The following is a 1,153,433-nucleotide window of genomic DNA, read 5'->3' on the forward strand; positions in this document are numbered from 1 at the left end:
GAGAGGAAGCAGCAAGTTAGCGTCTTTGGGATAGATGACTATATATGAATTGGATGGTCCAGAAGGAAGAATTTGGTTCCTTACCTCAGCCCCCTTCAAGGGCTGCTGGCACTGTTGGAGTGGGAGGGGCAGTAATGATTTGTTTCTGTAGGATCTTTTTGTTTGCATTGAAAGACTTTTAGAGTTGCCACACCCCTCATTTCATCAGTAAGAGAATTGAGGTCCAGAGGAGTTAACTGACTTTCCCAAGACCACACAGCTGGCCCAGGACAGATGCAGAGTCAACAGAATCCTGACCACACATTCTGTTCACCTTGGACAACTGGTCAATGTAATTTATCCACTTCTAGATAACCCAGAGGTATCATTAGGAACACTAATTGCCATGAAATGTTGCAATGCAGGGCTGGCCGAGGTTTGCTCCAAAACTAAATGGCCTCATTTAATGCTGTTTTGGGGTTCACTCTTGGTACTTCTTAGGTCTCTCTTCATCGTCATCAATCTCTTATTGTGCCTGTTTCAAACAAATCTTCTAAACTCGATTTCCCTACACAGTTGACTGTGAAAGTACGTTAACAACTTAATTTTACACAATCTCCCGTATGGCTACTGGAAATCTCACCAGCACAGTTTCATCTGCTTCCTCTGTCTCCAGTGCATTCTCGGGCCCTCTGCATGTCTTTTGGTCAATGCATTCTGAAAAGTGCAGGGTCCAAATCCCGCAATGACCACTGCGACTGTAGACTAGTTTCTTAGCCTCTCTGAGCCTGGGTTACCTGTGCCTCTTTCAAGGAGAGTACCAACGACCTGCAGAGTTGTCTTTTAACAAAAGCTCATTTCCTCTCTTTGTTTAGAGACATGTTCCACCTCTTGCCTTATATTATGGCTGGTTACAGGGTCTGTCAGTAGTCTCTGATAGGATTCTGGGTTCTTGAGGCTGGTGGCTGTGTTTCCTAATTCCGGGCCCTTCTGTGCCAAGCGTAGACATGCCGCAGGCTTTCCATTAATGCTTGTGGAGTGGAGAATATTATGAGTCAGTAAGTTCTGACCTGAGGCAGCTGGAAATGGCTGTGTTCTCTCCTGCAGGCTCTGAGGCACAATCGTCGGAGGCTCTTCTCCCTTCTCTGTGTCCTAAGAGCTTTGACCTCCACAAAGACAGGGCATCTCTGTAAGTTAGGACGTCTCTTAGTAAAGTGGCCCCATGGCAGAGAGTCCTTCTCCCAAGAGAGAATCAGATCCTGGGACCCGCTTCAGAGCCCATGCAAAACGAGCCAGGCTTCTCCTTCCCTATGGGCACAGCCAATAGGCAAAGAGTTCCCATTGTGGCACTTCAAGTGGCTCTGAGTGTTTCGCAGCCATTGGGCAGTCCCTCCATTCCTTTGCTGCAGGTTCACTTGTCAAATCAAGAGCCCCTGCCCACTCTCTACACTGCTGGCTGTGTGGATGAAGAGGGGGGCTGGAGGAGGGAGAAAGATGAGGTGAGGGAAGCCCAGTAATGGAGATGAGAGAGCAAGACCAGGGGCCCCAGAAAGAAGGAGACATGGACGGGAGCTTGGCTATGCAATCTCCACCTGGGTTCCTTAAGATGCAGCTCTTTCTACCAACAAATCTCTTTTCTCCTCGAGAGCCATTCCCTGTGGGAGTGGTGCCTCTGGTCAAAAGAATCCCAGCTAATTTCTTCCTTGAATAACCCATAGCAGTCACCCGGTAAGTTTCCTGAGGGCAGGAACCACATTTCTGTTCTTCTGCTCAATGCACAATACAGGGCAGGGCAAGTAAGAGATGCTGGAGGCAAAGCGATTGCTCATTTTATGAATGATAAGCCCGGGTAGCACCCTGCTGGGCGCAGGGAGTGGGTTTGTCCCAGAAATGTCAACAATTGTTGGAATATTTCATGCGGAAAGGCACAACCTTTGTTCGTTCTCTCTCTCTCTCTCTCTCTCTCTCTCTCTCTCTCTCTCTCTCTCTCTCTCTCTCTCTCTCTCTCTCCCCCCCTCTCTCTCTGTATTCATGAGTCTAGACTTCCGAACGTGTCATAAACCCCATTTATGGTGTGTTCTGCAGTGCTTTTGCAAACATAGGAAAATCCATTTGAATCCAATATTCTCAGATTGCCCTGTTCATTTAGTAATTAGAATATATTACCCTTAAAGATTGCTCAAGCCTCCTGCTTTCCTGGTTCTCAGCCCTCTCTGAGGCTCCTTCAGATGCTGCTAGTGAGACATTTGGGTAAGGTTGTAAATGCTTTTGCTATATCTTTTTATCTAAGTATTTGCAGCAGGTTTTATGGCGCTTGTAAATATGAACTGATTTTCTTTTACATATGTGAGTCAGCCTTATTTTGGTCTAAAGTGGACTTTATGAACCTGTATGGATTAGAATAAATACTGAACCCAGTAATCAGTTTTGATTCTATATTTAATCCTTAAATAACTAGGCTTTTCGTGTATGTGTGCATGTACATGCACAGAATATTAAGAAAAAATTAAGTGTGAGTGCTGCTATGTGTAAAGCTGTTTGATCTGAGGATGGGCCCGGGTGAATTCCTGGAAGGGTGGGCCCAGAACCAACAGCTGAGGCATCTCTTTTTGTCCTGAAAGTCACCATTTCTTTACCTGTAAAATGTGAGAAAAAGACCTGCCGTTCAGGATGATTGTGCAGATCAGAGAAAGAAGGGGGAGGCAAAAGGACCTGGCATTACAGCCAATGCTAGCGTCCAGTTGGCATGTAGTAAACACCACTTACAGACTCTCAGCCTTGAATGGATTTTAAGGTCCTGGCGGGCAAAGGTACCATGTCCCCTGCCATGTGCCTGGCAGTTCCTATGAAGCCTTGGGCCAGCTACATAATAATACAATACAGGTGTATTACATTGGATGAAAGTGTCTGCCCGGGCCCTTAATTTATCAGAGTCCTGCAGGGGAAAAGTTATACCCCAAGAATGTTATCTTCGGTCATCATCAGTGATAGAGCAGCAAAATGAAGGAACAGCAAAGGGGTGGTGGGGGATGGGGCTTGTCGAGGTCAACTGCTTGCATTTGTGTGTCAGCTCAGGTAGATACTTGAAGAGTTGTGTGGCTTCAGATGTGTCAATTAGCTTTGTGTGTCTCAGTCGCTTCACCTGTAAGATGGGCATACTAACACGAATGTTCTAGTCATTATATCTATATCTGTCTATATTTATATAGATATATAGTATTTTATATATATGTGTGTGTGTGTGTGTGTGTGTGTGTATATATATATATATATATATATATATATATATATATATATATAAAATGCTTAGTGTGCTCGGTACACAGTATTTATTATTATTAGTGGTTGAAAGAGTGGACTTTGGTGGCAGAAAGATTTGAATTTGAGCCTTGGCTCTGCCACTTACCCACTCCAAGATCTTGGGTAATTGTTCAACCTTTCTAAGCTTCTATTTCCTAATCTGTTATTTGTAGATGTCTCTTATCTCCTAGCGTTATTATGAGCATCAAATGAGACAAGATACATAGATGTGTAAAGCACTTAGCATTGTGTCTGTCATAGAGAAAATACTTAATCAATGTTATTTTATTATCTTGAGAGCTACTCTAATTTAACACCATTTATGCAAAAACTATTAGTGAAGCCTGTGCTAAGTGTGGGCTTGGTACTGGAATGAAGTTTCTTCCCTCCCTCATGAAGAAGCTTGCACATCTTTTCTGTTCTGGGAGAATCTTTACTTCCTCTACCCTAGTCAGAACATTTGAATATTGCACAAAAAAATCTGGAGAAGAGACTAAGGTGAGTCATCTTGAATCTCCAAAAGGGGATTTGGCTTCGGGAGAGAGAGCCTCTATGAGGAGGCCCCAGCTACAGGGCAGTCACACACATGGGACCCAGGACTGGAACTGACGGGCTACGTAGACATGGGCGCTTCTAGGATGGCCACCTGTCCTGGTCTTTACCTGCCTCCCTGATGTTATTAACTGTGCCCCCTTTCACCTTGAAGCTGTCCTGCACTAGATGTTAAATTATATGATTTCTCATACTTGACCTACTTAAGAAAAACACGCATCCCTGTAGCTGAAAGGAGTGTGGCTGAAAGTACCACTTGGCCATGTCTGGCATTTGGGAAGGGTGCCCGGCATCTTGCCGACGCCTGGAGAGGGGGCTTCTCTGGTGTTGTCAGGGGAACCCCAGGGGACGAGAGCCATGGAGAGAACATCTCCTTCCCTCTCCTGGGAAAGTTATGGATGCTCATTTTTTTCCCTCTCTTTTTCCAGGTCAGCACGCATTATGGGAATTTTGTTGTTTTCTTAGATTCTGAAAGTGAGTGTCTACTTGCCAGAGGGAGGGCAATGAAGAGAGGCCAAATTAAAATGACAACCGAACAACGAAATCTCATGTAACACACGAGCAACCAGCCCCAAAGCCAAAACTCATGGCCTTCATTTGAATCCTCTCCTCTCTTGGTCGTTTGCTGTCAGTGTTGTCATTGGAGGAGGGACAAGGTGGTGGGTGGAGACGTTTGCAGCTGTCCCTGAATTCTCATACCTGTGTTCTGGCTCAGTACTTAGGACATCCTTGCGAGGGAGGAGAATGGCGCCATGGGGAGGAGGCACTGGCTGAATATTTTGGAGCAGTGTTTACTAAGACTCATTAAAATATAGTTAAGTATAAAAAGCAAAATAGAGATTTCCCAGGATTTCTACAAAGCTGATGTGTTGATTTTATTAGCAAGAGAAAAGATATTTTTTTAAAGAATGATTAGATGAAGTAAATAGCAAATCGTGATTGTTGCACCTGGTCGTTTTCTAAGTGTTTCACATATGTTTACTTATTTAATTCTCACAACAGATCTCTAAGTTAGAGACGCTATCATTACCTCCAGTTTTCAGATGTGAAAACTGAGGGGCCAAAATGTTAAATAACTTGCCCAACGTCATCTGGCCAGCCAGAGGTAGATTCCACTTCTGCTCTCATATCACTTCCTGGGCTGAAAGTCAGCGTGGGATCAGGAAATTGAGGTACAGAAAGTTAATTAATTTGCTAAAGTCACACAGCTAGGAAGTAAGAGATGGGAACTCGAACTCAGCTTGCCCTAGCTTTAGAGACTGTATCCTTTAGCAGTTATGAAAGCTTTTCCTTTTTACTTTGTTGGGTTCCTTAAAGGACCGTTGTGAAAACCAAGCGAGGCAAGGTATGTGGGTGCGTTTAGCCAACTGTAAAGTGCCATTCAATGATCATTCATAAACTAGATGTGAAGTCTGGAGGGGAAACAAAGATAAACTCACCTGTGTTCAGAGGAACCTCGGCAAGAGACTGCAGAAGAGAGACCCACGCATTTGCAATAAGGAGTTTGAGCAGCAGAGATGTGAGATATTAAGAAAGTCAGGTGGGATCTTAAAACCAGGCAGCGTAAAAGAGGGAAGTGTTTCTTTTCTGGTGCTAAATGATAAAGCCAAGAGACCCAGCCCTCATATGTGGGACTGTAGCTCAGAGAACACAATGCTAATGAACAGCATCGTCAGCCACAACGACAGCAAGTTTGAGCCAAAGACATTCCGTGTCCTTCCTCTCACCGAACTTTCTTCAGGCTGCTTCCAAGCATTTCCTCAGGTTATTGGCTCTTTCAAGACACCTCTGCAGAAGGGTCCTAATTTGCATCGCCATATGGAAATCTTTATCTTGAGCTACACAGCTCCCTGAGCTGTAATATGCCTACGGAAATACGCTTACAGTACGTTTGAAAGTGGCGAAAAGACTGACAGCTCCTTCCTTCCCAGTTTTTGCCCCCCTTCCCCAAATCCTGGCGTCTGCTAAAGTCCCACTTGTTTTCCGTGGGGGCAAATATGCCTGTCTTTCTCTTCAAGATGACTTATTGTACATTCTTTTCATCTGCTCAGAGTCTGATTTGAATATGAATCCATAGAACACAAACATCCAGCACTCAGAAGAATTATAACTTTGTTATATTTTGCCCAATCACAACAGTTGTCTTATCATTCTTCCGTGCAAAGGAGACTAAATGACAATGTCTGGAAAGATGGCAACATTAATCACGTGCGAAAGCGATTTATTTTTAATCCACCATGCGCGGCTGTCCCCAAGTTATTTGTGAATATGTATCCAGCCCAAACTTTGAAATTTTGATAATTGGTTTCTTGCAATTGCATTATTTCACCCTTTCTTCTGAGTCTGATGTGTGCGTGGAAAGTTTCCCAAATATATGCAGTAAATGAATCCCCGACTCAAAGATAGGCACAGTAAAGTAAAGCCTCAGTTATTCATTTGTTTAATGAAAATTTATTGAGTGTCTTCGCTGTGGCAGGTGCTATATGAGGTGCTGGGACACAGTAATGAACAAGGATAGAACATCTGCCCTTGAAAACTAACCGGCTAGGGGAGCAGAAGTCACTGTAAAAGCAAATGAAGACGTTTTACACATTGTGATAAATGCTGGGAGCGAAACGAGTGGGGTTATCGTGAAAGGAAATCATGGAAGGGGAAGGAGCCCAGCAAGGGAGCTCCCCGGCTGCCCAACCCAAAGGCCTCAATTTGCAGGTGAGAAAAGTCAGGGATGGGTAATTTCCCCTAGTCTTGTACAAATCGTTCCTGGCAGACATACAGCTAAAGCAGATGCTTTCTATCAAATGATGTACTATTAGATCTAGCAGTGAAATCCACCATCCTTTTGTGGTGAGTTTCCTGGGAGGATTTGTCCTAAGGATATGTGAGCATATCCTTAAGTTGACACATTTATGGAGAAATGCTGGAGAGCATCCTGGTACTCCTCTGTTTTGTAGTGCTAAGGCCAGATGCTGGGGAGGTATGGATTCGTCTCTCTCCTCTCAGACATGAACTCAGGATTCTTGTAGTGAAATTCACTCTCATGCATCGAGTAGAGGAGGCTCCTAAATTCTGGACCCAAAGTCTGTAAGACCCAATATCCAGGTGACTCGTGCGAAAAGGGAACTGAGGTGGTACCAAGCTAAGAAGCAGGAAAGCAGGATAGCAAAGGACAGGCAAAGTAGGGAGAGGTGCCCCCTCAGTTTGCTCAGCATGCACTTAACCCAAGGGACTGTAATCTGAACACACTAGTAAAGATTCCTCCCCAAACCCCCCGTTTGCTGGTGTCACCCATTTCTGATTATAGTCCCCCTCCACGTGGGAATCACCGAGGATGGGGATGACTCTGGTTATCTTTGTGGTCTGGTCCTGCCTCGCAGATGTCATTTATCTAGCAGCTTGTTACAAAGCTTTGAGGTGTCATCCTCAAACTTGACTTAGGTACTACACACCCTTCCATCCTACACTGTATTGTTAGAACACTTGTAAAGGGCAATAAGGTCTTCTTTGCTCAAAAAACCCTCAATGGTCCCCTATGGAATTTTATACTAAGAACAAGCTTGACATACATAACAAGTGTTTCAATTTTCTGTTGCTCTGTAACAAACTATCCCCAAACTCAGTCACTTAAAATAATAATTCATTACTGTCTCTCATGATTCTGGGATTGATGGGTTCAGCTAGGTGGTTCTTGCTTGGCCTCCCTCATCTGGTTGCAGTTAGTAGGAGTCAACTGAGGGCTTCTTTGCTCACATGGCTGGTGCCTGGGCTGCTCAGGCTGGATCAGCTGGGAACTGGTCAGTCATCTCTCTCTTTACATGGTCACTCCACATAGCTAGCTCAGGCTTCCTCGTAGTATGGTGGTCATAGTCTAGGCAAGGTCACTGGCTTCCCCAGAGGACAGGAAGCAGAAGCTGCCAGTCTCTTAAGGTCTGAACCTGGAAACTGGCATAGTCACAGAGACGATCCATATTCAAAGGCAGGGGACATCGACTCCCATCTCTTGGTGGGCATCTGTAACCTCACAAATCTACTGCCTCTTCCATGCCAGAACCCTTCATATATATAAAGAAAGCGAACGTGTTTCCATTAAGTTTGTTTTTTATAGGACATTCTTATCAGTTATTTGAAACTTCAGATCACTCGCGTCCTTCCCAACCCCCATATGCAGTCCAAATTGTCAGAATGCTCCCAGGATCTGGCATCCAGGACTTGATTCGTTATCCAAGATATGATGACCCCATACAGAACATAGTGACTGTGTCTCTGTTTTGGAAAATATAATTCTACATATGGAGTCTAACATTGCATTCCTATCATTTTTATCAGCCGCATTGCACTTTTGATGCATATTAAGCTAAAATGACATTTTTATTATAAAAAGTAATTGCAGAAAATGTGTAAAATATGAGAAAAACACAAAGGAGAAAATAAGATCACCTGTATTCTCACCATTGAGAATTAACCACTGTTACCTTTTGAGTCTTTTTTCTATTAGTATCTGTCTATGTGTGTATTCTGTAAATTGGTTTTTATCCACTTAAGAAAATGTTGTAGGCATTTTCTCCATGTCAAGAATTATCCTTCTGCATTATCATGCATAGTGATGGTATCATATTTTACTTTATGGTCGATTGAAACATCTCACCTTTTATAGATGAAATGAAGTGAAGCCAGGTCTTCTTCCCACTGTACTTGTATCATTGATTTAAAAAAAAACCTTAAATGTAGGAATTTACCTTCTTATTAAAAATCATCTTGTTGCTTTTTAAGTAAATTATTGCAGTCTGCTATGATCTTTTAAGTCCTGATTTCATCAACAAATCTCTCCCAGGTTTATATGATTTTAAAATCAATAAGTATCAAACTCACTGATAAATCATTTAAAATAAGATAGAGCCTCATAGCATTCCCTTTGAGACCACCTTCTAGATTTCATTACTCCATTGATCAAACGCTCTTTGGCTCTGTTCAATTAATCATCTTAGCTGCGCTATCATGTGGCTTGTTTCTCCATTTGAGAACAAAGATTTTCAAAAACAGGAAAAAAAATAAAAGACCGCCAGTCACTTTGCCACTCGGATACATTGCCTGTCACATTCCCTTTTATGTCCATCTTATAATTTTACTGAAGAAAGGAGATTGGAGTGGTTTGGTATAACTTGTTCTTTTTGAACACATGCTATTGTTTCTAAAAGAAAAGAAATTGGTCAAGTACTAAAATTCAATTCAAATTTTTTTAACTACTCATGAATGTACAAGTTGGACCTAAAGGTCATAATCTTGAGATAGCCCTCAATTTGGAAATTAAAAATAATTCTTTTTTTTCCCAGACTGTTTCTTTGTTATTGTTATTTCTCTGTCATATACAATCAGTGGTGAATAAATAGGACTAATTAGTCCTCTCAAAAGATGTTTAATTGAAAAGATATTTAATCAATAACACATTAGAAAAATGTTTTAAAAAACCAACTGTTTAATTTTCCAAGGATTAAATACAACTCATGGGGTGGGGGGCCCGTAAATAATAAAATTTATTTTTTAAAGTCCAGATTTTTTTCCCAGTTCTCCAAAACTCTTCAAAGAGTACCCCAGTGGCTTGGCATTCTTAACTATAAGCCCTGTATGTACACTTCAATGCAGCTCAGTTGGGACAAACGATCTAGACTCATTCAAGACAGTGACAAGCTTTCTTCTCTTTCCTCATGTGTCTCAGATTTCTGAATCCTGAAAAACACTTGTCCCACCCTCTCCGCGCGAAGATTATTTTTCCTTAAATGATGAAGGCAAAATAGAAGCTGAGAGGCTGTGCTTTCTATCTCCTGTTTCCACGATATCTTCTGCTTCAAGTAATGGATCCATTTCTTTCTTCTCTAAACTACCTGAGAGTTTGCTCATCTTGAGATCCGTAGTTTCTAACACAATGCCTTACTTGTTTTAGGTCTATTAGTCAGAACTCTTCTGATTGCAAGGGTTAAAGACTCAACTCAAATATCCTTAAACCAAATATATATATATATAGTTCAGCAACAGACAAACTTCAGAGCAGCTAGACAAAGAGATCCAAATTATGCCGTTAGGACCTGGATTCCCTCCGCATCTCTCCTAAATGCATGTCTCTCTTATTTCACCCTGAGGCAGTTTCTCTCTAGGTGGAAGCTCCAGGTTTGCATCTTTACAGCTTTAAGCCGTGAGAAAAATAAAATTCTTTTTTCTTTGTCGCTCAAGCAAAAGTCAATAGTTAGCTCTGTTTGACCTGATTGGCTTAGATTAGGTCATATGCCCATTCTTGAGCCAGTCAATCACCATGGCCATGAGCATGCGATGCCCTGATTGGTCTGACCTGAGTCACATGACTACCCTGAGGTATAATCAGCTTTTCATAAAGGACAGTGGGAAAGTGAGATATTGGTACTTCCTCCAAAGGAAAGCAGAGTATCATTATAATGAACATTAGGAAAGGATGCTTGGTAGGCAAAAATGACATAATCATGATAAGTTTTTCAATTAAATATTTTTGAAGGAACTAATTAGTTCCATCTTTTTTCACCAGTAATTGTATATGACAAAGAGAAACAACAGTAACAAAAAAAGTGGTCTGAAAAAAATTATTTTTAATCTTCGAATTGAAGGATATCTTAATTTAAGATCTTTAGGTCCAACCTGTGCTTGAATGGTAAGGGATTTGAACTGGATTTTAATATTTGACCAATTTTTTTTTCCTCCAGAGCATGCGATTTCTTCTGTTAACTTATGAATTTCCTGGAACCAAATATAAGACTTCCTGTCATCTGCCATTTACACAGAAGGAGATTAATCACTTTTAACTAAAAAAAATCTGTTACAACAGGACTACTATATACATTAGAAAAAATAGTTTGTGGTGGCTGCGACAGAGAGTTGGGTCTCAAGGACAGTACCTCGTTAATGCATTGTTGCCCAATTCTCAGTGTTTCGATACTACCCCTCAAGAATGCGACCAAGAAAAGGCTGGTGTTCGATGATGAGATGACCTGTTTGAGGTAGCCAGTATCCAGTCAGAGAAACAAAGCACAAATTAGGTAGTCCAATAGAAGAAATTTAATATGAGGAATGATTAGAAAGGTTTTTGGGGAGCTGAAGAGGGGACCCTGAGGTAATCCAGAGATTAATGAAAGCCTCAAGCCTCCCAAGCTCTAAAGCAGTGATACCCAACCTTTTTAGCACCAGAGACCAGTGTTCCTATGAAAATCTAATACCTGCTGATCTGAGGTGGAGCTGAGGCGGTGATGCTAGTGCTGGGGAGCAGGTGCAAATACAGATGAAGCCTTGCTCGCTTGCCCACAGCTCACCTCCTGCTATGTAGCCTGGATTCTAACAATCCATGGTCAGGGGGTTGGGGGCCCCTGCTCTAAGGTAGAGAGAATAAAAGGAGGAGATGGTGAGATCAGATCCAGAGAGCTGACCAGGAGTCGGATCTACAAGAGACTGGCTGGTGTGATCTGGAACCACAGAGGCAATGCCGATCAAAGCAGAAAGAAGGGGAGGAATGCCCTGACTTCTCCCTCTCTCCTGCTCTTCAGTCTCCCAGCATTGTCTCTCATTGTCTGAACCAGAAAGCAAAGGAGTCTGGGAAATGTATTTTTTTCAGGGCAAAGGAAAGGAATGTATCAGAAACTGAAGAGGCAATTGAGTGACACACTACTTGTAGCAAGGTATAAAGACTGAGGATGTTTTCATGTGGAAAATTGACCACTTTATCCTTAATTCTTTTCTTTGCTCTAGTAAAAGGATTTGAGTCCTTTTTACTTTGAGTAAAGGGAAACGCATATATACTAATTCCAGACATGAGACAACCATGAATAACCATGACCAAAGAATAAGAGGAAGCCAGGGTTTTGCAGGGCAAAGAGCTAATAGAAATGGGGTGATTCACCAGTGTAGACAAAATCTTGGAGAAGCAGTGGAGAGAGCAGAAATTCTCTTCAAACTGGACATGTAGGGAGATAAGAAGCGAGTGTTGTCCATGGATTCCCTCATTGCATGGGTCCTGCTGGCTATTTCCCAGAGCTGCCGTCTGGAGAGTAAAGAGCCATGTGGTGTATCTGGACCGTTGAAACCATAGACTGCCTTACCAAAGTTCCCTGAACCCCAAGCATGACTGAAGATCAAAAGGAGACCCCCAAGAGGGTCATATTTGGAAGCCCCAGGAGTCATTCTTAGTAAACTCAAGGCAGATCATGATAGCCAGCTGACTTTTATCGTTCTGCTGAAGATCCCCTTGGATTGGCCCCTCACCTACCCTAGGGGAGGGCTGTGCAGTGGTGTCACCAGACCTTGCTCTCCTTTCCACTCACCCTGGGTGGGCATAACCACCTTGCTTGTAAGCCCAAGAAAATGAAGCTGGACCTGTGAGTGCTGAGTTTGAATAGTGTGAATTTAGACAGTAAATCAGATAATGAGGGAGAATTGAATTGTCTAAATCTTTTTGATTTCCCAGCATTGATTGCACAATACGAGTTGGGATAGTGAGGGAATCCCATATTTCAATATTTTAAGAGCTGGCACTACCAAACTAATGTGTTCAGTCAGCCCTGCTCATAATCCTCTCTCCTTCAGGAAGCCTTGGGCCATTATGGCCACCCGCAGACACTCTACCAGATCCAAGGCTGCTCTGGGAAGCCGTTGTGGCAGGGTTCCTTACTGAGATTTCAATTGATGCTTCATATTATAGCTATAATCTACAGCATGGCTTCCGAGAATCTATCCAAGAACATAAAACAAACAAAATTTTCCATTCCTTTGCCTCAGGCAGTTTTGTATTGCCAGACGATGGCAGATTTTTCCTTTGTTTATGAAAGCCCGCGAGTGCTAGAGGAGAATGTGCCTCATGCAAGTGGCCCAGGGCTGAAGCCAGTGAAGAGGTGTGTGTGGTGTGGTTAGAACAGTATTAGTCCAGAGTTTTAAGTCTGATCATTGTTAAAATTTTTAAATGGAAACATTCTACATGCAAACCCAGATTTCAGGCTTTTCCCAGAAAATCAAATGCTTAGTCCACATAACTAAGTCCACATGACTCCACATTTGCAGTACCAATAATACTGCTGTCCCCTTTAGAAGGTGAGCATTTCTTGTTAGCCACAGTCCCTACCCCGCCCTCTTATCTTCCTGACCCAGACTTGAGAGTCTGTTGCCATTTTACCATCTTCCAGCTGCCAGGTACCACTCCTTTGCACCAGCTGCTGGGCCTCTTAGGTATTAGAGTTTCTGACTCAGGCAAGATCAGGATTTTTGGAGAGGAGAGGCAGAGGCAGCTGGAGGGGAGCAGAGCTGAGATTCTCCGAGCCTAAGGGAAGACTGGCTTTTATGGGTCTTATGAGGGAAGAGGCCAATTGCCCACTTTGGGACTGCTGTGAGCTGTGAGGTGGCTTGTGGATGCCCGGGAGACCTGATACTGTGCCCTTGGTCATTGTGTTGGAAGATGTCTGAGTTAAAGCTTGGATCTGCCCCCGCAAATGCTCAGAGTAGTTTAGACCAGGATCACCTTGTTGTGATTGTGAGGACTGAAGGCAAGGGAATTTTCCTCTGAAATTTGAGAACGTTCAAGAACCCTGGGACTTTTGAAGAGCACTTAAAAGGAAGCCCCACAAGATGACAGAACTGAATATCCTCCAGTGATGTTGGAGAGAGCTCAGAGCAGAGTATCGATTAAGAGACAAGACAGTAGCCTTTATATATTAGCTTTGGGAATGTCTGGCTGTACCCTCACGTCTCCCTGTGGGAGCTGAGATGAATCCCATTTTCCTATCTGCAGGGCTGGATTTATGCGGTTCGTTCATATGCTATCACTGAGAAGTGTTTTCTCTTTGTTTTGTCATTTTGTGAAGTTGCATGCCTGAAATGATCTGGTGATGATTTTTTAAAGAGCCCCAAGCACAGAGCTCAGTACTTTGTTATTAACGGCAGATGTTCTATTAGTGTGTCTCCTTGTTGCACAAAGTATAAAGGAGATGATGGAGCCAGCACATATTTCTGAGTATCGACTGACGTTCCTATGGGAAATTGTAATAGCTTCCTAAGTGGCCTCCCATATTTTACTTTCCCAGTACATTTCAAATACTCTGCCCAGCTCCTGAGACTAACCTGGCCATCTTTAGTCATTTACAGTCCATCTCTGCTTTCCTATACCTTCATTTAATGCCTGGTCTCTTTAACATGGCTTTGCGAACTCTTCCGGCCTCGTCAGCATCATCCCTTCCTCGTCGCATGCTTCACCCAACTTCCCTTGCATGCTGTTCCCTGCTTCTCAGTCTGAGGTTCTCTTTTCTTCAACTCTGCTAGTTGAACTCCTGTCAAACTCCTCTTCTATCTTCAAAACCCATATTGAGTGCTACCTCTCTCTGAAGTCATGTCGAGTATTTTGAATCTCTATCCTAGCGCTCCCCCTACTTCCAGAGTGCCTTAAGGGCAAAAGACCAATATCCTTCAAGAGAATTTGGACAAAAAGAAAATGACATGAAACTTTTGAGCATTAAATTACAAAATCAACTTAATGGGCCAGATAAGTCATATATAAAGGCAGCTTACGTAGTCAGATAGATTCCTGGTTCAGAATGTAACTTGATTAACAATATCTCTAAAACAGCATTCAATAAACTATAATCTGGGGGTGGAGGAAGTTTTATGTATATGAGGGAATTCATTGTCCTATTATATGTGTGTCTGGGTGCTTTGCATCATGAATTCACATATTCAAGATTCTGAGAAGTCCTGTAGTAATGAACTCTTTTCGCTTTGCTAAATCTAGTATTTATTGAATTTATATGACTATTTTATTTTTAATGGGACACTATGAGACATTATTTTTTAATAGAACAATTAATATCTGCTGGACTAAAGAAATGCTATGCTAACCAGAAGGGGGAATTGTCTGTATTAAAGCTGGAAAAAAAATTAGATAAACAAATGCTATCAGCGTCCATCCAAGGGCCGTTTGAAGGAGAAGATGATCTGGCCCAAGGTCTGGGCTGCCTTTTTGGCAGTGGGTGCATCTCACTGGGAAGATGGGCACAATTTATTTCCTCGGTCTGATGCCATCGAATCATTGGAGTTAACTGATTTCCCTTATTCTCACTTTGTGCTTGCTAGACAACCTGATTATAATTTATTTTCCGAAGTAAATTTCTTACATGAAGAAAATGATCTGGTCTATTATGGTAATAAATTGGCATTCTGGGCTGTTCATCGGTTCTCTGTGACCTTGATTAGTGAGAGTCCATCCCTGAGATACTGATTCATTCTCGGTGGAATAAAACAAAACCACATTTCAGAGCCTGTGAGGCTGTGGATGATATCCTAGTTCTGTAGTGAATAACAATGTCAATCCCTAGTTTTTATGAAGCACCATTTCAATTATCTGTTGCTGTGTAACAAATCACCACTTAGTGGCTTAAATCAAAAACAATCATTTTGTTGTTTCCAATCGTTTCTGCAAATCAGGAATTTAGGAAAACTCAACTGAACAGTTCTGGCTTGAATGGTGGTTGGGCAATGACTAGAGCAGCTTGGGGTTGACTGGCATCTCTCCGTCTTCATGGAGACTCAAGACCTCCCTATTTGTTTTCTCCAGGGGAATTGCTTAGAGCTTCCTCACAGTATGGTGACCCCACAGCTCCAACAGCCAGATCCTCAGAGAACCAGGTGGAAGCTCTGTCAATGTTTCTGATCTTGCCTCAGCAGTCACATCACTTCCACCTGCCTTCTATTTGTTACAGGTGGGTCACAGGCCTTGCCCGGATTCAGAGGGAGGGGAGGTAAACTGCCTCTTGATGAGAAAACGCCAGGGTTCTGAAGAGCATGTGTAATAAGAGATAATGCTGTGACTTTCTTTGGAAAACACAATGCAGTGGCAGCACTTACTGTATTCAGTGCCTTTGCTAAATCACACATACAACTTATTTATTCCTCACAACAAATCTATGAGATAATACTTTTTATCATTCCCTGTTTTTACAGGTGATGAAACGGAGGCTCATAGAAGTTAAGTAATTTTTCTACAGCCTTATAGATGGTTAGTTGTAGGGTTGAGTTTTAAAACCGACGTGTGTGTTCTTAAACAATACGCTCTACCACCTCTGATGTGCCAAGGTAAATGCCCCCTGGGGGAGTTTCTGGGAGTCTGTCACCGGGATCCCTAGTGACTCCCACCTTACTGCACATACTAAGCATGGTGGGGAACTGTTTCCAAGTTTTGAAGCATAATGCCTTCCTCCTTAACCATCACATGTCTTTGCTTGTGCCCTGATGTCTTTCTCTCATGGAAACCCTTCCTGCTTCCTGTCTTATCTGGTCCAGAAAGGAGTTAACCCTTTATGAAACCAGAAAACAAAGGCCACAGATACTTGTTTGTTAAGTTTCCAAGCTGCCTGTTGACTAGATAAAAATGTCCTGGTGTTACTGACGATGTTGGTGCTTTGCCCAGAAGCCCTTGGATCCCTTTTTACCATTTGTATTCCACCTCCCAAGATCATTGTCCTTGAACTTCTAATAGTCAACACTTCTAGCTGCTTTTCAAATGCCTGTCCTTGGACACCTGGGGCTCACTCTACCCGATCATAGGAGAATAAAGAGAGCCTGAGAGCTTATCCTCCGCCCTCCCCACTGCCCAGTTGTCCTTAGCTGATGCCTGAACATTGTGTATATTGAAGTCCCAACTCCTTATCCTCTGTTTGGGACAACTCTGAGGGGTAACTTATACTCCAGAGCATTCAGAGCAGGATCGGGACAAAGCTACTCTACATGCAACTATTCATAAACTCGATCCCTTTCTTGGCTTCTTCCCCTTCTCCTTTTCCCCTCACTTCCCTGGGAACATCACCTTTAACAACCACTCAGAGTCTGCTTCTGGGGAACCTGAGCTAAGACACCTAGGATGGCACAGAGGGTAGAGCCTCCTTTGGTCCAAATGACAGTGGCTGGCTGGCCGTCTGTCAGCCACAAACACACTGCTCTGGACCAGAGTCTTTTCTGAGCTCTGCCTAACCTGCCTTGTACAACACCATTCAATGGGACAGGCCCCCTGGAATGGGCTTACAGTGGTGATGGTGGTCTAAGGACACTTCCCCCTAGCACCTCTCCATCATACCTGACCAAAATGAGGCTTGATGGCGCTTACTCAAAACCTGCCACTGAGTAATGCAGGGTTGGAACCCCCTGAACCAAGAGTTAGAATTACCAATCTCTAGTCTCAGCTCAGCCCCCGTCTTGCTCGATGACCTGTCCCGTTTTCTCATCTGCGATATGCTCTCTGAGATCCCTCCAGCTTTAAATATCTGTACTTTCAATATGACATGTTCAGTGCCTCTTCAGAGCTGATCCTTTGGTGAGGGAAGCACGATACAATTAGAAGGCTGCACATGACAGACTGCAGTACAGGGCTGAAATCAGTCCAATTAAGAGGGAAAACGCCTGGCGCAGGAAACAAGCACAGTGGCTGGTTAGGGTGGGGGCTTCTGTGGGACAGTCTTCAGGAAAGAGTTGAAGGAAGAATATGAAAAGGGCCTTAGAGGTTGACTATTGCTTGGATGTAGAAGGGGGAAGCCACCATAGTCTCATGCATGCAATTGTTACCTGGGTGTAAAATGAGGGCAGAGAATAGAATCCTGGTTAGCATTTAATTGCTGTTCTAACTCTAAGTGACTATAACACACACACAGCTCTAGTTATAACATGCTAGTTATTTACAGGGCTTTATTTTTATTCTCCCAGGCTTAACACACATCGTTGGAAATGTGACATTCAGATGGCTTTTCTGACCCCCTAAATTTTAATTAAAGTGGTTATATTACTAATAGAAACTGTAATTTATCTTCTTCTTGCATTTACAAAGAGAAAGAAAGCAACTTTGGCAGAGCACATTTTCTCTGCATCCTGTTTTGTTTTGTTTCTTTTGGTGGTGGGGGTTGGGGCAGGGGGGTGTCCTTGGTCTGGGTGGTCCAGAGGCCGTCCTGCTTCTTGCTGTCTCCTCTCTGCAGTGTTCTGGCTGTTTGGAATAACCGTGCTACTAAGAGCCTCAAAATGGTTGAGCTATGTCATTCAGAAGAGGCATCTCATCTAAAGGGCAAGCTCGTCTTCTGGCAAAACCCTTTGGCACAAGACTGTGTGTGTGCGCGTGTGCGCGCGCGTGCGCGCGTGTGCATGCGCGTGTGTGTGTGTATTTCAGGCATAATGCAGAAATAAGAAACCCAGTGATTTAGAAGAGAGTGTTCCATGCGATTAACTTCCTCCAGGCTAAAGCAGGTGCTGCAGGGAACCACTAGGCCAGTCTGTTTAGTAAATATCCATCCCCAGATGTAGAGCAATTCAATGGAAATAATTATAGTGGGTCAATTAAGCAGAACTCAGACCTCCTCCTGTTAGCCTGTTTGAATTTTTGATTTCCGTGAACCAAGATTCTCAGGATTTAAATTGCTTGACTTCTGGCAAAGGGGGCCTTTGGGGAAACACTGATTTGTGCAGTGGTTACTGTCACTGGAAGAGGTGAACCCCACTTTCCAGGAAAGAGCACTTGGGTTGGGCCCCGGACAGGCCTGGGCTGGAATGCTGGTCCCGACACTTAGTAGTCCTATAACCTGAGGCAAGTTACTTAACTCTCTAAACCTTAGTTTTCTCCCTTGAAAAGTGGGGATGATAAGACGGCCTATATTCTAGTTCTTTCATAAGCCTTAATTGAGAAAATGCTGGTAAAACTCTGACAAAAAAAAAAAAAGCCTGAGGTATAACAAATCCTGCATAAGCAAAAGCTATTATTATGATGATGGTGGTCACCACTGGAACAAATGGGTCCTGTAACTGTGAAACCTACTAGTATCCAATGGAAAACCTCTATAAAGTATGGCATATGAGTGCAAGAGCTCATTATGCTCAACTCTAAACATGCAGAATTTAAAGAAACTCATATGTGAAATGGAATAATTAGGGAGTGATGTAAAGACTGGACAAAAGAAGAACTACCAGAATTCAATGAATTCTAAAGACCCTTGGCTGTACTGACTGCCAGTCCATTTGCAGGTTTGTCACAAAGACTGGGAGTCAGGCTAAAAAACTAAACATCGGGGACCATTGTCAGGTTGAAAATGACTCAGAAATGAAATGACATCACCTTTACAATGATAAAGCAAATCAGGAAGAAATGCAATCCAAACTGAAAAAAAATTGTATTTTTTTTTTTTTGCACAATGATAGTATTTATTGAGAGCTTACAATTTGACACAGGTGTTTCTTAGAGCTTTATGTAGATCCTTTATTTAATCCTTACCATAACCTACAAGGCTGACTCTATGATTATCTCAAATGTATAGATACATACCCCTTCAGGGATGCCCTTACTACAGATAATAAATGGTCACCTACTTTTCAGAGACCCTTTACAGCCTGGGAGAATATAGACCTACTGACAAGCTTACATGTAGGAGAAAAGCTTACTTAAACTCCAGAGAATTTGGATTTAGTTCTATTCATACATTCACTGAACAATTATTTATATAAGATCTATTACTCTATGTCAGGAACTGGGTTTGGTGTTGAAAATCTAGTGATGAACAAAAGCAGGTGCGATCAGCTTCTGGCAAGATGGAGTAGCTGTGCTTTTCCTTATTTCACCTGTTATGTACAATGAAAACCCCTGGACATTGTATGTGAAACAAACATAAAACTCCGAAATGTGGAAAGAAGATGGCAGATCAGTGAGGAAACTTGGGACTCAAGGAATGACACAGTGGTGACTTCCCTGGGTTTTCTTTACCTTGTATATTTCAGACTTGGGAGATGAAAGAGCCAGCAACCTGGAAATGGCCTGGTCCCTTTAGCCAAAGAACCAGAAAAGGGGCAGATTGGCAACACAGAGAACTTTTAGGCAATGACAACAGCTCACTCTAGCCAAACACTGCAGAAGAACTGTGGTCTCCTCACCTCTATCCATACTTGCAAAATGGAGCCTAGACTTCCACCCTCCTGGGGCTATAACAAGGTATTCCAACCCCCTGCCAAGTAGTGTCAGAGAAGGTCAGGTAGGAAGTCAAGACTTTTATCTGTTCCAGGTGGTAATGAGGTTCCCCCTCGTCCCCACCTGTAATATCAGTAGAAGCCACTTCCACCCTGACCCAGAAGTAAGGAGATACCTTTGTCCCACCCTGCTGAAGTGGTGTCAGAGGAGGCTTAGTGGAGAGGTAATGAAGCCACTCACCACCTCTACCCTTTTGTATCAGTTGAAGCCACACAGGAAGCAGTAGGGAGACAAGCTCTTACCCCTCCCAGACAGAAGGGCATCAGTGGAGATTTATGCGGGGATAGGGAATTCCAACCTTTGCCCAATACCACTCCCCAGGTGTCAATGGATGCCAAGTAGGGAATGTGGACTCATATATCCACCTGGAAGTAAAGCCCTAGTAGGGCTCTATCAGAAGAAACCAGCTAAAACAGAGCTTCAAATAAGATCCAGGATATCATACGTTGATACTCACAATATTCAGGTTTTAATAAAACAAAACAAAACAAAACAAACAAACAAAAAAAAACCACTTGCCGTGTCAAGAACCGGGAAATTTAAATAGGAATGTAAAAAGACAATTAACAGATGTTAGCATTGAGATGACAGAAAATTAGGATTACCTGATAAAAATTTTAAGGCAGTCATTGTAAAAATATTTCAACAAGTAATTATAAATATGCCTGAGACAAATGAAAATATAGAAAGTTTCTGCAAGGATGTAGAAGATAGAAAAAAGAACCAAATAAAAATTTTAGAACTGAAAAACATAGTAACTGAAAATAAAAATCTCAGAGGATAAATTCAACAGCAGAATAAAGGAAGCAGAGGAAAGAATCATTGAATTTGAAGAAAGAAAAGTAGAAATTGCGCAATCTGAACAATAGAGAGAAAATAGACTGAAAAAAAATGAATAAAGTCTCAAGGGCTTGTGAGAATATAACAAAAGATTGATCTATCATTTATGTCCTGGGACTTGCAGAAGGAGAGGAGAGAAAGGATAGGGGTAGAAATTGAAGAAGCTGAGCAAACCCTAAACAGAATAAACTTAAAGAAACCTACAGCAAGACACATCAGAATCGAATTTCTGAAAACTGAAGACAAAGATTTGTATTTTGAAAGCAGGAAGAGAGAAATGACACATTACCTGTATGACAATAGATTTCTCATCAGAAATCATGGAAGTCAGAAAGAACTGATGTAATATTTTTCGAGTAAAGAAATGTCAACCCAGAATTCCAGTGCCAGTGAATATATCCTTCAAGAATGAAGGAAAAATGGAGACTTTCTCAGATGAGGAAAAACTAACAGAATTTGTTACCAGAAGACCCAGTCTAAGACTATAGGAAGCATTCTAAAATAAAAGGAAATGATAAAAAGAAAATTTGAAATGTCAGGAAGGAAGAACACGGTACACAAAAATATGAGTAAATAAGATAGACTTTCCTTTTTGTATTGAGCTTTCTAAATCTTGTTTGATGGTTGAAGCAAAATTGTAACATTATCTGATGTAGTTCTCAATATATGCATAGGAAATATTTAAGACAATTGTAGCTAGGGAGGGGTAAAGGGACATAAAGGAAAATAAGATTTCTATATTTTACTCAAACTAGTAAAATAAAAAACAAGTGGGCTATGATGAGTTATATAGATATTTAATTTAATATTTAAAAGAACCATTAAAAAAAGTATGCAGAGACTCAATAAAAATGCTATAGATAAATAAAAATGGAGTTAAAAAACATTCAAATAACTCATGGAAAGCACATAAAACCAAAACAGAGAAATGAAATATGCAGAGAACAAAGAGAAAACAAAGTATGAAATGGCACGCTTAAGCTCTAACATATCACTAATTCCACTAACTATAAATGGTCTAAATATGTAAAATAAAAGAGGTTGGCAGAGTGGATTAAGAAACATAACTCGACTATACACTATCTGTAAGAAACTCTCTTCAACTATAACTATAAAAGGATGGAAAAAGATATATCAGGAAAGCAATAATCAAAGGAAAGACTAACTATAGTAATAGCAAGTAAAATAGACTTTAGAACAAAGCAAATTACCAGAGACAGAGACATTGTATAATGACAAAGGGTCACTCTTTCGAGAATACGTGGCAATTTTAAATGTGCGAGCATCAAACAATAGAGCTAGAAAATATGTGAAACAAAAACCGAAAAACTGAAAGGAGAAATAGACAAATTCACAAATATGGTTAGAGACTATAGCACCCCTTTCTGTACAATTGATGGAACCGTTAGATAGAAAACCAGGAGGGATATATACTAATTCAACAACACATCAACAAGCAGGATATTTATAGAACACTCCACAGCAGAATATACTTTGTTTTCAAGTGCCCACAGAACATAGATAAGACCGACTATATCTTGGGCTATAAGACAAATCTCTATATATATTAAAAAAATGGAAATTATACAGAATTTCTCCTACTGCAATGAAATCACACTAGAAATCAATGACAGAAAGATAATATAAAACTCTCTAAACACTTGGACACAAAAGGATATACTCCTAAATAATCCATGGGTCAAAGAGGAAGCCTCAAGAAAAAAATATTGAATGAAAATAAAAACACGACATATCAAAATTTGTGAGATACGGGTAGAGTAATGCTGAGAGGACAATTTATAGCATTAAATGCATGTATTAGAGAAAAGGAAAATCCTTAAGTCAATAATTTAAGCTTCCAACTCAAGAATCTAGAAAAAGAAGAATGAAATAAACCAAAAGCAAGCAGAAGGAAGGATATAATAAAAGAAATAGTATAAATCAATAAAACTGAAAACAGAAATAGAGAAAATCATTGAAACAAAGAGCTATTTCTTTGAAAAGAGCAATAAAATTGACAAACTTCAAGCAAAACCGACAAAATAAAACAGAAAAAGTTAGCAATGTCAGGAATGGTGACTATTACTACCAATTCTTCAGATATCAAAAGATAATAAAGGAATACTACTAACAATTCTATGTGCACAAATTTGACAATGTAGGAAAAGGAGACTGATGTTTTGTAAAACACCAATTACCACAACTTACCCGATGTAAAATAATTTTAATACCTCTATAAGTATTAAGCAAATTGAATTAATAACTTTAAAAAAAACTTCCCCAAAAGAAATTTTCTGTCTCAGATGGCTTCACTAGAGAATCCTATTAAGTTTGAAGAAGAATTAAGACCAATTCTGTATACTCTTGTCCAAAAAACAGAGGTGGAGGAATCTCTTCCCAATTCATTGTATGAAGTTAGTATGACCCTGATACCAAAACTGACAGTACAAAAAGAAAAGGTAAAAAAAACTCCAGATCATTCATAAATATAGATATAAAAATTTAAAAAATATAAGCAAATAGAATTTAGCAATATACAGAATGAATTCTATACTGTGACCAAATGAAGTTTATGGCAGTGATGTAAGATTGCAATATAAGAAAGTTGATTCATATTAATGGACTAAAGAGGAAAAATTAACTAATAATATCAGTTAATGTAGAAAAAGCATTTGACAATATTTAATACTTATTTATGATAAAAATAAAAATAATAGGAATAGAGGGGAACTTTTTCTATTTGATAAAGAGTACCCACCTACAAATAATCAATAAGTGACATTATACTTAATGGTGAAGTGCTGAATGCTTTCTCTCTAAAATCAGAGACAAAGCAAGGATGTCCAATCTTACCATTTTAATTCAACATAGTGCTGAAGTTCATGGCCAGTACGAAAGGCAAGATGAGGAAATAAAGGGCTTATAGACTGGAAAGGAAAAAATAAAACTGTCCCTATTTGGATATGACTTGATTGTTTACATAGAAGACTCTAAGATATATAAAAATATATCTTGGAATAAGTGAATTTGGTAAGGTCACAGGATATATGACAAAGATAAAAAACATCAATTGTCTTTACACATGCAAGCAATACCCTCATGGGTACCAAAGTTTAAAATTATAATACTGTTTATAATCACTCCCCCCAAATAAATACTTAGGTATAAGTCTAACAAAACAGATATGGGAATGAGACGCGAAAGACTCTAAAATGCTGATTAAAGAATCAAAAGAGATTGAAAGACATGCTGTGTTCATGGACTGGAAGATTCAACATAGTAAATAAGGCAGTTCTCTCCCAAACTGATATACTGGTTCAATATAATTTCTATCAAAATCCCAGCAAGATTTAAACATAAATATAGATAAGATTACTCTAAAATTTACATCAAAAGACAAACATATCAAAAGACTTAAAATAGCTAAACCATTTTGAAACAAGGTATAACACAGAAGAAATCTGTCTACCTATAGCTATCTTAATATATGGCTACAATAAAGAAGTCTGTGGTTTTGGCAGAAAGAAGGCACATTGATCAATGGAATTGATTAAAGAACTTAGATATAGACCCATATGAATATGCTCAACTTATTTTTGATGAAGGTATGAGAATAATTGAATGATGGAAAGATAGCTTTTCGACAAATGGTATTGGAGCAATAGGACACATTTAGGATAAAGGTGAACCTCTACTTGTCTCATACTTTATACAAAATTAAATCGAAATGAATCATGTGCTTAATTATAAAATGTAAACTATAAAGCTTATACAAAAAAAAATCATAGGAGAAAGTCTTCAAGATCCAGGGCTAAGCAAAAAGAGTGAATGACTCCAAAAGCATGATCCATAAAGGAAAAATTGATAAATCAAACTTCATCACAATTTAAAAATTCTGCTCTGTGAGAGATTCTGTTAAGAAGATGAAAAGACAAGCTACAGACTGGGAGGAAATATATTCGAACCACATATCCAACAAGAACTAGTAACTAGACTACAGAAAGAACTCTCGAAAGATAACAGAAAATCAAATGAATATAATTAGAAAATGGGTCAAAGACACAAAGAGATTTCACCTATGAGGATATGTGGATGGCAAAGGGGAAATGAAAAGATGTTCAATAACATTAACTCTGAGGGAAATGAGCATTAAAGCCACAGTGAGATTTCATTACATACCTACCAGAATGGCTAAAATGAATAACAGCGATAGCACTAAGTGCTGGAGAGGATTCACTGCTGGTGGGAATGTAAAATGGACCAGCCACTCTGGAAAACGTTTTGGCGGTTAGTTAAAAAACTGACCAGGCAACTTTCATGAGACCGAGCAATTGTACTCCTGGGCATTTTCCCCAGATAAATGAAAACTTGTATTCACAGGAAAACCTGTATGTGAATGTTAATGGTAGCGTTATTCATTATAGCCAACACTGGAAACAACTCAGATGTCCTTCAACTGGCTAAAAACAAACAAACAAACAAAAAAAAACCAAACCCCAAAACAAAACAAAACAAAACTCTGAAACATCCATTCCATGGAAAACAACTCAGCAATAAAGAAAAAACTATTGATACAAATAATAACCTGGGTGAATCACCAGAGAATTTGCCTGAGTGACAAAAGGCAATCCCAGCAGGTCATATACCATATGAGTCCATGTATATCACACTCTTGAAATGACAAAGTTGTACTACAGAGAACAGATTAGTGGTTGCCAAAGGTTAAAGGAGAGGTTGGAGACCAGATGGAAGTGGGTGTGACTATAAAACGCAACATGAGGATCCTTGCCTCCATGGAAATATTCTGTCATTTGATTGTTTCAGTGTCAATATCCTGGTGATATTGTATTGTAATTCTGTTAAGATGTTACCTTTGGGGGAACTGGGTAAAGGTTATGTGGAATTGCTGTGCTATTTCTTACAAGTGCATGTGAATCTACAATTATCTCAAAATTAAAAGTTTAATTAAAAATAGGTATGATCCCTTTGCTGATGGGGCTTATAGTATAGTATTCTGGAGGACAGAGGCATTCGTTTAATCTCTATCCAAACGCATTACAATTCGATTATAATAATGTTTTAAAGAAAAGGTAGTTAGTCCTAGGAGAACATCTAAGAGGTAGCGTGGGTGACCACGTAATTTATTGCTCGAAGTGAGACACTGCTGAGGGTGAAAAAAGGTACTATTAGTAATTAGGCTGGGAAAGTGGGCCTAAATTGGGACGTATGTTCTCCTAATAGTAGGGGAGGGGCTGTCCTGAAGTAAGGGGAGGCTCTTGGAAAGAGGTGAAGCCAAGACCTAAGACTTGAAGGAAGATCGAGGGTGAATTAGGCAAGCAGGGACGGGGAGAAGGCGCTCGGGCAAAAACCCTGTAGCAGCAGGAGCAGCAGAGCAGCTCCCAGGAGTACCTTGAACCCCCTGCCTGGTTTTTGGCAGGAGAAGTCCCCTGGGGGCTTCCAGTGACCTCAGCGGTACTCTGCCTTCCTTCTGCCTCCCTGATGCTCAGTTGTAATCCGACACATGTTTGTTTTGAGGATATATTTAGTTCCCTGCTTTGCTCTCTCTGCCATGCTCCAACAGTTTCCCAAGAACTGCCAACTGGAGGGCTTGCAGGTCCCCCGTGGTGCCCCTAATGCTGACAACTGGATGGGTGGAAGCTTCCTGGCTTCTGAGTGCGGGCTTGAAACTGACATGCTCTCCTTTTCCTCTGGCAGCAGCTAGCGCATCCTCGGGGCCCTTCTAGGGGTTTTCCAGTCCAGCCTCCTCTAGTGTGGGATGCTTCTTCTAAGCAGCAGCCCTGTCTCTGTTCTTGTTCCTTCGGGGAGTGGCTCTCCCTGGTTTTTCCAGCCAACCTCCTTTTGTAACAAAACTTGCTCTTAGGAAATATCCAACCCTCCCTATTACTAACCTTGGTTTAAGCTCCCTAAGAGTTAGGGTTTCAATCTGTAAATAGAGATTCTGGGAAGATTGAATGGTGTGTGTGTGTGTGTGTGTGTGTGTGTGTGTGTGTGTGTGTGTACACAATTGTTCACAGTCATCATTGAGGTTAGCCACTGAGGCCACTTCTATGAGATTATATTTTTTCTTTAATTCTGCAGTCGCACCTTGGGAAATAAAAGCATTGACTTGTCATGAAGGAAATCCATGCACCATCAGGCAGAAAGAACATATTTTGAGGGTTGGGGGTGGAGAGGAGAGAACTAGGGGAGGTAGAAGGGGTCTAATAGTGATTTATGAAGTACTTATTATGCTCCAGATACTATTCAGACATTATCTCATTGGATCCTCAAAAAACACGTTGAGATAGGAACTATTACTGATAGCTCCATTTTACAGAGGGAACTGAGGGGTGAGACCCCTTTCCTAGAGTCCTACGACTAGTAAGGCAGAGCCAGGATTTGAACTCTGCTCTGTTTGAATGGAGAATCATGGTGTTTGACCACAGTCTCTCTAGAGATCCTGTCCCACCTCCAGTTTCTGAAAGTTTGTCTTTCCTTTTTCTCCCTTCTCCCCAGCACTCCCACCATCACTACTGAGCACCTCTTCTCTCTTTGCTCACTTGCCTCTCTTCTCCCCTTTGCTTCTCCATTTTTTTTCAAGTCCTGTTTTCTACTCTGTTATCTAGGCCTTAACCCACCAGTGGCACCCCTGGGGAACAGGTCACCTCTGCTTGGGTCGCATTGTCAATGCTGCCTGGGCTATCCCATGGTTGTCTGAGCCCCTGTTAAACTTCGTAAGCAATTGTCTTTTAATGCAACTACTGTACTCCAGGGAAGGGCATTAACATTATATGATGACTTAGATGTTCCCCTGTGTATGAACTTTGTTGGGGGAGCACGGAATTAGGAGCCATGGGAACAGAAAAGAGAGATCGAATGCAACGAAGACTTTGTCTAAGCACATCCTAGGTTTTAGAAATCAGGACTGTGAGTTGGCTTGGTTCTGGAAGATGCCCAGTCTAAGGAGATGAGATTTGTAACTGTGCCTCTTAAGTTTGTTTAGTGCTTCCTTGTAAATGCTCTCCTTTAATTCTCAAACTCAGTAAAGTTGGTTTTCTTTTCCCTGTTAACCACGAGACTTGTCAAAATTTCTCAAAATTTCTCAACTTGTCAAAATTTCTCAAAGCCAGGACTAGACTTTCAATCCTCTCATACCCTCATCTCCATCTCTTCTAGACAATCCCCTGGTTCTTTACCATAGAGTATTCCAATTAAATTACCCAAACCTCCTTTCTGTCTTCTGTACTCTAACATTCATTTGACAAGCTTTTATTGAGGACCTATTAAGTTCACAGGCACAAGATTAAGCTTTTAAACGTATTGTTCATTTACATTTATAAACAACCCTATGGCAAAGATGTTAGAATACTTTCTTTTAAGATGGCAAGACTGAATAGTGCCTAACTGACCAATGCCCCAGCAATGGAGCTCTGAAATTCACGACTGTTTCAGTGCTAAGGCCATGCTTTTCACAGGCTGCTCCCAGCCACTGACAGAATGTGGCTGGAATACCATGGCGAGACTATTTCTGAGAGATAGGAACTCATGAGAGAGTAACTTTGACTTGAGGATGCCCCCGGAGTCTTCTCAGACTTTCTTAGAATACACAGTCAGCAAAGATTCTTTCATTCACCTTTCCTCTCTCCTTCCCTCCCTCCCTCCCTCCCTCCCTCCCTCCCTCCCTCCCTCCCTCCCTCCCTCCCTCCCTCCCTTCCTTCCTTCCTTCCTTCCTTCCTTCCTTCCTTCCCCCTCTCCTTCACAAGAGCCACACCTGCATCTTGGTCTGATAGCCTCCCCAGCTACCACTCCTGGCTCCCTCTCATTTTCTCTTATAGGGCATTTACTTTCAAAATTTTTTTTGCAGGTAATTCCATCATGGCATCTGCTTCTTAGAAGACTGAGATTAATACATGTGCCTTAAAAAATTTCTTTTTAAATACATCTCTGGCCTTTGAAGGGGAGATCAGAACTTGAGCAAGGAGACTTAAGTGGAAGCAAGTATCCTCTTCCCGATTCTCTTGCCTGGGTATGGTGTCTGAGGTCCAGCAGGATATAACCTGTTCTCCTGAGCTTGGAAACTTGTGAGCTGGCCCAGGAGCACTTGCCAACACTTCCCACCCCTCCATGGTGAAACACTCATACTCCTTGCTTCTGTGATAGCACACTCCCCTCCTGCCTCTCAAGCTGCCCCTTCGCAGGCTCATCTGTTTGTCCTGGCCCATCCTCATACCACCGCCAAGGGTCTCAGTTGGATGCTTTCATTTTCCATGCTGTCTTGAAGAGACCACCTTTTTTCTCTAAGAAATGCAGCGTTGCTTTTAGAGTCATTGGGGAGAAAAGTAAACAAAAGCTATTTTCCGCCAAACCTGCTTTCCCAACTGCATCCACCTCATTAGACATATGGCCTTCCTTTCTTTTGGAGACATGACCAGGGAAAAATGTTGACAAACATGGCTGATAACTTTCATCAACTTAATGAGTATGTTCTTTCCTGGAGGTTAAGCTTCCATTGTTGACTTTACTTCCTCCGCCTGGACTTGCTACTTGAACACAGGACTGGATTCACCGACCACAATTGTCTCTTCCTTCCTTCCTTCTCAGATTGCCAGGCATGTTGTGGGAATTATATGCCCAGTGAGTACCAGCTCTACTGGAATCAGTCCTCATGGTGTGGGTTTGGCCAGTGATGCAGCAGAAAGAAAACTGGCTTTTGAGCCAGGCAGACCCAAATATAAATTTTGTTTAGAGTATGTTGTGTGATCTAGGACAGGAAGGTAGTATAAAGCACTGTGCAAGAGCTTAGCTTTAATGTCAGATAGATCTGCATCCAAACCCCTAGTTCTTCTGTCACTCACAAGCCATGCAACCGACCTCTCTGAATCAAAGTTTCTGCATCTACAAAATGGGGACAAAGTGCTAGCCTCTGCAAACTGTTAAGAATAAGAACATTTATAACCAAACTTACCTAGTAGTGTATCTATGCCACACTTTTTTGACTGCTTTATGTACATTAATTCACTTAAGTTTCACTATGACCCTATATGGTGAGTATTTTCACCATATTCATTCACAGATGAGGTATGGAAGCAAAGAGTGGTTAAGTGATTTGTCCAAGGTCAAATAGTTGGTGGTTGGTGTGGTTGAAATTTGAACACAGGTAATTTAGCTCCAAAGTATGGACTCTTAATCACTCTGCTAGAATGCCGATGGGTCTTTATCACACATCTGATCCAAAGTTAGCGCTCAGTATATGTGAACACTCATCATTACCATCAACACAATTGCACCTAGCATCACTGCTTTATCTGTATACATTTGTTTCTAAATATATTGACTGGAACCAAGAAACATACTTCATCAGAACTAAATGAAGCCATTGGCATAGAAGACATAGAGATTGACTTAAAGAAAGCTATTACTAATGTCAGTTTTCAGGTTCTTTTCTGCTCATCCTTTCTTTCCTCTGCCTTTCTTTTTTCTTTTCCAGTTTTCCTCATCATAAAACCTTTGGTGCCTTTGTGGGCAAGATTTTTAATGTTATTCTCTATATCTATGACCGCTGGGCAGATGGTCACCTGTGGTAGACTATCAATCAAATATTGGACTTGAGTACATATACTAAGACTGGATGACTAGTAGTTGCAGCAGAAGTATTATTATTTACATTCATTTGTTTGATCTCTTATTGCATTTTTATTAGAGTGTTGTACCAGAGATTGGACCAGGTCCTGAGGATATGGCACGGGGTAGAATGGACACTTCTTGCCTTTATTGACACACAGTAGTAAGAGGTCCTGATTTCAGTGGTTCTGTGACTGCTTTCATTTGCATGTCAGGTTTTATTTTTTAATAATTTAGAGGGTTACAATGTGCACTGTTGTTTTGATGTTAATCAATTAATTTCCTATTTAGTTCTAAAAAGAGTGTGAAGTAGCTTATCAACAATGCACAGATATAGTAAGACCAAAGAGTATCAAACAATAAGAAACACAATATTTAATAAAAGGGGAGTAGAGGATAAAGATCTTGTTCTGAAGACCATTAGAACAAATAAACCTTGTACTCAGCTTGACCTTCGAGAAAAGAGGAAAACAAAGCGAACTTTAAAAACACTTTTAAAAAAGGTTGACAGTTTCACAAGAGAACCCTACTTTTTCCTGGCTATAAGTTTTATGAGGAATTTGTCTTTAGATCCTCATGTAAGGAATGCTGAACGTGTTATTAAATATGAGAAACAGGCATAATTGGAACACTACTGTGCCGATGGGAAGGTATCTACCAGATTAGTGAGGAGTTGTCCAAGTGTGGTGGTGGTGGTGGTGGTGGTGGTGGTGGTGGTGGTGGTGGTGGGTGTGGTGCCACAGAGAAAAACATTTCCCCTAAGTGTTATTTCATTGTGGTGGTTAAAAAAAAACCCTGGAAGGAGTCATATTAGGGTGACATTCGGTGTAATTTCATGGATAACATATAGCATAGAGTTTGCTTTCTCCAGGTGTTTGTAACAGGGACAAAAACAGCGGGAAAATGCATTCTCAGCCAGGGCCTTTGCTTTCCCCACTGGGACTGGATAAGGGCTAAGCCGGGCTATCAACTTACCATTCCCAGCTGAAGTAGGCATTATTCCAGCAAGCGAGGAGGTAGCACGATCCAGCTTTAGCCCTCTTTTAAATTCCCAGCAGATATTGTACGGCTCCCATCTTACAGCAGGCAGACAAAACATTTGATGATGATGGTGATGATGAGGTTGGGGGTGATGATAATGGACACAGTGTCAGGTACTGAGGGATAGTGGGTGCAGGCTTCATGGAAGAGCTGTCATTTAAAATAGACCATGATGGAAATTGTGACAGAGGGAAGATTACAGGCTTCAGGAATGCAGTGAAAACGTGCATGGAGGTGAGGCAGTGCATGGAGCCTTGCATACCATTGTGAGAAGGTTGGACTTTGTAGGCAGTGGTTGGTCATGGAGAATTTTGAGGAGGGGAATCCATGACATAATCTTCCTTATGTTTTAAGAGAATAGTTCTGCCAATAATGTGGAGCTGTATTGTCTGAAACAATAGCCACGAGTCATGCATGGTACTTTGTAGACCAAGGGAGATCTTTCCACACGGAACGTGTTTACGAGTGCAGGAAGCAGAGGCTATTGAGGGGCTGTCTCTGGAAGTCACCAGGTGGTGCTTGTTGGTGGTAGGGCTTTGATGAATCATTTGAAGGCAAATGGCAGATTGCAGGAAGTCCAGGAGAGAGTGGCTGGTTAGAAAGGGAAGACTGCAGGTATAAGGGGAGAACTTTTTGAACAGGTTTGGGCACTGGGGAAGGTTGGTGGGGACCAGGTGACTAGGGAGGGAGGACAGCACGGGGCTGAGGGTAGGGATTGTTAGGCAAAGGGTGAAAGAGGAAGAGACTAAAGACAGAAGGAGGAGGTCATAACTGATGGAGCAAGGACCAGAGGATAAGTTGGTGCAGGAGAGATGTGAAAACGTTGCGCCTGTGGGAGTCTTTCATCTATTTCCACCTAATATATAATAGCGACATCTCCGCAAGCCCAGGATGCGACCATTCCACGGGGTTCCATCCAGATAGGGCTTCCTTCAGATGGGGGAGAATGAGGGGAGACCTCAGCCTTGCCCTTGAGAATGACTGCCCTCCATGGGGTGACTGCAGAAAGCTTTAGGGGAGTGACCAGGGCACTTCTTCTGAGGGTCGAGGGTTTGGGATGTCGCACCCTCCAGTCCGGGATGTTTGCTTGACAGTCCAGATACCTTATTTATATTGTGCTGTCCACCACCAGAGCTCAAGCCTCTGAAGCTTTCCCCGAACCCCTAAGCTGCAGTGCAAGGCCTTCCCCGAAAGGGGCGCTGCGAACCCGCAGATGGCCGCCTCCTATCCTGCTCCCCATCCTGCGACCACCTTAGCCTCTGGAACTGAACTTTTCTTGGGGCGGCCCATCACCCGCAGTTTGGTTGCTCGGTCCAGCTTCCTCGGTTCCCAATTTCCATTTATCTCTGGATGGAAAAGCTAGTTGGCTAGGGTGAGGGCTCCCAGGAACTGCTGGTCGTCGCCCTCCCTCAGCCAGCTCAGATTCCCAAGCGCCTCCCTCTGCCTCCTCCTCTTCTCGGCCCTCCCCTGGCGCTCTTTAGGGTCTCTTATTTTCTTTCCCTTTTCCTTCCGTTATCTCGCCTTCCATCCTCCACTTCGCCATCTCTCCATTCTTCCCCCCCTCCCTTTCTCTAGCTTCCCCTCCATTTCCTTCTTTTACTTTGCTCATCTTTCTCCCCTCCCATCTGCCTCACCACCCGGCCAAGAGGAAGGGAAGGGCCTGGAGGCCATCATGCTTTCCAAGCCCCCTCCCTAAATCCTGATCCGTTCTTTATAACTCCTCCCGCTCTGCGCGCATCTCTCTGCCTTTTCAACCCACAGAAATCCTGGGAGGTTCTTGGAGGCAGGGGGCTGAACTACATGTCCTGGGACCTGTAAACTACATCTAGAGGTCGAGGTTGTCTTCGGGTTACCTTCCCTCTCTCTCCAGCCCACCCGGAGTCTCCCTCTTCCTACAGGGCTCGAAGGGTCTCAGACTGGGCTCGGTCCCTTGCGCCCCGGCTGCACTTCTGCAGTGGGATGCAAGGGCTTCTGATAGGCCCACCTGTGCTCTAACCGGCAGCTGACACTTTGAAAGAACAACTGAGCTCGCTCAGAAATGAATCTAGGCAGAGCGAGTGCGCGATCTCTTCCTTCCCAGGAGGGAAGACGGGGGCGGGACGCTCCTGGTGGGCACGACGCTCCTGGTGGGCACAAACGGTCGACTGCTGTCTCTCCCCAGCTCCCGCCGGGGGTCCGAGGATAAGTGCCCATGAATCAGCTGGCAAGCTCCTCACCCGGCAAGCCCCTCACCCTTCCGCCAGAACCTCTCAGTTCTCTCCCCTCCACTTCCAGTACGCTTAAGGAACACTAGCTTACATCCGCGGGAGGTGGGAGACCATGGGAGTGCAGTGCGCCAGGAGAAGGGAGATGTCCTGAGCCGCCTGCCTAGCTCTCAATATTACGGTTCTGACGACTCAGAGGCTCACGAAAATGCAAACAGCCCGTGCGTGATCCGCGCGTGCACACGGCCCGCGCACACCCCTCCCCACCCACACCCAATCACTCATACTAACATGTACACATACGTGTGCAAATGGGCATGCATACACGGGCCTGCGCGCCCCTTTCCTCTCAGCTACTGCCCGCACTCAGCCAGGTACCCTGGCTCGGCGGAGCTCGCCCGCCAGCCCCAGGCGCACCCCTCGTCTCGCGCTGCCTGCCGGCGCGCACGCGCACGCGCACGCACATACTCCCCTCTCCCTCGCACTAGGCGGGGACTCCGGCCATGAGGGGGGTGGCAGTGGGAGCTTCAGGCCAGGGAGTCGGGAGTGGAGTCTGGGTCCATCCCGCGCTCAGCTTCCGTGAGTCGCGTCCCCACGCGAAGGCTCCGGGCTCCCCCTTGCTCTCCGAACCAGAACAGTTGGCGCTGAAAACACTTTCCTCCTCCTCCTCCTCCTCCCTTGAAACGCCCCCTCCCCTCGCACCATCTCCCACCCTTTACAACAGGCCCGAAGAGTAACCCCTAAATGCGCGGCGAGAAGCGATTCCCAACTCTTCACCAGGAGCCAGTTGGAGGCTGGATTTCAGGGGGACTCTGGATTGGGGTCTGGCTTTCTTTTTTATAATTTAAAAGAGGTTTTTTTTTTTTTTTTTTCCATCTCATTACCTTTGAACACTCCTTTTTACCAAATTCCTATTGGAGCTCGGTAGGGAAGATTTTGGGAAATCTTATTTTAAGAAAAAAAAAAAAGCACTGAACGGGCATTTATTTTTTTCTTGGTCTTGGAATCACCCTCTGGACAAGAGAGCGAGTGAGCGAGAGCGAGGAGGGAAGCGCGGAGAGGACCCGCGAGGCGCGCCAGCCTGAGCCGTCTCCTTCCTAGTCACCCCCTCCCCACTCCCCCGACACACACTCGCTTGCTTGCTAGCTGGCACGCGCACACCCCCCACGCCGGACCAGCACCTCGGCAGGCGCCACACACTCGGCAGCCCGAGCCGCGGCAGCCGCAGCGGGATGGAGGTGGCGCGCACGGAGCGCCCCGCAGGCTGGCCTGGGGCGCCCCTCGCCCGGACAGGGCTCCTGCTCCTGTCGACGTGGGTCCTGGCCGGCGCCGAGATCACTTGGAGCACGACAGGCGGGCCTGGGGGCTCTTCGGGCCCGGCTTCGCGGAGGGCGCTGCTTCCTCTTTTGCCGCGGGCAGTGGCAAGCCAGTGGCCGGAGGAGCTGGTGACTGCACGGAGAGGCGCCACACTGGGGCACCGGCCCGGACCAGAGCCACTGCCCCAGCCAGGCAGCGGCAGAGGTGCAAAGAAGCGGGGAGAAGCCGGGGGGCCGTCGTTGGCAGGTGCGCGGTGGAGCCAGGGCTTCCCGGCCCCTGGCAAACCTGGCAGTGCGAGGAGGAGTCGCCGGGAACAGCCCCCCAGTGTCCTGGAACTCGGGGATGCCCGGGCCACTGCGTTGGCTGACGGTTCCAAAGGAAGCCGCCCTCTGTCCAAGGGTTTCCAGGAGGAGGTGAAGGCACCGCGGGCCGGAGGGGCGGCGACCGAGGAGCTCCGGCTGCCCAGCACCTCTTTTGCGCTGACTGGGGACTCGGCCCACAACCAAGCCATGGTGCACTGGTCCGGACACAACAGCAGCGTGAGTACTCACCCGGCGGGCAGGGCACCTCACTGTATCCCAGCGGCAAGCAGAGCGGAGGGCGGGAAGGAGGAACCGATAGTTGCTCGAGGGTCCAGGCGGGATGGAGGGGGATGGATGACTTTTAGAACAGGTTCATCCGGCTTCCCCCACGCCCCCAACAGGTTATAGGAGTTTGTTGTCGGATTGTGTGTGCATTTGTTTACTGGAGACCCTAGGATTGGGGCTGGCTGGGAGGAGAAAGGGGGAAGAAGGAGACTTAAAGATGAGCAAGGGAAGGGATCTGTGGTTACTTTTTCTGGTCCTCGCGGCTTGGAGAGTCAGTTTTCCTGTTGGGCGCTTAAATTTCTGGGTGAGGACACTGAGTGATTTGGAGCGGCAGCTGCTGGACTGACTGACAGATTCCTGCGACTGTCTGGACTTCCCCGTTCTCCCCTCCAATCACGTGGAAGGAAACCTGGGAGATGAGGCCACTGGGACTCTCTACTCCTGCCCGCCTTAGGGTCGCAACTCTCTGCCCCAGGTGCACTTTCTCCCACCCCCAGAAAGAGGCTGGGCCAAGATGTCCCAAGCCTGGCCTCCAGGTAACACTGATTTCCCCGACAAAACCCAAGTGGCTGCTTTGGAAAGCTACAGGAGAGACAATTAAAAAAGTTTAAAGCGTCAAGTGAGATTCGGCACTCATTTCGCATCCTTCGCCTTCTCGCGTGCACGAGCACACACAAGTCGCTGAGCAAAAACCTCGCCTCGGCGGTTGCGTCCGGCACGGCGATCGGCTCCCGGAGTGGAGTTGGGTCCTTGTGCTTTGGGTGAACCTCTCCACCCCTTCCACTCCATGGCCAGGTTCCCCCTGAAGCAGCTGTACCGAGAGGTGGCACCCTTGAGTCCATTCCCACTGGTTCCTCAAACTCGTTCTGGCGCTGCGCTCTGAGCACCGTCTGCCTCGGAAGCCACCGCAGCCCGCAGAGCCGCCTCGGAGGGGTCCTTTCCCACCCCACCTTACCGGCCCCCAGGGCTGTGCACTCAAGCCTAGGAACAGCACGGGAATGGGCTCTCAAGGTGGAGGGGGGCCGCCTCCCGCGATTTACACGCCTCCCCTCCCCCCCGCGCCGCTTCCACCACCCTCACTTCGGCCAGTTTCACAAAAATCCTTCCTTTTCTCTTCTCTGGCTTTTCGGATCAGATGGGAACCTGGCATTGGGCAGGAAGATGATGGCTGTCTGCGCAGGCAGCTTTGGGGAACTCGTAGGGTGAGAAAGCCCCGCTCTCCTCCCTTTTTGTATGTCTCTTCATGACCGACATGAAATATTTCCCTGGGAAATTTTCGCCTTATTTAACGAGACCTCGGGTTGTCACAGGGGTGAGTAGTGAATAACAGGAAAGCTAGGAGTCTGCAGAGCGCAGCACATCAGCTATCCTGAGTACAGGTTCCCTGGTTTTTAATGACACAGCGCGGACAGCCCAGCCCGGTAACGAGCATTGGGTGGGAAGGGCTTGTGCCGTCCAGCTCCTTGGCAGCCAGCCCTGTGGCTGCTTCATCTGCCTCTCGTGAAGACTCCTGTAGCTTAGGAGTGGCCGGCTCTGGGCATGGGTAGTAGGCAAGGCGTGCCTTTGCAGGGATGGGTGATTTAAGGCTTGCAAGTTCCCGGAGGACTGTGTGTGTGGTTTGTGTAGTATGTGGGGTGTGTGTGCGTGTGTGTGGTATGTGGGGTGTGTGTCCTTACTCCATGAGGAGGATGGACCGGATGTGTTGAAGTAAATGTGTCCAGAAGGAGGAGGTGATGTCCTCATATATCTGTGACTTTATTACTGCCACATTTAGACAATGTAAACTCACTGTGCCTAAAGAGTTTTTTCACATCTCTGCTTTTATTTTAAGGAGCCTTGTTGTTGACAAAGCCCCCGAAGATGAGACTTTGGAGAATGCTTTTTGCGAATAGTATTTAAATGAGCGTGGCTTTCTCTGCCCATCTTCCATGCAGTTGTACAGCAGAGGAAGTGAGAGGGCAAGTCTAGCCCAATGTTTTCTTGGGAGATGGGTCTTCAGTTAAAAGATGACCAAAAGGGCCTGAGGAGTGGACCAGCTGACCTTGGAATCCTTAGTAACTCTGATGAAATTTGGACAGTCTATGGACAGCCCCGTAGGGGTTTGGGGTTGTGCTGGTGGCCAGTCTTACTGTCCAAGCAAAGGACAAGGCAGAACAGGTGGGTGCAAAGACCCCTTCCGTCTCTTCCTCTGGTCCAGAGAGGGATTGCTCTTTAGCTCCTGGGCTGGACCTGCCTCTTTTGACCACACTTTGCATGCAATACTGACAAGAAAGACTGCCGAGAACCAGGCCCACGTTGGTTTGAGGGAAGATGGGGAAACATCTTAACGTGACTCTGTCTTCAAGAGACTTTAAGGAAACAACCCCCAGGGAAGTAATGGGGAAACCAACCTTCACTGCATTCCCCATTTGGTTTCTTTCTCCCCTCCCCTTGTCCTGAGGGCAGCAAAAGAAGGTGCTCTAAATAAAAGCCAGACAAGAGTGATGGGGATGATGAACCTTCTGAAAAGTCCCTTCATCATGGATTTCAAAGTGGAGAGAGCTGCCCCCAAGGCAGAGAACATGGGTCTCAGCATTAGGCTCTTTTGACATGAAAAGAGAATTCCATCTTCTCTTCTGACTTAACAAGTATTAAAAATTTTATACTCTCGGAAGGCCACCAGGTTAAGTAACATGATGTGGGGGTTCCTGCTCTTCTTCAAAGTGCCTGTGGTGGGCCTCACAGCTTTACATGAGTTCCTTTTGGAGGAGAGTTTTCAGTCACCCTGTATAACCAGAAATCGAAATCTCTGAAAATTTGCAGTCAGGCATGTAGAGGTGGACATGCAAGAGAAGCACCTCTACCCCACCTCATGTGTCCAGCATGTGCCCAGGGGTTCAGGGGCAGAAGGAGATTCTCATGTCAGACTTGGATCACATATTCACTTTGGTCCCAGGAGTGGCTTGGGGAGCAAAGGAGGAGGTGCCCAGCAGGCTCGAGCCTTAAGGTGTCAGGAGGTGATGGGTCTGGGTCCTCTTCCGACCGTTCTTGCCTTGCCGGGTATTCTGGGGGAGAGGTGAGTGGACTTGGGCTTGGAGCCTCTACTCTGGAGGAGTGATTTCCCATTCTTCCTCTCTTGTCCTCTCTATCTGGGATCCTGGCGATTAATGGGGTAGAGGATGTTTCACGAACACCCAGAGGGTGCCCGATCCCTGTGGCTGGCAGGGGAACAGAACGACACATCATTCTGCATTTCTCCTTCAACTGAAGGAAGATCCCTCCCTGGTTGCTCTGAGTTGGCCAGTGGCCCGGGAGAGCGGTAAGTTGTTAAGGCAGCGGCCCACTTTCTGTGCCCCCTCTTCCTCAGAATAACCCAGACAGGGACCCCCCCATTCATGGTGTTGAGGTGAAAGTGCTGCATCTTCCTGAGATGGCTCCCCATTTCTTTCCAGCAGCTCAGCAATTTGCAGGCTGCTGCCCCTGCAATGCGTGTGGTTGCAATGACTTGCCCTATAGTTTTCAGCTACTGTGCCTAACAATGGCCCTTAATGAAGAGAAACGGGGAGATGCTGATAATTCCAGAGACCTACCAGATCTCTCTTCCCTGAGCATGGTAGGAAGTAGGACACAGGTTTTCCCAGGCAAGGTTTCATACCCTTAACTAATTCAGCTGAACTGTGTTCTAAAATATTTACTCCCAATGTGCAAAATAGTGACAGATTTGATCAGATTAATTGTATTTCACTCACTGGAGCATCTGATTGTGGCTCCCAAACATATTTTTCAAATAGCTTTTGGCTGAATTGTCTAGCTTTCATCATCTTTGCTCACAGTCCCTGTGTCACAATATCTTAATGCATTTTGCCTTCTCCGAGGCTTAATAAAGAAGCCTGCCACAGAAGTCATTCTTCGGGGGTTTGCCAAAAAGAATCTGTTTTTAATTAATATTACAAGAGGAGCCATCTCAGTTGAGATGTAGCTGAGAAATGCAGAACAGCACTAATTGCTCCTGGTCACTGTGAGCTTGGAGGAAGGGATGCCAGAGGGGCAGACACAGGCTATTTGTCTGTTCTGAGCCTCCTCTGATGGCCGGGTTATAGGGTGTGATTTGCTTCTCACATCCTGCAGTGATTTCCAAGGTGAGCAGAAGTTGTAAACTCCTTAATTAGGAGGCCTGATTTAATAATTGCAGAAAGGCAGCGGTTGGAGCTGCTCTGGAGTGGACAAAGAAGGAAGGTCAGGAAGTGGCTTCTCCAATCATGTTGGATTTAAGGAAAAGGGGATTGTGCTTACGGTGGCAAGAAGGCTCAGGGGGGCAGAAGGGAGAACTGCTTTTCCCTTGGGCTGTGTAAATCTATTATTGTAACTTGGGGAATTTAGGAACTGGATGACCCGTGGGCCCTGAGTCACCCAAGAAGGAGCAGGGAGGTTCAGCAAAGCCAGACAGGCTGAGACAGGAAGATGTGTCTGAGGCAAGGGCTTTATCCAAGGCGAAGTTATACCCCAGGCCTCCTGCTTTGACTCACCTGTTGATCTCTTGCTTCCTGTGGCCTCTTGGCTGGCTTGAGACATTTCCCTCATGGGGAGGAAATGTCAAAGGATGATTTTCAATAAGTTTGGGAGGAAAAAGACCCTTGGAAGAGGAAGCAGAAAACAGAGAATGCTAGTAGTGCCTGGTGAGTCACTTTGGGTCATGAGAACTGGTACTGTGGGATGAAAAGGATTTGGCTGACCATGCCTGTCCCTCTTTGAACTGGCGGGTGACTCAGGGTCTGATGGTGCTCTGACTTTGTTGGCAGTGAGTAGAAATGAGAGAGTTCTGCCTTACATGGTACCGATCATGTTCGACCAGGTGGGTAAATGAGTGACAGTCCCAAGTCTCGTCTAGCAGAGGCTACAAAGGAATTAGACATTCTTATCCTTTGGGATATTGACGATTTCTTTCTCAGGTCGTTCATAAGGTGATAGCTGCTATAACCAGGAGTATTTCAAGCGGGACGTCTACATTCTAGCTTGAGAACCTTTAGCATCTTATATTTAAATCCAAAGTCCATTAGCTTGGCATTCAAGGCCCTTCACTGTGTGTGTGGCCTGGGTCTCCTTCTCCAGCTTTGTATTTGACTCTCTTTCCTGGCTGGCTTCTTCACTGTAGCCAGGTAGCCCCTTTGTCATCCCAAGCTCCTTCTTGTCTCCAAGCCTTGGCTCTTGAGCTCTCTTCCGCTTCTCTTTCTATTGAGGTGCACCCATTATGTACAACTCAGTTCAAAATTCAAACACCGCCCCTCCATGAGACTGTCCTCGGAAGCATTTATTTCTCTTTTTCTTAAGTGCCTATACAATTTATAGATTGTACCACACATTCCATCATATTTAGTTCAGTACTTAGTTATTTTAATCTAGTATTTTGTGAGTGTTTTGAGGGTGAGGGAGGAAATAAATAAAACAGCAAGCATGAGTCCTGTTCTTCTTATGTGTGCCCCATGGCTGTGGCACAGCGCTTGGCACAGCCTGCTGAGCTGACCCTGGGCAGTGGACAGTGCCCTAGCTGCTGGGGAAGGACAAGCTAATACGGTCTCTTAATAGCATTGAGTTTATACACCTGGTTTATTATTTCATATATAAATTTTAACATAAGGTTTAGAGGCATTCCTACCCCACTTAGGAATATAGAAATAGGGACCAGTTAGCAATCCTGGCTTCTTCTTTATATACTCCAGAGATCGAGGGACTCACATAAGATAGTCAACCCTTTGCTATGTGTTTCCTCTGTGACAACGTTCTGGGCACTGTGGGACTGGTAGGAATTTGAAGGAGAAGACAAAGATCAGGCAGCGTTTGCCTCAGGTTCTTCCAGTATGCTTTGGATAATATGATACTGCTCTTCTGTAAAGTTAAATAGCTCATGACAACAAGACAGATGGCCACAGGGAGATGTGTGGTTAATTGTCAAGCTATTGTTTCAGGCTATGAGCTCAGAGGAGAAAGGATCACTGTGGGAAATACTACAGGCATCTTAGACTCACAGAATGTCAGGGCGGGACGTGCACTTGGAAATTGTCTCCGTCAAATCCCTCAGCACAGAGATGAGGGATTTGAGACTCAGACAGAAACGTGGCATCCAGCAGCCTGGAGTCCTTCCTGTTCCTCTCCGTATAGCTGTCCTTTTCTCACTCCAGTTTTTCCCTTTCTCCTTGGGTTTACAGACCATTTTTTTTAGAAGAGTATTTATGTATTTTCACACAGGTGAGATAGGATTTTATAGGTAGGATAGACTGAGGCCTAAGATGAGTATATGTACATGAGGCTAGCCAGAGAGGCTGGGGAATAGATTCTACCTTCTGTTCCAGGGCTGAGTCCTAAGGCCATGCTACCCACCCACTCTGGCCCACCCACTGCTGTGGCTGCAGGCAATAAATACCAAGCTCATTAATGTTGGACAATCTGTATCTTCCTAAGCATTGTTAATGGGGGCCTCTTGTGAGTCACCTCATTATTTAAATTAGTAAGTGAATCAAACCTGGTTGCATCATCGGGAACATTTTGCTCATTTATTATAATCAATGTAGTTTGGGTTTAATTATTTATGGAAATGCTGGCTTTTTTTTTTTCTTTTATAGTACACTAATAAATGTGCTATAGTAAATTTCAAAAAAAAAAAAAAAAAAAGAAAACGGTAATGGAGTCTAAGAACCTCATGACTGCACAAAGAGCTGGAGAGCAGTGGAGAGGATCCCTACTGGGTTGAGATGAGAGGGACCTGGCGCACAGTGGAGCCAGCATTCAGAGCTGTTGGTCAGTAAGACTGTGCACACTGCTAAGTAAGGGGCCTGTTACTTGGCACACACTGGACGAGAATGTAGTTTAGGGGAAATGCTGGAAATAGAGCTATATAGAGTACTCGAGAATCCTCTTAGGTTGTAGATTGGGATGATTAAGCCTGGGTATGATGGTTTTACTTATGTGTGTTTATTCTTGTGGAGTGTTCTTATCATGAATGCAGTCCTTTTCAGGATTTATTAGGAACAGACGTAGACTGGGAGCATGAAATAAGGCCATATAGCGAATGGTTAGGAACATGGGTTCTGGAGCCAGGTGCCTGGGTTCAAATCCTGCCTCTGTCTCTTTATACCTGTGTGGCACTGGGAAAATTGTTACCCTTTCCTGGGTAACTTTTCATCTATAAAAAGGGGCAGTAAAAATAGTACCTCTCACATCAGGCTGTGTAAAGATTAAATCAGGTGCATGTAGCAAAGTGCTTGAAAGAAACATCTCACCTATAGTAAGCCCTCCAGATATTTTAGTTGGCTTAGTTGTTATTTTTATATTTTCAAATGGAAACATTGAAGCAGAGGAAGGAAAGTTGCCCGGAACTTCCTAGTGAGCTGATGGCAGAGCCTTGATTGGAACCGAGTTCTCAGCAAGGTGCTCATTTCAGCCACTTCCCATGGCCCATGGCCTCAGTCAGACGACTCTTTGTGATATCTGTCTTCTGTGCGGTGCTGAGAAAGTGAATGAAATAGAGAAGCGAAGGGCTGGGGACCTGGCTCCTCAAAACTCACACTCAGAGTTTGCAATAGAAATAGTTAGAATCAGATGGTTAGAGTCAAGTTAAAGATTACACTAATTCACAGCTAATAAGTTGAACATTTTCCCAGGACTTTCGTTGAGTGAAGGGTTGAGAAAGGTACCCAGAAAGATGAAGAAGAATAGCTTCTCTTGGCTTGGGCATCCATGATTACACCTCACAGCAAATCATGGAAGACTTCTTGAAGGAAGTGAGTGAAGCTTGTAGCTTTAAGAGAGTAGGAGAACACTGGGCTGCTAGGGCTGCTTGTCAAGCAGAGCCTGTAGTGCCCCAGACTCATCTTTGCTGTGGTCATAGGATGGGCCTCGATATTCTGGGTTTGCTTCTCCTCTCGATTTCCCAGCTCTGCTTTGTGCCTGGTGCGAAATGAGAATATCCGTGGCTGGAACTACTACAGAATACCTGCAGCTTCTTTCCCAGACTTCTCACCCTGCCAAACCCATTACTATTTTGTCGTGATCCACATCCATCAAGTTACAGGCTCGAATTCCCTATTTGCCTGTGCCCTATGCACCAAAAATGGAGGCCGAGATCCCTACACAGACACTAGAGGGAGTGTTGCCCTGGGAAAGAAGTGAAAACAAGTAGAATGCAATAATGAAAGAGCACTGCGTGAGGAATCGTCTCAGAGGAGGGAAGAGCAGCAGCCACCTGCAAGTGCATTGCGTGAGGGGTTGTCCGGTGACCCGCAGATGAATAACTGACTGAAAGCCAAGCGGTTGAGTCCTGGGAGCGGGGGTCGATCATTTAGCCTTTTCCTGCAGAAAAAAAAAAAGGAAATGGATGTTTTATACAAACGCACCCATTCTGCAGTCCATTCGACCCACTAGTGACCCAAGTAAGACTCTAGAAATAAATTCAGCCAGAAGCGGAGCTCAGGCTTGGTTCTCACATCTCTTCTGCATTTTCTGCTTTCGCGCGCCTCACTTCCTAATGCGTGGTGGTCAGTCAGTAGCAACTTACTGAGTTGAATTACAGAAATGCTTTCTTAAATACTTAAAACTGCCCGAATGAAGAGTGTCTTTGGGATGAGGAAGGATCTGGCCTCCTCTGGCTACCTCCAGGCCTAGGGTCGGCGCCCAGGGGATGTCAGGGTTGTCCTCACCTGTTTTCAGGTTCCAGGCCTGAGGTTTCAGTACTCTCAGTCTTTTTAACATCTACCGTACCTCACCTACCTCAAGCAGTTTCTCTTCCAGGTGACTAGAGTCAGGTTAAAGATTACATTGATGTATGAGAAATAAACTTTTTCTTTTCAAAATGTGTCCTCAGTGGGGAATGGAGAACAATTACTGAGTTGAACATTTTGTTTCAGGGCTAGAAAAGTAGCTCCAACTGCCATATCCAGACGTATTTACCCATACCAGGAGTGCTCGTCTGCAAGAAGAGTTTTGAGACTATGAAACATGGTGCAAACACACTTGTTTTCCAGGTGGTGGCGTAGAGGAAGGTGTCTTTAGAAACAAGAGTTGCTCATGTCACTGGGTTGCTTTCTGTGTCATTCATGCTTAAAAGCAAACTTTTTAGCTGGAAGATTTCTCAAGGTCCCCAAGCATCAGTGATTTTAAACAGGTCTGAGAGCTACAGTTTCACTGGCTGTAAAATGGGGATAAAACCGAGCTTGTAGAGTTGTGAGGCTTAGAGATAACACACATGTAAATGGTCTAGCAGAGTAGGCTATTCTGTTGGTTAAGAACATTTGTCCTCATTATCCGCCTAGGCAGGAAGTGGGGTAGATTGGCCATCCAGCTGTGTGTAGCACATCTGTTGCTACCCTGCCATAGCCCGTCTCCCTTGCCCTTCCTCCGCATGCTAGCCTGACTTCTCACCACCAGCACCGGGACTGTTTGCACACTGGAGCTTGCTTTGATCACTCAAAGCACTGGCTGGAAGTGTCAGGAAATTAATTCCCATCAAGGAGTAAGGAGCAGCCACCTATCAATGACTAGTGGGAGTTGGCAGGTAAGTGTCCCAGTTCCCTTGCCTTTGGGGTGGGGTAACACTGAGGCTTGTTTTCTACACTGTCTTCCAAAGTCTCCAGTGGGATTAAGCCCCCGTTGCCTACCGCGTTAACTTGCTTGCTTTATTGGCTGCCTTCCCATCCTCTCTCATTTCCTCACTCCCCTGTCAGTGTTTCTTGGGATTACCTCCCAAATAAATTCCTTGAATTCAAGTCTTTGATTCAGGGTATGTTTCTAGGGGAATGAAAACTGAGATAGCTTAGTTATTTTCAAGTGTATTAGCATGAACTCTCCAGAGAAATAGAACCAATATATATATAAATATATCCCTCATACTAAATCTCTCTTTATACATACAAATATATATACACACACAGTATATGTGTGTGTGTGTGTGTATCCATGTATGCATGTATGTCTCTGTATATGTAGAAAAATTTACTGTAAGGAATTAGATGACACTATTATGGAGGCTGAGAAGTCCACAGTCTGTAGTTGGCAAGCCAGGATTGCTGACGGTGTAGTTGTAGTTTGAGTCTGAATCTGAAGGCAGGAAACCAATGTCTCAGTTTGAAAACAGTCATGCAGAGAAAAAGAATTATTTCTTAGCTTTTTCGTTCTATTCAGGCCTTTGGTGGATTGGATGAGGCCCACCTATATTGAGAGAACAATCTGTTTTACTCATTCTCATTACTCAAATATTAATGTCATCCAGAAACACCCTCACAGATACACCCAGAATAATGCTAGACCAAATAGCTGGGTGCCCGATGGCCCAATCAAGTTAACATGTAAAATTAACCATCATACCAAGTCAGCAATTTCCCTCCTCCTTTTAAAAAATCCTGCTAGGGCCGTACCAGGGTACATTCTGGGGATGGAGAGGGAGATGGTGTCACTGACCTTAGTTGTGAGTGGGTCCTCCTTTTGAGTGGCACCAAAAGAAAGTAGCCCAGTCCAGGGTTGTATTGAGTGGCAGGAACATGGTGTTGGGGCTTTGAGGAGGTGACACACATCTCCAAATTCATTAATCTTCACTGCCATTTCTCAGGGCTAAGGAGCCCCATCTCACCCCAGGCCATGTGCTTGCTCTTCACAATACACAGAGGATCCCTGAAATTTGAACCTTTACCTGATGGTGTCCGATCTCTTTCCTAGGAAAAGGGTACAATTCTTTTTTTTTTTTCTTTCACTTTGTCAGGATCTTGGTGGGGAGCAGCTGAGCGTACGGTTGGTATCTTCCTTTCTAAGATATCATCAGTGAGGGCCATCACCATAGGTTGGAAAGAACATGGGCCCAGGAGTTGAGATTTCTAGATTTGGGCTCCTGATTTACATGAACTGTCTTCAGCAAGTCACCATTTCTTAGGTGTAAGTGGAAGATCCAGGTGTAGTAGCTTAATGTCTATGAATAAACTTTTTTTTTTTTTTAAATGGGTGCATTAGTAAGGAGAGGATCTTGAATGATGATTAAAAAAATAGAAGCTGCTTCTTTCAAGCATGCATAAATTTGGTCTTATCCTAAGCGGCTATGCTTTCATTCATCCATTTATTCATTCATTCTTTTTGCTTAGAGCGATGCTAATTTATTTGAAATTTCTGGGATTCGGTTTCTTTATGCATAAAATGAAAGAGTTGCATAAATTGATGCAGGCCCATTTTACCATAAATGTGATATTAGATCAATTATTTCTTTATGGGTAAAATGGGACAATCCTATTTGCTCCCTTTATGTCACAGTTAAATAACGAGATATTGTACTTGGAAGCATTTTGAAAAAAATTGCTTTTGAAAGCAATAGGAACAGGCACCATGAGCTGGGGGCAATGCGGACTAAAGGCGTTAGTTCCTCTCGCCTCTCTCCTTTATTCCTTAAGTAGCCGGAGGTCTTTCCACAGCAGATTCGAGATTGCATACAGCGTCCCCTTCTTTTGCTTTCTTTTAGCACAAATGAGACACTTTCATTAGCACACATACCAGGTGTTAAAAGCCTCGAGATTCTTATTCCAGGAAAGCTGTACAATTTATTTTGAGTCACATCTGATATAATAAAATGCTCAGATGGGAGTGTAATTTGGATGTTTAAAGAAAAAAAAAAATTTGTTCCAGGACTTGACCTGTATTGATTGCTCTGCCTTATTCCTTTCAGATAATATGAAGTATTGGGAAGCATCTACTGTATGCCTAGTGGTGCAGGATATGCAAAAAAGCATGTGATGCAGACTGGGTGCCCACAAAACACATGCTAGATAAACGTTACAGAGGAAAACGTGAGATAATGTAAAATGTGTGCTAATTTGAGCATACTTAGGAAATACATTGAATGTAATCACGACTACAGTGAATACAAACTAATACAATATTTAAGTGTTATGGTTGTGTTTATTATCTACAACAAAACCCGGTAGCATGGTTGGAAATAGGTCTAATTCTCATGAGTAAACTTGTGTCATGTGTTGAGGAGTGTTCTAAGCTTTGAGGTCAAATAGATTATCTTACGTTCTGATAGTTGCTCAGAATTCTGCCATATTAGTTTGGGCTAACTTTTGCCTACAGCTTTTTGTTTTCCCTTGAGTTTCTAATGGGTTTATCGTCCCCAAAGACCGAAGAAGCATCTGTTTTTCACCCTAGTACTAAGATTATTTTAGCTTCTTAATTGTGTTACTATTGGATATTCTAATTTGTACAGATTTCTTTCTAGGCCTACTTCCCTTTTGGCAGCCTAATATATCTATTCTACTCCTAGGTTAGTGCCTTTGTTTCTTGGATTCCATTTCTCTATTTTAGGCTGATTTTCATTTTTCTGTGGTATTTCCTCAAGTAGTCTTTTACAGAGAGTGCATGGGAATATCCTGGCTTATTCTTGTGTCCTGACATAAATGTTATAGATTCCTTTTATCTCTCAAAAGATCCTGGCTTAGATGATAAATAATATGGTCACCCATTGCTTGGACAATAATTTTTTTTTTCATTCTTGACATGTCTAAAAATTAATTTTGCTCTCACACTGGCTTGATGGTTCATCTGGACATAGAAATCTAGGGTCAAGAAGAATTTCCTTTCGATCTTGTAAGTACTTAGATTACTTGCTGGTTTTGTATGATCTGCTGTTTTTGGATTTATATGTGTCTCCCTTCTCACTCAGAGACTGATTAGTGTGGGGAAAGGAGGTGCCTAGCATGGGACAACTGTGACTTTGTTCAAGTCAGTGATGCGCAATGCTTTAAGGAGACCTGATGCATTAACACCAGATATATACAAAATCAGAAGTGTGGTGTGTGGGATTAAACACGCTACAGAGCAGTTTGCATGGACACTTATCTGAATACTTTAATATAAAAGTCAACAATGAAAAAGTGATTCTAGCTACCTTTTATTTTAAAAATTAAAAAATTGTTTAAAAAACTTTATTAATATTAAAGTTATTTATTGAGTAACCTCTATGTGCCAGGTGCTGCTGGGCTCTGAAGGGAAGGTTCATGATACTATCAAAGATTGCACCAGGGACATTTAAGTTGGGGAGGGCAGAGAGGCAGAGCTGAGATCTCAAAGATGTGCAGATTAGGTGAAGAGGAAGGAGCAGAATGTTCTGGGCACACAGCTTCTGGGGCATGAGGGAGCAAGGTATCTAAAAGGGACAGAAAGGACAGTGTGACTGGAACAGAGCATTTGTGGGCTAGGGGTCGGCGAGAAATGAAGCTAGATAGGCAGGCACGGGTAGGGTCCAAGGGAAAGAATTTATTCTTTATCCTAGGATCAAAGGGATAAGCCACGGGAAGTTGTAAGGTAGGAGAGTGATATAATTAAATTTACATTAAAAAAAAACCCAACCTGTGCGTTGGAGGGAGAGCAGGATGGATGCTAGGAGACCAGACTGCTGCTGTAACTAAAGAGGATAATGGCTTAGGTGACGGCAGTGGGGGGTGGATAAGCAGGAGCCAACTGAAGAACTATTTAGCAGATGTGGTTTATTGTGTTGTCGGCTCCTCTTCATAATTCTTTTCTCCTTCCTGGAATTCCTTTTGTACTGCTGTATTGCAGTGCCCTTTTTCTGTGTGTGTGTGGGGGGGCATTCCTCTCCATTTCTTAAATTTGGATTTGGCCTTGTGACTTGCTTTGTCCCATGGAAGAGACGCCAGCTCTAAGCTTAGTTAGCAAGAGGTATGTGTATCTACCAGCTGACTTGAGCCTCTGCATTGGCCATGAGAAAAATATGCCCAGGCTACTGCTGGTCCTGGAAGAAGAATGAGTGACTAGTCATATATAGCTAGTTTGAGCCAAGCCTAGTTTAGATCAGCCCAGCCCAGCCCAGCCCAGCTTAGCCCAGCCCAGCCATAAGCAGCAGAACTGCCCAGCTGAGCCCAGCTGTATCAGCCATCTATGAGCTGCCCTGTACATTTGAGAATAAGTGATTGTCGTGAACATACATGGTTGAGATTTGAGTGGTTTTTCTGCAGTATTTTTGCAGGAAAAGCTAACTGACACTCAGGTAAAATCAAAAGAACCTGATGGATTGGTTGTATACAATTCATGAGAACATAAATACAGTATAGAGTGAGACTCACCTATATTTCAAGGTCATTGGCCTGCTCCGTGCTCAAGGCTATACTTAGGTGTGTCTTTTTGGTGGTTTCCTGCCACTCGTCTTTCTTTACAATTCATGGCTTCTTTTTCAGTTGCTGATAGGTAGGTTGGATTCATGGTCCAAAAGGATTATTCTTCCACTCTTTCTTTCTCATTCTTCTTTTTCTCCTTTTCCTTTCCAGCAGCCTCATAAGATTCCAGCAGAACATTCGAGCTGAGTGGTCCTCAGGTCCCTCAGTGGGGGCCTTTAAACCCTAAACTGAGTGTATTCTTGTTAGAGTTGAAGTCAGTTTCTGTTCTAGCTGTGAAGATGGAATTTCACTTGGGGGGAGCAGAGAAACGTGAGGCCAGGGGTTTTCTTAGTCTTGACTGATTATTTAAAATATCTTAATGCTAATAAAATATTTAGCTTTTAAACAACAAATTTAATATAGGGAACTGTGTTTTATTTATTAATGGCAGTTGCAAGGAGATTGGTAGGAGTTGTGCTAAAGTGCACTGTTGTGATTTTGCAAAGTATAGTAATTACTATAATATTTTGTTGAATTATTAATATCTACTGTGCCTGCAGGAACATACGCTTCTGTAGTCAAATTCATTTCGAGATTGCCTTCCCCCCTTTTGTTCTGTGTTTTCATTCTTGTGCACATATAAATTTTTTAGGAAATGGAGTGTGGGGGGTGCAGAGCTGATTATATTGTGTGAAACACCGTGTCACACCCTGTAACTGAATATAGGCAGGCAGCAGTGAAAAACTGTTATTCCTTGATGATTGCCTGCCTCAGCCAAGCTTGTTTGTGGTACCAGACTGAGGGATGCTAAAAGAATCATGTCTTAGAATAAAGGACTCACCAGTGTGCCTTTTTCAGGAGCTCAGATGGGGAGAAAGAATAATTTGGAGGTTATGTGTGCACACATGTGAATATTTCATGGGTGTGCATCTAAGCAGATGCATGGTATATGTATTAAAATAGTACCGGCCTCTTTTATTAATAATTTCAATGACTATGACTTAGTATATGTTATGTGCTCCAATGAGATCAATGTGGATGATGATGATGATGATGATGGTGATGACGGTGATGGTGGTGGCTTAATTATTATGTGAATGGACTCATTCTGCAACAGGACTCTAGATCTAAGCACAGGTCCACATAGGAATATTCCTGTTGGTTGTGGTTAAACTGAAATGGGAAGACTGGCTACCATTTGCCAGCTTTATGAAATGGCCCAAGTCAGTCAACATCTGAGACTCAAGGTTTCTCATCTGTGTAATTGCTGCAAGGACCAAAATGAAGTTACATATTTGAAAGGGCATTATAAACTCTAAAGTTACAGACATGTTTAAAGAAATGCCATCATTGTTAAATCATAGGAGAAGTCGCTCAGACTTGTGGTGTGATTTTGAGGGGCCGCAGAGAGGATTCTTTGCTCATTTTTTTTTTTTTTTTTGGCCAGAGACTGCAGTTTGAGAGTCATTTTTTTTTTTTGAATTAAACATTGTTCACTCCAAGATCCTCTTAAAATATAAATAATTTTAGTGCTGGAAAGAGGACATAATGATCTAACTGTATCTTTTTCTAGATTTGGAAAACGTGGCCAAGAGAGATTGTGGGGTGCCCAAATTTACCCAGAGAGTGGAAGCACCCACACCACTGTCTGTCTCCCTGGCTCCGACTCCCTGGCTCCTACTCCAGGGCTCTTTCAGCAACATCCTGATGCTCTTCAGTGTTCCATTAAGTTTCCTAGTATAGTCTAGGGCATTTTCTCCAAGCGGGGAGCCTTGGGTAGAATGAATACATTAGATGACTTGTGGGGAGACCTAGGGGCTGGGATGCTTTAAATGGCAGAGTATCGCTTAGGCAGATGGACCTCACTTTGAATCTGTGCTCTCCCACTGACTAGCTGTGTGACCTTGGGGAAGTTACTTTCTGAAAGCCAGTTCTCTCCTTTATAAAATTGGGGTTATAATCCCTATTTTGCACAGATATGATGAGGATTCAATGAGTTTGAAATGCTTGGCAAAGTGCCTATCCCGTGGTAGAAGATACTTGACTGTGGGTAGGAAGTGATTATCAGGTGATAAGAGAGTCTGGAGATCAGCTTGCTCTGCCTAATAGTAGGTCTACCTCCAGTGAGCTGTTTTTCCCCACTGTGAGGGTTTCTGTTTTCAGGGGAGGGGGAAGCTGTCCCTTCCAATGCCAGGGTTGGGTGGTTTCCTGCACAGTGGGGACAATCCTGTAATGGCCACGACTTACCAATGGCCTTCCCTTTCCCTTTAATCTTAATTCATTTTAATTTCTTCTAAAGGGAGTGGGGTGGCAGGAGGGTGGGCACAATCTCTTCAAAGATCAGCAGGTGACTCTGAGGATGAGACGGACGAAAGGGCTTGCAACTGACTGCGTGCTGCATGGCTCTGTGTCTTGCGGGGCTTCTCTTCTTGATTAAAGTTACTAAGATGATTCCCTGAAAATGGGTTTTATTTTATTATTATGTTATTATTTATTATTATTATTTGGGATTTTTATCCTGCTTCTAATGAGCCCACCCTGAATCTCTTGTGAGCGCAGAAGGACCCATCGTGAAGTTATAGCAAGAAAAGCAGGACCACCCATGGGTTAACTCTTGGGCAGGAGATGGAATTACCAGGGACAGAAGGAAATCTGAAACACCTCAGAGCCTGTGTCACCTCTCGAGCGTGGGGGCTGGGCCAATATTTCCTGAAAGCAAAGTCAGAAAAGGGCAGGATGCAGGGAAGTGTGTTTAGTTCTCCTTCCTGGTTCTTATCCTTCCCTCTGCCCGGCACCCTCCATTTTTGTTGCTCTCCCTGCTCTGAAAAAAAAAATATATTCTAATGTTAGTCCTTTACTCCTTTCATTCCTTTTCTTGAGGCCTTTGAATTTTACTTTATTTTTTAAACTTACTGAGTTATAATCAACAAAAATTGTATGCATTTAAGGTATACAATGTGATTTTTTTTTTATAAAAGTATATGTTATGAAATGATTACCACAATCAAGCTAATAAGTGCGTCCATGACCACACATAGTAACTGCTTTTTTGGGGGTGAGGTAAGGTGTAGGTGAGAACATTTAACATCTACTCTATTAGCAAACGCCAGGTATACAATACAGTATTATTAATTATAGTCACCATGCTGTCCCTTAGCTCTTTAGAACATATTCATTCTGTAAAACAAGCTTTGCAACCTTTGACCAATATCTCCCCATTTTTCCTTCCTCTGAGCTCCTGGAAACCATCATTCTACTCTCTGCTTCTATGAGTGTGACTTTTTTGAGATTCTACATGTATGTGAGATCATGCAGGATTTGTTTTACTGTGTTTGCTTTATTTTACTGAGCATAATGTCCTCCTGGTTCATCCATGTTGTCACAAATGACAGGATTCTCTTTCCTTTTTAAGGCTGAATAATATTTCATTGTGTGACACACCACATTTTCCTTATCCATTCATCTGCCAATGGACACTTTGGTGGATTCCATATCTTAGCTATTGTGATTAATGCTGCAATAAACCATAGGGGTGCACATATTTCTTGGAGGTACTGATTTCATTTTCTTCAGATGCCTACCCCGAAGTGAGACTGCTGGATCATATGTTCTACTTTTAAGTTTTTGAGAAATCTCTATACTGTTTTTCATAATGGCTACACTATTTTACATTCCCAGCAATAACACACAAGGATTCCCTTTTCTCCATATCCTCACCAACACTTGTTATCTTTTGTCTTTTTAATGGCCATTTTAACAGGTGTGAGATGACATCTCATTGTGGTTTCAAGTTGCTTTTCCCTGGTGATTAATGTGATTTGAGTATTTTTCCATATATCTGTTGGCCATTCTCATATCTTCTTTTGAGATATGCATTTTAAATATGCCCCTCTAATGGTAAAGGAAAATCTTCCAACTCTATCGAGGATAGTCTAGAGAGGTATTTTAGGGTTGAGGATTCCTGAAATCATAACCTATACTATTTGTCTAACTTTTCCCCCTTTAGAGCTGGCATCAGGGAGAGGGAGGCCAGTGCCATTTTTTGCCAGAGAAGCTCGCTCCTCTCTGACCCATACCCAAGTCTAGGAAAACTCCCATGAGATGAGAGCAAAAGACTGACCAAAGGCTGGCTTCTGTCTCTGTGAAATGCTTCTAATGATGGATTTTCTTTGGGTAAGGAGAAGGAGAATTAGAGAGAGCTCTACTCTCTTTGTTCCCCTTAAATATTATTTGTTTATTAAAAATACATAACATGACATTTGCCATTTGAACCATTTTAAGTGACATTGATTACATTCACACTGTTGTCCAACCATCGCCACTATTGGCTTCCAAAGTTTTTTCATTACCCAAGCAGAAACTCTCTCACCACTGAACTATGAGTTCTATTGCTTCGTTCTTCAAAAAGCTGAATTCTCCTCCAGCAAATATGGGGCCTTCCATTTCGTTCCTCTCTTCCGCTTTCTCCTACCCTGTCCCTAACCCTTTCTCCTATTCTACTTTCCCCTTTTCTCTATTCCCTTTTCCCCCATTGCAAGGGTTCATGGAGTTAGGAATGAGGAGAAGGCTTGTAATACTTAGGGCTGAGAAATGGACATTTCAATCCCTTTCAGGTGGCCATGTTTTTCATTTATAAAGAGAATCATACTTCCTGGCACCCAGAGACATGCGCCTTCCCCTCACCCCCAGCTGGTTCTTGCAAAGCATGGGTGGCTTATGTCAAATCACTGTCAAGTTGGCCACCATGTCCAGCGTAGTCTTGAACTTCTGATTTTGTCTCAGCTGAGCCTTTTGTATAGAAGACTTATTTATATATAGCTGAGACCTGGAACAAACACACTTTATGGGTAAGTTATCTCCTCTATTCATTATTGTCATTGTCATTAAAAGTAGTGAATGATGACAAATTATGCAGTTATTTGGAGATACACATGTAAATTCAGACTTAGACATGATCTTGTCTTCTGGGGATTGAAATCTAATGTAAGTGCATGTAGATAGAAAGATGGAAATATCAAACCAATATACGAACCCAAAGTGAAGCCTTTTTGGATGAGCCATAACATTTATTGAGGGCCTATTATGTGCAAGGTGCCAGTCTTGGGTGCTTTATACGTGTCATCTCATTTCCCCCTTATGTGAGGAAATTGTAATACTAAGAGATTACAGAGACTGCCAAAGTCACAGAACTAACAAGCTGCAGAGTAGGTAATAAAATAGAGGAACATGCCTTTTAAAGATAAAAGTCATCGAGTCTATTATTTATTGACATTAATGTTGGGGAATTATGGAGTATGGGAGTGGGGTAGGCAGAGAGAACCAGAACAATTGGGTGGGTAGAGGTGAAGAGATTATCTTTTATTTTGTTCTAGAATGATGCAATTTTAGAAAAATAATGGACATTTAGTGTGTTCTTGTCGTGAGCCAGATGCTGAGCTGTAACCTTTGCATCAGCATCTCATTTAATCTCCACCTCCCCACAGTATCTACTATTATAAGCTTCAGGTCACACAGCCGGCAAGTGACCAAGCCACATGTCCCCCGTGGGAGCGCCTACGGGTTGAGCCACAGAGCCTCATGTGGTCCTCTTCCCCACATTGTAACAACGATGAGAGCAAGGCCCCAGGGCTGTGAGGTTCCACCGCTGATCCCGCCAGGGCTAAGGGCCTTTCCCAATCAGACCATCCTCTTCTTCTCTAGAAGCCTTCACTAAACATTTGGTATAGTGTTTCCAGACCGACCAGAAGCAGGATGAATGAAAGCTTGGAGGTGAGAAGTCACAGGGTGTATTTGGGAACCAGGAGGGATGGGGATGATGGCCACATCAGATAATGGAAGCCCTGGATATCCTGCCGACAGACTTGGCTTTATTTTTGTTGGCAATGGGCAACCTTAGTAATTTTGAGCAAGGGAGAGATGTGATTAGCAATCGCATCAGTTGTTCTCAAACACAACAAAACCTATTCCTACCTGGAAGGAGAGAAAACAAAGGCTCAGAGAGGTACCATGGCTTACCCGGAGGCTCCTAGCAAACTGTTACAGGCATCAAAACCAGCAGCACATGCTGCTGTCTCTCCTCAGAGACCGGGCTCTGGCCGTGGGCCGTCTCCTTCCACTTCCTTCCTCGGCTGTTCCCTTCCCAGCGGCAGGGCCTTTTGCCTGCTCCCTCCGTTGCACTGTGAGCTCAGTACAGCAGGGCCCTCTCCATCATTAGAGCCACCAGTGGGGTTCTGCTGTAATTAAGGAAGCCAATGAGAGGAAGCAAAGCAGAACAAGGGGAAAAAAAGCAACCGCCAACAAAACATCTGGTTTCCCACACAAACGCCCTAACAACTGCCATCTATTTCATGGGAACCTGCTTGTTTTAAACACAGCAACGGGAAACCCTACGGGATGGTGCGGGGAAGCAGGTTATTAAGTTACCTTCAGGCTGCTGGATTGGCACTTACTCCTTTCTTGCCCTTCCTACCCCGCAAGGCAAAACTGATCAAATGCAAGAGCTGAAGGTTGTTTAGTTCAACTATCCCCCGCCCCACCCCAGGCAGGGGTCCCTCCTTCACCTGCCCCTCCCAAGATAGCATCTCTGACACATTGTTACCTGGCTCCCACCCTCCCCAGCTCCCTGAATTTGCTGGACCAAAGCTCAAGTAGGGGAAGAAGGCATTTTAGCCAGCAAGAGAATGGGCACTCAAGCCTGCTGTCATTTGTGGCCCTGGCTCCGGAAATGTCTAATTAATTCATTTATCCAATTAGCCCCTCGCTCTCTGAAATGCTTTTTCTTGGTTGCTGAGCAACTAGGGGAGACTTTCAACATGTGCTTGCTGCTGGTGAATGAACCAGTAGTTTTCCCCTTCACTCCGGCACCCCCATCCCTCTTTCCCCTGTTATTTTTCTGATGCACATTAACGAAGATCATCTCCGGCAATCTCTGGCCTTCTCACCTTCCCCAGGCCTCTGGCCGTGCTTGCTGCCTGCCTTACCACATTTCTGAGGGTAAGTTTTATGCCAGGCATTTGTCACACACGAAGAGAGTGATAGAATGTACAGGTTCACTGAAATGTGTTTGCAAAATAATGGAATCAGCCTCATTTGGAAAAGACATGAGACGAGCTTCGCTGGTGCCGGGGACCTGGCCAAGGTTAGGCTCAGAGGTGTTTGGGAAGGGGAACAGACCCTCTTCTGGTGACATCTCATTTACAAGGGCAGCTCAGCCGGGCAGCAGTTCCGTTTGTCTTCACATTTTGACCTTCCTGGGGCGTTCTCATCCATCCCCAGCCCGGAGTGTGCTGAGTAATAAATAGGAGGGGGCATTTTAAGAAAGACTGGAAGGGACAATGTCAACCCAGGAGGGCAGTGAAGTGCCTTGAGGAGTCATCCTTGAAGTCATCCATGCCCCTGTTTCAGGATGTGAACAGGCCATGCACCGTTTCGGTGAGTTAGAATGTTATAACTGGACTTGGAGTCCAAACTTCCACCCTTCTCTGGTTTTACACCCGAGAAAAGTGGAGCTCCTGGAGAATACACAGTTCACTCACTGTGTTTGGGTCTCCAGAGTCTCAGGCCTCATTTGACCACACTGTTCCTCCTCGATCTTGGTAAGGGACCCTGCTCCATGAAATTAGTTCCTTGAGTGACCAAAACTTACTTTTAATGCTCTGTTTTTACGCTGGAATAGTCGAAGCTGACAGTGAGGATTTGCGGAGCACAAGGATCTTGGCTTCTCTCCCGCCGTCCACCTTGGTACGTGTTACCTGAAAATGCCAGGGGCATGTGCTCTAGCCCAGGATTCAATATGAATGTGAAATGGTCCCTGCCCTAAAAGAGTCCCACTATAGTGGAGGAGATGGACAGTAAGGAGAGAGGGACCTCTTCCTGGAAGGAAGTATTCAAAGAGAAGGACCTGGGCCCTTTGACCTGTGCCCAGATCTTATGGTTGAAGAGGCTATGAGGATAGGGTGGGGGTGGGGGACATTCTTGACCAAGAGGAGATCATGGGCCAAAGCCAGGGGGCATGAGAGATTATGACATGTTTGGGGATTGGAGAATGACCTAGAGATGGAGCCTTCAGGCCATTTGGCTTTTTCCTGATACATGGGCACAGCTTGGTGCTGCCCATACCAACATCTGGAAAACATTGCAGCCTACTCTCTGGAATAATAAGAAAGTGCAGTTATCACTATGCATGTGTGGGTATAGAAACACATATGTCAGGTTTCCTGGATGGAAATGACTTCCCTTTGAAGTTAGTTCATCAATAATGGTGAAGGCCATGCAACTATGTACATACTACACATGTACTTAGCTACTGCTCTGGACAAAACTTGCCAACAGCAGAGCGTTCAGGAAAACCAGCTGCTCAGAGAAGGAAACAGGGACTATGCATTGTCTAAAGCACTGGTTCCCAGAGTCTCCTGCAGGACCAAAGAAGCTTTTTATTGAGAAGGTCCCATTCCTTGACACAGTTGTGGCAATCGCTCAACCTGCAATTTGAAGGGATGATCAGAGAAGGAACCAGCCAGGACAGAGGTTTCCAATGCAACACATGCTTCTCTAGTTCCAAGCATTGCACATCAGATTCTTCTTCCTCCAGCTGTGCAGCCAAACTCCCTTGGTGTCAGGCACTCGTTTTCCAAGGGTGAGCTTGCTTTTAGAGAACCCAGGAATGGCAGACAGCATTATGGGATGCTCCTTAGTATAAAATCTCCCATGGGAATTTTCATATCATTGTGGTTTGAATTTCTCTAAGAATTACCTGGGGGTGGCTGCTATTTCTCTCATGACTGTAAAATGCATGCTGGGCCGAGAATCACAATGATCTGCAAACAAACACACATGACAACCTAAGGCTCTGGTAAGGAAGAGTCTGTGGCTTTTTATTCTATAAATGTCCGCTACATCGGGCCGTGGTGGATGAGGCCACTGTCCGCTTGGGTCTTCCTACACCAGAAGGTGGGGTCTCCGGTGGTCACTGCCTCTTGTTAGTTTCTTTGTTTTCCTTTGGTGAAAAATGATTCTTGTCTTGGTGAGGTCTGTTAAATCCATTCTTTTCCAAGTGCGGCCGCTAGTGCGTGGAAAGGATTGGAACTGTCTCTCCCTCTGGTCGTCCTTTGCCATCCACTGGGTGATCCGATTTCCCATTTTCTGGGATGTGCCCACAGGATTTGTCTCCCACCCCCCCAGTGTAAAGAGGCAGGGTGCATCTGGTGCCAGATATCATTCAACCCTGCACAATCCCCCCTTTATGACATCACTGCTCATCACCATGGAAACGTTTCCCGAGTCACAGAGACTGGATTGTGGCATCATAGCATCAGGCAGGAGGAGGGGGAGGGGAGAGGAGAGGAGAGGATTGAAACTGCCCGCAGGGATGAAATTCCAAAGAAACAGCTTGGATCGGCAGGGATGTAGGATTTTTCTGTTTGCACCCTTGAATCTCTGGAGAGTCTAACTGTGGGTTGCTGGCATAAACCTTTTCTAGGAAAAGGAGGAAGAGCTGTTATGGAATGTGGACCCTGGCCCTTTGTTCTTGCTCAGTGTTAGGGGAAACTGAATAATTCTCATGAGAGCTATTCTGTCTTTTAGATGCATTTCTCATTTGATCTTCACAAAATCCCCACAAACTATTGGGTCAAGGGGGTTAAATAACCTGCCTAAGGTTACACAGCTGGTAAGGCAGAGCTGAGAATTGGGGGTGAAATATGTAGTCTGTGCTTTCATGTGGCTTACAGTTGTGTGTGTGTGTGTGTGTGTGTGTGTGTGTGTGTAGACCATTTTTAAGTAAATAAAATATAAATAGTTAAAATTGTGGTAGATATGAAGAGAATAAACATGGTGCTTCAGTGAGGAGGTATTGGAGAGTGAGTGGGAGCTGATTTGTGGTCATATATTATTACATTTGGGACATGGCTCTACATCTAGTAAGTGTGCACTTAAGCACGCGAGGTACTGAGTTCATAAGTTCTCCTACCTGCCTGAGCTGGCCTGCTGGGTCTCACGACAATTGCCCCCTTCCCTGGCTGCTTTCCTCTGCGCGTGTCCCCATCTTCCTGTACCCCACGTCTCCATTAGTCTGCTCTCTCCTGTCAGCCCTCTTCCCTTCACTCTGTTTCTTCCTGCCAAAACCCCACTTTCTCTTGCTTTCGACTGTAAACTACTCAAGAGAGAGAAGACATTCTCCTCCCATATAAGACAATCCAAATCCTTGGTTTGCCCCAAGGATTAGTCTAGAATATCTGCTGCAAAAATAAATGAGTAGTAGCCCAGGCTAGATTTGCATGGTTAAGATATTCTCTTATCGATTTGTCAAGTTTTGGCTGATAAATGAAGAAGTAACAAATGAACATTAAAAGGTACCCCCACAATGAAATGGCCAATCATGTTTAGCTAAATGACCTTGGGCAATTTATTTGTATTTTCAATGTGTAAATATCTCTTGTTTACAAAAGGGGCATGAATCTTAGTACCTACTTCATGGCATCGATGTTCCAGTTCAGTGAGATGTGCCTGCAAAGTCTTATAATGTCTATCTTGTCAGTTAACCATAATTAAATGGGTTAAATGTACCATTTGTATTTTTTCCCCTGTAATTTAAGTAAACAGTTTTTGAACTCAGTGCAAAACTTTGACCCTAATCCATATCACATCTAGATTTTCACAAATTTTGTATTATAAGGATCAGAATAAATAGAATTTTTGTTTGTCATTTGCAGGCTTCATTGGCAAAGGGAGCCTAGGTAGTGTAAGTCCTGGCATGGAGCTGATTTCTGAGAACTCGGTCATATACCAGAGGTAGTATTTTCCCAAGTGTGGCCTTGACCTTTGGGCTGGAAGAGCACATTAAACAGTTATAATCCCCTGTCTCTAATAGCAAACAGTTCTTGTCACATGGTACTGACAGAGGGGAAATTCAGCCGTAGGGTTGTGTGCATTGACATGCACACACTGACCAGGTGAGAGAGGCTCGGCCAGACTGCTACTCAAAAGCGGCTGTCTAACTCCAAGGAAATTCGTCCACGTTTCTGAGCCCCAGTATCATTAGATAAGCAGGGGAGAAGAGGATGGTTCCTAGATCCTTTTTTCCCCCAAACTGTTATTGATGTATAATATATATGCACTAGAGTGCACAGATTTAACTGTACATCTCAATGAATTTTTTACATATGATTGCACTGATATTACCCATCACCCAAATTAGATCAAGATATAGAACATTTATGGCACCCCGGAAAGCTTCTTCATTCCCCCTTCACATCAGTAGCCTCTTTCCTGGGAGTAATCAATATTTTAATTTTTTTCAAATTTTGCCCGTTCCCGAAATTCACATAAATGGAATAACATTGTGTGGCGCATGGCCTCTAAGATAGCTCCCAACAATCTCTGCCTCCTGATATTTAATGCCTTTGTATAATCTCCTCCGCCTGGGCGCCAACTGGCCCCCATACCTGCTCGTAATGGGTAAGGTATGGTGAAAGTGATAGGATATCACCTCCAAGATTAGGTTATGAAAGACTGTGACTTTCACTTTGCTTGCATTCTCTCTGGCTGTTCTCAGCTCGCTCTGATGAAGCCAGCTGCCATGGTGTAAGCTACCTGCTGGGGAAGAACTGAGGCCCTCAGCTCAACAGCCTTATGTGTGAACCTGGAAGCAAATCTTCCCTTGGCTGAGACTTAAGACCACTGTAGTCTTGAAGCCTGGTGAGCAACACAGAGCTGGAGGACTCAGCTAAGCTGCACCTAGATTCCCGACCTACAGAAATCATTGAGATAGTAAAGAGCAATTGCTTTAAGCCAATAAGTTTTGGTGTAATTATTATGCAGCGATAGATAACTAACATATATAGTACATTCTGTTTCATGTCTGGCTTTTTTCACCTTATGTCTGTGAGACCTATCCATATTGACATAGATAGCTTTCGTTTCTTCCTTTGTATGTCTGTGTTGTATTACAGTGAAGGAATATGCCCAGATTATTTATTTTTTCTGTAATTGAAGACACCTGGGTGGTTTCTATTTTTTCACCATATGAACATTCTTGTGCATTTTTTTTTTGTGGATATATGTATTTGTTTCTCTTCAAGTATATAATAACTGGATCACGGAATAAACTGCAGTAGCTTCTACCAAACAATTTTCCAAAGTGGTTATACCGATTATACTCTCTCCAGAAATGTATACATTTCCAGTTGTGCTATTTCCTAGGTAAGGCCTGGTATTTTTTATGGTTTTTATTTTTTATTTTAGCCATTCTGATAGGTGTGTAATGGTGTGTCCCATATGATTTTTAATCTGATGACTGATGCATGTTGACCATTTTTCACATGCTTAATGGTGATTTAGATATCCTCTGTAGTGAAACACCTATCCCAATATTTTGCCCAGTTAATATTAAATTGTCTATTTTAAAAAGTGGATTTATTGTTCTTTATATTCTGGATGTAAGTTTTTTGTCAGATACATTTATTGTAGATAACTTCTACTCTGTAGCTTGCTTTGTTTTTCTACTACTGGTGTATTTTTATGAAGGGATGCTCTGAATTTTAGAGAAGGGCAATTTGTCAATTTTTCTTTCTGTTAAAGTTGTAAGATATTTGCCTGTTCCTGTATTGGAAATATATTCTCCTATTTTTTTTTTTCCTAGAAGTTTTTTTGGTTTTAACTTTCATATTTGGCCTGTGATCCATCTTGAATTTCTTTTTTTATATGCTGAGTGTCTGAAGCAAAAAAGGGGTCAAAATCACTTCTTTTTTTTCATATAGAATGCCAAATGACCAAGCATCATTTACTGAAAGGGTACCTTTATTGCAAATTAGGTTTCTTTATGTATGTCAGTTTGTGGATTCTCTATTTGGTTCCACTGGCCTTTTTTCTATATCCTAATACCAGTGCCACACTGTCTTAATGCTATACCTTTATAATCCATCTTATTATTTGGTAGCTTAAGTTTGTCAGCTTCTCGTGTTTTCCTCATGATTGTCTTGGCTCTTGACCCTTTGCATTCTCATATATATTTTAAAATCAATTTCCATTAAAAAAAAGCCTGCTAAAATATTTAGCTAGGATTACATTATATTAGTTGGTCAATTTTGGGGGAAATTGATATTGTTTATTTTTTCTTAATATCTTTCAGCAGTGTTTCACAGTTTTAAATGAAAGGTTTGGAAGTTCTTTAATGGATTTATGCTCAGAAATTTGATATTTTTTGATTCTATTTTAAGTAGGAACTAAAAAAAATATTTTTAAAGTATTGATAGTATTATCTTTAGATTCTTTTGGATTTTCTTTGCATACCACCATGTCATCTGTGAATAATAAAAAGGTGTTTTCTTTCTCTTCTTTATACCTTTTATTTCATTTTCTTGCCTTATTGCACAGGTTGTGACCTCTCCAGTGTTGAATAGAAGCGATAATGGTAGACATCTTTCTTTTGTTCCTGAGTTCAGGGGAAATGTATTCAATATTTCATGATGAGTCACCCATGTTTGCTGTAGGTGGTTATAGATACCTTTTATCAGGTAAGGGATAAATGTCTCATATTCAAGTCTCATATTTGATGATTATCTCTGTATAGAAGATGTAAAAGCTAATATATAAAAGGGAATAATAATAACACAAGAATCAGAGAGGAAGAAAGAGAAAGAGATGAAGAAATATGCTAAAAAAGAGAGTAAAGAAAAATTTCTTGGATGCTCTCTATGTTCTGGACACTGTGAAAGCCCAGGTAAGTTGTGATCAATAGGTCACATGGCTAGCAAGGGCTGGAGGCTGGGTAAGAACCCACTTCTTCCAGAACCTTTCTATTGCACCCAGAGGGAGAGTAAACAAAAAGACCTATAAGAAAGAAAACAGTTATTGCAAAGTCCTCCGTCGGGCCTAAGGCATCATGTCTTTGCTGTGTGTCTCCATGCTGTTTCTTTCTTACTGTCTCTTTCTCAATCTCTGTTTCAGCCTTGGTCTTAATCTGGGTCTCCAGTTCAGTCTCAGTTTCTCCCTAGTAGAGAATGATGGTGTGGGCCTCTTTCCCCTTTCATCCAGATCGTATGAGGCTCCTGTGCTTTGGATTACCTCTTACTTTAATTCAGCTTTTGAGATGCCCATGACATAATGCCAGTTATCCTAGTTCACTTAGATCACGGTGGCTGGAGCATGAATTAATGGACATAGCTGGTACCTCCTTTGTGTCTTGGTGTCAACTCTATACAAATAACGGCCATCCCATGGTTACTGGTCCACATGGAGTACTACGGAGTACGAGGACTGAGCAAGTTTCAGGCTGGAGTGAAGGCTTTGACCACGCCTCCTCACCTCAGAGGAGTCCAGCCTTTTGTGGCTACAAGCCAAGCTTATCGCCTATGGCTGAGGCCTCCATCTCAGCCCCTCAAGCTCGAGTGTTTGCAAGCCGGGCTGATGCTGTGCAGCCTGAGCTCCCTGCAGCTGGCCCAGTTCTCCTGTTGGTTCTGCTTTCTCTTTTGCAAAGCCTATCCTGAGGCTATTGTTTGGTTTTCTAGTCCTGACTGAATTAGGATGGTTCCACTTAAGGCAAAAACAATAGAAAACGACCACAGAAAAGCACCGTAGAAGGAACAGAATAAAGAAGGGTTTTATTTTACTCTTTGAAAGATGAATGCAAATGGGCTTTGCAGTGTTTTAATACATTCAAGATGCTCCCCTAACACTAGACAACCTGTCACACAGCCTGTCCCTGGTGTGTTTATGTCATGGAAAAATTTGTGGAAGAAGGAGCTGAGGTTTGGGCTGAGATGTTGCCTGCTTGAGGGCTCCTGATCGATCATTTTCATTACTGAAATACAAAACACCCACTGGTCCCTAGATTTGGACATCTGAGAGGTCAGTACAAGGGGTGAAGTGTGCTGGGAATGGAGCCATTATCCGCTGTCACCCTGCTATTCTGTACAGGCAACAACCTTTGTCGCACCTCAGGGCTACAGCCAGTGTTCTAACACTGGCCAGTTGTCTTGGAGTATGACCTGGTGACAGTGTGGATGATTCTCCGTTCCCGGAAACAATACTACGTGTATGTGTGTGTGTGTGTGTGTGTGTGTGTGTGTGTACACGCGCGCGCACACCTAGCAAAGAAGATCATTGGAATTGCTTCCATCTCTGAGATTTTATAATTTTTTCTCTCTCATCAATATTTTAAAATAAGATGGTTGGCACATGACCAGATTTTCATTTAAAGCAGTAGGCGCGCTCACTCCCTGGGAACATTCTAGCAGGGATAGAATTGATGTCAGTGGTGGACACACATGTGCGTGGTCTTAAAACGGAAAAATGTGAGAATGCTGAAATTAAATTTCTTACCTGGACATAGACCCTTGAAAGCACTCTATGGACAAACAAGGAACTTTTCACATCTTCCTGCATTCTGCCCTCAAGTAGCTGAATTCAGGATGGTGATGTGTGATAATGCTATGAGGCTTTAATAATAGTGAGCCCTGTCACAGCGAGGTGACTCCCATTATTTGCCATTGACTTGCTGTGTGGACTTGACCTAGTCCACATGAGAGGCTTCCAGGGGTAGGGTTGAGAGCTGCGAAGGCAGCTATTAAGTGAGTTATTGTAAAATGCTTGGATATATATGGTCCTTATTAAGTACTTAATCAATATTACAAATATGATTGTTGCTGAAAAAAGGTGAAGAATGTAACCACTTGGGTCGGTAACCAGGTCCTCAGAGTCAAGGTTTAGGGGCAAGGGTGCCATTTAGGATGAAAGAGAGTGTCCAGTACTGGGGAGTGAGGGGGACTCAGTGTGCCCACTTGTTTTGAAGTGTTTTACTTATGTCTTCGATACTTCTGCCAGGTTTTTTCTAGCAGGATGTGCTCAGGACTTGCCGCTTGAGCTGTTAGCCTCCTGAGGGCAAGGACCATGTCTATTCCATCAGTCCCTGGTCCATAGGATGTGCTCAGAACATATTGTTGATAGATGAATGATGTGCTCAAAATGATCTAGCAGTGAGCTCTGGTAGCCCCCAGAGTGAACACTATCTGAAACAACAGCATTGTGTCCACCTGCGAGGTCCTGTTCTGCTCTCCCTATCTGGGCCACGTCTGCAATGTTGCTTTCAGGTGGGGAGCAAGGCAAATGAGAGCGTCATTGGCCAAGAGCAACCAGGGCAGGGAAGGCTCCTGGAGGCCTCTTGTAAGCTGTTGAAAATATTTGGTATATATAGCCTGGAGAAGATCTGGAGGATGGGAGGTCTTCTCTTATTTGTAGGGAATCTATGCAGAAGAATGATAAGAGGTGTTCTTTATAGCCTTAGGGGATAAAAGTTAGATCGAGGTGAGATTGCAAGGAGGCTGATTTATTATTTTTTTTGGCACCATAAGAGGGAATTTTGCCTGGGGGAGAAGTGGTTAGCAGAGTCTTGGGGATCTTTTCAACTGTCAAGTATGGAGGACTTTGGAATCTATTTTCAAATTTCCTTCTAAAGTAAAAATTAAATGAGAACTGGGTTTTCTGGTGTAGAGGGAAATAAGTGTTGTTGGAATGGCCCATTCGGACCAAAGAGGCTTGGTGAGAACCTTATCTACCTTGAACACTTACTTTGGATCAGGATCATTGCCCGGTGTTTTCTTCATCTGGGAACACCTTCCTTCAGGTGCATAGTAGAGAAGGAGATGTACTCAGGCAGGTAATTTGGCCCAGGTTCATATTTTCTTATCGAATCATCTCCTAGAACTCTGTGCTGTCAGTCGAATCCTTTTTACACAAAGCCCACCTTACCTTATCTAAATAAGTGATTTGTGGGTAGAATGGACCTGCTTCAAACCCTTCTGGAACTTTCTTCAGGACCTTGGATGGCCCCCTAAGCATGGGTTTTTGCCTTGTCAGCCAAGAACTTCTTTCCTTTCCTGAAGAGTCCTTGCCCAAGGCTCTTGATCACAGTGCCCCATTTCTACCCGTTTCTCTTGGTGAAGAGTTCCAGAAAGCCTTCTGTTGACCTTCTTTTAATTGCTAATAATTATTCAATTTTATATAGCTCAGAGTGATAAATATTCATGAATAGCACAGTGCATCAGGATCCAACACTTTAAGCTATTGTGTTTTTTTAATTACACTGAAACATGGAATTAAATGCAATAAAGGGAAAAAGAGGGAGCATATGTATCTATTTCAGTCCTGCTGTGGGACTGCGTGGGAAGCAGATAGGAAATGTTGGCCTGAGTGTCATAACGTTCTGTCTTAAAGTTTCTAGAGGAGACTCCTAAAATGTCTGGATTTGGCTGGCTTCACTCATTCATTCATTCATTCATTCATTCATTCACACAATCACCCATTAATTCACTCAGTACACAATTACTGCTTGTTACCGTGAGCACGTACAGTGCCTCTCAGTGGGATACAAATAGATTAGAATGGGGACCTCCAGGAGCTCACAGTCTAGTCCTGGAAGAGAGAGGCACATGAGTCAGCCCTGCCAGAGTTACGAGGTGTGTGTAGGTAATATAAAATACAGCCTTCCCAGAGGCAGAGAGTAATTATATGGGGTGGTAGATGACTTGACATAGAGGTGGAGCTTCTCATTAGGACTGAATGGTTTACTGGTCCTGCCTTCAATGCTTCTTTTCTCAGCCTAGTGAGGCTCATCTCTGGGCGTGCCCTGAAGGGGATGGGCTACCGACCTACCCCAGAGGGGCTGTTTAGATTGTGGACTCTGGAGTCAGACTGATGGGTTCAAATCCCAGCTCTGGCACTTAACAATAGGTGACTATAGCCTTGATAAGTTATTCAGCCTTTCTGTGCTTCAGTTTGCTTATCTGCAAAATAGGGCTCATCATAGAACCTACCTCACAGGTTGCTGTGAGGGCTACACTAGTTGATTTGATGCATGTGAGGCGCCTGCAGCCATGCCTGGCACACAGAATGTGCTGAACTGTGAGCATGTCAGCTACTACTGCTGTTTGCTCTGAGGCCTTGGCCCATGGATTCCTGGTGCGGCTTTATTGCTATAGACTCGTGGGTTCCACAGAGAGCTCTTGTGAGGTTTTGTGTTATGAGGAGGCAGACAAAATGCAGGGGGAGCATTGTGAGAGTTCTGAAGCGCTCCTGAGAGCCAGCAAGAGCTGGGCAAAGACAGAACCTTAACGCACACCTCCCAGAATGCCGGCCCCAGGTAGAGCGGGAAGCCAGGCAGGCACCTTGGGGGACAGAGAGTGGAAGGGGTAGCACAAGGGGAAAATGGCAGAGTTCACCGTGAAATCTCTGCCTCAGACCCCTTTCTCTCTGGGGAGGAAGACACGCTCATGCGTGGGCGTGACACATGCCACACACCACAGGTCGTGTTTCCCTGCTTTCAAATGGGAAATAAGAGTTATTTATTTGTAGCGCACACGTGGGGAGATGCTCAGGAGCCAGCGTGGGGACTTTCTCCAAGAAAACAAACCCGCTTTCTGCAGATCTGGAGAGGCGGCTTCTTTTTATAGCCTGGGATCTGAAGGAGCCCCAGAAAGCTCAGTGCTACCAGCGGGTCCAAGCACCTTCGCCCATCTCAGTCCTCCTCCCCAGCCCTGACTGCAATGTGGGGCTGACCAGAGAGCTGGGGATCCCAACTTTCCCGCCAGAGACCACCCAGCTTGCCTTTTGTTTTGTTTTGTTTTGTTTTGTTTTGTTTTGTTTTGTTTTGCATCAGTTCATACTGTGGCTGTTTTAAGTCAGAGGTGGATTAAGGTGCCAGGTTGAAGAGGCCGTGGGCAGGAGGAATATGCCTGGGGTCTCTGCTTGAGATAATGATGCATCATGGTTGGTTTTGTTTCAGGACCTTGGATGAAACTGTGTGACATTTAATTAATCATCAGCTCTCTCTGAGCCTAGTTTCTTCATCCACCATGAGGGGATTGATCAGAGTCAAAGTCCGAGTCCTTACTATGACCCTCCAGGCCCCTGGATTGGCCTTTGTCACTTATGCTTGCTCCCTTGGCTCACTTGGTCCAGCTGTACTGGCTGCTCTGCTCCGCAGCATACCAGCAAAGCTCCTGCCCCGGGGCCTTTGCACTGACTCCTCTCTCTCTCTCTCTCTCTCTCTCTCTCTCTCTCTCTCTCTCTCTCTCTCTCTCGCAGTGCTCTGTCGCCCGCTAGCTGCATGGTTTATTCTCTCCCCTCCTCTTAGTGTTTCATTAAAATTACTTTCTCAGTGAGGCCTGCTCTTGTCACCCAGTGGACAGTTGTGTACCTCTCCTCACGCCTACCTTCTTTCCCTCCTTTAGTTTTCTTCCTTGTATTTCACATATATATTTTACTAATTTGTGTTATTTACAGTCTGCCGCCCCATGAGAAGGCAAGCTCCATGAAGACAGAGATTCGCCTGTTTCGTTTCTGTCCCCAGTATAGTATAGCTGGGGCGAGGGGTGGGGAATGGGATAGAATGGGGGAAACAGAGCAAAGCCAGGTCGTTGGAACACTGTGATTGTAAGCCTTCTGGTTCTCCTTTATCTCTTGAGCTACGGAAAAAAAAAAAAAAAAAAAAAAAAAGAACTTTCCAGAAAGCACTTTGTTTACTTGGAGGAAAAAATCTTGCTGGTTCTATTTGGTGCCTAATAAATATTTGCCGAGTGAATGAATATGAGCCCAGGCCTGGGGCCCTGAGGCCTGGACTCCCCCACTTACCAGCTCTGTGAACTCGGGCCTTGCTGACTTTGGTTTCCTTTCCTGTGAAAAAGGGGTTAGTGGCGTAAGTACCTTATAGGGTTGTGAGGGGTCCATGCACATCTAAAGAATGCCTGCATCTTGTAAGTGCTCAGTGGGTTAGATACTATTTTGAAAAGTACTTTCAGCTCTTAACCTTCTCATTCCAGGCAGGGGCCAGCCCGTCCATGGAACTAGAGTCAAACCCTCAAGCAATGACTCGTGTAGGCACCTATCTGGTTCTTGCATCCTGCCTCATTTGGTGTCCTAGATGAGGGTTGGGGCTGCCAGATAGATTGCACAGATGAAACTTCATTTCCATGTTACCAAGGTCTTTTGAGGATGGACACCCAGGCAGAGAAGAAGTATTTTGAAATGACACCTGGTTTAGGTACCTGGAGGATGCTGGGATGGAAGGACCTGGCTCTGGGCCCTGAAGCAAAGTCTGGAGTTGCTCTAGGGGTGGGTGGGTAGGTGGGTACATGCAGCCTCCCCCCTACCCCCAAGTCTTCTGTTTCCTGCTCCCGAGTCTTGCTTAGTCCTGGCTCAGGATCTTTTATAGTAATTAAGATCCTCCCTAGCATCACAACCAATCTGGGGGTCACTGGCTTTCAACCGGTGTTTTGAGGACACTGCCTACCCAGGACAGCTAAGCATGCTTTGCTCAGTCTTTATTGAGCTTGGAGGAAGGCCCTAAATGTCCCAGGGGTAGGGACAGTTACCCTGATCCCGCTGCATCCCTCTCACTCTCCACAATGGACCATTTAAATCAAGGTGACATTGGAGCTGGGAAGGTTGTGATGAGTCCAGAAAGCTTGAAAAGACTTGGAAAGGGAAAGCCTCTTTCTTCAGGTATGTTGCTCAGATTGGAAGTTTGAGTATGAGCCTACGTTTGCCCCTTGGTCATAGGGCCAGAACGCCAGGAGTCTCAGTGTCTTTGATTCGGAAAAAGCAGGTGCCTGGAAAGGAGTCCCAGCTGTCCTCATGTGAGTTCATTTACAGAGAGATGGAAAAGATGGGGCCTGCCAACACCGATCTGGAGGGTCAGTGAAGCTTCCAGAGCATTTTTTATTTTTTGCCCTTAGCATAAAGCCCAGAGTGAAGGAGGAATAAAAATGGGAGCGAAAGGTATTTTTACCCTTCTGCCTTGATGCTGGTGTGATGGCTCACTGTACACAAGCTGGTGTTTATCACCTGACTCTTGTCCCAGCCAAGCTGCAACTTGGGGAAGAACGGGGAAGCCAGTTATGTAGGACTGGTGATTCTAGGGCAGAGTGGTGCTGGGATTCAGAAGTGATGGCTGAGCAACGGCCGTGGCTGGCAAGACCTGGAATGGGCCTGTCTTAGTCTGCTCGGGCTGCCGTAACAAACACCCTAGACCAGTGGCTCAGACGACAGGAATGGATTCCTCACAGTTGTGCCGACTGGAAGTCCCAGATCAGGGTTCCAGCAGTGTCAGTGTCTGGTGAGAGCTCTCCCCTGGGGTTGCCGCCTTCTCGTTGCGTCCTTACATAGCCTTCCTTCTGAGCATGTGCGTGGAGAGGCAGAGAGGAAGTGATCTTTCTGGTCTCTTCTTTTAAGGGTCTAATCCCATCATGAGGCCCCCATGACTTCATGACTTCACCTAAACCTAAATACCTCCAAAGCCCCTACCTCCAAATACCTTCACACTGGGGGTTAAGGCTTCAGTGTATAAATTTGAGGAGGGCGGCACAGTTCAGTTCATAGCGGGGTCCCTCCGCATTCATGGAAAGTCTTATTGTTCAGCTGAGCAAGCAGCCTACTTCTTCCTCCTGCCCGTGTTTGCTGAGTGCCTTCCCCATGCTGGGCTCGGGGCTCCATGCCGGGGACACACGATGGTGAGACAGAGGCTTGTCACTGTGGTATAACGGTCCACGGGAAGATCTTAGAAAGCCTGCAGACCTCTCCAAGAGGGGTTAATGGAAGGTTCCGTGGGAACGGAGAACAGGTGCTGTCTACACCACCAGTGGAACTCACAGACGAGGTGACACTGGCACCGAGTTTTGAAGCTCTAGTTGTCAAGGGGCTGATTCTCTAGTGGGTTGGGGCTGGCTGTGGTGCCAGACAGCCCTGGTTCTGCCACGCTCCTGGGAAGTGACCCTGGACAAATGAATGACCATGAGCCTCAGATTCCCAGGAGTCATGGTACCTGGCACACAGGGTAGTTGTGAGGATTAAAGGAGGTGACATTCATCAAGTGTGCCTGGCCTGTGTCAGTAAATAGAGCTATTATCAAACTCTAAGCATTGTTATCTTTTGCTTTATTTCTTGTTCCTGTTTCTCGTTGGGCACATGGTCGCATTCTCTGGAATAGTGCTACGCAGAGTAGGTGAAGCCCATCCGTATTTTCACCCATCTATTCATTAAGTTCATTCCTCCCTTCACGTAACATTTACTGAGCGCCCACTATGTGCCAGGTGCTGGGGCAGCTGCTGGGGCACAGGAATGAATCCGGTTGGGTCCTCGTACACGGGCGTGGGTTGTAGCGTAGCACAGTGGTTCCTCACCACACCTAGTGCTGGTCAGCCCTGCTCCACCGCTGACCACCTGTGACAGCTCTGGACAGTTTCTAACCTGGTCTGCTCTGCTTGGGTAGCTTGACTGTAAGATGCGGATGATGGTCAGACATATCGTGAGGTTTCCGTGTGGATAAACTAGCTCTTCCATGGAAAGAACGTAGTGCTAGGCATTTATTTAGAAAGCACTCAGTAAACATTAACATTGATTAATAGCTGGAGAGAAAGACAGTAAATGGATAATGGACATGCAATGAGAGAAGCTCTAAAAGAGGCCTGAACTGAGCATTGTGGGAGCGTAGAGGAGGCACAGCCTGTGTCTGCAAGAAAGAGAAAGGATGCTGTGTTTACTGTCCAAGGATGAGCTCACTGGTCACCCCAGGGTCACCTCTGATACCAAGGCTGCTACATCCTGGCTCCAAGGGAATCCTCTGAGTGGGCAGAGGCTTCTAGGGTCATCCACCAGCACTCTTCTGTAGTGAGATCATGGGGCTCGGGGGCTGGAATCATCTTTTCCTGCCCAGCCAGGAGGTCGGGGCCATAGCTGTGAGGGTCGTGTGCATGCAGCACCCCTGGCACACCCAGACCCATGTGAAATCCACAGTGCTCCCCCAGCTTATTGAGTTTCCTTAGACTTCTGGCTCTAGCTCTGGCTCACCTTTCCTGCCTCTGAGTCATTACAAAAACTTGTGTGAGCCTGGAAGTAAGGCATGGCTCCAAGCACTATTTTTTGATAGGGGGCACATTGGCTCTTGGGAAAGGGAAAACATTCTGGGGTCTGACTGTCACGTGCATTGCAGGGCTGAGCATCCCTGCCCTCACGCAGTCGGTGTCACTGGTATTCTCTCTTTCCCCCTCCAAATGTCCTCTAGGGGGTGGCACTGCCCTGAGTGAGACCCATGGGAGCTAAGGTGGGATAGGTTTCTGCTTCTCCTCTCATAGGTTTCTTTGCTACCTTCCTTTCTCTTTGGGGGTGGCTGACCCACCTGCCTGACCCTCCTTTCTTACCTTTATTGCTGGGTGGCAATGAGACCCTGCAGCCCTGGGGTGGGAGGGAGGGAGTGCCAGGGAGAATAGCAGCTGTAGGCATGACAGTGAATTCATAGGACGTTTCTTAAGGAGCATTGGCTCTCATTTGTCTTTCAGACCCCACTTGTCAGCTTTTCTGTGGTGAGAGGAGGTTGGGGAAGAGGATGCCACCGTGTCTCTAGAAGTGAGGCTCTGAGCAGGGGTCTGGCTTTCCTGGAGACAAACAGGCTCTATAGGAGTGCTTTCCTGGTCTCATTTTTTTGGGGGTGGCATTGGAGGGGGGGGGTGACAGCAGTGGTGAGTAGCTTGGGGCTGGGGGTGGGAGCACAGCAAATGGTGAATGGAACTGCCAAGTGCTGTGCAGACTCAGAGACTTCAGCCTTACTCACCCCTGCACCAGTCTCCTGGGTAAATAAAGTGACAAATAACTGATCATCGTGATCTCTAGAACACCTACACTCAGTAAACTGCAGAGACGAAAAACTGGAGTCCCTATGAGCCATCTCTACTCTGGCGTAACAAGCCCAGAAAGCTTAAGAACCTTGGAGGGAGCTAGATAAATTCAAAATACCATAAAGCTTTCCCTTCTTCCCTATGTTTTCTTGCCTTGTCCCCTTCCCTCCTTGCTCTTTCCTAGCTATCCTGTTCCCATCCCTTCCTCCTCTTTCCTTGTCTTTAAAACCTGTCACTGTACATGATGGAAAAGACCCAGGCTCCTGGGAAGATCCTTATTTATCCAGTGGTCTCTCTCAGAACCACAAACCCACTTCTCTCAGGCTCTCATTCCATCCATCCAGCTACACACCCATCCATCCATCCATCCATCCATCCATCCATCCATCCATCCATCCGACTCATCCACCCACCTGTTCGTCCATCCATCATCCCAGCTCTGCCTCAAATCCTCCCTTCACCAAGACACTCTCCTTCCCAGCTGGACAGCAAGCTTCCTCAGAGCACATAACTCAGATCTTTAAAAACCATCCAACCAGTCTGGCCTAGAGAATGAGGTACAACCAGAGGTACTTGGGAGCTCTCTGGCTCCCTTACCTCTTCCTGCTGCCTCCAGGTAGGGAGCATCTGGTTGAATGAAAACTCCTTTCCTGATACAAGTGACTGAACTTCCTTTAGTGGTGAACATCTTTATTCTTTACTATGAGATCCCCCCATGTTCAAAAGTCTAGGAGAGGAAATACCAAACAAATACACACTGAGGCGTAAGTGACTGATGCGAGCTTCTCCCCTGAGAGTGGCTGTGCACAGGGAGCAGAGGCAGGAGAGAGCCTGAGTGCGTGGGGGCCACACAGGATTCAGGCACGGGGGGAGAAGTTCTTAGGATTCTCCTGGGCCAGTGGTTTCAAACTGAAAGGCTGTGCTTTGAGTAAAAGAACTCCTTGGCTCATTGCTGTCTCTGGATTTACTCTGTCTCTCGAGAGGGTGGTGAGGAGCTTAGGGCTGGAGGCCACAGCTTCTGGACTCTGATTCTGGTGATTCCAAGTGCAACTTCCAGCTTCTAGCTGTGTGCCTTCAGACAGGTTCTAAGCCTCAGCTTCTTCATCTGTACAATGGGGATGAGGATAATACTGATCTTCTAGGGCTGTTGTGAGGATTTGATGAAATGAGGCTTGTGCTTCATTTAGCATAGTGCCTGGTACACGACAGCTCAAATATTGGATATCATTACCGTTGTCATCATCGTCATCCTCATCCTCATCATTTGTAGGTTCAAGAGACGAATTTGGAGTGAGAGGAAGGAGGATTTGCACATCTGAACCATTAGTCATAGCACTGCCAGACTGAGCAAATACAAATTCATTATTTAACTGAAATTCAAATTTAACTGGTACTTTATCTGGGAACTCTAATCGATAGAGTCTCTCAGAAGCCGGGTCTGGATCTCCTCCCCCATCCTGGTCCCAATTTGGACCATCATCGAGGTGGTCAGGGAGGAAGTGGGGGCCAGCCCTGCACCCTGGCTGACCACTGCTCAGCCCCCTGTGGAGACTGGAGCAGGAGGGGTGATTGGGGTGAGGGAAGCTGCCGGGCAGAGGCTGTGTGCGCGTGGGGGGACCTGGTGGGGTGCTCCGCGTGACACAGAAGCTGCGTGTGTGGCGGACGCGGAGGGCATTGTGAGTCAGAGTGCTTAGACTCCAGCTCCTGCCAGCAGGCCGTGGGCAGAGACAGTGGCAGAGTGTGTGGAGACACACACGCCACAGTTCTCAGTAGCAGGAACACAGCGGTGGGGACCGCTTCTCTTCTCTTTTTGAAAGAAACAGCAAGCGGAGCTCAGAGCATTCCCACTCTAAAGGGTGTGCAGGGTGGCCTTGACGTCCGTGTTCTCCTGTTCCGGCTCTTTTTCCTTCTCTCTCCTCTTTTCCCCTCTCCTCTCTCCTCTCCTTCTCTCCACTCCCTTTTTCGCCCTCTCTCTTGAATCCCCTCCATACCAGCCTTTTTGAGGGAGCCGATGTGGGTGGGATTCTGACGCATCCTTGGTTACCTGCTGCTCCACACCCCCGGGATTCTGTCCCTCTAGTGCTGACTCCTGGAACCTCCCCACCGGGCCAGTTTTTGGCAGTATGGCCCCGAGTTCCTACAGCAAAGAACGAGGGCAGGTTCTGTGTGACCTGTGGGAGATGAGCCCATCCCTTCCCGTCCCATGAACATGCATGGCAGGGAAGCGAGGACATGTCACCCAGAGGCGCACTCAGTTGTGAGTATAGCCGGGAGTGGCCTGTTGATCGGTTAATGTTATATTTTCTATCTGTTTAGGGCAGCCATCCCCAACCTTTCTGGCACCAGGGACCAGTGCTCCTATGAGACTCTAATGCCTGAGGGTCCGAGGTGGAGCTGAGGCGGTGATGCTAGCGCTGGGGAGCGGCTGCAAATGCAGATGAAGCTTCTCTCACTCGCTAGCCTGCAGCTCACCTCCTGCTGTGCAACCTGGTTCCTAGCAGGTCAGGGACAGGTCTGGTCTGCCGCCTGGGGGTCGAAGACCCCTGATTTCGGGGACTCGAACTCTGGCTCCCCATTCTCCTTGCCTTGACATACGAAGCCCTTCATGATCTGCTCCCTCCATTTCTTGTTTCACCTTCTGTAACTCCTCCCCTCCCACCTCCAGGCAAACGGAAATGCTTATAATTCTGAGAGAGCTCTTTGCCTCTCACACCTCCGGGCTTTGACACATTTTGTTTCTCTGTTGCCTGAGCAAGATCTACTCATTCTTCAAAATTTAGCTCAGATGCCTCCTCGTCTGAGAAGCCCTCCTGACCAGCCCCTGGCTGACTTGGCCTTCAAGGCTCTTTCTCCTATGGTCTGCTCACTTTGTCCACGTTGCCAATAAAGTTCCTGTTACCTTATGAAATCATAGTTGGTTTTTTTTGGATATCTATTTCTTTATCCAGATAGGAAGTTCCCCAAATTATGTCTTTAACTCCTTCCTGCCTCAGGGCCTTTGCACGTGCTGTTGGAGCTTCACGAATACCCTCATGAACATTCTCACTGTTCATGAGACTGGCCCATGTCACCCTTCATATCTCGGATTCAATGCCATCTCATCGAAGAGGCCAGCCCTGATTCTCCTCACCCCCACATAATCACTTTATTTATTACAACACCCTTTTCCCTCCGGCAATGCTTTATTACGCTTTGAACTTTATTTTATTTCTTTCGTCGTCAGTCTTCACCACTAGACGATAACACCTATGAGGGCAGTGCCCCTGTTAGCTGGTTCACTATTGTGCCCCCACCACCTAGTCCTATGCCATTTGCTGAAGGGCTGGAGAGTGAGCCTTGGGGAACAGAGGCTGTGAAGGCCTGGAGAATGGGCATTTCAGGACTCCCCAGATGTGGCTAACCAAGAAGAGAGGAAATGGGGACTGGGTTTCTCTGTAAACTGTACCACGTCATCTCACCTGCGGCTCCATCAGCGACATTTGGAGCAGTTACCTTCACCGCGTGGCATCAGCCATTTCTCTTCTTTGGCATGTTTCGGTTTTCATGTCTGTTTCTTTGGAATCCTTCAGTTTGGTTTGTGTCTAGCCAACTGAAGTGTTCTTTTGCCGAAAATATAGAGGAGTTTGATGGAGAGCAGCTACAGTTACTGGGGCACCTCTTGGTTTGGGCACACTGAGGGGCTGGAGTGTCCTTTATCCTTTGCTTGCGGGTGGGAGATTTCCTTACAAATACGTGTGGCTCGTATTTGTGGCAGCACCCACAAAGGCCTGTTGGTGATGAAGTCCTGTGGACCCTGGGTCTCCTCGGGTGGGGCAGGGGGTGAACCCGAGGGGTCTGGGGGCCTGGTTTCTGCTGCTTCATTCTTCTGAGGAAGGAGGACTCTGAAGTTCCACCCCTGGAGCCCTCACTGAGAGCTGCCCATCCAGGGGAGGGGCCCAGAGGAGTGATCTGCTCAGAACCCCATACTTTTCAGAGGAAAGAAATCAGAGTTCGTGGAGAAGAAGAAACACTTTGCCTAAATCACAGTGTTGAGGCAGGACTCCAATCCAGATCTCCAGTCGCCTCACTTGGGGCACTTTGCCCTCATCGTAGCTCGAGCCCCATGGAATCCAGCAGGGGCGTGGGCTTCATTCAGAGGCGTGGGCTTCTGTGCAGCAGGAGCCTTTATATTTACTTCCATTGTACAAAGATAAGCCTTTTCTTTCACGTTCCTCCTCCTCCCTCCCATTCATCATCCTGAGCACACTGAGTTGATGAAGGCAAGGGCTTGGGTTCCAGGGTTGTGGGTGGGAAGCAGGTCTTTCCCAGTATCTGTGATCCAAATAGGCCCTGCTCGCCTCTGGCTGTGCTTGTCGGGACCAGGCAGGGCTGCCGAGGGCTCCTCTGTGTTAGCAATGACCCGATCAGTGGCTTCTTCGGGAAAGAGAGCACCCACGTGTGCCTAAAGCACTTTATTTTTTCAGACACAGGTTTTAAAAGGTTGTTTCTATGTATTTAACCTTTTCCAGTTGAAGGATCCACCAGAAAACTTCTCCTCAAACTGCTTTGGTTCAGGCGTGTGATTGCAGCAGGCCCCGACCACTGTACCCTTGAGGACAGTGTCCAGGGGGCCGGGCTTGGCCAGCAGCCTGTGGACAGTTTGCCCGGCAGTGCTGTTGTCCTCCCGACCTGCTGTAAGGGATAGGTAAGGAATGGAGGGAAGGATTCCATGGTAACGAGGCTGGAGAGCCCTAGCACCATGGTGTCATAGCAACCAAATGGAGGAATTCCATCCACATAGTGACAGGGAGACCCTGGAACCTATCAGACTCTGGCTGGCTCACTGCATTAGCAACCAGGCTATGACCATCCATGATGGGGGTGGTGGTGGGAAGACAGCGAAAATGACGAAGATGGGAGGGTTGGAAGAAGTCGTTTCGTGTGGGTTTGGAAAACTAAAAAAAAAAAAAAAATTCTTAAAAGATGGAGAAGTAGAAAGGGTTCTGCCAGATACATACCAATAAAAGAGAAAAAAAAAATACAGACCTGGCTTTAGGTCACATCTTCTAGGAAGTATTTCCTGATTCGTCCCCCTCCCAACTTGTGCCATTTGATTTAGTTTCTGATTCCTTGTCTGGTCTGGAGCATTTGACCCTGGCTTTGGGGATAAGACTCATCCTAGTCTTCTTCCTCTCGCTTGTAACATTGTTCTTCTCTGTTCCGTTTGCTCACTCAGGATATGGAGTAGATGCTACAATAACAATCATAGGTTTCTCTGTTCCCCATCATGTATTTCCAGGCCATATGGTTTTTAATGTTTCCAGGTGTGTCCAATTTGGCTAATTAATAGGCTGTGGTATGTGTTGATTTCTCTTTTTATACCTGAACCCCTGCCCGCCGCCCCTCCCCCATCCCATACAAGTGTCTGGTTTCTTATTCTGTGGTGGGGACACATGCCGATATATGTGAGTTGATTGTGACTTAAGTTAGTTAATTAGGAAGAGGCTTTAGTGGCTGGTGTCTTTTAGCGACCGGGGAACATTTCAATACAGATCTAAGGAAGGATTTGAGCCTGCATTCTCTTTCCTCATCAATTGAGGAAGGTTGGGGGGCATGGAGGATTTGGAGGCCTTGGATAGAAAGAACAGAGGGTAGGATGGCTGGTGGCAGGGTGTTCTGTGCCCCGAGCAGCAAAGAAAAGGAAGCTGAGCATTGGCCTTCCTGCCGTGGGTCTGCATCGTTGGTACCTCAGTGATCAAGGGTAGCTTTAATTGCAAAGTGTCTTTGAGGCTTTTGGGCACAAAATGAGTTGAGCTTTCTGTGGGTACACCATGAGCTCCTGTAAGGTTGGGCCATGTCTTACACATCTCTGTCCTTCATGGCACCTGTACAAGGATGATCTATATTTGTTGAAACATCCTTGTCCTTGTCAAATGTGTTTGTATCCTAAGAGGCCTCATATCTTAGTTGAATCAGAATTACCTGGAAATCTGTTTAAATGTACAAAATCTGGGGCCCCACCCCAAAGATTCTGATTCAGCAGTCCTGGAAATCTGCTTCTCTATTTTTAACAAGCTGTGCAGGTGATTTTGATGGAGGTTATCTGGGGACCACACATTTAGATACACTGGTCTCCCCCAGGGGCATTCCTCATACAGCGAAGCCTCTCTGAGCCATATAAGCTACAAGGCTTGCTATTCTTAGTGTATTCACAAATAGTTTTCAAAACAGTAAGATAGCCTTTGAGTGGCTGGCAGACCCAGGAACCTTGCCTTCCCCAGCAAAGGAGAAAGCATCAATTCAGTTCTTCTTTAGCCTTATTAACTCATGAAGTTGGGAGGCAAAGGCAGGTTGGCTGAGCTCCAGTGTACTGAGTGGGAGGTGATGAGGCCCTCACTGTGTGTGTGAGGTTTGTACACAGGCAGTGCGGGTGAGCTGCTGTCACTTCAGCTGGCCACATCATGAGATCTGTGAAAAGTGAGAGGATAGGGAATTTCAGGGGAAACCTTGCCATTTTTTTTGGGGGGGGGTGGGTATCTTTAAAGATAGGAAAGCAAAGCCATTTGTAAGCCAACCTACTTTGCAGAAAGTTTAGAAAAACCTATCCTGTATACCGTGTTTTCTTTCATTCTGATTTTTGCTGCTGCAGTTGGTTATTGGGAATGTGTTGATGACTATAACAGCCTTGACAGTAATAACCAAGAGCTGACATTTATTACGCGCTCACTCTGTACATGCACAGTGCTAAGCACTTAATGTTTATTATCTCATTTAATGTTCGCAATGGCCCCATGAGGTCCAATGCATCACCACTCCCCATTTGTCAGTGGGGAAAACTGAGGCTTCAAGAATAACCCGCCCAGTGATTTATAGCCAGTGATGGATGGTCGTGAGATTTGATGCGGTCCCTCGGTTGGAAGCATTATACAAGGAGGAGATTCTTTTATTCACCTTCCTTCTCTCCCCTCTTAAAATGTACATTCTTCTCTCATTCTCTTTATCCCATGTCGCCTCTATTTTTGATAGTTTAGTGTAGGACATGGCAAGTGGGAATGGAATTGAACAAACAGATTTTTTTGAAGTGCCTGTTTGAAACCAAACTTCCTTCAGTAAGATGCACAGGATCAGTAGGATCAACACAGGTTTTGTGTAAGGGACGAGGTAACAGATGTGATTACAAAGCAACGGGGCTGTGATTATCTGTGTGGTTGTCGGCAAAGCCCCTCTCCTGTGTTTGTGACAGATGTCCTCTGCTTGATGGATTCCTTTCAACATCAGACGCAGAAGTTCTTTTCTCTCCTTCCTCTTGGTGGGCAAGTGGATATGCGTATCAGCATAAAAGTCTAAATTTTAAGGATGAAATTCAGAACCAGAAACTACCCTTCCTGAGACGTCCCAAGTAGGTTGTTGGCTTGGGGAGTCAGCAGGGCATTAGGGGAGGAGTTTTGGAAGTAGATGGTTCAAATTCTGCCTCTCAGCTCACCTTGGGCTAGTTACCTAATTTCTCTCAGCTGCTGTGTCCTTGTTTCTAGGACATGTGTAGTATCACAGTGAATACAGTGGATACTGTCCTACATGCCCCCTCCTCCAGATGTGCCTTCATTAGCTGCTGGGAGTGTTGGCAGCTGAGTCCTTCCTTAGGAATTGCCCTTGTCATAAGAGAGCTGCCTAGCTCAAGGTCATGCACATTCCCTGGGGGCAACCTGTGTCAATGTCAAAAGTGTAGTGGCCTGGCCATCTTGACTTAAGGTAGAATAAACCCAGAGCTCCCTTGAGGAGCCAAAGCCTATGCTGTGGCTGCATCATACCTCTGCCTCCATGACTTCATCGCCCTCTGCCCCATCCCGTAGCCTCTACCTCCCCATAGGTGTCTATCTTGAGTGCTCCTCCTCTCACTCTCCAAAATACTTCTGCATGCAAATCTCTGTTTCACAGTCCTGGGTACCCAATCTATGACACTTCACTTACAGCATTTTGTGATAATTAAAATGAGATCATTGTTGTAAGTACCTAGTGTAGTACTTGAAAAACAGTAGGTCCGTCATAGATATGGCTTTTATTTTATTAGCTTTAATGTTTGGTAAAATTTATAGCTATAAAATTTCAAGTCACTTCTTTACGTTTTGGGAAAATATTGAATATGTAGTCATGATTCGGGCTTGATAAATTTCAGTGAGAGTAGGAATTCTTCGGCGTTCTGAAGGAAGCTCTTCTATTGATTCCTGTCAAACTTCATTATAAGAAGTGGTTTGGGACATTCAGATCAGCTTTGTGTGATGGAATTTTATCATGGTGATTAAAAAAAACTTACTAGAAATCATACGCCCTCTAAAGCATATTCTCAAAGACATTTTCACTTTTAGGAAGTGCTTAAACAAACTTGATCTTTCAGTGAGGAAATAATGAAGAAAAGAAGTGTAAGTAAATTCAACAGAGCGAAGAGGGAATGTGTTGTCATTCGTACCTCTTCTTTTAATCTTCCACGTGTGTGTATGTGTGTGTGTGTCCCTAAGAGTGTATTTGTGTTTTCTTGTTTAATGGAGCATTAGGGAACTTAGGTGGTGGTTACCAGTGTGGTTAGGATACTAAAGAATCCACTGAGGGGAGAGGTACTGCTATGCCTTTTTTTTTTTTTAATTGAGATATAATTTACATATCACATCATAATAGTTTCAGGTGTACAACATAGTGATTCAATATTTGTGTATATGATGAAAGGCTCACCACCCTAACTCGAGTTAATAACCATCGCTATAAGTAGTTACAAATTTTTAGTGTACTGCTGAAAAATAACATCTTATGTAGGTGGGTATAACAGAGTAGAAAAGGAATGGAAAGAAATTCTCACATTACTGAAATGTAATAACGTGAAAAGTGAAAGGCCCTTCTCCATCTCTGCCTTGAAACACAAATTCCACCCCTTTGTGGTCACCACTATCACAACTGGGGTCTCCCTCAGCTTCCTCTGTATGCATGTGATCACATGCATAATGATGATGTATGTTGTGTATCTATCTGTCTGTCTGTCTGTCTAGCTATCTCTCATCTATCTATGTGTATGTATATATGTGTGTATGTATTTTTTTTATATAAATGAGATCTTATCATACATTCTATTAAGTAACTTGCTTTCCCCCCCCCCCCACTTACTCTAATTGGACATCTTTCTTAATCTGTATTATGAACCTACTTCATTATTTTTAATGCTTGTGCATAATACTCCATTGAATAGCTACACTAAAATTTATTTGAGACAACTGCCATTGGTGGCCAGCCAGGTTGTTTCTAGCTTTTCAATATAGTAAACAAAGCTGCAGTCGCTATCCTTGCTCATAGACTCATTATACCATTTAAACATAGGACCCTTGACTCACACAGGGTAGGATGCACACTAGGTGCTGAATCAGTAATGGTTGCAGTGAATCAAAGGCTAGGTGCAGCTTAATGGGGCATTAAAGGGCATAGTTCACCTTAGCATACAGCCCAGCAATGATTTTTCAGGAGAGACTGACCGTCATGTATAGATTTGGACAGGAAAAGAGTCTGGTGCACTGAGATCCTTGGCGGAAGTTAGTTTTGGCATGATGGTCCAGGCCGTGGTCTAGCTGGCCACTCTTTTTTTCTTGCCACGGGAACCTTTCCTGAGAGTGGGCTTTGCCTGTAGGATGATACTAGGATAAGCCATGTCTCCTTCCTTTGCAGTTCTAGGGTATGAATTTTGATTCCAAACACATTTGAGGATGATCACAGGGCTGTCACCCAAGCCAGTTAAAATGCTCAAGCGTTACATGACAGGGGGACCATTCAAAGAGAACAGATGTCACTCGGGTGCTGAGCCTCTACCATGTAAATAAGAATAAAAAATGATCCCCTATGAATAGTTAATTTTAAAATGCGTCCAGAGCACACTCTGTGACATAGTAGTTGATCTATAGCCCCATTAATGCATCTAAATAAAGGTTCTATGTAATGATGCCATTTAGCATATTCGTGGTTCTGCCTGTGGTCTAATTCCATCCCTAGGAGCCCGGGCAAGTCCAGTCCACTCCATGCTGCATGCTTTATTGAAGGGTGACTTTTTAAGTTTTTCTGGGGGAGCATTATTACCTGAAGTTCGAAGGAGGAAGTTTTTATGATGACCATGATTTCTCTTTCCAGGAAATCACGGACCTTGCAAGTCCATTTGCAGCAGTCTCCCTTTCTTCAAAGTGCTCCCTCATTTCCTCTGCCTAACACTCTTGTGGAGCAGGGTAGATATTGGTAGACCCATTCTACAGATATAGAACCTGAAGGTCAGAGGTTAGTAGCTTATGCAAGGTCACGCTGGGCCAATGATAGGACTCAGACCTGGATTTCCTGCTTTGTAGTCATCGTAGTCTTTTTCTGCAGATAAGAGCCCATCAGACATAAAGCTGTGTACACACAGACTGTGTACACTTTTACACATTACAGTGAGCACAAAAAAAATTCAACGTGTGCAAATTCCTGGGTGAGAGCTTTTAGAGTTTTGTTTTGCTTCAGATATTTGAGAGCCCTTTAGCTGCCACTCCTGTGATTCAGCCTTTGCTGACCATTTAGCACAGGTTTACATGCACATACATGTGGATCACCTCCCACGAATTAAATATAAAGCCATTTAGGAAAAAAAGAAGAGTGATTTCATTATAAGGACACCTAATTAGATCCCTCATTGAACAAATGGCTATTGAGTGCTCACCCTGTATAACTCTGGGATGGACAGAGAAAAGATAAACAAGCCATGCAAAGAACTGTCGCTACCCCGAGGAACTTGCAATCTACTTGAGGAGATGGGAAGACATATACTACAGGGGAGGATATAATCAGTTGTCTAACATGAGTCATGGATGTCTCCTCTAAAATTTTGAAGAAAGTAAACTCACTGTGGCCTGGAGGAGTCATGGAAGCAGCCTGAGTCCCTGTATTCTCACAACAGAAGGGCCTGAGAGGCTAGGTAGCACTTGGGTGAAGGGAATGGGAAAAGGAAGAGCATTTGAGGACCCCGTAAGCCCCAGGAGTTGGCAGTTCATGAGGCAATGTCAGGTAGTCATAAGCAGAAGTGATCTATCATGTTGCTTCTGATCATATTTGTCAGCTTTCAGGGGAGCTTACAGAGTGCCTGAATCCTTGACTGCTAGGACCCCTTTGCAGAGAAAAAGCCCAGATGTCTGGGCATAAAGGGCCAAAGCCTGGACCATCAAAAGATTCTGAAGACTTCATACTTTGGGCTTTAGCTTTGCTGTCCTTGATTACCTGGCCATCACCTCTATGTCATCACCATCATTATCACCACCAGACGTATGTGCAAAGGTCTTGAAGGGAGATGATGGTGGTGTAGGGAAGACTTGTCCTCAGGAAGCCTCCTCAATCCTGAATAGGGATCAATGTTCTACCAAGTACAGTATATGCCAAATGACAAACAGGTGCATACTCAGAGAGGAGCTAACTTTGTGCTGGGGCATCTAATATCATTTAAAAGATAATATGAAGTCTGACTGGCCCTTGAAAATGAGCTAGGGTTGGGATTTCTGGAAGAGTGAGTAGGAGATGAGTGGGAAGACCATCCTGGGTCAAGAGGACTACCTGAGCAAATGCAAGGGAAAGAGTGGACCAGTTTTTCTGGAGGGCAGGGTACCTGTGGGATAATATTAGGTGTGAGGAAGGGAAAGGGGTTCTGATATGGGAACCTTTAATATCAGTTTAAAGGCTTTAAGAATTAAGAAGTTATAATCAGGAAAAATAGACGAAAAAGATCAGGAAACTTTTGATTGTCAGAAAATAATAGGCACTAATATATTTTAAAAAAATACATACTGGATTTTAAAAGGTGGATGATTCACTGTTACTCATTAGGGTAATTGCATCAGGATGCAATGTGAGCTTTATTCTAGAAGTAATATATTATGAAATATTTATAAATTATTTCCTCACCCAGTTCTAGATAAAAATGTAATAAATACTTATTCAAGGGGCTGTTGATCAATTGCAAAGATAACATACCATGGGACAGAAGGAAGTCAAACTACTGCCTAAGGTTGTGCTTCAGATACATGAGTGTTCAGGCAGGTGCTGAGCTATAATTTTAAGAGGTGGGATGATTCTCCCTGAACCATCTATGTTCAGTCCCTTGATCACTTTGTAAAGGTAAATGAGATGGCCTAAGATGTGTGTATTCACTGTTTCAGTCAAGAAGCTTTGGTGGCAAGTGACAGAAATGAACTCAAATTGGTTTAAGCCGAAACATTTAATCAAACTAAAGTAAAAAATTTACCAAAACTTAACCAAGAAGTTTGGAGTGGATGTAGCTTCAGCTGGGGCTACATCTAGAGTCTCAGTGTGGCTCAGGGAGTCTCTCTTTTTCTCTCTCCACATCCAACTCTGCTTTCCTCATTGCCAGTTTCATTTTCCAGCCAGGCACTCTCCATGTAATGAGAAAGATGGCATTTTAGAGCTTGCATGGACCAAAGGAGAGTCAGTCTCTCTTCACCTGTCCTCCTCTTCCTTTCTTTGTTTTTGTCCCTGAAAACATTATCCCTGCTTAGTTCATGTGTCAATCCCACCTCTGGACCAATTGCTGGTCAGCTTGAAGAGGCAGAACTCTCTGAATGACAGTCTTATCAGAATAAAATGGTGTGAGGAGGAGCAGTTTTCAAAGGCAAGTGTGTGATCCAAGGAGAGAGAGAGAGAGAGAGAGAGAAAGAAAGAGGAGAGGAGGGGAGGGGAGGGGAGGGAAAGGGAGAAGAGAGGAGGGGAAGAGAAGAAAAGAGAAGAGAAGAGAGAGGGAGAAGAGAAAAGAGAGAGAGACTTAGCTCTATGGGCTGGGGCTCTAATGTCCTGTGGCCTTAGGTGCTCTCTGCTTCATACAGCCAGCCCCGTGCCTAGACTAATAGCAGAAACTTTGCCTTAGCCTTGACCGTAACAAAAGACATGGCATTCAGTGACAAGGACCTATAGGATCTTGAAGCCAACCAAAATCCAAGCTTTTTCACTCAGAATTTCCACCCGAACTTCCAGAAAAGTTATTCATACTGATAGAAAGCAACCATTGCTTAGCCTTCAGACAATGAAAAATTTAAAATTCATCTTTTAGAATTTACTGGAAGTTAAGTCACAGAGTTTTCCATCCTGCATGGCCATACTTGGAATAAGGCTCTTGTAGGACATGAGTTTATAGGGTGTTTGCCCTTGGACCCATGGCTGTTGTTTTACAATGCCAGGTTCATATTTACTGAGTTCCACTTCCTTGGAAAACAGTCTGGGCTTGGAGAACGCATACATAATGTTTAGCATTTACCTATATAAGTGTTTCTTAAAAAGCTCACAGCGAATGCCGTTTTATGCGTCCTTTTCAAGTAATTGGTTTGGAGAAGGGGGATAGGAAGTAGGGGATGGATATGATTTTTTCCATTTTGTATATGCAGGAAAGTAAGGCATGGGGTTAAGAAATTTGCAGGGGAATATCAGTGGCAAAGCTTAAAGACAGAAAATGGCACTCTTAATTTGAAATCAGCTTTCCTAACAATTGGTCTTCCTCTTTTCTGATTCTAATATGCTATTTCCTTTCAAAAGAATGCCACCTTAAACATTCACTTTTTACTGGAGCATCCATTTACATCCATTGGTGAGCCCAAAGTATAATAGCTAAGAAATCATTTAATGAGATCTAGACCATTTTACAAGGTATGCTGAATTTCCATTTATTGTAGCATTGCATTCAATGCTCACTTCTCTGATTTTCCTTTTAAAATAGACTTATAAAAAAAATAAGTTTGTTTTTCATAGCTTTTCCACTGATTGCAAATCCTAAATGCAGTGGTAATGGAGGAAGTAGATATCTGGTTCAAGAGCTCAGGTAAGAGCAGATATTATTGACAAGAGGCTTCTAAGCAGGTATCAAGTGCGGAGGTAATTGGTTTTGTGATTTTATTTTTTTTGATATTGGGTAGAAAACTATCCTTTCCAGCTCTTTGAACATCAGCTGTACTTTGTTTAATTTCTGTTGCTGCTGTTGATGCTTATGCTGTTACTTAGCGAGTCTACAGCAGGCGTTGGCAAAGTTTTTTCTGTAAAGGGGTGGATAGCAAATATTTTTGGTTTTGCTAACTATAGCTTGGACTACTTAGCTCTAATGTTGTTGTGCCAAAGTTGCCATATATCATATTTACACGAATGGGTCAGCCTATGTTCCAATAAAACTTTATTTACAAAAGCATATGGTGGGCCGGATTTGGCCCAAAGGCAGGAGTTTGCAGACCCTTGGTATACACAGTCAAGGGGAGTTTGCACAAATGCTCTGCCTGAGCCCAGCTGAAACATACGGTGTCCTCACGGTGTTTCTGCAGCCTCCATCCTGCTCCCTTTTTCTGCAGAACTCTGTCACAGGATTTGGATTTTAAGTGGCGTTTCTAAAAGCCCCATTTTCAATGTCTGCATTTCCACATTAAGTAAGATCTGTGGACCTTGGATTAGACTTGGATTTTCGCTCTGCAGAAGCAAGGATCGGAAATATTTTCCTGTTCTAGTGCTGGAGTTCAGGTATATGGTCTAGTAAAATGGCACTAGACATATATCCTTGACTGAGGGCCCCTGAGCAAACCACTTAACCTTCTGGAGTCTGTCCTTTACTGTAAGAATATCCTCCTTGCTCACCCCTCAGGGCTGTTGAGAAGCTTACACATTCATTCAGTTTCTCTTTATTAAGCACCTACTTCCAGCCAGAGCTTTTGCTAGGCACTGGAACAAAATGCTTACAAAGCGTACCTTCAAGTAATCAAATGAGTTACTGTTAAGAAAGAAAGAACTTCAAATTGATTGATTATATAAGAGTTTAGATTTTCTTGCCTTTTAAAACAAAGATCATCCTAAGACCAAGTGATATTTTGGACTCTGTGTTTAGAAGCTGAACTCTCAAGAAAGCCAATGGGACGGTAGTTTAGATAAAATGATAAGTGTTGGTGATGGGGCCAGGGAGAGAATGAAAACAGAATGTCGAAGAAGGGCCAGAGGGAGCTGCTTTCTACTAAAGTTCAGAAATCTAAGGAGATTACCATTAGCTGGTCGAGGATAGAAATAAGTGTAGGAGAATTCATTTTGAAATGTTGTCAGCAACCAGCTGGAAAAACTAGCAGTTACTGTGATTATAAAGATATTTCTTGGAGGATGTAGAGGTGTATTAGGTAATCTAATCTCTCACCTATTTCAGTAGCATTTGAGTGGTTGGATAATCATTTCAGTCTAGAAAGAAATAGCAAACAGGAGGGAAAATAACATAGTTATTTTTCAACCGTGAGTCTTTTTGGCTGGGGTGAATTTGTTGTCGATCAGAGCTGATAGTCTAACCCCATTCACTTCTATGATATTTACTGAGAAATAACTGTGCTCTACACTGGGTTGGACACTGAAGGTGGGGGTAGAGATGGGGTACAGAACAAAGCTGAGGTAGACCAGGTTCTAGCCTTTGAAGGATCATCTTTCTGGAGAGTGTATATGAAAAGGATTTGTGTAAAGTGTGATGGATCACCTTCTCTCTAGAGCAATAAGAATGCGTGCCCCAAGAATGTATATCCTAGTGGGGTGCTTGGCAAACAACACGTGTGCAAATCATTGTGGCAAGAATCACTTTGCTACCATGTGTTCAGGGTTCCAGCCATACCAACTTGTTAGGAGATCCACACAAATGCCATGTGATTTTATAGACACTGCTCTGTGTGCTTGGAATACCCTTCCGTACTACTTGGTCTTGCTGGCTCTTTCTTGTTCTTCAAGACTATACACATTTCTTCTCCCTGAAAGTTCTTCCTCTTTCTCTCCTTGCCCACCACAATCCTCGGTCAGATGCTCTACTTTCCCCGATCTCCCGTCCCGCACTCCACATGCCTCTGTTATACATACATAGCCCATGACTCCGTGTTGTGGTTGTTTGTATCTTACAATGGAAACCAGATGCTGGTAATTAAAAAATTTACACGAAATTTGGGGGAATCGTAAAAAATACTACATGTATATCTTGAACATATAATTTTAATTTAAAATTGAGTGATGATGTTTCTTTATCCCCTTTTTTTTTTTTTGATAGGTAGGCTCTAGGTCTTTTCTGTGCATATTAGTCTGCTAATTAGAGTTCTAGGTCATCTTTCCTGTTTAAATCATACCTATAATGCATGATTTATAATTCTCAGTTATTGACTTTATTTCATAGAGTAAGAAAACATTGGTAAGGCAATTTAAAGATTCTAGATTCTTTCCCACACCCAGTATTTTAAACTTTTCCTGTTCACACTTAATTCAACTGCATTTTTTAAGTGACTCACTTTTATCAAGTCTTTGCAAAACATTCAATTAAGCTTTTATAGAAACATAGATTTTTTAAAACTCATTTTCTGTTGACTTTCATACTATTTAATTAAATCGTGTAATTATAATAACAAATATGACAACTATACATAAGTTTCGGGAACAAACACAATTAGTTCTTGTGAATTCAGCTGGTGGGAGACGCAATGCTTGGGTGTTAGCGAGTGGGATACCATGTGATTCAGTTGGTAGGAGTCTTATGAGGCGGGCATCAGAAGCAATGGGAGACCTCAGTTAATCCGGCAAGTCATGGAGCAGAGCGCCTGTGGCAGTAGGTGTTCAGGAGTGTGTGGATGCATGAATAATCCAGTAAGTGAAGGAGAGCACTTCTGGGGATTTGAGTTTTTCAGGACCACTGGTATTTCAACTCAGAATTGGCATCTCCTCTATCTATAGGAGTGCCAGGCCAAATCAAAAGGCTGGAACTTTCCCCACCGTGTGTGAAATGACACTGTGAAGAGAAATCTCTTTCCAACGAACAGGGCACAGATTTCTGGATAAGTCCTGCCAGCTGGTGCCCCAAACCCCTGCTCCACCTTCTAACACGGCGGCCGTCTTACTGATGAGCTAAGTATAAAAGGTCCCCTTTGCACCGCAGACACCTTCCCTGCTATTGCTTCTTGTTTCAGCCCCTGCTACTTAGGTTTTGAAACCTGTGAAGCGTTCAGGGACTAGAGTTTCTAGAGAGATGTACCACAGACGAAAGCCATCCGTATTAAAATTCTGTACGTGTAAACCCCGTTAATGGATCTGGATCCACTGCTGCGTAGGCAACATCAGTGGGCGAGGGCTGTCGCGTGTGTATTGGGGTCCCGTATAGGCTCACTTCTCTGTAGGCAGTTTTACCTTCCTTGTTAAGGAGACACCATCAAGAAGCTTATAGGTACATATGTGACACACTTGTGTACATATATGCTTTTTATTTATATATCTACACACTCATACACATGTATACAAATGTATGTATGCATGTAATATATATATATATATCTTTTGTGTAGAATGATTTTTTCCCCTGCCATGAGACAGATCAGTGTGAGCACATTGAGAATTGCTGTGTGCTCTCTCCACAGTCCCCAGTTCTTGTGAACTGGGGACTATAGAGAGAGGGACTAAAGCTTTTAATATGTATGAGGAGAGTGATTAAAATAATGAGTTGATAAAATGAAGCAAGGTATTTCTGAGCTGTAGTGTAGAGACAGGGTACTTGAGCTTATCCATGAAACAGAACAGTGTCAAGTTGGATCCTGGAAGCAAAAAATATGTGGTAAATCAGTGGCTAAGAGCATGTATCCTAGTTTCAGATAGTTCTGGGTTCAAGTCTAGGCTCTACTACTGACTAGCTGTGTCTTGGCAACTTACCTTATTGCTTAGTGTTTTAGTCTATAAGAAAGAGAGTAATAGAGCTTTTTTCACAGAGCCAGTGGGATGGATAGATATTTACATGGAAAGTGATTCACACAGTGCCTGCCACACAGTAAAACATTTAAAAATGTGATATTCTTATAAATATTAATTGTTCATGGACAGCACAATTATATCCTGCTATAGGGACTCTTTTTTGGGCTGCTTGCAATCAGGAGAACTTCACTGAATCGGACTCTGTCTGATTAACACTGTGTGGTATGAAGTTGAGTTTAGGGGTGGGGCAATCAGAGTTGTAGATTTCAAGATCACCATGATATAGATTTGCAATATAATAGGAGAGGGGCCCAAGAGCCACAAAGGAGGACAGAGTCACATTCAAAGATGTGTAAATGAGTATCACTGATGAGCTCTTATCCTTGGGCAGTTTGTTTTCTCTGCTTTTAAACACTGAGATTCTTAACACTCAGGGCCTGAGACTGGCAAAGGTGTATCCGCTTCATCTATTTTGGAAACCAGAATAGAATGCCTGTTGCTTCCCCTCCCCCTTCCCAGCCCAACCCAAGCCTATTCTGCTTTATTCCTTGTAACAGGAAGGATTCGCCTATGACAGTCTTGAGACCTAATGTCAGATACACCCAGGATGCAGCTCTTTTATTATTGAGGAGGTTGAGACTTTATGTGAGAGGGGTTGAGATGAATGAGTTTCCATTGTATTTATAGAAACTCGGTGCAATATCTCCCAAGGTATAAATAGAACAATGAAGTGTTGACAAAGGGGCTGGTTTTCTGTAACTGTGAAAACCCAGCAATTATTCCTGGAACTATACTCATTGTTTATCTGCATCTGCATTTTAATAAACAGGGCTCTTGCTGCTTATTCATGAATTTTCAAATGGAAATATGTCTCCCATTATTATCCCCTTCTTGTGAGTCAGGCCCCATCTTGCAAATTTGCAGCTGAGTAAATATACGGAACATTCTCAGCAATTAGATAATTGTCGCCCTGGATAAACCCACCACAGCTGTGAATGAATATGGACTGTGCCAGTGTCACCTGGTGCAGCCTTCTTAATGGCACCGCATGCCGCCACAGCCTTGCAATTAAGCACAGACATTTACTAGCCTCTGTCCTGGCCCCCCTTCCTCCCATGAGACCCAAGATAACAAAGTAAGAGAGGGCCCCTATTGTCTGTGGGAGTCATTGTACAAAAAGAAGATGTTAGGCTAGAGAACTTGGTAAGAAAGGGAAAATAAATCCATTTATCACTGCTTAACTGATTGCTAGATTGCTTATAATAAGTTGTTTGGTGCATACAGCCAGCAAAAATTTATGCTTGGATTCTGGGCTGAGGAGAAAGGGAATTGGGCTAGAAATCCTTTTTTTTTTTTTTTTTTTTTGTAAATTTTCCCAAACTTTTTTTACCCTTATCATCAGTGCTTTTGGCCTCTGACATTGACTTGGGTTTGCTTTCAGCAGCCATATTTTACTGTCTCTTTCTTTGGGGGTTATGTCTCTCCCAGGCTGAATAGGACACCTTTTCCAGCTCATTCTTTACTCCTGTCCCTCAGGCAATCACATAGCCCTTTTGAAGTATCTAAGTTTTTAATGTTATTTAATTTCTGGTGATTCCAGGGAAACAGAGTAATATCACAAAAAGGAAGGTGTCTTTGCCCACCCCATCATATCATCACGATGGAGCCCATTAGAATATATCTGTGTGCAGCCTCCTCCCCTGACCCGCCTTGTCTTGCCTGTTTCCTCATGTTTGCTTTGGGTTTTGAGAGAAATTCTGTCTCGACCTCCAGTTTCTTACTCTTGTTCCCCAGGCTTGTGGCCCTGGATGCTTTCTTTTCTAAGTCATTTCTTTCCTTTTTTAATTGCATACATCTTCTGGGTGTTAGGAAGGAGGTGGATGGAGTGGGAGTTGGAACCAGCAGGGTAGTGGGGAGATTTGGGTTGGGTGTTTTGATTTATGAATGAGTCACATGGAATTCATTCGTCTCTTGGGAATCATTCCAGGCCACTCACTGTGTCCTGCTTAGAATAGGAACATCATATGGATCTCGATTAGAAGGGTCGTGAGATAAGCTCCAGGAGAAGCAGCGGCACTGGTGAGATTTCTTGCCAGTCCTATTCTCTTTTTTGATATATAGCATCCCCCTTTTATAAACGGGATCCATAACCTTTTGTGTTTTATTGGCATTGCTATTTTTAACATTTAACATTATTAATATAATACTAAAAATATATTTCACATAGTGAACACCTATTTATGTACGGTTATACATTATTTTGGGATTAATTTTATTATCCCTATTTTATAGATGAGGAGCTCAAGGTTCAGAGAAGTTAGTAACCATCCAAAAGTCACACAGCCAGCAGTGGCAGAGATGGAATTCAAACCCAGGCTTGTCTGATTGCAAAGCCCATACTCTCAAACACTGTGCTAAATGGCAGGACTCAAGTCATTTACGGATACAATTAATGTCTGAATTCTGAGAGAAAGAGAGAGAGAGAGAGAGAGAGAGAGAGAGAGAAAGAGATTGATTTAAATGGTAACTATTTTGGAGAAGACGTTAAAAATACAGATGTGCAAGCAGAGTAATTTATTTATTATTAGTTTTTTTACCTTTGGTGAATTTTCCCTTCCAGCTAGAAACTAGTTTTCCCATAATCCCCTCTTGATTCCCACTCTGCTGCCAACACATCAGATGTATCAACCACCTGAAACTGGGCTCCAGGGGTAGAATTTATTTGCAGACATTTTAATTTCCCTGGTGATAAGCAAATTAATTTTGTTGCAACTCTTTAACATTCTAATTGAATGATGGGATGTCACTGTGTTTTTCATATAAAAATCTTACTATACATTAGAAGGAGTGGAGTTAGGACCTGAGTTCATGGATTCCCTTTGCCCTGCAGCCCAGCCCGGCCCATCCTCCTGGGCTTGAGAAAAGCCATTGGTACAGAGGTGTCAAGTCTGCAGTCCAGCTAGACTGCTGGCGGTTTACAGCAAGAGCTGTAAACCAAGTGTTTTTATTATCCTCATATGAGGAAATTGTGGCTCAGAGAAATCAGACATCTTATTCAAGTTACATAGTTGGGTAGCTAGATGTCTAGAGGTCAGAATCTTCCTGACCCAAAGGCTATGTTTTTTAATGGTGTTGCTAAGCTGCCCCCTCATGGCAGTCCAGTTCAGGCTACACACCCTTTCTGGGGTGCAGAATGAATCAGGACTACCTCCAGCCTCGGGCAGTTTTCTAGCACCAAGCTGTGCCCCATCTTCATCCCTGTGCTTCTTCAGGAATTGGGATCCTGGGTGAGGACCAGTGTCCGGGAATGGTGGTAGAGTTGCACAGGATGGATTTGGGGAAGCATCATAGGCTGCTGAGCACCAGAAATCTTTTTTCAGGCCAGGCCTCGAAAGATAACTTGAGCACAGTTCAGTTTGAGCCAAGGTGGTGCCCTATGAGTTCCGTGGCCAGGAAGATGTGATGGAAAGCAGGAGAGAGCAAATTGCTATTGCCTTTCCTGCTTTCCAATGCTTCTTGTGAAATGCTTATGGTGCAGTTCAAATAGCCAAGTTACTATTATTCTTCATCAAGTTTTTTCCTCCCTGCACTGCATCCCTAACACCTAAGTTTCCTTTCTTTTCTACTCTTGTGATTATAATAATGATGATGATAATAATGATGATGATAATAATAATGATGATGATGATAATAAAAAATAATGTCAACAAATAGATTTTGGTAGTACTTCCCACTTCACAAACATTTTTCACATGCATCATCATCTTGAAGCCAGATAACGACCTATATTATTTTGCTCCTATATTAAAGATGAGGAAGTAGAAGTTCAGAGAGGCTCCTTGTCCTGCCTGGATGCCACAAGCTAGAAAGTAACTCTGTGGGAACCCAATGCTTAACTCTTTTCCACTCTCCGCACTACCTCTCCAAATCATTTTCTAGTTAGTCTATTTAATGGCTGTCTGTCAAGCTGGCTTCTGTTGTCTTTGCAAAGATAAGCTTGAGTGAAATCAAATGATTTTGCTGCTGAATGAAAACATTTGCACAATGCTGTTTTCTAGGCCATCTTCACATATGGTTTTCTTGGCTCCGGAAGCCACTGTAGGTTTGGGGAGGGCTGTAGAGGCTGAGGAGGGATAGGATGTCCTCCTTGGCACAGGTGAGTCAGTTAGCAGTCCTGGTCCTGACAGCATGCTTCATGCAGGGTGAGTGGGTCTAGAGGAGCAGGAGACAGAGGAAGCTTCTATGATGTGTCCTTTTCTGAGAAGTTGGCTATGGAGGAAGGATGGCTGTTGTTCTACTGTTTTCAGCCCCAGGGCCATCTCTCCCTGTGTCCTTGGCCCCTGAGTAACCTAAAATACCTAAAGGCCCAAACTGGTTTGTTCATTCAATGAAAATAAACAAGTACCCACTGTATACTGGGGATATGGCAATTAATAAAACAGCAAAAAACCTTGGGCTCATTGGAGTTTACATTCCAGTGGATGATAGTCGGTCAACAAAATAAATCACATAGCACATTAGAAAGTGGTAAGTGCTACAGAGAAAAAACAAAACAAAACAAAACAGGCAGGTTACGCGATCTGCCGTGGTTGTGTTTCCCGGGAAGGGTTACATCACCTTTTCTCATCTCAGCATGTGTCATCATTTCAACTGAGTTCATGGTGGTGGGGATGAAGAAGGAGCCCCAACCTCTCCAGCCTCCGCAGCCTTATCTAAATCTGAATTAAAAAAAAATCTGTTTTCATCGCTTGTCCTTTTCTGTGGGGCATTTCTCTATCTTCTCTTTAGCTCATGGCATCTTGGCATCATGGCAGCTGTAGGGTTTTTTTTTTTTGGTAGATATTTTTTATTAAATTAAAAATTCCTTTCTATTTCTAGTTTGCTGAGAGTTGTTATTATGAACGGGGGCTTTTCCCACATTGACACTACCATATGAATTTTCTTCTTTGGTCTGTTAATGCGGTGGCTTACACTGATCGATTTTTGAATGTTGAACTGATCTTGTATACTTGGAATAAATCCCATTTGGTTGTGTCATATAATTCTTTTTATACATTGTTGGATTCAATTTGCTAGTATTTGTTGGGGAATTTACATCTATATTTATGAGTGATATTAGTCTGTAGTTTTCCATTCTTGTAATGTCTTCTTCTGGTTTTGGTATTAGGGTAATTCTGGTCTAATGATTTGAGTTAGGGAGTGTGTTTTCTGATTCAGTTTTCTGGAAGAGATTGTAGAGAATTGGTATACTTTCTTCCTGAAATGATTGGTGGATTTTGAGCCTGAGCAGGAATATGCTTGCTAAGTAGGATTCCTTATAGTTAGTCTAGCAACTATTGCTGACAAGGGCCCCTCATGAACTCTGCATATCAGGGAAAAGCCACAGACTGAGCTACCAAGCCCCCTGAACTGCACTCCTGCCCTCTGAGTTGACCCTTATGAAGGAGTTTCTGGAATTGCCTTTCATCGAATAGGCTGATCTAGCCTGTCCAGTTCAAGCTGCACAACTGTATCTTCATTTGCATCTTTACTGACCAATAAGAGTGACTCCATAAAAACCAATTAAAACATGATTCTGACTAATCAGGACAGCTATTTGGACCAATCAGGCTGTGCAAATTTTGATTCATCATTTGCATAGGGATAGACTAATCAGGGAGGGACCTTCTCTAGAAAAGCTGGTCTTTCCTTTGTCTTGGCAGAGAACACTTTTGGTTTCCTCCAGAGGTTGTGTTTTCTCTGTTTGCTGTTTATCTGGATAAAGTTTCTCCTTAGATTGGGGACTCCTGTGGGCACTGGATTGGTGGCAGCAAACTTTTGTTGACATAGGACTCACAAGTAAAATCATCTGGACCTGGTGATTTCTTTTTTTGTGAGATTATTAATTATTAATTTTCTTTTTCTACTAGATATAGGGCTTCTCATATGAGTTTTGGTAGTTGTGCATTTCATTGATCCATTTTATCTGAAGCATCAAATTTATGGGTATTTATTTATTTACTATCCTTTTAATATCAATGAGATCAATAGTGATGACTACTCTTTTATTTCTGATATTGGCAATTTTTGTCTATTTCCATTGTTTTTCTTGGTTATCGTCACTAGAAGTTTGTCGATTTTCTTGATCTTTTTAAAGAGCCAACATTAAGTTTAGTTAATTTCTCTATTGTTTTTCTGGTTTCAAGTTCGTTGATTTTTCTTCTAATTTTTCATATGTCTGTATGTATGTATTGCTTGCTTCAGACTTAAATTGCTCACTTTTCTTGAGTTTCCTAAGGTGGAAGCTTAAATTATTGATTTTAGATCTTTCATGTTTTCTAACATATGCATTTAATGCTATAAATTTACCTCTAAGCACTGCTTTTGCTTCATCTGACAAATTTTAATAATCAGTATTTTCATTTTAATTTAGTTTGAAGTATTTAAAAATTTCTTTTGAAATTTCATTGTTACCCAGTGTTATTTAGAAGTTTTTAATATTTCAAATATTTGGGGATTTTATAAGTAACTATTTGTGATTTATTTCTAGTCTAATTCCATTGTGGTCTGAGATCATATTTTGTATGATTTCTATTCTTTTAAACCTGTGTTTTGCTTCTCAGAATGTTGTTCATCTTGGTGACCATTCTATACCACCTTGAGAAGAATGTGTATTCTGCTATTGTTCGATGGAGTATGAAATCAGTTTTAGACTTATGCCAAAATCACAGGTTTCTCTACCTTTCCCTCTAGGCCCAGGAGATGCTACCTTGCAGTGGTGAAGCTTTGGGAATAGCTGAGAGTTACAGCAGGGTAACCTTTCAATCAAGCAAGTGACCAGGTTGCAGGTAGCATTTGAAGCACCAGATGCAGGAGGACAGGGAGGTGTTGGGCAATGGCTAAGTTATAGGAGGGTGGGAGGAACCAATATAATTAAGCTCATCATGTGTTCTTACACCTGTGCTTGGTACTTTACACATATTATGTTGTGTAATCTACACTAGTGCTCTCCAAAGTGGAGCACATACGGGGGGTGGACAAGGTATTCCATTGGGCGATTGGAATAAAATATTAAGTCCTCTATTTTTATTTTTGAATCTTATCCTTTGAGTATTCTTTTATTTTGGAATGTATTTTTTAAATGTATGTAATCTGTTAGTATAGAACTATAAAATAGATCGAGACTAGTTCTCGCCACCTTCAACACTAAAACCCTGGTCTGTGCCACCATGATCTCTCACTAGGATTATTGCAATGGCCTCAGATCCAGTCTCTATGCTTCCACCTTTCTCACTGTGTAATTATACCAGGCTATTCTGTTACACGTAGTTCAGGCCATGCCAATTCATATTCTGGCCTTCTGTCTCGTTCCAAGGAAAGCCAAAGCTCTTACCACTCACTTATCCTCTCTTATGCTACTTTAATCTCACTCCCAACCCCCCAGTTGCAAGGCTCTTTGCTGTTCCTGCCCCAGAATTGTTGCAGTGCTGTGCTATCTGCCTGGAAGGCTCTTCCCCAAGTCTATATGACTTGCTTCCTCAATCTTCAAGGAATCATTTAAATTTGTACCTTCTTCATTTCCTATTCCTGTTTTTGCCTTTAAAGAATGTATAACTGTCAGACATATAACTTTCTTACTCATTTTGTTTATTGATTATCTTCAACTAGAATATAAGATGAGCAAGGACAAGGTTTTGATCTGTTTTGGTACTGGTCTACCTCCTTCATCCAATACATACATAGAAAGTCTTCAATAGATATCCATTGAATACCTGAAAGAATAACTATTCCAGGGAGTGCTAAATTTTGTTGTCTTGTGGGCTGTATAATGAAAACATTGTGAAACTTCAGAGAAGGGAGGCTGAAATTATGCCCCTAGAAAGAAACAGCTGGGGGTGTCTCACGCCAAATCCAGGGCTTTCTTATACCAAAGCCTATACTACCTTGAGTTCCTTCTTGGGGAGAGAGAGAGTGAGAGAGGGAGGAAGAGAAGGAAGAAGGGATTAAAGGAAAGAGAGAATGAGGGAGAATGATGAATGAGAATGAGAATTAACTTCAACAAGAGATAAGATCAGGACCAAGGAGAGCGACCTGTAGCCATGTCCTGGCAGTCCTTTTTGGGGCAAGAAATCATCTTCATTTCTTGAGGGCTTTTGATAGCTGATCTCTGGAATGTTTTGGGAAGTGGTGACAGGGGAGGTAGAGTTTACTTATCCAAGTCCTCTGAAGTTGAGTCTCAGGCCAGTGGAGCCAGATCCCCTCCCCCAATGGTGGACCACCATCATCTTTATTTGGAGAGTTGTCCTGAGTGAGTTAGATGTAAGTGGACCCTGAAGTCCTGACTGCCTACAGGAAGGGAGAATACACTTGAAGGGCTTCTCTGCCATTGGAAGGAAAGTCATCCTAATCCCCTGTACCCCTAAAAAAGTATGTTCCAGCCTAAAATGTGGCAGCACCTAGCAAAGCAAAAGGAAAGGGAGGTTCTGTTCTATTTTGACCTTCCCCAGGTTTTTGTCTCTTTCCCAGTCCCTTTTCCTTACACAGAGCATCATTTTTTTCTCCCTTTCTAATCTGTCACCGATACCACTTGGTTGCCGCTGTCTGTGATCTGGTCACTTCTGCTGGGTTTTTGTGCACAGGTCCAAGTGTCTTTCTCTTCCTTTCTTTCAGTTTCTGCCTTTGCTTATGAGCATCTCCTTTCTGATGATCATGTACGAAAACCAGGGACAGTGAGACCTTTGAGGGCATTTTATGCTTGTGAGATGGTCACGCTGTCAACTGAAAGATTTCAGAAGGAAAAATGAAGGCCAGAGCTGGGCAGTCTGATGAAATTTAAGGTACACAAAACCTTGGGATATCGAATTTTGTTACTGTAGAAGAAAGGTTTGGGAGTTGCCTCTGAAATATAATTGAAGTCTGAAAAATCTGATTGTGACCTGACCCTCTTCCAGTGTCTTCTACTCTGGGAAAGTGATATGGAGCCTATCAAGGGAGGGACACTTCGGTAATGGGTTCCTGCTTTGTAATTGGGTATGCTGGATATAGCAATGGCATCAAAGAAGGAAACTCAGGTTACTTCTGAGAACTAGGTCAACATAATGGACAAAGTAGTCCAGAAGGGCTGGGAGAGGTCCAGTATGTCATTATAGAAACATCTGTTTACATACATTAAAAATGTTGGAAAACAAGAAATACTGGTTTTATTCCACAAAAAATTAAAGAATGCTGTTTAAAACAGCATGGTCCAATAGAAATATGGGAACTACAGAATTTAAAATTTTCTAATAAAGATTTTCTAAAAAAGTAAGAAGAAAATAGTAAAATTAATTTTAGTTATATATTTTATTTTACCCACTGTATCCAAAATATTATAATTTCAACATGTAATCAATGTAAAGTATTAATAATGTTTATATATATATGTATATATATATTTTTTACATGCAAGTTTTTGAAATGTGGTGGTGTCTGACACCTGTGACCTCTCTCCACGCTGACCGGCCATGTTTTTTGTGCTCAGTCGTTACGTGTGGCCGATGCTGCTATTCTGGACAGCATGGGTCCAGAAGATTCTCTATCCATTTCTAAAATCCCCATTCTTTTATTTTTTCACAGTTATCAGCATTCACTGGTTTTGCTTGCCCTTTGTACTTCAGTATCTGGTGTATATGTGCTCACTTGTGCATTGGATTAATTCGGGTCTTTAGGTTTTGTCAGAATAATTGAATGTAAGTAATGTGAGGATGGAACTACATCCTTTTATTTCTGGATTCTTTGACTCAGGCTCTGAGAAAACTTGACTCAGGGGGAGGTTGTGGAGAGTGACTGGTGGATGTGACACAGAGAAAAAACATTATTAGGTATCACTCTCTGATCTCAGGCTAAACTGCTTCGCTTCTCTATTTCTCTTTTTCCTTCTCTTTTAAATGGGAACATTGAGATCATTTATACTTGCCTCCAGGACTACCGTGAGGATAAGGAACACCAGGTGTAAACGACGTGTGAATAGGTAAAAACACTACACACATATAAGGCAGGGTGTTTTTATTATCATAAGATGATTGAAATCAGCTGGGTCCTCTTCTGTCTTTGCATGAAGGTCACCATGTTGGTGATGAGAAACCAGGGGATTTTTACTCAGATTTTGACTGGAGGTGTGTGTTTATATATGTTTTGGGGATGAGCGAAATGGATGTAATTGGATCTTAAAGTTCTTTGGGCTGGAGGAGCCATGTCTGGAGAAAAGCTTTCTCCCTTTTCTGTGTGCATAAGGGCATGTAGGAAAGCTAACCAGCCAGCTGCGCTTTCTGCTCAGAGGTCTTCAAAGTACACAAGCCTCACAATTACGGCCATCAGAGGTGAATGAACCTTACACAGTGTCCAGCGCCATCCTGGACTTAGGAGAGCACCTCCTCCTTGGGGAGACGTTGAGAAACATCTGGTCTTGCCCTGTCCTGGGTGCTCACCTGGCGTTTCTTCATCACTGTAAAGGCACTTGCTTGCAAATGGATGTTTCATATCGTTAGGCAGTCTGTTTGTTTTGTTTTGTTTTGTTTTTTGAATTAAAACCCTGCTTATTTATCTGGGCTCCTGCTTATTTATCTGGGCTCCTGCTTTAGACAAATGTGGTTGGGTGGTGAGGTGGTGGATGGAGACAGGAGCCTGCCTGTGCAGTAGGAGTTGGCAAACTGATGTAAACCTTAGCAACGAGGACCTTCCCCTCCCTGATCTGTTTTGCGTGCTCGCATATAAATGACATTAATACCATCCCACCATCCCACTTCTCCTGGGGGGGGGGGGCTCTCTCTTGGGTTCCTCTCTGGGATCTCATCTTTATTCCTTCCCTCTTCCTCTGGTTTGCCAAGTAGGCTACTGCCAGATGATTATTCTGAAATTACTCCTCCTCTAAAATCTTCAATAGCTCTCTGTTGGCGCTGGGTTAAATCCATTCCTTGAGGTTGGACTTCAGAGCTGCCTTTCCATCTTAATGCCTTCACCCTTTCTCATTCAGAAAGCACCTCCCAGGCATGGTGACCAATAGTCTGAGTTCACCTGGGACTAGGGATTCCTGGGATGCAGGATTTTTAGTACACATACTGGTAAACTCTTGGTTAAACCAGAATGAGTTAGTTACCCACCTTGGACACCATCTCCACCTATTGAACTTTTACCCATTTTCAAGGTCTCACTTAATTTCCCTGTGGGACTCTGAGCTTCAGCACTCATTGTCATTCATATGACACAAGCTGTTTCTATTGGCTTTGCCCTAGGTGCTTGTGCTGACTTACTGTCTCTTCATCTGAAGTATAAACAATTAGAAGACAAAATTATGTCTTATTCTTTGGATCCTTTGGAGTACCTGGCGTAGGGCCTTTTGTGTGGCTGGTGTTCAGCTCTTATCTGATGCATGAATAAATTATATCCTTCAAGTGAGAGGATATGGCATAACTACACTGATTGATTTTTATTATTTTTTTTTACCTATTACAAAATTATAAACATTCATTGTGTATTTGCAGAAAATGTGGAAAGAATAGAAAAACATACACATATTGTTTGTTAACCCTCTATCCAGATGTAGCTACTATTAATGTTCTTTTGTCTCTCCCTCCAATCTCCCCTCCCTTTTCCCCATTTATTTATCCAATCATAATCTATCTTTCTCTCTCTATATTTTCAAAAATACTTGAATCTTATGGCACATATTATTTTGAAACCTGGTGGAATTTCTCAGTCAAAGGCTTCTGAATGATTTTAAAAGTCAGGATACAGTTTGTAGTTTGCAGGTTACCCCTGATAGAGAAAGCAAGCTCCTGAGGTTAAACCTTGCTTAGATCTCAACTTTGGCCACGATCTTGCATTTCCGGTACTGTTGTAAGACTTGAGCAGTGGAAGTTTGAGGAGATTGAGTTCTATTGTAGGGCTCAGAAAACCCAGATGAGACTGAGAATGAACTGTTTTGGGTGGGTCTGGATTTTGGGAGTCTGTGTGTGTCTGAGATGATAACAGGAGGATGGTTAGAGCCAGGATAGGGTTGAGAAGCAGAGTAGGACAGTGTAAGTGGTCAGACTGGGTCAAATCCAGTCAAAGACTCTTGAATTTGATGGTATATTACACTAAACACTCGCACCTCTATACTGCAATGAATCCTGCCTCAGACTGGAAGCCTTTCCATCTGTCCTACCAGAAATCAAGAACTAATTTCCGTGATGAGGCCTGTAGGCTCAAAGAGTATCTCATATAAGCCCTAGAAAATCCTAGTACCTGGTTATTCTTTCTAGCTCCAGTTTGTCTGAACTTAGCAAGTGACGGTGGAAGTCCAGGCTCAGTGGGAGGCTAGTCCTGCATGTCATAAACCTGGGGTAGAACAGGACTAAGTGTGGATGACCAACCCTAGTCACTCAGTCAGAAGAGAATGCCACTGCCTCAAGTGAACTCGAGTCTCTTGATCTCAACAATTATACTCTAGGTTAGATGTCAAAATTTGGTATAATATAATATTGCTGGTAGTATTTGAAGAAGTAGTTACAGAGTGAGAATGTTCTAGAAGGTTGGAGATGGGCAATTACTCCTATTTTCAAAATAGTCTGTATGAGCTAGTTTATAGATTTATGTTCTGGTTTAAATCCTGAGCAAATTTTTAAAATACAATATTTAAAAGATGATTTGTTGTATCACCTTGGAAAACAGACAGTAATCACTAAGAATAATAATGTGTTAAACCAGAGGTGAGTCTCGTTTAGCTAACCTCATTCCCCTTGTTTGCAATAGGCATGGCGTATCCTAATTTTATTGAGGTGTTGGAGAAGCCTTGCAGGATAACCTTGGGCTCAAGGCAGAGCTTTGGGCTGGATCAGTTATTCATAGACTATGTCCAGAGTACTTTTAAATGAAATATTCTTAAACCAGAGACAGGCTTGTAGAACTACAAGGTTCTATGCCCAGTCCTGCATTGTTAACATTTCCTTTAACCAATGACAAAGAAAGAAATATGAAGGTGACATGAAGATGGGAGAGATAATGGATATGTCGGATGACAGACTTTAGATCCAAAATGTTTAGTTCAGGCTTGAAAAAAAAATGAACTTAATTTATCAAAATGATGGTTAATAGGGTCATGTGCTAGGTCTTATCCTTGCATTAAAAAGTAAAACAACTGCGCAAGTGTGGGATGGGGCGGTTTGGTGTACTAATATGTCAGAAATTATTAAGCGTCAAGTTCAGTCCATGTCAGGTTGCATGAATAGAACTACAGTGCCTGTGATGAAGCTAAAGAAAGTCCTTCTCCCTTGACACTGTGTCTTCTACATCTGAAATGAGGTGACCCATTCTGGGCACAGTATGTTGAGAGAGAGGAAGCAAAAGGCAGACAGTATGCTGGAGGGGAAAGAACCAGGTGGCTTCCAAATCTGCCAGTGACAGGGCCTGCATTTTTTGGAGAATGTGTTCACCTCTCTAAACCTCAGTTTCCTCATCAGTAAAATGGGGCAAGCAATAGTTAACTTATCAAGTTTTGTGAGGATTATATAACTTGTGAATTTTGCTTAAACAGGGCTTTGTTCAGACTTGGTATTAAGCAAATCTTGGATTTCTCTGTGCCCCTGCCGGCAGGGGAGTGAACAAGATTCTCCTAAGAAGAGCTGAAATTCATGTTGAGTAAAAATTTGCAGTCTGGTGAAGAGTAGACTTAGAGGCAGATGAGGCGGATGTTTCCTGCCTGCCAGGCGTTGTTCTGAGTGATTTACTTGGATTATCTAATTTACCCTCTGGATAGGCTGGTGAAGTAGGTACTACTTTTGTTGTCATTTTACCTATCAGGAAACTGAGTCTCGGGGAAGGTGTGTTTAGACCAAGGCTCCGCAGATAATCAGGGCAGAACTGGGACTAACACCTGATCTTTTGTTTCCTTGTCTATCCTACCATGTTGCATCTCTTGCATTCTAGAGTTTTGGAAAATGTCAGGGTATCATGGGGAAGCATTTGTGGTAAATGGAGGGATCCATCTGGATCAGGCACCAGAAGAGTTTGAGTTCAAGGCCAGCCACTGACTAGCTGGGTCGTATCTCTACGGTCTCTCCATCTGCCTCCCACTTTGCTCTACCACGTTTTTCTCATCTGGGTCCTTAGTACATTTGGCTAGATAATCAGTAATATAATATCCCTCCCGGAATGAAAAAGAATGGTGAGTCCAGGTTTTCCATTACACCTTGTGGATGGCCTAGGGCCAAGTAGCCAGGCTGGCTGGAAGTGGAGTGTATTTGTCAGGGTTGGGAGTGCAGGGACTGGGTGGGGTTTGGCTGTGTGAGGGAATGCATTCCTGAAGACGGCCAGAAGCCGTCTGCTTATTTGGTCTCGCCCCCAACCTGGCTTCTGCTGTGCTGACTGCCTGGTGAGGAGGTCTGAAGGGGCTTTTGAGAAATACCATCACCCTCATACATGTACAGCTATGACAGCTACTTCTCTGGGATGGGGCATAGCAAATGATTCATGGGAATATCATCGCAACCTTTCAAAGGATTTTTTTGGTCCCAGTCAGAGGCAGAGACACAAATTGATGTGTCTTCTTAGGCTGTATCTTCATTTACTGAGTCATGCTCCTTCTGGGAGAAAGAGCAGGACTTAGAGTTTAAATCTAAATCATCTCCCTCTCAGGAATCATTGCTTGGGAATCTTCCAGAAAAGCCTGCCTAATCCTGACTCTTCTTCTACTCTGATCCCAGGAGCCTCAGTTTCCCTGTCACCTTTCATCCATATTCCAGGCTCCAGGACTCGGCTCCCAGTGTTTCTTCCACTGTGATCTGTCCTTTATGCCCTCTTTATTTTTCCAAGTTTTACTCTATGGTGTTTATCCCTCCACAGACCTACCCAGGTTTACTGAGCTATAAGTAACCGAAGGGTAGGGACATCGATCCCTATATCTAGAATATGCCTGGCACTCTGAAGACGCTCAGTAGATTCTGTTAAAAGAATGAATGAGAAGAAGCAAAGAGATGAACACCAGTTGGTACCATTTAGCCCTTTGGTATTCCCTGGTTGTCTCATGTTGGTGATTTATTGACACTACCTTCGAGCTATAGGCTCAGAAGCCGGAGCCCTGGATTCAAATCTCAGTCCTTCCACTACTTAGGACACATTAGTTAAATTCCCTAAACTTCAATTTCTTAAACACTGGGGGATGTCTCCAAGGGTTGTTGAGAGGAGGTTTAAACGAGGCTCTGGACATAATGCTCTCACTAGTCACAAGTGTTCCAGAAATCTTAACTAGATCTAAGTGTGTATGTCAGGACGACTGGACACTGCCTTCCATTACTACTGCTGATTTGGTGTTTAATTGGCTCTCAATAAACCCATCCTGAGTTCTTATGGGATAAGAATACCAGCAAATACAGAGAAAGCAAGAAAGGGCTCAGCAAAAGATCTGACTCATTTATAATAAAATACGATATTGTTTTGCTTTAACAGAATTGTGCTAGCTAGGAGCCTTAATAGCAGACATTATTGGTACAAAGAGAGAGATAGAGAAACATGAGATGAGGGCCATTGTTACATCAGTGTTCTCCGTTGTCTCTGGACACGATGTTCCTAAACTGTGATACTTGTATTTAAAAGGCAGGTCGCTCCAGGATGACATGGCTTTTAACGATTTTGATAGATGCTAGTGAGAGAGGAACACTCAGAACCAGGCTCTGCTTGCTGCAGGAAGTTATAAATGCCAAATGCCAAGTGCTTTTGGTGTCCCCCAAAGGGGATGGGAGGATATCAAACTACTAGAAAGAGGAACTCCAATCTTAACTTGGATCATCTTCTCCTTTTGCACACATGCTGCTGCCACAGCTGAAGTTTTTATCTTGGGCTAAAATGAGCATACCGTGGAACAGAGATATCTCACCACTTCTTTGAAAAGAAATAGCCACGCTCACACAGGATTGGCTGCAGGTGGGGCGGGGTCCCAGCAGTGCTTTGGTATCTAGAGGGGGCTGTTTAGCTGGGGAACTTCATTAAGCGTTCTGGGTACATTGGAATGAAGGCAGGTATAGGAGTGTGGGTGACGGGGCCCAGGGCAGGCCGAGGCTGCAGGAGAGGAGGGCCTCCTCCAGACCTCATCCCTGGTCCTGAGAGCTGAAGGTTGATGGGCTGAGCAGCAGACAGTAGAGGAGGGATCCCCAGAGCCAGAGGGAGGGCAAGTCAGGTTACAACCAGCCTGCGGTAAACAGGCTGATTAATCAAGGACGGATTCAATTTTCCTGCAAGAACTGCTGCAGGTTGTCTTTGGCATCTGCAAAAGAATAATAACAACCCTTGAAATTGCAGAACATTTTATGCTTCTGAAACCACTCTGGAGTCCATGAGCTCCTCAGATGCTCCCAGGAGCCCTGAGAGGTGGGCAGGGCAGGCTCTGCTCTCCCCTCAGCTGAGATGCACAGGGCCGAGGGACATGTACAAGGCCACCAAGCTGGACCCAAAAGAGCTAGACCTGATGTCTACCCTAATTTCTATAATTTATTTGTTTACTCATTCATTCATTTATTCATTTATTCTTTTTTTTTTTTTCACGAAATCTTCAGGTACTCTTTGTTGGTGTTAGACATTGAGTTAGCTTTAGGAAATATAATTCCAACAGCTTATGTGTTCAAATAAAGTGGCACGGTGGGATTTCCCCTTCAGTTTCCCATGGGAAACACCAGGTTTGGAGTTTTGCTGTAAAGCTCAAAGTCCCGCCCCTCCCCCCACCCCGCACCCACTCAATTCCTATTTTGTGGTGGGGAGGAAGAGGGAAGATGCCTTGTTGACACAACCCCATTTACATGGGGCGGCTCCTTTTTCAGCATCCCCTTGAAACCAAGGACTGGGGCTGATGTCTTTAGATGCATGTCTGTCCCTAGACAAATTATAACTTTCTTAAAGCACCAGGTTGCTAGGAGAACCAGGTGTCCTGCTTCTTCTAGCAACCTGCTTCTATGGCCCCCACCGTTATGGTAGGCACTCAGCATAGAATAATTGGATTGAGTTGGAGTGGAGATGCCAGTACTGTTGTTAAGTGGTTCATGAGTCTGCACAAGCATGTGCGTGTGTGCACCTGTGTGTGACGATGTATGTGTTGGGTTGGTTTAATCCAAAATGAGAAAGAAGGCGTCTAATTCTGTGGTTGGTTTTCAGGGATGCTAGAAAGATCTTTTCCCTAAAAATATATCCCCCTTTCTACTCGTGTCCATTGGTAATTTTGACCACTAGAAATATACTTCTTTATTGTAAGGACAAACATCTGTAGTCCTATAAACGCTGATATGAATTATTGGTCTTTTCTTTTAGCTCTAGAGACATTTCAGTGGTGAGAGGTAGCCTGGAGGCCCTGGTGGCGGCGAGGAGACAGAAGAGGGGAAAGGACAGAGAACGTGGAGAAGGCTCCCTTACCAAAGACAAACTGCTTCTGTTGTGATTTAATTGACAACTGACCTTTGCTCTATGTTCCCACGTAAATTGAAAGCTTCAGGGAAGTGCATATGCCAGAGCACAGAAGACACTGTCCCTGTGCACAGAACCTCAGGAGGGACTGTCTCTGGGTCTCAGAGTCATGGAGGCAAACATCTCTGTGAGCATGAATCGGGGGGGGGGGTCCACATGCAGTCAGAGGGGCTCATCTCTGATATCCCTTTACACATCTTGCGCTGATACTGCTCAGGACCCCTTGACAGGACAGACCCTGTTCTGCAGTGAAAAGTATATCTGCAGGCTTTGGATGGAGCTCGCCACACCTGGGTTTGATCTCAGCTTGGCCACTTTACAACTTCATGACCTTGACCAAATGATTTAACCTTTCTGATCACCTGAGATAAAAATGACGCTGACCTCGTGTATGTGACGGTAGTATCAAATGAGATGCCATGTATGCAAGGCCTGTTGCTAACTTATTTTTAATGTGTCTGTTGAGTTAGATTTCTCTTCCTCAAAAAAAATTTTTTTGTAATTCATAAAAGAATGTACCCTTGAAGGTATTGGGTTTAGAAATCGTTTTCCCAGGATGATTGGAGTACAAACTCAAGAATTGGTAAAGAACATCAAGAAAAAGAGAAGGGCTCCCGGAGGGGGCTGTCCCCTGTGCCACTTGATGGTCACATGGTTCTCCTACCTGGTGTCTGTGGGCAGGGGGCCAGGCTGCTCCTTGGAAGCTGTGACACTGCATTGTTCTTGTCACTCATGCCAGCCACTGGGGACTCTCAAAAATTGGCTTAGGAAATAGTTCGAAAGTTATTATTTGGGATTCAGGAAACTCCAGGTGGCTTTTGAGAACTGCCCCCAAGTGTAGCCAGAGATGCCTCCTCAGTTGTTCGCTTTTAGGACTTTCACTATTTTTCATGTTTATTTCTGGCTGGAGCCAGAGCTGGAGTATTCATGAGCTCTCACCGTCTGTGGTTTTTTTTTTTTTTTTGGTTGTGTGTGTGTGTTTTTTTTAACCAGATCCTTTGTGTTTCTTCGAGAGAGAAATAAGCTTGTTCCTCAGTCCCCTCTGCCCCACCCATAGGGGTCAAGGAAACTAGCCGTGGTAATAGTAAATTACCTCTGAAGAAGACAAAGCCTTTGGCTCCCTTCCTGGCTGAAGCTTCAAGATCAGGGATGATAGAGGAAATTAGTGAAAGCCACGGCAGAGCTGCTGCCTATTGGTGGTTTCTGAGAGACAGCAATTGAAGTCGGTTTTGGGGAATGAACATTCCAATAAGGATTTCTGTTTAGGGTACAGTTATTACACATGCCATAGGCTCCAGCCAGGCCTCAGGTTTCTTGGAATTAGTTCTGATTTGCTCACTAGTAACTAATTTTATTTTAAATGTGACCTCTTTCCCTCATCTGATCACACCCTCTCCTGAGAAAAAAAAGAAGCCCTCCAAACAAAATACAGTGGTAGATTAAAATGAAGTCAAATGCATCTCTCTCTCTCTCTCACTCTTTTCTTCTTTCTAATAGCAGAATGAGGCCTGGTTGAGCTCATTTTCCCTTTCATCTCGGCTCATCCCCTTGGGTCGGTGTTAAACAGCTGTCATACTTGGGCTGCCCAGGAATCCACTTATGCAACAAACCAGCCAGCCTTCTTAATTGTCCTCCTGCGACTGAACTAAATTTGTTGTCATAATTCTTGAATGCTTGAGTTCCTGGGCCTCGAGCCTGTGACTGTCATTGCTGAACACAGCCAGTCATTTGCCCTCAGCCAGACCCCCACGTGAATTGATTTGGATGGAGCTAACAAGGCATAGTGGTTGGGGTCTGATTTCAAACATGGAAAGAGGAAAAGGGATAAGGCCATGGGAGAGGTGATCGGCTTGTTAAAAACAAAGTGATTTCTTGTTCACGTATAAGGGACATTTTCTTCTTAATGTTCCAATGTCTTCCTGAGAGAAATAAACACTCAAGTGAAAGGACACTTTTTAGGGGAACATGTGTGTACCCAAACAGGATACATCATGGTGCACCCCACTTGTATTTTGTGGCATGTGAGGGCTGTGTTATCACAGGCCTGAGAATTTTAGAGACACTAATGCTTCATTATTCTGTTGAGATTTTGAAACGTACTTTAAACTGATACCGATGAAGTTAACTTTCATGGCTTTAGATTATTGTCAACAGCCCCAAGGAGCTATGCCATTTTAGTAATTTTTTATGACCTTGGTAATTTTGCAGTTTATTCGATTAAGTGGTTATTCACTCTTTGGGGTAGGAGTCTGTCTAAAGACTGTTTCCCTTGTACTCTTTGCAAGTGAACTTTTTCTTTTTATTTCAAAATGTTTCCAGAAACCTGACTCCTCCTTTGACTTTTTCAATTGGAAACTTGATTCAGTTATTTGTTGTCTTTCTTGCCTGGTATTCAGACTTTTAATGTGATGATTTCTTCTTTGTTCACAACTTACCCACTCATCACAACACCGTACACTGATCCAACCTGGGCACTCTCCAGAAACAGGTTCTTGATTCATCATGAGGCAGCAGTTCATGGATGCAACCTCTTATAAACATCTGGTAACATCAGAAGAATTTGGGAATATGTGAGTGAGTTGATTTTTGCCAATTATTCTTTCTTTCTAGACAGACTTTACATGTCTTCTTGAGGGGACTGTGGCCAAATTGCAATATTTGTAGTTTCCTTGTGTCAGACCTTCACGAGTCCCGTGTTCTTATTGTCTCTTGGGATCCAAGGGTAGATGAATAGATGCAAAGGCTTGAGAAAGACACATTTGTGTGTGCATAGGTAGAAATCATCAGAGGCAAGGAATGATGAAATGGCTTTCAGGTGACAGTCCAGGAAAATCTTTACTTTCTGCAAATTTGCATTCACACAGAGAACAGTCCACAGTTCAGAAGTAACAGCAACTTCACATGTCCAAAGACTCATAATCCAGAACCCAAGGTCTGAAGATGCAGAGAGAGTTCCTGGGAAATTTGCAGATTCCCCTGAAAATACCCATTGCCTATTCAGCTGACTCGTCTACTTCTGCCTTCCATTAGTGATAGGCAGAGGTGAAGTGAGGAGAACCCAGGACATGTGCCACAGAGATGAATGTCTTAGAGTTCCACTGGTGGACTCCACTGACCATTTACATATCTGACACTCTAGAAGTCATTAGAAAATGTGAGGAAGCCCTTGGTCATAGCTGGATCAGACTCTCACAAACATAAAACATTAGCATCCAGCATTCTGTGGTCAGTACAGGCATAATATCTTCAGTCTCAGCCACCAGCTGCTGTAGGGTCATGTTGACCTAAGTCCCTTTGTGTTTGAGAGCTGTCAAGACACTGAGGACAAGTGAAAAGGCCATCTTGGTTTTCTCCCTCCAAAGGTTGGAGACAGGTAAAGCAGAATAGTAAATATGGGTCTTCAAATATAGTTCAGGCAATTGGACTGAATCCGTTCTGGGTTGTGTTCTACCATGGTCACCAGTCAGGAGTTTCCAGTGTTGGTCACCTTTCCTTCTACTTTCTGTTCGTAATGGGGGACAAGTAGAGCCCTAGTCACATACAGACAAGGTCAGCCTTTGTGATTCCAAAAAGAAATAATCGTCAGCTGAGAAGGAAGAGTGAGGGCTGACTGGAAGAGAGAAGAATGACCCTTGACCACATAACTTTTTTTTTTATTTTATTTTCTGACAAAATTCTGGATTTTGCAAAGAGCACAGTTCTCAACAATGAAAGTATCTTCTTCACAGTCTGCATGAAGAAATAGTGGGGCCAGGATGAGGGCAGCCTATGCCTCTGAAATGAACCTTGTATTTGGGTGCTCAACACACAGGGCCAGGAATTTCTTGGATGTAAGGACAGGAAACAGATGCAGCTGAATGTGCTCATCATTTAACATCATTCCTGAAGTCTAAGTGGGTGGGGCAAGAGCATTTTTGGAGGACTTATTTAAAAGATGAGAGTCTGTTACGTAGGTGTAAAAACAGCACATTTTGTAAGAATAGAGGAAACAGAAAGGCCACTTGGATTGGTAGTCATCCTAGTATCCACTCATTTCTTCATACATTTTTGTTTTGTAGGCTGTGCAGCCTCAGTACAATCTCCTTTCTCTCATGTCCCATTGTGGTGTTCTATTATCCAAGGTTCTTTCTTTGATCATTTCCTTCTTGTTTCAAGAGCTTCCTTTTAGAATTGGTCTGCTGGCTACAAATTTCGTTAGCTTTCTTTCATTTGATTTACCCTTTCATCCCTGAAGGATATCTTTGCTGGGTATAGAATTCTGAGTTGAGAGTTCTTTTGTTTAATCACCTGAAAAAAATGTGCCTCTTCTTTCTAGTGTCCCTCATTTCAGATGAGAAATTTACCGTTATTTATATTGTTTTTCCCCTATAGATAAGGAGTTGTTTTTCTCTCATAACTTTCTAGATTTTTTTCTTTGTCTTTAATTTTCAGAAGTTTGATTGTGATGTGTCTTGGGCTGCATTCCTTTGGCCTTATCTTTTATGGGGTTTGCTAAGCTTCTTGAATCTTTACATTTATGTCTCTTGTCAAATTTGGCAAAATTTCAGTTTTTTCATAATTAACAATGTTTTTAATAAACAAATTCAATGATTATAAAGAATATGTTAATAACCCCCTTTTCCACACCCCCCCCTCACATTCCTATCCAAACCCACCTTTCTTTGGTAGTGCTTTGGTGTCCCTAGCTTTATTGAGGTGTAATCGGTATACAAAAACTGCACATAATTAATGTATACAATTTGGTGAGTTTGGACATATATATAACTCATGGTACATCACCACAATTCAGGTAAACATATCCATCACCTCCAAATGTTTTCTGTGTTCCATTTTTTTCTGTAATAATAACACTGTACATGAGGTCTATCCTTTTAACAACATTTTAAGTCCACATATTTTATTGTTAACTATAGGAGCTATGTTGTATAGCACATTTCTGGAAATTACTCCTTTTGTATAACTCGTAACTTTATACCCATTGAACAATTCTCCATATCCACCTTCCCCCATTTCCTGGAAACTATTGACTATTTTAGCTGTCTCATGTAAGAGAAATTATGGAGTATCTGCCCTTCTGTGTCTGACTTATTTCACTTAGCATATTGTCTTCCAACTCCATTTATGTTGTTTCAAATGGTGAGATTTCCTTCTTTTTAAAGGCATGAATACATTTAATGTATCACGTTTTCTTCATCCAGTTATCTTCTTTTGGACATTTGGGTTGTTTCTATATCTCGGCTATTGTGAATCATGTTGCTATAAATATGGAAATGCAGATACCTCATGGAGATCCTGACTTCAATTCTTTAGGATGTATACTCAGAAGTGGAATTGCTAGATTATATAGTAGTTCTGTTTTAACCTTTTGAGGAACCTCCTTACTGTGTTTCATAGTGCCTACACCATTACATTCTCACAAGCAGTGTACAAGGGTTCTGATTTCTTCTCAATCTTGCCAACACATGTCATTGATTTTTATTTATTTATTTTTATTAAACACCCACCATGCACTCATAACTTACATTGGGAATAGAACAGTCTTCTTTCTTCAAATGATCTTTCCACTCAAGAGGTCTCATGTTCCAACGTGGGGAGATTAAGCTTAATGCTCTAATGGTATAGTAGAAAGCAGGGTGGGAGATGTGCTGTGAGAGGCATTTACCTTGTGCCAGAGCTTTCTTGACCAAATGAATCACCCATGGTGGTGAGAGGGTTCAGGAGATGGGTGCTCTATAACTGTGACCAAGAAATTCTCTTCTCTAAGTTGGTAGTAATGAAAGTGGGCTCTCAGGACAGCCTGTGGACTGAGTTCTTTTTCCTAGGGAAGGGATGAGTTTGTTTTGAGCCATCTGTGTGCTCTCATAAGCCCCTTTGTGCACATGAGCATAATTCCTCAAGTTAGGGGGCCGGGCCTGGGAAGCAGGAAGTCTTTTTATTCTGTACAGATGTGGACAAAAGTCTTGGAAGAGAGGTAAAGAACAGGAAAATGAAAAGCACCTTTTAAGGCATAATTGTAAAGGCTAGGATTCTAATAAAAAGATTTAGAATGGGCTCCCCTAAACCTTCATTTATTAATAATAATGATTATGATAATTATGCTAATAGTAACAATAATAATAAACTCATAATGGTGCCAACTCTTAAAAGCTTGATAGTCCTGAGTATGGTGGCTGGCAGGAGGATGCCGGAGCAGCCTTCTCACTCCAGAGTGCTCCCCTTGCCCCACCATCACACCGTCCTCTAAATCAGGGGTCCTCAACCCCAGGGCTGCAGACAGGTACTGGTCCATGGCCTGTTAGAAACCAGGCCACGCAGCAGGAGGTGAGTGGCAGGCGAGCAAGCATAGCTTCCTCTGTGTTTGTAGCCACTCCCCAGCGCTAGCATCACTGCCTCGGCTTCACCTCAGATCAGCAGGCATTGGATTCTCACAGGAGCACCGGTTCCTGGCACCAAAAAGGTTGGAAACTGCTGCTCTAAACCCAGTCCTCTAAAAGAATCTCTTTAAAAAAACCCACCCCCAAAACCCAAAACCAAAATAGACTGCCAGAGATATCCTTTCTCTGCCTTCCCCACCCTCCTCACTCTGGGCCCTTAACTTGCTGGGCCTGCTTGGGTGATATTTATACCAATACTTCCTATTGAATGAAATTCCTAGCTTATAATAGTAATTTTTCTATTAATAGTGGTAACAATGGTGATTATTATTAATTATAAGAATGCTATTTTTTATTAAAACATAAACCATATGCTAAGAATAGTGAAGTGTTAGTTTTTTCTTATATAATCCTCACAACAGCCCTATGAAAAACATATTATTATCTCCACTGTTACAAACGAAGGAGTCGAAGGTTGGAGACATTGAGTGGCTTGCCTAAAAGTGTGTCACTAATTAAGGGGCAAAGTCAGGATTTGCAGCCAGGCCTATCTAATTCCAACACTTATGCTATAGCCCCAAACCTCATTTTGTCCCATAAGAATGTTTTCTAATGCTGTGTTTGCAGAAGAATCTGGACTCTGCCTGCACCCCCAGCATGTGTCACAAACACTGAGAAGTGAAGGACAAGCAGATTCTTCTTCCTGCAAATTCCCTCTTGCCTTTTGCCTTTCTGCAGGCTGTTGGTTGGGTACTGCATGCCTGGGACCCATTTTAAGGCTGTGCTGTCCAAGATGTGAGTGGTGTACTAAAACTGAAGACACCTTGTTTGCTTCACGGGTGTTAATCAATGGCAAATTAGAATGAAATTGATATATGCATACGACATGCGCATTAATTCCAAATGTGTTTATTGTAATTAGTGCTATTACAATGACTACCCAAGGAATCAGGGAATGATTAGCTATACTTAGTTTTTGTTATGGTTTGTTTTAAAAAGTTAAATATAAAATTAGTTGAGGTTTGAGGAGCGATGTTTCATTTGCACAGTGAACGTGGTTGTAAGCCTTGGGTTTTTGCGAGTTGGGAGCTTTCAAGGGGGATTCCCATGCAAGATGTTACAGAGAGCTGAGTTAATAAGACTATTATCCTCAATTAACAATGTGATTTTTTCCTCTTTAATCATTTGTAGCTCACAGCTGTTCCCTATTGTCATACCTATATTAAAAAGCCTACCAACTCAGAAAGATGAAAATGGAGGAGATAGAAAAGTGATTCTAAAATAACTAAAAGGATCAGTATATACTTTAAATAGACATATACTGCTTTAACCAAGAGGTGGGTTGTTCATATTTATTGACATCTATATTCTGGCACCTTCCTTGTGTGATCCTCACTTAATCCTCAGAATGACTGTGAGGCAAGTATTAAAATGAGAAGATGGAGGCTCAGAGAAGTTTACTTGCTGTGAGTTACACAGCTGCTGGGTGGAGAAGCAGGGATTCAACTGTAGGCCAGTGTGGATTCACATCCATGCTTGCTCTGTAAGAGTGGTGCATCTCGTCCTAAGTGGCAGATTTCCTCGGTCTGTGCTCCTCATCTGGCTGACCACCTCCCGGGTAGATTTAGTCATAAAGAAGACAGGAAGAAAGAGAATTCTTGGTTTAGGACAAACCCAACTCTGCTGGTAACTTTTTTTTGTTCAAAGGATGGGCTTCTGAAGAGGGGTTAGGTCATATTGAGGAGCCTTGTTAATGAGCATTTATTGAGCACCTACATATGCTGGGAATTCCCTCCAGCCCTAATGAGGCAGAGAATAGCCCAGTCACATGCACAAAAAACTTATATTGTAGGGGAGTAAACAGATACACAGATATTTTCAAAGTGCTGTGAGAAGCCTATGATAGATATGTGATGCTCTTGGAGAATCAGGGAGGGGTGCTAACCTAATGTGTTGTTTGTAGGGAGGCAAGAATGCTTCCCATATATAGCGAATAGGTTGACTCATGAAGACTATTGATTGCATTGTCATTACAAGATGCTGTGCCATACTGTGCACACATCCTGTAAGCCCGGGAATTCGTGTTCTGTAACATGGCACCACAAGGATGGCTCTCAGCACCTAGCAGAGTGTCTGGTGTGTAGGAGACATCAGGAAATGTCTGTCAAATGAACAGGTTTACACGGAAAATGCAAAGAAGCTCTCGCAAGATAATTTCCTCTCTCCATGTTTGTACTTCTACACCAAAGATGCTAGCTTCTGGAGAAACAGTCAGCTTAAAGGATGCCCAGCCATACACTGTTAAGAGTACTGGGTTTGAAGCCTGGATCTGCTGCTTGCTCAGCCATGAAACCGTGGTTGTCCTGAGAACTGAGTTAATTCATGAAGAAGCTCTTAGATTAGTAGCTGGCACATAGTAAGCACTCAGCCAGTGTTGGCTCTTAAGTTTTCTGTGAAGTTCTGAGTTTTGATTAAGCTTCTCAGAAAAATCTTTCTTTCAGCAAATCCTGGCTTTTCTCTGACTTCACATGGCCTGATTCTAAAGTTTATAATTTCTTTTGGATCTTATTGATACTTTTGATGACATAATCCATAATCTCTTTCCTAAATAAGTTTACTGAGTTCCATTTGGTCTGTTCTAATAAATAGTAAATTATTAGATTCTTATTTTGGTTGTTTGCAATGGCAAAGGCATGTCTAACCATGGGCAGGGCCAGACTGATAAAATCAGTATTCTTTCTGTTCATTTTGCTTAGTGTCAGTTCAATTTTTTTTTTTTTTAAATTAAAGATGACAGAAACCCATTGGAATTCACTTAAGCAGGAAATGGAGATTATTGCAAAGATACTGTAGTGCTGTAGGCATTTCAGGGAATAACCAGGCCCCCCAAAAGGCCTCAGAGGCAGTAGTTTGTAGACTCTCCTTCTAGATCTTCACCAGTGCTATAACTAGATTATTAACTGATCCCCTGAAGTGAGAACCCAGTGTTTTCAGCTGTGGCCAGGTGTTCGCCATTAAACCAGTCTTCTATGGCCTAAGGGGCAGGGTTATGAAGCAAAATCATGACTGGAAGGAGGATACCATGCAATGTGGGCCACGCAATTTCCAAGGACAGGAGACCTGGGCATACAACGCATCTACTACAGTTAATTTTTGTGTAGCCTGGAGAATTGTACATTTACTTCTCATTTCCCAACTCTTAGGGGATCACTGCTCAGTCAAGCATGATTATTGAACACTTACCATGTACCTCGCTCTGTACATGGTGTGTATATATGCACGTATGTGCATGCATGATGCACATGTTGGTCACAGAGAAGCATATTTCGGGGACCTTGTCTTTCAGGAGGCTACAGTGCAAGGCCAGAACCAAACTGAGAGATGGCTTTATCAATTTGAACATGATCGTGACTTCTATTTCAGCTGTTTTCTTAGTTTCTTTTTTTCCTCCTAAGCTATTTATAGCTACCTCATATTTCATGTTCCTTAAAAATTGGAGCATCTTTGGCCCAAGTGTTCAATATTAAGGGTAGATTTTAAATAAGAGCTTAGAAAATACTGTAGAGTTTAGTGAGTGCTTATTGTATGCCAATGACTATACAAATTCATTATTTTCTCTCTCATTGTATTCTCTCAGCAGTAGGCACTAGGATTATCCATATCTCACAAATGAGGGAGATGAAGTCTTAGAAAGATGAGAAAACTATCTCAGGATTACACACCTAGTGTGAACTGAATAAAAGCATTTGAATTCAACTTTGCTAAACTCAAAGCAAGCACTCTTCACTATGCTATCCTAGCTTTCACTGTTCATAGGATTTAGTAAATTATTTGGCTTATTTTTCACATATTTGATATTTTCCATTTTCTTTCTTTGATTTCCACATGGGGAGATTTTTATATTTTTTAAAGCATAATCTCATTGGTATTTCCTGAGCTTGCTCTGTCTAATTATAGGTCCCTTGCAAAACAATGGAATTGAATGTTGTTCTCTGAGAATCAATAAATGATAAAAATTAAGTTATTAAATGAGTATAATTTTATTTTGTTTTGATTAACATCAGACCCAATTTTTAAGCAATTTATTTGAAAATATCTTCAAAGGCAAGGTGTATGTCATATAACTTTGTAGGTGGCAATGACCTAAAAATAGTTTGGGAAGAACAATTTTAGAACATAGTTTTCAAAAAAAATTCCCAAGTACAAGAATGAGGTTTTTGTAACTATTCGGAACAAAAGTTTGAAGGCATATCCTTTAGAGTGATGAATGACAGGGAGAAAGCAGAGCACCTCAGCTCCCACTGTGTCAAGAAAAATGATCTTTGCACTCAACAATGTAGAGCGAACATGTGTAAATGAACACGGATAAATGAGAAAAGCCACAAGGTGTTTCAAGACTTATAGAATAGATAAATCCAAGCCTTCTATCATGGAGGACTTTATGCAAAGGCTCTGAAAGACATTACCTAGGAGATTACTGTTAAAGACCCCAAGGAACTTCAATAATGAGATATAAATGTCAGATGATGGTTGTCAGAACCCTGGAGCAATTGGTGTAAAAATGACCCTGGGCAAGATTTTAGAAGGGAATATTAAAATAATGAAAAGGATATGATAATCACTGAGATGTTGTGAGGGTTTGGTGCAAGCAATTTATGCTGGTGCAAAACATCTTTCCTTTATAAGGGCCACTGTTAGGTGAGAAAAGAACATCTGCAACAGGAAAAATCTTGGCCACATATCCAAACCACTTTCTTATGATATCTTTGTGGTCAATGTGAATATATTTATATCCGTATGTAAGGGACACTGGATAGATTAACAACTGGTCAAATGAACATTCTCAAAAAGGATACTGACCCATGGTTGAAAGTTAACCTGGAGATAGTTTCCCCAGAGCCTGCTATAAAGTGGTGTCTTTGGTCCTACCCTCCAGTCCACCTGAGATGCATGCGTCATTTCCCATAGGCCGGGGAAGATATTGATGACAGATTCATCCAATGTGCACATAACACAAAGACTAGGGGGACAATGAATACTAAGACAGAAACAGGATATAAAATGATATTTATAGGCCAGAGATCTGGGCCAGGTCTAACAGAACAAAATGTGGTAAGGATAAATGTAAAGTTCCACAAATCCTCAAATTAAACTGCAAAAAATCAGATGAGGGAGCTGTCAGGGAATTAGTAGCATAAGTAAAATATTATTAAATGGCTTGGGAAACAGTAGGCTCAAGGTTCACTCTGAGTCAGTACTGATAATAAGCCAAAAAAGCTTATAAAACTTTAATCCATGTTAATTGATGTATAGTCCAGAATTAGGACAGGGACGATTTCTTTGTACTCTGCACTTTTTAGTTTGCAATATCATGGCAGTAATGTTTTAGTTTGGAGTATTTTTTTTTCTTTTTTGGTGGACACATAATGGGTTATGGACCAATTGGGACATATGTAGAAGAGGGAAAATGTGATGATAAGAAGACCTCAAACCATGTCATTTAGTATAGTGGACGTTTGAAGAAACAGGGAATTATTCACATGAAAAGATAAAGGCAAAGAAAGCAAAAAAAAGAGACATGAGAGCAGCCTTTGGATAGTGGGTATGATGTCAAATACAAGAGATATTAGTTATTGCTTAATATGGTATTAAATTGCAGAACTAGTGCTGATCTGTGGCAGCCACATAGAGACAGATTTGGATTCAAAATAAAGAATAAATTCTTAATGGGAATTCCTGGTTATGAGATGAGTTTTCTTGAGAGCTCTGTACATTTTCATTAGAGGAAGTTAATCCTAGGTTGGGAGACCATATAGGGTGATTTTTAAGAGATATTCCCATAGATTATTGGGGTATCCTATAACGGAGAGACTAAACATTTGAGTGGCAAAAGTTCTTACCTTCCTGCAATAGATAGGCTAGTCTGAAATCAGGGAGACTAGTTAAGAGGCTATTGCTATCATCCAGGCAAAACAATTTGGCAACTGGTTGGACGTAAGGGTTAAGCAGATGCAGAAGAGTTTGGGATATATCATTGCACCAAAACACAAGGCAATATATCCATTGCTTGTAAAACACAGTGAGTAAATAAGATATGGCTATAGCTTGCTGTGTAATCTGGGGCAGATCATTAAAAGGCTGTAGTCTTTAGCTTCCTCAACTGTGAAATGAGAGGCTAGAATCAGGATCCCTTTCATTCATGACATTCTGTGATGAAAACAAGCTATAATAATCCCATTTAGGGGAAGTGCATTTACAGCTGTGTGGCTGCCCATTTAAGTGGTGTGATGCGATGAGGAAAGTGGTTGTGGCTTCTACCCAGATTTATCCTCTCATATTCTGCTGCAATGACTTTATACAGTGACTGGAGTTTCACCATTTTCTGGTTTTATTCAATTGAACTAAAAGTCCTCATCCTCTCTCCTAAAAAAACAAAGTGCAGATGCTAATGGTGGGGCCAGATGCTAACCATGGTTAGTAGTTTAATTCTAGCAGGAATTAGGTTTTGGTTAGTTTCCTCTAAAAGCTAAACACTGCATCTTAAGAAATTTTTGGTATTGAGGAAAGGAAAGGTTATGTCGGGTGGTGGAGCAGTGTTTGGATTGCAAAGTTGAGTAAGGTGCTACAGTTGACAAACTTAGGCAGGTAGTGAATCACCACTGAGGTTAGGTCTTATTTTAAAACAATGGCAGGACTTGAAGGATACATTTAAACCATTTCAGTTTTGTGTGGGCTGGGCCCACTCTTTGGCTGGATTATAGATTCATTTAGCTGTCCTTTTACGTTTCTTTGAGAAATAGGTCTCAAGGATATTAGGTGTGTTCCATTGTGATCACTGCCATATCTGCTCAGTGATTAAAATATAACTGCTTTTACCAGCATTTGATTCCATTAAATGTAATTCATTACTCTCATCTGAATATTGCATGTTAAAAATAAAAGATCATAGAGTGGTCTGAGGTAGTGTATAATAATGAAGTGACCATTGGTTTTCAGATAGTTACTGTGTACTTAAAAGAGAGTTTATGTATTTTCCATATATCTTGAAAGCTACAGGCAGCTGTTTATCTTTGACTATTTAACAACCTTAGAAAGAGTTTGCCGGTGGAATTCAGTGAGGGCTTTAAGAAAAAAAATAAAAACTTCCTGGAAACTGGGACTTCGGTTCCAAAAATAATTTATTAAATTCTTTCTAGCAATTAACCACTCAAGTAGGAGTATGTCCACTTCATTGACTGACATTCTTTTAATTAAATGCTGTACCTGGCTAGGTATCTTTTAAGAATCTGGCATTGACTTCAGATAACCATGGGAAATCTATCCAAATAAGATTTGTTTGGGTCTCCCCCACAGAAAAAAAGGTTTAGTGCACTTTCTAATATTTTAAATTAAGAATGAGGAATCCATTTGATGGATGGAACCAGGGCTGCACTTGCTGTGTGAGAAGGTTAAATGATATTTACCAGCAAAATTTCTTGCCAAGAAGCAGAAAAGAAAAAGTGATCTACATTCATTCAGAGTGATTGGACCAGGTTATATCATGAGGAGAACTTATGGGCTGATGTCCTGCATAAGTTTCCATTAGGTTGACTTCTAAAAGATCCACTGAATACAAAATGTATGTAAAAAGCAAGAACTGAAAGAATACAAGTATTCGTTGATAGCAACGCTTAGCTTTAATTGAAAGCTCGTTTCCTAATACTATACGAATGATTAACCTTGATAGTAGAAGTATGAGAAGGATCCTAATGTGTGACTTTGTTGATGCTTTTTCCCTTCTGTTCCCTTTAAATGTGGTTTTAAAAAATACTTTTATTACTCTGTAGAAGACTTTTTGAAGGACTTTCTCATCCATGATCTGATTTTTTAGCATGACATTGTCCTTGGGTTTTATGTTGAGGCATCGCGTTATGAATGAGGCAGCATTAACATGACATTCTTCAGAGATCAATGACCTAAAAGTCCCAGCCTAGCCTATCGCCATGGAATTCTGTACTATCATTTTGGTCACCATATTTTCAGAAACCCCAAATATACTTTTGTTATTGTTGTTGATAGTTCGTGTATATGGAATGATTTTATCACACTTAACATCTTGACATAGAGCCTTAATTTGATAGAACTAATATGATACAGTGAAATTTGGACCAGGTCAGAAAGTCTAGGAAGTAAGAGCTCAGGGGCTCTATTAATGGGCAGTTTCTATTTCCTAAAATTCTACCATTTGGCAGGCGCTGCACTACTAGTTTTGTAAGCATTATGTGCTTAAAACTTTATGACAACTTTCTGAAGAAACTGTTCTTATCAGAGGTTAACTGACGCGTCCCAGTTTGCAGTAAATAGTAGAGCTGAGATTCCCATCTAGACCTGCCTGACCAAAAGCCCATGTTGTTTATATGACACAGTGTTTCCATTTGTTTACCAGTCTGCCATATGGGTTGACTACAGCAGAATCATCTGGGGCCTTTGTTAAAAATCAGATTGTCAAACTTCATCCAAGACCTACCTACCGAGTCAGAATCTTTCCAGCTTTTGTTAGCTAGCTAGTTCTCCAGATGATTTGGATGCACGGGCAGGTTTTTGTCACGGACATCATTGCCTGCACATAATTGCCTACCTTAGACTGTAGCCCTGTAGTGTGAAGACTTTTACTGTGCACTTCTATCAGCAGATGTTAGAAACAGAGTTTAAAATAGTGGGAGAAAAGTTGCCTCTTTACCTGCCCCCAGACATTTCTGGTTTAGGTGCTATAAAGGGAGAAGTCAAGAGAGACATTCATTGGAAGATAAGCTCACTGGACTCAGTGTTGGAGAGCGATGTTTGGGCTTATGGCCATGCTTCCTGTGCTAGGACATGGAAATATTCTTAGGAAATGATTTCCATCCAGCCTGCTTATAGTGGGGATATTCATAGAGGAATGAAAACTGATTACAGGAATCAATCCCTGCTGGGGCCCTACCAGGCAGAGCCCTGACCTCCATGCCCATGTATTGGCATCTTGTTTATTAGCATCAATAAAGATTTATTCGACTCATTAGAGGATGGCAATTTGAACCACAGAATTATGCCTTATTCCTGCCAGCTCGTTTACTCATTTTCTCCTTTTCCCCAAGCACTAAAAAAAATCCAGATGGAGTCAGGGCGGGTTGGAGGGGGGTGCCAAAGAAAAAATTAAATTAGAAAAGGTGCTTTGAAATAACCTGGCTAATCTTAGCAGAGATCTGTGGCTAATGCATTTTAGGTGAACTCATTCTGGTTGACTGAAAATAGGATCATGTGTCTGAGTGTGTTAGAGTGTAATAGGGAGGAGAGAAGACAGCTAGAGGATAGATTTATCTGCAATTATTAACTAACAATTAAAACTTGACTAATTATATGGCCTACTCATTCATTCACTCATTCATGGATTTATTCTGCAAGGAGGTACATTGACCACTTGCTATGTATCTGAGACTTGTTCATATGTGATTTTTCTAGACAAGAGAACTTGAGACCCACCATTAAGGAATTTAAAATTTAGATCAATAATATGGTTGCGTGAAAGTTAAGTAAGGACATAAGAATTGAATAAGAAACATAAGAGACAAAGTAAGTGTAGGAGAAAATAAGTGACAAAGTAGTTAAGGAAAACCTAGATGAAAGGAATAATCCTAAAGAATCTGAAACGAGTTTCAAAAATGATATAGATTTACATGGAAATGAGGAAATTTCAGGTGGAGGGAATGGTATGAGCAAAATTCTAGAAGCAGGGGTATGCTGGGGGCTTTGGCGAACTGTCACTCTAGCTACGTTGTGTTCACGGGGAACAGGTTGGTGATTCAAGAGAGAGACATGAGTCTTATTTAATGATCTGGAATGAAATTCTTTGCCTTTTCTCTGTCTTCACACTTGTCACGTAGCGTCATAATGATCTGTGTTCTTGTCTGTCTTTCCCGTTAGATTGAAACTCCCCAAGAGCAAGGACTGTGACTTTTAAGTCCCGTTATTACACAAAGCTGGCAAATAATACGTACCTGGTTGGCGTGTGGGGACTGAATGGTGATGTGTCTGGATAAGGGTGAGGGACTAACCCATCTCTTCTTCCTCGTTTCCTGCTGCATGTAGGGCACAAGCCAAAGCGGTTGGTTCTCCTGTGTAATTATTAGGTCATTATGTGATTCCTCATTAGTGTGGTTAGAGGAAGTCAAGGTAATGCCAAGACTCACAACACTATTATTGGAGTCAGGTCATCAATGGACCACGGAGGTCCCCTGTTCCAAATGGTCAGTCCCCACATTCTGTGGCTCCACAGCCCAGTGCTGGACAGATATTTATTAAGGATCTGCTTCTGTCTGCTTCTGTGTTAAATGCTATGGGAGTATATAAAATACTAACATATAGAATATTATAGGAGCTCTGTCTTTCAGAAACACATAGCCTATTGGACAGATGAGATTCCCATACACGTAACAGAAATTAAGCAAACAATGTCTGGATAAGCCATGTAACCTGCCCGGGTCTTGGTTTATTATTGTCTATAAAGTTGGACCAGATGGTATCTAATTTGAGCTTGAAGTTGATGGAAGGTTCGAAGGGTTTAGCAGGGGTAAGTAACTGAGAAGGGCAGGTAATGTTTGTTCAGCATCTTCTTCACAAACGGGGTTTCTTGGTAGGTAAGGATGGGGTAGAGGGGAACTTGGAAGGTACTGGCTGAGGTCTGAATGGGAGAAGAGAAGGCATCCTGAGAGTGGAGAAAGACAGGGGGAAGTAGTGGAAAGCAGAGCAAGCATGCAGAAAGGAGGTGTCTGTGGACCTGGGGTGGACCTCACGTGGCCCTGACCCTCTGAGAGTGGTCAGGGTGACAATCTCAGGACAAATCTCTTAGGATCTTAAGCTCCTCCCTTCCCCGGCTGCTGGCAGCACAGTGGCTGGAGTCCAGGCTGTCGTTCTGTACGCTGGTGCACGGGGGCACTGTCCTGACTTTCAGATTAGTGATTCTGGGACTGAATGCTAGGCACTTGACCTCCTAACAGTTCCACCTGCTTTCAGGTCCCCCCTGAGAGAGTCCCCTGGCTTCTCCTGAAGCTGAGAGGTCTGTATCCATGTTTGAGTTCAACCATTATCCTCAGACCCCCTAACCCACTCTGGAACTGAACAGCTGCTATTATTCAAGTTAAGGTGTTTTAGCCCAATTATAGCTCACAAAAGTTTGTGCCTGCTCTGTCTCAGGGGGGTGGGTATCTGCCAGAGGCCCCCTGACCAAATGGTCTGTCCCCACATCCTATGGCACCACAGCCCAATTATAAGTGACCAGGGTAGCAGCCCATTTAATTTTATGCAGTTAACATCTAACCCTTGGTTTTCTTGGCAAAGTAAAGGTTTTGGCCTTTTGGCCTCTGCTGGTCTGGTCAGCAATTACCCAGTTATTAAAACTAAATAATTGCCATTAGCTCCTGTCCTCAGTGTATCTCCATTCTCACTGCAGGCTGATCTTCGTCTCATTTGCAAAGCCCTTTGGTGCAGGGCTGGGAATGCTTGTCCTTCGGACACCAGGCAGGTGCAACAGCAGAGCTGCCTGTGTGACTTGCTCAGGCTGCTTTGCTCTCAGATATGGCGCCGGGAATTTGGCACGCGCTTTTGCACTTCAGCTCCAGATCTCCTGCCTGTGTGTGTCTGTGTTCCTGTTTGTTTGGAGGGCTGTGATTTTATTGTCAGGGGAATAGATTTTCTTCCTGCTTTCGCTTAGCTGGGTTTTGCCTTGTGGTGGTGGTCTGAATTTCAGTTTGAGAGCTGTGAACTTTCTCTCCTCATTTCTTTCTCATTCTTTTCTTTGAGTCCTCATTTCTGAAGAGATTTCTCTCTCCTTAAACTCTGGCATTAAAGGGAGACGTTTTCATTTTCCCTGGAGAAGTCTCACTGCACAGATGTGTGCTTGATTCCTCTGCTTGCAGGATTTTTTCACCTGCTGCCTTGATGCTGATAGTGGTTGTCTGAAGTACAAAGGGAAAGTTAAGATTACAGGTTGTTCTTCTTTTTGATTGTATTCTTGGCTGTAACTTCTCAGCCCTTTGTGGGAAGAACTCACATCAGCCTGGGATGTGGAAACAGGAGAATTCTCAGCCCCAGAAATAATTGCTTCTCAGAGTAGATTGTTTGGTACCTTAATGCTGAGGCATGGATTTAGACTAAGCCCCAGCAACTGATACTGGTCCTGGTTGGGGAAACAAGGCCTGAGATCTGTGTTTTGAGGCAAATAAAATTCTGGCAGGACCTGTGCACATATGTATTCGGAAGTCTAATTAGGCCCTTGGTGTGTTTGCATTGCTCTGTTGCAGTGGCTATGATATTATTCGATTTTAACTACTTCCAGAGGGCAATGATCTTTAACCCAGATTCATTCCTGGTCTGTTTTTTTTTTTTTTTTTTTTTGAGGGAAGTCAACTCCAATGAGGTATAGCGAGGGGGCACTGCATCTTATCCTTATGGCTATGGATTTAGTCACTTATTCCTACCCTCATTCGGCTATTTGATGGATGTTCATCAAGTGGCTATGAAACGTAAAGTATGCCAGAGCCTAGAATCAGAGGCCATGATAACAAGAAGGGTCTGGTGATGTGCCACTGTGCAACCTCCCATGCTGCAGGTGAGGAAACTCCATTCTCATCTCCTCATATGTCCAGTCTTTTTCCAAGATCCAGGCTCTGGGATAACAAGTGTCCTGAATGCCCTGTGCTATATCACTTTAAAATAACAGCTAGGACCTTGCAGGTTTCTTGAGTTGATAAGGTGGTCGAACTTGGACTCTGGGGGATTGTGGCTCCTCTCCAAGTGAAAATGAAGCTCTTATCCCTTTTTCTAGTCTTTCTCCCAGGCTACTTTTCAAACTCAGTGGGTCTCTTGTTTCTGTTCTCCCTGCTTTGTGGCTTTACAAGGCCCCAGTCAACGCCAGACACATCTTCGCCTGAACTGTGTCCCCTCCCAAATTCATATGTTGAGGTCCTAAACCCCAGGACCTCAGAATGTGACTTTATTTGGAAATAGGATCATTGCAGATGTGATTAGTTAACATGAGGTCATACTGGAGTAGGGTGGGCCCCTAATCCAATATGACCGGTGTTCTTATTAAAGGAGAATTTGAACACACACCAATACACAGAGAGGTGGTTATGTGAAGATAAAGGCGGAGATCAGAGTGGTGGATGTACAATACAAGCCAAGCAACACCAAAGATTGCCATCAAACCACCGGACGCTAGGGGAGAGGCATGGCTCAGATTCTCCCTTACAGACCACGGGAGGAACCAATTTTGTTTACACTGTGATTCAGAGCTATGACACAAAAATCTTCTATTGTGTAAGCCACCCAGTTTCCGTACTTTGTTACAGCAGCCCTAGCGGACACAAATACAGGCTCCAAATGCAGAGTATTTGAGAGTGCTCTCCCGGGTTTGCGAGGGGAGAAGAATCGCCTGCGAAGGGAGATGGCAGTGGAGGGGCTCTGTCTTTCTCTCTGCCTTTCCAACAGTGCAGAGGATTCTTGGAAAATATTTAAGACATTAGACTGAGATTTTCTGTAGGAGGTTAATTTAATACATATTCTTGGTTATTTATTATATGAGGCCTTTTATCCAGAATACCTCTGGCTCCTTGCCAACGTGCTAATTAACATTATTGTTTGAGATCTAGCTTAAATCTTGCCTCTTTGACATATCTTTTTCTATTCCTAGGCTTGGGTAGGAGTTTTCTGCTCTCCTTTCCCATAAGTCACCTCATTGTATTCTAACCATTTTTGCTGCTTTGTTGATTCAGCAGGTGCTCCCTGAAGAGTATGCCACTGCCTGGCACTGTCTTGGGGGTTGCTGAGCTGGTGGCTGGCACAGAGGAAACCTTTGTGTTTGGGGAGCTTATACAGAAGTGGGGCAAGGGGACGATAAGCATGTGAGTGGACAGAATAATGCCAGATTCTGGAGAGTTCTGTGAAGAAAACAAAACAAAGTAATATACTGGAAGAGGGCAGGGGGCAGCTGGAGATAGGGAGGTCAGGGAGGCCTCCCTGAGAAGGTGATAGCTGAGTCGAGACCTGAAAGAGTGGAAATAGTCATGCAGAGATCTGCAGGAAGAGAGTCCCAGTGGAGGGAAGCACAAAGTGCAAAGGTCCAGGGGACGGAAAGCTCCTGGTGTGTTCAGACTTGAGTGTTTGCTAAATGGTGACTGAGCAGGAGAGTAAGGGTGGCGTTGATGAGATGAACAGGGGTGGGGTTATGTAAGCTTCGTCTCCCTGCCAGACTGAGCTAACAGAGGAAAAGATTTTGCGACCTTTGTCAGCACGGCACTTAGCACACAGTCAGTGCTTAATATACATTAAATGCTAAATGGATAACCATTAACACCTGTATGTACACATTACTTAAAAATCACCCAGCACTAACACATTTATCTAAGGACTGCTTCTTGGGCAAATTCTGTTAACCAGGATGCATCAAGAATCAATAAATAAATAAACATGGTTCAGAGATGCCAAGGCAAGATGGCTCGAAGTCATATAATTCACTTAGCAAACACTGCCTTTGGCCCTTGTTTAGAGCCTATTTACTCTCTTTTTACACACTATTATAATGATGTTGGCTGTTAAAGTTCCTCATTTCTATCAAATGTAGAACAACACATTATAATTAAGAAGCAGGTGAGGGTGGAGAATTGACACTAGAGGCAAACACCATGATTTGAATATGATGCGATGGTGGACGGACAGGCAACAAGAACGTAGAAAGGTGAGAAGGAAAAACAGAACTAGGAATCTGGAAAGCTCATCAGCGTAAGGCTGTTAGTTCAGGGATAGGCAGCCGTGAGCATCACAATAAGCCGAGACATCGTGTATCAGAGCATGGTAAATTAGGCTGTTTGCAATGAAGAGTCTGAAGTACTACAAAAAAGGTTACATTTTGCTCCATGTATTTTGTCTAAGTAAACAGGAAAGTGAGTACAATTCTAGAATAATTTCCATTTGAAATTGTTAAAATTCAAAAACAAATCTGGTACTTAAGGATAAGCTTCATTTATCTGGAAAATGTACTTCTATGGAATTCTACTTCCTTGAATGATGTCAAATAAATGAAAATGTGATTGTTTAGCCTTTTGATCTTCAAAAGCCTTAGTACAAGTGGTAGATGATTTTCCGTGACCTCCCAATCAGAGCAAAGGATTATTATTTCTGTTTCTTTTTTTCCTCCCTAAGAGCCAGGTACAAAGTGACGAGCAAACAATGACATTATTACAGTGGCATTTTAATGGGTGTTCAGGGAACTAAAAAGTCAGTAGAGACACTGCATGAAATATTCATGGGTATTTTTCTTTTTCTCTCCTCTTCCCTCTCCAGACACAAGAGTGAAAAGCATCCAAACCAAATGTTCTAAGTAGAGGAAGCACATAGAAATGGCACCTGTAGGCCTATCTTTGACCTTCTAGGGAAGGTCGGGATAGAAAAAGCTCTTCCTTTCCAATCTCAACATTTTTTTTTCTCATCTCGACATCTCGTTTTTCTAATAAACTGAGATACATCTGCTTCGTACAGAGTCTCAAGGATCCAGAATGGATATTGACAGTTTCAGTCTGTCCTTGAGAATTAGAGCAGGATTTTGAAGATGCAAATTTTCACCCAAAAGGCTTCTGGGATGAGATAGATGGGATCAAACTGATTGATGTCACTGAAGAGAAAAAATGGGGGTCAATGGCCTGGTCCAAGTTGCCACTTAAGACCTACTTGCAATGTTTTGACTTGGTACAAAGTCAGGAGGTGCCTGGGAGGCAGTGGTGGTGTTGGGGTGGTTATGCCCTGGCCTGCTTGTGTCCTAATGACCCATACAGAAAGTTTGCCTAATATATGGGCCTACACTGCATGTATGTACTTTTCTGTGGAAACCCATTGTATGAAATCCTAAACTTCTGAAATCAAATTTTCATAGAAACACTTCTGTATCAAGAATCCTTCTCCTGAACGTGTTCTGTCCTCTCACTGTGCCCAGAGGTGCCTCGTCTTGTTCCACCTCCAAACATGCTCTTTTATTTTCTTCTAGGCAGATGACCTTCTTTCTGTACAGATCTACTCATGCTTTATGGTCCATCTCTGTCCCCACCACCTTCACGAAGTCCCTTCTGTCTACTCCAGCCCCATGTGATCTCTGCTTTTTCTCGTGTTCCCTGGTACTTGTTGCCTGACTGTTCATTTGGTACTTGTCACATCTGCCTTCTATTCAGTGCTGTGCTGATAAATATTTAATAACTGCTTCTCTAGGGGAGGGAGAAAGCCCTGATTGTAGTAGCGCTTGACAATTTCTGTAGCCTACGCGCTCCTGCAGTGTCCGATGTCAAGCTGATGATGTGATGTCACTTAATGCTGAGATGAGAAGAGATGTACACACTGGCTTTCTCTAGCTGGCACCAGCTGGTTTTGGCACACACCGTGTGTGCTGCCCAGGACCCTTGTGTATCTATCTTACTTCCCCCACTAAACTGGAGGGCTCAGTGGTTTTAATCTTTGACGTTACATTAGAGACATCTGGGGGACCTATGAAAATATCCATGCCCGGGCTCTGCCCCCCGAGATTCTGATCTAGGTGGTCATGGGAGGGAACCCAGTCATCAGAATTTTGAAAAGCCTTCCAGGTGATTCGGACATATGGCCTGGGTGAGAACCATCATCCTAGATGCAGGGAGAGTATTTTACATCAGTTCTTCTTGAAGTGTGATCCCTGGACCAGTGGTATCAATGTCACCCTGGGATTTGTTAGATATCCTAGTTTTTGGTCCAAATGCCAGAACTATGGGATGTAAGACTCACTTGAGGAGATTAGACCAGCAATCTGTGGCTTAATGATCTCTCCAGGTGATTCTGATGCATGCTAAATTTGAGAACTTCTATCTTATGTGTTCTGAATCCTTATGAGAACTAAAAACAGTTATAGACTCACAGCTGTGCCCAATCAACACTTGTTGATTAAAATCTATCAAGGAGTACATTTTCATGAAGCAAGCTATTTTTTACCTCTTTGTGAAAGGATTTAGTGCAGAGTACCTTAAAATAGAGATTCTTCTTGTACACTGAATCATGTGTTTCACAAACATTCAAAGATCTAATATTTAATGTTCATTTAGCTATGCAAAACACACAGTAAATGCATTCATTTGTTCATTAAACAAATTTGTATTGATGGCTGGGAACCTCATGGAAAGTACAATGAAATTCATTTTTATTCATTCATTTACTCATTTATTTATTAACTATGTATTGATTGGCCATGAGCCTCAAACTTGGCATGAATAATTTATTACCAATTACAAATTGTTATCATAATTTGTTAGTAATATGTTTATTAGGTTTATTATTGTTACTTTTATGATGATAGCTAATCAGCATCAGGGCAGCACAAGCTTGGACTTTTGTGTTTGGTCTGTGACTTAGAAGTTGGATGATCTTGCGGCAGATACCTAACTTCTATAGACTTTAATTTTTTCATAGTCATTAGTATTTACATAGAGCTTTTGGCTTAAATTGACACAGAATAGCTATTAAAAACTTATCAGAATCATAAGTAAAGTTGAAAATAGAGACATATTCTTATTACAATCAAACTTTTACTATTTCTGTTTTCAGCAGGTAGCAGAGCAGTGTTTCTAACTCTCATGGGCATGTGACTCATCTGGGAAACCTGTTAAAATGCAGATTCTGAGATCTGCAGTAGGGCCTGAGACTGCGTTTTTGGCCAGCTTCTGTGTGATGCCAGCGCTGCTGGTTTGTAGAGCATACATGTACTGCATGCACTGAGCAGCATGGCTCTGAGGTTTTGGCCGATTCAATAAAACCGGCAAAAGGAAGTAAACACGTGAGAACTGCACAGGAAATTAATTGCAAAGTTGATTGCCTACTTAAAGAATTTACGAGCCACTAAAACTAACAAGAATTTTATGTTTGATGTATTGCATGGTGCCAAGCTGCCTGGTGGGGTAGTTGTGAGGGTCAGGTGATGGTAACTTTTAAATTGTAAAGTATTCTAGAAGTTGAGCTAAAAAGCAATGAATTATTAGTTTTTCAAAGCAGAGTTAACAGCAGTGCATTGCCCAAGCTACTGTAATGAGTAATTTATTTTTTTTTAATGAATCCTGAACTAAGATTCATCCAGCAGGCCCTGGAAATATATTTTTCACTTGCTTCCTGTGTCCTAATCAGTTCCCTAAGTAAACTACCCAGTACGTTAAGAAGTAGGGGGCTTCTTAACCTACAGTTGGCAGCATGGTGAAGAGAAAAGATGGCGAATAGATTTTATCTAGTAGTCAGTTCTGATTAATTGGCAGGGCTTCCCGGAGTCTAAATGCTGAGTCAGCTTCCAGGCCTGTAAGCAGCAGTGCTGTGATCGATTATTGATGTCTGCCTTTGACAGAAGACAAGAAAAGCAGGGGTCTGATTTCTAGAGCTAGATTGACTTAAGGCGAATTTCTGCCAAGATTCAGAGACTCGGCCAGAATGTCCTCGCATGAAGCTGGTGGACTTCTTTCTAAGCCTGTGTCGGCTGCCTGGCTTCACCTTTCTTTCCTTCCAGCAAGAAGAGCCTAGTCTCTTCTCTCTGCCTTAGCTACTCTTCCTCTGTCTCCTATGATTTCCCTGTCCATTGATCTGAAAAGAGAGGAGGGTGATCTCCTTAGTTCCATTTTTCTGCATCAATCATATTCTCTATGGACCCAATTCCTAATCTTTTCTGTGGAAACAGACAAATGCCAACATGAAGAAATTAAGAGATTTATGTGCCCATACAAAGCTATATAGACATGGAGCTAGTCTCTAGTTTTTAAATGGCCAGGGGAAATTTTGAACCTCTTTTTCCTTATCTGTAAAATTGGAGATAATGATTTTGACCTCTCAGGGCTGCCGAGAGATTAAGTGATACATAACAGGTATGAGAATACCCGCCCCAGTGGCTGGCACACAGTAGGCATTCATTCAATGTTGGTTTCTCTTTCATCCAGCCCTTTGCACACCATATGCACTTTTTCAATGGTGTTGACATAGGTGGGGGTTGTGACCTGATGGCATAGAACCTAGATGACCATCATGCAAGCTGTTGGATGGGAAGAAAGAAGGACAATTATTTAATAAAAATTGCCAAGGCTCTTGCTCTGTGGATAGAATTCAAAGTGCATAATAGATACTAACTCATTTAATTTTCATAATAACATTTTGAATTAGGTTCTGTTTCACAGATGAGGAAATAGCCACCAAAAAATGAAATACGTTGCCCAGGATCACCTAGCTAGTCCGTATCAGAGCTGGGGTCCCACCCAGGGAGTCTGGCTGCAGAGTCTCTGCTCTCGGTCACCAAACCATACTGCTTTGGTTAGGCCTGGAGTGGGGAACATCTTGGTATCCTCAGCCACCAACTTGCCTTTTGGAGACAGAGATTGTTAGAGATCAGCTTTATTTCCTGGAGAACTTTTTATCTTCTGGAATTTCCAGAAGCAGCAGAGTCTCCTTGACTCTGATGTTATTCTGCTGCTTTCAAGAGAGATGACACAGGGGAAAGTCAGGATGGGAGAGAGGGGAGTGAGACTAAGTCTGGGACAGACCCACAGAAGCTGAACCCAGAGAGAACCCAAAGGGTGAGGCTGTGGTCTGTCTGCTGTGGCGTCCATGAGAGTTGCTGAGAGACTGGGCCAGGAGAGCGCTGGTGGAATGGATGCCTTCGCCAGAGCCGGTCAGTATTTGCCTCCTCGGCCCAGTGCTGGAGCCCCACCCTGACTCGCATGCGCTGAGTGGTGAGAGGAGCGTGGAGGGAAGTGAATAACGTGGCGTCCTTGCTTACCTTCTTCCTAGTACGTGGAATTCACAGTGCTTGTTTCCTGGTCTGTGTCCCATGTGAACTCTGTGGGAGGAGTAGGGGCTGTGTCTTCTTGTCTCTTGTATTTCAAGCACTGGCATAGTGCTGGGCATGCAGTTGGTAAATAAACTGTGAATGAATGACTTACTGTAGAAAGGGCCCTTTGTACCGCTGTCTGTCACAGTGACATGTTGGATGCTCATCGTGGCTTTCTCTTGCTACTGCTGTAGGGACTGTGATGGGGACAGGATTTGGGGAAGTGGTAGGTAGGAGAAGCAGATGCTATACACTGGAGTCAAGAACGTGATACAAAAAGAATATAACTCTTCATTGTAATTTGAATTATTTGCCTGAAAACAGCTACTTTCTTTCTGTAGCCTCTCCCAATGTACATATTGGCTTTCTGTGACATGTTCTCCCATTTTTCTTCTCCTCCATAATTGCCTGTGGGGTTTGATTTAACATAAATATTACTTGTACTCCAGTATAATGGGTAAAACCTGTTATTCCCTAAGTACTAACTGTCAGGTTTCTAGTTTTTCTGGGTTTAGAGGAAGGATGCAAACAGTGGTTGTTTCATGGATTCACATTCCTTCAGTATTTTTGGTGAATAATGTTTGCAAGTCATCTTTGCCCCAGATTAAATGTGGCTTTGACAGTCAACATCTTATTTTCCCAGCTTAATTGTAACCTTTTTGAGAGCTAGTTCTATGATTTGTTCTGACACAAACCGTGATTTACATGAGTGGAAATACTTGTTGAGTTAGTGGGCAGTGTGTGTACACTTAACTTGTGCTGGAGGAGCTGAGAAAAATGACCTTTCCAAGAGGGTAGCAAGGTCTGCTTTCTGAATCACAGAGCAAATGAGAAGCTCTAGGGGACACTGGGAGCTCTAGCCTACATGCTTGATGGAATTCCACCTTAACATAAAGGTCAAGCCCTGTTTTCCAGACCTGCAGAAATAACATCTTTTTGTCGTGCCAGCTCCAGAAGACTTAACTGTGGCAAGCTTTTAGGTTCTACCTGAAAGTTGTCACCACTTCTCTATAAATGGAGCCCTTTCCAGTTTCCTTCAGTTAATTAATTAATTAATTAATTAATTAACAAGTCTATTAGAGCTTGGCTACAGTATGAAAGATGGCCAGTAGGTGCCACTCTCTGAATCATTTTACTACGAGGCACCAAAGCTCATGACATTCCAGGACAGGACAGATTCAGGGCACATAAACCCATGGGTTTAACTGGATAAAGCAGAATTAGCACTGAGTCAAATGTTTCCTGAAAAGAAAACTCTAACCATATTCTTCTTGACCTGGGCTGGAACTATTAGAACAGAGCTTCTCAAGGTGTGGTTCACAAGAAAACCACCTCAGAATTACCTGCCTTATTATAATTATGATTTACTGAGCTCCAAAGTAGACCTACGGAATTAGAATCTGTAGAAATAGGTACCACGAAGCTGGTTTACAATTTCCCCAGGTGATTCTCTGTGCGCTAAAGTTTGACAATCATTCAGTGTAGGCACTCTTCCTTCTTCACGGTGAGATAAGTAGGCACACTGGATTGGACTTCAGTGGTGAGGAGGTGGAGAACAGTTTTTGAGAAATCTGAGAGTTTTCGTGTTAAAAAATAAAACTAGCGGTCTACTTTTTCTATCTGTAAATTGTATTTTATAATGTAAGGAATATTTAAAGAGAAGTGTGCTGGAGATAGGGCCAGAAAAAGTGGGAGGAAGAGAGAGAACTCTTAATACGTAGAATAGAAAAAATATTTTGCTAATCTAATTTTTTGTTTTCCTCGACAGTGTGGTATCCATGGCCACCAAGCTGAGCACCTATAATAAGCCAGTGATGTGCTCAAAGGCGATGGCGAAGTTGAGTTCTATTGTGGTTCTTATTAGTCATTCAGTGCCTATCAAGCTTCTGCTGATAAAGAATTTGCTATTCAGAAGCTTCGCAAGTCGCAAGTCACCCCTTGCTCCCTCCAACCTAATTTTCTATGCAGGAAGCATTTGCTCCTCTGCCTAATTAGAGGTCCTCCTCCTTCCGAGTGACACTGGAGTGACCTGATGTGGAGGCACGTTGTGAGTGAGTGCACAGAGCATGTGGCCAAGTGTGTAAAGACCTGGACGCGGAAGGAGGTCAGGGTGAGGGCAGCTCATGGAGTCCTACTGACTATGCAGCCAGAATCCGAATGGCTCGAGAGGGTGGCTCCACCCTTGAGCACCCTCTGCAGAAATTTGGCATCAGGCTTCACTTTGTTATTTCCTTGCTGCTGTGTCTCCTCTTTCCTGCCCCATCATTCTCCAAACCTCCCACCTCCCCTATTTTCCTGAGTAACAGAAGAAAGGGTCAAAGAACCACCAATTTCCTTGTACTTAAAGGAATGGATCTATCTTATGGTGTTAGAAAAATGTGGCTTCACCGGCGATGAGGGAATCACCAACTGTGGACTCTTCATAACTCCCCGGGGAAGAACAGGAGAGTGGGAGAAATGACACATGCCCCGGGGGCTGTAGCAGGTGGCAGGTTGGGTCCCTGCCAATTGATAGCCAGAAGGAAAGCCAGGGTGAGGCCAGTTCACAGCGGCTGGCTCTGCAGGCTACCCAGGCACTGTGCCCACGAGGGTGCTGCCAGCTGTTTCTATATCTGGAAGCAATTTTAGAACAAATATCCCCGGTGAGATATTTTGAGTGCCGCAGTGGACCTTCCCACCTTTCAGAGTGAAGCCAGACACTGTTCTTGCTCTAGGGAATGTGCCCAGGTGTGGTGAGATGCCTGCTAAGGAGCTGGGACTCCAGTGCAATATTCAGCACCAGATGGAAGATGTTGGCAGGCATTGTCAGGCTCCCATTCTGTTAGAGGAAGGGAATCTTCAATACATCTTGCTACCACTAAGGGAGATCTGCCAGAGACTGGAGTCCATCTTTAGGAGGTCTGAAACATCTAGTCAGAGCCAGAGAGGCATTTAGCTGCTGAGAGCTAGGGCAAGGCTGTCAGGGGTGAGCACTAACCAGAGTCTGATGACATCTACGTCTCTCTGCATGTGTGACCTAGGGAAGGACTTTTCCTTCTGTGTGTCTGAAGGGTTTGGGTGTGGGGAGCCCTGAGTCCTGGCTCGATCTTATAAGTTACAAGCTTTAGTCAGGCAATTCTTCTTTTGGGAGACATTTGGAATAACGATGGTGATAATAATGTCACCAATTAGGATAATAATATTACAACAGTATTAGCTGCCTAATAATGAAACGGGCTGCCTTATGAGGTATTGAGCTCCTTGTCACTAGGGGTACTCAAATAGAAAAGAATACTTTTGACCGATTCCAAGATATTTTCATCAGAATCATCTGATTATTAAAAAATTATATTCCTGGACCCCACCCCCAGAAACTTAATTTGGCAGACTTGAGATGGAACATGAGGACTTGCCTGAAAAACGGGGCTGGAGCAATGTGGTACTGTAGAGAGGTCAGATGCATTTGGGAAACCCCGTATATTATATCCTTCATTGGCAGTTCACACAGCACAGGAGCCAGACAAAGGGTCTGAGAAATCCTGTAAAGAAGGGATCTATTTGATTTTGATTAATTCACTGGTTTCCAGAGTTGAGTGTAGGACTTTATCGCATAAGAGGAGAGGGAGGCTTTTATTACAAGGCTGCCAAAGCATGTCCATGGAACTCTGTGGGGCTGCTGCTTTTGTGGGTTTACTGTATTTCATGGGAGGATCTGATAGCGCCGTCTAGTAGAAATACAATTTGAGTGCCATATAAAGTTTAAAATTTTCTAGAACCGTGTTAAAAAAAATGAAAAGAAAATAGGTGAAATTATTCTTAATAATTTATTCTAGTCAATTTAGCATATCCAAAATACCATTTCAACACATAACCTATATAAAATTATTAACGTGGCATTTTTCATTCCTACTTTTTTACTACTAAGCTTTGGAAATCAGGTGCAGATTTTACACTTTCGGCCCACCTTAATTGAGACTGGCTACGAATTAAGTGCTCAGTAGCTACATGTGGCTGGTGGGTGCCATGTTGGATGGCGCGGCTTTGCGAGATCTGTGGTCCTGCGATCAGCAGCATCAGTGTCACCTGGGCGTGAGATGAACGCAGAGCCTCGGGCTCCACGCCTGATCTGCTGAATCAGAATTCGCATTTCGCACTGTCTCAGGGGGTTCTGTGCACCTTAAACTTTGATAAGCTGTGTTAGGTGAACTCTCTTCCCCTTTTAAGATTTCCAGTTCTTCAAATTCTCTGTGGATGGAGTTAGCTAGTAAATCCTGATGACTTGAGAAATAGGGGCCCCTGTGTGCAAAGGTGAATGCAGTTGGCTCGTGGAGTGGCCACCTGGCCTCTGACTCTGTAAAGGGACTCTGGGATCTTTAGACAGAGGATAGAGGATGGCCACATTACAATTACAATTCATTATAATGAATTGTTGTAATTTGAATCTTGGTGCGGTGAGAGTGTCTTATAGGGAGACCTAACCTCAAACAGAGCTTGCCTGAAGAAGCAAGGTTTAGGGTGAGGATTGAAGAGGTAGCTCTCTAAGCACTGCAGCAACACAGGTGTGAGTCCTGAGGCTTCCGGAATGAGGTCTTGAGACTGAAGAGGTAGCAGGGGTCAAATCCCACAGGGCGTGGAGGCGTCCTCCTCTCGTGTTGCAGCGTGGGCGTCACTCTGTCCTGGACCTTCTAATCAGGCTGTGAGCTCCTTGCACAGGGGGCTACACCGAGAGACCTCTGATTCCTCCCAAGCAGCAGCAGCAGCAGCAGCAGCAGCAGCAATGTGCAGGTGTCTAGTGACTTCGCGAGCTGACTGATGCATTTTCAGGAATTTCGTGAGCTAGTTAATGTACGTGGGTTGCTTGAAATTGGCCATGGTGATGATATTCATACTATGGAAATTGGTGAATGCTATAAATCTGAGTTCTTGTATTTTTTCCTTTCAGTGAGCTGGTACTTAATCATTTACCAGGACACCCCTGCCAACAACATGGTGCTGGCCATACAGAGCAGGAGGCAGTAGGGAGTTGAAGAAGGAACTCAGAATTGGGAGACAGACACTAGTTGTATGTTGCTGGTCAAGTTGTTTAGCCTCTCTGAGCGTCGGTCTTCTCATTTATCAAATGAAGATATTGAGACAGATTTGAGAGGATGGATATGAGACATAAGTGAGAAGAACTATTGAAATGAGAGCCTCTAGTTCAGGTCAGTCAAGCCAGACCAGGCTGGTTTCCTCCATCTCTCAATTATCCCAGTATACTCAAGAACTTGAAATATCTTTTCTCTGTTCCAGTGTTTTTGATCATAGTTTAAAATTTTACCTTATAAGATATAGCATTCTATGTTACGTTTAATTTCATGGCCATCCCCCATCCTTTTGGAAGAAGGCGGGTTATGTGCCTTCCTGTAAAGTGTGAACTCCAATTGTTCTGTTCACTTTCAAACACCCCGGGCCCTCCACGACCCCCTCTTTCTGCCCCTTCTCTCACATCTCTCAGTGGAAGATCAGTTTTCACTTTGGACTGAACAGACTGCCCCAGCCCTTCCCCATGACAGCAGGAAGAGGGCTCTCCTCATCCTTGCGGCTTCCTGAAGTTTATGATCAGTTTTGTGGGGCCATGTTATTACCCTCCTGCCTCAGGGGCCATGCGCTTGAGCAGCAGCCCCTTTTTACTCTGCACCCTGTGCTGATAACGTCATTTCCCCAGGGAAAGGCAGGACAGTCCTATCCCTCCCAGGGTGTCTGCCATGTGTTGATTTTTTTTAAGGATAATATTTCTGGCAATTGAGCAAACGAGGCGGGAAATGGCTTTTGCGGATGATTAAATGCCGAGATGACGTGGCAGCTTTCGTCTGTGGCCATGAGTCGCAATTACCTGCCAAGACAGAGAGATTTTACTTGACAAGAGAGATTTGACCAAGAGTCCATCTGTGAGCCTTGGTTCTGAGAGCAGTGGGCAGTGAGGAATGCCACCCAGGACATTTTAGGACCGGGAGCTGAGAGCACAAAGGGAACAAGGAGGAACCATCATGGATTCTAGTCCTATCACTGCTGCACTTGATGTGCAACCTTGAACAAGTTGTTTTCCATTTCTACCTTAGTTTACATCTTCGTAAAAGGGCGGGGGCTTGAACTAGATAATCTCCAAGGTCCTTCTTAGCACTGAGATTTTATGATTTTATGAACTTCAGCAAGCAGAGATATTTCTATTTAGGCTTGTTTTATGTTCTAATTCCCAAGGACATATTTCTAATGGACTGTACTCCAGAGACTCTAATTATTTCTTGTTAGCCAAGAATAATTTTAACAAGCAACAGTAAGCTATGAGGACTCTGGTATGTGTGTGTGTGTGTGTGTGTGTGTGTGTGTGTGTGTGTTCAGTTTAAGAGTGTTCTGAGAATTCAGTTTAACTCAACAAGCATTTCTTGAGTATCCACTCTTGGGATGAAGTATGGTACACTGGAAACAACATAGAATTTTGAGTTGAAAACTTAGATTTTAATCTGTGATTTGGTATTTGTTGGCTCTGGCTTTGGGCTCTTAAGTAACTTAAGAGTTACTTAAACTCTCTGAGTCTCAGTTTCTTTATCTATGAAATAGAAAGAATTCCTTCCTCATTGAGGAATCCGTGAGAAAGTGTGTCTAGAGCACATAGCACAAGACTTGAGACATGGAAATGCTTAATAAATGTTACTTCTTTCCCTACTAGGTGACAGGCCCCGATCAGGTGTCAGGAATACAAAGACACATTATTTGGGGGGGTTCCTGCCTGCACGATATCCACTGAGCTTCAGGCAGACAGGCGCCCAGCCTGTGATGAGGTATCTATCAGAACGAGGTAAAGATGCAATGATTTGGGACACAGAGAACTTCATCTTCAGCTTGCAGAGTCATGAACTAGCAAGCCAGTGGCAATCAGGAAATGCAAACGCGGTGCAGCTGCGACCAGTTCTGTAAAGACAGAATGACAGACTTCAGTGCTACTTTAGGCTTAGACACCATATTTACACCTCCTTCTTGCCAGCACTGTACTTGGATTCTTCCAGACAGAATAGCATTGGCACTTGTGTATCCAGTGCTGGACTAGCACCATGCTGAGGGGGTGGTAGGGTTTTTCACATTAGGAGAAACAGCCCCCTGAAGATAAGGTCTGCTCACTTGAATAGCAAGAAGCAAGAGGCAGAGCGTGTAGTTGCTTCCAACCATGACAAGTGCCTAATGATGTAGCACTTCTTCCCTTCCTTTCCTTTCATTAAATAAGCAGATGTAGAACACTATGGGTGTCCAGATGCTAAGGCTCTTGGAGTGAGCACACTTGGTACTTGCCTCTGAAAGATTCCAGTCTGACTGGGGAGACAGACACATGAAGTATGCTTAGCAGAGTATGATGGGTGCTAAGGACATGGGGACATTGTATGGGGGCCAGAGCGGAGTACAAGGTGAGAGTCTACCTGGATGTGAAGGGAATGTGATTGACCAAGACATAGAAAGAAGAGGTTCATGGAGTCCATAGTGGACAGGGGCAGCTTGCTGGAGGAAGTGATCTTAGCACTGTTTAGTCAACTCTTCCTTCAGGCCGTTGACCTCCAGTACACAGTGCAGTTTTCTAACGCTCCCCAAGGTTCGGAAATTCTTGAGTCTATTTTGAGTTCTTTCTGCCGGGCCAGCTCGGTGTTGCCAGATGTTGCAAGGGTAGTTGGAGTTGGCATGAAGCCCTCATCTAAAAGTCAGTTGCATTTGCCTTCCGAAAATGGGACAAGATATTTATGCTTAATAGTTGGGTATTTTTGTTGTTGACTTTTTTAAAACTTTTGTTTTTTTTTCAGGTCACACTCTGCTAGTAAAATAAGATTAATTTAAAATGGAATTAACTGTTCTGTGTAGGACAACCTCGCCAAATAATTACATCAAATATAATTTGCGAGGAAGGTTGTCTTTTTATCTTTCTTAAAGGGCAGTCCAGAATATAAACACACGCCATACTTGCCTCTGAGAACCAGCCTGTTCTTAAGTTTTTACTCTATCTCTGTACCAGCTCATCTTTCTCTGAGAACGTGGGTCAGAAGAAATTGTAATAATCTTATATCTCAGAACTCAGAGAACCTTTCTGTGCCATCTTCACTGAAGATATCAGCTTTAATAAAAATGAAAGTACCCAGGCTTATTCAGCAGCAGGAAAAATAAATTAAAAAGGCTCAGAAAGCCCTGCATAGTTCTTCTTTATTATATGGCAACAGCAGGAGAGAGAGAGAGAGAGAGAGAGAGAGAGAGAGAGAGAGAGAGAGAGAGAGAGAGAGAGAGAGAGAGAGAGAGAGACCTACAAAGGGGAGAGACAGAGATGCTCATCGAGTGAAGGAGATCAGTGGGGTGTTAGGGAGCAGGGACTCTTTGCTTCTTTGCACATGCCCAGGTCACAGTGGAGCTGTGGCTTTGCAGATGTCTGTGGCTGTGTCCTCCTTCTGGGAGTCCAGGCAGGGATGACCTTTTTTTTGACCCTTTCTTCTCACATTTAGGAAGGTTGGCTGAAAATGGGCTCACCCTTGAGGAACTTAGAACTCAAGATGACCCTAAAGATATTCTTGCTCAACATGTTCATTTTGCAAATGAGGAAACTGAGACCCAGACAAAGGAAAATCAATGGCTTCTCACTATCTTTTAACAAGTGCATGGGATGCATGAGAATCTGTGGCTGAGCTCAAGGAGTGGTTCCTCCGTTCTACACTGAGCTAATGGGGAGGCACGTGGGGTGAGAGCTCCACGCCCCTGATTCCCAGGCTGTGTGCTTCATACCAGCCCATTCCCGTTTGCTTTGGTTAAGTGAGGGGTATGAACTGAGCGAAGACTGGACATTTCTGCAGGCTGTCACTTGGCTTTTATAGCCTGTTCTCTCTGATTCCACTATCTTAGTGGTTTTCAACTGAGGGCAAGTTTACCTCCCAGGGGGTATTTAGAAATGTCTGCAGACATTTGTCACAACCTGGGGAGAGTGCTACTGGCATCTAGTGGGTAGAGGTCAAGGATGCTGTTACATATCCTGCAATGCACAGGACAACCCCTTGCAACAAAAAATTGTCCAGCCCCAAACATCAATAGTACTGTTGTTGAGAAACTCTGTGTATCTAATTGTGTGTGTGTGTGTGTGTGTGTGTGTGTGTGTGTGTGTGTGTGTGTGTAGAGGTGTATTTGAAAGAAAGAAGAATTCGTTGAGACTGAGGGAGGGTGCTGATATCATGTTGGGAGTGAATTAGGCTCCTCTTTTACAAACTTGCCTGAAATCTGAATTGTACATCTAGCTTGTTTAAAAAAGATATATTCCCAGATCCCTCTCTATAGATACTGAATCAGAATCTCCGGGAGTGGACCCAGGGATCAATATCGCTCTTCTGCTCCAAAGGTGATTGATTCTGACATGGAGCCTGTTTTGGTAAATAATGGATTAGGTAACAGTGCTAGTTGAACATTTGTTATTTGTCCATTCAAATAAACCTGGATGTTAACCTCAGCACTGCCGTTTATCAACTAAATGACCTTAGATATGTCACATATTCTCTGAACCTGTATTGTCTCTTCCTCGAAGAAAGGACGGCCACATCCATTGCATGGTTTGCAGTGAGCGTACAATGAGATAACCGGCAGCAGCAGGTGTTCATACTCATCAGATGAGCCTATTTATTGTGTTCGACAATAAGGGGACTTAACTGTCATCACCCACTTATATTTCAGGCACTGTCTTAAATGACTTCACAGTATTATTATTATTATTATTTTTTACTTAGCTTCATAACAATCTTGTTTTAAAGCTGGGGCACATTCTAGGTACTCTGACTGTGTTAGGCTGAATAATGGCCCGCCAGGTTGTCCACTTCCTAATCTCTGGACCCGTGAATGTTAGCTCACATGGCAAAAGGGTCTTTGTAGATGTGGTTAAGTTAAGGATCTCAGGATGCAAAATTATCTTGTATTATCTGGGTGGGCCTGACACCATCAGAGGGGTCATTTTAACAGGAAGACAAGCGGTCAGAGGAAGTAGGAGATGTGACATGGAAGCCAGAGGATAGAGTGATTCGAGGAAGGGCTCATGAGCCGAGGAATGCTCTTGGCCTCCAGCAGCTAAAAGAGGCAGGAAGTAGATTCTCCCTTAGAGCCTGCAGAAGGTCCTGCCCTCTGACACCTTGATGTTAGCCCTCTAGTACTCATGTTGGACTTTGACTTTCAGAACCATAAGAGAATAAATTTGTGTTTTTAAGTCACCAAGTTGTGGCCATTTGTTAGAGCAGCCCTAGGAAGCAGATACACTTACGACAGTCTCACGCCCACAAATCCCGAGTGGTAAAAGCAAGGTCAGGCATCTGCTATCTACCCAGTTAGAAGAGACACACACACAACCGAAAAGGCTGGGAGAATTCACATCGAGGAGCAAATGGAAACCTAAGAGGAGAAGTTGAGAGCGAGGATCTTCCCCACTGGTGCCATTAATCCCCGAGGAACTCCTTGCAGGAAGCAAGAAGGCTGCCCTCTCCTGAAGTCTCCAGCTGATGTTTATAAAGGCATTTTGGTATCTCAGAAATGTCTCCTCTCTTATCCACTGACCCCTTAGATATTGAGCCTTTGGTCTGGTCTCCAGCCCTCCTGTCCCAGATGGCATGGTGGCTCCTGCTGCTAGCTTACATATTTCGGAAGCAGCTTTTGCCCCCCTCCCCCCTCCTCAAACTCTGATTAGAGAAGATGGCAGGCGAGTCCCTCCTCATTCCCCTTCTTTGCCACTTTGCAAGTCTCTACTCTCCCCAGCCTCACCCTGCACCACCCTGTATCAGTTGATGAGGGCGATATCAGTGCTGACCAATGTGATTGTTAGAGGTCTGAATTATTTAAGGGACGTGCATTCATCAGAGGGAGGCTGGCCGGGTATATTAACCTTTAGCACATTACTATTTTGCTGGTGGGAAGGAGGAGGAAGGTGGGGGTTGGGGCAGGGGGTGGAGGCAGGGGTGAGTGGTAGTACAAAGAATGAATTGTTTGTGTGGCGGAGGATTGGGAAGAGTTGCCCTGAGAAAAAAGGCACATAGAAAAAAACGCTGAGCGTAATTTGATAGAGTATTTTTGGCTCTGAGACACGAAATTGGAAATGCAGGAGAACTAGCACGTCACATATTCAGAGGCATCTGTGAGCATACGGACCAATATGATCACTATAATTACAATACTAATAAATGTTCTCTCATGGTGTGACTTGTGGAGGTCACCTTGAGATGAGAAAGCGAAGAGGAACAAAGGAGGAAAGGGAAGTTATTAATAAACCTTAGCCTCCACCCCCCACTCCCTCAGAATTCATGCATCCTTTCCCACGCTGAACCCTTCTGTGCTCGCCTCCCTTGCCCAGACTTTGATGACAGAGGAGCCCACTTGGTCCAGTGTCATGAGCCCTGGGTAGCTGCTCTTATTTCCAGAAGGACCGTTTTGTTAGAGGAGATGGCCACTTCTGGTCTGGTCCCTATTTGGACCTGGAAGGGCTTCTGATCCAATAGCACATTTTCCTTTTGTGGGGTAATGGGGTTTGGAACTGGATCTCTGTGAGGGCTGAGAGATAAGGACTATCTTTGCTAGGATATGCTGAACTCAGGCTCTAAAATCATATACCTTCAGAGGGAGGCCAGGCCAGTGGCCAGCTGAGGTGGGCACCACCCGGGAGTCACCTGTGTCCTTTGTCAGTCATCCAACAGTTGCTGTGTCTGTTGGATGATCCTCATCTTACAGGGGATACAGACATGTCAGATAAGATCTCTCTTCAGGAGCTCGCTATCTCCTTAGGGAGAAAATAATAATACACAGGTACTAGCTTTAGAATATTATTGCTATTATTATCACCAGTACTGCTAGAAAAATATCAGAGAGCAATATAATTATGAGATACATTATATAGCTTTATTATACTATATACTACTACTACTAGTGATAAGTGGAGAGCACAGTTGTACCAAGATGGATGTTTTGGACATGAAATTAGTATCACTGCAGAGATTACAGAGTAGAAAACTCTGTAGGTGGATATAGTAGTAATACTGATGTCTAACACCTGCACAATGTTTTCTAGCTTGGACCCACCTTTACATCCACAACAGTCAACTGCAACCCAGAGAAGTTAAGTAGCTTGCTTATATCACACAACTGGTAAGTAGAAGAGGCAGGGTTTGAGTCCCTTGTGATGCCAAGGCCAGGAGTGGTTCTACCCACCACAGCTCCCTACCCCACAGATCGTTATGTATTCACATGTGGCGCAAGTGTCTCAGCGCTTTGTATTCCAAAGTCCTTTCATATTAGCCATCTCCTTTGAACCTCGGAGTGATGAGATAGGGTTGGATTTATGCTGGTGTTTCAGAAGCAATCACTCGTTCGAGGACATTGCTTCGAGCCACCCACTATTATGTGTTGGGAAGGCATGGTGATTCCTGGAGAAAACACACAAAACTCTCTCTCACTCAAAAATATACACCAAGAAAAGAAGAAGAAAAACATACAGAGCAAACAAAAAACCATCGTAGAAATCTGCAAGCAAAAAGAACACTTAGCTGTGTCGTTATACCTTTATCTCACTACCTGCCAAATATCAGATCTGCTTTCCTACATTCCAGAGAGGCCACGGGAGATGATGCATTGTGTTCACCTGGTTCCCCCTTTTCCTCTTGCTGATCATCAGGCCCAGTCGGGCATATCTAGCTGTGCTGGTTTTTGGTATCAGGGGGACCCTGTTGCTCTTCTTCCTTGCATCCTTGGTGTCCACGCCATTCCTCAGCCATCATTTACACAGTGGGGTCTCCTCAAGATAGAGAAAATGAGATGGAATTAAGATGGAGTTATCGAGCTTCACAGATACAGTGCTGATTTGGTTTCTATGTGTAGAATAAGGTGCATGTGTGTGTAGGTGTGCGTGTGTACCCACAGACATACTCACAAGCATGCCTGGGTGAATTCTCCATCCACACTCAATAACCTGGAGCAGGATCTGCCATCTTGTGTATGGATCATTTGGATTGCCAGTTCTAAGGCAGCTTTATTATTTTAAACCCCCTTTTATGATATTTCCTTTGACTGACAGTCACTGTCATATTTCTGCCTGATACCCACTGAGCCTGGAATTGTTGATTTGGCATAGGGATATGTCGCCTGACCATCTACCATTGCTCAGCCACACTCAGCCCACTATTCATTTCAGCTGGCCTGTTTCCATCAGGAGAAGGCAGGAGCTGAGGAAGCAGACAGAATGGCCCAGGGTCACCCTTTGTCTGGGATTGTGTAGCTTCTCTAGAGCGGGCTTCCCTGAGCATCCTGTTGCTAAAAATAGAGAGGGCAGGTAGCACTAATGAGACTTTAAGAAGAGATTGCAAAGGTATCTAGTTCCTCTTTCTCATCAATGCAGTAACCACACCTCGTGAATGGTCAGCAGCCTGTTTCTGGAGAGCTGTAGAAATGAGGAGCTCGCTCTGTTCCGAGGCAGCACATTCCGTTCATTGTAGGGTTAGCCCACTCCTCCTTATATTTAGTCAACATGTGGTGAGATGGGAAGAACACTGGGCTAAGAGTCAGGCACAAGCTTAGGTTCTCCTGAAGCTCTTACCATAAGCAACGGGACCTTAGGCAAGTCACATAACCTGTCGGGGTCTCAGTTTCCTCTGCCTGTGAAATTGTGGGGAGGAGTAAGGTGGAGACTGGGTTTCAGATGATACTCTGAGAATCTTGGACTTTCTGGAAGGTTCCTCGGGAGCTGCAAAATAGGTTGAGGTGGGGTTAAGTGTCGGATGGGATTCTAGCCATACTAAATGATAATAGTTATGATTTTGTGTTTTATATATTAGGCTTTGAGTAAATGAATTTTGTAGAAGAACAAGTTTAAAAAACAATAGGACTAGTTCAAAGTTCTTTCCAGTTCTAAGTTTTTATGATCTTTAAAATCTGTGGAAATCACAGCGAAGTCAGTTTAGTAAGATAATACTATTTTAAATCCATTTACACAGAACGACTCTAACCTCTCTTATAAGACAGCCTTCCTACTATCTCTAACTTTTCTAAAGTCCATTCATGCAGGTTGTGAATGGGATTTTTACATCCGAGGCAGTCCTGGCCAGAATGCTGAATTTAGAGAGGTTGGTTGTGTTGTCTTCTTTCTTTACTTTCTTTCCAGAGTTATTCTCTTTTGTCCCAAGTGCCCGTGTGATCTCTCATTCTCCATAGACTACTGGACCTGGCCAGCTCTCACCCTGAGGAAGTTATCTGATAACCTACCCTGGATGAAGTGCTAGCTGATGGTAATCCAGAGTTTTAATATACTCCAAATTTTCGGGATTTTTGAAGCCTGAAATCTTTAGGACTTTCTAAACCTGGTCTCAAAAAAAAATCTCTCGTGATGAAGTCTGAGATTCTATGATAACTTGCGTTGCAGGAAGTCGTGTGTGTGCACGGGCCGTGTCCCTCAGCTTCTTCTTCATCTCTTCTTCCCAGTGTGTTTGCCTCAGAGATATATTTCCAATTTGCCTTATGGAAATATTTCCAAAAACAAATCCCCCAGAATACACGTCCAAAATGCTCTAAGATAAAAAGATTCTGCAGCCAAATGCCTTTGGGAAAATGCTAGGTATGACGTTTTCCTCTTAGAGAGTCACTGTGCACCCTGATCTCTTTCAGACTATGAGAAATCCATCAGGGATGAGTCCTGTTTACCTTTGTTTAATCTAGTGTTTTCCAAACTATTTGACCACTGTATTCTATTTTATGCTAAGTAACAACTGTTTGCATCCCTCGGGGTGGGTATTCCCTGGGACACAGTTGGGAGATTCTAGAGCAGTGGTTCTCCTCTGGGTGATTTTGCTCTTCATGGGATATTTGACAAAGTCTGGTGACACTTTTTGTTGTCATGACTTGTGGAAAGAGTGCTCCTGGCATCTAGGGAATAAAAGCTGGGGATGCTGCTACATATTCTAAATGCACGGGACAGACACCCATAACAGAATTATCTCCAGATGTCAACAGTGCTGAGGTTGAGAAACCCCATTTAAGAGGTAGGCAGGGACAGGGTCTATTTAAATGCTGTGTAAAGCCCTGCAAAATCAGATACTCAAGCCAGGCCTTATGTGATGAGGAGTGTTTTCCAACAATGCTGTAAGAGACACAGCTAAGTGATATTTCCCTGGACACCAGCCTAACAAATCCGGAGCTGAGCAGTTGGTGTGGAGAGGCAGCACTCAGCTTCCCTTTCATTCCTGGGCAGGAATGAAAGGTCCCTTCTCACGGCAGGTGCATCTGGGGTCAGGGCTGATATGGCGCGTCACCTCATTCCTGTCCCTCCCTCCCAGAATCAAGCGGTTTAGCACCATTATAGGAAGGACCTGTTTCCCAGTTTGCACGTTCAACTTTATTTATTTCTTTAATCTTGCTCCAAGCCTCTTTTCTTTTTTTTGGACTGACAGGGCTTGGCTGCTCCTTCTGGAGATGTTGACTTGGTGGGGAAAAAAAAAATGTGCTTGCTGTCAAGCACAGGAGCGTTCTGAGGACTGGGATTCTTTAAGTCCTGGTGATTTATCTGTTTCCATAAAGCAGAGCAATGATGCTTGTTAGTCAGCAGAACTCACACCTGCAGCCTCTCTCCCTCTATCCCCTGCTCAGCCATGTTCCGTATCAGGGAAGACAGAGAAGACTGTTCCAGTTCTCAGGTTTTCTGATTCTCTAAATTAGTGAACGTGGAGCTCTTTGGAGCTATGGATTCCTTTGAGAATATGATGGAAGTATTAGAACTTCTTGCAGAAAACGCATACAGATACATGCACATAATTTTGCATGTGATTTGAGGTGGTGCATAGGCCTCTGTGTCCATGAGCTCAGAATTTGGCATGCCTAAATTACGGGACACTCTGTGGAGACTGGATGCTTTTGTGGCTGTGTATTGAGCATAATCACTGGGCTGTACAAGGGAAAGAGGCACCTCAGTTCCTGGTCTCAGAGAACTGCTGTTCATAGGGAATGGTAATTTAACACAGTGAGTTAGTAATTTGTATTTCAGCTCATTCATTCATTCATTCATTCAGCACACATTTATTTAGTTTCCATATGTCAAGTGCAGTATTAACCACTGGGGATTCAAAGATGAAAAGACAGTCTTCCTTTTCAACAATAAAGAATACAGGAATGAAAAGAAAGACGACGAATAAAGAAAATTGAATCCTGAAAGTAGAAGCTGGTGTAGAGCATGGGCTTTGTGAGAGCAAGCTGTTTGGGACCAAGACTTCTCTTCTGTGCACACTGACTTCCTGGGTGCCTACTAAGATCCTCCCGTTGGGATCGAAGAATTGTACAGTATCAGACAGGGTCTGCCTTGTTCCCTGGCACCTTGTCCTGGACTCAAGCTTGGCCTGAGAAGCACTTTAAGAAATGATCTAGAACCTTCCAGTGTCCCAAGGCAGCACTGCCTACTTTCCCCTTTTAGTTTTCTCTGTAGAGATGGGGATTCTTGGGCGATGTCCCATAGTTGTTTTAGGGAAGGAACGGATGACACAGAGAGGCTTTTAGGACTCGGCTCACCAGGTGTGGTCCACCGTCCCATATATTTTTGCTGAAGAAATAGGACACGAGGCACTGTGGGGAGTGGGTGGGGAGAGTGTGTACTGGAATCATGTTCTTGGTTCACCACTGAGCCTGGTAGGGGATAAGGCTAACTTTTCCAGTCACATATCGTTCCTGAGGGGCTCACAGACGATGTCTCTGTAGAAGGAGAACTTTGCAGATTGATGAATGTCTTTGCAATGAATCATATTGATGTCATGGTTACCTCTGTTCAGTCTGCCTTATTTGGGCTCCAACATGAATCATAGTGAATCCAATAAAACAACTAGACCCCTCCTTTCTGGCTAGGAAACATACCTTAGGCAGACTGGGAAGAGGTTGAGCTGGTCTGTTTGAGCAGTGAGTACTTTGATCTCAGCTACAATCCAGCCTCATCATCTGATGCTCATGGGCAGGATGGGTAGGTGGGATTTCTTTTTCTAGAAACAATTTGTCTCTGCACGAGGTTGTGATGTTCTCACCTGAAGAGGGACAGTGAAGTTCATAGTAGTTGGATTCAGAAGAGGAAATCACTTCTTCATAATTGGTACTTTTTCATTCTTTTTTTTAAAAAATGCTCAGCACTAATACTTTAGCTCTGAATCCCCAGTGAACTGCAGTGTAGAGAAAGAGACCATACAGAAATTACAGTTGTAAGCAGATAATGAGAACCAGCTACAACAGGCAGCTCTCTGCCTGTGAGAATGGGGGTTACAATTATAGATTTATATGGCCCCATTTTCTGCTTTCAGTATAGCCTGTCGACATCTCACACTGAGAAGCCCATCGCTGCGGCCTCAGTAGCCTCCTCCCAGCTTCAGTGTCAAGAGAGATTTATTTTTCCTATAGACTCTGCTCATAGCAACTTCCTTCAGATGGGTCCAGGGAGGGAGGATTTTATTTCATTTCATTTTGCCGAGAACAACGGCTCTGCAGAGACATTTGTTCTGTCTCTCAGGGTAGGCTCCTGAATCTAGGTGAAGAAGGCAGGGAAATCGAATCGAGCAGTGGCCATGTTGAAAGAAAACTAAGATAGAGCCAAAAGGCCATTTATTGTTTATTGTGGGAACAGAAGATTGGAACAATAACCATAATGTCCATCAGTTGGGAACTAATTAGATCAGTTATGATCCATCCATAAAATAGAATACTATGCAGCTATTAAAAGGAGTAAAGAAAATTTATTTCCACTGAGAAGGACTAATCTCCAGGACATAATGCAAACTGAGGAAAAAAAAGTGCATTGCAATGTGTACTGTATGCTTCCATTTGTATAAAAGTAAAAATAATCTATCATTGTGTACCTTGTGTCTACAAGGGTGATCTCAGGAAGGATTCACGAGGAACTTGTAATAGTATTTGCCACTGAGGACAGACTTGATTGAGGGGTAGGAAGGTGGGAAAGATATGTAGAAAACCCTTTTGTGTTTCTGGGTTTTTTTTCTTTTTTTTACTATTCTTGCATTACTTTCTCAAAAATCACTTAATGCCAGAAAAATGAATTTCGAATCTAATCACGCCAGCAAGATTTGCTTTTGGAAGGATGAGCAATTGTGGTTTGAGTGAGACTAAGCGAAGCTACCCAGAAATGAGAAGTTGTCTCCAGGAACTCCCATTATTGTGTGGGATTTATCACTGCTAATGATAAGTAAGAACTGGAACCTGTCAGGTGAGGTACGATTTTACCTTCATTTATGGGGATAAATTGAGTACATTATGGTCCACATAAATTGCATTTGTACCACACCGATTTGTTATGTGCCACCTATTAAAGCTTCAATATCCCTCCTAATGACAGGGTTTCCGCCACCCGGGCTCCCTGTCTCTTCTGTGATGGCTTGTTATTCTTCAGCATGGTTGGGGTGGTCGGTCTATTTCTCTGGGGCCCTCAGGATTTCTTTCCTGTGAATCAGGGGTCGAAGAGGTACTCTGAGTATTTTGAGTGGCCAAGTGGGAGGCAGTAAAAGTGGCGAGACTTTGGCAATCCGAGTGGCATGCTCTTTTTGAAAACAACCAAATCCAGCTTGGAAAAAATATGCAAGTCATATCTTGTTCAAGGTCTGGGGAATTCTACAACCCCTTTCCCAAGCCTTTCTCTGATATTCCATCTTCCTCCTTCAGTAATACTCAGCCCTGTACATTAGATAGAGGCCTCACTAATCAGACAGCATTCTCCTGGTGTGGGTATTACGAGTCTATGGAGGAACATTGGCCAGATAGCCGGGAGGCAGCCTGATTCTTTGTATCTCTGTGTGTCCTGCCTCAAGATATGGAAAAGGCATCTCATCTCTTCCACCAGATGTCATATTCCTGGAGGGTGAGGACTTGTTCATCTCATTCCTCGGGGCAGAGGTGAACACATCTTGCCCTGGGCTGTTCTTTGAAAACCCGTGTTGTGCAGGGTGTTTCTGGATTATGGCATTACAACTGAAAAGCTTTGTTCTCAGAGCCTATTTCTGTGATAAGACACGTGAAAACTAGAACAGAATTACTGAGAAAATTAAATTAAAAAAGTGGAATAATTCTTAGCAAAATATGTATTTGGAATAAGGACTTTGAAAGCATTATGAGAAAAATGGTTCCCCTTTGAAAGTGCGGCTGTGAGTGAAGGTGAGTACTTTAGTTTGTCCTACTCTACTGCCACCCCATATAAAGGATATCTGTCCATGTGACTTTGGCAGTGATGTTTCTTCTGTTTGGCTTTCTCTGGCTAGTTCTTGGCTGTCCCAATACCCAACTCCGTTGGATAATTCAGGACTTTCTCCCTTATCCTATCTTTTTTTAATGGTTTGTCATGACTCAGAAGTTCTTGTCAACCGTGCCATAACTCTCCTCAGTAACTCACTCAAACAAGAGTTTCTTCCCCAGAACAGGACAGCGAGAGCCCATCAAGGTTCCATATAACAGTTTCTCTCCTCTGCAGAAGCACCAGCGTACAGACGTTATCTGAATGCTACCCACAGTACTAAATAACACAATGCAGCGGACAGTGGTTTCTATAAATTACTGAAAACAGTGCTGTAAAGGCAATGTAAGGTGCATAAATTCAAATATTTAGCCAGAAACCCATTAACTTGAGGCAGAAGAAAGGAATAGCATTAACAACCCACTTCCTGGTAAGAGTTTGCGGTAGATGGGGTAGTAGTAGAAGGGGGAATAAAAAATAAGCTATACTGGGAAGAAAGCCAGAGAAAGAGAAAGAAACAAGAGGTCTTTTTCGAGATGGTAGGAGAGAAAACTCTTACTGTCTTGAGTTGCAATCATCAGTAGACTGTCATTGGAAGGTCCCCTTGTTCTAACCGTTGGGATAGTCCTTTGCTGTCTCTGCAGTATATAACTTACCCATTTAGTGGCTCATATGCCACCTATTCCCTGAAGCCTTCCCTGGTTTCCCAGATGAAAATAACGTTTCTTCTTGGATTTAACTGTTTTATTGCTCATCTCTTTCAGTGCTGTGCTGACTTTCTACTTTTATGATGGTTATTTGTGTCCCTGTCTTTTTTTTCTTCTGCAAACATATAAGCTTTCACAAGGCAGAGATTATGACTTAGTGATTGACAATTTAGCAACTATTTTAGTGAATGCTTATTATATACCACCCCCGGTGCTAGTGGGGGATCCTTAGATGAGCACAATATGCTCTTAGCATGAATGGCATTTACCTTCAGCAGAGTAAAGTATGGTTCTTTGCATAGTATATGTGCAGTCACTTTTGAATGAACTGAGATCAACCTTCTCTTTTCCTTGCTTTAAATATGAGAACATTGAGGTTCATGACTACTTGGCCTTTATAAGATGACACTCCTAGTTTGCATAAAGATGGAAACTCAGGCAACTCTATTTTATAGTCTATAAACAGTGTCGTTCTTTTGGCCAGTTGCTCATGGATGAGTAAGTGGGACTGGGAGAGCCTGGAAATAGCCCTAACCAACAGTTGGGAATACAACTCACAGGGCGCACTGAGAGCTAAAGAAAGAACATGCAGGAGATATTCAAAGCAAGGCCAGTGGACTGGTGGGTATGCCTGAGAAAGGCTCAAAAGATATTTCATGAAGTCAGGAGGAGGGCTGGATCGAGGGCAGGCAGGTCCTGGGCTCAGATGACTGGTAATGTCAGTGACACAGACAGTTTCCTCTTTAACTGTTCAACTTACAGGTATATGTAGATTTGTGGAGGTGATATGGACTTAGGACCCTGCAAACAAACATATATCTGTCCAAACTTAGCTTAAATCAGTCCCTTGACAAATTTGAAAAACAGCCTTTCCTTTTCTTGCTTGCTATGCAGGTAAGGTAGAGCTGGAAGATAACTCAGGAAGCCATCTTATCCAGCCCTCTGCCTTTATGGCAGTAAAATATTGCCTCTATTTAACAGATGACTTTTAAAAAGCTCAGTGGAGTTTAAGGGCCTAAAACGAACCAGGAGAGATCTGTGTCGATAATAACCCAGTGACGATCAATGGGGTATAGAGTGGCCATTTTGTGAACATTTTTTTCTGATTAGGATTTTGGTAGAAAAAAGCACTTAATTCAACTGAAATCCCAGGTTCCTCAGGGTCTGGCTCTAAAGTCATCCCTTTCACCCTCAGCTTGGAACATAGGAGTGTTGGTGTCTAAAGACTTTACACTTTTGCTGCTGTGTTTGGGTGACACAGAAAGACTTAGAGGAGGTGCCCATGCTGCTCTGTGATGGTCTGGAGCTGAAGCAGCCACAGGCACCCGAGGCCAGAGTGTCTCACTAGCTCTTCTTTCTTCATAAGCAGATAAGTTTTTCTGTTGATACCTCAGGGATCATCCAGAGTTCTCTGCAACTCTGGAGAAAATGGAGCTCTTTCCCAATTAGGAATCTTCGGGTGGCTGTGGTCAGAGCAGATATTTATATTTTCCACATCCCTTTCCATAACAACATCAGGGACTAAAATCTTTTCCTAAGACCAGAGTTGTTACATTTCTGTTTTGGAATCAAATTAGAAAGAAGGGAGGGGAATAGGTTGGAGGCATAAGTGTAGAGGGAAACTTGGATGAGTGTCTACATTCCTTGCAAAGAGAAGCTTATGTTTCAGGGGTGATTCTGGTCTAAATGAAAAACTCAGGGCCTAGGAAAAGTCAGAATTATCCTAAAACATCATGGACCTATCCTATTAGAGGTATCTGGGCAGCAAGCCTTGGTGGGAAGAAGATGGAGAAAGTGAGATTGGACTCCACACTAATGCTCCTGGCTGCAGCCTGTGTGTCTAGTGCAGCTTTCCTGCTATTTAGCCGTATCCTCCTGTGGCACAGGCTTGGTTCCTCCTTTTGACTGTGTCCTATTCTGCTTTGCTTCACCAGGTAAGTGTGTTAACGACTTTAGGAAACCATTTGGTCCTTGAAGGCAATGAGTATTTTATTCCCCTCTGATTGCTCATAGTGTTTGTGCTGTTCCTGGCAGTTAGAAGAAATGCAATGAATATTTATCCTTATGGTCTTTGCAATTACTTGCTGCTTTGGAAAGTGAACTTCCAAGTATTCTGGGTATTACGGTGGCTACAGTTCTTCATAATAATTATTTCTTTCCACAGAAGACTATTCAAAACCAGCCTTCTTCATGAAACTGCTAGCGATTCTGATTTATATGGCCCTATTATCTCTAAATTTCCACACTTTTGTAGGTTGCGCATTATCCTCCCTCCCCCTGCCCCGCCCCCACCCCAGCTATTCTTCTAGCCTCAGGTAGATTGTCAGCTCCTTAGGTCTTCCACAATGGCTGTGTCCCCACTTTAGGACTGAGTAACTTTTGAGGTTATTGATTTTACAAGTTTATCCTTTAACAAGGAGTTTCAGTGTATCAATATCATGGTGATAGAACTTAAATTAAGCAGTGTGTTGGAATATATATGGAGCAGAAAAGCTTTTATATATACAGAGAGATAGTCCAGCACATTGCGCATATATATATATAATTATTTATTTATATATATATATAAATAAATAATTGCTTATATAAAATTATATGTTATGTTCTACACATACACTTTTCCTTATTTTAATCTTCACAAAAAATCTGGGATAAACATCATTATTATCTCTATTTTTGAGAATAAAACGAGATTCCTGTGACTTTAGAAGTGAATTATTTTGAATGTCAAATAACATAATCTCATCTCACATGAGTGAATTTTTCTTTTTTAACCTAGAGTGGCTGAATAGGAAGTCGAACTCTATGTACAATAAACACAGACTCTACAATTAAGGTAATTACAATAATGAATCTGCACTCTTGTTCTTGCCCAAGGTCACACAGCCAGTAATCTATGAACCTATAATTCAATCTCAGGTCCACCTGATTCAAATGCTTCTTGTCCTTCCTGATTGAAAGGGCACGGTAATGGAGGGCTATGTTTAGGAATTTGGATCTGCACCAAAGGTGACCATTGAAAGCTTGACGGGGAACTAAGTGCTAGATTTGACAATACGTTTTAATAGGATAACGTTTCTAGGAGGTTGAAGCTTAGGTGAGAAGTTGTGAGAAGGAAGAGGGACCAGTTAAAGTCCATGATATTACAGTGCTCAAGGAAAAAGATACAACTTTGGAATGAAGTTGTGGGAGCACAGAGGATGTGATAATAAGTTATCATTACAAAGATAGAGTTGTTAGGACTTAGTAGTTTGGGGAACAATCAGGTGAGTAATATGGCTTTCAGGTTTCCTGCCATGGGCCCTATGAAGACCCTTGATACCACTGACCAAGACAGGACTGCATAAAGGGGAGTGGAAGTTTTATTTGGTAGAGGTAATGGAAAGAGAATGTGTATGATTTTGGCACATTATGCTTGAAGTACCAGTAGTTCAAAAGGTTGGGGTGTTCTAGGAGGCAGTTGGGTTTATAGGGCTGAAGATCAGGCAGGAGTTCTGGAACGTTAGCGTCCATTGGCACTTAGGTGGTAATGAAGCCATCAGAGTAGATTAAATGTCCCAGGAATAGAGTATTGAGAGAGAGAGAGAGGGAGGATTGAAGGCAGAACCTGGCAATGATCAAGATTTAAGGGGCAGAGTGAGGCAGGTCAGGGGTGGCAAAGCCGGAAGAAATGTCAGCAGACTGTTAGGACCATAAGGACAGGCCTTTGTCTCACCTCAGTTTCCAGGCCAGAGAAAAGTACCATGCAGCTGCTGTTGTCCTTGGCTGCTACTTCTGAAGAGTTCTAAGATCTCCTTTTTAGGATCATTCATCCCTGAATTTCTGGAACAGTCATGGTTACAAATACTTTGTTGTCAGACTTCATGCCCATAATTTTGTCAGGTATTTGTAACCAGGTTTTTGGTTTGGAAAATGTCATACACTGATTGCTCATCAGCTCTCTGGAGTGAAGCATGAAGTATTTCCCAGTGTGCCTGTTTTCCTGCAAGGGCTGATGGTTGAGACAGGTTTTTTTTTTTTTTTTTTTATCATAAAGCCAAAATGATAAAGAGCCAAATGGCTGATACAGATGGGAAAGACAAATAGTGATAAAGGGAAGTCTGGGGCTCAGAACAGATGTCCGAGGCATGGGGTGGGGAGTCCATCAAGAACCCACAGGGGAAATAGATACAGAATCCTGGGGAAATGGACCAAAGACCTTCCATCAGAAGGATTTAAATAAAAGATCGAGAATGAATATCAGGGTAGATTGTGTGTGTGTGTGTGATTATTATCCAGCATAGTTGAAGAGGAGGGGATTTGGAAAGTCACTTCAGTAGGTAACACATACCTACACACCTTCATACAGGTTTTGCTGCTGGGACAAGGTGACTGGCTGGGTAACAAGTAGACTTAGGAAGGACCATGTTGGAATTGAACTCCTTGGCTAAATACATTGTCCCTCTGGAAGTCATAGTCTGACACCCACCTAGGGCTTGGTGAAATGAGAAGCCTACTTTTCCCTACCCTAAGGAAGGCCCTAGATGGACCTAGTGGGGGAGATGGAGATGCTGAAGACAAGCCGCAGTGGGGCCGATCGCTGAGAACAGCATTCTCAGGCACATCAGACCCAGTTTCTCCTTTTTGTAACAAGTGTTTTGAAACACTCACTTTACAGCACCGAAATGAAATTCAGAGATAATATCACCTGCTTACACACATAATTAAAATCAATATAATGCCCTAACTCTAATATGAAGAAGACATAAATGGAGAGTAATTTATAACAAAATGCTTGTATTTCAATAAATGCTCAGGTATGACAACACTAGAAGATATAATGAAATCATCAGGTGCTTGCTCCTGTACATATGATCACCATGAGTAAGAGAGCTACAAAAGCAGCTTGATATAGGTGTGTGGTATTGGCAATTCAAACACTATAAATGATGTTGTCATCTAGTATGCAGTTTTTTAAAAAATGGCAAGTCCTTTTTTGTAAAGTTATTTATAAAACAAAAAGCATTCTTCCAACAAACTATGGTAGTTGTATGCCTAGAAAATTCACTCTATTAATACTACGCAAAAATATTTTCCTCTTATATGTAGAATGAATTTAAGTCCTAGGCTGGCTTAATGACAAACAGGTCCTTCTCTACAAGAATGTCTGGTGGCTATTTCAAGCTCTGTGAGATGGGAGATGATTTTCCATGGTACTACACAGAATAGAACGATCAGCATTCTGTTTCTGTCCACTAAATCTAGTATTACTTCATCTCACGAAATTTTCAAAAGGCCCCCAAAAAGCCAATAGCTCTCTTGTTGATAACCCATGTAAGGTGTCCAATCAAGCATGTATATTGAAAAAAAGAAAAAAGAAAAAAAAAAAAAGACTTCCTGGTGGTCATCAAAGACCAGTTCTACTAGGAACCGAAGAGCTCCAGCTATCCTACCGATTCTTGGTATCCACAAGGAACTGTCCCGGGAGCTGCTTAGTCTTTGGTGCATGCTAATCTGATTAAACAAACATCAAGTCCTACGTACCACCATGACCCCTCTTTGATCCTCACTCCTTAATCCAAGGCTCTAGCCACCAACTTTAGCTTTCTTCATAATGTGAGATGTGCAGAACAGCCAGGACACCTCCCAGGCTTCCTTGCCTTGCTTTGGACTGAGAAGCATCCTGAGCAGTGGTTTGGCTTTGGCTGAACCTTCTTGATTGGATCAAAAGGAGGAAAAGATTACGACTTTTAAGATGTTTTATAGGAATCCTCAAGGAAGAATTCCATGAACTGTGCACCTTTGAGCTGGGTAGAACGTAGTTGGTTTCTCATATTTGGATTTAGTAGGCTCCGAGGTTTCCATAGTTCTGTGTTTGTGAAAAGACTGCCAGTGCTATACCTTCAGTAGCCAAAGCTCTTAATAGTATTTTCCAAAGTGCGAGACTTGTAGGGGTTCCCCTAGCACAGATGTGGCATTTAAGCAACATTGGCTCATTTGGTGAGATAATTAATCATTCATCATTTGCTTTAAAGCCCTTTAGCGCATCAAAGAGAAAATCTCATTTTGGCGCTGGTGTGTCTTTAACACCTTTCTAACACTTGATAACTTCCTATTTTAATAAAGAAAAGGTCAGCTTCAGGCTCAGGGCCCATAGCAGGGAACAATATTGACTAATGGTCTTATTTTCCATGCTTTGCAATTATTTTCATGATTACTCTACACTTATGGCAGGTGATACTGATTTTCCATTTTGATAGTAATACCAACTTTTCTTTCAAAATCAATTTTAATAAAAAGAAGAGGCAATTTAAAGAAATACATTAGGTTTAGTACAGGTATTATACAGGTATCTCTTGCAAAGAAGGTGGTACATGAATGATTGACATTCAAGAAACATTGTCATTTTGTATCATTCATGGGGCAGGTGACTCAGTGTAAAACAAGTTCTGGGGCAGAGACAGGTCACACTTTCAGGGTATTGGCTGGTTGTCAGTTCATTAAATTATTGGTCTCTTGCACAGACCCACTCCAGACTATTTACTATTCTTGTTGCTGTCTTTGTCTCTGGGTAGGAAAGCAGCATGTTAATGCCTCATATAATCGGTGATGGATGGCCCCAGCCTGTCAGTCTCTGACTCTCTGAGTGTTCAGTAATTTCATTATCTGCCCATTTCTCTACTCTTTGCAGCCTAACACTTGTGACAAGGAAGCATTCATCCCTAATGACATAGGATGGGCTGGGATTCCCAAGAATCATTCTGCCTTTAGAAGGGGTGAAATTCTTTGAAAGAAAGCATTTCCTATTTTCCCTCCTCTGTTTAGAACAAAGCAGGAAACTGGGCCAAGAGTATCTGCTGCTGCAAAAATAGGAAAGGAAGAATAAATATCTTAGGTAAGAAGTCTGTAAAAATAAAACCTTTAGTGACTAATGACAGTTGCTTGGGTTAAATGTTTTCTAACTCAAAATGGAATTTTAAATTTTCTTCCCCTAAATATGATTAAAAAACACATTGCTGTAGATTGGATGTCCACCAAATAAATAAGATCAAAGGAGCCACATTTGCATTGGTTTGATGGAGTCAAGCTGTTTGCTAAGCCAATCTTGGCCAATTTTGCTGCTCTGAAAAAGGTGGTAAAAGCTTGAATTAGAATCAAGACTGATCTTTCAAAAATTGAGAGGCAGTCCATAAGTGTGTTGGGTACTTACAATATTGGCTGCGATTGTTTAACTCCTATGTGTCACAGACATTTATTTCACCTGATCTTTACAGCAAAGTGTAGCCTCAGAGAGGTTAAGCATCAGGGAGGTTTAAGTCAATTGCCCAAAGTCATACAACAGGCAAGGTGAGACTAGAATTTGAATTTTACATCTCTGGCTAATGTCTCTATATGCAACACCCTCGCTTTTGGGACTTAGCTACCTCTTTACTTAGAAGAATCTAACCTGGGTGGAAATATTCTGTCCTGCCTTTTCTTAAATTGAAAAACTCTCCCAAAGAGAAAAATCACTTTGGGAGACTGAAAAAAAAAATTATTTTGGATGTTTGGAGAAAAAAAAGAACACACACACACACACGTTCCCAGTCCCCAACGCAGATCTATTGAATCAACATTTCCGAGGGTGAGGCCTGATCGATTATCTAACAAGCCTAGCAGATGTGTTCAGTTATCAGGAAAGACTGGGAAACAGCATATAAAATTCATATGGGTAATACCAGGGGTGCTATTCAAAATAGTTAATAACCAGGAAAGACCTGGGCGCTGCCTAATCAGAAAAGACCTTGGCTCCAGCTGGAGCGGGTTCTAGAGGTCCTTTTGATGCCAACCAGGCTTTGCTCCTTAGTGTAGAATATGAGAAAAGCTTGTTGGTCTAAGTGGCATGTCTGGGGCTACTTGGGTGGAGTTGGGGCAATGGGGAGCCTGGAGCAGCAATAGCATTTTACTAATGGGCCTAGCAGTATGTCAGTATTTTAACTGGTGTGGCTGTATTGGTGAATACCAGTCGACTATCAGCCCTGGTAAGCCTCATGTGAGAAATTGCAAGCTGATGGTAAAGGCTTCTTTTTCTATAAGTTCCATATTTCTCCAAACCTTGAGCCATCTGCACGAGAATACAGGGAAGCTCTATTGAAAAATGTAACTTTGATACCACTACACACCTATTAGAATGGCAAAAACCCAAAACACTGACAACACCAAATGCTGACGGGGGTATGGAGCAACGGGAACTCTCATTAATGGTGGGAATGCAAAATGGTACAGCCGCTTTGGAAGATAATTTGGCAGTTTCTTACAAAACTAAATATACTCTCATCATAGGATCCAGCAGTCGTGCTCCTTGATATTTAACCAAATGAGTTGAAAACATATGCCACACAAAATCCTGCATATGGATGTTTATAGCAGCTTTATTCATAATTGCCAAATCTTGGAAGGAACCAAGATGTCCTTCAGTAGGTGAACGGATAAACAAACTGTGGTACATCTATATAGTGGAATAGTATTTGGCTTTAAAAAGACATGAGGCACCAAGCTGTGAAAAGACATGGAGGAACCTTAAATGTATATTCTAAATGAAAGAAACCAATCTGAAAAGGCTACATACTTTGTGATTTAAACGAGATGACATTCTGAAAAAGGCAAAACTATGGAGACAGTAAAAAGATCAGTGGTTGCCAGGGGTTCACGGGGGAGGAAATAGGTGGAGTCCAAAGGGTGTTTAGGACAGTGAGAGGATTCTGCACAATACTATATTGGTGGATACATGTCATTACACATTTGGCAAAACCCATTGAATATGCAACACTAAGAGTGAATGGAAAATATGGGCTTTTGGGTTAGATCTGGTCAGTCCCTAGAAGAACCTGAGCATATAAATTTTCCTCCTCTTCTTTTGATGACTAGGCTCATCCTCCCCTTATGCAGCTAGATTCAAAAAGCACCTCTTTTGTAAATCCCTATAAAGTTATCTGATTCCTGTAGCCAGGACTGAGTCTTTCTTCACCCATATTTGTAGAAATTTATGACTATTTTATTGTTCTTTTTTTACTTTATATTTTCACTTCTTTCAGTCTAGAAAAGCAGCTTCAATGTAGTATTCACAAGCACAGCCAGATAGCCTGGGTTCAAATTCCATTTTAGCCACTTATTTGTGTCACCTCGGAAGTCACTTAATCTGTTTATACTCAGGCTTCTCATCTGTATACATGGAGAATTAAGAGGGCCTGCCTCATAGGGAGTTTAGGGCTGATAGATTAGGGCAGAGCAGCTTTTATTATTCATTTTCAGCTTCCACCCCACCTCCTCACCCTCCCTGCTCTTGGAGGGAGACAGTGTTGGGGGAGTGGACAGGCTCTGTCTTTAATTCCAACCTTGGAAAAAGTATCTAACCTTTTGAAACCATAATTTCCTCATTTGTAAATGGAATTAAAGGTGCCTACCATTCAGTGTAATCGTGAGGGTCAAAACATATCGCCCCGTAAGAGGCCCAGCTCTGTGACTGGCTCAGTCAGTGCTACTATCCCTTTTGTGCCTGTCACTCATGCTGCCATAAACAGTGAGTGTGTGAATGAATGAATTATATATTGTGGTGCAGTGCAAATGGAATCTTTGAGGGTAAGATACGAATCTGTTGCGAATATAATTTTTACATCTTAGGACTTTCATCTGAGCATGTATGTCTTGAAGGAGAGCCTGAAAGGAGAAACTAAAGCACCGAGGGATGTATTTATTTCTAACACCAAAACCATATGTGAATTTACAGATTTATCGTTTCGTTGTGGTATACAGCAAGGGCAAGCTTCGGATCCCGTGAAAAAAATTCAAAAGTTTTACCACTTCTGAAGGTCTTAAGTTTAAACACTGATAAGAATAGAACTTACAATGATTTTGAAAGATCCTGGCTTCTTTGATGCTAAAATGGGAATTGTATTCTCTGAGATCTATTTCCCGTTGCCAGTTCACTAAGCAATTGTTCACATTATCTCTTTTCTTTTTATTATATTTTAAGACGTTTAAAATATTTTGGTGAGTCATTCTTCTTAGTAATTAGATGTAGTGATTAGAATACCTTTTATATTCTGAGGCATTAAGTTTCTTTTATACATCTCAACATCATCATATTCAGTAATGACCTAGTATTAACAATGGTTTCACAAAAATCCTGAACCCCTGAAGCCAAGATATAGTGAGCCTGTCAGGTGAGGGGACGGAAGACCTAAAATCTCCTTCTTCTGGTTATATAGGACAATTGATTCATCAAGACAAGAAAACAGAAGAAATGAAACACTAAAAAGCAGCTACAACAGAGATTGGACTTTGTAGGGTTTACAGAAAGTTGTTTTTTAATATCTTGTAATAGTTCTTGGAATTGAGGTAGCACTTTTCAGCTTGAGCTGAAAAGTGGTTTCCTCCAGAAAACAGTGAGCTCATTCTGAGGGTAGCCTGGAAGTAGCAGTTTTGGGAAAATGGGGGAATATGTAGGACTAAAATCCTAGTTACAGCTCTGAGGCCCAGATTGAGCAAAAACGAAGAAAAGAAAGAAACTCAGTGCTGTCATAGTCTGGCCCAAGGATCCAGTCGGGACCTACTGAGCATCTGCAGAATCCTTTTCTCTTACAAATGAAGTATAAACAGAATCTATTACCATTCAAAGCTAAGAACAACTTCTGAAGGTGGAAGAGGTCACTCTTCTGGTTTTAAGTTCAAGAGTCATGTGCTCAGAGAAGATTTTGGCAGGGGAGATGGTGTAGGAGGCACAAATTGAGTTTTCTCACTCTTTCTTTTTCCTCCTACACGCCTGATTAGTTAGGCCAGTGGGCATCTTTTAACATGATACCCAAAGCATTGAGGCTCAAAAAAGATGGAGATTTCTTTCTCTTTCAGGTCCAGGTATAGGTTTGTGGTCCAGGAAGGGGAGGTCGCTCTGCTCCATACCATCATCCAGGAATCCAGGCTCCTTCCATCTTATTGCTCTATTAGCCTCCAAGTTTGTTCTTTCCATCTGGTTGAAGCTAGCCATTATCACATCCATGTTGGCAGTGAGAGAGAAAGAACACAGTCAATTTTTTTTTTTTTTTTTTAAGGAAGTGACTCAGACATTGCTCACATCACGTCTACTTATGTTCCACTGGCAAAAGTCTTAATCTCATGATCACTTCTACTTGTGAAGAAAGCTGGGAAATGAAGTCTTTAGTTGGATAGAGACTAAAATGTTATGAGAAGGGCTCCATTCCTAAAAGGAAGAAAGGTAAATAGCATCAGTAGTCTTTATCACAGATCCCATTTCTTAATTCTGCTGTCAGAAACCTTAATTTCCTGACATTCCTCTCAAAAGCTGCCTATAGGTGATGGAAAGGATGTGAGGCTGAGCTTTCAGGCTCCAAATCTCTCCTCCTCGAGCTCACCTTGATTTTACTTGTTTTATGCATTGGATTTCCGTATAAGTGTCCTTTAGAGAAAGATTCCTGGGCTAAAATACTTTTTGAAAACCGCTGCTGTAAGCACTTTCCATAATCCTCTGTATTTCCCATCACTGGCATTTTTTTCCTTCCTTTTACCTTATCACTTTTCTCTATTTCTGGGTGTCTCTGGATTGTTTGTAAGAAATGCATTTCATGTTCCTGGGTTGAGTCCCCAGGCTCATTTACTCGCTTGAGCTCTTACTGTGGGTGAGTGATCCCATTTTTGCTTCTGGATTCTCATGAAAGGCAGTTTTATTTTTCTGATTCTTTTTCTCCTTTGGCTCCTCCTTGGAGGTCTTCTGCCTCCTCCCAGGTTCAAGATCTTGCTCCTTGACTTAATTTACTGCTGTCACAGAGAGCTTCAACTCTCCACTGAAGTCTATGTCACAGTCCAAGGACAGAGTATTTACATCATTCTTTACCACACAACACTGGGACCCAAATCAACCCTAAGGAATTGTTTTATGATGTCAGTCCCTATTTGCCTCCATTTATCTAATTACCTTGTTGGGATGAAGGGTTCTGTAAGTTTAGAAATGATACCTAGTAATTGATTAGAGCTTTATAGTATCCACAGCTTTTTTACAGGGAGCATCTCCTTTGATTATAACAAGTATCTGGGAGATAAGAATTTTCATTATTCCCATTTTAAAAATGAGGAGATGAGTGGTAATCAAAGAGGTTAAAGAATCTGGCCCAAGGCCACTTAACTACTAAGTGTCAGGATCTATATTTGAACCAATTCTTCCAGGGTCACCTTTCATGTACATGAACTCTTGTTTATATGGATTGTAGAGAGGATGAAACAAGTTGTTGACTGTTTCTTTCATGGTCTTTGCTTCATTAGAGGGGCTCAAAATAAATTAGTTGTCTTCCTCCCTTATCATAGCCAATAATTTTGTAAGGTGCTTTCACTTAACATTATTTCATATGCTCTTATAATCCTAGAAGCAGGCAGGGTGAGCATGTTTATGTGCATTATAGAGGTAAGAATAGAGATGCTAAAGTAGATGAAGTGACTACTGTTGTCACATAATTATCAGCAAAACCCATCATCTGAAGCTTAGTGCAATCCCTTTCCATGAGCTTAGCTGCTGCATCTTGGACATGGGATCCTATGCATTTCTTTTAAAAGTAATATTCAACCTTCAGAAGTTAACAGAGCTTATAGTAGAGCTAGAATAAGATTTGGAAAATTGATACTAGTTAGGATGCTAGAATAGATGCCAAATCATATGAATTGGGAAACTTTATTTGATTTCTACAAGAAATACTAGAGATGTACTGGCTGGTCAGTGTGAGCTTCCTGTGCGCCTTAGGAAAAGGTTGACTCTAGATACTCCGAAATTTTATTCATGCAGTTGTGCATTGATTTGTTCATTCATTCAAATAAGTAGGGCTTAGATAAATAGATAAATAGGAGAAGACAAACCATGAGTGTCACCCTTAGCTGATACTCAGGTGTTGCATGGAGCTAATTCTGTCGTCCAATATAGCCCATCCAAATCAAATGAACACTTACTCTTTGTAAGTCATCAAGGGTCTTCAAACCATGGTCACTGCACTTGTTTGTTACCCTTGAATAGAAGGAAAGAGACATGTGCACACAGAAATGATACAACTAGATTGTGATTTGGTTATAGAAGATATAAATAAAATTGTCCTGAGAGCACAGAGGATAATGAGAGTAAATCTAATTGGAGACTCTCGGGGTGAGGTGGGGGGCTTCATGGAAGACAAGCCATATCAAGAAGGCAAATGAACCAAGTTTCAGAAATGGAAAATGCAAGGAAGTGTCAGGAAATCTCAATATTTCACATGATGTTTGAAAGTAGTTTTGGCTGGAAGACATCAATAAAAATAGTGAGTTGTGGTCCCTTTCAGGAACTGGAAGTAGGACTGAACAGTCATCCTAAGGAGTTAGGACTTTCCTTGTAAGTAGTAGGGAGAAATGGGGGATTTCTGAGTGAAGGGTGGTAGGATCTGTGAAGGCTTTGAAATTGAGGCACCCATAATTACTTTCTTCTTGAGGGTGGAATTTATGGGCCAAGGGAGCAGAGGAGGACCTGAGGTAGTAAATAACCATAGCACACAGTCTTACATCCCCATTCTCTTACAGTGACACTCAGTTACTGTCACTGCCCAGCGTCCTCACATTTTGCATCTTATTTGCAGTCCAGGCCCCTTCTCTTCACACTCTTACCCACTACCTTTCCACAAAACTGCTTTCTTTTCCTCCTATTCCTGCCACAATTTATCTGTTGCTTTCTTTTTTTTCTTTATTTTCAATGAGTAAATCTCAGTTCTTTATTTTTAAACCTCTATCTCAGATACCTTCCTTCTCTTCCTACTGATTACCTCTATCTGCATGATAAGGCCCATGGAATGGAGGTTGGTGTTGAGATAGAAGTTATGAACATTTGCAGATTAATATTTTTTGCCTCTTTTCAACTTTCTGTTAAGGAGGTCAAGTTATCCGTAGCTTACAGATGAGGAAAGTGAGGCATAGAGAAGCCAAGTACCTTTTTTAAGACCACAGAGCTAGTAATCAGTAAAACCAAGAGTTTAAACAGGATGTTTATAACTAAATGTCCATACTATGTCATTCTACCACTTGAGGCTTTCTCCTTTGAGTTAGTTTCCTGTGTGCCCAGGGGGTAAGTCTAGGCCTACAGAGGTTGGGAACATAGTTACAGGTAATAAAGTAGGATTATGGATGGTGGCCTCAAATAAGAGCAGCACAACATCTGAATGTGACTAATGATGCTGTCAGCCCTAGATCCCTCTTTAGTTATATTGAAACTGGAGTAATCATCCTGGTGACACTGTAAATCAGAACACTGATTTGGAATAATTCTTGGTGACATTAACAGTCATGGGGATTATGGGAAAGCAGTGTGGCAGGTTATACCTACAATGTACAGCATGGATTAAAAGTAATACCACACCTTGGAATTTATCCTAAGAACATGTTCAAGAATGAAAAGATGCTAATCATATGAAAAAAAAAAGTTTCAAAAGAAAACATAACAAGGTATATTTCCTGGTCACAATAATGATCATGATGATTTTATGGAAAAATGGGAATATATTCATAATGGTAGGTCAACATGGTATGTATATTTGATCACTAGTCTAGACACAGGTCTCCATTTCTTCCAACTAGAAAGAAATCATAAAGATAGGAATAGTTGTAAGAGGTGAATGTGATTATGGATAACATTTTTTTCTCTTGCTCAAATTGTCTTTGGTGTTCTATGGTTTTCATAATGAAAACATATAGAAAAGAACTGAGAGGTGTTTGCCAGAGTAGAGTTTGCTCTAAGACCAGTTGAAGTTTCCCTTGCCACTTTGGATGATGACGAACTCTGGAAAACTCCCAGGATCTGAGGACCTGAGAGGGCAGAGCCAGGTTCCATAGAGCTAAGAGACCAAACCTCTTCTTCTCGGATTCCAAATGCCTATGGGAAAATCTTTTAGGATGTGTGCTTAGGCAGCATCTTCATACACTTCTCAACTGGTTCTCTTGAGAAACCATCTCTCCCTAATAATCTCTTCACTAAGTTCCCTGCACAAAGTGGTTGTGTGTGTGTGTGTGTGTGTGTGTGTGTGTGTGTGTTTTGTTTTTGGAGGCTTCAACCTAACACCGTTTATTCTTTCAGTCTCAACTGAGAGATAACGTAGGACGAGTTCATGGAGAGAATTAAGAGGATTCACGAACACCCTGATATTGACTGGAAAAATTTATGTTAAGTGCATGTTTCTGTGGAAAGAGGATCCATCATGTCATTATTTTCTTTAAGAGCTCTTTGAGCCTCTAAATTTAAGAGAACTGAGCTGAAGGCATCAGAGAAAGGGGAAAAAAAGAACTAGACTGGACGAAATGTTGAGTGCACTTCTAAAAGTTTAAGAATCACATATTTGGAGCCATCTAGTTTGGTGGGGGTTGGGAAGTGGCATCTACTCTCCAAATGTTTTCTCCATTCTTTACTCTCTTTTTTTTTAAAAAACAACAACTCGAGATTGATTTTTATAGCTGAACTTTCTGAATATGAGGGTGACAGCTCAGAAGTTAAAATCATTCTGTGGTTTCCAACACTCGCTGCTCTCCTGGCTTGTAACAGATGGATTTATAGCTGTTATTCCATAGAATATGATGCATGAGGAGGTTGTCCTCACACCAGAAAAAAAGGCTTCATAATTTACCTTCAAATCTGGGTGTAAGAGAGCGTTTGGAGGCCCGACTCTGCCATGGTGTGAAATAGATTCCCAGAAAGGCGTATGGCTCAGTTGTCTGACCTTTATAGCATATTTAAATACATATTATGGTGTTCACTGTAGTAAATAATATAGCTAAGGTTATGCACAGAGAAGAGCCGAGGGAAACACTTGCAGTAAAGCTGTGGGCTGCCCTGGAGAGGAGATAGGTACTTGGTTTTGAACTAAAATTAGCAATCTGGGCGGAGAAGTTACAGCAAATATTTTCCACATAGGTGTCAGTTACTTTGGCACTGAAAGAGCTAGGACTGCTGAAGAAGAAATTGGTTCTGTCGATTCACAGCACATTCTGCTTTTGTGAGCTAGAGGAGGATATAATAGTGGATCTTCACTTATTTACTCACTGCATATTTATTTAGCACGTACTATGTACTGGGTGATATTTTATGTGGTGGGGATGTAAAGACATGGCCTCTGCCTTCAGCTAGCTAACAATAAAATAAGTTTTGATAATCTGAAATTCAGTAGAAGCATGTATAGAGCACAGGGGTAGCAAAAAAAGAGAGAGGTTGATCAGAGGGAGTGGTTAATTCTGTATGGGAGACTCAGGGAAAGGCGCAAGTATGGAGGTAAAAATGTGATTTTGAAGGATGGATAGGAGTTCACTTGTAATGGATGAATGGGAAAGACATTCCAGATGGAAGGAAAGGCATGTGGAAGGACCTGGAGGCAAGAGAGGGAATGAAGCATTGGGTGAAAGCAGTTTACTGTTGCCTCCATGTAAGTGAGTTGCTGGGAACTGTCAGTAGGCAAGAGACTGGGGCCCATCATAAACAGATACTATGTGCCATATTATTATGGAAATAAACTAACATTTACTGAACACTTACTTTATACCAGATCTTCTATTGAGTACTTTAGATGCATTATCTTATTTAATGTATACAACTCTGTAAAGTACATGCTAGCATTATCTCCATTTTACAGTCAGGAAAACAGAGTATCAGAGAAGTAAAGGAACTTGTCAGAGGTCACACAGCAGAAATGGATGATGGGAACTTGGACAAGTGTTAGTGATAAAGATTGAGAGAAGTAAATGGAGTTGAGAAATCTGTAGGTGGCAAAATCAAACAGAACTTAATGATGCATTGAATGTAGAAGAATAGGGGAGAGGGCAAGGGAGGATTAAGGATGATTTTTAGATTTTTGTCACAAGCAATGGGAGGGATAATCATGTCATCCACAGAATAACTAGAGGCCCTGGGAGAGAACATGAGTTTAGTTTTAAGTGTATTGAGTTTTAGGTACCGTTAAGATATAAAAATTGAAATTTAAAGGCTGAAATAAAAGCTCATTTGTCATTCACCTCCCAAGACTTATTGGCTTGAAAACCATCTGTTTGGTTTAGGATTCTGAGAGGCAGCAGTTTGGGCTGAGCTCAGCCGGGCAGTTGTTCTGGTCTTAGCTGAGCTTTCTCTGGCATCTGCTGTCATGCACATGCCACCTGGGTGGCCCTGTGCCTGCAGGGTGGCTGGCTATGTGTCTCATCCCACAGTATCCTAACCCAGGGTTGTTTTCATGGGAGCTCAGCAGGGTTCTAAAAAAGCAGGTGGAAACAGGCAATGTGTCTAGAGGCCCAGGCCCAGAACCGGAACACAGTTTCTCCTGCCATAGTCAATAGAGTGAAACAAATAAAAAGCTAGCCTAGATTTCTAGGCTGAGGTAACAGACTCTGACTATAGGGGAGCAGATGCAAGTCATTGGAAATGGATGTGGGTGCGGGGAGGTGTGGCAGTTGGGGCTGTTGCTGTGGGCAGTTGGCCCCATATGTTCTCCAAGTCAGCAGGACTACTTTATAGTTTCAGAGCACTTATTCACTCTTCCACCTCCCAACTCTTACTCATGTCCCCCCATCCTCGCTTCACAGCATCACTTGGTTGTCTGTTGTGTGGGCTAGCTACTCTGCTCGTTGCCGGGGATACAGAAATGAGTAAAGCGTAGTCCTAGCGCTGAGGTTAAGGAAAATCATGCCCGATGTAGTGGTGAAGATGAATCTACTCTGCATGTCCCAGACTCTACCCAGTGTCCTTTATCTGACATTCTCCTGTAATGACTGTTGAAGCCTCAGCCCCCTGGGACAGGGGCTGCTTCCCGTAGGTGTGCAGGAAATGTGTCACGCACCAGTGGGATGGACTATTTCTGAACATGCCTCAGACGGAAAGCACGTTCTTGTGTAAGCACAGCCATATGCCACATCTTGAATGTTAAAATTTAGCCACCACTGAATCATCTAGAGATGAAATAAAGGTTATGAGATTTTTAAAGCAGATAATAAAGGCCTTTCAACCCTATTTTTATAACCTTTTTCTTATTATAAAAGGCATATTTAGAAAAATCAAAAGTACGAAATGTCAAAAATTAGAAAATATGAAAATATATAATGAAGGAAATAAAAATTACTTATCACACACTGATGATTATGTGTGATAAACGTACATTTATTTTGTAAAATTAGGTTCATATTTTGTATACAATTTTTTATTTGACAGTGTCATACAGAATGTGCATATGTGTGTATATATTTTTTCAAACATGTTAGTATTATATATTATTTTATATATTGTATTTTATACTTAACATTACACAATTATATATCATATTCAATATTACAAAATAAGAATGTGAACATATGACTCTGTCTTATCATATGGAGGTACCATGGTTTAACCACTCCTCTATTATTGGGTATTTATGTTATTTCCGATGGTTTGCTATTATAAATAATGCTGTTGAGTCCTTCTTTGTACCTAAATCATGTGAGCATCTGATTATTTCCTCTGGATATAGTCTTAGAAGTGGAAATTCTGGGCCAAAGAGAATAAGCATTTTTAAAAAAATTCCTGATAGATATGAGAAATTGCTTGGCAGAAAGGTGGTATAGCAATTATAATCTCATTCTGTGAATTTTCTCTGACTCAAGAACTATCTAGGTGGCTATTGTGGAAACTTTCCTGGAAAGTATTTGTTTGTTCATTGTTTCCTTTATTCAGGTATTCATTTATTTATCCAGTAAACATTTATAGAGAGATAAAGTACCTAGCGAGAAATATAAATGACTAAGATAGGTAGTTACACACCTTTATGCATTTGTCAAACCTCACAGACCCATACACCAATAAGCATAAATTTCATCCTATCTAAATCTTAAAAATAAAATTTAAAAAATGACTAAGACATGCCCATCGTCACAAGGAACTTAAAACCCAGTGAAAGAAATAAGACATACACGCAATAATAACGTAAGACAACATATTAAAATATAATATAGCAGGGGAAAATACTTATTAGCACATTTTGTGTGCTAGGAACTGGGCTAGGTGTTTTACGCATTCATTCATTCATTTGTTCCTTTTCTGGGAATACAAAGATGAAAAGACAGACTGCCTGCTCTCAAAGAGATCCCAGCATCATGGGAGTCAGACCTGCGAACGATTACCACGGACATAGTAATTATTATAACAGACACACATATTTGGGAGAGTTGAGGCTGGATTCTGAGAAGAGAGGGAGTTAGATACAAGATATAAAAGAGGAAAAATTGTGCTTTGCCTCATTTACTCCAGTCAGTAGCTTGGGAAGGCAGGGGTCCCATACTTAGTGCACACAGGAAGAAACTGAGGCTTACAGAGATTAAAAGACTTGCCCAAGGTCACCCCACTCAGAAGTAGCAGAGTCACAAATTACCCCTAGATCTGTGCTCTCTGTCCTACTTACTGGATCCCTCAAGAGGGACTGAAATTAGGAATGAGCCTCTGGAACAGGGTGGATTTAGAGCTGGAATGACCGAAGCGCAGCATCTCAAGGGAAGAGGCTTGGAGACAGGAGTTGGGTAAGAGAGCAGAGGTTCACTTAGGGGAGCAGTGCCAGAAGGTTATGGGGGAGACAGATTTAAGAGGGCCTTGCAGTCTAAACTAAGGGCTATGGACCTTAGTTGATAGATAAGGGAGCGATTAATATTTTGAGAACAAGGCAGTTGCCTGCCAAGAGGTGTGCATCAGAAGAGATTAATCTGGAAGTAGCATCCTCAAGGATTAGGTGAGGGGTAGATGGAGCCTTCCATTGCCTTCAAGAACTGTCCTGCTTCCTAAGGTAGCAAATGCATATCAGAGTAAGGACGCTGATGTGCCTCACCCCAATGATTGGTCCTCAACCAGTTAGGCCCATCCTTAGTTATTCCGGGCTTCTGTTTGCTACAGCAAGTCTCTTATTAATTTAGACAAAATAGTAGAGGAAACTTTGACCTAGATTTTGTTGTATTATTTCAGTTAAATAAATAAAACCTCTTCCATTCAAATTTTATTTCCTTTCTGTTTCTTTTTTTTCCTCTCTACTCCCAGCTCACAATTCCAAAAATAAAAAGCTTTGTTTTCTTAAATAATAACAACACACAAAGTTGAAATGCTCCACTGGGCGACGGGGCGGTACTAGTGCACAAAGGTGGGAAAGACTGGGACCTGAGAGTCCCAGGGCCCAACAGAGGTCATTCAGGTCTGAACCAAATTTCACTCTTAAGATGGTCCAGGTGTCTCTCAGGCAGGTGAGTGGCCTGCGGCAGGGGCTGGGTGAGGAGACAGCAGGGCCAGGCTGAGGTGTTCGCCCAGAATCTGAGCTGGGAATGGTAAACATAGTCTCCCAAAGGATACCCAGGTAATAATTGGAAGAAGTATTGCCTTGTTTATCCTCCATTTCTTTGTTGACGGGGTTGTTATAGATGAGTCGTGGGGATCAGAATTTTAAGTGTTTTTATTTTTTTATTTTTTTTTAAGGCAGCAGAAAGAAGAACTCGCCTCTTTCTTTTCTAGAGCACCAGGTTTGCTCCACTTCCAACTCCAAGATACCAGCCTTTGGTCTTTCACTCCAACATCGTTCTTAGGATAATTTTCTTTTTCCATGTCCTACAAGGCCCCTGCCTGTTTCACCACCTTCTCAACGTCATCTCACGTTTATCTGCTGCCCTGACCTCCAGTCTCACTGGCTGTCTTTGGGTTTCTTACGTGTGCTGAGGTCTTTTCAGCTGTAGAGCCTTCACCACGACTGCTCCCCGTGAGTGCACTGCTTTCTCTTCTACTCATTTCAAATGGCTGGCTACTTCTCATGATCTGTTCACCATTTAGAAAGGGCATTTCTGACCTCTCATTGTGAAAGTTATCCCCTTTACTACTCTCTTATTCAGAGGGCTTCATTGCGATTCATAATTATATATTCATTTATTATTTTTATTTTTGAATTTATTTATTTAAATTAGTTTCAAGTATACAGTACATTGTTTAGACATCTATATAGTTCATAAAATGATCCCCCCAATTGCTCCCTCCCTCCCCTGGCCCTCCAGCTAGCCATCATATGAATGCTAACTCCATCCCTCTGCCTGTTCCCTGTCCCTGTGACCAACTATCCTTTGTATAGATTACAAGTCTCATTCCTACGATAAGACTTAATACTCCATGAGGACAAGGAAAGGCTATTTCACGCACTAATACATATCAATATATGTTCAGTGGCTGGAACACATAAGAGGCTTCATTACTATTTGTCAAATGAGTCAACATGAGACATTCAGTTTCTGTGTCCTTATCAGCTCATTTCCGGTGTGACCGGGCACGTTGCACATCCTTGGAGCAGGCATTCCTTCTTTTCTTCAAGCTTGGTACTGCCTGTACCTCCTTGGTCTGTCTTCATGGGTGGAACTGATGACCCCAAACAAGAAGGTTCCACTGAAGACATTCTGGGCTGGCAAGAATGACGTTAAAGAAAAATAACCCATCTCTGCCATAAAAGGAAATTAGTAACCAAGACAACAATGTTTTCATGGATTTGTTAAGAAAAGGAAAAAAGATATTTTTCTTCTATCATTGTCATGAACATTTTGGAAAGTCTAAAAGCTTTTTCTTCAGGCAGGAAAAAATTCTTTCACTGATAAACTATATTTGGGGTAGTCATTTCAATTTTTTTGGTTTCTATGAGTAATTTAGGAAAAGTCATGATTTTTTTTTCACCCTATTCCAGAGTAACTTTGCAAATTACCAGGTAGAAATTAGTATGTGTTCCCCCTCTTAATCACTTAACGCTCCACCAGAATATCTCTCATCTGAATAGCTTCCAAGTAGCTAGTCACTCACCACAATGGGAGTGCTGCTGTTTGGAGTCTCGGGGCGTGTTGAGGAGGTGGGATCTGCTTCCTTTGATGTTGGAGTCAGCATTCAGAAAGTTGCCTTCCTCTGCCTCCCTCTCTCCCTACCTATGGTGACATGTGTCACTGGCCTTTTTTGTATCCTTTCCCTCCTATCTTCCTGTCCTCCTTTCTGATTCCAAGGACACATGCTGTCATGAATAATTGCATGAGATCCTCCTCAAAAGCCAGGCTTTACAGTGACCCAGCCCCAGCTACCCCTTACTCAAACACTGTGTTTCAGATCTACTTGCTATTCTTGATCATCATATCATGCCTCCTCTTTTGTACATACTGTTCCTCTTGCCCGAATTCTGCCTCCTTCTATCTCTGTGCCAACTGCCCTCTCTATAATGGCAACTCCTTATTCATCCTTTAGGACTCAATTCAGGTATCATTCCTCCTGGGCGCCTGCCCTGATTGCCCTCCTCTGTCTACTGATAGCACCTCATGCTAATCTCCGGCAAAGACGCTCTCTTTACATTATCATCGTGTGTTCATGCATCCAACTCATGAAATATGAAATACCCTTGGAGGGGCAGGAATGAGTGTAGTTTATCTTTGTATCACTAGGACATACTAGATACTACTTTTATATAATGATTGTGGAGAGCGTTTTATTTGCTTCAAGACCTTTGCCAACATAAAACAGAGCAAGTTATTTTATATCATTAGCTCCTCTTTTTAAGTCTTCCAGCATCATTATATCTTGTAAATATAGGTGATAATTATTATTCTTCCTTTTCTCTTTATCATCTTCAGATGATAAAGAGAACTTTAGAGATGCTGTCTGTGGATAGACTGCGAAGAAGAGGAAAGATATAATTCCTACTCTCAAAAAGCTTGCAGTCTGAGGAGGGGGCAGGAATGACAAGCAGTCTTAACGGAAGAAGGATATGTGTGCATGATTGCCATTGATATGTCAGCTAAACCGCAGGCATTGATGGCTAACCACAGCAGTGAAGAACAATTTGGAAGTCAGCTATTGGGGATTCCCGAAAATAATATTCTTGGACACATTTAAGTATACATAAATAAAGATTGGAAATTGAGACACAAAGTAATCCATCACGATTCTAATTATTTGTTTAAAAATATTATTCTGTCTTGATTGTCATTTATGGCCATATATAAAGTGGAATATATTTACATTTCCACAATTACATATTAAATAGACACACATTTTTTTTTTTAGGTAGATCTCAGTCAATACATAAAAAAAAAAAACTAGTTTTTGTTACGCATATAACTTTATAGGATATAATCTCATTAATGTAAAATTTTATCAGTGGATATACATCTTTACATGTAGCTATAATAAGCACAAACTTATTTTTCTCTTTAATTTGTAACTTAAGTAGATTTCTACATTTCCCCCCTGTATTAATGTAGAACACATAGTTTTAGTTTTCAATTTGTAGTAACAATATGGAATCCATCACAGAATATGAGATTAATTGCTTGAATATGTTTGTGCTGTTGGGTATTGAGGTTGTTTGTTTGCTTTTTTTCTCCCTGTGAGGGATAGCAGTGTTATGAACATTTCCATACAAATAGCTTTTTTCTTTTTTACTTTTGAATGATTTTCTTGGAATATAAGAGTACGTTATCCAAAGTGGAATTAGCAGGTTAATGGGCATGAATAGCTTTGTCGTTCTGCCAGAACTCTCCCTGGCAGGCCTAAGCCGGCCAACAGTTTCCGCCAGAGAACGAGGGGATACCTGTTTCTTTAGAATATCCGTGTATTTCGTAACTTCCAAACTAATTTTCACTAATTTGAATGGTGTCCGGCATTTCAGAAATGAGTTAATCTGCTGTTCTGTAATCTGCTGAAGACAGGCTGCTGGGCATTTTCTCACCCGGGTCCTCTCTGCTTTTCTTGTTGTATCAGCTACTTGTTCTTTGGTTCAGGCCTCTCCGCTTCACCCTGGGGCCTATAAGCACAGCTTCTGGTCTTACGCTAACAGATGGTTATCCTTTCCAGTATAAGGAAAAACAGAAATGAGCTTTATTTAGCGTTTTACTCATTGTTTTTCTTGAATTTGACCTTTACCCCCCAGTCCATTTCTGCATTACACAAATGACACCAGTCCCAGCAGCCACCTCCCCACCCCCGCCTGTGCGTGGGGAGTTTGTGAGTTGAGCAGATTCGTAGCTGTGCCTATGGGGCCAGACAGAGACCCGCTTCTGCTCAGCTTACCTTCCACACCAACCAGAGGCTTTTGAAAACCACCTTGTGTTGAGGAAAGAGAAAGGACTTTGAGGTCTGGCCTGGGTTTGAATAGCAGCTCTGTGCTGTGTGCCCTGCGAACGTTTCTTGGCCTCTCTGAGCCTGAGACTCCTCAGCTGGATGCTTGACACGTCATTTGGAGCATCGATTGGTGCCACTCAGAATGGTCTCTCTCTACTTTCCACCTCCTGTCACTTACCTCTCACCCTTCTCTTTTCTTCTACCTTTTAAGAGAAATGAAACTTTCTGGAGCTAACTCTATTGCCAGCCAACATTGCCCACCTTCTTATTATGTGCTAACACAAAGCTCTTGATTGATGAGTTTCTTCTTTATTTCTCATTGCAGCCCTGTGAAGTCAATATGCCTGTGACAGAGGCAGAAAGGGAGGCTCCAGGGGTTAAGTAACTTGCTGAAGCCTGCGCAGAAAGTGGTGGTGCTGGAATTCCCACCCAGGGCTGTTTGCTTTCAGGATGTGGGCTTCAGCTACTACATACTTAGCCTCTAGGTGCTTCTTCTCTGTTGAATAGTTTATACACTAGTGTATACACCTGGAGCCCATTTGCTGTTTTGCTCTTGCTTTTACTCAGCTGACAAATACTCTTTTGAGCCAGTCTTCGATCTAGGTGTTGGGGTACAGATGTATAGTACTGATGGGTTTACCTCCTGCTCTAGACCGTCTGTGGGAGAGCCCAGGAGGTTGGGGCCCTGGCTAGTTTTCTAAGAACTCCATCACCTTCAGCAGCTAGTGGGGGCCTTCTTATGCAGGCATTGGCTGTCTGGTGGGGTTGAGCTTTATGAGGTGGGTCCACCTTGCAGCATGAAAATGTATTGTCAGTTGTGGCTTATAGGCCCCCTATGCCTGTATCATGCCATACTGGGTGGGTGTCTGGAAACAAATCCAGCTTTTCAAGAGGAGATCATGCCATCCAGCCTCTTCTGGAGGCTCCTGCAGATGATTCGGGTCTGTTCAGGGACAGCCCTTGTAACAGCCTGCAGCTTGCTGTGCAGTTGCTCAGGGGAGGCCACCTGCAGGCACAAGTCGGCCCCAGTGGGAATCCAGCTGCCAGATTTTGGAGGGAGGCCAAGGCTTCAGCCCAGTCACCCAAGATTTCACATTGCCCAGATTCTGGGTGAGCATTTCTTCATCTGCCTTAGGGGATCCAGCTCCCTGTCTTCTAGGGCAGAGCATGTGCACCTTACAAGCTCAGAGAGGCTTGTGATTTCTGAATGCATTGAATTAGGTGCTACCTGGGCCTGAAGCACTTCCTGCTTGAATTTGCCACTTTGGCACTTTGACCTGCAGGGAAGCAGCAGTCATACTGCCGCCTTGAAGGGGCCAGCTCTGCTTAGGAGCATGCATGGTGCGAGACCTGGCCAAGCAGGAGCTGTGTGTCAAGGGGAGGACATGGCCAGCGATTTTTCCTTTCCAGGAAGTGAAGTGAAACTGTCATTTATTGGGCACATAAGATGGGCTGCTCATGCGTGTTATTTCAATTTTTAGTTAGCAATTGCAATAATTCTGTTGTTCCATGAGCCTGCCACTTGAGCCCTGCCAGGTAGGTGACCTGGAGGAGCAAACTCAGGGTAGAGCGTGACCCAAAACATGGAGGTGGAACCTGTGTTTTAGGAGAGTAGAGAGGCAGGAGGGAACCATATAGAGGAGTGTCTTGGTCCTCAGTCTCAAAGAGCTGAGGTCGTTCAGGTAGCTATGAAAGCAGACCTGTAGTTTTTTTGTGTTTATTCCTTTACCACTGAGCTTAGAATAAAAGAGTTGGCCTGCGGTTGAGTCTTTGGTTTTAATTGAGGATTTTGTTGGGTTTGCTTTGAACTTAGCCTCGAGGAGATTTCAGGAGAGGTTTTAGTATACACTGAGCTGCCTCAGTAACTTCAGTGGTGCCGAAATTACTGAATTAATCGAACCCTTCATCAGGAAGAAGGTGGAATTCGAACATTGGAAACAGCCAGATTTTTTAGAGGAAGAATTTATCAGATGCTGCCATTTATGTATTGTGGGACTTTGCATTGTTACTTAACGTCTCTAAAACTTGTTCATCCCTGAAAGAAATGAGGATAATGATAGTCATATTTCATAGGATTATAGTGAAGTTTAAATGAGTTAATGGATTTAAGTGTTGACTTCTATTCCTACTACCAATATTATTAACCAAAATGTATCAATTGGTTACTATTTATCCCACAAATATTCACTTATTAATAGATGCTCATAAGCATCTCTTATGTGTCATGTAAGGTTATGTTTGTTTATTTATTTGTAATAAAAATGAAGAAGTTCAAAACTTGTTCTCAAATATATCACAGTGTAGTCAGATGACAATATATTAATATTACACTGCAATGGGAAGTTGCTATAAAGTTAGGATACATCGAGGGTCATAAAAAGGAATAATAGAATCTGTTTGGAGAAGTCAGGGTAAGCTTTGTGGAGGAGGTAACTTTGATCTGAGGCTTAAGGAACAGGAGGAGTATTTCAAGTGTAACGGTTAAGAACATAAATGGGCTGAAACGAAAAGGAGGACTTATTGGCTGATTTAACATGAAAGACCAGAGGTTAATAGCTTCAGGTCAGGTTGATCCAGCAACTCAAACGATATCATCAAGGGCTTAGATTCCTTTAGTTGTTCTGCTCTGGCTTGTGCAGTGTTGGCTGCATCCTCAGGTTCCACATTGTGATCCTTCAGCAACTCCAGGCGCTCTCTTCGAGAAAGCAGAAGGATTGTAGCCATTCCAGAGCTCACCTCGTCATTCTACATTATTTAGAAGAAGTGGGTCTCCTGGTGTTTCTTGAGAAGGAAAGAAGATGCTTTTCTTTCCCAGAAGCCCCAGCAAGACTCATCTTGAATCTCATTGGCTCCAGTTAGGCAACATATCTTTTCCCTGAAGCAATCATGATGCCATGGGAGTGGAGCAGATAATGGGCTTCGGCCAATAGAGCTTGCCCTCAAGCTTAAGGTAGGGTAATGCCATGGTCCATACCACGCGAACCACATGGCTCATCATGAGCAGAACTGGTTCACCAAAGGGACATTGTTCCCAGGATTCTGGGCAGCATGGAGAAACTATTTCTCCAGCACATCAGTGATGAGGATTTCTAGTCTGCATTTTAGGTGAAAAAATATCAGGAGCACATGTGATTATTGAGTGCCTGAAATGTGGCTAGCGTGACTAAGGAACTGAATTATTAATTTTACTTATTTAAATTTAAATAACCATATGTAGCTAATGACTATGGTTTTGGAGAGCATAGCTCTAGATTTTAGAGAGGGTTCTGTAAGCAAATTAAGAGAGAGAGAGAGAGAGAGAGAGAAGGGGTTGGAGGAAATAAATAAGCCTGAATGTGCCAGTTTTGGAGAGAATTGAAAAGTCACTCAAATTTTTTCTCTGTTCTGTGGTTTGGATGAGTGACACAGATAGTAGAACCCTAAACTGAAAAGCTAGTGACGGGAAATGAGAATAGAGACCTTTTGGCTAGGGCCAGATTGGGAAGACCTTTATACCTTGCCGTTCACTTTAGATTTTACACTAGAGGGAGTCATCAAGGATTTTGAGGAATGACGTGATCATATTCGAATGTTAGGAAGGCGACCTGGCACTTTGTAGAATAGGTCTCGTGCGACTAGATGCAAGGAGACCAGTTAGGAGGCAGACGCAATAGGCTCATGAGCAAAGATGAGAATTTGAAGTTGGGAAGGCATGGTGGGGATGCATAGAAGGCGAAGTGTGAATATTGGGGGCAGAATAACAGGGTAGGTTTGCATGTGGTGTGGGAGGAACACAGCAGGATTCCTGGATATTTGGCTTGGACAACTGAATGGATGACTGCGTCCTCTTTAAGCTGTGTCTTTCCTGAAGGAGTGGGGCAGGTGTGAGTGGTTCCTCGATGAACACTCTTTGGGGCATGTAGAATTTATCATACCTGTGGGAAGTTGTCTGACAGATTTTTAAGCTGTGCTCTCAAGTTTACATTTTGTCTATGGAGATTAGGTCTAAATAAATCATTAGAAAAAAAATTCCACATGCATAATGACTATAAACCTTAAATACTGCATGTGTTTTAGGTACATTTTCAGCATAACAAACCACCCCAAAACTAGCGGTGCAAAAGAAAAGTATTTTATTATGTTCATAGATTCTGTAAGTGAAACATTTTGACAGGACATGATATAGATAATCAATGTCTGAAACCTCAGCTAGAAATAGTCAAAGCTGAGGCTGACTCGATGACTGGGGCTGTAGTCATCTGAAAGTGTTTTTTCTCATTTCTGGTGACTGATGCTCACTCTTTGCCAGGTCCTTGATGGGCCTGTGGGATGAAACACCATAGCCACTGTGTGTAGTCCTTCCTGCTGTGGGGTGGTTTGGGCTTTCTCATACGTGACATTTGGACTCAGAGCAACATTCCTAAGAGTACATAATTTAGCCTTCGAAGTCATTTCGCGCCACTTCCCCTATACTGTATTGGTCGAGGCAGTAACGAAGATCTGTCCACATTTGAAGGGAGAGACATGGACTCTACTCAATGAAGGGAATGCCAAGGTTAAATTGTAAGATAAGCATGTAGGATGGGAGATACTGGAGAATGTAGTTGGCCACAAATGGAGAGATGAATGCGACTGAAGTAAATGAGATCCCTCCTGGGGCGGGGGCTTGACTGGTGCTTGAAGAGTGGATAGGTAGATGCCAGCAGGAAGGGAAGAACGTGTGCCTCTTGTTGGTGACACAGGGGAGGGTTGATGTTCCTTTTTGAGTCTTCTAGATCAGTCTCGTTAGTGCCGAGGGCAACTAAATAGTCTAAAGAGGGAATCCTGTTACTGCCACATCTCTGTGGAACATCCTGGGATACAGCAATTTCAAAGTAAATGGCTTCCTTCTGGGTGTCCCCTGAACACATTCGATATCAGGTTTAAAGTTCTCTGTGCCCACTCTCGTTGATCAGGCTTGTCAAAATGCAAAACCATTGCTCTTGATTTTTCCTATTTTTCTCTATTCTATTCTGGAGTGGAAGGAGCCTCTACACCATAGAATCATAACAGTCACCAAAGTCCTTTATTAGTGCAGTAAGTGCCCTTGTGCATTAGTGCAGAAATCACATTAAATAAACTTGCTTGTTTTCTCCCTGTTAGAGTAAGAGTCTCTGGAGAGAAGAAGTTGTATGTAACCTAGGAGCAGAGCCACATACATAGTAGATGCTCAGTACAAGACTATTTGAATAAAATAAGCTGGAGTGAATGCTAAATGAAAGCTGTGCTGAACACAATGCCTGGGCATTTGTATGCCATCTCAGTCTACATGGCCCACAAAGTTGTTTCTGCTCCTTATTCTTTATTCCTTCTCTTTGTCTCAGAATCCAGCCAGCTCCTTGTTCCTCTAGAACAGGAATATGATCTTCCCCTGATTTCTGTTTTTGTGTCTTACAGTCTCTGTCTCAGAACAGAGGCTTTAATTCCCAAGCACACTCTGTCTGTTCCATATTATGGAGGGAGACTGTTTTGACCAGGGTCAGCACATAAGAAGGACTGCCAGCTCCCTGTCCCCTTTCCCTTGGCAAGTCTCCCTGGCCCGAACTCTTGCTGTAGCCAAGATATGTGAGAAACTTATTTTTTATGGGGATATTTTGCAAAAGATATATAATCCTCAGGACCATGGCCATGGATTCTTAGCAAAAGGAAGGACAAGGAGATATGATCAAATGTGTGCTGGTGAATCAATACAAATAAATTATGTGTTCTTTGTTGTTATGTCTTAGGCTACACGAGCAAGGGCTCTTAAATCACCCACGATCAGCTACTGGAGGTTCTCCTTTCCAAGGAGTTATATGGAGACAAAATCCTGGCTTGTGTTATTTTAGGTGATCCAGATCACTTTCTGCTGAAAATATTGGTGCCGCTGCTAGAGGAATGCTGGCCACTGCAAAAGACTGGAGGAAAGCAATTCTTCTCTGGGTCTGGCATGGCCCTGATTACACCCTAAACAATTTCCACCTCTAATGTCTGGGATTTATGAGTACTCTTTTGCTTGAATGGATGGCCCTTTTGCTATGATGTATAGGAATAGACCTTTGGAGTTCCGATCAAGAGCTCGGATAGATTAAAATCTATTCTTCCTCCCCACTTCTCACCACATGAGTGGGGTAGCCCTTCATCTATTATGTCTCGAGATGCAGCTATCATGGCCCAATTCTCTGCTTCTCTGGGTCAAGACCTAGAACAAAGCCAACTCGGGGAACATGGAAATCTGGGCAACCCACAAGTGAGATCCAGGCGAGCAGTGTGTGAAGGGAGCCCAAAAGGTGATCAGACATATGATGAGGACGAGAAATGTCAGTCTAGGGAAGGAGATGTTCAGAAGCTTGGGAGGTTGGGCAGGTAGTAACAAACATGTCCATCAGTCCCTGAGGCAGATGGGCAAGAGCTGGATGGGACAGAGGGAGAACTTTGGCCAGGAGCACATTTCCAAGAAAGGAAGGATACATAGATTCAGGGAAATAAGCTGCAAACTCATCCGACCAACCTGGGGCATGCAATGAGGGTTAGGCTGTGAGAACAGGTAAGACTATCCTCCGTTAAGAGATAGATTTCAAGCCTAGACCGTGGAATTAAAAGGAAGAACGCTAGCTTCCTAGAAACCCTGGGGACATCTTTGACGCCATTCTTTTCTATTATGCCTCATTGGTAATTTTCAGCAACAACTTTCATAGTGTTCTTTTTTTCCTTTTTTTCTTTCCCACCATTATGGGAAATTAAAAAAAAATATTTTTTTCAATTATGGTCGACATACAATGTTATATTAGTTTCAGATGTACAACACAATGATTAGACATTTATATAACTTATGAATAAAATTATTTAGACTAACACTCTCTGTGTCCGTTCATTCACTGATGGACACCCAGGCTGCTGCCATAGCTTGGCTACTGTAAATAATGCTTCAATGAACATATGGATTCACATGCCCTTTTGAAGTCGTGTTTTGGGTTTCTTTGGATAAATATCCAGAAGTGAGATTACTGGGTCCTTCTTTGTCTGTTGTTATCACCTTTCTTTTAAAGTCTACTTTTTTAGTGTTAGCATTGCCACCCCGGCTTTTTTTTTTTTCTATTTTCATGAAATATCTTTTTCCATCTCTTTACTTTCAGTCTGAATGTGCCTTTCGATTTAAAGTGAGTCCCTTGTAAACAGCATATGTAAAGGTTTTCTTATCCATTTAGCCACCCGATATCTTTTGATAGGAACACTTAACCGATTTACATTTAATTAATTGTTGCTTGATATGTAGTTATTGTCATTTTATTATTCATACTTTTTATTTCTTCCTCCTTCTCTTCCTCCTGTTCCTTCTCTTTCTCCTCCTCCTCTTCTTCTTCCTTTCCTCCTCCCCCTCCTCCTCCTCCTCCTTCTCCCTTTAACATTTCTTGTAATGCTGGTTTGTTGGTAATGGACTCCTTTAGCTTTTTTCTTGTCTAGGAAGCTTTTCATATGTTGTTCTATTCTAAGTGACCACTTTGCTGGGTAGAGGTGCTTCAAGAAGCTAAGCTGCAAACCAAGTCCAGCTGCCACTAGTTCTGGGCTTGGGGCTACTTAGCAAGAGGTAGGAGCACACTGAGGCCAGTTGCTGCCTGTTTAGGGTTTGTAAACCTTTGAGCTATTTTAGGGAAGTCCTCAGCATTAGCCAAGGCAGGTTGTTTGTTGTTTGTATGGAAAAGCCATGGGAGGCAGCTTTGGTGAGCCTGCAAGATGGACAGGACAGGGTCTCAGGGAATCACCAGTGCAGGGTGAACAGGGTTAGCCAGGTTGATGGAGATTCAGATATGGTGGCACCTGGGTCTACACGCTGGGAGCAGGGAAGGCTCAATGAAGAGACAATGGATTCTAACAGCACTTCTTCCTGGCAGAAAACTGCCCCTCCAGCTCTCACCCTGAAGCTAGACTGTTCAGTTCCTCCCTATATATCCCTGGTGCTCCTGGAGCCACTGCCTCAGCACTGGAGCTCAGAGTGAGCAATCGCATCAGCGAGTAAGTCCATGCATGGGCCCTTTAAGAGGATCATCTAGGACTCTTACAGCTATTTGTCTCACAAATGCCCCTGGTTTTTACAAATTGAAGTTTTGAAGGTTTCTCTTCCCAGCACTGGTGCTCCAGACTGGGGAGCCCAATGTGAAGGTGGGACCCCTCACTTCTCTGTGGGGACCTCTGCAGCTGAAACATCCCTCCTGATTCTCAACCTCCACATGCAGGTATGCGACCAGGCCATTTGGCATCTGCACCTTTTCTACTAGACTTGATGTGGCTTCTTTTGTATGTCCTTGGCTTTAGGACTTGAGTTTAGCTATAGTGCAGGCGATTCTCAATGATGGTTGTTCTGTAGGTTAGTTGTAATTTTGATGTGGTCTTGAGAGGAGGCAAGCACAGAATTTACCTACTCTGCTATCTTGACTGGAGCCCTTGTTTTTCATCTTCATTGAACTATCCTTCATACTCTGGACAGTTTTGTTCTTAAAATACTTGCGCTGGTGAATCATTCACCTGCTCAAGCACATTAGACATCTTTGTGATATTTACTGAGTAGAGTGAAAACTCTTTAATCCGGTGTGGTAGGCAGAGTAGCGGCCTCCCAAAGATGTCCATGTCCTGATCCCTTCTTTGACTATGTCAGGTTAAATGGTGGAGGGGAAATAAAGAAAAGGATTATCCAGAGTTATCTGGCTGTCCCCAGTGTAATCAGAAGGATCCTTAAATGGGGAAGATGGAGGCAGAAGAATCAGTCAGGCAATGTGAGAAAGACTTGACCAGCTATTGCTGGCTTCAAAGATGGATGGCGGCCATCAGGCAAAGAATAGGTACAGCCTCGAGAAGCTGGAAAAGACAAGAAAACAGATTCTCTCCTAGAGCCTCCAGAGAGAAGGTGGGAACACAGCCAGCTGACACCTTGATTTTAGCCATTAACGCTTATTTGGGCTTCTAATTCCCCAAACTGTAAGACAACACATTTGCATTATTTTCAACTACTATATTTGTAGTAACCTATTACAGCAACAATAGGAAATTGACAAAATTGGCATTTAAAACCATTATTATCTGACTCCAGTCTGAGTCTCCATCTTCTCTATGCACCTGAAGCTTTAGCCTCAGCAAACCAGCCTCTGCTGCTGGAATGTATCAGGCAACTTCAGCCCAATTGTGTTTTTCGTTTGTTTGTTTGTTTGTTTGTTTGTTTTTAATGTTGCTTCCTTAGCCTAAAGAGTCCTTTGCCTTCTTCACTACTTACTATGAGCCAGATCAAATATCATCTTATGTAAAAAATTCTCATGTAGGGTAATCCTTTCCTTTATCCCAGTTAGGAAATCAAATTTTTTTTAATTTAATTTTTTTTTTTTTTATCATGTCAACTTTGCAGGGTTACTGTGAAGCTCACATGAGACAAAAGGTGGAATGTCTCCAGCCAATCTGGTATGAGTCAGACCGATTCTGACTTTCACTGAATGTAGCCGTACAAACGTATATCTCTCTTGTTGCCCTGAAAGGGCCTTAAGTCAGAAATTTTGTGTCTCTCAGCCCTCCATCCTTCACAGTATTTAACATAGTGTGTTGCCATAGAGAGACTTTGTACTGATTTGTAGGGTCGAATGGGAGATATGTTGTGATAAATGCCAGATTATAGATTGAGTGATAGGTCATCTACTTCACCCTTGTGTCTGGGGGATCTGGGATGTGCTGGATACTGCCCCAGGTGCTGAAGGTATAGTGACAAATAAGACAGGTGTGTTTGCCCTGAGGCATCTTACAATCTAATCAAATCCCTCCTTCTATTTCATTTAAAGCAGTTCAGGTTGGAAGCTACTTCCGGTCTGGGGAATTGCCAATCCCCAGAAAATACACCGGGGTTAGAAGCTAAAATGGCCTGCCCGAGAGCTCTTTCAGCACCTGAGACACAAGAGGGAATGATGCCCCTGACAGGAGCAGCAGAAGGAAGGGGAGTATGTATGTCTGTAGATGGGAGCAGCAGAGACAGACTGAAATGTAATGAGACAAGTGGGTAGAATCACACACCAGGAAAAATGAACTTGATGGACCTGTGATCTTCCCATTGCTAAGGCTATCAATGCATGTCCACACAAAGCAAACATGAGCACTCAGGGAATACTCTAGGCTTTTACCTCTACATCAGTGAGAGGTCTGGAGAGGTAGCTCTTTATTTTGTGAGCTTCAAGTTGTCATCACAAAAGAAGTGACATATTCTCTCTTAGAGACATTGCATTTTCCTACTCGGGTAGTAAATGACCTGGGTTGATCAGAGACTGGGGATGGAAGCGACCTAATATATATGTTGAGGGCTCACTATGTACCTGCTAGAAGATATCTTTTATCTAATCCTCACAATACAGTGAAGGGAAAGACATTGGCTTCATTTTCCAGATGAGGACACTGAGTCTCCACAGGGTAACAAGCGCCTTGCCTAAGGTCACATGAGAGTAAGTGACAAAACCTGGATTCCATGCCAAGACTGTCTGACTTAGGGCTTTTGCTCTTTTTCAACTGATTGTTTATGTTTCCTCGGTGTTGATGATTATCTCTGGAAGCGTCACTCTAGTGGCTTTGGAGCCAACATTTTATCTTTCATCTGCTCACATCTCTTTCTGCCTTTGGCCTCCTCCTCACAGTGGTGGTTGGATGGAAGGACTGATAGGTAGGAAGGTAGGAGCTCAGACCTTTAATTAATGGTACACCTTTGGAGCTAATTAACCCTAGTTCTGATGAGCTGTCATCATGGCATAGACATTGGTGAGAATTCTGGGGTCATTTGGTTCTGACCTTGTTACTGAATTGAGTGCTACCTAACTGTTTCCAAGAGATGGCTGTCTCTCTCATTTTCAAAGTCCCTTAGGGAATGAGAGTGAATGGATTTTTAATTCATTTTTAATGGCTCGTTACACAAAACCAGAACAAACCCCCCACTATTCAAAAGCCATTTTTCACAAGCTCCTTGTTTCAACAACACTGCATTTCCATTTCCTTGATCTGTCACTTACCTTATACAGTACCAAATTCTGCAAAGTACTTTCTAAACAATGGCCCTGTTTTAAATAAGGATGACTCGTGCTTATTAATTACTGTATCTCTTATTCCTTCCTTGGATCACGCAGAAATAGGCAAACCTGTGTTCGGGCGCTGGTTCCTACCTCTCCCTAGCCACATGACCTGGGCAGTTTCCTCATCTTGACAATGCAAGTGATGCTGTCTACCTTTCACTGTGGGTTTGCCCATTATCTCTGTAATGAACATAGAGCACCAAGCATGGCTCTAGGCACTTAGAGGTGCTCAGTATATATTGCGTTCCCACCTCTGCCCTTTCTATGTTTGTTCTTCTCTTATCTAGACTACTCTACTCAATAAAATCTTGCTTTTGTGCATGGATCCAGCGTGTTTTTAAACTTACATTTCATCAAGTATCGGTGTATGCCTTTGTCCTCTCTAGAAGTCCCTAGAGAATACAAGCTCTTGAAAACTTACACAGTCATATTTTAGAAGGTCGCTTTCACCAGCTTCCCTCCCTGTCCTTGTGTTGTCGTACTCTCTTACCTGCTTGTAGACGATATTCTCGAAGTCGTTTCAAAAGCCGCTTTGAATTCTCCCTTCTGTAGAGATGGCAGCCCAGCTCATTTAAGAAAGAGACAACCTTGAAGAAGTTTACAAAATACTCCACAAAGAAGTGGGCTACCCTACCCCCATCTCTTGTGGTCTCACTTACACCTCTCATTCTCTAATGAGGGCATCACCCCAACTCAGACTCATCTTCTTCTTCTTTGAATGCCTATGGCAACGCTTTCAATTCAATAAACGTGTTGTACTTCTGTTGGTTAATAGTTACCATGTTAAGGAAGAGAATAATAATACTCTCGTAATATAATAATGAGAAAAATAAGGCGTCTGTTCTGAAGGAGCACATCAATTAATTGCGGAGATACATATGCAAATAGAAAATTATAATCTGGTGGGAAGCATAATTAGAAATATGTACATGTTAGGGGAATATAAATTAGGGGGGAATCAGTTCTTTCTTGGAGGACAGGTGAGAGAGACATCAGAGTGTTGATGATCTTTGAGGTGGACCTTGCAGAATGAAAAGGAGATCCTCGGGTGGAGAATGGGAGAAGGGCTCTCAGAAGAGAGGAAAGAGCTTGTGCTAATGTAATGGGAGTAGGGAACAGGGAGGAAAATTGGTATTCTGGTGTGGCTGGAGTTTCGATGTCATTTTTGGGAAGTGGCTCTAGAAGAGGGTTAAAACGTCAATTGGGGCCAGGTTGAGAAAGATCTGTCATGCCATGGCGAGGAATTTGGAGTTGATCTTAAAGGCAGTGTGAAGCCACTAGAGATTATTTGGCAGTAGGTAACAGGATTCAGCCTCTGCTTTAGAAAAGTCGTTCTGGTGTAAGAATGGAAGAGGGACGAAGATCAGAAATTCAGTGAACTAGTTATTTTGAAGGCTTTTACAGTCATCTAGTAGCTATGTCCAATGGTCCATTTTAAATCTTTCTTGTACATGAACTGTCAGCAGCTTTTCACACAGCTGAGAATTCCTTCCTCCTTGAAATACTTTTTTTTTTACTCGGCTTCGAGAACCCTCTCCTGGGTTTCCTTTAATCTCATAGACCATTTCGCGTCAGTGAGGGTCTCTGACTCTAGGTATTTCTAAGAGGAAGACATTGAATACAAGAATTGATTACAAGAGTCCTGTAAAGGCTGGAGGAGCAAGAAAGAGAAAGGCAGAGTTGCTCAAAGACTGGTAATTGCAGACACTATTATACCCCTGCACAGACGAGAAAAAGATAGTACAAGAAGCCAAGGATTTCTGTCACGCAGATCCCTGCTGTGTATTCTGAGCTCCATCAGCAGCAACCCAAGAGCCTGCACTTCTCGTCACTGAGACCCAGCACCACTGAGGTTGCTACCAGCTGCTCTATCGCTGCCGTTGTGTTGTCACCAGAAAACAGACATATGAAGAGAGTAGCTTTTCCCTTTTCCACTGGTCCTCGTGAGTGCCACCCCCCTCGAATTGGCAGAATCAAATCAGAAGCTGGATAGATGACAGGTGAGTCTTAGAAGTAGAATTGTCAGAGTTCTGGTTACCTCCAATACATAGGCAAGAACGTGGGCCAAGGGTAAATAAACATAACAGTCACCCCTTTAGCTGCTAGGAGAATTCATTTCCATCCCCTATTCACAAGTAACCCCATCTTTTTCTGTTGGTGAAGCAGTCAGTTCAATGGAACAGGTGTTTTGTGTGCTGGTGACAATGTCCTCCTTGGGAACCAAGATTTCTCTTTTGACAGTGCCCAAGGTTGTGGGGAGATGAAGAAAATATTATATGATGGCTTATTGGGTACTATGAGCTCTTTGCTTCTTTTTCTCACTTTTGCCTTTGCATCTTAGACCTTTATATTTTGACCACATACTGGTCAAATCCACATCCTGGAGGGTAGCACCACAACCTCAGAGTGTTGGCTCCAGGCTAGTCCTGTCATTGAGTCTTTGAAAATCCAGTCAACCATTGTAGCAGACCAACTGCTTCTGGGTGATGAAGTTTGTGGTAAGACCAGTGAATTCCACAGACATGCCCATTACTGCACTTCATTTGCTGTGAAATGAGCTCCTTTGTTAGAAGTAATGTTGTGTGGGATACCATGACAGTGAATAAGGCATTCTGAAATTGAAAGATTTTGATTCTAGCATAATCACTGCAGGCAGGGAAAGCAATTCCAATGAGAAGAAATTGCTCCATGTCATGGGAGGAGTGAAACATAACCAATCTGCCACCAGATACCATAGCGGGGTCTCAGCATTGTTTTCTGATGTTGGCAGGTTGAAAACTCAGCAGTGATAATATCTGCATCAGCCTTGGTGAAAGGAAGTCCATGCCAAGTCTAGGCAAAGCCTCTGTCTCTGCTGCAGCGGCCACTTTACACAGGAGCCCACAGAGCAAACACAGGGGGAGCTGGGGAAAGAGGCTTAAAGACTTTACAGAAGGCCATCTTGTCTTTCAATCATTGAACATCTCTTCTGTAGTAAATACCATTTGGTGAGCTTTCACACAGGACGCAAATGTCCACTGAGCCAATATTGAAAGGTCCAAACACAAACTGGCTTCTCTCCTTCAATTCTCTGGTCTCCAAATGCTGAAATGCCCCAGCTTTCTATCCTCATAGCTCTATGCTGTGCACACTTCATCTCTTGATGATCTATTCTAGTCTCATGTCTTTAAATATCGTCTAATCACTGACAATATTGATATTTCTGTCCTAGACTCTTTTCCCTGAACTCCAGACTTATTTATCCAGCTGACCATTTGACTTCTCCATTTGAATTCTCTTGGGCTCCTCAAACTCCATGTACAAAGCTAAGCTTGTAATCTTTACTCTAAACTGCCATCTCCTAAAGTCTTCATTTTATATAATGGCAACTCTGTACCTCCAATTGACTAATCCCAAACTCTGAGGGTTATTCTTGACTCTTTTCTTTTATTCATACCCTATATCCAATTTGTCAGCAACTCTTATTGGCTCTACCTTCAATTATTGTCACATCACATCTCTTTTCCTGTCAACTGCTGTTGCTCTGGTCTAACCCGTACCATGATTCACCTGGATGATTAAAACAAGATCCTAGTTTACTCTTGTCCCCATACTGCCTTTCTTACTACAGCAAATATGGCGATCCTATTAAAACGTAAGTCCTCTGTTAAAATCCTCCAGCAGCTTCTTGTCTCACTCAACAAGAGCCAGAGCCTTTACATGGTTCACAAGTTCCAGCAAGATCAAAGTCTCCCAGTATCTCCCTGTCCTCATCACTGTCTACTCCCTCTCAGATGCGGCCTCATTGACCTTCTTACTGTTTCTTGAATGTGCCAGGCACACTCCTACCTGAGGATATTTGTATTTGCTGCTTCCTCCGCTGGTAATATTTATTACCTAGATAGCCACAGGCCTTAATCCCTTCACCTCATTCAGGGTTTTGCATGAGAGTCAATTTCTTTCGGACTTCCCTGGGCTTCTTATTTACGGCTGCAGCCTACTTACGCCTGACCACTTCTGTGTATTAGCACTTACTCTTCTCCTTCTGTTCACTTTTTTCTCCCACAGCACTCACCACCATCTGACTACTATGTCATTTACCTACTTATTTGTTTATCTCCCTGCCGAAATGTAAACTTTATGAGGGCAAAGAAGCTGGTTCATTTTCTTCACTGTTGAATCCACAGCGCTTGGCAAACAGGAAGCATTCCGTACACATTTGGTTAGTGAGTGAATGAAAAAATTATGGGGACCTGAAATTGGATGATACAGTGGACAGCCACACATTGCAGAAGACTTAGTGTTTATCTTGCTGTGTGTGGAATGAGGAATCAAGGGAGATGCTGAGGTTTTATCTTGAGCCACAGAGTTAATGATAATGTCCTTTAAACAGCCTGAGAAGGGGACAACAGTTTTGTGAAAATCTCTGCATCGTATATGACAAACTTGTTATCTCTTGAACTATTTCCTTGTCCTTTCAACTGGATTGTAAACTCATGATGGGCAGGGAGCATGTCTATATTATTCTGAATTTGGCACACACCTACCACAGTTCTGGATACCCAGTTGTACCCAGACAGTCTTGTACTGGGGATTGGTTGAGCCGTGGACTAAAAATGTTGAACTTCTGGTTCTTGGGTACATCTCCCAGAGACCGAAGGAGGACCCTGGATTCAGACTCTGCTGAAACTAAAAGATGTACTCTTGTAGACCATCTCCAAGCAGTATGTAAAGCATCCTTGCTATGTTATCATTGTCAGCTGCTTTGGTAAAGAAAGCCACTGTCCCTATTCCAATCGGCTGGAAACAACAAACTATCAGTTAAGGGCCAGAATGAAGTGGTGGGAGGCGGGGGAGGGATACCGGAGGGGCACGTACAGAGAACCCCATGATTTAAAGGCACCAATATTTCAGGAGGGTTTAATGAACTAAAGTAATTTTCCTTCAGAGTAAAATTTTACAGGCATTAAAGGTCCTCACTTCACTGAATGTGCTCACGGGTGAGAGCATCCTAGTGATTTATGAATTTGCAGATTATGCATTATCCTTTCAGAGGACAGGATTTCCCCACGGCCTCCTGCCGTTCTTCCAAAGCTGAGTTCAGGAGCCAGGTGAACACTCTGGGTCCGATTTGCAGCCTCCTGTATTGCCACTGGAGTCTAGACTGTATGGACATTTTTTTAAAAGGAGCTTAGCAACTCTCGAATCCGAATTTCCCCTTTCCCTCTCACCAAATAAGGATTACATAGAACCCTTGTCTCCTGAAGAATAATTATTATACTAATAACTCATATTTGCATAGAACAGCTTATAAAGCGGGTCAGCTTCCCTTATTTGATTTGAATCAACAACCCTGGGAGGTTGGCAGGGGGAAATGTGTCATTATCCCCATTTTAGGAAATTGGAGCAAATTCTGAAAACGTAAATAAGTTGCTCAGGTTCACACAGTCACATATGGTTAGACTGAGTTTAGAGCTCAGCCCCCTCATTGCGAGCACTCTGTCCTTTCCACGCTGCCACACCAGCCCCATCCAGAAGGCAAACGGCTGGACCCAAGGGGATAAGTGAATTTAGACCTGGGAAATTTGGATTCTCAGGTGGACTAGGGACTGAAACTTCTTTCTTTGCAGTTCAGAGTGTGGATATATCCTCTTGCTCAGGAAGTGGGTGAGTATAGCTCCCTTACTCCCAAATATCACTCACCCCAACCCTGCCAGTGACTTGGACTTTTTCGTTCAAATATACTCCTGGAAGGTAGGTTAAGGAAGACTGTATATTTTACGAGGACAGAAATCATTTCTCTTTTGCTTACTTTGTCACCAAGAATCTTATGCTCCAGAAAAATGAAAGATAGAAGGGAAAAATGAGAAGTAAAGACAATAGGTATTGGCATTGTGTGTGTCTATAGATCAGGGAGTTAACTGAGGGCTGGCCTGAGTATCTGGCAGCAGGAGACAATAGATGCCCGTGAACAAGAAAATTAGGGATGGATGGTGAACAAAAGCAGCAGCAATTTATTTTGTAAGAGGCCAGCCATGCCCCTTTTTGTTGCCTTGTTACATTTACATTATTAAATATAGTCCCTTAATACATATTAATCTATATATACATAATTAAGTCTCATAATATTGTCCCTCACTGTCACCACCTTCTTATAAAACTTTTTATTAGCCTGTAGTTGACCATAAGGTCAGCTTCCTCTGTCCTTCCTGTGTTGATCCATTGTCCTTTGTGCCTCCCTTCCCACCATGGCACAGTCTGACTGTGTCTCCAAGTTGAGAAAAGGGAAGAGGAAAAGAGAAGGAAAGGAAGGAAGGAAGGAAGGAAGGAAGGAAGGAAGGAAGGAAGGAAGGAAGGAAGGAAGGAAGGAAGGGGAGGGAGGGGGAGTTGGTTTCATTTATCCATTTTCTTACTGCGCTTTAAGTCCCAGATCATGGAATCTCTCCTTCATGAAGACTGCTGATCCCATTTTCTGGACTTAATTGCGTCTTCTTTTTAACTCTTATAGTACATTATCTGTACCTCTTTCACATAGTTATCATCTCATTCCTTCTTTTTTTTTTTTTGTCATACATTTATAATTCATTTGATGGACCTTGTCTAGTACTTAATCATATGGCAGGAGTTGTGCTGAGTATTGGGGAAGCAGAGTCGAATGAGATCTGATTTGTGACCTCAAAGAGGTTACAATCTAACAGACAAGATAAATATATGGAGAAGTCACATTAACCCAATGTGTTAAAAGCTATATGAGATGTGTGAACAGTGTTATTTCAGAGAAGATATCAGATGGTAATTTTAGGTTATGTGTGTGAATATATGTATAGATGTGCATATATGTGTATATGTATATAAATTTTTATAAATGTATATGAGCTTTCCCAGCTATATTTACATATACTCTCAAATATGTATTGAGGGATTTCTTTACTACTTTGTGTGTGTCTATATGTGTATAGCTTATATTAAGAGAGAATGCTATTTATTCATGAATTATTCTAATTAATTTTTATTTCTCATGCTGTCTAAAATCTCTCTAGGATTGTAGCCAATTAGGTCAAAAAGATACTTATTTGACAAAGCTCACTGACAAACCTGGGTCTCCCAACAATTTGTCTAGTCCTTTTCTTATTACACATACCTGTTTCCTATTTTTTCCTCCAAGAACAAAGAAGTCAGAAGTTATCGTCGCCCTTGGGCTTTGAGCTCTGGATTCCTCCCTGATTTTCTTGGTGGAGTTTAGCAGGTACCTTGCTAATTTATGTAAGCGATACTCAGTCACTATTCATGGACTCCACGAATGAGTGATACACTATTTGAGGCCAAATTTTTCTTCCCTGTCTTCTTACTCATTGCCTTGCACACAGAGAGCTCAGAGAAACATTTGCCTAATGGAAGAGCATTGCATTAGAGACGAACAGCGTGGTTGAGTCACATAGTATTGCCTAGGAAAGCTGGCTCTGTTCCTTGCTAATTCCGTACGTAGGGGGCAATTTGCTTAGCTCTTAGGACTCAGGTTCCTCATCTGTAAAATGGGGATATTTCATAACACTTGCTCAGTCTCAAAGTTTGTTGTGGGGCTTGAGGAACATCCAGCATAGTATTTAGCACATCCTAGGGATACAATTAATGTTTTCTCCCTGCTTTTTGTTCTTTAAATTTGAGTGTTCACTCTCATCTGGGGGCCCCTGCTGGAGGCGAGTCAAGTCAGGTTTTGTTTCGGGTCTTTTCCTCTTCTTACACACCACATCCTTCCACTGGTGATTCCAGAGGCACATGCGCACCTTTGCTTTCTATTCTGAGTACTCGCCCAGCAGCCTGGGGCTCGATAGCTGGGTTTACTGCATGTGCTTTTAGTTTTCTTGCCCTTGTAATTGCATCCTACCTGGTAACCTTTGGAAGGCTCTGAATGGTGAGAGAAGCAAGGCATGGGCAGGCTTTCTTTGGGTCTTTGTTTTTTTTTGCTTGGCACAGAATGTCTTAAGGTTTAATGTCAGATGATCATCTCTTCATTGCTCTGTCATTGGCCTTCTGTGGTGGTTCCAGGGGAAAGGAAGCTTCTAGTCCCCAATTCTCAGTGTTGGGACCTTTCCTTTGGGGAACATAGAGGTGACTTTGCTGAAATGTCCTCCCATACTCTCTTACTGCCTACTTTCTTTGTTAGGTTAAGTCCAATTTAAAGGAACAGATGCTTTTCTAGGTTCAGGTCTCAGCAAGGTAGAAGGGTGGTGTCATTTCAGAACAGAATTGGAAGAAGAATCATTGTATGATGAAATGTTTCTCAGATTGTGGTCCTCTAATCACCACATGGTTTCTGGATACTGCCCCGTACCCACTAAGTCAAACTCGCTGGGAGTGAGACCAGGGAATCTGACTTTTAGGCTCCACTCTTACTCATGTAGGAAGAACAGTACCATGGGAATTTGGTCAAGATTGCACATTATTGGGACTTTAATTTGAGTCATTTCCTCTCTCCCTGCCTCAGTTTCCTCACCTATAAAATGAGGGTGATAGACTAGATTAATACCATCTCCTTCTGAAGACAGATTTACCACTCAGACACCATTATGTTTCATTGACTTAAAAATGATTATTTTTAGGAGCCTTTGATGTGCTGGGTCTGTCTGCTAGGGAGAAAGAGGTAGAAAACATGAACCCTTCCTCAAGTTGTTCAGAATCTAGTTGAGAAGTTAACTCATGTGACATCCTGATGTCATCAAGATAATGTTTAACTAAGAAGCAAATTATATAATTTTGTTTTAAGCACAGCAAGACTTCAAAGAGGAATAACTCTGATGGCGGGCATAGTCCTGGGAGGCTGCCTGAAGAAAGCGGGTTTCTAGCTGTTTCTTGGACAAGAGGCAGGCATGCGCAAGTGGGCACAGGCAATGATACAGTTATACAGCATGAAAGAAAGAAAGCAGAGATGTGAGAGTGGGTTTGGATTATTTGCAGCACCTTGAGAAACTTGGATTGCTCAAATAGAGGATGGTTTCTTGAAAACTGGGGGGAAATGGTTGGAGGAGCTGGTCTGTGGAACGCCTTACATACCAGGCTAAGGAGTCGGGGTTTCATCCTCAGGCGAGGGAGCCAGTAAAGATTTTTAACCAAGAAAGTGCATGAACTGAGAGGCAGAATTGAAAGTATATACCATGAAGGCAGAAATAATATTTATAAAGGTTTGGAAGGGTGTGTCTGTCTGGATCCTCTAACAAACAAATATCAAAATGAGATAAGATGCACAAGAAACATATTAGAGACAGACAAGCTGGAGGGAGGAAAGGAAAGAGAGTGGTTCAAGCATTGGGTAAATAGACTGATAGAATGAGGATGGCTCTGAGTTCTTAGAAGGGTTTTCCAGACCCAGGTATCTGTTAGAAACTCTAGTAATTAAGTGGGTCTTTTACTGCCAAGATCTCTTTCTTTTCTTGGTATGGATTTTGCACTTCTGGAGGTTGTTTGATGTTCCTGCAGGCTGGATGTTGGGAGGAAATGAAATGTTCTGACTTGTGTCTATAGAGCTCTAGATGCGTGTGCTGACCTATTCCTAGAAGAGCATAGTTTTGAGTCTGTCCGGAATTTGAGATGGCTTGCATATAGCCAGCTTTGCTTTTGTGTACTGACCGTGAGAATGACTTTGTAGTTAAAAGAAAGTAAAATGAAGAGAAGTCTATTGTATGCAAGTATGTGTGTTTATTAATTCAATAAAACATTGCCAGAAATTTGGTTGGGGAGGATATGGATAAGTCTCTTCCCTTTATTAGGCCCTGAATTTAATAAATGAGGAAACGTACCATGAATGGGAGAGGCAAGGATCACTGGGTAACTGTGGCGAGCAATTCTTTGCATGTAATGCACACTCCTTGCTGCTGTGCTATGCTAATAGGACAGGTGGTTTGGTAGATTTTACTATTCTGCAGATATCATGCCATCGATGTCTTTCTTGGCTTCACTATTTCTTGCCAACCCATCACCTTCATCACAGGATGCAATCACAGAGGAGACCTATGAGTCCTCCAGTAAGAGCCCTGCAGAAAAGCTGAATGTCCCAAACCAACCTTGCCCTGGACATTCTTTGACTTATAATGAGTCACATCCTTGGTTCTAATTCTTTTCTTAGTTTACATTAAAGAAATGGAAATGGAGCTGACTGACCTCATGGGGTGCTAGATGAGAATAAATATCAAAGGGAGTGTTTTGTCGTCAGTTAAATGCCATAAAAATGTTCAGTATAATGGCTGATTATTTTTCTTTAATCTTAAATGGATGCCTAGAATTGGGAAAGCCCCATCTTGGTAGCAGAAATTCATTATCTTGGAAAGAGTTTAATGACTGCGGTGCAAATGAACTGGAGGAAGTTAAATTGTGGAATGGGAAGGAGCTGAGAAAAGTAAAATGAGTTGTGCATTAAATTTAGATAAACACAATTATGTGTAACTGGATTATCATGCGTGCAGGCTGATGCTGTATATTAGGCACCTGCATTTTGATTAAAATCGATTCAGGTGCATGTGCTTAGCACCTTTGTAGGTATGGAGTTTGCCTAAGCTATGTCCAGGCACATGAGGGGCAGGCGGGGAAATGTCTGATATCTGAGTCTCCAGCTGGAGAATTTTAAAGGGCATGGGACCAGAGCGACCAGCCCAAGATCATTTCAACAAACTGCTAACAGGCAGCTCCAGTTCTCTGACAGGTACAACTTCCTCTGGGCTTCATGATTTCAGCTGGAGTTAGGAAAGTGGTCCTGGGGTCCAGTGCAGTCCAATGACCTGCTAACTCCTTGGTGGGGACAGATGCTGCGTGGTAGATGGCAGATGGCATCAGAGGATGTTGGGGACTGGGTTTGCCTACTATTCAAGTATTTGTGGCTGCTGAGGCCCTAGTAACGGAAATACAAAGTCTCTTTGAACTGCTCTGTAGACAGAATCAGGCCTACTTCCTTCTTCCCCTTTTAGTCCAAGTTTGGAAGTTCGAGTCATCTCCAGATCAAAAGCAAGCCCATCCTCTGATCTCCAGGTGGCCATGCTAGAAAACAGAGCCAGCCGGCCTGTGCCCGACTGTGAAGGGCAGATACAGAGAAACAGCTGTAGATACCCAGTTAATTCCTTGTGGCGTGTTTTATTTCAAATGCAAAGCATCTTCGGGATTAAAATAAATGCTACCAGTTACAAGGCTACGTTAAATTAATATGTTTTTCTCTTGCTTGATCCTATAATACCCCTCAACTCAATGGATGACTACTAAGTCCTCCTCTGGGTGATTTGAGATGCACTGTATATTGTTACACAAACTAAAGTAAGCTTCCTTTTTTTCCCCTCTTTCATTCCTCTCCTCTGCCCTCCTCCTTATCCCCCTCGCAGGTTATACTTATCCTGACGAAGCTGTACGACTTCAACCTGGGGAGCGTGACTGAGAGTTCACTTTGGAGGTAAGTGGATTACAGATTCTTACGGAGCTACTCGGCTTGGCTCGCATGAGAAATGCCCGCTAAGCAGCTGGGAGGCCTGTTTTGGAAGGAGCAGAAGATGGCGCTCTTCCTGGAAGCCCTTTAATGCCCCAGGTGGGACTGACGACCTGCACCTGTGAATTCTCTTAGAGCTGTGGTTATCTCTCTTGGGGCGCTGTCACACCTTCTCCTTGGCGGTGCTGGCACTTCTGCATTCCTGCTGTGTCTCATTCTTCCGATGAGCAAGGGTCTGGTTGGAGGGATCAGGGCAGCATGCCTGGCCCAAGGGGAGCCGCTGTAGTGGGTAGGGACAGTTTTCAGTTCTTCGTGTCTGTAAGATGCTGTCATTTTTGAGAAGCCAGTACTTGTGAGAACAGAGCCATGTGGGAATCAGGCCTGTGTGATGACTTTCATGGTTTTTGTGGTCCCTAACTTCCTCCATTAAGTAATATGAAAAAAAGTATTTTATGAATGTATTAGCATAAAGATAAATGTATTAAAATTTTTTTCAGGATACATTTTTTTTTTTGGTTTGATTTTAAAAGAAATGAAAGCATCTGTGCCTTGGGCACTGTGCCCATTGCATGCTGGATAAGTCAGCCCTGGTGGGACGCTGGGGCATGCGGGGCGGGGAGGAGATGGATGCAGGTGGTTAAGCCATGAACCTGGAGTTTCCTTGGGGAGGAAACACCTGCACTTACTCTTTCATCTACCTCCTCACACCTGTACGCACACGCAGGCTCACAGCCACACTGCCTACGGTCACACAGGACTATAGCAAGTTTCATCAGCCATAGCGAGTTGATGCTTCATGCTCCATGCTTGTTTTGTTCATGAAATGCAAGAGAGCAGTGTATCTATCTCACTTGCTTTGTCATTTGTAAACATTGGGGAGGATGCTGTCACAAAAGACCATCCGCTTGGCTGCACCATCATCCCGGAGCCCATTCCTGAGGGTTTCCTGAGCAGAGGGCTCTGGGACATGAGTATCTGTGCACCTTGCTTCCTCTTAATCTAACTCATTTGTTTGCAGAGGACTAGCGGGGGGTCTCTCTCCCAGGAAGAGGCAGGAGTCACAGCGTTTATTAAATATTTAGGGGTTAATTGCTCATATCGACTGTGGCTTGCCTCCATTTGCACAGGATGTCCAAAACCTAATTTTGTTGCCCAGTGAAAATTGGCAGAGGTATAAGTAACCAGGCCGCCTCTAATAGATGAAAGCACGCCTATTTCCACTCAGGCGGGACTCCAAGGGAATCAGAGCCTCAGAAACCTTCCCCTAATCAAAGTGACGCTGTGGTGATCCTCTAAACTGGACTCCTGTGCCGTCTGCTTGGTGCAAATAATGAAAGAAGCCAGAAAATCCTGTCCTGACAATGGGAAACAGCTATACACGGCAGCCCATGTTTCGGGAAATGTTGGGCTAGTTTTAGGAGGCCAAGCAAAGCCAGGGAGCCATGGCCAGTGCTTAATGCTAGAGGCCCTTAAGTGACCAAATGTGTATTCCATAGTCATCAGAGTCAATATATTCCCTGGTGTGCACCAAAGACAGTAGGCAGCTGAGTGACCCCTAAGGGTACCTTGACATCCAGTTGTTAGGATTCAAGTCCCAGTTTGCCCATCCAAAGAGCTCTGTAACTTTGCGAACTTTATTTAACCTATCTGTGTCAGTGTTGTAGGCAAGCCATAACAAAATACCGCAGACCGGGTAATTTAAAACAGCAGAAATTCATTCTCTTCCAGTTCTGGAGGCTGGAGGTCTGAAATCAAGGTGTTTTTAGGACCACGCTCCCTCTGTGGAGGCGTAGGGAGAGTTCCTCCTTGCTCTTTCAGCTTCTGGTGGCTGTTAGCATCTCTTGTGGCCTCATTACTCTAACCTCTGCCTTTGTCTTCACATGGCCTTCTCCTCTGTGCCTTTGTATTTTCCTTTTCTGTCTCTTATAAGGACATTTGTCATTAGGGCCCACCAAGATAATGCAGGATAACTTCATCTCAAGATCCTTAACTTAATTACATCTGCAAAGACACTTTTTTCAAATAAGGTCCTCATTGCAGGTTCTGGGGGTTAGGAGGTGGAAATATTTTGTGGGATGTCGGGGCACCATTCAACTCACTCTACTCTCTAAGTCTCAGTTTCCCTGAATATGACTTGGAGATAGTACAGAACCTACCTTTGCTCCAGCCACACTGTCCTTGCTGTTCTTCATGCACACCAATCTCTTTTCCCCAGAACTCTACACTCGGCTCCTCCTCCGCCCAAGGTCTCTTCTCCCAGGGGTGGGCATTCCCTCACTTCCTTTCCTTCTTTGTTCGCCTCATCAGTGAGGCCAGTGCCCAGATTTCACATTTCATCAGTCTATAGCATTTATTACCCTCTGGCATACTAAATGTTTGCTTATTGATTTATTTATTGTCTTCCTGCATTCACTTACATCTTAAGCTTGTAGGAAAAGAGAGAATTTTCTTTCCATTTTAATTTAATGCTGTATCCTCTGCACCCAGAACAGTATCTGGCACATAGGAAGGACCTAATTAATGTTTGCTCAGTAAATAAATTAATGAATGGATTGGAAGGATTCAACGAAATAATAAATGAACAAACACTTAGGACAGTAACTCGCATGCAGGAAGTGCTCACTTAATTGTAATAATTAATGATTGCTATAACCCTGTGTGTCTGTATAGTTTTCATTCCACTTACTGACTTCGTATATAAGGACCCATTGATGCAGGAGTTCATGTGATAGAGATTGTGGGGCACCAAGGGGATGTACTTTTTGTTACCTAGAGCTTAGCAGAGAGTTTCAGTGGCTGATGGCAGGGACTAGGGAGGGGAAGAGAGTGATTTAGAATGTTGTTTCTTGTGCTGACTGGTGGGGGCGCAGAATTGGAATATCAAGTTCTACATAGTCAAAGATGTTCTTTTGTGGATGAGATTCTCTGAGCTGGGTGTTGGAATGATGGGCAGGATGCAATTTGGAACATGAGGAGTGAAAGAATGTCCTTAGTGCAAGAGAAAGTCCAGGCAAAGCTGGGGCTGCAAGAGAGAAGGGAGCCAAGCAGGAGGCAGGAGAGCTCTGGGTGTTGGACCAGGTGGGAATTGTGGGGACTCACCAGGCTCACAGAAGGGGCCAACACAAACAGCGTTGCTCAGAGTGTAGTTTACAAATAACAGAGTCCATGTGGTGTGTGATCTTTTAGGGATTCGAAAACCTGGTAGGTATTATGGGCTTTCCCTCTGGGTAAATGTTGTACAGGAATGTATTTCTGTGTTGTGTTTTAGAGGGTTTATGGGTCTGATAAAGCCCAGCTTAGGAGCCCCTGGATAGAGTATGGTGGAAGAACTTTTGGGGAATTTTCCAACTTGCTGGGGCCTCTCAGGGTATCTTCTAACTTTTTGTTGTTTTCCCAGCTCAGTGCTTCAAGATCTGTGTCTTCCACTCTCTATTCTATACTGATGATGATGCACTTTACAGTTGGAGCCTAGAGCACGCTGATCTTCCTTGCTAAATCAGTGTGAAGAGAAAAGAAAGTAAATTAAACATGCACCCTTCAGGTTTTATGATTTGGCCCAACATGTTTAACCAAGTTGAAATTGAATTTGGTGATTCTTCAATTTTCTGTATTACAGAGAAGCCTGGAGCAGTAGCTGTCATGACAAGATGACAATCCCTGGCAGGTTACAGTGTGATATAATTATTTGCCTCGCTGGATTAATAATTCAGAGACCATCTACTTCTAAATAGACAAGACTGGTTAAAAGCATTCGACGATGTAGCAGTATCTTGTGCCCTTGTGACACTCTTTCTGGAACTCCTTGGTGCTGTTTTACTGGAGGTGGTTAAAGTTTTTTCTTCATCAACACAAGGATGGTTGTGTAAATTGGCCATTAGCACAACCTCGATTGACATTTCTTATTCAAATAACATTTTACATATAGGATTTTAAGCTAGAGAAGTAGTGAGGTTAGAGGTTGACTTTTTAAAAAGAACCAGGGCTTCACTTTCAGAGTATTTTTTAGATGATAGTGTGTCAAGCCTGGACCTCATCACTATTAGATTTTATAGAAGCCTGATCTAAGAAGAAGAGGTGAGTCAGGGTCAGGAGGCTCAGCATCAATCATTTTTCTCCTCATCAAAGTAAAGTGAAGGCTTTGGGACTGATGGCCTGGGTTCAAGTCCATGCTTCTAAGTAACCTTGAGAAAATTTCTTCATCTCTCTGCACCTCCATTTCCTTATCTGTACCATGAGGATTATTATATACACCTACCTGATAAAGTGGTTATGATAGCTCAATGCAATAAAATGTGTAAACTGCCCAGAAAAGTGCCTGGCATACAGTGCCTGCGCATGGAGCCGTCTCGGGGAGTTAGCTGCCGTTGTGTAATCCACTGGTAACCGAGCTGCTCCTCTGTCTAGTTCCTTTCCCTAAGCTGTCTTGTTCTGTCCTTTACAACAAACTTGAGAGTTGGGGATCACTGGCCCCATTTTAGAGATGAAAACATTGAGCATTTCAGAGGTTAAATAAATTGTGCCAGATCATATAGCTAATGTGTGTGTGTCGGGGGGGGGGCAGGTGAGGAGGGGTAGGGGGGGATCCAAGCCTAAGGTCATAACTCTGAGATTAGGAGTACTTCCTAGTTTCTGATCTGGGACTCTTTCCACATGGTCACATGTCCTCCTAAATGGAAGCCATGCAGCTAGATAGAAAGAACCCTCTCCGTCATGTCTCCTCTATTCACTGAAAATAGGCCACTGTCATAAGGTATGCAGGCATCATGGACTCAAAGGCAGGGCCACGTTCTCTCTCATTTCTCTGACAATGGCATGTGGCACATGCTTCGGGGCCATTTTCATGCCTTTCTGCAAACACAGGTGTGTGCGTCTCTGACTCATTTGGTAGCATCATGGTCCTTAATTTGGGAGCAAGGACGTCGCTTTCTCTGTAAGTGGAAAACTATGATAAGGTCGATTATTCCACTGTCTGAGCTTTCTGTGTCTTAGCTTTGAACAAAGTCATGGGATTTCTGACTGTCAAATTGCATCTTGGACTCAGTTCTATATGTCTTAAACATTAACACTTGGACTGACAAACATATTAACCTTTCCCTGCAACCCCTGCAAAAAGAAATATTTAAGGAACTGGTTTCTGGAGGGAGCTGAACTAGCAAGCAATTCTCCGGCTTGCATTTGTCCATCCCTAAGAGCTAGTCTCTAGCAAAGATCCTTGCGTAGTCAGTTTCTCATCAAGTGTGAAGTCTCACAGAAGCTTTTCTCTGGATTTCCTATAGAATTAGAGATCCTCACAGAACTAAATAAATTTGCAATTGTGGAGGCATAAGATGACCCAGGAATCATGGAATCCATGGATTGTGTCTGTCCATTGCTGCTTCACCTCACTTCTTCTCTCTGTTCTCTTGCCCAATTTCATCCACCTCTAGCCCAGCATCATGGGAGACATTCTTCTCTTTGGTAAGCAGCCAGCCTGCTCAGCCACTCATCCTGTATGTCTAGCCTCAGGGCCTGCAGAGAAAAGGGGCTTCAGACCGAGAGGGTCCTAGTTAGGGTGTTTATGGAGTGTACCACTTCCCAGGCACATTCTCCTGGACACCTCCCTGGGTGGGGTGCCCCTTCTCTGCTTAGTGCTAATGGCACATCCTTACAATATGTTGTGATTTGTTGCCAGCCTGGGAACCTCTCAAGAGCCGGGGCCATGTTCCGTTCTGGTTGCTGGATCTACAAAGCCCATTATGTGGATGACACTAAATAAGGATTTGGAGAACTGAACGCTGTTCCAATAGCCCCAAACCAATCCCAGCCCCAACCCCGCCTTCCCTGTCACTTTCCTTATATTGAGTTGTCTCATCCTCCTGCCACTGGGGAATCCTGTGACTTTTCATCTGTTTTGCAAGCTGTTGTCTGGACCATTTATTTTCTCCCCTAATTGTTCTGTCAGTGACCTTTCTAGAGGAATGCTGGTTTTTTTTTTTTTTTTTTTTTAAATAGGAATTGGAGACCTTTTGGATTTATTAATTTTTTGTTTGCCAAGAAAACCCTGATAATAATTGCTAAGACTTCCCAGAAGTTATTAGTTTACAAATTTTAATGACACTCATGATTTATTTATGTGCTTCCTTCCCTCTCCAGCTGCTCACCCTAATTCCTTAGTGGAATTCCTGCCGAATGTGAGTGAATTAATGGAAACAAAACTGCAGATTGGAATGACATTTTTTTGCTAGGTTGTTAATTAAAAGCTTCTCATCCTATTCGTTAGTCTCTTCATATGTGAGGTCCCGAAGGCTGGGGTGATACAGGCTGTGAAATCCTCCCTCTAGAATGGAGGCCTTCTTCTATTTGCTTTCAGTGGTAATAAATCTGGCAAAAACTCCTAATGGGTCAGTGAACATTCGATTGAATAGATATTAATTGAGCATCCATATGTAAACAGCCCAGCGCTCACCGCTGGGAGGTGCAGAATAAGTATGTTGTGATTGCTATCCCCTAGGAATGTTTAGTTTGGCTGACAGATAAGATTAATGTCCATAGGAAACAACATCAGACATATGCAAAAATAAGTATGCATAAACGAAATATAGCGCATTCTGTATTTTGAGCGGACCTACTGTGGATATACTTATATTTTTATTATTACCACCCCACCTCATTCTTTAAAGGATGCAAAGCAATTTTAGGAGTGAATTAGAGAAGTGATCAATGTGCACATATATTTTGTTTTGCTGTTTAATATAAAACATCTTATTTCTGCATTAGGATGTGTAACTCTCAACAGGAAAGACTATTTCTTACACTAGTAGTTCTCATAGTTCTCAGAAACACCTGGTAACACATGGGATTGAGTACACGGAGTGGTTAAAGGAGTGGGTTCTGGCTCCAGATTGCTTGGATGGGAATCCCAGATCTGCTTACCAGCTACACCACTGTGACCAATGTTTTAATTTTCCTAAGCCTCACTTACTTATCCATATAATGGGGGAACAATAAGACCTATATCATGGAAGCTTTATGAGGATTCAGTGAGATGATTCATGGAATGAAGAATGACTGCAATCTAGTTGTTACTTAATATAATAATTATTATTTGTTTATAGGCCGTATCCTCCTAGTCTAGCAGTTTCCACTGGGCTCCAGATGACAGTTGTGCTGATATCTTTAGGAGAGTGGGGTGCAGAACACATGTGGACTCCTAAGCACATAATGCCTGGAAATGATACATGTCTATTGAGAGAACCTTCTGGAGCATTCTCCTTTAGATACTCATTTGTGCTTGGCAAAGGGGAAGGTTAATATATTTATTGGTTTTCCTACACCAGATGATGGTAATGGTGATTTTGGGTGCATGACATAAAGCACAATCTGATTTAAGTTCCTCTAACAGTGTTAAGTTAACTCATTCATTACTGGCTGTGTTATGTATAGTGCAACTGTTAGTGAATCTAAGCCCACTGAAGAGCTTTGTTATCTCACAAGTAATTCACCTGGAAGGTAGGCTGGGGTCATGCACGGTTCTCAAACTTAGCGCGTCCTGAGACTTACTTTGTGAAATGTGTTAAAAGTCTAGATTCCAGGGTCCTACCCAAGAGATTCTAATTTAGTAAAGCTGGTGATTACTCAGGATGTGTAATCTTTAAAGCTTCCTCGTGGGATTCTTAGCTTCAGGTGAGATTGGGAACTATGGAGCTCAGAGGAAGCTGAGTTCTAGGCGCATCCCAGTTACTAATGAATTGGGTTACTCTTGCCATCCTTTTGTTTCCTCATAAATGAAGGCATTAGATGAAATATTCTCTCAAGTCTCAATTCCAAGTCTACAGACTCTACCAACCTGGGAAATCAAACAGGAAGCACACATGTTATGATTTATGATACCCAGTAGATCCTGGCCCCACTCCTGAGCACAGCCACTGTCCTTAAAAAAATCTAGTAGCATCAACATCATAGACACACTCTCCTAATGTGCTTTTCACTGACGGATAGTGGCTGTTAGCAGGTGTTAGCCAGAACACCTGTATAAGCTACTTAATTTAATTCATTGAAGAGAGGGAGCATCATTCAATCTATGAAAGTCTTTGTTCCAAAAAATAGAATAAAAATGAGTTTGTCCTAAATATTGAGCCCTCAGACATCTTATTTTGCTAGAGAATGGAGAAATGACAATGCTGGAGAAGGAGAACTGGATTACAGATTTAATGTTTTCCTATTTATTATGGGAAAGAGGGGTTCTTTTTATGGCCTAGTCTTTTTTCTTTCACTAGGAAGGACCCAGACATGTATAAATCTTGATTTCTGTCCAGCGGCTGAGAGAATGTAACACTTTTGTGTGGATTGTATCTGTTGATTGTTATTTTATGTTATTTTTTTTCCCCCTCCAAATGCAGTGCCATTTTATCACAATCATAAATAATCCCACTATTTGGAGAAGATGTGTGAAATTCTGCTCATCCCTTTCTACAACCTGAACTCCCTCTCATTTTCTCAGCAGTAGATTCATTAGCCTTCTAATGAAGTTAATAAGTCAGTAGGATCAGACAGTTCCTTCTAAAATAACATTTATAAATGCATGCATTTTCCTACCATCTAAGGTAAGCCTGAATTTATGTCCTGCCAGATGTCCATGTGTGTAAAACTGTGTTAGCTGGACCCTATTTCCAAGTTTGTAGGTAAAGGGAATTTTACATACCCCATTTCTGTGTGTGTGTGTGTGTGTGTGTGTGTGTGTGTGTGTATTAAATATTAGGCCGTCAAGCTTTCACAGTTACTTTCTCATTGTTTGTGTCCAATCACTTTATTGGACATAGACTGTAAATGTCTTTAAGAGGCTTCTGGCAGCTTCTCCACAAAGACCACTGCCCTAGACAGTATTTGGGGAGCAATAAACTGGTAAAAATGGCCTCTTTTCTTTGTCACATGTCTGTTAGTTAGGCCTTTTTTTCTGGAATCACTGAACTTAAAAAGGAAGCATTTTACATCTTCTTGTTGCTTCTACATGTTTTGTGCCCAAGTTAAAGCTAAAGTCAAGTCTTAAAACGCAGTAGGCAGAGTTTATCTTTTAAATGCTCCCCCTTTCAGTGGTGCTAAAGTCTTAAATTGGTATATTTGTAGTCATTGCTCACATGAGCAAATGCGTTTTTCTGGGAGGAGCGTGAGACTCTTCAAATTGAATACTCCATTTTACAGGTGGATGAACTAAAGTCTTGAAAGGGCTGGTGGTCAGTGATTTCAGATCTGGGACCCATATCTTGGTTCTCAGCAGCCCTATGCTCTTGCCAGTTTATTAATAATCCCTCTTTCTTGGCCTTTCTAGCTTGGCGACCATTCATATTTCATAACAGATCTATGGCCAAGGGGCTACTTTGGGGGCTAGATTGAGTTTTCTTGAATATTTGTCTAACTGATTTCCAATTCTGGTAGATTATGAGAATGGGCTGGGAAATATAAGAAAAGCCACTTGCCATGGCCTTATTCCAAAGCTACTGAATCAATTTCTGGGGTTAAGATCTAGGAACTTATGTTTTTTTGGGGGTTTTGTTTTTTGTGTGTTTTTTTTTTTTTTTAAAACTCTTCACTTGATTCTGATGTAAGCACCGATCTAAGAGACTTCATGGCCATCTTTGTTTCTGAGAAGTCCATGGAAGCTCGTTTTGGGAAATCCTCCCCCAGCACAGCACTGCAACTCTTACCCATCTTCCTTATGGCCAGCTCAGAATGACAGGTGCAATCATTCATGCAAAAACCATAGCTGCACCCTTATCTTTATAAATGACAATCATAAAGGTCAATAATCGGAATGAGCTCTGGCACTTATTAATTAGCTCTCGTTCTGTTAACATCAGGCTTCCTTAATTGGGCAATTAGTATTGATTCTAGAGCATGGCGACACAAGAGAACGGTCATAGGTGCTGCTCTCCGTGGGGCTATGCTTGAGATTAGCCCTATGGAGATGAGATGGCGGCTGGAAATCTAGGATCCCTGAGGAACCAGAGAGTGTAATCAATGGGGAATGGTTTCCAGGTGACTTTGGAAGGCTTTCTCTTCATAATTTTTGACTGCAAGAAACAGAAACCATCACTCACTTAGGCAAGATAAAGGATTTGTTGAAAGGATACTGGGGTGGCTCGATGTTTGGGGGAGGAGATAATGACAAAACCCCAGGACTGGCAAAATCTAGGCCTCCCCAGAGACCATGGCTTGTCATGGCTCTACATTTTCAGGGGCCATGGCAACTGGGTGCCATGATAGGACAACTACCTTCTCTGCGATTTAAATTCATGAGATTGAAAATTGAAGGGGCCACCTGAGTCAGGTAGTCAAAGCTTTAACTGTGTTCAGGAATGAGAAATTCCTGGCCTAGGCTGTCTCTCTTGTTTATTTCTTTGCAGAGGGAGACCGGGACCCCCCAAAAGAAAGCTAAGAAAGGGTCTTGGAATCCCAGATCAAGTCTTCACAGATATCATATGTCTTCTCATGTATTCTAATATAAAGATGACTCATACTTGAAATAGGTAAATTTTTAAAGAGCATCCCTTCAATGTACTATTGATTTAAAAAACTGATATTTATTATGTGTCAGGGAATGTGCTAAGAGTTTTATAGGTTTTATGTATTACTTATAACAACCTTGCAAGGAATGTATCTCATACTGGTGGATGATGAACCTGAGGTTCTGACAGCCAGCAGGTAGTGGTTATTAAATATGACTTCGGGTCTGTAAATTTCCAAAGTCCATGCTTGCCCCTCATGACCATGCTGCCTCCCCAAAAAGTTTTAAATTCATCGTTTGTGTAGAGAGCCCCTTCTTTTTCCATCTGAGACGGTCTTGATGTTTATGTGCAGTGATATATTTTGATTCTTTTCTCTTTATCATTTTTGTACCTACTATAGGTTTTACTTTGTGGTTACCAGGAGGCTTGCATAAAACTTCTTATATTTATAACAGCCTATTTTAAGTTGTTAACAACTTAACTTGAGTTGCGTAAAAAATCTTTGCACTTTTACATTTCCCCCCAATACTTTAGGTAATTGCTGTCAGGGTTATTATGTATCTATTAACAATTTTATGCTTACAGTTATTTTTAATGCTTTTGTATTTTAACTTTTATGCTAAGATTAAAAGTGATTTAGGCACCACAGTATTGTATTCTGTGTTTATCTATATATTTACCATTACGAGTAGGATTTATACTTTTATATTAATGACATCTTTATTATGTTGGGTCTTTCAATACATGAAGTCTTTGATTATTTTATCAGTATTTTGTATTTTTTACCAAACAAAAGCTGTACATTTTTTATTAAGTGTGTACTTAAGTATTTTATTTTCATCTGAATGGTTATAAAAGGTATCGTGTTTTAATGTTCAGTTTCCACACGTTCATTGTTAGTGAATAGAAATAGAAGCACGCTTGTTTTTGGTTTGTCGATGTTGTATCCAGTGACCTTGATCAACTCATTTGGCATTTGCTTTTGAATGCTTACTGTGCCCTCAGTGCTGCACTAGCTGCCTTCTGTACATCATGGAACAGAGTGAAGGTCTCCAGTGAGGACTCTGAGCCCAGGAGACTTCACTGTGCTGGGACCATGCATTAGGTCACTTTATTTAATGAGACTTGCTATGTGCCATATCTGTGCTAGGCACTGGGGAACCAACAATTGAGATGGGAGTAGGGAGAGCATACAAACCTTTTGTACTATGATATGAAAAAAAGAAAACTGAAAGACTTTTGTGGGTAATGTGAGGGAATGGGCATGCTAGATAAATAAATAGTTAGCCTAAAATCCAGGAGGAGAGAATAACCAGGACATGTGTGGAGAATGATTGGGAGGCTGGCGGAGCTGAAGTGTGGAAGCAGTGCAGGAAAGGTGACCGAGGAGGAGGCTGGAAAGGAAGTGAAAATCACACTGGGGAAGACTTCAATGCCTGATTGGACAGTTTAGATCCTTTTCTGTGGGTTAGAGAGGAAAGAGCAAAGGTTTGTGAACAGCAAGTGTAAAATAAAAGCTGGGTTTTAGAAAGATGTGTTCAGAAAGAGGGTTTAATGTGGGGAAAATTATAGACAGTGGTGTGGGGGGTCAGTTCTGAGACCGTTATGCCATTCTTATTGATTGCTTTTTTCCTATCCAGCCATCCATCCCTCCCACCCTCTGTCCGTCTGTCCAGCCATCCGTCCGTCTGTCCGTCCGTCCATCCGTCCATCCATCCATCCATCCATCCATCCATCCATCCATCCATCCATCCATCCACGTATGTGTTTGCTTGTATGCTTCTTTATCTTCCTACTCTGTAGAATATCTAAGGATATGATACTTAAAGAGTCAGGAATGAAGAAAGCAGGAAGCCTAAGCTTAAAGCCTCGTTGCTTGAGAGAAACCAGAAACTTCTTCTGTGCCTTCTTCCCGCCCCCAAATCTCTTACTGGCTTTCAGGTGTACAAATATGAATTTTATACCACTGGAGTTAAGGCATGATGACTGGCCCATGGAGTCAGACATAGTGAGGCCATGAGAGACCACGTGTGCTTCATTGACTTACTATACTCCAAGGTCACACACTGGCCTTCTGAAATCTTGAATTAGAGGATAAAAGAAGTGGCCTGCCTTCTTAAGCTTTTTCCACTTTATTCCTCAATATGTGCTCACTATGAGGATATGAGAGACATGATAGTAACAATGCAGACTGTGATGAATTCGGAATTGGACCTAATTCTGATTTGCTTTGATATTTTAATACCTTCTATTAGCAACCTCTTTAGATCCATCTGCTTTGATTCACTCAGACTTGAAAATTGAGACATTGTACAAGATTTTGTCTGGACAAAAAGGAAAAACAATGAGTTTTTTAAGCTTCTAATTTTTTCTTTTTCTTTTTTTTTGCATATTTAAATTTTTATGCAATAATGCCACTAATAGAAATAATTTTCAAAGCTCGAAAAATGAAAAGTACTATAGAAATAGCTACCATCTATAATCCCATTTAAAATCAGTTAGTTTTAGCATATGTATTCCTATACTTTTTTTGCCCATGTAGTTTACATAATTGAGAACCTCTTGTATAAACAATTTTATTTTCATATAACATTTGACTAAGCGTTTTTCTGTTATTCAAAATGTTTTGCAAACATAATTTTAATATTTATATAACAGTGCATTGTATTACTCTTCTGTAATTTACTTAACTATATTCTTTCCTCTATTTTTGGTGATTTAGATTATTTTACAGTTTTCGACCATTTTAAAGATGTAATGAATATCTAGACATATAAATCTTTTTGTTTGTTTGTTTCAATTTTAGATTATTTCCTTAGAATAAACTTCTAGAGGAGAAATTTTAAGACTTTAAGTAAACATTGTCAGGTGGGTTACGAGAAAGGTGCATTTCTGAAACTCTTATGCTGGGGAAAAAGAAACCCTGAAATTAAAACAGAAAAGTTAACACAGTTTGCAGTGTATATTTATGTGTGTGTGGTATATACATATTGCACTATGTATTTATATGTTTTAGGGTCATTATTATGCCTAAAATTAGTGTAAAGTTATTGGGATAAGAATTGGGTTATGAGACCCTTGAAAATGATGTACCCCAGACTTTAAGAAGATGTCTCCTGATGGCTGAGTATATACAGGCCCATCTGAATAAATAAAATGAAAACAATAGCAATTACATCAGTAATAGCTGTTCACATTTACTGTGCACATATGTTTAACCCAGCCTTCCAGTAAACCAGTTAGGTAAGTACTGCCAATATTCTCGTTTTATAGCTGAGGAATCTGAGGGACACTGCGTTTAAATAACTTTCCCAAGGCCATGCTCTTAGTAGATGGTAGAGCTGGATTTTGGATTCAGACCATCCCTTGGATTCTAGAGCCTGAGCACTTAACACTCCTCTAGACGTTACTGAGTTTGGAAGTTGTTATCGAAGTCCCCATCCGCCTAAGAATCACAACCCCTTAGGGCAAAACCCTAGTGCAAGACCTGTGGGAAAGAAGGAGGCTATGAGAGAATATCTCCTGAGTTAGACTCTTGACTCCTTCCACTCAAGGCATTATCTGATTTGGAATCCTCAAGGGGTATGGGAGGGTCGGGTCTCTTCTTTTCTCTTAATAACCCTAAGAGACTGGTCAAACAGAAGCTTATCTGTTCTGTACCTGTCTTACCTGTTATCTATATCTGTTTACCTGTATATTCCTAAGAATTACTATCCAGAGAGATTAAAAGCACAAGCTCTGTGCCATTCTGCCTGGGTTTGAATCCCACCTCTGCCACTTGCTAGCTATGAGCTTTAGGCAGCAATGTCTCTGGACTCCATTTTCTTATCTCTAAAGTAAGAGTGATGACAGTACCTCCCTCACTGGGCAGCCGAGGGGACATCCCGAGTTAATGATGCTAAAGTGTTTGAAACAGTGATGGCTCACAGTAAGTATGTGCTCTACAAGTGTTTGCTTCAATTCCAGTCAAGATCGCTCTGCCTTTTGTCCTAATCCCTCGAGGCTCCAGTGAGGCTCATGCCTGCCAGGACTTATTCCTGTGTTTCCCAGATATATGGAGCACTTCCACGCACTGGAGACTGCAGGTAGAACAGGGAACAACCAGACATGTTGCCTGTTCCCTTAGTGCTTCCCTCCAGTGTGGAGGCAGATGTCAATCAAGTACTTTCTGCAATGGTTGAAGGAAAGCATGAGTTCCACAGACAGTGAGGCTGTAGGAACTCAGTGGGAGGATTACGAAGGGCTTTCCCAGGCGTATTAGTTTACAAGGGACACCATTTGAAAGTACTACAAACTAGATGGCGTAAACCACAGAAATTTATTACCTCCCAGTTTGGAGGCTGGAAGTTTCTGGTCAAGATGTGAGCAGTGTTGCTTACTTCTGAGGACTGTGAGAGAGCATCTCTTCCATGCTTTCCCCCTAGCTTCTGCTGGTTTGCTGGCCATTTTTGGTGCTCCTTGGCTTGTAGAAGCATCACCCTATTTCTGTCTTCATGTTCATATGGCATTCTCTCTGTGTGCATGGCTATGTCCAAACTTCTTCTTTTTATAAGGACATCTACCATATTGGTATCCTTATGGTATCCTTATGGATAGGAATATGGTTTCCAATAAGATTAGGGGCTAATCCTACTCTGGTGTGACCTCATTTGCAACAACCTTTGTTTCTAAATGTCACATTTTGAGATCCTGGAGTGAGAATTTCAACATATGGATTTTTTTTTGGGGGGGGGGGTGAGAGGGATATAACATATAGATTTAGGGGGATGTTATGTCCAACTCATAAAGTCGAGGAAGTGCCCATAGCTGGGACTGAAGGATGAGGCAGAATTAACCAGGAGCTGAGAGACTGGGGTAGAGAGGGGGAAACATTCCAGGAAGGTCTATGCAAAGATCCTGTAGTGGATTGTGAGCTTGCCTTTTCAAGAAGCCAAAGGAAGCTAATGGGTGAGGGGGGAGTGGTCCATGAGATGTGGGGAGGTGGCCAGGTGCACACTATGTGGTGTCTTGTCAGCTGTTTTAAACAGTTTGGGTTTCTTTGGGCACAGTGAGAGACAAAAGACTTTAAACAGGGCCATGCCATCATTTAATGAACGCTTTAGAGATTTATTATTATTGAACTTTTACATAATTTTACCTAAATTTGCATTACAGTGAATGGAACAGTTTTTCTCTGTTTTGTTGTCTACTTGCCATTCCTCATATGCATTTTTAAATGAGTTTTATATGTTTATCTATTGGTGACTTGTCTTCCTTATCATTCTGTACCTTTTAAAAATATAATATATAAGCTGAAAGCATTGTTGAATCTGATGCCAATATTTTCCTCATTCTGTTTTTTTTTCTGTTATCATAGTTTTGTTTTTCATAAAGTAGGAGTTTTACATTTTGTAAATAATCAAATCTGCCAATCTTTATTCTAAAATATCACATTCCTTCTTAGTTTTATTTGTTAAAATTGACAAGCTCACTTTTTAAATCTATTTTTACGCAGCGACGAATCCATCCTTTAGAAAGGAAATGTGTGCTAAAAGTTGTTGAATAAGCTGTGGCATTCACTTGGAGAAACATCTGCTTGTTTTGTGATCAGTTATCTCATCAAATCCTCTCCCAAATTGTATGAAGTAGGTACTATTGTATTTTCCTTTTCGCTGATGGGGAAGCTAAGATTTTAATAAACGGAGTGATCTGCCGATGTTCACACAGGTGGACTTGGGTACTTGACCCAGACGGGCACTCGTGACTTATTCGTAACTAAGAAATTTCTCAGCTGGAAGCTTGCGTGCTGTCTTTGGGTGGCCTCCGCCAGTCACTTCAGAACTGGGGACTGACTTTGCGGATGGAAACGAGGAAGTCCCAGAGGAGCAAATGCTTGCTTCCGCAGAGCTGTTCTGGAGAGCACAGCCAGGTCGCCGCCACACTTTCCAACATCCCTGCCTTTAGTCGTGACACCTCCTCTTCTGGAATTCCGTCTCCTCTCCTCTCACTCACATTTAGGGCACGGGTTCTGCTTCCTTCTGGAGACTTATTTGAGCACCCTCGCCCAGCGCCCTCTCTCTTTTCTCTTTTGTGTCCCTTAAACCAGCTTTACTACCCACTGATCTGCTACTTGGTCTTGGCATGTGGAACTTCTCGAGATCACTTGCAGCACCTGGCTCTGTGCTTTGGGTGTCATATGTGCTCAATAAATGTCTGTAATTGTAATGTCTTTGGGTAGACAGAGATGTGAGACACACCTGAGTTTTTTCTTGGTATTGATATTGGGAATCTGTTGAAAGCTTGGCTGCGTCTAGCTAGCAGCTTCAGGTCCTGCGGGTATTCCAAGTGCCAGGCAGCCTCCTACAGACACTCGGTTCTTGGTGCCCCTTGTGCTGCTGTCACCAGCTTTGCAATGGCAGTGTTTTCTGCGCTGTAGCATGTTCTCCGTCACAGTGAGATGGTATAGGATGGGATACGTGGATATTTCCGAGTGATGATGTGTTGGAAGCCAGCCAGCTGATAACTTAGAATGGCACATGGAAAATGCCATAGTTATAGAAATTTACTGCCAGTTTTGAAGCAGTTACCAAATTGCTTATCAGGGTTGACAAAAGGAACATTAATGAGAGATTGGGGGGTAATTGGGGGCAATATGTGCTTGGAGGCAGTTATCACAATTGTTAGCATATATTGAATGACTACCGTGTACCAGGAATAGGTACTTTCCAATGTTATCTGTAATCTAAACATCCTGATGGCGAGATGTTTATAGAAGTTCTGGGTATGGTTTGAGCTGAGCAGGATGCTACATGTGTATGACAATGTTGCTTGGCTTTCTGGCTGTGCTCTCTTGCCCAGAGATATCAGGAATTGTGACGTGTTTATAAAAGGTTTAAGTTAAAAAAAAATACATATTTTCTTCCGCTAGAAACGTATAGGAGTGGGTGGAGCTTAGTGTTACTGCAACCACAGCCTTAGAGCCTCAAGGAGCATGGCCTCTCTGGGATCACTGGATGAATGCAGTCACGGCGGGATCTGTGCAGCCTTGGGCATCTTAGGAAACCTTGCTGGCCTTTTCATACACTTTGGCACCAAAGCCACACTCAGTCTCTTCAGGGTTCAGCTCACTCCCATCAGCAGCGCACCCCTGGAGTGATGCCTTGTATTAAGCTTCAGAAAGTTTTTCCGAAATGATCTCACTGGGTGATATTCTCTTCTTTTAATGGCCCTTTGGCGTGTGATGATGGGTGGCATCAGCCAATGAGTGCTGGACCAGGAAGCTCCTAGAATCTTTGCATCAGAGATTGCATTAGATCTGCAATTATACTCCTCATTGTCCCCTATTAAAGCATCAGTGATAACGTGAATGTACCAAGTTTATAAAGACTCATAAGAGCAAATAGCAGGGTGATAATACATGTTGCCCCAAATTACCAAACACAAACAGGTGTCCTTTCCGTCTCTTTAGAACACATCAAGCTTTTCCTGTCTGGGGACTTCATGTCTCTCTGGAATATTCTCATTCTCTTCTCTACCTCCCCCTTTCACCTGCCCCTAATCGTATTTTTCACAGCCTAGTTATTTTTCTTTTAACCTTTATTTCTTAAATCTAAGCATCTCTTCTCCAGAGAGGCATTACCTGGCCATCTTAGCTAAGAGAAGTTTCTGAGCTGGTCTGTCCCTCAGGCTCTATCAGCACTAATCATTGTAAAACTTACAGTCATTTCACTTTGTGTCTTATATAGAGGTTATTTAATTCTTTCACTGCTGTTTCACCTTCCCCACTAAACATAGATTCATTGAGAGCAGGGGTCACATTTGTCTCACAGAACATGTTTTCTTACCACCAAGCACTGTGCCATGTGATGAAAGCAGAGGCTTCCACAGACAAGCCAGAGCAGACAGCTAGACGTGGGGTTTTCAATTCCCTGGTTGGCAACTCTGGACCTTAACCACTGAACTCTCTTCCGTCACATTCTGTCATTGAGATTGCTGATGTATCGTGCTAGGAGAAACATATATCAGCAAGCTTTGTCTACAAGTTGCTGGGAGGAGGAAGGTGAGGCTCAGAGAAGAGAAATGACTTGTTCCAGATCACTTGGTTAGGGCGAGAAGTTGGATCAAAACTAAAACCAGCCCACTTTCAAACAGAAAGGCAGGCCTCACTGATAAGATCTTGGGAGTTCAGTCTTTAGGGATTTGTGACTAAACCCTTCGGTTTTTAGAGGAATAATAGGAGAAATGGGACACTTAAGACATGAAGGCAAGCAAATGCTGGAGAAAGCTGTGAGTCTGAAAAAGCCTTTCTCCCAGAGGGACGTTGCGAGAACATAGCTTTTATTCTTTCTCTTAAAGTGAAGCTACAAGCTGAGCACACTGCACCTGACAATGAAAGTCAGGCTGTGCCTTAGAAGAGACTGGGGCGGAAGCCTCGAGCATCTTTTGCCTTTGCAAGGCAGTACTCTACACACAGAGACTGACTGCCATGCTCCTGTCCTTGGTGATGGGTCATTATAGGAGGGGGCAGTGTAGAGATTAGACAATAGTTCTCTGTTCACTTCCCATGTTCATTAGCTTGTGGCTGGTATCTCATATGTATTGTCCCTGAAATTCGAAAAGGGAGGAAGCAAGGAAATAGGCTGAAAGCATAGCTAAATCAATGAACGGTGAGTTGGAAGAAAGGTCTAACGGGGAAAAAGGACACAATTGTGGTGGTTCCTTTTGAGGAAGTGGGGCAAAGTTCGACATAATGTTCAGAGTCAGGTACTTGAGGCATGGAGGTCTGAACAAGAAAAAAGACAGAGATTAAGGCATGAGAGACAGGGGGTTCATGTAACAGAAGTTAATAACTAGTATGGTGGGAAAGTAGCGGAATGGATATGTAAAATATGTAAAAAGATACGTATTTTTGAAAAACAAATTGTCTAATTACATCGACTATTCTTTAAGGATAGACTTATTGGGTTTATTGATCTAGGAAATCTTTAGATCTAGGAAATCCCGGAGTCGGGAACCGTTAGTAATTGTAATGTTTATACCTTGAGTCCTTAAAGTCACATCGATCTGGTGCTTTGTTGGGCCATGTGAAAGAATAATTTTGGTGCTTACAGAAACCTGAGTTTGAACACTCGATACCTAGTTACTCATTGTAAAATCGTGAAGAGTACATATTCCCTCTTGAATCCTCACATTAACGTCATCTGGAAAATGGGAACATGATTTACTTCAGAGGTTAATGTGGCCATTAATTGAAATAACCTTAAACTGCCTATCAAACGTGGGCATTCATTCCCACTTTTTCTCAATGATTTGGAAAAGGTGGCCCCAAATGCTCGAGGCGCTGATATTTTCTGAATTACCGTTGACCAACTGAGATGCTTTTTTTTTGCCCCAAATCTCTTTTTGAACATGTACTAGTGACATTATTTTATTTTTTATTCTGTATATTTTAATATGAGTAGAAAGAATTAGGGTTTAGGAGGATTTTGTTGGGTTGTCTGGAGTCACTGGACACTATTCTCATAAGAGCTTCCACATCCTTATTTTATTACCATTATACACCTAAATTCCAGGAAGCCTACTGTGTGCAAGACACCGTATGAGGCAATATGGACTTCAAATGGTGCGTCTCTTCTCAGAATAGTGAGACAATAGATAGTAGAGTAGTAAACAATAAACTCAGTGATAACTGAATTAGGAGAGTGCCACAGGGTGGTGTGACAGGCACTGGGTTGGCATGAGAGAGCAGTGTTGAGGGGTACTTTTATTAGAGTGGTCAAGCGTCAAGGGTGAAGCTCACCTAGGAGCAGGGATGAAACAAGGGTGAGTCAGGCGAGGTACCCAGGGTACGATATTCAAGGAGGCACTCACTCTTAATGTCCTAGAAGGGCCTCCTTCAATTTTGAGACCTAAACACCCTGCTTGCTTATCTCGTGCTTGTCTCAGCCCTGCCTAGGAGGTGACATTTGAGCTGGGACCCAAAAGATAATGAGGAGCCAGGCCTTCAAAGAGCTGCCCAGTCATCAGCTAAACAAGAGAGTGAAGATTGCATTTGCTGTGGCTCATTTCAGTATGGTGCAAAGATATCCACGTAAATCCTGTAATTGCCAAAATTGACCCATCAATGTTAAAGACCCTTTTTAAGTGGATCATTTTCTTCCTTTTACACAGCCATCAAATGCTGTACTAATGAGGGGTGGTATTCATCTTGTTTTACAGCCCTGAGCTTCTCTGTATTCATTAGCATGCAGGAATCTGGCCCCGCATGGTTCTTAGAAGCATGTGCCCCCATCCTTGCTCCGTGTGTTCATGTACGGTTGTTGTTAATTGCTGAGCAACCTTGTGGCTCAGCTCCAGTGGTTCCATCCATTTCCTCCTTTACTTCGGAATGCTTTAGGGGTTTGTTCTCTGACTGAGGGGGAAAACTTGGCTGCTTTCTTGGGGAAATGTCTCTTTATAAATAACATGTGCAACTAGACCATTAATTAAAAGCGCATCAGCGATATTAATATATCATTGCGAAATTCTGCATCGCAAAGTTCCAAAATTACAAACAAAGTCCTAACTCCTGAGTGATGTATGATGTATGGCTCTTTCTAATGCAGTTTGAAGGAACCCTACCCCAGAAGAATCTCAAACAATTGCAAAGCTGTGTCCTCACAGAACGGATCACCTTCCACACTTCATGCAGTTTGCAAGGAATACTCACTCGCATCTTTCGCTTCAAATAGAGGCCAGCATAATCTAGCCGGTCCGCAGCCATGACAGCCAGTCCTGACTTTGCCCAACCAGCCCGGAGATATTTCCCCTTGGCTCTGCTTTCCTGATGGCATCTTTCAGATGGACCCTTCTAGGCACTCCATAACCCATCTCTTCTCAAACCAAAAGCAGAACACACCATGCACCATGTTTAAATTTTTTGGATTAAATGTTAACTCAGGACTCAGTTGGAATGTCAGGAAATGTGATCACTGCACATACTGTATAGTGCTGACTGACTGGGTTCTCTTGCTGTCTTCATTATTATTAGCTTCACATCATTTACCATTATTGTACCTCAATGTCTTCATCTGCAGAATGGGCACAATGAGGATGGCATCTACCACAAAGAGCTGTTGTGTGAAGTAAATGACTTATTCCATAGAAAGTTTTAAAATAGTTCCTGGCATATCATAAGAGTTCTAGCAATGCTCTTGATTATTATTATTTCCATTATTATATTACAAAGTTGATTCATATTCTAAGTGTCAACAGCTCTTAAAGAATGAGGCAGTTTTACTCTGTTTCTATTATGCAGATGAAACATATAAACAAAAGCATGTAGTTAATATATATTTTTTTCATTGTTGGTCCTATGCTCTGATTCTATTCTTCCTGGCCAATCGAAATCCTTGGGAAGGAGAAACATTGAGTCACTTTTATTCAGTGGCAATGAATGGGAGTCACTCATTTATTCATTTATGCATACATTCATTCAACAAGTGTTTCCTGAGCCTCGCCTTGTGCCAGGCTCCATGCCAGTCTCTTAAAGAAACCTCCAGGCCATTGCATTTAATCAGTGTTCTTGTTAAAAACTATTATATTTAATCAATGTTTTTGCTTCTGTTAAAAACTATTATATTACTTCAAAGAAAGGTGACACCTAAAACTGCCACCAGCTCCTGGCACCTCAGTGTGAGGGAAGGTTTTGAGAAAGACTTTTGATGTGGGTCTGGGGAAAGTGTGAAGCTTCGGGTCACCTTGGGGCTGAGGACAGCAGAGGGGTGAACAGAAATCACAGTGGGTTAAACCGTCCTTCTGCTCATGTGGGACTCTGTGTGCTTGAGGAAATGAGCACACAGAGAAGTAACAAGTCGGTGGTGGCCAGAGCAGTGAGAGGAGAAAGTGATAGTCATGCCTAATAAAAGATTACTCTGTGCCGTGCTCTGTTTGAAAATTCATGTGGATTAACTTTTAAAATTCTCACAAAAATCCAAATAGCTGAATAGTCTAATTACCCCCATTTTGCAGATGAAGAACTTGAGGCACAGAGAAGGCTCCACAGAGAGCTTCATTGTGAATTAGGCCTTGAAGGATGGAGAGGAAAGGGGAGAGCTTTCCAGGAAGGGAGGAGGAAAGGTATGTGGTCTATCTATGGGGTTCCCTTAGGTAAACTAAGGATGCAAAACAATTTCAAGTGTCCTGTTGTCAGTGGTGCAGTGTTCTCAGTAGGGTTCCGCTACTTTGCGGATGTGGAGGCCCTGCTCTCAGCCCCACTGTGCGCACCAGCTCTGGGCCTTTGGCAATCCAGGTGGACCCTCGAATGCAAATTACCAGAAAGATGAATGAGAATTGGCAGCTGTATTTAATTATGCAGCCTTCTGCAATGTGTCTACAGCAGACATTTTTCTTACGGAGAGTAATTATTCTTGGCGTGCCCATCTGAGTGAGATTATGCTTTGGTAATTGGTTTTGAATCCTCAATTCATTTTTATTTGAGCCGCCTTGCTGGAATCCCTTCTATCAATGTTTGTGAGCTGAGGCTGAGGTGCTCCTGCCCCCAAGACATAACGTAAAGGTGATCTTATTTCTGCTCTTCTTGGAATCTTGTAGAGTGGGGGCAGGGTGTTCCCTGGGTGGTGGGCAGATTGTAGGATATGCTTGCTTAGCACTCTCAGCCCTGATGAGAGGTCTCCGTTTTACCCCATCGTCTCACATTCCTGATAATCGTCTTGACCGATTGGAACGTGGTTATACTTTAGGCAAAGAGGTGACTTCTGCTCTGTCTCATGCTCTCAGATGGTTCTGCTCACTCTGACCACTTAATTCACAAATGTAACCGAGCACTTGCTTAGCTGGCTGAATAAAGTACACAAAGTTTACACTCTAGTCAAGCAAGTTTTACTCCAAGTCTCTATACTCTCATCTGGAATATAAATATAATAATAACTGTCACATGAAACTCTCAAGATGCTGTGAGAAATGCATGTGATCATAATTGGCAAAGTGCTTTCAAATTATACGTTAAATTATAAATGATAGGCATTGTCACCAGCCTGGATGAACTTCAGCAGCAACTCCCCTGTGACCTTTAGCAAGTTGGTTTTCCTTCCTGAACTTTAGCTTCACTGTCAGGAAAAGGAGTGGTTGTGTTCGATGATACTCCTGATTAAGTATTTTTGAGAATCTATTTGCATGTCGGGGCCTTTGGCCTGGAGAAGAAAATAGAGGACTCATTCTCAAACGGAGTGTGAATCAGCATTACCTGGCCACAACAGGCCACAATCCTGCTAAAAGGGCAGCTTCTGGTCCCACGCTCCAGGAACTCTGGTTCAGTAAGTGAGAGATTGAACCTAGGGATCCTCATATTTTTACAAACATCCCAAGAGATTCTGATGCAGTTAGTCCACAAGCCATAATTTCAGAATTCCTGCAACAGGGGGAGAATAACAAAACAGAGTAAAAGAGACAGCAACTTCCATTGATACCTCCTTTTGGGGCGTCTGCCTTTGTGATGTGCTTCCTTTCTTCAGCTCCATTTCCTCGCGTGTGTCTCGTGCGTTTGCCCAAATGTGCATGCACACACCCACTCCCACGCATCATTACAAACAATATGGGTTGAAAAGTTTGTTTTCTGAAAAGCACAATATGCTGGAGTCTTGGCAGAAGGAAAATTGTGTTATGTGCTGAAAGCATCGTCATTTGCCATGCGTGAAAGCTTATGGCTGGAAGGACTGATATTCCATTTGCAGAATGCGATTTATAATCACGTGCACACATACAGACACCCATGCGCTTGCTACTTGTGTATGCTCCTACTCAACAAATGTGTTAAGAAAAGAGCAAAGAAATATCTGTAGAATTCTTACCCCCATTGCAACAGAGAGAGCAGGGGATGTCAATGTGTCAGTCGTTTTCATAAGAAGAGCTTTCGCTTCTTGTTTTCAAAACTAGCAGAAAACAGAAACAGAGCAAGGGCTTCTGATGCAGAAATGCAGTAAGGGGTGTGGAATGCTGCATTTCCTTGTTCTGGGCCCATGTTTCTCCATGGGATAAGACTTCCCTTTTATTTTTTACTCTTCCTTAATCGCTAGTCAGATTTTTCCTTGCCAGGAACCCATTCATTCCCAAATGGGCTTGATAACCTTTCCTCACTCCAAGGTTTTCCCCACTGCAATATGTAGGTTCTTGAACACACAGTTCTGAGCATAGAAAAGAGGCAGTGACCAGTCCCATCTAGCTTTTCCCTGACTACCTGCAGAGGAAATGCTATTCTATCTCTTCCAAAGGGAAGTATGCATGAAAAGTGATTTCTCCCTCTTTTTTTTTATAGTGGAAACAATTGCCTTTTGTGGGGTAGAGTCCCAGCATTCTCTTCGGGATGCACTAGTCATATAATCACCATTTGCAGATGCGCGCTCTCTCATTTTTATTGTAATTGTGGCATAACTTTAATTTGTGTGGCATGAGGCACTTAATCCATAATTATAAAATATGCAACTAGCCCTTGGCCTCATTCTGCTCTCTCACTGCAGAGAGGCAGCTCGGTGTTTTTATTAATTTAACTTTATACAAACTAACAGATTGCCATAAAGGAAAACAGAATTTCTCAACCAGTTCAGCTAATAGCCGTGCTTCGGCAGAGGGCCCTGTGGTATGTGTTGAACAATAACTACCTCTCTCCAGCTCTACTTGCAGTTTCTAATTGAATTTCTATCCCATGGATATCATGTTGGAACTATTCATCTGCTCCACTAAGTCTTCTGATATTAAACAAGTTCTTCCAGGTTATTATTGTAATACAAATACTGTTAGACAGTTGATTTGCATTAAAAATTTACTGCCTTGGTGTGACTAACACAGCGAAAGGGAGCTTATCCTGAACAAGGCAAAGAAATCACATTAATAGGGGTGAGAATGCAGTGTGCTTATCTTGTCTGCTCCCTCCACACCCCACTTCTTTGTTTGAATGAGAGGATTTGGTCATGCTGACAAATTTTGATAAATGACAAAATGCCAGGCGTTTTTAGTCAGTCCTTGGTTTGGATTTTGATATCTGCCACTCAGATCTGCCACCGACAGGCACACACATTCAGCTGGGTTTCTCTCTTACCTCCATTTTCCCTTTGCTATCTCATCTCTGGCACAAGCCGCTGTTCTGGCTGACATTAGGAATATCTCCCACAGAGAGCTATTCTAACTGTTATAAGAAATGTTTTATAGGCTTTGTTGCCCTCTAAATTGTGTATGCTAGTATTATTCCAATGTTTTCACCTATATCCTCTGATTTTTGTAGACTGACTAGTGCACCAGAGGTTTGGGTCATCAACACTGCTGAAAACTACTAAGAGGTAGTTTTCTTAATAAGTGGAAGCAAAGCTTATATGCAGTTGGGTTGGGTGAAATTAGGAGTGGCGACTGTGTCTTTCAACCCTGTGAAGGTGTCATAAACAATGGCAACTATTATCCTGTCTACCATTATTCCTTTAGGTTGTAGTATTTTGCCAAGTTTACCATGTCATGTTCCTTACCAGGTCCCTGGTTTACAACTCTCTTCACCATTATGTCCTTTGATATTCTTCATGATGACTTCTCCATCTTATTAGAAGATGTCTTCAATACTCTGATCTCGTAGTCTTCAGCTCTCTTCAACCACCAACCAGCATTACCAAAGCTTAATCCTCATCACCATTTGGGACTGTCTTACCCATAAAAACTTGAACTCTGGAATTCTCTTCTCTGATCACATTCCTTTATTTCTTCAATTTTCTCGCACTCTTATACCTGCTGAATTTCTGTCTTTGTTTGAGAGCATGATGTCTTTTATTCTTTCAATTTCTCCTTAGCCTCAAGTCCTCAAATCGCATGTCTTATCTTCCTTAAAAGACTATACCTTCTTCAAAGGCAAGAACCGAGCCTTCTACACAAACAGTGCTTTACTTGGACTAGTAGCTCAGTGAATTTTGACAATTGGTAGTTTTTTTCAAGTCAAGAGTGACCTGTCAAGAAGAAAATTATAACTTTCTATTTTGGATCAAGGATGCCATCTTGGTATATACCATTATTTGTACTTAGGTTTCACAATAGTGGTTTACATGAACAGTCAGACTTGAGTTCAAATCCTGACTCTACCACCAAAGAGCTGAATGATCTTGGGCAAGTTACTTCTGTTAAATTCAATTTTCTCATCTGCAAAATGGGGCATAATGATAGTGTCCACCCTTAAAGTAACTATGATAATGACATTAATTAATGTAAAGTGGTTAGCATGGTTCCCAGAACTTAGTAGACTCTTAAAGAATTATAATTATTATTACCGCAAATCATTTACCTGTAAACGTTCCAAACCAGTGTTTGCTTAAAATGAACCTCTGCAATTTCATATTCAGCTCTGAAGCATCGAAGACATTTGAGTCTATAAATTGTGGCTGAGACCCACCTGTGTTAATGCAATTCCTAGTTAGTCATTGTTGCTAGCCTGCTCATGTCCATGAGACAATAGATGGTCTTACAGGTTCAATAGTGCATGTTAGAAATGTTTCTAAATTGTAAAACCTGCATGCCTGTCTGAGTGAATAAGTGCTAGGCTGATAGTCAATGTAAAACATTACAATGTACATAATTATTAGTGTTTTTGAATCTCTAGACACCGTAACTCTGACGGGAAAACCTTAGAATGGCTAAATAGACTTACATGGCAAAGAGAAAGTGCCTGTTTTTCACATAATGCTGACAAACATAAGCCCCACAAGCTCCTAAGGTTTATTTGGGAATTTTGAACCATGTCTTTCCTCTTAGTTAGTATTAACTCCATACATCAAGGTTAGATGCCAATAAGCAGCAAATCATATTTCTCACCTTGACATGGCTGTTAGACCTGACATTTCTTGAGAAAAACAGTTAATGCTGCTGACGAGGGAAGACTATGACTTCAACTTTTGTAGGTCACTAAGGGGCAATAAACATTCCTAAAAGTGATTGTGTTCTAAGGACTGTTATCATCTCCTGTTGTAGCCAGTTTGTTTTGGATTACTGTATCATCATCAGATGTTAATGGCTTGCTTTGATTTTTCTGGCTATTGGTGAGGGTGGTACTTATTTTCATACTGTTATCCTTTATCTTTGGGTTTCTGCATTTTCTTTTATCTATTAATCAAGTGAGTGAGGTTCCAAAATATTTTATAGTTATGCACCCTTCAAATTGATCTGTAGAAGGATAGAAATTATGTATCAATTAAAGATATGTTTCCATGGGCACAGTGCCAGAAACCCCAAAAAACCTTCTGCCCCTTTTAAAAAGTAACAATTCCTTAGTTTGTTATAAAAGAAAGAGCCCGAGTTGGAAGTTGAAGATCTGGAATAGAGCTTCTCACGGCTCTGACTCTTGTTGAGTAAAATGGAAGGGGTACCTCATCCAAGTATCACATATCTCTGCTCAGGAGTCAAATGCTGACACATCACATTCATACCACATCCTGCTCCAGGTCTCCCTGTTTTAATAATAACATTTACTATTTCTCAGTAACTATAACCCTTTCTTGAGCTAGTCCATCCACCGCTATCCAGGAATATAGTTTCCTATATTGCTTTTCCTTAAACATCTCTTTCCTGTTTCTTTCTTTGCCTTTTGAACTTTTTCTATATTTCAATGCCTGGCCCTAGTTCTTTTTAACACACAATGATCTATGTGACCTTGGGCAATTTTACTTACCCTTTAGAGTCTGTTTCCTCATCTGTAAAATTGATATAATTATATTCTACCTCTTATGAGATAAAATAAGTCAGTAGTCAGTGAAAAGGTATTTGACTTATAAAAGATGTTTAATAAATATAATTTTCCTCCATTATTAACTTAACATATTATCATTTATTCCTTCAAACCTTGTGTTTAGGGACCTGGATGGGGCAGTGGGGACAAACAAGTTCGTCACTGGCTGTACCTCAAAGGTCTCAGAATCAAATAAAGAAAGACGTACGTGAATAAATTCAATTCCAGACCTTATAAAGGAATGCTACATGAGGGACAGAAAACAGGCTCAGAGAAGAGAGGAAGGCTAATAAGAAAGATGATAAGGAAGAGTGATAAAACGATTTCTTGGGGGAAGAATCAGATATCATGTAGGGTGTCCTTGCTGTGTTTTTATCTATGATTTTCCAAAGTTTTGAAACTTGGCGTCTTTAGCATTATGACTTTGAAAGTCTTTTGTAGTTTCTGTGTTATAAAATTAGTTTTCTTAAGAAGTTTCTAAGGTAATGACATTTATGTTTTGAATTTTTTTTTTACTTATGTGTACATACATACCTCACCATTTTCCAGAAGGGATTTCAGGTGGCCTGATAGTATCTTGACGACTATTCCAGGGCATACGTTGAATCGAGCTTTCAGGAAATGTACAAAGATTCTTCAATTACATTTATTCATGAAATTCTTGTCTTTTTATTGAGTACCAGCTCAGGTACAAGAGTACATAGTCCTGGAGATTTCCATGGAAAACTGTATTCATTCACTTACTCTACAAATATGTTGTGCCCATACTCTGTTTTAGGAGCCATGCTATGTGCTTTGGGGTACAGATGTGGACAAGATATTCATGGTCCCTGCCTTTGATAAGGTGACATGCTGACGGGGGAAGCAGATAACAAATGGTCAGGTAAATTAACAAGCAAAAACAATTATGGTTGGCAATAGATGCTATGAAGGAAATAAAAGATTCTGTGGTAGGGAGTGGAGGGTGGCAGAGGTGGGACTGTGGAGAATTCTCTCACATGAGCATTTTGAACAAAGGGCTTGGTTCGTCATGGAAGATACTTGATGTTCAAGAAGATGTACTCAAAACCTACAAAGAATTCGAGCTATTCTCCATTGTGTTTCTTGTCTTTATTAATGTGTGTGTGTGTGTGTGTGTGTGTGCGTGCGAACATGCATATGTGTGCACATGTATATATCATATGGAAAAGATGTTCACAAAAGAAAAAAAAATTCCCCAACTAGGCGAATGGTTAAGAAATTTATTTCATCTGATAAAATACTATGTGACCATTTAAATGATTTTATAAAGGATTTAAAGCAACACGATAAAAATACTTGTGTAAAAAAAATTAATAAAGTTATGTGGGTTAGAATGTAAGTACGTAAAGTTATACCATCATCAGTCATGTTTCAGTCTCCAAGGAATATGCACTTTGTGTTCCGAGTATGGAGGGTTTATATACAGGGTCTTAGAGTGAATCACACAAGCTATTGGAAGGACTGGGGGAGCATGGTTCAGGGATGTTGCCATTGACCACTGCCTACAGCATCAAGTGGATGCTTTTACGGGCTCACCCTGGAACTACAGCAAATCTCCAGGAGACCCTGGAAAGTGCCAACCTAGTTGTTCACATCAGCCAAGTTGGTGGTTTTCAAAAACAGCTTCATGTTTGTTCAAAAAGGCTGTTTGGAATACATTTTTCCTGAGACTTCTGCTATGTGTTAGGGATCAGTTTTTGAGAGTTTCAGGATTGACAGACTAGGATGGATTATGTTTACATTAGTTTTCTATTGCCGCTATAACAAGTTACCACAAATTGAGTGGCTTAAAGCAACATAAGTTTATTATTTTATAATTCTGTGTGTTAAGTTGCACACAGATCTCACTGGGCTAAAATCAAGGTACATTCTTTCCTGAAGGTACTTGGGGTGGGGGGCACATGTTTACTTGCTTTATCCAGCTCCTTCTTGAGACTGCTTGTTCTCTGACTCATGGTCTTCAAAGGCAGCAATGGCAGGTCAAGTCTTTCTCATGCCATATTTTTGAATCCGCCACAGCTGGGAGAAGTTCTCCACTTTTAAAGACTTATATAATTAGATTGGGGCCATTTGGAAAACCCAGGATAATCTCTGTATCTCAAGATATGTATTCTTAACCACATCTGTGAAGTCCCTTTTGCAGATGCCATCCATCTATCCCAGGGATTAAGGCATAGACATCTTTGGAGACCATTATTCTGCCTACGACAATGTTCAGGAGAACGGTGGTGGGGCTAGGCTACCACTAGCTCATTGTTTAATATGCACATTTGTCTAACGTGTGCAAAGGCATCTCCTCTGATTGGATACAGTCCCTTGGCAAGAAGATGGAGTCTGCGTGTAAATTTGAAAAATGTATCCCTTCCACTGGACAGATGCGGTCCTGAGCCAGGGCTCACAGCCTGTCGAGCAGAGAGTAGACTGGGTTTTATATTCACCCTCTCACTGGACAGGATATCTTAACCTGCATACTATACAGAGACCCTGGGCAAGGTCACGGGGTTGAAATCTCTAGAAGATGGGTATTGCAGTCCAGTGAATTTTACCTGCCACCTGTTTCACAGGATGATATGGATGGGGTGGTGGTGGTAAATTTGGGTGATACCTTGGGGCAGGTGAGAATTCTGCAGCTCAAATCCTTCTCTCCAGGACCCAAACCATGCTGGAGTCACTTCCTCATATATTCATCTATGCTTTTGAATAATTTAATATTATTTCTCTAGCCAGGCAGTAGTTTCTGGAGGGGCAGTAAAGCCTACATTTTCTTCTCCTTACATTCCTTATAGCCCAACCTCATTACGAAATACTTAATGACATGTGTGGCCTAAATGAACTAATGACTGAAATGAAATGTGATGGGAGTTGCAAAAGATCTTTGAGACTAACCAACACATGCCATCATTATCTTTTTCCTATAGCAACACAGAGAAAAAGTATCAGCAAAGTTTTTATCATCCTTCCCTGAACTCTCCTTTCCTCTATGGGACCTTTCTCCCTCCCATTTGGCTTCTGCACACTCTCTGCCTTTCTTGTCCTCTGTCAAAATCTGCTGGCTGGTATAGACACTCAAGTGTGGTTGAATTTGTCACTGTGGTTCACCTTTTACTGATACACACCTTTGATACCTAATTACAGGATAAGTTAAACTAATTGTCAGAGCCGGTGGGAGAAGCATTTTTGGGTCAGGGGCTTTTTTGGTACCTGAACATCCTATCATGTAGGTTGCCACCTCCTCCACCAATGCCTCTAGCAACCCACCTTCCATCACCTCTCCAACCCCCATACCCGATAGGGAGGAGGCATTCTTGCAGAACATTGGAGCAAATTCTCCAATCTCATCTGGGAAATCCTGCTTTGCCCCAGCCTGGCCTCCCTGGTTTGCTATGCAAGGTTATAATGCAGAGAAGCAGGGAAGTGGCTCCTATGAATGGGGCCATTACTGAGAAGCTCCCTCATTGTAGGTCATCCATTTTACAGTGAAAATATCATGATGTGAGCCATGACTGGATTTCAAAACCATACGTTTGTCACTCCACATACAGGAGAGAAATATTTCAAAATTCCTGAGATGGTTCGGTGAATCTGACTTGTTAAAATATATAATCTCTGGAGTCTAAGAGATAATGCCTTGAAGTCGAAACCATGATTATTTATTTGCTCCAACGTCAGCATCATTTATGCAGCAAACTATGAAAAAAGAGTTACACTCCTGGATAACATCGCTAAGCCCATATTTAATGCAGATTTAAAAGGACAGATGCTAGTTTACTGGTTCCCCTGATCATTGCAAACACACAGAGTTTTAGCGGCTGTGTAATAGCTATGTGCAGAGTACAAAAGAGATAAGAATATGGGTGAATGCATGCAGACTGTGATTTAATCTCCTGAAATAGTTCTACTGATCAATTACTGTAGCATTGTGGTATGCAGTTGTCCCCTTTAAACCAAAATGACCAGCCTATTTGTGAACTCCAGCTCCATGCTTTGCTGGGAAAGAAGTGGGAAAGAAGCCTGTTAGTAATGCATAGAGCAATACTTTGTAATCAGAATATTAACATTTTGATTGAATTGATGGAGCATTTAAATGGAAATATTCAATTGCAAAGAGCAAGCTTGAGAGGGAACCTACAACATGCAGATAGAATCTGAGCCTTTTTTTCATGATTAAAGAGAATTCTTTTAATAGAGAAAAAAGTAACAGAATAAAGAACTTCATGTTAGAAATGAAAGGGTGTTCACTTTGCAATTGCTTCTATTTAAATACAGATAAGTACACACATGGCAGCAATAAAGGCAGAGGCTTTGATCTGCTGATGATTGAGAAAGTATATAATAGTTTTATCAAAAAACAAGCAGAGTAGCAGAGCAGAAAGACCATGGAATTTGGTGTCATCAGACATGGATGATAGTGTGACCTCCATTTCTAACTAGCCATGTAACCTTGGTTGAGCCGCCTCCTTGTCTGGGTTCAGTTTTTCTCACTGGTAAAATGGGAGGAGCAATACTTACCTTAAAGAATTTGCTTGGTTTTCATGTGGACTGAATGGGATAAAATTCTTTGCATCAACAGCCGTTGGCAGCCATCTCTATTGCCCCCCTGGCAAAAGAGTAAATCCCCAAATGGGATGTAAAGCCAGAGGTGATGAGCTGCTTAGTAAATGCACAGTGTTATTTAAAAGATACATTTGCCTTTGAAGGGTTTTAACAAATTTGATCAGTACCCCAGTTTCCTAGAGTAGAGGAGAGATCTGAATTTCTTTTGCAACAAATTGTGGGTGAGATTCACCTGATTTACTTTCTACTTCTGCTTTATTCTCAATCTCACTGCTTGTGAAATGCATATATTTATTTTAAAGGTGGTTCCCAATTCACTTTTGTTTTTTGGTTTGGCTTTAATGCACGATCAAAAGTGTGATGATCTCCTCGGTCAAAAGAAAGAACCTCCTGGCTTCAGACATTCCTGCGGCACAACTTAGTATGTGGAACGAGAAAGGAAACATGACTATCAGAGCATCAGTTTATGAAGTAAGCATTCTCAGAATGCGTAAGGGTTTGAAGGGAAATCATGATAAATATGGTCTCACTGTTTATGGTAGGGGAGGATGGCCACTTCCTTTTCTATAACAAACACCGTGATTGTTATGTTTTTTTTTTTTTTGGACAACCTTCCAGTTTGGTGCTGCCCATTCCCGTCTTATAGCATATAATAGCTATTCCAATATCCCTGTCCACTGCCCGCTTCCAGCCACAGCTTGGGATGAGAGAATCTTTGTAGATATATCATAAAGGCTAGAGAACATTTTGACTAGAAAAAAGAACACTAATTCACCATTTCATTGTCACACAATGTTTTCCCTCTTGACCCCTTTTTTCCACTTCAAAGGAAATGCTGCTGGTTTACAGTGAAGTATAGGAGAAAGCATCCTGGTCCTCAGGAGACCAGCATCAATCACAGGGAAGAAGGGCACACATTTTCAGGTTACAGGTGGCTGTACCATCTGCTTGGTTAGTTCTCAGCATAGAGGGTAGGAGCTTTATTTTTCTATTCCAGAGCAGAACAGTGAGTACGGAGAGGTTTCCTGGACCTCATTCAAGCTGGTTGCCACCAGGTCCAGGGAGCCCAGGAGTCTGCCTTGGGGTGAGTGGGTTTGACAGCAGAGGCGGAGAGGAGTCTACAGGAAATAGCTACCTAATTAATCACAAGCTATCAGAACCCCTCAGCAGAAAGTCTCTAAAGTCTTAACGACACCCCTCAGTAATGTTAGAAACTGGCTTGGTATGACTTCATTTTCTTGGAGACACATGATTGATCTGGCTATTGGTGAATGGAGACACCGTGGCTTCTTTTCCATAGACAGTGTCATTAGATGAGAAGATTAAGTGACTTTGTGCAAAGGCTTTGAGAAGACTGTGAGTGATTCACCTGCAACGAAGGCAAGCTAAGAAAATTCTGAAATATGTATTTTCGAAGGCAAAATCTTAGACTTTACCTCATTTATTAGCATCATAAAAAGCTTGGAGGAAAGTCTGAGCTAAGAAAAATGGCTCCTTTGGGTCAAGTCTTTCAGGGATGTTGTGCAGAGCAGCCAAGTGGGGCTGGTATCTATGGGGAGCATCTTATTCCTTATTGGTGCTCCTACTCTGTGCCCCTTCTAAGCATTTCTAGGCTCTGAAAGGAGGCATGGAGGGGGCTTACTTGGAGCCTCTTAAGTATTGAGAAGCCAGATTAAGGAAACTCAAATTCTTTTCCTCTGAGGAGCCTGGGAGGTAAGTTGTTAAGGTGGCCCCTAAAACTGATACTCCTCCTCCCCACAGCTTTCCTCGTCTTCTTAAAGAAAGCTTGGCACCTCACTTTTATACAACCAGTAACTACACCTTCAGTTCCTCTGCGTGTGAACTGCAGGGGCACCAGCTCTTTACTTTGTAGGTCCTACTGTCCAGTTGGGACTAATGACTAACACCAGCGAACTATTAAATGCATAGCACCAGGCCCTTAGTGTTGGGTATTGGATTGTGTAAAATGCAGTAATGCATGCAAAGTACTTCGAAGAAGTTCTGGCTCAAGTAAACACCTGATAAAAATTATTATTATCATTCAACTATGTATAAACTTTAAGTCAAAAATTGCAGAATTAGATATATAGAGGAGAACAAATGAGGGAAACAGGGTCAATAATAAGGGGTGGAGAGCTGTGGTTAACAGTGGACATTTATATCCCCTTTGAAGTCATTCAAGTTCAGATTTTTAAATAGTACTTGGCAGGCCAAATCAAACATGGTCAGGAAGAATTAGCCCATAGTTTCCAGTTTGCAAACCTGCAAGTGATAAACATATTGAGCAGAGATACTTTGTACAAATATGTGTTGGTTCCTGCATGCATTCAGTCAGTCATTCCTTAAACATGAAGGGACTACCATTTGTTGGGTCATAATGGAGGAGATAAAAAGATAAATAGGATCTAACTGGTTATATAAAGCAAACCAACATCTGGAATCTGTGATGTAAAAAATCAATATGTTCTATAGAGACATTTAAATGTCAAACTGTAAAGTTCAAGAAGAAGGTAGGATAGTACACTTTGGATGCCAGGTTGAGGAAGCAGTCAGCAGATTTGGGGAGCTGTTAAAGGTTTTGAGAGGGTGTTTGAGGATTAGAAATAGAAATTAGGGTGAATGATCAGGTTGTACTATATGAGAAATGTGTTAATAGATGGTCTTAGAAAAAACGGTCCAGATTCTTTTGGGTATAAACAGAAGGTGACCTTTTTGATAGGTAATATGGTTAGAAAATGCATCACACTTAGAACATTTGGATGTAAGGAAAGTAAGACATTTCAAAAGTGAGATATTGCTCCCATTGGTAGCATTTTGGGGGAAAATTAAAGGTGCCCAGCAGCAATCTCTCCATAATCTGGTCTTATATACCTGTTAACTTTTTTCCTTCAACATCCCTCTATGGATGCTTGCCACCAATCATAGCAGATCCAGACTAGTTACTTCACCCAGCACATCCCTTGGCATTTATTGCTTCTAGATTGTTTTCTCATACCATTTCTTTTGCTTCCTGAAATTGGTAGAAGGTCATGAAATTGTGGGTGGACCAGTAGTAAATTTCCAAATCAATATTTTAACCAAGAAATCCTGAGAATCCAGCACATACCAGGCCCCATGCCAGGGGCTGGGAATATAGTGAAGAGGCTGATCTCTGCTCTAAAGCCAGGATGATGAAAGGCAAACTGAACTTCTGCTCACCCATGCAGGGAGCATTGTCTCCCTGTCCTCTTACAGATGCTCATAGACACCACCAAGTGGACCACTGTCTTTTATGTCAACAGTGTCTTTTTACTGGATGTTCCGGAATCACAAGTCTTGCCTTTATCGAGGTCATGTCAGCGAAGATCTCAACGATAGCAGATTTCAGTTTATGCTGCACAAGAGACTTAACAGATATCCAAAGGCATACACACTCGTGTTTCAAGAGCACTAGAAGCACTGTAAAGATTTCTAAACATTTCCTTTTATTCCAGAGACCTTGCTGTGTAGGTGGTCCTAGTGGTAATACCATCTAAAGTACTCGGCAGGAGTTTTTTAAAGTATGTCTTTATGTATTTTAATTTAGTTAGGATTAGAAAAATGTTTGTGGTCACCATCTTTTAAAAGGTCTGCAGGGTATTAAGGCTTAGGAGAAAAAGGTCTCCCTCAAATATAAAATGCGTAACCAGAAATGATATATTTTTTGTTTCTTCCTACTTCTCTCTCATTGCCAATACCATCCTGCTTGCATGAGGTGTGATGTAGAGCAGATGGCTACGTCAAACTAGCCAGAACATACGTAGGTTGAATAAACTTTTTATCCTAGGAACATTTTGGATGCACCTTAGTGCTATCCAAACTCTTCAGGATTTCTACGTTTTTTTCTTTAATAATTCCAAGAATTTCTCTTAGCTTACATGATCTGAAGTTGAACAGTAAAGCAAACAATGTCAAACAGAATAATTAGAAACAAGAGAAATAAGAGAGAACATAAAAATGTCTATTCCCTGTGACAGGTGGTTAGTAATGCTCAAAGTAAAGCAATAATCTCAGAGCCAGAAGAGACTTTCTAGCCATTCCTCCCATTTACCAGATTGGGAAACTGAGAGTCCATAAATCTCAGGTAATGGACTCATAGATAACCAGTGAGATAGTAGCTGTGTGAGGACTACAATTTATATTTCTTGGCTCCATGTTCCATAGTCCTCAAACACATCTTTAAATAATTTTTATCTAGTAACTTTATTCACAGTTTTATACAATGGAGTGGGAATGGAGGCTTTTATTTTGAAAATTATAATGCATAATGATTGGTCATCTCTTATGGAAGCAGCAAAATCTACTTGGATCCTGTTATTTTCATCAGTGGTTCTAAAATTCTTATTCAAGTGCTGCTTCTCTGTTTTCAGTATTCCTGGGAATTAAATTTGAATACCATTGTCATGAGGATAATTGGTGAATTTATTCCATTTACTTTATGGACTTAATTTTATTTACATTTACAATTGTTCAGAATAGGCAGATATATGGAATGTCATGACACTATACAAATAATAACTTGTGTACGTATAATATACATTACATACAATAATGCATATAATATATAAAATATTCGTAACTGTGTGTGTATATATATTTTTCATGAACATAGATTGGAATGAGAGTCTTTCTTTAGGTGAGAACCCAGGATAGTTACTAGGTATTGATGAGAAATGGCATACAAGATAGAAAATATTTGTCTTTGTGCTATTTGTTTAATACATAAAATTTGTATAATAGTGGAGAAAATGTTTATCCCTAGACTTTTTGAATAAAATGTTCACTTTTTATTGATGGTGACAGCTTTCAGGACTGCTCAGAGGTTGTTTTTGTTTTTTGTTTGTTTGTTTTGGTTTTTTGTTTTTGTTTTTCCCCACAGTTTACCCATCACCTTCTTGGCCCAGCTTTCTAAGTGATCTGCTTAGGACATATGCAGATTATTCACTTTCCTGCCTGTGAGCACCATTATAGTGCAGGTTGACAAGAACATTTTCCAAAAGGAGTATTTAGGTGGGAGTATCTGGGTAATCCTAGTGATTCAGATTTCTTTATTCAGCAAGTCATTTAGTGAATACCTCAGAGAACATAGTAGGGAAAATATTTTAGAGTGTCTGTTTTACAGAAATTTGGGGAGATAAAAGATTCACGCAATCAGTAATTATATGAAAATTTAAAACTCTATGTGAATAAATGGCATAGACGCTTCACTATAAAAGCTAAAGGACTTTGGAATTAAAAGCAATCAGCATGGACCGGAGTGGGTGGGAAAGATCCCTCAGGTGGGAGCAGGTTGAGCTAAGGCCGAAAGGATGGATAGAAAGAGCTATGCCAAGGGGAGTCCTGGACGATATTCTAAAAAGAGGTACAGCAGCGTGAGCAAAGGCTTGGGTCAGCAATAAACATAGCTTTGTGGGAGACTTAGTATCATTCCGTCCTGCTGGTGTGGAGAATGAGTGCAGAGGACATAACTAAAGACATAATTACAGTTGTGGATGTGGGAAGATGGAGAGCATTAAAAGCTCCTGTGAGGAGTTTAGACTTGCTCCTCTTGGCTTGTTACACAGAATGTAGCTCCTAGACACAAGTCCAGTTATAGGAAGGGAAGGAAATTCCATTCTGGGTCAAGTTGTCAGGTGCTTACCCTAGGATTTTCTCTGCTCCAAGACCTCCAATGGTGATGTTGATGGCGTGCATCTCTCATCCAGAATATTATCTCGATCCCCTGTATAAACTGGTTTGTTTTCAAATGGTGTCACTTTTGAGAGTTGTGCTTACCTCTTCGTCATCTCCATTACTTCATTGTTTGCTTCATATCTCTGTGGCTGTTTTAAGCTCTACTGCATCTGTCATGGTTTACAGTGGCCAGATGTGCATGGAATGTCCAAGTACAGGTGCTTACACATTTAGTCCTGAGGCAAGCTACCTTTCTTATCTCCTCTAAGTTTCTAGCAATGTGAGGTGGGGCAAGCAAATGCAGATCGCATGAGACAAATGAGAATACTTCTAAGAGTTTGGGTTTATGGGCTGCTTTTTTGAAGGCAGTTAGGTAGCTCTGCTCTCCCCTAGGACCTCTTTTCCTTTTGCTTGCAGCGCTGAGACCTTATAGATTTATTTTAGTGAACATTGTAAAAACGGTTCTCCTTTCACTTCTTAGAATCTCATGCATTTATAACAGTTAACCTCTTTTAAATGATTATATTATGATTTTACTCTCTCACTACTGAGAATAAAACTGAAAATTAAACATCGAAATCAAATTTGTAAGTTCCTAGCAACCACCAGAGCAAAATGACTGGCCAGGTGGTTGGGCCGAGAGGCTCGTATGCCGCCTAATCCCAAGAATTGAACTTAATTGTATTTTCCTGCAGAGTATCAGACTGTGATGTTCACTGAGGAAGAGGCCCTTGTTTTCCATATTTCTATAAACATGTGTTCTGTACATACTACCAGTGCAAGTAAGCACATTCATTCTCGCTTCTTTGCTCTTAACCGCTCCTCCAGCATCAATTTTTTTCTCTACATTTAGTCAGCTTGAATAAATGTAATGGTAAAACTTTGGAAATGGCAGGAAATTTGGAGATTAACTTCATTCTAAGCCCAGAAGTTGTATTTAAAATACTAAGTAATAAGCATAGGTCAGTTAGTGTGGATAGATGTTATAGAGCTGGAACAGGGTCAGGAGTCTCATGCTGGACAGATGTTATCCTTTTAATTTGGGGGGGTTATGGGGAGATACCGGGAGAAGCAGGGATGGCTGGGGGATATTTGGAGGCCTTGGGGCCATAGTGATCTACCAAATTCCATCATTTTAACATTATTATGGTTGAATACATCCCTGCCTATGCCTTATTATACTTTTTATATTTTGAAATTCTGTTAGTAGATGCATAAATATTAGGGTTGTTATGTCTTATGATAGATTGCCTACTTAATCACTATGAAATGTTTTTCTTTATTCATGATAATGTTCTTTGCTCTGAAATCTACATTTCTTGATATTAGTGTAGCCACTCCAACTTTCTGTTGATTGGTACATCTTTTCTCATATCATTTAAACCATTTGTGTCTTTATATTTAAAGTACATTTCTTATAGACGCCATATAGTTGGGTCTTGCTTTTTTATTCAATTTGACAATCTTTGTCTTTGGAGGGTTTAAACCATTTATATTTAATGGGATTATTGATATGTTTGGATTTAAGTCTGTCGCCTATCTACTCTTTGTCTACTATTTGTCCCATTTTTCCTTTATTTCATTTTTTTCTTCCTCCTTTATTTTGAATAAGTTATATTTTCCCATTTTAATTTTTGGGTTTTTTTTGGCTCATTGGTTACAGCCCTTTATTGTGTTTTTTTAGTGGTTGCCTTTTGGGTTTATAGTTCACATCTTTAACTTATAACAGTCTAGGTCCAAGTGATATTAACATCTCAAATATGATTTAAAAACCTTATAAAAGTATACTTTTATTTCTCCCCTACAACCCCTTAGATTGTTGTAGCCATGCATTTTATTGCTACCTATGTCATAAACCTCACAATACATCATTATTATTTTTGCTTTAAACAATAATTTAAATAATAAGAAAGATATTCATTCAGGTAGTTACCATTTGGGTCCTTTGCATTCCTTTGCATAGATCTAGATTTCCATCTGGTATCACTTGCTCCTGCCTCAGAGACTTCAGCTTTTCTTCTAGTGCAGGTGATGAATTCTTCTAGCTTTTTTCAATAAAGCCTTTATTTGCCTTTGGTTACGAATAAATTTTTGTTAGGTATAGAATCTGATTGAGAGGTTGTTTTTTTTTTTTTTTTTTAATTCATTCAGTACTTTAAAAATGCTGCTTTACTTTCTTGTCATTTATATTGTGTCTAACAAAAAATCTGTCATCTTTGTTCCACTTTATGTGATTTCTCTTTTTTTCTCCGTATCCTTATGTCTTTATTACTGGTGTTAAGCAATTGGATTATGATATACTTTAATGTTGTTGTATTCGTGATTCTAGTGCTTGGGATCTTTTGTGCTTTTTTGGATGTTGGTTTATAGTTTTCATCAAATTTAAAAAAATATTCAGCCATTATTTCTTCAAATATGTTTTTTTGCCTCCCTCCCCCAACTTGTTTCAGGGACTCTAATTACGCTCGATGTTGTCCTGCAGTACACGGATGTTCTATTCATTTTCTCCAGTTTTTTCTGTGTTTAATTTTGTATAGTTTCTTTCAAGTTTTCAGTTTTACTTGCCTTTTCTTTTGTAATGTCAAATTTGCCATTAATCCCATTTAGTGTACTTTTCAGCTCAGAGATTGTAGTTTTCATCTTCGAAAGTTTGATTTGTTTCTCTTTGTATCTTTCATGTATCTAATTAGCATGCTCACTTTTTCCCTCTAGTTTCTTGAGCATACGGAATAAAATTATAGTAACTGTTTTAATGTTCTTTTTTTTACTAATTCTATCACTTGTGTCATTTCTGAGATACTTTTGAATGAGATTTCTCAACATTGATGATACTGACATCTTGGATTGGCTAATTTTGTGTTGCGTGGGAATTTCCAGCACATTGTAGGATATTTAGTAGAATTCTTGTCTCCCACTCACTAGATGCCAGTAGCATCTTCAGTCACAACAATTAGAAATTTCTCCACGCATGGACTAATGTTTTCAGGTTGGAGGGGATTCAGAAATCACCACTGGTTGAGAACTAGTAGTTTAGATTAATTGATTTTTCTCATTATGGGTTGTAATTTTTTGCTTCTGTCATTCCAAATAATTTTTTTTTATTCGTTGCCAGGTATTATGATTTTTGTCTTATTAGGTACTGGATATTTTTGAATTTCTATAAATATTATTGAGATTTGTTCTGGGACACACTTAAGTTACTTGGAAATGCTTGAACTCTTTTAGGTGTTGATTTTAAGCTTCGTGAGCTGGAATTAGAATAGCGTTTTGTTTAGGACTAATTTTACCCTATTACTGAGGCAGAACTTTTTTGAAGTATTCTACCTGATCTTCTAACATTTATGAGGGTTGCCACTCTGGGTGATGGGAACAGTAACCATTATTGACCCTGTGTGAACTTCTGAGATTATTCTCCCTAATCCTTTCAGGTGCATTATTCTCCAACCTTGAGTAGTTTCTTCACATGTGTGAATTGATAAATACTTAGAAGGTTTGAGAGAACCCTCCACGTATCTCTAGAGTTCTTGCTACTTATGTAGCTGTCTTCTCTATTGCTGTTTCTTGCAATCACTAGCCACCTTTGCCTGACCAGACTCCCTATTACATCTGCTCAAAACAGGAAGATCATCACTGGATGTCACTAAGTTTCTTTTTCCTGCGTATGGCCTGGAAACTCTTCATGTCATGGTCTGAGGCAGTTGCAAGGCTTACCTCATTTGTCTCCCATTTCTCAAGGGTCACTGTTCTTCATTGTCTGAAGTCCAGTTACTTGAAAATTATCAGTTTATATGTTTATTTCTTTTTTAGTTGTTTTATGTGAGAAGGGTAGATTCAGTCCCTATTATTTTATTATGTTTGGAATCAAAAGCACCTATGCCTTATTCGACACCTAATAAAACTGAAGTCGAAAGAGGCGAGTGCTTACCTAAGTTTTACTCAGCCAGTTTAATGGCAGAGCCAGCACTGAACCCCAGATGTTTTTCTTCCGTGTTTGTCCTCTTTCAGTCATATCACACTCTGCCACTGCCACCTCCTAAGTAATGATTTGGCTTTCGGATCTTCAAAGGCAACATTTAAATCACAAACAGAATGGAGCTCATGGAATCCCTGCCTTTTCTTTGATCTTTATTTGTTAAACACATTTTTCTGTAGACAGGGTTGTGACTCCTGGGAAGAAGATATAGACTGTGTGTCAGCATGAATATTTTGTGAGAATTCTTGTTTTAAGTGTTACAACTGCATATTGTTTGATGTAAAAATATGTAGTGAGTTGTTGATGTATCCCTTCAAAAAATTCTAATCTGATAGCTAAGAGGTCCATTCAGGATTCTGTCCATCTTTGTCATTAGGAAACCTAGATTTTAATTATACAAAATACGTAGGAATAATTAACTAGCTTAGTGCTTAGTTTAGAGAGATGTATTAGGCTACTTGAGAGTAGGTGTTATTTCGGCTGAGGTTATAAAATGAGATTTTGTCTTACACACAAATTCTTACCAAACTAAAACCAATACAAACATCCCTAGCCTGGCTGGCTCTTCCATTTCATGCACATTGGTTCTGTCTGTAAGCTTCTACAGGCAAAGGCCATGGCCATGGTTGAAAAATCTGTCTCTCAGTGCTTGAGACACCGAAGGCAAATGATGTATGTTCCTTCCTCCCACTTGTTGTCCTCCCAGTGTCAAACATGAAGCTGGACCACACAGTGTCCTCTGTTGCTTGCCTCTGTCTGCCTCGGTCACTATACGCCAGCCTCACTGCCTTTGTTAACTCCTTAAACTGGTCAACCTTTTGCCTGCCTCTGGACCCTTCTGCATGGCATTCCCACTGCTGTGTTCTTTCTTTCATTCTGGGCACACTTCTATTCTTCAGGTCCAGCCTCCATGGCATCTCCTCTCAGAAGACACTGACCCCTGCCAGTCTCTGCCATAGTCCCTCTTTATTTCATTCAATGTGCTTCATAATTTTAGTTTTTGAATTTACTTATTAGTACACTAGTTTATTGTTTTTCTTCTATTTTATTATATGAGCTTCAGGAAGCTGGATTTTGTTTGCTTTATTACTCACGGAGTGGATGATTTGGGCCCCGAGGACAATGGGAAGGTGTGTGATTTACGCTTGTTGAAATTTGTGTATATAAAGTAGAATTATAACGCAAGGCGATGTGAATACTCAGTAGGCATTTGTGGAGTCACATCTCCAAGGGCAAGAGTCAGTCTCCTGAGTATCACCATGTACAAACATAATCCCATTCTGGGTATAGAGCGACTAGTGACAATTCCCACACTGTCTTATCAACTTTGACAACCAGAGCAAGGGTAGGGCACAGTTCACTCCAGTTTGGTGCCACTTGTAGTGTGACTTCCTTGTTTTGGAACTCTACAAATGGTATATAACAGTTAATTTCAATGCCTCTGACATGTGACAAACCTTTTGCTCTTCTTGTCCCCTTTTGTCCCTCGTTTAACTTTGGGTCCCTCAGTCCTCCGGTGTGGGATCTTTAGCTGGTGCTTCTGTGTTGCCTATTTCTATGAATTAGGTCTCATTCTCTTCTAGGCGCCCATGACTCTTTGCCGTACCTGTTCTGCATGTTGAAAGGAAGCCAGTGGTCTCAAAGACAGGATGGGCAGCTCCTTGTCCAATTATTTTCTTCTCAGGCAAGCCCTGTCACGCTTAGCAGTCTGGCCAGCCTTCTGCTCTTCTGAGACGCTCCTTTACTCATTCTGATAAGGACCTCGGGTTTTCTCCTGTGGCAAATTTATGTCTCTCTCCAGCACCTGTGTCCTTCCCCCTCTCTGCAATGCTTCTAACCAACAAATTGATTTCATTGTTTAGCTACGTCTACTCCTAGTCAATAAATTGCTTCTCCTTGGCTTGCCCAGGCCTTTCTGTTTTATTCACAGACACTGTTTTGGGGGGTCTTATTTTTAATTACTCTGGCTACTCACCAACTGGGCTTTCTCCTGTTGTTCGTCACAATCTTTGGTGTAATCTCCTTTCTTCTCTCCACCATTTGCTTTCTTATCATTGTTCTACACACTTGTAACTGTCAAGTCAGTTCAGTTTTATAAGTCCGCAGGTCCACTCAACTGCAGTGTTTCAACCAAATAGCCACAGAGGAAAATAAAAAAAAAATCTTTGCTCTTCCCAGTATTCTTCAGCCACCAACCATTTCATCATTAAGCAGTTACTGAGATTCAGGTGTGTACAGTCCTCTGGGTTTTGGGCAGCAGTGGTGATGGTGAGTTCAGACAGGGTATTGAATACCAGAATTATATGTTATAGTAAATATGGAACCAGGAAGGTTCTTGAGCTGGAAAATGACTGTGCTCCTGGCTCTCCTTTAGGAAGGTAGATTTGACACCACTGTGAACCCTGGACCAAGGAGAAGACTGTCTAGAGGTAGAGCACCAAGCGAGGGGAGCATTGCAGCAGCCTAGGCAACCAGTCAGGCCGGCCATCATGCCGAACTTGGATAGTTCAGAAGGAGACAGAGAAGGACCAATGTAAGAGATGTTTCTGTGGTATAGCTAACGGGACCTAGCAGCGATTTGAAGTGAAGGAGAGAATGGTCATGATGATTATAATGTTTCAGACCTGGGAGAGCTGGAGGATTTGGTCCCATTATGGGAGTGAGAATGGAAGAGGAGAAGGAGGGAGGGAGTTGGCGGGGGTGTGGGAAGTAGGTTTAGGAGTGTTTTGGTGAGAGAAGCGATGAGCTCAGTTTTGCATCCTAGAATTGCAATGGCAATTGTTCATTGCACGACATTTGGAAAGACAGGACCGGAGCTCATGCGAGAGGCTGGTATGGGGTAAGTTTTGGGAGTCATCCAAATGAAGTGGGAGGTGAACCAGAGGAGCAATGATATGCATATTAAAAAGCAGCGGAAACTGCAGGCAGTTGATGGGGAACCCCAGTGTGGTACGGACAGGTCCTGTGGACTGCGGACACTCACATGGATAGAGTACCATGGGCAGGAGCTGTCATGGAGGACTTTCTCAGTGAAGTCCCCTGGCCCTGCCCATCATTTTCTTTGAATTTATTTACTTTTTTTTTTTACCCATTTCAATCTCTTTCTATATCTGGGCACTATTTTCATTCATACTAATAGTCTTCAGCCTCAATGTTTTTCTTTCTTTTCATTCATATTAGTCTGAAAGGGGTGCGGACAACACAGAGGAAATACAGACATCGGGCGCAAGCTCGTGTCTTCCTTAATGGCAGGGAGCGATGGCCTCTCTTTGCAAAGCACACTGGGCAGGAGAGATGGAATCAAAAATTCCTACTTAGTTCCCACCAACACCAAGAAGAAAAATAAACAAAAGTATTGTAGAGAACTGTGTGCACTTTGCCTTCTTAAGAACCTTCATGTATCATGTGCCCTCTTGTCCAGAAAACAGGTTGCTCCAGCATCTCTCAGCCCTCAGACTCCTTTCCTGTCTTTTTTCTGTATCCGAGTCTGACTCATGTGCTAAAATGAAGAAATCAGTCGAGCTTCCTCAGCTGACCTCACCAGCTATTCTCATCCCCACTACACCTGATTTGTGGCTTTGCTGGCAGGGAAAGGGTCCCTCTGCTCTCTGCATGTGTGCCTCCATGCCTGTACACGCTTCACGCACGTCAGAGGAAGAGTTCGAGATGCTCTCTCTGCCTACTAGCTTTGCCAAGGCCATTGAATTAAGCAGGCAGTTTTCTCTCATTTTGTCTCTCTGTAAATTTACCAAGCATATGGTATGAGGAGAGTTCTTGGATTATATAAATAAACAACACTGCTCATAAGTCTTAGGGCTTTTATTTTTCCCTCCAATGGGAATAAATAGAAACCATAGATTTGTAACTTCAGAAAAATGTGTTGAAGAAGAAGATAATCTTTCTCTCCACATATATAAATATTTCCCCCTATTTCTTTTTATGCAGAGTCTTTTTGTACCGAGAGTCAGCTATCTGGCTGGGTTCCATTATTTTTTTTTTATTGCTGCCATTTTCCAACTGGGAAATAAACTGTTGCTTTAGGCAACATGGATATAGCTACATGGGTCTGGCCAGATTGCGCTGACCAGATGGGTTCAGTGCATCTTTTCCCCTGTTGGAATTGTCGGTCTCCCTCTTTACAGGACACACACTTCCTCACAGGTCCATGGCAAACTAAGTGGAATGGTCGGTGCTTCCTAGCCTGGGCACCATGCATGTCAGTCCATTGGGTAAGCTGTAGCTTGGCCACTCAAAGTGCAGGTATGTTTACATCATGAAGAATCACAATATTTGGCAGTCTTTTGGCTTGCTTTCCTATTACTAAAACTATAGTGAATCAAATGGGCCTGCCAGCCACCAAAGACAAATGGCAGGATAGTGTTTTGGTCTGGGGGTGGTTCAGGCAAGGGCCAGCTCAGAGAAGGCATAGCTCAAAGTGTGAGTGTATATAAGTTTTGGCCTAGGAGGAATGCTGAATGTTGGTCTGCTAGATCAGCAAGGGGTAATGGGAGCTCATAATGGGGGAGGGGTCAAGTAGGCAGTATTAAAGGGTAAGGGTCAGCAGACTGACCCACAGGCTGAATCCAGACTCCCTCCTGTTTTTGTTTAGCCTGTGAACGAAGAATAGCTTTTGTATTTTTAAATGACTGAAAACAATCAAAAGAATACCGTATCATGGCATTTTATAATATGAATAATGTCTGAAAATCTAATGTATGAAAGGTAAGTATAGGTGATCATAGTGTATTGTATAATTGAAATTCACTAAGAGAGTAGAACTTGAGGTCTAACATACATTCAGAAATACATACATACATGCATACATACATACATACATACATATACACACACATACATAAAAGTGTTTAACAAATTTAATCACCCAAGTAGTTAAAAACCTCTACTCCAAAATCTGGAAATGGATAGTGGTGATGGTTATACAACATTGTGAATATTCTTATTTATTTATTTAGTATTAGATCCACAGACATTATTCATCTTATAACGGAAAGTTTGTATCCTTTTATGAGCTCCTCCCTGTTTTCCCCACCCCATAGTCCCTGGAAATTACTGTTTTACTCTGTTTCTGTGAATTTCACCTTTTAAATGTTTTAAAATTCCACCCATAAGTGATACCATACAGTATTTGTCTTTCTCTGAATGGCTTATTTTATGTAGCGTGATGCCCTCTATTTTCATCCATGTAGTCAAAAATGGCAAGATTTCCTTCTTTTTAATGCTGAATAATATTTTATTGTGTGTGGATAGACACTTTACTGAATTTGTTTATTGGTTCGGTTTTTTTTTTTTTTTTGGTGGAATCTTAAAGGTTTTCTGTATATAAAATCATGTCATTTGCAAATAGACAATTTTTACTTCTTTTCCAATCTAGATGCATTTCACTTCTCCTTCTTGCCTTATAGCTCTGGCTAGGACTTCTAATACTATGCTTAATAAGAGTGGTGAGAGTGTGCATCCTCGTTTTGTTCCTAATCTTAGATAAAAAGTTTTCAGCTTTTCATCACTGAATAATCATCAGTAACATCATCAGCTGTAGGCTTGCCATATCTGAACTTTATTATATTGAATTATATTCTTCCATACCCAAGTTATTGAGAGTTTTATTTTTATTTTTATTTTAATGAAAGAATATTGAAAGAATCAAGGTTTTTTTTTTTTTGCTTGGGGAAAAAAAAGAAAAATGCTTGTCTTTATATAAAGTTCCCAACACATGGTTTGTTCATTTTCCTTTTATTGTGGTGTTTTGACCATCTGCAATAGTTTCAGGCAAGTCATAGGTACTGTATAACTATTTAGCAAATGAATAGATAATCAACAAACTATATTCCTGTTCTTTTGGTGAGTAGGATGTGTTTTTGGGTGTCTCAAGTGAGCTCAGAATCTCCTTAGGAGCAAGAAGTCATTAGCTGGTCAGTCTTTTATATATAAGACAAAATAGTAATTTCAAAATTCTGAAAATTCAACGTTATCTTCCTGTGGCAGAGGTAGATTTGACATTTACTAAAACCGTTTCATCTTGATCCAGGACAACAAATGGACTGCGTCTTTTCTTTGAGATACAGCCATATGACTGAATTCTGTCCCATAGAATGGGCAGGAAGTGATGGATGCCACATCCATACCTGGTCAGAACACTTCTTACATCGTTCTCCATGCTCACTCATTTACCCATCCATCAGTTCAATCAAGAATTTCTAAGATCTAGAGGGTAGCAGAACCTTTATGAAATGACCTTGGATCTCCAAATCATTGCGTAGTGCAGAGTCCCTATCTGCTTCTCAACTCCCTGCTAATGTGAGTAACAAAGTGTTAAGTCACTGAAATATTGGCATTTGCTATTTCTCTTAGCTACCCTAATGCATACAATGTCTGAAATGCATATACAGCTCTCCTACTCCTCTATTCACTCTGTTCTCTAGCCAGAATGTCTATTTACTACTATTCCCAAGATATGCAGTGTTTTTTTTCTGCAGCTAGCATAGTGCCCTTTACATCACAGGCACTCAATAAACATCTGTTGATTGATTTCTGGGTCAAAAAATGAAATAGCAGCTTCCTATAAAATGTGAGCATGTTTTAAGTTAGAGCTGATATTTCAGAGGAAATATGCTTTTGGGTGTGATTCTGTACTACAGGATTTAGTATACAGCTTTTAAACAGAGTTCAGCTTACCCAGAACATTAAAACTAACACTAAAAAATTTACATACACCCTTTCAGGTAGATTCCTGCCATATAAAATGAAAATCGAGCTATATAGACCCATAAAAGGTTAGAATAGCTTTGCATATTAGACTCCATCCAGAAGAGAGGATTCCGGGCCAGAATATATGAACCAGCAGAGACTATCACAAGCCGGAAGAAATGGAGCATCCATGCCAGGTTTTCCCATCCATATTTAAATACTTAAAACTTCCTATTTTAAGCTTATCTTTTCCCCATTTTTAGAAAGCCTTACCAAACTTTTCTTTCATGCTCTTGCACCTCTGATGAATTCCATGGCCAATACTGAAAACCCAGTAAATGACAACTACTTAGCTTTCTGCTGCTTACACAAAGGTCAGGAAATGGAAGGGAAGTGAATTACACGTTGTACAGGACAGAGAACTGTAGTTGTCCTAAGTTGTTTTCTTTCATCCATCATTTACGTTGGACAACTTGCCATCCTCTTAATGCTAACCTTCAATAGAGGTCACCACTTTCCAACATCTGGGATGGCCAGTAACTGGCTGGTATGGGATGCAAAAGCCTGGCCTCTTGCCTTAGGATGAGTCAAGTCTGTGGTAAGAGTTGTGCACCAGAGGTCGCCCGCGGATCAGGCTTTACCTGCAACCACATCCTTGCTCGTCTGCTGCCCCTTCCCCATCCTGCCTCCCTTTCTCCAGTAATATTTTGCCTAAGAGCACTCCCTCAGTAATTCCTGAGCTCTCAAATAACAGACTCAGGCTCTGATTTTAGGGAACTCAGCCTTGAATGTTTCCTTTTTTTCTCAAAGTCAAATCATAATCTGTTTTAGAGATGTTGGCTCCACTCTTGTTTCTGTTGATGGTAGCACTATTCTCTTAGGCACTCAGGCTTGGAGTTTTTAAGTCATCTTTACCTCATCCTTCTCCTTCATCTCTGCCCTTTGTTCAGTCAACAGATTATGCTTTTTCTATGTGTCCCTCTTTCATTTCTTACAACCTACTGTCATCAGGTTAGTGAGATAGAGTCCTAATAAGCATTTCTTCCTTCAGGAGAACATGCTTCATCAATCTGTCATGTACCTCGCCAAACCATTAGTCTTCCCAAACAAGCTTCTATCATGTCTCTACCCTATTCAAGAAACTCTGGGGCCTCGACTGCTTGCAAAATAAAGTCAAAACTCTTCAGCAGGCATTTAATTTATTTAAACTTACTCCCCCTTTATGTCTGTATAAGAACTTCTTTTTTTTAAAGCTTGGCCTGCCTCTTAATAATCTTTTGAAAATATTGTGTGTTTCAGGTTCTAAACCTTCGGGCGTGTTTTCCTTTGGCCTCTCAATATTCTGCCTTTTCCTTAAAGCTCACTACTTCCATGGAGTCTTTCTTCCTTTTCTCTGAGCTCCTCTAACACAAATATTGTTGTCTCCATCATCATCATCATCGTCGTTGTCATCATTGTCATCATCATCTTCATCATATTAATTATGGCCATCATTTATTAAGAACCTGTAATATGCCCGATATTGTGATAAATGCTTTATGTGCATTTCCTCACTGATTTCTTCATTGACTTCTCAGACCTGTGAGTTGCTTAATTTAGATAGCTTTGCCAGTTTTATAGATGACAAAACTGAAGTTCAAAGGGGTTAAGTGAGCTGCCCAAGCTCATGTAGTTAGTGAGAGGTGTGGACCCAAGCCTTGAAACCACCATGTCTCTTGACTCTAAAACTTAGGTACTTAACCACTCTGCTATCTTATCACGCTTAGTCTAGCTGCTTCCTACTCATTTATTCTCTATTCATTTATTCATTAAAAATAGTGATTGAGTGTCAGGGACTGGACACTAGGGGCCCTTGTGTTATGAGTCTTTTCCCTAATCACCACTTCCCTCTCTTAGCTTTTTCCCTTACCTCTAATCTCTCCAGAAGAGGACAATATCAAAATTTCACCTCTGTACTATGTCATTTTGCCCATCCAGGTGTTGAGTTGTCCATAGGCTGCTAGACATTTGGGAAGCCGAACACTTATTCCAAGGATGTTCTCTGGCTCAGGCAGTTTTGTAGAACCTCAGTGCCCTCAGTGATGGCAGATTTGGATCCCTAGAGCATATATCTGCATTTTGGAAGCAACCAGAAACCATTTGGAGCTAAATCAGATTCACAGAAGGTTGGAGATGTCAGGGACTTTTGAGATCATTAATTCCAACCCTCTCATTTTACAAAGGAGGAGAGTAATCAAACTGTGAATCATTGTTTTGGGTTAGAAACAAGGAGTGTCAGTAACAACAAGATTTTGGAAACCCAATAGACCAGAACCTATAGGCTTGCTGAACACTTAAGTTTGAGCCACTGGAGACATTCAATAGCATCATGTTGCTGCCAGTGCTGGTGTCTGTTAAGGGGCTGAGAGACATTCTGTTCCCAACTAGGAATCTGGCTCTTCTTAGCACCTCAACTTGCCTAATTGAGCATTACCTTTCATTCAGAGGAGCAACCATCTCGGGGAAGGTGCTGAGTTCCAGTAACTCTGAAAGACATGGTTCTGAAAATGTCTGTGTATGCTCAAGGGAGTGGGCCATTGGGGGGACTAGTTTCCAAAGCCAGGGACCTTACATGTTCTCAAATGGATTGGTAATGAATGTCTTTTGGGTAAAAACAAAACAACAAAACCAAACCAAATCACTGTCTTCTCTTTCCAGAGATACTTTGGCATGGGATTCTGAGGCTTTTATGTTCCAAAGACCCCAGATCTATGTATCTAGGATAAAATAACTTTCTGTTCAGTAGATCGCTCAGACTATAGGAAGTTCCTGCCTTCATTCAGGAAGCCATTCTTGTTTTCCAGAGGGGAAGTAGGGAATGGTGGTAAGATGGCCTTAGGAAGGAATAAAAGTATATCAAGGAACTAACTCTGCTTTATGTAGGTTTTTGCATTAGATTCTCACTGTAACTCTGCCTGGCGGCAATGATTATGCCTATATTAGAGATGGAGAAACTGAGTCTCAGAAAGCTAAGGCAATATGCCTAGTGCCATGCTGTTAGTAAGTGGGAGAGTAGGAATTTTAGCCTAATTTTGACTCCCTTTTAATATCTGTAATGCCTCCTAGTGAGAAATGCCTTCAGAGATCCTCTGAAAGGATGAGTCAGTGAAACCCATACCGTGTGATACTTCGTGAAGCACATGCTCAGTTACCACTGCTTAAATAAGAAACTAAGCGTTGTAGTCAAGCGCATATGGGATTTAAAATCTGTTGCCGAGGTCTGGAGTTTGAGCACTGTCATTTACTACCACTTAACATCTCTGAGTATTTCCTCATTTTTATGACAGAGATAAACTACCTATGTCAAAGGATCATTGTGAGAATTAAATGAAATATTTCAAGAGAAAATGTTTTGTATAGAGCAATATGCAAATGCCAGTTACTTAAATGCCACAGTGATTTAGGGTGACACCCTTCCGAGAAATCAATTACTGAGCCCAAGTGTACGCCAAAGGCTTGATCCCTGACCTCAAGATGCTTAGAGTTTTGGTGGGGACAAGAGACTATGAAAAGCAGAGGTGTAGGCCAAATTGTGCCACAGCGATATAAAGTGGTAGGGAATCAGAGAAAGGCAAGTTCGCTGGAGGTCAGGGTAGACGAGAAAGCCTCACACAGCATGCCGGAGTCGAACTTTCGAGGGTCTGGACAAGAACAGTGTTTGAAGTGACGGGGATCTGTGAGACATCCATATCTTTTAATGAAGAGAAAATACAAAAGCTTCTTGTACGTTGCAATCCTCTTGGGATCCAGTAGTTGTTTGGCTTAGAGCAGCAATTCTTGGTTCTGGAACCCCGAGGAGACGTACATGCCCCTTTCAGAGGGTAAATGAAGTTAAAATTGTTTTCTAATAAATAATAAAATGTTATTTGCTCTTGTCAATTCTCATTTTTCCAAAAGTGTGCAGTGGAGTTTTCTAGAAGCTGCATGACTTATGTGATATCGTAACACATTAAATGTAGGAATAGATACGAGAATCCAGTCTAAGCCAGATAGTAAAGGCTTTACGAAACAATGTAAAACAATGCCATTCTTTCTCACTAAATTGTTTTTGTTTTGGAGACTATTGTTGTTTTTCATAAAATTATGTAATTTATGTGTTATTCATTTTAAAATGAAGTAGTTTAAAATTTTATCAGATGTCATTTCTAGTGTATTATGCATTGATAGATATAACGTGTGAATTAAATCTCTTAGGTCCTCAATACTTTTTAAAAGTATGAAGGAGTCAGTCCTCTATCATAAAAGTTTGAGAACCACTTTTAACAATATGGAATTCTGATGTGAAGACACAATAAAGGTCTCACATGTTTTTATAATGCTTCGGAGTCAAGGCATCTTAGAACACCTGTGTCTGGAAACTTCAAAATGATAATGTCCAATGTTGGCAAGTATGCAGGAAAATTGGTACTCCCATATATTGTTAGTAGAAGTATGAATTGACCAGAATATTTATGTAGGACAGTTTATAAGAAGAGCTTTAATGACAATTTTTATCCTTTGAATTAATGATTACACTTACATGAATTTGTTCTAAGGAAACAAATAAATGTACATACAAAGATTTATGTACAAAAATATACACTAATGTTATTTAATGTAAAAATTTGGCTGGAAACCGACCAATTGTCCAAGAAGAGATTTAAAGTAAATTATGATACATTTATACATCAGAATGTTATAAGGCTTTAAAAATGATTTTTTGAAGAACATTTAATAACATGAGAGAAATGCTGAAAATATATTAATTGAAAAAGCAAAACAATAAACCATACAGAGAATGACTCCAAATTTTATAAATACACACATGCACACGGATTAGAGAAACATCACCAAAATGTTAACGGTTTTTCTCTGTACAGTGTGGCTTTCATTGATGTCTATATTGCACATTATCATTTTCTATATTTTCTGATATTTCAGAAAGTACCATATATTTATAGTACTTTTATCTTTTAAAAAGACCTTAGAGTATGGCATTCCTTTTAGCTAAGGCCCTGGGAACAAGTCTCCTAAGCCAGCACGTGCTACCTGGAATTCAGGTGAGTGCTACCTCAAATCTTTCAGGGGTGTTTCTCGAAGAGCCACAGTTATGGTTTAAGTTATATACTCTGTGACTTGAGTATAAACCCAACTTATAGCTAATTGATTTTTCCTATTTAGCCTTTCAAAAGAAAGCTTAGAAAAACCGAAATTGATTTTCATGCCCTACAGCTCTGGTCTGTTGTCAAGAGTGTTTTGAGTGTAGAATGTGGGATCCAACAAGGCAATTGTTTAAATAATGTTGTGCAACTGACATAGCGCTGGGAGCATAGCAATCAATGTATATTTCTTTTAAAGAAAGAGAAAAAGGAGACTTTGGGCTTCCAGGACCATCAGGAGGTGGGGCGACGATGGAATAAGAGCCTCAGAGAAGAGCTGCCGTTTGGTATCTGGGGATTTCTTCTTTTTATCTGTCAGGTGTGGAAAGACTTCAGTCTTCTTTCTCCTCTGAATGACCAGTAGGACAACTGATAGAACCAGCGCCACAGGAAGGAACATCTGCTTTGTTGTTAGTTTCTCACAGCAAAACATTTTCACGATCACAAGAGGATGTGTCTGAATGTGACTATTTCAGTCCCCGGAGTACATGTGCTCAGTTTGCGTATCTGCTCTGCACGCGGCATTATCCAGCATGCTGTAGGGGTTAAAAGAGACATCCAAGGTAGTCCCTTGACCTCAGAGAACTTATTCCATGTGGAGAAAGAAGCCTCATGCACAGAAAGTTAAATAACGACATAAAACAACAGCAGAAGGGAAGAGAAGTATATTCTCAGAGAGCAAGTGCAGTGCTCCCTGAGAATGACACAGTGCCGAGGGCTAGGAAACCAGAGGCAGGCGAGATGAGGGGCTTCATTCACGGAGGAAAGAAGCTGCAGAAGATGCTCGCTCCTCTCCAGAGCTGACTCACATTAATTGACAAAATAATTAATCAATGCATCGAGTGCCTACCTCATGTAAGGCGTTGTGCTTATCCCTGAGAGGAAAAAGATTTATAATTGAATGGAACACCAAATTTAGCTCCTCTAGGTTGGAGAGATGGTTGGAAGGCTGTCCATCAGTTCACATTTCTCCATTAGGCAGCTATCCATTTTGTCCCAGGGTTTCTGGATGTCTACAAACAGACATAATTACATGCATGTCAGAGGCACCCAACCGGCTGCATGTATTTTTAAAGGGAAATGGTAAACATCCACTTCCCAGGCAGAAGTGCCTTGCTAAAACTGTCCAGAACTTTCTAATTCATGCCTCATTATTTTTTTTCCCCAGGAAAACTTAGTGAAAAAATTCGAGTCTGGTTTTCCCTAGACTTTAATTTGCAAGTTTTGGCCACCTGCTGGAGGCTATCTCTGATTATGTGCGGCAACCCCTCCATCTTCCCATGCGCCTTTTGGAGGCTTAGTGCTGCTATGGTGGTAATGAGATGGCATTAACTGTTCACTGGTGCTTATGTTAAACTATAACTCAGCTGTTGTTTGCTCAGAAATGTATGGGACAATTTCTCCTCGTGATTACATTATTGCTCTTGCATGGGGGTATCCCAACAACTGATAGTGAACTTTCATGCTATCATGGCTATTTAAGCATCACAATAATCCTAAGAAGTCAGTATTTATATTCCCATTGAGCAGATATGAAACATGAGACTTATGTAACTAGCCTGAGGTTCCACAGGCTGGGTTTGAAACAAAATCTGCTTGACTCTGAAATGAATCCTCTTATGATTCTTTTGGGCTGCCTTTTTGAATGCAAATAGTTATCTGTAATAGAGTTTTTTACAGATGTGTTAATTTACTGATCTGCATTGTAACTGCTCAGTGACAATTCACTTTATTGCTATTATTTTTAACTACAGGAGTGATGCATGGATACGTTTTTGTTTCAGAACATAACAAATAAACTCAGGTCTCTATAGCCCATCCCCAGTCTCCTACCCTGAGTTAATTCTATTACCAGTAATTTGGATATTCCTCTAGAATTTCTAAAATGCACGTGTGTACACACATATAAACCTGTTGTTTTGTGTTTTTTTTTTTCTGGTATGTTGTTTTTATATTTAACATATTATTATTCAGTAGCCTTTTTCATTTAGTAATATTTCTTAGAGACATTTCCAGATATCTATCTTATACTTTAATGCTGTTATAACGTGTGTGTGTGTGTGTGTGTGTGTGTGTGTGTGTAAAATACTCTATATTTTATTTAGCCTTTCCCCTAATGATACCTCCTACAGCTTGCCATTCCATTATGTTCATATGAACAAAGGTGCAGTGAATTGTGGGATGTCACATCTTCTTGGGGGTCAGCTCATATTTTCTTTTCTCTGGAGGGCTTTCCTCCCCTCACCTGTATGACACAAACAGGCCTCTTGGCTGATAGGTTTGAGACCTTTTAGCATTTTGAATCCTCAGGATAACAGTCCAATAACCCTATTGTATGAACTGATATTGTTGAGTAAGAACAGAAGTGCTCACACAGTGAGAAAGATCGAGGATCACAAAGTTTGGCCAGCACTACACACCCCAGCTTTCTCTTTTATATCTGTGTCGGGATCCTGCTGCTGTTGGGTCTACATTTTATCTTCTCTAAACCATGAGTTCTGCATGATCTGGTTTCCAGAGTTAGCTAATCTCTAATTTTCTGAATTTGGAACCCAGCGATGGCTCTCATTCAAATAGCTGGGACAGGAAGACTTAGAGACTAATTATCCTGTATCATTGCGCCTCACTTCGTGAGACTAGATAATGTAGCTGAGGAGTCAGATAACGTGAAGAGGTCAGTGAGACCTCTGTGTGCCTCTGCCTTCCTGTTTTTTTCTGAAGCAGAGGGTGGGAGCCCAAGCCACTTGGAAAATGAAACTACTTAAATCATTTGCTTTTGGCTTGAGGTCTGTTTATTAGTTATATGGCTGGTTATTTGTGGTTAGGCTGGGCTTCTGCCATTGCAAAGATATAAATTAACATGGCTTTAGGCATTGGCCCCAAGATTAGGAGTGGAACAGGCCACAGGGAAGCATCAACGGTTTTTCCATTTCAATTAGAGAAACTCTCTGAGCAGCCATTGGTCTGGAGCTGTGCCGTGGAAACCCCTGACCCCGACCTTGGAATGGGCTGTGGTTCACCACACAATGGAGCCTCTAACTGCCGGTGGGCTTCGACTGTTGACTCTCAGTAGAATACACTCAGGGCGAACAGCTGGTGGGTGCTTCCCAAGGCCTGGCACTGGGGAAGCATGGTTTCTGTCTTTTGCTTCCCAGGCAGCTGGCTGTATTGTACTATCATGGTGCCAGTTGGAAATAGTGGCTAAAGATTCTTTAATGATTTAGTGGGCATCCCTTTGCGTCACCCTCTGTTAAGTTTAAGAAGTCTAAATCAAGGGAATAAAAAAAACAACGTGACTGCCCTTGAGGAAAATACAGTCTGGGGTATTCATAAAAAATGACAGCCATAAGCATTTATGGAATGAGGGCTTTCATCAGAGGCTAAGCCAGGCATCTTACTGCTCTTCACTGAGTCCTCACGACGACAACCCTATTGTCCGAGCTGAGGGTCATAGAAGTGAAGCTCACATCTCATTCTTACAGCTCTAGTTGTCTTTGCGCTGCTCCTGTCTTCTCTGTTTTCTCTCCCGAGAGCTATACTCTGTAGTTTCAGAGATTCAAGATACATTTCACTTATTATTTTACTTTTAAGGAGGTTTTGGCATTTGCCGAAAAGAGTAAAAAAGCACATATGCTTATTTAGAGAATAAATGGGGGATCTCCTAGGTGCCGTTGGGATGAATGCAGAGGAGGGTATAGGCTGAAGTTGTAGGAAAAGTCTCCACAATGGAATTAACCCTGGAACTGGGAGTCAAACAGGAGAAAATCTGGACAATTGCCAGCCATAAGCTCATTGGGAGAGTGGCAAATGGGAGGTAATGACCATGAAAGTGGGCAGACCATGAAGGCTTTAATGGCTTTTAATACCAGACCTAGGCAGGTGTTTTGACGTGACACAGCAACCAGGCAGGGGCAGGGGAGGGTGAGGTAGGGCACCGACAACCGCGAAAGGAATCTTGGGAAGTTGTCTTGGAGACAGAGTCATAATGGGGTGCCTGGGTGGTAGTGGAGACAGTAGTAGTGGCTGATGTTGCAGTCAGATGGGGCAGTGGCCACAAAGTTGTGTACTTCCTGCTCTTGTAAATATGGTTTAATTGTAACATAGCCACACCCATGTATTTACATATTGTGGGGTTTTCTTTTTTGGTTTTGTTTTGTTTTTGTTTTTTTGAACTACAAGGGCAGAGTTGAGTAGGTATGACAAAGACTGGCATAATCTAAAGTATTGTCTATCCAGCTCTTTTACAGAAAAAAAAGTTTGCTAACTTGAGCTAGAGTTACTCTTAAGTGTCCATAACGGGGAAGTAAAGCCCAGTGCCTGGCACGTGGAAGATGCCAACATAGATAATACATAGATATATGTTAAGGAACAAACAAAACAAAGTGTAATGGCTGACGGGACAAGGAACTCTCATGACTGTGGTCTTTGCTAATTTTAGGTTATGTCACCCAGAAGGGACTCCATCGATAAGATGAGAGACTGATAGGAGAATCGAAGAGTAAAAGGCTGGTAATTTTCCAGTTCTCTCTCAAGGGCAAGGGTTTAAAGGGAAGGAGGAGGGAGCAGAAGAAGAAAGCACTGGCTGGATGAGGACAGCGGTGTGCCTGCCCCGCCCCCGAACATCTGGGCGACCGGCAACACCTGGCAGAGGGCCTTCCGGCATCCTCTCTCCTCTGCAGGACCCCGACGTTGGGAATGGGGGCGTGGAGCTCCAGCTCAGCTCTGCCGGGAAGCTGGCTCGGCTACGTCGGTTGGAAGTTTTTCTTCTCTGTTCTTTTACTTTAAAAATAGCAGCCCATATGCTTGTTGCCACCAGCCTCTCCCCCAGAAGCTCCCTAAAGGAGTGGGAGCTTGCCGGGTGGATGAAAGTGTACCATATTCACAGCTCAACTCCGGAAACCGTCACCGACAGAGTGGCCTTGTAGAACAGCCAGGGTTATGGTACATTAGGCAGGGTGGTCTTCCCGGAATGTGCCACCTGTGTGGAGCTCTCCTGAAGCCCATCTGGAAGGGATAAGACTTCCCAAATGGTTGAAGGGGTCTGACTAGGAGTCAGCATCCTGGAGTTGACCTGCCCACCTCTGGGAGGTTGAAGGGCAAGAGCATCCAGTCTGCCGGTCAGCATCAGAGGTACCTGGGGGGTGGTGTGAGCAATCATTGGCTAGGAAGCCAGACAGACAACTAGCAGGTTGTTGGGCAGGCAGAGGAGCCATAGAGCAGGTGACCTACAGGGATGCAAATGGGAAGACCAGGGATGGTGCTCATGAGGCCAGGATCCAGGGCCCCAGCTGCTGGCTGGGTTCAGATACTTCGAAATTCAGGACTCTGGATAAAGAGAGAGCTGGGACGAGACTAGTCAGGAGTTCTGGACTCAGGCTCTGAGAATGAAGAAGGCCCCAGTTGCTGGAGCCAGAGAGCAAGGGAGCGTCTCTTTGAAGGGACAGTCTCCTTGGAGAAAATTTTGTCAATAACTAGCAAAGGAGAAGTGATACATAGAGTGTGAAACAGTAATTGCACATTGAGATGTTTCCCCAGAAAACTTTTCTTCATAAATGTACAAGAAACCATATATAAGAATGTTCATTGACATATTTGTCTATAATGGCAAACTTTAAAAGAAAAATGTATCAGTGGTTGAAAGATAGACAGTGGTTTATTTATAAGCTACAATGCTCTATGGCAGTTTAGCTGAATGAATTATGGCTAAGTGTGTCAACATGGATAAATGCCCAAAACTGAACGTTTGGCAAAAAATACAAGCCTCAGAACATATTGTGTAAGATAAAATTTATGTAAATATAAAAACTCGACAAGGTTGTTTATAAACACAAATATTTGTTAAATCTTAGTACTGGGCACATGATTGGCATTCATTGTACTTTCTTATGTGCTGGGAATAATTCATAAAAAAGACAAAGAAGGAGAGAGACATGCACACTCATGCGCATGTGCGCACGCACACACACACACACACACCCCAATGGAAAAATCTACCTTCTGGAATTGGAGTAGCGTGAGCCAAGGCACAGAGGCTGGAAGCCTTGGACCTCTCACTTGCTGTCTTCCAGGTTGGCTGTGTATACTGAGCAATTCAAAATGGCACCAGGCCCATGGTCGGTGCTTGATGCGTGTGTGTCGTGGTTCCAGCTCTCTGACCACACCTGAACATTTTATCCCGGTGTCAAAATTTGAGAGACTAACTTTTAAACGAGGGAGATGAGCCTCTTCCCTCTAAGTGACCCTGCTGGCAGATGTCGGGAGTCACAAGGTGGAGGATGGTACGTCACCTTGTTAAAGTGAGTTCCGCAGGCACAGCTGCCTCTGGCAGTGGGTCCGAGGCCCTCCTCCTCCTGCCCCGCACCTGCACCCCAGGCAAAGTGGGTCCTCAGGACTTCTGTGCTCAATTCACTGTCCAGAGGCCCTGCTGGAAAGGACAGAGTCCAAGTCACCTTTGGTCCCATAGGCTCGCTGGTAACTTGAGGTGTCTTTAGTGAGTGAGACTTGTCTCTGCCTGCCTGAACGAGCAGAAACTACCCGAGGCATAGGGGAGGCTGAAATGTTTTGGAATATACTTTGTTGGGAAGTCGCTACTCTCAGTGACCACTTCGGGAAAACAATGAAATCAGTGTGACTCTGTTGTATAGCTTGCAGAAAGAGGGAATATGTGTGTTGCTAAGCATACTACCTTTGATGAGAGTTATTTGGATTCTGGAAGGAAATTTGTTGTGACATAAGTCATGCAGGGAGCCCGGAGAATTTAGCTCTTAGAAGTAAGTAAGATGTTTGTTACGTATAGAATAAAGAAAAGTCACTAGTTGGAAAACATAGCTTAGCTCTATGTTGCTGGGATAATAAGATTTAAGATCCGGAAGGAGCCTTATGAATATCTCTTGTGTCACTGGTGGATCAGGGCTTGACAAAGATTTTCTTCTTGACCAAACTCTAGTCAGGATCCTCTGAGCTCTTTTTCAGCTAGGCCTTGTCCTTGGATATGTCCTCAAGAGCCTATGGCCAGTGTAGCCAGAATCCCCCACCGTCCATATCTCATTATGCTTTAGATCTGAGGAAATGCCTCACTCTGCACCGTGCCCCAGGTGATGCCTGATCACCCTGGCCTGCCTTCAGAAAGATCCTGTCAAGTCAGTTTAGCAAAGAATGAGCCCACCTTCTTACCAATTTTTCATCTGCTGACCCCAACCTTTCTGTTTGGCCATAAATTCCTGCTTTTCCTGGTTGTATTTAGAGTTGAGCCCAATCTCTATCTCCTACTGCAACCCCCTTCACTGTAGTTCCTCTGCCTATTGCAATAGCCCTGAATGAAGTCTGCCTTACTATTTTAACAAATGTCAGAATAATTTTTTCTTTCACAGGCTAAGAAAATTGGCTTGTCCAGGGTAACACTTAGAGTATATTTTAGAATCATTTCTAGAGGCTAGGTTTCCAGAGTCAGGGTTCAGAGCTCCTTTCCCACACGCTGATGTCTTTATGTCTTTAAAAGTGTACAGTCAAGAAAAAATTCATTCTATGAAATGTTTTATTTGGATTAAGAGAGATATGCAACTGACAGCTTCTAGAGATTGTGGCCTGTCTACTTCCCTGTCCTGTGTAGGGTAGGAGCTCAAGGTGATCAGTCATTTAACCTTAATGCTTAAGTTCCAGGAAACTATAGATCCTTCCCTGGCACCAGACCCTGCGAGATCCTACCATTCTGTGGCAGGTGTGCAGCCATCAAAAGGTCAAGCGCATTTTCTAAGTATGACATGCATCGAGTGGCCAGTAGACATTAGCAGTTGGTCAAGAATTTGTGAGTAGGTTTGGGTAAACATGCTCATTCATTCATTCATTCATTCATTTATTCTTTCACATAAGGACAAAATGAAACAATACAAAAATAATACATTCATCATTTGCTTCGTACTAGACATGGTGCAAGGCATCTGGGCTATTATAAGAAATAGTCATTGCCCTTAGGGAGTTACAGTCAAGGAAGAAGTCCCAGAATAAAAATGGTATGACTAAAACAGTAGGATTAACGCTGAAGTAGAAATATGTATGAGATGGTAGGAGAACACAAAGGGAATTGTGATTAATGTTCCTGTGGGAAAGTTGGAAGGAGGTTGATATTGAAATTGAGTGTTGAAGGTTAAAGAGAGATTTACCAAGGAGAGGAAAACAGGGCATGCATAGTTCAGGCAAACGGAATGATGTATGTGGAAACGGAGGGGGCTGAAAATGCAAGACATTCAAGAAAGTTTAGTGAGGCTGGAGAGAAAGGGGCACAGGACCAAGTGGTTGGGAATAAGTCTAGTAAAGGAGGCCGAAGCCAGATTTTACAGGGCTAAGCTTGGAAAATACAATTTCACAGTATGTAAGCAGTAAGCAATTACTACCAGGGACTGAGGTAGACCTATGTGGGTGGTTGAAGTATAACTTGATGATAGCATATCCTCTGTGCCATAGAGCATGGTGGGAGAGGGGTAAGATTGGAAGGGGAGCATCTGATTGAGAGACTATAGCATGAGCCATACATTGGAGTGAGGATGGAAAGACCAGGGGTCTAAGTTATTGAGGAGACAGAATCATTAAGATTTAGAAACTGAGTGGGTTTGAGAGATAAAGGTACAGAGGTAGGTAGGAGACAGAAGCAGTCACCTTTGGGGAGTCTGATTATTAAAGTTAGCAGAACCAATGACCACGTGGAGACATTAGCCTAGGGAGAGATTTGAAATACTGACATTTGTTTATTTAATAAAATGTACTGAGTGTGCATGATGTATAAGGCCTGGTTCTATACATTTTGGGGGAAAGAGAAGTGAATGTTCTTTGAAAAAAAAATTTTTTTTTAACATTTTAGTATTCCTACAACCTTTAGGAGGTTTTCCACAAGGTATATTTTTTCATCCTCACAACCTCCTTGTGAGATTAAATTCTCTCCATTTTTTTCAGAGAAGAAAGCCAAGGTTCCAACAGACTGAGTAACTTGCACACGGTCATGCAACCAGAGAGCTGCAGATTGGGGAATGCAATGGAGATTTTACCATACCCAAAGTTCACGTTCTTTCCTCTTGCCATAGTGTTCTCTGAAGTTCGTTGCCCTGGAGATGTTTACATTGTGCTTGGGGAAACAGAACATAAAAACAAAAAACAAACAAAATAACAAAAACAGTAGCGACAAGATGGAGGAGTCAAAAAGAGGCGTGTACAGTGTGCTATGGATACATAGTGGATGAGGACATTAGTTCTGACAGAGAGGAGACATATGATTGGGAAGAGGGCTAGTGAAGTCTTAACAGAGGTGAAGGTGGGTCTGGGCACATGGAATTTTGGATGAGGATGGTGATAATTTCTAAAGGTCATCATAGAGTTTGGCCACAGTGTTTATAAAGCTAGTCTGTGGGTCAAGGCAAGAGCAGATTCGAATCGGAAGGTGGGTGAAGGCTCAAGGAAAAGTTACTGGGGTGGGGTGGGTACATAGCTAGAGTCGGGAACTGAGATTTGAGTCAGAATGAAGGCTCTCATGAGGTCAGTTGACCATAGAAAAAATAAACTGACCTCTGTGGCTTTCTAAAGTTCAAGTGTGAGAAGTTTTGTGAGTCTAGCCCAGGAAGGCAATAACAGAAAGGGGAGGAGAACTTGATGATACCGGTGGTTTGAAACAGAAGGAGGTAGAGGGTGGGGAAGGGAGGGGAAAAGGGGATGGGAGTTTGACTACAGGAATCTCACTATTTGACATCCGCTCTCCTTCCTCCACCACGGAAAGGCTAAATGGACAGGAAGGAGCCTAGGAGTTGGCCTGCTTTGTTCTCTGTTTTGGTATAAGGTCAGAACCCTGCAAATTAGGCCCAAATGAGGAGCAGTAGCCAGCACGATAATTGGAATGATAAACTATTGGCAAGCGGTTCAGTGTCATTGGCTCCTCACTCTGACGCACTGCTGCTCCTATGTAGAAGCATCCCTCTCTACCTGGTGTGGCCTGATTTGGCTATTGGTCCTCCCATGCTCTCGGATAAGGCACTTCCTGCCTGTCTGAGGGTTCCCTTGCTTCAAGCTCAGTGGAGGGGGCATAAAGGTGATTGCACCCCACTGACCTCAGGTGATGTTCTGGCCTTTCTCCCTGTGGCCTCCTTGCACAGCTCCCGCTGGTGAGAACCCGTGGCCCCCAACAGCGCTGTGCAGAGAACCAGAGGGCTGAGCACGTGGGAGGCAGGCCCTCTCCTGAAGCTTTTTTCTCAGTACATCTTCATAAAAGGGCAGAAAAGTAGGTCTCTGAGAAAGGCTGGGAGCAAAGGCAAGAGAGCTTAGGTAGTAAGTAGATGCATTAGTCTAATTGCTCTTCTAAAATTAATGGGGCCTTTTATCTCTGAAAAAAACACTTTTAAGCACTAATGTAATTTGGGAACAAAGGTGCTGGTCCAAGGAGAGCCTGGCTCCCCTTTAAACACGATCCCTGGTCTGGTAACGCAATCTTTTCCATTCTCTCTTACCTACAGATCAACGAATTATGGCACCACCTATGAAAAGCTGAACGACAAAGTGGGTTTGAAGACTGTCCTCAGTTACCTGTATGTCAATCCCACCAACAAAAGGAAGGTAAGAGAAGTCAATGGGTCTGGAGCACCCCCTGCGGGGTAGCAGGCCTGCCCAGGGCCAGGAGTTAAGAAAAAAACACCAAATCAATAGCCATGGAATTGCCTATAGAGGACCTGTTTTATGTGCCAAGATCATTACAGACACTGTTTGTAATTCTAGCAATAGCCTTGATAGAAGTAGCAGTGATCATAATAATAACAACAAAAAAAGCAACAATGGTAAAACTTCGTAACTGCATACGGGATTCCTCTGTGCCAGGGTTGGTGCTGAGCGCTTTACACACCTCAGCTCATGTACCCTCAAAATGAATCTACGGGGTAGAAATTTTCATTGCGCCCATTTCACGGGTGAAAACGCTGAAACACAGTAAGATTAGCAAATTTCTAGCCTGAAGTCAGACAGCAGTAAACGGTGGATCTAGGGTTTGAGAATGGGTCTGCTCGACACCAGAGCTGAGTCCTTCTTTAGCCTCCCTCTTGCTGGTCTGTTTTCAGAGTGCTCTTCATGAATGGGGAGTTGTTTCTGCCAAGGGAAGTGTAGAAAGCTCCTGGATTCGTTGTCTTGATCCAGAGCTGCTTTTGAGTCACCAACAGAGCCGACCTGGCTCCAGACCCTGTGCTTCTCTGTCTTTCCTCAGGACGCGTGGTCAGACTTTGATCATGGAGACCTACTAGAAAGAGGGCTCCTGGATTCCATGCAAAAGTGGACAGTTTTAGAAAATAAGTGCTGTACAATATATTGGCTTTGAGGAGAGGTGATCTTTCCCCAGCTAGGAAGGCACCGCTGTTTAGAAAATTAGGCAGGCCTGGCCTCAATAAACACACCAGGGTTATACAAGGCTATTTCAATGTTTCTCAAAGGCTGAAAATGTCACTCCCAAACTCTCCTCCTGCAAACTGATTTGCATTCCCCAATGGTTTTGCAAACCCTTTCTGCAGTGAGTGAGCTCACAGATGAGCTTCAAATCATTGCACAGAGGTCCCTGATCTGTGAATCCAGGTTGGTAGAGTCCACGCCATGGCTTAGCATGCTGATGGTTTATGCTGCTCAAAGCGGAGCAGCTTTGATTCAGATTCTTAGCATCACAGCTCTCAGGCACACCCCTTCTCTCTCCAACCTCCAGTCTTTAAATACGCTCAGCAAAGGATGGAAGCAGATGTGGTGAATCCTGGTTCGGCGTTGGTGATGGTTGCCCCAAAACCCAGCCAGCTCTAGGGGTCCACAGGCCTGAATCTGTGCCCACCAATCAAGTGCCAAAACCCTGATAATCAGGATGGCTGCTTAGGCACCTGTTACTGGGTTTAGCTGAGTAGTTTCTCCTCTCTTTGTCCCAAAGCATTGCTGTTTTCACATTTTTCAGTATTGTTATTTGCATTATTGCATGTTAGACTTGGAAGAGATCATAGATTTCACCTATGCAAGCAGTTATTAATTGTTTTTGAACTTCAAAAACACTTTTGTAAAAGTGTTTAAAACTCTAGAGCTTCCTTCTAGAAATATGCTTGAGCGCGCAAAATTTGAAAATAATTTTAGGGGTTTGTGAAAAGCTTGAATCTCACCCATGGACCAAAGATGTTCATGGAGTCTCAGTCAAGAATCTTTCATCACCAATTGCCTGATTTTATAAGTGAGAAAATGAAAGCTAAAAAAGCACACATAGCCAGATATGAAAAGGAGCCAGGTTGGTACCCAGGACTCTTGACTCTCAGTCCAAATTTCTTTGCTTCAGACCACACTTTGCACCTTTTCCTCCTATGCAGTCACAGCGTAGAGTTTCAAAACTGATGATCTAGTCCCGATTTGGAAGCTTGAGGTGGTTGCTTCCTGACCTTGAATTAAAGCTTGGTGATGGACATGTGATAAAACTTGATCGAACTGAGTCAGTGATGATCTATCTCAATCCTTCCTCTACCCTTCTCCCTCATTAGGAAGGAAACTGAGGCTCACAGAGGACAAATGTCCCTCCCAGGTCACTCAGCTGGCTAGGGGGTATATTGACAGTTGGTGTCATGCCCCCTCGTTCAAAGCTCGTCCTATCGCATGCCAGTGACTTGGGGTCAGTTGGATTCGGAGTGTGGATACCCTTTGAGAGAAGCAGGAAGTGGGCATTTGACACATGACAGATGCCCTCCAGTGTTGATCGCTGACCTGTGTCTGGACCACAGTAGAGTTAATAATTTTTCATGTAGGTGATAGATCAGCTTTCTTCCTGAGAACTTTCCCGAGTGGTATGTGAAAGAGTTACACCTATTTTCTCCCATTTCGGTTATTTGTCAAGTATATTTCCTTTTGGAATCCTTCTCATAACAGATGTGTGAGAATGACGAGCAGGTTAAGGCAGATGCTGAGGGTCGGGAAGAACGTAAGCTGAGATTTGGAGACCACTGGCACAGAAATGCCACCTCTACTTCTCTTTCACACAGGTGACATCCAGACCCTGGGCTCTCTGGAGCAGTTTTTCACAGGAATTATTGCCCAGTTAAAAGTTGGGTCTACTTAGGCTGTCTCCTCTGAGAAACGCCACCAAAGAAAGAGCACAGTTAAGTCCTACCTAAGAGGCACTGCCACCTGGAAGGTTAAAAGCAGAGACATTTTCTTCACTCAGATTGGGGAAAGACAAATGACAGACTAATGCTGTGGATTTATTTTTATTTTTTGAAAATTACAATAGAAATAATTTCATAAGAAGACTTTGTGATCCTGAAGTGCTTTCTAAATCATCCAAGGAAAATGAAATTAGATTCTGTTTCATTTTATTGTTAAGTGTTTTATTTTATTTTATTTTATTTTATTTATTGTATTTTGAGTCTGTAGACACTGACAACACACAAATATTCTACATGGTGCTTTCTGTTAATCGGAATGTTTACTTTACCAGAACTACTCTTTTCTAGCTACTTAGGCAAAATGACAGTTAGAGATAAATGAAAATACACTTATTTATTTCTTTATTGGTGTAGTTCTCTGGGTTGTTATGACTTTGTAATGCAACTTTTTTTTTTTAAGTGTCCCTCTTAAATACATCTTGAAGTTTAAACCTGTGGTTATCTGGATTCTCATCTCAGCTTGAATTATGTAAGACTCTTTTGATTCTCTCAACACATGAATTGTCCCTCTCCATGTTCATCAACCAGCTAACGGTAGTTCTCTCCAGCAGGTTTTTTAGTTAATCTTGTAGAAGCACTTGCTTTTAACCTAATGAGTTATTTATTTAACAGATGGCTACTCTTTTCTTTGGAGGCTCTGAATCTATCAGAGATCCGTTGCCCCTGGCAAAACAGTAAATCGTGCTTGTGTTTATACAGTTGTTCCTGAAGCTAATTGTTCGTTTTCTAACACTTTCTTTTGACAACGTTAAGTCCCTAAAAGCGGGTAGCTAATAAGACATTGGGTTGAGAACAGCAATGTTAACGTGTGTAGTCTCCTTCCACCAGTAATCATCAGCATTAATTGAGCACCTACTATGCTAAACTTCCTTTCAGGAGCTTAATCTAATTAATCTCCAACACCCCCCCCCCCCAGCCACTATATGAAGGCAAGCAAGCTAAAAAACAAACCCTATGTAAATTACCCCAAAGATTTAGTACTTGTAAATGGTGGGTCTGTAATAGCCTTTCCATAAATTTTATTGGGGGGACAAATTAGGATACATCAAGCAATGTTGGGATCCCTTAAGGAAGTTGAGATTTGGGCTAGTACTATCTACTAGTTTATCTCTAAATGAGAGTATCGATACAAAGTGCTGGGAGCTGCTCCAGCTGTTGTTCTAGACCATCAAATGATGTGGTGACATCAGCGTTATTTCAGTGATCTTGACCTACCCTGGCCATGTTCAATGTGAATTTTGGATCCCTCACTGTTTGCCTTTTTCTAACCACTGGCCAGTTAGCTCATTGAATGATGTCTGAGCCTGGCCCTTTGAACACAAGGAGCAGTTGTGTAAGTTTTAGAAGCAGGTGTGTGTGAGGTTTGCCTCCTGGAGAAGGGGCTCTGCTATCTTGGGGTCTGAGCTCCAGGTCACAGCTTCTTCTTCTCCTTGCAGGAGATAAATGTCTCTGGGTCTCTAGAAGTTATTACTATTAGCTGACTCTTGTCCTTGGGCCCATGCAGAATGGCATGTGCCAAGGTCTGGCCTTTGTTTAACAGAGCTGTGCTTGTGCAAACAGGCTAAAGGCTTTGTGCCTCAACAAGAGAGGGGCATGGCTCCTGTGGGTGTCTATTGGAGAACAAATCTTTGTGTGGCTGGGAAAATGCAGGCGAGTTATGGTATAATTGCTCTGGCTCAAAAGTGGCTGCCACCTGCAGATTTGGAAACAGTGGTTTGGAAATGGGAGAGAGCATAGGAAGGTCTGACTACCAGGGAATGCGACCACATTACTGCAGGGCAGAAGTGTGTGTGTCTCTGTGCATGTGTGTGGTGGGGAGGATGGTAAGGTCTGCTATCAGAACAGGACAATCACTTCCTTTTATTGAGCCCCTGATAAGTTCTGGGCACTGAGCTAAGTTACTTCCTACACTCTGTTCTAAGTTTCATTACTAATCCCCTGAACCTGGTAGTTTTATTCTCATTTGATGGGTGAGAAAACTAAGGCTCGAGAAGAGCCACTTGCTTTTTGTAAAGCTGGGGTGTCCAGGATCCCTATTGACCTCTGTCAGCCCACAAAGGCCATTCCGTGTACTCTGATCTAACACAGGACGGAGGGCTGCCCCTGCCACAGGTATAAAGACCAGGTTGAGTGCAGTCATCACTCTATTAGTAGCAACTCTGTTGCCTGTGGTTTTCTGCCCATTAGTGTTAGAGGATTAGCAGTTTCTTGGAGGAGTGGGGGGTGGGGAGGTGTTAGAGTCTCCTTTCCTAATTGATTTACCAGTGAGAAGGATAATTACTTCCAGGCTACCCTGCAGAAATACAGCAGGGATTACTAGTCAGATTTCTCTGATGAGCGAGCCGCCTCCGTCAAGCTGTTTAAGAGTCATTGTGTATCTGATTGGATGTTGGTTATTCCTGCGTCATTTCATAAAACAGCAGCATAACCCTGTGGCTCTCTTTGATAGCCTGGCAAACCACTAAACAGAACAAAACAGAATTTTAGAATATTGGACTCCTGTTTTCCCTGACCATGTCTCCCAAGATTGTTAGAGAGTCAGAGAAAGTAAGCTCTGGGGTAGTACACTTTTAATTCATAGATATTAAAATCTCTTACATTAAAGCAAATCAAAGCAAAAAAGAATGTGGGAAGAAAGGTATTAGGTAATTAAGCAATCTTTTAAATGTCTAATGTCTAGCTTTGAGCAAAGTGTTTTAGAGGGAGTTTCCTGCTTTCAGACAGGTACAATCTACCTGGATAGACAAGATTCACATAAAAACAACTGCGTGAGTAGACCTGGGATCCAAGTTCAAATGCATATGAGGGCCAGGCTGGTAGTGCCAGTGAGTGATTTGGGCCAGGTGGGGTCTGAGACAGCCTCTGTAAAGGAGCTTTTACTAATCTACTCCAGATGACTGTTGTCATGTAAGAATGAGGGCCTAGCATAGCTGTGACATCATTATCATCATTTTCTGATTTTCTTAAGAGAGTTTTTTTGTATATTTCTATATGCAGCTTCTGTATTTTGAAATATTTTAGATAGGGTAGGATATGGAGTGCAGGGCGTGGGGCCTGGCAGGCTGTTCAAATCTACTTTAATCCTTTATACAATTGGCATCATATGCCATATTCTGAGTAGTAGGTCAGTCTCCAGGTGAAAAGTTGGTGTTTGCAAAACGGTCTTTGGGGACACAGGAGAACCCTTCGCAGCTGCTCTTGCTGACACCTGCAGTGATACCTTTATGATCCGTGTATGAGAGAAACTAAGTCAAACACGGCTCACAAAGTCCTCCCTTTGACTCGAAGAAATCACAGAGTAGGTCCTGCAGTGCCATTTCTGTCATTTAAAGATAAGACTCACTAGCGTAGGAGCGGAAGGCAAGCATCGGCTCTCTTGTCCCAATTCTGCCCCTGAGTAACCGAATGTTCTCGAATAAGCCAGTCATTTCTCAGAGCCTCCATTTCTCGATTTGTAGAATGTCAAGGTCAGGTCCTGTACTTTTTGAGCTCCCTTCTAGTTTAGGTTGTTCATATTGGCACATTTGGACAGTGCCACTCAAAGGATTACATGATGATGTGTGACAATCCATGGACTTTGAGCTCAGTGGATAGCCAGTTGGTAGATACAATTTCCATAGCTCTTGGTTTTAAGACCACATGTTGTCCGGCTGAGCCCTCCCATCCAGGCTGGCTTTTCCGAAGTTCCAGTGTCTTGGTCAGAAGGTGGTGGTTCTCTTTCGCCTACTGGCTCTGCTGGAGAAACTCAGAGCAACAGCACCTCTGACGGCACAGTCGAAGGGTTCCATCAGGATGCGCATCGCTGCTGCCCTCATCCAGGCACATGCAGCCCTCCTCCTGCGGGAAATGGAGCTGGCGACACTGTCTGGGTCTGCTCTGGCAACTCCGGGACAAGGACACCAGTTATCACAATAGCAGGCAGGGGACCAGCTCTGCTGTACCCCGTTTCCTCAGCCAGGCATCTCGTCTCCGTGGGCCCTGCTTTTTCCCTTCAGAAAATGCGTATAATAAGCACGAGAGTGTACGATGTGCCAAAAATATGCTAAATGTTTTATATGAGTAAACTCATTCAATACTTTATCAACACCCCTATGATGCCGGTACTGTCATTATTCCATTTACAAATGATAAGTTTAGCACTGGGCTGTCAGTGACCTGCTCAAATCTGGTTGTTGATAGTCACTTACTTTGGTGTAACATGCTCATCTAACTCACTTTCACTCATATTATATCTTAGACTCACTGTATGTTGGAGCTAAAAGGACCTTCAGAGATTGTCAGTACAGGCTCTCATTTAACAGAAGAGGCCACTTGGGGACTGCCCCCAGGTCACAAAGTCATTTGCAACAGTGCTGGGGCTGGAACTGGGACTATGGGGCTCTATTCCAGTATTCTTTGCCAAGCCCATGGGCTGTTGACAGCTGGAACATTGAGATCCGATGGGGAGCCCTGACTGGGCACAGTGGTGAATGTGAGTAGGGAGCGATTGGGGATATGTATTCCCCACCCATCTCACTGCATGTGTGTTGTAGCTGTAGGGTTGACACAAACATCCATGGCTTCCCCGTTGGTTCTCTGGTTTTAAATCCCCAAAGATACTGCAGTTGGAATCCCATCTTAAATGAACGTGGATGAGAAACCAAGAGCTTAGAATCTAAACTGCCTTTGCAGTAGGAAGCACAGAGTGGTTGACTAGCAGGCCTGAGGACGAATGGCTATCAGAGAAGCAAGAGACTGGGAGAGATATCCAGGAAGGAATCGGGATTTTTACTTTAGGGCTTTCTCTTAATTAGCTATGGGGCATTGGGAAAATCATTTAAATTCTGTGAGCTTCCATTTCTCAATCTGTAAAATGGGGATAAAAGATCATTTACCTATCCCCTCCTTTTGGGAGCTGCCTTATGACAGAGTGAGAAATATAATATTGCTTTGGTGGAACAAAGCTCTGGAAAGGGAGGGAAGATTGTGACTACTCAGATGAAGCTGGCATCATGATAATAAACCAGAACCCAGACTCCCTGGCTGTGCCCTAGTGCTGACTGTAGGGGCTTCTGGTCCACACCTGTGAGGCTGCCTGCTTCTTGGCTTCCTTGGGGGAGAACGCAGCTCCAAGAATCCTGGGTTTCTTTCTAGGAGTTTCACATCCTGCCTTGTCCAGGAGGCACATTGCTACTTCTTTTCTTCTAATCTCTCCCCTGTTTCTTAAAACCAAAACTATTGACTTCCTGAGGGGGATTGATTATTCTACTGATAGAGAGAAATGGCCCCACACTTGTTAATTCATGGCCGCCTTGTTTTTCTTGCCTCATAAATTCACAGTTACCAGGAGGCTAGAGCAGTGTTTCAGGAGATGCGTTTAGGGGAGAATGTGTGAGAAGAAGGAGTGGGAAAAGAAAAAGAACAAAATTTGGATCAAACCTCTTTCTTTTACTGAGTCCAAACCTTTTTTTTTTTTTTTTTTTTGTATGTTTGGAAAAAAGAACCAGAATCAGAAAGCAGAGAGGTGGAACAGTGAGGGGTAGAACACTGGTTTACAAATTTCCATCTGCCTTTGCAAGGGGGACCCAGTGATGGAATGGATATGCAGTGTGGTTCAATTCAAACTAATCACTTAAAGGAAAAGGCATCTAGCGTAATTCTTGGAAATTCGCTCTTTAGTCACGAAGTCCCTTTCTCAGCAAATATATGTATGTAATTCCTTCCCTGTATAAATTACTGCAGTATGTTCTAGCCAAGAATTTATTTAAAGGCTCATTAAAATGATTACTAGTTTTTTCTTTAGCATTTTATTTGGAAATGGGAAGAATATAAACCTATAGTTTGGCTTCTTTCCAAAGCGTCCTTTGGGGTTTGCATTAAGTATATCATTTTTTTTTTTTAAAGTACAGCTATGATTTGCAGTAAAGATTATCCAGGCATTTAAAAGGAATAATAAAAATTAGCCACTTACTGCACTTCTTAGTGGCTTATGGCCTAACTTATTTTTTTAATTTGATTTTTATTGTATTTTTGGTTTATGTATATGTGTGCATGTGTGTGTATGTGTATGTGTACATGTGCATCTGTGTACATTATGAAAACTTCCAAGTTAGAAAATAATAACAAAAGTCCTGTTCTTCTTCTGTGCATACTCTGATTTGCAATGATTCAAAGATTTAAAGGAAGCCTGTGTTTCTGGATTGTCACATGAGGTGCTGGTTCTGTTTTGCTGCTTGGCTCATCCCAGGTACCCTGGTTGACCGCCATAGTTGCTTAGTGAAGCTTCTGAAGAGGAATTCCGTTCAGGGGAATAGGCTAAGGCAGAGCCATCAATAGGAGCACAAAGAAAGACCAAGGGACCAACCCAGAGGAGAGAGCACTGAATTCCAGCGTGAGGGTGTCGGGCTGGATAAGAGAAAGTAACAGGGAACATTGATGCAGCTTCTAAACTGGGCCTGGATGACCAGTGAAGGTCATGGGAGTTTTATACTTCGATGACCTTAAAAAGGAACACAATGTATCCTAGTCTGAAAGAATTAATGCAGCACCCAGCTTGAAGAAAGATGCCATCCTGTGGTATAGTCAGAGCCGGGGAGAGGTAGAGGCAAAAATCGGGCAGACTTTGGAAGAAAGCTTGAGATCTGGAGAAGGAGGGAAATAGAACAATCTGATAGGGGATTTAGGGTCTGGAGGTCTTGCTAGGTATATTCAGGAGAGAGGGTGGGACTAGATGTTGAGGACCCTCAGAAGCTCGGGGATGGAGTTAGGACTCAGCGCAGAAGAGCATGGGGAGCCATAGCAATCCTTTGACCAGGGGCTGATAGCCTGAGAGCTGAGTGTAAGAAAGGCTGGCGAGAGACTTACGTTAGTGCGGTGCCTGTGTTAAGTGTCCTGCTCCATCTCTCCTCCCCTGCCCTGCTCTCAGACCTTCTGGCTGTGTTTTCTGAACATCGCAGGCAGAGTGATTTTAGCAAAGAGCTGGGGGGCGGCGGGGTGATGTGTTCTTCGTAATGTTCTGATGCACATATAGCAAATGGATCTCGCTGCCCCTGAGTGGAAATATCTAACAAAAACTGCCACCACCACCAGTGAAAGAAATGACTCTATTTTTTTTTTTCTTCCTGGGTGAGCTCAACCAAGCAGAGAGATTGCTACTGGCATGCACGCCTTGCTCCCGGCCTGTCTCCCCGTTACCGGCCCAAGGTCAGAATGACAGACATCAGTGCCCCGCACATACTCTGCTGGTGAGCGTGTCCGCGTAATGAGGGGTGAGCGTGCTGGGATCTTCGGGCCTTCCAAATGGCTCGGAGCAGGTTTGAAGCAAGCAAGTCGCTGTCCCGGGACACTGAGATCCGCGCCAGCAGTGCAGAGTGGGACACTGACCTCAGTGACAAATGAAAGCCTAGCTTGGTGCTGGCAGCCCCCTGCGGGGGGGTGGGGCCCTCGGGGCTCAGTGCAGATAGTCCGCCCTGTCATTCCAGAGCACGAGTGTAACTCTGAGAAATGGCTCGACCGTCTGTGGTGAGCAAACAGAAGGAAACGACCCAGAGAGGACGGTGGAGGTGCGAGGAGTGTACGTGAGGCTCTCCCAGCCGCCAGCGACGGGACGGGTGCTGTTCAGTTTAGAAACTTGCCAGGTCTTCCTGGCCCCTCTCTGGCGCCCAGCAAGGCAATGCGATGCGGAGGGAAGAGCTTCACAGCACAGCCTGCGCCTCACTAGCTGTGTGACCTCGAATATAGTAACTAACTTCTCTAAGCCTTAGTTTTCTTACCTGTGAGTAGAGCTCACGATACTACTTTTTTAAATTAAGAATTAAATGGCAATGTGATAGAGTGCACGGAGATGGTACTCGGCAATGTGACTTTCTCCCCTGCCCCCAGTAAATGAACCTCTCTGCTCAGTGCTACCTCACAGATCTCAGGGATCCCATATCGGTGTAGCTGACTTTGCTAGCCCGAGTGAAGGAAGCTAACCCCCCGCAAAGCAGCATGAACTTTCAACTCCCAAAACAAAAAATTGCCCCCTCTGCAAGTCTTCTATTTCTTTCTATCCAGCCTTGTGTGCCTTCTCTTCTCACTGATCCATCGATTGCTTCTACCTCACCAAATGAATTATAAATTAAAAAATGATAGGTGCTAGCCCTGGGCATGTATGCAAAGCAAGTTTCTACCCATTATCAACCGAGCCCCAGTAGGCAGAGCTGGTGGCAGAGGGATTCATATCCAGGTCCCCTGGGTTCTGAGCCCCAGACAGCTCCTCCAGCGTTGAAGCCCCTCCGAAAGCCAGCTGCTTCTGGTTTGCTGTTCCCCCTCGATCGCCTGTGTGTCATTCTCAACACCACACACGTGCGGATCTCCTTGCATGGGGTTGGTGGCACTGCGCCAGGCCCAGGACACACAGGCACTTCCGGCCTGGACCCCACGCTGGCAGACATTGTTTTTAAGTGCAAGCCAGGTGGCCCAGGACCTCAGAGACGGAAGTTATGGCAGCAGCTGCCAGTCTAGACATCAGAAGTGGGTTCTAGTTCCAGCTTGGACATTATAAAGAAAAAAATAGTTAACATTTATTGAGTACTTACTATGTGTAATGTTAATGGTTTTACATGAACATTTTTCTCACATACGAGAATATATAAGGCAAATACTATTATCCCCATTTTAAGAGAAGGGCAAGGAGGAGAAAGAGTGAGTGGCAGAAGATGCCCAAGGGAGTTGGCGGAGGGGCGCACACACCGAAGCGAAAAGAAAAAGTTGTCCCAGCTGGGGAAGTGGCCGTGCCAAGTTGTCCAGCTTCAAAACGTGAGCTTTTAGTTTGGAGTCTCATTGGCCTCCCTCGGTTTAGATGGGCACCATCACCCTCCAGAACCTCTCTTTACACACCTGAAAAAGGAGCGTAGCTGTGCAGAGGCGTGCATTCCCTTCTAGGGCAACAATGCCATGCTCCCGTGCTGAAGAACTCATGAGAAATGTTTCCTGAGGAGTCAGCAAGGGACAGGCATGCTGAGTTTTCTTAAACATAGGACAAACAAAAGCTTGGGGTGCAAGGGGGCAGGAAATAGCCCGTGGAAAATGCCTTAGCCTTCAGTCATTCACAAGAGCAAGCAGCAGGGCCAAACGCCGGCATTCCCACTCAGAAGCCCCCGTGGGGAGGAGGCTGGCTGGGTTCCCAAGGGTCTATTTCCACTTGGGAAAGAAGCTACTTAGTGCAGCTCCAGCTCTACATCTTAGCAGCTGGTGGCATGGACACATTATTAAATATTTCTAAGTTTCTGTTTCTTCGTCTGTGCAATCAGGATAATACTAGTACCTACCTCATCAGCTGATGGCGGGGGGGGGGAGGGGGTAGTTGAGGAATGTTTTTAAGTGCTTACCCAGTGACTGACTCATCGTACTCAGTTAGTATATACTATTTATTATTACTCTTATCATTGTCCTAGTCTAGGATAACTGGTTCCTTCCTATAAACAGGGGGCAGTTCCAACATGGTCACCCTTATGAGTGGCACTCACCCTGGCTGGGCACTTGTGGCCCTCCCTTGAGCATCGGGTGATCTGTTTGGAGAAGTGTGGAGCTGATAGGTGACTGGCAAGTTATCTGGTTCAAGCCTCTCTTTAAATTGATGAAGGAACTGAGTCCCGGTACGGGGAGTCCCACTTATTCAAGGTTACACAGCCACTTAATGGCAGAACTATGGCTTTGGAAATCAGCTTTCTGGCTTCAAGCTCAGTGTTCTTCCTATGAAACTGCATGGAAAATCAATGCATGATGCAGGTATACCTGGGCAGACAGGCAGCTAAGGAAGATGCTGACAACTGGGGGCTTAGAGGCACTCGCTGTCTCTGTCCAGTTAATCTAGAGCTTCTAATCTAGAATTAGAAGAAGCTAGGTCAATCTTTCAGACCAGAGTGAGTCTGGTGGGGAGCTTGTCCAAGGGCATGTGACTACAGATAATGTCCCCCAGGCCAAGTTGGACCCAGGGTGGCCATTGGAAGCAAAAACAGAGGAGTGTTTCAGTCAAGGTTGAATAAGGGGAGAAAAGACCTGAAGTGAAGGTCTATCAATGTCCAAAGGGCGAGAAAAGGCTCCAAACAGAAGGGTCAACCAGCAGGGAAGACAGCAGGAAGGCAGGCCATGGAGTAACAGGCAGAACCAGGCACGGGCTTCCAGATTGAGGCTGTGGGGTTATTGGCAGGACATTTTTATTGGGTACCTTTCGTGCACTGGGGGGATGGTAGTAGGAGTGGCACTTGAGTAATTAAAGCAGTCAGTAGGCCAGATGAGAAGGACAGTCACATAAGAAGAGTGGCAGAGAGATAGGATGCAATTATCCAAAGTGGTCTTTGGCCTGAACCTTGAATCTTTAATCATCGCGGGAGAGGCAGTGACAGCATGTGTATGCACGCCGACTTCCCGACTCCACTCTGGACCTTCAGAGAGGAGTGAGCTGATGTCGGAGCAGTTTCTTAGCATGCAGGTTAGCTCCAGAGGGTTGACTTGGAATAACAAACTGCTGGCATCCTGGTGTCAAATGCCCCACCTTGATCCTAGATCACAGAGCATCAGCATTCAGCATTCGATAGCTCAGAGGAGACCAGCCTCTGAGACACGAAGTTGTAAAAAGGTATCGCTCTGAGATTTCCTCAGCATTAGTAGCTCCGTGATGTGGCTGTCTGGACAACCTGTCTTGCCTCAGCTGGACCCTAAGCCCATTGTAAATGGTTTGAAGGGCTTGGCACCACTCTCTTCTCTTCAGGAGCTGTGAAGATTGTTTCTCTTTAGCCTCCCAGCTGCTTGCATACCAATTCCTGCGTGATGAGGCTGGGAAGGGGCCCTTTTTGCATTGCTTCCTTTTACCAGTAAGGATCTGAGTGTGAATTACAGCACTTCCTGTTGGAGTGACAGGGAGCTGCTGGAGACACTGAGCAGTAGAACAGTTGTCTGGTCCACCAGCAATAGTCCCCCACGAGTGACTGTGATGAGCATTGGCTGGCTCTGGGCATGGAGTCGGGGGACTGTGAGGGAATAGTAAATAATGGCCTATAACATGTTTATTGTACCCTGGGGTCTCCGGGCTAAGTCTTTAATCCTCAAAACAGCCCTGTGACCCTTGTGGGTTAGGCACTGTTGCTGTCCCCATTTCGCAGCCGTGGAAACTGAGGCCAAGAGAGGTTGAGAAATTTGCCTCACTAAGAAGTTGATGACTTAAGTTTTAGACTCAGGTTTGGTGGACTATGGATCCCATACTCTGACCTACTCACTCTCCTGGAGTTCTAGAAAACATGCACCACTGCTTGCAAAAGCTTTGGAGTCAGTTTTGTTGATTCTCAGCTGTGTCCGTCTATGGGATTCCGGAAGGACTTTAAACCACACCCATGTCCAGGCTTTACCTAAGGGACCATTTGAGTGGATCTAGAGTGAGTCACTGGATTAGCCATTTATACAGGTTTCTAGATGATCCTAAAGGGCTTCCATCATTAAAAACCACTGGTTTGGTTGACATGAAGAAAAACTCATCATCCATCGAATATTTTGGAGTGTGTCTTGTATCCTGGGCCTTTGCTTCATGGAGGCATGGCCAGGAGGGTGGTAGGTGCTGTGGTCATAGAAGGAGGAGGCACTGATTCTACCTGGCAGGATCAGGAAGGCTCAGAGTTTAGCTAATATTTAAGCTGAGTCACATATCAGTAGGGGTTTACTCAGGATCAACTGGTGGGGAGCGTTTTCTGAGAAAAGGAAAAACACGTGTGATGCTGTAGACGTGTGAGAGAGTAAGGTATGTTCAGGAAGCCCCAGAACTTCGGTGGGGATGGGATGAAAGCACATGTGAGGAGGTGGCAGAGGAGAGAGAGGTGGTAAAGGGCCATGTGAGTAAGGGTCTCCTGTGAGTAAGGGCCTAAACACAGGATAGGGAGTCATTGCATCAGATCCGTGTTGTAGAGTGATCACCCAGGAACAGAGTGGAGTATGGTGAAACTGACCACAGAAGGTCCAGTACGACATTGCCTTATAAAAGCAGAAGGGATCAGAAGTCATCTGATTACCCAACCGTGAGAAATTCATTAGGAATTAAAATACATTGGTGGAGTACTATGTAGTGATCAAATACTATATTTGTCAATATGAAAGCTATTCATTATATGTAAGTAAAAAATAGGTTATAAAACATAGGTTGGAAATAAAGTAAGCAAAAAATGACTGATATGATGCTATATCATATTATATCGTATTATATCACATCATATCATATCAGCAAGGGATGATGCGGGCATGGACTCCTGTAGTGGTAGAGGAGAAATGCAAACACGGTGGAATCAACCTAACTTAGTGCTCACTCGGACGATGGGTACATAGAAGATTTTAGGGTGGTTCTCAGGATTTCAATTGAGTGGCTAGGTAAATGAGTAGGGATTGGGGATATTGATAACACATAGATGGACTACAGAGAAAGGAGAGGTTTTGGGCACAAGATAGTTTGTTTGGTTGGGGCATGCAGAGTTTGACACTATGGGACATCCAGGTAATAAGACTTTTAGCAGTTGGATTTATGGGTCTAGATCCTAGGAGACAGGCTTATGCTTAAGAACACATCCAAGTCTCGGCAAACAGAGATAAATTCAACAATAAAATCTGTTTTCAATTCTTGTTGTTGAACATAGGATCAAGTGCAAATAAAGCCAGCTCACCATCAGTTCAGCAAACATTTATTGAAAACTTACTCTTGTTAGCACGCTGCCAGGCACGGGAATCATTGAGATGAGTCAGACTTGGCCTCATCTGAGGAAACATATTATAATAGAGATATGTATGGCTTGGTAATGCAGGGGAGGGAACTGATTAATTCTACCATGAGTGGCTAGCAGAAGATACAGAATACAAGTTGCATTTCACTAGGCCTTAAAGGAGGAGTCAGACTTTGCCAAGTGGATCAATGTTTTATGCATTACGGTTGCCACTGAATTTCATTTCAGAAATTAAACATATTCCAGAAAAAGTGGGTATTAATTTGAATGCCAGGGAATTGAATATTAAATCTATTAGAAGACTCTACTCTAAAATTCAAGAAGTTCCTTTAAGATGATAACTAACACTGAATGTTTTGTAAGTCAGCTTAAGTTCTCTTTCAGGTTGGCTGAAAGCTCATATTACCTTCACTTACTGGGTAGCAAAGCAACATGGAATCTCTCATTCAAGGTGGATGGTACCTGTGTGCCACTGGAGATGCAGGCAGCTGAATGGGAGCGCTTGACCTGGTGAAGGGTGACTGATAGGCGGAGTTTGGATTCTAGTCTTAACATTTGGTTTGGCTGCAGTTTAATGTGTTTTCTGCATTTCCAGGGTTCTCTGTGCATCAGGAACCATTTCAACCTCAACTTGCCTCTTTCTCTACTGTTGTCAGTGCTTTAAAATTTTGACTGGGAAGTAAATACAGTGCAGAGATACAAACCTTCTCAAGCTGATATGGCTCTCAGGAGTTGACAGGCAAATTTATAACCTGAGATTGGGCTGTGCTTTGACATCGTCCAATCAAGAATGGCCTTTATTGGTCAGGAAGGAGTGTTTCTGAGAAATGTCACATGAGATCATTTGCTTTTATGCAGTTCCCTACCCTGCTCAAAATTGGCCAGTGACTGCCCATTACCTTCAGGATTCAGGCCAAACTCCAACGCATGGGGTTAAATCTCTCCAGTAACCTGCATCAGACATTTCTCCTGCCTCATCTCCCTTTTGCTCTTCAACCCTTATAGGGTTCGGACACTCCTTGTTTCCTTTTGGCTCCTATGGCAGCTCGTGTGCTTATGCTCATAGTGTCTTCTTGGAATGCTCCTTCCCATTCTCTCTCTACTTATTTAAATTCTAACCACCTTCAGGGCCCCTTCTCCAACAGGCCTTGACTGATCAACTCACGTAACATTTCCTCTCACATTGACTGGCATTTCTATTTTGTGTATTTTAACTTTTTTTTTTTTTTTTTGGTCTTTAGAAATACGGCTAGCTCTTTTGGGGCAGGCGCTGCATTTTTCCCTTTCTTGTACCTATTGTTGTGCCTGGTACAAGGTCTTACATGCTTTCAGAGCACGGCATTCTTGTTGCTGCCTTGGAAGAAAGCCATGGTGCAGGTGTTGAAGGCAGTTCCAGTGTAGCTGGATCCCAGCCACTTGTCAATGGTTCTCAGTGTTTCCCTGGGCAAAGCTGTGGAGGGCTAGCTAATGAAGAGGGCTATTGCTTCAGCTTTTATCCCGGCTTCCCGAATCTGCTTTCCTGGTCCAGATGGCACCTGAGCTTGGCTGTTCCTCCTGGACTCACCTTCTGCATTCAGCATTCTGCCGGCCTCTCCTGTCATTGCAACAGGACTAATGGCTTCCAGCTGTAATAGTTTATAGTTTTCCTCCAGCAAACTCTGCCAGGATTCAGAGCCTTGTACCTTCTTCTGGGAAGAGGGAGTAAGGGGGACATTTATGGTGAAATTGACTATTCCCTCCTTGGTACTTTTAGAGCATTTTGTGAACTCCTGTCTTAGCATGTATCTCCCTACAGCTCACCACTTATATCTCTGTCTCCCCTGCCAAGCATTAAATGCCCTAGGGCCAGAGCCATGCATTATCTGCCTAGGCTTATTGGTGCCTAGCACAGTGTTTGGCATTGGGTTGACATTCATTTCAACTAAGCTGAAATCAACAAGAAATTACTAAGTGAGAACATCCCAGAGAGAATCCAATCACAATATGAACCATCTGAATTCTATGTTGTGTTTCGGCAGCTACTCTGCCCAAGATACTTAATAGTGTCCCGTTGGGCTTGATGCTCCCGCATACTGGAGGCTCAGGGGACTCTGGGTGGAAGTATCAATGGGGAAGAGGGAGGTCGAGGCAGACCAAACGGTGAAGGTTCTGAGGTTCTGTAAAGTAACTGCTCTCACCAAAAACCTGCTCAAAAGCTGGGGTGGGTTTCCACACTGACCTTGTTCCAAAAAGTCCAAGTAGATTTGGGCACAGATTTCTCTTGCTCCACAACATTTAGAGGGTAATAGTAAGCCACACTTTTAAAAAATGTTACTTTTTCTTATTGAAAAAAGAAAAAAAAAAAGAAATTGAGAAATGGAACCCTTAATCACGGGGCTTCTGTTTCATATCAGTTATTCTCTCTGGTGCTTTCCCCTTCGATCACTTGAAAACGCTGGACTTTACAGAACCTAAGGGAGAGTGGGAACATCTTTGACCTCATTTGGTGATCGTGTTTACTGCACTTGGCCCTTGACAGATGTGTCAGCCATTTGGAGATGGCTGACTCTCAAGCCATCTTTACTCCATGTGTCATGAATTGGGCTATGTACATCCCCTCTTAGTAATGCAGGGAGGAGGCATGAAAACTAAACATTAAATCAAGCTGGACTCCGAGACCGCAATGTGCTGCTGCCAGACCTGGGAAATGTACAGAACAAAGGATGTTCCTGCTGGAATTACTAACAAACCGTTTACCCACACCGTGAAGGGAAAAGAGTCTTTAAGTCATATCCTACACAAAATAAACCCAACCAGCCATTCCCTACAGCTCCAAACCATGGGGGAACCTATGAACCTATGCAACAAAGGCTGGGGGTTGCCAGCAGGCTTTCTCACTGTCTCTATACCCATGCCATTCTTGCGACATACCCTTATCTTTCACACTGTATACCCATAGGAAAATTGGTAAACAAATTCTTAAAACTGTAATTCACAGAAACTAAGAATGATTAGTAAAGCAAATTCCCTGAACACTCAGAGTCTGTCTGTCTTTTGGTCTCTTTCTTTCCTGGTCTTTTTTCTCTGTCTCTCTGTCCCTTTTGGCTCTTTGTCTCTGACAGGAGACCATGCTCTGTCTATGTTATCCCTTCTCTAACAAACGTTCCTTTTGACTCTAGCTCTGGTGTGCACTTGAATTCTTTCCTGTGCTCAGTCAAGAACCCTCCCTCTGTAGGTGCCTGTCTCAAATCTCCACTCGATGAGAGGATTTGCCCTGTCCTGCATCATAAGATTCTCAAGGCCACCAACTTTGTTCGCAGTCTCTATAGGCACTCACAGGCACTGTCCATTTGAATTTCTGCCACTCTGATCCTGCTTATTAGACTCAGGGAGCTACAACTCTTGTTACTGCTATGAAGTAAGACTTTAAAGGTTTGGGCTCTGTTCTTTTCAACCAGAACACTGAAACTTAGATAATCTGGCTAACTTCCCTGGGCTGGTCTAGACCCTGGAGAAGAAAACAGAGATGATTTTAGCACTGGCTTCCAAATACAAGGCCTCTTTCTCTTTTTGGCTCTGGCTCTGAAAGTAACTAAAAAGCTGCAAAGTCCCCACTGGGCCAACAGAGTCCATTCCTTGGGAACAAAGCCCTGGCTGCCTGTCTGGAAGGGTTTATGTGGGGAATGGGGACTTAGCTTTTGTTTCAGGCTGATGAGTCTGGAGCACTGAGAAAGAAGACACAACTTTATGTCTTAATAGATTATTCTGCCGTGCTAAATTCTCAATAAATCACCTTGCTACAAGGACAGGGTTTGAATTCTGTATTTAAATGATAAAAATATATTGTATTCACCAGAGGGGCAATGCAGAGATAAGATGAGGATCAAGCAGATCTGACTAAAAGATCAGGACCGTGAAAGGAGAATCATGGATGGAATCTGACCAGTGGAACGTGTTGCAGCATTTCCCAAGGACTTCTAGGAGTCAAATACCATTGTTACCTAGAGCAAGTGTTGAAATATTTTAGAATACTGAAACATTTTAAATTCTAGTATCTATTGGAGAGACTGAAACTGCGATTCAAAGTTTTCCCACAAGAAATCGCCAGTCCCAGATGGCCTCACCAGTGAATTCTGCCAAATGGTAGGGAAAATTTAATGTGGATCTTACAGAAATTCTTCAGGGAATAGAAAAAGAAGGGCGACTTTCCAACTCAATCTGAAAGCAGCATAACCATGACACCAAAGTCTGAGGATGGCATTAAAAGAAAGAAAAATTATAGAATCGATTCCTCTCATTAACATAGACACAAAAATTCTTAACAAACCATTATCTAATTCAAGCCAGCAAATTAAAAAAAAAATAATATATCACAACCAAGTTGGGTTTATTTTAGGAATGAAAGATAACATTAGAAATCAAATTTAATTTGCCACAATTATGTAATAAAGAAGAAAATAATATGATAATCTCAATGCAAAACATGTTTGCTAACACTCAACATGCATCATGATAGTAACTCGTGGCCAACTGGAAAAAGAGAAATTCTTTAATCTGATTAAATATATATATATTTTTAAAAATCTACAGCAAACATCACACTTAATGGTGAAATTTTGAATGCCCCCTGCCCTGAGTCTGAGAATTGGATAAGGACGCCTACTTTCATCTCTTTTATTCAGCATTATAATGGGAGTTCTAGCCAGTGAAAAAGGCAAGAAAAGAAAGGAAGGAAGAAAGGAAGGGAGGGAGGGAGGGAGGGAGAGAGGAAGGAAGGGATGGATGGATGGAAGGAGAGAAGGAGAGAGGGTGGGAAGGAAGGGGAGAGAGAGAGAGAGAGAGAGAGAGAGAGAGAGAGAAGAAAAAAGAAAAAAGAAAAGAAAAGAAAAGAAAAGAAAAATGTATAAAGATTGGAGACAAAGAAATGACAAAATAGTTATCTATGTGAGAAATTCAAATGACTCTGTAAATAAACCTCTAGAGTGAATATGGTGGCAAGGTCACTGGATATAGTGTCAATATATTAAAACATTTCTATATGATGCTAATAAGCAAATAGAAAATAAAAATAATAAAGTGATTCTATTTATAATAGCACCAAATAATATGTGTTAAAGATGTAGATAATATAGTAACGTAATGAATAGAATAATAAATGATGAGCAAGGTCTCAATACAAAAGAGTACAAACACACTCAGAGAATTTAAAGGCCTAAATAAATTGGAGAGAATGACTTGATATAAACATATAATTCTCTCTTAAACACATCTATTAATTCAAAAACAGTCCCAGTAAAAATTCCCGTGGACCTTTTCTGTAAAATTTAACAAGCTAATTCTAAAATTTATAGGGAAAAATGTGAAGTGCTAAGAATATATAAAACAATCTTGAAAAAAAAGTTGGAGGAATTATACTATATATTAAGAGTTATTTAAAGCTGAAGTGATTAAGACAGTAAAAATTGGACAAAGATGGAAAAATAGACCAGTAGAACAGAATAGAGCCCTAAAGTAGACCCATATATATGGCATCTTGATATATAATAAAGTAACATTGAAATGCAGTGATAAAAGAGCTATATTTTAATAACTTAATTTGGTTTATTGGTTATCTCCTTTAAAAAAATTCTTGACTCCTGTCTCATTCTCTACACAAAAACCATTCCTGATGGATTACAGATAGAAATTTAAAAGTTAAAATAAAGCTTCTCAACAAAAAACATGAGAGATTATCTTCATGGCTTCTGGATAAGCAAAGATTCCTCACACTGGCCACAAAAAGTTTTGACCAGAAAGGAAATATTGATAAATTGAACTTTAGTGAAATGAATAATTTATGTATAACAAAAGCATTACGAGAGCGTGAAAATACAGCCCACTTCATAAGAGAAGATATTTATAATATATATGACAAAGGACTTATCTAGAATATATGATGAACTCCTCCAAATCATTAAGAAAAAGGCTGATAATGGAAGAATGGGCAGAAGATTGAATAGCATTTTACCAAAGAAGATATCTAAATGTCCCATACACGCATGAAAACTTGCTCATTAGTTATCAAGAAATGCAAAATAAAACCATTCTGAGATCCCTTTATATAGCCAGCATATTAGGTAGAGAATACTGAGCGTTGGAGAGGATGAAAAGCAACTGGAACTTTTATACACTGCTGAGAGGGATTGTAAATGTTATAATCACCTTGAAAAACTGGCAGAATCTACTAAACTGAACATCCATATAGCCTACGTCCCATCAATTCTACTCTTAGGTACATAGCAGACAGAAATGCATGCATATGTGCCCCATACAACATGTGGAATTATGTTCACAGCAGTAAAAACCACAATCTGGAACGAACCTAAATGTCCGTTAATGGCAAAATGGACAAATGAATTGTGTAATATTTATACAGTGGAATACCATATAGTAAAGAGAAAGAACAAATCATTGCTGTGAGTAAGCAACAGGATGGGTTAATCTCGCAGAATGTGGAGCCATACAAACAAGATGAAAAAGAATGCATCGTGTGTGGCTCTGTTGATATAGCATTTAAAAACAGTCCAGCTAATCAATGTTAATAGAGGAAAGGATAGGAGTTACTTTGCAGAGAGACGGGAAACAAGATGGATTTCTGAGGTACTGCTCATATTCTTTATGTCGGTAGTGAATTCACAGGCAAAGTTCACCAGACTGTTGTACCCTTATGATTTGTGAACTCTGCACATTAACTTCAATACATTGTTTATGTTAAATTATTTTGTAATATTGAGGAGGCACTTTAAGTTATAAGGGGGGGCACAAAATAAAAAATAATAACATAAAGGGAAACATGGCTGTTCTGTTCAGTAACACACATTTTTCACAAAATTAATCACACATGCATATACGCATCAAAAAAAAAAAAAGTGTTTTGCTCCATATTGTGCTCCGTCTTTAGACCAATATATCTTCAGTCACACTGGGGAAGTTGGGGTGGCACAGGAGACCCTTCAAGGCACTGTGGAAATGGGCTTTGGCTCCAGTGGTTGCCATTTTGCAGCCATTTGGTGTGGTGTTTTAGAGACCCCCGCATTGGCTTCAGGCAGCCTTGAGTTCTAGGCTGTGCTACTTCTTACAAGTGAGCGGTTGAATTCTGAACACTTTAGTGTCATTTTGAAATGGGAATAAGAGTAATTCTTATCCCCTGGGGTGTTGTTGAGTTTCAAATGAGATAATCCATGAAAGAGTTTCACACAGTGACCAGCACGTAAAAGGTGCTCAATAATTGGCAGATTCAGTGGTGGGAACAGCTGTGACCAGCTCAGGAGGGAGTGGGGGGCTATTTAGGATGCTCGCAGGAGGCTCAGCATGGTCATGAACATAGGACTGCCAGTCTCGTTCTTTCTTCTTGATGTTCAGTCTCATCTTTTCCTCTGAGGCCTCCCCTTCACCCTCCTCCTCTCCTGTTTTCACAGTTGCTCAGTGAGTTCCAGCCCCATTGCTCCCTACCTGGCTCACGTTGTCTCTCTCCTTCTCTCTGAGTGGTGTTTCTGGTTGCGATGGAGGTGGGCTGATCCCACTTTATCAGCAGAAACCAAAATTGTTTAATAAGCACTTTGTGCTGTCAGACCATCTCGGGGGCTTTGCTGTGGAGACAAGGCATTCAGAACTCTTTGTAGAGGTTGGGACCCATCCCCTGCTTTGACATGAAGTTGCCTGCAGGATGGTTCATAGTTTCAAACGAAATCAGAAGCTCCGTTTCCACTGGCAGATAATATTCCTACCCCCAGGATCACTCAGCTCTGCACTTCGCCTCCCCGCCCTCCTCTCCTGGGTACAAAGTTAACTGAGACATTCTCCTTTCTCCCCTTCTGCGTGAAAACCAATCGCATGTGGCTCGAGGGAGCGAAGGCATCTGAGCATGCTTCTCTTTATTTGGAGTTGATAGTTTTATGTTTCCTCGGTAGGATTTCTGAGTCCCAGGGAAATAAGAGCCTCGCTCCCTCTGAGCTCCCAGACGGTGCCTCTGGTGTGAGGATAAGGAGAGACACGTGTAGCAGGAAGGGGGACAGCAGGAAACATGAAGCCAAACTCACCTGGGGGAGCGGCCGATTGGGTCGTTTGCCGAGAGAAGGGATGGCAGCTCACGTTCCAGAAAAAAAAACAGTAGTGTGGCGTAGCAAATTAGCACTGATACCTGCTGGTTTGGTCTGCTACCCTCATCCTCACTGCTCCATCCCTTTTTCCTTTGCTCACATATGAAGGTCTCATCTGTTTTTTTTCTGCTAGGAGGGAAAAAGTGGTTAACTAAGGAAGGACTGACTGTATTAGAGAGAGGTACACTTTGAAGAAAGAAGATTTTATGACAGAGACTAGCGGTAAGATCCATACTTGCTGCGTTTTATTCAGATTGGGGGACATTTTCCCTTCTTTATATGTGCTATAAAGAAGGGCTGACACCATTAGGATTCACATACTCCAGCTAGGGCAGAGGGAGGCTCAGGAAATGCTGGGAATTAGAGAGAAGAGCCTCATTCTCTTTCCTCTTGAGGGAGGCTCAGTGAGGCCATGCCGCAATCATTCCTCATCCCCATCAACTCAGAGAAAGGCAAAGCTTATCAGGTCCCATTTCCTGCCCTAATACCAGGCTTGATGGTTTTTAAAGGACTTGGGCATAGGCATTCAGAACACAAAACTGCTTTTGTCTGCACATCAGAATTCTTTGTCATTGTAAAAGTGAGTGAGAATATTTAAGGAGTTCTTATAGAAAGGACCCCAGTGGGGGTAGGAATGCACTTGGCAATGAGGAACAAATAATACATATACAACCTTCATACTCTTCCCAACTGTACACTATTTACCTCTCTGATGGACTCCTGCCTGGCCCTGTCCTGAGTGCCCCTGGGTCTTGCTTCTCTCTAGAGGGGTGGTTACTGTACCCCACCTCAATCATGTAAGTCCATCCACAGGGTTCTGCTGTGTCTGGTATAGATTGCAAAAACAGCATGCCAAGAAATGAGGGCTTTCCCATATTAGTAGGTCATTACCCATAAATTCTGATGTGCGTGCCTCATGCAAGACGAAGTCAACATCAAGGAGCTGGGAAGCCAGCCTCAGATATCACATAGGCATCCTACTGGGCACGAAAACTATAAAGGCTGGGCAGGTGTGAAGGTGATTATGGAGAAATGGGCAAGGACCGGCAATGTGGAAGTAAGTAGAATGGAATGAAGAACTTATTATGAGAGAAGTGGTCCAGCTGGGAAATGAGTTTGCATGTGGATGAGTTCATTTCACAGCATCTTCATGGTGCCAGGCCCTGGAGACACAGTAGCAATAGCCCAAATAAAGCCCCGCTCACATCATGTTGACTTTCCAGTTTAAGGTCTTTGAGTGCTTTCCCTTTTTTTTTTTTTTTTTGACCCTGACATGCTTTATGAGTCCAAAGGAAGAGTCTTAAATGAGAGGAAACTATCCAGGAGGAAGAGCACACAGGAAGTGAATGATTTGCTTCTTTTTAGGGGTTATCAAACGGGGCCGATAACTCCAAACCCAGCATGCCCTCCATTATCCCAGCCCTTGTTCACAGTGGTGTCTCTATGGGAAGTGTTTAATTATAGGTCACTGTTTTTCCAGTCCCATTTGCTGCTGCCCTCATTCCTCCCAGCTGCCCACAAAATATTACTTACTTTGTCAAGGAATGTGAATTCATGCTAATAGTAGCCCAAGCTAATTTGTTGCAGAAAAGACCACTATCTAGGATACGAAGGGGAAAAGTGCGTTTATTAGTCACCACTTGGGATTCCACACGCCTCCAGGTTTTCTCCATGGTATGAATAACCAAGCTTTTACAGGAAAGACCAAGTTTGTTTTTTCTTCCATGTTTAAAAAATCGAGAGATCCCTTTAGCACACATAACCCCCACCTCACTCCAGCGGCAGAAAATTGAGAGTTGGCTGTATTTAAAATTGCTATGTTCGCTTTGTCTTTAAATTGCTATGCTTTCCACAGATACTATGTTTGTGTTTGGGCATCAGCTGGGGGAGGGGGGTGGGATATGAGGGATGGAAGGAGCTTTTTTTGCTTACATGCCTTAGGGAAAATGACATAGTTTCGAAAGTAGCTCAAGCCTGGGAAATCAGATTTTAGTTTCAATTGGCAGTTCAAGAGAATGATAGATGAACTGAATTATTTTACCCAGTAAGAGAGTGAAACACTTTAACAGAGAAGACATTCTCTTAGGGGTTCAAAATATGGGATATTAAGAAAAGAAGTTAAATATGACTTCTATTTCTTAGGAAATTTGATGCTGTCTCTTGGAACCCCTTGCAGCATTTCATGAATATATTCTATTTTCCTTACACTTAGATAAATGATAAAGAGAATCTTAGAGAAAAAATATGGCTTGGTCTAGGTTTTGAATGTTTGTTCATTGTGCCTTTTTGAATAGAGCCAAGCGTATGCTCAAAATCACATTCGCTTTAAGAAAACCCACTATATAAACACTTTGAATTGTAAAATATGTAGGCTTTGAGGGTGTGTGTGTGTGTGTGTGTGTGGAGGAGGGAGTGGTGGAGAAAATAGAGAATTTATTGGTCAGTTTCTTGGTGTATTTCACTGTTCATTTGCAGATCATAAGCTACTTGGCGGAGAACCGAGGGGAGAGAAACTTTAAATTGCACATTGAATATCAATTTGAAGTGAAACGGTAATGAGTCAGTGGAGGAATAAGATTCGATTTACACAAGTTCAATTAGTGTACAGTATTTGTTGAACCTGCAAGAGCTCATCTGTACAGGTGTCAGGTGAGTCACAGAAAACATCGGTCTAAGATGCAGGGGTAGGAGCTAGGGCATACGAGGATGAGCCAAAAGAAAGTGTAGCAGCAAGTGGAGTAGAGAAAGCAGCACTGAGTCTTCCACCTTTACGCCTCTATTTCCATCCTTGCAACACCCTTTGGCTTTATTTCCTATTAACCTTCTACCCCATTCTAGACATCACCCTCCATAACACAGCCCGTGTGATCACTACCCAAGCCAGTGAGATACTACTGTCTCTTGGCTTTTTTTGATTCCCACCCCCTCAAAAAAAGCTAATTTTAGGATAGTGTTGAACTGTGTGTTTGGGGGTTGGAAATATTGGATTTTAGTTTCTAAAACATTGTGTACCAGCTGTATGATCTTGGGTTATGTTTGAAAACTGGTTAATAAAGAGTCCTAATTAATACAGTCCTTGTGAGGGTTAAATGAAGCACTGCATGAAAAAAAAAATCTTAGCCTAGAGCTTGGCACATAGCAAGAGCAAGGAATATTAGCTATTATGATCGTAATTATGATTTTAAGGCTATTTTTATAGATCTGGTTTAGTTACAAAAATGTTTCATAAATTGGTTTTGGAGAAAACTTGCTAGAAATTTCCATTTGAATAGAAGGGCTTGTCCAAGTGGCTTGGGGAAAAGCACCATTTTCCTCTGTCTCGACTGGGAGAATGCTGTCTTGATTAAAAAGAGGGCATAGATAGCAGGCTTAGATTTCCACCTCAGACATCTAGCAGCAGCATCTCCAGAGCATGTAGTATGGATTTTGGATATTCTTCCAAGCTTTTCTGGGGATTTTTAATCACAGTAAAGTCGAAACCCACAAACTTATATCTAAATGATGTTCTATTAGTGGTCTTATAGATAAGAGGCTGGGTTCTAAATATCAAGAATTTCAGCAAAGTGATGTTATAACAGGACCAATCTTATGTTGAATGTTTTTTGAAGAAAGCCAACTTTTTTGACCGCACTACACCTGCTGAATCAGAATCTGTATTTTAATATAATCTTCAGTGGTTCCTGAGCATCTTCAAGTTTAAAATGTACTGCTCTAAACTATATCTTTTCTTCCTTTAGTCTTAAATTGGCCTTTCCTAGTCTAGGTGTCCCGGGGTTTGCATTCACCCATGGTTTGGGAACAAATGCTGAAAGTCCTTCTATTTTCCACCTTGTGACTAACTTGAGAGCTGTGCTTGCTCTTTTCTAATCAAATTCACATTTCCCTCCCACATGCTTGTCCCTCTAGCTTAAATTCATGCACACATTGACACCACTTTTGTTTGCTTCCTTTGATGTCATCATAAGCTGGGCTCAATAGCCAGGGAATAGCTAGAGTTGTGTTAATGTGTTGGGATTTAGTAGGGATGGCAACTCTTGCCTATCAATGAGGAAAGAGAATGGCTAATTCCTGCTCATTTCTATTCCAGAAAGTAAACGTAGAGTCTGAGAGCTGCAGCTCATTGTTCCACAGTTGATGCTAATTACTTTCCAACCACATTATGTGTAAATTGGTGGTGTTTAGAATGCCAGAAATACAGACTTTTTAGGGGGAAAGCCATACACCTTCTGGGGGCTTGGTGTATAGTTAGTGAAGTTACAAAAGGGATATTTGGAGACCCTACTTTTGACAGAATAGAGGGGGACCAAAGGTTATTCAGGAGAGGACAGTTAACAAATGGTGTCCTGATTCTCTTGTTGTAATTAGTTCTGTCCCCAGTGCCATATTATTCTCCTCTATAGTCCCTGATTTCCCACTAAGTCCAAGGAAGCTGACCCACGTGACGAAGGCTGCATCTGCATTTCACACTCCATTTTACTTAGGAGTCCTCCAGACCCTCCTGGATAGGGGCTATCAGGCTCTAGCAGTTTTCTTCAGGTCAGAGAGTAACCAGAGAATTGTTTCCTTGCTGCAAAACTCTTACGAGGTAGAGCTCACACTGTGTGTATGTTAGAATAATCTTGTCAGTTCTTAAAAGGCAGATCCAGGACTCTGCTCCATGAGTCAGAAATTCCTATTTGGGATGTCTGAGGTAGGACCCAGGAAAGTGCTGTTCGACAAGCACTTGGGTTGATTCTTACAGTCTTTTCCAAGGTACCACCATTAGCTAACAATTGTATCGTAGTTAACTGGAGAATTTTTAAGGAAATGGCTGAATCTTTCACATGCTCTCAGCTATATATTGAGATAGTTGTGAAAGATGACCTTGTTCTATAATAATTTGCTCACTCAGACATATCTATTAGCATCTGCAATGCACCAGATATTGTGCTGAATGCTGGGGATAAAGAAGGTAAATCAGACTCAGTCACTGTTCTCAGAGATATTGCAGTTGAGGACACAAACATACAGAGTAATAAATGGCATGCTAGCTGATGTAATGACAACAAGACATAGGACCCAAGAGATCCAGAATTGAGAAGAGTGACATAGAGTAAGTTCCCGGTATGTTCTGATAACTCTCTACATTGGGGTCTATAAGAAAGAGCTACAGAAAGGAAGACCAAGAATCTTGGGGGGCTCTTGGCCATGTGGGAAGGACAAAATTGTCCTGAAAAATGTCCCATGTGATGGAGAAGGCCGACTCAGATAATTAACTGATTTTCCTCTGACTGACGTGGAATTGGTCTCTAAGAAGCCAAACAAACAAACAAACAAAAAACAACAAAAAACAAACAAACAAACAAAACCCCAAAAACTAAAACTAAAAAACAAAAACAAAATCTGTTGATAAAACTTATGCCGCCAAGAGAGACTCTCAAAAGGGACTTTGGGGATTTGTGTCCCATAATGACGGTCTCGTTATTAAAAGTTTAGAAGAGATGTGGTTCACTCCATTGCCTGCAGTTTTCAAGGCTATCTGTCCATTGTTCATTATCCAATAATAAATAGCATCGTGAAAGTCACCTTTAACACTTAAATATTGCTAGGGTCTTATGGGATTGAATTGAATGGACTGCTGTGGTATTAAAAAGTCACATGGGTAAGGTGCTTTATAATGCACGGTTCATAAAGCTGTATAAAGCGAGCACCTCTACACTATGCTTTAAAATGAGAGCATTCGAGCATGGCATTTAGGCGTGAGGGGGCCTCTGCTTTTAATTAAACCTGTTGGTAATGTTAATTTTTAATAAATAGGAAGAGGAGGTTTGAGGCAATTAGAAGAGATTTGTTCCTGGGAAAGGTAATCCACCTGGAACTCTCACATCGGCGGACATGTGGATTCTTTACAGGCTGTGGCTGGAGCTGGGCATCGTGGGAAGAAAGCAGAACTGTAACAAGTTTCCCTAACCGGTAGTTGGCTGTGAGGTTAGTGCCGCTGTTCAGACCATCCTTGCGGTGGGAGTCTGCAGAACCTGTTTAGATAAACCGCATTATTGTTATTATTTTACATTAAGCAGTGGGTTTATAAGGATACTAGTTATTTTACAAGTTAGATGGGAATTTGTTTTGTGCTTACTAGTATCTTTAACTCATACTGTCACCCTAATTTTGCATGGCAAGCAAGAGGGAGGCTGGTGCCAATGAGTACTGGCCACAGTTCTCTTATTTTATATATTTTTATTGAGAGATAACTCACGTACCATAAAATTAATGATTTTAAAGTGGAATTTAATATATTCATAATGTTGTACAATCACCACCTCTACCTGGTTCCAAAGCATTCCCATTACCCAAAACAGAAACCTGGTAACTGTTAAGGAGTCACTTCCTATTCTGCCCGACCCCCAACCCCTGGAACCCACCAATCCGCTATCTGTGTATTTACCTATTCTGGATATTTCACACAAATGGAGTCATACAATATGTGACCTTTTCAACTGGCTTCTTTCACGTAGCATGTTTTCAATGTTCATCTACATTGTAGGTGTACCCATATTTCATCCTTTTTAATAACTGAATACTGTTCCATGCATCTATCAAAATTGGTTTGCTATTATTCCATTGATAAATGTATGAGTTGTGTCCACATGTTTGGACCACATTTTGTGAACAGTGCTCCGATGACCATAAAGGTGTATGTGTTTATCTTTTTTTGATTCATTCGAGTGGCGTTTGGGTAGGCTAATCTGTACAAGATAGTCCTTGCTTCTACCCTGCTGCTGGAGTTTTCCCCCTGATGGTATTATACACATCACCTCAACGGGAACAATCTTGGCCGTACAACTCGCTTTGGCCAATGAATGCAGTGAGGGCAGAGATGACTGGTGCCACTGTGAACAGAACCTATGGACCATCTCAAGGCTCTGACATGGCTCCTTTTCCTCTTCCAGCGGTTCTGCAGAGATGGCAGGAGCTGGTCCTCTGAGCTGGGTTCATGAGAACAGGCAGCCTGGGCAGAGCGGCGGGTCTTGTGAGCTCCCTCTGAAAGATTCGAAACTGGACTCTGCGGAGGGAATAAAAAGATGGGGGGAAATCTCCCTGCCGTCAGGGAGCTTACAGTTTTACTGTAATTTGATCAGATCATTGTGAGCTCTACAAAGCACTACAGGGCGAAGAAGAAGGAAACCACAGAGACTTCTTAGAGGACTTTGGGTCTGGCCTTATATGACTGCTAAGGTTTATGTGTATAGAGTGCGAAGGAGAGCATCCAAGAAAAAGAATGGCCTCAGCAGTGGGTTCAGGGTCGTCCCCCTGCTCCTTTCTTGTGCTTTGAAGATTGGACCCATTCTTCTACCTCGGTGGTTATCAATCTTTAAAACTTTACATTTTTGTGTTTACTTCATACATCTCACTGGTGTAGCCTGAGTGACCTCCCACCCCCTGCCACAAGTTGATTCTTTACTTTTACCCTCGTCTCCTTTGAGACTAACTGTCCTCAAACACCGTGGAGAGCAGAAGGGAAAGAAAGGCCCTGACATCTGCTGGGCACCAACACAGGTCTGGAGGATTCCAAGCCATTTTTCTTTCCCTCTTTTCCTTTAAACCCACTGTGGCGGTGGGCGAGGGTGCGATTGCTCTTTTGAGAAAAACTAAAGCTTTGTAGTCAAGGAGCAAATACACGAACTAATAAGTGGAGGTGGAATTTGACTCTTACTTAACCTTGTACCCCCCAGGCCCATCCTAGAATCTGGCACACAGTTAGAGCCTCAATAAGCGAAGCTGAGCAAATGATTGACCACATGCCTGGATGACTAAATGAAAAAGCGAGGTCTGTCGGATGCCAAATCTAAAGGTGATGAGATTTTGTAGCATTTTGGTTTGCTTCGGCATTCTCTTTACCACGACAAACACTGAAATAAATCCTCTGAAGCTGGGGTGAGTGTGGTCAGGGGTAAGAGGCCCAAGAAATGGGGGTTGGGCTCTGTGGGGTGCCTGGATGGAGCTGGCTCAGCTAAGAGAATATCCCCATTTATCTCTTGTCCTGCCTCTCTGCACACACTGCTGGGTGCAGGGAAGTCCATTGGCTGATCCTTCTCAAGTACATCGTCAAGGACGTTTTCTGGCCCTTTGCTGTGGGATTCGAGCTTTTTGAAAACTCTAACTAGAAAAGGAGGGAAAAGTGAAGAAAGCAAGGTCAAATGTAATTTCCTTTTTAATATAGATGGTCATTTAATCTAATATTTTAGAAAATGATTAGATCTTAAAAACCTATAAATTACATTTGACAACTCTCTGGTGTGGCTCTGCTTTCCCTCTCGGCAATTATACTGGGCAACAGTGGGCTGGGCCGAGAGGAGCTCTCTGAATGCAGTTTGTTTATTGGCTCTTAATGAGAAGCGATTAATCTAAATCACCATAGGGGTGGATCCTTTTGCCGAGCTTAGGATTCCGAAGTGGCAGTCGTACCTTTTGACAAATGTGCTGTTCCGTTCTTAACAACAACACAAAGTGTGTGAGGGCGCGTGTGGTGGTGTTTTCTTCCTTCGAGCCATGAGGAAACACACACACACACACACACACACACATACATGTGCACGTACACACACACACACATTCAGAACAGTCACTGGGGTAAAATACAAAACTGCCACCTTTAGGCACCTCCGTCTCTCACCCCTTCAGTCTTTCTTCTCCTGCCTCTTCCCACCCTCCCTGACTACAGCAGCTGGGGTTCCTCATTCTGCTGTTACTGGAAGGCCCCCTTCTCCATTTATTACTGTTATTGCAGCTTTCTCTTCCCTGCCTGTCTGGGGACCACCTGGCACTGGATGATGGATCATTACAGAGAGTACCTGCCTGGCAAAATTGCTACCTTTCCGCTTCACATTGGGAAAGACAGGAAGCAATGCCAAACAACCAGAACACCCTAGAAAATCCAACAGGAAAAAATACGCACACATGTGGCCTTTTCTTCGGGAGTAATGGGGTCACATTTGCAGCTGAAGGGACGGAAACAAAAGGGGGAGGGTGGTGGAGAGGGCGGAGCAAGAGAACACTGGACAAAGGGAACATTCGTAAGGTAGAAGTCTCCTAGGTGCTCCTTCCTACTGATTCTGTTTGATTTTCCGCCTTCATCACTCGCTGTGTCCCCTCTCTCTCCTTCATTATGTCGCCAACACAGAGCACAACAGGAAGAAGAAAGCGCTCTATTTGGGAGATAAAGTTCTGAGTTCAAGCCCCGGTTTTAACACTTGGTAACCAGCTGTGACCTCCAGCAGGTCCCTCGGCTCTGGTCTGGAAGTTCTTTGCCTATAGAATAGGACGTGGTAGGTAGAATAACAGCCTCCCAAAGATGTCTGAATCCCCAGAATCAGTGAATATGTTAAGTGACATAGCAAGGGGGCATTAGTTCTAGATGGAATTAAGGTTGTCCATCAGTTTATGTTAAAACAAGGAGAATAGTCTGGATTATCCGGGGGGGGGGGGCAATATAATCATTAGAGTCCTTACAACTGTGGAAGAGGGAAGAAGCAGAGTCAGAGGGATGCAAAATGAGAAAGACCGGACAGGCCATTGCTGGGTTTGGGGATTGAAAGGGGCCGGGAACCAAGGATCGAGTGCAGCCCCTGGAAGTAGGAAAGGCAAGCAACAAGATTCTCCCCTAGAGCTTTCAGGAAAAAAGTATAGCCCACTATGGACACCTTGATTTCAGCCCAGCGAGATCCATGTTAAGCTTCTGACATCCAGAATTGTAAGATAATAAAATTATGTTGTTTTAAGCCATTGAACTTGTGGTCATTTGTTTTCAGCAACAGGAAACTAAGACACTAGGTAATAACATGTGCCCTGCCTTCTCCAGGGAGTAGAGTGATAATCAAGGAGAGAATAGCTGTGGAAGGGCTTGGCAGACTATAACACACAATGAACTCAAAGCCTTTGACATTATCAGCTCTACCAAAGGTGAAGGTACACAGAGCAGGTGTCTTGAGCTGCGGGTAGAAAGACCAGGGGTCCGCCCAGCTCCTTACATGGTCTGGATCCTGTTTATTTTCACTCTTTCTGGGAGCTACATGTCTCTCTCGTGGGGGTGTGGGGTCAGGGCTCTCTTTTCCTTTCCTCAGAACAGTTTCTGCACCGGTGAGATGACTATAAGGTACCATCAGTTATTACAGCCTGGCTCTTCTGTGGTCCATTGTCTCAAATGGCTGTCACCTCAGGAAGATGCCATGCTCTGTGTTGGTCCAGCTAAATGTTAGATGTGATCTCATCTCTGCCCCTCAAAAGTGTGGGCAGTGACTGGGAGGGAGGAGTTTTAGTGCATGTTCACATGATTATCTTTCTTATTGAATGTGTGTGTGTGGGGGGGTGTCCCCAGAATGCAGTGACCTTGCTACCAATGACCGTGAGCTCTTGACTGCGTAGTGTCTTCCAATTAGACTAAGACAAGGAGTTCTCTGAGCTTATTTACTCCCTTAGTTTGTTTTCCTCGTGGTAACCTAAAGCTTGTCTTGCTTCTTGTAACTAAAATATTAAAGATTAGGTCTCTGAAAACTGCCTGGGTTGAAGGCTTCTCATGTGAAGAATTTAAGATCCGATGGAAAAATAGGATAAACGGGTAAACTTATGACAGCCCTGTCCCCTTTTTGTTAATGTTCACTAAATTAAATACTAAAGGTAGCACACTGAATAAATACTGTATCGGTGGCAATCTACGATTCTTAAATTAGTCATAATGGGTACTGTGCAGTTAATTTCCGTTTTCCATTCTTTGTGCACCAGAATCTTTTCAAGATCTTCCTCCTACACAGCTTCAACAAGATGCTTATAAATTAGATTTGTTGTGTGGTGGGTAATATGCATACTAGTAAGCATTTTTCTTTATCTCTTCATGTAGTCATTGCCTTTTTGATTTTAGGATTTGAAGCAGTGACTCTCACCTCTGGGCTTCCGCTGTGGTCCCAGACATGCACAGTAGCAACTTGGGTACTTGAAAGAGCAAATGCCTTGGGTGACTTTGATTCAACTGATTTGATATATCTCAAAGTCTTTCGTAATATACCTGGTTATTATCTATGCCCGTGACAAAATTGTGTCAGATCTCAAGCCCTGGACCCATCTAACCTATATTAGATGATTGGCCTTCCACCCGATCTCATGTTACATGTCTGGGTTCTCATCTTTCTTTAGTGCTTCTGATGTGGGGGAAACAAAACAAACTAAGCAAAGTCCCCAAATCAAACCACAAAAAAAAAAACAAACATTAAAAGTAAGTCAACAAAAGTAATGAAAATTACTTCAACCCAACCCCTATAGACTTCTCCCAGGGTTACGCTTGGTTTTTAAAAATATTGGAAATAAATATCTTACTGAAAAATAATATGATCATCAATGTATTAAATTTGTCTGTATTAGACTTCCACAGAAGAGGTCTGGCAGTGCTTCCGGTAAAAGTTCTGCTGACTGCTTTTACCGAGACAGAGCTAGCTTCTCTGGCCAGGATACTGGTAAGCCCCGAATATAATGTAGTGAACATGAGAACAAGCAAACTTAGAAACCCTTCAGTGACCTTTGCTCAGTCATGTATCAGATGTTTACAGATCATGTGCTTCATTGAGCTGGGCAAAGAAAACCAGAGGCTGTAATATCAGTGAAGTTCTCTGCCATTAAGAAACTTAATATCTAGAGGGAGAAGTGAGATGAATACAAGTGGAACAAAATGTAACTACTATTTAAAATTTCAAATATTTTAAACATTTCCAAATCACATCATATCAAGTCATATCAATTTGTGAAAACAAATTTGCCAATGGAAGGCAGAGATTGTTCTGCTGGAGCATTGGGAGGCTTCGTGGGAGGAAGAGAATTTAAATGAGCCTTGAGGGGAGGCATGGGTAGGGAGGATGCTGGGCTTTCTGGGTGGGACAGGAGCATCAGCAAAGATAGGAATGTTAGAGGAAATATAGTGATTTGAAAAAAAAAAAAAAAGAAGAACTTTTAGGGAATGCTTAGCAGAAGAGTAGGGTTCAAGTCCAACCAAGAATAACAAGGGACCCCAGTTGTGAGGTGTCTGTGGTGCCAGCTTGTTTTCTGTTCCATGGAAAGAATACCGAAGTTTCTTGTGGAGGGGAAATGCCGTGATCAGAGCTGGGCTGGGGGAGATCCATCATGCAGTGGAGGGCATGTCATGGGGACACGGGGACTGGGGTGCCAGAGACTTCTGCTCCAGAGAGAGGTCAGGAATACCACTGCCTGAATTGAGAGGTGCTTTTGTTGCTGTCTACACTGAAGTCCCCTCACTACCCTACCTTCACCCCACATGTGTCCCGAGTTCAGAGCAGTGCTTACAACATGGACAGAAATTTATCCAGCTTCTCAGTTTTCTCAAGGGCAGGAGGCAGGTTGGTATAATGTTGTTAAGATTCTTGAAAGAGCTAATGAGGAAGTGTGTGTGTGTGTAGACAGGGGAGGGGAAATTTAAGGTAAAATCTGCTTATTGCAGAATTGCAGAATATTTGGGAAATAATAGAAAAATGTAAAGAAAAAAGATTTTTCATGATCTTGCCACATAGTAACAATAACTGTTAATGTGTCATCGATTTATCTATGCGTAAATACAGACATAAAATATAAACAATTTTTAACACATTGAGATTATGCTTCATGTGTTTTTAACCTGCTTTTTATGCACTGTTTAAACATATAGTTATTCTTCATGTGTCATAAAACTATTTGAATTCATACTTAATAGATGCATAATATTCCACTGAATGGATTTAGCCTACTTTATTTAATCATTCTATCAGATCTTTGGATTGTTACCAGTTTTTTTTTATTATTATAAATAACACCGAGATGAACATACAGGTGGATAGACTTTTTATTGGGATCCCTGATAGTTTCCTTGGACAGATTCCTAGAAGAGAAATTACAGGGTCAAACGTCTAAATATTCATAAGATTCTTGTTCCATATCACCACACTGCTTTCCAGAACAGTGTTGCCAATTTAAATGTGCATCAATACTGTGTGTACGCTTCACTCCACTGCCTTTGCCACTGTCGCCAACATCCGGCACATGGCTAAATTCCACAGTCAATTCTTGGCGCTCATCATACGCGTCCGTTGCTTTTGACCCAGGTGAACACTCTCTTCCCTTATCACTTTCTTTCCTTGGTTTTAAGGCTTCAAGGACACTGAAGTTTCTGGGTTGTCTTTTTTCTCAAATTCCTTTTGGAGTCCCTCCTTACCTCTTTGACCCTTAAATAGTGCTGTAGAGCTCAGCTCTCTAGATACTTTTCCATCGAAACTCACAGTCTTAGTGATCTCCAGATTTACATCTTTAAATGCTATTCAAGTACAGAAGTCTCCTAAGTGCTTATCTATAGGTCCATCCACTCTATGAAAATAGGCCTAGCATGTCCATTGTCTACTTCACATCCCCTTTGAGGTGTTTATTAGGCTTCTAGCCTTTGCAAAACCAAATCTCTTATTTCCAAAGCCCCTAGCTTGCTCCTCCCATAGGATTTCTTATCTTTTAAATGCAAATTCTTTTTCCTGGTTGTTCAGGCCAAAAACCTATCAGACAATTTGAGTTATTTCCAATTTTTAATTATGATAAGCAATACCGAGATGAGCATACAGGTATAAAACTTTTTAATGATCTTCTCACTTTCTCTGATAATCCACATCTAATCTCTAAGTGGACCCTTTTGTCTTTCACTTTAAAATACACCCAGAAAGGGACCACATTTCAGTTCCTTGGCACTTCCTCTTAGCCCAGGCCGTCAGCCTCTTCTGTCTGGATCATTACAATGGCTTACATCTGGTCTCTCTGATTCTGTCCTACCATTCCCCACCTTCCACAATGGTCTATTCAACCAAAGTGTCAGAATTTCCTTACTTTTAAAGACAATAATATTCCACTGTATGTCAATACCACCTTTGTGTACAGTGAACTCTTGGGTTGCTTCCACCTTTCAGTTATCGTGAATGATGCTCTTATGAACATGGGTACACAGATATCTCTTTGAGACCCTGTTTTCAATTCTTTGTGGTTATATATCCTGAAGTGAAAATTCTTGACCATTCTTAATTTTTGAGGAATCACCATACTGTTTTCCATAGCAGCCGTACCATTTTACATTCCCACCAACAATGCATAAGAGTTCCAATTTCTCTAAATCCTTGCCAACACTTATTATATTCTCTATTTTTACATCCTGTTGGTTATGAGGTGGTATCTAATTTGTGGTTTTGATTTGGATTTCCCTAATGATTAGTGATATTGTGCATTTTTTCATGTACCTTTTGGTCATTTTAATTTTGTTTGTTTTGTTTTTGGAAAAAAAATTCATCGAAGTTCTTTGTCGATTTTTTAAATAGTCATGTTGTTGTTCTTGTTTAGTTGTTTTGGCGCTTTATCTGCTCTGATTGGCCTCAATGATTGTTGCCTTATTGATGATGTCTATGTTAAGTTCTCAAGGGTGAGTAGATATAATGGTTTGGGGTGGAAACATGCGAAGTCTAATTTTGGCAAAAAGAAAATGGCATATATAAATGGTAGTAGGTAAAAGAGACATGGGTATAAGCATAAGTATGCATTGATATCCTATCTGTAAAGTGTGTGTGTGTGTGTGTGTGTGTGTGTGTGTAATTTATATATATTTCCAAACAATAGGATATGCGTGTGTATGTGTGTATCTATTAGGCATCTAGCCTATCATATCTACTTAATAACAAGGTTTTTCAACAGCAGTAACTATTGACATTTTGATGGATATTTCTTTGTTGTGGGCACTGTGTGTGCATTGTTATGTGTTTAGCAGCATCCCTGGCCTCTCCCCACTAGATGCTGGTAACTTCTTCCTCTGCCCTCAGATATGACAATTAAAACAACTCCATAGGTTGCTAAAGGTCCCCTGCTGGCAACCCTTCCCCTCACCCCAGTTGGAAATCACTACTGTAAGAGGAGATGTTAGATAAATGGGTAGATAAATAGAGGGGTGAATGCTGATTTACTATTATATTGTGATTAAAAAGCCTTATTTATAACAGGCTCTGTTTGTATATAAGTCACTGTTTAACAACATATCAATTATATCAATAGGTTTGGGGAAAGTAACCTAAAGAATATCTCTCATATTCTTTGTGAGCTTGTATTAATATTATTGTTATTTCTTATTGAGTGCAAATTGTGCTAAGGGTCTCCCATTAAGACTTAATTATATAGTCAATTTGTATCTCTCTTTTTCTATTCATAGGAAGTCTATTTACTCCTATTCTGTGACTATTTTCAGAGCATTGGAGTAGAATTTGTTTTCCTTGCATTTCTAGGATCTCTGATAGAGTAGGGCAGAGAAACTAGCTTTCACCCCCCATTCTCTGGATTACGCACAGGAGAGAGAGGATGACAATTGAATAAAGTAACATATTCCTCAAAGACATTGTAAGACTCACCCAGCGGTAGGAAAGGGTGCATTCTAGAAAGATTTCTGGGGAGGATTTTGACATCTCCAATACTAATTTTCACTGGTTTAGATATAAATAAGCTTACAGGCTTTTGAAATTGTAAGTTGAATAAGCATATCCCCTGCCTGATGATTTCCAGGTGTGTCCTTTGTAATTTGCAACACCATTAAAAATGGGGCCATTTATTCAACTTTCCCAGGAATTTCCTGCAAAACGATTACAGGCAATAAATAAATAAATAAATAAAAATTTAAAAAGATATGTTGTACCATTTGTATTTTGGTAAACTCCAAAACTTGTCCTTCTATAATTTGAGATACAGACAATTCATGTATAGCAAATAGTCAAATACACAGAGGCTGGTTGTATGAGGCTCTCACTCCTATGGCAGCGATATATTCAGTCGCTTCATGGATTGGAGGCTCCCACTGAAGAGATGAGAATGGTCATTCAAAGTCGTAACCGGTATTTAGCAAATTGACAATTACCTACTGATTGGTGTTCATTTTGGTGGTGTTGATATTTGCTCATAGAGTGTATTTTTCTTAAGTTAATATCAGGGATGTAAAATGTATGCAAAATAAATGTAAAATGTACTTTTTCTTCTTCTACCCGTTCATGTTTTCTTTTTTAATTATGGTAAAAAAGACAAGAAAACCACGTAACAGAGACCTGCCCTCTTGCCGAACTCTTCCAATTGACAGCACAGAGCTGTAAACAGCAAGAACAATGCTGTGCAGCAGATCTCTAGAACGTTATCATCTTACATGGTTGAAATGTTATACTGTTAAATAACAAAAATTCAAACGAGTAAATTTTAAAGTTATAACTGGGTTTGTTAAATGATTCATAAAATGGGCAGCATCCTATCTAGCAAGTGGAGAGGTTTTTAAAGGCAGAGAAGGGGTGGACAAACGGAATTATGAATGGTGAATGCATTTTTTCAGGCAAGGTTCAGGGGAACAGAAGGGGTCTAATAGGGAATCACCTCCTACTGCTGACCAGGAAACTGCAGTTTGGCTGCTTAAAGGTCACTTTCCTGGGGAATGTTGAAACTGTATTAGGTTAAGTCTTGGTTTGCGACATGGGGCCTTAACACAAGTGATTCCATTTTGGGCCTACTGTCCTCCTTTTTTTTTTTTTCTAACAATACCCATTGAACAGCAACTCCAATTTCCTGTTGCTACCCAACCCTTTAGTTTTTATCCCCAAAGCTCAGAAATGATGAGAGCCAAGAGGCAGGAAAATAATACCCAAAATCAAATTGCTTCTAATCATCTCCAACCTGCCTGGCATTGTTTCTGACTGTAGTTATGCTATTATCCTGGGTGATTTAGAGATAAAGGTTAATGTTTATTTAGCAGTTATGGGTCTGTGCTAAGCTCTTTTAATCATGATCTCATTTAAATCTCAACAGCATTGTGAGTTAGATACAATTATCTGCTTTTTTAAATAGGTGAGGCAACATATTGGGAAAATCAAATAATATCCTCACACTTATGCGTAAAATAGCATACTGAGGATTTGAACTCAAGCCGCCTGCTTCCAGAATGTATACCATTAATAACTCTGTTAAACAAGATTTGAAACACTCCTTCTCCTCTTCCAGTACATGCATATGCCCACTGCAGATCTTATGTCAGGAAAAGCCGGATACAAAATAAATGCAAAACAACCCCCCAAAACGGAAAACAAAAACAAATATCTTCATAGGAACTCCTTTCTGTGCACATTGCCGAAAATCATGTAAATGCAGAACTCACAGACACCTAAATAGGCATCACTATAGGTTTTATATCTATAGACCTGTAATTAAAAGTTGAAAGACAAGGCTTGTAAGTTTCTTCCTTTTGGTAGAAACCAACTATTATAACATTACCATGAGTCACATGCCTGCTTAATGGATTCAGTCTGCAGATATTTAATTTGGGTCCTTCCCCCCTCCCCGCCCAAATTTCAACATTAAATGTTTTAAGGAGAAAGGTATGTGTTTTCCATTTTGGCACCGTCCTCACCACTCCTTGTCTGGCTTTATCTGCTTCACTCACTTACTTTACCTGCTTTGCCCTCTTAGGCATTTGTGTTGGAAACCCCTGGTTAGCAATAAAAACGTGAGTGGGCATGATGTAATTTTCTTTATATCTTTAGTATGTTAGTATATAATATACTTATTTTACCTTGGGATAACTTCTAATAAGGCATTTGCTCTCTTATTATATTTATGTTAATATAATATATGGTCTCCTTTTTTTTTTTTTTAATTTGTGCGCTAATATATTTTTCTGTTGGATTCCTGTTCATTTAATTCTTCCCGACCTATTAGCCAGATGTGGATATGTGTCAGAGGAGAAAAGGGGCTTTCTTATAGCTGCTCTGTGTGTGTGTGTGTGTGTGTGTGTGTGTGTGTGTGTATTTCTTAGAGATGTTTAAAAAAAGAATGAAGACCTGCTTCTCTGACTTCTACTTGTCCCTTGGTAAAGATTAATTAAAATAAAATGCTATTGCTTTGAGGTCCAGCAAAGTGTTACTTTGTTTGGGGGGAATATGGTAATGTTTGATTTGATTGGAAGAGGTCAAAGTCAAATTGCTTCTTTCTCTGAGCCTCAGTTTCCTTACCCATAAAATGCAAGTAATGATACTTCACATAATTTATGAGAAGTTTTGATAACATACTCAGTAAAGTGCCTAACACTTTAGAAATCCAGAACAGGTAGGTCGCTATTTCCTTCCTTTTATTCTTCTCAGAAACAAGGATTGAATACAGACACTGCCAGTGATATCAAAGTATATAAAAGGATTTTTGATGAGAATGTCAGAGAAAGGTTGCAATAAAAATGTACTATTGCCAACAAAAGCTCCTTCAAACTGCCACATGATGTCAATAGGCCTTATATATAAATTCATTTCTGTGTGTGTGTGTGTGTGTGTGTGTGTGTGTGTGTGTGTGTGTGTGTGTGTTTGTGTGTGTGGACATGTATGCCACATTGGTGTACTTGTAAGTGTATGTGTTGTGCACACACGTGGCATTTGTGTGTGGATCGCTGTGTTTATGAGTGCAAGTATGGATTTATGTGTGCAGAAAGAAATGGGGTTGGAGTAAGAGGATACATCGCATTAGCTACTTGATGGCAACCCTTATTCAGTGTATTGTAACTCATAGTATATAAAATAAAGTTTATGATGTTGGTCTTCTAATTAAAATCATAGGCATGCAGCTTCTTTATACCTGCTTAAAGGGAGCAGTTTAATTTCTCTGCACCAGGGGAAAAATGATTTCATTGCCTGTTATGTAGCCCATCAGTACATGGAGAGAAGGAAGTGAGGGCAGTTATGAACGCCTCATTCTTACCCAGTATATTTGTCTTCTCAAACTCTTCAGCGAATGCGGATGCATCCTTTGAGATTTCCTCAAGAGCAGCAGGGGCGCTTTTCCCAGTGACCTGTACCCCATCGCAGTGCCAAAGAAGGAGAAAGTTATTTTATTTCTAAATAACCCATCTAAAAATTTTCCCCCTACATTATTCGCACATCAATGAAAAATGTATATACAGCATCTATTTCTTAAAAATTTGCTGATAACTAGTAATAACTTATTTCAATGAAGCTAAAGCAAATATTTGAGAAAAAAAGTAAACCTGTCTTGGAAGCTGCAAAGAAATAAAAGAGGAAAGGGACTATGAATCTTAGCAGTCAAAGGGATTGAATTTGTTTTAAAGCTTACTTTAAATGCTAAAATTTAAAAAATCTACTATTTAATAGTTTTATTTTATAAGGAATGGAAATATTTTTTGGCTTTATTTTGTACCTTGGCCCTCGTGATTTACACCATGTATAGAAGTAACCCTAAAAATTTGTGGCAGTAGAGCCCAAGGCAAGAAAAACTGTAAGAGGAAAAAAAAAAAAGTCATTTGCTCATTTAGTCACTCAGCAAGCATTAGGAACTCCAAGAAGTTGGGTAGAGCTGGATAATAAAGGTTGAAAGTACTATACTGCTGATGAAGCCAGAGATATATGCAGGGGGCAGATTTTGTTGGGCTATTTTAAGAATTTTAGAGTATACGAGGATTGATGGTAAGCCATTGAATGGTTTTAAGTAGGGGAATGTAGAATCAGTTTTGTATTGTAGGATGGTTGTTCTGGCCACAGTTGTGCAGAGAGGATTGGAGAGGACAAAGCAAAAACAGTGAGATTGTTAGTGGTGTTTTATAGTAATGCAGCACAGAAATGATCACCTTTGGACTATAGCAATCACAAGGCAGGGACAGAATGATTTTGCAGCTAATGGGTAGGTAAAATTGACAGGGCTCAGAGACTAATTGTAGAAGAAGCACAGTGGAAAAGCACAGTTAAGGATGAATCGCAGGCTTTTGGCTTCACGTGAATGGTTGGTAGAAACACTGAGCCAGGCTGGAAACACTGGGGCAGTAATAGGGCAGGGATGAGGTCCACTGTGAGGCGTGTTGAGTTTGAAGTGTTTGTGGGTGGCTCCAGAAGGAGCTACCAGGAGGCTAAATTTTCAAGTCTGAAACTATGAGAAGGGGACCTCAGTGTGAGACTTAATTTAGGAGTTGTCCCCAGAAAGATGGTAATTGAGGAAAATAAAAAGAGTAGAAGTCATCACTGAGGAAAAATGCATTAAGTGGAAAGAGAAGAGGGTCAAAGCTGAGGGTAAAAGAATGGTCATATTATAAGGATAACAGAGAAAATTGAGTATTCAAAAGAGATGAAAAGGAAGACTAGATGAATACAGCAGTACAAAGGCACGTCGGAGAGAATGCTTCGGGAAGGATGGAACTGCCAGTGGTATCAAAGATTCTTAGGAGTTTAACTAGAGGAAAGGTCTGAGTACCTAAGTGTCTATTGGATTTAAATACTGGAAAGTCAATGACATTCTTAGTGAGACCAATATCACTGAGTTACTGAAAGTAGGAGCCAAATTGTATCTATTGGAGGGGACTTTTAAGTAAGTACTGAAAGGTAAATAGTAATCTTAGCTATCATTTGTCAAGAATATTCATTGTATCAAGCGCTCAAAGCCAGTTTGGGTATCATAATTTTTAATTATTGCTATGGAAACCAAGGTCTCTAGACGTTAAGTAATTTTCCAAGGAGAGACAATATGAACATAGAAGTGTTGAGATTTGAACCTGATTTCTTTATTCCAAAGCCTTTTTATACAACGCCATTCTGTCCCTTTGGCTTGAGGATGACAAACTTTCTTGAGCATCAGCATTTGCCTCAAGGTCCTTTGGAGATATGTGCTTTTGGAAATATTGAGAAAAACCACTTAAATCAATTGAATCATGAAAACAAATCAGAAAGAACAAAACAAACAGTGTGATCATAGAGGGATCCTTTTCATGATTAAAGAGCGATACAGGCAATCATGTGATGAGAGTAACATAGAGCATTGAACAGGGGAGGAGAGAGGTGTGATGGCCTTCAGGTTAGGGGACAAAGGACCATAAGAACCCACTCCCAATACTTAAAAGAGAAATATCAAAAATAAAGCCTCATTTGTATGCAGACTTAATCTTGCACAAAATTTCAACTCAATTAATCAATGAAGGACGAAATCAGGGGAAAAATACCAATATTTCATATAGAGGCCCAGATGTCACTTTTGTGCTATGATATACAAGTACAGCTGACTTCATATTTATGCTTTAATTTCTTTATTTATTCTCTCCTACTAACGCTCTCTATTTTCTCCTCTCTCTCATTTTTAGATCATGCTTCTTAGTGATCCCGAAATGGAAAGCAGCATATTGATCAGTTCAGACGAAGGAGCCACCTATCAGAAATACCGGCTCACCTTCTATATCCAGAGTCTGCTCTTCCATCCCAGGCAAGAGGACTGGGTGCTGGCCTACAGTCTGGATCAAAAGGTGAACAGATACTGTTTTCATTCACATCTTATCACTCAGGTGCCACGTGATAAAAAGTTACTTGTTTACTCAATCCAAATTTTGGAGGAGATTCAATGGCATTTCATTATTCCAACCAAGTTGATTTTGTCTGCAGCAACTTACTTTCCTTTCTACTCTTTAGTATCTTTAGTATTAACATATGCAGATAAGTATCTTTCATTGATTGGCAATGCTGTTTATTTCTTTATTATTTCACAGGTTCAAGAAGGTTTTCTCTATAATTTTACTCATTTGACCTTTAAAATACTCTGTGAAATAAATAGGAAATGTGAAATTTTATAGTGACTCTAGTAAGCAGAAGTATTCAAATGCACCCAGCTAATACCTGGAGGAGCCAGGGTTTGAATACATATTGTCAGATTCCGAGTCTAGGGCATATTTCATCACACCATGCTACCCTGATTTGGTAAAATTTAAATATATCATAGTTCTGAGTTTAGCCAAGGAAGCAAAACCACAACCATTGTCTGCTTTGTTATTTTCTAAAAGTACATTCAAGATATAGTGGGCCAATAAGTCTTCCTCTTTGAGCTCCAGGTTCACATATCCAGCTGTGTACTTCACTTTATCTTTTGTATGTCTCAGAAGCCTCTTGATTCAACATGTTCCAAAAATAAACTCTCGATATTCCCCCAACATAGCTGGTTCTCTTCCAGTATTCCCATATTGTATCCATTTAGTTGCAAAAGTCAGAAGCTTGGGAGGTACACTTAATACTTCCTTGTTCCTAACCCAGCATCCTAATCCATCATCAAACCTTATCCCTAAATATGTCTTGATTTCATGTACTTCTTTCTATGACCACCACCGTTCAAACATAGGTTACATCTGTCATTTGAATCATTGCCAGTGCCTCTTCCACTGTGTTCATACTGTAACCAGAACAATGTCTTTCCCAAATGTAGATCTTATGATTTCATGCCTTTGTTAAAACTCTGTCAGCATTTTCTCATGGCTCACAGAAAAAAAGACCACAGTCCTCAGTGGAACATATAAACACCTGCTTGGCCTAGTCCCTCCTTCTCTCTCTTGACTCACTGTTTATCAGTTCCCATTGAACAGTTTCCTTACTCTCTCACCCCAGCTGTCTCCTTTGCTCTATTTCCTGAATCTAGAATTTTCTTCTCTAAAGTTAACCTCATCACTCTTAGATCTGATATCACTTCCTCAGGACATTTTCCCTAAACTCCTTGATAAACAAAGTTATATTATTCTCAGTGTTCTTTCTCAAGGTCCTGTGAAAGGAACATCGATACCCCTTCAGAGTACCTGTCATGGTTGAGACTTTACATTGATTAATGTGGTTTTTGGAGTATCTTCACTTCTCACTAGGTCACAAGCTCCAAGAAGGTAGGGCTGTGTCTGATTTTACTAACCATGGGAGCATCAGTCCCTAGCACAGTGCCTGGTCATTAATAAGTGCTCAGTAAATATTTGTTAAGGGACCAGATTAGTGGGTGAATGAATAAATGCTATGGTAATGAACCCTCTAGAGTTGGTCAACTTACACTTAAGAAAATGGACTTTAGGTGATTCTTTGTATTTTTCTTGTTATCTCTAGAACTTTGGTACAGTGCTTGATGCTCAACTATTATGTAATAATGTTGTGGAATCAATCAGTGAAGGAAAATAGAAAATTCCAAACACTATCTTGCATAGAGATATCCACAGAATAACCTTGGTCGAAATAACTTCTTTTCTTTGTTCTCTTTTAAATCCTGAAATGGTTGCTCTTCATTATATATCTGAATATATGATTGTAAATGGGAATGAGTGAATTAGTGAGTGAGTGAGCATGTGTGTGTGAGTACGCGTGTGTGTGATCTTGGCACCATTAAACAATAATTTCAATATAACCTTTATATCTCTCATTAATGGAGCCTCGAGGTGGGCATCAGGTGCTTAATTCAATCCCATAAGGACACCAACATGACATTTGCAGAGCAAAAGCCGTTGCAAATACATTTCTTTCATGGCATCAAGTGGATATTGTATGAAAGACTTAGCCAAATGTCAGATGATCTGTGAGTTTAGATGCTTAGTATAGCCAGAAATTTTGAAGCTATATTGAAAAAAATAAATTCTTTGGATGTTGTTAAATGGCTGAATGGTAATATTTTAGAAGAAGCTCAGAACTCCTAAACTGTGTTTTTATTTATACAGAACCAAGCTAGATTAGAAGCAACAGACATTTCGTGCCAAGAGGCTGATAAACCAAATGCAATGTGCCTTGTGTTTATCTGGAAGGAAAATCCCTTTCTCCATCACCACAGCACTGAGAACATTTGGGGCATTGCTGAAAAAGGACCTACCCTTGTGGATATTATGCGTTCAAAATACTTTCAGACTTGGTGGCTACTTTTTCACTTGGTAAAAATATTTGAAAATGTGGCAGTGGGTGTTGATGGATTTTCCTAACCACACTACATTTCTGGATGTATTATTCCTTAGGTATTCTTTCATGTTGACATCTTTTATGTAAAGTGGCCAGATGTTCTTCATGCCCATAAAATTTCAAACCAGTGCTCTGCCATTCTTTTAAATAAATGGAGTGAGGAGGCAGATGACACCTCTGGCAATATTTGCAGAGATGACATAAAACACCTAGACCCAGTCATCCAGGGTGCAGAAGAGGTTTTTTGTTTTGTTTTGCTTTGTTTTTGTTTTGTTTTGGTGTGTGTGTGTGTGTGTGTGTGTGTGTGCGTGTGTGTGTGTGTGTGTGTGAGGGAGAGATAATTTATTGGTTTAGAGTCAAGAAGAGTGATGCTATGCAGCCGCAAATGAAGATATAAGGGTAGTTGAGATTGATATACAATTGTCTTATTTCAGATTGGAGCTTTCTCTAATGTGCATGCACTAAGGCAGCTGGTTTTTTTCTAGAGAAAATGAAAAATGCTAGTGTTAAGGTAACTGCAGCATCAAAGGGAGATGTTTGTGGTGAGGAGTGAATCGATGTTTCCATTATTGTACCTTTGATGAAATGCACTAGCAATTCCTTTAGAATCGGTAAGACTGTCTCTGTTGTATGTATTACAGAAGACCTAATTGAATGATATTTTAAAGGGATGATATCCAATTGCTTTACCTTCCAAATTGCTACCCCAAAGCTATAGGAGACTTTCCAGGAGATCTCACTTGGTAAAGGCACTGCTGGAGAACCAAGGAAATACCAAAATTGTATCTAGAAATTGAGAAATGCACATAGAATTGTGTTAGTTGAGGTGCTGCATGGCAGTTTTTGAGTCAACTGAGAAACATGGATATCTTGCACTGGTCAAGGCCAAGTTGTGGGTGAAGATCATCCCAGCCTTCCAACTTCCAAAGCTGCAAAGGGGTGGGGAGGTAGATGGTAAATGCACCTTGCACTTGACCCTGTTGGAGAGCCATTCCTCATTAGTTCTGATGTGTCCCAATATAGGAAAGTGCTTTCTGTTTCCCGCTCAGTTTGACTTGGGCTTTTGACCAAGTCCTTGCATTCTGGCCATCCTGTGAGAGTCCCAATTCCTGCCAATTCTTGTGTCAGCTCCTCTTCAGCCTTCAAGATTTTCCTGCAATATTGGATTTTAATACAAAAAGAATCAGTGAAGACAAGAGACCCTTTCGTGGGTATAAGAATCTTTGGAGATGCTTTACAGAAATCTTTGTGATTAAAAAACAACCAGCAAAAGTATTAGGTTACGATCGACCAAATTGGAAATAATAAAAGATGTCCTGCCTCTCCTCTCCTTTCCCCTCCCCTCCCCAAAGCTCTAGAACACCTTTTGAGGGCCGCATATTTAAGAGGCAGAAATTCTTTTTTGTTTTCATCAGACTATTTCCTCACTGATAACTGAAACAGTTACCTTGTGATGTTTTGAATTACCTGGAGGGCTCAATAATCTTATTAAAATTGAGAATTTTTGAAAGATTTTGAGATAGGTTTTTTGGACATTGCAATCCTCTAAATAGATAGGTGCTGTTTTCATTGCCATAGAAAGCTGGATGTTTAAACATCTCTCATCTTGACAAGAGACTCAGTTTAGTTTTAGTTTTTTTTTTTAAATGGCACTGCTCATATATTCACAGATGCATACATCCTGACACAGGGGGCCTTCCATTGGTGATGGAGAGCTGAAAATAGCCATTTTTCTGCATAAGAGGTGGGATTGCAAAGCTCTTTATTATCATTTATCTTTCTGGCAAAATGAAACTTTAACAAATACAGCTGGCTTTGGAGATCAGAGATGAGGAACTGACTGGTTTTCAGACCATTGTTTTTCAGACACTTCTGGGCTAGACTGGTCTAGAGGGTCCAATAATATCAATGTAAAACTTACTTTTTGGAATACTAGCACACTGATGAGAGGATGCTATTTTAGTGCTTGGGGAGGTGGATGTGCAACTATGGTTTTGTATGTTTGTTTATTTTGTTGTTTTGTTTTGATCACCTGCTACCAGCCAAGGTCAATAGCAGCTTATAGATAGATCAATGAGCTGGTTAAGAAGCTGATGCAGTTTTAGGTATGGTCACTGGCAAACAGGGTTCCCGGTGGAGGAGGCGATGGTAGTTCCACGTGGGCTTCGCTGCTTGGCTTCTACCTGGTGCTGCCACGTCATGCACGAGCAGCGTACTGAAGATTTAGAATGTATCTGGGGTGTGGAGGCCCTGAAAAGTCAAAAGGAAGTTTAAACCTGTATTTCTGGAATGCTGGATAAAAATGAAGCTGTTCCTTTCATTTGTATTCTCCTATAAACCCTCAGATTAGAAATGTAATTGTATTCAGAGCCTCCAGGATTAGTAGGTGATGATAACTTTCCTCAGTAGCCATTGGTAGAAACAGGCATCATGTCTCACCACCTGGTGGGGATAAAGCTGTTGGGGATTAACTAGGGATGACCATGATTTTGAAGCTTATCCCCCATGGAATAACAGTAGGACTGAAGGGCACTTTTTATTTAAAGAAAAACATCGCATTTTTGTTAGGACCTCTTCCATGCCCATAAAACCATTTAGGTATCATTTATGAGGAAAAAAAAATCTATAGTCCCACTCACCTATGCCAAGCTGGCACTGCTCTTACAGATGTCTCGTCAATACAGAGGAGATGTGCCATCTCCGTCACCATAGAAACACCAGTTTCTGCGAGGCTATTTTCCCATAGGTAAAAACAGAAACAGTATACCAAGAATGGCCCTATTGTTTTATTAAGGAGGTGGAACCACCACTGTGTTATTCAGATATTACCAATAATCTATTTGAGTTGAGTTTTGAATGAAATACTGGTTTAATATAGAATATTAACTTTCATTCAAGGAGGGCGGTGCAATAAGGATGGTCACCTGTGTTAATATTGCTCATGAAAACATTAGCTCAAAGGAATAGCGTTCAGCAAGATTACAGATCTAGTGGCTTTGTATTTCCGGCCCTGCTTTCCCTGTACCATGTCTCAGACTTTCTGTTCCCTGCCTCTACTTTCTAGGTGTCCATTTTGGTAACTTGACACATTGCTTTCAGAGAAAGGGACATTTGCTAAAATAATGGAAGAAACACTGTATATGTATACATGTATGCATGTATGTATATAATAAGAAGAGTACTCAAGTACCTTTTTCCAAAAACATCTTTCTCAAAGCAGTTATGCTCTCATGGTAAAAATCCACCCATGACAGTATTTTGGTAACAGAGGTGACTATAGGTACAGGTGGACAAGGTGATGGAGCAATGCAGCTTCATTGCCTTCTCTGTGTTTCTCTATCTACTTCCTACATGGAGTGACTTTGTCTTCACAGATGCAATGATCTTTTGTGCTCACACTTCTTCCCAATGTCCCTAACTCTGACCCTGTTGCCTAATTTTGATCCTAGGTTTCCAGTTTTCCAGTCTGACTCAGGGATTCTTTTGCTTGATTCTTCCTTTGCAAGCCTTTCTAGACTTATGATCTACTTGACCTGACCATACCTCCTGTCCTCCCTCCATTCTCTGCCTGCATTTTGACCACTCACCTTGATATGACGGCACTGGGTCTTTTATAGTTGGGGTCAGTCTTTAAACCTTTTAAATCGGAATGTGATGTACATACAGGAAAGTGCACATTTCATGAACTCAGTGCATTTTCATAAATACACGTATGAAACCAGAACCTTAACCAAGAAACACACCACAACTGTCATCCCAGTACACCCCTTGTGCACTTTTCCAGTAATTATCTTCCACACCCCACGGGACTGTTGTCATTCAGTGTTATTTTTAATTTCATGCTGATGGTTGATGACTAGCTGAGAAAGGTCGGAAGATAGGAAGTGAAGTAAATGACAGAGAAGGAGAATTTTTTAAAATATTAACATGAGAAGATTAGACTAAACCCAAGGTAAGAATTCATTAATGTTGAATAAGCCTAACTAATCCAGAAAATTCATAAGGAAACTTTCAAAAAATGTTCACTTAAAATTAATTTAGCAGATTTCGTTTTTAAAAATGTGCTACTTTCTGTGCCATAAAGAAAATAACTAATGCTGGCAAAGATGCGGTGAAACTTGTATTCTGATATAGTACTGATGATCATGCAAATAAGTTTTCTTTCCTGGAAAATAACTTCACAATGTGTATCAAAAGGCATTCATGTATTCATAACTTTGATCCAATGATACCCCACTTTTGAGACTATACCAGTGGAATAATACCACGAAGCTTGAGGCATGTTTATCAAAGTCATTCATAATGGGAAAAACTGGGTAGAAACTTAGTGAATTACCAACGAAAGAGACTTTAAATCATAGTACATACATTGGCCATAATATTATGCACCCATTAAAATGGTGGCCATGATGAGCATGTAGCAACATGGATACATATTAATACCTATTTAATGCATATGTATCTCATATTACATACATAATACATATGTAAATTTATACATAATACATATTAAATAAAGTACTCTGAATATAGGTGTACAAAAATAAAATCAGAAAAAGGAAGGAAGGAAGAAAAGAGGGAAGGAAGAAGAAAAATTTTAAAAATAATGAAAGGAACTATTTCTAAATATTACCTGGTTCTCCTAAGATGATGACATTATGTTTATGAATTTTTTTCCATACTATTTCTTTTTTGAATTTTCTATTCTTTCATTAGATTACTTTTATCATTAAAAAAATCCAAGAAGTAATTTACCTTCCGTAGCTTATTATGTTCAGTCCTAATTATAAGGCAGTGCTCTTTAAAAAGGTTTTAGATGTGAATAGCACCAATTTAAGTAAAATCATTTCAAATTATTATTTAAATACCTTTTTAAGAAGCAGTGTGCCATATAGAAGAATTTTCTTGTACTAGGAATGAATACATTGAGCCAGAGGCTTCTCTTTTCTTCAGCTTTGCTTTTCACCATGGTCCCTGTTGAAATGTGAAACTCCAGGAATTATATTTTTTCTCCTAACAAAAAGTATACTCTTGTTGGATATAACTTCAATCTATATTATTTACAACTCAGTGGTGGATATAGGTTTTATTATTTAGAAGCACCCACTATAGATAGATGTTAAGGAAGTGATTTATTCTGGAAGTTTTCAGATGAATTTTGCAGCTATATCCCCAAATTGAATTAGTATTTGGTTATTTGATTTGACAGCTGCAATAGAAACAGATAGTCTGGAGCCAAGGGGTATAGACATATGTAGGGAATTAAGGTTTGTATCAAGTAACTCTTAGACTACCTGTATTATGTTACTCAGTGCTGGGCATATGGGTGCTTCTGGAAATGGAGATAGATGTGCTTAAGTATCTCTCATGTATGGGCATGAAAGGTGCTTTTATGTACATTATTACATTGAATTCTCATAGGAATCTGCAAGGTGGATATTATGATTTCCAAGTTACAGGGGAGCATATGACACTTGAAGGTGATATTAACGTGCTCTAGCCAGTAAGGGGCCTGGCCTGCTCTCTATTCTAGTCCTAGCTGAGGTCCCCTCAGTCCCCCAGATGACCATATCTCACTCTCCCTAGTAGAGAGAGAAATTTTCCACCAATTCATGGCAGAACGCCTTATGGGGCACTTTACAGTGAACCGCAGCCCCAGAGAGCACTGCAGTAGTGAGACAACACAGTTAGTTGTGAAGAGACCAGACCTTGGAAAGAATGCAACGGTTCTTCTGTCATATTTCTCAGCTGATGGCACTATCTGGGCGAGGGACTTTAAGGAGGGAAGTCATCAAACTGCGTACTCGTGGATCGGGGGCCATAGGACTAATTAATTCTGCCTCAGGCAGAATATAAACAAGAAGGCGGTTTTGTTTTTTTCAGGTTTTGTCTCGTTTTGCTCACTTTTCCCATTAATTTGCTCCAACATTTGGGTTAATATATAGATTAAACTAAAATGTTTGCCATTTAAATAGGTAATACTACAATCTGAAGTTTTTTAAGGAAGTTTATGGAGACAACATCGTTAATATGGTAATGAAGATAGAAGTTGAAATCATTTAACTTCATTTACAAATCATGAATATGTATTATGCTTTAAATGAAAAGAAGGGCTAAAACAGATATAGTGTTTGTTCAATTTGCTAAAGAGAAGACAATTTGTCAAGATTTTCCCCCCAAAACTCAAGCAATATGCAAATGTAGGAAAATCAGACCCCCGTGTTAATTCCATGGCATGATGAATATTTTTATAATCCTAATTAGTACCAGTCATTTAGTCTAGCAATTTTCCCCAATCTAGCCAATTTGAAATTAAAATAGATGCCTTGATTACAAAACTCATTAGCAAAGAAGCACCCTTCTCACTAACCAGTTCATTTAAAATGCACAAACTGAATGAAGTGTGGAACACTTGTGTTGTCAATTGGCATAAGTGAAGTGAGTCTTAATTGGAAGCATTGTGAAGTATTTGTATTGCTGCATGTTTCATTGCAGTATAATATATCATTCATTAAATGTAACAAAAGCAACTTTTAAATGGTTTAATTAAGCATAGTTGGTGCACTTGGTAATTTTTATAAAGTCGAATGTCACAATTGTTTGCATTTGAAGTACTGATGTATATTAATGTCAGAAAGACGAAGTCTGACTCTGCATTTATCACTCTGGTTATGCGAAGAATGGGAGGTTTAATGTGAGAGGAGAAAATTAAAGTATAGAACATTGACTTCTTATTTAAAAGTACCCAAATGTATATTGTCCTCACGCATTTGGACTTGGAAACTCCAGAACTGCCTGATTTATGGCTGGGAAGAGAGGGGAAGCCTGAGGACACAGCGTGAAATGGAAGGAGAAAAAACAGTTGGGGGTTTTTCTCTTTGTAATTTCTTTTTAAATTTTCTCTTTTAATCAAGGGAGGAAGTAGTAGGTGGAGAGAAACCCTAGCCAATATATTTTCATCCACCGAAAAGAGCAATGGAGATGTGTAGCGGTGCAGATTGATGTTCTGACTAAGCCAAACATGGTGGGAGTGGGAGAGGATGGGAGAATTGGCTCCAGGCCAAGGAAATGCTGGAAACAGGAACCCCACAGAAGTCCTGAATCAGGGCCAGATAGCAAGGAGTTCAAGGCTGCCTTTTCTGTAGCAGAGTCTACAGAACGAGTTGCCATAGTGGCAGTTATATAGGCATAAGTCAATGTTCCATTGATGTTTATTCTCTGTGTAATCCAGATGTCAGCTGTTGCCTCATATTTATAGGCTATTTCAACCCCACATCAATGATGATGTAAAACACAGCCATGTCGCTGATTTCCATGAGGAATCTAATTTTAACAGACACTGTCGATACCCTGCCCACATCCATTTGGTATTTCCGCTGTTGTATGCTCCCACAGACTTCCAATAGCTGGGATTTGGATGTCTTTGCTGGAGAGCTTTCTCCAAACTCCATAGATGCTACTTCACTCCTCTGCACAGCACGCGGTAGAAGCGCCAAGGAATAACATGTGGGAGCAGTGCTCAGCCAATGACCAACAGAGCTGGGCATATAGTTTCCTTTCTTCTCAAGTGGGATGATTCTGAGGCATGTGGTTTATATGCTTTTCCAGAATTTCCCAATTGGATTAAGCTCCAATTACCCACAGAATTAGCCGGGTTGTAACCGACTGCTTTCCATTGCCTGGATAATTTCTCTTCCGACTGCCTTCCATTGCTGAATAATTTCTCTACTTCTATACCGTTTTCCAAATAAACTACTTAATTTTTGTCTCAGCATCCATATCTGGGGGAAAGCTAATCAACTGTGCCAAGTATTTTGTGATATAGGTGGTGGTAACTGAAGATCTGTAGGGTCAAGGAGAGAGATTGCAGTACATAGATTTCTATCCAGAAAAGTCCTTTTTGGCATTTCTGTGTTCCTAGTCTGTCCTCTGGCCATACCATCCTCTGGTTTTTCTACCTGTTGTCAGCTGAATAATGTCCCCTCCCTGAAAGATCTCCGCCTTCAAATCCCTAGAACCCATGAAAATGTTTCCTGACAGGGCAAGAAGACTTGGCAGATGTGATTAAGTTAAAGATTTTGCAACGGAGAGAGAATCCTGGATGACCAGGGGGGCCTAACATAATCTCAGGGTTACAGCAAGTAAAGGAAGAATCAAAACAATGAGATGTGACCATGGACACAGATTGGAGTGATGCTCTTTGAAGATGGGGCCATGAGGTGGCTTCTAGAGGCAGGACAGGAAATAATTCTCCTCCGGAACCTCCAGAAGGAATGCGGCCCCACTGACATCTTGATTTTAACCTTGTAAGACTGATTTTGGATCTATGACTTCCAGAACTGTAAAATAATAAATTCGTTAAGCCACTGAGTTTGTGGTAATCTGTTACGGCAGTGATGGGAAACTAATACACTCACTGGGCCTCCCCCCAGCTTCCATGAATCTCTGCCCCACAGCAGGAAATGTTCTCCGCTTGTCTGCGCCTGCTTCTTGGCAGCTCAGGCATCCACAGACCTGGACGCAGGTCATCCAGATTACACTTTGGACTCCTCTTTACACTGATCCATACAGTGTTGACATAAGAAGTGTTCCTCCTTTGAAGAAAAATGTTCATCGCCTTGTCACATGTTGTATCAGTTTGCTAGGCCTGCCACAACAAAGTACCACAGACTGGGTTTCTTAAACAACAGAAATGTAAGGTCTCATAGTGTGGAAAGCTAGAACTCTGAGATGAAGGTGTCAGCAGAGTTGTTTTCTTCTGAGACCTCTCTCCTTGATGTATAGATGGCTGTCTTTCCCCTACATCTTCGCACGGTCTTCCCTCTGGTGTGTTTCTGTATCCTGATTTCCTTTTCTTGTAAGAATATCAGTCAAATTGCATTAGGACCCACACTAAAAAAAACAGACAGACAAAAAAACAGAACCAAACACACACACACACACACCCCACCTCATTTTAACTTAATTTAGGCCTTCAATGCCATTCTGAGGTATGAGGAGTTAGGATTTGGAGGGGACACAATTCAGCCCATGTCAAGGTTGCTGAATGATGAAAGTCTTGTTGCCCTTTGCATTTCTACTGCCCTATGTGAGGAGAGAGTAGGAGTCTCTCCCTGCTGTGTAGCTTGAGGCACTTGGAAGGGAACCAACTGCCAGAAAGGATTTGCAGTGAAGGTGAAAGGAAAGGAAGTGAGGGCGGCTCCAATCCCAGAGATGGAAATCAGATCCTCATAAGAGGCTCTGAGACTAGATGGGAAGGTTTCAAACTGTTCTTTGGCCTTGACCCTGAGTAAGGTTAGGAAATAATGGAAAGTGCAAGAAAAAAGCTGGTACCCAGGCCGTGGAGACCACTGGGAAGAACTGTGAGGGAACAGAAGCTGAAAGAAAGCTCAGATGGAAACATTATTTTTTTTTGATAAATTTATTATTTAAATTAGTTTCAAGTATATAATACAGTGATTAGACATCTATATTGTCCTTAAAATGGTCCCCCATATTGTTCCCACCCTCCCCTGGAAACTTATTTTTGAGAATCGTGGCTATTAACTTGTGTAAGCTAGATCTGTTTTGGTTTGCTTTGGTGCTTAATTTCCATTCTCTCTGCATTTGAAAGGGTTGGTAGACCTCGGTTGTACCAGAAGTTACAGAAAGAGATTTGATTGACCTGAATGTGTTACAAATCTTAAAATTCGTCATTGGCTTCCCATAGCTTGGAGGATAAAATTCACTCAGCACATAAACCATCGTAGTTTCAATCCTGTCTAATTTTCTGCCCCTCTTCCCAAACGGTCCCTTCACTCATGCAACAGGGGGTGAATGCATCCTCCTGTTTCACCCCAAAATGCTTTAGCACATGCGTATCCTTGTGGGACTTCCTTTCCCCTTCTTCAGCTGGCTAGTTCTATTTATCTTTAAAAACTCAATGCAAATATGACTTTCCAGAGAAAGCTTTCTCTAGACAAACTTATCTATGGAAACACAACTAAACTTGTTAAGTTTTTGAAGAAAAATCTAGAAAGATGCTATTTTCATATCCACCTACTGAAGAGCTTTATATTTTATGATTTTACATGTTTTTGATATATAAGGGCTGGAGGACCAACGTTTTCCCCAGTGTTTAGACATCTAAAGATCTTAAATTGTTCCTGGACAAGAGATAAAGAGGATGCAAACTTTGTGTCTGCGTAGAAGTCACAGGTAGGAAAGGTGCCTGATAACCCCAATCATGACAAGAGCCAAAAGGACACCATCAATTTGATAGTCTGATTGCCTGAAAAAATAACCTAAGGCCAAGGGCTGTGCCTACAGCATGTTTGCTAACAAAGGAGATGCTTGTTTCTCAAAAGTACTGAGCGAGGGAGGGGACAAGGTGCTGCCCCCAAGGTATACCATAGCGGGGATAATGACTTTCCTTTGTGTTTGCTTTTTCCTTTAGCTGCTTTCCTGACATTTCGCCCCACGCCTCCCTCGGCTGCTCTGAGCACTGGAGGCAGCAGCCAGCAGTAGCTGTCTGATTAAGTTATTGAAATAAAGCTTTTAAAAATGGAGACTTTTTAATTTGAAGCACTTGGTAGAGATACCAGAAGGGGTAATCTAGAAGCTTTGTAATAAGCAGCTGGGGAATGAGTGAGGGAAAAAAATGTATTAACTCTCCATCCTTCAAATACTACTGTGGGTTTGAATGTTTTTATAATTAAGATGCTGAGAGGTGGCTGAGAAATCTCTCCCGTGAATATATCAGGCGTGGATGGACGCTGAACCTTAACCCCAGAGGCTCTAGCCTCTGAAGAGAGCTTTCAGGTTTCACTAGTAGATCATTACTCTCTTGATATAATCTGTCTACCCTTAGGTTTGTACAGTCTCTTTCCCTTTTTTGATGCTAAAAATACCAGTGAATAACCAGGTACAAAACTAATATTATTCATGTAATCTCCATTACAGGTATCACAATTTAATCATTAAAAAGAACTGCAAACTATACCATAACATTTATCTTTTTTCCTCTCATGTAACTTACTAACAGATATCAGGGTCTAACATATTCTAAGATTCATGTTTTAAAACATTGGATTTTTTTTTTCTCTCAAGTGAATATTGATACAATGAAAGGGAAAATGAAGAAAAGAAACATAGAACGCAGAAACCATTTCTTATTTTTTAGTGTATTTCATGGAAAGTATCAACAGGCTGCCTTTTATTATCCAGATAACAGGTCAAGGATATTACATTCAACAAATACTTGCTTAGAATTTACTACGTAACAGGACCTAGGGGTGCACTAATGGAAGATACTGATGCTACCTCTGCTATCTTGGAAAGATAAATATTGATCAAAGAAGTAATTGGTGCCAATTGTGAGAAGTGCTACAAAACAGAAGTGTAGATTTTTATCAGCATATATATTAAAAGGAAGGTCTGACCTACCTCCAAAAATGTTAGATATAATTACTGTATGAGAGAGCCGAGATATTCTCTTGGAGTTAAACATTTTTAAGTGCTCACAAGCATTATTCAAAATAAAACTAAGGTCACTCGATGAGTTGATTTCAGATTTTTATAAAAAACTTCATTGAGGTATATAGTTCATATTCAATAACTATACAAATTAAAGTATACAAATTTAATAAGTTTTTTGCATAGATACACCCATGCAGTCTTAACTACAGTCAAGAAAATGAGCATATTCATCATCCTTCCAAAGTTTTCTTGTGCTCTTTTGTAATTCTTTCTCCCACCCTTCTTCATTTCTGCCTGCCTCCTCACCCACCATATTCATATTTGGGGATTTGTTTATGGCCACTATTGATTAGTTTGTATTTTGTAGGATTTTATATAAAAAGAATCATACAGCGTATTCTCTGTTTTTTTTTTTTATGGCTTTTTTTTCTCTTATAATTATTTTCAGATTCATCCACCATGTTGTTGAGTGTATCTGATAGATTATTCTTTTTTGGTGGGGGTGGGGGGGGCTGGTATACGTTGTATGTATATACCAAATTTGGTTTATCCATTCATGTAATAATGGACATTTGGGTTGAATTTAGGTTTTGGCTATGACCATTCATGTACAAGTTTTTGAATGAATATATGCTTTTATTTATTTTGAGCAAATATCTAGTAGTGAAATGACTGGATCACATGGTAAATATAGCTTCAAGTTTTTAAGAAAATTCCCAACTATTTTCCAAAGTGGTTGTACCATTTCACATTTCTGCCTGTGGTACATAGTTATAGTTAGAGTTATAGTTACTCTACATAGTTAGAGTAATAGTTACTCTACATCTTCCCTGACACTTGTTAATGCTGGTCTTTTTAATTTAATAATTTAATATCATTGTATCTTGTTGCAATTTTAATTTTCATTCTCTTAGTGACTACGAATATTGTGAGCATCTTTTCATGTCCTTGTTTGCTATCTATATATTTTCTTTGGCGAAGTCTCTGAGCAAATATTTTGCCCATTTAAAAATTGGGCCCATTTAAAAAGTATCAGATTGTGTCTTACTGAGTGTTGAGAGTCCTTCTATATTCTGTATAAAAGTCCTTTATCAGACATGTGATTTGCAGATATTTTCTCCCATACCATAGCTTGTCTTTTAATTCTAACAGTGTCTTTCAATGAAGAGAAGTTTATAATTTTGATAAGTTGTTAATTATTGACTTTTGGATCATGCTTTTGGTGTCATAGCTAAGAAATCTTTGCCTCGGTCAAGGTCACAAAGATTTTCTCCTCTGATCTTTTCTAGATGTTTGATAGCTTTAAGTTTTATATTTAGACCTATGATCTGTTTTGAGTTAAAATTGTATATGGTGTGAGGTATGAGTCAAACTTTGTTGTTATTATTATTGCTTATCTTCATTGAATTGCCTTTGCACTTTTGTCAAAAATCAATTATCTGTATACTTGCAGGACAATTTCTGGACTCTATTGCATTCAACCAACTTTTCTATTTTGACTCTAAAGTCATATTATCAGGATTATCATAACTTTATAACAAGTCTTACGGTCTGAGAGTAATATTCTGGATTATTCTTCTTTATTGAGGTTTTCTTGGTCTTTCTAGGTACTTCCATATGAATTTGAGAATCAACTTGTCAATTTCTGTCTCCTAAAATGCCTTCTGAAATTTTAATTAAGATTACATAAAGTCTATAGATTAATATGAAGAGAATTGACATTTTAGAAATAGAATCTTCTGATCCATGGCCACATTATATCTCGCCATTTATTTAGATTTCCTTCTGTTTAATTCAGCCATGTTCTATAGATTTTAGTTTATAGATCCTGCAACTCTTCCATCAGACTTACCCCTACATATTTCATAAACAGGATTTTAAAAATGGTATTCAAAATTTAATTTCTGATTGAATTTTTGGTGCTTCATAGTACAAGTAGAAAGAAAAATCAGTGAGAATGTAGGACAACACAATCAATTCACTTGGCCTAATTGACTTTAATAGAACATTTCATCCACCAAAAACAGAATATTCATCCTTCTCAAGTACATATAGAACATTTACCAAGATTGGCCATGTCTTGGTCCTTTGTGACTGAGTACACTTACTGTAGCTCTTCATCTGTAAAATGGAACTATTTTTCTAGTTCAGAGAAGTGTGAGACTACCTAATATGTGAGAAAGTACTTTGAAGCCATTAGAGATAGGAACTAATAATAATTAAGAAAACTCTTACTACTAAAATGTCACTTTAAAATATCACTAAGTACAAACTTCTACCTTCACATTCCATTGAAGACATAAAACTTCAGGAGCTCAGGGGAGGGAGACCTGAGCCAGGATGTGTGAAAGAAGAAAAAAAAGTGGCTTTTTTTTTTTTTTTTTGGAGGAAATGATTCTTGGAAAAAGCATCAGATTAGCACATAGAGAAGATATTCTAGGCAGTGCAAACAGCCTAAGTAAAGGTGTGAAGGTGGGGAAAGGGAAGGCATAGCTAGGATTAGAAAGTAGTTTGGGCGGAACACAGAATTCATGGCAGGGTGAAGTCGGGAAGTTAGCCTGAGGGCTGCCAAAGTGGGTCTTTGGGTGTGAAACTAGGGAGTTTGTGGTTTATTACGGAGATTGGAAATCATTTCTTTACTTTTTAACATGATCCCCGTAGAGGTGGGGAACTGTCTACGTTAAAATAATAAAGACCATTTGAGTAAGTCATTTCTTTAACTGAACTAACCATTCAAACCTAATGGAGAATTCCAGTTTTGCCTTTCATCAATTTTATGTGAATTTCCAATTTGTTTCAGAATTTCACACGTGAATATTTCTCTCTGGATGCTGTTTTTTTCTGTGCCTGAGACTTGACCTTTCTGTCAATGATCTTATCTCAATTAAGAAACCCATGCTAGATCTGGCAATAACCTGACTCTAACACCTCTTCATTACAGTCTTAAGGAATAGCTCTTTGTGGATGCTTCCAATTCTTGAGAGAAGGAGAAAGCACATCAGGAATTGGGCGATGGAAGTGTATATGTGTGCTTTGTTTTCTGGAGACTGTTCCTTGAAGATTACCTCTACATTGATCAAAATCTGGGGCACAGAGTTTAGCATTTAATGATCTCCTCTTCTTCAGTATGTTTCATGTGTACATTTTGGCTCTGTAACAAGACCCTGATTTTTATGCCAGAACCTACTTTTCCATTCTGGATACATTTTACTGAGGACTTGAAGGATTTACATAATTGTATACAATGCTCATGTGGATATAAGGATGAATCAGACTCAGACTTTCTTCGAAGTAGCTCATTCAGGTGGGAGGGGAAAGTAATGACCTTTAATCACATATGGTGTCTTTGGCACTTAAGAAGCAGTGACCTTCTGAGACTACCAGCAGGGAAGGGTCTTTGATGACTACACAATATTGCAGGAGGGAGTGAACTCAATCTTGGTGGAGGAGGGCGATTTGCCAAAGAAAGGAACCTACTAGATACTCATTAGGTGCCTAATACATACTGGGGACACGTCAGTTGCTACAAAAGAGGCTCTGCTAAGAAGAATATATACTTTCTAAAGATGCTCTCTAGGACATCTCGTAGTCAACAGCCAGCTAAAAGTATGCCTCTTTGAGGGGCATAGTAAGAGGCTCTGGGAAGAAAACGGCTTGGGCTCAAAGGGGTGGGTTCAATCCCATGCTTCTCTTTTTCCTAGGTGTGTTACCTGGAGTGGATGGCTTAACCTCTCTGAACCTGCTTCACTTTTTGTAGAATGAGAATATTGATGGAAAGCTCACAGGCATTTTGTGAGAATCCTATGGGAAAAGGTACAGAGATATGCTAAGTCTCTTTTCGTTGTTAAATCTCTGCTTGGAACAAACCAGCTCTGTGTGTTGTCAGGCCCCACAGCTGAGTAGATGACACCCATGTACATATGATTTGGTCTTTGAATTGGCCACGCTAGCCAGATAGCCTTCTCTTTCAGGGCATTTATTTATTTATTTTAAAAATCTCCTTTTGCTGCTTTAAATTTTAACTTTTCTAAGACTTCAGGTGGAATTTTCTCTTGGGTGAAGTTGTCTGCCAAGATTCTTTGAACCTTTAGTCTACTTAATGCCTAGTTGTTCTCACTCATAACTAGAAAGGCCAGAGGTCTCAGGCAGAGGAGGACGACTGGGTGGGTAGTTGGCTAATAAGACCATATATCATTGAGGACAGTTTCCCAGCAGAAAATCATCAGCCGTTGATTAAAATGGACTGTGGACGTCTGTGACTGGGCTATCTTTGCTCATTAAGTCACAATCTGGGGTTCTGACTCCATTTGCAATTCATCAGGGCCCATGTTCACTAATTACTGAGTTGAAGACAGCAATACTCAGGTTATCCAGTGCTTTCTCTTTATTATGGAAATATATACAGAGGAGGAAAGTTATGACAGCGTGAGAACTATAACATTTTTAGCGTTTCGATTGTGCCAGCATCACTTGGTGGTGTTCTTTGTATTGCTGTGTTGTACGCATGCACTCACACTCTCTTATCACACCGGAAAAGGGAGAGGGAAAAAACATACTCTTTATCATTTATTTAATTAAACTTTTTATTTTTATTAATAATTCTAGGTATGGAATTTATATAATCTCGTTGGGAAATATTTTTGTAGCTGTTTTTGCTGTTGCTTTTAGTCTTCTCTCTACTTTTTATTTTCTTAATTAATTCTCATAGAATCTTTGAGCTGGACAAGTCTGTAGTTCACCTCTTAAATCCTTCGTATATGAGCTCTGACCAGCAGCCACATAGCTTCTATTTACAGTGTCAGGGAGCACATTTTCCCAAACCTGCAAATTCTAATTTTGGAGACTTCTGATTGCTAGCTAAGGCCTTATGCGTAAAAAATAAAATCTTCCTCATTTAGTCCTCCATTGGAAATAGTTTCTCTTTATGCACTACTCATTCGAACATTCTGTTTTCTGAAATCGACAATGTCTTTCCTCCCCCTTCTCCGTATGAAAACCCTTCAAATAGGTGACACAGCTTTCCTACTTGTATCACTCTCATCCTTTCTGGGATGCACATCTCTTGCTCTGGAAGATAATTTTGACAACTCAAACTACAGCCCTGTTGAGTAAGGGGGAGGCTAGAGGGTTCATGCCCCAGTGATCCAACTGTTGGCCTCTTTAAGCACACAGAGAAAGCTTGGAAGACTGTTTTATGCTCCTGAACTGAGGGTTCAAGTTATGGATCCATCCCGTTAGAGTCCACAAGTGGAGCTGGAGGTTCCTTGATGGTGCCCTGCTATTTCCCATTATCTCCTCCTCCCATACTTCGGTTTTACCACATGGACACCCTCCAGTGGAAGCAGATGAATTACTTTTCCCTTAGACCACCTGCCTCTTGCTAGGTCCCTGGTCCTCCAGTATTGCCTATCATTCTTTTAATCCTTTTTTTATCCAATGATGAACATATGGTGGCCATATAAAGTTCAGTCTTTCTAAAACTCAGCTGTGGTCATACACTCTCCTGCTGAGTGAATGAATGAATGAATAAAATATATACACACACACACACACACACACACACACACACACACACACACAGAGAAATAAATGTCCCAAACTAAAAGAGAGACAGTCCATTTTTTCCCTCTTCCCTTTTCCAGTGTGATAAGACCCTTGGGACCAGTATTTATATTTAGGGTATAATAATAATAAAAAAAAAAAACCCAGAATGGTAATTAGGAACTACTGAATACTTAATGTATACTAAGCACTGCGCTAAGTGTTTTACTTATGTTAATTTTATTATGCTAACCTCTTTCTGATTCATTCATTAATTACATTAGTTTCAAATGTCACAGTGGTGTGCGTGTTTGCAAGTGTGGTTATTTGGGTATTTTGTTAGCTCTTCTTTACTTGGACTTGTCTAGTTTGCTTTATTAGAGGGTGCTCTGGATTGTGAAATATCCTCCATTGCTGGTTTTTCATTCGTTTCGGCTTGAGCCCTGGGTATCAATAGACATGGACAGATTTATATATCTTTATCTACCATAGAATTTTGGGTCATGCAGGTTGTGTGAATTCAAACTCCAGATACATAGCCTGGGGTTTTGTTTTCTCTGGGTGTCTATTCCCACCTCTCCCCCAACCCTAATCCATAGCTCTGATCTGAAGGCAAGTTTTTGCCATTTGCCAGATAGTGACTAACATATTTCAAGCCTTCGTGTATTTGATAACACTTCAGACTGTATACATGGGCTATTTCCAGCTTTTTACCTTGTAGGACATAGGACAAAAATCTTTTCTTTGTGTCGACATTAGAACCTACCCTTTGGTTCCCAGAGCCTGTATTTTCTTCACAAACATCGTGGATCATGAAGGAGTCAGCTCCTACTTACCACTTCAGTTTTTAAGTTCTTAGTTTGATGTTGACATACAAGAATTTACTTTCAAACTCAGAAATAATTTAAGATTTTTGAGATTTACTTTATTTATCATGTCAAAATGTTTATTGGGAGATGAGGTCCCATCTAGCTGTGGCCTACCTCACCTATGTATTCTTCAAACTAACCCCATGATGTAGGTATCATTACTTTGGTTTTACGGATAGATACCAAGGTTCAGGATGGTTAGGTAAGTTTTCAGAGGTCACACAGCTAGTAAGAGGCAGAACAGATTGACAGCAGCTGACAAAAGACAAAAAGGAATGTTCTTCTTAGAAGCAGGAGGACAATTAGGAATGAGAAATGCTGTGGATTTTAGTGAAGGGAAGTGGTTCAAGTTTTGGAATCAATTGCTATTAGAGTGGTAAAGGCCGAGTAAATCATTTGGTCAGTCTCTTTTCTAAAGGGAACAGATTGTGTCTCAGTGATTCTTTGAAGCAGACCTGGAGGGCAGGGGCTGTCTAGTCCCTTCCTCTTCCATTAGTCCGACTTGCAAATATTTGCTTAAGTGCTTTTTGATGGTGATGTAATTATCCACAATTCTCCTTGAAATTGTACTTCCTATTCAAAAAGTGTATGCAAAAATATGGGAGCAGCTCCAGCTTTATGCTTACCCTTTGAATATACTTTTTCTCGGGGGGTGGAGTGAGAAGGAAGCTGCCTACAGAACCCCATGAGAAGAAAAACATTGAAAGGATCAGTTAGTGACAGGCCAATTAGAGAAGGGGGTTTTGGCAACTTTAGCCTTGCAGGGAGAGGCAGAATATTCTTTCATGAACACATGTAACATACTGGGTGTGTGCTAGCTCTCCATGCTCAGTCCCTCTTTCATCCCTTTGGAAACGGGTATTGTTTGATTTTAAAGATGAAGCAACTAAGGTTCTATCTAGAGAATTGTTGTGGCCCAAGGTACCAGAGCTAGTAATGGCAGAGTTGGTATTCAGAGGCTGGTCATACTCTGTAGTGAAGCATCTAAATTTTCCAGGTCTCAGAGTGGGATCTCTTTTAACAGGTTTTTGAACTTGCCCTTGGCATATGGTGGAGTGTGACTGCCAGAAACAATATGAGAGGTCAGTGTGTTCCAAATTCTCTTCCAAATGCTGAGACGTGTGCCCAGGTGGAAACTAGGTGACACGTGATTCAGGACCTTTCTGGCCTCTAAGTTTCACCCACTGGTCTCTCCTTAAGAGTAGATAAAAGCTAGAAGTCTGCAGGCTGGCGAAGTGCTGCCTGCTCTATGACAGAGGAGGGGAGACCGGAAGACCTGCCCTTCTTCACAGGAGCCATTTTTAACCTAGCCGAGATGACAGTTTCATTCATTCATTCATTCATTCATTCATTTGTTCATTTATCCTATAGGCATTTATGAGTTCCCCTTAGATGAGTAGTGCTTTTTTGTGGACAGACTTGTGAAAGCAGCACATCAGAAAAATGGGAATAATATATCCAAAGAATGGCATGGCGTGCCTCCCATATGTCAGGCCCTGAGCTAGGGTATAAGGGCCACGAAATGAGTAAGGTATGAAGAAGTGACCTATCCAATAACCAATACCAATTAAATTAATTATAAGTAAAATTTTAAAAAAATTCTATTCCTCAGCTTTACTAGCCATATTTCAAGTGCTCAGTAGTCACATGTGGCTGGTGGCTACCATGTTGGTTAACATAGCTATAGACCATTTCCGTCATTACAGGAAGTTTGACTGGACAGCATTAGTGAGAGTCAACCTTGGCTCTGGAATCAGAGGCCTTATGGAAACAGAAGGCCTGAGTTGGAACCTGGCTCTCCCTCAGCAGCCGTGTGTTTACGCATGTTCTTGAGCAGGTTTGAAAACTATTTTTCTGCTTTTCTCTCCTTATCTACAAAAGAGGGTGCATTATCGAATGATAAAATAGGGAACATTTTATAGAGTGCTGTGTTCCAGGCACCATTGTAACTGCTTTATTCGCATTAATTAATGGAATTGTACAACCACCCCATGAGCTAGGTGCTGTTATGACTCCCATTTCATAGTTGTAGAAACAGGAACGGAGAAGTCATGCAGCTCATTAATAGCAGAGCTGATGTGGACCCTGGCGGTCAGGATCCAGAATCAGTGCTCTCAGTCTTTATCATAATTCCTGATGATGTCATCAATTTCACAGCGATGCTGGGGGAAGTAAATAGTTTAGTCCATTAAGATCTTGGTAGCATCCTGTCATAGAGTGAGAGCTCGGGAAATGCTAGTTATTATTATTCTAGCCTTCGAGGAAGTTAAGGAAACTCTAAATTTTATTCTCTTCAAGGGTCTAGAAGAGGTAGACACCTTATTCCTCTTGGTAGTGGAAAATAGCAAAATATGGCAATAAAAGGACTTCAGTGGAAGACAGGCCTCTTAGATCTTATTCTCTCTGCCTTGAATATATCATTTCCCTTCTCTGCTTTAGTTTCCTCATCTATAACATGTGGGGTTGAAAGAGAATGTCTCTGGAATTCTGTTTTCCTTTTCAAATTCTCTGATTCAATAGTAAGTGGGGGCCAATTTGCATTGCGCAATTGCAAGTCATGTGTAAATATGAGCTTATGCAATCGGTTAATCACTTAGTGTCAGATAAATGTGCAAAGCCAGGTGTTTACTATGTTTACATAAATTGTACACACCACTCTGTCATTAATTGTGCTTGCCCGGCATCCTAGTATGAGTGTGCCCAGGCCGGGTTGCTTGGTGTGGGTGCCTGTCTCCCTAACTTTTCATTCTGACCAGGCTCTGATTTATGCTTTGGGCTTCTTCCCACACCCTCGGGAACTAGGGTTTTGAAATGTTTATGTAAGCAGTGCAGCCCTCAGAAGGGGAGGTGAACGAGGCTTTATCTGGTGTTCAGACAGGCTGAGCTCCTCGTGGGCACTTCATTTCTCATCCAGTCCAGCCAGGAAGAGATGGGAATTACCACTGACTGTCAAAAATTGTTTTTTTCAATCTTTCTTTAAGTTTTACCACAGGAGAGCCAGGACAATTTCAGAGCAGTTATGGGAAATTTCTCAGGTGTGATAAAGATTGTCTGGATTTTTGTTCCATTGATTTTTATGGGACTAGATGACTATAAAATCAGGGCAGACACCATGCAGCGGTCTGCCTGATAGCCTGAACTGTGCAATAAGCCAGGAGTGGTTGGGGACAGAACAGGATGGCACTGAGAAGAGATGCACTGTCACCTTGTCTCAGTCAGGGTCCAGGTCTCAGAGGAGAAGGTTGGCTCTGGCTAGAATTCTGGGGCGACCTGGGTCAAAGGACTCTTTTCAGAGGGATGTGCAGGGTTAATAGAACCAATACAGCATGGAGAGGCACCCAGAAATTAGCAGCAATAAGATGCTGTTAGAACTCGGGGCCCAAAGGAGCAAGCACAGGAAACCGCTCCATGAATTCCTAGAGTGACCTGAAGCAGCAGAGTCGGTGAGGAGTGGGGGCGGGCATCCAACAGCTGAAGTCAGAGGAGATAGAAGCCCTGCTGGAACTGTGGGCCCCAGGCAGGAAGGAAGTGGGGGAAGTGGAAAGACAAACCCTAACCATTCTCTCTCTTCACCTGCCAGACTCCTGCAGGTGCCTTTCTTTAGCTGAATCCACCTGGAAGGCAAAAGGCAAGGAACCCAGGTGGGCTGAATGCAGTCCATATGGGTGAGCCCTGCAGGGGCACAGAACAGGCCAGGGAAAGGCAGAAAGTGGCTATGGAGTGAGGGAAAATGGAGACTAATCAGCATAGACAGAGGTAGACCACTGTGTGGTGTGTGTGTGTGTGAGGTCATGGAGTAAGTGGGGAGATAGTGGGGAGAGGTAGGGGACTGCACTGGGAATGTGAGGTTTGAGCTGATCAAATCTACCCTCTTCTTCCATCATATTTAATCAGCCGCTTTCTAAAGAGAGCAGCTTCAAATATTTATTGAACTATTACTTTGTAGGGGCAACAATGAATATGGAAAGGGCACCTGCTTTGAATCAGATAGATTTGGGTTTTCTTTTCAGTCTTGGTCTAGTTGCTTATTAGTGAGGTGGCCTTCAGACAGTTATTCAATTTTCTCATCCTCAGTTTTCATATCAGTAAAGTGGGACTAAGTCTACAAACATCACAGTATTGCTAAGTTGAAATAAGTATAGTACAACAGTCCAAGCCCAAGGCCTAGTGTCTATTCTTGCATTAATTCAACAAATGCAATTAGACAGAACCTTTGCATGCAGGTAGTCAATAATCTAGTTAAAGGTGAGTGAGTTCAAGTTTATGAGGATAGAGGTGGTGAGTGAAGCAGTGTAAGCCGGATCAAAAACCACCTGCCTGACTCTCAGTGCCATAATTGCAGACTGTGGTTTTCTGAACAACAACAATAACAAAAATCAACACAAGAGCAGTTCATGATGTGCCAGTTGTTGGGATGGTTAATCAGTGGTTGTGTTATTTGTAGTTCTTACTAGGAACCAGGCAGGGCATTTTGTGGTGGACGTAAAGTGATGAGTGACTCCAAGTATGAGCCTTGTCCTCAAAGAGCTCAGAAGGTAGAAGGACATAAATCTGAAATCAGGATAGCAGCTGGAAATACAGAGATCTTTCAGCGGACAAGTCCCTCTGGGCTGGGATGATTGGCTGAGTCACAGAGAAGGAGGGGTTTAAAGTTGCCCTAAAAGATGGGAAAAGAAATAACGTAGCTGGAGAGCAAAGGGGAAGAAGGAACAGAGAAATCCTTGGCAAAGCCTAATTCTGGCTGCATAGTTTAGTTTCTGTTTAGCAAATTCTCATTCAGCTTAAGTATCTGTGGGAAGCCTTTTTTAAAATTAAATTTATTGAGGTGACATTGGTTAATAAAATTATATAAAGTTTAAGTGTACAGTTCAATCATACATCATATGTATGTTCATTGTGTGTTCATCGCTCAAAATTAAGTTTCCTTCTGTCACCTTATATTTGACTCCTTAGTGTCAAATATATTTCCCCTTTCCCCTCTTTCCCTCTGTTAACCTCTAAATTGTTGTCTGTGTCCAAAAGTCTCTGTTTGTCAATCTTGTTCGTTTGTCGCTTTCAGTTTTATATTTCATATGAGTGAAATCGTATGGTTCTCAACTTTTTCTGTCTGACTTATTTTGCTTGGCATGATAATCCCAAGAACGATGGATGAGAAGCCTTCTGGATCTCTACCAGGCTGTCTTAGATCTCTTCCAAGACAGATCTCTATCTTAGCATCTGCCACTCCATATTACAACCACCCCTTTTTGTACAGACTTTCAGGAACAGCAGAGAAGACACCTTGTCTTTTCTTTTGAATCCTTAGTGCTCAGCACAGAGTAAATATCCAATAATCAGTTCATGGACTAAGGTCTGCATTTCGCTGATGTCTAGGAGAAATCCCCCACGAAGGGATCTACTTCTTCTCGTCAGTAGTCTATGATCAAGGAAATATATTCAAACCTGGCTGAACTTAAGGGCTATAAAACCAACTATCCCTCTGATGTGGCTTTAAGCTATCATTTGCTGTCTGAGCTATGTTTTTTGTTGCTTTTAAGTCATCAGAAGAGGCTGGAGGCCAGATACTTCGTAGCCAGGTTTTTAGAGGATGTCATCCATCCGGATGAATGTTGCTGATGGAAGAACGCTGAGTCATTTGAGAAGGTAGGGCTGGTCAAGTTTAGACTGCGTAGGGCTTTTTTTTCTTTTTCTTTTTCCCCTTTAACTCATGTGTTGTTTTACATTCTTGTACCCAACACTTATTTATTGAGGACCAACTGCACACCAGATATCACGCTAAACGCTTCCGTGTGCTTTTTATGGCACAATAACCTGGTGAGTTGGTTCTCTTCACTCTTTTTTTTTTAAATTTGGAAATCAAAGAATTAAAAATAGAAGTATGTTATTTACTCCTATACTGAGAGCTGGTAAATTTCAGAGCCAAATGGTAAATTAAATTTATTAGGAAAATCTGGAAAAGGAAGCAGCTTTAGTTATGAAAGAAGGAATTCAAGAAGCAAAGGAACATATTATAAAAATAGTATGGGGGCTTTTTATGCTTCTAGCAGTAAACAATAAATGCCAGGAAATATTCAAAGAGGTGTTATTTAAGGTCTTTGCCCTCAAGGAGCTCACAATCCAGGTGGAGAGAAAATGTATCCAAGAGGTACAATTTTAGTCCAAGAGAAAAGGATGGATCTTTTTTTGTGAAAATGGCAGTGGGATGAAATATTAGCATGGAAATGTATAAATATATATTGCCGAGGCCTGACAAAGATCATAGGGAAATGAAAACAGTTGATCTATTGGAGTTATTGATTACTAATTGATTTTTTAATGTTTGATGCCTTTATGATGGGATTTTTATTCTCAGTAAGTTTGAGGGGAAAAAGGAGAATAAGAATAATACCAAAGAAAAGGCTAGCTTCATGATATAACAAGACCCTTGCTAAGAAGGAAATTCACCAGCCTTTCAGATGATCATAAAATGAAACCCCGTTTTCCTCTGGTTTCCCATTTCTCAATTTATGGAAGCAGGTAGAGACTCTTGGTACGTAAGAATTAAAAGGATGTTGAAATATCCCCTCTGTTTACAGATGAGGAAACTAAAACCCACAGACATTCCAAGATTTGTCCCAAAGTCAATCATATCTTGTGGCAGAATCAGAGCAGAGGCCTGACTGCCACCTCTGCTGTGGCGATGAGAGGATCGGCAGCATCGGTTTAGTGCATTTCTGCTGTTTTCTGTGCAATTCGGGTACCTCGCTTATTCTCTGAGTCCTAGTTCCTAAGTCAGTATCGAAGTCATAATACTTCACAAGCCTCTTAAGGAGTCCATGAAGAAACGTAAATGTACTTTGTGAACTGTAAATCACATATGAATGGCAGGGACTGTTAATAATTCTTTCCTATACTACCTTTTGAAAATGGTGAAAACTTTCTAGCATCTGTCATCTCTCTGCCTGATTCTTCCTTCCAGAGGTGAAGGGTATAATCTGGGTTAGATGACAAGACAGAGCTGAAGAGGATATTTGAAAGTAAAAATATTGTTTTTTCAGACCAGACCTATTCAAGTTGATAAAGGACATCTCATCACACAAAGCCACTAACCCAAATCACCCTGAAGATTATCTACCTCTTAGAAGCTCAGAAGTTCAGGAGACTATAGCTTGAAGTTGCACTCTAGCTAATATGTGAGTTTCCACTGCGTTGCCCCAGCTACTCTTGCATTTAATAAACATGAGGAATTGCACTGTAATAGCAACCAATGCACCCAGACTCACACTTTAATTAAAGGAATACATCACGCAATAAAGTGCATTTAAATGAAAAATCTTTCTATTGAAAACACTCTTTCGATTTTTTCTTTCTGTGGTACTTTTCTGATGTTTAAACACTTCTAAGAGAACAGGAAAGGGGTAAGGTCAAGGTGAGATTCTCCAGGAAGATGCTGGGGATTAGGCCTAGTTTGGTTCACAAAGAATATTAGGTAGACCTTGAATAACGAGGACTGGTACGAACAACATGTAATGTGAGCACACAGTCAGTGGGATGGAGGACTGGAACTGGCGTGTCAGTGAGATGCTGTTAGAGGATTTCTGAGTCTCAAGAACAGTAGTCACAGGAGAAAGGAGAAGGGTAAGCTAGAGAAAGTAAACTCACTTATGATCATCTGAAAGGCTGGTTAATTTCCTTCTTAGCAAGGGTCTTGTTATATCATGCACTTTGTAGATGTCTGGCCTAGCAATTGTACCTAGTCCTGACTGCTCTTGTTCTTCGGATAGAAAACCGAGCTAAAGAGCCATTTGCCTTTCCTTGTCTCTGTTATGGCATTCTTTTTCTTATCAATTTTATCGAAAAATAAGTTACATATGATAAACTTAAAGTACACAGTTTACTGAGTTCTGATAGTCTTCAGCTTCAGAAAAACTTCCACCAAGATACAGAACAATTTTGTTCTGCCAACGATTTCTAATGTCCCTTTGCAGTCCATCCCTCCCTCCACTTTTAGCCCCAGGCCAACACTACTCTGATTTTTATCACTACAGGTTAGTTTGCATATTGAACAAATGGAATCATTCAATATTTACTTTGTTTGTGTTCCCGGCTTCTTTTACTGAGCACAGGGATTCTCAGATCCCTCCATGTCGTTGAGCAGATCAGTAAGTCATTCCTTTCTATTGGTTATGGTATTTGAGGATGATCGTAACTTTTATCTTTATTATGTGACTGTTACTGCTGATTCTGGTACCTGGTAAGCTCTCTGTATCTGAGCTAAGGTCATTTGTCAACACAGTTTAGGGCTATGGGGGCTGCTCTAATGACCAGCAATGGTGATCACATTTCCCAGTCCAGGTTCTCAATGAGACATTGAGGCGGGCTTCCACTCCTTCCTTCTCTCCCTTCCGATTTCTGTTCCTCTTTCCATCAATATTTATTGTACACTGATTATGTCCAAGATGGCACTCTAGGTGCCTGGTTACATCAAGAAACAAACAAATAATCAAAAACCTGACAGAAATCCCTCCTACCCTGAAGTTTGTCATGTCTGTCAAGATTTTTTAAAAATAAAATAAACATCATAACTTTTATTGTTATAGTTGATCTTATGTAATTTTTCCAACTATTGTTATACTTGTCCTAACAACATATATCATTAATTGGTCATAAGTGCTACAAGGACAACAGCACAAGAGAAGGGACCAGGGAGAGCCAGGATGGGAGCGCTGCAACTTAGCATGGTGACAGAAGGACTCATCAAGACAGTGATATTTGAGAAAACCAAAGTTTCAGAGGAAAGGCTCCAGCCGAGGATGAGGGTTTCCAGGGTAACGCCGATACTAAAACATGACCTATTCAAGATGGGCAGGCTTTTAACAGCACAGAAGAGATGAAGCCTCATAACATGAATTCTCGTGTTTCCCAAGACTTTTGCCTCCCTAGAGCTCAGTATTCTTAAAACAGTTTATTTGAATGCTCTATGGTGTTTGGTTTTGTTGACTGAACTTAGAAAAGAATGTGAAGAAACTGGAGCACGTAGTAAAAACATACATGTTCAAAGTGAAGGAAAATCATGTTTGCGAGCAACTCTGAAGGGACTTTTGGACATTGAATGGTGAGAGCTTTTGGCATTTTACTCTGGTGAATCCTCTCAATCTAAAGTTAAGCATTGAATAACTTAATGGTGGAGGTTCTAAAGAAGAAGTGTGAAATTATGTGGAGGTGGGGCTGGAGAAACAGATTTGATAGATTTGTCAGTCTACACAGACACGGGATAAGCAGGGCCATATCTAAGAAGGCGGCAACCTGATAAACTTCTAGTCATTCCCCCTAACATTTTAGTCTTCATTAATACCCTTTTTTCTCTGGTCTTCAAGTATTTTATTGCCAGCAGTTCTATCCCTCTTTTCTTTCCTACACACACACACACACACACACACACACACTTACAAGACTTACTTTCAAGGTCAACCAGTCAAGTGTATAAATTAAATTCACCTGTTGCGATCTTACTGTCCAAACATTAACAAACTGGACTAGAAGCCTAGTGGATGCTATGAAAACATATGTTTAGTCATTCTCAAGAGTTGTTAACTCCCAAGTCTCCAGAGAATGATGGCAGGTGATTTAAATCTTGGGGTTTGGAGTTAGACAAGCCTGAGGTCAAGTTCTGCCTTTACTAAATTATATTCTCTCTGTAAAGAGATTATAAAGCACCTATTTAGTAAAGTGAATACTTAATGAAATAAACTGAATCCAGCAGTGTATGAAAAGGGAACATATTATGATTGAGTTTGGTTTATTTCTAGAATGCAGCATCTTTAATGTTAGAAAAATCTAAAAATAAAATTCACTATATTAAATCTTTTAGGAGAAAAATGACATTAACATCTCATTTGACTCATAAAAATTCTTCAATAGACTTCTACGCCCATCAGTGATTTACACAACAAAAACAAGCGCATAAATAAACGAGACATCCTCAGCAAACTAGGGGAAGATAAATGCTTCTTTAACCTGATTATCAACCAAAAAATATAACAAACATTATTTTTGATTATAAAATATTAGAAGCATTTTTTTAAAAATCAGGAGTAAGACAAGGATGCCCACTGCTGTAACTCTGAATCAACACTGCCCTAGGAATCTTAACCATCATAGTAAGGTAAGAAAAAGAAAGAAAAAAGTCATTCTCTATGGATAATTTGGTTTTGTATATATAAGCCTCAAAAGAAACTATAGGCAAATTATTAAATTTAATAAAGCTTAGTAAAATCATATAGATTTCTATTCCTCAGTAATCATGAATTAGAAAACATGATTAAAAACATAATTTACATGGTTTAACCTGTCCTTCTATCCTACAAGAATAAAGTTGCGCAGGACATTTATAGAGAAAACTTTAAAACTTTATTAAAAGATATTAAACATACCAAGCTAAATGGAGAAATATACTATGCATATTTACTTGAAGCCCCGATAGCCTAAAAACATTAATTCTCTGTAAGTTACTCTGTTTCAGTATGATTTAATCAAAATAGAAACACGTGCTTATAGGAACTTATCAAGCTAATTTTTTAATGCATAAAAGACATCAAAGGCCAAGGAATAAGCCAGACTCGCTTAAAGGGGAGTAAAGTGTGTGTTGTTGGACTGAGGTAGAAAACTTAGCATGTATCAAAAGTTATAGGTTTATTTTGTGTACACAGATGTGACACGGGAAAACTGAAAAGTGATTTAGAATAGAGAGTCCAGGACAGATCCATGCAAAACATGGCAACTTGATGTAACAGAGTTGGCATAGCACGGCAGCGGGCATGGGATGGGCTATTGAATTATTACACTGGAACAATTGTTTATACTTAGAGAAGAAATACATTTGGGTCTGAACTTCTTAGGATGGGTTTAAGACTTAAATGTGGGAAAAAAATATTAACCTTTAAGAAGAATATTTTGGAAACTTTTTTTTTGTCTTATGATAGGGAAGAATTTCTTAATTAAGAAGCAAAAAACTGTAATCATGAAATGAATAAATTTCAAGTTATATTGATAAAACTTCATAATAATGAAGAATTTCTTCATTAAAATATACCAAAAATGGTATGTGAAAATATAAGCCACAGAATTGAAGATATTTGCAATAGATATCTCAGGATAAGGATCTATTTTATATAAGGAAATATTATAAATTTATAAGAAAAATATGGATTAACAAAATAATTGCCAAAATAAATGAAAAGGCATAATATTTAAGAGGAAACACTAATAGAAAATAAACAAAAAAAATGCAAATTAGAATGACAGTGAGATAAGCATTTAATACCCACTAGACTGGCAAAATTAAGACACCTCATTATTTCAAGTACGAAACAGGTTGAGGTTCGATGAAAATGGAATCCTCGTACGTCCTTAGTAACAGTTTAAATTTTAACAAGCACTTTTGAAAACAAGCTGGCAGTACTTTTGGCTTCAACTAGGTACAAACGCAACATTCAACAATCTACTCCTGGGCATAGACCCTGGGGAGATGCTTGCCAGGAGTCATATGCATGAACATTCACACATAATTCTTGTTATAGCAAAAAAGCTGGAAGTCACTCAGATATTCAGTGAATGGATGAATTATGTTACATTGACACAGTAGAATATTATTTAGCCATGAAAGTGAACAAACTAAAACCACATTGAACAATATGGATGGATCTTTTTTTTTTTTTTTTTTAATGGTGACATTGGTTAATGAAATCCAGCAAGTTTCACGTGTACAATTCAACAGTAATTGCATTGTGTGTTCACCATCCATAGTGGATGGATCTTGGAAAAATAACCCTGGGTGGAAAAAAAAATCCCATCAAAGTCAGCTTTATACAGTGTGATGCCATTTTTATAAACTTCAGAAATAAGCAATCCCTAACAATATTGCATTTGGAGTTATATACCTATGGGGTAGAACAATTTTTAAAAGCAAGGGGCAATAAAACTCTGGTTCTGGCAAGTGCGTACCTTGAGCGTTTAGAGGAAACTCATGACTAACTTCAATAAAAGAGGTGAGGTTTTTTTCCCCTAACTTTTTGAGGTAGGATGACAGGTGTTTGTTACACTATGCTTCATCACTTAAATGTATATTACACACTGCATATTATAAATATTGCATGTATATAAGAATAAAATACTGGGATTTTAAAAAGCCGAAACAGCACTGAAGAAACTGTGGCGATGAAAAAGTTCACTGTCAGGTCTGCAGTCTAAGTGCTGAATAATAACAACAACAAAATAGCTGTCACTTTTATAACTGTAACTTTTTTCAAATGGGGATGACTTTCTTTGTGCTCCCTCTTATATAAACTGCTGTCATAAACGATGAAGGCTGCTGACGGCTCTATCATGTTGGCTGGAAGGTGGACCCTGGCTGTCGTCAGTATTACTCTTCTCTGCTAAGCCTATTTCTTGCTGTCCTGGCAGAAGTTGCTTTGCCTTCCCACTCAGCGTATCTGAGGGGAATGGATGGTTGGCCTGCTCAAAGCTTCCAAAATAAATGTTATTCTGAATTGGGGAGGGGGGAAGGTTTCCTAAACCAACATGTACAATATTATTAATCTTGAAAACTGTCTAAGGGGAAAGAAGTGTTTAAACTGATTTGACTCTTGGAATTAGAAGAACAGTGTTCTTGTTTGGAGGACAAGATTTTTAACAATGACTTTGATGCAGTGCAAGAAACTCCATTATGTCTCATTTAAAGATTAAGTTTCGCTTGTTCTCCCATGCTAGTGATATTTTTCCCTGCCACTTCGGGTAATTACCAAGGTTATTTGTTGTTGTAACAAAGAGGGATTTTTTTTTTTTTTTTGAGGGAGCCACCTGCTTCTTCTGCGGGTCTCTGCATGAAATGGTTGTACTGTTAGGGTGTAGGTAGCCAGGGGCAGGGTAGGGGAGGACTCCACCAGGGCAGTCATGGTGGCAGTGGTAGGAGGGCCCTGCCTTACACAGGCAATCATGTTCAACCAATTTGTAGGATTCCAAGAAACAGTCAAAGAATAAGAAGAAAATTTCCTGCTTCCAACTGGTGTCAGGCAAGTGAAGAGTCTTCCCTGCAGATTCAGGGATAGAAAAGAGGATTAATTAACCAGAAAGTCTAGTTGGATCAGCCAGCCAGCCAGAAGTTGCTAGATAGTGAAACAGAGTGGTTAGAGCATGGACATTTAGATTATATCGTTCAGTCTATTAAAAAAAAATGGGAAAGCGGTCATGGGCATTATGGATTTTATTACTATTACTATTGCTTTTGAGAAAACAGCTGCAGAGATAGTAAATGTGAGAAGTTCAGGCACATAGAATGTTGCTCAATAAATGCTGCTGAAATTTATAAAAACCCCAGTCTTCCTTAATTTTATTTGTTTTACAAGGATGAATCCTCCCCTGTTAACAACTCTCGGCTCTGAGCCTCCTTAAACTTTGTCCACTCTTTTGTTGAGTCCAGGCATGCAGCTGCTTCCTACATAAAATCATGAGGTCCTCGATTAGCAGGAGCTGCACTGAGATCATTTTTTATATTCCAGCTATATAAAAATAATCGTTATAGAAAATGTATATCATATATTTTTAATCATAAAAATCATGTATATGCAAATATCGTAAGCCAAAGCACAGTGAACCAACATCCAAGACTGTGTATAATGTTGCCTGCATGCTCCTCTTTGCACTTAGTTTCTGTACGATGCAGTGATACATGTGATTATAAGCTGTGCATAGGAAGGAATATTTTAGTTAAAAGTGACAAAAGTCTCATCTCAAAACTGTCATAATCAGAAGGAAATTTGTGGAATAAGGTAGCTGTGAATTCAAGGGAAGACCTGGTTTCAGATGAGGTTAAGAGCTCAGATCATGCTAGCAGTATCTGTTTTTCTACATCTTTCAACTCTTCTTTCTTTTTCTGACATTTTCTTTGTTCTCAGGAAATATTCCCCTCAGAATGGCAAGATGGCTGACAGCGACTCCAGGTCTCTGTCTAGTCTCTCAGTAACCCTGGTGGAAAGAAGGCTGCTCTACCAGAAAGTCTAGGGACTGTCTCTGATTGCTTCTGATTATGCCACCTGCCCACCCTTAAACAAATCACCAAGGCCGCTACACTTGGCTTAGGCCTGGATCATGTGCTGACTGTGATAACGAGGTGTGAGTGGGGGACAGTCCAACCCAAATCTCCTGAACCAATTGAAGAAAGTGTAGTCCCAGGGAAGTTCAGAAATGAAGATGTAGAAATGAACATAGAGCAGAAAAGCAACAAGCATCAAACAAAGATGTCATATGTTTTTTATGTAGGAGGAACATGTATTTGACATTTTCTCAGTGAAATTTTAAGATTATCACAAGTAAGGCTACAGTTTTCATTTTACTTTTTTTCTCTCCTAAATCTTAAAACTGAATAGACAGTAATGATTCAATATAGACTCCACACAATTGAATTGACTTGCTCCTCTCAGTAGAGCCTAGAAGCAGCCATAGCTGCTCATCCAGATCCTCCCCTGACTAATTGTAGTTGCATGCTCTAAAGTTCGATTCTCTCCGCCTCCCAAACTCATGTTCATTGGGGGTACTGAGGAAATGTTAAAACTCTTCCACCTTCTCTGCCAATTTCAACCTGATTTTTTAAAATTGTCTTCTCTAGTTCTATCAATGACCAATTCATTCTTCCTGTCACTTAAGCCTGGGACTTTCCCCTCTTCCTTGTCACTCATGTTGAAATTATACCTTGTTGTCCTGCCACTGTCTTTGCCTCATGGCCACTGTTACCACCTCAGTTTTTGACTTTATTTTACAGCATTCGTAGTGGCTTCCTAATTCTTCAGCTATCCATCTATGTCTCTTCTTTCTAAGCTTCCCATTTACTGACACCAAATTAAAATTCATATGGGACAGTACATGTGATCATTCTTCAGAAGTCCTCTCCGCTCTTTTCTCATTTTACAGATGATGAAACAGGAGAAACATTCACATGACTGCTTAATGTCATTAAGTTAGCCCGTGGTGTTCTTCGTGACGTGGCACGTCATTCCCACACAGCAGAAGTAGTTCTCCATTGCTCACACTTTAACATCTGAGGCTTCCATTCTAGAGCTCACCTACCATTTCCACTCCTCTTTTTGATATACTTCATGTTCTAGACACGTTTGGGTTGTGTTTCATTCTGTAAACATTTGCTATTCTGCCTCTTTACTTTTCTTCTCTTACCTCTCCAACCCACAAGCTAATGGCCTTCCTTGACAGATGCCACTTTTCTATGAAGCTTCCTTTAGCCATCTAACAAAAAGCAATCACATCATCTCTGAGTCTTGACATTATTTTCTTTCTTTCATCTCATACTAAGAGTAGCTATCTATCAAGTGTATACCAAGTGCCATATCTGTTAAGCATTTATTCTATCTTGCCCAATGATGCACACTTCCTTTTTGTACATAAAAACCATGTTAGAATAAATATGACTCATCTCTGTTACTCTTTCATTACCCAGGACAATATCTTACACACAGAAGACCATCGATAGGCATTTGTTGAATGTGTGAATAAATGAATAAAGAAGGAATGTAGTTATTGATGTATCAAGATCAACTTGATATAGGGCCCCTTTTGTTTCTAACTAAAGAGGCAGGTGAGTTTTCTGTTCCCTATCAGAAGATACTGGTTACCACGACAATACATTCCCTTCTCTTCTCTTCCTTGAATTTTGCAGAAGCACCATTTACATTTTCTTTTGAAGGCTGTAGAGATCTAGTGCTTTATGACTTAGCTTAACTTGAATGACTTACCCTCATTCAAGTTAGCCCTCTCTAAGAAATCCAGTATCTTTTTTCCAAGCCCTTGTAGCCATGGTCTCCTTGCATAAGTGAGCTTCCTCTCTGTTATTGGCATCCATGAGACTGTCCATACCTGCCTGTCCCTGGATATCGAGGATGTGGGATTTATTCTCTATGGAAAAATAATCTTTTAAGGCAAAGGCCTCGTAAATGTTGGCCATATAAGATAGTTTCTTCCAAACAAATTTGTGAAATCTTCAATGCCTCCTCCTTACTGTCAAGATGCACTACAAGCTTGTAAATACAGAATTCCACCTTTTCACAGTTTGTATCATTGATGCATTGTGCTCTGATTCTCTGTGCAAACCCCAAGCTACGGGTCTATCTCAGAGGCACATTAGGGATTGGCAGATGTTATAAATTAAAAAGGATTTGGACTATAGTAAATTGGTATGTACATGCCCTGCCTAAAGATATTCAAACCCAAAAACAAATAAATAAAATAAAATAAAAATAAGTAAACCAAAGTAACTCTCCTTTTAAAAAAACACAGAGACATATAACAAGAGCTAGATTTAAATCAAAGCCAAGGCCCCTAAATAAGTAAATAAGTTAATCAACTCACACTAAATAAGTAAATAAGTAAGTAAGCAAGTAAATAAATAAATAAATAAATAAATAAATAAATAAATAAATGGCACCTGACCTACCTGACCTTTACCAAGGTCCTCATCTGTCTTATGCTGTCCTGTCATCATGCCATTGTTTATAGATGACTTTCTGCCCTTCCCGAAGGGCTGGCTACCAGCTCACTTGTCATCCAGTCAGAAAGAATCTCTCTTCCTTGTCTGAGCTTTTATGACACTAATCATCTCTTGCTCTCCTGTCCCAATACATAATGTCTAACATTGTAGTAATTATTGCAATCATCAACCCCCCTAGGAGATCATATGCTGCTCCTGTGCGGAGTATGTATCTTGTACACGCACGTGCCCAGAGTTCATTGAACAAAGCTTGTCTTTGCTCGATTCTCAGATAGCATCCTTTGGCTGCTGCTTCATCTATCAGTGTGTATGTACACTCAAATGGAATTAACCAATCAATTGAATAAATACTCATCTGTACTGTTTTACAGAGTTCAAACACTGTTTTTCCTTCCTGAACCCTGACACATTCTCACTTTAATAATGAATAATTCTAATAACTAGTAATTATAATAATGTTACTTGAGATGGGATAATTTTGGTTGACATATTTATAAACAAGCACTGATAATATAGAATGCGTCTTTGTGGTTTTGCCCTTACAATATTAGGAAGAACCAAGCTTTTGTTTCACTGGTTTTTCATGGTGTACCCGATCTGCTTCAGAGATTACAGTTAAGAAAGAAGAAAGTCAGGAGAGACATTTTACAATTTAATAAGCTACTAGTCCAAGCCTTGTGTTTACTAGTTACTAATTCCATCAAACAAATAAACACACACAAATAAATGAAAAGCCATTTTCTGCACAAAGACCTGGAAGAAACTTAAAATACATATTGTTATACAAAAGAAGTCAATCTGAAAAAGCGATATATTTGATTTTTGATTCCAACTGTATAACATTCTGGAAAAGGCAAAACTATGGAGACATTAAAAAGGTCAGTGGTTGCTATGGGGTGGGGGTGGGCAGGGGAGGAGAGATGGGTGAAGCACAGAAGAATTTTTTAGGGAGGTGAAAATATTCTGTATCATACTACAGTGGTGGATACGGGCCATTATACATTTGTCGAAACCCATAGAATGTACAGGAAAAGTAAACCCTAATGGAAACTATGGACTTTAGTGAATAATAATGTATGAATGTTGGATCATCGATTATAACACATGTACCACACTAATGCAGGATATTAATAATGATGGCGAGGTAAGAGGATATAATAGGACTCTCCATTTGGATTTTCCACTCATTTTTCGGTAAACTTTAACCCTACTCCAAAAAAAATTAAAGTCCATTTATTTAAAAAAAAAAAAAAGACAATTATTTTAAATAAGACCATAAAATATATCCCAATTGTCAAGAGATAGCCTCTTAGAAATTTTACACAGAAATCCATTTTGGACAACCTGGGAGTTTGGAAAAGGAACATTGCAAGTATCATAATGGTTAAGTGGATTGAAAGTTGACTGGATAAGCCAGAAATGACATCTGAGAACCTCTTCCAAACACTGAGCTTTTAAACTATTTTCTCAGGTACCATGATGATCATTAAGTCTACATAAAAAACAAACAAAACAAAACAACAACAACAACAAAAAACACTTTCAAAGCAACGGGATTTAAAAAAAAAAGAGATTGGAATGTCTGTTGGGAGGTAGTCCAAGAGTGACCTGGTTTTTCATATGCTCCCTGTTCTACCAACCAATGACACACGTTAAGGTACCCTCTCTCCCTGCCCCCAGTCTCTCTCCTGATAGCAGAACTGCAGTAAATTAGTCCCACAGACTCTCTTGTTTGGTGAAACACTATTTTGGAGTTCTCAGCAGTCTCAACTCAACAGAGTAAAAGTGAAACCGTATCTGGTGTCTAAATGGATCTATTTGTCTTTTATTTCAGTTATTGGTTTTATAGGGTTTTTATTATCATTATGATTATTATTACTGTAAGTAAACCAGGGCTGGAAATAGAAGCACACACACATGCATATTTACTTTTTAATCTCTCACTTTCTCTCTGGTGGTTGCTGTGTCTGAAATCGTTTGGCTTGGCCCATGACAGTGGCAGCTTCTAAGGAAGAAAGCAGAGAGTTCCCAGTGCTGGTTGCAGAGAGGGAAGTTGTGGTGGTGGGGCCACCTTTCTGAGTTAGGAAAATAGCTTCCATCTTCCCTTCTTTAGCACTAATGGATTGAGTCATTGTTTTTGGCACCGCAGCTTTCTATTTTTTGTGCCTGGGGCTGTAGGCAGAGAGCTGTTTGAGTCTAAGGCTGTGTACCGTGCCATCTTGGCAATTCTGTATATTCAGCATTTTGTCAATGTAAGGAGTAAGAGAAGTTATAATTGAGGCTGCCTTTCTATAAATCATTCTACAGAGAGTGAGCACATTCAAATGATGGGTCCGATAGGAACTTTTGTCTCTTGCCTGGGGACAGTGGTGGGGGGTGTCAGAAAGTCAGTCTGAGGCATCTCTGTAAATGCCGAGCAATGCAGTGAAGAATAAACAGAAACTAAGTTCTAAGTTCTTGCAAAATTATGAACTCTGGACGGGGATGGTATCGGAGGAAACAAATAGCAAGAAATTATCAAACTGTAAAATTCAGTTGGAATTGGAAGGGCATGCTTGCATGCAGAGTAGTTCCAGCGTGTTTACCCAGACAGGAGAGGAGCTTGGAAGGCACTGTTTCAAGGAGAAGTCAGCCTCCCCTTTCTCAGTCTAATGATTTTTATTTTTGTAATTGGACTGTGTCGTGGGAGCACTGTTGGAATTTAGTGTTCTTTGTGGGAGAGCGTTGAAGTCAAAATGGAAAACAAAATGGCAGAAGTGGACATCTAAATGTGATTCACAATGCATATGTGATATGCAGTAACACAAAACTAAACTCTAGGTGAGAATACATCGAATAGCCCCTGTGTGATTTTGTGGGTAGCTTTCTGGTTTTCCATGAAGGGTCGTGCACGCGTTTCTGTCCTTGTATCCACTGACGTAGGTAAGACTGCATTTGATTATGGTCTCTCACTGTGTTTTGTGTATGAAATGCCAATGTTGGAGGTATGTGGGCTCAATTTAAGGTCAGACAGAGATATGAGCCCATCTCAGCGTTGTTGGCTTTAAAGGACACTCCAGCACTGATCCCACAGGAACCTCCCAGCCCTGAAATGCAAAGTTTGCAGGAAATGGGGATGGAATAGGGGCCGGGGACAAAGAGATGAAAAGATCAGATCTTTGCCTGACTTGTGCCATTCTTGTTATGTGCTCGAAGGAATATGAATTTTGCATTGTTTGCCCAGAGAAGTTTTAGCACCCCTAATACCTACTCATTTCCACCCAAAATAAGTATTGGACTGGAGTTTCCACTCCGGGCCTTCATTTGGAAAAGAGGCAGCTAAAGAGTGTGTGTAAATAAATGTGTGTGTGTGTGTGTGTGTGTGTGTGTGTGTGTGTGTGTGCAGAAGCTGTGTGCTTAAGAATTAAAGAGGTGTTTTCTGAACACAGAACTTCCAGACAGAATGTGTAGCAGAACAGGGCCTGTGTGCCTGGTAACACTCTTAGTCATTGTAGAGTCAGGGACCTTGGGTTTGGGAATACAACGATTTTACAGTTTTTATGTTTTCTTTGTTTATTTCCCTTTTGGATTTCTGTAGCAAATTCTTTTTGAAAATGCTGGCCTCTAACAGCTGTGCTGAGGGGACTAGCAGAAAGGATTGAGTCTTATTTTTTAGTTTTTTCTTGGTCAGTGATGGAACCAGAGAGAAAGGTAGAAACAAACTCAGAGGAAAAAGTATCCTGCCCTCAATAGGGATTTTCCCCAAGAGAGATATTTTTCTCCTCTTGCTCAAACTTTGAGAAATTTGTGTTTTGTTTGTTTGTGGAAGCAATTCCCTTGGCTGAGGGCTTTTAGTTTTGTTGGCATCTCTCCCCAAGAGTTTCTCTTAAAAATCAACAAGCACATCTGCAGACAAGTTCGGCAGGGAGAATGAATGAATATGGGGATGCCGGTCCTGATACCTGTGGGCTGTCCTCTGAGCGAGGAGAGATTTATGTGGCACTTAATATTATGGTGGCTATTGGCCTGCCTGAGTAAGTTTCTCATGAGCTTTTTCCCAAGGAGATTCTAGTAGCAATTGAATCATCAGCTGAGCTACCTGAGCTGAAAACTCTTGACTGTGTGTTTCTGAGACCAGCAAAATCATTCTTTCTCAGAATTTTATTTGTAGAAACTGGGAGTTTCTACAAATTAGGACTTTTGGGTCTCATCCCAATGTCTTTGGTGCAGCCTTGGACATTGCTTGCCAGTCTCTGGCTTCAGAACCTGCATTATGATTAAAAAATAATAATCCCCTGTTTTCTTGTCATTTTTCCCTTTAGATTTCAAGCTCCTCCAGGGGATTTTGTTTCTACCTTATCCCTAGGCTTAGCAGAGCATACGCAATAGGCAAATTATAAATATTGATAAGTTCCTATTACTCTATTATAGTCTTCTCTCTTGTCTGTCTCTCTCTATCTCTTTTACTCTCACTTTCTTTCACAGACACATGCGCGCGTGTGCACACACACACACACACACACACACACACACACACACACACAGAGCACGTTAATGCATGCAACTCACGGAACTTCCAGAAACTCATCACTTTCCTAAATTTGAATGGCAGCAGATGACTCGCTTTTTTACAGGCTTGAAATCTTGGGGTTATCTCTTTTTCTTACACTCAACTCCTATACAGCAGCAAATCTGTCACTTCAACCTTCAAAATATGTCCTGCATATGATGGGTTCTCTCATCTTTCCCCACTGCTCAGTTGACAGGGCCCCCAAACCTCGGAGCTCTCCGTGAGTCCTCTTCCACTCTCAGGCGTCACAGCGGTCCCCTTACCAAATCTACTGACGTTACCCCCAGCACAGTTTGCAGATCCCTCCACCATCCCAGCTCCACCACTCACAGCTGGATCAAGCCACCACCGCTCTTCCCTGGATATCTGTCATCTCTTCTCCAGCCTCTTTGCTTTCCCTTGGTCACCCCACTTTCTGCTCTCCATAGAAAAGATTTAAAACTTAAATCAGATCGTGGCAGCCTTCTCCACCAACGCCTCTGCACATTCCCATCATGCGTAGAAGGAAGCCTGAGGTCCTCTCTGGGGGCAGACATGTTCTTCATGAGTGTCGTCCCTGATTTTCTCTATGACTTTATCTCGCAGTGATTCTCCCTCTCGCGCACTGCTTCAGCTACACCGGACTGGAGTGTTGCTCTAAAACGCCACTCAGGCTTTCACTTCAGGCTCTTTGTCCTTGCTCCTCTTCCATCCTAGGTCGCTTTTCTCCTGATGATCACATCACCTGATCTTTCATTTCATTCAAGTTTCTACTTAGATGTTAGCGATTCAAGGAGAACTTCTCTGGCTGCCTTCTCAAAAATAGTCCCACTTGTCACGCTCTAGCCCTTTGTCCTCCTTTAATTTTCTTCTTAGCAGTTATCTCTGCATGGCATTATATAGTCAACGTCATTGTTTTCAGATTCCATGTCTGTGAATTTACCTACTTGCTAAGATTTATGTATCAATCCTCCAAATGTTTTGGTGGTCATCCGCGGACATGAGCAGAGTGGCAAGGAAGTTGAGTTGGCCAGTGCGCATGTTCTCAGCTGAGGTTTGACAAAGCGATGCTCTGCCTTCTTGTTATAGTTCTCATACTATAAGCAATTACCCTTTTGGGGGGGTTTATTTTATGCCATATTTTTAAAATAATTTTTTACTTTCCCTTGGTGGTTTCACTATTAAAAATGGCCCCCAGGCATAGTGCTGAGGGGCCATCTCACATCCCTGAGCACAAGAAGGCTGCGATGTGCCTTAGGGAGTAAAAGCAGGCGTTAGCTAAGCTGCCGTGAGGCGTGAGTTACAGTGCTATTAGCCGTGAAGTTCATGTTAATGATTTAGCAATAATTAATTTACTTAATGATTTAACTAAATAAAGTGTCTTTAGATAGAAACGCACCTAAAACAAAGTTGTATATTGATTGTTTGATGAAAATGTAGTGTGTGACCCGAGAATGACAGGGACCTAACCTTGTATTTCCCCTAGAAGCAGTGGTTTAGTATTTGCTAAATCAGTGCTTGCAGATTAACCTTAAAGAACATTGCTCCTGTGAATAATGAGAATCAAGTGTAAATAAACATGCACACACGCACACAATTGTTTTCTTGTTTATATATATATAAATATCCTTTAGCTTATTATCCACTCCCCCCACTGTCATGTAAACTCCACGAGTCAGGGATTGGCAGACTGTTCATCAGCATCTTGTTCCCTGCTGTATCTTTACCACCTATAACCATGCCTGGTTCATGGAAGGTGCTCAATAAATTCCTGAGTGGTAAAATGGACGGAAAATATTAGTGAAATATGGTCAAGAATGTCTAAAGAAAAAAATCTGGCAAAATAATCATTTTAGTCTACTATTTTATTAGGCATCAGGCTATTCCTCACCTTACCATAGCTCTGTAAGGCGGGGATTCCTAGAAGCCCACCCTCACCCTGAGTGGCCTGCCCACGCTTACACCACAGCTTGGCTCAGAGGCTCCACATTTCCATGCTGTGAATCTTGGCTGTGTGGACCCAGAGCCTGCTTTGCATCTGACCTCCATGCTTACTCTGTATTTTCATTATGTGACTTAGTCTTCTCCAAATCTTTGTTTTCTGTTCCATAAAATGGAGATAACCAGAATTTCTCTACAGGGTTGTCATAGGGACTAATAGGGATGATGCGAACTGCTTAACCTAGTGCCTGACATGTATTAAGTTCTTGTTAGACATGTTCATATTATTATTATGTACTTTGGGCTCCTGCTGTTGGAAAAATAGGTCAAAGGGATGTGAGACCAAGCCAGAAGACACTCAGGATGCAATTCCTGTTCAGATCTTTTAAAATCAATACTTAAGAGCAGGGGTAGGCAAACTTTCTGTGAAAGACTGAGCAGTAAATATGTTAGGCTGTGCCAGCCATATGATCTCTGTTGCAACAACTCAACTCTGATTGAGTATGGCTGTGTTCCAATCCGACGACCTTTACAAAAACAGGTGGATCACAGTTTGCCAACCTCTGCTTTAGATCAATAGTACTCAACCCCGTCTGCATATTAGAATCGTCGAGGGAGCTTTTAAAATACCTATGCCCAGGTAGTCTATTCCTAGAGATTCTGATTTAATTTTTCTGAGATAGGGCCCAGGTATCAGTATGGTTTAAAACCCCCAGACAATTCTAATGTAAAGATTATGGCCACTGATTTGGATCATTAAAGCCATGGACAGAAGAACCTCAAAGCAGGTGCTGTCTTTCCACCCCCACCCCAGCTCTCCTCTCACCCCATTTTAGAACCCAGGGGTCAGCACTGTTTGAATGCTTCAGGCAAGGGTTGGCCAGACTGCAGTAAGTCCCCTTTGCTTAATGCACAGACCGTAACACTTTTGTATCTATAGGGAAGTCTAATTATCTGTGTAATAAATGCATTGTACTTTCAGGGAACACAGTCCAGCTGTTACTGTGCATTTTAGCTGAAGCTATGCTTTTTGCTGTTTAATTGTGCTCCAGCATTGCCAGTTGGACAGAGTGATTTCGAGTGGAAACAGTCTGCCCATTTCATTTGTCAAGGCCGTGGCTTCTGTGATGGAGCGAGGATTGGGTTCCTAGGAGTCAAAAGATATCAGACTTAAGATCAAGTTACTCTTCTCTAATGAGCCCTAGAGCAAGCTCGTGGTAATCCTATCTCTAAGGAACTATAGATACTCAGCTGGACATTGTCTATCTGTGATGGAGATAGAGGTTCACCGAAAACAGGGGAATGGGCTTACTTATAAATGTCTAAGCTTCCCTAATTGTCTGGAACAGAGTTTTTCTTAATGAGTGGTCCCTTTTACATTTACATTTATAATAGAATCATCTGCTAGCTTGTTAAATGAAGATTTCTGGGCTCTATTCTTGACCTCCTGAATCAGAATTTTTGGAGGCAAATGTGAATGTACATTTTTAAGAAGGTCTCTGAATAACTTTGAAATTTGAGAACCACTATTCTGGAGACAGCCTTTTATCATCATGCTTGTAGAAGAAGACTAATACTGAAGAATTTAAAGTCTTCCTCAAAACAGTCCTGTTAGGTCATTGATAGAGCAAAGAGTTGATAGAGCTATAACTTGATAGAGCTAAGACTTGATTGTAGGTCTGTGTATCAGCTAGCTAATGCTGGGTAATGTAACCAACCTGCCTTAAACTTAGAGACTTAACACAATAAGTATTTATTATTGATCACAACTCTGGGTTTGGGGGGTGATATTTCTGGTCTCAGCTAGATTCATTTATGTGTCTATTGTTAGCTATGGTTGAGTGGGCAGCTGTGCTGATCTTGGCTGGGCTCTCTTGTATGTTTAATGCTCAGCTAGCTATATCGTCACCTGAGATAGCTTCAACTGGGATACCTGGGTTCTCTTCTCTGTGGACTTATCCTCCAGCAAGCTAACAGTTTTGTTCATCTAGAAAGTGACAGCATTCCAAGCTTTTGATTGGAAGTGTCTAAGGATTCTTAGGGACTATGCTCAAAACTGGAACACTGTCATTTCCACTGCATTATGATGACAAAACAAGGAATAAGGGCAACCTTTATTTGAGGGGTGAGAAAATAAATTCTGGCTCTCGAAGGAAGGAGCTGAAAATCCCTTTATAAAGATTGTAGATACAGGGAAACTTTAGAATCTACCAAAGACTGCCACATAGAGTCCTGGTTCTTTCCCACAACATTTGAGAGCCTTTTAAAAAAAGTTTATCTGCCAGCTTTTACAAATGTTTAGGGAGCCTCAATAGTGAACATTCCCTTGGGTTCTATGCCTAGGATTATTGCTCTTGGCTGAAGAATTAAAAATCATAAAGGACTTAAGAACTCATTGGTTTAAACTCCATCTAACACTTTTATTTCCTGATAGTGTCACCTTAATCAAAGTGCTCATTCGTTTTATACACAAATATATCCCCTAACTCTGGATAACTTACTGCCATGCAAGCCAGTTTCTTCTAGCCTCAGGGAGTTCTTGCCATTAGAATATTATTCCTTATATTAAACCAACATTTACTTCTGCCTAGATTTCACCTGTGCAGCCCAGAAGATGAGTCTCATTGTCTTTACATAGAACAATGTTTTCTCATATTTGAAAGTAGTTATAAACCTCTTTGCACATTGGTCAGTTTTCTGTGACAATAACATCAAGTTTCTACAACTTTCCTCCAAGGACATAATTTGAGCTCCCTCATAATTTGGGGTATTTCCTTGAAAGCATTCATTTCTCAATGGCAGCTGGGTATTTTAGAATGAACACTGGTATTTGGAATCAGATGTCCTGGAATTTGCTTTGAGATCTTGAACAAGTTTGTGAAACACATGGGGCCACTGTGATTTCTTTTTCCAGAAAGTGTGGATGGAAATAACTATGTTTATTTTGTGTCAATTAAACTAGATAACATGCAAAAATATCTGTCCAGGGAAATCTCTCCATCAATGTTAATTTCTTCTTATTCCTCTGAAAAAATAGCCTTTGAAATATACACTATTTTTTTCTTTAATCTCTTGAGTTTGAATGAACTCAGATTTTCTGACCATATGTTAACATTGGAATGACGAGTATACTTAAATGTCCACATGGAGATATGTTTCAAGTGGCGTTCCCACATGGTAGGAATAGTAAAGACTTCATTTCTCCCAAGTTGAAAGCAAGTGTTATTGTTTTGATACTTCAAAATAGTAACTTAAATAAATGACCTAAAACTAAGAGATTTAAGTTCTTCCCACCTGTTTTAGATTTGGGTGTTTAGGAAGCAAAAACAAATCTGAATTTGGAAAAAAGTTAAGGACAATTTGGACACAGTGAAAAGACCAGGGTTGGAGACAAGTTAGTGGACAATAATAATGAGATGTGGTATGAAACTAAACCATTAGGGAGAGTGAACACATAGGTAAAGTGGGGGAGGGGGGTGGGTCAGAACAAATAAACTCAGCAAATGGAGGAATGTCAACATTTATGTTCAAAAGATACTGCTTAATATGACATGTTTCTGAATCATAATGTATAAAAATGAATAGAATCTGATTGCAGTGGAAAATGGTTAAGAGAATAGGACTGTGGAGACAAAAGAATGGATTTTGGTAAACACTGTATAAATTGTAAGATTGTTTTATGTGACTGTTAGCTCAGAAAATACTCTTTCATATAAAATAGGATTAAATGAGTTTCGAAACTGATTTGTAAATAAAAATGCTAGATAAATTCAAGGTATGGTGTCATTCATGTGTGGCATACCCAAATGAGTTATTCTTGTGAAGTCATATTAACTCATCTTTCTTTTAAAATCAAGCAGTTTACAAAAAAGAACTGTACCATACAGTAAAAAGAGCATTGAGGTGGGAGTTGGGAACCTGGGTTTGAATTCCAGCTGCACAACTAACTAGCTGTGTGACACTAGGCAGGTCACTTAGATTTTCTGGGTGTAAAAGGAATTCTCCATGGGTAAAAAGAATTGTCCAGATTATTTCTAAGGCCACTGTCAGCTACAAAAGTTTATTGCCTTCTGATTCTGTGTCGTCGGAAAGCCCAGTGGCAGTTTCTGTGGGGGGATCAAGATTTAAGATCGATCCCTTTTGCCCAGGACCCTCTATTCTATTTGAAGAGATTGCCTGAAATTTTGATGCTTAACTGAACAAATGAATAGATCAATGTTTGGATGAATTAAATAAAAACAATTTGAGAACTTATTAGAGAAACTTGTTATGAGAATCTGGTTGGACACTGGGTGTTAAATATGAGAAGAGAGATCTACTTTTAGGATACACTTTCATTCTTACTAACTTCTTATGGTAATGAGTTTTGTGAATTTGCTTTTAAAAGTAGTTCTTCAGTTTTTCTGTTGTAAAGTTGCCTCTTTCGGCTAAGTGGGTAAAGAATGGCTTCAGAAGGGAGACAGTTTGAACTAACATTGAAAGAAAGGTAGAATCTATGCAAATTTGGGAAGAGAAAGGAGCCTTACAGGTGGAAGTAGTAGAGCTTTAAAGACTTAAAGAGGACTATTCACTCTTCATTCAGCAAATATTTATTGAGCATCTATTCTCCTATACCTAGCACCGTGTTAACCACTGGGGAATATTAAACTAGTGATCCCCGCTACTTAGAATGGGAGACAGACATAGATTATATAATTACACTAATACATAATTTCATACTTTAATGAATGGAATACGAGAATGGAGAGTCATGAGAGCAAATAACAAGGAGTTATCTAGAGCATGAGGTGACCTATGAGGACTTTCTTTAGGAAGTGTTATTTCTGCTGATACCTGATGTATGAGCAGGAGTTCAATACATGAATGGAAAGAGAAGAGTGTGGAGAGGGAAGAGAGTATTTTAGGGTATATGAGGTAGAGGGGACAAAATGTGCAAAAACCCTGAGACTGGAGAGTTCATGGCATATTTGAGAAGCCAAAAACGGCCAGCGTGGCTTTGGAACTTGGAAAATAAGGGGGACAGAGAGAAAACTAAATGAAAAGGCTGGTGGGAAATGAGCATGGTGTCACTCTGTTGAAGGAGCGCAGACATCAGTATCATTTTGAGCCAGTTTCTACATGCCCAACTGGAGGAAAGCACTCTATACTGTAGGGTGGGCCTTGGGGAGTGTGGGACAAGCACTTGGGTTCTCAAATGGGCCTTTAGAGACACCAGCACCTCTAGCAGAGTAGGACTTGGGAGATAGAAGGCTTTGCTAATCCAAACATATATGTAGCCAAAACTACATTTCCCTTCCCCTTGTTCCTGATAATTAAGGAGACTTCGATAAAAACCCTGCTCATAGTGTGTTTCTTCATATCAAATCTAGGATTCCAGTTGTCATAGGCACCAAGTTATGACCATAACCCACTTGTAGTCACCCTACATAAAACACACTAGAGTCAGTTAAATGAGTTACTTCCATCGATAACACCCAGTTCCTAATTATACATCAAACATTCTTAGTGTCACTTCTCCCTCTTCTTCAAACTGGAGCTCAAAAATGCACCCCTGGGTGGGGAGAAGTGGTGAAAGAGTTTAATCGATATGGAGTCTCTTTCTGGAGGGTCCACTTAACTTGAAGATTTGTGAAGCAACTTATCTTTTATTCTAAGCACAGTTATTCATAGAGCAATCCACAAAATATCCACGGAATTTTACAGGGATAATTAGAGACTTGAAAATATTTGCCCTTATGTTAGACTGCTTAAAATCACACCCCAGATTCCTAGTGAGATGTTTTATTCCCTCTGGTCGTTGAATTTATTTTGATGAAAAACTGAGAAGCATTGAGTCTTAAACCATGTTTGATACCATTTATAGGTTATTCTGTTTCTTTCTCACCAACTTCTTATAGTTGTAAATTTTATGAATTTACTTTTTAAATGAAATTTATTGGGGTGACATTGGTTAATAAAAATTATGTATGTTTCAAGTGTAATATTTTATAATACATCATCTGTATATCGCATGGTGCATTCATCACCTAAAGTCAAAGCTCCTTCTTTCGCCATATATCTGACTCCCTTTCCCCTTAACTAGCCTCCCCCCACCACCATTTTCCCTTTGAAAGCAACAAACAAAACATGCAAACAAAACTCAGAGACACAGACAATAGTTTAGTGCATTTACTTTTAACAGTTCTTGTTTTAAAAGTTCTTGTGTCTACCTGCACTTCTCTGCTTTCACAGCCTTTACCCTCACAGCCCGTCTTTAAGTCTTTATTTTATCCTCACATCCATCCTCTCATGGAGTTGTTGCCTCCCGTTCCTCTTGAATCCTTTAAGTGACCTTATTTGGATCCTTCTCTGTCCCTGCAATTTCTTTTTTTCAGATGTGGCAGTTGGACCAATGCACACTGATCCAGGGCCAAGAGAATTGTACTTTTGTTGGAAGATGAGATAATGTTTCTGTTTTATTTCCAACATCTTCCCTAATGACCAGAATTTTTCACCTTTGTTAGCTGCAGTGTGTCGGGAGAACTTATCCTTCGGGCCAGTTTCTATTCATCCATTATGACTCAGTTTGTGGCCCAGTGCCCAACCCAGCAGAACCGACCACCCCTTCCTTTGAGTCCTCCCAGCACTCCTCTGCCTCTACTGGCGCCGGCCTTATTGTGTTCTGCTGCACTTGCCTGCTGACATATCTGTCTTTCCATCTAGATTTTGAGTTTTTGGAGATCAGGGAATCTTGTGTTATTTTTCTTTGTATCATTACACCTGGCACTAAGCCTAGTATATGCTAGATGCTCATTTAATGCTAAATACGTTGAGTGAAATCATTTGAGTTAATTGACTACAGGATGTACTTACAATAATTTTGACATATTTTTATTTACTTGGTGATTCCAATGTCAAAGAATAAAGAAGTGTGTCTTGGGGGTGTGTCTTGTGATCCTGACTCTTAGAAATGAAATGGGAGAGACTTCAAGGTAGGGTTGCCAGATAAAATTCAGGATACCCAGATAATGTGAATTTCAGGTAAATTTTAAAAAGTAATAACATTAAAAAAAATAAAAGCATACCCCTAATATTATGTGAGACATACTTACACATGACAAATATTTTTCATCTGAAATTCAAATTACCTGGGCATTCTGTATTTTTATTTGCTGTTTCTGGCAATCCTACTTCTAAGTCAAAGATTCCCACTCTCCTCTTCTCGTAATTGTATATATGCACTGAGAGTCAGGTCACAAATTGGTGGCCGTCAGGCAGCATCTGACCATCTGGATCAAGATATGGTTTATTTGCCCTGCATAATGTTTTAAATTTTTGCAAAAAAAAAAAAAAAGAAAAAAAAAAGAAAAATGTGGAGATTTCCCATTAAAAATTCTAAAATTTCGAATTTCTTTGGAAACATAAAGCCTAACCACACTGGATCAGCTCTCTTGTTCAGCCAAGGAAGAGCTAAGCCCATTTTCAGATGGAGCGTGAGACCTCTGGTTTCCCTATTTCTCGTGAGCACTGTGGTGAAATGTCATCTGCCAAGCATAATTACACTCGCACAGTGTTTTCCTTAGAGCTCAAAGGAAAGTGAAACATTTTTGAACTCATCTCTCTCTCAAAAGCAGGAAAACAAGAGGTAGCCATAGAGTGCCAAATGCTTCAATAAAAATGGGAAAAAATCTAGGATAAGCAAAGAAACATCCTTTGTGTGTTAAAACCAGCACAATGAATATATGTCTAAAGAATACGACTAATGGTACTGTTTTTCTTACACCTCCCTCCCATATTCACACTATGAACTTTAGGGCATTTGAGTTTTTGGTCGCCATCAGAATGTAAGACTCCTGGGGGCAGAGGCTATTAATCTGTTTTGTTCACTGGTGTTTCCAAAAGCATGTAACAGCTTTTGGTTCTTAATAGACATTCTATCAGTATTTGTTAAATGAGTGATGTAAGCCATGTGAGGCAGGTAAAAACCAATATGGCTAGAAATCTTCCAGAAGGGAAGAAAAAATGTTGCCTTCTACAATAGGATAGTACAACTAGGTCTTTTAAAATAAATATCTTTATGGTATAGATGCCTCATATCTTCCAAGGGCAAATAAAAATGGATGCTGAGGACAGAAGCTCTTGTGTACCCAGAGCTTAAAGGGATGTTGGGAAGGATTGTTCCAACCAGTTATCAAGAGAGGAGATCTTTGGAGAATATCTAAGGAAGGAACCAGAGGCACATGTTGGAAAGGACTCTTTGTAGCCGTGTGACCCTGCTTTCTTTCCTGCCCACCACAGATCTTTCTAGAGCCCAAGTGATTCTCCCTGAAGCCCCATGGAACTCAGCCATGCTCTCCAACTCTCTCTGCAGCTACCAAAGAAATAGGTGCAGAGACCTTTATTTTGGACGAAAACCAGCCTCATTTTATTTAAAAGACAAAATCATTATCACTAGGATCCAGTAGGATGCTACCTAAACTCTATAGGTTTTGAGGAAAACAAACAGATACACCTTAAGTTTGAACCTGCCTACAGGGGACAGCTTTTATATGAATTAATTCCAAACCATTTTCCCTCTACATGGGAGATCTGCTAGCTCTAGGGAATCTGGCCTGAACACCAAAAGTTGCTATAAAATTGTATATTTGGTTGCCTTTTCTGATTCTGTCTCATTGCTGCCATATGGTTATTAAGAATTTACATTATTCTTAAAAAATATCCCTAGGGTTGTAGAGAAAATGCATAGGACAGAAATACTGGCAAATGAGACTTTGGCTTTTAACCACAGATTCAACAATCTGGCCCTAAACCAGATTTCTTAAAACTAAATGCCTAGGAGTGGAGACAAGAAAACAACAGAGAAATATAGCAAGATCTGTCATTTTTATTTCTGGTGCTAGGTGTAAGATGCTTGTATTAATTTCCTAGGGCTGCTGTAACAACATACCACAAACTTAGACCAGAAGAAATTTGTTGTCCCACAATTCCAGAGGCTAGAAATCCAAAATCAATGTGTTGGCAAGTTCATGCTCCCTCTGAAAACTGTAGGAGGGTGCTTCACTTCTTTGTAGCTTTGGATGATTTTCTAGCACCCCTTGGATTGTGGATACATCACTCCAATCCTCTGTTTTCACATGGCCTTCCCACTGTGCCTGTCTGTGTCTCCAAATTTCTCTTTATGAGGATATCAGTCATATTGGATTAGGGCCCACTCTGACCACATTTTAACTTGATTATTTCTACAAATGCCTTGTTTCCAAATAAAGTCATTCTGAAACACTGGGGATTAGGAATTCAACGTATCTTTTTTTAGGGGAGGAGGACCCAATTCAACTCACAACCTTCCAATGCAATCACAATCTTCTTTGAACTTAAGCTATTCAGATACAACTTGTTGTTCCGCCTGTGGAATACTGTTACATTGATTAAATTATCTTTTTAGTTCTTTAGCTATCAGATGCTTTTCCCTGGCAGGCTGATGTAATTAGGGAACTAATAACTAAATCGATAAGGAAAAGCGTGTGTTCTTTCATATTTTCCAGCTGTTCCAATGATTCATTTAGGGCTCTGTGTGCGTTGCTACTGAATACATGCTTGTTAAGAGAGATGAGACCATGACAGATAGCAGAGAGGGAAAGGAGAGGGTCTGGACTGCTGACTGGTAAAACTCCAGCAGTGGCATCCATGCAAAGAGGGAGTGTCATGAGACAGAATGTGGAGGAGGGCATGGTCTTATATATGTAACTCTGCATAAACAGGAAATGTTTGTAAAGATGTTTGGAAAATACACTTTATTTTAATATTGCATGAAACACATTGGGCTAAAGACTTGCAGAACTATATAAACACCAATGCCTGTCCAAGGAAGGAGTCACCACTATCCACAATAACTCTGCAGGATACCATTTTGTGGAAAATCCCAGATTGCCTTGTCTAATTCCAATTTCCTTGTGAGAAATACAAAAATTTAAATCTCGGCCTTTTAAAAGATAGCCTGAGAGATAAATGTATGCATTATAATTAGAAATTTATTATGAAAGTATAAGTTTAAAAAATACAGACTTGTATTACTAACAAAATATAATATATATCCATTATAAAGAAATCTGACAATGATAGAATCTTTAAAAAATATAAAAATTATTCAGAATTCCACAATTCAGAGATAACCCCTGCTAATATTTTGGCATAGTTCCTTCAAATATGTTTCAAGCTTTTGCAATACTACTTTAAATAAAGTTGATGTCAATGTACGCATGTTTTGTATTATATTTTAAATAAATATGAACATTTCCATATCAGTACTCCTCTAACACTAGAGAATGGCTGCCTATGTGCTTTATTTCTATTTGAGTGTTAAAGCTTTAATAATTACTAAAGTAATACATGTTCACAATAATTTTAAAAATCCAGATAACCAAAAGAAAGAAGTACCAATTGTCTGTGATCTTACCATTGCACAGATGACTAGTATTAATATTATGACATATATTGCAAGGCAGTATAATTATCTAAATTTCTGTCTTCCACTGTTCATGGCATTTTTAACCTTCGTAAGCCCAGTACTTAGATCAGGGCTTAAAGCACAGTAGTTGCTTGATACCTTTTAATGAATGAATGAGTGAATGAATGAAGAAAAGGATGAGCAAATGAATGAATGGTGAGGCTGCAAAGATCCAGCTTCTGATAGAATAAAATTTGTTTCAGACTCAGCAGTTTACTGTAGATTGAGAGACAAGGTAGCAAACCCGAGGCCCTTAATGAATAGGAGCCTGCTCTTTCTGTTCATCTGAATCAGCCTGCAGGCAGAGAATTCAATTTAATTTTTCTCCCATCAGTCAAACTGAAGAGCTGAAAAAGCAAAACTAGAGACAAGGGAGGCAGGAGGTGGAACAGGCTTGGATGAGGAGATCAGCAGCTGATCTCTTGTTCTTTCTCTGTTAGGGAGAGTGTGAGATGAGAGGAGCTGTGCTTCTCTCAAGGGTCAGCTCTAGCAGGAGCTGTAGCGGCTGGCTTTCTGCCACTACCAGGATCCTCCATGACAGAAGGGCTGATCATTTCTCTGGAGGATTGTGACTTTTGCAGTGTTATTGTGGCCCTCGTAGATTTTTCCTTGGCCTGTCTCTAGAGTTTGCAGCAGAGAAAGACACAATCATGCTGGGTTTTAGTTGAAGACATTTGGGGCTCTGTTTGCTATGATTGAAATCAGGGCTGACAAAGTCGAATATTGCTGGGTTATAGAAGGCTTCAAGCAAAGTCTCTTCTATATTATATTAGGAAACATCTGTCTTAAGTCTAAACATCTGTCCCTCAGACACCTGCCATGGAAAGGAGAATGATCCATTTCTTAAAAACCTGCATGGAAATGTCAGTCCTTGAAATAAAATATATGAATATGTCTTTCTCAATGGGATTGTCTGGTCTTTACAAAATCTCTCCTTTCTTCCTACCTACTCTAATATCAATGCCCATACAAGTAGATACAGAAACATCCATGAATAGGTGGATGGATGGATAGGGAAAAAAAGAGAAAGAGATTAATGGACAAATGGACAAGCAACCTCCACCTCCTTTTGGCCAGTAATTTTGGCCAGTAACCTCCTTGCTCTGAAAAGCTCCCCCACAAGCCACACTCGAGACCTCAACCATATTGACAGCTTTGTTCTGATTATCTCCTCCACACAGTAAAATCTCTCTCCATCATCTCTCTGTCCACACCACCTACTTCTAAAAGATTAGCTAAACACATATTTTCCTAAGAAGCCTCAGTGTTTCATTTCTACTCATTAATTTTGACTATTTCTCAACTTCTAGAGTTTTAGTCTTTGCCCCACTTTTCCCTTTTCCGTGGTGTATCTGTACATGTATTTTGATGGTCAGCAGTTACCCTTTTTGCTGCTTGAAAAATTAGATATGGTTCTGTGTACTCTGTAATTTGATGGTATAGAGCTAGTATTGTTTTAGTAAGTGAGTTGGTAAATAAAGGAAGGGACTAAGAGCAATGGGGAATAGTGATGCCTATTTTTCCCATGCGTAGAGTTGGACACAGATTGTCGTTAGTACTTACTCATGGAGAGAAAGCCCAGTTGGGATAAATATGGTGAGAGTTGGTAGAGAGCTGGTGCGGTATTATATAAAGTTGCCATCAGCTAAATCAGGATCAACATCTTAGTTTTCTGTATAGTTGCTGCCGTAACTTTGTAGAACCAAGTGTCAGCATCTTAATCTATAAAATAGAAATGCGAATATATCTCCTTAACTAAATTATTGGCTATTTTGAGTATCAAAAGACAGTATATGTAGTAATATCACACACATGCACACTTCTGTCATTTACTGGACAAAAAAGATTTTTTATGTAGCTTATAGTACCAGTGTTTGATAAATATTTGGCGAATTAAATTGAAATGGGCCAAATCTTTTCCAAGCCCCTCAAAGCTTCTTTGAAATCACTCAAAGTTCTTTCAAAAATTATTTGTGTATGGATTTTGTGGTATGCTGGACAGCACGTCCCTATTCATATGGAAGCAGCTGTTAGGGATGTGATTACAGGAAAATACTTCACCTGACTCCATTTCTATAAACTTAAGGGCCGTATATTTCTGTCTTTCTTAATTCCTCCACCTATAAAAGTTTGTGAGAGCAGCATAAACATGATAGAATCTTCATTATAAACTATATACCATGATTCTATGGCAAGAAGACATGAGCTAGATATCAGAAAAATTACATCCTAATTTTTTAAACCAAAACTTAACTTCTCCAAGATTAAGTTTCATTAGCTGTGAAACAGGCTCGTGTGTTCATTTGTTATGTGCCAGGCAGTGTATAAACCACTGGTACATAAAGGTGAATAAGGCATGATCCCTTTGCTCTTTGATTCACGGTCTAATGGAGGCAAGGCAAGCCAACCAGTAATGGCTTAGTGCGTGCAGCTTCTTAGAGGCAGACAGTAAAAATAGTGCTGACAGCACATAGTGAGAGGTTAACTCTGCCTAGATGGATCAGGAATGCTTGAGAGCAAGAGTTTGAGTTAGTAATTACTGTCCTGCCTTCCTTTTAGTGTCTGTAAGGCTCAAATGGATGTGAAAGAGCAACATGGTTGAATTATTGTTGTTGTTGTCGTTGTTATTATTCTTATTATTTCATTATCAGATTCAGATATCAGTGTACTTCCAGACATTCAACTGAAAATAAACCCCATAATCCTGGCTAGTCTCTTCTAGGAATGCTGGCCTTTATGTGTTACAAAGGGATCAGTCTCTATATCCATAAAATAAATGAATGTAGAATCTGACTCTATTGGCCATGCAGAGGGTTCTTTTTTATTTTTCCAAAGTTCTGGGGCTCTTCTGGAATTTTTTCTCATACCATGAGTTGCTCCCCATCCTTACCTGCCTGTTTTAATTATTGATTTATGCACCAGATATTTGATGAACACTTTATATGTATTCAAGGTATATAAACACAACTAAATAATAAAGACAAATCTAAAGCACATAACCATATATAACTATGATAAGTGCTGAATGGAAACAAATAATGAATACAGTGAATTGAAAAAGAAGGAAGATTAATGGGCTGAAGTGGTCAGAACAGGCTTTGAAAAGGAAGGCACACTTGTGCTGGCCCTGTGTAGATGGGTGATTTTTTGCTTAGAGTGGCCTTATCTTTGCCATTATGCAAAGACATGAGATTATAAATGAGCCTGATATTTTTAGTGACATTGAAGAGTCCATTTCAACTAGATTATATATAGGCACAATAAGAGTTGAAACTGAAAGAGCCCAATGTTTTGTGTTTAATATTGTCTCAGATACTGCAGGCTGGTAAGCATTTTTACATATATGTCCCATTTTTCCTGTGAGCACGGAATCTACTTCTTTCTTATCTTAATATCCACCAGAGTGCCTTACATGTAGGAATTACCCAATTAATGCTTTTTAAATAAGTGTTGCTGAGTTGTTTTAGGTGTAGCTAAAGACTTTCATGGACTTTGAAGAGAGAATGATGGAAGATATCACAAATGGATTTATACTCAGCTCATAAACATCAGTTGATCGGATGTATATGAAGCACCTGCTTGTTGCCAGAAGGCATGATGATAAGCAAAGCATGGTCATATTCATATATTTTTATCTGGATGAAACAGACGCCTGCTTGGGTGTGTTAGGCACTCCAGTGTATTGGGATGTTCTTCTCCAGGGGGAAGACCCATGTATTCATGTTGAAAGTGCCCCTCGATGCTTATGCTCTCCTCGCTTCATTGTTTTGCAGCTCTACAGCTCCATGGACTTTGGGAGACGGTGGCAACTCATGCATGAACGCATCACCCCCAACAGGTTTTACTGGTAAGCACCATCCTCAGCCCTACCTCTCTCTTGGATAAAGAATTATCAGACAGCTTAGCATTCTAGACAATCCCTGGATACCTTTATCACTTGAAGGCACATGTGTTTTAGCCCTTTGCTTTTCAAAGTGTGTTTTGTGGACCAGCAGCATCAGCATCATCTGGGAATTTGTAAGAAATGCAGAATCTTAGGCAAGACTTATTGATCCCTGTGATTAATGTGCACATTATAGTTCAGGAAGCACTTGGCTGGAGAGCTCCATGAGAAAATCATGGCCAGGTGTCTTAGCTATATACTAATCTCCTGTCTTTTTTAAAACCTATATATTTTATGTACCTATTCTAAAAAAGCAGTATTTCCTAAATGTACTCAAGAACACTAGTTCCACAAAATGCTTCTCCTTTCGTAAGTGTTTCCATGGTCAACTAATTTTAAGTACCGATTATCTAACTCTGCCCTCAAGAAGATAGGATTCACGTTGGGGTATTAAAGAGTCCAGGGAAATCCTGAGTGAAGGAGCCTTCAGAACTTTTAGTCACCAATTCCTATCCTCATTTTACTACAAAAGGCTTTTCTCTTGTCATATCAGATAAATCCTTCGGAACAAATTCTGTGGAGCACGTTTTGAAAAAAACCTTTTATAAGAGTGAATGCATGTTGCAAATGGAAATTTAGCCCTCCCCCCTAATCAGAAAGTGTTTTTATTAATCTGTATTCCTTTATATATGCATGCTATTTTTACCTTGGTTGTCACATGATAAGTTTGGTCTGGTATAAATTTACCTCTTACCCTTCCCTGCTATAACAGGAAATGCTTCTCACTTGTATCTTGCTTTCATTTCAGTAGGGGTAGAGATCAATGAAATACACCAAAGCATAATATACTTAATTATATGCTTAATATAAAACAAAAACAAAATTTTCAAGTTTTGAAAGTAGTACCTCTTCCATATCTCCTTTTGAATACCTTAATTTGATGTCCTTAAAAAGCCACGAGATGGCCGCTTATGCCCCACACAGGATAGGAGGGGGTGTGGTGTGCGCATGCGTGTGTCAGGGAGGTGGTGGTGACAAGTACCTCGTACATGTACACATCCACACCAACATCTGTGGGAGCAGTGGCTTTGCTCAGTACCCTCTGTACTCACACACTATGTCCAAAATTAAAAACGATGATTTCCCAAGCATATTGTGAAAACCAGCTGTGTTTTACATACAGTTCAGAGGACTGGGAGAGCAAAGGGCATTGGGAGCATTTCTCTTGACTCAATGCCTAATTATCCCCAGTTACTTTACTTTTCAAACCAAGTATTGCTTGGTCTGTAACTATTATTACAATTAATACTTGGCCTGTATTTGGAACTATTCAGATTTTTCAATAGACTAAAGCAGAAAAAGGAAATATTTGTTCTTCTGACTTACCAGCTATGTAACTACAGCTCTGGCTCAGCTAATATGGACCAGTTTCCCAGTGCGGTGACACTCGGAAGTCCCTCAAAAAGCAAAAAAAAAAAAAAAAAAAAAAAGAAAGAAAAAATAAAGCTGTCTGCTATTACTGGAACAAACTCTTGAGATGGTTAGGCAGTTAGCTATCTAGGAAGTCACGTCGATGGAAAAGTAAAGTACAATAGAATAGACTGGATAAGTTTTGTTATCGTTTCTGAAGAAAATTAAAGTAAGTGGATGCGGAGCAGTGTTTTCCTATCTCTGTAAAGAGCAAGAAGAGGCTATTCCAGCTGCTGTCACCCTCCCCCTTTCTTTGTTTAGCAGAAAGAACAAACCCCTAGGTGCTGATAATTGTGTTTCATCTCTCCAACACTCTGTGCTTCTTTCATATATCCCCCCACGGGGAATTATAAAAGTTATTGCCCGTGCTGGGTAGCCAAGTGGTAGCTGAAAATTTCATTTGTGTAATTATCACTTTGTGTTTCTGATGTATAATTGCCGCGATTATTCTTTTAGGTGTCATAAGAGTCGCAGAGGAAGAGCAACTCTTTATATAGACCTTTTTTTCCCAATGACAGAATCCAAGGCTGTCAGGAGCTCTAAACTACTTAGGATGAAAAGACATGGCCAAATGGGTTAGGAATGAAAATATCCAGTAGGCACCTCCTAGAGAAAAGACAAAATGTCCATTTCTCTGTATGTAACATACAGCTTTGGCTGAGACAGAGACTCTTTAAACTGTGGTTTTATCATCTATACAATGGAAACAATTTTTTTCTTGTCAATTTCATAATGTTCTTGAAAGGACCAGATATGATCAATTGGACATTCGAAATTTCATTGATCCATTTAAAATGTATAATTTTAAGTTATAAGTTTTCGAGTAGTGCATCTATTAGCAGTTCTGAAGACTGTGACACGTAAAGTGATTTATCATTTTTCTGGGATGCAAATTTGAATACTATGCATAGTGAGACTATGTGTCTATGACAACTGGTAACAGTTTAATGAGTCTAATTTACTTCTAGGAATCTGCATCTCAACCTAGCTTTATATTCCTCTATTCTTCAAGTCATAATTTATGAAGTAGTTAAACAAACAAACAAAAAGCAATTAACAGCAAAAAGCCTTTAACTACTTCTTTGGGAGGGACAGTGCAGAGTGAAGTGATACTGGAAACAGTGGGGAAATACTGGGGGGAGAGCAGTCGTGCCAAGAACAAGACATGGAAATGAAAGATGATGTTAAAAAGACCTTTGTCTTGTGGCATGTAGACAAATAGGGTGAACGTGCGATTTACAAGTAATATTGTTCAAATTATGTGTAATTTGGAGATTTGCACCTGTCTACAGATAGATCCTTCATAAATATGAAGTTTCTTCTCCCATGCCACTTTCAAGGGATGGAGAGCAGTGGTCTGGAGGGGACTCATAGGAAGAACACCATAATCCAGAAGTGATTTCTGTCACGAGTGCAGGAGAAAGAACCGACCACACGCATGCCTCATACTGGCTCTCTCATCTACAGTGACAGTCGTTGTAATGGCTGTGAAAATGCATTGGAAATCATAAGGGGCTATCATTTTTGTCCATTTCTCTCTTAGTGCCCCACAGCACCATGGATTAGGCAGAACATGAGGCATAATATTCATTAGTCTCAATTATAAACTCTTCATTTAGAGATAAAATTTTCTTTATGAATTTTAGATGGTCTAACTCCATCAAGAAAGTTCACCTAGGAATCTTACACTATAGAGTGACTCAGCCATCAAACGCATGCCCACAGAATAGGATTGATTGACACAAAAGCTCCTCCTTTATATGTGGGAGCCTTTCACTCATCTGATACCTGGTTAACAGATGGGTCATCAGGCCTGTCTTACTTACCCCATTCATCAGCCCAACTGCTTCAGCAATGATAATTTGTTTGGAGAACACAAGACTGGAATAACTGTGCAAACATAATCCCTTTCTAGTCTCTGCTTGAGCAGAGCTATCATGGGGAAAAGGCATGCTATTTTTTTTTCATTTTTGTTTTTGTTTTTTTAATGTTTTATCTCCTGCAGAGTTGCAAATGAATAGTGTTTTCACTCTTCCACTGGAAGATATTTAACAAGCATGTACATTCTGCAGTGGGAAAATTGTTTTCTTCCACATCCAACGTGAATGCTTATTGTGGTTCACAGCTTTGCCTGTGTGGCCTCTCACCCTCCCTAGGTGTTCACCCTCTTCAGGAATTTTTTTCAATAAGTTCACAGGCTTCCTAAGCCTTGCTGAGTTCTGTGTGTAACTCTACTGGTGTCTAAGTGCATTCACTTGTATGTTATCGTGAGAGAGAATATTGTCAACGTCTCTTCCTTAATTATTCTCTCAGTCTTGAAATATCAGGGTCCTTTTGTTTCTCTTCCTTGCCATCACCTCAGGAGAGTGTTCTGATAAAGTAACACACCATAAGGTGTAAGGGACGTAAATTCTTACCCCTTTTCTTGGATGTTTGGATTGTAACATGGACTGGTCTTGAGAGTAAGAAATCCTTGAAGAAGTTAACAAATGTAGTAGAAGTTCTAGGTCAGCCTACTTCAGGGGCTAGAGGGACAGGGTCCTTGAGGGCTGCTCTTTGGAGCTGTTGTGAGCCTCATTGCAGACTGAAGAGTGGCTGGTGTACGCACAGACAGTCAGGATGGGCTCTAGGTCTACGGCACTCGCTCAAGATTAGCTTACTAATTGTTGATTTCTAGGACGATTATGTCAGCATCTTTTTTTTCTGCTCTTTCATAAAGGCCATGAGGGAGGTTGGGAAGATGGAAGAACAAAGCCTGTTCCTCCCGATATGTGCTGACAGGAGGTCCTAGGGAAGTGTCTGTTAAAGAAAAAAAGAATGGTATAGAAAAAGAGAACAGACTAAAAGTCCTTTTGTTGCACTCTTTCGTTTTCAATCTTTCATTGTTCTTATTTTTTCCTAGCCTCTGTTTGTATGTATGTGCTCTTTTGCATGTAGGCTAAACATTTTACATGAAAATTTGTATAATCTGTCTCTTCTCTTAATGTTCTATTATAACAATTTTTATGTTATTATAGAATCTTTATAACCATCACTTTTAATTGTCTATGCAACACTTTATTATATAAAGAGGCATACATTATTATTGTGTTTTATTTTTATTGGGCATTGAAAATTTTCAAATCTTTTAATAATAAATATCAGTTCCATTAATATTTTATGCATATTTCTTTAATACCTAGGATTATATTCTTGGACCAGTGGCCTAGGTAACCCAAAAGGGAACCTGATTTTGTTTCCCCCAGTTTCATCAGAGTGTCATGTTTAAGCAGTATGGTGCAAATGCAACACTGAAAGCCTTTCAGAACAACCTAGCCTTTAACTAAACATTTTCTTGAAGGGAATTGCAAAGAAGAATCACATCAAATAGCACACAGCAAGTCTTCTAAAAATTCCTTTGTCCATACCTGTTTCTACAAAGTTCTGAGCATCATGGTAGTTAATTTCTCCTTTTCTTTCACTTCCCATGGGCTCTTAGTCACAGAGGTTTATTGTCCTCTGTGCATTCCCTTCCAAACCACACCCCCCCAAAACCACATACACACACCCTCCTTCCCAGGTATCACAGCTTTTCTTATGTAGAATGATCTACCCCTCTCTTTACTTCTCCATCTATCACTCTCACCCCATCTTAAGCAAATCAATGTAATATCTCTTAGATTTACACCCTTTAGGACATTGAAGAGGGGAATTAATAATTGTTAGGGTTTAATATTTTTGGTTTAATTACCACTAGAAGGGGAATAAGTAGATCAAAATATACACATTTTGAGTATCTTTAATACTTGCAATTAAAAATATTAACGAAGTCGTGTGATATTATATATGCCCATGTATAACATATGACATTATCAGTCTATTTATGGGAATATTTGCTTCCTCCTTGTGGTAGGCAGCCTCCAAGGTGGCCCTCAATGATCTCTGTCTTCTGGAGACCATGCAGTTGTGTAGTCCCCTCCCTTCGAATTTAGGCTTAATTTAGTGACTTGCTTCTAGCGAGTAGAATGTGGCACAGGTGATGAGATTTCACTTCAGAGTTTTAGTTTCAAAAGACAATGGTTTTTGTCTTAGGTGTGTTCTCTTGCTTGCTTGGTCAGAGCAAACTGTCATGTTGTAAGCTGCCCTATGGAGAGCCCCAGGTGGCAAGGAGTTGAGGGAGGTCCCCAGCCAATAGTAAGTAAGGAACCAAGGGCCTCATTCCAAAAACTTAGTTCTAATAAAGGACAGCTGAATCCTGCCAACAGTTATGAGTGATCTTGGAAGCAGATCTTTCTCCAGTCGAGCCTTCATATAAGACTGCAGCCCTGTCCAACATGGCTCTTGTGAGAGACTTTGAGGCAGAGGCACCCGACTGAATCATGCCCAGATTCCCAACCCATAGAACAGTGAGATAATAAATATTTGTTGTTTTTAGCTGCTAATTTGTATGGTAATTGTCACAGAAATAAGTAAAAAATACAATTCTCCATGATCATTATTTTGCTTGTTTATTTTTGAACATAAGATAACTGCTCTGTTTTGGACTACTTCCTCCATTTCCCCTTCATTAGTGTCAACCCCAGATGTTGCATTTTGCTAATTGTTTAGGTCTACTATTATGGTAGGGAAATATCATAATGTCCTGATATTCCTTGGCCTCCTGATGCTTAGATTCTATGGGGTTTGGTGATTGAGTAGCAGACCTCAGAGCCTTATCCTTAGCCTTATTGAGGCACATTTAATATAATGAAGTTGTCTGATCTTGCTCTGTTCTGTTCTATTCATTCTATTCTATTCTATTTCTATCCTACATTTTATGGCAGGATTGCATTTTCTGAGACTATTGTTGATTCTGAACATGTGTGTGTCTCTCTGTATATATGTGCGTGTACACACACATGAGCAAGTGTGTACATGCCCATTTAAAGAAGTAATAATTTCACTTAAGTTGCAAAAATCCCTCGTGTGTGGATCTTAGACTTACCTATCAGCCTGGTAGCATCTGTGAGTGTGGAGAACACAGGACAGAGATGCAGGAGGTGAAAGTGGAAAAATTACATTGAGATAAAGGGGCTGCTGTAACCCCTCTTACACCTTTCCCTCAGTTCACACTCTGTAGATCTCACCTGTTTTTGAATGCATTCTATGTTTTGCTACAAAAATGGGCTCCAGCTATTCAGCCAGGAACTCAGTTAGACCCTAGACTAAGGTTCCTGAAGAAACACATGCCAGGTCATCCTTAGGCTTTTAATGCATTATCCATGACAGAGACAGAGTTAAGGAACAGGCAGAGTGGCTTGAGATTGCTTCCTGGAAAATCAAGGCCTTTTCAAACAAAGTTAACATTATGGGCTGAATCGTTGAAGCTGCCCTAAATGTGCATGTACAATTTTGCAAACACAGTCATTTGCAATCTCAAGTAATGGGATTTAGGCATCGACCTGATACAAGGGATCAGATTTAGAGGCCCTTCGCAAACCAGGATATGCTACAAATAATATTTAATTTAGCGCTCCCTTACATTTTTAAAATGGTGAAGCAATTTAAAAATACATTACGTTCAAAATAATACATGCAAGGTCAAGAGGGGAGATATGAAAACTCAGCTTGCAAGCAGAAAATGGTTTCTACTTTGCTGCCCATGCTGTATGTCTGGTTGCATCTTGGCCTTGGAAGAGCTATCTTAATGCTAAGAGCAAAATGCAGTGCTCAAAATTTATACATGATAGTCTTCCAGTGCACTAAGGAAGATAGAATGCTCTCCTCCTTGGATGTAATCAAGATGTACTGGACTCATGTGATAGTTATGTGAGTTCTATAAAGGAAGGGAAATAAGGAGATATATGTAGCTATATACCTAATGGCTTCTTTACTATGAAGAGAAGAGGCCATATTTGACACTGCCTTGGGAAATCTGAAAATATTTGTGTATTAAACTCAGATTCAGAGGTAGCCAAATTCACTCACCTAATCCAGTAAAACAAAAATTCCAAGATGGAAATGGAAACATCATCCCTATCGCTTTCTCTAGCTTTTTGGTCAGTGTCTCCAGAATTAAAGACACATGATTTCTATATGCTTGTTCCATCCCTGATGATTATGCAGAGAATATGAGAAATATTTATTCAGCTCAGAGACAGTGGAATCTCATTGATAATAGACTTTTAGAGGAGGGCAAATTCGACTCTTCTCACAGTGGGTGAGATTTCAACAAGTTATTGTCTTTGAAGGTGGGATTTGTGGAGACCCCAATGGAGTAAAACGCTTTGACTGCTGCAGTCTTTCTGGAACTCAAATTGCTCATTCAGCTCCTTTCATGAAGAAATGGGGAGAGCGAATGCGTTGATAATTATGAGTTGCTCAGCAGCATTATGAGTAGGGAATATGAAAATTGGAAGGTCAGGAAGAGGCCTAAAGAGACAAAAAGCCAAGGATTTCTGCTGAGCAGCCCAAGAAGAAAGTACCTGACTGAGGGCTTGGAGGCTGTTTAAAATGTAGGTTGGATACAGGGTTGCAGGAGGGAGGGATCATCTTCTTTCTCCCCGGGGATACCTAAGGGTGTTCTACTCCAGCTTGGGTTGGGGAGTGTATTTATCTGATCAAGCTGCCACAACACAATACCATAGACCAGGGGGCTTAAACAACAGTTTATTTCCTCTCTGTTTTGGAAGTTGGAAGTCCAAGATCAGGGTGCCAGCATGGTCAGTTTCTGGTGAAAGCTTTCTTCTTGACTTTCAATTCAGTCCATAGAAGGATAGAAAGCATGGAAGAACTTCAGAGAAGGAATGCGAACTTTCTAGAGAACTTCTCACCAAGAAGACTTCTATATCATAAATGGCTAAGGCTGATGGGAAGAGATGGAGAGGCAATGCCAAAAGTACAAAACTAATGTTAGAAGGAAATGAGCACACTTTAACTACTTTATTCTGATTGTAGACACTATACAAGCTTATTGTAGAAATTTAAGAAAACACAGGAAATTAAAAATAAAATAATTACCTATAATTTTACTATCCAGAAAACACCACTTTAAAAAAATTGAATACTTCCTCATAGATGTTTTCTCTATTATAATATAGAGTAAATTGTGAATATATATTTAAGCTTTTATCACAATTGAGATCATGCAGTTAATAGAATTTTGTATTTTTAAAAAATGAGCTTGAACATTTTCCTATACCATCCTCTGTACTTTCCAAACATGACTTAAAACTTGTCTTACTTACATTTTATTCTAATTAGTGGATATAGAATAATTGGATTATTCTTTTATCATTTAACAATGATCTTGCTTCTAAACTTTTACTATTAAAGAAGGCATTAGAATGAATGTTGTTTTGAAAACCTTTACATAATTATTTGTTCAAGGTCTGATAATTATAGTTTTTAAGGATAGACTACCAAAACAATATATATAAATATCGCATGTCAAATTAGTTTTCAGAAAGTTTATTCCTGTTTCCACTTCAACTAGTAAAATACCATTTCACTACACCTCATAAAAATTTAATTTAAAAAGTAATCTAATTTAATATGCAAAAAAAATGAATCTTCCTTGTTTTAATTTGCATTTCTTATCAGACCGGTGAGTTTAGACATGTTTTCATATATTTATTAGCCATTGTTTTTCTTTTATGTGACCATCTGTTTTTGCTTCTTCTTTATTATGAGTTCTTTATATGGTCTCTCATTTTGTTTCAATATTGTCCCATTTGTTCTTTGTGTTTTAATTGCCTTATGATTTTAACATACTTTTTCGTTTAAAAATTGATCGAATCATTTTACTTTTCTTATAAGTCTTCCATCACTTTATGTTCAGATGTGCTCTCAGTCTATGATCATGTAACTAATATCTGAAGTTTTCTGATTTGTAATGCTGCTTTATTAAATATACAATATGAAGTATGTATACTATATATATTATATAACATATCAAATATAAAAATACTGAACTTTCTCCTACATTATGCTTCAGAAATCTCACACTAATATTTCATCCTGTGACTATATCATTTAATCAGTTTAATAATTTTATCCATACTGATGGATATTTTTAGAATTTTTAGGATAAAATCCAAGGTTCTGTCTCCACTTAATTCTTTGCCCATGTTTCTGTTTCCTGCATGGGAAACTGGTCATAAGTTTGGTACCTTTGAGGTTGATGGTATTTATCAGCTTTTATTCTAATGGATTGGTTGGTTCTCTATGCCCTGAGCTGGATTTCACTGTATTTAGTTATTGTTTATAACACAATATAGTGCCTGGCTGGGCAAATCTTTTCTTCTGAAAAACATAACAAAATAAAGCAAAATTAAATATCATTTTCTTTTTTCAAAATATTCTTGGCTTATCATATTTATTTATTCATCCAAATGAATTTGCAATCACATTGTCATATTCCAAAATCTTCCAAATCCAAATCCCCCACCTAATTAGACTATTGATTAGAAATGCAGCAAAGCTATACATTTATTTGTAGAGAACTGAAGCTTTTTCACTATTCAGTTCCATTTTTGACCATATGATTTGTCTTCCCTTTTATTCCATTTCTATGTGTCCTTAGGAAAGTTGTATAGTTTTCTTAACAGCTTTAGTTAATATTATTTCTAGGAATTTTAAGTAAAGATATTTTGCACATGGCATCTCTCTTCAGACCTGGCATGACTGAATTGTGTAACCATGAGGTGTATCTCTTATTTGTCTACATGCATATGTGGTTGGTACCCTAAGATTCTTTACACCATAAATAATTTTTTTAAAAACTTTAAGTGTTTGGAGAATGTGATGTGACTAGGGATTTATTTCTATGGGGATTTGGGGATCTAAATAGGAGGCGAGCTCTTCCTTTAATAGCTGTGTAAACTTAGGCAATTAAGCCTGATGTTCCACCAGTCAGAAGGGACACCAGCTGGTATACCCCGCCACTGCCTCCTGGCTGATTGTCAGTCTTCTCAGCCTGGCACATAGTAAGTAGTTAATAAATATTAGCTATAAAATTAATAATAAAACAGCTTATAATATGAGAGGATAATTGGAAGAGATGACTATCCTCATTAATTTGCTGACAAATTGCACTTAGCATCTCTTTGAAACTAAGCAAAGTCGGGTATCTCTGAATGTTTTCTTTTGCCCACAATCAAATCCCATTGTCTGATAGTCAGTGTTTGTATTTCTGATTTGTTTTTCCAGCTGTCAGCATATGTCTTCTTATTATACTTGTTAAACTATTTTTAGAGAAAATTATTTAGGGCTTGATGTTAATAAAATTAAACAAAATTCATAAGACCGTAAAGTAAATATTGTGTTGTATCAGACCATGTGTGCTTAACAGATGTGATGCAAATGTTGAGAAAAATCCAAGCAGATTGCCAAGGGACTGTGGCCAGATATGGGAAACACCAAAAGAATATTGGAGGAAGTGTTATAATTGCTCAGAAGATGAAGGGATTAGGTTAGCCTGGTATGCCCATCAAAGGCTTCTTGGAGGAGAACTGAAAAATCTTGGAGTGAATTGAATTGGTGAGTAAGAAAGGGAGAGAAATTTTTCTGGAAAGGGAGAATAATTGGAAGAAAGTCTATGGCATGGTATATTTGGAGAAGAGTTATTAGATCTACTAGAAAAGGATTCTCAACTTCAGCATTTTTGACTGGATAATTATCCTGTGCATTGCAGAAGGTTTAGCTGGATCCCTGGCCTCGGCTCATAAATGCCCATAGTACTTCTTTAGTTGTGAAAATGTCTCCAGATATTGCCAAATGTTCTCTGAGGGACAAAATAGCCTCCCGCCCTCTTCACCCCTGCCATTGAGAACCACTATGCCAGAAAAATAGGATTTGCATTGAGAGACAGTGAGAAATAAAACTAAGGATGTAGACTAGATTCAGATTGTGAAGGGGGGCCTCAAAATCAGGTAAGTGGTTTAGACTTGTCTTTCTGAGTAATGGAGGACATTCGTCTTTTTTTGCAAGGAAATGACATGATATTCATGTTTTATGAAGATTTATTGACGTTTGGCACTTTCCTTGAGACGCTCAAGTGCATTTCTGTGCAACTTTCTATAGATAGATAAGGTACTGCAAATCTTTTAAAGCATCCTGATCCCGAGTTCTATTCTCCAATGAAAAAAGAATATGAAATTGTAGACTTTAAAAAAGTGTAGAGCTAATATATCTTTTTTAAATAATACATTTTTGTTTATATTTTATTGATATAACATTAAAGAATTTTATTAAATTAAGGATTTAATAATTTTAAAACAACACCTGTTATTTTTTCTTGCCCTTTTGTACTTTTTATACACGTGAAAGTAATTTCTCACAAATTTATAGTTATATTATGTCCCCAGTTTAATTATTTGTTCGTTTGTTTGTTTCACTTACACCTGGCCTATATAATTTTCTGTATGTGTGCAGAAAGATCATTTCGATGGTGGCAGAATATTTCACTCCATCAATATATATACTTTCATTTATATTAAAGAATTATGACAAAGTTAGAGTGGAAAAGACCCTGAAAGACGATCTGGTCTAGTGATTTCTTCAACAGTGCTTTTGAAAGCTCTGTGGAAGTTCTAATAAATTGCCCCAGGGACCACCCAATACATAGAGAAGGCTATAGAGTGCTTAGTGATCAGGTCCTTGGCCTCCTAATATTTGCTTCAGTCAGAACTACTAAGCTTCCTAATTAGATTTATGTATTAGGCTTCTGCAGAATATTACTTTTGCAGATTGAAGACCATTCATTAAAGAAATAAACAAAAATGTTTACAAAGCCATTGATCTAGACCGTTTTCCCCTCAGTTTATGCAAACTGTATACTGGTATAGCAATTTTCAGTTTATCTTTTCTCAATGCTTACACTACCCTGAAGTGTCCAACTCTATAGTGTAGACAATGCTTGAATGGTTAGAGTCTGCCAAATGACCTAAGCAGGTTGTGTTAGTGAAGATGCTACCTGGTGACTCTCTGCTTTATGGTCTCACCTTGTTTTGGTGAAAAGATCACTGTCTACACTCACATGGACATGATTTTGGTGATTTAACTGCTAATTCATGGAGCTAGGTATGAGGGAGGATGTTAAGCTATGGTGACTGGGTTGGAAGAAATAGACCCTTTTATTTGCTTGGTAGCAAATCGCACTGAGGATCACTTAGTCACACTCTAGCTTGTTTTGTTCTTAAAGGAATGTCTACAACAAGAAATTTCTTTAGAAAATTAGGCTTTTTCAGCTGTCAGCATATTACTTTTCAAAGATAGCAGTTTTTCTCCTGCATACGTGTTTTGTGCATATCTGAATTTAGCAATTGGCATATGCTATCAACTTGATCCCCTTTGCTTACAAATACAATAAGGTACAGAATTCTGATTCAAGAATCCATGGTGCTTCTTAAACTCATCCCCCCTCCCCGCCCCCGCAACCCATCCAAATCAGAACACATTCTTCCCCTTTAGTTATCTCACTCGCCTCTGCTCTTTGGAAAGACAGCCTGGATGATGGATTAGGGGCATGCTCCACCCCTTTCTCCCTGCTGGCAGGCTGTGTCATATTCAGACATTCTTCACCTTTTCCCTAACAGTACGGAAGAGAAACTATCAAGTAATTTGGACAGAACTGTGCACAATGGAGGCAGAAAGAGAGCCCCCAGGGAATCTCTGCTCTGCCCACTCAGCATTTCCAATGATTTTGAGGAGACTGGAGCTTTGAAAAGGTCAACCCCTGGAATCAACCTGATCTATAAAAGGCACCAAAGTATGCAATAATTGCCAAGGAGTCAGGCCAAAAGCACTGGGAGGTTTAAATTGGAATAGCTGTGATGCTGGGCATGAGAGGTCCACGCAATGCTTAGCACGAGAGGTGCAAGATCCTGCTCCTTACATTTTATTAGCATTATTGTCCACCTGTTTAACAAGTATTATTAAAAGAAGTGACAGTGAAATAGAGCAAATGGAGTTGGGTTTTATGACTCTTTTCTAGTTTTGTGGAAGAGGAGATTTGGAACATGAATTACGTCATTGGGGAACCATGCCTTCCTTCCCTTTTCCTTTGATTTTTTTCATCCTTTTTTTTTTTTTTTAATGTGAGATTTGTTAGGATTTTTCCGGAGCTGAGAGAAATTTGATAAATTGAATAGAGAAAATTTGTGACCTTGAGGTATAGCGGAAAGAGAGATTGAGTAGGAGTTAGGGTTTCTGGGTGTTAATTCTACTTCTGTGATTGGAATAGTGGCCAGACATTGGGATTCTTCTGGCTTTCTATGTGTTTTCATCTGTAGAATTAAAAGGTCTTGGAGGTTTGGTCTAATGGTTTCATCCCACGAGTGAGTCTATGATCCTCTTGTAACCTAGGTTTTGATCTTCAGAGTTGGGTGGTGGCAGGAACTGGATATTCTGTTCCTTCCAGTGAAAGGGAGAATTCTGTTTCTGAGATGATGGTCAAGGGACAACTGCAGTGTATCGACCTGAGGCACTTGTTAAAAATGCAGATCCTTGATCTGAATCTCTAGTCTTGAACCTCAGGAATTTTCTTTTTTAACACCCTCTCCCAGCAATTTCATTGCATATTATGTCTTAGAAACCAGAGGAGGTAGTTGGGTAGTGGTTCGAAAACCAGGGAGGCAAGTAAGTGTGGTACCAGGTGTTATATGTGGAGGATTGTTGACTGGGACCCCATACCAAAAACCCTCTTTCTCTGCAATATTTGACATTCATAGTTAAAGAGTAATTGCAAGCAATGAAGACATTGCCACCTCCAGGCATCTTTTAAAAATGCATACAATTCATGCTAAATGAGATAATATATTTAAAACTATAAGGTATTATTAAAAAGTTCTGTAGCTGTACAGTACTGTATAGATGTTAGTCATTGTGAAAATAATACCTCTAGTTTTTATTAACACTACGACATGAATGAGGTTATTGATTTTCTCTATGTTCCTTTAATGTACTTACTGAGGAGTTCCATTCAAGAGATGGTTTTGATTCCCTACTCTAAAATAATAGAATTATGCATTTAAACTTGTCGCCACATAACTTTTTGGTGCCTTTTGATTGTGTGCAGGGGGTACTTCCTCAACCCCCTCGACTGTGAGCTCATGCATGTGACTTGTTTTCTCCAAGTTTAGCCTCTGTGACCCAAATGGAAGCTTTTAAAATACCTGCCCAGTTGGGTGTGCCTCTGTTGCCTCTGCCGTCCCATGGTGGCTGTAGCTCTTTATCTCAGACTCTGTAATGAACACACGGAGCACGCCAAAGCCCACACCTAGATAAGGAACCAAGCTCTACCCAATTCGTAGCTTGGAGCTGACCTCCCATAGAGTCCAGCCTAGACAAACTAACCCTAGCTCGCCTCCAGATGACGAGTAAGCCACTGACTTTGGGAATGATTCATTGTGCAGCAAAAGTTAACTGATAGAGTAGGACAAAGAAAAGTCGAGACAAATGGTCATATGTCTGATTCAAAGGACAGTGGTGAAGTGCCACAAGAAAGGTACAACCTGAGATAGAGGGATCAGGGGAAATACCATCAATAAAGCCTTCATGGAGAAGCATCTGAGAGGAACTTCGAAGGATGAATTCAATTACAACAGGCAGAACTTATGTATGTGGGCCTTCTGGTGTGACATAATGGTGGGCATTTCAGGCAAAGGATGGAACAAGAGGAGGGCTAGAAAAGTGGGAAAGCACAGGGTGTGTTTAGAAAATCGTTAATTATTTGGGCTGTCACAAAGTTCAAGTTCTATGCTAGTGGGGGAAGAGATGCCATCAAGGCTAGAAAGAAGATGAATGTGAGAACTCAGAAGTTTTAAAGACCAGGCTGAAGATTTTGTAGTTAGTACAGTATGCCTTTGAAGAGTTCTGCTCAGGGCCAGGCATGTTCAGAACTGGCCTCTAGGAAAATCATTCTTGCAGTGGAATGAAGGGAAGAGCATAGAAAAAAAGAGATAAGTTCCAGGTAGCCTTTTAAAAGTCCATTATAGGGTGTGCTGGTGCTGGGAAGAGAAGATGGAACTCCAGAAAGTTCTAGAAAATGCGATTTGCAATGAAAAAAGGAAAAAACAACATCTTGAAGAATAGAAAATAAATCTAAATTCTTCTCCCATCCTAGAATGTTGTTTTCTGACTTTATAATATCTAAAACCTCAAATTCTACTTGGAAATAAATCAACAAATTTAAAGTGACCACAGATTTATAGACTTTACAAATCAATTTTTAATGAGCATTCAGATTCAACAGGATATTTCCACACTTTGTGGAAAGCTATGCTCTGAAGTTAAGTGTAATTTTCCCCAGTGTGATAAAGCACTGCAACGACATTCCTGAAGTGGCTTTATGTTTGTTGTTTGTTTGTTTGTTTGTTTGTTTGTTTTGGGGGGTGGGTGGATGTCATAGTCAGTGTCCCCTTGCTACATAGACTTTGAAGTAGAGAAGCGTGTGCAGGAGATTTCCTGGGAGCTCTCAGGAATGACACCCCCTCTGAGAGGTGAGGGGCGCATCATGGGCAGGGAGAGGATGGGCTGAGATGCAGGTGAGAAGCTGATCCTATGGGAGCTGTATCACTGGGTTGACCCTTTTGAGATGTCCAGGGTCTTCATCATCCATGGTGACCAAGCATAAGATATGGGCTACCATGGGGAGAAGGGTGTGTGACCTTGGTAAGGTGGCTGTCACCAGCTGTGGAAAATACTCAGAGAGAGACTCAGCGGAGAGTCATCAGGTGCTCCATTCCAACATCAGGAATGGGGTCTGGATTGCACCCCACTGTATCCACTACAGGGAGGAAAGGGGGATCTACTCCCAATTTTTGTCCTGTTCCTAAGAGGGAGATGGATTTTTTATAATATAAGCAACAAGAAACAACACAAGAATAAATAACATTAAATAACAATGCTAATAATAAGTTATTTATTAAGGGCTTATGCTATCTCAAGCAACAGGCTGGTTCCATGACATCCATTATGCGATTATCTTTTCCACGAGCATGCAGTCAGATCAACGTAGTGGTCCAGTGTCCGCGACTGGCTGCAGACTGCCTTGTCTTGAATCATGGCTGTAGTGCTTATTAAGCTGTGTGATCTTGGGCATCCAGGGCCTCAGTTTCTTTAGGTAATTAACACCAACAGTCTGTCCCACAGGGTTGTGGCAAATGTTTTTTTTCAGCAGGAAATAGTGGGACTGGTTTTTCTGAGTTGAAAGCCCATGCTGTCAAGTTTAATTTCTGGTGTTTGTCGGAGGCTGGAGAAGGGTGCCACAACAGGGATCCTGCTCAGAGTGTTAGATATTTGGGGTGTGAGAGAGTCGGGGCCAAAAGTGCAGTGAAAGAAAGAAATGTGACAGGCAGGACGGTGCAGAAGATGGTCAGACTCTCAGTATTCAGGTGCCTTTCTCAAACAAGACACCAAACCTGGAGAGGCAACACTTCATTCTTTCATACTGAACCTCCCTTAGTGGTTTGTCCAAGGAAGCTTCATGCTTTTGAACTTGCCTCAATGCCATGGATTGTGTCTATCTATTTAAATGCTTCTGTTCAGGCCTACCACAGCACCAGGCTATCTCAGGCTACCCCTTTTTGATGGAGGAGATGGTGTTTTAGGCTCTGAAATCTGTCCTGATTATAAAAAGAGGCTCATCACTCCAGGTGGGATGGCTGGACTCGGAAGTGGGTGAGACCAGCGAGAAACAGCAGCAGTGGGGAGGTGACCATGGAGAAACTCGCTGTTGTATGTCATTAATCACTAATTGCCGAATGATTTTATTATATGGCAGCCATAAAATATCACTTGAGGTTTTACAGCCAGTTCTAGCTTTAAGAAAACAATTCCTTATGTCAAAATGACTATTAAATTAAATGATTTCATATTAAACATCCTATGGACTTCAGATGATTTATGAGGCTGTGTAATGAATAAGAACCTTTTCCTTCCGGCTGCTTAGAGGATATCAGCAGTAGTTTCTGGAACAGCCGTGGACTTTGGAAACCCGGGAGAAACATGCTGGTTTCTAAGAGACCCCTGGATGCTTACACCCTGCAGGGAGTCTTGAGAAAACGGACTCAGAATTCTCATTTTACAGATAAGGAAACTGAGGCCCACAGAGGTAAAATGACCCACCCAGAATCACTGTGTAGATAGTGGTGTAGCGCTGCTGTTACTAATAATTATGTGTGGGTTTTTTTTGTTATTTCTAGTTGTCCTTATTGTCCCCATTTTGTACGTGACAAGCCGAGTCTTAGCAAACTATTTTGTAGGTTACTTAAATATAACCACTTCTATGAAAAGGTGCAATGCCTTTCAATGACACTTATTTGCATTTATTGCCCTGAAGTTGCCTTTACGCCTTCTAGGTCATGGCAGACCCAGAAAATGACCCAAAATGAAATTGTTTTGTCCTTGCAGTGTATTTACACTGAAGGGTTCATTCAATTTCATACTTGGAGCTCTTTGGGGCCACCGAATATGTGCCAGCCACAGTCCCTCCTTCACAGAGTTTACAGTCCAGCTGGGAGATCTGATCACGTGGAGACAAATGCCTGAGTATTTACCTGTGTGATCCAGATAATTTGTGCCATTGGAAACCAAAGGTCAGCGTAGGTCTCGGAGGTGGTGGCATTTGAGCTAGTTCTAGCACGGTGAGACCTAGCAAAGCCAGAAGAAAGAGAGTGGGAACATTTCATCCAGAGCAGCAGCAGGAGATGGTACTAAGTGTGGTGTTTGGAGATGCTGAGGAGTTGTGGCTTTCTGAAACACAATGGACACATCTTGGCCAGGCAGGATGTGATCTTGTTATGAATGACTTAAAATCCAGGCAGAAGAGTTGAAACTCTTGCAGTTCCTATTGTCTTAATGTTAATTTTTGCTGACTTTTCTTATTAACTGACCATATGGACTTATATCTCTCCCCAACTAGATTATACACTTTTTCTAGGCAGAAATCCTGCCAGATTATCTCCAGATATGTTGCTTCACACAGTGTTAGATATTTGAATAATTAAAGGGAGGAGAAAAGGAAGAAAAGACAGAAGGTAGGAGAGGGAGGAAGGGAAATAAGGAAGGACTGGAAGGAGGAGGGAAGAACTGACCTGCCTGCTGTATTGATAAAGGGCCCCATGAAATGAGCCTGGAGAGGTTACTGGGCTTGAGGAGCTGATCTGCCCTGGAGAAAAGAGCAAGTCAGCCACGAGTAGCCTGTGGAGTCAGGCTCAGGTCTGCAGTGGTATTAGTGTCCTCATCATGACATCTTGGGGCATGCTGCTAGCTGCCACCATTCATGCAGGTGGCTCTAGAGTGCCTCCCTACCATTATTTCTCAACTCATTAATTACTTTTTCAATAAACCTCTGTTGAACATCCATTAGAAGCCAGGTACTGTAGTAGGCAGGAGGATATAATGGTAGGCAAAAGAGATATGATCTCTGCTCTCTTAGCACTTATAGTCCAGCAGTGGTCAGACAGTGATTAAATAATCAGACAATTAAAGATGTACTTGCTAACTGATAAAAGCAATAAAGAACAATTAAAGGTTGTTATGTGAGTGTAAAACCAAGGGACCTAGCATAGCCTGGGAGTCTTAAAGGCCTGCCTTAATAGTAAATGTATAATAAGGAACCTAACCTAGTCAGATATACATATACACTTAACACAATCAAAATGCATAGGGTGCAGGTCAATGAGTTTTCATGTATGGGGTCCATCTGTCTTGCTCCATACATAAGTGAGTCCAAGGAGATTCACTAATTTGTGGATGGCATCAGTAGTCCTGGTTCTAACTGAACACTCCTCTAAGGAACTGTGTGTTTGCAGTTAATGGACTCTTCTCTGGGCACTTCAGCTTCCCTAACTGCAGAATGAGAATCTGTATCAGCATCATTATTACTCAAAACATAGTCCAGGGGCCTGTGCTGGTCTGCGAACTGTCTGTGAAGAAGTAAGTATAGATGAATGTATCCATTGAGAGTCTTTAGAAACTTGTATAGCAATTTGACATTTGGTGATATTTTTATTGCATTTGCAAAAATATCACCCTGCAATGGTTAGGGAAAGTATATTCATCCCAAATGGTTTAAAAACAAACTGTGCAAGATGACCTCTGAGAACCCTTCCAGCTCTAAGAGCCTTTGACTCTCTATGGATGGGGTAGAAACTTCTAGATCATGTTAAAACAAAACAAAACAAGGTGAGAGCTAGAGCCTAGAGTTGAGTGATTATGAATGAGAAAATGTTAATCTAGGAAGAATTCCTTCAGCCTGGTCCTCTGAGACATTAACCAGCTCAACTCCAATGCACTGATGTATCCTCAGAGTCAGAAGCTGGTATTCTAAGGAGAGAGTCACAACATTGTCCTTTCCTGACATTATACCTGATCTCCAGGCCAAAGCTGAATGCAACAGACTTAGCTCAGAGCATCTTTATAAAGCAGGTTAGAAGAAAAAAGAAAGAAAAATCCAATAAACTCAAGTGACCAAATATATATATATATTTGATGTTTGTTCTTTCTTAATCCATTTCACTTCTATCAAATTGCTCCAAAGCTACTTTGATTTATAAATGGAATTTAGGAAGTGAGAAGTATGAAATATAAGCAATTTAAACTTTGAAAAGTAGCTCCCATGAAGCAGAGTAAAGGTACTTAAAGAATTTAAAGAATTTCTATTTCACAAGACCCTAGAAACACAACGAATTAAAGTGTCTCTGTTTAACTGCCATTTTTGATAGTCCCCTGGGTAAACACTCTGCTTTATAAAAACTAATACTCACAAAGGGTTTTTTTTTTTAAAATTAATATTCATTCATGAACTCATCTCGTGGAATGGTCCACAATGACATTTTGTGTCCATGGTGCACAAAAGACCTGCATTAATTCTGAGAAGCAACCCCTCCCCATCCCCTTCCCACTAAAATCTTACCCTATGAACATCAGTTCCTTGGCTTTCCTTTCTTCTACATTCAAGGTAGGAGTAACTATTCCAGGCACGTGGTCTTGCTAGGAAACAGTGGACTGGAGGAGGTGGAAATGGATAAGAGGTGAAGGATCTGGGATTAGAGGCTGAAAGAGCTGGAGATGAATGAGAAACAGGTTGGGGCTGCCACTTCACTGGCAACAAAAGGCTCCTTTGTCTTGCCAGCAGCACAGCTGGTGTGGGATTGTGGATTTGCCATGCACTGTGTCATTACATCTAGAGACCTAATTGGGTATGTTATCATTGTAGGCACCCCCTGCATGTCACTCCATTCTTGAAGAAAGAGAATCAAAGTAGTCCAGCACCAGCCATGACCTGAGCCTTCCACTCATCTTAGTTGATTAGCCAAATAGCCCTAATAGGCCCCTCTCCTTGTCCTTATGTGGGCTAATTTAAATCTTTATCACTCACCTTAGCTCCCTACCCCCTTTCTGTCCCCTTACTTGCAGCAATCATTGAGCCTTTCGTCTCACCAAAAAAAAGAAGAGAGTGTGACATGTAATTGCACTTTACTTTTCTTTGCTCCCGTTCACCCAAAATTTTTGCTTTCCTTGTATTCCTCTGTTGTAAAGAAAGACTACCTCTACCTTCTTAGGGAACTTAAATTTCCATTTTCATTTTAAAATCTTGTCACTTTTCACCTTTCAGGAGTTTTGCTTCAGCACTTAACTCTTTAGGTCCAGTATCTTCAAATGCTTTCTTTCCATTTAAAAAACATGTTTCCTATTCTGGAAAAAAAAAAAAAAAGGAAAAAAAGAAAACAAACCCGTCTTTCTTTCTACTCAAGTGACCTTCCTATTTGTCTCTTTTTATTCATTGCCAAATTTTATGATATTCTTTAAAATGATGTACTTTCTTACCTTCAAACCACCTTTAAACCTACTCAGTCCGGTCTCTGCACTACTATTCTCTGGTTGATGATCACCAGGGACCTCCCAGTCACAAATCTGTGCTTTCTTTGTTCTTCATACTATTGTGATTTTCCTCTATGTTCCTTTCTATCTTCCTGACCATTCCTGTGCTGTATCCTTCATTGACTTTTTTTTTGATTTGGAGACCCCATAAATAGCAGTGTTTCCAGGATGTTTTCATCATTGTTCATTTTTTCAGAAAACCAGACCCACTATCATCACTACTGTTACTTCCTATAAAGACCACCAAATCTTTCCCCCACTCTGCTCTCTCTGGAATTACAGGCACGTACTTCCCATGTCCTATGAGGCATCTCTTCCCTAATATTGCTCAGATATTCCTGGATAGCTCTGCTCTGATAGTTCTCATATACTTCAAAGTCCACACTCTCTATAATAGAACATATTGCCGTCCCCCCAGTCACAAAAACTGCATCTCCTCTTTCCCCCAACTTGCTTAAATTATTCCTCCTGGTTTCTTAGATTATCTCAGTTAAGATTATCACCATTCCTCTACTCATCTGACCCTGAAATCTCAAATCACTCTGGACTCCATTTTCTTTGTCATCTCCACCCACTTGACCCCCAGGCCAAGTGTGATACCTGCAAGACCTCTTCCCCGACTGCATCTTTTTTGTTCCTAGTGGCATTTCCTTAAACCAGATCCTCATCCTCTGTCACCTGGACTGGTTTCCCCCTCCACCTTCTCTGCCTTTAGGTTAGCTACCACTTGAGTCAATCCTTTATGTTGTCTTGGAATTATTTCTAAAATACAGACTAAATGATGTTACCCTTTGATTCAACACTGCTTTTAAAGTCAAGAGAGACCTAGATGAGAAATTTAAATAAAAATGTAATGACAATGAGCTACAAACTCACACCTGTTAGAATAGCTATAATCAACAGGACAAGTAATAACAAATGTTGGAGAGGATGCAGAGAAAAAAGAACCCTCATACACTGCTGGTGGGATTGCAAATTGGTACAGCCACTATGGAAAACAGTATGGAGTTTCTTCAAAAAACTAAGAATTGATCTACCATATGATCCAGCAATCCCTCTAATGGGTATTTACCCCAAAGACTTGAAAACCCATATCTGAAAAGATATTTGCATACTGATGTTCATAGCAGCATTATACACATTGGCCAGAACATGGAAGCAACCAAAGTGTCCTATGATAGATGATTGGCTAAAGAAGCTGCGGTCCATATATATAATGGAATATTACTCAGCCGTAAGAAGAGATGAAATACTGCCATTTGTGACAACATGGATGAACCTCAAGATAATCATACTAAGTGAAATAAGCCAGACAGAAAAAGTTGAAAATCACATGATATCACTTATATGTGGGATATAAACCTAAAAGCAACAAATGAGCAGGACAAACAGAGACTCATGGACACGGACAATAGACTAGTGGTTACCAAAGGGTAGGGGAAAGGGAGGAGTAGGGAATAAATGGGATAAAAGGGGTCAAATATGTAGTGACAGAAACAAATCTAACTATGGGGTGAACACACAATGTAAATATATGTGTGTGTGTGTGTGTGTATGTGTATGTGTGTATATATATATATATATACACACATATATATATATATATATACATATATATATATATGTATATATATATATATATATGCCTTACTGTTAAAATGTACAGCTGGAACTTTTCGGGTTTTATTAACCAATGTCATCATAATAAATAAATAAATAAATAAATAAATAAATAAATACTTTAAAAATGTAATGACACACTGGTGAGTCATGATTGCTTATGAAGTGTGTCACAAAAATTTTGTGGCCAATAATTAAGAAGTGATGATGAGTTATCGCTCCTTCATTTTCTTTCTTTTTTTTTTTTTTTTTGTATATTTGAGACAATTCAAGGTTGTCAGTACAATTATGTCATTCTTACATACTCGCATTTCTAAATGAACAGAAATCAATTGAATGACAGGTACTGTGTCTGCAGCCTCTTCTGTCTCTTACTGACCATAATAAGCTGCCGTTTTGGACAGACCACCAAGAGATGTCGTGAATGCAAATTATTGCTGTGCAGAATTTCACTAAAAATTATTTGAGTTTTTCTCAAAACAGCAGTATGCCTACCTGGTTGTGTATTATGTGAACAGCATCTACTACAGAATTTTTCAAGGAGTCAGGATTGAAAAAACTGAACTAGAGATTAAATTCCGAACCTTTTAGCATGGCATAGAATGCCCTTTTACACCAGATACCTAAAACATTTTTCCAAACTTACTGCTACCCACTGACCTCATCTTACCACCCATACCCATCACTCTTCTGCATACCTGCCATGAGATTATTTACCTGCAGGTCTTCAATCGTGCATCCCTTTGCCAGGATAATGAAGGCAGGTGTGTAGCTCCAGGGAAACTACTTAATATCTTCTAAAGCAGCAGCCCCAACCATTTTGGCGCCAAGAACCAGTGCTCCTATGAGAATCTAATGCCTGATGGTCTGAGGTGGAGCTAAGGTGGTGATGTTAGCGCTGGGGAGCAGCTGCAAATACAGGTGAAGCTTCAGTCACTTTCCCACTACTCACCTTCTGCCTTGCAGCCTGGTTCCTGATAGGCCACAGACCAGTACCAGTCCACAGCCCAGGGATTGGGGACCCCTATTCTAAAGTTTTGGTGAAAAGTTATCTTACTTTTGCAACTGCCTGAACCCACTGTTCACATAATTCCAGGGTTGTTAAGAGCATGTTTTCTCAAGTTCATGTGTTGGCCCCTTCATTAGAAGCTCTAATGTTTTGAGCACATTTTCTAAGCCTGTTTTTTCCTTAGTCTACTGATAATAATAATGATGTCTACCTCACGGAGTTACTATGGAGATTCTGTCAGGTAATTAACCATGCCTGAGGGTTCTTCAGCCCTTCCACACACTCAGACTGGTTAATATCTGCAACTCTATCAGTCAGTACATGGTAATGCCATGCTGAGCTGGAGTCAACCTCACTTCGCATCTCTCTGAAGCATCTAGACTGTGGAGTAAATTAATTTTCAGCGCATTAGATGTTGTCCCAAGGTAATTCTCTGTGATACTTTCCAGCAGGGAGGCGTCGAAATGCCATTCCTCTCATAATTAATACATTGTACTGTGCTGCACCCATCGGCAGATGGATTTGTCTTCACGCATTCTTACTTGACAGAGGTCAGCCATCATCTCTCTCCGTGTGTCCTTGTGCGCTCCTGGCAAGCTGGCCTCTTGCCTTTCCTTTCTCAGCCATCCTTATTCCTCCTAGTCTAGCCAAATCCTTAGCTCACTGGCTGAAAGTAATTATGATATCAGGCTGACGTTCGAGGGGAAGGGCTCCACTCTGTTTAAATTTAATTTCTAACTGGAGTCATTCAGCCATCACCTCGTCAAACGCACCACATTTATTCCTCCCAGCAGTGGGGCACATAGGAATTAGACTCTTCCCAACCTCCTCTCTGCCCCTTACACTCACAACTGGTTTCAGTTCCATTTAAAAATTTCTTGAAATGTTATTAGGATTGATGGGATGACCGTTTATCACTATTGTCAGCATCTTTGCCTTTCATGTCATTGTTAGACTTATTTCACAGACAAGGGAACTAAGGTTGAGAGTGGTTAGGTAAGCAGTCCAAGTTCACACAACTTAATTAGTAAGTGACAGAGCCAGGCTCCAACTGAGGCTTACTCTAGAGCTATTTTAACTACAATTTTATACCACCTATACGTGTTAGATGGGTGTCTCCGTCAAGGCTGTTTTCAGATTCAGCACCAAGGAGTTTTCTGGATAAAATAGACCTGACTCAAATCCCTGATCTCTTTGGAGAAAGGGAGAAATCCAATGGCATTTATCTAAGAGCCACTTCCCAGCCTGTGATGAAAGCTTCATATAACTCTTTCAATGGAAGCACCATCCCCAGCCCTTATGAGAACCCTACACTGGAGGGAGGCAGCTCATATTCTCCACAAACCACAAGACCCTCCCTTGATAGCTAAGTAGGATGATCTCAGTAAAGCTGACAAGATGTTTCCATGTTTGTTAAACAAGAACCATTTGTTTAGCTCAGGAGCATCTGTTGAATAAACAAGATATCTGATGTGCCATTTGCTCATTGGAAATTAACAAACCCTTTAAAAATGGCAATTTGTCAGGAGTTATATGAGGCAGAATTCATTCTCAGCAAGTGAACAAATTGAAACTTCTTTCCCAGACTTCCTAGAATCCCCCAGAGCCAGTTGTGCAGAAAAAGTTGTTAAATTCTGCCATCATTAAGGAAAATATGCAGAAAATGATGGGGGAAGAGAATCGGTATCCTGTTAGGGAAATTAAGGGGTATATTCTCCGGTACAATTGGTATGAGCTGTTTCCCTTGTGGGTTGTGTTTCCGTTTGGAGAATGTTGTTCTTCTGGATGGGAGGCAACTTTTTCTCCTCTCATGCTGCTTCCAGGCGTCATTCGGTAAAACTATCATCACAGCATTATTCCTGTATGTTGCTTCCCATGGAAAGGGTTTAACTTGCTACAGGAATAAAGGAGATAGGGAAAATATTAAAAGAAATGAAAAGGCTGTCACTTCTCTCAGGTGATGCAGCAGCTACTGGGCCACTGGCTAAAATGAAGTCTGAGTGTGGTCCTGTTTTTCCTATGAAACACGAGAGCTTTATAGACTTAATCCTTGAATGAGCACAGTGTACTGGCACCAGGTGGCCCAAGCATAATGGACAGTGAGTGAGAGCTAGCATTTATTAAATGCGGGTGCCTTGCTAAACACATTACTGGCATTGCTTAGCTATATGCTCGCAAAGCTCGATTGTTACTTCCATCTACAGATGAGGCAACCAAGGTTTAGAAAAAGGTAGAAATGGGATTTAAACCCATGTGGTCTAAGAGCATGACATGATCACAGTGTTGTGTTGGTTTAGATAGTCTTTGAAGATGCAAAGTTACTGGGGCCCTTGGGGTGAATACAGAGGAGCAGGCTTTGGACCCATGAGCCCTGCTCTGGGCAGAAGTGTAAATGTTTTAGACAAGATCTTTCTGAGACTCCTGGGAATATCTGGCTGGCCTGAGGTTCATATACTGTTCTTGCTGGGTTGCAATTCAAATTCTTTATTTAGAGGGTTTTGATGTTGGGAGAGAGGCAATTGAGCAAGGCGAGTTCTCAGGCTTTAAATAAATGGGTCCCTCTGGGTTCTAGTCAGAAGTTAAGGAATTAGCCGACTCTGGGCCCAGAGCAACTTGCTGCCTCATCTCCTCACATTAGCTCTCTTAGCAATTGATCTTATAAACTTTCTGAATCAGAGAAATTAAAGACGAAAAAGGGCCTATTAAGCGATGTTGCCCAAGCTCTGGACTAGGTGGAAAGACTCCCAAGAGACGATTCCAGAGTGTCTGGTTCAGTTTAACTTTAATTGTCCCAGAGGGTCTGACATCTTGCTCTTCCCCTGGGCAGCCCTTCTCTGGGTTGAAGGATGCAGGTGTGAGCAAAACCTCAGAGGATGCTGCTGCCTGTGTCAGGCTCGTGCATACTTGCTTATCTTGGACCACTTTTTCAGAACCTGGGATTTTTCACATGTTTCTTCTGGGATGTTCAGGCACTTTGGAGGAATCCTTTTTAGGAGGTAGATTAAATATCTCTACCTGTAGGTAGGATCTGTTAATTTTGTTTGTTTCTCCACATAGCCAGGAGATGTGCCTACAGCTGTGTCTATGCAGGCAAAATGTAGGCATGGGGGCTCATGATAGTAGTGGGGCAGAGGGCAGTCAAAGGCTGATGATCCATTGGGAAGACCAGAAACACTAATGGCTAACACGTGTTGAATATTCCAAAGCCTATAGTAGGAGTGTCATTCTATTGTCTAGTTTAATTCTTGCAATAACCTTTGAGTTACATTTAGTTATCACGACAACACTTTGGGGTATGTATCTTCTTATTTTCTGTAAAGAGAGGAGTGTTCTGAGTTTTAGAGAGGTCAGATGCATGTCAAGGTCACTTTTCTGGTAGGTGGTGGGGCTGGGATTTGGACCAAGTTCTCTCTGAGTTGCAGAGTGCATGTTACTGCACTATACTCTGTCACTGCCTCATCGTAAAATGTACTGAACAAGGTTGAAGTGAGAAGGACAAAAAAGTGGGAAGGGACCAGCACTGATTTTGAATTGAAGATGGGTGATCCTCAGATGAGCCAGGGTTAGCTTTCTACACTGAGAAGTCTGGGCTTGTGCCAAGAGTTTCTGTGTAGGTTCCAGGTACAGAGATCCGGAGGTGTTTGCACGAGTGTATGTACTTAGACTGTGATCCCTCTGGGCCTAGGCAACGTATTTCATTCATGTATCTCCTGCTTAGAAAATGATGCTGGGCAGAAGATATTCAGTGACTAGTATATGCATAGTGAGTGCAGCAAGTCCTCGATGGAAGCCACTTGATATCATCGATAGGTTCTGTGACTTTAAGAGAAATGACATATAAGGAAACCAATTTTACTGTAGGCTAATTAAGATAAATTAGAGTGAAATTCCTATGGCATCTAATAGGCATTATAACAAGACAACACTGAATAAAATGACATTATTTGAAGACCTGCTTTTTACCCGGTTAACATTTCTTTGCACTGCGTCCTGTCCCAGGATGTCTTTGCTTGATACTAATGGGAATTTTTTTTATTCAGTTATCTCCCTTTGGCTACCATTGGCTGAGGGCCCAGATATATCCATGGGCTGCTGCTGGTTTATTTTAGAGCCCAGAATATTATCCAGGATGAGCAGGCCTAAGTGAGGGGCTGTTTTGGGTCCTGGGGAAGGAGATAGAGGCTTGATAGGGTGAGAAGTATGAGGCTACTGGATATAGAAATAAGAGAAGTCCTGAAAGGGAAGTTGGGGTCAGAGATGGGTCAGGGGTCACCACAGAAGAATTATCTGTATCACAATTTGTCCCCAAGTTGTCTATAAAGGATTTGTTTGAAGGAGCAGGAAGCTATACACTTTTATTTTCTTCCTCTCAATGCCTTGTGTCTTCAGGATGTAATTTGATCTGTGTAGTGTCGCTTGCTGTGAACCATGAAGTAAGGGGACTCTCTGTCAAGGCTAAGTTACAGAGTCATTTGGATTCTCGCTGTTCTTCTTTGCTGCCTGGAGAGTCTTGGATGAGTTACTTAACTCCTCAAGACCTCTGTTTCTATATTTTCAATTTGTGGACAATACGTGCTTCATAACTTTCTTCTTAGAGTTAAATTTTATAAAGAAATAAGGTGCCTGGCACCGAGTAGCCGATTAACACACATTGGTCATCATCTCACCTCCAGTTGAGAAACGTGACCTTTATGGTACATCGCAGCATGCGTTCCAAGCTGAGTCTATCTAATCTGGGTTTGAATCCAAGAGCTGTCATTTATTTGGTTCAGTGACTTAGACAAGCCATTTAGCTCCTCTAAGCCTGTAGTCCCTTTTTAGTAAAATTCTGACCAAAAATGTCCCTCCCTCATGGGAATTTTGAGTCATTTGTTCAACAGCATGATTGAGTGCCAGCTTTGTGCTAGGAAGTGGAGTTCCGATGGTGGGCAAAGCAGGCAAGGCCCCTCCCTTCAAGAAACTTAACAGTCTAGAGGGTGGCAGGCATTACTCAAATAACCACATGCGTTATTATGATTATTAAATAAGGTCACACGCACAAAGCATTACATAACAGAGATCAACCTACCGTAAGAAAGCACAAAAATGCTAGCTGTACATTACCCTTGGAGGAGCCATCTTTTTCATGGGGGTCTCCACATGCTTAAAACATATTCCCTCACACACACACTTGCTTATTGCACTCTACATCCATTTACACACATGAACTCAAAAAGCAGATGCCCTTTTCCTCACTACTCCTTTCAACCCCTAATGGGTCTGGGACAGTTGTGAGTAAGGCTTTTCTGTGACAGGGGCTGTCTGTAAACTCTAGGCAGCTGTGTCCACACTGGTACCTATACCAGAATGTCTGTCACTAACAGTCCTGAGGCAAAGATTAGGAAATTCTGTTTTTATTCTCTTCAGAGCTAAGGTACAATTAAAAATGTTACTACAGTAATTGGCAACATCTATTAACTTGATGAGAATTGCCGGAGGCAGCACATTTTTTCCCCCTTCTGCACTTTATTAGTCTATAAATACACCCGGTCCCTTTCTCTTCCTTCTCCAAAACTTCCACAAAGCATCCTCCCAAGCTGTCAGCTTAATGCCCTTTGCCTTTTTTTAATTAACTCTCTGAATTCCTCTAGCACTTCCGGTCGGTACCACATAATCATGCATCTAATTACATGTGGCCTCTTGGCTTCTCTGAGAGGTAACCATGGACAGCCCACAGCACAGAGGGATTGGGGATCAGAGTCAGCAGAGCCTGGTGGAAGCCCCAGCTCTGTTTGATGATCTTAAGTGACTTCTGCTTCCAAAGTGTGATCATCTGTGGAATGGAAACAATGGTCTCTCCTTCACAAGAGTAAGGCAATAAGATTAAACAATGATTTGCAAGTACTCTACAAATGGTCCGGTACTGGGACTCCTACTCTTCGATTCCCAGCAGCCCCCTCATTTGCCCATGTCCTGCCTGGTCTTCTGGTCCGAAAGGAAGTGCAGGTGCTGGCAGGCTCTGGCAGCATGTGGATGTTCAGAGAGGCCCTCTCCTGCTGGTTGTGGCTCTGCTGGTGCTGAGTGACACCTTGGGGACCTCACCAGCAGGTGGCTCCTCTGCTTTTTGATGGACTCTATTGATTAGAAAACGTCCCCCTCAGAGAATGGAGCAGGGAGGTGTGAGGCAGGGAGGGACCTGACAACCAGGGATGTAAGAACTGTCAATACAAAGGAAGAGCTCTCATGTCACCATCCACCTCAGCTGCAGACTGACCCAGCACCACAGACAGACAGAGAGGATCCCTGGGAGCTCCTCCAGCCCCACCCCACAGCCCTGGCAACCTCTTCCATTTGCAGAAGAAGAAACTTCCCACAGCGGTTGAATACCACAGTCAAAGCCAAAGTGCTGGTCAGTGAATGGACTATGACCAGAATTGAGGTTTTGGCCCTCCATTCAATCTAGCACTCTTTCCACTACATTACAGTGCAAGTTTTTCATAGACACTTTCTACATAATCAGTAGGCGATGAAATGAGTGTGCATAAGTGTCCATGTGTATATTTGCCTGTGTGTGTGCCTGTGTGTGTGTGTCCATCTGGATATACTCCACAGAGCCTAGTGTGCATGTTTGCTAGATGTGTGCATATATCATTTCATTTCATTCTCCTTAGGACCAAATGATCCAAATGATGAAGCTGTGATTGTTATGGAGAATTAGAGGTTTAGAGAGGTCAACTTGCTCAAGGTCATACAGCTAACAGGTGTAGAGCCAAGATTAGGATCTAGGACACATAGCTCTGAAGCTCCTCTCTTAACCACTGGACCATAGAGGGGACAAGTTGCCCTGACAACACATTATGCCTTAAAAATAACACCCTATGTGCTCAGTCGATCCCCAACAAGCACTAGCTGTGTCATCCCAAGCTCCAGCTTAGGAAATATGAGGCAATGAGGGTTTTGTTCATTTCTACTTGTTTTTATTTAACTGGAATAGTGTATACTCAGGGGATAGATCTCCATTCTTTTATGAATCGGTTTCTCTCTCAAATTATATCCTGTCCCACTTTACCAGCCTATTCACTGCCTCAGGCCCCCTGACCCTCATCTTATCACCAGTTTCCATGTGAACACCTAAGAAGCTCTTGGGAGATACTTGTTTTGGGAGCCACAGGCCACACTGGCGGGTCAGTAGGATCGATTTGTGCCTCATCTATTTTTCCCTTTCTCTTCAAGTCACTTTAAAGACCCAACATTTTGTGGACTCCCACAGCCCTGTGTGCCACATTTTCTTACCAATATCTGCCTATTTCTGTTTTCTATATCAGTCTGAGCTTTTAGAGAACGGGAACCTTATCATACTCATCTTGGCATTTTCCTCCCCATAACATCTTGGTACCGGGTTCATTGCAGGTGCTCAATACTCTTGTTTGAATAAGTGGAATAAAGTATTTAGGTAATGTGGCACTTTGTCCAGAAGAGACCTTGTAATGCGACTATAGGGATGGTAGAAAGATACCCCTTCTCAATCTAAGTTTTCATGAAAATCTTTGCCAATCAAAATGCTCCCCTTCACTCTTCTCACTTGGCAGAGTCTGGGTGGTTTGGGACAGTTCAGTGGACACTATTGTTCTGAATTTGTGTTTCTTGTTCCTTGGCTTGCATCCCACCTAAGTGGCCCTAGGTGTTGAGTCAAGCCCTCAGTAAATGATGAAATGAGAGGGTCTCCACAAAGTTCCACCCTTGGGGGTCACACTTGCCCCAAGTTGTACTATTTTAAGCACATCCCACAAACTTTAAAAAAAGAGAATACAAACTTTAAAAAGCCTAGACTTAACTGAATAAATCAGTTGACATAGGTCACGTTTACACAAATTCACTTTTAAAGAAAGAGAATGAATACACCTTCAGAAGCAGAATAATTTGTCCTATGGTACAACTAAGATGAAGGGAATATTATAGACTTTAGTCTACAATCCCTAATTGCTGGCATATTGACTTTTCTTTGCCTTCAGAGTCTCTCTCATTCTATTTCCAGAGTGATCTCTCATGCCTGCAATACCCCTCAGCACGTCCAATCACACCGCCATGCCTTGCATCATATCGCCCCCTCTCCTCCTTGACTTTGTAATCCCTCATATTCTTCATGCCTACTCTTTGTCTCCCCACTTCTCTGAAACCCTTCCTTACCCACTATACATTTCCAACAAGACTGTAAGCTCTTTAAAGGCCCCTTTATCTGTCACCCCATAAATACCTATTAGAAGAATTGTGTACACTTGGGGGATAGGTAGTGGAGTCTGAGAGTAACGGTTCTACAATCAAATGTCTAAAAACAATGACTGCCCCTTCTCTGCAACCACTCTGCTCATGTCTCAATGTACTTGGTCTCTTTAGCCAAATTAATAGGTCTTCTTTGAGCAGCAGTTGTTTTAAGGTCTTGTTTAGAAATATGTAACTATTCACTAGAGCTACGCCAGGCTATAGCCCACATACATAGCAAATAATAATAATAATAATTAATAATAATAATAATAAAAAAATAGACCCAATAGTAGTTGGTACTGCAACTTCCCAAGTACTCACACTTAGTGGGTATTCAATAATTGCTAGTCAGGGGATTGCTGGTCATATTCCCCATAAAGCAGTTTTTCAGTTGTGTTTCTGTGAAGCCTCATGCATTGTCACAGCACGAACACATTCATGAAACCCCAATGACCAGCTTTAAATTATTACTGCCAGCATGTAGCATGGTGTTGGCTATGGTTCACTGAGGTTCTTTAGTTGAAATGAATCTTTGTCTGTTGGGAGTAACCTCTTGATATGTCTCTGCCTGGTCCTGAAAATATTTCATGTGATTGCTGGAGCTGGTTCCAGCCATCCAGGACTTAGAACGATATTATTAAATTAGACCATATAGTTTCTCTTTTCTTCTTCTTCTTTTTTTTTAATACTGCTTACCTGATAGGAAATGTTATACTTATGACCCAGCATAAACCTATGTCTTTTTATGTATCTTCAACAAAGTTACATGAAAAATAGTCTTCCATCTGACATGTTCTCTGATATCTCCTATTTGATTCTATTTCGTTTTGTTTATTAAAAAATGGGGTTAATTCAATAAGTATATTTCATCACCCACGAGTAGATCACAGTCCATAGTTAGAAAGACACTGATCTAGTAGTAAATGGCCCTTTTAATTTGCTGGGAGAACCAGAACGCTGAAGGGACGGCAGCTCATCCAGGAGTCAGGAGAAAGCCCTGCGTGTGCTGAGCCCCTTTTGGAGGAGTGTATTGGTAATGACTCTGGTTGCAGGAAACAGTATATAACTTGACTGAGCTTAATTGAAGAACTCAATTAGGATTCAAGAGAAGAAATGCAGTCAGACCTCAGAAGAGACCCTACTCCAGAATCTCGTGGAGTGCTCTCGTTCTGTCTCTCACCTTTGCTTCTTTTTTTCTGGCAGAACAGTTAGCAGCATATAAGATGAGTTGCTCCAAGTCTCATACTAGAGTTTCTCAAACCAATCTTTAAGTCTGGGAAACAAATGTCTTTGACTCAGCTTGGGTTGGGGTTCTGGTCCTGGTCCCATCAGCTATAAACAAGAGTCAGGGCCAGGTAGTAGTGACATGGGCATGAGGGTCTGCCCCTAGAAATCTTGGGATCTAAGGGAGCTGGCAGTGGACAAAGACAAGGATTATTTGTGATTTGGGAAGAAAGCTCTCAAAGAGCTCACTAGAAAAGCTATGTTCATTTGAACTGGATGAGATGAGTTTTTGCTGCCTTACCATTTTTACAGGGTAATCACTTTTGTCAAGCAAGTCACAGATGACTGTATGTTTGACAGATTTAATATTGCTTTGAGGATGAATGGTGAAAATAGCGGCATAATAATGTAAAATGAAGACTTTATTCACTTAATTGCCTGGAGATTAATTAAATGAATGAAATCTGTTTCACCATATTATGAAGTTGTTTTCAGCATTTATCTTAAATGTACTGCTGAGGTTATTATTATTCTCACTTGTATATTTATTCATTGACTCAATAGATATTTAATAAATGCAGAGTAAGTCACGATGCTAGGCACTAGTTGAACACATAATCTAATCAGATCTAGAAACTGTTTTTAAGAATAGTACAGTTAAAGGGGGAAATAGTTCAGGTACACAAATAATCAAAGGTAGAAGTAAGACAGATTCTATTTGAATCCAGTCTCCATTTCTTCCTTGCTCTATACCAATGGTTAGGCAATTTGATATCTCAAAATTTCCACTTCCTCATCTGAAAAGAATTTATACTACTTATTTCAAAAACTTGTTTAAGGATTAAATGAGATAACATTAAGTTGATAGTAAAAACGTTGGCATATTAGGTGCTCAATAAATATTAGTTGCACTTTAGATGATGTGAGCACCATTATAAAGCGCTATATAGTGTCAGGGTGTTAATATATGCCTCTCTGTCTTCAGAATGTTTTACATACATTTATATAGTCCATTTAGTTCTCATAGAAACAATGAGAGGAGTGTCATTATTATCTTCCTGTTGTGCAGATGATAAAATTAAGGCATAGAAAAGTAAATTGCTTATGATCCCACAGTTAGTGATGGAAAGACCCAAGACTCTTAACTCAGAGAGTCTGATTCCAGAATTCTTATCTTAAATACACTGCAAATACATAAAAAGGAGAGGCTGTTTTAGCTCTAGTTCACAGAGGTTGTGTTTCAAGCTGTAATGAGCGATTCTCAGCTCTAACCATACATTCTTATCTGTATCAACAGTTACACAATTTGACATCTCAAAATTTTCATTTCCTCATCTAAAAAAAATTACACTACCTATCTCAAAAGTCTATTTAAGGAGTAAGTGAGATAACATTAAATCGACAGTAAAAATCAATTGATTGATTTGATTCCTGGACTATACTCCAGGCTAGTGGCTCTCAGAGTGTGATCTCTATCATCATCGGTCACCTATGTGTTTGCTAAGAGTGCAAATTCTTGGGCCCTACCCTTTCCTTCCCCACTCAAAAACTTTGAGGGTGCAGCTCTGCACTGTGTTTTAACAAGGAGATTCCGATGCTACTAAAATGTGAGAGGCATATTGCTCCAGACCAATTAAACCAGGATTTCTGGGAGAAGGGCCTGTGCATTGGTATTCAATGTTTTAGAAAGTTTCTCAGAAGGTTGTACTGTTCAGCCAGGTGAGAGGTCTCATAGAAAGTAGGTATTGAGCTGAGCCATAAGCAGGGAGTGTCTAGAGTGGAATAGAAGGAGTATTCCAGGTGGAGAGGCAGAGCAAAAGAGAGCAAGAGCAAAAGCGAAGAGCAAAAGGGAAGGCATATTTGTGTGTGATTTGGAGAAATATGTTGAAATAAGATTACTTGATAATTTAAGTTCCTAGCTAATCAGTTCATAAAACACTTATACTTTGACCTTATCAGTATTTTATCCTCAACTCTGCCTCATGCTTACTCCAAGGTCAGGTTTTCTTATTTCTAGGGATGACTTTACTCTGGGATTCACGACCACAAAGAAAGAAAAACACTCAGGAGTTCAGCCCTGCACTTCCTCATGGCAGCCAGGTGTATCATGAAGAGACTGGGCTGAGGTTCCAAACCCATGAGTCTTTGGACGGTTTTGTGAGGCTCACTTTTCTGATCTGCGAAATGCAGGGTTGGGTGATTCAAAGCCTGCTGCCTCCAGCTCCCCAGGCACTGCTGTGTTTCCGTGAGCTGTTGTTAAGTGCTCATTTGACTTATTTTATATGTTAGGACTTGGAGACTGTGTTTGAACAGAGGGTGCAGTTGCTAAAAATAAACTCGAAAACCTCTTGTCCTTTTTCATGTACTTCCCTTGGTAACATCTATGAGTGTATGGTCTAGGAGCTAATAGTAGTTTCTTCCCTGGTAGTTTCATTATGGCTCCTTATTTCTTGTTGTTCCTGTGTTTTTGGTCCTAGCTGAGAACTCAGTAAGTCTTTCAGTTTTAGAGAAAAATCACTAGAGTTTCCTGTCATCCTTATGTGTCAATGTTGGGCTTGTTAATTGTTTTAAATTTTTTTTTTTTCCTTTATCAACTTCGATTGAGCAGTCTACGGGGTAAACAATATCTAGTGCACAAGTAGGAAACTGAGATCTTTTCTGGACACAAAGCATGTTTGTCTTTGAAACCCAAGGGTGAGCTCAAGGCTTACATAGGGCTATGTGAAGTTTGCCCAACTGGATGAAAGTGTTATAATCATTCATTCAACAAATATTTATTGATGAAGTACCGTGTTCCAAGTACTGTAATGGAAATGTTGCTTTAAAGTGATCCAACAAAAGCCCGTGAGGTAGAGGATTATATCCAATCCAGTATAGTGATTTCTACACTGAAGAGGAGAACAGGATATTTATAGGAGCCTGTACCATGAGTTTGTTCCCAGAATTTGTGATGTATAATCAACGTGGAGAGGGAGGAATATACCTAAACCAAACTCCTCAGTAGCCAGGACTTTTCATATCCAGTGCCCAGAACAATGCTAAAATTATTAGGCACTCAACAAATGTATATCTTAGGTATGAGGGAGGCATTAAGGCAGACAGGAAAGCAGATGAGTTTATCTGTTCTTCAAATGAAAAAAAAAATAGCTAAAATGTAAAGAATGTTTTTTGTGTCAAGCGCTGTTCTAAGTGTTTACAACTTATCTCATTTAACCCCTATAATGTTATGAAGTAGGTATTTTGATCTTCCCATTTTACAGATGTGGAAATAAAAAATCGTCGTTGGCATATACATTTAAAATGCGATGAGGAGTTTGCACAAATGGGCCTGGTCCTGTTTCTCTTCTTGAGGAAGAATGGAAAGATCCACTGTAAAAGATTTATTTCCTCCCATCATATTAGGTCTCAGAAAAACCTTGTGACAAAAGAATTCACCATTGAGGAATTTTTAAATATTCATAAGGACTTCCCCAGATTCCTACCTATTCTTGATACTTTAACTCTATTTTGTTCCATTTTGCTGTTTTACAGTCACTTAATTAATACGAGGAATACAACATAACCAAATAAAGTCACCATTATTGATGACTCATTTTCATTTTGCATTAGAAATAATATATACTGGTACAATTTCTGTTTACTACTTGGTGCTTCTAGAAACTTTCGAGGAGTTCCTTTCCATGTAACTTCAAAGAGATGCTTGCAAAGTCATTTTTACTGTGTTGCAAACATGAAGCTCAGGGAGCTCGATCTGTCCTGTGGCTGATTCTGTGCAGGATGCTGCTGCTGGTCCTGTGGTCCACCCTTGCCCTCCTTTGGTCCTGTGAAGAAACTTGGATGCTTGAGATGGAGGAGGTGTCAAGGGCAATTATTAGCCTGCTTGTCACTCCTCTTATCCTCTCCCCATGCTCATGGCAGTTTCATGGTTCCTCTCACACATCCAGGCTCATTCAATCCTCATAGACTGAAAGAAGAGTCAAGCCCAAATTCTCAATTTTCTTTTCTCAGCTTTGTTTATCTTTCTCAGGTTTCTGCAAAAATCCCTATTATTGCTCCTCTACCATAGGCCCAAGTCCCTTTTTCTATTCCCAACATTTTTCCTTCTTACTGATTATCATCACAATGAGTGACTCCTAGTTCATGTACTCTAGAACCTAATTTTCAGAGAAATTGAAAATGTATACAGGATGCATTTATATTTCCTACAGCATTTCTGTAAAGGACTTAAATATGGGTAGAAGGAAGGCAGCAGTAAGGCATGATGGTTATGATCCTTAACTCTGGTGGGGAAGGCTGGGCTCAATCCCCAGACCTCCTCTCACCAGCCAGGAGAGGCAGCTTTGCAGAGGAGGGTAAGCTCATGGCTCAAAGCCACTTGCTTGGTTTGATCCCTAATTCTGCTACCTCCTAATTTTGTGAGTTGATTTAGCAAATTGCTTAAGCTTTCAGTGCCTAATTGTGCCCTTTTAAACTATGGGCAAAGACTAGTTCTGACTCACAGGATTGGTGTGAGGATTGATGAGATCACCATTTACATTTAAAACAGTGCCTGAAACATAGTACACTCAGTATCTGTGGATTGTTATCATCATGTGACTTTAGGTTTGGTACTTCATCTCTCTTTTCCTCATTTTACCAAGAATTAATATTAGATAAATGACATCTTCCTTAAAGAGTACTTTTGAGGAGTAATTAAGAAAATGCTTGTAAAACAAACACAATGACTAAGATGCAAATAGTCTCAATACCCATTAGCATTTATTGTTATTACCATATGCGCTTTCCAAAACATTTTTGTGAATTTATCCCTTACAACTCATCCCCCCCCCCCAAATCATCAAATATCTGCATCTTGTATTTCCTTGCTTGCTGTATTTGTGTGTGTTTTCCTTACACTGGGTTTTTAGAAGTGGTTACTTGTTAGGGATTTTACATTAGGGACTTGATTGATTCTACCTGATGAACATCAGAGAATTCCCTGGTGAGATGTTGTGGTCCAGAATAGCAACAGTTCAAGGGCATCTCACCAGTGTTAGGACTAAGTGAAAAAGTGAAATCACTGCCAGTTTATTTTTGCTGTCTTGTTAGTAAGGGAGGCACAGAGTCTGGGCATCAATTCAGTGTGTCCAGCTAAGACACTGGTTCTCAACTGGGGGCAATTTTGCCCCTAGGGGATGGTAGGCAATGTCTAGGGACATTTTTGGTTGTCAGAAGTGCAGGGGTACTACTGCATCTAGTAGAAGACAGGGATGCTGCTAAATATTCTGCATTGCCTAAGACAGCCCCACAACAAAGAGTTACCACCCCAAACGTCAAATAGTGCCAATGCTGGGAAACCCAGTGCTACTGCTAGAAGTGGACAGTGACTTCATCCGTGTGCTGGACAAGAGCAAGAGTTTTCTCCTTACCCTCAGCACCCAAGTTCTTTTGCTCTTCCTCTGACCAGCCGAGCAGCCTAATCTCTCCCCCTGTGGACACAAAGACAGAGCAGTTTTGAAGTTCAAGTCTTTTATCCTATTATTTAATCTGTAGGTGTGCCTAATCTTGAGCTGTGTGTGATAGTAAATGTTGAAAAAAGAGTTAGGGTCTCTGTTCTCAGGAAGCTTACTGTCTGATGAGTAGTATATTCATAAGAATTATTCTATTATAATTGATGGCTGAAGCAAAGAAATATATAAACACACACCCTCAACAAATAAAGGTATGCTATGGGCTTATTTGGATAAACAGTCTGCAAACTTGTAACCACAAAAGTCCTGAAATAGCCAAAAAAATCTTAAGAAAGAACAATATTAGAGGTATCACACACCTTAATTTCAAACTGTGCTACAAAGCTATAGGAATCAAAGCAATATGGTACTGGCACTAAAAAGAGACACATAAATCGATGGAACAGAATAGACAGCTTAGAAATAAACCCATGTGTATATAGCCAATTAATCTATGACAGTGGAGGCAATAGTATCCAATAGAGTGAAAACAGTCTCTTCAATAAATAGTGCTGGGAAAACAAGAGAGACACTTGCAAAAAATTGAAACTAGACCACTTTCTTACATCATATATTAAAACAATCTCAAAATGGATTAAAGACTAAATGTAAGATCTAAAACCATATAACTCCTATGTTAAAACATAGGCAGCAAACGCTTCGACATCAGTCTTAGCAATATTACAATGTGTATGACTCCTCGGGCAAAGGCAACAGAAGCAAAAATAAACAAATGAGACTATATCAAACTAAAAAGCTTTTGCGGGTCAAAGGAAACCATCAACAAAATGAATAGACAACCTACTGAGTGAGAAAAGATATTTGCAAACAGTACCTCCAATGTTAATATCTAAAATATATAAAGAACCCATACAACTCAGCATGAAAAATTTCAATTAAAAAATAGACAGAAGACCCGAATAGACATTTAAAGGGGATATATAGATGACCAAAAACACACACAAAATATGCTCAACATCACTAACAACTAGGGAAATGCAAATCAAAACCACAATGAGATACCACCAAACACCTGGCAAAATGACTATCAAAAAGACAACAAATAAATGTTGGTGAGATTGTGGAGAAAAGGAAACCTTCATGCACTGTTGGTAGGATTGGAAAATAGTATAGTAGTTTCTCAAAAAATTAAAAATAGAACTACCACACAACCCAGTGATTCCAATTATGGATATTTATTCAAAGAAAACAAAAACAATAATTTAAAAAGATACATGCACTCCTATGTTCACTGAAGTGAGGAAAAATTTAAAGATATCTTATTAATAATGGGAAAAATAAGGTATTAGATTAGGCCTCATTTATTCAGTTTTTTGGAGACAGAAATATTTTATGTAAGTGAACATTTTAAGTAACTGAAGTTTAACTATTTAAAACATAATTGTTTTAACAAACAATATTTTATTTTTCCTAACATATATCATTTGTAACCTTAGTCTCTTAAAGAAGACTGACACCATTATCTTCCTGCTTCCTGTTTTCTGTGCTTTGAGGTAGATGTCAGATACTGATGTTATCAGACAGTAATGGCCTCAAGAACCATTGAGATGTGTAGACATTTATGACGTGAGAGATTGGGTTTTTAGTTCTTAGGTCTGTTTTTTTTTTTTAGTTTTTTTATTTCTCTTGCTACCTGGATATCAGCTGTTGATTCTCACCATTTTAAATTCTACCTTTCATTTCTAACATGATGTCTCTTACCTGCTGAGGACTGGAAAACCAGAAAACCAATCTTAGAATGGTATTTAAAATAAGAGTAAATAAACTGAGTAAGAGCTGCTGGAGAGAGTGAATTACGTGATTTCTTTAGTGCATGAATGTTTTACTGTCTGTGTTGTCTTTTTCACTGATTTTCTGGGTTTTATCTTGGCCCGGATATCTTATGCAGAAGACAGCTGACTGGGCCTTGTGTGTGGAAGTTCTGAATATATAATGATATGTTCAGGATGATACGTTTGTAAGGATTCTCAGCTTTCCTTCTTCCGGCTAATGGCAATAGACAGTTAAGGTTTCCTTTTCAGATCATCTGGAGAATTTTGTCCTTTGCCAGGCCAGGTATTGCATGCTTGTCCCTAAACATTTATTGTTTGCAAGGCAGGAGGAAGGAAAGGTAGATGGATTTAACACAGGAGGGCAAGAATGCCATGAAGCAAAGAGCCAAGACTGAGACTAAAGCACTTTCCCCAAGAGGCACACTGGGTAGGAACTAGCACACTCTAGTTGGGGGGCAAAGGGCGGGGAAGTGGAGGAAGTAATCAGGTGTGACAAGGTGGAAGACCGTGGGGGAAGAGAGAACCTCTTAGAAGCTGTGAGGTGGTGGAGAGGGGCAAGGACAGAGATTTAGGCCAGCATTCCTGTGGGCTCTTTACTCTTTTATGTGTTTTTGAGAGTCACCAACTCTCTGACACCACTCCTGGACTCATGCATTATGCCCAGTACAAGTGACAGCTACTTGAGGTGGCAAACTGCTAGGGCACACCAATGACCTTATTCGATGGGTCCCCATGGTGCAAGACAGTCCCTCTTTGAGACAGTGATTTCCCCCACGAATAACCACCCTGTGTGCTTCCCATGTGTTGTCTGCCATCCCGTCCTGTCGACACTGAGCTTCTGTCTCCCTTCCTTCCCCAGGTCCGTGGCCGGATTGGATAAAGAGGCAGACCTGGTGCACATGGAGGTGCGGACTGCAGATGGATGTGAGTGCTGCCTCCACCAGGCTAGGCCCGGGGATATCTGCCTGCGGCAACCTCTCCTCCCCCAATTTGCATTTTAATGGTTTGGGAAGATGAAAAGCCCTGAGCTCCATTACTGCCATATCTATCCTTATTTCCCAGAGTGAGGGAGAGGCCTCTGGTCCCAAGGGAACTGTTTCATTGAAATAAACCCTCAGGAATGAATTTTCTGGGGATGTGAGTTAATGTGATGAATTTTGAGGCTCCTGTTAGTAATTTCCTGGCATCTTCAGTGTAATTCAAATATGGATGTCCATAGCTCATCACGGTATTTTGCATTCACGTGATGAATTGCAGGAGTTGCCACCTTGAAAAAACAAACCCTTAATGCAGTCAAACTTACCCCCCAAAATAAGTAGGAAATTATTTTCAAAAGTTTTTATTTATTCATTCCACAAATATTTATGGATGGCCTACTCTGTGGCAGACATTGTTCTAGGCTCTGAAGACACGGTGATGAGCAAGATCTATGCTGTCCCTGCAAACAAGCAGTGAAACTCCAAGGTTTTAAACGTGTGACACCTTTTAATGTACATTTTAGCATTTGGCCAATAAAGCATCATTTTGCACCACTTTAAGCATTTTACTCTTCTCAGAGTTGATCATATTCATAAGGCTCCTCTCTATCCAAGGAAAATAAAATCACCTTAAACAAAAATATATAAGATGTCTGAAAATATATAATATAAATGAAATATATGAAATATATGAAAATGTAATTAGAATATCCTAGGTCACAAATAGAGCCAAATAATCTGTGGAGACAGTGGTCACCTGGGAATGCAGCCAAACAGGCACCTGTCAGTAAGTCAGTGTGTTGGATTCTGCCACCCATTAGCCTTCTAAACTCTCTGCGCTCTGGTTTTCCCTATCGCCTGAGATTAGGCATCCTTGCTATGCTCACTGCACAGGGTTATGGGTTGGCCAAATAAAGAGGAATGTTGTAGAAATTATAAAATGTTAAACAAATGTAAGGAGATTCTGTTTTGACTTGCCTGTGTGTGCTAGAATGTCATTCAGAATACCTGAAGTAAAAATACATATGTTTCGTCCAAATATATGTTTTTGAAGCCAAACACAGAAACATACCAAAAATATGCATTTTGGGTAATATATTTCATTCGTTTTTATTTTTAAAGAGTTAGAACATAATCAGCATTCATTACCTGTATGTCTGGTACTCCACTGAGTACTATACTTTTTTCTTTCTTTGCTTTTTCTTAAGGGGAGTTCTCATTTGATTCTTGAATAAATGTAAGTCTCTAAGGCAGGTAGGGATGAAGAATGACCCACAATCTTTAAAAACAGTTTTTTTTTTTTAAAGAGCTATTTAAGATTTAGGGAGATAATATTACATATTCAAATTCAGTGATCGTAAAGGTGACAAAACTTGGATTTAGAATTATATTATCTAACTCTGAGTGCTAAGAAAAAACTGGGAGAAGAGTTAGATGTAGGGGCTTGAAAGAATGTAGCGAGCACAACTCTGAGAAGATGACCACAGGCCAGTTTTTCAGTTAACTCTTACGTAGGATTTGCTTCGCATGTCGACATTTAAAGGCCATATATGTGATCTATGGTGGTTGTATATTTCAGAGTTGGAAGAAACGTTATAGGCCTATCTGACCTCCTACTTCATGTTGGCATACCTTCCCCCAAAACCTCTATTGTGTGTCCTCAAGTTCCATGAGCTCAGGCTTAAGACACATTTTTTTTGCTACTATTGGACAGCTCCTACGGTTTTTTGTTTGTTTGTTTTGGTTGGGGTGTGTGTGTGTGTGTGTGTGTGTGTTTTGTGTGTGTGTGTGTTCTTTGAAGGCAATTTCTTATATTAAGCTTAAATTTATTTTCTGAACGTTCCAAATGTTCAGGGCCAAATTTGGATAAGATCTATGGTGCATGAATGCTGTGAAATTTTATGAGATTAAAAATGCAAAGCCCATGGAAGAGTTTCCGGCTTATTGTCAAAAACTGAAAAAAGCAGAAATATAACAAGAATAAATGTTAGGTGCCACACTTAGGTTAAAGTATAGTACATATTAATTCTGTTCCATTTTTCTAGGTTTTTTTAAATCTGTTTTTCAATAGTTAAAAGAACCTATCTCAGACTAGTGGATTGGCTCTAACTTACCTTTATTTAGAAAATGCACATAACAAGACTGCATTAACTTGGGGATGTTTTATTTTACACACACTAATAAAATGCATGTCATCTTTCTTTTGTGGCATGATGGTGAGTGCTTTCTTCCACTCACACATACTGGTATCTCTTTATCTTTCGATCATCACAAACAGTCATAAAAAGTATTTCTGATGTGGTAGCTTAGATTCAAATGTGCCCGGATTCATACATCTGGTCTACTGATAAAATAAAAACTGGAACGCAAAACTCAACACACTACAGATAGAAGGGACTTCTGATAAAGGACCTCTATAAAGACTTATGACTGACATCATGCTTAATAATGAGATACTGAATGTTTTCCCCTTAAGGGCAGGATAAAGGCAGGGATATTTACTCTTACCTTACCACACCTCTTCATCATGCTGAAAGTCCTAGCTAGTGTAGTAAAGGAATAAACAGGAAATGCAAAGGGAAACAAACATAAAACTGTTGTTATTTTTGTTGACATGATTGTCCATGTAGAATATCACAAGGCATCTATGAAAAAGTCTTCTAGAACTAAGAAGTAGGTTGAGCAAGGTCGTGGGATCTAACTTATTTAGTGGAGAAAGAATATTTTTTGTAACAAATGGTGTTGGAAAAATGGGCAATCATAGGGGGAAAAAATGAACTTTAATATGATTCACAATTTATATAAAATTTAACTTAAAATGGATCATATTCTAAATGTAAAATATAAAATTACAAACTTTTAGGAGAAAATATTGGAGGAAATCTTTATGACTTTGGATTGACACCAGGACGAAAATTGACAAAACAGAGAACTAGTAGATTGGACTTCATCAAAATAAAAAACTTTTGCTGTTTAAAATACATAATAAAGATGATAGGAGAAAATATTTGCAAATTACATATCCAGCCAAGGACTTATATAGCCAGAACATAAAAAGAATTTTCAAAATATAGCAATAAGGAATAATCCATTAAAAAATGGACAAAAGTTTGAATAGACTATTTATACCAAAGAAGATATAAAGATGACAAATAAGCACATGAAGTGATGCTCAACATCATTAGACATTAGGGAAATGTAAGTTAAAACCATGATGAGATATCATTACATACCTATTGGAGTTGCTAAAATAAACAAAGCTGACAATACGAAGTTCCTACAAGGATGTGAAGCAACTAGAACTCTCATATATTGCTGTGGGAATTCAAAATGGCACAGACATTCTGGGAAAATATTTGGCAGTCTCTTATAAAGTTATATAGACCTTTGGATCTGGCAATCTCATTCTTATATATTCGCCCTAAAGGAATGAAAGTTATATTCATATAAAAACCTATATATATTGTAGCAGATTTATTGATAATCATCCCAAACTGGAAACAACCTGAAAATTCTTGAATGGATAAATGACAAACAAGCTATGGCAGATCTATAAACTAGGATACTATTCAGCATCATTGATACATGCAACAACATGGATGAATTTCAAAGGCATTAAGTTATGTTGAGTGACATAAGCTAGTTTTAAAAGGTTACATACTATAATCACTCCACTTATATGATTGTATGGGAAAGGAAAAACTACAGGAGAATAGATCAGTGGTTTCCAGAGTAGGTAAGTATTTGACAAGAAAAAACAAAATGAGGGAATTTTTTAGGGTGACGTAATTGTTCTGTAACCCGATTGTGGTGGTAACCACATATATGTATATGTATATATGTATATATAAATAAATATTTATATATATATATTAAAACTTTAGAAGTATATGCCAGAAAATGTACTGTATATAAATTGAACAAAATAACTTTTAAAAAACTACTAAAAAAATCTATGGGGAGAAAAACTAAATGCAGAGTCTTGGTTTCTAGTTCTATAGAACTTCCTACCTTTTCTCATTTATTAATTAATCATTTAATCCATTTAGCTCTTTTATCTATCCAATATTTATTTTAAAGTCTACATGTGCCGGATACTGAGGGGACATGCAGGCGAATGTGACAACATCCCTGTCCTCGATGAGCTTGTAGGCTTGTCGGGTATTTCTCTAAAAGCTTAATTTGCTGTTGTTCACAATTTCAATTCCCTTTTTCAATTTTTTTTTTACAATATATATAGTAGCCAAAGAGATGGAAGTTGAAAGAATCATGGAAAGTGTTTTTTTCCCCCACGAGGTGGCAAGAGACATAATGTTCAGGATAGTTGAATATTTAATAATTTCAAAGGCAAAATATAATCATCAGCCACAATATAATTCAACATAACAATTTGTAAGCTTTTAATGTAATTCGATTCAGTTTAACTAGCATTTACCAAGGCTTTATAAAGTCAGCCTGAGGAGAGAAACAAAGATGACTAAGACTTTATTCCTGCTTCTAAGGAGGTGACCCTTTGGGGGAACTTTGGCAGAGTGAGAAGTGTTGGACTTTACGATGAAATGTGATGATACAGACAGATTAGAAGCTTGACTTGCTGAGGGGAGAAAGTTAGAGGCTGCCTCTCTAGGTTCTACAAAACTCTTAGAAGAAAGGCAACCTCTTAGGAAGAAAAGAAGGCTAAGGATGTTGGATTATCTCTTTCATTCTCTCTTTCCGCATTCCTCAGTTCTCTTACCATCCTCTATCCAGCACAGATCCCCAAGACACTTTCACTTGTGAATATCCCGTCTCTGTCATTAGCCTGGGATTCTTTTGAGGGCAAGAACCTGTCTTGTGTTCTCTGCTTCCTGGTACCTCAGGGAGTGTCTGACATCTGCAACTTCTCTATACACCTTGAGCCAATACAAAAGGAATGAATCAGTCAGTTTGAGGCCATCCCTTCTCTCCAGATGAGATCCTGCAAGGTGAGAAGTCATGGAGGCTGGACACTAGGGAGGCTCGACACATTGTACCACCTTTCCCGAAGGTTCTGCTAGCAGTAGAGCTAGCCGAAATAGAGCCAGATATTTCTAAAGTTATCAGACAGATCTCTCTATTCACAGTGCAGGGAGCAAGGCCTTTGACTTTTGGTTTTTGTAAGTGGAGCAGTGGCTGGACGGCTCTTAGAAATACATTAGAAAGACATTTAACATTTAGAAATACATTAATCATGAGGGTGAGGCGACTCAACCATTTGGGAAATCACTCTCCGCTTTTCCTACATGGATATGCAAACGAGATCTTTATTTAATCTGATCTTTCTAGTTTTTCAATTGAGGATGTTTCAAAGGAGAGGAAAGAAAATAGAATTTCAAAAATAAGTATTAATCCAAGTCCACATGTAATTACAAAAGGCTTTCCATGAGCTTTGCCTATCTAAAATTCTATGCAGTTTCCACTTCCTTATTCAGGAATTCCCTTCTCACATAGCACAATCTTCCATCCAGGTTGAACACAAGGACCACCTCCTCCTTCAGGTCCTCCTGGATTATTCCAGCTCAGACATCCTTTATTTCTTGCCTGAATACATACAGCACTAAACAAAAGTAAACAGTGAAAGTTAGAATGTGATTTTACTAGTAGGACCTGTGCTCTCATGGTTTTTGATTCTCCACAGTAAAGCAATAACTTATTATTAATTGAATGTATGAGAGATGCCGAGCGTTAAATTCCTTTCCTCCTCTCTTCATAATAAAAAGCTAACATTTAGTGATCTTTTCAAGTTTATCCAGCAATATACAAAGTTAGCATTTTTCACACATAATGTTATTTAATCCTGACGACAATTCCCGGAGACAAATGCTAACTTGTCTGCACCTCTAACAAGCGGTGCTGCTACTTAGCCAAGGGCAATCAGCAGGTAGGAAGGGCAGAATTCGAACTCAGAACTTTCTAGCTTCAGAAGCCTTGCTCTCAAACATCACAATGTGCTCAAGAGATCCGGGCTTCTCTCATTTTTTTCAGGCATCTGGTGTTATTAAAAAACAAAAAGGCCACAGTTGTTAGAAGCATATTTAGGTGTTTCCATTTAGATGGCAAATATCTTCTTTCAGTTTTGTCACAGAATCTTTTACGACTGTATCCAGCCTCATTTGGAGATAATGTCCAAAGTCCAAATTTGAGAATTTTGGTAAAATGCAAGGCCTGTGTCAATGATGTCCTCTGCTCACCTTTGACAGCCAAAGTCCCCTTCAACTTTCAGTCGCTCGCATCTGGTGATCAAGCCTGCCTGACAATTCACTCACCCCAGTGCCCTGTTTTGGGTTCTGACCCGGCAGTGGGTGGCATAGCACTTACTATCATGTCTCTGTTTTGAAAACATAAAAAAGCATTGAGACTTTGGATGCATGAGTTCAGCTGCAAGGCCTCTGAGTTTTATGTGGCTTTCAAAAACTCATTTTAGTGCTGCTTTCCTGTTAAATTGGACTTTTCATTCCATGTTGGGCAGTGGCCAAAAAGTCGGATGAGTTTGGTTCAATAGCTTACCTGCTATGGGCCAAAGTTTACATAGGTGTTGATTTTGTTTGAGGTAGAATTAAACATACTGGATTCTTTTTCAAAGTGTCCAAATACAAGAGTGAATCATAAATAGACGAGAAAATGAGGCTGTGTGAGGGAATAAGCAGATGGCCTCCTGTGTGTACCTTTGATTTCCAGCATAAGGAGCTTTTCTGAGATACTTGCTGGTGAGAAGGAAGCAGGTTGTCAAGTCAACACTTGTGGTTTCTTTACCTGTATTTACTGCAGCTTGTCACTGGGTTTTTAGTGCTTTATTCTACACACAAATTACTAAGGCTGTGTGGGTTCAAGAAAATTCCCGGTGGGCAGGTTACATGCTCCAAGGCACAGCCTGGGCTCCTTCCCTTCCCCTGCCTTCTCAGCAAGAAGTGGACAGCCAGGCCACTCTCGGCTTCCGCTGGGAACAGAGACAAAGAGGAAGGGACATGCGGGCTGTTCTTAAAACAGAATGGTGAACAGGCTGGTCTTGCTAAAAGGTCTGGGAATGGAGGCAGAGGGTCTGTCTCTTCTCTGGAGACGTAGGGAAGGACCAAATCACAGAGTAGTGATGGGACATGAGTGACTCCCAAGGCTTATTTAAACTGTAGGCGTGTTTTGTTTGAACTTAGTGTTTAGCCTTGCCCTCTTTTACATTTAAAATAGCTGTCAATATTTTTTTTTAAAATCAGGAAATTTTATTTCGAACAAAATAGGAACTGTTAGCTTTCTTTGAGATGCTCATAATGTATTTCTGCATGTCAATGACGAACTGATGCTGAGAAGCAGCTCTCCCTTAAAGAGGCAGGTGTTGGCCACTCTGTGGTCATCCCCACTGCTCCTCAGTGATCCCTCACACTAAGGCCATGTGCCAGCTGCCATTTATCTTCTCGCCCCAGCTCATTTTACTCTTATACATTATTTTCCTGGCCCCATTTGGCACTTGATTTTATTAATCTAGTTGTCAAAGGCTTTATATTGCATAGAAAGGTGTTTAGTATTTGTCCCTGGGTACTCAGACCTGTTGATGGTTTTGAAGCTGGAACAGATTAGCTCAGGTTTCAGTCTTAGAGATGGCTCTGGCTCCTTGCCCCAGTCTGTCCATCACACACATGAACACTAGTGGCAAAATGAATGCAGCGGGCAACACAGATGAGAGAGAACTCGTCCCAGGCACCTGGCAGGGATCATGGAAAGAATTCTGCCCCAGAGACAGAATTGTCAAGGCTAGGAACCAGCTGGATTGTATGGCATGTGACAGAGAGAAAAGTTAAGAGGCTTTAGCTGCTGGGCAGATGATAAAACAGCTGATAAAGAGAAAGGAAGCAATGCGTTACATGTTTGGATTATGGATGCCAAAGCCAATAGGCTGCTCAGATATAGACATTCAAAAGGCAGGACTAGTATATGTAATAAATTCATTTTCTACTAAAATAGATATTGTTGTTAAATTCACATCATTTATAAATAAATGTGTATAATAGCTAGCTGCAAATAATATGAGTAAGCCCCTTCCTGGACAGCATGTGCTTTTAGAAGAGACACATCTCAGTCTCATTCACTGCTATATTCTTAGGGCCTAAACAATATCCGATACTTATCCAATATGCACACGAGAAATACTTGTTGAGTCAATCAGTAAGTTAATTAAAGATAAACAGAGATAATTAAAAGTACCTTGTTCTAAACTCAGTTGTTATCATTTGTTGTCATTCAGCCTCTTGCATTGTTTATCTGTACGCCCTACCATCCCTTCCACTGTAGACCCTGAGAGCTATGCTCACCCCCGCACATGTGCAAGGGGACAATTGCATTAAACACCTGTGGAAGGTTTTTGGCTATGACAGAGACACTCTGCTTTGAATCCTAAAATGATTGCTACTTTTCATTCTGATCATTTATTATTATTAAATACCATTAAATGAATAATAACCATTTCTAAAATAGATGTATATACTAGTTTCCTAACAGAGACTCACCTGTAGTTTTTCATTAAGGAACAGATAACCAAATGGATTATCTTCCTTGGATGACCTCATAGTCATAACCAAAGTGCCTTTTAAAGTTGAGGACTTCTTCCCATTCAGCTACTGCTGCCATCATGATCTTTTTTTTTTTTTTTTTTTGGTGGGGGTCAGGGGTTACTTGAAGGGAGTTTAGCCGTTCAAATCTTTTGAAGGCTTTAAAAGTAATTGTATAAGTTTTACAAATTTTATATAAGTGATAAGTAAATACTACATTTTTATTGTAAAAATAATAAATATCTACATAATATGAAAAGCAAAAGACCCACTGCAACTCTATCTCCTTCAATTTATTTATTTCCCCAAAAGTAATTCTAGCTCATTTTTATATGTAGCCTTTAAAACTTTCTTCTATGCCATTATGGCACAAACCTACATATTTATAAAGATAAAGGTGTTTTATTTTTTACATCAATTGGTGCATACTATACATATTGCTAAATAATTTTTTAAAAGGTTGAGAAGCAGTGCATCCTGGAGAAATGAACATGTTGATGCATATATATCTACTTAATCCTTTCGCAGCAGAGTCCTCTGCAATATGTGTACCTTAGTTTATTTAAGTGTTCCTTGATTCACAGACATTAAGCCTTTTTCCAATTTTTTACTGCTATGAATAATGCTACAATGAACATCTTTGCCCTTGACTCTTTGTGAAAATATATGAATATTTCTCTAGAAAACATCCCTTGAATTAGAATAGCTGGTGTAAGACAGACACTTTAAAAATTCTGATAGATATTTCAAATTTGTTCTTCCAAAAAGTATACCAATTTATTCTTCTGCCAGCAGACCGTAAGATTGACTCTTTCCCCACATCTTGCCTGATTTTATCATTGAAAAAAAAATGATTACGAATTTCGTGGACAAGAAATTGAAATCTCGTTGTTGTTTTAAATTGCATCACTGATTTCTCATGAGGGCTGATGAGAGCTTTGCTCACCATCTCTCCTTATATCTAAGTGTCGCTCTGCTCTCCCATTTCAGATGCTCACTACCTCACCTGCAGGATCCAGGAGTGCGCTGAGACAACACGGAGTGGACCTTTTGCTCGCTCCATTGACATCAGTTCCCTGGTGGTCCAGGATGAATATATCTTCATTCAGGTGAGTTCAGAAAGCGCAGTTAATAGTAGAGGGAGGTGCATGGGTGAAGTAAGCTGCTTACTAGGAAAATAAGGATGACTTTCCTGAGGCTGTGAAGGTGGTGAGCTGAGTGCTATCCTTCCTTTGCTTTGAGGCCCTGGCCCCCTGGAGAGATCTAGACTTCTGGCATTGTGGGTCAGTATCATTTACAGGGGACTTTAGTGGCCCACAGAACCCTTCAGTTGGGTTGCTGTTTTATTATACCAAAGGGGCCTTGAAATGGCTGAGAGCTAGCTGGCCTGGGGTTTGAGGTTATTTAGAGTCAAATCTCTCATGGTAGTTTACTTTATTTATCAAAGCCACATTCAATTTCTGTCCACAGTGACATAGCTAATTTGAGAATGAGAATCTCTAAGAAATTAAGCATCTCTAGGATTTTCTTTCTGGAAAAGTCTAGAACACACTAAATCTCCCCTTCTCTTTTCAATGCTGACTATGCCTTCAAAGGTCCGAAACCTAAATCTTTTATTTCAAGAACTCTGATTCAGAGAAAACTAGGTAGCACACATTTTTAAGCAGGCAAAGGAGGCCTTGTTTTAGGTTTTGAGTTTCACTGGAAGGAGGTGTAAAATAGATCAGAAATGAGGAAAAACTACGATGATGCCCCCTGAGTCACTTATTTTGTCTAGGAGTCTTGAACTTTGGAACCTCCCTGAGTTAGAAGTTCTTACTTAAATCTTAATGGAATTGTTTCCTTTTTTCCAAACTGTATTTTGGACTCTCTGAAAATAGGGACAAAATTTTATGCACATGACTTACCCTTCATCCTTGGCCCTAACAAGATGCTTTTGTAAATCAGGGTGCTCGATGCCTACTTGTTCCGGTAGATTGTGAGTGTAGCAATTACTGATTTTGCACATTAGTTGTATGGATTTTTGAGGTCTAGTAAAATATAGGAAGAGTAGCTTAGGCACCCAAAAACCATCTCGAAAGCAGGAATGAAAGAGAGGTCTTGGTGGCTTAAAAATCACTGTTTCTCAGTTCGATTAAAAGCCAGAATCTCAGGAAGGTTTTCCTAAATTTGGCAGGTCATTGGTACTAGTATTTCTTTATTCACAAGTATTTATTGAACACATACAATGCAGAATAGACAGTACCAGGCACTGCTCTTGGTGTTCCCTGGCTTTTTGCACTTGACCTTCTTCTCTTTGTACCCAGTACTCATGGCCTGGGAGTTCTCATGGTTTTGAATACCATTTCCATGTTCTGATGACTCTCAAGTTAATGAGCTGTGACTTCTACCATGTACTGCAGACCTATATATCGAATAGCCATGTCAACATCCCAACTTGGATGTTCCACAGGTAAAATAAAATGAACATCCCCTTTGAACCTGACACATTGATGACAGTACCTTCTACCAGGTCACTCAAGGTAGAAACCTAGAAGTCTGTTTATGTCAGCAAATTAAATGACTCCACAAGCCTCTGCTAATATCACTGAGTCATTTCCCAAGTGCCTTCTTTCATTCCGTCCCCATTAATGGTCCCATTTCAGGCTTGGTTATCACTTTCTATTTAATTTTTGTAAGGTAGAAACACAGGGATGATTTATGAATTTACCAATCTGATTGCCCTTTTCTTAATGCTAATGTTGCACATAATGGTGAACATGACAGAATTGTTTCTGGGAAACATGACTTAGAATTTTAAATATTCAGATTGTTTTACTTTCATTTTCCCTTGTATAAAGTTTTCTATGACTCTGAAGATAGATATCCAGATTTTTTTCTTACTATTCTGAAACATTTCTTTTTATTTTTCATTTTACCGGAAAACAGTAAAGGGTTTTTTTTTTTTTCCTTTAATTAACATCAAATTTTATTTTGTTTGCAAGAGATATGAATTCCTATTATTCAGTGAAGTTTTATGGATTGTCTACTATGTCCCAAACCCCTTGTTCTAAGTGCTTGGGTTATGATAGTAAACACAATAAAGTTCCTTCTTCAGTGGCATTTACATTCTAGTGGGAGACAAGATAAATGTGTATATAATATATACGTCCATATACATTAATATTAAAAGCTTTGAGGAATAGTGGTTAAAGACATGTAGTTTGGAGACCAATGGTCAGTATTTATTCTGACTTTGGCTTGCCACTCTTAGCTGCATGACCTAATTGCAGTACCCACTTCATGGGTCACTAGGAGGATTGTATTTGTTAATTATATCTGTAAAGGACCAAAACAATGTTATATAAATGTTGCTCTCTATTTTTCTATCTTGTACTATCATTTGTTTATCTATCTACAAAATATATCAGGTGATGACAATGCTGTAGATAAAAATAAATGAGACTGTGAATGTTGGTCACATGTCCATAATAAGTATTGCAGTTTTATTTAGGATGGCCTGGGAAGGCCACACTGGATAGTGAACCAGGGATAGGGAGGCAGAAGTAAGCAGTCAGAGGAGGTCATGGAGCCAGGTGTGTTGGGCCCTGAGCTCCTCTGAGTCCCGGATGGAGGCTAAGTTTAGAGTAGGAGTGGAAGGGAGATAGGAGCTGGAGATATAAACTGGAAGGGTATCAGCATATGATGACATTGCCGAACCGCACAATTGAAGTCGCAAAGAGAGTAAGTATAGACAGAGAAGAGGAACATTCCAAAGACTGGGCCATAGACCAGTCTAATATTTTGAGTCCAGGAGGATGAGAAGGAAGTAGGAAATGAGACCTAGAAGGAGAATTTAGAGATAACATCTTAAAGGTATAGGGTGATTGTTCTCACAGGGACTTGAAAATTGTTGTAAGGATCTGGGTTTATTTTTTTCTTTTTTGCTATGAAAGAGATGAGAAGCAATGGAATAACAACATCACAAAATAACGCAAAAGGCCTATAGTTACATACTGACTGTGAATGTTAGTTACATGTCTGTATTTTAGAGAAAACATAGAATTTCATTAATTATCAAATAAATTAAATGCCATTATTTTCAACTATCAATTGGCTAAGGTTGAAAGAAAATAAAAGAATGTCAGTAGATGACAGGTAAATAGCTATGCACACTACAGGTACAAATATAAGTTGATTGGCCATCAGTCCTTTCCTTCTCATAGGTGAGTTTGGCCATTCGCATTGATCGATATGACAAATGTCTTAGTTCTGGTAATGTATGCTTAGTTTTTATTGATGCTTTTTTTTTTTTTTTTAAAAGCTCATTGTCTGATCTATTTTCCTTGCTTTCCTGCCAATGTATTTCTCTGACAATTTGAATGTTTGTTCTAACTACTTAGCTTTATGAATATAACTTTATATAACATGGTAAATCTATAATTAGATATTATCTGTTGATTTTCTCTTGTAAGCAATTATGAAATTATTATATTTCCATGAATTTCTATTTCCTCCCCTCTCGCTTTAATTTTTCCACTACTCAATTTTGCTTGATTATATTATCTTCTAGTGTTTGCTTTTCCGGCTTAAAATATAATTCTGTTAGACTTATATATTTTACATGAGGCACTGAAGAAAGGTGGGAGAAGTAATGTATGACCTCTCACTCTCTCCCCTCTATCCAACCCCAATTTTTTAATTAACTTATTTAGAGCATTTACATTCTGCTCTGAACCATCATTCTTGCATTTATTTTAATTTTATACGTAAATGTATTCATTGGTGACCACCAGTTCTTTTATTATAGTTTTCAAATTTATTTCTTAGTTATCTGAAGTTTATCCTTTAGTAATGTATTTTAAAAAGGTAAATTTCTAAATATTGAAAATATGTTTGTCTATCTCCTTTATGCTTTAATATTATTTATACAATTAAATGTATCTTTTGATTTCCATGGGAACTTTTTTCCATTAATTTACTGAATGTTATTCTACCAGATCAGTCTGATGTTTTCCCCTTTTAGGTGTCTTGATTTTTTCCCCTTAATACATAAAGTCTTTTTTAGAATATATATTTGGATAGTATTTACTTTATTACTATATGTTTCATGGTTGGTCTCTCTGCATCAATTTTTCCCCCTGAAATATAAGTTTCATTCAATCGCTTCCATTTTTCCTTTTTAATTTCTCAAAAGATTCTGTGATTTCTATTTTGAGAGATACTGTTATTTCAGTTTCATTGTTTTTGCTCTCTTCCTCCAAGACACTTAGGATATACACAATAGACCAGAAAGAAAAAAGAGAGCCATCGATTTTTTTTTTAAATCGAATTCTTTCTAATTCCCTGAGCCAAATGAAATTTTAAAAAGAAAAACATTCTTATCCACATTATCTTTGAATAAGTACCAACGTCCAAGTTTCTCTTTGCCTTTTTTGTTGCTGTCGTCTAACTTCTTGTCTCAACATATCTCCCCTGAGCTCTTGTATTTCTGCTTCGAACTCTTCTCTTATAGAAGTGATCTCATCGTATAGGTTAATTTTAGTCATAGCAGTATGGCCACAATTTTTATTTGCCCCATGGAAGCATTTTGTTGTTGTTGTTGTATCCCTGCTCTTAGTCTCTCTTGTCCTCTTTGCTCTTTTATTTTGCTATATTTTATCATTCTTCTACTGTTTTCTTTTATCTCTATGTTATTAGCTATTTTATTTTTTAAATGTTATGAGCTCATCCTGGATGAACTATTTTAGGAGATTCATCGTGCTGATAGATCAGAGCTGTGTTTCAGCTTGACAATCCTCCTCGGTTCTCAGTGAGGTTCTATATAGCTCATGATTGTCTGTGGGTGGGTTCTTCTCTTAAGGGAGAACCACCTGAATTGTTCTTTATCCAGCCATGCCACTCCAGCTCCTCCTTGTCACCAAACAGTTCCAGGAATGCTCCAACTGCCGGTTCCTGGACCACACTCCCTTGGTTCCAAATAATGGATTGTTAGTTTTGCTCCTTCGGAACTGTCACCTTTGGAGAATCCTATTTTTCTATCTTGATCTAAGATTTGGAGCCGTAAACATTTCTGCTCTGGTGCATGTTGGCACTCTGCTTGTTCTTTTCCTGCATTTGGCTTCTGTTCCACATATATTGTATTTCAGGGTTATATTTTCATTAAGTATAGAGTTTCCATTTTTCTTTGTTGTTTTTCTAGTTGCTCTAGGGTAATTTATTAGAGGAAAAGGGGGGAAGCACCATTATTACTTAGCTATTTAAAACCATTTGTAAACCCTTATCATGCATTTTCCGAAATGTTGCAATAGCTTGCTGACCGATTTCCCTGCTCCCGGATCAACACTCCCTCCTCCAATCCATTTGCAACACTACTTCCAAAGTAATTTATATAAAATAAAAATCAATGTTCCTGACTTCAGTGGCCGCTCATCACCTATTGGTTAAAATCTAATTTCTTTAACATTGCCTACAAGCTCCTCTGTGATTTGGATCCTACCTACACTATCAGGCTCTTGTGAATTCCTTACCTACCACTGCTCCCCTCATGCCTTCCTCGTTATATGTAATCCTTCAGTAAAACTAAACCTTTTTTAGCTCTCATGCACACACCATGTCCTTTTTGGCCAATACATCTCTATTATTTATTTTTATTTATTTATTTTTTTCTGTTTGAAATGTCCCTTTACCAGACAGACTCATCCTTTAAGATTCAGCTTAGGCAATGCCTGATCTAGGAAGTCTTTTCTGACATCTTCAGTTGAGACTGGACCAAATTCCTTTGTTGACCACTTAGCCATGTGCCTTATTATATCTCCCCGGCCAGGTCTGTGAACTTTAAGAGGAACAGGCCTATGTCTTATTCATCATCGTTTCTCCTGCACTTAGCATAATGACTGGTACTCAATAAATGTATGTTGAACTGAACTGAACTGAGAAGATAAGACACCATCTTTATTCTCAGGGAGTGCAGTTAGTTATCTTTTTAAAGTAAGGAAATCTTGTTTCCCTAACTCACAATATAAGACAGCTTAAGGTAATTGGCAATTGCTCACTGCATAAGAAATAGCCATATGTAGAATGTCTGCATTTTTATAAAACTGCTGTCCAGGAATTATCCATTATATTATTTCTTGTCCTTTTTTATATTCATTCATTTAAATATATTAAAATGCATTCAGCCCAGTGGGGAACACAGACAACTAAACAATTATAATGTAGTGTGATGAGAACTGTATTAGTGGGAAGCACATGTTGCTCTTGGAGGAAGGGCAGAGAGCTCTTCACCCTGCCCTGGGAGACGGGTCAGCACCATGAGTGCCAGTCCCACAGGCAAAGTAGTAAGGACATTCTGGGCAGAAGGGAAGGCAGTGAGAGAGCATAACGCACCACACAGATTTCTCGGTCTAAGGACAATCGTAGTTGCAGGAGGGAGGGAAGTGGCAGGCAAATAGACAATTGTCCTAGAGAAGTGAACCTTTTCTATTTCCTTTAATTAAATCTAGGTCATTTTGTGTTTTTCTCTACGCAATTGCTGGAAAGCTCAGAACTAATTTTTGTGTCGATTTTAGCAGCTTTTCTGCATTCAACTCTGTATAATTCTTTCGTTTCCCTCTACCATTGGTCATTTTTTATTTCTTGGCTGCTTTCTTTTGATCTTGTTTGTTGGTTGGTTGCTTTAAAAAAAAAATTATTGGAGCCATCTCAAATAATTTCTGAAACGAGTGGAGGTTTTTAACATTTTTTGGTGGGCACGAGTTTTAAAAATTGAAATAGGGATCAGGAAGGGCTTTATGGAAAAGGTGAGATTTACACTACAGTGATTACTATCTACCTCTGAAGCAAAGAAAGAAGTAGAATTCCTTTCTGTTCATGGAAATAAAGCTTCCTCAAAAGACTCTTGTCAGAACGGAAAACCCTCAGACTGTAGCTTCTCCTCCGGGGTTTAAACCACAGATTTGTATCTGGGCAAGGTATCAGGACATCAGGGTGAGTCCTATTCTACCTTCCCTGCCAGAAATCACCTAAGGAATGATCTTAGGAGAAGAAATTGTTTGTGCAGCAAGACTTGGGTCCAGCCCAGCCATCCTAGGTTACCCTAGGATGCCTTTAAGGCAAGAGCTGACAGTGGGGATTATGCACTCCATTGAAAGATGTTTGCTGCCCTTCCATAGCTTGACTTTTAAAGAAGAGTTTCATAGTGACAGTTTATTTTCTTCTTCATCTACAGTTTGAGCAGATAAAAAACAAAAGCATGGACATAAGAGGCTTTGGTAGGTTTGATGTTTTATAATTTAAGGGACTTATCAACTTAAATTTTCTAACTTTTTAAAGCATCAATATATTTTGTTTTAGTGCCATCAGAGACATACAACTGTGAGGGGAAAAAAATCACAGAAAAGGAGACCGATCTATCCTTTCACTCTTTTCTACCTTTATGTGCCAAACATGTTTCTTGGCTGTTTATACATGGAGTCTTAGGGAACTTTTCTCTGGAATTGACCAAAAATGGAGGGTGTTTGGCAGGGTGGGATGCCACGTCTCATAGCCCTTCCTTAAATAGAGCAAGTCTGCTTTTGTTTGCCCTGTATATCAGGGTTCTTAACAGTTTTTCATTTGTTAAAAGGACTAAATTTTGTAGCACTGCTGGCTCCAATGGGCCAAAGGTCACTTTTTTTGTGTGTGGACCACAGAACCACTAGGAAATCAGGTGACATCCAGGCCCATATCCTTTCCCTGCATATTAATAAATGTGATGTATATATTTAAGGCATATTTACCCATGAGTGAGTGATTATGTACAAACGTATATGCATTTGAGAACGCAGTTTAAATAACCAAAAAACCTAGGTAACTTCTTCATAATGAACTTCCCATGATATTCATTTTGCATTGAAAAATATCTCCCTCTTCCATTAGTCCTGTAAAGGAAAGCACCTATGTCAAGACAATTTCGTTTCTCTAGATGTGATGTGTTTATTTCTGATCCTGTATCTTCTATGTGGTGGAAAAGTTCCTATACTACTCTCAGAGCTCCTCTAATTTAGAGAGACCCCAAAGGTTTTGCCTGAGGGTACCTAGTGTTTGATCACCTATTGGGGGAGCTGAGCTTGACATGTGCAGAAAGCTGGGACATTTGTTAACCTATCAATGTCTTTTCTGTGCAGGGGGCCCAGGGCCTAGGATTTCCTAGTGAAATCACAAGGAGCAAATCCTTCCCCAAAGAGTCCTTGTTTTAATGGGAAAGAATCTGCCTGAAATGCCTCCATTCCACATGGATAAAAGAGAAATCGGCTTTTCTCTGTAGGGGCAAGGGATGAGAGATATGTTTGTTTCTGTGGTCTGAGCCAAGCTGGTTGTAAATCTTGTCTTTTCTCCTGTGGGGTAGCTTTTCTAGTGATTATTCCAGAGAACGGGTAGTTCAGCAGTGGTAGTGCTAAAATCCCCACCATGATATGATTCATACTGTGGCCATTAAGGAGTGTGATGGAGACACAAGAACAGGCCTTAGTAAGCCATAGCAAGAGGTTTGTGTCTTTACTGAGCTACAGAAAGCCACGCCCCTCTTCTTGACATAGGAGGTAGCCTTCAATGTGATAAGGATTCATTTGCTCATTGAATGAAGTTTCGTGGTGTGTGCAATTGTATTTTTTTTTAAACCAAGTATTATACTGATGTATCTTCAAATATCTAAAATACAAGAGAATAAAAACAGGGCAATAATAAAGAACAAATGAAGTACTCTGGAGGGGCAGAGGAAGCAGACAATCCCAATTCTGCCAAATTCTTCTCCATGGGCACAATTAGATTAGTAATGTCACTTTCAACTCCTAGTAATGTTGTGTGGTATAGTCAAAAGAGAAGCCCCTTCTATAGCTCGACATTCTGAGTATGGAGCAATGACACACATAAGAATGGTTCTAGGGTAATTTCAGCATTTCAGTGAAGCCAGTCTGTAGTTTGGATACTAGTTGCTGTTTGTTTTTAAGAATTCTGGGCATAATATTGAAAAATAGCACTGTTTTAAAGAACTGGGAGATGTTCTAGGAGTGTTAGCAATTAATAAGTGCTAGTAACCAATTAACAGATATGTGATGAGCCCTTAGAATTATGCCAGGTGAAATGGAATATGGCAGAGGTACAAGACATTGTTCCTGCTCTCAAGCAGTTTACAATTCAATTAGATAGTGGTCTAATGTGAGCAAAAGAACCCTGAGCTTAGAAACCTGGGCTGTAATCAGGGATCTGGCAAGTACCAGCCAGGGAACACCGGCCAAGTCCCTTGGACTCTGAGAGCACCAATTTCCTCATCTCTGTACAATGGACTCATGCTACCTGCCCTGCCTAAATTGGAAGGTTGTTATGAGGATCAAGGGAGATAATAATGGCTCTGAAATGCTTTGGAAACTACACTCCCCTATAAAATACAAGAATCAAGAGACTAATGCACATACAGAAAGCAGCCTCACTATTTTGTGTATGCACATTCTCTTTTAAGGGTTTTTATAAGCCCATCACATAAAAGATTACTAAATCTTTTCTCCAAATTCATTTTTAATTATTCATAGATTCAACTCACAAATTGACATATGTGCATGATAAAAATCTTCCCACATACCATTCATAGTGCTGGTTATCAAAGTAACCAACTTTGAATGATACATATGTAACTGTAGATATTCTGGGGTTTAATTATCTCTCAAGACTCTTGAGAACCTTTATGTTGCAACTTGGTTCCCAGTTCACCTGGGTTTTGACACTTCATTTAAGATTCTGCTTTATGCACCAATGCAGAAGGTAGGAAAGCCTCTGTGGCATAGCTAATAAATTGTTATCTTTCCGAAAGAAAAAAAAAGCCCTGAGGCAGAAATTAATAGAGTGTAATTATTCAAAGAAAATCTATTTGGCAATATTTTAAATGATGTTAATTTTGTCTTAATGGGAGAGATTCTGAATGTTAAATAAATAGCAATTTTATCATTAGAGACACATTTACAACACAGGAGCTTAAAGGAAAATAAAAGAGTTGCAGAGACAATCTTCAGAAAAAAATCCAATAAAGACATCTTCAGGTGAATATTCTTGAAGCACTTTCAGGATCTTAATAAAAGTGTTTATAACAGCCAGCGCTAATGGCCGTTTTTTAAATAGCACGTAGCTGGGATGTGTCTCCTCTACAATAATGATTTTAGTAGCTTGAGGTGAAAGTTTTTGTATTTGAAATACTTGCATGAATAAATGCAAATTAGTGATCTAATTGTGAAGTAGTGATGTTTAGTTGACCTTTGTATCTAACATCTCATATGTCCCATCTCACATCTTTCTGGCTCATATTTTCCCAGAAACAACCTGTGCACAGAGGTAGCCTGATATCAGTTGCCTCAGCTGCATGGTGAGCCTCTTGCTTTTTGCCCTGGAGCTGATTTCTCCCCATGTGGGATGCTCACAAGAGACCCCTTAGCCATTCTGGTACAGACACAAACCTCAAAAGTGGAAAATGTCAAGACCCTTTGGGACAATTTGACCAATCGGAGTCAGAAGCCAACGATAAGTATTCCTCTCTTCCTGTGTCTGGAGAGCAATTCTGAGCCTCATTCCCTGAGTTTTTATAGGGTCCTCAATGGGATTGAGCCCCAGTTTCTCACAGTAATAGCCACTTCAGTAACGTGCCAAGAAAATGGCTTTCTCTCCTTCTTTGACTCCTGTTCCTAGTGCTGCCACTTCTGTTCCCTGGGATCATGTCTCAAAAACAAACAAATGACTCCCCCGCCCCAAAGGAAAAAAAAAAAAAACTACCTGCATAAAAATCTATGTCTGACGCTCCACTTTGGGGGTATGGAACCCAACTCAAGACAACCTTAAAAGATTCTCAAACTTATTGAGTCCCTACTATGTATCCAGTATTATAGATTGAATGAACTATGCAAGAAAAGTAGAAAGAATCGACTTCATCCCGGTATAAAATTCCTCACTCCAGACACCTAGTCCCCTCCCTTCTAACTTCTCAGGGACCGAGCTTTATTAATTATCCTTCCTTTCCCTATATCTTTAGCCTATTCATCTCTATTTCAGGCTTTCAGTAGGTTTTTAAGTGTTTTTAAATACCCACCATCCTTAAATTAAAACAACAAAACTTTCTTTGAACTCTACACTTCTCTCTATGAATGTCTCATCTCTCATTCACAAGCAAGTTGCTTGAGAGCCGACTCCATTCATTATTCATTTTCTCATTTTCTTCTTTCTTTAACCCCCTCAAGACCGACTATGCCTCTGCCACCCCACTGAAATTACCTTTGCCAAGTTTGTCGAAGGTATCTTAGAATTATATCCCAACTAAGTCTCTCAATAGTTAACTTAGTTGATCAGTCTGCAGCATTTGAATCTGGACTGCTACTTCTTTCTTGAAATGTGCTCCCCTCTTCGCTTCTTTGATGATGTGCAGTCTAGCTTCTCCTTCTACCTCTAGTATCTTCTCTTACTCAGGTACTTCTTCCTCTGCCCACCTTTTAAAAATGGCTTTTTCTCAGAGCCTTTCCTAGGTTTCTTTTCTCCACTCACTTCCTTCTCTCTCTCTGAGCAATCCGATCCCATCCCATCCATTTGTACAGCACAGCATCGATTACTACCCAGATGCTGATGAGTCCCGGTGTCTCCAGCTGAGACAGAGGCTCCAGGGAAGGGCTCCTTATTTACAAGATGCTCACCAATCCTCAGACATGGCTGTCTTTGCTGTGCATGTCCCTAATAAACTATTAAGACTGTTTCCTTTCCAAGAGATCTTACGAGGCTCCATAGCAGTTAGAATACTTGTTCCTTACTAGACTAAAATAGCAAGGGATGTTTTCCCTTAATCTCAGAGACTTGTTCTGTACTTTACTTCATCTTATACATATTTGGCTTCCTAGTAGTACTTGGGCAGCATATGCCTGGTTCAAGGGTGTCAAATTGTTTTCAATTTTGTGTATCAGCCCTGAGTAATTGGTAATAGCTGCATGGAAGGCAGCACTATTGTGGTTCAGTAGGAGAAACTGCCATTGTTAATTAGTGGTGTCTCCGTGCACATGAGAAGGAAGAGTGGTGGCATGTAGGCTGTGCAGAGCATTTAATAGGGGAGCACACATAGTGTTTAATTATCCACAAGCCTCGTATGGTTGGACGCAGCCTAGGAGTTCTGGTCTGGAAGGCAGGCTTGCTGTCCAGAGGACAGCAAGAGTTTCTATATTTAGCTCAAAAAGTGAGATGAGCTACACAACTCTTAATCTCTTCTACTATTCGGAAATATGCAATTTTCTATTTCCAAAGCAGTGATTCTTCAAGAGGTTCTTTCCAGCTAGCCACACCACTAATTTTTACCCACCAATCAGAAAATTGAAATAATTGTTGTCATAATTGGAGAAGGATCTCACATTTATTTGGGGCCAAATTGACGTGTGTCTTGTATGCATTTTATTTTATTTAATTCTACTTTGTCACAGGATCTCAGCGTGATAGATATTATCATTATTTTTTGATGGAGTAAACTGAATTTCTGAGAAGTTTAGAGACTTGCCCTTTGTTATAGAGCTCCGTAAATGTACGGTGAGGATATGACTCAGGGCCACCTACCTTCACAAAGAGTGACAAAAGAAGAGAGTGCCCAGGCCTCGTTTCATTCTCCCAGTGTATCACCGAATAGCTGGTGTTCCCAGAAACTTTTTCCATTGACCGTAAAAGGGAAATAGGTAGATGTTGCCCCCATCTTGGGAGATACTGGGGCAGGAAAGCCTCACTCCACTCCTTCTTTGTTCGGTGGACCGTTTGTCTGGATCTGCTTCAATTTTGTTTTGGATCAGAACTTTCTGCATCATTAACCAAAGAAGGGCGTAATGGGATTCGACACAATTCATTTGTGTCCCGCTGCTGAGAGCTGTCTCTCGGATACACTTGGAGGGTTATTCAGACACTCTTCACTGGGTGCCAAGGGGCCTGATTGGCAGTGTGGTTGATTTTCGTTGCCATCCCCACCTCTGCTCTTCTCCAGCCTTCCCCTCTTTCTTCGATCTTCTTGCCATGCATTATCCAATCTCCACGATGCGTTTCAGGGCACAGCTGCTCTTGAGTCCCATTTCAGGGCACAGAAGAGCTGTGGCATCATGACACAGCAGGGTTTTACCATTGTCCTTCTCTCCCAAGTCCCAGCAAGTCCTCAACACTCATTTTGCTAAGCCCTGCTCCCAGGAGGATCCATTTTCTGGGGCCTTTTCCTATTAAAGATAATTATATTATTGTAAAAACAACAGTGCTGATAATGAAGGCAGTTGGGCTGCTGACTGAGAAGAAGACTATTAAGTCCAGTTTTCTCCCCATTACCATTCTAACTAGGACATATATCTATTTATTTCCGAGTTTCAGCTTTTAAAAATTTTAATCACTCTGCATAGCCAGCTAATAGGGTAAACAAACATTTTGGATTTTTGCAAGCAGCTTTTAAGAATCTGACTCTGAAAGCCCTCATGGTCAGCCAGAATAAGGTCTTCTTGGGGTTTAAGTGGCAGAGCCAGTAACTAATCACTCAACTTGATTTGATTGAGCACCTACTATGTACACAGGGCTATGAGACAGAAGTATTGATTGATTGATTCATTCATTTATTTGTTCATTTAACAATCATTTGCTGAGCACTTAGTATGCTCTGGTTACTGTTATAAATAGAGGAGATATAATGGTAAATAAGACCGATCAAGTGATTATCCTCATTTTGTGTTCAGTCTAGATGAGAAGGTGGTACTTCATGGTCTGACACTCTCCATGAGCAATGTTCAGAAGCATTTAAGTAAATGCTAGGCTCTTTCTCAAAGTGAGGGAGATCTATTAAGCTTGCTATGATCAGGGACACATTTTTGGACAAAGCAGGTCTCCAGCTGGTTCCCAAAGCAGAAAAAAATTGACTTGAGTTCAACTTTAGGACCAGCCAGTGCTCCAAGGACAACAGACCCTTCGGTGGCAGGAGAGAGTGTGCCACAGGATGGGACAGGCAGGTAGAGGGAGGGCAGCATTTCTGGATTTTAGTCTGGTTTCACCATTAACTGATCTGCGACCTTGGGCCATCACCTTCGCTCCCTGGAGCTGTTTCCTTATCACAAAATGAAAAGATTGCAACGAGGAACCTTTTTTTGTTGCTGTTCTTAGCAATAGGACCTGCTTTTTAGACAACTTTGTTCAGAATATTTCAATATATAAAACAGATACAGGTGGAATGGGTCTACATTAAAAAGTGTTAAGGGTTGTATCGACACCCCCATTTACCTAACCTCTTCTTTGTCTTTTTGTGAACACCCCCAAAGCATCACTGTAGAACTCTAGAATGCCCTAGGACCCAATTGGGCAGGCAATGGGCTATATGACTCCAGAAGTTCTCTTCTAACACTAAAATTCCAAAAGTCTGCTCACTTTACATGATACTCCATTTAATTAGACACAGGGAGGGGACTGTTATTCAGAAATATTTCCCCAATTATTTCTCTAATGTCAGAATTTTTTTAAAAAGAGATTTGAGATATAGTTAATTTGTCAACAGCATTGCTGAATTATTCTTTCCTTCCTTCATTCCATATACATCTACTGAGGGCACAATATGGAGATAATGCGGTAGATCAAAATTAAAAAGAAAAAAAAGAAAGTTATGATCTCTACAGATCATGCAAGATATAAGAAATTAATATGCAAATAAGAAAGAATTCCTGCTATAGGAAGGTTTATAGTCTAGTGAGAGGAATAAAGGAGAGAACACATAAGCAAAGCAATAACCAAGAAAGTAATTGCATACCGTGATATATTTATGAAAAAGTAAATGTAATTATGATAGACAGCAATAGTGGGGAACACACTCATTCATTCATCTGTTCCATCAATTCCTCAATAAATATTTCTGGAGTTACTACTGTCCACAAAGTATGAGGCCCCACTTTGGAGATTTTGTAATGAATGAGACAAACTTAATCCTCTTCTCATGGGAGCTTATGATATAGAAGGTCCTCATCCCTGATAGTTATTAGGTGACAAAACTAAAATAACAAAATCGTAAATTAAGAGAAAATTGTGTGTGCGTGTGTGTGTAAAATAGTCCCAGATTTTGCTTGAGACTGGGACGTATGAAGTAATTTCATGACAGGCGGATCCACACACACTCTTCCTTCGCTCTTCCTAAACTGGGAGTCGGAAGGCTGAACAGAAATCAATCACGGCAATTTATTTTTAACTTCTTTCTCCTTAGCCAGGATTGATTTTTGTCTTTGTGATCAATGACACAGAGAATAGCTCCATGGCCCGAGCAGCTGTTCAAGTGCTTGGTCTGGTCGGCCTCACATCTATCGAATGGAACATTAGAAGCTGATTATGAAAGTAATAGAATGAAGATGTTTAAAGGATGCGGCTGATGCCCCCTGCCTTCCTAGTGAAGAATGCCTGAAGGGACAGACTGCCGTGTGGGAGAAGCGGGGAGAACCATTAGGCAGGCTGGGTGGCAGGACATGGGTCCTGTCCACAACCCGACTCCCTCCTTCCCTTTTTAGCTCTCTTCCTTCCTCCTACTATTTCATCTTTTCCATACCAACTACTATTAGATTTGGAACTGCCAGCAAAACATCTGTTGCATAAAAGAGAAAGAAGGAAGGAAGGAAGGAAGGAAGGAAGGAAGGAAGGAAGGAAGGAAGGAAGGAAGGAAAGAAGGAAGGAAGAGAGAGAAGGGAGGGAGGGAGGGAGAGAGGGAGGAGGGAAGAAGGAAAGAAATTGATTGGCTTTTCCTCTCTGTGCTCCTTGGGCTTTAAAATTTCTTAGTTCTTTAATGTCTACTCTGTCCACCTCCTTCCTTGTTTTCTTCTAATCCAGCCTGTGTGTGATGGGAGCATGAAATTGGCCACTTCCATCCTCTCTCTCGAGCCTTGTAACCTCTCAAGGCCAATCGAGATGGCTTATACTTACTTCTCTGAAAAATGTTTTCAGAAGGGATGCACACCTTGTAATAATGAGCACCAGTAATTCCACCCAGTGCGGTTAGAATGGAGAGTCTGCCATACCCATGGCCTGCTGTTCGATTCTCCAGAATAAATGCCTGCAGTTTGACTGCCTGCCTCAGGTGGCGATGGCTTGCAGATTGCGGTATGGAGAAATAATCAAAGTGCTTTTAATATGATTGTGTTTATTGTTTCATTGTGCTGTGTAATTGCTTCTAGGCGCTCTGTGTGTTCTGTCTGTGTGGGAGAGAAGTCATAGAAATGTTGGCTTTCTTACTCCCTGTGAAATTCATCTGAGATGAATCCTTGTGGAGTGGATTAAGCATACCTTTTCTGTATATCATTCTCAGCATTTTCTTGGTTAAAATTTGTCCTCAGCCTTCTACTGTTTTCCCCTTGCTTAATTTTCTTATTGAATATTCTGTAATTATTGGAGAATCAATTACATGTGATAGTAATGTCTAAGACTTACCAGTGTTTAGTATGAGCTAGGCTTATTATTCATACATTTAACCTATGGCATCGTATTAGGTACATCCTACTCTTACCTCCATTGCACAGAAAAGGCCCAGAGAGAGAAGATCGTTCAGCCAGTACAGAGTGGAGCAGAGACTAGGCAGTCTAACACCAGAGCCTGCTTTCTCAACCACGGCACTTATTCTGCTCTGTAAATGAGAGTCACAGCCTACACTTCTTTATTTGTCTGAGACAAACTGGGTCAAGGGCTATGTAAGGGGCAGTAAGATGGAGGGGAAACTTTAACATGAAGTAGCGACTTATAGCATGTGTACGGAGTCATTGAATGACCACCAAAGACCCTGGGAGCAGAGAACCTTCAGCTATAGGAGTTGAAGATCTTCCCAGTGAGGAAGCTGGGACCCAGAAAGCGAAGGAAAGAGAATATAGGGGATGTGACATTTTTGAGTCCCTTCTTTGTGTCAGGCACATGTTGGACCTCATGTCATGAGAATCCCTATGGAAATGTTTGAAGATGAAACTGAGGTCTGGACAGAGTTAAATGCTTTTTCCAAAGACCCATAATAGCCAACAGGGGAAGGGAGGTTTGGGATCCATGGCTAGGCTTTCATTGAAGAGCTCGTTGTTAATTTTCACAAGAAGAAACTGAATCAGTAACCCAAAAGGTACAGGAAGATAAAATTCTTGGTAACCCAGCTGTATCTCTTGGACATTTTCTTGAAACAGAATTATATTCCTGATATGAACCGGCTCTGTAAAGGTAAACAAACAAATAAATAAAATTATAATAAGGTCATTGACACTTTTATTGAAAATATCAAGGGAAAATGAATCACAGTGTTTATGTTAGATACTGCACAGCAAAAACACTTAGTGAAACCCTTAAGTACCCACTGTTTCTTGCCAGTCCCCTGAAATACCTCTTCTGGAACCAATACGTGCAGTGACCCGCCTGAATGTCCCTCCATGCACCCTCTCTAGCTTTGCGAGCGATCTTTTTCTTCCCTCAGGATCCATCCCCACCTCATCCTCATCTTTTCTCTATATCTCTCCCTTTGTTATTTAGAATAGTTCAGCCACACCTGGTTTCTCTAGTCTTTCAACCTCCAATCCATGATCTCATTTAGCAAGCAGCATATCTTTCAATATTGAGAACCCAATCTTTTCCTAAGGCAGTATAAATAACAGCTGTGTGTGTGTGTGTGTGTGTGTGTAATGTACATACTATATATTATAGGGTGTGTGTACGCACACGCGCAAACACGTGTACGTGTTGTTATGCACGGCATGCTGTGGGGTGTGATATAGGAGAGTGTTTACGCCTATACATCTGGAGTTAGACAAATGTGACTTTAAGTTCTAGCTCAGTCTTGTGCTGTGTCACTCCGCCATCTCCATATCTTAGTTGCGTCATCAGTAAAATGAACATAGGATGAGGGTGGAATCTACAGTGCCCAGAACTGATTTTATTATAATTTTAGAAGGAGCATGAAAATAGAGTAAGCTATTATAGTTCTGAGGAGAGGATTTCTCTGTTTAATAGCACCTCGCTTTACCCCGCCCAGGGTACCGTAGGGTTATCATTGATCTTATATTGTCATGTTACACCTTATACATTAGGCTTGTTTTTACAAATAATGGTAAACCCCATGAGGTCATAGCCTCCTGACTTTCATGGTACCTGATGTAGCCTGGGCACAAAGTTCTCAACAAGTACTTGTTGACGGATCGATAAGTGTAACAAATAATAGAATCGGGGCCAGTATCCACAATGGGACGTGTAAACATGATTAATGTTCCAGGAATGATGTGAATTCGGTCGTCCCTTCAGTTAATATGTGAATTCAGCTGTAGGTGGGAAAGAACATCTTGTAATCTGCTTCTCTGTTTCCCACAGGAGAACACCGTCTCTTATTGCCCTTGGTTTTCCATGTTGTGTTGCTGCCAGCCACTCAAAGGAGTAATTGATGTACAATCATGACCCACTTGTAAAAATCCATGCAATTATCTCCACTCTGTGTTTTTCTTACTTAGGGAACACAGACCAACGCAGCCTAGCAACATGAAAAGAGCCTGGAGTTTCAAGTCAGAAGTTCTGAGGTTGGCTTTGAACCTCACCTTTTAGTAAAAAGGTGACCTAAAGTGGCCATCGTGGGCCTCAGCTCCTTAATTCTAAAATGAGGATATAATTAGACCTCACTCTCAGGGTCGTGTGCTGACCAAATGAGATTTAGTCCAGTAATAAAAACTAATGGCATAGAGTGCTCTGCAAATATTAGTTTTTATGACTTGGGTGCCAGTTACTAAAAGAGGGTTAAATAGAAACAAGATACATTATTTACTCTCAAAGATATTACAGTACAGCAAGAGACTTAAGCTGTACACACTTTCCAATAATTCAGGAGAGCAGTTAGTAAATGCAACAGGAGCACCACAAACAAAGAGCCCTGGGAATCAGAGGAAGACAAGATAAATTCCGTCCGGGAAACTAGGGTGGCAGAAGGCCTCATTAAGGAGGTAGCTTTTGACATAAGCCACTGTAAAATTCATTGATGCTGGAGCCTTCTAGAGATCTGTGTGGATGAATCAATCCCTCCATGTAACTGGTCCTAAACTAGCCAGTCTTTGAAAAGATTCTGCAATTGACATTTTAGGCTCTTTTAGGGTCACACGATCTGGTGGACATTTTTAGGATTTAAAGACCCAAGTTCAGAACCAGGCTCTGCCACTTTGGAGTTAGTGTCCTTATCTATGTCAATTAACTTATCAGTAAAGAAGGGTTGCTTTACTGATAATATCTCCTCCTCACAGTCATTGTGCAGGAGAGCAGAGAGTGCATACAAAGGGATGAGCACAAAGCTTGACTTTCCAACAGTGATGCTTCTGCTGGTGGAAGACAGGAGAGGTGTGATGCAGTCCAACGAGGAAGCTCCGAGAAGCAGCAGTTGGCATTTTACAAATATTCATAGCTCTCTCAGGGAGGTGGCAGTGTTTTCTGAGCAACAGCTTGACAGATGGTTTAAATTCATCCACTGCTGTCCCCAAATTCACCCATGAGGCATGCACATCCCATGTTGGCCAAGTTTTGCTGTTATATCTAGCAGCCTAGCCAAATCTCTAAGGCCGTCTGGAAATCCCATGTCCCAAAGAAGCATCCCTGCTTCTCTAGAAAATTAATGATTTCCCTTGCCTTGCCCTTTTAAGATATTTAAAATAACTTGAACATAGCTATAAAATTAATCCTTCTCTAAACAGCTATATGCACCTGTCATTCATCCCATGTGGCTAAAGAACTTCTGTTTTGCAGCTCTGCTCATCCGTTTTCCTACTTTTCTTGTATTCCTTATTGCCTCTAACCATGTAGCCTATGGATAGCTATAGCCTTACTGGCAAATTTCAGTGCCCCACACAGTCAATAGAGTGGGCATATCTGGATCACCAGCTTGATTTCTGTTTTATGGCTGCTATAAAAGAATACCATAAACTGAGTGGCTTATAAAAAACAGAAATCTGTTTTTCACAGTTCTGAAGGCTGGTAAGTTTAAGATTAAGGCACGGGCAGGTTTAGTGTCTGGTGAGGGCCCACTTCCTGGTCCATAGATAGCTGTCTTATTGCTGCATCCTCATATGAGGGAGGTAACGGAGTTCTCTGGGGTCTCTTCGTATGGGCCCCAATTCCATTTGTGAGGGCTCCACCCTCATGACCTAATCACTTCCCAAAGGCCCCACCTCCAAATACCATCACATTGGGAGTTAGATTTGAATGTATGAATTTGGAGGGGTGAGGGGAGGGAGCAAAATTCAGTCTATTACAATTTGTCAATGAAAATGCTTCTCACATTTTTAGGTTCCTGGATACATACCACAAGTAAATTATGACATCTTAATCATTATATTTGTAGAATACTTTACAGTTAAATGAAAGCATTTTATTATCTCATTTATTTCTCTGTAATAGAATGGTAATTATTATTCATTCCATTTTTAAAGAAAAATAACCCTGAAACTGCAAGAGATTTATTACCATGCCTAAGATTGCATGTCTGATAAATGATTGAGCCAAACTAAAATCACAGATGTTATAGATATTGAACAACTTCTTGCCTATTCTCCTTTTTCATCACTTTGTTTTGATTTTCTGAAATTCTGGGATACTATAGAAAAGACAGAGGCTAGTGTCAGCCAATTAATGACCTCATAATGTCCACCTATGTCAAGAAAATAGGCTGTGTGATACCTCAAGTCAAAGAGAAAAGCTTATATAGTGTAGGAAAACTTTATAAGCCAGACTCCTTATAATATCTTCTCTAGTGTCTTCTCAGTTCCATAGTTTATAAAACTACATTAAACTCATAGTCTATAAGGAACAGGGCTAATTTTAAAAGAGGAAGGGGGAAGATATTTTGATAATAAGTTTTAAAATTTCTCTTTGGGAATTCCATGGGTAGCGTTTTGTGTATGTGTTTGTGTGAAGCTCTGGCATCCTGAGTCTAGACCACCCAAAGTAGAATGTCTAGGTTTTAGCTTTTTATCTATTATTATATTAACTGAGAGTATGCAGATGCTCCCAAATTCTTTACTCCAGGATGACAATTTAAATTCATATCTGTCCTTTTTTATTTCTGCACTTTGCCTTTTAATCCCCTTCCACTAAACAAAAACAAAAACAAAAAAATCAAACTAGGAGAGGAAAAGCAAAGAACTTCCATTTTAAAGGGTTAGATGGGCATCCCAAGAATTTCTTTTCCTCCTTCTAAATCATGAAAGCCGGAACACAAAGATAGGACTTGCAGCCATTAATAGTTAAATCTCTGGCAAAACCACTTTGGTTTTCTGATCTACATAGGTGGTCTTCTCCATGAAGTTATCCTTGCTGAGAACAAGAAGAAGAATTTCAGTTCTCTATCCCTCAACAAGAATTTCAGGTTCAGTTCTGACCCAGGTGGTTCATGTAGCTACTTCAGCACTTCCGGAAGCCTCCAGTTTGCATATATAAACTGTCATTACGGTCAGTCGCCATAGGCCTCTAAGATGTTTGACTGCTGCAGGCATCTGTGCCTCTAGTTCAGCAGGGAAGGATAATATGCATTGAGTACTCAGTACGTGCCATGGGCAGGGCTAAAACTCTTTACATGCTATATTGTGTTTATTCCTCATAATAACATGTCAATAGGTAATACTAATATGTCCATTTTCCGGAAGAAGAACTTAGGAAGATTAAATTACCTATCCAATGTCACCAAACCAGCAAGTGGCAGAAGTAGGATTCAAACACAGGTCTGAGATCCCAACCAAAGGCACTACAATGCTTCCGAATCGAAAGAGAAAATCAGACTCTTTGAAAATATATAATTGGAAGCTTATCAAGACCAAGCCCTTTATCATATTAAAAAAAAAAAAAAAGAATCAGACTTATCGATTCTTCTCCTAGTGCTGTTGAGGTATAGTCACACTGCCTTTGTCCCATGCTTTTCTAAGTCAGCACCTTTTCTTTGCCTTAATGACATTCCCAATAGGCAATAAAAGCTTCAAGAAATTTCTTGACAGTGCTGGCGAAGGTGAGAGTTTATCTGTCAGTATTTTTTGGCCAATGAGTGTGCCGGCAACCTCAGTACATATCTTCCCTCTGCCACTTCCCCTATGCACACCCACACACACACACACCCACTAAGAGAGAGAGAGAGCAATATTGCCATCGGTGTCAACTATCTTATCTCCAATCTGTTCTTGGTGAAACTTTTTGGGGCTTCTTATGTTAGGGCCCTAATAACAAATTTCGTGTGCATCTGTCTCAAAGGAGTTTAAACCTCAGTATAAGTATTGTGTTAGATCTTGGACCCACTCTCTCTAGATATAAGCAGATAAAATTGCATATTACCTTAATATCACAGAGTCTTCAAGACATAAAATGAGCAAACACCAGTTTGGCAAACACTAAAATTCAGCATCAGACAGTCTAGCAAAGGAGATGGCGTGCTGACAGGTTATCTTATTGTCCCCAATGCTGTACCACAGTTTTGATTCAGAGACATATTTTGGTGCTTTAGTAGAGCACTTTTGGAAAATGAGCTTAAGATGGCAGAGGCTACATAACTGGCCACGCAGAAGGTCCCAGGGTCATCCTGACACTTATAGCAACATCCCAATATGACCCATGGCTACTTATTGACTCTTGTAACCCTGTAGTCCGAAGCCTGTTTCTTTGTTCTTGAAAAAGATATGTGATCTTGGAAAAAATTATGTATGTAGAGGCAAAGAGAAAGGCCTAATGATGTCGAGATTTGTTTTAAATAATCTGAATAGAATTAATGAGCAAAGAAATTGGAAAAGTTAATTGCACATCATAACAACTTGGCTGTTCCCTTTCATTTCTTTAAGGAGGAGGAAGCAAAGTCAAGGCTGCGTAAGAAGTAACTAACATGTGTCCATAGAGGTGATCGTTTCTCTTGGCTTAGGCCGATTATCCACATTATAATGGACCCAGCAATGTCCTCTAGCTGGAAAAGCTTCTAAGTGTTATTTCCTATGAAGGCAGCAGCTCTCGTGTAAACCAAATTTATTTCCATTATGGTTCCTCTTATTCGCAGATTCCAATAGCAGCACCATTCACTCCTGTGCAACAATAGGGCATTGATTTCTCAGGCCTGAGAATGTGATATGAACCCTCACATAGAAATATTTGCCTTTCTAATGGGCCTCTTATCTATAAAATTGGAAATTGAGTAACATAGGAGCTGCTCCCCTCCACAAAGATGTTTGGAAACCTCACAGAGCCTGAGGAACCAGCATAATCTTTGTAGGCGGATAAACTTGGGTTCAAATTCCAGCTCCACCATTTATTTGCGGTGTATCTTCAAAGACTGTGAAAGCTAGTAAGCACCCAGGAGCAGTGCTTGCCATATAATAGATACTCAAAAAATGTTACACTTTAATATTTTTACCTCGTAAAGTACTAATAGCGTTGTCAACAATAATATTAATTGTAATAATTACTGTGGAGATTAAACAATGTCATGAATGTAAAGCACTCACCACCTAATTGATACTTGAAAATGTTCGTTTCTGCTCTTCTTCTTAGATTATTTATCCTCACTTACGAATGTTGTGAATATTTCAAGTTTTCTTCTATCTATGGCAGAAACAGGCTCGATATGACTCAAAGCCCTCTGGTTCCATTTTTTGAGGGGGTAGATTTCTCTCTTCCAGGGCAAGCCAGCATCCAAAAGCAAGGAGAAATGAAAAAATAAAAGATATGTCAGGTTAGACATGGCGACAGCATGAGTGGGAATAAGACAGAAGAGGCAGATGTATTTAATGGCCAATGCACTTGTCCAAAGGAATCATTTTCACTGGCCAGGAGCCCAATTAAACCTGTAAAATAAAAATCCAGAAAATCAGATTAACGAGCCAGTCATTAGTAAGGAAAAGACCCAGCTAATTCTGTGTTTAGCATGACGGATGGGCCCAGAGCAAATAATTGGATGACATTCATCAAATGTAAGATAAAAGGTGTCACTGAAAGGGAAAGCGGTAATAATCTCTGGGATTTACAATGCCAGCAAATTTGCTTGTAAGGAAAAAGAAAAGTTCATCAAAATAGATTAATCGTCACTAAACTTTATTCCTTCCTCGTGTGGTTGCCAGAGAATCACGCAAATAGCAGAGGCAGCAGATGTATTCGCCCGGTTTCGTCTGAACCTAGTGAAGATTCTGCACCTGAAGGGGAGGAGCGCTAGAGCTTCTACTCGAAGACGAATCTCTGTGATGGTCCAGGATTGGGTAGAGAGTTGTCCTCTCCCTCCATGATTCAGTCACCAAACACCGAAGGAAGTTCAACTCAGTCTCTCTGGTTAAGCAGATTAATTCCATTTTGTTATTCAGTTAGTCAGTAAGTCTTGACCCACTCACTGCCCTGTGCTTGACATTTTGGGGATATGATCATTCCGAGTTAAGGGCTAGCATAGGCTGGGCTTGTACAATGGTTGTGACAGTGAAAGGCTGTGTGATGTTGGGCAAGTTAGTTGACCTCTCTCAGTCTCATATAAAGATAATATGCACATACAATACATAATACATGTATATAAAGTATGGTTTATAAACTGATGCTTATCATAGCATCTTCCGTGTAATAAACTTTCACTGCATGGTAGTTATTTTTACTCTTTTATTACCTCACCTCTTAGAAGACGTTATTTTTAAGATGCAGTATAAATGCCGTGACAGATTTTCTGGGAAAAGTGAAGAAACACAAACATATAAACACATTCAAATTATGGAGATTTAATAAAATTTAAAGATTTTGGAATCGAGGAAGTATATTATGTTGCTGTTACTCTGAGACGAGTACAGTGAATGGAGGGGCTTGTCTCAGGAGGAGAAGAACAACCTTAGAGCCCAACTTTATGAGGTTCTAATTTGTCTTATCTTGGGGTAGTCGTGAGGATTAAAGTACTATTATTTAAGGGCTACCTGCAGTTCTGGAGCATGGTAGATGAACTCAAATAAGGTCGGGTTTATCATTATTTTTATTATCATGCACCCACTAATTGCCTGCCACGAAACCAGCTCAGCCTAGGGATTATGGAAGAATATTTATAGAAATATGTATATCACAAGAGTAAATGTTGAAAGTGCTGAAGAAAAGGAAATAAATTTTAAGAGCTTAGAGGAGGAGGAAATTATAATAAATCGGTGGCATCTAAAACCCTTTCATGTACTCATGCGCCTTACACTGCAGTTTAAAGATTCAGCTGGTTTTCAGTGATACAGAGAGGGACATGACCAGGACAGGGACAGAGCTGCAGGACCCAGCTTGTTACTGCCGGGAGCTGCTATGATATCAGAGGGACTAGGAGAGCTCTGGGCACCCCGGGCTTCATGCAGCCCCTTAATGTTTTGGATTATTCCATGGTGTATCTAAAGCGTAACCTCCATCTTCATGATTTACTTGACCACAAACTCTCGCAAGTTGTGTATATGATTTGTACAGAGTTGTGACAGCCATGGCTGAGTTCCCAAGTTCCCAAGTTGACAAGGCTCATCGCCCTATCAAGGGACCACTCTATTCTTCTTCAGCCCTCAGTGATTTGGCAACCCTAAGGGGCCCAGCCTTGCTTTGTGGTGCTGATAAGAGGGTTGGCGATGTCATCATCTTGTCCCCTATGAAGGGGACTGGGTCTTCTGGGGAAATACTTCTTTTAATGCTGAGCTCTGGGCAGCAAAGATGGGATGTCTTTTCTGATGCCAGTCTAATTCACTAAAGGTAGGGTTGGTGAAGTTCAGAGTGTCCTGTAGAGAATGGATTTTTCAGCATATGATGGGTAACCAGATGATATACTTTGAGGTTAAATCTTTATCACTGGGTACATGGTCTCTTTGGGGGATGAAGAAATTTTTTTTAGAACTATACAAGAGGTGATGATTGCACAACATGGTGAATGTGCTAAATGCCACTGAATTATACACTTTAAAATTGTGACTTTTATATTATGTGAATTTCATCCCCAATTTATCATCACTGGAAGCACAGTATCCAGGAAGTAGCTACATCTGGGAGGGAGGCGGGGGTCGGGAGAGGTGAGGCACACAGAAGCACAGAGGCACATGGCAGCTATTAAAGCTCTAGTTCTGTGCTGCAGCCAGTGCAGTTGCCAGACCAGCAGCATCGGCGTCACCTGGAAACTTAGTAGGAAGACAATTCATAGGCCCTACCCCAGATCGATTGAATCGGAGACTGTGTGTGAGGCCCAGCAGTCTGAGTTTTAACATGCTTTCCAGGTGATTCTGAAGTCTGCTAACGTTTCAAAACTACTGATCTAGGTTTTTGGTTGGCATATATATTTACACGTGTTGATTTTATAATAAAAAATAACACCGAATTAAACAAACAAAGAAATAGGATCATGCAAGAACTAATGGTGTGCGTTTAGAGCCACGGATTATATTTCCATCTGATTTTATGCAGTCGAAACTTATTTTTAAAAGAAAAAACACTTTTCAGCAACTCATTGATCTTAATATGTCAACACTGCTCCTCAAAGCCAATGCAGAACAATATGGATTTAGAACAGATGTCTTATCAAAAAAAAAAAAAAACCTGGAATACAAGACAAAAAAATTATTCTAATTAGAAAATTGAGATGTAAGGATAGCAGTGAGCATCAGGGAGAAAACCAGTCTCTGCTCTTGGTTCAGAGACTAAGTCTTTGCACCAAGTTTATTCCAAGGTTCTGCCTTCATGCTGACTCTAACATCTGCTCTATCTGGCAGCTTCTGGTACCTGCTTTGTGGGCTTCCAATCTGTGCAGAACCAGGGGGAGCCATGGGAGATGCCATCTCTCAGAATGATGAGTGATGGGTGGATTTCAATGGAGATGTTAGACCCCTTCTGCTCTCAGCAGCCACTGTGGATGGGGCCAGGTTTGGGCCAGAGTCAGAGGACTGGCCTATCTCCAGCAAGTGGTTGGGCCCTAGTGAGAATGGAGCATGTGCCTTCAGTAATAGGCTCCTCAACACAGCAGCCTGGTTGCTATTGTCATCCTGCTATTTTCTCTGAACAGGCAATGTTGTCTTCTCTTGTGATTATTAATTTCCTCTGAGTTAAAACGATTGGGTTGAGAGCAGCCATCTGCAGAGCTGTGCCATGTTGGCAGGACTTTTCAGCAAGCCCAGGCCAGAGGATCCTTTTTTGGAGTGGTTTCCAGGTTCCTCTAATGATCCATACTTTCCCAAGTGAGGTCACAGGGTGTGACTCTTCCAGTCACGAGATAGCAGCATAGGAACTCAGACCCAGGACTGCTGACTTTTGAATCCAGAGTTCTTTCTCTAAAAGAACTTTTGATGCTTTTAAGTAACTTGCTCATAGAAAGAGTCAATAAGTATCTGTTCAATGCATTAATTTATAAATATGAAAAAAATTGTGCTCATATCAGAAATAAAATTAATTTCAAAGTAATAAGAATTTTAAGCAATAACAATTATTCAGATCAAGAAAAAAATTTCTTTGGCAATCATGTCATGGTTACAATGGATTAAAAACTGTTAAAAAAAGAAAGACAGAAGAAATATGTTATGAGTATAGCCCATATCAATAACTTCTCTGTTTCTAGTTGAAATATTTATGAGGTGTGTACATATGCAAAACACAGTGACCAAATATAGAGTCCCTGCTGTCACAGAAAGGGCCAGCCATGGGGGAAGACTGGTCATCATTGTCTATTTCTTCACTAAGTGTAATGACATGGGAGCAACTCAGGGTGCCATGGGATCGGAGGTTCAAAACTGGCAAGGGGCATTCTCTAAAAGGCTGTCACAAACCTGTGGTGACTGTTGATGGGGAGGCTAATACCTTCCAACCCGTGCCATGATCTGCGGCCCCACCTGACTTCTTTGTGTTTCCCCATGATCCAGGTAACAACTGGTGGAAGAGCCAGCTACTATGTGTCCTATCGAAGAGAGGCCTTCGCTCAAATTAAGCTGCCCAAGTACTCACTGCCAAAGGTACTCACTACCTGCTTCCTGGGTCCTGCCAGACAAAGCGGCAAGGAGAGGCTGCCTTGTTGGGATGTGGGAGATTTGATTTCTGCCTGGGAGACGGATGACGTTCAGCCTGACTTAACCAATGCAGGGCTTGGCCTTTGCTGGTATAGATGAACCCGGGTTCTGTATTATCCTCTCAGCAGGGCACACAGGCAGGAGTCTTGGTTTCCTATGACTCAAACATCTAGCATAACCTAGGGTCATTCCCCAGGAGTGGTAGTGAAAGGAAAACTAGCTTTGAAATCTCTTCTGAAGACCCCTTCCTTTTGCAAGGACCTCCTGCCAAGCAGAGGAACAGGTTCAGAATAGCCCAGGCAGGAACACGATTGCTATGTTTGTGTGCATAAAGGTGCACAGGTGAGTCTCCTGGTTTGCTTTCTTCTCTCTACATTTGAATGCTAAATATAAATGTACCGCCTATGCTTCCACTCCTTTCTGCCACTGTGAATAATAACTTACCATGGTGGAAGGAATACTTTACTATAATTTTAATACCAAATGGTGATATTTTAACTCCTCTGATGGAAAATCATAAAGCTTACTCTGTGGACCCCAGAACAATAGTTTGGGGGAAGAGATGGACCTTAGGACCTTAGTGTGAACATGGACAGGACATAATTGTAAAACTTAATGAGGCTGCAAAGAAGCTGTCAGGTTGGACATGTATCAAACGTCATGTTACAAAGACTTGGGTCTCTAAGCTGGTGCTAGTAAACATGCTGTGGAAGGCCGAGTACACAGGTAAGAGGGGTTATGGGATAATTATGAGTAATTATTTACCCTTTGGTTGTTTTTACTCATTCATTCATTTATTCATGTATATATGTATCAGTTCATTCATTCATTTGTTTCTTCTTTTATTCATCCATGGAGCTGTTCTTTTTTCCATTTAAATTTTACACCGTGCCAGGCATTGACCTAAACTCTATGGGTAAAAGGCACAGACAGACCCTGCCTTTGTGAAGCTTATATTCTGGAAGAGAGGAGAGACCCTATACAAATGATTGTTATGTATAAAAGATATTACAGGGATAGAAGCCCAAGGGTCATTGTGGCATAAAATTTGGAGCTAGGCAAATATGAGTAGTAAGGACAAGTCTCCTAAAGAAAGTGATGTTTAAGCTAATATAAAAAAAAAATAAGGATTTAATTGTACAAACAAGGTTTTGGGAAGTCAAGAAATATACATACATAGGCCTTGTTTTAAGAGAGGGTATGGCTCATTCAACAAACTAAAAAGCCATGTCACGAGACTGCATTGCAGAGAAGGAGGTGAAGAAGCTAATTAGGTGGGCAGGGACCAAATTAAATTGTCTCAAGGGCCATGGGAATCAATGTCTCATTTTCTCTACCCTCTCTGTGATTGGCTCTTATAGGACCACTGTATAGTATTGTGGTTGCGGGATGTACCCATCAGATACTTTAAACCCAATCAAGAAAGAAGTGTCTTTGCCTGGAGAAATGAGGAAAAGGAAGTTCATAACCACGCTCTTTCTAAAACAAAACAACCCCTCACAGTAATCTGATGATGTGCATGTATTAGCCTTGGAAAGGAGTTTTGGGAATTTTCCAAACCATCTTTCCAATGTATGGCCTATTTCGTCTGCATATGTGTGCGTATTTTATGTATTTTTAACCTTCTCGAGAAAACAAACAGTTTGCTCCCCTGGGCAGTGTGGCTGTGAGTAGAGACATATGAAGCCTGGAATTGATCACAACCCTAAAACACTCCATTAATGATTAGCAACCTCATTGCCATTTACTGTGGTGGGGTATCATCCGTGAGGCCCCTTTTATAGAACCTCATCCAGAGCATCTCCTCATTAATATGAGGGCTGCTGTGAAAATAGCTGGATGGTTATCGATCCCCTTTATTAGCTGACATTGGCCCAGATTTTCATAGCTGAGGCTGAAGAGGCGAAGACAGAGGGGTGAAGAGAGATTGGGTCTCCCCATTGTTTAAAAATGGAAATGGCTTTTAAGCAAATTGTTGCTGTGTCATGTAGTTCTGAGGCTGCTGCTGAGCATCTTGCTTAAAAACAAAAACACAGAGAAGCTCCCTGCTATCACTGTCCTCGTACATCTACCACCAGACTGTCTGTTCAAAATTTGCTCGCCTGGGGCACTCTGTGGCTTTGGAGGGTTTTTCAGGGAATGAAATTAATGCCATTAATAATAAGCAGCATTATTAAGGGGCTGCAACCTCATGACGAGTCCTCCAAAACCAGTCCCTGGGCACCGGGTTGGCACTCTCAGTCCAACGGCCGTGAGAAGCACAAACCAGTAGAGGGCAGGGAGGCAGATGATGGGGAGTTGCGGCAGCCTTGGGAAAAAGGTGATGGAGCTTATAAACAGAATCCCCGAGCTCTCATCCCAGCTCTGCCACTTACTTATTCATGAGCCCAGGACTTCTCATCTGTGAAATGGGCATCGTTGTACCATTTGACAAAGTTGTGAGGATCACACGAATGGCTCATTGTTGGTAAAGTGTAAAGTTCTGGGTGAGTCTAATCAATGTTTGCGATCCACAGGGAAGCATGGTAGGTGTCCTGAAACTGCTGGACGTGGAGATCAGGGCTCCTTGTGGGGTCCTGCCTCAGCCTGCCCTTGAACTCGGTGTTTCCTGAGGCCCTTACTTCACTACTCTGAAGCTAATGGACCTCGTTTGTCTCTTCAATTCTGGATTTATCCTTAACTTGCAACTCTAATAGTTTTTCTACAAGAAAAAAATTGGATTTTTTTTTGTTGTTTGTTTACTTCTATATGGGACTCAGTTTGATAGTGATGATGTTGGGCTTTATCTGAGTCCTGTGCTTTTGAGAAACAGCAATATTTCAGCTGTTTAACCTCCCCCCACCCCTGCCATTGTGCTCCTGCACATGGCTTACTACAAAGAACTCCCCTCTCCCGTTGCCTTGATAAGTCACCGATGTCCCTGCCTTTGACAAGACCAGATTTCCCTTCTTTGTCTCATAAATGATTAACTGAACTATGTGTCCCCACTGACCAAACTGGACAAAATGCTGGCTAATTAGACTTTACGTTAACTTAAGTTCAGCTTTTCTCCTTCCCTCGAGCCCCTAAACGTTGACCTGCTCTTGAGCTTCTGTGAGCATTTTGAGTTTACACGAGCGTTGGAATTCAGAACAACCACTCTTAACAGCCGCCCTGAGAACCACCGACTCTAAAGAGAAAAGGTTTTTGTCTAAAGGTTTGATCGTGCCACCTGCTCACCCCACTCCTCACACCCAATACTTTGTAGCCTCGTTTTACTTCTTCCTAGAAAAGTAATTCTCTTCTGACTTCACTCTCAGTCGCCTGCAGATATTATGGTCAGAGTGTTGCAGTAGTCTTCTCAAATAAAGTCCCTCTCTACCTAAATCTGGGTTTGTTTTCATCTGACGCTAGAATAGGATTAATCCCATTCTGAATAATAAAAGAGAGGAAAGGGAAATACAGTTTAGGAAATTTATTATAATGACGATGACAATGATATTAACCTTTAATTTCTTTAGGAAAAATTTTCTTATTTTTTACATTTCCCCAAATGCTGATTTATCCTTCTTTGCTGTGTCACAGCCATACTTCATAAAGAGTTTTGTTATTCTAACCTCTTTTCTCCCTTGCTAGCCACTCTTCAGCCCAAAGCTAGTTGCCCTCTGCTCTCCTACATCTGGCCCCAACTATTTCACTAAAAATCTTCTAGCCATCACTATCAGTGACTACATATGTAATGATACAGATTTGACACCTACATGTAAATGCCAAATACAATAGATAGCTCTAGCTCTTCATCTTTTTATACCTCTCTGTAGCATTTGACACTGTTAAGGGAAAAATCCCTACTTGAAACTCTTCTCTTTGGTAGTATTTTATTCTGATGTTCTTTTCTGGATCTCCTTCCCCTTGCCACCTTTTAAATGTTGATTTTCCTAAATGATTGAATTCTAAATGGTTCCTGAGTGACTTCATCTTTTTTCTTCATACTGGTGACTCCTGTGTTCACAGCCCCAGCCCATATCTCTCCATTAGACGCTGGCCAGTTTCTCCATCTGCCCGCTTGAAGTACACCCCCTTAAGGGTCCCATTTCACAATTCTACAACTAAGCTCAAGGTCTCTACCTTATGTCTCTTATATCACCTCCTTCTCCCATGTTTACTTACTTACTCCATTTATTCATTCAACAAACTTTTGTTGGATGTCTATCATGTGCTAGATACGCTGATAAATACTAGAGATAAAGTGAAATATAAGAGAGGCGTAGTGTCTGCCCTTTGGAAGTTTACAGTCTAATAAGAGGGACAGGCATCAAATAAATAATTACATGAGCAAATATTTAGTTATGATTTTAATGAACACTCTAAAAAAGCAGAGAATTTTGTAAGTCAGATATCTGAGTATTAAAGGTATGTCCTGTTCCTTTATCTCCTGTAGATTCTACTTCTGTAATATCTCACCAATCCATTTCATAAGGTCTTACAGAAAACTTACTCCTTAGTTCAGACCCCCATGTGTTACTACCTAGATAGTAGCAATGAACTTTTAAGCCTCCCTCCCTGCCCCACTGAAATTCACTCTTTATACTGCTTCCACAATGGATATGACCATGCAATAAAGTTCATCTTCTCCAACCCAATATCTGCATTGATCAACTCTGATGTTTTTTTTTACTCCTGCTTAAAATCTTGTGACAGCTTTGTACTTCCTTCTGGGTGAAACTTAGGTGTGCCATGCAGAACCCCTTGTGATGTGGCTATTCTCCACCCTCACTGCCTTCAGAGGAAAACTCTGCTTTCAAGCTCTTCCAAGTTCCCAAGTTTCCTTGAATGTTCTACCCTTCCTCTCACCCATATCAGCCTTTCTACTCCTATTACCATTTTCAGTACCTCTGTTGTAGCATGAACAAGTTCACAAAAGTCCATGAGAACAAGTGATATCTCCACCACTGGTGGGCATCTTCTTGAAGTTAGGTTCTACACTTAGCTCCTCTCTATTTATGTTATGGTGTTTGACACATATGGTGTGTGTATGGTGTATGCTTAACAACATAGGTGTTTCTGAAATGAAGTTACATGAGGCCCAGATTACAAGAAAATGTTTTAAAAATAGGGAATTATCTTTACCATTGTTTGCCTAGGAAGTCACAGGTTTAGGTTTTTAAAAAGCAGCTCTGATTCTCTCAAGTTACTCTATTGTGAGATTACAGGAAGACTGTTATATATAATTATTTCAGTCAGAAGGCAACACATGCTTTGGAGTTAGATTCAGGTAGTAGAATTCAAAAAATTAGCTTTATTATCCTTTGGATCCCTATTGCACCAATATTAACTAACAATGTGTGTCTTTACTATTGAAGACTTATTATTCCGGTTATTATTGGTTGATCCTTATTCAACCATAAAACTTATTAGGAGGGAGGACACAGAGTTCAGGGGTTTTTAAAGGGTGATTCCCAGATTACTTTCTCCAGAATCATCTGGGGGACTTGCTGAGATGATAGTATCTAAGACTGCGCACCAGACACAGTAAATCAGAACCCCAGGAAGTGAGACACACGAGTCAGTGTTTTTAAGATCTCCAGGTCATTTTGATGCACATTGTAGTTATACCCGTATGACACTTAGCTTCTTAATTAGGATGGTCTTAGTAATATCATTTACTTACCAAGTGACTTTGACAAATTAAGAATTTCTCAAGTAGACATCCCAGAATCCTACATACTAGAAAGCAGCCTCCCACCCCAGAGCCTGCAGTACCTGTTCACCCGGTTACACAGTCCCAGTGCAGGTCTAAACTAAGATGCTTCCACAGCAAATCTGGCTGCCTCTAATTTTGACCATGCCCCAGTGTTTTAAGTTGTTGTTCCCCTTCTTTTACATTAGTTTAGTCTAAAATAACTTAGCTCATTCATTTTTATGACCAAAACATCTGGGAAAAGCCAGGCGTTTCTATTGCATTTTTAACAGGGTAAGTGAATTTAATCCGTATTTCCTGCAGCTGCTATTCCCCTCCTACTGGGTTCTTGGGCTTTCATTCCACATAACACAACAGAGTGTCATCACATGGTTTTTAAGAGTAAGCCTTATTTTTATTTTCAAGCAGCTCAGCGGGAACCTATAATACTACAAAATGTGCAAGTGAGGTCTCAGTCAAGGTGACCTCGGGAATTCAAGGCCAGAGGCTGGGACATGACGGAGAATCCCAATGCAAAGATCCGGAACTTGCTTTTGCATTTTGCCCACCTCCAAGTTGTCTAAATCAATGGTCTTGAGTCTTCAGAAATCATCTTGGAGGAGCTCTCCATGGTTCTGACGTTATGGCCATTGCTGCCTCCTTTTATTGTTGAAAACGTTTCTGGGAAAGGTTGGCCAAATAAGGTAAAGGCTGAATTCAGCCTGATTATCTACTTACTGTCAGCTGCCAAGGCTCCTGTGACCATTGTTCCCCCTGCAGTGACGAGAGCGCTTCTCCTGCTTTCTTGGGGTGCTATTACTCTTTGGCATATACACCTGTACAGCTATGCATTTTTTAACTGCTCCCACATTTTTCAAGTATTGATCCTCGTCAACATCACCTCCTGACAGTACAAGTTCCTTAAGTAAGGACTTGAGTTTGTGATCATCTTTGTACAGGGCCTAGCCACATATGCAAACTGGCTTTTACAAACTTTTGAATTTAGAACTGTGAGATTTGATTTTAGAAATGGTCCACTCCAGGAACACAAACTAAAGTGACCTCAGGGACAAGGAAGTTAACAGCAATATGTAAGTGGCAGATTGTAAGAACATTTGGATATATAGGACTGAGACTCTAAAGAGTGCTGACTCCACCTAAAATATTACAGTTCAGGTATTGCATAAAGGCTGTGGTCAAATGGGGTTCTGATGCACTGTGTCTGGTGCGCAGCCTTAGATACTATCATCTCAGTAAGTCCCCCAGATGATTCATATTTATTTCATGAGTCATTGGTCTACATCTTCTAATATATATAAAAATGATTAGAAACTAACAATTAGGTTAGAGTCATACTACTAGGTTTCAAAACGTGGTTCCGCCACTTATTAACTATGTAATCTGAAGCAATTTGGTAAGCTTCTATGGCCTTAGCTTACTCCAAAACACAATGGGAATAATCACACTACCTCCATTATAGAATTATTTGAATTTTTAATTAAAATAATACATTTAGATAGCTTATAACAGTGCTCAAATGTTAGCTATTTGTATTGGTAGCCCAGCCTCATCACTATTTTGGTGAGAAAGTTGAAGCTCAAGGAGACTGACACATTCAGCATCATTCAGCCGACTTACAGCAGATTTGATGTTATGACCCAGAACACTGAATTTTAGGTTGTGTATCTTTTCCTTGATATCAGTGATTTTCAAATATTATTTGAAAGCAGAATTCCCCTCATCTTTTACTCCTAAAGTATTACCCAGAATTCCAGTATGAAACAATTTCGAGTGATTCTGCTCTGGTTGAAAGAGGGTTGGAAGTTCAGAGCCCCACCCATTGGCTATGCCTCCATGTGGCCCTTCTTGCAATCCCCATGATGCTGAAAGAAAAGTGTGAAAACCATTGTACTAAAAAGTTTGAAAACATAAATGAAGGTCTAAAGAAGGAATAGACCCTGTGTTCTTGGCATGTATGACTTTCCTCTCTGTTAGCACCAACACTAACTTTCAGATATAAAAATAAAAAATGAAAGTGGACAAATCTCTCGAAACCATGGAAAATGATACCCACCAAAGCCCCTCACACCCATCTTGCTGTCACTTAGCAAGGAACAGAAATCATGAAGCTCATAATTTATAGCCTTGCTCCAACACAGAATTGTTTAACGTTGTCTATAAATCAAGCTTTTCCTCAACCATTTCATAAGTCATGGTAATTACTCTGGGTCCCAGTGGGAAGGAGACATGGAGATCTGCTGCCTCACAGGCCTTCCATCTTCTCACAGGACATGCACATCATCAGTACCGATGAGAACCAAGTATTTGCAGCGGTCCAAGAGTGGAACCAGAATGACACATACAACCTCTACATCTCAGACACGCGTGGGATCTACTTCACCTTAGCCATGGAGAACATTAAGAGCAGCCGAGGTCTAATGGGAAACGTCATTATTGAATTGTATGAGGTATGTAGCCAAGATTATCCTGCTCCTGGATCTGCCTCTCTTTTTCATGAGTTCTCATGGTATAAAGACAAAGCATTGGAGTCAGTTAATTCTAGGTTCGGATCTCAGCTACACCTCTGAACAATTGTGTGGTTTAGGGCAAGGGACTTAATTTCTCTGTGCCTCAATTCCCTCACCTGTAAAATGGGGGCAAAATATTTATTTAATGAGATTATTGTGAGAATGGGAGATAATGTTTGTAAAGCATCTAGTGTGGTGATCGACTCAATAAGCCTTCAACAAATGGTAGCTAAAGTCAATGTTCTTATATGTATGAGCATAATTATAAGTCAGAAATGAAGGTCCTTGGCCACACAATCTCTAAAGTACCATGTTCAACTCTGAGTGGAAGAAGTAGTGTTATTTGTATTCCTTAAATTATTGGGAAAATTGTTTTTGATCAAATTTATAGGAAAAGAAAAGCAAACATCAGTAATGGGAGTGAGGGTTTACCTAAAATGATACCGCAATGCCAGCATCTGTGCATGAAGAAGAACTGGTCTTGACTTACATTGAGTTTTTCTTTTTTTAAAATATGATTGCCTTTATTGAGTTTACACTTATAATGTTTATTTTTTAATGTGTGATCACCAGTTAAAGAATAATTTATCTAGGAAACCAAGTGACTTCGTATAGGAAGTAGATTAAAAATCTAGTGTTTTAATGACCCTAATGATGCAGTGCTTTTTGATACCTCTTTGACAGTCCTGGCCACAATAAAAGGACTTGACTATTGACCTTGGTATGATGTATTTATTCGAACAAAAGAAGTATGTCTCATTATCCAACATTCATTAGTGACTGGTGGTCAAACCTACAAAGGCTGTGCTGATTGAGGTCATTTACTCATGGAAGAACAAGTCGTGTGTTTTGGGTGGTAGCCTCAGATGACTTGGCTGAGCTGTTCCTTTGTGAATTTTCTCTTTGAGGAGTGAGAGTGGCTTTCAGAATAGAGGGGTCAGTGCCTGGGTTTCTGCTTTACAGTGGTCTCTTCTGAGCAGAGCCTGTCAAAGTTCCAGCATCCCTACACTGGTATCTAAGTTGGCTCCTCAGTTACTGATAGTGGTTGAAATATATAAGATTCTAGTTATTTTATTAGGTAGAAAAAGGATTACACAAAGATGTGGGCAAATGGAAGTATTTTTATTTAAAGAGAGAAGTGAATGTTATTGGTATAAAATAAAATCAATAGAAATATCCTGATTTTCCTAAGGAGGTAGTTGACAAGTGCTGAAATAATTCTCTTAACAACAAGGTCTATTTGTAAAATGGCCCAGATACCTTCCTAGAGTTATAAAAACTTGTGAAGATGAGTAAAGTGTATAAATGACTTGGGAAAGCTTCCATTTCCATGCCTCTAATTATACCAGGAAGCAGAAATATACCTTTGTTATTAGATAATAAGTCACATCTCGTGGGAAGTTTTTGATGAATGTACCCAAGACGGAGACCACTCCAACCAGTTTCCTGTTTGCACAACTGAGGCTATAGAGATAAGAGGATTATCCATGTTCCTGTGGCCAGACCCCAAGAGGAGAGACTAGACATTGCTCCCGATGACCTTTAAGTTGAAAAATCTCTGTGTCTCTGGCCCTATTGATAATGGTGGGTGAGTTTGCCACTGTGCTGTTTCTTCCCTGAGGGAGCCTGAAACTCCTCGGTCATTTAGAATAGTGAAACACTCTGATCTGAAGTGGAACATGAATCAAAATGAAAAATGTGCCTAAATTCATGTAATTTATTTTCTTCTTGCTCAAGTCAGTCTTGTATTTTCAGTCTTATTGGGGAGAAAAAAATGCATGGTGTCACTGCATCAACGGAGAAGCAAGATATACCAGGCAAAGTGACTTCTCTAAAACCAGTGCTATTGAGCTGGTTTTCCATTCAGTTATATTAGGGTCGATTGTGCCCCTACTTTGCGTTCAAGCCCATGAAGAAGACAGGAGAGGTGATGACTCTTGCCCTTAAGGATCTTACAATCTAGTTTGTTGGGCTTTTAGGGGGTCAATAAACAAGTTCTTTTTTTTATCTACCCAAGATTAGAACTAACTGAGACAGAGGCAAAGGGTGAGACAAATGGAGATCATACATCAGCTGTATTACTTTTTAAATTTATGTAGGAGGAAGTGGGCTTGCCAATACTGCACTCCACAATTGTACCCATCCATCCAGTAACAGGCAGAAATAGTAAATCAAAAAAAATCTCCTTTAGAAGCCTGTTTCTGTAACATCATCGCATTGAGATACAGAAGATTTGATCTTTGCAGGCAGATTCCATAAACAGTGGCTATGGGGATAAGCTGTAAATACCCAGTCTTTTTTCTTGACATTACCGGTCATTATCAGTCCTTTTGCCCTGGAGGGGGTTGCGGGGGGAGGCAGTGGGGAAGAAGTGCAGCAGTGAAAAGCATTCCATATGTCAAGAATGGCATAAGCCAAGATTTGGACAGCTGGTATAGATTTGTCTATGAGCTAGCCAGTCTAACTGCATAGATGCTTAATAGGTACAAGAATGAATGCTGAAAAGTTGGAGTTCAGATTCTAGAAGGCATTTAATTCCAAGGGAATAAATTGGATCCTGACACTATGTAGACCGTGAACATATTGAAGGTTTTTAGAGGGCATTGCTATTTTGCACCTGGAGATACATTTTGTGATTTGGATACAAAACTAAATTTAATTGGTCTCTAGGGGTCATCAGACTTTAACCTTCTTCATTGGAAATTCTCATAGAAACTGAGATTGGGCACCATATGTCCATTTAACAGAGACTATAATTTTTCAGGACACCGAATGCCCTTGAGTATGGCATCTGGGAAAACCAGTAAGATTTCACATTTGTTTCAACTAAATTAACACACTTTCATGGAATGTATTTTGTTTGATGAAATGAAGCTGGTGCAGTGATCACAGTCTTAATTTTATTAAAGATATGATTCCTCATGTTGTAGGATCACTAAAAAGGAAGGTTAATTCTAACTTGAGGAATTTGAAGAGACTTGTAGGTGAGTTAGCTTAAAGGATAAATGCTGGAGCTTGGGAGAAGGACATTGCCTCATGGAGTCTCAGCATCAGAAGATATTGGAGTCTGATGAGTAGAGGTCCATTTTTATAGAGTACCGAGTGGTCTCAGGGAATAGTAGAAATAAATATTTTAAAGATAACATTAAAGAACTTGACTGAAGAGCTGAGCATTTATTGGATGGGCTATTATTTCTCTATATGTTTCCCCTACATCTACATACCTAGTGAGTTCCAGGCATGATGTAGTTTCCTATGCTGTTCATGTGTATCTTTATATTATAATACAACAGGTTACTATACCTGTATCTCCTTGTCTGAAATATTAAAGATGCTTTTAGGTAACACAGATGTGAGGTGGCTCGAGCCGACCATGGCCACCTAAAGCTACTGGTGTATAACTCCATCTTCCACATGGGCCTTGTGAGACTCTGCTTGACCATGGAAAGAGGACAAAGAGAGAACATATTTGAGAATTCACTTGCAGATCTTGGCACTGAGAGACATTGGAGATCAATGGGGATCAACCCCACTAAACTCCCTAAAACCTAAGAAAGCAAGAGACATTGTTTGTTTCCCGGTCTGTTGGAACAGTCTACTGCTGTACAGAGTCTCTTGCTGGTCTTCTCTTTAAAACCTGCCTCAAAGTACAACATTATCATGGATGTAATTATATAATCAGGGGATAAAATAATTCTTGAAGGTCAAATAATAACCCATCTTTCTTTGAGGTTTCAGAGCCCATTCTATCAAAGCAAGGCTTGTGTTGACCGTGAATGTAGTCCATGATGTGTGCTCACCATTATTCTTATGACATTCTTTTCATATAGAGCTCTGTTGTGGTTTCTTCACGTCCATAACTGCAGACTATATTTCTTCTTAGTTGCTCTCCACTGATAAATCAAGAAACAAATATTCTTTTCAACATTCTCAGTTATATTATAGAAACATTCTGTGAGCTTCTGGTCTGATGTATTTTTTTTTTCCAATACTTTCCTAGATATTAAGCATTCAGCTTGTAACTCCTTATAATAAAAACGACATATTTTGCAATGCCTTACGCTAGCATTGTTGAATAAATATATAATGTGAGCTACACATGCACTTGTAAATTTTCTAATACCCATATTAAAAAATGTAAAATGAGGCAGGTGAAATTAATTGTAATGGTATATTTTATTTAACCAAAATACCTAAAATATTACTATTTCAGCATGAGTTCAGTATAAAAAGTTACTAATGAGGCACTTTATACTTTTCCATACTGAGTCTATAAAATCCTGAGTATATTTTATGCTTCTCGCATATCTCAATTCATATACCAAATTTTCACCAGAAATACTTGATCGGTATTTACATTTCATAAAATATACGGTAGAAAAAGAAGATTTACATACCCAAGTTATTCCAAACATATTTAAAAGTTTGCCAATAATTGAATCATGTATGAATATTTAAATTGGTTAAAGTTAAATACAATTAAAAATCTATTTCTTGGTTTCACTTGACACATTTCAAATGCTCACTAGCCATATATGGCTAGTGGCTATGATATTGGACTGCACAACTATAAACGATTTAGGGTTCATATTTGTCACAAAATCTGTTTGTGGTAGGTGCCATTCCCCATTGTGCCTATGAGAGTACAGTGTGGTGCAGAAAATTTGTAACGTGGCTCTCAGATCACACAGCTAGTAAATAGTGATAATACATTTGAATGAACCCATGTCTTTGACTAAAAAGTCCAGGCTCCTCCTACTGTGCATTTTTTTCACATTAATTTTTTTAGTGAGATATAATTTATGTACATAAAAAATTACCCTTATGTTATAATAGGGTATATAGTTGTATAATTACCCCACAATCGGGATATAGAACAATCTCAGTCCCATTACCCCCAAATATTCTCTCTTGTGGCCTTTTTGCAGTCAGATCTCCTCCCACTCAAAGCTACTGGCAAACACTGGTCTGATTTCTCTTTTTCTCTGTCCAGTTTTGCCTTTTCTAGAGTATCATATGAATTGAACTGTACGGCAGATATTCTTTTGAGTCTGGCTTCTTGCACTTAGATAGATGCATTTGAGATTCACCCATGTTGTTAAGTATCAATAAATGTTCTTTTTATTGCTGAGTAGTATTCCCTTTTGTGGAATGTTTTGTGGGATATACCATAGTTTGTTAATTCATTCACCAGTTGAAGGGCATTTAAGTTGTTTCCACTTGTGTGTGATTATGAACAAAACTCCTATAAATATTCACATGAACAGTAGTCTTTATTTCTCATGGGTAAATACCTAGGAGTAGGATTGCTAGGTTAAATGTAAGTATGTGTTTAGAAAAAACCAACAAACTGTTTCTGAAGTGGCAGAATCATTTTGCATCTCCACCAGAGATACACAAGAGTCCCAGTTGCTTCACATCTTTACTGTCACTTGATAGTATCAGTTTGCACGTATGTGTGTTCAGCCATTCTGATAGGGGCCCAGTGGTACCTAATTGTGGTACCTAATTTAATTTGAAATTCCTCATGACTGATTATGTTGACCCCACTATACTTGGATAGATAAAATGCAACTCCCTGAGCCATCCTCAGTTCTGGTCTTTTTCCTGTTCTTACTGATGTTTCCTTACTTTCCTTTTCCCTGATGGTTGCCTTTTACCTTCTGTTTTATCATGACCTTAGGTGACCTCTGCTTGGCGGGTTGGACAGTTGGTTATAGACTCCACAGGGACATTTTCCAAACTGACCTTCACTGGTCCCTCACCACAGGTCCCACTCTAGGGACAGCCCAAAGCAGACCATGGTAATTGCTTTTCTCAGCAGAGCCCTGGCTTTCTTGTCCTGAGGGCCCAAGTAGGTGAGAGACAGATGACCATACCACCTGGACTCAATGCTCTGCCAAGGGGCCACTGTTAAGTTTTCTTTTGCAATTCAAATTGATTCCCGTAGCAAAAAATGGGCCGTGTAGGCTTAAAACCTTGTACTGTCCTCTTCTATGGGGACCACCACCAGATGGTGTCCTTCTCTTTGAACTACTGGGACCAACAGCAGCCGTCAGGTCTTCGATTTCAAACAACAGTGGAGGAAGCATGTTTAAAGCAGTTGCCAAGTATCTCCTTTGATGAAGAAGAGTTAAAATGTGTGTCTCTTTATCTAATTCCTTTACACTGCATATAGTGAGAGTAAGTTGTGTTTCTTGAGATATATATGTGTGTGTGTGTGTGTGTGTGTGTGTGTGTGTGTGTATCTCTGTGTGTATGCATACGTGCATACATGGGTATGAGTCTACTAGGCTGCAGCATTAAATGGATTTCATATTTGGGTGGCAGTAAAAAAGTTTGGAAGTTGTTGGCCTAAGGTACACAAAAGCAAAGCAGGGGACAGGGTAACATGAGCCTCACAGGGGCAGATTCAAGAGTCTGCCTTTGTATTTTCTTCCTGGAAGTAGAGAGCAAAGCCCTGGGTACATGTTGGAGTGGGACCATCTGGCTTAGGGGAGATATTTCTTGGAATCATTATATGGTAGTCCAAAGAAAAGCTACCAGCTCTATGGCTAAAGAAAACACCAAAAGGCAGAATTGTCTAACGAAACACACAGATTCCATTCTCTGTGAGGAATAATTGACAGTTTTTTTTTTGTTTGTTTTTTTTTTTTGGTTCGTTTTAAAGACCAAGGTAATCTGAGGGCATTCTAACCCCTGGATGAAGATATAAGATGCCAGGCTTCCTGAAACAGCACGGACCTTATGCAGCGAGGGCAGGGGAAGGGTATGACTGACATGACTCCACTGCCCCCTCCCCACATCTTGGCTTCTCTCCTTACTCACCCGCTGGTCAAGTTGAGAATTTAATCAATTCCATTGTTGGCCACTTGTCAAATACCCCCGGTGGTATCCTTCTCAGATAATTCTGTTTTCCTCCTGACATTCTTTATTCATTTTTGTTTGTTTTAATTTCAGTTGACATTCTTTTTCAAGGTCAGTCAGGTTACTAATTTTTTTTTTCAAATTTAAAAGTCATGAACTAAATTATGTCATTAAAATAAAAGAGCTCACTTCTGTGGAATTCTTCCCTACTGGTATTCTCGCAGAACTGCGATAAACCTCAGTTAACCATGATCCTTAAAGAATGGGAGATAAGTACGATTGAAACTTTGGATCTCTGTGATCCAGAAAACCTGCCATTTAACCTCTCTCTTAAGTATAGTTAAACTATTTTAATTACCTTTCAGCTTTGGAACATACTGGGATTGTATGGGAAGTAAAGGAAACCTTTCTTTGACATAAGCTATTGTCAAAGAAATTCTTATCGCCCAGGATGTAGATATTGTAGGAATAAAGGTTTGAGTGAATCTGTACTTACTCCAGAACCCTTCTAGATCATGAATCTCTTTTTATCTTCCAGCTTCTTATTTTGTGGTGATGCTCTACTCCCTTTGTAATTTCAAGGGTATGTAGATCTCAATAGTCAGAAACTCTGGAAAGAGTGCTCTGCATTGGCTCATTTATCTGTTGCCAGACAACTGAGGGAAGACGAGGAAGGGCAGGCTGATTCTGCCAATTTCAAAGTGACCATTGACTGAGACCCATAGTCACACAGTGAGCTAGTGACACAGCCAGAGACAGATTCTAGGTCACCAAGCTTGATCATCTCCCAAAAGTATTTCAACTTCCATCATTAAGGTTTATAACTCATTGTCTTGAAAACCTGTTTACAAGCCCCTCCTGAGTAAAAACCCACATTCACTAGAAACGAGTAACTCCTACCATTGTTATCAACCATTCTCACCTCAAGGGGAATGCTAATAGTTAATTAAAGATAAGGTCCTGTGAAGCAAAGTGCAGAGACATGTAAGTGGGAAAAAGCAAGTGGGTAAGAGGGGAGTAGGAAACCTGGGCTGTGGGCAAAGGCTGCAGAGATGAACTTTAACTTCTCTTGGAGACCACATGTTATATGACATTTTTCAGCATGTCCCTCCTCTTCTCTCTTGTACCCCAAAGATCCTGCAGGAAATGCTGAAGCTTCTCCAAGACGATTGGGCATTTTGGCCCAACATGGTTTTCCATCTCTCGCCCTTTTTCCTAGGTAGCAGGTATCAAAGGGATATTCCTGGCAAACAAGAAGGTGGATGACCAGGTGAAGACATACATCACTTACAACAAGGGCAGGGATTGGCGCCTCCTGCAAGCTCCAGACGTGGACCTGAGAGGAAGCCCAGTACACTGCCTGCTGGTCAGTCACCTAATCTCATGGGATAAGTCCACAGGGCAGGCTGGTGACTCAGGGATGCTACGTCAGGGGCATTCTTCTAGCAGGGAGTCTTTGGAACTTGGCTAGGGCTGGGCAATTCCCAGGGTGGTGAACTCAGACAGCCATAACACCTAGCTGGAAAGTTCAGTTGACTCCTACAGGCTTTTACTGAGAAAATACCATGTGCTCTAACTCCTAGTAAGATGGAGATCAAAACATGTAAGAAAAAGTGCCTGCGTTCCAGGGTCCCAGACAGAGTTTAATGTGACAACATACCTGTTAACTCATGCTGTTATGATACAGTTTGATAAGTGCTCGATGGATGTCAAAGTAAGCAAAAGTTGCCTTGAAAGCCCAGGAAAGGTCGGGCTGGTATATCCACATGAGATAGTCTGTCAGCATTCCCAAGCTTCCGGCCGTATGGAATATTGGAGTAAGTGCTATGGAGGGCAAGATATATAAGATGCTATTTCTGCCTCTAGGTGCTACAAGTCCTGATGGGGTAGGAAGTCAGATGATTAACAGGGACATTCACAACCCTCAGTGCTGTCTTGAAGAGGACCTAGACAGGAAATTCTTCTAAAATCCCAGAAATGGTTAAGTTTCTCCTTAGCACAAAGTTGACTTTTGCCACTTATTAAAAAGACTTATTAACCACTTATATTATAGACATTACTTTAAAAACTGGAGATAGAGTGGTAAATAGGGCAGACAGGGCCTTTTCTTCTTGGCAATATTGGTGCAACTCTGTTTTTTGCTTTGAGGTGCTGAGAAAGTCAGAGACAAACGCCTATCTCAGGAATTGGTCACAGCATCATTCCCTCCACCTGCCCCTGGCCCCCCACCCCCCCAAAAAAAAACCTTACACAGGGCTTCATCTTATTAACCTAATTTTCTCCATTTTCTGGTTTCATCATTTTCGTATTTTAATTTATTACATATGATATATATAAACAAACATTATACATCCCTATAAATCAATAATTCTTTTAAAGAACACCCAAATAGGGATAAATAAGGACATAAATAAAGAGCATAAACTTATATGAGTTTTTGACGATGGCTTCAAACACTTTAAGTACAATTATAAACAGGAACCAAATACATAAAGCAGAAGCAGAGACAATCTAGTTGAAGAAGAGGGTAGACGGCCTAGAGACTGTTTCATTCAGCTTCCCCTTTTTGCCCCTCTCAGTGGTCCTTTAGAGCTCTAAGAAGCAGAGTGTGATGATTAGGATCAGATATGGGAGAAGGTCAGTGTCACTCTGTGGGGAGAAGTAGTCAGGGAGGCTTCATAAGGCTGGCCTTGAACTAGATCTTGATGAATGGGATGGGGGTGAGGAAAGGAAGGGAGGGCATACAGTTGTGATGGGAGCAGGGGCAGGTGCTCAGGGCAGCTTCTGATGTAAACATATGGGCGATCTCAGGTAGAGATGACTCCTGCCCCAAATTAAGTGTGTGGCTCACATACAATCCTTGAGGTTTCTGGAAGCCTAACATCCGGAAGCCCCACGTCTGGGGGGCGGGGTGTGTGTCAGGAGTTTCCTGGAATGAAGCTATTTTCTTCTCCTCCATTGTAGCCCTTCTGTTCCTTACACCTGCACTTGCAGATCCCTGAAAATCCATATTCCTCAGGAAGAATCTCTAGCAAGGCGACAGCCCCAGGACTTGTGGTGGCTACAGGTAAGGAAGATGTTCCTTAGGCTTCTTCCTCACTGAGGGCTGCTAGAATATTTTTATAACCTCTTTGGACTCATTTGAGCATCGGATGAAAGCTATGGGCACTCTCCCCAGAAAATAGGCAGGGTTCATGCATCCCCAAGGCCATTCTAATAACCCAGGGAAAGAGTCCCAGACTGTTGTAACTTCAAGGTTAGTGTGTCATCCCGCCCAGTCACAGAGCTGTACCCTGTGCTTAGCAGGAGGCTAGAGTTCCTCTCAGGGTAAGAAAGATGGTTTGCAATAGAGAATTCACACTTTAAGAAAATGTGATTCATGAATTTCCTAGCTCACCAAATAAGTTGGGGTAGTTCTCTCTTTACACAGAGGATTCTTTGCAAAGGGTTTCACCCCAGAGCTCTTTTTAATCATGAGGTCTCTGGTGCATGTAAAGGTTTGTTTACACATGATTAACCACTTGCTGAGAGCCTGGGGGAAAAGACCAAAAAACTTAAAGTTGCATTGTTGGAACCAGTGTCCACTGAACATCAATCAGAAATGAAGATAAAGCGACTCCGAAATGAAATTCAAAGTCTCTGGGGGAAGGTGCTCTGATTAGCATGCATTTGATTTACATACACCTTTTGAGGAATACATTGATGGCATAAAGCAAGGCAGGCTTCTAATATTAGAAGTTAGAGCCCTTGTGTTAGGCAGCTTTTTTTCCTAATGAAAGCAGATAAATTCACAGTGACTTCCTGAGATGGAGCATTCTGTTCTTTCTCATCAACCTGAAGCACTGGCTGTGCCATGACCACTTACTTGCTAGACATGGCTTCCTTGTCCAGGCCTCCAGCTGTGAGAGCTTTAAACACCACCCATACCCAACCATTCAGATCAGACTGACAGCTGTCATGGCCTCCTGGCATTTCAGTCAGCTTCTCTCAGCCCCTCAGGGTTGGGGTCTACCATGTTTAACACCACTGGCTTCAGAGAGCCCAGGACAGCGAGCGATGAGGGCAGGCTCTGCTGCTGTTCTGACGACTTGAGGAGTGATCCCCACAGTCTGTAATCCATGTGGCACTCTGGGAGTGCTGCTCTTTCAGCCTCCCCCAAGGTCTGCAGGAGGCCCTGGACCAGAGTAGCAGCAACACTGGAAAACAGTAATCAGAAATAAAAATTTATGTTATTTCAATGTGTACTGTGTAGCCAGGCTTTGTTCAATGTGGCTTCATCACTCTGAACTGTATTTTCATTAGCAAAGCGGAGATAATTGTACTGACATAATAGAATCGAAGGAGTAAATGAAACAATGGACTTAAATGCTCAGAATGTTTCTAGGACATATTGGATGTTACCTATTATCATCATTAATATTACAGAAGTTTAAAAACACTGTTTCTGCAGCAGAAGAATACGATCTGCTCATCTCCTTTAACAGAACCCAGAAATGATGTGTAAACACTGTGCACACACCAAACGCACTCGGGAGCCCTATCACCTGCCTCCCAGGCTGGGCTGTAACACCAGCCTCGTGAATTTGGCTTAATTCTTTAACCTCTAAGCTTCATTTTCCTCATTTGTAAAACAAGAATGTTTTCTGTCTTGTGAGGGTATTTAAGAATTAGAGATGGAAGAGTGTGTCTGTAAGGCGCAGTGGAGTGCTCAGAGCAGTCGTGAATGGAATCACTGGTAGTCATCATTCCCCATGACCAGCAAGGGCCTCTAAATTAATCTGATGTTAAGGCTTTATAAATGAACACATGCAGACATAAAGACTTTTTTAAAAAAAATTTTGTATCCATATATTTCAGAATTGACTAATTTCTTTTTCTCTTCCTTTCGTAACTCTTGTAACTTCGTTCAGCTTTTTGCCAGACCCTGGAAACTCATAGGGACGTAACATAGCTGACGAGATCCTGATGCAAAGCTGGAGGCAGATCCCCTGGCACATGGCTCCTCAGGCCCAGCTTCTCCTTACCTGCCTGTCAGCTCTCCCCGAGAGGTTATTTGCTATCAGAAAATAATTATGATGTTAGTCAAGGGGTTTAATGTCCTGCATGGAGCCTGTCTCTCCAGAACCCTTTCCCACATCGATACATTTCACCTGCCTTCAGGTATCAGTGACCCAGGACTCTTTCCCTTCCATTCCCAGCAATCACTGCCTCTTCTCGTCTCACATTGAGGGAAGCTACATGGATGAAAGTGTATCCCGAGATCCATCTCTAATCCCTGCTGAGGTCACCTCAGAAGGCAGATGGATTCCTAGGCTGGGGAGTTAGGCAATTGCTTTAAGCAAGCAGAATTGCTAGGGTTCTAAATATCCTTACTGCTGTGGTTTGAAGCTGGAATTCATGACCTCACACCTTCACAGTGCCTTGCAGTGTGCAGAACACTTTCCTTGACTTGATTACACAATGACCCTACAATGTAGAAAAGGCTATTACTCTTCCTATCAATTACAAATGAAGAGATGGAGGACACAATGGGGAAGAGGTGTCAGGCCCACATTTCTCTTTGTCCTGAGACTAATCCGTCTAGTAATCATTCAGCCAGACCTAGCCTCGAGCCCCTTTCCATGCCCAGCTCCACAACGACCCCAGCTCCCTGCCACATTGCCTGTAAATTCTAATGTTCAAACCCCAGTGTTGTTCCCTCCATGAAGGCTCTTTCTCTCCTTGTGGTGGGTTGTACACTCTGCTTCCTCCTTTTCTGAGCCCTCATTGCCCTCAATAGGATCAGTGGTGGTGACTGAAGCATCTCGAATTCCAGAGGAATCCAAAATTCTGTCTCGTTCTCTAGTTTCCTCTTTCTCCCTCTCTCCCTCTCTCTACCTCTCACCTTCTTCCCTCCCTTTTATTTTTTTCACAAGTGTTTAAGGAGCAGAAAAGGGTAGCCCTGGGAGGAAATGAAGGCAAAGAAATAAAAGCAAGTTGTTAAAAAAAAAAAAAAAAAAGCTGCCTAAAAATGTAGTGGAGCCTCCATGATTAACCAGCTAAGCTCTTGGTGAGAGAAGAAGAAGCTCTTGGTTCTGCTTCTTCTCTGGTTCACTCCTCCCTCCTTCCTGTCATACCACTTGAGTAGGAAACAGTTACATCTTCCAACCTGGCCAGCAGCCACTTTGGTTAGCCTCTCCAGTTCTACTTTACCCAGTGAGACACATTATTCAGATCTTCCTTCTCTGATACCATAACCTAGACTCTTCCTGTGAGAGATTTCCCATAGGGCTACTTGGGGACTGAACATATTCAAAGATCAAATCATCCTGGGTCCATTATTTCTGTCTCTTCATCTGAGAACTGATTTTCTGGTCCCTGTGTTAGCAGCATTTCTTTCAGGGCTCTTTTTCAATTGACAGAAGATATTTCCAAAAGCAGATTTCACTGTCAGTCTTGGATTCTCACCACCACAAAGCCTCCAAAATTAGTCTAGTCAAGCTTCGAAAGAGAGGCTAAAGATGTTGGTGGAACCAGCTCCTAAAGAGGGTAAGAGGTGATGAGATAGGTCCTCAGAAGCCAAGACAAGGATAACAGATTCTAGCCCTCAGGTGTAAGTCTCTACCTTTCTCTGTCGCCTCCCTCATGCTTGGTAGACATTACTAATCAATGACCATACTCTATTCTGTTGAAACCAAATATGGCTTCAGAACCCTTCTCCGTCCTGTGCTCCAGGCAGCCATCACCAAACAACTCCAGTTGATATTCTCTGCTCCACTCACCTTATCTTTATTTATATCTTCAAAAACCCGTATTCGAAGAAGAAAATTCCAAATTCCAGACAGATCTCCCCAGAATTGCTTGCCATGCCTCTTCCAACTTCACTTGTACCTACTGCCTGAGCCCTAAGCTTCAGGGTTATTTTTGGAAGCATGAGCGTCAAAACAAGTTGGCTAGCTGTGTGCTCCTGATGTTGATGGGAGCTTGACAAGCTGGAGCCTGGCTTTAACTTCTCATTGTGAAGCATTGAATGTCAGGGGCTCAATTAACATTTTCTTTATTACATTGCTATCGTGCTCTTATTTAGGCTACAGATGTGTGGAAGCCAACATTCCCTTCATGCTTTTTTTTTTTTAAAAGAAAAAATATCAGTCAATATGATAAATTCTTACATGTTTAGGATACTTTCCCAGTTCTCAATATCTCCCCAAGTGCACATCAACATTGGAACATGATTCAACCAATTGTTTACTCATTCATTCATTCCACAATTAATTATGGATCAGCTAATTACTATGTTTGCAGTACTGTTCTAGGCTGCGAGAGGGGGTGGGGTGTCCATTGTGGAAACTTGAGCAATATAGATATACTGGAAAATCTTAACTACTTTCTTTTATAATAAACATAACCACAAGGTGATGAAGTACAAGAGGAAGAAATAGAAGGAGAGAGAAAAAAAAGAGGGTGCAAATCGATAGAAGCAGTGAGTACTGTCATTCTAGGCACAAACCAGGTGACTTCTTTACCTGCCACGCTTGATGTCCCTGGCCTGCTAAATATAGTTGTCTTATTCTGGGCACTCTATAACTTAGGTACATGGTCTGTACTACTGGGTGACCAAACTGCCTAGTACTCAAGAGACATGTTGACAAGTTGAAGTTAAAAACACACATACAAACACACACATGGATGCGCGCACACACACACACACACACACACACACACACACACACACACACACACATACTCACTCACATACTCCAGTTTTTTAGGCTAAAATATACCTGAGGAAGGAGGTGTCCTTAGCGCCAGCTTCTCCATGCATATTTACTTTTCCGCTCTCGGCCACCTGTGGGAACAGCTGTTCAGATCAATTTTTAAGAGATTATTGGTATACGGAATGAATAGTTCAAGAGGTTCAAGCTAATCAATCTTTAGTCTTTAAGTCTTATCATTTAAAGATGCATTCCTGTTATATTAACTTTTTTCCTATATTGGGTTTATCTTCCTGGTAGGTTTTCGACATGGCACAGGAAAGAGCTTGCACAAATCAACCCGATACATCACTTAGAAAACCTTTACTCACTGCTGCCCTCTCTCCTAACCCCATGCACATGTAATCTGAAAACCGTCTGACGATTTCAAATCCTCTGCTTATGTTTCAGGCAACATCGGCCCGGAGCTCTCATATACTGATATCGGCGTGTTCATCACTTCTGATGGGGGCAACACGTGGAGACAGGTAACTGGGAAATTCAGGGACAGGGAAGAGGGATTTAGGGAAATTTCTGCCAACAGTCTCCCCTTCCTGTCAGTACCAAGGCTCGTTATCATTTTGTGGTGGCAAAGAAATGGAAGCAGCTGTTCAGTTAGGTCGGTTGGGCTGTCAGATGAGATGGGCAATGAGGTCAAATGGGAAGCGCACTGGGCAGGAAATAAGAACTGGAATTTTCCCAATTCCTTCATTCTTTTACTTGGCAATATATAAAGAACAGTCACTGGATACTAAGTACTGTGCTGGTTGCTAGGGCTACAACTGATAAAATGGTTTCTATTATTAATGTGCCATGGGAACTTAGCAATCAGGTCTCTTTACCTTTGGATCTGTTTCTTTTTCTACAAGATGAAGTGGGTAGAATACTAAACCAGCAAAGCTATGGGAAATCTGGGGTTGTTTAACTATTGTGTAGGCCCAGCCATAAGTAAGTATGAAACAGCTTGATATATACATGACTACATGAGAAGATAACTCAGTTGTGTAAACATGTGCAGCAGCACTGTCCAATAGAATATTCAGCAGTGATGGAAAGGTTCTGTATCTATGCTGTCCCATGTCATTACTGGGCACTTGAAATGTGGCTAGTGTGACAGAGGAACTGAATTTTTAATTTTATTTGTTTTAATGAATTTCAATTTGAATTGTCTCGGTGGCTCCTCTATTGGACAACACAGATTTATATAATTCAGCTAGGTGTCAAGTACTGAAGTGAGGAGGCACTTCAATACTTCAGGTCCATTTCCTCAAGGAACTCAAAATTAAGTAGAGGAAAGGGGCTCATAAATAACTAACCAGAGCGTAGGGTGATTGTATTGTTTTAGTGACATTATGAGCATACTGAGAAAAGGGAAGAATTGTTCTATTTGGGGAAACTGGGGAAAACTTCATAAGAATTGCTGACATTTTAGTTGAAGTCCTAAAGGTAAGCAGGTTTCTACCCGGGGTAGTAAAGGGAAGAGCCCTGAGTGCCCTAATGATGAAAATGAAGTCACTGTCTGAAATCTAGTTAGATAAGTTCCTGTTTGGGCCCCTTAGTGAAGATCGTCATGACCATCACCAACATCATCATCACCACCCCATTGTCACCGCTGTCACCACTAGCACTAGCAAAAAAATTTACCAACCATTTAAAGTACTACAAAGCATATAACAAAGAATAGTTAAGTTTCCTACTCATAAGGCCATTATCAGGTGGGTAAGGAACAGACACATAAATAAAAACTTGCCTTTAAAATATAAGATCATCTATTGTAAGTGATGAATGAGGAGGGAAGCCGGAATGCAAACTCTTTTAGTATAGAAACTCCAAACAAACAAACCCTTGTTCCTGCAGCTCAAGAAATCGCTCACTTAGCCAAGTGGTGACTGCAGCATTCCTTCCTCGTGCTGGTACTACTCTGCTTTTCTTGCCTCCGTTCCCAAACAGCTAAGGTTTCCAGTTTTCACTGCAATGCTGGACAGGGCAAAAGTTGGCAGTGGCTAGAATGATAGTATTGAGAGAAAAGTGTGAGTATAACTTTTCTCTCCTCTCCAGTGCCAAAAATCTTCTTTTAGTGCTCATCCTCAGACTTCAGTCTAGCATCTCCATTATGCTGCTTTTCACAGGGCCCACCCGTGAGCTCTGGAGAGAAAATGCTAGTGTTGTAGATTCAGAATCTATGTTTATATCTGAAATAGAAATAAATGCCCCTTATGTCCTTTATGCATTAAGATTCACCATTAGTGTGGACATTTTTCTTTCCTTAAAAGTCACATATGGGAAAGGAAATCAATTGAGGTTTAGGCATGAGAATCCACTTGCTTTTTTTGCTATAGTATTCCCTGGGACATATGTGTAGGAGGCCCCATTCCTTCTACTCCCTCCCTTTCAAAACTGTTTATACCTTCTTACCCCTTGTAGTACTTTCCACCATCCTAACCTCTCCATCTAAGCTGTGAGAGCCACCATTAGTACTTAAAAGCTAAAGGAATTCTTTCCAATTCTACTTTCCTCTAAAAGATCTAAAGTAAGGGATTTGGTGTCTGCTGGAGAAATGTTTTTTCCTGTTTCACTTTGTAGATTTGAAAGTCATATATTTCTCTGCATAATAGAAGCATTGGTATATGTGGGATTAGGTCTGAAGTTCTCTTAGCATAGAGCCTTGCATTATAGTAGATGCTTAGAAAGTACCTGTGTAGATGGATAGATGGATCACTGAATGAATGAATGAGTGAGTAGATGGATGATTAGGTGATGAGCAAATGGATAAATGAAAGAATGAATAACTTTAGGTCTCTGGAAGACTTGTGTCCCAATGAGCACTTAGAATAAGGGTCCCCAAACACCAAACTCAGGTCTTCATCCATCTTTTATGGATCGTAGGAGGTGGTGACTAAGTCTGAGAACTCAGTCATCCTATATACCATAATTTCTAGAGAAATGTCTTTTAATTTCCTAGATAATTTACAAACAGCACTATAAAACACAGACTGCTTATAAATTAGCCAACATCTGAATAGATGAGGGAGAAGAAATAGCTAAGCAACAATCTACTAAGATACAGATGGGGAAACTTATCTAGTGAGCATGCATCTCGTTTCCTCCCCTTCTTGTAGCACATTTGTTCACAGCACTAGTGGAAAGAGCCATGAAAATGTCATTTCCTTAACCTAGTGACAGTTAATTTGTTCTCTGCAAGCCCATTTCTTCTATTAATTTGTTCTCTTTAAGCCTTTCATCTATTAAATAGGGTGATCCTACTGGCCAAACTGCCTAACAGGGATGTTGGAAGGCTCGGAATTGAGAAGAAACGATGTACGTGAAAGACTTTGTAAACTGTCAAGCACTGTGCAAATGTAAGGTATTGCTATGATCATTGTTGTTGTTGTTGTTCCAGATCTTTGATGAAGAGTACAATGTCTGGTTCCTAGACTGGGGTGGCGCCCTCGTGGCCATGAAACACACACCTCTGCCAGTCAGGCATCTGTGGTAAGGACAGCTCCCTACCTTATTAATGAGAAACGTTTTAGTGGAAAGGGTTCGGGCAAGTTATTCTGCATGGTTTTGTGCCCCTTTACCCATTTTCTCATTCATGTATTCATCCATCTATCCATTTAATATACATTATATCATCTAACTCAGTTAGCAGCAATAGTCCAAATAATTTAGATGGGAAGTATGATGAATAGGGTGGGGTGGTAGGAATGGATGCTGAGATTAAAAAAAAAAAAAAAAAGCAAGATGGAGTTCTGAGTTCAAACTTACAACAATAAGGATCCAAAATATGGTAGATCTTTTGAAGTTGCTTCACGAAGAATGTTAGGTGCATGTAGCAGATACTAAGTTCAGTATGTCTGTGAGTTTGAGATGTCTGTGAGTATTCAAGCAGAGATGACCAGTAGTTGTCAGATATATTCATCTGAAAGTCAGGAGAGAGGTCCAGGCCAACACTCTAGATTTAGAGTCATTTAGCCATTAGGTGGTAATTAAAACTGTGGCAGTGGGCTTGATGCCTCAGGAGAGGGGAGCGGCTACAACAAGGAGAAACCCTGGACTCCTGTGGAACACCGGTGAACACCATCATGCAGAGCAGGAAAAAAAATTACAGAACAGACTAAGGAGAAATAACCAAAAAGATAAAACCCAGGAGAAATGTTTTCATAGATGCTGAAGGAAGAGGTGAAGAATAGCAACCAATTCTATAATCAGATTAAGTCAGTTATGGAGTGAAAAACACTAGAATTAGGCAATATAAAATGTCATTGGTGAGCTTCGTCAGAGTGGATTCAAAAGAAGTGGGGTTGAGAAGTAGATTGCAATAGATGTATGAATGAATAAATGATAAGCAATAGGGTAAAGTAGAGACAGTTTAAGTAACTTTTCTCAAGAAAGTAGATTATGGAATGAAGCTGAGTGTATGTGTACAAGACCCTCCAGTGTGGCTAAAGAGCCGAGTTAGGATATATTATTATGACAATGATTATAATGATGATGTTACTATTGTGTTCATGTTTGGCAGAGAGCTTAGATAAGTCTCATGTGTGTTTATATCCTGAAGGGAAAGAATTTCAGGCTTCAGATTTAGCTAAGTGAATGTTTGAGAGTGAATATTTGATAGTAGAGAATACGTTATGTTATCTAGAGTACACTTGGGGTTGGATTAGCCATAGTCTGGAGGATGGACCTTGGCTTAACTACCAGGCCCATGATTTGTGGAATAAGAGCTTTTAGAGTAAGAGTAGATCATTGCTTTTTTTATTGGAAATCAAAGCAATGCCGATTAAAGGATGTTGGTTGTAAGTGTTGCTGGAATCCTGAAGGAGAATGGAGTCCTGCTTCATATGTAAGTAGATTTCATGCAGCAGGTGGCACGGAAGCTGATTCTTGAAAATAATTTTGCCAGGAGTAGGAGGAGTGGTGGGAGGCAAGCCAAAGAAAGAGACAATTCCAACCAAAGCCAAGAATTCAGGAAATGTAGGGTGTGCTCAGATGACTATATTTGATTGGAATCAAGACTGTGAGTAAGTAAGGGTGAGTAAGACTCAGAAGAACTTAAATGTCAGTTTAAGGGGTCAGGTTGAGCCTGTATATAATTCCTTCTACTCTGAAGACTGATCTCTGTGTGGAGGGAACAGCTCTTTCTATTGAAGGCTGAGTAGGACTTACACTCTCAGAGAGAAGAGTTTGGCCCTTAAAACAAGTTTATTTTTTAACCAAGAAAAGCAGTCCCTATCATGATCATCTAAGAACCTCCATCTAAAACTCAATAAGAGAATTAATAAATGCTCTGCAAACAGATGTAGCTGGGCAGATTTCTTCCACTTAAGTCATAGGAGGAGGTTGCAATGCCGTCTGACACTTGACCATCGCCCTTCTGCTATTTCTCCTTCATTATAATAGGAATGTAGTATTTACTTAATGATTGATTTTTAGAGCATTTTACACAAAAGTTTCCTTGTTTTAAAGAAGAAAGGAGTTTGTCATTATTATTTTTTGGTGATAGCAGTGGAGAGTATATTTGGCATGGAAGGAGTGTATGGAGCAAAGGGTCTAGAGAGAGTTTTGGCCTTGGTAGATCTTAGCATCTTATATCCAACCAATCAGTCTGTTCTGCAGTAGTTTCTCTCCAGAGACCTGATTACTTCCAAAAGGAGCACTTGCCTGGGAATGTCTGAAGGGAAACCATCGATATTGGGGAAATAATTGAATATTCACTCAGGGATATGCAGGTAGGATCAAATCATGTCTTTCAAAGTCATCAGTACAAAGTTTGAGTTTTCCTTTGTTCTATGACATATCTCTTATTGATAAATATATTTATAGAGCTCAGAAAAAATAAGCTGTATTCCCATTGAATTTCCTGTTACAATAATGATAATACTACCCTGCATCTGTGCACCTACTTCAACTTACACAGGATTAAAAATTATTTTTCGTACTGAGCTTAAGATAGCATTTTCTCCATGTAAAAAATGTTGACACTCATTTGTCATAAATGCAACAAATGTTTCCCTGAACTTGGACATCACCCACTATTTCTGCTCACTTTCTTATCTATGAATGCCTTTCTGAAATAATGCCTGCAATGGTTAAATGCCCACTATTAAGTGTGTTAGGAAACAACAACCACAAATAACTCATTCAGGAATTCTCCTCTACACTTCCCTTACAAAGGCTAAGTGAGTGTTTTATAAGGGCTTGACCATACCATTATCATTGATGTTTCCCTAAGAAATTCTTAACTGATTTTATCTCCTGCTTATAAATTGCAAGCTTATGAAACTCAAACAGTTTCTTCATTTCCAGTATCTTCTAATTAAGTCACAACCTTCAAGATAAACACATAGCTCATTTTAAGTGGAAGAAAGATTAAGTAACCAGTTTATTCTTATTTTCTATTGAATGTCTTAGAATGACATTATTTTGTATACAGATGTATATATATTTGCATAAGAAAAAGACATCAACCTATCCATTCTCACCCAAGGGTATAGTGGCTCTCAGATTTAAATAATAACTGCATTGCCTTTCAGAGAAAATAGGAGTCATAATTGAAAAGCTGAGGAATCTTTAGCTAGGCTAACAAGGCATGCTGTTTTCTATAAATCGAAACGATAGGGAAGTAGATATGGATGAAGACAAAACAGCATAGTAATGAGCACATTTATTTGTGACCTTGTACATTTGGATGCATGGAGATTAGAACCTAAGTGCTATTTCAGGTAAGCTTTCCATCCAGTATTACCTTTGTACCTTAGAAGCATTAGAGTGAAATGAACAATGCAATGCAGTGCTCTAATGAAAGCTCACAATAGACCAATAGACAGGGCTAGTAATCGGCAGGTGGCCCAGAGTCCTACTGTTTGCTTAGCCCTGATAAGCTTTTAGTGTCTCCTTTCTATGAGATGTTCTTAAAACACAAAGTGAAACATCACCTGGCCTTTTTTGTTCCCTTGTTCTTCTGTAAATGATTGTGAGCACTAGCTTTTTGTTCAGAGAAACAGTCACATGGAAACAATAGTTCTAGCCAATATATTCCTCTGAGAAGTGAAAGTGCATGTGCTACTCTGAAGAACTTCCAGGTGGCTAAAATGCCATCACCTCCTGCACGGCAATAAAATAAAGTGGAGCAATACATCTTACCAAAGGGAGGGACATTGATTCTCAATGACCATTATAACTATTTCTGTACTAGAGACTTTCGGGGAGGGCCCTAGTTGTTCTTGGAAGATTCTGTTCCCTTTAGTAGATCTTATCTCCATATCATAGTCTACATGTAGTCTACTCTCACACCTAGTGTAGCAGATACCTCTGTGACATCTAAAGGGTTACTCTACTTCACTAGAATACCACAGTGCTGACCAAAGTTGCAAATACCCAAGACAGAGAGTTCTCATCTTGTATAATGGCTTTAGTTTGTTAGAAAGATTGTTTCTGTGCTTAACAATAATAATTCTGTCAGTCAGTTTTTGTTTTGCTTGCTAGATTTGCACAGAATGTCTGTTCCAGAATTGCATGTGATTTTAGAGCTTTGGAAAGAACCATAACTGGAAATGACCTCAAGAGATTTATTTGTATACCCTTTATAAGTTCTGGAGAAGGGTCTGATATGCAACTCAAGACAGATTCTATGCATTTGTTCATGTACTTCTCACCTATTCATTGAGAATATACTGTTTACCCAGAGTTAATATAGAGGTTGGGAGATATCAATGAACCAGGCAAAATACTCTTGAGCTTACGTTCTTGTACACAAATATTTAACAATGATCTTTAAAAGAATTATGAGAATGGAGTCTTTTCTGTCTTATTTTATCTATATCATAATTGATATTTTCATGCATCTAACTGTATTCTCTCAGATTTCATTCACAGACATTACCTCTTTTCAGTAGTCATTAAATCTCATTATTTGTGTTTTTGATTTAACTATTCGGAAGCTTTCTTACAAAAAAAATTTAAAAGACAACAGTAATTCATTCAGTTCTATGCTGCTTTCCCCTAAGCTATTTTCAATTCATATAACCTGTTTCTAGAACAACTTATTTTTTACCTTTAATCACATTGTCAGTTTTCTACAATGATTGAAATTGAACATGATATATAGGATCTCATAGAAGGGTAATTTCTTTTATTAAACATGTTATCTAGAACACATACTAGACTCAGTGGCTGAATTATCTCCCATAGTACTGCTATTGCTGGGAAATATTTACTTTGTGATTGACAATGACCTCAGGTTTTGTGGGTTTTTTTGCTGTTATTATTTTTTTTTTAGCTTGGATTTATCATTAGTTAATATTTTCCTTTCTTTGCTGTGGAGCTTTTTTCTTTTTCTTTTTTTTTTTTAATTAAGCAACATACTTTAATTTGGTCCTACCTTATAAGCAACTCCTCAATCTACATTCCAAAGTTTGATCACTCCTCAGAAATCCAGATCGATCTATCCAAAGGTCTCCTTGACAGTGTCATGACATGGAAGTCCACACAGTGTCATGATATGGACCAAACAGAAACAAACAAAAATCTTTGCTTCTCCTGTTCTTTTCATTTCCCTATCTCAGTTGTTTAACCCCAAAATCCATGTTTTTCATAATATTTTTCTTTTGCTCAAGCACTCGACAGATATTCCATCCCAAATACTATTGCCTTCCCCTCTAAAAATACCCTAAATTTTTTCACCTCTTTTCTGTCTCTACCTTTATCCAAACCCCTTCTCTTACTTGGTCACTTACAATCACCACACGTCCATCCAGTTTATCTCCTTGCATCCATTTTGGGCCCTGGCAATTTGTTCACCACAGAGAAATAAAGTTATATTTTAAAGTTTAAATAGAATAATATTTTTCTCATTTCAGGTGGGAAAATATCCTTTCTAGTCTGGCCTAGGCATACTTTCTTGACTCCATTTCCTTCTACTAATTTCCTTTCCCACCAATCTACAACCACTGACCGTCTTTCTGTTCTTCCCATAGAGCAACATCATTTCCCATTAAATCCGCCCTGTGGAATGGGTCTCGCCCTCATCTTTGCACAGCCAGTCCCTCATTATCATTCAGATCTTAGTTTAAATGTCACCTCCTCAGAGAAGACTTTTTAAAACTTCCAATAAAAAGTAGCTGTTCAGTCATTATCACATTACTCTATTTTTCCTTCATGACATTGACTTCTTCCTCATATTTTCGTATCCATTTATCTGCATCTTTTTTGTGTTTTCAAACTAGGCTGTAAGTTCTGTTGAAGCTAGAGCTTTTCTTTTCTTATTCACTGTTATGTCCCTAATCAGAGGCCACTGCCAGATCACGCATGTAGTAGGCATCAATAAGTATTTGACAAATTAATTTTATCTTATTTTGATTTTGTCATCCTGTCTTACTACTATTTGGAGGCCAATTGTAACTTTACTTCTCTTTTCCCGAGTATTGGCAATCCTACCAATTTCAATTTCACCTGGGGACCTAATAAGGAATTCCCAATTCCTTTGTCTTGGTCATTAATGAGATATTGAACTGAGGAGGAAAAGGTGAATCTCAGGGGGATACCATTCAATATGGTTACTTCAAAACATTTAAAACCTCCTAGTCATCAAAAAGAATCACTCTCACGAATGGCCGGCTATCCAGACCCAAACTTCTGATACTCAAAAGATTAATTTTTTTAATGTTATATATTCTTCGAAGTTTTTTATGAGGTTTTCTTGTTTTGTTTTAAATACTTAGCTCAGCCTGGGATAATCAAGTGTTAGGAATGACTGATCTCAGAAAGTCAACCGAATGGCACAGTTCTGGGTTTCCAAGTGGTACCTTGACTATAAACGAGTCACAGGAGTCATGCCCCACATTGGCTCTAGAGACTTGACCCCTAGCTTATGCTTATCTTATGTCATCTCTGGACTTGGTTATTAAATATGTTAGCTTTCCCATCTGGATGTTGGCATTTCTCATTTTTCCTACTGATCCCATTCTTTCCTCTAACCCATGCTTCTGCTTTTTCCATATGAATTCACTTTATACATCTGGGCTTTTATTTTCCACAATTTCTCTGTCCATCTTGGCCTTAGTTTTTCTCTGGAGCTTTTCATTTTGAAGCTGGAAAGCTGTGATGGTCCCTTTGGGTCTACTGTGAGGTGACTTATCTTCACAGATAACATAAAGATGACTGTCCTCTGCCCTGTTATTAAAGGCAGTGGTATGAAGGCTTCTCCTTCCCTGGGAAGCTGGTGACACTCACTACAGTTTGCTGTGCTAGTGCTAATAACTGACCTTCGTGAGTAAGGAAATTTGGAGAATGAGACAAGAACAGAGGCCTTCAGCTCACTTTGATTTGTTTCTATTGAGACAATAGCCAAATTATCCAAAGTCACACACACAAAAAAAAAACCCAAGGTATTAAACAAATGTTTTCTTACCTCCCTGACTTGCCACACACGGAGTTAACAACTTAGTGGGCATGGAACACTCTGAAACAACTGTGATTGATTTAGGAACCAAGAGGGTACATGGAAAAAAAAAAAAAAAGAAAATAGTAGTCTACTTTTAATCACGTTTTTGTTTTCACTTTTATAATGAGAACCTCATTCCAAGAAAAGCAGTTTAGATCTGCCCAACTTTCTCTGAGTCAATTGAGAAGATTATTTAACCTTCAGATTATGACAACAACAAGGCTGAACTAACCAAGTTCTTAAAAGTCAAGACATTGTTGCTAACTACCCTCATCATGCTCATCCATCTTCCATGGCTGAAACTTTATACTCTTTGTCCAACATTTCCCCCTTTCTTCCTGGACTTGGTTATTGGATATGCTAGCTTTCCTATCTGGATGTTGGCATTTCTCATTTTTCCTACTAATCCTCCCTCCTTGAAACCAGCTTGACTGCAGTGATCTTTTCATACGTGTACATATAACAAAGCATCAATGTATACATGTATCAGAACATTAAGTTATAGACTTTAAATATGCATGATTTTTATATGTTAAAGGTATCTCGATAAAGTGTTTTTTTTTTAAGTTAAGTAAGCAAACATTGATAATTTAGAGGCCCGTAAAAACTTTTATGGCTGTCTGCTTTTTATTGCTGGCTATAAACCGAGATCCACAATAAATATAAAAGTTGTCTGAAGGACTAGTTATTCTAGCTGGGTAAAGAGATTGACTTTATAATTCTGTTTATTCAACATATTGGGGAAGAGAGGACAAGACAGTGAGAAAGAGAAATGGGTGGAAAGGTTGAGAGAGACAAAGAAGTAAATAAATAGAGAATGGATTGAGGAGGTTAACTAGTAATGGGGAGAGAGAGACTCCCACATTTAGTTCATGGATGCCAATATAAAACACACTTGGAAAAAACTATTGGGTGAATTAGAAACGTACCTTACATTATTCCTTATTTTTTCATTAATTTATTCACTTAACATTTATGTAGTACCATGTGCCAATTTTTCTCCTAAGTACTAAGAATAAAAAAATGAATGTTGTGGTTTTTGACCTCAAAAAGCTCAGACTTTTTTTTTTTTTTTGATAATGTATATGTAATGTCAGGAAGGAAGCACTATAATAAAGATATGTAGGTGATGTTAAGAGGTCATTCCATAAGCATGCCATACATGCCTCCCCACCCCACCCCTCCGAACTCCCAAGATTATAATGTTGAATTGAGACACTCAAGATAACGTTAAAAAGCCATCACTCAGCACTACTATAGGAGAAGGCCTGGATGTTATAGGAAAATAGAGTTTCTACAGTTTTAACTCAGAGAACTCTATGTTGTTTAGTCAGAGAAGAGTTAAGAATTAACCTGACCAAGAAGGATCCCAGAGAATTAAGCAAATAAAGCTGCCTTGTGGAAGGGGTGTCAGGAAAACATTCCAGAGGAGATGGTCATTAGACTATGTCCTCTGGTTAAATCAGTGGCAAATGGGTACTTGATACTATTAAGAAAAGGAGAGAAGAAGGCACTCAAATCACCCAAGTCTCCTCCACTAGTATCATTCCTTAAAGAGTTTCTGACGCTATATTCACAAAGGGCCAAACCTTCTTACCGTTGGACGAAAGATTGAACAATTTTACCCAGATATCTCAGACATTCAATACTCATCCCTAAAAGCCCCTTAAAGTGGCATTGGGGAGGGAAAATGATCTCAACATCCATTCTGAACAAATAGGAAATTGCTTTTTTTAAGGTCTGATCTGAAAGACGTATACCTCCTCTCCCATAGGGTACACCTCACACTACTCAATTTATCTGTGTCAAAAACTCCAAGGGCTGAATTGATTGTGCTGTAAATTGAACCTCGGGTTCCAATCTGAGTACTTGAAATGTGACACTCCATCCACTAAGCCCTCCTGTTTGGGTTGTTTTTTCGATTCTGATATGTTGAAATATTTCTGCAGCCCCGATATTGTCTTTGCCTGGGCCAGGAAATGCAGTTTTGATCAAATCTCATAATAATATGGGGAGATGTTGAAGATTAATGCCGATTGATAATCCAGACAGCGAGATACAGAGGAAAATTTAATAACCTAAAGAACGGTTACGGAAGAGTGTGGTTTCATTTTCAGCTGTCTCTTTCATGTACTTGTTTCCAACCCAGGGTGAGTTTTGACGAGGGCCACTCCTGGGACAAGTATGGTTTCACCTCGGTTCCTCTCTTTGTCGACGGGGCTCTGGTGGAGGCAGGAGTGGAGACCCAAATCATGACGTAAGTACTTCTTTGCTTTGGTCAAAAGGAGCCCAGAGACCTGGTTTCTACTTCCAAAGAGGCCAGGGATTTTCCTAAGGAGCCCCAAACCAAAGAATTTCCATCTCTGAGCCAATATTTCCTCATCTGTAAAATGGAAATATTTTTGCTTGCACCACCAATCCAACAGCCTACTGATGGGGTTAGTGAAGCTAGGCTTCTAATTGAAATGTTAAGGTTTCTCATGGAATTTAAACTAGCATTATAACAACCAATATCTAAAACTCCAAACAGAAAGCTAATGTCTTTAGATATGTTTCTCTGTTTCCAGAAGCTTAATAAGGGACTAGGGATTGGGACAGAGGGAAAAAAACAGCCAACATACTAAAAAAAAGGAATATTTTAAGGGAAACTCCCAGAGTCTGTAACACACACACACGCACGCGCGCACACACACACGCACACACACACTCACAGTTGTTCTTGTTTATTCTTGTTCTACTTTAATTTGCTATGAAAATTTTCTACACTCAACAGTGCAAATAGGTGGTCAGGATATACATCTTAAAGCTGTAAAAAGCTCCAATATTAAAGAAAATAATAATTTGACACTGTTTTCTAAAAGTATATCAATTTTTTTTTTTTTGCTGGGTGTTTTTATTGTTTTTAGTATTTCAAATTTTAACTCCTAAAAAGTTGATCACCTGTGCGTGTGTATGTGTGTGCGTGTGTGCACGTGTGTATGTATGGGGATATGGCGAATAGTTATGGTAACCCTCCAGCAGTCAACACCAACCCCCACCTCCCTTATTTCTGTAATAACAAGTAGATGCTATTTGTTAAGCTGCCAAATCACTTTAATAAGAGTAAACAATATTGAATGCAAGTTTAATTGTACAAGCCATAAACAGTACTTAAGCTATAGTATATTATTAATGTATACAGTCTAAAGCTTCATCATTTGGTGGATACACAGCAACAATATGTAGCAGGAGTACAGGTCCTAAATGTTCAAAGGCAGTATCATAATTAATTTTTTCAAAAGTAGGAATGATTCGGTAAATATATAGATATATGTATGATGACTATATATGCAAATGCACAGATATATAGACAAGTGAAAAAGTATATATACATAGAGAGAGAGAAAGACAAGAGAAATACAGTGAGAAATAAATCCCAAGGATTTAGGGTCCTGTCAAGACCTTCGTAAAGTTATACTATTAAAAAAACTGATGCTACCTAATCTTTGCCAGATACTGTTCTAGATGAATAAGTCAGAGAGAAATTCCTCTGCTCTTGGAGTTCACATGTTTGCACATTAAATAAATGTGTTGTATAAATAGCATGTTACCCAGAATACTATGCCAAGAAATTCAAAATTGTTCTTATGAATTCAGGAAGTGAACAAAATAATAGGGACACCGCCATCATTTTTCACGAGAATCTTTGACCATGAGCTGATTTTTCCAAACCATTTCCCACCCTTCACTTAATCACTAGTTATAAAAAGAAAACCTTCCTCATTTCCGGGACTTCCTCTGACATGGGCATCAAAAAGTTTAATTATTCATTTTTAAATTCTGTAAGGAAAGGGACACACATTTAAGAAAGTTTTGCAATCTACTCGGATTTACCAAGCCAGAGGTGGCTGCTCATCCCATCAAAATCCAACATGGTCCTAGCATCTTGGGTGACAGTAAAGATTTACATGGTCCTACGGTCAGGCATTCCCTATTTCTCTACCAGAGAGACATACTGGCTCACCTTTTGTTTTGCTTTCTTCCCATCTCAGAATGTGATTTGTCCTGCATTCTCTTGTATGAGACCTATTCAAACACACCGCATGCTTCTCTTGGGCATCACTTCGAACAATATCACATGTACACTAATCTCTACATGACCCGGCATTCCCTAGCAAGTTTAAGGCCACAGTTTAAATTTGGTGTTCATCTGATCTTAAATGTTAATTTTTTTTTCTCAGCTTCAGATGGAGTTTAGGCAGTCACATGGGGATGAAGGAGACTGACCTCAGGGTCAAACCATTTACTGCAAAGACTAGATAGCAATCCCATTTCCCTTTCCTCACCGCTAAATGCCATAAGAGCATGGTAGAGCTTCTGTTCCCACTTCTACCTTGCTTATCGAGATATTTCAAATGTTAGTGAGTAGAAAAGGAACTAGAATAGTGCATAATTTTCTTATATGAGATTTGGGATGAGAGTTATTCATTCTTTCATGAAATTAAGATGCATGCATCTACCCAAGTATATACAATTCAGGCTACCTGTTTTTAACTTTCTATTGTAATCAGAATTTCTCTAGTATGAAAATGATATAAGTTTTGCCAGGGCTCTTCAGACAGCCAGAAGGGTAAATTCTGGAAGGATTACCAAGAGCACATTTCTGTTTCCATCCTAGATTTTAAAAGGACTTTAAAACCAAGTGGCTCACTAAGGCTGACCAGTGCTTTCACTCATGAAATGACAATGACAAGGACTGAATCAGGAGTTCAAACAAAAATTTACATATTCTTTAGGGACAGCGAGGAAAGGGAGTCCATTTGGGGACAAAATGCTTAACCTTGCAACTTAACCAAAAACTTATTAATGATTTAGGCAATTTGAATTCTGTATCTTTTCCCTCCCTGCCAACCCTGACCTTATAGCTCAGTGATGGTCAGTGAGGAAGAAGAGCTAATATAGTCACCTTATCTTGTTACCTTCATTTGATGGATTTAAATATTTAACACTTTGTGATTGTTAATTTTATGTGTTCTTGACTGGACCACGATAGAGTGCTTAGAAATTTGGTGAAACATTATTCTGGGTGTTTCTGTGAGGAGATTTTTGCATAAGATAAATGTTTAAATCAGTAGACTAGGTAAAGCAGATTGCCATCCCTAATGTAGGTGGGCCTTGTCCAACCAGATGAAGGCCTGACTAGAACAAAAAGGCTTACCTTTCCCTGAGCAAAAGAGACTGTCTGCTCCCTAGCTGCCTTTGACCTGGAACATGGCTTTTTCTTGCCTTTGGACTTCAACTGCAACATTTGCTCTTCCTGAGTCTGAAGACTGCTAACTTGCAGACTGACCCTACACCATATGATTCACTAGTTAATTTATTTACTTATTCATTCATTCGTTCAATACATATATACTGTAAAATCCTCGGTGCTGGCACAAAACTGAAAAACATACAGCACTCAAAGAACAAGATACACAAAGATCCTCGCTCTTGGAAACTTAAAGTCAAATGCATGTGCGTGTTTATGCAAACACACGTGTGTCTGTCTGTCTGAAGGGTGGATAAGGGTGGAAGGGGAAGCTACTAAAGAAACATAGCATTTTCACTAATATTTATTGTCTAAAGTGTCATGAAAGGGAACAAATATAGGGCTAGAACAGCATATGGCATATAATAGGCTAAAGGAAGATGCACTAGAGGAACCAATACTGTGGAGAGTTCTCTAGCCCATGGCTCTAGAATTTTAGGAAGTTGATTATAGATCCCTAGAGATTCTGTAGTGCTATGACCAGAATCCAGGAGTTGTAAGGTATGGTTCTGGAGGCTGGGTAGGAATCAGAGCAGTCTGTGTGCAGAGGTTTGTATAGGGGGGTGATAAGCAGGTGGGCGGAATGGTCTGTGGGCAGAAACGGGCAGGTAGAGAATGAAGACCCTTCTGGGAATAATTTCTTATTTCCTCCACCTTCCACAAGAATCTGTCCAGTTTCTACTTCTCCCAAAGGCCAGAGCTCAGGAGCATGGAATCTTGCACAGCTGTGGCTGTGCAGAGGGGCCGATGTGGGAGAAACAGTCACAGCTTCCAGGCACGGGGTGTGCTTAGTTTTATTGCTCCTTTTCCTGCTGTCCTTTCAGATGTTATTATTTCAACATCTCCCTGGTAACCTTGACAGGAACCATCTAGTCTAGCCTAATTCACAGTGAAATGTGACCATTCTTATTACTTAAGGCGGAGGATAGGGCTGGATTATTGACAAGTTGGAGGGCCCATTGCCATCTCTGGCAGTAGCTCTCTAGCTGATGAGAAGCCTGTGGCGGTTAGAGCACTTGGGCTTCTGTAGTCCACTCTTTCTTGAAAGGTTTGCCCCCCAGATTAGCACTTGAAGGAGAGCTCTGTTTTGCTTGGCTCAGAATTGGAATTAGATGGAAGAACATCATTTTCCTCGAAGCTGCATTTGGAATTTTTTTTTTTTTTTGATATGAAATGTTTGAACTTATTGGCTGTGATTTAGCTGATCTTTTATAGAGGCCTGGGAGAATGTAACAGCCTCCCCCGGGTGGGTAGGGGAGGGGGACACGTGGAAAGAGTAGCTATGAGGCTTCATGGCTATGCTGAGAGGAAGGTGGGGGACCAGCGTGAGCAAACACAGAACGGTAGGGGTATGCCTGGCCTGTAGAGAGGAGAGTGCCAAGGAACACAAAAGCAGAATGCATGCCTGCATAGGGGCTTTTGGATGAAACTGGGATATACTGGAGGCTCACACTGATATGGGGATAAAAAAAAAAGGCTTATTTTAACCAATGGATGCCTATATGAGATGGGATGGTGGCTTAAAGTGGGTTTTGGAGATCAACATTCCAGGGACAGTGCTCAGGTTGCCACTTACCATGCATATGACTTTAGATGCTTTATTTACCCTCCCTCTGAGCTCGTTTCCATTCCTGGATGTGAGAATTAAGTGAAATAACCTCCATCGAGGGACATTAGAGATGTTTGTTGTCTTCAGTCTAATGATCAAGAAACGGGCCACCTGCAGGGAAGAACTTTGGCCAACTAGAGCAGTGGTTACCAAACTTTTTTGTAAAGATTTTTGACTTTGTTGGCCGCAGGGTCTTTGTTGCAACTACTTGGCTCTGCCATCTAGTGTGAAAGCAGCCATAGACAATATGTGACAGAGAGGCATCAGCTTCACTTATGAAAACTGAGATTTGAATTTCATACAGTTTTCACATGTCATAATATACTGTTCTCCATTCGCCCCGCCCCCCAACCTTTTTAAATGTAAATGCTATTATTAGATTTTAGACCATCCAAAGCAGGTAGTGGCCAGATTTGTCTAACGAGCTATAATTAGTTGACCCTGAACAAGAGTGCATATGGGGCTTAATCCCTTGTGTATATGTCATCAGAATTTTTGACACAGTTTCCACAAATTTCCCTTACCCATAAACTACTTTTCCAGTTGCACCCTCTTATGAAGTATTGAAAAGAAAAATCATCTGAAATGGCTTAGAAGCGCCCTCATTTCTGATCCAGATCCCACAGACGAGTTACACCTATTTCAGGAAGCCCTGCACAATTTATCCAGCTTTCTCGTTTCCTTTTAATAAATTCCTATCTTAAGCCTGGGGGTTTGGCTCACAGGTATATTTAGTTTGGTTTGCACTTTGTTTTAATGGACCAGTATTTGCCAAGTCCAAAACATCTGGCAGCATTAAGCCCAAATACCCATAGTCCAGCGGTCTGCTAAAACTGCATGGCGGCTGCCCACTTTTGACTGGACGTGCTGCTGCTTGCCCCGCCTCTTACCCAAAGTACATGCACCTGCTCCTGTTGCTTCAGCTCAGCCATTTTTTGTTTAAGTTGCCCTCCCGGCTCCTGTAAGATTTTGAAGTTGTGATTCCTAAAATAAATTCTGTACCCACAATTTCATACCTATATTGTTTTCTTACAGTCCTTTTTGAAAAATTAAAAAAATACAGTTAAGTACACAGAATAATGTCACAAGTACCTGTGCACCACCTACCTGGAATTAATAAATATTAACATGTTACCACTTTGGCTTCAGATTTTAAAAATAGATAGGGAGGCATCCCGAGCAGAGTTGGTTTTCTCAGTATTGCCCATTTTCAGACATTTTCCTTATTCCTCCACAGATCAATGACTGCCATGAATTTGATACATATCCTGCTAGTACATGAGTTGATACATTTCGTATATATTTAATTATTCATAGAAATATAGATGATATTGTTTTAAGTGCTTTTAAAATGTATAATTTATCTAAATACTATCATTCTCCTATGTCACTCAATATTATTCATCTTGGCATACACTTATCTAGTCCAGAAACTGTCATATGGATATGCACGATTTATTTCTCTATTCTAGTGTTGTCCTATCTGTGTACATACCTCCAAGTACATACATAGAAGTTCTCTGAACTACATGCCTACAAGTGGACTGGGTTATGGTGAATTGGCATTGTCACCTTTAGTTTGCTACATTTTCAAATTGTTTTACATATTGCTCATCGCTGCAGTTAGAGTGTAGGTCTTTTTTGGTCCGGAAAATTCATGAGGTTTGCAAATGTCTTATTCATCATCTCCCACAGCACGGAGGCTTGTGCGTAACTGGTGCTTAGCGGACATATGGTGAATGAATAATACTATTGGACTGGACTGCAAATTATTTAAGGGAAAGGGGTAAATTTCATGCTTTTTTCTGATGTTTTTAGCACTTAGTTCAGGATTTGACACAAAGTAGGAGACTAAGACATATGATGACGAAGAAAAACCAGGTGTCCCTCATCCTGCTGCTCTCTTACAGCTCTTTTATTTACCACATACTTCCTCCTTCCTTAAATCCCATCTTGAATATCCATCTTATCCCCCTTGTTTTTATCTCTTAGATTCTCCTTCATCACCCACCTCCTAACTCACCTTTCACAGATTCACAGACCATAATTTCTAACCTACTGTTATGAACTTTAAGCTTTCAAACACATCGAAGGAGCGTATTAAGCTTTGAGGAAAGAGTCAAAGTTGTTTGGACATAGAATGATTTCTTTAAATTCATTTTTAAAAATCAGCTTGCTTTCTTTTTGCCTTTTTGGTTCCAATGCCTTTTAGTTTCTTAATCTTCCCTCCATCGACCTCCTGTCCAAGTTCTTATTTGCAAGCCATTTAATCCCTGCCTCTTTCCACCATCCCATCAATTGTCATATCATGTAACTAACACAGGCTCCACTTGGAGGATTCCTTTCTGCTCATCTCCTGCTTATTTCTATTAAGATCTAGTTCATGTCTTACTTTCACTCAATACCGTATCCCTGGAGCTGCTGACCTCTTTTATCACTCATCCCATCTACACCCAAATGGGAAAACAATCAGGCAGCATGGATGCACACCGGTAGCCAGGGACGTGGCCTGGATTTCTGGAGCCCGACAATTGCTGGCTGCTGATGGCTGACCTTCTCAGAACACTACTCTTTCTGCTTTGATTTGAAATCTGTCCTTAGCAGCTTCCTCCGTGGAAGCCAAGGGAGGGACTTATGGGGGGCTAGAGGCAAGAGGAGGCACAAGGAGCTTAGACCTTTCAGAGAGAACTAAACTTTTATAGGAATATTTATAAAAGAGGTCCAGTCAGGAGTCTACATGTGTCAAGTTTCTAATTATAAGGACATTTATTCTATTTTTATTCAGCGGTATGTATTGAGTGCCCACTACAAGGTAGGCACTGTTCTAAGAGTTCTCGCAGCTGGGCTAAGGCATAAACAATTAAGGTCTCTGCTCTGGGACGTTTACATTCTAAAGCCTCTCCCACAACTTAGAGAAGAAAGATCAGTTTTGTATGAGGATTACTTCAGTTCTAGTGTTCTTGGAATCTAGTCTACAATCCAGTTTTGAGGTTTGAATGGTGGTGATGGTAGAGAGGGCTGGGGGATGGAGAGGAAAGGAGAGGATGAGGGGAGAGAAGGAGAAAAGGGAAAAGGAGGGAAGAAAAAGAAGAAAGAAAAAGAAAAGAAAAAAAAGGAAAGAGAGGGAGAGAGAGAAGATAATATCATAAATCCCAGAGTTTCTCTAAGTTCCCAAGATTCTAACCCTGGCTGTGGCTTCAGATTATTGCTTATCTCCTCATCTGAGAAAGAACAGTAGTGTCAATGAATGAAAAGGAAAGTCACAGAATATTAAAGATGGTGACCTCCAGTGGGGTTTTAAATTTTCTCATGTATAGATTCTCATAGTTTTCAAAACTTTATATTGAGAATGTGTTATTTTTATAATAAGCAAATGGAAATCATTTATCAAAGTATACATAAAAAAAAAGTATCTCCCAGACAATGAAAAAGAAGGACTGCATTTGGGTTCATGTGAGGATTGTATGGGTCACATCTCCTTTACCTTTGAGATTGTGACCCAAAGGAAGGGAGAGTCTTAACTAACTCCCATCACTTCCCAGCTCTAGTTCTCTGAGTAAATAAATATAAAACCATTTCAAATAAACAGACGACTAGAACCCAATCAAAGACAAGAACGAAAAATAAGTCCCACTTGTAGAACAAAAATTCAGAGAATTGCTAGATAGTGGTTTCCGATGTAGCAGTGCACTAAAAATTTCTTTAAGGTCATCTGGTTAATTTATGCTGCATTTGTAAGTTATTGTGTATTTTAAAAATTAATGAAAGATTTAATTATAGCAGGGTTGCCTGTGACCTTTTGTGAAATGACTTCATCATAAATCTGCAGGCGTTTCAGAACTGTTTTCCAGGTTTATAATAATTTGCTCTCAAATTAACGACATCCAGCCAGTGAAAGGAATCGAGTCTAGGTAAAAGGATTGCATTGGGATTTGTCGTTTCCTAGCAATGGCTAATTTTGAGTCCTGGATGGAGGTGGCAGAGAAAATGGTGTGTGACTCACCGGAACCCACAGAAGATTTAACTGTTTACTCACAGGAATGAGAAATAAATCCAATGTGTCAGTGGGGGAAATTGCACGTAGCCAGACTGGGTCATTGCAAAGTATTTGATTTGGGCCACATTTATTTTTATGTCAATATGGAAGCAGCACTTGGACCAATGGGAGAATTTTTCTTCTGCCCTGACACTTGAAGGGATTCTCCTTCATTCATAAATTGAAGGTCTGTACCTGCCCTCCAGCTTGCTGGCCATCAATGAAGCCAAACTTAGACTTCATCCTCCTCATATCTATGATCTTCGCCTACCTTAGGGATTCAATGAGAACAGCTAAGCTGTCCCTGGAGGTGAGCAGGCTCATTTTTTAAACTACCAAGTGATACGTCATTGTCCGTGTCATTCTGATAATTCATTTGATCCAATAGAGTGAGAGGAAAGACTATTCAGAGAAATGCTACATCTCAGCACATCAAAGAAAATCCTCTCTCTTGGAAGAAACTGGTGGTTTCATCCATGGTGCCATAATGGCAGGCTAGAATTTGAAAACCCAGAGCACCCTTTAGATATTGGAGTCTGGAAGAAAAGCCAGCAAAATGTAGAAAGTGGATTAAAGCCCTACCTGGTTAACTATACCTTGATGTGGTCACTTATCTACTCTGCATTCCTCTAGCAGTTACTCACAGTACTATTGTCATTTATTGTGCACCTTGACTCAACCTGCAGGCTACAAAAGTTTTCCATGGGAAGCATTCATAAAGAGTTGAGTTTTGGAAGAACTAGGAGAGAGAGTTGAGCTTTGGGAGAATTGGTTCTGGTTCTTTGTATTCTTGAGCAGGCCACTACCTTAACTGGGCCTTGGTTTCACCAGCAAGCATGTGAAGAGTTTAGTCCAAAAGTTCATCTCTAAAGACCCTCCCAGTGTCAAGACTTTATAACTCATTTTTTTTTTTCAGGGACTCCTAGCTACAGGCTAAGTTAATAAAGGCTGTCATAGTTTAGGTTCAAATATATAATACCCCAAATATTAGATGCTTTAGACATTGAGACAAATAGGGCCATAATTGGAACTCTCTAGATACATCTTTGCATATTTTTCTTTTCTTCTTTTCTTCAACCATGCTTTCAGTTTTATATATTTCATGGTGTTTCTGCCTTTTATACCTACAGCCTATTATGAGCTATGGCTGAGAGGCATCCCCCCACCCCATGCCAATACTGTAGCACAAAATGTACAGTCAAATGATTGGTAATGAGTCATGAAACACACACTTAAATAAAACAGTGCTGAAAACTGTTATAATATTAGCAACAACTGCTTAAGTTGGACTTCTGGCTCCAGCATCTACTTGTGGGGTAACCTAATTGTATGAGTTATTTAACTTCTTTGAAGTTCAGTTTCCTTATCTATGAAATGAGAATGATAAATGAAATGAGATAATTCATGAAAAATGGTTACCATAGTATAAGTGTTCAACAGATTCTTACTAATGTTGATATTATTGTTATTTGATTGACTTCTACTAGAATATGCACTCTTTAGAAAGTTTTGTAGTACGTTTCATGGAAATATAAAAGCATAAGGCATACTCTCTGTCCACAAAATTCTCAGGCATCTGATAAAAAACATGAAGTAAATTATTATTATTAAGTACTATATTATATAAAAATATTCAGCTTTAAATTATTTTAAATTTATACTACATATTGTAAAAATACAACACATTTAAACTTCAGAACTCCGTTAGGCACTATTTGCACATGGAGAAACTGAAGTCTAATTAATATGTGTAAGAAACTTTCCACAGGTCCAGGGTTGGGGCTCACATATCTTCTATCTGATACCAACACCTTTGCATTTGAGCACTTCATTCTACTGACTCTCAGACAGTAAATATAGGACAAGTACTTGCAATGTGTAAGGCACAACTTACAGAAATTGAGAACTTCTAAATGTTTAAAATCTAGCAAAGAGGGTAAGATACTTTTGATACCTAATGGTGCTACTCAAAATACAGAAAAAAATGTGACAAAAATTTTGAGGAAATAGGTTTTTTTCTTCCAAGGAAGGAAAAGAATTTAGGAGAAGGAAAGGTCATGGAGAGCATTACAGAAAGTTAGCATTTGAATTGAAACTAAAAAGAACAAATTAAGAAAATAGAATAATCTCAAAACCATTAGAGTGTCGTTTTTACATAATGCAAAAACTTGCAAACAAAACATAAGGAGAAATGGAAGATTTGTACTATCTTAGGGGAATATTTTAAGAAACTTCATGTAGAAACTACTAGACTGAGCAGTAAAAAGTTGGATTCTGGATATGAAAAATATATTTAGCTTTATTTATAAAACTGTTATACAACTCTCCTCTCAATAAGTAGAGAATGCATACTTTTTTAAAACAAACATTTAGTATATTTTTAATAAATTGACCATATACTGGGCCACACGCAAACTGGCTTATTTCAAAGAGCTACTATTATTGAGATCATGTTGTCTCTAAGCATTACAATTAGATAAAATTTTAAAATGAAGTAATGATAAAAATAAATTAAGAGAAAAACCTCAAATGTTTGGAAATAAAAACCTGGGTGATTTGAGATATTTTTGTTTCTTAAAGATGAAATCAAAATCATCACTGTAAAATATTTAGAATTAAAAAGCTTCCCCACCCCTTCTTCCCTCTCCCAAAAATTACTGCCTATATTTTACTTGAGACTTGCAAAATGAGTAGGAGTCGGATAAGATAAGATGTGCGGAAGGCATTTAAAGCAGAGGAAAAGCAAACACTAGGAAATCATGCTTCTTTTATTGAAACAAAATGGAATTCTTTTTGAGCACAAGTAAAAATGATAAGTAGCAGGAGATACTACTACATAGGTATATGGAAGCCAATGCAGTAGTCTTTTGAGTCAAAATAAAAGTTCTAAGCATGACATTCATGACCAAGTCTTGTAAGTGTTCAAAGACAAGAGTACCTACCTTGGGATTTTTCTACATAAAGGTTGAAGTGTCAGAAATGAATAGGATTGCCAAGGTCAAGGGTGTGAATAGAGAAGAAAAAGGGTTAAGTTATGAGAGTCAGAGATGGGAAGAGGAAGATGAGGAAGCAAAACTTTAGACTTGGGATACTTAAGGACTGCTTCTAAAATGAGGTGGCATTTAAGGCAGAGCTTGAGATGGGATTTGGGCAGGCAGAGAATAAAGGAGAATGTTTTTCGTGAAGAGCATGGCCAAAACAAAGTGTAAATTAGGAATGTGTGTGTGAGTTCCAGGGACTCTACTAAAGATTCCACAGCTATTATCATTAGTGCATGTGCGTGTGTACACACATGCAAGTATCTATGTAGTATAGGCATTTGTACAAAGGGTAATAGACTAATTTGGGTAGAACAAAGAAGGAAGAAGTAAGAAAAGTTTGGAAAGTTATGTGAGGTTCAGATCAGGGATGGAATTCTAGTTCTAGGAATATAGGCTATATTCTGTTATCATAGTTTTTGAACAAGTAGTGTCATTGGAATAATGCTTTAAGACAAACATCTGAAAGCATGTGGAGGTCTCTGGAAGCAGGTCTCATGAAGATATTGATATTTGGATATGGATATTTGGTGTGACAAATGAAAATAGTAGGGAGGCAAGAGGTATTGAGAGCGTGGATTATAGTTTTCAACAGTAGGAAGTGTGGCCAGCAAGATCTTTGGCTGCACATGAATGCCAACTAGAATTCCACCCAGCTCAACCTTGATCTTGAGCACAGCCCTAGAGCTCAGTTTCTGTATCTGCATTTTCTGTGCCTGTGATTCTCAGGGCATCGTATAGAGGATTCAGGGTGATAATCGCTGTGGAATATTTAGCAGAGTCCCTGGTATACGATAAGCATGCTGTCAGTGGTAGCTGATTATTATTATTATTATTATTATTATTATTATTATTATTATTACTACTACTACTACTACTACTACTATCATTATTACATCATGGGAATGTGACTCAACTGGAGTTGGTGAATGTAACTTTGTAGACTTGTAATGAAAAAGACTGAGTGTCAGGATGGAGGTTAAGAGAGAACATCGAGTTGAGGGCTAAGTCTGCTGATGCTGAGGTTTCTAACCTGAAGGATAAAAGTTCAGTTGAGTCAATAACAGAAAGAAGAAAGTCAGAAAGGAAATGACAGAGTCAGCTATGGCCTTGGTCTGTTTCTTAAGATATTTTTCAGGCAGATAAAGATGCGAGAGTTGGCAGTTAGAAGACCTCAAGATGTGAGTCTCAGAGTTACGGAGGAAGATAAGGGAAAGGAGGGGGCACGAGGCAGGTCGATGACAGCTCGGTGTTATCCTAGCTGAGTTCAATCAGCTATTTCCCACAAAAGTCAGTCAACACTGAAGGCCCCCTCATCTCACTCACCAAGCGCTATTTGATCTTTCTTTTGCACTTTCTTGTGGCTTCCTACTCATAAATTCTCATCCTTTTCCTCTTTGAAGTGTTGTGGGCCACCACTCTCTCCTTGAAATTTCTCTCAGATTTTATAACTATGTATAAAAATTGGCATAATTGGAGATGGAAAAAAGATACAGGCCACCATGCAGGAAAGAATCAGCTGACCAAGAGGTGCTCTCTGATAAAGAGAAAAACATCTTTATAGAGCTTACTCCTCTAATTACATTTAGTGTGGCATTGTTTCCACCTAAATTATAGCAATTATATACCAAGATCCCCCTTTGAAATCGCTTAGTTAATGAGTAGGTAACCCTCTTTGTGTATGGAATTCTAATGAAGCCTTTTATTTTTGTGAATTACCACCCTCCCTCTAATTAATCACTGTTCTCCCCACAAGGCTTACTCAGGTCTGGATGGTGGATTAGAGAAGGTTTATTATTTAGGGCCCCAGCAGATCACAGTTTGTGAAAATCCTAGCACAGTCCTGGATAATCAGGGGCAGTAATGCTGCTGCTATTTTTTTTTTTTTCCCGAGATTGTTTTCATCCTTCTAAACCTCAAAGGACACACCACTCGGCCATGTTCTTTGGCCCAGAAATAAGGGCAGATAAAGCTATTACCCCAATTTTTTAAGAAGTGAATGATTTATTTGATAGATTAATTCTATCTATTAATCAACCCAGGACTATTTATTGAGTATCTGTTATATGAATGAAGTGCCAGTGGAGACAAAGATAAATGACTCTAGATAAATCCTTTGTGTATGGGGTCACAAGGAGATAGATAGCTTGTACACTTGGAGGTAGATATAGGGATTGAAAGAAAATAAACTCTTGGAAATTGTCTTGAAAGGGCCACATTCCATCTAGACTATTTCTGCACCCCATCTTTTGAATATATATGTCACCGATTAAAAATCATCTTCCGTAAGGGAGCTCGAGAGGTAAAGTGGTTCATTCAAGGTCACCTAGCTAATTTAGTGGCAGATGAGAAGTAGGAAGAGGCAAGTTGTCTATTTCCTTATCTAGTACTATTGCTGTCATGCCCAGACCACCTGTATTTTAGAAGTTAAACTATAGCACAAGAGCACAGAACAACACTCTGTGACCAAAGTCACATTTGTGGCATATATATTTAGCACTAGAGGAATTTAAAAAAAGAAAGAGATGGTCTCTTAGGTTTGTGGTACCCAAGAAGAAGGTGAATGTTGAGTGGAGCCAGAAACTTTCATGAAAAAATCTGAGTGGCAAGATAAAAAGAAAAAGAAAACCAGAAGTAATAAATTTTAATTGATTTTTTTCTAAAAATCCATTTAGTGAGAAATGACTTAGAGAATTCATTTATTTTGCCCTGTGGTTGGGAGCAACTTCTTCAGGGGAATGAAAGTGTAGGCTACCTATTTCCAGACAGTCATCTGTATTTATGTATGAGGTACCTACTTTCTCCAAGGCTCTGTAGAAGATACACACACACACACACACACACACACACACACACACACCCACCCACCCCCCCACCCACCCACCCACCCCCAGAGCCCCTGCATTTGAGGTTAGTATGTAACTCGAAGAAATGGGTTTTCGAATCAAACCTCTTGCTGAGCAGAGCCTTGGGTATGATTCTGTGGGGTTCCAGAAATAAGGATGATGGTGATGGTGATTAACATTTGTTGTCCATTGAGATTCTCAATATTTTCACATACATCATCTCACATGTTAAGGGTTGGACTATGCTGGTAAAACTATACTTTGAGTTAAGAAGTAGGGCTAGGAATGCATTTCTGAAGAAGGAGATCAAAATAGTTTATCTTGGTAATTGCAAGGAAATAAGACTGTGGATAATGACAATGGATTTGGCCATGCTAGAAATTAGCTTCTTTTTTGCCAAAAACTTGAAAGTAAAACCGCCATCTAAAATTGCCTTATTCTATTGGCACTTGATAATCAATTAGACTTTTTCTTTTTTTTTTCTGTCAAGCAACTACTATTGAAAGGTTCCATAGAGTACAAAGAAGTACAAGAATCCTTCTCAGCCTCTGGAGGTTTCTAATTGGTTAATAAAAATTTGATCAACAATACAAGCAGATTCAGAAATTCTGGTTAAGTGGTCTAGAACAGTGTTTCTCCAGGGATGGTCCCAGCTCCAGCAGCATCAGCATCACTTGGGGACTTAATAGAATTGCAAGTAATTAGGCACCTAAAACATACTATTCAGGAAGTCTGGGGGTGGGACAACCTAGGTTTAATAGACTTTCTGGGTGATTCTGATGCAAACAGTGAAGACACTCTGGTCTAGAGATAACAGGACCATTTGAGCTTCTGAGGAAAGAGAGCCCAATGTTGCTGGAATAGTTATAGAAGACTTTCTGAAAGAAGTAGCACCTGATTGGGGAATCATATTATCCTTTTTAGGATGTTCAATGTGTTTGGTTCCTTTGCCCTACCCATCTCTTGAGTTTTCATACTCAATTAACATATGAACTACTTCATTCTCCCAAAAGACACTACAGGTGAGATAAGTATACTGTGCCCACTTTATTGATGATAAGCTTCATAACTTCAGAGGAACACTTCCAATGGATGAGAAACTTTTATATGCACTGTATATTGAAATACTTAGTCTATATCATTCTTGAATGCTGACATCCAAAAACAACTGCAATTTTTTGTGTGCAATTTAGTTAATGTAAAGTAGACCAAAATATTGCCTCTTTCTTTTACATAATATGCCAAATTCTGTACTAATTAATGCATTCTAGGATAACCTTAAATATTTTTGGTCTCTCTGAAGTGTACATTTATATTAATCATAGTGTATATGTAAACTCTTCAGCTGCTATTTATTATTATTGTTGTTATTATTATTATCATTATCACCATTATTATTTAACCTGAGCTTTACCAAGTCTCATTTCTTTTACCCAATACTTATTTAGTTCCTGTTTCATCACATGTCATTAAATTCAGCCTGTCTCATTCTGTCAAGAACTTTTTGGTTCCTGATTCTGCCATCAAGTATATTGACTGTTTCTTCCAGCTTTGTGTCATCAGAAAATGTGATTTCTAATGATGACTATTATTTTCATTTCTTCAAGTCATTAATAAAAATGATGAATAAGAAAGAGCAGACAGCAAAACCTTGCAGCTCACTACTCACACCCTCCTTCTGGTTGATTTTAATGCCTTAATTAGGTACTGTTTAGGCACGTAATTTCACTAGTGCCTGGCTCATATTTTTTCATCTTTTCTTCAAGACTGCTATGACAGAACATGTCAGAATCCTTGCTGATTGGTAAATCGTGTACCTCGTATTTCCCTCTTCTGTCTGCCTAGTAATCCTTTCATAGAAGGGATGGGATTAATCTGACATAATGTAGTTAGTGATCCATGAAAATAACTGTAAATTATTTAGAGTAGGCAGAGGTGTTTGGTTTAGCATCACCACTGTCCTGCTGCTCAGAGTACTCCAATCAAGGAAGACTTACTAGAGGAGGTGACATTTGGATATGGTAGGAATTGGATAGGCTAAATAGAAAGAGAAGAAGACATTCATCACAGTCTTCTCCCATTTTTTTTTCTTGATAAGCTTTCAACTTAACTCTCTTCTCTTCAAAAAAAAATATACATTGTTTTAAAAATTAGAGATAACAGTTTTATTAAAGGTTTAAATGGACTTACTTATGACATCTCCATGAAAAGAACCAAAACAAAAACATAGAAATACCTTAGTGGGGACCTTGCATGAGTATATTGGATTTGAAGACCACTGGATCTAGCAAGAATGAAAGAGAACAGAGAGAACCAGGGGAGACACTTACATTCACTCTGCTCCACACAGTCCAGGATATTCAGCCTCATGGCTTCTTGTGCATTAGCCGGTGATTCAGTCTCTCCTTCATAGTCTGTTTAAACTTCTTTTAGATCAAGTTCTAAAAAGTGTTATTTAATGTTTAACCAATAGAACATAAAGAGTCATTTCCTGAGGTGGATTTTGAGTTGTATGGGCTACACAACAATCCTGTTTCTTTCCCCATTTTACAATTGTAGTCAGCTCCCACGCCCTGTTAAATCATCCCCCTCTTTCAGAAGGCAGAAGGAAATGTCTCTTGAAGAGAGTTAGTCTCTTGATGTCACCACAGAGTATCTGCAACTAGAGAGAGGAGAATCCAGGTCTAGGAACGTGATTAAGTCTTAATGAAATGGAAGCCATTCAATTCCTTGAAAGACTTCAGTTGATTTACATTTCCAGTGTGATCAGTTTCCCCTTTACATCCACTGTGATAGATGTCTTGCATTGTAATTACAAGACATGCCACCCAAGTGCAGTATGGATGATCAATCTATTTTTCTAGAAATGATTGATTATTCAAATTCATAGGTCTATCAACTGTTGGGCTTTGAAAAGGTCGGTATTGATTATCTAAGTCATGCAGATGGCATGCTTTTTTATTATACATAAATATGAATTTCTTTGATGAGACACCTGTGATTTTTCAGGAAAGAGGAAAGGAGGGTTGTATTCATGTGACTTAAGCAGTGGGAATTTTAACTAAAACACATTTAGATTCAGTCAGAATTTTGGAATTGGCAGGGTCACACTTTAGATTAGCTAGGCTCCTACCACATACACATATACAATCTACTTTACAGATGAGGAAACTGAGTCCCTGTCAGTGCACATCAGTAAATAAAATACTAGTGTATAAAATTAAAGAGAAACAAGGCCCTATATCAAAATATGAGCAACAGCTCTATCTGGGTGGAGGAATTGGGAATATGGGGTGATTTTTTTTCTCCATATCTTCCTATATTTTAAACACTTCCTCTAAAGCACATATATTACCTTTGTAATAAAAAATTGTTTTAAACCCACTGTGAATGCCATGCCAACAGTCTGGGGTTGTGTAGACAGTGGACTTTGTCCTCAATGGCCTTCAAAGAACTTACTTTGGAAGAACCAGCAAAGTTCAGGCTGTAATTCAGTCCTCCATTCTCCCAGTCTTTGTACACTAGTGACTATGAGGCTTTCTTTGCTTGCCTTTTCCATCCCTCCCCTAAACACAGAGTTTTTGGCCACTTCAGCCTCCGCTCTGAATGGCAGTTGGTGAAGGTGGATTACAAATCTATCTTCAGCCGGCGCTGCACCAAAGAAGACTATCAGACCTGGCACCTGCTCAATCAGGTACACCACATGATGGGGGGAGGAGCCACTGCAAAACTTGTTAGTTATATCTGGGCCTTTCTATTTGGAGGAGAAAGGTCTTGAGCCATCTGAGGGTAATGGTGGATTTGGGGAGAGGATTGAATCCCACACACCTAGATCCAGTAGGAGTAGATGGCATTTGGAACCATTTTGCATCCTGGTATCCTGATCTCATTGAAGTCACTGAGAAGTGGGGGCAATGGAGGGGGAGGAGAGGTGACAGTGATAACCTGGGGGTTTAGCTCTATCCCTGGAGAAATTAACCCAGACAGCTAGGACCTTCCAGTGGTTCTATCATTTTACTTTCCCATGGAGAGGGTGAGAGCATTTCTCAGTCCAGCCTAAAGTATGGGCCCTGAAAACATTGGGAACAGGACTACTGAGAAAGGGTGAGGGCTGGGAGTTAAGGCCTCTAGCAATGGCAGATATTTATTAATACTCAGTATAGACAGGCTTCTGTGTTCTTCAGAACCACTGGGTCCTTGTAATCTGTACCAACTTTTTGCCCTTTTCTAGAAATAAAGACTTGGTCATGGTCATTTATCATTGAGAGGGAACTTTGGGGTCAACTTCAGTTTTACTCTGAAGATGATATGAAAAATATGCCAGATGTGGAATCATTTCCACTAGAATTTCTGCTGAAGCCATTTGGGTAATTGCCTGATGGTGTGAGGATGATTGGAATCCTTGCATTCCCTATGAAGATGAGTAAGAAACAGAATGAAGTAGACATTACTGGCCAAGTTGGGTAGAAGGGTGGTGATGGGCCAGCCTCCCATAGTGTTCCTTGAGTATGGTCATAAAGAGTAGGCTTTTTACCCTTGAAACTCCCACATGGTTGCTGGAAAGGAGCTTGCTACATAGAGCGGCCAAAAGAAAATGAAAAGCCTAATGCTTCTAGCTGGTTTATTTCAACCTCTTGTGTTTTTCTACCTCTCTCACTATGGAATTTCTTTTTAAGGGGGAGCCTTGTGTCATGGGAGAAAGGAAAATATTCAAGAAACGCAAGCCAGGAGCTCAGTGTGCCCTGGGCCGAGACTCCTCAGGGACAGTGGTCTCAGAGCCCTGTGTCTGTGCCGACTGGGATTTTGAGTGGTAAGTCCCTTGGCACCTCATTGTCAATTGCGACTAGACATTTACCTGTTTGGGGGATGAAGATGAAGATGGAGTTAGGGGAGGAGCTACTGGCCTGTGGGGCCTACTGCCCCAGTTCCTAGGCCAGATGTGAAGTCTACATCCCTGTAGGACAGACAGGAAGAGACATCTTCGCAGGGAATATCTCTATTCAGTCAAAACAGCATGTCTAAAGGGACTTCTTCTCTCTGTTAACAACTTATTGGAAAGTGCCAGAGAGTTTGGGCTGGGTAGAGAACTACCACCTTAGACAAACCCTCCAGACAAGTTTATTCAAATCACGTACTTTTCTATTTGAATTCTCATCATCATTTCTTTTCTTTTCTCTTTCCAATGACAACCCCAAAGTACAAAGTGAAATCTTACCTATCGGCCAATGATTCACAAATTTCCAAATATTTACCTTCAGGCCTGACCTCCCTCTCCTCTCTCATGGAAACATTTGCTTTCATCTATCTACTCAGCATCCATCTCCCCTTGAATTACTAATAAGGATTTCAAACTTAATGTGGCCAAAGCAGCTTTTCGAATCACCAATCATGGAAGCAGTTTTTTGACTCTTCTTAAATCCCCATCCCAGCCCAGTTTTCCCAGCCTCGGTAAAACACAGACATTCATTCAGTTACTTACATTGAAATCCCAGGAGAATTTCATTTTTTCCTTTCCTTCACCCTCAAGTCTAAGCCATCTTCAAATTCTTGCAGGTCTCTACCTTCAAAAGACATTCTAACTCAAAGCTCCTTTACCCATGTCACTACCATCTGGATTCCTACAACAATTTACTGACTCTCTCTCTACTTCCAACCTTGTCACCCTAAAATCTACCCCCCTCACATAAACCAAAATTATATTTAAAAAACTTGAATCAGAACTTATCACTCCTATATTTAAAACACTCCAATGGCCTCCCCTCTCCCTTAAAATATAAGCCAGTCTTCTTTCTTGGCTTGTTTCATTGTAGGTAATTTGGCCTGCTTCTACTATTGTGCCTGAATTTCTTACTATTCTTCCCTTGTTCACCATTTTGCAGCCACACTACCATCTCTTGTACCTTAATTAATCCAGGTTCATTCCTAGCAGAGGATTTAGCATGTGCTAGGATTTCTTCCAAATCTCAGCATGGCTAGTACCTTTGGATTGCTCATGTCTCAGTTAAAAATATCAGCTCCTCAGAAATGCCTTCCGAGACCACCTAATTGCACCTATACCCTGACACTCTCTAGAACATCAGTCTATTGTATTGTCTTCTTAGCGTTAATCACTGTATGGAATGATCGTGTATTTTGATCACTTCGTTATCACCTGTTTTTCCCAAGTAGAACAGAGTTGCTGTGAGTGCAGGAGTTTTTGATTGTCTTCATTGCTGCACCCTCCGTGTCTAGCCAGTAGTCAGCATTAAATAGTTGTATCACGTTTTTGAATGTTGTTCTGGGAATGGGTACGTATCACTCTGATCCCAGCTGGATAAATTCTTTCTCTGCATCGCAGTCAAAATTTGAAGTTCAGTTTATATATTTTCATAAGCCATCCCAGGTTCATGGGCAAAGGTAAGGGCTCAGCCATGAGTCTATAAACATGGAAGAGACAGGACAATGACAATTGCATTTGGGCTCTTCTGGTGCTGAATAACTGAAATAAGTCTAGATGGGCACAGAACAGCTACCTTTGCCCAGAGCCTTGCTCTTTCCACTCTCATTTCATCCAGCCTGTTTCTTAAGCTTGGTTTGTGGTGGGAGCCATCTTTGTTTCTCACTCACTGCTAGCACTATCACTAGCAACTGTAAGCCAGCCACATGATTGTGACAGCTTCCTACCTGCTCTTCATCCCTGAACACATGGCCTTAGAAAGCTTGACCTCAGTGGGAATCATTTGATTTAAATGGGATGGACTAAGTGGAATTTTATTTGAATGGCAGGGTTCCATCTGAGCCAATTTTGACCCTTTAGAAACAGAAGATATTTTTCATGCTTGGGAAGAATAATTTTCAATTATTAATCACAATTTCACAAAATAGTCATAGCAATATATAGAATAGGCCGCTCAGAATTACGGTGGATGGTGTATTGATGTCACCCTAAATATTCAAAATATGAGGATCGGGCTTCTTTGTGTCCTTCTGCATGTTGACTCCTGTCTTGGCATATGTCATGCTACATTTTCTTCTGTGTCTCTCTGAGTCCTGATAATCCCTCTCCCATTGTTGGGAAACCTCACAATTTGGGAAGAATAAGAATTATAACAAAAATATATTTTTTTCCTTCAGCAATTCCATTAACATTTACCAGTCTAGAAAAAAAATTCCCAGCTCTGAATTTCATAGTTTTTGACCTTGGGAAACTGTCTTAATCTCTATGATTTCATCTCCTCGATTGTAAAATACAAATATATAACATGTATCTCATTGGTTCCTAGAGGCGCATAAATGAATTTATATCTATACCATTAAAGTGGTTAAGGCATTTATCCTACTGGTGTAGGTATCCATACGGTAGCTGTTATCAATCATGTACCCCAGGGTTCAGTGGGCCCCGTGACATTTTTGGCAAGTAAACTGGAGATTATACATTCACATAATCACTATCTTCAAAGTTGTACCTTTGTTCCAATATTAGTGGCATTGCTTAAAATATTTCTGAATTCTTCTTTGGAATTGCTGTCAGAATGCATCTATAGGTACAGCAGGGGCTGCAGGAGAGTCCATGCAAGGTGTTCTGTAGTTCTTATGTTTGCATTGTTAGAGGTACCACCCGGACCCAATACCTTGTAATGTCTCAGCATCATTACTGTGACATTTTAATGAGAAGAAAATGAGCATCTGGAATGTAAGTTACTTGACCAAGGTCACATAACCGGGAGCGAAAGAGCTGGATTCAAGTGCAAGTCTAGATAAATACCCTGCTTTCTCCTCTCCATTATGGCTTTTCTCAAGAAATCGACCAAGTCTTTGTTATTTTAGATTCACTTTATGTTTCAGAATAAACAGGATCTCCAAGTTTAGTTATTCTAAAATTAAAATTAAAACTCATCCTCAGATGACCTAAGTTAACTGCTATTGATGAGTTTAATATAAAATGTTCCATTAACTCTAAAACAGTTACAAACAAAGTAGTTTTTTGATCATTGGTACTGGGATTGTAATAGATACATGGTGTTTAAGAAGACTGTATAGAATTTTTGGGGGGAGGAGGATGTTTGTTTGTCTATCTATAGCCAATCATACCTCATATTAAAAGAAGATATAATAGAACCACTTGATTCCAGAAGAGGAAAAACATGTACACAAGGCTGGATTCTAGGTTACTGGTCATAATCTGAGAACAAGAACAAAATAATCATGTGGCCTAAGAAGTACTTTTTGTGCTACCTTTGAATATGAAATAGGCAGTTTGATTTCTGAAAATTGTTGTATTTTTTACAGTGATTTTTGTGGATGATGGGACTGAGTATTTAAAATGATCTGCTTTTAAGTCAACTTCAATAAGCACAGCTATCAGTTAAAAATATAACTTTTCGATCACATATAGTTCGTCTATCTGTTTGTAATGCTCATGCTGGAAAGCAGTATAATAGCAAGTTTCATAGCTTTGCCTTCTTCCCAATGGTCCTTCCTACCAGGAAGTGCTATTAGCTAAGAAATCTGAAACTGCTAGCTCTGGTTATATAAGTGATTATCATGCGTATTGTGCTTAGTTTTTTCCCTAAGCCATCTCATGTCATAGCCATTTGAATGGTCCAGGCAATTTTTAGGTCTCAGAGACAGCAGAGAGAGGGTGTAACCTAGTTTAACTTAATCGGAGGGAGGAGTGTAGAGACTGGGGAGGATCATCAAATATCTTAATTTCGGTGGAAAAGTTAAGGAGTGCAGCCTGGATTCACAAAGGCAGGGCATTATCCACCTGTCTCCTTCCCCTGCTCTAAGAAGGAAGGTTTTACAGATTCTCAGAAGTGTTTATTTGTGGAAAACTATTGACTTTCACAACTTTCACCATTCCATCCAGAAGAGATGTTAGTCCTGTTTGAATTTTGCATAAATAATGATGTTTCTACTTGATAGCCTTGTAAATCCCCCAGCTTCATACTTATTCTAAAGAGCCACTCTGTAGCAACCTCCATCATGGCACTGATGAAGGGCCAGGAACAAATCCTCCCTAAGAATTAAGTTTGTCAGAGACCAGCAGATAGCCAGAAAAGTGTGGATCTTGATATTATTATGCTAAGTGAAATAAGACAGACAGGAAAGTTGAGAACCATATGATTTCACTTATATGTGGGATATAAAACTGAAAACAACAAGTGAACAAAACAAACAGAGACTCATGGACATGGGCAACAGTTTAGTGGTCACCAGAGGGAAAGTGAGGAGGGAGGAGGCAGATAAGGATAAAGGAGTCAAATGTATGGTGATGGAGAGAAATTTGACTTTGGGTGATGAATGCATAATGCAATATACAAATGACATATGATTGTATTGTACACTTGAAACCTATATAATTTTATTAACCAATGCCACCCCAATAAATTTGATAAAAAATAAATAAAAATAAAAATAAAAATAAAAAAGAGAAGGTAACACAATGGGCCTGCTCTAAAGTCATATGAGGGCTTCTAGAAATGAATTGCCCTCTGTGACACCCAAATACTTGTTCAATGAGAAACCGGGTTGGGCCAGAAGTTATTCCTAGTAGTTGTCTTTTCTCACTCACTCAACCAACCATTTACTCATCAATACCTTTTATGAGCACCTACTATGTGCCAAATTTTTTAGATGGATTATTTTACTTAATCTTCTCAAACAGCTCCTGGAACAAGTCTTATTATAGGCATTTTATAAATGGAGAAATGGAGACACAGAGAAATAACTCACTTAAAATAATAATGTTATGATTCCAGAGTTCTCAGTCTTAGCATGTCTTACTGTCTTCCATGTTCAGTATGATTCCAGATCCACAGAGCTAGTTTACCAAGTGGTAATATAGAAAATAGAGTGCAAGAAATTTTAGGGTGCCACAGTACATAAATTCAGGTGTCTGAAATCCATTCAACCCTTAGTATTCTGGATATCGAGCCTAATCAAGCATTTTTTTTTTCTGTAGATTAGACATTGTGGAAAAGTCAAAGATATATAAACCAGAATTATTGAACTCACAGAAGGCATAACAGCAAGTAATAAAAAGTAGAATCAGATGCTTAATTTTATGATCCAGAACTATGCTGTTCAGTTATAGTAGGCACTAGGCACATGTGGTTATTGGCATTAAAATTAAATAAAATTAAACATTCAGTTCTGCATTATCACTAGCCATATTTCAAGTGTTGAGTCACGTCATGTGGCTACCATATTGTATAGTATATATAGAAAACATTTCCATTATCATAGAATGTTCTACTGGACAGCACTGGTAGGTGCTAAAAATAATCAGGACAAAGAAAGCTCTGAGCATAGAGGGCTGGAGTAACGATGAAGGGCCTCCTGCAGGAGCCGGTGATGGGGTTGTGTACACTTGTTGCCGAGTTAGGTGCAAGGAAAATGGGCAGGACAGCGCTTCAGCAGAAGCAGGCACATGACAAGGTCATTGAGGAGTAGAGGGTTAAGGGCAGACGAGAGGTTAGAAAGGGAGAAATATTTGAGGGAAGATAGTTGGGTTTTTCAAACAATTTATAAAACAGTTTGGATGTACTTATCTTTCTCTATGGCTGTATTTAGGCTTATGCCTTAGCCAAATGATGATGTTATTATTCTATCGTTTTTGTTATTTTTGTTGTGGTTGCTTCTCTTTGTTGAGTTTTACTCTGTGCCTACCAAAACCCCCTATCTGTTTAATCCCAAACCTGGCATGCTGTGCTGTCCCCCAAAAGGGGGCAGAAGCATCTGTGGGACACTAATCCTGCAATCTATACTGCCAAACAGGAGAACGGAGGAACCGGGGGTCAAGGAGGCTGTGATGGAGTTGCGCACAGTCTGAGAGTAGCATTGCCCCTGCAGCTGGACCAGCGGAGACCATGAATTCTTGGCAGCCTCCAAGAGTCTCAGAATATCATTCCTGGGGACCAGGGGTCCCTCCCTGCTGGTGATTACATGGGTGCCCTTGGGACTGTACTAATGCTGAACCAGGGGCCAAAGTCTTGAATACCACCTCCGTTTGTCACTGTCGCATATGTGCAACCTTTAACTAGTCTTTTCTCCTCTTTTTGCTTCTCCTTCCCAATCTACCAACTGAGGGATTGGACCCTGGGAATACAAGTGTCCCTTCCTGCTCTGACATGAAGAGGACTTTTGATTTCTGAAGCTGTCCTGTCTATTCCTTCTTTAGATTGTCTAAGGCTGGATCTCTGGATTCCTGGATGGGATTTATACATACAGGTTCCTAGAAATGGGCAAGTTCTCCCCTAAACTTTTAGAAGTTCTAAACTCTTTTAAGAAATACACAGAGGTGACATTTCTTGGAAGAAATTGCTTGTGTGTTTGTGGATGGTGTGACAGCATTTTTCCGTGAGGCAAATTAAACTTTTGGTACCTTCTTTCCAAACTTTACAATTTAACAGAAAAAAACACCTTTCCCCCAGGAAGCTGGAGCAGCAGCTGCAACTGCTTGTTTGTCTAAGTCATGCAAAATCCTGAGCTGGGAGGGAGCTTGGGCAGTATGAGAGATTTTAATATACATTTAGCAGAAGTTAATGAAGAAGTCCATAGCTTGGAGGCAGCCAGTGATATTTCCATTAATGTTATTAGATATTAATGAGGTTCCTTTTCTCTTTGGGGCAAAGCACCATGCTTGATGCCTTTTTTTAAAATTACTGTATCACTAACAGGTAGCAGAGCTGAACAGAACTGCCAAAGATGGTTACATTTAGCAAAGAGCATTAAGGCACTTCTCTCCCTCCCAAGGCTGCTTAGGAGAGCTCCCTTCAAAGATTACTAAATTTCTTAAGGTTAGCAGGACATTCAACAGATTTATCTCATAAAGCAATTGGAGAATTTTCTAGAAGTAATGCAGACACACCACAGCCTCAATGTTTCTACAGGTAAACAATGCTTAGAAATCCGATTTTCAGTGGTGTGCTAGTAAATATTTATCTACTGGCTCTCTGGGAACAAACAAACAAATAAATAAGCCCCCATTAGCAGCATTTGCTGATTGCTATAAATATTACCACCATGGCTGATTTCAAGCTACCAACAGGACCTCAATGAATTCAGAACCGGGAAGTGATGTGTGGTGGCCCAACTTTACATAGTGTTTCTAGTGTACAGAGACACAGATGTAAATAACCTCGAGAGCATAGATAATATAATATTATAGAATAATACTTTTATACAATAGATGTTATATATAAAAATATATAGTAAAGTGCGGAATTTTTGTGTTCGGGCATTTATTAATTTTTTGATCTAATTTTAACTGAAATTTTATATACTTTAATTTTTAATTATGGTTATGTTTACCAGCCGTTAAATAGCTGGAGAGATTCCTGGAATTTTAGGTTGGCTCTCAGAGGATGCTGTAAGCAGGCACAACACCAAGTCCCTGTGAAGTCTCAGTTTGGGGGGTCTCCAACCCTTGATCAGGAGGCATGGCAAAAGATTTACCTGTCAGACAGGTCCCTTTCTCCTTTTCTTCTAGCTTTATTTAAACATGGCCATATCAAAGTGGGTCTTGAGTTCCATCTTTCCATGTAGCAATTTGCAGTGACTTTAGGTCACACTCACTTCACAGTCATCTGTTGAGCACTTGGGATGCTATCTGTGGTCCACACTGGCAAGTCAACTGTGGGCTCATAGGAACCCTGCAGAGACAGACTGAATGCAATGGCATAATTTAGTGTGATAGTTTTTAAATGTAATTGGAGTAATCATTCACCCAGTAAATATTTATTCAATACCTTCGATGTCCTAGATTTCATTCTAGACTCATATTGTCAAACAAAACCAACAGAGGTCTCGAGTTATTTATAGTCTCAGTGTTTCCAACATGCTACGGACACAAAAAATTTGTCTAGAGAATCATGGATGGTCACATCTGCCCTAGATATTGAAGAAGAACATATAGGAGGCTACCAAATACAGAATAGGATAGTGTTTCAGGCCCAGGGCATAACACATACGAAGACAAAGAGGATTGAAAGGTTGATCTGAAGTATTCAGATGTGAGTTTGGTGTGGAGGAAGATGGTGAGAAGTTTGGGTGGGGTCTAACTGGGAAGATAATTTATATAATCTCACTAATCAGTTGGTACGTCTTTACTATACTGCTTCACACTATACTATACTGTGTTCTGTTTCATACTTTATTATTCTGTTCTTTTGTTGGATTTGAGGCATGTTGTATCCCTATCTTCAAAAGCCTAAAAACCCCTTGAGGATGGGGGCTGTGTACTTCTTTTACAGGACAGGGCACACACACATTGAGTGATAAAGAAATGTGGAATTAAACTTATTCTTATCTCCCTTTCATTACTGTCCTAGTTACACACATAGGCAATTGGCCTCGAATTTCATTGGACTTTCATTAAATCCTGGCCCAAAGAACATGGGAGCAGAAAAAGAAGGAAGGGGTGGGTCTGGAGAGAATGATTTCTTTTGCTGTTGTGTGTTTCAACAGTCAGTGGATCAGTATTCAAATGTCCAGTTTGTGCTGCACAGTCTGTGGGTTTCAGAAAATCCTTTGGATGCTTCACTTGGAAGGATGACTTCTCCTGCCAAGTGGAGCCACTCTCAGTGACCTCTGGTTGGTTCCAGAGCAATAATATTTTGTTGCTCTTTTTCTACCCTTTCAATTACATATCTGGGAGTCTACAAAACTCCAAGAAGTAAGGAAACATCATTTAGATTTCAGATGGCGACTTTCTCTCCTACATTGGTTTGTACTTTCCCATTTTGCAATGGGGAGGAAAGAAGAAAGGAACCTGACTTTCTTTCTTCATTTTATTATAGCTAGGCTTTTAGAAAAACATGTAGAAAAGACTACAATTTAAGGTTTGTTTTGTTTCATTTGTTTAACAGGGGACCTGTGTTATATGTAATTGGGAAAATTTTGAATGGCTATATGGGTATATGTGAATGGAAATGTATATATGTATTTGACAGAATTTGCAGGAAAAATGATAATAAAATCTATGAAATCAATTTTGAAATAACACGTGGGATCTTAACACAAAAATAAATATTGACCTTTCAAGTCATCTTCTTGGTTATCATCTACTTATTTCAGTAATTCTACTGTGATCCAAAATATAATTTTAAACCTATAGCATCCTTCACACTCACCCCAAGCCAGTATTCCTGCCACATTATGTATATCCATACCTTTTTTAAACCTAGAATCTCTGTTTGATAATCCACTATTTCTTCTATAAACTGGACTTCAAATGGCTTGGGAATATTTCTGATCTTAAAATTAATTCTCAAAGTATAAATATGTTCCCTCACTTGGAATATTTTAAAGAATGTGTTACAGCTTTTTGGATTGTTATAGGGATGTGTTTCTGTTTGTGTGTGTCTCTGGGTATTTTAACATTTGTGCAATTTCATTTTCTGGACAGTGACTATGGCTATGAGAGGCATGGAGAGAGCCAGTGTGTCCCTGCTTTTTGGTACAATCCAGCATCCCCATCAAAGGACTGCAGCCTTGGCCAAAGCTACCTTAACAGCACTGGGTAAGTACAACATTTGAAGGACCCCACTTACTGTTTTTCATTTTCCCTAAATTGGGATCAAAGGGATCATCACTATTGAAGTAGGATGGAGTGCAGATAGAGTTTGTTTATGGGGTGTCTGAGGATAGCTGAAGAATTATTTAGCTGAGATTGGTCTCTTTGGGAACATCAGAAGAGATTTCTAGTTACCCAATTTCAGTGCCTTTTGCCATTTGACAGACCATAACTATTGTTTTGGTCAGGCCTTCTCTTCTAGAAAGAGATACCACCTTATTTCTTGGGCCTCCGAGGAAAATAAATTAACATAAGTGATATGCAGATATTAGAATGCTCTCTAATGATAGATTAATTGAAGCTCTCATAGACCAATGCCAGAAACTTAAAATGAAATTTCAAAAGTTTCATCCTAAGAACTCCTAGAATAAGAAGGTCAAAGTACACTTTCTATAACTGTCAAATTATTTGTGATTCTCTCATTGTTCACTGGTTACATTCTCACTTGGATACTTGAAAAAATTTCTTTGAGATTCGTTGTCCCTCCCTTTCCTTGGCTACTTCCATAGCCTGGAACAAGCTTGAAAAATGGCTGACAGGTCTGACACAACATTTTTTTCAAATTTTAATGGACTATGATTCTCCTAGGGATCTTGTTAAAATGCAGCTTCTGATTTAGGAGACCTGGGTGGCATTGAGATTTTTCTTTTCTAAGAAGCTCCCACATGGAGTTGACATTGCTGGTACCAGGACTAGTCTGTGCGTATCCAGAGACTAAGGCGGCCTGGACTCCAGTGTCACCTCTTCTAATGGACCTTCTGCCATCTCACACAAGTTATTCCTCATCTCAGTGCTTGTACTTAACCTGGCTATAAAATAATGGTAATTCTACCTAACTGACGTCTATAGAGGGGGGAAAAAACATGACAGAAGAGATATTTTGAATGGACTAAGCTGCTATGAAAAACATGGTTTTTTTTTTTTCAGCTAAATATTTTGTTCTTAGTCCAAGCTGGGACTTAAGCACTTTCGATGTCATTTTGTTGTAGATGCCTGGTTTAGGGGTTTAAGTTATTCAAACTATAGATCCAGAAGCATGAACATAAAGAGATGTGATATCAGAGAACAAAGTGATGAAGTCTGAGGAGGGGGAATATAGCAGGCAGAAGTGATCAGCTAGACCACTAAATTGCTAGCCACAGCATACCTTGGACATAATTGGCAGAGAATTTCATTAGAATATCTCATATGATCATTTGACATGTGTAAGTGAACCCAATATTACACAACTTAGATATACCAAAACCCCAAATAGCCAACCAAATAAAGCAGGGAGATGAAAGGGAAAGACTGCTCTTTTTTTTCATTTTTTCAAAGCATTAACTACAAATGTCTACACATACTTCTAGGTTGCTTAAATGTTGCATTAGCCTATGCATCATAAGTAATTATGAATCATAAGTAAAAACTAAACATCTTGTGAATGACTGAAGGTCAGCAAGACGGTATCAATTGATTACAAAAGTTTGATTATGTAGACCAGTGCTGATCAAAAGAGCCCACATGTGTAATTTAAAATTTTTAAATTTTCTAGTAGCCACATTTAAAGGTAAAGAAAATGTGCAATTAATTTTAATAATGTATTTTATTTAACCCAATATGTCATTACATGTTATTTCAACATGTAATGCTAACCACATTTTAGGTGCTCAGTAGCCACAGGTAGAAAGTGGCTGGAATATTCAACAGCACAGTTCTTGACCCATCAGGAGCTTAGCTGGCAATTAAAATTGATGTACATTTACAAGAGGATATATTATAAGTCTATCTGAGATAATAACTATATACGTTTGCTTACCATCCTCCTGGATGGAGAGTACAGCTGGTGGTTCAGCAATGCTGTAGGGGTCGGGGGAAGGAGAAATGTCAGATATAGTGGAGGACCAATATCACACATAAAGAATTTAGTATCATCTGCTTTCAAGGCCAGCGGAAGAAAGCGATGTATATGGATTGGTAAATTACACCTCATATACAGGGTAAAGGAAGACATGATATGACGATGATGATGATGATGATGATGATGATGATGATGATGATGATGATGGTGGTGGTGGTGGTGGTGGTGGTGGTGATGACAAAGGTTATGGTACATTTATTTTATGTGATTTTACCAGAATGTTGATTTTATGCACCTTACAGATAGTGCTATGCCTGGACATACTGCCTATCATGCGGGTCAGGGCTGTGAGCAAGCTCTTGTTTTGATTTCCTGTGTGGGGGTTGGTGGTCAGGGGAGAAGACATGGCATCACTGTGCACAGAGATACCCTTGTCCTACTTAGGAGGTCAAAGAACTCTCTGGGAGGTTTTCCTTCCAAAGGCAATTTGGCCTCATCTGGGTTGAATAGTAGCTTCAAACTTGTGCTTCTAATCTGGCACTTGTGTTGAATGGGAAATGAGATATTAACAGAGAGAGAAAATATGCCATAAGCTATCCCAGTGGTTTCAGAGTCAGGACTGTTAGGTATTAAGATATGGAATGATGTCCTGGGGTTGGAGAGAAGACAGGTAGCGGTTTCCTGATTAATCAGAGTTAGAAGTTTCGTCTTCCAGCGGCTTTCTGGTACAGAGAAAGCTGGAGGTGGCCTTGGGAACTAGAAACAAGCCTCTGTCTCAGAGAGAAGTATCCGCTTTTCTTGCTTCCCTAGTCCAGTGGGTCTGCCTCCTCCTGTCTTGGTGTGAGTCAGATATGGATTTTTCTTGGCTGGTTTAGACACTGATCCGATCCGTGGCACACCAGGTAGGATCAATAATAATGTTTAAAGAGCTTCTTTTCCTGAGATGGAGGGGTGGATGTTCCTCAGCATTTGTTTAGCTTCCTAAATATCTGCTTTGAGTCTCAGTTTTTAGGAGCAGCTGTGCGAAATATCAGTCTTGCTTTTGCTCCCTTGCATTCTCTTTCTAACATACACACGTATATACACACAAAACACGAAACACACCACTAACAACTGTCAATACTCCTTAGGTATCGGCGGATTGTGTCCAACAACTGCACAGATGGACTGAGGGAGAAGTACACCGCCAAGGCCCAGATGTGCCCTGGAAAGGCCCCTCGGGGCCTCCACGTGGTGACGACCGATGGACGCCTGGTGGCAGAGCAGGGGCACAATGCGACCTTTATCATTCTCATGGAGGAGGTAGGTGCTGGCTGGGGTCTGTGAGAATGAACTCACAAGCAGACGGGGAAAAAAAAAAATCATGTATTGCATTCCCTGCACCAAAGTCAATGTCGAAAAGCTGAGACTTCTGGGAGAAGATAGGAGAGAAGGATGGCTTGGGGTGTTTGGAGACCTTCCTCCCTTCATCCCGAGATACTGACTCAGGCTGCAGTCATGCCTGCTTGTCTCTGGGCAGAACAGATCTGGATGTGTTCTTTGAGGTTCGCCTTTAGGCTCTGCTTTGTCGAAGGAATGTTTATCACCATAAGACCATATACTATAAACTTTGCCAGAAGAAGGAAATTCAAATTTATCTGTCGCTTTCAGAAGCCTCTTTGGCTTCATTCTAACCCTTAACCCTACTGATTAAAAATCCCAAAAGCTTTCAGAGGGTCTCGAAATTATAAGTGTGAGGGTGGGGGAAGATTATTGCAATCCTTTTGACTTATCTTTATGAAGACGATTGCTTTTCCATCAGCTAACTGCTCCATTAGTTCACTTTTTAGTGTCTTCTACAATCTGGGCAGTAAAATCAGACTGCATTCATTTATTCCAGGATAGAAATGGCTCTGCCGTATGCTTCCTACTCCCTATATGAGCTGTTTTATCTCTTCCCAAACCAGGGATGTTTGCAGTGACTCCTTGCTGAGGTTGTGGGGCAAGAAGGCTAGCCTGATTTACGAAGTCCTCTAAATTTATATGCAAATTGTTCTGTGCTCTTGTGATCTTGGAAAGAAACCAAAGCAGGTCAGGAGATTTTTTTCCCCCAAGTGTGAATACTTTAGAAACTTTTAAAGCCCACACTGGACAGGATGATGAAGCTTCCTTATCCTGGGCTGACAGATTCTTCAGCCCTCACCTACACTAGGCACTTGAATTAAAAAACTCTAAGATTCAGAGAAGGTCATTATCACATTTCCACTAGGGAGTTTCCAGGACCAGTGATATAAAAATCTTCTCTTGAATGGATATGAAGAGCCACGATCTTATCCATTTGAATTGCCTCCAGTTCATTTCCACTTTAATTTATATTCATAAACTCAAAGGTAATTGACATTGTATGTGGGGCAAGGGAGCACCTATCGATATTTCACTCACATCTGGGTTGCCACGGGGGAAGAGACGGAAAGCGAAACTATGATCGATGCACATTCACTGGGCAGGATTGGCTCCTAGTTCCAAAATGATGTGTTTCTCTTTTTCCTTCATCAACCATCTCTGTATATATAAACAGAAATCCAGCTCTTCTTCTTCTTCATCTAGTATCTTTGTTTTGTGGACAAGTTCAATTGCATTTATCCAAAGTGTTGGTCCAGTATAGTGGAGTGGGGGGAGGATAAAAAAGGGTGGGGTTCAGTACTGGCCTTTAAGAAACTGATCATTAGAAGGCAGCACCCAGGGGGCCTTTGGCCTTCTAAGAGGCAGAGATATCTGTGAGCTGGGAGGGTCAGAAGAGGCTTTAGGGAAGAAGGGATTATTAGGTAAATTAAGGAAGACCAAGGTCAACAGAACACAGATGTAATCTTGGCTGGTATGCAGACTTCACCTGTAGAATAGGAATAATTATCCTACCCCAGAGTTATTTTGAAGTTGGTATTATATGTGTTAAATGATTAGCATAATGTTTGGAACATAATAATAAACACTAAAAAAAAGAACACTTATAATTATATTATCATGGTAGTCAAGGATGTTAGTATTGAAACCAGACTTCCAGGGTTCAAAACTTGGCTCTTACATTACTAGCTGTAAGACTTTGTCTAATTACTTTATTTTTGTCCCCATTTGTAAAATGGCGACAGTAATATCTCCTCCATTATAGAACTACGAGGAAATTAAATGCTGGGAACCTAAAGGAAACTATAAGTGTTAGCAGTGGCTATTATTGCTTTTGTTTTTATTAGGACACAGGAGAGGAATGATTAAACCATGCCTGAGGGGCCAGAGAAGCCCTTAGCTAGCCCACTTCAGAGATTCATAGAGCCTCTGCTTTACCCGTTAGCCAGTGTCACACCAACTCAGGCTGCCTGAGCTTGGGCATACGGGGACAGTAGGTCCATAGGGCCAGCCCCTGTAGTCTCCAGTGGATATCAGATAGGAGTCTGATGATTGTGTTGAGGGTGTTCCAGCCCCCTAGGGTAGACTTTAGGTCCTCAGAGGGTGATGCTGAAGACACAGAAGGAAGAGTCAGATAGCAGTCAGACTGGACCACGTAAATGGCCCCAGGCCAACTGCTGTTCCCTCTGGCAGGGTGATCTCCAGAGGACGAACATCCAGCTTGACTTTGGTGACGGTATTGCGGTGTCCTATGCTAACTTCAGTCCCATCGAGGACGGCATCAAGCACGTGTACAAGAGTGCGGGGATCTTCCAGGTGACAGCCTATGCAGAGAATAACCTGGGCTCAGACACAGCTGTCCTCTTCCTGCATGTGGTTTGTAAGTAGTATGAGCCATCTCTTTTCTTACTTTCTTCCCAGTTGACAACTCTTATCTGTCCAGACTTCCTGGGATTCAGAGCTGAGACTGGATTTGGTGTGACTACTGCCCTAAATGATCACCCAGACTGAAAAATTGAGACATGTGCTCATCTGTGTTTCAGAGGTCCCTAATGCTGATGTAGATTGACTATTTTGAAAGTTTGGATAACATGTTACCAACTAGCCCCTCCATTTCAGAGGAATTCTGTTCTGATGTGTGTGCATGCAGACACACATTGAGGTAAAAGTCCCTTTTGGTTTTCTCTGTAGAAGAGTCAAAGAATGATTAAAGAAACACACTTTTAGAGTTTTTTAAATGTAGAACTGAACATACTGAAGATCTTAATTCTTACATCTAAGGGTACTACAATTGCATTCCTGTTGCAAACAATTCTAAGATCTCTCTAGAATGTTTTGCTGTCCTCGAACGTATTTCATTGCTATTAGCTATTGCTTGGCATAAACCAAAACAACAGCTGAAGTTCTGAATATTTTGTTTGCACTGGATACATTTTGTGTATCTGCTATCCTGGGACTTGACTCACACAAAAAAAATAAAACTTAAATATTATGCTTTTAGAATGTTGGGTCAAGGAAATGTTGTTATGAGGCTGGTATTCATTTCCTAAGCCTCTATCAGTGACACTCATGGTTCTAAGGACTTTCATGGTTCTCATGTACATACTCAACAGTGTTTTCTGGAGGGATGAGGGGAATACGCTACATATGGTAACAATTATATGTTTTATAAGAGTCTAAGTGAATACAAGGATTATCTTGCCTATTAACAACGGTGATGATATAAACTCTACTATATAAACAACCCACACTTAAGGGGTCCCTGGCAAACAGTAGCTAATCTCCTAGCATTCCAGTCACAATAGTAGCACAAGAACCAGCAATGATAGGAGAAGTGCATGGGACAAACTTGGATTATAGAGCAGTCATATCTCTAAGGATGGCAGTCTACGTAGCCATAAGATAAATTATTTCATCTCTCAATCTTCTGAATTCAAATTTTAAAATGGCTTAATTCTAACTGGAACTTTGCCTCGCAGAGCTCTTATAACAATAGACAGGAAACAAATGAAACATCAAATCATTCACTAATTTATTCATCAAATATTTGTTGAGTTCTTACTATACAGAGGGCACTATGCTAGGCACTGAGAAGGCAGTGATACAGATATGGCCCTGCCCTCGCAGAGTTTACATTCTAGTGGGGAATGTAAAGAAATGGGCCACACCACGCCAACTATAATCATTCTATGCCAGAAGCCGCCGGTCAGAAACCCAGATGAGTGGTGTGCAGAGTGTTCGTGAGCCCAGCATTCAGAGCAAGGGAGACCTGTGTTTGAATTCTTATCATATTCCTTTGCTAAATGTCTCATATCAGTCAACTTAGTCTTTACAAACCTCTGATTCCTCATCTTTCATACTTTGATTATAGGGAGGCTGTAAGCATCAGTTTGGGTTATGTGTACGTGTCAGGGACTCCCATGATCACCCCCAGTTCTGGTGATTTGCTAGGATTCACAGGGTTCAGCCTCTCATCGCACTCACAACTATGACTTATTACAGTCAAAGGAGACAAAACGAGATCATCAAAGGGAGGAGGCCCATGGGCGAAGTCTGGAGGAAAGCAGACACAAGCTTCTCAGAGTTCTGTCCCTGTGGTGTGTACAGGACATGCTTATTCCTCCAGCAATGAGTTGTAGTGACATGTGTGAAGGGCCGTCTTGTTGGAGACTCCATGCCCACAGTTTTTATTGGGTTCTAAACAAGTAGACATCCTCTGCCTAATATAGTAAATGTCTAGATTCCCAGAGGAAGGCAGGTATTCAGAATAAACCATTTTGTTGGCAATAAATAAATAAACAAACAAACAAACAAAACAAAACAAAACAAAACAGTGCAGACTAAATGAACCACACTTTAGTTGTTGACTAGAAATACGCCCAGAACCAAGTTCACAGATGCTAGTCAAGGGCCAATCTTGCTCACAGATCTTTCAAAGGAATGCAATTTCAGGTCTGTGTTAACATTTTTCTGCATATTCTGCAAATAGCCCTTAGCACCCAGTTTGGCACATGGCAGATGTTACCTGCTGTAGGAATCAGAGTTGACCATTGAGCACCACAGAAGTTGAGGTGCCAACCTACTGCACAGTCAAAAATCCCCATATAACTAGACTCTCTGAACACTGAACTCCTAATAGCCTTACGGTTGATTAACACATATTTTGTATGTTATATATATTATATACTGTATTCTTTCAATAAAAAGTAAGAGAAAATAAAATGTTATTAAGAAAATCATAAGGAAGATAAAATACATTTATAATACTGTGCATATTTATTGAAAAAGAGCTATGTGTCAGTGGACCCACACAGTTCAAACCCGTGTTGTTCAAGGGGTCAGGAGTACTAAGTATTTCCTATTAACCCTCTGTCTGACACTTCTGCTGCATTTAAAACTGAAGACAAAGAAAAATTTACTTTTTTCTATTCCAAGGAACTTCCCCATCCGTGTTTCTAGTTCTGACAAGAGTGGGCCATGAGTGCAGGGTGCTAAGACTGATGTGTCGTAGTGGAAGAAAACACAATAGCAAGGAACAGGTTTATCCTGTGGGTTAGGCCCATGAAGGAGGAAATGTTCCTTGAATCTTTTATCGTGCTCATAATTCCCTCCAAATCAATCATGGCTGCATTTACCAGACAGTTATTATAGCGGAAACTGCTCTTGGCCTCACCTTGGGCCATTAGCTAACAAAAGTAGTTGTTAGCCATCCATAAGAACCAATCTCGCACAGATTATTAGATATTTTATCAAAAAGAGCACGACTTGACAGTGAAGATTTTAGGAGTTTGCCATGTTCTCTTTTCAGTCCTTTTAGCTCTCTTGTCCTCAATCCATGGTCTATCTCTGGGTTGAAGCCTGAAGCTTCTAGCTGAGGCTATTTACCTAAAAAGCTACTGCATATTGATGTCCCTTAAGATTATATTTACCTGGAGACCTAGTCCTGAAGTTGGAATAAATGTGATCATGTTTGATGACATTCCAATTCATGGAAGCCTCCTCCCTTTTGAGTTTGCATAAGTTTAGAGAGAAGGAGATCTCCTTTTATCTTCTTGTCCATCAAAGTACCTGTAATGTAATTTGCAAATTCATGCTGAGAAGAATTTGCAAGAACTCTGGCCTTAGTGGCCTCATCTACTCACTGTGGAAAAGCCCAGGGTTTCTATGAGCTGGCCAGGAAATTGGGCTTCAGGACATTCTCCCATGAGAACAGAAACATTGACTGTGAAAGTAAAAGGGACCCCTGTCCCAGCAGACAGAGCATGAGGGCTCTGCATCTGGGCCTGGAGAAAGGGCATTAATGTAAGGAGGCATTAAAGTAAGGAGCAGATTTCTCATCTCCTTCCCTGGACCTGTACCGGCCAGGTCTTCCTTCCTACTGTCCCATGCTCTTCCCCATCGATCAGTAAAACACAAACAACAAATGGAGATAAATCAGACTAACTCCTAAAATGAGTCCATAAAACAGTGAAAGTAGCCAGTGTTTTCCCAAACTTTTTTTTTTTTTTTTAACTCTCACCAATGATGGGACCAAACAAAATTAATTGAACAGACTTCCTTATTGAAAATAATTAAGCTCTAGCCAAATTATTTTCTGGAAGCAATCTTGAGGTGCCATATGTCTGGGGTTGGGTCAGAGAGCTGTAGTCAGAGAGTAATTTCAGGCAGGAGATACACAAATTCTTAAGACTCATCGACTGTTCAGAAAAGTACAACCTGGACAGTGGCCAGCAGGCCCGGTTTGTGTCCTCACCCAAACATCAGTCTGTGTCCAAACAACTTCTCCCTTGATATAAATTTCCCTACAACACAGACTATGCCCTGTGAGAACCAGAAGAATGCCTACTGTCCTTAGGGGGAAGATTGCCAGTGACACCAGAAACAGTGATGTTATCAGGTGATGGTGGTGGGGGTAGGAATAGCGCCAACCCATAACTAAGTGTGTGGTGCTTTTAACAGCCACACTTCACTTTCATGTTCTTATTTTTATTAGAAAGACAGGGCACGTGCTGTCCATTATGCTTAGGACAGGGTAAGTCTGTTCAGGGTTGAGGCTCTGTAAGATCGAATTAAAAATCATATAGCTCAATTTGAATCAAAACAGAAACGAGAAGCAACCATCTGTTTTCATTTCATTTCTTCAGTTTAAACTGAGCTGTCTTCAAAACGACCAAGGATGTAAATAGCAAAGGCTGGGTGTCCCATCTATGTGAAGAACTCAAGACCCCCAGACTAAAGAGATGCCCTTGCTTCAGTGTGACCTTTAGTCGTTTTCACTCATTAAACTATCACGGGGAAACTAGGAAAATGTGCTCTTAGTGTGAACAGATAATTAGAAAATTTTAATTGGATTGGATTAAGTAGGAATGATATAAGGAAAGGAAAGGAGGAAGAAGGAAGAAAAGAAGGAAAAGAGAGAAAATGTAAAGGAATGGAGGAAGGGAAGAAAGAGGAAGGAAGGAAGGATTAAAAGAAAGGAAGAAAATCCCAGAGAGTTAAAAATAACATGTCTACCCCACAAACGCAACCCCGACTTATTAACATTTTCCATTAGTATTTTCCTCTTCTCATTTTATTTTTAAAAATTAATTAAGTTAAAATTTTTACTCACTATGCATAGAGTGTGTTCCTATATGTTCTCTTGCTACTTTAGAATTTAATGCTGTTTATATCAGTTTTCTGAAGAAAAAAAAAAGGAATATTTGCTTATCTTTTTACAAACAGCTTTTTTATTATTTGGGAATCTGGCATTTGTTTCTCAGTGGAGAGAGATGTGCTTTTCCTTTTTTATAAAACAGCCTTGCCAGCTCCTGAATGGCACCCACGGAGTATTGCCGTGACAGGCACAATGGCCAGTGGTTGAAGAGGATGGAACCAATTAACAATTGAGAATAATGGAAGAGCTCTCCATACAATGCATTGACCCCAAGTCACTATACAGGCTAGTTGTCAGAAATGAAAGAGACTGCTATTTATTCTTCTATTTATTGGCTAAGTGTCTAGAAAACTAGCTTTGCCCTTGAATTGGAGTTTCATAAGCATTTGTGGTTTGGCTCACCGGATGTGAATTAAGTTTAAATGTCACTCAAACAATCTGAAGCCCAATTTGATTTTCCTATTAACATGGTACTTCATTTCAAGTACACACACACACACACACACACACACACACACACCTTAACATTGATGAATTTATAATCCTTGTTTTATTATACGTGAAGGTAATAGGGGTTAAGATTAAGAATCTGGGGGTGTGATAAAGTTTAATTGTTTATTCCAGAAACTTAAACACTGACATTGTTTTCCTTGGTTCTGTAGGTCCTGTGGAGCATGTTCATCTCCGAGTTCCATTTGTTGCCATAAGAAATAAGGAGGTCAACATCAGTGCAGTCGTGTGGCCCAGTCAGTTGGGGACCCTTACCTATTTCTGGTGGTTCGGCAACAGCACAAAGGTTTGGCCCTTTCTGCTTGTTGCGTTATTCGATCCATACTGAATGCTCCTAGGCTCCAGCTTGTGTTGATGTTGGGGACACTGAGGGTGTAGGCGAGAGGATATACTTAATGAAGCTATGAATCCACATAATTGAATACAACATACCTCCCTACACTATGTTCATTTTTATAATGAATATTCAAATAGTTCTAAGGAAGAAAGAGTACTTTGAGAAACCACACAAATCTGGTTGTTCTTGCTCCTATGATCAATATTTTTAAAACTTCCTTTGCTCCATCTGTTTTAATCCTGGCCTTTCCACTCACTAGCTAAATAATATCAAGAAAGTCACTTAGTATCTCTGAAATTAAATAATCCCATCTGAAAAATGTGAATTGACATATAAATGTAAGCTGTGAAAATCTAATGGGACAATGCATGTAAAGAATACCTTTTGAAACCTAGTAGGTGTTCTACGAAGGCCAGAGTTTATTCAGGCATGACACTGATTTTGTCAAGTCTCAAAGAAAGGAACAAAAGGGACAAAATCTGGACTTGGCAGATAGTCCCTGCTCCCAGCCCCTAGTGATGTGACACTGTGTCAAAAATGACCATACTTGTATAATAGAAACTGAAGGCAGTTAAGCTGAGGGTCCCTGAATTTGGGGGCTTAATGTTCTTCTCGGTTTCTCTTTTTATCTTTGCATTTTCCTTGGTCATTCTTGATGTGATTGGTATTGCTCATCTTAGAGAGACCTTTAATTTTTTAAATAATTTAAGAAGGCTATCTATCAGCCTTGGAAATACTGAATACCTAAGTATGGAGTAATAAATATTCAGTTACTGGTATAGTACTTGCTTTAAAACATGAATGGAACAATGCTGGTTTTGTTTGCTTATTTTAAGAACACAAAAGAGAATTTCAGCCCTTGTATGATAAGAGTGGGAGATCCTTCATCGCTGCTCTTTTTCAGGGAGATGGCTTGGTGTGGTGGAGAAAATATGGGCCTAGAAGTCAGGGAGGCACAGGTTAGGTTTCCAGCACTGTTACAAGCTGGCCGTGGGAGCTCAAGCAAGATATTTAACCTAAAATTGAGTTCACTGAACTGCAGACTGAAAAGAATATATCATCTTGATAGTGAAAACTAAGTAAGATGATATGCATTTTCCCGGCACATACTAGGTACTCACAAAAATGGATAATTTTAATTTTGTCCTAAAAACTGGGAGTTAGGATGGATTGAGAAAAGATAAACTAGATTCACGGGCCCTTTTCTGTTTGAATCATCCATGCTATAAGCTTTCAGATCCACTTCTTGGCATAGGCTACTGATGCTTGTGCTTTTCTGGGATTATTACTCATCATGGTAATGGATAGGGAGGTTATTAATAAGATCCCCATTTGGTATATTAAAGAAGTGAAGCTCCCTGTGTGAGGTGAGCACCCCTGGGTCAAACAGCTGGTTAATTGTGGAGTCAGACCTGAAACCCTGGTCTCCTGACTCCCACCTATCATGTACCACCCTCTATCCCCAGGATGCTTCAGCTGCATCACCCTTGTCACCTACACCTTACAGATCCTAAAATCCCGTTTGAAACACCAACAGACATACATGGTGAAGGAAAAAGAGAAACTCATTTGGGGGGAGAAAGTGAGAAAGAGAAGGATTTTAAGTCCATTTCTCCTCTGACAATGTGAGGTTTTGACTGTTAGTGGTCACTTACCGATAACCTTACTGAGAAACTATTGTGTGCAAGGCAAGGGCAGCTTTTGGCCATTATCAACACAGGGACTTACTCAGCATCCAGCAAGGAGCTGAAGACACGGTGTTTCTCTACAGCACCATTCTTCCTTTATTTATTTATTTTTTAGTGCTGATCCTAAGACCTGAAATATCAGACAGTGTCTAATAAATATTCGGTAAATAGACTGAAAAGTGGATAAAACGATTGGGGAGTCTAACTTTTATTTCTCTGCTGATTCCCTATGTTAGCTTGAACAGATCACCTGATTCGAGTTTCAGTGTTCTTTTCTCTAAGTGAGGATACTAATATCTAATCTGTGAACGTCAAGTTATTATTTGAAATATCTATCTAGCTATCTAATCTATATTATGTCATATTATGAGAGAGACATTTTAAAATTACAGAATGGCATATGGTTTTATTTTTTTTTAATTGATAGTGACCTGAGATATTCCTTTGGTTAGGAATTTTTCATCTATAAACTTGAGCATAAAGTGCTACACAAACATCCAGGTCTCAAAGGTCTTACTAGTTGGTTTTTCTTCTCAAAGAACCAAGAGAATGATCATACATGAGAGCCATTAGAATAAAGTGGTTTTGAAATAAGACAAACCTGGGTTGGGGTTGAAACTCAAATTCTTGGCTGTATGTCTTCAGTTAAATAATCTAATTTCTCTGGGCCTCAGTTTTGTTAATTGCAACATCATAGTAATAGCAGAAAATAACTATAATATCGCTTTGAAGGTTAAGTAAAGAAATGTATGTAAAGCTCTTAGAAACATGTATCAGTGACAAATCTGACTTAGTTCCATGGCTTTTCCTCTCACCTCCAAGAGTGGTTGCTTGGTCCATTTGAAAGAAATACATTTTTAGTGCTTTTTCCTAGCACCAGGCTATAAATACGTTGAGGTGGCCGCGACACCCAATACTGGCCCAGTGAGGACCATGTTTGACTGGCAAATGAATCAGTCTCTTTCGGTGTTAGCATTATCTGATTTTAGAGTTATTTAGTTCCCTTTGATTGGCAAACTGATCTGTAAAAGGAGCTGATACTAATTTTATGCATTTATTCCTAGTACTGCTTGTACAAGTCTCTTCATACACATTACTTTATTTATTCATCAGAACATCACTGATAAAGGAGAAATCTCATTTTAAAGAGAAAATAGGCTAATACCCTTAGAAGGTAGTGTTTTGTGGATGTGTATGCATGTACGTGTGTGTGTACGTGTGTGTATGTGTGTTGTAACTAGATGACGTAGATGGTTTTACCTAAGCTGTTGAATTAAGTCAATCTCTCAGTAAGGATTAATTAATATCCCCCTAAATATCCAGCCCTCTGCTTGGTCCCCTTATAAATAAAAGAGCCTACACAACATTACTCCTACCTTCAAGGAAATTACATTCCATATAGAAGGCAAGATGAACGCACATGTGATGATTGGTATGCAAGTGTGGTGTGTAAGTAAGTAGAAGAAAGCAAGCATCCCTGAAATCCAAATATAGGTTCATATACCTACATACCTATCAGCAGAAGATATGAATTGCATCAGTAGCTCCATGAATCTTTTTCAAGAGCCTCTATTTTGTGCTAGATATTGTGAGGAATACAAAGCAGTATAAATTCCAATTGTTGCCTTCAAGATATATAATCTATTTGGGAATATGAAGATAACATCCAAGAAAAGATATTATAAGGTAATAGATACTGTAAGGTACTACGCTAAGGAATATAATATTACTGGCCCAGGCCAGCAGCCTAGGGGATGATGGATGCAAACATTATTAGTCATGGAATGAGCCCTGTATGAAGCTGGTCCCAGGCCGACATTGAATGAGCAATAGAATTGAGGCAGAGAGGAGGGAAAGGGATTTGTGTGTAAATGTAAATGTAAGGCTTTGGGCATGGTAGTGTTCTGCGTAGACCAATGCACACAAACCAAGGGTTTCATGTAAGCGGAAACTGGAGGAAAAAAATGAAAGATGAGGAGGATAGATGACAGGTGGCTTTGAATGACATAAATAGATGCTTTTTATTTTATCACAGAAACTCAGATTTAGGATAGAATGATGGACAATAGAACCGGATTCATGGACAGTGATATTTTAGACACTGAGATACTTGTGATGAGCTTTTGGATTGTGTGAGTGTGTGTGGACTTTTTTTCCTGACTGAAAAGTTTCGTGTTAATCACAGTCATGGATTATTTTGCTTTATTTCTTTTTATTCTTTGTGTGCATTTTAGAGCTTGTACATAGTTCTAATCATAGCTTATCCAAATTATATATTCTGCCTTTTCTACTTTATATGATAAGCACTTTTCACACATCACTATATAATCTGCTGAAGGTTTTAAGTAAGGCAAGCATATTGATTGTATAGTCTAATTTTGGAATGGCAGTTTTCATCAAGTTATATTAAATTGTGCAGATTTTCTAATATTCAATATTACCTTGACTTATTGTGTCTGGCAAACTGGTGTAGGCTGGACCCAAAGATGTCCCCAAAGTTCCCCGTTCCATTGGTCAAGTGAAAATCTCACAACTACATAGTCACTCAGAGCTTTGCCAATTTCTTTCTAAACTCAGTGGGTTATCCATGACCTGTTATACATGAGGGATTCTCTTTGGGAAATATCGTAATCCACTGCCGAAGCAGGGCAGGAGGTAGTATTCTAAGAAGCCTCGCCGTGGGCTGGCCCCGCAGCTCGGACAAAACACAGACAAAGAAGTCAATTGGCCGCCTGTTGGATTTGTAGGGTTCTGAAAGACCAGTATGCTGGTATTAGCAGAAGTCTGGCTTAATAAATGTGTCTACTTGCCTAAAAGATTTCATAAATGAACCTTCAAATGCTTGATGTAATTTAGCATTGTGCACTAGATATCAGTGGCTAACAAAGAACTTGAGGATTCTGTTGAATTTTCCAGCTCTGCAAGGAAGTCATGTGATGTCAACCATGATACCATAACACCTGATGAAAAATAAAAAGCGATTTGTAAAACAAAATTAGCTTCTGCCATTTTCCCAGCACAGAAGCTGAGGGCCGTCACCAAAATGGAAGGGCAATGTCATAAAGTCATGCTCAGAGAGAGTAATTCATGGAATCAAGACAAATAGAAACACACAGATTATTCCTTTTTTGTTTTGTTTCTTTCCCAGAATTTATTCTTAAAAATACTAAACATACACTAATTTTACAGTGAACATCCTTATACTCACTAGCTAATAGTGGGTATAAGCCTACCATTAACATTTACTATGCTTGTTTTATCACCTATCTATCTATCTGTCCATCTTTCTCTCCATCCATCAATCAATATCAATTTTTTGTTCCATTTCAAAGTAAATTTCAGACATTTATATATACTTTGTCTTGAATACTTTGGCTTGCAAATTATTAACAAAAATTCAATATTTGTTTATACTTCCCCCTCCATGGGGCTATAAAATGAATCAATAGTAAAATGCATGAATTTGAAGTGTGCACTTCCTGAGTTCTGACAAAAGCATATACCTGTACCGCAAACTTCTATCAAGATATGTAGTATTACTATCACTCCTGGAAGTTCTCTCATGCTCCATCTCAGTCAATTCCCACCCCAATCCCCACAACCAACCACTATTTTTCTCATCATAGATTCGATTTGCCTGTTCTAGAACTTCATATAAATGCAATCATACCATCTGCATTCTTTTATGTAAGGCTTCTTTCACTCCTTATGGTTTAGGGATGCATATATACTGTTATATATATATCAGTATTTGTTCTTTTATGTTCACTGTATGAATACACTATGATGTTTTAATTCATTTTCCTATTGAATTCTCCTAAGCCCTTTTCAGTTTGGGGTAGTTATAAACATACTGCTATGAATATTTTGCTTGTCTGTTCGTGGACATATATTTTCTTTTATCTTGACTAAATTTCTAGGATTGAGATTGCTAAGACATGAAATGTAAAATGACACAACTACTTTAGAAATAATTATTGCGATTTCTTGTAAAACTAAACTTTTTCTAAGGTAACGAAGCAGTTGAAGGTTTTCTGAAAGATAAGACCTTAATGGTTTGACTAGTAGGAACCAGAAAGTATGTCTGAAGCTGGTCATCCGTCCTATGTATTGAGCTGAATGAGTCCTCACAGCTCCTGTAGCCCAAACCCTTCATTTAATAGATAAAACACCAAGGCCCAGAATGGGAACAAACTGTGCTCAAGATCATTCATTAAAATAGTAACAGAGCCAGAGTTTGAAGTCTCTGTTTTCATGCAAGAGGTGGCAACATGTGACACACATGTTATTTTTTCCCTTATTCGATGAGCATAGCCAACATTGCTATGCCGAGACTAACTTGACTTTAGATTTCTTCTCAACTCAAGGCACTAAACAGCCACTATCGGAGTTGGAGTGCATCACAGCGCCTACTCGTACATCATTTGTCGTTTAATTAATAAGGCACATTCTCACATTCTTGTATGTATCACCACAGAGCCATAAGTATGGGGAAGAATGCCTGAATTCTGGGGTTTATCCTCAGTTAAGGAAAAGAGTATATCTCTTTCCATATTCAACCTCTTTCATTTAGCAAACAGAGAAGAAGGGGTGTCAGAAGCTTAGGGCAATATCTCTAATCCTGCCAAATTCCAGCCATCGGCCTGGTCATAAAATAGAGCTATAGAATTTTAAAGCAGAAGAAATCAAATTATTACTTCAAAGGCCTAGGTGAAAATTCTGAGCTAGAAAAGAAGCCAAGTCTTGCAGCAAGGAAGCTGTCTGAAGACTGCATCGCTGAGCCTCTGCGAGGTTCTGGCCCCCACTCCAAGGCCATGTTCAGTTAAGATACACAGGATTGTTGTGTGAGCACAGGCCAACAACCACCCTCTAAAAAGGGCAGCTCTCTGCATTCCCAACTGGCTACACAATCACCCTCTGTCCCATTGTTGTCTCGGACGCAGAGAGGAAAAGGAGTATGCTCCTCTGGGCTTGTGATATCTCTTTATGTGCTGCCTTAGAGAAGCCTGCTACTATTATGTCTTACCTTGCAAACACCAGGGAGCCTGAAAGGGCACGGGCCTCAAGATGACCACTGAATAGTAACTCTTCGGTCTTGGGATCTTCATTTTCTTCTCTCCAATAAGCACCTGATTTTATCAAGATCCTCTTTCTCAAAGGAAAAAAGTTGTTATCTTTCTCTTTTTATCCTTAGTGAGTTCCTATCTGTTATGATAAGGAAAATCAACAGAAAAAGAAAAAGAAAGAAAAAATGATCACAGAAATGTATGTTTATGTTTTCCAACCTATTAATAATGTTAGAAATGGTTTGCAAGCACAGATATAATAAAGTAAAAAGGCAATAATATAGTCTTGCTTCCAACTTACATATATATTCTGCTGTATGTAAGACAGTTGTGCCAAGGATATGTGATACAGAAGTAAATAAATTGCAGTCACTTCTCTGAATGGTCATATAGTCCAGTGCAACACAGGATGAAAATTCAAGTGATACAAACTATTAGAGAAGGGAAATGATCTCCTATTTCCAGAGGCAACAGAAATAGTTTTCAAAAGTAGCTTCTACTTTGCCCTAGGAGAAGGAAGAGAATGACAAGCAAAATTCAGGGTGTCTAGTTATATCTTCATCTTATAGGATTAACATTTTACAGTGTTATTTCGAGTGTATTAATACTCTTCCTGGATACTGCATATAATCACAATTTTAGGAAGCGGTGTAATTTTCTTTTTTCTTTTTCAAGTTAGGATCCCTTGGTGATATGCAAATGTTATGCAGATTGATGACAGTCTGGGATTTGTGGGAAAGGAGAAAATCTCATATCCCACGGAGGATTAAATTGGCCTTTCCACTCTTTTTTAGCCCCTCATCACCTTGGACAGCAGCATTTCCTTCACATTCCTTGCAGAGGGAACCAATACCATCACGGTTCAGGTGGCCGCTGGAAATGCCCTTATCCAGGACACGAAAGATATCGCAGTTCATGGTAAGCTCTAAAAAATGTCCCGTGATGGCCCCTCCTGCCTGCCCAATCCCCTCTACCCACCTCAGTGGCAATTGCTGACTGCTTTGGAAATTCCCCAGGCCATGGGAAAATTATGTAGGTCCACGAGAGGTATCCACACCTTCTTCCTACCTTGTTCCTGAGCAGAGACTGGGCTTATAAGAGAAGCAGGGCACAGGCAGGCATATGTTTTCTGCGATATATCCGTATCACAACCTGATGGTCTCATTAGACAGAAACTTATCATAAGTTGAAGTAATACTAAGCTGGAAATAGAAGCATCTAGCTCTTATGTCCTGGTGAGGTACCAACAGCACACATACAGCACCTACTCTTTATAAGAATTGGGACCAATGATTTTAAAAGCTGGAGGAGTCATGGTCCCTGCCTTGGAAGAACTCGCAGTTCAGGTACTGAGATGAGCCACGCATAACCTATGTGTTTTCTTGGTTGGTGGAGCTTCTAACATCATTAGCTGCAAAGGCTGAATGTAAGGTTAAGAATGTAAGGCTAGAACAAGGCAGGAGAGTGGTAAATAGGGCCACTATCCTGATCTCAATCCTGGAGAATCATTCTTAGTTATTAAATTGGTTTTAAATGAAATTTGTGCTTTTACCACCATCCAGCACAATCTCCCCCAAACCCCTAGAAACAGCCACTGTACCAGGGGTTTTCTAGAAAGCTGTACTAAAGTCCCCTGACTCAGATCACATCTCTTCAGCCCTCCCCCTTCCCCACGTGAATGCCTTTTGCTACATCTCTGCAAACTTGATGCTCAGGCTCTCTCATAGAACACCTAGAAGATTTTTTTTTTAATTAAACATTTTTTATTGAAGTATAAATTTAATACAGAAAAGTACACATCATAAGTGTTTTAGCTTCATGATGAATTACCACAAAGTGAACAAAGCTGTGTACCCACCAAGCAGGTCCAGAAATTGAACATTACCTGCACCCTAGAGACAGACAGTTGCTAGCAGGGCAGATAAAGGAGCTGAGGGAGGGACAAAGGCTCCATTCTCATTAAGCCTAACTTATTAGTGCTTTATCACTGGCTCCTCATGATACCACCTACGGTAGCAAACATCTCCCTTTTCTGGAGTTTCATACTTTTATTTTAGGCAATGTTCTTTTACAAGAAGAAGGAATTAAGATCTTAGGCACTAACGAAAATGGTGGGAGCACAAATCTACTTCTGGTCATCAAATCCCAGTTTCTTTCAGAAGCCAAGGAACAGGCTGTGAAAAAGGAATTACAGCTGAGGCTACACAAAAGTGTGGATCTTTTCCCTAAAGCACAGTGGTTGTAGAGTCCCTTTGCCTATCACACCCTCTCTCAACCTCACTCACACATTCTCTCCTCCTGCAGAATACTTCCAGTCCCAGCTCTTATCATTCTCCCCTAATCTGGATTACCACAACCCCGACATTCCTGAATGGAGGCAAGATATTGGCAATGTCATCAAGCGTGCTCTGGTTAAAGTAAGTTGATTTCACCTTTGCTTAAATCTTTATGAATCAAGGGCCAGATGGTGTCCTCCAGATTATATTTTCATGGATTAAAACCATCATTCTACAGTTGGATAAGGATTATTTCTCTGTAAAAAGAGAGAGAAGAAAAACGGAAGGAGTGAAGGAAGGAAGAGGAGTTGGTGGTGGGGGGGGAGAGAGAGAGAAGAGAGAGTGAGAGAGAGAGAGAAAGAGAGAGAGAGAGAGACAAGACAGTGTTAGAGAATGGAGATTGTCCTCATCCTTATCCTAAATTTTTCTAAGACAGGAACTTAACACTTTTAATGAATGATGAGGACCACTCATTGAGCTTATACTAATATCATTCACTAGCTGGCTGTTTGCCTACCAAAGGGGTTTTCTTAACTAGGCACTCAGACTCCAAGACTACCTTTGGCCATATATGGCAATCAAGGCTCCTATGGGCCAGGAAACGGAGCATGTCAGCAAACTCTATAGAGTTAAGCCAAGGTCATATTAGCCTTAAAGAATATTTAAAGAAATTCCTTAATCCTTTGCTCAGAGCTAGGCTCTAGAATATAATGATGAATAAACATTATATCGGTCAATTGTTAATAGGTGACTTGTTCTATGATAGAGGCATGGTGAGCATCTCAAAAGAACATGGAGAGAAGTGTGCGTGACTCTAGGAAAGTGAAGGCTTAGCACATATATGTGATTCAATAAATACTTGTGAACTATTAAAATGGTCTTCAGAGAAGAATCTCGAACTCCGTTCTAGAGGATAAACAGTGGTTAACAGATGAAGGATCATGTCTTTCAAGTAGAATGAACAGCATGTGCACAGCCATGTACTACTGAAAGAGCACAGCATATTTGGGAAATGGCAGAGTGTAGCTGATCTTTAGAGTTTAAGAGCAAATGTGGCTAATGTTGAGCTAGGGCGGTTAGGTCGTTTGTGAAAGGTCTGAGAAACTAAAAGGCACTGGGAAGTGTGAGATGTGTTTGTTTTTATTTTAGTAAAAAAAACTTGACAATAACTTTATATTTCAGATACCCATTCTGGTGGCAATACAGAGTATGGGCTGCTGAGGTGGAAAGTGAATAGGGTGGGGGAGAGATTTCACAAAAAAATAACGAGCTAAAAAATGACTACAGTTAGCTAGACATAAAGGATGCTGGAATAGAAACACTCAAAGGCTACTCAGGAAGTTAAAGAATATAAGTGATGACTAATAAAATGTAGCGTGAGTGAGAGGGAGGGAGAAGCTTTCTAATTACAAGCATGAGTAAGAGGAGGACTTGTTATTATCAAGGTGTGGACTATGTCGGAGACATATACCAGGGGGACAATAACGGTTTGATCTTTTATGTGAGTTTGAAGCGCATGAGAAACGAGTGTGTGAAGATAACCAGGAGAATTGAAAGTATGGATTTGAAGATCAGGAAAAGGTTCCTGCTCGAGGTAGAGATTTGGGAGTTGAGGCTGTGGAGGTCCTGAGAACCCCCACACACACCCTGTGGGGAGAAAGCGGGACAGACATGAATGTCAACTCTTCCCAAGGCAAAAGAGAAAGATCCAGGGACAGATATTGAGATAGAGCTGACAGAAAGAAAGAAGACAAAGTAAAAGAGAATGGTATGAGCATTTCTGTGGGAAGTTGTCTAAATGAACTCCTTAAATCTTTTTACAAACAAATTGTTCATAGGAAGGGATGAAAATGAAGCTTCTCTTGGAAGTCTTGGACTGTGAAACATCCAAAATTATATCGTATTCTATATGATTGCATTTATTGAAAACATTTTAGCTTTTTAATTAATAATTTGATCATTATAATAATAATCCTAATAAATAATAATAATCAACCATGCCAATTGATGCCTGTGTCTTAAATCTCTTGAAGATGAATCACTCACATGTCCCTTTGGTAGAGATTAAGTGACTCTATACACATAGCTCCAAGGACCCTCCAAGGTCCCTAACTGACAGGTGTTCCTTGGGACAAAGGGTCGCAGCAATTACGGCACTCCCAGGCTCACCCAGTTCACTCCCTTGGGTAATTTTCTGCATGTTGCCCCTCAGCCTGGTCTCTGGAGACTTGCTCCCCCTGGCTGGTTAGGATAAGGGCATTTTGCCTCGTGCTCCTGGACACCAAGACTTCCAGCTACTCAGGGACATGCCTCCCGGCAGGATACTAAGCATCTGGCCAAGCCATCTCTGGTTCCAAGGGGACGCCTCTCTGCTTGATGGACATTTCAGGCTCTGACTGCTGCCTGTTCCTTCTCTGCAACTTGAAACTCATTCCTCGTTATCACATCTCCGAGATTAACTCCAACCTCTAAGCCTAGTTCAAAATAAGAATCGGAGTTGAGAAAGTGAGAAACAACAAGTCCCTCCACTTCTATTCAACTCAAAACTATTTGTTGAGTCTCTACTCCATCAGGCATTTTTTGAAAGAGTGAGGTTGCCACAAAGACTCCCGGGAATGTCTGGGCAAACATACGATAAGAACCTATCAGAGAAAAGACTGTACCAGATGGACATACTCTTCTGTCACAGTGGACATAATCTAAGTTCCCAAAGGTGGTATTCTGGAAGGCCTTGGGGTGAGAGGCTGATGTGAAGGAGGCCACTAAAGGCAGAGAGAGTCGGGGGAGGAGCGGGGTATTCCTGACAAATCGAAAACTTCCTGGAGGAGGGAGATGATTTTGGCCAAATCGAAAACTACATTATCATATTCGAATTGGCGAAAGAGGTATTGTTCTGGATAAAAGACCTCAGGAGACACACAGGAAAGAACAGACATCCCCTTTTAGAGAGAAACTCAGAGTTTTGTTTTCCTCAGGAATTTGCCTTCAGATAGAAGCTTACTTATAAGTTTTTAATCAAAAAGCAATACTGTCCTTTTAGTAAACACTCAAGAATAGAAAAATGAACTTACAATCTCAGCATCTTAACATAATTTTTAGTGTTTTGCTTTTTTCCTTCTACACATTTTTATTTTTATAGAGTTGTAACCAAAGAAGTGTAAGGAAATAGATCAGAATACAGCTATCATAAGTACATTTTCATTGTGGCTTACTGTACTAATTATCATCTTAATAGTAATTAACATCTTAATTAACATTCTATTGAATGGATGGTATCGTTATTTACTTAATGTTTCTAAATATTTGTGTTTTTACCACCTATTTGCTATTATAAATGAAGTTACAAGTATTTCTTCCTGAATATACTTTTTCCCTATATTTTGGATCATTTCTTTGGGACAAACACTCCAAGTTACAGTTACTAAATGAAAGGTTTGAATATTTTTATGGCCTTAAAGCGAGTCTTTGGAAAAACAAATTGGCAATATGTATCAATTTTTAGTGCTGTCATCAGCAAATGAAGGGACCTCTTAATTGAAGCCTCACCAATATCAGCTATTTTAAGTTAATAAAAAAAATCCTGCTTTAGTAAGTGAAAACAAGTGCTGCTTTGCTTTCTTTAATTTGCATTTTCTCATGTTTGTTTATAACTCCTTAATCCTCGTTTGCGGCCAGTCTGTTCATGTTTTACCCAGAAGCTCTCTCCGTCCAAGTGCAGAAAAATAGAAAACAATGGGAGGAGTTTTTGCAAATGTTCCCAGCAAACAATAATTTGAAAATCATTTGTTATAATATTTTAGTTTCAGTAAAAATGTATATAAAAAAGCAGAGGACATAGTGAAACTGGTAATTCTTTACCTAGCAGTTCTAGGGGACAGCGGAAAGAAAGCCTGGATATATCTTCGAAATTGTGCTTAAAATGCTGCATTTATAAAACGTATAGAAGCCTGTGTATATTCTGCTCCTTGTTGTTGACTAAGGGAAGCCTGGCTCCTCTAGAACCTCACTGTTCAGTCAAAACATCTTTGCAGGTAACCAGTGTCCCTGAAGACCAGATTCTGGTTGCTGTGTTCCCAGGCCTCCCAACTTCAGCAGAGCTTTTTATCCTCCCCCCGAAGAATTTGACAGAGAGGAGGAAAGGCAATGAAGGGGACCTGGAACAAGTAAGTGAAAGAAAACTTGGCTAGAAGATTTGCCTGCTCCTTACATTCTAAGGGGACCTGAAGTTAATTTCAGCCAAAAAGGGGGACATGCTTTCTCCCGTTGGCCCATCATCAGCCTGTCACTATTTGTCTAGCGGCCGGGCTTTGAAGAGCAATCAGCTTTACTCAGAATAACATGAATGCACATAGACTGGAGCATGCGGCCACACTGGAAGGAAAAGTGCCCCTGGCATCTTTCATTCCAACTGTTGGCATTCCTGCAACATGCTCACTTCTTCCACCCAATGACTGATCCCCAGGGAGAGAGGCGGAGTGCCTCATCCTGCTTTGACTAAGGAAGTAGCATTTCCAAACGGGATTGTAATTTACTGTCCTTACCAAATGTTCATGAAGTTCCTGTGATCTGCACAGTATCCGGGAAGTAAAGGAGATGGCCATTCCTGTGGTTCTCCCTCTGTCACTCTCTGCTCCTCCTGGGGTCTTAGTGACTGCTCTATGCTTTCAATCTTCTTTCCCATGATGCTAAGTCAGAAGTAGAAATAAGTGAGAATGAGGCTGCTAAAAATCGACATGAATCAAGCACATTTGCTCCCATACGATGTAATCATTATGTAGACATCTCCTGTGTCCCTCTGCTACTCACCTGGCCATCAGCACATGCCCACGTCCATCCTCAGTCCTCCGCAAGCAGCATAGGTGTCATCACAGTCAGTTTCTTTGGAAAATGAAAAGGATCCTTGCATTACAGGGTCGCATATTGAAGTTGGCCAAAAATAAATTCAGCTTCCTGATGCATACATCCCTTTTACAAGACCCCTTTATTCTGAAATAGCAAGTGGCATGTGTAGACTATATTTGGAAGCTACAAATATCCATCCATTTAGATAAATAGGTAATTACGGTAATGAATAGCAGCTGTGATGTTAAAGCATGTACGGCGAGATAAGAGTTAGGGACAACAGCCTAAGTCTGCCTCTGCTTTCATGTGGGAATTACGGAGTGATTAAATCGATGTTATGTGTTCTGAGACTTGCTGGGGAAAAGTAAAGAGGAAAAATTATCCCGTAAAAAGGAGGTAGCTTCTGCTTTGATGTTTGCCTCCCATTGTCTCTAAGAGAGAGAAAAAATGCAGAGGAGCGGGCTGGGGTATACGTGTCTGCTTTAATCCTAGAAGGAGCCTCTCTACTCTCTACCCTGTGTGTATTACTTGATAAGATTAAAGAACTAATGATAAGTTGACTTTCTTTCATTGGAACCCACAACAAGTTTTTCTATGGTAAGTTAAAAAGTGTGGATGAAAGGGCACTGATCTGGGAGTTGAATGGAACATTGATGTCTGTTATCAACTCTAATTGATTACGTGACTTTTGGACACACCTCTTTCTACCTCGCTATCCTCTCTAGTATAAGTGGCTCATACCAACTACTTCCTTTGCTTCACAGGGCTCCAAGGGAACCAAATTGATAAAACATTCCGCTATCCTGTCCTCTGATTGAACTAGGTCATTTATTTTTTATTTTTCATTTTTTGCTCCTTGACCCTGATTTATTACTCCATGAGGGAGCCCTGTCACAGGTCGTGCCTTCTCATACAGCCTCTCTCTCTTTTTTCTAGATTGTAGAGATGCTGTTTAATGCTCTAAATCAAAACTTGGTCCAGTTTGAACTGAAGCCAGGCGTTCAAATCATTGTGTATGTCACACAGCTGACACTAGGTGAGTGCCTGTTGGGATTCAGGGGAAATGAGTTTGGTGATCTGTTATCCTGGAGAGAAAGGGGAAGCGATAATTACCAAATACTTCTCTATAAATGCCTGAATACGGCTTTGTGGCAGGGTTAAGAAAGATTAATTACATCTTTCTTGAGGCTTCCTGTTGAGGTGACAAGAAGACTGTTAAAAACAGTTTTGCTCTTGAATCTCTAAATGATCTTGGGGAAAACCTATAATTTCTTTGGGTGTTGGCTTTATTATTTGTTTTCATCTACAATGGTTGGGATTATATTAGGTAGTCCTCAGGCTCTCTTAATTTCTGCAATCCTCTAATTCTATGAGGCCATTTCAGATAACTTTAAAACTCCCTTCGATTTATAATATATAAGTCTAAGTTGAAACAAGGTCAACTCTAGTTGGTTGATTTATAAAAGTAATAATAAAAAAAGACATGTCCTATTGAACATTCACTACTGGCCCTCTGGGAGAACCTATGTGCTAAATATTTCTTATTAATATAAAACTATAGATTCCAAATATGCTTACCTAGCAGTGTTTTACCAGAACGGTATAAGGGAAGAGATGGAAACATTGCATCAGTGTTTAATCCAAAATTCCCAATGGCTACCTATAATCATGTTGACAGACACTCAGGTTGTCTAAGAGAAAGAGTATGCAAGCCCTCCTTCTACTCCCCTTAGCTGGATACATGTTGCTCAGTTTCTACATAGTATAACAAGTCTCCCCAGGCAGAGCAGAGAAGCCTACTTTTCCTAAGAAGCTGTGAACAGGATACCATTTCATCATTGAAACCAAGGTTTCTGTGCCCAGAGAGCATGCAGGGGAACTGGAGACTGGATATAAATATGGAGACCACCTGGCTGCCTTTCTGCACTGGGTACTCCCTCCAGTAATAGCTTCCAAGTGAGCATGCCTGTTCTTTCCTAGCTCCATTGGTGGATTCCAGTACCGGGCGCAGCAGCTCTGCCATGCTTATGCTCCTGTCAGTGGTGTTTGTTGGCCTGGCTGTGTTTTTGATCTACAAGTTTAAAAGGTATGTGCTACTGTCACTCAATTTTGATCTTGGGGCTAGATTCGTGGGAACCGATTCTTCCTATAACCAACATTCCTAATCTCAATCCAAATACGTGATATTAGTTCTCTTTGAAGCTCTGGCATTGGAGAAAAGCAGGAATGGTTGAGAGTCAGAGAATAAATAGGTTTAAAAATCTGAACTCTATCCAATTTATAAGTATATTGAGTTAGGGTAAAGAGGGCTGGTGTATAAAATCAATTTATTCTCTTCAAGAGAAGTGTAAGGGGTTTTCGAACCTCATTGAAATTTCTGAAGTCCGGTCTTACATACCTTTTTCTTCAGGATACCTTTTTTTTCTACAGCGTAACAAACATTCAGGGTGATTAAGTAGAGAAAATGTAGCTGGAGTCTGGTATGCACTTGAATAAACACAGACACACAAATACACAAACCTATGTTTTCTTGTGTTACAGTAGTGTGGTATCTCTGTTTAAATTTTCATGTTCAAAAAGTTCAACCTTTATCCCCCCCACCACTCTTTTTTCTGTATCTAAAGGGAAATTGATCAGGAAAACCAAACTCTACGTGTACTCAGCAATTATTTTTTAAGGACACAAGAGTGGTGATATAACAGAATACTTAATAAAGACATAAAATTGAAATCGATAATTCTGTACTATTATTTGAATAATGTGTAATGTTCTACTATGAGTTGTACTGGTTAAAGGTATAAACTCTGAAGTCAGACACACCTGATTTTAACTTTTAGCATTTGTAACCTTGGGCAATGAAATTTGCTTCTCTAAGCCTTAGTTCTCCCATCTGCAAAATGAGGAAAACGATAACATTTTATAGGCTTCCTGTATGGTTTTAATGTAATAGTATCTATACCTGGTACATACTAACTAATTAACAAATCTAAGCTATTATTATAAATAACAAAGGACATGCTTTCCAAAGGTGCCTTCTGGGACACAAACTGGCACATGATAGGCTCACAAAAATCGTATAAATGGCATAGAAATGTATTTCACAGTAACCCTTGGTGAAGTAGAAATATTATTAATTATTGTCAGATGAGTTTTGAAAGTGTAACTTGGTCCTGGAAGTATTTCTAGGTACTAAAAGTAATACTGTAGATTTTGGGAGACATCAGTGGTAAAGGCGCTTTATTCTCTACCTTCTTTGGCCTCCACTAGCTCTCCTCTAGTGGATAGCTCAGGCTTAGAAAGACCAGTTTTACTCAGCATCCATCTCAGCACTGGCCAGAACAACAGGGATCCTTCAACACCCTCCAATGGAAAGACAGAATGAGGTTTACCTTTCTATTCAATTTATAAACCAGCATGTGGGTTCATGTCCTCTTGGATCAAGACATGTCGACCCACCTATTCATGTTCCATTTGATAGGGAAAAAAATCCTTCATATCTCAATTAGCAGAGATTCAATGCAGAAACAGTCTGGCCAAGGCAACACATATTTACAGATGTACTTCAGTTACATGCAAAGCACACTTTCATTCATCCAAGGATTTGATTGTGGGGAAGCCTGGTGGTTCCTGGGGCTGGAAGATTAACTAAACCAAATTTATTCTTCTGGTGCCTAGAAATCCATGGTTGCTGAGGACAGGGCCAATAGACGCTGTGAAAAAAGAAAGGATATTTGTGTTAGGCAGCTCCAAATTAAGGCAAGACTTATCCTGTGACTTAGCAAAGTTTTCTGTTCTCTTATAAATGCTGCTAAACTCCCTAGACAGTCAACTTATTAATGTAGGCATCTCTAAATGTGTACACTTTGATACTTGAATCTATGCCAGCACTGCCATCTCTGAATTATTCTATCTCTGTAGTCCCCAGACAGTAGCCAACCCTTTCCACATCCCTGACAGTGAATCATGGAGCTAAGCCTACAAGACACAAATACCAGTCAAACTGGATAAACGGCAAAGTCAGCGAAGAGTTACCAGTCAGCATTACTTTTCCTTTCCTTAGCCACCTTTTCTAGAAGTTTTCCTCCCAATGCCCAAGCCCTTTGGTGGAGGTCCTGTTGGATCTTCTTTTATTCCTTTGATCTTCTTTTCTTCTCATCACCTGGACCTCCAGGGGTGGCTGCATGGAGGGGGTCTGACTTGCTGACAAGTAAAGGTCAGGTTCTTACACCTATTCCAAGTCTCCTTTGCCTCTTTCGTTACTCTGCAATGGAACTTTCTGCAGTGATGAAGATGTCCCATAATCTGTACTGTCCAACACAGTAGTTGCTAATAGTATTGAGGAACTGAATTATTCATTATATTTAATTTTAGTTAATTTAAATTTAAATAGCTAAATAGTTCACCTGGCTGGTGAACTTAAATAGTGCAATCTAGAGAAAGTGCAGTTCTGTGTCTTTTTCTATGTCATTGGCCATACTGAGTTTTCATACCCAAACTTTCTATAATCACCAGCATTAACTCATTCTACCCTTTATTCATTCAACAAACATTTATTGTGTACTTACTTTGTGCCAGGCACTGAACCCAATCTCAATGTCCCAAGTCATCACTTAACAAGGAAAGGATGATAAAGTTACCATGAACCCCTAGCTTTATTTAAGTAAATATCGCCGTGTCTCTTACACTTGATTTTGTTCTTGGATAGTGATTGCCATTATCTGATATTTTATGCAGTATAATTAAAAATTCTTGGGAATGGCTTTTATTTTCTGAAAACTTTGCCCAAGAAGACCTTTTTTCTCTACTATAAATTTGTTTTTTTCTGGTTATCCAAGAAAACTTTTGAGCTTTTATATTTCTTTCAGGCTGTTTTGCAGTAAGTCTTTCATCATAGTCTGAAGTCTACTTTGCTATCTCTAAATTTCCTCCCATGGGCTTCTAACACTTATCATAGTTGGAACAAATAAATAAAAACTGAAGTTTTTATAGGTGACTTGAGTTGATCCATCTTTCTCTTCTTATTAAAACCTATATGAATGTGTAGCCCAAGACATGCCTCTAAATCTATTTCCTACCTTTCTTAACTGCAAACTTTCGGTATAGTCTTGATTTAGATTCTCAACAGTCTCACACATGGATATGTTAAGAAATGAAAAGCAATTTGGAATTTTTTTTTTAATGCTGAAAATTTTGACATATAAAATTCATTCCCTTTCAACCATCTATTAAAATTTTTGTGAAAAAAAAATCTGCTTGTGTTTAGAGACTGAAATTAAAAGAATATACTTTATAAAGGCAAATTTATCCAAATCCTCATAGGTATCATTAGGAAAGCAGGAAGGGGCGGGGGCGAGACACTGAATTCTGACTTTAGCTCTGAGGTATATAAGCTTGTGTGATCAGGAATCATTTGACTGCCCCTAGCACCTAATAAATATTATAGCTGATTCAAATGTTCATAAGTAATATGTACTTTTATGATGAGAAGAAATCTAAGTCGTTAGGCCGAATTTCTATTTAGATAAAGAAGAAAGCAAGGGCCATCATGAATTTTTAATTAGACACATTCAGAGAGCCTACAGTTTGCTGCTTCACGCATAGTCTATTCATTCAAGGTTCTTGCAAATTATATTAAGCTGGTTCAGACCAGTAGGAGTCATGAGGACAGCTCCCTTAATATATGAAAAGCAATCATTAAAGACATGAAAACTGAATGTAAAGGACAGGTAGAAACTGTCCTTTAGACCTTTTCTTCTGAATAGCTATAGGAAAAACTTATTAAATGGCCCCACACTCGACCTCATTGGGGATCAAAATGGAGTGGGGAGGGGAATGTAAAAGCTTTAAAATACCAGCCATTGGCGCTAGGACAACAGAGCAATTCTCCTTTAGAAATGCACAGGACTTTCTGGATTCTGGATGAGTGTCAGATTTGTCTGGACTTCAATCCAATTTCCCCATCATTTTCTGAGCTAGAGAGATCTCTTTTAGATATAATATTCCAAGATAAAAGTGTGGTCTTTTTGTTTGAGAACATACTATATGAAAGTAGAAAGAGCACAGCATTTGAGATCTCTTATTCATTCCTTCAACAAAGTCTTGCTGATCGTAGACTATGTACCAAGCACTGTGCTGAGTTAAGTTTATAGCAGTAAAGATGAAAACCTAGACCTTGCATACATGGGACTCTTAGTCTAGTGAGAGAGAAAGACAGAAAACAAGTCAATCAACATTTCTTATTACATCACCCTGAACTGATACCGCATTCATGTCTTTCATAAACAATGTCCCATTACATATTTATAACGGGAGGTTGGGTGGTAAGGACAGACCTGTTGGAAATGATGTGAAAGTCAAGAAGGACACAATCATAAGAAGAGTAGAAGGAGATGCATTATAGATGGAGGGAAGAATTGGTTCAAAGTCCCCAAAGTGGTGACAAGTTTGATGTATTAGTCTTGCAACTCAAAGTCTGGTTCTCAGACCAGTAGCATCAGCATCACCTAGGAGCTTAGCAGAAATGCAGAATTTCCACCTATCCTGTCCAGACCTATAGAGTCACAAATGTATTTTAACAAGAATCTGGGTGATGTATAATCACATCATAGTTTGAGAAGCACTGGATTAGAGAAATTCAAAGGAGGCTACAGAAGCTGGAGCACGGTGGGTCAGGAGATAATAGAGATGGGTCAGGAGATTAATCTTTGCAAAGATTTTAATCTTTGCCTGCTCATCCAACCTTATCTGTCTACCATTTTTCCAAGCCCACTTTGTGTCTTCAAAGGAAGTTATTTAGCTTCTCTTAATCTTTACCTTAATCCTCTGCACAATCCTCAGAGGAAGCTATTGTGATTCCTATTGAACAGAGGAGGAAAACTGACTATTAAAATATTTAAGATACTTGGCCAGTGGATGGTGTTCTGAAAATAGCAATTGCTTTTAATCTTTTATTTCTTGGCTATTCATAAAGGAAATCAATATGAATTGATTAAATTGACACAAACATTTTCACTATGATGCAACCTTATGAGTCTCAACATCCAGCTTCTTTAAAAAGTTAATAATGAGTAAATATTTTAAGGGTCTTAGTGCACACCTGAATGGTAGCACTGCCTTTCTGTTTACACCTGCTTGTTTTTTGTTTGTTTGTTTGTTTGTTTGTTTACCTCAGGAGAAGGTACTTTCCTCAGGGAGTTCTGTAGTTTACATCTCCCCAGGGCATTTGGGTCTCTCTCGTCTTGTGTTTGGTTATTAGCCTCATGGCCACAGTGTCTGGATGACCAGCCCCTTTCCCTGACATTGGTTTGTTCTGTAAATAGCTTCTCCCTTTCCTCTCTTATCACAAAGGATTTCCAAGTTTGACATGCTCTGTGGTCATAATCTAATTTTACTCCTGCCCCATATAGGAAAATCCCCTGGATTAACATCTATGCTCAAGTTCAACATGACAAGGAGCAGGAGATGATTGGGTCAGTGAGCCAAAGTGAAAACACCCCCAAAATCACACTCAGTGACTTCACCGAACCCGAGGAACTGCTGGACAAAGAGCTGGACACCCGGGTCATAGGTATGTGTGCTGGTACCAACAAGCTCCTGTGTGTCCTCTGTCCTCTAAACACTAGGTCAGCCAACCCCCTCAGCCTGTTCTCCAGATAGTACTAGACTTGACGGTAGGGAAAAATATAAAGTAACATAATCAGTCATATTGGAAAATTTGTCTGCCACCTTTGACCGCACAAAATTGGCAGGCTCTTTTTCCCCTTAAAAGTAGATCCAGTTTGAAAGCGCAGGAATCAGAGTATGCAACGATCCATCACTGTTGGACTTTTCTTTTTTTCTTCTGTAAAGCAAAAGCATCATATGTTCTAATAAATAATCACATGAATGTGGGCTCTGGCATCGGATTGCCCCAGGTCCATTTTCTTGCTCAGCCAATCTATTTGCTCTGCCAATATACTAGCTCTACGACCTCCCTGTGTCTCCTATTCCTCATCTGTGACACAGGAATAATAGTACCTACCTTCTGAGATTGTTGTGATAATGAAATGATACTATGTCATTAGCACAGTGCCTGCCACCTAGTAAGTGTTCAGTATGTATTGGCTATCACTGTAGTTCTTAGCAAAGTATAAGATGGCAAGGTATTGCTACTGCCTTGTGTGCTGGTACGGGTGATGGCAAATGTTGAGTGTAGATGAAATATGCCAGTGAGCTAATAGGACAGAATATCCAGGTGCCCTATTAAGTAAATACATATTAAGCACCTGTTCAAGGTAGCTGGGTATTGAACAGTAAATAAAACAGACAAAGACCCCGCCCTTGTGAAATTGACAGCCGTCTCTCCCTCTGTCTTCTCTCCCCTGCAGGAGGCATTGCCACCATCGCAAACAGCGAAAGCACAAAGGAGATCCCCAACTGCACTAGTGTTTAATACCGACAAGCCACGCGGTCAACCATCTTTCTGGCTTTTTATTTTTGATGATTACTATTACTATTGTTATGGGAAAAATGAAAATGTCTTTTTTAATCTTTGTTTATCAAGGGCCCCTTCATAAATAGCAGGTAGATGCCAAGCTTTGGGAGACAAAGGCATTCTTAGCTGATTAAAATGAGACAAAAAGGATAAGTGGCTTGTCTTTGTGCTGTGGGCACAGTAAGCATCTTCCCATTACCTTCTTGTTTTATGCTACCATTAATAGTGCAAAAACTCTGTTTTTCCTTGTGATCTCTCTTTCTTTTTATTTCGAAATTTGGGTTGGCTTTTCATTAACCTCCCACCTCCCTGCTCCCTGAGCCCCACCAAATCACCGACACCCCTCACCCCAGCACACACACCTAAAACATAAACCATTTCCTAGTTAGATCTGCAGGCAGTAGGTGGGTGGGGAGTGAACGTAGCTGCAGAAAGTGTGCACACCTTTATGAAAGAGGTCCTGCCTCGTGCATGTCAATAGCGAGGCTACTACTGATGGCTTACTGTATATAATTACAATGTAAATAGCTTTCTATTTCCTGAGAAATAATTTAATGTTTAGTAAAAAAGAAAACAGAAAAAAAGAATGATGTGTGTGTTGGCTTATGCACTCACCGTCAGAGCTGACCAACCCCCAGGCTTGATGTGTTGGGTTCTGGATGCTCTCCAGTTGTCTGTCACAATTAACTCTTGCATCTCTGTGTCCATGCCATAGCTGGTTTCTACTTATGTATATAAAGGGTGGGGGTGGGGGGAAGGGCTTCTTTTTGACAATTGGTAAAGGAAGGACTATGGTGACATCGTAGACCATGGGGCTCTTTTTGTTCTATCAGTGACATGGACAAGTTGCAAGATGGAGCCCACTAGAGACTTCAAATGGGGGTACAGATGAGATCTAGATGGGGGTACAAGGCTTCTCCTCCAAAAGGAAGAGAAAATGGCTTCTATAACGAGACCAGGAGATGGATTGAAAAATGACAATGAATCTGCTTTCTGGTTGTTTTCCAGGGAAATATATAATGCTTATGGGGAATTCTTGGGCTATTCATAGCTCAGAAAAGTCCCCTGGGCATTAGGTTAAGCCAGTGGGTGCCTCTTGGCTCCAAAGAAGTTAGATTGGGTGGGAGGTGGCATCTCTGGAATCACGAGCCCCATGCAAACCCTGCAGGCCAAATAGGGGTCTAATCTTTAATGATATTAGTCAAAGATGATTTTAGCAAAGCTGTGCTCTTTTCTTGTCAGATGTACACAACTTCCTTAAAGTCAAATGTCTGCCTTCAGTTCCCTTCAGATAGTCCTTGCCTCTGGGGTGAGTAGCTCTCAAAGCCAGCATTCTCTTTTCCAGCATCCCAGCCCCTTCACCCTTACACATATCAGTTGTTTTCAGTAGGGTCACTTTAAGCCATGCTGTAAGCGTTTTTTTGTTTTGTTTTGTTTTTTGTTTTTTGTTTTTTTTTCAGGCTCAGCCTATACACACTGTTTAGAAAATGATATACTGTATATATGGGAGGAAAGGCTGAGTTTTGTACCTGTTAATATTTGTGGGATGTTGTTCACTTTTTTCTCTGTGAGACACTGAGAGGATGTGACCTATAGAAATCTGATTGGCTACAACATAGATCAGGATTAGGAGTATTTCTAAAGATCCTGCTTTTTTTGTTTCAATGGTTAAATGGGGCAGACAATTGCAATACTTGTACTAAACATTGGAATACAAATGCATGAGTCATATCTATATATACAGTATATGTACATATACTGTTCTTGGTTTTATTGTTCCATTTGAATATTTCTACTGTAAAAAAAAAGACAGTGGTTTTGAAATTGTTGAAAATAAATGTATTTTTGTACATCAAAGCTATATACTTGTCTGAGATTTTTCTCTTTGAGCAATTTTCTTTATTTATTGTATTAATCAACTATTGTTGCCATAATGCTACATGACAAAAAAAAAATCCAAGCAGCTAATAACAATAGATAATTATGTTTTGCTTTTGAGTCTTCAGATTGCCTGTGGTTTGGCTGAGCTCATCCGGGATTGACCATGCTCCCCTGGGCTAGTTTGGATGCGGGTTTCAGTTGCCCCAGGTCTGTTCCTTGAGTTGTCATCATTACGAGACCAGCAGCTACCGAGGGTATGTTTTTTTTTTTTTTTCATGGTGGGTTACAGAATTTAAAGTCAGGTTGGTAGAATACCCTATGCCTCCAAAGCCTTAACTCAAAATGGTTATTCTATTTACCTGCTACCTACATTGGGTAAAGAAAACCACATAGCCATGTCTAATAACGATGGACTAGGGAAATATAGTCTGCCTATACTGGTGTAAGACACTACTAAGTTACCTGGTAAAAGGTATGGACATATAATTCCAATCTAGGAAGGGCATGAAGAATGGAGAACAATAGTTGAATCTCATATACCTGTTCATTTTCTATGACTCCCTTTACTAGATGGCTTTTTCGAATCAATATCCAATTTCCATCCTGATGTTTGTGCCGGGACTTCTGAGCAGATGTTTTAGTAACTTTGGTAACTGCATGGAACTCAGCTTCCAGTGATGGTAGAGGTGGAACTCCAGCTCAGGTCTTAAAGATTTCAGCAGGATAAATCAACAGCAACAACAACAACAAACAAAACAAAACAAAACAGGAAAGGAATTCTATAGGACATCTCTTTTTTCTTTTCTTTTCTTTTCTTTTCTTCCTCCTCCTCCTCTTCCTCCTCCTCCTCCTCCTCCTCATCTTTTTCATAGTGTTTGAAGAATGATACTAGTAACATCTACTTCTCTTGCCCACTGCTGAGTAAGGAATTTGGAAGAATGAGTGGATGGCTCTTCTCCACATTAGGTAATAAGGGAAGTCGAACTAAGTATCTAGACAAGAGCTGTAAGCCAGACGTTTTCATTTTTTTAAGTGTTCAAGATATGTGTTCAATTTCCACAGATCCCAGAAACCCAAGAAACCAAAAAGCTTTGGTCAATAATATTTTGGATACTAACTGGCTGTTCTGAAATCACATATTCTGAACTCAATTTGAACAAAAATGGGCTATTTTTTTTGATTTGTGAACATATTTAAAAATTACATATTATTGTTGTAACTTTTCTTGAGTTATACTCACCTTTTAAACAAATTTATATTATGTAAGTACCTTCCTCAAATATTAGGAGTCAGTTATGGCACCTCTGAAAAAAATAGTTGTTGTTTTTTTCAATCTAATTAATTGTTCATAACATAAAGTGCCTGTACATCTTTAAGAAAATTTTAATGGCTTTGAGGTTCCCAAATAATGTAAAGTGTCTAATATTCTTATCCCAAGTCAAAGGTGAATTTTCTAAATGCATTAGTTTTTGCTTTCCAGAGGTATCTAGGTTCTTCCCATGTTAATTTTGTGTCAGGTTGATAAAACTGCTCCACCAGATTAAAAAGGACAGAGTAAAACAATATGAATTAGTTGGTTCATTTGGGCTAAGCCATACTAAAAATATAGCCTCTGTTTCCACCGTCAGCATTGGTCCGTCAGATTTCTCAGTAGCAGACAGGCAAAGGCAGGTGGCAGAGAGTGTATTCACTTTGTAGCTGCTTCTGTGCTAGGTTTCTCTCCAGTGGGGAAAATACTCTGCATCAGAATTGTCTTCTCTAAGGCATTCCTAGACCTGATAAGTAAGCCTGCAGATGACTCTGGAGCTGAAGCCCCCAGCTCTTAGCACCATAGGCAGATTCTCTGAGGATTCTCATGTGCACTGATGTTTGAGAACAACTGCTCTATTTGCCACTAAAGTGGTTCAGGGAGAGTTACTGGGTAAAAGTCACCTGCCCTAGCTCCTGTTACCATGATACAAGGTACCTTAATCTGAAGAAGTGAGAACAGCTTCCAAATTTGCTCATTTCCTTCTGGGCAACAGCTGCTACTCTGAGGGAGTCACCTAATTGAGTTATCTGGAACAAAAACACACTGTGAATCAAGGTGGTGATGGATTGTGCCTTGGAAAGAATATTAAACCAAGAGATCTCTGACTTTCAGCAAGTCATTCTGGACCATGATTTTCTTATTTGGAAACAAAAAGAACTTTACGGTCTGCCTCACTGGCTAGACTTGTTTTTCAGAGGTCTGAAAAGCACATGGCCACTTCCAAAATTATTGAGAGATGACTAGTACAGGCAGTACTTAGGCGAATCCTCTTCTTCTGTAGAGGCATATGCTGAGACTCAGAGAGGAAAGTGACCTCTCTAAGGTTGCACAGCAAATCAGTGCAGAGGCGAAGCTGGATTCCAAATGTCTTCTTTCCACCACATAACTGCCCAATGAATGCAGAGCCGATGGAACTGGACAGCACTGAGAGTCGGTAGGGAGCCCAGTGGTGATGCCAGTGTAGCTCCTGTGTTTATAATGTCCCAAGCATCCTCATTGTTTAGCAGCCCACAATCCTCCACGTCCTGTTGCCCTGCTGACCAATTTGGTGAGCAGCCTGTGGCCTGATGCCCTTGCTTCCCTCACTGGGCTGGAGTGAGGCTTCTCAACAGACAGCTGCCAGGCCCCAGCTTTACATGCTGTGCTGCTCGCTTTTTAAAGTGTTTGGCCTTGTTCAGAGGGAAGAAGGCCGGAGAGCAAACAGACGCAATGGGGATGCCTCATCCAGACACACACACCACATCCCACCAAATTCTCTTGTCTGCTCCAATGGTACAGACAAAGGAGACCGGATGTAGCCCAACAATTCCCTCTCAAAGTACTATGGCATTGTGATGTTCCTTAAACTTATTTTGGTCAGCATTAACTTTAAAATAGCGGAGTGCCCTTTAAAATGGATTTTTGTCTCTGTTTTCAGACCACAGATCATGATGAGATATAGGGTCATTCAGAGAGGAATCATTGGGACATGGTATACGAAGAAAGGGAGGAGCGCCTGGCTGGAGTTCAATTTATTCAGAGACTGAAAGTCTCAGTAAAACTTAGGTCCATTACTTTGTAATAATCTGAGGCACAGATGGGTAAAATGACGTAATCAAGGTCCAACTTCTCTATCTATAAATTGGCGACAGTGGCATTTATCTCACAGGGTTGGAACCCAGATCAAATGAGATAATTTGGGTGAACACACACAGAATGACTAGGGCTTGACAAATAATGATTTGAATCTGAGAAGCTGTAGTTCCGTTGTCTGTCTGGATCCTTTCCCTATGTCCTCCCTGGCCTCAAGTTTTAAAAGGGATCTGACAGTCTCTCAATTTAGGCTGTTCTCTCAGGGACAGAATTCAGAGTTACCTAGGGAGATGTACCATCTCCCTGAGGTCCCCCTCAGAAGGAAGAGCGTTTGGGTTAAAATTCATTATGAACACCATGATTCCAAAAGTCACTGCTCCTTTTATTACATTTTTTTTTAATATAATGGATTTAATTTTGCTTGGACCATATGGAAGGGATAAGAGATGGACGCTTCTAATCAGGGCTGCCAGAAATGCCTTGCAGAATTAGAGTGAAGGCTCTCAGGTTCCGAAACATGCTCGCTCTTGCCAAATGTTGTGATGCCCTGAGGTAGCCATGCTTCTGGGACAAAAACAGTTTGGCCTGGCTTGTTTACAGTTTTTGGCTCCGGTATTTATAACTTGCTTCCTGTTTCCTCTCCCTTCGTCTACAAAGCTTTTATGATGATGTGTGTAGTTCCAGGTCCTCAGATCCCTCAAAGCTTCTCTGAAGGTCACCGATTAGAGTTTCTTCACCTTCGCCTATTGAAAAATAATAAGATAAAACAATTATCTGTAAAAACGTATCTTTTATATATCTGGAAGTACCAAGGACATGGTTTTTTAACTTCATTCTGGTCACAGCTCAAGAAGGGCTCTTTCAGAGAGTTAGCACAAGATGCAGATTCTTTTCAAAATGTCAGGAAAGACAGAGGAAAATAGATCGTGACAAGCACACATGCCATCTGTCATTATGGCTTAGTCTCTGGGGGATGGTGCTGTTTGCAGCTATTAGAAATGAACCAGATAAAGTGAGGCCTTCAGTAATTTGCTCTTGAGAGAGTACACGGTCTGGTCCCTGAAGAACAGAGACTTCCTCAGCTGAAATGTCTGTGCTCAAAGTGTCCCTTGTGCGGAAGGCTGCTTGGCTCCAGGGATTTCTTGCCACCAAAGAAGTCCCCACTTCTCCCTAGAGCCTCTCCCAGAAGCCTCTTCCTTTAATGTAGGATCTTTTGTTGCTTATTCTCCATTGCAAAGGGTTATTGCTGTCCGGTCTTCCAAGAACTGGCTGCAATTAACATTGTGTCCAAGCATGGTAGATTTGAAGAGAAAGGAGGCTGTGCAGAAGCAACAAAGACAGAACAGAATTGCTTTTCTTGTTACTAATCTGTCTTTCTTGGTTTCTAGATAGAATCACTTGGGAAGCACATAATTGTCTCCATGAACAACATACCTGATCTTCAGAGCAACAGGACGGTTTTCTTGCACTGACCTTCCAAACTCTATGGTTCGATTAGAGGATGGCTGAGCTTTTTCCATTAGCAGCTGGGGCATTTTGAGGGAGGGGAGCCAAGGGAAGAAGAGAGATGAGTCTAGAGAGATAGAGTTAATCTTTGTCAATTACTTGACACATTCTCCTTTCAACCTGTCAATTTCAGATTCTCCTCTATGGGGGTGGGGGGAATGCATATGCTCCCCAGATTTCTAATCTATTTATAATGATAACAAGACAACTCTAGGCAGCATGTGCTCATCATGAGCTAATCATCCTATGCTATGCATTGTGCCTCTTAATTAATGGCATGTTGGTTGCCTACTGATCAAGTAGGAGCCTCAACCAGGCAATGAGGGCAGGGCAGGAAGGGGGAGAAAAAGCTCTGAGCCCAGTGGAGCTCAGATCTTGGCAGACTCTCCAACAATAGGTGGACTTCACACCTTGCCTTGAAATACATCCCTTTAAAAGAGGCAGCCATCATTTCCCTAGATGCTAACAGGAACATGGCAGGTCTCCAAACACATGTCTCCTTTCTGTCTAGGAGCTCTCCATAGCAAGATACTGTTCTTCCAAAATCTCTTGGCTTCATGATCTAGACCCAGCAAGTGACGTCAAGTAGAATAAAAATAAATATGTAAATGTGCACTTGTAGCTGATGATGGGAAAAGAGCTCTTTCATTTATTCATTAAAAATATTTATTGAAAACCTGCTTTGTGTCAGGCTCTGTTCTAGGTACTGGAAATATATCAACCAACAAAACATACTTAATATATGGTGATCATATCATGTTTATCCAAACTGGGACATAGAATAGAGCACTATTAGTAATTACTTTGGGGAAACAAGCATGCCACAGGACTGTCTCAAGCACACCAGGATGTATGGGCACCCTAACTTAAAATTCTGAGGGAGTATAAACTCAGAGATGTTTCCGTGTTCTATTTACCCTTACATCGTTTTTTTTCCCTTTTAGATCTTGACCTTTGGATGGAAATCTAGTTCTCCGAGCCCAAAAGCTGTTTATGGAGATCCCCTATCAGCCTTGCAGTCTTCTAAGGACCTCTCATTGGAGTGGTGAGCTCCTACATAGCCAAGATCAGTGAGCATAGATTTAGATGAGTTTTAAAAAGATATTTAATATATCAGTTAATAAGATAGATGTTAAGCCAAGCAAATAGGAATTTATGGGAAGGCTATTGAGAGCCCATGGACTCAACTCAAGTTTGGAAAACACAGCTTTGAAAGAGGCAAGAGGTAAGATAGCTCTGGAGGAAAGAGAACCAGGAAATACAGAAATGTTTTCCCAGCAAACAGCATCTTACCCAGGGTCTCTTGTGGAATGAACGACCTCTTATCATCCCTTCTATCCCCATATTATCTGGAATTTAAAATTCCAGATAAATTTTCCAACTGGGAAAGTTTAGGTCACATGTTCACTGTATGATACAATAAGTGTTATGGGCTAAATTATGTCCCCTCAAAATTAATACATTGAAGACTTAACCCCTAGTACCTTAGAATATGACTGTATTTGGAAATAAGGCCTTTAAAAAGGTGATTAAGTTGAAAATGAGGCTATTCAGGTGGGTACTAATCCAATCTGATACCCTTATAAGAAGAAGAAATTAGGACATAGACAAGTGCAGAGGGAAGGCCGTGTGAAGACACGGGGTGAAGATGGTCCTCTGTAAGTCAAGGAGAGAGACCTCAGAAGCAACCAACCGTGCCGACACCTTGATCTCTGTCTTCTAATCTTCATGATTATGACAAAATTCATTTCTGTTGCTTAAGCCCCCCATTGTGTGGCCCTTGCTATAAACAGCCTTAGAAAACCAAACAGTGAGGAAAACTGTGAGGAAGAAACCTATAAATGTGGCTCTGGCTTTTGAAATGGGAATGGATGCATTTGAATTTAATATTTCACTCAGACTAAATATACTTGGAGAAAAATTATCCCTTCAACACCACCAAAGGCCATGTGTTAGTACCTATGAAGGTACAATGGATGCTGAAAAACAGAATGTCTACGGCAACAATGTTTCAAGTAATTTGTCAAATCACTATTCTTTCAATACTTAGTGAGCATAAACTAAGAAACTAAGTGCCTAGTACTGTGTTAGGTGTTATAATTCTAGATATGAATATGTGACCCCTTTCCTGGCCTGGGGGAACTTATAATTTAAGGCACATTCATGTAAGTATTCAATTTTTTATCATACTTTTTTGGGAAGGAAAGTGTTTCAATAATTTAGAGAAAGGGAACAAGTAATTTAGAAAGAGAAGTAATTCCTGACCCCTCCCCCAGCCCACCCTCCCCCCCAACCCTTTCACTTGACCTGGAAGAAGGCTGGCTTTGAAAGTTAAGGAAGAATTATCTAAGAAAATCACATTTACAGTAGGTGTTTAAAAAGTCGAAATTTACTCACACTTTTTTTTTTTCTACCTATAATATTTCCCTTCTCTCTCTGGCAAAATGATAAGGGCTTTGAGGAAGTGGCAGAACTGGAGGATAAATGAGGATGGGGGAATGATGGGCAATTGGGCTAGAAAAACTAACAAAAAATCAAGCACTTGGATTTAGAAAAATGTTGACCTTCTAATATGTACATGACAAAGTTTATATTTTCTATATTATTCCATATATTTATAATGAGCATATATTCACTTCGTAGTGTAAAACAGTAAAGAAAGTAAAAGTCACATCAAACGTTCATAATGGTGTTCCAGATCTAACAGATTCCTGGGTATTTCATTAGAGTTCTTTTTAATAAACTTTTAAAAAGCATAAGGAGATTGTTCCGCAGTACTGAATATTAAGCATAGTGAAAATAGGAACATTCATAGGTCAAAGATGGACAATAATTTCAAAAGAGATTTGTAGCATAATATCTGCTAGAGAATAGTTTATTGGTCTTTATAAATGGAAAAAGAAACTATAATTACTTAGTTCCTTCACAATGAGCATTAAAGATACAGGAAATCATTACTCAAGATTCTTGGCAAAGAAAATGGCTTTAATGTTGCTCTCTGCTACTCTTTTGTCTTATTCCTTTCACAAAAGTAGAAAAACTTTTTGTTTAGCAATTTTGCTGGCAGTGTCCCATCATAAGTAATTTGCTGTTGTTAACAAATGTTGGAACAGACCGACACCAATTAAGGTTTTAAGTGGTTATCAAATGTGGCAGGCAATTCTGTATGGACCGTGAGGTAAGGATCTTAGCTTGAAAAAGGCATTGCCTGGCATTGGAAGATATTTTTAGCAGAAAGGAAACTTGGAGCAGATTTCTTCCCTGAGCTTTATACCACCTACCTGACACTCTGAAACACAGTGACAGCTAAGGGCTCAGAATTGGAACTCTGGAAGCCACAAGCCTCAATGAGATCAGTCAGGGGCCTTCATGTGGTGGGGCTCAGACTAGCCTCACCAGATCTGAAGAATAGTCTGCTCTCTAAACAATTTTCTATTTACAATATATGCTTTCTATGAGTGTTTATCTTTGTGTTATGTAAACTTCCTTCAAATGAAGTCTCTCTCACTCTGAGCTCTCAGAATTAAGGGACCACTTCCCACCCCAGATTCATCTAGGGCATCACCTTCACCTTTGGGGCCAGAAGCATCATTTTGCCCTAAGGATATGGTTTTTGAAAAGCTATAGATCTGGGTTCAAAGCCGGCTTCTGCAGTTATTAGTGTGTGGTCTTGGGTAAGTCTCTAACCTCCCCAAGCTTCAGTTTTCTCTCTTGTTCTTATGAAGAAAATAATAATAGAACATATAACAGGTTTGGCATCATTGAGCAGTCTCTTTGCCCCCACCCTTCCTCTGCATTTTCCAGAGACATCTGTGCAGCAGAGCCCAAGAGGCGTAGGGACGCTCAGACCCCCAAGGATGCTCCTTGCGCTCCTCGGCCACGTGGACCCTACTCTGACCAATCCATCAACCCAGTGCTGCCTTCCCTCCCTGTGCAGAAAACAATGAAACAGATTTAGAAAAGCGAGCCCCTGTGCCAACCCCACCACCCCATGGATGTTTACACCTGTTCTTTTGTCAAGTCTCAGAGAAGAGCCAAGATACCAATAATTGTGTAGAGGCAAAATGAGGGCTGAGACAGTGAGGGAGACAAGTGGCTGGGCCTGTGACGTGACTGGTGGGCTGTGGCAGGATAAACGCCACATTGGTAAACACAGCCATGCCCGCCAGCCAAGCATCTCCTTTTCATTATAACAAATCGGAGACCAAGCAAGGTCCTTCCCAGAGCCTATCATTAACTTTGCTATTACGGTTATTATCAACAATGTGCCAATTTCCGTGCATCTTTTAGGAACTTTGAGTGATTACATGCTGAGTTTTTTTCCTCCCCTTCTTTCTCCTGGCCTCTCCCCTTTCTCTCCTCCTCCCTCTTCCTACTCCTCCCTCCCCCCAGCACTCCCTCCTCCTGCCCCAAATGCCAAGGTTTCTTTCCTTTCCTCCTCCCAAATCGTTTTCCTTATAGAAAAACAGCAGTGACAGGGATGGAAATGCAGCAGGATTTGGAATGCCTCTGACTGAGGGGAAAGCAATATTTGTATATTATTCAGCATCCTCTGAGCTATTCATCAGAAGTTTCATTTTTCACTAAAGTCTTTTCCTTATCTTAAAGCCACTGACATGAATATATATCATAAAGTTAAACAGATTGAATTACATTTCGCTGACTACTGCTAAGATTCATGAAGGCTCAAAGCCCCAGCTAGTCCCTAGGTGTACCAAACCTTGGCGTTTTACTTTTTTTGTTGTTTTTTTCTTTCTCAGTGAACACACACTAACAGGGTTTGTCTCTTCATTGTGATATGCGAATGATCGAAAATGTACTCTGGATTGCTTGATAAAGACCTTTGCCAACAGGAGAACAGCTCCATCATTTGAGTATATTTCTCAGGGGCCTCAAGTGCTTGAGGCGGGTTTAATAGGATGTTTTTGATCTGCAATGCTGCCTGAAGGGCTGAGGGTAGAAGCTTCTGTGTGGGGTCAGTAGCCCAGGGAGACTATGAAATTCCCACATTTCAATGCAGATTATAATGCTGGTTGGTTGGCTTGTTCTCTGATCGCTGAGCTATCCAAATGGGGACCGCCTGGCAGTTCATCCAGTCACACTGTTGTTTAGAGTTTCTGAGGAGAAGCACTTAACGGGCTGTGTTTGTCTCCTAGATTGCTATGGCAGATGACTGCACAGCAGGTGGCTTAAAACAGTAGAAATTTATTCTTAGGGTCCTAGGGCCAGAAGTCCAAAATCAGATGTCAGCAGAGCTGGTTCTTTCTGGAGGCCCTAGGGAGGAATCTGTGCCCTGCCTCTTACTAGGTTCTAGTGGCTGCTGGTGATTCCTGGAGTTCCCTAACTTGCTGGTGCATCGCTCTGAACTCTGCCTTCATCTTCACATGGCTCCTCTGTGTGTTCTCCCCTTCTTTCTTATAAGGAGACATGTCATTGGATTTAGGGTACATTCCATTAATTGGAAATGATCTCATCCAAAGATTCTTAATTGTATCTGCAAAAATCCCTTTTCCAAGCAAATCTGTTACATTGACAGTTTCTGGGTGGATATGTGTTTGGAGGGCCATCATTTCAGCCCATTCCATAAGCCCGTTTCTAAAAATAAAATAAACAAAGATGCAGGCAAAAGGATAGAAGTTGGGATAAGCAGAATACCTGTGTGGGAACCAACATCACACGGTGGCCCCTCACCTTCGCAATCAGCATCCAATGCCAGGCCCCTTGATTCCTTTCTTCAACTCTTCCTTCTCCATCAAGATGTACCTGGCCAGTTTCCCAGGCCTTTGACTCTCTAAAGCAAATCTGGGTTGTGTGCTGTGGGTTGGCTTTTCTGGTTTGTATTTTATAAACTTGATTATTATTAGATGCCTTGATTTATATACGTCCTTCAATCCCACAAGTTCAGCGGCACATTATTAAGTTATTTCCCACTGATACCCCCACTTCCACTTCCCTTTGAAGAAGGAGAGAGAGTGATCCCATTGCTCAGACTTCAGGATACAGATTGGGTTTCCTTTGCTAGTGATTGAGGTTACTGTGCCGTGCCACTATGGTGTGGCCATTGTCAGCAAAAAACAAGGGGGGGGGGATTTTCTTTAATACGCATTCTTGCACTTCTTTACATTTTCATGGACTAGATGGAGCCGTTATACGCTGTGATTTCGTGGGCGCTTACAGGAGAGGGGAAGGTTGGAGGAGAGGCCTTATAAATCTCTAGGCTGGGTCACATGTATCATTCGGGTTTCTCAAAACGTTCTGTATTATGGTTATGGCCCAGGTGTTAAGAATAAGAAGGTGGCAATTTGTTTTCCTTTGTCCTTTACCCTGAGACTCTTGGAAATCTCTTGGGTAGGGGTGTCTGAGAAAGTGGGCATTTTGAATACTTTGGCCTTTCCTAAGCCATCTTAATTCTATTAAATACTACCATTACTTCATAGTTTAAAGGTCATTATTCCTTTTTATCTGATGATGGAAAGCAATTTCGTGCAGCCCTCTACCATCAAGGGCCAATTATTCAAGAGTTAACACAACCAGACACTGCAAACTGAATTTGGGAGCTAGAGAAGGGTGTGGAGAGAAGACCATATGAGAAATGGGTAAGAGGAAAGACAAGCCACAGTGACTGAGGGCCCTCCTCCCAACATATACACACAGCTTACCATTGCTGGGGCAAATATAGCCTCTGTCTAGGATGATCCACATGCTAGTACTCCTGAGCATTCTAGTCTCTGCCCTACCTGAGCCTAGGAAGCTCCCAGCCACCCATTCATCTAAATCCTAACCACCAGGGGATAGACCCAGCAGAGCTGGAGCTCCCTCAACAAGCCTTTCTGATATGTCCATCTCGATTCTTCTCAGCCTTCCCTGCTTCCTGCAGCATTTGTTTGCCCTGCTACCTACATGCCTGCTATTATTATTTTACCTTTCTCAGTTTTAACCATGGAAGAGGCAAGAGACAGAGAGATATAGCAGAAAAGACACAGAACTTGAAATCTTATGTCCTGGATTCTAGTCTCAACATTTCTCATATTATCTGGATTATTTAGAGTAGCAATCTGGTCTATCTAGGCACATTTCCTCCTTTATAAAATAGGAGTCTGTGCTGAAGAAAATTTACATCTGCCCTGCATATCTTATCAGGTCATTGTACATATCAAATGACACACCCTGTCCTAGAATGAATTTAATATACTGGCTCAGAGCTGCCACAGTAATGAGCTGAGAATGAAGGCAATTTCCTGGCTTCTCCCTGCCTTGGCCGTGCACCCAACACCAGCATCTGTTAGTGTTGCTTGCTAATGTCTCACAGCTGCCCTTGCCCCAGAGGGATCCCCATATCTCCTGGAAGTAATACTCCAACCCCACTCCTTGATGGGGCAAGTCCGCGTGGTATGTATGCTGCAGAGCCTCCTGTGGGTCAAGTCCAAACTAAACTTAACCTAAGACTGCATCCTTGCTCAACTCTCTCATTTTACACTTCTTGCTTCTTTTCCTTTGAACACTCTCATAATAAATTACATGTCCCATATCTCTGTATCAGGGACTGCTTCTAGGAAACCCAACTTAAGATATAATCCCATGGTGGTCAGATCATAAAAACAAGATATTCCCATCTTTGTGATTCAAAGTGTACTTACAGATATAAGATATGAAGGACACAGCTATGCTGTCCTCCAAGAGGAAGGAAGTCAACTCCCCTGACCACCCTGGGGGGCCACAGTCCTTGTCTCCAGCAGTGAGCTGGAACAGGGGACTTCTGAGTTTGTGTGTGTGTGTAATGGGCTACACCACAGGCTGGATACCACCACCACCACCACCACCACCACCACCACCACCTAGGTTAGAGTTACCTGGGGCTGTTATAGCAGTAGGCCCTAGATGACAGTCCTCTCTCCACCATGAATTTTCTTCCATGGCTGCCAGGCCATCAAACTCAATACTTATCATCCACACCAGCTGAGCTTTCCTGAAGGTGATCACTTAGTGGAAGCATCTGGGATGTGAATGGAAGACTAATGTAGTTTTTTGCTTCCTCCCTCCAGTCAATGCTAAGTGAATAAAAGGTTGAACTGTTTCCCTCCCAGGGACTGGAGAACTGCTTCATGATTTACCTCTGTGTTTTCATCACTGTAAAAACCGTTTTTACGGAGCCCTTGCCTGGAGGGAGAGGACATGAACCACAACTTGTTAGATGTTCTTGCTAATTACAAGTGTTCTGCATCCCCATTTGCCAACAAAACAAAACAAAACAAAACAAAAACAAAAACAAAACACTGCCATATTACCTTGTTCTATTATTGCTAATTAAGTGGTACCAGCTCATCATTCCCAACAACAATTACTATTAGTCCTGTGAATTGCTATTTTTTATTTCAATATGTCAACACATACACACAACACACATTTGTATGTGTGTGTAGGAATGTCTACTCTGGGACTTTAATATGATAAAGAAGTTGAATATGCGCTCAAACATTATCTTTTAGTTAATTAAATCCAGCCTTTTCCAGGTGGCTCTTTATAGCTGTCCTTCCCAAAGGCAACAGCTCCTCTGAGGGTGATCACTGGACGTATAACTTAGACTATTCGTTGCCTTGCTATTGCCAATGGTTTGTGTTAGTTTGGGTAAGAAGTCTTCTGTTTGGTGCCTTCTGTATAGTGTAATAATAAAGACCACAAAAATAGAACAGAGTCTTCTCTGTCACTTCTGGGTGGTGACTTTGGCGAGTTACTTAATATCATTAAGCCTTAGTTTCTTTTCATCTCAAAATGCAAATAATAATCGTAGGTACTTCATGGTACTGGTTGAGGATTATATGAGATAATCATTCTCATTTATCGAATGCTCACCTGGGTGGCTTTGTTTTGTGTTATCCTTTTGACTGATTTGAGGTACTCAATGAAGAAAAATATATTTGACTTTTATAGGAATTAGCCAGGCCAAACCAACATATCCCTCTTGGTAAAACCAAGAGGTAGTATTCAGACGGTGACATTATAACTGGGAGAAACCAATAAGTCTGCCAAGTGGGCTAAATATCATTGTCTGAGTTGATGAAGCAGTGATTATAAACACAATCAGCTGCCAGTACTCCGTGCTCAGCTATTTGAGTCTGAGCTGTCCTCAGTTTGCTGACTGCCCTTCTATAACTGCAGAAATTTTCTACTGCCAAGTTGTCACATTAGCTGTCATTTTCATTTTTTTTTCTGCCTTTTCCAATAAACTCTTAGCGCAGAAGTTTTTATTTACTGTTTCCCACTCTGAGAACTATTTGAGGACAGTAAGGATAGTGTTTTATTCTCTGTGTGTCTGATATAGAGCAAGTGCTTAATAAATATTTATCAAGTCATAATAACGAAAAGACAGTGTCTTGAATAAAAGCCACATGTGTGTTAATTATGACACTTTTGTTATCATGAATTGAAATCTGGAGTATATTGCCTTTAGAAGTGACTTTGTTTTTGGTTTCTGACTTTCCATTTCTAAGTTCCAGTTCTTAGGAAGCTCTGTGTTAACCTTACTCTGTCAGGAACCACATGGTGTCTTGTCTCTGATTTTCTTTGCCCGCCTTCCCTTATCATCTCTATTTTTACTTGTTCTTCCACCCCATGCTCCTGCAACAGGAATCCTAGAGGAAAGTTTTAGAAATAGAGAATCTGATTATTTTAGCTTGTCTCTTTGAGCCAGTAAGTCACTGTTTCTGCTGCAATTTTGAAATTACCATCTGTTGAGTAGCTGACCATCCTCAGCTCCATTAGCTGAGATCTGGATAGCAGGATATCACAGTACAGAGTCTGACCCCGCTTTCAGTTGCACATAGATGAGGCTGCTTCTCTGAGGTGAGGATGGGCTGGTTATCGCCACACAGACAATGTAAATCTTATACTCTTTTCTTCTTCCTCCTCTCCCCCAAGCCTGCTGCATCTTTTATGAGTTAAAAAGGAGCAGAAAAAAAATATTCCCTCTTGGAGCATATGTTCATAGTAAGATCGAAGTACTCCCTAAGCATGAAATTTAGATTACCTTCTGGGCAGAATGCTAGGAAGAATTCAACATGCGGGAAATGAAATTAGCCATCTGTAGAAAAATCTACCCTAAATGATAAGCAGTTGAACTTCCAGGTTCAGTGGTTTGGGTGTCATCAATCTCAGGAGAGTGTGGTTGCTTAGCAGAGCTAAAACGAACGCCTTCTGTGTCCTCCAAGTGAAGAAAGAATGTGCTGATGGAAGGGTATTTCCTGTATGAAGAAATGAAAATAGGGATTCAAGAGGTGAGGCTTGGAATAACCATATCGAGCTTTCCTCTCTTCAGAAGGGAGGGGCTCCCCGCTGCCAGGCAGAGCTGTTCGGTGGTTCTGTAGGTTCTATCTCCTTATTATCCCCGCTTCAATCCTCATCTTTCACCTTTGTGCATCTAACTTTATTCCCCATTAGTCTTTGAAAATGCTTATTTGAGTTTAATGATTCTCCTCACCCCAGTCACAAGATTCCTGGACATTTTGTAGTCTTCAGACAATAGTTTCAAAAGATGAACATAGCAAAGCAGAACATTTCCTTCGTGGAATGTATTACACCTTCGCTTGTGAACGTCCTTCCTGGTACTGCAAACCTGATGCATTCAATCCCTTTGGGGGCTATTTTCTCTCTTTGCTCCTCACCTAAGTATAGTTTTTTATTTTGTTTTATTTGTTTTAAGTTCTTTTCTTAATTTTCTGCTTTTATACTCTCCCCTCACCCCAGGTTACTGTATCTATCCTCAGACTTTTACTACCATCTGTATTCTAATGACCCTTAAACTTACCTATAGGCTCTAAAATCCAAGGAAGTCAAAGTCTTTCTTCTGGGCTACATAGTCAAAGCCTCTGCTCCTCTCCAATGCTGAAGCAGTAAACCTTTAACAATGGCCTCTCGTGGGGAGAGAGAAAAGGAGCTCTGATTTAAATTTTCAAATTTCTGTGACCTAAATATACTGACTATGGCTGATTTTAACTATCAAGTCGACATCAGTCAGCTCACAAAATAACTGAAAATTTAACAATTGTCTTTCCAGAGCTGGCATGGGCCGGCTCCTGTACACCATTAAAAAATGTCCTCTCTAAAAAAATATTTGAAAAATTTTTAATTACAGTTGAAACACAATATTATATTAGTTTCCAGTGTACAACATAGTGATTAGATATTTATATAACTTTCAGAGTGCTCCCCGCCCCCCAGTAAATCTAGTACCCAGCTGACACCATACATAGTTATTATAACATTACTGACTATATTCTCTATGCTGTACTTTACATCTCTGTGACTATTTTTATAACTGTCCTCCTGATTAGCCCATAGACATTTCGAACCCTGCATAGTTAAAGCTGAATGTCTTATAGCTGGTATGACTGTTTTCCTCCCAACTAGCATTCTAAAACATCAGGACTGACAATGTCATCACCATGAGAGCAGGGACCTTACTAATCATATTTACTGTCTTATCTGCAACACTTAGAACCCTGTCTGTACCTAATACACAATAAATATTTGTGGAATGGATGAGACATTATGTCCAATATTCCAGTCAGTTTTCTGGTCCTACCTAACCTTATAAATAATAAGTTAGAATTCTTATTTATATGTCAGATTTCTGTGCATTTAGCAAATTAGTTTCTAATGATGGATAAATTGAGTTTCGAACCTAAGGGCTGAAAACCCAAAACTGAGCTGTGGGAATCCATCAAGAGTCTGTGCAGCCAGATGTCACCTTTTGTTGTAATGCTCTATAGATGTGCCAGAGATAATAGTGTGAACATGTTTGCCGAAGTGCTATAAATAAGGAAATATCACCATCACAAAATCATTGCAAACAGGCTATGTAATCTACTGAGGGTGGAAAGGGCATGAGTTTGAGATCATTCTAAATCTGTGCTCAAGTTCCAGGTTGGACAGTTGTTAAGCTGTTGGCCTCGGGCGAATTGTTTAACCTTTGTTTTGTCAACTATAAAATGTTTATTATAATATCTAACTTGCATTGCGAGGAAAGGAAATAATGTATGCAGTACTGCTGGTGCTTAATAACAGGTTCACAAGAGATGGTTTATGATATTATCCCTTAAAGAAAAGAGCATTGTTCTGGTTTCTGGTATATCTAGATTTTAGTATTGATTTCTACCAGAAATATATGAGTGACTTGTACACAGTAGGTATACATTCCATTCATTGAATAAATGAATGAATAAGTAACTGGAAAACGAGGTTAAATGACTTTTCTTGCTCAAGCTGCAATGAAGGTTTTTTTGGAGAATAAAGATCGTCAGGAAGATGTCTCGAGGCTAACAGGAATGATGTCCTTTGTGGACCCTTATCTGGGGTACCTGCTGATCTGGCTGCCAGTGACAGAGAAGCTGAATCCTCTTTTGTTTCCCCAACTGGCACTGATTCTGTTAGTGGAAGGAGGGTCAAAGCCTCTGCAGCTGGCTCTTTCCTGTGCCAGGGCTGAAGCACGCTGTAGGAGGGATGGAGGCTGGTTTGCATTTCTATGCTGTGGGCGCTTCCGTCAGGGGAGACAGATTCTTCCCTGCATTGGCAGTTCCTGGATTTCTGCTCTGCAATCAGCTATGCCTTCATGAGAGCCCTGAGCTGAGAAGCTAGCCGCACAAAGACCTAAGTGGGCCCAGGAATTAAAAAAGAAAAAAAATCAAAAGATGTGATTAGAACGATTTCCTTCTTTCTCAGATGTGATAAAATCATGTCTCTACTCTGAGACTGCCGAGAAAATTCCTCAGGGGATTTTCTTTCTCATAAACCAAGGGAGTCTCTGAGATTTCTAGATAGCTAATCCTACTGGCCACCACTAAGGAACTCAAGGCAATGACTGATAATAGCACGGGCCCAGATATACAGTCTTTAGAATCCTAAGGACTAAGTCCTGTACCTTAGAAATCTCTGTGTCTTTGTAGGGCCCAGTGCTAGAAAACTCAATGACTCAATGATTTGGGGTGTATTAAGGCAGTCAGCCATGGAAAAACAGGTCTTCAGAAGGCTAATTCTCCTCAGTCTCCAAAAAGAATATGACAAGGAAGGAAAATTCCCCGATTTCCCACCTGCCTCTCATAGGTAGCCCAACTTGCATCACTATATGACAGAATTCTAATTATCTCAGAGTGTCCTTCTGACTTTTATGATAATCATGACGCCTGAGAATTCAAACTGTTGGACTATGGCCAGGCCTTTCTGGCTGGAAGATGCGCTTTGTGGGCCATATAATTGTTTAAACTGCTTTACAGAGATATAATCGAAGTAAATAATCGTACGTGTTTAAACTACAATTTGATAAGTGTACACCTATGAAATCATTATCACAATTAAAATAATAAGTATTTCCATCACCCTAAAACTGTCCTCATGCTAGTTTATTATCTCTCTCTCCCTCTACCCCCAGGCAACCACTGACCTACTTCTATCACTATGGATTTGTTTACATTTTATAAAATTGTATATAATCTTATATTACATACTATTTTTGTCTGACTTTTTTCACTAGCACCATGCTTTTGAGATTAAGCTATTTTGTTGTATGTATCAGTAGTCTTTTTTATTGCTGAGAATATTCTATTATACAGATATACCATTATTTTAAAAAATTCATTCAACTGTCAATAGGCATCTGGGTTTTTTTTTTCTTACAGTTTTAGCTATCACAAATAAATCTACCATGAAGATTTATGTACAACTTTTTGTGTACATATAAGTTTTCAATTATCTTGTGTATTTAAGAATGGAATAGCATGATCACGTGCTTATTGTCTGTTTATCTTTTAAATAAACTGTCAAATCATTTTCAGAGGTGTACTTTATTGTTTTCCTATCTGTAAAATATGAGAATTTTACTTGTGCTATGATATCTAGCTATTGGTAATGACTAGTCTTTTAAATTGTAGCTATTCTAATGGGTACTCAAAAATATCTCGCTGTGTATATAATTTGAATCTTAATGAGTAATGATGTTGAACATATTTGCATGGTTGTATTAGACATTTGCATGTCTTCTTTTGTGAACTATCCAGATCTTTCATCCAAGTTTAAAATTAGGTTGTTTGTTTTCTTAATATATAATTGCAGGAGTTCTTTATGTATTCTTGATACAAGTTCTTTGTTTGATATATGAGTTGCAAATATTTCTCCCAGTCTAAAGATTGCCTTTTCATTTTAACAGTGTCTATGTTAGTTTTTTATTGCTGTGTAACAAATTACCATACATAGAGTGGTTTAAAACAACACCCATTTATTATCTCACAGTTCTGTAGGCCATATGTTTGGCACAGTCTGGCTGGATTTTCTGTTCAGGGTCTCAAGAGGCCAACATCAAGGTATTGGCAGGAATGTGTTCTTTTCCAGAAGCTCTAGGGAAGAATCTGCTTCCAAGCTTATTAAAGCTGTTGCCAGAATTTAGTTCCTTGCAGTTGTAAGACTAAGGTCTCTATTTCCTTAGCACATGACCCCTTCCATCTTCTAGCCAGTAATGTTGAATTATTCTTGTGGTCCAAATCTCTTCCACCTTGCCTTCTGTCTTCCTATTCAGCTTGTAAAGGCTCATACGATTACATTGGGTCTACCCAGAAATCCTGGATAGTTTGCTTATTTTAAGATCAACTGATCAGTAACCTCATTTAGGAATTACATAATTCTTTTTATCACATAAAGTAACATATTCACAATCATCGTAGGTATTTGGGCATACAGTTTTTTGGGGGGTGGGGGTTGTAATTTTGTTTCCCACAGTGCCTTTCAAAGGACAAAGGTTGCTAATTTTGATGAAGTCCAATCTATGAAATAATTTTGTCTGTGTGTGTTTTTAGAAATATTTGCCTACCTCAAATTTGAAAAGATTTTCTCTATATTTTCTACTAAAAGCTTTATAGATTTTGTTTTGTGTTTAGACTATGACTCATTTCAAATTAATTTTTGCTTATATGGTATATGATGTCAATTTCCCCTTCCCTTCCAATAATTTTTCTCTTCAACTGTCCAATATGGATATGCAGTTGACTTAGCACCATTTGTTGAAAATACTTCCCTTTCTCCTTGAACTGAATTGGATTATTTGTTTACTTATTATTGAGTCGTATAGCTCTTTATATCTCTTGGTTACAAATATATTTTTTAAATATTCTCCCAATTTATAACCTGTCTTTTAATTTTCTTCACAGTGACTTTTAAAGAGATGTCATTTTAATTTCGATAAACTATAGTATATTCATTTTTTTCTCTTATGGTTTATAATCTTTGTGTCTTATGTAAGAAATGTTTGTCTAACACAAGGTAACAAAGATTTTCTTCTATGCTATTGTGAAACATTTTATGACTTTAGATTTTATATCTAGGCCTATAAACTACTCTGAATTAAATTTTATATTAGTGTGAGCTGTGGATTTAGTTTTTTTAAATATTAATATCAAATTACTCCAGCATCATTTATTAAAAAGACTATCATCTCTTGGTTGAATTGTCTCAATCCCTTTGTCAATTGATCAAATATGTGTGAATCTGTTTTGAACTCTATCCTGTTCTATTAATCAATATGTTGATTACTATAGCATTATAATCTTGAAACTACATAGTGTGAGACTGTCAACTTTGTCTTTTTATATAAAAATTGTTTGGTTATTTTAGTTTCTTTGCTTTACCATATAAATTGTAGCATGTTCTCATCTACATAATGGGAATTACATGGAATATATCAATTATGGAAAATTGGAATCTTGGCATTATTAATCTTCTAATATATCAGTGTACCATATCTCTCTGTTTTTTAAAGTATTTTTAAAATTATTTCAATAATGTCTTACAGTTTTCAGAATAAAAATATTGTACATATTTGGCATATTTATACCTAAATATTTTATGTTTTTTGTGCTTTTGTAAGTAGTACTGTTTTTTAATTTTAATTCCCAACTATTCTTTGCCACCATGTATGTATACGTAGCTTTAGTGTGGATTCTTTGGGACCACCTGTGACCATAGTTCCTTCCTTATCTCTGACATCTCATGCTGTAAATTCTAGCCATCACGGCTTCCCCAATTCTGATCTTTGCTTCCTCAACTCCTAAAGACTGCCAAGGCTTGCTTTGACTCTTGCTCTGTGTACCATAGTCAGGAAATTATCCCCAGGTAGAAGGCTGTGCAATTATGGGCCTCACATTTAGTTTCTCTTCTCTCAGACATTGCAGTCATGTGTTGTCTGTTGTTCAATTCTGAAAAAATTTTGCTTCATTTATTTTGTCCAGTCTTGTAGGTATTTATGGCTGGAGAACTGTCTTATACCAGATTACTTCATCATGGCTGAAAGTAGACATTCCTCCCATAGTTTATTTACCAGGCAACTATTAACAAATATTTATGTGGTTTGCCATCTTACTTTTACCTAACATGCTGCAATGAAGGACTTACAAGTGTGTTGTGCTGCACATATGTAAGTGAGATTGTAAGATAAATACATAAGGGTAGACTTGTTGGGAATGAGCACCTTAAAACTTTGCCTGGATATTAACAAATGGTTTCGCCCATTTATAATTACACAATCATCACATGTGGGCACCCATTTCAAAGCTCACTACAGCAGTTGTAGGTCTTTGTTTCATGGAATGAGTAGAGAGTTCACAGGAAAGGAAATACAGATAGCTCTCTAATATTTAAGATGATGATCAGTCTTACTCATAATTAGACATTCACACATTCACACACTCTAAAGATACCATTTCTTACGTATATCAAATTAGTAATATCATGTGACGCTTTCTTTTAAAAGCAAATCTACATATAGATGTAGAAAGAGTAAGAAAAAAAGATACAACCTAAGCCTTGGCAGGTTGAGGGAATGGCAGTCCCATTTTCTCCTGCCACTTGTCTCTATGGTTATTTGAGAGGAACACTAACCACAGCCAAAATGCCCCTAAAGCCTCTATAGCTTGCAGCCAAACCTTAGCTGCCCACTTGGTTCGGTTGTCCCTTACTGCATTCCAAGAACTGACTTGTGTCACTGGCACTGCCAAGCACAAATGACGGATTGCCTGAACTGCTTCCACAAACACAAAATCTGCAGAGCAAAAACAGAACCATGTCCTGGGCCAAATTCTCAGTACACTTCTTAATTACCCCCATTAAATCTTGCACAGGGCTATGGTGAACTCGCTCTGTTCTTGGCAGCTAGCTGCTAGGAAGAAGAAAACCTGTTGGGAATTTAGAAATTGAGTCTTATTTTGGGTAAAAGAGTTTGGATTCTTTCCACCAACTGGTTTTCTAGTTCCCTTTTTGCCATTAGACATGTTCAGCTCAGGAGAACACAGTTAAATTTAAACACATGATTTGCAATATAGACCATCTTTAAATTATCTCCTAAATATAGCTATGCATTGCCAAATATCTCTATTTAGATTAGAGTGTGTGTGTGTGTGTGTGTGTGTGTGTGTGTGTGTATAATTTTAAATATAGCTTTTCTTTCTGGGGCCCTTAGTAAAAGCTCTCTTGACTCATAGAAACTGAGGAACCAAAACTAGACAATCCAGATTTGGGAGATTGGTGATTAAGTATACACAGGCTCTAGAGTCATCATGACTGCATTTGAATCTCAGAACTATTCCTAATGAATATATAAGCCTGGACAATTTAACTTTCTCTGCCCCAGTTTCTTTATATAGAATGTGGGAACAATAATATGTTCTTATAAGATTATACTTAAATTATTTGACTCCTGTTGACTATTACTAATAACTTATTTATTAAAAAGTATTATAGAATTATTTTGGGGATTATTATTTATGCTTTGATAACCATGGGTGGAGACACTTTGGAGAATGGCTACAAGCACAGAAGCAGAATGGCTGCTTATAGATTAGTAAATTAGCCAAATATTTTGGATCGTAACTATATCCTCAGCACTTTGCTAGTCTATGATCCATAGCTTTGTGGAGTCAGTGGACTAATTAAAATTCAATGGATAATGTATATGAAGGTCCAATGAAGGGAAGAAAGTATGAGAAAAAAATATCAGTTACTGTTGTTATTATTAATTGTTAACAAATAAGAATTGCACTCTTAATAACATCAGCAAACAAGCTAAGATTAGATATATAATGAAGTCAGATTTCTATTACTTGGACTCCTGCAATAGACTCGTAACTGCTTTTGGAAAGAATTAACAGGGCAAGGCTTAACTCAGATCACTGGCATGGTCCTCGATGAATCTATCCTGCTGCTCAAACTGACAGATTAATCCTCTTAAAGTTCGTCCCTGATCTTTCAACCTACATTAAACACCTTTAAAACTTTAGCAATTCCCATGTGACCAAATTTAAATTTCTCAGCATATTGTTTACATGTTTGTCCTATAATAGTCTTACTCATGCTCATCCACCCTTTTCTCATGTTAAACCAAACTACTGATGATTCTCGTGATAAGGCTCATGTCAAGTGCAAAGATCTTTATTTCATGTGAAGTTATTTTGCTCCCATCTGATGCCTCACAGCTTTAGCTGTCTGTGCCTTTCTTATACTACTCTCTTATACTACACATGACACTTGAAATATAGGTTTCACTATACATTTCTCTAAATGACTTTATCTACAAACATATACACTATATGGAAATGCATACATATAATACAATTATCCAAAGATATAATATCCGAAAGGCCAAGTGCTTTGTTCCTGGAATTAGTGCTGAGCTTATGTCCTATCTCTGCCACTTACTTGTAATGTGACCTTGGACTGAAGTGCTCTAGTTCCACGATCTATGAAGCCCTCCAGGATTGTTGTGAGGTGTCTATAAGATGATGTATGTAAAGCCCTTATATCATACATGGTTCCTGGTATACGATGATTCCTTAGTGACTGTCCTCTGAAATGCTGTTAGTTCTTTGGACTAAGATCCACATGTGATTGGTTCTATATCAGCAGGATATCAAGCCTAGAAATATACACAAGGAAGTTATTTTAAAATTTTCGATTAGCAAAAGAATGAATATAATTGACTTCTAATATCACATCCTCCAGATTGTAAAATTCCTTAAGTTTGGGAGAAAGAATGCAGCATGGACTAAAATTGGGGGAGGCATCTCTCTAGAGCAGTTGGGAGAACTGAGTCCAGTCTTCCAGACTGAGAAAAATATAAAGAATCAGAGGAAAGGGCAAGAGTAATGCAGGTAATGCATTTTGCTTAAGAAAGAGAAGATTTAGAATACTGGAATAATTATCTTTGACTGTGGTGTGGCCAAACAGAGCAAACCATACATAACTGAACCATGCAAGACTCTCCTACTCCATGCCCATAGAAATAAATAGACTAGGGACAATAGCGACAGTTCCAACTTAGACGTTTCTCAATGAAAATGTGAATCTAGTTTGAAAACCCCTCTTCATTGTAGTGAAGTTAGGAACCTTGATCCTCATCAAGGATTTTTAGGTTGCGAGTCAAATCTTAACAGGAAAAAAAACATGGAGTAAAGAAAATAGGATCCTCGACCGAGCGGCCATCAATGAGTGGCCCACACTCATTACCTAGACACTTTTTAGCAAATCGCCTACCTCTCTCTGTTTTAAGTTTCTCAGGAGCAAAATAGAAAAAATAAATATCTGAGCTATGTCCACTGAAAGTCTTTTAAATATTTTAGTTATAAATGCACTTGGAATAATTAAAACTACTTACAATTTTATTATTGTGGTTGGTACCTTTTACAAGTGCTAATGCCGAGGAAGTATCTGCTTTTGTAGATGTTCAAATACCTGTTTCTTGAAGTATTTTAGACCAATGTTAAAGCTAAGAGGTTGGTATAGAGTCTGTCTTCGTGTCTGGATGTTTAATGGTAGAAGTGTTTCTTATAGAAAACTCAGATATCTTTGAAATTACCATGGACAAGAACACTATTAAAACTGACAGTGTGGTGAAGTAAAGATGTCCACAATGCTTTGGCATTCCTCTCATTAAAAAGTGGACCTGTTTTTTCCTCCTTTTGCATCTGGGCTGGCTTGTGAGTAATTTGACCAGGAAAGTAGAATTAAAGTGACACCGTGCCTTTTCCAGGTCCAGACTTTAAGAGAACTGGCAGCTTCCGTCTCAGGCTCTTGAAGTGCTGGGTCTCCATGTAGCAGTTCTCTGCTAAAGAGACTGATAAAGAGGCCCAGAGATCAGATTGTCAGGGAGTCAGCTGAGTCGTCTTCCATGTAATCTGAAAAGGTACTGGGCATGTAAATAAAGCTATTTTGGACCTCCAAAGCAGTCTGACCCAGCTGAATACTACCAAATGACACTATCATATGAAGCAGAAGAATTTCTCAGTTGAGCTATTCCCAAATTTCTGATCCACAAAATCATGAGATGTAATCATATAATGGATATTTTAAGCCATTAAGCTTTGGGATATATATTTTTGATGCAGCCTATATTAATGAGCAAGGTGCATGCATAGAAAGTCATATGGCAAATCTGGGGAAATGATGGGCAAAAGCTTGACACCTTTGTAGTATCTGCGACTAGTAATGTGAAACCATCAATGAAAAGTTTATCAATATAATTATAAGTGAGAAGTTTGCTTCATTAATACTAAAGATCATTTAAAGTGATAAAAAGAGACAACACGTTCTATAATTCTAAGTTCGACCAATGCTCATTTCTGATAATTTTCTTATTAAATTTAAACAGGATGTATTTGGCATAAGGAACATATGATGCCCAGATTTTACTTTGAGATGCAGGCAGGTGCAGAACTCTTTAAAAATGCTTAATAATAAATGTCTGCCATCTTTACCACAACCTCATATCTTGGAAGCTGTGCACATCTTAATTAATTAAGCTTCAGAATACCTCTGTGATAGCAAAAAGGAATAACAAGGAATCATTTTACCCACGACTGAAATGTAGTCACCTCTTGGGTTGAACACAACAGCTGTTTAGCAGCTGTAAGGGAATCCTAAACTATCATTCTGGGCAGCCACGCTAAGGAGGATAACATATCTGATTGAAATTGCAAAGGAAATTTGAGCAGACAGGATGCAATTACCTGAATTGGAGCCCAGCCAGCTCACCGGGGTTAAGTGGCAAGCAACTGGAGCTGAAGTGAGTGCCTTCTGCATATTTCACAGATTACTGGGGTTGCTCAGCGCCCTGTGTGGACAATAATCAGAGGCTGTGCAAGTTTGCGATCCTGAACCTGCATTACGTCTCCCTTAAACGCATGTCTTCCTAGGATGATACAGCCATTCTGTTAAATCTACTTGGGGATAAAGGCTCACAGGGACCAGAAACTTGAACGTGGACAGTCGAGATGAAACGCTTTGATATTAAACCTTCAAACTGCGCCTTCTAACACAGTTCAAGGCAAAAATGTTTAGCATTTGAAAAAACAGTAAAGAAAATGTCACATGTAGGTACATAAAACTGTTGTATCCTACACTGACTATTTTAATAAGTCAGAAGTACATGATATAAGTAGTACTTAAGTTTAAATTCAAGAGGCACTGAGGGTCTCACTTTCCTTTAAAAATTTGAAAAACGGTTAAAGATATAGGAACTGAACATTTCTGTGAGATACTGGGTACACAGTGTAACCAGGGTTTCTATCTCCTTATCAGAAAAACAAGAGTTTTAGATAATAGATTCTCTAATAACCTGCTCAACCTAGAAATCTATGTCTGTAAATCTAAAGAGAAATTGCTTTGTAAATTATATAAATGTCTACCACTATGCTGTACACCTGTATACCTGAAACTGATACAAGATAATATTAAACATCAACTGTGACTGAAAAATAAAGAGATGAAAAATAAATAAATAAATAAATAAATAATACGTAAAAATAAAGAGCAATTGCTGTTTTCTCTCTTAAGTGAAGCAACTCATTTTTCTGAAAGCATGTTTAAGTGAGGTCACTAACTAAACAACATTCGTGAACTGAAACAAATTTACCTGAAGAAGATACATTATTTTTTTTTAAGTGTAAAACAAGGATCCCTAAGCCAACATCGGATTATTTGGGTTACAGAATTCTGTACTTGATTTTCCTATGTAATTTGCCTAACACTCTATAACGAAAGACTCCCTACTAAGTGCTTAGGGGAAGTACAGCCAGAAAACAGACAAGATGCTGGAATTAAAGAATCATCCTACTTAGTAAAAGTAAGTCTTATGTATAAAAATTTGCAATAAAATAACCTTAAAACTTTACACTTTTTTCTCTTCCCACAAAAGATCCGTGATATTAAAAATGTCGCACTGTATCTATTCAGCTTTCTCACATAAAGTCTGGATGCATCCTAGCATTCGTCTACTCAAAATGCGGCACAGGCTTGCAGCTCTGTCGTTACATGGAGAACTCAGGATCCCAGGTCTCGCCCCAGACCTACAGAATTGGAATCTGCATTTCAACATGATCCCCAGGTGATTTGTAATCACATTAAAATTTGAGATGCTGAGCCTTAGGATATTACATGTCTGAGGAGTCCTGCGTCCATATTTGACCTTAACTCAGTATCTGTCTTTGAATATTATTAAGGATCTAGACCTTAATTTACAATGGAATTTTATTTTTTGCAACCTTACCCGAGATTGTCCATAATTTTTACACTTGTTAAATGTTGAAATAGTTTCTTAATCTCTGATTTTCCAGGGTGTTATGTGTAAGAGAGAATTCAAACTACAAGTAGTAGTTTTGAAAACCAAAGACTCAGTAAGTTAAAGACCCTTTTTCACTCTGCTTTTAATTTCTCAACCACAGCAATTATTTCCCTATGCTAAAAGATTTATGTGTTTGTGATACATCACCACGTTATTTAGCTCGATTGCCAGTTGTAATTTTATACAAACTTATTCCATTTAGCTTAATAATATCCATTTATAGCTCAGTTTACAATAATACACTCTCTACTTGAGGGTAATAAAATCGTATTTTGTTAACAAAATGTCTGTAATTTAGGTTTTTTACTGAGTCATATTAACCGCATTATTCAAAATTAGTGAGGCTTCGTCACATATGTCATGGTTGCTGATGTTAGTCACAATGATGTGAATAATACCAATACTGAATCTGAGATTTGGGATTTGTTTAGGAATTGCTCCATTCAGAGCAATGCCTCTTCAAGCCCCAGATGACCTGAAAAGTTTTCTTGAGGTTACAGGGTTGAGAGCATGGAGGAGTCTAACTTAGACTATTCTTCGTATTGGGCCTTAGTGTCAACTTTTACTTGAAGCACGGCTTCTACAGCTAAGAATTTGGAACTCGCCCTTGCCCACTTTCTCATCTACTATGAACATGCCTTGTTGTGGAGAGACAGTCCCTAATGAAACATGTGTCGTCATACCCGAAGACTTCAGAGTTAAGACAGTCCTCAGCAGAAGGCCCCACTGCCACTTCTGTGCTGCCAACCATATCACAGCCACTAAAGAGACCATCTCCGAAGGTCTCCTGGCTCACTTTTTGCTTGTCTTCCAGAAATAGTAGATGTCCTGCTTGACTTGGTTACTACATCCTTCAAAGAGATTACCCAGGTTAGTCCAATCATGTCCCAAATTCTTGTTCTCTGTCATTCTCACAACACCTAAATTGTTCATTGCCAGGACCACCCCCTTCATACTAATCTCTATAGTTAGTAATTAGTTCTGATTTCCCATGGAGCTTTCCATTGAGCCCTCTGAATCTCTGATTTCTTCACTGTGTGCTACTACCCTATACAAAGCCCCTGTCTCTAACCTTCCTCTACACCTTCTTGCCCAACAGAAGTCTGGATGACCCCTTACAAATAATAGTCTCCTCTAGAGAAAGCTGCATGAGGGGCATTGCTTTTACCTTAAGAAACTCAGAGCATGCATATAACCACTTATAAACCACTTCATTAGTCCTCCTTCAAAAATACTGCTTTTGTGAACTTTATGCCATCAGATCTTATTACATATCCCACTGCAATCGCCTGACTCCTTCATTCCTTGATAGCTTAGTGCCTGCGTCACATCTTCTCCTCCATCTCTACTCTTAAAACCATTGTAATGACTTCAGTGTATGGTTAGTATATTTCCTCTTGGTTCTTGGACTTTCAATAGCTCCCTCTTTCTACTCTTGCCATCTGGAGAACCTTCTTAAAAAGTTATATCACATCACTCCCATGATCAAACTTCTCCAGTGACATTTCGTCGCATTTAGAATAAAAGAAAATTCTTACAACCTAGTATATTATCAACCATAAGAACTACCTGGTAGTCATCTTAAAATGTAGATTCTGATTCAGTATGTCTGAGGTGGGGCCCGAGATTCTGAATTTCTATCCAGACCCCAGGTGATGTTGATGCTACTGGTGCATGGAACGCATTGAGCGCTGCCCAGTAATTAGAACGAATTGAACCAATCAGGGATTCCCACTTTGCTTTGGTTATAAAAATAACCTAGTATCTTAATTAATCTAGTTCTCTGGGTTCCTCTTCTGAAGATTGTCACTAAGTCTAGAAAATCTGTGTTTAAGAAGAAAATTCTTATGATCAGTGAATTTGGGAAACACTAACTAGATGATCTTCATTATTTCTCTATAATGCTATTTCTCTGTGTTTCCCATAAGGCTAGCTATTGATATTTATATTTTTGCCTTTTTTGTTTGTTTGTTTCAGAAACAGTAAGATTGCCACTAGAGGGAACATCCTCGTTTTATAACCATGAATAAGCAGTTTATATGTGAACATGTTATCATCATTTGGTAAGTGATCTGATTTTATTTGTGTGATGACTTGATAGGTTTATATTATTTCCTTCATTGTTGAATTAGAAAACAGAAGTCTATAGAGGCCAAGGGACTTGCTCAAGTTCACACAGATGGAGGAAGTCATGGGGTCCAGATGTGACTCTCCTATCAGTCCAAGGTCCAGTCATTTAAACAATAGTCACCCAGTCCCCTGTGGTGTCACCTTCTCCTGCATGCTTGTGAGGCATGGTCCCTGCACACAGTTTTCATCTTCTGTTCCTCCATCCTTAACTCAATGTCTTCAGCTACCTGGGCTTTATGTCTCCTGCTCAGGACTTTTTGCTTTTAGTTTTGTATCTTTTCTCCCAAGGTTTTCCAGCGCTGACCATTTGTCCTGGTTCTGACCAGCATCAGGTTCGATTTGCTCTTTCCAGTCTTTCTCTCTGGTCTTTGTGAATATCCACATTCATCTTGATCTGGAGAAAAGCCAAAGTATGATGCAATGCAGTTCCTCTGATAGGCAGTAAATATAGTTTTCCTTAACTCTTCTTCATTCAGAACCAGCTGACCTGCGCAGAGCCACGTTGCAGGGCTGATGGTGGTGAGGGGGACGTTAGCTCTCATAGGTGGTTAATGATTAATTTTGCTGATTTACTTTCTGTACTTTAGTGATCACTAGTATAAATTCCATGGAGGTCATTGTTTATTTATTTAACATATATGAATTGAGCACCTACAATGTGCCAGACATTGTATTGGTTACTAAAGATATAGTAGTGAGCAAAAGCAGACATGAATGCTGTGCTCCAAAGGTGATGATCCAATGAGAGACAGCGTTTAAGCAAATAATGACAGTAATAGAGTCTAATATACACCATTATTAGAGTCATGAAGAAAAGAAATCAATTTCCATGGAAACTGACTTAATGTAGAAGGTCAGAAAATAATAATAAGTAAAACATAGGTACCTTGTGCTTTACTATGTGCCCCACAGTGTACTAGATGGCCATATCATGATCTCATGATGTCTTCAAAATGGGGTATACAGTGGTTGCCATTGTAGGTATACTCAGAGGCCAGTAAGATTGGACCAGTATGTGCAAAGAAGCTGAGAAAGGCAATAGAAGTGGTCTCTAACTCTGTACAAGGCGAGTCTCAAGCAAATTTAAATGCAAACTAAAAGTGTTTACTACTTCGATGGTCAAATCCAAAATAGAAGCACTCTCCCTGAACCAAATTGCTTCATCTCAGTTTGCGAATTAGCTTTGCCTTGGTCCTTCTCAATCATCACAGGAAGATTAAAAGTAGAGTTCATTTAATAATAGGTATACTTTATATCTTCCTAATTCTTTAGCAAGTTTCCATGCATGCAATGCACAAAATAGTAACTTTTCATTTGTATAGAACTTTGAGATTTTCTCAGTGGGATTGTGTGGGTCAAGTTTGATCTCCCAAATCTTGTGAGTATGACTCTATATATTTTAACTCTGAGTCCTAAAGAGGTGAGCCAAGGTTCCCAAACTCACATAGCAAATTATGGTCCAGTTGGGACTGCCACATAGACTTTCTAATTTTTGATCCTGTGTACTTCCTACTAAATAAAATTGTCTTAATTTATTTTAAATTAGTGAGATTATATTATGCATACTACCTTATACCAAAAACTTGTTTGAAAATGCAGTAATTATACACAAACTTTTAGGTGATAGAACATCAACAAAATATATAACAGAACTGTATGCTGTTATACAGATTTGAATACCTGTCAGGGCAAGTCATGTTCATTGATATAAAGTAACACTGATGCATTGATTTTGAAATACCGTAATAACCAATTTCCCTGCCATATGCTATCAATAGAGTAAAATAGTGTCATACAGAATGTTATCTTAAACTCAACGATTCATGACCCATGTGTTTCTCTCCCATAATGGTGACATTTTTAAAAGAACACAATTCATAGAACAAAATTAGTCACAAATTAATTCAATTTTTTATCGTGCATTTCTAGACTATTATGAAGGTGAATCACAGTCCCCTTGATGTGTCCAGTAACTTCCCATTTCAGTCTCTCTTCTCCTGAATCATTCTCCAAAAAACCAACTCTCTTGCCTGTTTACTTAATTATCTATTACCAATATCCCAAGAACCGATCTGGCACATCAGAGCTGTCTTTCACGTGGTGCGATTCAAAAAAAAAAAAAGGAAAAAAAGACTAAGAAGGCCAAGCTACCTGATTCAGGAATGGAAAAAGGCTGGGATCATCACAGATCGTATTTGATTTTTACCCCATCAAAAGTGTAATCAGAGTTTCACTGAGCTTATGTCATGCATTTAAGGCACAGCTCCACCTGATGCACCCCAGAAATTCAGCATGCTGGACAGCCTCTGAATGGGATCTGAGTGAGAGCAGGATGGCCAAAGAAAGAAAAACTTAAGTTTACAAACATCCAAAACTCATGACATCAAAGACCTTCTTCTCAAAATTTTGTAGCTTTGAGACATCTTTCTCTTTCCTTTTTTATCCACTCGTTAATTCACTAGGAATTTATTGCACACAATAGTAGTCTAAGCTCCTTACATGATACTACAGGGGTTATCTCGTGTAACCATGTCTACCTCCAGATGCCACTGGCCCCAGTCAGTGCTGGGTCTGAAATCCTCTATATTTTCCACCCAGCATTCTTGTGGCCACCTTACCAGTCCTTGCTCACCAGATAGATGGGTGCTTTACAAAATACAAGAGTTATATCATCTGCTCCCTGTTTTGTTTTTAAGTTGCTTTTTAATTTTTATTTCTATCCTTGTGACTGACCACTTTTTTATTCATCAGCCTGTGCTTGTCAGAATTTCCAGAGGCAAATGCAAATTATTGCTTAGAAATGCAACTGTTTACTTTCAAAAGGATGTGATTAAGTAACAGTCAAGAACCTAAGCACAGAACTCTCATCCTGTCTGAACTCAGTAAAGCATCTAGGGTGACCAAACATCCTGCTTTGCCCTGGACTGGGCAGGGTGGGATGATGGAGCAGGGGGTTGTTGCATATCACTTACTGTGATAAAACAGGACAATCTTAGGCATACTGGCATGGTTGGGGGCCATATATTTGCCAGCAGCTATAATGAAGGACCCTAGACTAAAACTGCCCTGTATGGCATGCACGTACCTGAAAAGAGAGGGCTGCTTTTTAAAATGTCCTGGCTCTGCTTCCTACCTGGTATGATCGCTTGGACTGGAATGGCTCTGTTCTTTAAATTTTGGGGCCTGAAATAGGGGGCCCCTTGCTTTTTGCTTATTGGTCCTTTAAGACTTACCACATAGATTCTAATGTACACAGAGAAACCCATGAGAGAGAAAAATGCAAGTTAGCTCATGCACCAACTACAGTAAGCTCTCATTTAACATAGTCAATAGCTTCTGTGATTTTAAGCAAAATGACTTATAATGAAACCAATTTTACCATAGGCTAATTGATATGAAGAATAGTTAAGTTCCTATGGCATCTCATCATCATTATAAGGAAATGTTAAACAAAACAATGTTATTCAAGGATCTGCTTTAGTCCAGGAAATCGGTCCTCTCTGTGGAATGCAGACTACTGAACCTGCTGGAAGTCTCAGGGAGACAGTGAGCTCAGCAGATCAAAGAGTTCATTTTATTCACTATTTGGGGCTTAAGGCTGGGTCTGTGCCCTCCTGTAGGTAGAAAGCTGCAGATCTAGATCTCTAGCAACTAGAGGGAGAACAGAGTTTAAGCCTTGATTCTGGCCCTACTAATATAACCTGGGACAAGTCACTTCTCTCTGGGCCTCTGTGTCCTCATTTGTCAAATGAAAATGTTACAGTAGATCATTTCCTATTCACTTCAATTTTGTATTTATATGTGAGCTTGTCATGTGACTGGTATCAATCTCAGTACTTTACCTGCTTTAATTTTTTTGATCCTCCCAAAACAATTCACAGAGGTAGGTAGCACTATTGTCCATATTTGATAGATGTGTGTTTGTTTTTAGATCCATTTCCATTATGCCCCGCCCGGTTGGAATACTTGAGAGGCTAACCAATGTGACTGGTATTCTTTCTTTCTGGCTTCTGTTACAGTTCTACCAAGGAAGAGCAGGACATTATAGGAGAGAATTAAATTGAGTTGGGATATTCATTCTTCAGCTCCCTCGTTGTGCATTCTCCTCTAGATGGATGTATCTCTTGACTGAAGCCCGCTTCTTCTGTTCACGAGTCTTCTCCACTAGCTCTCCCTCTCTGTGGATTTTGATATTCTCCCTCTTTTAGACTCTTTAACTTTGGGGAGAGAGCACTTCCTGACACTGTTATTTGCTGGGGATACCACATCTTATCTTAGTGTTTCCAGAAACCTATTCACACCTTTGTAAAAAGAAAAAAAAAAATCCCTTTATTAAGCTCTCCACAAATTCCCCAGTTTTTTCCTAGCAGGACTTTGACTAACATACTGAAGAAACTAAGACACAGAGTGATGAAATGATGCGCTTAAAACACACAACTGGCAAGCGGTTCAATTAGCATTCAAAATCATAAGAATGGATTGATTTCAGAGCCCAGGCTGGTAACCACTATGTTACATTGCTCTATAAAATCAGTAATTACTTGATTTGGAACAGTTTAAACTCATCTCTTGTAGAATAAACTGTGCTCCGACAGACTTTACAAAAAGGAATATTAACATTTCTGGGGATTTTATTAGACCATACCTATATGTAAATCTTGTACCAATGAGCAACTCATAAAGAATAATGGAAAGCATTGGGCTTTGAATGCAGTTAAACCTGGATTCTAACCCCCAAATCCACCTACTGGAGGTCAGACCAAAAAAGTTACTTAATGTAATTAAACTTTCCTGTCTCTCCACTCTCCCCCTCGCCCCAAAAAAGGGCATGCAGAGTTTAAATTCCTTTTATAACTGAAAATATTGTGATGTTAATTGACCATCCAGCTCCATGCCTTAGGCAAAGGAGGGGCTCAGCAGATGTTCATTTCTCTTCTCTTCTCCTAAACTTTTATTCTTGAAATTCTCAGTAGGCTGCTATGCCATGTTGCATCCCAACCGAGTTTTCACTAGCACTCTCAAATTTTGTCCCTGTGTTTCCTATCCCAAAGGGAAGACTGAGACATGTACCATGCGTGTAGTAGTTACTCAAACACTGCTTGCTGAATTAAAAAACAATGACTTTTTTGGACAAGTTTTCTGACCAGGAAATAGATTTCAAAATTTTCCTAGGTTTTCTTCAATTTCAGAAGGCATTGTTTTTAAACAAAGTTTACTGATATATATATATATATATTTCTTAACTTATTCCCTGCCTCCATTTGAACACCCCTACTACTATTATAGCAAGAGGAAGAAACATAAAGTATATATTTTTGTTCTCAAGATAGTCATGTGAAATACCAACTTATTCACCTACCAATAGGTATTTCTATAAACCACTATTTCATCGCCAAACTGAGGGATTGATAATTAAGAATGTAACAGACAGATGTAGGGATTTGGGAGTCACATCATCTGGGGTGGCCCCCTTCCTTTTCTTCGAATCCCCTGGCCTGAGAAAGGCCTGTAGAAGGTCACAATTACGTGGTGTAACATTCTCATCTGATGCCTGCTGCTGCTGCTGCTGCTGCTGCTGAACCCTTCAAAAATCTGGCCTTTTCTCAACTGTTGTCATAAATGGGAATTGTGCATCTTGTTTTCCTCTTAACTGGATTCAATTAGTTCGAGAAGTCCTGGTTTATTTTGTTCATAAGCGCCCCCCACCCCAAACATTGGGTTGTTAAAACCAAACTGAATTAAAGAATATATCTGCTTGAAAAAATTAAAAAGTAACCTGTGGGTGAATCAATGCATCGCTCTTTTCTGTTTGGTGGATATGGGGTTTATAAGGCAATGAAAGTCTAAGAAAAATATCTCCCAAGTACTTCCAGCATCTTAGCAAGTGAGCTGAATATACTCTCTGAGGATCAACATCTCTCTTCTAAACATGCAGAAGTTGCATTCCATGGTCTATAGCATTGTCCCCAACTTCCATTTGGAGAGTGTATGATTCTTGGAGATTCTGCCCTGAATGAACTGTTAGAGGACCATAAAAGAAGCACAATACAGGCCCCCTACCAACTGGCCCTGAAGATTAAAAGAAGCTCAGCAGTAGCTTTCTTTGAAAGCATTAACCATTTAAAATAACCACTTTGTGAAGGACGGTTATGTGGCTATGTGATTAGAGGCTAAAGGAAAGAAATTTGACCTCCTGCAAACATAAAACTGCTCTCTGCAAGAGAAAACCAATGGCCATCCCCCATGCTGTGATCCCCTCTCTGAAGGCACTCCCCGGACACGTAGAGACCAGGCCAGGAAATTTAAAGAACCCGCTCCTTGTTCTTTGGGGGCTCCTCTTCCCCCTCCTCGGAGCATCTCACACTGGAGCTTCTAATCACAGTGAACACCTTTGCAAGCTGGTGGCATCTGACATCCAAAGGTTTCTCTGTATTTCCAAACCCTTTAGGGCCTGAGGGAGGGTTATGTAACTGTTGCCATAAAGTAAGGCGCTGCAGTAACCTTGGGAATTTGAAATCACTACAGGAAATTGAAGAGTAAATTCCTCTTAATAAAGCAGTGCACAGCAGGGTGCGTAGAAGCAAAAAATTAACTCACAATAAGTGGCATTGTTGCTTGGGAGAGCAGAGGGACCTCCACTGCCCGAACTCACCCACCTCACCCGCGTAGGAGGCATGAGATTCTTTTTCCACCAACAAGCCCCTGCTCTGTTCTATAAGTGGCCTTATTACATTCTTGATAAAGAATTTTGGAAACGAAATTATTTCTCTGGCTTAAGTATCCAGGGCGACAAACTGTGGGCAGGAGGGGCGGGAGGGGCGGCAGGGATAGTCTTCAAGAACCCAGAGTCTAATCTAGGGTTTTCCTCTGTGGCTTGGTCTTTGATATTGAGGACTCAGATCATATCTTGCCAGCCTCAATTTCCCCAGAAATCAGTCCAACATTAGAATTCAGGTGCCTTTCCTTTTTCCAGCACCTGGGGAGAAAAATAATGTCTGTCCTGCTAAAAGTGTGACATCTGCAAGAGAGAAAATATGTAGGCAGGCGCTGCATCAATACAAATTACAATATCGGTGTGATAGCTCTGCTGTTCCGAGCACTTTGTATGCATCCTGCTAGTCTTTAGTGATTTTTTTTTTTCATTAAAAACTGAGTGCAGACAACCTGTCAAGACAAAAGAAGGTGAAAACACCACTCAAGCAGAGTGATATTGCCCTGAAAAGACATGGATGCACAGTCATGCTGGATACATTTGCCTAAGGATGTTGATGTGTTATTATTAAGGACCCAACCGGAACCCCCAATAAGGCTGCTGTTAGCTGGAGGTGGTTACAGCCAAGGCTTTCCAGGGGCTGCCACATTCCTGACCACTCTAGTGACATGTGATTCTTCACAGCACCACTCCCCACCCAGGCTACTTGTATCTCCAACTTAACTCATTACTAGAGTCTGCCAATATCTCCCTTTAAGCAAATACCTCTCTTTTCTGAGCCCCAGCATCCTTGCCTTCCCGCCCAACCTCTTGGTTCCATCTCTTCTACACTATTAGAAGCAACAAAGGGTTGGATATTAGCATAGGTTCTGGACCCCTAACCCAGATATGGTTGAGTCTCAGTTCTGCCATGTATAAACAAGTCACTTAATCTCCCCCCAGCCTCGTTCTTCTCATCCTTACACTGGAAAAGGGATTATTAGGAATATTAAACGACACCAAGCTGTCAGGAGCCATCTTAAGACTAGAGGTCCGCCATTATAAATGACCAGGAAGGTCACGTAGCCAGAAAGAACTTGTTCTTCCTTTTGCATAAGTCACTCAGCACCTTCTAACTAAGCAACAGGAAGCCGCAATAACCGCAGGACAGAACGACGCTGATACCAGCTGGCCAATCAGATCATGCCATATACTCCTCTTTCCCTAATCAGCCCTACCCCTTTCTCTTATTTCCTGTATAAAAGCAACTGCTGCTCAGAATAAAATTTGAGGCTTGATCAGAATACTGTCTTGCCTCCACTCTTTTCTCTCGTCCGTGTCACCCCTCTTTAGGTTGAGTTCTCCTCGGTTCTCCCACCAAATAACCGGTCCCGCGGGCGGGGCAAGTGGCGCCCAACGTGGGGCCCGAGTGCAGAACCCTTACCCAGGCGGACTACGAAATAACAGAGGCTGCAGCTCGTTAAGGAGAAGTTTTTCAGAGAAGAAGTTTTTCAGAGAAGACTGCCTTTCACCGCTCATGGAAGGTCCTCGTCTTCGGCTCACCGGAGATCGCCGTCTTCGGTGAGTGTTCATCCGCCTTAGTTTAGTTTCAACACGGACTGCTAGGATCATAAGTAACAAATTTTAAACGGAGAAAAGAGTTGAGCATAAACTCCCTCTGTCTTCTCTTGGTCCTCTTGTCTTTTCCTTTTTTTTTTTTCAAAGGATTTGGGACTTTTCTCTCTAGCCCGCTTCTCGGCACAAGCCGTCCACCCCTGAGGTTAGAGGCTGCTTTTTCTGAGTTGGGAGAATACAGTGTGTCAGTCGACTTTAAGGCAGAAGTCGTCCACTCAGAGGGCATCCCGGTCGTAGACCTCTCCCTCCGCCCTGGAGAGAGCGGTAGGTCTGCGATTCGCCTCTTGAGAGCCGTGTTGGCGGATTGTACCAACCGACTGCCCACGTCGAGACCTCTGGTATAATCCCTCCTCTACCGCCTCTGTAAAAGAGCCTTGTCTATGCCCAAAGGCACAGCCGGCGGGACGTCCGTAGGCAACGCACCCCAGGGGGTCCGTGTTAGCGGATTGTACTAACCGGCTGCCCACGCGGGAGAGAAGTTAAGTTCCCTTCTCCTCCTTTTTGCCTTGATACCTATGTTCACTTCCTCAGTTCCTATCCCTCTTTCTTTTTAGATAAATAAAACAAAAAGATGGGACAAACCTTGTCCAGAGAAGCACTATTCATAAAAGACTTAAAACGCTCATTCAAGGAACGAGGAATCCGAGTAAAAAAGAAGGATTTAGTCAAATTTTTTCTCTTCATTGATGAAGTCTGTCCCTGGTTCATAGTAAATGGCCCCCGCCCTCTATCGGGCCCCGCCCTGAAAAATGGGCCCCAAGCTCTCTAAAGAAGCGGTCTTTATTCGAGACCTAAAAGAATCTCTTAGGGAAAGAGGAGTTAGAGTTAAGAAAAAGGATCTTCTTAAGTTTTTTCTTTTTATAGACAAGGTTTGCCCTTGGTTCATTGTTAATGGACCTGAAATTCACCCTAAAAAATGGCAGAAAGTAGGTCGTGACTTAAACGATAAGCTCCACAGGGAGGGGCCCGATGCGGTCCCTGCCACCTCCGCGGAGGCTAAACAGAGAAGGTTCCCTTCTGCACTCCTCGCCCAGACCACTAGCGCTGCGCTTGGGGCCTGGAGGGCACTCCCTATTTCAGGGGCTGCGACTACTCCTCTTACAAAAATCACTCAGGGACCACAAGAAGATTATAGCGAATTTGTCAGTAGGCTCCTAGAGGCAGAAAGAACCCTCGGGGGCGAAGCCTCTAATGACAGGCTCGTTAAACAATTGGCCTACGAAAATGCCAATGCCTCTTGCCACCGCGCGGAAAGACACGAGATAAAACCCTTGATGAAATGTTGCGCATGTGCCGTGACGTTGATCCCTTCACCTCTAAAATGTCCCAAGCCATGCATCTGGCCATAGACCCCCTTGCCTCCAAGGTATCTCAGGCTGTTAATCTCGCGGCGGGAGTCAGCCTTAAAACGCTTTGGAAAGGACCCTGACACTATAACCCTCCCGTATAATACAGCTCAGGTACAATGGCTAATTCAAAACGATGATGACTGGGCGATTAGTTGCACTTCCTTCCAAGGAACAATTGATAATCATTATCCTGCTGACAGATTAATTCAGTTCTTACAGAAAACCCCCATTGTTTTTCCCCGGAGAACCAAAGCCACTCCCATTGCGGGAGCCACGCTAGTGTTTTCTGACGGCTCCTCTTCAGGCATAGCAGCCTTTAGTATTAATGGACAGGTTACCCGTATACAGACAGCCTTCCAATCTGCACAGCTTGTTGAACTAACAGCTATAATTACAGTCTTTGAACTCCTAAGCGAGGTTCCTTTCAATCTTTATACTGACAGCGCCTATGTAGCTGTCTCTGTACCCCTACTTGAAACAGTCCCCTACATACGTCCCTTTACAAATGCTTCCCCCTTGTTTTCCAAATTACAAAAACTAATCATTAATCGCAATGCTCCGTTTTTTATTGGACACATTCGCGCTCATTCAGGCTTACCTGGGCCTCTCACAGAGGGAAATAATATAGTAGACCAGGCCACCCAATTGATTGCTGCCGCCCAGGAAGACACCCCCTTTGTTGCCGCACAACGAGCTCACGCTCTACATCACCTCAACGCACATACCCTTCGCCTCAAATTTTCCATAACCAGAGAACAGGCCCGCCAGATTGTCCGTCAATGCAAGGGTTGTCTGACACTTTTACCTGAACCTCACCTGGGAGTAAACCCCCGGGGAATAGTTCCTGGAGAACTCTGGCAAATGGATGTTACTCATCACCCTCCCTTTGGAAAACTTAAATATATCCATGTCTCTATAGACACCTATAGTGGATTCATTTATGCCACCCCCCAAACCGGGGAGGCCACCAAACATGTTATTCAACATGTCATAGCTCTTTTGGCCGTCATCCCCCAGCCAAAAGTTTTTAAAACTGATAATGGGCCAGGCTACACTAGCGCCTCCTTCCGACAATTCTGCGCGCAGCTCGGAATAAAACACATCACGGGTATTCTCTATAACCCCCAAGGACAGGGCATTGTTGAGAGAGCTCATCAAACGCTAAAAAATATGCTCTTTAAAATACAGTCCGGAAATACTGCCCTTTCTAACACAAGAGCCAGCCCTAAAACCCTGATAAATCATGCCCTATTTGTCCTTAACTTCCTAACCTTAGACGCCTGCGGCAAAACAGCTGCTGATCGTCTCTGGCACCCGGCCACCGCTTCTGATTATACACAAGCACTTTGGAAAGATCCCCTCACCAATAAATGGCAGGGCCCTGACCCTGTCCTTATCTGGGGAAAGGGACACGCCTGTATCTATGACAAACAGGCCCAAAACGCCCGGTGGTTACCTGACCGGCTACTAAAACTCTATAATCCGTCCAGGGATCCACAGCCCTGAGACCTCGCTTCCCCTCTGTTCTCTTACAGATAACCGCCTCGTCCTCCGGAGATGCATTGCAGAGGATAGTCTCCAGCCCCTCTCCTCCTCACGGGAATTTTGCTCTTCCTCCTGTTTCTCGTCCTCCTCTGCACTGACTCTAATATTCCCCTTACCCACAGATTAGGATTGCTGTTCTTTACACTTTTCTCCTTAGGAGCGTGTACTCTTTGCACCTGCATATAATAATGTACCTACTCCTGCTTTGCGGACTTTTTGCCTCCGTCCATACTCATCAAATATTTAATTACACATGGCAAATCATTAACGAGGCGGGCGATGTTGCCTTTTCTACGTCCTCTTTGGCGGCCACCACACCTTGGAATTCACTCACCCCAGACCTTTGTCGCCTAGCTGCAGGGGCGTCCCAAGGTTGGGGACTGCCAGACACTTACCTCCCCCTCTCCCTACGGGGACGACATAAGGGACAGAGAAATGTCTACCTTCACCTTTGATAGACCAAGGGAAGGTATGGGCATCGAGATGGGTGCAGATGCAAAGCTACTGCAAGGGAAGACCCACTAGAGGGTCCCCTCTGTCCTTCCCTGAGAACATACCTGGTTTGCATAGAGGTTGGTATCCAAATCACAATCTAAAACCGGCTCTGCCTCTCCTCCCCAAAAGATACCAAGAGCCAACAATAGATGGGCATATATAGCCCACGGGAGGAACCAGGTCAATGTTCCCCCACTCGGTTAAGGCCCACCTTTCTAAAATAGAAAGGGAGGAGATGTTGGGAGCTGCGCCCTTGGTTTCTCAAGCCCTCAGGCTGTGAGAACCAAACCCATGATAAACAAGTCTTTCCGAGAAACTGGCTGACCACCAAAGGTGCTGATAGTCTCCTGCTCTCCCCCCCACCTCGTACTTCCCCCTGTCCTTACCGCTCCTCACACCACCAGCTGAAGACCAATCATATTGCAACAGGTACCCTTTGCCTGCCCCCCTTTGTTCTTGCCGTATAAATATGTTTGTTATCCAAAAATAAAATTTGAGGCTTGATCAGAACACTGTCTTGCCTCCACTCTTTTCTCTCGTCCGTGTCACCCCTCTTTAGGTTGGGTTCTCCTCGGTTCTCCCACCAAATAACCGGTCCCGCGGGCGGGACACCAAGCGTGGAAAGCACTGAACAGAGAGGCTGTTATATAATAGAGCAATACATTTTTACCTATAATTATTTTTGTCTTTAGGTACCTATTCGTACTGATTTCTGATTTGCGTTTTGAAGCTCTTTCTAAAACCTTTTACCTATTCTGCTTTCCCTCTCTCCTGATCTATGAAACAAGACCTTAACTCATACTAAAGCTATTAAAACTCTTTAGACCTCTGCTTTCTCATCTGTAAAATGGAGACTAACAGCAGTTATTAGTTGGAAATGAAATAATCTCTTCCTGTGTTCAGTGGGTCTCATCACCACCCCCCCACCACAACTCCCAACTTGATGCCATGTCTCTTCTTCCAGGGCAGTCGCATGCTAAAGACAGCTGGTCAACTACTCTAAATCTTATCTACCTAGTTTTATTTATTCATTTAAGTCTTAACTTCTCTTCATATAAAATTATTTCCAAGCTTTTACCATCCTGGCTTCTCTCCTTTAAATGACTTGATTGGTCTATATGTAACCTCACTGTAAGGTGCCAAAATCATGTAGAATGTCCATTTGCATAAATGGTCAGCTCAGACAAAGCAACACAATCTCTTACCTCCACCGTTTGTTTGTTTGTTTTTTAATTCTTCCCAAGTTTTACACATCTTAGAGTGAAGCACAGATCTCATTCAGGCTTTTACAAGTCACTTTACACTCTGCCTCATATTGAGCATCCCAGCCACAAAATCTCTATATTGAAATATTAAGTATCATCTCCCCAGTTCTGTATTTATGCAGTTAATGCCCTGAACTCAAAAGGTAAGACTTCACTTTCATTTGTACTAACTTTCATGTTTCTACATTAATAGATGTAGAAATTCATTTCAGTTGATAAGGAATTTTGTGAATACTGGTTTGGTCAATCAACATATTAGCTCCTCCTCTCAACATTTTTCAGCTACAATTATGATGACTGTTCCCCTTCATACATTTACCAAAGTCCACAGACAAAATATTTCAGACGGGTCCGAGGACAGAGCCCCAGGCTATGCTCTTACAAACCTTATTTCCATTGGTCATCCATCAAAAAATCCCCTTTGGGTCTATTTGTTCAATCCATTATTAGACTACCTAATTGTTCGTACATCTTGCCACTCTTTCCATCCTGGGCCTAATTATGACATGAGATAATTTGTCACAATTTCTACTGGCTCTCAATATACCACATACACCATGATTCCCTAAGGCAGTAAGTGATCCACTTACTGGAGTCAGCTAGACTTGTGTTCGATTCAGCACCCACCACTCACTTGCTGTATGACTGTGAGCATGTTACATAATTTTGCACTCTGTCCAAAATTCATAAATGAAGAAACTGAAGTGGAATGAGAGTAGCTATTTTATAGGGCTAAAATGGTTTATCTGTGGCAATAATATGATAAAGCATATCGAGTGCTTATAAGAAACCATTTGTACATAATAAGGATTCAATAAATGTTAGCTATTTTGCATCTAGAAACATTAGAACTCTACTAATGAGGATAAAAGGAAAAATATGATTAACCTGACCAGTCTTTGCTTATTTCTACCACACGTTTGTGATTTTATTCTAACATTTGTGTTTCTTTTCATCATGGTCCTGATCTCTATTTGTAATCACATGTGAATTATTATAATTATTTAATTTAAATGGTCTTCTTCATTGAATTGAAAGCTTCACGAGGACACCATCCATATCAACTTGTGCTTAGCACTGCATCTCCAATTGCCCTGTACAGTGCAAGGCAGGTGTTCAATGCATATCTGTTAAACAAATGATCTCCATGCAATTTGTACTAATGATCACTGAGGCACAGAAAAGAATCAGCAAAAGTCATCATTAACTACTTAGAAGGATTAATTTCTCCATCCCACCAGCCCCACCATGTGGCTCTGTGCAGGTCAGCTGGTTCTGAATGAAGACTAGTTAAATATATTTACTGCTGTTCTGAAGAGCCTATCAGAGGAACCTCATTCCATCACACTTTGGCTTTTTCTCCAGACCAAGATGAATGTGGATATGCACAAAAACCAGAGAGAAAGACTGGAAAGAGCACGTTTGAACCCGATGCCGGTCAGAGCCAGGGCAAATGGTCAGCACTGGAGGACCTGGGGAGAACATTTGTGAAAGTAAGAGCCAAAAGTCCTGAGCAGGAGACATGAAGCCCAGGCAGATGGAAACACCGAGTTGAGGATGGAGGAGCAGAAGATGCAGACTGTGTGCAGGCACACCAGAGGAGGCGGCACCACAGGGGACTGGGCATCTAGTGTCTGGGTGACCAGGCTTTGGACTGAGAGGAGAATTACATCTGGACTCCATAACTTCCTCTGTCTGTGTGGCCTTGAGCAATTCACTTGGCCTCTATAGACTTCCATTATCTAATCCACACAGTGAGGGAAATGATACAAACCTACAGAGTTGTCACACAAATAAAACGATCATTTGATGAAATCATTTAATGACCTAATGACGATGGCAGATTCACGATAAAGTGCTTATTCTTGGTTATTAAAAATAAGAGAATGATTTTTATGACTAGATGAAATCGATAAGTACTGCATAGTTAGTTCATCTTTACTAATTATTTGAATCTCCTCAAGTTCTTACTACTCAAAGTGTGATCCTTAAATTGGCAGCATCAATATATATCATCTGGGAGAGCGTTAGACTTGTAGAACCTCAGATCCCATCCCAGACTTACTGCATTGAAATCTGAAGTTTAACGAACTCCAGGTGATTCTTATGCATGTTAAATTCTGAGAAGCGGCAGCCTGTCATCTTCACCTATTCCTGGATGCCGCCAGTGGAAAGGAAATCTCTCTACCGGGAAAGCTTCTTCTACTTCTTGGCACTTCTGACTATATACGGTATAAGAGCCGCTCCCTTCCCTACAGAGTCAACGCCACCGTTGAGAGTACTTAGGATCTGAGAGCCTCAGCTTGCAACACAGACTGGTGAGTGCTAACAATTCCAGAACGCCTAATAAATGTTAGCATGAATTCACTTCTAAAACGTTAATCCTCAAAATGAAAAGTGTTTTGTGCTTCTTGTTTTTTGGATGTTATAAAAATAATGGTAGAAAAGCACGTAATGTAAATTTCCCATCTTAATCATTTTAAGTGTGCATACAGTTCAATAGTGTTAACTGTATTCACACTGTTGTGCAATAGATCTCTAGAACTTTTCCATCTTGCAAAAGTGAAACATTATACCCTGTGAACAGCGGCCCTTCGTTTCCCTTTTCCCCCAGCCCTGTGTTTGGAAAAATAAGTTGTCCTATTATGAGTGGGTCTATGAGAAGGTCACCTGGCAATGAACTACAGGTGCTTTCCAAAGGAAGGAAGCCTTGTTGGCACCTTAACTGCAACATTGTGAAACCCTATATTGTATGTTGTGTGTCATTTTAAGCCACTGAATTTGTGGTAATGTGTTATGTAGCCATAGAATTCAAATACATCTTCAGAGCGATACTTTAGAACTGTATAAAAATCCCATTCCCCATCTACTTTATCTAATGATTTTTATCATTATCTTGTACCCTTTATATAATTATTCAAAGAATTGTTCTACATTCTTAATTGCCGATTTTTCAGAGTGGAAATTGGTATAATAATAACCTCCAATGGTAGTAAATGATTATTTTCCTTTTATTATTATGGATTTATAGGTTTGTAGTCACTGAATATATAGCATGTAATTACAGTCCCTTTTTTTGTTCCACATAGCTTTCGAAACATCATGTCATTCACTTAACATAGATAATATGTTTATTTTAAGAAGCAGAATTTTCCCACTTTAAATGTAAATGAAGTCACAGGTCTTGGACTAATTGCTCCTTCCTGGAAGAAATGATGCACACTTTCTGTTATTTAGAAACACCTAAATTCCTTGCAGACCTACAAATGCAGGCAGACTTTAAGCAGATTCCAATAAATCTGGCTATTTTGAATTTGTTAATGCAATTCTTAGTGTTAGTTTTTGAAAAACTTGTGAATACTGTAGTCAGGTTAGCTAGAGTAATTCTATCAGAATTTCTTTAAACAAGTATTTCTTACAGCAAAAAGACTCTCATCTAGTTTCATAAAGGATACTTCACTTTAAAACGCACAAGAAGAATTTGAGGGTTGGTTTCTTCTTTTGAGAGAGACTTCATTCTGAGCCTTTAGTTCTGCCATGTGTGTGAATATAGGTGCCTGATTTCTGGAGTAACATCCTTGGACTTCCTGAAATACTGCCCTCCTAAAATGCATTCCTCCCTCCCAGCTCTTTCATGAAACTGATGAACCACTACTCTTTATAAATTCTGGCTGAGTAACTACCCCAGTCTGGAAAAGGGAGAAACTCTAGCTTTCCTTGCAAATCTTGGCATTGGCAAGCATAGTAGAGAGCATCGTGAAATGTTAATGGTCAAAATGCAACAGGTAATTTTGCACCAAACACAATGAACGTGTGTCTTGGCAAGCCTACTATATATCGTTAAACTAAGAAGATGTTTACTTCTAGTTTCAGTGACAGTAGAATCTAAACTTTAAGAGCTAAGAAGGGATAGGCTGTTCCAAAAGATCTGAGAAAAGCTTATAGAAGATTTTACACACACACACACACACAGTATTATCACATAATGTAAAGTCATTGAGAAAATGAAAAAGATTTCTGTGAATTTCAAGAGATTGGTATTTTTTCTTTTTAAGTGATGTCTCCGTTGTTGATTCATGTACCTAAGAAAGGGTAAAAATGGTAAACAGCAGTAGAAATAGTCCAGGGCTGTGACCTAGGAGATCTCACTTCAAGCCTTGGGTTCCTATCTCTAGTTTTGTGTTCTCTTTCTAGAAAACCATTACCTTTTCTTCCACCATTCACTTTTATAAGCCCACATAAAAATTATTTTGTTACATCTGTCAGAATGGTAGAGCAAACACAGAATAACAGAAGATTAGAACTAAAAGAAGTCTAATAAATCCATGAGTCAAACAAGTGGTCCTATTAGTCTTTAAAAATAAATGAGTGAAGCGGGCTGAGTTTATTTCATTGTGGTGACTTAAATTATATTACTTCATTGCCTGCATATACACATGAAAGACTGTTCTTTGTTTTCACAAAGACATAAGCTCTGAGCCTCCAACTTTTCTCAAAACATATGGACACTCAGTCCTTCTTTGGTTTTTTTTCTTTCTTTCTTTGAATAGAGCTCTGGGGCAAGAGCCAAAACACTTTCTTCTATATTAAATGACCACTGACGTACAATCAGTGTCCGCAAGACAACAGAGACACAAGACTATGATAAACGTGGAAAATAGGAACACTAAATAGAGCAGCCTCTTTTCAACTGAGCAAAATTTGCATAGGATATGACATCACTTGAATTTTTAAGATAAAGCTAGACATTTAAAGATTAACATGAAAATGATAGATTTTAAAATGTTGACAATTTCAATTGTTGAAGACACTGAAGAGACCATTACTGTACAAGCTGGATCCTCTTCAAGAGCATCAAATCAGCATCTATATTAGTTTGCAGGTCATTTTCCCATCTTGGAAACTTAAATGTCCTAAAACTAGGGAACTACAAAACCTAGAGCAGCACTTTGTTCTCCAAACTCTGTGTGTAGGGAAGCATCCAAATACATATACACCCTCAAAAGAAGCAATGTAAGATGCATCCTTCATGGATTCTAAATCGAGCTCTATGATTTGTTATTCCATTTATTTGTTCTGAGACATAATCTGGTCAATCATGGAGCAATACTTTTATTAGGTTTTTAAATTTTAATGTCGATTAGACATAAAATATCTTTAAGTCTTTCATTATGATGGTAAATATTTAAAGTCTCATAAATCCACCGTGACATAGATTCCCAAGTCAATGGAAATGAAGAGCAAAATGGAAACGTGCACACTTTCCCTCTGGAAGTGTGATCTAAGAAAGGGCAGTCCTCTCTACAAAGCATTCTTTTTTTCACCTTAGTTGAGGATTTCTCATTTTTCTATGCAGAAGCAATCTTGGGCATTCATAAAGGGACTTCTAGCCATCTTAAATTCTCTCCAGTCTATGGACTTTTCATAATGAAACATATTAGATGAGAGGTCTCAAATACATTCCATAGGAAAGATTACAGCCATCAATTGAGTTTTCCCTTGTCCTTTTCGTCTGGTCCAAAGGACACTCAAAACAATTTTTTTGCTTCTTCTCAACATACTGAACTGTATGTAATTCATGGTTTACTTTCATTCAGATCTTGGCTTAAGTTAAAATTTAAAATATATGTTATATGAACATATATAATACATATTTATGTATAATTTATATATTTATATATGCCATATATTAATATATAAAAATACTTAATATATTTATATATTTTTCTGGTTTTACTATATATAGTCTAGGTCAGTATGTCTGTTTAGCATGCTGGGTTTTTATTAAATAATCAAATATTTCTCAAGTACTGGTATGCATTGTGGTGGTTGTGGGGTACACTTAAGAAAGAGATTCCTTTCTAGCTTATCGACTCATCATATGGTACTGTACAAACTTAGAATCTTCCTGGAAGATAAAACAACTAGAAAACACAATGAAAGAGAATGTAATTGTACAAGGCAACTGTTGAGGTGTCTATGCAACTTACAAAAACCATCTTCTTTGGAGAACACTTCCACTGCAAGCCGCACCCACCCCGTCTATTAACTGAAATGAACAGAGACAGCCGTATGCATGGGTTGTGAGTGAATATCTGACCCAAGCTGAAACAGTTAGAATGTCTCCCCTTGCAGTTTTGAACTGTGCTTACTCAACAGTAGTTGTATGTACTTGAGGGTCTGTGGGGCATCGTCCTCCACCATGGGCATGAAGGAGAAGAGAGAAAGATGAAGCAGACATATGGAGAGAATAAAAGACTAGAGCTCTAAGAGTGAATCTGGGAGGCCTCAGACTTGGTGTCTCAGCTCTCTCCTATCTTGGTTTTAGTCTTTTGCTAAATCCTGCAGTATTTCTTGCTCTTGGGTTTTGAGACAGCCACTTATCTTAAATATATAAGCACACAGATCTCTTTATCTGCCTATACTTCTTTGAAATCAGTTTTTTGCTTGCAACCAATGTAGGCAGAAATTACCTGTTACAAATTATTTTTAGCTCAGAAAGACGATAAAATATGGTTGTGTGGATTCATAACTAGATACAAAAAGTCTTCAGGACCTTGGCCTTTAAAATAATATAATATATGTATTATATATATTATATACATTTATTAAAAAGAAATGAAAATAAACTGGGAAAGAGAATAACATCAATCTGATATTTTTATAGCAATTTGTGGCTTACAAAAAATTCTTCCTAAATCTTCATTCTAACCCTGAGGGTTCAGAATAATCATTTCTAATCATGGAGGAAAATACCATGGCTCGAAAATATTAAGTGAATCCTATAGCTTCTGTATAGGACCCAACACAGAAAGAAGGTCAACATGCACTAGACGAATGTATAGTGTTCTGTATAATTATGCCCTTTATTGCTTTTTCATGGGGGTAATATGATTCTCATGGGTTATCTGTTTGTAAGGCAATAACAAATCAAATGGTAAATAGTAAATAAGATGAAAAATGTAGAAACTTGTGTTTTCAATTATATGGTACAAGGCCTTATGAGCAGAAATTTTTTAGTCACAAAAAGATAACAAAAAATACAAGGCAGCACAGGCTAAGTGTGAAATAAGCAATGGAGTTGAAGACAGAGTTAAAAAGTTACCCTACTTTAGACACAGATATATCCTTTGGTGCACACAAATATAAGTGTAAAATCAGGTCTGCCTAGGAAACCTTTCCCCAATGTTGTAAGCCTGTCTATTACATGGGCTTAGATCTCACCTTATGCAGAGTTATCCAGTGAATGTCTGCATGCGTGGGGAAACCAGTTGTTCACTCACTTACCTTGATTTTTACAAGGAATAAATGAACACGTGTGCATGACGGAATGAGGATTGGACTTTTCTGGCAATGTGATTTTGACTCTGAAGATCCATGGGGAATTTTTCCTTTTGGATGTGTGGACTCCATGTGCTTCAACTAGCCATTCATTTATCTGACAAGAAGAGAATGTGAAAAGTGTCTGGTTACATTGGAACAGTGTACAACAAACAGTGGGTACTTAAGTATTCAGTGAGAGCAGGTTTAATTTTAAAAGTAAGAGTAAAAACAGAAGAGAAGAAGATTATTGAAAAGAAAATCACAAGAAAGAATAAATAAGGAACTATTTGGTAATCTATGTGCTCTTCCAAATGGCAAATGTAAACAGAGAGCCCAGGAGTGTGTGTGTGTGTGTGTGTGTTTGTGTGCTTTGAAATATGGCTAACCCATAAAGTTTCAGAGGCTGTGATTATGGGAGATACATGGTAACATTTAGGAATAATGCCCAAGGATCTCATCAGGCTGTCTAGATATGGCTGAGAAAAAGAATAGAGCAAAGAGTGACAGAGACTGCAGAGTGACAAAAACTCCATTTCCTGAGCGAACATAAGATTCTCTGATATGGTGGAGAGTTTGAACTGGAAACTTTTTTCTTTGAAGACATTTTCTGAAACCAAACTCCCTACATATTTGAAACTGAGAGATTAATGGACTCTGGAAAATAAAGTTAAGTGAGATTTTTTAAAAGCATAATATATAAGGATTCCATTAGACATAATGACTCAGCCTGACAATAAAACATCTCTCAGTCAGAATTAATCTCTTTCCCATAGGTTTGTGGTACTTCTCACTTCTCTTATGAAACTCATCACTATCTGTAGTGTATTATAAACAGAAAGGGATTGGTTGAGAAACCATGATGTGCCATGCACTTTCTTACTTCTTATTTCTATTTTACGGAGAAAGTAATTGAGGTCTGAGAGGTCAAATAATCTCTTTTAATTAGTAAGTTTCAGTGCCAAGGTCTGAATTCAGATTTGTCCATTTCAATTTTTCTGTATGATTCTGCATATGCATGAGCATCTAGTGGGAGTTAACTCATACATTTCTCAGCTTGAAAAACCTACTGTATGAAATAGATGCTCCATAAAGTCTTATTAATTGACTCTAGTGAACACATGACAACTAGCTGTATCATTTTGCAAGCTGAAGTCTCAAATAATAATCTTTAGAAGCTTTATTCAAGATGCAATGCAGCAATGAATTTCAGATAAGAATCAGCTTTTTTTTTTTTTTTTGGATGGAAAAATTCCTGAACGTTCACAAGAGAAATAATGATTCACAACTTCTCAGTGTTTACATCAAGAATGGACCTGCCTTATAGATAAATTAAATAGGCATTATTGTTTTCTAGTCATTTTGATGAGTTCCGAAATGTCTATCTCAAATTTCTTTTAATGTGACCCTAATATCACTGGAATGCCTATAATTTCCACTTTGGGAGCACAAGTCATCTAGAGACTTTAATTGTTCATCTGCATTAGGCATAAATAAAACATAAATCTCTATTTTATACTAGTACATACATCCCTACAAATCAAAAAATTGATTCACCCTAAAGAGAATCTAGGAATCAAGGAAATTTTATGTGCAGATTTGGAGGAGAGAGAAAGGAATGAGACACCAAAGAGAGACTTGCTAACTTCATAACGTTGCCCAAGGCTGGTTTTGAATTAGAAGCACATTCACCACATCTGAATGATGTAACTAAATAGAATGTGAATCGGCTTGACTGTAGTATAAGGGCTGTTCTTTGCCTCCTATGTAATGCTGTTAAAATGCTAGACCCTGCATTCCAGGGTCAGACCTATAGGGTCCCTGAGGCATCGGTGGAGTTGAGATCCCCTGGGAAATGAAGTTTTGATGGTTAATGAAGACAGAGACCCTGATGTTTCTGTATTTAGGAAAGTCTGCTTGTCAACTAAAGACCTAGCAAAGGTCCTAAGCAATGAAAATGTTTGAAAAATTGTGGGAGAGAAAAAAGGAAGAGTCAAGACGGCCCCTGACTTTGAGAAACTATAAAATCTAATTATGAAGAGGCCGTGTATGTCTATGATAGAGAGGAAGAGAGAGAGGAAGAATTATAAGAATGAATGAGAAAAGTGGAAAATATTAGGACAGTATCTTAAAGTTACAAAGATTTTTTATGTTTCTTCCTTGGACCTTCCTAAGAAGTTTAAGAGAAAAATATTGTTATGGTAGAAAACTAGACCCAGAGAAGTTAAGTTGCCCTGAGACAAATAGCTGTACAGTGATTGCCTAACATAAACTTTCCTCTCGTGGGTCTACATCTCATCTTTTCAGATAGGTTATTCTTTCTGCTGTACAAGAATACAAAATGTAGACCAGTCTATAATTTAGATACTACATTATGTCATATAGAAAGTACTGGAGTAAAGGATTGTTTCCTGGAGAAAGTGAGATTTGAGGTGATTTGTGCAGAAAGTGGGAGGGTGAGGTTTTGTAGTGAGACTGTCTGAATTTGAAGTTCACCACTGCCACTTTACCGCGACGTGAACTTGGCAAGTTAATTAACTTCTTTGTACCTCAGATTTATCATCTGTAAAACGTGAATGACTACTGCGAGCATATGTGGGTTGAGACTTATAAAGCATCTAGAATAGTCCCTGACAATTGTCCACACCCAATAGATGATAGCATCATTGTTATTATCTAAGGGGAAAGTAGGCTCCAGAAGGAAAGTGTGTGTTTATCCACATACCCAATCATTTAGTATTTACGAAGAGTCCCAGTAAAGGCTAGACAGGCACTGCTCATGGTACTTAAATTACCTAATCTAGGCTCTGATGGCAATTCATGGAACAATGTAGAGATATGGCTGTCACCACCTGAACCCACAATCAATCTTAGGATCACTAAAAGTGACAGACATTACGTGCCTCCTGATGTGATGCAATCTAAACTACACAACACCGCCTGTGAAACATTCTCACCACATTTGTTTAACCTGAATCTAATGAAGCCTTCAGAACTAATTTACAGTCTACAATCCATGTAGGAAACAGGATAGCGGAATAAGTAGATGACCCTGTGAGAAAATAGCCAGATTTCGAATGTGGAACTTTCCCTAAGATAATTAACCTAGTTAATTCAACATATATTTTTTAATGTGAAAAAAAAAAAGGAAAAAAAGGATGGTTCTGGATTAAAAGGAACTAAAAAGAGACTTGAGACAAAACAACTAAATGTAGCAATGAGTCTTTTCTTTACATACCAATTGAACAAATCGTTTGTACAAAGATTTTGTAGATAGTCATTGATGATCATAGGTATTACATGCCATTTAAAAAATATAGCTAATGCTATTAGGTACAAAAATAACCATGTAGTTATGTAATAAAATTTTTCTTTTTGGAATAAGGGGGTCTCAAATATTTTTTTTTTTACTTTGTACTTCAGACTACATTGGTAAATGAAAAATTAAGTGACAATGGATTTGAGAAGTATGTAGAACTATTTAAATTAAGCTAGCTCTCTTCTCTCTAGACATCAGAGCCCCAGTGAGTATCTGGACCTTTATAGAAGCCGGCATCTTATCTGTGACTTCATTTATTTGAGAATCTTAAATGTTTTACCTGCAGAGAGGAGCTTATCTCAGTGTAGAAGCCAGAAGAAAGATAAAATGAGAGAGAGACCAGAATGTGGCAGGAGGAATGAGAGCAAAAAACAAACCAAAAAGAAAAACAATGACAAAGCCATTGGAGAATGTGTAAGAGATAGCAGATGAGAAATAGAGGTTAAAATAAAGGCAAGGCCAAAGAATCAGAGCACTCCCAAATACAAACTCCTAACATTTAACTATTTGCCAGGCAAAGAGAAGCACAGTTTACCAAAAAAGGAGAAACAAAGTGAACAAGATCAGAAGAAGCCTATGGGTGGAGCAGCCAATGTTCCAGGTGCTTTACTTATTCAGTAAGACAATACCTTGAAATGTGTATTATCCTTACAATCTGTAAAACACTTGCCTGAGGTCATATGGCTAATAAGTGGAAGTCTAGAATTCAAACCCACATTGCCTGGCTCTGGAAGCTGCACTCTGAACCACTGACCCGCCACTCCCAAAAGTTCTCCCGAACATAGTACTACCCACAACCAGGCAATAGAATGTGTGATTTAAATGCTGCACATTTAAATTTGCCTTTCTAATTAGACTGCTCACCATTCCTGCCCTGGTGAGTAGTCATTGTAGGGCATTCCACTCTATCTAGGACAAGGCAGACAGAGCATGGGTGTGGAATGTGATTCCAATGGGTAAACCAAGTTTAGTTTTTTCAGCAGTGTGAGAGGACCCACAACTACAAGTGTAGATCATGGATTACTAGTGCTCAAATAGACTCAGGTGATATTTAGTCTAACTTCCTCTTTCAACAAATGAGGAAACCAAAGTCCAAAAAGGGTAAACTGACTTACTTAAGGTTACGTGGCAAGTTAATGATACAAATTTGATAAGAGTCCATGTTTTCTGACTTAGACCTCAAAGGTATTTCCTCATAGGGTAGAGTCAGAGATCCCAGCTACATCCTAAGCTTCATTGTTAAAAATAAAATAAAATAAAGATCCATATGATCCAGCAATTTCACTTACGGGTTGTATTCAAAAGAATTAAAGCGCAGTCTCGAAGAGATATCTATACACCTATTTTTATTTCAGCATTATTCGCGATAGCCAAAAGGTAGAAGCAATTCAGTGCTTGTTGATAGATAAATAGATAAGCAAAATGTAGTATAGACATATAATAGAATATTGTTCAGCTTTAAAAAGGAAGGAAATTCTGACACAACTTAATGAATGTTGAGGACATTATGCTAAATGAAAGAAGCAACAAAAGGACAAATAGTGTATGATTCCCTTCTTATGAGGTGGTTAGAATAGCCAAATCCATAGGGGCAAAGTAGAATGGCTGTTGCCAGGGGCTTGCGGGGAATGGGGAGTCGTTGTTTGATGAGGAGAGCTTAAGTTTTGCAGGGTGAAAAGAGTTCAGTGATGGATAGTGATGATAGTGGCACAACAATATAAATGCGATTAATGCCACTCGACTGTTCATTTAAAAAGGGATATTTATATGGCAAAGTGTATGTTATGTATATTTTGCCACAATTAAAAAAAAAATAAAGCCAACCTAGGAATTAAAAAAAAAAAAAAAAACTTATGGCACTTTAGAAAATTGATGTATTTCAAAAGTCAAACCAGAGTCAACCATAAGGGTTTTACCTTTGTTCTGATATCTTAACCTTGACCGAATGCAATTACGTTTTAGAAACAAAAATTCCGTATTGAAAGAAATATATTAAAATAATTCATCATCTCTATGCTACATCTGCTTTAGTCATCCTTACCATAAAAGGTATAATCTTACCTTTTAAAAGTATCTACAGGTTTTTGCAGATATTGTTCTCTCCAAGTGGGATCACCCTCTTCTCTTCTGAATGTGTGTCCTTGGGCGTATAAGAGACACACACAAATACACAATACCACATTCTCTGCTTATCAAACTCCACTCTCTCTCTCAAAACCCTGCTCAGAACCTTCCAAATCTTTCTGGGAAGCCAGAAACCTCTATGTTTACTTGACCCAGATGGATATAATCTCACATACCCTGTGCCTCCTCCATAAACACCACTCTTACCTCAGTACATTTTAATTTATTTGTTGATATGTTTGCTTCTATAATTACACTAGGGGCTCTTTCAGAGTAGGTACTGCCTTTTGTCCTGTCTCTAACATTTAGAATATTATACTTCATAGAATTAATCTTAGCAAATTAATTGAGCGAATAAACAAAAGAAAAGAAAATTCTGAGACCAAGCATTGCATTTCTCTTTAGTGCCTAGCACTCACACCCCTTAAAAGGCTCTTGTCCCTTGAATCAACCCATCGGTGTCGGTTGAAATCGTCTGCAACATCTAATAAACCCAGCATCCTGCCCTATGCTCGCACAGTGCTGCCTTCAAATATGTAAAAATGTCACGAAAGACAGCTTCCCCTTCTGGAAGAGGATGATTAAGTGCATAATTAAAAATTGATGCAATTTTCTTTGATGCAACAGTGTTTTGCTGTTTTCCTGCAGCATATAAATGAAGATGAACACAGGAAATGAATTGGTTCCCTGTTGTTGGCACCCTTTGCCCTCCTTTTCTACTCTAGATGGGGCAGATACTTTGGTTTTCTTCTCCTCACTTTCAGAAAGAACCGTGTAGTTATTGGTTTGCAGACTCTGCTCAAATTCAGCCTTTATTCTGTACACGTGTCATGGTGTATAAGGTTCTTAGACACACATGCTGCTATTTTCAAGCCACATAGAGATGGGCAAGCTGCATAATGGGCAAGGTAAAATAAAAAGCACAAGTTTTCTGTCCAACAGTCCTAATTTTTTTTACAACATATGTTTTTGTAATTTGAACTTGGTAAGTCAAATGTAGGAAGGCCGATTATATAAAATGTGATCAAGGAGGAAGTATTTAGACATAGACTTTACTGTTGTTAAGTCACACTTCTACCACTTGTATTTTCTTCTTCAATTACAGGTTTTTACCTACCAGACTTGTTTGAGGAAGAGAATATTTATTTTCACTCTTAGAAGGCTATCAGCTGGGCAACAGAGAGGCAGTAGTGTGGAAAACAAGGGGTGGGACAAAGAGAGTATTATTAATAAAAAGAGCAATATTGGAATAAGCTAGAGGGGTTTTGTCCTCATCCATAGGATTCTGCCAATTAGTGGTCCATTCATTTTCATGTAGGATTTCCTTCCTTCATTCCTTCTTTAGTTCCTTCCTCCCTTCCTTCCCTCCCTCCCTCCTTTCTTTCTTTTTGTATTTTAGGTATAGCTAAAGTATGTACTACTAATTAGTTCATCTCATGATGTTTGTAAAAGAAACTAAATGATAATGATAGAAAAATCCAGTAGAATAGATCCTGACTAATGTCTGTCTAACTCCAAGCTTGTAGCATTTAGCATGACCCCAGGAAGTGCATGCAATCCCTTTGAGCCTTACATTCCTCATTCATCAACTGTTGAATAATAATATCTGCCTCGCTCGCATTATAGTTTTGGTATCAGCTTTGGATGCTGTGGCAGAGGAAGGGGCATCACTTGTAGGTTTGGGCTTCAGGAAATACTTTTTAGGGAGGCCATCAGGGGAATTGGGCTTCCTCAGTTGGATCAAGTTTAACAGAGGGAGAGGTGAAAGATGGGGAAGCAAGCAGATTTCGTGGCTGGGAGAATAACTCAGCATACCAATGAAAATGGGCATTCTATGAGTATGTTTGAGATTTAGTGTTTCAAAGTTAAGAAAATGGTAGTGTATCTATTTGCATGTCAGCTTGTATTCACATCTATTAAAAAAAAAAAAAAAAAAAAAAAAAAGGTCACCAAAGCTAAAATGAAAGGATATCAAGCAGCCCTGTTATTAGTTCAACACATAAGGAGGAAACAATGAAGGCAATTAAATTGTCAATACAGTTCTCTTTACATTTGGCCTTTCAATACCACCCCCCTGCGCTGCCTCCTTCTGCGGCATTGATTGAGTATTGTTAACCTTTATCTATCTCTTGTTTACGTTTCCCTGTTAGGGCCAAACATCAATATGAAGCTTTTAGAAAGGACAGAGGCAACCAACAAAGAGACATTGGGAAAAGGTCAAAAATCTCCAAGATGAGGTGTGTCGTGTTCAGCCAAGGCTGGGAGACAAGCTCTGGCTAAGAGAGCAAGGTCAGGGCTCAGCAGCTGGCATCCTGAGTACCTGCCTTTTGGAAAGAAGTCATCCAGACAGTAGTGATCACTGCCTCCTCTGTCAGGGCAGCGGATGGAAGCAGACACTCAGCCGGGAGGAGAAGGGGTAGCAAAGAGGCTGCGTTGCTCATGGATGGATGTAAGGGCAGTATGAGAGTGTTGGATGGTGAACCAGAATGGGGAGGAGGGACAAACAGTGAGTGATACCTAACCACTGCATGGCACTTGACCCCCGAGCTCCTCCATGTCCATCCCTGATCTGTTTTGCAAGGCTGGAATACAAATTTTCATTTCAAACAGGAGGAAACTGAGGATATGAGAGGTTAAGTGACTTGCTCCAGTCTCACAAAGGCAAAGTTATACATAGGTTTCTCAATTCTGAAAACCTACATCTGTGTCTGAGAAACATAGAAAACTCCTTCCCTTTTGCAAAGCCTGGTATGTGCCATTTATCCCCAGAAGCCATAAAAAATTTGGCAGTATTTTTCTTCTTTTGTGCATTACAATAATAAATTGTATATTTACAAATAGTAAATTATAATCTAATCTAATAATAATTATTATCGAGTATACTCCCTTCCCTCCTCCTATTACCTCTTCATTAGGGTTCACTGCTCCATAGTCCTATTAGACCAAGTTGAGCCCCAGCCAGCTGTATGGCATAATCGCCCAGGTCTCAGTTTCTGAATGTTAATACTATGCTAACACTATTACTTATAGACCACATACTCAGATTTCAGTGAAACTTAGACTCAGTCCCAGGACTGTCTCTCTCAAGGCCCCGTGTCCTAAATTATTTTGCTAAAGCACCTATAAGTTTGGGCAAGATATCTATGCTGCCTTCTCGATAGGACACTGGTGAGCATCAGAGACAAGAATATAGGTAAACAGCATTCGGGACTCAGAATTGTGATGGGGAGAATGGAAAGGAAGAAATAGGCCTCAGAGCAACTAGAAAAATGTAGAGAGACCAAGTATGATTTTGCTGCCTGTAAATTCCCTTGCAAGAAGCATGGACAAATCTTGTGACAGTTCTTTAAAGGAAGCTGAAAAGTTTCTTAGCAACCACATAGTGCACCCCATCCCCATGTTTAAGATGGAGAATCCAAGGTCCAGAGCCATCACCTGGAATGCCCAAGATCACCCAGCTGACTGTTGGCAGAGACAGATTCCAATGAGTCATTTCATGACTCATGCCGGTGCACTCTGCTTTCTTCAAAAGGGGGATAGAGTGTATTTTGGGTAAAATCATACCCTAAAATAAATAACCAACCAAACAAAGAAAATAAAAAAACACAAAAAGCCCACCAGCACATAAGTTGGGATAACTGAGTTCTTGTACTGGGTCCACCAGCAGATGCTGTGTGACTAAGCCACTCTCATCCTCATCCTCCTTATCTGTTTAATTGAAGTGATGACTCTGTCCAGCTTAGCATATATATTTGTTGTAATCAAATGTAATAAAAAGCATTTTTTTAAAAAAAAAAATGCCATACATAATTTTTAAAGGCATTAACACAAAATTGCTCTGTCCTTAATAGATGAGTGACCTTGGGCAAATCACCTGACTGATTACAGAAACAAAATGGCACTAGGAGATTTTGAAATTCTCTTTCCCTTATTCATCACCACTGGGAACACGGACAGCCCTTTGTTACATGGCTTTTGCTGACATGGGGTGGTGTCTTTGCATCCTGAGCCTCCCTGCAGAGTGAACTGCACATGCCCAGATTTGTTTACCTCGGGGCTGCTAATCTGGTAAGGCAAAGGCAGTCCTTTCACTCACACCCAGGCGCAGGAGAAGTTCATACCCAACTTTTTCCAGGAAAGTCTAGATTTTAATTATCCCAACCTTATGTCCGAAAGTCTGCCTCTACTTGTTAGATCATATGGTGTGATTCTGAGCACACTCATGGTTGTAAGGATGGCACTGCTGAGGGCTAGCCCTGGGCAGGGGAGGACCAGGTATTTGTTTGCATAAAAACACAACTGGGAAGAGATCTCCCGCCGTCCTTCACCTTATATGGGCAAAAGTTCAAATATTTACGAACAGGTGCACAGGCCATATCAGGAGGGCTGTGCCATAGCTTGGCGATGGGTTTCTTCTTGATCAAGAAAAGAATAAAGGGGACTTCTTATGGATATTCTAGCTCACAACATTATGCTTAAATGTCTTGGAAATGGGTGAGTCGTGGTGGTGATTAGAGGATGCTATATAAAGATTCAGTTAAGGCACTGTCACTGATTCAAATGCAAATATCTCTAAATGGGAAAATATATTAAACTGTGTTGGTCATTAGCAACTTAGCGCTAATGCGTAATGTGGCTGAGATTGTTTTGTTGTTGTTGTTGTTTTCTTACCTAGATAGCCAGCTGCCATTAGTTTTCTATTAGGAATAAGATACATATCTGGTCTGATGATTGTGAGAAAGGGAAAGAGAGAGCCTAGAAATTGAGCCCTGTCTGAGAAAATCTGTCATGAGCATATTAATAGAGCATCCTGGGACAACATTAGGAGGACATTAATGTTTTTATTCAGATTATGTTTAAGCTCCAATAACTTTACCAGTGCACCCTTCCATCCATCCATCCAATACATATTTTTGAATATTTGTTAGTTAATATGTTGGTCCCTGAGAGTCCAGTCTAGAGCCAGTTTCTCTACCTTTATAGACTGAATGGTTGTGTTCCCCTAATCAAATTCATAGAAGTCTTAATCTCCAATGCGATGACATTTAGAGATGCAGCCTTTGGGAAACTATTAGGGTTAGGTTAGGTCATGAGAGTAAAGCCTCCAGAATCATACTAGTGCCCTTATATGAAGGAAATGGGCCCAGAGCTTTTTCTCTCTGCCATGCAAGACTTCAATAGAATGACGATTATCTGCAAACCAGAAAATAGCCTTTCAAGAGACACGGGATGGGCTGGTTCCTTTTATTGTTTGTTTTTTAAAGAGAAGCCAGCCTTTATTTCCTTGTTTCACAAATAAAGCTGGCTGAGCTAGATCTACTGGTGCCTTGACCTTGGGCTTCCTAGCCTCTACAACTATGAGAAGTAATTTTGTGTTATTTGAGCCACACAGTCAGTGGTATTCTTTTTTTTTTTTTTTTACTAGCAGACCAATATGAGTAACATACCTGCCCTAAAAGAGCTCAGTCTCATGGTTGTGATCACAAGTACTCAGACAACTATGATAAAAATTGAAAAGAGCTATCGTGGGGGTAGAGTGATTCATGAAGTTATGGTATCAGTGTCTTTCCAAGTCAGAGTCATAAAGAATCGTTTCACTGAACCTTCACACTATTCCTACATGGTAAACTTTTAACCTAATTTTTACAAGTAAGAAAACTGAAGCCCAGAGAACACAGCATTCATAATTCTAAGATTAAAAACTGCCAGCCACCATTCATTAGTCACTAAACCTATTATATGTGTCAATGAAATGCCTAAAGTTGCAAAGCCTATAAGTTAGAAAGTCTAGATTTGAATTTATGGTGTACCTGACTCTAAACGAGCACTTAATCTTCTCATCCCAACCTTTTTGGCACCAGGGACCAGTGCTCCTATGAGAATCTGATTCCTGATGATCTGAGGTGGAGCCGAGGCGGTGATGCTAGTGCTGGGGAGTGGCTGCAAATACAGATGAAACTTTGCTCTCTCACTGGCCGCTCACCTCCCGCTGTGCAGCCTGGTTTCTAACAGGCCACAGACTGGTAGTGGTCTATAGCTCAGGGGCTGGAGACCCCTGCTCTAGTTTGAGGAGAAGAGTGAAAGGGAACAGGTGAGGGGTTGGGGGCTGAACCAGAGAGTAGAGGGGTCCATCATTATCTTTAGCCCTAATGACAGTCATGTGAAAAATAGGTACAGGAAGTATTTATCATCAGGCAGCTTTTGTGTAAGTGTCTCAAACAAAGAGCACAGCAAGCCCACGTTTCCAAAATGTCACATATTCCCTAATCACCCTCCCTCTGGCCAGAGCTTTGCTATTTTCCTTCTTTCGCAAAGCCAATTGCCTGATTGGGGTTGGTTTCCGTGTTCCTTCATCTTCTCAGCTGAAGAGGTCATGGGGCGGGGGCGGGGAGGACTATCCTTTAAAGGTCCTTGAGACAAGGATTAGAAAAAGATATAATTTCTGTACCTGACACAGAAGACACTAAATTCAATAAGGCTAAAATAATGTTCACCTACGCCATGCACTGCCCTTGGCTAGGCACAGAAGGCTCTATATTAATGAGGTTTGCTGAGACCCAGACTTCTAGGAATAGAATTTCTCTCCAGGCTGTCAAAAACCAAGTCTTAGAAGGACAAAGAACACAGAATTGCTCTAAGAGGATTTGAAAGTTTCAAGAGAAGAAAACCTGACCTCCTTCCTCTCAGGGCTCAGAGGAGGCCCCATCTTTGTAAATATCCCTGCCCTGACGGCTCTGAATAAAGTGGGATCATTAAGTCACTTCCTGCTGACACAGGCTGTTGATTGCTATACTGGTCTTTTTGTGACTTACTGCCTGGTTTCAGCTGTGTGCTTGCTCCCCCAAAACAAGCAGTTTGCCAAGGGTGCAATTTTATAAATCACAAATAAATAAACACAAGAGTTTCATCCAAGAGGCTGAACAAGCGAAGTTTAAGCTTTAGTGTTGGTCATGAGAGGTGATATAAGTGACTGCAGGTTTGCATGGGTCTGGCCCACCTTCATCATTACATGAATAATAATCAAGGCAGAAATATGGGAAAAATTCAGCTCTCATCCCTCATCACACCCTCTCTTAACTTCTGCTCCATTGTCCTGTGTTGCTTTGTATTGAAAAGATTGCCAAGTAAAGAAACAAGAACGCGAGGCTTATTTTGGTACTCCTTGCGCCTGACAAAATCATCTCTATTTGGGCCCATTTAATAATCATTTTAAATCATGGGAGGTAGGTCTGAGGACTGGGAAAGCAACCCAAAGGTCAGGGCTGAGATATTTTCCTGAAATTATGGGAGGCAACCTCCTGCTATCCCTGACTGCCTGACATACGTAGGCAGAATGTCACCCTTAGCCTGATACTTTATTAAAGGTAACATAGTAGACAACATCAGATATGACACTGAAGCCTACAGAATGGGGCCAGGGTCCAAGGTCGTGAGGCAAATGGCAGAAAAGATATCACTGTCTTTGATTTTTTAAAAATATCTTTCTCAACTCCCAAAGCCAGCATACAGTTAATTGAGATAAAGCTATCTGCTGGATGGAGATCATGGAAGGGTAAAAGACAATGACTAAGGGATACACGGTCATGTTGTGAAGTCATTTAGAGGTAGAGATGTGTTTGCTTGAGATGAGAGAGCCAATACAAAGACTGATAATTTGATAAAAGAGAAAGGAATTGGCTATTGAGAAAATAAACCGTGAATGAAGGCCGCCTGCCTCCTGTTTGTTTCTCCTGATCTAATAAAAACAAAAAGTTTAATACTGAATTCCTCTTCCCATGTTGAATTAGAAAACAAGAAACTTCTGAGGATAAGTCAATGTTTGCAAAAGTCATGAATACGAACACAATCAGATCCATACTATATTGAATATACATGGCCCTTTTATTTTGAGGAGCTTTATAAAGTGACACAGGATGTCTCAATACTTCTCTCTCTTTTGTAAGGTGAGCTGATTAGAAAAAATGGGGCAAAGAGTTGAAGATCAAGACAATGCAAGTGGCTGAGGAATCTTCATTGTCCCCATCTCCTTGGCAAAAACAGCTGGATAGGGTTCCAGAAAAGTAACCATTGTGAGTTTTACACCTTTGCCCAACAGAGGAGACTCCTGTGTTTATGCCTCAAAAGAAGTATTTTCAGACACCTTTCTCCTGTCCTGTCATATTTTCATCAAATTGTAGCAAATGGAATAAAAATGTTGCTTTATAAACTATAAAAGTTTAGCATTTCAAGAATAGGTTATTTATACAGTGTTTCTACAGTAACCAAAGAAAATGTCCCACGAGTGTCCCTTGCCTAACAAGAAAATGACAAATACATGCTCACCTTGTAAAGCTTTGGGGCTTTCCTTCCACCACTTCCTAAAATAATTTTTTAAACAACAGTTTGAAGAATTTGAATTGATACACCTTGAGAGTTAAGATAAAAAGAAATAGAATTATTTGACCCCAGGAAAAGAAAAACCAGGAGGAACTTTATAACATAGATTAGATATAGAGAAAAATCTTGCAGAATTCATGGTGATTAGCATTCCGTTCTCCTCACTGAACATGAAACAAGAGGAAAATTTTTTCAGCATCTGTGTAAAGGATTCAGATGGCAGTACGCTTTGCCGCTAGGGTTATCAATATTATGATGGCCCATTTCTCTCCATCATTGCCACCTCTTGAAGTCCAAACCACCGTCATTTCTCTCCTGGACCGCATTAACCTGCTAACTGGCTGCTAGGTTTTCATTCTTTTCTCCAATTTATTCTTTCAACGGCAGCTGAAATTGTCTTTTGAAAATGCAAATCTGATCATTTTATTTCTTTCTTAAAATCCTTTAAGCATTTTCAATGGTTGTGCCAAAACATTGAGTTGTAAATGGCCTGCGAGCTCTGACCTATGCCAGCATCCTCCATCCAAATCTAGCACTCTTCTCCATCCTTCTTTTACTGTTCCATTCATAGTGACATTCTTTCAGTTCCTCAAGTGAGAGCATGTCATGTGCCTTCTTTTTTTAAGTTCTTTGCATATGCTGTTCCCTCTTCTCATAATGTTCTCTTATCTAGTTTTCAGTAAGCCACCACTACTCATTCTTCATATCCCAGATTTGACATTCTGATTAGATGGAAGCTCCCTGAGGAGGTATTTGTCTTATTTGCCCCAATGTCGCCTTCGAATCTGGTTGATGCCCTGTCTCATCATAAGATTCCAATAATTCATTTTATCAACAGGTGATTCTAATAGGTGCTCAATAAATATTTGTGGAAGAAGTGAATTGATGAGAGAGTAGGATTAGCAGAGAATCACAAAAAAATCAGATCAACTGGGTATCCTCCAAATACATGAACTGAGGTCATTCCAGTTGAATTCTCAGTCATTTATTTCTAACCCAAATCCTATACATGGGATTAAAATAGACTGGTTAATGCACATGATTAATAATCAGCAAATAAATCTATAGTAAAGCTGGATAAAATTCAAATTGGCTAGTTCAAATTTGCTAGTTCAACCTTTTCACCATTTGTAAAAGGAAGGTTTCCTAGAGGGTTTCATTAACTGGATCTAATGTACTTCTGGTGGGAGTATAACTGGTACCACCTTCTCAGAAAGTAGATTGGGAATATGAACAGCCTTAAAAACATGGAACTCGGTAACTCTATTTGGAGGAAGCTTTCCTAGGTAAATATTACAATCAGAAATGCAGATAAAGACAAGGATTTACACATTATCGTGTTCAGTGCAGCCATTTTTACAATGACTGAAAACTTGAAACCACTAAAATGTCAAACAGCATTTGTCTGTTTGAGTAAATTATGGCACATCCACATTGACTGTCAACAAAATGATGTGTTTAAGTAATTTTCAAAGGCAGGGGAAGCTTTTGATACAAATATTAGGAGAGAAAAGAAGAATACAGCATTATACATCAGAAAGACCTTGACACTATAAACGTTATACAATCATAGAAAATAGTCGGAAGGAAAGGGACCGATATGCTTACATCTGTGTGGGAAGAGTTTATGTGTGGCTCTAACTTCTTCCTTTTAGATTTTCCCAGCCTCGCTTGCTAACTCCCAATCAGCCATGCCCTAACAACAAAACAAAGGAAAAAATAGAAACTAATAAACATTAAAATGTAGACTCTTAAATAGATTTAAAAAACAAAAACAAAAACATAAGAATGATAATTTTAGAAAGCAAATGAGGGGAAAAGTGGTATATCTCACTTCTGGCTTCTTAAAATTTCAGGACATTTATTTATTGAGCAATTCCCATTGGCAAATGTTTCTCACCACCCTGCTGTTTATGCGGTCTACACTGATGTTCCTCTATGATGTTAGATAAGTTAATGGGATGGAGTCTATGTATGTTCCTTCCAGCAATCCATGCATACTATTAGCTCATTTCAATTGGGAGGGCAGCTCACGTAAGATATGTCCATTGTTTACATTCTAACTTGAAATAACACCTTAACCTCCCAAAGTAAATTATGCATGGTGGATTCCAAAGGCATTAGCGCAGGCCTTGCATGGTGAGGAGGCACAGATTTCCTATATAGGCGAGCCCTTTCTAGTGCTTCCCAAAGTTAATGATTATTCATGCACAACATTTAGACCCCATCAGGATCAAGATGGGCACTTTCGTGTCTGTTATCTCTGTACAGTAGTACAGGGTAAGTGATTTTAACCCATTTTACGGCTGGGTTATAAAGAATATGTGACTTTTCTACAGTCGTAGGACAGAAAGGGGCAGAGTATGATCCTAACTCAGGTCTTTCAACTGTGAATCCTGCTCAGCTATCAAGGTAAGATGCATCTACTCGGTCCACATTTAAAATTCAGGCTATCTTAAAGAATTAAAAATGGAAAGGCATTTGCTTTGAGCCTCTAGACTGCTATGGTCTCTGATCTCCCAAAGACTAGTGCATTGCTGAAACAAGTACTCCCTGTATGCCTGGCACTATCAGAAAGCCACAGTGTGTTAATTCACCTTATCCTGATCACACTTAGCTTAGCACATAGTAAGTGCTCAAAAAGGGGTATTGAAAGACACATTGAAGTATTAATTATTCATTTTCCTTTCAAAAATGAGGAAACTGAGGCACAGTTTAGATTAAGTAACTTTGTCAGTGTTATAAAGCAAATAAGTGGGATTCTTGCCAAGCAGTCTAATTCGAGAGCCCATACTTGTAAATTGCAGCTGCCGAAGCCACCTCTGCTTACCCAGAGGCTACCGGACTGATCTGTACATGAGTGTTGTTTGGAAAGCTTGTTACTCCTGTAGATTTTGGGGTTTGCTGCAGAGGTTTTAATTGAATGGATCTTGAGTGAAGTGTGATAATCTGTATATTAAAAAATGCCTTCAAGTAGTTGGAAAGCAGCCAGTCTGTAGGACTGATATTTAAAACCAAGAGTGCTGGCTTGGAACAAAGGCAGACACGGTTTGAGCTCTGGCCACTGATTGTGTGATCGGACAGACTGCATCAGCTTTCTAATTTCAGATTTCTCATCTGTAAGTTGGTGATACTAACAAACTCTCATAGGAAAAGTGTAAGGATTTAATGGGAAAAAACATTGCTTAGCACAATTTCTTGCAATTAGTAGTTAGTAAGTGAACTGCCATAGAAACAGCTGCCATCTTCGTTTATGAAAATTTTTATTGTCAATTAATATTAATATATTATTAGCCGATGCTAATTAATATTGTTAATTTATGTTAGCATGTTGTCATTAGGATTGTTGTTATTTTTACCATTAAAGAAAGACAGCTACTGTCTCCAAGTCATCAGCAGAACAAAATTTCTATCACAGCGACCTGATCCAGCTTCACTCCCAGATACCTCAGCTGCAGCAGAAATAACGAGGAGGCTACCACTTGTTTACTTACAGCCCATGTAGCAGGGAGCCAGCACAAGCCAGCCTCAGTGTTATCAATATGGATTTTGAAATCACCCACAGCTAATAGCCCAAATTAATAGCCTTGGGGTGACTCCAGAGCAATTGAGAAAGAAAATCCATAACTTCACTAAAGACGCCAGAGGCTGTTCAGGGAGAGAGGTCTATATTAATTAACAGCTGTGAACACTGTGAAAACTGGTGCATTCAGAAAAGAGAGAGAGACAGTTAAAATTAACCAAGAATCCCATAAGCCTCTCCAGGTTAGGAAGCAGGGGGAGACACCCCCCGAGAGGCTGGGCTGCAGGCCGCCCTGCCACACATGGGCACAGCCCCCAGAGAATCAGATCCATTCTCTTACCACTGGCATCCCATTGCCCACAGCAGCCTCTAGGGAAAACCTATCCTACTGTCAGCTATGAGCGTTAGGAATATTCAGGTCTGGGATGTGCATGAAACTCTACAGTCCTTTATTTTCTGTAACAAAATCACTCAATTCCAATGGCTCCCTGTCTCGAGGTCCTTCCTGTAAGCTTTGCAAGGCAAGAGACTCCAAATGGAGAAGATTCGGCCAGTAAAGAGGGCTGAGGATGTTAAAGCAGTGGTGTTTACTCTTCAGCAGCTTCCCTGAGTGCTTTGGAATAGGATGGTTGGTGCCTAAGAGCACTTACGATCTCAGAAGGAGAAAAGAACATGCACTTAGGGATCCTGGGGTGTCCAGAGCACACAGTGATCAAAGCAGTTATACCAGAGGAGTGGGGTTTGAAACCAGGCATCATGGATTTCAGACTCATTTTGTCATTTCCTGCTCCAAGTAATTCAGGTACGTTACGTAACCTTCCTTCATTTCCCACTTATGAAATGAGATGAATATCACCTACCTTGCAGAGACATTGTACGATTTCTTAAACTAATATGTATTGCAAATGTTGTATTTTTATTCACATTTTTATATTTCTTTCTAAGTAAATTTCCCCCATGTGATCTTATTCACTGGTGTTTCTTTAAATACCATCAATATGCTAAAGACTCTACATTTTTATTTCTAGCCAGGACTTCTCTCCTAAAGCACAGACTGTATATATAGACTTGTTTGCTCAACATCTCTTTTTTTGGTATCTAATAGGCATCTCAAACTTAACATATCCAAAACTGAGCTCTTACATTTCATTTTTCATCACAGTTGATGACTCAAACTAAAAATCTCAGTCATCTTTTTTTTCCTACACCTCACAGCCAATCTATTAGCACAGCCTCTTGGCTCTGTCTTCAACATTTATCCAGAACTGACTCCTTTTCCCCATTTTCACCTCACTGCTCTGGGCCAAGCCCCCATCACTTTGCACGTGGATCATCACCATCAAGGTCTAACTGGATACCCTGTTTCTGCCTTTACCCTCCCAGCCTGTTTCCATCCTTTCCCAGCACAGCAGCCTGTAAAATGTCAGGTCATCTGACCACACTGTTTAAACTCTTCCACTGGTTTCTCATCTCAGAGTTAAAGGCAAAGTTCTTGCTTTGGCCTACAGAGCCTTAGGTGATTTCTCCCTGCCCTGCCATCACCTCTCTGGCCTGGTTCCTTTTCTCCCACCTGTTCACTCTGCTCCAGTCACACTGGCCTTCTTAGTCTTCCTTGCACAAGATGAGCAAGATTCTGCTTCGGCTTTTGCATTTGGTGGAATGCTTCCTGGAAATTTCTTCCCTCAGAGACATCTGTAGCTTAGCCCTTTATCGCTTTCAGGTTTCTGCCTAAATATATCAGAGAGATAGTTTTTCCCTGACCAACCCCTCCTCATCAAAATAGCACCTTGCCTCCCTACCCTCAATCCCTTTTTGCACTTATAGCATTTATCACCTTTATAGCATTTATCACCATTAGACATGTTATATATTTATCACGTTACCTCCCAATACAATATAAGGTCCATGAGAGCATTACATTTTCTGTTTTGTTCCCTACCATAATCCCCAATACCCAAAACAGGGTCTGGTACCCAGTAGAAAGGCAATAACTATATATACATAATCAATGAATGCATAAGTAAATGATTATTACCAGTTGAGTCAGTTAATCTATGAAGCCTTTTGTGTAGCTATTACAGGTACAGAAGCACTGATGATACATATCCTTTGTATTTGTTTTGTGTGTTTGCTTGCTTTGTGTTTGTTTTTGATTGTTACCCTAGCCACATAGAATGAGGGTCAATATGAGAGTACAGAAGTGCAAGCCTCCTTGTCAGTATAATAGGGAGCCTTGGCATGACCCTTAAAAGGAAAGCTACATCACACTCATAAGTAAGAGAGAAAACCAGCAATTTCTGGGGCAGAGTGGTACCTGGAGATTACTAGAGAACCCAGCTGTACTACTCACCAGAGGATTTGCTCAGGACCTGGTGGGCTCTCCAAGCTGTGCCATATGCTGGCCTGTTTACGGATGCCCTCATTCCTCCTAAGGTGAACTGGTAAAGAGGGATTCTACCTCACACCCCTGTGAGCTGTGCACACAGACAAAGTAGATCTTTAACCCCCGTGAACAGAAATGCTGTTAGGTAAAGCTGAGGTCGGTGGCTAATAAATCTTTGAGAAGTTATTGCTTATAAAGCCAAGAGTTTTGCTTTAAGACCAGGCAACGTTCTAGTATTTATTGTACAGTCACTACCAGGTAAGACCTTTGGAAAAATGTCTAGACTCTCTGGCTTTGGTCCTGCCAAATATATAAAGAGCAGGCTGGACTGATTGAACGGGTGTCCCAGGCAGGTTCAGAGAAGCGGACTTGAAGTCACCTAGGTTTGTGTTAAATCTTAATTCTGCAAATGAAGCTATGGTATCTCAGGAAAGTTACTTAACTTTCTAGGACTTGATCTTTTATCTGTCAAATGGAGATAACAATTGATCTTAAGGTTGTAAGATAAACCAAAATAATGTGTGTGCAGAGCTTAGGTCAGTCACATGATAAATGCACAATATGTTTATTACTGATATGATAATCTCTATTATAAAGATCTCCAATTCCTTGGCATGTAAATTGGCTCCCAGAATTTTTTGTGAGGCATAGTTTAAATTTATAACTTCATCTAATGTCCTTTTTGAATTTCCTGACCTGTAGACAGATAGATGGAATTATAAATCTAAATTATGTCTCAAGAGAAAATGTTAAAATATATATGTATATATATGTACGTATATATGAATATATATGCACATGTACATATGTGTATATCTATAAATATATACACATAAATGTAGATAAACATGTATGTAATGCATGTGCATATACACATACATATATACATAAATATGTATGTATACACATGTGCACATATGTATATGTGTATGTGTGTGTATGTGTGTGTGTATACTTAACATGTCCGCCTGGATGCTTCAATAGCACTTTAAATAAACATATCCAAAACTCTATCCTTTCTAGAAAGGGAGTTGTATGTGATGGTTAAGAGCATGGACTCTGGTAGCTTAAGTAACTTACCTAGTATCATGTAGCTAGCCACACATAATTTAATTTCCATATATATGAAATGTGGTAATAGTAATACGGAGGCCTGGATACATAATTTGCAAAACTTAGAGTGATATGAAATGTGAATGTCCCCTTGTTCAAAAACAGGACAAAGCCATTAAGGTACTAAGCTTTTATCCTGTCTTTTGCAGTCTGTCTCTTGAATTGTCATGATGTTTTTTGTTTTGTTTTTGTTTTGCTATTTAATGTCATGCTCCCTCAGATATAGAAATGCTCATGCGGACACTCACAGGTCCCCAAAGGACCCACCCTGTGACAGAAGGTGGCAGTGGATCAGCCAGCTGCCAGACCAAGGCACCACACCCCAGTCACTCCCCGCTTCTATTGGCCTGCTGCTCTACTCCATGGCTGATAGTGATCCCCAAGGGTTTTCATCCTCTGTGCCAGGTTGTGCTCAGTACCTGGATTGGCATAAGTGAGAGGCTTGTTCGTAACAAGTCACCTGAGAAACACCCTGTGGTGCTGGTCAGCCCCAGGCAGTGGGCAGGAACAGATACCACCACATGCTTGAGCTCCATCCTACACTCTTGTGAAGGGGAGGCCCCTCCTGGGGACAAAGAATAATGGTGGAATGACTTGGTCACTCTCTAGGGTAAGAGTGTCAGTGGCCATGGGGCAGAGATGAAGAGGAGGAGGTCTTGAGGGGCCCATGGTGACAGAGACCTGGGAGTAGGCAGCTGATCACCCAACCCAGCAAGGCAGAGAGTAATGGGGTGGCAGGACTGTTGGAACTGAGGCTCTAAGCCCAGTACATGCTCCTTTGTCCCATTAAACTCTGCTTATAAAATATAATCAATGATCAAATTATTGGGAATTCCAAGAGAGACTGTTTAGAGCCTGAAATCCTCAGTGTAGTTCCCTCCTGAGTGCCAGGCACTTTCTGACCGAACTGAATGGGGCGTCCTTTGCAGCATGCCCACAAAACTGACTATGAGTCCCATCTCACAGAGTGGAGGCGAAGGTTAAGAGAATTAACATATATAAAATGCACTGCCCGGCATATATAAGGCTCTCAAAACAAAGTAGCTGCTGAGGTCATCCTCAAATTGCCCCTAAACCTGCTCTTCTACCAGTGTCTCATTCTCGAAAGATGGCATCTTTATAAAATGCAAATCCGGTCATGTTATTTTTCTGCTTAAAATGTTTAAGTTGCTTCTTTTTTGTTCTGAGGATAAGTTTTGAATTCTCCACGTGGCTTGAGAATCCATCTCCCTGAGTGAGGCCCCTCTCACTCCTCTGACCCCAGGCTTCTTTTCTCCTCCCTCACTGTCCTGGAAGCACATCGCTCTTCCCTCTGAGGATCAGGCTTTTAGGTCCTTGGCCATATTAAAGGAAGGCAGGAAGCCCAGAAGAAGTGCATGTACAAGAGCCTTACTCATTTTTATACTTGAAAATATTCCTTCCTCATGGATTTTTCCTTTGAGCTTTCTGACTAGGCAAAATGACCCCCATCCTGTGATATGCTCTCATAATAGGTTTTTCTTTATAGACTAACAATTCTGAATATAATCAACTATTTTATACTTATTTATTTGTGTGTCTTTTTAATTAAACTGTAAGCACCATATAGGCAGTTTCCATATTTTTCTTGTTCACTGTCATACCCTGGTACCTAGTTGATATCTGGACACATGGTAGATTCTTTTTAAATATTTCTTGAATGACTTATGTCCGGTGCAAAATTAGATGAATAGGTTGATACATAATCACTTGAGATTATTGTTTGGTAGAGAATATCCTTTAATATAATTGAATCTTGGTTAGGTCTTAGAGAGAGACTTGTCTTAGGTTTCTTTCTAGTTTGTTCTCCTGGACCTTCTGATCTCACATCTTTTGTGTTGAAAACCTTTTCTTTAGATTTTTCTCTGTATTATCTTTCCTCTGTCCCCCTGTATTATTGCTCCTCAGCAGAAGATACGTATATTATCTTCCCCCTCGTCTTTGCTTCTCGATTTCTTCTCTGACATTTGTCCAGTCACTGAGCCTCCTTATTTATTCAGCTGATAGTGTCTTTGCATCACCATTTTCTGTAATTTTCCTATAAACTGTCTCATCTTATTTCAAGATGGCAAGGGTTCAGTGATACAACTTGCAGAAGAATCTCTGCAGAAAAAAATGACTTTATAAATATAGAAATATTTTGGCCTGTTTAAATAATGTTGTCACATATACTGTGCTGAGCTTGCCTGTGAGTTTCAGTTGTCTGCATTACAAAGTCTGATAATCACATAACTGGTGCAGAAAACAGAGCCCAGCATACATAGCCACTGAGTTTTGCAAGCATTTTTGAGGTGGTCCCTAATATATTTGTCATTGTCTACAGCCTAATAAGACTGTACTTTCTTTTCACCTTTCATTTGATCACTGTCTTTAATAAAGGGGTGCATTAATTTAATCCATAAATACAGAGATGATAGCTTTATCCTGTGGCTATAAATCTTGTTTTAAAATAAATAATCAAAATGATAAACCAATGTAGTAATTTACCATAATTACAGCAATGAAATGTAACTTTGAATTAGTCACGGCAATAATACACGGCTCAGGAACTTCTAGCAAAATCCGCTAAGGAGGAGAACAAAGAGGGAGAGGAAATGAGATGTGAGGACATGCAAGGTTTCCAGCTACTAATCCAAACAGTTGGGAAAAATAAATGCAAGCTGGAGGACTCGGGGAAAGGTCCGCCCTGGGAGGAGATGTCCTTGTTTTCCCTGGAAAGCCCGCCAAGTTTGGGGGACTAGCCGCAGTTTAATTAAAATCTGCAGCTGGTGTGAAAGCAAAGAAGAAAAAGAAATTAGGGCAGCACAAAAACTAATGAAAGTCTAGGATCTCATTTTAAACTTTTCTCTCTAATGAAAGAAATATGACTTGTCAGATGTGCCCCCATTCACCGTGACAAGGCCCTCAGGGAAGGCATGTTCTGGTCTAGGAAGAGAAAAGACCTGTAGTCAGGTTTCTTTGGACTTGACTGCCCCTTTCCTTTTCAGTAAAAACTCATCAAAATCTTTTGATGTTTGTGTGCTTTTTTTTTTTTTTTAACAGTAGCACAAATTAAACAACTTTGAGTCTAACTACAGGAAAGTCCATTGAAACTTTGAGGCAAAGAACCAAACTTTGCAGTCAGATTTGGATTCACTTTTAGGCTTTATCACTTGCATTAGACAATGTCTCCAGAAAGAAAAAAGAACCAATAGGATATATCCTACATCCTGGCGAGTTCAAAATCCATGGAGAAGTCCAGGAAGGCTCGATAATCAGGCAGGGTTTTTGTGTTTTAGTTTTGAGGCTGAATTTCTTTTTCCTTGGGAAACCTTAATCTTTTCTCTTAAGGCTTTCAACTGATTGGATAAGGCCCAACCACAATACAGAGAGTAATCTGCTTTACTCGAAGTCTACTAATTTAGATGTTAATCACATTTAAAAATAATTCCACAGTGGCATCTAGTTTAACCAAAGAAATGGACACAATGGCCTAGTCAAGGTGACAGAGGAAATTAACTATCAAACTTCCTAATATAGTGGACAATATAATAGTTACTATTTACATGAACACTTCCCTTTTGCTACAAATAATGAACTTATTTAATTCTCCCATCAACCTGATAATAGAGGAATAATATTATTATTCTCATCTAATGGATGAGAAAACGAAGATATAAGAAAGTTAAGTAACTTCTCAAATTCGCAAATTGTAAGATACAGAGCTGAGATTTGAACCCATGTGTCCTAACTCTGGAATTTTGGTCCTTAAGCACCACAGTATAGTGAATTGGTCAAGTTAAAACTTCTCTGAGACTTTGTTCCTTTATGGGAAAACATATAACAGTAAATCATGTGTGGTTTGGGGGGGATTAAATTCGAAAATTCATATAAAGATCCTAGCATACTACCTAATATTAGTAGCTGCTCAATAAAATTTAGCTTTCTTCCCCTGACCTTAAAATTGCTTGAATTTATATATGTTTTATTTTTATAAGTCCTTTCACTCTGGGAAGTCTCATTAAAACATTGAGGTATTAGTGATATTAAATACAATTATTTTTGTAATTATTTGCTTAATATTAATTTTTCTCATTAATTTCTGAGATTCTTTTGGACTGGAACTTGTGTTATTCTAAGCTGTTCCTTGGCACTGAATTCAATTCTTGTTATATAGTAAGGCCTCCAATTTGTGAAATTACTCAGTAAATAGACTTACAAGTAAGTGACTTTTATTTTTAGTTGATATGTAGGAAACTGAGGCACAGAATGACTACATGACTTACCCAGGTGTGTAAAATTTATGGACAAATGTAGACTAGTGTATCCAGAAATCTAGAATTCCTTTTTTGTTTATTTGTTTCCTCCAAGTGTTGAATGTGAGCAGAGGTATCTACAATCTCAAGGTCCATCAACTTCCTGCCCAGTTGGAGTTTGATAAATTTTAAATAAAATTTAAGTGTTGAGTGATACTGACCTCCATGCTTGGGTTCCATAGATGGGTCCTTATCAGTATCTGAGAGTTGTTGAACCCAAGAGCCTTCATTTGGAGTGGACTTCTGATCAGGCAGATGAATAGCTTCAGAGCAGAGTAATTAAGGCATCAGTGATTTATGCAAAGTGTTTCACATTTAGATACACATAACTTGCACTTCAAATAGAAAAGAGAAAAACTCACACCTTCATCCAACTCTCATTCCTCCTGTTCTCTCACTTTCCTGGAAACTAATGAGAAGTACCTCTGTAATTTAAGCCTAATGACAACTAAAGTGCAAAGTCATTACCTACTTTTATTGAATTGTCTTCTGTTTTATGGACTAACTGAAGGAATGACACATTGCTATAGAAATTCATGTGCTCATCCCCAGCCAGCCCTTACTCCTCCTGCCTAGGATTTGCTGTCTTACTGTCTTTACTGTAAGGAAACTAATCTTGAACTTGAAGACACAACACACGGGAGCAGTTCTGGCTTGGCCACTTACACAATCAGTGGCCCCACTGAACAGATTCCTGAAACTTTATTTGCCTCATTTTCCCCACATGTAAAATACAGGTAATAATTTCTACCCAGACTCCTTCATGATTAACTGAGATTTCACCGAGGTGATTTATGTAAGAGTAATTTGAATGAGACAATAAAACATATAAATAAAAAATGAGAAAATGTAAAAACATAAACTATTATTGCTCTGGTTTTTTGAAAGAAAAACACATCCTCCTTTTTATTGAATTTACTTTGCATAATAAATTCAAAGTCTAGATGTTAAGTGCATGTAGATAGATAAGCTACTCACCACCTTCCAGGCATTACCGTCTTTGCATCATCCTGGCTTCTCTCTGAATGTCAGGGTTCCAGTTATTCACTCTTTCACTCTGATCTATAGATTCTTGGCTCCTGTTAGTTATACTTCCTTTGCCATTTCTATGGCTACCACCTTAATTCAAGCTTTCTTTTTTTCGAAGAGGACTTTCTATTTCCTTTCTCTCCTAGACTGATCTTCATAATGACTTTCTACTGTCTAGAGAAAATTCCAAATCCCTTAGCTCTCTACAATTTGGAACTCTCAAGACATTGCCGCTTTGTATTTTCAATTTCCATAGAAAAACACTCTGCCTCCCAAATGTAATAGTCTTAATATTCCCTCAAAAAATTCTATGTAATTCATTAGAGTACTTCGTTAATTTCTTTCTCATCCTACAAACCATTCATCACATTACAGTTTTATTAATTTTATGGAAAATCCATGGTATTCATATTTCTCCCTCTCCTGAAAACTTCTGTGAGCCCAAACTGTCCTTAGACTAATATCCCTGAGACTGATTTTTAAGATCCTTCATAATGACCTCAGCTCATGCACTTCACCCCACACTTCTTCCCCAAACAAGCCATCTTATCAAATGTGAACACTGACTTGCTTCTTGATAGCTCCTAGGTCATTCTCTTTTCTCGGTTCGATATCTCTTCCTGCCCTTTCTCTACTCATCTAAATCCCAGCAGCTTTTATGAAAAAAAGCTCATGTAAAATCTCCTCATGAAACTTTCTCTGTTGCTGTCTGTTTTCCTTCACTGACCTCCAAGAATACAGAGGAGATAGCATAGCATAGAAGAGGCAATGAGGCATTCTAGGAATAGAATTCCATTTGGAGTCACATAGAACTGGGGTTAGCATCCCAGTTGGCCAGGTAATATTGGTGAGTCCTTGGAAAAAATCACATAAATCCTTGAGCTCCCTTATCCATATCGGTGAAGTAGTCATATTAATTATAACCTTACATAGATTGTAGTGATTGAGGCAATTTATATAAAACATCTGCCGCATAATAGTCATTCAATAAGTGGTAGCTACTATCATTATGAGCACTGCCTCTATTGCTCATTTGGCATCTACCATATGCCACTTTGTGTTATTATTGAACTACTTTATGGGTTTATATTTTTCTCCTCTAAAAGTAGCTTTCATAGACACACCGTGTCTTATGTTTATTTTGAATGTCACTGTGCAATGTAAGCACAGCGATGGTGTCTTCCCATTTATTAGAAACCTAAGATGCTCATCTCGTGAAAAATTTATTGCAGCAGTATGCCTTGTTACTATAAACACATACAGTTAACTGTGTATTACCAACACTTATAAAGTGTTGCTAAGTAGAAATCCTTCCTGATTAGTTTGGCAAGTTCATTGAGAATCAATTTACAGTTCTATCCTATTGCCTTAATGACATCATTTAAAACTCAGAAAGGAGTCAGGCCATGTCTTGACGTGATAATAGATTATTGAGTCCCCTCACCTCAACCACAGTAAAACAATATTTCACAATTTATGTATGTCGTGAGCGCAATGGGAGATTCATAATCACTCCAAAGTCTGAAAGCTCTTGATATAGGGGAAGCTAAGCAGCTTTGAGCTGTACTCTTTACCTCACTGAATTTCAATTTATTTTTTTAAATATAAATGTTCATAGTTCATTCCCATAGAGCTTGTTTAAAAAGCTCTGAGCCCACTAACTGCTCTGTAGTAGTTGCCTAAAAGTCGTAGCTGTTATCCTTGTTAGATCGGAAGATGTAATGATGATGCTCCACAGAAGACAGCATCCTACACCAGCTGGATCCTGCTTAAAGAGTGGTCTTTGAACAGCAGCATAGTGTCCTTTGAGAGCTTATTAGGAATGCAGAGTCTCAGGCTCAATGACTTAAAAAATTAAATCCAAAAGGGAATTTTGACAAGAATCCCCAGGTTATTGAAAGGCACATTTCAGTTTGGGAAACATTGGTCTAGATCATACTCTGTATCAATAAATCTAAGAAGGGACCCAGGACTCTGTGTGTCTGACAAGCTCCCTGGTCGTATCTGTGCTGCAAACCCACAGACCACACTACTAGCAGCCAATTTGGATCACTGCTCTCCAACTTGGCTCCACATTGGAATTAACATACAAAGGGGTGTCAGAATATATGGATAATTAGTTTCTATTCTTATAGATTTCATTCGAATGGGGTGTAGCCTCAGCATAGAATTTCTAATATTAACTAGGTTATTGCAATACACATAAAAGTCTGAGAACCAATGCTGTGGATTGATTTGGTTGAGAACTTTTTTTTTTAGACCTAAATCAAAAGTAATATTTCAATCACAACATTGTATGAATCATAATGTTTTTAAAAATCCATCATTTAAATTTTACTAGAGATATTTTTACAGAAAAAAAAAAAAAAACATATGCACAAACACAGAGATCAGTTAAATTCTCTTAACTCCTGACTGGGTCATGTATAAAAATAACAAAACAAAGTTGAAAGCCTACAAAAGATATTGTTCCAAGATAGAATCAGGGCATGAATTGAAGTTGAAATAGTTTTGAAGGAAGCTTCACTGAGAGCTTGAAACATGAGAGAAATAGCACATGACATGTCTGCATTTTGTCAGATTTCCACTGGTCAGTACATAAGAATTAAGGTCAAGCCAAATAAATTGTTAACAATGTCCAATTTGATTATTGCAATATGTTCTAAATCATGGCTGCCAGGGGTGGATCTTGCTGACTTCTGCCTCTTCCTCCTCAAATCTTAAAAGAATGATAGATGAACATATTCTTTTCAAAGTGTACAAGGGGAGCTTATTTAGAAATAAGTGATACTTTAGTGGGTGGGTTTGTGTGAAAATATTCCACCTACTGGTAAGACCTGTGAAAAATCTTACTGGGCATTTCCTTGTTAAAAAGAGTATAGCATCTCATCAGGATGAGTATTTTTTTCAGTTTTAAGCAAAAGCAGCATATTTTCATTAAAAACTACTTCATGATATATCATTGCTCTAAAAAATTCAGTGTTTGACAATACTCCAGATATATCCTTTATGTCAAGGAAATCCTGAACTTAATAAGCTCTAAAATTTTGTGTATTCACAATAACTAATAATAAAAATTTTGTGTATTCACAATAACTAATAACTAATAAAGATGAAATTGTTATTCAACTCTACAGGGGAAAAAATTACAAAATAATTTGTACTTATTCGTTCAAAAATGTTTTTGAATGCCTACTACTATGTGATAGACATTTTTAAAAAGATCTTAAAATATTCTTGTCTTCTACAATTTAACCATAAATTTTTTCATGCAAAGTGAAATCTCACAGTTTGAATTCAAACTTCTTATTGATGGAAGAAGAGAGTGTACCTTATGTGTGTTGGGCATGTTGGATCTGATGCACTCCTCATTCAAGTCATGCTGTATTTATTGTAAGAGAAAAGTGACTTTTGTTCACATGGAGAATTGTCTCTACTCAGTCTAGAAAGCTTCATGGAAAAGGAACTCCACAGTGTCAATGCCCTCCAGCCTGGTAGTTGGACAAATTTTGTTTATTATTCATTGTAGTGAGGAAAAACGAACACCATGGCAACCCACAGATGTCTCAGTAAGATGGTGTTTAAAAAAATTATTAAAGGATTTGGGCTTAGGTTGGGTCACTTTTTTGAGTTTAAGGAAGCAAGAATTTACTCTGGATGGAATACTTTTATAAAATGCGTCTATGGCTGTACCACCTTGAATGTGCCCGATCTCATCTGATCTCAGAAGAAAGTGGAGGTGATTCTATGATCTTGTATCTCAATAAATTTAATCTTTGGGGGAAGAAAACTGGAATGAGAATGAAGCTGTCATCGGTGAAAAAAGCAGCTGCTACTCATAGGCTGGGAGGGTTGTTTTTGGCGTTTTGTGGATTGCACCGTGACAATGTCTTGTCTGTGTTTATGCAATTACAAAGTGGCCTTGCTTTGTCTCACTCTATTTTTGTCTCAGAATAGCTACATTTGAGGTTGGTGTTTTGTAAGATTTTTTAATGTTCAACAAGAGAGTAACATAGCCTTGCTGTGAGCATCAAGTCAGCTTTTAAAATCACTAATACTAGCTGTGTTAGGCCAGTTTATAGAAATCGGGGTCTATGGGTTTGTTTGTTAGTTGGTTGGTTGGCTGGTTGGTGGTTGTTGTTTTCTCTCAATTTTCTATCGAAAAAGATAAGATCCTGGTCCTTATCCCTTGCAAGCTTCTGGGCAGCAATTTGAAATACAACCCATTGTGTGTCTAATTCCATGCCTGGTAGAGAATATAGAAACATACAAGGGCATGTATGTGTGAGCGTTTGTGTCTCTGTGTGTGTAACCTACTTGTGTATGTAACTGAGAGAAACACAGAGAGAAATATATATATATATATACACACACACACAGGGAGAGAATATTAATCTCAAAATGTAGGCGTAGATGAGAAAGGGCCAATTACTTTAAGAAGGTTTGAGAGTTGTGAACTGTAGAGGTTAAAGAAGGTTTCTTAGGTCGAGTGGAAAAGACTTGAAACTGTGACAAGGGAGGGAACCTTTGAAAAAGAACTTGACAAATTTATCATTTGAATTATTTTCCGTAAGTTTGATTCTGCAAACAGCATTGCTTCTATCCTCATAATGAGGGACTTGTTTATTCCCCTCTCTTACAAACCGTTTATCCAGTAGTCAACCACTTCTATAGAATCTACCTTCACTATAACCGTTAAAGGTGAATTACAAAAACAATACAAGTATACAAAAATGCACGGGAATAGTGTGACCAATATAAACGTCTCTTTTTTCCTAGGGTCCCATCTAAATGTGTTAACTTTTCCCCCTTTTCGAAACCTTTTTTTTCCCAGAAATTATTTATGAAAGTAGAATATGCAAAGTAAGAATCAAATAGTGATATAAAGCTTCCACAAGAGCACTTCCTCTCTACCTTACCCCACTCCACTTTCTCCTGGAATACCTTGCTCCGCAGGGTCAGTCACTATCAATAATATATATACACATACATATTTCTCTATCTCTATAAATAAAATTTGGTTTGACTTCTATATTTCTAATTATTAGTATCTATGATACTAATCAAAATGATTATTATAGTATCTATGGTACTATTAGCCATTGATTTGTACTTTTGAGCATTACTTTTCACTTCGTAGTGTGATAAATAAGGATTTCTCACTCTTTATGTTAGTTATACACATATTTACTTGTCACATTCCAGTTCTGTGTGCCATAATGGTGGACCACATATATAATGATGGTCCCAAAAGATTAAAATGAAGCTGAATTTCCTGTAAGAAATGGAAAGATATGTAGTTCAAGAGGAAAGTTGTTGTTGTTGTTGTTTTTTTTAATCTCATGGGAACAATATCTGTGAGACTTGGTAATAGATTCTCTCTTATTCCGGGCACCTCAGGTTTAAATGGATAGATTACATCCCAGTTGATCAGCCACTGACTTATTTCATCACAGGGGATCCTGAGCCCCCAGCGCTGCATATTCAGAGGGTGCTACAGACTCCCAGATCTAGCTTGACAGTCTTCAGAATGCATTGCTGTAAAATCTTGTCAAGGACCTAAGATCTTGTACAAGGACACAGGTCCACAGGAGCCACTTTAACAAATATTGATTGCCATTGTCATTTTAGTAAAGTTTTCTGTGGTAGTTTGAAACCTGTCTATGTACTTTGGAAATATTTTTAGCTTCTAATGATGTAAAGCATAGATAAGTTTTATTTCTTCTATCAAGTCAATGCCAGAGAGAACTCCTTGTGTCAGATAGGGTCAAGGAAACAAAAAACAAATTTCTAAAGTCAAAATATTGAGTCACAGTTCTATACCCCTCTCATGTTAAATACTATCTTTTTTAAAAAAAATAAATACCACAAAGTTCCTTAATCTGACTGCTGCTCCGACATGCAATAATAGCCAAATCCACATCACCCTGGCAATCCCCATGTTTCTTCATCTCTCCATGTTGATTTCTTTTTCCTACTGATCCTCAGGCCAGCTCTTGCTTCCTCCTGACAGTCATTATTATGGTGATCTATGTCTTTCCCAGACAGTTTCTCTTCCATGTTTCCAATCAACCCAGACCACATCCCTATTCATGGAGCAGCACTGACAGCTTCAATGTTCTTTTTCTGATCTTGTCAGATGGAAGCAGGCAGAGGGCTTGTAGGACAGTGTTTTATAAAGTCTACAATGGTGTACAGTAATGTCCTCAGCCCTCACATTTACTCATCACTCATTCATTGACTCACCCAGAGCAACTTCTAGTGCAAGCTCCATGTATGGTAAGGGCCTCATATGGATAAACCATTTAAAGAATCCTTTATACTGTATTTTTACTATACATTTTCTATGTTTAGATAGATTTATATACATAAATGCTCACCATTCTATTACAATTGCCTACATTATTCAGTATAGTAACATGCTGTACAGGTTTGTAGCCTGAGAGCAATAGGCTACACCATGCAGGCTATACTACCTTAGTTTTGTGTAAGTACTTGCTTTCTTGTTCCCACAATGACAAAATCACCTAACAATGCATTTTTCCCTGTTATTAAGTGACATGTGACTGTATATGACTATATAGGTATTATTCAGTAATAAGGGGCTATGATTACATTTTTTTCTGGTATCACTTTTTATATCAGAGTTAATGATTGCCTTTATATAAAAATGTGCTTAGTTTTTGATATATAATCATTTTTCCCAGACTCTATAAAAGAAGTCTAGAAACCTTTAAAATACCTTTTTACACAAAAACTGAAGTAATATATATACATATATTTTTTCCCCCTTTGAAACAGTCCTGCATCATGGGCTCTCCATTCTCTGCTTCTTGCTCTAGACTGGTTGCATTCTGAGCTGCATGATTAATCTCTTGGGACTTATGTTCACGCCTTTTTTCGCTGAGCCAATGTTTCCTGAATAAGGTGACTTTGTCTTTTTTGGTCTATTCCCTCATTTTGGAGAGGCACAACTTCAAGCAATCTTCTGAGAATGATACATGAGAGGAAATCTTGAGAACTTGCATTTCTGGAAAATGTAATTTGCTACCCTCACACTTGATTAATAATTTGGCCAGGTATGGCATTGTTTGCCAGAAATAAATTTTCCCTTAGCGTTTAAAAGCATTGTTTCATTTTCATTCAACACGTAGTATCACCACTGAAAAATCCTAAATCATTCTTATACCTGTTCTTTTGTGTGTGATTTTGTTTGTTTTCTAGGATATCTTAGGAACTTATTTTTATCCCTGGTTTCTAAAATTTATATTTGAGGCGAGTCACTAAACGGCTGATTGAAAGTTGTGGTGAATGAATAAAAATCATGAACGATTGGTTACAGTTTGGCAATTATGGAAATCCCAAATGGCTGTATCCTTGAGTCTTTCTCTCTTGTGTATTATTTTTTAAAAAGAGGGGACAACAAGCTTTATATTCAGCTAAGCCTAGGCCCAGGGTTTGGTGTGGACAGTGGCTATTGATAGGGTAGTCAACGCTAGCATTCTTGAAAAAACAGAAAAGTCGTGAGTGGCAGCTGGGGTAATATCAACATAATCTTATTTTTATCACAGCATTTCTCTCCCACTAAGTGCCATGCCTCATGTTTCCTAGAATGAAACTTTTCTGGCTACATTTCTTACAGAATAAGTCTCATGCTGGGGTGGAGAAAGTATAGTTGCCTGGCTGGATAGAATAGAGAACAAACTAGTGAACTGACTTTTCTTCCAATTTCTCTCCTTTTCATTTCTTCCAGCTCTTCACTGTTTCTCACTGTGGTATTGGTGCCTGACTTCTGGAGTTTTAATTGACATGCACCCTACTGGCTTCTCCCTGCACAAGCGTTTGGAATTCAGGTTTCTTAGCAAAACTAATTCCTTCATCTGCTTCCCATATTCCAAAAACTCTTGTAACCTCCTTTCTAGTTCTGCTCCTTTAATATGTTTACAACTTACTTTTAATTATTTTCTTATATTTTAATGGGATTTAATGAGGATACAAAGATTTAGTCATACCTGTAATTGGCAGTGATCAATTGGAAGTCTTTAAACTTTAACTTCCCTTATGTCTAAATTGTCAATTGATACATAATTAGCCAGCCACATGCACATTGTCCTTGTAGGAGATGTTAATTATGTCACATGAAACAGGATATATTTTAAGCCAGTAGAGAGACTATGTATGGTCATTACCAATAAAATTCATCTGATCACAGTGTATATAATTTCACTACTGATAAGCATATGGTTTTCTTTTTTACAATTTTTTCTAATTATAATATGATAACTACCTCAAATTCTTTGTGGAATATTGGTAGGGTATATATAAATGACTGAGTAAATGGACAATAAATAAATGCCTGCTATTTATAAATACAATAGAGCAAAGAAAAAGATTCCAATCAAATGCAATGTAGTCTTTGAACATCTATTTGAACAATAAAATGCCTTGACTCCAAGGGCTTTGTGCAGCCTGTATCACCAGAATGACAAAATTAGCTTCAAAAGCTGACCAGAGTGAATGAATGTTCCACTGTTTGTTTCTTTTTTTTTTTAATCACGTTTAGTACAATGAAATTATCATACAGTTATTACAAATATAAGATTGGATTTGAGACTTCTGGGCATTGCTAAGTTTTGACAGTGGTGTACAAGAAAATGAGGAGCAGCATGAAAAATCTCCATCCCCTTAGCAAACATTCATCTCGTTCTAATCCTCCACAGTACCTCTGGACTTTTCCAATATTGATAGCCCTCTTTATATAAGTGAATTCTGAAAGCTGTCTCATTAATGCACTGAATGGATAGTGGTGTTTAACCGATGCCGTTTTCCAGGTCTTGCTTATCAATGTGTAATAATCCATCATTGAAGTCAATTTCATTCCTAGGCGTTTTTCACTGCAGAATGTTTCTTTTAGAAACTGAAGCTGCCCTTTTACCTCCTTTTATCATCACTCTCCCTTTCTCACAGTGGAGGTGTGTCTCTTTCTCTTTCTCTCTCTCCTTTTTTTCTCTCCTTCTCTCTGAATTAACACCCCTAGGGCTGATCTTTTCACCGCTTATGATGTGTCTGACAATCTTCGATGCCTCACTAGGCTTCCGCTCATGAGGTAAGCAATGCAAGACATGAGCTTTCCTGACAGATTAGAAGGTGCTTTGTAACAAGGAAAAAAAAACAAATCAAATGCCTGTCATAGAGAATTCCAAGCTGTGTTGGAAGGCAGAAAGGGAATTAAAAAAAAGCAATCTCTGGGAGAAAGTAAAAATGCAGTCTAACAAATAAGATACAAACACCCCAAAATAGCATCAATTAGTGAAACAGTAGAGATACAACTCTAAGGCTCTAGAAGAATGTTCTCTGCTTCTTGGTAACCCACTGAATGTTCACAAGAATGCTACAAAAAATTAGAAAATACAAAATAAAAAAATGTTAACAAAAACCACAATCAAAGGAAGTTTATATAGCCATTAAAAATGTTGGTTATAAAAAATTGTACAAGTATGAAAATGCATATTAGGTCATGATAAATGGGAGAGTGATATTACAAAAGCAGTATGATTGTAGGTAGGACACATATAGAGAAACAAATCTAGTGTAGTTAAATGGTAGAACTTCACAGATAAAATTTTCCATCTTTTTCACATTCTCTTTAAAGTACAAGCCACCCAAATTTTGTTAGTGAAAAAAAAAAAAAAGAGTCATGTCTATTTTTCACAAAGAAGAAGTCTAAGCAAGCTTCAGGCCCTAGAGGAAAAGATTCAAACTACAAAAGCATGAAGAAATACAACTGAGTTTATTACCTATCCTGGGCCTTCAGTCTCATGAAAATGGAGACAGAGAAAAAGCTAATATTAATAAGGGCAAAGTCACAGCTAAGGTTTATGGGAATAAGATTAGAAAAACTAATCGAATAAGTTAGACACAATTTGTACAAAAAATTTAAAAATTGAGGAGAAAGTGTCTTTGAATATCAGAAATATATGATCATTTTAAAAGATCATTTCTTCTTTAATTATCATTTTAATTTTAAAAGGTCATAAGTGCTTCAGAAACAGAAGAACCATGAAATATATTGAGAGGGGTCTAGGAACCAATTTGGAATAGAAAAATATATGGATAATATATTTATTTCTTAAGTAAGAATTAATTAAACTATGATATATGAACCTGTTAGTATATACCCATAAAAATGATAAATAGCAAAGTTATAGGAGCATGCAAAATGCCTACAAAATATGTAAATAAAAAATGCCACACAACTCTATGTAAAGACTGATTACAACAAAGCGATATTTAGTGTGTACATATAGAAATGTAAATACTTATGCTAAGGGGGATAAATCTTTATAAATATTTTTTACAGCTGTTCAATATTTAACGCAGTTTTATTTTGTAAGAAAGATTACTGATATAAGCCAGATGCGTGCAAACACTGTGACTCAAATTATTTGCGGCCTAGAACAGAAAAAGAATCTAAAGATAGCATTCTGGAGTATTTGGGGGTTTTTGTAGTTACATGATAGAACTTCATAGACACATTTTTTCATATTTTCTATATTCTCTTTAAAGTACACACAAACATTAGATGGCTTAGGTTGGAGAACAGGCCTCAGACAGGGGCTTCCAGCAAATGACGAAGATATTTGCTTTGTTAAAAGTTGTTGTGGTGTGTTCAAATCTAAGACCTACAGAGCCAATTGAGATTAATTATGAACCTTATTAACTGACGGCCACTGACTCTCTACCAGCAGAGTTAGAGATCAGCCCTGGGTCTTTGTTTGAGGCAGTTTTATAAAGCCTCGGACTACATCTTAGAACAAAGAGAGAGAGTAAGGAAATTACAGAAAACAGAAGTTAACCGTTAATGTCCTTTACAAAGATAAATATATCTGGGGAATTGCTAGATCAAACATAGCCTGGTAGACAGTCTTGTTATCTGTATCTTGGAATGTCGTGCCTCTTCCTAGGACTTTGGTGCCTCAAGGAGTCACCTCCTTGTTACTGATTTACTGGGAAGTCTTCACTCTTACAATTTCAAAAGAGGCAGCTCACAAAGCCCAAAACTACATTAAACGAATAAGCAGTTTACAGAAAGCAGAAGTCGACCAATAATCATTAACACAATACAAATGCATCACCTCCTACTACACTCTGGTTAATAAGTGAGCAGATTACAGAAGCAGACACTAGCCATCTTCATATCCTATACAATACATTTCCTAAACCTACACCCAAGCAAGTAGGACAACTTCTGGTATCTAAAGATATTTCTTCCCTGTAGCTGACTTAGCAAGTTGGGTCACTTTGAAGATTTTCCACCCTTAACAAAGAGAGTGGGGGAAAGAGGAAAAATAACTTGTTTACACCAAGCCTCTTCAAAATACTAGACTATGTTCTTGTCATCTGTTGTGTATCATCTAGTTTAAGTCATTAGCCATGATTAGCTTCCCCACACCTGTGTCCAACATGGAAGATCTTTCGATGCTGCTGGCTGTTGTCCTCTCAGTTTGAGAAACTCTAATCTAACATTCCCTTAAAACAGCAGTGACTTCTCATGGCCTTTAGAATGACAATCACATCTCATTCAGCCAGCCGATGAGTTCCCTCAGGGTGTGGTTCCAGTGGCCTTTCAGATTCATCTGATGCCTCTGCCCCACCCCCACTTCCCCTGATTCATTCTCCTTTAAGATTTTCTCCTGCTTCAGGGCCTTGCTGTTTCCTCTGCTGGATTATTTTACCTCTTCGTGGCTAGCTCTTTATCCTTCAACTCTGTTCAAATGTCTCTTCAGAGAGGCTTTTCCTGTTACTCTCTCTAAAACATGCCTCGAGCACCATCCATCCCAGGTTGTCACTGTGCTCGCTCCCTTTACGACACTTATAACAAACGGTACTTATTGGTACTTATTTCACTCATGCGTTTAGTCATTTATTTACTTATATTTAGCCTCGATTTCATGAGACTTGAAATTCTATAAGGGTAGAAGTGTTATTTGTTGTTGCTAACCATTTTTTCTGCAGTGCTTAGCATAGCCTCCAGCATATAATAGGTGTTCAATATTTTTGAAATTAATGACTTTCTGACTGACAGATTAAATGAACAAAATATCTTCCCCCTTCCCTTCTATCTCATGAAATATTTGTGAGATACTATTATGCCTAGAGATACCATAAACTTTCTAAAGCCATGGAAATGACATCTCTGTTATCGTAAGTTATTTAAATGTGCTCTGGATATCTGAGGTCCAGTCTAAGATAGGATGACAAGTCTAAGTTACACAGATATATGTTCGAGCCTGAGCTAACTGTATGACTTTAAGTTAGTTACTAAAACATCATCTGGTCTCCCTTACTAGTATATAATGGCTTATCAGTAAGTATAAGTTATTATAAATTTTATTAATGTATTATTGATATTATTCTTGTTATTATATCTTTCATTTTAAAATGATTTCAGGTTATGGTTGATACAGGCTCTGTGGGGTTACTTTTATTCATATAACTACTGAATGTGAATTACGGTCAAATTTTATTACAATAACTGTTTCAAATCTATTATAAAATTATCTGATCTCCATTTAAAGAAGTTTACTATGGGAAAACTCATAAAAACTCTTAATAATAAGTTGTCCCATAACACAGCGCCTAGTAACAATATTTTAGAACAGTAGAAAATGGGAAATAACTTGGAATGAACTTCAGTGTTTGTATCTCTGTAATCAAAAAATCCCACAGACTTCATAACAAAATATCAAATTGAATTGACAATCATATTCTAACATCTGCCAATCCCATTCTCAGACATAACAAATCAAAAAAAAATTTTTTTTTTTTTTATTACGTAGTAGAGGAGGGGACACGTGGAAGATAGACTAAAGCCTGATCATTTCAATTATCTTTGCAAGAACTCAAATGCCACATCTTACTTACATGGTTGAATTTTTTGGATACCTCTTATTGCTATGTGACAAGATATTACTGCACTAATAATAAAGATCCACATTTACCTGTCCCAAATGTATGTCACAAAAACCAAGATCTTACCTTAAACCCATGGCCGTCTAAAAGAACCACCCAAAGAAATGTTGACTGAACATCATTTCTGGTGTAGTCATTTCTGGCTCTTCAGTCTGATCTCCTTAAGAAATGATAACTTTTATAGTTTTGGCATGGACACTTAGAGTTTATTGCAACTTGTTTCTGTTAAGGTTTTGTGACAATTGGAACGGGCTAGAATATGCTTTGATAGCAAACCATTCCCAAATCTCAATGGTTTTAAGCAACAAAGGTTTATTTTTCACTCACATGAGACATCCACAGAGGTTCAGCTGGGCCCTCTGCTACAGTGTTATGATTGTCATCACTTTGAAATGTGGGCCGCCAGGGCAGTTGTGATGGAAAAGGGAAAAAAGAATGTAGCGAATGTAGCGAATCATGTACTGATTCTTAACATTTACAAACAGGAGTGTCTCACATCTTTTTTCTTGTATTTCATTGGCTTGCCAAGTCAAGCCTGACTTCAAGGTGACAGGAAAGTAAAAATCTCCCTTCTGGATGAGGAACTAGACAATGATACAGTCTACCTGGTAGTTAAGTGGAGGTTTGGAATCCTGACTCCTCAACTTAATCTGTGAAACTACAAACACATACATACATACATTGAGTGAGTCTGCGTGTGTATGTGTGTGAGGTAGGGGGAGGGGGACACATGCAAATTCAAGTCTGGAAATAATTCACTCAAATTCCCACGGCACAGAGGATCATATTGGGGATAATATTTTCTTCTTTTTGCATATCTATATTTTTAAACGTTTCTATAAGGAAACTTTAATTTTAACGAAAAGTTATTTTTTGTTATTCTGAAACGACTGGTTAAATATTTGAACTCTATGTCTGATCTTTGGTTCAGTTATTCTGATAACTGAAAGAGATGGACCATATGGTCATCTGCAATACCGTTACCCAGATGAATCAGATCTACTCCCCGCATGATCAGCCATCTTTGAAATGGAGGCCTTTTCCCACATAGGGCAAACAGTACTTGTATGAGCTTGATTTGAACCAGATCTCTTAACACAGCTTAAGCAACGTGCTCTGGGGAGCTGCTACTAATGGTTGCTCAGGGTTCGATGCTCTCGTAACACACCATTGCAACCAAACAAGTGTAACGAGGAGGAGTAAATAGGACAACTGCAAAGTGCTCTCTGGAGAAAGATGCTCACATAAATGGAAAGTGGCTACCACATCACTCACTCTCATTGCAGTCTTTAGATTGCAGTCTCAATGTCCTTCCTGAACCGTGCTAAGTGGAATGAATTTCGGAAATGCAATTTATGTTAACTACCTTTTACTTATCTATCGATGACAAACTGAGCTCATGACAAATATTCTCCCCCATGATGCACTGTATGCTAATTGACTGGCTAAGGTTAGAGCTCTGTAGTAAAGACCGTATGTTTATTACTGGAACTCCATCCCGGCTTATTTTCATAGTGATATTTTATGATGGTACAGCTGGAGAGAAAAGGACTGTGGCCATTAGAGGATGTATAGGAAGTGTTAGAAATGCAATTTGTTTTTACTTTGTCACCTTATATTTGTATAGCATATGTATGATATAACAATAAAAAATGAATTAAAGCTAATGAGAAACAAAAAGGAAGCACAATGAGGCAAAGAGAAAATAAGAGTAAAAATGTCAGATGGCACCAACATAAAGTTGGTCCACCGCCCACATGCCTTAAAGGTCTGTACGTCTATCTACCAGGCCATGCTTTGGGTTGTAGGTATTTGGGCACCAATGGGAAAAGGGAAGCACACTCATTTCCTAACACATAGTGACCAAAATATTAAAACAAAAATAAAAAGCGTTTAGGAGTTAAATTACTCCTGCTAGAGAAAACACTAGGAACTGTCCCTTCTGGGCTATTTTAGACATTGAGGTCACAAGGGAGAGCCTAGGAATCAAGTTGCTTGGGTCTGAGTCCAAGCTCTGAAATTTACTGGCTATGTTATTTTGAGTAAGGCTACTAAACCCTCCGGGCTTTTTTTTTTTTTTCTTTTTCCATCACACACAGCTTAAGGGCAGGGATATGAACTGAGAAATGCATCGTTAGGTGATATCCTCATTGTGCAAATGTGACGAGTGCACTTACTGCAAACCTGTGCAGTATAGTCTCCTATGATAATTGTGAGTGCCATACTTTTATATCAAGGGCAGCCCGGTAGATTTGTTTGCACCAGCATTACCACAAACGTATGACTAATTTAGCTTAAGTCTTGTCAGGTGGCTTTCTTTTTGTAATGCAAGTGCCTGACTTAAACTTTGATTGCTGAGGCACCTACTTCAAAGAGGCATCAGATTCAACAAATTCAAGCAAGGCTGTCTCCAATGAACACATAGCCAGCCACTATTAGAGGTAGGGCCAGGCTGCCTAGCCCACTGGGGCTTCTTTGTTTTGGAGACCTTGGTTGATTTGATAACTGACCCTTTGGGCTACTTGTTTTTTTCTCTTTTCTGGCTTTAAATTTCCACTCTTGCGTTTTAAATTCACCAATATAGAGTCTGAGAAACCCTCGGCCCCGCCCTCTGTGAAACCCTCGGCCCTACCCTTGGCCCCATCCTTGGCCCCACCCTAGGCCCCAATAAAAGCAGAACCCTAGGCGCCACTGCACCTGCGCCATGCCTTTCTACTCAAGGCCTCCCTGTGTGCCCACTGCATGCCGTGTGTGCTCCAGAGCCTGTAAGTAATAAACTTACTTCAAAGCTTATCTATTTTTCAAAGGTTATCTCTGAAGGGCGTCTTGCAGTAGCAATAAAAACACAAGTTTCATCAGTGCAGTTGTAACATTTGTTTAGAAAGGGGATACTTCTGTGAGAAGACTCCCTTCCTCACTCCCCTCTCCCAGGCGAGTGCCCCCGAGGCATTTCTAGCTGAAAGTATTCCTAACAACAGACTTTGTGACCAGCACAAAACTGTAATGCTTTGGGCTAGGACTTAAATGGCTACCAAATTACTAGGCGTTAGAAATATTTCTGAACCATTGTTATCTAGGGGACTACTCTGGTTTATTCTCTCTGCTGTTTACCTAAACGTTATGGCAATGCATGACTCATTGGGAACTACAGTGCTCAACCCCTAGGATCATTTTGAGGATTATCTTGGACAATGTAAAGGGAATTCAGCATTGTGTCTGTTCATAACAGTAACAAATTTAGTGACTTCATTTTGAATGTAAGTACATTTTTTCACAATACTTTTACCATGAATAAAAATAACATGTTTCAGAGTTCATAGATATAAGTGATAGAAGCATAAAGGAAGATTTTGATCAGTAACTGGTTCTGTGAAATAGCGGGAGGGTGGGCAACACAACGTGGAATGGGCAAGAAAGTTTCGGGGAGTACGTTTGGAGTCTCTGGCACAGTATTTCCCTAAGTTATATGACATTGGACTTTGCGTAAAAATGGTTCTTTACCAAATAGGTTTCGAAGATTCTAGGTTAATTCAAGCATTTTTCTTTACATTATGAATTCTCAGAGGTTTTTGTGTAACGTTGTGTATTCTGAATCTCCAGGAGCCAATATGATACGCAGCATTTGAAATTCTACAAGATGTCCAAAAAATTCACTGGACATCCTGTGGAATTTATGTCCCCAAAGACCCAATTAGGAAATGCCGATTGCAGGAGGTGACAGACTTGCACTTCCTCCAGGCAATTGGTCATAAATAATGTTTCTATCGAATGAGTTTTTGAGTTTGAATTTAAAGTTTGAACATAGCCATGGTTTGACTCCAGGTAAACATGTCATTTCTCAGCCTTGTTGGAAGAAGGGGTAGGCATTGTGCTGTAAATATTGAAGAGATGGAGGAAGAGGTGTCATTGACTAATCTGTATCTTTTAAAACCAACAAACTGGTTTTATATATATATTTTTTCTTTTTTTTGTTACTCCGAGTGTGCGTTGGTTCTCTGGGATTTTTGGTGGAGTCTTATGGAATTCTGAGGTGCTCCTGTATGTCACTGATATACATTTGTATAAGTTGATACCAAGGATACATGCATATACATGCTAATGATAAAAAATCCCAAAGTCCTAAGTATACAAAAAAAAAAGGTTAAAAAAAGGAAAATTTCCTTTACATTGAGCCTTACAATTTCTCTGTTTATTCCTTTAACTGAATACTATATAAATTAGTTAAAAACAAACAGGATCACAAGGTAAATATATTTTTTACACTCAGTTTTTGTACCTTAAACTATCTCTGTGGATCTTTCTTTGTTTTTGCTTCTTTGGAATGTAAACAAAAGGAGGACCATGTTACTATAAAATGAGATTTCATGAAGAGAAGTTTGCATAAGGAGGTATAAATTAAAGAGAATTCTGAGATATCATAGAAATGGGAGTTACCGATAGTTCTTGGGCTGGTCAAAGGCATGAAGCAGTAGTTTTCGGTTAGTTCTGAAATAGCCTTGGTTATGATGTCTGATCATGCTTTTATGTATTTAGAGTCATAATTTAAAAGAAACTCAAGTATCAATTATAAAGCGATACACTCATAGACACATTAACTTTTTGTTTGTAAGAATGCTCTCCATTTTTAAAAACAGAAGATTACAAATTTCCATGTTCTCTGGGAGTCAGTGAACATGTCACTCTTCTCTACACAAGAGAGAATTCAGCCCAGGGAGGCTTTTGGTAAATGTCTTATTTCTTCTTGGACCAACGAGTCCCCTGAGATGAACAGAATGTTTACAGACACCTTCTGAGTTCATGCTTCGGGCCAGTAATAAGCTTAAATTTTGTCTGGTTATTTTACCTGGTTTAAACATCAGGAAGGTTTGTCCTCCCTGATGCTGTTAGAGACCAATCGCATTTTCTGCTTCACTAGCATGTCTCTGTAACTCACTGCCTGTCAGTCCTGGTGAGTATTAAGGAAGGCAATGACTTGTGTGCCCCTAGTTCTGTTTGAAGAGGTGCATAATACTCCATAGTCACCACTCACTGGGAAAGGGATGACTTTTGCGTACATCAGCTAATTGATCTTGAATCACACCACCTCACTCTGCAGAGACAGGCATAATTCATAATGTCAGAGGGCGGAACCCATCTCTGCCCCACCGTGGGCCCCAGCTGGTATTTCAAATTTGCCAGAACTTAGCATTTAGAAACCACCTCCTCACTCCAGAACCGAAGCAAATTTTGCTTTAAATTGCCTTAATCTTCAGGTCAAACAAATTTCAGGGACTCAAATAACTAAGCCCGTATAATTAATGCAGACGACAAGGTTGCCTTCCTCTTTCTCTTGTCGTCGCTGGCAAGAGAGTTGTACTGAATGCAGAGCTTAGAACGAAGGTTAATTATGACAAGGAAACAGCTTTGCTCCTACAGAGTCCTTTTCCACTGGCTTGTTTTTTTGTTAGCTGCCTTGATCCTCATGCACTCAAGTTACGCGTGTCTTAAACTTACAAGAAAAGAGGATGAACGATTCACTTTGAAAGCAACCTCTTTGATTCAGAGTCCCTTACTGCACCCTGTGAAATTTCCACTTAGACCTCTTAAAAATGATTTCTTATTGAGCAAGAATGAAAAAGAATAGAGAAGGTGGTCTCCCAGAGACAAATAAGTCCCACTCAAATCCCTGGAGCACCATTCCAGGACCCTTTACTGCTGCTCATGTCTGTCGGGAGCACACTTCCTCCAGCTTTCTTGGCTCCTGCTCATGCTGCATATCTAAATTCTAAAGTATACCTCACCAGCTGCACCCTACCTAACGTCCCCTCTCTTATCCTCTGCCACAGCGTTCTGTTTTGCTACTTTATGGTGTGTATCCCAATCTTTAATTATTTTTGTTTATTAGTTGTTCTAATTGCATGTGATTTGTGTCTTCCACTAGCACGCAAGCTCCCTAAGGGGACACGGATTTTGTCTATATTGTTCACGACTGATTTATCAGTGCTAAGCACATGGTGCTTAATTAATACTTAAGTAAAGGGGAAGACAAGAAGAAAGGAAGGACACGAAGGAGAGAAGGAGTCAGGGGGAAGACAGGAAATCTGAAGGAAGAGAAATTAACTTTAGAACATGTGTTTCTGCTTAAGTGCCTGGTAGATTAGTCAAGGTTCTCTAGAGAAACAGAACCAATAGAAAATATATAAAAATATATAAAAGGAGACTTACTATAAGAATTGGCTCAGGTAATTATAGAGGCCGAGAAGCCCTGCCGGTTTGATGTCTCAAACTGGAGAACCAGGGGAACCACTCATGTAATTCAGTCCAAATGCAAAGACCTGAGAACCAGGGGAGCAGATGGTGTGAGTCTGAGTCTGAAGGTCCCAGAACCAGCAGTGCCACCGTCCAAGGGCAAGAGAAGGTGATGTGCCAGCTGAGGCAGAACCAGCAAATTTGCCCTTCCTCTGCCTTTTTATTCTATTCAGGCCCTTGATTGGTAATGCCCAGGCATGTTGGTGATGCTACTCTTTTTTACTCAGTCTCCTGATCCAAATTCTATTCTCTTCCTGAAACACCCTCACAGACACACCCAGAAACAGTATTTTACTGCCTGTCTGGGTATCTCATAGCATAGTCCAGTAGAAACAACAAATTAGTCATCACACCACCCTTGCTTCCACTATTGGCTGAACTCTCTGCTGTCCCTGGTCTTAATCTGGTTTTAGATTATGGGATTGGCCGAAACTGTTCAAGCATTTGTTATATTTTATGTATAACAAGGGGGGAAAAAGCAGCTGTGGGACTCAGGGAAGAAGAATCATAGGGTGGTCTTGGCAGCCAGTCTTATGGATGCCGAATTGGAGAGAGGGAGATAGAGAAAAAAGCAGTCCAAGCAGGAGATTCTAACTTTTGTTCTAATTTTGCCATTAACACCCAGCTTGCTGCATGGTCTCCTGTGTCAATTTGGCTGCCAGTTTTAAATACAGTTTAATTAATTAAGTCAGAGATTTACAAGAAGAAAAATGAAAGAGAACTAAGCCAAATGTTTAATTCAAAACAAATTACCCTATTTCTTTTAAAGAAAAGCTCTCTAAGCTTCATAGAAGCATGGGCACCTTTTTTCAGAGACATCTTAATATGTGGTCATTTTCATGTGACTTTCAGAAGCTATTGTTTCTTCCACATGAGCCTAAAAAATTTGCATGATGACTTTTTGTTTTCTTTTTACCTGCTGTGGAGAGAGGGATTAAGCGCTTTTTGGGAATACTAAAATGCCCTGCTCTAACAAAGTATTACGTTAGGGATGATGCAATGTATTATGAATTCTCTGCTTGAGATGCTAGAAAGCATTCAGATTAGAGCTCATCTCGGTGACCTAGTTTGCTTTGAGTTGCTCTGAAGATATTTCACTCTTTGTGGCACTTGATGCTTTGAGTTGCTCTGAAGATATTTCACTCTTTGTGGCACTTGAGACTCAAGCGAGGAACTTGTTAAAATGTAGATCACTGGGCCCCGCCCAGGAATTCAGATCTCCTATGTAAAGAATAAAGCTCAGGTTTGTTTGTTTGTTCGTTTTCCTTCAAAATTCCAGGTCACCAGGATATGACATAGTTTAAAAACACTGTTCTGCAAGATTAATAATAATAATAATAATAATAATCTCTACTGTGTATAAATGTAGTAAGTAGATCCCTGAAATTGCCTTTTAAATAGTCCCCAATCATTCAACTTCTTTTCAGCTACTGGATCTCTGAATCTTCCAAGACCCATTTGAAATGCCTTAGTCAGCATTGAGGACTCTTCATGATCCAGAACGATGCTTTGTAAAGGGAGCTTATTAAAAATGGAGATTACTGGGCCCCACTGGATCAGATTTCTTGGACCCATCCAGCAGTCTATCCTTTAGAAAACTCCCTAGGTGATTTTAATGTATATCAAAATTTGAGACCTTCGATTTGAGATTTTCTCTGGCCTATTTCCCACCACTGATTGCATGAATTCTCTCTGGCAACCACTGCAACTTGTTTAACATTCTCTCAACATCTCAGGCTTTTTCAAGTCTTCTGGGACTGCCACGCTGTATCTTCTAGCCAGGTAATGCTTCTGGTCTCCCTCAAAGTTAGCCGAGGCCCCGTATCCTCCAGGAAGTTTCACTTGCTTCCCCAGTATGAACCCCATATATCTGTTCTGTGCTTTTATAGCATCCTGTACATATCTCCAGCTAGAACTTATCTTGCTGGATAGATGTTGTAAATTTACTCAGAATTCCTTGAGATCTGGGAGTATATTATCATTTAATAAACTCTATTACTAGTGATCAGCATAGGGCTTATATGCATATACATGTGCTTGATCTAATGACTATTGAATAAATGAGCTAGAACAATAATGGAAAATAATAGGCAAACGGCTATATACAGAAAGGTGTTTTATATATAAAACTTCAATGTTTTCTTCATTGAAAAAGTTTTTTTAGAATAAAGTTAATCCGAAATTATTGCCTGGATGGGGTGCATATGAAGCCTGGCTTTGACTAAAGAATATGGTGAAAAGAAAGGAACCAGTTGATATAATCAACAAGAAGAAGGTTGAGGAGCCCAGAATGTGGGCACCCCAAGAAGAGCTAAGCATGAATGAAGTAGAGAGGTCAGAATATGAATCAGAGTTAAAGGTCTGGTGGGAGATTTTATTTAGACTACAGCAGCTGAGGATGCTGGCTTGCCTCAGGGTTCTTAGTTTTAGCTCTGAAAATGTCATCTGAAGATTAACCTTATCTATGCAGTCTTTGCTCACAGGATATTTTATGTGAACTGTACGGTTCTCTGGCCCCCTGGACAGAAATCAGTGACAATGATCTATCATCCTATAAATCTTTCCTTTTCCTCTGCTCACCTTGAGGTAACTCAGCTCCATGATTTACAGCTCGCTTTTTCTCTAGAAAGTCAAGGGAAAATGTCAGACTATGAGGATTTCAGTTTGTTTACTCTTTAAAGAAAGCATATATCTTGATCTAGAAGAACGAGAGGGGGATCGAGAGAGAGAAGGATAGGAAAGGTAGAGATAAAAACGATAAGAGAAAGAAAAGTTTAATAGACTCTTAGCATCATTTATTTCAAATGTTTGTTTCTTAGAGAAAATTGAATTCGAGGAGGATGCATCATATTCACTTGTCCTTCCGAAACTCAAAACTTTGAGAAGTGAAGCTTCAAGATGCAAAGATGAGTTTTGGAAGAAAGAGAAGAGAAATGTTATTTCACTTTATTGTCTTCAGTATGCACGTAAATCCACGATTGAAAGGTGAATTGCTTCACATTTTTATAATTGCTTTTGTAAACCCCTAGTTCCATTCCTCATCTTTAGCTATGAGCTTAAGTGCTTGGTCTCTTCTGCCAGCCTCTTGAGTGCCTTGATGTCATTGTTTCTGTCTTGGCTGCAGCAACCCATTGCCAGGATCTCTCAGTCAGTGCTCGCCATCAGACCCTGGACTAAAACCACCTACAGATCACACTATTTTAGGTAGCACTGATTTAGGGGTCATAGGTTTTAGATTAGGTCTAGTGAAACTGAGATTTTCATGGATTGAAATATTGAATTTCATAATTTCAGAAGATAAAAAGAGATATCAACTCTGTTAAGTGGACAATTCTTGAAATTCTGCAATGTTTGAAGACAAGCTGGCTTGTAGAGTAGACTTATGGTAAATAATGGGTTGATATTATTCCTTCTCCAGCCTTTTATATCTTGGTCGTATTTTGCCATCCCTCTATTAATGTAGATCAGAAACCTGAAAATCAATCTAGGCATTCGCAGACCTAATTTGTCGCTCAGTTTTGTCCCTTTGGGCTCCTCAAAAGCTCTTCAATTCAGGTCCCCTATCGCTGTTTCTTTTCCCTTTAGACCTTCATTGAGCTCAGTGCAGCTGCCTTTGGATGGGTCTCCCTGCCTTCTTTTTTCCTACCTCCATTCTTTGCTTCTAAACTTACATTACTAATATATAACTATAATTATGTTACAGCTTTAATGATTTTCTATAACATACCGTTTTTAGGGGCTTCAATTTTAGTCTCAAGGATCTAGACTTTATCTACCTACCTGGTCTCAAATTTCTCTCTCCTACCTCTCATGCTCCTTCCTCTTCATCCTCAGAACTACTAATAGATCCTAGACCATGTCAGCTTACTCATCTATAATATTTTTCTTGTGCTGTTACAATTATTTGTAACATACACGTCAGTCTTCTTCATTTGGCCACCGCCTATGTGTTCTGCGGGAGTTAGGGATCCTTTAGGTAGCACTTCCTCCGATTTGCCTTCATTTGTATTCCAAGAACTCCCCGAGAAGAAGGATTTAGTAATTACCACACAAAATTAAATATATATATCTGCTTATTTTACTAGCTACAAGTTCCTTATAGGCATGTCTTACACTTCCATAAGTCCAGTGTCTGATATAATGACTGGTCCATTTACAGTGTGTTACCTAGAATTTTTTCCTTTCAGAAATCATATAGGCACCATTTTATGGTATTCTGGTGTGTCTAATCTTGGACCCTTTAATCTAGTAATGAACATAAGGGCAGGCCACATTAATCAGAAACTTCCCTCAAACTGTTCCGAGAGAGCTTTGGAAAAGATGTTCTCTTCCTTTCAAGTCCACATAACGGAGGATAAGAAAACCTTATGCTGTTTCTCCTTTCAATAAGAGTAATGATAGATAGTGAAAATGAACATCTTATGGCTATTTGAGATGTGTGAGAGATCTTGACTTAGCCTCTGAAGTTTCCCATGAAACTATTATGGCTATTTCCCTCTTCCGACTAAAGGGAATTATTTTTGCTAAGACACTGAGGCTACTGAGGTCAATAGTCCAAAAGAAGCAGAGCCTGTAATCACAGGGAGAGGGAGAGGCAGGGGAGGGGAAAGAGGGAAAGGAGAGAAGGGGACAGGAGAGATGAGAGGAGCGGTGGGGAAAGAGAGAGAAGAGGAGAGGGAAGAGAGAAGATAGAGAATAAAAAAAGAGAAGGGAAAGATCACTTGAACCCTTTCTCCAAGATCCTGGATGCAGCTATATGTGAGACTATTCCATAACACCATACTTTTCAGTTATGTGAGCAAATAATACTTGAAAAACTGTCCCTTGAAAACAAAAGAAATAAGGTAATCGGTTAATGCTTATTGAATGGAGGAATTAAAAAAATGAAATCTTTCATAAGGTGAAGGGAGGGGAAAGACAAGAGGGTTAAGGAGGGTGAGGAAATCATAAGGCACATGACGGTTAATTAAATAGAATACTTACCCTCAAATAGCTGCTGATACAGGAGGATATACGGTAAACATGCAGAAGGAAAATACACTTATCAATTAATGAATCATGGACCGAGAATTGTTGAAGAGAAATCCAGAACAATCTGAGTGGCATGAGGTTCTGGGCATAGATACACTTCCTATACACTGAGGAATCAATGATTCCTCTGAAAGGGGGAAAATAAAGGATATAGCATCAAAAAAATTTTTGGATTAATTTCTCTTATTATTTCATTTCTAGCATATACCTAACTTAGGGTTAAATTTTCAGAGTTGTACTTTTAGTCAAAGAACAAAATGAAACCCACCAAGAATGGGATCAGAATACAGTGAGCTTGACAGGGTCTCATTTGTCATAGTGTGTGAGATTTTGTAAACAGGTCACAGACATTATGCTCAGAAGCTAACTTTAGCTTCTGACCCTCTGTGACTGCAAAGAGCCAAAGGAAGGCCACAGCCAGAACGAAGGGGATGACAGTAGACTTGGGGTCTGTGTCACCTGTCTGTCCTTCACTTTGACATTCTGGGAACACAAATCCATTTCCTGACTGTCAACTTATACCCTGCACATGACAGAGGATATGAAAATGCTTTTCTCCCTTCATGGAGGGTAATGATAGATAATGAAAATGAGTTCATTCTAGGTAGATACCTACTCTGTGCAGAAGTAATGTGAAACTCATTTATATATCACATGGGGTTACTGATTCTAACCATGATTCGTTTTGTTAAAGAGCTAGTTACAAGAATAGCAGAAATAAATATATTTTCTGCTAAGAACTAACCATGCAAGGAGTGAGTATCTATGGGGAGCAAAACAGATGGGTAGTTTTAAGTAAATAGCCAATTAATTCACTTTCTGAAATCATAAAATATTAACTACTTCATCATCAATTTTAAAAACATAGTAAGGAATATAAATATTTATTCAAAGAAAAATAACAGATATATCTTTTTTCACATATGATCGGTTGAAGAAGAAGGTCCCGAAACAGAGAAACAATCATGAAATTTATCAAAGTTTTAGTGACAGGGTGAGATAATATTTCTCTAATACTGGCCAGTTTATTGGGGGAGGGGAAGCAACAAAGTAAAAATAAGTGAAATTTTAGAATACAAAGTAAACGAATTATTGCCAAAATATATTTCAAACATATTTTAACTTTTTCTTAACTTTAAAACATTCATAAATATTTTTTTGTGTGATTTTAAAGGAGAAAGCCAAAATATTTTTCTATTCTCTAAAGATTTCCAAACTGTCCACAGCTGTGGAGATAGTTTTCTTTCATAGGGATGCCATCTCATCTTTTAGAGTTATTACGATCTTAGTACTAAAGACTTATTTCATTATTAGCATCCATGGGGCAAAAGTGGTTTCATACAATTGATCGTTATCCAAATGATAGAATTTTAAGAAGTGCAATATTTTTATTTGGCTTGTAAACTGATGGCAGCAGTGGTGGTGTGCTGTGTTAAAGTCTCTATTATCCTTTTTTTTTTTAAGTTAATTTTTTTTTATGGTGGTATTGGTTAATGAAATCCAATAAATTTCAGCTGTACACTTTAACAGGAAGGCATATATATGTTTACACTGTGTGTTAATCTCCCATAGTTATATTTCTTTCTGTCACCACATATTTGACCCCCTTTACCATGGCTACCTCCCCGCTCCCCTCTGGTAACCATTAGTCCATTATCCATGTCTATGAGTCTCTGTTTTTCTGTCCTGTTCATGTGCTGCTTTTAGGTTTATATCCCACATATAAGTGATATCATGTGATTTTCAACCTTTTCTGTCTGGCTTATTTCACTTACTATGATTATTTCAAGGTCCATCCATGTCGTTGCAAATGGCAGTATTACATCTCTTATGGCTGAGTAATATTCCATTGTATATATATACCACAAGCAGCACCAACCAAGATCTTTTGAAATTCTTTCTAGAATGAGATACAAATGATATTGATTTATAGTTAATTCTTCATAAAAAATCTTTTATTTTGCAGAATTTTGGGAATCTCTATGTCATCCTCTTTGAGGGAATCAGGTTTGGAAGCTCACTCCTAAGCTTAGGGGGGACTCTTGAAGATTTTACTTTACAAAATCTCAGTGCTTGGGAAGCCCAAGTCTGTCTTGGCAATGGCTTGCCTCTAGTAAAGCTTCACTTCTCCTAGGAAGTTGCTGTGCATCTGTATAAGACATTAGGCAAAATCTCTTTCAAATATCACAGTATACATACTATCCATCGTACATTGGTCCCCCTTCTATCTATCACCAATGAAACTGAAAGTCCGAATCCCACCCCCCTGATTTTATTTGTTATTTTCCCATATGAACATGTGTTTCTATTTACTGTCTCATTAACATGTAGAAGTCACCTCCCAACTTCCTATCATTTACTACCATAGATTCTTTTTCCATCTCTCTGCTTATTCAGTTTCTATACTTACATAATTTAATCTCCATTGACCATTTCCCAAACCGCCCAAGTTGGTGGTGACTGTCAACTCACATCATGGAAATACTTAAAATATATTTGTTTTCTTATAATAATGAGTTTTAAGTGTCTCTGAATTTATCATTGGAAACTCCAGAGGACAAGTCAGGGATATCTCTCACATTTCCCAGAGTCAGCAGTATGTTGGGCAGATACAAAAACAACCAAGAAATATTTAAATGCTTTGTGTGTTTAGCATATGTGTGTGGGAAGCATAAATTCTCTCTGCCACCAAAGTCACTGCCATCTATGAATGACAGCCAGAAGTATCACAAAGAACACTTGCCAAAGTAAGAGCTGAATTATACTACTTTGTTGGGTGTAGTTATGAGGCACAGGACAATCATTAGGAAGAACTGCAATGTGTAATTTTTTTTAATGAACACACATCTAAGTAGTTTGCATTGTGCCTTTGTTCCACTGGTTTGTGTACTTTGCTCTCCAGGAACCCTGGGGGACAAAATGTTACCACTGATTTGCTAATAATATTGAGATTTATGTTGTGATGCAGAGTAAGAACAACCTTCAGAGTGTTGAAAAACTTTATCGCTTGTACAACAGGTGTTTTAATAACAACAGGTGCTCAAGTTTAAATGGCTAGAGCCATAACCTGAAGGCAAAGCCTTACCAATGACATATCTGACGAGGACAGAGCCTCTTGTTCACCATGTAAATGCTTACTTACCCTGCCCAAGGCTTCCTCCCGATTAATCATCACTTCAACTCAGTGAAGAGCTAAGTGGCTGGGTTACCCTTCAAAAGTCCCTATTTGTCATTTTAAGATACTGTTGCCTGTATAAATAATCACAATAAATATCATTAATAATTAATTTGCATCCATTTAACATAAAATTATGCCACTAAAACTAAATTAAATGTCTAGCCCAATATCTTAATGGAGCTTATTACCTCCTCCCCAAATGCAAAGTCCCCTTTCAATTAGAACTCTCTGCAGCAATAATTATAATAATAATTGCACCAACCCACTACATTTCTCTCTTATCATCCTGAACAGGTCTCTCATCTTGGCACTGTAGGATATCTTTGTGTTGGCAGGATATTAGTGAAGCGTGTTATAGTTAACACTAATTAATTCATGTTGGTCTCTTCACCATCTAATGAAAATTTAAACCTGTACTTTGTTCATTTGGTTTACATTTTTCAAATGAGACACCTAACGGAGACTTTGTAAAGGGTATATCAACTCAACATAGTCTCTTTGTGATTTCTTTAAGCTTTCCAAAGGGAAAGCCCTGAACATCATGTCAATAATAATTATGATGATAAAGATTACATAAAAAAAGGAAATGTGTTGTCATAGAGTGACTGAAGATTTTTCAAAACTGATTTGTAGCTATGAATTTATAACTAGACAACAGTTTTGCCCTAGAAATAACATTTAAGGAATAAATTAAAGAGCTAAAATTTTTCATGGCTTTTTTTACTTATAAAATATAGGAAGGCTTAGATCTGTATGGCAAATAGTTTTAAAACTGCAATAATTATCCAAGTGATTTTTTAAAAATTGGCTTCTGTTATGAGAATCTAAAAAAATAAATTATCCATTGAGACATAAATGAAGGTGAAATTTTTCTTTTTTCTTTGCTTAATTTTTATTTTTTTGTTTGTTTGATTTATTATGTTTATTTGGTTAGAGAAACACTTCCTTGAAAAAAGCAATAATTATGTTGCTTGTAATTTCAGAGATTTATATATTAGGTCCTGAAAAATACAGTCAAAAGAAAACTTAAAGATTTATTTTTTTTCCTGGGTTATTTTCACCAAGCATAATTATATATTTATTTTGGAAACTATTCTGTGATACTTTTTGCTACTTCTTTCCTCTCTTAAAAAATGATCTCTCAAGGTTAAATGTTCAAAATCATGATTCAAAAGACAACCAAATAATAAAAAGGCAAACACTAAGCAGCCAATGCTTATTCAGAAGAAAATTTCTTGTCTTGTAATTTTAGCATTTAGTACTAAAAAGAATAATACATAACACTTATATATCACTTGCTATATACTGTATATTAATATAAATATTTTACAGAGAGAAACTAAAGTAGTTTCTCTCTGTAAAATATTTATATTAATATACAGTATATATTGCCTTCTTGCCTAAACCAGAAGCCCAAACACTATACCAAGATAGTCAAAAAGAAAAAAAAGGCAAAGATGGACTGGCAACTTGGATGATGGGAAAATACCCAGAACCAACCAGATCTTGCACATTTCAATGTCTTGCCCCCAGGAAAGTACAAAAAATTATGTAAGACAGTCTCTGCCATCAAAAGACCTTACAATATAGCAGAAAAGGTGTATAAGCATTGCCTATTTTCTAGGATTGAGGATGTGTTAAGGCTCATATTGTGTAGATAACTCAGGATATTGTGTAATTACCTATCACCTCCAGCCCAGCACAGCCCTCTGAATTCTATATAATGAGTCCCCTATCTTAGTGTAATAGCGTTACTCTCCTACATGACTAAAGTATGAAATCAGAAAGCTTTCACTTTTTTTCCCCCTAGTTTCTCACATCCCATCAATCACCAAGAGCACTTAATGGCTGATTAAAACAAACAAAAAATAAGGCTCTAATTAATATGTAAAGTGATTTGTGTCATATCACATGCGGCAGTACCAGATCAGAAATTTGGATCCTGGCTGCAAAGTCCTCATGCATGCGCTGAACAGATTTTTATACTTTTCATTTCTCCCATCTGCTAACCTACAATCCCTAGTTTTCCCAGTATACTATTGAAAACCTAAGTACAGGAAAGGATATGGGGCTATATATAATTCAAAACAAAAATAAAACTATAAAATAAACTGGAAAAAGGCCTGTGTAGACCTAAGCTTCCCCAGGACAAATTTGATGCTTAAAAATATTAAATATTATACTTTTAACTTTTTCCTCCTTTATTTGCTATTTCTGTTTTATTAGTGTTTTAAGCATAGGCTTAAACTTCTCATACCACTACATTTATATACTCTCCCTTTGAAGTTGGAGAATAATTTATATACATATATAATACATATGATATACATATCATATATAAATATATGATTAATATATATGTATAAGAATAGTTAGAATAGTCTCCACACATGTGTACTCCTCTGTTTTTGTCTCTTTCTCTTTGACTGCCCCCCCACAAACAATAGCAGCATACAATTTATCCAGTATATTTTTCAAATGTTCATATTCCAGTTTTGAACCCACAGAATTACTTTATCATCACTTGTCATTTATGCGAAGGAAGAGTCCTAAATATCTAGATAAAGAAGCCTTAGGCAGGTGGGCTTTTCAAACAGAAAAGCTTCCTTCAGGCTTAGTCTAATTCAATATTTATACCGAACACTATAAAAGCCCTTCTTTTGCATTTACAGATTTAAAAAAAGGTTGAGAGAGTCCAGTTTCAGCTGCTGTATTGACTCGTTGTTGTTAATTTTCAGAAGGAAGATACTAACTCGAATTTCCGAAATTCAGCGACATTTCACTGAATGCCTTGGGTGTCCAGCACTGTGCTGAGAACTTTGGTAGGTGGGTGAGTCAGGGCACTCAAAGGAATGACAGTTCAGTCATGGAAAGCAAATTTCAACATAATGAAGCAATAATAGGAAGCAATGAGAAATAAAAAAAAAAAAGTAATCAAATGCCAAATTTTAATTATTTAGACTATTTAGTAGTATGAGTTCAGAGAAAAAAGACACCAAGGATTAGAGTAATCAAGGAAGCCTTCCAAAAGGATTTTTGTAAATGCAGCTGTATTTACTTCTGTTTCTATACAGTACATTGCCATTGCAATCGACCAGGCATTTTTAAGTGTTTATTTGTGCAAGTTACTGTGCTCACTGGATTTGATCACTCTCATTGCAGAGTTGATATTACCTAGTCCCATGAAGCAAATACCAATAGTTGGAAAACTATACAGTTACCCTGTCCCAACCAATAGGATGCTTTTAAAAACATGGACTCTTGACCAGGTGATGTTCCTTGAGACCTCAGACTGACTGCCCTTAATGATCCACAGAGGACCCCAGGTAAGGCCAGCAGGGGTATCTGCTTCTCTAGTATTGGACAAGCTTCTCAGCCACTACTCGCATCTCCACATATTGGGGGGACCAGAAGAAGTGATAAAGACTAGACTGACTAAACCTCATGGAGTGGATTTAGTCTCCCCCAGTGTCTCTGGCAGCCTGACGATCTGAGTAGGTTGTGGAATAGGAGTCTGGGAAACCCAATACACAGAGAAAGTAATTCAAGGTTCTATTCTGCCAGTGGCACTGACTTTTCTTACCTACGGGACTCATTTCAGGTGTGGAAATAGAAAGTGGCATAGACAACTCTGCCATTTCCAGATAACTGTAAAATTATTCCATGGAACCAAAGCAAAAAAGGAAGTAGAGGGTTGTGCTGCAGGCCGAATCCTCCAGGACCTAGATTTCTAGCTGCCAGGTGGCTTTGGTTTCTACTGTGTTGTTAATCTAACTAGATGGACAGTTCATCACTTGAGAGCTTATTAGCAATATGGAAACTTACATCCTAGCCCAACTCTACTGAAACAAATCCACATTTAACAAAATCTTTAATGGATTTGTATGCATACTAAGGTTTCAGAAATCCTGCAATAATCAACATCCATGTTTTTGTGAACTTAACTATCTAGTGGGGAATACAAACAATAAAATGAGCTATAAGAGTGGTTATAATAATGCTAACATTTATTGAACAATGATCAGACACTTTCCTAAGTGTTAAATTTGTGTTCGTTGTGTTAATCATTTAGTTCTCATGATAAACTAATGGTATGGTACTATTGATCTCATTTTACAGGTGAAGAAACTGAGGGACAACAATTTTATTTTAGTCAAAGTCACAATAAGTAAATAATGGTGATGAGATTTGAATTGAGGATTATCTGGCTCCAGAGCCAGCCTCTTAATTACTGTATTCTGCTGGTAATTTCTAAGAGTAGGGAGTTAGGCTTCTGTATGAGAACATTGAAGGAAGAAATAACTCATAACCCAAGCTTTCCAGAAAGGAGATGAGTAAGCTGAGACACAGGAATGAGGAAGAATTAAGCAAGGCTGTGGTATCTATTCAACAGAAACTAGGTGTTCGTTTTGCCCTACACACTCATCGTGACCAGTATATTACACAAATGTCATTTCTTTTGCAGCTTCTCTTTAATCCTCTTTGCTTGCTCTATTGTTGTGAGCAGGATTGCCCTTCTCTGGATCTCTCCCTCTTCTACCTGTCTCCTCAAGGATGCTCACTTCCACCATTAGGATAATAACTTAATTTCTCTTAAACATGTTTGGTGTTCATCTGTGAGGTTTTACTTTGTCCCTGCAATATTTTATGCTGTTGAATAAAATAACTCTCTTGACCTAAATCGTTGTTAAACAAGGCATGCATCTAGACAATGATCAATAAAATGTGCTCTCCATCTTCTCAAATTAATATGCTTTTCTTCTAAAATCTGCCTCTTTGGGAGTAATCAATATTCTGTTTAAAAAGAATAAACAAAGTTGCGTTAGCATTCCCTGAATGTTTGCAGAGAGCAGCATCTGGGTCAGACTGGTTCAGAGCCCCTTCCTTTTCACTCTGACCTTTTCTTTGACAAGCCTGACTTACCTCGGCCTCTTCTGGTTAGAGCAATTGAACTTGATCTTGCCTTAGAAATGAGTGGTTCCTGTAAGCATGTGAGAATCATCCTCAGGACAATCCATTTGAGGTGGGGAAGACCTCATCTCTCTCTGTTTGCTTTATTTCCCTAGATCAGAGGAAGTATAAAACATGCTTTTCAACTCCTATCTCTCTTTCAGCATGTTAAATTGGGTTTAAGGTCTTTCAGAACTCAGAAAGAGGAGTATGCAAACCATGTAATATGCGCAGGACCAAGCCAGGTATCTAATAAATGTTCATTAAATGAAAGCTAGGATTGCACTCATTCTTATATAGTCCAATAAAACAGAGTTAACTCTTGGTTGTCGGTGCCAGTATCTAAAATAACAAACTATCTCCAAGTAATTTCTCTTTGGATTTGGACTGCAATATATCAGCTATACGTATTTCGCTGTCCCGGATGTTATATTGTTGGTTCACATTCTGAATCAAGTTTGCTTCCCAGAGCATGGGCTTATTATATCCAGGATCTAAATCCTAATAGTCCTAGGGCATCTGACCTGGCGATTAAGGTTGCTAATTAAGTTCATATCAATGGGGAACAAAGAGTAGGTATTCATAAGGCAGTTGATTGTCAAATTATAAATATACATGATAATAGGGAGATTTCTAACATACAACATACTCCAGATTCATTTTTAAAAGTTAAAAATAAAAACAAAGCCATAAAAGAACTTGAAGAAACTATATATCAGTGTTTATCTGATTCCTGGATGGAGAAGCTCTTTGTAATAATACGTGATAAGGGGAGTTGCTTGAAGGTAGAGATCAAGGATAAAGGTTCTGGCTTCAGACAGTCAAATCTGCCTCTTATTAACTATAAAATTTGGATTTATTGTTTAATCCTTCTAAACCTTAGTATTTGCATTAGTAAAATGGGCACAATAATAATATTTACTTCACGTAGTTCTTAAGATGGGAAGAGATAAAGCATGTAAATTGTTTGCTACATTGTCCCACATACAGTAAATATTAATAAATCTTATTGCTATCTTCATCTCACTTCATAAAATAATTAAATGTCTCTCTATATAAAAATTGCTGAGAATAAAATTTAAATCAAATACCAGTTAGGGAAAAGTTACAAGCTATATGATAGGCAATAGGTTAATATTTTTAACTTCCAATATCTCTTACAAACAAGCAGCAGAAGTATGCTCTGTAAACATGAGCAAAGAACATCATAGACAATTTCTAAACCAACAACAAACAAAAATGTGCATATACTGCCCAATGATTATATGTAAATATAGTCAGCCTTACAGGTAATCAAATACCAATTATTAAATGACAATATTAACCATAGATTAGAAAAAAATCATGTTTAGGGTATGAAGACAAAAACAGTCCTACAAAGTATGAGAAGGACCTAAAGATAAATTCTTTTCCAGGTTCATTTGCCAAGATATGTCAAAATCCATTAAAATGTTCATACCCTTTAACCTTATAATACTCCATTTAAAAATTAATCACAAAAATATCATCAGAGATGTGTCCAAATGCTGAAATGTTTAGCTAAGCATTATTCTCAATTGTGAAAATGTCGAGACAGCTGAAATGTTCAATAGTAGAAGAATCAGTCAATGAGTCATACTCTAACTCATATCGAATTAATAAGTTATATCTACATGATAGAAAATTTTGTAAATAATTTTAATAGATTAGAAAATTATATTTAGCTATGCTTCTAAGAGGTTATAAAACAGAACATGAAACACAGTAGTGTCACTTAAGGGTAATACCTGCAGCATGTCACCATTCACTTTTAATAATAAAATACACAAATATGTAGTGAGGTGAATTACAGATCATTTTTAATATATGCACTTTACACTTTCTTCTTCCAATGTGTTCCAAATTTTACTCAATAAATCCTCTTTTTAATCAAAATATGATTTAAAATTATAGTGTAAACATTTTGCCCCAGAGAACCTTCATGCAGTTAAGAAAGGATTGGGAATAATCTCATAGAAAGGATCTCTTTATTTCAAATGAAATTTAGTGATATCGACATTATCTAATACCAATATTCTGTTTGAGGTATCATTCTGGTTGCTATAGGTTGTAGATTTTTGAGTGAGGATGGCTGTGAAATTTCTAGTTTGTGGAGATCTACACAGTTTTTTCTACTTGGCGAGGACATCTTATCCAAGGAAGGGTTGGGCAGTCACATAGTCTTAGCATTGGAATGTGTCTGAAAGATCAACTTTCTTATGACCAGTTTTATTATCAGAATTTAAATTTGGGGGCCTTTTCTTATTTATCTGAAACTGTCTCAGTGCCTAGTACAGTGGCACATGAAAGTCACTCAGCAAATATGGCGGAATGATTCAATAGACTCCCTTTCTTTAATGGTATCTGTCTATAGATTACTATTATACTGTTCTCTGAATATGTTGAAATCTGCTTTTCCTAAATAAGCATAGGCCTGTCTCTTTGTTTCTTTTGTGCACTTCTATATAGCTTTCTCAAAATATCATACTCAATTCTGAAACACCAGTTGGTTCTATTTTGATGGTCAGAATTATGCAGAAAGTGGCAGCTAATTCATTTATTTATTAGATAATTCATTCACCAGAGTTCAACTGTTGTCTGGCACTTTGCAGATGGATGAAAGATGAGTCTATGTATTAAGACTGAGATATGGGCTAAAGATATGTATTAATCATTATAAAGGCAGTAATTGAATCTAAATTTTGTACCATTAGAAAAGAAAGATGCCCAAGAAAACATAACACCAGAAAAATTAAAAGCTCAGAAATCTGTACTTTCTATTATACTGCTGGTTTGCTCTTTAAAAAAAAAAAAAAATGTTCTTAATCATCAGGATAAGAATTAAAAGGAACATGTCATCTTTTCAATTTTCTACTTTAAACACAAAATGTGGCCTTGTGATAAGTGGGTTTTATTTTATTTTTTAAACTTTTTAAGTATTTGTATGTTTTTTATCTATTATATGTCCCTCCTGGTCAGAATCTTGTGATTTATTGTAATTTCTTTAATTTTTAATATAATACAGTACCTGCAATAAGCATCCAGAAAACAGCTGCTGATTGATAAAATAGGTAAATTTTATATTAAATGCCAAGATTCCTAGCAAACCTGGGACATTATTCCTAACCGAACTTGTCTTTAGCTACATCTTACATCTGGACGAGCTGTGTGGAACAGATTTCCCTGCATTTTTTTTAACCAGAATTATAAAAGTGAGTTATCTATACCAATGTCTGCCAACACCTATTCCTTCAAGTTAAGTGATATTGTAGGTGTAGTTGAATATCATTATTGGAGGTAAATAAATATATTAGGAGGATCTTAAGTGGTTGAAGAATCTTGAACAGGTTATAACTTTTGTCCATTATTAGTGGATGGAAAATCCAGAGATGAGAAAACTATTATTGTAACAGTCCCAATATTTAATAAACAGAAGACAGAAAAACTAGATTTAAAGATTCTAAGTGAAATAAGGAAGAAATAGATCTTTAACATATAAGCAAGTTTAAAAGCAAGAAAAATTTTCCTTTTTATCTTAGATTAACACCGTTTTATACATTTACCAGACACACACACATACACATACACACACACACACACACACACACACACACACACTTCTTTAGGGAGAGTTTGCCACACTATACCCTAAGGCATTTAATTTTACCTGTAGTAAAGTTAGTAACACTGATTAGTATGTTTTAGTCTTCCCATATGTAGTGGAATTAATATTTTTACTTTTACATAAAGAGAGTAGCACTTAGTACCATTAAATGCTATAAAAATAAGAGGTAAATATATATTTAAATGAAGTGGTTTTAACTAGAACCCTCAAAGGAGCTGTGTTATTTAATAACATTTCATCTCTCTTCAGTTTTATTACTACTATTTTCTGTTTATATCTTTTTTCTAAACTCCTTCAAATATTTTCAAAATATTAAAGCTTTAGCTCCCAAAGTCCTAGCAGAGTTAATGTGATATTTATTTTACATCAGCTGTTCCAAAGGTGCTAGAAATGAAAGGAATAAATGTCACACTTCTGAATGGCAAGGAGAAGTACCAAATGCAAGAGCTTGAAGTCCCTACCATTACTGCAGGATTTGATACCACCTTATTCAGGCTCAATCAGAAATGACAAACTCCAGACAAAGGTTTAAGCTGAAACTGGACATGGATGAATGTCTTGGTAGAGAGATTCATCTTTAAAACCAACCCTTTAATCTTCTAATTCAACACATTGAATTCTATACTTACATATGAGTTTCTTCAATGCAAACTTCTTGTTTGTTGGAGAAACAGAATGTAGATAAAGAGTAGAGGTCTTCCCTACTCTTTCATATCAACAGAATAAAAATGTACTGAAGAGATGGAACACATAGAATGTTTTAGATATATTTTAAAATATGACCATGTATATTTAACTTTAAATAATTGAAGAACAACCTTGCTCCACTCTGAAGAAAGGGTGTTGTAGAAATTGTGCTTTGAAGAAGGTCGTTGTCCAATGAATGGTGCCATGTGTTCACTGGCCTTCTGCCTACCAAAGCATAGGGAAACTATTAAATGGTTAGAAAAAGGGGGCAAAAATAAAGACATCATTTTCCTTCTAGATGATAAATAGGACCATAAAGAGGAAGCTGCTTCTACATTGCCGAAATTTTATAAACAAGTCTCTTTCTCTGACTCATTTCCCTCTGTAACCAGTGTTTGGTTCATTCACCTTTGAATTCAACGAAGACTTACTGTCCACTGTGAATTAGACCAGCATCTCTCAAGTATGCACTGAGGATGCGATGCGGGGATTCCCAACATCTTTTGGAGGATTCATAAGATCTTCTCATCCTCAACTGCTTACCTATGTGAGCCTTTATTTTGTTCATAGACTTCATTCAAAACAGTATATCATAGAGAAGAAATGCAGAAGAAGATGTGAGAATCCAGCAGTCCTCCATTAAGCTTGCCATAAAAGACATTTATAAAATGTAAAGCATTGCCACTTTTCTCCCCATTTTGTTTTGAAAAACAATTGTCATTTAAACTAGATTAACCATAAGAAAATTAAGAATGATAAGACCAGGTGAGCATTGTAGGATCAGCTACATATTTATAAAGAACTTTGCAGGTACTCTTCCTTAATAGATACCTCTAGGTGAGAATATCTTTCAGTGTGGAAATAGTCGAATCCAAATTTGGGCAATAAATACCATGAGAATAGAGATATTTATCAGCTATTCTTGAGAAAAGCTTTCCTGGAATTCATTATCAATACTAGTAGAGCATAGAATCCAGGGTAGTTGTATAAGCTTAATCTGAACCAGTTTGGGAAAATAATTATTGATACAATAATACCGTAATTCTTGTGTCTGCAAGAAAGTTCTTCAGAGATAACAGAGGAGCTCTAAGGCAGGCAGAAGATTGCTGAATTACTTTATCAAAGAGGATTAAGAGTTTCTGTGAGCCTTTAATGATGATGATGATGATAATGATGATGATGATGATAATGATGATGATGATGATGATGATGATGATGATAAAAAGTATAGTTTCATAGAGTTCTAAAGTTGTCATCTGAAATCAAAACTATTAGAAAATGTCTTGAAATAAGGCTTTTTTTCTTGATCTATATTTGTGGAAGACAGACTCAGGGCACCAATGAATGGTTTGTGGCCAATATATGTATGTTTGCCCCTATGAGTTTTATCTAACATGTCTATTGGCTCAGATACACAGAAGAGTTAGGAAGCTCAATTGGAGCGTCTAAAATAACTACCACCTATCCCTGAGCTTGAATTTTATGTGCCTTGACTCTTGTCCCATAATCCTCCTCTCATAAAAGAACCATGTACTTGTTCAAAATTTGTTGGAACTTTCTTGACTTCTCTGTTGACAAGTGGTATTCAATCATTTCACAGGTTTTCACTTGCCTTCCTTGATAGAGTGCTGCTGTCAGTATTCATGCTTACAATGAACTTTTCTGACTTCCTGATAATCATAAATAATAGGAAGGTGAAATAGCCTTCTACCTGCTGCATCATATTTGGTGAAGATCTTGAGGTGACTTCAGGCCCTCTTTTGCTACTATGTAAGGAAAGGCTTTAGCTTCAGGCTGATGATTTCTTAATGCCACCAACTGCCATTCCCTCTACCTGAAACATTTTCCTACTGTTTTCTCTTAAGTTGAAAAATTCCTATTTATTTTTTAGATCTCAGCTCAGATATCATTTCATCCAGCTATCCCTTTTTGATCGTCTCTAAAATAAGTGGCACGCTCCTGCTCTTTCTGCTATATGAAGCCACTCTCATAGCACTTATCATGCTTCAATATTATAGTAATTTAATGGAGTTACAATATTATAGTAATTTAATTGATTTATTTCTTTTCTAGCCTTTAAGTTCCTGAGGCAGCCACATATCTGCATTACCAATATCTTCAAGTGGAAGATAGGTCACATATAATTTACTACTTAGAGTAAATTCTGAAGTTTTTAAATCATTTATATTAATTAATATGTTTACTATTATTAGTTTAATCATACATTCTGATAAGCTTTCCTTAAATGACCTTTAATAGCGGAGTCTCAAAAAGTGCTATGAGGGCTTATAATATATGTGAACATCATTGGTCCTGGGTATCTCATTAGAAATATGATTAAGTTTTCTAATGCACAAAGAGTCCATGGAAATTATTGGATATAAAAGTAAAATTACAAAATTACAAATGTACATTGGAAAGTCCTGTGGCCATTTTATAATGAGACTGAGTTTGCAAACTACATGGAAAAGCAAATATTTAATAATAGTACATTGTATGGATAGATGATTTTACAGATAAATAAAATTATGCATATGCAGGTATCAGCCATTTCTCTCTAATCAGCATCTTTTTCACTAGAGTTTTACTATATTGAGGTCAAGCTGAGAAGTACACTGAAGATAATCATATACATGAAATTGGAAAACAAATATATATTTTTTTATCATTTCAGATAAAGACCAGTGATGTATATATGTATACACTTGGATATCTAAATATATGCATTGTATAAGCTCTAGCGCTAGATGGGCCTTAGGACATTTTCTTTACTTGTATGGTAACTAATGTCCAAGAGGCCACATGCTTTGCCACAGATCACACTATTAGTGTGATTCTTTGTTGTTTTCCTTGCAATAATAATAATATTATCATAAGAAAAAAAATTTGATTATGTTTTAGGTGCCAGGTACTGTGAGGAGCACTTTATATATGTTATCTCAATTTTTCCTGATTCTCACTCTATAATGTAATGGCTTTTTGAGGAGAATTAGAAGTAGAGGGAGATTATGTTACTAGTCTATGTGGAGATTTGTACTTAGGTGAAGGGGAGTGTCTCGAAGGTTATATTGATACCCTTTATACCATGCTTTTAACATTCTATTACACTCCTCCTTAAACTTTGGAGATAGGTAATAAGTTGTCATTCAGTTGTCATAAAACTCCAAAGCACATAATATACGTCTTGACCTTGTCCATTGCCAGGTATTTTCTGGCTCCTCGAAAATGTCAACTCTCATTTCCTAATTCCCTTATAACAGGTCTATAGTTTTAAATTTCATTTAATTTCAACACTTGCTACTCAGTTCAAATCTTTATTGAATGCTTTCTTAGGTTAAATATAAGCGATCATGTTAACAAAGATGAATAAACTTGTTTACTGTTTCAGCATTTGTCAGTATATTAAGAAGGATAAAACATTATAAAAATGCCAGGTGATCTAAGCAAAATATGCCATAAATAATACTCAAAGGGTATAAAGTTTCAGTTATGTCAGATGAGTAAGTTCTAGAGGTCTTCTGTACAAAGTACCTATAATTAACAATATTGTATTGTATACTTAAAACTTCATAAAAAGGTAGCTCTCATGTTGCATTCTTACAACAAAACAAAACACAAAAACAACAACAAAAGTGAAAACAACAAAAACCTAAGGAGGTGCAAGAAAACTTTTGGAGGTGATGGATATGTCTATTACCTTCTTTGTGGAGATGGTTTTACATGTCATTGCATATGTTCAAACTCATAAAATTGTATATATTACATATATGCACTTTTTGTATAGCAATTATATCTCAATAAAATAATTTTAAAACAAATGTTCCCATTTCATCGGAGTTGTCAAATCTATTTATATTTTTCATATTACTTTGTTTTGCTTTAAATGGCTGTAAGATGGGTAGTAATATTGCATCCTTTATTCCTGATTTTGATCAATTCATGTTTTCTAATTTTTGTTGATCAACTTAACCGAAGGATATCAACTTTTTTAATCTTTTGAAAAACAAGTTGACTTTTCAGTTTTGTCTGGTATTGGTCTCTATTTCATCTCACTGATTTCTGCTCTAAAATATACATCCTTTTATTTTAGGTTTAAAATGTTTTCCACCTTCTTAAGATGAAAGTTTAGATCACTAAGTGTAGCTCTTTCCTATTTTTTGATATAATTATTAACGTATAATTTTTCCTATAAGCATGGTTTCAAATGTATTTCACAATATGTGATACGTTGTGTTTTCATTATTCAATTCAAAACATTTTCTAATTTTCTTTAGTCTTTCATTTATGACCCATTTATTATATGTTGCTTTGTTCTATTATTGGTGATAATCTACAGATCTTTTTATTCTTGTTTTCTAATTTAACTTTACTGTCATTAAAAACTGTCCAGCATAATGGTTCAATTCTTTAAAAATTTTTAAAACTTGTTTTATGGCCCTTTGTTGGTCTTTATATTGTCTTTATTGATGACAATTTCATTTATTCTTTTAGGTGTTGTGACCTAATATGTTAAATAGTTCATTTTAGGTGACAGTCTTCAAAACTTCAATATTCTCCCTGAGATATTATTTTGTCAATTGAAGGGAAAAAGATATTACAGCTCTATTCATAATTATAGAATTGTCTATATTTCTCCTGTTGGTTTTGTCAGCATTTACTTATTTATTTATTTTTGTATTTTAAGCTTTGCTATTAGGTGCATACATATTTAGATAGGTTATGCTTTCTTGATCAACTAACACTATCTTTATGAAATACCCCACATTATTTCTGGTAATACTCTTGTTTTGAAATTTACTCAATTTCTCATGTTGAGTACTTTTGTCGTTTATCTTTTTTCTGCCTTTTGTTTTCAACTTCTGTGATATTAGTATCTGCTTTTTTATTGAGTTTAAAAATCGTTGCCTTCATAGTCAATCTTTTTCTTTAAATTCTGAAAATCTTTGCCTTTTACAAAACATGTTTAGTTCATTTGCATTTAAAATAAATATTGATATGATTGTATTTAAGTTTACCATTTTTCTATTAGCTTTCTATCTGTCCTGTCTATTCTTGTCATCTATAACCTCCCTATTAATTTTTGGCTAATTATATGTACTTTTTGAATTTTATCTCATCTACTGACATTTTAACAATACATTTTAAATTAAATTTGAGTGGTTACTATTGAGTTTATATATATATTTCTTTTCTCAGCCTACCTTTAAGTAATATATAAACAGTATTACAATACTACAACAGTGTTCCTGTGCTTCATTATCTTGTTTTCATATATTTAAATGCCATATATTATTAACTTTATAATACATTTTTATTGTTTTTACATTAAACACTCAATAGTTTTTACAAGGTCTTCAAAATTGACCATTGTTTTGCTTATCAGGTCAGCTCTCAACTTTTTGCACTACCATAGACTGATAATTTATAAATAGTCTCATAAATAGTTAAATTTGAAGGTGGTTTGGCTATTTTTGGTTAGACTAATTTCATCTCTGTCTTCAAATTCTTTGAATGTGTTTCAGACTTGTCCTTCTAGTCAGGCCTTGGAATCGAAGACTGTAAAACTTTTAGATCTCAAGACTGAGACTTCAAATCATACATCTCAAACTTTAAAACTGGTCGATTTTTTGACTTCTAGACATTGGGTCTCTATGAAATTGAGACTTCTAGATTTTGAGACTGTGAGTTCACATAGCTTAGAGATTGTAAGACCATATGACTTTGACTTGTGGAGCCTTTACTGTGGTCATACTGTGCAGTGTGAGATGGCAGGACCATGGCACTGTGAATCTGTGGGATTGTTCATGTGTAAGTCTACAAAACAGCAAGACACTGTGATTAGGAGAATGTGAAACTCTGGGCTATAAGATGAAGAGATCTACTTTTCAGCCTTGCATCCACTTCTGCTTACTGAGGTCTGCCACCTCCCCCCTACCGCAATTCCCTTGTAAGAGAATCAGTTGCCAGAGAGAAGTATTTTGTGTTTAATTCAAATTCTACAGATTAATACACGTGTTCATCAAAAGTTAAGTTTGTTATAGACTTCCCTTTCCCTTTCCCTCCCACAATCTTAGCAGCTGTCTTCAAGCATAAAAATATCCTTCGTATCTGTATTACTCACTTAGGAAAAACTCATCACTCTAGAGTTTATTTTATTTGTTTATTTTTTGTTGTTTTTTATTTGTTTCTTAGGTACTTTTAGCCCTTAGATCTTTCATAGCTTTAAAGAAAAGTGTGATTTTTTTTTTCTGTTGATTTCCTGAGAGTTTGGTAGCAGTGAACATCTTTTATATTCTTCTACTTTGTAATCAGAAGTTGGACTTTTATTGAGTTCTTAATTTTAGTTATTATGCGTTCAGCTTCCATTTGATTTGGTTTTAGAGTTACCAGTTCTTTGCCCAAATTCCCTCCATCTGGTCATTTAACTTCTTGAGCACATTATTAATCACAGTTATTCTACAATAATCGTTTGACAACTTCAATATGTGGATCCTCCCTTATTTCATTTAATTGTCTGCTTTTTCACTCGCTCGCTCTTTGGTCAGTCATGTTCTTTTATATTCTTGTTATGGCAGTTATTGAGCTATAATTTTTCAGCTTCAAACCACTGTTCTATATCTGACTCTGAGGGTAAGAATCTGGAAAAGACATTTTTTATTTGCCTACTGACTCTGCCTGCCTGTAAAGAATACTGGAAGGAGATTGGACAGTTAGGGAGAGAAAGAGGAACTTTATCCTAAAGGTTTGATTCCTGTCTACTTCCTGTTTCTGTCAATTTTATCTTGGCAATTTTTCTTCACTCCACAGCAGGTGTTTGTTTAAATAATAGCAATTGATTCCAGTTTTCAGTTCTCAAAGAACCAGCCATAATATGACTGCTTAGAGACTTCAGCTTCATCTATGCAATATTACTTCCTGAGAAGTCTGGGTTTTAGCCTCATAAGAATTCTCTTCCAATCTCAGAGAAACCATTAGCCAAGAGCAATCCTTCTTCAGGTTTTTATTTCTGAGACCTCTCTTCCAAGCTTCGTTGAAATACTTTCATTTTCTTTCTTCTGTTCCTCCAGTTATAAATGAAGTAGCAGCTTTATCTGCTACCGTTGCAATACTTTGTTGTCCTCCCTTTTGCCTTTCAGCTCTCCAATTTTCATTGAAAAACTCTTTATATGAAATTATTTCTACTGTAATACATCTTATGGTTTCTCCTTCCCGAATGGCCCCTCACTGATACTTGTTATTTTTCTGTAAAGGACCGTAGATATTTAGTGTCTCAAAGTTCAGAGATCAACGTTCAAGGGGGAGGTATTTTAAGAAGGATTGGAGCTTATTCAAGCTGAACACCGGTCCTTGCAGGAGCCCATCTACATCTGGCTCACACTTAAATATGCAGTGCAGCTTTTCAAGTCCTCAGTTAAAGTCTCATTATTGAGGCAGAGGCCCCTCCTCTTTATGGCTCCCGAACTCCAATTTTACCCCTAGACCTGTGGGCCTACTGATCATTTTCACTTCTGATTTATGCTCAGATTTTTAGCCTCTCAGCCGTTGTTTTTAAAGCAGCAAATGCTGCCAACAGAAAAGCACTACCAATTGTTGAGCGCACCTTTCGGGGCTTCCCTGCCTTTTGGAAGGTTGGCCCTAAACATTTTCATTTCCTTGGTAGCTCCCCCACGACTTCAGAAAGTTAAATTTTTTTGTCATATTATTTACTTTTTCTCAGTGGAACATTCAAACTGAAATAAGCCGACATCCTCCTCCTCCTCTTTCCAATGCCAAAGAAAAATTTCATGAATGCTTTTATGAAGCATTTTCAGTTTCCCTTTGGCCCTCCAAAATGACATAATTTCCAAACAGTGCTATAAGGTGCAATTTAGAGATACAACTCTTTGACCCATAAATCTCCTGAGCTTCTAGTTTTAATTATATTCTCCCTAGAGAAAGCAAACAAAAAATTTCACCTAGATATCAAACAGTTTTAATTGGACTGCTAGAATGTAGATTAAGAACTCATACTGTCTCTATTCTTAGACTAAGGGAGATTTTAGGCAATGATATGAAAGGCAAAAGTCTCCTTTAATTGTTTATTTTGAATTTGCTATAACCAATATTCTATTTTCAGGGATTTATAATTATACCAATAATTTAAAATTATAAATTCAAAACTGTCACCGAAATTAAGAAATCTGCAATGTCTATGCATTTTGAGAAACTAGCCTTTTTAAATTATGTTTGAGGACAATGTTTAAATTATACAGGGTTAAATTTAAGATATATTTTGGGTAAATTATATCAAATATAACATGATTGCTCAAATGTTTTTAAATTATAGAACAGACTAATTGCCTCTGAATAAGAAAGATTATATAATTTTATTTCTCTACATTGTTGTACTTATCTATAATTTTCCATTATCTGTAATCATGCATAATTGTGATCATCAGGAAATTGTTTTAAAAGGGAATAAAAGAGAAGCAGGAAACAGAATAGTCACCAGGGGTTGATAGAGGAGGAAATAGGATTTGCCGGTCCAAGTTTTTGGGGTATAAAGTTTTAGTCATGCAAAGGTAAAAAAAATTCTACTAATCTGCTGTACAGCAATGTGGTTGAAGCATATTGTTCTGTACTGTTAAAAATTGTTTAAGAGAATAGGTCTTGTTTGTTTTCTTACTGCAATAATAAATAAATTTTAAAAACTATAAAAACAGAGGTATATATTTAAAAAGAGAACAAGCAAAATACATCTTTTTATATGCTTATTCTTTTTAAGTGTTATTAGAAAGATGTTTTTAGTCATTTTAGACATTTTAGACATCTTCCCTAAATGTTTAACAATAACTTATGTTTAAAATACAAGAAAAAGAAACAGAATGAGAACCTCTTCATTGTGTTAAATCATCATCTATTTAATTAGCATCAGCCTCATTAATATTTATAACATTCTTTATGTATTCATCTACACACCTCACAGCTGTCTCCATCTCAGTTTCTTCTCATTGAATTCTGAGAATATGCATGTCCATTTGTATCAAGTAGATGTTGTCTTCTGTGAATACCCTTGAGACAATCAAGGCAAGCCAGCTGTAAAGGTGGTATTTGTTGATGAAAGTAGAGAGCCCATAATTCTATGGGATCAGAGTGTAGAATAGTGCGGCCATTGTGGAGAACATCATGGCAACACTTCAATTAAGTGTGCAGATACTCTATGACACAATAATCTAAGTTTTATACAGGTTCATAAGGAGGCATGGATCAGTATATTTAGAGTTGGAGGCAATTCATTATTTGAGGAAAGGACAATCAATGTGAATGCAAACCATAAAATATTCTGTTGCAAGTAGAAACAACATTCATATACACAGCATATGAAATAAAAATTATCTTAAAAATGGTGCTGAGAATAAAAAATTGATTAATAGAAAGAATGCTATAATAGTATACATAATTTTTTTAAAAAACATAAAATACAGAAATTAAATGTATAAATATAAAATAAAATATTTCAAAAATAAACTGAACAGTTTAAAGATATTCCCCAAGTGCAAGCATTTTACAAGACTATTATATATAAATTCACAGATATATTTAAAATTCATTAAAATAGTGGCCTGTAGCTGGGGAGAAAAAATGCTAGTTGGAACAGCGATACATGGGAAAAATAAATAAATAAACAAGTAAATAATGGAGGAACCGATGATGATGGCGTTTTGAACTAAGAAATAAAAGTAATAAAAGTTGTATTTCTTAAAAAGAATTAAAATAACTGACACTCTTTTAAGTTAACAAATAAAAAATATTAAGGAAATTTTAGCCATTTTGTAATTCTCTTTAGGCTAAAGACCACCTTTCTTTCTTTCTTTTTTTTTTTTTTTTTTAATGATTTTCTCAACACATTTTGTGTTCGGTTCCAGAGTTTGGTTCTCTTGGTTGACATAGGATGCTGCTATTTTGAGTATGTTAGGTAAAAATAGTATGATAAACTTAAAGTATTTAGTTTTTTTTTAAGTGCCTAGTTTCTCTCTGTCAGTATAAGCAATAACTTCTCTTTTTTTCAAGCAGCAACACAAGTTACTGAACACAATGTCCAAAAGTATTTAATTATATATTCAGAAGGGAATTTGTTGATTTTCTTTGCCATGTCATTTTCACAACCCAGCTAGCACAGAGCAAATACCAGTTGAGGTCAGAACCCCTTCTTCACTTCAGCATTTATTGAGTGGTAGCCAAAACAGCCTTGGTATCCCTGATTATCAGTGCAGTGTCAGAAGCATAGCCCATTGTTGTTTTGTGTAGGGTGTTTATTGTTCAAATGTGCAAAACCAAGAGGGTAATGAGGACACATCTAGACTACATCCTCTTAACCTGGCTGTGAGTACACAGGTTGCACCCTCTCAAAGTAAAAATCCCTTTCTCTGATTCAATAACGATACCATATGGGTTAGTAGCATCTCTATTAGTGACTCATTTCACCCCATCTTTTTCTATTCCCAATTCCTTCTGATATCTTTTTAGTCCATACTTGCCCTCAGATTGGCTAGAGGAGAGAGAATCTACAGTACTTTTCCTCCCCATAGAGGATGGGGTATTCCTTTTCATCCAAAGCCAAGTGAGATGACTCTCTAAATGAGCAGAGCTTGATGTGTCTACAATCAGAGAACACTGGAATCTCACTCTCACCCTAGCTGGTTGCTCAGTTGTGAAATCTGAGGTCAATAGAAAGGAGTGGAAATGAGTTTTACCTTTTTGGTAGCTCCTGACACTTGTCCCCTGGATTTGGGGAGATTTCCCAAGAGATAAGAGACTGGTTATCATCTGAAGGTGTTTGAAGGTAGGATTGCCCAGATAAACAGAGCAAGTTGGCATCATTGGATGGTGTCCTTAGGAAGAAGGGATGAGGACTCATGTACAACTGAATTCTCTTGCCAAAGAGTTAAACTAAGATTGATTGCCTTATAACAGTCAGAGCCCAGTTATTGAGCAGAGGTAGAGCAAAGTTTACCCAAACTCAAACCACAAAGATACTACACAATGAGAAATTGTTTTCCAAAGGAAAACCTGAGTGACCTTAACAAATGGGTATGGGTGAAAATGGATGCCAGGGAAGAATGCCATAGTTTTATACTTGTAGGATGGGAAACACTATCTCAGTAGTACCTTGAGTTTTTAAGTACAGTAAAAAAAAAAAAAAAAAAAAAGAAAGAAAGAAAAGAAAGAAAGAAAAGAAAGGAAAGAAAAGAAAAGAAATAGAGCAAGGGCCAGGTTTGTGAGGTTGTCCACTTAGCTTCCAAGAAGAGAGAGGAATCCCACCTAGAGAGAGGGTTGGGTGTGTGCAAATCTCAGGGCTAAAAGGAGATACTCCTTTTTCTCTAAGGCCTCAGTCATAGAGGGGCCAGAGTGAAACTTAAATTTTACCTCAAGAAACCACTTTGCAGAAATCATTTGTGGATAGCATCAACCACAAATGGAATTTAGCCCTAGTCAGGGTAAGACCATGGACCCCTTCCTGCCACTAACACACTTCCTTCTTTCCTACTCCTACCACCTTCCTCTACACAGAAGTAGAAGGAAAGAGGAGGTATTCCAGAAGTAGACAATGTAACCCCTATCTTCTAATGTGTTGAAAGGCATGGGTCCTAGTTAAAGCCACGTATCCCACCCAAGTCCTCTATAGTGAGGCCTGTTAGAGGAGGAAGGAGTTCATAATTAAATGGTATTTAAAACTAAACTCTTAAATCAGTCTGGCCTGAGTTTCTTTTCTAATAACTTAACGTGATTGCAAAACCATGAGTCTACCTAACATATTGGTAAGAAATCAAAAAGACTGGTTTGACAAAATATAGTTGAACACAGGGACTGAAAAAAATAATTAAACCATTTCGTTTTTATAGTTAAAAATGTTCAATAAAATAGGAAGTATCTAGTTATCAGGTAAATCTAAGAAAAGACAGAGAAAAACAAAGGTGCTGTAAATTTAAAGGCTGTGTTACATTGGAGGGTTTTCCTGGCTTTTGAAACCTTCCACATCAGGTATTTCCCTTGGGAAGGCCCTTTATACGATTGATGGAGGGAAGCATGGCCTACTTTTCAATCCTTCTGCCATATGTTTATGACAAGGATTTTTTATCACTCTGTGGGTGGGCCTTGGCAATAGATACCATGCATGTTGCAGTGAGGAGGAAGAGATTGAGTATAGAAGATAAAGATTTCATATAGAGATTGAAGTGCAATGATTTATAACTGAACCAAAAGCCAACACTTAATCGTTGACAGATTAGCTTCGAATTGCATGAATGGATCATGTCACTTTTGTATCAAAGCCTGTTAAAAACATCCAAAAGCTTTTAGAATAAATGCAAATTATTCCACCTCCACCCTTGGTTAATGATCTTGTATAACTGGACCCTTCTATCTAATCATCTGATTGGGCTATTGTCCTTGCCTTCTGCTGTTCTCTTTCTGCACTGGTCATGTGACACTTCTTAGAAAATGACCCTTTTGCTTTAGAGTTTTGTCCTTGATGTCCACTTTACTCCAAAGACTCTTCCCTGTCCTTCCCAGATGGCCTATCCATTTCAACTTTCAGATAGAGCGACCAACTTATCCTGGTTTCCTTGGGATTCTCCCAGTTTAAACGCTCAAAGTCCCACTGCCAAGAAACTCCCTAGTCCTGGATAAGCCTGGACAGTTGGTCAACCTAACTTCGGTCTCTCAGATTTAATATTACTGCCTCAGAGAGACATTCCCTCAGCACCTTATCATAAGCAGCCTCTAAATTTTAAAAATGCAAATTTGACTATATCATAAGGAAAAAAGATCTCTAAATTGCCCCCCAAAATACACTATGACCAAATCAAAAAGACAGCTGACATATTTGGGTCAAAAAAAAAAAAAAAAAAAAAACTGCACCTTTTGTCACAAACAAGAGTTAATATTTTAAGAACTTCCAAAAAGACAGAAGAAAAAGTTTAACTATCCCACAGGATTATGGGCTTAAAAAAATGAATAAAATAAATAGGAAGAAAAATTGCAAATTACTCTTAATCATAGGAAACCATGCTCAACATTACTTGTATAAGGGGATTATAGACAATAAGACTGTATTATACATATTAAACTAAATCTTAATCATTCCCACCATTACAAGAAATAATTATGTGATGCTACTGAGGTTTTAGCTAATGCTACAATGACAATCACATTGCAATGTAAGTGTATCAAATTAATATGTTGTACACCTTAAGCTTACACAATGTCATGTGTCATTTTTATCTCAATAAAAACATTAGAAATAAAATAAAATTTTAGTATAATGCAATTTCTAACCCATTGCCCAGAATTCCAAAGTTTTCAACATATTCTATATATGAGGTTATGGGGAAATAGATACTTTCATATTTTGTTGGTAAGGATGCAAAATTTTACAACATTATGGTCAGAAATTTGGCAATATCTATCAAAACCATGTATCTATTTCTTCTTTGACCTGCTGATCCAACTTTTAGGAGTCAACTCTGAAGATAACATGGGCAAAAATATGAATCCTGTTTATTGGACAATTTTTAGTAACAGCAAAGGTTTAGATGCAAGGTTGGAGGTGGTGATTTAATTGTTATCTGAGAATGTTTGTAAGTGATCATCAGGTATTATTCCTGAAGCAGTTTTCAATAAAAACAGCAGCCATTGTTTAGGTTTGGCTACTAAATTTTTTGGTGAAAACTAAACTAATCCTGCGTAAGAAAGTAGAAATCTATTTGTGTGTAATCTGCCTGCTACCAGCTGGAAGGTAGAAGACTAAGGTTAATTTTAAAGCCCTAGGAGTCTTAATTTCTCCCCCAGCCAAGAAAGTCAGTTTAGTGTATGATAAAATGGAAACAGAAGCCTCTAGCCCAAGTCTTCTTGTATTTCTCCCTCATATTATCAGAATGAAATATAATGTTCAAGCTAAATGGGAACATTTTTGGAGCAGGTCAATTATTAGAATATCACAACAGGAAGGGACCTTAGAGCTAATGAGACATTTTTATAACTAATTTTATAAAACTACTAATTTTATAGAAGAGGAAAAGGAAGCTCAGATAAGTCAAATCATTTTTATAAGATCACACAGCTGGGGTTACAGTCAGATGTATTCAGATAGGATCAATAATCAGTGAGCATTATAACTACCAGCGCTACCTAATATTAGGAGAAAACTGTCAAACATGAAAACTGAGCAAAATAAGGAGGAAGTGGATATAGGTACAGCATGGAAGATCATCAGATGTACCACTGGCCTCATAGATTTATTTTAAACTACTTCTAGCCTGGATTCCCATTCTCTACCTTATTTGAAATCTTGAGTTTATGTAAGAACTAATGCACATTTATAACTCTCTTAATGCCAAACTGTAGAGTGTGACTTCCATGTTCTAGGTCTATGTATAGTGACCTCTAGACTATGATCATTTTTGTTCAATGAGTGGCATATTTAGGGGTAGAGTAGACATTCATGTGTGACCTTTCTGGCTCACCTTTCCATCCACCTTCATGATATCTTCTGATATCTTCCAGATTTTCCTTTGGGGAATGATCTCCTGCATCACTATGTAACACCAGCGTGATTTGAATTTGGGTACAATTTATTCTACATTGACTCTAGAACTGGGCTTCGATAGTTCTAATGCAGTCAACATTAATTTAACACTCTACCTGGGTGATTGGTAAACAAGTGGACTTTACTACTGGTTGAAGCTAATTAGTACCTGATATTACCTTAGTCATAGTGTTTAGAGGTAGAAAGAACATTTAAATTACATTGGCACATCAGAACTAAACCTAGGTTTTGCATTTCTTAGATCTCTTTCTTTCTCTATCATTTTCCTCTTCACTCTTTCCTTATCACTATCTTTCTTTCCTAGAAGTGGTTGAGAGTTATGCTGTGACAGAGTGAGCTGTTCAAAACAAAACAAAACAAACAAACAAAAAACGCCACAGAAAGAGAGTGGATAGAAAAAAATGTGGTGCTATTTCTGACATACTAGATCAAACCAACCATCATATCACCCTACCTACATGTGAAATTACTATTTACATAAATCAATACTCTCTGTTATTGTTCAAGTCATTTTGAGTTATATGAAATGAAAAACATCAAAACAGATGGTGGAGGCAACGTGATTTAGGGGAAAGAATTTCTTATCATTGGAAATAAGCAGACTCAGATTCTACTCCAGCAACTGACTATATGACCTTGGGGTGGTCATTATGCCTTTCTATACTACATTTTCCTTAGCTATAAATTTCCAATGGAGTATTTTTTCTTGCCTGATATTTATGGTGTTGTGAGCACCGTATGAATTAATGATTTTGAGTGAGAAAACCTGAAAACTCTGCATTGGAATTGTAGGTGATATTATTACCATCAGAAGATCCTGCAGCCATCAACATGATTATTATAGTACATTGCTTCTTTTTTCCTGCATCGCAGGAAACAGGAATAATTTATCAAGACTTGTATTTCTACAGAGCATTTGATGCAAACAGAAGTGGACGTTTCTAAAGCAAAGCAGATTTCATTAGGCTGCTTAATGTGAGTATTTATAGCCAAATTGTTTCCCAATTGACTTTGCAATCCTCATTTGTGATACATAATTCTTGGTGAATAATTGCAGTTATCATCCACTTAATGAGCCAATGATTCCCCCTCTCCCCTAACTTTATTTTCCTTTTTGGTAAAATCTTGCATTCAATGCTTTGTATGCCAGATGAAGTTGGTCTTTTAGGAACCTGAATCCCTGCCAAATACCCATAATGCTAGGCTCAGGAACAGAAGAAAAGTTCCAAGTGTGAAGCGGGACAATGCATATAAACTTCTCTGTAAGCAATGTCTTTTCTTTATGATATCTGAACAAACATAATATTTATGAATGAAATGGGCATAAGTGGTCTATGTATGCATGCCTTAACTGAGTAGATTATATTTTTTGGTTTTGTTTTTTAGTTTTTGTTCAGTAACCTATTTCAAGCATGCGTGGCAAATGGACCACATTTCTTTTGTAAGCAAGGAGGAAATTATTGTAGATTGTTAGTATGAGAAATCATTTTAAAAATAGCTATCATTCGTTCAGAGCTCACTATATAGGAAGTCATGTTTATTTTTCTTTTCTTTACATATAGTTCTCTCTCTTAATCCACACCATTGTTATCTCCTTTACACTGGGTCACAAAAAGGTTAAAGAAGTTGTCTTAAATCATGGGGCTGATGGTTGGCAGTGTAGATTTTAACCTGAGCTTTCCAACTCTTAATGCCTTCATTCCTAATATTTTACAATACTGCTATATTTTTAAAACACCGTTTTAAGATGTTAAAAATGACATTTTTTTTCTGAAAAATATCATCATACATAATCATTGGGTTTTATTTTTTATCACATTCCCATGTATTTTCTATAACCACACCACCCAGAAAGAGAGAGCATCTGTTTACAATTTTGGACAACAGAAGACACTAACATACCACTTTCTACATTATAGAATGAGAAGTAATGAACTTTAACTAATCAGCACATATCTTTGTCTCTACTGATAATAATGATTAAGCAACTTTGGAATATGAGGTCACCAAAAACATGAGTGGAAGGTACACAGACTTCAACTACATGTTCCTGGTAAAGAGAGAGCAAGAGCAAGCATTGAGACAATTCAAACTGTGAAGCAACTCTGGCTACTGGTTTACTTATGATTCATAGCTCAGTTACAGCCCAGATCAAACATAATTTTATAGATGTGAATCTTCTCTCGCTGTCCATCCCCAAGGGCCATGTAGTGTGAAGGTTCCTCTACCCTATTTCTTCTTTCACTGTTTAGAGATAAACATTGTATTTATGCAAACTAACTTAAAGTCAAACTATCTACTTTACGTGTTCTCCAACAATTTCAATTCCACTGTCAGAAAAAAACACCCAGCACTGTTTGAGTTTTAAACATTTTTGTATTTGAATTAATTATAGATTCACAGGAAGTTGCAAAAATAGTACAGAGAGGCCTCACATATCCTTCACCATTTCTCCCCACGGTTACATCTTACATAATTACAGTGCGATATCAGAACCATGAATTTAACATTAGTATAATGTGAATGCCATCTTCTCACATGTGTGTATTTGTGTAACCACCACTGCAATCCAGATCTAGAATTATTCCATAGTCACGATGATCCTCCTCATTCGTCCCCCTTTATAATCATGTTTTATCGTTTGCTTGCCCTAACCTCTGGCAACCACAAATCTCTTTTCACATTTATAATTTTGTCATTTTGAGAATGTTAAGTAAATTGAATCGTACAGTATATGACCTTTATGGTTGGGATTTTTCATTCAGTAGTGCCTTTAAAATTCATATAAGTTGTTGTGTGGATAGTGCTCATTCCTTTTTGTCACTGAGTAGTGTTACATGCTAACGTTAGCCATGTAGTACTGCATACTACAAGGATCATGGTTGGTTTAAAGATTCACCTAAGGGAATGATAATAACTCAGTCTTGTTGGAAAGTGAATATATCATCTAGCAAATGAGTCAGAAGTGTATTTCCAAGTGTGGAATTTGCTACCTTCAGTTCCTGAAGGGGCCTATCAAATATTTTGTGTTTTTCTTATGGATGGGAGGTGTAAAATACACCAATGTGTCCCTGACTGTGGAGGAAATGTCCTCAAATGTTCTAGAGTACTAGATCCCCCAGACTTCACAGATGTCACCCTCTAGAACATGAATGTCTGACCACAACCTCCAACTTGCCACTTCTTGCTCATCCAGTCTTATTGGAGTAATGTCTCAGATCTAGTTTACTAATGTGATCCTCTGCTGAATGTGCAGATGATCCAAGTATTTTTGAACAGTGTTATGACAAAAAGTAAGAGTGTGAACCTAATCCTGTTAACATCATAAATATATCATGCTGTTCTTTATGCATTAAGTTGAACTGTTTCTGATTCTTCTTTCTCATAGATACGGGAAATAGGCATTTACCAGGTCAGTGGCCACATTGCACATGCAGGAGGCTGTGACTGATCTACTCGGTTAATTCTACAGAAACATCCTTGCCCATACTATGATCCCTATTGTATTTTAGGGGCTAGAGTGACGAATTGAATGAAGATTTAACAGTTACTAACTCCATTCATTATTTATGTCTTTGTAGGTGTCACTCTATGTGTCCTTTCCCTTAGGAGGCATTTCTTTTTTTTTTTTAAATTTATTGTCTATTTTTTTTTTAGAGGGAGAGGATTTCAAAAATATCCATTTAAACTACCCCAATAAATAGCTCTTATCCTAGGTCAAGGAACCAATATTAGGAATCTGATAACTACAAGAATGTTCTTTGCCAATATATATTTAGAAACCAAGAAAATGATCACCAAGTTTGTGGATCCAGTGGGTCAATTTTTAGTCAGACCTAAGCCAGAACTTAATTTAATTCCTGCATCCCATAAGCCCCACTCTAATAGGGAATCATGGATTTCAATGTCAATTCAGACCAAATGTCTAACAATCCATGTATCTAATGCTCGTAATTCTGAATATTTTCCTTTCCCTAATGCATGTTCAGCTGAGTAAATGACCCAAAAGCTCTCTGAAAAATTGCTGCTGAATTCACTTGGAGTGTTTCACCATCTTTCAAAGAGATCCCACACCTTTCTTGTTCACTGGGCTCTGGGTATGAAAAATGGCTCAAGTCTGAACACTGGTGAAGGGATTAGTATATTTTATTGGTGTCCACCCTCAGCCTTAGTTCATCTATTTTTTATTTCTTTTGATTGTATAAATTGAGCAATACTCTTGTTGGATGTTCATTTATCTTGCCTTCAGAGACACTGTTCTATTAATCATCTCTATAGCTCTTTGTTGCTTGGGACTCTGTGACTGCCACTGAACTTGATACTCATTGGGATTGTTATACCTGTTTGATCTAGATCATTAGGGACAGCTACATAGCCTTTTTTACTTGGGGACTTTATCATGTTCTTTTGCTATTAGGGAGCTCAGTTCTGTACTTTAATATCCTTCATTAGCTCTGCCTACCACCAAGGTCCTCAGTGATGCTGGGTCCCTTTTTGTCAGCACAGTCCTTATCATGTTGGTGAATAATGTATCTTCTGGGGTTCCTATAGAACACAATCAGCTGGTATAGTGTATTCAGTCTAGAATGACCAACAAGGGAGAGTGGCACTTCAGGAGACCCTGCAGATGAAGGTGATTCTGGAGTGGGAGGCTCTATGCTTCATCTTCCTGATATTGATATATAGGAGACTTTACAGGACTGAAAATTCAGCCTTCTCTGGACCTCTGTTACTTTTCTTTTCTTACCTTGTTACTGATCATGGGAGAAAACACTAAGTCTTTGAGTGTTCTGATATTAGCTGTAGGCTTTTTGTAGATGTTCTCTATAATTTGAGGAAAGTACCTTTTGTTACTAGTTTTCTGAAAAATTTTATCAGGAGTAGATGTTTGATTTTGTCAGGCATTTTTTTTTTTTTCTAAATCTATTGAGATGATCACATGGCATCTCTTCTTTATTTGGGTGATAAAGGTGAATTGCATTGAATATTTTCAAGTCTTAAACCAAACTTGCTTTCCTATGGTAGCCTCCCAAGTAGTCATAATGTATTATCATTGTGTATCATTTGAATTGATTTGCTAGATTAAATAAAAATAATGAGTCTAAATTCATGAGAGATATTGGTATATGATTTTCTCTTAATATCTTTGTGGTATCAGGATAATGCCATCCTCATTAAACTAGTTGGTAAGTGTTTTAACTTCTTTAATTTGGAGTAGAGTTTATTTAGATTGGTATTATTTATCCTTAAGTATTTGGTAGAAATCACCAATTTGACTTATAAATATAGGGCTCTTCACTTGTCTATTTTTTCTTGAGTGAGTTTTGGTATTTTGTCTTTTAATGAATATGTCCATTTGACCTAAGTAGTCAAATTTATTAAGTTGTTTATAGTAATTGTTTTATTCTTTTAATATCATTAAAATCTTTAGTAATATATTCACCCATCATCTTGATTTTAATATTGATAATTTTAATTTTCTTTTCCCTTCATTAGTCTGGCTAGAAGTTTATCGATTGGATTTATTTTCTCATAGACCTGGTTTTTGGTTTCTTTCATTTGTCTCTTGTTTTTCTGTTTTATACTTCACTTATTTCCACTCTTATCATTAATTTGTCCTTGTGCTCCTTACTTTGGGATTAATTTTCTCATATTTTTCAAATTTCTTCAGATGGAAAATTAGTTCATTGCTCGACTGTTTTCCTTTATGCTATAGGTATTTAGTGTTATAAATTTTCTCTTAAGTACAGTATTAGTTGTCCACAAATTTTTATATGTTGTGTTTTCAATTTTGTTCAGTTCAAAATATCATCTTTTTCTTTTCTCTTTTGACTCAATAGATATATAGATATAGTATTTAGTTTCTGTATTACAGGGATTTTTCAGATAATCTTTTGTTAGTGATTTATAATTTATTTCTATCGCAGTCAGAAAATATACTTTCTCATTTGTTATGGTTATGATGAGTGGTTTTTCAATTGAATTTTGGTCATTTTGGATTTTATATTAGGATATTCTGGACCTTAATTAAATCAATTTTGGCAAGCAGTCACCTGTTTAGGTTTAGCAGGTAAGTTCTGGCCAACTTTTGTGGTCTAAGTTTCAGTGACAGTTTGGTTTTAAAGCCTTGCAAGGCTATTGTGGTCTGCTTTGTTCACCTGGTGCCACTGGGGCTTCCACTTGATCCTGATGCTGACCACAAGGGAAAAGTGTACTTTCTTGCGCTGATGCTGCCAAGTGAGGGATTGGAATCTCACCTGTGGTTCAGTGACTACTTTCCTGGGTCCATCTTCCAGGCTGCCTAGTGTTGATGGGGCTCGTACTGGATCCCTGCTGGTGTTAACTTCTGGGATAGAACGTGCTTTCACGAGTCTCTTTCTGCTGGATGTGGGGTCAGGTCAAAAGACGTTGGTCCTGGGTCATTGTCTGCTTTTGGGTGGGGGACCAGGAGACATCAGACTTGTGCCTCTTTCTCCCACTGGGAGCAGGGACAGATGACCCCTGGCATGCTGCTGATGCCAGTGGAAATAGAGCAGGTTTACCTACTTCCACTGGTTGGGAGTTGGGGAATGGACTTCCCATCCTGGCACATTCTTACTTTGATGGTACAGGCAGAGTGGGGCTCTTAAACCTGCTGGGTAGATGACAGAATATGGAACAGAATAACGTGAGTATACACCATTTCTGTGACCAGATGTCTAGGTTTTGTTTACTTTTTAATTATTATAAAACCAAAAATGCATTGCTACTATTTTTGCTTCAGACATTTAATAATATATATTCTAAATAAGATAGAAATGATGCAATGTTTAGTTACATGTATAACTCCTGGTGCTCTTTATTCCTTAACGTGACACAGATTTCTATCTGGGATCACTTTTTTTTCTTTTTTTTGGCATTAAGGACTCTTAATAATGATGTCTTGCAGCAAAAATCTATTATTAATAAAATCTGTAACATTTTGCATTTTTGGAAATGTATTTTCACCTTTAGGTATAGAATTCTTAGAATTCTAGGTTCAGAGAGATTTTTGTTTGTTTGTTTTTCCTGCAAACTTTAAAGTTCTTTCTCTGCTTTTCTCCTGATGTGCATTTTTTCCAATAAGAACTCTGTTGTCATTTATACCTTTGTTCTTTAGTGTATACTTATCTTTTCTTTCTCTGGATCTGATTAGAATTTCTCTTTATTACTGATTTAAAGCAAATAGATTATGATGTTCCGTGGTGTGGTTTTCCTGTGTTTCTTTTGCTTGGAGTTCCTTAAGTATCTTAATTCTGTGGGTTTATATTTTCTATCAATTTGAGAAACTTGGGAATTTAAAAATAAATTTCCGATCCCTTTTTTCTCTTGTCTCCCTCATTGATGATGTCAGTTACACATTTTGGAATGCTTGAAATTGCCCCACAATTCCCCTTTACCCACAGTTTTACTTTTTCCACAGTTAAAAATACCCACAGTCACAAATACCCACAGTCATCTATGGCCTGAAAATATTAAATGAAAAATTCTAGAACTAAATAATTCATAAGTTTTAAACTGCGTGCCATTATGAGTAGCATGATGAACTCTCATGCTGTCCGGCTCTGTCCCACCGTGGCTATGAATGATCCTTTTGTCCAGCATATCCCCACTGTGTTTGCTACCTGCCCATTAGTCACTAAGTAGCCATTTCAGTTATTAGATCAATAATCACAGAGAAAGACCACATTCACATAACTATTATTACAATATATTTTATAATTATTCTATTTTATTATTAGTTATTGTTAATTTCTTACTGCGACTACTTTATAAATTGAACTTTATCATAAATCTCAATGTATAAAAAAAACATAGTGTATATAGAGCTCAGTACTATCTGTGGTTTTAGGCATCCACTGGGGGTCTTGGGACATCCCTCTCTCAGATCAGAGGGGACTCCTGTATGCAAGTTTATTAATCTATTTTCCTCCAGTGTGTAATATACTTTCCAGTGTATTTGTCATTTCTGACATTGTATATTCATCTCTAGAAGTTCAATTTGGTCATTTTGTTATATAGTTCATGTCTATTCTTAGCACGTTCATATATTCCTGTGTCTTTTACATAGAGAAGATATATTTATTGTAATGTGCTTGTCCACTAATTTTATAATCTGTGTTATTCCCAGGTCAGTTTTGATAAATATACATACATACACACACATACACACACACACACATATGCATATGTGTATACATGTGTGTGTGTGTGTGTGTGTGTGTGTGTGTATTCCTTTCTATGGCTTGTGTTCTCCTGCTTCTTTTCATGCCTAGTAATTTTTTATAGATGATAGTAAATATTTTACTTTATTGGGCACTGGATATTTTTATATTCATTCAAATATTTTTGTAGTTTGTTCTGGAATAGGTTGGACTATTTAAAAAACGTTTGATCCTTTTGAAGATTACTTTAAAGCTTTCTCAAGTGGTATCAGAATATCCTATAGTCTTCAGCAAATTTTACCTCCAGAGTTCAATCTCCCTCTCTCTCTTCCCACCCCCCTTTCCTCCCTTTTCCCTCCCTCCCTCTTTTCCTCTCTTCTCCCTGGTACTCTTCCTTATGAATCTATGTTGGTTTCCTTGGAAACCCAATTCCATACTGAAAAGGGGACCGATATTGCCTACCTGTGTTCCCCTTCCCTGTAACTCAGCCGAGAAAGGTTCTCCAGGTGTAAACTAAGGGGAAATTGTAGGTTTTACCTGTTGTTCCTCTCTTGGAGATCTTTGTCCTGCGGTGCCTATTTTCTAACACATAAAAACTTTGTTTTGTATTTTTTATTTCTAGTTTTTATTATTTGGCTAAGACAGTTGTGTAAATCCAGCCCCAGTTACTTTATCTTGGCCAGAAACCAGAATTACATGTGTTATTTTCTTTTAAATACCTTGAATGTTTCTTTGGCTGATGTCTGGTTATTTTATGTCTTGTTTCATTGTGAATAAAAATTCCTTTTTTTCCCCATTATGTTCCTTGATTTGTTATTACTGCTTTCTATTTGTTATATAGGATGATTTTTTAAGTGATCTTCATAGATTTTCTAGGGTGATAGTTAATGTCAGTTGCAGAATAGAAATATTGCTATCTTATTTGCCAAATCTAATCTCACATTTACTTTTGTTTTTATTTCATTGACAAGATTGTATTATTCAATAATAGTAGTTTGGGGCAATTAAAATAGTGTCTTTGATTTAAATTCCAATGATTCTAATAGTTCATCATTAAATATGATGTTTCTTCTAGATTTAAGAAAGGAACTCTTTATTAAGTTAATGGAGATTTTCTATTCCTAGTGGGTGAATTTCATCAGAACATTAACATTATTAAATTGTCTATGTATCTTCTCTTTTAATAATTAATACTATAAATTATATTAATAGTTTTCCTAATGGTAGATATATTTACCTTCTTGGGAAAAATTCTCATTAATCATAAAATGTAACTCATTCTTTCAAAGTATAGTTGAATTAAATTTTATATTAGTTACCTAGAATATTTACATATACATTCACAAGTTATATTGTTTTATAACTGTATTTCTTAGACTGAGACCCATGGACCCAAGGATTTTATAGATTTAATTTTATTGTAAATTGCTTCCATATTGTGTCCTATTTTGATGATATTCTAAAGTTAGGCACATCTAAGCATAATCTGGAAAATGTGAGGCACCATCCTGCAATGGAGCACTGGTCCCTGAGTCCAGTGAGTCCTACTTTGCCTTTGTGCTTAAAATGGAGCTCTCATCAAGGATAGATAAAAAAAATGACAAGATACACAGAAAACAAGGGGTAGAAAAAAAGTGAGAGAATTGGGTCATTCTTAAAGAACATATTAATAGGGGCAGACCAAGCTCAGAAGAATTTAGTCCTGGAAGTTAATAATTTATTAAAGTTATCTGTATATGTACTGTGTGGATCATAAGTCCTCAGCTTCTCCTACACTTTCATGGGCCACGGACTAAATGAATCTGAATCCACTATGCAGCTTGATATTAGTGGTTAAGAAAAAAAAATCTTTACTAAAAATTCTAACGCACAACCAGAAATGGGAAACAAATGTATATTTTTGCCTCAAAAGATTAATTTACAAAAATAAAGTTATAAATAAGTAATGAAGATTTTGTCTATTTTTATTCCTATTCCAGCAATTAAAGGTAAAATAGCCATTTATACATGCTTTAATTTTAGCACAATGCTAATTTATTTTCAAGTGAACTTGGCATATCCACAGATTTGTTACATGGCACTTGTTTAAAATTGGTATTTGAAGAGTGCAAGATTGCTCATTAGCACAGTTTTTGGAAAATTATGTGTTCTGATGATCTGTAACTAGAAATTAGACCTTGAAATTATTAGTAATTCTTCTTGAAATGCATTTATGTGAACAGGCATACTCATTATCAGTTTTATTAAACTAAAAAACAGGAAAAAATAGATCTATCAAATACTATACCACTTAATCTAATGGTTGAAATTGGGTGGCTAGGAATATATTACTTTATACTCTATTATTTTCATAAGTATGACTTTAATTTGTGTGCATTTGTTTTTGGGTTTAAGGTAAAATGGCTATAACTGATAGGAAGTTTTAACTTATGTTTTTGTTTGTTCATATATAAGCAACATTAACTATGTAAATCAAAATAGGATTCTGAATGATTTATTTTTCTTAAAAGGGAAATATGTACGTTACTAAAAATCTAGAAACTTTCTTGTATACATTTTTTTTGGTGTGCTCTTTGTTTAATTTTGTTTTCAGACTTATTTTTGACTAAGATACTTTCTGAATTTTATTCTGTTCTTACAAATTAAATAGTATAAGAATCAGCTCATCTTTGATGGTGTGTTGCAAGTCTCTAGCAAAACCAACAGTCAAGTTCCTTTTAAGGGACAGTGCTAAATCTGTAATTATGTTATCTTTATATTTATCCAGTCAGATTTCTATCTTCTACTGCAAATATATCCTCTAGGTTTTCAGCTCAGTGTTATAAAATATCATTTTTACTTATTATTAATTTTTTAAATTAAGTTGATTGGGGTAACACTGGTTAATACAATTCTATACTATTCAGGTGTACATTTCGATTTGACATCTGTATGTTCTGTTTTGTGTTTACCACCCAAAGTCCAGTTTCCTTTAGCTACCATATATTTGTTCCCCTTTACTCATTTCACCCTCACCCTAAATGACCCCCTTTACCCTGTCTACTTCCTCTCTCTTCCCCCATCCCCTACCCTCTGGTAACCACTAATCTATAGTCCATGTTCATGAGTCTCTGTTTGTCCTGTTCATTTGTTGCTTTTAGGTTTATATCCAACATATAAGTGATATCGTGTGACTTTCTACTTTTTTTATCTGGCTTATTTTGCTTAGAATGATCATCTTGAGGTCAGTTCATGTTTTCACAAATGGCAGCATTTCATCTCTTCTTATGGCTGAGTAATATTCCATTGTATATATGTACCACAGCATTTTTAGCCAATCATTTATTGTAAGACACTTCAGTTGCTTCCATGTCCTGGCCACTGTGAATAATGCTGCTATGGACATCTTTTCAGATATGGGTTTTCAAGTCTTTGAGGTAAATATCCAGTAGAGGGATTGCTGGATCATATGGTAGATCAATTCTTAGTTTTTTGAGGAAACTTTATGCTGTTTTCCATAGTGGCTGTACCACTTTGCAGTCCCATCAGCACTGTATGAGGTTTCCTTTTTCTCTGCATCTTCTCCAACATTTATTATTACTTGTCCTGTTAATTATAGCTATTCTAACAGATGTGAGAGGGTGGCTCATTGTGGTTTTGGTTTGCATTTCCCTAATAGCTAGTGATGTTGAGCATCTTTTCATATATTTATAGGCCATTTGTATGTCCTCCAGGGAGAAGTGTCTGTTCAGGTCCTCTACCCATTTTTTGATTGGATTGCTTGTTTTTTTGGTTGTTGTTATTGAGTCGTATGAGTTCTTCGTATATTTCAGATATCGGAGGTATTGATTACAAATATATTTTCCCATTTGGATGGTTCTCTCTTTACCTTGTTGACGATTTCTTTTGCTGAGCAGAAATTTTTCAGTTTGATGTAGTCCCATTCATTTATTTTAGCTTTTACTTCTCTTGCTTTTGAGGTCAATTTCATAAAATTCTCTTCAAGTCCAAGGTCCTTGAGTTTAGTTCCTATGTTTTCTTTTATGCATTTTATTGTTTCAGGTCTCATATTCAGGTCCTTAATCTATTTTGAGTTAATTTTGGTGTGTGGTGATAGATAACAGTCTAGTTTCATTCTTTTGCATGTAGCTTTCCAGTTTTCCAAGAACCATTTATTGGAGAGGCTTTCCTTTCGCCACTGTATGGTTTTGGCTTTTTTGTCGAAAATTATTTGCTCATGTAAATATGGGTTTACTTCTGGACTCCCAATTCTGTTCTGCTGGTCTATGTGTCTGTTTTGCTGCTAATACCAAGTTGTTTTGATTACTGTCACTTTGCATTATAATTTGAAACTGAGCAGAGTGATGTCTCTGGCCTCATTCTTTATTCTTGGCATGGCTTTGACAATTTTTTTTTTTTTTTGTGGTTCCATACAAATTTTTTGTTCTATTTCTTTTAAAAGTGCCGATGAGATTTTGATGGGGATTGCATTAAATCTGTATAATGCTTTAAGTAATATGGTCATTTTAACTATGTTGATTCTTCCAATCCAAGAACACGGAATATCTTTCCATTTCTTTGTATCCTCTTTAATTTCTTTTAATAGGGTCGTGTAGTTTTCATTATGTAGGTACTTCAGATGTTTTGTTAAATTTATTCCTAGGTATTTTATTCTTTTTTTTTGTAATTGTAAAAGGAATTATTTTTTTCACGTATTTCTCTGACACTTCATTATTAGAGTATAGGAACGCTATGGATTTTTGAAAACTGATTTTGCATCCTGAGACTTTTTGCATTTGTTTATTGTTTGTAGTAGTGTTCCTGTAGAGTCTTTAGGGTTTTTTTTATACAGATAATCATGTCATCTGCAAATAGTGACAGTTTGACTTCTTCATTTCCTATTTGGATGCCTTTTATATCTTTCTCTTGTCTGACTGCACTTGCTAGGACCTCCAATGTTATATCGAATAACAGTGATGACAGTGTACAGCCTTGCCTTGTTCCTGATCTTAGAGAGAAAGTTTTTAGTTTTTCACTACTAAGTATAATGTTGGTTGAAGGTTTGTCATAGATGGCCTTTATTATATTGAGTTACTTTCCTTCTATACCGATTTTGTGAAGTGTTTTGATCATAAATGGATGCTGTATCTTGTCGAAGGCTTTTTCTGAATCTATAGATATAATCATATGATTCTTATTTTTTAATGTGTTTATGTGGTGTATCACATTAATCAACTTGCATAATTGACTTGAACCACCCCTGTGCCCCTGGGATGAAGCCCACTTAAATGCGGTGTATAATCTTTTTAATATGTTGTTGTATTCGATTTGCTAGTATCTTATTTAGGATTTTTGCATCTGTGTTCATGAGAGAGATTGGTCTGTAGTTTTCTATTTTTGTGTTATCCTTACCAGGTTTTAGTATCAGAGTAAAACTAAGTTGGGAAGTACTGCCTCCTCTTTGATTTTGTTAATTTTACTAACCTTCTCAGAGAACCAGCTCTTTGTTACAGTTATTTATTCATTCATTCATTCATTCATTCATTCATTTATCTATTTATCTATTTATTTATTATTTCGTGGGTTTTTTTTCAATTTCTGCTCTAATTTTGATTATTTCTTTCCTTCTGCTGACTTTAGGCTTAATTTATTCTTCCTTTTCTAGTTTTTTAAGATGAAGTATTAGGTTGTTTATTTGGACTTGTTCTTGTTTTTGGAGATAAGTCTGTAATGATATGAACTTTCTTCTTATGACCACTTTTGCCGTGTCCAAAAAGTTTTGCTATGTTGTGCTATCATCATCATTCATTTCTATGTATTTTTTGATCTCTCTTTTTATTTCTTTTCTGACCCAGTTATTCTTCAGTAGCATGTTGTTTAATCTCCATGTATTTGTGGTTCATCCTGATTTCTTTTTGCAGTTGATCTCTAGTTTCAAAGTATTATGATCAGAGAATATGGTTAGTATGATTTCAATCCTCTTATATTTGTTGAGCCTACCTCCGTGTCCCAATACATGGTCAATTCTTGAGAATGTTCCATGTGCACTGGAGAAGAATGTATAAGCAGCTGTTTTGAGATGGAAGGCTCTGTAAATGTCAATTAGGTCCAGTTGGTCTAATGTGTCATTTAAGGATGTGATTTCCTTATTGATTTTCTTTTTGGGTGATCTGTCCATATCCGACAGTGGGGTATTTAGGTCCAATAGTGTTTTGATCTGTTTCTCCCTTTAGTTCTGTTAGTAATTGCTTTACATATTTTGGGACTCCCTGATTGGGAGCATAGATATTAATAATTGTTATGTCTTGGTACATGATTCCCTTTATCATTATAAAGTGTCCCTCAGTATCTTTCTTTACCTTTTTGATTTTGAAGTCTGTTTCATCTGATATTAGTACCATTACTCTCACTTTTCTCTGAATGCTATTTGCTTGAAACATCATTTTCCACCCTTTCTATATTTGTCTTTGGAGCTGAGATGTGTCTCCTGGAGGCAGCATATGGTTGAGTTTTGTTTTTTGATCCAGTCTGCAACTCTGTGCCTTTTTTCTGGTGAGTTCAGTCCATTTACATTTATGATGATTATTGAAATTTGAGGTTTTCCTATAGTCGTTTTATCTTTTGCTTTCTGGTAGCTCGGTGTTTCCCTTGCTTTCTTGTCCTTGTGTTTCTGTTTTCTTTATTTTGGTTGGCTTTTGTGGGTTTTGCCTCTGGTTCTTCTTATTTTATGTTATATATTTCAGTTCTGAATTTTCTGTGTGTGGTTACCATTACAAGTATGTAAAGGATAATTTATATATATAAATTCATTTTCTTCTGTGCGTGCCTTATCTCTAGTCCCTTTTGCAAATTTGGATCTTTTAATCCTCCCCTTTTCAGTCATTGTTGTCTCAATTTGTCCATATGTATGCTGAACGTTCATTACTATCTTGTTATAACAATTCACTTTTTATTATTTACACTTATAATACCCTGTTCTTAATAAGGGCTGCACTCCTCTGCTTCTATTTGCCTGATAGTCACTTTACTCCTAATTATGTATTTTTCGTGTGAGTGTATCATTTTGTTTTAGGTGAGCTGACCGCTTTCAGTATTTCTTGTAGTGCAAGGCTCGTAGTAGAGAATTCTCTCAATTTTTGTATATCTGGAAAGGTCTTAATTTATCTTTCATATCTAAAGGAGAGCTTAGCTAGATACATTATTCTAGGCTGGTAATTCTTTTCACTTAATAGTTTAAATATTCGATTGCATTCCTTTCTGGTTTGTAAAGTTTGCACTGAAGTCCGAGGATAGTCTAATGGGCTTTCCTTTAATAAGTCACCTTTTTCTTCTCTCCGACAGCCCTGAGAATTCTGTCTTTGTCATTGATTTTTGATAATTTTAGTACAATGTGTTTTGGTGAAGACCTTTTTGGGTTGAGATAATTGGGTGTTCCATTGCCTTCCTGAATTCCGAGCTCCAGCTCATTTCTTAGATTTGGGAAATTCTTGTCAAATATTTGTCTGAAAATGCTTTCTAGTCTCCGCTTTTTTCCCTCACCTTCAATAATGCCCATTATTCTTATGTTTTCTCTCCTGATGGTATCAGCTGGTTCTTGAATTTCTCTTTCATTATTTTTCATTGTTTGAGTTCTCTCTTCTTCCTTCTGATTTATTTATGGATTTCTGTCTTCGATATCTCCGATCCTTTCCTCCATTCGGTCGACTCTATTTCCCAAACTTGCTATTTCATTTTTTAACTATTGCAGTGTGTTTTTTATCTCCAGAAGTTCTATTTGGTTCTTTTTGAGAGTTTCAGTCTCCTTGCTCTGCTAATTGAGGATTTTTTTTCAATTCCTGAAATTGTTCATATGACTCGTTTCAGAATTTACCGAGCGTTTTCGGAAGTACCACCCCGAATTCTCTGTCATTTAAGTTGCATATGTCTTTGCCTGTAAGCTTATTTTCTGGACATTTTCTTCTTTCTTTCTGAGATGTTTTGTCAACTTGATTGTTCATGGTGTTTAATGGACTATTTCTCCACCTGTGCATTAATGGAAATGTATTCTGCTTTTTTCCCAGAAAGAAGATTTATTATATAAAAGTCTCTCTTTAGTCTGCTGCAAAGAAGGTCCTTTTCTTTTGGTTTCCAATAAGTGGCATTTAAGCCTCTTGGATTCCTGCTTCATACAAAACCTAAACCATGTCTTTTTTATTTTCTTGCTGATATTTAATCACGTTCGCTACCCTCAGTTTCAGTCCCTGTCAGTGTCAGCAACAGTCTTGACAGCATTGCTCAGATTCCCCTGGGGTTCCATGGTGGTCGCTCTCAGAGGGTATGGGGGGAGGGGCCTTCTGGGTTGGGGGTTGGGGCTGCAGCTCATCTTTGGCTTTGCAACTGTGGCCAGTAAAAATCAACTGTCGTTTTTCTGCTGTCCCACTTCTCTCCCTTCTGCACTGGTGACTGGGCCCTGCTGATGGTCGACCACGGGGAGCTCACAGCTTTCCCAGGTAGGGCTGTTCACATAACTCGTCACTCCTTTTTCCCTTCCCCTCCTACTGCAGAGAGCTCCAGAGCCTGTGAGAAGTAGCTTATTTATTTCTCCCAGTCCACTGCCTGATACTCAGAGTTCTGACCTGTGGTAGCTCTCATGCGCAGTTCCTACACTCAGATGTGCTGGTGTGCACTTTGGGTTTTTTTTGTGAGTTTTTAGATGTTCAGCTTATTGTTTTTTCAAGGGGAGAGATCTGGGGACTTCTCTCACACCCCCATGTTTTCTGAAAAACCTTATTTATAATTTTTAAAATACCTTATATAATTGTAGTCTTATTATTATTATTACTGTTATTATTTCTTGTTCTCTTTTTCTTTCTCGTATTTACTGGTTTTATTTTAAAATACATAATCCATATCAATAAGTTTTGCTTTATTTTTTATCTTTTTTTCTTTTAATAAATATTTTTGTATGTGTATGTTCTACTGTACCTCTCTACTCAACTAAAATAAAATAGTATTAATTTTCTTCTAAGCTGTGCTCTTTTTATCATTAGGAATATAATATCCCTGACTTAAAGTTTATAGATTTACACTAGTTATTTTAATGTCTGTATTTAAGGGAGAGAGAAAGGATGACGGGGACAAAAACAGACAGAGACAGAATGTTATAAACAATCAGGCATGCCTGGTTCAGAAATGTTGAAAGAGCTATGGGAACATAAATGATGCAGAAAATGGAATAAAGTGTTAGAAAAATAATGTTTATTAATTTATTTGTTTAAGAGAGTCTTGTTAAATACCTCCTAAGTCTAAATCCCTTAGTGGAAGGTTGTATCAAAATACTTTCAGACCAATAGGTGTGATACCGAGAAATTTATACAATTACGAATTGTGGATATTTATTTTCAAAAATAGTATGTCACAATTAGAAGAGTAGAATGATAGAGTTTTGGAAGACAGAAATAGAAAGTCAGGTTGAAAAAAATCACTGTAATTTTTATAATTGTAAAAACATTTTGCTCATATATAGCATCCTGATATTCCTTTCTATGTTATGTGTATATATATATATATATATATATAACGTATATATGTATACATACAGGAAATATCAGTATCCAAAATAATCTGAACATCAAAATATCCATGTGTTTTTCTTCAACAAATTGATTATTGTAAAATGATTTACAAATCCTATGTTCCATGTGAATAATAAATGACTAAATTCAGAAGTGGAAGTAGGAATATCAGTATTTAAAGGGTTACATCACTTAGAATATTGTATATGTTTGGAGAAGAAGAAATCTTAAGTGCCCGCATGACAATCAGTGGAATGTTTCTAAGTGTTCCTTTGATCTGGAAACAGTAGACAATTTGGGTGTTTTTGTTTTTTTTTTTTTTTAATATTTTTTGTTTATTGGTTTCAAATGTCCTGCGACTTTAGGTAGCATTGTTGTGCCCCAAAGGGTTCCACAAGAAGAATTTAAGAAATACATAAATGTGATTGTTCCTGACTAGGCAAAAACTGGGCCAGCTTGTAATTATCTTCACAAATGCTTGCACCTGCAAGTAATTCTACTCTAACTGCTAAACTAGCCTTGTTAATTGGACTGTTAATCAAAGAGGGAGTAGAATTCAGACAACCAGAAGGGTCATTTCTATTTGCAATTGTTTCCCTACAGAGAGTAACCTGCAACAATTCCTAGGAGTCCCTAGTCCAGTTTGAATTAATTGATCAGATTGTATCCTTCAACATTAAGGAAAGCCAACTCCTAAATCTATGCCTTGCATAAAATGGGCATTTGATGTATAATTACTATGAATCAGATTATTCATGCAGACAACAGAAGAGGCCCAAGTTCCCTTAGAAGGACAGTAGTGGAGAATACAATGGTAAATTTACTGTGTATGTATAATGCAGTTGAAGCTTGCTTAGAAAAATCAAGTAAGATTTGACTTTACACTTGTTTTTCACTGAGTAAATGATTCTGATTCTTTCTACAATTTTCCCTTACCCTATGTGCTTAAACTTATGTTATTAAGAATCACAGTAGCTTAGAGCTTCATGGATTCTTCACGTGGTTGCTTTTCTCACAAATGAGGAAACTGTGACCCAGAATTGGTGAATTGGCCAAGGTCACTCAGGTGCCAGACTAGCTGTACTGTTCTTTCCACTCTAGGTCAGTGTTTTCAGATAGAAGCAGACGTGCAATGGCTTTATCTTGGCCTAAAGCATTAATGTTTTTAACACAATAAAAGCACAGAAACTCAAAGCATAAAATGACTTTAAAATTATCCAGTTAACCCTTTCCCTCCTTATTTCACAAATAAGGAAACTGAGAACCAGAGCAGAGAAGTAATTTACCCATGAATATATAATAATTTATGTATATAATGAATGATGCTATCATCAGTGCAAAGTGAAATGATGATTCATCTACGTTCTTAACTAAGACAGACAGATTAATACATTTTAAATTAATTTTCCCATTGGTCAGGTATATTTTAAAGGCTTTTGTTTTTCTAGTATGTAGAGATTTATTTAGATTACTTTACAGAGAGACATTCAGTCAATAATACAATGCTGCCCTATTCATTGCGGAAATAACTGAACACTTAAATTATCTCACGGAGTCTACAGCTCAGTCTTGCCAGTGAGATAACCTTAAAAAACTGAATTTCCCATTTTTTATCAAAAGCAGTAAACACTGGAAAATTCAGACACATTTATTCCTTTCTAAATATTAACATTAAATAGCATTAGCAAAATTAGCTCATTATATAATTCTTTTTTTCCTCCAGCTTTCTGTCACTCTCTAGGAATCACTATTTGACTCATAGCTGCCAAGATTCATATTTTTTTTCAGTATATTTTCTTTTGTGCATATAGGCACATATAATTTGTAAATCACTTTACAATAATTGATTTGTTGAAGAAAAACACATGGATATTTTGATGTTCAGATTATATTGGATACTGATATTTCCTTTATGTATACATATATACGTTATATATATACACATAACATAGAAAGGAATATCAGGATGCTATATATGAGCAAAATGATTTTACAATTATAAAAATTACAGTGATTTTTTTCAAACTGACTTTCTATTTCTGTCTTTCAAAACTCTATCATTCCACTCTTCTAATTGTGACATACTATTTTTGGAAATAAATATCAACAATTCCTATTGTATAAATTTCTCGGTATCACACCTATTGGTCTGAAAGTATTTTGATACAACCTTCCACTAAGGGGTTTAGACTTAGGAGGTATTTAACAAGACTCTCTTAAACAAATAAATTAATAAACATTATTTTTCTAACACTTTATTCCATTTTCTGCATCGTTTATGTTCCTATAGCTCTTTCAACATCTCTGAACCAGGCATGCCTGATTGTTTATAATATTCTGTCTCTGTCTGTTTTTGTCCCCGTCATCCTTTCTCTCTCCTTTAAATACAGACATTAAAATAACTTCCAGATTTTTTCTTTGCTCCTAATACCCAGTAAATTCTGGTGCTGGCGCATTACCAGGAACAATGGGAGATTTTTAGACACTAATAGGTTGATGGAAGGACAAGAACAATATATTCCTTCTCAGATGGTCCTTAAATGGTTTCCTGACCAAAATGTCAAGACTAGCCATATCGTCAGAAATTACAGCCATCTTTGTACATTTCCAGGCATGATAGCCACTACTTTGTGACTTATAGAAATTTCATAGCTTATAGAAATTATAAGATTTTACCCTGAGTTTTGAAATGTGCATATTTTGAAATAGGAACAAATAGCCATCTCCGAATTGATGAAACACACTGGATTATGTTAGACATCAATCTATCCATCTTCTATTCTTTAATAAGGAGAAAAGCAAACATAAAAAAAACAAAACACTCTTCTTTCCACCTTCCCCCACCCATATTCCTGGCTCTTGCTGAGTCTAGCATGTTTCTTCTGCTTTTTGCTCTGAATTCAGGGACAAGTTCTTTGTTTTGTATTCAAGTGGCCCCACATTATACTTTTCATCAGAATCCAATTTATGAGCTACATCAAGGCTTTTACTCCAAATTTTTCAACCTCTCAGGGTCAGAGCAGCTTGTAAGAAAGCCCCGTATAACATTAACAGTATAGTTTAAAGTATTTTAATCCATATTTCACCAGAGTTGAGGTTCTATGCAATTCCGGTGAAATTGGCTTTTTCTTTAACGTATATGCTCACCAGGCAATAACTTCCCTTATCCCCCCCGCCCACTCACCCACACACAATACAAAAAGCTTCTCTGAACCTGAGGTTTATTCTTAGTTATAATCCAAATGTGTTTTTCCTTTGCCCTTGGAATAGCAGTTCTAGAACTCCCTGGAACTCTAGAATAAGCTGTTGACTGGCCCACAAGCTGGGGTTGGAATAGGCTGAATGATGAAGGGACAGAACATATTGGCTGACCGTGTGTACAGTGTCTGCCCTTTGCACATGGGAATAGGCAGACAAAAGATGTGTGTGCTGTTTACCCTTTTAGTAAAGTGTTTGATGACAACAAAACTAAAAAGCCAAACTAGTAAATGCTTTCAGAACAACGAATGTATTATTATTTCTCTCAACAATGTTGCTATTTTAGCAAGATTACTACATGTCAGCAAGAGATGGGTCTCGGAAACTGAGTGGCTCACTGTACAAATACAGCATGCTTTGGAGAACTATGCCCCCATCACTCCACAGTAATCCTTTTAAGCTCACGTAATGATGTCAGATATATTCTACTCTTTCCTTTACCATCTAGAGTGTGAATTATGACGTAGGACTAGCTAATCAGATTGCTCAATTACAGTGGTCACAGCGATGGTTCAGGAATGGTCATGTGATTCAAATGGACCTATAAGAATCCCATTTAAGAAGTTACCAAAACTATTAGGAGAAATATTCTCATGCTTTAGGATTTGTAAACTATAAGGCTGATGATATTCTTCATTTTAGTCTGGATAGAATAAGTTATGTTACAGTAACAAAATCATTAGATGAACACAACTAAGATTTATTTTGGTGTTTATCTCTCACACAAAATCGACTGTAGTTCCAAGCGTCCCTCCACATGGCAACTCATGTTTCCATCCTGATTAAACATCCCATGAAAGAGCTGCACCATCTGGAACATGCAGCCTCTTCTGTCAGGTTTGCAGGTAAAATGATGCTGGGGAAGTGTGAGCATGAGCTTTTTACTGGTTCAGACTGATAGTGGCACATGCCATTTCCTCTTTCAGTACGGAGTCCACAACTAGTGACATGACCTGCCTAACTATAAGAAAAATGTAGATAAATATTATCGCTTCTGCCACAGAGCCTGACTTCATGTCACTATCCCATTTCCACATGGTAACAGCATGACAAGAAAGCCAAGCATCAGCTATAGCAAAGTCAAGGGTTGTAGATGAAAATTTCTGATGCAAATAGTTAAAGCCAGGAACCAGTTGGACTGTAGCCGTGACACAGTCTTGCTCCCACTGATGTCCGAAAAAGCAGAAGCCATGCATATGTATTCCTGCGTGTGCACATGCACCTTAAGCATAAGAAATAGACATGCAACGCCGTGGCAGATGGGGCATAAAAAAAACATAAAAAGAAAAAATGAGAATCCCAATTTAAAAAATTTTTATGGAATTCATGCTGCTGTTATAGAAACTTACCTACCTATAGCTTTGTTCTCTGTCATGTGGGTGAATAAGCAAGGTTGACAGAAGGAGCAGTAGACCTTTATAGTTAATGAAAAACTAGGAGGCAAAGCCAGACTTGCCATTTATTTAAACTTACAAATCTTGTAAGGAAACATTTTGGCCATGGCTTGTCGAGATATACAATAAGCCATTGAAAGGAATTATATCAACAAGTTGCTCTCTGGCTTTGAAATCAATTCACAGAATGTGTGAATCTATATAGGGTAAATTGTAAAAGGAGTTTATAGTCTGTTAAGATTAATAATAACAATAGTCGGCCTTTATTGAGTGCCTACTATGTTCCAGGCACTGTGCTAACAGCTTTACTTAAATTATATCTGTTAACCTTTACAATACTCTAATGAGTTCAATAATAGTATTATTGTATTATATAAATTAGAATATGGAGTAATAAAGAAGATACATAATTTGTAGAACACTGATGAGAAATTATGACATTACTGATAAAATTAACAATTCGTATGTTAAGCTAAATTGTACCTAAGTATTTATATTTTAAAAGACAATATCATATGTTACAAATGGCACCTGATAAAAAATTTTTGAAAAATTATGTTTAAATTTTTAAATGAAGAGTTCTAATTTTTGAAATAAAGACTGTATGAAAACTGTTCATTTCTTTCTCAGATCCCCCTAGAGCTGAAGTCTCATAATGTATCCTAGTAGTTAGCAAATTAGCAAAATAGGAAGCAAATAGTACTGCCTGCTACACTGGGCAAACCTAAATAGAAGATGATAGGCCTCATGAGTATATCTCATTTTGTTTGGAATTTCCTTGGCAGAGGGTAAATGCAAGGTCCTTTGTGTTAAGTAGTCTGAATTTGAACCCTGGCTTTCCCATTCAGTCATCTGCACGACCTTTGGCAAATTCATTACACCTTAAATCTTAGTTTTCTCACTTGTGCAGTAGAAATGATAATATTAACAGTACCTATCCATCGGGCTTACTGTAATTGTCATATAAGATGATCCAAGTAGAAAGGCTTATTGACCCACTGGACATACTACAGGAGCTGACAAAATCCTAACTATCCTCGTCACTGACATCGCTGTCATCATCTTTGTTGTCATCATTATCATCGTCAGAATCGCTATTTTTAGTTATAATCTTTTTCCAATTAAACACACTAAAGCAACTAACTTGGGTCAATGATCATCTTTTTGATAATCTGTTTTAATTTCTGGAGGTTGGCTGGATTCTAATTGATTTGGCTGTCTGTGTTTTGTTAGGTGCATTTTTCCTCCCCAGTTTTGTAATTAAGGACTGGTAAAACAGTGATTCAAAGTTAAGACACTTATGCTAATAGGATATAATTGCAACTTAACAAGTAGGAGTTAGTGCTTTTTGAGATGTAAGCACAGGATAATTGAAACATTTGGTTCAGAGTTTGGACAGAGCTGTTGCGTTGCATGAAGCATCAAGAATACCAATAATGTGAGGGTGGGAAGACTCCTGCTATTTTCTATAAACAAAAAGTCATTTAATGTTGTTTACAGGTATGCTTAGAATTTCATCTTTATTCAGCCACAGACTACAAATTTGCTTTGAGTAAAGAAGTCAGTAAGCAATTATATATAAGAAGGAAAAAAATCAAAATGTAGTGGTAATAAAGTAAATGAAGCAGCAGTGAATTTCTAGGCATAAAACTCACTTAGATGCCAATAAATTATCTCTTTGTTGAGAAGTTGTTACAGCATCTTTTTCTTCATCTTATTTGTGAGGTTAGATTAGATTTCTTCTACCATTTGTCTTTCTTCTTTTCTTCTTTCTCTCCTATACTGAGCAGGAACCAGTGCTGGAGATCTAAATATGAATATGAGTGATACAGTTCTTTGCCTGTTGGTCATGAATAATTATATAGTGAAGAAGACAGAAAGTGTGTGGGGAAGGTTTTCTGGAGGAAGCAATTTCTCCACCCAAGTTCACAGGATGAGAAGTTAGTAATGTTGTATGCAAAATTGATATTGTTTGTTTGAGAAGAGAGATTTTAAAAGAAGAGCAAATAGCCCGTATGGAAACAGAGTATCCTAGCATGCTAGGACCTGGCCACCATCCATTATGGCTGGAACATGAAGTTTGGGTTTGGTGATAAAGGTAGGAGAGGTAGAAAATCATTGACAAGTCTTAATTGTTGCTCTGACTTGGTCACACATTCTGGGAACACCATCTTAGTTGTACTAAGGAGAATGAATTTGAAAGATATGAAACAAGTTTGGCAATAGGGGGAATGAAAGTAAAACTAAATGTGTATGGATTCGAGAAATGATAAGACAGAAAAATCAACAGGACTTAATGATTTGTTGGCTGGGGCATTTCTTCATCTTTGATGAAGAAGACTAAGAATTCAACAATGCTGCCCAGGTTACTGGTTTGGGACAGTGGGTGCACCTATTTACAGACACAAGAAGCCCTGAAGGAGGCGTACATTTGTGAAGAAGAAAGGAGAGGATCTCTCATAAGGATGGGAAAGAAGAGCTGTCAAAAAAGGCTCAGAAGGAACAGCCAAAGGGGCGGGAGGTAAAGTAGAAGGACGTATTGTCACAGTATCCAGGGAAGAGTGTGATCGGGAAAAGAGGAGTATATATGGGGAGCAATTGTTATAAGATATTGTTTGTTGAGGAATATAACAAGAATTATACTTGTTATAAGATATTGTTTGTATGAGAAAGAAGAGAGAGTGAGTACAAATGTGTCTTTCCTGTCAGATTCTAAGTTGTATGTAACAAACAAGAGATGCCTACCACAGGGCTGTAGTCAAAGTGGGGTTCCTGTCCTTTCCAATAAAATGCACAGAAACTAACAGAAACTAAAAGTTTTTGGGAGGAAAGATAAATGGGGATTGGTCAAACCTACGGGCAATTAATTTCTACTATTAATATTGAATACCTACTTATCCAGCGAGAGACAGAGGAAGGAGGAGATGGAATAAATTCCAAGACTGAGAAGCACAGTTGTAAATTTCCATAAATATATTCTTCTTAGCCGAATGGCTGGTGACTCTGCTGGCACACTGGCATCTTCTTCCCAGTGCAAAATCATGCCGCTCGATTTGCTCCTTTAGGACCTCAGTATCTAGGTTGACTGAAAGCACTTGGGTGGTTAAGGAAAGCCAGAGGTAGATGCTCCAGAGAAGCATAAAATCGACTGAGATGATGATCATAATAACAACAATAATAATATTCTTGGTAATACATTTTAATGATGATATTTATTAAGTGCTTTGCTATAGTCAGACTCAGCACTAAAGATTTTACTTACATTAGTACTTAATGTTTACAACTGCTCAATAAAGTAATTACTATTATTAGCCCAATTTTACAGATGAGAAGATAAGAAACTGAGGTTGTGAGATATTAGTAAACTTGCCTGAGCCCACGCAACTGATCTGTGGTAAAATGTGGAATTGAATCCAGTTCATTCTGCCTTTTCCCTTTGACTTGTGATGGAAAGAGCTTGATTATTATAATAAAAACACTACGAGACCACTCAAATTTATATAATAAATAGTATGCTAAGTGCTTTATAGTCATCATTTTATTTAATCCTCATATAGTCACAGGCAGGCACTATCCTATACCCATTTCATAAAAGTACACATAGTGAAGTAAGGGAACTTTCCGTGTTACAGAATTAATGCACTGCATAGCTTGGACTTTATGCAAGTTGTCTGACCTCAGATCCTGTACAATAAACCATCTCCTTGCCACTTATTAGCCTGCGAAACATATGAGTCAAGGAATTCACGAGTCTTGAATTAGAGGCAGAGTCCTCCCTTTTTCTTCCTCTGGAAGGTGACACACATTTGATGCATTGTTTACCTGCCTAAGAAAAATAAGATGTGACCACAACTGATCTGAGAACCTACAACATGGTGCGCACAGTCAAATGAGTCAAAGTCCTTGTGAGATGTGGGGGAATTATACTTGTAGAAACTCATTCAAAATCACTTTTCCAGCTGAAGAATGTAGAATAACCTTAGTATCCAGCTGAGAGGCTGCAAAATAGCGAATGGCTCAGGGTTTTATCCTAGAAAGTGAGTGTCTGTTTGGATCGGCATTTGGGAACAGTGGAATACCTGAGACATCTTCCAAGGTGATTTTTCTTCACTGAGTTTTGAAGAAAGACCCCACTTCCTTGATCCTGGATCAGGAACTGTTTCAATCATGAAAAATCTATCTGCATAGCTCTTTCTGCTAGAGAAAGGGAAAGAAAAGCTATAATTCCTCTAAAGTCCCTATGTCTTGCTGGGAGCTACTAGGGCAGGAGCTAAAAATTTTTTTTTTAATCTAAAAGCTGAAGCCAGAGGGAAGAAAGCTAAAAAAAATATTACTATACAATTTACACTAAATAATAAATGAGGGAGGGATTCCATTAGGGACGTACATTAGAGATTTCATTGGCTTTGTTCTCTGGGAGTTCTGTGGATATAGCCCATAGATATTTTGAATTTTTTTCCTCTGTAAAAATAATAACAGTGGCTTCCAGTACCCAGTTCTGCTATATTTTCCTCTCTACCATTCACAAGAGGCAAAATAAGAGGCTTTCAACATGAACTTAAGCTGATAAGTTTTCCTTGAACTTCACATAGACACAAACACACACAGATACACTCACTAGGTAAAAGTAGACATATATAAAAACTTAATAACTTTGAGGACATTTGGTCACACTTTCTCCTTACGTGTTTTTTATTATTTAAATAAAATTTATTAAGCACATTATTCTCATCAGGTACTTACTAGGTGCTATGGGTGATAAAACAATGAATAAGATATAGCCTTTAAACTCAAGGAGTTTATTATGTATTGAGGTGGACTGTGGAATACACACTTTATCTTAGTACAAAGCAGACTTTGCTAATCGTTATTATAATAAAAACACAGTGTGCTTAAGGAAGGACAGAGGACCCAAAAATAAAGTTTTAGTGAGTGAGTGGATTCTTAATTGTTTTGACCTTATGCCTCTACTTACTAGTTTTATAACTTTGAATAATCCCAACTGCTCTAAGCCTCAGTTTCTTCATTTGGAAATTGAAGATAATAAGAGAAACCATTGGATTGAAGATGGTCGAAAGAACAAGCAGTCAGTTAATATTTGGTGTTACTCTTGAAAGGGAGGTTGGAGAAGGCTTTTCAGGGGTGGTGACATTTTAGTTGATCTTTGAAAGAAGGTAGTGTTTTTGACAGGGAGACAGGTATAGGAAAGGTTTCCAAGCTGAGGATACAGCATGAGAAGAGCACAAGTTGTGCAGCTTCAGGGGAAGTGAGAAGACAGTACATTCTTTTACTTCCTCCTGCCCCACCTGGCATTTCTCACTATTCAGATCAGTCTTTTGAATTTGTGCAAAGGAACTACCTCTAATAACCCGAATCAAACCTGAGGTCTTATTTCTAAAAAGTGTGAAAGGTCTGACTCTCACTTTTGAATTCATTATTAGTCATTAACTCAATAATTTTATCAATTTACACAACTAGGGTCATAGGAGGAAGAGTGGGGGATTGAGCAGAAGCTTCAGGACAGATAAGTTTGGTTGGAGTTCAAGTGAGCAAGGACAACAATGTGGGACAGTACCCTGAGGATACCCCGAGACAGTATAAGGCTACTGTAAATCTGGCAGACCTGGTAGAATGGTCAGTGGCTGACTTTCAAATTCTGCCAAAGGCCAGTTCTGGCCATGCTTATTAGTCTTGTCTAGATGGAAATGGAGAGCAAAGAAAAGAGGGGGTGGAGTCAGTGCTAAAGGCCATGCTATTGGCTGCTTCACACTCAGGCTGATCCACCCTAGCCACACTGCAAATAACTCTCATCGACCTCCAATTTAATTTAATATGACGTTGAAAACCATTCCCAAAGTGACTAATACCCACATATTCATCTCTTTCTCTACTATATCCTAACAAGAACTTTTAATCCAGCCATGGTTTTCTAATTGTACTTTTTGCTTCATGTATTTCCTCAATGTAGACTCTCTCTTCATCTATTGACAAGTTGAATCACATTGACTTTTCCTTCATGTCCCAGCTTCACTCAGACTCTTTCCCTTGTTACCCCACCTCTTAACATCTGAACTCAATGTGCATGTCAGTTCTTAGGTTTGAGAATACACCGCCTAATGGAGGAAACGATCTATTTACATTGGCAGCTCTGTTCTGTTTCTTAAGCTAAAACTGAGTCCCTTGAGTAAGAGACAGAGGTCTGTTTTCTTCCTTACAATACTAAGCTTAGAGCCCTAGATGTGTCCCTTGAAGATTTGCCCATTAATTACAAGTGGTATTAAAAACATCAACACAGTCAGCAAAATCCTCAGTTCTCATCAAATCCTGTATCCACTCCTCATTTTTCCCAACACTTAAAAGATTTTCACGCCAAGCTATATCTATTTTTGTTTATAATTCATCCCCTCCTCCTCACCACAGTGAAGTTTCCCCTGACCAAAAATAGAAAGTGAATGAAGAAAATTGTATTAATGAAAAACGCCAACGTATATGTATGAGTCCTGCCTATCTTCTGCATGGAGAAAGTTGTCTGCATATAAATACCTCAATGTGTTGTTCTTGTAGTATATAGGTTTTTTCAACTGGCATAGATCAAATATGTTCTAATCCATATTTTCTCCATTTGGGAAGGGGGGAAACAAAGCCCAGAGATGTTGTTTAAGTTACCCAGTCTCACAAAGCTGAGCCTGGAACCCAGACCTCTTCAACTCCCATTTTAGGTTTCAACCACTATGCCTTCAGTAAGAAATGAGAAAGCTGGGAATGGTGGCAATATCATAGTTGGCAGAGTGATTCGTCTATTCTGTGAAAATGTAGTTCTTTCAGCAGAGTGAACAGGAACTATAAAACATGCTTTAAAACCAGGTTCTTGGAGAAGTTCTCTGTGATCTCAGTGTCCGCGTACAGCTCCTTCATGCTCTTCTAAATGGCCTTACACACATTAATTGGCAATTAAGGTTCTGTTGCCAACAGAGTAGTCAAGACCAAAAATTAGCCCCTTACTTCTTATGACTCCAGGGCACTCAGCCAGAGTTATATTTATGACTGTTACAGACCCGTGAACTAAAGACAGCCATGACACAGAAATGAGCCCAAAATGCTCTTTGTCCCAGAGGCACCAAAATGAAATAAGTGTTCCTAAAATAGGTGGCAAAGTTTTCACCCAAGTCTTACCTCCACACATTTAGAGGTGGGTAGAAAAGACAAAAAATAAAGAATGGAAATAATAATTATTGAGTATATACTGTATACCAAAATTTCCTTATATAGTCTTATAATGATCAAACATAGTATCTAGGATATGTCTGACATTTGTCGTTTATCAAGTACTTACCAAAACAAAATGGAGAAAGGTGTATAGTGTTATTTCCATTATTCTGAAGCAAAACCCACAAAGTTCAGAGGGCGAATAATTAGTTAATGTTATATACATTGTTAGTAGAAGGACTGAGACCCAAACACACTCCTGTCTCCAAATGTCATGTTTTCCCTGCCCCTAGCTAGTGTACAAACTGACAGATTGTCACTCTATTCTATGAGCTCCTACAAAACTTTCAAATCCTGTATTAAAAGATGTGTTGCTTTGTATTTTAATCTCTTTACATAATTGTGTGCTTCCTTCATGAGCCTTGGCCTCTAAGTTCTAGCCATATCACTTTGGAACTTTATAAAAGTGGCCAAATCACCGGACAACACTGTGCCCCCGCTTTCCTCGTCTATATAGTGGAGACATAATAGTTTCCAAATCACACTGTTTTTGTGAATAATTAAATAAAATGAATACAGGGCTTGCTACTCAGTCAATGCTCCAACAGATATTATCATCTAAGGGCCTAAGAGTCCTAGCAAATCATGGCAAATTACATATATAATTTGTGGGCAGAAACCATGTTTATCTTACGTACATTAGCATAGTATCAGGAAAAAAGTAAGTCTATAAATATATATAGGTTCACTGGGGAAATGAACAAATTGTTTGAAGATCTGGATGCAGTAAGTATAGCCTTGGTGGTTTCCAGTCCAAGAAAGAGATGTAAAACAATGTCTGCTAACAAAAAATATAAGTCTTACGTATTGATGTACTATTACGTTTATGTCGTATATAGATACTGTTGTAATTCTGGCATACAAAATTGTTTAAAAGTGTTATGTAAGTCTTAATAGTTCCTTGTCATTTATTTCCCCATTTCATTAGTGGCTAATACAATTATGACTATATCATAGGGCTTGTCTGTGAAGTTTTCAAGAATTAAGGAAGGGGCACACACATATAAAAGGTTGAAAAACACTCTCTTAAGGCACTGAAAATTGGTTGTCAGTAATAGCTCTGGTTCCTTCAGACTATAACCCCACAGGGTGTGATTACACAGAATTTGATTTTTTTCTCATAACACAGAAGAGAGGGTTCTATCCATCTAAAAAATGCCAGAATAGAGAGCTATCTCTATTTCCTGTTAAACTTGTCATTTGTTGTTATTTTTATATATTAATGCAATGATATAAATGTGAGTTTGAAAAATATCTCAAAAATGGGAGCCCTGTTTGTCCTCTTTCCTTTAACTACCATTGATTGGCCACAAGTGGGGAATAGACCTATATCACCATATTGGCCAATCAAATTCTTTATTGTAGGGGAGTTCTTGGCTAGAACTGAGAAAATGGGAGCTCAGTGGTCACTAGTTGAATCAATAAATGTGAGCCTGAAGAGAGGGTGAGATAAATGACATAAAGTCAGGAAAATATCATGTATGAGAACCAATGAATCCACGAAGAGAATCTTTCAAAGTTCCTAACAACTTCTTGGTCCTTTGTGATTCCCAGATTAGCTTTTTGCTTTTGAGCTTTGTTAACATGATCGCATCTTGATTCTTTAATTTAATAATTATTTCTTGAGCATCTACTATGTCCCAAGTGATATTGTATTTTCACTGCATATAGCAGTGAAAAAAAAAAAGAACAAAGATCCATGTCCTCATGAAACTTATATGAAAACGTCTGAAATACAAAATAAATAAGATAAACGATTATGATATACAGTATGATAGATCGTGATAAGTACAAAGAGATTAAGGAGCAAATGAGTCAGCCTTTAATAACAGCGGAAATACCATATTTGCAATAGGTTCCAGCATCCATTGGCCTCACGGGGAAAAGATTATGTAGGAAGGGAACACATTTACACATCTGCAAATCTCTCAGCAGATCAAATCTCCAAACATGTCATCATAAAGTCACATTATAGAAGACTAGCTAAAGCACAAGAGAAAAATATATCTTGATATAGGAGGATCATAATTTATTTAAGGAAACACACCTTCAATTATCTGTTAAAAACAAAATTCCAGTGGCAAGTTGAAATTCGGATATGTCTGGGAAGCAATCACTCATGTTAGTTTGGTTAAAATTTAAAACTGGAAAAATCTTAAATATTATAAATTTAGGACATTGAAGAGAAATTAGCTGCAAAACCAAAACATTCTGTCTTTTCTTCTTAACAAATTCTTTTGAAGCACCAATGCATGAACACAAATAATTTATCCACATAACTATAGTGCTAACTCATTGACTGAAATTAGAAGGCTGAAATAATCTCCCTATAAAAGATATGATAGCTTCTTTATAATCATGACTAATAATTACTAAAGCGTGACATGCATGCTAAGTTGGAACAGTTTAGGTATCATCAGATGATTTTACTTTATAGACAGAAAACTAAGTGCATATTTCGGGAAGGCAGCTGGGGAGGGAGAGGGGTTGTGACTCCAGTAGCTTTATTATTTTATCCAATTTGATGCCTGCTTCTTTTCTTCTCACCTGGGGCCCGCCATTGTGACGTGTGCAATTTTAAAGAAAACTGGAGGGTAAAATAAATGAGGCTTTTGCTCCCAGTGCCCCAATCCTTTCCAACTGAAAGTCACAAAGGGAACTTAGTCTTATTAAAGGGCAGTGGGTCAGACCACAGAATCCACAAAGCGACTCTTAAGGTTCAGTGTTCTTGCTGGGTATCATTACCATTGAAACCAACAGTCATGTGACTGTGTAGCATGTCTGTTGCCAGAGGTAGTAAATTGGGTTGCTCGGATGTAGAAAGCTTAAAGCATCCAAATGAAATAAGTGTTATTGTCAAAAACAGGTCTATTCACCATTCTCTGTCATCTTCACCTTCCACTTTCTTTTCCTCCCACTAGTTTTACTACCCCAAACTGAATCAGCATATGGGATGTTTAAAAGTTATACCATTTCTTTCAACCCATGCTCAGATAGTAACCTGGCTCTACCTCGGTGCTATTGGTATTTTGGGCAGCATAATTATTTGTTGTCAGGGCTATTCTGAAAATGTAGGACGTTTTGGCCTCTATCCACTAGCTGCTGGTAGCATCCCCCAGCTGTGATAATCAAACATGTCCCCAGATATTGTTAAATCTCCCTGGGCGAAGGCAAAAACACCCACACCCCAGGTAGAGAACTATTGCTTTAGAGTTTGGAGCTGAGGAACCCATCAGTGCCCTCTATGAGACAGGCCATGGTAGCCACTGCTTCAAAGCTTTTCTCCAGCAACAGAGAAGAAAAATAAAATAACTTGCACAACATCCCAAGCTGAGAGAAACTTCATTCATTAGTGCAGAAAGCTAAAACTGACATCATGTTTGTACCTGCTTAAGAAGAATGGTTAGGACCCACTGTGCAAAATTCTCCTATAAAACAAACAAAAAACATAATATCCTTTCTCAGTTCTTAGTAGGGGAGTAGAAGGCATTGACCTGAAAAGTCTGAAGTCCGGTTGGGTTGTTCTACTGATTCACTAGATGACTTGCAACAATACCTGACACTTTTCCTTGTCAGTGGCCCTTAGATACCTAATGCCATGCAGTGGTGCAAGACAGTATCCATAAAAGATTTACGTGCTGGGAATAGGAGTCCTGTATTGAAATGAGGTGTCACAGATGCATTCATGGCTAGCCACTTTCCAAAGCACTTAACCTATTGGTGATAGAGTAACATGAATTCCAAGGAGAATGACGTAGGAAGAAGGATCTATTCAACCTTACTACTAATAAAAATATTAGTAAATATTTATTGAACTCTTATAATGCACCCTCTCCTGTACACTTTACATTTATTAACTCATTTTATCCTTATATCACTACTAGTGGCATTTACTATTTTCAAATAGTAGTGGAAATAGTATTTAAAAATGATTATTGTCTCTCATTTTACTAATGAGGAAACTGAGGCACAGAGAGATTAAATCACTTTACCAATGTTACGAAGATATCAAGTTGTAGTGTCAAAATAAAAAATCAGTCAATTTGGTTCTTAATCACTGCAATACAAATGATACAGCAGCAAACGTATGATGCTCGGGCAGTCTGCTAAGTGTTGGACAAAGATGAACAAGTCATGTTTTCTGCTACCAACTAGATCAGAATCTAGTGTGGAATCAGTTACATAAATAATTTCTTATAACTGATGTGAGCGCGATGCTTTTAGCATAGCAGTAGTAGTGAACTAAGGAGTAGAACAAAGAAAGGATGATTGGCTCAAGCCCTGAGGGGAGCAAGACTAGCCAAAGCAAGGCTTTGGGGGATAAATAAGAATGCACCAGAAGGACCCGATGTGTGAAAGGCAACTGCATGGGCTGAGGTCCATCATGGATATCACGAGTTTGTCTGTTTTTGGGCCGCATGTGCCTATTGTAAACCACCCCTTTCTTCAAAGCTCAACTCAACTGCTATTTCTTTTACATGAGGTCTTTAGAATGTACTCATGCTTATTTTTGTTTCAGATCCTGATTTTATCACTTATTATGTTCAGCTTTGTGTTAGTTGAGTTTCTATCATTCCCCCTGAATGAACACTAAGCTCTCTGATTGTGTTCACTGCCGCGCAGTTATTTATACTAGATGGTGTTAGATTTGTGTTGAATTAAATGAAGTGTAGTGCTTAAACCATATATGTGCATAACATAAGATAAATATCATATCAAAAAATTCATTAAATGTATCCTATTTTTAAAAAGGTATTTTCTAACATACATTAAAGATGAATTTGGAGGATATGTTTTGATCTGAGACCAATTATCTACTGCAAGGTAAGTAAAGAAAGAAAGAAAAAAAAAAACCCTAAATCAAATCAGCTTCTAATTCTGATAGGTCTGGGTCTTTACTTTTTTTAGAGCAATAATGGTTCTCAGACTTGAGCATGCTTTAGTCCACTTCAGTGTTAAATGTTAAAATGAAGATTCCTATAAATTGTAATGCAGAGTTCTGGGATGAGGTACAGAAATAAGCATCATCATCCTAAATGATTCTTTGGAATAAATTTTAAAAAATTGTTTGAGTTGTAAAAGTAGGCAAAAGGTTTGGACTTAAGAGGAGAAAAAGCTAGCATCTAACAAGGGCACTGTGTTGACCAGCCAAAACATGTATGCTTACATGCATGCATACACACATACATACATATATACATGGATACATACATACATTCTCATTACCTTGTTACAGATTCCTAAAATTCCAACAAGGGAGATTCTTAGGTAGAGGCTCTGCTCTACCTATTATATGAGAAACTCTGACAAGGGGCCCAGATATTAATAGTTTACAAAGCTTCTGAGATGATGATAATGAGCAGTTTGGGCTGAGAATTATTATTAGGGCCCTAAAAGGGACAAAATGTAAATATCTCAGGATGATTAACACATTAGGAAGCCAATTTTCAGTCATTGTTAACACCTGAGGGTAAATTAATTCATTTGTTCTTTATTAAGTGACAGCCAGATAAAGCTAGTTCCCTAGGGGAGTGAAATACGCATAGAGGGAACTTCAGTGGGAAAATTCAACGTGAACAACCTGGTAAAGCCTACAAAAGAAAAAGCCCAGGCTGTAGCTATTTAAAAGAGAAAGAGAAAGGAAGAAAATGGGCAGAGATTTAAGTATCTACTGGTGATGCCAGACACTGTTTGACCCGGGACACACAGGTTCCTTCTTGGAAGGTAGTAAATCAATGAGAAATGTGTTGAAGGCTGAAGATGTGAGCCAGGTAATGGAGAAACCTGGGAAACATCAGCACCTTGAGCTTTTCCAGTTTCGAAAGCTATAAACTAAACTTCTTTCTGGATAATTTTTGGGTCTTCAGGAATGGGGTGAATGTGAGCAGGGCCACCGATTTCATTCTGGATGGGAGAAAGAGAGCTGATATCCAAGAGAAATTGTTATTTAAGAGACCGCATGAACTACTTTCAAGTGAGGAAGGCGTGTGTAAAGGAAGAGGCACTGTGGATGTAATTATAACTGTGGCTGAAACTCCAAAAACCAGCTTGTTCTTAACTGCTATTTGTGGCTAATCACTTCAAAATAACAAATGAATAGCACAGTAAATGTTAGCAGGATAATTTTCTATTAATCAAGACTAATGAGTGAGTAGACTAATTCCCTCTCCAAACATCCCGAATTTTAATGCTGTTGCCTGTTGCTGCTTCAAATTGATTACACAGTGATTTAGAAGGAGTGAGACAGTAGGGAGACTCAACATAAAAGGTAGGATGTTGCTATTTCCTGCTAAATTCATGCAGAATATCAATTTCCCCTATGTGAATTCTTGTAAAAGATAAACATTGCCCCCTTTATGCTTGTGTGTGAGAGAGAAGGGAGTGGGGGATGTGGGGAGAGAGAGAGAAAAAAAAAGGAAGAGAGAAAGAAGTAGAAAGTTGTGATTGCAAACTGAAGCTCTAAAACCTAAATGCATAAAATTTGGAATAGCTAAGTATTTTCTCACCTTCACTCATTGTGAGTCTTTAGGCAATTTGCTTACATCCATTGACATTTCATTAAACACTCACCGTAAAGAAATATACAGAGTTTGGTTATTTTGCATTACATTGGACTGACCTCAACAGTGGGTGTTGATCCTTTATATTTATAACACCACACTTTCCAAGAAATTAGATGTAGTCTCAGCTCTTCCAGAAGTGTATAATCAAATGGGAAACTCAGCCACATATGAAACAAAAGCAATGGGTGAGAAAGTATGTAATAAATCTGCAATGGAGTTGGGAGAAATCTTTTATTGTTGCAATCGTTCAAAGAAAGAGGGATTATTTCTTTGGCAAAAAGGGATCCATGGTGTGTGTGGGATAAAATTTGAAGATACGGTGTGATGGATACTTTGTTGGTCCCTCTAGACTCACTCTTCACCCTTCTCTACCTACCTGTGTACCCGAAGAGGCTGGTCTGTTTGGTTTACATTAATGGGGTCCTTTGCCTTTCACCCTCCTGTGGCTTTTGTCCTACAAGCAGCTCCAGGAAGAGCTCAAAAGGAAGGAGGGTACAGTTGGCTCTTTATCCTTCCTCTCCTTCTGAGGTTGCACTTGGTAGCTTTCCCTCTCAGAGGTCATGGCTTCTCGCATGGTATCCCTCTCCACTCTCTCCTGTTGGCCTTCAGTACCATTTCCTCTGCTCCTTTGTCACCTAGACGAGGTGACAGAGGTGGGGCAGGTGGTTACTGTCCCCTGTGATTTCTCTAAACTCTGCCCACATGTTCAAAAATAGTCTCTTTATTAAGTTCTCTATGAATGATTTGAATTCTAGCGTGTCATCTGTTTCTTTCTGGGTTACTAGCTAAGTTGCGTAGACTGAGAGATTAGAAAGCTGACATATCAGCAGTAGAAATAACTGTGAAGACACATTTAATTTATTACCAGTTTACTTAACATAAGCTACTAGCTTATTCTTAAGCAGGAAGTTAGTGGTTAACTTGAAAGCAAATAAATAAGATGTAAAACCATTTAATAAGGGATCATGAAGATGTTACGGATGTATAATTTTGCTAGATTTGAACCAACGTCCACTCTTTATCCCAAAGCAAGAGGAGCAGAGATGAGATAGTCATATCCAGAACTTCTGATTTGAAGAGAAAGGAAGGAAGTGAGAGGTGTGGAAGAGACTATAAAGAAATCCATAAAAAGGGTGTATATATATATATATATATATTTTTTTTTTTTTTAATTTCTGTTCATCTCGAAGCAGTTGCACTTGAGTCCCAGGTGTGGAGCATCAGCCCATCTCTCTCCACGATCCCTGGGTGTATTAGCGTTAAGCAGTTTTCATGGATGAATGTTATCCTGTGGCTTTTCTGTCAGCAATACCCGATTAGAGATGGAAGTAAAGAAAATGTCCCTAGGTTTTGATTATTTATTTATTTAGATGTTCATTTCTTTATTCATGTCTCCATTATATCTACTCTCACATATGTATTAAGGAATCAAATCTAAATGAAGTTTCATGTGGCACAGGTCAAGTGGGTGATAAGGATGTGTGGAAGGATAGACAGGCCTCTTGTTCTCCAAAAGTTTTAACCAATTTGTTTAGTTTGACGGACAGATGCGTGATGATGACTTCCTGTCGTATTTCCCAATAGAATAAGAGAACCCTTAACAGGCTGACAGATGAGAAAGGTGAGCCCTTGTGGATGGCTGAGCAATAGGAAAACATGCGAGACCACTCACATGCAGGGGGACCAGCAAGGTGCGGTTCAGCACCTCTCTCATCCTCTATGGTAACTTGTGCAAGATATTACTTTGAGTGAGGCAGATCCCTCACATGGAAAGGGCTGATTTTTTTTTTTTTCTTCTGTAATTTTTTTCTGAAGAGTTTTGAGATCTTCGACATCTCGGTCAAAGTGTGGACCTTCCTTCGAGTCAGATAGATCCAGATTAGCAGCCCAGCTTTAACATATCCTACCTGTGTGCCCTCAGCAAGTTTCTTTTCTTCTCTGAAATTAATTTTCCTTACCTGAAAAAAAAATAGGACAGTAAAATGAACTTTTGGGTAAGCACTAAGGACTAAACGTGGTCATGTAGGCAAAGTACTTGACAAGCCACCGAGGATAGAGGATAAAAGCAATGGCCGATGTTGCCGTTTAAGATGGGTACAGGTGAGCTTCCATCAACCCAACCACAAGAATGGTGGTGAGAAGAGAGACGGACATAGGAACACAGATATTAAAGCTACTGTGGGACATTCCAAAGAATGTTCTTTGACACACGGAGGCTTCTCTTTGGTACTCGGCTCCTCTAGGCCCTGGACACCTATTTCTGGTGATAAAGAGCATTTTTTTTTTTTTTTTTTTACCATCTAGACATTGATTGAATTTTGCAGCAGCTCTAGGTGTGAAAGTGTTCTCTGAAGTTACGGAGATAGAATGGTAGGATGAAAAGAGTGTAAGTTTTAGAGTCAGTCATAAACCGAGATGAATGTCGTTTATGTCGTTCACTAGCTGAGTGGCCACAGCAAGCTCCATAAACATCTCTAATCCACTTTTATTTTCAACCATAAAATGGCACCTTTTAAAGACAAATGAATGAGATGAAATATAAACATTTTAAGTACAGCCGTTCACACATAATGGGTGCTTAATATTTTTTGTTTGTTTCTTCTTTCCTTCCTTCTGATGAGGCAAAATCTGCCCCCGTGCTCAACTATGTATCATCCATCCAGCTCTGCAGTGATATGGATTGAGCTTCTCTTTTGTGATCAGTTATTCTCCTGTTTTATTTGTCTCTGTTCATGATAAATAACTTCTGAGTTCTAGTCCGTTCCTATAGGACATGATTGCGAGAGCACTAAGGGAAAGAGACACAGTGTTTGTGTGTGACTAAAGAGTATGAATTGACTTTATGTAATATTTCAAACACCAATGTTTGGGAGGCAAAGGACCTTCCAAAGAATGTTCTTTCAGCAGTACATCTCTGTGACCTGCATTCCCAGACCGCAGACATCACATTAAGATGGAAGAGAATAAATTTCTTATTTATACAATAAATCTTTCTTATGTGACTGAAGCACCTTAGAACACAGTCTCTAAGAGACAAGACACTGTATTATTATTATCTGCCTCACAAACCTTGCAGGCTAATTTTAGTGATCCATTTTGTCTATTTTCATCTTTCATTTGTATACTTGGCCTTGCAAATAGAGTAGTTTGAATAAACATTATAGCCATATTTATGGGTATTCTTGCTAAGTGCTTCTCTTGGAGATGCATTACCAGGCATTCAACATAAACCACAGAGGTAGAGTTATTTATCCTCATTAGCAAGCAAAGAGAGAGAAGTTGTTTTTACCCACTATCCTCGGTCTGCAAGAGCCTTTATCTAAATTTAAGGTAATAGAGAGAGGAGTCCCCAGCTGATTAACTAGGAAGTTATGGGGAGGGGAGCGAAATTTAAAAACCTGCATGCTGACTCATAATAGCCAGATTGAGAAGAAAGCCTTTAGCTGCCAAGAATCTACTATGTACTGGGTGCCTCCAATTTGCTGCAATCTGTGCTTAGATAATTCCCAGTCTTATATTTTATAATGTATAGGTCTGCAACATAATGTTCAATAGAGGGGTAGGTGTTATCACTGCTGTCTTGTAGATGAGTAAGGGGAGTTTCAGAGATGAAGGAATTTGTTGACAGAGAATCCACGGCTGGGTTGGCACTTAAGGCCAGATTTGCATGAAAGCAAGCCCATCTCGCTACGCTAGGTGGGCAGATAGAGCAACAGTGGGTATAAGTGAAGACATTCTCTGTGTCTGTATGAAAACATAATTGATGAATTATCTAAAATCAGAAAATGCCTAATCTGGGCGCTTTCAGAGTACTTTATTCAAAAAAAAAAATTTGTTAAGCCAAGGAAGAAGGGAGTTTATGAGAATAAGTAGAAACCTGCCTAGATGTCCCACTGGAGCCATGACAGAGACAGAGAGTGAAAGTAGAAATAATAACAGGGGAGAGTAGAGGAAAGAAAGGGAGGATGGAGAATGAGAGTAAAAAGGAAAGAAGATAGTGAGGAAAATGGAGGGGGGGGGTCTTATTTCTTCCTAGTGTTTCCATGTATTACATGTTGTTTATTCTTATTCTATAATTATATAAATGATAGGTTTGTTTGTTTTTTATTTTTGCAAAATCAAAAGTGTTTATAATGCCTCTGATTATTCTGAATATTTTGAAGAATAACTGCAGTATAGGCCATATTTATTATGAAGGAAAGCAGGAAGAAAGGAAAGAAGAAAATGCAAGAAGAATGAGAGGGAGAGAAAGATCCAATAAAACTCTAAAAGATTGTTCATGATATCAGAAAAATGGCTGATATATCTTGTGAGGGTAAGCATAGATCAAACATCATATACCCATCCGCTAGTCCGTCTGCAATGTCTAAATCAGGTGTTGTTGAACACCTATGGAAAGTAGAACATAGATCTCTTTCTTTTTTCCTGTGACATTGGGTGGGGCCATTTGTTACCAGTTGCCTGTTGTTCATGTCTATAGTCAGCACCTCATCATGTCTGAATAGAAAGAAAAAAATTCAATTCTGTCCGATCATGATACATTGTCGGTAAAATTGAATATAACTCCAACATTCAAAGAAAAGTAATCAATAAATCTATGCAAACTCCTGGTGGAAAAATCTTCTGGTTGCTACTCCCCCCACCACCTTTCCTTAAACAAGTGCGGTTTGATTTCTGTAATGACACTAATTCTAATGTATTTCATTTCTTAATTCCCTCTATGATTAGTCATCCTGTGAAATAATCACTAGGCAAGTAGCTTGGGATTAGATTTCTCATTAGGACATTAATGCATGTTGTGAACTGTGATAGTTTAATGCTTGCATCTCCAGGTAACCCACTTAGCTCCTTCAGCTCTCTTTATAATCTTGAAAGTCTGTTCAGTGCTTGTGTTGTCGCTAACTCCCTGATCTGCGGCACTATTTCAGTTATACTTGGCATTTAGATAGCTGGTTTGAGACCTACACTGCTTCATTAGTAATTTTTCTATTTAGACATATTCTATAGCAACTGCCATTTAACATTGCAGTGACTTTTCCCCCTCATTGTTTATGTTCATAATCCATTATAGTTACTATAAATTGGTAGGGATAAGGGTTAGGTAATGATTTTTGGATGCTGGTGATTTTCACTCATTCTTAACTCATTTGAACCACTGTGATTTATTAAACGGTTACAGAAAGAATTTAATGCAAACTTGGCATGTGTGTTTGTGCTTGTGGACATGCATGTACTATTGACAGATCAAATCTTTATTTCTGTCATGGCTTGATATCAAAATTTCTTTAATCTTTATTCTGGCGCTAAAACTAAACCACTATGACTCAATTAACTCACCACATGTCAGTTAGTTAATTTACAATAGCACCTTGAGCAATTTAGTGATCTTTGAGAGACTAGCTGCCCTGAAAGAGTGTTGCTATTGTTATTTTTCTGGATTATTGGAAAATGTATGAGTCAAGGTAAGTAGTAATATCTGCTTCAGTAACAAACTCCAAAGATTCATGGTTTAACAAATAAAAGTTTCTTACTTCTTGATTCTATAAAGTTCAATGTCCCAGCTTGGGAAGTTCTCCTTGGCAGATGCTCTTTAAAACAGTGACTCTGGGATCTGGACTCCCTTCATCAGTTCCAGAAAGTCAGGACTCCCCTAAGTCCTTAGAATTCTTCACTGGACCCCTTCATCTGTCTAGTAAAAGTGGAGGAGGGGGTAAGGGAGGAAAGGAGAGGGAAAGAGAGAAGAGGAGAAAAGAGGCATTTTGTTGGATTTTGTAAGAAATTTTTAGAGGCTGTTATTGGAAGAGTCATATTATTTTACTGATATTCCTTAAGCCTCACCTGAGTCACATTGTCTCACCATCTATAAGGCAACTTGCAAATGTAGGTTAGCTACGTGCCAAAGAAGAAATGAAAAGGTGTGGAGAGCATGGTGTAGTGTCTCAGCTATGCTTTTCCCAAGCCTCGAAGTGCATTTAATATTGCTGTGAAGGGGATGCCCAGGCACTGCATCCAGTACGATCTCTAGGTAATGAGCTTTTTTCTCCATCTCACTTTGTGTGGCTCTTCCTGGTATAATATTTATGACCTTAAGAGACAAGCTATTTTCTTCCTCCTCACGCCCATAATATACAATGGCAGAGCAGGGACAAGCTAACCACAGTGATACTGCCATTTGCAAAAATTGCAGAAGGAAAGCGCAAAGGATTCACTGGTTTGACTTGCCATCTTCCCCTTGTGTCTTTACATAGTCTTCCATCTGTTTCAGTGTCCAAATTTCTTCTTCATCTAAAGACACCAGTCACATTGGATTAGAACTCACCCTAATGGTCTTTGTTTAACTTGGTCACCTCTGTATATCCCGTATAAATAAGGTCACATTCTGAGGTAGTACTGGCAGTTAATACTTCAACACATGGATTTGGGGTCACACGACTCAACCATACATTGCGTATGATTTTTGGATTACTTTTTAGTTCCATATGCCAACATCCCTATTCATATTTCTTTCCTCCACTTAGTTTTAAGTCTCACTTACTTCGTTGATACTTTAGTCTTATGTTTTTCTCTCTCAAGATAATGGTAGTTGTCAGACTAGAATGAGAAGTCACGCTTTTGATTTGATAGTTATCTTTAGACATTTTACTCATCTGAATTTACTAGGTCAATGACACTTAAAACCTTTTAACATTTCATCTTTTATTATTTATAGCTAGAAACAAATGACTTTTCCAGAAACCAGACCCTTGCTTTCTGACTCTCTTTCATTTCTACTTGCAAACCAGCTATGTTTTTTTGTGATTTCATCTCTTTCTTGCAATGCCTGTTAAAGCAGTTAGTAGTGTCTAACACATACTAATAGCTTAATTCTTCTAATTATTTCTACTGGAGCTGCTAGCTCAATAGTCATGTGGTTTGCCTTATATACCATTGCAGATGATAGTTACACCAAATATTTTGCCACTGAATGACCTGAGTTCCCCTCTTTTGAGCATTTATTATCAGTCTCCTGACTGCCTATCACACAACCTCTATGGCAAATATATTATTAATTTAATTTTTGTATTATAGCAGCACCCTTTTCCTAGCTAACAATCACCATATTAGGCAGGTTAAATAATATTAACTGGTACAGAAACAGCAGTGAAATCTTAGCAGCTTAGCATTACTTAACTTTTTTTTTATTGCTCATGAAAAGTCATCAGTTCAGATAATCATCATCAGCTTTCCTGAGCGACTTTTATCCATAGAACCTGGGTGCTCTTCAGCGTTTCCAATGGGCCTCAGAATCCTCCGCTGGATTGTCTCTATCCAGCCCACCAATAAGAAAAGAAAGAGGGTTTGCACGTAAAGGAAAGTGTGAGAGTTATTAAAAGCAAGCTCTGAAAATAGCATGCATTATTCTGACGCACATTTTATGGACCATAATTTAGTCCCATGGTCGTCTAACTTCAACGGGGCTGAAAAATATATTTCTCTTGAAAGGAATGATTTGATGAACACAAAATTCCAAGACACATGAGAACTAAATAAAATAACATGTATAGGACCCTTAATGGAGTGTCTGATGCATATAGGAGGCATTCATTAAACATTGGTTACCAGTAGAAAAATTGTTTTATGTACTGACTGGTCTTAATAAACTCCTGAAGAATTTCTATTATATATCCGCATGGCTTAATCAAATATATCATTAGAAATAGGATGACATTTTGACTCATTAAAATTCTGACAGCTCATAAATCCTAAAATTCAGGATCCACTGTGAAGAGCAAAAAGGGGGATACATTTATTTTCATATGCATGCAGATGTGTATACACTTGCACACGTTTGCACATATCCTGAGCAAGCTAAGAAGTTAAAACAAATTCCTTTCATCGTATTGTAATGAACCTTTTTAGACACATCTTTAGTTCACCGTAATGCTGCTATCTGTTTAGTGAAAGAGTAGATGCAATATCCATTAAATGGCTCTTTGTTGTCCTCAGAATGAGGAACACTTACTGTTCAGAGGTGAACGCATTTCCTTTCTCCCCTGTTCTGTAACGTTAGTGAGAAAGAAGTCTCTCTGGCTGGAGTTTGGGAGAACACCCTGTCTCAGTGTCTGCTCCATCTACAGTAGGCTTGTTCATGTGTTCCTGTGGGCTTCTAGGGTGGTGAGTGTGTGCATGAAATTTTATCTTTGAAACAACATGCCTTCTGATCTTTACAGGATTAGGTAGAGGGAAGAGTGCCAACCAAAAGCGAGAATAATGTTAATGATACCAATGGCTAGGGAGGAATTTCTGGCAAATGTCAATCATGAGGAAAAAGTGTCAGAAAAAAAAAATTAATGGTCTCTTATGGAAGAAGCCTCTGATAGAATTTACATTTGAAACATCTAGCAGAGAACAGTTTTTTTTTTTTCAGTTTTTTTTTTTTAATGAAATAATGTTCCAGTCAAATCAGATCCATCATTGGTTGATTTACATTTAAAATAATTATAGGTAGGGGTGCACTTATTGCCACTTTGAATTGTTTACTGGCTCTCATATAGTTCCCGAATCTTCTCTTTCACTCTCCTCTTATGGTTTGATGATTTTCTTTAATGTTTAGATTCTTTTCTCATTTTTTTATGTATTCACTGTAAATTTTCCTTTTGTGGTTAGCATGAGTTTCACATACAATATCCTGTTGATATACCAATCTATTTTAAATTGATAGCAACTTAAATTTGAAAATATAATAAAGCTTTAAAATTTTACCCCCATTTTTTATTTTGATGACATATTTTACTTCTTTTAATTTCATGCATCTCTTAATTATTGTAATATTAATTTTACTACTTGTGCTTTTAACCTTCATACTTACTATATAAATGATTTTCCCACTATATTCACTATATATTTATCTTTTCCCCTGAGATTTTTACTCCTGTACGTTTTCTTGTTATTAATTAGTGCTGGGTTTTTTTGTTTGTCTGTTTGTTTGTTTGTTTGTTTGTTTTTTAAGTCCCATTAACATTTCCTTTAAGGTTGGTTTAGTGGTGATAAACTCCTTTGGCTTTCCTTTATCTGGAAAACTCTGAATCTCACCTCTCTCTTTCTTTCTTTCTTTCTTTCTTTCTTTCTTTCTTTCTTTCTTTCTTTCTTTCTTTCTTTCTTTCTTTCTTTCTTATTATAGTCTTCATTTTTATTTTCAGTACTTTGAATATGTCATGTTATTCTCTCTGGCCTGTAAAGTTTCCCCTGAAAATCTGTTGATAGCCTTATTAGGCTTCCCTTGTGTGTGACAAATTATTTTTCTCTTGCTGCTTTTTAAGATTCTCTCTTTAAGTTTTCCCATTTTAACTATAATGCATCTTAATGAAGATCTCTTTGAGGCCATTTATTTTGGAACTCTCTGGGCTTTCTGGAACTGCATCTCTCTTTTCTTTCCCATATTAGGAGAGTTTTCAGCTATTATTTTTTTCAAATAACTTTTCTGGCTCTTTTTTCCTCTCATCATTCTGGGATGCCTATCATGCAAATATTATTTTACTTGTGGTCCCAAAGGTCCCTTAATGTGTTTTCACTTTATTTATTTTTGTTTTGTTTTGTTTGGATGCTCTGTCTGGGTAAGCTCCATTGCTTTTTCTGCCAGCTCACTGATTTATTTATCTATATCCCCCATTCTGCTCTTAATCCCCCTAGTATCTTTTAGTTCAGTTATAACTTCTGCTTGCTGCTTTCTTATATTTTCTTTTTGTTGAAGTTCTCACTCTGTTGAGCCATTATTCTTCTGAGCTCAGTGAACATCTGTAAGACTATTGCTTTGAATTCTTTATCAGATAGATTACTTATCTTCTCATCCTTAAGGTCTTTTTCTGTGGTTTATGCCTTGTTTATGCCTTTGCAAAATATTCCTTTGTCTTCTTTTTAATGACTCTGTTTTTGTTACTATATATTAGAAAAGCAGCTGTCTTTCACATTCTTAAAGGAGTGGCCTTGTGTAAGTGATTGTACTTCTTCACCCTTGTTCTGATTTTTGGTTGTACCCTGAACTTTTGTGATTATCTAGTCTGCCTGAATTATTCTTGATATGCCCTCATTTCAAGAGAATGTTCCAAGGGGAGAAAACTCATTTAGCACCCAGTTTCAGGTTGATTGGAAGCTATACCCTCAGGCAGCAGCTTTTGTGGTATGTAAATTTATAGTCTTTTGGGGCCACAATTATTATCCCTTCTTGTTTCCAGACCAGGAGATCTGGAGGGTCTCCTGGGTGAGAGCTGCTGAAATTGGGGCTCCGAAGGGATGAGTAAGTGCCTGTCTGGGAAGCCTCATTGAGGTGTAGTGAGGCCAAGGGTGTGCACACGGAGTGTCTTTCTGCTCTCATCCCCTAAGAGTGCCTACTTAGCCTCTACATATGTGGGGAGCCTGAAGCCTGTCCCTCAGGCTAACGCTCCTGGCTAAGTAAATAGGCCTTTTTCACACCAAGACTGAAGTTGAGTTTCAGGGTGCCGTTTGCAGAGTACCCTGGGGATAGTGGCTTGCCAAGAATTGTCTTCTGTGGGGCTCAATTATACCTACCCTCTTGGCCTCTAGGGTTAGGAGATAAAGGGCGTCCCTTTTGTAGATTGTACATACCCACTGGCTTTAGCAAGCTGGCTGTAGAGTATTGTGGGGTAGGGCTCACTCACTGGTTTCAGAAAAGTCAGGGGAAAATGTCTTGACTACGCAGGCCATCAGGCTTCAGTAGTGTGGTGAGAGAGTGCCTTGTTCACTTGGTGCTGACCTAGTAGGTTAGGTAGATAATTTAATAATGGCTTTGGCTAGTGCCTCTGTCTCCAGTAGGCCTTTAAACTGTCCCCTGCCCCTCCAGCTGATGGTTTTAGGTTAACAAATGAATCTCCTTCCTATATAGTCTTGGCACTTTTCAAAATTCATTTTTCATTTATTTCTTTTGTTTTGTTTTGTTTGCCTTGTCTTGGAGTTAATGAAACCACATGCAAGCTCTTTAGGAGGGGAACCTTAGTTTTCCATAGCATTTTGGGTCCCTTAGACATCAGCTCCATTGTTTTTCTAAGCCAGATGTTTGGGGGTGCATCTCTCTAGTGCAGTTCCCAGGGGCTGAGATGCCAGATGTTGAGGAACAACCTCTTGCCCTCTGGGAGGAGCACCTGTCTGGTGAGATCCCTCCCTACTGTGTGTCACTCCACCAAGAGTGGGGTTTTTTTGAGACAATGTCTCTGCCTCACCTACCTGTTTTGATGTGATCCTTTTATCCTTTGTTGTTTCTCTAGTTTTCTGATCATTTTCAGAAGGAAATGGTCTACAAGTAGTTAAAATTTGACATGTCCATGGAGGGAGGTGAACTCGGGACACCAACCTATGATCCTGTCTTGGACACCAAACCTCCAGAAGCAATGGCTTTTGATTCCATTTCTTTTATTTCCACCTGTTTCATTTTATTTCCTTCAAGGTAAATATTATTACTCTAAGGACTGTTTTCATAGCTGTAATAGTTAAACTATGTTTGGAATGAAAGTAGTATCCTGAGAAGCACAAAGAGACCATCAAATATTTAGAAACTTGGTTGTATACTCAAAAGGTTCAAATTGGTTTTGTTCCATTTAATTGACTGTAATGAATACCATCTGAGAGTAACAAAACCCTGGAGATCGGAAAAGGAGTCAAACGGAAGGAAGAGAAAGGGTCATAACCAGCACCAGAAGGCCAGTACCCCATTAGGTAAAACTCTAATCCATTAGGGTTCAAAAGAACTAAATCATAGAAAAGAGAAGAAGATAATGTAAGTGGGGACATTTAAAAAGGCATCAGACATAGATTAGGATTGAGCCAAGCTTCACCCTAAGACTTCGAGGAGCAGGTTGGTGGGAGCAGATGGGTCTCAAGGTCATCATCACATAGGGGATTGGAAAAAATCTGTTCAGCTTCCACTGAGGTCATTGAGAAGCAGAATTGGTCGTGGCAAATTGCCGCAAGGAAAGAGAAAATCATTAATTTTGTTTAAAGCAGTGATCCAGACTATATAACTGGCCCTATTTTCATTTAAAGTAGGGATGCTCAATCACAGAACTATTGACATTAGGGGCCAGATAATTCTTTGTTGTAGCAACCAGTTCTATACATTATGTGCCAGTAACACCTTCCTAGTTGCAACAATCAAAAATCTTTCCAGACATTACCAAGTGCATCTTGAAGATCATAATTACCCCTGGTTAAGAAACAATGATTTGAAAAAAAAAAATATATCCCCTAAATTGGGAATGGTTGGACAGTTCCTTCCATTTTTCTCAATGCTTTCATAAACTCTCTTTTCGCCGAGCAAGTTTTCTTTATTAAATTTGCTCCTGCAGCCACTGTGAACTTATTCATGATTTTCTTCACCATTTTCTAGTGCCCTTTCATGTTTTCTTTTCTTTTCTTTTTTTTTTTTTTTTTTCAAAATAACTTCATGTTCTCTCTCCCAACCATCATTTAGATTATAACCTTCTTGAGGCCGTGTCCCTTGTATAGCTTTTGCTTGGTTATAACTTATTAACCTTTTAGTCTTTCTCTTGAGAATAAGGGCCAAATCAATATTCTGTATAACCGAACCTTTCAGGTGTGTTGGGTCCAATATAAAAAACTCTAAGACATCTTCATAGAAACACAGATCATCTTAGACTGATCGATTTCCAGTCATAGATTCTTTTGTGAGTATACTCAAAATACATGAGCAGTCTGCTAAGAAATGAAATATCATTCTTCACCCATGTACTTTGTCTTGGCTCAGTTTTGACTCATGTTATGTCTTGAAATTCGAATTGTGCATTTTGTCTGATCTTTGTGCATTTTGTCCTTGAATCTGTTTCAACCTTTCCTTAAATAGGTTTATATTAACCTATTATCAGGGGCCCTCTTCATAAAGTCTTCTAAGTAATATAGTATTATTTATTTGGAATTTTGCATTAATTTTTAACCATGCTGATATTTTTATTAGTATTGTTATTTATTCTTGTAATTCTCTGGTTACAAAGTTCCATAGGTTATAAGTGAACTACCAGACTTTCTTGTGACTCCAGATTTTCTTATAAGCCCTGTTAATGCTTGGCTGTGCAGAATGCAAGGAATTTTTTTTTTCAGAAACCTACATATCACTTTGTGACAGAAACACTTGAATCTGGAAAAGACCTAAAAAGTGATTTTATCCAACCCTCATTTCCCACCCATTTTGTAAATAAGAAAACTGAGACCTATGGATTTTGATAGTAATGTAACTCATTTCTTGCTTTACTCTGTAGCCACGAGGCTCACAGCAATATTTTGTGTTCCATTACAGTATATTGCCTTAGCTTAGATTTGCTGCTAAAATTCTTTCTTTTAAATCTCATGTTATTACCTTGTAAAAGAGTTCTGATACATTAGTGGTTTTTATTGAAAGCCAAGTCCAATCTGTTTTGGAAATAAGCAAGATATAAATAGTAAATAAATAATGAACCGAGTTACAAAGAGGTTTTTATGGCTTGTTGGCAGCAGAGCTGGGACTGGAACCTAATTTCTAATTCCCAACCCAATCCTCTCTTCATAACATCCTGTCTTCTCATGCATTTGTGGGTCTCCTATTTTATATCACATGGCCTTGAAGACTCAATAAATAATCACTATGGCATTGCCAGGTTTACTCCCAAATGTTCCACTTAAATGCCAGGTTGGGCCGAATTTTAAAATCAGGGGTATCTGCGTTGTCATTTTATGTGAATATGGGATTATTAGCTAACCAATGGCAGAGTCAACTTAGGTTATTTGTTATCCAGAAGTGTAAGTTATACATACTGATTCACAATCTTTTCAGCTCTGTTTAGGGTAACCTATTGTTTGTTCTTTGAAAGTTCATATGAAACTTTTAACCTGGGTCTCACTAGCACTAAGTTCTGCCCAGGAAAAAGAAACTCTTAAGATTAGTCCACAGTTTTTTCTCTCCAATTCGCTTTCCATTCATTTATTTATACTCTCTGGAAAAGTATTTCACAAACAAAATGAAGAAAGATACAGGAACAGCATTTTTTTTTTTTTAATCTGGAGTACCAGCGAAGTTTCAAAACAATTAATTGAATGAGGGAAAAGTATTACAGCTTGTCCTGAACCAAGTTAAATTTATGTTTAAAAAAAGTAAAAAAAAAAAAAAAAGGCATAGATCAGAGTTTGCAAACATGCTATCTTCAGGCAAAACATGGTCTGTCACACTTTATTTGGTAGGCATAGAGTTGGCCCACAGACTTTATAAATTCGAATGTCTTCAGACAATAATGTTACACACAATGATTGAATTCTGGTTGCTCTTAAGACAATCTGAAAAACTGTGCACAAAAGACCTGTGGTTCATCACGGCAATTACTGGCTGGAACTGAGCCACAGAGTACCTTCTTGAAAAAGCACGTGATCCAGTTTTTTCCATCTGCTGTGCTGATTGCCATCCCAGGAATGGTATCTGTCTGGTTCCTATGGGTACCATTTACATGCATGTGTCATGTAAGGCTTCTGCCTTTCTAATGTCTTACTTTTTTCACCTGTATAATATGCCAAATATAAACCTGTAATTATAACGGAAGTGCAACTTTCATAGATTAAACTCAAAGTTTCAAGATTTACTCTGGTTCATAAAGGCTTTCAGAACTCTTACCAGCTACTTCCATATATCTTGTTACCTTCCTTTGATAAATCTGTTATTGGCCCTGAACTGAAATGCACAGCACAGCACAGTCAGGGCTATAAATTACTTAAGTGATAGGCTCCATTTGAACCTGTCCTGACATCATTGCTGCCAGTTCCAATTTCACATCATGATTTTATTTTTTGATACAGTAGGCAAAATGTGAGGCTTGTCTAACAAAGTTTTCCACCAAAAAGGGGCAAGGAAGGAGAGCTATAAAGAATAGTTTTAAGGTATGAAAGATAAATTGCTTTTGAAAAAAAATAATAAAACGGATTTAAAGCCCTCTTTTCAATTTATGGTTAAATTCCAGACTGACTTTGCACTGTTAATTATAAGACTATACTCACAGCTATTTGTAATTTTAGTTTTTCAAAGCACTCTCTCTGATTACCTTTGATTCCCAGAACTCTCCACTTTGCTGCTATTACCACCTTTGTTTTAGTTCACAAAGGTAGTTTATCACTTTGGTTTCTTTTTTGAAAATTATCTTTCTTATATTCATCCTGACTCCTCTTAGAACCTGAAAATTATTTTGCTGACTATTGGTGAATTCATTGATCTGTTGTTATGTTGACATTTTGTGTCTAATTTTGTTCTGGAAATTGTGTTTATTTACTTTTATTTAACCTTTTGTTATGGAAATTTCAAAAGTACAGGAACATAGGGAGACTAGTATAATAACCTCGCCATGTGCCTATTACCTAGCTTCAACAACTAACAATATATACCTAAACTAATTTTGTCTATCATATGCTATGTATTATATAATTTTATTCACCTTACAAATATGACATTTTATTGTATCTGTAAGAGAATATTGTGCATACTTTCTAAGAGACAATGAGTCCTCTTAATCTAATACTATTATCTAATTGTTAATATTGACTCAATATTAATGACTACTTATTTTACTAGAAAGGATTTTAAATAATATACAAATTATGTTTAGATGTCATTGATTGTCCTGCACATGTCTTTTTCTTAACCATTAACATTTTAAATTACTGTTTAAATCAAGAAGCTTTTTAAAAAATATTGTGATAAGAGCACTTAACATGAGCTCTATCCTCTTAACAAATTTTTAAATGCACAGTACAGTTTGGTTATCTATGGGCACAGCATTGTACAACCCATCTCCAAACTTTATCTTGCATACCTGAAACTTTGTACCCATTGAATAGCAGCTCGTTTTTTCGCTCTCTCTCAAATCCCTGGCAACCACCATTCTAGTCTATCTCTATGTGTCTGACTATTTTAAATATCCCATATAAATGGAATCATGAAGAATTTGCCCTTCTGTGGTTGGCTTATTTCACTTAACGTAATGTCCTCTGGGTTTATCTATGTTGTCACATATGCCATAATTTACTTCTTACTTAAGGCTAAATGAAATTCATTGTGTGTGTGGATATAATATTTTTTTTATCCTTTCATTCAGCAATGGACATTTGGGTTATTTCCATATTGCAGCTATTGTAAATAATGTTGCAGTGAGCGTGGGAGTCCAGATATCTCTTTAATATTCTACTTTCAGTTCTTTTGGATATATGCCTTAAAGCGGGATTGCTAGATCATATGGTAGTTCTATTTTTAATATCTTGAAGAATTTCCATTAGTGCCTGCACCATTATACATTCCCACCAATAATGTACAAATGTCTCAATTTCTCACCAACGCTTGTTAATCCTTTGATGTTTTGATAATAATGTCTTTTTAAATAGTTGATTTGATCAAGTAAAGCTTTAAAAACTGCATTTACTTAATGTACGTTATTTATATTGCTCTATAATAGCTCTTCATCTTTTTTCTTTTCCTTTTTCCTTGAAAATTTTCTGTGAGAGAACCTGAATTCTGTAGAACTTCTTGTAGAAAATCTTGCAGGATTTCCTACATTCTGGATTTGGCTGATTACATTCCTGTAATCCTGTAATGTTATGAATAATGGATTCATCTTTCTCTGTATTTTCCATAAATTATTAATTAGATCTAGAGATTTGATAAGGCTAAGGTTTGATTTTTTTTTTTTTTTTTTTTTTTTGGTGAGGTCATATCATAGGTCATGCTGGCTACTACCTGCGGCACATCAGTGGAAACAAGGTCTGAATGTCTTCTTGTGATGTTAAGGATGAGCTTCACTTTTCAGACATTATCAGACTAATCCCTCCATTATAAAGTTCCCCTCTAACTTTCATTTGAAGGCTTTTGGCATGATCTTTCCAGAAACTGTAGGAACAGAATTATAACAAAAACAAAATAATGCACACACACATAATAAAGCCTCCCAAAACAAACAGAATACTGCATCTACTTTTGAGCCCTGGAATTACTTTAATTACTTGGATCTCTACCCCCTGCTTAAATCTCCCCTGATGTTCATTATTATCTCCTACTGACCTCTATCTTTGTACCTTGGTTCTTCCAAGTCTCCTTTCCATGACCAACTCTTGAACAGCCTGCCAGCTCAGAACCTGGCTCAGCTTCTAGCCACCCGCCACTGACCTCTACTCATCACAAAATAGAATTCATCCTTTCCTGACCCCCTTTACCAAGTCCTGGGCAGGTCAGCAGCATCTCCTGATTTTTGCAGTAAAGAAAGACGAATAGGGAAACAGTAATAATATGAAATGGTTATAGAAATATTTTCATCCCCTTTTGGCAAATAAAACCAAATAGAGGCAAAGGGGTTTTTCAAAGGACACTCAGGAAGACAATGGGACTGAGCTGAAGAATGTGTCATATGTAGTCAGTCTAGAGTGATCTTCCAAAGTGGAATGGTTATAAATTTAATAGGTAGAGTACATTCACTTTTGGGGGAAATGGACAATGTTAGGCTGAATTAATTACCTGCTTTAAAAAAAAATCATGATTTTTATTATTGTTATTTTTAATGATATTCAGGGCAACAGCACCTTTTTTTTTTTTTTTTTTTGCCTCAATTCAGATATCCCCTACAGAACAATTCTGTGTACTAAAGTATCAGTTGACTCATACCAAGAGGATATCTAGGTTACTCTCTCTTGAGTTGCTGGCATTCCCTCACCACTATCACTCTTCCTTTCCATATGGGAAATAATATTTCTAAAAATGAAGAAGAAAGGAAAGATGGATCAGACAGGAGAGAAGATGAAGGCGGTAGTAGAAGTGAGGGGGAAACAGAGAGGATGGTTATAGGGAAGGAAATGTCTTGTGATCTATTGCAATATGGCCTTGGCTTAGAAGCATAAATACACACATAAGGACCAAGTTTGCCTCATCTCCTCCAGCCTTAAGTTCTCCTCATTGTCATCATGATCATCAGGAATACTTTATTTAAACATTTAGCAATCCTTTAAGAGCTTATTACGTGCCAGGCATAAGGATTGGGGGAGGAGAAACCAACATCTTTGCTGTCTTAGAGCTTAGAGTCTAGTAGGGGTGATGACTAGCAATAAACAAACATTCAAATAAATATAAAATGACAATTCTAACATAAGCCATGAAGAAAAGGTACATGGTGCATAACAGAGAGCCATTCTAATCTGTAGCATCAATACAAGCTCCCTGAGAATGTGATATCTGAGTTAAAATCTCAGGTATGATTAAGGTTGACTAGACAGAAAGGAGTGAGTGGTATCTATGGACAAAGGCCCCATGGCAGGAAAAACACTGGCCCATCAAGAGGAGTGAGATAGTGAATGAGAAGATTGTGGAATGAATTAGGATATCCTTGCTTTAAAAAAAAAATCTAAAAGCAAAGAGAAACCAGGAAGGAGTTTATTAAGCATCGCCTGGTGTGATAAAAACAACTAGAGAGGACATATTAAAAAACCTTTGGGAAAAAAAGGAAAACCGCGGAGGTTACCTAAATGAATAGTAGTCAAGGGATTAATGTGATATCGGCAAAAGATCAAAGAGGAATTCTTTGGGAAACTCTCTCTTTGTTGGGTAAATCTGCTTTGGACAAATGTAAGAATTTATATAACCAATAATGAATTAAAGCAGATAGGAGAGGGCTCATTATAGGAAATACCTGGGGGTTAATTTGGATCTAGTGAGGGATACTGCATTTCTGTGTCCTGAGCCCTCCTAACCCTCTGCAGTGCTTACTGTCATAGACCCCCATGTTTGGGTAGCCTCCTGGAGCGGACAGAGGTGGCAGTTGCCAGGTAGAGAGGATTTTCCCACTTCCATATAAACAACATTTCTATTATCTGTTTTATATATTGTGCATTGATATAGAAATGCCAGAGTTTATTTAAAAACAAGAATTTTAAAATAGATATTTGAAAGTCACAGGTCTTATAGAAAAAAACTTAGACCTGAGCTGGGGGAAGATTTGACCACTTCTAACGTCTGTCCCCTAAATGATTGGGGAATTTCAGTAAGTCACTTACCCCTTGGGGTTTCATTTTCTCCATCTGTTCTACTAGGGTGTGCATATCTGCACTACATGTCTCATAGGGCTGTTGTGAGACCCAGAAGTGTGGCAGTTTGAAAGTGTTTTGCACGACACAAATCTAAGACTTATTCTCCTTGCCTCCCCCACCTCCCAAGTTTTCTTTTTTAAGTCATAAACATTACTGACAACACAGAGGCCTTTAGAAGATCTAAAATCACTTAGATATCCCTGGAGAGAGAAAGTGCTATTACGATAAAGCTGACATTAGATTTTAATAATAATAATAATAATAATGGAAAACAACTTACTTTGCAAGTTTGCTACACTGTAGTGGCTAAATATACATTTTTGAGGAAATCTGTGTGTTTGACTAAAAATAGATCCTCAGAGACCTAAGCACATAAGACATCCTCACCAAAATATTGTGGCAGGTTCTGCTTCTAGCTGGGATGGGGATGTCAGCGGAGAGCTCTGGATCCCTAGTTCTGACAGTGTTTAAGGGATAATTCCTCTAATGTCCGGCGCAGGCAAAGCAAGCCCAAGGAGGAGAGACACTGGGAGTTGCCGTTCCTGCTGGGAATGTGATCATTTCAGTACTGTCTCATGTAACAATTTGCATGGGCCCCCTGAATTTTTCCACTCATTGTCCTTCGGTCTAGATTGACCACAGAGCTCTAACCCAAAGAGCCATGCCACACGTCAGAAATTCTCAAAGGTATTCATTAGAATGAGCTAACCAACTTTTCTTCCACAATTTATCCCACAAGTGGTCTGTTTTAAATATAGTGGAAAGAGCAAGTTAATTAGGTATTTTATTACTTAGATAAAAATCCTCTCTTTGTCCCTTAGTGGCTTTATGACTTTGATGAGCTATTTTACCATCCTCTATCTGTATTCTCACCTATAAAATAGGTACAAATAATAACATTATTATATTATTATAGAATAGGGAAATTGCATAACCACTTATCATTTTTGCATAATCATCTATCATTTCTATCATCGACCTAATAGAATTATTGGAATTAATTAAACGATATAAGATAATTGGTTTAAGTTGTAAAGGATCATACAAGGCCATTCTCAGATCATGTTGCCCTGCTTTTGGAAGGCACTGGAATACAATCTAAGAGTGTATGTTGTTCTATTCTTTAGTTATTTCTCGTAAAATGATTTTCTTTTTATGTGTGTGAGTATATCTTGACTATCTTAATCTAGAGGAAAGACATTTACATACCGAGATGAATAATTAAGGGAAATAGAAAATAGATAGTAAAGGAACTCCTGGAGATGCATTTTAAAATTATAAGGAAGTAAGCCCCGGGAATGCCTTTATTTTTTTAATCAAGGCGTACCTCAAAGGAGACCTTTGTTTTTCTTCTTTTTAGCACCCTAACTTTTTTTCAGAAATTTCTTCTCCCCCTATTCTAATCATGTGGCTGCTGGGACTCCCAATTTAAGTTCTGAAACTTGCTGGTGCCTGTGGGAACAAGCCCTGGGCCAGCATAGGCCATAGCCAGACTAGTGATTGAAACCGGGTGGGCATGTGCTCCAAGTTAGCAATTAGTATGTCCCCCAGTAGATTTTGCTTTGGGCTTAAGGAAAGGTACCATGCCTTTTGGGTTATGTTGCTGAGAGTAAGTGAATAGGGGATTGGCAGAAGTATTCTTTCCCACATGTCATAGGAATTGAGACAAACACATGAAAAGAAGAGGGGTAAAGGTCAACCCTGAGTTCCTATACCCTGTGTGACCAACAACAACAAAAAAGATCATCCCTTGTTTTTCCCAGTTACAAAAACCAATAAACTAAAGCTTTTCTCCTTTCGAACTGAGTCTTTCTCTTACGAGATCTTGGGTAAGCACCTTCTTACAGATAATGTCTTTATTGAATACTAATATATAGGCTTTTATAATTCTCACACACTGATACTTCTCAATATCATATATATATATATATATATATATATATATATATATAGATAGAGAGAGAGAGAGAGAGAGAGAGAGAGAGAGAGAGAGAGAGAGAAATTTTAATTCTAAACATCAGATATGAATTAGGGAGGGCGGGGGAGAGTGAGAGCACTTGACAAGAAAACATACAGCTAAAAAAGACAATCATATCGATTATAAATTTACTTTCAAATATATCTGACAAGAATTTTATTCCAGCCTCTACCTAGAAAATAAAGATCTTATATTTAAAATACCTGTGTTGATAATATATGTTCACCAAACCAATTTGGAAACTTCGTTTCCTGAAAAGGTCTTGTTATATTTTGAAGTTAGTCAGTAAATACAAGTATGACATGATTCTTCCTTTCAAAAACAGCAAATGTCTTTATCATATTCAAAGTACTATCTAGACATGGTCTCAGATCTTATTTGCAGTCCTCATAATTAATTCCTATGGGTTGAAGAGGAAGAGATTTGTTAGATGGCATTAAGTAGTTTATAACAATTTCCAGGAAGATTAAGGGATTATGCTTTGATGTTACACAGATAGGAAGAAAAACTAAGAAAAACGGGATTCTAGGGAAATCCCACTGGCTCCCAGGCTGCTGCTTGGAGCCAGTGATGCTCTGAACTAAATGACTAGAACCTTCACCACAGTCGTCATGAGAACCAAGTATCTATGCCCCTCCTCCTCACAAGTAGAGACCATCTCCTCCACATGGCTGCTGATGTCCATTTCTTGCTCTTTCTAAACTTCATATACGTGTACCCATGTGGCAGAAGGTAAATGGTATCTGGGGGCTTAAGATTTTCCAGCTCTACAGTGTAGGAAGCCTGCTAGAAAATATTTAGAATAGGTATTGAGTAGGCTAATTTGCAGTGTCCCCTGATAACCTTATGAAATATGTCTTTTGATTCCTATTTTAGAGAAGACTAAGGCTCTGTGATGATGGGACTTTTGGGACTTGATCCAAACAAAACCCATATTTCTTTAACTTTACCTTGTTATTTTTCCTGATTATTTCTAGAGCTTAAGCACATATTCTATTAATATTTCTTCCCTCTACCATTTCAGCATAGACTGTGATAGTTGTCATAATCATCACATTTACAAAGGCTTTATCATCTACATTAGCCATTGTTCAGAGGTTAACATTTGACGAATGGAATAAACTCTGTTAGAGCTGTCTCAGCTCTGTGATTTTTGGATTTTCTTAAATGACATGTTCTAGGACTATACATTACACAAAAGAATTCTTCATGTTTGTCCCTTGATTGAACCCATTCTGATACTTTCAACAGACCTATTGTCAAAATTGTTAATATCAACCATAGTCTTTAAGACTATGATGCTATGCATAGAGTTAATGTCCTTACAAAATGTCTTGTAAACTTTTACTATAATCTGGTGCTGGAAAAAGAGCCACTGTTTTTTAAGACAAGTGAAAGGCACAGAAGACCAAAAAAAAAAAAAAAAAAAGAACTGATTTCATTATCGTAAGCCAGTTTCTTATGCATTTACTCATTTAAATATTCCACTTACAGTTGAAATTGTCAATGCATGACCACGCGTCTCTGAGAAATTGGGAGAATTACTGGAAGAGTTGGTATATGGGATCATTGCAGCCTTTGTACTTATTCCCTTAGATTTAAAAATGCCCCATTGAAGAAGGGAAGTAGTAAAACAAACAAAAATCCCTGGGACTGAGTAATTAGAATCAATATGTCCAAAGTTGCAGTTTATCTAGCATAAAAAATAAAACTGGAAACACTCGTGATCTTAATTTGAATATTTAGTCCCTAATAATAAAAGATTACTAGAATTTAAATGGAAGGGCTATATGTAAAAGTCACATTTAACCTTAATCTATTAAAACATTACACGTTGGTAGTAATCAGAAAGAAGAGGGTACCATTATTGTTTTTAAAATCTGTTAATTTTTATTCTAAATGTCAGAATAACAGCCACAGCTTTGCTAAAAAATAACCTGTCATCAAGAAAAAGTGAACTTAGTACTCTAAATAGTATATAATGTAATGGGGGGGCGGAGTAAGAAAGGGATTGCATCCAAGCTCTGCCAATTTGTTGATAGTTGTTTAATTGTTTGTCTCGAGTGAGTGTCAGTAATTGTAAACCATGGTTAGTAGTGAGCTACAGAGTTTTATTGTTTATGGTTTATCTACTCATCCTCTGTCCATTGGATATAAACTCAACCACAAACCATTCTTCACACCAGAGAAATCATGTAAGCCAGTTTACTGTTGAGCCAATATCAAGTTTTTTGGGGAATTGTGATTAAGCCCCAATGTTGCAGTGGGGACACAAGGCCTAAATGTCTCATATGAATTTGTGTGTTACAATGAGAGCAAAATGTAGAGCACATCTTTAGTGTAGAGCAAATCTTAAGTGTGCAATCATGCATTAGTAAGCTGGCACAGAAATACGACTTGTAGGACATTCCTACTCTCTGCTGTAAGGCACTCTGACAAGTCCCTTACAGAGAAACCTCTTTCCAAGGTGGACACAATAAACTCTGTGGGCAGGATCAATGAGCATTGTAATGGCAGGGTCATAGAGGAGGTAGAAGAATATGAAGATAAGAAGGCTCTGGAACTCCAGTGCTGCACCGATATTATTGAACTGCAAAGTTTGCTGGCTTCCTAAACCTTTTAGAGGTTGGCAGAGCCCATGCAATCTTTCTAACCACATTCTAATTTCTAACATCTAGGTTAATTTAAAAACTCTCCAGTGCAATTTTGATAGACGTGTGAAGTGCCAAGTAACTATATCTGAATGTGTTAATTCTTGCTTGCAGTAGTTCATTTTCTAGTTAAATACTCTTGAATTACCTTGGAGTATACATTTCTGATGAGAGTTCTTCAGGTTTTATTTAACTGACCCTAGGATTGAACAATGTGAAAGCATATGTTTTATAATTTATACTCATTTGTTTTTAAAGAAACCATACAGACAATGTAACACAGATCACCATCTTCCTTTGCACCAATTTTGGAGCTGTTTTTCCATGTCCAAAATACTTTGATAATTTCTAAGGCAAATGTAATGGAAATTGACCTTCACAATTAAGGCATCATTTCCTTTGCCCTGGAACCCACAGAAAACTCCCTCTTAGACACCTGTCACTGGCTACCTTTTATATCAACTCTTTTGTATATTTAGATCTTATTTCCCTAGGTAAAGAAAGGCCAGGTATCATTTCTCTATAGCTCTTTATTCAGCTGTTATGGGGCCACATACCTTGCATACCTTGGAGGCATGCTCAATAAATATCTGCTGGGTAAATGAATGAGTGATGACATAAAAGGACCATTAAGTAGAGCTCCAATATGCCTTATTACTGCTTCTGTTTAGGGGAGATATTGTGGTCCTTTTAACTTTATGATCCAGACTTTTGAGGAAGAAGACTTATATACTATTTGATTCTGGAAACAATATACTTTGAGGCATCTACTATGGCAGCTGAAGGCAGGTGTCTTAATATTCCCCCAGCTGTAGCCTGTAGCAAATACCTATGAGAGCAGTGCTATGTAAATGCATTATGAATTTTAAGCTCTAGGTGTCTACTGCCACCCATCCTAATAAATATACCCCCCATGTGAGTACACACACACACACACGCATGCACACACACACACCACAGCCCTACCATTTACTTTGTTGCTTGGCATTTGCACAGCAGCAGATGTGCTGTAAATAGACATGCAGCAACAGGGCTGGCATACCAATGGACCCAGAGGTGAGACATCTGGTAAAACAGATGCCACGTGGCAGGAGGACACAGACTGCCCAGAAAGCACTCATCTTACATGCACAGCGCCAAGAATCTGACCAGTGCTTGCTTGGGCACCGTGCCTTCCAAACAGATGGAAATAGATTTGAGCCAATAAGAGTATATGGAGGAAGTCATCAGATTGCCTGTGAGATGGAGGTGCCTGTGCCAGAAAAGTTCAGCAGCTCTCTCTTCTTTTAAAAGTCATCTCTTCACTGTCACCTGGGCACCACGCATTCATCAAGCACTGTCAAGCAGTTTTTGCCCAAGTTTTACCACGGCAGAGTGAGCCTTTAAATAAATGCCTTACCTTGTTCGTGAAGATGACAAGAGGATTAATTAGTTAATGTTAGCAATGCTACTGCGAGATCCAGGGATGAAAGAAAAATCGCAAAGTATATTATTACTAATGGAATGAAGTCACACTTCATAAAAACTCTGTAAAAAAAGTCCCATTTTCAGTATAGAGCAGTCATTTTGTATTGGAGTCCCGCTTTTTACTGAAATGTTTAACAAGCATAATGCAATGTAATTTGTGTTTTTAACTAGAAAAAAAAAGTTCATACAGGAGAAATTATTGGGAGAAAAAGCATTGAATTAACTCATCTTTTTACTTCTTTTGTGTGCTCTAGAAGCAGGGTCATTTTTCCCAGGAAGGATAAGCTTACTTATTCATGGCTCTAATACTTGCATCCATTAAATTTACTACTATAATACAAAGAAGAAAAACTTGGTGTTAGGGACATGTGAGTCTTTAGATATGCGAAAATAAGATGTTGGATATGTTGGTATAAAATAACATCCTTGAATAAATACAATTTTCTCATTCTCGGGTACATGTGGCACCAGAATGAGGCTAACAATTATTTCTGAAGTGAAGGACTCCAGGGAAACTGTATTCAAACGGAACAACTACAAGATAAACAGCAATGAACTCAGACAATGGGAACTTCAAATTAGCATAATTTCTTCCACCAAAGAATCTTTTCACTTCTATTTCTAACTTTCTATCAATAATTCTTGACTTTTATCTCCTTTTGTGAGACAAACCTGATCATCTTAGCCTAAAACTCTTCTCTTGAGTCTTACATCCATTACTACATCTTTTACCATATTTGCAGTTTTTATCATTAACATTTCATTTGGAGTATGCATACTTTGTTTCACCAAAGTGATCAAAAGATCAGATAAGGCAGAATTGGTATTTCGACACCCATGGTCTCAATTATGTTATGTTAATATAGTATGTCTTTCAATAAGTACCTGTTGCTTGATGCTTTAAAAAATTAATGATGATAGATGATGTATTTAAAGCACTCTTAATCTGCCAGTGTACTGTTTCCAAGCACTGTCTCATGCTAGTCATCACAGTACCCTATTAAGTGAGTAGCATTGTCATCTCAGTTTCATAAATAAGGACAATGAGTCTCCAATGAGCTCAGTAAGTTGCCCCAAAACTATGCAGTTAGGAAGGTGCAGGGCCTTGGCTTAAATCTGATTATGGCTGACTTCAATGATTCATTATGTATGTTGCCTCTAAAGTTTTTCTATTCCTTGGGGAAATTCCCACCCCCTAGACAATGCATCATTTAAGGTTTCTTTAGACAACTTTATCACGTGATATCTTACAGATAAATTCCAATTCCTTAGATTAATACCAAAAACACTAAGATGAGACTACACTCTAGCATTTGTCTAATGAACATAATAAACTGGACACAGCATGTCTAAAATAAAGAAGAAAGTTTGCTGTTCTAATATACAGTTTCATTCATGCATTAAAGCCACCCATGATGTATCTATCAGCCTTTTCACTTTCCTCTGTGCCCAACTAGGAATGCTGTGGGGACTAATTAGATACTGTTCACAGAGTATAAAGTGATAATATAATTGATGATAGGCCATCTAGGAGCTCTTCTGCTATTATGAGATCATTTGAATACAATCCTCTCTATGATCCAAAAGCAGTAAATAAGTTGCAGCCAAATGGCTTTGACATTCAGGTTCCAGGCATTCTGTTGCACAGGATAATTCAGTGCACTCTAACAGCTTGAACCAGCAACTCGCTTTCTTGATTGACTCTCTATTAATGGTGAATTGCTTAGTTAACAGAATAACTGCTGGGAAATGGGAAGTAAAATCATAATGGCATATGTTTGCAGAAAAATACTTCTCTATAGTAAAGTTGTATGACTTATGCATTCATTCATTCGATAAACTTTTATTCAGCACCACCCCTGTAGTAGGCATTGTTTTAGGTGCTGCAGATACTGAGATGAACAATACAAATGCCCTGACCTGGAGCTTACATTCTAGTGAGCAAGACACAAAATGTATATCATTAAATTATGTTATCTAACTTCAGAGAGTGATCATTGCTATAAAGCAAGAATACAACAAGAGAGATCGGAGAAGGAAGGTGATAGATGGTTGGGGAAGGAGTTTGTGAAAGTGACATGAGCAGATACCCGATTGTTGCAAAGGACAAAACAGAGAAATCTGAGAAAGGAACATTCTGGGCTGAGGAAACATCAAGCATATATATCCCAAAGTGGAAACGACATTAGTCTGTCTGAGAAGTACTAAACAGCCATACTGGCTACTGCAAAATGAGTGAAGTGAAGGTCCTAGGCATAAAGATTGGATATGTAGGCAGGTGGCAGACCTTACAGAGTCTTGGAAGTCATCTTTGAATTTTAATGTAAAGCCATTGAGACACTTTGAGCAAAGGAATGGCCTAGTCAGATTTATATTTGGAAAGCTCACACTGACTGCTAGGTAGATAATACTCTATAGAATTCAAGAGTGGAGGGAAGGAGATGAATTAAGAATGATTTCAGGAGATGATAACTTTTTGGACTATAATTTAAGGATGAAGAACGCAAGAGTATTCAGATTCAGGATATAGTCTCAAAGCTACAACTGTCAAGATTGGGGGTTCAATGGGTTGTGGTATTTGAGAACAAGAGAAAATTCTATATTCAAGGGTTAAAAAGCGTCTTAAAATGCTAAAATACCAAAAATAGACTTTCCAAGCTGTGTTATTGTCTCAGCTACATTTCCATAGTTAATTCCCACAGGACTATTACCAGTAGTAATTCCTCAGAACAGAACAAAAATCTCCTGCTCCTTTAAAGCTAAAAGACTAGTGTTGTGAAAAGCCCTTGAATTTAGTAATCTAGTTTGAGCTCTGCTGTTATTTTTTTCTTGTCGACCCAGCACAGGCTACCCTACCTCTCTAGACCTCCGTTTTCTCTCATTTGAAAAGTGTTACTGGAAGCAAGTTTTGGAAAATATCTAAGGTTACCTCTAGCTCCATTATTTAAGCAAATTGTTAGATTTAATAAATTGTAAGGTTTAATTTAAACAAAAGTGAGTAGTTTATAGGCACATATTTTCTAAAACTAAAAAATAATCATTGATGATATTGTTTTCTCACTAAAACTAGACTAGATCCTGGAAGTTTGGTAAGTACAGTGTGAAGAAGAATGACAAGTACTTCTTAGAGCAGTCTGTGGGTCTTTCCGTCTTGCTGGATGTGCCTACTTTAATTTGGAATCCTTGTAGTGAAAATATTTTCCTTGTACCTTTACCTACTATAGCCACTAAGTCTATGGAGCTACTTTTTCTTTTCTCCCCTCTTTTCTCTACAAGAAAGTTTTTTTTGCTGTTAAAAAAAAACACCTTTACACTAAAAAATAATTATCAAGTTATGTAGCTTCCAATTAATATTATTATGGTCAGTTCCTTTTCATATATTTGAAAATGCTTTATTGTCAAAGTTTAGAATATGAAGATGAGAATAAGAACAAATATTCTGGATGAAAGAATTAGAATCTCCTACAAATATGAATGCTTTAAATCTAAAAGAGAGTCAACTTAAGAGAGGTGCTAACATTTTACAATTGGTCTTTAGCCTGGATTCCCCCAAATCAGAGCCTGAGCCCAAGGCTTATCCACTACCATTTTATTAAAAAGTAAAATCAGAGAGAAGCAGAAGTGAGCAGGAAAAAAAAGGGGGGTAGCAAGAGGGAAAGCCAATATGATGGTGCTTATTGAGCTGGGACCACTGAGAATGACTATTTGATGTTGTGGAGCCATCTTCTGAGAAGTTGCATGGACTCCATCTCAAACAGTTTTTTGGGGGGAGGGAGGAAGTTTATACACAGCATCCTTGTCCTACTGGCCAAAATTCATTCCATAAGGTGTTAACTCCCTCAAATGTCTGATTTGCACAAACAGGGACCAAAGAAATCTTGTAGTACCCATTTATTTATGTCTGTAGGGAAGCCCTGGGGTGGAAAGCAAGAGACAGGTGGCATAGGAATAAGGTGAGGTACTATTGGGTTGCACCTGCATCCAGATGGACAGGGAGGTGTAGAATTTATTTCCACAGCTGTAGCTAGATTTGTCAAGTGTCCGAAATCATGTTTAAAAGGTGTCAGATTCAAAGTACTCTTCTACTAACTGGGCAAATCCAAGGTAGAGGGGGGAAGTGCCTCATTAGGCAAATATATAACAATGACTTAGAACAGAGGTCCCCAACCCCTGGGCCATGGACCAGTACTGGCCGTGGCCTTCTAGTAGCAGGACGCACAGCAAGGAGGTGATCAACGAGCGAGTGAAACTTCATCTGTATTTGCAGCCACTCAGTCTATCAGACATTAGATTCTCATAGGAGCACTGGTCTCTGGTGTCAAAAATGTTGGGGACTGCTGACTTAGAGGACTTTGTTCACAGTATAAGTGACACGAGTAACTATGCATGGGTCTGCCAAACAAACAAAAAAGAATTCCATGTCAGTCAGCCTTTACAAGAGTATAGTTTCTAGAAGTAGGAAGATGCTAATATTGTTTTACTTTGTACTAATCAGATTACACATAAAGCAGAATATGATCAAAGAAGAGTGGTCATGATAGCTGGGCAAATGATAAATTATGCTAGCTAAGGAGTCACAGATAAAGAAATCGTGATTTTTTTTTATTCGTGGAATAAAAAGGAAAGAAATTATTCTATTTGTTCTATATCCTAATATTTGAAGGACTTCAAGTGGAAGACAGCTGAGATTTATTCTTTGAAATACAACCTGTTTAAATAAAAACAATTGTTGTTAGAGATACACTTTTTTAATAGTAAAGTCTGTTGACATGGAATGTGTGCCTGGGGGTGAGGTAGAATGATCCTAAAGGTATTAGTGCACCTTGGGGAGATGTAGAAGAGAAGATGGGATTTTATGAGTCATAGCACATGTGTTTGAATATAGACCCTAGCATTTCTGGCTGGGTGATAACTGACAAGTTGCGGACATCTCTGATACTGTTATCTCAATGGAATAGTAGTAACATTCTCAGGCTTAATGCAAGAATCATATGATTTGGAATGTGGGAAGTGGGGAGAGGTTATTGAAAAGGTATAAACTTTCAGTTATAAGAGAAATAAGTTGTGATGATATACACCATGGTGACTATAGTTAATAATACTGTATTTTATACTTGAAATTTGCTAATAGATCTTAAATAGTGTCATAGAAAAGATAATTATGTGAGGTGATAAATGCATGAATTGACTCGATTAGAGAAATCATTCCACAATGTCAAATTATCAAATTGTACATGTTAAATATGTTGAAATTTTGTCAGTCACACCTCAACAAAACTGGAAAAAGAAAACAAGTTTCTCAGTAAAGTTTTAAAAATTACAAGATATATTATGTGGCTGTGTATGAATTACAGATAAGTAGGGTGTGTATTAAAAGAATAAGAGGAGAGTTTCTTAGGTTAGAAGGCTGAGCTTCAGCATCATACAAATGGCTAATGTCCCCAAGTCCCGTAGAGAGAAGCCTGTGTTCTCCGGAGCCAACCCTTATTCAATGGCAAGAAATGCTATATTTGAATAATGGGGCTCATTTGAATGGAAAGAAAGAAGCTCAAATTATAATGAGCCTCCAAGGCATTTTATAAAATTCTCATTAGAAATTAACATGGCCAACAGGCTGTATGGATACTAAATCTAAGAACAAATAACATGACTGAGACGCTAAACATTCAAAGCCTGTACCGTTAGCTTAAAGGCATAAATTTAATTGGTCAGATACCAAATTAAATGTAAGAGAGACTAATGAAACATTACCATCACAGAAAGCATTATTAGAAATTAAGCAAATGAATAAATATTCCCCCCTCTGGTGAATATTTATAGCAATTATTGAAAAAATTTGCAAGCGTGTGGTATTTTAACAAACCTTAGCATTATGTGCTGTGCAGTCATATGAAGGGAAGCTCTGGGGCGTTTTGCTCTGAGAGTTGGTTGGTGCCCTGGCCTTGTTCCTAATGAGAAGCAAGTAAATAATGTAAAACATCAATTTGGCACTCAGATGGTACTAACGAATGAGCAGGACGGACCGCCAGCTCTTCTCATTTGGGACAGGTGACTCTGTGTGTAGCAAGTTCTAGGTACAAATGAGAGATTAGGCTGTCCAACCATTTTCATGAGGTGCAGACACTATTTAGGATACTACTGCAGCTAGCTTTTTTGAGAAAAATCAAAAATTTTTCAATTCAAAATTAATTGGAATAAAAAAGTTTCAAATGCACTTAATCTGCTTTTGTTGGACATCATCCGAGAACTAACTCATATTTATCCATCCATCTAGTCATCTGTCCATCTGTCCATCAGTCTGTCCATTCATCCATTGGTCATTTAAAGCCTGGTCCTTGAAGTTATGCTGCTGGGTTTCTAAATCTTGAGCCTCAACTTAGTAACAATATAACTTTGGGCAAATTATTTAACCTTCCTAAGCTTTATTTTCCTCATGTATAATAAAATGGGGGTAATACTAGTACTTACCCCATCGATTTCTCATATGAGTTAAGGAATTAAAATGTGTCAGGAACATAGCAAGCTCATGCTTAGTGTTAAAGGTAATAGTAATAGTTGTTATTTTTCAGATTTGAATTATATACCTGCTAACCACTGATACTCCAAATCTATGCTCAGTCATCCTGCCGTTACGCTCCTTTCCTTAATTATTTTCCCCATTATACATATGAGAAGAAATCACCCACTTTTTGAATGATGTTAATCGCCAGAAAGCAGGACAATTATGTCAGCATCCTATATGAATGTCCACCCTAATAACTCCTTTTTTTTTTTTTTTTTAACCTGGACTGCTTCTGATGAGTAAGGTATGAAAGCATATACTGTAAACTTTTCCCAGAATTCAAAGCACCCTACCTTGGACAGAGCAATCAAGATCAACCAAGACATGGGGTAGGCTGTATATAAACCGCTTTGGCACTTTTCATTCCTAATGAACATCAGTTTGAAGGCAATACATAGCCCTTTGTGCACAAACTATCCTGAAAATAACTCTGCTGTTTCCTAAGGGACCTGAATAACGCATAATATCTGTGGGCTACCAGCCTTTGCTCATGAGACAGGTTTAAAAACACAACTCACAATTTAAATCTGTTTTTATTTTTTTCACTTGAAGAAGGCTTTCTACCAACCCTTTCATCACTATAGCATGTGTGTGTGCACACACAGACACACATCCACTGCAGCTGTCTCTCTTCTGTGAGATATGCTGTCTCAAGTGAATTGGACCTAGTATCATATTTATTTAATTAATAAAAATGAAACATTATTTGTTTGAAATAATTAAGGAGATAATTAAGGATGTAGAAACCTGCAACAAAAAATGAATTTTAGGGAGAATCAAATTATTTTATTTAATTCCATAGTCAAATGCAACATTATATTATCAAGAGAAGATTCATAAGTGCAGCTTTCATAAAGAGATGAAGACTGATTTGTTATAAGCATATCAAGTCTATGCAAATGATGCTGATAAAACATTTGGAAAGTGCGTTTGCATGAAAGCTTCAATTTGTCCCCAAAATCTGATATAGATTGTTTTTTATTTTTTATTTTTAAAACATTTTTTAAAGGCTAGGCCTTAGGTAAAAGCTGTGTTAGAGTTTTGGAAAACACCATAAATGACTCAAGGTAACATATTTCTTGCCATTCTCCTACCAAAACATAAAATAAAAATACATAAGAAGATAAAATGTGGACCATAAATGAAGAATAGAAAAAAGTCATTTACCAAATCCTAGTCAAAAGTTTTATGTTGAGAAATATATTTTTGAAGGTACAATTCAACTTAGCAAGACAAACCTCCTCAAATAAGGGAGAGAGGGAGGGAAGGAAGGGAGTGAAAGAGATAGATGAAAGATAAATGAAAGAGATGAGAGAGAAATAGCAACCTTTGAATGATTTAACATTATAACGTCTGCATCTTGGGGTTAGTGATGGATGAGGTAGTGAGATAAGTTATATTCATTCATTCAGCATGTATTTATTTAGTGTTATTACATTCTCAGCACTCTTGTAAGCATGAAGAATAAATAATAAATAAGAATAGCAAAAGTTCCTCTTTCTTAGGATTACATTTTATTTGGGGAGGACAGGTAATGTACAAATAAGTTAACAATTTCAATAATGATGAATGGTATGAAAAGAATGAAATAAGGTTGAGTGTTAGTATGTGACTGGGTTGGCCTAGGGAATGCTGTCTGAGAGGTGACGTTGGAACTAAACGGGCTAGATCTGGAGACACCAGGAGCAGCAGGTGCAAAGAATCAAGGCAGAAATAAAAAGGAGGCCAGTGTGGCAGGAGCTTCATAAATAAGTGGAAGAAAAGTGAGATAAGTGTGAAGACATAGTAAGGGAACAGGTCATTTAGAGCTTTATGAGAGGTTAAATTTTATTTAAGTGAGATGGGAAGTAATTGGAGTTTTTTAAGTCTCCCATTTTCTCATTTACTTGATTTTCAATTGTTCATGTAACATGTATTTTTTAATGATCATATATTAGGCTAAATATAGGTTTCATCAAGTTCCAAATAACATAAATTATATGGGCCACATTCTTTACTGACAATGACATAAAATTAGCAATTAATAAAAATAAAAAGGAAAAAACCCATTACGTGGAGATTACAAAAAATACCTATTAGAAACCATTATACTATAAGGGATTCAAACTATAATTTCAGACTAGAGAACAATGAAAATTAAAATACACTTTGATTTCTAGCTATGAGAATTGGTACCCTGAACTAGTTCCTTACCATAAACAACTAAAACATCTGCATAGAATTTGTGACAGATACTGGCTAGATGTTAACCATCCCATTTTCTTTTTCTGGGTCCACAGCTAAACTACACTTCCCAAAACTTTCACATCTAGGTGGAATTACCTGTGTAGTTCTTGCCTGTGGAATGTGGGTGAAAAGAAGAAAGGGGGTGAGGAAGCAGAGAAAGACAGCTTACCTTAGATTTTAAGGGAGAACTTCGGATTTTTGTGGTTGACACAAGAAATTGGGAAGAAATAGACCAGAAGCTAACTAAATACTGGAGGGATTTAATTGCCCCCAAAACAAAAAACAGCGAAAACCAAAACATACCACCAAACAACAACAAACAACCCAATAGCACAGACTACAACAATTATTTGATCAAGCTTTAAAATAATCTTCAGGCCACCATATTTTCATGAGTAAGAAGCAGACTCTATAAAGCTATACAGACACAAAGTTATACCTGCTCTCCCAAAGTCATGTCAATGCGGTCATGGAAAATAAAGAATCAGTCATTTGAAGATGAAGCCAGGAAGAGAAAATACAGCACAATAATTATCCTTAGGGCATTAGGATAGAGAGGGACAAAATCAGGGGTGACCGTGGGGCTTCCAAAGTGCCAACTAATTACTATTTCTTAAATTATGCTTTTATCCTATATATCTAACATGTGAAGTTTATATATATATATATATATATATATATATATATAGAGAGAGAGAGAGAGAGAGAGAGAGAGAGAGAGAGAGAGAGAGAGAGAGAGAGAGAGAGAGAGAGAGAGAGATTCATTAAAATAAGAAAAAAAATAACAGCAAAAACAGTTTACCAACACTTATTGAATACTTACTCCGAGTCAGCAATTACTCAAAGACCTGTACAGATCACAGCAAGAGCTTTAATTCTTACCGCAACTCTGTGAAGGAACCATTGTTTTTTTTCTCTTTTTAGAAGTAAAAACAGGTCCATGCACAGAGATGTCACTTAAAATACAGGGCTAACCTGCTTATGAATGGCACGGCTGGGGTGTTTTAACCACTACACTTTACTGCTTCCACAGACTGGCTTTAATTTTACAGGTCTACAATAACTCTATAACATTTCTATTCAAAACAAAATAAACATTGTAAAACAATCTTCAGCCTAGCTTCTGCTGGAATTCTTACAAATCTGAAGTTAATTTAGCCTAAATTAAAGATGTAATGTATGAATGAAAGAATTTTGGAGCACATTAACAACTTACAGTGCAATGCTAATTACATGCAGCCTTCAAGTTTAAAAGCATGTTGACGTAAGCCTTCATAAATGCCTAGCAAAGTAGGTTTATGCCATTATTTGCATTTTCTGGAAAAGGAAACAGGTCATGTGATGTTTTGCTTCTTCACACAGAAAAGAGTCATCATCATGGATACAGACATTTTCTCTACTTCTTAGTCCTACTTATTCATATTAATGTATGTCCCTCTGGTCCAGAATAGGTTGTTTGTTGTCGTCGTTTGTTGTTGTTGTTTTCATTTCTACAGGGATTCTAAGTTATGATCTATGGAAAATACTCACTGTGAAGATTTTGCTTTTCTTCAAGGGACTGGTTATAAATTTGTGGTCTTCAGAGAAGAATTGAAAGAAAATTAAAATATTAGAACATGTCTGGTAGCTAGGAGGGGATAGGATGTCAAGGCAAATGTGTTTTTGTTAAAAAGATGATTCTATGTATTTATTTTCTACCAGCTGCCTTGGTTTATATGATGACTCAGTGAGGATTCTTCTTGGCAAAACTCTGAAGTTGGCAAAGTTCATCTTCCATGAAATCTTTTCTTCTCTTTAATTTATTTGATTGCTCTTGATTCCACATTCTTCAAGCACCTGGATTCCATTTCTGCCTCATCCTTTCCCATCTGTTTAGGAGAAGATTGAATTAACTGGTTCAATAGAAGAGATGCCTTCTAAATCTAACATTTATGTCTCTATAGAGTTAATATATGATTCGAAAATTGCCTAAGCTATTACTTCTCCCACGAGTATCTATAATTATAAGAAAAGATTTCAGAATCTCATTGGTTTATTCAATTTCTAATTATCTCTTATAAGTGACTGCTGCAACACTCTCCAAATTTTCCCCACTTCAGCTATCCTCTCCTTCATTTATTCTACATTCTATTGCCAAAAGGAGCTTGCTATTGATCCTTCTATCTTGCTTTCATCATGGATTTCTCCACTTTATCGACTTGTTTAACTTCTAATGCCATTAGGTAGGAAGGCAGATGAGGCGATATGTATCTACAGAAGTGTAGTTTATGTAAACTGATCAAGATCAAGTCAGCAATGGATACAACTTGTCTTTAATACTAAAAATTTCCTGATCATGTTTATGTATTCATTTTTATTTTTAACATGAATGCAAAGGATATTTCTTATTCATTTTTAATAAACCAACCCCTTCAAAACTCCTCTAGTTTTTCCCCTAAGATAGAGTAAACTGGATCACACATTGCTTTCCCCTTGGTTAGAGCATTTCTGTTTTGTTTTATTTTTCTCTTTACAATAATAACACAATAAGGAAAACACCTTTTCTAAAGCAACATGCATGTGTGCCCTGGGATGATGAGTTCCTGTGGACCACTTGCTCCATCTGCTTAAATTATGAGTGCTTGTTTCACTGTTAAGGTCATAAGAATATAAGCATTTTTCAGTTTTCCCTTCCTTGCCTTGTCTTCTTTCAACAAGGTCGTTCTAATAGGAAATGTTCCTCTAAATCAGAGTAGCTAAATGTGATACATTTCTCTCCACTGACACCATGGATTCCTCTTCTTTGCGATACAACCCAATTTGAACATACGAAGTCACTCATTTTCTCTTAATGGCTCTCTGTTGCCCTCAGAACCAAAACCCAGATTTCACAAGCTGGCCTTCAAAGCTCTATACAAATCTGGTTCCAAGTTAGCTTTCAGTCTCATCCAACCTCTGTCTTTCCAAGTCATACCTCCTGTCATCCCACATCCAAAATTCTACTGAATAGTCAGAACTAGTCACTTTTAATCACTCCCATAGGGGATAATCATATGAATAGTATTGATCTTTCAGAATTCTCTAGTCATGATTAAATACTTAAACCATGTAAGGGCCTAGAAAATTTTAGAACGTTTATAAATGACTTATCAGTAAACAGTAACTATTGTTTGTTATCATATTCATGTCTCTGCTCATGCAGTTTCTATAGGGCAGAATTTCTTTTACTAATCTATTTGTTGAAATTTTACTTATTCTTCAGAGGTCATCAAAAATGTTACAAATCTGAAATCTTCTATGATGATAATCATGGCCAAAATTAATTATTCCCTTTTGCACATTGTCAAAAGCTTTAGTTATACTCCTGTTATCACTCACATTAGAGTTATTTATTTCTGTCTCCACAATTAGATTGTAAGGTTAATGAGGGCAGGGACCAAGGACTATTTGTTACTAATCTTCATTATCCCCTGAGTGCCTATGACTGATTAGTCAGCCAAGAAAAGCTTATTAAAATGAACTTGAAAACTAAAGATGAAGATTCTTCAGGCAACTAAGGAGATAAATTATAGTGATGGAACAATGGGCATTTAAAAATATTTGGGGTATTTTTTAATGGCTGTCTAGTAGTTTCTAGGGCTGCCTCAATTTGAATGGTCATTTATCCAAGGTCAGCTATGAAATTTTCTCTTCTCAGAATGGCTACACAAAGAGTGGGGGCAAGAAAGGGATTTGTTATGTAATTCTTTCTTTCTTTCTTTCTTTCTTTCTTTCTTTCTTTCTTTCTTTCTTTCTTTCTATCTATCTATCTATCTATCTATCTATCTATCTATCTAGAGTATCTTTTAAAACTGAACTTTAAGTTTTTCTAAAATATAGTACCATTGCAGGTATAGAAATGTTAAGATGATATACATCTACCAGCAAAGAAGTCACTATACCACAAAGAGGACAGACATGTGCAATTCTATTTTAATAGAAGATAAAGGGTGAAGGCTTTAATAATGATAATAATGCTAATAATTATTAATGTTTATTGAATGATTACTCTGTGCAAGTAACTGTTTCTAAAACTTTACATAAATTAACTCATAAATCTTCACCTCATCACTCTGAATTAGGAGGTAGTATTGTTATTTCTATCTTATGGATGAAAAAGCAGGTGGAAAACCATGGAGGGTAAGAAAACCTTCCAATCATGTATAGGCTGCTTCACATAGTGATTTCCTTCCAAAGAGTGCAGTGTGCAAAGAGTGAAACAAGACAGAAACCTAACTAATACTTCAGCCAGGTGGTCAAGGTGAACATCGACAGTGATGCCATGCTGATAGCATGTACCATGATATGATGGAATGAAAATGACGCTGTGCGTTCTTACTCATAAAGATTCTATGACCTTCCTACCTCAAACCTAGAACTCAAGTCTGACTATGAGAAAAACAGAAAACTTCTAATGTGGGATCTTTCTACAATATACCTGACTTAGTATTCCTCAGTACTGTCAAGCTCACCAAAAATAAGGAAAATTGCAAGAAAACAGTTACGGTCAAGAGGAAATTAAGGAAACATGGTAACTAAACATAATGTGGTATCCTGGATGGATCCTAGAACAGAAAAACAAACAAACAAACAAACATTAGGGCCATTATAACAATAGGACAAAGGAAATCTGAATAAATGATGGGCCTTAATTAATAATAATGTATCGATCGATAATGGTTTGTTAATTTGGTTCATAAACATACCTGTTGTGGGTTTAATTGTAGTTCTTGAAAAGATATGTAGAAATCCTACCCTCATGTACCTGTGAATACAACCTTATATGGAAATAGCATTTGCAGATGTAATCAAGTTAAGGAGAGGTCATGCTGAATGAAGATGGGCCCTAAATCCAACATATGGTGTCCTTATAAGAAGACCATGAGAAGAATAGACACATAACCAGGGAAAATACTACATTAAGATGGAAGCAGAAATTGGAATGATGCAGCTGTAAGCCAAGGAATCCCAAGGGTTGCCAGCAATCAACAGAACTGGGAAGAAGCCAAGAACTTTTCTCCCCTAAAACCTTCAGAGGCAGCATGACATTGCTAATGCATTAATTTCAGACTTCAACCCTCCAGAACTATGAGAACAAATTCTTGTTCTTTTAAGCCACCTGATATATGGTAATTTATTATAGCACCCCAAGGAAAATAATATGGTATTATACTAATATAAGATGTTAATAATTGAGGAAACTGTGGTGGGGAGAGAAATATGTAAATATATTAGCTGCTCAATTTTTCTGTATATCTAAAACTGTTCTAAAACATGGAAGTCTAGTAATTTAACAGCAAGCAAGCAAACAGACATAAAAGGATAATGAGCTATCACATTACACCAACAAGGATGGCTATAGTCAAAAATAACGGTGACAAGTGTTGGTAAAGATGTGGAGAAATTGGAACATTCCTATACTACTGATGGGAATGGAAATTGATGTGGCTGGTTTGGGAAATAGCCTGGAAATTCCTCAAGAGGTCAAACAGAGTTACTACATGACCCAGTGATTCCATTCCTAGGTATCTACCCAGGCAAATTGAGAACATGTGTTCACACAGAAACTTGCACATGAATGTTCATAGCAGCAGCATTCTTAATCGTTAAAAAGTGGTAACAACCCCAAAGTGCAACTGGCGAATAGATAGACAAAGTATATACCCATACAATGGAACATTATTCGACAATAAAAGGAAATGAAATACCGCTAGTGCCATAACATAAATGGACTTTGGAAACATTTACTAAGAGAAAGGAGCCAGTTGCAAAGGACTATATATTACATGGTTTCATTTCTATAGAATTTCCAACAAAAGCAAATCCATAGAGACAGGCGGTTGCCAGGGGCTAGTGGGAGGGGTGGGAAGAAATGAGAAGTGGCTGCTAATGGGTACACATTTTTTTTTGGTGGTGGGGGTGGGGGGCAGGGGATGAAAATGTTTTAAAACCAATAGTGGCAATGGTAGTACAATTTCGTCAGTGTAGTAAAAACCATTGAATTCAACCTTTTTACCAAATAAACTTCATGGTATATAAATTACATCTGAATAAAGTTTATCTTAAAAAGTGCATCACAGAAAGAACGGTGAACTTGTCCAAGGTGACAGAGTGAGGATTAGAACCAAAGCAGTTTGACGCTAAGGGTCTACGCTTTGTGCCACTCCATATACTGTGCCTTTTTTAGGGGTTTCAACAATATTCTATAAATGCACCAAGGGAGAGGCAAGCCTGAAAGGGGAAGAGGAAAGCCATCAGAATGGTGACGATCCTAGCATTTCCTGGCTCAGAGTTGCTCCTGGAGATAGACAAGGGCAGACTTGGAGGGGAAAGTGTCGTCAAAGTCCTGATTACACGCACAGCCTCCTGTAGGGAAGGAGGATGTTCTCCCCTCCCCTCCGCATTGCAATTCTGTGAAGGGTTATATTTAGGGGAGCAAAAGAAAACACATTCCAAGCAAAATGATAAACACATTCCTCCGTAATCCACTGAAGTTATTTAGATGCGTGACAAAGCGTCACTTAAAACGAACTTAAAATTAACTCTAATGAAGCAATATTGCCTTCCATTTCAAGCCTACCACACATTTGCTTTTCTGTCATGATAGGTGTTGCCTGTCTATCAAGCAAAATCAAGATTTTTTTTCCCCTAGTAGCTAAAAAGTTTAGGCAGATATGAAGGTATTTTCAGAGTGTGTTCTAACTTTTTTTTTTTTTTCCAAATAATTGGGATTGGACCCTATCCATCAAACTGTACTCTCAAAGTTGTCTCCCTTAGGCCTGCATACTAGGTGGAATGTCAAGGCCGTACACTCTTCTGATCCATAATGAGAAACTAACTGTCCAGCCACTGAGCCTGGGGGAAGCCCTGAAGGCAACCAGATCCAGAGGAAGGCAGGATCCTCAGGGCATTTTTAATGGAATGAGTAGTTGTGAAACAAGAGCTCCCAGGTGTGCAGATGGGTAGACTTCAAGCACAGAAAGGCCGTGTAGCTCATGCTAAGGATTTTGTACGTTATCCAGCAGGCTGTGGAGAACATCTAAAGGATTTTCAGTGTGGGAAAAATATTTGATATTTGAAAATTATTCTGAATGTGTTATGGAATGCTAATTTGAGGGAGCAAGAAAAGAGAGCATATAACCTAAATAGATAATCTTACATAAGCATGTACTTATTATCACTTTAATTGTTGAATAGTTAGTTGTACAGACTAGGTGTCTCCACCTCTAACTAGCTATGCAAATTTGGAACTTATTTTTTTTAATCACCAAGGCTCTTATAAAGGATTTATAGGTAAATCCTTACGTGTAAAATAGGGATAAAATGAGACCCCCTTCCCAGAGCTTGAATAAAGTAAAATAAGATAAGGTATATATGTATAAAGGTATTTATTCCTTATCATTATGCGTTTTAATAAACCAAAGAATTAGGCAATGTGGAGTATGCTGTTGGCTCCTAATGAGTCAGGTGCTTAACAATAAGGGAGTCTGATGATTTATGGGTCCAGGAAATAATGGAATTGAATTCATGATATCGCTGAAAAATTTGTCAGGTGTCGGTAATATTGTAGAAATGCAGTTCTTAATAGGGTCATAACAATGAACTGGAAATTTCCACGATCCCCGGAAATCTCAGAAATTACTAGCATACCATAAAATTACACTGAGAATAGTGGATCAATTCACCGATCAATCAAATATCCCTTGACAGCTTATTTGTTCTTCAATTTGACAAACTTTCATGAGCTCCTTCGTGGAACTGGGCACCAGTGACAGGTGACAAGGAAACAGACAATGTGTGACCACACATAACTCATAGCTACAGAGAGAAAGTGGAATGCTGTTCAGTGAGGGTAGTCTGAGCAAAAACCAGTATAAGAAATTATAAGAGATAATCAGGAATAGAGGAATAAAGTGCCTGGGTTGTAAAGACAAACATGCCTGGAAAAATAAGCTATGACCCAAAATACAAAATTTGAAGTTTATTTTATATATAATACAAGACATTAAGAAATATTAGAAAAATCAAATTTTTAATGGAAGTGCTTATTTTAATTTGGATTGGAAGAGGCAACAATCACAATTTTTCAGAAGCAACACTACGGGGATCTAAACTATTGCAACAGGAATTAAAAGAGAAAGCAAGTGAAACTAAATATAAAGGAAATGCTGATTTATTATGAGAAGAAACGGAAACGGCAGAATAATGGGAACTTTATCCTGGCATTATTAGTGATAAAAATTGCTTTAATTATAAAGAGTTATGCAAATGTATGAAATTATACACATACTCTCATTGTGTTCTAAAAAGAAGACACGCACATACACGAAACAGAAAGACTTAGACACGATTTATCTTTCTTTGAAGTAAGAAAAGCTCACCGAGGCCAATTGATTTGTCCAAGGTTATACCACAAAGCGGCAGACTGGGAACTTGAACTGGCATCAGTTCCTCACTACACTACAGCACAGGTCTCTATACAGCAAGTGCACTTACATCAGGTCTAGCTATAAAATAACTCCAGAATCAGTGTCATCATGCACTACTGAATTTTCCTTTGCTGCCAGAAAGTCTCTCTGAGAATATCTTATACCTGTGTCTTCTTTTGCTAAACACATTGTCATAGATATCTCTTGGGATTGTTAAAAGGCCCCACTTGCAAAGCTCTTGAAAATATGACTGACTTTGTCATGGACACCGAGAAGTTTAGAAACATGGAACATGTTAGCTTTCCCTATATATTGAAATCTGGGGTTCACTTAGAGGTTCTAATTGCTGCAACCTTTCCCATAAGACTCCTTGATTCTTGGGATCTATAAGCAATTGCCAAAATAAGCTCCCTGAAGGTAGACATTTTTATCTGTTTTATTCTCAAGTGCTAGGATGGTAACTGGCATGCTCAGCATTGTTTTTAAATGTATAAATTTCTGGATAACAAAGATGAAAATGTTTGACTTAAAATATCAAGGGAGCATGGTGCTTAAAATCTGTTTTATTATTTTTTCCCAAGACTCTCAGTAAGACAACTTCTTTATTACTACATCTCCCTGAATCTTTGTTACCAGAGCAGCACTGCTGAGCTATTCCAAACATGGTCCTTAGGCAATGGCTTTGTTTGTTGTTTGAGTCTGTCTAAAAGCAGAAACAGCAAAGATAGAGTTAACAGGAGCAAAGCAACTCTTCAGCTACTTGCAAATGAGGAAAACTCCATTCTCTCTTTTCAGTCTATTATCAGCATCAGCTTGAATGATTTCTGGGAAGGGCAACATGGTGAAATGGAAAGAACGTGAGCCTGAGTCCAGGCAACAAAAATCATTGGACTCCCAGTCGACTCATGAGCTGTGTGACCTAGGACAAATTATTATACAATTCCGAGTTTATTTATAGCATCCTCATGTGTACAAATGGGAAGAGACTATGTATATTAAGTTGTTGCTGTTGTGAAAACTGAAGATATAGCATAAAATTCCTGACACAAAGCAGATGCTTAGTAAATATTTGTTTTTATTTTTACATATGTTTTTTTTCATTGCCCCGTAATCTCTGAAGATGAAGGTGGACGGTAAAGTAGGAAGGTAAAGTAGCAGAAAGGATCGTGTGTCAATATCTTGCGGCAATAGGTAATGCACGAAAGCAAAATATTTGGGGGCAAAAAACAACCTTCTGTGTCTCCTTGGGTCTATTTAACGAATCTTGTGTGAGGGACCTAGAGGCTGGCTTTCTTTGTTCATTAAAGGCCGATGATGTGTAGAATCTGGGGGTGAACAGTCAGAAATTCACCTTTAAAAATAAGATCTGCTCTGATCTCCTCCAGAGACTGTGGCCTGGGGAATAAGTTGACAGTTCCCGGGGCTGCCTGCTGTGTAGGAGAGTGACTGTCACTGACTTTCAGCTTGTCAAATACATTTCTTAGCCATCAGTATTTACTCCTGAGGGAGCCACCGCTGGGAGTATCAAAATGGAGAGGAGTTTAATAGAAACTTGCTGGTTTTGTAGCACTACAGCTCATACAAGCCCAGGGGGAAGCTTCCTCCCACCCCTTCTCACCCTCCCTGGCATTCACAAGTGGTGTCCTATGCTTCTCTCTGCATCTTCGACTTGTTTCGTCTTAATAGCCATTGGATTTATTTAATGCTTAACTAATAATACCAACTTTCCTGTGCTAGTGCACACCAGATGTTATTGCCTTTACAGCTATCCAGTGAAAAGAGGCAAGTGGTTTGAATTTACAGCGAAACCTGAGGTTCGCAGAATTCAAATGACTCATTCACCATTACCCACATAGTTTTGCAAAACAAGATCCAAACCTACACTGATCAATAGCGCTTTGAGGAAATATCGTCTGTGAAGGGGTCAGATCTGAGTTTGGTAGTCTGAGACTTCTGAACCTTGACATATTCTCAGGCTTATCCTGGTGCTGAGCACATTCACCCTTCATGCTTCTAGTGGCGCCTATAAAAAGCTTCTCCGATCAAATATTTTATGCCCACTTCTCATTAATTTGATGTGTGTAATTTTGAATTGATTTTGAAAGATACAAACAGGACCAAGAAATGTGAAGTGGACGAGTGTAACTCAATTGCTATTTGCTTATATCATAGTAACTATAGCCAGAATTTATTGAATACCTACTCCACACCTGGCACTGTTTAAAGATTTTTAAGCATACCTTGACTCATTGAATCCTCCCAATAGCCCCAGGAAGCAGGTCTAATTATCTCAGACTTACAGATCAAAAACTGAAACAGTGCTTATGCAGCTCATTTTAGAATCACACATGTAATAAGCAGCCAATAGATCTAGGATTTGAATCCAGAGAGGTGCCCAACGACAGCTCCAGACTGACTCTATTTCTGTACTGTCTTTACAGCAACATTAGAAGGAGACAGGGACATAAAGAAACAAGTCTTTACTTTTTAAATATAGGCCAGTGAACAAAGATGTAAGTGAAGAGGAAGATACCTTAGAAGTTCATTCAGGCAATGGAGTGCCCACCAAGGAAACATTACTGAGGCAACATGGCTGGAAATAATTTTTAAATGTATTAGCAAAACATATTAAGAGAAAAGAAAAAGGGCCTGAAAGAGCCGCCATTAGTTATTCTTAATTATGTCTGGTGGCATTCATTTTAAAGGTTTAGGATACACTGAATGATGTTCCCTTATTTCTGGTATTGACTGCCTGCCAGGCAGAAAAATGCAATGATTAAAATCAGAGTGTGCACAAAAGGTACCAAACAAAAAATGTTCAGATGTCAAAGAATGTCCTTGCAGGGCCAGCCCTTCTTTCCTGCCATGGGGCCAGAAGTCACTGAATCAGTGCCAAGATGCTCTGCATGCCTGGGTACCAGCAGCTCCAGGTGTACGCAGTGTTTCTCTTACCAAATCAGTTTATTCACATCTACATGTGGTGCAGGGAGCAGTGAGTCTATGGTCGGAAGGAAGTCCCTTTTCCTTTATTTACTTACATATTAAGAGAATAAATACATGGATGAAAGCTTGGGATGAGCTTTAGTGGTTTCAGACAGTAAAGTGCATATAAAGAACCTAAGAGAACTTGTTAAAATGCAGATTCCAGTCCTATCAGAAATTGTCATTCAGGGGGTCCAGGAGGTAGCTTAGGAATCTCTATTAAACCTGCTGAAGGCAGTTCTGTTGCAAGGGGTCTCCAGATCTCATTTAGAGAAAACTAGTTAGTGTTTTTTTAACGAGATATGCATTAGAGTTGCCTATGAACCTTTATAAAACTATGCCTGCCTGTACTGTGAGACTCATCGAACTCAGACTTCTGTGGAAGGAGGCCAGTTGTCACATACTGAGTTCCCCAGGAAGCTGACTCTGAGATAGAGATGACCTCTGAAAAGAAAAGGGATTGGGCAGAGAGAGAAATTGAGCTGCAAAGCAGTCTTAGTAGAGCCTCAGTTAATCTAAGGGATTGTGGTGCTAAGATGATGCCCTCTGAGGTATAATTATTTGGGATAAGAGAGCTGGGACTTTATATTCCCCTGTGGATCAGGGGAGAGGATGAGATCTTGCTTAGTTTTAGCCTTAGCAATCCTCACAGGGTTTCACAGTGGTGGACCATCTGCCCGTATCCTGAGGGCAGTGCCTCCCAGCATCCCCCATGCTGAGTATAAAGTTTCTTCAGGTTGGTTTTCTTTCAACCCTGTGAGTGATTCTTATGCCCTCCCAGGCTGAGAACCAAGAGTGCAGACATGTTACTGTTTATAAGGAGAAAGAGAGGATACTTGGATGTTTTCCTGAAGGGCAAGCTCTATTGTTCCCTCTCAGAGAATTCCAACTAATCAAGCAGAACTCAGATCAAGTGTATTAGTCCTCTGAAGACATTTTTGACCCTTCAGGCAGTTAATCACTCTGCTCTTGGAGCTCTCACTTGTCGCGTATAACCTTCCGTTATTACATGTCCTTCCTTCTACTAGTCTGCTTATTTTATTGGAACCAATGTCATATTCATTTCTATTTTCCAGCTTCTAACAGGGTCGACACAGAGTGAATGCTGTATGAACGAATGAATAAATTAATAATTTGTCAGTGACTGAAGGGTTAGGAGAGAAAGGAAAAAGATAACGCTGCTAACAATCATCCCTGAGTATCCCAAAGACAGACTGGGTAAAATGACTGACATGTCTAACTTGGTGTAACAATTCTGTTATCATAGCACCTCTTAACCTAGCTGTGAGCCAGAGGCTATTGGCAAAAGAGCAACAATGACCAAAAAAAAAAAAAAAAACAAAAAACAAAAAACAAAAACCCTTCTGTCATAAATTTTACGCACAACAGAGATATTGTCAAAGTAGTTCAAACTCTAGCGCGATCCATCACACCTTCTCTCTCTCTCTCTAGGACTCATCAGCCATGTAGACTTCTTGCCTATTAAAGGAGCATATGTCCAATAAATGGGATGAAAGAATGAACGAGCAAGCTGGTAGCAGATTTCACAAAGTCCCTCTAGTGATTTTTGGAAGGTTAAAACTTTCCTCCGCTTACCCAGTAATTCAAATTCCCCAATAAGGCCCCTAAGCTATCTAGTATATCTGTAATGCATGTTACCAAGCCTAGCAACACACACAAGCCAAGTGAACTCCCAGCTGAGCAGTTCTTGGCTTGATTAGGTTGCAGCCTGTGCTCTAACTCCAATCACTTGCACGAGCAACCCTGAAGCGGAACGACCAGTGATCGGCCACAATAACAGATCAGAGGGTTTGGAGGAGAAGGGAAACACGATGAGTTTCACAAGTTCCTTATCCATCCTGAGAAATGCCTGGGGACTCCAGTTGTTTGAAAGCCTGGTACCATTACAACCTCCTGACAGTTTATTTTAGATTTATCTGAGGGAGCGAGTATCAAAACTCAAAACTTCCTACTGATAGCTTGTATAGGTGAGTGATGCTGTTACGTGTTCGAGCAGAAAAGAGGAGCTTAGAAATAAAGTAGAAATTTTGGCTTTTCATTTCCTTTAAAACCAGAAGTTTTCTATGTTTTTTTTTTTTTTTTTTTTTATGATGCAAAATCCACAGTGCTTGAAACCTTCCGGAGGTGGTATGGGGTGGGGGCAGAGGGTGGTTGGAGGGCATTCATCCTGTGTCCCCAACCCCACTGGACTTCATCTTACATGACTGCTTTACTACAAGATAGCATTTTACCATAGACGATTTTCTGAGAAGAAACTTTAACCTTTCTCGAAGTCCCATTAATACCTTATCGCTAAACCTATGAGACACCCTGTTTTTTATGAGTATAAATGACTGTGAAGACAATAAAGGTGAATGTTGTCAAACATGAGTAAAAAAGGTTTACTTACATGTGCTAAGGACTGCTTTAAGGAAGAAAGAGAAACTGGCTGCAGGGGAAAGTGAGCTAGAATTTTCTAAATGCCAGGTACTGCAAACAAATCACCTCATGACTCCCTGTGAAAAAGCTGTTGTTGTACTGTCTACTTTAGAGATGAGGAAACTAAGGCTCATCAAATTAAGTCAGTTACCTGGAAACACAGCATCAGTGAGGAAAGATTCCAGGTTTCTTCTCAATCTTCTCAGCTCTGATGCCGCCTGGCAGGGACTTATAAGGAAAAGAAGTTGGAGAATGAAAAGGAGGAAGAATAAAAGTGTAGAAGATGACAACAATAGTAAAATGGGCTAATATATTCTGAAATAGTGTCATTATAATCACCCGAGGGGCTTACTAAAAAGGGGACCCTTCCAGTCTATCTTGATGCAAAACACACCACTCCAAAATCTGGCTTAAACGAAAACAAGCCATTCTTTTTTCATGAGTCTGTGAGCTGACTGGCCAGTTCTTCTGCCTCAAATAGGCTTGGCAGAGGTGCTGGGATGTCTAATAGGTCTAAATTGGCCTCACTTGGTATTCTGTTATCTGCAAGCATGTCTGGAGCTTTCAGTTAGGGGTCTCAGTTTTCCCTGTGAACTCCTTGTAGAGCTTCTTTACAATTGGCACCTGGATTACAAAGAGGCCCATTCCCAAATGACAATCCCCAATAAGTAAGCACTTCTTTAGCCTTTGCTGGCTTCACTAGCCAAAAGCCAATCAAATGGACAAGTCCATAGGCAGTATGAGAGAACTCTGCAAGGACAAGGAGATTACTTACCACAGAGAAGTCCCCTTACCCCGCTATAGACCCAATACATGGAAAATCTAAAGAGATTGGTTACAGGTGTCTGCATTTTTAACAAACTTCTTGAAGTATCTACCTAGTGTATTCTCCTAACTTCCCTTACCTACTTTCAACTTTCTCCCTTTAAAACCTGCTTTATGCTAAAAATCTTGGTTAATTCATTAATCAGTGAGGCAATGGGTTTATTGATCATGAGAGAAAGAGGTTCATTGATCTGGGGGGAAAAAAAAACAATAATATCAAAAACCACAAAAATTCCACTAAGAAAGGTCTTTGTAATCACCAACAACCTCCATGTCACTATTAAATGAACATTTTTTCATCCTCATCCTTCTTCATTTCTGACTGGCATTCGATATTGTTGATCACTCTCTCCTTAAAATACTCTTTCCTTGGCTTCTGTGACATACCACACACACACAGACACACATACGTATCCACTTTTCTACCCCTCTGCCAGATATTTCCTGTCTTTTTCATTCATTTTCTTCTTCCTAACCTCTAAAGGTTGACATTTTTCAAGGCCTGTTTTCAAGTGCTTTTCTTTTCTCATCTGTACTTTTTCTCTAGGCAATGTCCCACCCAACAAATGCTTCCATTCTCAACTATCACCTCTGTGCAAATTACTCCCAAGTTCATATGACTAGCCCAGATCTTTACTCTGACCTGCAGACTTACATATCCATCAATTTTCTCTACACCTCTCCTAGAGTGTTCTAAAAAAATTCAAGTGGAAAATGTCTAAAATTGAATTCACCCCTCCCCTCTATCCAATCCCAAACTGTTTTTCTTCTAATGTTTATTGTTTTAGTAAAGTGTACCATTGTCTAGGTTCTATAGTGGGAGTTTGACGAGTAAGCCTGTCACTTTTCTGTCCATCGGCCACCCACACATATTCAATTTATCACCACTCTTCTCAATCTTACGTCCTCTACTCTGTCAATCTCTCTCCATCATCTCCGGCAGCACTCTCATCCAGACTGACGTCACTTCTCATCCAGGAAGGAAAAATTTTAAACCTTTCTATGTGTGGTCCCCCAGCATCATCTCATTCCTTTTCCCTCCACCATCATGACCCATGATCCTTTATCCACTTGTCAATCAAAGTAATCTTTTAAAAACATACCCAGTTGTTTCATTTAAAGCATTCAATATCTTCGCAACACTTTTAGAATAAAAATCTTAAGACGATTCACAAGATCCTGAATGACCAGTTTCTGCTTCCTTTCCAGCCACCTTTGCCAATCTCCCTCTTGTTTTCTGTGGTTTGCTTGCCTTGGTTTTCATTTCAGTATACAATCATCTCCCACCAGAGAACTTTGAATGCTTTCTCATCTGTGTTTTCTTGCTAATTCTTAGATCTCAGTTCATTAGTCTGTCTTCATCATACCCTCCAGGCTACTTTGGGACTTCTTGTTATCACACTCACAATCCCAGGAGCTTCTGATTCTTAGATTTAACCACAGTCCATGATAATACATATGTTTATGTGTTTATCATATGTATGTCTTCCTACTAGACAGTAAAATCTAGACCAACATTTTTTTAACTCATGCTATTTCTAGTGCCTGTCATATAATAGATACTTGAACATATTTTTGAATGAGTGAGTCAATGGAAGGAAGAAAGGAAAATCCTTGTTAGAACTGTAACCTTGCCCAACACTGGCATCTTTAATATTGATTGCTTGGTTCTTAGATTTTTGTTCTACTACTATCATCTTCTGTGATGCTCCTGGCCATGACTGCTTCATTTTGTACCATGACCTTTGTGCTCTGTGGGTTAGCCTGCCAGAGGGATGCTTCCCCTCAGCACCAGCATCAGGAACTTCCCTTCCCAGAGTGAACCCCTCTCCTTCCAGACACATTTAAGTCTCATGCCAAGTCTAATCTTCTGAGGCTGTGCTTGCTAGAAGTATCCGAGCTGTGGTGAGCCAAGTCCCAAGATTCAGTAGTATCTCTCTTATAGACCCATCAGATTTAAAAAAGAAACAACATGGCTTCCACTGTCAGGTAAGATAAAATCTACCTGTACTGGATCAAATAATTGCAGGAGAGTGTGGGGGCTTGCTAAATGAGACAATTTTATGCAAGTAAATTGGCAATATTAATATTAGGATATATTGCATATGCATTGCTTGAAATCTGCAGAGTACCCACTTCCTGTTTTCAAATGAACTTGCCCTTGAGAAATGTAAGTTTGGTAACTCCGTTTATGTGAACCAAATTTCTGATGTGACCATTCTTGGTATAACCAATCAGATCAAAATGCTTTGACACTCTGTGATGTCTGAAGTATACTGAAGGTAGTTGATCAGACTGAACGCTGTCCATTCATCTTCAACTAATCTTGTCTGATTTCACCTACTCTAGTGAGGATCACTCAGATAATTGGTTGCTGCTATTTGAGAGGGTTAAGTTTGTAAAGACTCTAAATATTACTTCACTTTGCACTTTTAATAAATATTTTTGTCTTGATAGCCTCCTTTCTGCCCTTTTGCATACCCACCCTGCCCCGAATTGATTTGTGTGCAGACTAGCTTTACACTTTAACAAATTGAAGAAAGAGTGCTCAGCAGTTTTGCATTGAGGAAATTGTCAGTATTTTATTAAGAATGAAAATGGTTATAAAGGTGAGAGTTCTTGGAAAGTTTTTATAGGGCCTTAGTCAGCATGCTTAGCTCATTTGAGAACTTAAACCTTAATCTGTCTCCAGAGAGGCCTCTCGTTTGGTGAGCTTCACTAACCTGTAGATAGCTACATCATCTGCAAAGAAAGAGATATTTTGCAAGTATTTTTGCAATTCATGTGTGGGGAATACAGTTTTTTTTTTCACCTCTGAATTCTACAATATAAAAAAAGACTAGGAATAATACACAGTATGTTCTCATATCATAAAGGATTGAATTTAGAAATCAATAGCAGGGAAAAAATGGAAACTCATAAATAAGTGGAAATTAAAAAGCAAAGTCCTATTAACAATAGATCATAGAAGAAATAAAAAAAAAAATTATAAAGTACTTTGAGGTGAAAGAAAATGAAGATTCAACATACCAAAACTTATGGGATATAGCTAAGAAATAGGAACTAAGTAGTTCTTAGAGGGAGATTTATCATCGGAAATGCACATATTAAGAAAAAAGAAAGTTCTCAAATAAATAACCTAAACTTTATATTAAAACAGTGGGGAAAAAATGTTAGAGTGGAAAATAAAGAAATAGAAAAGAGGAAAATTAGTGATACAGAAAACAAGTTCTTTGAAAATATCAATGAAATCGATGAACTTTTAGTTAGATTATCCAAGAAAAAAGGAGAGAAGACTCAAAAACTAGATCAGAAGAGGAAAAATTAGTACTAGCCTTACAGAAATAAAGCATTATAAAGAAATACCATGAATAATTTTAATCCAAGGAATTATATAAGTCAGACAAAATGAACAGATTTCTATACAGACACAAACTACTAAAATTGACTCAAGAAGAGACCATCTAAAGATTTTTAACAAATATAAATTTAATTAAAAAAAAAAAACTCACAAATAAATGTTTTGGCCCAGATGTCTAGATTGCTGAATTCTACCAAACATTCAAAGAATTAATACTAAATCCTCATAAACTCTTACAAAAATGAGAGGAGTGAACTTATTTTATAAGGCTATTATTACCTTGATAGAAAACTCAGACAAAGATATCACACAAAAAAATCATAGACTGATATCTTTTATGAACATGGATGTAAAATTCTACAATAAAATACTAGCAAACTGAATCCAGCAACATATAAAAATAATTTTTACCATGACTTAGTGGGATTTATCCCAGGAATACACAGTTGGTTCAGCATCTGAAAATCAATTAACATAATATGCCATATCAATAAAATAAACAATAAATTACATAATCATCTCAATAGATGCAGAACAAGCATTTGACAAAATTTACCTTTGGTAATAAAAAGTAGGAATTGAAGTAAATGTCCTCAACTGATGAAGGACATCTTTGAAAACCACAGCTAACAGCATATTTATATGTAAAAGACTAGATGCTTTCTCTCTAATTAGGAATAAGGGGAGGATGTCTGCTCTCAACACTTTAATTCAGAATTTTACTAAAGGTCCTATGCAGGCACTTAGAGAAGGAAAAAATAAAATTGTATTTGCAGATGATGTGATCTTTTATATAGAAAACACTAAGGAATCCACTAAAACAAAAATTAAAACTAACAAATGAACAAGGATGTAGGATATAAGATCGATATACAAAACTCAGTTTTATTTTCATATATTTGCAATGAATAATCTGGAAAAAGAAACTGAGAAAACAATTCCATTCATAATAGCATCAACTAGAATAAAATATTTAGGAATAAATTTAACAAAACCTTAAAACTTATGCTTTGAAAATTAATGTTGAAAAAATAAAATCTAAATAAATGAAAAAATAATCTCATGTTTATGGATCAGATGGCTTAGCATTGTTAAGATGGTTAAACTCCCCCAACTAATCTACAGATTTAACAAATCCCTATCTGAATGCCAGCTGAAAATGACAAGCTGATTTGAAAATTGATACAGAATTTTAATACATTCTTAATTATCAGATTTTTCAATAATTGGGTTACCTATTAATTCCTAAAGCACTCACACTTTTAAAATTATCACTATAAACAATATGTTAACTTGTTTTTAAATTATCTATATCTATATTGATCATCTATCTACCTATCATTAGCTTATCTCAATTAGATTAATAAGCTATTTGAACATACGTTCTTTATGAATTTACTATTTAGCATCTAAAACTGTAGACTGTGAACATTAAACTCTGAAAATATGTTGCTACTTCTTCAAAATAAATTCAGTAGTAGAAGATAAAAACAGAACATTCATGCTTTGATTATGTGCTATAAAAATTTTAATATCAAGGAATTTTCTTAAGAAAAACATACTTGATACTATTTGGAGGTAGTTTTGCCAACAGTTCTACATTTTACAAATAATCAGGTTGTACTTGTTTCAACCCATAGGAGATTTTCTCTTTTAACAAATTCTAGATTCACAGCAGATGCTATATTTATTTTCTTTAGTATCCATGACTAGAAACTCCTCAATGAGTTTTCAGAATTAAATCCTTTTTGACAAGATAATATGGAATATATATTGATGCCTCTATTAAAAGTGAGTACACTAAGACATTCAGCTCCATCGGTAGGAAAAACGAGATGAATGCTCGAAAATATATATATATATTTTCCAAAGAAAGTCAATTAATTTGGCATCTTTTTTTTTTATGAAAGAAAAATATTGTTTCCAATTCAAACAAAGTTTTTATAATTCAAGGAGCTCTAGGGTACCCTTGTTAACACTTAATGATTTAAGATTAGATTAAACCAAAATATTTTTCCTATTATACATTCTAGTCTTCTGGCCACTGAATAATCTATTCATTTTTTTTCTGTTACAGTACAGAAAGTGCCTCTCCATCTATTCTCCAATATAGCAATCCTGCATACAAACTTCTTATTTGACTTTTCAGTAGTGTGTGTGTGGGTACTTTTGCATGATTTATACATATATATATAATACATATAAAATATATAATATGTATTATATAAATATTATAATATATATTATACTACATACATATGTATATAGTATTATAAATATATATAATTATACATATTATATATATTTTTTAAAAGATCCTGCTTCCCCTTGAAAAATTTTTTGTTGGCTATAATACTACACTTCTCAGGTCTTCCTCTACCATTTAGTCACTCTTTCTAATACCGGTGTGCCAAAGGCTCTGGTGCCAGTGTAGATCCTTCCAAAAATACTACTGAGCCTGCCGTGCCAATACTGTTGACGTTGAGCTGAGATCAGGGATCCAAGGACATTTAGAGATATTCTTCTAGCATTTCTTTTTCTCTCTTTACTCTTTACTCTAGAAAAATGTTCTCACTGTCTACACAACAATCTACATGACAAGTACAATGCTGAACTCAATATCACCTGCTGCTATTAACAGAAAATAGTAGCCATAGGTCACTCGTTCTACAAGGAGTTCCTTCCTGGACCTCATGTAATAAGACTTCTGATGACCGTGTGCCATGTATGACCAGTAATGCCCCAATACTAGGATAACCCCTGATTAATCTCAAGAAGTACTTTTGTTAATTACATTAAATTATTTTCTTGAAAGGAATATAGAGAACAAAATAAACATCTACTTGCTGGCTCTTTAAAATTAGGAAATCATTTTAATAAATCCAGTCACTCTAAAGTTTAAGTCTCATTTGCCAGTTTGCAAGGTAGTCTTTTTCTGGTAATGGACTGTTACTACATACACAAATTGAACTAATAGAATTCACATGGGTAAATTGGAGCTGAGCAGAGAATTGCTTTTAAATGACACCTAACCATATATCTACCATATATCTATTTAAAAAATCCGACTTTCATTTACCAATGCCACTCCCTCTGCAGTCCTCCGCTCAGACCCTGGACTCACCTGCCCGGACATCTGGCGTTTCTCAATCCTTCCTGCCTTAGCTAACTTACTGAAGTGAATTGACCAATGGCCTATTTTTTTTGTTTCTTGATTAGTCTTCATTATTGTCTACATCCTTGAGTTCTACATCTTCTGACCCTTGATAATGGGCAAAATTCTTCAATCATGCTGCAACCACCCAGCCCTGGCTTTCTGTATCCCAGTGAGGCAAAACACCTTTCCTTTTTGTATAGGCTTGGTGCTGAACAATTGGCAGAGATTCGATGAACTCTTTACTTGGTGCAGAGAAACCACCATGGAAATTACAAATTCTGTTTTATGTAATTTCCCCCTGAATAAAGTAAGTGCATCAGTTTTTCCCTTTAAAAATGGAAACTAAACTCAGAAAAGCCTAAATAATATGTGAATATGATGGCAATAGCTGGAAATTCCTATAAGCTGTATATAAAATAGAAGGAACATTAAATAAGGCATGAAAGATAGCAACTGTAATCAAATGTATTTACTGTTGATAATTTTAATTAAGGAAGTTGTTAATGGAGTTGTATATATTCAGAAAGAATTTCATGGCTTTATTTTTAGAAGCACAGACTCTCAAATTTACAAGTCATATGAATTAAATGAATCCAATGATCTACATGTAATTGAAAGCTGTCCTTCCAGTGTAGGGGAATAATTTTAATTGCAAATGCTGTTAAGCTGTCCTTGTGAATTTATTTATGTTAATAAAGCTTCCATAATAGGGCTTCTATTTGGTTGTTTCAATGTATATCATACAGCCATTAAAGGCCTCCAGAAATTAACGTAAATACCTTTCTCCATTTATTTCTTGAAGTATTCACTTCAAATTTGTTTCCTGAAAGCTTACAAAGTGTATTGGTTATATTTTTGTCCCAACACCACCCACGTTGACTTACATAAAGGCCTGAGTTCTTCGACAGTGGAAATTCAAGACTCAGAGAAAAACGAATTACCCAAGTTCAACACAGCGCTGACGTAAAACACAGATAGGAGGGATTCTGATTTTAGGAGCCAGCCATGCTCATGTGCTCCATATTTGCTTTTAGACCGGATTCTAACGTGAATATTTATTTAACATTTGGAATGACAAAGTTTGAGATGAACTAGTACTTGGCTCTCTTCAAAATCATTTGTTCATTTCCAGAGGGTTCAGAGAAAATGTGAACAAAGTACAATCCTGAGTTGCAGCAATCTGCCATTTATTCTTTCATTCATTTAATATACATGTATTGTGTGGCTGTATTAATCTTTTTTTTTATTTTCTGTGTTTTATGATCTTTTGACATCTTAGGGCCTGACTGAGACAGTATGTTCCAGAGCTAGTTAATTTCTAGAGATAGCAAATTACTGCCCTTTGAACATTTCTTGCATATGCAAATGAGCCAATCCAAAGTTCATATCTCTAGTCGCCTCCTTTATTGAACTCTCATATGCCGAACCAATATTTCCCTGCCCTAATCAACCCAGGATCCGGTTAAAAAAAAATTCCAGACAGCTCCTACACCCTGGAACCTATTAAAATTATTCGCACTAGCCAATTTTAAGCCTGCTTATATTGAGCCACCTATTTCTTGCCAGTAAAACAATGATAAAGATTTTTGCCTACACTTTGCCCTCACCCCTTCTTCCACCTGACCATGCTAGTGCTTCTCCGTGTGGCCCTGTGTGGCATGACTTCCTCTTCTGAAGAACCGTGAGTAACAGACTATATTTTCAATGACATTTGTCTCCTGATCTTGATCTCACCATACACAAATTATAGTAAAGAACATTTTAGTCCTTTCCCATTCAGGAAAAAAAAAAAAAAAGTGCAGCTTACTGCCAGGGCTAATGTAACATCACACATAGGAACGCTGTTTCTAGGATTTGACAAACTTAGCAATCGAGAATTTTTATATTTTGTAAATGGAAATACCACTAATAAAAATAGAATGCTATGAATAGAATGATATCATTTGTTTTCAAAGACCATCGATATACTAGAGCGATGCAAAAATATTGGGGGTAAAGTTAGGATGATAATTCGTGAGTTATGTCAGGGTAAATGCTGTAGCCACAAGCACCGCCAGCGAGTATTTTTGGAGCAAATGGGAAAAAGGTTAAAACAATGATCATGTCCTAAATCTTATCCTAAGTGCTGGAGGTTGAGTAGGGAGTAAGCTAGATGTAGTCCCCGTCCTGCTTACAAATGAAATCGAGGACTTTTTCTGCCCCAGGGATAGAAAGTCTTATCCAAGGTCATAAGGACCTCTTTCTACCCCACACAATTGGCTCATTCAAGATTTATTTCAGAGCCATGGGAAGATCATGAAACTTAAAGGTAGCCCTCCTTAGGAATCATATTTCCTTTGAGACCTGGAGCAGGTTATCTGACCTTCTAGTTACACACTTATGGTTGTCCTGATAATATTTGCTAAACTAGGAAGAGCTTTCTAAACGAGCTTTTATATGTATATGTATACACACACGCACACACACACACATATTTGGGCAAGACAACCCTTGGTTGATCTCACAGATTGCAAGGACTTTGTCAGCTTACAATCCCTTCCTTTTTTAATTTTTACACCTATAGCACCTGGTCTTCCTAGGCGGTCTCCCATCCCAGTACTAACCAGGCCTGACCCTGCTTAGTTTCCGAGATTAGACAGGATCGGGTTTGTTCAGGGTAGCATGGGTATAGACCAAGTTGTTATATTTTTAAGAAGGCATACTACAAGAAATCATGGAGGACCTTACATCTCACCACTTCACAAGAAAGATTAAATACTAGTGTCTCTGAAGCATTTATTCTCATGAATTCTCAGAACACTCACGTGGTCTGATGATAAGCACATTGAGTGTTGCACAAATTGAAATGCGAGGCTTCCAACAAGTACTTTGCTTGTACGTGTGTGTGTGTGTGTGTGTGTGTGTGTGTGTGTGTGTGTGTGTGTCTGCCTGCGCATACACACAGAGCCACACATGATGGCAACTTGTGTCTTATACATTACAATTCAATGTTTTCTTCTTCCAATATTGGGGAATTTATAGTAGTTTAAAAAATACACACTCATGCATGCACTCAGGTTTTTCTTGGAAAGTTTGTGATAACAGTTGCGTAATAAAAATGCATAATTTATAACTATCCCTTGTTTTAAAGAAAGCAAAGACCTTTCTGCCCCTATCAGTTTATGTAATACAAACTTCTCACCTCTACCAAATTGTTTTTTTTTTTTTAAGAAAATATACATCAGGGGAATCACTAAAAATCAATGATCCAGAATGATAATGGCATATGTTTTTAAAAGCTTTATCTTTCTTCATTAAAAATACCTTTACAAATAGCAATAATCCTGATGGTGTGAATTAATAACTGCTTTTTTGGGCTTCATTGCTGCTCTTGTATTGCTCATGGTTCACTGGTTTCCTGGGACTGTTTTGTGTTCAGGGCTATTTACATAGTCTCTGGGTTATTATCTGCCTTCAAAAGTGACAGGCGAAACTCAAGGGCTTCTGGTAGCAGTGAGAAGATTTCTTACATAGGGGAATGTAATTTTTTTTAGGAGAGCATATCCAAACAGTATGAAAATCAGGGTTATGAAGTAACAAGGGCAAAAGGATAGAAAATGAGAAGGGAGAGGGAATGAAACACATTGTTTTAGTAGAATTGTGAGAAAGAATATCAGATCATTTCATTCACTTCACTCCTTAAATTCTCAAGAGAGAAGGAAGATAGTCAATAACATGTACACTCAGAAAGGCAACATGATGTCAGAGAAGGAAAAGGAAATTGGGACCCAGATGGATAAGGGCTGGAATCCCTTTGCTAGCACTTCCTTAGTACCAGCAATCGTAAGCAAGTTATTTTCTTTCATTTTCTGATGCATAAAATGGAGACAGTAATATTTATGCAATGGATACTTATTAGAATTAAAAGAGAATGAGTTGAATGTGAAAGAACTTGGGAAATAGTAGGGACTCAAGAGATAATCCTTGTTCTTCATGAAACACATGGTCTGTCATGTTAGGGACCAGTACTGCACTTTAGGGATTCTTGGTTTTATAAAAATATGGTATTGCCCTTAGGTCAACAAAACATAGAAGTCTAGCTGTGGCTTTTCAAGAGAGTCTTTATTTTAAGATCTTAGTTGTAAAGTTGAGTTTAAATATAAATAATGCATAGAAGGAAGCTGCTGGGCAGATCTTTCTGGAAGGCAGAAATTGTGTATTTAAGTTTGTGGTGCTTTGAATATTGAGGGGTTTTTGGTTCAGTCATGAGGAGACCATCCTAAGATAAAAAATGAAAAGAAGTGACTGAAACATTCTTAAGTTTCATTTGAATTTTTAGTTCTGGGAAACATGAAGAATGCCTTTCTCTTTCTTTTGTGTAATGGTCTTGCCATCAATTCAGACCCTACTGTGCTTAAAGCTCTTTCTCTCAGAGAGAACAACACTCTGGCATATGGATAAAAGTTTTGAAGGATAACTTTGCAAGCCCATTTGATTTTGTCTAAGATGGGTCACTTAAAACTTTAGTGCAAAGTGCTTCTTTGCAATTCTGAATTTCAACTTAATTGAAGGCAGTAAGACTACAATGTCCAGATGTGAGGTTACCCAAAAATAATACTCTGAGATTTCAAATCAAACTCAATTATTTTCTTAACTTACTTGCAAATACATATCCGAAAAACCTCACCAGTGCGTTATTGTAACTTTGTGTAACCTTTTGATGCACAGATTTAGAGCCACAAATTTCTTCACTGAAGTTTGTAATAATGAGAGTTATATGTTGAGACAATAAATTGACAATTTAGGATTTTGGAGATCAGGCAAGCCCGAGAAATAAAACATGTCCAGTCTCTTACTTCCACATCAAAATGTGAGAGAGTAAAATCCTTTGCTCATTTTGAGTCTCTTTTTTTCCCCTCTAATTTATTTAGATTACCTTTCTTCCAGTTGGGAAATGATGTCGATTAGCAAGCGTGTTGTTAGTTAAAATATCCTGTAACTGATTTCTAAGTTCTTATTCAAAGTAACATTGCTGACCTAGTTTGTATAAAATTCGAATTCTTACATTAATGGCTACAAAATAGACACCCTGCCAACTTGCAAAATTTCAACTCTAATACAAGGGGTCTCTTTTTTCCTTAAAGAGAAGGATGAAGACAAAGGATTGCCACTGGGAACCAACTAAGCTAGGTCCCCTGATGTTTAAAAGATGAATATCCTAATGCATTCTCAAGAAAGTGTCTGATTTATGAAGCTTAGTGTGCACTTAAGATATATCTGATTTACAAAGCTTTCTTGATTATAGGAGAATCTTTTCTTTTCCATTATAATAGGTATGTAAAAAAAAAAAAACTCAGATTACCTTCTAAATGCAGCCTTTCTAGGAAAAATGTGTACTTCACATGTTGAAGAGCCCAGTGTCACACAAAACTCACCTCTTGGCTGTGTCCCTCACCAGCTATGTGGGCTCAGAGAGGTCCTTAAACCCTTTTATTCTCAGTTTCTCATTTGTAATAGGGGGATGATAATCATAATTACCTAATATAAAGATTGTGAGGATTCAATAAAATTATTTCTGAAGACCTTAGCAGAGTCCCTGACCCATATTAAGGGCTCAATAAATGGTAAATGTATTTTCACTGTTATCAGTACAATAATATTTTATATGCACACAGACAGCAACCACAATCCATTCGAGTAAGGAGCCAAAGACAGCCTTCCACCCTCTCACTTCTCACTTCTTCTCCTCCTCCTCTTATCCTTTTCTCTCTCACTTATTTACTTTTTTCTCTCATTCTTGTTCTCTCTTCTTTCCTATGTATATTTATTTTTATTTCTAATAACTACCATCTGCTTAGGGTGAAATGCTTTAAATGTGTAATTTCTATCCCTTAGAAATAATACAAATTTAGCTATGTATTATTATTGTTGTTATTAATTATTAACTATTATACTAATTAAAGACTAATTTTCAAATGAGAAGATTAGGTTAAACCTTTCTCAAGTTAGCCATTTGTGTGCTATAACCAGGATTTTGCAGCGTGAGGGACTTACCTCTGGCAAAAATAAAATTTGTTTGGCACATAACTCAAAAACCAGTTCACTTTTAACTGTAGCACATTTTTTTGATTAACTATTTATGTATAACAAGATATCCCAAAACTCAGTAGCTTAAAATTTTTTTTTCTCTCATGATCCCAGAATTTAGCATTTTTGAAGCATGGCTCAGCTGGCTTACTCTTCTGGCCTAGGCTGGGGCCACTCAGTTGTCCGCCATCAGCTATGTACTGATGAGGTAGCTCTGCTGATTTTAGATAGGCTCTCTCATATGTTTTCAGATTGGCTTGTTGTGGGCTGCTGTAAGATAGCCTTAGCTGGGACAACGGGGCATCCTCCACATCATCCCTCATACTCCAGCAGAGTAGCCCTATCATATGGCAGTGGCAAGGTTCTGGTAAAGCACAGTCTAGATCGCAAGATCTGTAGAGGTGTCCTTTATAACTGGCTCTTTCTTCTTTGCTGTATCCTGTTAACCAAAGTAAGTCACGAAGTCCAGATTCAAGGATTGAGGAAATAATTCCATTAGTGAAATAAATTGCAAAGTTCGCAATACCAAAGAAATAACTATAGGGATAGATAAAAAATTGAGAAAGTTTTTGCAATCAATTTCCATATCAGATAGTTCAGCACCTTGGTTTCTTCCCTGTACATTGAGTACCTAGTTCACTTTTATTTCTCTTAAATTCTGAGAAATGTGACAGAGTTTCAAAGTACTTACCCACCCACTAATAAAAAAAATCTTGCCCTTTTTAGAGTAAGCGATAGCAATTGACTCTAAAGAAAGCAGAAAAAATTAATGGCAAAGTTTCTAGTTAAGAATGAATACAATTGAGTGTCCATAACAGTTGCATTGCAATTAACAACAACGAAAAACAAAAACAGAATTTTTTTCTCTTCCATCTGTCTGTATTTTGCTAACCCACTTTATCAACAATCCCAGCAAAGTCATGCATGAAGTATTAATGGGAAAAAAAACTACAAGATAATTTGCAAACTCACATTTTTATGTTTTTATGGCCTCCCTAGGGATATGTTTTGGGCTGCATAGCTCTGTGATAACAGAGTGCAAAACCATTGCAGATATCCACTTCCAAAGTTATCTTTGCCTAGAGCCCCATCTATTTTTAAGTATATTTCAACAGAATGCCCAAAGTCCAAATGTTATTTACAGTGTGGGACTAGCAGCAGAGCATACTGCATCAATTTCTTCGGAAGGAGGAGCCCAGAAATCCATTCTCGCAAAGGCAGGAAAACACAGACCCCTTATTTGTTTATTTACAACCGTCTTCCTTCTAGAAAAGGGTTTAAGGTAGCTTACACAATTGGCTGCAAGTTAATCCACATATGTTTGGAAATGAGAAATCAATCCTTTTTGTAGCAGTCCTGCCTTTGATCGAGCAGCATTTTGTATGTTTAAGGAGAAAAAGGAGAAAGAGTCAGCAGGTATTGATTCCAAAGTCATTATCGCCCATGTTCAGTGATAACAAACCAGCTTTCTGTTTCTGCTCAACATTTGTTTGAATTACCTAGAGAGAGTACAAGGATACAAAATGAAGTAGTTGCCTCCATAGGGAATCAGCCTGGACCCTGAAACTAGACCTTCCAAGAATCCATTTTTCTCTCAAAATTTCTGACACACCTAACCAAGGAAATTCTCTTCATCATTGCTAAGTGGTTCGAGTCACACGCCAAAAGAATTTTATTCTTGCCAGAGGCAAGTCTTTCAAGCTGCAAAAAAGCTGACTCCAAATACTAGTCTCCTTAAATTCTTCATTTTTACTAGATATTCAATAACTGTTGAATTCCAGCAGAAACCTTCTGCAAGTTTCATTCCACACAAAGAGGCGCATATGATAAATATTCTGATATTTTCTTGCTAGGAAATTTGAGTAAAGAGGAAGACATGAGAGTAATTTCTTTATAGGCTTCATTCTGACCCACAAGAAAGACCTGGTTATTAATGTGAGTTCAATAAATGCTTGTTGAACATCAGAATGCACCAGACACCATTCTAGTTGCTATCGATCATATCAAGATGTGAAATATGTACTGTTTTGGACCCAAAGAGTTTGCACAGTGGCTTTGGTGATATGGCAGCATGAGACACACTAGAAAATATCAGTAGAGAAGCAGAATACAAACACAGCTGAGTTCAGAAGTGGGTAAATTTGCTTCTATGTAGAAAGAACCCAGAAAGACTTCATAGAAAAAGGAGGCCTTTGAGCCAGTCTTATTCTGGACATATTTAATATCAGTGTTGCCTAAAATTGTTGGTTGATATAGGTGTTTTCTTTTTCTATTGTGGTGTAATTCCACCTAGCCAAAAACCCAGCATGTAAAATATGGGTACTATCACTTTTTTTTTAACTTTAGTATTTTTCTCAACTATCCATTTTGCTGTGCTCCTTTTCTTTATAAAGAAATTCTCAGCAGAAAGGCACTATAGTTTGACCAGTCCTAAAGTCAAGGAAGCTGGTAGTAGAGGGGATAAACTAAAATCTCTTTACCTTTATTCTCCTTCATTCAATTGCAGACTTACATTTCTCATTTCCTCTTCACGAGTCTCTGAATAGAGTTCTCCAGATTTGTTCTCTCTACTGTGAGATGTATAAATACATTTTTAAAATTATTTAAATCATTGTTTTAGGTGTATTATTGCTGTTGTTGTTGTTTTATTTGGGGGTTGTTTTGTTTGTTTTGGTTACTGTAGTTAGCCTTCTCTGAGGAATATAACAATATACTACTCTTTGATTCCCAAGTAAAATAAGAGAACCATAAAAATAGAATATAGCCATGTGCCTACAATAATTTTGTCCATAGGAAGGTAATATAAATCATTTAAATATATTCCTCTGTGTCTCTACTTATCCTTCAACACTCAAACACTTTGTAGAATCTGATCATCCAACAAAAACCTACACTACAGACTGGAAGTGAACCCCTTGTATCAGCCACAAACACCAATCAAGCCACATCGTTTCAGACTAACAAACCTTCTTGGCATTTCAGAGGACTAAATGCTGCATGAGTTATCTCTACATTACTTGGGTATAGCCCAGGACAAGCAATCTTTCCAAATTTTGGCATATACTAAAAGAGGGTTTAAGTAAACTCTAGTTCCATTTCTTATTTTAATTCACCTTCATTGGATGCTTGTTATGGGACAGATGCCATATTGAAAAATGTAGTACACAAAAATGAGTGAGATATTAAACCTGCCTTTAAATAATTCACACTCTGGTGGCTGAATAAACACATAAAATTAATTGCAGTACATGTTAATGGAGATGAGTGAAAGTTTCAGTTAGATTCTAAAGAAAAGAACACCCAATTCTACCCAGGAAGGAAGAGGAAAGAAGTCAGAGAAGCAGTGGTGATCAGTTTCTTTGGGACAGAAATAGGAATTTGATAATAAAAGGCAGAGACATCCATATGTGAAAAGCGAGGCATGGACTAATGCAGCATCTCCATGGAAGGGTAAGTAGTACACTACTACCAGTACAGGGGGTGAAGGGGGAGCATGCTATTAAAAACATGAAGTAGAAGAGAAGCTGGGGTCATACTTTTAAATGGATTATTAAGCACTTGTTTAAAAATGTGTAAATAGAATTAAATACCTGGGGAGAACATATTGAGTGATGGTAGGTGGAGCTTCCTGAATATCCACATCAAAAGAAGAGCTGGTAGAGGGAAAGAATCTTTAGAGATGTTAGATGAGAACTAAAAAAGAATGCCATGAAATTCAAGGATGGAAGAACTTGGTGAAGCAAGGTCCATGGGAACAAATACAACAGAGAGAGCAAGAGTATGTGGATTAAAAAAATATCATCTGGATTTTATAGTTTAAAGTCATTAAACATAGTCTGGGTGGGCTGTGAGGACAGATGCCAGATTGAAGTGAGGAAGCTAGCAGAATAAGTTTGCTGCTCAATACATCTCGCTATTGTGTGGCTCTGCCATCATCTTTTGGATCAAGTCCCATGATCCTCTGAATTTAGAAAATGACTTTGGAAAAGACAGCCCAGAGGACCAAGTAGGAAGATTTACAGGCACAAGGCTCTAAGATTGTTCTCATCATATCACTTACATTCCATCAACCAAACCCAGTTAAATAGCCTTTCCTAACTACAACGGCAACTGAAAAATATAATCTAGCTGTGCACATAGAAGGAAGAGGAAACAGGATTAGCAAACATGATGGTGGAAATCATTTTGCAATATGTTAACCGTATCGAATTAACATGTTGTACACCTTCAACTCACATGGAGTTATTTGTCAATTATACCTCCATGAAGCTGGAAAAAACTTTTAAATAATAGATGGAGCAAATACAGATAGGGATAGTGAACACACATCAGTCTCTATTATAGCTTTTTTCTTATTCTTTTATATCAATATAGAAAAAATAGCAAAAACAATTTCTGAGCAAAAGAGACATTTAACAGGGAATTCAGCTTTTGAATGATTCCCTCCTACCCCCATTACAACTTATCTGTCAGGAAAGACACAAAAATCTGTCTTCTTAAGAATAACAGAAACAGCCAACTTTTTTTTTTTAATTCCATTTGCTTTCTAGTTGGAACGAAAATCTTTCTGTAACTGTCAGGAGTCTCAGGCCATACACATGGTATACTATTTGGATGAAGTTTTAAAATAGAAACAGAAAACAAAACCACTTATGGTGATTAAAAAGGATTTTCCTGGCCAGAAAAAAAAAAAAAAAAGTACAAACATTTCCAAATACTGTGATACTCGCAGATATCAGTTATCCAGATACCAGCTGGAAATTTCATTTGAGTTGGAGTTGAGCATCTGACAGTGAGTGATAGAGCAACGAGTGTAGCTGCCCCTCTAGATGTAATTATGGCCCTCAAAGAAAAATGTGTTGATGCCCTGGAGGACATGAGACCCTGGGAGAAAGTGACCATGTCAGTGAGAGTTTTATAATAGGCAATGGGGAAATGGTAGACCAGATTTAAAAAAAAAAAAATCACACAGAAGAAGAAAGATGTTGTTACTAGTGGCTGTGAGAGGATGTGTCTCAAAAGAGAAAAACTGGCACTTTCAGTCTTAGCGCCATTTTCTTAGAAACTGAACCATGAGGGCCAAGTGGAAGAAGAAGTGAACATGCAGACTGAAGTACAAAAGTAGAAAGAAGAGGCAGAGGTCCAAGTGAGCTGCTAGCCTGTGCGCTCTTGGAAGCCATAGCAGAAGTATGGAGAGCCAGAGACCAGGGATGCTGGTACAAATTGTTGGATGGCGTGCCTGCCATTTAGAATTTCTCGATGGATCTAGAACATCCATCACCTTCTGATCACTGTGACTACCTTTTGGGAGACCTACTTTGCTCTACAAAAACAACAGTCCCTTACAGTCCTTTGTTCTGGACCTGTGACATTCTGGACTAATTCTGTTCTTAGTTGTGACTGAATGTAATGTATATAATAAATCACCTTTTCTTCTGTCTTAGCTGAAGAAATAACAAGAACAACAAAAAGATTAAAAACTGAAAGTCTCACCATACAATCTATGGCAAGTATTTTAAAGGAGCAAGAAAAGGGAGAATTGGCTAAGGAAACAAGTGTCACATTTTGGGGCACTCTTGTGAGCCCCATCAAAAATAGGAACTATTTGAGATAGAATAAAGGGCCAAAGTTAAACAGAGGTAGAAATCTGAGAAAGAATTAGGATGGAAAATGGATGAAATTAACTGAGACTTTTGCAACAGGAAAGGCAACTAATTGTGTTTGCAACTAAATATAAAGAAGGAAAAGACGGCACAGCTGTTTGGGGGCAGATAATAGTATATTTACCATAATGGAGAAGAGACGAACCTGTTAGTTCTTATTTTTCCATTCTTTTCCAAATATTTTTTCCTCGACTGGAAAAGATAGAACAGCCATTGATTCTCGTCACCAAAAAAGGAACAAAAATTTAATGTAGAAGTGGACATATATATGTATATATATTTAGCCACAGTCAGATGAACTTATGTCCCCAGACTGAGAAAAAGTTAATTCAAGTATCTGGAGAAAAATGAATGGAGGAGTTCATGTTGAAATCATTGGTGATCTTCAAGGGGTTTTAGAGACTGAAAGAGCAGCCACTTAATTGAAGGTAGAAAAACAAAATGAAATGTTCATTTTTAAAGAAGCAGAAAAGTAGACCATAGGGAAGAAAAATACTCATCAGTCAGTTTGCTAATAGCCTACTGCCAAATTTTATAACTTAAAAAACAGATGTTTATATGCACTTGAAAAAGTAAACCACACTCATTTCAATGTAGCCTATGTTTATTCGGGATAATATATGCTGAACTATCTTCCTTTTAGTTAACTCTTTTCCTCTTTACCCTGAGAATACCCCCATGGTAGCACTGTTGGCTGCAGCGTTTACCCTGAAATAACTCACAGATTACAGCCCTCACCTTACCCCCAGAGTTGGCCTTGAATAGCTCACTTTTATTATTATTATTGCGTCACTCTAGTATGTTGATAGTCTATGAAAACAAAACAGCATTCTGTTTATAGCATTCTGCTTTCAGGGGTTCAATCACTAAAAATGTCAAATTCTAGAAAATGTACCATTCCTATGCATGATGTTAAATGACCTCTGGCAGAGAGCTACACTTTTATTTTTTTTTTTCTATTTAAGGAAAAGCTTAAATAGTATTGATAAATATTACCATTCTATTAACCATATAGAAGTCTAATATTCAAACAGAATTTGAGGGAAATTTCCACACACATGAATAATATATTTTTATTTGTTTTTCGACTTTTTTTTAAAGTTAATTTATCAAATAAGGCATGAATATATTCCTTGAAAAAACTAATATTAATAAAAAACTAACATTGGAGACTACTTAGACTTTCTCAAGCAATTCTGTTCTGCTCCTTCCTAAAGATGATCACCATTGTTCTTTTTTGTGCATTCTTTCAGACCTTTTCCTATTTATTTACACATGTACACATGTACACACACAAATATACATGTGTATAGACAAGTGGAGAAACAAATATTAATATTTTGAGTAAATTATCAATACACAAAATATTTTAACTATTATGAATATTTCATTCAAAAATGCAAAGAAATATTTCTCAAGACACATATAAGAATCTAACTTATTCTTTTATTAAAAACTGCAGGATATTTCATCGTATAAAATACCACAACTTATTTAGTCATAATACTTTAAAGCTCACTTTTCCTTTCATGTGTGAATCAAGGATCAGATGATTTTCTTCCGACAAAGTATTCTCAAGTAGCCCAGTATTTATGTTTGCACAATGGTATTTCATGTTTCCTTTTGGGAGCTATTGAATTGCTCTACAATGCTCTACAATGCACTTGCTAAGTATTACTTTAAAAATGTTTTTCTATTTATTTGATTGAAAGTCCTCAGTTATAAATGAACTCTGCCTCTTTTCCTTGTTCATAAGCTGGTATGAATATTATAAGGAGTACTCTGACCAAATTTAGGAACACAAATCTCCTAGATTCTGTGAAGTCTAGATTGGCCAGAAGCTCCCCAAATTTAAAAATTTAGAAATATATTTGGTGTTTCCATACATCAAGAAATATTAGAGTTATGATATTACTCTAGAAGAAACTGTCTTTCATTCATTTGTACATGCATTCCTTCATTCAATGGATAGTGTTGAGTGATTGCTTGGTGCCAGATGCCATTCTAATCAACGGAGAGGCAGTCATGCAGAGACAAGAAGCGTGTTCTCACAGCATTTCCCTGTCAAGTTGAAGGTTATTGAAAATCAACAAGTAAACAGTGAACAAGGTAATGAGATAGTGATAAAGCTTTGAATAAAATAAAATAGTTCAATGTGTTAGAATGACTGTGAGGAAGGGAAGCAAGTGTTCAAATAATTACAATAATAGTAATAATGATAAAGTTTAATATGCAATGATAGTGTTCTAGGGGAATTCTATTTATTAAATCATTTGGCCTCCTTTTCCTGTTAGTGAAGCAAGGAGCATTTCTGCCCTTGTCTTACAGAGGAATAAACAAGCTCAGAGACAGTAAGTAGCTTTCTCAGGTCCCACAGCTTATAAGAGGCAGAGATGGGCTGTCAGAAGTTTCTTGAGGAGGTGGCATTTGAGCCGAGACCAGAATGAAGAGAAGAAGCCACCCATGGACATCAAAGGAAATATCAGCTGTGGATTTTTTTTTTTTTTTATAGTGAATGTATTGACCTATTTGTGGAACAGAGAGAGGCCAATGTGAATAGTTTTCTGGGACTTCCTTCATCACAGTCAATTCTATCCAAGCAATTTAGGGTATATATATATATTTATAAAGTTTTTTTGCATGAAGTTCTGCTGGAAAGCATTATGATAACTTGGGACACTGCAGGACCACAGGTGGGAGAGAAAGATAGGTTCTGGAAGCAGTCATATTTTCTTTTGAAGGAGCAGATATTGGACTAGAGCACTAGGGAAATTATACATATTCAAATTGCAGCAAAACATGATAATCTCAAAGAAGAGTTAGAGAAGTTAGGCCAACTTTAAGTGGTTGCTTATTATACCTTGAAAGTGTCTGATTAATAGCTTAATAACAACAAGTAAGTTAGTCATTAATATCTTGCCTCCAGGCCCTCTCCTTGCCCTTGGCACAGTCACTTTTGACAAGTCCTTTAATAAAGACAGAAATATGCTTACTAAATTTATGGATGGCATAAAGCTATTGTTAAGTACAAACAGGATGACAGAATAAAAATTAATATGAATTAAATAGACTACAAGTAAAGATCATACCTATAACATGCAATCTAACTAAAAACTATGAAGTTATATATTACATTTAAAGCCATCTAGACACATGTACTTGTATATGTGTGCATTTGTGTATACTCTTATAAACGCACACTCAGGAAATGGAGGAGTCCTTCTCTAGTACTGAATCTGCCTATTCATTTTAAGAAACTTTGATCAACAGGAGAAGGAATGAAAAGAATCATAGTGAAAATGAAGGTTCTAGAAATTAGATTATATATGGATAATCTGAAGAAACAAAGATAAATTTAGCTTGGAATAAAAGAAACTAGAGTCTGAGAGCTGTCTCTCCAAATCTTTGAAAGCTGTTGGGTGAAGCAAGGTACAAAATTCAGAGCAAAAGACAGTGGTTAAATCCAGTCATCACAAGTAGTGTTAGCCTACATGATGTTCAAATTTGAATTCATGGTCAATATTCAAAATCTGGGAGTTTTTATATATGAATCTAATATCCTGGTCTTTCTTAAAGAATTTGAAGATTCGATGACACTGGACCATTCTTTTTCCAAATAATTGCTGGAGCTGGTAGCTCTTTTAGAAGGTAAAATCATATTTTAGTTCAATGAAGTTCCCATTATTTCTTATTTTAACTCCAATTTATTATCTTATACCTAAGCTAAGTTATTTATTAATTATTACCCATAGGACACAATCAGTCCCAAGGCTCAGAGGTTTTAATGAGGCATGTAAGAACTCAGCATACAGAAAAAGAAAAGTTATAGATTTGCCCATTAGTTAAGCTGGGTGACTGGGGGTTTGGGGGGGCGGGGGTAAGCTCTCTGACACTGGAAATACCAAGAGAAACCCTGGAAGACAATCTTCAGGGATGCTAAGAGATCTGAGTACCCAGTTCCAATGTGTGTGGTGGGGAGAGAGGGCATTGAAGTTTGTTACACCAACAAGTAGTTTTCCCACACCCGCTGGATATCCTACAATTTAACTCAATTCCAATCCTGTCAACCTGGAAGTAGCATCAGAACCTATAGAATAAGGGCTCTATTCTAAGAGACTGCTCACCACTATTTCAGATGCCATTTGCAAATCCAGGTAGTCAGTCCCCTGTGCTTCCGACTGGTCAGCTATAGATTGGAGGTTTCAATTACCCCCTTCTTGGATTCATTAAATATGCTAGAGCAGCCCTTACTACATTATCAGTTTCTTTTAAAAGAATGGAAACCAGGACCAGCCAGATGGTAGAGATGGATAGGGCAAGGTATATAGGATGGAGCACAGAGCTTCCATGCCCTCTCCAGGGTTACCATTCTCCCTGATTCTGTGTGTTTTTACTAGTCTGGAAACTCTCTGAACTCACCCTACTGGGTTTTTAATGAAGACTTCCTTACATACACATGGTTGATTAGTTCATCAGCCATTGGTGATAGGATGCAACTTCCAGCCCCTCTCCCTTCTTAGAGGTCAGGGGCTGGGGACTGAAAGTCCCAACCCCTCTAATTAGCTCTTTGGTTCTCCTGGCTACCAACCCCCACCCTACGTGCTTTCCAAAAGTCACCTCATTAATGTAAAAAAAAAAAAAAAGAAAAGAAAAAAAAGACATCTATCACTTAGGAAATTCCAAGGGTTTTAAGGAGCTCTGCCCTGGGACCGTGGACTAAGACCAACTATATATTTCTTATTATTAACCACAGTGTCATAGAGAGTATGCAGTGGCTATCAGGACTGGGTCTGCAAAGGCCAAATGATAAGGGAGCTCTTTCTCTTATTCTGTCATAGGTGCACCTTGACAGAATAGGTCTTCAGGTTATTGCACTTCACTGATGTTGTGTTTTTTACAAATTGGAGGCAAGACCCTCCACCACCAAAATGACCACGACTTGTGTTTTTGCGATACTCATTTTACGAAGGTGGTCTGGAACGGGACCCACAATATCTCTTCTGTCTACCTGTTATGTATCTGCAAAGTCAGAAGAACAGGTGGTGGCAAAAAGGGGAGGAGGAATGTGAGAGAGAGTGAGGAAGAGAGGAAAGTATCATTAGGTGATAAGAAAAATAGCAACAACTTAAGTGAAAGTTACTGAAAGAATATCCAAGAGATGGTAGGAGCATATAAAACTAAATAATGGCTTCAAATTTCACAGAGAATCATAAACTTATCCTCAGCAATTGCAATTAAATGAGGTGTGTCCTGGGCAGCTGTCTTGGAAAAGTGAATAAGTAGATTTCTTCATTTAAAGAACCACCACCAACTCTAAAGGGTTGGTGTCTTAAGGATCTCAAATGAATTTAATGGAGGAATGTTATAAAGAACACTCATCAAATCACATGTGGCCCAGGATGGATTAGTCTGATCTGTTTTTATGCCTTATAATTACCTAACGGCTCTGTGCATCGCATGTTCTCCTTAATCATAAACGCCAGCAACAAGCAAACAAATCGATTTAATTTTTTTCTGCCTCTTCGTTATTTTTTAGGTTTAGTCCTTAGAGGACTCAGCTATTCCAGGTCCTTACCATCAAGCCTCCAAACTATGAGTTTGTTCATTTATGCTGTTTAGAATAAAAAAAGTAACAGCTCTATTTAGAGGCTGGGAAATTATGAAAATCTATGCAAATTCACAGAAGAATAGGAGAAAAAAGGGAAGAAAAGACAATTCCCACACAAAAAAAAGTCAGTTCATTTTTCTCGTCTTCCTGCTATACATATATCGTTGAAAGCTCTGAGTTTAAAGCCACAGTTAGTCAGCTTGCTCACTGCCTCTCTTTTCATCTCTTTAAGATAATCATGTAATTGGGAGAGAAATACATTGTAATGTTGACCTCTCTGACATTTTCTCAAATCATAGTTAAGTACTTTTTATATTTCGTCACATCCTTCTCTATAAAACATTATCAGGGGAACTTGTTAAAGTTTATAAATTCCTGGGTCCTTTCTTAGACCTGCAAAAGCAGAATCTTGCGGGAGTGTGGCCTGAGAATGTATATTTTTAAATTTCCTAGCAGATTCTGATGCACATAGATATGTGACCACTGCTGACATAATGCCACCGTTTGTTTAAACAATGTCCCGAACTTTTACTAATGGGATTGGGGTAATCAGAAGTAGCAATGTGTAGTGGAGAGGAAGGACTTCTATTTTTTTGTTGGTTATGGTTGCTGAGAGCTCTGGAAAGAGTTCTCCATTTTGGGGATCCTTGGTAAATAAGTTGATTGCAATTTGATGAAGAGCGACGAGCGGAATGTAGAAGTTGTTTCAACTTTAATAGGATACCTTAGTACATGTATGCTTTGATTGATTGGCAATCATACCTATACTTGTTCTTAAAACTTGCACTAAAGGCACACAAAGGGTGACCTGGGAAAATTTTCCAGCATCTCTAGTTATGCTATTTAAGGAAAAAGAGAAATGTAGGTTTTTCTGGGCAGGAAATTGAGCACCATTCAGCAGTACTGAAAATAAGAAATAATTATGACACAGGTAGTAAAGCATGATGGATGGTTTGGGGAAAGCCAGTTGGCATTTTTATTTACCCTCTCCGATAACAAAATAACAAGAGGGCACTCATTCGATTGGGGAAATCAAAAAGTAGCACATTTAAAACAAATGAAAGGGAACTTCGGTCTGTAATGAACTCGACTCTGTGGCTACAGATTGCCAAGAAAGATTACTGAAGCAATTAAACATTTGTGTGCGAATAATTATAGCATTTTCCAACCTAAATAGGTAGAAAAATAAATCCTGTACTTTTGGCTGAAATTGGCTTTTTTCTTTTTCTTTAAGAGGTATCTATTATCCCACTTGGAAAACCAAAACCAAAACCAAAACAAAACAAAACTGATCTTCAACTGGATACAAAAAAATGTGATTTCTCAAACAGGTGATGAAATGCTCTTAGTATGTGATTCACTAAGTCTGTGAGACGAATGGGGCTTTCTTGGGGTCCCCAACAGATAGACCACTCTCAAGTTTGGAGATTGGTTGAAGAGGACTCTTGGGACTCAGCATATTGTTGTACTCATGGCTAAGATTTATTGCAGCAGTCGACTAAGAAGGATATACAGCCACATCATAAGGGGAAAGGATACAAGTGGAATATGGAGGAATCCATGTGCAGGCTTCCTTATGCTTCTTCTTCCCATGAAAGGTCATAAGTACACATTCTTTTCCAGCAGTGAAAATATGACAACATGTATGATATTTCTGCCCAGGACAGTTTATTACAGAATAAACATCCAAGGTTTTTCTTACTGGGAGTGGTCACATAAGCACCATCTGCTTACCACATACCAAAATCCTAGACTCCCAGAACTAAAGCTAGTGTTCGTCATAACCCGTATTGTTTCCACAGACAGTCTGGCACAATGATTTATGCTTATCAGTTAACTTTTGACGGTGGATACTCTAAGAAGCAAGTTCTCAGATCCAGCCAAGAGCCAACATTACAGTCAAGAATTTCTAAGGACAGCATTCTCAGACTGCCTACATTAATTCTTTTCTTTACAGGGTAGGTGACAAAGGAAGCTGTGGTAAATTTGGAATTAAAAGGGGCTTTCAAATCTAAAATCAACCAGTGACAATCACTATAGATTTCTTGCCATGGCAAAATGAATCACTGAACAATTCATGAGTGCAAATTACTTTATTGTTTTAAGATGTGGATAAACAAATGGCCATCCATTTCAATAAAACTTTTTCTTTTCTTGCCCTTTATCAATTGCCTATTAACTTCACAAATCCCCCCACCCATAATGCATTTGTAATCTGAGTCCAGCGTTAATTACACTAAAAAATTGGAGCAATTTAGGAGCTCCAGAAACCTGGGGCTACTATCGTTTACTTATTTGTTCTTTCCTTATGTTAAAACTAATATGCCTTTCAGAAAGGTGACCTTTAAAAATGCCTGCTATACTACCATAAGCACAGACATACAAATGCTTCATGAATTTCCACTTTCTAAATGTATCTCAAATCTCCAGGTCTCAGTATTGAAGTACAGTATTGGCTTTGCTTAAGGCCGGAGGATGAATGCAGGTGGACAGATGTAATAATGCACTCACCTCTAAATATAATTTTCACAGTGGCTATGCACGTTGAGGAATAAAGGTTCACTAAATACTTAAAAAAAAAAAACAATTACCTCTCAATATAAACAATTACCTATAAACATAATTATATGTATCTGAGTAAAATATGGAGCACAATTAGTAGTACCTTAATAGCTTACATCATGTCTTAAACATAGCTATAGTTCACTGGAAACTGATTTATTTGAATGAATGCATAATTTTAATTTATTTTCCTGTTTTTCACACTTCTATTTCTAATTCAGGATGTGGATGCCTCAAGTCTGGACTATTCCAAAAGCCAGCTTTCTAATCTTAATACCACTAGGATCTACTCATGCAATATATATCATTGCCAAATGAAACTTCCTGAACATTCTGCTAATGTTACTCCTTGCTTCCAAATCTTTGATAGATTTCTTTCAGCTTGCAAACAAATATCTGAAACCACCACCATCACGCTCTGATTTGGTCCAATTTTAGCTCTCTAACTTATCAGTTGTATCACCTACGACAATCATGCTGGAATTGAAGATAAAATTTGTTCTACTGTGCCTCTAAGAAAGAGAGAAATAACTAGACTACTCTCCTCACATCTCTCCCTGTTAAAATCTTATACATCCTAGATGTTGACAGCTTTTCTGTTGTCTCCCACTCTGATGGTTAATTTTATGTCAGCTGGACAGGGCTAACAGATGCCCAGGCAGCTGTTGAAATGTGATTTCTGGGCATATCTGCGAGGGTGTGTCTGGAAGAGATTAGTATGTGATTCAGGAGGCTGAACGAAGAGATCTGCGCTTACCAGTGTGTGTGGGCCTCATCCAGTTAGTTTTCCAAGGGCCCAAAGTGAACAGAAAGGCAAAGGAAGGGCAAATTCTCTCTTTCTTTTTGAACTGGGTGCATCTTCTTGCCCTTGGATATTTGAATCTTCTGGTTCCTGGGCCTTTGAACTTTAGAACTTACACCAGCAGCACCCTGGTTCTCAGGGCTTCAGGCTTGGATGGAATTATACCATCAGCTTTCCTCATTCTCCAGTTTACAAGTGGCAAACTGTGAGACTTCTCAGCCTCTATAACCACATGAACCTATTCCTTTAATAAATCTCATATATATCTGTTATTGGTTCTGTTTCTCTGGAGATCGCTAATATACTCACCAATGTCTTAATGAAGGGAGGTATTTGTAGGATTCTAGGAAATTTTGCCAAGTGTTTGCTTTTCAGTTCTTAGGTAATCCATTCTAATATTCCCGCCTCCCTATGTTTTCTGACTCCTGCATACTTTGCCAGGGCTGTTACATTGTCTCCACCTTATCTACTGTATGAGCCATCTCCCCCATAGCACATTAGGATGGCTTTCAGGTCTTTGCTGTGACAATAAATCCTGAGTCACGGAAGAATACTCCTATGTAATACTCTCCCCTCTTCACCCTCATAATTCACTCCCATACTTGTTTCTCTGCTTTCTTCCTGTGTACATCATCCAGGTCCTTCAGTTATTTTGGGAAGCAAGCTATTTCTGCTCCACTAGAGATTATAATTTCCTGTTCAATTTATGTTGAAACCTGTTAATAACTATCCGAAAGCTTTGAGTTACAGTAGCGTAGAATAAGCATCATTTTGAAAATAAGGTGTGGTCTTTGCAAGCCCTCCAGGCAAAGTAAAACTTCGTTTTTCTCTGCAAGGAGATAATGGCTGTTTCTTCTAGTTCCCCGTGTTCAGAGCACTCTGGGCTTCAAGATTTTCAGGCTTGTTCTTCCAATATCCTCAATTCAGATCTCTGGTTCTATACCCGCCTGTAAGAGCTCCAACTTTAACATAAGAGGTCTGTTAAGAGTATATGTTTAGTCTCCTGTGCAGCACTACCCCCTTTCCAGTGAAATCTTGGATTTCAACTTAATCTGCCCTCTTGCTGTAGGAGATAAGGATCTCTTTAAACACCACTGTGGATTCCTTCTTGCTTTTATAGCTTGTTATTATTATTTTTTTAAGACTTCCAAAGCAATTGCTTTGGAATAAAGGCAGTGCTCTCTACAATCCTTATAATTATTGGTGTCCTCACAGAGTTTACATACCTGAATTACTATACAGCTAATACTTCACCTTCCACTGGTATATCATCCCAATGCATCACAGGTGAGAGTCTTACTAGCTTGTTACTATAGCAAACCAGGAGTTGTTATACTCATAATTGGTGTCTTTGTTATTTGAACTGTGAGTGACCTCTTTCCGGAATCTCAAGATTAAAAAGAATTTGCAAGATTTCAAAAAATACAGGAGCTATTTTACATAATCTTGAATCATTGAATATTTTCTGCAAACATCAGTATTCCCCTTTCTTTGCACAGTAGATGCTCCATAAAAAAATATGTATTAAATCAGCATGGTCTAAGACTTTCTTTTTTGCTATCCACTTTCAATTTTTTGGAGAAAAGCAAACTCAATGATCTTAAATAAAACATAATTTGCAAAATAAATTTGAATAAAGTACACATGCATCCCCATTTCAGAGAATATAAATCTAACTCCCCTCCCCCAGTCAGTTTTAAATTAAATCTATCTTCTATAGCTGTCTATTTTAGAATTAAATAAGATTTTTTTTGAAACAAACCAAAAATAGATATATTTGTACAGAAACAATTATCTTCTTCCTCCATTATTCTACTCTTGAACTCTACCATACAGGAAGTATTGAAAGTCTTGTTTCTTCCCTTCTCAATGATTTATTCCTGCCCAAGAGAGGAAGAATGATTTGAGTGGTAGCTAAGATAGGGAGAAGGGATCTGAGCAATGGCAGTACTACTCTTCACCTCTCTCTTCAGGATTGGACTGCTTGTAACATTAATCGTAATCTTCCCCAGGGTTAGCAGTCACCTCTGAGGTTGTGAGATTGGTGCTAGTGGGCAGAGGTTGACCTGGATGGGGAGTGAAGTTTTCCACCTTCTTACCTGTGACTGAGTGGGTGAATATCATCACTTCTGTAAAATCAGCAAGCTCTTACATTGAGCTGGTTCCAATATTAAGACTAGAGTGTGTTAAAACAAATTGAGATTCTGCATTTGAGTCACTGAATTGTATTTATAAAATATATATAGAAGAGGAAAGTGCCTTTAACTGTGCTTACAATTTTAAGAGACTAGGTAGTCTTATGACCCATGACTGGGTCATAGAGTAGACACATTTATTTGTAAAAGAAACTGCCAGATTTTTTTTTTTAAAAGCAAAGTATATTATTTTAATATAGGAGTTTTAGTTGTTCCATATCCTGGCTAGTGTTTGGCATCAATTGCCATTTTAATTTTAGCCATTCTAGGAAACATGAAGTATTATCTCATCGGCTTCAATTAGCATTTTTCTGGTGGCTAGTGAAATTGAACATATATTCAAGTTAATTAAAGTGAGAAAATGAGGTTATAAAGATTTAATATTTACAAACATTTTGGTTAATAAAGTCAACTTTTTATGATAAGCACAGATTGATAAATGAATATACGGTTTTCTTCATAAACATTTTAAGAGACAATTTTTATATTAATTTTTAATTTTAAGTTTATAAATCAGTGGCATGGTTCCAGGTGTTTTTCTCTGGTCAAACAAACCAAGATCTTTGTTTACTCAACAGTCAGAGAAAAACAATATAACTTATGGTTACAAGATGTAAACTAAATATAAACTTTTCTGAAATTCTATGAAAATATATATACCAACTTTTCCCTTATTGATCTAACGAGATATAAAGGCAACTTGGGGTTACTTTTCTAAGTACCTATGTTAACAGTCTCCCATTCTTTCATGATTACAATAAAAGCTTATAAAACAAGGACAAAATCACTGATTTCAGTTATATTATTGTATTCAGGGCAGACTTTTATAATATGGAGCTTATATATTTCTGTTTTTATAGATTCGTAGCTTGATTTTACTTGCAACTTGAAATGGCATTTTCCAATCCAGGATTTCTAGCGATAGAGACTATTTCTTAAATAGTAAAATTTCTTAAGAAATAGAGATATAGTTGGAAACTCAGATCTCCATTAATATATTCCTCATAATAATGACCAAGTCCTCTTTCATTAGAAAATTATGTGATCATAAGTAATTCTGGCTATTGAGATAACGTAGTTGTGTAGGGCTTTGAGAGTATTTCAGTCATTTGCGATATTTTTAAAGTTGTGAATTTATCTTTTCCATATTCTCTTTTTTTATTCTTCCCCATTATCCCTTTTCAAGAGAGAACGAGGTCCTGATTCATAATGATGATTCATAGAGGTTATGTTTTTTCCTGAGGATTGAAAAAGCTAGTAGGACAGAAATGAAATGTTGCTGATAGGTACACCTCTAGATATCATAGCTTTTAGAGGGCACATTTTGAAGTTATAAATTTAAGCTTATAAAATAAAAAATTAGACTTCTTGCAATTCTTGTACCTTCTTTAAAGTTTTAAACTGAAGTTTTTCCTTTCACAAGTTGTCACAAAGGCATCAATGAATTTGTTGGTGAATTCAAGGAGGCTAAGACCTGTTTAGGCTGGCCATTCCTAAATGTAGTTTTCTTTATTCAGGCATAATGTGCATCTAATAAAAAGCACAGATCTTAAATGTACAATTTGACAAACTTATCTATCCTTATTACCAGCACCCAAATGAAAATACAGTAAATTCTCATCAAACTAAAAAGTTCCCTTATGCCATTTTCCAGTAGACCTTATCTCTATCACTTCCATGACAACCAACCACTGTTCTGATTTCTATCATAATTGATCACTTTGCCTGTTCTTAAACTTCATCTCGATGAAATGTTAACTTGTGTGCTTTTTTTTGTGTGTAGCTTCTTTTGTGCTACACTGGTTTTATAGATTTGTGTATATTGTTGCAAAACCATTAGTTTATTCACTTTTATTGCTGAACTGTAATCAATTATGTGAGTACATCACAATTTGTTTATCCTTTGTCCCATTGATGAGCATTTGAGCTGTTTGCCATTTTTGGTTATTTTCAAAACAAGATTTTTTTAAACATACTTGTGCACGTCTTTTTGTGGACATGTCTAGGAGTCATATGATTGGGTTGTAGAAAAGGCACATTTATTTGTAAAAGAAACTGCCATATTTTTTTTAACTGAAGTATCAATATTATTTTAATATGAAGTATTAGTTGCTCCATATCCTTGCTAGTGTTTGGCATTGATTGTCATTTTAATTTTAACCATTCTAGGAAACATAGTATTACCTCATTAGCTTCAATTAGCATTTCCTTGGTGGCTAGCGATGTTGAACATCCTTATTTATGTGTTTATCATCCATTTGTATATCTGCTTTTTTTATGTTTGCTCAAATATTTTTCCCATTTTAAAAAACTGGGCTATTTGTACTCTTATTATTGAGTAGTAATAGTCTATTTTACATACACATGCTTTATCAGATATGTACACTATGAATATTTTTTTTCCCAGCCATGGCTTGCCTTTTCATTTTCTTAATGGTCTCTTTTGATGAATATAAGCTAATAAGAAAAGAGAAGTCTAAATACAATTTATCATTTGCTGTACTTTTCTGTTGTTAGAAATTTTGAATAGGATATGTTTTCAAAATATATTAACATTAAATGTACTAAATATGTGTTCAATAAGTTAATTGCCTTCTTGATGATCTTTTCAAGTGTCATAAAAGACTCCTTAGTAGCTACCATATTTATATTGAGAATGAGTGTGGACGAGACATAGAAAACACACATATGCAGCCATTATGGGTTTCTGGGTGTCTCCAAATTGAGAAACTGGAATGGTTGTGTTACTTGCAATGAAGTGAAGCTTGGTAGGTAAGTTTGGATTGAAAGGGGCTGTCTAGGTTGTAGAGTCTACGGCCAAAGTGTGATAAAGTAGTGGCCTTTTCCAAGGCTACAGCCAGGAATCTCATGCTCTGTGCCTGATAACGTTGGGTTTTTGCTTTTAACATTGTGGCTGAGAAAGACAAGCAGAGTTGAAGCTATGAATCGTCAGCATCAGAGCCCGTGACTGGCATTGACCCCTTCCAAGGCCTTGGGAAGGGTACTGGCCACATATTGACATGATTTTACACTTCTTTTATAAACTTTGCAAAAATAAGATATTTGAACCATAATAGTTTAAAATGACTGTCTTTCTTGACCCTGATTTCTCTCTCTCACATGCCCCTTCTCCTTTCATTGGTTGATTTTGAGTGTTCATGAGCCTTTTAGAGGTCTAGTTAATCTGGGAAAGTTGAAATAAAGATACATTTAGTTTCGGATTAGTAGGATACATCTATGAGGTTTGCAATCACCTGTGTTTAATTATATATTTGCTGGTCATCCTAGTGTAGGGATACTTTCTGGGAATAATCCTACTGTTTATTATACCAAGACCTCAGGTGTGACTTGGTAGTGCTTGGGTAGAGGGTTATATAATGGTGTTTTTTGATGTCGAGCCTTAGAAATATACACATAGTGGAGGATAAACAAAGTTTGAAATGTACAGATCATAAACTAGTCTGTGGAACATTCGTCTTTAGACATGTTAAATTGTAAGTGATGGATTCCCCTTTTATTGACAACCATAAATTTATACTTAGGAAACATATACTCAACAAAGTAGACCATATATAGTTATAAGCACATCTCATTACTTTGTATTAAAATCACATGACAGTCAAAATTTTATGCCTGTAAAGCACAAAACTTCATCAATACTATAAAAGCTAACTAAATATGTTTGTTTGTATTCACAAGTTACATGCATCCCAACATATGAGATCTTGGCTAAATATATCTGAAATATCTTGTTCTGAGAGATTTCTGGTGATTTAGGTAAAAAGTGCACACCACATCACTAACAATGAAAGGAAAATGTCTGAAAAAACAAAGGTGCTATTACAGAATTTCCACATATATCCATATATGTTAAGGTATGTAGCATAAGGATTATTTGATTATACAGTTATGTGACTCAATGCCATGTAATAACAATTTTAATTCCATTTGCAAGGCTTTTATGTGCACCTCATTTTCTGATTAAAATTTTTTCCAGAATAATTTAGTGAATAAATAGATTCTTGACTATTTGTTACTACAGTTAACATAATGGAGTGGATCCAAGAAATGCATCGAAAAGGTTTACATTTTTTCCTCACTGGAAACAAATGACTGACATAGATGAAGATAATATAAACTTTATAATACATCCTGACAACAAGAATGTCATTGACACACTGGCTAGAATATGGACATTTTTTTTTCCTCAATGAAAACAATAATTTGTATTACCCTTTTTAGTTTTAAAATGTTTTTCAAGTATAGTTGACAATCAATATTATATTAGTTTTAGTTGTACAGCATAGTGGTTAGACTTTTATATAATTTGCAAAGTGATCCCCAATAAGTTTAGTACTCACCTGACATACATAGTTATTACATTATTGACTATATTCCCTATGCAGTACTTTACATCTTTATGTCTATTTTGTAACTGCCAGTTTGTACTTAATCCCTTCACCTTTTTCGCCCAGGCCTCCAACCCCACTCCCACCTGGCTACTGTCAGGTTGTTCACTATATCTATGAGCTTGTTTCTGTTTTATTTGTTCATTTATTTTGTTTTTTAGATTCCACATATAAGTGTAATCATATGGTATATGTATTTCTCTGTCTGACATATTTCATATAGTTTAATACCCTCTACATTCATCCATGTTTGTCACAAATGGTAAATTTTCATTTTTTATCGCTGAGTAATATTCCAGTGTGTGTGTGTGTGTGTGTGTGTGTGTGTGTGTATGTGTGTATCTCACATCTTCTTTATCCAATCATCTACCAATGGACTCTTGGGGTCTTGAATTTTTATACACTTGGCCACTCCTTCTCTTTTAATTGGAGCATTTAATAGATTTACATTTAAAGTAATTGTTAATTGTTACTTTAAATTACATTTAAAGTAAGTAAAAGTAAACTAAGTGCTTTTTCTCTTGCTGCTTTTAAGATTGTCTCTTCGTCTTTACTTTTGGCATTTTAATTATGATGTGTCTTGGTATGGGCCTCTTTGGATTCATCTTGTTGGGGTCTCTGCACTTTCTGGGCTTGTATCTCTGTTTCCTTTGCCAGGATAGGGATATACTCCAGTATTATTTCTACGAATAGATTTTTGTTTCTTACACTCTCTCTTCTCCTTTTGGTACTGCAATGATGCAAATGTTGTTTTGCTCCATGTTATCCCAGAGGTCCCTTAAACTATCCTCGGGTTGTATTTTTTTTTAATACATTTTTAATTTTGCTATTTCTATTTGGTGTTTTCTGTTACTCTGTCTTCCAAATCACTAATTTGATCCTCTGCTTTATATAATTCGATATTGATTCCATCTAAAGTATTCTTCATTTCAGTTATTGTAGTCTTCATTTCTGACTGGTTCTTTTTTTATTGTTTCTATGTCTTTTTTTATGTTTACCGTCCCTTGTTGAAGTTCTCACTGAGTCCATCCACAATTTCCCTAAGGTCATTGAGAATTCTGATAACCAGTGTTTTAAACTTTGTATCTGGTAGATTTTGTTTAATTTTTTTTCCCTGAAGTTTGTCCTGTTCTTTTATTTGGGACATATCTTTTTGTCTCCTCATTTTGACTGGCTGCCTCCCTGTGTTTGTTTCTACAAGTTAGATAGATTGGCTAGGTATCCCAGTATGTCAGGCTGGCCTTATGTGGTAGGCGTCCTATGAGGTCCAATGGCACAGTCTCCTTGGTCACCTGAGACGGGTGCTCTGGGGGTATCTCTTATGTTGGTTGTATATGCTCTCCTGTTGTAGTTGAGCCTTGTTTGCTTGTTGGCATGTCAGTGGATAAAAATAGTTCTCAGGCTGACTGTGCGTAGGGTCTGGACTTGACCACAGCTGATGAAATGTTATGAAGGGGCTGACCCCACAGAGTGGTGGTCACTATATGGGGCTCTGGTGCCTACCGAATCCACCATTTGGGTGTATTATTTGTGGAGCTAATTGGGTGGTATTCTGGTTTGATCTGAAGCAGATCACCACGTTCATTGGTTCTGAGGCTCCTTGGAAGGGGCTTCAGTGCAGGCCCTGGTCAGCCACTGCCTATGCCTAACCAGGGACCACCTTGTAGAAGCTACAAGGTGATCTGTGGTTGGTAGCTGCCTGTGCTGGGCTAAACCAAGGCTGGCTGGCACTAGTGCTGAGTTGGGGGCCACTAAGCAAGTGGTACAGGGCATAACGAGGCTAACTGCTGCTTTTTGGGTTTGTGGGCTATTCATAAATTTTGGGGGAAGTCCACACTGAGGGCCAAGGCCAGCCACTTGCGAGTATCAACCACTTAAAGAGGTTTCGGTCTGTGGGCAAGTTGAGTAGGGCAGATTCTCAGGGAATCACCAGGGTAGGGTGTGTTCGATGGAGACTCAGATTTGGTGCTTGCCTGTGCCTGCAGGAGGGGTTGAGGAAGGGCTCATAAAAGGAACGAAATGACAGAGACTGCTGCTCCTCCAGCCCTCTTCCAGAAGCCAAACAGTTAAGTACTTCCCCATGTATCTCTGATACTTTCCTACCTGCGTTCCAGCCCTGGAGCTCAGAGCGTGTGTCCATCAACGAGTCAGTCCATGTGCAGGCTCTTTAAGAGTGTGCCTGGGTTTCCAGCAGCCTTTAAACTCACCCACATGGAATCCCCACTGCTTTTCACAGCCAGATGTCATGGAAATTCCACTTCCAAGCAGTGATGGTCCAGGCTGGGGAGCCTAGTGTGGGGCGTGGAGCCCTCGCTCTTCAAGGGGACTTCCACAACTGAGAGATCCCTCTCAGTTTTTAACTGACACAAATGGGTGTGGAAGCAGCCTGTTCCATGTCTCTGCCTCTCTTATCAGTCTTAACATGGCTTCTTCTTTATGTTCATAGCTATAAGAGTTCTGTTAATCTAGTCTTCAGGTGATTCTCTAGGGTGGTTGTTCTATAATTTAAATTTTATGTGGCCATGAGAAGAGGTAAACAAAGCATTTATCTATTTTGCCATCTGGACTGGAAGCTAAAGTATGGTCATTTTTTAAAGATTATTTTATTTTAGTCACTCCTAAGAACATTTGAAGTGACTTAAAGTATTACAGGTCACATATGAAAGATCCTTGAACGTAATTATAAAAATGAGCATGAGTTTTGAAACTGAAAACACCTTTTTCAATCTATCAGTAATGGCAGAAAGAATGTTTTGATCAACCATGATAAAAACTAAATTATATTTCTATTATTCCTAAAGAAATCATATTATAATGCAATGACTATATGAGAATGGTAATCAAAGCAAATGAAGCCAAAGTAGAGTAAAATTACTATACATGTATCAGACAGTTAATTAACGAAAATGTTAATGGATTCTAAGAATAATCCTAGTTAAATATTAACTTTAAGAAATTTGGTTGATGTTATTCTGATTTTTTTTTTTTTTCTGAGCAATCACATTTTATCACATATGGTTGAAATTTTGTATTCTTCTTTTTAGGATATGCCAGTATTACCCTTCAGCAGACATCCTGGGGAAATTCTCACAACAAAGAGAGGCAGAGCGCCAGTCATACGAGCTGAATGTCTGGCAGCATCTTATCAAACTGCTCATGGACACACTCAATCCTGGATCAGGTACAAAGCTTCTATCAAACACTCCATTCCATGAGCTTATGCCTCGTATGTCATCTCACTTTTTATAATTTCTATACTTTCATTTCCATTGTAATTGTAGGCTTTTCCTATAATCTCTTTCAATATTCTCACTGCGTTTACACTTATCAGACACGATGGTGTTAATAAGATTCATTTTTTAAAAAGGACCTAATACTAAGAATAAGCTCAGCAAATACCTAATAGATTAACAATGAATTGGCTGAGAAGAGAATCACTGTATGATATCCAAAGCCACCCATTAGTCCCAGGCAAAGAAAACTCCTTTGAAGCAAAACTTTGACTACTTTTTAATAAATATTATAAAGTTATTACTTTTAAGATAAGATGCTTCTCTATTCAGAGTACATAAAATTGAAGTATCTATACATAAAATGCACTCAGTAAACAGATGTAAATAACCAATGCAGTATCCGTTTTCGGTTATGTGAGCCTCCTTTGACCTCCATTATTGCTATATTAATTTTTTTTCCTGTAATAAATACATTCCAGAGGACAGCTAGAAGGATATCAAGAAAATTGCTTTGGATAAATGAGGATCAATATAATTAGATGTAACAGAGGCACCATTGGCTCATACAACATAATATAAACCATACATGGACACGTGACCTTTTCTTATTTCTCTTTCTGCTACTCCTCTGCCAAAAGAAAGATTTTGAGATCCCACCAGCAGATGTTCTTTTCTTAGAGTTAGCAGTTTTTTTTTTTTTCAAAAATATTGTTCAGAGTTAAACAGTAAGTTAACTTTCATTGTTTTAGAACACCGTGTAAACAAATCTAGTTACAGCTCTTCTCACAGCTCCTGAGATTGATGGCCTGGTTCAAGTAGCAGATAGTTGTGGGAGGGTGCAGAGTAGGAAGAAGCAAGGTGTCATTTTGAAGTCTGGGTCATGAGGGGACTCAGAGTTGAGAGTAATGAGTGTTCAGGGAAAAGAAGACAGGAAATGTCTAAAAGTGATAAAAAAGGAATTAAGAGAGAATCAAAGCCAAACTTCACTTATTTTTTTCCCTCCAATATTGCAAAAGTACTCTTCTTGGAATATACTTTTTCAAACTTTTTTTTTTGGTTACTTCATTACATTACCCAAGTCTCATCTGAAATGTCATCTGCTCAGAGAATCCTTCCATGCCACCCTTAATTAAAGTTATTTTTTTCTAGGTAACTTCCGTGTTGTTTAAACTATGTTTTACTTAGAAATCTTCTCCATCTATAATCATCTTTTTAAAATGTATTGATTGTCTGTTTCTCCCTCTAAAATGTAAACTATAAGAATACCAGTCTTGATAAAAAAAAATTATGGTTCATATATACAATGGAATATTACTCAGCCATTAAAAAAAAATGAAATCCTACCATTTGCAATGACATGGATGGACCTAGAGGATATTATGCTGAGTGAAATAAGTTAGAGAAAGATAAAGACCATATGTTTTCACTTATATGTGGTATCTAAGGAACAAAAAGAACAAACTGATCAAAAAAAGACTCACAAATATAGTGGACAATTTGGTGATGGACAGAGGGGAGGGAGATTAGGAAGCTGGGAGAATGGGGTGAAGGGTTAAAGAAGTACAAATTAGTAGTCGATAGTTGGACACAGGGTAAATGGCAGAGGGAATGCAGTTAGCATTAATATTTAAACTAATTTAAATAAATAAATTTATAAAAAATAAGAATACCAGTCTTTTTTTTCTACTACTGTTATTATACTAAATCTTAGAATAGTTTTTAGAACTTAATAGACTGGTTGGAACTATTTTAAGTTCTCATAAATTCTTAAAGTCTAGCAACTTGTTTCAGGAACGTGGATTTGCTAAAGTGAAGACTCCAGATGTGTTAAATACTACATTTCAAAAACATTTTCATTTATACTAGACAAAGGCTAAAGATTGCTCAGTGTATATAAAATCTTTATTTTACCTATATAACATTCTTTATTTCTTTAACATACATACAAATTTAATCACTGCCTTAATTTTAAGCCAACGTGTTTATTCTATGAACTGATTTAGTCTTCTGTACGAATATATCTGGTCATTAACATGTTAAAGAATTTAGTTGTATGATTCAGTTGTATGACTTACCACTTGATAATTCCTTCAAAAAAGTCACAAAATGTTGCAACACATTTTCTATTTCTTGTGGTTATATTCATACTGATAAAGAAGGCAGAGTCAAACAGAGAAGTAGTGAAAGACACCCAAAGGAGATAGAAGATCAAAAGTAAAAAGCATGGAATTGAAAACTTGGGGAAAGAAGTCAGCAAGGGAACATTCCCAAACTCATTTTACAAGGCTAGCATTAGCTAGATAAGGCCACTACAAGAAGACTACAAGCCAATATCCCTGATAAATACAGAAGAATAAATTCTCAACAAAATACTACTAAATGAGATTCAACAGAACATTGAAAGGATGGTATAGCATGATCGAGTCAAATTTATCCGTGGGATGCGAGGGTATTTCGACATACACAAATTGATAAATATGATGCACCACAATAACAAAAAGAAGGGGAAAAAATCATGTGATTATCTCAATAGATGTATACAAAGCATTTGACAAATGCAATATTCTTTCATGATAAAAACTCTCAACAATTGTATGTAGAAGTAATATACCTCAACATAATAAAAGCCGTATATGACAACCTCACAGCAAACATCATGAATAAGTAGGATTACATTAAATTAAAAAGTTTTACACAGCAAAATAAATAGATCAACAAAATGAAAAGGCAATCTGTGGAAAGGAGGACAATATTTGCAAACCACGTATCTGATAAGAGGTTAATTTCTAAAACATATGAAGAACTCATTTAATTAAAAAAAAAACAAATAATCTAATTAAAAATGGGCAGAGACACTGAGTAGACATTTTTACAAAGAACACATGTAAAGTGTCAATGAGTACATGAAAAGATGCTTAACTTCACTAATCAGGGAAATGCGAATCAAAACCATAACGAGGTATCACTTCACCTCTCTTAGAAGGATTGTCATCAAAAAGATGGCACATGTACTAAGGATGTCATTGGTAGGAGTGTCAATTGGTACAGCCGCTATGGAAAATGGTATGATGATTCCTCAAAAAAATTAAAAATAGAAATACAGTATGACCCAGGAATCCTCTTCTGGGTATATATCTGAAGAAAATGAAGTCACTATCTTGAAGAGATATCTGCATCTCCATGTTCATACACCATTATTCACAGTGAAGATGTAGGAACTTAAACATCCATCTATAGATAAATGAGTATAAAAAAGTGATATACACACACACACAGATATACATATACATACCTACACACTACAAAGGAGGAATTTCTGCCCTTTGTGACAACAGGATTAAGCCTGAGGTCATTGTGTTAAGTGAAATAAGTTAAGACTGACAAATAACAAATAAAATATAGTCTCGCTGACTTGTGGAATGTAAAAAAACAAACTCAATAAAATGCTGGTTGACAGGGGCTGGGTGAAAGATGTGGGGGAAATGGGGAGATGCTGGTCAAAGGGTATAAATTTGAAGTTATAAGGTATATGAATTTGGGGCATCTAATGTACAGTATAGGATTATAGCTAACAATACCTTGTAATATATTTGAACTTTGCTAAGAGAGTAGATCTTCAATACGTTCACCACATACACACAACTGGTAATTGTGTGAGGTCATGAAAGTTTTAACTAACCATATTGTGGTGATCATTTCTCACAATATATGTGTATAAAATCATCACATTATACACCTGAAACAATATTATAGATGAACTATATCTCAACAAAGCTGGAAGAGGATATAATGGCTACTTATTAAACCCATATATTCTCTGGTTTTAATAAGAAACTTGGTTTTATTAATGTAAATAATTTTATATCTGTACTGTATGTTTTAGAGAAGAGAGAGAAATTAGTGTCATCCTTCTGGGAGAAATAACTTTATGTAGCAGCCCCCACTTGTCTCTGATACCATGGCATCAGTTTAATCAAAATCAATCAGTATTTTGTCATAATGCTGGTATAAATATTTTTTTCCTACATAGTCACAGTTGGATCCTGTAAAATGATTAATTTAAATATAGGAAATTGAACAAATCATGATTTAAGTGGGGAAGAGAGAAGCAAATCAAATAATTACTGAGAGCACACAACATTTTCTCAACTACTAGAATGACTTTCCTTTCTACCTAAATGAAAAGGAAAAAAGAAATCATAAGAGGTCACTGAGGTGCTAGCAGACATGGCCAAAAGTGAACTGGAATAGGTTCTCAGAGGATTTCTAGAATTCCCAGCCGTGGGATTTTTAGCTCTTTCTTTGTCATCTGGTCTTCAATATCTCCTTTGCAATATCTGTTTCCAACTTTGATTTTTTTTTTTGTACAGACTTAAAACTTACAAGTTGTGTTTGATTGTTCCTTTTTTTTTTCCTGTGTCCCACATCTCACCTAGGATTTCCCATCAGCTTTAATACCAACAAATGTTTGAAATATGCCTGCTTTTTACTATCTCCTCTTTTTACCATCACCTGAGGAAGGCATGATTATCTCCCTCCTAGACTTCAAAAATCGTGTCAGAAATGAATTTTCTGTCTCAATTTTTTCTCTCCCTATAGTTAATTGTCCACATAGCTTCCAGTGCGCTCTTTTTTAAAGAGTAAATGAGACTCTCCAGTGGGTTACAATTACAATTTTAATAAAATCCACATTACTTACCATGTATTCAAGGCCTTTTATGCCTTGCCTTCTATCTACTTCTCTGTATTTGTCTTACAGTACTCCCTTTAATAACAATAGCCTAGTCACTCTAGCCATTTTTCTAATCTGTAAACACACTAGGCTAGTTCCCATCTAAAGTCCTTTGCTATTCTATCTGCCTAGAATATTCTTCTTCAGGACTTAGCCTTTTTATCTTGTCAATCTTACCACCAAGTTAAGTTCCTCAGACTGATATTACCTGGTCACATAATCACACACATTGCCCCTGCCTTACTTTCAATTATTCTCTAACCCATAATCCTACTTGATGTTCTTCATAGCACTTACCAGTATCATAATTTTTTGATAACTGATTTGTATGGAGGTTTTTTTTAATTCTTTTCCACAAAACTAGAAACTCACAGAGGGTAGGACATTTCTTATTTGTTATAATTATTCCCAGGATCCAGAATAATGTTTGGCAAATGGAAGGTGCCCAGTAAAAATATTCTTGAATGAATGAACAATAATTGAATCAGTAAAGAAGACTGATAACAAAAATTTTCTTAATAAGAGATGAAATTACATTGTCTGCATTATTCTAACACTCAGAGATTTTCTTATTATCTAGCAAAGTATAGCCTTAATCATGTGAGTTACAATTCTTCCTTTAAATGGTTTATTCAATATTCATTATTGAAAATGTATCTTTTGAATTGTTTTTCAACATTAAAGTTTAGATTTTTTTCTTTGTCTCTGTTTCTTGCAGGAGTGAAACAGTGAAGTTCTAATTATAATAAGTTTCTACTACTAACCACCAGGCTTCATTTTGAGAGAACACTTATTTTTCTCACACTTCTTACCCTCTTCTGCAGCGTTCAGTAAAATTCTCTCCATCAATACCGACCCCTCCTACCCTTAATTTGCTTTAATGTGGAAAAAGACAGAATTTGTTAGCAAAGCTAGGACACCTCAATACTTTAGCTACTTTTCCTCGATGACTGAGCCCCCTTTTTTACAAGATGAAAAGAGCAAAAATTAGATATAGATTACAGAGCAAGGACAAGGTGACCTGGCCTAGAGCTATGGACTGCGATTCTAGATTTAACAATGGTTCAGACAGGAGAATAGCATGAGTTTTAAGACCCAGGACAAAAGAACTTTCTTTAGATTTTAATCTTTTTAACTCCAACTTGGGTCTCTAAACAGTATGCAGTGGTCTTCCCACTGCTAGGGAGAGACTGTACTTTGTTAGTGTCCTGTGACTATATTCACAGAGACTGAGAGGATCATTTCTGTATAGAGCATCTACTGGCTTAAGATAAAAGAATGTACACTTCATTATGCACGAATGCTCTTCTTATTCTATTTATTCCTAGAAAAAGGAATAATTTTAATATGAAAGTCATCTTTTAAAGGGGCGTAATGTCTTACTAAAAAAAATGCCAAAATCTAGCCTGCCATGGCAAAGTTAAAGCAAAACCTGCCATCTCCTCACTGCCTTAAACAATTTGAAAACAAATAACAATTCATGCTTATGATCACGTTATTTCAGAAATAGTCCTTTGCTAGAGAAAAATACTTAAATTCTCTTAGAACAAAGTCCATTGAAGACAATTTCAGTAAGCTTCCATGTTGTGAGCATCCTTTCTTTTGTAATAGCCAAATCTAGAGCTTCTCCATAAAGCCGTAAAGGTTTATTGAGCAAATAATGCCCACTTTACCATGGTTTTAACTACGTATTTACTTGACAAATAGGTAGAGGAATGAAGGGGTCCAATAACAACATTTTGTTAAGAGCCTTCAAAAACATCATGTTTCAAAAGGAAAATGCATTGAAACAAATAAATCTGTAATATTTTAAAAACTTGTAATTAATATTTAAAGGTATAAAGATATTTTGCAAACAAAAACTTTAAAGCTTAAAAAAATAATTTCAGCGTATATAGAAAGGGTGAAGATGGATGGTTTGCACTTGCCACCTGTTTATTTCTTTCATATCATTTTTCCTTATTAAACAATTGATACAATTTTCTGGAATATATATCCCCTATGCAGTTAAAGCTAGACTAGATCAAAAATATTGTGTACCTTAATTAAAATTAAGAGGGATTTAATGGACTAAAGGATTCGGAAGGTGCTAAAATATTAATTTACTGTGGCGTCCCTAAAAATCTTGTACAGAAAACTTACACTTGGAATTGTGGAGCTTGCAGATGTAATTGATATCTCATTTGTGGCTATCACTAATTTTCTGAGGGTATTTGAGTGGAAAGTTTAGCTCTCAGCATCTGCTATAAACTGCACAACTCTTAGAATGACACACTTGTATCTGATTCCTCAAATCTCGGTTTATACCTAAGTGGCTTTGCTGTGTACAGTCTGAAAATATAAGCACGTGAAATCATTGAGCACAGTTGAAAAACATTGGGATAGTGTAGAGAGCATTTGTGCAAGCACAAAAACAATTAGAGTCACCTTGCTCTAAGAGTCGCATGCATGAGCAAGAACTGCACAAATTTGTTAGCAGCCACACATCTCCACAGACACATTGCAAGTCAAGTTTCTTCACTGTTTTCTAAAAATTATAATTGTGTTGCTAGTAATCTTTAGCAACCAGTGAACTATACCAATTTCATCATTAGCGCTTTATACATACAATATTTCCAACTTCAGAATTGATAACAAGAGGCATACCTGAAGGCAAAATATTATTTTAAGAATTCTAATAATGGTCATGATTTATTAATGCTGTAGTCTACATCTGTGAGAGGAAGCTTTCTGCATACCTCAGTGAGACCCTCCTTGATTTGTTGCATGTGAGCGGAGGAGAAAACAGGCATGTAAATTACTGCTATTTGTATGCCATACTTGTAAGGTCTTAGGAGGGCCTATGGTTTTGCTATCCTCAAATGAATTTGACCTTTCCATGTGACTTAATTAGTGAGCAAAGTAAACACTTCTGATGCGATTTAGTTGAAGTAAAGCCAAAGCGTGTAACTTATGTGTACAACAGTCTTGACAAATTTATCGAAGGCTTATTTTTATAGCGCTATCCCTAGTGTAGGTATATCAGCTTTATTTATACAACTCCGAGTTGTATGCACAGTGAGAAGGCTGTGACCCAGGGCTATGCCAAGAGTAATTACGTCCCCGAATTCACTTGACTTGATAGTGAGTCTCTTTTCATTTTAGTAGGAAATAAATAAACAAAAGCACATACACCATAGGGTAACTTAATTAAGTGATAAGGATATGAGGTAGTTGCATTTTGCAACATTTAAATACAGAAGAAGAAAAAAGAATACACTCTTTACATGTTTCCAAAAATGAGTTTATAAAATTCTATAGCAATTTCTATGGAAGAAAGTATGTATGTTACTAGAAACCTCCTAGGAACCACTGGGAAGATATGAAACAAGATTTCACAACAAGACCTGGACATTTTAGTCCAGAAAAGATAGATATGATCTCACTGATAACAACTGCATGGGTTCCTTAGTTTTATTTAAAACAAGACTATTGAATTATTTTATAAATGTCTTTAAAATGCTGAATAATATAAAAAGATCAATCATAGCAGGAAGAATTTTATTGTTAAAATATGATTCGGTAGTTTTTGAGGCCTCTGAAGTTTGCATTTCTAACATGAATACTTGACAATCAACTGTCTTAGAAGCCTATGTATTAAAAATGTTTCACTTCGTTATTATACATGCATATATAAACATTGTATTGCTGATAATCTTTTGTAACCAGTGAACTATACCGATTTCATAATTAGTGTTTTATACATACAATACTGCTAACTACAGAACTGATAACAAGAGGCATACCTGATAGCAAAATATTGGTTTAAGAATTCTAATAATGGTCATGATTTATTAATGCACTTGTCTATATCTGTTAGTGGGCATATGTATATGTGTATATATATGTGTGTGGGGAAGAGAGAGAGAGAGGTGTGGAGGGAGATACAGAGAGATACAGAGAGAAACAGGGCAGAGACAGACAGAAAGAGAGGAAGAGGGAGAGATCAAGGAGGAATTCTGAACAGAACACTAGCGTTTAATAGTACTACTCACTGGGAGTAATGGTCAACAAAAATAGACCAGCCCTAACAGAATTAAAGCCAGTTCTAAATCAGCTTAATTCCAGGCTAGATTACATTGATCCATCCTTTATCGGTCTGCCATAGCAAAAGTAAATCACCTTTCAAGGAAGATAATATTATCCACCATTATAATTTACTAATTATCAATATAATTTTGTTATAATTTTTATATGTGAAATTCACTATTTAATTAATTTACCAGATATAGATAGTGTAAGACTAAATGGTTGAAAAACAGGAAAAATGTCTTCAATATAAAGAGATCCAGAAATAATCCAGATACTGAAATTCTCAGACATAGACCTTATAATGATGGGAAAAAGTCGGTGCTTAAAAAATTGACAGAACTTACTTATAGCTTTTTACTCAGTGAAAATGTTCTTCAGAAAATAAGGTGACATGAAATTGCTTTCATATGTATGAAAATTAAGGGAACTCCACTTTTCAATTTCAAGGTTATTAAAAAGTTGTAGTTAGAACCTTCACATTGCCATACAGAGAAACGATGGGTCCAATGGAACCACAGTAAAGAGAACAAAAAGAGATCACATTCATACAACATCGATTTATAATAAAGGGGATGATAATAAGCATTGGGAAAGAATGGCCTTTTAAAGAAATGGAGCTGGGTCAACAGAATACTGTTTATACTGAATATTTCTTCACAGAATACACTAAAACGAATTCCAACTGGACCATAATAAATAAAGCTTATAGAAGGTAATACAAGTGCATATTTCCAAGACTTGGGCTAGGCAAATGTTATTTGCATATGTAATAAAAAGTGTTAGTTATAGAAGCATTAATGATAAATTAAATAGATTAAAAAGAAAAACTTTTCTATTCATCTTAAGTTACCATTAAGAGAGTTAGAAAGCAAGTTATAAAGTAGGAGATGTTTGTAATACAAAACTCCAAAAAGGGCTTATAAGCAAACTATATAAAGAAATCATACTGGTCAATAAGAAGTCTAATAGAAAAAAAAAAGACTTGAACAAGAATTTTGCAAAAGAGAATATTAAAATCTCTCTCTCTCTCTCTCTTTCTCTCTCACACACACATATGTATATCTAAGCATCATTTATCAACAAGAAAATGCAAGTAAAATCATATTAAGCTATACACCATATACCAACCAAAATAGCTAAAATTTAAAAAGACTGGTAATACAATACTGAATATCAATTGTGATTGAAAAATTAAAACAAAATAAATGTACATTTCTAGAAAGACTATTAATGCTCAATGCCAAGATTTTGTAAGGATGGGGGTATTAATTAGAACTCACTCATACCACAGTGTTGATGGGGGTATTAAATGTTCCTGTCTCTTTGACAATACATACCCTAACTAAACTTATATGTATCCCTTATCTAGATTAGACTTCCCTAATAAAGACAGCCCTTAATACAACAATTTTATCGCAAGAAGATTATTTGGTAGGAAATATCTGTCGAAGCATGCATAAGTGAGACAGTGTAGGAAAGGAAGTGAAGAGTGTATGTATTATCAAGCACAAATCAATATGGGCACCTGTTCCTTACTCTTATTAGGGAACTCTGGGACACAGAATCAGTTATCGTTTAAGGTGTACTACTAGCTATGTGTGTGTGTGTGTGTGTGTGTGTGTGTGTGTGTGTGTGTGTGTGTTAGGGATCAGTGTATTGAACCAGCTCTAATGGCCGGAGAAAGCCTTCATGCAAAGAATAGAATAGTGAGAACCAAGCGGTTATGGATGGAATACCAAGAGCTCCTTCTCTATCTTATAACCCAGATAATCCTTTTTTAGGTACACAGCTAATGAAAATGCAAACATATGTGCACTAAACAATGTATACAAGTTTACTTATAGCAGCTGTATCTTAATAGCCCCAAACTAAGAAATAAAAAACAAGTGTTCATAATAGTAGCGTAGATAAATATATTGTATTATTTTATGATGAATGTAAAGAATGAGAATGAATGAACTGTCTTATACAAAAACATGGATGAAACTCACAAGTATATTAAGAGAAAAATATCACATGAAGAATACACAGTGACTGGCTCCTTTTACATGAAGTCTAAATCAGACAAACCCATTTGTGATAGGCGTCAGGAGAGCAGTAATTAAGAAAGGTGGTCTGTGTAACGAATGGCCTGGGGTATCAAGTACCATTCCACAGTGTGTGGGCTGTTCTGTTTCTTGAAGAGGATGGTGGTTATATGAATGCAAATCTGTGAAAATTCATTGTCACACATTTGCTATTTGTGGCTTTTCTATATGTATCTTATCCTCCAATGAGAGGTTTATTTTAACAAATATAAATCATAAACCATTTAAAAACTAATGGCAACATTATTTTCATATTCCTTTGGAAGGAGAAATTCTGACTTTTATCTGAAAGTTAATGCTTCACACTTTAATTACATTTTTGAGCAATTCTGTTGGAGGGTACTAAAGGATTCAGCACCTCTGTCTGTGATTAGATGAGAATACTCCGGAGAAATGAATAGGACATGCCAAATGTTAAATCTTCATTATCATATCTTCTCTTTTACAAATTCCTAGCTTCAACCCTATTTTTATATTTCCTTTAACAGTTCCATAGTTCTGAGCAATTGGTTGGGTTTTGTGAAATCTATCTTATTATGAGACAAAAAGAAAATGTCTTTGTTTCTTCTGATCAGTTCAGTTCCTAGGAATCCTTTGTGCAACTAACACCCCCTGCAAATACCTTTTCTACACATATTAAATCTGTCTCCAGATACTAATCTCAAGGCAGCTAAGATTGCACTTCTATATGCTTTTACAAAAACATAATATATGTTTTGTCCACTATCTAGTAAAAGGATATGCTCTTTATTAGCTTCCTGAGAGCAACCCTAGACAGGATAAGCAAAGTTATCTGGGTTCAAATATAAACGGAGACAGAGCTGAAGTATTTTTAGAAATGTAGTCAAAGGCAATAGAAGCTGCTTTAGAAATGCAAATGAGAACCTCACTGCCAGAAGGCTGATGTTGTAAGAAAAAAAGTACGGGTATGTAGCAAGTTATGCTGCCAGAGGTTAGATTTGTGATTTTTCTCTTTTCTGAGCACAGGGTAGTAAAAAATCTCTTTAGGTCTAGTTAAAGTATCCTTTTATCACACTTTCCAACTCCTCAAGTTTATAGAGAGGTTTATAACAGCAACACACATAACTGTCAGTCATCCGACGGTCAAGTATAGATTTCCATATTCTTTCCCTAACAGAATACAATCCGGACTAGAGAGAGGTATAAGAAGGGAGTGTAGGGGAGAATAAGTCATTTTTTTTCACCCTTCTAGGTTCTTGGCTGAGGCCTCCTGTTATAAAAAGACAGATTAACAGGAGAAAAGCAAACGTAAGTTTAATAACAAGTACATCTCCTATATACGTGGGAGAGATCCCAGAAAACTGAGCAACTCCCCCAAATGGTCCAAGTCATCAGCTTAAAATGCATCTAAAGACAAAAATGGGGGAAGCTCGGCGGGCGGGGGGTGTGGAAAAGGGTAAGGTACAGATTTAGGTAAATGCCTTCCTCGCTGATAAGTTTCTAGAGATTTAGGTATCTTTCTCTTCCAGATACAGAGAGGGAGACACCCTTACCAGTGGCAATTTCCTTTCTAAATGTAAATGTCTCTTATAAAAGGGTAACTGTGTTTTTAGAGCTTCCCTTTGTCTGCTGGTTCTTAAAAATAATCCACAATAATCTTTATGACTAAAAGGCATATTTGGGAAGCGGAGGTGGCAAATTCTGTTCTCCTTTCAGAGCAGGAAAGGCACAGGTGAGAAAAGATAACTTGGAATCAACAGTTTGGATGTGTGGTAGTGGAAGAACGAGGGGTGTTGATCCATAAAATTTTTTTGTCTTTAGCCAAGAAGAAAATTAAGCACTGAAAGTAATGGATAGTCAGCAAGGAAATCTATAGGAAACTGCTTAATATTCATCCCTGCACAAAGGTACCCAAAGGACATGCATGCCTGTGAAACTACTGTAGCTTTATGGGTTGTATTCCAATATAACCTAACGGTTAACACTGTTAAGCGTAAAATCATCTTTTTGTTCTAAAAATGCTGGGAATTGAGATAAAAGAGAGAAAATTACTTCTCTTGGAGAGACCTAGAGAGAATGGGATGGAGATACGGTGAAGTTTGGCTTCAGGGATAAATTTTAGTGGAGATTGGTTGGATTTTCCCACCTATGTTTTCATATTTTTCGGAGACATTTACATGTAATAAATAGTATCTCTTCTTCCACTCTGACCTTACCTCACTGTAAATTTCTTCTTTAAAGGAAAAGGAAACAGTAAAAGGGGAACTGTGCAGAAAGAGTGAGAGGTGAATATTTTTAAAAATGCATAAGATTAAAAATAATTTAAGGCAAGTGGCCCAAGAAGGGTATATTTTAGTTTTTCTGCTGGGCAATGCTGGGTTTTGTCATCTCAGATGATAAGAAAGTAAACATGACAGACAGCCTTAATGGTCGATTCCTTCAGTTTTACTAAACTTTAGACAGGCTTCTTTCTGACTGTAGACCTCTGACCTCCCTTTTCTTAGAGCATTTACTTTAGAAAACTTGAAATTTTAAATTGTTTCTTTGCCCCTTTGAAAGAGAAATTTACTAACTAGGAATGGTTATCCCAGGGGTCCAGGAGCCATTCATTTGAAATATAATTATTAATAAAGAAAGTACCCTTTCTTCCAGACTGTGAGAATGACTGCATTTGAATGAAGCAAAGATTTTACAAATCATTCAGTCGCAGTTTATGTTGATGCTGGAGAGCCCCCTCCCCACAATTTAGGGCAATGCAGGACAGTGACACCATGTAATATTTAGATACTCATCGCTTTAAGGTGAGAATTTCCTAAAGGTTTGGCCAGGGGTTTGGCTAGAGTTTATATTTCTGACTTCAAAAATATGAACTAAAAGACAGGGGAAATGTGTATAACTGGGACAAGTGGAGAGCAAATTCTACAAAGGCCTTTTGATTCTGTAAATGGAATCAGTTTCAAAAATTGATTCCTTACAGAAATTCAAACTTCTTCCCTGCTATTGACATCAATATTAACATCCTGTCTTCTGATCTCATCTTTTATGTGTATGGGGACAAGCTGTTCTCCAACCTCACTTTGGTTTCTTACATAACCCAGAGTACAATCTTAATCTTTTTCTCCCTTGCATTAAGATCCCTCAAAACCATTTCTTCTATCAAATAGTAAAGCCAATGAGCATGAAGACAGTGTTGTCTTGTTCATAGTATCTTACAAATGATCTCCACCTAATGCATATTTTTTGAATAAATTAGTTCTGAAGTTGAACATTCTCATATTTGTTTCATGGCTTTGTCATTGGTTACCAGAAATGGCAATTCCTTAAATTTCCAATTGTTTAAAGTGTTCATTTTAGAAATGTACTTCTTGGGATTTAAATGAGCTATTACTGCATATTCAAACAAGAGGTTGTTTGCTTTATCTTTTTAATAGAGAGTGAAAATCTATTCCAAGTCATTTTTCCTCCTTCCTAGTTGATTGTAATTAAAGGACATGCTAAGAAAAAGCAATTTTTTAAGATTGATGATACAACTTTTGTCTGTAGAAGTGGGAAAGTTAAAAGACTAAACTCGTAGTGACCTCAATGAACCTCTAACAAAATAAACCATTTAAAGCATGGCATTTATTACTCTATCTTTTTTCTCTCTTATCATTGAAAATGTTATTATGTATAAATATACATATCACACAGCAAGCCCCACCCCATCAAGATGTGCTATATTGCATTGTTGTACCAGTTGGGTTGTGTTTGCTAAGAGTGTCAGAGAACTCCACTACATTGATTAAACAATAGCAGGTATTTTTTACTCATAACAAGAAGTCTAGTGGTAGATAATCTAGTGTTACTGCAGTGGCTCAATGATGTTATCACAAATTAAGAGTCTTTCTATCTTTGCCTTTCTTGGCATGCTAACTTCTGTCTTCTTTCTTATCTCTTCATGGTGATTGTAGAGCTGCTTCCCTTGGCAATACAAGCAGGAAGAAAGGAAAAGGGAAGTACCTCTTCCGGATGCCCAGCCCAGAGTCTCCCACTTACTTTCACTGACCACCTCTATACCAGCTACACGCCAAATGTTAGGAGGATAACATGTCTGGATTAGAAGATCATGATTTATTCCCTGGGGCTGTGAAGGAGTCCTATTACTTTTAGATCAAGAGATCTCTCTAGCCCTTTGAATAAATCTGGATTTTGTTAAAAGAGAAAAAATGAGAGTGGGGAGGTCTAAATCTTGTTTAAGCAGTAGATTCAATCTACTACAACATTTCTTTAAAATATCAACATTGACTGTGTAAAGCACTATAAAGTACTATAAACTTTACCTAAATTAGTTTATTTAATGCCCACAACAACTTATGAAATAGGTATTTATACTCCCAGTTTATAGATTAAAAAACTGAGTAGGAGGAGTTTCAGCAATTTGTCCAATCAAGGTCTTACAGCTAGAAAGGAGCAGAGTTTGGATTTGAACCCTAGAAGTTTAAGTTAGTGTCCACCACTTTTATGTGTGCACTAGTTTTATTCTAAATGCTTTTTGTGGCTTAATGAAACATTTTCAAATCCTATGCTGATTTTCTGTTAAATGATTTTAAGAAGAGCTCTATTTAAAACAGAGAATCCAACATCTTGCCAAACTGATTTTGATTTCTAAAGCATCTAGTGGAGATTTTTAAAAGTAGTTACATAAGAAGCTTCCTCCTTGTTAGTTTCAACAGTGGAAAACTCCTAGGTCCAATATGTATCTCTTGATTTAAATTGAATTCTACATATCTTGATAGACTGTGCACTGTGGGACAGAAACCAAAAATTCGTAACTTGATAATAAAAATACTCTGGTCAGGGAGACAGGCTCATAAACAAATAATTAGATTATGACATGACAAATGTTATCATAAAGAAATGTACTGTTTCACCGAGGTCGACACATTTGGCTGAGGCTAAATATGGGAGCTTTGGGAACATTACGAGGGGAGGTGATAATAGAATTGAGCTTTGAAAGAACAAATGTATGAAACCCATTGGAATCAGTAGAGGTTCTTAGAAATAGAATCTTGAGAAATTAGAAGCTGTTAATAGGTTTAGATACCTTTTAAAACCTGGGAGTATTGAGCTCATGATCAAAGAAAATTGATGTAAACGGCAAATCTATAATGAATCTTTTGATTTCCAGGGAAATTATCTAAATATGAATCATTACCAGAATCAGAACTTCAATGCTAAAAACTATTCTAGAAATTTAAAATTGTAAGATTTGAATGCAAAATGTATAGCTTGATGATCCAATTTTGCTTAGCTTGTGAGAGAAGTTTGAGAACAAATGTATTATAAGCTCATGCAAATGTGATTGCCATTAGAAATATGTTGGGTTTTGTAAGCACCAATATATTTATATGATCATCAAAACCTAATGCAATGGATAGGTGGCTAGATAGGTGATAAAGCAAATATAAAAAATTGTCAATTATAGAAACTACATGATGGATACATGGATGTTCATCATATAATTTTTTTCAAATTTTTCTTTATGTTTAAAAAACTTTATAATAAAATCTTGGGAAATAAAAGTGATACAGTATGTCTCCTCAGGAAGGCCTTAAATTATTAGGACATACAATTAACGCATATATCTCTTGCATTTGGGCAAAATCAAATGTTTTTCTGTATCTAGGGCTTCAGGTCAAGGCACTTGGCTCAGGTTTTAATGAATCAGATAATCTAATTCAAATCTTTAGCTATAATTATGGCTCAATCAAGGGCATGTCTACAAAGATAGATTATTAAGAGTGAAGTTTGTCGAAGTCTTCTGGGGAAGGAATTTCCTCCCTCTATTGAGGAAACTTCTGGAACTTTCTGTTTCTTTCTTGCATTGTAGAAGAAGAAGCCCATCCTTGCAGAGCCGTTTTTTTTGATGTCGTGTAGAAGGAGCATGGCAGAAAATCATTGTTGCTGCTGCTATAGAGCTGCTAAATCAAATCTTCTCTCTACTTTGTCTTTTCAGTTAAACATACAAATAAATCTTTTAAAATTTATTCCAGTGTACATTCTATTGAATGCATATTGTTACAGATTTCATATGTGAAGTAAGCACAATGTAACAGGTGTCCTTATAAAAAGATGGCCATGTGAAAACAGATTCACACCAGGAGAATGCCATGTGACAACCAAGGCAAAGATTGAAGTTACATGGCTGCAAGCCAAGGAACATCAAAGATGGCTGGCAAACCACCAGAAGCTGGAGATAGACAAGGAAGGGTTTCTTCAGGTCTCAGAGAGAGAGAGTATGGCCATGCCAACACGCGGAGTTTGGACTTCTAGCCTCTGAAACTATAAGACCACAAGATTCTGTTGTTTTAAACCACCCAATTTATGGTACTTTATTACAATAGCACTAGGAAAATAACATAGATTGTTTTAATCACTTATTATAAGAAAAATATAATCGATAAACAGCAAGGTTTTAGGCATATCTTGAGGCCTACTTCCAAAGAATCACCACTTGGGAAGAAAAGTCTAATTGTATGAAAAAGAGGATACCTTAACTCCTCACAGATCAGAGCTTCTTTAAAAAAAGAGATTAGAGAAGGGGAAAAAATCATTTACTTAACAGTACTTTTTATTTCATTTTACTGCACCAATTCCAATGAGAAGTATGAAAGGCTTTTTATTGTCATATCAGGTTTACATGGTAAAATTTAATGTACTTCTTGTCAGCTTTAAACACTGGAAATATCAATAAAATGTCAAATTATATTTGACTTCAAACCCAAGTGGTTATAAAAATGCAATACAAATTTATAAACATTTAGTCTGCCCCCTTTTCCACAATAAAACCCTGTTTTATTCTTTATGGGAAGCTAAACTTATTTTGCTTAAAGCTGGTAATTTATTAGGGCTTACATCAGATCTGAAGTGTGTTTCTCTTAGAAATCAATGGTAGGCCTGGAACTAGGATCAAACTTTTTAATTATGGCTTTGAAGTAATATAATTGTGGTTTTTAAAGCCTCGTACATCTGCTTGAAAGATTATATGAGTTTGTTCAAAGTTCTGGAAGCAATAAAATTAATTTTTTGGACAGCGAGCCAGTAAAGGGATACCGGTGATGCTAATTGAAGTGTACAGCATAATATCTCTTAATGCATTTCGTGATCTATCTTACACAAGGAAGCTCTTGCCCAGGGTGTCAGCAGCAACTGCTTCAAAGGAACTTTTTTTTGGCCTTCTGTTCAAATAACTTCTTCTCTCCCTCCCCTTCCCCATGTTCCTGGTATTGAAACAATTAATTCTCTCAGTTGAAAGATTCAGTGGCATGTAGCTGATGTTGTTCAATGCCTTTTATGAAGATTTGAGGCCAAGACTGTTTTACAGGTTTGGGCTTTTAGGCAGAGTCCACATCAGTGATGGAGAACGGCAGTCATTACTTTCAAGCTAGCACAGATAACTGGGCCGTGACTGCAATCGAAAGTGAAGAGTAACACAGGAAAATTCTAGAGGGGAAGAGGGAGAACACTGGAGACAGAATATAAGAAGAGACCCTGGGAAGCTTCTGTTCTGGTGCCTTTTCTTGGATTCCCAAAAAAGCATCTGTACTATTTATTTCAGAATACTCAGATCTCCAGATAACAAACTGCTCAGAATAAAACTTAAAAATAAACCCACCTTTCCCTTTTTATCATGTTTTCTCTTCCTGCACACATGTGTGTTTCTTTTCTTTAAATTTTACAATTATGTGGCATCATTTATGTCCCTCCAATGTCATTTACCTAGAAAAGTAATTCTCTAGGTTATCTAGAGATACCTACTTTCTATCTAATAACTCATTTTGATTTTTTCTAATGATCCTTCTTCTACAACTAGTTCTTTTATCACCAGTTCACAAAGTTAAGATGAAATTTGTGTATGATGTAGGTTGGTCAGTGTAAAAAATGAGTGGTGAACTGAACAAAGGGAGTTTATAAAATTATTATAGTGGCAATGTTTCGTCGAAGTCAGCTGTTTGACATTCAGGAAACTTCTGTGTTTCTGTGCTGTCTCTCTGTCTCTTGTTCTTCTCAGTGACAGCTCTATACCTTCTCCACTCTGCTTAGTCATCTGGGCCCTGTCCCTTCTCTCCGCCCCCCCTACTTCTTGTCCTCCAGTCAATAGCTTGGTAAATGGAACCACCATTCACCATGTTGCTTAGACTAGAACCCTGGGTATCATCCTTAATATTTTCCTTGACCTCACTTCCCTACTCACATTCTAGAAATTAGTCTTTATATTTTTCCCACAAATGATTTTTAAATGTGACAAGTTTTCTTGCTCTTTGTAACCATGATTCTATCATTTCTTGCTGGCATGTGGAAAATATATTATTTTACATCAAAGTCCTACTATTTAAATGAAAATCTGATAGCTGTACACCCTGTTTCCAAGTCATGAATTACATTTGCATTTAGGACACAGGAGAGATGCTTTTTAACTGAACCTAAACCTATCCTATGATCCAGTCTTACTTCTCATTTGCCTGTCTAACTAGCCTTCATCCTTCATAGCACAATATAACTATGAATTTCTCCAGTGGATCTTCCCTGCCTGCTCCTCATTTTTAATTCCCTGGAATGATGTTCTTATCTTCTCTGATGCCTCACTCTTCCTATCCTAAGAAAAAAATACCTACTTATCTAATTGGAAAAGCTGAAAGAAGAAACTGGGCTTGTGTGGCTCAATCATTCTTTCCCCCTGTCTTGGGATTCACTTCTCTGCCGTAGCCACACATCTGCTCAGATCTCTCTACTCAATCACTGAGCTGTAAGTGTAGTGTTGAGGCCTGAGGTTTTGGATTTTTTATTATCAACCATGATTTTTTAAATTCTACATCTTTCCAACTCTTATCTCTCTCAATTGCATTTAATCTCAGATGCAGAGGAGAGACGTTTTTATTTAGTGTGCTCCCTAAATGCACAGTGCCCTAGCCTCGTTATATCCCCCTTTCTCAGAGCTCTCCAGATCCCCGCCTCCCCTCATGGCATTTGTCGCAAAAACACTTATATCATTTTTTGTGTATCATCTGTGAACTAACTGTCTGTTCTGCCCGCAAGAAGATGAAGATGCTTTCTGTGAAAGAGAAGCCATAGCTTTATCATCATTGAGCTTCCAGTACCTAGGGTGAAGTCCAACACAGAATGGGCAGTCTGAAAATCACTGCTGATAGAAACCATGGCTCAAGTGACACTTTTTTACAGGAATGGCCAGGGAAGCATCGGAAGGCAGCCACTTCAGGCAGGCAGTGTCCCAAGAGGAATCTTGACGCTCTGAGGCATGAAATAAAATTGATTTCCTGGCTTTTTACAGAAAACAAACAAACAACAACCATTTTCTGAAAAATTATGTGGATTTTATTTATAATGCTGCAGCAAACCGCCCCAGTGTATGAGAAAAGGAGAAGATGGCCATTGAAATCTAAGTATGACTTATCTCAGATAGAAACTGTGATCTTTGGCCTTTAGTCTGGGCTTCATCTTACTGTATATTTCAGTATTTGATTTACTAATGATGGTGTCTAGGCTGGATGTATTCAATAGCTGAATGTTTTTAAGTACCTCTGTCATGTTACAAGTGTTGGTGGGTGCTCCTGGGGTTATAAGTCACAGTCCAAATTTCAGGGTCTTTGTGGAGGTTATGATCTTAGCAGGCAGCTAACAGGAGGTGGTATGCTTTAAATGCCCTAAGCTTTGTTGCTATAAATGTTTATTTATTTTCTAACGTGCTCTGGCTGGGTTTTCCCAGAGTTCCTCAGCATCTGTTGCTAAGGCCCTCTGCATGTCTTTTGCCACCTAAAACACCAGAGGTGGCATACGAGAGAAATGAGCTCATCTGCTGGACACTCTAGCAATTCTCCTAGAACTTGCCAGTTCTCAAGGGGGATTCTTCCTGAGAAAATAGCTTATACATCAGCATTAATATACAATGAGACTCAAGCCACAGCTCTGCTTCTCAATTGCTGTTTGACCTTGGTAAGCCTCTCAAACTATTCAGTTTTTGTTTTCACAGTCTCTAAGTGGAAGAAATAAAATGACATCACAGTATTTTTCTGACTTTACACACACACACACACACACACACATACGCATAATTTAGAACAGTTTTTAATTTATAAGAAAGTCACAAAAATAGTGTAGAGTTCCCATATACCTCCACAGACAGTTCCCCTATTATTAACATCTTATGATGGCACAACCGTCACAATCGGCCAATATTGATACACTATACACATGTGTATACATAGACACATTATTTTGTACTATTATTAACTGAAGTCCATAGTTCATTCATATTATCTTAGTTGCTACCTAGTACCTTTTTTCAGGTTCAGGATCCTGTGCAGTATATAACATTGCATTCAGTGGTCATGTCTGCTTTGTTCCTGTTGCCAGACATTTTCAGAGGTTTGCCATGTGTTTGGCTTCAACCCTTGCAGAGTATAACTGCAGGTAGCATAGAGATCCTTCTGGCTGTAACATGAAGGATTTTCTCGGGGATAGGTGGGTCAAGTGAGGTGAGGGAGAAATAACAAATGAAAGCAGAAATAACAGTTGGGAGGATAATGCCATAGTGAAAGACAGTTGTTGACAAAGATGGGGTCAGCGGAAGTGAAAAATAAATGTTTTTTGGATATATTTCAGAGGAAACAAATATTTCGGCCTTGGTGATGGAGAGGATGTATAAGAAAAGTGAGAGAGGGGAAGAGCAGTGGATGCTGTATTGTTATCTCTTACTGAGTAACAAGTTTTTTCCAAATTTATCACTTTAAAACAATAAACCTTTATCATCTTGAGGTTTCTATGGATTAGGAATTTGGATACAGCTTATCTGGGTTACAATTAGGCTGAGGCTTCAGACATTTGAAGGCTTGGCTGAGGCTGGAGGATCTGTGTCCAGGATGGCTCCCTCACATTCCTGTTGATCCGAAGCTTCATATTTCTCAATCTATGGATGTCTCCACAGGGCTACTTGAATGTCCTTACAACATGGCTGCTGCCTTTCTCCAGAATGAATTGCCTAAGACAGAGAGCAAGTTAGAAGTCATAATGCCTTTTCCGAACTAGTCACAGAACTCATGCACTGTCACTTTTACCATATTCTACTTATTAGAAACAAGTCATTAAGTTTAGCACACACTTAGGGGAAGGGAATAAGCCTAGCCTTTTAAAGAGAAGAGTGTCACAGAATTGTGGAGCACTTTAGAACTGCCACGAATGACTTCTAGGATTTAAGCTTGTGCAGTGATAACTGCTCCCATTTATAGACCCACTTTGAGCACTCCAATAAGAATCCACAATTTTCTGTGTGAGGATTTTAGTCAACATAAGTGACTATCAATAAATTTTCATAAGAGTTTAGAGAAGAATTAGGTGGATATGAGCTGATGGGGTCAAAGAAGAGCCTAGGCCTTTAATGATGGGTAGAATTGTCATAGGGAGAGACACGGAATGATGTTCTAAATAGGGAACTCAGAATAAATGAAAGTATGGAGATAAAACAGGGAAGGATCCTACTGAAATCAAACATCTGATCTGAGGACAATAGGAGAGGATTCAGTACAAGTTGAGAGCTACTTTATGTAGGACCTTATATCATTTTAAGCTGGAAAAATTTTAAGTCATTTAAAATTGGGAAGGGTTTTCGGCAGAAAAGAGTATTGTCGACAGCCATTTGGTATGACAAAAACTTGGCACAGCCAAGTGGCATTTCTGCTGTTGCTTGTGTCCCAGAGGCAAGACTTGTTTGTCCCTCAACTTAGTGATAGGAATCTAGCATTTTGTACACCAAAGGGACAGATTGTAAATCAAATTATTCATCAAGTTTGGAAGGATTTATTGAATAATCCTGAAGGAAAAATCTTCTGTCACCAAAGCAAGATTTAAATCACTTAAGTGCACATAAGTCAAGCAGAAATTATGGTAATTGGACTTAAACCTGCTTTCTTCTCTGCATACTGTAAATAAAAGAAGACAGTTTAAACAAAGGCACAAGATGTAAATACAAGAGTGAGATCAAAGCAAGTCTAGAATTTAATTCTACACAGAGAAAACAAAATCCAAGATATACGACCGACACTTTGTAATGCATTTTACAGCACTAAAAACTGGCAGTCAAAAATATGATTTGTTCAGCGTGTCTATAAAGAGTTTGCAAAACAATTTAGACTTCACCCTTTTTTTTGCATTTCCCAATTATCTTGTATTTAATGAAGTCATTTACTAATTCTTCATTGAAATATGTTCAGAACTATCTCATTTGTATACAAATGAACTATTACTATTCCTGAACCTTTCCTTATCACTTAAACTACACATAGTCATCATATTTATATGCTGTTTTCTTTAGTGATAATGTAATTCTTTTTGAAAGCCAACGTTAAAAAAATGAATGGACATATTTAGGCATAGAGTTAGATTGGTGATGTGAGACTGCATATGGAATTACTAAACCTTATAAATTTTTTCTAATAAGGAATAATTTGAAAGTATGTCTTCAAGTAAATATGGCTAAGAACAAGTTTTTTAATTTTTGAATAAGAAAGTAAGGATAGTGAGAAAGTTGAAGGTGCTATTGGGGCTAATAGACATACACAGAATACGGAAATAGGACAGGAAAACAAATCGGTAATAGAAGCGAGCTAACACAAACATTACTAATTCATCATTTTTAATAAAGACAATGACAGATGTGCAGAATTAGTATTTGCCAAGTCACCTCATAGATAAGTTCTGGCTGGCTATTCTTAAATAGAAATTGCCTTTTATAGCATAAGTTTATACATGAATAGCATGCATTCTCAATGCAAGAGACCTTGCCCTCAATAGGGTGAAAATTGACTGTTGGAAGCAAAATATCATACTCATTTTATATATAAATACAGATATATATATATATATATATATATATATATATATATATATATACACAATACCTAAATAGATGTACAGCATATCTGTATATCTGTGGAAGGGCCAATTATGTAAAAAAGAAATATCCAAAGGCCTCTCCTCATGTGTGTATATGTGTTGGGGGTGGCTAATGAAAAAAGAAGTTGACAAATACTGTTCCATGTCATAATCTCCTAAACCTTGTCTAGGGATCCACTAGAGTTTAAGCTCCTTTAGCACAGGATTTTTTTTTTTTTTTTTGCTTCAGTAACTGCTGTATCCTCAGTGCCTAGAATCACACTTGACACATAGTAGGTATCTATCAAGTATTTGTTAACCGAATGAGCAGAGGCACCCAGGGTAATGGTAATGGTAATGATATCTGCTGATCTTATTATATAAAAAAAGAACAATCTAACATTAGATCAAGTCCCGCTTTGGTCCAGTCCCTAACTGCATGTCCAGTTCCATCTATGACCAACACCTCCCTAAGTGGCTTCAGTCTCCCTAGTCTGCTCTCATCCATGTTTTCTGTTCTCCATTCTGCTGCAGGGACAACAGCATTATGTATAATGCTCTTTCTACTCTAAATCTCCCTTCCTACAGCCTAATCAACAGCAACTCATCCTTCATTCACATCCCTGACTGACTTAAAAGTTTTCACAACTTCCTATAATTCTTTTTCATAGAATTTAACATGGATGAGATTGCATATTCATATGTAACATGTCAATAACGCCTCTTTTACAAAAAAAAATTATTAGCATGTGCTGTGATAAAGGTGTTTGGTGTTACTGTAGCAATCATTTTGAAATATATATATATAAATGTATCAAACCAACACAGTGTATACCTCAAACTTATGCAATGTTATGTATCAATTATATCTTAATAAAAAAAAAGTTGCTAAGAAAAAAATAAAATAATGCCTGTTTTCCCACTAGACTTTAAAGCCCACCATATCTGTTTAGGCTCATTATTTTATCCTCTGCATATAGCCTTCTGCCTAATATTATGCTCAATAAGTATTTCCAAATTACAAAAATATTAATTCTATACATCCCATAATTTAATGGATGCAAGTGTGTCAAGTGTGAGATCAGGGTAAAACCATACCAACTTTGGTTAATATAAGAATCATTTATTTTCTACCAAATAGTTCCTGATGAGCCGCTTGGAAATGAGAATGAATTAATCAATGGGTAATAATTGAGAAAGTACCTGTGCCTGTCACTGTACTAGAACCTATATTTAATCAGCTTTTTAGTGTCTTTAAACATTAGGCATGCATAATGAAACCTGACCACTTGACATTCTCTGTAGTGTGGAGTTCAGCTTAAAAGAAGACTCTGAGGTTTGAATTCTCTAATAAGAGGCTTCCATAATCTAGAAAAGTCAGATGGGAAAGCTTAGAGCAAAACATACTCTTTGTTGAGCATTATGTGATTTAAACATTGATACATACTTCACATGCATTCTTATTTTATCCTGATTAATTCTATGAATTAGATATTATTATTATCCCTATTTAATGGAACAAGGATAGGTTCTTTTAGGTAATGGCCATAGCTAAAAAAAAAAAAAAAAAAAAAAGTCATTATGATAGTACAATGCTTTTAAATCAAGGATTAGCACACTTTTTCTATAAAAGGCCAGATAGTAAATATTTTAGGCTCTGTAGGCCATATAGTATCTACTAAATTACTCACCTCTGCCATTGCAACTCAAAAGCAGCCATTGACAATTCCTAAACCAATGAATATGGCTATGTTGAAATAAAACTATTTGTAGACAGTGAATTTGCATTTCATAGTATTTTCACATGTCATAAAAATAGTCTTCTTTTTTATTTTTTGAAACATTTAAAAATGTAAAAAAACAAAACAAAAAAACATTTTAAAGTCCTTAATTATACCAAAACGAGCAGTGGAACAATTTTGACCCAGGGGCCATAGTTTGTGGGCACCTGTTCCATGTAGCAATCCCAGTATTAGTAGTTAGAACTATTATATATTGTCCCAGTACTATAAGTACTTTATGTAAGTACTTTATATAAAAGAGTTTATTAATACTTCTCTTCTTAGGTAGACAGTAGTAATATTACTCTTACTTGCTCGAGATCACATAACTATGGAAGATGAAAGAATCAGGATACAAATCCAGGTATTTTATATTCCAAGCTCTTAAGGTTATAATATACTTATCCATGAAAACTTATTTAATTTAAAGGTATCAGAAGTTTGGGTATGAATGTATGTAGCACATAATAGGAGTTTGGGAGTGAGTAAGTCAATGGTAGTGGGAGCAGAACATGCAAGAACTGAGTCTTAAATGGGGCCTTGATTCTTTAGAGAATTGAGATTCTTTATTTAAATTTGAGGTAGGAGTTAGTAGGTGGGGTAGGGATTGCATAAACAAAAAACCAAGTTAGCTTTGTTTTTCTATAAAACTTAGTTATTTTATGTATAAACTTGTGTTCATTCACATAAATTTGGGAGCTTCACAGACATTTTTTAAAGCCTTTTGAAGAATACTTACTATTTTAAAAGGCATTGAGTATATCAATGTTGGTTTCTTAGTTTTGACAAATGTACCATGGTAACATAAGATGTTAACATGAGGGAAACTGGATGAGGGATTAACAAGAACTCTGTATTATTTTTGCAAATTTTCTCTGAATCTAAAATTGTTAAAAAATTAAAAAATATATAACAAAAAGCGCTTTCATATTTTCAAATGCAAGGTTAAAAGCCTACCAGTTCTAACTATCTCCCAACTCAAAAGATTTATTCAGTTTTCTTTGTACATGTCCTGGGATTAATCTGAGGATCTGAGTTTTTCACAGCTGGACCCAATGCATTTCCAGAGGCGGGAACCTCAGAGTGGTTTAGAGATTAACGGCCGAGATGTGATACTCCATCTGCTCCTGCTGTCACTCTGAAACTTCTCGATAGCAGATCTACGGTGTGGCGGCTTTTTGATGTTGGATCAATGATATAAACAACAATTTTGAGTGACGGCTTAATCAAGTTAAAACTCCAACAATGTTACTTCAGAGGCACAGAAACATCTGCTGGAGATCTACTGAGAATCAAAGGATGAACCTGAAAGAACTTAATATTATAAAAAAGGCTTCCCAGAGGCCTGCTCTCCAAAGGAATTCTTTTCCATTAGAGAAGATTGATGACAAGTCAATAAAAGGAAAGCCTTCTATTCAACCAAAGAGAAATCTTTGCGCCAGGTAAGTTTGATGCCAGTAAGATTTTAGAATACAGCTTTGAAATGATCTCCTTCCACAGTTTCTTTGGCACCATAAATAGATATAGTCAATCATTATAATTTAACCATACCCAGAACATACTCAACTGCTGTATAGCATTGCAATGCCCATTGTAAAGGAAAGCCACTGGCATGAGACTCTTTAATGTAAGTGAGTAAACAAAGTAATAAATTATCCACATTTTCATTGGCTATGATATGCACATATTTTTTACAAGTTAATTTCTCTAAAATTAATCTGTGACTTAAAATCAACCCTCTTAGAATTGGATTTTCTCGGAGAGGATTTACGTTGGCTTCTGTCAGTCACCAGGGAATAGTAATACTAGCCACCTGAGAGATTACTCTAAGTTAATTTAAAGTTTGGGGACTGCACTGGAGTTTTCCTTCAGATTTTAATCCTCATGACTATGTGCTTGGTGAAAAATATATTCAGGGGAGATTTTTCTTTCCCTTTCTACTTGGTGCCAAACTTGCGACATGCACGTTTCTTTGTGGTCTCTTCCTGCGTGTTAGGCTGATATCTAGCTTACCCTTTCAGGGAGCATAAAACCATTGGGCATCATGGCTTTAAATGCCACTTTTCTATTAACCTCCCCATCTTTGGCAGTTTGGATTTTCTTCCTAAAATATATAAATAATGGTGCATCTTAAAATAAATATCTTTTATTCAGTGAAATATAAAAACCTCTCAAGTTTGAGTATTGTTTTTACTGGCTGCTATGGTAAATGTTTACACATGTCAGATCATCACATTCCTTCTAGGACATTATAAATAGTGTCATTTGCTTTATTTGCAGTTTGTCTTTCCTTGAATATGACAGTGCAATATTATATATTCAAACATGTTTTGATATCATGCGTACATGGTTATTTCTTAAGCAGTAACTTAGATTTAGTTGATTTCAACAGGAATTCACACTCTGGGAATACTGAGCTAACCAGAAAGCTCTTATTTCAGAGATAACTATTCCAAGCATTTGTGTTCATATCCTAATAGAAAACAAGGGTTTTTACTAATTAGCAATAAAGTCTAATTAGAAATGGACTTTACTGATGATATTACAAGCTTGTTAAATACATGACAAATATTAGACGTGGGCTCTCATCGATGCCATTAAAGATTTCAATATAAGCAATAGCTAAAATATATAGATTCTTCCTTCTCTCGCAGAGCTGGATACGTGAACCTGGTGGGCCCTGTTCTATATCTTGGGCTGATGCCTGAGATTCAGTTCTTAAATGTGAGCTCTTGGTTTGGAGAATTTCTATCTGCCTATTGTCAGTTATTAGGAAAACAGTATCCTGCCTCTGAAATGTTGTTTTATTTATCTTCCATGAACATTTTATGCAAGGTATATATGGTTAGAACATGTAAAAGGAGAGAGAGGTGAACTTTGAGTTTACAGAATAGTTGTTTTGCCTAATTGCTATAGAATGCTTAGTATGGGCCACACTATAAGTAGTAGAATTTCCTTTTGATTTGCTTCTATAACCCAGTAATAAAATTGTAACCCTGTTCAAGGCCACCACATTTGCTCATATAGTCTATGTATTCCTTATGGGCTTCTTCCAAGAAAGCGTGTGGAAGCTGCATCCAGCCTGTCACCACTCTCTCAAGAGCCCTGTGCCAGAAAGGTCTGCAGAAGCTCTAAGAGTGTCCTTTCTTAGAATGTCTATTCCGAAAGGGGCACCTTTTTCTAATTTACACAGAGGTGTTAGTGTAGGTTGGCTGAATCTCTACCTCTCAGCTATCTCAAATGTCTAATGAAAACAACCTAAGGCTATGGAGGATACAACTGGAAGGTACTGATATATATATATTTTTTTTTACAGAAAAGGATAATAAAACTTAGAGAAGTTAAGAAATGCACCCAAGGTCACACGCCTGTGGGCTTCAAACCGTGCCTGTCTACATCCAGAATCTGAGTCTCTGGATAGGTTTCTATTAAGTCTGACATCAAACCATTGCGAAGACTTTGGAGAGCACAACGAACTTTCAAACATTGCTAAATTAATCTGTAACCATTTCCTTATTGATACAGGCATATTTCGCTTTTTGCAGCAGCTGTATTCCTGAAGGGACATGAGACTTGTTTAAATCTCATTTCTATAAATTGAACCTGATTTTGCTCACTGACTTAAATTAGAAGTTCATGAATGACATCTTTATCTCATATGTCCTCAAAAACAGCCTAACCTGTGCTGTGTTTCCATGGTCTCCGTCTCACCTCTTAATCAAAGATCTAATGGTCTCTAAGCCTATATGTAGGTGAGCCAGAGGAGCCCTTAAAGAAACCTCACAAAATCATTTCATAAAATAAGGATACAAAGAGTGTGTCAAAATAACAGGTATTCTGTTTTCAGCATGAATTAGGTACCATTGGTAGATCGCCTGGTGACAATGCAAATGAGAAGGCATGCACATGCATGCATGCAAGAGTAGGTACACATATAGGTGTTATTCTGATCTAAGATATGGCAGAAGGCTTCAGAGATGCAGGTTACTACATCAGGTTTGTAATAAGGAAAGAGTCTAGGGTTATAATTACCTGCTGCTCAAAAAGGTAAACTTCACAGGCACCGATTGTAAAAAAAGTAACTTGATGCAATTACAATATTCTAGACCTTACAGAATATATATATATATATATATATATATATATATATATATATAGTCCAACTCCTCCCAAATTAGAACTCTTTTATCATATTTCTGACAAGATGATTAATTTATTGAGGAATAACAATAAGGAGAGCATAGAAGTTTACATTTTAAATGTTGCTGCTGTGGACTGAATTGCGTCTTCCCAAAATTCATATGTTGAAGCCCTAACCTTCAATGTGATGGTATTTTGAGATGGGGCCTTGGAGAGGGAATTAGATGTGGTAATTAATTTTGTGTGTCAACTTGATTGGGCCATGAGATGCCCAGATGGCTGGTTGGACATTGTTTCTGGGTGTGTCTGTGAGGTTGTTTGTGGAAGAGATTAGCATTTGAATTGGTGGATTGAGTGGAGCAGATGGTCCTTTTCAAAGTGGGAGGGAATCATCCAAACCATTGAGGGTCTGAACAGGACAAAAGACAGAGTAATAGAACAAAAGGCTGACTGTTCAAGCTGGGGCATCCATTTTCTCCTGCCCTCTGGGATCCTAGTTCTCAGGCCCTTTAGACCAGGACTGGACTCTTCACCATTGGGTCTTTGGCTCTCAGGCCTTACAACTACTTCATCAGCTTTCTTAGATCTCCAGCTTGCGGACGGTAAATCCTGGGACTTCTCACACTTCATAATTGTGTGAGTCAAACCTTATAATAAATATATAAATTATATGTATCTTACTGGTTCTGTTTCTCTGGAGACCCCTGCCTAATGTGTTAATATGTTGATTTAGATGAAGTTATAAAGGTGAGGCCTTCATGGTGATATTAGTGCTCTTATAAGAAAGGGCACCAGAGGGCTTGTTTTTTTATCTCCAAATTCAGGCACTGAAATGAGGTCATTTGAGCCCACAGTGAAAAGGTGGTTGTCTGCAAACCAGAGAGAGAGACCTTACCATGAATCTAATTGGCCAGCACCTTGATCTTGGACTTCTTAGTCTCTAGAAGACTGAGAAACAAATTTCTGCTATTTAATCCAGTCAGTGGTATTCTGTTATGACAGCCTGAGCTGACTAAGAGAGTTGTCGCGGCACCATAGCATTTCTAATAATATATGTATGGTGATATAATAAAAATGTGCAAAATAGAGATTAGGAATCTGTATAATATGCAGTAAATAGTATGCTCTTATAAATATGTGTACAGATGGTATAAAAGGTGCTGTAAGAAATAATGATCTCTTTGGCGTTTACAAGTTCTAGATGAATTTCTAGGGTAGGATTAGCTGTGGTTCCTGAACAAAAGGCCTTGTTTTGTTCAAATCTGTTTTTGTGATTTCGACTCAAAGTAAAATGTTAGACCCCACTCTTTCAATTTCAACAATTTGTTAGTGGTTATATGGAATATTGCATGCTAAAGACTTAAAGAGTCTTATTTTTTTATACAGGTCTTATTTTAAATTTTTCAATAGTACTCATTTTATTGACTAAGTCTTAATTCCATAGACAGTTAGATTATAACTGTAATATAAACTCTATGAACATAGAAGCCTGTTCGAGACAGTTCCTAAGGATTCTTTCCCATGTTCCTACAGAAGTACTAAAAAACCTAACTGCAGATTCATGACTGTGAAACTTCAAGACAGCAAGCACGGCATTTACAACACACAGGTAATTGAATTCAGAATAAATCCAGCAGTAGCTTGGAGGGTGTAGTGCAGGTAGATAAAATCCAGAGAGCTTGGGGAACACTATTTCTGTGTGGTGGGATCATAGAACTTTACAGCTCAGAGGTTCCCTAACAACCACCCGTTCAATTTCTCAACTTCAAACACAGAAACTCCTTTTAGAGAATCCTAGGCCAGTGTCTCCTGTTTTCCAATGCTGTCCCCATTCCATGGCTGGGCAATTCAAGGGTCAGAAATTTCATTTTTGGGTTTTTATCTGCTTCTCATACAAATCCATATTCATTCTAAATCAATGTTTTGTTGAAGAAGAAAACAAAATTCTCTTTTACTCAAGAGGTATTAATATTTGTGTCACCTTTTATTTAAAAATCCCCAGTTTCTATTACACAATTTTGTGTGACTTTTTAAAAAATAAAATTATTTATTATTTTAATTAGTTTCAAGTATACAGTACGTTGGTTAGACATTTATATACTTTATAAAATGATCCCCCTAATTGCTCCTTGTCTCCTCTGGTTTCCACCTAATATATTAATGCTAACTGCATTCCCTATGCCATACTCCCCATCCATGTGACTGTCTAACAAATACTAATTTGTACTTTTTTAACCCTTCACTCTTCCAGCCCCCCAACTCCCCTCCCCTCTGTCTGTCACCAATTTGTCCACTATATTTGTGAGTCTGTTTTTGATTAGTTTTTTCCTTAGATTTTGCATATAAGTGAAATCACATGGTATCGTGTGACTTCTTAAAAAGTAGTTTACAGAAAGGCAGCTAAGAGTACAGTGGAGGAAGCCTGAGCAAAAAGACCAGGACGACCCAGCTTTGCATAACTGTGGCCCATTTTATATGGTTTGCGTGAGAAGTAGACACAAGTGCCTCATACATAGTAAAAGTTAAATAAATGTGAAATAGAATTATTTTTAATTAACTCCCTCTTCCTTTTTCAGAGTAAATTTACTTTGTGCATGTCTTGTGTTTGCACTTTTTGGGGAGGAAAAAGTATAGAATGTACTTTGTCAACTCAATTTGCAAATCAATTGAGAATTATCCAGCTGTCTTTAAGGGGGGGGAATTCTGTTCATCATAATCTTCTTATTTAAACTTTGATAAAAACTTTCCCAGTGGAAATTCTTCCTATTTTTCTACCATGGAGAAAAGTTTAGCACACATGTGTGTGCACGCGCGCGTGCGCGCGCGCGCGCACACACACACACACACATCCCTACCTTTGAGGGTCTAATCTGACAATCTGATAGAAGCTTTTGCCTTCTGTCAGCACACGTATTAAGCTCTCGCTAGGGATGCTCCTTACTGGGCAAAGCATGAAAAATGAGAATGACAAGCTGCCTTTCTCCTCTGGTGAGCTAAATGTATCAAACATCAGGCAGGGTGCTAAAGAGCAGGACTGGCCTTCTAAATCTTGATTTTAACTAAATATTTTTTCTCTAGATGCCCCCCAAAACTTAATCAACCAAGTTTCTAGAACTGACAACATAGAATGAATGCTAGCACATGATATTGCACGGTCCTGATAATATTTTATAGTATTCACCAGTACACAGAAATAACTCTATTTTATTAGCTACCCATTACTCTGTTACCCAAGAGATAAAACAGGATAATTCCATAGACATGGGAGAAAATAAATTTTGGCTTTGAGAAAGGTGAGCAATTGGGATGACGTTAAGAAAGTTGTGTGTGGCTCTTGTGATAGGTGAATGATGTGTGCGTGTGTATGCGTGCACATATTGTTCATGTTGGGTGCCATGAATTGCTATTGAGCATATTTTGATGTGGGAGGTAGAGTGGGGTGAGGTTATTCACAGAAAGGAGAGAGAAATCCAAAGATGCTTTCTTGAATTGCCTTTTTTACTTAGTGCTTCCCTATAAGCCACTAGCCTCATACCCTGATACTACGCTTCCTCCCCTCTCCCACTACCATTGTTCCTCCTTAGAGAATAGTCTATATTCATCTTCCCGTGATTGTAGAAAACAAACAAACAACAAACAAACAAACAACTTGTGGGAGTTGCATCTGTATTTTATGCGCTCTTAAGGACTGAGGTCATGACTTTGCACATAGAATGACTTTACCTTGACACAATGAAATATTGAAAAAAAAATGTAATAGAAGCCATTTGCTTTTGCTTCTAGTTAATACCCTTGGCACTCAAATGACACATCTGTATCCTGTCTGTAGAGTAGAACTTCAAATAAGCCCAACTGAAATACTCGAGGATATACCATGACCCTACTGGTCACAAGAAAGGAACTTCTGATGAATTATTTTAAAAAATAATAATAATTGAAAGAGAAAGAAAAGAAGATTTAGATACAGAGATTGTGGCACCTTTATAAAGAGTATCCTTCTTGACTTTACAGAGAGCTTATTTCCCACTTAAGATTTTGACCATCGTCCTTCTACTTGCCCATAGCTTAAAAAATGTTGCTAATGAATCCACCTAATATTAAAGCATAAGTCTGCAGTTTAAGAGGTTGACAGAAGGTGGGAAAAATACCAATTAGAATTTTTATCAGTGTTGTCTCACAATCCTCATCCTAGGTTGAAGAACATCCCTCCTGAAAGAGACATAGTGGTCTGGCCCTTTCTGCTCTGCTTTTACATGGGAGACCAGAACGAATAGCAATGGTGGACAGGATTGTAATAGGCTGAGCTTTTTTATACCGTATTAGTTAAATGCCTGTTATAGTCAAACTGCCTGGAAGTCCAAAGACAGCGAGTGGTGGCTAATTATACATAATGCTCCCCTTCAGAACAGTAAGTTCTGGAATATGAGTATCTGCATTCAAGATTAATGCCAAATATCTCTTGCCCATTGTCTGACATAGGTAAATGGAACTTTGTTATTTCAAACATCTGGGGACATTATGGATGTAATAAATTAGTATAATTTCTAGTTATTCAAACTTCAAAACCTTGTGATGATTTTTAAAGTTTTTACTTAATTCCCTTTCTTAGTAAGTAGAATGCACTGAATATAGATTACCCCCATATCATCCCAATAACCAATGCTCATTCTTATTAATATGAAATAAGACCTCTGTCTCTCTCTCTGTTTCTCTATCTCTATCTTTTCTGCAGTTCAATTTTCTTTCTTCTTTGGATATAATGAGGATAGAAGGTGTAAACGGTTGCCAAAGTCCCATTCAGCTCCAAAATTCAATTATTCTCACATTTCTGCAATCTCAAGCCAAATCCTTTCCCCAGTTCCTCAATACATATACTCTATCCCCCCTTCTTCCTTTAGAACGGCAATGAGCAGCTTATTAAATATAATCTCTCAAAAGCCCAAAGGCAATACTGCCACTTTGGAAGGTTTTCTCCCTAGAAAGCTACTTATTTGATGGTTATTATTTGTTTGTCAAAGCCCACCGTTTATTCAGATTAATTAAAACCAGTTGTTCCAGCTGCAGCATAGTAGTGCTCCTTGTAATGGAAGTTTTTGCAATCCCAAATTCGTCAACCTACCTCTGATCCCAGTGAAAAGGTTTTAACCTTACTCTGCAAGGCAATATAGCTCAACCTGTCTCAGATCTATATCGGAGTATGGGAAAACCAAATCCTTAAGTGCAGGTCTTTTGGTGTTGAAATCTCACAGCATAAAACTGTTAGGCATGGCCCTTCAATTTGAGATTTCTAAATTGAAGTCTCCAGATGAGGCCTAAATTAGACAACCGGAAGTGAAACTGAGCTGCCAAATCTTAAATGCAATGAAAATATCATCTTCTAGCAAATGATATTTTTAAAAGTGTTTTGCAGTTTTAATTATCAAGAGTCCTTATGTGTTATGAATTAGCAGATGCTATCATTACCTAATAAATAAAAATATTTAATAAGAAATAGCTATTTGATGAAATAAACAATTTTAGTTTGTAAAATGTGTTGAGACCAAGACTATTACCTGTAGTCATCTTGCTTATCCAAAATAATCACCACATAATTGAAAGTCCCCGAATGTGAAAAGTTAATTGATCTGCATCCGTAATAATAAAAATAGTTTTTTTTTTTTTGTTTTTTTTTTTTTTTTTTTACCATACACAGACCTGCTGAAGAGAGAGGAAGAAAATAGGAAGTTATTTTCCACCTATATATTAAATTGACTATGCCTCTTAAATTCTCTAATTGCACAAAGGAACGCAAAATATTCCACACAAAACCATTTTCCTGTACACTTCCAGATGGTCACAAAATTCCACCTTAGGATGTAAAAGAAGTGTGAAATATTTTGCTAATTAAAAGCCAAATGGTCATAAGCCTTCTCCATTACGATTGCCGCTGCCAACAGTCGGCCCTCTCCTGAACTGAACCCACAATGTTATTTGAAAGACTTCTAAATGCCACTTCTAATATTGTTGTATGTCCCCCGTCCCCTCTTCCCTTCCACAATCTTTACCTCTGATTTTCCCTGATGCTGTTGTATTTATGGAATCCATTAGGAAAGTAATCTACAAAATCACTGACTTTGGCAGAAAATGTGCATATACCTGAAGCAAACTTAAAATGGGCCCAGCATGTTGTGATTATTGTCTTTTCTTCTAAGAAACAGCCTGATAAACCATCTTTCTCCTTCCACGAAAGTGGATTTATTCTGGGTCTCCACCCTCCTCACCAACAATTCATCGGGGTCTTAGTTGCCACAGCATCTTTTTGTGCCTTTCAGTAATAAAAAAATAAACAAGTGACACTTGTCACTATACTCTCCAAAAATAGGGGCAGGCTTTCCTGCTCTACATATATAGATTCTCATTTAATGTGGGGAGTTCGTTGTGGAGAATGTTGCTACAAGGCAAAGGATGACAAGCCAAGGGCCCTTTGCAGAGCAGTGCTTTGAAACAGAAAGGTGAAATGAATCATTTTTATACTAAGCAGCACCCTTTTAACTCAAGTTCTTACTTATCTGTCAGGGGTCATCCCACCTCGCACAGCAGGGGAGACCAGTAACAAGTGTTTGACCAATTCAAGAGGCAACTATTTCACAGCAGCAGCAGTTTCTTAGAAAACCATTAAGCACATCAATTCTGACAGTTGCACAGACGCCCTGAGGGCTGTGCTGCAGAAAGCAAACTTCAGTACATCTGCTGGCTCTCCAGGCCCAAGTGGTTGCTAGTATACATGAGATGAGAATAAGTTCCAGATAACGATAAGGGAGATAATGGGGGTGGGGAGTGAAGAGGGATGGCCTGTTGATCATCTAAGACCCTAAAATCATTTGATAAGGACCTCAAAATCTTAATCTGAGAATATGCGTACCTCTCAATCCAAAATGACCCCAGTCACAGATTGTAGCACTTAGTCATACTTACAGGGATTAACCAATGTGTCTGCAGAAAATTAGAATGGGTTCTGCTTACCAGAACATTTCTCCACCTGCAATTGTCTTACAGCATTTGGCTTTTCTAGTAATGATATCACTGGTCTGAGGATTTGGGTTGGGGAAAAAATGCTCACAGAATAAAGCAGAAAACCTACCAACATTAATCACAGATTTTAGGCTGTCCCCAATCTTATTCTCTCTCTCCAAGCCATAACCATGTAGTCTGTGTTCAGCCTTTGTGAGATTTCCTAAAACGTGGCATGGGAACAGCCAGCTGTGGTAGTATAAATGCTCTCTGGTGTTAGAGTGGAAGATTTGGCTAACAAGGATGCCTTCTCATTGCTGATACAAACTGGAAAAGAGTATAGTTCTCAGCATTCATTTAGCAATGGTTGATGACACTCCCAGGGGACGATGGGCACTGTGGGCCGCCAAGTCCTCTGAGAAACATGATAAGTCCCAGTTGCAGAGTCCTGCATACTTTTAAATTAGAACTTTCCAGCCAGCTAGTGGGTATAAATGGGACCTAAATGACAAGCACTGGAAATGCCAAACACATTTAATATTAACATAATATATTAATAATTATAATAAATAATATCACTTCATATATCCATGGGCATAAATGCCATGCATGTATTATCTTATTTAACCCTTTTATAACCTTGTGAAATAGCACTATTTTTTTGTGCTACTACATAGACTAGGACCTGCTGTCAAAAAGAGGTGGAATTATTTTTCGATAGTTGTCTAAAGTATATTAACATAAGGTTATAAACTGTGCCACCATATTGACTTAACTGTGAATTCTGATTCTCATGTTAATGAACTGTATGATCTTCTCTGGGCTTTATATTGTAACATCTAATAGTAGAATTGTTGTGGGAACTAAAATGAGATCATAGCTCTAATTTCAGGTAGATCAGATAGTGTGCAGCAGAAGGCCTGACATAGAGAAAGCACAATGAGACCTGCTAAAAAATGAGCAGATGGTATTATTCTCAATTGAAATAGTAATTAACTGTGATCCAGAGAATCTAAGGGATTTGCCCATGGCCACTCAGGTAAGTACTAGATCACATACCTTAACTAGAGACTAGAATATCCAGCTAGTTCAATATTCCTTCTACATGGTCATATGTTCACTATACTTCAGGGGACATCAAGTCACATGTTGTCAATGGAACCCTACTCTACAGAAGAATCAGATAAAGAGAATCGACCTTCTTAATTATTTCTAATTTAAATGTGTTGAATCAAAGTATTTAGGATTATTTTCCATTGTCGGATAAATAAAAATGGGATACTTAAGTTTTGAGTAAAAGGAAGTAGCCTTACATTTCATGGACAATTATCTTTGGGTAGTCCTTCATTAGGGAGATGTAAAGAAAGATCTCTTAAAAATCTTCAGTCCTATATAATCAGGACTAATAAGATCCTTAGCCCCAGACTCACATTTACACACACACACACACACACACACACACACACACACACACACACACTGTCTCTCTCTCTCTCTCTCCAAACATAGGGCAGGTCATGCTATAAGTAGAACTTCTTAACTGCCTCCCTCCAAAATAGGTGTTTTTACCTATAGATACTATTCATGTTCCCAACTCTAAGTAGTATAGTGATGACATTTCTAAGAAAATAAAACAGGACAGATAAGTGTTTATAAAATTGAAAAAAAAAATGTTCGCAAGAGAAAAAAAAACAGTCTTTTCTCCACTTTCCACAATTCAAGCTGAGTGGCATCTGGGTCAAATAGGTTGTAGATGTGAATATTTTATGAGCTTTTTGACAAGACATCCATCTTAACATAGAATGAGGCTAGATATTAAATCACCGTAGACAGTTTTGCTTCTTAATTAGACAGTCAATAGACTACCAGTTGGGAGATCTGGGTTATATTTGGCTTCTATGATTATAAGATGGCTGAGATCATTGAGAAGTTGAATCGGATCCAATTAATTCTCTTGATAGCTTACTATCTCTTTAGCTATGCTAGACAATTGAGTACTGAAGCAGCACACTGATAACTAATTCTAAGTGAAGTTCTAGTAAGGCACAGTTGAAATAGCATTGTTTACAGCCTGAACCAAGGCTTCTATTTAAAATGGTTTTGTACCTGTATATACACACAGTGTAAGGTCAGCATAATCCATTCTTTCTTTAAGACTCAAGATTTTCTACTGCCATCCAACTTCTTCAAGTTTTAGTTCTGTCAGAATGATGATCAGTCACCAAGTTTTTGGCTATGACTCAGAGTTCTAATTAAACTTGAGGATTTTGTCTTAAAAATAATGGAGAATAGTTAACTATGAATTACATATTAATTGATATAAATAAAGTAGCTAGTTTCATAATGGCTTACAACTAAAAATTCACTATCTTCTTTAGCCAGCAATTTGGCTGGAACGAGGTATACATACACTGTCCTGAAATATTTGTGTCAACAAGCATAGCACACCGTGTACTCTATTTTCTAGAAAATATGCACTTATTTTTTTTAAGGATTGGGAGGAGGTAAAAATAGGGGGCATTTGAAAACAAAATGTTTTAGAATTTGAAAACTCGGAAAAGTTAAATTTATCTTTTTATTAGCCAAAAGTGGAGCCATCTTAAGTAACTGGAGGGTAAAAGGAGGTTTTATACATATATATATATATATATATATATATATATATATATATATGCACACACACACATATATATATATACACATACACATTTAGCCATATATATATGTATATGGCTATATGTATATATATATATTTAGCCATATACATATATATATATGTATATGGCTAAATACTCCAGTTCTGGTTAAATATGGTGATTTAGAAAACTGAAGGCTTTTATATGTATTCCATTTGATATACCCCCCAAATGACAGTTAAAAAAATGAACATTTAAGCACAAAAGCAGAAACGGAATGAGAGAGGAGATCATACGGAATAAGAGATGTCATCAAAGTTTTGAAAGCTGAAAAAAAGAAAAATAACTTGCTTTCAAGAGCAGATCATGGTTACTGAGGGGCAAAATGATAAAACAGTGAGAAGTAATGACTTGTCCCATAGAACCCTAAAAAGCCTGGATTCTTGGAGATTCCAAGAATCACAACAAATGGAAATGAGGTATAATATGGAAAACATGTTGATTGGCTTAAAAATTTATTTTTTTGGATCTTTATTCTTGTGCCTTTTAGCCAGATGATTATCCGATTATCCCCTTTACGACCTCTCAGAAAATAGGAGGTTCATACTCTTCTGGAGAAACTGAACCACGTAGAGTGGGGACAACAAGTGGTTTTGTTTGGACCATGTTCATGGTTGTGCAGCTTGTGTGATCACACACAGTTCCACATTCAGAAGGTCCCATCCTTGTTTAAGATTTGCTATTGTAAAATTGAAATTCTAAGTAATTTCGAACAAGGAGCCTCATTTTATTTTTTAATACAAGGCCTCATAAATTATATAGCTGGTCCCAGTGTTCGTGGTAGTGTGTTGTATTGACGTATCAGACAGAAAATATGAGCATTTATAAAAGTATGCCAGTGAATCATAAGTCATCTGACTCTTTTACCATAGCCTGTTCCTAGAGGAAGATAGTGAGATATATTTCTTATCAATTCCACCCCCAAAATCTTAGACAATAGACTAGAGAAATTTTCTTAGGTGAAATAAAATAACGTTAAAGAATATGGGTATTAGTATTAGAAGGATTCTTACCGAGAATCAGACTTGCCATTTAATCACTCTAACTATGAAAGACTCAAGTCAGAAAGAGCTTTCCTTGAATCTGGAGTTTCTAGCAGGTATAATGTCTTACTCTACAATACAAATTCATAGCCAAAAATTACTAGATACTTGAGGAGATCTTTCAACATTTAAGACAGAAACTAAAGGGAAAAAGAAACAAGAAAAATTGATTCAGTACAAGGAAGAGAAGAAAATCTCAAAGATAAAATTTATTACTATTTTATTTTTAAAAAAAGAATTAAGGGAAGACACTGTAGCCACAAAATAAAAACAGGATGCTATAAATAGGAGTAGGGTTAAGAAAACAAAAAGTGAAAATAAGCTTAGAAGTTAAAAATACAATAGCCAAAATAATAATACAAGGGTTGGAAAATAGAGTAAAAAGTATCTCATAAAGAACAGATACGATGACATGTATGGAATTATCAAATTAATCATAAAAATAATTTCCCAAGACATAAGATTATGTGTCCTTATAACTGAAAGAGGTAATATGGTTAAAAAAATCCTCACTACAATCCCTACCCATCGCAAGACCAGAAGCTGGATGGAGTTTACAAAGGGTAAATAAGAATGGTATCAGACCTCTAGCCATTGTGTGCCACGGGACTGCAGAGTTGCACCTTCAAAATGATGACAGAACATGATTTCCAAGCCTGATTCTACAACCCAACAACCATCATTATTCAGGATATATTTAATACATTTTTTTTTAATATATAAAAGGACTCAGAAAATCTACTTCCACATACTTTTTCATAGGAAGCCACTAGCTGGTACTCTCAGGAAAAGCAAAGGAAAAAGAATGGGACTTATGATCCAGTATGCAGGAAACCTCATCAGATGTGAGTTGAAAGATAAAACACATGTTCACTGAGGAAACAGCGGTTTAGATTGAAGCAGAAAGTTGAAAAACTGTAAAAGGGTTGACTAAAATGAACAAATGAATGAATGAATGAAAAGTAAATAAATGAATAAATAAATGGAACTGAGGATGTGTTTGAAAATATTGAACATTTGGACAGAAGCATTTATAGGCATTTGACAACTCAAGATATTTTAAAGAAAAATCAAACAAAAGTTAGTAAAAGAACATAGAAAGTTAAAGGGGAAAATGGCCTTTATTAGCTAAAGGAAAAACAAAAAAAAAAAAAAGAAAAATGTAATCACATATACTCTAGCTCTGTAGTACAACATGTAAATAATTATAATAATGCAAAACTCAACATTATTATAAAATAATTCACTGAAAACAGGCTTTTCTACTTCACACACATAATAGTAACTGAAAAAATCACTAACATCTTTGAGCACTTATTCCACATGTTGTTTTAAGAGCTTTACGTCTGTGGACTTATTCACAACAACAAATGTGAACATGCATATTATTGTGGTCTTTTTCATAGAGGACTATGCTATGCGTAGAGGTACAGAGAGGTTAAGCAACTTGCCTAAGGTGACACAGCTACCAAAGGGTGGTGCTGTGTCACCTTAGGCAAGTTGCTTAACCTCACTTGATAACAGTCACTTGATAAAAAAAAAAAAAGTGTATCTAAATGAATGCAGCTGAAAAACCAATGAGGATTTTGTGTTTCATAGTAGAAGAAAGTTTGTTTCTTCAATAAACTCAGGTGTTGCCTGTCATCTTTGCACATTTTCCAACGTTTCTACTCTAATTTGCCTTTAAAATGATTTCTCCCTACAATTACCGATGCACCATACAACCTCTAGGAAATAAATCAAAAAATTACAAATGTGTAAGAACAGAGTAACTGACTCTGAAAATGCCAACGTCTATTTTGGTTCTGCTTCAGCTCCTGCATATGGCTTTAGAATTGACTCATAAATTAACCCAAATCACAGAATCCCAGAATTGAGGGGCTAGAAAGGACCAGTGTTTGTTCACAAGTATTCAAAATAAAAATAATGACTTGTATCAGGAAGAGTGTAAAATTGAAAATGGAATTTTAAAAGTTAAATAGAAGATGGGCTTCCAAATATGAGTTCTGAGCCTGAAGCCATGCCTTCAGGATGCTGACGTTCTGGAGTGGACAGCAGTAGAAAGGGGGCAGCTTTCTTTCTTTCCTCAATTCTGCTGTTCACTTTGGTCTGTGGTCTTGGAAAAGTCCTTTCTGTTCTCTGGGATACTTGTGTTTAATCTGTACAGTGAAATGAATGGAGTAGATGATCTATAAAGCCCTTTCTGAGTTTATTTTTCATCGATTTCTTTCAGTACTGTTATTTTGTGTCTGGACGTACATGATTTCTATCAGTGTTTTGGGGGACAGGGTGGTTAGAAGTGGAAATGGGAGTGAGAGGCATTAATTGCACTGCTGGGAAGAAATGCTTTTAAAATGCCTTCAGCCTGAAGAAGACTGACAAAAGCACATACTTCCTATGTACTTCCCAAGTCAAGGACATTGAGCAGAGGGAGGCAAGCTCACATCTCATTCTTGAATTTCATTTCTGAAGTCCCCTGCCTGCATTTGTATGACTTTTCATTTTTTTTTTTTTTTTTTTTTTTGCTACTCACAGACATATGCACTTTAAAATGATGTGCCAGGATGCTTCAGTGACTTCTAGTAGAAAAATGCAAATAAATGTAGATTTCTGTTATTATCAGCTTCATCAAAGCAAACAGGCAGAAGCAAGAGAATTATTAGAGTTTGATAAGAGTGTATATTTGAATGATTTCCCCAGAGGACTAGGGAAAAATTCATCTTCCATTTCCTATTGTAGACAAACATCAATTGTTTCTTGTGGAATTACCTACATACACCACTTGTCCGCCCCACCTTCAGCCTCACACCCTCAGTTTTTTTCATACAAGAGCTGCTCTTTTGATTTCTGAAATGTAATTTCAATCAATGGTCGACTTGAATCCAGACATTCGTGAGAAAAGGGATGAATAACATAATAGAGCATCGGGAGAACAATCATTTCAGAAGGCAACATCTATATCAGAAAAAATAAAGGAAACTCAGAGTGATAGTTCTCCAGTTAGAACTAAATGAAAGTAATAAATCTTGAGACTTCTTGTTGGATTTTCAGTCGGTGCTATATCAGTTACCTTGAAACATAGTTTGGCATATCTTCTGATTTTTTTTCCTTAAAAATTCCAAATTTCTTTGAGGATGGGGGTCTTGTGTTTAGTTCAGCATACTCTTAAACTCAGCACATTTCTGCGCAGACAGAATGCTCTTAAACTAATTTGATTGAGTGACTCCTAATCCATTACAGGAGCAAAATTGAAATAGTCATTTGATGGCAGGCCAGTATATGAGACTAGACTTGTTCTAAACATCTTATTATTCATTCTAGAAAAAACATATCCTTTACTTTGCTGAGATGCAGAACAATCAATTAGATGATTGTCTCCTAAAATTGGTTATAAAAAACCCCACACCGTTCTTAATGAGTATTCTAGAACAAAATGCTTAGAATGAAATAAAATCTTTAATTGTATTTCAAAATGCAATGGGATTCCATAACGGATGGGGAGTTTTGGAATGATTTCTCTAATTTTTTCTCTCAACAACCTTGGGAAGTTTTGAAATAACATCATTTCAATTCTGAATTGCATTAGAGTTGGATTAAACTCATCATTGCCAAAAAAAAATCACTGGACAGGAAGTGGAAGCCTTGACTTCTGATTTTAGCTCTGTAGTTCACTAGCTGGGTAACCTAGGGTTAAGTCACAGGTTTTAGGCATAGAAAGAAAAACTCTGGGGGCCTAGAGTTTACTCCCTGGGGCAGCTGTTCTCAAGCTTCACTGTTTATCAGAATCACCTGGAAGGTTTCTTAGAATTGACTGCTGGGCTCCACCTCAAAGTTTTCCATTTAGTAGATCTAAGGTCGGGGGTGAAGACATAATTAACATTCCTAGTAAGTTTCCAGGTTAAACTGGTGCTGCTGACTTTTCTGTATCAATTTGAGAACCACTGCCCCAGGGAACAATTCTAAACAGGACCCCTCTAGCCTGCAAGTTATTTGGCTTGTTATGTCTTCTTTGCATTTTGTGTGTGTCTTAGGGGCTGCTGTTTGCCCAGCTGGGGCCCTCTGAGGCTCAATGCCTGGCAGGGGCTCCGGGTGATAACACCATCGCCATAAGCTTCACTTCTCCTGTTTCTCCTAAGGACTCCACAAGTCCAAGCCACCTTAAACTGCTCTCCACTGCCTACAGAAGCAGCAGCCCTGGAAGTAAACTGTCAGACCTCTGCAAACAAAGTGTGGAGAGTGTGGAGCAATCTCACAGGTGATTCTTTGCCTCTGGCGCTTCACACCGTTTGTTTACCTGGCTCTCTCCTTGGCCTCCTGTGGGAGGCTCTTTGCTCAGACCTTCTCACCTGGGAGCTGGTGAGTAACAAGGCTTATTAGCTGTGTAACACATTCTCTCCGGGCAGTGTTATGGCTTCGCTCTTCTGGGCTTTTAAAAAGCATGTTTTCTGAAGCTCCCAGAGAAGAGAACAAGTTTAACCATATGGGGCAAAGCAAAGGGTAAATCTACCTACTGGGAAACTTAGAAAAGTACAGAATAGTGTTTTCCATTAGTGATGCAAGAAGGGACCCAGCTCATTTTATCAATATTTTAAGCCAATTATTGAGCCCATTATGGCACATGGCTTACCAGTGAATGTGTTGTGCCTGGCTATCTTCCGTCTAGTGCCTAGATAAAGCCTCTACTTTAGTGGAGCTGACTTCCCTGACACCCAAACATGCTGCTGTATTATGTTTTTTGACTCGGTGCCTTCCTTTATGCTCTACATTCTATCCAAAACACCTTTTGAACGTTCTTGTTTCTATATATCCTCCCTCAAGCTTTTTTTTTTTTTTTTTGCTTGACTGCTGCGATCTAATGGTCCAAGTGTGTTCTTTGCTAGATGTATGTAATGCCAACAATATTTATTTATCTCTGATTTTGTTCAGTGGGTTATATTTGTCTCCTGTTTTAAAGAAAACTTAGGGCCAGAATTTTCATCTCATACATCTTTTGTAATTTAACAAAATTTTATGTGTTTATCTTTGGGTAGGTGCCTGATAAACAGTTATGATTAGTTAACTCCTTCGAATCCATATTCCTATATTCCTTTTGCCAGTGTTTTTTTGCATGTATATAATGCACAATAAATGCTATAGCACTAGCTACTCGGTCTGTTGCTATGTATGTTACTACATTAATAGTCACTAGATACCTATTATCTTCCCATCCTACTCACCAACCCATTTATCTAAAATTCAAAGGAAAAGTTTCAGAGAAGTTAGATAAACTGATTTAAAGAACAGAGCTACTAATTAATAGAGGTGGGATTGCAAACTTGGGCCCACCTGACTTTAAATATTCCTTCCTATGGAATCCACCCCGTCCTACTTTACTCAGGCAAAAATGATCTCAGGAAGGATAAACGGCTTGCTCGAGGTCAAATCACAAGCTATTTATTGAAGAGATGGATAAAAATGTATTAAATTAATCATTATTATTTTATATGATAATGTTACACATGGATTATAAAACCTAGAAAATCACACCCTGTGTAGAATCTGTGTTGGCGGACTCGTCTCAAGTTGATCGCCCAATTTCTCTGTTAACTATTGTTTTTCCTACTCTCTAAATCTATCATATGAGACATGTGAGGTGGTGCTAGTTTACATCTTTTCAGCAGGTGATGTGAATACGTTTTAAATGAACAGGGTTTTTTATAATGCCCGCTGCCTCTCAGGTCTCCATGGGAGAAGTTGCTTGCAACATCCTGCCTCATGTTCTCATGGGAGACAGGGCTTTATGATTATGTATAAGAAGTTCCTACAACTGCTTTAACTAATAACATTTTAAATTAATGCATTTCATATTTCCATATTTATTGTGCTTCATTCGTGTTTTATGAGGAGAGAGAACGTGGAAACGGATGTAACTGATATTTAGTATGTATGCACAGTGTACTTTTCTCAAGAGGTTCCCCTGCTGAGCTTAAATGTAAAATAAATATAAATAAATTAAACTCTTTCATAGGCCTCCAGAGTGCCCCAGTTTAGCTGATCAAGTTGCCCCCTTCTCTCCACTTAAAGACTTCTCTGTAGAAATGAATAAATTGATTAGAAGCAAATCCCTTTGCAAAACTGAGTTTCCTCTTTCAAGCTTACTAATCTAGCTCCACTCAGAGCCGTTTTACTCACCAAACAGAACCTGAAAGGTGATTCCAATTCTGCTGCTCTCCAGCTGATGAAGAATCTTTGCTTGAAAGCAGGGAATTTAAGAAGGAAAAGAGTGTGCTAGTGTCTAATCTGTCCATTACAACTGGCATCAGAAAGAATTTGATATGCAAAGAGAAGGCTCTGAATCTTGTATCACATCTACACAGTGACTGGTAGGGAGACTGGAAAGAGAAAGTGCTCAGGTTCCAGAGAATTTCAATGAGCCTGGAGGATGCGCCAAGGCAGGGTTGCAAATTCTCTGACCAGATTTCATTTTGTGATTACCTAAGATAATGATGAGAGATGGTTACTTCATGCCAATTAAACTACACTAATGTGTTTTCACTTCACATGTAATGCATTTATATCCACTCCACTTTGGGATTTTCCTATTCTTCAGAATTAAAATCGGTGTTCATTTTCATCTTCAAAATGTACTTCTAAAATAGAAAAAAAAATCATCTTTTCCTTCATTGAGAATTCGTTCTCGCTACAATCCAAAGGCAAAATGGTGAACAGTCTTATTTAAGTTAAAATCTATTCAAAATAATTTTTAGATATTGAAAGTAAAACATTTTGGGACTTGAAGACATTTATTCTAGATTAAAGGAAACGTAATTTGGAAGCAAATGTGAACATCAATTAACATCAATAACATTATCTGTGTTAAAGAATAAACATTTGAAACAAAGCATTTCCAATTTACCCAAATCTGCAATATTCAAAACAAATTTATGTGGTCTATATGCAGCAGGGAGATCTTTAGAGAGTAAGGAGGAGGGGCTATCCAGCTTCCAAGGGTCTCTATGATAATATAAGAATAAATTTTAGCTTCTAATTCCCTCTGGAGTCTCTTGGAGCTGAGTTCATAGCATCACGTTCCTTAAGGCATTAATGAAAAGGATAACTGCTCTTCTAGAGTAGTCTGGGATGATCAGGCATGTGTCACTCAGGGACTTGATGACTTTTAATATGTCTGCTGGTCCTGGGACTCTATTCGTTTACTTCTTGTTATTTTGTTTTTATCAATATATTTTAACTTGTCAGATCCTATGGTGGCACATTTTCAGCGTCAAACAAGGAAAAGAGAGAAAAATGGAAAGTAATGTAAATTGTCTACCAGGAACCATGCTATTATATCTTGTTTTATTCTCTCCCAAACTGTAAGCATCGTCCTGTAATTCATGTTTTATGGTCGAGGAAACTGAAGTTCGGAGAAGTTAACTAACTAAGCTTGTAAGTGATAGCGATGGTGCTGAAACCAGAAATGTCTGGCATATGTTCTTTCTGCCCCCGTATAACACAGCGCCCACAGCAACAGTGGCTCAGGGGGAGCTGAGAGTCGAGAAGGCGGGAGGGGTATGCATAATTTCACAGAGGAAGGACTTGAAGGAAAATGTTACACTGGCAGTTGAGAATCCAGGGGAGGCAATATAATATGAGAACTGTCATTTGCAAATACACATGTGTAATGAGCTGGGAAAGTCAGTAAACTAGTTTGGTTGAAACAGAAACTTCGTACATAACAGAAGAGAAACTAAAGGCCAGACTGTTGTTTTATTGTTCATTTTTGCAGGGCTCAGAAACATGTCCTTTGATGTCACACCTGTATTTTCTAAGGTTGCTGTCATCGGAGGAAGTCAAATCTGTGCCGTCAGTGTCGGAGGTCAGCATGAGAGGTGTCTCTGCAGAGGATTTAGATAATATATAAAGTCTAAGGAAAATCAAGAGCAGCAGTGTGTGCAAATGCACAAACAGGGGAGAAAGGTTGGCATATTCAGGAAACCCAAACCACAGCTACTGGAGCTGCAAGGAAAAGTCGCACAAGGGCTGAGTGGGGAGGCGTGTGGGGCTGGATGACATTCAGCCTTGTGGGCCGGGTGATGACTTGGTTTTTGTCTGAAGTTTAAGGAGAAGCAACTAAGGAGTTTATAAGCAGGGAAATAATATAATCCACTCTGGCTGTGGGGTAAAGAAAGGGTTGAAGAGAACTCTAGCCTATTGGATTCATCCAGACCAGAGACTGTGATGTTCTGAATGAAGGTGGCGGAAGTGGGCACAGAGAAAAATGTATGGCGTTTGAGATACATCTTGGGGATAGACTTGTCAGTACTTGCTGATGAATTTGATTTTAGCAGTAGGGTAGAAGAACCATTCAGGGAAGGGCTTCTTCTGGCTTGAGTAATTTAGGAGTTCATTTTATATATATTATGTTGAAGAGTCTGTGAGTCACTTAAGAGATATCCAGTAAACAGCTGCATATTTCTTTAACTTGGACTAGCACTCCATGTTTTCATAGCTGGCCTTGCCTTTAGAGTAATAGTAAGATCAAAGTATGGATAGAATTACCTTATAAAATACAGGATGTTCAATTGTATTAGAATTTTATATGAATAATGAATGCTTTTTTTGGTATAAGCATGTCCCAGATATTGTTTGGGACATACTTTCATTAAAAAAAAAAAAATTATCTGTTGATTATCTAAAATCAAATTTAGCTGGGTATTCTGCTTTTTTGTTTTTTTAATGTACTAAATCTAGCAGCTCTATGTATGAGCTTCACCATTTATTGTCTCCTATCCCCCTATGTACTTCTGTTTGCAAGGTAGCTCTCTTAACTGTCTTTCTTTTCAGAGGAGAATGAGTTTCCATTCTCCATGCAAGCCTAATTCTTTCACCGACACTACCTCTTCCAAACCTTTATGTCTTTTTCTTCCCCCTTTGAGGTTATTTGGAGGCATTTTACAATTGTGTCTGTGTTTCCCTTTTTTGCCTTATACTGGTTGATCTATAGTTTTTATCACTTCCTATTTTTTTCTCTTACTTTCACTGCCAAAGTAATTTTAAATGCCTTATTCTCTTTTATGTCTTCTGCCTCTGAGCTTCAGGTAGTGAATCAGGCCCATTAATAAACACTTATCTCCACTTCTTTCCCTGTTTAGTAAGTATCGAAAAGGCTGGCTGCCTAACAACTAATGATGCTTTCAATTTTGATAGCATTTTTATTTTCAGAGTGCTCTTACTTTACGAGCTTGTCTAATACAGTATTCCAAAATTAAAACATAAAATTCGTGGTATAATAGAACAGGAGGAAAACTTAGGGCCAAGTTCTACATTATTCATCTCATGATAAAGAAATTGATGTCTAGAGAGTGAGTGACTTGCCTGAAATGTACAATTAATTAACATCTGGATTGGAATTAAAATCCAAAGCTCTTACCCAGACGATCTAAAGCCAGTGATGTGGAAGGCTGGAGGACAAAGGTCAAAAGGTCAAGTGCTGTGACTATTTACAATAGGGACCCCAGTAGTAGTGTAGCCCTGAACTGCCAGATGTTAGACCTCTGTGGATGAACACTGAGTTCTTCTGTCTCCATTCACTTCACAAAACCTTTTGTGAGTTTCATTTTCTTGCCTTTCAGAAGGCATATTTCCACTTGGTGGTCAAAGTTTTCCCTTGTGGTCTTGTGGCAGGCTCTACCCTTGAGGTGACACTGTCAAATTTCTCCTGCTATTTCTGGATACTGAAGAGTCCAACACGGGATCCTCATCAGATCCCTGAATTTTGTCCAGCCCCGTTTCTCTCCAGATCCTTATGTGTTTCGAATAGTCAATCCACCCTGGTTTCCCAAATAGAGATTCCACCCACCCCCCACACACATGTACTCTCATCATCTTCCTGGAATGTCCATCCCATTCTCGTCTACCTGGGTAACTCCAGCATTACCTTCCCTACGAAGTGCTTCCTAATCTCTTGAGGAAGAGTTAAACCCTCCTTCATCTCCATTTTCCTGTCACCAGGTTTTCCAGTTTTTGCAATGACTATTTAAAACCACCGGTAACATAGGAATAAAAATATATGAAAGTCCAAACATCACAGCTTGAAAGAGAGAACATCCTGTGTATCATTAATGAAGTTAAAGACAAGGGGGAAAGAATTGAGAAGTACAAATTGGTAGTCACAAAATAGTCATGGGGATGTGGAGTGTAGCATGGGGAATCCAGTCAACAATAATGTAATAACCATGTATGGTATCAGATGGGTACTAGATTTATTGGGGGGGGGGTGTCACTTTATAAGTTACATAAATATCTAATCACTATGTTTTATACCTGAAACTTGTACAGTATTGTTATGTCAACTGTAATTTTAAAAAGTCAAGTGCCATACTTGGAAAAAAAATAGCCATAAATGTAATATACAAAGACTTAATGTACAAAATATATATAAGTAATTCCTATGTCAATAAGACAAAAATCAATCAAAAAAATAAAAACATAAAGAAGCCTGATATGAAATAGGACAATTCACAAAAGAGAAAGTCCAAATGGACAATAAATATTGAAGATGATTTAATCTTTCAATAAGAAAAATGCAAATTATACCAATAATGAGATATAATTCCACTCATTGGCAAAAATTAATAAATTTAATATCGAGTATTGATAAATTTGGGGAAACAGGAACTCATACTATTTTGGTGAGTTTATGTAGCCATTGTGAAGAGTAAGTTGTTAAAATCTATCCATATTTTAAATAAACATACTCTTTAACAAACTCACTTTCAAGTGTCTGTGTATCCAACAGAAATAAAACACATGTGTACAAGGTAGCATAGTGCGTAAAAGTACTCACAGAAGCCTACAATTTAGAAGCGTTTAAATAGGAAAATGGTAAGATGAACCACTGAGATAAAGAGCAGTTAAATAAAATGAGGTAGATTTATATCCTGATATGGAAAGTTTTTCAAGTGAGAGGTCTTTCACTCCAAAGGTTGAAAGAAAGAAAAAAAATATGTGAATTAACATGTAAAGATCATATAATTTATGAAAAATTAGCAAAACCCAAATAAAACAAAACAAATGAAACAAAATTATATATTTTTATAGATCCACATATTATATAAATAGAATTAAAAATAAAAGGTTTAAAAGGACAATACCAAACTCATAGAATGATTAACTCTAGGAAATTATTGAGACTGGCCTGAAAGACCCGACTCCCTGGTCCTGTGCAGCTTACAGATTATATTGGGCGAAATCAAAATCAAAAAAGGTTTGGGGTCGCGCTAGGTGATTGGTCAGAGGTGAGGTAAGCATAATAAACTATTTCTTTAGGTCTTAAGGACAGCTCTGAGGTCTCCTGTGGCCTCTGTTTGGTTTCATGGAAAAGTAGCAGGGGCAGAGGGAGGGGGCTCTTTCCACCTTATGGCTCAGGATCTGAAACATAACTTAGATCAAGATGTTATCTTTATCCTGCCAGAGGTCCAGACCTTGTGACCATTAGTCAGGTCCCAGCTATCGTCTTCTGCTGTCTCAGGGGCTGTTGATTATAAAGGGGAGAGGCTAGGATATGAGGTGTGTAGAGGGGAAAAATATGATTTCTAAAGCTATAGCCACAAATAAAATCAAAATCATGAGGATCCTTAGTTTCATATGTTCCAGGGCTATGATCATCACATGAGTTTCTTAACTTTTTTCTTCCCATTAGATGGACAGAAAGGCAAGAGGGAGCTAGAGTGGGAGAGATGACCTTCCCCCAAGTGAGATAAGCCTCTGATATGGACTTTTCCTCTAGAGTGTAGGCCTTTATTATGGCGAATACTCTGTGTATGTTTTACAGTGATTCCTCTTCTTTCCCCATGACAAAACCTGGAGGGGATCTTTCTCAGCCTGGCACATTGGTAGTCTACTGGGTTCCTACCCACAAAAATTTGGGAGCCTCCTAGAAATACACACTCCTGCTTAGCCCACACAGATTGCAGAGAGATTCCTCAAAATCACTATTTAGTTGTTCCTAACAGTTTATAGCTTCAGTGGTTTCTGCTTCGGATAAGCAGATATTGGCTGTGACTCTATAGATTCTCCTGTCTCTCCAGATTTGAGGGTAGTGATTTATTCTGCATCTCAGTCCTCTGTTGGGTCCAAGGAAAATTATTGATCCTTTTTAGCTTGTTCAGTTTTTATTTTAATTTTTTCTTGTGATAAGGATGAGAGTAGTGAGTTTCAAACTTTACATTTTAGGCCTGAAAAAAAAAGTTTTAAGGTTAAATTTTGATAATTATGTTTTAATTTTTTCTAATCTCTGGATACTTTTTAATGTAATGTCCTCAAGAATATTTGGAATTCAGAGCAAATATAAAATGATTATTTATAAAAAGTAAATTTATCTTGATTTCTTGAGTGTTAGTTCTTCCATTTGTTTAATGAATTGCTTTCCTTTGAGTTATTGGTTCTCATCAAATATTTGGTTATATTCATCATTGATAAACCCAGCTGTCCTTTATGTGGATGCCAGCTCTGACTTCAGAAGCCTGTTTCTGGAGTCTTTGGGAGCTTGGCTGCATGTGCTACTGAAGAGTTTGTGCCTAATGCTTTATATTGGTGGCAAAGAATCTCTTTGTTTTTCTTGGGGTAGCCAGTCATCCAAGACATTGCCCTAATTTTCATTTCCAGCGGTAAAATCCCTGGCAGGAAAAGCATAAATAACAAAAGGTTCTAATGAACCTGCTGCTCTAAAAATGTTTCTCAGTTAAGCACCCTGATGATTTCTCCAGAGTCCTTTCATTTTCTTTAATCAGATCAGAGCTGGAACAACCCCTGAAATTATGCCTTTCTTTGTAACCATCTTTTTCTCTGTGTATTGGTGTGATCTGTGGCCACCTCCCTTCATCTCATTTATCCATGTTCCAACTTTTAGAAAGCCTTCAACATTTTTAGTTTGCTTTCTTCCTCTTATTTCCCAGCTTTAATAAATTTTTAAAAAAATGACACATATTGCAATTTGGGATTCATTCAGGTCATTTTTCTAGAACTAGTCTCTCATACCACAAACATATGTATTAGAATTATTTCCTAATTAGTCATCTAACTTCAAGAGAATAAAAACAGTCATCGTATCTCTATCCCTATCGAGAAGGACAGTTTTACACTTAGCAAATCTTCATTATAATGTGCACCAATTAATAAATACACAAACAAATGAAAAGTAGAAAACAGCTATACTGTATCCTGTTTTGGGGTTACAGTTATTCAGGGATTATATATATATATACACACACATAACTAACGACAATCTCATTAGTTTGGCATTCAATGAATTGAAGGAAGAAACAGGAAAAGAACAACTCCAGAGAAGAGGTTTTATCTCTCGTTCTTACGGCACTGTGCGCATGTGCTCACTAAACCCAAGTGATGCACTGTGGAGATACAGCTCACCATTTCTTTTTCTTTTTGGTGCCTTACCTTATAAATGACTTCATTTTTCTTCCTTTGGGTCAAAGGCAGCTATTTTCAATCTGAGTAGGCTGGCTGCTCATCTAGCCCCACTCAATCATGGCGCTAATGCGTTCCCTGCACCAGATGCTGTGTTTTGTCTAATTTATCTCCTCACTAGGTTCTGTTCAATGATCTGGCAGAATGACCCTCACTCCCATAGCCTGTGGGAAAATAATAGTAGGCCTTGTAAGAGCCCAAAGGTTTTTTTCCCCACTCTAGGTGTCTTAAAAACATGAGGAACTATACAGCTATTCTTCCTTTCAAGTGAAGACTTTTTGAAGTGAACCAGGAAACTTTATTTGAATAATCCATATTAGTACTTTCTTTGCTGTGTTAGTCTTCACAAATTCAATCTTCACCCAAACCACTAAATACTTTGTCAGAGGCCCAGTGATATTCTAAATAAATTTTAACCTAGAATCAGTAGCTTAGCCTATGGTTGAAATATTTTTCTTTAAAGACTTAATATCTGAAAACATATTAAGTAGTAATGCAAATTTTGGAATCACTACTAATATTATCATTATTGTTATGATTTTTAAAAATAATGATAAAATTTACATTAACCGTAACAAAATAGGAAACTGGGAATCAAGAAATTAAAATGTACTTCTAGCTGGCTAAGTCACTTTAGAAAAGTTAAATAATTTTCCTTACCCTGTTTCCACCCTATAAAATTATTGTATTAACTATATATGTCGAAAGTCTGTGTTAGCTTTAAAATTATTTTACCCATTGCATGGACTTATCATGCCCACTTGTATTTAAAGGGTTGAAGGGTTAAGTTAAAATACATTTATATTGCCAAATATTGGCCATTGATGGGTGAAATGCAATCTGTCATTACATTGGGGGCAGGGAGCAAGATGAGAGTGGTTATTATACTTGGTGAAAGCAGTCACATTGAATAATACAGCAAGTTTCTGCTATTTGGTTAGTTGATCATTTCAAGGAATTTCTTAAAGGCAAATGAAAAGGTCATTGCAAATCTCACATTTTTGCTATTTTATTATGACCAACCCACTGAAAATATTTTAAAATAGCCACTTCTCTTGTGGAAAGTTTACAACAGAGAACACTGGCAATATGTCTTCACTGACAAAAGCAGCTCATAAAACTGCAAAAAAAGCAATTTATCATTTTGGAGCATTTTATTTTAGTTACATGTAGCCTGGGGAGAATTTAAAAAAAAAAAAACATGAATAATATTGTTAAGGATGACTGGAATCTGTTTGGCTCTGAGCTACCACCACTGGAAGACCAGTACTTAAAATTCTCTCCTGCACTGAAAGATGGCGGGGTCCTTATACTATCTGGGGCATTGTTAAGATGGTCCAGTCGGAAGTGCTCCATTGGTCTCCACTGTGATAACCTCCTGGCCTTATCCATTAATGCAACTCCAGGACCTGGAACAGGAGCTGAGTTTTCTCCCAGTCTCCAAATCTTAATCATGCTAGGCTCGTGGACTTCACTGGCTGCTTCTTGGATAAGAAAGAGACATTACTCCATCATTACTATAACTATTAATGATTTTCCTATGAGCACATCTTAATGTTTTGTTTTTCTTTATCCCGACTGAACTGGGATTAAAAGTTCTATTGTGTGTGGGTTAGAAGACAGATGATTGTTACTATCCCATGAAAAATAAGTTCGTCAATCACTTTTCTGGATAAGTCCCTTTGTCCCCTGATTTTCTTGGACTCTTTATCCCTGTGTGCTGGGTACTTTATCACCAGCCTTAATATCTTCCCCAGGGGTCCTTCGAGTCATCTTCAGAACAACCTGAGCAGCATTGTCCAGTGCCAGAAATATGAAAATTGATATGCAGATTGGCCTCCACCCCACTGCACCCCACTCCATCCCAACCCCAGACCACACTGCATAGTAAGGCAGAACTTTTCCAGTACAATGTGATACAACATGAACTTGCAAACAATCCCATGGACAAAAAAAAAAAAAAAAAAAAAAAAAAAAAGAAAGAAAAAAGACTCACTCTAATAATTTGTTAACTTGCTGTAAAACTTCAGAATTTTTCAGGCTTTTGGAAAAGTTCTTCAAATATTTCTAGTCTCTTCATTTTCCCTTATATCAATTCCTGAAATTAAATACAACCTTTTCTTTTTACTCTCTACCCAACTCAGAAGTCTAATTTTAATAGCATGGTAATTATAAAAATATAGCTAGGTAAATGGATATATAAATAGATGTAGATATATTGGATATAGGAATATATTTGATACTTCTCTTGCCATAACAGGCATATCTTGGGGATATACAGATAAATGAAATTGTAAGTTTTGCCTCATTTGCATATCATGGCAGGTAGAACTCTTAGGCCAACAGCCCCCTCTACTGGGTGGATTTTTCAGATTTATTATGTATACCTTAAGCAGGAGGTCTTTTTCATTCCTTTTTGAGTGCCCCTGATTATACTCTAACTTAACTCAAAACTCTATCCCTCTTCTGACTGAAAGGATATGACATGGTTTCAAGCTTCTAAAGCACATGGATTCTGTTTCAAATGAAACTTCACTTTCATCCGTTCTGAAGATTTGGTGATGGGTCCAAGGTCCATGCTTTTAAATTAATTAAACACGGAGTCCATTAGACTGAAGTGGCTCTAATGCTGTGACAGCCTATATAATAAGCAAACCAACCTAGCCTGTAGATGCTTCAAGGTTATGAAATTGAAACCTAAGGACAACCAATCACAGTAGCCACCTAGGCTTTAAGCTATAGCCAATGAATACTTTCCTTACTTTGCTTCTGCCTTTCTCTGTAGAGGTCTCTCCCAGAGCTTCCATTGGCTTCTAACCATTGCCAGTTTGGTGCTGCCCTATTTAATCAATTTTTGCTCAAAATAACTCTTAAAATTTTTAATGTGTCTCAGTTTCTCTTTGAACAATACTCACAATAAAGATATCTTTATTTATGCCTTTTCCTCTCAAACATCTGGTACCATGAGATAATTTAGGATCAAAAGCTTTTAAATTAGATGCCTATCATATATACCATACTAGGATCTGCAGATGCAGAGAAAGTTGAATTATTTTGTTTGATACATTTTCCTACTTAACTTTTGTATATGCTTTAAAAAATAACAAACAGTGGAATGAATGAAGTAGATGGCTTTTATAATTCATTTTCTGAAATGACTTCATGGACAAAAACATTCCCCTTTTCTTAAAAAGAGGATACCAAGTTCCCCAAAACTACTTCTGCACACTTAAGTCAACACAATCTGACCTAAGCTGTCTTGATAATGATGTTCTTCTCTAAGATTTTGACCTGTTATAGCAACGAGATTCCAACCAACTCTCCCAGAAGGGAGAAAAAATTTCTGTGCACAGCCTTCATAGGTAAATGTGATCTTTCTGGGCATGAGAGCCTTGCCATGCTGGGAGGCCTTTGCTTTGCAGTGTAAAGAGGCCTGACTGAGGTAGGAGATTTGGGAAACATTGGCCAGCATTCTCTTAGGGACAGAAGGGTAGATATGACAAAGATGGAAATTAAAACAATTAGAACAAATGATTCATTTGAAGTCTCTTGGATAAAATTAATCTAAAAAATATCAGAACTGTAGACAGTTTTGTTGTATCACACACAAACACATAATTGTGCACTGACTTTAACATTAAATAGGAAAGACATACATATGGAAACTATAAGTCATACAATATCAAATAAGTCATACAATATCAAACTATAAGTCATACAATATCAAATAGATACTTGCTACCATAAATGGTCTCGATCATCATTATCAGTCTTCATCATGATCATAGTTGACATTTATTCGTCATTCATTATGCTCACTCTATTGTTTTTTGAAAGCGATAGCCATATTGGAAATCAGTTTTAAGTATTAGAGGTCTTATAGAGAAAGAACCCAACTGCAGACACAATTTCAGTTGTGTCATTAAGTTGCCATTAGTGCATGAGAAAATAGAGGCTCTCGATAAGAATATAGAGCTTGAAGTAGCTTTCAGTCCAGCTCTATGGGCTACGTAGATAGTATTGTTTGAAGTCTCTAGAAATAGGCAGAAAAAAAGCCAATCCGTAGTAAAAGACAATTTTAAAGACAAACTTTCTTTTTTTCTTTCCTTTCTGCCTCCACCCCTTAACCACCCCCCCCCCCCCGGCCCCAAACACACATATACTTTCTTTTTCTTTTTCCAAGACACAGCTGTTAAACCTGTGGACCTTCTCTATGATCTTTGGCTGGTACTTTGTTTTGTTTTGGGGTGGGTGTTTCTTGAAAGTCTACAGCATGGATTCCTTTGTTCTCGAATCATTCGTTATAAACCAGCAGCCATATCTGAAGGCAAAAATCCTCCCTGTTCATATACTATAAACAAAGGGACCAAGAATAAACTATTGCGAAGCTGGCCTTGTAGGCAGTGTTAAACAGATGGCAAAAACGTCTCTTTAGGAGTTAGGGATTTTTGTTAAAATATATACTGAATAAAGGTAAAGGTGTTTCAATCTTTATCTTTTAATAATTTGTATTAATATTAGATTTTTTTTTTAAGTTATGACACTTCCCTGGGAACTTCTAGTAAAGCATACATTACAGTGTTCCAGGATAAAAATGCCAAAGTCCCTGCTTCACTCAAATCCTGAGGTTTTTTACAGAGAAGACTACTTTCCTTTGGCACACTGGTTCCTTTGCTTATCAAAGTCAGCTTTTAGGAAGAGAGACAAATGTAATTGTCTTCAATGTGACAAAGACTGAGAGCTGATAGTTATACTTTCCACTCCTACTTATATTTGCATTTTATGGAACCATGTTTTAAACAAAGGAATTGGAACTTTTTTGTGGGGATTTTGAGTCTTTGGAGAATTTATGAAGGGGGTATGTGGATGGAGCATAGATTGTTTCTAGCACTCTCTTCCCATACCCGCTTCCTCACTGAATTCACGTTAAGTAGACATTTATCAATAATGCAGACATTGTATTGAAATCCTCGTTCAGTCATTTGCTAGGAAGATTATTTGGGGCAAATTATTTACCCTATCTCTGAATTTCACTTTACTCATCTGTAAAATTAGTAAGGTAGAAAATGCTATATCCAGTCTCTTGTGTTCTTTATCATGCATGACTAGCATCTACTTTCCAGAAATAAGTTGAGTGATTTTCACTTCCATCCTGTCACCAAAATGAAACTGCACCTACAACAATTAATTCATTCTCCCATTTGCACGTACTGTGCATTTCCAATGTATCTTGCATTAACTATTGAGAGAAATGCAAAGCGAGTAACATTTGGGATGTTAAGTGTGACTTTAAATAATAGTGACAGATCCTTATAATTAGAAGATTATAATTCAATTATTACATTCTTAAACGATAACAAATTATCATTTAAAAATTATAAGGCAATATGATAGGAGCAAAAAAAAAAGAAGTCAATGACAAATGGAGGGATAAGGTGATAAAATAAAAAAACTATAAAGACAGTAAAAGAAAGCTGAGATCATCTGGGACAGTGAGCAGTGAGAATTAAGCAGATCCACTTATAACATTCCACTGAGATTACATTTGAGCTTCTAGGTGGCAGGGAGCGTGGCCGGGGGCTGTTTGGTGTGGAAGACAAGACTTTTCCACTTGAGGGAACTGTGAAGACAGTGAAACTTATAGACATTGTTTTTCTGCTTGTTCAGTGTGTTCTGAAGAATGACATTCCAGGCACCCCCGGCTCAGTTAGTGCAAAGGCAAAAGAGAGTGACAGCGATGCTTACACATTTCAGTCTGGGTGTGCATTTCTGTCGTTGAGCACCTGCTTATTTTGATTCAACACGTTTCTCTCTCTCGTTCACCTCCACCCCCCCCCACCCCTGGAACCCCAACCAACCCGCAGTGATGAAGGCTTCCCTCGGGAGAGCCAGGATGTGGGCAGTTTTGCACACTTGTGCTTTAGGTCTATCTTCGTTAGGGATGCTTTGACATTTTCTCTATTTCCAAGCCTCACATTAAGTCTAGGCATCTCATCAATTTGTTTTCAAAATCATGTCATTTCATTTTTCACACATTAAACATGTAGATGGTGGGTCTTTGTGACATGCACTCATCTCATCTCTAGTTTCCTTACTGTCCTCCTCTTTGCATTGGTAATCGGCAATGTGTGTGTGTGTGTGTCGGGGAGGGGGGCATTGCAAAATGATCAGCAATTTGTAGATAGTTCAGTCACTTGAATTTGTGTTTTTAATCTTTGCCATGCAAAGCAAAAGAGCTTGTGAAACCAGTTCTTTTATCATGGCAGGATTTGCGCGGCTTGCAGTATACAGTTCAGCTAATTACTCACTCAGTTGCTGGGGTATGTTGCTACTTGAAAATTGGGCCAAAGGATAGACCATAACCAGTACTGCTGCTGTGTACTTTGCTCTAAGTGAAAGTCAGAAAGGGGGATGACTAATTTTCTTAGAGTTGTGTTATCACTGACTGTTCTCTTTTCCTTTGTACTTAAGAGCCACAATGTTTGTGCAAAGAGATTATGTTGTAAGCGTAATGAATGGTATCTGGGAATGAAGTGGGTCTGGCATAGAACGAAAGGCTCTTCGTGGAGATTAGGGCAGCAATCTTCCTTGCATGAATCTTGTCTTTTTCAATAGAGGAAGTTTGCTCCAGAAGATTGAATCCATCCAGTGTATGTTGGGTGGAAGTCATATTGCTTATTTTGGAAGAAGTGCCCCAGGTAAATGTACAGAGGTATGGATTCAGACATCTGGGTCTAATTACTGGTTAAAACCTGATCACTGGCTAGAGCCCTAGCTGGGCCAGGTTCTCTTCCACACAAAAGACGATCTTGATGCTAGATTTTGGGATTGGGAATTAAAAAAGATCAATAGCAGCACATTTCATATTCTGAGTCATGGGTCTGCTAGATTTCTTCAATCAACCATTTCCTGGAGTCCTGGAGTCCTAGGAAGTTAGAAGCTAAATTCCACTGTCTCGATCATACCTTTACTTTGCATTTTCTCTGAATTTTCTAGCTACAGTTTGTGAAATATTCTTTTATGTTTGCTTGGCCCTGGCCCCTCCTACCTTCTCCCCAACACAGGATCCCATGGCATTTGAGAGCAGGTGCTTACCTCTTTCTCCTGCTCATTATTAGTGACATATTAAACACTCATGAAATGAATGAGTAAATGAATGACTTCCAGGCTGAAAAGCACTGCTGACTGAATTTCCTCACTGAAAATACAAAAAAAAAGAAAAAAAAAGAAAAAGAAAGAAAGTCTGGTGACTTCTTTTTAGAATCAATCAAGGTCTTCTGCTTTGTTGATCCTTTGTTTGTTAGCCAAACATGTGTCAGGTACCAGGAAAAGGTAGATTAGCAGACGGTGATCTCATTTCCGTATTTGAGGTACATTTGAAAAGTGTTTTGGACTAAATGCAATGAAGAGTAAAGAATGCTGTCTGCTTTTAAGCTATCATAGTCACTGAACTATACAAGCAGGTAAACGCAGAGTTAACTTAAAGTGTGTTAATTATTGTAACAGGCACAATATGCGGTGCTGTATGAGTGCAGGGAGGTAGAGATACATCTGGGAAGTTGGGGAAGGTGCTAAGAGGAGATAAAAGAAGAGATTTAGCCTTGATTTTTAAAGAGACTCTAACTTGTTAAAGATAGGGGTTTGGGGCAGGAGAACAAAATGGGCGATAAGCCAAGAGGCTCGGGGATGTGGGGGAGGTGGGGTCCAAGATCATTCTGACACCTTACACCACACCAAGTGAATGAAGAAAGGAAGATCTACTTTGCATGGCCCATTAACTTTCCAATGATCCTCTGCTACATAGGAACAGCCATTAGAGAATTCTTTTCAGGGTGTTTCCCTATTATAGCCATTTGGGGATGTGAGAAATTACACTCAACAGCCTGGAAAACTACCCCCAGAGCTTTCATTAGCATCTGTGTATCTTCTCCTTGTGCTTGTAAATATATCTAGCTTCCCATCTCCAGTCACTCTACCCTAGTTTTAATGCTAGCAAATAAAACCCTCGCACTCATCAGAAAATAAAATATTTACCCTGCACATTACCATAAACGAAGTTATTGCAATGGTTGTGCCATTTTAATGACCATTGTGTACTGGAATTTGATGAGAAAAAAGAGGTATTTTATCCAGAAATAAAGATGTACTGGCGGTAATTAGAGGGAAAGTGAGGAGCAATTTCTCTAGCTAGGATCTCCCCAGTAGGAAGGCTTCACAGTAGGGCAGGTGTGATCTGCAGGTACATTTGATTATTCTTTTTTTTTTTTTGCATGCTATGTACGTTATTTCCTTATAATCTGGCAATAGCTTTCTGACTGTAGGCAGGACCCTAAAGCAAGCTTAGGGCAAAGGATAATCCCAAGGAAAGAGGAGTTATGGTGGTCCTTCCCTACTCTTTTAACATGTATCATGTACTATCTGCTGCTTCTGAACCCAGAGTGAATATTGAAGAAGAAAAAGATTTGAAAAAAAAAATTCATTTGCGGCTTTAATCTAGAGTTACAGAAGCAACAGTAAATCTATATCCGTGCCATTACTACGATTCTACAGCGCTCTAGCTTAGTGGGAATTTGAGGCCCTCCATGCATGGAATCTTGGCCACTCCACCCCTGTTCTTGTTTCTGACCCTCGTGTGTGTTTCCCTAAGTCGGTCACATAGTTGGTTTCAGAATCTCACGCTTTTTGTACCTGCTGTTCTCTCTTGGCCAACTCCTGTGCAACCTGTAAAACCTGAATCCTAGAGGCCCCATAAAACTGAACCCCTCCCTCACTCATATGGAGTGTCCTTCCTACAGGTATGTACGGTAAATGATGACAGGGACATTGTTTGCCTTCTGAACTGCTCTTATTCCTACACCTGGAACAGCTCAGGCATAGAATGGATGCTCAATAAGTATTTGTTGAATTAAGGAATACTGAGTGCTGGACCTTATCTGAAACATGTTTTTATGCTTACTTTTGTGAATCATGTGCCTTGCCACTGCTGCTTAGGCTTAGGCCATATTCAGAAGCATGAGTGTTTTGGGGGAGTTTTCCCAGCACTGATCTATTCTCAGATCACTGATTTTTCAGTTTGCACTGACTCAGGCAGCTGAACTCTGCCCGGACATATTGCTGAGGTCCAGGAGGACTGAATTACACATGCTGCCTGGCTTCTCTCCCCCACCCTCCCCCATTCCTGGTTTTAAGTAATAACAGTGAGATAAAACGTTGCCATTTTCAAAATGGTGAGAATGAGGGAGCAAAGCCTATGTGTGACATGCAGATGTCTTTTCCCAACAACACAAAAAAGCAAGACCAAAAACAAAGCAAAATGTACACTCCCTCCAAAACAGACACTTAACTGGGGTGTGTGTTCCTCACAGGGCAGCAAGATGAATGACTGTAAGGGAAGGAGGGAAGGAAGGAGGGAAGGAGGGAAGGAGGGAAGGAGGGAAGGAGGGAAGGAGGGAAGGAGTGAGGCCTGGGACTGCAGGAAAAGATTCTGGAGGAGAGGAGACAGAGGTAGGCTTAGAAAAGAAAGAAAAGCCTCAGATCCATAGAGAAAGAGCAATGAGATCGTTCTATAGGAAGGGATCAAGTCTGTGGGCAAACTCTGAAGGCAGACAGACAGGTGGCCAGCACAGATTGTCCCTAGCAGAGGGGTGAGACACACTTCACCGTTGCAGGTAGTAGGAGACAGAGAGGCAGAGACCTAAGCACTCACAGCCAAGGTGAACTGTTTGGACTTTCCCAACATAAATCAGACACAGTTCTGGTTTGTTCTCTTAAGTCCCCGTGCCCTATCTGAGAGGGACTCTCTCAGCCATAGTGGCAAAATACTTCTGATATGTATTCTTGGTTTCTTTGTCTTCAAGACCAAGTCTTTTGTACATCCATTCGCAGTGGTCCCAGGAGTTTAGGATCCTCACTTATTTAGGGACAAACAGCATTTGCTGCTATAGGCTGAACGTTTTCTGTAATAGCCAAAGCAATTCCTGGTGCTAGGCATAAAGATAACCCATGGTTTCCATTTGTTTGTTTGCTCTGCTTTGCTATCAAGCTCGGAGATGACCACTGACCACAGCAGCTCTGGCCTGGGGGGAGGGTGACTGTATTTAAAGCCCAGTGGAGATGAAAGGAGATAAGCGCACAGCTTTGTTCATTCTAAAGTTATTGATAAGAAAATTTCCCTGGCCCCATGCTGACATTCTGAGCCGATAACAATGTCTACTTAAACCCTGCATGCTAATTCATGGTGGAGCTTAAAAGTGAACATTTTGAAAGGCATTATCAAATCTGTGGTGTTGTGTGAAACATTATTAATCGCATATTATTACCTCACTAGATCTTAGTGGCGGTTTAACTATTAGAGAATTTCACAGCATATATAATATTATCAAAATGAATCAATACCTTAACCTCGAGGCTGATTCTTCAATTACTGGAACTACCAGCTGCTAATTGGCATGCTTTTTACACTCTGCGCTCCATTTAGACTGTCCATGCTTCCCATGCGAATGCAACCAAGGAGCACATATAAATTGAGCATGAACAATTAGACGATTCAGCTTTGGGTGATCTGAAAAGAGATGTGAAACGCCATTACATGGCATCGTGATTTTGAACTGAGGGATGACTCTAGTTTACTGAATCTCTTAGTCCTGGCAGGAGTGGAAGATGGGATTTTTAAAGACCTGAAGCAATTCTAAAGCATCTGATGTTTTCAAATGGTAATGAAGAGTTTTGCCAAGATGCTTTACATAGCTTCTAACAGAGCTATTATCAGCCTATGGCTTTACTCTGTGGGGCTCCCATTTAAAGCTGCTCTCTTTAGGCAGAGAGGGTCTGGCTTTGGATAGTAATGGAAGGATGCTAAGCTTCTGTCACTACTGAGAGAGGTCTCATTTTATACTCTAATGTAGGCAAGTGGCTCTAGCCCAGAGACCTGTGATCAAACATGGAGATCACTTTTCTTTGCTCTAACTTTGGCTTTAGCCTGAGACTAGTTTACTGCCCTATGAGGATGAGCTAAAATTGCAGTGGCAAAATAACTGAGTTCCAGTGAATAAAGAAATAAATCTGGCAGTTTTGAATGATCCTCTTAATCAAAACAAATCAGGGATACTTCACTGTCATAACCAAATGTGTCAATGGCTTTACACACCCACTGTTATCAAGTCACCATTTTCTGGCAGGTCACAGAACAATTGGGTGCTTGTAACGTAACCTAGGCTGTTAGAAAATAAAATTTCATCAATCATGATAAACATACCAAGGATAAAGATCTGTGGTTTCAGTCGTCTAAGTAATTAAACCCCAGGGAAATAACAGTGTTTGTTGGGCCTGCGTTAGTGGTACAAATTTAAATCCTAACCAAGATTGAGCAGGTTAATGAATTAGTACTGGGCAAGATTTTTAAAACTTCAGTATGAATACAATTCACCTGGGGATCTTGTTAAAACTCACATGGCTGGGGCTCTCTCCAGAGATTCTGATTGGACAGTTTGGGGTGAGGACAATGAATTTCCATTTCTAACAAACTTCCAAGTGATGCTCATCTGCCCTGTGGATCATTCTGTCAGTAGCGTAGAGTATAATGGACAGGACTGAGAGGATGGTGAACTGAAGGGTCCACTTCATTGGAAGAAGTGGAAAACAATGGACTCCAGCCGGTCTCTGTGCCGGGATGGAGGGCTCTTGTTACCAAATTGCCTGAATTTGAGTGAAATCTGTCGCAGGCAGCTAATTTGCTATTTTTGTCTTAAAATTCTGCTCTTGAAAAATAAGTGCCAAGTGTCAGATAGGTGTGGTCAGTAGGTCACCAGTTTGAGACACCTGGCCTTGCTAATGTCTACTGCAACTCAAGAGGGGCAAAATAAACAGGATTCTTTTCTATAGATATTCACACAACATGCGAACAAGGAGACTGTGCTTTTGGCATTCCCTGTGTGTATCTCAATTAATTGCTCTGAACTGAAACCTGGGCCCATTATAAATATGAATGCCTCAGTGGGAGATGTTGGCAAATAACGTTGTTTCTTCTCTCTCTCTCTCTCTCTTTTTCTTGTTATTGTTATTGTCTTTGTCAACAGCAAGGCCAATTAGTGCATCTAGGGTGCATCAGGAAAATGTGAGCTAGAATAAGAATGACATTCCAAGAAGATTTCCTTTCAAGCTCTGTGTCTTTAGGAAGCCTCCGTGTAGTGACCTTATACTTGAAATTCAGCTTTCAGCTGGTATATCCAGCATTAAAGGTGACAGGGAAAATAAAAGTCTTCCTTCCAAAGATTGTGTGTGCCTTTGGCAAAGGTTATAGATGTGATGTCTTTGAACATCCTTCTTCGTGATGGCTCTGTCACTGGAAATGGGCAGAGAAGAGAGGAAATCTGCAGCGAGCTAAAGCTGTTTTCAGGATAATGATTGCCAAACCTTGTCCCCCTTGAATGCAGAGCAACTATGGGTTTCATATTTACATCGACATATCTGGTTTATTTACCATTTTCTTTCCTCCCTCTCCTACACTGTCATATCTTTGTAGACATAATATAAAAAGGAGACAATATTGCATTAAAAAAAAAAGGTAAAATAACCCAGCCTCATGTAAACTAGTGATTTTTGAGGCTAGAAGTGACTGGTTAACTCTTGCTGGTCCCAGACATTTCCCCCGGCTCAACTTGTTTTTTAGCCAAGAAGAACAGAAGCCAGGAATATAACATGTGCCCTTTGTGGTCCAGTGTTCCTGCCTGAAGGGATCCAGATGTCTCTAAACATGGCTGGTTACAGGTCATTATCATTATTTCAGCAGTTACTCATTTACTGTCCAGGGTAGGCTAGTAACTAGAGACAGGAATAAGAAATGCCAAAACAGCACAGTTTGATTGATAGACTCTCAGATAATTTGCTGTACACTAGCACACTCTTCTCTGACTGCTCAGGCCACTTCTGGAATATTCACAACACTCCCATCTACCCATCAGAACCCTACCAACCAACAAACTGGATCTCTTCCTTGAAGCATTCTATGACTGCCTAAGCTCATGTTCTTAAGTAGTTAGGTAGTTCAGTAGAACACTTGTTACAATGCGGCCATCATGGGTTCATGTCCTGACACTCCGGCTGATAATGAGTTACATGCTCTTCAGTAAGCTTTTACATTTATAAGTGTATTTCTGATTTTCTGTGTCAGCTTGGCATTATTACCAGCACCTTGCACATTGTCCTCTGCACAGCAGGGAAAAATCTAAAATAATATTACTGAATAGCCTTTTCCATAGGTGGTTCTGAGTTAGATTTCACGGCATTTGTGATATTTGACCATTTGAATGACAAGGAGAGAGATTATTCTCTGGTGCAATCGCAGGCAGAAAAATGGGCAGACATGAATGTCAGAGCAGCTCAGAGGAGCACTCATGAAGGCGATGCAGACAGTGAAATCAGCAGCAACTTCTTCCCTGTAATTACTGATGTTTGTAGCTCCTTCTGGGTGAACATCTCAATTTCTTGCTTTGGTGCCATAGATAGTGAGAGCCTATGCCCAGTTTTCTGATTTTTGGAATTCTACCACTGGCTTCTCTGCTTTTCATTCCCTTTCTCCAGAAAAACACCCTGCTGATTGTACACGCATTAATTTCTGTATAAAAAATATATTTAGTTGGACTACCTGGACTGTCTTTAGTTTTCTTGATGAAAACCTAAAGCATCCAATGCCTCAATCTCTTATTAGCAAAATATAAATTAAAAACATACCCACTCAATAAGTTTATTATGAGAACTGGATAAAGTAATGCATGTGAAGTGTTTGGCATGTCTCATGAATACTAAATTCCTTCTTTTTTTCATAGCACAAAGCACCTGGGCCAACACTGTATCACTTGATCCACAAGCACTTGGTTTATTAATGCAGTGCTCAGCCCAGTTATAGTCACACGATAGGCATTGAATAAATATTTATTGATAGAGTAATTTCTAGTTTGGCCAAGTTGATTTCTAACACATCTGCTACCATCTTTCACATCATAGGTAAAGAATCCTAGGGGAGTCTTCCAACCATTCATTTTAAAGCTTCTTGGTAATTTTAAGATTTGGGATCAAATCACCCCAAATTAAGACTCATTATCATGTTTCTTAAAACCAAAAGCAGAGGTATATATTACTGTCTTCTCACCTTCTAACATAAAGCAGGGGTTATGACTATGGATTTAATCTATGTACAGGATGAAGGCAGTTGGTGCCTGGACCAGTGTGGAGGTGGAGGTGGCCTTATGGGCATCCGCAGATATCATTCTATCATTCCAGTCATTAATCAATGAAGAGAACAGTAGATATAAATTTTGTTCCTTTTTATTTCTCTGCAGAGTTAAGTGCATGATTCCTTGGTCCTCTTCATACAGCTGTAATTCATACTTTTTTTAAAGGATCTGCCTTTAGGGGTTATTGATGAAATACACTGTCCCTTCTGTGGTGGAATTAGGGAAGCCAAGTAGACAAGTATTTGGACACCAAGAATAATGTCCTCCTGGTTGAGAGAAGACTTTTTGGCTTGTTTTTCTTTTCGGTTGAGGTGAAGTACCTCTAGAGTGAGCTCTCTGGAGGAAGGCTATTGTTCATTTCCTGATGAATGTGTGCTGTTTGGCCTCGATGCACTTTCTTCAAAGACACATGATATCTGGTCAGCAATATTCTATTTCTGCTGTCTTTCAAGGCAGCATGATGGATTAACCAGTCTCTGGAGTCAGACTGACTTGGTTCAGACATTGCCTTTGCCAGTACATAGCTGTGTGACTTTGGGCAAGCAACTTAACCTCTCTGTGCCAGAGTTTCCTAATTTGAAATTTTTTTTTTTAATACGAAGATAGTAATAGCAAGTACATTAGAGAGTTATTGAGAAGAATACAGGAAGTATTTACATAAAGTCTTCAATACCATCATCTCTATGTTTTCAAACAGTATTATCATTCATTACTATGGTAGACCCTCCATATATAAGATAGCTTACTTTTTCCTGAACACTTAGCTTGTTCTAGTAACCGCTAATTATGGAGACAGATAAAATTTAAGACGTCGTGTTTCTCTCTGGCTTCATGAGGCTCACATCTGGTGGGAAGGCTATGACTCACATGTTAAAACTCAAAATACAAAGTGGGAAATGTCAAGTCCTTTGAATTTTGAAAGGGAATCAGGGTGCATATCAAGGAAATATCAAAGGATGGATACAGTGTAGACATGCAGAGATGACTCGTGGGGCAGAGGCAGGGAAAGGCCTTTGGGCAGAGGAATTGGAGCCATTCAGTGCAGCAAGAAAGAGCAACAGAGTGAGTGTTCCGCTGAATGGGGCTGACTACTTCTGAGGAAAAGAGCTGTGAGACTCGATTGACAAAGAAGGCAGACATTTTGTTTGGATCACAGACCCTTTAAAGAGAATAGACTCAGTTGTTACATTTTAAAATTGGATTTTTTTTTTTAAGCTAAGATTTCTTCCTTCGTTAAGAAATAGAAACTGGAAAATCTCACCACACACCTTCCCATGCTGCCTAGACCTGTGTTTGTTCATGGCCACAGTCCCACTTGAAAGTGTTTGCGCTATCCACTGTGCTCAAGTTCCCACCTTTTCTTACTGCTTCATGTATCAGGGCCTCAGTCATTTGTGTCCCCATAGTTGACTCTGTTGGCATTTGAGGTTTCTTCTCCTGTTCTAGAGACTGCAATAGAAGGATAAAGAAATCGTATGAGGAAATGGTGAGCTTTTGAAGGTGTAGTGACAATTTTGGTGAAAATACCAAGTTGGATCTGCCAGTTAAATAATGAGAGGAGGTGCCTGGAAATATGCACAAATAGAGAGGAAAATGACCTGATTTCATACATATGTAAGACTTCAGAGCCATCAGACGTGACTGTTGCTGACATGTGTGGTGGCCTAGGTCTAGGAATTAACCTCTAGGGAAGCAGATGACTCTAGCTCTCTTGGTGGCCTACTCCAGTGGGTGGCATGAGCAGAAGCTATGCACTCCAGGGTTACCGTTCAGCCACAAAGGTGGGCAGCCAAACCTCTGCTAGCTCTATTGGTGAGGACGTGGCTGAACGTGGCCTTGGGCATCCTTCAGGACTCTTGTAGTGTCTTGACCCACAGCACAGTACAGAGAGTTTGGGAGCATGGTTTTTTTTTTTTTTTTTTTTTTCCTGTCAAATCTTAGCTTAAAATCTAACTCTGATACCTCTCAGCATCATGACCACAGATGGGTTATTTCATCTCTCAGTTGTCTGCAAAATGGGGTTAATAATAGGCTTTTCTGAGGATTAAGTTCTATATACAAAGTGCTTATTAGGGCACTTTGATAAGCACTTCGTATATATAAAAGCTTATGATATATTACTGGTAATGATGATTATTATCACTGTCATCATTATGAGTGATCTAATGTATAGGTCAGAGGTCTAGAAAACATGGATAGGTCAGAGGTCTAGAAAACATGGAAGAGTAGAAAAGTCAATCTCTGGGAACCACAGGAATATTTTTCTCTGCCACTCCAAGTTGATATGGTCTGAAGAATCACCTTTTACATTTTTAAAATTTTTTTTCAAGGGGCAATATGAGCAAAAATACACACCAGAAAGATCGAATAAGCAGATTGGATTATAAAGTATTAACTTTGGAAATTGAGAAAAAGTTACCCAGAAGTTAGTTGTTAGGACCGTCATTCATCAAAAATATAGTGGGCACAGTGCCTAGCACAAATGAGCGAGCCTCAAGGTTCTTCACCCCTTTTATTGTCACTGAGTCTAACTACTTTATATACACGGGAGGTTAATTTTATTTGTCCACAGGACTGGCCATGGGGTGTCCAGCGTAAACATCTTTTGGGGGGGTTTCTGAGGAGATAGGCATTTGAATTGGTGGGCTCAGCAAAGTAAATTGCCTTCCTGATGTGGGTGGGCGTCATCCTGTCCCCCGAAGGCATGAAGAGAACACAAAACTATATGAGGAAGGATTCTCCCTTTTTGTGCCCATCCTTCCTATTTGAGCTGGGACGTCAGTCTCATCTTCTCCTGCCCTCAGACTGGGGTTAATGCTGCTGGCTGTTATGGTTCTCAAGCCTTGGACTCAGACTGAATCACACCACAGCGTTTCCTGGGCCTCCAATTGCAGATGGCAGTTTGTGGGACTTAGCCTCCATAACTGCGTGAGCCAGTTTCTCATGATGAAAACCTCTCTCTCTCCCTACCTTCCTTCCTTCCCTCCCTCTTTCTATTCCTCCCTCCCCCTCCCTTCCCCTCTCTCCTTCCTTCTCTCTCTCTCTCTCTCTCTTTCTCTCTCTCTCTCAAAATCAGGTAGAAAAGAAAAAAAAGGAAGATTCAAGACTAGACAACTTCAATATTAAGCCAAAAAATTATAGAACAAATCTTTGGGATGAAGTAGGGAAAATAGAAAAACCAAAAATAATAATAATAATAACAACACCGAATGTCCCAAGTCTTTCTTTTTTTACATATAACTAGTAACTTTGGTCACAGTGTGATTTAAGGAAATGGTTTGGTTTAAAGCTGGGAAACGTCATCTGTTCGAGATTGCAGAGCTACAATTCCATAGGTTTTTAATTTTTCAAGGCAGTGCCACCCACTTTTATGATAAGATACATGGTTGAATCACAGTGGGTTACACAAGGCTGGAGATAGCAGAATCTGGAACCATTGGTAATGGATTGCCTCATCTGTTTATCTCAAGATATTATAAAACCATTTTGCTCTGTCATCTGTAAGGTGAAAAATGATTGGGGGCACTGTCTAAAAAGACCATTTTATGTGGCCCATTGTGTTTTAAAAAGGGCAAACTGGCACTTAAAGAGGTTTGAAGACTTTTCCAAAGTCACATAGCTCATTTATTAGTAAGCCAATCACCTATTAAAGTAGAAATAACAAAATACAAAGCAAAAGAATATTGAATCACAATCAGAATAGAAGAGCACACAACAAAGGAACTGAATGCCAGGAATAATATATTCCAGCAAGGCAAATGCCTCACTGTTTCTCAAGGGTCTTGCCTGTCTATATCTGACATGGATTATTAGGAATAAAATTATCAGCACATAAGAAATAAATAATTGGAAATTCAAAATGTTAGCATTGCTCATACAAGATGATAGTTTTTGCTTGTTTTCATCAAGTTTTTGTTTTTTGTTTTTTTTAACAATTTTTGTATAAAGAATCTTAATTTTCATGGTGCTATATTCTGTTGGAATGTTAAATTCCAACTACTGATTACAGTTTTATTTTTGTCTTCATGTTTGTCTTCAAAATGGCACCAAGTGTGACTCTCACGCTGGCCTTACTTAAGGCAAAGCTGCTAGTCACTGACATGAATGAGACCACTCAGAGCTGGGGCACTTTGGGAGACAAAGTACTCACTCTAAGAGGCTACTAGTATGTTTTATGATTGCAAAAGTTCATTTTTGATTTATGATATATCCATCCTCCACGTCTTAAGCCTCTCAAATCCAGGATCCTCAAAGTCTTTACAAAGTTAAACTACACACTGGCCCTAAACCTCCCTCCTCATCCCACAATTTCTGTGTCTTCTCATTCCTTTATCCCAGGTTGCTAGGCTGCATGTTTGCTCACTGATTCTTTGACTAGTCAGGTGAAGAAATAGGGAAGTGGCTCCTGTAGTATTCTGACTAATGACCCCTCCACATCCTAATCCCCAGAATCTGTGAATGTAGATTACTTAATATGACAAAAAAGACACGCAGATGTGATTAAATCAAGGATCTTGAGATGGGAAGATTATTCTGCATTATGTGGATGGGCCCTAAATATTATCACAAGTGTCCTCATAAGGAGGCAGGGAGAGGTTCGATTAGAGAAGAAGTAGGAGATATTATGATGGAATCAGGAAGTTGGAGTAATGCGAGGAAGGGATCATGGCCAAGGAATTCAGGCAGCTTCTAGAAGGCAGAAGTGGCTAGGAAACAGACTCTCCCCCAGAGCTTCCAAAAGATCACACGTGCCAACACTTTGGCTTCATCCTAGTGAACTTCATTTTAGATTTCTGGCCTCGAGAACTGTATGAGAATAAGTCTTTGGCGTTTTAAGCCACTAAATTTGTGGCATTTTTTCATAACTATAGGAAACTAATAGGTCTCCTTTGTAGGATTGTACCTTCCCATACTACTTCCGTGCCTTCCAACCTGCCAGAAGAGTACATTTACTACTAATAGCACATCTTTATTTTTCTCTATTTTACTATCTTCTGTTTTACAGATGAGGAAATGTAGCCTTAGAAAGCTATGTAGTTTTCTCAATGATGCCGTAAGTGAGAGTATCTAGGGAATTCCTTTCTGCTTCCAGAGCTGATGGTCATCCTCATGCATGAAGTCTTTTTCTGAATTTGAGCTTCCCCCTTTGTGATGAATGGAAAGCAGGGAGTCTCTCTCCTCTCTGGTATGTATTTTACTGCTTAAAATGTCAATATGGCCATGACTCTAATAATGATGAACTTTTGACTTAGAAATGCTTGGAGATCGGGCTCCTTGAAACATTTTAGTGCTCTACTTCATAATGATGAAATTAGAAGCAGAGGGAAAATATTCCATCTTAAAAACTTTGTCCACCGTGTGACCTCTAAGTTCTCTGAGAACTGGATGAGTAAAAGAATGTTTCAAGAGGTTTGGGTCACTGTCACCTTTTTGATAATATTTACAGGGGTACTTTCTTGTCATTTAAATAGACTTGTCTTTCTCTATCTGGGATTTTTGTCTCTATTTTAGGTAGAGTTATTTTCCTTCTTTCTGTTCCAGTCCCAAAGTGAAATTGCTATAAATCTCTTATTGGTATTGACAATGACGATGAAGGTACCTAACATTTATTAAATGCTTACTATGTGCTAGAGTCAATGCTAAGAAGTATTCTTGTATGAACACTTTATTTTAATTTTAACAACAATGCTATGACTTAGGTACTTGTATTACTGGTCAGGATTCTAAAATTCAGAAAGATTAAATTAGTTACCAAGGTCACAATGCTGGTAAGTAATAGAGCCAATAGTTGATCACAAAGTCTATCTAATCTTAATCTCCTGTGCTTTCTATGTGCTTTCTTTGAGAACTACTCTTCCTCCCATCTACTTCTAGGAGATACGACCTCCCAACCATTCTGTAGCTTCCTAAGACTCTTGTGGTTCCATGAATATCTATAAGCCATACTGAGCTGCCTGATCTGGCTCACGCCTTTTAGTGGAGTCAGACATACTCAAATCATCCCTACATTTTCTCTCATTCTTTATGACCCCTAGTCCACTGGCACTCGACCTTTCTTTAGAATAACTGGCCTAATGTGGCCATTCAAAGGAATAAATATCACCTCAACCCTACCTGTATGTGAACTTTGCCCTAGGAACTAAGAGTCAGGGAAGTGGGAGGAGGGTGTCATGTGAAAAGTGACTTGTGACATTTCCACCTATTTTTTAAAAACTTACTTTACTTTTAGACTCTTTCAAACCTATCACCAAATCATCTAGTCTTTGACAGAGCACACCCCTTCTCTCTCCCTCCCCCGCCTCAAAGGTTAGGACTCACCAGATTAAGCAGAGCATGCTAAAAACAGTGACTCAATGATTGATATTTAGAAACTGCATTCTATTCCTCTTAGAAAGGTAGCCCAGTCTCAGGGGTTCCCAGAAGTATGATATGAAAAAATGTAAGAGAACATCAGTGAGGATTTTTCTGATGAAGAGCAAAGTCAAGGCCCAGACTTGCTTGTTCACTGAGAGGTCATAAAGGCCTCATTGTCCTCTACGAGATATAATGATGTTCTTTTAATTGAGCCCCATGTTCACTATCAAGGAGAGTGAGTGAAAGATGAGAAATAAAATGCTTCTGTTCTTTTCCACCGGCTATTACCTCAGTAATGGCACTAGTAAAGGTGGCATTGGAAAGAACTGGGAGAAAAATCATCATTAGTCTTGGACCCATAAGAAACAATAATTCAAAAGGCAATTACAGGTAATAGATTCACATCCCACATGTGAAATGATGGTGGGCTTAGATCGGATGCATTTGGCTTAGTGATGGTTTTCCAGTAGGAGTCACGTGCTAGGTGAATCTCTGGGCCAAGGAGGGAAACAGGGGCTTTGCTCTAACTGGGCAGCACTGTAAATAAAATCTTCTCTGAAAAGCCCAGCTACCATCTGTGCTTACCAGAATCTCAGAGGACAGGGAAGAAAGACAATGCTAGGTGAAGACAAGGTGAACAAATGAAATCCATCTAGCCTGAAAGAGCGTACTCTCCGAATGCTATTTCAGGAATCTAAGAGCAGCCATTTTTCCACTCCAATGCTCTGTTTACACCCAGACCACCTTTGATGACTTACATTCCCCTAAAACCTGAGTTTACCAAGCCAGGAGTTTAAATAAGCTAATGTTGCCATTCTCACCCCAGAAATGAAGGGATTTAAAATGTCTCCCACTGCTTGGCCAAAAACATAAATTTCAAAGGCTCAATTTACGTATAAAATTGTTATTACCTCTCTTAAGCTTTTAGACTGTAATTAACTGTACCGTGAATTCTAAGAGAGGAAGGAAAGTTGGAAACTATGAAATCTTCACTAATTATTTTTTTTTCTTTTTAAAATCTAAAACAAACAAGTAATTGTTAACTGTAAACTTTTACTTCATTATTTTCCTCTGAGATGGAATAAGAAATTTTTCAGGACCTCTGTCATTGTGGAGTAACAGAAAGAGCCTTAGTCCAAGACTGCAAAGCCCTAGGTTAAATTTTATGTTCTGCCTCCAATATCCGGTTAACCAGACCTCGCTGAGTAACCTCAGTGTTATTACTCTTCGCTTCTCTTTTTCTAACATTGCTATCCATTCTTTCAGCATTCCTGAGGGTGCCTTCTGACAGAGAGACCTTGCGGTGACCTGACTGGCACTTCTGCCGTCTCCACTCAACAAGTTTTCTCACTTCACTTGTTTCCCAAATCATGCTTCTCTAGGTCTGGATGACTGAGGACAAGGCTAGATTGGCCACATCCCTATTTGGTCTTAATCCCTGATTAGGAATCAGTCCCAGAGGCCGATACTTCTGCCCCACTTTGCCAAAGGATATGGTAGAATTTATGTTGTGCACGTTCCAGAGCTTAGGTCTAAAGAGGCCTTGTAGCTTCCACACTTGACTTTCTTTCATAGCATGTTGTTCTGAGAATGAGGCTGATACTTCTGCCCCACTTTCTCACAAATTCCCCACTCTGGACTTTGAGCTTGTTGTGCTTTGAAATAGAAATTTCTAACCCTTTCTTGGGAAACAAATTCCATCATAACTAAAAAGTATAACACATCTTCTATTTCCTCTGTATCCCCCAAATCATAGAGGACAATGCCAGATATATAGAGGTCACTCAAACTGTGCATGTGTGTGCTTGTGTTTAAGCCCCTGAGTAGGGAATAGAGAAAGATGACAAACATAGTTCCAAGGACCTGCACTACCCAGTTTAATGTCCTGTCATTTCAAAATATTTATGATAAAGGGGGTAACTTTGCCAACTGATAAGAAAGCTCCTCTTTCTAAAAATGCTAAAAAGGACACAAGATGCTTTCTTCTTTCCAATTTTTGTAGCCAGACCTCAATTTATACTGACAGATACATCTTTGATAAGGGGCTATTCAGTCCTTAGGGCCAGTGCTTCCTTCCCACATGGCAGTTACTGCCAACTCTAGTGTGGACATCCGTGAAAGCCATGCTTGATGCTGATACACATGGACACTTCACAGAGGTTTGCAGTTCTACACCTGGAAAACTATTACCATGCTGAGTTTGACACCAGAGATGGTTCTGTTTAATTTGAAGACATTTTAAATGGTGCTCAGGGAACAATAGACTGCTAATGAAGAAAATGACTTTGCTAATATTTAATTTTCTCAAGCTGATGCTATTAAGAATTCCCTTGTGTCAGTCATGCTGGTATTGTTTAGAGAGGGTAAAGTATCCTTGGACTGATAACCTTTGTGCATTAAGGGTTCCTGGTGCTGGGATTTCATTGCAGATACAAGATATCCTTCTTCAATGGCCTGAAGTCTCCCATATTACACATGACACTTATTCTCGAGGCCTTAGCTCTGCTGCTTCAACTCTGACCTCATTAAAGACCTCACCCTCTGGTTCCTTAGTTTCTTAAGGATATATTTAATAAATATCCATAATAAAGTATCATAGTAAATGGAAGGAGCCAGATGAATAGGACACAGTCCCAATATAGAGATCAAATGATCTCTATATCTACAACTTTACTTCAATCTTTCTAAAAAAAGATCCTGTCAACTGTCTCTCCAATTAATAGAAAGAAATAATTTTATTTTATTCAGCATTTTAAAAATTAAATAGACAAATATGAGCAATGTGTTCTCAGTAAAAATATGTCAGTGCATCCTTGGGATGCAACAGGAAACAAGAGAGGCAAAGTCCCTGCTTTTGTAGAGTTCAAATTCTAATTGTAAACAGATATAGCCTATTAGAAAAATAAACCACCAAACCAGGGACTAATAGCTAGATAATAAGTATTATGAAGAAAATAAGTTATTTTATGATAGAGAAAGTGTGTGTGTGTGTGTGGTGTCCCCTCATGAAAGGTAATTAGGAATGACATTTTCAAGAAGTTGACTTCTTACATACTTGAAAGGTATGAAAGAATGATCATGCAGTGATCTCAGGACTAAATATTCTAGAGACTTGAAAAAGTGACTCCAAAGACCACAAGCTTAGCATTTTCTGGTGAGCAAAATCAAATTTATAAGCATAAGACTCACAACATAAGAGTGGAGAAAGATGGGAGAAAATGGGTTGGAGAGGAGGGCAGGAGTATAGAGATCTTTTAAGACAGGTAAAGACTTTGAACTTAACTTCAAGGCAATGGTAAGCAATGGAGGGTTTTTGTTAAGATTAAAATTATTGGCTTTAAATGTCAAGGATTGTTCTTAATTTCTAAAGAAGAATGAATTGCTATGAGGCAGAAGTGAGGACAGAGGACCAGTTAGCAGATTATAGAAGTAGTCCATGAGATGAGTGATCCTAGTATGGTCTAGTGTATGAATAATGAAGGCGGAGAGATTCAAAATGTGTCTTAGGCATAGTATTGATAGGATTTGCTGATTCATTTGAAGGGAGAGATGACAGAGAGAGAAACAAGAGATGGTTGCCAGGATTTCAGTTTATATACCTCAATATTGATGTCTTTTACTGAGATGTGAAAGACTGCAGGAGAAACATATTTGATAGTGATGAAATATGTAGTTTTACTTTGGGACACTCTAATTCTGAGATGCCTATAAAATAAATATCTAACCGGAGGTGTGAAGTAATCAGTAAATTTGAGACCAGAGCTCAATGATGTAGTCAGAAATAGAAATTATGAGTTTGAACTTCATTTGGTATACAAGTGATATTTGGCTGAATGTCGGTAAAAAGAAGGAATGCAGATCAGCAAAAGAAGAATGCAGAGGATATCTACAAAGAAGCAAATAGGGTAGAGGACAGAAACATTTAGAGAGTGAGCAGAAGGGGTTGACCCAACCCAAAAGACCAGTTTGAAATGGGCTGAGGGAAGAGATTAGTGTGATGCCATGAAACTCAGTAGAAGAAAATATTTTAAAGATCAGCGGTTAATATCGTTGCATAATCCCATCACATAGCAAAAGGGGCTTTGTGTAGAACCATTGGATCTAGTAAAGTGGAAATGATTGTTGATCTTGACAAAAGCAGCTTACGGAGAATGGTGAGCATGAAACTCACCTGAAGTAGATTGAATAGTGGTGGTGTAGACAGTGACTATAGAAAACTCTTTCATTCAGTTTGATTTTCAGGGTGTACAAAAGGTAGTAGAGCAATAGTTAGAAGGGATATGTAGGTTAAGAAATTTTTATAAAAATATAAGAAATACTATAGCATATTAATATTCTGATAGGAATATTTCAGTAGGAGTAAAAGTGTTGGTGATGAGCATAACAAGGTAGATAATTGTATTAGGTAAATATTTGTGTAAGGGAGGAGTGAGGGGCAGGGAAGGAGAGAGAGAAAAGAGATAAGGAAAAGGAGGAAGAGAGGGAAATAAAGAATATACAGGGTAAATACAGGGTGCAAGTAAAGGGGTTGAGCTTGATGAGAACAAAGGTATTTATTTTGTTGCAACTGGAGGAGAGGCAGATTTGAAAGTCCATGCCGGTAGGTGTAGGAACTTGAGGGAGATTTTTATTCTCTGCTTCTATTTTCCAAGTAATGTTTGAAGATTTACCATCAGCTGACATTGAGGAAAGAACCAGGGCAAAGAAAAAGTTTAAGGAGATACGGATGTGAAATAAACATTTCAGAGTGAAAGCATAAACATACTATTGAAGAGGGGTTGGAGAATGTTAAGAGCCCATTTAGAGATGTGACATAATAAATTAAAGTGGGGCCATTAAAATTTTACTAATATTTGGTGGTGGTACAGGTGAATATAATGGAGAAAAGTGAAGATCTAAGGAGTTAAGGTTGCTTACAAGAGCGGTTGTAATGATGACTGTAGAATTTATGTTGGGTGAAAAGGGAAATGAAGACATGAGAATGTTAGTTGGTGGAAGGATTGTTTGAGCATAACAGAGAAAGTGAACCTCAAAGAGGGAAGGTCCTTAACTCCTGTCTCATATCCATCACACCTGAGATATTGTCCCATCAGTTAAACCTCTCAGTTGAACATGTAATGTTTCGTCTCCAGTATCTACTTCATCTACATCTGCAAGTGTTACTTAAAGGCACAATAAAAACTTCACCTTTGATCTCGTTCTCTCAAATCCACCACTCTCCTTTCATTCTACGCCAAGGTTTCTTACCCTTGGCACTATTGACATTTGTGCCAGATAATTCTCTGTCGCACAGGTCTGTCCTGGTCCTTAGCTTCATTAGATGATCTGTCCATTGGGAAACATCTTTTCCTGTATTAGAAGAAAGGACATAAATCAGAGACCAGAAAGTGAATGTTCATGTCTTTGCTAATTTCTAGAGAGGCATAACAATGGGATAAAAATAAAGCCTCCTCAAATTCTAATTGTTTCTTTCATTCTGGAGATATGTTTTCTATAGTAAAGCTTCTTTTTTCTGCCCATAATTATTTTTGAGAACTGTCCATTGGGGAAAAAAAAAATATTAATCGCCTCAAGGTAACATGACTGTGATAAAAAGACAAAGGTTTTAATCAATCACTTGACAGATATTTATGTTGTGCCTACTATAGACTGGTCTCTGTGACCGTCACAGTTTGGTGAAAAGGATGGGTGTGGGAGAGACAAACACATACCGAGAAACACAATGCAGCAGATGGGACATTTAACTCAGACGTGCGGTCCAACAACTTTTCAAAGGAAGTAATGTCTTTTTTGAGATCTGAAGGACAAGGCCCAAATGAAGGTTGAAAAGGAAACGTTTTTGAAGATGGAAAGAGCAATATGTGATAAAACAATGGATTTGTGCGTCTATTCTCTTGGACAAAGCCTATATTTTAAGAAGGAGAATAATTACTGAAGAAGCTAGGATGGCAGGATGGGGGCAGATCGTGCAAAATCATTCAACCATGATAAATTTTAGCTTTACCTTAAGAGCAAGGGGCGAAGTGCCATTCCATTGCTGCATGCAGGTGTGTGATTCTGGTTCTAATAAGACTGAGGCTTAGAAGAGCTGAGATATCCAGAGATCCAGATGAGAGACAGCTGTAGCCAGACCTAACATACTACTATTTACAAAGTATGTAGTGAACATATATCGTGTCACTAGTTTTGTCCTGGGTCTTGTAGGAGAAATGAATATGTGACAGTGCCTGGCCACGGGGGGAATTTGTTTGCTACCTTGATTGTTACAGTTTCCAAAAATAGCTCAGTGACAGATGAGAAACATTTATGTCCTGGACTTTCTAAGAACTCAAAACAAAAATTGTTCTGGACAAAGTTAGACAGACATAGAATAGTCTTATTCAAGACTATTGCAATAGGAGAGAGATAAGACAGTAGTCTGAACTCAATTTTACTGAAACAGAAGGATGGGGAGTTTTTATGAGCTGGGGTGGGGAAAATTTTAGTTGACTTGTTTGTTAATTGGCCTTACCCAAAGGAAAAGTAAACCTTCTCCTGTCTTCATAACAGTAGGTAGGTTTTCAACAAAGCACACATAGCAGTTAGGCCCCTAACCTCCCAGAGACTTGGATATAGGGATGCTATTTTCCTTGACAATTACATTTCAAAGAGAAAGGCTTCCAGTTTTTTGAGAAAGACATTCCTGGGTTATAAAACTGACCAGAGGCTGAAAGAAGATGTACATTTCATAGGACCAGATGCAGGATTTGTAATTATAAGTTTTGTGACATAAATGCTCTTAAAAAAGAGAGAGGTTAGGGGCCTAGAGGCAGGAAGAAACCTGTCTAAGGTTTGGTCAAACTGAGGGAAATGTTTGAGGCTGACTTGGTTAGAGCAAAGTCGGGAACGAATGCCATAAACACATATATTTTCCAGAAATACAATTTTATTTTGAAATCATATAATGTGTGTTGTATTTCAAAATATCCATGTTTATCAAAGGTAAAGATGATGTTTAACTTGGTTTGGCTTCTGCCAAGTGCAGAGCCTGAGATAAAGAGTTGACTTGGTGTGGTTTCTTTGGGAAACAATAGCAACAAACAGTAGTGAGAGTGAGAAAAATGAGGCAGGGCAGGTAGAAGATTCTAGAAGCCCTGTTACCAAGGTGAACTGCTGAGTTGCTGGCATTTGCAATGAGAGCTGAACTTGGCAAGGACCTCTGAGAGAAGTTTAATAAATGCAAGGAATTTAATGGAATATACCATTAGCTTTCTTGCTGCAATTGTTTCTGAGAGTGAAATTAATATTCATTATGTACCTCCTTCACCACCCATGCTAGATTCCCTTCACCTTCAGGGAGAGCATCAGCCCCCAGGTTGCTTACACGCTATAGTGATCCTATCCTCCATCCCTGAGGCATAATCCCTTGATTTTCTTGCACTTGTCAGATTGTGTTTGCTTTAATTGCCTACTCACTGTTAAGATCATACATAAAGCCAAAAATACATCCTAGTGCATGTCTATAGTTCCAAATATAATCCTCCTCATCTTCATGATGTAACAGCAACCCCAGCTTCTCATGATATGCAGAGTTGACAACCCCAATCAGCCTACCTGTATGTGGAGCCCAAAATGACCTGGCATCATTTGTAACTTTAGGTTCAATAGAATTCTCATTGTGTCTCTCAGTGGAAATATATTTTATTGAAAAACAAACAAACAAACAAAAAATTAATCTAGCAAAGCCTAACATACATGGTGGCCTTGGAAAGCACAAATTCTGTGATTGGTTTCTGGGAATAATGAAAAGAAGGGCCAACCATATATCTATCTCTATGTTTCTGGTCTGATGTAATCTAACTATTGGTTCTGACATTAATACAATGCATATACAGCATCCTTGAGAATAACTTCCACCCCATAGTGTGTCATTCACAAGCTGGCGCCTTAGCTGAGCCTTTAATGATTTATTAAAATTATATCAGGACATCTGCTTTGTGATGATAAAATATAAGATCGTAAGAATTAATACTCTGGTCACGAGTCCATTGTCACATCTCACTTGCTTTAAAATGAGTCTCTTGGTCCAAAGCAGTACTTTATAGAATCCATGTCACTAAATCAGCCTAATCTTAATAATTTTGTGAGCCCTTGTATAATGGGGCTGGCAGAATACTGTTGGATGGAATGCCAGACCCATATCTGAAGTAGTTGTAATTTTTAATAAAGAATCACTGCTTCTTTAGGGTTGAGCAAGTCCAGTGGAATCAACTTGCACCAAATAGGTGACTGGACTTTTTGAGGGATAGTTTCATATGGAATGCTCAGCTTCTGTCACTGGTGTTGACTGGGCATTTATCAGTGGCAGTGGCTAAATCATCTTAAATGAGAGACAGAGATCATGCAGTCGATCCATCCCTGCCACCAGGACTGATAACCCTATTGCCCAAACCCTAGAATAGCTGTGGACAGAAGCTGAGGTGAGCCATTCTATCCACCTGATTCTTTAATTCTTTATTTATAGTTACAGTTCTCTGCTGAAGTAAGACACAAAGATCTGTACTTTGTGCCATATCTTATAAGTTCATCTGTTTTCTAGAGTTGCTTATTCTAGGTCTCTGACCCAGATGAGAGATGGAGTGTATGGACTCCTTACTTAAATTCACCTTTTTCTTCATATCAAGTTGATGACTAGTAAGATGAATCAGGAAAATGTTAACTGGGTGAGTCCACACACCCATTGGACCAATTGTGAAAAAGACTAAGGCCAGGACTCCATTTATCACCTGGTATGATATTTAAAATAGGCTACTCCCCAACTGTAGGAAATGGTGCCTTTTTCAATGGTGCAAAGTTGGTTTTTTGCTTTTGCAGCATGCCTTGAAATTATAGGTGTCTAATGCAGTCCTTTCATTCTCTTTCTTTAAATGTCTAAAGCAGTTAATAAAAGCCAACCAACGCCACTTAAAATTGCTATTGCACCCAAACTGTCCAAGTGCTAGAGGTGCTACATAAACCAATGTTTGTCCTTATATCTATGATATACCACAATCTACAAAAGGTTAGAATCTTAGTAATTGTGATAGATGTTTTTATTGCTACACTATCAGCCATGAAGTCTGTATTGGCATCAGAGTGGCCCAATATCAGAATTTCATGATGAGGGTTTGTTTCCTAGAACCATTTCCCCAATTCTAGTTTGCTTTTCTCTCATGGTAGGAATTGGGTATAGGTGTTTCATTTGAATTGGGATGCTTCAAAGCAGAAATGAGGGAGTAGAGAAGAGTAAGACAAAGAAGAAAAACCAGTAAGTTTTTCATTGTTAATTTTACTTCTGTAGTAAATGGAGCCTCAATTCCAATAGAACTTCTGAGAGGTCTGCAGACACCTTCCAGAATTACCTCACAATGAATGAGCGGCTCAGGCATTTACCTATTGGTTCTTGTCCCCTATTGTTTGACAGTCACTCCCAAGGGTTTTAATAGCCCTGTAGTTGTGAGTTCTCCCTTCACATGGGCTAAGCTGGATCTGAGAGTCTGGGAGGCAGAAACATTGAGAAATTCATGATGGGGCCTGTACTGTCAGCCTGCAGAGGGTCACAACCTATGACTTAAATCAGACATGTACGTTCTGATGCTGGGCACCAAAAGCCCATTATGGTATTCTTTCCTCAGTCGTCCAAAAAGAAAACAAATAACACCAAAACCAAACCAACCAATGAACAACAACAACAACAAAAAAGCTCTATAACGATTAGTCATGCGCATCTCATGAACTTTGGTGATACCTGGTAATGAGCTGCTTTTCCCTGAGCTTTTGCACATGCAATCTTGAGAAATGTGATAGGAAAACAACTTCCCTACATAACATTCTAATACGTGAATATAATGATATTTATTGGTTACCAGATCCCAATATGAATAGTTGAGGACATGCTTTTACGGGGAGATTTCTAGTCAAACAGGGGATAAGTAGGCAAAGTGAATAACTTGCATAAGTAGGCAAAGTGAATAGGGTTCAGTATAAGAGACAGAAAAAAAGAGAGAAAGCATGCTCTAAGAGTTCAGTGAGGAGGCAAAGATCACTTTAGTTGGGAGAATCAATATGGCTTCATGGACTAAAATCGGTTGATGTGGACTTTGAAATTAAACAATTAAATTATTGAAAAAGAACAAGAGTATTTTGGGACAAATACTCAAAAGGGCAGAAAAGTAGAAGCAAAGAGGAAAGTGCCAGGGTGTGTCGTGAATACCACATGGGCTTGTCCCAAAATAAGTTAATTTTTTCAGTAGTTCAAGAAATAAATGCTGTCAAAATTCGAAGGAAAAAATATTTTGTAAATCGTCTTTAGTCCTACCAAAATCACCTTACGATGCAAATTGGGAATATTATTCATTGAGAATAAACCGCATAGCCATGAGTTTCTAAAGCCACGTGACCAGATGCCAATCTTAGAGGTTTGTGTCGCAGCCGTTAGGGAATGTCCACAGTTTGAATTGCATAACCTTAGAAAGAACAGTCCATGGTTTTCAGTAATGTCAAGGTCTCGCCAAGGAGAACACAGAAATGGAAAAAGCAGCAAGGCAGAACTGTGATTTTCTCTAATTATTCACTCTTGAAACTTGAGATTTTTTTCCTTGAAGCAGAACAGAACTGCTCTTTTTAATTTATTTTTTCCCCCCAAGGGCTGGGCTGAGGTTTCAACTTTAAAGTGCAGGTGGGCTTTCAAGTTATGGCTCAGCAGGACTCCCTGTTACCAACAACAAAATTTCTTTCATCAGCTCTCCATGTTCAAAGGGAAGAAAAGCTTCAAATGCATATGTTTTCAAAGGGACTAAAGGGACTGATCATCTGTAGAGGCAGTCACACCTGTGAGCTCATGCCAGCTAAAGTCAATCTATAAACATGCTTAGAAAAAAAATCATGTCTTAAAAGGCAAATACCCTATTCTTTTTGGTGTCCGCTGTCTTGCAGGCACACAGCTTCCAGTTGTTGATGAGATCCGGGGTCATAAAACCTTTATTTTCTTTACCTTTTTCTTTTAAAATTTATTATTAATGTTATCATCATTTGAGGTGACTGGATGATAGCACGGAGGAGGAACACACAATTTTCCCTTCTAATTAGAGCTGGAGCTGCTATTGTCAGGCTCGTTTCTGGATTTGGGCCAGTAAATAGTAAACTTTTCTCTCAATGTACTGAATATATTACATGGCATCTGATGCTGGACTCCATCCCAGAAGTAAGCACAGATTCAGCATGAAGCCAGTTGGGTCCTGGCCCAATGGATAACAAAGTCTCCTCATTAAGATTTTTCCATTAGGTATGTTCCCATCTCTCTTATTGAGAAAAGAGAGAACAGGGCACATTCCGAGGGGTGGTCCAGTGCAGTGCATTATCTGCTCTGGTACTGGAAATTCTGCTCCACTCTCCATTCCTTCCTTGTCATCCTGTAACAATGCTGTCCTTTGGGACAATGTGAAAGGCTCCCTTGGGAACTGCCTTATAGTATTTTCAGGAGTAAATTGGGAAAACATAATGATAGAACAGAATAATTAGAATAGTTCGGTAATTAATCTGACAAATAGTACTCATGTCATTTTCCCCTTGGAGTATTTTTACTTTTTGAATTAATTGGAGACTATGACATGTATAGAGGCTCATGAAGGAACTTACAAGTATTTCTATACACATTAGCCATATTTTAAGAAAGTCTAAGTCACAGAATATGCAAGTTAATCAGGGCATCTATGTTTGCTAAATTTAATTTAAAACAGAGTCTTTAAATGTTAGGTTTTTAAAAAATTTTATTTTATTAGTTTCAAGTATACAGTACATTGGTTAAACATTTATACAGTTTTTAAGGCAATCCCCCTAATTGCTCTTTCTCTCCTCTGGCTCTCCACCTGGCCATTACATTAATGCTAACTGATTCCCTATGCCGTGCTTCCCATCCCTGTGACTATCTATCAACTACTAATTTGTACTTCTTAAATCCTTCATCCCATTCTCCCAGCCCCTCAAAACCCCTCCCTTCTGTCTGATACCAGATTGTCCTCTATATTTGTCTGTTTTTGATTAGTATGTTCTTTTTGTTCCATAGATTCTGCATGTAAGTGAAATCATATGGTATTTATCTTTCACTGTCTGATTTATTTCACTCAGCATCATAACCTCTAGATCCATCCAGGACATTGCAAATGGTAGGATTTTATTTTTTTTCAATGGCTGAGTAATATTCCATTGCATATATGAACCATAACTTCTTTATCCAGTCGTCCTTGATGGGCATTTAGATTGCTTCCATATCTTGGCTATTGTGAATAGTGCTTCCATGAACATAGGGATGCACAGATCTTTGCAAATTATTGCTTTGGTTTTCTTTGAATAAATACCCAGAAGGGCAATTGCTGAGTCAAGAGGTATATCCATTTTTAATTTTTTTGAGAAACCTCCAGACTATTATATAAAGATTCTATAGTCTAAAAAAATAATTATATTTATACTCAATTATCCCTTCAGATTAACACATGTGTATGTCAAGTAGAAATTCATCTATACATTCACAGAAGAAAAAAGGAAACTATTTTATATAAACTATTGTAATATTGTAGTTGATTTTACTATTTTGTTTGTTTATTTTTCCTTTAGATTGCAAGTAACTTGAGGATGGAGGCCAGGATTTTTATCTTATTAAACTAATTAATCAATTTATTTATTTAGGCCCTGGCATTTGGTCTGATGTTTGGCTATAATAATGGTAATAAAAGTAGCTAATATTCGTATAAAACTTGTTTGATATTTGCTGGGTGCCAGGTTCTAGTCTAAGAATGTTTACATGCATTGTTTCATGTGATAACCACAACAAATGAGTAAGCTGAAGCAAAACACTGCAAAGATAAATATATTTCCCCAAATCATGCAGTTACTCTGATGGACACAAAGTTTTGAACCTAGGTATTTTGACTACAGAATCCATATTCTTATCCATTTAGGTATAGCAGGCTTCAGTCTTTGATTTGAGTTCCCTAAGGGGAGGGGAGGGTGCCAAGAAAAGTATTTGCTGGTAGGTAATTTATTTGTGAAATAATCCAAGAAGCATTGGTAGGAGAAGTAGAGCATAGGGCAGGATAGAGAAGGCAGCCAATGGCAGAATGCACTAATGATCAGATTACCTCTCACCCTGCCCGGCTCTTTGAAAGGTGGTATAGGACACACCCAGAGTAATCGCCCAATTAGCAAGGAGGTGGATCTACCAGCGCCTACTTGTTGAGGGCTGCTCCTGCGTGTCAACTGTCCAGCAGGTCTGGCGGGGCCTGAGTACAAACCCATGGTTTGAAGAAGCTCTCAGCAGACACTCATGACTGATTACTGCCACTAGCTGTTGGTGGACGTCAGTGTCAAGGAGTCATGTGGGATAAGAATGATGTCTGCTGCTTCAACAAGAACACACATTTTTGGACAAAAAGAATGGTTGGAGATGTGGTGTATTCAATAGTCCTGGTTTTTTGATGCCCAGTTAAGAAAAATTAGTACAAGTTTCTAATGGGGCTAGTTTCCATGCCAGTTATGTGGACCCCAGCCCTGTATGAGATGAAGTTTTTTTAGTGGCATTTCAAAGCTTTGCAGACAATTACTACATGGACATTTTCCCTTGCCAGAGAGAGTACTCCCAGCCTGCCTTGGCACCAATTAAGTAAAAGAGAAAAAAAAAGAAAAAGAAAAAAGGAAAAAATTTAGCTTCCTGCAATGCTTCATTGCTTTATTTAATTGACCTGTTTGAGTGTGTGCCAGAACGAGGTGTATCTTGTTAGAATGGCAAAGTTTAAAAATCAACTTAAATTTGAATTTCATGCAGCTTTCAACATAGGAAAGTTTATAGTTGTTGGTGCGGGGGTGGTAACAATATGCTGGGAGGGAGAATGTGTGTTCAGGAAAGGGAAACAAAGTAGTAGCTTCATGTTCTGGTCTTTAATAATACAGTAATCTAAGGCCGAGTTATTATGAATTCGGAATAAGTGTTGTCTACTGTTTAAAATTTCCGAGGGCTTACTGTCAAATAAATTAAAATGGATTTGAAAAGTCTGTAAGCCTTCTAATCATGGATAAAATACATTCCTTTATAGGACTCTAAATTTGTGGTAATTATGTGCCATTTAGTTAAAATTCCTACATTATTTACCAAGCATATTTTGTAGTCAAGTACTTGACAAGTTGACAGGGTAATGTTTAACAGCAAAGATGAGCAGAAATGGAAGAGAGAGGTTAGGGGGAAAAAGCATCTGAATGTAAAAATGTTTGTTTTTGTGTTAGTCATTTGTGGATTATTCCGTTCAATGAGTAAGACAGTTAACAGTGTCACCTACGTTCCATTAAATACTCAGGTTTGGTTGCTTGTAAACATGTTTGAAAAACAGCATTACAAAAACAATGACCACCAAAACAAAAAGTGGGGTTACTGAGACACTCAGTATTAAGAACTTAGTTGTGGTACCCACATCCCAAACAAATACTAACAAACAGCTAAGGCATGTGAGAGCCAGGCAGCTGTATAGAGATTTCAGAGCCCCAGAATAATTGTTTACAAAATTGAGAGAGATTTATTTTCCGAATCATAATTGAAAGAGATGGAGAATGATATAGTATTGTGCACTTGGCCACCTGAATATTTCCAAATCTTCCTCGCTCAGACACGGTAGCTGAAAATGTGTTGATATTTAGAAACTCTCCTGCTGGTGAATGCCATGGTGAGAACAATCAGAATGACCCTCTAGCTTCTTGGAGAGCCCAAGGAAGGGGCATTAAGACTCTGCCATTTTTACCTTGTGGCTGTGGAATGTATAAGAAGATACAATTTAAAATGAGTGATGTGTGGACTGTCAGCATGCAAAAATCCACTTTTTGTTTTGTTTGTGACATGAAAGTTGAATGTAAATCCTGGACAAGCACAATTCTAGCCACACACACTAATTAGGAAAATTGTATATTAAAATGAATATATTACAAAAATACAATACACAGGTGATCACTTTAAAGTAGAAGCTCAGCTACTAGATATGCTTCTCTTGCAGTTTTCATTTTACACAGCAAATAAACACAACGTAGGAAAGGAAATAAAATGCATTTCTTTCCTGGTATGTATATTTAAGTTCGTAAGTCAAAACGATTAATGACCATTAGCAAGGGTGTCATTCCTAGTGGGATTTTCCTCCTAGCCTCGTGCCAGCTCTGCTTGCCTGTTCCCTATATCATTTTCATTTTCTTGGAAAATGCTTGGCAGAACCCGCTACCTTTTTTCTTTAAGACAGTTAATTTTGTATACTTAGGCTTCTCCTAACTCTTGGGCTCACCAAGTCTCAGTAGGTTTTATATATTTTAAAGCTAATAATGGTGGGTACAATGAATGTAACTCTGGGAACTTGCTTTTTCTTCTCAGCTCCAATGCGAGGTATCTTCTTGACTTCCTTCTCATTACAGGCTATTTTGGTGTGGAGAAAAATAGCAAGATCAACTGCAGTTAGACTGGAAGTTTTTAGAGGACATAATCTGACTCAACGGTGTATTTTCCCAATACTTAACAGGATGTTTTTTTGAAAAACGCTCCTCATGTGAGAAGTGAATGTCTGTTGAAACGACTGGAAATACAAGACAGATAGCCATCTGTTTTGATTTTGCCTTTTAAACATCTTAAGCTTTAAACCAACTAAGGGAGGTCAGGCATTGGTGTGTCTGAGTAGCTGACTTTAGCTATCTCAGGATGCATTTGTAGTTTTCTGAAGATACACTTGGAGTATAAACTCCCTGGTTTTGAGCTGGTAACCAAAATACTAAAGGAAGGTTCTCTGAACAGGTGGAAAAGATTAAAACAAGGTTATTTTGCTAGAAACTGTTAACATATAAATCATTTGGGGGTAGGATAGGAGGGGGACAAATTTGTCTGTTTTTGGGGAGGGAGGGTTAGGAGGAATAGCAATGCAATCATTTTGAATTTAGATATTTCTTGGCTTCAGATTTATCAAAATTCATTTTATTCTGTTTGTGAACCAATTCACTGAAATATATAGGGAAATAGCAGTCACGCCCATTATTCAGATGGCAAAACTAAGAGATACAGGTTTTGCAAAGCCATTCAGCTAGTGATGGTGATGGAATACAGACCTACCTTCTATTGACTCTGATTTCAAGGCTCTTCCTTCCTAACACTGAATTTCCTTCCTAACCTCTTCAACACTGAAATTCTTGTTCTCTCCACTTTCATTCTCCAGTAAGTAGCTAAAGTATCTGTTGGTGCTCCAGGCAAACTTGAAATATGCAGCCCCATCTGAACTCCTTCTGAGATCAAATGAACACATCTTGAAAAAGAAATATATAGTGAGTCTACAAACTGTATATTTCATTTCATTTTGTATACATGATACCAAAACAGAAAGGAAATTTTTCAAAGCTTGCTTATTTTTACTTATAACAACATATAAACCAGTCTTGTAAATGACAGTGTTTCCTACCTTATATAGAGTACTTTATACAAATGGGAGAAAATCCAGGAAATATGATAATTGTATGTATATGGATATAATTGTGTATGTCATTATTATTTTTAATAAGTCTGTTCACTCTCACCAGATTAAATACCAGGAATGGCTGAATCCACAGGCCTTTTATATATATATATATTTTTAGCTATAACTAACTTTCCATAGGTGACAAACAAGTAGTAATTTTATTGACTTATCTCAGATTCTCTATAAAGAAAAACAGTACTTCCTCTTAACGATAATATTTATCATGTTGTTCTTTAAAATTCTTTTCAGCATAATCAACATATTAAAGATAATGCCAAATCAACTATGTTTATGAGAGATTATGTAGATTAAAAAAGTAAAGTTCGGTTTGGCCTGAAAGAATCTAATTTGGTCTGATGTACTTCATAAAAAGAGAGAATATATTATATTTTGAGTGCCCTAGAATATTAATAAAATTGATCTTATAATAAAAAATAAAGAATATGTCAATGTATTTCAAAAAGTAGAAATGGCACAGATGACAATCTTAATTCATAAATTATTTAGTCATAATATGAATAGATTAATAAAACTAGAGAACAGAGAACAAAGAGAATAAAAACTGAAATCACAGAATTTACAAGAAGTAAAATTTAATAAGGTTTATATTTCAGCATAGGAAGTACAGCTAAAGCAATACAAAAATATAAATATTTTTATTTTACCAATAAAAACAATACAAATAAACAACTATATCAAGTTAGAAAGCGATCACTGATAAAAACCTACAGAGTGTTAAAGAAATATGTAAATAAGGACATAACAAAAAATGAAATAGAAAAGCAAAAAATAGTTAAAATAAATCTGTCATTTGAAAAACTAAAACAAAATAAACTAGATATGTTGAATTGAAAATAAAATACAGAGAGAGCACACACATAACATAAGAAATGGGAATGGGGAAATAACTATTGATTTAAAGGATATTACTAAACCAAAACAACTCAAATCTGTGCAAATAGATTTGAAATCCATATGAAATAAATGCTTCTCTCAGCAAAATAAATTACTAAATCTACCCACTGAAGATAATACAATAAAATAGCATAAGAGAACAATAGTGGACAATTAAGTGTTAGTCTTAAAAGAGTACCAGGGTCAATGGTTTGATGGTGTATACTACTGAAACATGAGGAACAGATGAAGTGTAATTTAAACTCACTGGAACACTCCAGTATTCTTTTAAAAAAATAAAGTCAATATCATATTAGTAAAAGATAAATATGTTAAAAAAAACCCAATATAACCAAATCTATCTTACAAATGTCAGGGCAGAAATTCCAAGTAAATATAGCCTAGAAATATATTAAAATAATTCTTGACAATAAAAGTGTATTTTAAAACAAAATACAATTATCTTTTGAAGCCAGATTAATATATTTCACAATTGTAGTTCAGAAAAAAAAAAAAAAAAAACAACATTTCTATAAATGTTCGAAAGGCATTAAAAATCCAACAAGGCATTAAATTTCAACATCTATTCCTAATTTAATGTATGTTTTCATAGATTAACTACATTTTTATTACAAAAATCTGATCGTTTTCGCATTTTAAATCCTTTACGTAGATGACATTAAACTACTTTTTTGGTAACTTTTATTTTGAAGTGCCACATCATATTTGTGATATTTAACTATGTCGATGCTCATAGCTTTAATTTAATTATTTCAAGTATAACTGGTGCTCTTGATATCGTCACTCCCGTTAATAGACACTGAAGTTGTTTCAATATTTTCTTTTATAACAATAGTACTGAAAATATGCGTTAACAAGTCTTTTTACTAACAAATGTGAGAGGTTCCCTAAGTTATGTTTCTGGGAGTGTACTGCTTATAGTGCACATGCATTTTAATATTTACTAGAATTTTATTAAATTTCTCCTCAAATTGGTGTTATAAATTTGTTTCTAATAACAGAGTGCAAAGCTCCCCATCTTTCCCAATACTGGAATTGTCAGATTTTAATTATTGTAGCTATCTAATGTGTGTAAAATGATATGTCGTGTTTGTTAGTGTATTTCCCCAATTCCTGGTTCAGAGCACAGAAAAGAAGAGCTTCCTAACTTTTTTGCTGAAACGCCATATGAAATACATAATAAAGCCCAACAAAGATATGACATGAAACATAGAAACAAAGGCCAATTTTCTATATGAATAGAAGAATTAATAAACACAGCTATCAAAATAATTTGAACACACTGACAGAAAATAGTTAAATAACTATGTGTAGTTATTTTTATTTAAAAATTTGACATACAAGCTATACATAAGTAATGTGTACAACTTGATGAGTTTGGAGATAACTATACACCTGTGAGACCATCTCTACAATCTGTGGCATAAACTTATTCATCACCTCAAAAAGTTTCCCCATCTATTTATTTATTCATAAGACATTTGACCCAAGATCTAGCTTCTTAGCAAATTTTTAACTACACGATATACTCTTCTTGACTATAGACACTGTATCCTATAATGTGTTGTCTAGGACTTATTTATCTTATATAAGCAAACTTTAAAATCTGACTGGTGCCTCCTGGTTTTCTCCTTTGCTCAAGTATTCTATTCTCAGTTTCTATGAGTTTGACTATTTTGGATTCTTTGTATAAGTGGTTATCAGGTGGTGTCTGTTCTTCTGTGTCTGGCTTAATGCCCTCTATATTCACTCATGCTGCTACAAATCACAGGATTTTCTTCTCCTTTTAAGGCTAAAAATATTCCATTGTATGTATATACCACATTTCCTTTACCTATTAACTGTCCACGGACGTTTAGGTTACTTCCATGTTCGCCGTTATGAACAGTGAGTGTTGGCGTGAACATGGGGGGTGCAGATAATCTCTTCAAAACTGATTTCAATTTTTTTGGATATATGCTGAGAAGTGGGATTGCTGGGTCATAAGGTAGTTCTATTTTTAGATTTTTGAGGAACCTCTATACTGTTTTTTCATAGTGGCTGCACCAATATATGTTCCTACCAACGGTGCACAAAGATTTCCTTTTTGCCATATCCCCACCAACATTTGTTATCTTTTGTTATTTCATAAAAGTCATCATAATAGATATGAAGTCATACCTCCTTGTAATTTGAATTTCCCTGATGAATTGTGATGTAAAGCATCTTTTCTGTGTATCTGTTGGCCATTTGTATGTTCTCTTTAGAGAAATATCTATTCAGTTACTTTGCCCAATTTTTAAATCTGGTTATTTTTTTCTTGTTGAGTTGTAGGTATCCCATAAATTTTTTTGGATAGTAACCCTTGATCAGATGTATGGCTTGCAAATAAATTTTCCTACTCCATAGGTTGTATTTTTTTTACAAATAAATTAGTGATATTAAAATTGGAAAGAAGGAATTCAAAATTATCATTCCCTGCAGATGATATAATTATACATGTGGGAAACCAAGTGATATAACTAAAAATATTAAAAACAGAAAGATGACTTAGTAAGTTTTTCCCCAAATTAATGTAATGCCACAGTTTTCTGAGCACAAATTATACTTTGTTATAAAATAGCATATATAATTTATGATAAGCTTTTTATTTGTCTCATAAAATAAAATTCTAGATCAGAAAGATGATTCAAAAACATCATTGGAGTAACTCCTAAAACTCTTTGGAAAAATTTGTATTCTTACAAAATAAATTACATACAAATATTTCACTTCTGGCATGAAAAAGTAACTTGATTTAAATATGTGTTTTTGCCAAAAAAATTAAAATTGCAATAAATCTTTTTAAACATATAAATAGATATTCAAAATCAAAAACAGACAATTTTAAAAGTAACAAGAGGATAAAAGATGTATTGGCAGTAATAATGATAGCTGACCTCAGAATTTGTGCAGATGAAAAGACAAGAGAATGACATCTTTAACCTGCTACAAAAACAATCAATCCGGATGTCTATATGTGGTGAAAATATTTTTCAAAGTTAAGGATAAAGTAATACCCTCACTAATCTTTTTGATTTCTCTGGTATAAACAAACAAAGCATGATTTTTTAAAAAGCCCTTCTTATAGGCATTGATCAGGTCAATGCTACCTAAAGATTCTGAATATATAGATGGGTTAAAGAAAACACGTTAACATTTTAAATTAAGCTAAGGCAAAAGGCAGTAACATTTGCTACTCTCTGTCAGTCAGTATACTGGATATGCGCTCTTCCTCGGTGCCCATTCTCCACCAATTGCCACCCTCCAGTTTGCCCTGGGATACTGATCTGCATGCATGGGATCAACAGGCTCACTTGCCTTCCAAATTCCAGTCCTACCAATGGAAGGTACCAGTAGGAGAGTAGAGGGTGAAAGGTAAGTTACTCTTTATTGCCCTACCTCCTTCCCCACTGAGTTATGAGTCGCTATACTGTCTCTCCATCAAAGATCGGGCTCCTTGCTATACCCATCTCCTATAGCCATGGCCCTTATTTCTGAGTTCTCGTGTCTTTCCTACCCTGACTTCCTCAGAAGAATAATGGTATTAACCCCCTGCTGTTGCTAGCTGCAGAGTGCTTTACTGTCCTTTGTAATTTTCTATTATACTGCCCACACCTATGTCAACAGTGTTTCTTTAAACTACTCTCAGTTACCATAGTGATTTCATCACCTGTTTCCTATAAAAACCTGGAACAACTCAGTCAGTGTTCAACTTTACAAACAATAGGAAGAAGTGCTGGAAGTTTGAAGCAGAACAGGAATATTAAAGCTCATATATTCGAGAGTTCGAGAAGACCAAGGGCACCAGCTGGACAGTGAGAACAATACTAACCATGCTGCTGACAAAGGGTCCCTGAAAACTGTCGTGCTGCTCCTGCTGAGTATGTACACACATGCTTGCACTACTGATACCACCAATGTCAGACCCTGGACACTGCTGACCCAAACCTAGGGAAAAGAGCTCAAAAGTGCTGGCAGTCATCTGTAAAATTTACCTTTTTGGCTAGCCACATAGATTTCTTTCTAGCTTCCAGTTCTTAAAAGAAACATAAAGAAAGGCAGTCTTTACCTAATTTAATATATCATTCCTTTTACTATTCTCTTACTTCCTCATCAAACAATTTAGCCCAGAATTTCATTAGTAATTGTATCAAATTCTAAATCCAGAATTTCTGCATAACGTTTATCCTTCTTGTTCTATGATGATTATGTTAGTCTGGGAAGCAGAGGATGAGATGGGATTAAATGTGCAGTGAGTGTATGCATATTAAAACACTCAAGGATTATATATGCAAAATGTTTCCCAGAAAACTCCTGTAAAAGAAAATGAGGGAGCTAGGAGAGGGGAGGAGAGGTGTCAGAATATGATAGTGGTCAGACCTCTGCCCCACCACCTCCCACACCCGAGTGAAAAACAGTGTGAAGGAAGGGGGAGTGGGAGCATCCCGAACTGCTCTGCAGGCTAAGGAGAGCTAAGCAATGCCATTGAGGAGTCCTGCACTGAAATTCTGCATGAGAGTTTCCTGTGTTTCCTAGGAAAGGGCTTAACTTTAGTATGGCTGCCATACTCAGCCACTGGCGCCCTCAGCAACTACATCAATTGAAAGTTTTCCTGAGGTAAGCTTTTGATAGCCTTGTATATATGAGATTCCTGCAGTCTTCCATTAAATTTGTCTCTGAATAAAAGAGTACTAATGTTTAAGGAGATCCTCTAAGATCCATCAGATTCCTGCCCCTACAGTGTAACAGGAAGCCTAAATCCCCTGATAATGACAGTCGACCTTCCTGAGGAGCCCTATAACCTCTCCTACCATTTTTGCCTGTTTTCCCTGATTGAGGAAACCTGGCCAGGTGACAGTGTCAGCTTCATTTCAGTGGGTTCATTTTTTTTTCTCATGGGGAAAGAATTCACCCTTGACTATGAATATTTTAAGCCAACAGAGTCCAGCTAAAGGAGAGGAATAATGTTTTTGAGCATTGTAAATACATCTTTACGTTGACTAGTGAGAACTGTGCTCTCTTTTTTGCACTTGTATTCTGCCTGTGAGAGACATAGTACCCAATGATTTGCATATTTCATGGCTGGTGATTTCCTTGGTCAGAATCTACATGGTATTGAATACTGTGATGGCGAGTAAGATCCCCCGTAATTGCATGGAAAATGATGTTGACTAAAGAATGGCAGGCAGGAAAGGGATAACCAGTTTTAATAATGTCTCTTCTAATGAAGACAAACCATATAGCCCTCCAGGATGGAGAGAGCCCAATGTAATCACCCTTTCCGCTATGGCTCAGGGTTAAAGTACCATTTGGGTGATGTGGTGTTGGTTACTGCTTTTGTAATATTAGGCATTCAGCAATAGGCTAGGGCCATCAAAAACATCCAATGTTGTTTGCCAAACCCTGTTTGCCAGAGAGCCATTCAATGACTAGATTCTTCAGAACAACAAGAATCAGTTGTCTAGGTCCTTTAGATCCCTCTGGTTCTTGTGGGAAAAAGTCAACTTCAGGATTTGAGGGTGAGGTCCAGAAAAAGCCATGTCATGATTGCAAAACAAGACAAAATCAATATAAAGAGGATTGAACTGGCCTTCCTCAGAAGTAATTCACATAAAACAATATTTCTTACTCATCTAAAAAAGATTGGACATTAGTCATGAGGGCACTAGATTAGCAGTTAAATATTTTCTTGATGGACATTGATTGTAAAATTGTGTCTGTTGTCAGCTGTATGGTCTTGGTAAAGTAGCCTTGTCCAATCTCAATTTTCTTCCATGTAAACAGGCAAAACTATAATTCCTATTTTACAAGATTATTATGAGATACTGGCTATAGTTTCTGTAAAATACTTAACACAAAACATGGTACATTTTAAGAGTTCAATAACAGTGACTACTATTTTTAAAGAAACCATAAATTCTTTGAGAAATAAATTAAAGTTTTCACAACTTAAATTGAACCCCTCCCCTCCAAAAAATAAAAAACAAAGAAAAAAACGAAGCAGAAAGGGGTTGGTTTATGTATAATCCAGAGGAAAAAGCCCATACAAAGTACATTCTTCACGTTCAAAGATGAGAGAGATTGTATTTGTTATATCTGTCTGGTCATTGGAGATATATATTCCATCATTGGATAGGTGGTCACCAGGCTTTTTTCATAGTCAGAATAAAATTTCTCTAAATAAATAAGTTTCTTGGCATTCCACACAATATTCTACAGGTCACAAATTTTTAATTTAATTTTTTTTTTTGCATTGTGACTTTAACATCTTTTATTAAATTCAGATTTTAAAAAAATTAAGTATAGTCAATATACAAAATTAGTTATATTAGTTCACATGTACAATATATTAACTTAACATTTTTATACCTTACAAAGTGGTTACCTCACTGATTCTAGTAATTATTTGTCACCAAACAAACTTATCACAATATATTGAGTATGTTCCCCTTCACCTTTTCCACCCATCCTCCCATCTTCTCCCCTCTGTAACCACTTCTTTGGTCTCTGTTTCTGTGACTCTGTTTTTGTTTTGTTTGTTTTTTAGATTCCACATATAACTAAAACCAGATGGTATTTGTCTTTGTCCGATTCATTTCACTTAGCATAATATCCTCTAGGTCCATCTGTGTTATCACAAATGACAAGATTTTATTCTTTTTTATTGCTATATAATATTTTCTTTATATATAATATTTCATATATATCCATCTTCTTTATCCATTTGTCTATCCATGGGCATGTGGGTTGCCTCCATATCTTGGGTATTATAAATAATGCTACAATAAACGTAGGGGTATATATATCTTCTTGAATTAGTGTTTTCATTTTCTTTGAATAAATACCCATTGTGGTTTTGATTTGCATTTCTACAGGTCACAAATTTTAACTTGAAATCCCATCAGATCTGAAAACTGAATTCTCTCTTTCTCTTTATCGCTTTCTCTCTCCCTCCCTTTTCTCTTTGGTAATTTTTTCAGGAAATTAATTTGGTTGCAAAATCTGAACTGTGCCGATGTGAAACTATTTTTAGTCATTTTTCTCCTCAACCCTACCACTACCACAGAGCTCCCTGGGGATATTAAATCACCATTTGAAAACTGAAACCTAACCCTAAAGATTCTCAGTTCTGAAACATATCTGCAACCCATGATTTTGGATAATGGTATGTAGACCCAAAATTATCAAACTGGCTTTGATATATTGGGATGGAGTATCCTAGAAAATAGATAAGGGTATTTTAGACACTGGAAAAGTAAAAGTCCTATTTAAACAGTGAGTCGGTGTCCCTGACAAATGGATAAATTCTCATTTCTGGTTCCACCACGTCCTCGCTTCAGGCAGTGTTTCCCCAGGGACTTTCCACATCAGTTACTCCAAAGTGGCAGTTCCACTTTGCCATGAGTCTGTGTATTCAACCTCCACCCCCAGAGACATTCTCTTCATGGTTCTCCACCTCTCCCAACAGCAAGGTGGTGCCCACAGAACCGGGACTTCTGCAGCAACTGATGGAACGATGCTCCGCATGAGATGGTACCACCAATACTCCTGGCATTCCACCTGCATCAAGGTTAGTCGGTTTTCCGTGTTGGCTTTCTTCTTTTCCCATTTACTTAGGAAGCTAGGCTACTTTTTAAAGTAGAATTTCTAGAATTCCAAAATGTCGCACTGCTAATTTATTTTTTAATTTTTAATGGTATATTATATTTAACTCAATATAGCTAAAGTGTTATTTCAATATGATAACTAATATAAAAATCCTTTTAAAAGATTTTTTTGTATATTAATTTTTTCAATTAGAGTTGACATTCAGGGTTATTTTATATTAGTTTTAGGAGTATATCATAGTGGTTAGACATTTATATAATTTAGGAAGTGATTTCCCTGGTAAGTCTGGTACCTCCTCCCCAACCGGCACCATATATAGTTATTTCTATGTTACTGACTATATTCCCTATACTGTACTTAACATCCCCATAACTATATTATAACTATAGATATGTTTTTCTTAATCCCTTCACTTTTTTTATACAGCCCCCCAACCTTATTCCTGTCTGGTGACTTTCAGTTTTGTTGTCTGTATTTATGAGTCTGTTTCTGTTTTGTGCAAACTGAAGTCTTCAGGCTGGTTCTCAGGTAGAGTGTAAAATACTTAAATGGACTCACAAATGCCTTAGCGAAAAATGAAGTTTTATAGCTACTTCCAAATAAATGGGTAATGCTTGGGAACAATTAAAATCATAATTGCAGTCATAAAAGCAGTGGTTGTACTAGTAGTGGCAGCATCAATAACAGTGACAGTAGCTACAACTATGGCCACCGGGACAACAGTTACCATGTTCTCGATGCCTGTGTATGTGCCACATACCGTTCAAGGCACTTGACAGATGTTATCTCTGACCATGTTACATAAACAACGTTAAACTCATTTTACATGTGGGAAAATGACATTTTCAGAACACATGTGGATTTCCTAAGTTCACGTGGCTACGAGATGATAAAGCCAGTTCTGAACACAAATGTATAGGAATAAAGCGATGCTCTTCCTGCCATTTTATTTCGTTTACTTCGTTTTGTTCTGCCTTGTCTTATGTAACTTTGCCTTTCATGTTGTGACTTTGTAAATTATTTCTCCATGCCTTCCTGTCCTCAGGCCCCCATCTGTGGAGTAAGCTTCTCAGCATTTCTATTTTTTTTTATACCTCCTCGCTGTACATTGAGCTTCTGAACACAGGGTTCTGAACACAGCAGTTGTTAAGTAAATATTTGTTAACTAACTTTCTCTTTTCTATTCATGTAAAACATTTCCCACAGTGTTCACTACTCTGTCAATTACCTTGTTTCAAATCTCAAAGTCACTCCATAAATTAAAGCTTAACATGGGGTTGACACAGCCTACAAAAGCTTTGTTCATTTTTTCCAACTAAAAATGGTGAAAAGCACCAGTGAAGTTCTTAAAAAGGAAAAAAAAATAACAACAACAAAGGAAGAGATTTGGGGCTAAGTAGGTAAATACAAAACTCAAAGCTTGCAGAAGTCTAACTAAAGAAAGGGGAAAAACATGCAAATAAAAGATTCGTAAATTAAAATATGCAGCAAGGGATTAGAACAGTTTGACATTTTTCAAAGTGAAAATCCTGTTGGTCTATTATGGCAAAGGAAGAAGGTAAATATGCATTTTCTTTATATTTAGTTTTTAGCAAATGCTGAGGAATGAAATTGTATTTGCTGGAGAAATCAGAGACTGCTGTCAATATTTTCATTCAGGTTATTAAAAACAACAACAATGATACACACACACACACACACACACACACACACCAAAAACCTCTTCAAAAAAAAAAAAAAAAGATTTACCTCTGCCAAGGCTCTTTTCAGAAATGGTAGCTTTTGAAATTAAATTCAACAGATGCTTTAAAGTTTGAAATTAATTTTTAAAGTTATGTAATTTTTAGTGGCTTGTTGACTGATATTTTCTATTCAGGGTGAGTGATTAGGGGAAGGCTTCATAGGACAAATAAAAAATGACACTCCGGAATGACCAACTTTGATCAAAAGAGAGAGAGAAAAAAAATCTGCTTTGGCCTGTCTGTACAGCTTGATCAACAGGACGGTCCCAAGTAGCTGGGACATGTAAGTCAGGCCGGGGCTGGCAGTTGGCCCATCAATTCCAATCTCTTCATAAGTTAAGGCCACCTCTTTAATAAGACCTACTTCTATCCTGTCATTATTCAACTCTCTTCCAATCAATATAAGACAAGATAAAGGAGCCGTCACTATAACGGCTGGAAAGTGAAAGAACTGCATTTTTTATATCCAGGCAAGCCATAGCCACTGGGAATAAACAGTTCTTTCATATTAAATCCCAGGTCTTTATTTGAACAAAAACAAAACAAACAAACAAACAAAAAACCTAAGGAAGAAAACTTGCTCATCAACACAATTATCTAGTTTCTCTCTTTCACTTGGAAAAGTAGCCAATGATGCTAATGAATCCAAAACCAACTTCTTTGAAGTCAGAAAAAAGTTCAACCTTTTTGGTGTGCAAGCCTCTGTAGGTTGTCTAAAACATAGATGGACCATTTTTAAACCATATGAAGATTGAGAGCTGTGGTTAGGTGTGAGTATAAACACATTCTGTGTCAACAGTTAAGAAAATAAGCCTATCTTATCATTTAATAGGATAACCATGAAATATAGAAATATAAAGAGGTTTACTAAGAAGCAACAGGTTATGGACCAGCTGCCCTGCCAGGTACATTTTTGAACATTTGAGTGTAGCCTTGAAGCAGTTTATAAAAGAGAACTCAAGATAGGCACCAATATATAATTCCTTGCCCACAGAAGAGCCAATATTTCTTTATCGAATGCAATATGTAACTCATTTAATTGACTTGGCATGTTTTATTTTCTCAGAAAGAGAGGAGAGCTGATTTTAGTTCATTCAGATGATAGCCTGGGAGGAGACTGAGCTGAGAGCAAGCAGGGCTTTGTTGGCTGTGCTACTTCCTGGACTGCTTATGAGACTTCAGGCAACTCACATAACTTTAATAGCCTTGGGCCTTGTTGACAAACCAAGAGTGAACAACTAGATGAAGCCAGGACTCTTGGATAAGTACCTTAATTGCATTTAATCTTTTAAAATAGCCGTTGGCTGAGAAAACAAAGCTCAGAGAAGTTATGTGAACCTGCTTTGACTCTTGAGACTACACTAATAATATCTTAGGAAAGTATTCTATAGTTGACAAATATCTGTTAATAAAGACAGAAAAAAGTGCCATCTCTTCTCTTCAGCTTAGATTTTCCTTTCCAAGTCACAGCATGCAACAATGCCAGAGAAACATACACTACCCTCTCTAGACTGTAGCCTATATAAAAGTCCATAGGAATGGGAGCCATTGTGTTACATATTGCAATATGGAAGGTTTCAAGAAAATAACAATCCCCAATATAAATGTTACATCATGGTGGTAGTCTTGTGCTGTACTTAGAATTCTGGCAGTAACAGTGTGCAGGGTTACAAACTTAGAGACCCGAGTTCTTATTCCAGCTCTGCCATGAACTTGAGGTATGTATGGATTTAGGCAAGATTTTTCATTTCTGTCTGATTTCCAGAATCATCTGTTCTATCAATCTTGAAAAAAGGATTCTAAGAATCAAATAAGCAAATGTACACAAAAGCACCTTTAAAACATAAAATCTTATGTAAGTACTGGACCATCCAAACTCACAAGAAGCTTGTCAGAAAAAAGTGATGTATTTTAGACCAGTGATTCACAATGGAGGCTATTTCCCTTGCCCACCCCTTTTCTAGCCTGGGGATGACTTTGACTGTTAAACTGGCACAGGGAATAGGGGTTGTCTGCTACTGGAATCTAGTAGGTAGAGAGCAGGATGCTGCTAAACACCCTAAAGTACACAAGGAAACCTACACAATAAATAATTATACAGTCCAAAATGTCAAGAGTTACAAAGTTGTAAAACCCTAGCTTAGACAGAATTTCATATAGGCTAGGGAAAAAAAGAAGGAAACCCTATAGGCTAGGGAAAAAAAATAAGGAAACCCTTGCAATGAGGTTTTCCTCATCCTCCACTTTCCAGCTCTTTTCTAAGGTAAACAAGAGAACTATGCCCAGATTTCAGAGGCTAAAGCATTCAGAGTCAGAAAGATTCAAGTCCTTTAGGTGCCCCAAATAAATTCAGGGCATGTAAAGTTCAACATAGATAAATCTTTCTTCATAAGCTAGGAAGTTTTAAAACCACCCTTTCCCAGAAGCTCTACAGTCTTCTCACCTCTGACTCCTAGGCTTCTCTAGGAAACAGAGCATCTTTCAAGTCCTCTGGACTACATGATTTATTTTGCTTATTTGATTGATTGTCCACGTGCCCATGCTCAGGGCATTTTTCAGCTTATTTAAAAGTGTATGAGGAGCATTGCTCAAGCTCTCACCAGTGCCGACTGTCTACTGTCATCCCAGACCCACTAAGTGGGGAGATGAAAAGCATGAGTAGCCACAGAGGGGAAAGCACCACGGTGAATGCTGGGGCATGGTTAATTACTCTGTTGTGAAGAGCTCTCTCCAGCTGAGTCTCAGTGCTACAACAAGCCGTTATTTTCAGCAGAAATAATGGAGTTGCCAATTAATTTAGCTGAATTCCTCACTCAAGGTGTCTCTCTAGTATAGAGTAGTTAGCTGGTGCCCTTAGCTGCTGGCAGGGTCTGAATGCACTCTGGTGGGGGTCTCATCCTTTGTATATCACTCAGCAGCAACCTCAGTGTCTTTGCCTGACCTCTGTCAGATCCAGCACTGAGCTCACAGGAAGTTAATCTCTCCAGTAGAAGGGGTAGAAGAGAGGAAGAGAAAAATATGGGGACAGATGGAGAGGACTCTTCTAAGAGGGATTGTCTCTCCTTAGGAAGGATTTTCTTCATTTTACACTGCCGTTGCACAAAATTTAATTTCTTGCCTAGATCTGAGAAGTTGAAGAATCAATTAGAACAGGTCCATGACAAACTAAGAACCTAGGTCGAGGAAAGTGACATGACTGTTCCTGGAAATGCAAGAAATAAGGTGAGAGCAAGTTTAGCAGTAAGGTGGACTTTAGGATTCTATTATAGTCATTCTCAAACCTTTGCCCATCTTAGAATTGCATAAGGAACTCTTAAAAAATCACTAACTACCCAGCCCCAGCCATGGTGATTGTGATTTAATTGCCCTGGGGTGGGACCAATTATCTCACTTTTAAATACTTCCTAGGTGATTCCAATGCACAATAGGACTTAAGGGTCACTGGAATGGTGTGGGTCCCACAAGGAGTGTGGGCATCACCTGGGAACTTTTCAGAAGAGATTTATTGAGTTCCACGTTGGACCTGCTGAATCAAACTCTAGGGGTTGAACCCAGCAATCTGTGTTTTACAAAACCTATCAGGCTATCCTGGGGCATGCTAAAGTTTGAGAGCCACTGAATTAGAATACTGAGTTGCTTTGTTTCCTTGCCTTTCTCTACCCTCCTCTTTAAAAGTTTGGTCCTGGTAGAGTCCTGACCTTGGCACTTTTTTCTAAAGCTCTCCAGGGTCGAAACCCGTATTTCTAATCTTTACAATTGGAATCATGGAAATGCTAACTCTTTGTTAATCCCGGCCTCATATTTGAGCCAATCTTATCCTTGCATCCTGCTCAACATGAATAATGATGATAATGGGTAGTTACTAAATGTTAATTGTAAGGGCTTTCATTGGCAACTTCATCCCAACCATACATGGAAGTTTCATCAAACTTTGTCCTCTGCTTTTCATGAATGTTGGTTGCTTGGAAGAAAACACAATGTTTGGCTATTTACTAAGGGTCAAGGCTCTCTCTTCTCTGGGTGGGTCTGGAAATTACAGTACCCTTCTCCTCTTGGTCAGCGATAAAAAATAACAAAGACAAATCACCCACAATACTGTGCATTGTGGCAGTCTGAAAAGAAAACAGCATGAGATCTGGATGTTGAAGGAGTTTTCCTGAAAAATAGAACAGTATGTTGTAAAAACTGCATTAAAATGCCTCCCTTTCTATACAATGAGGATTATTAAAATAACGCCAGTGGCTATTGGCACTAAACGTAAACTTGAGATTCACCAGGAAAGTTTTAACAGAAAAGACTAGAGCAAATGTGTTTACTGTTATTAGCTGGAAGTCAGTGAGGTGGTGATGTGAGGGTGTATCATCTCCTGCACTCTAGATTTTGGGCAAGGGAAGTCAAAACGCTGGTTCTTGGCCTGGGTTGAGTAATGAGAAGTGCCCTGCTTCACAAGGGAATATTCTACCTCTGGGCTCCTGGTAGAGTAGGTGTGAAACTCAGGAATCAGTGACTACATCCTAGCAAGGTTCCTAGGGACTGTCATGTGTAGAGTCTGCTCATTCATGAATGGTTCCTTGGGGAAGTGTGAGAAGACCATGTTGTGTGTTTTACTATACACCTGCCACCAGATTGCAGCAGTCTGATTTCTGACAACAGATTAAATAAAAATTAAAATAAAACAATGTATGAGTTTGCTGTTGGGCATTAAAGTTTTATGAAAACAGATGGGTGAGCATAATCTCTCAGAGGAGCTCATTCGAGCTGAGGCTCTTTCTTCAGGCTGCAGGTGTAGACATTTCAAGAGCCCCCCTGGGTTTCCTTTGGAAGAACAAAAGCAAAAGCAAAAATCTAACAAGAGAGAATTGCATCATATATGGTTCCCTGAACTAGGTATTTGAAATAGTTCTAATGATGAGTGAAGAGAAAGAAGGCCCACATATATTTTCATATTACACAGATGGAACATGCAGATATGTATTTATTTGATTCATTGATTCCTGAGATCAATCAAAGAAGTTTTAACTGTGCTTTTAAACTTTCTCGTACAGTTACAGGCTTATAAATGCCATCTGAGCAATCCTTAAATTACAAGGGTACATCAAAGAACAAATAAAGAAGGAAATTCTAGTGGGTTAGGGATGGCTTTATAGATGATGATCTGTGTGAACAGAAAAATACCTCTTTGAATTCTGCCTTTGTAATTGATTAGCTCTGTTATCTTTGGTAATAGTATTTGGACTTCTGTTAGTCTTAGTTTCCTCATAAAATAGAACTCGTTTAAGAATTAAATAGGCTAATGTTTGTAAAACAATCATCCTCATGCTTATTAGAAAAATTTGTAAATGCTGTTGATGTTGATAAAATTTGGTGGCTAATTTTGGGAGGATTAAATTAAAGATCTCAAATCCTTAAGCATCCACCAGGAATTAAAATGATAATCCATTATATTACAATAAATGGTACTTATCTACTGAGGACACAGTATTTTAAATCAGCATAGCTATATTTTAATAACTGGTATACTCAGGGATTTAGGTATATTGCAGGTCTGGTCAAAATATCTGGAACATAAATTTATAAATTCAAATACTGATATAATTAATGTAGAATGTGTACAGAAAACAATTAGCAGAGAAAAAAGATACAAGCTCACTTTTGGAATGACAGTTTACTCTCTTTCCTAACATATGCTAATTTACTAATATCCATTTGTAATTTGTCATTTGAATTTTCTTTTTGCTGCTTGTATTAAGTAATATGTTAACTCCCATGTTTGTGACCTCTGAAAAGGAAGTATACACATTAGCTACAATTCTAAACTCTATTCTTTCAGGCACCTTAAAAGGCACTATTAACTAATTTAGTCCAAATTTATTGAACTCTTATAAATGTGCAGGCTACTGAGGTGTAAAAGAATTGTAAGACATGGTCCCTGTCCTGAAGAAATGTGTTTCCTAAGACACATAGACATATAATACAAGGCAGAATAGAATCAGTACTACAGAAGAAGTATAGAGAGCTCTGGAAATTAAAAGGGAGGACAAGTGTCTTCAACTTGGAAGATTAAAAACCACAAAATAAAAGCTAAGCAGTTTTAAGGGGCTTTAAAAGAAGTGTGGATTGTTCCAGGTGAACAGGGGAGGAGTGTATAAGAAATTCTCATAATAGGGAATACCAAATGAGTGGTTTTAAAAACTTGAATGAAAAATTTTTTAGTTTGCTGGCTATAGAGCTTCCATTTTAGATTTTTCAAGTTGACATTAGATTATGAAGAATATGGTAAAATTGTTTACCTAAAGTAAGTATGTGATGATAAGATTTAAAGATGTAAGTTGGAGAATGATCAGGGCTTCACAGTAAGAGGATGAATATGGGAGCTGGAGATAGGCTGTCTTAGCAGTCGGCTATATAGTATCTTGGGCAAGAAGTAATGGGGTCAAAGCTAAAGGAATAATATGGGAACAGAGACGTTGGGAAGGAAAAAGGCACAATGTTTCGGTGATTGAGAGAGGATTCAGAAGAGAATGAGTAAGGGATACAACATACCTTTCAAGTTTTATTAATGATCTTTTCTTCCTCACTCATCCTTGTGGTCAGGAAATAGAGATTTCGTGAAGAAAGAGAGATCCATGGTAAGTCCTTCTTGGCACACACAGGGATGGCGAGTAGCTGGATAGACAGATGTGAAGTTCAGGAAGGAATTGGCAACTCTACAGATTTATATTCAGGTTTCTTAACAGACAGAGCATAGCAGAAACCAGAGAAGATTCATCACCAAAGGATAGCAAAATGTGCTACCTCTCTTATGAAGTGTGGGGAACGGGGCTCTCAAAATAATGGTCTAGTGCATAGAATTAAGCACTGAAGAGTGAGGAAAGACATTAAGGAAATAGAAAATACATGTAAAAATAATGGCACTATAATAGTGGGCTAATCGGCAGCGGGTCATTTATTTTGAATAAATATTGGAAGACAGAGAGCAGATAAAATCTGATTGAAAGGTAAAATAAAACAGGGGAAACACAGTTACCTGGTAAGGTGGTAATCTTCAAGTCAGCTAACACAAAGAACAGAAGGAGGCTTGAGCAATGTTTAGGTAACTTATTGTGGATTGCTTCCAAAACATAAGCTGTTTTGTACCCTCCTCTGATTACCCCTGTGTTTGTGCACATAGGAACCTGGCCCTTTGAGAGAAATCTTTAGTATTACTACTAAAGAAACATGGGTGAGCTTTCTGGAGAAGAGTCCAAGTGTGGGCAATGAGGCTTCAGAGAATACATAATTCAGGCCTACATATGAAGCCTTGGTGAGGAGAAAAAGACAGATGAGGGTAAATTATTTCTTATTCTAGAAGTTGTGGGCACCTGCCTGCCTTTCTTTTACATAGCAAGCACCCCACAGAGAAGACTGGCTGTTGTCCTGCTCAGTTATAAAAAGCAATCAGGCTTCCTATTCATTTAATGAATTCTCAAATCAGCCAAGCCAACGTAACAGAGAGAGAATCAGTAATGAGGGAGAGAGGACGAAGATGGTGGCAGAACGAAGACTGATGATGGGGTGACCACAGCATGGAGGTAGGGAGGGGTGGGAGAGGTTGAAGGGAAGGCGGATGGAATTATAGTAGCAGCTATCACAGGATAATTGTGCTCGTGTAACAACATGTGTGAGAATCACCTGGATGGTTTGTTGAAGCAGATATTGCTGGGTCCCACACCCAGAGCACCTGATTCAGTGGGTCTGAGGACATGAGAATATGTTTTTGGAACCAGTTCTTAGGTGAACTGATCCAGTGACCAAATTTGAATAGACTGGATCTAAAACAAGAGAACTTGTAGTCTGGGAGCAGATCACTGAGCTAGAAGCAGAAGTTGCTGATTTAAAAGGACTTGATTTAAAGAGCCGGTGGAAAGGTAGCCAGAGAGGCCAAGCGTCTGGGAAAGAGTAAAAGACTAGGCAGCCCTTTGAACATTGTATAGGTTTTCTATTGGTATTGTAATAAATTATGAAAACTTAATGTATTAAGAACAACACAACGTCACATCCTTACTGTTCTGGAGATCAGAAGTTTAAAATCAGTTTTACTGGGCTATAGTGAAGGTGTCAAGAGTACTGGCTCCTTCCAGAGAGTCTGAAAAGAGATTCCGTGTCCTTGCCTTTTTCAAGTGACCAGCTAGAGTGTTCCTTGTCTTGAGGTCCCTACTTCCATCTCAAAATGCATCACTTAATCTCCACTTACATCATCTTCTCTCTTTCTCTGAATCTGACTTCTCCTGTGTTTCTCTTCTAAGGCTTGCTGTGATTACACTGGACTCACCTGGATAATCCAGGCTAATCTCCCCATCTCAAGATTTTTAACTCAAGCAGATCTGAGTCCCCTTTTTCCTATAAAGTAACATTCGCAGGTTCCAAGGATTTAGCACATGGCCATATTTTGGGGGGCCATTAGTGGTATAAGGCATACCACTAACACCATCAGTTAAATGGACTGTTCTTTATGCAGCCATTGGGTTCCACATTGCCACCTTGTACTGAAAAGTGGAACAAAGTCGTGTCAGGCTCTCGATGGCCAGAGGTCATCTAGTTCTCTTCTCACGTCACCGTGAGGCGTGTTTGTTCCTTAACTATCAAAGCACCTCTTCTGTACTTCAAAGTACAGGTGTCTACACACTTTTCAGCTGAATACAAATACAGTGAAACTTAAAGCCAGAACCTATCTAACTGAAGCAGTCGTTTTAGACAGACATTTTCCCTTCCTAAATTAAGGGTAAATGATACATAAGTGACTTTGATAGACTTTATTAATATGTTTTATAGTTCAAAAACTACTACCTTTTCTATACTTATATCTGATGATAATGAAATAGAGTCATGAACAGAAGAGATTGTTTCAGGTTTGGGAAATTCCTCAAGATATAATTATTGACCTTATTAAGGCAAGAGTGAGGAATTCACCCAATAGTCATGGATTTTCCTTCTCCTTATTGGATCATTGATTGTCCTGGAAAGTATGTCTCATGTACACCTCAGACTAACTTCCCTCATTCCAGATAAGTCATTGGCCATGAGATACTTGTACACAGTTCCTTCTCCCCTTCTCCATATATCCTGACTTTTTCTTTCTTCTTGTGAACCCACTCCTTGACCTTCTAGGCAAAAGATTCCTTTCTGTCTATTCTTGCTATTTTTAGTTAGCTGTTTCCTAAAGAAGATGTAATCTTCTGGATAAATCTTTTGTGTGATACAATCCCATATGTAGAACATCTGTCCCTTTGTCAGAGGGTGAAATACAGGGCTGCTCATGAAAAGCTGTTTCATCCACTGGTCAGGAGTGAGAGCTCTGTAGTGTTAGACAGCCCAGTTTGAATTATACCTCAGCCCCTTGCTAGCAATGTCACTTTAGTCAAGTGTCACTTTACTTTTGGGGGGTCTCATTTCTTGTTATGCAAAATAGAGATAATCACCATAGTTATTTCATAGAGTTATTATAGGGATCAAACGAGATAAAACATAAAAGCTAGTACATAGCAGGTATTCAATAAATATTGGCACTTTTTCCAGAAGCTGGAAGTACTGTCTTTTTAATAACTTTATACCTCCATAATTGGTGCAGTTTGTAAATGGCTTACTTTGTGATCATAACCATAGCACTATAGTCACTGTAGTAATTGATTCATTTCATTAAAGAGCATATTTCACATTTAAAAATATTGCTTAACTTCCCCCAATCAAATTATCTGAGAGATAGTTGCCATCATTTCAAATGTGGTGAATTTAAACCATATCTATACATTTTTTCAGAATATTACAACAGTCATTGTGAAACAATAGAAAATCCTTAATTGCTTCCTCTCACATGTGAAAAGTAGGGGTATACTATACTGTCCTACATGAGAAATATATTATACCACAAGAGTATGAAGATACGTAAAATCTAGGATGGGAAATTAGTATTTAAATAATAGCTGTCATCTAAGACTATCAGGGCACACCAGAATTCCTTGAACTTTTTTATTATCTTTAAGTTATGACAATATTTTATTGCTTAAAGTGGAGATTTTAAGACTGGTCTTTCTCAATAGCATTGAGAAGGAAAGAAAATGATAGGATATGATTTCCACTACTTTCCAGAGAAGAAAAATAGAAACATGATGAAGTTATCCAACTCAAATAAGATAAAAAAAACTTTTAGGGTATGCCAATGCACCCCTAAAATTAGAAATAAGTATTATCAATGTGAAAAGAGTGAACATGAATTTAAATGATGAATTTAATGAATTCCTTGTTCTCAATTCCTTTGTAGATAAATATAACCTCTTTATTAAGGCTTTTGACAAATTTTCCTTTTACCTTTCCAGTTTAAGTTCAAGTGACCTACAAAAAGATTTAGCTAGACTTACATTTTCTGCAGTTTAAGAGGTGGGGGAAATAAAAAAAAATGTCTTTGATGTTGTTTGAGTCCATTTCTTGGTCTCTAATGAATACTCTGGTGGCCAGACTTCATAAATTAGCATACTCATTCCTGACTTGGTTTTCTGAAATCCAACTAATATGGAATCCAAAGAAGACTTAAATAAAGTGTTTCCCAATTAAATAATACCAAGAAGCCATGAAACATTTGGGAAAGTAAAACCTCACATTATAAAACCATTGTACCTGTCTGTCAAGTTTATTGATTTGGTAAATATTTTCTACCCAGAATATTGTATGGATTCTTGGTGTTATTTAATTGGGAAACACTTTACTTAAGTTTTCTTTGGATTCCAGATTAGTTGGATTTCAGAAAATAACCAAAACCCGGGTCTTTATAATCTGACATCACTGTATTGTCTCCTCTTTGCTCTCATTTCTCTTATTTCCTTGTCTCAATCTTTTAAAAAAATATTTTAAAAAATTTTCAATTATAGTTGACATACAATATTATATTAAGTTCAGGTGTATATCATAGTGAATAGACATTTACATAATTTACGAAGTGATCACCCATAAGTGTAGCGTGCATCTGACATCATACATAGTTATATTGTTGACTGTATTTCCTATGTTGTACTTTACATCCCTGTGACTGTTTTAATAACCGTCAATTTGCACATATTTATTTATTCTGCTTTTTCATTAATCCCATCAACTCACCTCCCACTGGAAACCATCAAAATATTCTCTGTATCTACAAGTTTGTTTATTTTGATTTTTAGATTTCACATATAAGTGAAATCCTATGGTATTTGTCTTTATCTGCCTGACTTATTTCACTTAGCATAATGACCTCTAACTTGATCCATGCTATTGCAATCCTTGTCTCAGTCTTTAAGAGACAAATGCTCCCATATGAATCTATACCCGTCCAATTATAGAAGAACCACAAACACAAACTAATTCCTTTAAATGTAGTTGGCTAAATGTGTTACCCAAACCAGGAGCATTGCACCTGATAGAGAATCAACAGAGATAATGTTCATCCCAAAGTTATGCACGAGAGAGTATAGATTTTAGGCATCAAGTTCAGGACAAAGTGGTGTACTGAAAATTCACTGGAATCAGGGTTATAACTTAGGTCTATCTAGACCTAGCTTATCTCTTACTAGCTATATATCTTCAGAAAGTTACTTAATTCTCATCATCTTCAGATTACAATTCTGAAAGAGAAAAAAAAAAAGCCTAGTTATTCTATCTCATGTACATATAGTTTTATTCAACTATAAATGTGTTTATAGAATTTAATATGTATTATATATAAACAAATATAGACACAAATGCATTTATAAGCATTTGTAACTATTTAATGTTAACATCCTACTAGTCAATAAAAGAAAGACAAAAAGATAAGAGATAAAGTATTTTCTACTTTCAAGGAGAGTAAGAGATCAGCAAAAGGAAGCTTTGGCAATAAAGAAAGGGGAGATACGTATATGCTAGAAGAAGAATGCAAAAATAGGAATTGGGGATCAAAATTAAATTATAGATTAGTGGCTGGTAGAAGGGATTATATTCTGGGTAGACAAAGAACATGAACAATGGAACTGATGTTGGAATGAGGCTGAAACATTTCAGGGTCAGTAAAGAGTCAAAATAGACTGGGGCATAGATAATACATGCTGAATTGTGTAGAAATCAAAACAGTTTTGGTAAGGGGACAGGAAAGATCATGCAATCTTCAAGGTCAAAAAGTGGTGCTTGCACTTGATGTTATAGAGAATCAGGTGGTGTCAATAACTGAGCACTGTTGTGATAACCAGCTCACGTAGGTGACAACTCAAGTGTGAGATGACGTAGACCCACCTGAGACCTTAAGTTTTCCAGGAAGGAAGCACTTATGGGCCAAGTCAACTTTTTTTCTAGAATAGAATTGGCCTATTTGAGATTTTAAATAGGATAAACACAGATTATAAGTGTTTATTTTCATGAGTGAATGTCTTTTTCCAATTCTATCTGCTTCAAACAACTTTTCAATGTTCTACTGATACTTTCCCCAAATGGAGCTGGTTGGTGGGTGTTTTAGGACACGTGGGCAACAAATGCATCTGAGACTATAATTAATGAGCCAGTGAGTTATTAAGGACGTGCTCCCCAGAGAACCAGTAAAAGAGTGAAGAAACAAAGACAAGGAAAGGGAAGGTGCCAAGCTAGAAAGCCATTTTAGTATGAAGACCAGCCTCAGTTGGATACTGCACAGGAACTTGGGGATGTGAATTTCACCTGAGTGTATTCAGCATTCATCAAGGCGAGGGAGATGGGTCTTAATTTCTTTGTATGAGTTAGGCATTGGCTGAAAAATGTCCTGGGGAGGGAGTAAGAAAGTAAATTTCCAGGTACTTGTAGCTCTCTTGCTGGCAGGCAAAGCAGCCCTATGAGAAGGAGTTGGATGTAGTATTCGACGATACAGAAGCCAAGGGGCAGATGCCCAGAAAAGGTATGAGGGGATCTGGGATGAGCAGCAATTATAGAAAATGCTCCGCAGGGGTACCGGTTGTACGAAAACATTATTTCTTGCCTTGCTTTCATATTGGCCTGAACTTGCAATTTTACTTACATTATCTCCTTTCACCTGAGAATCGGAAATTAATTTTGGAGGCCCCAGACTTCCAAGATATCCACTGCCTGTTTCACCCCTCCGGCAAGAAGCATTTGGATTTAATCCTGCTTTGCAGCAAATAATTAGGTCTTTAAAGCCTATAAATTACATTTGTCAGCAGCAGAGGAAACAAATGGAGTTTCTGGTTTTCTGGTGGCAATGATAAATGGCAACACTGAGCTTTTGCTATTAGAAGCTTGCGTGGACCTAGGAGCTTGTTCATTGACTCCTGAGGAAAAAGACTATTAATCCAAACCATTTTAGATGGTGGTGGCCAAGCTCTCTGTGTAACTGGGTTGAGCATTGTCCTACTGTACTGAGAGTTCTGTATGACTGGCGTCCCTCCGTGACAAGAGAAAATGCTGCCAGGGCACTAGTTTAGAGTAGAATATGTGGCAAAAGGGTTCAGATTAGACAACCCATTAACTAAGATTTATACGGTGCTAGTAGGTATTAATAGGGTTCTGACTCCACATGGTGGTTAACCAGCAACATTTCAAAGTTTGAGGTAATATGTAATTGATTAGAAAATGATTCTAGAGGTATGGAATGTAGGCAGAGAAGAAAAGCTGACTTTGCCCTAACAACTGCTAAGTGGGCACTAAAGCCAATCTGCGCTGTTTGCAGTCCTTGAGGAAGGCGGTGCGGTGCGTGCAAAGGCCCTGCTTGCTCAGGGAGGTGGACAGATTCAAGGCCGAGGGACCTGGGAAAGAAGGTCATTATGCTGTGCATAATGGAAGTTGCTGGAAATAGAGCTGCTCCCCTCCTCCACCTTAGTCCTGCTCCCACAGCAGTCATTAACTGTGCCATGAAAGCAGAAAGGTACTGAGGTTGGGATTAACCGAGTACACATGTCCCTTCTCTCTCTGCCCCACTCCCCTACCCCACTTCTCTCTCATCCTGAGGAAGGAAATTACAGTAAATGACTGTCTTTAGGTAAACTATGAGTTTTCGATCAAAGCTGATTTGCATTCTCTAATATCATTAGTAAGAACCACATTAGGCAAATACAGTAAACAAAAAGAAGAAAGAGAACAAAAGAAGCAAAGCAAGAGGAAACACTCAACCAACATCTCAGCTTGCTTCTTAGCAATACGCACAAGCCATCAACAGAGTACTCTAACACTAATGAGAGATGTTCTGATGCTCATAGAAACGGGAAAATCCATTCAAGGTCTCTGTTCGATATGGTTCAGAGAAAAAGCCTTGCCAAAGTCAAGTTTCTACATAATTCAGTTTCTTTGTCACCATCCAGAAACCTACATTTGTATTCACAAGTCAGGAATATTACTGCAAAACACAGGGAAATTTTTTAGACTCTATGGGTTCAATGAAGACAAAAACATTTTTTTTCCTATCCCTCTGAATCAATCAAAGTGTGTGGTAAAGGTATCTAAAAAGCACTTTAAGCTTCCACATAATTTCCCATCACTCTGCTCACTCCCCGGAGAGAGAACTATTCATGTGTCAAGCATTAATTTAACCTTACAATGTGAAAGGGACAGTGCTACATCCTGCGGAGGATGCAGACATGCATGAGGCTTGTCTCTGAGTCTCTAGAGGGTGTTCCTGGAGGTCGAGAATCCAGACAGATACAGAGATAATTGCTATAACAGGGATCCTGATAAATACTGACCACACATTTGGGAGTGCTACCATGTATTTAGAAATTGGGGAGCTGGGGAAGATAGCATCAGTTAAAATGTGCAAAAGGCTGGATGTCACAGCAATGCGTCCCGTATAAACAAAGCTGGACAAAATACTTTGTGGTCCCAAACAAGCCAATAAATGAGCCCTTCTCCAAATTAATATTTTTCTAAATAAATGTGGAAAGGTTTTTTTCCTCAAAAAATAATATATGAAACGTATTGTAAATAGAAACAGATTCCTTCTCAATACTTCACAGCTATTGGCCAAAGAAGGTTCTAAAAAACTATGAGTAAAACAAATTCTGCTTTCATTAAACTTTTATTTTAGCTTCAGTTTCATTTTATGAGTTTATGAACTAAACTTCTGGGAAGGCATAATAATGGTAATAATATCTAAGGCTTATTTAATGCCTATTATGTGTCAGGTTCTATGCTAAATGAATTAAATTATTTTTCTAAAACTTCAAAACAGCCTTGTAAATTGAAGCCTCTAAATATCCTCCTTTAATTAAAAAGTCAAAAAAATAGAAATTAAAATAAATTAACTGATTCCCCACAAAGAAAATTAAGTCACATATAACCTGTTTTTAGAACCTCAGCTGACTCTGGATACAAATGAGAGTTGCAAAAAATACTCGATATATAGACACTTGTGCAGTAAAAGTGCCTTTTATTCCTTTACATTTCCTTTGGAGGATGCTGTCTACTGTGCTGAAAGCTTCATTAATTTAGTTCAGTATTCCTGAGATCTGAGACCTGACCTTTATTCTGATTCGTGGGAGGAGGGGATGATCTGCAAAAATCACCCAAGACTAGATTTTTTATCATTCAGAGATAATTAGTATGACCGATACTCTAGTGTTAGTTTTACCTTTCTTTTCAGTTATAGTTTCAGATGACAGTTATAATAATCTTCAATTCTTAAAGACAAACATTTTAAAGAAATTATTTGGCCCTAAGTTTGTTAAACATTAGAGGGGAATTTAAAATTTTTCCACAAATAAACCAAGTCATCAATTAACATTCCAACATAAGGAGCTGACATTGGGCTTTTAACACCTGACATGTTTCATTGGGAAATTCCATCGCCCCTCAAATCATGGGTAATAGAAAATACACTTTGCAGGTTACAACATTCTGCCTTCTTTTTGAGAAGATTTTCCTTTCTTAGCCCATTCTGCAAACTTGTGCTAGTTAGCAGTTAAACATAAAATCTTCTTTCAATCTCTTACCAATCTGTCATCTATGGATTATTATTAATGGATAGAAAAACTGAGGCTTAGAGCAGTCCGAGTTAACACGGACAATAAATGGAGGATCCAGAATCCAAACTCCCCTCCATCTATTTCTAGAATCGCCAATCCTTCATTAGTAAATTGGCTGTAAATCTCAGAGTGTGCGCATGTCTGGTCATGTGCATGTTTAAGAAATGACACCTCTAGGGCGCATGGCACAGGAAACAGAAGTTTGAACTGGGAGCCAGTCCTTGATTCAGAGATTCCTGGTTTCAGAGATTCCTGGCCATTCAGTCTTGCCTAAATCAAGACATTTCGTGAATCTTGTACTAATAGGAATCCCAATTACTCACCTGAGCTGTTTCGCAGGCTTGTGATGAAGGATGAATGCACACTAGCCTGTTTAGTTTCATCACACTTGTCACTCTGATATTTTCTTGGGTGCTCATGGATGCATGCCTCCTGCTCAACCCCTTCTACCTAGAATTTAAGCTTTTGGAAAGCATTTACCTTGTTCAAAAAAAAAAAAAAGTATTTACCACCACTGTACCCCAGAATTTACAATAGTGTCAGAAAAAGAAAGAGACAATTTATAGGTTGATTGAATAAAAAAGAGAAGAAATGAATTTCAAAGACTTTTATTATCAGGACTTGTTATGATTATCCTCGTCATTACACTGCAAGGTGATCAATCATTGTCCCTTGTCTCCACGGTAAATTTGGGCTTTGGCTTGACTTGGTATCTTATCCCTTATTTCAGTCATGATACTTGGCAGTTTTAAATTATAGACTTTTCTTTTTCCCCATAAAACACAGATTTACAAATAGATGCACAGATGTTATGAGACTAAAGATTAAAGATTGAAATTCATCATGAAGAAGAATCAGACATGCTGTTTGGAGCACACTCCTCTAGGAGATAACTAAGATACAAATGGAGAAAAGTTTGGTTAGGTTTTGTTATCTATTTATTTTGTTTCTGGTAATTGGCTATGTCTCCTGAGATAAAAGTATAATTTTGTTGTGAACACTGAGCCTCCTCCAGGCAGCCTATAGGCAGAGAGCTTAACCAGTGAGAAAGGGAGGGGCAAAGAAAGTCCTGCTTTTCCATTTGATGGCTCATCCGTTTCCATTGCCTCCTGAAATTGTGTTAAAGCACTTATGAAGCAATTAGTTTGCTGGGCTGCTAGAGCCATCCGAGTTACATTCTTTTCATCCCACAATTCCTGCCAGATACCAAACAGTCTGGAACCGATGTAATAGAACACTATTAAGAATAATCACTATTTGACTTCCTTATTTCCTGGAAATCTCAAAGCATAAACATGCCATTTATTTTGATAAGGATTCTGCCAATTATAGAATTTTATTATGGCACAGTCTCTGATAGATAAATGGCAGCATGGAAGAGTTTTATCTCTGTTTTCACATACTCAAGAAATGGTGAATCTGGGAAAATCTCCAACTTTCTGTTTCCTTTTCATGAAGATTTACTGTAATGTTTTATTTCTCCTCCTCCTCCTCCTTGTTTCTTTCTTCTTTCTTCTTTCTTCTCTCTTCTTCTTCAACAAATGGAATAATTGAATCCCTGAAACACACCCTGTAGCATCCTGCATGTGTAATCTGCAATGGGAAGAGGTTCTAGATAAGTGACCTTAATTCTTGCCAAGATGTGCCTCCACCATGTTAACATAAAGTTCAACTCAAATTCATAATTAGAGAAAGAAAATCTTTACATTGCTTTCCAATATATACATCAATAGCATCATAATAGTTACTTAAAATATCTTCTCTTCCATTAGCCCATTCCATTGTACCAGAGTTCTATAGATCAGATTGTTCTGACATTATTTCGCCCATGTTTTCAAGGTGAAAGTCTAGCTCAGATGTTTAGGTCTTGAAGTCTTGCTCTAACTTTACCTCAGAGGTACCATTTCCTGTACAGAGAAGGCTGAAATAATTAGGTTAAATCATATGATGTCAAAATCCAAACTCTTTTTTAACCTATAAAATAGTGATTCAACTTAATAGCAGTCTCATACCTCAAGAAATCGAAGTGGCTCATCACTTTATAGTTTGCAAGGTGCTGTCGCATACATTAACTCGCTACGGGATTTTGAGAAAGGACGAGGAAAGAGAATCTTTATATATGGAGTCAGTAAGTTTCAGTAGGTCAAAATGACTTACTCTGAGTCTCACAGCTGGAAAATGGTTCAACTTGGACAATCCTCCAAATCCCTTACTTGCTTTTCATAAGGACTTATTACAAAAGCCTTTTAAATAATGAAGTCCCTGGGTGCATTTCCAGTAAAATTTGGTATGCAGAGATTTGATTTACATACTACCTTTCCTAGCCCTAAACAGGTATTCCAGGAAATCTCAGAAAATATTGGTAAGATGCTTCTAGCTCAGAAAAAAAGTCACATTTCTGATGATAATGTCAAGTTCCATAATGCATCAAGCCCTGAGTTTCTCCAATGAGCTGCTTGGGAGGCTCTGTGACTCCATCTACTGGGTTTAAGATAATTCTGAATCAGAAGTGAGACTAAAGTTCTTAGCCTTCAACCAGCTCAGGCACTTCCTCTGCATTCCCATTTCAACACTCCATTTCAGCTTTTCTTATTGCAAAAATTCCTGGCACCTTCTTTTTGCAAGTCATTTGGTTTAATACTCTTGTATTTTCCTCTTATTAAAAGTCTGATGAGAGCAGAGCTAGTTTATTCTATTATTTTATATCTATAATACTAACCTATATAGTACCTTTCAAATCAGAAATGCAAGACAAATATATACAATATGCTTGATATATTTTTTTATGACCTAAGCACTTCTACTGAGGATACAATGATATGTCCCTTGGTGGAAAACCTTATTAATCACAACCTAACATAGAAAATGCACAATTAGCAATATATGTGTATTCTTGCTAAGCAAGAATACACATATATTGCTATGTGTATGCTTCCAAAGAATATTTATTCTTCAAAGGAATTCATTTGGAAAATCATCTATGGTTATTACATTTTAATATTAATAATTCACATTTAACATATATTGAGTGATTACTATGTGTCAAGTAACTTGTAAATATCTTTTGTCTATCAACTTGTGTAATCCTCACAAGAAATAATCTTTAGAGAGGCAGAATAGTGAAAGGTGTCCTCTACCAGATAGCCTAAGTACATTATCCTATGTGTTTCTAGACCAAGAGCTCCTTGAACATAGGAATTTTGTCTTGCTAATCAATCCCTAGCACATATTAAATTCGTAATACATATTTAGTGAGTGGAAGAATTAATAAATGAGTGCCAATATTGCTTGAAATCTTTTTATTGGACTCCATGTTGGAAATTGTCATGCAAGAAGATCAGTCTCATTATTCTGAAATCACTCATTTTAGTCCAAAAATGGCATTTTCCAACTTGATGAAACACCTCAATCATTAGACTTAGTTCTAACTGACCTTTGGATAGTTCAACAAAATTAACCAAATTTCCCTGAAGGAAATCAGTGTAAATCGGTATTTCTCCAAAGAATTGGAAAATTCTTTGTATGGGGCAAGGGGTTGTCCTGTGCACAATAGGATGTTTAGTAGCATCCTTGATCTCTGCTCATGAGATGTTAATGGCATTGCCCTTCACTCTACCCCCAGTTGTGACAACCAGAAATGTTTCCATTCATAGTCAATGTCCCAGGGCAATGAGGGCTAAGACCAAAGCACCTCTGGCTAAGAACCACTGGTGTAAATGATCAAGAGGATTTTATTTATTTATTTATTTATTTTTGAGTTGCAAGTGTCTGTTTTTCTGTCAGTTTTCCAAACAGATGTCCAGATGTGGCCTGAGACATGACAACATCTTTGCACCGAGTATCAGACCTTCCTAAGAGTACTATGTTTAAAGAAACAACATGCATTTTGATGTTTAAGTTCTTACGAGTTTGTATATATTAAAAAAAAAAACATGATGTCCTTATTTCATTGACATGTACTACATCTTTCCCTGTCAAGTCCAGCAGGGTTCTTTAACAAATCCTCTTATTTATCAGATGGGGAGGGGATCCAAGGGACACAGAGTGACTTGGCTGAGATGACTGAACTCAGCCCCAGGCATTCTGGCCCTGAGAGTCCCGAGTTCTTCCCCAACTGTGGCCCCCTCTCCTGTGGCTCCTTTTACTTTCATTCCAGCCTACATACCTGCCCTACAACTGTTTGGCCTCCAAGAATTCACACTGCTTCTGCAGGACTGCATTAGCTTCACAGTTCACCTCAGATGCCTCGCTGCCTGTCACAAAGGATAACATCTCCCCAAGAATGGCAGACTCTCGCCTTTCCAGAGCCACAGCCTCCTAACCAGCCCCACAATTACCTGAAAGCACACTGACCATGCACAGTCATGGGGGAGGCAGGCAGGTCATGACGGGTTGACCATAATGCCATGGTAAATCACTTCTCTTCCTTGGCCTCAAAGCCCCAAATGAGTAGAGCAGACGGCTGCACAGCTCACGGCCTGTAGCTATCAATTTGATTTAACAACTGCCAAGCTACTTCGACAGCCCCGGCAGCTAATTAGTGGCCCGTAATCATCAGCATTAATTTGTTCACATTTTCCCCTACAAAGTGCTAATTGGGAGAACTGAGCAGTGGTTGGGTTGGGTTGCTGAGGAGGAAGAAGGAAGTTTGAGCTGTGTCACTTTCTTACTGAGTATAGTTAGATGAAACGGGATACTAAAGGACAAACTGCTTCTGAACTTTTTTTAGAAACTGAGAATGACAGTCCTTTATAGCAAGATATTATTAATTCTGTATATTCTGGATGGTGTTGCAAATATTTCAGGTTAACCAGCATCTCCTTTGTTGGAATTGTTTAAATGGCGAACAGATTAAAACATTCTATTACCATTTCTTTATTAGGTTTTTCTATGTATTAACATTTCATTCTCATAACTGAATATTAAAATATCAAAGACACTTTGCTTAATTTCAGCATTATGATTCGTTTTCATCATCGACTTCTTTTCCTTAGTTCCTGAATATTTGTTCTTTTCTGCCTGCTTTGTTACCCTGGTAAACTGATGCCTGTGAACTATATTACTTACTCTCACCTTCTGGTTTACCATTGGGTTTGGCTAATAAAAGTCACAAGAAGGAGACTGTAATACCGAAGAGAGGAGGGTTTTTCTTGCCCACTTCCTTCTTGCTTTGGTGTACCGTTCTGGCATTGGGTGCTGCCCTTCATAACTGCATTCCCTTGCAGGTGGCAGCTCTTCCACTGTTCCTTCCATTTATCATCAGGCTTCAGTAGTATTGTAACACTGCACCCTCATGCTTTTCTGAGTCTTGATAGAATAATGGCTTCTCATTGCTGCTAGTTTCTAGGTACCATCTTGTGGTTTGATGGTTCTTTTAAACCTGCCTACATTTCTGCTGGCAGTCCTTTTGTTAAATTCTCTTTAAAATACCATCTGATTGTGTTATGATTTATTCTATGTGTCCAAAACTTTCCCAAATCTTTTGTTTAACAAATGCAAGATTGTTTCACTCATAGTTTCGGGGAGATGATGTTCAGCTGTGAGCAAGACAGAATGGCTGTCCTCATGGAATTTGTAGTGTTGTTGGGGTGTTAGAGATTAAATGATTAAGTGGTAATGAGATCTTATAGCATAGTGGGGGTTCTAGAGCAGGAATTCTAGAATCAATTATCACCCAAAGTCCATAGTTTACATTAGTATTCGCTTTTGGTGACGTGCAGTCTATAGATTTTGACAAATGTATAATTCCATATATCTACCATTATTCTGTTATACAGAATAGTTTCACTGCCCTAAAAATTCTCTATGCACTGTTTTTTTTATCCTTTCTTCTGTCTAATAACTGGCAACCACTAATCTTTTTACTACTATCTTCATAGTTTTGCCTTTTCTAGAATGTCTTCTGTTTGGAATCATACATTATGTAGCCATTTTAGAATTGCTTCTTTCACTTAGTAATATGTAGTTAAGGTTCTTTCATGTCTTTTCATGGCTTGATGACTCATTTCTTTTTAGTGCTGAATATTATTCCATTGTCTTAGTGTACCCAAGTTTATTTATTCACTAATCCACTGAAGGATATCTTGGTTGATTTTAAATTTTGGCAATTCTGAATACAGATACTATAAACATGCTTGTGTGAGTATCTTTGTGGACATAAGTTTTCACTTCATTTGGGTCAATACCAAGGAGTGTGATTGATACTTCATATGGTAAAAATATAATTAGTTTTGTAAGAAACTGTCAAACTGTCTTCCAAAGTGGCTGTACCATTTCATATTCCTGCCAGTGATGCAAGAGAGTTCCTGCTGCTCCACATCTTCACCAGCATGTGGTGTTGTCAGAGTATATAAGTTTGGTCATTCTAATAGGTGCGTTTTAAGTTTCAATTCTCTAATTACATGTGAGGTTGGACATCTTTTAATAAACTAACTGGCTATTTTTTATCTTCTTTACTGAAATGTCTGTTAATATCTTTGGCCTATTTTTTAAAATCAGGTTGTTTGTTTTCTTATTTTTGAGTTTCAAGAGTTCTTTGTTTATTTTGGATAACAGTCCTTTAATCAAATGTGTCTTTGGCAAACATTTTCTTCCAGTCTGTGGCTTATCTTCTCATTCTCTTGACCTTGTCTTTTGAAGAGCAGGAGTTTTTAATTTTAATAAAGTGCAGCTTCTTCATTATTTCTATCAGGGATCTTGCCTTTGGTGTTGTATCTAAAAATTATTTCTATCAGGGGTCTTGCCTTCGGTATTGTATCACCATACCAAAGATCATCTTGGTTTTCTCCTATGTTACCTTTCAGGAATTTTATAGTTTTGTGTTTTAGATTTGAGTTTATGATCCATTTTGAGTAAAGTTTTGTGAAGAGTGTTAAGGTCTGTGTTTAGGTTCATTTTTATATGTGGATGTTTAGTGTTCCCGCATCATTTGTTGAAAGACCATCTTTGCTGCCTTGTATTGGCTCTGCCCCCTCGTCAAAGACATTTGACAGTATTTGTGTAGTTCTGTTTCTGCCTTCTCCATTCTGTTCCATTGGTCTGTTCCATCTATTCCTTCACAAGTACCACACTGTCTTGATTATTGCAGCTTTATAGTAAGTCTTGACAGTTAGGCAGTGTTAGTCTTCCAACTTTGTTCTCATTTAATATTGAATTTACTATTCTGGGTTTTTCTACTTCAAGTCAGCTTTAGAATCAATGTCAATAAAATAATTTACTTGAATTTTGATTAGAATTGCATTGGATCCGTAGGTCAGTTTGTGAACCGACATCTTGATAATATTGAGTCTTACTATCCCTGAACATAAAATATCTCTCCATTTATTTAGTTCTTTTTTGATGTCTTTCATCAGAGATTTATAGTTTTTCTCTTATAGATTTTATACATATTATATACCAAAGTATTTCATTTTAGAGGTTGCTAATGTAGATGGTAGGTATTGTTTTTAATTTCAAATTTCAGTTATTCATTTACTATAAATATGAAAATAATTTACTTTTGTATATTGACAGGGCATTCTTCAAACTTACTATAATTACTTATTAATTCCATGAGGCTTTTTTATTTTTGTCAGGTTTTCAGATTCTCTACATAAATGATTATGTTATTTACAAACAAAGACAGTTTCATTTTTTCCTTCCCAATTGCTATACCTTTTATTTCCTCTTTGTGTCTTATTGTATTAGCTAGGACTTACAGTATAATGTTGCAAAGCAGTGATGAGAAAAGACATCTTTGCTCTGTTTCTGATCTTAGCAGGAAAACTTTTCATTTCTTACCAGTGACTATAATGTTAGCTATAGGGTTGTTTTTGTTTTTGTTTTGGTAGGTATTTCTTATCAAGTTTAGGAATTTTTCCTCTGTTCCTCATTGACCGACAGTTTTTATCATAAATGGGTGTTGGATTTAGTCAAATGCTCTTTCTGCAGCTCTTTAAATGACAATGTCATTTTTCTTCTTTAGGCTTTTGATATGATGAATTACATTAATTAATTTTAAATGTTGAGTCAGCCTTGCATATCTGGGATAAACTTCACTTGATTGTGGTGCATAATTATCTTTATACATTGTTGAATTTGATTTCCGAATGTTTTCATGAGGATTTTTACATCTATGTTCATGAGACTTGTTGATCTTTAGTTTTCTGTCCTTGTAATAGCTTTGTCTGGTTTTGGTATTAGGGTAATATTAGTTTCATATATAGAGTTAAAAAATATTCACTTTGATTTTATCTTCTGGACCAGATTGTTGAGATTCAGTATTACTTCTTCCTTAAAGTTGTTTTTAGAATTCACCAGTGAACCCATCTAGGTTGATGCTTTCTGTTTGGAAGGTTATTAATTATTGATTCAATTTCTTTAATAGCTATAGGCCTATTTAGATGGGCTGCTTTTTGTGTAAGTATTAGGAGATGTGCCTTTCAAAGAGCTGGTTCATTTCATTTGGGATATAGGTTATCAATTTTTTTAGGCATACATTTTTCATATTTCTTTATTATCCTTTTTAGGGTCTATGGGTCCATAGTAATCCTTTTTTTATTTTTCATTTCTGATATTAGTAATTTATTTCTACTCTCTTTTTCCTTTTAACCTAGCTAGAGGCTTATTGATTTTTTAAATCTTTTCAAAGTACCAGGTTTTGGTTTTGTTAATTTTCCTTATTGAGAAAAGCCATGTATACAGCTACTAATGAGCATATGAAAGGCATTCTTCATTTCTATCAGTGTTTTTAATCTCTACCATTTCTTTTGGATCTCCTCTCAGAATTTTCATTTCTCTGCTTGCATTGTCTATCTTTTCTCTCATATTGTCTACTTATCCCCATTAAATCTATATTTTTATTCCAACATTCCTGCCATCTGACTCAGATTCTGAGTCATATCTTGTAATTATCTTGAAAGGCGACATCATGTACTGGGTAAAGGTAACTATAGTAAATAGGTCTTTAGTAATGTAGTGGTAACATAAGGGGGAGAGGAAGACTTTTATAGTCCTATTAATTGGTATCGGCCTTTTGTTGAGCCTGTGCCCCTCAACCGTGAACTTCATTTGGGTTTCTCAATGCCCCTACCCCCCAACCCTTAGATGGGCCAGGCTAGAGGGGTTAGAGTTGTGCTTCCCCTTGCCCCACATGGAAGGCTGGAGTGGGCTGGAGTTGGCTACTTCCCTTTCCCCAGGTAATTTAGGCTCTGATATAATTCTAGCAGATTATGCTCTGGTAAAGTACACTTATGTGCTGCATAATGATGTTTTGGACAGCATATACAGCAGTCATCCCATAAGATTATAATGGAGCTGAAAAATTCCTATCACCTAGTGATATGATAACATTATAGGGCAACACATTACTCACATGTCTGTGGTGATGCTGGTGCATGCAGACCTACTGTGCTGCCAGTCGTAGAAAAGTATAGCACATACAAAGATGTATAGTACATAATACTTGATAATAAACAACTATGTTACTGGTTTTTGTATTTACTGTACTATGCTTTTTATTGCTATTTAGGGTGTACTCTTTCTGCTCATTAATAAATTGCCATAAAACAGAATGTTACACTGACATTAGCCTCATACATCTGTTTACTGTCCCTTGATTGCTTTGTTTCTCTTCTCCATACCTTAATTTCATGCTCTTTTATACAGTACATTCTGTATAGGCCTATAGTCTAGGAGCAAAAGACTATACCATACAGCATAGATATGTGATAGGCTAAACCATCTAGGTTTGTGGTTTGTGTAAGTGCTCTCTGTGATATCACACAAGGACAGAATCACCTGGAGACATATTTCTCAAAATGTATATTTATTCCCATTGTTACGTGGCTGATGACGGTAGTTTTTCCCAAGGGGCAGGCCTTGTTAAGTAGGGAATGTTGTGTTTTATTAAAAATTGTTTATTTTCTCCTTCCCTTTCTGGAAAAAAGAGGTGATTTTCTTTATTGTTCATGGTGAGGACCTGGAAAAGCTCCTGGAGGTAAAACTCTCAGAAGTGTGAAAGCCTCCTATGACTGGGTCCCCTGGAATTTTTATTTCTCAGATTTGTCCACCTTGAGCTTCCCAAAGAGGTTTCTGCTCTGGTAAATTATGAATCTCCATATTTGCCTGTCTCTTTAATATTTATGACAGTGGTTTGCCCTGTGGTCATCCTTCTTTGACAGATCTAAGAAGAATGTCTGATTTTTCAATTATTTCAGATTTTTACTTGTTAGGACAGAATGAACACTTCTAACATCCTTACATGCTGAACCGGAAACCAGGAACCCAATATTACTATCTTTATTTCAAAGATTATGAAGCTAAGCTCAGAGAGGTAAACTGTATGGTCCTGTATGGTCACAGAATGAGTAAATGGTGGCATGGAGACTCACCCCCGAGTCTGCTTACTCCAAAACCAATCTTTTAGCACCCAGAGTATACAGACATTCATTCTTATGCATTCCCCATTTTAGCCCAGTGACTTGAATCAAGTGCTTTTAAAATATATTTTGATTAACTTCAAAACAACCTAGTCAGATTGATTAGAAAGACCCATTCTTCCTTTCTTTTGAGACACCAATGAGGTTGGGTCTGGTTCTTATTCATTCTCACATCTAAATTATTCACAAATAAGACAAAAGCTTAAACATTGTCTTATTTATTTTTTAATACTAATAAGGGTCCAGCACATTTGCAATCTGGAGGACCCTGAAAAACCATCCATTCGGAATACCTACATTGGAGTTCAATTGTTGAGATTCTGTGTGCCAAAGATGAATGCTTCTGAGAGGTTAGAAATATGTTATCTTAATGCAAACCTTCAAGTCCAATTGTGAGAAGGAGAAAACTAAGCAGTCAGGCTACCAGAAGTGTTAAGGGAGAAAACCTTTGGTTTCTGGTGCATCTCTTCAACATTGTAAAGAAAGAACTGGACTGAGGAGAAGGGACACAGGATCCAATGCTGTTTACTGTCAGTGGCAACTAACAACATCTCTCAAATCTTTGGATCTATTTTCCCATGAGGGAATTAAAAAGTTTAGCTGTAATATTTTATGATTATAAGTTTAATAAAATAATACTTCATTGCTATTTCTATCTAAAAGAGAATTCTCACCTGGAGTCTCCTTCCTCTTGAATATAAAAATCTTAGTGATGGGAGAGGAGTGATCACACAGGTTTTCCTTTACTGTTATTGATTGTTCTTTCCTAGGTGGATGTTTCCATAATTATGGAGTAGTCATTTTATAGCATCTTCCAAAGATAGACTCTGGTTAGTTTTTCCATGAGCCACAACTTTTATAGTCAGAAAATAAAAGCTTGCTAAAGACATAAACAATGGAATTAAATACATTATGTCATTTACAGTGTGAAGTCCTGTAAAAGTCTCAAGTGGCATATGAGGCACACTGCTATCTTGGAAGAGTTTTACAACTGCTTAGAGAAACAAAACCAACACATGTGAAACCGAGGACAAAACTAAACAGCATTTAGGCAGGGGATAGTGGAATATTTCTAAAGCTGATTATACACCCCTTAACATCTCACGTCACCTAAATGGTTCTTTTTCATCCTGAAGGTGATGGTAATAAAGATCAACTCATGTGGGCTTACCCAATCATGCCAATCACTTCCATTTCACACTCATGACTATTCTCTTATGGGCCCTCAGTGCTGCCTGGAAATCCTACTGACTTGCCCTTGCCCTTGAACTCTTTCATTCTCCTAGAGGACTTACACCTTCTCTTGCTCCTCCAATAGCTCCTTTCTTATCTACAGTCTCTTATAATGATCTCACTTTCAATGTTGTGGAGAAAATAGAAGAAACTAGAAGAAAAGTTCTGTAGGCTTCCCCACTGCGCATGCTCCATCAGTATCACACACTCGCTTTTTCTTCTCAGTCCTAGAGGTGAGCTCTCCATGCTCTGAAGGCTAGCACCTCCCCTGTTACCCAGGCCACATTTTCTGTTGCCTCTTTAGGTATACAACTTCAGGAATTCTCTCTTCTTTCTCTATCTCCTACTTTAGTTGTTTTAGTTGCTTTTTTTTTTTCTGTCTCTTAACTAAATTATTTTCTGAGCTCACAAACATACTATATTTTTTAAGATGAGGGGTGTGTGTGTGTGTGTGTGTGTGTGTGTGTGTGTCTTGTTCCCACTATTTGTTCAGCTAGTTCAACCACTCCACCATCTCTCTACTCCACTTATGTCAAATCTCCTTGAGGGGGTTATTTATACTTTGTCTCCAGTTTCTCTTCCGATTCTCTGTTCATCCCAATTCTATATTTACATATCCGTTATACCTGCTCTTGTTAAAAACTCAACAAATTCCACATTCCTAAATTCAGTAATTAATTCTCAGACCTTATCTTACTGACCTGTAGGAGCATTAGACATTGTTGATCATATGCTTCTTGTTAAAATACTCCTTGTACTTGGTTTTAGGATGCTACTTCATCCTGTTTCTCCTCTTCTATATTTGGACATTTTTCCATCTTTCATACTGATTTCTTTGCATCTTTCTGTCAGCCATTTATTTGGGATGCCCCAGGGCTCAGTTCTTACACATCGTTTTTTTCTCTTTGTACAACCATCCCATCTCATGACTATATGCACCATCTATAAATTAACAAATTCTGAGACTTGAGTCTCTGAATTGAACATACACAAATTTCACACTTTTATATACACTGCCTTCTGGATATCCACTAAGATGTCTAAAAGGCATCTCAAACTTAACATGTTCAAAAATGACTCCCTAGATCCTCCTCCTTCTAGTTCTCCAGCAGCAGGCCTAATGCCCTCTCTATCTTGCATGTCGCTTAGTCCAAAAGCCTTGGAGTCATCCTTCACAAGCCTCTTTGTCTTACGCCTCAAGCTTTAAAAATATAATATCATTGTCACCTTCAAAATACATCCACAAAGTATTGGACACCTGAAAGTAATATAATATTGTAAATCATTTATAATTGACAACTAAAATAATAAGTTAATTAAAAACTAAAATAACTATAAAAATATATATTTAAAGTTCTGCTATTTTTAGCTCCTTTAATTCTATTACCCTGATGCAAGTTACCATCATTGTTTACTTGGTTTATTATAATAGCCTCTCTCGATTACTCCTTTACTTCCCTTTAGTTTATTTTCAACATGATAGCAAGAATGGATCTATGGAAATATTAAATATATTGTGCATGCCTCAGCTCAAAACCCTCCATTTCATTTTTAATTGATCTAGAGTGAATTCCAAAGTTCTTACAATGCCCACAAGGCCCTTTGTGTTCTAATCCCTAAATATTTTTCTGAGCTTACCCATAACAGCTCCTTGGTGTTCATCTCACACTCTAAGAAGTCCTCTATTTCAGGGCTTTTGCAATTCATCCTTTTTCTTCCCCAACTTATCTTCTCTAGATAGTTGCATAGCTCACTCTATCACCCATTTCAAGTCTGTTAAAATGTCACCTTATTAAGGAGAACTCCTATTATCACCATTTGTAAATAGTCCATCCCTTTTTCCTCCTTATCCTGCTTAATGATCTATCACTGTATATATTTATAGGTTACTGTCTGTATATCCCCCCTAGAATGTAACTTCCTTGAGGATAGGACTTTGTGTTTCTCATGGCTATGATCTCACTACCTCCAAAAGCACCTGAGAGATAATAGAAACTTCAAAGTATGTGTTAGAAGAATAAAACAATGAATACATGAAGGTAATTGAGAGAGTGCTTTGAACTTTGGTGTCAATCCATATTTGAACAGTGTTTCATGTGGGTCAGAGAGGAGAGGATAGAAAACAAGGTCTATAAATTAGAGTTTACCTTTTGCTTCTATAGCCTCCTCTAGGCTACCCTTTCTTTCCTGCATTTAGTGATATATTTCTACAGCTTATGTTTTAGCCTTAATTCAAGGGGCTTTCTATTCACAGAGTAAGAAAGTATAAAGAGAAATGAGAGTAATCTTTTTTCAAATATAGCAGGAGCCCGCATACTAGCCAGTGTTCCAGCAAGGTGGTAAAGCCAGAGGATGCTCTCTTGAACAAAGAGATAGTACAGAGCACAATTTTCTGGAGGAGAATTAATACAGGTCAATCAGTCCACCTGAAGGAAGCTCTGATGCCTTATAGCCTTGGCTTTTACTCACCAACCCTTTCACCACCAACACAGTTTTCAGAAAAGCCTAATCTGAGGCTGTTATTCAATTTAAGGAGCATTGCCAGGTTCTCGAATGCAGGAAAAAAAATACCATTAGATTCTGCAGTGTGGGGATGAATGGGCAGTGGGAGTCACTAAGGAGACTGCAGATTATGGAGGTTCTTTTTCCTGAGTAATAGGAAGATGTATCAGCTAGGAAAGTAAGACCCTTTGATGGAGGGCTTTCTTTGCCAGGTGAAGGTATTTCAGCTTGACTCAGTAGGCAGTATATGAGGAGTCATTGTATTTTCTTAGATGGGATAAAGGTGGTGATGTGAAGAAAACATTGTTTAGAGTGATTGAGAAACCTGGCTGTAAACCACATTAGAATGTAGTCCTTGAACAACCTGCATCAGAACCACACTAGGATATATGCATTTAGTTGGTCTGAAATAGGCCCTAGTAATCTACATTTTAATCAGAATCTCTGTGGGAGAGGGCTGAAAATTTGCTTTTTTAAAAAACATACCAAGCCAATTGGATGCACACTAGTGTATGGTGAGCATTACAACAAATTTTTATAAAACCAGAGGTTGCAAGCCATTACTGAACTGTAAAATGAATTTAATGAAATGCATTGGATAACACAAATGGGTACAAACTGTGTGCTTCCATTTATATATTGTTCATGAATAGACACATGTAATCTATAGTGAAAGAAATAAGGACAGTTATTGTGGGAGTAGGCGAGAAGGCTGATTGAAAAGGCTCACAAGGAAAGTTTTGAAGGTTGGAAATGTTCTATATCTTGATTTGGGTGATGACTGCCTAGGTGATATACTTGTCTAAACTGATCCGACTGTACACTGAAGATCTATGCATTTTTCTATGTAAGTTATTGCTAAATAATAACAAAAGTGAGAAAAGTATATAGAAACTATCAGGTATTATCTGAAGTAGGGTTAAGCTGTGTGTGTGTACTGAGTCATTTTTCAAAACGAAGTTAAGTAGTGTTTAAGAGTGTGCTTGTATGTGTGTGTTTGGTGCACTGCAGTAGAGGGGTACAGGCTAGCAACTAAAGGACCACTTATGTTTACTTTGCTTCCCTTTTGCTTTCTATAGATTGATTTCTTGCAAAAATCTTGCTATCAATGTTTCATATATATATGTATATATATACATATGTACATATATACACATATATACATATATATACACATATGTATACATATATTTATATATATACTTGTAATGTCGCTTGAGTTTGTTGGTAGCTATTTTTTCCCAAGCAGCACCATCTGATTTTAATTTCTGCAAAGTTTCACTATGGCACATTATTTTATGTTTCTGATGCATAGTGTAGTAGTAAGGGCTGGCTACGAAAAGGTTGATTAGATTTATTCAGTAGGATAATTGGCTGCTTCCGAAGCGTTGTATAAATGGTTGTAGGTGTACAGCATATCCATGATTATCTCCAGTAAACACTGCATTTTAAAGCAATAAATACACTGCCTGTTCAAAGGGAGATGTTTGGGGGGTGTTCATTTCCTGTTTATTGAATTGGAAATAATAATACATAGGGGTACTGGCAGCCTAAAGATTCATGCAAATAACTCATGCAAACATCTATTTTTTTGTTTGTTTTTGTTTTGTTTTGTTTTGTTTTTTGCTTAACTTGTCCTTGCCGTAAAGTATAATGTATTATTTTCAAGTTAATTTTTTGGGGGTAACAAATACACTACTGTGGACAAACAGATTGTTTTTTTCCTCCAACACTAGATATTGTTGTTTTTCAGAATAAAAAGTTTGTTTGCATAATGAGAATTAAAGATGTATCACTTTTGGTGGAAATATGTGGACTATATAATGAGATTTTAAAAAAAGAAAGAGTAAAATTGAATTGGAACGAGCTATGGTGACTATCTAGTTTGTAGGATTAAAGATTGTTAGCTGGTCAGAGCCTGCTTTCCTCCTACTTAAAATCCTTCTGGATGTATGGCACCTCCTTTCGCTCCCTACGTTTCCAGGATGACTTTTGGATTCTTTTTAACTTGAAGTCTAATTATAATTCCATACTATATTTGTATTCTATTTATTATAGAAGAGTTATAAAACATTGATCCAGTCTTATTATTCTATGGAGATACTTAGGGGGGTCTACTATTGCTTTAGGTAGGGTACCTTTTTCTAAGAGAGTATATGTGTCCAGATAAATCTGAAAAGTTTAAAGGTTCTAGTGAACACATAAAGTCAAGAATACTGGAGACATATATTAGGATAAAAGTAGATAAAGTTTCCCTTTGCTTTCTTTTCTGTTAGTACTCTTAGCTGTGAGATATGGGATGCTATGATGATAAAGGTAGGTGGGAGGTGGGTGAAGGTGGTTGGTTAGGTAACTGGAATATTAGAGACAGTCCCTTCAAGAAAGAAATAATAAGATATTATACCCGTGAGTGTAAGACTACAACATTGTCTACTCCCATGATGTAGGAGGCACCATAATGTCAACAAATTCTCATAAGATACTGTGAGATAGACTAGCTTCTTTTGTCTTTTCATTACCTTAAAAGCCCAAGAAACTTATGGTTAAAAAGAAAAATTCATACAAGAAATATACTCCACTCTCAGAGTTCTCAGGTTATTATTCTTAACACAGTCCTCAATAGGACTCATTTTATTGTCTTTATCTCAATAATAACAGCACCCCAAAATTGATTAGCATATCTAAGCAATTATCATTTAATTATTTAACTTTCTATAGATGGTTTTCCAATCCCATAGAAGTGTTAGTATAGTTACTAAAGGTTTGACAATATAACATGAACACTAAGAATTTCAGCTTATACGAAAGAAATACATAATTGCAGAAGAAGATAGCAACTAGGTCTGATGGAAACTTGCAGCATGTAAGTGCATCCCAATGATAAAGTTGACAGAAGTCCATTAGGATTCTTGGTTACAAGTAAGGTAAATTCTCTTTGATTATCTAAGCAAAAGGAATACTGGGATGTGATGGGATGTTGAGAGTTTGGAGAAGAAGGCTTGAAAAGGAGTGGAATTATGGGAGTACTAAAGTTTGGGATGAAATCCGGCCAGGAGATGACACACAATATGACATATACATTCCATACAGCCACATTTGCTAGATATCACGTCTGCTTCCAGACATCACCTTTGGGCATACTCCTACTGCCACTGTAAGTCCCTGCCTCCCTCATTCCAAATGTACATTTATTAGTGGGAATATACAAGTATCCACTCTGAGCTTCCATGCTTAGATCCTAGACATAAGAGTCTTAAGAGAGGAAGGATATTCCTCATTTAATTTCTATATTGAAAAGCAGAGTAATGTTCTCTGCCTCCTTCCTCTTTCCCCAAATTAGGCACAAGGGAAATTTTCTTCCAAAGAAAGTTTATTATTATTATTCAGGAAGAAAAAACAAAGCTATATCCCCACAACATGTGGAGTAACTGGAAATTTTTAGGCAGAAGTTGGATGGGGAATTAGAAGTAAATTAGAAAATAGTTCTCTGGTCTAATTCTAGGCACCTAGGAGAACTGGAAACTTTGGAGTTACTCCACTGAAATTGCTGAGTTATGAAATAAAGCTGGACTGCTCTGTGTTCTCTATGAGGAAACTTCGTGTTGCTTTATAACTGTGTGAATACCCTGACTCATTTGGAGCTAGGTCTTAATTAAACACTGTAGATTTGGCTTATTACCACTAGGGGTCATTGTTTTACATGTGTCATTCAAAATGATCTTACAGGAGGTACCTGATTCTGAGACAACTGAATGGTTTGTTTTCTTTCCAGAAGTTTTAACTACTGCTACAAATTATATTTTGTGAATCTGGGGTTCCAGTGGCTAGATACAGAATGGATTGCTATGGGACTTGTGCTGTCATTCAAAAATAAGTGAATAAACAGCTGGCAAATGAAACTGACATTGACAACAATTTAATTTTTAACTTAGGATTCTTGTCACTTTAAGACCTTTTCTCTCGCTCTCCAATATCAACACACATACAAGGGATTTCAAAAGTCCAGTAATGTTTGGGTTAGTTACAATAGTAAGGTTCTATTAAAGCATGAGAGTTGTATCAAATCATCTATTTACGTTATTTTGTTTGTACTGTTCTTTCAAATAAAGCAATTTGGTACTCCCCCCGCAACAAAAACATGAGAAAATAAAGACACAGAATTGAGACCTTAAAACTGTTAAATGTATATATTTCATATGTTAACATTGAAACAAGATGATTATGTAATCCTTTTCAGAGTTAATGATACATGTCTAAATTTAAGTCTCTCTGTCAATACAGGATGAGACACTTGTGGCCCTGCGCCCCATGCTCCTCACCCAGGCCAGGCCCTGTGAGCTGGTACACCAATATCCAAGGGTGTCACCACATACGTTTGCTCTAGCATTCCAGACTTTATCTCAGCCTTGAAGGACTTGTTCTTTAACTAATTCCTTTGCAAGGATGAGTAAAAGTTAACAAGTGGTCTTTACTTGATAATGAAAGTTACCTTTCTGCTCTTAATGAATATTATCAATTATCTTAATGATTAGATGACAAATGGAAATGGAGTCAGTTAAATGCATCATGGGATGGAAGAAACTTCATGTCGTATTATCAAGCTCCCTGAACTCTGCCCCCGCTTCCCTGAATGGTGATGTTTGTTATTTTTTGGTCCAGATTCAGTTTTCAGATTTGTAGGATGTTTACTTTGGTTTGATCACAAAGGAGGAAAGAAGAATTCGCCAGGCCAGAGGCCCTTAGAGTCCTGTGTCTGAGGAATACAACTGGGTTCTGATCGCTTATATTCATTAGGCCTGCCATGTTGTACTGCTGTGGTGATTCTTTCCCTTCATCTTTTTCCTGATATCCAGCATTTAATCAATTCTCTATTATTCATCTTGCCTCCCCTTTAACATCCTGCCTCTTCCCTATCCATTAGTCTTTCTTCTGAGGGAGAAGAGTTTTACATTCCTTTCCTTTCCCCTCCTTATCATGGTGTTGGTAGGGGACAACTGCAGAGCAGTAATATGTAGTGACACTTGATTTCATACTTAAGAATACAACATGGAGAGATTCTTCTAAGTTTTTTAATGGGCTCTGTTTTCTCAGAACTACAGAGAAAAGAAATAAAAGGTAGTACACAGGGTTCCTGCTTTTTTTCTTATTATTGCCATGGGGATAAAGATCAAAGTCTTTTTCTGTGATTATCCATCAGACAAATGCAATAAAATGCCCAATTTACAGTCAAGGCTAACTATGTGCTGTCTTTTAGAACACATTTATCTCCTAAATTTGAAACTCTTCCCTCCCCGAGGTCCACAGGGCCTGTGAGGAAGCATCCTTGACACCAGCAGCTCCAAAATCTATGGATTGATATTAAATAATAGGCTCCCTTGGGGGCTATGGGCATTTAATAAATGCACCAGGAGCACAGGTATTTATGGAATCCCTAGGGTGTAGTGGCATGCATTTTTCGAACAAGAAGGATTCAGCACCAACCAACACCCTTTAGAAGCTTGCACTAGAGTTGGGGCTCAGGGATAGGGTAGGTCAGTTCATCAACAATACATGATAAAATAAGGGGAAATTGCTTGCAAGATTGAGACTGCATCTCAACTGCCTAACCTAGATCCAAGAGCCGTAACCTACCTTGTTCCCCTTTATAATGCTTAGTCCAAATGGTTCTCACTTATGTGGACAGCCTTGGGAGTAAATGGGGAACAGCCTGGCATGCACCAAAAAGGATGGAGCACAAACAAGGTAAAGAAGAAAACCTAATTTTTCCCATTATCGGTTGTTAACAGAAAGACAAATATTTCTCATGCATATAGGAGGCCATAGGGAAAGCAAAGATTGGAAGTGTTTTTTTGTTGAAGGGGAATCGTTATTTTCAGTTCTCTCTTTCATCTCTTTATGTTTTCCTTCTTGTTGTGTGTGGAGTGTGGGGCGCCTCCGGTGTGCTTGTTGATCCTGGGGAGAACCTGACATCTGTGAGGCATTAACAGGGCAGACAGGGCAGGGCCACAGTCTGAAATCCAGACAATGCAGGTTATCTCGCTCTTAGTCTCCTTGAGCTTTTTTCCTCTTGGCTTCTTGGGCTTTCTACTCTCAGGTAGAGAGGGTTCAGCTTGTTTCTTAGGATAAACTAATCAAGCAGATTTGCATTTCAGGAGCCAGCAGTTTGCTAATCTCTCAGTTCCAGATTCTCTTCCTACTACACTTCACTGCAGTCTGGGCTGTACTTGAGTCTCAGGTGAATAGGAAGGTGGGAAGGCTTGCTGAGTTCTCTGATCAGCTTTACCTGGAGCAGGTTCCCAGTGGACTCTTTAAGCCTTTTCCCAAGTGGCTATGTAACAGAGAAAAGCAGTGGGTGATTAAACATCCCAACTTCAATGGCTCTTAATTGGGATCATAATGTGTTATGTCTGGGACAGATGTCCTTGGAGATACCTTGATCTAAGTTATGTCATTTTCCAGATAAAGAAAATGAAGTCAATAATTTTTTATTGTGGTAAGATATCACAGCATAAAATGCACCATTTTAACTATCTTTAAATGTACAGTTCAATGGCATTAAATACATTTACATTGTGCCATCATTACCAGAACTTTTTCATTTTTCCAAACTGAAACTTCATACTTATTAAATAATAACTTTACATTCCCCTCAGTCCCTGGCAATCACCATTCTATTTTCTGTTTCTCTGAATGTGACTACTCTAGATATCACATATAAATGGAATCAAATGGTATTTGTCCTTTCGTGACTGATTTCATTTAGCACAATGTCCCGAAGTTTCATCCATGTTACAGCGTGTGTCAGAATTTCCTTCCTTTATAAGAGATTAAGTATTCCATTGATGTACATACCACATTTTGTTTATCTTTTCATCCATCATCTGTAAAGTATGGATGATGCTATCTTCTCTGTCATTATTTTAGAATTATTCTCTTTAATTTCCATTTTGTCTTTGTAGGGAGGGCCATTGGACTTTACCCTATTGGAAGTATAAAGCATGGTGGCTACAGACAAGTAGTATTTTTTTTTATACCTTCAATGAAAACTTCTAATTTAAAAAAAAAAAGTTAAGTAAATATATCAAATCACTACCTTTGTTAAATTTTAATGACTCCCTCTGGTCTATTTACTTTGATCTCTTTAGAATAAATTCACAATTGCAGCAATGAGCTGTACATGAACTTAGTTTAAAGAATCAAATGGTCTCACAAATTGTGTCTGAAATGATAATTATTCACCCAAATCAGTAGCCTCCCATTTTTCTTTGATACACAATTAACTTCCATTTCCTAATGTCTGTGGTGGTTAGAAGTGGCCACACAGCTGTGTTTTACCAATCCAGTTAGGACTGAAGTGGTGTGACTCTCTTCGGAACTTCCCAGGTGTGCCCCTCCATGCTCCTTGTTCACAGTTACAGGCTAGGATTGTGATCAACTTGACTTAGATGTCAAGTTGAAAAAGGAAGAGCTTCTTCCAAGTTGAGCTCATGAAAAAGAGCCATATACACCATACAGAAACACTCACCTTGGGCTATTTAATGAGTGAGAAATAAACTTATTTTGTGTTCGAGGCCATTATAAATTCTGGATTTTGTGTGTTACAGCAGTTAGTGTCATCCTAATAATAATATACAACCTTACAGCAACAGTACTCTCTTGCAACCTCCATTATCTGCTCCCAGAGGCAAACATTTTCAGCTCTCTAAATTGCTTATTTTAGTATTTACATTAGAACCTCTAAATAGCAAGCTTATATTGCTAGTTTTTTTTTAATTGTCTATTGACTTTTCATTATGGAAGACATGAATATATCTCTCTTTCACCACCATCCTGCCTATCCTTGCCCCACATCCTTCCATCATAGATGTAGTATAAAATAGACCAATATTTATCATTTAAATTATTTTTACCATAGTAACACTGTTCACAGCTGAGATGTGTAGTATAGAACATGGTTAGTTTTCCTATATAAGATTTTTTTTTTAATTTTGGAATTAAATACTCCCTCTTCCTTCTCATCCTCTTTATTCTTCTCTCCTTTCACTTGCTTACTTTTCTAAGCACTTATCATTAATCCAATTCCAATTCTTTACCAGCTGGGTAAATATTCTCTCAATATCATCAAAGAAATTAAATTTTTATTTCATTTTCTTAAAGTAATATCTCCCTTTCAACCACTTCCAGTCTTAAAAGTAGCTCTTTATAAAGGCCTTCTGAATAACTGTCATTTTACACCAAAATATATTTATACATGCCACTTTTTTTGTTTACTCCCCTGTCTCCAAACCATTTTTTTTTTTGGTCTTATTTCTTGGTTTTATCCCTTATACTGAGCCAACACATTTTCTAATCATTTTGCTCCATCCTTACTTTGTTTTAAGTGTGCATGGCAGGTCATACACACACACATGCGCGCGCGCACACACACACACACAATTAAAAATATTTTAACAATTTGTCTGAATATACAATTCCATTTTGAAACAAAATTCTCAGAACTTTGAAGATATGTATTGTATTGTAACATCTGGAATTGCTATTATGGAGAGAAATCTTAAGCCATTATCATTCCTAATTTTTTATATGAATCTTTTCTTGTCAGCTAGAAGCCTCTAGAACTTTCTTTTTATCACTTGTGTTTTCAAATTTGCAATAATAATTTTTGTTTTCTATCTTCTGGGTAATCATGTCTCTTGGTTCTGGGAAAAAATATTACTATATCTTTGATTATTCTCCCTCTATTTACTCTTGCCTCTTAATATTTAGACATTCTTCTTCCTGAATTGGCCCTCTAATTTTCCAATAATTTACCTTCTATTTTTCATCAATTTTTTTCTGCTTTGTTCTCTGATTGACTTAACTTTATATTCTAAATGTGTTATTATTTAAAATGTTTTTTTTTAATTTATCAAGAGCTTAAGTATGTTCTGTACATGTTCTTTTATATAGTCTTCTGTTCTATCACAGATACACTATACTTTTTTTTTTTGAGAATATCGATAATAGAAACTATTCAGGGTACATAAAACTAAAGAAACTAATGTTTTAAAAAACTGTTTTTGGTTTCTGCTTTTTCATAGTGAGAAATAAAGATTTGATCAGAAACCCTATATATTTGATTGGAGCTCTTCACAATGACCCTACTCTTAACATCATTTGAATGGGCTGTTTCCTTTGGAAATTCTTAATGTCAATATTTTTAGGTATTTTAGTTCCAGTTGCTGAGATATACTAGAGGAGAACTACTTCAGTATTTCTTTTCTTTTCTGCCCCCTGAATTTGGCTTCATAATGTAGATGCTAGCTTTCTGGGGGCCATGTAGGAGAGACTAGAATGGTACAATTCAACATTCACTGTGACACTTCCACTTAATTCTTTTTATTTTTATATTTTTTTTAGAAATGGATTCCGCTCCTCAAATATGTCTAGAATCCCAAGTATATACATTGTTTCAGTCTCTCTAGAGAATACACTTCTACTTAGCAACTCAGGTTGAGGAAAATTAGCCATGTGAGTGTACAGAGTTGGGTAGAGTAGCTGTAGATCTTGCTTCTTCCTAAAGAGATGTCCAAATAATCAGCTTAGTCCCATGTTAATCCCCACTGCAAAGGTTTCTATTTTCTCCAAGTCCTAAGCCTTTTATGGATTGATCTGCATACATAAGGCTTTGTCTTGGCTTTCCCACTTGAAGCACAGTATTCAGATTTCTTGGTTCTGCTTACTCAGTTTTCACTTGTTCTTTGCTTCCAGTCTCCAAAATCTTGTTGTTATTGTCTGAGCCCTCATTTTTTTTATTTCTTGCTGTTTCATGCATTAAACCATTTCTATCATATTTGTGGGGATTACAGATTGTATTAAATAGAAATTATATGTATATATGAATTAAATAGAAATTATATACAAATAATTAATCTTATGCACATACACATTCAATCTGCCACTATTAGATGCATGTAATTTAATGTTTCATTAATAATGCACTGAACCATAGACTTCTAATGCAAGAATATCCCTTGAATGATTTGAGCTCTAACCCATTACCCAGTCTCAGGAACTCTCTCCTGTGTAGTCTTTCAGCATTCATTCAACAAACACCTAGTGATGGTAATATAACTAGTATTGGAGATATAATAGTAAAAAACACATAGTCCTATCTTTAGAAACTGCCCATGCTGGTCAGGAATTTAAAAAAGTAAATATGAATAGACTATTAGAATGGCTTCAATATAATTGACAGCAGAGAAATCCAGAAGTAGGGTATCTACCATGATTAGAATGAATAAGAATTAAAGGCATATTAGGAGTTAATATTTCCAAGAGATAATTTTAGCCAGATGAAATAGAAATAATGAAAGCTTGAAGATATAAGAGATCTGTAAATTCAGGGAACTAAATATAATGCTACAAGGGGATGGTAAGTATAGGCAGAAATTTTAACATGGACCAGATCATAAGGGGCTGTAAATGGCATGTTAAGTTGCTGAAACATTAACCTATGGATAATGATCATCCATAGAAAAGTCTTACCTGAGGTGTGACAGGTAAATGGAATCATGAAAGAAAAAGAAATTATAAATGATTCACTAATGATGATCCATAGTACCTTTGCCCACTCTGTCTTTCACTGTCTTACTCATGTCCTTGTCTGTCTGTAATTATTTGGCTAATCGTGTTACAATTGGTCAGCTCCCTGACACTCTGCAACCAGGATAACTCATTCATTGACACTTAGTGTACTAACCACTCTCAGGAGTTGTGATTCAAAATTGTGTCTTCTACCTCTGCTCTGAGAAAAGATGAGACACTTTCATGAACCAAAGGCTTTGTTCTGGTCCCTTTCTAGGCAGTAGAGTGTGCTAGTTATGATCCAGTGCTAAGTCATTAGAATGTAGAGCTAATGAATTAAATCTTGATTTAAGACATTTTCTCTTTCAGTTCTGTGGCTGCAGATCACAAGTTAAATAATTTCCAACCATCTAACAAATGAGTAGCATGTCTGGTCAAATGATCAGTCCCTCTCTTGGTGTCATTCATAGTTTTGGGCCTCGAAAGAGTCCTGTTATCACAATATTATCTAAAACTTTTCAAACTGTGATTACAATACCCAAGGTGATTGGTGATGGTGAATCTTAAGTTTTAATTCTCCAAGGAGGATAGTACAGTACAAGAAACAAGGCTGGATTGATAAGAATCAGACGAACTGGGACCGAGAACTTTAACTTCGCAGCTTACTTATTATGTGACTCTAGAAAACTAAGTCTCTGATGCCTTTTTATAAAGTGGGGAAATACATACATGTCCACAGGGTTATTCTAAGGAATGAATGAGGTAATTAAGTAGAAGAAACTATTAAAATTTTAAATGTTATTACAGACATTTTAATATTAAACATTTCTAGATGGCTAAGTGAGTACCTTAATTTTTATATTTCTACTGGCTTAGTATATGATCAAAAAATGTTTTTCTTCTATTATTTTTATTATGGTAAAATATACATACTATAACTTTTATCATCTCAAACATTTTAGTACACAGTGCATTGGTATTAAATACATTTATTACATTGTGCTAGCATCATGAACGTCCATTTCCAGAATTCTTTTAGTCTTGTAAAATTGCAACTATACCCATTAAAAAATAACTCCTCATTTCTCCCTTTCCCCTCAGCCTCTGGCAACCACAATTCTCCTTTGTCGCTATGATTTTGACTACTCTAAGCATATGGTAAGGATTTAAAAAAATAAGAATATTGAATAAAATAAGCAGCCCTCTAATCTAAAGTTAGCTAGGTTTAAAACAGCTCATGGAGAAATTATGAATTCTCTAAGGTTTTCTTTGATCTCTGCTGTTCACTACTTTCTGTGACCTTTCAGCTCCTCTTTAACTATCCTCCCTTTTGTCGTCCTGGTTCCCTATATGTTTTTTCACTTTCTTTTCCTCATGTGGAAATTTAATTGCAGAAAATAGGAATAATTTCTTAGTATTAAAATGTCATTTTGTTCCCAATTTAGGGAGATTTGGGCTACAAGTATCAAAAACACCTTCTCTAACTGCCTTAAGGTTATAGAAATGAAATTATAAATATAATGTCTTGTGTTAGAGCAGGATTTGGGTCAGTTCCACAGCTCAGTAGCATTATTAAAGACCTGTTTCTCCATTCTATTAATTACAGTACTGGCCTAATCCTCAGGCTTAAGGTATCATATGGAAAGATGGCTGCCTGTAATAACATAGACTACCTGCTTCATTATTCACATCAAGCATCCAAAAATTAGAAATGAAAAAAAATTTTGTTCATAATTATAGAGTAAATGATCTTCTCTTCAGCCTTATTGGATCAAGTTTAATGTCCAATTCTAGCACAAGCGCCCGCTTAAGAGTGTTACCTTTCCCCTGCCAATCAACCCTACCCTGGGGACTCTGAATGAGATCATCTTCCATGAGGCATGTAGGCTACCTGAGTGGCTTTGTTAGGGAGGAGAAATAGGAAAATTATGCTCTCTAGCCAAATATTCATGTCTAATATACTTCTTCCTCTAAAAATGACTTTTTCTTAAAAAAGAGCCTTCAAGATCCAGTGAGCAGGCAATAGGGTTAACTGGGAGGATGACAGAACCACCTCCTCCACAAAATATATGAATATGTGCCTGAAGTCCCACCCAACAGAGAACCAAGGGTTTTGTGCCTGTCATCAAGAACACCCATTCCCAGTAGGTTCGAATATCTGTGAACACAGAATGAGTATCTTCTCCTGGTTTCCCAGCCCGAGTCACCTTCTTTTTTGTCCCTTCCAGTCAATCCAGCCTCTCTTCAACCCTTTTCCCTACCCCAATCTCTTAGTGTCACTTATAAAAGACAACAAATGAAAGTAAACATGTTGATACATTTTTAGAAAAACCATTTTTTCCCCCAGAACCCTTCCAGAAACAGATGTTTTCTGAATCCTCCAAAAATTTATGGTAAAATATTCTCCCTCTCTGCTACTTTTTACAAACAAGGCTGGAGTATAGATATAATCTGTGGGATTTGCTAGTAATGCAGGTTTGCACATACATGCTTCGGTCTGTTTTCTCATAATCTTGAGCATAATGATTTGGTTCGGTCAGTTCACCTTTATCACTACTGTTGGTTCTCCTTTTAGCTAAATTCTCTTTTGTTTCTCTTCAACTCTCTGTCTCACTTTCTCTTTGTCTCCCATTATTTTGGTATTGAGGAATGAGAGGTGGATTCATTGACGTGCTTGCTAACATGGGTAGTTGTACCCCTCACAACTTATATACTAAAAGAAAGAAGAAAAAAAGTAAAAGGCAGAACTTATGCCTTGGAAGTAAGTTTTGGAGGCAGAATTTGTTTTTATGTTTTGTTTTATTATAAAGTCACAGATTTGCGGCAGATAAAGGTAAAATTAGGGATTTAAGAAAGAGACCACATATGAAAATAAAATTATTTATTGATGTGTGACTGTGTGATGGACCATCCACATAGAATCTCAGGGATTTTAAACATTACAGTAACATGAGCTCACGTGGAGACAGGGGATAAGACCCTGGTTCTAAGTAGATTACTGAGAAATTAAGAGATTTATCACAAGTATTGGCTCAGTATTGAGTAAGGGGTGAAATAATCAAGTTTGGTAGAGACTAGAACCAACGTAATGATAATAAAGAGTTGATCAAACATTACTGTTAGGCAGACATTATTTCTAGAACTTTATTTTCACTCATTTAATCTTAAAACAATTCTGTTTTGGTCATTTTGGTTTGGTTGATGAAAGCAACAACTATTTTATTATATCACAAGTTTGTGTGAGTCAGGAATTCAGGCAGGATGTGGCTGTGCTCACACAACATAGGCTTAAGTGACTTGGTGATTTCCCACTAAGACTGAGCAGATCAAGAGCATCAATCATGGCTCCAACACATCCACAGCACATTGGTGAGAATGGCAGATAGGCTGGGCTCAGCTGGAACCCTTTTATTCTCTATATAGTTTCATAACTGGGTTTCTCCAGTAGAGGGTTGGACTTAATATCTCTAGGAGAGTGTTGGACATCTTATAAGGTGGCTCAGAATTATGAAAGGGAGTGTTCTAAGAGAAAGTGAAAGTCGCCAGATCCTTAATACCACTTTTGCTGGGTTCTAAAGCAGTCACAGAGTACTCTCAGATTCAACAGGTGGGGACATAGACCCTACCTTTGGAAGAGAGGAGTATCTTGGAGGCTAATTTGCGGGTCTGCTGCCTTCTTTTGGCAAGGGGCGATGCTGCTGGCTGCTCTAGGCTCAGACAAATCTCAGATCCTAATTTAGAAGTCACAGGGAATGCCTTGACTGGTACAAAATGGCTAAGGAGCCTATCCTTGGATGAAGAAATATGGTCAAGGAATAGAGATATTCCACTTGGCTTAGACTAGGGTCTAGAAAATCTCCATAACCAAGCAGGTAAGGTGTGTTTCTAGAGAGAGGGAGGAAGGGCTACAACACAGACATCACTGAGGCCCAGGACAATGGATATCTAACCAGCAGTTTAGCCTATCACTTCAATCAATCATCACTCTTGATCCCAGTTAAATGTTGAAAACAACTCAGATTTCCAGAGAACTCATTGTCTCCCAAGGATATCCATGACTGGGTAAAAAGTTTCCAGCTTCATAGAGCCGATGAGGGAAATATTTTGGAGTGCTAAGGCCATTTCTATACTTTGCATTAATTTGTTCCACAAAGACCTATTTGGTCTACTTCAGCCTCTACATATTTCCACTATGGCATCCCCCAAGTCCAGCACAGATGGGTGGGTGGGTGAACAAACCTTGTTCAATGTAATTTAATAAGCACTTATCGAGCCATCAGATTGACTGATTATCTCTCCAGAAAGACTGATAATTTTGTCATCGAGGGCAATAACAGACACAACAGTTGTGAAAGAGTCCTTAGGGAGTTGTGATTCCCAGAGTCAACAGTGGCTATGCAAATTCTCCAAAGCAAGGGAAGGAAGCTCTTTGCAAAAATTCAGCAATAGCCAGGCCCAGCCTCTCATTATAAAAGAAAATGTATCAAATCAAAGTTTCAAGGAGGTCAAAGAGCTCTGGATTATTAGATGCTACACCTGCTTAAGCACTTCTCAGAGCTAAAATGTTAGAATTAGTGTGTGATCAATAAGGTCTCTCCCAACACTGACTATGATTAATAATTTTAGTGCTGAAAAGAACCATTTCCTGGAATGTTCTGTATGATTTTTTTTTTTTTTGAAATTAAGTTATACTGTAAATGTTCTTGGGTAATGCAGTTTAAAGGACCCCTTTATGAAATCTGCAAGTTAAGAATTATTTTTTATAATCTGTCCATTACTCAGCATTTGTGTACATTTACGTTTTCACAGATTAAATTTGTCTAAGCTGCCAAACCAAGATTTTTCTGGATTCTTTGTGGCCCCACAAAGAACCACGAAGAAGCCAATAGCTGCTGTTCAAACAGCCGTACCTCTATCATTTGACACTGAGGTCACCTAAGGAAATTCACTACACTGACAGAATTGGAACAAACACAAAAGAAGTCAGTTCTTTTAAACAGCCCCTGCAGATGGGATGAGTTGAGTGACACATTTCAAACACAATGAGACTGAGCTTTGTCACAGACTAGAATTATGGCAACAGAAATCACCTCCATTACTGCTTTTTGAGCATGTGGTTAGTATGACCTAGCTTCCCAAGGATATATACAAAAGTGCCAATTCTAGAGTCACAAAATGGAATTTTAAACTTAATTCAATTTCTCTTTCCAAAAAAAAAAGAGAAGGATTTAAATACCTTTAGAATATTAATAACCTTAATTATTATAGAAAATACAAATACATGTGTATGAATGGATATATTCTTATACATGTGCGTATGTTTTCACACAGATACGTAAATGTGTTTGTTACCAAAGAGTTTATCTTCATTGTGCCAGGCAAATAAAAATAAAACACGAGGCAAAACAAGATCTACCCTCAATAACTGTCTTGTAGGAAGATGATTCAAAGAGAGCTAGATGAGAGTTACTCCTTTTCTCCCAAAAGAGTGTTCCTAGAGATGAGAGGTGCAGAGCAAGATGAATGAGACATCATCTCACTGAAGAAAATTAAATACTTGCTCCAAAGGAAAAATTAGACTTGCTCTATTAAGTCATGTTTTATTTTATGTTTTCTGATTGCATCCTAACCTTTGTCTGGGTAGATTTTTTTTTTCACTCCCAAATTCTAGGGCTGTAATCAAAATTCATGAAGTCAGGGAAACAAAAGTGGATATATTCCCTTTAGATTTGAAGTAAGGCCAATGAAGTGTGACTTAAAGTCTATAGAGGCATATTTACATTCATGCACAGACACACACACACAGACACATACACACACATACAGAATGAACAAGTATGTTGGATCTATAGAAGAGTTTCTCAACAGTAACACTATTGACATTTTGGACCTGACATTCTTTGTTGTAGGAGGCTGTCTTGTGTATTGTGGAATATTTAGCAGCATCTCTCACTTCCATGAACTAGACGCTAGTAGCATTCTTCCCCTCACTCCACTTCTCACAATCAAATGTCTCCAGACATTGTCCAGTATTGCTTTGTTGGGCAATTTTTTCGAATGAGAAGCAGTGTTCTAAAGTAAAAACGTCAATTTCTTCTCCATTCTGACCATCCTAAATATTTTTATCTGATATTATTATTGTCAAAGCACATTGCTGAGTTCTTTCCATCTAATTTTAAGGTTATTTCTTTTAGCTTTTGTTTCTTAGAAGAAGAGCCTGAAACAGGGATTTGTGTGCAGGCAGTTTGTCAAAAGAGTGTCCATGGAGAAATCCGTGTGGGAGGGAAGCAGATTAGGAAAGAGGAAGGAGCAGTAAATATATAGGTTCAGCTGAGGTCTAGCCTCAGGCTGATCCCTTACAAAGCTCTGAAGTATAAATTGCTCTATTGGACTAGTCAGAATTGAGGCAAGGGTACTAGGCTTTTGTACCCTACACTGGTCCATCCTTATTACAGTGTCACTGGAGTAAAGGCTGAAAATTGGCTACACTGAAATACATCAATAGTATCTGTCCTATTTCTTCAGGAAAAAAAATCGGATGAGCTTGATTGGCTTAAAATATTTTATCTAGAGATGAATAATTATGAAAATGGAGATATACCAAGAATGACCAATATAGCATTAACCCTATTCTAACACGAACCCCTTCATTTAAAATACAGTTTTATTGTAAAAGATATTTTAGAAACTAAATTAGTAATATTCCTGAGTGCCTTTTGATTATAACTATGCCCCCAAGCATAAATTTGTAAAATATCCCTTAAATTTGCATTTGCCCTAAAGCAGAAATAAGAATATATATATTCAAAACAGCAATGACCCAGATCTCCAGTATGCACTTGAAGTATGTCTTTTGTCCCCTTTTCCCATTAGTTTGTTTGTGTTCAGAGAAAGTGAAAATGATAATAAAAATCGCAAGGGCAGGAAGAACATTACCTTTAACAAAAATGAGTGGTTTAGATTGAAAGAGGTAAGAGAAAATTAGAAATATACTTTATTATAAAAGCCAATGCTAGTAACTACGTAATTATGGTGTGGAGCTGTTATACCATTATTTCTCTATATATTGAGGAAAACACATACATGCACGTATGCACATACACACCATGGAAAAATGACATCATTAAATATCCTTTTTTTTTTAAGTAAACATCTGCATAAAGTTTCATACTAATGCCTTTAAATGTCTCTCATTTAGTTATTGTTTACAATTGCATGAGATATGTAATATTCCGAAAATGAAACTGACAGAGAGACATGGTTATCTTTGGGAAATGACAGTGCACACACTAGAGGCATTAAAATCATATACCTGCAAATGCCTTAAGTGCTCTGCTGCTCGCTGCCATGGGACGCCTTACTTTTCCAAAGTTAATAGTCTAGTTGAGTGGCAGAGTAAACACACAGGAGATGATGACAATTAATTCAGGACCTACATAGTTAGACAGGTGGTAGCTATGGGGTATGCTATAAAGACTTCTTCAGGGAGAGACGCTGGTTTTTTTTTTTTTTTTTTTTTTGTTTTTGTTTTTTTTGAGATAATTAGGATACACTGTATGAAGAAGGTGGTATTTTATTAGATTTTGAAGCTTCATTAAGTACCTCATCTATTCTTATGCAACCTTTAGGTATTCTAAAAATTTTAAGTTTTATTTGTGATGTTCTAAGTTTAAGTAGTATAACTAGCTTCCTTAGTCATACCAAAGGGAAAAGTGAGGGTTTCTCATTAAAATTTGTATTTTTTTCTGCTTAAGAAATCGTATGCGCTCAATTTAAAATTCAGAAAGTCTAAAAAAGAAATTAAAGATGGTCCACAACCACTACACCTTCTGTAAACCATTATTAAAATTTTTATAAATATTAGTGGATTTCTTGTAAGAGTTTAAGAGTTATAAAATACCTTACACAACGATGAATGGTCTAGAAGTGACATGAGAAGTTATAGACCAACTTGTATTAGACACTTTAATACCCATTCACCTACAAATAGTTATCCAATGTCTTCTCGAACCTCTCTGTGACAGAAAACTCAGTAACTCCTGGGGAAACCCAAAGTATTTTCAGAGACTTAATGTAGTTTAAAAATGCTCCAATATATTATTTCTAAATCTTCCACCTCTTAGTTCCCATGTATTTCCCTGACCTTGGGTACCCCAAGAAAAAATCACATCTTCCAGCTGTGAGGTTTTTGTGGCTTCTTTGTTCTCTTTTCTGACTCTTGACCAGCCCCTGTTCACTGTCTACTGAATACTCTTGGAGTTGTTCACAGAGAAAATTTGCAGCAATAATAATGGAAGAAATTCTAGGTATTCTTTAAATTGTACACAGATCAGAACTGTATTGTGTATTGAAAAAAATGTAATATCTAATCCTTGTCACATAGTATGAACAAAAGCATTGCCATTATGCAGCAAAGCCTTCATAACTCACCAGTCCATTGCCCTCCCAACCCCCTCTAACCCCAACAGCCTCAACAATATCTCCTGGGCATTTTTATTCAGTAGCTAACAAGAAATAATTATGTGTATCAGCTCTCGGATGTAAAAAAAATAAAAATGAAAGTGAGATGATTTATAATAGAAACTTGAATTTCTAACACTTGACATTTTTATAAATTCCTGTTCCTGTTTTTTTTTTTTTTTTTAAACAGTAAGTCATATATATTTTGCATTATATGTTCACTGCCCATAGTTAGATTTCTTTCTGTCACCACATGTTTGGCTCCTTTTACCCCATCTACCTCCTCCCTCTCCCCCTACCCTCTGGTAACTACTAGTCTATTGTCCATGTCCATGAGTCTCTGTTTGCTGTTTTGAGGTTTATATCCCTCATATAAGTGATATAATGTGGTTTTCAACACTTTCTGTCTGGCTTATTTTGCTTACCATGATTTTCTTAAGGTCCATCCATATTGTGGTAAATGGCAGTATTTCATTTCTTCTTATAGCTAAGTAATATTCCATTGTATATATGTACCACAGCTTCTTTATCCAATCATCTATAATAGGACACTTCGGTTGCTTCCAAGTCCTTGTCACCATGAATAATGCTGCTGTGAACATCAGTTAAATTTCTGTATTTTTAAGGAGCACATGTCGTTAAGGAGTATCTTGCAGCCTTTTGAAATCTTTGTCTTTACCACCCTGTTTTCTCAGTGGTGACTAAGGATGGTGACTGCTATGTACAAGAAAGACAGAGACAATGAATTATTTTAGTACCAGTGTCCTCTGAATAATGTTAAGAGAAAAAGTCAGGGGAAAATTAATCTTAAGGTAGGGAAGTTCATATTGAATATTGCCTCTCATTCAGTAGGTAATTCTCTTACAACATTCCCAAACTACTCTATCTAGGGTCTCAAACTCATATAGGTGCCAGGCAACTACCTTACATGAATAATCAGGGCTAGGTGAAGGTGATGTTAACTGAAGAAGTAATAGACCAAGAAGGCATATCTCAGCATTAAACAGTTATTGCTCTGTGGGAGTTTGGTCCCAACTGCTGTTGCCAGATATACTGATGTTTGTCAATAGGTGCCCCCAAATCTTTACTTGTACACAAACTCTCTTACATCTTTACTGGTAGTTGGTAATTCATTAACTTTTAAAAATGTGTATGTATCAAACAAAAAAGTTATGGGAACTGAATTTGGACAAGTAAGTAGGGTTGGGATTTGTGGAAGGAATAGGAACATCTCCCATTGAACAAATCAACATGTCTAGAGATAGTGAAATGGGAATAACCACTAACATGTGGTTTAACAGTACAGTGGGCAGTGTTCGAAGTATGTGATACTAACGGAAGAGGAAAAGGGGATTGTTGGCTGGGCTGCATGGGATGTGGTCATGAATGATATTTTATGCCAGCCACAGGGAAAAATACAATAAAAATGGTTGGAAACAGAGACAGCAAGAGTATTGAAACAGAAGAGTGGCAAAATACAAGCAACATTTAGGAGACCACCCACTATTGATCCAGTGGAGAAAGTTCAGTCTAGGGAAGGTTGTGGAGAACCTCAGCCGCCAGTTGGGACATGAAGATAGATCTCTTTTGGACTATTCAGACTTATAAGTGTCTTTCTACTTCCATTCATTCATTCCTTTTTTTATTCGTACCACAAGTTTTACTGAGCACTTGTTCTACATCGTGTACTATACTGAGAACTAAAAGCTGCATCAGAAAATAAAGTGGAACTAAATAAATGCAAGTGACACAGGCATTTAAAAGGTAAGATCTGTGAGAAGACAGTACAGGGAACTGTAGGAGCATGTAAGACAAGCACCTGGGCCTGTCTCTGGGGGGCGGGAGTGAAGGATTCAGGAAATACATTCCAGAAGCAACATTTAAGTGGAAATGTAGAGGATCCATAGGAGTCAGCCAGGCCCAAACAAGGGACAAAAGTGTTCTTGGGACCAGGGTGAAGACAGATGTTAGAGCTGAAATGGGAACCAAGAATATTTAAATATGCCTGGAATGTGAAAAGAAGGGGAAACTGACAAAAGGTGAGTCTGGAAAGATACTCAGGAACCACATTTAGTGGATCTTGGTGGCCCTGTTAAGAAATTTGGACTTTTTGCAGAAAATATGTTTAAAGCAGGAGAAAAAATATCTAATTTTATTTTTTTAAAATTGGATTGGCAACAGTATACCCGAAGGCAGAAAGACAAGGATTTGAACTTGTTTTTTAACCCAGAGAACTAACCGCGTCAAGCAACTCAAAAAGCCTTACTGGTGTTTGGAGACTGAGAGAAATAAAATCAAGCCCCCGAGATGGTGCCCAGCATTGTGCCGAAGACCCAAGGAAGTGCTGGCGTCTGCATATCACACTCTGGGTGGTCCAGGGTGGAAGGGACCTTACAGACCATTGTCCCTCACTCTTTACACTGAAGAGGAAGCTGAGGGAGAGAGCGGGAGGGACATACCTAGGATCACACAATGGCAGTGGTGGCACAGGCAGAATCCAGATCCCAAGAAGACTGTTTTTTTTTTTTTCTTAGTACAAGGACTGAACAATCTCTTCATTAAAGTAAAAAAAAAAAAAAAAAATTAAAGAATATAGATGTTCTAGTTGTTGGATTTCCTACCCATGGGAAAAGAAAGACACTGCCCAAGTCAGTGGATAAAGCATAACACAGACATAAAAAAAAAACAAAAAAAAAAAAAACAAAAAATTAGCCATATATGTTAGTACTTTTTAACACTGAATTTATGGAACTTTTAACTATGCCTTTTTTCCGCTAATGAACTAGACTCAGAGAAGACTATTTCATTATTTTTGACATCTATGTTTTTTTTTTCTTAGCTAAAAAAAAAAAAAAAAAAAAGAATTAGACCATCTAAGGAGAAAATAATATTTTCGAATGTCAGAGGAACTTCTGTTTGAAGATATAGAAGGAGTCCTGGGGTGTCACCGCTTACAGTGCTTCATATATAGAATGAGGGGATAACGAAGGGCTTTAAGTGTCCTTCTACTTCAAAGATTCGTCGAATTCACATGAATAACCCAAAGCAAATTTTCTCACCTTTTTTTAATATACCTGATTTTTAAGCAAACAAGTTATTTGCAAAAAATAATTTTTTAAATACATATTTCTGAGTAGAAGTGGTTGCTAATCATTTTGGTAAATAGATTTCGGTTTACTCCTCAAACATAGAATTGAAGTAGCATGCAAATTATTTATAAATAAACTGAGGGGAGCGAGGAAGTAAACTCTTGGCACTGTAGGTTGTTAAAATAATTCATGAATTGGATTTAAATAAGGCCTGCTCTGTTACTACACCAAAGTAAGTTTCCGCACATAAGCTTTGTATATGAATACTGTTTTTGCAAGGGCAAAATGAGCAGGGTGTTTCAGGATAAGTCATGCACATACCAGCTAAGAGTGCCATCTTCCTATTAGTACAATACTTAGCACATAATAAACACTCAATAAATGAATAGATGTTTAAATTCACTCGGATGTAGCAATGTTCGGTCCCTCGAGTAATACATATTTTTGATGGGGAACAGCAATGCTCAACCAAGTGAATCCATCTGAATGGTAGAATTTTTTGGCTACTATTTAGAGAAAAAGTTAGGGACCATAGGTACATTCTAATGCTGTTTGTGGAGGCCACTGATTAAAAACCAAAACGGTGCTTCTAATATAGTAGCTGAAATACTGATAAATTTCATCTGTAAGATCATACCCATTTATGCAAGAAAGACATCGTGGAGGGCTAAGAATTTGACAAGAGCTTAGCAGGAGTTTGGAAGATGTTAGAATCACAGATGTTTGGAATGAACAGCTAACACCTTCTGGCTCATCTTGTTCTTACTACCAATCCATTGCCCTTCCAAAAATAAGTTTTCATTTTCTGTGAATTTTACAAGATGACTTAGATTCATCAAGTGTAAACGCTAGACACATTAGAATGTAAACATTGATTTTCTGTAACATGAGCAGTAAGAATAAATACTTCTACCAAAATATTTTTGGCATTTGCTGCATCTATTTTTAAAGTGGGGCACTCAAGCTTTCCTGTATGTTAAGAAATCCGGAAGGTGTTCACTTTTCCTAGACAAAAGTAATATTACAAGTTATAAAGGTGGGTGACCAAGTCTGAATTATGTTAACATGAAAAGAGAATTATCTACATAAGACTGAAATGTAATCATTTCCTTCAGCCGAGACAGAATAGTGCATTATACTGAAAGTCTGAAAAATTTTTAGTTTATGTCACGTTGAATCTGGCAAACATCTAGCACAACTAACATTCTTCCAATTTTAATATTTAGACTATATACCTGGAGGAACTCCGCTGTCAGATAATATGCAAGACATAATAATGTGGAAGGACAGAAATTTTCTATTTTTAGAAATAAGAAATAGATTTCACCCTTTATCTCCAGGAAAATGCCCAAGTAGACTATCTATTTTCATTTAAGACCTATAGAATAAGAGTTGCTTGCATGATGTTATGCAGACAGATCTGAGAATGCTAAAGAGATTACTATTTTTGAACATAACCCTTTCTAATATAGTCTATAGCACAATGGTAATACAATTCTTTAGATTAAGATAAAAGTTACCTCAAGCTTTTTTTTTTTTTTTTTTTTTTTTTTTGCCCACAAGATAATAAACTGCTTTAAACAGCATGAGTCTAAAATCTTGGTCCTTTGTGTTACAAAGTTGTGGGAACCAACATCATAACTCAGAGTAAAAGCAGGCCATCAGATTTCTCGTTTCTGGAAGAATCTCAGCTGGCCGGCACAAGGCTTCCGCTTGCTCTAAGACCAGTGACCCGTAAGGAATAAGGTCAATAGATCTGATTCAGAGTCCAGATCTGAGAATTGAAAGAAATCTTAGAGGTCAACAAGTTCAACCATTACTTGCTTTTCTGGTCCTTTTACTGGGACCAGACGGGAGAGTAGACTAGAGTTTGCGGATCAAGACAAAATTAGAAAGTTCCTGTTGACCAATCTGAGAATATATTCCAACAACATTGCACAGAAACAAATCCTCTGTCCACACACACACACACACACACACACACACACACACACTGCCCTCGTTTCAGCTAAAGTCTCAGAGAACAAATGAATTGAGGCTTCTCAGGTAGGTTTAACAGAGGCTCAAAATTACTATATTATGGCAACTACCCCAAATGGCAGTGCTATAGATTTGTCCCCAAGGTCTATAAAACTGCTAAGTATTAGTGTCTGGGATTTTAGGTCACTGGTGTAACATATTTGGCAAGCACAAGGATTTAAAAAAATGTACAAATACTACATGGCCATTATTTTAAACCTTTAATTCTCATAATAACAAGATAGGTGCTCTTTATGCCCCTATTTTGGCAAAGTGCACACATAGTGAAGCTAACAGATCTGGACAGTGATATTCTGAAGTCTCTGATCTCACATATTCCCCTAAGCCCCCACAGTGGCTATCTCAAATCCTCTTCCTATCTGAGCTTCCCTTTGTCCAGCAGTTTTGAGACTGGGTTTGTGTGAGGTTGCCGAATGATGTCAAAAATGATGTCCAGAAAAGAAAAAGAAAATTATCCTTTAAAAAAAATTTCATCAGTGAAGTATTGAAATAGGTGACAATGAAGGGTAGAGGTCTTTTGTGTTTTTTTAGAAGACATATTTGAGGGTGTATAGGAAGTTTTACCTGTGGGAGTTTTCAGGCTCATGGTCAAGACCAACAGCAAATAGATGTTTTGAATGGGAAGCTTTAGCAAAGATGTTTGTTGAAATTTAGGGAGTAGGGCTCAGTGACTCTGCCCTGAAAAGCCCCACAGAGAGGCCATTCTATGATGATAAGATATCTGTGGACCTCTGTCTTCTGGGCATACAAACAGATTACATCATCACGAGAGGAGCTCTGTATCTTATAAAGCTGATGTAGAACAGAATGATAATTCATTAATTTGCAAGGAGAACTATAGTCACCCTGTGGACTGGAGCACTTGTATCAGCATGGCCAGCTCATTCTTACCCTGTAGGCAGACCAATGTGGGAAACCAAATTATAATCAGAAGGTTGCTTGATTAGTATGAAATTATAGAAAGTAGAGTGAGTTAGATGATTTTAGGCTTAATGATGTGAGACAAAAACAGCCTGATGTGTCTGTCTCCACAGTAGGGAAAGCCTTTCAAATAGCAACATAATACTCAAATCTCACTGACCTAAAAAATTCTCTGCCTTAGTGGAACTTGAAGAGGCACAGCCAACTTTTCTCTTGCGATTATGGTTATTTTGTAATTATCTTCTGACCAATCTCTCAGACAAAATTATCTTTGTTTTTATATGTTGAATTTTTTTTTTTAGTTTAATTTGTCTAAGCTAAAAAAAAACTTTTCTTTCAAATTATATCTAATAACTGTCCTAATTCGTCTTTGGAATCTTGCTCAGAATAGTTCACGTTCCAAGTATTTCCATATATTATTAGCTCAGCAGAATAAAAACCTCAAAGAAGTAGAATTCTATGCAAAGCATGACTTCTTGTTTACCTTCACTTATGTCTGTACATTTTGCTTATTGAAAAAGTTAACAAAAGTCGATGAATAAAGGATTTTAAGAAGATTTTTAAAACAGAGTGTATAGTACTCAATTTACATTCAGCTCAGACTTCTATATGTTTTTTTATCCTTAGTTCATAAATCAAGAATTGACTCTGAAAAAGATTAGTTTAATACCTTATAAGGTCCTAAACATCAAACAACTGATTTATTCACATTTACTGGACTGTCCTTATTAAAACAAAGCAACTCTGACTGTGGAAAACTATTTTCATCAATGTTAAAACCAGAATTTTAATTTATTTTTTGTTTAACTTGAAAATTCAATTAACCAGAATCACCTATTCCAAAGTCTTTGGCTGAATTGATATATTTACATTTAATCAGCTCTATAAGAATACTTTTGACCATGGTTCAATGCCCAGAGCTTGGTTTAGGCTTGGTAAACTCCTAGAGGAAGGAGCTAGGTTCTTAGATCCATTCGTCCTTTGAATTATACGCTCTTAGCAAGAGGCCCTTATTCCCAGATGTAGCAGTTGCTGTTAATAACCTGTTCTACATCTACTTATCCACTTCTAAGCTCACTTGTAGTTTTGGTGACATTTCCTGAACACGCTAATAGCTTCTCATGACAAGAGCCTGTATCTTTGTTTCTCTGTCTGACAGATTTCTTCAGTGCCAAGAGAACAGCGGCCCCTAAAGATGCTAAAATGTGATACACCCAGGGCAACCTTATTATAGTTGATAGCTGAATACCCCAGTTTCCATGAGACAACTGGTAGAGCATTTTACAAGACATCTGAAAGCTCCCTGAGGGAATTAAGCCCCTATTCCCAAAGCAGCACTCATTCATTAGCGTAAATCCTCTGCCTCACTTTCACCACTCCCTTACTTATGCTTCCTGAAATTGTCTCTCAGAAAAATTGTACCTAAGTCATTGTCTCAGGTCCTGCTTTTGTGGAAACCCCCCAAAAAACAAAGTTCCCACTTTCATTTTTCTGTCATGAAGAGCTCATTGTATTACGTTTATTAACCACGTTCCACAATTAAACATAGATAATGAGTCTATTCAGAACCACTAAGTGATGTATAATAGACCTCCTATTAATATTTTCCTAGAACTTGAAAAGAAAATATGCTCCCTGTTTCTGAAGATTCCTCAAAAACTATAGTATTTTTTTAAAAATTGCCAATGGTCCAATGTGAATCTTTAACAAGAATCCAACTTTTGAATTATTATATAGCTTTTAGAAAGTAACTCGATAGTATATTTAAAAGGTAGTAGCAGTAGGCATGGTCTTTGACCCATTAATACTACTTTTGGGAATTTACTTAAGGAAATTTATATCACAAAATATGCACTTCACGATTGCTTATAATAATGGCTGAAAAAAATTAAATGTAAAACAATGAGGAATGGCCTATTAGATTATAGTATATTAACTATTTGTAAAATGGCACAGTCATAATTTTGATGTGATGATAAATGAAAAGAACTCCACAATTAGGGTAAGAGATGGAACAGCTGAGTAAGGTTACCTTTGAGAAATGATCCCAAGAGATGAAGTAATTTGCTAAAGTTAATTACTGGTGGAGCCAGAATCAGCTCTGGTCCTCTGACCAGCTCTTTAGAGCTCAGTCACTATCCTTATCAGTAATCAGAGTAATAGCCTCTGCCCTAATGCGGGTCTTTGGCTCTAACAGGATTAAATGACAGGAAATTCATAAAGGGACATTGTACATTGCAAACCCAGTCAACAATGAAGCAATGTAGAGTTTAAAAGAAAAATCATGTGACAATGATTGCTGCCTGATTTATAATATTTTGTGGTCAAGGAAATAAATTCTTGGAGAAAGGATCATTATTTGGTATGGGAGTTGTGGGACCTTAGCTTCTCCCATGGTTGGCACTGAAGGACGAGCACCTTAGCCAGAAGTGTGGTGAATCAGCTAGAAGCTACTGATGCATGGTTCTCTTGCCTGAGGAATGACAGTGCCCATTCTTTGAACCTGTACCACCTGGGGGTGATTCAAACAGGAAAGAGCTAGAACTGTCAACTTTAGCTCTATTTTCTCCCATCCTCATTTTTCAGCCACACTGCTCACACTGCCTCACCTGTACGTAACTCTTTTCTCTCCAATTAGTTCCTCTTCCCCCATTCCACCCATGGGAAGTTCAGCCCAGGCTTTTAGAGAATCCATGCTTAGCTCTTGCAATCCTCTAAAGCAGGGTCCTCAAACCCTGGGCCGTGGACTAGTACCAGTCCGTGGCCTGTTAGTAACTGGGCTGCACAGTAGGAGGTGAGCTGTGGGTTAGCAAGTGAAACTTCATCTGTATTTGCAGCTGCTCCCCAATGCTAGCTAGCATCACTGCCTCAGCTCCACCTCAGACAATCAAGCATTAGATTCTCATAGGAGCACCAGTCCCTGGTGCCAAAAAGTTTGGGGACTGCTGCTCAGAAAGCTCTTAGAAATGAGAGGCCTGCTAAAAGCTCTATGGGGTTATAAAAAAACAAGTTTTTGCATGTCGGAGATGCCCAATAAGTGCTAACTAAGAAAGAATAGATTTCTGTGCAAAGTGGCAGAAGATTTAAATTGTGAATTAGTACTTTAAACACTAAAAACATTATTATAACTGTTATAAAAACATACAGGATGTGGTAGAATAAACGAGGGACTGGAAGTTTTAAGATCTTGGTTCTATTCTTGATTTGGCCACTGACTTGGTCTATGACTATGGAGAGTTACTTGAATGCTCTAGGCATCTTTAAAAAATAGGTTTTTCTAGATAATTCTTAAGGTTTCTTTAACTCTTAAGTTTTATGACTATATATGAATAGTAGAAAAAATGAGAAATTCTACTATTTACATGTATGTATGTATATATGTATTTATGTATGTATGTATATGTACACACACATACAAATATTCCCTTGATAGGGAGACCAGTTTGAGGGGCGTGTGTGTGTGTGTGTGTGTGTGTGTGTGTGTCTGTTTTCTCCTCAAATTGATCTCCTTATCAAGGAAATGGTACAACAGTAAAGTTTTAAAAAGTTTGTATTGCTCAATACTAAATCTTTCATAGTGTATATATCAATGCAGGCTTCAATAAATAAAGTTTCAATTTGGCTACATAAAAGTAGAGTGTAATAAATAGTATATTTCTGTCAACATTTTCCTTAAGGGGGGGGCTCTTTCTCCCTCTTTCTGCCCTCCCCACCTTTTTACAAAATAATATAGATTTTAAGAACACACATTCAGCCAGATTGAATTGAAAATCAAGGTCATAATGTTTAGCTAAATGATCTTAGAAAACTATAGAACTTTTCTCTGTCTAATGAAAAATAATTATAATAATTATATGATAGAACTTCTCTCAAAGTATAGCTGCAAGTATTAAGTGGCATTATATATAAAGATCTTAGGACAACTTCCAGTCCCTCATTTATTCTACTACATCCTGTGTATATTAACTCTTAAGAGTACAATGAATATAAACTATATAATTTTCTACTTATCCTTTATAGGTGGGCGGTTATAACTGGAGAAAAAGATAAAGAATTTGATATGGGAACATGTCTAGTGTATATAGGATATCCAGGTAGCAATATCAGGCAAACGTTTTAAAACTTTAACTATAGTTCAGGAAGAGATCTAGTCTGGGGGCTTATATTTGTCAGGTTATCTACATAGGTAGATTTTCCACATCTAGAAATGACTGATGTTAGCTGTGAACGAAAATTGTGTTGTGTGAAGAGAGAGAATGGTAAGAGGATTGTTTTTTGTTTGTTTGTTTGTTTGTTTGTTTTCCAGTTATTCTTAAGCAACAGGTTAATATAAAGGAGACAATGGAAGATACTGAGAAAGACTGGCCAAGGAACTAGAAGGGAGCGATTGCATAAAAGACAAAATACTCAAAACATTCAAGTTATGTAGACTCAAAACCAGATAAAGACTGAGAAGAAGTCATTACGTCTGACAATTCATAGGTTATTGCTAACCTTTGAGAGAGCAGTCTTGGAGGAATGATGAAGATAGAATCTAGATTTCAGTTGGTTAAAGAATAAATGGGAGGTGGAAAATGTGAGGGAGGAAATGTAGATTACTACTTGAATGTATTGTCAGGTAAATGGAGCTCATAGCCTGACAGAGCAGAGAATAGGGACAGGATAGTCCTCATACATACACACCGAGACAGTCATGTGTTCTTAAGACGTAACTTCCTATGTTGTGCTTTTCATCTCTGGGGACATCTTTAAAACAATGATGTGCAATAAAGGTTTAACTAGAAAATAACTTTAACTATTGTAATAATATATAGAATTTCAGGAGATTAACACTAAAATAGCTGCTTAATAAATATCAGAAAGATTATACTCTTATCTGGTTGTTGTGGGATCAAGCTACCCAAGCAACCACAAATAAAGTGGGAAAACTTAGTTAATGAGCCCATGCTTTGTCTAAATGGTGTCAAATAGCTGCTTTGACTGATTTTCTCACTAAATTGGCTCAAGCAAACATTTGTGGTAGCATCATTTTGAAAAGGCTCAAGGTATATAAAGAAGGCATTGCTTACATTGTACTATCTGATTAGGCTTTAGATTCATCCACAAAGGTGAGGCAAGATTAAGTATGTGTGTATGTATATGTATATGTATATGTATATCTTTATGTATATCTGTATGTATATGTATATATACACATATGTGTATGTGTGTATGCATGTGTATATGTATATGCACATATATAAAATATACACTCACAATCTTTCTACTCTAGCATTTAGCTGTCTGGTTGACTTTTTAAAGCTAAATTTTTTTCCTGATATTTAGAACTCTTAGGATGACTATTTTGTGTATTTCTTTTCCGGCTTTTTTTTTTTTTTTAAAGTCAGAGGAAACTGAGTCAAGCTATTTATAAAGTTTATTCCATTTGAGATGGTAAAAAGTGAAAAGAAAGAACAAAAGGGGAAAAGCGCCAAGACTAGGGTTGTGAAAGGGCTGAGAAAAATAGAAGGAGATGAGCAAGCTGAAGGGAAAGCAGACAACAAACGACAAAACAACACGTTGCTTCTACAAACCAGAAGGAAGCTCAGGATAACCGAGGATATCTGTGTTGATGGCATCAGTGCTTACACTGGATATCTTTCCAACTATCGAGTCAAAACATTTCCAGGAAGATTTCTGGGGTCATAGCTGAACTTTTCACATTGAGATTAGTTTAGTTTTCCAGATCTCTGACTCATGACCTTCTAAACACAATATAAATTTGCTCTCAGAAAAAGAAAGGCAAGTTAATCTAGTGGAATGCTTTAAGTAGCTCCCAAAAAAGAATCATTTTCAACGTTCTACTTAAATAGGAGAAAAGTCTAAATTTAGCTGTAACAGAGCTCAGGATTGTCCGATAAATGCCATTGAGGCTGCTTTCAATAAAATAACCTTATGCCAAATAGAAAAGGCCAAAGAACACAATATGAATGCTGTTTTATAAATGAATAATTCAATTTCTGTTACCATTTTAGATCAGTTCAGTAAGGAAGAAGCATAATGATTATCGAGCATTTGTTATTGTATCTCGTAAAGTGTTAGAACAAAGTAATTACTCAATACTTATTGTTGAACCAGTTGAAGAGCTCATAGCAGAACATCTATTTCACTTTCTATGAAAAAATCACTTTTTATCAAAGTAGATTTTGAAAAATATATATGTTAGCATCTTGCATGGCATTGTCACAGGAAAATACAGGTAGTGCAGAAACTCCAGGAATTGGAAGCAGACACCCAATTTATAGAAGTGTGAAAAGACATTATGCACAAATGCAAATTAGCCACAGTGTTTTCTACCATTCCAGAAACTCTTGACTCCAGATACATTTAACTTTAATGGGAGAAGTTGCCGCATTTTCGTTTACTCTAAAGAGCAAAACCAGAGACAGAAACACCAAAAACACAATTATAAAGGAGACGGAATTTGACTAAGGTATTCTTTCTTCTCTTCTATATCCACATATCTTTTCTTATTCTTGGTTTTGATTTTAAAGGATTCTATCCTTGACCAGGAATCAATAACGGCATAAGCTAAGTAGTTGTTAAGATTTAGTCCCTCCAGAATATCTGAATTTTAAACAATCGATCAACAATTACTCACTGTGTCTTTCTTATGTGTATAACACTATGGGATTACAGAAGACCTACATATTTCTCAAAACATATTATTTCAGATGGGTTGATAAAAGATGGTACAGTGAACAATAAAGATGATAGTTGATTAAGTGCTATTGATAGGATCATGTCTTATAGCATTATTCGTTCTAAATGATAATGTGTGAGAGAGAGAGTCCATAGCCTTCTAGTGAGAATTACAGAATTTAGAGCCAGAATACTAGATTCACATCTTGTTTCTGCTCTGTAATAGCTACGTGACTATGGGCAAGTCCCTTAAACTACATGTGCTTCAGTTTTCATATATTTAACATGGGGACATAGGTACCTTCCTCATAGAGTTGTATTAAATTAGTATTATATATTAAATTAGTGTATATTTATATATACTTATTTAGTGCTTGCTATGCTCCAAGTATCCTAAGGATCGAATTGTTTCTATAAATAGATATTAGTATAATTGGGTACTGTTGTGTATTTTAGTCCAGGGAACACATAACAATTGGCCATTAAATGCTAAAGACATTATTGACTTTCAAATAGATGTTCTACTATGAGCCCTTCAACTGGTTCAACAATAAGTGTTGAGTAATTTGTTCTAACACTTTACAAGGTACCATTATATAGTAGTCATCACTACAAGGTCCTTGCCATTATGGAGCTTATATTCTAGTAGGGGAGACAGATAAACAGATAAACAGTCTGATAATGTCAAGTAATACTGACCACTCTGATAATTAAGGCATAATGAGTGGTGAAGGTGCTATTCGAAGTTGTGTTGTCAGGAAATGTGTCTCTGAGGACTTTATGAGCGGAGACATGAGTCAAGTGAGGGCTAAGGCTATGCAAATAACTGGGGAGAAAATTTCATAACAGGATTGGTGAGTGCAAAGGCCCTTAAATTGGAAGGTACTTGCTGTATTTAGGGACTAATGAGGAGGTCGTTTTATTTACTGTGGAATGAGAGAAGGGAATGGTGGTGGAAAATAAGTACACATGAAAACACCAAGGGCTGAATCATATAGAAGATGGGAGAGTAGGGTCTTATTCTCAATTCGTGGACAAGTCATTGAAAGGTTGTAAGTCTTAGTGTGACATGATCTTATTTCCATTTTAGAAATATTGAAGAGGTTAACATGTGGTCTAAAGTCCAGAGTGATGGTCAGATAATAGTAGAAGAACAGTGATTTAGGAAACTCTTGTCGTTCAAGTGAAAGCTGAGGATTGAGAGTAGGAGTGGAGTCAGAAGGCTGTATGGGAAAGATGAGATCTGAACCAGGTCTTTAATAAGTGAGTTAGGTTTTGACACAGAAAGAGGAGGATGAAGGCCTTTCATGAGTGACCAGATAGTAGTTTAACCTACAGCTAACTTTGTAGCAATTCTAAATGCATTTTCCTCTTCATTGGCATCCAGATGGCTATAGAAGAAAGGCCAGGAACCACATGAAAAGCTGATGCCAGAGTTCTAGGGATACAGGGGTAGCTCATTTTGTTGTGCCTTGTTTTATTGAACTTCATAGATGTTGTGTATTTTAGAAAATGAAGGCAAAATCCTCTGCTGGCAAAATGAGTATGACTTACTGTATTGTAGTACTCACTTTATTGTGGTGGTCTAGATCTGAAGTCACAATATCTCTGAGGTATGCCTGTAGTAGGAAAAGTCCCTGACACTAAACACAAGGCAATGGGAGTCACTGAGCTCAGTGACACCAGTAAACATATTCTTCCTCACCAGTGGAAAGCGGCATGGCTCAGCGGGTATGAGAAGCTCAGGCAGCAGGAATTATCTAGGGGTAAGGAAGTCAACACAAGGCTTTTGTTCTAAAGGGAAGTAAATGTTTCAGCTGCTAATAGGAGGATCATGACCTGACATTTGTCTTGAAACTCCCTGAACACTTTCCCCAGCCCATTCCCTTGCCTACAGTTTTCCCACTATTAGTGTGTCTCTCTCTACTTCGTGTGCTGAAATTTTACTTGTTCTTCAAAGCTATGTCAGTTAGGAATATAAACTAGGTTCTCTATCACTTCCCACAAAATGTAAAACAAAGGCAGCAAAAGTAGGTAGGGAAATGTGTGTGTGTGTGTGTGTGTGTGTACACACACACAAATATACACACACACATACACATATACATACACAGATTTATATAACTAAAATACACAGTAAGCCCAGAGATGGAGGCTTAGCTGCAAGAGGGCTAGACTCAGTGTTTAAATGGTGTCATTAACAATAGTGACGTGAAAGTAGAACCTAGATGTAGAAACACAGTCAGTCAATAGAAAGATAGCAGTCTTATTAAAGAAAAAGTCAGCTTTGCTATTGCTCCAAAGCCAGACCTGGCCTCAGTTCCCTGATTAGTTTTCCATGGATTGTGTGTCTGCCCCTGAACCTAACACTATACCCAGGAGCATGGACTCTATGGACTGGCCCAGATCTTGTCAGGTGATCACCCATCACCAAATAGCACCACTGGACTGAAAGGGCTGAGACTAGAGGACAGGGAGTCCCTCAATGAAAATAAGATCATAAGATCTTGTTACAACAGGAGAAATAAGAGGTAGCAGCATGGCCCCAAATGATTAAAAAAAAAAAAAATCTACCACCAACAACAATAAACCTATACATGCCCATTGAGAAAGCCTTGTTCATATTTTATTTCTTTTAGAAATATTTTCTAACATAAGACTTCTGCTCCAAATTCCATTAAGCATTTCTGTTTGCCTTGTCATACTGACTTGCGCATAAGCCTCCTCTTTCTTTTTGTAATCCTGGAAAAAAGGGACTGTATTTTATTGTTGCTTGAATTGAACATAGGGTATAGCAATTTTGTTGTTAAAAAAATTGTGTCATTAAGAAAGGGTGATTACTGTGTTTATTGGGAGATTTTTTGTATTTAAAGAATAGGTTATATCACTTTTTAAAAAATGAAATAAGCGTACATGATTAGGTAACCATGAAAATCAGGTACGAACAGTTTTGGGGGGTTTCTCATACCATTGAGAGAAATTATTTACTGTTCCTACTTTTATTATAGATTCTTAATCATTAACATTTATTTTCTAAAAATAATACCAGCCAATATGTATTGAATGCCTTTATGTCGAGGACATGAATAAAGCAATTTTACTTTTTAATTTCAATTTTTTTATAAATCTGGCATTACAGTCTCCTTTTTATAGATTATAAATCTGAATTATGAGAAGTTAAAATGCTTGAGCCAACTGTAGAGCCAGGGATAGATAGAGACTGGGTGTGAATTCAGGTATGTTTGATTAAAAAATATGAGTGTTTTCACCACACTATAGCATCTTATGTTATAACATTTACGTGTCTTGGATCCCATCATATGGAAGTGAATTCATGCTTTTCTGTGGCACTTATCGGAAGATGAGGGCATGTTTTTACTGTTTTCTTTTTTTTTAAGACACTAATATCAGATAATATATTTTCCTCCCTCCCTCCCTTCTTCCTTCCTTTCATGCCTTATTTCCTTCCTTTTTTGTTATTGTCTTTGAAGAATGAGTTGTAGAACATTCAACATAAAAAGATACAATGACATTGAGGATCCTTGCTTGGCTTCTTGGGATGGATAGTTTGAGGCACGATCATTGCTTCCACCACTGAAAATGATGTAATCTTAAAAACAATAGTAAACCTTTGTTTCCTTTTTCTTAAAAGGACTATTAATAATAGTACTTCATAAGGTTGCTATGAGAATTAATTGGATTGCTTTGTGAAAGCAATTAGCTTTGAGCCTGGCACATGGTAAACACAATAAAATTTTCGCTCTCTAGGCTATTATTTATTTTATGAAGAAAATTTGATCTCCCAGACTTCAAAATCTTTGAATTGTTTTAGAAAGTTGAATATTTATTTTCATATTAGAAAGTAGAACTTTCTGACACAATTGAGAAATAGCAATCAAAGGTGAATGAGAATTATTTATGTGCATGTAGCATTAAATATATAAAAAATAAAACAGAATCCTCTGGCAGTAGATTCTCAAGAGTAACAGGATATCATAGAAATAACCCAATGTTATTATCCTATGAACTCAAAAACTCATAGAATCAGTTTCTAATGAAATCAAGCACATCTCACGAACAAAAGAATGAGTCCAATATCCAACTGCAAAGTGAAAACTAGCTAATGAAACTGTTGAAAATATTTTTATTTTATTAGTTTTTTTTTCTCACCTAAAAAAATGTAAGATCAGAGGTACAACATCTAAACTGGTAATTGTTATTTTTAACCATAACACACCCTCAACTCTGTGAATGATCTCTTTTCTTTAGCTGGGTAAGATCATTGGCTTCAAGGGTAAAGGATAAAATAGTGAACTTTGAGTTCTGGGTCTGAAATGACCAATATTAACATGAAAGAAAGGAGAATAGGAGGTGGACCATATTTAACATCTGAAGAGTTAATGATAGTTTCTTCTCTCTGCAACCTACTCTAACATCTTCTCGCCAATGTCCTATGGTTGCTAAGCAACCTCATAGAAGTAGTAGAGTGAGCAAGATCTGTCAAATTCATTATTTTGCCTTAAAGAGGCAGTGGCTAAGATGAAAGCAAAAATACTATACTTTATCTCTGTTTATAGTTCTGTAGACTGGAGAAAGGGAACTACTTTCTTTTTCTCAACCCCACCCCTTTCTCACTTCTTTCTTTTAGATATGACACTCCTTGAGATCTAGAAAGAATTGACCTGAAACTATGTTGGATACAGAGAAGGAAGGAAAGAAAAAAAAAGACCAAGTTGAAAACTTTTTTTTCCTTTAATTTTTGTATCTCAGTTCCTCTGGAAGCAAGTAATAAAATTTCACACCATCTTGGAATTCATCAAAAAATGAGCAGGAGGGAAACTAATGGTAGCTCTTTCCAAAGGATTATATACTTTAAGGGAAGAAGAAATCATAGCTTCTCCAGTTTGTTTGTTACATGTTTCTGAGAATATCTGGTGTGTTTGCTATGTGTGAACTGTGAATCGAAGACAAAATTAAGAGTCGGGCAATGGTGACAGGATAGTTAATACCAAGGTAACTATAGACAGAGCTTCAATTTCTGCATATAACTTATTCCTAAATATCATATTGGGATTGGAATTTTTATATTTGATTTGTTCTCCTGGAATTAATTAATTCCACTAGAGACTAGATTAGTATGTATTTCTTTCTACCATGGAGATTTTTAGATCACTTTAAAATAAAGACTCACTCTCTTCCCATGGAATAAATAACTATACAAAGGATAGTGGTGGTTAATAGGATTTTTCTCGAAGTACACAAACATAAAGTCATAGCTTAATTGTAATTTACTAGTTGCATGCTCTTGGTTGAATCTTTTGAGCCTTGCGAACTTTTGATGTTCTGATCTATAAAATGAGGACATGAAAAATACTGTCTCCTGGGGTGGTTGCGAAGGTTGAATGAGGTAATCCATGTAAAGTGCCTACAAGAATGAATTACATAAAATAAGCATCAAATAAATATCTTCCCAATATTTTTTATTTTTATTATTATTTTTGTTTTAGTTATCCCAGTGCTTTAGTTCTGTGACAATGCTCAGTCTAATGCTAAAATAATGAGAATAAAAGTAAACATCATTCAAAGTCAATAGTTTTTAAAAATGCCATTTTTTAGTTTCATTGAATGTCAGGGTTTTTTTTCTGAAAAGATTTTGTTCTGCTGGAATTCCATATAGATGTTACTGATCAAGGGCGGTGACCCATTCCTTTCCTTCCCCTGATTCCAGTCCATTAGAAGAGTTAGAATTTACATCAATGAATGGTCTTACATTTAAACACTAATATTAGAAACATGATTTGAATGACAAAGTACAATTTGAAAAGATTTGTGAAATGAGATACAAATATTCCAAGTCTTTAGGAATTTATTAGAATTTTAATATATCAATCAGTTTGGGAAATTCAGAGTCTTTTTATACCTAACATATCACAAATAAATTTAAGCATTTCATTTCCATTTTGATAGTTTCATACAAACATCATCTGGGTTATATTTAAACTTTTATTTTCTCTGCACCCACATGTTCCTCGTAAGGCTGCTTAAGAAAAGGCAAATGCACTGGAATTTATTGACAACTTTGAGAACAGAGGCATTTAGAACTAAAATGTTGAACAGTAAAGAATATTTGTCTATGCAGATTACATATTTTAAATGTGGTATAAATAATTCTTTGTGAGAAGATACCCGAGTTAGAAAACTGGAATGAAGTTTGGGTAATTAAATTCTAGACCTCATCTTTGATCTTAATTATGCTTTTCTCTATTTTCTCTCCTGATAAGTAAAACCAATATCACACTACCACTGTGTGACTTTCAAGAAAATTCCAATTGGTATTAAAAAAAAAATCTCTAATTCTTTTGGAGAAAAAGCATTAGGGAGAGGATTTTGAAAGAAATTTCCATTGATCCAGCTACATTTGGGGATGAAGATTATTTTTCTGATTTCTCCATGTGGGTGGTAATATTTTATAATGGTTGAGGCCACATACTCTAAATAAGTCATTGGATTTAGATGTGAAATCTAACACGTATTTACCTGGAATCTCTACATCCTGATTTCATTCTAAATGGAGAGTGGTAACAGCTGTTGTGATGACTATATGCTCAGCAGAGTGACTAGAACATATGTGAGTTATTATATCCATCATTGCCATCTTCATTAACATTATCCTTTCCTCATTTAAGTCCATGCATTCCAGGTTGTGTGAATGCTTTATAAATGAGCAAGTATTCTAAAAGCATTTCTAAATCCAGGATGTTTCTGTCTATAGGTAGCCCTATACTTCTGGTTTTCAGAGAAGGCACAAACTTCTATAAGGAGATGGACTCCCATAGATGTAAACTTCTATGTGTGGCTTAAGTTAGGTAGAAAAGTGAATAGAAGTTAGGTAAAAATGAGAAGAGATGCCAATAAACATGCCTAGTGACCAGGAGTCATAGGCATTTTGCCATTAGACCTTGACGATACTATGAATTCTGATTGTAGTTTTCCAGTTCAGAAATTTACATTGCAAATAAGCTCTGAAAGATGAATCAGAAGAAGTGAGATTTAGGATTAAGCTCACTTCTTCTGTGCATATCAGTGTCTTCACTTACAGTTAGGCACTATTTAAAGGCATATGCAGTGTGGACATAATATAGGTATTTTATAGTAAATAAATCGTAATACCTCCTGTGGTCCTAACATTCTACACCTTGGGCTTATAGTGTTTTAACTTCTCTTTCTCTCCTAATTTGGACTAGACATGAGGAATCAATAAATGTCATAACAAAGGGTTCAGCATTATCATCACATTTCTATTAAGAGAATTGTCTGCTAATCCATGAAATACAGTGATGCTACTGAGAACATACTTATAGAAATTATCTGAGATTGTGCCATTACAATTTCCTTAAATTAAAATGAAAACAGAATCTAATGTAAGAATGCATAATACAAATACCTAACATCTCATCAGGGTGTTCTTTTAGCTACCATGTATAGGTTACAATCAAGGAACTGATTTCCTGTTTATTTGTAAGGAAGATGCTCCCTCACCATTAAAATTTCTGCTCTGCAAATGGATTTCAATCACTGACTGGTTTATCTTTTGGGGATCTTACATCTTCCAGACCCATTCCCAATTCATTGGCAGTGACCTCTTTGACAAGGTTAATGAATTTTCAAGAACTCTCCCAAAATATATTTTTCAGTCTAAACCAATGTAACTATACACTTGTGACATAATTATTATACATATAAAACTTATTTCATTTGACCAGCATTTACTCTGTGCCTCCTGTGTGCCTAAATGACCGTCTTTCCTAGAAGGCTATTCTAAACTAGCTCACTTGGATCAACCTTTATTTTCAGGAATAAGCAGACCTATGTTTGTGAGTTAAAAGTATCGCAAGATGTTACCATGGGTTGTCCTCAGAGGAATGTCTGGGAAGCAAAGATTTCATCCTGTCCTAAGTAAAGATTTGCCTTGTTGATAACACATGGCCATTATCAGATGCATAGTCAGAGACTATTTTTTGCACGAATCAATTCTATCCAATACAGAGAATCTATCTACCATCTGATAATATCATATCTCTCTATCTATCTCTCTATCTCTCTATCTAGCTATCTATCTACCCTTATTCTCTCCAATATTATGTGCTGAACACATCAGGCTGTGTAGCTTTTATGTGCTTCTACCATAATTATGCAGCTTTGACCTTTACACATGAATAAGTTGCTGTGTGGGTGGCAGGATGAACAGTTAAAGAGCACCACTGTTGCAGAATAAGAATGTGGGAAATAGAACAGCACAATGACTTAAAAACTTTACACTCTCTTAAATAGCTTTCTGTTGTGGTTGCATTAGAACAGAGTCTCAAAAAGGATAACCAGCATGCTTATTTATTCACAGTTGCATTTCTTCCATCTTTAAAATATTTTTTTAATCTCATGCCTGAAGTTTCAGGTATTGAAAGGATCCCTCTTTTCAGAATCATTTGTTTGCATCAAAGCTTACATTCATCTTTCTAACCAATGGGAGCTATTATCCTGTCCAAATGAACAGAAAAGGAGAAGCTACTCTTCATTGTTTGTATCTTCTCTCTAAATGCAGGTGCTAGGTACAACTTGGGTCATAATTTCTTAAAGAATACCTGAAGTTTCTATGAAATGTGAATAATAATTTTAACAGTTCTAATAACAAAAGTTACCAAAATTTTTTTATTATTCTAAGATGTTTTACTGTATGTTTATCAGAGTACATATGTGTATTAATACATGTACACACTGGGGTAGGGTTGGAAGGGGTTAAAGGGACACTAGTTATCAAGAAGCTAATACATCATGTTCCTTTTTGTAGGTATTTTTCATGAAATGTCACTTAGATTCAGAACAGTTCCTTCCATGGAATGACTAAAATCTTGTTTTGAAATACAACATTTAGATTCCTTTCTTCCTATGACTACGCTATTATAAGCACTCACACAGAGTCCACGGACCTGACAATTTGCAAGGAATTTTTTATTTTAGAGCTTTCGTTGAAGGTCATCATTCTCCCCAGAAGGTAGCAGGAAAGGTCAAGAAGGAGGTAAGAGCATAGGCTGTGGAAGATGAAGGCAACAGTTTATGAATAAGAACAAGCAAATCCACAAATCAAGTAACTAAACTGTCCTTTAAACTAAACTGTGTTTTATTAAAGGTATTAATGAGTTTAACTATTGCCTGAACTTAGGTGCTATAAATAATTACTTATAAATTTCAAACATGAGTTTGTTTACTAATGATAACTAATGTCTATAATCTAGATGGAAGTGTTCACAAGCAAAACTCATTTATTACCTCTCGGTGGACAGGAAAACAAAAACACTATTTGTTCCTCAGAATAAACATAAATTAGGAGTCAGTCTTTCACCTTGATGTTTGCTAGCTAAAATCAAAGATGATTTTGGCTTATAATTCATCATAAATTTTATGATGTCTGCTAATTTTTAGTTATGCTAAAATCATAAGAATCTACTGTATGTTTTGACCAAGTAAGGGTATATGAAATGCTAATAACCGTTACTATTTAAGAGTGGTTGTTAAATTAGAAATGTGTGAGAAGATAAAAAACATAACTCAATTTTTATTAATCGTTATGTTTTAGTTAACATTTTATGTGCTTTATAATGTTTGTGCTTTCCAGTTTGGACAGCAGTCACTTCTGCTTACCTTTTAGAAAAGAATGCTCACTCCCATTGGTAGCAATCTGAGTTCGTGCCTTAGTGGGAATAGCTCTATAAAAGGAAGCTTCCTCTCAGAGCAACTAGGCTCTCAGGGTTAATTGGAGTGTTAGTTTTACATGCTGTCACAACAGATCAGTCTCGTGTTCCTACTATCAGAGCTAAGGCTTTGGGGCACACTTATTCAATTTTCTAGTACCAAAGCCATTGTTTGAGAAACAAAGGCAAGCAGGTTAATGCCTCTGAAGGCATGGGTAGATTGAGAAAAATAAGTTGTTCTCAGTTTTGAGTTGGCCGACTTTGGGAAAGAGATGCAAAGCTGTTTGTTTGTTTTTTGTCAGACAAAGAATTTGAATTTTAAAACATCTTTTAGGTCAGGAAAGAAGCAACTGCTATCCTAAGCAATAAACACCAAGGGGTTTCTGCTGATGAAATAAGGAACTCCGAATCTCCAGGACAACATTAATGTGGTTTAAAGATCTGCTATTAACACCGCTATGAAGAAATGGTAGTGTGTAAAACGACATTAATTAATGAAGCTATGGGGAAAGAAAAGGAAAAAGACGCCCAAGAGACACCATTTTAAACTCCTGGTGCTGTGTTTTTGATAACCTATCAGTTACCTGTAAAATAAGAGGATTATAGGAGATAAATTCTAAGCTCTGGCATCCCGTGAGTTGCTAAGTGCTGGTTGGTTTTCACTGAATCACAGAGGTACTGAGAAACCTCAAGCATATTGGTGGCACCAGGCACCTGCGGATGACTCAGGAAGGGAGGAATAGGACCAGGTGGCAAACTATCCAGTGCACTTGCCAAGGACACATCTCTGCAGACAAATGCAGTGAGCCTCAGCCCACATTAATTGCAAGCCCACCCTCTTGCTGTTTCTACTCTCGCAGCCTGATGGCAGTTCCCCTGTTTTTCTCATTTTAGGATTCTGTGAAAGAGAATTTGTTTTGTTTTGTTTTGTTTTGTTTTGTAAAAGTGCTTACTTGGCAAGCCAGCTCCCCCTCCTCTCCCTTCTCACAAGCACCACCATAATAAGCACCACCAAAAGAGGCTAATTTTGCCAGACTTGGATTCCAATCAACCAGTGCTTTCCAGAGATTGCCATGTTATTGTGAAATTAGACTTTTTATTACAGGAATAAATACTGTGCAGTCTTTGTAGCCAGCACTTAATGGATTCCTTTGCTAATTCCCCTAAATAACAAGGATTCCTTGTGAAAATAAAAGGCAGATAAGGTAGAGTAAACCAGTAATTACATATAATGTGCTGCTGTTAGCCTGCCAAAGTGGTTCATAAACCCGGCAGGGAAAGACTAGGGCATTTTTCAGGGCTTTCACCCCAATTGCCTTGCGCAGCATTTCTTTGTCCGTGAGCTGTTTACATGGAGGGAAATAGATTCTGCAGCTGTCTCTCTCTGTGGCCTGGTGGGAAGTCTTTATTACCTTCTTTCCCTTGTTCCCGACTCTGGAAGAACTCAGTTTCCATCCTAATACCTCATTAGCTTTCGAGCCAAATCTCTATGAAAGCCAAAAATATGAAAGAGCACTGTATCAGAGAAGGGTAGTCTATGGCATTGATTGTATTGTTGACAAGTTTTATCGGTTCAGAGCGCGGGTTTTAGTGTCAGAATGACATGAATCCGAATGTCCTACTCACCACATGCAGGCTGGGCAACATTGTGGCAAACTATACAACTTTCCTCAACCTTGGCTTTTCCATATTTAGGCGGGGCACCATGCAGTGACGCTCAAACTTTAGCATGCATGAGAGTCATCCAGAAAGCTTGGGTCAGCACACCAGGCAATAGCTGGGTTTCTCATTCAGAAATACCAAGGTGGGGAGCAAGAATCTGCATGTCTAACCTGCTGCCATGTGATGCTGACGTGCTGGTCTAGGGATCACACTGTGATCTACAGCACAGCAATATTGTGAGGATTAATGAGGTGTAATGTATTAAAAATGTTTGTTTTGCACAGTGCCACCATTTAGTCATCAGTCAATACACTACATATCTGTGTAAATACACACCATCTGTTTTCAGGTTTTCATTGAGAAACTTTGTGGTTACTCTCTTTCTATATCCCCAAACTCTTAATTTCTTTCGAGGTCTCTTCCTGAAACTCTCTGTGGTCACCGTTTATTTTTATTTTGAGAATCATGAATTTGATTACTCCCCCTTCCCTCCACCCCCCGTCCCCCCCCCCCAGCTTTTCATGTTTTTTTTTTTTTTTTCACATATTGAAATTTATTCGGGGTTTGGAATTTACTTCCTACCTATTTATCAGTCCAGCAATCTATCTTTCCTTATTTCTGTTCTACATCCTATGAAGCTGGTGTTTGTTTATTTTTGTTGATTTTGGAATGATGCTGTTACCCAGATAGCAATAACAGTTTGGTCCATATACTCTGTGGTCCTCAAGTATAAACTAAATTCTCTCATTTTTCAGTCACCACTTTAACTTATTGACAAACGTGACAAAAAGTAGTAAGAACTCTTATTCTTAGAAGACACAGGGGAGAGGATGACCTGCCTCCTGTGTGGCTTAGTTCCTCTGAGCATGTGGCATATGTGTTCTGAAGGCTTTTAAAGGACCCTAGCCCCAGTAATGCAACTGCTTTCCAAATAATACATTGTGAGCTGTCCAGGAGAGTGACAGAAAGATGAACGAGCTGCCAACATGGCGAGCTGGATTCTCACTCTCATTCAGTCACTAGCTACCTGAGTAATTCTGGCTAATTTGCTTATCATTTCTAGTCTAGGTAGGCCATTCTACAACTACCATATGTAAAATATTAGGGAAATAGTTTTCTAAGATCTCTATTAGTCCTTCAATTCTGTGTTTCTTTGAGACTTTTACTAGACATCTCAAACATAAACTATTTTTAAGGGTGTGAATAACTATATTTTCCTAAATTTTTCAAATGATATGATTAAATACAAAAGCAAACAAAATGAACAAATCCAAAGCAAAAAAAAAATCCATAATTTGAGGAAAAAAATGAAAGTGGCTTGACAAGCTTTTCTCAAACTGTGTTTTAAAAACCAATGTTATAGGAAGTGGTAATTCTTCTTGCCCCCACCCCCCCAATTCCATGTTTAGTGGACACCTGATATAGCCTCTTGGAAATCCACATGGCATATTAACACATCAGAGTTTCCAAGAATTCATGTAGTAACTAAAGAAATTTGTTTAAGTCTGCCTCACTTGAACTTGTATGAGGGAGAAAACATACCTTAACAACACACACACACATATATACACTTCTTTTTTTCCATTGTCAAATAATATTCTCTGAATACTCTACCAGAAGAACCCATTTTGGGGAAAGTGATCTGGAATTGAGTCTTGAATGATTAGGTTCAACCTATCTAAATTTCAGGGAATGCAGAGCAGGGATTGATCACAGCAGTAGCAGGAGAAAGCAACTGCACGATGAAGACACTGACCTTGAAGAATGGGTCCCTGCACCAGGTATAGTGCCCCACCAGTATCCACCACACCTGTGAGTGATGAGGCCTGAAACTTCTCCAAGCCAACTTGCCCCAAACCACACAGCCAGGAAGTAGAAGACATAGTAACAAAGCACAGCATTGAAGGCCCATACTCTTTGTACTAATTCCTATCCTCTGTCTCCTCCCTTTATTACATACCTTTATCATTAGGGAAGCAGTTTAACAATATCACAAATCCCAGTGTCCATTGGTGATAGTGAGCATACGTGGCCAAAAGACTACTACAGAGATAGGATGGGACTTCTAGTTCCTTTCCAATTATACCTTGTGGGAACCGAGTTAGTATATTTGCATAGAACCTGTCAAACATAGCATGTTCACTTCCAGGTCATATGTTTCTAAATGCATGTTCAAAATCTAAAGCCTGTAAACAAGATGTGTCTACTTCTATACATGCATGACGCACAGTATGCAATATATCAAATGCGCCATGACAGCTTCCTCTTGTATTAGAGCAGCAGCAACGTAGCACCTGTCTTTGAGTTAGAGATATCATCTTAGCCAGTTTTCTAGGTGCATGTCTAGCAGTATACGTCAATTCATTACATTTCTCTGTGCATCAGAATCCATATCTCCTCTGTTTCAGTTTTTTAAATTGGTTTTTCAATTGTATTTGACATACAATATTAGTTTCAAGTGTACAGCATAGAGATTAGACATTTATGTACCTTACGAAGTGATCACCCCAATAAGTACCCCTGCGGCACCATACATTGTTACTATAATATTATTAGCTATATTCCTTACGCTGTACTTATGCTGTACATCTCTGTGACTTTTTATAACTGGAACTTTGTACTTCTTAATTTCTTTTACCTTTTTCACCCATACCCCTAAAATACCCCTCTTATCTGGCTACTAACAGTTTGTTTTATTTATGAGTTTATTTCTGTTTTGTTTGTTCATTTATTTTTTTATGCATGTCACATATGTTGCATTTTTAAAATTTTATTATCAGTTTCAAGTATACAGTACATTGGTTAGACACTTATATAGTTTATAAAATGATCCCCCTAATTGCTCTTGGAATAAAATGTTTATTGGCTGCATAATATTCCATTGCATATAAAATGTTTTATGGCTGCATAATATTCCATTGCATATATGTACCACATGTCCTTTCTCCATTCGTCTATCTACGGGCACTTAGGTTGCTTTTATGTCTTGGCTATTGTAAATAATGCTGCAATGGACATAGGGGTGTGTATACCTTTTTGAATTAGTATTGGGTGAATACTCAGAAGTTGAATTGCTGGATCACATGGTAGTGCTATTTCTAATTTTTTTGAAAAATTTCTGTACTGTTTTCCATAGTGGCTGCACCAATTTATAATCCCATCAATAGTGCACAAGGATTACCTTTTTCCATGTCATTACCAATACTTGTTCTTTGTTGATTTATTGATAATTGCCATTCTGAAACACGTGAGATGATATTTCACTGGTTTTGATTTACATTTTCCTGATGATTAGTGATGTTGAGTGTTTTTTCAAGTATCTGCTGGCCATCGGTATGTTCTCTCTGGAGAAATATCTATTTATGTCCTCTTTCCATTTTTTTAAACAGATTGTTTTGTTTTGTTGACGTTGATCTGTATGAGACTCTATATATTTTGGATATTAATCCCATATCAAAATAACCTCCTTTGCAATATATTCTATGTATTTTTGTTGTATTGATGGTTTTTTTTGCATTACAGAAACTTTTTTCAATGTTCCTATCTTAAAAAGAGATAGGATGGGACTTCTAGGACTCTGGAAACCTAGATGGTAGCTAGGACTCTGGAAACCCCTAAACTGTCCACACTTTGGTCTCCTTGTGGGGTGGGGGAAAGTATTGGAAACACTATGCCTGGTACCATAAAGCCTAAAAAAATTTTGAGCACTTATCCATGTCAGAATTACTCTTCCAGTTATGTGAGATGATACATATGCTATATCATTCTATATAAATATGAGAAAGCATTGCTATATGGATAGTATTGATAGTGATTTATTTCTTGGTATTAATCATAATCTCTTACAGATTCCTATTTTAAAATGCACATATCCCAACAGTGTTGACATTTAGAGTTGAATCATGAATGCATTGAATACATTTGGGAGGAACTATACCTAATGAAAGAAATGAGAAAAGGAGAAAGACTAGGATAAAGCCAGAATTCCAAGTAGAATCCCACCTCCTTTCCTCCATGGCTTTGCCAAGGGACATTCTGAGGAGGTCTCTGAGGGACAGTAGTCTGCCTGTTAGAGATAGCCTTCAGATATATTTGTTAAGACTCTTTTTGGCTGCAAGTAACTGAAAAGCATCAAACTGACATACTAAAAAGACATGGAGGGGGAGAAGGAGAACTTTATTAGAAGGATCCGTGTAATAGCTCATATGATTCAGGGACAAGTCAGTAAATATTAGGTCATGAAGAATTGAACCAACAAATAGAAAGTTAGGAACAAGAGCTACCATTTTACTTTATTTAGATCCACATGGCCTCTCATATCTGATTCATTTCAGTATGACAGCTCCGTATTCCTTCTGTCTAAACTAGCTTTTGCTACTTGGCATGAATATTCCAAATGTGGTCATTCTCATTCTGATTTAATAATACCTCCCAATTTTGGAACCTGCATAAACTGATGAGTCCCTCTAAATCTTTCTTCTAATTTCTCAGGGTAAATTGCATTGGCCCTCATCGAGTTAGTGCCTATTTCTGATCCAGTTGTCTGAGGCCAGGATGTGCAAAAGTGACAAAGAGGATTCCTTATTTGGAAAGAAATTTCTTAGAATTAGGGGCAGGTAGGTCATACAGAAATCTCAAAATACATATGCCACATTTTGTGAATAAAGTAGTCATTGAAAAGATGCATAGACTGACTCTTGTGCACATAGACTCTGGAAATGGAAAATAAAGAGATTCGAATTAAGAGACTAAGAGGCAAAGCAAAAAAAGCAATAAAGAAAATTAATAGGGTGAGCTTGTGCATATCACGTGCACATGCTCCCAGAGATATACATCTTACCAATTTGTTGAACATACATTTTACCAATTTGTTGAACAATACCTTTATTTATGAAGAGCTTTTTCCTCTCATTTCTTCTTCCTCCCCTTGAAACACCAATGAGGAGGAGGGGAGAAAAAATTTGAAAGATTTGAGAGCAACACTCTTTCTTTAAGCTACATACTAAAAATTCTACTTGTTTCCATTAACCACTATCTGCGCTTTTGTGCCTCTTTCATCATATGTAAAATGAGAATAGTCATGTCAGTCTTGTGAAGCTTTGGAGAGGACCGAATGGAATATTATCTGTAAGTTACTTAGGCTAGTGTCTGCCATTTGGCAAAGAATCGATATATTTTAGTTCTGTAATTATTGTCATTATTATTATTGCCTGAGCATATAGCATAAACATATATAGGCATAATAATACATCATAAAGTTTTAGGAGAAGGAAAAACACACTAGCTTAAGAAGAACTTTAGAGATGAGACAGGACTTATGATTCACATGTTATTTTTTTTTTCTTTCCCAGACAAAATGCACGTGGATGAGTAATCCATTTGGGGCAGAGAGGGCAGCAGAAGCACAGAGGTGCAATGGTTTCTGCTTTATTATGTATTGTATTGCATATAAAAAGTTGGTTTAAACAGAAGGAATACTTAAGAAGATATTTAGGAATGCAATTAGAGTTAGACTTTCAATTCTTTTAAAACTTCTTTTTTAAAACAAATATAAATGGATAATATCCAGGAGATTATGCATCTAGAAAAATGCCCTCGGGCAAACAGAAAAATAATAACATACACACACAAAAAGAGAAAACAACACAGAAAAACCTGTTTACTTACCCCTTCCAAGATGTGCTCCAACTTTCTGAGATGCTTTCAGTGTACTCCAAGGGGTGATTTTTTCTAATGTGAGTCAATCCTGGTACTTTCTGGACTAACTATATAAGGATATCTTTCCTAAATTATGTTATTTGGTTGAGGTGCATTAATATGATGATATAATCAATATGGCCCTCAAAGAGAGGTTTGGCATGTTGCCAACCTCTTAAATGTGGTTTGCGAGAGAAAACCCTCATGTATATCTTCCAGAACTATAGATGTAAAAATATAGCTGGTAAAGGTGACACCAGGGCCCTCTGAACATGTGTGATGAGTTTTGAATGAGAACAGTGACAGGGAAAAAGTCTTTCAAAACTTACAGATACGTGAACATTATCATCATCATCACAATCATCATCATCATTGTCATTATCATCGCCATCAATGTCATCATTGTTGTCATCATCATCACCATCATCATCTCTGTTCAACACTTATTACATGCCAAAATCTATGTTAGGTGCTTTACATGCATTATTTATAAGCTTCTTCAATACATAATGAGGTACATATTATTATTACTCCATTTGTATAGATAAGGATAGATATGCAGATATATTATTAAAATGCCCAATGTTGCACAATTAAGCTAAGAATGTTATACCACCACCTATCAAGGCTTATTACAAAGCTATAAAACAAGACAATGCATTATTCATCCAGAGATAAAGAAATAAATCAGTGTAACAAAACAAAGAATTGTTAAACAGACTCACCTAGTTTATGAAAAAGCAATACTACTGTGTTATTGGGAAAGGGTGATCTTTTCAATAAATAGTGCTGGATCAATTAGATATCTATATAGGGAAACAATAATTAATCTCAACTCTCTACCTCCCGCCCTTTATAAAAGTCAATTCAAGCTGTATTGTAGATCTAAACATGAAAGGCAAAACAATAAAATTTTCATGACATTGGGCACAAGCAAAGATTTCATTAAAAAGATACAAAATGTGCTAATCATAAGGCAACACAATAAAGAACTGCATTACTTTAAATAAGAATATTAATCAAAATATATCATGGTAAGTCATAGCAGAAATAATATAAAAATATAAAAAGAATCGCACAAATCAATAAGATCTGGGAAAAGATACCAATTAAAATAGGCAAATGATTCAAATAAACACTTTACCAAAAAAAAAAAAGTTTTAAAATGATCAAAGTACACTGAAAACTTCCTCAACTTTAGTAGTCATCGGGAATTGACTATTAAACCATGATGCACTAAAACTGCATACCTACCAGAATGTGTAAAATGCAAATAGTTGATACCAAGCATTAGTGAAGACGTGAAGCAACCAAGAGTCCCATATTCTTCCACAGAGAATAAATCTGTGCAACTGCTTTGAAAATTATTTGTCAAGATGTAGCAGAGTTGATCATGTGCATAAACTTTACCCAGAAATCTCACTCCAGAGTATATATCCAATAAATTGGAATACATATGTTTACCAAAAAAAAAAAAATGCAGTACTCTTCACACCAACTTTATTCTTAATAGTCCTTAACTGAAGACAACTTAAATGTTCTATGTAGAATGGATAAATTGTGGTATAGTCATATCACAAAAACTAAACTGAATTGAGAATAAACTACCATTACAGCAAAAATATGCATGAATCTCACGATGTTGAGCAAAATCAGTCAGATACAAAAAAAGACATACCATATGATTCTATTTATATAAAATTTCAAAAAGAGGGAAAAATAATCTGTGGGATAGGAAGTTCAGGATTCTGTTTGTCCAGGGGGAGTGGTAACAGATCATTGAAAGGGAAAATTAGGAGACGCTTCTGAAGTGCTGGTAATTTTTGTTTCTTGATCTCTTTATTTTGCAGGAGTGTGTTTCCTTTTTGAAAATTTATCTGGCTGTAAACTTGATTTGTGTACTTTTTTTTTTAAATAACAGTATGGATTTTATTTTAAGAGAATGCATACTGAGAAAGAAAAAAATTCAACCAAGAAGAAACCATGAAATTATTTTCATTTCAGTAATTCTTACTAAAAAGTTCCATAAAAAAATAACCCTGTGCTGTGGTTAGAGCCCATGTCTGCTTTGTATAGCACTGCTTGTGTTTACATGCTCTATGATTTGTAAGCTCTGGGCACAGGGATTGATTCTGAGAGGACAGATGCTTTATTTGCAAATGTTTACCCTCTTGTGCTGCAATTAACGAGCCTGCTAAACAGGCTGCATACAGAATGCTCTGAGATTTATAGCTGAGCTGTACACGCTCAAGAAAAAGATGGAAAATAGGGGTCTAACCAACGATTGCATAGTGATGAAATGCCAAGATATTCTAAAGTCATTCAATATCCAAGAAAAGCAGAGGAGAATGAATAACTCAGGCGTCTGGTGCTGGTCCTGCAGGGAAGGTCGTCTCAGAACTCTCACTTCTATGACTTCTGTATTCCTCTAAGCAGGAGTCAAGATTGAAGTATATTTTCAAATCCTCTACTCAAAAAGAAATATGAAATCCCTTTGATGTGATCATTTCTGGCAAGATGCTGAAATATAAGAGCAAAGACACAAGCAATGTGGTAGAAATACCCTCTGAGCTCAGAGACTCACAAGACAATCCTATGAGTTTTGAAAGACCGAGAAGCATCTTGTCTTCTACTAAGCTGAACTTTAGATTTTGAATTTAAGAAATGTGTCATGTAGAAATCAGCCTCATTTCAGGCTTGCAAGAAAGTTCAAGGTGCTCTGGCCAGCATTCTCCATCCACTCCTCATACACACACATCTTGAATTTTATGAAGTGAAGCGTTCATCTTAGTTTATCTTAGTATTATACTTTTTTCCTGAGTTTATGGGGGCTGTAAGATCTTTGAATAAACTTTGGTTCTCAGAACCAACAATCAAATACAGTGGGAGGGCCGGGTCTCATATAAAGACACAGGCCTGGTGCATTAACCTTGTGTTCCACATTCATGATATTGCCCAGGTATGCTTGTCACTACCATCAAGGCTTCGATGGCAGTAGCCAGCTCTGCCACTGCAGCCTGAAGACCTCACCATAGCTGACTGTATCCCTCCCGCTCCTTTGATAAATGTTGAACAATGACCACAGCATCAGATTAAACCCGGAAATGAATCTGTCTGTGTGCTGTGGAGGGGGTTTGGGGCAAGTGAATGCCATTTTAATTTTGTTGAAATGTCAAAATATAAGAAGAAATTGAGAGTTGCTAGGTCAGGGAGATTTAGCTGTAGGTTAGATGATCGATGGAAACTCCAAATCTCATTATTTCCTCATACTGTATACACACTAGCAATCTGATATAGGAGCAATGATGATGCAGCACTAACAGAAATGAAAGCAGATTTGGGGAAGCCCTTATCTTGCACAGAGTAGCAGATGTGATTACTTTCACTGTATACAACAATATACTATTTCTGCTGCATAGCATTTCTCTTGTAAAATTTGAATTATCTTTCCTTGTGTAATAACCAGAAAATGAGCCATGCCACACCACCCCTGGGAGGTGTATCACACTATAGAGGAAACTAAATCAGATTCCTGGGCTGACTGAATCCCCTAAGAGGTGAAAAGAACTTAAGAGACAGCATTCAAGCAGTGTTATCCAGAAGGAATAAAGATAATCAATAAAAAATCAAGACAGAATTATAAGCTATAGATTTAAAGTTTATAAACTTTATTTCTCTAACATTGTACCTAATTAAAGTAGTCCAAATATAGAATTTTTCTCATAAAGTTATCTATCAAACTTGTTTATATGTATATATATACACATATATTTGTTAATGTATGTACACGGATATGTATATATGTGTATACATATATATAAGGCATATATAAAATAAAAAAGCTGATATTTAACTAATGTCATTAAAGAAACTGATATTGGATAACAGGACCTGGATTATCAATACATAGAATTATCTGGTTTTAGGGAAATAAAACTAATAAATCGGGAAGAAATGGTATGTACTTTACCAGGTAAGCTATACAACAATAATAGTCAGAATAGCGGGAGTTGAGGAGTGTGTATAGACTAGACAGCATCCTTATGGAGTAGTTTTGCTCTAGGCCCATGAGTGGTCCTTCAAGCATGACCATAGGAATTATAAAGATTTGACTCATGGGAAAAGTTGCCCTCCTCATACCAACTCCATGTGCAACAAGTTCATGGCAGTTTTCTGGGGGAGCTGCAGTCAAGGACTCAGCTCTCTTTGTTGGGGTCCACGGATGAGGCACTTCCCAGGCACTTCCACCATGATCACCTTACTAGGAGCCTTGGCTGAGGCATTTTTCTCCACTTTGACCTAGTACCTTTCTATATCTTACCCTTCGTCATCTCTCTCCCCTCTAAAGAGATAGGATCCCTTTGGGTCTTATCCACAGTGAGACAGGCGAATTCTCTCTGTCCGTGCTACGTCTACGTGACCCTCCCCTTAGTACTGTTCCTTGGGGATAAGTGGTACATTAGGGAGCCAGTGCTTCTTTTTGCCTCTGGCTTGCTCAGTGGCAGTAAATGAATAAAGGTGTTTGATTGTTACATTCAGTTTGGCGGGTTGTCCTAACTGACAAGCTTGACACCAGATTATTTGACAAAAATTTAAAAAGCCTACAAGTGACTATTGCTTTCAGCTAAGACAGAGTAGCATTTATCAAATCATTCTAGAGAGAACAACTACGAAGTTGAAAGAAATTTTAAAAATAACTTTTGAGAGGTATCAGAGAACAACTAAGAGTGTCAGGATTCGATGGGTCAGGAGCCCAAGAGATCGGCAGCGTGGTGTAGTAAGCCGGACGTACTCCATCACTTTTCCTTCTGAGGCATTAGCCCAGGTGTCACTGGAGTGGGAGGATAATCAAAACTAGGTCGTATGAGCTTCCAGAAGTTTTGCAGGGTGGAGATATAAAAATTAGAAATTGATATTACCAAGACCAAAATTTTGGAGATGAGGAAACCTGGAGAAGGAAGCCTGATACTCAGCATCACTTTTCTCCTCCAGGCATTTTCTGATTCCTAATCTTCATGAGGCAAGCGGGCTAGAAGCCAGCAGAACGGAGAAACTGAAAAAGTTAAGATGAGTTTTTGATATTTTCCTAGTGCTATGATGACAAACATTGTATTAAGAGCAATAAGGGGTCGGAGCCCTGGTAAAACCCAGGTTTTCAGTTGAGAGTGTGAAAAGACAACTGTCAAACAGTGATAATGTACTGTATAGGCCGGCTTTTACCAAGGCTCAGGCCCATGGTTATTTGGAAAGCTAACTGGATGAAGGCAATCTTCTCTTACATTAACTGTGTGGCAGGAGAACGCTACCTCCTCTCTGGATCAAGATAGCACCTCGCAGCCTCTGAAAGTTCTTGTCCATATAGACTAATTCAGTTTAAAACAAGAACATCAGATATACCTAGGGACAGGACCAAGGTCAAATTCCAATAAAGAGGGGAACGAAACAAAACAAAAAGCCCAGGAAAAAAATCAACCCCACAATGGAAACGAACACAGAACTTGAATTTTCAGATATAGAAGATAAAGTAATCGAGGTTTCATTTTTTAGGAAAACCGATGATAAGTTAATAAATCTCACCAAAGAACTAAGATCTGTAAAAAGAATCAAATGGAAATTGTTGAACTAAAAAATGCCCTAAATTAAATGTTAAAAAATCAGTGGCTTTTTAAATTTCAAATTTCAAAATTTCAAATAGCATATTTGATGTAACAGAAGGAAAGATTAATGATTGAAAAAGAAGCTAGAACAAAATATCCAAAGTGAAGCATGGAGATTCAAAATGGATGGAAAATATAGAAAAGAAAGTAAATACCTATAGACCATGATGAAAAGATTAAACAAATGCCATTTTGAATGTTGATGGAAAAAAGAAAAAAAATAGAGTAGAAGCAGTATTTGAAAAGATGTTGGCCAAGAAGTTTTCATAACTGATGGAAGACTATGGACTGAAGCAGAGCAATCAAAGAAAAATGTACCTAAACGCATGAGAAAAATAAATAAATTTAAAAAACTGTCAAAAACCAAATGTAAATCTTTAAATAAATCAAAAGGAAAACTATTATTTTATTTATAAATGTATTTATTTTAGTTAGTTTCAAGTATACAGTACATTGGTTAGACGTTTTTTATAGTTTATAAGACAATCCCCCTAATTGCTCCTTCTCTCTTCTGGCTCGCCACCTAGCCAATATATTAATGCTAACTGCATTCCCTATGCAGTGCTCCCCATTGTGTGACCATCTATCAACTATTAATTTGTACTTCTGTAACCCTTCACCCAATTCTCCTAGCTCCCCAAGTCCCCTCTCCTCTGACCATCACCAAATTGTCCCCTATATTGGTGAGTCTGTTTTGGATTAGTTTGTTCTTTTTGTTCCTCAGATTCTACATATAAGTGAAATCATATAGTATCTATCTTTCTCTGTCTGATTTATTTCACTCAGCATGATAAACTCTAGGTCTATCCACACCATTGCAAATGGTAGGATTTCATTTTTTTAATGGCTGAGTAATATTCCATTGTGTACGTGAACCATAATTTCTTTATGAAAACTTTTTTAAAAAATTGTGAAATAAAACTGACTTATAAATGAGATAATAGAGCCAAAAAAAATATTATCTTGAATTACCTAAAAAAAAATAGCTGCCAGCCTAAATTTCTATATTCAGGAGAAACATCCTTCAAATATTAAAGCGAAGTAAACATTTTGAGCCAAATAAAAGAAATATTTCATGCCAAGAGTCCCACCCTAATTTCGAACACTAAAAAAAATTCTTCATGTAGAAATAGTATTAATTAGAAGCAGGATAACATGCAAGTGGTAATGAAAAGCAATATATGCATAAATATGTGAGTAAATTTAAATAATATTGGTTGTATACACAATAATTAAAATGTATGTGTGATTTAAATTTAAAATTAAAATACAGGACAACAGTAGCAGGTAAAGATGAAAAGTATGAAGGAGATAAATATAGTTAAATTTTAATGAGGTGCCCTCGTTATCCAGGAGATTTAAAATTTATATTAAAATCAAAATGTTAATTTTTGTATGATGCACATTGTGATGTGTATGATAACTCTAAATTAACATTAAAAAAGTATATTACTCTAGTTAATAGGAGAAATATGATGATGATGATTATAATATTTCTTACTGCAAGAAAAACAGAAACAAAGAAAATAAAAGAGAAAATGAAGAATAAATAGGAACAAGTAGACATGAATATTATTAAGGTAAATTTAAACTCAGATATACTAGCAATTACACTAAATTTAGAAAAACTTAGCATTTGCTGCAAGAACATAAAATTTCTGGCAAGATGCTTACAAGAGAAACATCTTAAGTAGAGTACACAGAGCAGAGAATTGGAAAAGATGACTAGTAAACACTAACCAAAAGAAAAAACTTAGGCAGTTGTACTTATATAAGACATTATTTTATTCATTAATCATTAATGCATTAATCCAATTTATTAATCCATAAACATAACACACAAAGAATTACTAGAATTCTGGAAGGGTATTTCGTGACGTTGAAAGGGTCAATTCACCATGAAGACATGATAATTCTAAATTTGTTAATATTCAAAAGACTGACAATACTGTTGATGAAGGTCTGAGACTTGAAATCTCTGATTGGAAAGTAAGTTTTATAACTATTTTGAAAAACTAGCTATTTACATAAATGTAAAATACATTCTTAACTTATTCTCTGACCAATCTACCTTTAGATATATTTCTACAATAAGTAAAAGCATATGTCCACTGAAGGACAATCACAAGAAAGTTCACAATAGACCTATACTGGAAAAAAAAACCTAAATGTCTATCAGCCAGAGAATGAATAAATGTGTTTTGGTTTATTCATACAGTGAAAAACTAAAAAGTAATTAAATTGAACAGTCTAGAGCTATGTGTAATGACATGGATGTATCTCATAGGCACAGGATGCATGTAACAACAGCACGCGTTATATGATTTCTTGTCTGTGAAGATCAGGGATAGGCAAAATTGCCGGTTGTGACAGAAATTACCATGTTTGGTGGGTGAGTGGGTATTTCCTGCAGTGGGTACAGGGAGCAAAATGGGTTGCTGCAGATGTCTGCATTCTCCATCTGTTTGGTGATTACACAGGTGTTTTTAATGGATCTCTGCGCATGTATATGGGGTGTGTATGTCTTTATGTGTATGTATATGTAGAACTCTCCAAGCACTGCACTCAAAACTTGTGTATTTTATGATACACCACATTTAAAATGTACACAGAAAAAATAAGCAGCAAATAAAAAACCACACAACTCAATATATGAATCACTTAATTTGAACCATGGTCAGGGCTTACCTCCAATGTGATTGATGCACGTGCTGATCTTTCTGAATCAGAATTTCTGTAAATTGAAATCATATCCAACTATCAAACCTCAATTCAAGCTCCCACTTCTCCATGTAATCTTCCTTGAATCCTCGGACCTTTATATTCCTATTCTCTGCCATAAATTTCTTCAGTGCTTATACACACTATTTTACAGGTTGCAAAGCAGTAATAAAACAGCCCCCTCATATAAATGATCATGTTATCCTATGGGGCAGAGGATCAATAATCTCCACTTGTTTCCAGTGGTTAAATGAAGGAAAGGGATCTTGGGCATTGCTCTAAAATTAGCAACTGTAAACAGCTTAGCAAAGCTGTATTTTTACCAATGCCTAGGATGAAAGGCTAATCTTTGGATTTTCAAAATCTCAATGATAGAAAATATGTATATACACATTTTGTATTTAAATGTAATACTTATTACTAGCTCTCAAGAAATAGAGATATCAATGTTCTTTTAAGAACAATTATTTCTTATATTTGAAAAACAGCATTAAAAAAACAAAAATATGTTAAATGCTAAAAATTCTGGGTCACAAGGTCTTTTCATCTCCTTGGATCCAAATCTCCGTGTCCCCAATAGATGATTTATTTTGCAAACTGAAGATACACCTTATTGGGCATGCCAGGTTTCTCTTACCAAAATTTGTCTTCCCTAATAGAGAAGACAAAAAGGATGGGAGAGGAGTGCAAATCCTCTTTTCCAGATGGTCTCTTCCACTGTGTTTGTAATTGAAGGACAGGAGTTAATTGGATGCTTTTAAGAGAGGCTTTGTAAATGCTGAGCATCTGCTGATCTGCCCTGGAGAGCAGAACAGAGTACCATTCTCCCACCTTTTGGAACCTAGCTCTGCCCTAACACTCAGGATTAGTAGTTATGGTAAATAATACATTGTTCTCTTGTATATTTTATGGGATTATTTATTGTATATAGGAATGCTACTATTATTTTTAGGTTTATTTGTATCTGGCTGTCATATTGTACTTTCTTATGTTTTTCTAGAACATCTACTAGGCAAGTACTCAAAATAATTATTTTGCTGTTTGTCACATTTCTACTAGTTAACCCTTGCCTTTTCCTTGCCTAATTATCTTAGTTATAAGGTACATTTTAGCTAATTGTAAAGGAAATTGTGTAGGCATTGTTGAGTATTTAAGGGAATGATGGCTTTGAGTAAAAGATACTAGAGGTAGAGTGACAGCTTTGAAGCTACAGCACTGACAGTTTGGATGCTATGAATTATGACAGACTAGGATACAGGCTGCAGAGAAAGAAAATATTATAGGTCAGAGATATTTTACACAAATAATTCACTATATTTGATTATGTGACTATAAAACAAAGTAAATGTATAGACTTCAGACCTGAAACATATTATCTGATCCAGGGGTTCCAAAATCTGACAAGTCATTAGAATCAATTCTTGAAGTTGTTCAGAACAGATTTTTGGGACTTACTGATTCATATTTCATAATTTCTTAACATAGATTCCAGGAATCTGTTCATCAAAGTCCCCGGATAATTTGATGACCCAAATTTGGGAAGCAGTGTTCAAATTAAAAATGACTAAAGAATTTACTTTAGTTTCATAGTAACCAAAATGTGTTTATCAAGAAAGATTTTAATGAAATATTTGAATCCCAAGTTGAAACATTGTTTCTTAGAATTTCATCTTGCAAAAATTAGCAGATGCTTTAATATTCTTCAATGTTATACTTTCTGACATTGTAACTGCAGCTAAAACATCTTACAGGAAATTCTAGCTATGTGTTTTATTTTTAATTGTCAAAGCAGCTTTACAAATGCTATTCAGTTTGCAATTCACAGCCTGAAAATTAATATCCAGAATTTACTAAGCATTTACGTATCACCACATAATATGCTAAGCACTTAACATGCATCACCAGATTTCATCCTTATAACAACCCAATAAACAGGTATAATCAATGTTTCTGTTTCAGACCAGTAGATTCTATCCATCACTGAGGCTTACAGAGACCAACAAATTGTTTATGTCGACAAAATCACCAAGTGGTGAAGTCAAGATGCAAGAACCTATAACAAACCGAGGCCATGTTATGTACCCACGCTCTTCAGTTGGCGACATACCTAACATGCCCCTTATGCTGCAGTCGGAGGCCAATGGAAGCAGTAAGTAAAGCAAAGTAAGTAAGATTCCTTTGCTTTTATTTCTTTGCAGTTCACTTGATAGCTAATCCAATCGACATAAAGTTACAGGAACCAATGTACTTCTCACACTTCCACATTTTCAAATATTTAGTTCTCCCCCCAAAATCTGTTCTTACCATGTGAATATGATAAGATTCAAATAAAGCTCCAGACTTCTATCAAAATAGGGTTTGACATTCGTACTCTCCCAGAGAGGATGATAATGGTCTTGGTGTGTATGAGCATCTCCCTCCCAGAGAATGAAGGGCCTACAGTTGCCCTACTATATGTAGCCTCACTTCAAGGACAAAAGAATAAGGCTGACAATGAATATAACAAGGGCCCTTTTCTGCAAGTGCCCTCCTGGAAGCTGTACCGATGGTTCTGAGGCCTCAGCAGTCTACACTTGGATTAGTTTTCTGGCATTACCCAAGAATAACCCTTCTTCCGCAAAGCTTTGGACTTGGCTCAACCAAAACGATTCCTCTGGTTATAGGAGAAATAAGCCTTTGGATTGTTATTAGACACTCACAGTAGAAGGGGAGGGAGCTGGATATCAAACATGGTCTTACAATCTATCTGAGCTCTAATGCCACCTCTTGTTAATGGTCCTTGTGATTTTGCTGGTTTTTTTTTTTTTTTTCACATATACCGGGTAGAAAGAGTTCCCATAAATGACTTAAAAAGCAGGAAAAAAATGGTACCACATAGTCACTGAGAAAAATATTTGTGAGGTTTCTGAACGGTAGTAACAAATAACACTTAATAGGGTATTCTCTCTTTGTCAGGCACTGTGTCTCATAAGCATTTTGCTGTACTATGTTATTTAAGGCCCATTACAACCATTGCAAGGTTAGCACTACTTGCATTCTCATTGCACAGACAGAGAAATAGGTCCAGAGTTAGTAAATAACACCAGGACCAATCTCCTTAACCACTCCTCTATACCTCTCATCCACCCCAAACTTTAGGCTATTTCTACTCACTTTACTAGGCAGCTAGCATCAAATGTTTAAATTATATTGAGCTATTTTAAGAGGACTATTCTCTGCCAAGTGCTGTCTATAGCAGTTTTCAGGCTACTCTAAAGGAAAACAGACTAATGCAGGTAAGGACATGAGGAATATATAATCAACCTCTATCAACTTCACATATGAATCCAAAATGATGTTTCTCCATAGAACATTCCTGTTCTTTGTTTACCCTCGCAATGTCCATTTATTATTAATGTTATGATCTGTCTATTATTTCCAAATTAGACACAGAAGGCTGGTTTTGTCCAGAACCTGATACCCTTTTCACATAAGAGTTGCAGTTATGATGTTGAGGAGGGCGATACAGAGTCATAATCCAGGGCAGTTCTTCTTCATGTTACTGCTGAGCACTTTTGTTCATGTTTTGGTTCTAAAGCAATGGTGCCAGGTTCGAAATATGTTTGCTCCCCTCTGGAACTACCCAGACAAGGAAGACATCAGGATCACACTGCTGCCCAGTCTAGGGGTGGAGAAGGGAGGCAGTGAGTGCAGCACAAGATCTGAAGTCAGATCTCTGCTCTGTCACCTACCGGCTCCGTGTACTTAGGTTAGTCTTCTGTCTAGATTAGAGCTTCAGTTTCCTTATCAACAGATTGGGGATTAAAGCAGGCCTCATTCAGAAGTGTCATGATGATAAAGTAATGTATAAAATCACATGTGACAGTGGCTGTCACGTGGGCCTTTACCATTTGGTCAATATAAAGTTGGGGGCTCTAGGGCTGTCATAGATAGTCTGGTTCTCTCTGGATCTGGGCACACATAGATTGCAACTCCCTACTCAGATGACTTGCTTTGGTAAATGAGATGTAAACAGAAGTGCCCTGTTACTTCTAGGCGGAAGCTTTAAGGGCCAGGCTGTGCTGAACTCTGCTCTCTTTCTTCCTCTGCCGCAATGAACAACAATTATTCAATGAAGGTGATGCTCCATTAGTCTAGCATCAGGCAAGAGAATGACAGGCAGTAGCACTCCTAGCTGACTCCCAAGACATGAATCTTAGCTGTTTTATCCCACTGAGATTTAGTCTTTGTTACTGCAGCCTAAACTAGTTTACAGTTTCTGATATTAATATTATGATTATTGTGATTATTATTGTTATTGATATTGTTATTGATAGGAAACTCATCTTTGTTTCTGAGTTTTTCACAAACAAGAGAGAGTTAATGCCTGTTGAATAATAACAATGACAATGGCATTAGTTTTTGAAGACATTTTAGAGTACTGTTTTATGTAATTTCCTTATATAAGATATAATTTTCTCAATGATCCTATGAAGTGAGTACTATTACCCCATTTTACACATGAGGAAACTGAGACTGAGACGTGAGTTTGAATCTTCCCATACCCTCCTAATCACTCACATGTATGATCTGGTCCAAGCTACTTAAAATTTTCTATCCTAGTACAAAGCATTTTCTTCGCTGAGTCTATAAATTATGGCTGCCAGAATCCAGCATTATGGCATGGCTTAAATATAAGGTCAAAGATAATAAGGAAACATAAATTATTTAGAAATTTATTTTTAGTTTCTTCTTTATTATTCATAAAGTTTGAACCGATTCATTTGCTTTTGTTTTAATAGTTGCCTTACTTTTATTTCCTTTTTCCTTTCCTTTTTTATTTTTTTTATTTATTTTTTTTTTTTTTAAGAGCTACTCCTTTGTCAGGGACAGTGAGTAATTTTAGCTTTTGGCCCACAGTGGCTGAAGTGGAGCTAGGTGCTTACAAGTGGAAGATGATTCATATTGATTTTTCTATTATCTGCCTCTTCCTTTCCATGCCTCTCCTTTGTTTTGGTCCTTTGTCTACCTGAAAGACAGTAATTTAGCAGAAATAATGTCAGAACTTTCTTCTGTCTCACCCATCTCCATAGGAATGTCACAGTTAAAAAAACAAGAAGGGTAGTTTTCATCTTAGAGAGACTATATATACTATTCTCAACTTCCTGCTTACCAAGGTGTACATCCCTACAAGCAAGAGACCATTCTCTGCTATTGAAACTGTAGTGGAACTCCAGACTTCTGTAATTTGTGATTTAAAAGCAGACGTTGGCAGACGAGGCATATTTGACCAACATTTTTAATTTGCTTGAGTTTAATATGTTATGCTCTCTGACCTGGCCAGGGGCATTTTCAGGAGACAGCAGTACCTCACGTGTGTTATTTTAGATACCCTGAGCCTATCTTCGGTCACCCTTACCAGACACACGTCCTCTTCCTTCCACAGCTTTAATCTTTCCCTTGAAACTTACTCATTTCCCCAGCTTGAAAATAGACTAGACTCTCCTAGCTTAAAATGATAGTACATATTTAGTTAGCAGTGAAAACAAAGGCAGAGATGTAAGATGGTCCGAGTAAGACATATAGGCGAGTGTACCAAGCCTGGCTTGAGTGAAGCATTTAATAACATCTGTTGTTTAAAAAAGAAAAAAGAAAAAAAGAAACCTGAGTGTGGATGGATGGTCTAGCCTACCGCTCTAGTGAAGATATAAAAATATGTGTTTGAATCTTTCTCAAGTAATATGAGCTACTGCAAAAACTTTTTAATAAAAAGTTGCTCTTATGGTTTGAGGGACACAGGGAATAGATACACACAGGACACACACAACAGGTTTATCTAAGAATATCAACCACCGGCAGATACCTCAAATGCAGCCTTATACAGACATCTGAAATCTCCCTGAGACAAGTGAGGCGACTTCAATCCAGACACATCCTCCCCCCATCCCCTTGAGAGGAAAGCAGGGTTGTATCTGAGTGGTTATTTTCTAAGAGCAGAGGTCAGTGAGAGTACTTCAGCAAAGCCTTACTGATTGTGCACTCTCTCCTTCTTTATGAGTTGTAACCTTAACCTTCCTCACTCATGAACCTCCTTCTGTGTGGATAAGCAGAGCAGTATAAAGCCGTGGAAACCCAAGAGGGTGACTCTAGAAGTCAAGTGTGTGGTTCATGAGAACTCTATAATGATGACTTTGTTCTCCCCCCCCGCCCTTAGAACAGAATCAACAGATCTATCTGTCACAGAATATGCACCAGACAGAGAATATTCTCTGGATGAAAACAATTTGCACAATGCTATTATAGTAATTTTAGCAAGTGAGGCTATACAGAAAAATAAATATCTTTACTCTCTCAAATTTCTGAATAAGCAAAAAAGATAATCTTCTTGAAATTTGAGCTTTAAAAACTCTCTTAGAGATTCTACTGCAGGTCTACATTTAAGAACTAGTAGTTTAATCAAATCTTTTAGCACAACCTTGGATTTCCTTAATCATTTCCTTAAAAGTGGCCACCTAGGTACTATTTAAATTTCCTGTGACAGAGAATGAAATAAAATTCAATCTGGTACATTTTATTCTTGGCTGGATATACTCCACAAAAGATTCTCCTTTATATGACTGGGTAATACTTTTGAAGTAGCATCTAATGATTTTTATACTTGGAGATGTGTTTAGGGAAATAAATGAACTTTCAAATGTATTTGGGAAAGGAAAATTCTGTGAGTTTCCATTCATAGAGTTCTATTGAAACTCTGGAAGAAAACAGTGCAGTTAACCGAATGTTATGCCAGAGGCAGGATAGGCAACCCTGAAGTTCCCACAGGGTCAGAACGATTTCGGAGAAGTCCAGATTTTCTCAAGCCTCTAAGAAGGGTTGAAAGGTAAGCTTAGAGACAAGTGTTGAAAGGTAAGTGAGTATCTCATAGATGGAAAGCTACTTGGCTCATAAAACTGAGCAAAGGGTAGAGTTGTGGATATTTTGTTGGACATGCCCACCTCAAACAGGGGAAAGGCCATGGAAGATATGTTTTCTCCTGAAACCAGGATTTTACATACGCCATGTAAGATCTGTCTGTGAACCTAAGAAAAAGAAGAGAGTTGGGAAAAGTCCTGTGTTCGCTAAAGTTTAAACTTGAAATAACCAAGAAAACACTGAAGCAACTGAATTTATCCAGAAATGTCTAAGGTAAAATCGAGGTTCAATAGAGAGGTTAAGCTGAGGTTCAAGAAGATAACAATAGCTACTTTTTCCTTTTTTACTTTTGCGCATCTGAGAATACATCTTGAAAAATGTTATACTTGCTATATGTTGAATTGAAATTGACCTCTTAAATTGCATTTTATTGTACCTAGTGGAGACATTAAAAATATCCTGTTTCACATGACAGCTCTACAGAAATTGAAAGATAACTCTGATGCTTTTGCTAAGTCACTTCTTTTCTAGAATGAACATGGTCAGAATAATCCAGCTGATAATGCAGTTTCTTGATTCCCCAAACTTACAGGATCTCTGTTTCTCTTCTGCCTACATACTGGTTTTAGACAATCCTCTTAGATAAGTGAGGACAAACATTTCCAGGGGAATTTTCAAAAACAATATCAAAGCTTGGCCCCCACCTCCAAGATTTTTGAATGCAGTTATTCTGGGTTGGATCTAAGATTTGAGTGCTTTCTAAAACTTAGGACATGATAGAAATTTGCAAATAGTGTTAGAGATTAAAACCCAGGCATGAACACAATAAATAGGATGTGAGTTGTGCAAGCCAACATGATCATTTCCCTTTTCCTAACTATTAGTTCTTCATTATTGGTGTCCAATATAGTATTTTTTTTCCTAGACAGCCACCTAGATAATTCTATTACTCCATCATCTAGTCTATCTCCCCAATTCCCTCTTTTGCTGATGTAGTTAATGTTTCACTTAAACCAGTATTTATTAAGAGTACTCTTTGTATTATCCACAGTGTCTAGCACTCTGTTAGTAACCCACACAAAGTAGATATGAGTATAAGTCATATCTAGGAGCAATTCATGATCTGGTAGGAGAGACTGATAAACAGATCACCAGTGCAGTGAGGTAAATGCTGTGATAGATAAAACTATACCAGGGATTCTGGAGGAGGATAAAAAAGGGATTTTTATCACATTTGGGTCAGAAGACAAGGTAAGGATATTGAAGAAATAGAATGAGTTAAGGCAAAAGAAGAGTTGGGTATGGATCTGAAGCTGGGAAAATTCTGGACTGGAGTCTGAAAAGTAAAAGGTAGGTCCTGACACCGATCACCAAAGTACCATGCTTTCAAAATAAGAAAATATGCTCTCAACATAATTCGACTAAGTGTAACAACTTAAAATTCCTAATCGATTTAGCTAACAATCTCACTTATAACTGCTAGGTCAGTGTTCCGTGCAGGTGTAATAATGAGCATACTAATTGTCTGGAGTCCAGATCCTGATTCCAGGATGGGGTCTGAAACTCTACATTTATGGCAACCTCCCTTGTGATACTAACAGTGCTGATCTGGGGACCACATAGTCAGTAGAAAAGTGCTACAGAAACACCATGTGAGAAAAGGAAGGCTTTGTGGTCTGAATCTGGGTGGGAAAAAGGTAGCTAATTTCAGAAGATAAATCAACAAAGCACAGAGTTAGAAGCCTCATCAACCCAGTAAGAAAGGAAATTTTCACTAATGGATTCTAATTTGCCACCTAATCATCAACAAATTATCAGAGGGATTCATTGAATAAAAGGATGCACATCGGTTTGGTAATGGAGCCTGTATAGGCTTCTGTGCTACCCATCCATCAGTCCCTTCTCTTGTTATCCTTTTCTAAGGTAGAGTTTAGTGATAGGCCCGCATTTATTCCATTTCACACATGAGTCCATTTCTATGAGGGAAGTGACAAATAACAAGTGTAAATATGTATCTGGTATGTGATTCAAAGAGACTGCCTGCCAGTCCAGCTCATTCAAGTCCTATTCTCTCCGGCTAATTTATCCTACATGGGGATTCATGTGCATGTCATAGAATATTGGGACATATTGAAACAAAGCCTTTCATCCAATTTCACTGCAGATTTCAAGTAGCAGAGTAAGATGGCTTTGGAAAAAAATGCTCCCAGAAGCCTGTGTCAGTTCACATTGGGAAACCTACTCAGTTTCAAATATATCGAATGTTTAACAACATGTCACTATTTGAAACTCCAAAAGATTGTTTCCAGACTTTCACAGTCTCCTTCTGTTTCTCAACTCCTTTTGCCACAAATATTGATGTCTATTGTCCTGCTTTTCAGCCAGAATTTTTCTGTACCATGTGGTAGGATTCTGCTAAAATGTCTTTATTCAGCCTAGGTTCTGAGAATAGTGAGATTGACTTAATTAGCAGTGTTTCCTGGGTAGTGAGCCCCAGAAGCATTGATGGAGTGTCTATTCCTCATTCAATATACGCTGCTTCAAAGAAAAGGAAAAAACCCTCAGAGGTGATTCTAATAAAGACCCCTGTTTGAGAACTCCTGGATTAGATAAAAATAAGAATTTCTTGGGAATTGGGTTGTTGGATCCTGAAATAGAGGGCATAGAATTTTCTTTTCTCAAGAGCTGTAAGATCTAAGCAGATATGGGGAGACATTTTACATGCAGTCTAGGACTGAGAGCTTAAGCCAGGATTTTGGATTGGCAGTCTGTAGATACTTTACCCTGATTTCTAGAATGCATTGAAACCGAAGTGATGTAATCACAAAGCACGTTAATACTGAGAGGCTATCCAATCTTTTACCTGCAGAAAATGGAAAAGGACAATAAGCAAGTAAAGACCATTCCTGAGTGACCAAATTAAATTTCCTTTACAACGGCCTTCTAGTTTTTTTGTGATGATTAAATGAATGATGTGGATGTAGACTTCTTGCACAGACCCGAGCATATGGTAATGGCATAAACGCTATTTCCCTTCCAGGTATCTAAAGCCAAAACATAAAACGTATGTGAAACTCAATCTAGGTCCAGAATTTTCATCTACATCAGCCTGACCGATGAGGAGTAAAATACACAGCATGTTGTTTTGCGCTTAAGACCTAGGTGAGCATAAGGACTAAAGAAGCTCTGAACCCCATCAGGTTTGTGCTTCATCTCTGTTTCCACGCGCAGATATGGCCGATCAATTTAAGTGCAGCATTTTGACAGAAAAGTAATGATTTCTCTACAAAGTTTACTAAGATGTGAATGTAAATGAAAATCTTACAGTGGAAGTCTAGTGGAACTCAGACTTTGTTTTATCTCCTCAGTTGTAGTGTATTACATAAACTATGGGTTCTAGAAAAGAGTAAAAAGCTTTAGCAAAGTGGATCAAAGGGTCAGGTAAAAGAGGCTTTTATTACGAAGTGACCCCATTAAATGTCCCCTTCTCCCTCCTTCCTGCCTTTCCCCTCTCTTTCTCTTTATGAACTTAAGTCTCACTAATAGTGAAATGTTTGGCTTCTACCTAACTCTAAATAATACTTGAAAATCTTGGCCTTTCTTGAATCATTGAGAGTGGCTTCTGTAACCTTGACTACAACAGTGAGAAACCTGGCTCTTATCATCCACCATGTTTACTTAAAGGTTCAATTCCAGTATCTCTGTATTGCCGTTGCAGAGCTTTTAACCTATATCTCTGCGGGAAAAGAACTTTATCAACTAGTATACAATAATTTATGTTGTTTGTTTTATTTTTAGCCTCTGGAATCCAATAATTTCCAAAGTTTCTTACATCAGTACTTTATACGCTATCCTCTTCAGTGAGGTCATGCAATATATTTGTTATACGTATTGATTCTTTGATCACATTCTGCCTTTCATCCTGGGATTCCCCGACTTCCATTAAATTTTTTTTTGTATAAATTAAGATTCATTCTTTGTTTTTTACAGTTATATGGGGTTTGAAAAAGACGTAATGTCATGTGCCCACAATTATAGTTTTATACATAATAGTTTCACTCTCTTGTTTCCCTGTGCTTCAACTATTCAATTCTTCCATCCTCTTATCTCTATAGTTCACTTTTCCAGGATGTCAGATAATTTTCACAATGTCAAAAGTATATAGACTTTTCAGACTGAATTTCTTAGCAATATATATTTAAGAGTCACCAATATTTCTTCATGGCTGGCTAACAGCTCTTTTTGTTTTTTTAAATTACTGAACAATTTCTTTATATGAATATGCCACATTTTGTGTATCCATTTGCCTCTTAAGGATGTCTCAGTTTCTTTTGTTTTTGGCCTTTGTTAAAGAACTGTTTACTATATTTGTGTGGTTCTATTTATGAACTCTTTACACTATCCCAATGTTGTATGTTTCTATATTTTAGCCAACACCATGCTGTATTATAGTCCATGTGGAAATCAGGTAGAATGAGGCCTCCAACTTTGTTCTTTGGTATTGTGTTATCTATTCTAGATTTTTTGCTGCTTTACTTGAACTATAAAATCAGTTTGTCAATATTATGAAATAGCTTGCTAGGATTTGACTAGAATTGTATTTAATCTATAGATCAAGTTAGGAAAAATTGACACCTTAAAATGTTGAGACTTACAATCCATGCACATAGAATAGCTCTCTATTTCATTAAATCTTCTTTAATTTTATTAGAGTTTTATAGGTTTTTTTTTTACATTTAAATTTTGTTAGATTTATACCTATATTATACCCATTTAATATACCTACATATTTCATGGATTTTCATTGTTATAAATGGTATTAGTTTTTAAATTTAAAGGTCCAATTTTACATTATAGTAATTTTGAAAAGCAACTGACTTTGTATTTTAGCCTTGTATTATGTAATCTTGCTGTACTTATTAGTTTCTTAGGGTGTGTGTGTGTGTACATTCTTAGGGATTTTTTTTTTTTTTTACACCTGAGAAGAGAGACAGTTCAATTTCTTTTTTTTCCCAATGTTGGTACATTTTATTTCATTTTCTTATCTTATTGCACTACCTGGGACTTCCAGTGTAATATTGAACTGAAAAGATGAGAGAGTACATCATTTCCTTGTTCCAAGTCTTAAGGAGATAGTTTCCAGAGTCATACCATTAAGTATGATATATGATGTAGGCTTTGTATAGATTTTCTTATTTAAGTAGAAGCCCTTCTCTTTTCCTACTTTGCTAACAGTTTTTATTACGAATGAGTGTTGTTTGTGTGTTTGTTTGGATTTTTTTCAAATGCTTTTACTGTACCAGTTGATATGATCATATAATTTTTTTCCTTAATCTGTTGATATGGAAGACTATATTGATAAATTTTCTAATATTGAACCATCCTTGCATACATGGAATACATTTCACTTGGTTGTGGTGTATAATTCTTTTTATACATTGTTGGATTTGATTTGCTAATATTTTTTTCAGAATATTTTTATTTATGTTCATCAGACATATTGACCTGTCATTTCTTTTTTATATAATGTCTTTGTCTGGTTTTAGTCTTAAATGAAGGTTGACCTCATAGAATGAGTTTTAAAAAATGTATCCTCTGCTTCTATTTATTGGAAGAGATTGGGGGAAATTAGTGTTTCTTCCTTAAATGTTTGTAGAATTCACCAAACAATCCTTAAATATATATTTGACACCCTTTACCTTCTTCATACTCACCCTAACCCCCTTTCCCTCTGGTAACCACCATACTGTTGTCTGTGTCCGTGAGTTTGTTTTGTTTGTTCATTTGTTGCTTTTTGTTTTATAGCCCACATATAAAAATATCATATGGTTCTTGTCCTTTTCCATCCGACTTATTTCACTTAGTATGATATTCTAAAGATCAGCCTATGATGTTGAAATGCAATATTTTATCTTTTTATAGCCAGATAGTGTGTGTGTGATCATCAAAGGACACTTAGGTTGTTTTCATGTCTTGGCTCTTTTTTTTTTTTTTTTTAATTATGCATTTAATGGTGTATTTTTTTTTAAGCACAGCTTCCTCTGCATCTCTCAATTTTTGATGAGTTGTGTTTTCATTTTTATTTAGTTCAAAATATTTTTATCTTTCTCTTGACACTAACTTATGCATTGTTTAGAAATATGTAGTGTTATTTCTAAATATGAGTATTTTCTTATTATCTTTCTGTCATGATTTCTAGTTTATTTCATTTTGGTCTGAAAATATACTTCATATGATTTCTGTTCATTTAAATTTGTTAAGGTGCGTTTTATGGCTCAGAATATGGTCGACCCAGACGACTCGTCCATGTGAGCTTGGCCTTCCCAAATTATTCCTTCTCAGGGGAAGTCTATGTATTATAGCTCTTTTAGCTTTTATCCATTATTATATTACTGATGTCCTGTTAGTGTAGTAGTAAGGTTCTAGCTAAATCTTAGTCTTTTAGTGGGCCTGTGTCTCTGGCCTGTGACCTTTATGTGTTTCTCCTTATATAGCTTTCTTACTTCCTCTTTAGTTAAGGCAGGAAGGTAGAGAGAGCTAGGATGAGAAATATCTTCTTCCATAGCTCTAGGATAGGCTCTGGTAAAATCTGCCCCCACCCAAGAAAGTTGGCTTTTGATATAAAGAAGACTATGGACATATTTCACAAGGATTACTCTTCCTTTTCCCCCTGTCAAGACTATAAGCTTTGTCAAACCTCATCAGTCACAAGAATCTGGTGAGGTTTTTGAACATAAAGAATGTAAAAATTATGGGAGTTTCATCTAAGATTAAGGCCCCCCATGAGCTTCTGATTCTCAGGCAAGTCCACACTCAGACTCTAGCAATTTATTACAATTTCCATGTAAATATACCTACCAATTTGTGCCTCCAGTAGCTTCTGTTCTAGGTAGGCAGGTCTCCTATGTCTTTCTATTTGTCTGCCTCAACAAATATTAGGGTATACGTTAACCCTACAAACTCAGTTTTCTGATGGATCTAAGAAATCATTGATTTTCAGTTTGTTCAGTTTTTTTCTTGCTGTAAGGATAGGAATAATGACTTCCAAAGTCTGCATGTTGGAGCTAAAATAAAATGTGACACCTTTCATTTTAGAAACTAATGGCCATTAGTTCTGAGAATTTTTATATATTTGACAAGTTCTTACCTTCAATTTCCTGGAATTTCTTTTATAGTTAAGCTTCTTAAATTGATCTTCTAATTTTTCTGTATTTTTTCTCCTATATAACTTTCTTTCTGTGATGGGTTGAGTGGTGGCTCCCAAAAAGATATGTACATATGATAACTCCCAGAACCCGTGAATATCACCTTATTTTTAAAGAAGGCTCTTTCCAGATAAAATTAAGTTAAATATTTCAAATGGTAATCATCCTGGATTATCCAGGTAGGCCCTAAATTAAATTATAAGTGTCCTTACCAGAGACACACAAAGGAGAGACACAAAAGGAAAAGAGGAGGCCACATGAACGTGGAGGAAGAGATTGGAGTGCAGTCACAACTCCAGGAATGCCTGCAGCCACCAGAAGCTGGAAGAGGCAAGGAAGGATTTGCCCTTAGATGCTTCAGTAAGAGTGTGAGTCTGCTGGCACATTGATTTCTGGCCTTCAGAACTTGAGAAAATACATTTCTGTTATTTTTAAGCCAAGTTCGTGGTACATTGTCATGGTAGTCCTAAGAAATTAATATACTGCCCATTGTTCCATTCTTAGTAATATTTACCCGTTTATCTTCTAATTCTTCTGTTGACTTTTAAATTTATACTGTCCTATTTTTAACATTCATGGTAATGTTATTTTCTATTTGTCCTTTTTATATATTATTTGGTTTGTTTTTCTTGTATTAATTATCTTATTTTTGAGGTTACCATCTTTTCGTTAGCACTATTTTCACCCATTGATTTATTTTTTATTGGTTGATTTCTGTCTTTCTTATTAAAAGCTCTACTCAAATATCTGTTGTTACCTGGCTATACATTCATAGTTTGTAGTAAGTTACTAAAAAGCTGATTGGAAGGTCCATGTTTGTTTGTAGTGGGTCTGAGTGTTGGGTGATCAGGTAACCATTTCATTGGAGAATCTTGCATGTCAGCCTGTGGGGTGTTTTCTTTTGGACTAATCACTTTCTTCAGAGGAAAATTATGTGGTCTTCTGCCTGAAGATCTATATTTTAGAGCCCGTATTCTGTGAACTGAACAAAAGCAGGGAGATGGAAGTCACCCAGGACAGTAAGGGGTTGGTAGTCAATTCTTGAATGTCAGGGTGCGTAACTCATCATCCTGTCCTCCAATACCTGACTGCCATGTGTCTGTAAGGACTTTGTAGTTATTATTCTCCAGAGAGCAAAACTTCCACTGACATGTAGAGAAGTATGTTGTCTGACTGAAGTGAAGGAGGATATCTCTGGTAATTTAATAGATCTCTTGTAATTTTACTTGTGTTGTGGGCATATTCCTACCACATGCCTTAACAGTTTCAGAATGCTATCATATCTAAGACTTTTCCAGTGCACTGAGCATGATCAAGGTTCATAACTGTTGGTAGTATGCCTCTCTTGGCACTTACATTTCAACTTTCTCCTTTCTGTTAAATCATTTTGCACTCTTCCATCTGCATCCCATCTACCCAAAACACTTTAAATTCCTCAATTTTTTTAACCTACTCTCCTATTCTATTAGTCATTTATGATTTATAACATTTATTAAAATTTATTTCTTCCTTTCTAGTGTTCTATTAACATAGTATTAGAGATAAATGTGTGTGTTCAACCTGCCATGATTCAGAGGTGCAATGTAATTGTGGTAGACAGGATAAGGACTGACTGTCCAAAGATGTCCCTGTCTTATCTTCAGAATCTGCGAATATGTTCCTCTACATGGAAAATAGGAATTTTCCAATGTGATTAAATTAAGGGTCTTATTAAGATGGGAAGATAAGCCTGGTTTATCCAGTCGAAATGAATGAGATTTTAAGGGCCCTTATAAGAGGGAGGCGGGAGTGTTAGAGTCAGAGAAGATGTGATGATGGGAGCAATGGGGTGCGTATGTGATGGTGGGGGGAAGAGGAAGGAGGAGGAAGAAGGGGAAGAGAAAAGGGAGGGAGGGAGGGAAGGAAAGAGAGATGGAGAGAGAGAGAGAGATGGAGAGAGAGATGGAGAGAGAGATAGGGGGAGAGAGAGAGAGAGAGAGAAAGAGATGGAGAGATGGAGAGATGGAGAGATGGAGAGATGAGATGGAGAGATGGAGAGATGATATTGCTGTTTTTGCAGTTGGAAAAAGGAACCATAGCCAAACAATGCAAGTAGCCTCTAGAAGCGGGAAAAAGCAAGGAAAGAGATTCTCCCTTGGAGCCTCCAGAAGAAATGTAGCTCTGTCAACATGTTTATTTTAACTCTATAAAACCCATTTCTGACTTCCATACTATAAGATAATAAACTTGTGTTTTTAATCTACCAAGTCTATGGTAACTTGTGTACAACAGAAATAAGAAACTAACAGATTTTTTAAAAAGCTGTCGTATAAGAGTATTTCCAGCAATACAATTCTGTATTTGCTTATAAATCTATACACATGTACACATACATACAAATGCATATATATACATATATATGTGTATATATATATGTATATACACATGTACACATACATACAAATGCATATATATACATATGTATGTGTATATATATACACACACACACAGTGGGAAAGAAGATATTATATTCACCAAAATATTAATAATGGACCAACTTTGAGTTTATGCAGAGTTGTGCAAGATTTTAATTTTTTCTATTCTCTGTAATTTTTAAAGAGCCGAAAATTAACAACAATCAGTTTGATAATTGAAATTAACTTAAAAAAAAAAAAAGTCAAGGCTTTCACCTTAAAGCGTTATGGTGTTTCTTATATGGAGGTGGAAACATGTATAGCAATTTGCTTTTCCTAAGTACTCCAAGTGTGGTCCTGCCTCAGGGCCTTTGCATTTGCTGTTCTTGCTGCTCAAATTTTATGCTATGAGAAAGACCTTCCAGATCAGGCTGCCAAAACTACCACACATGTAGCCTTGCCTGCTCACTTTCGATCTCCATATGTGGTTTTGCATTTCTACATGGTGCTCATTGATTCCTTGTTAAGTTTTTATACCCCACCCACTGGAATGCAAGCACCCCAAGAATGGGACTTTGGTCCACTGCTCTAGTTTGAGCCTTGAAGAGTACATTTTAAACAGTTATCAAAGAAATAAAAAAATGGGTAAAAGGAAGGAGGGGGAGAAAGAAATAGGCTTTTAAATATTTTTCTATTTTTACATTTATCAATAACCCAGTGATTTTTATCAACTGCTTTTTCTAGTCTTGAAAATAATATTTATGTAGTGCGTATATGGATGTATGTAGACATTTTTCAAATCTTACTTGCTAGCTATAAATTACAACACTATGAACATATGACATTTTTTTCACAAAAGCTTCTTTACTGCTTTGTAAAATTAGAATAATAATATTTTATAAGACACATTTGGGATTCTAGAGGTTAGCGTACGTGATGGTGCCCAGCAGAGTGCTCAACATACAACATACATTTTAAAGATTACTGGTGCCCTCCAATTTAAATGTGACATTTCTCTCCTAGTTTTAAATGGTAAGGGAAGCAGTCACTCTATTCTCAAACATCAGGTTTACTTGGCAAGATTAAAAACATTACAAAGGCAGGAACTTGAGGAAAAGAGGAAACCAAAAATAAAAAGGTAATGGAAAAGTAGTCTGCCTTCCCTTCCCAGTTTTTGATAAGACCAGTTCCCATCAAGTGTATTAAGTAGATAAAATTTCTTGGGTACTTTTCTGATTTCTATCACCACTTTCATCATCTGCCATCATAGAACATTTGCCCTATTAATTGTCAATCTCTTAGGTGTTATTCTTCCATGAAATATCTTGAACCTGGAGAGGAATACGTCGCCAAAATTCAAAAGAGAAGGACTGAACTGAATCAGCATTGCACTGCCTTATGGTCTTTAGGTCCCCATCAGGCATTGCATAGGAACAGAGCTGTCATGCCCGTCACCATTTGCCTTCAGTGTTCTCTTGTCTGTAAGACAAATACTGCATATTTTTGTGCCCTTGAAAAATCATTATTTCTTGTTATAATAAGCAGCTCACTCTGGACTAAGAAGGAAGAAGGCAGACTTGTAGCATTGGTGTCGCATGATCAGGGAGCGGATATTACAGTTGTCACGTATTGTTTTCTGTTGTCGTTGCTTTTATCTTCCTTTACCAATAGGAATGACTTCATTTGTTTTTGAAGCCACTCCACCTATACATATGTATCCCTAATTATAAATCTCACTCATGCTAAACTAAGTCCTTCAGAGATTTCTTCCTTGTTCTTTGTTTTATGTTTGGCCATTTCTTACAGAATGAGGCTTAGAACATTCTCGGGGATGTGTTATAAATAATTAAAGTTGACAAAGCTCCCTTTCTATTCCTTGTTGTGTGTGTATTCCCAAAAAACTTAGGATTTAACAACATCACTGAATGCCTTCAAGCTTAAAGGTGCTTTTTTTTTTTCCTGCCATTGGATGATTTTCTTATGATTATTATTTTGAAAAGTAGGTAATCTTTCTTTATAAGAAAAAGTAAAAAAGAAACCCAAATCAAATCAAACACAAAATTGTGGACTCTATTATGGCATTAGGCTTTATGTCCCAGAGCAGGTCAGAGCATACCATTGATATATGAAAATTTGTCATTCCTGGGTACATTTCATTTACTGAAATGCTGTTTGAGAGCAACTCTATTAAAGATGCAAGACACTGGTACAAAGCCACTTTATTTTGTGTCACCGCTTTCATATAAAATCTTTATTCCAAACACTTTGGAGAATTAAATAATACAAGACAGGAGAGGGTGTTCTGTATAAATTATACAATACTATGGCATAAAGAATAATTTAAAGAATCTGTTCGAAAGACAATAGCTAAGGCTCAGAGAAATTGAAAAAACTAGGAGAGATTTTTCAGATTTTTTTTTTTTATCCACAGCAGTTTTATTATGGAGGGTGGTTAAAATAGTGAGCCAGAACAAAATTCCTGGTGGAACATGGAGTTGGTATCTTAATAGCCAAAAATGCAAACTTCTCACTGCTTCCCTTCTACTACATCATTTTCTAAGTTGTCCTCAGTACTTTTGTGAAGAACCAGTGAGTAATACTAGTAGATAAAAATCACCTATTATAATTTAATTTTCTTGAATATCCTAAAATTCAAAGTTATCATCACATATAAAGTTCAGAATCACAGAGGTAAAGTGGCCTATACATGTGGTCATACAGCTACCCAATAGTAAATCCTTGCATCAAAACCAGGTCTCATTGAATTCAAGGCCAGATGCTTACTGCCATCCCAGTGAATTTTGCAAGAACTAGATTTAATGAGCCACATCTCTCACTGAGCACATCCCTGTAGTTTTCGAATAAAGCCATGCAGTCAAGCACTCTCAGTCTTTGTTCTAACATGACTCAAGAGCCTTAATTTATAAAAAAAAAAAAATAAATAAAAGTAGCTAGCATGACACGAACTTCTAGGAGAGGGTCTTATAAATAATGTTCATTGTCCTAAAGAGTTTTCTATTTCCATGCTGTTTATTTCAATAGTCGTGGAGAGTTGAGCAATACACTATTCATCACGTATACTGAGGTGACATCATCTTCTATCTCACAACCTGAATAGATGGCGTGACAAACATTATGCTCATTCTCTTCTTTCTTGATAGCAAGAATGCTGATTTTCTTCTGGGAGAGAATATGTTCACTTTCAAGTGATGGATTGGCCTAAGCCCATGATAAAATCTGGTTTGCATTTTCTCAGCATCTCTTGCCCTGAGGGACTGGCATGCATCACAGTCTTGGCCAATGAGACCGAAGTGAATTCTGCTAGTGCTGCTCTTTTTTCTCCCTTCCTTCTTCCTACTCTAAATGGGGCTGTGATGACTGGAACTGCAGAATTCATTTTGCAACCATGGTGCATCAACCCTTAAATGAAGGAGATCGTGGTAAGGACTGAAGGGAAGAAAGGACCTAGATTGCAGAAACATCGTCGAGTAGCTGCCTACCTCCAAATATTTGATATGTGGAAAGGAAAACTCTTCTACTTGTTTAAGCCACTCAGTTTGTTGGCAGCTATTTCCAACTGAACTCAATCCTAACAGGTAAACATAGGCAATCTCATAAGATACATAGATTTATATGGGGATGGAAATTGGTTGAGTTATAGAGATATAAATGCAAAACTAAAAAGCAACAGGATAATTCCATCTGTGATCATAGTTTTGAACAAGGTTACACTTCTCCATGGCATCTAACTTGTAAATGTGTCTTCCAAGGGTTACGCATGATATCAAAGACCATCAGACTAAGCAGCCACACATATCACTCATCTAGCACATGTAATTACTATCATATTTTTTTGACCACATGTGATTGGGCACATGTACCAGTAAGCACTTTTTTACGTAGCTTTATATTGTAGGCTAAGAATAATGCTCCAAGTAAGTGTTTTGATTATGCCTCTGAAATTCTGCTTATGAGATGAATATATCAATAAGTATAGGCTAAATTGTGCTGCAATAAAAACAATAAACAATATGATAAATAATCCCTGAGATTACGTGTCTTAAAAAGAATAAAAGGCTTATTATTTGCCGACACTACCTTTGCTCTTTGCTGACCTTACTCAGGGACAGAGGCAGAGGGAAACTCCATCTCTGATAGGAAAGTGGATAAGACAATTTACATATGGCTCTTTAAACTTCCAACAGAAAGTAACATGTCATTTTGCTCAATTTTCCTTGGGCAAAAGTCACATGACCATACCCATCATCATGAAAGCAGGAAAATACTATTCCAACATGAAACCTTGAGGAGGAAGAATGGAAAACACTTAGCAGGAGGTGCTCAACACTTCTGTACAGTGACTTTAAATGCCATTTCCCTTCTCCAGACTTATTTCCTTCATCGTTATAAAATTTATTTCAACTATTTCCTGACTGCTCTAAACATACATAATCTTGAAAATGGATTGTTTTGATTGAAAAATCAAAACATTGGGTTAAAATCAAAACACCCTTCATTCACTAAGCTTGAGCTAAACTAAGCAGCTATTTGCCATCAAGGAAAAGAAACCTGTATAACCTTCTTCACCCTCAGGTCTCAGTAATTTAAAAGAGCTTGGACAGCTACCAGAGAGCACAAAGTATGAACACCTGTGTCTTTTCTGTTTCAAAAAGTAATAAAATATAATATTTCTGCCTGAACGCAGTGTTTCTGGCTTCCAATTACACAAGGGCAACAAAACATTAATTTCTTTGAACTCCCAGTACATCCTCTGCACTAGTTGGCAAACTGTGCTCTCAAACTATGTTGGGTAAATAGCACTGGATATGATGCATGGGAGGAGAGAGAAGTTCTTGTGCTCTAAATTCAGTATGAGGGCCTCATTTGTCCTGCATAGACTTCTCAAAGACTTGTCTAAAATGCTCAGTAGGAAGTGTTTTCTAATAGCTACCTGTAGCTGCTATCACCTTTGCCGAAACTACATTTCCTAAGGAGATAAAGCCCATGTCTCATGATGAAATAGCATGTGACCTTTAATTGCAGAATCTAGAAATAACTTTTAAGCTTTTTCATACTTTTGTGTGGTTATTTAGAAATTTCTGTGGACTTCTTATAAAAAATCTCACGTGTCGCCCAGCGCACATACGTGGCTTACTTATGATGAAGTACAAGTCACTTTTCTGAAGTTTCACAATAAGGAGGTCTGTCACAGACTTCAGATCAGTATTTCAATTGCCAAGATGGAGGAAAGAGTTCTGAAGCGGGAGCTTCAACTAGACCAAACTTTATTACCAGTGTGGCCTGATATTTTCAATTTTTTTTACCTCATGGTAAATAAAATTATTATCTATATGTTTATAGGGCATGAGATAACAACCTGGCCTTGACATTTTTTAAGTCAAAATTACTCAATTGTTTTGTTTTATTTGAGAAGTTAAGCAAAGCCCAGAATGATTCCACCTTTACACCTTTATTTTTAAGAGCACATCCTTGCCTTTTCTTCTCAGTTAAAAACATAAAGGATGGTTTCAAATGTAAGTGACAAAGCTGCCAAAATAATGATGAATATTTCCTTCAGAGATGATAAAACAATCTCTCCATATCATTTAAAGAATCACTGAACACTTTGAATGTGATTTGCATTATGTAGAGTTCTGTTTCAATTTACAATGAATTGAGTTTTTGTGGATGGAAAATGAAAGCAAGAATTGATTTATTATGAGAGAATCATGCTGGGAGTGAGAAGAAAAAGAGTCTCCCCTAATATCTGGTCTTTGGTTTTTGTTCTTTGTAAAATGCTAGTTCTTTCTTCATATCTTACTGTGCAGATCTATGTTACAGATTAAGAATAGAAGGAAGGAACTCTTGATGGGTGAGACCCCAGAAGAACAATTAGCATAAAGAATGACACAAGTCATAATCCAGTGTTAGCCAACAACTCTTCTTGCTTTATTCTTTGAGTTACTTCCATTGACTGGTTCTTTTTTATTTTTTCCTTGTTCATCATATAGCATTTTTGTTTCTAGGTTTCCATTTTAAGCCTCCCTATTTCTCATGTGATGTACTCTTCCTAGATGCTATCATGTTCCCTTCCGTTCTGAAATTCCCGAGAAGCCTTCAAATAAAGAGTTCAAGTTTAACATGTTTAAAACTGGACCTTATTTTGAATATTTCTACTCTACTTCCTGTTATCATCTTTTCAAAAGTGCAATCCAGAAACCCAAGGAATATATTTAATTAAATATGAAGAATGAGGGGAAAAGCAAACTGAGCCTACAAATCTTTAAATGATTTTCCCTTAAAATCTTTCTTTTCCTCTTCCTATTTCCTTATTAGCAATCCACTGCCTTAATCCCATTGTCTTAAATCCACCAATTTACTTATCTATTAAGATAAGTAAATATAAGGTTATTTTTGTTTCCTAAATTACTAAAATAATCTCTCAATTGTTCTTGCCTCCATTTATCACCATCTAAAAGCCATAGTCCACCAGTCCACACCATAGCATGTGTGAGCACTGAAAAACACAAATCTGTTATCACTTCCCTACATAAGTGTTTCTTTTCTATCCAGTGCTTTTAGGATCAAGTTTAAATTCATTAGCTTATCATAGAAGAGAAATGTATAATAAGTAAAAACATGGCTCATTCTTTCATGGAGAGTAGAGTCCAGTGAGAGGAAAAATAGACAAGTAAATCAACTAAGACATTTCAGTGTGTTGAGTATGCTCATAAAGACAAGCATCCATGTTATGGGAGCATAGCAAAGGAATTACTAAATCAGACTAGAGGTCAGAAAGGGATTCTGGAGAAGGGACTACTTGAGCTTAGTTTTATAAAATAAGTAGGGACTAGCTAGATCGAAGAATAAGCAAAAGGCATGTAATACTTGGTATATGGTAGCTGTTGCCGAAAACAACAAAATTTAAAAATAAAAATAAAAACTAGGCTAAAATATGTATACATGTATGAATAATTTCACATAATATCATGGACATTCATCTATATTACATTATTTCTCAAACACTTATGAGATGTGACTATTCTAGATATCTTCTTTAAAAGGTGAGATTTAGATTCGATGATTGTTCTGTCACTGAAATGTTAGAATCTCAGAAGACTAAATGTAAACACAAGGACAAGATATTTACTTGCAGGCAGACAAGCAAACTACATATGGATAATTGAAATGATAAGGATTCTAATAATGTAATTGGGCGTTTCCTCATAAGCAATGCTAGTCTGGAATCATAGTTGTTCCAAATCATGTATCAACTTCCTGTAATTTTTCAGGTAGTAATTTCAGAGTTCTCCAGCCTGTGTGTCATTCTTTATCTTTATCTCCACCTCCTCTTTTGTCATCTTAGGATATTTCATTGTTATTCTGGTAGATGTATGTCTGAATATTTGATTTCTCAACAAGAATCTTCAGTTTTTATGGGCACATTGTAAAGACATAAGAGGTCAAGAATTTATGTGTATTTCCCAGAATTAAAAGTGGATTTTGTGTAAAATATGAAATATATGGTTCTGATAATCTTTCATTCATTTCTTCACATTTGTCATCTATGTCTTTTATGTGAGGTAGGTGTTCTCAGTGTTATTTTTGGTAAAGGGCTAAAATCATAGGGAAATTAAAAATGCTGGACAGGGAAAAGAGATTTCTTGTGACTTCCATAAATCTTGGATGAAAGTGAATCCCTAAGAGACTATTTTGTCTCTTATCTAGCTCATTGGTTGCACAGATGAAAATAAAATTACCCAGGTGGCTGATTAGACTATATAAATCACCCTTGGACTCTAATAGGCCTGACTACTCCAAAAGGAGTCAGTAAGGTAAGTTTCACTTTTGATCTGTTATAAGAAGAATGTTCTGCTTCTTTATTTTGCTGTCTCCTTTTAGGACTCTTCTAGTATTAACTGGCAGGCAATAGTGCACTCAGCTCTGGTTTTCCCTGGTGCAGGTAAATTCCTCCATTTTCCCCCAAATGATTATCATGGAGTATGTGTGTCTGCCCTCTCTGGGATGATTGCATCACTTGTATAGTATGCTCTATACTGAAGCAAGACCTAGGAAATAGACAAGCTGCCTATTTCTTCTTCTCTCTTCAGCCTGGTGACTGGTGACAGTGTCTTGGTCTCTCAATTCACCTGTCAATTTATCAGCCACTCTCTTTAGAAGATAAGGTGTGACTAGCTAATATTTGTATTTCATCTTTACTTGGGGTGCAGAAGTTTCAAGTAATATGTATAGTGCATGATAAGCCCAGTTAGGATAATGTGAAAGTTTCTGCACCTCTGATATTAGGGCTCAGAAATAAATACTAGGGCCAAAATGCTACTTTTTCTGGCAACCAACTTCACTTTTTCCTAAATATTTGGTTTCTATTTTTTGCTACTCCTTTAACTAGAAAAATCACTTGATCTTGGTAAATAGGTGATTGTAGCAACAAGTCTATATGATGAATTATCAACAAATATATTGAAGTGAAGTTTAAAATATTTTGAAGAAATCAGAGATTCTTGTGGAGGGACACATTTATATAGAGAAAAATGATCTAAGCACATACTTTATAATTAATTGTTGCACCCAATTTTCTCATATCATGTTTCACACAAGCCATTTGAAAATTTTCACCTGAAGGATTTTGTGATATAGTAAATAATGTATGACATGTTATAAGTTCTCAGTAGAAGTTAATTATACCATTATTCTTACTTTTATTGTATTCATTGATCTAACTGGCCTTTTCACTTCACTAGACTCTGAACTTTTTGAGAGTAGGATGCGTGTTCATTGCTTGGCATCTCAAAAGGAGTTCATCATTCTATTGAACATATGGATGCTTTTTAAATGCAGTGGGATCCAAATTTATTTAACAGGTGTTTGTTTTCATTTTGTCTTAGTTTTACATTTGTACAAAAGATGGGATGGTGCTCTTTGATTTTTAAGATGTGACATGCTGTATAGACGAGTTTAAAATTTTAAACTCGACAGCCGATTAACTACAAAGCTCTTTGAAGACAGCTTAGGGAAGATTCATGGTAAATATAAAATGGTATCCCATTTGCTTTTGAAAGGTATGTTTTGAGAATGACACAAGTCATTCTCAGATTATCAGTGTATCTATGGAACCATACATACAAATGATAGCAATAACAATAATATCAATGATACTATCTCCTCATATTTGTGTAGCACTTTATAACTTTCAAATGTTATTATATTTATTGGCTACCAAACTTATAGGATTCGGGGGGAAGATTTAATAAAATAATATTAAATCTTTCCCATAGAGCATGTTATACGTTAAAGTTGAATACATACCAGTTTCCTTTTGCTCACTTAATCCTTGTTAAAACTATAGGAAGTACATGGTGCCAAACATAGGTCTTGTTTTCTCCCTCACCAATGCTGCTAATCACCCTAGTCTAAGCTAGCATCACAGCTTGCTTGGATCACTCAGTAACTTCCTATTTTATCTTCCTGCTTCTTTTATGACCTCCTTAAAAGCCCTTTATCGCATAGCAGTAATCTATTAAAAACATATCAAATTGAGACTTTCTTGTTTAGAACCACATTGCCTATCCGTTGAACTTGGAATAGAATTCAAGCCTTCTGCAATGTCATACGAGCCCCTATACAATATAGCCTGATTCTTCTCAGGTCACCTCTCATAATTCCTCTCCCCAGTGCTCACTCTCTCTAGACCCTCCAGACTTCTTTCTGTTCCTTAGCACAGTAAATCCAGTCCAGCCTACTGTCTTTCTAGTTACTTGAACCTCTGCCTGGAAGGCTCCACTCTCAGGTTTTTACTTGCCTACATCTTCTGCAACATGTTCAAATGTCACATCCTCAAGGAAACTTTCTCTATTCACAGAATCTAAAGTAGCCCACTGCATCCATTTTTGTCACAGCACCCTGTTTACATAGTGGTTCTCAGCAAACATTTGAGTTTTCTTTTATACACATAAGAAAAACATAGTCGAGAGAGATTTGAGTGGCTTGGCCAAGCTTCTGAAAGGCAGCTTGTGTAGAAGCCAGGTCTCAAGAGCCCTGTTAAGGAGTTCTCTTTATCACAGTCATGTCATAATATATTACCTTTCCTGCTACTACAGTTTGAAGTACCTAAGATATCTTTTTAAAAAGGTACCTTTAAAAAAAAATTTAGTGCAACTATCCGATAATGCTCATTTTTCTTTTTGTGTTCAGGGTATTTCCTTTAAACTTAATACAAGGATGACAATGACCAAATTTTGGCCAGTGAGAATACCCCATCAGAAATGGCACAAACACACCCAAAAGATATCTGAAATTTTTATTATAAATATTTGTCACATTTTTTAAAGAAATATATCCTGGATTAATTAATGGTTATACACTTTTTGAAAATACTAAAAAAACACTAAATCGAAACCTTTTAAAGGAGTTAATTTTATATGTGTGTCGTATCTCAATAAAGCCATTATTAAAAAATAATTGTGAAACATATTATTCTTCTAATCTTACTTTTAATTTATATTAAATTATATAATATATTTAATTTGTTAGGAGTACTAAAAACCTACTAAGCTGTGTCTCCTCTATAATAGCAAATTGGGAAAAAATCCATTCGTGTTGTAAGATTCTCAGTAAATATTATTTTACTCAAGTGAAACTTTTATTAAGCATTTAGTCAAAAGTAAATGTCTATTGGAGAGAGAATGCACCAACTGCAGACCTTTCTGGAAAAAAAAAAAAAGAGAGAGAGAGAGAGAGAGCTTTTCCTTTGCCATAGAAAATCTCAGACTTTAGTTTCTTCTTGGTAAAACAGTGGCTTGCTTTTTGGTTTCCCTGTGCTATCTTTTGAAGTCCCTCAATACATGTACGGACAAATTCCTCTAATCTTGTTCACTGATTTCCTTTCTTGCAAAGTCAACATCCCTTTCCTGCTCTTCTTCTCTCCTGCTCTTAGCTGTAGCCCCCATGGGAAGTCTAAGATAACACACACCATTTCGACATTTCTCTGCTGAGAGTTTGATAACAGACACCTGCACCATCTAAGTATCTCTTGACTTATTTCTTTCAGAATGTGTTAATAATTGTGGCCACATTTATTTTCCTCCAGATGTGAATTTGAAATGCCACAAGGGCCAATTTCGCTGAAAACTGCTCCCTCTCCTTCACTCTCTTCAACACCGTTTTGCCATCGTTCAAGTGCAGCGCACAGCATGTCCATCAATCAGAGAGCTGCTGGGCGTCCCAGGAGCAAACCGCAGGTGGCAAGTTTCACTACACACCCCTTAAAGTGCACCCTCATCTAACTCTTCATGTCAATAAACATTCTTCTATTTAAACAGCAGCCACTGCCACATGCAAATACAAAAATGTCAATTTGACTCGTATTCAAATTGTTCCCCAAAGTACGTGTCACATAATAACAAGGCAGGACTATAATCCACTCTGCCATTTTCATCCTTTAGAAACAATTTCTAATCAGCATTTGCAGCCTTACCAATGTTTATCTTTTCTAGGTTAACATGTAAAATAGCTAGTCAATTTGTGAGGCATTGACACTGTCATTAACATAAGTTCCACTTTGGGTGCTCAAAATTTATTTGATGCAGCCCACCCCTAACCACTGGGTTTGGCTCTGCATTAAACATGTCTTTTAAGGCAGCGGTCCCCAACCCTTTTGGCAACAAGGACGTGCTCCTTTGAGAATCTATCTAATGCCTGATGACCTGAGGTGGAGCTGAGGCGCTGATGCTAGCACTGGGGAGTGGCTACAAATACAGATGAAACTTCTCTCACTTGCTCACCTGCCGCTCACCTCCTGCTGTGCAGCCAGGTTCCTGTCAGGACCTGTACTTGTCCACAGCCTGGGGGTTAGGGACCCCTATTTTAAGGGTATTTTTAATTTCTTGGAAGCAGCTGTGCATTTTCTATCCACGTAAGATCAGCTCTCCTTTTGTGGGTTAGCTTATAGCCAGCCAGAGCCTCTGTCCATTCTGAATGTTCATAACGGAAGAAATACAGAGAAATAGCTGGGTAGTTAAACCAAGATGCATCTTTCTTGCTTGCGCTGTTTGACTAGCTTCAAGAACTGCTTTCCACCTTCATTCCATCCATTTATTCACATGCCCCATATCAGATGTACTTTGATTCGCCTCCCCACCACACACACACAAGACCATCTAAATATTAAAAAGTTATACACAGTCATAGGAACTGAACACTAAGCCATATAGTAGTATTAGTCACTGGAGGGGTCAGTTAAAGGCAACAAACAGCATGGATTACAAAGAGAATGAATGCTCCCTTTTTTGAAGGCCTTTATTCTTTTTAATACATCAGGGTTCCATTCAGTTAATGACCTCCTCCTGGAAACGAAGGAAAAATAATGACCAGGGCCCAGAAGGATAAATTATGTCTTTCACTCAAGAAATGCTAAGAACTCTGCTTGCCTCATGCTGTACATATGAGAGAGGTGGATGCATGGCATTATATTTTTATAGCCTTCCTTATTGTTATGATAACATAGTGATTTTTATAATTTGCTGTTCCTTTCTCACCCTGGGGAAGGAGAGTTCCGAACTTCAAAAAGAGAACTCTCTGCTCTCACGAACACTGCTAAATTCAGAAAAGGAACTTTATGAATGTTAACTATTGGATATTACATTTCCCAGGTATTCTGTGGAGCTGACCATTAAAAGAAAATACTTTCCTCATGAAAAAGTAGTATCTTCTGATAAAGAATATCACCTACATCTTTGAAAATTGACTAAAAAGAGTTCTAAGGTAAGTAGTGACAAATTCATTGCATGGCAAGCTGTTTAATGGCACCAAGTAAAGAATAAGTGCAGAATTAGGGTCAGTTGACTTTTTAAGATATCTTTATTTTGTTAAAAAGTTTGTAGTGTAGGTCAGTTATTCTGGAAACCTGGGTCATCCCTCCTGGACTATTATCATATTCCAGAAACTACTTGCAACTGCAGCCTCCTTGCTGGGCCCCTTTAATTCATCTTGCCTTCTCTCCGTTCCTATCTGCATACTGCAGGCAGTGATACTTCCAAGATGCATAGATGATCATGTCAATCTTGGGTTAAAAACCCATCAGAGATTCAAAAAGGGCTGAGGTTAAGGTCCAGACCATCATCACTGCTCGCCAGTGACTTCCTAACCTATTTTTCTAGTTTCACTTTTCACCATTCACCACCTTACTCCTAACACCCCAGCCAGACTGAACTTTGAGGAAGAAAGAAAAAGGACCAAATGGTGAAGCATTCAAAGGACTGATGCATCCTTCTCTATACGTCTGGCCTGGTGATTACTTTCAGATCTCATTTTAAGAACTTAAAGGAGAGACGTCTTGATCCTCTTAAATCAGACTGGGTCTGTCTCAGATGTGCCCCCTAGCCCATCATTTGCCTATTATTGGCCCTTTTTTTTTTTCTTGCTTGCTTTCTTCACTGACTATAGATTTCCTTGGTGCAAGAATTATATTTGTCTTGTTCAAGGATTATATTGTATTGTTTTGTCTATTCTCAGTGCCTGGCACAGATGATAACTGAACAAACTAATGGATAAATAACCCTAGTGGCAGAAAAGTTCAGAAAAAGTAGCTGGAGATACACCATCTTGTTGCAACCTGGAAGGCTTGGCTTAGTAAAAAAAAAAAGAAAAAAAAGAAAAGAAAAATTACTATCTCCCTAGATGGAATCAATTCAGGCATCACATAAGACATCCTTCTCCCAAATTCTGGACTTATTTTTCTCACTCTGAATACCTTTATGATTTCCGCCATCTAAAATTATATAATTAGCTATTCATTATGAAAGTTATGTTTCTGTCTTATGAGAAACTCCTCCCCATGGGGAGTAACACTCCACATAGTATAAATATAGCCAAACATTCCTGGGAACAGTTTTGAGAAATCAAGGATTATTTTACCTTGTGTCTGTGGGCAGTGGGGAAGACTGAGAGGGTACTGGTTTTCAGGAGCCATATGTAAAAGTCAAAGATAAGAACAAATTAGCTCAAACTCTGAAAAAATGTTGCTTTCTCTACATGCCTAGTGGAGAATCACCAAACTCTAAAAAGAGCATATATTTCAGAATCTTTTCCTGACTTCCTCTTCCATATCATCTTTCACTTCTCCGAGATCCATATTCCATGGAAAGAGACCTCATGAAATTGCTCAATTCCACCAATGTTCTATGATGTGAAAAATACATCATACTTTGCCTAGATTCTCAATTTATTCCTTCAACAAATACTTATTGAAGACTTCCTACATGACATATGGTCTTTATGTCTGGGAATTCAATAAAAACATATTTTGGGCTCTCTTAGCTCATCCTATTTATATTATAGTAGAACTCCTTCTGGATAAAAAATAGAAACTGATAAATGTCTAAATATGCTATTATTAAGAAACAGAAAAATCTAATATTTTTGTTTTCCTCTAGTATTTCCATAGAGATAGTAGAGTTTCATGGTTAAGTATTTGGGCCTGGAGTCATAGATAAACCTCAGTTTTAATTCTATTTCCACCACTTACTAGCTGAGTGAACCTGGACAAGTTACTTTATTTCTTTAGGCCTCAGATTCCCACTGTAACATGGAGTGATTTTATAAGACTTTGAGTTTATACAATTACGATAGGGATTAAAGGAGAATAAATAAGAATCTGGTAAATGAGATGTCAGTACAACATCTGGCAACCAGAAGAGGATTTAGCAATGCTAGCTATTATTTCTTTTCTAAGTTTCTAACCTGTATCAGTAAGAGGAAAGTTGATTATCATCTGCATCTTTTGCTTTTTATAAAAAGAATTTACATAGTCATAAGGGATAAAATTTTTATATTTCCAATTGTAAGATCTGATTTTTCAAGGCTAACCACACTAACTCCTCTTGCCTTCTTATTGACAGCTCCCCAGTTAAACAGAAAAGCTCACATCAGGGGACATAGGACAATCAGCCCAATTTCTGAAGGATTCCATTTCCCCAGCATGCCTGATGGGGAATCAGAATGCTTTAGAAATAGCAAGTAATGCCTAAATGCCCTTGGAAAATGACTATAAGCAGCAGTACTAGGTGCTAAGTGAGAATTATCCCCTCACCAGGCAAGCAGAAAGGCATGTCTGATGCAAATATCACAGACACTCTAATTAAGTGATTATCTTAAACCACATTTACTCCTGCCTTTACAAAGGTATTTGTTTTTCTTTACTAATTTTACATCTGGAAAATACACACATGCGCACACAAATACACACATATTTAAATATTTTTTTCCCCTTAGGGCATGATCTCAGAAGAGAAAGAAACTTTACTCCTGGGAATTAAATGGGTTCATAGAAGTTGGTTCCATTTGCGATATATAAAATTTGAATTTAGAATGGCTCTGTGATCCTGACCAAATATTTTCATAAACTTCCATCTTCCTAGAATCATTTTTCTTTGTCAAAAAGCAGGAAGACCAGTAAAAGAAATCTCCATTTTTAAATATGATTTACCTCTGGTTCCTATTGGACTTTTATATGCATTTCATTGTTTCTCATTAAACTGTCTTCTTCATGTGTTTTATGCATAGTTTATATGAGAGAGAGAAAGAAGAGAGAATGTTAGTTGATTCTAAGAACCTAAAATGTCTCTGTTGCTTTCAGCCAAAGAAAAGTTGTATAAAGCTCCATAGTTAGTATAATTTAATCTTCTAAGAGAGAAGCACAAAAACAACTTTTGTTTAACAGATGAGATGGAAAACAAATCTAAATTTCTCTAATGTGTTGATCCGAATAAAAGAAATGAGCGGTGAGCCTGTGATTGTTCTTCCTCTAATCCTGCCTCATGGGAAGTTAGGCTTTTTATAGAATTTAATTTGTGAATTGAATTTTAGTTATCATTTGAAAATTATTTTACTTTGTAATAATTGTCTTCGAAATGATTAAATATTATTTCAGTCTTAGTTCTATGGCATTTTTAAAAGAATGCTTCATGCCAAAGTTTCTTTTCAAAGTAATTAACATAGATTTCTTTCTTCATTAGGAACCTTAGGATTTCTCTATCTTACTCTGCCAGGCAAGCCAACCCACTTCCCAATTTGTCCTACATGAGCAAAAGGCGATAGCTGGTCAACTTTCAAGTTTAAAATCCAACAACTTAAAAGGTATTCTTTTGAGGCTTCTTAGATATTATTCTATAGTTTTTCATTTCTTCATACTGAAACATTAATATCAATCACATTTATTTTCTTCTCCATAAAATAAGCATAAAAGAAAGCAATAATGCTTGGCAACAAAGGTCTGGTTAAAAGATTTATAATTAATTCTGTCGCACTCCTAAACATAGATCATTCCAACACACTCAAGGGTAATAACTTGAGATAAACCCAAGGGCTTGAGTAGCTTAGAAACACTACCAGGAGAAACTGAAAGGCATAATTAAAAAAGAAAAAGAAAAGAAAATTAGACATTATGCTCAGCATTTTTTTTGGTATATAAGGATTCTTAAATATTTCATTTGTACCTAATTCCTAAATAAGATGACCAGGCTTTTGAACTAGAGTTATGATGAGGTAGAATTGATTTATACTAATAAGTACGACCATATTATTACTAAATTTAATGGGCCAAATCCCAGAAAAATAAAGATTTATACCTTTTCTAGTACATCGTGGCTAGTACTTTCATGACTTTACTTTCTTATAAATAACTTCCAAACCAGTATTGTACAGAACACTTTTTTGTATAATATAAATAAATACACTCTGAGGAAAAATATTTTTAAGTGATCCAAGGCCAATACATTTTGGAATAATGGCAAACTCTACTGCCCTTGGAGACACAATTACTATTAACATATTAAATGCTCTGAGTCACCCTGAAGTAAGGAAGCTTGCTTAAATTGTTGACTCTGATGTTTTTAAAATTATTTAATCCATAAACATGCTTTTTCTTGATAAATATTTTAATATTTCTTGGAATAATTTCTGCAAAAAAACTGTTTGGATTATACTAGGTGAAAATATGGCTAAGAATGTTCATAATTTTGATATGAGTATAGTCTTTTTAACAACGTGTAAAATGATTATGTATTTTCACCTCATGTATAGAAACTTAGTCTAAGAAAAGTGCCAAAAAGAAAAGTATGCTAAAATATGTTCATGACACTAATATCTATAATAATAAACTGGAAGCAATGTAAGTATGTATCAATAGGAAAATTAAACAAATTAATTATAATACACACATAATAAACATTATGCAGCTCCTTAAAGTACGAGATTTTTCTTATTCAAATGGATGACTGAGACATTTATTTTGAGTGAACTGATAAAAATATATCACAGGATAACATGACTAAATGCATTATGGATAGGTGACTGGAAGAAGTTTACCTTCATTTTGACAGTGGTTTTCTATTCATTAGGTGGTATGGTATCTTAACAGATGCTCTCAGCATTCTTCTCATACCACTTAACTTTCTTTCATTTTTCCTGTGAAATCTCGACAGTGTCCTGCAAGTTTCTGGAACCCTGCCTCTGGTTTTTCTATAACCTCACATATGGAACAATCTGGAAGTAAGGGAAGAGTAAGGCTTGGAGGGAAGCCGTCAGACACTGATAAATGGTATTTAGAAAGTGAACACCCCACCCTCTTCCCCCTGGGATAGCACGGTTACGTCTGTGAGGTGGGTTCCTCACTCCCTCCCTGGAGTCTCCAGCAAATTGAGGTCTAGTTGGTCAGCAGTAACCTACTCATCAAGGCTCCCTCGCTGGATTCTTTCTGTTATCTCAATTCCACACTCTCTTAAGGTTTCTTCCTGGGATCATCATCTGCATATGCCAGTTACACTCAAAACATTGCCATGGCTGCTGCTCGGAGAAGCCTAGGACATGAGGTATTTGCACATTTTTTCTTCATACTCTTTTGTATGTATAATATCTTTTTCTTGAGGTATGTTTATCTGTACATACAGAAAGATTGTATGGTCATGCAAATGAGATACTCACTCTCATAGGTCTACAATAGATATTCTGAACTTATAAATACCCCATTTATGAATAAACTGATATAGCACACTGCCCTGAAATTCTTCTGGGCCCTCAAGTACTGCTTCCTAGGCATAGCCTATTCTCCTCACAGACCTGCCAGAAAGATATCTAGCAGCTTTCAACACATGTCCTTCCCCAAGACTGTACTCAACATTAGCACAGTACATGACACATAGGCAGCACTCAATACTATTGGTAACTATATGAAGGAAAGAAGGAAGAAAGGAAGGAAAGAAGGAAAGAAGGAAAGATGGAAGGAAGGAAGGAAGGAAGGAAGGAAGGAAGGAAGGAAGGAAGGAAGGAAGGAAGGAAGGAAAGAAGGAAGGAAGGAAGGAAGGAGGAGCTAGATACTATAACCTCTAAACTTCTGCAGTCTCCTATATCCTGGAAGAAATGAAATTATGCTTTGGAGAAGATATCTTTCATTAAGATACCATTCACCAAATGTCAAACTGAGCAGATGATTGTTTTATGTGGTGTTGATATGTGAACTTGGCAAGCTATTTAAATTTTCCAAGACTCAGTTTCCTCTGCTTTACAATGATGTAGCATTGACATAAGGATTACAGGAGATTGTTTATGTAAAGCACTTAGAATACATAGTAGGAGTTCAAACAAAGTTAGTCCCAGAGGACAGAGGTTTATGGACATGTCTAATTCTTCAGATGTATCAGGACATATTCAGCCTTTGAAAATTGACCAGCTGTACATGGTACTCTGATGTAGGCCTTCTTTGGAAAGTCTACTGGCAAGGTAATAGGCTGGAATTTATAATCACTGATAATCTGAGAACTAGCATTGCATTCTCACATGTAACCTACAAATCTAAAGGCTTTCCGCTCTTTAATTATGCTCCAAATGAATTCCCCAAATTTACAGGTTCCAAACTTGATTTCATTTTTGTGGGCTTTTTTTATCCTGATCCTTGGTTTTTTCAAAGCCAAGTTTTTAAAAAATGTTGAAATGTCCCCTTTGTGTTGGACTATTAGGAATCAAACTTTTAATTATTTTGTATCATAAAATTATATATATATATGTCATGTAATTTCAAGAAGCTTCTAAAGTTATCTTTATCTACATTTAGAAAGGGCAGAAGCATCTTTCTTCTACTATATAAAATAACAGTTACTAAGTATTGCCTTTCTTTTGCAGAGTATGTAAACTGCTAGATAAGTCCTCTATATTAAAGGCGTCTCTGACTAGGTTGTTAGAGACTTAATGTTATTTAAGAAACATCATTGGTAGAAAAAGTTCCACGTACATAAAGAGAAGTTTCGCTCCTAAATATGCTTCCTGGACGATAGGCTTTGTCTCATTTGCCTTTGTGAGTCTGTCTCTTTCTTTCTTTCATTTATCTTTCTCCATTCTTTTGGCCTCTGTGCCTCTCTGTCGTTTCTGATTTTGACCTCTCATTTGGAAATGAACACATCACCTTTGTCATTGCAGATGTGTGACCTTTACAGGTAGTGTACTGTCTCTTTTTTTTGGCACCTGAAGCTAACTGCAATTCCAATATCTTTCTCCATTATGTCAATTTCTGTTGAATACACACATATGTATACATACCTGAAAATTCTATATTCATTTCAGGGAGTATTGATTTAAACATAGACTCAATGAATCTTTAAGGCAGAGCAAAAAATTAAAATATCGTGTAAGAGGAAAAGCTAACATAAACCTTATAAAGCGCAATTGTATAGGTCTATACACTGATAAAGTGATTTATTTTTTTAGGCTTGCAAAATATTTCTGCAGTTCATAATTAATTCTATATCAATGTCCCAGAAATGTGGAGAGACTCAAAAGGTTTGGAAAGCATTCAGAAGAGATTATTAAGATGAGCTGAATTTGCAGAAAAGAAGCCAGATGGCTAATCTAATATTGGCAATGGGTATATAGAGCATGGCGAATGACAGGGAAAAGGGTCACCTCATCTCTTGCTTCACTGTTGATAAAATGGAGACATTATTTAGAAAAAAGAATATTATATTGGTAATTCTACATACTCAAATCTTTTTTTTAAGTTTTAATTGTAAAGTTCATTTTATTAAGAAGCTAGTATGTTTAGACCTGCAGAAAGGAAAAGAGACAAGTTAAGTTAGCTTGGCAAATGTCTTAGTTTTTTTTCTAACTTGTAGCTGGTTTGTTAAAGCCCTGAGAAAGTATGAAAGCCACCATAAACAGGTGGCAAATAGACAAGAAAGCCACAGGACCTGAGATATGTTATATTTTGCCTTGTTAGTGAATAAGTAAATGTCTCCTGTTCTTTACCTTCTCTCTTGATCTACTGAGCCCAGGGGGAGTCACACCTATTTTGAACCAACTTAGAAAAAGAAATGAAATTAGTGACTTTAATATTGTTTCATGTACCTTAAATCCAAATGAGATGTCTGTGTCCATGTCACCAATCTAAAGATCTAAAGGCAGACCCAAATAGTCTGAAAGGTACATTCCTAAATCTTCTGGGCAGATTTTGTCTACGTCTGTGACTGAGACAAATTAAACAGCAATTGTATGAGACAGTTCTTTATCTTTTTGGAGAACCAAGATACCTCTTATACATGAACCAATGTTAAATCATTTAGTACTCTTGAACTTCGCTTTAATAGCTTGATTAATTGTGGTTAAATTCAAGCCAAACATTCTATACAAGTGCTACTGAGTGGTATTCATATTAATACCAAAGTCTTCATCAGGATTTGCTTTCTTAGAGTAAATATCAAGAAAATTAATTATGATCGGGTCCCTATTAAAGTATCCTAACTTCAACATTTTTCTCTTCTGGACAATTAAGTGGCGTTTTATAAGAATTGGGTAGTTTGGACATAATAGTCTCTTGTAATCATAAATTAATAAAATACTAAGAAAGGGCATAGAGATTTCCTGGTTGGCAAATAATCCAACATACATGTTTTAAGAATAGTTGAGGTGTGAAGAACATTGGGTCACTTTAGTTGGAATGCCCATGGATTAAAAACGTTCTTGAATGGAATTCCATCTTACCTGAATTAGCATCAGAGCCCTTGGGGCAAAGACACTGAGCTTGAGGAAGAGGATTTAAAACCCAATGGAATTCTTACAGAAACTTATCTTAAAACAAGTCCCCCAGAGCTAACTTGGGATCAGATGCCTAAACTTGGCCTCTCCTATATATCACATGTAGAGGCACCACCCTTTACTGCAGTTCAAGAAGAAACTAAACAGTGATGCTTGCCCTTGTATTTTTATGAAGACAGCTTATGAGGACTCATCAGTTGGAGGTGCCTGCAGGGGTGAGTTAATAGGTATGAGCAACACTGGGAATGATGTGGATTCAGCTTTCAATGTGGTGGGGGTCATCTCTTAATGCCCTTTACCCCCACACATTTCCTTATACTCTTCCCACTGTGGAAAGCTACCAGTACAAGAAATGTGTACACTGTCGGAGGAGAGGAGATGTGGAGGAAGCCAAGATGGTAAGGCTCTGGGCCTTATTCTCCACTGCAAGCAACAGTTTCATCCATCTATTTCATGCCTCATCATTCTGTATAAAATTGGATATAAAAAAATTCCACTGCTAAATATAAAGGTATTTCATGTATAATATAGCCAAACATTATTTTAATAATAATAATATAATCTAAATATAAGGTATATTTAAATATACTTATATATTTTAAATAAAAATGTAGTATAATAGAGTATATAGTATATATCCCTGTATAGTATTTGATTATTTCAAATTACATATATTTTTAGTAAGATGGAGGTTGGCCAACTTAGTACATATGGTTTCATTTCTCTAACTCAATCCACTTAATATAGCCAAAAAAATAAAAAATAAAAAAATAATTCAGCCCTAACTCCGTGGGTAGGGAAGCAGGGGTTAGAATACCATCAGCAGAACAGAAATTGTGAGGAATTTTTGTAAGACAGAAGGCAAATTGGTAAATTTATCCTACCAGTGATCTTACTTGAATTCTTACTACTCTTACATTGTTCTCTCTTACTCTTATGGTTCAACTAATAGAAAAAAACATGATGTATAATTATTTTACTATCCATATTTTTTTAACTTTTAAAAAATTAAGTTTATTGGGGTAACATTGGTTAATATAATTATAGTTTCCAGGTGTACATTATCATTTGACATCTGTATATTCTATCGTGTGTTTACCACTCAAAGACCAGTTTCCTTCAGCTACTATATATTTGATCCCCCTATACCTACTTCACCTTCCTCCTGACCCCTTATATTTTACCTCCTTTATCTTGTCTACCTCCCCCAACCCCTACTCTCTGATAACCACTAGTCTATAGTTCACGTCCATGAGTCTCTGTCCTGCTCATTTGTTGCTTTTAGGTTTATAGTCCACATATAAGCGATATCGTGTGATTTTCAGCTTTTTCTGTCTGACTTATTTTCCTTAGCATGATTATCTCGAGGTCTGTTCAGGTCGTCGCAAATGGCAGTATCATTTCTTCTCATGGCCGCATAATGTTCCATTGTGTATATTTGACTACTAGTTAATGTGAATATTTTTCTAATAGCTGTTCACTTGATTTCCTCATGATAATTGTCTATTCATTCTTTTGTCTCTTTTAAAAATTGGAATCTTTGAGGTTTTCTTCCTAATATACCTTAGGAGCCTGAATTATTTGTCCATCAATGATATTTGGCCTTTGCGGTTTATCTTGTTTTCTGTTTTGTTTTATTTATTTATTTTTTTACCGCTATATCCCAATGTGCAGTTTGCTTTTATTTTTATTTGTTTGTTTGTTTTATGCCTACGGCACCCAGTCTTTCTAGATGATCTCCTATCCAAGTGCTAACTAGGCTGCAGTCTGCTTTTAGATGTTAGATGTGGAATTTGTGTTTTCAATCTGTAAAATGAGAGATGTTTAGGTATACACTGTACCTATCATCTCTGGTTTACAAAAAAAAAGAAAACACTTAAAAAAATAAAAGTAGTGAAAAGCATTCAACGCTTTCATGGCGGGAAGGTGCATTCTAAATTCACAGTGTACATAGTTATTATATCAATAACTTCAGTGAATTCCAATAATACTTATTATATTTGATTTCTAAATTGTACAGAAAGGTTAAATTGATCATCCTCTTGCAATATTTTTAATTGTGTGTTACTATCCAGATTTTGAGTATCCCATATATCATAAAGAAATAGATTTTACACTTTAGATTTTTTAAACCTTCAATTTGACAGTATCTTTCATTTTTTAAATGAATGTAATTATCTTTGGCACTGAAGTGTGATAATTCACTCATACTGTACTTTGAAATTAAAGACATTTCAAGATAGTTGTGGGCAGCTCACTAGTTGTAAGAAGGATGTTCATATGAGAAGTAACTTAATTTAATTATTATTGTTTGAATTGCTGCACATAGATTGTATTATTCTTTTGTGGAAGGATCTGTAAAATGCTTTCAGTTTTTAAGGAAGTTCTGAAGGAAATATGAAAAGCACATTGTCATGTTAAGAGCTTTGTGGTTACAATCAATATTAATGTCCAGTAATTAGGGTTTCATCTATGCCAAAATCCATCCAACATATATTAGTAGAAGTAGTAGTATTAGTGTTATTATCATTTGCCGATTTTGAAGAGCCATCTGATGGATAAGTAAGTTCTATCCTTGGCCATAATATTAGCTATTAAAAGGCTTTGGATAAATCAATGAAACAGATTTCCTGTGTTTCACATTTTTATAAGTGAGATTGGACAATGTCATATGATTTTTATTTTTTATAATTTACTAATCCAGTTGAAATTATTTTTTTTGTTACCTTTATATTTTAAGTATGTTAATTGAATTAGATGTCTGCCAATTGTAGCTAAAATAACCAGGCTATCTTAAAGTAGAAATGTAATTCATTGATTTACAAATTTTATTGACTCTCACTTAATATTATCACAGAGTGGTCTTTTCCTAGCTTTCACTGTGTTTTTCTGTGTGCTGGCTTTATTCTCAAACAAGCAAGGTGATAAAAACAGCTCCAAACTTATATCTAACTTTCAAACCCATACTGTGGAAAGACAGCACCTCATGATGGAAGTTTTGGGGAAACACTCTAGGAGCAGCTTTTTGCCACATGCCCGTCCATAAAACAATTACTGTAGCCAAGGGGATGTGGTGTTCCAGCCAAACCTATACCTTTGCCCAATTTTGAAGCCAAGAAATGACTTCATGTGAAGAGAGAGTTCTCTAAAGGAAAAATGAAGTGCTGATATGAGAAGGGGAATAGATACTAAGCAAGCAATGACACCAAGTAGTCGCAATAATGAATCAGGAGACTCCTGCCAGGTACCATGTACTTTATTTAATTCTATTTCCCCATCCATAAATTGATCAGAAAATGTATTGAGATAATCTGTCGAGGACTAAAGTTACATACATATCTGGGTCAAAGAATATATAATAAATCTTTTCTAAAAGTCTTGTTAAATATAATTACAGGTAAATTCTAGAATGTATCAGTATAACCAGGACTCAGTAACTATGACATAAATGATCTTCTAACGCAGAAATCATAGGATCCAAAGACTTGGGTTTGGAGGTTTGGAGAAGTCCAAGTCCTTGTGAATTCACAGCTATAAAGTTTGGTCCATAAATGAATACTCTGAGATCTGGTGTCAGGTTTAAAATAGGAAGGAAAAGTTGACCAAAGAATATGACTTAGAATCATTATTTAGATGATTATATAACTGAACATATATCATCTATCATCTAATATCTAAAAATTGATAAAACATTTGTATTGGCCCTCAATTTTAAGAAATTAAAATTTCAATCTTAAAGGGTTTGAGGACTTTAAATTTCTGTGTTATTTGAGGTGTTCCCTCAGGGACCAATCTAATGGGCATTTCCATTTCTTTAAAGTTATTTCCACCCAGTCAATGAGTACCTTTCTTACAAATCATTGATTCTGACCCTTATTTTTAAAATGTTTTTTGCTATTGGAGGCATTTGTATTTTATTAGCAGGAATTGTTTGCATCATAGATTACATTGTCCAGATAATATTCGCATTTCCTATGGTGACTCGAATAACACATTTAGTCATATTTCCAACCTCTGCCCCATATAAACCCTTTGCGTCAGGCAGGGTAGTCTATTTACTCACCTCAGAAAATGCCTTTTATTTCTCAAAGTAGAGCTTCCTGGGTGTGAGGAGGAACCCATTGGACTAATTCACTTTGGATTAATTCATTTTAAGTCATTATCTCTTCGCCTCCAACTATATCAGGATTTGAGTGTTTATTTTTATAAAATTTATTCTCAAAGCGGTCAAGACACATTAACCCCTATTTATGGGCCGTATTTTTTACCTCGAATTGACATGGAAAGACCTGAGATTTTCATTTTTTTCTAGTGATATTCCATGTTGCAAAACTTTAAGAAAGGGTAAATGTTTCTCTTTCCATAATGATATCTACAGATTTTAGGAATCTAAATAATCCAGAGGAAAATCAATCATTCCCATTTAGCTTTAACAAGGACCACCTTTATTGCCTATTGATTTTTATCTTCACAATCAACTAAACGTGAAGAATGGTGATTGGACCCCAGCATGATTCCTATTGATTTCAGCTTTATGAGTCTCGGGAAAAATTGACATGTACAACTTAGAAAAGGACATATTATGTAACAGCCCTTACATGTAAGTCCTATTCAGCCTGGCCCTAATCTTCCTTTTGGTAACATCTCTTATACCTGCTACATCTACAAGGACCCTCGCCTTCAACTTTTGTGATTAACACACTGCAAAATAAGAATACCATATTTATTTCTCAGAACAGAAACTTCTTGATGTGGATTTCAATGGCCAAAAAATGACCATGTCTCAAAGCTTTCCTGAACATCCCAATGTCTTTCCCTTGACCTTCTAAAGCAGAGAGAATGTATGCCCATGGGATACCACTCCCAATTCAAGACAATTCTTATAGATCACAGAATTCTTTCTGCTAAGCTCAAATGTATTTGACACATTGTATATTGTACTTATTTATCAGCTTATTAACCCTCATCCCCTACTAGAATGAAGACAGAGATTTATGGCTTCTTCATTTCCTGCTATATCCATAGCTTTTAGACTAGTGTCTCACACAGAGTAAGTATTCAATTTTTGTTGAATAAATACAGTTCAGAATCCTTCAGAACTACTGTTTAGCACTATCAATTAATTGGTATTAGAATTCAAGGTGTAATTCTATTTGCCCCTTGCATTGCTACTTTCTTAGGCTACTATATATTTCATTGTTTGTGATGAATGTACCTTATCTCCTCCATTACTAGACAAGTAATAAATCTCCAAACTAAATAATCTTAGCTATAATTAATTATTTTAAAAGGGGAAGGTGGGTCATGGATAATAATCAGATTCCAATAGCTTTCAGTACATGGGTTTCTACTGTGGTGGCTTTGTAATGTGTCAACTTCGCTAGGCTGAAATAGATTTCCAGAATTCCCGTGTGTGTGTGTGTGTGTGTGTGTGTGTTTGGTTTGGTGGACCAAAAAAGGTTCTCCAATGAAATTTGGAGGGAGGAAGCAAAACAGCCATTATCTGATGGTCATACACATTGCCATTTATTGGCTTGCTCACCTCATTGGCATAAGGCAGAAATTGGAGCTGCAACAGTTCAAGCTTTGCCTGGATTCTCCTTTAGTTTTCTGGACTTCTGGGCTGAATGTGTGTGTGTTCAAAGGATCCTAGCTTCTGTAGGACACATACACCACCAAGGGCACAGACACTAAGAACTGACACAGGTTTAGTTTGTCCCTCTGAGTTCTAGCTCTTGCTTATGGCTTCTAGCTTGCTGTTATTCTCCCCAGCTTTACACCTGTCTATTCTTCCTGACTGCCTGACTCATGAGCTTCAAGCTTCAGCACCAGTCGAGGAGAACAGCCTTATAGAGATTACTTAACTAGCTCTCATGGTTACCTGAGATCAAATCCTTGTCCAAGTCTCTATCTCATTAAAGCCTTACTGATGTGCCTACTATATGCCAGAAACTAAGATAGACCCCGCTTCTCTAGTCTTTCCAACAGCACTATGAGTTGTAATTACTCCATGTTTTAGAAGATTCAAAACCACATCTGCTTGGTTTCCAAGCCTGTTATCCTTTCATACTCCATACAATCCTCTTAACTGCATATTCTTTTCTCAAAATATTTATAAAATGGAACATTTGTGCATAATAAATATATTAATATGATTCCACTAGCTCCTGCCAAAGCATTTTGCATTTTGGAGCCAATAAAAAAAAAATGTTGATGAAAAACAAAACCCAGGCAGCAGAACGTTTCCCCTCACTTGGGTCTGTCTTGAGAATTTTCCAATGTGAGCTTTACGAACTTGGACGAATTTCGATTGAAGCAATTTTAACATCAGCTTGGGCTCTTAAAATTAAAAGGCTGGTATATAGGAGAGCCCTTGACTAAATAAAACATGTAATAACCCCAACTAAATAAATTCACTATTTATACTTGTATCATAGCTTTTAATCTTGATTTTTATGAAGGATTTATTTATGAATCTTTACTTCAAGAGTAAAATAAAATCTTTTTTGAAGGTGAAGGTCTATAATTGATAATGAAACATTTTTTTTATGAGACTGAACAATATAGCTCCTTCCTTGCTCTAGCTCCCACCCCAAATTATAGTCATCTGTCTATTAGTGGCCACAAAGAAGTCTCCTCAATGGGAAAATGTATGTAAAGTGCTTAAAATCCTGCTTGGAACACACTCAGTTGTAACAAATATTAGTTATGATTATTTTCATGTTAATTATTGTTTTCTGTCATTATTTTTTTTACGCTGGTAAGAGAATGAATACTTAATCTCAATCAAATACATTCTGAATCCCAAAGGCCTCACGTGATTTCTATGTTCATACCACTACAAATACATGCTTCCAAGGTCATTGTTATACTCCATATGGCCAGCAGAGGGAGCACAAGATTTTTTTTTTTTTCTTTTTTCTTTTTGTATAAAGGTAAAACTTTCTTTCTGACTCAAATTGGCAGAATGGAGATAAAGTGCTCATCTTTGGGCTTGGTCATCATCACTCAGAATAGCTTCACAGAGAACTAGTATTTTTCATTTCTAACTGTGGAATGGGGGGAAAAATGGTATCTACTCTAATTTCCCAATTTTATGGGCCAATGCCTTCTTGCCATAGAAATTATTGAAAGACTTAGTTCACCATGAACTGTTCATTGCTTCAATAGCCAACTCATTCAGTTTATAAATAAATTATCCACACATTCATTTATTTATTCATACAGACAAATATTTAGCAAAAGCTTATAAGATTCTAACTGTGTGGTTGAAAATGTGAGTCATGTTTGGAGGAGTAAAAGAAAGATTAAGTCAAATAATACAAGAGAGCAGAAATTAGAGGTTTGGATATATCTTTTGGATGCCGGTTTGAAGCCAGCTCCAATATGATGCTAATGAGTCATTTAACAATTCAGCTTTTCATTAGTGATAATTTATTAGCACATCAATATTATGCATACTTTTAATCTCTTCCTGGATATGGCTCCCTCTGGAAAAATAAGATTTTTCAAAATCTTATTTTGATTTTTTCAAAACAGTTTTCACTCTTTTCCCTTGAATGTGGTTTGCACCTTATACTTCTCAGAGTGGGTTGAAAAACGTAATCACATTTGATACTTGCAATGAACCTTACAGGTGTGAAGTGTCACTGTTATTAACTTCATGTATATGAGTCCTCCATTGTCCGTGAGTAGGGAGGTGTTAATTATAGGTAGTTGTTGAATAAAGTGCAGCTGGAATTTTAATTTAGGTTCCTGATTTTCAACCCCATTTACTATTTATGGTAAAACTATCCATAGTAGATATTCAGTAAATACTTACTAGTTGATTCCGATTGCTTTATTTTATTGATAGTTTTTCATACTTGCTGATTATTAAGGAGAGAGATTGGGGGTAGGAGGAGAGAGACAATATAATATAAATCTGACTTTAAAAAGAAATGAGAAGATGAAAATTTCTGAAGCTAGACAGTGGTGATGATTACACAACATCGTGAATGTATTTAATGGCACTGAATTTTACACTTTAAGATGCTAAAAGGGTCAATTTTATGTTATGTGTATTTTATCAAAAGTTTAAAAATGATACTGAGGGAGGTCATTTGCATTCTGGAGGCCACAGAGACCACTGAAGAAAGGGAAATGTACAGGTGTCCTGAAGGTCACTAGAAACAGGATTTCTGCTCTGAGGAAGGGGTGGCTTAGATGATTTCTCACAAGTCCTTCTAAAGCTTAAATTCTATGCTTCTGATACTCCAATTAATCAGTATGTTGATTTAGAATTGCATTTTTTTTTCTTAGAGAATATTTCTTTTAGTTCTACTCGACTAATTTTCATCAAGAAACTATTAAAATTTTGACTTAGTTCTCAGAGTGATCATAGTTTACTTTAGGATTGAAAATATGTTCCCATAGAATAAATGTTTAAGTAAAAAGAGGGAGGGAGAGGGAGAGGGAGAGGGAGAGGGAGAGAGAGAGAGAGAGAGAGAGAGAGAGAGAGAGAGAGCGAGCGCGCGTGAGCGCCCATCAGGAATGAGGCATTTGTTCAGTAAAAACTTCAATTCAAGGAGTTTTCCTTAAATGGGCTTATGATTTGTGAGAGTTCCCATGTGGGGCCTCAAAGTCCTGAAAACGGTATCAGAAGTCACCACATTTGTGTTGAAATAATCTCTTTTCAGATGTTCAAAACATTTTGAGTATTTCTCTATAGCCAGTGGGAGACTACTTCTTTTTTTTTTTTTTTTCTCCTCATTACACTTTAATCATAAGCTTCCTTCTGCTCTCATATGCCATGATGTATTACAGCCCACCCAGTTCTCAACCTGTAATCAGCTTCCTCTGGAATGAAAACACAAAGTCATTCCATTAGGTAAGGAATTCAACATTTGCTCTTATATTTAATTTTACTCATTGATAAGATTTCTTACCTTAATGATGTAAAGGCCTTGGAGCAACTTCCCTGTAGGGTGTTTAAAATGTTAAGCTTTTTAAGTACGTAGCCATCTGTGCACTATTTCTGTGTTGAGGTCTGTTCCTGTACACAGCAAGTCTCATTCCTGAAGCCCTCCCTTGGTCAAGGTCAAGAGAATGGCTTTTGTTTCCTGTAACCGCAACTATGAGAAGTGAGCAAGAATGAATCAGACAGAAACTGATTGGTTTATTTCTTTTGCAATCTATTTAACTTGCTAGTTATCTTCTAATATGTCTCATCAAAAATTATTGCTATTTTGCATATTGTGCATTTAGAGTACAATGTAAACTTAATGTCGCATAATATTAAACATCCTTTGCAATCCCCAATGAGGGCAGCCAATTTGTTAGTTTATTAGAAAAGAGCCAAAGTACATACCTAGAAGGGAAGATATTTAAATCCATTCTTTGTATCTCAACAGTTTGTGCCAATAAATGTTCATGTCCTAGGACACGCAGGAGGTGAGGTACTCAGCAAAGATGGAGTCTACCCATGAACTTCAGGTGGCTGGTTCGGTTTTCCCTGGCACCTCTAGAAATTTAGCAGTCATTCTTAGCCTGGTTAAAAGCAAATATTGGTGTCTCCTTAAACAATGGCACCATCAGGATTCAACACCTCATTAGCCACGTGAAACATCATCTTCCCATACAACATTTAGTTACAGCCTTTCCACTTGATTATGTGAGAGTGGAGAAGATGAGTGAGTGGAGGATAATAAATCCTGGCAAACTTACAGATGAACTAATTAATCTGATCAAAAAAGATATAGGAGAATTTGAAGTGAACAGATTATCGACTCACATAATGTGAAGCCGGTATTCGTGCTCTGAGCAGCATCATAATATCATGTACTGGCCAGAATTTATTCTGATTAGTTCATGTTTTTGCCATAGAATTGTGAAATTGTTTTTCTAACTTTACTCCCTTTCAATTATTCTTCCAATTTCATTACAATATAATTGACATATAACATTGTACAAGTTTAACATAATAATTTTGTCTATGTGTAGATTACATAATAATTGTCACAATAAGCTTACTTAACATACATCACCTCATATAATTATAATTTTTTCTTGTGATGAGAATTTTGAGTTATTCTCTTGGAACTTATTTATCTTATAACTAGAAATTTGTACCTTTAGAACACCTCTATCCACTTTCTCCCACCAACTCTCCTGCATCTGGTAACCACCGATATGTTTTTTTCTCTCTTCATGAGTCTTTTCTTTTTTTTAATTTCACATATAACTGAGACTGTACATCATTGGTCTTTCTTCACTTATTTCACTTAGAATAATGCCCTCGAGGTTAATCCATGTTGTTGCAAGTGACAGGATTTCCTTGTGTTGTGTCTGTTTATTTGTTTGTTTTGGTTATTTTTAATAGCTGGAATGTGTGTGTGTGTGTGTGTGTGTGTGTGTGTGTGTGTGTGTCTGTGTCTGACAACTTCTTTATCCATTCCTCTGACAGTGAACACTTATGTTGTTTCCATGTCTTTGCTATTGTAAATAATGCAGCAATGAACATGGGGGTACAAATAATCTCTTCGAGTTAGTGATTGAATTTCCTTCAGATATATACCCAAATGCTGAATTGTTGATCATATGGTAGTTCTATTTTTAATTCTTTGAGGAACCTCTATATTGTTTTTCATAGTGGCTATACCAGTGTATATTCATTCCCATCAACAGTGTTCAAGGATTCTCTTTTCTTCATATTGGGAAAAAAAAAGTCAATCAAGAATACAATTCCTGGCAAAGCCATCCTTCAAAAATGAAGGAGACATAATGCTTTCCCAATTAACAAGAGCTGAGGGAGTTCACTGCCACTAGACTTGCCTTACAAGAAATGTTAAAGGGTATCTTTCAAGCCCAAAGCAAAGGATGCTGAATATCATTGTAAAAATATCTGACTTTACTAATAAAACTCACTGGCAATGCTAAATATATTGTCAAAGTCAGATTATCTAGTACTATAATGATGGTGCATAATTCGCTTATAAAACTCTAGTATAAAAATTTTAAAAACATGTTTTAAAGGTAACTGTAATTACAATTATTTGGTTTTTGTTTTTTGTTGTTGTTAAATGTCTTTAGTGACACCTCGGCTACTATGGCTTTGTTTGAAATGTCCATCATTTCATCATTTTTAATAGCCACAGGAAACCTTTTCCAAACAAACCAAAAGTTATCAGGTTACCTAGTCATTATAATTAGCATTCACCAGATCTTCTCATATTGCTCCTACCAGTTAACCCTTCCACCAGTTTCAGATCTAAGATTATTACTTTGAATGTTGATCAATTGCGCAAGCATAGCATGTTGGGGTTGATTATTGCTGCACCAAACACCAGGGCTTTTTTTTTATTGCTAATGAGATGGCTGATCCAGCTCTAAAGTGTATTTTAGAGTTTTCTTCCTCGGGCCACTTTCTGGTACCAACTGTTCTAGATTGATTTCTCTGAAAGAGAATTTGCAGAGGAAACTCGACTGCAAGAAGTTTATTAAGGACTACCCCTGGGAACAATATCTGTAGTGTGTGAAGGCGTTAGAATAGGGCAGAAGGAGGAATTGAGCCATGGTGGATTTGCAACAAAAGCCTCAATCAATTCCACTGGCAGATCTGGATCTGAAATAAATATTTTAATTACATCTTTTAAAATAAGGGGGCCCATATTTCATAGACTCTCACTAATAAGACATTGGTTAAAGACTACTTCTGAGGAGGGGACATGACTTTGGGCTGATCATTTCTCTGCTGAGGACAATGCTCAAGGAGGAACTCACCTGTGAGCAGTCAGTCACCAAAGCTTCTGACAGCTGGAGTAAAGAATATCTCATTCCTGAAGATGTTCACTACAGGCTGGCCTTGTCCGTGTGTCTCACGTCCTTAGCTATAAATTTAAGAATAGGACCAACCTCATAAGGTGATTAAAAAGATTAGACAATTTAATTCATGTAAAGTGCTCACTAGTGTATAGTAAGCATTCAAGAAAATGTTAGGTTCCTATAAAATATGCTAGTGTTTTAATAATAAAACTAACTATGATGTACCTGGGTAAAAATTGTTCAGACTTAAAGAGAGATTGGCACTCCATGTTGTATTAAGTAATCCTCATTAAGTTGTCTTAAATAATTCAGCTTGTTACCTAAAAGAATTCCTAAATGAATAAAAATGACATCAGTGAGGACTGATTTGAGAAGTTTTCTTTAAGGAATTTCTTGCTAAAATCTTTCTATATTAGCTGACAGTCATTAATGGAAGAATATAAACTTATTTGGTGGTCTAGGAAGACCATCTTATAGGAGATTTCCAAGCCATAAGTATAAATAAGGATGCTTGTTCTTTCTGGGTCCTAGAAATGAGAAAGTTGAGAGAAAAGAAAATAATTGAGTTAAGCAAAATATCAGTGCAGGAGTTCTGGGCAAGTGGGGTGAACATGGGGGAGCAGTGGGAAAAATATTTATCAACTATTATATAATAAATGGAAGCAAAACATAGATATTGCTGGGATCAGACAGCCTCATTTGTGAATCATGAGTCAGATTCTTTAATGAGAGGTTATTTTAATTGATACAAGCTTATAATGCAAATGTTTCTCAAGAATTGTTAAAGGAGCATAATAATCCTATTTAACTCATAGTTTTGCCTTGAGAACTAAATAAAACAAAATATTTAAAATCTTGAGCACAATGCATGATGCACGATGAATATAAATGTTTATGGGTTATTAGAATTATTACTAAACATCAAGAGCAAGGCAATCAACTTAGGCAGGCAATAGTAGCGATAATGATAGTAATAGAACACATAATCAAGAACTACTTAGCCTAAACTTTATCCTTAAGGAACCTGCCTTATATGTGTTCCAGTGCTTAAAATAGTCTCTGAACTTACTGATAAAAGTTCACAGTAAAGCTGTGCACTTGGAACCTAGGAGAAAGGAACTGGTACATTTTTAAAATGTAGAAAGAGATTTTTAAAATTTGTCTTTAACCAAGTCTTTCTAGCATCTGTTACCTCTCTCGTTTGTTTTCTCATTTAGGAAAGTGCTAAAACCTTTTTCTTTTAATGACAGGCAGTGAAAAGGGCACTATTTCTGCAGAACCTGGCTGAGATTTGTTGACACTGAGCCGAAGCTGGATAATCCATTCATTATTTATAGGCCCGTTCACACAATTGAAGATGTTTCTCTTTTCCTTTTCTTTTTTTCCCCCCAAACAAGCCACACAATCAAAATGTTTAATTAATGGCATGTGCAAGTCTTAAGCAAAGATTTACTTGTTTTATGGGTTTAGCAAATTCTTTCAGCCGCTTCCTCCCAGATACTGACAAGCCTGTTTATTTATATTTATTGGCTCTTCTAAAAACCAGCCAAGTATTAGGAGTCTATTTTAAGTAGCTCAGGAAATCTCTGAGATAGAGGATGGATATTTCCAGCACATATCTCTCCACGCTCAGACTCTTTGTGGAGCATCTCCAAGTCCTCAAAAGAGGGGTTGGATGAACCAGCCTGAGCTTGCTGGAATACAGCAAGCAATTCTCCATTAGCTAGAAATGGTTTATTATCAACTACTTATTTACATACTCATTAATAATGTATTTTTTAAAAATCTTCTATTATCGTCTTTAAAAAATTCCTCTAGTCTTTATTGAAAGCAAGACCTGCCATTAATGTTCAATATCTCTGTTCACATATTGTTGATATTTACCAAATGATTTTCGTTATGTCAAAAACTAGAAACCTACACCTCTGTAGATGAGCATCCTAAAGTCAGTTGGTTATAGAAACATGATTCCCAAAAGTTTTGCATTGAAGAAAAAAATGGGATAATACCATCAGGGAGACAGGATCTTGGAGAAAATATTTTGGCCATAGGTGGGCCTTGACTAATAAAAGATCCTGCTATGGCTCACTTCTGCTCTTTTTTACTGAATGTAGGTGGAAATGTTCTCATAACTTTTTTTGTGCATTGACATTCTTTAAAATCTGCACCTTCTCAGTTTGACAGTTTAGATACCAGGTTAACTTCACTGCTTATGTAGTGTACCTAGCACCCTTGAAAGCTCATGAAAAGTTGTGAAAAGACATAGCAGAATGTTAAACTTGTATTACTAAGTGAAATAGGCCAATCTAAAAAGGCCATATACTATATAATTCCACTTAAATGATCTGCTGGAAAACATAAAACTATAGACACAGCCAAAAAAATATCAGTGGTTGCTGCAATTAGGTTGAGGGGAGGATTAAACAGGCAGAACACAGGGTTTTTAGGATAGACACTTTTAAAAAACATTTCCCTCTTTCATACAGCAACAGATTTGTTTTTAGTAATAATTGTGAAATGAAAAGGTTAGCCGAATATAATAGGTGGGAGTGAGGGGAAAAAAGCAAACTTAAAATTTATTTTATTGACCTTTACATATTTAATTATGCTAGTTAACAAACAAAAATAATTTAAAATATCATAGTATTAAAAAGGAAAGAGAAATAATTTTACATTCATTAGTTTTCATTTTTAGAGAAAAGTGGGGAAATGTCCACCTATGTATTTTACATAGAAATGAATAGGATGGCAATTTCTCTTTTTACACCTACCTTCTGCAAATTAGCAAATGACCTCATCAAAATTGATTCTTTCAACATATTCTTCTTGAGTAGACAGTATGGCCAGATTTGTCAATCAAAATCTGTCTTCACTGATAGTTGAAGAACATATTTTATTAATTTTAAATCCAAAACTTTCTTTCACATGAAGTGGTAGGCATACAAGTAATTAAGAAAAGTTTTAAACTCCAGGAGAAGTTGGCCAGGCTCATAAAAATTTCTTTTTATAATAAATTTTAGAAATCATCATAATTTACATGTCTTTTTTTCCAAATTGATTCTGTCACATTTAAATGTATCTTCAGTAGGAAAAATTTAAACACAAATAAAAAATTCCAAAAATGATATAATTAAAGTAACTCAAGTTCTGTATCTCAGTCTATAATCACTATTATCATTATTTTGAATCTACTTTTTAAATTAGGAATTTTTAGTGCCAGAGGTCTTAGGGATGAAATGTGCCTGAAGCGAACTTAAAGAATTCTGAACATCAGAAACACAGAACTAATCTGTTTAGGTTAGATTGTCTTTCTTGTAGAATATAATGTTTATTAAAGAATAAATAATAAACCTAAATTTTGATCTGGATATTATACAGATATTTTTAAATGCCACAACAATGGGAACATTTGTTTAGAACTTAGACCAATAATTCCCCCCCTACCCCCTAGGGAGGAGTATTTTATCACTGCCATTATTTAGAATCCAAGTGATAATAAAAACTAAACTGAGAGATACCACCACAAGCCTGTAAGAATGGCCAATATCTGAAATACAGATACCACCAAATTGTTGGTGAGGATGTGAAGCCAAAGGAACTCTCTTTCATTGTATAGGAAGGCAACTGGTACACTATGGAAGAGAGTTTGACAGTTTTTTCCAAAACAACGTACTCTTACCATACGATCCAATAGTCCTGTTCTTTGATACTTACCCAAAAGAAATAAAAACTTACATCCATACAAAAAACTTGCGCATGAATACTTATAGCAGTTATATTCATAATTGCCCAAACTTGGGCATAGTCAAGATGTCCTTCAGTGAGTGAATGGATAAATTAACTATAGTACATCCAGACAATGAAATATTTAGCACTGAATCCAGTGTGAAAACAAAATGAGCTATCGAGTCATGAAAAGACATAGTGGAGTGTTAAATTTGTATTATTAAGCAAAGGAAGGCAATCTAAAATACTTACATGATATGTTGGAAAATGTAAAATTGTGGACACAGGAAAAAGATCAGGGTTAGGTTGGAGGGGAGGATTAAATAGACAGAACACAGAGTATTTGGGGGGCAGTAAAAATATACTGTGTGATATCACAATGTTATTACACGTGTCATTCAACTGAAAATCCAAATGTAAAACTCTGTTCATTGTTAGAATGTATAACTCTAACAGTGAACTGTAACTGTTGGTGAAAGTGATGTGTCAATGTAGTTTTATCACTTGTAACAAATGTACCACTCTGGTGGGGGATGCTAAGAATGGGGGAGGTGTGTGGGTGCCAGAGGTATATGGGAAATCTCTACACCTAGAACTGCTGTAAAATATTAACTCTTAATTTAAAAAAAGTAAAGTAGACTAACATTACCTGGTTTTATTATTGTTTTTAAATTCTCCAAAGACAACATCCTCCACCTCCATTTTTATCTACATTTGGATGTACCACCTCACCATTTGCCTTTGGTACCCAGACACTGCTCCATTTCCTTTGGGGGCTTCATCTCGTACCATCTTATCACAATTTCCCATAAAGATGGTCTTGTATCAGAGGTACACCAGGACTAATATGATCTACATTTTCTGATAGGTTTATCAAACCAAATAACTGTGGAGGAGGACTGCGGGCAAATTTAATTTTTTTAAGAGAATGAAAGAAAAAGAAAAAAAAAAAACATGCCTAAAAGCAATGGAAAGTAGATGAGACTCAAAATAAATCAGAGAGACTAAATGGCCCCAGCTAACTTTATCTGAAAAGAATAAACTCAGAGGTCTCATTTAGATTGTTACCTTTAGTGAATTAGGAGAAAGAAACAAGAGGGAAAATGACTGAGTCTTAGGGGGAATTTCACACTCCACACTTTGTCACTTACCATAGCTTCTTCCTTACTCCTATCATCCTCTACTGGACAATAGAGAAAGGCGGGAACAATGGGCTCCTTTTTGGAGAAATTAATTCAATAAAACAAATAAGTACACTGTTCTAAAAGAGAGATTCTAAAGCAAAAGGATAAAAAAAACTTCAGCTATGAGGGGCAGTAAAAATACAAACAATGAGTGGGGAAAAAGGGAGAATTTGAGCCCTCGAACTGTGAATTCAATGCTTGTGTGCATTCACTCCTTTCAACAAAACATTTTAATAATTTATTAATGTCAAGTATTGTCCCAGGTGATAAAAAATTTGTAGTATAAACTAATATCTATGATTTATAAAAAGTGAATTGAAATTGTCACATTTATACAAAATACCAAATCTCAATATTAAATGTCTCTAGCTGTTTGATTAGGAGACAGTCCAGTTTTCCCAAGGATACCTCCTCCTCTATTTTTCTCTCCAGACATCTTTGGGATGGAGTGGCCATGGTGGATTGTCTGCCATTAGGAAGCCTATTTTCCTGGAAACTTAGGCAAAGATCAGATCATAAATGTTTTTCATGCCATGCAAAAGAGTCTGGAATACTTAGATGATGGGAAAACCCTGCAGGATTTTAACCCAGAGCATTGACGCAGACATATTTATGTTGTTTTAGGAAATTAACACTGGTGTAGTTGAATGGTGACTCTCGAAAAGTTATGTCCACATAAAATCCCTAGTATGTGTGAATATGATCTTATTTGGAAAAAGAGTCTTTGCAGATGAAGCTAAGGTTCTTGAGATGAGTTCATTCTGGGTTGTCAGAATTTGGGCTAAATCCAATGACAGGTGTCTTTATAAGTGAATGACAGAGGAGAACAGGCACATTCAAGAGAAGTCCATGTGAAGATGCAGCAGGAATGGGACTACAAGCTAAGAGAGGCAGAAACCACAAGAAATTGGAAGAAGTGAAGAAAAGATTCTTCCTTAGAATGTCAAAAGAGTATAACACTGCTACTTCCGGCTTCTGGTCTCCAGAATTGTGAGTGAATGAATATATGTCTGTTGTTTTAAGCCACCAGTTTAAGAATAATTTGTTACGGCAACTACAGGAAATGAATGCAACTGGTGACGGCATTAAGACTATGCTTGATATAGGAGTATAATTAGGGATGGAACATAATGTAAGAAAATATTACTATAGAGCATAGCTCAAAGAACATAAACCAAAATGTTAAATTATAGGATGCTATACAACTTTTATTTTCTTCTTTATTTTAACTTATGTTTTCCAGTTTTTATAGACCTGTATGCACATATTACTATATAATGCTAAATACAGGAAAAAATAAGACAAATGAGGAAATAAGAACTTGAACCGAAGCAGTAGAAAGGAACATTTAGAGAGGATGTTCTTTACTTCATTATCTATTATCTATTTATCTATCATCTGTCTATTTATATATTATCATCATCTGTCATCCTTCTATCAAAAAATATTTTCTGAGTGCTCACTCTATGCTGTTTTAGGCATTGTAGAGACAATAGTGACCATAACAAAGAAAAATAAATAAATTTCTACTTTATGGATCTCACACTCATCTAGAGAAAATAGTAGAGAGTTTGAGCAGAGGCATAGGTGACCTTGTCTTTAAAAGATCACTCTGAATACTGTGTGTACAACTGCTAAGAAAAAAACTAAAAGCAGGGAAAACAGGAAGCTTTTCCTATCATCCAGGAGAAATGATAGTGGCTTGTGCTGGGGTATGACCTGAGAGGCTAGAGTTTCAAAACAGTGACTGACTTGAACAGAGCCAAAGAGAATAGTAACATTACCTTGATGCTTTCAAGGCATATGGTTGGTTGATGGTGAGGCTACAAGTGTGGGAGGTTAAGGAGGACTCTGGCTCTGGTTCGTATGGAAGCTTGGGAGCTTGGGGTGGTTAAGCCAATCTTATCCAGAGAACACGAGGTTCCATTTTGAGTCCTATTGATGGAGTAGCCATGGTACTCAAAATAAGTAACCAGGATACAGCTGTGACGGAAAGGAGGCCTTCATTGATAGGCAATACTTCTGGGTCTGGCCTTCAGTTTTATTTCTAAGGATTCTGCCCAAGGCACCTATAACTGGCAAAAGCTATTCCCATTGGAATTACAACACAAGAACGTGTTGTAATAAATTAGATGGTTAAGGGAAATCATTTCATCTGTTTAGTTCTAAGGTTGGGGACTACCCCCAATTACTCCCTAACAAAATGAACGCAAAAGAATCACCGATGATACATTTGTGGTTGATTATCAGGATGAACGTGAAAAACAAGTTTCATTACTGGTTATTGTCCAGTTAGCTGACAGTGCTGGTCACTGAGTCAGCTAATGAAAAACACTTGCCCTCTTTCCTCACAAATAGTGATGTAATTGAAAAGAAAACTGATTTCATACAACCTTTTTTTTTTTTTTCTGAGGAAAGGTTTTGAATTATGCCAACTCTACTCAAAAAAGATTTGCCATTGACTAAAGTTTAGTCCAATTTCTAATTCTCAATTTTAAATTGAGAACTGAAAACAGAGTGAACTGGTCAAATAGCTCTTGTGAATGTCTCAGCAGTAGGAGCACAAGTGTTGGCTTATGTTGAATCACAGGTCATTTGGGTAGCCCACGCTGGAAGGGGAGATCAGGCAAATATTACAATACTCTCAGCTTCTAGAAACCACCACCCTACTTTACACATATTCTATTTGCTTATGCACATATTCCCACTTCGATGCACTTTAAAATCATCTCAGATGCCACCAACTATTTGAAATCTTTTTCAAATCCCAGCTCCCTTGAACACACAGTTACAAGATGTACTAGAGGGAGTACTTGCATCTTCTTTCACTGTCTCTTCAGGATTCCAGATCATCTCACATTGTAAGAAGACTCCAACGATCCCCTAACATCTATATTTAGAGTTGCACATAATAGTTCTCATGAGCAAGCAATCAAGTTAAAGTTTTGTTTCGGGGAGAACAAAGTCTGTAGCGTGCCTGTCAAAAGAATAGAGGAGGTGCCCTGGAAAGTTAGGATAAAAGCAATAAAGACATTTGCATCCACAGGAAGAATAGCATGACAAAATGTTCAGTGCATAAATATAGCACAGGTACTTGGGTTAAGGGACTAGGTTAACATCTAACAGGCTGTTTTCAGAAGACGTTGGCTAAGAGATTAGGATGCCTGTGTGAATCAAAGTTTGGGGTCATAGGGATTAATTTAAGTAGGCAGATATACACTCTCTACTTCTGAATATTGAGCCTAGCTGTCTCTTTTACTAATTGTGGAGTCAACATGGAAAACCCATCATTAATTTAGTTGACAGCAATGCATATGGTTCTAGTCTCATTAAACCTCTTGGCGAGTCAAGTGGATTCTCTTAATGGAAGATTATTTGTAGGAGGAAAGCATGCTAACAGATAATACCTTGTGTTTCTCTCTCTCTCTCTTCGTGTTGGTGGCATTCTGGTACACTTTGTAATTTGATAGGCACTACATCTTGAAAGTAGTGGTTTATATGATCTACTTATTTTTGTAGCAAACGAAGGATCTGGTACACTGAATTGCACAGAGTAGAGACTCGGGTCGTATCTCTACAGTTGCAAGGGAAAGAAAGACAAAGGATGAGGAAATAAAATCATGCTTTCACAAAGACTACGCAATAAAAGTAACTCCAAAATTCTTTAGTATCACCGAAAAATGCAACAGCAAAGCTCTCTTTAGGAACACCTGCATTCTATTTATCCTTCAACCCTCAGCCCAGAAAGCTCTCTTTAATATGGACTCCATTTCTATTTCTATTTATGATAGCTTGATAATCAGGCTATGATTACATACGCCTAACATCGATTCCTCTCTGACAGATGTGTGATCCATTCTAGTCTTGGCTATTTGTGCAGATGTTTCTAAACTATCCCATTCCTCTTACTTTCGTGGTCTCAAAGGGCTTTACACCTGTGAGGGGAAGCCATCTGCAAAACTACCTTTATCTGGAGTCTTCTCCCCATATGTTAGGAAATGTAACCACTTCTTTTAATGAGCAGAATTCCTTCTCCCTCAAATCATGACCTGGTTATATCAGGCAGATTCAAAGTTTCTGGGCAAGCACCTTCAGGCCATATATATGTTTTTTCCTCTCACAAGTTTTTGGCTGTTTGCCTTAAAACTGCAAGCTGACAGACTTTATCTTTTAAAAGCTTAAGAATCTGAAAACCCATTGGGCACCAAGAATACCTGTAGTTCTAAGCCCCAGAGCTTGAAGATGGATGGAATAAATATCTAATGCACTTGACCTACTTAATCCCTGCTCATAGCCCATGCCTCCTATTACACCTATTGAAATCCTGGCTGAGGCCAGAAGTCCAGACATCTTTTTCAGACAGACATGTCTAGAATAATTACTGTCCATCCCACAGGTACTTAAGCCCTCTAGGCCAGAGGTCCTCAAAGTGTAATCCCCATGCCTAGACCAGCAGCATCAGCATCAGCATCACCTGGGGATTGTTAAAGATGAAATTCTCGGGCCCTGGTTCAGACCTCCTTAATCACAGACTCTGGGGGTCAAATCTGGCAATCTGTCCAGATTTTAACAAGCCGTCCAGGTGATTCTGCTACTTGCTGAAGATTGAGAACCACTGCTCCGGGGATTGAACCAATAGCATTTGGAGAAATTTCTAACACTTAAGGAGCCTCCACGAACCTTGGTCTCAGGAATTGTGGGAGTTGGCGAGTTCATTTTAGAGGAACAATACTCAGCTTTGAAGGTGCTTGGATAGCTGGCTGTGTGCACTTGGACGTACGTGATGTTCTCTTCCTAAGTGGTCCAAGGAAACTGAAAAGCATCAGAGGATTCAAAATGTGAGTTGATAAAACCTGGCATTGGTCAAAGAGGGATTGGGCATCACAGAAGTGACTTTATCCTTTTAGATTTGATTATCCATACTCAGCTATTATTTTCTTCCTTTCATTTTATCATACAGATTTTGCTTTTCAGTGGTTCTTTCATCAAGGGTGATTCAAAACAAGGATATACAAGGTCCTGCTGTGTGTAAGGTGCACAACAAAAATAGATATCTCAAAAAGGGGAATCATGAGTCTAATTTTACAACACTCAAGCAAGTTACTTATCACATGCAATATTTCTTTGAGGGGAAAGGGAAAGCTTTGAAATTCAACATCCTGAACATTTCACTTGGCGCCCTTTCTCTGCTGCCAAAACTTCACAGTACTGCGTAGATATCTTCCTAGAATGCAGGATGTTTACTTGCAAAATGAATTTATTTTAATTCTCTTTTAATCCAGGCATTTAAAGTTGTTAGAGACACTCGTTCTCTAAAGATAATTTCTGGAAAATCTGTTTGAAATGCACATAATAATGTATGTTCTGTTTAACAAATCTAATCTTTCATACAACCAAGTTTACATAAAGTAGAATTGAACTAACATTTAATATGAAAGAAGCAGTACAGGTGGACACATGGTTGGGGTTTATAAGAACCTTTTCTGGGAAGCTAGAATTTGGGAAGGCAGACAATAATCCTGTGTGTGAACGGAAGTGAGAAATTGAAGTCCAAGTTAACATAGCTATATTTTAGGAAAGACTCAGATTCTAACCCCCTGAAATACTCTCTTCTCTCTCATTGTCTCTTTCCCTCCCTCCCTCTGTGTGTGCACGCACACACACACACACACACACTAATGCCATCTTCAATGGATTATTATGATGACCTAATAACACAAACTATTTGATCCCTATAAAACATCGCGCCAATGTAAAGAATCACTAGAACTAGAGGAAACCTGTAGGTATTCTTAAATCATTGATACTTAACATTTTCCTTTGTGACCCATTAGAGGCCATTTCCCCCACCCCATATCATTTCTCTGCTTGCTCAGCTCCAACTCCATCTCTCCCAATCAACTCAGGTTGGATTAATTTTAGGAGAGAAGACATAATTGCCAGCAGCTGAAATGGTGGGTATGGCATTTGGGGCTATTTTATCATGAGCACATACCCAGCAATGTTCCTTTTATCTGTTTGTTTATTTATTGTGATATAATTGACTTTTAACATTATCTTCAGATGTATGACATAATGATTTAATATTTGCATAGATCATGAAATGATCTCACAATAAGTCTAGTTAACGTCTTTCACCAAACATTATTATAATTTTTTTTTCTGATGAGATCTTTTAAGTTCTTTCTCAGCAATTTTAAAATATGTAATACAGTATTAACTGTAGTCAAACTGTACATTCCATCCCCGATGCATTTATTTTATAATTGGAAGTTTTGATCCCTTTTACCCACTTTCTGCTCCTCTCCATTGTCCCATCAATATATTCTCTGTATCTGTGAGTTCAGACTTTTAAGGTTCTACAGATAAGTGAGATCCTATGGTATTTGTCTTTCTCTGACTTACTGCACTTAGCATAATGCCCTCAAGTTTCAAGCATGTTATTGCAACTTTATGGCTGAATACTGTTCCATTGTTTTTTTCTTTTTCCGAACACTTAGGTCGTTTCCATATATTGACTATTATAAGCAATGCTGCAGTGAACATAGAGGGTACAAACATCTTTTTTTTTTCTAGTTAATGTTTTTCATTTATTTGGATAAATACCCAGAAGTAGAGTTGCTTGATAATATGGTACTTTTACTTTTAATATTTTGATGAAATTTCATATTGCTTTTCATAGAGGCTACTCCAGTTTATATCTCCACCCGTAGTGCACGAGGATTCTCTTTTCACATCCTCACCAACACTTGCTATTTCTTCTCTTTTTGAAATAGCCATTATGGTTTCGATTTGCATTTCCCTGATGATGAATTACATTAGCACCTTTTCCTATCTGTTGCTGTCAGTATGTTGTCTTTGAAAAAATATATTCATGTTCTTTGCCCGTTTTTAATTTGATGTTTTTATATTGAGTTATATGAGTTCTTTATATATTTTTTGATATTAATCCCTTACCAGAAACATGATTTGCAAATATTTTCTCTCATTCCGTAGATCACCTCTTCATTTTGTTGATGTTTTCCTTTGCTGTGTGGCAGCTTTTTAGTTTAACGAAGTCCCACTTGTTTATTTTCGCTTTTGTGGCCTTTGCTTAGGGTGTCAAATCCAAACAAAATCATTGCTAAGATGTCCAGGACTTTCCTGCCTATGTTTTCTTCTAGAAGTTTTATGGTTTCAGGTCTTCCGTTTGATCACTTACAAATTTTTGTGTCATCTTTGCCCAGGGGTCATGCTACTTTTCTCCATTGTTTCTCTTTTAACAATTGTGTCACCCAGTGGAGCATTTGGCGATGTTTCTTTTAGCATCTCAATGTACACGTGTGGGGACAGTGGGGATTAGTTCATCTAAGATACAAACTAATCCATCGAATGTGCTGCTAAATGAGAAATATTATACCATGTTGGAATAAACAGCTATCAATTAGAAAAATTGCATAATCCATGAAGTACTGAATTATGTTCATAGCATAAGCAATCTCCCCCAAGGGGAGATTTAAATTGACCTTATCCTCTGCTAGTCTAACTTGAAAAACATTGAATTGTAATCTCTTTTAGTTTCCTCTGTCTAACCTCAGGGCTGAAGTTTAAAATTATTTTTCCAAAGAGAATGTTTCTCTCGAGCACATTCTGTCGCATTTTCTACAGAAGGAGGTGTGGAATATTGTTCCTAAGGACATTGTGGATAGGCTCACAGTCGAAGCAGTATCGATGGGGATGGCTGACCTCTGTACCTGGCACTTCAAAGGTCCCAGGCCAAGCCAGAAGAATCAGCCACTTTGTAAATTTACACGGTGAAAATGAGGATCTGGCTCTGTTGTTACACAATGCTGCCCCAGCTGTTCTCGGCACACAATCTGGTTCTGAGCAGACCAAGGAAATGTAAGATGTGGCTGTGCTCGGGCTCAATTATACAGTCAAATTGCCTGTATTTAAAAAGCCCTAAAAACTGTAATGGCTTAATTAAGATGGCAACTTTTATGGCATTGTTCTCCTCATAGCCTAACTCTAAGGCCTTTCTCTTTAACTGAGAAGTCAGTGACAATTTGGCCTTCCTGGGATGGCTGGCTGCCAGGAGGAGGAGGGGCTCCAGGATGGGGAAGTAAAGAAAGTGGATCTCTGTGGAAGTTAAATTCCCCTTGTGGCAGATGGTCTACAAATCTCCGGTCCTTTGGAGTACATAAAACAGGGCTCTGGAGGAAAGACTAGGCATTAATTTAGGTTCTAGAAGGAGCTGGGCAAGTTTTCACATGGTGGAGTTGCCTCTAGAATTCATCAACTAAAACATTCTATTTCAAAAAAAGAAAAATGAAGGTCGTGGCTTACCTGAGATAATAAATACTGTCCTGTGAGAAGGCAGTGTCACCCCAACCCCTGCATTGCCCCGCCCCCTACACCTATTTAAATGGTATCATTCTTGCCACACCTATGTGATTTATAACCTTGGAGGAGCATTTTAATGTCATTGAATAGACTCAACCTTCATCTAGAGGTGGTTGACTGCTACGATGTGGGCTGTTCTAAGTCAACCACCACTGCTTTACAGAAAGGGCTTCTTAGGGCTGCAATAGTTTTATTACCAAAATATTTAGGTCTCTTGATGTTTGAATACTCCTTTGGGGAAATGTTGAAACATCTATCCAACACAAGAATCAGCTTAAGAGAATTAATTGCGGATCGCCTCTACTTTTTAAAGTGCAGTTAAAAATGTGGGCTAAAGGGTCAGACTATTTTTTTTTCTTTAATAATACCTCTCTCACTAGTAATGGAGACTTAAGTTAACAAGTGAATTTTCTTAATTTTTAAAATGAGATAATATTAGTTCCTAACTCACAAGTTTGGTAGGATTGAATGAAATAATACATGTAAGATACTTAGTACAGTACCTGGTTCTTAACCACTCAGTGTTCGCTTATGATATCAATTTCACCAAGATGCCATGCTATAGAATTTTTACTTAAGGGAACACCCAATAATTATGTTTATCATGGGTCAGAGTGAAAAAGATATTTGCTACCTTTGTTCCTCAGTTACAGAAAGGTGATTGACCGACCAATTTCATTAAGTTTTACTTACTTGGTATTCTAAATGTCTGCCTTTTTATTTCTCCTTTAACAGCTGCTTGTATTAGCCTTTTGGGAATTGCGCAAAAGCGGTTCATTTTTAGGAAGCCACATGTTCTCTATCTTTAAATCAAAGGTGAAATGCAGCATGCTATGGCAGTAGTCCAATGTTTGGAGGCCACGTGGACCTTCTGGTTTAAACTCATTTTCTATTAAGTCAAAACTCATTCTTTGCTTACAAAAGCACTGAAAATGATTAGCTGAGACAGCAGTGAACAAACTGGAGGCCTCTGGTGGCTGAAAGGAGGCTTCTCCTTCTCCCCTTTTTAATGGCATACAAAAGGCATTAACCCACAATTTCATTTCCTATTAGCAAAATAGAAATGTCTTGAGATAATGCGAATACCTTATGGCAGAAATGACTTTCTAATGTATCTTATTAGAACTCCTTATCTGTGTAAATTAGGCATCATTATTGCTTGACAGCAAGCAACATACTTCTTAAAAACTGACTTGAGCAGCTCACAAAAAGTTAGCCAAATACCACTGGGAAACTTCCAGGGGACATGGCAGCTCTAGCTATTTCTCAAGCACAGTGACTTTCTCTCTTGACACATGGCAAGTGACATTTTTGTGTGGCAGCTTTGCCCAGAGATAAAGTCAGATTTCCCAAATGCCTCTTAAGAACCATTAGGAAAAATTACGCTGTCACGAATGGCGGTTGGGACATTACTGCACAAAGCAAAGAGAAAAACTCCATCCTTGAAGGGTAATCAATATGCTTTTAAGAATTATGTCCCCCAGGTTTCAGAAGCACCCTTTTTTTTTTCTTTAAAAAAAAAAAAGGAAGTTTATAGACAATCTACGCTGCTTGGTTGATTTTATTGTAGAAGATGCCAATGTGAATCAATGTTAGAGAATATTCAAAACACCCAACTCTGCCACACCCAAACCCAACTAAACAACAACAAAACATCTCTTTGAAACATGTCTGCCTTTTCAGAATAAAAGGTTAAGTTTTGTTTGAAGAAAGCGGCTTACCTGAGGATGTACATGGAAGAATTAGGTACTTCATATTGCCCAACTCCAGACCCTACCTTTTTCCACTCCCCAAAGGCTGTATCAGACTAAGCCTCCTACTGTTGTGCTCAGATTTTCTTAAACAGTCATTTCTTTATTTCCCAAGGGAACTCTGCTGGAAGCCCAGTGTCTATCCCATTTTTTTTCTTAAGCTTCTCCTTATAGGACTGCCTCCCAGTAAACTTGTATTTCCTAATAGGAACAGACATCATTTCCTTTGAAAACGAGTTCACTCATTCCATAAAGATTCACTGGCCTCTGTTATAAAGACCAGTATAATTCCATCATAAAGACAAACTTTCTACATTTTTCTTGTAGGTGTTTTTGGCATCTGAGTTTCATGATTTAAGCTTGTTTTCCTGAAATGCAAGTGCATTTGATTTTTTAAATACTAGCCATTTATCTTCATAAATCAATTTTTTTTTTCTATTCTCATCATCAATACTGTTGCTTTTCAATTCCTCCAATGTGTTTCAGGTAAATGGCTAAATCGGTGTGGCCCCAGTTAAAGACACTTTAGATGTCTCCTGCTGAGGCAGAGAAGATGAAAACCATTAATGGGTAAATGAGAGGTCAATGTTGAGGTCAATATTTACCCCACACTACATAAATCTTGATAAGTAGATATCAAAATAAGGTGTCAACAATCAGTGCAGTGTGCTATATTCTTTCAGAATAGTTTCATTAGAAAGGCATGGCCTCTGTTGGGTAAATGATTACAATAATTCTAGGAATAAAGATTATAATAATTCTGTGGTATGATGTTGGTCCTAAAAGGAAATCACCCTATTAGTAAATCAAGGTAAAGATCTAGAATCTCCTTGGTTTTTAAACTTTAATATGCTTTAGAATCACTTGGGATGCTTTTAGGTAAATATAGATCCTTAGATCCTGCCCATATCCTGATCAAGTAGGCATGGTCTTTTGCCCACATAATATTTCAAAAAAGACTAGGTAAATCCAATGCAGACAAGCAAAAGAATGTATGCTGAGAAACACTGATTTAAATTCCACTGCTATTTATTGTGCCCAGAAGGTAAGAAATGACTTAAGTAATCATCTGATCAACTAAGCAGCATTTATTTAGAGACAAGTATATCCAAAACAAGATGTGCATATAGCCATTACGAAGTACTCACTGCTTGCAGTTTTTCTCTATTCTGCTCTGTCTAATAAAATGGTAATTTTTGTTTCTTATATATGAAACTGGATACAGTAAGAACAAGGCTTATTGGCATACTTTATCAATGGGAATTACTAAAAGAATCTCTTAAAAAAGCAATTGCTCATACTTGAACACACAGCCTTCTACTAACTGCAAAAAAAAAATATTGCATTACAATTTCATAAACTTAAGTAGTAAAGGAATGGAAAACTTTTGAGGGAAGAATGATAAAAAATATGTTAAATTGGTAAATATATCATTCTAATAAGTGTGTACTTATCAGTAAAACATTTTTTGAGCATGAACATCTTAATAATGTATGTTTATTATGGATTAAGCATAAAATTGCACTAATATGTACATTATTTAGTTGGAAAAAATTAAAATATAAGTATAGTTTTAGCATTTCCTTCCTGCATACCGATACAAGTATTTTATTTTTAACTGTCCTAATAGTCTTGTTTTCTTAGCCCAGCTTTGTATACTTTGACTCCCTCTTTGATGTAAATTACTCAGTTGCCACATAATTAAAGAATAAATAATTTCCAAAAGTTGGGAAAGAACTTTTTCAGCCTCAACATAAGCTAGTGTTTCTCAAGTGATGATCTTTGGTTGGTAATATCTAGGAACAACTTTAAAACAGTTTTTTAGGCTACTTGTCTTCTCATTCATCAGGGAAAAAAATGCATTAATGGATAGACTATCCTCAATTTCAAGTTTATCATCCATAATTTGTATTTAAATAGTTGGTCCTTTGCTCATCTTTATGATTGTCTCCGAAGTGTGTATGCACACCTCAGGATCCCGTTTTGTTTTTGCTGTGGTTCTTTGTTATTGCTTGATTCTTTACAACTCATGTTGAAATTCCTCGATACATCTAGAGGGTCTTCTAAGCTTCTCAAACCTCCCTGGCTTCTTCATTGAGCACTTTCTCCAATGAACGATCTTGACCTGTATTTGAAAGTGGTTTCACACTGTATGTGCAAAGGAATCACTTGGAGATCTTGATAAAAGCAGAATCTTAGTGACTGAAGCACGGGCTGAGTTCTGTGTTTCTAACTAGTTCCCAGGCGTGTGCCTGATGCTGCCAGTCTGTGAACTTAAATGTTCACTCTGTACGTTTTTCTCTCACCAAGTGCTACAGCCTGTTATTGATCATACTTCCAGACATGTACCTTTGCCTTCCGCTACATATGTACTTCACATGAATGGGCAATCTTCTCAGCAAATTCTCATTAAGATAATGTCCTTGACACTGACTCTGTAGTTATTAAAGTATTTTTTACCTATAAATCTACACCCAAGCAAGAATCTTGTAATCGTGCATTATCTTAGACAAATGTCATAATAGTAAGTATGCCCAATTTTTGTTGTCTTTCAGATATTTTTAAAGACAATCTGAGAGACTTTATTGTTATGGTTGTTATTTACTTCTGAAAGCATTCACCAAGAATGGAAAAACGAAAAGCGTGAGGTAGAATATACTGAAATGATATCCACCAAAATGTTGAAACTGAGTATTTCTGGAAGGTGCCATAATAGCCATTTTTATTTTCTTCATTTTCAGATCTGTTTCTCTAAATGTTTTACAGTTCATATATATTACTTTTATAATAATGTCATCATTATGAACTTTAAAAATCCAGAACAGCTTTTATCTTTTATATTAAACCTCATAAAATATACCCACAATTTAACTATCTGCCATATTTTTATTGCTTCTTTTTTACTTGTCACATTTTGTTTGTCTAGGTGTACTCACTGGAGAAACATTTTTATAACTCCAAATTTCTTAGCACTTTGTTAGAGACAAGACAGATACTCAGGTCTACCTGTCGATTGATTGACAATTTTTTGGCTTCATTGAATTTTCATACAAGTTGTATAGAAGGAAGTTTAGAACACTGCATATTTGCTTAAAATCCTCAAGATGTTTGATTTTCTCACACAGATTATCATTACTGAAGTTTACATCCCAAGTAAGAGCATGGTCCTATGGCTTAGTACATGCCGAGAGAAAATACTTGGCAAGATCTCAGTGGAAACCCACATAGAAAAATTTAGTGGCTAATACTCATAATTCTCATTTCTTAACTCACCTGTCTATTCACATAGAAATGACCATAATTCCGACTAGAGTATTGATGAGCTGGCACTGAGTAGGTTCTAGGATGACAAGTTAAATGGTTCTTCTACTCTGGAGAAGACACACGAGGAATGATGGAAATTACTTGAGGTAGCTGCAGATCATGCTAAATATCACTTTCTTTGTCTCTGCCAAAATTCTGCCGACATGTTCAGCTTGATTTAAAGGCCATATGATAAAAAGTGGAAAACAGTTTCTAATCACAGCTATTAATTACCAAGGAATAAGTTCAAAGAAATTTCATAATTAAAATTTCCAAAGTCTCCTAAATATAATGTAAGACTTGAATGATGAGGCGACACAGGAGATTTCTTTAGAGCAATGTACAAGGCATCAAGGAAAGAGGAAGAAACTCAAGTGCACAGAAAAGCAAGTTCTTTTTAAAAATGTTCTGTCTCCATTCACTGGAACAAGTCATCCTTATTGTAGATGTAAATCCAACAAAGTCGGAATTTCTGTGTGTGAGCCAAAAAACTGATAGAAACTTGTGTGCAGTGCAGAAATACAGACATAGACTGGCAGAACATAAGGGTCCAACAGGTATAAGTAGATGAACCAGTTTATTCAGTAAACATTTCCTAGTTGCCTGTTATATGTTAGATACACTTCTAGGCCCTTGACATACATTGGTAAATGAAATGGACAGAAACCCCTTGCCTTCATGGAGTTTAGTTTATATACAAGCGGGTAGTGAAAGATATTAAATAGTATATCAAATAAATAGGTACATTATATTGTTAATATGTTAAGAGATGAGAGGAGATAAAAGTAGCATAGGAGAATAGAGAGAGCTGGTTAGGAGTCGAGATGGGAGTGAGGTGAGTTGCAATGTGAGGTAAAGCTAAACCCTTATTTAAAAGGGACATTTTAACAAAGGCTCAGAAAATGCAAAGAAATGAGCCATGCTGCTATTTAGGGGAAGAGCTTCCTCTTCTCTTGTTCTAAGACCTGATGCTGGAGTATGCTTGCCACCTTTGAGGGGCTGCAAGGAGCCTATGTGTCTAGGATGGAGTGGGAAGGTGGGAAAGGTCACAGGACATGAGTTTATCAGTGTAAAAGAGGCTCAGATCAGATGGGTGATGGTGCACTCAAATTTCAACAACAATACGAGTCTCCATGCTCTCTACCCTTTTATCATTCCTTTGGCACGATTTAAAATCTTCCAGTCCTATTTCTACTCTTTTCTTACTACCTGTATTCCTGCAATAAGCTCCCTGAATGATGCCTTTGCTCACTCCAATTCATAATACCACTATGGGCAAATTTGTTTTCATAAGGTGCAGGGAGATTTTCCCTGAAAAAACATCATTTTGTCTTGTCATTGCTACTAGAATTAAGTCAAAACTTCTGTCTTGACCTGGCAGCATCTGGCTCCAACCCACTTTTCAACTTAATAATTTCCTCTGTACCATTCAGTTGTTCTCTGCTATTTCTGTCCCTTTGCTTGTGCCATTCTCTAAACATAAATCGTTCCCAATTTTCTCTTGTCAACACATTTTTTCTTTCTTCGTATCTCTCTAAACGCCATAGTTATCTTTATCATTACCTCTAATCATAGTGAAAAGTGGTTTCTCACTTTTACAAAATTCCCAGCTCTTTACTTTTACCTCTCCTTATACAGATCCTATGTTCTGAGATGATAGTTGTAAGTGGACTCAAAACACATTGGGGGTCAAATCTGCGTATCTTATTCATGTTTCCATTCCCACAGAGCTTGTAAATATTAGTGCACTGATAAATATTGATAGAATAAATTTCAGCGCTCCATCTGTAAGTATAGGTAGCATTATTGACACAGACCCATTCTGAACATAATGGTCAATCTGTTATCATGACCCACAAGCATTTAACTTGGTGATTACAGACACCTCTGTACACCTTATGACTGCTTATGCTTCAAGCCCAAGGCAAGGAATATGGGATTAATTTAGGAATCCATCATATTTTTAAAGCCATGACAACTAGCTATACCATAAATACAGCAGATCACCAGCCGCATAAATAATGGAAATGCTGCCTTGGGGGCAATAAAAGTGATTGACGCTCTGAGTTACTGTTAACCCTGGTTACCCTTGTTTCATGTGGATCTTCGTAGCCTTCCTTTGCACTTGAGATTAGCATTTCAGAAGCAGTATGGGGGTAAGGGAGGGGTGGCGGGACACAGATGTAAGACATACACTGTACTTTCCTAATCTGAATTTGTAAGTGAGGGGGAAGGTATCTGATCCAGAATAAGCTAGGTCCACACATACAGATTTGTCCTTAGTAAATCTTTATGACTGAGGAGCACTAAAAAACCCTAAGGTGTGAGTGAGATGAAAATTAGGCCACCTTGGTGTTACATTTATTTACGTATTTAAATTCCTTTTTTTTTTAAAGTATTGTGGACATACAGTATTATATTTCAGGTGTATAGCATAGTGATTTGACATTTATATACCTTATGATATGATTACCGTGACAAGTCCAGCGACCATCTATTGGCATACGAAATGATGATATTATCAACTACATTCCCTGTGCTACATATTTCAGCCCCATGACTTATTTATTTTATAATTGGAATTGTGTACTTCTTTCTTCTTTTGTATTTTTTTTACCCATTCCCTCCATCCACCTCTACCTGGCAACCATCAGTTATCTATAAATCTGTTTGTTTTGTTTTGTTTATTCACATATTTTAGTTATTTTAGATTCCACATGTAATTGAAATTACACAGTATTTGTTTTTCTCTGGCCGACTTATTTTACTGAGCATAATATTCATGTCACAAATGGCGAGATTTTATTCTTTTTTATGGCTGAATAAATATTCCACTGTATATATCACATCATCTTCATTCATCTATTGGTGGACACTTAGGTTGCTTCCATATCTTAGCTATTGTAAATAATGCTGCACTGATCATAGGGGTGCATGTATCTTTTCGAATTAGTGTTTTCATTTTCTTCAGATAAATGCCCAGAATTGCTGGATCATACAGTAGTTCTAGTTTTTAATTTTTTAAGGAAACTCCATACTCTTTTCCATCATAGCTGCATTAATTTACAATCCCACTAACAGTGCAGGAGAGTTTTTTTCCTCCAAATCTTCACCAGTAGTTGCTTTTTGTTGACTTTTTGATAATAGCGGTTTTGATAGGTGCGAGATGATATCTCATTGTTTCGATTTGCATTTCCCTGATGATTAGTGATGCTGAACAGTTTTTCGTGTATGTATTAGCCATCTGTATGTTTTCTTTGGAGAAATCTCTATTTAGATTCTCTTCCCATTTTTAAATCAGATTGTTGTTGATGTTGAATTCTATAAGTTCTTTACATATTTTGAACATTTGAAATAAAAAAACTTCTAAAGAGCTTATCCTTCACTTGGATGTCATAGGTAAGGATGCCTTTTTCTAATGTTCTACAGACATGTATAATTAATTTCATTTGGGCTCTGAAATTCTCAAAAGAGAAGTTTTGCTGAAAATTTGTTTCACAGAACCATCATGTTGAAAAAGAAAGAATGCCATCTCAGGACTAGAAAACTTGACTTTCATCTATTTCTATTACTAATTACCTTCATCAACCGGTATGAATTTCTCAACCTTGTTTATCATGTCTGTCCCTTTACATTTAAAGGAAGGAGAGGGGACAAGCCTATCATGAATGAAGTAACTTTTATGCAAAACGCTTTACCAACCTTATCTGCTACTAAGCTTTTTAGCGATATGTTATCATGTCCATTTTAAAGATAAGAAAATTGGGATTCAGAGAGGCTATGTAATTTTCCTAAGGTATTATGAAATATGTGACAAATCTGAATCTTGTTCAATCTGAAACCAAAGGTTATATGTATTATGATAACTTCATATATGAAAGGTTAAAAAGCAGATGATATCGAAGAGCTTCTTCCTGTTCTGACATTCTGTGGTTCTGCCAACCTGAAGCATCGTGGAGTGTCCATGCAGCGGCAAATGTTAGGACTGGGCAGTGGTTTTACTAACTCCTAATCTCTATTAAGTCTCTGACACCTTTACAGGACAGGACAAATCAGCTCTTAACATACTTCCCAAATTAAGTCATACCAGAAGGGATAATTATTGATTGGCTGGTCAAGAAAACCACTTCCAATTTGGGAAATAAATAAATAAATGAGCAAGCAAACATTTAAAATACTGTTTAATTTTATCAGTGTGGGTCTTTGCAGATTAGCATTGTGACTTTGACAAATTTCCCCTATCTAGCACAGTGGAGATCTTCAGCTTTGTTTTCTTAGAGGTCTTTTAAATGGGTATTTTTATTTTTTCTCTTTTACAACAGCAACAAAGCATGTGCTTTTCTATCTTCAGGTTTGTGTTCATATTATCTCTGTCTGACGTGTCATGCTTTACCCTGCTCTATATCCAACATGTTTACTCAGTTCTTAAGGCCCTTTCAATGTCATCTTTTTTAGGAAGCTTTCTGCAGGTGCAAAATCTACTCTGCCATTCTGGCCCTCATCATTTGTTTTATATTGTAGTTATCTGTGTATCTTTCCTATAATGAATAAATCCTTGTATTCTCAAGTGGGCCTAATGTGGTGTTTTATAAAGAGTAATATTTAATATAAATTTATGTTAGAAATAAACAAATTTACAATGTAGGTCCAGGACGGGACTTTTTTTCTATAGAGTCCTCCTTTACATCTCCATTTCAACCAGGATATTTTTAAATGAGTGAGGGAATCTTAGGAAGTAGCCGAATTCCCAAATCTAACCTTTCAGCTCAAGATGGGGATAAAATTGTTCCTTAAGAACCAAGTTATAGTATAAAACCTTCGACTGTGTTCCCAGGGAAACAGGCTCTGGAATAGAGATTGGCATGCATGTAGTTTTTTGAAGAGAACTTTTAGCAATAGCACCTGGGAGTGTGGGGGTAAGGAAAGCAGGCATGGTCAAAGAGAGAAGTTATGCAATACAGTTAGAACACAGGCCTGAGCTTGTTTTACCAGAAATCCTAGAGCTAAGCTTGCCCTGCAGAGTTGTCTTTAATTGACTTTAGAGGATGACTTAATATTTCTTTATCAATGGTCAATGAATGACCTCAGAGGATGGGCAGAACCTTAGGAAAGGCAGCTCCTGTAGACCAACTGAATGACTAAAGAGACTCAGATGTGAACAGGCAACAGTAGCTAAAGCATAAGAATGGGATCTGGAGGATGTACCCCAGCATCAATCAGTAGTGGGGTCCAACTGTGGCTCAAGCCTGACCTTCTAAATTCTTTCTCCTTGTCGATTTCTATGAATCATCCACAGTATTATTCTTCAATCACAGTAAATACAGTTCACAAACCTACCAGGGCAATAAAATTAGACAATTTAACGTAAAATGCATGTCTTAGAAAGGCAGGCAGACACTTGAAAGTATCAGTTGCCTAACAGGGTGATCTGTGGGTCTACAGACTTAGTTAAACTAATCACTGTATCCATCTTAACCGGGGAGTTGCCCAGTCAGTTGCCCAGAAGCCTAGGAGAGGGCACTGTTTTGCTAAAATTTCTTACCTTCCAGGAGTGGGGATGTCAACTCCTCCTATATAGGATCTGAGGTTTCCTTCGATGGCATTTGGAGATGATTCAAACCATTTTGGAGAGAGTCACAGCATTCCATCTACATTGTACCATCTGGCACAAGAGACATACTGTTCAGTCTTTGAAATTTATATAGCAACACACTGAAACATAGAAACACACAGACCAAAAAGTGTCTCTGAGATGAAAGTGAGAACAAGAGGAACAGGGAAGAGGTGACTCAGACAATGTAGGAGATTCACCTCCATCTCTTAAACTCAGCTTTTAATGTGCCTCCTAGAGAGCCCAAATACCCCTCCACACTGCATCTAGTAATTGCTCCAAAATATTTCAATAAAAATATCATTTAGGGAAAATTATGATCCTTATGCCATTCTCCATTAATCCGCATGGGTGTGTGGGGCGTGACAATAGTTGGTCCAACTGAGTACGTCAAAGAAACGTTTATTTATTTTTTAAGTACTAAGTTTTAGACAACTGCAGAGTTCAGAAGGCCTGAAATGGTGTAGAAAAGCCCTTGCAAATTCAGTCCAACGTCAAGCATGAGCCTCCCTTGACTCTGACGATTGTTTTTCTTCTCCTTGGTAGAGGGCATTTTGGTCTCATCCTGACTCTCGCAGGAGATCAGTGCAGAGACCTAGCCCAGATATAAGAAACGAGCTCTGTCTTGTTTGTGCCATGAGCACAGAAGGACCCTTCCTCATGTCCCTTCTTTCTCTCCCCTCTCCAGTGAGACTTGGGGGGTGGGGGTGAGTTTCAGGGGGGTAAACTCAAACTTAGTAAGAAGTAGCAAGTGGCTGTTTCACATAGGTGTTTGTGACTTTGGAGCTTATAAAGTCTCCTGTGATGATGGGTGAGCAACTTGTACCTATAACAGGGAAAGGGGGTATTACACGGAAAGATCTATGCCTATAGCAGACCAGTCAAGGCAGGGTTTTAAAAATGTCTTTAAGTTTGTGAGATTTTGTTTTTCTTTCTTAAAAAAAAAAAAAATTCTCGTTTTGGAAGTTTCTATTTAGTGCTCAACACAGCAAAATAGGCCACAATCACCAATATTAAAGCTGCCTGCTAGTTCAGATTTCCCAGAGTTCCCAGTTTGTAAGGTCTAATTAGACACAATAACTTTCTTCTCCAGAGGGATTTTCTCTACATGCGAGAGACTGAGTTGGAACAACTTGCTTGACTAGCTTTGTAACTTTACAAGAGTCTGGGAAGTTAAATCTCCCTAAAAAATATGCTATGTTATTGTGTGATTAAAGTATTTCCAAACTTGCTCACACTCAGAGCCAATAACAGAAACAAGCTTCCACTGCCCTCTCTGGACTTGAACTGGCATCCATATGCATTGTGGATGGAAATTCAGCATCCTTTGATGGAATTTAAGGACATCCTTGCAACATAAATACACCAAGCTTTACCTTTTTAGGATTGCACATGAGCAGCTCACATTCATCATCAAAAGAACACATTCTATAAGAGAAAGGGGGAAACGTCAACTAATGGGACACAGATCTATAAATCCAAAGATGGTAACCAAAGTTGTGGAATAAGCCTGATGTTGTAGGGGAGGGACAGATGAAGTAGCAGGAATTTCTTCCCATGTTGACTTAGGCAAGAGTAGTCAATTGTTGTGCAGGAGGGTTTTCGAAGATGAGCAAATCAAATACTTTCTCTAAGGAACAGGCAGTGGCAAAGGTCTTCTTTTGTCTTCCTTTGCTCTTATCGAGTGTGACTCTTGGTCTATGGTGGAGGATCTGGCTGCTGTACGATGCATTCCGTAGTCTACTGCATGCTCTGTGACCTTGAGCACTTGTTTGAGCATTTGTTTCTCATTACAAAATAATAGGATAGACCCAGGTGATCAAAGTTTCCTTATACCAGTGTATCTTAAAATGGTGTCATTGTTAAACTTTCTTATGGCTTCGTATGACATTTACTACATTTGCATAATATTTATAAATTAGCTCAAAAAACCTCTTAACTACTTAAACTTCACCTTAAATAATATATATGAAAATATACGCTTGATGAGCTGGTTTAACTTTAAAAAAAGATGTATTTATCCTGCAAATTATCTCATGTGTCACATTAACCCACCTCACAGCAATTAAAATGAAAACATTTATATCCTATAATCAGAATGTTAATTTTTCAGAAGATTTTTGACTTTCCTCATAGTGTTTTTAAAGTAAAAATGCAAGTGTTCTTATTAGAATACAGAGTAAAAAAAAAAAAAATAGTCTAACATTAAGTTGCTTGCTTCCAGTGGACTGACAAACCAGTGCAGCCATAGATTCTGATTTCTTATATAAAGTTTAGAATCTCTGCACTTTAAGAGACACAATTGGGCAATGGTGGATCACAAGAACTTACTCTTTCCACTGTTCTTCCTTGGGCTGACTTGAGAGGAGAATCACCCACTTTCAGCTCCAGATTTCAAAACAAAACAAAACATAATGTTTCAAATTAAAGTATTATTTTAAAAATTAAGAAAGAAGAAGAAAAATGCCCTAATAACAAGAGACATAGAATGACATTAATTCCCTCATCCATGGCTTTAGTGAAGCTCAGGAGATACTATAATGAATTCTTTATCTGGAAGGGTCCACTCATAATTATTTGAAGTAACAGGAACATTAACTGTAATTAAAGCCAATTACTTTTACTTTAGCATCAAAAACAAATATTATCTACTGTGTTTACATATTCAAATTTCCATGGACACATGGTTATACCACACACAACAGAAAAATATTAGATCAAGTGATATCTAGATCTTAGGTGGTTGCCTTCTCCAAAATCACTAGACCTTGTCTCACAGTGGGCTGAAGAGCCTAACTTCATGAGATGAATGAGAATAATTGGCTCTTCCCTCTTTGTTAATTCACATGTTTTTGAGAGAAATATATAGACCTCTGAGAAAAGAAAGATATTGGTAATAATATTTTCAACTTAAAAAAATATACTACATAACTCTTGGTTTCAACTTAACCAGGCATTCTGTATTTAACAAGCCTTTTTGGAGCTACAAAAGACATTTAGAAATCTCAGATTTTAGTAAGTGATGAATATCTAAAATCCATGTCTAAAAGATAATTTATGTTGAATGCATGGTTCTGTTTGCTATATCAAAGCAAGATACCAGCTTCTTTTAGCTTTGAAAGGGTGTGTCTTTTTTGCAAATGGATAGATAGAAGGTCCCATGGCTAAAATGTGATCCATGGCTTGAGCCCAGACCACTGACACATGATCTACAATTTAGAGTTCAATGCTACTGCTACACTTTGATTTTGCTCTGGTTTTTAGAACCAGAAAACACAATGCAACACACCAACACACTTGTGGCTATACGGACAAGACACAGTTTTTTACTGCTTGATTGAATTGAAAGAGAAAAATGCCAATTGACTTTCCTAAAATGTGCTTTAAAAAGGATAGTCACTTTCACTGATTAAAAAGAACAATAATGGAGGTGCTTTGCTTGTGATTAATCTATCCATCACTAACAACATAAACTATGATAAAGCAGGTTTATGTACTTATTGGTCACTCAAAGAACTTTCCTGATAGGTGAACACCTTCTTTAGGGTACAAAATTAGCTTCATTCCTCTGCTACTGAGTCTGTTGGACAAATTTCAGGATCCAGTTTCTAGTTTAATGAAAAAGTTAACTTAAAGAATCACATTAGAAATTCATAATGTGACTCTCATTTAAAAAATGTTTGCGTGTATTTTTGTTAATGCATTTTTATTCAGTGTTACGTATTCGAGAACTAGCTCATTTATAAAATAGCAAATCTTTAACATAATAAAATTCAAGCTTAGCAAAGCAAGATGTAGTCTTGTGTTGCTAGCCCTTTTTCATTATAAATAAAGCACTACTGAATGAAATTTCCGGGAAATATGTTTCTTTTGGTCTTTGTCTTGTTCATTTGGTATTTATCTATAAGCATGTCCATACAAGTTGTTTGAAGATTTTTTTTTCCTACCTTGGCAGTGAAACTACACTGTTGTTTTCTTATCCACGTGAAAATTTATTTATGGTGATTAGTCAATAAGAATAAAAAGAAAACTCCAGATAAATCTCACATTATATATAGTTTGAATCTTGCACTCCAGCATGAAGACCTCATGTGACAAGTACACTTTGGAAGGATGAAGCTATCTGCAAAATGCCCTGGAGGATAATAAAACTCTGGGAGAAAGGATAGTGTGTACATGAGATGATAAATCTGTGACCTGCAAAGCAGACTCTATAAATTTGGGCCATTAATACCACAGTCGGAACAGTTCTCCTTCTCTAACGAGCTTGATGCCCTCTAATGAAATGCTTAGTCCTGCAACCCATTAAGAAGCACTGAGTCCCCTGGCCTTGCAGTTCACGAAACGGAAGCAACTCAGCCGTGGGACTGATCTGCTGGAAGACAGAAGAACACATTTGAACTAAAGTCTCAGACTGTGAAGAAATGGAAGAGTTGGCTGTGGTGATGAGGCATCAAGGAGTAACTTGGACTCCTTTAAGAACTACTGTGTGTTACTTAAAACACAAAATTAACTGAGTGGATATGTGTATTTGATTATTTTTAATAGGAGTCAAGATTCTAACTCATTAATATGCTAGATATATATTTATCTTTCAACCAGGTTTTATTTGATCTGACATGGAATAATCTGTGGAAACAAATTCAAAAGAATTCTAAAAAATACCTTTTAGAGCTCCTTTAAAAGGATAAATTAGACAGTCTCAATTACTACCTTATATTATCTACATATTTTAAATTATAAGATACATGCAAATGAAGATTGATCACATATAATTGTATTGATGATAATAAAAAGAAGCCCATATCTTCCCATTCAATTAATGAAAATGAACATCACCAAAATATCTATCATGTTTCTCTCTGACTTTGTCCCAGTGCCCAAGTAATTTTTATGTTTATTAGTCCCTATTTTAAGAATTGCTATGTTTTTCATACCATATATACATCTTATGTTTTATATTTCTGTATGAAATATATATGTGAAATTTACTTCCTAAATGATAGATCCTTTAATTTTTTCATTTTAACTTTAGATGAAATCATCTTAATATGTTATTTTTCAGCATTATAATAACTGTACCCATGATGACATGTGTAGTAGTTCTGTATTTTTGCTATCTGAATAGAATTTTGTATGAATTTTCCATAGTGTATTCATCTATTTTTTTCCCTCATGATGAACACCTAGCTTATACCTAATATTTTTATTTTGCTTTGTATTTGTGTGTATTATAAACACAACCACTGTAAAATTTCCTAATTTTCTTACATAAAATTTATTTTATGGTTTCTAGGGATACATGCCAAAACTTTTTCTAACATATACATCCAGAGGTGTAACTGCTGAAATGTAGAATATATGTACCCTCAACTTTGGTAGATAATGCCAAGTTGTTTTCCCAAAACACAAACTTTACATACCTACCAGCAATATATAAGAATTTCGAGTGTTCTTCACTTGGTGATTAATTTTTTTGACAAAGTGATAGATGTTAATTGCTATCTTATTTTCATTCTGAATTTATTTTTTCCTAATGCTAATGATCTTGAGCAAATTTTTGTGTAAATACTCATCATTTAATTTGTTCTATAAAATTCCTGTCTGTGTATATAGTTGACTGATTTCTGCTTCAATTTTTCACTCTTGTAATACTGTTCTACATCTATATCCTTGTTAGATGTATACAGCCTCTTGGTGTAAGGGTTATGTTTTGCTTCCTTTTGACTGTCAGCTTGGTCATTTGACTGGTTTTGGTCAATGTGATACATATAAAAGTAATGGAATAATAACATGAAGTGTGCTTACATGTTTGGGCTGGCCCGCTTCAGCATTCAGCCATACCAAGAGAACAAACTACATGTAGCCATAGTTTAATGCTTTCCATCTTAGGCCCTAGAAAGAGACACGAGTACAGAGTTTCCCCAGCTGACCTATAGACATATGAGTGAGAAATAAATATTTATCGTTATATGGCATCGAGATTTGAAAGGTGTTTGTTATACTGTATTATTTGACAGTATTTTCGTTTCTCTTGGATATAATCTCAAAAGAAAAATTTCTATATTGTATGGTAATACTATTTTTAATTTTTTGAGGAACCTTCCAACTGTTTCCCATGGTGGCTGCATCAGTTCACAATACCATCAACAATGCCCAAGGTTTTCTTTTTCTCAATATCCTCATTAACATTTGTTATTTCTTCTCTTTTTGATGCTAACCATTCTAATAGGCATCAAGTGATCTATCTATTGTATTTTGATTTGCATTTCCCTGATGATTAGTGATGTTTTCTTTCTATTTTGAGTTAATTTTTGTGATTGTTATAAGAGAGAGGTCTAATTTGATTACTTTAGATGTGAATATCAAATTTCCCCAGCACTATTTATTATTTCTCCATTGAGTATTACAGGTTCTTTTGCCAAATATTAGTTGACTGTGTATAAATGGATTTATTTGTGGGCTCTCGATTCTGTTCCATTGGTTTTTGTGTCTGTTTTATAATAGTAACATACTGTTTTGATTACCATAGCTTGATAACACAGCTTGAAATCAGGAAGTGTGATAACTCTCACTTTGTTCTTTTGCCTCGGGACTACTTTTGCTATTTAGGAATCTTTCATGGTTCCATGTAAATTTTAGAATTTTTTTCAATTTCTGAAAAAAAATACCATTGAATAGTGATATAAATAACATCAAATCTATACATGGCTTTGAATAGTATGAATATTTAACAATCTCAGTTTTCTCAGTCTATGAACGTGGGGTACTTTTCTATAGTTGTGTCCTCTTCAATTTCTTTCATTAATTCTTTTAGTTTTTAGTGTATAAATCTTTTTACCTTCTAGGCTAAATTTATTCCTAAGTATTTTATTCTTTTAGATGCCATTGTAAATGGGTTCATTTTCTTTATTTCTTTTTTCAGGTAATTTGTTAGTACATAGAAACTACTGATTTTTGTATGTTAATTTTGTATCCAGCCAACTTTATTGAATTTGTTGTTTAGATGTAACAGTGTTTTTGGTAGAGTCTTTATGATTTTCTTTGTATTAAATCATGTTATCTGTATCTAAAAACAATTTTCTTTCTATCCTATGCTGTTGATTTTTTTCTTCCTTGCCTGATTGTTCTGGCTAAGACTTATAGCACTATATTGACTCAGAATGATGAGAATGGGCACCTTTGTTTTGTTTCTTATATTAGAGAAAAAACTTTTAACCTTTCACCATTGAATATGATATCACCTCTGAGCTTGTCATATATGGCCTTGATTATGTTGAGGTACATTTCTTTTATACCTAATTTGTTAAGAGTTTTTATCCCTAATGGATATTGAACTTTGTCAAATGATTTTTCTGCATGTATTGAGATAATCACATTTTTTCTTTCATTCTATAAACGTATCACACTGATTGGTTTATATGTGTTGAATCATTCTTGCATTGCTATGATAACCCCATTTGATCATGTTGAATGACCTTTGTAATGTGCTGCTAAATTTGGTTTGCTAGTATTTTATCAAAAATTTTTGCTTCTTGCATTCATCAGGAATGTTGGCAGGTAGTTACCTTCTATAGCTTTGATATCGGGGTAAAGTTTATCTTGTAAAATGAGTTTGGAAGTATTTTCTCCTTTTCAGTTTTTAAGAAGACTTGGCGGGGATTGGAATTAACTTTTTTTTTTTTTTTAATGTATGGTAGATTCACCTGTGAAGCCATCTTATCTTGTCTTGGACTTTTATCGATGGTGGTAAATTTTTAATTACTAATTTAATCTCCTTATTACTAATTGGACTGTTTAGATTCTCTATTTTATCCTGATTCAGTCTTGGTAGGTTGTGTTTCTAAAGACATTTTCACTATTTCTAGATTATCCAGTTTCATGGCATAAAGTTACTTATTGTAGCCTCTTATGATTCTTTGTGTTTCTGTGTTATCAGTTATGTCTTTTGCTTCCCCCCCCCCCATTTATAACTTTGTTGATTTAGGTCCTCTCTTTTTCCCTTGGTTATTCATGCAAAAGGTTTGACAATTCTATTTATCTTTTTTAAAAACCACCTCAGTATTTTTAATCTTTATTAATCACTATTTTACTCTTCTCTATTCTCTAATCTTTATTATTTTCTTTCTTTTGATAACTTTAGACTCAGTTTATTCTTTTTCTATTATCTTAAGGTATAGAGCTAGGTTGTTTGAGATATTTTGCTTCCTACTGTAGGCATTTATAAGTATAAACTTTCTTTTTAGAACTGCTTTTACTACATCCCATAGGAATCAGTGTGTTGTGTTTTCGTTTTTGTTTGTGTTAAGAGACTTTTTTTATTTCTCATTTAATTTCCACTTTGATCCATTGGTTATTCAGTAGAGATTTTAATTTCTTTGTGTTCATGAATTTTTCAGTTTCCCTTCTGTTATTGATTTCTAGTTTCAGTATGAAACTAAAAATTGTGGTCAAAAAAGATACTTGGTATGACTTCAATCTTCTTAAATTCGTCAAAACTTGTATGTGGCCTAAGAAAATATTCCACATGTGCTTGAGAAGCCCATGTATTCTGCTGTTGTCAGCTAGAATATTCTTTATATGTCCATTAGGCATGTGTGATATATTATGTTGTTTAAATCCACTGTTTGTTTATCGACCCTCTGTCTGAATGATCTATGCATTGTTGAGAGTATTAAAATCCCTAATCCCTATTTTTATGATCTTTATTTTTTATTTTAGTTCCGTTACTATTTGCTTTATGTATGATATAAATACATAAATATTTACAATTGTTATAATTTCTTGATGAGTCAACTCTTAGTATATAATGACCTTCTTTGTCTCTTTTTACCCCTTTTAGTTTAAAGTTTATTCTAAGTATAACTGCTTCTGCATTTTTGGACATCATTTGCTCGAATTATGTTTTTTCCATCCTTTCACTTGCATTCTCTGTGTGTCTTTAAGGCACACATGATGAATCACTTATAGGCAAACTATCATTGGCTCCTGTTTGTTTTTCATTCAACCATCTATGTCTTTGTCTTTGGATATTTTAATTCATTTATGTTTGAGGTAATTGTTAATAAGAACTTTCTGTTGCCACTTTGTCAATTTGTTTTTCAGTTTCCTTGTAGATCCATTGTTCTTGATTTGTATCCTACTGTGTGTGCTTGTGTATGTGTTGATACGTTGGGTATCAGTATGATTTTATGTCTTATATTCTTTTGTTTTTCCCTTGTGCTTACCATAAGGCTTACATAAAATGTCTTAAAATAATAGCATCCTTCTTTAAACTGATAACTTTAATCAAATTCCTAAACTCTATACTTTTACTTCTCTTCATCTTATTTTAAATTGTTAGAGTTTATATATGTTATGTAACTTACAATGGATTATTGTAGTTATGATTATCTTTACTACATTTTTTTAACTTAAACTCAGTTGTAAGTGAATTATGCACTACAATCATCAAAATAGAGAATCTAACTTAGACTGTATATTTACCATGACCAGTAAGTTTTGCACTGTCTTCTCATGTTTTTACAATGTAAACTAGTATTATTTTACTTCCACTCCAAGAACTCCCTTTAGGATTTCTTGTAAGGAAAGTCTCGTGATGATAAACTCCCTTTATCTTTTATTAGTTTAGAAAAGTATTTATTCCTCCTTCATTTCTCAAAGACTGATTTGCAGTTATAGAATTCTTAATTGATGGGGTTTCCCCCAATATTTTGAAATATTATCCTATTCTCTCTTGGCCTGAAATACTTTTACTGAGAAATCCATCAATAGTGTTATGGGGTTCTTTCATAAGAAATTTCTTTTTCTTGCTTTCAAAATTCATTTTTGTCTTTCATTTTTGACAGTTTAATTATAATATGTCTTGGTGTAGCCCTATTTAAAGCTAGCTATTTGGGATCTTTCAGGCCTCATGGATCCAGATATTCATTTCTCTTACTGGGTTTGGTATGTTTTCAGCCATTATTGTTTTATATGTACTTTCTGGGTATTTCTCTTCTCTTTCTGGAATTTCCATAACTTGAATATGGTTTTTTAAATTGTGTGCCATAAGTCTTGTAGGCTTTATTCACTCTATTTCATTCTTTTGTTATTCCATTCATCTGATGATAATGTCAAATGTCCTGTCTTCTATCACTGATACTTTCTCTTGCATCATCAAGTCTGCTTTTGAAGTTTTATATTGAATTTTTCAGTTCATGCATTGTATTTTTCAGTCCTAGGATTTTTTTTTATGGTTTCTTTTTATTGAACTTATTATTTTGTTCATTCTTTTCCTGATTTTATTTCATTGTCTGTATATTCTTGAAGTTCAATAAACTTCTTTAAGAAGAGAGTTATTAAGAATTCTTTGCCAATTCACAAATCTCCATTTCTTTTTCATCAGTTAATGTAGCTTTATCAGTTTCCTGTGGCGTTGTCATGTTTACCCTATTTTAGTGATCCTGATTTATTAAATCGGCATCTGCACATTGGAGTAAGCAGTCTTGCCTTCTACGCTTTGCAGGTTTTCTTTGGCAGAGACAGTTCGTCAGTCAGCTGAGTCTTGGTTTCTGGACTTGTCTGTTGGTAACATCCTTGGGCAAGTAGGTCTTGCTATCATAGTCTTTTTTTGGGACAAGGCCACTGCCAAGCTTCAAGGTGGAGGTCGGGGGGCTCCAGTGGCTGAAAACAGAACTGTTAGCTTTGTTCACTGTCTAAGTGAGGCTGTGAGGCAGTGGTTGTCTGTATTCTCTCAGAAATTCTTAATATGTTATAATATATTGATTTATTTTAATCTTTCAGGTTTGTGCGTGTATATATGTGCATGTGTGTATATATACCTTTGGGGAGAATCATTTCCTACTCTATGTTTAGAGACCTTATCCTACCTTATACTCCAAAATTTTTATTGTTTCCCTCTTATATTTAAGTATTTAATTTACCTGTCAATACATTTTATGTATGCTGTGAGGTAGGAACTCAATTATTTTTCTTATTTGGATAATCAATTGTTACAAAATCATTTGTTAAATAGATAAATCCTCCCTCACTTAACTATAGTGACATTCTAAAATATGTCAAGTTTCTATGTATGTGTGCTATATTAGGTTATTCCTGTGACAACAGTGCTATCTTAATAGTTATAATTTATAATAAGTCCTGTTATCCAATATAACAAATCATTCTAAATTATTCTTTTTTATCAGTATTGCCTTGTCTGTTTTTGGCCACTTTATTTTCTCATACAAATTTTAATAATAATTTACTCATATTTCTCTACTGCTCTACTTGAATGAGATACTACTTTAATTTATAATTTGTTATAATACAAATCTGCCATTAAGTAGTGGAATTAAAGAAATCAAGATAGTTCTCATTCAAGGTGGATACGTATTATAACTTGAAAACTGTCATAGGATGATCCTTACCAATAAACGTGTTAAAGATTACCTTGGGAGAGAATTATAGTGTCTGTTACTTAATTACCTGCATCAGAATGGTTCATTTATATTTTTATTTCTTTTTTTTAATCCTTTTTTTTCAAATATCTTGCTACGGTCTAAAGGTTCCTAACCAAGAAATCATGTTGTATTCCCTAAAGGAGCTCACAATTTGCTAAATGTTGATGATGCAATATATAATATCATACTCAGAGACCCTGAAATGTATTGAGTTTGGTGCTGTTGTTGTGTTTTTACTTTTTTTTCCTGTAGCCAGACTGTTACCACTTATTTGCCTTGATTATTTGAAAAACATAGTCATAACCTCTAGCCTTAAACTTGAGTGGTGGTCTCGGTGTCATAAGTCTGTTGGAAAGCAATGAGACTGTCTGTTCATAAGAGTGTAGACAAATGACTGTATTGTCCAGAAAATGAAGTGTAACCATCTCTTTCAATTTGAGGTTTAAGAAAGGGACACTTCCAGGTCAAAGGAACTAAAGCAAGTTAATGTTTTAAGAGTCCAAAGAGAAAATATCCCAGCCCCTAAGAAAAGCGGAGCAAAGGGCAAGTGGTTGGGTTTCTGATCCCACACAGACATACTCAGGTTTCAATTCTGCATTCCATCCTCAGTGCTGCAATAAGTTGCCTTATGAATGGAGGGTGACTGCTTTGAACACATATTAAATCAGTGGTGTCTGAATAGGAGTAAATGACCCCAAGTGAATTTCCTACATGTGACTCTGATTAGCTGCTGAATTCGTCAATCAAGAGCCTTCTTATAGTCACAGTTAGTTATCAGACACACATGAGATTACATCCCTGCAAGCCTTTGGATATCGCTTTCTCAAGCCAACACCATTTCCTAACACCCAGATACCCAGATAAACCACTTATTGATGTTCCTGTGTGCCATGTGTACTGAGCACTCATGATAAATCATGGAGAGAAAGAAGCTAATACTCCCTAGGAAAAATCAAAGATTTATGGAAAAAGTAAACATTGCGCTAAGAATTAAAGAAAGAGTAGATAGTTTTGAGGTGATCAAGACAGGAAGATGTTCTCAGTAAAGGAAACAGCCTATGAAAAGGTCAGCGGTAGAAGAGAATAAAATTGGAAGTGAAATTGGTTTACTAAAAGTATTGGAATATGAGAATAGCCAAGTACATCAAAGCCAAATTTTGATATACTTTGTATATCATGCATTCAAAGGTGAGCTCTTGAAGAATTTTGCACATGAATGTGAATATTTTGATATGCGTTTAAGAAAGTCTGCTCTCATAACAGTTTTGAGAATCAATAGGAACAAGAGACAGTGTGGCAGGCAGAATAATGGCCTCTCAAAGATGTTCGTGCCTTAATCCCTTGAACCTGTGAATATGTGATCTTATATGGGAAAACAGACTTTGCAGATGTTAAGGACCTTGAAATGGAAAAATTATCCTGGATTATTCATGTGGGTTGTAGAGGATATCAGAGTGATGGAATGTGAGAATAATTAAACTCACTCTTGTTGGGTTTTAAGATGGAGCCAGAGAGCTATGAGCCAACAAATGCATTATGGCCTCTAGGCGCTGGAAAAGGCAGTGTAGCAAATTCTCCCCTGGACTCTCCAGAAAGCAAGCAGCCCTGCTGAATGCTTGATTTCAGCCCAGTGAGACCCATGTTAGACTTTTAACCTGAACAAACAAACGAAAACTGTAATAAAAGAAATTTGTGTCGTTTTATGCACTTGGTTTATACTAATTTGTAAAGGCAGCCGTGGACAATTAATACAGATGGCGAAACTGCTGGCGGAGAGATAAGTGAGGAAGCTGCTGTAATCCATATGAAAGAAAATATTTCATGAAAAGTGGCCATTCATTTTGACAAATGTAAGGTTTCCCTAGAAAGAGTAAATACAGGCAGAATCTGTTCTAATAATTAACTTTCCAGAAGGACATGGAACATAATTTACCTTGAACAAAGATAAATTACCCATCTGCGGTCAATATCCTTCAATGAAAAGCAATACTCCCTTAGATGTAGAATGAATAGAGTAGCAGCAAGAAAATGACAAGGTGTCTAGACCTTTGAGAGTAAGAAGAAAATGCATTTTAATCAAATTAGTGGGCAATTTACCTGATCTTTTAAGAATGTGTTTCTTTTAATTAGCTATTAAGCAATGCCATGTCATTATTAGTTAATAATCAGCCTCTGAAGGATAATGTTTTCCCATGGCTTCACTTTAATGGAGCTCCTGTACCTCCTCTTGTGTCATGGACCTTGGGTCATGGACTACCTACCAATTTAATTCTTCCAAGGACTATTTAATTGATTCAATTTATAAATTTTAGGAAAAGAAATATAATAAAGTTTAAGAATTCTAACAACCTTAATTAAAATCCTGGCTTTTACTATGTAGTAGCTCTGTGTCCTTGAGGGTATAGCTCAATGTTCTCAGGCTGTTTTCTCATTTTTAAGAATAATAATAGCACCTCTTCTGTGTGCTTGTTGTGAGAATTAAATGAGATGTTTGTTTAAAGTATTGAGTTTGATGTCTAGTACATGTAGTAAGCATTCAGTAAAATTTATTATCACTGTGATATTTATCAAATGCACAAACACATGGTGAGGGGGGACTACAAAGTGAATGGGAGACGTGAGAAACACATATCACATTCTGACTGTTGTTTTATGGCCATGTGGAGTATGGTTGTCCCCCCTTGGTAAATTTTATGTTTCTTTGTAGCAGAAAGAGACTCTGTGGCACCACACAGTTTGTTAGGTAACCCAGAAAGGCAAAGACTAAGTTTTTGGTATATCGGTACAAAATGTGAGCCAGGAGACTTCCAAACAGGGCTGGATTTTGAACTGTAGTTTGAAAGGCAGTAAAGTTTTCACAGACTGAAGAGAGTATCCTGGGTGGGGGACAACATTACAATGTTAAATATAAGGATACAGTTTAGTATATTTAAAATGTAGAAAGTTTTTATGAGAGGAAGTGATGGGCTATCAAGCTGCTAAATTTCAGTAGGCAGCAATTTTTTTTTTTTTTTAGAACTTATTTATCTTATAACTTGAATGCATACCTTTTGACTACCTTCACCTACTTCGCCCACTGCTCTCCCAGCCCCCACCTCTGGTAATCACCATTCTTTTCTCCATATCTATAACTTTTTTTTTATTTCACTTATTAATGAAATCATAAAATGTGTCTTTCTTTATATGTCTGCCTTATTTCACTTAGGATAATACAGTCTAGGTCCAATGATTATGTCACGAATGGCAAGATTTTATTCTTTTCATGGCCAAATGATATAGCCCATTGTATATGTATACCACCTTTTCTTTATCCATTCATCCAGTGATGGACCCTCATGCTGTTTCCTAAATAATGATGCAATTAATATGAGTGCCAATATATTTTTGAGTTAACATTTTCATTTTCTTAACATAACTAACTAGATATGGAATTTCTATATTACATGGTAGTTTGATTTTTAATTTTGAGAAGCCACCATATTGTTTTCCATAGTGGCCTTATCAATTTATATTCCCACCAACAGCTCATAGGGTTCCCTTTTCTCCACATCTTCACCAATACTCATTATCTCTTGTGTATTTTATAACAATCATTCTAGCAGGTGTAAGGTGTTATCTCATTACAGTTTAAATTTGAATTTTGCTGGTGCTTATTGATGTTGAGCAATTTTTCATGTACCTGTTGGCCATTTGTATGTCTTTGGAAAAATGTCTCTTGAAGTTCTTATCAATTTTTAATCAGATTTTGTTTTTTGCTATTAACTCATATAAGTTTAGAAGGCACTGAGTTTTATACTAAGGGTGTACACTTCACTTGATGGCAAATGGAAAGTCATTGATTAACCTGGTACTCTAATATGATTATCTTGAAGCCATGTGCATGTAGGATAGAATGTAAGATATCACAAGTCAATAGATCAGGAAAGTGTTTAGTTTATACACATCTGAGATAATCCGTTATTGAAATAATGCTGTAACTAGAAGATAAACACAGGGATCTAAATCTAGAGGCATTAAAAAGTGAAAAAGAAGAAAAAAAGCCTATCAGTAAGGAACTTGGAAAATACAAATAGTTATTATAGGAAGAAACCCTAGTCAGCCATTAAAAATAGCAAGAGAATTTCATCTACATTTACTGATATGTAAAAAATTCATTCATTATTCACTATTAAGAGAGGAAAAACAGATGCAAAACATTATGTATCACATACTACCACTTGAGTAAAGATAATTATATAAACATTTTGATAAAGATGACTTACGGGAATAGAAATGAGGAGTGGGCTGTTACTTTTAATTTTATGATAATGTACTACTTGAATTTTTTACAACAAATATGTGATTTAACTGTAACATTTAAATGTAAAACAATAATGAGGTTTGTAAATTAGAAGCCAGTAAGATCATAAATATCCAACTCCCTTAGAAGGCTAAGTAATTTGTACGTAGCACAATCTCAATTATTTGTTTGACTGAATGACTAAAATAAGAGGCAATATACCCACAGAATTTTGAAATACTGGATCAAATTTTAACTTACGCTCGATCATGGGAACAGAATTGACCTATGATTTTCTATAAATTATCAAAACAGACTTTAGTCAATACCTCAGATTTTACACCTGTAAATGGGAATTGCTTTTTCACTATGTGTTGAAGACGTGTCAGAGAAAAATGCTGTTTGTTTGAGGACTAAATTATATTGAAATTTACCTACTCTAAAACTGTCATCTATAAAGTATAAGATTTGAGAATTAGTGTCCTGTTATTCAATTTTCTGTTTCATGGTATGACTTAAGTCATAGAAACCAAGGGCTGCTATAGTAAACGCACTGCTCTGAAGCACAGTACTCAGGCCTGAGCTTGTTATACTCCAGTAAACCCACGGCCCTCACTAATGCAGACATTCTGTAGACCAGGTGCCTTTTTGTTTTTCACACATAACATGTCATAGCAGCAGGACTAGAATTGTAATCCTTCCAGTAAATTTTACTTTATTGAATGTCAATACATCTGAAACTACAACCATAATAATAAATTACACAATAATTATAGATGCCATTTTTATGGTTTCTGTTTACTTGCAAATCTGTGGATGTGAGGACAAACGTCCTCTAACTCCACATAAAGCTGTACAAACACACCCCCGGCACCCAGGCTGTAGTAACATTCATCATGCATGTTGCCAAGAGCACCTTAAATGTGTTCTTTAAAATTAATCCTCTGACCATTGCCTACCATATTTACTAGAATGCAGTCAGTTTTTGTCAAGATGCAGAATGATATCTGTTCCCAGACCTTATCTGTCAACCTCCTTAAAATGTCTAGAGGGCAATTCTACTGTACCAAAAAATGAAGTTTAAAAATCTTAAAAGGTACACCAGAATAAATCCATCAAAGAAACGTAAAAGAAAACCATTTTTCCCCTCAAGAATAAAACAAATCCATGAAAAAGAAATCAGAAGCAGCCAACTAAATTAAATGTAGTGTTTTCTCCGTCTGTCCCCTGCAGGAAAAAGTGAAATGGCCTCCTGCAGAAGGCAGATTGCTTTCTTATCTGCTGTAATACATACAAGCAGTTATGAGTTACTGCCATCAACTCATTTGTCAGTAACTACAGAATGAGTATCTAGGCAGAAAAGACCCTGTCTCTTGAAGTTTACAGTCAAGTGGGCCAGGGGAGCCACTGACACTCATAATTAAAACACAGGGTTATCTCTGAGATCTTCTTTAAAAAGTCAGGAGAAAGGCTCTCCATCCTCTTTACTGTCATCACATTGTTGTCATTCTCATGCTTATTATCCTCATCTTCCTCACCTGTTATTCTTATCTTTATCATAATCATCATGATCATCATTGTTTTTCTCCCCCTTCATCAAAATCGACACTCAATTGCATTCAGGTCTTTAAAGACATGGTCTTTGAAATCTCAGCAAGGTAATTATAATTATTACCATTCTCAAGAGGAAGTAATAAAACTGCAGCAGAAACAGTTTCAAAACATGTGCAAGTCTGCATAGAAAAATTAAATGACAGAATCAGGACTTCTGATACCAAAATGGCACATTCTTCCTTCAAATCCTCTCGAGAGCTCTTGATTGGAATGAGCCCTTCAGAACCAGAAAGACTACAGAAGACGATCTATCTTTCTGTAAGGTGACCCAGAAAGGGCCACCTTAAAAAATTCCCTCCGTGTGTCTTGCATCTTCCCTCTGATCTGCCGCCCACCTCCACGACTTTTATGTGAAAATCAAATCCCGATTCATACCTTATGGAACATCCTGCAGTTTCATTTGTCCTGTCTACCCAGGAGCTAGCTGCAGCACAGGAATTCTTAAAAAGGATTTTTTAAACTTACTTCTTAGAGTTTGTAACCAACATTCCTTTAGTTCTGTAATGAGTCCAGAATTCCTAGTATCATAGCCCAGCTCTGCCACAAACTTTGTGACTCGGGGACCATGTCTTTTCTCGGGATTTAATTATCTATCTGTAATTGATGTATGTGGGCCAATGGGTCACTGTGATAATTTTACATTTCTTTCTGGGTTAAGATTCTCTATGTTCAAAGTAAACTTATTTAATTAGTTTCACAAGTGAATTAATTCTTTAAAGAAATATTTGAGTTCTATCCCCACCACAACAGGCAATAATTATAGTGGCTCTAAAGTAGATCATCACCCATAGTATCATTTCGCAAAAGTAATTGCTAAGGTTTTAGAAATCCTCTTTTTAGCTTGCTTTTCTTTGTTTTCATTTTTAGGTAGTAATGTGCTACATATACAATATTGTGCCTTTTTTCACTTGATGAAACAGTACAAACAATTACTGTGATTTTACAATCTATGTAGCATACAAATCACTGGCAGCATAATCGTAATTGCATGTAAATTAATGTACTGGTTTTCATATAAATGATCCCTAGTTACAGTTATTTAGGCTATTTTCAATTTTTCATTGAAATGCCTTATGTAGTGAACATCTTAATATATATTAATCATAATCAAAAGTATAGAAAACGCTCTAAAGATTTCCAAAGCACATTTTCATTCCATTGGATGTTTTAAGTAACTGAGTTGTTAGTAATATAACTATTGTTGATTATGTTAAAAATACGAGGCTAAGACCACAGAGTTAGTTAATGGCAGAACCTAGCACCCAAACCTGTGCTTTCTGCTCCAAGTCAAACTGATGATGTTCTTTGTCTTCCTGCTCTACCTGGAGAACCCATTCCCATTACTGGGCCCCTTTAAATCAGTAACACTAAAATCAGTGACTCTAGGTCCCAGCTTTCTGTGGAGTTCTGCATCCAAATTTCTAACTGCTTGGAATATATATATATTTTTGTAGATAGTTCTGTTGCAGAAATATTACATTTGAAATTCTACAGGACTATCTTTCATCCATTTCTCCTCTGGTTTTCCTTAGCTCCAGATAGATCTCATTCCATCTTCCTTACAATAAATCAGAGTGTAAGCCCAGCAGATTAATTTCCTGAATATTTTCTTTAAATAAAATATGATCTTTTCTGTTCTCATTGCCTGGGTTCTGGCCATTATCTTTTCTAGCCTAGATGATTGAAACAACGTAAACTTATTGCCCTGGCTTTTTTTTTTTTTTTCCCTGCTCTAATTCACTCTGCATACTATATTCAACATTATATCTGTAAAATTATTTCAAAAATTCTTTCTAGACAAAAGCCTTCAATAACTCATTACCATTATTATATATATGCACTGTTTTTCATAATTTATTCCCAAGCTAACATCCCGGCTTCATCAATCATATTGAATTACCGATGGAGACCCCCGAACTTTATGGACGATCAAGCCTCCAGGAGTTTTTTCCTCCCCACAGACTTTTTGCTGTCTCTTCTTTCTCAATGAAACTTCCGATTCTCTTTTACTATCACTTCCTCATTAAATTATGCTTTTTCCCCCACACGAAGTTGTTATGACTTCCTATGTGTTCATGTCAGTTTGTACATCTGTATATTAAAACACAAATTATACTCTCACCTATTTCTTTACTCCTCTCTTTCTTCCTCTGTACATTATTTTCTTCAATGACAGAGCATATTTCATTCATCTGTATAACCATAACAGGTGGCATTTCCTCCAGCACACGGAAGTTAATCACTGTATCTAGTGCTTTTCTATGCCACCACATTATCTATAATACAAAGTTTGCTTCAAGCATTCAAAAAGCAATTTATCATAAAGTGAACTCCCTGGCATATGGCAGAAATTATATTGTCTACAATGCTATTATACAGACATATTGCCAGAGAGCTAAGCATGGCTCAGAACCAGAAAGTTAAAGGTTAAATGGTATCAATAAGTGACCCAAACTTTATTCTTAGCCCTCCTTGTTTTTAAAGGATTCAAGCCCTAGATTAACCCTATAATTAAGCTGTTTCTGATCCGAGCAGTTGGCATGATTTGAGCTATAAAAGAACAGATTCTAAAGCCTATTAAATTATAGACCTATCAGCTTTATATATGTTTTTATAACAATCATTTTTCTCTGAAGACTGTGTCAAATATATTGTGTGAAGTGATTCCTTTCATGCAAAGTTTTTAAACTCCTCAACATCATACACACACACACACACACACACACACACACGTGTGTGTGTGTGTATGAAGTTTGTAGGCAGCACCTAATTTAAGCTAAGGAGACTTCAGGGAATTTTTAGATAGTTTAATATTTTTTCATTTTTTAAATTTTTTTACAGATTTTTTATTCATTTTTATTGATTTTTTATTATGGTGACATTGGATAACAAAACCCAGTAAGTTTCAGGTGTACAATTCAACAATAAGACATGTATATATTGCATTGAATATTAAAAATATTTTCTAATTTATAGCTTTTGATATTTCTCTTTATTTAGACTAAAAGGGGAAAAGTGTGGATTAATTTTACATTTACACAGAGTTTCTTAATTAGAGTCTAGATAAAATAAATCCTGGGTACATCTACTAACTGAATCTGTCTATGATAGTAGTGATTGAATTCCAAGACACAGAACTATTTGGGGTAGCTTTTTTTGTTTCGATTACCATTTCAATGGTTAAGAGAATTCTGGAAATTACTTATCCAATTTTTATCTTCCTAAACCAACTTCTGAGAAAACAATTAGACTACCAATGAGCATCATGCATTCTTACTTATCTGTACTTGCAAAAACGTTTTCTAAGGCTATGAATATTTCTTATAGGGAAAACATGGCTGATAGTTACAAATGCAGTCTTCATCCCTAAGACCTACAAGCACAAACCAATCATAAAATACATATGCAAATCACATTTCACTCCAGAATTATAACCATCAGGAAAGTTTCCATTTCTTAAAGTTATAATATGTGAGTAAAAATGCAACATAGTTTCTGGGAAATCAGTAAGGGTCATCGAAGTTTGGTTTAACTATTTAAGTACAAACTAACATAGTTAATAACTAGATAGAAATATGATAAATAAATATGATATTTGACTTCTCGTTTTTTGCTAAAATCCATGTAATATCCAGAAAGATTAAACAGTTTACAAGTCAAATGATAAAATCTAAGAAACTGTAGGATGGGATGTTTATCAATGTTAATAGAAAAATAAAAATATTTGGAACAAAAGATAAGATCTCAAAGAGAAAGTTTGAGAGATTCTAATATATAACATTACAAACTTCTGTAATAAAACCAATGAACTAAAGAAAAACAAGGACAATGACAATTTAAGAATAATATTTCCATTAAATATGGAAAGTGTTTAATGTGTACAGCCTACAAAGACATGTCTAAATTCAATGGGATGACACTAAGATGAACTAAATTAATGGTTAATAGTTATAGTCAAATTATATGAGGGAAAATATAGATACTAAATGCACACATAGAGTAATGTCTTAATTGTTGTGCTATTTCATGTTCACCAATGATATACATGTAGTTTAGATATTAAAACATATTCTACAAAGATTTAAACCAAAGCTGTAACAGTGATTACATCTGGGATAAAGGCAAGAATTAAACTGAACAGAGGAGACTTCACATTCATCTTAATGAATATCATGATAGCCATTATTATATACTGGTCCTGATTCTAAGTGCTTCTCTATACTATCTTATTCAACTCTTATAACAACCCCGTTAAAGAATTACTAAAACTATCTTCATACTACACACGAGAGAGCTGAGGGGCAGAAAAATTACTTGCCCAAAGCCACACAAGTAACAACTATTCAAGCCATAATTAAAACTTTATTAATATTTCTTCGACAAGATAAAACAACCCTGGTAGTTTTTGGGAAAATTTCTGCACATTTTCAGAATCCATGATCTTCCTTAATGCAAATTGTTTAGAAAAAAATGTATGATTACATAGCAAAAGCCATTAAGATGTACATACACATTGATACAGCATTTTCCCTTCTGTAGAAACAATTTAAAAGAACAAAATTATTTAACTGTAGTATTTAATAAAGTAGAACCTATGAAATAAAACTTTGTGATTTAAGTTTCGCTATAACGAGGCTCATCAACATTAAAATTGTAGTATAGAAGATTCTTGAATAATGAGGATATATTATAATGTTGCTAGAATGAAAATACATACAAAAATGAAAGTGCAGTTTTAGAATTGTGAGTTTTTGTTATTTAAAACATTCCTAATTATGTTATATATTTATTAAGACATTCAATGAGCCATTTTAAAATATGTAGATACATTTTTTTTTTAATTTTAGAATAAAATACAGAAAAGTTGCAAGGATAGTAAGAGTTCCTGAGTGCCCAGTATCCGGTTTCCTTCATGAACATCTTACATTACTATAACACAATCATTACAACCAAGAAACCAATATTGGTATTCTGTTTTTAACTAAACTTTATATTTTATTCAAATTTTATATTTTCTGCTAATACCATTTTCTGTTCCATGATCTCTTTTAGGATACTATGCTATATTTAATTTCCTCCTTAGGCTCTTTTGGGCTCTGATAGTTTCTTAGAACTTTCATAGATTTGATGACCTTGATAATTGTCAAGTGTTTTGTAGAATGCCCTTCGATTTGGGTTTGTATGATAGTTTACTCATGAGCAGATTGGAGTCATTAGTTATTGGGGAAAGTAGCCACAGAGATTATGTGCTCTTCTAATAACATCTCAGAAGTACACACTGTGAACATGACTCATCCCTGATGATCATCTAGCTAAGGTAGTGCTTGGCAGCTTTCTTCACTATAACATTACTTCCTTCCTTTCCTTCTTTTTATACTATTCTATTTGGAAGCAAATTACTAAGCATAGGCCATACTCAAAAGATGACTTGTGTTCCTCGAGGGCAGAATATCTATATAAATTATTTGAAATTCTTCTATATGATTTGTCTCTTGTCTCCCATTTTCTGATTTTTTCAGTTATTTATATCAGCATGAACACTTTATGCCATGGGTGGTTATAATCCATTAGTATTTTTCTATTTTATTTTCACTTGGCTCTTGCGGCCCTTTGACTTATCCCCATCATTGTGTTTTTCGAGCACTTTCTTATTCACTAGCACTACAAGAGCTTTCAAGTTCACCTCGTATACTCCCTACTCCAACCCTAGAGTCAGGCATTTCTCCTTTAGCTGGAAAATAGTAATAAAAACCAATTGAGTGCTGGGCACTGGGTGTAGACACTTTTTCAACAAATGATTTGCTCAAAGGCTAACAGTCGATGACAGAATAAGGATGATAACTCAGGTCTGGTCTCCTGAACCTCCACTCTCTAATCTAATATTGTGCCAGTATGGCCACCTCCTGTTCATACATGTGGTCAGAGAAATTGGTTAATAGATACACAGATTTATATTCTCTGTAGAAAGTTTAAATCAATTTACCACATTTAAATTATGCCTTAAATCATATGCCTTTGTTTTTAAATCATATATAATAACTAAAATGAATTTTCATCATTACACGGGCTTTTCTCAGCTCTGTCATTGTACAATTACCTTATCACTAATTCTTAAAAAGCAAACACTCCTTTCTCCTTTAAATTTCCTTGGCTATCTAGTTGTAATGTTCCATTCCTGTACATGAATAATCCATGAATGATCTGTACATGAGGTCTGACTCCTGACCTTCTCTGTATCTCATGCTCATTCTGGAAGAAATGCTTGGCCAGTGTTCTCCACTATTAATTTTATACCTCATATTTTTTGTATAAGAAATATTTTGACCAACTTTAACGTCTTAAGTAAAAGACATTGACTCTGATTTTATCCTTCAATGCTGAAAAAAATAATTTTATAATAGGCATGATAAAATCTTGTGTTTATTACACTATGCTAAGACAAGATATTTCCATTTGGTTTAAGAGAATGTTGAACCTCACCCTTTAAAATAACAAAAACAAAAAAGCTTGGTTAATTTTTTCATATTAATTGATTTTCAAAAATTATAATAAAAAAATTATAAAGAAAATGAGATAAAATGCTCTCAGCAACTCTATTACAATACTCAAGTGTCTCTAATAGTTGTTCTTAGACCAGCTCATCACTTCCTTTCAAAGGTTAAGAAATAATTGGTCACTGAATAAAGTCATAAGAAATACAAGTAAGGTAGACAGAAACGAGATTGAAATGTCTAAATCCTATGTTATTTCTAAAGGTTGCGAAAGAATGCACATTTTTCTAAATGTCAATTTAATCTAAATGGCAGTGAACCTCAAATAACATTTAAATTTAATGTAGAACTCTTGAAAATAAAGCAATAGCCTAGCTAACTGCTTGTTTTGCTTTTGGGTGGACCTTAGGTTTGGCCTTCAGCTGATGGATAGTCAAAGTATCATTTCCATTTGAAAGGAAAAACATAAGAGTTGCCTGTTATTGGAAGGGAAGAGAGAAGCTTTATTTGTTGGCCAGTGATCAATCTGGGATTTCTGAGGCTCAAAGTGCTGGATAATGAATGGAGTTATGCAGTTTATCTGACTGGATGCCTAATTAGGATTAGAAGGGACCAAGCATTGAGGATTATTCTGGATAGTCAAGATTTTTTAATGCTGGTTCTATCTTTTGTGTCTCAACAGTAATGTTTTTCTCAAAACAAGTTTCACAGAAGAGCTAAGTTTATTGCAGAATTTTTCATAGGCCATATGTAAATGAGAAGGTTTTGGTAAGCCTGGGAATACAATTGGCTAGTAGACTTTAATTTTCTGTTAATCCTAAGGATGAGTTTAATTTTGTTTCAAAATTTTGAACTTGGCCAAACTATCAACTGAAGGAGTCCGGATTCAGTATTATGCAAATTTGGCTCTAAAAGAGTCAGTGCTGTGAAACATTTGAGCTGTTTAGGGTCACAGTTGAGAGATGAAGCCAAATAAATAGGCAGTATCCCAAATATTAAAGAGAGAATGATGGCAGGCACTATTTAGTCCCTTGTGCATTCTGAGTGACCAATTATTCTGTGTATTAACTACCTGAGTCACCATTAATCCCTGACTCTCTGGACCTGTCCAGTGTTTCTCATATTCTAGTGGGGTTATTACTTTCTATTCTCTCATATTAATATTTCTGGAGACTGCATTCAGATTTCATCAGTGACCTGTCTTCTTTATGTACTGATGCATTAATAACTTACCAAGATGATTAATAACTTACCAAGATGATTACATTGTATGGTTTTTCTCTCCATCTGCATACTCCAGTTCTATAGCCCACATTCTGCCCTATCACAACAAAAGGAGAAAAATATCCTGGGGCTTAGTCTGGGACAGTTGGGTTTTCCTAGTATGCTTGGAATAGAAAGGGATTGGTGGATTCAGATTCAAATGACAGCCAAGCAGCTGCTAGCTTCTCTTTCTTGAATATCAATTGCCTGTCATCTAGTTTGCACAACTCTGCTTGTCACAGTTACTTTTACAGCAAGCCTGATGTCAAGAACCTGTTGCTAGCTATCTCCCTTGAGTAAAGGAACCTTGGCTCAGAATAAAGATTAGGATCAGAATGGGCCTCCATTCTCTGAATCTTTCTATTCTTTGGTATTCAAATGGACTTAATATTCCAGGGTTTGACTTGAGCTATCTAGTACTGTCAGAAAGCCAATTATGGTTTGTTCCTTCTCCCTGGACTCTATTTGCCTATGTATGATACTCTCAATATTGCTGGTTAGCTGTAGTCCAGCAGAATTATTGGAAATAATTTGTAGCAAATCATCAATATTTTGCTTGCTCAGGAATACAACTTTATGTTCTGATTGCTTGTCCACCCACCAAAGTTCTCATATTCTTTAGCTTCGTGGTCTTTAGTTTCATGAGCTGGCATGTTACCATCTTATTCTTAGAGCTCAGTCCCTAGTGAATATAATCCCAATAACAGGTGTTTTTCTTGAACATATAGCTCTGACTGAATTGATACACCAGTTTTTTAAGATTAAAAAGCCATTTTAAATTCTTTGCCCTCTAAATGTAATTGACATTTTTTTTTAACTTCATATCAATCTACTGTACATATTACAAGGTACTTTTAAAGCAGGAAACTGATGCAATGGGAAAAAAGTTGTCTAATTAAAATATGTAACGTTAGTTCTCTTAAGGTCATAGGGGTAGATCAGTATAGAGAAAAACCTTACACGGACAATTTCATATCTCAGATCTAGGCCAATTATATCATTGGTTAGCTTTATAAGAGTTCTTCAAAACAGGAACTGAAGGCCCAGAGAACTATACCCTCTCTCCAAAATCATATAGTAAGTATTTTGGTGGTATAATGAATTAGCATTGTAACCTGGAAAGAGCAAAGGTCATAAAACTAATCACAAGTATCTATCGGCCCATATTTTGTTAGGTCCATTTGCCCTCAGAACAAAAGTAAATCCTTCCCACTCTCTCTGCCCTGGGCAACATCTTGAATAGTAGCTTTGCTTTCTGACAGTCAGGCCTGCTGGAGTTTCATTTTCCACTCAGTAACTTGGGTGTGACACTGCCTCCTTCATTTGTCCCTTCAGCCTAGGAGTGAAAGTGTCCCTTGTGTTGCTGATTGCTGTCCTCTTATCATCCTTTTTCCACCTGTGTGATACATTCTTTGTGTAAAATTATCTCGATTTCCTTTTTCCTAGTGGAGCCATGACTGACACAATAACTGCATGATTTTGAGCAAGTTACTAATGGAGGTTATGGCTTAGGATTTTTTTCCTTCTTCATTTTACAAATGAAAGTAATAATTGTTGGCCTATGGAACCACTGTGAAGATGAAAGATAACTTTCTCTGATATATAATTGGAACTTAATAACTCACAACTGTTAGATGCCTGTTGGGATCATGTTAGCCATAGTTATATATTCTGCTGTGATTACTAGAATGAAAATTAACACTTAGGTCTCTAACTGATGTTTTTGCTTTTCCCTGTCATACCATTCTTGGGTCCAAAGAAGCAAGACTGTTTTCCCAATCACTTTATCATGTGAAAGCTCAGTGGAAAATGATGCAAGTAGACACATTTTAGATTTTTTCAACTAATAAGGTCATCTTGTGAACCTTAAATATTTGAAAATATTACTTGTAGGTAATTTAGGGTGCAAGAAACATAATCTAATTTATGTATATTTAGTACACAGAAAAGCTTAGTGGAAATCTGTTACCTGTGGGGAGGAATGTGAAATTTTGTAAAAGGGATAAACTCTCATTCTATTTAAATATTGCTTATGGTTCTACAAAGCAGATATTATACTATACTATTATACTATGTTATCTATCATTTTTCAAATGAATTTTTCCTAGTCTGCTCTGTTTACTACATTAAAAAACCAACTCATTACTTTCTCCTGAAGGATTTTAAGCTTTTAAATGTCACTATCTAAGATAAATAAGAAACCCAGGTCACACAGTGTCAAATCCCTATTTCCTATATTTCTAAGAGTCTAGGATGGCAAAACCCCATTTAACTCAGCCATGGGAAAGAAAGCCCTCTCAAACTGAGAAATAAAAACATTTCCATTTCTTTAGCCAATCTAAGTAGACAGGGAAATTTTTCATTGGCTTTATGGAGTAAAAAATCAAAGATGGTAAGGCCAGGAAAATTTGGATTTGAAAATCTGTTGTGTCACTTCCTAGCTGTGTGACTTGAGCAATTCGTCTAATCTCTCTAGGCATCACTTTCCTCGTTTGTGAAAAGGGACAAATAATAGCTGCTGTACGAAGTACATGGTGGCAGTGATGGCACGTCTGTAAGAATATAGAAATAAAAATAAACCTTTCCCCTGAGAGCTTAGTAATGAAGTAAACTCATGAGACTCTAAATGCTAAGTACCCAATCTCTGAAGACACGTGGAACTTGGTTTTCACCCTGACTCATCCACATAACACTTTGTGTTCTTGATGAGTTTTTTTTATTCCTTAAGACTTAGTTTCCTAAATTTGTAAAGCAAAGATTAAAAAGTACCTAGTTCAATGGTGGTTGTGAAAATTAAATTAAAATATATATATTTTGTATGGTTCCTGGTTTATAACTAAAATATCAACTCACTTGTTGCCGTAGTTGTTTACAATAGATACAGTCAAAATTGACCATCTGAAGGAGGCTTCTAGCTAACAAACTGTGCAGATAACCTCACTAAAGCTATGTATATACCAAGAAAAACACTGTGTCAACCATAAGGAGAATCGATCATCAATGAAAAAATGAATATAGAAAAAAGTAATGAGATAAAACATTCACAATGCATATTCCAGCTGGCCAGCAGGAGAGGATACCCCTTTCGGACTGAAGTTAATATCTGGGAGCCTGGCAGGCCCACCAGAACCCATTGCTGTTATTATACAACCTATGCTATAACTTCTATTTTCCCTGTATCAGGTCTGATCACCAAACACACTTGTGAGACTTTGGCTTCCATGTAACTACAATGCAGGTCAGATCGAAAGTACTATTGATTGGTCCAAAATTTTACAAGTCTCTTGAAAAATTAGTGAACTGTCATTCTGGTTTCACATATTGATTTATTTTGCGTCTTGTTAGCATGAGCCAGCATTTTCAAATCCAAGCGACTCTGGGACTTTGATGAGGCTGTCAGTGGAGACAGCTGGGTTTAAAAAGTACTGACATGAGCCACCTGATCTCTGACACTTGCTAACTATTGAATATTTGTCAGATTAATAGAACTCTGATCATAGGTTTTAGTAAAAATTAGGTGCTACAAAACAGGTGTACAGCTGAAACTAATATAATATTGTGTTAGATATATTTTAATAAAAATCTTTTAAAAAGCATAGTAAAGTACTTAGCACTAAATACATGCTATGATAAAAAGCTCAAACTTTACACAATAGAAGTGCTCTCTGCATGGGGGTGAGGGAGATAAAGATAATCTTTGATAATTTTCCCTTTTTTTTTTAATTTTTCAAAAAATTCTCTATGGATAAGCAATAGGGTCACTGCCAAAAATGTTTTAAACTTTTCTTCCTCAAGTAGAAATGTAATTGCTGATCATGTCATGTTTTCCCTTAGAATAAGTTAATTAATAATCCAAGTCCATTCTTTCACTTACTAATTCAATCCATCATCAAATAGCTTAGTTATTTATCACTCAATGATCACATATTGTATAAAAAGTAATATCTTAGGTATAGACTATAATAATAATGTAGTTCTATTCCTCCAATAGTCAACAGAGTAGGGGAAAATATAGAATAATATTTCAATAATGTATAAATATTATAGAAAGTTACAATGTAGTATGATAGATTCCATAAGAGAATAATGCATTTTCTATCATGAAAAAAAAGATCGAACACAAAGTAACATTTGAACTGGATGTTAAGACCGACTAGTGGACAGGAGTAGTATAGATACTCTGGGGAAAAGAAAGGATACCCTAGGGAAAAAGAAGTGGCGTATACCAGGGTACGGAGTTCTGTGAGGGTACCAAATGTTTGGGTTTAGTCTTAAATTCTGGGTTTTCTGAGTAGTTTTTGGGTAGAAAGGTAGATCAGGGTAAGATTTATATGGGCTTTTCCTATGTTGTGCATACTAAGCAGAAACTATTCCACAGATAGTGGTGTACCAGAAATATTTTTTTTTTAAATACTGTCTATAACACTGTATTTCTTCCTATGCTTATATATTATAGCTGGCTGTGCAGAGGCATATACAAGACAGGAAACAGAAGTTTTGTCTTGGTTTATTTCTCTGTATCACCTAAATGGGAATAATATTGATGACTTTAACCTTACTATCACCATTCTTTAAACAAATCATACTAGTCTAAATTGTGGTAACACAAGTATTTAACATCACGATTTCTTATTGAGTATTTTAACATTTAATGTCACCTAAATTTTTTATTTCAAAAAGATGGAGCAAATCGCAATGAAATATTCTGAAAATAGCCAGGAAAAGTCAATTGGATTCGTTATAGTTGATACAATGATGTCACTAAAAAAAAAACAAAAACAGATTAGATATAAATTAATAAACTGTTCAACTAATGGGAAAAGAACACTAGACATAATCTGTTTGGATGAATTTATGTAATTTTAACATTTACACCCAAATTAGAAAGTTAAATAGCCAACATATTTCTACTTTTATACCAGTCTATTTGAAAATTTTGGATAACACAAGATTTTCCAAGGATATCTTGTTGCCATCTTTTGCAAAAGCTGCACTTCACACTGCCATCATTAATCTTGACTTTCAACACTTCAGCACAAGAGATAGACTATGTGAATTGAGAAGCAATGATTGATTAGACTAGAATCCCTGACAGGAAGACCTTGAATTGTAGTTGTATGTAGATCTTTTTTTTTTTTTTATCATATATAATTTCTACATTATTCAAATACCTTGTTCTCCCTGATTGACTTCTTTTGCCACACAAAGAATAAGCCAATCACATGTGTGACTTGGAAAACTTTGACATACTCTAGGGAATTGCCTGTCACCATGGCTGTCCTGATAATTAACCACTCTCAGGCAGAGTGAGATTCAATTAAGCAATGCAATCCTTCAACTAAAATTTAAGAATGGTGTCTAGACTCCAGAAAAGTCGTTTCAAGAAAATTATAAAACTAGAAATAGGAGATAAAAGTTGATGTTTACTCTCGACCATAATATAGAAAGGGAAATGAGTATTTGGTCTGAATGGTTTGAATCTTTATATTTCTGAAATTCCACTTTCTAAAGGATTTAGAAGCAGAAAGAACCAAATGAAGAGATATATGGCAAAAATTGTTTAATATGTCATGGAGTCCATTGTCACTAGTAAATTCTCACTTCTTTATTAAAATAATGGGAAAATGTACAGAGCCCAGGCATACTAATACCATTTGAGGCCTCATACCCATGGGGACAGGTGATAAACCCACCCTCACAAGACTTACCACAAATACAAGGCAGAAGTTAGTTTTCCATTGTGGAATATGGGGCAAGAATGTTGAGAGAATACATCTCCAAGGCCCGGGAACACAGGGTATACCTAATACTGAGTCTGGAGCAGCACAAAACTGCTCTTGTTTCCCACCATTAGTTTGGCATTGAATGGCAAGCAATAGGAGTTTACTACTCATAGAAGGCTAAGAGCATATAAAGACATACACTCTGCAGCAGGATGTACAATGATCACTAAAAGGCAAAGGTGGGGCAAAATCATGGAGAAGAACTCTTCAAAAATCAGAGCTTCCTTTATAAACAGCATGCATAGTTTTTAAAAATTTTACGTTTGTGGTTCACTGAAGGTAAACAGAACAACAACGAAGCCTATCCAGCTAGTTTACTAATAAGGTAGACTCAGTCCTTCACATTTGTTGATATAAAAGTTATATTTTCACACATAAATGCTACATAACTTAATCTCCAATATACTTCACAGAATATTAAAATGTATGGTATTCAATCAAAAATAAAAGGGAAAAAACATCACAACATCAAAAAGAGTCCACTCTCAAGAGAAAATGCAATATCAAAGGAATATCCAAATTTAGAGATGGCCTACTGCTAGGAACCATCAGACTCTTTAAAATACCTATGATTAATTTTTAAGGAGCAGTGGAAAAGGTAAACTACTCACTTGGAGATGTAGGGAATTTCATCAAAGAAATAAATGGAAACTAAAAGTCAAATAAAAATTCTGTCAAGATAGGTAGAAGATACACCAGAAAAAGACAGATGGAAGAGAGAGAACATTCAAGAGCTGAAGAGCAGCATCCAACAGTTTAACATGTATAATTAGAATTTCAAATGGAGAAGAAACTGGAACAGAAGACATTTAGAAGAGGTAAGAAAAAAGATCAAATTAAATCCAAAGTAAATGGAAGGAAATAATAAAAGTAAGAGCAAAATCAATGAAACAAAAAGCTGTTTTTTTGAAAAGGTGAATATCACTAATATGCCTCTGTTCATACTGATAAGATAGAGAACACAAACTAATATCAGAAATAAAAGATGGGTATAACTACAAACTTTATTGATGTAGTTATAGATCAAATTGGGAAGAACTTACATTTTTAAAATTTCTTACGAATGTGACATATATCAATTTATATCTTTTTAAAATTTATTGTACTCTAGGTTTATGGTTTCTCTCATATAGATCTCGTACATATTTTGTAAGATTTGAACCTAAATATAACTAAATAAACTTTGGAGGAAGTAATGTAAATGATTCATTGTTTTAAATTTCAAATTCTAATTGTTATCTAGGACAGCAATTGGCTTTTGTGTATTAACCTTGTATCCTGCAACCTTAATATAATTACTAGTTCTAGGTGGGTTTTTGTTGTTGTTGTTGATTCTTTGGGACTTTGTGCATAGATAGTCATGGCATCTGTGAACAAAAAAATGCTCTATTTTCTTCCTTCTTAATCTGTATACCATGTTTTTTGTTTGTTTGTTTGTTTGTTTTTGCATTAGCTAGAACTTCAAGTACAGTGTTGAATAGGAGAGGTGAGGGTGGGCATCCTTGCCTAGTTCCTGTTCTTAATGAGAACACAAATGGTTTTTGTTACCGTTAAGGATGATTTTTACTGTCATCGTTTTTTGTAGATTGTTTAAATCCAATTGGAGCTGTTCCCTATATTTCCAATTTCTGATAGCTATGATCATAAATGGAAATTTAAATTTCTTTCAAAAGTTTTTTCTATCTTTTTTTTATATGATTATATAATATTTTTCTTTAGGTTGTATATATGTTAGATTACATTAATTGATTCTGGAATGCTAACTGAGCTTTGTATAATGAGGATAAATCATATTTGGTTGTGGTATATAAATATTTTGCTAATATTTTGTTAAGGATATTTGCATCTATGCTCATAGATATATCGACCTGTAGTTTTTTCTCTTGTAATTCTTTTTCTGGTTTTGGTATTAAGGTAATGCTTGTCTCATAGATTGAATTAGGAATTATGCCCTTGTTTGAGTTTTCTGGAGCATTTTGTAGGGAATTGGTGTCACTTTTTCTTTAAATATTTTGTAGAATTCACCAGTGAACCCACCTGGGCTTGGTGCTTTCTTTTTGGAAGGTTATTAATTATTGATTCAATTTCTTTAATAGTTATAAACCTATTCAGATTACCAGTTTCTCTATACATGAGTTTTCATAGATCCTGTCTTTAAAGGTATTGGTCCTTTGTGTCTGGGTTATCAAATTTTGGAACATAGACTTGTTCATTATGTTCCTTTATTATCCTTTCAGTGTCCATGGAATCAGTTGCTATGGCTCCCCTTTAATTTATGATATCAGTAATTTGTATTTGTGTCTGATCCTTTTGGGGAGGTAGGAGAGTTAACACTGGCAGTTTTTCAAGTTTATTGATCTTTTCAAAGAATCAACTTTTGATTTCATTAATTTTTGCTATTGATTTCCTTTATTCATTTTCATTGATTTCTGCTCTAATTATTGTTTTTTGTTGTCGTCTTACATTGGATTTAATTTTCTCTTCGTTTTCTAGTTTTCAAAGGTGAAATCTTAGATTATACATTTAGACCTTTCTACTTTCTAATATATGCATATATTGCCTTAAATTTCCCTCTAAACATTGCTTTCACTGTTATCTCATAAATTTTGGTGCAGCATATTTTCAATTAGTTTTAAATATTTTAAATTTTTCTTGAGACTTATTTGATTATGTATTATTTATCAGTCTGTTGTTTATTATCTAAATATGAGATTTTTCAGCTTTCTGTCATTTTTTCAGTTTAATTTCACTGTGGTCTGAGAACATACTTTGCATGATTTATCTTTTTAAAAATTTGTTAAGATATGTTTTATGGCCTAGATACTGGTCGATCTTTGTGAATTCCATCTAAGCTTAAGAAAAATGTGCATTCTGCTGTCGTTGGATGGAATAGCTATTACTGTTAATTAGATTTAGTTGATTGATGGCGTAGCTCAGTTCAACTATATTCTTAAAGATTTTCTGCCTGCTGGATGTGTCAATTACTAATCAGCATTTGTTGTCTTCAAACCTAACAATAATAGCGTGTTTATCTATTTCATCTTGCACTTATACCAGCTTTTGCCTCAAGTATTTTGGTACTCTGTTGTCAGGCACTTACGCATTTAGAATTGGTATGTTTTCTTGGAGAAATGATTTCTTTATCATTATGTAATCTTCTTTTTTCTAATAATTTTTCTTGTTCTAAGTCAGCATTGCCTGGAATTAATATGATTACCTCAGCTTTCTTTTGATTTGTGTTAGCATGGCAAAGCTCTTTCTATCCTTTTTATTCTGTTTACGTCTTTATAGTTAAAATAGATTTCTTATAGACAATATGTAATTGGATCTTGGTCTTTTTCTTAAACCACTCTGTGTATTTAAATACTGATTTTATAGTCATTATTGATATTTTTTCCTGCCTCTTTTATTGTTCTTTATGTGTGTATGCTAAGAACATTTGACATAGGATCTACCTTCTTAGCAAATTTTAAGCATACAATATTGTTAATAATAGACACTATGCTATATACTTGATCTCCAGAACTTATTTATCTTAAATAACTGACACTTTGTACCTTTAAACATCTCTCTTCTATTTCTCCCTTCTATCGACCAATGCCAAGCATTAATTATAACTTCTGCTTCTGTGAATTTGACTATTTTATATTCTACATATAAGTGCTATCATATGGTATTTCTTTTTCCATGTTTGGCTTGCTTGACTCAGCATAATGCCCTCATGATGCAAACATATTGTTGCAAATGGCAAGATTTTCTTGTTTTAAGAATAGATAATATTTTATTGTATGTATATACCATATTTTCTTCATCAATCAACACATAGGTTGCTTCCATATCCTTACTATTGTGTGAATAATGTTGCAATGAACATAAGAGTTCAGATATCTCAAGATCCTGATTTCAAGCCCCTTGGATAAATATCCGGTAGTGGAATTGCTGGATCATATGGTAGCTTTATCTTTAATTTTTTGTGGAACTTCTATTATTTTTTCCATAATGGATGCACCAATATACATTTCCACCAACAGTTGTATCAAACTGCTCTTTTCTCCATATCTTTGCCAACATTATTATTTTTAAAAAAATAATAGCCCTTCTAACAGGTGTAAGGCACTACCTCATTGTGGTTTGGATTTCTATTTTCCTGATAATTACTAATGTTGAACACATTTTCAAATACCTATTGGCCCCTGGTATGTCTTTTATTTATTTATTTTTGCAGAAATGTCTGTCGTTCCTTTGCACATTTTTAATTGGATTACTTTTGTTTGTTCTACTATAGAGTTGTATGAGTTACTTATATATTTAGTTGTTAACCTTTTGTCAGCTATATGGCTTACAAATATTTTGTCTCAATCCATAGGTTATGTTTTGATTTTATTGATTATTTCTTTCGGTGTGCAGAAACTTTTTAGTTTGACATAATCCTACGTGTTTATTTTTTCTGTTGTCGTCTTTGCTTTTGGTGTTATATCCAATAAATCATTGCCAAGACCAAAGCCAAGGTATTTTCCCCCAGGTAACTTTTAGGAGTTTTATAATTCCAGGACTTACATTTAAGACTAATTCACTTTGACTTGATTTTTAATATGTTGTAAGATAAGATTCTGATTTCATTTTTTTCCTCTGCTATCCAGTTTCCAATACTATTTATTAAAGAGACAATACTTTTTAATTGCAGAGCATTGTTGCTCTTGTCAAAGAATAGGTAACTATATTTATGTTGCTTTAGTTCTGGGCTCTCTATTATGTTACACTGGTCTGCATGTCTGCTTTTATGCCAGTACCATACTATTTGATTGCTATAATTTTTCAATATAATTTAAAATTAGGAAGTATGATGCCTACAGCTTCGTTTTGGTCAAGATTGTGTTGGCTATTTGGAGTCTTTTGTGGTTTCAAATAAATTTTAGAATTTTTTATTTCTGTGAAAAATATCATTGGAATTTTGACAGGGATTCCTTGAATATGTATATTGCTTTGAGTAGTTTGAACATTTTAACCATAGGAATTTTTCCAATTCATGAGCATAAGATGTCTTTTTATTTATTTGTGTCTTCAGTTTCTTTTGTCAGTGTATTATACTTTTCATCGTATAGAAGTTTTACATCCTTAGATTTGTTTCTAAGTATTTTTTTTTGATGCTATTTTCAATGGGATTTTTTTTAATTTCCTTTTTTTTTTTTCTTTTTGGCGGGGGATAGTTCATTGTTTGTGTTTAGAAATACAGCTTATTTTCGTATGTTCATTTTGTGTCCTGCAACTTCATTGCACTTATTAGTTTTAGCAAGTTTTCAGTGGGGTCTTTAAGGTTTTCTATATATAAGATTGCGACATCTACAAGGAATTTACTTTTTCCTTTATTATTGCTATGTTTTGTTTGTTTATCTTGAAAAAGTGCTCTGACTAGAACTTCCAGTACCATATTGGAGAGAAGTGCTGAAAGAGAACATATTTGCCTACTTATCTTAGAGGAAAAACTTTCAGCTTTTAATTATTGAATGTAAAATTAACTGTGGGCTTTTCAGAGATGGTCTTTATTATGTTGAGGTACATTCCTTCTATATCTAATTCATTGAGAGTTTTTGTCATGAAAAGGTGCTGAATTTTCAGAAGGTGTCTTCATCTTTAAGATGATCATATCTTTACCCTTCATTAATGTGATATATCACAATTATAATTTTGTTGAGAATTTTGAATCTGTGTTCATCAGGAACATTAGTTTGAAAATTCATTTTTTTATAGTTTCCTTTTCTGGCTTTGCATCAGGGTAATGCTTACTTCATAAAATGAGTTTGTAAGTATTCTCTTCAGTTAAAAGGAGAAATAGACAGCAATACATTAAGAGTAGAGGACTTCGGTACTCCACTTTCATGATTGGATACATCATTCCAACAGAAAATCAATAATAAAATGTCAGACTTGAAAAACATTATAGATCAAATGAACCTAACAGATATGTACAGGATATTCCATCCTGCAGGAGCGGAATACACATTCTTCACAAGCAGCCATGGAATAGTCTCCAGAATAGATCATATAATAGGCCACACAAAAAAAGTTATAACAAATATAAGAACAAAATCATATCAAGCGACTTTTCTGATCATAATGGTATAAAACTAGAAGTCAATAACATGAGTATAGTTGGAAAATTTACAAATATGTAATTAAACAATACACATGGACGATTCCTAAATACACTTGTCTAACTAAAAGAAGTTGGATTCAAATGTTTACACTGTATGATTCCACGCATATGATATTTGGAAGAAAAAGAAAAACTATAGGGGCATAAAACAAATTAGCCATTGCTGCTGGGGCTGGAATTAGAAGATTAAATATGAAGGAAAATGAGGGATCTTTTAGGAATAATAGGAATGTTTTATGTCTTGATGGTGGTCATGGTTATAAGGCCATGCATTTGTCATAATTAATAGAATTGTATATTTAACAAGCATTGGTTTTACTCTATGTAATTTTTATGTCCATAAACCTTACACACACACACACATGTGCACATTTACACAATGATCGGGTACTATGCCCAGAGTCTCTGATTTCGTAGATCTGGGATGGGGCCCAAGTTTATTTATTCATAATTAGCTCCCTGATGATGTTAATACTCTTGGTCTGTGGCTATACTTTTACAACTATGGTTTTAGAATAGTGCTTTTGAGACTTAAATGTGCACTGAATTACCAAAAGCTGTGTAAAATATGATTTTTGATTTATTATTGGGTGGGAGCCTGAAATTCTATTTGTCCAAGTTCTACTCTTTTTGGTCTATGGACTACATATTGTTCGCAAGGTCTTAGACATTTTGTATTCTTCGTAGATAGAAACTGGGGTTCATAGAATGTTAATAGCCACTGAGTGAGAAAGTGAAGAATGAAGCCTTAAATTTCTGACACCTAGTGTGATACATGTGGCTGACGAAAGGATAAATATAAATTTAAAAAAAGAGGCTTATTTCTGTCAAAAATAAGGGAAGAGACTTTACTCCAGTCTGTTTCTTTAGACCATTTACTTTAGAAAACTTGTAATTGCAAGTTTATTCTCTCATTGAAATGTATGGAAATCTTAAAAGTTAAATAAGCCTCTCACCAGTTTAAGGACCCAGAGATGTCTTTCTCAGGGACCTGGGGACCACGTATATTAAATGTAATCATCAGAGAAGACAGCACCTCTATCTCTCAAGTTCTGTGGGAAGACAGTAGCCAGCCTGTAGCGAGGCTGACATCTTGCTCCAAAGCTACTTCCTGTCATAGAGATGTTTTCCCCTTCTTTGGAGAAAGCCATTTAGCTAACATAGATGGCCATCTCAATTACCAAGTGGATCTAGGATAAACTTTGTGTAACAAATGATTTTGTCAAGTTCTCTTACTAGGGAGGACATGTACGTAATCTGCCTGGGGTTATATCTGCTTGCCTATAGGAAAGGGAGACATTTTTTTCTGTCTTTGCAGTCTCTGTGATGAGCATCTGGCCTAATACTTACTCAATAAAAAGGTTTTATTTTGCTTTTGGAAACCCCTTTGTGGAGAGGTTTTCTGAATTGAAAAGATATCTCATTTTTAAGTATATTTTCACAACATTGATTACATTTCTCTTGTTTATCAACAAAGCCCTGCTAGGGAACAATTCTCCTTGGAAGAGCAGAATGAATGCTAAATGAGAAAAGAAGAAAAAGGAAAAGAGAGAGCGTGCTAGATAGAGATCAGAAAATATACCTCAGTCATCTTCACTAAATAAATACATGAAAACACAAGTAACAAGTAGACAAATAAATATATATATATATATGTGCATACAAGAAAACCAAATAGAGAGAAACAAGATAACCCTAGTACTTTACAGAGAAGTCGAGAAAATAGGTCTCTATGAAAACCCATTTTACTATTTTTTTGTTCCTTATGGAGAGTAAGAGATAAAGGATGGGGAGGGGAGAATGATTTGTAGATTTGTAACAGTCAGCTAATGCTTTCTAAAATGGCGACCAAAATATACTGAAAAATAAACACACATTGATTTTAAAGACTCCGCATTTGGGAAAGCAGATGCTTCCTCTTTAAAAAGACTCTCTCAGGGTATTTGATTTTTTTTTTTTTTTCCTTTCATTGTTCTACTTCGGGAACTATACAAGAGAATCTCATTAGCACAGTTTATTCCATCACTGAGAAGTATGGATTTGACTATTGTATGCTGTAATGTGGGTTGAACAGCATTCAAAGTTCAAATTCCAATTAAAAAGCTAACAAAGTTCATGTGGCTACTTTCTAGACAATGACCTTAATGAACCCTTGATGAAGTCCATTTCCAGAGATAAAGACATGATGAGTTAATCCAAACTGCAAATGAATGCAGTTCATGGAGGGAGGTGAGCAAGTATGATTAGACTTCAATGAAAACATTATATTGTTATTTCAAAGACAGAAATATTAGGCGGCTTCCACAAAATATTGACTAACATGAATATTATTATATCTCAGAATTTTAGCAACTTCAAATTAAAGCAAAGATCTATAACAGAAACATATAACAGAAACACAGTAAAGCTAATGCACAAAGGAACAGTTTATTAAAGAATTCCAAATTATAGAAATAATCAAACATAAATGATTAGTTAGGAGACTCACCTAAGTCTACAATGAACAACAGTCTACCCAACATGGGATGATTACATCCTGATCACTGCACTACAAAATTGTTTGCTGGAAAATCCAGGTTTCTTGACCTGTCCACAAGTCCCTCAACAACCTGGCCTCAATCTTTCCATTCAGCCTTATCTCATAAACTTATTCATTCTATACCATGGGTTCTCAAACTTTAGATGGTATCAGAACCACCTGAAAGGTTTGTTAAAACACATATTCCTGAGACCTTCCACTGGCAGAATTTCTGATTCAGCAGGTCTTGGTGGGGTCCTAAAATTTGCATTTCTAACAAGTTCCTAAAGTTGATGCTGATGTTCTATGGACCACACTTCTAGGACTACTGTTGTAGCTATCTCATTGTATACTTATTCTAATAATCATCAGGTATGGCTTTTTGTCTCAGCACTTTTGCTTCTGCTGCACTTTCTTCCCCTGCCCAGTAACATCCTAGAAAATATATTTCTTACCTCCAATCCAACTTTCTCTTAAGTCTATGTAATTATTCAGCAGATATTAAGACATCTCTATGTGCAAGTCACTGTGTTTTTCTGTTAAGAGTGGCATTAGTCCCAATATGAAACATATTCTGAGCACCCTCACGTAAGTACTTAAGATGTCCTAAAGTAAAATCTGCACTCGTTGCTTTTTTCTTTTCTTGGATTGTCAATGTGATAATCTGCAGTTCCTTTTATTTGTGATTTTATCTTGATCTTAGTTGATGTGACAGATCTGTTTGAGTTTGATTTTTTTCTTATTTATTGCTCCTCCTCTTGGAGGAGGACACTGGTAATATCATTGTGGGTAAGATACTGACTAAAGCTTGAATCCTTAAGTTTTAGTTGGCAAATGCTCGATGTCATAATATTTTCAAGAATTTACAACAAAATCAAGAGAAGAACAAGTCCTTGATAGCTGATTGTCTCTATATATACTGATATGATAAGACCTTTTATTATCCTCTTGGTGGGGTGGTAAGATATGCTCTGAAGGTTTGAGTGAGTTTTGGAAAATAGCTCAAATCATTCAACAAATTCTGCTGATATTCTTAAGCTCCGAGACTGTGCCAGGCTTTGTTTTAGGTGCTGTAGACACATCAGTAACCAAAAAATAAAAATAAAAAAATAATTCATTTCTATCATTGAGCTGATAGTTAAAAGCTTTTGTCAAATATTTATCTTTTTGGACTAGATAGAAACCCTTTTCAACCTCATTTCATATGGTTCTAAAGACAGGACCTCAGTGAATATATATATATATATTTATGTATATGTATGTAAGTATATATACATATATATATATAATTTTTTTTTTTTTACAATACCACCCAACTGGTCACAATTTCTGAAAAGTGGGTTCTAATAACAGGAATAGTTTGGCATAGTTGATAGATTTACAAATACAGGAGACCTATACTGCTGCCATTCTTTTATTAACCCTAATTCCTTTGGAGAAGCCTCATCACTCTTAAATGGCAGCACAATGCAGAGTAATACATCAAGGCAGTGGGGGATGACCATAACCATGTCCTTGTCCTAGAGTTTTCTCCCTTGATTCTATGGCAATCAATTGGACAAAGTGAGACAAAGTGTATTCACAGACTCATGATGTAATTACATAATTACATTGACTTCATCTAGTCAGTGGGTGTTATTAGAGTCTTTAGTGCTTCAAATCTCTTGGGTTCACAAGCTTAATAAAATCACTTTAACTTATAATACAGGACCATGTCACTGCAGTCATCCCATCAGTTATTCGTGGTACAATGACTTTCCCCAGGTCACCAAAGGAGATAAAATAAGATCAGTGCTTCTCAAACTTTAGTACATATAAATCTTATGGAAGATTTATTAAAATACAGATTCTGACTCAATAATTCTTAGGTTAGAGCCCAAGATCCTGAATTTCTAACTTCCAAGTGATGCCAATGTTGCTGGTTTGCAGACAATATTTTGAGTAGCAAGTTCTGTATCACATCTTACTTTTGCCTAATTTTAGTTTACTTTTTGCATATTCATTATAACGTAATTAACATGAGCAGTTGATTCACCAGAACCTTGGAAATTATGTCTGGATCTCAGCTGGGCCTTCTACTCCACCTGTTTGAACTCCATATATACTCTTGACTCTCCTTTCTTTTGTTGTCACAGGAGGGTGAACACTTTCTGCCCATCCTCATCTCTTCTGTTGCTTTATGCAGTCATGTATCGCAAAACCATGTTTTGGTCAATGACAAATGCATATAACAACTGTGGCCCCATAAGATCTTAATGGAACTGACAAAATCACCTAACTCTACATTTTTCAGAATGTACCCCAGTCATTAAGCAGTACATGTCTATTTATCTACCCTGAAATAGTCTATTTTAAAGAGTTATACCTGATACATTATCTTTTCAGCATATAAGAATTATTGTCTATTAATTTCTAACCAGTGTTCTTACAAAAAAGAAGCACTTATCTAAATTTTCCTTTATCTTTTTTCCTCTGAGAAGTTCCCCCAATCAATGTGAAGGATATGCTACATTTTCCCTCTAGATCCACTCAACATCTTTTTTTTTATTGCTCTGTGCCCCGGGAGTTTGCTTACATGGACTATCTCAACATGCTTCCTTGACCTCAGACTTTAGTCATAGTGGGGAAGGAAAATAGAGAAATTAAGGAGTAGGGATAGAAGAAATCAAATTGAGGGTGTCTGTTTCTCAGCTCTTTCTCTACCTAGTTGTTGTTAAACAATCATTTACATATAGCTAAGCAGTCAGAGTTTATTCTTCTTTTTTTACCTGTCCTATCAGTTGTGGGAGTGTTAATGTTTACCCAGCTGATACCAGAACTGGGGTACTACACTATTCATTGTTAGCTGCCTCAAACTCTGCTTGTGAGTTTATAAATAGTCCATTTATTAAACTCTTCTTAAATTACTCCATTTGAAATGCCATCAATTTTGTGTTGCAATCTCAACCATTATAATCAATAATAGGGCTTTCCCTTGCATTTTTAGATAATATATTGTAGGCAAAACTTAGCAAGCAGTATGGAATAGGAAGAGAGTCTTCACAGTGTGCCTTACTTCACTGGGAAAGCTCTAAAATCTTCTATGGTAAAGGAAAGAAACTAGAGCTTCAGGTGACTGAGCAGAACACTCTCATTGTGTTAAAAATATAAATTCTCTTCACCCACTCATTGGAAGTGAATTCTCTTGTTGGTTTGGTAAAACTACTTCTGTGAAGTTCATGGCCTCAACAAGACTCATCATGTTATGAAGAAGCAATGAAGGTTAAATTTGGCTAAGTTGACCTTCTCCCCTGAGGGTTCCTGATGGCTCTTGAGGGTCTAGGAGGAACAATTGAAGTTTCTGTGAATGGTGGAGTTTCATCCCATGATTACTAGATGTAAAAGTTAGTGAATTCTGTAGTTACATTCAAAGTAAGTGTGATGGAAAAAGATTCTCCTACAGAATCAGGTGTTTTATTCTGTGGTAAGCAGAATTACTCAAAGATACAGATGAAGATTTTAAATGCATCTATTGACTGTGCTTTCATTTGAATTTTATTAATATTCATGCAGTTGAACTTCTTGAGTCTTTGCACAAGATAGCTCTTTATTTTTTTTCTCAATTTTTATGAAGAATAATTGATAAATATAATTGTAAATATTTAAAGTATACAACATGCTGATTTGATGTGCATATGAATTGCTGAATGATTACCAAGATCAAGATAAAAAAAAGCATCCATCACCTTACATATTTAATTTTTTTTTTTGAATGAGGTGAGAACGGTTGCGATCAAATCTCAACAACTTTCAAGTATACAACAACATATCATTAACTATAATTACCATTCTGTACATTCCATCCTCAGAACTTAATTTTTCTTACAATTGAACATTTGTACCCTTTGACCTACATGTCCTAGTTTCTTCTTTTCTCTCCCATGGGAACCACCATTCTATTCTGTTTCTGAGTTTAATCTTTTTTTTTTTTTAATTTTACATAAAAGTGATGCCATACAGTATTTGTCTTCATCTGGCTTAATTCACTTAGCATTACTTAGCATTACTTAGCATAAAGCCTTCCAAGTTCATACATATTGTCAGAAATGGCAGGATTTCCTTCTTTTGATGGCTGAATAATATTCCATCAAATATATCACATTTTCTTTATCCATTTATCTGTGAAAGGACATTTAGGCTGTCTTCATATCTTGGCAGCTGTGAAAAATGCTGTGGCAAATGTGGAAGCACCAATATCTCTTCAAGATTTGATTTCATTTTCTTTAGATAGATACTCAGTAGTGGGATTGATGGATCATTTGATGATGCTATTTTTAATTTTCTTGCGGTATCTCCATAATGTTTTAAATAATGACTATACTAATTTATTACATTCCTACCAACAGTATGTAAGGGTTCCCTTTTCTCCACATCCTCATGAATATTTGTCATTAGCCATTTAATGCTGCATTGAACGACAACCACAATATATTAGTAATGTAAAATGATAGGTGTTTTTCCTTAATATAGTACCTGAAGATCAACAGAATTTTAGCTGATCTAGGCTACGTTCATCTCAGCTTGGCTTCCGGTTCTGGGTTTGGTCCAAGTCCTAACCACATGTCTTCATGATCTTTGGGCAAATACTCGAGTCATGTCCTTCTTATAGTGAGAGACAAGAGCAATAAAGGGGGATAGAATAAATATGTGATGTATCTTAAGGCCCCAGCTAAGAACTGTAAACTAACATTTGAACCTACATTCCACTGCTCCAAATCAGTCCAACATTTTGAGATGAGAAAGCATACTTCTCCTTTGATGGATGAGGGGAAAAGTGAATATTTGGTCATTAATAATCTAATCTTTCACAGCATCTAAATTACTGTTTTCTGTACTACTTTATCTCCCACCACTCAAATTTTAATAACAGTATTTCCTTGCTTTGTTGTTCTTGTCAAATAAATGAATAAATACATTCAATACAGTTTTAATTCATTAGTAATACAAATAGTCACTTTGTTCTTTCCATTTGCTAAACATCTATACATATATGACCACCAAAGTGTTATAGATATCGGACCCTAGAAAATAAAAGTGAGTCATATAAATATTAAACAGAGAACTAGTATTTTGGAATTACAGAATGTTGAACATTTTAAAATAGATTATACTCAGTAAACACTAGAGAAGAAACTAGAGAACAGAGTTTAAGTCAAATATTCAAGTTTCCCAGCCAATTAATAGTATATCTAACTTATTATCCTTTCCCCTATATTACACTTCTCTGGCCTTTAGGAACTTAGCAATTTTTAATTTAATAGTGCGCATGTGCACACACACATACATTTGGAAGGAGGTAAAGACAGAACTGCTTCTAAATTGGAATATTTACCGGGATTCAGTATCTTCTATGAGCAACATCTGGATTCTGCATTCATTTGGATTAAATGGGAACATAGATGAAAGAATCTGGAAAATGAAAATATCCGTATGGCAGATAATACTGGTTGGAAAATGAGGCTTGGATCTAAAAGACAAACCCGTTTTCTAATGCTTTCTCCTCCCCTGATTTAGATCATTAGCCTCACCCATTCCCCAATCTAGCTTTGGAACAGCCCACATGAGAAGAGATCTAAGTTCTGTAGAGCCGATTCTCAATCATTATTTTTCAGTAATCCAGGGAAGAAAACAAGAATGAATCTTCAGTAGTCACTGCCTTATAAGAAATGAGCTCTTCCCAGTTGAGAAAAATGTCCCAGTTTTCACCCACAATGTGTATTTATTTATATGTGGGGAAATGAAATGTAGAAGTGGAGGGCTAGGCAGTCTGTATTGCTCTTGGGAAGCTCCTGTACATGAAAATATTAGTTTAAAGAATAGAAACACCCTCCCAACATTAGTTGAGAATTATTCATGTCTCCAATTCCTATCTTTGAAGCATTTCAATAGAACGCGTGTGTTTGTCAATGTTGAGAGTACAATAAAAGCCACTCGGTATCACTTAGGTGATTATAGCACTGTGATTCTCTGGTTTTGATTAGTAATATAGACTGATCTCGGGGATGAGCCTGAACCTGGATCTCATGACATATGGACAATAGTGCATGACTGCACTCATTTAGCAGCAAATAGCCTTTGGAAAACCCCTTTATGTTTAGCGTCATCATTTTGGTTCCATTTGACGTTTCCTTCCTTTGCCTGTCTTTTCATCATTGTAGGCAACAAACCCCGAAGGGAAACGTCTAAAGAGTTTCATAAGAAAGGGAAAGTTTTCTCAGAATAAGAAAATTGGAGCTATACATCAGAAATTGTGGGTTCTTTAGATCAAACTGCCAGTAAATGGAGGCATTCCATTTGTCATCAATATGCATTTAATGCAGATACAGCGTTCTGGGAGAAACAGAATCACTCAGCATAGCTCATGTATTTGCTTACTGATTTTATGTCTTCGTTTTCTCTCTCCTACTCCTTCTGGGGAAATCTGCTTACAAGTTCTCTTCTTTCAAGAACCAGAATTAGGTTTAAGGCACAAACATACAAGTGCTGGAGTATTTTTACTTGTATTTCTATTTATTTAAATAAGTATATAAAATGATTAATAGCTGTATTTGCTGCTTTAAGGCAACTATTTTACTTCACTGGACAGGGCCAATTAGTTATTTTTTCCCCAGTGCCAAGGATGGTATTGGTCAGTGGGGAGGTTTAATATTCAAAAGTTAATCCCTGCCCCAGTGAAGTTTCTCTTTTCTGAACAAGAGTAAAATCCAGAGAGCTTATGGTTTATTCCCGAATTTTTGGAAGTCTGAGGGCTGTAGTGAAAAAGGTTTAGTAGGCTGTAGGAGCAAAGCATCTAATTTTAGTAGCATGTGTGTCAGGTAAGGTGTTATTTGTAACATCTCTTGGGATCTCACAAAAAAATCCCGGATTGAATTCAGTCTGTTGTAACCAAGCTTACTCTTTTTCATCCTCACTCATTTGTCCCATGCATTCTCACCATGGCGTACTCACCATTCTCCAAAAACAGAATTTTATTTGACTTTACAGTGTATTTATGCCTATGTTATTCTAAAATAATAAAATTAGAAAAATCTGAATATCCATCTTTCAATCTGTCTCATGTCCATCTGGCCAACTCCAACATACTCTTCAAGTTCAGTGTTATCTCCTATTTTCCTTCTTATATAAAATATTCCATTCTCCCTCATCTTCGAGACAACTTGATTTTTTCTCTAGTTAGCTTTCCTGGAATTCATTATTTACCTCCATTATAACTTTGCTTGGATTATAGGAAGTTGCCCACCTCTGATTATTTCATTAGATTGTGAGTGCTGCATGGACAGGTACTGTGTCTTCTTAATTTGTTATCCCCAGAGCAGAGCATAGTTCCTGATGCACAGAATGGATTCAATATAGGTTTGTTGAATTAAATAAAACACAAAAGCAATAATGTCATATAAAAGGATGTATAAACAGAAGAACAGTCACTGCTGAGATACACGGATTTTTAAGTCACAAGAGGGTCAGGTCACTTCATGGAGGCTACTTGGCAAAGTACTATATCAATCAGAGACCTATTTTCAATTGGATGGTGACAGTTTTACTTTCTGGCTGTATGGATATGAAATATGTTGTATGTATAATTTATTGTGTTTCGTAAAGACTGAAGTCCAAATTCCCTGACAACAAAAGATACAGAACTTTAAATGGAATAATATGAAGGATGCTTACTATGAAATATTTTTAATGCAGATAATGTTATTGAGAAGCTTTTGTCGGTCAAAAAATTTCAAAAGTAACATAAATATACTTTTAGATTTGTCCAAATTTTCAGACGCGATAAAATGTGTTTCATTTAGGCTGTACAGAGACTAGCAATTGTGCTATAGATCAAGGAAGTAAAACTCAAGTTTCCCTATGGGATACTCGAAGTATCAAAATTTCCCCCATTGTCCAGAGGGAAAATTAGTAAGTAATTTTTTTTTATCTCAAAGAGATATAATATGGAACCTTCATTTATAACTATCCTCCATGAATTTTCATCTTCCCAGTGAACCGTCTTTTGTCTTTTGTTCCTGTTCCCTGGTATCAATCTTTCCTCACCCAAGGAGAAAAAAAAAAACAAAACACATACACATCTTTGCTTCATGCTCCACCTCAGGGAAACCCAGGTTAAGATACCTGTGCAACAGCTGTTATTAAAAAATATATTTCTTCTTTTCAATTTCTTATTTACATCTCATCAGATGCTTCTCTTGTACCTGTTCCCCGACTACATATAAAAGAAACTCAGAAACCAAAAGAGGAGAAGGGAAAGAGGGAAAGGGGAACAAGAGGACGCAATCCCCGCTACTCCCCCTTACACCCTGCTCACCCTTTCCCCCTTCCCCCTTTCCCTCGCGCCGCTTACACGTTTTACCCCCCGCTCCCTTCCTCTCTCCCTTTCTCTCACCCTCATTCTTTCCTTCCTTTCTTTTTTAAATCAAACCTTCAACAAAGGTCTTTCATAGGGGTGTCCTTGTTCATAGTTGTGTTCACCACTGCGATAGCACCAACAACCTTTTATCCACAAACTTAGACCGTATTCAGGTTGCCATAAGGTACTATAGAGTATTCTTGTACTGATATTACTTTCTACTGCAGATGAGTTATAGAAAACTTCAATTTATATTGGAAATTGTTTTCCTCATTAAGGTTTTCCTAGTTACTGAGCATCAAGAAATGTATTCTTGTAGACAATCCTTAAAATGGTTCAATACGGTATCCTTGCTTAACAATAAGAATACATTCAGAGAAATAAGCATCATTAGGAAATTTCATCATTGTGCAAACACCACAAAGTGTACTTACACAAATCCAGATGATATAATCTACTACTATAATCATATGTGCTATAATTTTATACACCTGCCAGTGCAGTATGTTTACATGGCATTACCACAAACACTTGAGAGTAATGTATTGCACTATGACATTATGACATTGCAGCATCACTAGGAGATAGGAATTTTTCAGCTCTGCATATATATATATATATATATATATATATATATATATATATATATATAACCTTATGGGACCATAATCAGCTCTGAATTCTATCATTAACCAAAATTTTGTTATGCAGTGCATGTCTGTATTTGGAATCTAAATTAGGACTTATATTTGAAGGAAACACATAAGCTCCCTAATATATTTCCTTTATTCTTGGTGGGACTGTGTCAAAGCATTCTGGATTGCTTAAATCCAAAGTGAAATAAATTCCAAAAGTGATGCTTTAAACTTTATTAAACTGTTTCTAAGGAAAGTCACATTTATTTAAGATGTAAATATTCCTGTAGGACAATATAAACATTCAACCTGGTGTTAATGTAGCAGCACTTTGTGTTGTGGTGTTTTCTGTATTGGAAAACAAAATCCTGTGGGTGTGGAAGAGGCAGGTAGTCCCTCCTCCACACAAGACATTCAATTTCCTTTTCTTCAAGGGAACTGTGTTAAGGTATTGTGTTTTAAAGATCGAGCTCCTCTTAATTATATACATATATATGTTCAATCAATAATGATTCAAATTCTGTTCCAAATGGGCCAATTTTAAGAGAACAGAAGAAAATGGGACCTTTGTACCAAAGGATAAAATTTGTCATTGGGAACACTGAACTAGATTGGTGGAGAAAGAGTTCTCGGGCAGGTGATCTTTTAATTGGAAGTGGGGGCCAATGGGACTGAACCAGGATAACCGGAATTGGTCAAGGGCCGGGTATACCATTTTAAATTTCTACCAGCCTTGTATGAAAGTTCCTCTTGCTGTACATCCTCACCAGTACTTGATATTTGGATTCTTTTTAATTGACTTGTAGTTATATTTCACAGTTTCAATTTATATTTCTTTAATGACTACTGATGTTGAGTATCTTTGCATATGCCTGTTTGCCATCCATTTCTCTTCTTTGCTGAAGTATCTTTTCATATCATATGCATGTATTTTCACTGGGTTTCTTATTATTATTGAGTTTAAGATTTCTTTATATAACCTAGATTTAATTCTTTTGTCAGACAAGTTTTGCAATTTTTTTCTAGTGTGACTTGCTTTTTCAATTCCATAACCATGTTTTTCACTATTATATTTGTGAAGTACCATGAAGTATGTTAGGAACTCTAAAATTTAAAGCTTAAAGTAGAATATTGTCTAAGTAGACTTTAATAAGTTAAAAATGTTAGCCCTAACACAATTACCAAAAAGAAAGGAATTAAATAATCAAAAAAGGAGGTATAACTAAAAATCCAGTAGAGAAAATAAAATGAAACATTCTAAAATTTTGATTAAATCCCTCCCCAAATCAGGAAATGAGAAATTTAAAAAGGCAATAAAAAAAAAAAAAAGATAGATACTGATAACCCCAACTATGTCGATAATTATACTAACTGTTAATGGAAGAAAAATTATAATTTAGAGGTAGAGATTATTGAACTGGGTAAAATAAAAACAAGATGAAAAGCTGATATGTCTATAAGAAACAATTTAGATATAAAAATGCAGACAGATTATAAAAATAAGAAATTTACATTCCTACTAGCCATAAGTATACAAAGATGTAATGGCTATATAACTATCAGATAAAGAAGACTTCAGGACAAAAATATTATTTAAGAAATGTCATTTAATAATGATAAAAGTAGTGAGGAATTAAGATAACATAATCTAATTATATTTGCAGCTAATAAGAAAGCTTCAGAGTAGTTGAAAACTGACAAAAGTTAAATGAAAAAAAAAGATTTTAATCACTTTCAGCAATTACTACAAAAACTTGAAAAAATATTAGTAGTGGGTGCAGAAGATATGAATAAACACTATGAACCAATTTGACCTAATTGGCATTTACAGAAAAATATATTCAGTAATTGTGGAATACATAGTTTATTTAAGTGTCCATGAAACATTCACTGAGATAGTCCATATAGGGAACATAAAACCTTTTTAAATTAAAAAACTGAAATATTACAAGATATATTCTTTGACTAACAATGCACAAAATTAGCAGTAGCAAATAATACATCTATAAAATATATTTATATTATGTAGATTCTAAATAACTAATAAATGGAGAAAAGTCACAAAAATATAAAATTTTTAAACCGATAATATAATACAGTATATCAAAATTTCAAACTGAAAATAGAATAATGTTAAATGGAAAATCTAAATTGCTAAAGATAATTTTTAGAAAAGCAGAAAAGTTTAATATCAATATCTATTTTGTGCATAAAGAGCATAAAAATAAGAGTAAATTTAGCCTAAGATAAGTTTAATACAATAAATAATAAAGAGAATTATAAATCAATAAAATGAAAAAACAAAAAGTAAAGAAAATCTATATATTATTCTCTGAAACTATTAATAATATTGACATTCAGAATTCTCAAAGAAAAAGATTTACAATATCAATATGAGAAAGGTAATACCACTTCAGATCCAACAGATATTAAAAGTATAAAAGGTTTGAAATGAACAACTATGTCAACAAAAAAAATTAAATTAAATGTATGTATTCCTGAAGAAACACAAATAAGAGAAAGTTGACAAGAAATAAAAATTTGAATATCCTTATTGTTTAAATATTGATTATATGATGATAATAATAAACTCACTAAAAAAGCTGTAGGCTCAGATAGTGTCAGTAGTGAATTGTCACAAATACTAAAGAAAGCAAAAATACCAAACTTCAAGAAATATTTTTAGAAAATAGATAATAGAATACTTTTCAGTTGATTTTATGAGTCAAACATAACCTGAATAACAAACCAGTTTTCTAAATAACTAAAGCCATTACAAGAAAAAAAATGGCATATAGACATAAAAATGATTATCAAAACATTAGCAAATATAATCCAGGTAAATATGTAAAATTATTTTCAATTGAAGTTTCTCTTGGGAATGCAAATCTGATTCAACATTAGAAATTTGATCTTATGAATGTAATAAATGAGAAAAAGAAAAAATCATGACTATCTTAATAGATAAAGAAAAAATTCAATATTTAATACTCGTTCATGATAAAAATTATAAACCTGAAAAAAGTAAATGAAACATTCTCAAATTGATAAAGACATCTATACAAAAACTACAAATAATATCATACATGTTAAACACCATTTTTAGCCTAGGAACAAAACAAAAGTGCCCAATTTAATCACTTTTTCAACATTTTACTGGACATTCTAGTCATATCCATGAGGTGAGAAAGTAACAGTAAATGACACAATGAATGGAAAATAATAATTTGTAAAACTGCCTATAGTTAGTTACAGATGATATGATTGTGGGCATAGAAAGTCATAGGAAACCTAAAAACCTATAAGAGCCAATAAAGGAATTAAGCAGAGTTGCAGTTAATAAAGACTGTGATTTATGGGACACTATTAAAAAACAAAACAAAACCAACTATGTAAACCATTAGAATTCCAGAAGAAGAGAGGGAGAATGAGATATATAGCTTATTTAAGGAAATAATCATTGAGAATGTTCCAAACCTGGGAAAGAGGTTTAAATATCTAAGTTCATGAAGTGACTAGATCACCCCATTATTTAAATTTTAAATGATCTTCTCCAGGGCATGTTATAATAAAACTATAAAACAAATCAAAGACAAAGAGAAAGTTCCAGAGATCAAGAAAAAAGATTGTCACCTGCAAAGGAAACCCCCATTAGTCTATCTGTTCAAAGTGCTGAAAGCAAGTGTCAACCAAGATTTTTCTATCTAGCAAATCTATCATTTAGGAAGGAAGGAGGAATAGACTTCCAGAAAAGCAAAAGCTGAGAGAGATCACCACCAGATCTTCCTTAGAAGAAATGCTGAAAGGAGTTTTTCAAGCTGAAATAAAAGGGTGCTAATTAGCAATATGAAGCAAAAAATACAGAATACACTGGTAAAGATAAGTGTATAGTCAAATAATAAAACTCATGCTGTAATATAATGTGTGTTAAACAATTAATGATAAACTTTTAAAGAGAATAGTATCAGAAATAACTATAACTATTATAATTTTTAACAAATATACAATATAAAAAGAGGAAGATTGTGACGCCAAAAACAAAAAAGAAGAGAGTAAAATGGTAAGAGTTTTTGTACTAAATTAAAGTGAAATTGTTAGTGGCATAAAATAGAATATTATATCTACAAAATATTTTAAGTAACTTTCATGGCGACCACCAAGTGAAAACTATAGTAGACCCACAAAAGAAAAAGACAAGAGAATCAGAGCATATGACCACAATGAAACACCAATTTACAAAGGAAGGCAGCAAGAGAGGAAAAAAGGAACAAGGAGACTATAAAATAGAAAACAATATATTAATAAGATTGGCATTAGTTTCCAAAAAGGGTAAAGGAGTATCATCAATATGATAAAGGCCATATACAACAAGCCCACTATTAATAATATACTCAATGTTGAAAAGTTGAAAGCATTTCTCCAAAGACTGCACATAAGACAAGAGTGTCTATTCTCACAACTCTTATTCAACATAGTACTGAAAATTCTATCTAGAGCAATCATGCAAAATAGAGATAAAATACATTCAAACCAGAAGGAAAAAATAAAGTCATCTTTATTTACAGATGGTATGATCTAATATATAGAAAATTCTAAAGACTCCACACACACAAAAAAAACTCTTAGAACTATTCATCAAATTGAATAAATTTGTATATAAAATCAACATACTGAAATGATTTCTTTTTCTATACACTAATAAAATATCTGAAAAAGAAATAAAACAATCTCATTTATAGTAGCATAAAAACAATAAAATACTAAGGAATAAATTAAGGTGGCAAAAGATCTGTACACTGAAAACTACAAGTCTCTGATGAGAGAAATTGAAGAAGACAAAGAAGTGGAAGACATCTTTTATTTATGGATGGGAAAAATGAATATCATTATAAGGTCCATACTACCAAAAGCCGTCTATCGAATCAGTGTAATCCCTATTAAGGTTCCATTGACATTTTTCAAAGAAATAGAAGAAGCCATTCTAAATTCGTGTGGAACCACAAAAGATCCTAAAAGAGTAAACTTAGATTGACATAAAATATTCATGGATAAGAAAACAATGTTAAAATTTTCATTCTCCTAAAATTATCTGTAGTCAAAAGAATCCAACTCATAATCAGAGTAGTTCTTTCGTAAGACATTAATAAGCTACTTTTAAAATTCATGTGCAAATGCAAAAAAACTAGACAAAATTTTTTGAAAATGAACAAATTTGCAGGAGTTATACTACTTTCATGATTTACTGCAAAGCTATAATAATAACAATAGAGTGATGTTGATATAAGAAATTCAGAAATAGACCTACACAATATGATAAAGAAAATTCAATGGGAAAGCCTAAACTTTCAACCAATAATAGCAGACTATTGAATATTCATACCAGAAGGAAAAAGCATATGAAATTCAACTTCTATCTCCCAATGTAAACAAAAACTAATTGAAATGGATCATAAACTTAAATATAAAAAATAAAACTATAAAAGGGCCAAAGAGAGCATAAAATAAATCGTTCTAATCAAAACAAAAATGATTTTTGAAATGCAGAAACTATTTTTTTGTTTTTTTTTTTTATAGTAAGAAGTTGTAGATAATTTAGTTCTAGGTAAAGATTCAAAAATCCCTTTCTCTAAGACAATTTAACTACTACAAAACAAAGTAAGATAAATTACTTTAGATAAATTACTTCTCTCTGGTTTATATTCTGAATTCTTAAAATGAATATAATATCTAATTCTTTATGAGGCTTAGGTAAGATAGTATATACAAAGCCTATTGCACAGTGTCTGGCTTTGTTGAGAGTATACACTCAGTTTCGCTGCAGTGTTGCAGCTAATTTTCATAATATTGGTTACCATTCTATTTTGTTATATAACAGCTGTGTTATATCTGGTTAAAAGCACATTCTTTAGCACCAACACACCTTTAAAGGTTCAAATCCCAGCTTTGTCACTTACTAGCTGTGTGGCTTTGGACAAGTGACTTTATACCTTTATGTCTCCATTTCTCCATTTGTAAATGAGAGTTACAATAGTGAATTCTCGAGTCTTTTAAGAGGTCTAAGAGTTGATATTTACAAAGTTTTTAGGAAAAAATTTCTGCCATTGTGAGTGCTATAAGATATGCTATTACTATTATTATTATTATTATTATTATTATTAATGATGTTAAAACATCACTTTTCTCTAATGGAAGATTTATTCTGAAAGAGGGAGTTATATCATTGCAACCAGTAGAACACTTTTTTCTTATACCTGTGTGGCTATTATGGCTCATATTTTTGACACTCTTACCCTTCATCCTAGAGCTAAATTTAATTTCCTGACTATCCATGTTAATAAAAAATAAGAACTAAAAGAAAATTTTCACAGGTCAGTAAGCAGGTCAGTAAGGTGAGCAAGCCATTTGCTCAGACTTGACTTAGGAACCTGTAAAATTATACCGATTAGCTTGTTTACTATTTCTTCTTGGACATTTTCTTAGGTTAGATTCCCCAGAAATATATCATGCAATGAGACTATTCGTGTATGTGCCTCATTAAGGAAGAGTTGTCAAGAGAAAACAGTGAGGGAGAGGGAAGAAGAATAGGAAAGCGCTGAAGAACTCAAGCATACGTGCAATTTAGGCAATAGTCCACTTCAGAGTTTGTCCTTTCCGTGAGTAAGGTAGCTTGGATTTCATATTCCGGAACTAGAATGCAAGCTTCATAAGCACAGGGAATGTGCCAGTCTTGTTCATCATCTGCATTCTCTGTGACTGGTACAGTGGCTGCTTAATATTTTGAATAGATACAAAAAGAAGAGATTTATTCTAAAATACTATAAACACAATTAAGTAAAGACTTGAAGAGCTTTCTGTATAAAGCTATCCATTTGGTTAGACAAAGTTTGTGTCATTAAACACATCATCCTGCAGTCAGATATCTGTATTGCCCCAAGAGTAATCAGCTGGCCTGAGTCATAGACAGACCTTATCTTGGAAGGCCTGAGTATCTGCATATTCCACAGTTAGGAATTAAGGAATAGGAAAAATGTGCAGAAAGATAATTTAACAAATATTAAATAAGGGAAAGAAAAATGAAACGAGTCTAAAAAGAGAACAAAAAAATAAAATCACATATGTAGTCATCAACATCAAAATAATTAAGATTTATCGAGCATTTTACCTGCCACACACTTTTTGAGAATTTTAGTCAATTCCTTGAATCAATCCCATAATGCTAAGAGGTATGGTCAAATTTTTAGATTATTATTATCATATACATCTAGAAACAGAAAATTGCTCAAATCACATTTATGCAATGGAGTTTGGGTTTGAACCCATGCGAATTGATACTATGTTTTACACAAATATACTCTGTGGTCACTTATGCTTTATGCCTTACAAAGGGCATTGTTTTCATGGGCATTGTTTAATATATTTGAATTTTAATCTCTACAGATAAGGCAACTAAAACTAAATGAGGCAAATCGATTAGCTTAAAGTTAATCATTTGATAAATGATAGAGTCTGAATATAAATGTTTGTACTTCACAGCCTTTATTCTTTCCATTTTGGATATTGGCAATTAAAGACATAAAGCCTCTTTTTTCTTTGAACTCAAATATTAACACATCTGTCAAGGTATGCTCCATGAAGGCAGGAGTCCTTAACCTGAGGAAATTAGACCTAAGCTCCAAAGCTTTTTCTCCAGTGCAACAACCGATAGAAATAAATATTCTTGATGATTGAAAGGCATCCTGACTTTTTGTTCCAATTATGATGATTTTAGGGGGAAGGAACGGGAAAAGGTATGAAATGAAAATTGTGGGAATTTATAAATCCCATGAAGAGTTATTGCTGCTCGTATTGCATCATTGGTATGATGTGTGGCTTTTAAGTCCTCCCATATCATTCTGGATTTTTTCTGGTACATTAATATATTCTTTTAAGTGCTAAGACTATTGTGTGTCACTCATAAGTTCCATTTCATCCTCAGTTCACTTTGTTAGGAGTCTGTGAAAATAGTATGACCATCATACTATTCTCTATAACTGTAGCTAAATCAAGTGCATTAGGATTTCTGTCAATTTGGGCAAGAAAGACCAGAAAACCGCTTGATACTTTAGACTATATTCAGTCTTCTCTTCTGAGCCATCGGCCATTTTGTAGGATTTAGAAAATTGCGATCATTGTTTCAAGTGCCAACCACTCAATCTAGTTAGCTGGTTAGTACTGTTAGTTTCAGCCAAAAGATTTACAGATTTTAAAGCTCCTCCCATATCCTGAGAAGCAGCATCTTTCATTCTAGTTTCCAAAGTTTCAAATTAGATTTAATATGAGATCCAAAGGAAATGAGGCTACATGGTATAAACTTTTGTGTTATAGAGTTACTCACCAGCTCGTGCACACACACTTGGTTCTGATGGGCTCCCGTTTCATCTATAGAGGGCAACTATTATCTTGTAAACTGCTGGATTTCACCAGTTGCATTTTCCTCTGCATTTGAGTCAATTTTCAGAATGCTTTTGAATCTATATAAGAAAATATAATCAAGCTCTCAGATTTCTGTGCTTGTCTGCGTTCATAGGTGCATTGAAACTTCCATGAATACTCAGTTTATTCCTGACAGGAGATTTATTCAGTGCCATCAACTTAAACATATTTTGCAAGCCTTACCCAATTACATCAGCAATACTCTTCACCACGCACTGAACACATTTATATTCTGGTTTTGCAGAAAGGCGTATGTCACTTAGAGACAAAAAATCATAAAACACTCAACTTTCTGAATCCAATTCAGTGTCTCTAAATTACCTTTAGGGCAGTCTCACGGGAAATGCATAAGTGTAAAACATACTTGGGAAATGGGCAGGGATTTTATGGGCCCTTTCTATCGTTACGTTCTCTCTATAATTATTTTCTTGGATTTTTTTCCTTTTCTATTCCCTACATAAAGTCTCCTAATCTGGATTTTATGTGAATATGTTGTATCTAGTCGGTGACTCTCAGAAGTACAGTCTCTAAAAGTAGACCAAATCATAGGTTAGAATTAGATGGGGCCCTGGAGACTAGTTGTCCAATCCCTGCCACTTCTGAGATGGGAAACATTTAGAGGTTTGAAGAACCAGGAAGACTAGCTAAGCAGTATTAAAAATATAAAAGCAGAGCTGATATAAAAAATCAGAGCAGCACCCTAATGAAATAACGAATGATGTTAAAGATCATATTTGCCAGAGACTGATGACCGTCCATGTTAAATGCATAATTATTAAGATTGTTATTTCATTTTAAATCTCAATCATATGAAAAAGATACTACAAGTGTGCCAAATATATAGATGAAAAATAAAATCCTAGAACTTAGGCTTATGGGATGGACCCAAACCACACAAATAGAAGCAAGCAACAAAGCTCAGGCTGCATTCTTCCAAAGCTTTTAATCACTCCATTTGTTTCCTTCTCTGCTCTAATTTTTCTTCCCTGAGTTTCCCCACCAAACCCTTGAAAATAATTCCTGAGCAGTACCAGAGCCAAGACTGATTTCTCTCCCTACCTCAATTTCCTCTCCCACTTTGCTCTCTACTTAGATTCAGTGAACTTTCAAAATGCAGTGCATTTTTTGAATGAACTGCATAGTCAACACTGGGGTGCAGGAATCTCCTGCCTTTCTCTAGTGGCTTGCAAGGTTAATAAGACTTGGTTCAATGACCCCTAGAAATCCTTTTGGCCAAATCACAATGTCACAATTGAACATTCTGGAATGAACCAAGAAAAGGAATTTGGTGGCCTATGGCAAACTTTCCATCATGCCTGGAGAATAATCATCATTGTGGAAGGAGTTACTAGCAGAGCAAATTTTATCGAATTGAGCCCAGCTTCTTCTATTACATCCTATTCACTTCCCCATATTTGCTAATTCATAGTCCCCAAAGACATATGGGACAGTGAGATGCTGAGGTGAATGTAACTTTGTTCTCTTGTTCCAGAACTTGGTCAGAGCGGGATTTCATCTGGTTTATATTTCGAGATAGTTGGCAATGCAGAAGGTAGTATTAAAAAGAAGCTATTGAATTAACACATTTTATGAATAAAACCTGAATTGGTCCAATTCCCCATATCTAAATTTAAAGAATACATGTGGAAATGGAAAGGCATATCTATGTATCTTTCTACCTATCTCTACCTCTGTATCTATATTCTTCCAAAAGATATATATCTTTGAAATTTTGTATATTTAGGATGATAACTTTATTTTCAAAATTTTTCTCCTGACTATATGTAAAGAAATATTCTATTTTCCCCCTTTCGAATTACAAGGTATAACCTCCTCTCTGTCAGTGTGAATCATGCAAAAACTCTGTGCTATTCTCTTAGAAGTAATTAATCTTTGACATTCACTTTCAAAATTCACAGTATTTCAGATCTATGGTTCCTCGTAGGTCTCTAAAGTAGATTACAGGTTAAAAAAAAAAACTATTTTTATATTTGACACCAAATATTTATCTGCTTAACAAATGTTAACTTTCATATTATTACAGTCTTGTTGAACTTGCTAATTTCTGCTCTTGTGAGACTTTCAACCCCATAATGCTGAATCAAATAATTCACATTAGCTTCAGATAAAATATTCAAACTTGTTCCAACCTCCCCAAATTCCCAGGTTCTGCCCATCATTGGTTGTAAAGCACCCATCACTTGATGAGTTGAGTTCATTTAAAGGCTAACTGCATTTGTTATCTTGCATACTTCATACAAAGTCAGACGGGGATTTTACTTCAAATATGTGTGAAGGCAGTATGTTTTCAATAATTGTTATATGAACTGTGAAAGAAATAAAATATGTAGGATCCACAGACATGGTGTATTAATAATTCCTGGTTTTTTATTCATGTTAAGTGTTTCCTTGGGGGATTTTAGTTTTCTCTGCCTAATGTTGGAGATCGGTTTCATCATAAATCATTTAAAAATACTGTAGAAAACTTTATTTTTATGTCTCTTTAAATGGAGCTTGACACAAATGCTAATGCTAAAGTCATTTTGATACTTACAAATCTCTTATCAACTAAAAGCTACTGATTTTTCTCACTTTCATACAGATGATCTAGACTATAAAAGAAATGTGTTTCTGTCACTATTGTCCTAATCATGACTGAATCAACCCTTGAAGTGTATCTGTAAGGATTCTTTTAGTACTTTTAATAGTAAACAGAAAAAAAATCTCCGAAAGATAAATTATGATTTCTGTAAAAGCCATTACTTGATATAAAATAGCTCTCTTTTACCTCGACCTACCAAAGAAAACTTAAAATGAAAAATCATAACTTAAGACTCTAAAAGAGATAGAATAGAAATAAACTACTTGAATGTCTTTTTCGTATCTTTTCCTAGAAGCAATGAGGCTTTGCTCTCCTGAGTTTCTGGAGATGCTCAGTGTCTCCAATATATCTTCCTCAGCCCTCAGTGCATACCTCTTTCTCCGCCATCAGGTCACATTGTGGTAGCTCATGAACTTGTCTGTCATCCCAAATAGACCCCTGGAGAGATTAGAGTTTATTCAGACCTGAATCTCCAGAGCCCATTGTAGTATTTTGGCATAAAGTATTAACTCTGTACATTTTGAAAGAGATAGAAAAAGAGGAGAAATGTAGGATGAAAAGGGGGAAAGAACCGGAGAAATTAGTTGGCAATTTATCTAGGAAACGGAATCCTAAATTTTTAAGAAGAAAATAAAATACTAACATGCTGCAGTAGTAAACTGTTTTGAGGTTTATTTAATATATAAATATATATTTTCATCCTTATAAAATAAAGTGTTCAGGCTGATTCTAACACTTTCTGATATCCAGTGAGTACTGCCAGATTTGCAGACTTTAGATCCAATTATTAACTTTTAATAGTGAATGGAGTTACTGAGCAAATATAAATTAGCAATAAAAACAAAATTTTTATTTGATTTTCATTAGTCTTAAGGCAGACTGTGAACTGACACAGTAACTCTGGTTTATCTTAACACTTCTTTTTACCAACTTATTCTATATTTACTTTTAAGACTACTAAGTACTATATGATCGGTGTAAGAAAACAGAAAATGTGATGAACAAATAAAAAACCCACAAGCTGATGCCTGTCACACTAGCCAATATTTTGCTGAAAAGCCTTCCAGATCTTTGTTTTTTATGTATATATAAATGTTTATTCTGAAATTTTAAAAGGCACTATATAATTAACACACCTTTGAAACAAGATTTTTTAAATTAATAATATATTGTTATCAAGAAATGTTAACTCTGATTTCTGATAATGGTGAAATAGCATAATCAAACTAGAGTTAACAACTAGATAATCTAGCAAAAAAAAATGTACTATACAATATTTGAAGGCAGAAACTGCAGGGCAGACTACCTATCTTAGTCTGCTCAGGAGGTCATAACAAAACATGACAGACCAGACGGCTTAAACATTAGATTTTAAGGTGAGACAGGCATAAGATAGTCATTCCTATTCCAACAAGGAGAAATAAAATGGGAGTGACATCTATAAGTTCAAAACTTGGCAAGGCAAGTTCTATTAAATCCGAAGAATTAAGAGAAATCTTCTTTGGTCCAGTGCTCTGCTATATATGGCTACCATGGTGACAGTGTCACCCCTACGGCTTGGCAGGGCAGACCTGCCCCTTTGGCTAGATGGGTTGCCACCCCTGTGGCTCTCTGCCAGACTCTGCCCACGTGACTCTTTCCCATTTAGTTCCAGTAGGGAGTTTTCCAGCTAATATAATCCCATCTCTACCACTGGGTTTTGTTGAAATGGCTGATTAACTCCATAAATCATGTGTGTGATCAATTTATCAAGTGATAGTCCAGCCACACCTTTCATATTCTCTTCAAAACATACTCTTTTTTTTTTTTTTTTTTTTTTGCAACATGAACAGGTTGAGAATTTTTCAAATTTTTTAGTTCTGTTTTTTGCTTAACAATTCTTTCTTCATCCATTTCTTTCTGCATTTTATGACATGCAGTCAGGAGGAGCCAAGCCCGTCCTCCAACCACTTTACCCATTAATCTCAGCTAAACATCCACTTTGATTGGTCACAAGTCCTGTTTTACACAGCAGCAGAGTTTAATTCAACTCTCGCAATGCAGTTAGGCTTAAACATTTAAATTCACTGTGTTCTTATTCATAAAATAGAAGTAATGATGTCTATGCTGATTCTCAAGGTAGTAGTGAAAATAAATACATTTTAATCACCCAACCTGCTTTTCAAACATGTTTGCAGTTACACTCTGTCTCATACCTTCTAATTGCAATGAACTGCTTATCCCCATTGCCTGCATCCACTGGACCTTCCTCCTCCTATACCTTTGACATGTCAATATGTGAGATATGGCATTCCAGCGAGGTCGGGAAACTTAAGCAAAGAGCTATCCATTATTTAAGGTCAAGTTCAAATACCAAACCTTTCAGAGACATTTCTTTGAACCCTTCTTGGTCATACTCATTTTTCCCCCCTGTAACTGCCTTATACTTTTGACAGAACTTCCAATTAATTATTTCACATAATGCCAATCATCATAAGGAGCCTGAACTGTATCTGACTTTACTACGAGATTGGTCAATGAAGACAAGGACTTGATTTAATTCTTGTGGTTTGGTACAGTGTCTGGCACTGCATCTGTACAATCACTGGCATTGGAAGTGTTTCTTGCCTTGAACTGGGTTATTACATCCACAGAATTATTTTGTATATATTAAACTACCCAAAGAGCAAGAATTTCATTTTTATATTTATTACCTCATTTTTAGTTGTGCCAATTATGCAAGATTTATAAAGGTAGTGATTTTTTAAAAGAGTCTCAAAGTAATTACTATTCTAAATAAAGTTGGGAGCACCCAAATACCATTTTTTAAAATTTTGCCCCAAGATTGAAAAACTTGGATTTTACTATTATAATAAAGAAACTGTATGAAAATGGTTAGATAAAGGGCCACTTTTTATATAGACTTTTACACAAACTTGAGTTCCTTTAAATCTCTGATAGACAACTTTCACTGTAGACACATAAACTGTTAAAACTGAATTCTTAACAAAGCAATACTTTTTCCCATAGAAAGAAATGAACAAGTACTTTCAATTTGCCTGGGTTTCATTATTGGTACCATATGCATGGACCAGAAAAACAGTCATTCTGTATATCCCTCATCTCAGTAGAATTAAGAGTTAAGATGTGTGTGTGTGTGTGTGTGTGTGTTAAGCATATATTACATTAGTCAGTTCCTCTCATACGTTCGTGATGTTGACAAGATTGTCCTATAGTCTTGAGGTATGAAAACAGTACAATAAGTCTCCTACTATGGCTCTTCTCCTAGGAACTTAGGTGAAATACTATAATTCAGAAAGCAACAATAGTGGTAAAACTTGACGATGTGCCACCTCGCTCAGCTTTGTTCAAGCCAGGGATATTCTTGATGCACTCAGCAAGGTCACATAAACTTAACATCCATACTCTCTCCTGAAAGTCTGAAAAAAATGTGCTCTTTGCCTCTCCCTCCCTCTCTTTTATCCCTTAATTTGCCATCGTGGGTCTATTGAAATAATTTATTTATTGCAGTTTTTACTGCACAATCATAAAATGCAGGAAAGGTAATTTATCTTTCTGCAAATCTAGACACTAATTTTCTTCCATTCTCTTTTGCTTTTCGGAGTATAACTATACATTTAAGGTAAGATATAGCCTTTTTTCCATTCCTTAGTCTGACTTCACTCCAGCAGTGAGTTTAAATTTTGTTTTCTCTTAGAGTAGATTCGCTGTCATACCACTGTAACTGGAAACAATTACTTTGATTTCAGCAAATCCTACAAAAGAGTAGTTAATCCTACCATTCAAGTACCCTTTTGACACAACCTTAACTACACTATTTAGGAGAGACATGATAATAACCCTCCTACAGAGGATTCTACAGAGGGAGCATGTGCATACTTGATAGAGGAATGAAGAGGCCTGAAAGGAAAAGTAAAGCTTTTAATCAAACAGAACTGAGTAAACAATTTGGGGCAACGTATACTAAAAGCAATTTAAAATGAAAGCTTTAACTGAATTTTAGAGAAGCAAATTGAATAAACTAGAAAAAAAATGGATATGGCATTTGGGGAAAAATGAATGTTGGTTCAGATAAATTAAGTTTGTCACGTGGTTTTAATTTTTGTTCTCTTGCCTAAATAGATGAGCTGCAACTTTTTTCTTTTACCGAAAGCTCATTGCAGGGTAAACAGACCAATGTTTGGATTTTTTTTTTTTTTTTTTTTTTTTGCCTAAATAGTGCGGTCATTAAAGGAAGCAGGTGTCTTTTAAATCCATCTGCATTCTGATATTATAAGGGCTTTAATATGTTGGAGAAGGATGTTTAGCATATTACGTGACCTCAAAATTTTAGTCCAAGTAGAGAGACACTCACTAGCACTCAGTTCCAGCACCGCAGTCACATCAGTGCTCTTCCCAGTAGGTGGTGACTAGAACTGACATGGCTTGAACTAATGGTGAGTTAATTCAACAAGAGACTGATTTGGACTGGACAGTTTATCTTTGACTGAGATCAGAGTACGGAATTGGTAGGTTTCTTCACAAGTGGTCAAAAAGCTGCATCCATCATGGATGTGTTAATTTTTTGTAACTTCTTTAGGAGTTAGATGTGATCAGGACTCATGAAGCCATTTACCTCACATGTGCATTTTATTTATGGGGGTGAGGACAGAGGTACTTTCTACTGTTTCACCCAGTGAGTATGACTTGGAGTAGTGTTTAAGTGCTAAGTGTGGTCTGCTGGCCAACGATATCAGCATTTGCTTAGGATGTGTTAAAAAATGCAGTTCTCAGGACCCACCCTACACCCTTTGAATTAGAAACTCTCAGGGTGGGGCTCAGCAATCAAGATTATTACAAGCCTTCCAGAAAATTCTGATGCACAGGGAATTTGAGAGCCACTCACTTGGAGTAAGCATAGGCTTTAAGATGTAAAGACACCATTGCCTCAATCTTGGTTGCCTTTTCTCATTGCGAGAACTGGATATGATTCTGCATTTGAAATTTAAGTTTATATTTTTCATGCAGCATGACTGTTACACACAAGCCAACTATTTTTGAACAATATTCAAACAAAGTAACAACAACATGGTAACTATTGGAGAAGAAAATAACTGTATATACTTGCTGAGAAAAGATAGTGTTCAGTATTCTATGCAAAATTTAAATGATTTCCAAGCAAACTTCTGATGAGATATAATTTTTGCCTTAGAAACTGACTTTAAAATTTACCATCATCATGTACACAACAGGTAATTTCATATAACTACTCCCTACGCTTTTCTCAAAAAAAATTCTTGACAGGTTAGGAAGATGAAGAAAATGGAAATCATTGAAAAGATTTTTGACATTTTTATTCATTTGATACTCTATATAGTCATGATCTTTCTTCACAGAATTCACTCAATACTCCCAGCAAGTATGCACAGATGTTACAGAAGAGAAAACTGAGTTTTCAGAGAGCTTAAATACAGGTTTTAGAGAGATGAGGGTTGGTATTTTTTTATTGAATGCTAACAATCATATAAAATTTATCATCATAATCATTTAAATGTACAGTTCATTAGTGTTAAGTATATTCACATTGTCGAAAATGGAATTTTTCATTTTATAAACTTGAAACTCTACCCATGAAACAGCCTCTTTATTCCCCTCCCCTCAGCCCCTGGTAACCTCCATTGAGCTTCTAAACATTTTACTACTTGAGAGATGGAGATTACTTAACCAGAGTATGAATCTGAACCTTTTTGGTTCCGAAATCCGTATTTTCTTTTCTTCACAATGTATTACTTGTCAAATTAAGTTAAAACTATATTTTTGGCATTTAAGTCTTATTTCTTTCTTACCAGTCTGAATATGTACAACTGTATCAAGGTAGCTCTTCTGAGTTTCTTACAAGCACAAGCTATTTTGTTTTCTCATTTCTCACTGATCCTCAGATCCTCCCTGTTTCTTTTTATCTATGAAAACTCTAACCTCCAGTCCTTGAAGTTCCAGTCCTCCCGATTGCTTCACAGTGGTTTCTCCTTTTCTTTGTCCTGAATTCCCCATAGATATTACTGCTTCGCTACACATTTTGTCAATAAGAATAATAGACTCTCTGTTCTTGTAAGAGTCTAAAATTCCAACTAAATGCACTATTCATCTGGTGCTTGAATTTCCTCAACAGTAGAGCATAAGCTTGTTCATCCCCAGAAATGTCTGGAGACCATCCTATTTTTGCACATCTCCATTCCAAATCTCTTCCTTATTTGGAGTTAAATTTTGTGCTAGTATAACATCTACCCACTCTATTTAGTTCTCTCCCTCGGTGCCATATGTGGTAAGTCTAATGCCTTTTACATATATTATTCCATACGATATTAATATTCTCATGAAACTTTTCTTCTGCAAATGAAATACTTTTTATCTTTAATAATTTTTAAAGGTCTTCAGTACTAGCTTAAAAACATGACCAATTGCTTTCCCTCTTAAAGAAACGACACTGAAAAGTAAACCTACCTGTAAATATGTTCTACCTAGTAGAGTTGAAAAAACATTATTTTACTCATATTTGAATTTAAAGGCTAAGGTATCATTATTATGATCATCATTACTGACAGCCATTATTCTTTGATGATACCTCGTAGCTCACTATTCCTACAAACTGATTATTAATAGAAACTCTTAAATATGTGTCAAATATGCCATTAAGACAGATGAGACCAGTCCTGATTCTAATTTCTTTTATACATTTTTTTCTTTGTTTTATGTGTTTCTTTCATGTGTGCCTGTTCTAATGAGATACATGTAGTCTTGCCTTGTATAAAAGTTGTAAACACAACTTTTGTAACTCTCCCAAGAGAACGAGGTTAAGCATACTTAATAAGCATATGTGGAGGCAACTCTGCACAGATTTTATTATTTTTAAGTTGCCCTAAGTCCATCACAGAGTTCCTAAGTCTCATAAAATAAACACGGCTCTCAAACTTTTCATCGAAGCATGCCCAACTTTAAAAGTTTCTTTCTAGCTCTGAAGCCAGGTGGATTTTAAAAACTTTTCTAATTAACAGTTCCAGGAACCATGTCATTAAATGCATTTATAAGCAGAAAGCCCTTTCTCATGATGTGAAACAGGATGGCAGAAGTGAAGCCTTGGTGTCTATTTCTGGCTCTGTCACTGACTCATCTTTCGTTTCAGTGAAAAGCCAATTAACCTCCCCCAGTTTCCCCATTTGTGAAATAAAAATAAATAAATCACTGGGAGATTCAGAAAATGGAGGTTGCGGAAACTTTCAATATGTGTAGATAAAAGGTGCTACATAAATGTAAATTCTAATTTTTAAATGATGGCAGTAGATTAAATGTGAGCAGGAATCACTGATAACCATCTAAGCCATTTTTAGCAAGCAGCACTTAACATTTGTACTGTTGTTCAACATTTATACTAAAAATTTCCCATTTTGTTTTAACACATGGTCATGTTTCTTAACTGATTTATGAAATGAGGTAAAGTTTATTATTGAAAATGCCTAGATATTTTCATAGCATAGTGCCTAAAACCTGGAGAAATTCAGTCTCCTAAATTCAGGATCTTGAGAGTTCTGACAATGAACTTGGAATTCAACTCTACTGACCTAAATGAGAAGATTAAGACCAAAATGTCATTAGGAGACATGTACAGAGCTATTTGTGCAGCAGAATCTGGTCAAATGTTTGTCTTTTATTTTGTTCTTACTAAAGAGTTAATTTTCACGTCGTCTTGGATAAATCCACATAGGTTCTTTAATACCATTCCATTTCATTATTTTAGGTTTCTTCGTGATCTGTAAAACTTATACCTAGAATTAACAGTATAGAATAACTAACTGATCATGGATCCTCATTAAGATTATTCTCCTGAATACTTCTTCATCCTTTCAAAAATAACCCAAGGAAAGTCTTTAATTTCTATATTCCAGATTAGAATAGTTCTGCCTATGAATGCATCTCTTTAAAATATAACAAACACTAAACAAGCAGTTAAAATGTTCACTAACCTTTAAGTTGAAAAAAAACTATTAAATTCTATTAATAGATAAAATGAAAGTGATAAGAACTATAAGAATAATTTAAGGATATTAATATAGTGATGTTTAGAAAGATCGAGTCATTTAATTCCTAGAGTATTTGTACAGCATCACATGAAAGTTCTATAATATTAGATTAGGCAATGCTTAAATGGAAACTACTTGAATATCATAAGAACTCTATTGAAAGCAAATTTTTTTTTTAAAAAAAAAATAAGACTTTAAATCACATACCATTGAATAAATTTCTCTTGGGTCAGCATATCTCTTTTCCATGAAAAGTCTAGAATATGCCTTACATTTTAGAAACTATATGCATGATTCTTGTCATAATTGATTTAAACTTCATTTTTAACTTTTGTGAGTCACGGGAATTCCATCCTCACCCTAGATAAACAATGCATAGGTGATTATAGTAAAGTCAGATGCTTGACAGAATGTACCTTTTTTAGGAGGAGGGGTGAACAGGTGTGATTAGAAGATAAAATAGAAAGGAAGTTAAAAGGAAGAAAATAACTAATTATTCAAGATCTACGTTGAGTATGGAATTAAGTAAAGCTAAAAACTGAACTATTAGAATGACATATGTAATAAAATGAAAAGTTAAAAGGATGGCCTAGATTAAGAAAAAAAGGGGGGAGTGAAGGGTTGAAAACTAAGAGTCAAAGACCCTTATTTTTGCTGAGTCTGGACCAAACTTAAAATCCTCCTCTAAGGTGTTTGCCAGGCAGCCACTACTGGTTGATACAAGGGTGCATTTTAGATGACAAACTATCTGGTTTCCATTTTTGAATTCAAACACTTGGGCGGCTGTCTCCTGCCTTTGATGGCAATAACTTGGGTAAATCATTTCTCAGCAATGGATGTCAAGTAATGGCATTTAAGAACTTGAGTGATTATATCTGCATCAGCTGCCTTACACAGAGAAAACAATACCACTGTGAGATCAGTGAAAATCAAGACTGTAGCATTTAGGGAGCAGCAGGAACATACTCCTTTGTGACAACATTTCATTTCACTGACAAGAACATGCTCAGTTGTGTGTCTCAAGCACTGAAACACCAGCCTCTCTCGATTTCTGAAGAAAAAACCCTTCGGGTTGATGACTTAAGGTGACACCTACGTTATTGTATCCCACTTCAGTTGTACCAGCTAAAATGACAACATTTGCTAGAACACAGCATGGGTCACCATTAACCTCACTAACTACAAAGAATATGCCAAGGTTAATTACAAACAGGTGCTGTTGTCATAGTAAGCAGAATCTCTTATTTGTATGGGCAGGCAGGCAAACTCTCATTTTGGGCCACCCCTCCTAGTGCTCATCCAAAATGACAGTCTTTTGAGTGATAGGATGCGTACTGGGGCAGTATTTAGCCGCCTTTATTCAATGACTATTTCTTATTTACCATGTGAAAAGCATAGCTGGTTGCTATAGAAGATGAAAGGACAAAGCATATAAAGCTGTTGCACAAATTCAAAGTTCATCAAGAGAAATCCTTGTATTTATCCATCCTTCAGGTCTCAACACAAATGTAATATCTTTAAGATTAGTTTCTCATTAGGGTCTTACATGTACTTATTTTTCACAGAACTCTTGACAGTTGCAGTGTCTCTCTCACACTGGCTTATGAACTTTATGGGTCCATGTCCTGAGTCTGTTTGTTTTACCACTTATAACCTGACACATAGCACGTGCTCAATAAATAATTTTTAATAAACAAAATTATTAAAAGAATAAACACTGTGTTATGTTGCTGTAAATTCAATGCACTATTGAACTTTGGAAGAGAAAGGAGTTACCTCTATCTAGATCAGGAAAATATTCATGAGCATTTTAACCGGGCTTTGAAAAGTAGAGCTCATTTGGATCTGTAGAGATAAATTGAGATAACAAAGTGGTGAAAATTAGATACAAAGTCAAAAGGAAGGCAAAAGGAATAAATTATTCTATCTATCCATCCATCATTTATCCAAACATAGGTTTAATAAGGCTAATAAAAGTAGAAACATAGAAATGGATATTGGGTCCATGGTATGGAGACATGTTATAGAATGGTGATCAAAGAAATATTTTGAGCCTAATAAAAAACATGGCCAGAGTTAAGCAAACACTAGATGGAGAGACTGAAGGCTGTGAAATCAGGTAGGGCGCTATTGCAGTAAAGACAGTGAGGATCTGACAGTGGAAATAGAACATAAGGTCAAAAGATGTTGTGAAGGTACTTGGAAGCACTTGGAAATTAATTGAATGCAGAAATTGAGCTGAACCAAAAAAAGGTGTAAAAAATTTATTGGTTTAGTCAACATTTTTTGTTTTTTGATGAGCACTTACTACATGCTAGAAAACAGATTTTTGTTGATATACAGTACTGTATAAGTTTAAGGTATATCGCATAATCATTTGACATATGTATATTGTGAAATGATGACAATGAATTTAGTTAACATATTTCATCTCATAGATTCAAAAAAGAAAAAATATTTTTTCCTCATGATGAGAAGTCTTAGGAAATATATTACATTTTTTTACATATACTATATAGCAGTTAACTATACTAGACTGTTGTGCATTCCATCCCCAGTTATGCAATAACTAGAATGTTGCACCTTTTGACCATTATCATTCAATTTTCCTTACACCCACCCCTTGCCTCTGGTAACCACAAATCTAATCTCTTTTTAATTTTTTTTTATTCCATATGTGACTCAGTTCATAAAGTATTTGTCTTTGACTTATTTCAACCAGTATTATGCCCTCAAGGTCCATTCATATGTCAGAATTTCCTTCTTTTTTTAATGGCTGAATGTTCATAAACACACACACACATGCATGGCATAGGTTCTCTATCCATCCTTCTGTTGATAGACACTTAGATTGTTTCCATGTCTTTGCTATTGTAAATAATAGTGCTGTGGACATTAAGATGCAAATCTCTCTTCAACATAGTATTTTTATTTCCTTTGGATATATCCCCAGAAGTGGAATTGCTGGATCATACGGTAGTTATATTTTTAATAATGTGGAACCTCTATACTGTTTTCCATAGTGACTGTACCAGTTTATAATCTCATTAACAGTACACAAAGGCCCCCTTTCTCCAAATTCTTGTCAGCATTTCTTATCTCTTTTTGATGTTACCCATTCCAACAGATGCAAAGTGATATCTCATTGTGGCATTTTCATTTTTCTAATGATTCCTAATGATGTATAGGAATACTACTGATTTTTGTATATTATTTTTGTATACCGACAATGAGCATCTTTTTATGTATCTGTTGGACATTCATATACCTTCTTGAGAAAAAATACCTGTTCTGATCCTTTGCCCATTGGATCACTTATTTTGTTTGTTTGCTATTGGTTATATAAGTTCCTTACATATTTTGGATATTAACCTCTTTTTAGATATTTAGTTTGAAAATATTTTTTCCCCATTGCATAGGTTGTCTTTCATTTTGTGGATTTCTTTTGATCAAAATGTTCAATGTAGTCTCACATGTTATTTTTTATTTTCTTGCTTGTGCTTTAGGCGTCATATCCAAAAAGCCAAGACTCATAAAGAAAAAATTTTCCCTATGATTTCTTCTAGTTATTAATGGCTTCTGGTTTTATATTTAAGTCTTTAATCCATTTTGAGTTAATTTTGTGAGAGATGAAAGTCAAGGTCTTTTTTAATTCTTTTACTTCTGACTATTCAATTTTTCCAGCATCGTTTATTGAAGAGACTATCTTTTCTCCATTGAGTATTCTTGGCTGCCTTGTCAAATATCAGTTGAACAAACATACATGGGCTTATTTCTGGGCTCTCAGTTATTTTCCATTGTGTTTTTTGTTTGTTTGCTTGCTTGCTTGTTTTGCCAGTACCACACTGCTTTGATTACTATAGCTCTGTCATATAGCTGGAAATAAGGAAGCATGATGCTTCCCACCTTGTTCTTTCTTAAGATTGCATTGGTTATTTGAGGTCTTTTGTGGTTCTCTATAAATTTTAGGATTTTTTTCTACTTCTATAAAAGATGTCATTGGGATTGCATTAAATCTATGCATGGCTTTTGATAATACAGTCTTTTAAAATTGTCTTTAGATCTGTTTTTCTTTGTAATTTAATTAGTTTCAAGCATACAGTACATTGATTAGACATTTATATAGTTTGTAAAGCGATGTCCCTAATTGTTATTTCTTTCCTCTGGCTCTCCACTTAGCCAAAACTTTTATGCCAACTGCATTCTCTGTGCCTTGCTCCCCATCCGCGTGATCATCTATCAACTACTAATTTGTATTTCCTTAACCCTTCACCCCATTGTTCCAGCCCCTCAACCCCCTCCCCTCTGTATATCACCAGATTCTCTATATCTGTGAGTCTGCTTTTGATTACTTCATTCTTTTTTTTGCTTAGATTCCGCATATAAGTGAAATTGTGTTATTTCTTTCTCTTTTTTTTCCACTCAAGGTAATAACCTCTAGGTCCATCCATGTCGTTGCAAATGGTAGTATAGCCTTTTAACAATATTACTTTTTCCAGTTCATGAGCACAATTACCTTTTTATTCGTGTCTTAGATATCTTTCATTATGTCCTCCAGTTTTCAATGTAGAGATCTTTCTTTCACGTCATCAGTTAAATGCATTCCTATTTATTGTTTTAGATGCTATTGTAAATGGAATCTTTTTTTTTCTTTTTCAGATAACTAATTGCTAATGTATAGGAATACTACTGATTTTTATATATTATTTTTGTATACTGACTTTCTTGGTGGAGTCCTTAGGATTTTCTGTATATAAAACTATGTTGTCTACAAATAAAGACAAATTTACTTTCAAATTCTGATGCCTTTATTATTATAATTATTATTATTATTATTATTATTATTATTATTATTATTTTTTGCTCTGGCTAGGACTTCCAGGCACCCATATATTGTTTCTGTCTGAAGAGGAAAAGCTTTCAATCTTTCCACCACCGGGTGTGATATTAGCTGTGGGCTTGCCTATATGTCCTTTATTGTGTTGAGGTATGTTCCTTTGATACCTAACTTAACAGTTTTTAACATGAACAAATGTCAAATCTTGTCAAATCCTTTTTTTCTGCATCTGTCAAACATATAATTTTTCCTTTCATTCTATAACTATGATATATCACATTGATTCATTTGCATACATTGAACCATTCTTGAATTCCAGGGATAAATTCTATGTAATCATGAGGAATAATATTATAAATGTACTGCCTAATTCAGTTTGCTAGAATTTTGAGAATTTTTTATAGTTAGCAGCAATATTGGCCTGGAGTTTCCTTGTCTGTCTAGTAATGTCATTTTCTGGCTTTCATATCGGGATAATGCTGGCCTTTTAAAATGATATCGGGAGTGTTTTCTACTCTTTGATTTATTTTGGAAGTCCAAGGACTGGTGTTAATACTTCTTTACATATTTGGTAAAAGTCACCTTTCAAGCCATCTGTTTTCCTTGCGTGGAATTTTTAATTACTGATTAGATCTCCTTACTAGTAATTGGCCTGTTATCATTTTCTATTTCTTCTTGATTATTGAAATATTGCATGTTTCTATTAGTTTTTCCATTTCTTTTAGGTTGTCCAGTCTGTTCGCATGTAATTTTTCACAGTAGCCTCTTAGGGTACTGTGCATTTCTGTGGTTTAAGTTGTGATGTCTCCTTATTCACTTATAATTTTGTTCTTTGGAGTCTTCTCTTTTTTTCCTTATGATGGGTAAAGGTTTAGCAAAATTTATCTTTTTAAAGACCCAGCTCATTATTTTCCTGTTCTCTATTAGGTCCTTTATCTGCTGACTTCATATTCAATTTGCTCTTTAAGTTACAGAGATAGTTTGTATGTCTTTCTTGTTTTTTAATATAGGTGTTTAGTGCTGTGAACATCCCTCAAAAAACTACTTTTTTCCATTCTATAAGTTTTGATATGTTGTGTTTCTATTTCCATGTATCTTAAGATAATTTATTTGTCCTTTATTGTGTTATTTGTGAATTTTAGTTTCCTCTCCTAGTGATGTTTAACCATACCATTGTGGTCAGAGAAGAAACTTGGTAATATTCAGTAATACTCTAGATGCACTTGAGAACAATGTATATTATGCTATTGTCAGATAGAATGTCCTGTGTATATTTGTTATATCTATTTGTCTATAGTCTTGTATAAATTTGCTATTTCCTTATTGATACTCTGTCTAATGATCTACCTATTGTTGAGAATGAGATATTAAAATTCCTATTGTTTGGTTTTATTACTGTTGATTTCTCCTTTTAGCTGTTAGTCTTTTCTTTATATACTTGTGTGCTCCAATCCTGAGGGCATAAATATTCATAATTGTTATATTTTCTTGATGGATTAACCCCCTTTATCATTGTATAATGCTTCCCTTTTTGCCAATTTTAGCTCGAAGTCAAATTTGTGTGATGTAGGTGTAGATATCTTTGTTTATTTTTAGATATAATTTGCTTAAAATGCCTTTTTTCATACTTTTACGCTCACTCTATATGTGTCTTTAAAGCTAAAGCAAGTCCCTTTTAGACAGTATATTATTAAATCTTGTTTTTTTTTTTCTTAATCCATTCAATCATTCCTTAGCTTTCTGTGGAGAAATCTGCCTATAGTCTTATGGAGGTTGCCTTGTATGTAATGTCTCTTTTATCTTGTTGCTTTCAATTTTTTTCTATCTTTCTCTTGACAATTTAATGTGTCTAGCTTAGTTCTATTTGTATTCAAGCTCTTTGGATTCTTTTGGGTCTTATGGATCTTGACGTCTATTTTTTTCCCTAGACTTGGATGGAACGTTTATAACTGATATTGCTTTAAATATATTTTCTTACCTTTATCTTTCTCTTTTGCTGGAATTCCCACAATGTGATTGTTTATTTTGATTGTGTCTCATAAATCCCATAGGCTTTGTTCATTCTTTTTGTTCCTCTGACTAGATAATTTGAAATATTCTCTTTCTAATTCACAGATACTTTTTTGGTATGGTAGAGTATTCTTTTGAAGCTTTCTGGCTTGTCTTTATTTTTTTTTAACCTCTCATTGTCTTTTAGTTCACTAAATATTATTTTAGAGGCAGAGTATTCTGAATTCTTTGACTGTTCACACATCTCCATTTATATAGGATCAGTTATTGAACCTTTATTACTTTCCAATGATGGAGCTATGTTTACCAGATTTCTGATTCCTGATGTTCGTATCTGCACATTTGAATAAGTGGTCTCCTCTTCCAGTCTTGCAGATTTTACAGAACCACTTTGGCAGACAGTTCTAACCAGTCAGCTCATTTTGTTCTTTCTGGGCATGCCTGTTAGTAATGTCCTTGGGCAGGAAGGGCTTGCATTAGGGTCTATTTTTGAGCAAGCCTACTATCCAAGATCGGAGGTAGGGGATTGAGGGGATCTGCTTGTTGAGAACATGTGGATAAGACTTTTGGCTTGTCTGCCTAAGTGAGACTATAGGATAAGCTTCATGGTTGCTTGGGTTCACTCACCACTAGGTGGAAGTGGAGCTATGGATTAATTTCTCTGCCATTTCTGGGCAGCAGAAAGGGCCCCAGGACCTGAATGACTCCTTGTCAAGGATCAGAATCAGTCCAGGCTGTGTAATGAATTTCCTGACCAGATGGAGAGTGCCACTGTTGGCAGGATACTAGATGTACTACACAACTTTCCACAAATTCTGGTTTGGTTCCCTAGCTGGGCAGTCTGAAAGCAGTATCCAGCACTAGGCAGAGCTATAAACTAGTTTCCCTGCCCAGATGCATCAAGACAGGTAGCTCCAAGGTTGATAAAAATCTTTGTAATCTTAACTCAAGCCAACTCATGCCCAAGGTCCTTGGCCAAACAAAGCCATTGGTTTGTCTCTGCGTCTACTCTCTGCTGAAGTGTTGCTGGGCTACATAGCTTTCAGAGTGTTCTGGTCAGGAGGGTCTGGGAGCTTCATTCAATGACTGGCCTGGCTGTGACATAGTTCCCCTACCTTGGTAGTGGCAGTTCAGGCTCCAGGACTGGCAGTCTCTTTGAGGACATGAACCAGGCATCACTGTTCATCAGTCAGACTGTGCCACCAACTTGGTTCTGCACGTGAGCAAAGCCGCTGGTTGTGACTACTTGGGAGCGGTGGGCAAGAAATTCTTCTGAGATGCAAGTGCTGGTTGTTGCAAGCACCTCCCTCCTTTTCTCTCACAATTAGGTTGTCAGTGGTCAAGCCACACAGATTGTCCTGTGATCCTCAAGGGGTAAGACCAGAGTAGGTGTTCTCAAAAATTGACACTCCATGCTGAGAGTCCATTCTGGGCTCTCTTTTCCCACTGGAGGAACCATAGGCTTAGGAGAGACCTCTTGGCAAGGTGCTGTGCTGGCCTGGGGAAGGACAGTGTGGCCAGCATATAGTGGCTACTGTACCTTTCTGATGCAGTCTTTTGTCTCTGCAGGGGAATGCTTCAGCCTCATGTCCATATTCTAGGATTCTCTCACTGGTATGTCATCCATGAAGCATTGTTGTTCTTGTGAGGTGAAGTCAGGCATAACCTATGTTGCCATCTTGGTGATATCATACCTAGCTGGTGGAGAATTTATAAAAATGGAATAAAACAAAAATAAGAGTGTGTTTTGTAACTGAAACAGATTAATTTATACCTTAAAGTTTGAGATATTCAAGGAGCATGAGTACAAATATCTCCTGGAAAGTTGGAACAAGGAATAAGAAGTTAGGACTAGAAATACCAGAGATTTTGGCAGAGATTAGATTGTAAGGGGGAAAGAGCAAAGTATGAGACATGTTTAAGGACAAAAAAAATAACCTAGGTTTAAAGTATGAGTTTAGTAAGGGCTGGTTTTGAGGTCAGGACCAGAAATAGAAAGTTATAGAAGCCATATTATAGAGGTATGAATAAAATCACACAGAAGGGAAGGATACAACAATGAAGAATGTGGAGAGATGAAGGCAATGTATTGTTCCAGAAAGTAAGGTAAGAAAAAGCATTTTCAAGTAAAAGATGAGAATGATTTCAAGAAAAGTTATCAACAGTGTCAGATAGCTTGGTAATGTTTAGGTAAGAGCTCTAGATTTCACATATAAATAAAATCAGGTCAATACTCCCTAGGTTCGTGTATGTTGTTATAAATGGTAAGATTTCATTTTTTCATGGCTGAGTAATATTTCATTATATATACACACACACCCCACACTTCTTTATCTAATCATCTATTGATGGGCACTTAGGTTGCTTCTAGATTTTTTAACTGATAGTTCAATGTCATTGGCATTCTAAGGAGACCATTCTTGATGAATTGCTGAATCAGACCTATTTTCTGAGCTTTAGGAGAAAAAAGTTTTAAATTATTTCATAAGATTGGTGCTTCTTTATTGAACATGGTCATGAAGGAAAAATGGTGGCCAGAATGGAAAAGAGGGTTGTGCATTTTTTGAGTATTATATCTATTTAGGGAGAATAGAGCAAATGTTCACATTTCAATTTGGAGGTATTCATAAGAGAGGGAGAAGTGAAGACATTGGGAAGGTGGGGCTGAGAGACAGAAGAGAGATAAAAAGATCTCCAGAAAGTAAAAATCTCTTCCCTCAGCAACTCTGGTGATAGAACATTTGGCAGAACTTTTATTTTTATCTGTACTTGTCTGTTTTCTTGGTCAGAGGCTTGAGGAAATGTCAGACAGGAAAAGTTGAGAACCATATGATTTCATGAATATGTGAGACATAAAACTGAAAGCAACAAACAAAAATTCATAGATGCAGAGAACAGTTTAACGGTTACCGGGGGTAAAGAGGGTCAAATACACAAGGGAGAATGGAGATTTGAATTTGGATGGTGAACACACAATATACAAATGGTATATTTAGTGACTTGTACACTTGAAACCTATATTGTTTTATTAACCGATGTCACCCCAAATTTAAAAACAAAATATAACTATCATCTAAAATGTAGTGAAATAGGTTGAGAGCATGAATATCTCAATAAGTGAAGAGAAAAAGATACTTCTTCTCTATTCTGATGCTGCTTGTTTGTTGTATAATGCTGGGCAAGTCACTCCCAAACCCAAGCTATCTCTTCTGCAAAACAGGGATAAAACTACTAAGACTGTTACATAGTAGATGTGAGATTCAAATAGGTCTTAACATTTAGTAAGTACTTCTAATGTTGCTGGTTGTGTCCCAATATCTTGTTTTTATATTTGAATTCCCTAACTTGATTTTCAACATTCATAATGTAGACACTGTATTTTATATGTGTGTGCTTTACTGTGCTTGGCATGGAGAGGTGTACACAATGAGAGGTTTAAAACATATCTTTGGGTCAGAGTTGTCTGTTAAGGACTATGTTTTTTGGGGAGACAGTAACAGAAAAATGCTTATTAGAAGAGACCAATGACTAACAACACATAGTATGAATTAATGTATTTTTAAAGTAATGTCAAAAACACCAACTTCCCTTCATTGTCTGTTATAGGTGTATAAAGCTTATGAACAGTTTAGACATATTACCTCTAATATGTTCAAAGGTTAAAGGCATTCATTTCAACTGTGTACTTTTTCTATTAGTTATTTTCTTAATTTTATGGGTTCTAGTGTTAGCCACACTCTGGGCTATATATCCTTGGGCATCCTAACTATTTAATCTATCCTCTGCGGCATCTACTCTCCTCTAGTTGTGGGAATTAACCTAAAATTATATTGCAATTACAAGAGTTTGAGTGGTCTTCCCTCAGAACCCACTCATAAGTTTTTTTTAAAACAAGTGAGAAGTCATTTTCAAGTGGTATATGATACAGTGCTATTGTTTCCTGGGATGTATTCATGTCAAACAGAGTGGAGTATGGTTTTACATTTGATGAGAGATATATTGTTCTGCCTCTAATTTATATATTAAACCATAGCCTATCAGGCATATTGTGGATTGAAAATTTTGCTCAGATTTTTTTAAAAGTTTTAAAATAGGACATTTTTTTTATATCAAATGAAGCATTCAGGGAAACAATAAGCCAAAGCAATTACACTTCCATTAGCAATAATGGGGTCATAGCTCTACTTTTTCAGTTTTTTTCTTACTCATTTCCTTGGGGAACAGTAAATATTTCCATAGAACTTCATATCTGATAAACATACCTTGGACTCCACTGATCTTTTTAAATTTTATAGATGAATTAGTGGGCCCAATGAGGGCTGATTTTAATATGCTACTTAGCTGGGACAGGAATCCTGACATCTAAGCCAGTGTTGGTTTTATTATATTACAGATTCATTGCTTGAATCATCCCCAGTAATTTTTTGAGGTTTTGCTTTAAGCACTGGACTTAGAACCAACCCAGGATTCTGTTAGGGGGAAAAAAAAATGGAAGACAGGTTTGGTTATTGGCTAGACATTTAGCAGTACCTGTAATGAAAAACTCAGAACGTAGAGATGGGTCACTTTTGTGTTAACCTATCATAACAATGTTTTATATTTTTCCAGTATTTTCAGGTTTCTTTCACTTAAAACATGCCTAACTAATCCAAAATTTGTTAGAGATTTGTGTTCCTTATTAAAGGACATGGATATAGTTGACAGTGTCCTTTTTACCGCATACTCAAACATACATTATATGTGTGTGTATATATATAACTAAAATAGCTAGCACTAGAGTTGCTCTCTTGTGAATATGAGGCAACATGTCACCTCTTCAAGCATAGCAGAATTGAAAAAGAGGTGATATCTTAATTTTTGAGGTTATTGTCCGATAAGTAAATAATCTTCCTATTTTTTAAACTGTGGTAATCTAAGTTATAGTTATTTGCAGCCTGACAAGTAAATTCTACTCTTTAAATTCTCAACAGCTTGCTTTTGAGTTATGAATGCCTCCAATGCTAATAAGTTCTCTGTAAGAAAAAAAAAAAAGTATGATGTATAACATCTTCTTTTGGATCATATTCATGAACTCATTGTAATTAACAACCTTTTGTATTTGCAGCATTTATATGTCCATTTTAATATTTTACTTTCCGCTGTCCATCATACATATGAGATATTGTAGTCAAGAGGGCACAGTGAGGACTAGTGCTATATATAAAAATATTAATATATATTTGAATACTAGGTAAAATATTTAGAAAAAAGTTTACCAATATTTTTTTCAAAAAATTTTAAACTATACATGCTAAATAGAGATAGACCAATGTTTCAATTGGTAAATTAATAGCACTTAATCTTCACTCGTCGTTGCCCACTCCTGGGTCTTCCTACTTGCATCTACATTAAATATATCATTAAACTTTCATATATACTCTTACTGGTCAAACAGATTTTAGAAAAATATGTTGCTGATATCTCCAATGGGCATCAGGAAAATGTATTGTAACTTCTCTTGGCCGAGTTTTTACATTATAGCATTCTAACAAAACACTTAAATTTCCTATATACAATGAAAGAAAAATATGTCTATCATTAATCTCTTAAAAACTGTTTTTCAAGCATATTTTTGATTAAAGAAGACAAGTACTTATGGAGTGAACTGTATTTTTTACCCTTCATTAATCCATGATAACAAATAAACCACTATTTGTTCAATTACTAATTTTGATATGAACTCCCCATAGTCTATACACTTTTTCTAGTGGAGATTCCAAAGCAAAAATAATATAGCAATAATGAAGATGAACTGTAAGTAGTTGCCTCCGGACTGACTGAATAAGGCTAAAAGAAGAAAAATGATTCATTTTTAACTTATCTGGTAGAAACTTCCTGTTCTAACTAATCATGCATGGGCATATTGTTATGAATATTCAAAGATTTTTTGATGGCTTAATAATTTTTCTTCCTTTGTTTCTAGGAAAAGAAATCATAGCACACATTGATATAGAGGATCACATGTGTCACAAGCAGATAAGCAATGTATCATTTGATGCTCTATCTTTGTTAGCACCAGCTAAGGCCGACCAGTCATCAAAGGAAAGCACCACTCCCATCTGGATTTTAATGCAGAAACAACATCGAGCTGGCTTAGTCTGGACTCTCTTGATTATAGTTAGAATATCCAATGTAAAAGTTTCACTTACCAAGATCATCACTGTCAAAGGCATGCCACAGATCTATTTGAAAGCACGTAATATGTTAGGCTCCAGGTTGTCCCAGCATGATGTTTCTGCTCACTTCTTTCTACTGAGTATATGGAAACTGGTAGATGGCAAAGTCACCTGGAGGAAAGAGTAAGAATCAGATTTTGCTCGTTTTACTTTTGCTTCACAGTTAACTACGTTTGTTATCTACTCTCCTCCTTCCTCTCAGATCCACACTCTGTTCTTCTTTGCCTGCTTTTGTGCCCTGGGATACTGACCTTTATATGCTGGGTCACTCAGGTTTCTTGTCTTCTGGCTGAATTTGGGATGTTTATTTCCTCTAGTCCTTCATTGATTGTAGTTCTGGTGGATGCACGGTGCTATGGGGATGATCTCTCTTTCACAGCTCAACATTTACTTAAAGACTCCTGTTATATAGCTCTCTTTTCTTCTTCCTATAATAGGTTTGGAGAGGGCTTGCCTTGCTGTTGCTAGGTCTTTGCTGCATCATCATTTGTTGTGCTTTAGACATACCCCAAACTCTGTAAAAGTTATCTTAATTGTTCTTTTTAGAATCAGTTTTCCAGTAAGGATCTCAGAAGGAAACAGTAACTCTACAGCTTCCCCATTTTTGTTTATTTTTAAGGTACAATTTATCAGGAAAGGAACAATACTCAAGTTTTGTCACTGAACTACTTCTCTTCCCTTCTGCAGTTGCAGAAGGCAAAAATAATTTTCAAGTAAGTGGTTTGGAAATTTTTTTCTGTTGTGCCACATTATATTCACATAGTCAATCCAGACTGCATGAGTCAAGAATTGCCTTTTTACTTAATAGTGTTCTTTCTTAAGTGTGTGAAAACAAAGTTGTCATAGATAACCTTAAAACTGTGCAAACTGATTTCTAAATGTATTTTTAAACTTTAATGGCAGTAACAGATTTTGCAACATACCCCAGATTCCCTTGTGGATCACCGATGCTGCAGCCAAGAACAGGTTTTCCTGAGATGAAATATACTTTTCTTTTAGGAGGTGAGTAACAAACTGTCCTACTTTTTCCATTGATTGTAGTAGTCTAGCCCTTAAAGGTAAGCCAAAGAAACTTAGATTTTTCAAACCTCTTTGAACTATGTTGAGATTAGTTATCTGGAAGGTATGTCTTCTTGACCAGTCACCCCTAGATCCCTTTCCTTAGGTATGAATAGCTATTGCAACATTCTTTAACTACAAAATGTTTACTAAACAACAAATAATAACACCCACATGAAAGTGACTGACAACAAATAATCCAAGTAGTAAATAGTTTCTGGTTCTCGAGAAAGAAAGAAAGAAATTTCAATAATGTTAGCTTTGTTAGTGAATAAACTTCAACCTTATATATTTTTACTTTTTTTGAAATCACAACACCCTGACATATTCATAAATGGTACTGTGCTTGTATATTATTTAGATATATACCTAGCTCAAGGTAACAGTGCAGATTAGCACACATTTTCCTCACAAATTTTAATTTCGCTGTGTGTTAACTGGATTATGACTAATTAGTAAAATGTCACATACTACATCTTCAACAGGACGAGACAGTAGACAGTCATTCTGAGCTGTTTTACAGAACTGGCTCTGCAAGTTAGTCTTCATTGAGAAAGGGAGCACCTTTCTTGAAGAGCTTTGATAGAACTTAGTTTTTAACGTTTGCTCTTCCTTGTTCCTAGATCTTAAGGAAAAATAAGTTGAATTGAACATTTGTTCTCTTCATTATAGTATGTAGGATGACTCAGAAGTATCAACATCAGAAATGCTATTGAACAACTACTTTAAATGAGAGGTACTATTATCAATCCCGCTTTCAGATTAGGCAACTGAGATTTGGGTAATTTTAGTATCTGGCTTGTTCACTTAACTGAGCTCGTAAGTGATACAGTCAGGCCTTGAAAGACTAGGCTCCATTCCCAGGGTCCTTCTAAGTATGCCGATCAACATGATTTAAGCAAAGGAATGGCAGAATTGAGAGCACTGGCCAATGCTAAAAATGATTTAAAAGTCAGTGTCATCTGAAATTCAGGATAAAAGGAACTAAAACACGACTTTTTATTAGCTCCAGGTAACTGCCTTGCCAATGTCAATCCATCAGTAAAATCATCATCAAAGAAGAATACACAGTAAATTGAGGTTGAAACAGATTTCTTTACCGTGATGCTCAGATTCTGATTCGGTGACTCTGGATTAAGGTCCAGGAATCTGGCTTTTTAGCAATCACGCTAGATCACACAATACACGTGTTCAAGGGCTATCCTTTGAGAAATTTTTCCATAGAAAATCAAAAAGATAAAGCCTCATGTTACCTATTGATTATCTTAAAATAATATTTCTAATGTCAAAAAATCAGATGGTATCAATTGTTATATTTCTTGTTAAACATAATTCTAAAATTAAGTCATTCAAAAGAGATTTGAAGATCTAATAACTTGTTTAATAATCTGTTGCTAACTGACATTACCAGTGAATATAGTCAATGTAACAAGATAGCGTCAGTGTCCAGCACGGAGAAAGAAAATTAGACATATACTCAACACGAACCTTTCACTTGAGGAGAGTGCATAAAGGAATGCCCAAAAGGTTGGAAAAAAGTTTTTTGGAACCCTTTATCATGTGCCACAGTTACAAATTTCGAGAAGTAGTTTATGACACTAGTACCTCCAAAAAGAGAACAACGGTGACATTTCAGATATCTACCCTCATACACTCCTGCCCCCAGGAGCTGCTCCTGTGCTACCTTGCTAATGGCAGAGGTCCTCCAGGCTGTCATGAACTGAAAGTAGCTGTTAGCATAAGTGAGAGAAGCTGACTTCATGTATGCTACCTTTTACTTAATAATTTCTTACAGTACTAAAGTGATCACTAACACACAATTTTAGGTAGTATATTCTCTTTGCTTGAAGTGCAGGTTATCATAAAATGTGGAGGATAAAGAATGGAATTAAATGGCATATTGGAGAAAATTTCATAGATGTTTAGTGTACATGTATGTGCCATTATGGTAGAAGACAGGAGCTGGTGTGTGCAACTGTTTTTAGTATTAGAAAATCAAATCAAGATCATCAATTGGTACGTTTGGTCTGAATATTTATGACCTTTGCAAGACATAAATAGCAAGATCAATAAAGCAAAACCAGAGTTTCCCAGAAATGGTAACAAATAACCTTAAAAATCTGCAGTTATGCAGAGCCCTTTGTCTTTGGACCCAAACTGAGTTGAATACTCATGCAGATATTGCTGGAAGAAGGCATTTACAATTGAGCTTCCTCCTCTACTTAAATGTTTCCAACCTTCATTATAATCATCAGATATAGAAACATTTAATCTATGCAGTTTTTTCTTTTTCTGCATCAGGGTCCTTTTTAATAAAAGCAAAAGAAAATTGAGAAGGGAAGAAATGTATTCCAAAGAGACCTTGGAATATTGGTATTTTCTATTCACACCTAAACAAAGACTGAGCAGCCCCTTATTGTGTGACTGTTTGATCACAACCACATTAATAAAACTTAAGATTATTTTTCTTCCAGGGTGAATCAAACTTAGGTTGTTCATTTCCCCTAAGTAAAAGAGTTTAAATCTCGATACGGATTTCACTTAAACTTGGCCTCAAAACAGCCCAGCATCACATCACCTTCTACTACTGGCAGTGTTAGTCTGACTCAAGTAAAGGAAATTTTTTTTTAAAGAAAAAGCTTAGCCTTAGTGACAAGTCTTTTAATGATGCACATTGTGTCCGATGTATCTCTAGGTAAGAGCTCTTTCTGTTCAAAAATAAAATCTGCAAAGAAGGCTAGTCCCAAATGTAAAGTGAAGATGCTAAGCCTTTTTCAGAAGTTATGTAAGGAAAGTGAAGTAGTTTACCCCTATCCCATCATACTGCCATAAAATCCTACCCTTTCTTACAGATGAAATGTTTTCTCCAAAGTTACCGCATAGAAATTCAGATATGAAAGGTAACTGATAATGACAGAATCAACCAATACTCCCCACTGCGAGTAATCGATTAAATGGATCCAGCAAAGGTGACTTCTGATTAACAAAATGCCAGGAAAAAGAATTGAATAATGGAAGCACAAATGTTCAGAGGCTGGAGGAGCATAATCCTGAATGATACAACTGAACAATTTCCGGTGTTACATGACAAAACAAGAGCACTGATCGTGAGGTGAAGGCTATATGGAGAAAGAATATAGAACTAAAATTGAATATGAGTAAGCATAATGTAGAATTTCATAGTCAGCAAATCATGTTGTAAAAGAACATCTGATAATTTGGACTTAAAATATATTACATACAAAAAGCTGATAGTCTGATCTGATATTTGTATAAAAATGATAAAGCACAGTTTCAGAAGACCTTTGACCAATTAGACTACTAAAAACTAATGGAATATTTATCTTTCTCATGTTCGAAGCATTTGGTTCTCCTGAATATCTTATCATTATCTCTACTTTTAGGGTTTGAGCTTACAAAACTGTAAAGTCCCCACTTGTAGAAATTAGTGATTTGCTGCTGCTGCAAAGATGGTGAAAAAGTACTAGCTCTCAAGAGCAGGGCCCAATTCTAAGAGTTTTCAGGTTCTTGGAGGCTTTTGATCTGTTTTTTCCTGAAATTGCAAAAATTTCAACATCCCTGCATGACCAGATCAGGGTTCTTAACATTACTTAAGCCTTCAAATGCCTCTAATCCTTCTCTCAATCTTTTTATACTTCCTGAATCTTTTTTACACTAAAAAAATGTAACATAGATGTTGAGTCACTTAGTATACACCTCTCAACAAATAGATGATACGTATATCCATATATTTAAATTTCATAGATAATACCAATTATTGATAAGGACATCATTCAATGATAAATAGCATGGGAAGAAATATATTCTTAAAGATTTTGGAAAATAAATAATTTGGCATTTTGAAAAGTTGAAAATGCATATGTCTTCCCAATCATTATCTCTACTTTTAGGCATTTACACTGTGGAGAGACTTTTGTACCAGTCTACCAGAAGACATGGAAAACCAAAAGAGCAAAATCTAAAACAAACCAAATGTCTCCTGAAAAAATCTATAAGAAATATAGGTCTATTTTGATCTAGCTTTAGGATTGAACAAACTAACTACATGTATCAAAACAAATTGTAACAATTTTGCTTAATAAAATGAAGTCGCAGTAGGATATAGTCTAAAACCATTTATATAATGTTCAAAACAATAAAAACTAAAGGTTATTGCAGATGGGGTATGTGTCTCTAACTACAATTTTAAGTAAGAATTATTTTTAAAACCCTGCTGAAAATAGTGGTTATCCCTGAGGGAGAGGGAAAGGGAAAGTATGGCCAGGGGAGGACACAGGACTTCAGTACTGTTTTTCAAGCTGTGGGTGAGTACACATGTGGTCATTAGATTATCTTATATATTTATTTCCCTCTATAGTTATTGAATATTTCAAGATAAACAGATTTATGATATTATATCAACAATTTTAAATTGTATCAGAAATCTGTCCCGAACTAAAAAGAAAATATACACACAATATTTGACTAGAAGAATGGTGTTAATGATGGAGAAAATACTGAATATTGCTTATATCTTATAAAGTTATCATAATTCTGATACATGGTAAATACTTATGTGGACTATTCTCTATTCAATTACGATGAACTAAGGATTTGGCTTTGGAGTAATTATGACGCAACAGAACACATTAAGAATGGGAGATTATGTCTTACCATGCACTCGAATCTCAGATCTGACTCACTAGGTATGTAACTTGCCAAGTTTCCACTTTGTGCCCATTTATCTTTAAAATTGAGATAATGGTAATGTTATTATGAGCAATGAATGAAATAAAATCAAAGAACTGTTTAAATTCTTTGTGCCAAGCACCATACTGAGTTCCTTATATATATTAATACAACTATCGACATGACAGCAGTGTTAGTTTCTTGAATGATTCTGCTCACCTACTCTTGCTTCAAACGATCTATTATTAACAAACTTAAGCCATTAATAGGAAAGCTTGAGGTTGTTAATATCATCTATAATCACCTGGCTTAAGTATCTCTTCTCTCATTTCTAGCCTTCAATTGCTTTGTTTTTATTGGGGAAAAAAAGATTGAATCTCTGTCCTAATGATTAAAAAGAAAGAAATACACATGGACAATCTTGAAACAAAAACATCGGAAAGATCACATGCATATTTCTAAAATTAAACAATCTAATTAAATGCCAGGCTGAGTTTGACTTGCAATATGTTAGAATAAGCAAAGATTGTTGTGAGGCCAGTTTAAGGTCTAAATATTCAGTGCATCAGAAAATAAAAGTCTTCATCTCAGACAGGACTCAGATATGGCCCTTTGGAACAAACAGACTTAATGTCAAGTTCAAACACGATTGGACATATATAAAAATTCTCAATAGGTGTGATTTTGCTTCCTCAAGTGAATACACTGCTAAGTACCACCGTTATTTAGTATAGCCCTTGGTAAATATTTCAGAGTGACTTTCTGGAGGCTTCAGACTGAGTAAACTATATTTGAAGAGACACATAATTGTAATGTCATCACAGCAGAATTTTCTTGAGTTCCTAGCTTAGATGCAATACATCTTGCCACCTAGTAACACAAAAAATAAAAATAAAAAGAAAATAAAGTTGGAGGGCTGACATTCAAATCCAGCTTACTGTAAAGCTAAGTACGGTATTGGTTAAAGGAATAAACAAATGGAACAGAACAAAAAGGACAAATATACTTCCATAAAAAGTCAATTAACCCTTGACAAAGGAACAAAGACAAATGAAACTAATAGTCTCTTCAACAAATGAAACAACTATATATCCACATGCCAAAACAAAAAACATGAATCTAGATGAAGACCTCACACCCAAAACAAGTTAACTCAAAATGGATCATAGACCTAACTACCAAAAAAAAAAAAAACCCTAAAACTAAAACTTAGCAATGATAACTGAGAAGAAAACCTAGATACTTTAGGTATAGTGATATCTTTTGAGACACAACACCAAGACCTAACCTATGAAAGATAATTTATAAGCTGTACTTTATTAAAAATAAAAATTCTGGTTTACAAAAGACATCAAGAGAATTAGAAGACAAGCCACAGACTGGAAGGACATATTTGTAAAAGACAACTGTTAAAGAACTATTATCCAAAATATGTTAAAAACAAAAACAAAACCAAACAAACAAAAAACCCCTTAAAACTCTACAGTAAGAAAAAAAACTCAATTAAAAAAAATGGACCAAATGTGGGATATAAAACTGAAAGCAGCAAACAATACAAACAAAAAAACTCATAAACACAGATAACAGTATAGTGGTTCCCAGAGGGAATTGGGGGCGGGGGTGGGGCGGGGGGAGCAGATAATAGTAAAGGACATTAAATAAATGGTGATGGAAGATTTGACTTTGGATGGTGAACATTATTCAATATACAGATGAATTATTGAATTGTATATTTGAAACATATAATTTTATTAACCAATGTCACCCAATAAATTTAATTAAAAAATAAATGGCCAAAAGTCTTAACAGACACTAGAAGATATACAGATAGCAAGTAGCATATGAAAATGTTTCACATTATATATCAGAGAAATACAATTTGAAATAGCAATTAGATACAATTACAAAGTTAGAATGGCCAAAATTTGGAACACCAACACCACCCACTACCATGGCTGCACACCTGGGCCCAGCACGGAAGGAACAGGCAAGATGCTCATTTCCCAGGCAAGATGCTCATTTCCATTGTCTAGAAAGAGCTTAACTACATATTTTCCTAGGTGCTGCCTGATGGCCTGCTCTCTAATTAGTCTTCATCGAAATGCTAACTGATCCTCCCCTTTGGGTGCTGACAGGTCTCAACATGTCATCAAGGACTGGAGCTTTTAAGAACAAAGGAAGTGGCTTGGACAATCACAAGATCTGAATAAGAATTAGGAGCTTAGGCCAGCCTAATGGATGACGTTCAACTAATACATGACTAGAAGTGTTGGATGTTGTTTCTAATGTGCCAAAACCTACACAGAGTCAAGGAAAATGAACAAAAGATTATATTTTAAGAAAAAAAATCTCTGGAAACAATGAAACAGATATAAGTGATTGACTTGATACAAGTTCAAAATAATGGTTGTAAAGATGGTCACTGAGGTCAGGAAAGCAATGGCAAGAACAAAGAGACTTTCAAAAAGATGACAAATAACAACTATCAAATGAATTATATCAAAGAAAGCATCAAAGTATTAAATCACAGATACAATACAGTAACTGCAAATACTATCACTAAAATATTCAATAGATGGATTAAACATCAGACTAGATCAAGCATAAGGAAAGATCAGAAAACAAGACATTAGCAGTGGACTTGATACAATCAGAGGAAAAAGAAAAAGCATGAAAAGCTATGACAATAGCTCATGGGACTAATGGAACACTGTAAAGCCAATATTCATATTAAAGTAGTTCTAGAAAGAGCAAAGAAAAAGAGAGAAAGGGGCAGGAAGCTTATTCAAAGAAGTAGTGGCTCATAACTTCCCTAACTTGGGAGAATAGACATCCAGATCTAGGAAGCACAAAAAAACACTAAGATGAAATTAAAAAGGCCCGCATTAAGATACATTATAATTAAACTGCCAAAAGTTAAAGACGAGAGAATTTAAAAGAGAAAAAGAAAAGCAACTCATTACATTCAAAATAACCTCCATACAATTATCAGCACATTTTTCAGCAGAAACTTTTCAGACCAAGGGAATGGATGCCGTGGCGTATTTAACATACTTAAAGGAAAAAAAATAAGTAAAAATGCTCCACCAAAGCTTTTAATTGAAAAAGTGATTTTTTTTCAGACAAACAAAAACTAATAATTCACCACCATACACAGGCCTTAAAAGAAATATTAAAATGAGTTCTTTAAGATAAAATAAAAGGAGGCTAATTAATAGGCAACCACATGGAAGTATAAAAATCAGAGATAAGGTTGTCATGGTAGAGGGTAAATCACTCTAAGTGTAAAAGAAAGGTTAAAAGACAAAAGTATTAAAAATAACTGATAATTTGTTGACACGCTGTTTTTAAAAGATGCAAATTATTACATCAAGAACATAAATTGCGGGGGAGGCATATACAAATGTAGAGCTTTTGGATGTGTTCGAGGGTAAGTTGTTATCAGTTTAAAATATACTGTTACAAATATGTTTTATGTAAGATGCATGTTAACCATAAAGCAAAGGCTTGTAGTAAATACCAAAAGATAAAGGAACCAAAGCAAGCCACTACAGAAAATCATCAAATCACAAAGGAAGCAAGAAAGGAAAGAATAAAGGATTTACAAAACAATTGGAAAACAAGAACAAAAAAACAATTGTAAGTCTACATTTATCAATGATTACTTTAAATGTAAAGGGACTAAATCTGACAATCAAAAGACAGAGTAGATGAATTGATAGAAAGAAAGAAGACCCAAGTATCTACTGCCTACAAGAGACTCACTCCACTTTAAGGACATATTAATAAATGTGTAAGAATGGAAAAAGATATTCTATGCAAATGGAACCAAAAGAAAGCAGGGGAGCTATACTCGTATCAGACAAAATAAATGTTTTAAGCCAGAATGTAATAAGAGATAAAGTCATTATATAATAAAGGGGTCAATCCAACAAAATTATATAACATTTGTAAATATTTATGCACCCAACACAGGAGAGATAATTAAGTAGAGTGCATAAAATTTTTAGATCAAAAACATTCTATATAATAACAATGGATATGTCATTTATTATACTTTGTCCAAACCTATAGACTATACAAAACCAAGAGTGAATCCTAAGGTAAACTGTGGACTTAGGGTGATTATGATTTGTCATTGTTGGTTTATTCTTGAAAATATATATATATATAATATGGTTAGTGATATAGATAATGGGGGAGTCTAGTCATGTGGGATAGTAGAGGATATATGGGAAATCAGTGTACCTCTTTCTCCATTTTGTTTAAGTTAAAAATTGTCCTAAAAAATAAAGGAATAAATGAGGAAAAATAAAAACACTACATATAATCAAGTCAAGTCGAAAATGCTTCTACTGTTGAAAAAGTTATATCACAGTCACATTGACTACAATATAATTTGCAGATCATGGAGTGTATGTTTTAAGGAAAGTGTATGTCTTTAAAGGAAGAACTCTTCACAAAAGTTCTATTTGAGTACAGCATAGCTTGAATGACCACGATATCTCAAAGAAGCTTTGACACAGATCCACATATCAAGGGTGTTATTTTATATATAAGGAATTATGTCAATAGCCATAAAGGCCCAGAAAAAAAAGCTCACCTCATAGTAATAAAAACTCTACCAACTTTATTTCAATTCCTCTGTATTTGCTCCTTGAAGGAATAATATATTTGATTGTAAATTACATAATTCATGGTCTGTGAGTGAGGTGTACACTGTGTACTGACTGTATCAGTAAAATATATCACAGTAAATCTATTTGCATCCTCCATTTATTTGATATAACCTGCCTCGCACACCCTACTTGGACATTAACTAGTTCCAGTCACCACTGTTACATTCCCTAATACCCCTAAGCCCCCTGAGGTGACAGCACACTTCTGGCATGGTTTTCATTACGTCCACTATAGTGTGAGCCAAATCAGTTTTAACAATAAGTCTGAATGGAACATACCCAGAGAGGCTATTGCTATGTCCAATTCTAGATTAAGAAAAGCACCACACTATTAAGTAAGATATCTAATTTCCACAGCACATAACCAAAGAAGCCTGGTGGTTCACCTGGAAATTCAAGAAATTAAAGTCTTGTGGTGGTGACTACGCTAACAATACTACATTGTATATTTGAAAGTTGCTAAGAGAGTAAATCTTAAATGTTCTCAACAATGACAACAACAACAAAAACCTGGAAATTATGTAAGGTGATGGATGTATAACCTTAATGTAGGCATCATTTTGCAACACACATATCAAATTGTCACATTATATGCCTTAAATTTACATAATATTATACGTCAATCATATCTCAAAGCTGGGAGAAAAAAGACAAATCTTAAAAACAGCCAACCAAATATCACATATAGGGGAATGGTAAAAATCAAAGCTGACTTTAGAAACAAAGGAGTCCTGAAGGAAAATGGAATACGTTCTTTAAAGCACAGAAAGAAAAAATAACTGTCAGCATAGACGTCTGTAACTTTCAACAACAAAAAAAAGGATGAACTCAAGGGAATAGAAACTCAGATAAGGTATGTCAATGTTCATTGTAGCATTATTCATAATAACCAAAAAGTGAAAACAACCCAAGCGTCCATGGTGAATGAATAGATTAAAAAAAAAAAAAAAAAAAAAAAACGTGGTATATCCACATGAAGTGATATTCTACCTTTAAAAGGAAGGAAATACTGATACCTGCTACAACGTGGATTAATTTTGAAAATGTATGCTAAGTAAAATAATATTGTACGATTTTACTAACATGAGATCTAAAAGAGTCTAATTCATAAAGACAGAGAAAGTAGATGAGAGAGGCTGAGGGCAGAGGGGGTATGAAGAATATTGCTTAATGATTACCAAGTTTCTGTTTGAGGTGATTAAAAAGTTTTGGAAGTAGTGGTAATAGTTACCCAATATTGTGAATGTAACTAATGCCACATAATCACATATTAAAAATAGTTAAAATGTTGAATTCTGTTAAATATATTTTATCTCAATTTTAAAACTTAGGAATGTAATATCTATAAAGCTGTTGAATTGTACATCTTAAATGGGTAAACTGTATAGCATGTGGATTACATTTTAATAAAGCTGTTAAAATTTTATTTTCTAATGAAAAAAGAAAACTAGATCAGTCTTGATCAGAGAAGAGAGCCAAAAAAAAAAAAAAAAAAAACCTCAACTCTCCTTAATAGATTTTTTAGTGTGCAGACAATAGTTTTATATAGCCTGTCTCAAGTCATCTCATGTGACTGAAGAGCCACAGTGGTTTCCTGTAAAACTGCTCAACTTCAATTCTTTGTTCCTATGTACCAACTTTACACTTTCTTATCCCTTTCTTCACTCCCACTGCTGCACTGTTGAAATGTAAACTTTACTTCCAACTGTTTTCTAGAGGACCCGGGTCAAGACAGACTCAGTCTTGTGTGTAGCAGATTACTTTGTTTTCTGCACAATTTTGCTCCCCGCCCCCTCCAGCCCCAACTGTGGTGGATAGTTTCATACATATTGAAAGACTCTAACTTATCTCTTCTTTTCATCCTTGCAGCATTTTCCTAAAACATGGGAATCTGCACAATTAACACATTTTGCAACGCTCTAAAGTGCAGAGGAGTTGATGCTGCCCTGCTCCAAGGAGCAACTTTCAACCGGTTAATGCTCCCATGCTTATTGGACATTTACCAGAGGGAGACACTCTGTATGTTTCTCAGAAACACCAGTGGAATCTAAACCCTTGTTGCCTCAGTAATGACTTAGATCTCACCTTTAAATTTTACTTTTCTCTCTCATCTGTTCCATCACTCCTATTTCATGGACTAACCTTTCAAATTAACTGCCTTCATGAATCCGCTTCTTTTAAGATCCTCAATTAGGAAGGCCAAGACAGTTTTTTTTGGTTGGGTTCCCCCCCACCCCAGAAGTGGTCCTAGAAAACAAAACCTTACAATGGAATTCTAGGACTGGATCCCTCACTGCCCAGTTATCAGTTTCTGCTAGCAACAAACGGCGTGATGGTAACCTCTGATGTGTGATACAATATCACATCCACCTTTGATGGATTAAAACGAGGTACACTTAGAAAAGAAAACTAACTTGTGTATTAGTTCTGGCACTTAAAAGGTATGTTGCAATGGTAATTATAAAGATTAGGAGGTAGCTGGCTTTTGTTAAATTTCTTAAAAGATTTGAAGATAGAGGATGACAGACTCAGGTCTTGTAAACCAGCAGAGCAAAACATAAAAGCCTAAAAATCTTGGCGTAATTAAAAAACAAACAAACAAACAAACATTCAATGATGCCAGTGCTGCACTAAATTAGGCTCAGAATTTAAATGTTAGAACAGTAAAGGAGATTACATTCAATCTTGACAGGTATCCCAGGGTAAAGGAAACTTGTATGAGACTTAAGATTTGTGATTAGGGTAGAAATGTCTAAGTAGATTCCTGGGAAACCTCCAGTTTGTCTAAAGCACATTGCTAAGCCATTCCTGGCTTAATAGTGACTATCCTCTTTAGGACAAGATTAGCATTAAAAGGTGCCATGAAACTTCCTAGTCTCAATGAAAATAGAAGACGCAGTTAGTAAAACTTAACCATCTAAGTCAAGGTGGACATTTTTTTAAATGGAAAGTAAGGTTGAAGCAGCAACCAAGATGCCTTTTTGTCTAGATATCTCTGGCACTAATAAACCATGGGTTTCTTCGGTGAGATAGTGAGGCAATTGAAAGGGTACTCTTGACTTGTATAAACAGAAAAATGAAAGATTTTATACGAAGGCCAATGTCAAAAGTCATAATGGAAAAATGTTTCTCTTCCCAGTTTTCAGAC

At 38.4% G+C, this 1,153,433-nt stretch overlaps 2 protein-coding genes, 1 long non-coding RNA gene and 1 pseudogene across 5 annotated transcripts; 3 read left to right on the top strand and 1 right to left on the bottom strand.

Moving 5' to 3' along the window:
• Nucleotides 1-34,097: 34,097 nt before the first annotated feature.
• On the top strand, nt 34,098-547,885 carry SORCS3 (sortilin related VPS10 domain containing receptor 3). Of its 3 annotated transcripts, none has more exons than XM_016144038.2 (27): nt 34,098-35,429; nt 201,222-201,289; nt 266,140-266,239; nt 310,860-311,018; nt 368,579-368,652; nt 410,239-410,303; nt 419,902-420,020; nt 447,768-447,857; nt 455,859-456,038; nt 464,185-464,331; nt 465,930-466,032; nt 471,110-471,186; nt 474,099-474,190; nt 483,292-483,399; nt 501,538-501,655; nt 502,638-502,771; nt 512,351-512,464; nt 515,489-515,660; nt 517,932-518,118; nt 523,557-523,690; nt 531,290-531,413; nt 532,800-532,912; nt 536,803-536,934; nt 538,550-538,649; nt 539,594-539,699; nt 545,020-545,180; nt 545,980-547,885. In XM_016144038.2, exons 1-27 carry the CDS (start codon nt 34,806-34,808, stop codon nt 546,042-546,044), a joined length of 3,666 nt encoding a protein of 1,221 aa, XP_015999524.2. In that variant the 5' UTR covers nt 34,098-34,805; the 3' UTR covers nt 546,045-547,885. The 3 variants fall into 3 exon arrangements, with proteins under 3 accessions (XP_015999524.2, XP_036078014.1, XP_036078013.1); XM_036222121.1 differs by having other exon boundaries at nt 35,321-45,000; XM_036222120.1 differs by having other exon boundaries at nt 35,321-36,789.
• Nucleotides 547,886-769,093: 221,208 nt separating this feature from the next.
• On the bottom strand, nt 769,094-769,212 carry LOC118604572 (annotated as a pseudogene).
• A 13,984-nt stretch (nt 769,213-783,196) lies between these two features.
• LOC107510477 lies at nt 783,197-987,908 on the top strand. The gene is made up of 5 exons (XM_036223320.1): nt 783,197-783,333; nt 796,889-797,025; nt 841,614-841,858; nt 896,497-896,598; nt 987,711-987,908. The coding sequence occupies exons 1-5, from the start codon at nt 783,197-783,199 to the stop codon at nt 987,906-987,908; spliced, it is 819 nt and encodes a 272-aa protein (XP_036079213.1).
• A 22,129-nt stretch (nt 987,909-1,010,037) lies between these two features.
• LOC107510481 lies at nt 1,010,038-1,020,487 on the top strand. The gene is made up of 5 exons (XR_001596833.2): nt 1,010,038-1,010,075; nt 1,013,348-1,013,498; nt 1,014,909-1,015,020; nt 1,018,272-1,018,392; nt 1,020,040-1,020,487. It is a non-coding gene; the product is annotated as an uncharacterized LOC107510481 (long non-coding RNA).
• The last annotated feature ends 132,946 nt before the right edge of the window (nt 1,020,488-1,153,433 follow it).

The sequence above is a fragment of the Rousettus aegyptiacus genome, unplaced genomic scaffold (assembly GCF_014176215.1).
Source record: "Rousettus aegyptiacus isolate mRouAeg1 unplaced genomic scaffold, mRouAeg1.p scaffold_m13_p_6, whole genome shotgun sequence".
NCBI classification, from domain to species: domain Eukaryota; kingdom Metazoa; phylum Chordata; class Mammalia; order Chiroptera; family Pteropodidae; genus Rousettus; species Rousettus aegyptiacus.

Excerpts from the sequence above, each read along its gene's own strand:
- SORCS3 (XM_016144038.2), top strand. The coding sequence starts at position 34,806 with ATGGAGGTGGCGCGCACGGAGCGCCCCGCAGGCTGGCCTGGGGCGCCC. Across the intron at positions 35,430-201,221 it reads GGTCCGGACACAACAGCAGC|GTTATACTTATCCTGACGAA; the intron begins GTGAGTACTCAC and ends TCCCCCTCGCAG. Across the intron at positions 518,119-523,556 it reads CCTCTTCCTGCATGTGGTTT|GTCCTGTGGAGCATGTTCAT; the intron begins GTAAGTAGTATG and ends TTGGTTCTGTAG.
- LOC107510477 (XM_036223320.1), top strand. The coding sequence starts at position 783,197 with ATGACCACGACTTGTGTTTTTGCGATACTCATTTTACGAAGGTGGTCT. Across the intron at positions 797,026-841,613 it reads CACACTCAATCCTGGATCAG|CTTCACTTCTCCTGTTTCTC; the intron begins GTACAAAGCTTC and ends CATCGCCATAAG. Across the intron at positions 841,859-896,496 it reads ACCTTCTCACCTGGGAGCTG|CAAGGTGGTGCCCACAGAAC; the intron begins GTGAGTAACAAG and ends CTCTCCCAACAG.